At 43.2% G+C, this 1,089,021-nt stretch overlaps 1 protein-coding gene across 2 annotated transcripts; it reads right to left on the bottom strand.

Annotated features, from left to right (window-relative positions):
* Positions 1-358,303: 358,303 nt before the first annotated feature.
* On the bottom strand, positions 358,304-953,601 carry SPON1 (spondin 1). 2 transcript variants are annotated; one of them, XM_054971838.1, is made up of 16 exons: positions 953,109-953,601; positions 936,677-936,783; positions 842,095-842,228; positions 787,706-787,779; positions 778,381-778,503; positions 767,019-767,167; positions 489,493-489,557; positions 413,614-413,815; positions 385,692-385,832; positions 382,142-382,220; positions 374,810-374,992; positions 374,559-374,729; positions 374,284-374,451; positions 366,598-366,762; positions 365,309-365,572; positions 358,304-361,460 (listed from the first exon to the last, which is right to left on the bottom strand). In XM_054971838.1, exons 1-16 carry the CDS (start codon positions 953,341-953,343, stop codon positions 361,297-361,299), a joined length of 2,424 nt encoding a protein of 807 aa, XP_054827813.1. In that variant the 5' UTR covers positions 953,344-953,601; the 3' UTR covers positions 358,304-361,296. The 2 variants fall into 2 exon arrangements, with proteins under 2 accessions (XP_054827813.1, XP_054827814.1); XM_054971839.1 differs by having other exon boundaries at positions 365,324-365,572.
* Positions 953,602-1,089,021: the final 135,420 nt, after the last annotated feature.

The following is a 1,089,021-nucleotide window of genomic DNA, read 5'->3' as shown; positions in this document are numbered from 1 at the left end:
CTGGCGCACAAACATTCACCGCACGGCCGCTAAGCGCGCTCGCCAAATCTCCAGACGGCGCCCGAGAGGCTCTCCCTAGTGGCGGGAACTTCCACTGCAGCAGCCGGGCGCCGGAGGAAAAGGCCCTTTCGCTCAGCGCCGAAACCGTGTTCTGCTCGGCGCCTCCCAACGTTCCTACTACATTTTCATCCTCCGAGGGGCCTCCCCTCATGTGTTTACCTTTCTTGAACAAAACTTCTCTTTCAACGTGACCAATGCAAGTTGATGGTAATATTGATAAAGAGAAATGGATTGTAAAGACAATAAAGGCCAGAGAAAGAATTGCCAACCCCTAGATGGGGACTGGAATTTTCCTAGAATTACAACTCCGGACTACAAAGATAATTTCCTTGAAGGAAATGGCAGCTTCAGAGGGCAGTCTACTCTGTATGCCATCTTATGCCCACTCCTTAAACACTCCCTAAACTCTACCTTCCCCAGAAGCTGTGCCCAAATCTCTATGAATTTCCAAACCAGAGGCCACTTGGGGAACTTAAAGAGGGATGGGACTGCTCTTGGCTGGTGTCCTGCTATGGGCCTTCAGAGTGGATTTTTCTCCTTAACTATAAAAAAACCTGACTAGGATTTTGAGATTTTAAAGTTGAGTGAAACATAACTGGACAGTAGCCAGTTATACCAGCACAGATATTAGGATCAAAGGAATATTATTGCGTGTGCATGCAATCGAGTCACAGATGTCTTACATAGAGTCTACAGAAGCCTAAAAGTGATGTAAAGTGGAAGAAAAAGGAAAGAGGGAGTTTTATGAGATGGGAATTTGAATTTTGGCGAGTAAAAGTTACCTCACAGAAAGAAGAAGAGTTGGAGGAGCTTATCCTTTACCTGGACATGACATCACATGGTATGACATCATATTTCCACTGAGCTCTCTCAATTTCCCAAACTCTACCCTCCTCAGGCACCACCAAATCTCCTGGAATTTCCTCCGCTGAGGTTGGCAACCTGTAAATAGGTGCAAAAGTGGTTCCAAGCCTGCTCTTGACAAACAGAAAAACTAGATGAGATCATTGGAGAAACAGAATGAACTGGATCACTTCAAGACTGTTGGGGACCAATTACATTTTTCAAAGTTACCCTATATTCATTAATCCCTTATACATGGGAAACTAGTACTGCATGTGAAGTGCTAGGCTAGAACCTGTCTCTCAGATGTGCCAGATTACTATTTACAGGAAAAAATTTACATAAAAGAACATTAAAAATGGGACCTCCCCATCTGTAACCTGGAGTAATAAGAGCACATTTTGCCAACAGAATTGGATCACTACATGTGGATATGATGTCACATGACATGACATTGTACCCCTGCTGTATAAAGAGTGCATTTCACAACTTTAGTATTCTTTTTGGCATGTAAATGCCAATGAAACATAGGCAAATTCTTTAACCACCGAAGTTCCTGTTTCTGTGGCAAAAAAAATTGCCAAGTATTCGCCCCTCATCCTCACACAGCTTTGTTTTCAAGAACCAGAGGACCCCCTAAGAGGGATTTTGCACCCTCTTATGCTGCTATATGTTGCAAAATAACTTCAAGTAGCTCTACACTGTGACATAAGCACCCTTATATAAAACTATTTCTCAGAAGCAGGGGCGACCAGACTTACCTGGCGCCCGGTTGCCGCCGGCGGGCCGGGAGGGAGACGGGGAGCAGGCAACGGCTGGGCGCCGGCTCACCCGGGACGCCCGGGCGGGCCGGCGCCCAATCGGATTCAAACCCGGGGCCGGCCAATCACAGCGGCCCTGGCCGGCCCTGGGGGGGGCGGGGATTGGCCGCGGACCTTGGGTCCGCGGTTTTCTCTCTGGTCCGGCAGCAGGGTATTTACCCGGCTGCCATCCCCGCCCACCTCACTTCTCCTCGGTCTGCGGTCTAAGCAGCAGCAGCGGCAGCAAGAGACGGAGGCGGCGGCGGCGGCGAGCGACGGCGAACGAGGGTCAGCGGCGGAGACGAGGAGAAGAGAGCGGCGGCGGAGAAGAGCTGCAGGAAGGGCGCGCAGGGCGAGGTCTGGCTGAGCCTCGGCCCCCGTGCTTCGCCGCAGCTGGAGGCGAGCTCCGGACGCCGGGAAGCAGACGAGCGGCGACGAGCACGTGCGGGGAGGGTTAGCTGAACCTCAGCCCCCCCCCCCCGTGCCTCAGCCAGGCGGCGCGGCAGCGGAGGCGCGGCTCGGCAGCGGAGGCTTTGCTGGCTCCTCTCCCCTCATTCTCGATACAGGGGGCATCGCTCCTTCCCCCCCCCCTTTTTTCTTCTCTCCCTTCCCCCGTTTTGGGCAGGGAAAGCGGGCTTCTAGGGCTCATGGCCCCACCAGGGAAGCAGGCTGGGGGGAAGAAGGGCACCCGGGGGGGTCACAAGGCATCGAGGGGGGGGGCGCGCACCCCCGACCAGGCCCCCAGCGACTGCCCCCAAAGCCAGCAGGGGCGGCAAGCCAAGGCCCGCTCGGGGCAAGGCGGCCGGCAATGGCACTACTGCGCCCCGTGCCCCCAGACAATCGGGGGGTCAACCTGGGGCTCGCAACAGCCAAGACCCTGGTCTTGGGCGGGGGGATAGAGCAGCCATTAAGCCGGCCTCTTCTGCAGCCAGGCCCCTGCGGCAGGGCAAGGCTAGGGGTGCGAGAAGTGCTGTGGAGGGGGGCTCCGAGTGGGATGCCAACCCCTCTACCCTCCAAAACATCAGCCGGGCATTGGAGGCCCTGTCGGCCAGGGTTGAAAATCTGGGGAACTCCGGGCCCGTGGCAGCCGCCACAGCCGCGCAGCCCGTGGAGGTCCCCCAACGGAAAGGGAGCAACAAGGCGAAGAGAGGTGGGGCGCGAGCCAGGTATCATGACTCACGCTCCCCCTCGTCCAGCCCAGAGCGCTCCTCCAGCAGGCGTCGCAGGAGGTCAGCCAAGAGGAGGAGGACGGCCCGCGTGAAGGGAGGCCACCGTCGGCATCATGAGGATTCAGACAGCGACTGGACCACAGGTGAGTCCTCGTCCTCGGACGATGGGGATCAGGATGGGAGCTACTGGGAGGTGGCTTCTGGCGTTCCTGGTCTCCCCGACTGGGCCCAGCGCCGGCGGGCCAGGGGCGGGCACGGGGAGGGCGACCCCCGGGAGGTCTGGGGGGCCAATGACTCCCCCCCACCCACCTCGTCCTTCACGGATAACGAGGACCCCCCCGGCATTCACCTCCCCCGCAAGGTCCGGGAACGCATTTTGGACGGGTTTTATTTAGATGTCTTTACTCTGCTAAGGCCGGAGGCAGAGGATGGAAGGTCTGCCCCCTCGTCCAAGCGGGAGAAAAAAGGGGCAAAAAAGGAGGCCGCCGAGCGCACCTTGCTATATGTTGCAAAATAACTTCAAGTAGCTCTACACTGTGACATAAGCACCCTTATATAAAACTATTTCTCAGAAGCAACACAACAATGCAGCTTTTAAAATGTGCCAGGATGAGCCCAGATATTCTTGGGTGGCTCATCCAGGATCTCTCATACACATGACATTTTTCCAGTCTCCTGTGCAGAATTGTTCACTATTATGTGAGGCTATGCACAAGACAGTCCTACATAACTTACTGTTGAAAAGCCTCTTGTAGATATGCTTTTATATGAGCTACTTTGAGATACTCTGTAGGGAATAACTAAGAGCCAAGCTACAAGTGACGAATTACACTTGCCTGACAAGTGAACAGACTCGCGTGTATTCCTCCCTGTTCTCTTGATCAAGTGGAGAGCGAGTAAATGGCAAGTGAACAGGGAGGAATATGCGCGAGTCTGTTCACTTGCCAGGCAAGTGTAATTCGTCACTTGTAGCTTGGCTCTTAGAACCTAATGTTGCCTGGATGTATTCAGGGACAGTCCAAAAGTAGCAGAAACAGAAATCTCCTGGCTGGGGGAATCTGGGAGAGTAGTATATGTGAGAGAGTATCATACAAAAGTAGAGATGGGCATGAACCGGAAAAAAAATGAATCATGTGATTCGTGGTTTGTCGCATTTCATGAACCACGAACTTTCATGAACCTGCCCTGGTTCGTGAACCGGTTCATTTGGTTCATGAAAATGTCACATCCAGGTCAGCAAATCATCACTTCCGGGCCGGCGGAAGGCTACTTCTGGCTCAGCAGAAGGTCTGCAGGAAGTTCATCGCCTGTTGCATAGGAAACTGATTGATCAGCTCCAGGCTGTCTGTAGTGACGAACCAAAAAACAAACCAAACGAACCAGCCTAAAGTTCATGGCGGTTCGTCAGAAATGGGCTCTGATGAATTGCCAGTTTGTGAACCACGAACCGGCCTGGTTTGTCATGAACTTTGGTTCGTATTTCGGTTCGTGCCCATCTCTATACAAAAGACAAAATCTTGAGATGACAATAGAACAGGTAGTCAGCAACATACCATTAAAGGAACAATTTCTGTCATTTTCCTTGTTAATTCCTATAGAAAGACATTTTCTTTACAATTCTGCTTATAATATTTATAAACAGTTGCTACAATACCATATGCTTTCTGTGTCTCACTACCTACTCCATTCAAAAATCATTATAGTTGCTTAGCTAATGGTCTTGCAATTATTATCTATAAATAATACATGCACATAGACTGCACCCAACTGTCAGAGGGGAAAGCCTTGTATTTTACAATATTAAACGAAGTGCCTTTTTGCTTTAGTAATTGAAAGCATGAACAGCTTTTTATGCAAATTAAAAATGTGTCCATGTGTATAAGTCAAGAACAAACTTAATCATATGCCACATCTATCTGACCTATTTTAAGGTGCATCACATTTATTACAACCTACTTAACAAAGACTGGATACACAGCCAACAAGACTGTATAGCATACTTTATTAAAATCCCATGGTCACCAACAAATCAATTATTGTAATATAATTTGCGAACAATAAAAAAATAGTTTCAAAAAAATTTTATTGGACCACAGGCCATGAAAAGGTCCAGATACTTTATGCATGTTGTTTGAATAAAATTTGTCTATGTATGCATATATGATATAATTCAAAATACTGGTTATTCCATCTCAACTCAGCTCTTTCGGTAAGAGAAAGGTTTTTCCTATGGTTCTTAACCAGTTTCTTCCCTTTACTCTGAAGGGAGCTTCTTGTGATAACCTTTGGATTTTTTAAAAAAAAAATCTGTTTTTGAAGAAGCAAGCTAGAAATGGGCAATAACATTTTTCATTGTTACTTACATCCAAACATTTTGGAACAGTTAGTTCCTCTTTAATGAAGTGCTGACTTTCCTACAACAAAATTCAGGAAATAGTTCCTCAATAAAGACATCACCTGAGTGGAGATGTGAACTGGAACAGATATTTCTGGAATTTCCTGAAGCATAGCCCAAGAAGAAACAGATGGTTCTGCCTAAACATGTGAAGCCCAGAAAAATGGAGGGGGTTTTCCTTCTGGGGATTTATTTTTTTGAATTTTTCCAATAGGAAAATAGGGAAATTTGGGTAAATGCTGGAAAAAAAATCTTCTGATCAAATGTTCTTTCTTTTGGAATGTATGAAATACTTTTAAAGACCAGTTTTGATTTATTCAAAATGTGTAGCATGGGGTTTGTTTGTTTTTTGGTGAAGGACAATCTACAGCATATAAGATTCCTACGTATACTGTGTAGATATATAAAAATATTTCCAATGATATGTTTATTGTTTAAATATGAATAATTTGGGCATTAATTAATTAATATTATAATTAATATTCACTGTTATAATAATATAATATTATAATATTTACTGTTCACTGTGCAATCTTGAGTGGGAGGGAGGAAAGTGCTTAGCGAGCAGACAAAGAGGTGCATTGCCATAATTCAGACTTACACAGGTGTAATCCCCACCTCTGCTGGCGGTGGCCGGACAGAGGTGTAAGTGGGGATTAAATTCCTGCACCAGCACCGAAGGCGGCAGGCCTGGAATTACTCGGCTCCCTAAGCTGCTCCAGGCCCAGGCATGCCCCATGCAGCGGCAGAAAGTTACACTGCAAAAAAGGCGGTGTAACCTATAAGTACACATCGTATAAGTATAAGTACACATTGAATGGGAAAACTCAGATCATCCCCCAGCACACCGAGCCCCAGCCATGGGGACTTAGAGCTGCAGGGACTTTGAATGTGAGGAATGTCATACCAACAAACTCCACCCAAGTTTCCTTGCAGGTTATCTGACACCTGAATCCCAGCTTGTGAAGAGGTGAGGGCACTCTGACAAGTAAGAAGGAGCTGGGGCAGCAATACCCCGGCTTACTTATTAGCACCAGCTGCCCCCCTCCCCTCAGCTGCACCTTTTTGAACACCAGCCTCTGCAGGTGAGGCTCGCCAGTGGGGGGGGGCAGCAGCTGTCCCCACCTGTCACGAAGGCAGTTTCCCAGGGAACCACCCTCGACACAGCCATTCAGGGGGACTCCAGCTTCCCATTTGAGGGCTCTGTTCAGACCCCCTCAGCTGGATGCCCCCTCCCATCAAAGGAGGAAGTACAGCTGCAGGTCGAGGTGACTGGGTTTTCATAACTTGCTGTTGGTGGTGGGTGCTCAGCCCCTCAACTGTCTCCCTCACAGAATCAGACCATCAGATGAGGAGTGATTTCATTCCGGAGGGATATTCATCATCTGCCTTTGGGCTGCACTTGTGACAATGGAGCTGTGCCACTGCTCCTACTCATGGACTCCCTCCCAAAATGTGGCAGACTTGGCTGGGGCTTGCCCAGGGCCGGGTCCCTTGCCACACATATGTCTCTTTCCCTTTCAGGCAGGCCTCCCCCCACCGTGATCCTCCTTGATTGCCATTCAAGTCCAGTCCAGGGAGTGGTTCTCCAGGCAGTCTGCATCCCAACCTTGATATTGTGAGGGCAGAACGAAGAATGGATCCCACGGCTCTGACAGTTGTGCAGGCTGGCTTTGCTCCTGGCCTGGCTGGTCAGCATTGGGAAGATGAGTGTCCAGACACCATCTTCCCTTTTCTTAGTTCAATAAAATTTGTTTTGAACACCAACTGTCCTCTGGTCTGTTTGATTGCCTTTGGAGAACAGTAGGCCCCCTCCACTTCCCCAAAGGGCTGCCATCCCATACTTTGAAATGAATGGTCTCTGACTCTGGGCTGGAACAGGTGGGGTTGCTCCTATGAGGCTCTAGGTGGCTCTGTGCCTTTGCATGGCTCTGCAGACCAAAAGAGCAGGTGTCTAGTTGCACCTTGGAGACTCCAGCCCCAGCCAGCTTCCCTCCCCCTTCCCCCTTTAAGTTCACAGCATGCAGTAGGGTGGGACTTGAAGTGCAGCCTGTTGGTGTCTGGCAGGGGTGGTGATGGTGCAACAGAGGACTCCTGTTCTCCAACAGCTCTCCTGGCATCTAATAAGCCAGGCAGAGGATCTCTGCATGTGGGGAGCAAGGTTTCTTTGGAGGGGGGAGATGGAGCGATGTCCTGAGATCTCGGGGGCTCTTCCCCTGCAAGGCCATACACCTCTCCTGTTTGCCCTTTGCAGAGCCAGGGATGGACTCTGGGGATCTTGTGCTGGGGAGTGGGATGGCAGCCCCCAGAGCAGGTTCTCTAGTCCCATGGGCCATCATTCCATTCTGGGGGGTGTCATCCTGGGACTGGGGCATGGCTCGAGAGGTCCACCCCTCATTCTCCTTACATCTTTTTGATGTGGTGATGTGTAACGGAGCTGCTGCAAGTCAGGGGCATTGGTTGCTCCCATCCCATTGAATGATCCTTCCTGTCTCTCCAACAGTCTCCAATGGGCAGCAGTGTCAATTGTTGCAGCACCCACTCCCACTCGCCTCTACATAGCTGCCTCTCCTGAACCTTGAGGGGCTGATCCTGGGTGCTGGGTCCCTCATCACTCTTTGATGCCTTTCTGGTCCCACTTTTCAGAGAGGGGGAACCTGTTTCTCGTGGCGGGGGGGGGGGATTTGCAGGTGCACAGAGCTGTAGCCACTGGCTTAGCCCTCATCAGAAATAAGGGTTGGAAGGATGAGAGGGTGGATGTCCTATCCGCACCTTCAGTTTTACCTCTGCCTCCCAGACAGAGATGCCTGCCCCCTGATGGGGGTGAGGGTGTTGATGGGCAATGGGGATCACGGTCTCCCCATTGGCTGCACTGCTGCTCACCCCTCGCGTGCCTATCAGGGGAGCAGTGCGGGCATTGGCTGGCATGGGCAGGGTTGTCAGGGCAATGGCAGGTGGGTGCTCCTGGTGGCAGCCACATCTCACCTTGCAGAGCTCAGGCACAGACATGGCTCTCCTGCAAAAGTCCATAGGAGTGGCAGAGTGGTGACACTTTTACGTGGCAGACGCTGGGCCACGCCTTAGGATTGGGCTGCCTATGTACAAATATACTGAAAGACCTATTGAGATTATATGTGAGTTACTTTCCAAATCACTTTCTTTTGTTTATTGCAAAATACTTGTTTTCTTACCTGTCAGATGGCAAAAAACTAAGATACCTGTGTGAAGGTTGTTTTGGGTGCCAGTTTTCTATTCTTTCTTGTGTACTGGTTCTGTTTGCTGTTTTGCTGTAGAAAGCTGAGGCATTTATTTTTTTAAATCCATAAAAATGCCAAATAATGCAATTATATATGGTATCTAAGGTATAAATTGTGCATGTCATATTGTTAAAGAAGTAAAATAAGTTTAGGTTTGATAGGAAAGCAAGTACTGCATATATTTCTGTTTTTGCCAGAAATTCTGTTCTCCCCATCAGTCTGCAGAAAAACTCAGTTTTTCTCAATAGTTACTTTTATTGAGAGTTTTATATTATTAAAGAACAAATCTAAGAAAACTACAATTACCCACATACTAATAAAACAAACAAAAACAGCTAATCAAGGAACAAGAATATCAAAACATACATAACGCAGGGGGAAAACACAATAAAAGAAGAACAAACTATCTAAACTAAAAAGTTTTCGATTTTCTCCAAAACAAATATTCATATCATGACAAATTTACACAGTCTCTAGACAATAATTAGAAACTCTCTTTTTTCTAACATCAAAATCCATAAATCCACAAATTATCAAGTCATTATCTATTTCATGTAAATAATCTATGAAGGGTTTCCCCCATAGTTTTGAAATTTTGGTGGTCTTATCATCCTGCCTTTTATTGACTTGGAGTAGATAAAGTTTAGGATTTTTCCAGTTCTGGGATTCTTTGTTGCTACCCTTTTCTCAAAATCTGTTTATTTCCCAAACATGTTGCAAGTCTGCTAATTCTAAGAAAGTCTACTGGCTGGATGGGATTCTCTCTTGAAACAGTAAGTTCTTTGGGAGATGGCTAATATGTGCCTAATATTGCTAAGAACTCACTATCTCATGGCGGATGGGCACTATCAAAGTACTCATCTTCAGAGCCTTGGCTGCAGCAATTTTGTCATAAAACTGATCATCTATGACAAGTAGCTTGAGCTCTGGGGGATGAGAAGAAGATCAGTTTCCTTCTTTCCCCCACCAAATGGAGCAATGGTTAGGGGAAGGCTGTGGCTCAGTGTAAGAGCATCTGCTTGGCATGCAGAAAGTCTCAGGTTCAACCCTGGCCTCTAGTTGAAAGGAACATGTATTGGGTGATATGAAAGCCCTCCATCTGAGATCCTGAAGAGCCCCAGTCAGTACTGGCCTTGGTCTGTACATATTGACCTTGATGACCCAATTATCTGATTCAGTATAAGCCAGCTTCAGTTGTTCATGTGACTTATCTGCCAACATGAGAGCTCCTGCTGATGCCTCCCTGTCCTTGGGAAGGGAAAAATTGCATCTCCCAACATAAAACATCACCTCTGACTGAAAAACGGAAAGTGTTGTTGCCACATGGTGGTGACTCGCAGTATTTATATGTTGTTACCATAGAGTCCAGTAGCACCTTTAAGACTAACCAATTTTATTGTAGCATAAGCTTTCGAGAATAACGTTCTCGAAAGCTTATGCTACAATAAAATTGGTTAGTCTTAAAGGTGCTACTGAACTCTTTTTTATTTTGCTACTACAGACTAACACGGCTAACTCCTCTGGATCTGTTACCATAGAGATTTTTTGGATTCCTGGAGCATCACTGCAATGTGGCAATGTGACTTCTGGTTTTTCAGTTGGAAGAAACATTGCACATTGCACAATGCAATTTCCACCTCCCCTCCACTTGGAGCCTGGTAAGTCTCCTGCTGATTGATATGATAGCACTGATGTATGTGTATATGCCGTGCAAAGGGACATCTGGATTGAGCTGCACTTCTTTCTTCAAGACAGTTCTACTCTAGTATTGTTCTTTCAGGGAGAATGGGGAATCTGGACTGACTCAGGAAATGGCTTTTATATTGTCTGAGCAGGTAGTTAGTCTAGGCCTAAAACAAAAAAAAAAACACCTGACATGATAGTAAAAAGTGGAGAGGGGCAGCTGAATGACTAACTTTGGTATCAAAATAATCCTGATCTTCTCTTGACTTTTTGGCTTTGCCCTTTATTTTTAAAAACACATTTCTCAGTGGAACAAATTTCTGCCTTTTACGTTCCTTCTACAGTAAAGAGATATCTGAATTCACTTAAAATTATTTCTTCAACTTGCTCTAGTTTTTCTTTTGAGATGATTGCGTCATCATGAGCAACAGCAAATTCTTCTGGAATAAGGGTAGACTTGCTTTAGGGGAACAGATTTACATATTTTTTTTTTATTTAAGACATTTATTAGGCTCCTTTCTGCCTTACAGCACTTGAGGCAGCTTACAATGTAAATAAAACACCAACCATAAACATTCATAGAAGAGCAAGATTTGAGTAGCACCTACCAAGTTTCAAAAATCAAAGCCCCCTTCTTCAAATACATTTAGAAGTGAAACATAGAAATTGTAGTGGAATACCCCCACTAACCTGTGAACACTGCCTCTTGCTGAGGTTCACCAGTCCAAGTCTCCACCTGGCACATGCCACCCAGGTAGTGCCCCCCACCCTCAGAGGGGCTTTTTCTCTTCTCCCTTGCATCCATTGCCACTGACTGACCTTTGTGGAAACTGACCAAGACTCTCTGCTCCCCTGTGCAAGTTTGCCTCTCTGAGCCCTGCCTTGTGCCCAGTCTCCTGCTACCCAGCAGCTGGCTACTGTGGGGACTGTCTATTGCACTTGTGCACCACTGGAGGAATCAGCCAATTGCCAAAAGACCACTCCCTTTGTGTGGCACCTGTTTAGGTAGCATGGTTAAGCAGTGGGAGCCTATGTGGTACAGAGAACAGCTATCAGTATTTAAGATTTTTTTAAAAAAGTATTTATTAAAGAAAAGAAAAAAATATTTATGCTCACACTTTTAAGCAAAGCACCAAAGTAAACAGGATTTCCCAAAGAAATGGGTAAAAACACAATTCCTATATTCCTCTGTTTGTACATGCCTAACTTAGAGCGGAACTACAAGTGACAAAAGGCACAGGTTGGACACTTGTCAGCTTCCCTCAAGTTTTGATGGGAAATGTAGGCAGCTTGGCGGAATGTTGGACAAGTGACAGTTGAAAAGTCCATTGGACAGCAGTCAGAGAGCCAAGCTGCAAGACCAAGATGCCTACATTTCCCATCAAAACTTGAGGGAAGCTGACAAGTGTCCAACCTGTGCCTTTTGTCACTTGTAGTTCCGCGCTTAGATCTTCTGCTTAGGCAGGCTCTCTATCTTAGAAAGTTCCAGCTTATTGAGATGTGCTCATACCTTTCATGGTTCAGGCCTCCAGCCTCCACATGGGCAATGGCTGCCAGTGGTGCCAGCAAGGAGCCAACTCTCTAGTTCGAATCAGCCAAAGAGACCTCCTCCCATGTACCAGGAGGTTTTACTCTCTCCCTTTCCCCACTCCCAGGCAGGTCAAAGGGGCAGGGCAGAAAGGCTTTTCCTGAGAGCTCTAGAAAGAAACGTTTCTTGTATTTTATTCCTCCAAGTCTCTGTTTCTCCCTCAAACACACCTGAAAGAGTAAGGTTTTAGCAGAAAGTCTTCTGGCTACCTCTTTATGACTAAAGCCCAAGGCTTAGTGTGACTTAGAAAGCATCTGTTTTTCTCTCCCCTCTCTTACCTGTTCTAAGAGACATTTATTAAATGGGGGGGTGAAGGTTTTAATACAGTCCAACAAATGAAAGCATTTCTCCACAGAAGTGTACATATTTCCACTTCTAAATTTATCTGGAAAAGGGAGCTTTGACTCTCAAAATCTAGTTGGTCTCTAAGACGGTACTGAACTTGAATCTTGCTCTTCTACTGCAGACCAACACAACTACCCACCTGAAATTACCTTTATAAAAATACATAAAAGACCACAATTTAAAACAACAATTTAGGACTGCCAATAATAGAAAAACTAAATTAGTCAAATGCCATCTGTTGCAGACCCTTGGCCAGTACTGTCCTTCCCCTACTCTGGGGTCAAAATTTTCTTCCCAAAGCATATGAAGTTGTTTACTGGGCTGGGAAGCCGTCAATAGTGTGGTTATGTTGGTAGAGCTTTAGCTTTCTTTATTGTCCTACACTTAAGGAACGTATACATAGTAATGTTATCCAGCCAAGTTCCCAGATTTCTTGTCTCCGTAAAATTTAGTGCTAGCTGCCCCACTTAAGGACTAAAAGTGCTTCATAAACTTAATGTCTTTACCGTAAGGGTACATTTTCCCCTTTCTTCCTCACACAGAGGACTCTCTGCCTGACCCTCTCTGGTCAGATGCCAGGCTCCAACTCTTCAGTTTACTTCAACTGTCAACCCCTCCCTCTGTTAGCACCAACTGTCAGCTCATCATTCTATTTCCCTCTGCCATTCTCTTTCAGGCTAGCTACAAAAGGGAGAAGGGACCTGTCAATCATCCTCCTGTCTTGCTGCTGTTTAAAGCCTTTACCTGCCTCTTACTGGATGCAGCATTTGGCAATCCTGACATTTTCATGCCGTGTCCATCATACCATCCTAAGTAAAATTGTCTTCAACTGCTTCCTCAAGATTGAAAGTAAGGGGGGTAGGCTCATCTCCTGGAGTACGTTGTTCCATAATCATGGGGTTGCCACTGAAAAGACCCTCTCTTGTATTCCCACCAGATGAGCTTCTTTATTCAATAGAACAGTCAGAGGAACCTCTTCCTGCAATCTTAATTTCTGAGCAGGAACATATAGGAGAAAATGGTCCCTCAGATACCCTGGTCCAAAGTCATATAGGGCTTTAACCCAGGGGGTCTTAAGGAGCATCTAAAGCTATACACAGGGGATCTACAAGTAAAGTTTAACTCTGCTTTGACCAGTTTACTCAATACTGCACTATTTACATAGTCCTATAAATACTGAGTTAATTCACATATAGCTTTTATATGTGTCTCCTCCAAGAATGTTATTCAATGTTTTTGATCTGTTCAGGAACTTTAGATTTTTTTGCACTTTCATTCCAAAAACAGTTGTATAGTCTTTGTCTTGCATATTAATGAATATGACTGACTGACTGAATAATTGCTAAATGTAGTGCTTGAGGAATGTTAGAGATACATTGGCTTTTCAATTTGGTTTGTTTTCTACTTTCTAATTTTAAAACATTTCACTGCATACACACAGTATCACCCATTACCATTCTTTCATGCTTCCCAACATGATACAATGCATCAGTTTTCAGAACAATAAGTGATGCAGCTTTCATAAGTTTACTCCACAGGAATCCTGTAAGATGCTTAGGTGCCAGAACTAGTTAAACAGCATTTCTGGGCTTTGCTTGGTGAATGATAGCTAAGTAGTTCCATCGCAGCAGGTCTTGGTGGAAGCGTGGAATGTTTTATTCCATATCAAGGAAAGGAAACCACATCCCAATCTCTTAAATGCTCTCTATGTTCACTAAAAGCCCTGCTTCACTTAGAAGATACTCATCTGATAGCAAATAACTCGTTTATTTGGACTAAGATACATTTCTGGAAATTATCCAAAGGGAGAATCATAGGAAACCTAACAGCTTTAATGGAAGAAATTTAGAAAGGAAATCCAAAGAGAATTTTGCTCATGACAGATAAAACAAATTGTTATTCAGACAAGAATACAGCAGAAGAGGAACAGCCCTCTCTCACTCTCCTGATTCAAGCTGCACACATCACTCCAAACCAGTACCTATACTCTAGCTGCTGTCAGGAGTAGAGGTGGGCACAAATCAAATTGTGACCCAAAAAACCGCACAAACTGGGCTGGTTTGTGGTTCATTAACATGTGGTTGGCGGAGCGGCATGTTAACAAACCTCCATGACTTTTTCAGGCACTTTGACAGACCCTGCGCTGGCCTCAGCCCATGGGATGAACCCAGCACAGGGTCTGTCAAACTGACAGCTCTCGTTATCCTACCACCCTGTATGGGAGGAGAACAAGAGCTGTCAGTTTAACTCACCCCACACTGGGTTCAGCCCATGAGCTGAACCCAGCACCAGGTCTGTCAAACTGACAGCCCCCATTTTCCTGCTACCCTGGGCAGAAAAAGAATGAAGGCTGTCACTTTGACAGACCCTGAGCTGGTCTCAGCCCATGGGATGAACCCAGTGCAGGGTGAGTTAAACTGACAGCCCTGTTCTTCTACTGCCCAGTTGGGAGGAGAGAGCTGTCAGTTTGAGAGACCCGTTGCCAGGTTCAGCCCCTGGGCTGAAGCCAGCGTGGGGTCTGTGGAACTGACAGCCCCCGTTCTCTTTCCACCCAGGGCAGCATGAAAGCAGGGGCTATCAGTTTGACAGACCCTGCACTGGTTGAGCCCATGGGCTGAGGCTGGTGCAGGGTCTGTCAAACTGACAGCTCCCATTCTCCTGCCACTCGGCGGACAGGAGAACAGGGCTGTCAGTTTCACATGCTCCGAGCCGGCTTCACCCGATTGGATGAAGCCTGCGGGGGTGTTTTGAAACTGACAGACTTCTCCTGCTGCTTCGAGTGACAGGAGAAGGGGGCTGTCAGTTTCAAACACCCTGCACTGGCTTCAGAAGCTAGTGCCAGGCGTTTGAATTCCACAAACTACAAACCACGAACCAATTCGTGAACTGGTACAAGTTAGTGGAAGTTCATTGTTTCTAGTTTGTGGAACAGTGATGAATCACGAATCAGGTGGTTCGGGTTTTTTTCGGTTCGTGCCCATGGTGCCATGGTGATTTTAAAGTATACTGCTTGTTGCCATTTGTGATGTGATCCCATGGTACTTCTATGCCATCTAGAGAGCTACAGAACAATCCTGTAGTGCAATCCTTATGCAGAATTACTTCAGTCTAAGCCTACTGAGGTCAATGCCTGGAACTCTGCCTAGCACTCGACTATAAGTCCTCTACATGAGTCATGCAAACTAGGTACAGAGAAGGATTGTGAGCACCTATCATTTTCCATCACTCCCTTCACAGCCTGAAATGAGTCAGTTGGTGAAAGCTTTCTCCTTGATCATTTCCTAGGTCCTTTTGAAGAGAGTACAGCAAGCCACACATGCCCCTAAAGGCCTTTCATGAGAGTTTCTTCTCTCATAAAGGTTGAGAGTTATTCTGGCTGTCAACTGCAGTGCCACCTAGTTCCTGAGTCTCACCTGGCTCCCCAGGAATGCCTACTCCCTTCTGGCCAGAGCAGCTGCAAGTTGGGCATGAGGAAGCTCCTGTCCCCAGATACAGCATCACTGTGAGTGGATTGGTTCCTTACATGCGTGGCTAACATGGGGATGATAACAACATGGCTTATGGATGTTGGCAACTTTGCCAGGGACTCCAGTAGTGTTGCCACGCTCTCAGTTCCTTCAAGTGATTATTTTTCCTTTAATTTCTCTACTATGAGATTTTAGAATATCAACAAAGCTGTGCGGATGTTAAGCTGATGTTAGTAATCCACTGTCATAGGGGTACCATAATGTAGCTTTGCCTATCTTTAATATACCCAAGAGTAAGCATTTTATACTTGCGTTCACTACCAAACTGGAAATTATATGCCAGGATTTGGGACATAACCTCCTCATCTAACATAGATAAAACTAAAGGTTTTAAATAAAGAATTCCAAGGAAGATTTTAAATGGTACAGCATGAAAACTTGTCATCTTCATAGCCACACAATAGAGCATCCCAGGTACCAGGCTTTTTTTCATAAGCTATTTACTGTTGAGTCATTTTTCTACTTTTGATTCTTGTTTCCATCATTTTCTTACCAGAGGGGGGTTCAGTGTCTCAGAGTGTTATGGCTCACCCTCATAAGCAGTTTCTGACACCTTTAGGAAAAGACAATCAAAGCCAAGAAAATCTGGGTCAAAATCTCTCTCTCTCTCTCTCTCTCTCTCTCTCTCTCATATATGTTCAACTTTACTCTTGCTTTCTGATTTCTCTCCTTATCTGTTACTAATATCTCAAACTCTCTTAGACAAAAATATATACTTGACGAGTCCTTTGGGAGGGGGTGACAGTCAGGTATCATTTATTTCCCTGAGATTGTCAGTTCAGGCTGTTTTCATTGTTACTTTCCTTTAGAAATAGAAATAGCTAAGATGGCCAGATGTTTCTGTAGTGTAGAAATGCCAACATGTGTGAACATGAGGGACCCGTGGGGACCCATTTTATCCCAACCTTAATTTTTTAATTTATTTTTTTCTGCAAACGTGGGATTCCCCCAGAATTGAAGAAACATCTCTTCTTCCTGTATTTGGCTCCATTGTGTGGATTTTTAAAATCTACACTCTGGGGTAATGATTATAGTTAGATATGAAGATGCCAGCTGAGGTCCTTCAAACTTTGCTGGACCTATATCCAAAACTCATGCAATCTCATAAAGAAAAGGATTTGTGACAGGTTACACAGTGGAACAATATAATAGCAGAGGTATCTTGGTTGGTCACTTGTGAAAGCAATTCTCAGAATTACAGAGGCTGGAAAAGAGTTGTCACAATTGCAGAGATTGCTTTTTTCTGAACCTGGAATGATCAGGAGGCAGAATGTGGAGGAAGAAAAGGCTATCGTAGGCTGCTTTCAAACACCCACAAGGCTCTTTTTTTTTTTTTTTACAAATGCTTGATTGTTTTATTAATAAGAATAAAAGCTCAATAAAAGGGCAGAAAGAAAAAAAGAAAGTAGGGGGGGGAGAATAGAAAAAGAGAAAGAAGAAAACAATTTTTTAAAAAAACAAAGAAAAATAATGCTTAGTTCAGTTTCCATTTTTCTTTACAATACAATGTAGTTATAGTTCTGATACCTCCAGAATTTACCTTTTCATTATTGCTCCCCCTTCTATTTATTTTTCCCAAATTTATCTTCTTAGAAATCAAATCTGCAAATCATCAGTTCATTTTTCCCCCATCTCATGCAGAAAGTCAATAAGGAGTTTCCATTTAACCATAAAAATAGACATCTTTTATTTCTGATCAAATCTGTAAGTTTTGCCATCTCTGCTAACTTCACAATCCAGTCATCCATTGAAAGCAATACTGTAATCTTCCATTTTTGCGCATATAAAAGCCTAGCTGTCGTTGTCATGTATAGAAATAGGATATCATGTTTATTTTCCAATTGTTTATGCATTAGTCCCAACAAAAAGGCTTCTGATTTACAAGTCTACCAAAGATGATAAAATGTTCCTTCATGTTGCTCACATTTCCAACATTTATTTGACATAACTTTACTCATTTTTGCTAATTTATCAGGAGAAATATACCACCGATGCATCATTTTGTAAAATTTTTCTCTAAGTGTGGAACTCAAAGTGAAATTGAGCCCTTTTACCACATATTTTCCCACTAGTCCATTTGTATATTATGCCCAAAAATTTTAGCCCATTTTGCCATACAATCTTTCACACATTCTTCTTTCATTTCAAATTTCAACAAAAGTTTGTACATTTTGGAAATAACATGTTCATCATTTGTACAAAGCTCTTTTTCAAACTCTTATCATAGTCAAAGCCCCATAATTTTTTATCTGATTTAAACCTTTCTAGTAATTGTGCATTGATATTTATAACCTTTAGCTATTAGATCTTCCCTTGTCTTCAATTTACAGTCTCTTTGTGAGAACTATAATAATTCTCCGTAAGTTAACCATCTCTGTTTAGTTGTCATTTCACCTCTATAAAAAGCTTCCTGTGTTGAAATCCAAAGCGGTGTCTTCTGTGATAGTCTCAGTTTATATTTGTTCCATATTCTCAAGATGGCTCTCCTTATATAGTGATTTTTAAAGTCTACGTTGATTTTTACTTTATCATACCACAAATAAGCATGCGTTCCAAAGTCAAGAGCCTATCATTTCGCAGAAGCATCCATTCCTTCATTCCACTGGACATGAGGAAGCAAAATTCAACTTCAACAGCACTCTTGTTAAAGCTACAAATGCCGAGGTATTCATACTATTGGAGCTTCCACATGGTGGGTTTCCACACACTTTTTCTGCCCCAGTCTCTCACAGCTACCATTTCCCTGCCTCCATGACACCTGAAGCCTTTTTGTTGTTTATCAGTTTATCATGTTGCTATACTGTAACATTCTAGTGATACTTCAACACTTAAGACTCCCCCCCCCAAGCCCTGGCAGAAACAGGGGACTAGGGTGGGGAAAACAGTACCAGATAGCATCCACCCTAGCTTTACTGCATTTTTTAAAAAGAAAAATCATAGTAAAAGGAGAAAGATCACAGTAAAGTTGAGGACAAGCTTGAAGATGCATGAATGTATCACAATGCTATATGAAACTGGGAATGGAGGAGGGGAAACCACAGTTCACATTTACAGCCAAGTCAGACCAAAACACTGGTGCAGAAGTGATCTCATTTGAGCAAGCCAGATTTCTAAAGCCCAACTTGGCCACTTAGTGCACTGAGTTGGTTGTACCAATGACCTACTTATATGAACAATATAATGTAAGAGGTAAAAACACAAATTCACAGTAGCCAATTCCATAAAAAAGGGGACAAGGTTCAATACTGCATAAATCTCTTCAGTCTACATTATGCTCAGGTGAACCTGAATTAGGGTTGCCAGGCCCCCTCGATCTCCCAGCGGGAGATTGAGACCTGGCTCTTACCTGGAGGGGGCCCACAACAGGCCCGATCCATGCCCAAACGGGCCTGATCCGCACCCATTTTGGCATGGATCAGGTCCGTTTCAGCGCGGATTAGGCCCATTTTAGGCCCCTGTGGAGCGCGGGAGCATTCCTGCGCTCTGCAGGGGCCCATAACGGGCCCAATCCGTGCCAAAACGGGCCCAATCTGCACCAATTTTGGTGTGGATCAGGCCCGTTTGGGCGTGGTTTGGGCCCGTTGTAGGCCCCTGTGGAGTGCAGGAACACTCCCGCGCTCCACAGGGTCCCCGATCCAGGCCAAAACAGGCCTGATCCTGGTGGTTGCTGTGCACGGGGGCTTGCAGCACCGCAGGGGGGCGCACATGGAAGGTGCATGCCCCCCCGCTGGCCAGGTAGGGAGGGGCGGGGGTGGCAGGGTGGGGGCAGGGGATCCCCCACCCCCACCGGGGGTCTGGCAGCCCTAACTTGAATGTCACACTCAAGGCAACGTGTAGAAATAGTAAATGGAAGTAGGTGGCAATCTACATAGCAGCAGAACACTATGGCCCCTGTGTCTTTGCTTCTGAGTCTTACACTGGTTGCTAGGCATGGCCTGAGAACCCTAGAACCCAAAGAAGCAGTAATAGGACAGTACATAGCATTCTTGTCAGTCCCTGCAACCAAGTTGTATCCCTCTTCTTCTGTTTGGGATCAAAAGGGACATTTGCATGCTAGGCAAGGGTGAGCTTGCCTAAGTCTTTGCAACTGATTACAGAGAGAACTCTTCATCCTCACTTTCAGTCAGAGGGATTCTGCAAAACCCCTTGTCATAACAATGACCAACTTCTAACAATAGCATTCTTGTGTGAGCAGCATGGACTTGGGTCAGCAGCTTCAATATAAATTAATATAGTCACATGGTCAAGCTGTGCTGCAGCACAGAACACGTGTGTAAAATTTAACAGCCACAAGTAACATTTTTAAAAAATCAAAATCAATATCAAGATACTTACATCTTGAAAGTAACAAAAAACTGTATCATTGAAATTTAAACTTTTTTCTGGGCTGTTTCTCTTCACAGATATGTGTTAAGGATGATCTAAATCTACCATCCATACTCAATATGAAGCACCTTATAAATTCTTAGTGGCAGCTTCCAAGCTGTGAACTTACTCCCCTAAGTAAGCCTGAGAAAATTTTCATTATAGTTCTGAATCAGGGATTTCTGAATGAACTCCATTCCATTATTGGTTTGCTTTGGGTAGGCCATTGCCAGTTTGGATCTAATCCATTTGAATTTTTTTCATTATCATTTATTTTGGCCCAGTTGTGTGCACAAGGGTGGTTTGAAGAAATGAGGCTCTGGGGCAACTGTTTTTGCACTTAACAGCACTAAAATTGCACAGAACACAGTCCTTCCTTTAAACCATTGACCCACACACACAGTAATGGACCCCAAAGAAGGTGAGTGTTGATGGGTGCACCTAATGGCATGAAACTATTTGGCAAAGTGGTAGTGGTTGGGTGGCACCCAAGCAAGAGAGTGCTCCAAACCAGTGCCGCACAGCAACAGAATTAAATAAAAATCCTGCTTTCATGTATTCCTGTATTCCAAAGCCAATAGGAGGGAAGGGGTCATGCAGTTAGCAGAGAGACAATGCCATTGCCAAGGTAGCACCCAAAAACCCCAAGGCCCACTTTCCCTCCACAGCATTAAATTAAAGGAATGTTTCCAAAGCCAGAAGGCAGAAAGGCATGAGTGGGTATCTGTGTTCCCACTGAGTCCCAATTGTCAGGGAGACAATGCTGTTGCCAGGGTACCACCAAAAGATGCACCTCCCCCTCCCCCTCCAATGGAGATTAATTAATGGAACGTTTCCAGAGCTGATGGGTGGTGGGAAGGAGCCACTTTCCTCACCTTTTGATGATCTGATTGGCAGGGAGACAATGCCATTGCCTGGGAAGTACTGAACAAAAAATGCAGTCATGAGCACTGTGCAAGTTCCACTTTCTGCCAACAGAGTTAATTGGGCTCAGTTTCTCACCTTGGAATCCAGTAGACTTGCCATTAAGGAAAACAAGATGCTGCCACCAGTCCAGTGCCTGCGTGTGCTGCTGCTGCGCAGTAAGAACCGAACTGAACTGAACTGAACTGAAAGCTGCTTTAACAAAATAAAGCAGCAAATTCTGGGTGTATTTCCAGCTCATTTGTTTCATTTTGCACATCCCTACTTTGCAGACAATTTTTTAAAAAGATTCAATTTGCTTTTAACAGTCCCTGTTACATTGATTTTAGTTTTTAAAATTGGGATAATTTATAGTTTGGCATATGTATTATTAAATTAAAATTTTGGTCACACAATAAGCCTTTTGACTAAAAATTCAAACTAACTAAGGGTATAATCAATCACAAATCACTTTAAAATCTCTTAGATTTTAATGGCAGAATTAAGTAGAAGTAAGTTTTACTCAATGACACTAATTATGCTTAAATACAACTTCAGCTATTGTACCCAGATTACACTAAGGACCTTGAATATGGAAAAAAGGGCTTCTTTATTCAAGGTCTTTGATGGAATGCCATAGCAAACTACTCGGTAAATAGACTGCATAAATTTGAGCACAGACCAGCCAAAGTTAAGCATGTGCACATATTATAGGAGAATTGAACACATGTAGGAGAGGGAAGGTGCATTTTAGTACCAACTTCACCACAACTTAAGTGTGTTCATTTGAATATGCTAAAGGACCAGTCTGTGTGTTCATGTAATTCTCTCCCCAAGAAAGGGATTTTTCTTTTTGATGGTTTCTAATTGATAGATGCCTGTAAGAGTACACTTGTATGTGTGTACAAGCCTTCAAGTGAATGCATGTAAGTGGGGACAGGGGGAGTTTGCTGCTGTGATGACCCCCTCTCCACTTCCTGGAATGTTGTGTGAAAAAGATTAGAGTTTAATTGCAACATGTGTCTTTTTTTTCAAGCTGTGCAATTGCTTGATCCATGGACTATTGGGAGATGCCAGCCTTCAGATGGCAGGAGTTAGGGAATATAGGGACTGTAAGAAGTAAGAAAATGGTCACAGGAGTGGGGGTGGGAGACAGAAGTCACATATACAACCTCAGAACTCCAGAAGTGTCCAAGCATCATGCTGGCCCCAGCACGTAGAGATACTCAATATGTAAAGGCATATGTAAAGGCAGAAGAGGATAGCTTGGGACAGAAGATAAATGAGCCAAGGAAGAAATAGTGGCTCTTGTCTGTGAATAGAGTCTTGCTGCTGAATTAGATTTCATCAAGAAATTTGATACAATCTTTCTTCCTCCCACAGGGATAAACACAGTTTTTGGAGTCCTCAGTCATTCTATGTGCTAATGGACTTGGTAAAAACTGGGCCAGCTGTTGAGAATGGTCTATATACTTTTTATCTCCTTTTCCCACACAAAATTGTGATGAGAGGTGCTGAGCCCCTCCAACATCCACCCCCTACTCTGCGCTGTACAACAACTGGGTTCATTTGAAGGCTGTTCAGTGTCCAGGGAGCACCCTGGCCATACAGCTGGTAAGTGCCTGGCTTCGGGTATGTCCAGACAATACTAATCTGCACAGACATGCACTCATTTTAAAATGCTCTCTGCAGTCACATGGTAGCTCCAGGGTACTGCTTCTAAAAAGAGGAGAGCCCTAACAGGCTAGGAAGAGCTGGGGGAGGGGGGATAGGCTCCTCTCTCCCCCTCAATGCATGAAACTGCATGGGTGGGGGACTTATTTTGCTGATTTTGGTGCTTCACATTGAAAATTTGTGCACGTATGCTCCACATGGAGCAACAAAATTGGTGAAATAACTCGCCTGCATGGTTTTCATTCAAGAAAAGTACATAGGGGTGTGGGGGGGGGGGGGAGCCAGAAGCCTTTCCTCCCCCCACAGCAACCTTTCAAGCCTGTTTGGGATCTCCTTTTTAAAAAAGAAGTAGTTCTCAGAAGCTGTCACATGAGTGCAAACCCCACTGTGAAACAAAAGAATGCTTGGGCAGAAAAGTGTTGTCTAGCGTCATCCTCAGGCAAACTCCATTCATTAGTCAATACCTCAAGGTGGTCTCCAAGGTAATGTTTGTGTTTTTAGTTAAGGAACTGTTTGTTATTTCTTTAACTTCATCCCCAATTTTAAACACATTGGAAGTCTCTGTAGATAGTTGGTTTACATCTGTTATACTTCTTGAATTGTTGCCATCCCTTGCAGAAGAAGAATCCATAAACTCCGAGGTTCAACATACATTTAAATATTAAAAGACCTTTTATTGAACCTTGGTTCCAAAATTATCCCTGCCATTCCAAAGGGGTAGGAACTGAAATGCATGTAATTTGTTTTTTTTTAAGTCCTTTTATTCCCCAAGACCTGTAAAAAGATCAATCATGTATTCCCTGGGACCAGTTTTTCCTGGTGAACTGCAGAGAAGATAGATTAAGAAGCCCTCATTGCTGCTGTGCTTTGGTCTGAGTTCTAACAGACAGTGCTAAGGCATAGTGAGATTTGGCACTCCATGAATATGCAGAATTAGTATGAGCCGTGATTAAGCAAGCACCTGCTCAGACGATGAGCTTTCTGTCTGACAGATTTGGGCATCTCTTTTCTCAGCAGAGCCATGAACAAAGACCTCTTTCTTTGTTTCAATTGAAGCAAATTCCAAAACATTAGAAGAATAAATGAGCCTCACCACTGTGCTTAATTATATGAAAAGTTGACTTGCTTCTTTAGGTTTACCGCCCCCCCCCCAATCCCACCAATACAAACATGAATAGTATAGTATCCCATAGCTAAAGCCACATATTGATATTGAACTCTGTATTTCATATCAGAACTAATTTGTGATAAAGTACTCAATAAATAGACTACAGAACTTGTTTATTTGTACAGAATTCTTCTAAGTAATATTTTTAGTGAGACAAACAGTACTGGCATTAATAATAGAAAGCTCTAGCAGTATAGCTGCAGGTACAGCTGCTATCCCTAGCCACCACAGCCAAGCAGTGACTGAACAATGAGGTGTCAGGACAAAAGTGGAAACAGAAGACATGCATATATGAAGATCTGGATTGTGTCTACTCTGGAAGAAAAGTTCCTGAAATTTTTCACTGGGACTGCAGTCTTGGGAAAAGATATTGGAATTTGAAATGCAGCATGAAGAAGATTCTGCTCTGTTGAGCATACAGAAGACTAGACTTGGACAATCTAGAGCAGCACCACTGCCTATCAATAGCAGAGTCCAATGTTGCATTTCCCAACCTCTTCCTTAGCCGATGATGGCTTTGAGCACACATAACCTCATACTGTTCAATCACTAGGTCCCGGACTCGGGCGCTGAGATTCCTGATCCAAGCCTTGGAATTCTTAACATGCCTCCACCAACAAACATGTTGATGTCTCTAAACTGCAGTCAGAGAAAAGGGAAAGACTAGTTTGTTGGCTTGTGTCTTTGTAGAGGCCTCCAGTGGCCTGTGCCTGTTGGTAACATCTTCACTTTGTATCAGAGCAGGTTCCTAGAGGCCTATAGCAGTAGGGCAATATCTGTTAAGTCATACCTGCCCCTCCACTTTAATGGAGGTATACTGGCAGAAGTGGTGGTATAGAAATACAAAAATTGAAGACCAGTGGAGGATTTGGGACAGGGAGGACTGGGTGTCAAATTTGAACTCCTTTGCTTTGTACTTGAAGAAATCTTCTTTGCCCTCAACAGCACTTCATTCCTTGCCCTCCCCCTTACCTCTTTAAATTCTCAAGTTCAAAATAGATAGGGAAGCCTGATTACTTCACAAAAGCAGCTGCCAATAGCAGATCATAAAGCTATTGGATTACTGGTGACCAAAAATTAAAGTGGTAGCTTCGGAGATATTCCTTTGACCATTTTATTTCCTGTGCTGCCTTATCTTAAGCAAGCCTAATCTTTTTGATTCCCTTTCATCTGCAACAAGTTTCCCTGAGGCTCATTCTGCTATGTATGATATGATAAGAGCGCATTTTATACTTGGCCTTGGTCATCAACCCTGTTAAATTTCATATATCAGCAGAATTCTTATAACCTGAACCAAAGATACGCAGCAGCCTTAAATAAGTGCCTAGAGGAAAGTGGCAATTGCTGTGCTGCCTCCTTTCCAAAGCTGTCCTCTTATTTTTAAAAGCTCAGAAACCCCTAGACATGGAGTGTGTCACTTGTAGGACTAGCTGAAGAATTTGTAGTGCCCATTTTAAAAATCAACATTAAGAAAGATGGGACCATGACATGACATTTAACAGACACACTTCAACAAAGAATATTTTGTAAAGGTACAAGTTCATAGCTTGATGATGTGTTACTTTAAAGAGGGGTCCATGAAGAGAGCAATAATGGGAGAAGTATCCTTTACAGGTGTAAGACTCAACTTGTGTTACTCAGGTTTAATTAATTAATTGGGATCTTCTGCTTAGAGTATACTGGGATACCAGTCTGAAATAGCACTCTGAAAGAATGAGAGAAAATAGCTCTTAAATAAGGAGAAAATAGTGTACATATACACAGTGGGGGGTGAAACTAGAAAAAATAGCAAGGTCAAAGAGTTGCAGGCAATAAACCAATGAATCTTTTATGTAAAGGGATAGATGGGTTTAGAGTAGAACAATTGATCTTATTGGAGTGTTTGAAAATAACTGTTAAAGTTGTCCCTTGAGAGGACATTGGGCTAGTGATTGAGTTATAAAATGATGTTGAGATGAGCCATAGAAAGAAGTTGGGACATCAATGAGATGGACTCAGGCTGACAATGGTTGGGCACAGCTGGAAATTTGGCCTAGGAGCTTTATTGAATCAAGGGGGGAGTGGAGTGGAGCCTCCATTAATGTCCAGGATGACTGAGTCAATGATTTATATCCAGGGTGTGAGGGAGCTCTAAACGCTTGAGATAAAAGGACTTTTTAGCAATGTACTCCAAAGAGCCTTCTAGCAGGTACACTAATCCCTATTAAAAGTGTCCAGGGGAATTCCTGCCAGTTTTAAGGGCCCACAATTTTATATCAAGCTGGATATTTTGTCCATGCCTCTGGCAGTGCAGTCAGAGGATATTTAGAAGTTAACAACTATGGAGGATGCTGTGTATGTGATCTTACCTGTATTAAATGCTATTAGATCCAGGTAGAATCAAGTTTCCTCTAGGTTGCACCAGTGCCTATAACAAATGTTGGTCCTGAAAAAATATTTAAACTTGGCCTTGGTTATTATCCTCTAATCACACCAAGATTAGATTACTAAAATGCACAGAGATGATCTGGACCTGCTGAGCCTGGAACAGCTGGTGAAGCCTTGGAGTTATTGGCCCCGAAGACCATTAAATCACTGATATTAGAGCAGGGCTTGAGAAGTCAAGAGTTAATTTTTTATATTACTGTGCCCTAGGATTGAAGGACTGTAACTACTGTACCACCCTGTTTAGCTGTGGTTTAAAGTAACAAAAAAAAGGAGGGGGGGACTAAGATATCAACTTGAGTAAATCGAAACTTGCCTGCTGTAATTGGAGTTAATGTGGTGTTATATTAGATTGGGGAAGGGGAAGTATTGCTGAGGTTAATTAGACTAAAATTGAATGAATGGCTCTTGGAACCAATTAAATTGAGGGATGTATCATTGCACCATGTGATAGATTGTGGCCTTAACATAGTAATATATTCTCTGATCTAGGGATGAAAGTATTATTAGTTTGAGGGTTGAATTTAGTTTATACTACCCTGTTTAGTGTGGCCTAAAAAAGGAAATCTTTTCCTGAAATTATTAAAAATATAGAAAATAATTTTTTTAAGAAAGGAAAGTTTTCCTAGATTGCTGCAAACTGGAGTTTCAAAAGTTGATGAGAGGAGGGGAGTCAAACTAAATTGTTAGGGTTGTACTACTGAAGATTGTGTTCAAATACATTGACTCTAGAGTAAATTGTATTTGACAGGAATGTTTATAAGGTTGAGATATGTATATGGCCCAGGTATATGTTAGACTGTATGGGATTAATATCAGTGTTATATTAATATCAGTGTTATATGTCACTGCTGCTTGGACTGACATTAAGCTTGCCCACTGTTGCTGGGGAAAACGAGAAGTGAACTGGATGATGGTGGACATAGGAAGGGGGGCCAGTATAGAGTCAGGGATCCCAGTCCTCTGGGGACATGGGAGGAATGGCAGTGGGAGCTGGTCTAGGCTGAGAAGGGCAGAGAGATATGATTTGGCTCAGTGCTCTTCTTACCTGCATCCCATCCCGAAATACGCTGGGGATGGAGCTAGGAGAATGAACCTCCCTTTGACACTGATGTTGTGCAATGCCAAGTCCATAAATAATAAGACTGCAACATTGCAAGACTTCTTTGCAATGAGTAATATGGATTTGGTATGTGTGACCAATACCTGGGTGAGGGAAGGCAAAATGGTTGCCCTGGGAGAATTGACCCCCCTCAGGGTATTTGGTCCTTCATCAGTCCTGAATAGGAGGCGGGGGGGAGGGGTGGCAATCCTCACTCAAGAGTCTTTCTCCTTCAAACTGCTCCCCACCCCTGAGATCTCTAGCATTGAATGTGTAGGTCTGGTGTGGGGTGCCAAGGAGAGTTTGGCCATCTGCTTGGTATACCAACCACCTAGCGCACCAGCAGATACCCTGTCGTGCCTGCTAGAGGTGGTAGCGGGGTAGGCCTTGTAGTACTCCAGAGTGATGGTGTTGGGGGACTTCAATGTCCATGCCGAAGATACATACTCTGTGCAGGCTGTGGACTTGGTAGCTTCCATGGCAGTGCTGGGACTCTCCCAATTTGTATCGACCCCCCCCACACAAAGCAGACCACATGCTAGACTTGATCTTTGGGATGGGGCTCGAAGTGGATCTAGAGGCAATAGAACCAGTGCTATGGTCAGACCACTCAGCTTTGAGGGCTTGACTGGGAATACCCCCCCTCGCAAGGACGGTGTCACGGGCTGGACCAGCCCAAGCATGGTGGTTCAAGTCCAAACCTCAACACCAAGTCCAATGGGAAGTTCCAGGAGCAAGAGCCAAGTCAGAACAGTGGTCAGAGCACGAGATAACGCCAGGAGTGAGTCCAGAGTCCAGGAGCTAGGTCAGGTACAGTCCAAGGTCAGTTACCAATAGCATCAGGTCCAAAAGCAGGCACGAGCAAGGTGCACGGAAACACGGAGTGGTTGCAGGTAGTCAACACGTTGCTTCCATGCCTGGCAGTTCCTCCAGACTGGCTTTTATAGCCAGGCATGGTTTTCAGCCAGCTGCTGGGGCTCCATCCTGATGCTACTCATTGTCACTCTCCAGGAGCTGGCGTTGGCTCAGGAGGTGAGCGCTGCGCCATCTCTCCTGCAGTTCCAGTCTCTGGCACTGTCTGCGGTGTTCTTTGGATGTGGGTGAACCTGGGGGGGGGGGGTGGCCCTTGGCTATGCTGCACCTGTAGCCTGGGATGTCCCTGGCTGAGCTTCCCCTGTGGTATTGGGCCTATAGGGTGCTGGTGTCTCAGCTGCTGGCTGTAAGCTCTGGTCCACCAGCAGCTGTTGCTCCTGATTGCTGGCTTCTTCTGAGTCAGGGCTGGGGCTGGCTAAACAGGGCTCTTCTTGTCCCAAGGAGTCCTGGCTGGCTACACGAGGCTCCTCTCCCCTAGAGGAGACCTCACTCTCAGACTGGGCCATGACAGGCGGTGAGCTGAATTATGCTCATCTGCAGAGACTTATGGATCCAATTGGATTCCAGAATGCTCTGCGGGATCCTATGCTCCACGGCAGTTTGTTAGATGAGCTGGTGGAGGACTGGCAATGCTGGCTCTCTGAAGCCATCAACGAAATTGCTCCCCGTCACCCTCTTTGCCCCCATGAAAGATGGGCTCCCTGGTATACAGAGGAGCTTCAAGAGAAGAAGCAGGAGCTAAGACGGCTTGAGCGAGTGTGGCGGTGATCTTGTGACAAAGAGGCAAGATCATCTTATAGGACATTTATGAAAGCCTATGAGATGGTAGTGAAGGCTGCGAAGGAAGAGTTCTATAAAGCCTCCATCACATCAGCTAGCTCACGCCCAGTAAAATTGTTCAATGTGGTTCGGTCACTGGTCTCCCTCCCAGGGGGAGGCCATCAAATTCAGAATTTGGACATTAGCTGTGAGGCTTTGGGGAGTTTTTTTGCTGAAAATTTTTTGTCTCTCTGCTATGACTTGCCAGCCACAATTGATACTGTAAAGGAACTAGAGACCCCTTGGCCATCTTTAGGGTCAATATTTGATCAGTTCAGTCCACTCTCTGGGGAGGAGATTGACAGGACCCTGCGATCAGTTAGGCCCACCATGTGCCCCCTGGACCCATGCCCATCGTGGCTGGTAAAGGCCAGTGCCGATGGTCTATGGTCCTCATTGGAGGCCATTGTTAACACATCCTTGGGCACCGGGGTTTTTCCCGGGCCATTAAAGGAAGCAGTAGTGAGACCTCGCTTGAAGAAACCATCACTGGGCCCTACTGACCTGGTCAATTATCACCCAGTTTCGAACCTTCCGCTTCTGGGAAAGGTGATTGAGCAGGAGGTGGTGGAACTGATACAGGGTTTCCTGAAGGATGTCTCGGTCCTAGATCCCTTTCAGTCCGGGTTCCGGCGAGGACATGGTACGGACATGCTCCTGGTCGCCCTCACGGACAACCTTCGCAGACATCTGGATTGAGGCGGTTCGGCACTGCTATTATTGGATTTGTCAGCAGCATTCAACACAGTCGATTACGATCTTCTGATCCACTGCCTCACTGATGTGCGGATATGAGGGACTGCCTTACAGTGGTTTGTCTCTTTTCTCCATGGTCAGGGACAGAGGGTGGTGCTTGGGGAGAAATTGTCACTCCGTCACCCATTGGTGTATGGGGTCCCACAGGGGGCAATACTCTCCCCTTTATTGTTTAACATCTACATGCGCCCCCTTGCCCAGTTGGTGCAAAGTTTCAGACTTGGGTGTCATCAATATGCAGATGACACCCAGCTGTATCTGATGATAGATGGCCGGCCCGACTCAGCCCCAGATGTCCTGGAACATGCGTTTGCAGCCATGACTGATTGGTTGAAACAGAGTTGACTGAAACTGAACCCAACAAAGACAATGGTCTGTACTTGAGCCATGGGAGACTGGGTTTGGGACTCCAGCTCCCAGCCCTCGATGGGGCACAGCTTGTGCCAGTTCCGAAGGTCAGGAGTCTGGGAGTGATCCTGGATGCCTCCCTGAAAATGGAGGCACAGGTCACAGCGATTGTCAGGTCTTCTTTTTTCCATCTGCGACAGACCAGGCAACTTGTCCCCTACCTGTCTATCTGTGACTTCACTACAGTGATCCAGGCAATGGTCATCTCTAGGTTAGACTACTGTAACTTGCTCTATGCGGGCCTACCCTTGAGCCTGACCCAGAGATTGCAGCTGGTGCAAAATGCAGCATCGTACGTCATTATCAAAGCACCAAATTGGGCACATATTACACGAATACTGCTCGAGCTGCATTGGTTGCCAGTGGACTTCCGGATCAGGTCCAAGGTCCTAGTATTGACCTATAAGGCCTTGAGCAGACTGGGGCCAGCATACCTGAGGGACCTTCTCTCCCCATATATTCCCTGGAGGACCCTCCGATCAGGATAAAAACAACTGTTATCGGACCATGGCCTCAAAGAGGCCTGCCTCGCCTTGACTAGAGCTAGGGCTTTCTCAGTCCTGGCTCCTACCTAGTGGAATGCTCTATCTACTGAAGCCAGGGCCCAGCAGGATCTACTATCTTTCCATCAGGCCTGTAAGACAGAGTTGTTCCTCCAGACTCATGGCTGAGGTTGGGCCTCCATTGGCCGGAGGATGCAACATCTATCCCCCTCCCTGTGAAAGTTGCCCACCACTGTTTGTTTTTCAGCTGCTGTTGCTGTGCTGCTATATCCAGTTGTATTGCTGTATCGTTGGTTATTTGTTGTTTCGTATTGCTGTATCGTTGGTTATTAGGCAAAAGAGTGCTGCTATTTTTATATGATGTTTTAATGTTTTAACATGGAACGTTTTAAAATGATTTTAAGGTTGTTATCCGCCCTGAGCCTGCTTGTGGGGAGGGCGGAATATAAATATGATATAAATAAATAAATAAATAAATAAATAAATAAATAAATAAATAAATAAAATTCTTGTGAGGCTACCTCATGTTTTCAGATGAAAACAGGAACACTTTGTAACCTCCTCTTCTTGCACCCATCACAGCTTGTGCGTGCTCTTTCTCATTTTGTAAATTGTTAAAGGCTCTGCTGCCTTTCCTGCACTGATTGACAAAACAAGGGGATTTTGTTCTTTGCTTTTGTAAAGTAATGTAGAAAAACAGTTATCTTGCTATATGTTATCAAGAGTGAAGTCCTGAACTATATTTTACTGGTTTCAGTGTATGGAATTGTCTTAGTGTTCATGTGCATGGGAAACAAAACTCTCCTCTCACTCCCAGCATCCAGTTCTCAAACTATAGCTGCCATCTTCATATGCCTGCCTGCTCATGCCTCTGCTGGGCTGGCTCTTTCTCCCTCCCACAGCACCCATGTGAAATCATCTGCTCTGCTACAGAGAGCCACAGGCACCACTTCTGATTCAGCTCAGACTAGCCTTTTCCTTTTCCCCTCCCATCAAGACCCTGGTTTGTAAGACGAGTTTTGATTGTTTGTTTGTTTCTATTTTGTTTAGTTGTTTATGTCAGTATTTTAAAATTATTGTATTTTAAAAATGCCTTCTCCCATCTCTTCATTGATTTAATGTTTTTAATTTTCAAATTGAAAGATGTTACATTTAAAATGGATTGTCAACTTTTCCAGTTACTGGGATTCAGTCTGCTCAGAAAGCAGAATTGCTTCTATGGTGAATGGTGGGTCTGTTGAACATATGACCTATGAGGCCAAATGTGTCCTATGGACAGCAGCCTACTGGAAATTTAATCATCCTTCTTGTTTTGTTGCCTGCTGTACAAACAGGAGAAGTTGTCAAGCATCTGGTAAGGTCTTACTACGTGGCTGGTATGAACTGAATTGGCTTGGTGGGCCACAAATTGTGTAAGCCTGTCTATGTTGACAAAATCAATCATGCAGATTTATGTCCCTGAAAAGGTGGCATAGAAATGTTCCAAATAAATAATGATACTTCTCCTTATCCTTGTTGAAAGATGCAGACAATATTTAATGGCTCTTCATAATATATTTCATAATATATTTAAATCTCTATAGTCCTGACTTCTTTTTTAAAAGGAAAGGATCAAAGATTCTTTGATAGGCAAAAAAATGTATTAATAAACACATCAGAACTCCTGTCAAAAGAACATTAATGAAACAGGTCTATGGGGAAGAAGATAAAATCAAATGTTTGAGAGCAACATGCTCCTCCAAGGTTAACAACATTCATCTTGGGATCAGAACTGTCAAACTCTTGATCACGGGCTCTAAAATATGAGTGGAAACTGGGGACCCAACAAATTAATTGGAATTGAATTTATTGAGCATTTAATTTGTGTTTACAAGTACTTGGGTGAATGTGAAACTAAATACCTACAAGATATTATCGTGTTGGCCACTCGCACTCTTTAATTGGTTGATCCGCAGTTATTGGTCCTCTGGTTTTGGTGTTACATGTATTTATATGGTTTTATTGCATTATTGCATAGTATTTTATTTTAATATTGGTTTAATGGTTTGATGTTTGCCACCTTGGGGACCTTGTTTGGGTGGAAATGTGGCACAGAATTTTTTTAAATCAATAAATAATAAATTCAAGGTCACGACTATCACATTCAAAGTACTTCATGGCCTTAGCACCTCATATCTGTGCAGCCACCTCTTTCCCTATGTTCTGCCATGACAGTTTTGCTCATCTGAACAGGGCCTTCTGCAGATACTAACTACAGTTGAGCAAAATCCAGGGCTTTTTTTTCCAGCAGGAACACAGTGGAACAGAGTTCCGGAACCTCTTGAAAATGGTCTGATGGCTGGTGGCCCAGCCCCCTGATCTCCAGACAGAGGGGAGTTTAGATTGCCCTCCGCGCCAAGTTTCTTTCCTGTCTCTTTCCTGTGCCTCTCCTGTCTTTCCTTCCTCTTCCCTGTCCTGGCATCCCTCCTCCAAGAGCGCCAGCTGCTTCCCCTCTCCACTAATTGGCTGGGCCCTGCTGCTCCCCACCCTACCTGGGGGGTGGGGCCACTGGGGAGCTTGCACAGCACTGACTCTGGGCGGGGAAGGCTGAAGGCTCACAGTGTTCTCTCCTTTTCTGTCCTCCTTAATTCTAGTTTGGTGGCACAATGAGTCTTCATGTTGTGGTGGCCGCCACGGGTGGTCATGGGATGAAGTGCAAAGGCAGTTCTCCTGGTTTACTTGTGGAAAGCAGTACTGGGTGTGGCTCGGGGGCAGCAGAGAGTACTCCTGCTCCCCCAGATTCACCTGTGGGGGCTGTGGAGGAGGCCAAAGAGTTCCTTCTGCTGGGGGAGAGGATCTCTCTCAACATTTTGAGGAGGGGGGGTGATGGATCCCTGGAGGAATGGTTTGTGTTTTATGAAAGATCCCTCCCGTCCCCATCCCAAACTCTCGGTGGTGTCCCTGCCTACAGTCCACCCCTCACTCTGTCGTCCATGGCAGTGCAGCCTGTACAGCCTGTAGCCCTTCGTCCTCCTTCCCCTGGGACAGTTAGCTGTCCACGTTTCAATGCCTCCATATGGAGGCACTTTTGGGGCCTTCCTAATGACCTCCATATGGTGCAGTGCCGTGCCTGTGATCTTCTGGTGCATAGGGGCAAAAACCCGAAGCACTTGTCGTCGACGGCCCTGACTCAGCACCTGAAGATGCACCACTCAAATCTGTGGTCTCCGTCCTCACCCAGCAAAACATCCGTTGAGGGGAGATAGGGGGCGACCAGCTCTTCTGAGCAGGGATCAGTGGGAGGGTCATCGGAATCCACTCCAAGCAAGAATCCTTGCTCTGAGGGTGATGCTGGTGGGATTAGAGCGCTCAGGCAGGCCGTGCTCGCGGAGGTTATCCCCTTGGGGTCTGGAACAGTGCCGCTTAGAACCTCGAAGCTAATGGGCTCAGGAGGCGGGCCTTAGCATCTTGGCAGAGACAATTGCCCTACAAGGCTTGCCCCTATCCAGCGTGGACTATGTGGGCTTCTGTAGGCTACTAAAACATTTCACCCCTCGGTTCTCCATGCTGTCGCCACGCACCCTTGCCCGTCGAGTCCTGTGGGTATCTCGAATGAGGGCTGGCACGTTTGGATCAGGTTTAGCCAGGTCCAGTTCCACTGCTAACAGGCTTCTGAGACCCTGATAGGCCTTCCTGGCACAGCCAGATCATCATGACACCTCCTTTCTGCGAAGGCAGGAAAGTGGGTGATGCTGGCAGCAGCCTCCTTTGGACACTTGTGCAACAGCTCAGGAGCTGTTGCACATGTAGTTGAACTGCACGGTGGCTCTATCCATTGCAAACACTGTGCCCTCTGAGCAGGGTGGAATGGGTCCCTCGACTCATGTCCTTTCTGCAAAGGCAGGAAGGTGGCCGATGTCAGCTGCTGCTGCCTCATTTCTTTCTCTCCCTCTCTGGAACCACTCTGACCCATCCAAGCAACCTCTCTTGTCCCATCCATCCCCTCCTTTCTGCAAAGGCAGGAAGGCAGTTGGTGTCTGGCGGTGCCACCCAAACTGTTATGAGTAGTGGCCTTACTGCCTGCACAGGTGTGGTGTCTCGGAGCGGTGTGGAACTGCTCTGGTCCCCCTCATTTCTTGGGGCTTCTGGTCTTTCTACCTCTCACTCTGTGGAACCATTCTGAACCTTACAAATGAACTCTCCTGTTCTGCCTATCCCCTACTTTCCATGAGGGCAGGACAGTGGGTCATGTCAGCCGTCGCTTCACGAGGGACTATCCTGTTACTGCTCCGTACTTGTATCATATAGGGATACTGCACAGTTGCACAGCATGGGGGCTCCCCTGTCAACGGGACTGACTGTACCCCTTTGAGCCGGGTGGGAATGTGTCCCGCAACTCCCGTCCTTTCTGCAAAGGCAGGAAGGTGGGTGATGGCAGCTGCTGCTGCTGCCCTATTTCTTCCTCTTCCTCTCTGGGACCACTCTGACCCCTCCCAACTACCTCTCGCTTGGGAGCTTTCTAGTTCATGGTCCATACCTCTCCTTCTAAGGTATGCCACGAGTCCCTTCCCCACCACTTGCACCGCCCTCTCCCCTCCTTTCCATGATGGCAGGCACGTAGGCCTGGCGGGCAGGCACATGGGGGGTGGAGAGTGGAGGTAGCCCACCTTCAGGTCCACCACACGGGGCCAAAGTGAACTGGACTGGAGAGGGTGTCTCCATTTGTATTGAATGGGAGTTTCCTGGGGGCATTGAATTTGGGAAAGTATAACTCCGAGATCCATACTGCAATCTTGACCAAACTTGGGTGATGGCTGGAGAAGAGCCTGCCACACATTCCCTGTTAATATGGGCTCTCTAAGTGCTAAGGGGTCCATTCTGGCACTGACAAACACGGTCCCGTTCGTCTGTTCGTGTTCATTGTTGGGAACGAACACTGAACAACCTGTTAGGGTTTTTTTTTCCTGTTCGTGCCCATGTCTAGTCACGGCTCTCTGGAGCTGTCTCAGCCCCACCCACCTCACAGGGTGTTTTGTTGTGGGGATAATATGACATACTTTGTAAACCACTCTGAGTGGGAATTAAGTTGTCCTGAAGGGTGGTATATAAATCGAATGTTGTTGTTGTTGTTATTATTGCTATGTACAGCTTTTCCCTTCTCGAAGACTGTAAATTCCAAAATTACATCGTCACTGTTACTCAAGGTGCCCACTACTTTCACCTCGTCAACCAGTTCTTCCTTGTTGGTGAGTATCAAGTCCAAGATAGCAGAACCCCTTGTTTCCCTCTCTACTTTCTGAAAAATGAAGTTGTCAGCAAGAGAAATCAGGAATTTATTTGACCTTTCATTTTCAGCAGAGTTAGACTTCCAACAGATATCCAGGTAATTGAAATCTCCCATGACAACTGTGTCCCGTCTCTTTGTGAACTTTGTAATTTGTTGTAGGAGTTTCTCATCCAAGTCCTCTGCTTGGCTTGGTGGTCTACAGCAGACCCCCCCCCTCACCATAGTATCACTATTATTTCTTATTCCTTTTATTTTTACCCAGATACTCTCAACTGAATTTTCATGCTCAGATACATGTGTTTCCTCATAAGTATATACATCCTTTACATATAATGCTACTCCCCTCCCCTTCCTTACTTGTCTATCTCTTTTGAACAAGTTGTATCCCTCAATCTCAGTAGTCTAATTGTGAGTGTCATTCCACCCAGTTTCAGTAATGCCCATTTTGTCAGAGTCCCCTTCCTGTATTAGAATTCAAGTTCCTCCTGCTTGTTTCCCATACTCTGGGCATTAGCGTAGAGACATCGGAAGCCAAGAGTTATATGCCATCAGGTTTTTGTTTCTGTGCTTACCTGCGAGTTAATGTTTCCTAGCACATATTCCACTCCCTGCAGGTCTTCAGTGTTGCCTTCTCCAGTATAAGCTTTGCATTTTTGTCTCTCACTCCCACAGGATTTAGTTTAAAGTCCTCCTTATCAGGTTGCAAGGCTCTTACCAAACACATTTTTTCCTGCCCTCATGAAGTGCAAACCATCTCTCTCTCTCTCTTTTTAAAAAAACATAACATAACATAACATAACATAACATAACATAACATAACATAACATAACATAACATAACATAACATAACATAACATAACATAACATAACATAACATAACATAACATAACATATATCACTCATAACATTCAATTAACATCTCCATCCCATTTCAGTTCCCCCACCCATTCCCCCCTTTTTATAATAGACTTCCAACAGTTTTCCAACCTCCCCCTATTTAAATTGCAGTCTATCTGCTATCTCTTCTATTAAACTATATTTAACAATAAAAATCCCTTATCTATCATTATCTATTGTTTAAATATTTCAACTACCGGCAAAGAACTACCTTCCCCCTTTACAAGTTATCCAAAGACCAGATTTTCCCCTTCATGTCCCCCTTTCTTTCCATATAGTTCTTAAGTTTCTCCCAGTTCATAATAAATTCTTCTATATCTTGTTCTTTAAGTTTCCTTGTTAATTTGTCCATTTCTGCCATGTTCATTAACTTCTGGATCCAATCTTCCACCGATGGTATCTCTTGAGTCTTCCAAAGTTGTGCATATAACATCCTAGCTGCTGTCACCATATAAAACACCATTGTTCTGTCCATACTATCAAATTCTTCTAAGTTCATGCATAACAGTAACAGTTCTGGGTTTTTAAGAACATTTTTCTGCAAAATATCTGACATAACATCCACAATATTCTCCCAAAACTGCTTTGCCTTTTCACACGTCCACCACATATGATAGAAGGAACCTTCATGTTTTTTACATTTCCAACATTTATCTAACATTTGGCTATTACCATTAGCTAGCTTTTTTGGTGTAAGATACCATCTGTAAATCATTTTATAAACATTTTCTTTTATAGTGGTACATGTTGAAATTTTTACTGTATTTTTCCACAATCGTTCCCAAGCTTCCATCGTAATATCTTTATTACAATTTATTGCCCATTTAACCATTTGAACTTTAACCACCTCATCTTCTGTATACCATCTCAACAAAATCTTATATATTTTAGATATCAACTTTTTCCCTTCTTGAAGTAAACACTCCTCTAACTCTGAATTTTTAACCCTAAATCCTACTTTCCTACAATCTGCATCATATAAGTCTTTAATTTGTCTATACTGAAACCAACCATACTGAAATGATAAATCTTCATTAGTTTTCATAATATATGTATTTTGTTCCACTCTTAAAATTTCTTTATACGTCATCCACTCCTCTCCACCATGTTCCACATTCGGGTTTACGACTTCAGATGGTATAATCCACAATGGAGTCTCTTCCTGAAAATATCTTTTATATTTTTGCCACACTCTAAATAAACTCCGTCTCACAAAATGATGCAAAAACATAGCATCCATTTTAATCTTGCCATACCACAAATATGCATGCCATCCAAAAAAATTTTTATATCCTTCCAAAGCCAATAATTTGTGGTTTTTCAATAAAATCCATTCCTTCAGCCAAACTAAGCAAATGGCTTCATGATAAAGTTGTAAATTTGGTAATTGTAATCCACCCCTTTCCTTGGCGTCATATAACACTTTCATTTTCACTCTAGGCTTCTTCCCTGCCCAAACGAAGCTCAAAATCTTCCTTTGCCATTTATCAAACTGCTTATTATCTTTCACGATTGGTATTGTTCGCATCAAAAACATTATCCTTGGAAGTACATTCATCTTAATCGCAGCAATACGACCCAGCCATGATAAATTCAATTTATTCCATTTCAACATATCTTTATCTATCTGTTGCCATAGCTTGTCGTAATTGTTTTTAAATAAATCAATGTTCTTCACAGTTAATTCAATGCCTAGATATTTTGTTTTATGCACCACCTCACAGTTCGTTATCTCCATCAATTCTTGTTGTTTTTGTTTAGTCATATTTTTACATAGTAGCTTTGATTTATTCTTATTAATATAAAATCCTACAAGGTCACCAAATTCTTTTATTTTTCCCATTAATCTTGTCATATTTTGAACTGGATCTTCAACTATCAACATCACATCATCGGCAAAGGCTCTCACTTTATAGGAATGATCTTTTATTTTCAGTCCTCTTATCATATCGTCTTCACGTATCTGTCTAAGTAGAATTTCTAATACCATCACAAATAACAGTGGAGAGAGTGGACACCCTTGTCTCGTCCCCTTCCTTATTTCCAGTTTTTTTGTTAAGTCACTATTTACCACAATAGCTGCGCATTGGTCTTTATATATTGCCCTTACTGCTTGGATAAACATCTTACCCATCTGCATCTTTTCCATTGTGGCAAACATAAAGTCCCAGTTTAAATTGTCAAAAGCCTTTTCTGCGTCAACAAAAAAAAAGCCAACCTCCTTCCCCTGATGTTTATCATAATATTCAATGGCATTCAATACCACTCTTAAATCGTCTTTTATCTGTCTCTCAGGCAAAAAACCTGCCTGTTCTTCTGTAATAAACTCCGTCAACCAAGTTTTAAGTCTTTCTGCCAATACTTTAGCAAATATAGTCATTGTTTGTTAGAGATATCGGTCTATAATTTTTAACATTCGTTAAATCTTGGGTTTCTTTTGGTATCAATGTAATGTTTGCCTCATTCCATGTTTCCGGTACTCCCTCTCCTTCTAATATTCCATTCCTTACTCTCTGCAACAATTGTATCAATTCATCAGCCATTACTTTATAAAATTTAGCCGATATTCCATCTGGTCCAGGTGCCTTACTCGTTTTTGTTGCCTGTATCGCTTCCATTATTTCTGTTATTTTAATTTTGGCGTTCAATCTATCTTTCAGTTTATCAGGCAACGTTGGTAAGGTTATCTTTCGAAAGTACTCATCAATTAGTCTAATATCAATAGGTTTTTTCTGGTACAATTTCGCGTAATATTTATAGAATGTTCTCCCAATTGCATCTTGATCAAACAACTCCTTGCCGTCTTCCATAATTTTACTTATTAAATTCTTCTCTCTCTCTTTTTTCAATTGCCATGCTAAAGATTTCCCAGGTTTGTTGGCTCCTTCAAACGATTTTTGCTTCAATCTTTTCAATTCCCATTCCATTTCTTTATTTTCCATAGCTCTTATCTGCTCCTGTAAAATTCTAATCTCCAGTTGAAGTTTCTTCTTACCCGGTCTTTTCTTTAGTTGTTGCTCTTTTTGCTTTATTGTTTCTTGTATTTCTTTCAATTTCATTTCTTTGCTTTTCTTATCTCTGGCATTTAAATCCATCAAAACTCCTCGAATGACCACTTTATAGGCATTCCAAACTTTTTGAATTGACACCCCTTGGTCCACATTATGTTGAATAAAACACTTTCTTTCTTTCTTCAAGACATCCAAATTTACTTGATTGTATAAAAGATCTTCATTTATTCTCCATCTCAGCTTTTTACGTCTCATTCCAAATCTCCAAAAAATAGGATTGTGGTCTGAACTAACTCTTGGCATTATATCAATCTCCTTTGTCCAAACCACTAGTTCCTTAGATGCCCAAATCATATCTATTCTTGATAATGATTGATGACTAGCTGAGAAACACGTATATTGTCTGATCTTCGAATTATATTTCCTTCAGATATCCTCAAGGCTTTCCTGCTTTTGAAGCTCAAAAAATACCTTTGGCAGTTTCCCTGTTTTGTTTTTACTCACACTAGTTTTTTTGTCCAATTACAAATCCACCACTCCATTAAAATCTCCTGCCACAATCACTTGATCATATGTCATTTGACCCAGTTGGGCCATAACTTCATTGAAAAATTGTTCTTTTGCTCCATTCGGAGTGTAAATTCTCAAAATTAATGCCTTTTTGGTATTACATTTAAACTCCACAGCCAAATATCTGCCATTACTGTCACTCACAATCATCTTTGGTTGTAGCTCTTCTTTTATATAAATTGCAACTCCTCTCTTTTTCTGCTTTGCCGCCGCCACAAATTCTTGTCCCAATTTCTTATTTTTCAAATATTTAATGTCTTGATCTTTTATGTGGGTCTCTTGTAGACAAATTATATTACATTTTTGTTTGGCCACCCAATAAAATAATGCCTTATGCTTTGAAGATGAATTAAGTCCATTTACATTCGATGATATTAATTTGTACTCCATATTTAAAGCCTACTTGTGTCAGGTAAGTCTTTCTCATTCTCTAATCACTCTCCTTACCATTTGAAATTCGAAGCTCAGACCTTCAGGTATCTCCCATCTGTATCTTATATTCAAAGTTTTCAACTTCTGTGTCAAATCTCTGTATTTCTTTCTCTCTTGCAAAATTTTCCTCAGTAACTCTTTCATAATCCTGACCCGCTTCCCTTCAAGTACCAATGGGGTTTCAAAATGCTTTCCAATAATTTGTTCTTTCATTCTCTTTGTGCTTAATTGGACAATAATATCTCTTGGTAAGTCTTTTTGTTGTGCGTATCTTGAATTAACTCTGTATACTATATCCAGATTGGCTACCACCTCTTCTTTCTCTATATTTAAAAAATCTGCTATTATTTCAGTAATTTGCTTCAGGGTTGGTTGTGCCATTGTCTCCGGAATGACTCTAAATCGCAGTTGTTTTTCAGTAGCTTTACACTCCATAACAGCCATCCTGTCACTTAACACTGATGTCTCCACTTTTAAGTTAATGGCCAAATTCTCCGTTTTTGTCTCCACCTCTTGCACTTTCTGTTGGGTAGACTGAAGCTCTTTTTTAATCTCATCAATATTTTTCACCAACTCTGCAACTTCTGACTTTATTGCCTCTTTAATATCTTTTAATAAATTCTGCCGTGACTCCTGTAAATTTTTCTGACTCCTGCAACATTTCCTGTGTCTTTTGTATAGTCTCATTTAATTCTTTATTGCCCTCTGTCACTTTTTTATTCAAATTCTCAGTCGCCATCTGCCAATCTTTATCCTTCTTTGACATTGTCGGGCTTGCCTTAGCACCTGCCCACGAGTCCGCTCTCTTTCTCAACTCCGTTTTCACCTGTCACTTTTTGCACTCGTGTCCTGTTTAAAAGTTACTAAAATCCGTACCTTTTCCAGCAATCAAAATGTCGGGCATCTTTTCTCTATGGTGAACTCTATTGTGAAGTCTCCAGTCATTCCCTTATCCAAAATGGCAAATTTCCACTTCCTCTTCAGCTTTTCCTTGCCCCCTTGTTGTTTTTCTTCTGCTGCTATGCCGGCACACTTCCTGCCCTTCTATACACGGCTCGCTGCTCCAACAAACAAACTCCTTCTCACGATATTTCCGCCGCTTCCCCCACTCCTTCCCTCTGCGTTGCTTTCTCAAAACCACAGGTATGTAAACAAAAAGTTCCTTTTTGATCTTTTATGCTTTATATGTTAAAGAGTCTCACAGTTCTCACTCCCAAACTCTTTACTGGCTCTTCCGCTTTAATTAACTCTGTCTCTCATTTTGGTCTTTGTTTAAAAATCAAGCCCGTTAGGGGAGATAGCAATCTTTACCTCCTCTTCTTTCCTTGGGGTTGTAATCACTGTTTCTTTTGCTAAATTCTGATCAAATCCATAACTGAAGCTAGGGTACAACGATCCTATGCCAATTTGTTGACTCCAAAGCTGCTGCAGAGATATAGGCTTGCCCTTCTACGAGGGGACCTCAAGGCTGGGGGAGAATCCTTAATTCAGAACCCCCCCTCAGCCGAGATCACTCACTCTTGGGGCTGCAGAGCATTCCTGCCCGATTTCTCCATGAAATCGGGGGGCTGTGGGTGGTCGAGGCACCTCACCAGCCTAAGAAACAGCAACTCAGATGATCCAGCTCCCTGGATCATGTCAGACCACCATAACACCAAGCTGGAAGTCCCTAGGTGCAAACCATCTCTCGATAGAAGAGCTTCATCTTGAAAGTGTAAGCCGTGGTCCAAAAAACCAAACCGCTCCTGATGACACCATCTACGCAGTCAGTCATTTATTTGCAGCATTCTTCTTTCCCTTCCCAAATCACGGCCTATGACAGGAAGAACTGATGAAAATACAACCTGTGCTCCAAGGTCCTTAACCTTTTTACCTAGAGCCACATAGTCTCTTTTAATGTGTTTTGGACTGTGCCAGGCAATATCATTTGTTCCCACATGCATCAGGAGGAAGGGATAATAATCTGTGGATTTGATCAGTCTTCCCACCCTTTCTGTCACATCCTGGATGCATGCACCTGGTAGATAGCACACCTCTCGAGACTGAAGGATAACAAAAATTAAAAGATCTCCCCACAGTGTACTTTGGTTAATTCCATAGATTCTGATTATTATGGTTATGATAAAATCATTATTGGGTGACTTTTCTAAATGATACCTAAATCATGCTATCTCCACTATTTGCATAAACTATGTAAGCTTAGTATCTGTTAAATTTAAATATATATTATTGTAAATTAAATTACTCCTGGTGTAGAGATATTTGATTCTACAACAAACATCTTGGAAAAGGTAATAAAGGTGTAGGAATGTATGTGTGTGGTGTGTATGTGATGTATGGGGAAGGAAAGAGGGAGAGACCAAAAGAACAAGCCAAAAATGCACAAAGATTGCCAGTATTTCATAGCAGTTAGAGAGTTGGACTGGAGTTGTGGAAAATTTGGGTTCAAATCATCACTCTGCCATGAAACTTACTGACCTAGAGCCAGCCATCAGCCCAGTTACCTTACTTCACAGGGTTGTTACCTTGAGCACCTTGGTGGAAGTGTAGGATAATAGACAAATATGTTTTAAAAAATCCTTTTCAGTTGACTTTTGTTTACAGATGTTATTCTTTTTTATTTCTCATACAGCAAGCACCAAGACAAATGAACTGGCATGTGTATTTTTCTATCTCCTATTGTCCCTAAATCCTTAAGTGGATAGTAGAGATCTGTTTTCAAACAAAACCAGAGCAAGTGCAAAGTGAACTCCCCCCCCCATCTTATCATGCTAGATAGTGGTTCAACCACTGGAGTAAAAGGCAGCAGAGGTTGAGTTACCCGCCCAGTGCTGGCAACCCTTGAGAACTTTAGGGGGTCAGGGACATCCAAGAACAACACAATGAGATTACTTCTGGGTTCATGCCAGAAGTGACATCACAGTGTCGGAATGAGGCCTATTCCCACCCACACAACCCAAGTGGCAGTAGGCAACTGGCAGCCCTAAGCAGAAGACAAGGTTTAAGTCTCCTCAATTATACGTACAGCTTTATATAACAATAGAGGCCTCCACTTACTTTAAACATGAATGGAAGGTGGTCTGTCTTTCTGCCTTACTGGTGCTTATAGCAACTGAAGGGAGGCATTTTGTCCTGAGGAAAACGATATACAAAAACAGTTTCTACAGCCACAGGTGCACACAATACCTCCACATGCAGCAGCAGAAATGGGAAAACTCCCCTCCCCCCCACCTCAACTGTGGAAAAGAAGTGGGGCGATCCAACTCCCTGAGTCATCTTGCCAAAGTTCCCTTTCCATTAACTGCAGGAATTGCTTGTCTTCCATAGATGAGGTGAGCACGTTGTCATCTTTGGTTGTTTGGAACACTGTAGCTCCTAAGTCATAGTCCTGTTTGGTCAGTGTGAAGTGTTCTGGACATGGTTTCAAGTGCGAAGCTCTCCCGTTATCTAGGACAGTTGTGGTGAAGACACTAACCTGGCTTGGCATCTGCAGACGATTTATACAAATATTCCCTATGATGACCCACCCCAGATCGTACCTCTGGGTGTGAGGAGCCAGGGGGTCCCATGAGCAGCTCGTGGCAAGCCAAAAGATCAGAGACGTCTATTCCTAGCAGAAGCAAGATTTGTGCATCTGGATCTAGGGCAGGAATTTGATCTGCAATTGGTCATAGATGGGGATGGTAGATTGCCACCTCCAGTGTTGGTATCTGGTTGCGATCACCTGGTAGGGCATCACATTCCAACAATGTTGGTAGGGAGAACTAGTTGCCACCATTGAGTGATTCAATCTGGAACCCGATGGCTGTCCTCCCCACCGTGTGTTGGACGCCAGGGCTCATGCTGAGAATATATATAGTTTAGTCTCCCTGTATGTTGAAGAGCTCAAAGAACTCTGGGCTGGCTAAGGATCAGTTGCTTTGACCATCTAAGACTACGTACATCTTCTAGGCCAATTCCTGGTGACTGACGGGGTAGACCTTGGCGAGACATATGTGATGGCAGGAGCGGTCGCTTTTCCCATCACCACAAACTTGAGTACAATGGACAGCAATGATCTTGTCTTGGCCCGATATGTCCTCTTGGCTTGTGGCTGTAGATGTGGGCATGGCTTCCAGGTCAGGGTCTGGATGCATGGCAGTCGGGTACGCGTCACTACTGCACACATAACACTTGAAGCTGGCCTTGCAATCTGCAGCTGTGTGTTCCCGAGTCTTGCAACGCTTGGGGCATACCTTGTGCTGTTTTAACAGGGCCGTCTGTGCCACCAGAGGCATCTCCCTGAAAGACTTACATCTATTCGCCGGGTGTTTGTACTTGTGAAGTGGACAATAATACTGTTGTGCAGGTGGTTCCTGAGCATGTGGCTGCTGAGCTGGTTTCTTTCCAGAGTGGGATTTTGCTGGAGCGCTTGAGACTCCCGTCTTCAGCACAGAGACCACTGCCTTGGGCTTGGTGTCTCGCAGAGGTGCCTTCTTGATGCGGGATTCAGAAGTGTGTGTGGCATATCCGCATTGTGGATCATTATGTGACTGAGCCAGCCAGCAAACGAAGTCCCCCAGGAATGAGAAAGGAGGATACTGACCTTCATTTTCAACCTTGTAGGCATAAACTTCGTCGCCCCACCTGTCTTGTAGCAGAACTGGTAACTTTTCCGTGATCTCCCTCTGTGTCAAATACTGATCAAGAGTCGCAAGCCCTGGTAATGCTGGGTTACACATGGCAGTCTTTAGCTCCACAAGGAGATCAGCCACGTCCCATAACTTACTAGGATCAGAGGCAGGTATCTTGGGAAACTTCTTCAGTTTCAGCATGAATGAGGTTTCGATTTGCTAAGATGTCCCATAGCGCTCGTCAAGGTGTTCCCAAACTGAGTCAAGTGCCATCCAGTGGTCTTCAATGTGTGCGTTGTAAATGCGTCTCGCCTGTGCAGAAGATTCAGGTCCCAGCCATGCGATCAGGAGGGTGATTTCTTCATTGGCCTGAAGTATCATGTCCCTGATCGCTGCCTGGAATGATGCCCTCCTGATCACGTAGTCCTCTGGACGATCTGAGAACTTCTGAACACCATGCTCCATGAGGTCCCTTTTGGTTCTCTGAGGCACCTCACTAACTGTAGGTTCCTGATGTGGCACTGTATCTCAGTTCCTAGGGGCAGGAGTGAAGGACAGAGGCGATCTAGGCATGAGGCAATCTAGGCATAGACTGATGCACTGACATCAGTCTGCGCGGGGAGAAAACTGGAGCAGTGGGGTTGAGTGGCTGGTGTTTGCGTGGGTGCGTGTGGTCCTTTACGTAGGACAGGACTTGTTGAGATGCATCTTCCACCTCTAGTGCAGCGAGACTGGACTCTGCTTTCAATGAACCACCGTTCAGGAGTGCAGGTTGGACCCACATTTTCTTCAATTCAGCCTCCTTCTCGAGTGTTGCCAGCTGCATCTTAAGAGCCTGTTGATTCTTGGTGAATTCAAGCTCCATCTCCATGACAGCCATTTCAGCCTGCAGTCTGGCTGCTTCAGTTGACTTTTGTGATGAGCAGCTTTGACTGGAAGAAGAGGCTGTGGAAGATGGGGCCCTAGGTGATTTGCGGCCAAGGTCCTCCTTGGGCTTTGAAGATGTGGTGGGGCTTGGAAGACTGGTCTGAGGAGGCAGATTCCCATCCGGTGCAGCTGTATCTTGGGGATCCTCATCGGTTGCATCTAGGAGCTTCAAATGTTCTGCCTTGATGTGCGATTCCAGGCCATCAGTGCAGGAGTTCACAAGTTGCTCTCATTCATCAACCTTGGCCTCAAAGTGTAGCTGCTCTTCCCGTGCTTCTTCTGTGTCCAACCTCTTCAAGGTGCTAACAATGAATTCATTGTTTGAAACCCATTTGGCTATACAATACAGCAGCCATGCATGGGTAGAGGACAGATCCTGTGTCTCACAGACATTTGTTAGGCTATTCAGCTCTTTTTGAAGCTTGATCCATTCCTTCTCTGCCGTCTTACACCTTTCTGCCTTCATTGCACACAAGTGTTCATGCATTTTAGCTGTCATGGGCTCTGTTACGTGAACCAAGAGCAGGCTCTGCTTCTTGCTCATCTTGTGCCATTTGGTTGGGATCAGGGACATTATCTGGTAGATTCTCAGAAGAATTTCCCATTGCAAAGTCACCTTGGATCCACTGAGTGGAGCTGTGGCGGTACTGCAGCGGCCTGTCTAGCTTTGGCTTGTCTGCTATTCTGGGTGGAAATTCACTGTGGTTACATGGAATGACCACCAGATGTCGCTGTGCACTCTTTAACCCTTCAGTCTCCTGCTTTAAACCGTAGCCTCCTCTCCCTCTCTTCTTCAGTAACTAGTATTAGATTGGTTATCTTTTAGGTATCTGTAAAGCTGCACAATTTTCCTGTCTGGCTCAAGGCTTGGAAGGTATCTGTGTTGCTAGGTGATATCTCTAAAGACTTCAATCCTTGGTACTTTTTACGCTGCTGGGTGAAGGGGAGAGGGCTTGCGGGCACGCAGAGAGCTCTTGAGTTGTGCTGAGGGGTTAGTGAATGGAGCAATTTGCATCACAGACAAGGCTTGCAAGGCAATCCTACTTTCTGCCAGGAATGGATTCCTCCCTCCTTTTCACAGGCAGTGAAGCATAACGATGTGGATGAAGGTAGCATACAACGCAGACACGCATTTCCCCTCCCATGCTGTGCTGGTCCCTGGGGAATAATTCTAGATTCCGTCCCCTTTCACTTTTGGGGTTTTCTCATCATGATGCCTTCTGATGCCAGGGGTGGAGGAGTCTAAAATTCCATCCCTTTCCACTTTTCTCATAAAGGGAAGGGGGAAAGTTTTGATTGCTTTCACTATCCTGGAGTTCCAAGTTACCACTCCTCTTTAGCTACCTGCTGACCCAAGGGATTCCATTCCAAATGACCCAGAACCAACTTACAGTTCAGCCAAGTCATCTTTCCCTTTCGTCCTGGGAGATGCTCAGTACAGACAAAGGGAGGAAGAGAGGTTGTAAACAAAATACAGCAACAAGGTAATTAAGGATTCAAATATCCCTCGTCCCGTTGGTAGCACTGTAAACTACAATTCCCATCATTCAAAGCCTTAAAGAGGCAACACACATTTATGATAGAGCTAATACAAGCTTCTAAGCTGTGGCTAACAGCACAGGGACAAAAGCTTGGGAGAAAGGCAGGAGCTTTCCCTCCCCCGGAAGCAGCTTTCCAAGCCAATTTGGTCTCTCCTTTTTTTTATACAATTCATTCCCCAGAGCTGCTGTGTGTCTGCATAAGCCCAGGTTGGCTCCATGGCAAACTCTTGAAGGAAGTAACATTTAGAGTGACACTCAGTCATATTGTTTTTTTTTTAATTATCTGAAAAGAGCTATCGAATGCTCTTTATCCTTCTTATTAAAAACTGGTTTAAAAAGTAATTATCAGTGAGAATTTTATTGAAATATTATATCATTGAATATTTTACAATATATGCAGTTGTACCTGAATTCTGTCTCCTCTTATTGTTCATGTGTAAGCATTAGGATGCATTTTCAGGGAGCAGCCAAGTTTTTATAATATGTTTTTCCTATTATCAGCTTTATAAAAGCATGAGGGATCTAGCCATAACCATTAACCTGATTTAGTCAAATTAAAGCTAATTTGCTTTTGACTTGCTTCCTGTACAAATGAATTCATCAATCATATTAATGCATTTGCAGCATCCTGAGATTACAGGCAATTCTCTTTTACTGTGTGAATATTTGCTAACATAATTACTATCTGGGATTTTCCTTTGGGCAGGGGGAGGATTGTTGCATTCTTCCCTCTGTGCCTAAATTTCTTCCAGCCTTCTCATATGAAAATTATATATGAACCTGATTATAGAATATTCAAAGAAATGATGGTTACTGGTTTATATGGCTTTTAAAAAGGATTAGACAAATGTATAGAGGAGTGGTTTATCAGACACGATAGTTAAATGAAATCTCTGTACGTGGTTCTTTAGATACAAAGGGCTACCTATGAGGGGATGGGGGATAAACAACAGGGGAAGACGTAACTTTGAAGCCCTATCTATATGCTGAGGCATCTGGTTGATTGGTTGTTAGTAACAGAATGGTGAACTAGATGGATTTTGGGGGCAATTCAGAAAGTCTTTCTTTTTTCTTTTTGAAATGTTAGGATGCATTTTATGGTCCAATCACTTGCACATTCTCTATGAAGTACATAAATATGCAATCATTCCACGATATATCACCCATAACTTCAAGCTGAAAAGCTAGGCGTTCTCCTGTATTAAACCACCAGCCACTGCAAGTCAGGAAATTTTAGCACAAAGACAACACTCTATGTGTGTACTTTTCTACACAAGGAGATCTAGAACTGCATTTCCAAGGGTTCAAGAACTTCCATCCACTCCTTCCCCTACTTCTGCAGACCCAAAGGTCCACTGAAATGCTCCCAACTTGCAGGAAGAGTGCAGGTAAAGCATATTATAGGATGGGGAATATAGCTGAGGCATTACTTAGTGAGTGAAAAGGGACTATAACCAAAAAGCCAGGGTTATCTGGATCACAGAACTTGGAAAAGAACCAATTTTGGTGCAAGTCCAACTTCCCAGGTCATAGCTAGCTGGCTGGCTGTGGAGCTGGTGCCAGGTGAAAGCACCCCTTGGGCACCATATGCGGAGATGCTGGCCATTTCCACACGTCTTACCTTCCGCCCGAACATCACACAAAACACCCAGAAGACAGTGTCTTCTTGCATGAAATCACGCCAGGAAGACACAATTTTGCACAAAACTCCTGGATGACAGTGTCTTCCTGGCACGATTTCGCACGAGAAGATATTGTATTCTGGGTGTTTTGCAAGATGTTCCAGTAGCAGGTAAGACGTGTGAAAATGGCCAGAGCCAGGGACAGGATGAAGTTGCCCAGATGAGAGGCTACAGAGGATGGAATGTATTTTTATTCATCTCATCCCTCCACATTCTATAGTTAGTGTATCACGTTTAATAGTTTAGACTGCCCATTGTAGATCTTGTTATTGCCTAATAATGTTGAATTCTTTTGATTTCTCCAAATTCTATACATGGTCACTTCATTCCATCTTTGTATCTAAATCCTAAATACTTAATCTACAAAATTTTCTCTGCTAGATTTCTATTGCCTTTTCTTCCTCTTTGGTTTAATATGCATTGAATTGAATCATACAAGTTTCTCTGTTGTTATAGGAGTGAGGAGGGGTCTTTTTGAACCCCCAAATGCTATGCCAAGGATTTTGGCACTCCCTTAAGCAAAAAGCCATGTGGGCGAGGGAAGCAGCGAGGGCATGAATCTAATGATATAACCCTCCTCCCTCATGCATCAGCAGAAAAGCTGGTAGGATCCAATTCCTTGAGTGCACTTTCAAAATGCTTGTACTTTATGCTTTGTTCTTCCTTTTTCTCTTAGATGTTTTAGCAATGTACAGAACTTTTGGCTGCTCTCCTAGGGCTTGGTTTAAAACCAACAAAAGTCAGTGAAATGCTTCAAAGTACTTTCTATCATACCCTCATTATCTCCTTTCCCCACAGGAAGAAAGTTCCCCTATGAACTTCTCTGAGCTTACTGTGCTCATGGTTCTCACATCATTCTCCACCAGTCTTTACATCAAAGTATCCTATTGACTTTCTATTCTGCTCAAGTTCTTTTCCTTATTGTTCTGGTCTGAATCCAGAGTCCTGTAAAGGAATGTGATCAACAAGAGTCATATTACTTATCCTATCCATCAATTAAGTTTATTGCTAATGTAGTTCAGTAGATTTTAAAAATGGATATTGTTTCTCTTCCATATAAAGATATATGGCTGGATTGCCTTGAATATCTTCTCTTTGTGTTTTTCTGCATGGCACACTTTAAGCTGACTCATGTCAATCGTTGCTGAATTGGCATGGGCTCCCGGCATTCTGCACTGCACAACCTGCAGATTTGGTGTCTGCTTTCTTATTCCAGACGAGTTGAGATGTGTCTGTTTGAAGCTGCCTTTTGTGGGGGCTGGAGATAATGTCACTTTGGAAAAAAAAGTTTCAGTGCATGCGTCCTAACTCTGGAATGTTGGAGCTCATCTCTCCCCCCCCCCCCCCGCTGATTGGGAAGTTCCATGTCCAAATTCTGGAGAGGCAATCGGTGGTGGAGTTCTGGGGGAAACCTCCAAGTATTTTATGTGCTTGTTCCATTAACTTCTAGCAGATATTATGAGGTTTGAATTGTCTTCTTGATGTAAAATGGCACCTCTCTGTAAAAGCAAAATGTTCAAATGCTTCCCCCCCCCCAATGGCATTCTCACTGGTCTCCTCACATCACAATCTGGGATGGGGACGGCAGATTCTTGAGTCCTCCACCCATGTTTCCAAATCACTGTTAACATGAACCCTGGTTGTAAATAAATGATATAAAAAAGTAAACTCAAGAAGTGATCAGTGAGAAATATAGATTGCCATCAGGGAATGGGATGGACATTGTACTTAAAGGGGTAGAATGAACAAATGTCTCACAGCGTTGTGACTCTCCCCCAATTTGAAAAAGGGGTGGTGGAAATGGATGCTCAAAATATAAAGATGTCTGTGGAGAGCTGGGGAAAGAGGGAGCAGTTTCCATAGTCATTTGAGATACAACGTTGCACCTTATGACCTTTCCCTCACTTAAAAAATAAAAAATAAAGAGGGAGTGTGTAAAGAGCTATGAAAGGAGGGAGAGGCTTCCGCAGCTGTTTGAGAGATGACGATGCAGCCTTATGATTCTCCCCACTTAAAAAATAAAAAGTAAAGAGGGAGCGGTTTCCACAGCCCTTCAAGAAGCCAAAGCGGTCCAACCCTTTTTAAAATTAAAAAATGGCTGAAAAGGAGTTCAGAGAGCTGAGGAAGGTGGGAGTAGTTACCAGCAAAGAAAAGGAAAAGGGGGGGAGGGGAAGAGTGGCAGTTAGAGACTAAGAATTCCATATACACATAAGATGCTCCAGTCATGGTACGTCTGCAGGGGGAAAACACGGGGCGGGAGATGGAGAAAAATTGATTCTGTGACCCATGATTCCCTTGTGACCCATGACTGCCTTGCACATGTCCATCCCATTTCATCATTGAGACATGCCTTTTTCATTATATGTCTGGAAGGGAAGGGGCAGAGACTTACTTTTAAAAAAATGAAAGCTGGGAATTCAGATAATCTGCTGCATGTATTGTTACAACAGTAGGGCTATATAACAATATGAAAATGATGTTTTTTAAAAAAAGAATCGCAAATGCACTGGGGGCTTTTCTCATGCCAGAAAAAGCAGTGTGGTTTGGAAAACGCATAGCTGCTGCTGCTCTGAGCTCCATCTCGACAGAGGTCAATTTGCTGAGGCTGGTGCCAGGCTCCACCTCCTAGCTCTGGGTCAGAGGGGCCGAGGCTTTCCAGTTTGGTATGGGTGGGGGGAGGGGGCTTAGGTACAGGTGATGGAGCAGCTCCTATTTTATGTTTTCCCATGCAAAGACTTCCCTGTGCGTTCATTTTTATCCTTTTTTTAAAAAAATCAGCATTATATCAATATAACATTAAAAATATGTAAAAAAAAAAAAAGGAAAGGAAGGGGGTATTGTGGAGTCACCAATGATGCCACCAACGATGACAATGCCCTTACCTGAAAATTCTCATTAGTTAAGGCATGTGCAGAACAAAGTAATCCAACTCCACAACTGTAAATAGTAAAGGGATGGCAGACGTGAAGAACTATATCCAAACCAATTTCAGTGTTTAGTTACTGACTGCTAAGAAAATCAGGAATATGTTCAGTGCACAGAAAATTCCTACATGATAAGAAAATATATTCATTTATTTAGAAAAAAAGATACCACCTCTTCAGGAAACTTGCCCAAGGTGGCTTACAAAATAAAAAAATAAAAACAAAACTTTACAAGGTATTAATTAAAAGCTAGCATTAAAAACTGACCATAAAAGCATACCACTGAGCAGCTTAAAATAGCACCTGTCAGATTAAAAACACACAGAAATGGTGTTCAAACTCTTAATGAAAACCATGAGTTCTGTTAGATCATATGTAACTGATGAGGCTAAGGGCCTAATGTTACATATTCCTCAGGTCATATGCAGGTCTGCTGAAAGGATTTTCAATTAGACATGTGTTGCTAGCTCCCTGTTCTGAAATCAGTTCTCTGGCGTGTAGGAACCCAGTATGGACTGGGACAGTGTTGCATGGGAAGAGTGTACTTAACTCTCCTTAAGCCTTTCCCAATCTGAAATGGCCCAGAGGGCACTATTTACACTGCTGGAGGTTGCATTTCTATTGATGAGGTATACATCCCCAGTGAGGCAAACAGTGCTCTTCTCACATTCTACAGTCCCAGCCTGAACTTGGCTCCTGTGTACCTTGGAATGGAATACACAGTGCAGAACTCACAGCATACATCTCACTAAAAATCCTTGTAGCAGACCCGGGAACAATCCTGAGGACTGTGTAATAATGGGTAGTTAATGAGTGCAATCAGTTTGGGAGAAACTTTTTGGTCTGGAGTTATGTGCACTGAAATTATTTTATTAATTTTAGTTTCATGTGCTCTATATTGTCAGATCCCAAAAGCTAAGTAGGGTCAACCTTGATTAGTACTTGGATGGGAGACCACCAAGGAAGTCTAGGGTTGCTCTGCAGAGGCAGGCAATGACAAACCATCTTTTGCCTTGAAAACTCTATAGGATCACCATAGGCTGACTGCAACTTGATGGCAAAAATGTTAATTATGATTTTCTAATTATTTTGGATGTAGATATATGTTTTGTGAATTTATAAGTCTTTTCATGCTGTGAAGTGCAATTATGAGAGCACTCAGAGTTTGGTGCAAGATTATTTTGAAAATTCCAATGGCACTTCTCCAGGGAAACTGCCCATATCTCTTTTAGAAGAAATTCTTCCTGTATAGACATGGGTAGGGCCCCAGTTTTTAGATACAGGATGCTGCATCTGTTTCTCTGATACACAAATCATTCTTAAGTATACTTTCCTCATTTGTGACTTTTGGTAGCACTTTTGGGGGGTTATATTTGACATTCAGACCTATTAATATCTGCTATGTTTTTCATATGGATTTTAGGGCAAGAGGAGAAAAGACAGCAGGATGCAGGAGATCTGTGCTTTTATATTTACGTTTGTTTATATGTGTTTGTTTTTATATCTACAGTATAAAAGACAAAGCTTTTTTTAAGTCTTCCAAAATGTTCAGAGTGAATGTAAAGTACGAAACCATAGCAAAACTCCTAATTTTTCAGATATGGATGTTGGTTTTCTACAAGTGCATGGGCCAGGAAAAGCTGGTTAGAAGAAGCTTTGAAAGTAATTATTGCAATTCTCTATGCCTGCTTATTTAAAATTAAATCTTATTAAGATCAGTGAGACCTGCTCCATTGTATGTGAGCATGTGGGTTTGGCATGTATACTTAAAAGTTTGGTCAGCAAATTAAAGTTAAGTGCATTTTATTCAGAGGACCAAACATGATATATATGTATAAGCTGTATGTACAGAAAGGGTTCCTTCTGAGGTGTTACTATTTTAATTGATTAATTATAAATTTTCAGAAGTCTTTTTATGGAGACAAAAATATTTTGAAACTCGGTTCAATTTCTCTGCTTTTTGTTTGTACATAGAAGTGATACATATACTTTGATAACACAGAATTGTAGATACATTGAATTGTTATTGGTAATATTGATAAGGAAGATTTACATTTAAATGCATTTAACACGTTTTAACTATTTAAAGCTGTATGAATAAATTTGTCAATATAATCAACAACATTTGAACTTATTATTTGACACTGTATGAATTGTTCATTAACAAACTGGATTATAATTAGACATTGATCTAAGCATTGTTTACTTTGAGTTATTGGATTTGAAAGCTGGCAATTAAAAAAAACCTCTGACTAGTCTGTATGCTCGATATTTTTTTTAAATTATTTTTATTTTTATTGAAGCAAAAAAGGGTACAGAAAAAAGAGAAAGAAGGGTGGGGGAATCAAGACAAATATAAGACTATGTGCTACAAGGGTTGTTAAAATACAGAGTACAAAAATCATTATCTTTATCAATATTAGAGTAGAAATAAATTTAATTGTTGAGCCTACCTAGTACATATTTTCCCATCTGTGCTGCACAAACAGAATACAAACCTTTTTCTGCTTGTTATTTAATGATAAAAAACTCATTTCATTATAACTCCAACTTATCCTTTTCATTTTTAACAATAACAATTACTAACAATAACACTGCCTGTTTCTTAATATAACTGATTAGCATGACCTTTAATATAGATATAAAGTACAATAAAAGATTCTAACCTATTTCTATTTCTTATCTTGAAAAAGAAAAAAATTATAAATACATCAATATACATTTGTTTTCAGATTTACAAGACTGAGACCTCTTATAAATTTTATCGATTATATACAAAATATTTTTCCCATTTCTCTTCAGATTCTTTAATTGGCCCCCTATTTACATAATACTGAAAATTTACATAACAAATATTGGGGGGGAAAGGGATGTATAAATCTTAACCCTCCCTGTGAAGGTTGTCCACCATCCTGTTTTAAATGTGTTGTTTTTAATGAACATGAATTTTTAATTGTATTTTTAATATGTTATCTGCCCTGAGCCTGCTCGTGGGGGGGGGGGGGCAGAATACAAATTTGAAATAAATAAATAATAAACAATTCATCAACTTTGCCATCTCCACATATTCTGACATTTTGTCCTTCCAAATTTCCCTGTTTGGGCATTCTTCTTCTTTCCATTTGCTTGCCTTTACTACTACTGCCGTTGTCAACAAATACTGAAATAGTTCATGTAGTGTTCTGTCAATGTTGTCGGGTATTATTCTCAACAGCATAGTCTGAGGTTTCATAACAAAATCCTTAAAATCTTCTGAATCTCAGCATGTATGTCTTTCCAGATTTTTTTTTACTTTTTTTACATGTCCACCACATATGAAAGAAAGAACCATCTGCTTCTTTACACTTCCAGCATGACCCTACATATTTCTTATCCATTTTTCCAATATCTTTTGGTGTAATATACCATCTAAAAAACATCTTATACCAATTTTCTCTGTTTGGCATGCCATAAATTTTATGTCCTTAGTCCATAAATTTCCCCATTGTTGAAATGTTGTCTTCTCCAAAATTCTGCATCCATTTTAACATACAGATTTTAACTTGTTCTGTTTCTGTATCGTATTGAAGTAGAAGTTTGTAAATTTGACCCAAAATGTGATTCTTGTGTGCTTGATAATTTTAGTGTAAATTATATCATTGTTTCAGCTGCCAGCCAAAATCTATTTATTATCTAATAACATTTTACTGAAACATTGAACTTTAGTTGCTAGATGCTTCTCTCTGGCTATTTTAAGTACACATTATTGCTCAGCACCAGGAACGAATCACTTTCAAATTGTTCTTCAGTTTCCACCTTATTATAGGACATTTTTTATTTGTACTTAAAGTTTACTCATCAATTTTGCTGGCTGCTGCTGCTACTTTAATCCCCTACCATCAAAGTGCTCTTGTTTCCTCCCCCATCTTTGCAGATCTTTCAATTCCCTTTTTCTTAATGCTACAGTTCATGTGAAGTTTTGAAAAATATGGGTCTTGGAGTACATCAGTCGGTTCACAAGTTCTCAGATTTTCTTTTGCAGTGAGTGATAAAAAAGAAGTCTATCTCCTCCTGTGGAATCCCTTACACAGTCAGCACCATGATGAAGCAAGTATGATACTATTCAGTCAGAACAAGGCGTTGGGACCTAAGGCTGATTGGGTGTTCCTGCTGTGATTAACCTGCTTTTACATGTTCAAACTCATGCACATTCTGAAAACAAAATCATGAAATCAGATGTTATCCTGAAACACAATACTCAGTAGTAGATTATGCAGTGACTTCAAAGTGGTGTGGATTGTAATATGCCCTTTCTTACTCAAGACCCAGCTACATATGACATGGAGTTTTATGACTGGAGCCCTTGATGTGTAACTTGGCTTGAAACAGCAGCTATAAGTGGCTCTGTCATGGCCATGGTATGAGTATGGTAACAGGGTATTAACTCCTCCAGTGTTGTTTCCATGCTCAGAAAATCCTTCCCTAGCCTGCTTAAGGTTCTGGCAGGGAAACTAAGGCAGACACAATACAGGTGTGGCAGCTCACCTTGGCAAGTGATTCAGGGAACAAGGATCCTGGTTGAGAAGCACAATGCTGCAGTGTGCAGCAGGGATGGACTTCAGGGAGTGGCCACCGCAGAAAGGGCAGAAGGATGGGGAGGAGAAGCACCGGGATGCCTTGGAGGGGGTGGGTTCGAGGCAGAGAGGCGGAAGATTCAAAAGGGAGGCTGGGAGGCAGAAAGAGGCGGATGGTAGTGAGGAGAGAGGGAGAGAGAGAGGTGTATAGTGCAGGAGGAAAAGCAGACAAGCGAAGGAGGAAAGAGGCAAGAGGCTCCAGCAGGGTCCGGGAACTGGCACCCAGCCAGCAGAGGCTTGCCTTCCCCAGCGGAGAGCTGAAGGGCAGGGTGAGCTCAGAACCTCCAGCTTAGACAGGGAACCAGCAGCTTCGCCACCCAGTGGATTAAGAGGGCCCAGGGAATCTGCACCACCCCTCCCCTCACAGACAGCATACAAGAGAACTCTTTCCTCATGGAGCACAGCCAATTTGGTGAAGGGAACACACCCAGGTGAGGCTGGTGATGAGCAATCAGAGACATTGACAGCATAAGTCAGAGCGTCCTGCTTCTGAGGCCTGGGGAAAATCTTAACAATAGGTTTAGCAACTAAGGCTATCACCTGGCTTCAGCTTGGCACGATGTCCTCATCAGGCCCAGGCATGGCCTGTTGCAAGAAGAATTAGTAGTGAAGATAATGCAAAGTACAGAAATGGACAAATTAACCTCATTATTGAAAGGACAAATAGAAGAGAACTTTGCTGAACTATGGACTGTATTTTATAATTGGGTTAAAAATAAATAAAAGGACTTGAATGTATTAAGGATATGAGGGCTTTAATGTAACTTGTTTCCAATTATCACAGTCGACTGAACTGTAGTATGAAATTATATGTAATGTGTAGAATACTGCTACAAGCAGACAATATAGTGTGATTTTCGTTCTTTCCTCTCCTATCCCCCCTTCTTCAAATCTATTTCCTTTCCCTGCTTTCATTTTTGTGAAAAACTAATAAAAATTAATTTTTTAAAAAAGATATCACTTCCGGTTTAAACCAGAAGCTATGGTGTCTCAGCAGGGACAATTCTCTAAGACTATGCCCAAACTTTGTGAAAACCCTATGTTTTGGGCCTCCTGAGAAACTGTAGTGTCCAGTTTAAACAAAAAAAATGTCTTTGGGCCTGTGGAGCCTGCGTGCCACAAGCTCTGGCTTGCCTGTGCTCACCAGGGCAGGAGGTGAGCCTCCCCATCCCCTTGCACCCCCTACTTTTCAGGCACTGAAGCCTATGGAGTCCTTCTCCTCCCCAGGCTCTATCCCCCGACCTCCAGGAATTTCCCGACCTGGATTTGGCAATCCCAGATGCCAACTTGAGCCAGGACCTACAGGGCAAATAATTTCCAATTATGGGTAGCATTATTAAAGCTTTGATAGCTCTAAACAGAGGTATGAAGAATTGCTTCAATATTATTCTCCTTATTTCAAATACTTTAAAAGGTCAATAAATATTATCTTAAGGATGCAGTAGAGAGAAATACAGAAGTTTCTTCCAGCACTCAGCCTAAGCCCTATTTTCCAGGCTGTACACTTTTTTGCATTGATAAGCAAACACACCTTGTCACCTATGTGCTATGTCAGACTGTGTACCGGCTAATAAACACACCAGACACTAGCTTGGGTTAGAAATGGCCACAACTTTATTGATTACAGCTATATGGAGCATTGGCCTGGCATCTGGGCACGGATCCCTGTTGGCATCATAGGCCTGGCTGCTGACTGATGCTTCACCCGCCAGCCTCCCGCTGGCTCACGCTGTTCTGTCGCCGGCCTTGCCTGGCGCCTTTGCTTCCAGATCTGTTGGGGTGAGCAGACCCGAGGGCCCCACTCACCCTGTTGGGATCCGGCCCAATGCCTCAAGACTGCCAAACCATAAAGTTGTGTCAGAGTCCCCCACAGCCTCGGTTCTGCGGGGGGTGAGAGGGTGACCTGTTGCTTGCAGATGCTCCAGTGCAATGGCGCTGACCATGCGGTTGCCCAGCGCCTATTGCTAGCCCCGCCTCCACTCAGTCTTGCAATCGGTGCCAATCATTGCTTGCCGGTGATTTGTCACCATCCTTTGTCACCTATGTGCTATGTCAGACTGCGTACCGGCTAATAAACACACCAGACACTAGCTTGGGTTAGAAATGGCCACAACTTTATTGATTACAGCTATATGGAGCATTGGCCTGGCATCTGGGCACGGATCCCCATTGGCATCGTAGGCCTGGCTGCCGACTGATGCTTCACCCGCCAGCCTCCCGCTGGCCCACGCTGTTCCATCGCAGGCCTTGCCTGGCGCCTCTGCTTCCAGATCCGTCGGGGTGAGCAGACCCGAGGGCTCCACTCACCCTGTTGGGATCCGGCCCAATGCCTCAAAACCACCACAGGAGGAAGGCCGCAGGCCCGACTCCCACCAACTCTCCAGCTGCTGCAACAAAAACGATGGAGCCACCCCTCACCCCCCAGGGTCCCCGGCTTCGATGCCCAGAGGAAGGTGAAAAAAACCCAAGAGGCCTGGGCCAATCTGTCCCCTTGTAGGAAAAATTCCTTCCTGGCCCCCGAAGGTGACCGGCACAAACGGCCCTGGAAATCTCTGCCAGGACCACTGAGGGCCCTGCCACATCCCTCCCCCCTGCCTGCGCTGTTCGTGTTGCTGTTCCCCTCATGATGTTGTCAGCCGCACCGTCTCTCCTCGGGGGATGCCGTGCCTGCAACTAGATCACACAACGTTAGTCGGTTCACTCCTGATATAGCCCACATATGCTCTGGAGGCCCACCTGCCTATGGTTTTTATCTGGTCGGCAGACCAGCCTGCCTCTGCTGCTGTGGTTGCTGCCCCAATCCGGAAGGAGTGAGACCCGAAAGCCTCTGGTGGGAAACCTGCCGCCCTCAGACTGTTCTTAAGGACGGCCGTGAACTGGTACCTGGTTAGCGGTCTGCTGTCTGCGTGCACCAGGAGTTGGCCGTGCATGTCCGGGCGCCTGTCCAAGTATTCCCCGACTGCCCGCACTGGGCATGGGGCCCCTTGCCCTGCCGGTTGGAGCTGCACAACTGCTCCCCTCCCCCGCTGGTCGGTCTTGGACTGCTGGATCTTAATGAGCACTCCCCTCCCCTTGAGCAAACACACCTTAACATGGTGAGGGGTTTTGAATGTGTCAGTGAAGCTGAGAGCAACACTGTCAGGAGCACAGGCTTGGTCAAGAGTCTACACTCCTGGAAGAGTCACTCAAGGGAAAATGGTCAAATCTGAGACACCAGACTAAGATGAATCCACCTGCTTCAGGAATCAATGGTCACATCAACAGAATAGAACTGACTGTTCCAATGGTGATGAGAGCAGAGGAATTCTTGAAGTCTAGCTACTGGGCAACTGCAGTAGTTGAAGATGACACTGGTGGAAGATCTTTTACAGACAACGGCAGTGTCATTCTGTTAGAAATAGCCATGTCTGGTGTACAAGAAGGAAGAAGAAGACCCTTTCCATACAGGGGGTAGCAGGAATCAATTAGTTAGGATAGTGAAGGCAGCAACTCTCTTGTCTCCTAAAGGTCATTTCCTTGTCTCCTATTGGGCTAAATAGGGCAATGTCCTCCTCCGCCTTCTCTCTCCTAAACACACACTCTCTCTACTATGTAGTTAGATAGACAGCATCTGTCTCTATCTCTTCTCTTTACTATCAGATATGTAGTTCCTAAATAAACTCTTTTAACCTTTAATCAGTACTGCCTAACTACCGCAGTGTTATTTAGCACTCTTGCTAACGACTTCAACTACTCCTGGTTAGTACTGTACGGAAGAAGGTAATAGTAAATCACTTCTGATAATCTCTTACTTTGAAAACCCTAATGAAAAAAGACATACTGCTGGAAGACAGGACCTCCAAGTCAGATGGCACTCAAATGGCTGTTGGGGAAGAGCCAAGGAAAAGTATGAATAGCACTATTCTTTGTCGAAGGCTTTCATGGCCGGAGAACGATGGTTGTTGTGGATTTTCCGGGCTGTATAGCCGTGGTCTTGGCATTGTAGTTCCTGCCGTTTCGCCAGCAGCTGTGACTGGCATCTTTAGAGGTGTAGCACCAAAAGACAGAGATCTCTCAGTGACACTGAGAGATCTCTGTCTTTTGGTGCTACACCTCTGAAGATGCCAGTCAGGAACTACAATGCCAACATCAGGAACTACAATGCCAAGACCACGGCTATACAGCCCGGAAAATCCACAACAACCATAGCACTATTCTTAATTATGGGACTGTATTAAAGCTGAAAGGATGTCCAGTCACTGATGAAAATAGATGCAAAAGGAACATCCAAAGCTGTACAACACATATAATAGGAACATGGAATGTCAGAAGTATGAAAGCAGGTAAGCTTGAAATCCTAAAACAAGAAATGGGACATTTAAACATTGCAATCATGGGTGTGAGTGAACTAAAATGGGATTTGGACATTTTCAGTTTTACTGTAGAAATGACAAACACAAAAGAAACAGTGTTGCGCTAATAGGTAGCCGAAATATAGTACAAGCAGTCAAGAGCTATAACGCAAGAACTGGCCAATGAATATCAGTCTCTACAGAAGGCCTATTAACATAAGCATCATGCAAGTCTATGCCCCAACTACAGATGCTGAGGAGGAATCAAAAACTTTTATGCAAGTGTCCAAGAAGAGATTGATCGTATACCTAACCAAGATACCCTGATAATCAGGGCCGGTTCATCCATGGAGGCAAGTCTGGCAATCGCCTCTAGCGCAGAGGCGCTGGAGGGGGTGCCGGGGCGGGGGCGTGCACTGTGGAGCAACTGAGCGGGAGGGCTGGGAGGATGCACACATGCTGAGCATTCCCCCCCTATCTCCTGCCTGTCTCTTCACAAACTGGAAAGGAGCAGCGGAAAAGTGATGTTTCTTTTGGGGGACTCGGGGGGGAATGGAACAGAATAATGACAGAAGAAAGCAAAGGGAAAGGGAAAGGAGAAAGCAGGAAGGACCTAGAAAAACAGCAGCACCTCAGGGTTGCACTTTGAATGAGCTGCTGAAGACACAAATTCTTCTTCCAGACACAAGCCTGCTGGATGCGAGGGTACCCAAAGACCATTCCGGGGTGGGCTGTTGCTGCTCTCTCCCAGGACGACCTCACATCGGGGGTGGGGAGGGGGGCTTGTGCCTGAATTGTGATGCCAACAACTTGCTCATTGCCAACACATGCTTCAGGAAACCAAATAGATGACTGTATATGTGGAAATCACCGTGTGGCCAATACAGGAACCAAATAGATACATAATCAGAAGCAGAAGATAGAGATGTTCTATTCTGTCTACTAAAACAAGAAAAGGAGCTTTAGAATAAAGCTGAAGAGAAACTTTAAAAGAATCATAGTTCCAAAATATAATATAAATAACATTCCTGAAGAACTGAAACACCATGTAAAGAAAAGATTTTTATTACTCAGTATAATTGATTGTGAACCAGAATAACTGTGGGCTAAAACCAGACATATTATAAAGAAAGAATGTGCAAAGACTTTTCCTGTAGCCAGAAGAAAAGACTTTTCCTGTAGCCAGAAGAAAGGAAAAGACTAGACAGATGACTGATAAAACTCTTAAAATTGCTAAAGACAGACAAGATGCAAAACAGAAGGTGATATAAATAGTATCAGAACTCTAAATGCAGTTTTTAGCAACATGCATGTAAGGGATAAAGAAATCTATTATAATAACCAGTACAAAGAAATAGAAGAGAACAACACAAAAAGGAAGAACAAGAGATCTGTTCTACAAGATCCAGGAAATCAAAGGGTAATTAAAACTATGGCTAGGGATGCTGGAAGATCAGCATGGAAATACAGTATCCTATCAGGACAAAATAAAGGAAAGATGGAAACAATACACTGAAGAAGAGATGGAACGATGACTTATTCCCACAAAGAAGAATGTTTTGATGAAGAAACTGAGAAAGTGAAGTGAAAGTTCCACTCAAAGCAACTGGGAAAAACAAATCAAATGATTAGACAGAATACTGACAGAGCTATTTCAAGCTACAGAAACTACGTCCCTCAAAATCTGAACAAGAATATGCCAACAAAAATGGAAAACAAAACTGGCCCACAGACTGGAAATATTCAGTCTACATCCCAAGATGCCAAAGAGTGCAGCAGCCAGTGGATCATCATGTTAATTTCCAGTGCAAGCAAAGTGATGCTCAAAATTCTACAGCAAAGACTCTTATCATACCTGGAACAAGAAATGCCAGATGTTCAAGGTGGATTCAGAAAAGGAAGAGACACTAGAGATCGCATTGCAAATTTTTGCTAATGGAGCATACCAGGAAATCTCAGAAGAAAATCAGCCTGTGTTTTATAGATTACAGCAAAGCTTTTGGCTGTGTGTATCAGGAAAAGCTATGGATAGTGTTAAAAGAAATGGGTGTGCCACAACAACTGATTGTTTTGATGTGCAACCTGTACTCTGGACAATGACCACGGAAGAATTACACAATTTTAAAGCTGACAATGAAGAAACTGAAATTGTTAAAATTTTCTACTCCTTGACTCAATTGTAAACCGAAAGGGAGACTGCAACCAAGAAATCAGAAGAAAATTGAGACTTAGAAGAGCAATTGTGAGGGAACTAAAAAAGACCCTTAAAGATAAACATATGTCTTTGGAGACCAAAATCAAGATAATCCATACTATGGTATTATCTATTACTCTGTATGGATACGAAAGTTAGGCAATGAAGAAAGCTGACAGGAAGAAAATTGACTCATTTGAAATGTAGGGCTGGAGAAGAGTTTTATGGATACCATAGACAACGCAACCCCCTTATCCCACACCGGCTCAAAGTGCCAAGGGGGTGACAACGTATGACTTACCATTCGTGGCTATCGTACGGCTAAGTGTGTTGGGTTGGGGAAAGCAATGGTGAACTACCCTGTAAAAACTTCACTGCGAGACTCTGCGGATCTCTCTCGACGCGTTATAGGACAGAAAGGCCTGAGAGCGGGCGCAGCTGCTCCAGCTGCGCAGAGAGAATTGAGACCGAGACGCAAGGGGGGGGGGGAAGAAGTCCTGATCCTGAATATAATCTGTATTGTATAAAACCTACCAATCTGATAGCATATTAGAAAGTTAACTTTTAAGAAAAATTGCAGCATGAAGGGAATACAAGACATGTAGTGTAGTGTTTGTTGTTTGTATGTTGATTTTCTCTTTTCCCAGTTCTCCCTTCCCTTTTTTTCCCTTCCCCTTTATACTTTTGTAGTCTTCTGTAGTTTTTTTATGTTAGATATTAAAAAATAATTAAAAAACTTTCAGAAAAAAAAAAGGACAGAAAGGCCTGGAGGGGGACGATCTACAGAGTAGCCGAGGGTTGGACGCGACTGTGTGGCTTGGATCAGATCGGATAGCCAACACAAAAGATAAATAAGTTGGTTCTACAGCAAATCAAGCCTGAATTCTCCCTCGGAGCTAAAGTGACAAAACTTGGAGACAAAATTCTCTGGAAAAGTCAATAATGCTAGGAAAAGTAGAAGGCAGTAGGAAAAGAGGAAGATTCAAAATGAGATGGCTTGACTCAGTAAAGGTAGCCATGCCCTCCGGTTTGCATGATCTGAGGAAGTCTGTTAATGATAGAATGTTTTGGAGGTCTTTCATTCATAGCGTTGCCATAAATCAGAAGTGACTTGATGCATATAACACATACACATGGCCTGGAAATGTGACAAAATTTCAAAATGTCTCTTTGGCTCTAAAATTTTCAAACCTTCAGTGTACCCAGTGTTTCATAAATCAGGGTGAGTATTCCTCAGGCCTGCAACTTTTCAACCAGTGTCTATAGTCAAGCCTAACAGTGGTTTGATATGCAGCCACTGACAGTGATAACAATACATCTCCAGGCTGTGAAAGTTTCACCTTCTGATGTTTGCAGATCAAGCTACTATTGAAGACAAGAGAGAACCCCAGGCCAGGATGCCTTTGTTTTGTGGTACAACTTGTTTCTCCATGCTATCACATTTGCAGCATTCTTTTTAAAAGTTAGCATGAATAAATAGGTTTGCCATGAGCAAAAGAGTGTCAGACAAATCTTAGTGCATTGTGAAACATTTAATGAGGGGGAAAATATGTTCATAAATTTTGTTGGAACAGATTTGAATACTTACATACCTATTACACAAGCTCTCGCTGAAGCAATTTAACATCAGATCAAAAGCTTTGATATTCATAGCAAACCACCTGAATAATTAAACAGCATTTTCATCGTATCTTGTTTAGTGATTCATTTTAAGCCTAGCAAAGGGTGGGTAGCTTAGCCACTTTCTGAAACAGGTGGGATTAGAGGCTTTCCTATTTTTGTCTTAATTTCATTTCATAATTATAAAATAGCTAGGAGTGTGAAAACAACATACTATATGAGTATAACAGGAATATGTATTGTATGCAATTAAAGCAGAGCTGCTCAGATTCATTCATCTGTTCCAATATCATTCATCCAAAAAGTTTCGTAATGCAAACATGTACATTATTAATATTCAGGAGTAACAGTGCCACACACTTGTTATCAAACATCCTATTTTGCAAGAGTCCTTCTATATCTTCTGGTACAGGAAAACAGTAGAGAAATAAATTCATTTGTGTTGAAGTTAGCTGCCATTTAATTGTCTGAGGCCTTTAAACACAATACAAGGCAAAGAATAGATGAAGGCCTTGGTCCTTTGATTTGCATTTTAATACTGTTCATTTAAGCATGAACTTAGTTGTATTGATTAAGGAAGCAATGGTACCTTCTGTGCAAACATATTAGTGGTGCAGCACCCAGACATGATCAAGGCTAATGAGGTATTACAAGTGATTTACTTTTTCTTTGGATATTGAACAAATACATTCAGAAGAGCTTTTTGGGATTTTTTTAGAGCATGCAAATGTTATTCATTTGTAGGGGCTTTTCTGTCAAAGCAAGTCAAATATTGCCACTTCTGCCACTGAGGCATCTATCAACTGCCAAGAATATATATATATGTGTAAAATAGAATTCTTTCAACCATTAGATGCTTCCCCTCCCATGGTGCCTAGCATCCTCTTTGTCTTTTAGCCTTTCTTCATCTATTAATGATCATTTCAGCTGCCCTGATTCAGAAACTTGTGAAAATCTTGTTGCCTATCCCACTCTTGAAGAAAAGATGTTGCACAATGATTTGTGGTTTAGTTGGGAGACAAGAGAGTTGGTCCAGTTCCATTTTTTAAAAAGCTGAATGTGCCATGGGACAGGTTTCTCAAGCTTACGTCTCATAGAGAGGGTGGCAGAACTGACTTACACTCCTGATGACTTTTGATCTGTGGAAAACATGGACAAGAGGATTGGGGTCATAATGCATGCATTCTCTAATAGGACAAGATGATAACAATGATAACAATGATAGCAATGTGGGTTCCGGACTTTACAGGCACCACCATAATCACTTTTAAATAATTGGTTAATGTTATTGTTTACTGACTGAAATAAAGTTGTGGCAGAAATTAGGGTTGTCAACCTCCAGGTGAGGCTTGGAGTTCTCCCAGAATTACAACTGATCTCCAGACTATGGAGATCAGTTCCCCTGAAGAAAATGGTTGCTTTGGAGTGTGGACTGTATGGAATTACATCCCAGTCCCTCCCTTCCCCAAACCCCACCCTCCCTAGGCTCCATCTTCAAATGTCAAGGAGTTGACAACCATAGCCATAATTGAAAGGATAAAGACCATTCTGTCCTACAGTAGAATAGGGACTGTTATTTGTTTTTTTTTAATTTTTTATTGGAATTAGAAATATTTTGTCATTTATAACAATCAAATTACTTTAATATTCCAGTTCTAACCCCCTCCCTTCCCCCCCCCCGTTTGTTGACTTCCAACAGTTTTCCAACCCTTTGTCTATTCTTCCCCTACTCATTTCAACTTATTTTGTCAATTAAACATATACTTTCACACTCTTCTAAGCTAGTCTATTATAACACAGTGCTAAGTCAATTTCCCTTCACTTATCAACTAACTAATACATTCCTGGCATGTTATTCAATAGTAATAATACTGGTAATATTCTCAATATCCTGTACTCTAACTTATTCATTCTAATGTCATCAATATGGGACAAACAATTTATCCCTCCCTATACATAACTTGAGTACTCATAAGTGATGAATACATTTATAAGTCAACCAATTTAACTTATACTCTATATGTTACTCTTTACTTCCTCTTATATCTCTTATCTTTATAACATAAAGTCAATCAATTTGACTCGTGTTCTACACATTTCTAAATATACCTATAAACACAATATACATTCGACATAAGTCAATCAATTTAACCCATGTTCTGCACATTTCTAAATATCGCTATAACCAAAAATACCTTCAGCATAAGTCAATCAATTTAACCTATATTCTATGTGCTACTTCTCATTCCCCCCCTTCTTGTATTCATGAATTTTAATTCTGTTAATTCTCAATTACACCCCTATCTGCCAGCAACATAATTAATTAATTAATTTCTATTCTTATATATCACATAATAACTATTACTTAATACTGTATAGAGTAATCAAATAGAATAATTGCTTAGTAATTCTTCTTTAACTCTCCTCCCCCCGGTATAGTCACTTCTCTCTTCTTTTGTTTTTCTTCAATAATTTTCAAACTGCCACAGTTCTCCTCCCACCTCCCATTTTTTCACCAAATATTGTTTCAGCTTCTCCCAATCTGTGTTAAACTGTCCTGGATCAAGGTCTCTTAGTTTTCTTGTCAGTTTATCCATCTCCGCCATGTACAGCAATTTGTGAATCCAGTCCTCGATAGTTGGCACTTCTTGTACTTTCCACTTTTGCGCATACAAAAGTCTAGCCGCTGCTGTCATGTAAAAAAGCAATGTCCTATGTTGTGCTGGAATATCTTCCATTCCCAAGTTCAGTAGCAGGAGTTCTGGGTTCTTATTAACTTGAAACTGTAAAATCTCACTTATTACTCTTATTATTTCCTCCCAGTACTGCCTGACTACCTCACAAGTCCACCACATATGGTACAAAGATCCTTCATGCTTTTTACATTTCCAGCATTTATTAGACGTGTTCACATTCCCTAGCGCAATTTTCTTTGGTGAAGTGTTAGCTGGATACCTGGGGAAGGAAGAAGAAGAAATCGTGGCTATCCTAGATGTGGTGTATCATATAAACTCAAGACTTGCGACCCAGAGGAAGTTACCAAGAGACGTGATTGTGCAATTTACAACCAGAAATATGAAAGAAATGATTGTGAGCAAGCAATTCCAAGACCCATTGGAGGTTGATGGCAAGACGGTGATTATTATGAAGGAGTTACCTAGATCGGTGTTGCTTGATCGGAAAAAATATAAAGCCTTAGTCCAAATTTTGAAGGACATGAAAATAAGGTATAGATGGAAATTACCGGAAGGACTGGCATTTGAGTTTGGAGGAGTGAAAAAGCGCATCAGATCTGAATTTGAAATGGAAAAGTTTATGAGGGGCAATGAAAAGGACTTACCAGCAACAAGGCTATGAATATGGAATGTAAGGTTATATCTTGGAATGTAAATGGACTTAATTCACCCAATAAGAGAAAAAGTACTTTTCACTGGCTATTAAAACAGAAATGTGATATTGTTTGTTTACAAGAGACTCATATTAGAAAACAGGATGTAAAATATCTAAAACTAAGCAAATTGGGCACTCATTTTGCAGCGGCCACAAAAAAGAAAAAAGGGGAGTGGTCTTGTATATTAGAGAGGAGCTGCAGCCAAAGTTAGTGTTTAAGGATCCAGAAGCCAGATTTTTAGCGGTGGAATGTACATGGAATTTAAAGAAAGTGCTGGTGATTGGAATCTATGCACCTAATGGAGCAAAAGAAAGCTTCTTTGAGGATTTGAGGAAGCAATTAGATGAACTTTCTTACGACCAGATAATTCTTGCAGGAGACTTCAATGGAGTTACAAATTTGGAGCAGGACAAGAAATCAGCAACTGCACAAAAGAAAAGAGGACTACTACCAAAAACTTTTTTTGCATTAATGCAGCAGGAAACTTTGGAAGATGTATGGAGAATACAGAATCCCAAGGGCAGACAATACACATTTTTCTCCACAAGACACTCTACTTTATCACGAATCGACATGATCTGGGCCTCAAAGGACTTAGTGTTATGGACTAAAGAGGTGGAAATAATGCCTATGGTAGGCTCAGATCACAATCCAATTATGTGGAAGTTTGGGAAAAGAACTAAGAGGAAAGGATGGAGAATAAATGAGGACTTGTTGCAAGAGGGAGAAAACTTGGAGATGTTGAGAAGGGAAACTAAGTTCTTCATACAATACAACATGAATCGAGAAGTACCAACCAACAAGGTATGGGATACCTATAAGGCAGTAATTAGAGGCATACTAATGGACTTAAACGGAAGAGCCAGGAAAAAACAAGAGGAGAACAGACAGGAGATTACAGAGAAAATAAAAGCCAAAGAAATACTACTAAAGAAAAGACCAGGGAAGAAGAAAGTTTACCAAGACATTAAAATTTTACAAGAACAGTTGACAGCAATGAATAATAAAGAACTGGAATGGAATCTGAAGAGAATGAATCAAAAGTCGTTTGAAGGAGCAAATAAACCTGGGAAATATTTGGCATGGCAATTGAAGAAGAGAAAGGAGAAGAAGACAATAAATAAAATATGTGAGGATAATAAAGTATATCTGGAACAGACTGCTATTAGTAGAGCCTTCTACAAATTTTACGCTAAATTGTATAATAAAAAAGAGGTGAATAAAGATTCAATAGCGACATATCTGGGGAAAATGAGGCTCCCAGTGATCTCGGAAGATTGGAGAAATAAATTGAATAGTGAAGTGACAGAGGAAGAGATAAGGAAGGCAATACAGTCAACAAATCTGGGTAAGGCGCCAGGGCCTGATGGACTCACAGCTAAATTTTATAAGGTAATGGTCAATGAACTGGTGTCATTCCTAAAAGAAGTGATCAATGGTGTTATGAGAGACCAAAGAATTCCAGATACTTGGAGTGAAGCTAATATATCATTGATCCCTAAAGAAGGACAGGACTTGACTAACGTCAAAAATTACAGACCTATTTCCTTACTTAACAATGACTATAAGATCTTTGCGAAGATCTTAGCGGAAAGAGTAAAGGGATGGCTATCCGAAGTTATTGGGGAAGAACAAGCTGGTTTTTTACCAAATAGACAAATCAGAGACAATTTAAGGACAGTTATAAATGCTATTGAATATTATGATAGGCGTTGTGATAAGGAGGTTGGGTTCTTCTTTGTGGACGCTGAAAAAGCATTTGACAATTTGAACTGGGATTTTATGTTCGCCACTATGGAACAGCTACAGTTGGGAGAAAGATTTATCAGAGCAGTAAAAGAAATCTACAGAGACCAGAGTGCAGCAATTGTGGTGAATGACGAGGTGACTAAGAAATTGACTATAGGCAAAGGTACAAGACAAGGTTCCTTGTTGTCTCCACTGTTGTTTATAATGGTTTTGGAAATTTTGATGATACAGATCCGAGAAGATAATGCAATCCGTGGAATAAAGATAAAAGACTTTTCCTATAAGGTCAGAGCATTTGCAGACGATATAATGTTAATTGTGGAAGATCCAATTGAAAACATGCCAAGGGTAATAGAAAAAATCACAGAATTTGGAGATTTGGCAGGTTTTTTTGTAAACAAAAAGAAGTCAAAGATACTGTGTAAAAATATGACTAAACAAAAACAACAGCAACTTATGGAAATAACAGACTGTGAAGTAACAAATAAGGTGAAATATTTGGGAATTGAACTGACTGCAAAGAATATAGATCTATTCAAGAATAATTATGAGAAATTGTGGACTCAAATAGAGCGAGACTTGATTAAATGGAATAGATTGAATTTGTCATGGTTGGGAAGAATTGCAGCAGTCAAGATGAATGTGCTGCCAAGAGTGATGTTTTTGTTACAGACAATACCAGTTATTCGGGATTCCAAGCAGTTTGAGAAATGGCAGAGAAAGATATCGGACTTTGTTTGGGCAGGCAAAAAGCCTCGAGTGAAAATGAAAGTGTTACAGGACGCGAAAGAGAGAGGCGGAATGCAACTGCCCAACCTAAGACTTTACTATGAGGCAATCTGCTTGGTTTGGCTGAAGGACTGGATGATGCTTAAAAATCGCAAATTGCTGGCCTTAGAGGGATACAAAAAAATATTTGGATGGCATGCATACTTATGGTATGATAAAGTAAAAGCGGACTCTATGTTTTTACACCATTACATTCGGAGAAGCCTCTTCACAATATGGAAAAAGTACAGAGATTACCTACAAGAAGGAATTCCCTCCTGGGTGGTTCCTTATGAAGCGATAGATCCGAGAACTGTTGATAATGAACAACAGTGTTTAACGTATAAGGAGATAACACGAATAGAATTTTCTAAATTAAGAATAAAGACGCAAGAAGAGTTGTCTCCAAATTATGACTGGTTTCAATATAGACAGCTCAGAGACCTTTATAAATCGGATTGTGCCAAGGGAGGGATAAGAATGGAGAATTCGGACTTGGAGGAAGTAATTTTACAAGAAGACAAAAAGGAAATTTCAAAGGTCTATAAAGTGTTGTTAAAATGGTATACTGAAGAAGAGGTAGTTAAGGTGCAAATGGTGAAGTGGGCTATAAATTTTAATAAAGAAATAACAATGGAGGCGTGGGAATATTTGTGGAAAAATACTTTGAAGATTACAACATGCACTAACATTAAAGAGAATGTCTATAAAATGATCTATCGTAGGGACTGTTATTTGTTAATGTTCTACCATCGAATCTTGCTCTTGCCCATTTTAACATTCCTCCTTTTAATCTTGAAAGAAAGGTTACCCAGCTCAGTCATGAGGAATATGGCCATGACTGTTGGATCAGAGGCATAAATTTTAATCCTGTGAACCATGAGCCCAAAGTATTCATGGGAGTGTATCTTTCCCAACTTCCTCCTCCTCATGCAGCTCCCTGTAGCCTCCAAATGGCACTGCCAGGGGGTTGTGGAGAAAAGGCACCGTGGCATAAGAGATGGCAGTAAGGAGTGGGGATCAGGTGATCCCCTGTATCATCGGCGGGGGTGGGTGGGTGAGGATGGTTAAGGGATACTGCAGAAAGGGAATGACAAGGAAGATCCAGTCCCTTTATTGTTAACCAACTCTTAAAAGAGAAGTTGATGTATAAGATTACAAGGATCAAATTATTTTCTGTAATCTCACTAAAATCCACAGTATCAGGTATGTTCTGTTTGCCCTATGGTCCACTTTTCTTCCATCATGGAATAAGAGAAAGAACATAGGTTTTCCAGTTGGTCTTTCATGCACTAGGCATGAAACTTAGGTGCTGAACTTCAACAAGGCTGCTGTATTATATTCCTTCTATCTATCAACTGAATTTTTATCCTATCCTTTCTCCCAGGAGTGGAAGGCACTGTATATTCTTCTCTATATATATTTTATCCTGATAGCAGCACTATGTGCTATGTGAGGCTGAGAGAGTATGAGTGGCCCCACGATCTCCCAGTGATATTTCTTGGCAGAAGGGAGATTCATGGCAGAATGCAGATTTGAACCTCACTCTCAAAGATTCATGTCTAACTATCTAACCACTAAGGCACACCAGTTCTCCTTTGAGCCATACCCTGGGTAGACGTGGGCATGAACAGCATTACGAACGGAAAAAACTCACGAACAGCCCATTCATCTGTTTGCGGACAAGCTGTTCATGAGGCCCCATTCTAAACGAATGAGTGGTCATTGCAAGCTTCGATATATTGTCGGAGAACGATGGTTGTTGTGGGTTTTCAGGGCTGTATTGCCGTGGTCTTGGCATTGTAGTTCCTGACGTTTCGCCAGCAGCTGTGGCTGGCATCTTCAGAGGTGTAGCACCAAAAGACAGAGATCTCTCAGTGTCACAGTGTGGAAAAGATGTTGGCAGGTCATTTGTATCTACTCAGGAGGGGTGGGGTTGAGCTGAGTCATCCTGTAAGGGTTTCCCAGGGTGTGTGGAATGCTAATGGCGGGAGGCTTTACTGTATCCTGAGGAGGTTCTTTTGCATATGGATTGGTGCTTGATGTGCTAATCTTCTCTGCAGGGCTATTGTTGAGTATAGAGTGTTTTGTTAGACTGGTGTTTTTCAGAACTGGAAACCATGCTCTGTTCATTCTTAAGGTTTCTTCTTTCCTGTTGAAGTTTTGCTTATGCTTGTGAATTTCAATGGCTTCCCTGTGCAGTCTGACAAAGTAGTTGGAAGTGTTGTCCAGTATTTTGGTGTCCTGGAATAAGATACTGTGCCCTGTTTGAGTTAGGCTAAGTTCAGCCACTGCTGATTTTTCAGGTTGTCCAAGTCTGCAGTGTCTTTCATGTTCTTTTATTCTTTTTTTTGAAAATTTTTTTTATTGGGTTAGAATCCATTATTTTTACATTTACATTCGATTTTCCCCAATTTTTTCATCTCTAACCCCCTCCCTTTCCCCCCCTTTTGTTGACTTCCAACAGCTTTCCGACCCTTTGTCCCCTTTCCCTTACTTCTATTAGATTCCTCTATCTAAAACAAATATATATTCTCCATTATTCTAAGCAGTACATCCTTAACTATTTTTAACATTGTATGCCCAAACTGTAAGTCTTTATTTCCATCTTAGATAAACAATTTATCCCATTTTTCAATTTCAAATATTTCTATATATCATAAACCATATAAATCATACATTCATTTATATCAAACAATTTGACTTATTCTCTATATATTACTCATTCTATCTTTTTGTAATAATTCTATATATCTCTCATCACGTAGTCAATCAATTTGACTCATCTATATCTTCAGACATTCAGTTTGGTACAAAACTTACCAAAAAAAAAAGAAAATACTGTTAGTTAATCAATCCTTATATTTAATCCTTATAGTTAATTATTTTCTATCTATGTTCTGTTTGTTAACCTATATATATCTATATATATGTCAATCTATTAATCTGACTGCTTATTAATTCACATTTATCTCTTCTCCCCCCGGTACAGTCTCCCCCCTCTACTTCAGTACTTCAGTAGTTCTCAAACTGCCACAGTTTTCCTCCCACCTCCCATTTCTTCTCCAGGTGTTGTTTCAGCTTCTCCCAGTCTGTGTTGAACTGCCCTGAGTCCAGATCTCTCAGTTTTCTTGTCATCTTATCCATTTCAGCCATATACAGCAATTTGTAAATCCAATCTTCAATAGTTGGCACTTCTTGTACTTTCCATTTTTGCGCATACAAAAGTCTAGCTGCTGCTGTCATATAAAATATCAACGTCCTGTATTGGGCTGGAATTCCCTCCATTCCCAAGTTCAGTAGCAGGAGTTCTGGGTTCTTATTAATTTGAAATTGTAAAATTTCACTCATTTCTCTTATTATTTCCCCCCAGTACTGCCTGGCTACCTCACACGACCACCACATATGATAGAGGGAGCCCTCATGCTTCTTACATTTCCAGCATTTGTTAGAAGTATTCAAATTCCCTAGCGCAATCTTCTTTGGTGTCATGTACCAACGATAGATCATTTTGTAGATGTTCTCTTTGATATTAGTACATGTCGTTGTCTTCATTGTAGTTTTCCACAAGTATTCCCATGCCTCCATTGTTATTTCTTTGTTGAAGTTTATAGCCCATTTCACCATTTGTGTTTTAACTGTCTCATCCTCGGTATACCACTTCAACAGTACTTGGTATACCTTGGATATTCTTTTCTTATCTTCTTTAAGAAGGGTCTGCTCTAGTTCCGAATTCTCTATTCGTATACCTCCCTTTACAGAGTCCGAATTATATAAGTCTCTGATCTGTCTATACTGGAACCAGTCGTAGTTAGGTGATAGTTCCTCTTGCGTCTTTATTCTGAGTTTGGATGCTTCAGTTTTAGTTATTTCTTTGTACGTTAAACATTGTTGTTCATTATCAACAGCTCTCGGGTCTATCACCTCATACAGAACCACCCACAAGGGAGTTCCTTCTTGTAGATAAATTCTGTACTTCTTCCAGATTATATATAGACTTCTCCGTACAAAGTGATGCAGGAACATCGAGTTGACCTTTACTTTGTCATGCCATAAATATGCATGCCATCCAAATATTTTTTTATATCCCTCTAGGGCTAGTAGTTTCTTGTTCTTTAATGTCATCCATTCTTTCAACCAAACTAGGCAGATTGCATCATGATAAAGTCTCAGATTGGGCAGTTGCATTCCGCCTCTTTCCTTTGCATCTTGTAAAACTTTCACTTTCACTCGAGGCTTCTTGCCTGCCCAAACAAAATCTGATATTTTCCTCTGCCATTTTTCAAATTGTTTAGAGTCTCTGATGATTGGTATTGTCTGTAGCAAAAACATTACTCTTGGTAACACATTCATCTTAACTGCTGCAATCCTACACAACCATGACAGATTCAGTCTATTCCATTTAATCAAGTCTCTCTCTATCTGAGTCCATAGTTTTTCATGATTGTTTTTGAATAGATCTATGTTCTTTGCAGTTAATTCGACTCCCAAATATTTCACTTTACTTGTTACTTCACAGTCCGTTGTTTCCGTTAATAATTGTTGTTTCTGCTTAGTCATATTTTTACATAATATCTTTGACTTCTTTTTGTTAATATAAAAACCTGCCAAGTCTCCAAACTCCTTGATCTTATCTATCACTCTTGGCATGTTCTCCAGTGGGTCCTCTACAATTAACATTATGTCATCTGCAAATGCTCTGACCTTATATGAATAGTCCTTTATTTTTATTCCACGAATTTCCTCATCTTGATGTATTTGTATCATCAGAATCTCCAATACTAGAATGAACAACAATGGAGATAACGGGCAACCTTGTCTTGTTCCTTTACTTATCGTCAATTTCTTGGTCAATTCATCATTCACCACGATTGCTGCAGTCTGGTCTCTGTAAATTTCCTTAATTGCTCCGATGAATCTTTCTCCCAATTGTAGCTTTTCCATAGTGGCAAACATAAAGTCCCAGTTTAAATTGTCAAACGCTTTTTCAGCGTCTACAAAGAAGAAACCAACCTCTTTGTCACAACGCTTGTCATAATATTCAATAGCATTGATCACTATCCTTAAATTGTCTCTTATTTGTCTGTCTGGCAAAAAGCCTGCTTGTTCCTCCTCTATAACTTCCGAGAGCCACCCCTTCAATCTCTCCGCCAATATCTTCGCAAAAATTTTATAGTCATTATTGAGTAGCGATATAGGTCTATAATTTTTCACGTTAGTCAGGTCTTGGCCCTCTTTTGGGATCAATGATATGTTCGCTTCACTCCAAGTGTCTGGAATCCTTTGATCCCTTAAAACCCCATTCATCACCTCTTTTAGGAATGGTGCCAGTTCATCAACCATTGTCTTATAAAATTTAGCCGTAAGTCCATCTGGCCCTGGCGCCTTTCCTAGATTTGCAGATTGTATTGCCTTACTTATTTCCTCGTCAGTTACTTCACTGTTCAACTTATTTCTCCAAGCTTCCGAGATTTCTGGAAGTTTGGTTTTCTCCAAATATGACGCTATTGATTCTTTATTTACTTCTTTTTTATTATACAGCTTAGCGTAGAATTTATAAAAGGCTCTACTAATGGTAGTCTGCTCCAAATACGTTTTGTTGTCTTCACAAATTTTATTTATTATTTTCTTTTCCCTTTTCTTCTTCAATTGCCATGCCAGGTACTTCCCAGGTTTATTAGCGCCCTCAAACGCTTTTTGATTCAGTCTTTTAAGATTCCACTCCAATTCTTTATTACTCATTGCTGTTAGCTGTTCTTGAAGTATTTTAATTTCCTGGTATACTTTCTTTTTCCCTGGTCTCTTTTTTAGCTGTATTTCTTTGGCTTTTATTTTCTCCTCAATCTCTTGTCTTTTCTCCTCTTTCTTCTTTCTTGCTCTACCATTTAAGTCCATTAGTATGCCCCTTATAACCGCCTTGTAAGCATCCCAAACTTTATTGGTTGGTACTTCTTTATTCACGTTGTATTGTATAAAAAACTTTGTCTCTCTTCTCAATATTTCCATATTCTCTCTTTCCTGTAACAAGTCCTCATTTATTCTCCATGCTTTCCTTTTTCTCCTTTTCCCAAATTTCCACATAATTGGGTTGTGATCTGAGCCTACCATCGGCATTATTTCTACCTCCTTAGTCCATAACGCTAAGTCTTTTGAGGCCCAGATCATATCAATTCTTGATAATGTAGAATGCCTTGCAGAATAAAAAGTAAACTGTCTGCTTTTAGGATATTCTCTCCTCCATACATCTTCGAGAGTCTCTTGTTGAATCAACTAAAAAAAAAGCTTTGGTAATAGTCCTCTTTTCTTTTGTGCCGTTGTAGTCTTTTTATCTAGTTCCAAGTCTGTCACTCCATTGAAGTCTCCAGCAAGAATTATCTGGTCATATGCAAAATCGTCTAAATGCTTCCTCAAGTCCTCAAAGAAGCTTTCTTTTGCACCGTTAGGTGCATAAAGTCCGACTACCAACACTCTCTTTAAATTCCAAATACATTCCACTGCTACAAATCTAGCTTCCACATCTCTCATAACAAATTTCGGCTGTAGCTCCTCTTTTATGTACAGCACCACTCCTCTTTTTTTCTTATTAGAGGCCGCTACAAATTCTTTGCCCAGTTTTCCAGATTTTAAATATTTTACATCCTGTTTTCTAATATGGGTCTCTTGCAAACAAACAATGTCACATTTTTGTTTTAGTAGCCAGTGAAAAATGTTTTTCCTCTTATTCGGTGAGTTTAGTCCATTTACATTCCAAGATAATACTTTACTCTCCATACTCATAATCTTGTTGGTAAGTCTTTTTCATTGTCCTTAATAAATCGCTCCATCTCTCGCTCAGATCTAATGCGTTTTTTGGCCCCTCCAAACTCAAAGGACACTCCTTCTGGTAACTCCCATCTGTACCTGATTTTCATGTCCTTCAAAATCTGAATTAGCACTTTGTATTTTTTCCGATCTAATAACACTGATCTGGGCAGTTCCTTCATTATAATGATCGTCTTGCCATCAATCTCCAATGGATCTTGAAACTGTTTTGTCACAATCCTCTCTTTCATATTTCGTGTTGTAAACTGCACAATCACATCTCTTGGTAATTTCCTCTGGGTTGCAATTCTCGAATTCACACGGTATGCCACATCTAGGATAGCCACAACTTCCTCCTCCTCCTTCCCCAGGTATTCAGCCAACACCTCAGTCATCTGTTCTTGCGCTGACTTTCCTTCCACTTCTGGCAAGCCACGAAAACGTAGCTGCTTCTCCATATGTTTAGTTTCTGCAACTGACATTCTCCCCTTCACCAATCTCATCTCTGTTTGTTGCGTGTCTGCTAAATTCTCCATCGCGTCTTCTACTGTTTTAACTCTCTGCTGCGTTCCTTGTAATTCACTTCGTATTGTTTCCATACCTTTTTTCACTTCTGACAGCTCCGATTTTACTGTCTGTGTAACCTCTTTAACCTCTTTTATCAGCTCCAATTTCGTGTCCTTAAGTTCTTTAATCATATCTAAAAGTTTTTTGTCCAGGTTTTTATCCAGGTTTTCTATTGCCGATTGCCACTCTTTTTTTGACATCGTGGGGCTTGCTTTAGCTCGCTCCCACGAATCCGCTCTCTTCCTTAACTCCGTGGCGTAAAATTTAACGTTTTTCTGTTTTAAATGTCCCGGTCTTCTTGCAAAAATTAAATTTTAAAGAGTCCAAAATGTCGGGCATCTTTTCTCTATGGTTTCTCTATGATTTTGTAATCCAAGATGGCCTACTTCCTTTTCCGCTGAAGCCGCGACCCTTCCCCTTTCAAAAATGGCGATTCCCTACTTCCTGCCCTCCAGCAAGGGCCGCTTCTCTCCAGCCGCTCTATTGTTATTACGCACTTCCTGTCTCCCGTCTTCCCACAGCAGATCTCGCGATGGTGTCTTTTTCTCACAGCTCCAAAGCCACAGGTATTCAAAACAATAGACCGATTTCTTTAATAACTTCTTTAAACTTAGTCTCTTTTCAAATACAATTCCTGCCGAGTCTTCCCCTCCTTTTCACTAGTCTGTTGCAGTTTAAAAATCTACTTTTTTTCCTCTCTGTTTTTATCAATCTGTCCCGTATCAGAAGATAATGATCTTTACCTTCTCTTCACTTTTCTCGGGTTGTAATCGCTGTTTCGATTTTAAGTTCTCCTCTCAGCTTCTTCCCCCAATCGAAGCTTGGGTATGTAGGTCTTATGCCAGCCGAATTGGCCCCAAAACTGCCGCAGAGATTGTAGCCGACCCGTCGCAAGGTGGGACCTCAAGGATCGAGAGGGGACCCGTTGTGTAGAGCCCCCCCTCGTCCGAGATCTAGCACCCTAGGGTCTTGAGTGTTCTTTGCCTGCTCCCCGCCTGAGAGCAGTCGGCCGCGGGCTATTTTCACCCCACCGGCCGATTAAAACGGCAGTCCGGTCAGCTCCGCAAATGGAGCTGCGTTAGACCTCCATGAATCCCAAACCGGAAGTCCCCCCATGTTCTTTTATTCTTGTCTGGATGCTATGCTTTGTGGTCCTGATGTAAACTTGTCCACAGCTGCAGGGTATACGGTATACTCCTGCAGAGGTGAGGGGGTCTCTACTGTCTTTTGCTGATCGTAGCATCTGTTGTATTTTTCGGGTGGGTCTGAATACTGCTTGAAGGTTGTGCTTTTTCATAAGCTTTCCCATCTGATCAGTAATTCCTTTGATATATGGCAAAAACACTTTTCCTGTAGGAGACTGTTTTTCCTTGGTTGTTTGATTCATCCTGGGTTTGATTGCTCTTCGGATTTCATTTCTGGAGTAGCCATTTGCCTGAAGTGCGTGGTTTAGATGATTAATTTCCTCATTGAGAAAGTGCGGCTCACATATCCGTCTTGCACAATCCACTAATGTTTTCATTATGCCTCTTTTCTGTCGGGGGTGGTGATTGGAGTTTTTGTGTAAGTACTGATCAGTGTGAGTTGGTTTCCTGTAGACCTTGTGACCTAACTGAAAGTTTACTTTGCAGATGACCAAGGTATCCAGAAATGGGAGTTTTCCCTTGATTTCTTTCTCCATTGTGAATTGTATGTTCAGGTGGATGTTGTTGAGATGATTCAAAAACCCCATCAATTCTTCCTCCCCATGGCTCCAAATGATAAATGTATCATCCACAAACCGGAACCATACACTAGGTTTGTGGGGTGCTGATTCTAGAGCTGTTTTTTCAAAATGTTCCATGTAGAAGTTTGCTATAACTGGGCTGAGAGGGCTCCCCATGGCCACCCCATCCATCTGTTCATAGAATTTGTTATCCCATTGGAAGTAACTGGTTGTCAGACAATGATGGAATAAGGCTGTTACATTCTCTGGGAAAATCTGATTAATAAGTGCAATAGTGTCTTTTACTGGAACCTTGGTAAACAGGGATCTTGGTAAACATCAAAACTGACAAGTATGTCTTGTGGATTGAGTTTCAGAGAACTGATTTTGTTGATGAAATCTGCTGAATCTTTGATGTAAGACGAGGTTTTCCCGATGTGGTCCTGCAGGAGATCGGCCAGATGTCTAGCTAATTCATATGTCAGTGAACCAATGGCACTCACAATGGGTCGGAGTGGGACTGAATCCTTATGTATTTTCGGGAGTCCATATAGTCTAGGTGGCTGTGCTTCTGTCTTGCATAGTTTTCTGTGCGTGTCGGGATGTAGTGAGGAATTCTTGATCAGCACATTTGTTAGCCTGGTGATTTTGCAGGTGGGATCTCATTTTAGTTTTTTGTAGGTGGAGGGGTCCAGGAGTTCCTTAATCTTCTTTTTGTATTCCTCTGTTTTCATGATCACTGTAGCATTGCCTTTATCAGCTGGTAGAATGATGATGTCTGGATCTGCATTGAGGGTCTTGATGGCATTTCTCTCCTTGTGTGTTATATTGCTGGTGGGAAGCTTTGCCTTTCGTAGAATCCTGGCTGTCTCTCCTCTTATTTCCTCAGCTTCCTCTTCAGGTAGATGATGAATGGCAGCTTCTACATTTGCAATGATGTCTTCCACAGGAATTCTGGTGCGGGTGACTGCAAATGAATTCTATTTCTGGATATCTTGGTCATCCGCAAAGCAAACTTTCAGTTAGGTCACAAGGTCTACAGGAAACCAACTCACACTGATCGGTACTTACACAAAAACTCCAATCACCACCCCTGACAGAAAAGAGGCATAATGAAAACATTAGTGGATCGTGCAAGACGGATATGTGAGCCGCACTTTCTCAATGAGGAAATTAATCATCTAAACCACGCACTTCAGGCAAATGGCTACTCCAGAAATGAAATCCGAAGAGCAATCAAACCCAGGATGAATCAAACAACCAAGGAAAAACAGTCTCCTACAGGAAAAGTGTTTTTGCCATATATCAAAGGAATTACTAATCAGATGGGAAAGCTTATGAAAAAGCATAACCTTCAAGCAGTATTCAGACCCACCCGAAAAATACAACAGATGCTACGATCAGCAAAAGACCGTAGAGACCCCCTCACCTCTGCAGGAGTATACCATATACCCTGCAGCTGTGGACAAGTTTACATTGGGACCACAAAGCATAGCATCCAGACAAGAATAAAAGAACATGAAAGACACTGCAGACTTGGACAACCTGAAAAATCAGCAATGGCTGAACTTAGCCTAACTCAAACAGGGCACAGTATCTTATTCCAGGACACCAAAATACTGGACAACACTTCCAACTACTTTGTCAGACTGCACAGGGAAGCCACAATTGAAATTCACAAGCATAAGCAAAACTTCAACAGGAAAGAAGAAACCTTAAGAATGAACAGAGCATGGTTTCCAGTTCTGAAAAACACCAGGCTAACAAAACACTCTATACTCGACAATAGCCCTGCAGAGAAGATTAGCACATCAAGCACCAATCCATATGCAAAAGAACCTCCTCAGGATACAGTGAAGCCTCCCGCCATTAGCATTCCACACCCTGGGAAACCCTTACAGGATGACTCAGCTCAACCCCACCCCTCCTGAGTAGATACAAATGACCTGCCAACATCTTTTCCACACTGTGACACTGAGAGATCTCTGTATTTTGGTGCTACACTTCTGAAGATGCCAGCCACAGCTGCTGGCGAAACGTCAGGAACTACAATGCCAAGACCACGGCAATACAGCCCAGAAAACCCACAACAACCATTGCAAGCCTCGTTCGTTGCCTTCATCGGCTGATAGTCAAGCCAGACAGTCTGGCACCTGCAATCAATTCCCTTGGCAATCAGAGGCAGGGACTGAACTCTGTCTGAACTCCTTCTGGCTTTCCTTCTGGCTTTAACCCTTCAAAGTACTTCCAGCAGAGAGTCCTGTTCTTGCCACTCTGAAGAGAAAATGATAGCCAAGGGGGAGACCTGTGGATCATGCCTTTCCTGGGGTGCAATCTCTCTGAAACTTGGGGGGTCTTCAGAGGAAAGTGAGGATTATGTCCCCTGCAAATTTGCTGGGCATTGGACATTGGGAAGGTCAGTTGGTAACCCCTCAAAGTAGCTGCCAGCAGACACTGCTGTATTTTCCAGGACAGGGCCCCTTAAACTATTAGCTGGCAGGCATCAGCAGGGACTCCCCCCCTGCCACCTGCCAGCTAATAGTTTAAAGGGATCTTTAAAGGGTTAGGTAAGTGGGTTTGAGGGGAGGGGGGGCTAAATGGGAGTGGTTCTGGCCCCCACGAACAACAAACATGTTCGGGAACAGTTTATGTTCATCCATGTTCGTTGTTCGTGGATGGCAATGATCGACGAACAGGGTGTTTGGGGGTTTTTTCCATTCGTGCCCATGTCTAACCCTGGGCCTAAAGTGAAAAATGCATAAGTGAGAGTATCTTTAGATATAAGATTATAACACCGAGTGACCTAGATATGGTATTGGAAGTGAGATATATTTCTCCTGTCTTTACATTATGCACTGAACTGTTGTGAGAAAAGATATTGGGTCTCTCACAGAAGGACATGGTATGGGAAGAGGGGCAGAACAAATCAAATTTGAATTTTCAGCCATATTTTCCATGTAAATTCACTGCTTGGGGCTCAAAAGAGAAAAAGAGAGGGGAGGGGAAACAAAACCAGGAACAGAATTCTTCCTGTAGGCTTTCCACATATAACTAGTATCAAAGTACCTGTATATTGGTTGAGTGACCTCCCTCTAAAAAAGTGTTGTTACCTCCATGTAGTTTATATAGCTTTAAGCAATGTGATTTGACTTTGACATTCTTCTTAGGGGAACCATATGCAGGGCAATGGTATCCATGGAAACAAAAATGATAAAATGACTCTGGCTCTATCTGATGCCTGTATTCTGATATAAACAATTTTAAATTTCCCCTCAGGTTTCTATCCAGAGACCAACTAAGGCATTAACCATTTGTAATGATTTTCTGTCTCCTGCTGAAGTAAAGAGACCTACTCTTGGAGGACAATAATGTTCAGTCTAATTGAGCAACTCTGACATCCTATCTTGCTTCAGGCTTTTCCAGTATAATCAGAAATCAAAACTGTGCAAGAAGCTTTGCTTTATTCAAAAGCATAAAAAAGCAAAGATGCATGAGGGGCTGTTCTTCCTTTAGTAGTTGTCCCTGTAGCTAAAGGCTCTTCAGTTAGACCAAGTCTTGCAAATGTATCTGAGTCCAATTTCTGTATATATTTTGCCTGATATATGAAGCAATCTTTAGCATGTCTACTCAGAAATAAGTCCAGTCTTAAGTCCTTCTCCCAGGAAAGTGTTCTTAAGACTGTAGCTTTAGAAACCAAATTTAATAGGAGAACCACAGTTTCTATGATATGGCAGTACCCCAAGTCTCACTTCACAGTGCTCCAGCATCCCACAAGGTATGAACTGATTTGTTTCAAAATCATCATAAAATCCTTCATGGATTAGTTTGGTGGAGTTAAAGAGCAAGTTTTAGGGGGGTGACAGCTATGCCCAATAGGTGAGGCGTCACAGAATTCCTAACTAGAGAACCTGGCCCACCAATGGTTAGCAGAGCAACTATAAAAAGCCCGACAAGGGCTGCAAAAGTGAGCTCCGTCCTTACATGTGGTTCAAGGACTGGCAAATAGACCAGCACTCAAGAAAATCTAGGTGTGGAATTGTTGCCAAGTAGGCCCCCTCTCCTGCTTTAAAGCCTGCCATGAACTGTGTTCAAGTTTCCTGCGTTGCTGTTTCACTGCTACGCAAAGATTGACCTGCACGTATGTGTTCTGGTACACGTGTCAGTTTCCTGCCTGCGTGTTAATTACCTTGCTGCTGCAATAGACTGTGTATTTCCCTGACTCCATGTTTGGATAACTGCACAAAGGACTCTCTTTCTGGGCAACCCTGCCCTGACCTGTATCTGGACTTCCCAGTGTGTGTTTGGACTTTATTACAAGTGTGCCCCGTGCCTGCAGTACCATCTGCCATGGACCGTGCCTGTTCCCTGCCTTGGACTGTGTTTTAAAGTGCTGTTCCCCCTGCCTCCGTGGAAGCCTGCCTCATATGGGCCCAAGCCGCTGCTAGCAGCCGGGTGCCTGCCGGGGAAACCTCCAGCGAGCCTGGCTAGGTGCTCCCTGGTCAGTTCCTGCCTGGAGCCTCCCGCGGGTAGGTCCCCGAGCTCGCCCTCGCTACCAGGCAGCCTGCTATCCAGCCCCAGCTATGCCCAGCCGGCAACCATGTTCTCAGGCAGCCAGAAGACCCAGGGAAGAAGACTGCTTTGGGAAGCCATTTTGGCGAAGCGGGCACACCACGTCCGCAGCGAGAGTACCTCGCCCCGCTCTGCATATCTTAGGAGCCGCCCAGGAGAAGGAACTAAGTGCCGACCATCCCAAGCACTTAGAGAATGCATCTCAAAGAAACCTCCGCATTCCAGAGCTGATGACATCAGGACAAGCCCTGTCCGCTGGAACATCCATTCAGCCCACTCGGATTTTCCCCTCCCTCTTTTGTCCCCTCTTCCTGAGGTGTCACTTATCACAATCTGATTACCAAAGTGGCCCATCCAAGCCATTCAGTAGCCCATTAGAACCTTTGTTTTAATCTGTGAGAACCACCAAGTACAGCACCAGCCCCAGGGTACGTTTTGGGGTATTTAAGCCGGCCTCCCAGACCGCATGGTGCGCGTGCCATCCTATCCAGAATCCCTTGCTGTCCGTCTGTGGTCCCAGTGCTGGCATTGGGCCACCTTGCTGTTGTGTCTCTGCTTCGCTTCAGGATTGTGAGTATTCCCCACCATCGTTGGGAACCTGCTAATGCGAAAGTCTCTATATTTCATACTCTGTATCTCCTAGATCTTGTATGCTTTCTTGTGTGTATGTGCAAGTTCAGGCTTACGCCACACTATTAGTGAAATACACATGTTTGGAAACTATTTGTAGTCTGCCTCTTTTTCACTAGAGTGTCTGGAATCAGGACCTTCGTAAACATAGGTTAAGATCCGCGCTAATTTTAGTTACAGACTGCAGCTAATTTTCCCCATTAATAAGAGCAGTTCTGGTAACAGTATGGAGCATAAATAAAAGGTCTTGTTGAAAGAAATGGCTGGTAACATGGAGGACAAAATAGTGCCAGTTTTGGCAGGGTTCCCCTAACATTGTAATATATTACTTGGAGGTCCTATTCAGATTAACTTCAACCAGTAAGATCAAGAAACTAGCTCAGTTTCTCTGTAAAATGAAGTTCCAGTTCTAACAGCCAACACATTTAATGTGCTCTGCCTTGATCTAGTTTAGGTTAGGGGCCCACCATGATCAGAACACTCTCCAAAATCCCGAAACACAAATGATTGCTTGTTTTGTAATCTCCTCTGAATAATGCTTATTCAGTTACTACTTTGTACTTATTTATATAGATATTTATACCCTGCTTTTCTCCACATGGAGACTCCAAGTGGCTTACAACTTTGTTTTGTCCTCATAATAACAACTCTGTGAGGCTCAGCATGTGTGACTGGCCCAAGGTCATTGAGCAACCTTCCAGGGCAGAGAGGCGATCCAAACCTGGATTTCTCACACCTAGTCAGGTTCGCTACACTCTATACCACACAGGCTCTTATACCCTTATTAAGTTGTATTGAGTTGAGTGGCATTTATTTCAATAAAAATCTCACAGAATTGCAGCCTTAGTATACATAGGGTTCCCCCTCCCCCAAATGTGATATCTTTCTAATAGACAATAGAACAAACTAAGTATGCCAGGTTTTTTTTCCATTTGGAAAAGCTCCCAGTTACTGCTCTTTTTGCTGCAACTGTATTCTGTAGGATATTGGGCTTGATTTAAAACCACGATTTAGGTACTTTGTAACTCCAAGGAAACTGAGGCAGTTCTTCCTTAAGTGGTAAAAAATGTTGCAGGCAAATCAGCTTTACAGCTGTAATCTGTCATGCTGGTTTGTAAATGTAACAATAGTCTCTGAAAAAGGAAGATCCAATATATTATTGATCATTCCTTGCTCTGGCTGTGCATATGATTGGCAAATCCTGTTTCTTCCTTATTCCTCTCTATCATATTCTGGATTACCACATTCATTCTGCCCCACCCCCACCCCCATGGGTCAGTAATGATGCAGTACTTGCACAGGGGACTAACTTTACCTTTACTTTTAGGAGCCAGGACCAGTTCATTTTTAAAATGTGTACATATAAAGAGACATAGCCAAAGTGGGGGCAGTGGATGCACCAAGCCACCTAAAGCATTGACGTGCCCCATCTATGACATTTTAATTAAAAAATTATTTTTTAAAAAAACTACAGCTCCTATTTTGACGATGATCACCTGTTTTCCACATAGGAAAAACTGAGTCAGAGGCAGCTGTTGTCTCCAAAAGTGGCAGTGCTCCAGACCCCACCCAGCGGATATACACAATTCTGCTTACACAAGCAAGTGAATTTTTCAAAAAACCACTATTCTTACCATGCTTTAAACATCATGAAGAAAATTTTCTTTGGTGCAATGCCTGCAAGTATGGCAGGGTGTGTTAAGGAAATAAGAGATAATTTGATGAAAATATTTGTTCAAGGGAAGTGCTTATTATACATAGGTAATAAAGTCTGAATGTAGAATTGTTCGAATTCAATTTGTTCCTAATAATTCATAGATGCTTGGTAGCAATATTATGGATATTTCTGTTGTTTTATGAGAAAGTTGTTCAATTTCCATTTATTTCTTTGATTTCTGGGGTTGACATGTAGCAGTCTCAGACCTTACTAAACGTTACAGACTGTAGCTGTTAGTTTCTGGTGGCAACTCATGAGAAAATGCACGGCAGTGTCTAATTCAGATCAGGACCGCTGCATGGAAAAATGAGGAATTTGTGCCTTCCCTCCTGTAATGTTTTCTATGGCTGAAACACTCTTAGGGGTGTAGGGGAGCCTTATTTTCTCTGTGGGGAGCCAGGTGTAAGCATTCAGTGCACATGCTGGCTCCCTGTGGGTCAAATAATGCGCCCCCCTGCGGCTCCCAGATGTTTCATTCACCAAAAATAACCCATTGGAAAAGGCAGGAATTTATGCTTCGGTGCAGTGGTTCCAAAGCGAATCAGGACCGGCTGTGCATTTATATGTGAGCTGTTTCCAGGAACTCATCCCTATGGTTAACTCATGCACACCTAGCAAGAGAGAAGGGCAATGGCTCCTTCTGCTTTATATGCCTTATGGCATATACTTAAAGTGTAATCTTATGTAGAGATCACTGATTTCAGTGGACTTGAAGCAGCTGCACAGGATTGTACTGTAAGAAAATTAAAACTTATTTTGTATTAGAGTCAATAGTACAAGGAAGCATTCTGGTTGTTTCTTAAAAAATCTTTACCCACAGACAATTTGGAATTGTCTATATGATAAACATTTAGTCAGAAGTAAAGCCTACTGAATTCAAAGGATGTACTGCCAAGTCAGTATACATGGGGCTCAGCATTAGCGATTTAAAGCTACTTGAAAGTTTTCTTCTAGTGTATTTGTTTTTAAAATGTTCTATTACTTCATTAAAAGACCATATATCAAAATCTATTTTTGTAAAGCAACCACTCCCAAAGGCAACATCAAAAGGAGAAGAGAAATTGAATATAGGAGCATATCTTGAGGCCTTTTAATACGGGAAACCTGATTCATCTACAGAATAGTAAGGTTTTCTGATCAGGTATTCCATTAAAGATGTTGCCTCTAAAGGTTAAGAGAATGCCTATGATAATGACTGCATGAAATAGTCTTATATATCACACCACTGATCTATCAAGGTCAATATTGTCTCTTCTGACTCGTAGTTGAGTTTCCTGGTTGGCAGGTAGCAGCCTTTCATTTCAAACTAAATATGGCAAGGGTTAAATCTGGGATTTTCCACATGTAAAGCAGATATTTTTGTCACTGAGCCTTCGTCTTAAATAATCTATGATTGTTATTCCAACTAAAAAGGGGAGAAAAGATGGGGTGGAATAGAATTTAACAGCATGTTTGTCTAAAGAGAAGGCCAGGAAAATCTGAAAATCCATGGGAAAAAGCAGGACAGAAGTAAGGTAAAATATCCCGTGATATAAATTGATAAACAGAATTAAAAATAACATTCCACTAAAAAAATAGATGTTTACTTTTAGATTGCACTTCAAAGATCCAGCTCTGCTAAATTGCCAGTTTAGCTTCAGTGCAGAAAATGTGCTTTGAATACCCCGCTGGTGTGGAAATCTGAAAAGCAGGACAAAGTTTTATGAAATTATTCACTCCTACTTTAATATAGCAGTTGTAAACTCGTGTCTGATCTGGAAAGAAATCATGTTTGGGAGAAACACTGGGTTTGCATTTTCAGTTTGTTTAAATGGTAATGAGGGGTGAGGGGATTAAAATGCACATATTTAAAGTTAAAGTTAAAATGCCTATATGCAGTTCAGAAACTGGAATACAAATGTTTTGAGACTTGGGATAAATATGCATGCAATCCTAAACTGTTTCATCTTATATAAGGGTAGGATAAAACTGTGCTGTAAGACAAATATCAGTGCTAAACAAAGGGACTTTGAAAAATCCTGCTAGGAAGGATGACGCTTTGATAGTATTTGAACTTGAAAATATACAGGGCAAGTGAGGCTGTGTGGCTGTTCAAGAAAGAACATTAGCACTTCCCAGGAGGTTTTCTTCTGCTCTGAGGAAGTGAGGCCATCTTGACTTTGGTGATTCCCATCCATCTATCAAGGAGGCAGGACAAAAGTTCTTCCAGACTTCCTGTATCCTGGGAGGAGTTGCCCATTTTCTCAGTTCTGTAACTCCTGAAGCATTATCGATGCTATAACACTAGGTTAACCTTTTTAGAAAATGTACTGAGAAAGGAAACAAGAAGGCAACAACAGAAAAAAACAGTTTGCCATCTCTCTTTTAAATCATGGTGGGACAAGATGCCCTTCCTTCCTAAGAACAGAAGGAACCCTCATGGAAGTGCCAATGTTCCTTTCTAACTCTGAAGGAAGGGTATCTTGACATGGGATGTCCAAAAGCAGTTGAATCCAATGTCAGGTGGGAATAGCAGTCCACCAGTACCACTTGCTGTATTACCTTTCTTCCAAAAGCTATGTCAGCTGACGTAAGAGTATTCATTTGTAGTATCTGACAGAAGTCAGTAGATGTGACTAGACATGGGCACGAACCAAAAAAATGTAACAAACCAGCAGATCGTGGTTCGGTGCCGACCACGATCCCGAATTAAAGAACCACAATGAACATCTCCTGTTGCCGACCCAGATCGTGGTTCTTGGAGGCCAAAGCGGGGCGCCCCGGTGTTCCCAGCGATATAGGAATGGTGGGTGCTGGTGGCGGCTGCCGGGCCTGGTGAGCATGGAGAGATGGTGATGAGCTGCCTCCCCTCAGGGGGCGGGGGCTCTGGCCGCTCGCCGGCGGCACCCCCATGTGCCCACCCGCCAGGCCGAAAAGGAGCACGCTGGTATTCCAGGCGAGAAAGGAAAGGTGTGTACTGGGGGTGGCCGCTGGGTCTGGCAGGCATGAGGAGGTGGTGACAAGCCACCTCCCCTCAGGGGGCAGGGGGTCTGGCCGCTTGCTGGTGTCAGGATCTGTCATGCTAAGAGAACTTAACCTAAGTCACACCATGTTAATTTGGGTAGTTGTTTAGTCTTTCTCTCCCTCCAGGTCCAGATAAGCCATGACCTCACTTTCCATGGGAGAGGATGCTGCATCTTATCTGTTTTTCTTCAGAGTCGACCTTGACAGATCAGCTTTCCCACAGGAGAGCGCCCAGCAATGTGAACTATGGGGGGAGGCTGGGAACGGAGGGTTTGATCTGTAACAACTTAAATTTTGTAACTCATTCCTAACAAATCTTGTGCTCAGCCAGGATCTTCCTGGTCCTGGAATGTGGACATCCGGGCCTGTATGCTGTCTTTCAAATAAACCTTTTGAAATCCAGAGACCTTGGCTTCTTGCAGAAGAAGGGAGGAAGACAGACTCTGGCTAACTGGGATGCCATAGTCTGACAGCCGGCAGCACCCCCCATGTGCCCGCCTGCCAGGCCGAAAAGGAGCGCGCTGGTATTCCAGGCGAGAAAGGAAAGTTGTGTACTGGGGGCGGCCGCTGGGCCTGGCGGGCACAGGGAGGTGGCAATGAGCCGCCTCCCCTCAGGGGGTGGGGGGTCTGGCCTCTTGACGGCAGCACCCCCATGTGCCCACCCGCCAGGCCGAACTGGAGCATGCTGGTATTCCTGGAGTGGGTGGGAGAGGACCTGTCATCATGAGGAGGGGGAGGGGGAAGATACCCCAGCATCCATGGGTCCTCACCCGAGGGTCCCACCGAGAAACAGTGTGGCGGAGGCAGCCAACAGTACACACCTTCCTGCCTTGCCGGAAAGGATGGGAGGGAGAGGACCTGTCATCATGAGGAGGGGTGGGGGAAGATGCCCCAGCACCCGTGGGTCCTCACCCGAGGGTCCCACTGAGGAACAGTGTGGAGGTGGCAGCCAACAGTACACACCTTCCTGCCTTGCCGGAAAAGATGGGAGGCAGAGGAAGGATCTGTCATGTGGGGGGTAAGTGGGAAGATCCCACCCCCAACTTCCAGGCCAAAGAAGAGCGCGCTGGTATTCCCGGAGTGGGTGAGAGAGGACCTGTCATCATGAGGAGGGGTGGGGGAAGATCCCCCAGCATCCGCGGGTCCTCACCCGAGGGTCCCACTGAGGAACAGTGCGGTGGTGGCAGCCAACAGGACACACTTTCCTGCCTTGCCGGAAAGGACGGGAGTTGCGGGAGACATTCCCACCCAGCTGAAAGAGGTCCCGTCAGTCCGGTTGACGGGTGCCGCCACATTGTCAACCGAATGTATCCGTACACAATACAATCTGCTGTGCGAGCGCAACCGAGCTGTGTAACCAAGGAGGGAACAGTAACAGGATAGTCCCTCGTGAAGCAGGGGCTGACCTGATCCGCCATCCTGCCTTTGCGGAAAGTAGGGGATGGGCAGGACAGGAGGCATTGTTTGGACAGGTCAGAGTGGGTCCTGAGAGGGGGAGATGGAAACAGGACAGCAGCAGCAGCAGCAGCAGCTGACATCAGCCACCTTCCTGCCTTTGCGGGAAGGACATGTCGAGCGACCCATTCCCCCCCTGCTCCGAGGGCTCTGTGTTTGCGATGGTTCTGCGTGTGGCAGAACTATATGTGAAACAGTTCCTGAGCTGCTGCACAAGTGCCCAAAGGAGGCTGCCATCAGCAGCATCACCCATCTTCCTGCCTTGCCGGAAAGGATGGGAGGGACAGGACCTGTCATGTGGGGGGTAAGTCGGAAGATCCCCCCACAACTGCCAAAGAGGAGCGTGCTGGTATTCCCGGCATGGGAGGGAGAGGACGTGTCATTTGGAGCGGGGCCCTGATCCCCCAGCCACCGCGGGTCCTCACCCGAGGGTCCCACTGAGGAACAGTGTGGCGGCAGCCGCCTCCTGAGCTATCAGCCTCGAGGTTGTAAGCGGTGCTGTCCCAGACCCCGAGGAGACAACCTCCGCCAGCACGGCCTGCCAGAGTGCTCTGCTCTCACCAGCGTCACCCTCAGGGCAAAGTGATCCTCCCACTGACCCACGTTCATAAGAGCTAGTGGCCCCCTTTCTCCCCCAAATGGATGTTTCACTGGGTGAGGAGGGAGACAGGCTCGGGTGGTGCCTCTTCATGTGCCGAGTCAGGGCCGTCGAAGAGAGGTGCTTTGGGTTTTTGCCCCTGTGCACCAGGATATCACAGGCACGGAACCGCACCACGGTCATCAGGAAGGGCCTGAAAGTGCCTCCATACGGAGGCATTGTAACGCCAGCCACTAACTGTCCCAGGGGAAGGAGGATGAATGGTTACAGGCTGTGCTGCGGGGCTGGACACGGATGACAGGGTGAGGGGTGGACTGCAGGAGGGGACACCACCGAGAGTTTGGGATGGGGTTGGGAGGGATCTTTCATAACACACATACCATTCCTCCAGGGATCCATCGCCCACCCACCCCTCCTCAAAATGTTGAGACAAATTCTCTCCCTCCTGCGCAAAGACCTCTTGGGCCTCCATAGCCTACATAGGTGAATTGGGGGGAGCGGCAGGACTCTCTGCGGCCTCTGAGCCACACCCAAAACTGCTTTCCACAACTGAACCAGGAGGACTGCCATCGCACTTCATCCCACAACCACCCTTGGCAGCCAACATAAGAAGACTCATTGTGCCACCAAACTAGAATTAAGGAGGACAGGAAAGGAGATGACTCTGTGTGCCCTCAGATGAGGTACCCACCGAGCTTGGCCCCAGGGCCTGGCAGCAGCCCTGGCACCAGAGGGAGGAAGGGACTAGAGCCCTAGCCCACCACTCCCACAGACCTGAACAGATCAGGCACTGATTAATAATAATGTGAGCCCTCAGCCGAGGTGTCCATCGAGCTTGGCCCCAGGGCCTGGCAGCAGCCCTGGCACCAGAGGGACAGAGGGACTAGAGCCCTAGCCCACCACTCCCACAGACGTGACCCGATCAGGCTCTGATCAATAATCAATGTGAGCTTGGATCTGCTGGGAAGTCCTTTCACCCTTGTGAGGTGTTACGCTTGTGCTCAAAGCGGTGGATTTCTCCCACCCTTGACCACAATTGTCTGCCCCCAAGCGGCTGGAGCTTCCAGCCTATCCAGCCTCACTGGGAAATGCTTCCTTTCACACACAGGTGTGTATTTTCTTGTCATACATTCAAAACAGACAGAATAGACTGACAAATATAGCATACAACAAAACACAAGCACCCTTTTCCCATTCAAAAGAAAGAAAAACACGCACGCACACGGAGCATTCCTCTCTTGCTCCTCCTAAAAACTCAGCCGCGTCTATGCAACACCACACATCACCACACTGCCATGGTGCTCACATCTCTGCCAAACCCCTCTGTTGCCAGGTCTGGCGCTCCCACAGGCAGTTGGTGTGGGAAACCTCAATATCCTTTCACACACACAAGGTGCTCACTCTCCCTCGCTCCTGTAAAGCCAAGCCTACGTTTTAGGCTCTTCCCCACAGAGAAGCGGCAGCCCCTTCCCCGTGGTTTACACCAACATTTCCCTGGCTCATTCTCACTCGCAAGCCACTCGCTTCCGCCTTGTCGGAAGAGCACTTAAACTTTTGACCCATTCCCGCGAGTCTCTCTCCCTTGCGGTCTCCACTAAGCCCCGCACTCACCCTTTTGGGTTTATGCCAGCTACTAATCGCGCTCCTACGGAGCCGCCCGCAAACTATCTCTGCACAGCTCAGCTCCCCTGAGCACTCAGCCGTGCCCTTCTTGGCAATATCCGGCCACTAGACGCACCCCCTCATTTGCGCCAATTTATCACACACACACACCTAGGCTTTACCGTGTTTTCTTTTTCTTTTAAACATATATGTGGGATCCCACTTTCCCCTCCTCGCGTCAAATAATGCCCCTGCCCACCTACTGGGACTTATCAAGGTCTTACATAATGCTGCCCGAGGAGGGGGCGCCTTTTACCTTAGTCCTCATGCGCGCTCACACTTTCTCTTTTGCTTCCCTTCACGAGGACCCCGGCAGGTTCTTGCTGTGATTAGCCTCCTCTCCTCGAGTCGCCGCCCCTCTGCTAGGCACCAACTTCCACTCGTTTACCCAAAATCTGGGTTGCCGTGCACGGTCTTGTGGCCCGTTGAAGTTCCTACGAGGGACAACTCCTCTGGAGTAGATGGCACAGCTAAGGGACGAGCCCCAAACTGTTACGTACAAAATTTTGCACCTTTTTGGATCGTTTTCCCGTTTCTGACCAACCACAATAAAAGTTAAAATAAAATCCAGGAGTCCTTCTTGAAATGAAGCAAAACAGATGGTTTTTATTTACCCAGTGGATGAGCCCTTTTTCTTACACAGAAGTAGACGGTCTCCTTGTGTGTAAAGGCTCAACCCCTTACAATAGAGGCATCAAACAATTAATACTTTCAGATAATCATAACAATATTACAATATTCTAATATCTGTTATCTTATTGGCTCATAAAGTATCTAGGGTTAGTTCAGATTTGAAGATGCAATTCTGGGTTGGCGCTTCTACTTGGGAGAATTCCAAATCCTGCAATCCCCTTATTTTGTCCTCAGTTTAGAAGGACATCCTCTAACCTCTCACCTACTTTCTTCTGGGCATAATAGCGCCAATGCGTCTCAATCTGGCAACCTTGGTACCCTGTGATAACTGAAGTCTGTTGGTAAGAAGGGATGTTTTTTTTTTTTCTCTGTGCCCTTTCCTCCAGTTCCTTCTCGGCCTTAAGGAAAATAGGCCACAGGAAGCCAAAACCAGCTTGCTGCATCAAATCAGTTTTCTACAAAAGGCTCTCTGGAACTGGTTCCTTTTGGAATCTTATAGAATAATATAACATATGCATAATACTTCATAAGTGCAGCTCTACAAGCAGTATACTATTAGTTCTCAGTTCTTGCAGAGTTTCAGCATACTTCTCTTGATCTTCTTGTTTCATGTGTCATATTCTTACAGGTTGCATTACAAGTACTACATTTGCTCCTGAGCGTAGGAAAAAAGTGCAAGGCATATAAGTGATATATAAAAGTAATATATAAAATCCTTTTCTTCAAATCTATATCCATCAGCCCTCAGCCAAGGTGCCCACCGAGCTTGGCCCCAGGGCCTGGCAGCAGCCCTGGCACCAGAGGGAGGGAGGGACTAGAGCCCTAGCCCACCAATCCCACAGACCTAAACAGGTCAGGCACTGATTAATAATAATGTGAGCCCTCAGCCGAGGTACCCACCGAGCTTGGCCCCAGGGCCTGGCATCAGCCCTGCCACCAGAGGAAGGGAGGGACAAGAGACCTAGCCCACCACACCCACAGATCTCAACAGAACAGGAACGAATAACACTGTGAGAGCTCTCAGTTGAGGTGCCCACTGAGCTTGGCCACAGGGACTGGCAGCAACACTGGAACCAGAGGCTGGGGCTACAGCCATAGCCCAGCACACCAAGATGCCTGGGCAGAACGGGTACAGTGACTAAGAATAATAATAGTAATCATAATTAAAATGATTAGGATTGTGATAATAATACGAATCATTTGGTGAGTCCTCAGCCGAGGTACCCACCGAGCTTGGCCCCAGGGCCTGGCAGCAGCCCTGGCACCAGAGGGAAGGAGGGACTAGAGCTCTAGCCCACCGCTCCCACAGACTTGAACAGATCAGGCACTGATTAATAATAATGTGAGCCCTCAGCTGAGGTACCCACTGAGCTTGGCCCCAGAGCCAGGCAGCAGCCCTGGAACCAGAGGAGATTGATCCCTATCCCCCAAAGCCAAGCTCAATTGTACTCTCTCAGTGTCTCTCTCCAAAGGCTAGCAAGTGGCAAGCAAGAGCTCTGTCCCACTCCACTGCTTGCAGAAAGTGAAAACCAGCCTGGGAGACCACGGCTATTTATAAGCATGGGTCCCATTCAGCAAGACAGGAGGTCTGTGTTTGGCCATCAGAGCTGCCTATCAGGGTTTGCAGGGATGAGATTGGAGTGCCCATGGCTACAGAACACCCCCTTCCCCCTCCCTCCCCTGGGTGTCTTCTCCCAACTGGTGACTGCTTTGCTGCTCCGTGGTTGGAAGGAAGCCCTGCTGATCAAGGAAAGCTGGGCTTCCATTCGGGTTTCCAGGGCGACAGAAGGAGGGCAAACAGAGCTCAGGCATTCCCCTGGCTCCATTGCCAGGGGAATAGATTGCTGGCGCCTGAGTGTCTGGCTTCCTGAACCGCGCCCGAACGCCCCGAACCAGGCCTCTCCCGACCACTGGTTCGTTGGCCGTGGCCGATCACGATCCGCCAGGTCATGATCGCGCAATTGCCATTTTCGTGGGTTTTTGAGGTTCGTAATGTGGTTCGTAATGCGGTTCGTGCCCATCTCTAGATGTGACCCATTGCTATTATGATGGGGGGGGGCTTCTCATTCCTCCCCTAGTCATAGTCCCTTTGTTCCTTGCTGGCACCAAACATGTTTAGGTTTTATCCCTCACCAGCCATTTGAACACTGCTGAACCTCTGAATATGCACAAAGTATTAGCAAATGGCTGAGCGACAGGCCCATGGGTGAGGACAAAGATCTTCATTGTACTACAATAGAATATAAAATACAAAGAGCACAAAATATGTAGGAAGGTATATCACACTAGGCTAGCAGATAAATAAGAAAAGAAAAAAGTTACCAATATATAGCACTGGAGAGTTACAAAAGATACCTTATCATTCCTTCAAGATGGGTTCACATGTTGTTGGAAACACCAGGAGCAGGGACAAGCCTCCTCTACCTCCCCCCTTTCACTATCACAAATGAACACATTACATAGAAGATTGTAAAGCCTTTTACACACTTTCCTCAGACAGAAGGGATCCCTCCTCTCTCCTTGTGAGATAGGCAGGGGCGGCGCAAGGGTTTGCGGCGCTCACAGCCAGCCGGCCGGGTGCCCTGTCCGCACCAGCCTGTGACATCACGCATGATGTCATCACAGGAGCACGCTGCCGCCAGCCCAATTGCTGTGGCGGGCGGCCTCCGAGCTCTCCCACTTGGTTGCCTGCGCCACCACAGATGCCTGCCTGTGGCAGCTGCGCCTGGCCGGGGGCTTGTGCTGGCAGCGGTGGCGGTGGCACAGGGTGGGAGGGATAGGCGGCTGCTGCTTTGTGGTGCGCGCTCCCGCCCCCCGTGCCTCCTCCGGCGCTCCCTCTGGCACCCCCCCCCCTGAGGCCACTGCCTACCTGGCCTCAATGGGTGCGCCGGCCCTGGAGATAGGACCAGTCTTCCCTGACTCCATAACTAGGCTGACCCTAGGCACAACATTCACAGAGAGCTGGTTTTATGGAAGCACCATTTCTCCATCACAGGCTAACAGTCAGAGCAAACATCATAGGATGACAGAGCAAATGGCTATGCCCAGGCCTTTCTATAGCTTCTCCTTCCTGAAAAGAGATCAGCTTTCCCAGAGCTTGAATCATAGGTGAATTAAATGCTAGTTTGATATCTAAAGGCCTGTCTGATATCACCTTAGCATGACAGCTGCCTTACAGATCTTTCCAGCAGAAGCGACAGCATCCAATGCTGCCTTCGTCACGGCACTACAAATAAAGCAATCTTTAGATTGGATCAGGTTCAAGGTCTTGGTATTGACCTATAAGTGCCTGTGCAGACTGGGGCCAGCATACCTGAGGGACCATCTCTCCCTGTATCTTCCCCAGAGAACTCTCCGATCGGGAGAAAAGAAATTGTTATCATTCCCTGGCTCCAAGGAGGCCTGCCTGGCCTCGACTAGAGCCAGAGATTTCTCAGTCCTGGCTCCTACCTGGTGGAATGCTCTGTCTACCGAGACCAGGGCCTGGCAGGATCTATTATCTTTCCACTGGGCTGGTAAGACAGAGTTGTTCCACCAGGCTTAGGGCTGAGGCTGGGCCTCCACTGGCTGGAGGATACATCTACCCCCCCTCCCTATGAGAGCTGCCCACCACTGTTCTTAAACTGCTGCTATGTTCAACTGTACTGTTGCACTATTTGTTATTAACTGTATTGCCACCATCAAGAAAAAGAGTGCTGCTATTTTTATATTTTTGTATGATGCTTTTAAATGTTTTACATGGAATGTTTTAAATGGTTTTAATGCTGTTATCTACCCTGAGCCTGCTCACAGGGAGGATAGAATACAAATACGATAAAATAAATAAAATAAAGAAATAGATCCAAATGGTACCTGAGTATTACTAGCTAGAAAACTTGTGAAATGCCCAACCTCAGAGTCTTGCTTATTCCTGATCTAGACATTTCCTGTCCTTTGTTGGGAAGACTCACTGAAATGCAAAGAGAGGCCACTGTGCATGTGCTGAGAATCCTCAAGACTCTGCAAAAAACTAACATGTGCCACTCCTTTTTTTTTTTAGGTGGGATTGTTTTGAGAGGAATAAAGGCAATAATGCTTCCTAAGAGCAGTGGAAGGAAGTATTGGCCTTTAGATTGAATGTTGGATCCGTTCATAGGACAACTTTGTCCTTGTAAAAGACACATAGGCCTCTTTTGTGAGATAGAGCTCTTAATTCTGAGACCCTTCCAAAGTAAAAGATGTCAGTAACAGGACCTTCATTCTTAACGATTTTAGTTGAACTTCACTCAGAGGTTTGCATGGAGGTTGCGTAAGTGCTGATAGGACTATAGGATGAGGGGAACTGCATTTTTTTGTGTGGAATTGTAAGGAGTTTGGGGAACTGCATCCTCTGGTGCTCATAGGGAGCAGGGCCAGGGAAATCTGGGAGTGTATCTGGGTGGACAGAGGGTATTAAGACTGTTTGTAGACCTAACTGCTGCTTTAGGGAATTAGTTTCTTTCTGGCATGCCTGTCAGTGGTGTGCTGGGTTTTCGCTTGGGCAGTGCAGTACTGAGCTGCTTGCTGAGCCTGAGAGAGCTGTTGCTCTAATGCGGCAATACTCTGTTCAGAAGCCTGGGCGCGGGCTAGGCTTCCTCCAACTTCTGCCCAGATTCTTGGGCTGGTAACTAACAAGGAAATAACCAGAGGTATCTACCAAAGTAATCACAGTAGTTTTTTTACTGTATTTTAAATATAAAGTGTACAGTGCTCAAGTGCATACTATAATCAGTTAATATTCAATAAATATAATATACCATAAATAATACATCACATTATACAAAAATATTCCATCTATATACAAAGTCATATATTTGTTCAAAAGTCCAACCGGTGTAGAGCTTCCCAGGTAAGTATTAATTCACATTGAATATATCTCAGTTCTGTTATTTGAACCTTTCCATTTTGGTCTTTTCCAGGAACTCAGTAGAACGAAGTAAGGACCTCCAGAAACATGACCCGGTTCAAAATGCACATGTTGATCAACTGTGTTCAATAGCAGAGCCGAACAGGCTTAGCTAGTGTATTTTCTTCCCGTTTCACTCGAGGCTTTTTCAAAGGCTCATATTAAATATGACAAACAGAAATCCCATTGTTCAGTTTCAAGTCATCAGGTTGGGAAAAAATGACAGTCAATTGGATTCTTGGGCAGCAGAGGCACAGGTGTTCTTATCTACTGGCAAATCAAATCTCTCTGTTTTTAATTTGCTTAGTTCTTGAGCTTGAAGCTTGACTTTTGCTTCAGCTTCTTTTGCCATGCTTACGTAATCTGAGAGGTCAATCCAAAGTCCCCATGCTGCGCAAACATCATTTTTGAAACCTTTTAACTTTTTATTCACACACTGCTCCCAAAAGGCTTCTGCAGGGAACCTGGGCATGTGGGCATCTGAAGGAGCCCAACTCCCAGGGATTCTGGCCTGTCTCTATTTTATCCAAGCTGAGGCTTTGTTTGAACATTGTGGTGGATTTCCACAGAGAATGTAAGGCGGGAGATGATTTTTACTCCTGGCCAAGGAGTTCCTACTTCTTGCTATGCAGTCATTCAATTCCGGAGGGAGCCCGTAACAATCAGTACACCACTGTTGGTTTTCCCTCCCAACTGTGAACCTAAGCAAGAACCTGGGCCCAGAGATGGGGAAGATTTATCTTAATCCTATTTGAAAACCTTGTTCCTACTATCCAGTAGGATGACAAGGGGGAAGAATGAACTTGGCAGGACTCTAAGCTGGTGCTCGGCTGGGGTTTGCAAAGCAGTAGATGGAAGAAGGGCAGGAACAAAACTGAGCCAACTGGTCAAATATAAAAGTCTAATTTTTTGGAAGACAGGGGCACCTGGCTCCATGACCAGGAAAATTGCTAAACCCTATCAAGTGTTGCCATGGCAGACACACAGGACTGTTCTTCCAAGGGGTGCTAACCTTGGGAACTTCAAAGCACTGGAGTAGGAGGGTCCTTCCTGCTACCGGGCATAAAATGGCAGCTAGCAGCCAAAGGGGGGGGCAGGGGAAGCTTGCCCTAACTTCCAACCAATCCACAATAGACCCAAAACAAGGGGGAAATGTTCTCAACCCAGATGGTGGTTCTTATCAAGCACTCAAGATCCTTATTTACACACACACATTTCTGAGAGTTTCTTCAGGGAAGTTTTCCTTACATCTGCACCTTAAACTTCATGCATTGACTCACAATACTTAGGGGTGCCTGTGATACTCAACCATTAATCTGTTTCCCTATGAGGTCTCCTTGCAAATTGGAAGAGGACTCAGACATGCAGTTTGAGGGTGCATGAGTGGGTTCAAAGCACACACACAGATTGAGACAGTGGGCAGTCCAGTTATACTGTGGAACATATCCTGGGGCAGGATGGCACCTTCTGCTCCAAAACAAAGACTTAAAGGTTGTTTCTGAGGTGGGACAAGGATTTGGAAGCTGTCTCCGCAGCAAGACAATTAACTGGGAATTGATTTGATAAGACCTCCCTGGGCGAAACTAAAGTTATCGATAATGACTGATGATCCACAATGACTGGATGGGTGAGTCTATAATAGGAGGGTGTGTAAACAGATTCATTCAAGTGCTTCTGGAGACCTCCATTGTTCTATGGTTTTGCACATCTCCAGGGGTGGGGCTGAGAGTTAGTCTTACTTCACTTCTCACATTCCAGTACTTTTCCATTTCCTACCTAGCCAACAGCTTGTCTGTGTTTTAAACACATGAGGAAAGGGGCATTTGATATTACATAATCATAAGCCTTCTTAATATCACGAGGGCAAGTATGACCACAAATGATTCCGACTATAACTTTTAACAAATAACAACATTTTACTGACTAACAAATATTTTGATAGGTAACTTGCCCTATAACTAACCCCTCCAAACCTTTACATGTCACTTCTTCCAATACCCTTGTCTGTGTATGTGGATACTGATGGATCGCTAATAAAGTAACTTTAACTCATATACTGGAGTGTGTGCAGTGGAATACAATCGGGATCTAACTGCCAGAACCTGACAGGGGGGTTGTAGAATCAGCCAGTCCCTCTATAATCCAAACTCCAGGGACTGTCCATGCCCACAGTCCACCACTCACTCCCTCTTCCCGGTCCTGCTCCATGCCACGGAAGTTCTCTTTCTGACTCACCAAGTCCCGGTCCCTGTTTCACTCAATGACCCTGGCAGCACTTTCAAGCTCTCTTCCCAGTGACCCCACTCGGTGTGGTATCATCACTGTGATGCCCTAGTGCGTAGGGACACTGACCCTAGGCACCTGTCATCTACTGCCCTATGCAAGCATCTGGAGAGGAACCACCCGTGCATGTTGCTTCCTCCACTGTACGAATCACCTAGCAGCTGAGTGAGGGTTGCTAAAGATCAGAGAGAAGGGGGAGGGGAATAGGAGTCCATGGACAGCAGGAAGACTTGCCATGAGGGTGCTGCGGGTGGGAGTGGAACGCCCATGCAGGCTACCTTGCAGAAGGTGGTCCCCTTGGGGTCTGTGACAGTGGCTGGCATACGAGTCAGGAAGAGGTCTCAGGTGGCAAGCCCTAGAGCGGTGGTGGAGATGATTGCTCTGGACGGACTCTTGTTGTACATCGTGGAGGATGTGGGCTTCCAGAGGCTGCTGCATCACTTTGCTCCCTGGTTCTCAATGCTGTTGCGGCGGACCATTGGCCGGTGAGTCTTGCCTGCCCTCTACCAGGGTGTTCGCGCAAGGGTCATGAAGGAACTGTTGGGTGCCAAGGGATGACCTGTGGAGCAGCCATCATCACGGCTACCTCACTGTCCCAGCCCAGTGGTGGCAACCCTGAGGATCTCCGCTGCCCCAGGGAAAGATCAGGTCCCTGGGAGGAGGTGTTACCATTGGTGTCAGGCTACAGACTGCTTCTGCTGCAGGCATGGGGATGGATGGGGATTACATGGGGAAGAACATCGCTGCCTTGATCAGGACTGCATTGAGGGACTGGGTGCCCAGGGTGAGATTGTCCGAGGCTTCATGGTCACCAATGCGGGAAGAAACATGTTGGCAGCCCTGAAAGAGGCATCCCTTAATGGCCTGGCTTGTCTGGTGCATAAGCTGCACTTCGTCGTGATGGATGCACTCAGGCTAGGTAGCAACATCAAGGCCAGCTGGGACCAATCGATGTTGGCCATGCGCACGTTGCTCGACAGCTGCCGGCATCTGGCATCCCATTTCTCCTGCAGCATGAAGTCTTCGTGTGAGCTGCTCCAGAAGCAGGGGGAGGGGGCGAAACTGAGCACCACCTCTATCAGGATATGGCCACCCACTGGAACTCCACCTAAAACATGGTGAGTCATCTGGTGGAGCAAAAGGACCTTGTGCAGGACATTATGTCCTCAGTGCCAATTTTGCAGGGGAGAGAGGAGCTCATCCTGAGCTCAATGGATTGGCTAGCCGTCTCCCAGATGGTCCGTGTCCTGAGGCCATTTAAGGAGACCACCGAACTCCTATGCTCCTACGAGTCCTTTCTGGGCCAGGTCATCCCCCTATCCATGGCCTGGACCAGGTGCTGGCCGAAGAGATGGAGCAACAGGACCAGCTTGTCCCCAAGGTCAGGAACTTGGTGCGGAGGTTGCAGGCAGGCTTGGCTACCCGCTTACATCCTCTCTGCAAGGAGCTGCCACACAGACTGGCCTCCATATGTGACCCACGCATAAAAGGCAGCATAGCCATGTGGAATAGAGAGCTCCATCAGTGGACGAGGGACCTGCACAGAGCGGTGCACAAGTTCAGGTCCCAACAAGTGAGATGGAGGGAAGAGGGTGTGGGCGCAGGGATGTAGGAGGAGGAGGCGAAAGACGCTCCAGGTGTCCCCAGGCAGGAGAGCCCTCCCCACGATGAGGGCTCCACTTCTGGTGCTCGGTGGTGGACTGGGCAGTTGGCAGCAGTGAGGCCAGTACTTCCATCATGGTGGAGGACTCGTTGGAGGCAATGGTCAGAGAGTATCTTGCCAAGCCCCCCCCCGAGCCCCCCAACACCAACCCTCTAGAGTATTGAGAAAGAAAATCTGGCATCTGGCTGGACCTCTCGAATGTGGCCACCAGCATCCTCTCCTGCCCTCCCACCAGTGTCCAAAGCGAGCCGATCGATAAGTATATATTGATTGTGATACCAGTGTACAAGCCGAGCAATGTTAATACCACAGCCAACGGGTGTGTTTGGTTGCCAGCCACCGTTCCTTGGTGAAGTTTCATTGGTAGATCACAATTGTGTGCTGTGGCAGGTTATAGGGCCCCCTTTACAGTACAGGAATCAATCTGCTGTGTTACCCTGATTTCCCATTCTTGGTTAAATTATTCTCTTCTTTCCCCACCCTGGCAGGGGGCATCAACTGACGGCATCACCACATGCGGCCAGTGGGTTCTGTCGGTGGTGGCCTCTGCCCCCCAATGGGAGGGGTGGGCATTAATAAAGCTGAAATGCCAGCTGTTTCCTTTGGGGGGATTTATTTTAACCCTGTCCTGCCTGGGGAGGTATGAGAGGGAATCTCCTGGCTCCACCATGTCTGGAAAGTGTTTCCAGTCGCATCTGCTCCTCAATGCGAGGGGCAGGCACGTGCTGCAGTGTTGCTCTGCTTTCCCTTTTCGGGGGGAATGCGAGGGTGGGCATGTGTTGCCACCAGGGCCCTACCCTCCTCAGTGAGGGGGCATCGGTATGTCTCAATGGTGTGCTGTGGGAGGTGATGGCTACCCCTTGCAGTACTGGCATCAGTTTCCTAGTGTTCCCTGCTGACCCCTTTGGGGAGATTTATTTATTATTTATTTATTTATTTATTTATTTTATCGTATTTATATTCCGCCCTCCCCGCAAGCAGGCTCAGGGCAGATAACAACATTAAAACATTTAAAACATTTCATTAAACATTAAACATAAAACATTAAAAACATTGTATAAAGATATTAAAAATAGCAGCACTCTTTTCTTGGTGGCGGCAATATCTTTGATTACAGAAAGTGCAACAGTGCAATTGAACATGGCAGCAGCTTCAGAACAGTGGTGGGCAGCTCTCATAGGGAGGGGAGTAGATGTTATATCCTCCAGCCAGTGGAGGCCCAGCCTCAGCCATAAGCCTGCCGGAACAACTCTGTCTTACAGGCCCGGTGGAAAGATAGTAGATCCTGCCGGGCCCTGGTCTCAGTAGACAGAGTGTTCCACCAGGTAGGGGCCAGGACTGAGAAAGCTCTCGCTCTAGTTGAGGCCAGGTGGGTCTCCTTGGAGCCAGGGACTGATAGCAATTTCTTTTCTCCTGATTGGAGAGTCCTCGGGAATATACGGGGAGAGACGGTACGCTGGCCCCAGTCCGCACAGGGCCTTATAGGTCAATACCAAAACCTTGAACTTGATCCGATACTCCACTGGCAACCAATGCAGCTCGTGCAATACTGGTGTAATACGCGCCCTATTTGGTGCTTTCATAATGATGGGCCCGGTGCATTTTGCACCAGCTGTGATCGTTGGGTCAGGCACAAGGGTAGGCCCGCGTAGAGCGAGTTACAGTAATCCAACCTAGAGATGACCGTTGCCTGGATCACTGTAGTTAAGTCACAGGTAGACAGGTAAGGGACAAGTTGTCTGGTCTGCTGCAAGTGGAAAAAAAGAAGACCTGACAACCGCTGCGACCTGTGCCTCCATTTTCAGGGAGGCATCTAGGATCACCCCCAGGCTCTTAACCCTTGGAACAGGCACAAGCTGTGCCCCATCGAGGGTCAGGAGCCGGAGTCCCGAATCCAGTCCCCCATGGCTCAAGTATAGGACCTCCGTCTTTGTTAGGTTCAGTTTCAGTCGACTCTGTTTCAACCAATCAGTCATGGCTGAAAATGCATGTTCCAGGACATCTGGGGCTGAGCAGGGCTGGCTGTCCATCATCAGATACAGCTGAGTGTCATCTGCATATTGATGGCACCCAAGCCCCAAACTTCGCACCAGCTGGGCAAGGGGGCGCATATAGATGTTAAACAGTTAGTCTGTGCTGTTGCTGCCAGGTCCAATGAGTGGGTGTTTCTGGTGCCCTATAATCCTCAACCAAGGGACCGGCATCAATCCATTTCATTCCCCTGCTACCCCCATATGGGGAACTTCGTCTTACCCTCTGCAACCGCTGGGAGAGGGGGGCAACAGACAAAACACATCGGACAGACATGGGGCCTGCATCCATCCGTAGACCACCTCCCTGGCCAGTGGGGAGGGGGCAGCCACCAACCAAACACACGTCAGGCATGGTGTGTGCCCCTTGGGTGCAAATGGGTAGTGTGGGCCACACCCAGGGCCGCAGAACCCTGGGGGAACAAGGGGGTTTCCTGTCTGTAGACCACCTCCCCAGCCTATGAGGAGTCAGTGGCCACCAACCAAACACACATCTGGCATGGTGGACACCCCTTGGATGCAAGGGGTGGTGGTGAGGGATACCCCCTGGGCTGCAGAACCCTGGGGCAACAAGGGGGTGGTCCTGTCCATATACTGCCTCCCTGGCCTGCGCAGAGGGGGTGGCCACTGACAGAACCCATGGGTCAGGTGTGGTGGGCTCCCCTTGGGTGCAAGGGGGTGATGCAGGCAACAAGGGGGGGGCAGTCCTGTCTGTAGACCACCTCTCCAGCCCATGAGGAGGGGGTGGCCGCCAACCAAACACACGCATCCAGCATGGTGGCCACCCCTTTGATGCAAGGGGTGGTGGTGTGGGCCACCCTGGAGCCGTGGAACCCCAGGGGATCAAGGGGGTGGACCTGTCCATAGACTGCCTCACCTGGCCGTGAGTAGGGGTCAGCCACCAACCAATCACACACGTGCAGCATGGTAGGTGCCCCTTGGCTGCAAAGGGGGTGTTGCAGGCCACCTCCAGGGCCGCAGAACCCCGAGGGAAAGAAGGGGACGGTTCTGTCCATAGACCACCTCCCCGACCCTCAAGGAAGGGGCTGCCACTGACAGAACCCTTGGGTCAGGTGTGGTGGCCTGCCCCTTGGGTGCAAAGGGGGTGATGCAGGGAATGATGGGGGTGGTCCTGTCTGTAGACTGCCTCCCTGGCCCGCGAGGAGGGGCAGTTGCTAATGAAACACATCCGGCGTGGTGGCCTCCCTTTGGGCACAAGGGTGGTGGTGCGGGCATGGTGGGTGCCCCTTGGCTGCAAAGAGGGTGATGCAGGCCACCCCCAAGGCCATGGAACCCCAAGGGAAAGAGGGGGGTGGTCCTGTCCATAGACTACCTCCCCGACCCACGAAGAAGGGGCTGCACCGACAGAACCCTCGGGTCAGGCGTGATGGCCTGCCTCTTGGGTGCAAAGGGGGGATGCGGGGAATGAGGGGGGCTGTCCTGTCCATTGACTGCCTCCCTAGCCCGCAAGCAGGGGGCAGCCACCAGCAGAACCTATGCCTGGGGGTCCGTCAGTCCAGTAACTGTTGGGTGCGGCTGTGCAGTCAAAGGAGCCATCAGTGGGGGTGCCAGCTTTGTGGGGGGGTCTATAACTTGAAGATGCATATTGCGACCTTTGCAAAACATGGGTGATGGTTGGAGGTGATCCTTCTTAAAACTCCGTGCGAGTATAGCATTTCTAAGGGGCCAGAATCTAACAAACCATGAATTGAATGAACCGGTTCATGAAAATGGGAATTTTGTGGAAATTTCTGGTTCGTGGTTCATCAAATCAAACTAACTATGAATCTTGAAGGGTTTTTTTTGGCAGTTCGTGCCCATCTGTAATCAAAATACAGAAGGAAAGTCTATTATATATCTCATAATAAGAAAATAAAAATGTTTCTGTTCAAAATCTGCTTTAAAATTTATTCTCATTCTGCTGTACAATTCTGTACAATTTTTTAAAACTGTTTCTCATTCTAAATTTGTCTCGTGCTCACATAATACACATTCCATCTCTGCTCAAATCTCATGATGGAGTTGTTTTTCAAATAGGTTTTTAATTTTGCCATTACTACAGAATGGCAAAGGAAATGAGGGGGGCTGTCCTGTCCGTTGACTGCCTCCCCAGCCTGCAAGCAGGGGGCAGCCACCAGCAGAACCTATGCCTGGGGGTCCATCAGTCCAGTAACTGTTGGGTGTGTTTGTGCAGTCAAAGGAGCCATCAGTGGGGGTGCCAACTTTTTGGATGTTATTACTTATAAGGATAGTTGTCACACTGTGAAAGTGAAAACATATACTAAAGAAACGGACCATGTTTCGTACTTAGAGTACAGGTCGTTTCACCCCCGCCATCTGAAAGAGAATATCCCGTATGGTCAGTTACTGCGCATCAAGTGGAACTCCACTTCAGTGAGGGATTTCGAGAGGGATAGTATGACCATGTGCAACGAATTCGCTTGTAGGGGTTACCCTCAACGAGTTATTCTATCTGCCCTGTCAAAAGCCAGAGCTACAGACAGGGCATCGTTGTTTGAGATAAGAGGGCGACAATCAGACAACAGGATCAGATGGGCTATGGAATACACCCCCCTAGCCAACCAGGTTAGGAGAATAATTGACCATCATTGGCAATTGGTTGAGGATATTGAGGGGTGTGAACAATGACCACTCTGTGGGTTCGGCAGAACTAGGAGCCTTCGGGACAACTTAGTTCATACCAACACACAAATTCCAAATGTAAGACAGACGTTGCCGCAGGGGAATTTCAAATGTGGACACTGCAATGTTTGTAAGTTGATGTGGGAAGGCAGGGAAATTCAAGTAAAGAATAGGAGTTTAACCTTCCATCATTTTGCCACCTGCCAGACTTCGGGTTTGATATATTTGATCAAATGTCCGTGTCCCTTATTATACGTGGGTTGCACTAGCAGACCCCTCAGAACTCGTATCCTTGAGCATATATCTCAAATTAAAAATTGAGTCATGGAGGCACCTCTCACTCAGCATTTTCTGGAAAAACAACATGGCGATAATGCCTTTAGGGTGGCAATTCCTAGTGTAATGTTTAAAGATAACCAGAATCAGACTGTTCTACTGTGCAGGGAGGCACAATGGATTCATCTTTTACAGACCATGAGACCTGGGGGTCTGAATAGTGAATTGTTTTTAAGTTGCTTTCTTTAGGGTGGCAATTCCTAGTGTAATGTTTAAAGATAACCAGAATCAGACTGTTCTACTGTGCAGGGAGGCACAATGGATTCATCTTTTACAGACCATGAGACCTGGGGGTCTGAATAGTGAATTGTTTTTAAGTTGCTTTCTTTAAGTGAGCGTGTTCCCTTTAAGATCATTGCAGTATGCAACAGGAAGGGGGTTAAAAGCAATTTACAAAGTGGCGAACGCGACGCATAAGTGAATGCACAGCCGCCGCAGTCCGGGTATTGGAAAGTGTGTATGCTTCCATAAGAACTACAGGTCAGTAACGGAGACTAGATGAACAAGCTGTACGGTAGCATGTACTTTTCCAGTAATGGTTGTTATATTTGTATGACATGGTTTTATGTTACAGTGGAGAATTACATCCCTGAGGAAGTGAAGGGACGAAATCTGAACTTTTGCGTCGGCCCCAGATAGGGCATGGAACTGTTACTCCATTGGTACCGTTTTCTACTGTGTATAAAGTCAAGCAAAATAGAAAAGAAGACACAATACTGTGAAAGATTTTTCTCTGGACTTTATTGCCTTACCCGGTTGGGTTATTTCTGTATATGTATATGCACATGAATGATTGTATATTTATATATTTATTGGATGTTAATTTGGCGCATATTGTAGCATGTTGCACTTTTGAAATAAGTTTGATATTCTATAAGGTTTTGGTTACTTTCTCCCGTGAGTTTTCTCTCTGTTAGTGTTATTACTATATATTTGGCAAGTTTATTTTCTCACTCTTCTAAGTTTGGACAGACATCTAATTAGTTGTTGTAGATTTTCGACAAGACATCTAATTTCCATTTTGCTGCATAGATGATTGTAGCCACTGCGTTAAGTGGTCACCTAGGGGCAAAGCAGTGTCCCCAAATGGCAATGCCTTATGTGGGACTATTCCGTATGTGGGAGACCAGTATGGGAGGAGGCCCCATTGAAGGCCATAACTAGACGGGCCATAACTAGAAGGCCAACCTACTGCAGGCTGGTGAGGGGCCTGATAATCCCCACTGATCCAGCTGGCTTGGGCAGGGGCAACCTGTTCCTGTTGTTGACTCAATGACCCACCTGGGCTGCAGGGGGCCAACCATACAGTGAAGATGCAAATGTAGATGTGGAAGAAGTAGACCCAGAAGTAGCTGGCTGACTCCAGGGGCCCCATGACCAAGATTAAGGCTGCTGAGGCTGGGCTGACTTACCCTCTGATAACGCTGGCTCGACTGCTATGGCCACTTGCCCATTATGCGAAGACCATTCTGGATCCACCTCCACCACTCCCTCAATTGTAGTGGTTGGCTTGCTGCCTTCTCTGGACACCACACCAGATGAGCCCTCCAAAGCAGAAATATGCGATAATATATCATTGAGCTACGCTGTCTTGGGAACCTTGTTAGAGGGCCGATGCACCCTGGCAGCTGCCCTGATTGAGTGAAGCAACTGCAAGCTGGGGAAGCGGAGCCGCCTCCGAGGCTTTTGGCTCTGTTCCCAGCAAAGCTCCATATGCCTGGGAAGGGAGTGTGTCCCTCCCTCCAGGCAGGGATGCAAAAGCCAGCTCCTGGCTTAAGCAGCTATGCTGCTGCGGAGAGAACCTAATTACAAGGTATTAATATTCTACTGAGTTGTTGAAGCCTTGGTGAGCAGCTACTACCAAAAGTATGCTCTCCCTGACAATACAGGAAATGAAGAAAGAAAATGGGTGATTCCTCCCAGGAGACAGGAAGTCTGGAAGAACTTTAGTTCAGCCTCCTTGATTGATGGATGACAATCACCCATGTCAATATTAGAGGTGGGCATGAACAGCAATACGAAAAAAAGGCCATGAACACTCCAGTCAGCTGTTTGCGAGCAAGCTGTTTGTTAGGCCCCATTCCCAGTGAACATGTGTTCGTTCCAAGCCCTCTTCATGGCGTTCATCAGCCCTTCATAAAGCCAGACAGTCTGGTTCCTTTCAATCAATTTCCCTGGTAACATAGGCATGGACTGTCTGAACTCTGTCTGAACAGAGTTCTGGCTTTCCTTCTGGCTTGTAACCTCTCAAAGAAGCTTCCAGCAGACAGTCCAGTTTTTGCCACTGTGAAGAGAAAATGACAGGAAAGGGAAGTACCCATGGATCATGGCTTTCACAGGGTCCAATCTCTCTGATACTTGGGGGATCTTCAAAGGACAGTGAGGACTATGTCCCCTGCAAATTTGGTGGGTATTGGACATTGGGAAGGTCAGTTTGTGGGATGTTTAAAGGGCCCTGCTCCTTGCATGTGGCAGGAAAGGGCCCTTTAAACTATCAGCTTATAGTTTAAAGGGATCTTTAAAGGGCCAGGTAAGTGGGTTTGAGGGGAGGTGGGCTAAGTGGGGGGGGGGGTGGGGGTGGTTCTGGCCCCCATGAACAACAAACATGTCTGGTAACAGTCCATGATCATCCATGTTCGTCCATGTTTCTTGTTCGTTGTTCATGGATGGCACCAAATGACGAACAGGATGTTTGAAGGGTTTTTTTTCCATTTGTGCCCATGTCTAGTCTTAACCCAGGAAAAGTCTGGCCCATTCTGTGGTGCCAATCATTCGACTGAGCCAAGTTGTGTGGCGCCAGTAAGGCTGGACCCAATTGCAGTGTGGGTAACCTGTTAGGACTTGCAGGGGCCACATCCCATTCCCTGTATCTTCCTTAGGGTTGTGAGTAGAGGTGGGCATGAACAGGAAAAAACCCGAACATGATGTTCACAAACATGACCCTGTTCACAAACATGTTCGTGGTTGGCTGTTTGTGGGAGGGAGGGGGGAGACTTGGAAGGGAAGAAAGTTCCCTGTGCCGTTTGCAAATGGCGTGGGGAACCTCCTTCCCTTCAAAGTCTCCTTCCTGTCAGCTGGCTGGAGGGAGAGGGGGAGACTTTGTCAGGAAACCCCTGACAAGCGGCTGAGTTGTGGGTGAAGTGCCCCTCTCCCTGCTGCTGTGCAGCAGCAGGGAGAAGGGCATTTCACCACAGCAGGCTGCACTCAGCTGCTTGTCAGGGGTTTCTCTGACAAGCAGCTGAGTGGGGGATTTAAATGTCCCTCTTCCTGTGTTGCACAGCAGCAGGGAGAGGGAAATTTAAACCCTGGCAGGCTGTAATCAGCACTTGTCAGGGTTTTCCTTGACAAGCGGCTGAGTTGGGGGTGAAGGGCCCCTGGGCTTAGATTGGGGTTTCCAGGGCAACAGGAGTTCAGACAGAGTGCAGAAAGTCCATGCCTACTGTTGCCAAGGAAATTGATTGAGAGGCGCCAGACTGTCTGGCTTGATGAACGGCTGATGAACACCATGAACAGGGCTTGGAACGAACACATGTTCATCGGGAATGGGGCCTCATGAACAGCTTGCTCGCAAACAGGTGATCGGGCTGTTCATGGCTTTTTTTGGTTCATATTGCTGTTCGTGCCCACCTCTAGTTGCAAGGCCTCTTAGTAGTTTCAGGAGTAAAATAAAAATGTTGGCTACACAACTTCCAGGGAAAGTTGAAAATGACATAGGGTAGCTCTAGGAATTTCCAAAAACTATGGAGTTTCCAGTGATTCCTATTGCTACCGAAGTCACTTCTGGGTTTTCCCAGTAAGTATTGTTTCAGTGTAGCCAATGTTGTACTTCTCCATGTCCCTGCCCCCAACCTTCCTGGCAAACTAAATCCCCGTCTCCACACTATTTTCTCTTTGTCTCCTCTTGGCATCCCCAATATCCTCAGCTTTCCCTGTTTCATTTTTCACCCATCCCAACCTACCTTTTACTTGCCCCCATGTTCAACTATATTATATTTACTACTCTCTACAAGAGATGGGCATGAACTGGGAAAATGGCTGTTCATTGAGCTTCATGGTTCGTCGTGTTTCATGAACCATGAGCCAGCCTGAAATTGTCTGGTTCATGAACTGGTTCATTTGGTTTGTGAAAATTTCACTTTCGGGGCAGCAGAAGGTCTGCAGAAAGCCCACCCCTCCATTGCCTAGGAAACTGATTGATTAGCACCAGACTGTCTGCAGTGACGAACTGGAAAACAAATTTTTAAAAAGGGCTAAAATCATAGTGGTTCATTGTGAGTCATCAGAAATACCCTCCAATGAACCACCAGTTTGTAAACCAAAAAACGGCCCAGTTCATAACGAACTTTGGTTCATATTTTGGTTCATGACCATCTCTACTCTCTACCTATGTTCTGCCATGACAACTTTAGTCATCTGAACAGAGTCTTCTGCAATGCCACCCTGCAGTTAGACTAAATCAACAACTGCCTATGCATGTGCTTCCTCTATAGTAGCCCCCAGTTTATGGAATGACCTGCCTGAGGAAGTCAGGAAAGCTCCCACTTTCTTGACTTTCTGCAAACTACACAAGACTGAATTATTCAGGAGGGCTTTCTACTCAGATTATACGGCAGTGTCATAAGAAATAGCTTGAAGAGATACCTTGGGAAGGGACAGGGACTATGGACAAGGCTATTGGGTACTGTCTGCTGATGTAGATATGCTCCTACTGGGTAGTTGGGCATTGCTAAAGATTACTTACTTTAATTCAGAAAGGTTCATCTATGTGTTTGGGTTTATGCTAGTTTTCAAATTTGCTGCTACTATACCCTATTGTATTTCTTTTCATTGAATGCCCTAGTTGCTCATCATATTGCATTTTTTGCTCTGTTAATGTCCTAGCTATTGATTATATTATATTTATTTGTAATATGTAATCTGTCTTGGATCTCAGTGAGAAAGGCAGACTATAAATAAACCATAATAATAAAAAGATGCCATCTCTTGGTTTCACTCCACTGTGGTGAATTTATCCTACTCTTGTGTAACATTGAAAGATTTTTTAAAAAAAGAATACTCAAAAGGTCACATACTTGTACTGAATACGCTATCATAAATGGCATAAATTCTTAAAATTAAAAAAATCCTTTGAAAACATTGTATCATCTCTCTCCAAGAAGCGAGTTTAAAAGACTAAGATTCTTAAATAGTTACAGCAAATGTAGCAGAGAGACACATAAATACTTGAGATTGTGAAAACTACTGAGAAAGAGATTAAACGTTTTGGTTGCTAGGAAACTTAGCTTTTTAAAAATATTCAGCTCTATTTAATAATGATGTTTATCCTGAATTTATATATTTTTGTTTGTTCTTCTTCAGGAATGTGCACTGCTCAATAATTTGTTCATGTAAATCATATAGGTTGGTGAATACATTTCACAGCTATTTAGTCCTATCCGGACTCTTAGGGTGCTGAAGAAGAAAAGTGGCCTCTCTTTTATGTTATTTGCAAGTGTCAGTTCTAGGGATGGTAGTCCATGGCAGATAGATCCCCAAACCCCTCATAGCAAACACTCCAGTGCATTGGATGAAAAGGTTTTATTTTAGAGATCCAGTAAGTTCACAGGTACATCCAAAGACGGGTAAGTTGGCAGGAATGAAGATACAAGCATATGCACTTTGATATAAGTTGCATGATTCCCTTGGGCAGTTAGCAACTAGGCGCAAAAATCCCAAAGTCTCATGAGAACACAATAGCTTTGTCTGGGCAGAGAAAGGTAACGATTACAAGGAATCCAATTCCCTCTGTCTCTTGCAAAAAGTTACAGCACAGCTGCAAGGTCAAGCATACCTTTAGAGATAACAGGCTCAGCATTAGTACTTTCATTTTCAGGCAGGCCAAGGATGGCTTGAATATAATGGATACAGTATATATGAGCATGACATGAAAATAGACATGGTATCAATACATTGATCAGATCAATACAGAGAGTAGAGAATATATGAATGGCATGGATGAATGGTAGGCAGACATGACAGCAAGACTGGACCAATCTGCTTTGTTCTGATGTGTTGAATACAACGGCTAGCAAGGCTGTTCACAAAAATCACAGATAACAGGCTCATGATAGAAATGTTTACAGTTTATGATTTTAAAATTATGATTCAGTTACCCTTACCCTGAAATTCTCATCAAAATTAATAATAAGACCCATTAAGCCTTTGATAACATAAGACCCATTAAACTGATTTCCACTTTTGTACCAGTAAAATGGGCGTTCAAGAGTCCAGGTAGCTGAACCCAGTAGCAACTGCTAGTGCACGCCCAGAACTTATTTTTTTCTAATTCCTTATTAATCCTCAATGAGATTTTTTAAAAGTGGTCCTGATCCCTCTCCAGTCCAGCAATAAAACCATCATTGTGGGAGGCATGTTATGGCCAGAACATGTCATATATAAATGTGATATTTACAAAAGTATATTAATGGGGGTTGAAAGAACAGAAGCTTTTTGTACAGAAAGACTCTCTCTTCCTTAGCAATAAGGCAATGGTGTATACTATCCAGGCCCATTCCTTTTTATCTTGTCACTTAGCCTTAGAACTTCTCATTACTGCTTTCCTAATCTTTGGTGTATATATACTGAGAGCCAGTTTGGTGTAGTGGCTAAGAGCGCAGGACTCTAATCTGGAGAACCGGGTTTGAGTCCCCACTCCTCCACTTGAAGCCAGCTGGGTGACCTTAAGTCAGTCACAGCTTCTAGGAGCTCTCTCAGCCCTACCCACCTCACAGGGTGTTTGTTGTTGTGGGGATAATAATAACGTACTTTGTAAACCTCTCTGAGTTGGTGTTAAGTCATCCTGAAGAGTGGTATATAAATCGAATGTTGTTGTTATTATATGTTCACTTTCTCATTAGTTAAACTAAGTGTAACCTGTTTTGTTCAAGGGCAATATCAAATAAATACATTTATCTAATTTGAGAACTGGGAGAGTTCATGTCTATGACAGTGTGATCCCACCTTGTGACACTTGCATTTATAAAAGATTACAATGAACAAACTTGAGAAAAAACATCTTATTTGGAACAATACAATAATAAAGTATATATAACAACAATCATGTAACAAAACAGGCCTGTTTTACTCAAGCAGACCCAGGTCTCAGTCTTTCTGACTTCTGTATGGTGGTCAGTCCCTTGGATTGCAGCAACTTGTAGCTGTGCTCTACTTTGAGATGCCTTCTGTTCTTCACAGGAGTCCTATGTGGAAAGAATTTTTAGAAGTTTGGCTTGTTTTGAACCCAAACCCCATAATCAAATCCAACCTTAAGGTATAAAGCAACTTCCAAAAGTCCTTACTTTAGGTTCATGTGCACTAAAAACCTATGGGAGAGCTGGCAGAAGTCTGCAGCAGTTTGCCCTAAGCATAAATTAAGTATAACTAATTAAAGAGCATTAAAATTAAGAAAGAAATCTGGTTTTGACATATAAGACTAATTTAGAGAAAAATATGCACTAGGTGAAAGTTCACTCTTTCCCCCTCCCTTCTAGCTACGCAGGGAAAGATAGTTATTTTCATTATAGGTAAATTGCTGATAACTGCATTCCAATAATTCTGGGAAAAGTTCCAAAAAGCGACTCCTAGCCCTCAAGGACGAGCACACCTGAGGAATTTCAGAAGTGATTTCATTGGCTGGCCTGAATCACCTGGTCAGAAATGTTACGGACCAATAGGGATTCAGGAAAGTTGGAGTGACACCTGCATTAGGGGAGCAATAAGCAATTAACCTGTGAACCAGGTGACAGCCAATCAGCTACCAACCAATCAGAACATCAATGATTTTCCTATAAAAAGACTAGCACAGCAGCTAGTCCCTTGCCACTTCTTGGGAAGACACACACGTTGTGTCTGTCAACAGGTGGTCTCTGGAAAGCCCGCAAGAGACCCAAGTTGGTCCAGAGGGGCATTCCAGAAGGGGAACTTAGGTGCCTGATGGGGGATTTTTAAAGCTAGCTTTTGGAGTAAAGTGTTAGAATTTTTCTGTGTTAAGGACTTAGTTTAAAGTGTAAGTTATAGTTAAGAATTAAGTTCTTAGGTTTCTTTTAGCTGTTAAGTTTTATATAGGGGTTTGTTTTTAGGACTGTAATGTTCTGCTAAGATAGACTTCTCTTCTTTTGTTATAAGGGTTATAGGTTAAGACTCTATCGCTGTACTTTCTGCAACCATCCCCTATCCTGCCCAGCACCTGAAATCTGTAAGGGCAGTTTGACTAAATACCATCAGAATTCAGAACTACATGTAACATTCCACTGTGCCACTTTGTTATTCAAAATAAACCTTGAGGATATTTAAGAACTTCACTGTGGAATATTGTTTGCTCATGTCACGGTGTTAGAGCGGCATACGGAGAGAGAGCAGGGGAGGTACGTTACTTTTGATTCACACTCCCCAGGGACCTTAGTGAGTAGTCTCAGAAGCCTCAGGAAAGAACTGAGGGGCTGCCAGGGGGGAGCCGGGACACCCCCCAATCACCAAAAATTCTCGGTCTCAGTCTTTCTGACTTCTGTATGGTGGTCAGTCCCTTGAATTGCAGCAACTTGGAACTGTGCTCTACTTTGAGATGCTTCCTGTTCTTCACAGGAGTCCTATAACATTAATACAGAGTTCATAGAAAAGAGTGTTTCTGAGGAGAGAGTGCTTCTCCCTGCAGCTTCAGGCCCTCCAGTCTCTCAGGGAAAATTGTGCCTTTTTTCCTTATAAGGAATACCCCAACTGTCTATCTCCCTCTAGTGGGCAAGGGTTACATAAGCAGGAAGAGATGCCTGATTTATCAATTGATGGGCAGTGATGTCAGTAATAGCATTTAGCAGATTAGTCCTAGAGTGAAATGAGCTGTTGTAATCTTTCTTTCTTTTTAGACCTTTTTAGAGGTTACCCCATACCTTAGTATCTAATAGCACAGGGCTGGCCCCCACATCAATTGGCAAATCTGTACAACAAGAGGCCTGTTCACATGCTACAGTGAATGTGCATATAACCTGCATGCGTATTTGTACCTCTGTTTGTAACAAAGAGCCAATGCATATTCATTTTATGAATTAAACTGGGGATCAGTACCTGGATAAATGTGTTTCAATCATGTGTTTAGCAGTACATGCATTGAATGTAACATGAGAATTACTCAACACACATATAAAGCATGGGTGGGGTGAGGCAGGGCTTTTGCAAAACATAGCTTCTGATTGGCCATTGGAGTATTTATTGGGTGTTCAGATTTTTGAAAACATTGCTTTGACAGAAACTGCTTCCACAGCACAAGGATCTTCACTGTGTGACTGAAGGTAAGCTGTAGCAGCCATTTTGTGGCAGCCATTTTGTTGCTGAGCCCAAGACACTGTGTCAGAATTCCAAATGTGCCCACAGGTCATAAAGATTGGGGACCCCTGCTGTACACAGATTGTACATACATTTACTGTGAGGTGTGAACAGGACTATAGCTAGCCAGAGCTATGATTTAGGGTTCTGCAGTCTAAAGGAACCATCAAAGGTTTGTGGCTTTATCCTCTAATTTGGGGATTAACCCCCCCCCCAAGATTTATAGCAAAGTCTTCTCATCTACAAGTATGGGGGGTGGGAGAAGGGTTAGAGATTATCGGCGTATTACCAAACATTTTGATTTGTATTATGGGACCATGTTTAGCATTAAATATTAGATTGTTTAAATTTCCTATATGAAAAAAATACCTCCACTGACTAATATAATCTCAAAGGGATAAGTGGAACTGCTCCTCTGTGTAAGTGAATGAAGAATCCTGATTGTGCAGCCAAAATGCACCCCTGCGTGTGCCTGCAAAGAATTGCTGAATTGGAAAACAGTGTTTTGTTTTTTATTTAGATTTTTAAAAACTTAAAAAGCTGTTGAAAAGTCCTGATGCTCTGAATAACCATGAAAATCCAGGCCTTTAATATAGCTAATCATTTCTCAAGATGGTCTACTTTTTTACAGAAAGATATCTCTGTATAGTCAGATTGTTTTAAACCGAAGGGCATTTTCAATCGGTGCCAAACATCTATTGAAATAAAGAACTGTTTTATGGATTATCATGTATCAGGAGACTTAGAGTAAATAAATACACTTCTGGTTTTAGCAGTTAATGTTTTATTGTCAGAGGATAGGGCTATTTGCATGAGGTTTATTTGTACTTTGTGAAACATGTTTATTATTTGAATTCCTGGCACATTGTTAACAAAAAATGTTACTTTAACTTTTCTCAAAGGACTGATTTCTTTCAAGTCATTATAACTTCAGAGGAAAAAGTCTAATACAAAAGAATTTGGCTTTTAAAAAGTGTACATTATTTCCATCACATCTCAGTAGCTGACAAATTTTGTTTTATATCTTTGAACAATTGGGTACAAGATGTATTCTCACTAAAATTGCTCAACCACATTGCTGTCTTGATAGATAATTGTGACATCTTTGGCAAATATATATGGGAGAAAATTTGACTCAGAATGGTAGAGACAATCCTTATTTAAAGTATGTTGGTATGTGAGATAGAGGAAAGCTTTGGGTTGTGGTTCGAATGAGTGACATTACCGACGTTTTTAATTTCCTAGTTAAGAATATGAACCTTGGCAATTCCTAATGCTCATCTTAAATATTAGATATTATTATACTCTTCCCCCCCTCCAGTTTAGATTAAAACTCCTTCCTATCTACTTACCAAGAATGCTGCAAGAGGGAAATCTCTGCCATCCTCTTTCTTTCATTCCCTTCCCACCAAGTACACAAAAGGCTGTTAAGCCAATAACCCAGATAATATGTGATGGATGTGATGTCAAGTTGTACCCAACTAATGGAAACTTGCAGGGTGGTTTGTCATTGCCTGCCTTTGTGCAGTAACTTGGGTCTTCTTTGGAGACCTCCCATCCAATTACAAACCAAGGCCAACACTACTTAACTTTCAAGATCTGATGAGATCAGGTTTACCTGGCTATCCAGGTCAGAGCAACCCAGATAACAGGAACCAGGAAAACTACTCCTCAAGGAAAATTACTAGCTGCCACTGGGAGACAGCAGAGGCAGTGGGGAACTTTGGGTGGATTGGGGGAAAGGTTAGACCACAGTATGTTCTTAAAGGTGCCACTGGAGATGCAGCTGAGTCTGATATGGTTCTGAAAAATTGGCTCAGAATAAGCAAAGAAAGTTTTAAAATTTTTTGGCGCTGATTACAATTACACGTGGCAATGAGGGGCTGAGGGAAAGTCTAATAGAACTAACACAAGATCAACAACAGGATTTGGGTAAGAATGAGGCTGAATTGAGTGCCACAAGTATTAATTACATTTTAAAATTTCATTTTTTTTCTTTTTTCTCTCCATTTTTTAAGAAAAGGAATTTGTAAATGTTTACATTTTGACTTCAGTATGGATTGTAAAAGTTTTTCTCAAAAGCAAAAAAAATCATCATTTGAAAAACCTATAACAGGATATTATCTGTTTACGAGGAACTCGTATTAGAAAAAAATATATAAAATATTTGGTGTATAAAGCATTAGGTGAGGAATTTAGTTGAGCAGATATCAAAAAGAAGAATCAAGTTGTTTTGTGTATTAAATCTCATTTAAAACCTAATGGTACTGAGTGATGACCATGAAAGATATGTCAGAGTAGAGTTTAATTTACACGGTAGCAAGAATATGGTAGTGGGAATTTATGCCCCAAATGAAGATAAAACTGGGTTTCATAAAAAACTTAAGGAGTCTTTAATAGATTTACCATATGAAAGTTGATGTTTGTTGGGGGGGAATGGAGTGGTTGGAATGGAGTGATTGCCCCACAAATGGATAGGAGCTCTGAGAAAAATATTAAAAAGCTTCAGGGTAAACTACCAAAGAACTTTTTTGATCTGATGGATTGTCTGGGATTGGTTGATTTGTGGAAACAGAAAAATGGTAATGCAAGATAATGCAATAATGCATATTTCTCAGAGAGACATAGATCTTTTTCAAGAATAGATAGGATTTTGGCATTGACAGAGTTAGCCACCCAGATCTCTAAAGTAGAGATTCTACCTAAGACTTTTTCAAACCACAGTCTTGTAATTAGAATTATAAGACGAAAGTTGATACTTTTAGATGGAGACTAAATGAAATATTATTATAAAATGAAATAACTGTTAAAGACTGTAAAAATAAACTAAAATAATTTTTTGAAAATAATAGAAATAAGGACACTGATATGAGAGTGGTCTGGAATGCAAGCAAAGCCTTTATTTTTTTTATTTTTTTTTTATAAACTTTTTATTAAACGAAAACAATTACAACATACAAACTTGAACATGTACAACAAACAAACAATCAATTCAATGCATGGAATTTTGTTACAGAAGGAGAGTCAGCACATGTCAACAAAGTTATATACATTGTGGAACTTTATAGTGTAAAACCCTTTGACATAGTTATTGTTTGAAGGATTTTTGATTTCGGCTGAATGTTATGTTTTTCAACATATTCAAAAAACGGGAACCATTTCTCCACAAAATTAGAGCTCACCGGAAACTTCTCTGCTACATAGAGATCGTTGTGTGTTTTTTCCACAATGAAATAATTCCACACTTTTTCCAACCATGCTTCAATTAAGGGAGCTGAGTTTTTCTTCCAAACCAAAGCTATCTCATTCTTTGCTACTACAAGAAAAGTTGCAATCAGATCTCTTCTAATTTTAGGTATAGGTAAATCACCCCACTGATTCAAGAAGATAATCTTGGGGTCTAACGGGATTATATACTCTGTTATTACTCTGATTTCAAGCAAAGCCTTTATTAAAGGTTATTTAATTCAATGTAATGCTCAACTTGAGAGAAAGAATCAAGAGAAAAAGCAAAATATTTTGGATGAGATCAGAGGAATTAAAGAAATCAGGAAATATAAATATTTCTCAACAAATTATGATTTTACAGTAACAATTATTGATGTTAACATTAAGAGAAATGGAAACAAATTTGAATTGTGCAAAACAAAATGTCAGGCTACGGATGACAGGCTATGGCAGATAGATCCCTGTACCATTGCAGCAAGAATCCAGGCTCTTGGTTAAATGGTTTTATTCAGAAATCAAATCATTTCCACAGATATATCCATATGGTTACTCAGAAGCAAGGAAAACTACTAAGCAGTAAGGATCATTTTGACAGGAATGGCAACATGTGGGAAAACCCTTCCTCTTAACTCACACATTTACACCTTCCCCTTCCCATCAGCCAAACAGGACTTTTGGCGCAAACGCATCCTGAGAACATCTCACATATTTGTGCTATCAAGTCTAGACACTGAGAAAGCAGGAGATCAAAGTTGTAACAGAGCATGCATGGGAGTGAGTGGGATACAAGGTCATAAGCACTGAGAGTTTCTACAGTCCATTAGATAAGACACCTGTAGCTTCTATAAGCTTGTGAATGCAAAACAGTTATGGCATTGGTAATATGACATCAGGTTACAACATGAAACATTGGTTCAGAACAACATCACTGGTTCAGCATGAAAATAATGGCACGGATGGAGCACAGACATGACATTTATGCCCCCTCAAAGATGGCCCCTCTCCTTCTAGGGCCCAGGTTTATCAGGATAACGTTTATGGAAGTTTGAAATAAGTCTAGGGGCATTCATATGGGATTGTTCCACCCATTCTCTATAAGATTCATCAAAGCCTTTCCACCTGACAAGATAAAAGAGTTTATTGTATTTTATTTTAGAGTCTAAGATCTCTTTCACTTCATAGTGAATGTGCCCATCTACCAGCATTGGATGAGGGGCTCCCTTTTCTGGATGACATTGGTCAGGTGGGGGAGCTTTTTTCCGAAGGCTGAAGTGGAAAATAGGGTGGATTTGTCTTAAGTTTTTGGGGAGCTCTATTTAAACAGTTACTTCATTGATACATTTTTTAATAGGAAATGGACCTATCTCCACCCTAACTTTTTGCTTGGTTGCTCCCCTTTTATATTTTTGGTGGAGATGTATACCTCCTGGTTGCAGTGTCCATTGCTCAGAATGTTTTCTGTCAGCAAACTTTTTACAGTCCTCTTTTGCTTTGTTCAAAGTCTTTTGTATGATTCCCCATTGGGAGGTTAAGTTAGTCCACCATTCTCCTAAATCTCCTGCTTGTTGGGAGTCAGGTGTTGTAGCAATAGGTAAGGCATTTCCTTCATATCCATGTACTATTTTAAATGGAGTAGCTCCTGTAGAGCTGTGTAACGAGTTGTTGTATGCATATTTGGCAAAATCAAGAAAATCAATCCAATCATCCTGTTGATAACTGATGTAGCATTGTAAAAATTGTTCTAGCATTTGGTTTGTGTGTTCGTTTGTCCATCGATTTGAGGATGATGAGCAGAGCTAAGACCTTGTTCAATACCAGCAACTTCTAGAAGCTCCCGCTAGAAGTTGGCAACGAACTGTACCCCTAGATCTGAAATTATTTTGGTAGGAAACGAAGGCAGTTTGACTATGTGCTTCATAAAAAGGCTGGTCAGTTTCTTGGCAGTAGGAATAGTAGTGCAGGGAATAAAATGAGCCTGCTTTGAGAATAAATCCACTACTACCAAAATTACTGTATACCCCTTTGAGGGGGGAAGATCTGTGATAAAGTCCATTGAGATCACAGGAGAGGTTTCTAAAGGTTGCAATAGTCCAGTGGGTTTCTTTCTCCTAGATTTTCCCATTATGCGCACTGGGCATGAATTTATGTATTGAGAAACATCTTTTCTCATAGCTGGCCACCAAAACTGTCTTTGAACAAAGTGTACTGTTTTGAGATACCCAAAATGTCCAGCAGTTTTGGCATCATGGCACTGTTGTAAAATTTCTTTTCTCAGGCTGGTTGGGATGTATAATTTGCCCATTCTGTACCAGTGGCCATCTTCCTCCTGTTTCAAATTGGCTTTGGGCACATTTCCCCCCTCCTTTTCCATTTTGGCTTTTATTCTCTCTTTCCATTCTGAGGGCTCAGGATTTGTGCTGCTCTATGTTTTCGCAGCCTGGCTGTGTGTCGTCACCGCTCCTCCTAGTTAAGCAGGTGAGAAGACTGTATCAATTATTTCCTCCTTCTGGCTGTCATGTTGGGGCATGTGTGAAAGTGCATCCGCTAGGAAATTTGATCAGCCAGGGAGGTACTTCAACGTGAAGTTGAACTTGGAAAAGAATTCCGCCCACCTTAACTGTTTGGCATTCAGCTTGCGGGGTGTGCATAATGCTTCTAATTTTTATGATCAGTCCATACTTCAAAAGGCAATTTGGCCCTTTCTAACCAGTGCCGCCAGGTAGTAAGTGCAAATTTTACCGCAAAAGCCTCTTTCTTCCATGCGCTCCAATTGTGTTCAGACTCAGAGAATTTTTTAGAAATGTATGTGCAGGGATACAGTTTCCCCTCTTTATTGATTGTAGGAGCACTCCCCCTACGATGGTATTGCTTGCATCGACCTGGACCACAAATTTCCGGTTCTCGTCAGGGTACTGTAGAACTGGTTCAGAAATAAACAGCTTTTAAAGCTTTTCGAAAGCTTCCTGCCATTCCCCAATCCAATTCAATCTAGTACTAGGTTTTTCCCCTTGCGTTCCCCCTCCCCTTGGTTTTTAGCAAGTCTGTTAGGGGGAGAGCGATTTGAGCAAAGTTCTTTATGAAAGGTCGGTAAAAGTTAGCAAACCCTAGAAACTACTGCAATTGTCTTCTCGATTTGGGGGGGTTCCCACCCCACTACCACTTGGATTTTTGCCAGGTCTGTTTTTAGTCTTTGATGAGAGACTCAGTACCCCAAAAAATCAAGTTCCTCTTTATGGAACTCACATTTAGACAATTTTACTGGCATCTTGAGCTTCTTTAAGGCAGTCAGCACCTTTCTGACCAATTCCACATGGGATTCTTTATCAGCAGAATAAATCAACACATCGTCTAGATAAACAACCACACCTTTGTACAGGTATTCATGTAGCACTTCATTAATCAAATTCATAAACATGCCTGGGGGCCCCTGCAGGTCGAAAGGCATTACAAGGTATTTGAACTGCCCCAGAGATGTATTAAAGGCAGTTTTCCATTCACCCCCCTTCCTAATTCTTACTTGGAAGTAAGCATCTTTTAAGTCCAGCTTCAAGATTTTCCCTTGCGCAGGTCTCTGATCAAAGGGAGGGGGTACACATTGGACATAGATACAGCATTTATTCCATGATAATCAGTACAAGGTCTCAGGGCCCCATTTTTTGTGTGTGTGGAATAGCACAGGTGCAGCATGAGGGGAGCTGGCAGGGCAGATGAATCCTCACGCCAGGTTTTTTATCAATGAACTCCCTTAATTCCTTCCTTTCTGCTGGGCTCATAGAGTACAATTTTCTTTTAGATAACTTCTCCCCTGGGATTAATTCAGTAGCACAGTCTGTGTCTCTATGAGGGGGAAGCTCATCAGCTTCTTTTTCATCAAACACTTGTTTTAAATCCCGGTATTTGAGGGAAATGGATTTTTCCTCCTCGGTGGTTAATAATACAGTTTCTAAGGGGGAGGGTGCTTCTCGCCCCCACACTTTAGTCCATACATGCTTTGCACAACCATCTCCTTTTTGACGTATGAGTCATGATCCCAAAGCCAGCGGCTTCCCAGTACTAGGGGATATTTGGCCTCATCACTGACTACATACATTCTATTCTCCCAGTGATTTTCCATGCCTGTTGGGGTGGGTTCAGTTCTGAAAGGGGCTGGAGTCATATTGGACCCGTCCATTTGTTCAAATACTATAGGGTTTTTGAGTTCCACCACCTCTACCCCCAACCCTGTGACCAGGGCTGGTGACATCAAGTCCTGAGTGCATCCTGAATCTATTAATGCTTACACTCGCAAATGTGTTCCCTTTTTTGGGTTAAGTAAAGTTATGGCATAAAAAAAGTCTCACCTCTGGCGGCTTGGACCTACCGTCGGGACCTTTTCACAGCAGTTCTGCCTTGTTTCCCGACAAGGGTGAGAGGCTCTTCTCTGCCTCATTCTCTGTGAGTTCCTGGTTTTCTCCGGGATTCTACTTGGCGTCCAATCTCGCCTCAGGCCTCCCACGTTTCAGAGGCAATGTTTGGCCAGGTGGTTTAGGAGGGGCCACGGTTTTTGGTGTGCCTTGGCCCCTTCCCCCTGGTGCTGCCCGTACAGGGCATTGGGCTGCAAAATGTCCAACACCTCCACATTTCAAACATAGTCCTTGTCTCCATAGTAATTCTCTTCCCACTCCTGAGATGGGGTGCCTTGGTCCTAGTTGTATATGTCCCCTTCCTTCAGTGGTTGGTCTCCTTGGCTGTGCGTGCGTTAGAATTTACAGCTGCCAGCACTGGAAGGTTTCACCCTTGAATTGTCTTGATATTTGCTGTGTGAGTATACTGCCATAGGAATATAACTTTTGTGGGGAGTTGAGTGTGATAGGTTTTTGAATGTATGTATGTATTTTTAGAGAGGCTGCTCTTGAAAAAGTCAACACAAAATCTGTGGAGTTGAGCCGGCCCCAGATCTGGCGTTGGGCGTTGAGAGGAGTTTCCACCAACCTCACCCTCATGGCTTGCCACTCAGTGGAAGAATTATAACATGGAAGAAGATATAACGACGGGATCGTTTCTGGGACTATAGGTCCTTTAGACTTGGGTGTCTCTTTAAAATTTAAAATTCATTGTGTGGGAGAATTGTTTGCTGCTGTTATTGCTGTTGGGAACATGCCTTCATTGTATTTTTACGAGATATTGATGAATGTATAGATGTTGATGTATTTATTATCTGTATTTGATATTTAGTCACTCAATTAATTCATTGCACTTGCACTTTATAAAAAAGTTGTTATAAAAACTGTTCAGTTGATTTAGGTGACATTTACTTCCCGTGGGTTTTCCCACTTTTTGTGTCTATCTAGCAGGTTGGCATTTGATCCATTTTGGAAGAGTCCAATTTTAACTCCTTAATGATAGTCATGAATTTTTGTGACTAATTGCCTAAATTCAGCAGCATACTCTCGTATGTATTTAGACCCCTGCCTTATGGTTCTCAGTTTTGTTCGAGCCTTTTCCTCTTCTAGCGGGTCCTCAAATTGAGCTTTCAAAGCATACACAAAAGCATTTAAGTTGTATAACATGGGTGCTCCCATTTCATATAGGGTCACATACCATGCAGCTGCTGGGCCCCCTAATCGAGTTCCTAAATGGCTCACTCAACTGTGTTCCATTGGGAGCAAATGCCCCCAATCCTGAAAAAAATCCATAGCTTGTATTATGAAAAACCTCAAGTCCTCAGGTTTTCCATCAAATCTGGCTTCCAATTTAAACCATCCCTGTGGCAGTCCTGCACCAAGGGCTCCGGCTCCCTGATGCCTTGCAGGCTGGTAGCCATTCTCGAAAGGTTACAGGTACAGAGGAATTAAGGAAGGATTCCTGTCAAAATGTCTGGCTATGGATTACAGGCTATGGCAGATAGATCCCTGTACCATTGCAGCAATAATCCAGGCTCTTGGTTAAATGGTTTTATTCAGAAACCAATTCATTTCCACAGATATGTCCATATGGTTACTCAGAAGCAAGGTAAACTACTAAGCAGTAAGGATCAATTTGACAGGAATGGCAACATGTGGGAAAACCCTTCCTCTTAACTCACACATTTACTCTTTCCCCCTCCCATCAGCCAAACAGGACTTTTGGTGCGAACACGTCCTGAGAACATCTCACGTATTTGTGCTATCAAGTCTAGACACTGAGAAAGCAGGAGATCAAAGTTGTAACAGAGCAGTGCATGGGAGTGAGCAGGATACAAGGTCATAAGCACTGAGAGTTTCTACAGTCCATTAGATAAGACACCTGTAGCTTCTATAAGCCTGTGAATGCAAAACAGTTATGGTATTGGTAATATGACATCAGGTTACAGCATGAAACATTGGTTCAGAACAACATCACTGGTTCAGCATGAAAATAATGGCATGGATGGAGCACAGACATGACACAAAACTTTTGAATCTGCAAATAAACCAAGGAAATGGTTGGCTTATAAATTGGGAAAGATGCAGAAGAGTTAGCCGTGTTAGTCTGTAGTGGCAAAATCAAAAAGAGTCCAGTAGCACCTTTAAGACTAACCAACTTTATTGTAGCATAAGCTTTCGAGAATCACAGTTCTCTTTGTCAGATGCATCTGATGAAGAGAACTGTGATTCTCGAAAGCTTATGCTACAATAAGTTGGTTAGTCTTAAAGGTACTACTGGACTCTTTTTGAAATTGGGAAAGGAGAGAGAAAAGAAAATGATACTGAAAATACAAGAGGGAGATATGGCATTAACAGAGAAGGTGGCTATATTCAAAGCATTCAGTATTCTTTCAGCTTATATAAGAGTTGCGATATACCAGTGGAAAAAATAGATGAATACATTAGAAAGCAAAGTTTACCCAGATACACAGAACAACAAAGACAAATTATGAATGGTCCTATAACAAATAAGAGAAGTAGTGGATACCATAAAAAGGATTAAACCAGGAAAGGCCCCTGGGCCAGATGGCCTCCCAGTGTTTTGAGGATGAATTTTTATAACCCTAACAAAAAACTCTATCTTGGAGGAAGGAAAGATGCCAGAGATATGGAAATGGGGCTAATATAACATTAATATATTATATTAATGCATAAGACCTGAAACTGACAAGAAATTATAGGTCAATATCACTATTAAAAACAACTATAATTTGTTTAAAACAATATTAGCTGGAAGGCTCAGGATTTTATTCATGAAGACCAAAGCGGATTTCTATCTAAAATGCAGTTGAGGGATAATGTCAGAACTGTAATGGATATTTTAGAATATTTGGAAAAACATAATGAAAAACAAGCCAAACTGATCTTTTTAGATACAGAGAAGGCTTCTGAAAATTTAAATTGGTAATTCTTCTTTAAAGTCTTGGAGAATATGGATTTTGGAGAAACTTTTATAAAATGGGTAAAATTGATTTACACATCTCAGATAGCACTAATAATTGTTAATGGAGAACTGACTGAACCATGTGAAATACAAAGAGGTACAAAGCAAGGTTGTCCACTGTCACCTCTTTTGTTTATTCTTGTTCTTGAAGTATTGAATAGATGTAAGACAAGATGAAAAGAATTTGGTATAATAGTGGGTTTTGTCAATAAACAGAAGATTAAGATGTTAACAAAAATATGAAAATACAAGACCAAATGAAACTGGAAAACAAAACAGATTATAAAATTGAGAAAAAAGTAAAATATTTGGATATTACTTTGACAAATGTGAATTGTATGTTATTTAAAAATAATTCTCTTAAGACTTGGAATGATATTTAAAAAGATCTGTTAAGATGAGACAAAACTCAGTTATCACTTTTGGGAAGAATAGCTGTGATTAAAACAAATGTTTTATTTAGAATGTTATTCTAATTTCAGACAATCCTAGTTTTGACAACAGAGGCACCATTTAAACAATGACAGAAAGATATATTTAGATTTATATGACAAGGAAGAAAACCAAGGGTTAAATATATTGCAGCTTGCATGCCAGTTGTTTCATGTGAATGAAGGAATGGATCTTGTTAAGAAACAGAAGATTTGGAGTTTGGTGTAGTGGTTAAGAGCACAGGACTCTAATCTGCAGAACTGGGTTTAATTCCCCACTCCTCCACTTGAAGCCAGCTGGGTCAGTCACAGCTTCTAGGAGCTCTCTCAGCCCCACCCACTTCACAGCGTGATTGTTGTTGTGGGGATAATGATAACATACTTTGTAAACCACTCTGAGTTGGTGTTAAGTCATCCTGAAGGGTGGTATATAAATTGAATGTTGTTGTTGTTAACAGAAGATTATTGGATTTAGAAGGGCTCGACTTAAGATTTGGATAGCATGTGGTATGATAAAGCTAAGCTAAGGTTAAAGCACAATTTAATAATCACTATGTTAGATGTGCCATTCTGAGAATATGGAATCTGCCCCCCAATACCCTTGTGGCTATTGCCACAAGAAACTCATTTTAGAAGGGAAAAGTCAAGTTCATTTAAATGGTTAACTTATCAAGATATGTTAGAATTTTCAGCAGGTGAATATAAAATAAAATTGAGAAGATTTGTTAACAGAGGGACACACTTGCCAAGGGTTTTCTTATCTACAAATTTTGGAAAGGTTTAAAGTAGATAAGAGGTACTATGATTTTCAGCAAACCAAGAATGAATTTGAGACAGAACTATGTACAAATGACAGGTATGTTAATACAAAAATGTATTTTGGTATAGTGAACGAATGTATGATTAAATGTGCTAAAATTTTTGGATATGATATATTAATGGAACAATGTGGTCAAAAGGGTTAAAATTTACATTAGGTGCTAGACTTAAAGAGAACGTTTATAATATGATATGACTCCTGAGAAATGGCTAGAATGTACAAGGGTTGTTTGAACTTATGCTGGAAATGTTCTCAACATGAAGGAACATTTTACCATATAAGAAAGCAAAACATGTTTGGATACAAATACAATTATTAATTCTGAAGATTTTGAAGTTTAAAATATAATTAAAATCAGTGTCTTTTTTGTTGGGAATGATGGATACTCAGTTGGAAAGAGCCATGGAATTTTGTTTTTATGTATGATTATGGTAGCGAAACTATTATATGCACAAAATTTGAAGAATCCAACATGGTTGATAAAGGTGTTGGAATTTGCAATAATGGCAAAACTTACTGCATTGATTAGAGAGAAGACAATATGTTCATTTTTTGTGTAACTGTCTTTTTGTCATTTTATCCTTTTCATTATATAAAACTCTTAATTAAGAAAGGAACTGGGGGGCAGGGAAGGGGCACTCATCAGAAATTGAACCTGTGCTTGGACTTGTCATGCTATTTAACAGAAGATTTGCAAGATACTCAATTTGTTATCCTGAAAATTAAAATTACCTGATTTCAGGTCTTCTAGGCTTGCCTAGAGACTTCTAGGCCAAGTTGTATATCAGTAATAGTGATATCCACAACAAATGCTTTACCTTTCTTGGTGCACGTTAATGCTCTTCCCTACTCCTCAGTGACAGTAAGGGACATAATGGGAGAGGTACAGCTGACTCAGAATAACCTAGGTGTTTTCTAGGCTTACCATTCCCCTGGTAAAGGCAGGGGACCCTTCAGCCCCAGCTCCTGTTGTCTACTGCTGCTCTGAGTGATTTTATTTTTTATTGTATTCAATTTATATTCTGCTCTCCCTGCAAACGGGCTCAGAGTGGATCACAGGTGGTAATAAATACAATTTTAAAATTACATAAATTAGATTAAAACATCAGTCACATCATCCAAACATTAAAACACATCTGTGGGGCAGGGTGGCCAGCTACCAGATGACAACCATCAGGGGGACAACATTCCCACCTCCTGGTAGGAGGTCTTTTTTTGGCCCACCCACCTCAACCCCCATATGCCTGGTGGAACATCTCTGTCTTGCAGGCCCAGTGGAAAGATAGTAAATCCAGCTGGGCCCGAGCTTCCACAGACGGAGTTCCACCAGGTTGGGACCAGGACTGAGAAAGCCCAGGCCCTAGATAAGACAAGGCCAACCTCCCTAGGGCCAGGGACCACCATTAGATGTTTATCTGCCAAACGGAGCAGTCTCTGGGGAATATATAGTGAGAGATATACTGGTCCCAGTCCACTAAGGGCTTTAAAGGTTAAAACTAAAACCTTGAACCTGATCAGAAAGTCCACTGGGAGCCAGTGCAGTTGATGCAAAACTAGTGTTGTATGTGAGTGGAACAGAGTCCCAGTCAGAATATGTGCTGCTGCATTTTGGACCAATTATAACTTCTGAATCAGACCCAAGGGCAGCTCAGTGTAGAGAGCATTGCAGTAGTCCAACCTGGAGGTGACCATTGCATGGAACACCGTAGCTAGGTCATGGGCTGAGAGGTAAGGAGCAAGTTGCCTAATCTGACAAAGATGGAAGAACAAAGATTTAGCAATTGCCATGACCTGGGCCTCCATTGACAAGGAGACATCCAGGACCATGCCCAAACTCCTTGCTGCGGGCATAAGCATCCCATCAAGGGGTAGGAGCTGGATCTCAGAACCTGTCAGCCCACGGCCCAGGTAAAAGACCTCTATCTTCATGGAATTCAGGTTCAGTCTGCTCTTTTTCAACCAGCCAGTCACAGCCTCCATGTCGTGGGCTGGGTCAGCACAGGCAGGATAGTCCGGTCCGAGGTCAGTGCACGAGTTCAAAGCCAGGAGAGAGTTTCAAGTCCGAAGTCCAGAATTCAAAAGGCAAGTCATGAGGTCTGTAGGTCAGTTACCAGTCAGAGCAAGGGTATCCAGAAGCAGAGTCAAGGTACGGTCCAGGGGTCACATGGCAAGGCAAGGACAGGGCAAGGTTCAGCAGAGTGGCCACAGCAGAAACAGGATTCCAACATGTTGCTTCCACACTTCCTGGTTGTCTGTGGCAGGCTTTTATAGAGAGGCTGGGCTTGCAGCCAGCTGTTTGGGAGCTACCCTGTGCTCACTCCTCACCACTCTCAACAAGCAGCTGGCATCTGGCCAGGAGGCATGCACTTTGCCTCCTTGCCTGCAGTTCAGTTCTCAGCTTCTGTCTACAGCACTCAAAGGGTGGATGTGAACCTGGAGGGCTGGGGTCGGCTAACTGGATTTTACCTGCTGGATCAGAGCTAGAGGGTGTTGGTCCTGCCTCAGCTGTTGGTGGTGCTGGCTGATCAGCAGGTATTCCCTGCTGGTCAGCTTCTGTTAGCTCCCCTTCCTCTGAGGAGTCCCTAGCTTCTGGCTATTCAAGGCTGGCTTCATGGAGCTCCTCTTCCCCTGAGGAGTCCTCACTATCACTCAGCCCTGGCTGACTCACGACACTCCAAAGCCCTGGCCAGATTTTCCAGAGCAGAGTTCTGCTGGCTGACCATCAACAGATAGAGTTGGGTGTCATCAGCATCAGCTCAATCCAAAGCTCTGCACCAACATCCCAATGCAGGTTGGAGGGGAAAAAAACCTGGCTGCCTTGTGTGTGCTGTTTTGTCACTTCCATGTTATGTCAATTCTAGGAATTGCTGGAAACTATATGGTAAAACCATACTTCAAATAAAATTCCATGTCAGGATCTTTGAAGCTGTTGTGGACCATCCACTGAAGACTGGGCATTCTTCTTCCACTGAGCCAGATGAAGATGGCAACAATGGCAGGAAAGGCAGACTCATCAGCATGACCATGATCTAGGCAGGGCTGGCACATGGAGTTCAAACTAAGATGGATTCTCTTTGGGAAGCTAGTTAAACCTGCTTTTCTGATGAACTCAGAATAAGATTACATGATCATATCCCCAAAATTCAAAGGATCGTTTATCTTCAGAATCTGATGGCATCCCTACCTTGAAAGCTACGAATAACTTGAGGAACGCAGTGCACACAGTGGAGGTTTCAGAATGTCTCTATATTGAGATTTCTTTGCTTATGGGAATATTATATAATTGTTAGGAAGAAGATTTCTCCCTGGCATAGCTTTATATTTGCCATAAAATTTGATAAGGGGTGAGTTTTGGGGCAAGAACTCCCTCAAGAGACATACCTCTCTGGGGATATGTAGAATGCTTTCTGTAACAAATCAATGTACTCCCAGATACCATATGCTACCACCATTGAGTTGCCAACTCTGTACTGGGAAATTCTTGAAGATCTGGGGATGGAGGTTGGGTAGGGACCTTGGTGGAGTATAAAACCAGAGAGTCCACCATCTGAAGGGGAACTGATCTCCATAGTCAGAAGATCAGCTGTAATTCCAGGAGATCTCCAGGCCCCACCTGGAGATTGGCAATTACATGCTACCACCAAAAGTTTCAGTTAACTAGCAGGTGTAATCTTCAGTGGCATCCTCCCTTAGAAGGGTGTAACTCTTCTTAGGATTGCACTTTAGAACATCTTTCTCTGGCTAGAACATGTTTTATACTGTCTCTTTGTAAGGAGCAAATGAAGCCCAATATTAGTGCAACCAAAACATGGGTACAGGTAGGTAGTGGTTGAATACACAGATTTATATTTTTTAAAAGTGACATATGTTTAGATTAAAAAGAGAAATCAGAAACATATGACATTTGAAAACATAGAAAGCAGAGATATACAAATGGCGAAAAGTATACAAATAGAAAAATATAAATATTTCTGTGCTGTCTGATGTTAAATGAATTTGCAGGAAGGACTCAAAACTTACTTATGGGTTATTCTTAAATAATAACTAAGAGCCAAGCTACAAGTGACACCTGATGCAGGTTGGACACTTGTCAGCTTCCCTCAAGTTTTGGTGGGAAATGTAGGCATCCTGGTCTTGCAGCTTGGCTCTCCGACTGTTGTCCAATGGACTTTTCAACTGTCAGTTGTCCAACATTCCACCAAGCTGCCTACATTTCCCATCAAAACTTGAGGGAAGCTGACAAGTGTCCAACCTGTGTCAGGCATCACTTGTAGCTTGGCTCTGAGATGGCCCAAATCATCTAGCTTCTCCTCCCTAGTGAGCAACATGTGTATACAAACCTCAGTAATAACTAACCAGCTCCAACCTTTCCACAACCAACTTCTCCTTACTACTAAGAAAGCCAAATATATGTGTTTCAGGCATTTTGGTTTGCCTGGTAAGCATAATTTTTACAGTCAATGATAAAAAGGTAAAACAACCAATCAAAGTTAATATTGTACAGGATAGTAGTTCAAACTAAGCACCAATGAATCACTGAAGCTTCAGTTCCATGGGGACAGGTGATTTCCTATTCTCATTTTAGGTTCATCTAACAAGAAAAGAAGTTTCTTCCGGCAGTTCTAGCACTTAATCAGAAAGAGCTGCTGAGAGGGTAGAGGCAGAAAATTTCATATAGCACATTATCAATAAACCACTTTCTGACTAACAAGGGGAAATAGGCTTTTGGAGCTAGCTCCAAAATAGGACTTTGTAACACCATGACCAAACTTAGAATGGCAATTTAAGAACGCAATACAAAATTAAAGTTTTCCTTTTATAGTTAAAGGTCATGCTTCATGACACCTGTGTGCATGTGTGTATAGGATGAATTGTGCAGATGAAGGAGGCCCTTTTAGTACTTACCTGCAGGCCAGGTGGATGGATGCTTTAGTCTGTGCTGGATTATTTCTGGACTATTGGATTATATGCTGGGCATCTGAAGAAGACAGCCCAGTGTAAGCCATGCAGTTGACAGGGCTAGCTTTCTTGCATAATCCTGGGACTGTTTGGGGATGGGGTAAGCTGCCTATTTTCTCCTGGGACAACTGTGTGCTCTAAGGAGCATGAGAAGCTGTTGTTTATCTCTACTCTAAAATGTTGGACGTCATTATGCAATGAAAAAGGAAGGCACCGGGGCTGGTGTGATAGATCTCTGCATCTGGTTCTGAATCATACTTTTATTCATATCTGGGTCATTCAATCCAGTGGTCCTTCAGATGGGTCATATAGTCAGATTCTGAATTTCAAACAATTTTCTAAAAGTAATTAGCACATAATTGGCATGCCAGATTTATGAGGTGAGGAAAAAAGGGGGGAGGGGAGGACAAAAGCTGCTCTCGATAAAAACTAGAACCTGTGACTTTAGAGGCAACTTTTATTCATCCCCTGTGACTTCCAGAGAGAGAAGCACTGACATACCAGTAAAATATGTTTCTTGAAAGCAAAACCTTGTAAGACCAACTGAAGCAAGAATATGAACATCTGCAATTCTTCAGTGAGAGTTGCCTCAAGGTAAAACTACTTAGAACTGTGCCTCTGGCACTATCCCTCTTTATTGCTATGGGAGTTGCTTTGCTGCAGTACATGCAATGCTAGCCTGAATGTACAGGAAAATTAGACCGTTGTGAAGACTGAAATTATAGGGGAACATTCCAGCCACAATTAAACTCTTTTAAATTCCATAGATTTCAGTTACAGATGAGTAGCAGTGATAGTCTGCTGCAGGCAAAACAACAAACCCAGCAACTTAAAAACCAATACAATTATTTTGGCATGCCTTAAAGACTAAAGGCCAAGCTACAAGTGACAAATGACACTTGCCTGGCAAGTGAACAGACTCACGTGTATTCCTCCTTGTTCACTTGCCATTCACTTGCGCTCCACTTGATCAAGTGGAGCACAAGTGAATGGCAAGTGAACAGGGAGGAATACACATGAGTCTGTTCACTTGCCAGGCAAGTGTCATTCATCGCTTGTAGCTTGGCCCTAAGGTATCGCAGGAGTCTTTTTCGTATAGATTTTAATGGGAGAGTTAACCACATGCCTAAATCTTAGTATTTGGATTCACTGAGATCACTGAGATATTTGATTAGTATGATCAGGAGTAGACATGGGCACAATCCAAAAAATAATCCCGATTTAGCTGATCGTGATTCTGCGGCGCCGCCGAACCCTGGTTCCCAAACCTCACCAATCAAGTTCTGTTTCTGATGCAGAATCAGGAATCGGGAATTGGGAAGGCCGATGCGGGAGGGCGCCCTGCGGTTTCCAGTGCTAAAGGAATGGTGGGTGACAGCGGCCGCTGGGGCCCGGCAGGCCCAGGGAGGCGGTGGCGAGCCGCCTCCCCTGTGGGGGCGGGGGGTCTGGCTGCTCGCCGGTGGCACCCCCCATGTGCCCGGTCGCCGGGCCAAAGTGGAGCGGGGCTTATTCCCCACCAAGGAAGGGAGGTGGGTGAGGAGATTCGAGGAGATTCGAGTGCCCATGGCTACAGAAGAACACCCCCTTCCCCCGCCCTCCCCTCTCTTCTCCCAAATGGACGAGACGGGCACATGCTTTTCTGGCTGCTCCGTGGTTGGAAGGAAGCCCTGCTGATCAAGGCAAGCTGGGCTTCCATTCGCGTTTCCAGGGTGACTGAAGGAGGGCAAACAGCTCCGGCATTCCCCAGGCTCCGTTTCCACAGGGCTCCATTCCCTCGGGAACAGATGGCTGGTGCCAGACTGTCTGCAGACTGCAATCCCGAACGTAAACCGATTGATCCAATCGAGACCCGATAGAGCGCCCCACCCGAGCGCTGAACCAGGAGCCGTGGACGGAACCGATCAGCCCGGTCCCGATGGCACAAACGCCAAAATCGGGGCAATTTTCAGACCATAATTCCGATCATGCCCATGTCTAATCAGGAGAACAGTTGACTATAGAATTATCCCAACCCATGTTAGAAGGCTGGATTCTAATTACTGCTAGCAGAAAGAATGCAGCTCTTGTTTGCAAAGTTCTATTCTCCCAAGCAGTTTCTTCTGATCTCCAGAAACGATATTGGAGGCTGGAATCCAGTGAGCCAGCTAGTTCTTAGAGGGCCTCATTTCTTCCTGTGGCACCACTGTCTTTTTTCCTGGAGTTCTTTTTGAGCTCTTTGTCAGCATAGAGGATGCACATCTGATGAAGGTTAATCTGTAGGAGAGGTCTGTAGGAGAGGCTTAATATATTATGTAGCTCCCTGAACCCAACCCACTTTCACTTCAGTCAGTCCAAAGTTATGCAAATAACTTCCCACTGAGGCTATTTTGGCTCAGGAGAGTCTAGAGCACCTTTCTCTCCCCACACCACTTCCCTGAGTCCAATTGGCTTCTACAGACTTTAGACTACAGACTTTGCATAATAAAGTTTCCATATACTATATATTTGTAGAAAGCTTTCTAAGAACATAATCAACTGTCAGTTATGCTAAGAACATAATGAATTGCTAAACATATAACCAACCAACCAACCAACCAACCAACCAACCAACCAACCAACCAATCAATCAATCAATCCTACATACTTTCATAAGCTGTTTACCTTATTCATAGTAGCATAGTGAATAAATAATACTACATGGATAAAAACTGTATTGTTAGTAAAAACTATGCTGTTGTAGATGGCTGTAAGCATGTGTTCCAATCAATGGTGTAGGTATCTGATCTATGAATTAGAGCTTGAATGAAAAAAGCTTATGTGAATGAAAAATAGGTTAAAAACTTCTTTGAAATGATTTATTTATGGCTGTATATCCTTATATTTGAAGACTTGTTACTATGGAAACTCTGTTCTAGAAGCTCAGAGATAATTTGTTTTTATTTAAATTGGGGTATGATATCCAATTTCTTTATTACTGCTTTTTTTCTTTCTGTTCCTTAGTGTATTCTACTTAAATTGCAGAAATCAGATTTTCACTCTAGCATCTTGATTTATATGGAAACTCCTCATATGATTCAGTACAGCATTCTGGAAAAGGTACACAGCAGACATCACTAAAAGTGCTACTAATTTAAAGTATTTCCATTTCTTTCTAGTGGGTAGCCATGTTGCTCTAGAATAGAACAGCAAGTTTTGAGTCCAGTAGCACCTTAAAGACAAAACAAGACTTTCATGTTTTCAAGACTCAAAGCTCTGACATAGCTGATGAAGGGAGTTTTGACTTTCAAAAGCTTATACCTTGAAAATCTTACTGATTTTTGGTCTTGAAGGTTCTACTGAATTTAAATCTTGCCAAATCTTGCCAATAAAGAAAATGACTTTTGAACAATTAATCACCAGAGATTTAAGATACCTATTGGGAAAAATTTATAAAATGTTATTACAATATGACACTGAAACAGAGCAAGTAAAAATTGTATGACAAAATGGATGCAAAATATTGGAGAAAATATACACATGAGTCAATAGGAAAATTTTTGGACTAAAGAAATTAAATTTACTGAATGTTAAATATTAAGGAAGAATTGGTATAAAATGTTTTATAGATGGTCTATTACCCCTAAAGACATATCAATAGATACAAAGATAGATATGGAAGATAGAATAAAGGCATTTAAATAGAAGTAAAATATTAAAAAGTAAATTTCAGTAAATTCTATAATGTATGATTGATTATAACAGATTATAGATTATGGAGTTTGTATGTTTGTAAAATGAAATAAAATAGTTTTTTTTAAACAATCTTGCCATTTCTTTCTATAATTTTGAAGTCATGTACTAATCCCTTATTATCAGGTTTTGAATGTGCAGAGCATAGCAACATCTGATCAAGGGAGAATGTTAGAATGCTGTTTAGAGGCGAAAATTGAGAGTTAATGAAAGTCTCTAATTGTTGTTCTGGGGAGAAAATGTCTGATTTCTAAGGGGACCAGTGGGCTAGAAGTTTGGCTCAGGTAAAACATACTGGTTATTTGATTAAGGTTACTGAGGAAAAGTGGTTTTAATTCAGAGTCTATCTTGTGAAGAAAGTAGATAACTCCTGCTGTGACAATGGGAGCTTGCTAATTTGAAGAACTCCTAAAGTTGAAGCTGTTTATCAGGGCTGAAAGTGCATTTAAGAAGGGAATTGGGTTAACTGACCCTAGTGGCTATTACTTCAAGCAGTCCCATGGCCCCAGGAATCAACACACCCACAGTGTCAGGAGGGAAAATTGAGGAAGATTTGCAACTATCAGCACCTTACATTGGCAGTTCTCAGAATCCAACCCAAGAACTTGAACCTATGGATTCTTATTTGGGAGGAAGTCCATTGAATTCAATGGGATTTACTTCTGACTAAATGCATACAGGATTATGCTGCGGTAGTGGAGAGTGCCATCAAGTCATAGCTGACTTACGGCGACCCCCTGGTGGCAAGAGACAAACAGAGGTGGTTTGCCATTGCCTGCTTCTGCAACCCTGGTCTTCCTTGGAGGTCTCCCATCCAATTACTAACCACGTCTGACCCTGCGTATTTCCCAAGATCTGATGTGCCTGGGCTATCCAGGTCAGAGCACAATTATGTTGTTAATCTCTGTTTCTGAATGCTTGGGGCTGTACTATAATGCAATCTTTATTTCCACAGCTGTAACAGGATTCCTTGTGTAAGTAACACGAATAATAATGCTGTGAAGCTACCCAATCCTTGTTAGTACTTATGTTTGAATAGTGCTTTGGTGGCCCAATTTTTTATTAAAGGAGAAGAGCCATTTAGAACTCCTTATATTTAATAGTGAATGCTGACTGTGACAGAACTCTGGGTTAGACCTCAATTCCTTGGGAATTGAGGGCACCACTTCTGAAAAACATTTTCCTCACTCCAACTCTGCTGCCTGAACAAAGAACACAATTAATGGATTACATAACATTTCTGAAACAATTTCTTCTTCCTGTTGTAGAATGATATGGAAGATGTGAATCTCCTCAGACACAATTTGGAGCATCAACCAAGATATTATTTTCCACCTCAGTATTCACTATATAACAAGGCACTCATCACAGTAGTATAAATGTAGCATACAATACTACTTCCCTCTGCTTTTGGAAGCTATGCTGGCAGCCACAATGCTGATACCTTCTATATACTCTACTCTAAAAAGGTCCTCTTAAACAGTTTTAAGGGCATACAATCTGTATGCATGATCCTGTTCAATATACACAGTTTGCACAGTTCACACAAGGCAGTTAACACTACAGTTCAGTCCCAAGCAATTACACTCTTGAAGTCAGTGGGTTTAGAAGGTGTGGGTTTAGAACAACTCTATCATTGTGCTAATCTATAATCTTGGACAAGAACTATAGTTACTCATCCTTTATACTTCCTGGCACATTAAACACCATGGTAGATATGGAATTATTTTCTTTCATTGTCTCTGTCAAGGAGTTCCAGACCCCTGGGGCCCAACCCAGCTAAGGGGAAGGGACACAGGCTGCCTGGAAGGTCCTGTTGCAAATAGCAAACCAGATAAGCTGCCACCAGCTCCCCAGTCTATCCCTAGGCTAAGGAGTTAGGGAGCAGAGCTCCAGAGCCTATTAGGGAATTTAGCCAAAGCAAAGTCTACCTTGCAAGGGTAAGCTTGCAGGCAGAGTTCACAGCCAAAGATTAGTTGTTTGGTAGGTGTATCTCAAGCACACACAGGGTGAGTTCAACAAAGGTTTTATAACAGTGAGGCTTCAGAGTCTTAATAACCCACACAAGGTAAAAATATAAAGGTTTATTAAATCAAAGTGCAAGGTTATCATACATAAGACCAGGGCCAGATCGAGGGGGGGCAGGGGGGGTAGTCTGACCCCGGCGCCCCCAGGGAGGGGGCGCCGGGAGCAGCTGCCAGCTGCCAGAGGGCGCAGGCAACAGCACAGGCAGCCTCACAGCCCCCCATGCTGCCTTTCGCCTGCCCCGCAGGACAGGGGGTGGCCGGCTTGCTGTGCACCCCCTGTCCTGCAGGGCAGGCAAAAGGCAGCGCGGGGGGCTGCGGGAACGCCTGCGCCATTTGCCTGCCCCACAGGACAAGGGGCGGCCAGCCGCCCCCTGTCCTGCGGGGCAGGCGAATGGCGTGGGTGGCCGCACTGCCTTTTGCCTGTCCTGCAGGGCAGGGGGTGCGCAGCAAGCCGCCGGCCCCTGTCCTGCGGGGCAGGCGAAAGCAGCACGGGGGGCTGCAAGGCCGCCCGCGCCATCTGCCTGCAGGGAGGCAAATAGTGCAGGCAGCTTCCCAGCCCCGCACGCTGCCTCCGTTCCGCCCTGCATGATGATGTCACTGAAGTGGCCGGCAAGGGTTGCCCCGGGCGTGGGCAACCCTAGATCCGGCACTGCATAAGACACAAAGTGAGCACAAACAAACAAAAACCTGCAGCAGTAAGCTCTACATACCACATTAAATTCTTAGGAGGGAAAGCAAGTTGGTTTCTCAGTTGTAGCAAGCAAAAGTTCCACAAAACAGCAAGGCAAAAGATGGAGCTTCAGTCCTTCTCATCAAATAGAGCCAGAAGCAAAACAAAAGAGCATGGGCAGAGGTCTGAGGTAGACACCCACCACAAGCTTCTCCATGTTGGTTAACAGCCGGTTTATATTGGTTCAAGCTGGAACCAAAGTGAGGCAGGCCTGACCACACCCACTCCCAGCCTGACCACATCACCTGACAAGTACGAAAAGGGACGTGTGACAAGTCTGCAGCTCTTGGCACACGACCCCAAACTACAGGTGTGAAGTTAATTACCAATTAGCCAGCAAGAACAGCTTATCTTGACTCAAGGACAGAGCGAACATAACTTACTGCTAGCAAAAGTGAAAAGCCTCTCCAAAAAGGGGGGAGGGAATTTCTCCAGCCAAGGAAGCCTCCAAACCAGCTCTCAAAAGGGCTTCCCATACTCTTAAACATAATGTTTTTTCTTTACAGTCTCCCTATCCCTTTTCATTTAACGCATTTCAGCTTTCTCTTTCACTTTTGATCGCTTGCTTTTTCTCCAACTCTGTGTCCAGCAACACCAAGACACTGAGTGCATTGCTTTTTCATTGTTGATTATTCCCTTATTATTGAAATGTTCACTTGTAGATACTCTTCCAAGCTTTTTTTTCCTGTTAGAGTGCTCAAGAAATCCTATAACTCAACATGGCTTTTTGCTTTCTAAACATGTGAAATGAAAGGGCTCTCCAGTGAGCTGTGCTTTGTCTTTTCATGTTTATTGAGGATGTCTGAAGCAAAGCTCTTGCATTTCTGCCACAGCTCAGCCTTGGAACTTCTCAGCAAGAGTGGGAAGAGGAAGTTCTACTCACCTACTCCCATGGCCTATTTAGAATTTCTGAAGCTGCCTGCTAGCTTCTCTGGCTTGACTCCTATTTCTCAGATTTATAGTGCTTTTAAGTTTTCTTATTTTGTCCTACTTTGACTAAAGCAGGGATACCAAACTTCATGACTCCACTGTTTTGACTCAAAAATCTCTGGGCATGCATTGTCATACCAATTCTACCAATATAACCTGAAAGTATGAATTAATTTTCATTTCATTAATTCTCATTTTCATTTTCTTTTGATTTCATATGATGCTGTAAATTTTGATCTGCCTCATTTTCACCAGTGCTATTTATTCCATACCATTTTAATGTTTGTTTCATACCTTTATATGCTATTTGTTTCATACCTTTATATGCTATTGTATACACTATTTATACATATGGGAAAGTTGCTGTAGCAAAGTGGTTAAATGGTTGGGTTGCAAACCAGCACTTTGCTGTTTCAAATCCCACTACTGCCATAAGCACAGCAGGTGGCCTTAGATAAACCACTCCTCTCAGCCCTAGCTCCCCCCAGATGTATTGTGAGGATAATAGTAACATTGTCTTTGTTCACTGATTTGAGTGGGGCAATTATCTGTCTAGAAGAGCAGAATATAAGCACACTGTTGTTGCTGCTGCTGCTGTTGTTATTATTATTACTATATATACCATTTTACACAATTTATATGCATAAGAACATGAAGTATGCTGCTGGATCAGACCAGAAGGTCTTTCCCATCTTTTTTAGTTGATGCTTCCACTGGAGGTGCAAGGGATTGATCCTGGGCTTTCTCTCTTGTTACTCTCTTGGGCTTCTTGGATTTCCTCAGGGAGTCTTCAGGCAACACTATTATGACAGTCCATGACCAAAACCACCTGGAAAACTTGAGGTGCAAAAGTGGTTTTGCACATTCCTAGCACCAGATAAATGCAATGGTATATTAATTACTCATGATTTCACTCTGTGCTTCTGGGTAACAAGTGGCAGCAGAGATGGATTTGAAGTAGAGAAGTTCTACATGCATTTAGAAAAAAATAGTTTGGAACTTATGGAATGTTACTTTCTTGATCCTTCCTTGTACCATAGCTCAAAATTCCCCCAGAATTTCTGCTTGGGTCCCCTGTCTGCCAGGAGCTACATTTCAGGGGACATTTTGGACTGCAAAATGAAAAGGAGGTGAGAGATTATGCTGTGTAGATGGAAATCCTTCCATCTATGGAAATTCTCTAATAGATCCAACCCCATGTATTTTGTGATGTACATGCATCAAGTTCTTCATCACACGTTGACCCAATTAATAAAATAGCTTGGGTAAGTTGCTCATGCATCTCCTTTTTGCAGACCAAAGTATAGGTGCTAAGGTCTTCCTGCGCTGCTTTGACACTTCCCCTGCTTGGGACCTCTCCTTCCCTGATTCCATTATAGCAACAATTCTTTCTAAGAAAAAAAATACATTCTTTTTCCTCATTAAGATTTGTTCATTGTTATTGTAAATATAACAAACTCACTGTAATCATATCATACCACCCACACTCCCTTGGCCCTCTCTCCCAATATAGCCCATCAATAAAAAAAGAACAAGAGCTGCATATACTCAAGCAGCTAAGAATAGAGATTAAGGAGGGAAAAAGGGGGCAAATGAGAATGGGGGGGGGAGATAAGAGGCAGTAATATAGATCCAGCTGAGCAAGAATTGGAGATGTTAAGACATCACTGCACAAGTTGGGTAATGTTTTCTACTGTCTATAGCAGTAGAAAAGAGCAAGAGGTGCTACTAGACTCTTGCTCTTTTCTACTGCCAAACTAATATAGGAAATCTTGCCAGATGAAAGTGAAGATCTTAGGAGTTTCTCGTCTATCAAATGCAATTCTCTACCTTGTACAGAGATCTAATTTATCATTTGCCCAATCATCCACAAAGGGAGGCATATGAGATTTCCAGGACTGCAAGACAATTCACTTGGCAACCAATGCTGTCCTTTGAATCCATAGCATTTGATATTCGGAAAGTGTCATAGAGATGGTATACAGCCTAGTAGAGGTGGGCATGGACGGGGAAAACCCCATGGACCACTAGCCCATGATCCATCAATTTTCATGTACCACGGACCATGAACTTTTCACAGACCAGCCGAATTCATGGACTGGTTCATCAGTCCATGGTCCGTCATTTTTGGAAGCCTTGGCTCCACCCCCTTCACACCTAGAGAGTGCAGAGAATCTTTAGCAGCCTCTCCTCCAGCCACCCTCCAGGTTTGGTCAAGATTGCATTTTGGACGTCCGAGTTACAGACCCCCAAAGCAGCCGCCCTTAGGAAACTTCCAGTAGATACTGGAGTTGCAAATGCCAATTGACTTGCATTGGCTAGCAGCACCAAAAAGTTGCAATGAGGCAAAATCAAACAGAAAAGGGTGGGGGAAGAGCCCCCTCTCTCACCACACAGACACCTTCCCAGCCGTTGCCTAGGAAATTCATTCTTGCTCCTTGCTCGCATAGAGAAGAATGAGAGCTCTCTGGTTGGCTGGCAGAAGTACCTATTAAGGTTTTGAGGGCTAAGATTGGCTGCAGAACGTCCACCCCTCCTTTGCAGAATGGGAGCTCTCTGGTTGGCAGGCAGAGCTTCCTATCAAGGTTTCATGGGCTAAGATTGGTGTTTCTATGGCTGCAGAATGTCCACCCCTCCATTGCCTAGGGAATTAATTCTTCCTCCTTGCTCCATAGAGCAGAATGGGAGCTCTCTGGTTGGCAGGCAGAGCTGCCTATCAAGGTTTTAAGGGCTAAGATTGGCTGCAGAACATCCACCCCTCCATTGTCTAGGGAATTAATTCTTCCTCCTTGCTCGCATAGAGCAGAGTGGAAGCTCTCTGCTTGGCAGGCAGAGCTGCCTGTTGAGTTTTTAAGGGCTACAAAAAGTCTGCGGATGTCCTCTCTATTGCCTAGGGAATTGATAGATCAGCACCACAATGTCTGAACTCATGGACCACGGACCAATGGACCGGCCCAAACAGACCAAAATTTGTGGGAAAGGTGTGTTCGCGAACCATGAAATGGGCTGGACCATGAAAAATTTTGGTCCATTTTCTGGACCATGCCTGTTAGCCAAACTGCCTCAGAGATGGGGAATTAATAGGCAGTTGGCATATTTCAAGGGATCATGACCTGTGTATACCAGTGTCAGAGTTTCCGGAGCATGCACAACAAAAGCAGAGACTAATATGTCGTGCCGCGGGGCGCCCCCTGGCGGTAGAGGCGACGGGTCCGAGGGGGGCGGTCCCGACGGGTCCGTTCTGGGGTGCCTCGGAGGGGCCAAGGGGGTGCTCTGGACACCGGAGGCTCCTTCCCAGGCGGCCTCAGATGCGCGGGCGGCCCTTATCTGAACCGGGGGGTACCGGTCAGCACTTGGCTCCACCCAGGCCAGCTGTGCCTTTGCTGTGGCCTCCTGCTGCCGCCGAGGCATGCCTCGTGCGCCTGCGCCGGCGTCTGACGGCCCGGTGCGGCCTTGCCCGGTCTGGTGCGGCCCTCCTCCCCACCAGGGCCTCCTCGCCACCGCCGTGCAGGCGCCCCGCTCCCCGGCGTCCCTGACCACGGCGCGGCGCTGCCGCAGCCTTCGGAGCGCCGTGGCTCTCTGCTGCTGCTGCGGCCCTTGGGGCGCCACGGCTTGTTGCGGCCACCGCGGCCTTTGGAGCTCCGCGGCTCTCTGCTGCTGCCGCGGCCCTCGGGGCGCCGTGGCTCTTCGCTGCCGCTGCGGCTTTCGGATCGCCGCCACTCCCGGCCGCCGCCGCCGCCTTCGGGCTCCCCCCGGCCCCCGCGTCCAGGTGAGTGGGGCCGGGGTCTCCGACGGGGTGGGGGTGGGGGTGGTTGGAGTCCGAGGGCGCCCCGCCCGTCCTCGGACATAATACTTAAATTAATCAAGGCTTTTATTTAATAACGTTTGAGCATTCAGAGTCCAAGAATCATACATACATCCAGTACAAGACTAGGAAACAAAGATGGAAAAAATATAGAGATGGCTACATTAACAGGAGTATTGTTGTTGGGCAATATGCGCCTGTCCTGACAAGAAGCAGAGATTCAGCAGTGAGCAGAATGCCTCGTGGGGTGCCTGCACTACACTAGGTGGGATGGGGTAAGAGGAGCACATGATAGAGGGGAGCTGGGTAGGGGCAGGATCTCAAGGGGTCCGAGCATCTCCCTTAAATAGGCAACTTCTATTCTGAGGCAGGACGCAGAGTGGGTTTCATGCCTTGTCAAATGGTTCTCAGGAAATTTAACAAAAGCCATTAATGTGCCACTTTGTCAGGACACAAGGGATCTGGGATGGATAATCTGGAATCTAATGTTTTTTCTTTGTGGCACCTCGAGAATAACAAAAGGGCAGAGAGCAAGAGTGGATGGGAAGTGATTGGGTTTTATGATGGTCCATGGTGACACTTCAGGAGGGATGAAAGGACAGAGAGGAAGAGAGAATGGGGAGTGATTGATTTTTTTATGATAGCCCTGGGCTTGATGGATGAAAGTGATTGTCTTGATGTGGGATTAACAGAGTATGGAGGCACCTTGCTTCACAGTATTTGTTCCTTCCATCTGCATATCAAAAGGCACATCTGGGATGCAGTTCATGACAAGAGTGCTTTCATGTCATGGCCTCCACAGGAAAATAGTTGTCCTTTTAAACTGCTTCTGGAACATGGCTGCTCTCTGTTTCTCTACTGGTCCCAGTTGCTGTAGGGATCTCAGCAGTGGCTGGCATCTTGGCAGCAGGCACGTTGATATGGGTGTGCCGTGGCTACTCCAAAGTGTTTGCAGGGAGGATTGCTTGTGGGTACTGGCTAGGGGTTGCCTTGCCAGTCCCATGGGGTTCCCTCTTCTTACATCGTATTGGCCTCAGTACCAAGTTGTGCACAGTTCATATATAAAGTCCATGTCCAGGTTATGGGAGAGTGCTCTAGGCAACATGCCCACCTCTACAGCCTATAGATGTGAGGCATAATTTTGTGGCTAGTGTGAGATTAAATATAACATCTTGCCAGGAATATGCAGTTTTGGACCATCCCCAGAGCATGTGGATCATATTAGCTGTAGAAGCTGGGCAGTGCCAGCAAGCATCATAACAAGACCTAGATGGCTAAATCTAGCAGGATACCAATATTCTTGTAGAAGAGGGTTTTTTTTGGGGGGGGGGCGGGTGATGAATGAGCCTTACCCAGAAATTTAGAATGGCATATTTAATGGATTTAACAGCATTTTGCTATTGGGACAAGGGGATTTGAGTACAAGTTCCATTGGGAACAGGTGCAATCTAGATGGTGTTTTGTTTGGCTTCTTAAAAAAATGTATATTATGACAGTATATCTAGGGAACATTTCTGAGGACTAGAGTAGAGAAAACAGTTATGGGGATTTCTGAAGCTGACAAAGGATCATGACAAAAGTCAAAGTTCATACAATGTTTTAACTTAATGTGATTCAGTTTCGTTTTCCCAGCCATGCCGGACACCCCTCTCCGCAGGTCCGGGAGGAAACGTCCGAGCAGCCTGACCGGGCGGTTGACCCGCGAGGGTTAACCCCCAGGACTCCCAGTGAGGGAGACGGGGTCCGGAGCACGGCGGGAAGAACCCCCTGAAAGCAAAGCAGGGGGTAAATTGCCCGTTTGCTCCAACGGAGGCTGGCAGACTTGCGCAGCACCTCGCGTGCTGCCGGGCCATGGAGAACGGCAATAAGCAGATTTAAGGTGAAAACCTGTAAGTAAGCGAATCCCTTCTGACTTCTAAGTGTATGCAAAGGATTGGTGGGAGTTGAAGCTAAGAAGGAGCGGATTTCTTCCCCTTCACGGAGTTTCGGAACTTAGTTGGTGCCCCCCCCTAAGATGGCAATGAGAAAGCAGAGCCCAGCAATAAGTAAATCGGCGATGGCGACGTTACAGGGGAAGGGGGAAACCTTGGAAGAGATGGTGAGGAGAGCAGTCTTTGATGCTGTGCAGCCCTTTGTAGCGAAACTAAATGAAATGGGGCAAAAGGTTGATTCAGTGGAAAGCGAAGTGAAAACCATTAAAGAAACAGCGACCGGAGCAGAGCAGTCTGCGCACGAGAACGCAGTACTCATGAAAGCAGCAAGTAAGGAAGTGAAGCTTTTGGAGAATCAAATAATAGGATTGCAAGTGGACCGTGCCCAAACGGTACTGCGTCTTCAGAATGTAAAAGAGGAGCAAAATGAAAATTTGAAAGATCTGGTGTCTGGACTTTTGGCGCCATTCGCAAAGGCAACTAAAGAAGAGTTAAAAAGCGATATTTTGGAAGTCTGGCGGACATCTTCAAAGTATGTAATGAAGCGTCAGCTGCCTCGCGAGATTATTATTGATTTTTCGTCTAAGAAGACTCGGGACACCATTTTATATAATTCGTATAATGTGGACTTGGATTATTTGGGCAACAAGGTTAAAATATTGAAGGATGTTCCATTTTTGACTCGTAAAAGAAGATTCAAGTATAAAGGACTTGCGGCTTTCTTGAGGAAATGTGATGTAAAATATAAATGGTTGTTTCCAGAAGGCGTCTGGTTTAGATATAAGGATCAAACTTACAAGATTACATCAGAAGCGCAGCTGACAGACTTTTTGCTCAACCATCAGGAGTCTCAGCAGGAAGAAAGTTCAAAATCTGAAGGGGAAAGTGGGGGGGAGGAGAGAGCGGGCGCAGCTGCTCCAGCCGCGCAGAGAGAACTGAGACCGAGACGCGGGGGGGGGGGGGGGAGAAAGCTTGATCCTGAACATAGTTTGTATTGTATAAAATCTACCAATCTGATAGCATATTAGAAAGTTAACTTTTAAGAAAAATTACAGCATGAAGGGAATTCAAGACATGTAGTGTAGCATTTGTTGTTTATGTGTTGCCCTCCCCCTTTTCCCAGTCCCCCCTTCCCTTTTTTCCCCCTCTTCCCTTTTATATTTTTGTAGTCTTTTGTAGTTTTTTATGTTAGATATATATATATATTATATATATATATAAATGTTTTAACTGAATGTATTGCCAACTAGCTGTAGCTAGGAGATTACATTCTGTGGTGAGAGGGTTGTAGGGTTTGAAATTACCATTTGGTCCAATTAACTTGAGATAGGAACATTAGATCATTAGGCCCCTAGTGTTTCCACAAAATACTCCTTCCCCTATCATAATCTCATGATGATTCCAAATAGTTAGATCTTTTGTATATGAATTGGTTAAAGGACAACCAAGTCCCTACCAATTGCTGGCAAGCCTAGTAGCCTTAATTACAGGAGAATACATCTGGGTATGATTTAAGCGGGTACATCCCAAGGCTGCCCACTAACATAGGGGATAGAACTGGGCCATTTCTAGGTGAGCCCATTCAGGTGTTTCCTGCTCAGGAACTAAAGTACAGTATTTCATGTTGGAAAGCAGGAAGGCTAAGTGATATTGGCATAGATTAAAGAGGTGTTTTTTCTTCTTCTGGTAGTTGAAACTTTCTGTATGCAGTCCAAGACCTGTCTGAGGGACCCAAATAAATTTACAAAACAGGTAATCAATCTTTGCAAAAAATCTTTGAGGGAAATGTATTGGAAGCCCTCTCAGGACATAAATGATACATGGAATAACATTCTTTTTAAGTGCATTAATTCTACCCCAGATACTCATAATTAAAGAGGTCCACCTATTGAGATGTTTGGAAAGCTGTTCCAGAATCCACTTCATATTGACTTGAATCAAGGAATGGAACAAAAAGACGAAGGATTTTTTTTTGTTTTAATGCCTGTTGCCTGAGCAAGAGTGCTTCATTCTTTCGGAGACACTCTTTAATTAATAAACTTATTTTTTACTAAGCTGAGTCTGCAATTCATGTCTTGTACATGAGTACACCCCAGAAAAGGGCCTGTGTTCCAGAGCAACAATAATATCAGCCAGATATTTGGAATAATTAGCACTTTGTCTCCTTGGGAAATACCTACCTGATTTGGATGGGGCAACATAGGTAACACACACTTAAGGTGTATGACAAGTGTTATTGCAGGGATTTTTTAGATTAGAGAAGCAGATCTTTCCCTGGCTAGGACAGAATTGTAATGGATGCAATTGACTTTGGCAAGACACCAGAATCTTGTGCACCTCCTGCAATCTGAACTAATAGGGGCACCAATTCACTGATGAAGGCTTTATACCATTGTACAGGATACCCATCAGGCTCCTGAGCCTTACCATTTTTCATAGTTTGAACTGTTGTTCCAAACTCAGAATATTAGTGGAGCTGCCAGAAATTCCTGATGTTGCTTGTTCAAAGCTGGTAGGTATAACTTGCTCAGAAATTTTGAAACAGCCTTTGCAGAAGGTACATGTTCTGTAGAATACAAGAGCTAAATAAAATTTTCTGAACTGATGATTAATTGATTTTGGACTGACATGAACCTGTCCTTGTTGATCTTTAATTGCTGCAATAGTTTTTTTTCCTCCACCACCACCTGCAATATTATACGAACTAGTTTGCATTGTTGTTGCAAGAATTATTCATGTAAAGTGCTTTGACCATTCCAAAATTCTGTTTACTTAATGGGTTGTTGGTGGTGCAAGTTAACTATTCATATATTGAACAAATTACTTTCCACAATTCAGAGCTCTGCTGTTGCCTATCCATGGTCATAATATATTTCAAAAATTAATCAATGTTTATGTTTAAAAGCTAAGTCCTTTTAAAACTCAATTTCTGTAAGCACTTTCAAAACACATACAAAACTTCTACTTATGTCTAATTAATCAGGGCTGCAAACAGCCACCACAGTCCTTTAGACAAAGGTTCTGTCTGCTCCCCATGCCCTCTCCCAGACTATCCAAACATCATATGATAACAGTTCTCATGATTTGTCCAGCTCAGTTGTCCCTCAGGATGATCAAGTACCATAGAATTTTGTCTCCTCAAACATTGGTTGTGGCCCTTTAAGAGAAATTCTTAAGAATATCAAAGGCATTAGAGAGTTGCAGGAAGGTCTCATATCTGCCAGTTCTGAAAATTAGTAAAGGGAAATCTCTTCAAAAGCAGACAGCTGAAAAACTTATAAATGTAGAAAGAAGAATCTCCAGCCTAGAAGATGCCTTTATACCCACAACAGCCTCCATTCAGTAGCTCCAACTTGAGGAAAAAACTTTAAAATCTAAAATTCTAAATTTGGAAAACAGATTGTCAATTTATGGTTGGTGGGGAGAGGGTCAGAGAAAAACTGGTAGGAAAGGATATGATGGCTTTTGTTCAATTTTTTTTTTGAAGAACGCATCGTCTCTAACTGAAGACTATGCTCTTACTATTGAAAGGCCACATGGATCCCTTGGTCAAATCCAGAATATAGCAGCCCACCCCAGGGCGATATTCTCCTATTTTAATGAACTTTGATGTGGTAGCTGAAAAGGCAAATGTGATTTTGGGCTGCATCAACAGAATTACAGTGTCCAGATCAAACAAAGTAATGATATCACTTTGCTCTGATTAGACCTCACTCGGAATACTGTATTCAATTTTAAGAGGGATGTTGACAAGCTAGAACATGTCCAAAGGGGGCCAACACAGGTAGTGAGGGGTCTGGAGATCAAGGTATAAGAAGAAAGGTTGAAGAGGCTGGGCATATTTAGCTGGGAGAAGAAATGACTGAGAGGTCATGTGATAGCCCTCTTCAAGTATTTCAAGTGCTTACTGGATCGTGGGAACTCTGTCGACATGATTTACCTGGATTTCAGTAAAACCTTTGATAAGATTCCCCATGACATTCTAATGGGTAAACTGGAGAACTGTGGACTGGACTATAGGACAGTGGATAGGGAACTGGTTAGAGGACTGCACCCAAAGAGTGGTGGCCAATAGCGTTTCATCAGATTGGAGGGAGGTGTCCAGAGGGATGCCACAAGGCTCGGTTTTGGGCCCAGTACTTTTCAATATTTTTATCAATGATCTGGATGAAGGGGTAAACAGGCTACTCCTTAAATTTGCTGATGATACCAAATTGGGAGGAGTGGCAAACACCCAAGAAGATAGAGTTAAAATTCAACAAGACCTGAATACTCTGGAGAAGTGGGCGGTTGTGAATAGACATGGGCACGAATAGAAAAAGAAAACCTGAACAGGCTGTTTGGTGTTCATTCCCGACGACAAACATGAACAGCTGACCAGAACCGAACATGTCCCGTTAACGAACGTGTTCAGTGTTAGGTGTTCATCAGTGCCAGAGCAGCCCCCTTAGAACTTAGAGAGCCCATATTCACAAGGAATGTGCGGCAGGCTCTTCTCCAACCATCAACCAAGTTTGGTCAAGATTGCAGTATGCATCTTGGAGTTATACATTCCCATATTCTATACCCTCAGGAAACTCCCATTCAATACAAATGGAACCACACTCTCCAGTCCAGTTCACTTTGGCCCCATGCGGTGGACCTGAAGGGGGGCTGCTTCTCCTCTTGGGGGCAGAGGGTCTGGCCGCTGGCTGGTGGCACCCCTCATGTGCCTGCCTGCCAGGCCTACGGGCGGGCGGACACTAATCCGCTTATGCAGCAAGGTGGGTGAGGCATGTGGCTGCCGGGCTTGGTGGGTGTGGGGAGGCAGTGGAGTGCTGCCTTCCCTCAGGGGGCAGGGGGGTTGCCCACTCGCTGGCAGCACCCACCATCTGCCCGCCTGCCAAGCCTCCGGGTCGGGGGCAGACAGATTATCTGCTTAGGCAGCAAGATGGGTGAGGACTGCGGCTGCCGGGCCTGGTGGGTGCGGGGAGGCGGTGGTGTGCCACTTCCCCTCAGGGGGCGGGGGTCTGGCCACTCACCGGTGGCACCCACCATGTGCCCACCTGCCAGGCCTCCGGGTCGGAGGCAGACAGATTATCCACTTACGCAGTAAGATGGGTGAGGATTGTGGCTGCTGGGCCTGGCAGGCATTGGGAGGCAGTAGTGGGCCCTCTCCCCTGAGGGGGCAGGGGGTCTGGCCACTCATTGGCAGCACCCCACATGTGCCTGCCCACCAGGCCTCCAGGTCTGAGGCGGACAGATTATCTGTTTACGCAGCAAAGTGGGTGAGGACTGTGGCCACCGGGCCTGGTGGGCATGGGGAGGTGGTGGTGAGCCGCCTCCCCTCAGTGAGGGGTCTGGCCACTCGCTGGCAGCACCCCCCATGTGGCTGCTTGCCAGGCCTCCGGGTCTGAGGCAGACAGATTATCCACTTATGCAGCAAGGTGGTTGATGTCTGTGGCCACCGGGTGGTTAGGTAGATGGAGACCACGGGCTTCTGGCCATGGCGGTGAGCTGCACCTGGAAGATCCTGTGACGGGGGCGGGAAGACCCTGAATCAGCGGCTGCTGGCATCAACGACCTCCCTGCCATCATGGAAAGGAGGGGATGGGGCGGTGCAAGTGGTGGGGAAGGGACTCGTGGCAGTACCTGAGAGGGAGAGGAGGAAAGAGGGAACATGAAGTGGTCATGGTGGGAGAGGGGGACCAGGGGGTTCTGGGTGCGGCAATGAGCCACACCTGGATGATCCTGCGAGGGGGACGGGAAGACCCTGAATCAGCAGCTGCTGGCATCACCCAACTCCTGGCCATCACAGAAAGGAGGGGACATGGCGGTGTAAGTGGTGGGGAAGGGACTCATGTCATGGCAGTACCTGAGAGGAAGAGGAGGAAAGAGGGAACATGAAGTGGTCAGGGTGGGAGAGGGGGACCAAAGGCTTCCGGCCATGGTGACAAGCCGTACCTGGAAGATCCTGCGACAGGGCTTGGAAGACCCGATCCATCAGGGGCTGCTGGCATCAACCCCCTCCCTGCCATCACAGAAAGGAGGGGATGGGGCGGTGCAAGTGGTGGAGGAGGGACTCATGGCAGTACCGGAGAGGGAGAGGTATGGACCGTGAACTGGAAAGCTCCCAAGCGTGAAGTAGTTGGGAGGGGTCAGAGTGGTCCCAGAGAGGGAGAAGAAAAAATAGGGCAGCGGCAGCAGCTGCCATTGCCCACCTTTCTGCCTTCGCGGAAAGGACGGGAGTGGCGGGACACATTCCCACCCAGCTCAAAGGGGTCCAGTCAGTCCCTTTGACAGGGGAGCCCCCATGCTGTGCAACTGTGCAGTATGCCTATACGATACAATCAGCTGCGTGATCGCGGCCGAGCTGTCCTTCGTGACCAAGGAGGGAGCAGTAACAGGATAGTCCCTCATGAAGTGGCGGTTGACATGACTCACTGTCCTGCCTTCACGGAAAGAAGGGGATGGGCAGGACAGGAGAGGTTGTTCATAAGGGACAGAGTGGTTCCACAGAGGGTGAGGTAGAAAGAGGGACCAGCAGCCCCAAGAAATGAGGGGCCCAGAGCAGTTCCACACTGCTCCGAGACACCTCACCTGTGCAGGCAGTACAGGCAATACTTATAACAGTTTGGGCAGCACCAACAGACACCAACTGCCTTCCTACCTTCATGGAAAGGAGGGGATGGATGGGACAGGAGAAGTTGCTTGGAAGGATCAGAGTGGTTACAGAGAGGGAGAGAAAGAAATGGGGTGGCAGCAGCAACTGACATCAGTCACCTTACTGCTTTTGTGGAGAGGACATTTGTCGAGGGACCCATTCCCCCCTGCTCAGAGGGCACAGTGTTTGCAAGGGATAGGGCCACCGTGCAGCTCAACTACATGTGCAACAGCGCCTGAGCTGTTGCTTAAGTGCCCAAAGGAGGCTGCCGCCAGCATGGCCCACTTTCCTGCCTTCAAAGAAAGGAGGTGTCATGATGATCTGGCTGTGCCAGGAATGCCTAGCAAGGCCTCAGAAGCCTATTAGCAGTGGGAGTGGGCCTGGCTAAACCTGACCCAAACATACCAGCCCTCATTTGAGATACCTGCAGGACTCGACGGGGAAGGGTGCGTGGCGATGGCATGGAGATCCAGGGGGCAAGATGTTTTAGTGGCCTGCAGAAGCCCATGCACTCCATGATGGATATGGGAAGCCATGTAGGGCAATCGTCTCTGCCAAGATGCGAAGGCCTGCCTCCTGAGCCCTCAACTTTGACGTTCTAAGTGGCACTGTCCCAGACCCCGAGGGGACAACATCTGCGAGCACAGCCTGCCTGAGTGCTCTGCTCCCACCAGCGTCACCCTCAGGGCAAGGATTCTTGCTTGGAGTGGATTCTGGTGACCCTCCCACTGATCCCCACTCAGAAGAGCTGGTTGCCCCCTTTCTCCCCACAATGGATGTTTCGCTGCACGAGGATGGAGACCACAGCCTTGGGTGGTGTGTTTTCAGGTGCCTACTCAAGGCCGTTGATGACAGGTGCTTCGGGGTTTTGCCCCTGTGCACCAGGACATCACAGGCATGGCACCGCACCACACGGGGGTCATTAGGAAGGGCCCAAAATGCTTCCATATGGATGCGTTGAAACATGGACCACTAACTGTCCCAGAGGAAGGAGGACGAATGGATACAGGCTGCGCTGTGGAGCTGGCCACGGATGGAGTGAGGAGTGGACTGCAGGCGGGAACACCACTGAGAGTTTGGGATGGGGACGGAAGGGATGTTTTATAAAACACAAACTATTCCTCCAGGGATCCGTCACCCACCCCCTCCTCAAAATGTTGAGAGAGATACTCCCCACCCCAGTGGAAAGAACTCTTTGGCCTCCTTCACAGCCCCCACAGGTGAATCTGGGGGAGCGGGAGTACTCTCTGCTGCCCCCGAGCCACACCCAGTACTGCTTTCCACAAGTAAACCAGGAAGACTGCCTTTGCACTTCACCTCACAACCATCCGTGGTGGCTCCCACAACAGTAAGACTCATTGTGCCACCAAACTAGAATTAAGGAGGACAGAAAAGGAGAGAACACTGTGAGCCCTCAGCCAAGGTGCCCACAGAGCTTGGCTTCAGAGCCTGGCAGCAGCCCTGGAACCAGAGGCTGGGGCTACAGCCCTAGCCCAGCACACCCAGAAGCCTGACCAGATCAGGCACTGATATTGATACTAATAATAATCAGTGTGAACCCTCAGCTGAGGTGCTCACAGAGCTTGGCCTCAGAGCCTGGCAGCAGCCCTGGGACTAGAGGCTGGGGCTAGAGCCCTAGTCCAGCACACCCAGAAGCCTGACCAGATCAGGCACTGATAATAATGTGAGCCCTCAGCCGAGGTGCCCACTGAGCTTGGCCCCAGGGCCTGGCAGTAGCCCTGGAACGAGAAGGGATAGCTCCCTATCCCACCCACCACACACAGAAAAAAGCCCAGCACCAATGCACTCTCCCTGTCTCTCTCCCAAAATGCTATTAACAGCTCTCTCCCACTCCAGTGCTTGCTGAAAGTGAAAGCCAGAACTGGGAGCGCAGTGCCCTTTTATAAGCAGAGGTCTAATTGAGAAATGCAGGAGGCCTGTGGTTGGCAGTCAGAACTACCTAACAGGGTTTGCAGGGATGTGATTGGAGTTCTCATGGCCATGGAACACCCCACTCCTCCCTCCCTCCCCCTGATGTCTATTCCCACATTATCAATTGTAACCAATTTTCAGCTCCACGCTTCGAAGGAAGACCTGCCCATCAAACTAAGTTGGGCTTTGATTGGGATGTCCGGGGCGACAGAGGGGGTGCAGACAGAGTTCAGGCACTCCCTCACTCTGTTGCCGAGGCAATTGATTGAAGGCACCTGAGTGTCTGGCTTCCCGAATGGCAGCCAAGCGCAACAAACGAGGCTTGTGCTGACCACCTGTTCGGCTGGAATGGCACATCACGAAGAGCCTGTTCGCGAGCAGCCGAGTGGCCTGTTGGTTGGTTTTTTCCATTCGTAATGCTGTTCGTGCCCATGTCTAGTTGTGAATAGGATGAATTTCAACATAGATAAGTGCACAGTATTACATCTGGGCCACAAAAATGTGAAGCCCAAATGCAGGATGGGGGATACGCTTCTGTGTAGTAGTGTATGCGACAGAGATCTTGGAGTAAAAGTGGACTGTAAACTAAATATGAGCAGTCAGTGTGAGGCGGTGGCAAAAAAGGCAAACTCAGTCTTGGGTTGTATCAAAAGGGCCATTGCATCACAATCGCAGGAGGTCATAGTCCCTCTCAATACTGCCTTGGTCAGGCCGCACCTGGAATACTGTGTGCAGTTCTGGAGGCCTCACTCAAAAAAGGATCTGGACAAAATCAAGAGGGTGCAGAAGAGAGCGATGAGAATGATCAGGGGTCTGGATACTGAGCCCTACGAAGAAAGGCTGAGGGCCTTGGGAACATTTAGTTTGGAAAAAGGAGATTGAGGGGAGACATGATTGCTCTCTTTAAATATTTGAAAGGCTGTCATTTGGAGGAGGGCAAGGAGCTGTTCCAGTTGGCATCAGAGGATAGGACTCAAAGCAACGGGCTTAAATTACATGCAGAAAGGTACTGGCTGGATATTAGGAAAAACTTTTTCACGGTCAGAATAGTTCAAAGGTGGAATCAGCTGCCTAGGGAGGTGGTGAGCTCCCCTTCACTGGAAATTTTTGGTAAGAGTCTGAATGAATATTTGTAAGGGATGCTTTAGGCTCATCCTGTATTGGGCAGGGGGTTGGACTAGAAGATGGTCCCTTCCAACTCTGTGATTCTTTGATTCTGTGAGATGGAGCAGAATTTTCTGTTGCCCCAGAGGGTTTGACCACAAACAACTGCTTAAAATTGAATCAAAACAGTTTTCAACTAAACATTAGGAAGAACTTCCTGACAGAGTTGTTCCTCAGGCTTCCTTAGGAGATGGTGGGCTCTCCTTAGCGATTTTTAAGAGGAGGCTAGATGGCCATTTGACAGCAATGCTGATTCTATGACTCAGTATGACTTTAGACAGATCATAAGAGGGGGGACATGAAAGGATGAGTCAGTGTTAGGCTCTCATGGTCCTTTGTTATATGCCTAGGGTAATTCCAGTCACCACTTTAGGGCCAGGAAAGAAATTTCCTCCAGGCCAGACTGGCCAGAGATTCTTGCCTTCCTCTGAGCATAAAGCAGTGGTCACTGGAGGGCTGGGGGAGATAACTATGAATTTCCTGCATTGTTCAGGGGGTTGGATTAGATTATTCTTGGGGGTCCCTTCCAGATTTATTTTTCTGTTTCTGTGTTTTTGTATAGGGATAGCTAGTGGGCTCATGGCAGAGATGAGACTTGAACTAGGGACAGAAAGATGGCAATTGTCTAGGAGCACACATCTTCTTGTGCTCTCATGCCAGCTCTTTTTTCTGGGCTTAATTGCCAGGCAGGGTTGGGGAAATCAACCTGAGCCCGTCTCTTTACTGATATGGGACACCCCTGCTTTCATGTCCAAAGGAAGATCAGAAGATTTTGGGGTTCTTTTTAATTAGAGGGCTTGAGTATCTTCTTTGTGTCCTATTGATGTGAATAACATCAAATCAAAAGGCTTAATGACTCTGCCTGTGGATTATTTGTATGTGGGGTTTTTTTTGGGGGGGGGGGGAATGGGGAGAGCTACCAAAACTTATAGTTCTCCGTAAAATGCAACTATCTACTTTTCACTTGGATATTAATTAGACATTTGACTCCAGGATTATCTGCATTTGGTCTAATTTTGCTTCTACAATAGTCTTTGGGCTTTAATTGGACATAGACCCCCAATACGGATATGATTTACCAAGTTATTTTGGAATTTTAATTAGCCATTAAAGGAACAAGATTATTTTTAAATATAACTAAAGTCTAAAGTCTAAACATACCTTTGAATCTCTGCCAAAATTGGATGCTATCTTTTTTTGTTTAGATTCTATGTTCTTGTATCTTTCTAAGAAAAAAATAGGATATCTATTTTTAATTTTACTTGGTTATCTATACTCCACGTTTCTTCCCAGTGGGAACCCAAAATCACTTACATCACTTTCCCTTTTTCCACTTTATCCACACAACAACCCTGTGAGATAAGTTAGGATGAGTGTGTATGACTGGCTTCATGTCAGCCAGTGACTGGAGATGACTCTGGTTTTCCAGATCATACTCCAATACTCACCACTACACAAGACCATCACAAATAATAGGTCCTCCTTTTTGTGTCTTTCTTCTTTTAACAACAACAACAACAACAACATTCTGTTTATATACCGCCCTTCAGGACAACTTAATTCCCACTCAGAGCAGTTTACAAAATATGTCATTATTAACATCACAACAATACACCCTGTGAGGTGGGTGGGGCAGAGAGAGCGCCAGAGAGCCATGCCTAGCCCAAGGTCACCCAGCTGGCTTCAAGTGGAGGAGTGGGGAATCAAACCCAGCTCTCCAGATTAGAGTCTTAACCACTATACCAAACTGGCACCAAACCGAATCTCTTTTGTTTCTATTGCCTGCTATCACTGGAGTCTATCTACACATGTGGGCTTCACTGTACATGTCAAATACTGAAGCTATAATAGGCAGAAATCTGATCCAGGAAATATATTTACACAAAAGCATAGTATCCAGGACCAGAAGCACAAGCCTATCTACTTGTGTGTTTCTTTCCTTATGTGCATCACAAATTGCCTTCAGAAGGCTCATTCTAGCACAACTACCTTCTTAAATTTCTGCCTAAATATCTGACAGGAAGAGTCACATAACAGTGTTTCAAATGGTTGAAAGATGGAGAATACTCCTAGGCAGAACTGCAGAGAAAAATGCGACCACTTGACATCCCTATCTTTTTAAACATTGCATATAATCTTGAGCTGAGACAAAAACACAAGAACCTGTGTGTGAACAGCATTTATTTAAAAAGAAATTCTTTCTTTGTCTGAGCTAGTGTAAACTGTAAACAGTATTGGCTGTAAGATGTTAGTGACATAATGGTTTGCCTCTCCTAAACCAAAATATGCATTATTCATGTGGAACATAAATCTTTAATTTATTTCTTCAGTGCATAAAAAAGTAGATCCAGAAGATCTCAGGCTGATTATAATACATAGCCTATTGTTGTAGGTGCTGTCTCCTCAGTTCACTGAGGGTTCACTGAAGGTGTTCCCCATAAACCTTGGTTGTAGTAATTTCCCACTTGTGGGTAAAAAGGTCTTGATTCTTCTGCTCATTAGCCATTGTGCTGGACTTGAGTTTGGGCCTTGAGTTGGAATCTTTCTATGGTCTAGGAATGTTAGGTATGGGTCTAACGCTGCGGAATTTGCTTTTCTTACAAGTTTCTTCATCATGTTTACAGATGGCTCGGCTTTACCATTATTTCGGGATATCAAAGTCCCACTCCTTGCTGAGTTTCTGGGATTCCTTCCCTACAAACTGGGCTGCATTGTCAGAGCAGATAGTATCTGTAAAGAAAAAATGCTATGTTTAAGATTACATGAGAAGCCCTTTTGAGAGTTAGCTTAGAGGCTTCCTTGTCTGGAGGGAATTCCCTCCCCCCTTGGAGAGGCTTTTCGCTTTTTGCTAGCAATAAGTTACTTTTGCTTCTGTCCTTGAGTCAAGATAAGCTGTTCTCACTGGCTAATTGGTAATTAAGTTTGCACCTGTAGATTTGGGTTGTGTGCAAAGAGCTGCAGACTTGTCACCCCTCCCTTTTTGTACTTGTCAGGTGATGATGTAGTCAAGCTGTGAACGGGTTGGTGGTTCAGGCCTGCCCCCATCCTGGTTCCAGCTTCCAACCAACATAAACTGGCTGTTAAACAACATGGAGTTGAAGCTTGTGGTGAGCGTCTACATCAGGCCTCTGCCCATGCTCTTTTGTTTTGCTTCTGGCTTCATTTGGTGAGAAGGACTGAAGGTTCCATCTTTGCTTTTGCTATTTTGTGGACGCTTTACCAGGGACTTTTGCTTGCTACATTTGAGAAACCAACTTGCTTTGCCTCCTAAGAATTCAGTGTGGTTTGTAGAGCTAACTGCTATAGATTTCTTTTGTTTGTGCTCACCTTGTGTCTTGTGTGTGATATAACCTTGCACTCTGAATTAATAAACCTTTATATTTTTACCTTGTGTGGGTTATTGAGACTCTGAGGTCTCAAGGCTATAAAACCCTTGTTGAACTCACCCTGTGTCTGCTTGAGAACCACCTACCAAACAAATATTCTTTTGCTGTGAACTCTGCCTGCAATTACCCTTGCAAGGTAGACTTTGCTTTGGCTAATTCCCTAATAGGCTCTGGAGCTTTGCTCCCTGACTCCTTAGCCTAGGGATAGATTGGGGAGCTGGTGGCAGCTTACTTGGTGTGCTAGTTGCAAAAGGACCTTCCAGGCAGCCTGTGTCCCTTTCCCTCAGCTGGGCTGGGCCCCAGGGGTCTGGGAACTCCTCGACAGTATCTAGTATCCATTCGTGTGCAAAGCGTGCTTTTATCTTGCATATAACTGAGATATATGTATAACTCTGGCTGAGATAACTAGTAAATAGAATACTTCCCAAAAGTTGGAAAAGTAATCTACATTAATCAGGAATTCTTTGTCCAGTGGAAGAAATCCACTCTTACTTTTGCCCAAGGTCTCTCTGGAATGCCACGCTGTGCTAATGTTTGCTTAGGTTGACAGTGTTCCCAGGACCTACACACATTACATTTATCCATGGAAGTCTAATAATTCATTCCTGGCCAATAAATGGTTTCCCTAGCCTGTCCCAGATATCTTTCAGTCAGTCAGTCAGTCAATCAGTCAGTCAGTCAGTCAGTCAGTCAGTCAGTCCTTTATTGGCATAAAAATACGTAAGAGTGAAGCATGATATACAGACTGCATTAGGGTAGATATCTTTCAATTCCCAGACGGGACTGGTTTACTTTATGCATGATTTCTGTCCTAAGTACTCCTTGCCCTTGCTGCTCTGAAGATGATGCCATTCTGTACACAAGCCTCATCTCAGATCTGAAAGAACTTGTCTCGGATCTGGAAGAATAGTGTTACCGCTTTTGAAACATGGTATTTTGTTTCTGGCCAGCTGTGCAGTATCATAAGTTTTAGTTTGTGTATTATGTTATCATCTTCCATTTGCTGTTGAATTTCCCTCAACCATTCCTCCCAAATGGGCAGGTATTCTATTGTAGTAATGGTTTCTACTTCCGCTTCTACAGAGCCCTTTGTGTCTGTTTCTGGTAAAAAATCTCTGTAAATAATCTCGGCCTACACTTGGGGCAGTAGTAATAGGGGCAGTAGTAATAATAATCTCCTTTACCTTTTAGAAAGCCTCTTTGTGTTGATCGGACCACTCCCATAATGCATTGTGATGAGTTAGCTGTCTCAAATATTCACATTTCTCTGAGTTGGTCATCCCCAGACACATTGGGCTCCCTTGACATCTTGCGGTCTGTGCATGTCTTGAGCAGCTCTCACTTTTCCTGAGGCCCTTTGTGGTCAATAAATGTCTAATGCATGGGGCTTCTGTTACCGTTAGTTTGACTTTGTCCCAATTCAATTTTATATTGTTTTCTCTGCACCTCTTATGCTAGTTTGCAATTGTGATCCTGCCTCACCTGTTGTAGGTTGTTACCTTCCCCCACTATCAGCACGCCATCAGCAATTATTCTAATTCCTGTCAACCCCTCCAAGGCATGCCTCAGTCTGTTTCAAATACTTTAGGAGTCGGACTGATGCCCTCAGCCAGCAGTATCTTCCAAAAGATGTGGCAAACGTCAAAATAATTGAATTTTTTACATTTCAAACTGAAAAGGTGTGTCTTTGACAAATGTAGGAGATCATCAATAGAGGGTAGAGGGAAGTGGCTTCCTTTTAAGTGCTTTGTTCAAGGGCTTTGGATCTATGCATATCTTTAATTTACTGGATGGCTTCTTCATCACGACTATACTGCTTATCCATTCCATGTTTTTTTTTCTCTTCTGGTTGTATGATTCTCCTCCTTTGTAAACGAAGCAGTTCCCCCTTCAGGGCCTGTACCAGAGTTACTGGCACTTGCCTTTTTGGTAACTTAACAAGCTTCAAGGTACTATCAATTTCTATTTTATAAACACACTCAAGTTGTCCAATTCCCTTGAACACATCACTGAATGCCTTTCATATCCTTCCTTTCTAAACCCCAAGTTCCTTGTTCTCTTGAATCTTCCATCACCCCACTGTCCATTTTCAATACATTGTGGTGTTGTGTTTCTATCAGATAAATAGCATGTGCTTCTGTAGTGGAATTTTGTATGATCATGTAGAACCAAAAACTTCAGCCTGTATTTCTGGCCTGTTCTTGTGTTAGTAATTTTAAGTTTATATTTTCCCATTTGCTTCAATGTAGTGTGACTATACATTGTTAACATCTGGTTAGTTTCTTCTCGGGAATGCTATAGTCCACTAGGTGCTTTGGGATAATGTTTTAACTGGCACCACAATCTAATCGAAATGGTATTGTTTTATCCCTTAGTACCACGGCTGCATACAAGAGGTGCTGGTGCCTTGTAGGGTTTTCCTGTCCTGTATTTATCACTTGAGCAGCCACCTGAAACAGGTCTTCACATTTTCTATCACTCTTTATATTCACCCTATGCACTCTACAGTGGATTTGGACTTATTCTTTTTGGAGAGACACTTGGATACAAAGTGGTTCAATTTCTCACATTTATGGAATTTTCCTCATATATTGGGCATCTTTCTTTTTGTCTTGGCTGTTTACCTCCACTGTATTCACATAGGGTTGCTAGGACCCCCTGTCCTCCCAGCAGGAGGTGGGGGCCCCAGTACCTACCTGGTCTGAAGTCAATTGTGTGTGCATGCTCCTGGGCCTATGTGATGATGTCACTTCCAGGATGTAACATCATTGTGTGGGCCATGGCCACCCCCAGGAGTGCTCCCACATTTCATGGGGGTGTGATTTGGGCCCAATTTGGGCTGAATTGGGCCTGAATCAGGCCAGATTTGGGCTGCTACAGGGCACAAGAGCACTCCTGCACTCCACAGAGACCTGATCCAGGCCCAAATCGGCCTGGAATGGGCCGCTGCAGAGCACAGGAGCTCTCCCATGCTCCGCAGAGGTCCTTTCCTGGCTGATTCGGGCCCAGATTGGGCCACTGTAGAGCTCAGGAGTGCTCCCGCGCTCTGCAGCAGCCCATTCCAGGCCAATTTGGGTCCAGTTTGGGCCTGGATCAGTCCCGTGGGAGCATGCCCTCAGGAGGCCTTTGCCTCCCCCACTGGCCAAGTAAGCGGGGGTGGGGGGTGAGGAGTGGAGGGTGGGAGCGGGAGATCCCCCACCCCTAGCCGGGGAGCAGCAACCCTATATTTACAGTTTTCAGCAGCATCCACCAGTGTTCTTGTGTTTGGTTTCTCCCTTGCAATGAGCATCAAAGCAGGCCAATATTGTAGTCAGATTACATTGGGCTTGGGGAATATTTGCATACAAATGTCTCATTTTCCTCTCATTTTCTCTAATTAGGTATGAAAACAGTTTCACTTTCACATCTTCCTCTTTATCTGCCATTACAATGTCCACATACAAATTAAACTCCTCTTTCGATGTCTTCCACACCTGAGCTAAATTGAAGGCTTGGAGGTTCAGTGTCCCTGGTGGTTTTAGAGCAGAACCACAAGTGACAAAAGGCACAGATTGGACACTTGTCTGCTTCCCTCAAGTTTTGATGGGAAGTGTAGGCAGCTTGGCGGAATGTTGGACAAGTGACAGTTGAAAAGTCCATTGGACAGCAGTCGGAGAGCCAAGCTGCGAGACCAGGATGCCTACATTTCCCATCAAAACTTGAGGGAAGCAGACAAGTGTCCAATCTGTGCCTTTTGTCACTTGTGGTTCTGCTCATAGACTCTCCTTTTTCTCTCTCTTTCTTTTCTTCATTTTTACAGGCCTGCTCACAGATTATTGCCAGTCTTCCACCTAGGATTCCGTCTCCAATGCCACCATGTTTCAAAGTTTATCTTTGAACAATCTGTAAACTTTATAGTAATAACTTACTTACAGAGCTCTCTCAGCCTTCTTTCCTTCTATTCATGCTCTAACTGAGGAGATACAAAAAAAAATGGATGTTACACTTGCCTGCTTCCTGGATCCTCCCACAAACTATAACTTAATCCGTTTTTTTAAATATTGCTATAACTTCCACAGACTCATCTGACTCAGCTGTTAAAGAGAAGTAGACATGTTTGGTTGCCACCTCTGGGTTGGGAAATTCCAGGAGATTTAGGGGGTGGAGCCTGGAGATGGCAAGGTTTGAGGAGGACTGGGACTTCAGCAGATTATAATGCTAGAGAGTCTACCTTCCAAAGAAGCCATTTTCTCCAGGGGAACTGATCTCTATGGGATGGAGATCAGTTGTAATTCTGGGAGATCTCCAGCCACCACCTAGCAGCTGGCAACCCTAGCTGGATGTCATCCTTATATTGATGGCATCTTACTCCAGTCCCCTTTATGATTTCTCCCAGCAGTTTCATGTAGATGTTAAACATCATGGGGCAGAAGATGGAACCCTGCAAGACCCCATAGCATAAATGCTATGGGGATGAGCAATAGTCCCCTAGAACCACCTTCTGGAATCATTCAAGTAAGATAAGACAACCAAAGCTACCCCCCTTTCCTAACTCAAATAGCATCTCATGAAGGATACTATAGTCCAGAAGAATCAACAGGGACACGTTCCTCTTGTCACTCTCCCAATGAAGATCATCTGTTGGGGTAACAGAGGCTGTTTCCATCCCAAACCTGTACCAAAATCTGTGGTATACAATAGATTCTAAGTGAAATCCCTGCTCAGATTCCCCTCTCCACATTGACCCCAAATCTCCAGGAATTTCCAAGACCAGAGTTGGCAATCCTATGTTCACATTATGAATTTGATGATGTTACAATACAATTGAGTGAGCTTTTCTACCCTCAAATTATAATGACATCACAGGTCAGCACTTTAAAAATCCAAGTGCTTTAAACTGCTTGGTTTATTCTTTGTGCCCATGTGTGATAGTTCTTTCCCATCCCACTCAGAGGGGGGATGATGTATTGCCCTGGTAGAGTGTGACATTCTTCCCCCCTCTCTTAATGTCCTGTGTTCTTAGTGCTGTGATTAATAGTGCTCTTTGAAGCCAATTGGATACCTGTGACCTAGTTCTCTAGACGAAGCTACATGTTACATGAGAGATCTTTGATCAAAAAGTTGTTTGTTCACAGCTGTGCTATTTTCTTGACATTTTTCAGTATGGTGAGGGGAAAACACCCAGTCTTTCAAGAAGTGTCAGCATTAAATGTAAATGCATTTAACATTGAGGCTTCTGAGAAATGTTTTTCCTCTAGAAGACTTTACTATGGGGGTTAGGGACATGGGGGAGCATTTACTAGTCATTAAGGGGGTGGGTTAGGAACATGGGACTACCAGTGATGATTTCTCCCTGAAGTTGCATCTGTTCTGTCTAGGAATCACTAAAAACTCTATGGTTTTACCATATAATTTCAGATGATTCCTAGAGAGACATTGTCATGGGCTGGGCCAGCCCAAGCAGGGTAGTTCAAGTCCAAGCACCAGCACAAAGCCCAAGGGGAGTTCTAGGGTTGAAAGACAAGTCCAAACTGTGGTCAGAACACAAACTAAATGCCAGGAGTGAGTCCAGAGTCCAGGAACCAGGTCAGGTACAGTCCAAGGTCAGTTGCCAATAGTGTCAGGTCCAAAGGCAGGCATGAGCAAGGTACACAGCACATGGAGTGGTTGCAGATAGTTTGACACTTTGCTCCCATGCCTGGCAGTTCCCTCAGCTCAGTTTTTATAGCCAGGATGGATTACAGCCAGCTGCTGGGGCTCCATCCTACTGCTACTCATCGTTGCTCTCCAGCAGCTGGCGTTGGTTCAGGAGATGAGCACTGCTCCGTCTGTCCTGCACCTCCAGCCTCAGCCTTTGTCTGTGGCATTCTTTACATGTGGGCAAACCTGGGGGGTGGAAGCCCCTAGCTGGGCTTCCCCTGTGGTGCTGGCAGCCCCTGACTGAGCTTCCCCTGTGGAAGACCCTGGCTGAGCTTCCTCTGTGGTGCTGGGGCTGGAGAGTACTGATGGCTCTGCTTCTGCTGCTGGCTATAAGCTCTGATTAGCCAGCAGCTGTGGCTCCTTCCTGATTACCAGCCTCTGCTAAGTCAGGGCCAGCTACATGGAGCTCCTCTTCTCCTGAGGAGTCCTGGCTGGCTACATAAAGCCCCTTTCCTCCTGAGGAGGAGTCCTCGCTTTCACTGAGCCCAGACTGGACCATGACAGACATGATATTACTTCCAAGTTTGCCCAGAAGTGATTTCATGCCATCATTGACAGTGATTGTCTTTTTAAAAAATTTGTCCTGCAGGTCACTGGAGTGATGGAGGGCAAGGCCTGCTGGGGGTGGGAGATTTCCACCCCCAGCAGAAACATGGCAACCTTAAGCATAGTATAGTCTGTAATTTCTAAATTTGCTATACATTTGACTTCTGAGCTCCAGAAGGAATCTGACAGATGGCTACACATGTCAGGGGAATAAGTTGGTATTAAATGTGTCTAAAAATAACTTCATTGAGATTCTTCCCCCAGTTAAGAACTGAACTGTAATTTTGAATTATGAAGAACCTTCTTGGGGCAGGATTTAGATGGGTCAGGTTAAGTTTCAGAATTTAATAATGGCCATGCTGCCCTAGAAACCTTAGAATTGTTTTGTGTTTCTCTGAATACTAATTAGACCAGTGTTAGGTCACTATCTGGAAGAAGCCAAATTGTTGTGGCAGTGAGCTGTTTTTTCCTTAACATTCTTAGTCTGATTACAGGGCTAATTTGACGTTTAAAATGACATTTAAAATGAAGCAAGCTATTGATTTAAATGTAATTGTTGTAAAGATACACTTTGTGCTATGCTTGACTTCTTTCCATTCTCAGAGGCACACACTGTTTGTTAAGAGGATTTCTCCATTATTCTTCTATCAAACATAACACTCAATACAGATCATAAAAGAAGTTAAAAACAGAAAAATCCAGAATGCCACATTAAAATCAACATGTAAACAAGACCATCTTTATAATGGCAAATCTTTAGGTAATTATTACATGCAACATATTTTGGGCAATGACAATCTCACATTCTATCTACTGCCGACCAACCAGCGGTCTGCCTGAACACCTGTCACTCCCATTCAGGAGTGGAAAGAGATAATCCTCTTTATTTTCTCACTTCTCCAGACCTCTTTAAAAGCAGCTTGGCAAGCACTTCATACCAGTCCCCAAACTGTGGTAACCAAAATGGCAACCAAACTCTCAGAAGAGAAATTAATCTCATGAGAATTTGGGATGCCCCATAGGGCATGTGTGTCTATTTTTAAAACAAAGGCAGCAAAGAGGTAAGAGGGTTATTTCTTTTGGCTTCTGTGCTGGAATGCAGTCAGGGACTGATTGGCTATTACAGCCACTGGGACTTCTCTCAATGGGCTGATGCCCTGTCACCACCTTGGCCAGGCCAGGACTGTGATGAGAACTGCAGCATATAGTTGAGCCCCTCGGGACCCAAAAAGGTGGAGTCTACCCAGGCTGAGCCTCATACAGCATGGGGAGGGCAGAACCCAGCCCAGCAAAGTCCCACACGGAGAAAGCAATGTTCAAGCCTGGCCAAGCTGCATGTGACACAGGGAAGAACAACCAGTCCTGGCCACATGCAGTTTGGTACTGGCTGGGCAGGCAGCCTAGCTCTTTCTCCCTCCCTCTCTCCCTTCCCTTTGCTCCCCTTTGGAATTGTCATGTCTGCACCTCTCAATGCCATTAAATTCTGCTGATGTATTGCTATGAACCATTGTTCTGTGCTGAACCATTGTTCTGGACTGTGCCTTGATATGTTGCTGATGCCATAACTTGCCTTGTATTCACAGGCCTGCTGGATCCAGAGTGTCTTATCTCTTGTGCTTTGAAGCTCAGTGTCTCTGACCTTGCAAACCTGCTAGGGGGAAGAAGAATACCATGTTTCATTTTTAATCTATTGGGTCTCTCCTGTCTAGACAAAGCATGTAAACTATTTAGGGAGTTTTCAGGACTGCTTCGCGCCAAAAGTTATGTTTTCCTGTTGGGGGATGAGTACATGAGACCTATATGAGCCATAGTTTTACAGATCTTGTTATTCCTGTGGACCTGTCTATGACCATGATTTGATTCCTTGAATAAAGCCTTTTCAGCCAAGACCCTGGAGTGCTTGCGGTGAGGGTACAGGGATCTATCTGCCATAGCCTGGCATACATGGACCTGACAGGAGTGATAGTGGTGGTAGGAACCTTTTCTAGGGCTGTTTCCCCACTAGCTGCCCTGTCAGTGTAACTTCTCTTTGTATGGGTTCTATGGGGCTTAGGAAGCAAACTTTCACACAATTTTAAGTTAAGAAAATTTTTAAAAGGCCTTTTAACAATTAATACAATACAACTTTTTAAAAACTAAACTCGTAAGTGCAACCATACAGAAACTTTAAAAGACTAGAGGAGGAAAATACCCCCCTAAGTCCCCAGCCCACCAATTTATACTTTTTTCATGACTACTCACTGGTATTTACAGCCTCTTTTAGTTGTTGCTCAGGTGCCTTTACAGGGACTGTGAGCCCAGTCAATTGGAGATCACATTGTAAGCCTGATGATTCCATGATGCCACATAACTAATCAGATTAGGCTGTGTGATGATGGTGACATAACAAAATCACCACCAAGTGAAGGTAATGATTTCTGACCTCATTCATAATTAACTCTGTGACAATATCATGCAAATTGTTACCCAAATAGGTGGTCTTCTTGTGAGCTGGGGGAATTAGTGTACAAACAGAAGCAGTGAGAGGGGTTAACTAAGCAAGATTTCCCCACCTGTGTATACATAGTTCATTTCTCTAGAGAACTCTTAATAAATTCAGATGTTCAACAAAAATGGGTTTTATTGAAGGGACAGCAAAAGCAAACACACTGGAAATAGCGCACATACATACAAAGCAAAGCTAACTAGAAAAACAGAGAAGAAAATGGAGATAAGTACAAGGTTGGTAATATTTACCAGTTTGGAAAGAAGAGGGTATCAATGAGATAGTAGCTTTGAGTGACCGACACTTTGCAGTGGGAAGAGAGAGGCTCAGACATGCATCCAAGGGAAGGTATTGTTGTAGCCAAGAAAATGCACACGTAGCAATGGTGGAGGGTAGCCCAATCATATTGTGGAATATATCCTGGAGCAGGTTGGCATCTTCTGCCCCAAAACAATAACTTAATGGCTGTCTCTGGAGGTGAGACAATTAAATAGGAAAGATTTGATTAAAACTTCCTGAGTGTTACTAAAGGTAAAAAAGTGCTTGATGACTCGTGATGGTTGGACAGGTGAGGGTCATCAGATCTCTGAACAGCCCAAATTGGGAGAACGGAGAAGGCAAGATTGACAGGGTGTGGAGTTGATTAATTCAGGAACTCCTGGAAGACCCTATTGTCTTAAGATCTTTGCACATCTCTGGGGTGTGGGTCTTGCCTATGACTTACATGCCAGTAATTTTCCATTCCCCAGCCAGAGGTGGGCAACTGTTTCCTGCCTCACCAGGCAGCACTTCTGTATTTTTAACACACATGAGGAGAGGGGCTTATGATATAAAATCACCCAATTTGGCTATGTGGTAATGTCATGAAACAGTTCAGACTTATAGGAGGAAGCACTCCCTTTTTCTCACTGACTTGGAATATTTATATCCTGCATCATTTAACATAATGGTTTCTTGGGCAGCTCTTGGTGTTCATCAGGGAAAGAGCCATGAACCTAAGAAACTTTAGTGGTAAGGTGTAATGTTTTGTGAAAGGCTATTTCTCAACCTATTCTCAACCTATTTCAACAGAGTACTAATTCTAGTTCTTAAGTATCTTTATCTGTTTGAACTCTGTGGACTGTCTATTATAATATTTTAGGTACAATAGACAAGGATGTCCACTTTCTCCATTGTTATTTGTGATGGTGTTGGAAATTTTACTTAGACAAATACGGGAAGATGATATGATAAAAGGGCTGAAAATTAAGGGTCTTTCCTACAAAGTTAAAGCTTTTGAAGATGATGTGATGGTTATAATTGAAGATCCTATTCAAAATATGCCAAGATTGATGGAGAAAATAAAAGAATTTGGAGATTTGACAGGGTTTTATATTAATAAAGACAAATCTAAAATACTATGTAAAAATATGTCTAAACAACGACAACAAGAACTAATGGAGATAACGAACTGTGAGGTAGTCCACAAAACAAAATATCTAGGTATTGAGTTGACTGTAAAAAATATTGATTTATTTAAGAATAATTATGAAAAGCTATGGCAACAAATTGATAAGGACATGTTGAATTGGAATAAGATGAATTTGTCATGGCTGGGACGTATTGCCGTTATCAAGATGAATGTGCTGCCGAGGATTATGTTTTTAATGCAAACAATACCCATTGTGAAAGACAATAAGCAATTTGAAAAATGGTAAAGGAAGATATTGAGTTTTGTGTGGGCAGGGAAAAAGCCTAGAGTGAAGATGAAGGTATTATATGATGCCAAGGAAAGAGGTGGATTACAGTTACCAAATTTAAAATTATATCATGAGGCTATATGTTTGGTATGGTTGAAAGAATGGATATTATTGAAAAATCATAAACTATTGACTTTGGAAGGATATAATAAACTTTTTGGATGGCATGCATACTTGTGGTATGGAAAGAATAAAGCTGATGCTATGTTTCTACACCACTTTGTGAGACGGAGTTTATTTGCAGTTTGGACAAAATACAAGAGATACCTAGAAGAGAAGACTCCTATGTGGATTATTCCAGCGGAAGTTGTGAACCCAAAGACGGAATATGAAGGGGAGGAGTGGTTGACATATAAAGAAATTATTAGAGTGGATCAGAATGTATATACTATTAAAACTAATGAAGAGCTGTTATTTCAATATGGTTGGTTTCAATATAGACAAATAAAAGATTTGTATGATACAGACGGAAGAAAAGTAGGATTTAGGACGGAAAACTCGGAGTTAGAAGAGTGTTTACTTCAAGAGGGGAAAAAATGATATCTAAAGTATATAAGATTTTGTTGAAATGGTTTACTGAAGATGAGGTAGTTAAAGTACAAATGGTAAAATGGGCAATAAATTGTAATAAAGATATATCGATGGAAGCTTGGGAGAGGTTGTGGAAAAATACTATGAAAATATCAACATGTACCACTATAAGAGAAAATGTTTATAAAATGATGTATAGATGGTATTTAACACCAAAAAAGTTAGCTAATGGTAATAATCAAATGTCAGATAAATGTTGGAAGTGTAAGAAGCATGAAGGTTCATTCTATCATATGTGATGGACTTGTGAAAAAGCTAAACAGTTTTGGGGGGAAATTGTGGAAGTTATGTCAGAGATTTTACAGAAAAATGTTGATAAAAACCCAGAATTGCTATTATTATGTATGAAACTGGAAGAATTTGATAGAATGGACAGAGTCATGGTTTTTTATATGATTACTGTGGCTAGAATGTCATATGCACAGTTGTGGAAGACACAAGAAATACCATTGGTAGAAGACTGGATTCTAAAGCTATTAAATATGGCAGAAATGGACAAGCTTACAAGGAAGCTTAAAGAACAAGATACAGAGGAATACATTATGAGTTGGGAGAAACTTAAGAACTTTGTGGGGAAAAAAGTGGGACATGAAAGGGAAGATGTGGTCTTTGGATAATTGTTGAGGGGAAGATAGGTCTTTATTTTACTTAATTTAGAGGTTAAAATAAGGTATTATATTACATATTATGTTAGAATTTAATAATAATAGAAAGCGGGCTTAAATGTTGTAGATAGTGGTATGTTATAGTATATGCTATATTATATATAATATATAATATATATTATAAAGGATAATTTGCTAAATTAGGAGATAGCTATGGAATGTAGATGAAGATGGATATGTTATGCTATATATTATACAGTATAATGTAGAAACTATGAGGATATGGGGGATAATAGATTAGATTATGATAATAGATAATAGATTATGTATGAAATGACTTACGTATTAACTCACCCAATAAAAATTTATTAAAAAAAAAGAGAGAGAGAAGTAATTTACCATTTATTTAGTTTTTTGTCTATAGATAGACATCTACTTTTAGCTGGATCAGAGCAATGCTGTAGGTAATTCATTCATTTTTTTCTACTGAGACAATGCTCAGTGCTTTACATTAAAATGCTTAATGTAATTTGCCATTACATTAAGACTGCATTTTGATTTTGGTAAGAGCTGCAATGAACCTTGGTAAAGCAGACAAATGCTGAAAGAGAGCAAAAATGTGATAGATTTTCATGCCATGTTGAATCTTGTAGAGAGTATAGTTACTTTGCATTACTCTAAGGGAGGATGCTGGCTTACATCAACAGTGCAATCCTATGCAGAGTTACTCCAGTCTAAGCCCATTGAAGTCAATGGCCTTAGATTGGAGTAACTCTCCACAGGATTGCACTGCAAATGTGCATTTTTTTCCCAAATGCTTTTTACTTATGTCAAAGATAATATAGATGTCATATAACGATGGAAAGAAATGCTAAGGGCTGAAATGCAATGAAAGTAAGTAATGTGAGAAGGGGGGAAACTTTATTACCCTTGGTTAACTTGTTACCCCAAATAAGACTCTTTTCTTCCTAACTGTAATACACAAAAAGCAAAAATTGCTTTTGCAGTTTACTTAGCAAAAACCACACTTTAAAATTGGCTTCTGAGGGCCAAACTACAAGTGACGAATGACACTTTAATGGCAAGTGTATTCCTCCCTGTTCACTTGCCCTCCACTTATGCTCCACTTGAACCACTTGCCGTTCAAGTGTCATTCATCACTTGTAGCTTGGCCCTAAGAAGCAATGAAGGGATACATATGAAAAGGCTATTTGCAGCAGACAAGTGATTAAGATTTGGGGTAGTCATGTCATAGTGGCCTTTACTGTAGTTTTGCATCATATTTTAGCGACTGGTATAGAGACCATTTCTCGAGGCTCATTTACATAATCAAGCTTTAAAGTTTGTTATTGCAAATCTGTTAAATTAAGGTATCAGAACCTTTATGTTGAACAAAGAATACCATGTTTCAACTACTGATTCTTATTTGTTTGTCATAGTAAATGCACAATGTACTGCTATGAAATTGTAAAATCTGTCCACCAGAGAGAGATAATCTCTCTCACCCCTCCCCCTCTGTCCATGTGTAGCAATGAATGTACACATTTCAAATCTGTGAAAAGTATACTGGCAGGGCAATCCTAAACATGGCTAGATCCTTCTAAATCCACTGCAGCCAATGGGTTTAGGACAGTGTAACTCTGATTAGGATTGCCTAGTGAGTGGGGAAACACTTATCAAATTAAACAGTCCTGCCACAGTTATTTGGAGTGGAATAAGAAGCAAGTCATAGACCCCTAGGTTTGTTTGGGGTTGATATTTTTCTCCCTTCAGTTATCTAGCAGCTGGCCAGCACACTGTCCATCAGCTTCCAGCAGCCTGGCACAGCCAGCAACAGCAAGACATCTGCAACACCATAGTGAAGTTAGGGGGTTAAAGGAGGAGGAGTAAGGAAGGATGGGAATCTTTATCCCTTCCTCTGACCTCTTTGAACTCACTACCAGGCTCCAAGGAAATCTACACAAGGCACCTGTTCATTTGCTGTTTTTTCCCCATTTTTTATTTTCCAGATGAATTTAGTAAGTGGGAATTTTTTTAGTTAATTTTCCATTCATTTGGAAATGAACACACACATCTACTGCTGTGTTGTTAACTGGGGCCAGCTTCATGGAGCATATTACTGCAATATTGAAATAAAAGCACTGGCTTTCACTTGGTTTCTGGACCCAGTTTAAAGTGCTGATGTTGACCTCGATTGCCTTAAACACACTGGGACCAATTTCTCACATATTAATCTACCCAATCACTAATGTCATTTTTGGAGGCATTGCTCCATCATCAGGTGCCATGGGTGGTCATATGAGGTAAGTCTTTTTTGTGGCAACACCAAATATTCGGAAACACTCTACTTAGGAAAGTTTATCATATTTCCTCACTTTCCAGCATATCAAAAGCAAGTGAGAAGTAGGCTAAATAATATTCCAGTGACCAAAGCCCACCATTAAAGTTTTCTTTTCATACCAATTAAGGTAGAGGGAGTAAGCAGAAATATGCTTCCTGTTAAACCTTAGGAAATACATCAAGAAAGGATTTAATAAAAAAATATTAACCCCAAAATGTGGTACTTACCTTAGTACAATTCACAAATGAATTCTGCACCAATCCTGCCTGAAAGTTAAATGGGGAACCGGGCTTCTTTAGCAGATTTCAGGTTGTTACTGAATTATGAGAAATGTTGCACAGGGAAGACAATTTACAATAGTTTTATTTTCAGCTTGCTATTGTTTTGATTGATGTTACCTTTAGGAGTGCAATGAAAACATTTATAAAACATCTGCTTGTTTCCAAAACCTCCCTAACAAGCTACTCAAGCATATAGTGTACAATATAGCCATATCCATAAAATCACTAGAACACATAGGCAACTTAAGATCTATGAGTGTGTGTATGATTGTGCATTCAGGTGTCCAAGAGCACAAAATCAAAGCTAGTTTTAGAAAATCTTAGAAGCACTTTAATATGGCCATTCCAAGAGGCTTGTATGATGTTTTCTAATAGCAATAAACTGGATTATAGCAGTTGCGTATAACATTGGCCTGGATCCTATTTAGTATGAGTGCCATTGTGAGCTTTGTGACCTCTGCCTTTCCAGTGTTGCCTGATATTCCCCCCAGAAGTCATGTCCCTGAGTCACAGGACCCCAAGGAACAGGGCAGGGAAGGTGAATGGGGAGGTATTCAGATGGGCAAGGGAATCAGTGAATCAGTGTCCCCTTTTTTACTGATGGAAATGCCAGCAGTTAGGTCCAGGCCGTTGTTCATCTTTTTAAAAACACCCATTGTCTTTAAGTGCTTTCTAAAAGCATTCTACATGAGCACAGATGTTCCAACAAAATATTCTAAAAAGTTGACATTAGTCAGGCTCAAAAATAGTCAATGATACTGTCCCAACCTATGTTCTGTTGCAATCATTGACTGGAAATGTATAACTCCATTAGTAGAACACAAAATACTACATATCTGTGTAACTGAAAGACACTTGCACCAGTGAAATGAGTGGTCTAGATAATCAGAGAAAGATTTGTTCTCACTTAATCTGTGTGAACATTTTCACCCTCTTTCACTTAACCCCTAATTTCTGCATGGTGCTGTATAACTGGAGCTGGTTCACACATTTATCCACTTCACTCAGTCCACTTTGGGAGATTATTTGTTTAAGGGTAGCTGGATATGTGAACTGATGCCACTGGAAAACAATGAGTTGGATCCCACAACATTTCTGCATGCAAAAGGGAAACATTTACAGACACCCCCATTGCAGACCTCTGACTCCCTCTTCATGCTGTACATGAGGGAGTCCCCCTGTTCCCCTGCAGCAGCATTGGGGGGGGGGATTTGTTCTGAACTAATGGCATCAAAAACTATTGCACTTGAGGAGATATTAAAGTCTTATCTGAGGTTTTGTGATTACACATTCAGACAGAGCTGCTGTAGCATAGCGGTTAAGTGGCTGGGCTGCAAAACAGCATTCTACTAGTTTGACTTCCACAACTACCATGAACTCTGCAGGTGACCTTGGGTAAGCCACTCCTCTCAGCCCCAGCTCCCCAGATCTATTGTGGGGACAATAATAACACTGACTTTGTTCATCGCTCTGAATATGGTACTAATCTGTCCAGAAGAATGGTATACAAGCATACTGTTGTTATAGTATTATTATGGCAGAGATCTCCTCAGCACTCTCATTCATATAAGATGTAGCACAATAGTTTGAAGTTTACAGTACTTGGTCTTGGCACCTTACATGACCTGTACAATTTTGAAATGCTGCAGTTTACATTTTTGAGTTACAACCTTGCATGTTAAATTAGTCACATGAGCTTAAAGGCCTGGCAGTAAGGTTGTCAACTGTGGCTTGTGAAAATTTCTGGAGATTTGAGGGCAGTGCCTAGGAAGGTCAGAGTATGGGAATGGGAAGGAGTTCAGTGTGGAAGAGAGGCAATAGAGTCTGCCTTCTGAAACTGCCATATTCTCCTGGGCAACTGACCTCAGTAATCAGGAGATCAGGTATAATGCTGGGAGAGCTCCAGGCCACACTTGTACATTGGTAAACCTACCAGGTGGTCACTTGACAGTCTCAAAAGCTGCTCTGTATGTTGCCTCAAATAGCCCTCTGTCTTAGCTCAGAAAACAAAGCAGAAGTGTCTTAGAAACAGGGCATGTTCCAATGGGAAGTGTAACTGGGGAAGTGCAGTTAAATGTTAGAATGCTACAATGGGCCTTCTTAGGGCTGCCATGTGAACTCTGGGAGCAGAAGATATCCCACCCACAGCAGAAATAAATTATTTTTTAAAAGATCTCCATCAGTGATGGCATGACAGCACTTCTCGGAAAACCTGGATGTGACATCACAGCTCTCAAGGAATCACCAGAAATTCAATGGTAAAACCAGAGAGTTTTCAGCAACTGCTAGAGGGGACTCATGTCACTTCCAGGGAAAATCCAGAAGTGGTATATGTCTTCTCTAGAAATCTCAAAACTCCACAGTTTTAATAGAGAGTTTCTGGTAATTCCTACAGAAGTGTGACATCACTTCTGGTTTTCCAGGAAGTGACATCGATTGGTGCCAGCCACTTTCCCATGTCCCTGCCCCTGTGTCCCATTGCCCCTGTCTCCCATTGGTTGCCTGACAACCCGAAACTTGCTATATACTTCCCATACAAATTGTACATTTCTCTCCTGAAATGGTACTCACCAATCATTTATTTACCATTTATACTTTTTTAATCCTATTCGCAAATGGTTACATGCAATGAACACTTCATCTGAGCTGCTCCTCAAGATGCACTATGAGCACAGGAGGCTGTGAACATAGCAATGGAAAAATGGATAATTGCCTGTTGTTCATATACTTTAAAAAGCAAATGCATCATTATAATTTTCTTTCAAGCTCTTTAACTTTTTTTTAACCTGGCCATTAATTATCCATCAGACAAATGTTTGCTTCTGACCCTTTCTTTCTATTGAAATTCATAACAAACATTTATTTTTATTAGACTATTAGAAATGGTACTCTACTTGATTTTAGGCATAGTTTTGTTCCCCCATCAACACTCAAATCTGCTGTAGTTCCTTGCTTTGAAACTACACTCTAAGGGTGTCTTTCAGCAATGCTCACTGTGTAAGATGTGGCTGCCATGGATACCAGGAAGTGGAACTGAGAAGAAAACTGAACAACAGAAATAATAGGTGCATGTCCTACTTAGTAGGAGCACAGAGCTGAATGGGTGATATTCTGCATAGCCCAAATGGAAAGTTAATTCTCATTTTAAGTCATTGATTTATAAGTATCTCTGAATAAATTGACCCACGTTTCTAAGAAGCAGTCATGTAAGAAATTCTCTTTGACACTAAATGGTTTTTAAAAACAGAAGTCTAGAAATTGGAAACTTTCTCACATACATCTTTTATGGCTATGTCTTTGCATAGGGATTCTCCTTTTATATATCTTTGATGTCTCCACCCAATCTGTGCTTTATTTGGAGGCATTCAAATTGTGTCACATCTGGAAAGACGGTAGTATAAAATGAAGGTGAGAGATTAACAGTGTTTTCAAATGGAGAATTTTTCCATTTTCCATGCCTGACAGCCACAAACCACATAGAGGGGGCTCACCGACTCACCAGTGGGCAACGTTGCAGCCAGGAGCCAAGGCTGGGGGTGAAGGCAAAGAGATGCAGCTGGAACAAGGGGAAGGAGCTCAAGTGTGGCCTGGCTCCTCTCCAGCAGTCAGCATGGTCACTGCCATTCCTTTGGATGGCAGAAGAGGCAGTTTGAGCAAGTAGCTAGCGGGGGAAGCCAACAGCCCTTCCATGGAGGTGGAGGGTGCAGGAGAGCATTCAATTAGTCAGTCTGCCTTCTCTCCCATCCCATGGGCTCTCTTCCCCCTGGTTCTAGACCTAGGCAGCCACGGCCCATCTCACCAAAACCTCTTGGGCACTCCATTCCTTCTGCTTGTTGCTCGCCCTTCTCCCTGCTGCTGCCACCCAGCCCCTCCGAGTGGCTGTGGCCTTTTCCTCACCACCTGTCTTCTGCTGGGCTGGCCACAGATGGGGTAGGACAGGGGCCAGCAGGTGTCAGTGACTTCCTGGGTTTTGTTTCCACAGCTGCCCACCCTCTCGTGGAGTTGTGCGATGAGAGGGGCATATGCTCTCGACTGCTTCCCAGGCACACAGCTCTGGGTACAACTCGGCAGTGGGTGCTCCTCTTCCTTGTATCCTGGGGCCTTGATATGCTGCTGGGCTTCCCCAGGAGCAAGCCACATGTAGGCCTGGGGGGGGCTTGGCTTCCCTCTCCAGCTTGCTTGGCTGGGGGGGTCTGGGAACCCACTTCAGTCTGCCAAGCCCCATGGCTTCCCCATCCTCCCTTTTTCTGTTGCTGCCACCATGCTTTGGGCAGGCTTGGTCATCCCCCCATCTGGCCTCAGCCCTAATTCTTCCCCACCCCATGCCTCGGCCCTGTTCCACCTGACTGTTGATATCCAAGTGTCAAAAGCCAGTGTGCAGAGGCTTTAGATCAGAACGATCAGTATGACAGGTAGACACATCAGGTGACATAGAGTCAGATGGTTAACTCAAGAGTCAGGAGACTATGAAGTGAATGACTCAGCTAAACTCATGCATGTATTTGATTGGGTGTCTACATGTATAAATAGCTACCATGTACAGTACGGTTGGGGCTTCTTGCAAGTCCAGGTGTAGGCGAAGCACTTTGTCTCTCTGGACTGTAAACTTGTATATATTGCTCTTAATCCACCTATAAATAAATTGTATTATACACCTTTACTAAACAAACAAGGTGTGGACTCTTTGTGGATCCTCCTTAAGCTGGTGCAGTCACGCTCAATACACACTATTCAACAGGGCTATGGGCCCAGATAGACTGCGCCAAGCTGAGGAGGCTCTACTGAAGCAGAGACGCAGCAGAGTCGGTGGTGGATGTTGGCACCTGACGGCCGCAGTCCCTCGGAGGAGGAATTATTGGCGGTGGAAAGTGTCAGTGACCAGGAGGAGGAGGAGGCAAACGAACTCCCTCAGACCGGTGCAGAAGCAAGTATGGCACAGAGTACGGTCGTGTTGGTGGAGAAGCTGACCTCCGTGAACTACTCCATTTGGTCGTTGCGTATGGAGCATTTTCTAAAGAGAGAGGGGCTGTGGAAAAGTGTCAGCAATCCCCCAGCAGCCCCCAATGATGCAGAAAAGATTGCAGATGAGCGTGCTTTAGCTCATATCGTGCTCGCTGTGGGAGATGACCAATTGCTTCACATCAGGGATTCAGCTACCAGTTCAAAGGCCTGGGAAGATTTGAAGCTGATCCATGCCAGAACATCTGCAGGGTCATTAATTATGCTGACACGTCGCCTCTACAGACTTGCTCTCAAACCGGGGGAGAGCATGCAGAAGCATATAAACAGTTTGACGGAATGTTTCCAGCAACTGGCTGCTCGTGGAAAGCTCACAGAAGACTCTGATAAAGCATACATTCTGTTATCAAGTGTGCCTGATGTATATTTTCCTCTTATTGCAAGCCTTGAGAGCCTGGAGGCAGATAAACTCACTTATTCCTATGTTACGTCTTGTCTTCTTGAGGAAGAGGCTCGTGTTTCAACATACGGAGGCTGGCATTCAAGGACGGAGCAACGAGCAGACGGAGGGGCCCATCGAGGGGTTTCAGCCACTGACGGCGGAGGAGTTGCTAGCAAGCAGCGGGAGGTCACCCAGTTGTCAGCAGCAGCCGTGAGAAGATGTTACAGTTGCGGCTCCACTTCTCACCTTTGTCGCTTTTGCCCGGACAGGAGAAGAAAACAACAGAAGCAGAAGCAAGGACGTGTACAGGAGCCTCGAATTCCAGATGAACATGCGAGGCTGGTCACCGCTTCGGCTGCAGACACACAGTCCAAATGGCTCCTTGACAGTGGCGCTACTGAGTCATTCTCCCGATCGGGGGAGGTGCTGTATAATTTACAACAAAGCAACCTGCAGTCTGTGTTGTTGGCAGATGGGAGAGAATCTTCAGTGAGTGCTATGGGAACTTTGCGGTTTACAGCTCTGGAGGAGGACTTTGCGCCTGTGTATTGTATTCCCTCTTTGGACCATAATCTATTATCAGTAAGTAGGTTGACCCAAAAGGGGTTTGAGGTCCGGTTTATAGGGGACAAATGCCAAATAAGCAAAGCTGGCAAGGTTCTAGTAAATGGGGAGCTGAAAAACAATGTTTATATTGTAGAAAATAGGCAGGCAAAGGCTGACACGGTACTAACAAATGTAGTCATGACAATTGTGTGCATTTATTGCACAGGCGTTTAGGGCACGCTAGCTTTGGGGTTATAAACAAAACTCTAACACTCTTGAAGGGAGAAAAGGTATCAAGCTGCTCAGAGTTCCTAGACTGCACTGTTTGCAAAGCAGTCAAAACAAAGGCATTCCCTGTAGCTAAGAAAAGTGGCCGGGTGTCTACAAAGCCACTTGAATTAATTCACATGGATCTGATTGGTCCATTCCCCAAAAGCCATTCTCAAAATTGTTATGCCCTGGTCCTAATGGATGATTTTAGCCGGTACTCATGGCTGTATGTTATGAAACACAAGTCTCAAACTTTTGATTTGTTTAAGGTTTGGGCAAAAAGGGTACAAAAACAGTTGGGGCTGGACATAAAGGCCATCCAGTCTGACCAAGGGGGGGAATTCATGTCTGTAAAATTCTCTCACTGGTGTGATAAAAATGGTGTATTGCACAGGGTAGCAAATACAAGTGTGCCACAAGAAAATGGTCTGGCAGAAAGGCATGGTGCCATTATACAAGAAAAAATGGCTGTTATGTTAGCTGATGATGGTTTGCCAAAAACTTACTGGGCTGAGGCAATTATCTGTGCCTGTTATGTGGTAAATCGTCTGTGGTCCCGTGCTGTGAATGAAATACCTTTTAGGTTACTTTTCAACAGGGACCCTAATCTAATGTTACTAAGGGTGTTTGGCATGACTTCTTGGGTGCATATCCCTTTAAAACAGCGGAGAAAAGAGGGCCCAAAAGCCTCTAAGATGATATTCATTGGATACCAGAGTGGCATGAAGGCCTACAGGTTTACAAATGAAAACAAAAAGGTATCTTACATCCGCTCCGCCAGTGTATGTGAACATGGGAGTTGGAAAAGGCTTCACGGGTATGAGAGTGAAAGCCAGATTGCGTTGCCAGTTACCGATGAAATGCCTGAAACAAGTCCAGAGGGGGACGTGAGTGTGAAAGAGATTAGTTCTCCAGCCAGGCAGGTAACACAGGACACACAGAGGTCTAGTCCTCCTATACGTGTGTCCAGTCGTCCTAATAAAGGTGTCCCACCTCAAAGGTATGGTTTTGAAGCTGCAGCAAACTGTGTACTGGTAAAAGAGCCAGCTACTTATTCAGAGCTTCTCACTTATGAAGGGGAAGAGAAAAAAGCTTGGCTCGAGGCCATGAAGGCTGAATATCAGTCTCTAACTGACCATGAAGTGTTTACAGTTGTACCTAAGCCAAAAGACACAAATATCATTGACTGTAGATGGCTGTATAAGGTGAAACGACTTCCCTCAGGTAATGTGCAGAGGAAAGCTCGCTTGGTAGCCCGTGGTTTCTCTCAGGTACAATTCCAAGACTATGACCAGGTATTTTCTCCTACTGTTAGGCCTGAAACAGTAAAATTAGCCTTATGTAAGGCAGAGGCTCAACACAAAAACATAGATCATTTTGATGTCTGTACAGCCTACCTCCATGCTCCTATACAGGAATTTTTATACATGGAGCAAATACCAGGGTATGAGGTGTCAAATAAACATGGTGCTCAAACTAAACCGAGCTTTGTATGGGTTGCGTCAATCAGCACGAGCTTGGTTTCAATACCTGTCACAATCACTAAAAGCAGCAGGCTTTGAGCAGGGCAAAGGTGATGCCTGTATTTTTACAAAAATAGTAGGAGGTTCAGAAGTCCAACTCCTTATTTTTGTAGATGATATATTGTGTATATATGAAACAGAAGAACAATTATTGTGGTTTAAACAAATAGCTAAAGATATTTGCAAAGTGAAACATTTGGGTCCTATCTCCAACTATTTGGGAGTGCAAGTGTCAAAAACCCAGGATGGTTTTTTCCAACTGAATCAGAGAGACAAAATTACAAAGTTGCTCTCAGAGTATGGATTAACTGAAGCACATGGTGTGTCCACTCCTATGACTACAGGGTATATCAGGGAGCCAGATGATTTTCCCTGGGAAGATGTACAGAGATATCAGTCATTGGTGGGCAGTCTTTTGTATCTCTCATGTTGGGGCCGTCCAGATATAACACAAGCAGTAAACATGCTATGCCAAAGGTGTGCTAAGCCTTTCCATAGGGATTGGATAGCAGCAAAACGCGTCTTAAAATATCTAAAGGCTACTCTCAATTTCTCTTTGGTTCTAAAAGCCACTGAACCTATGCAGATCACTATGTTTTGTGATGCTAGTTGGGCAGATCGCCCTGACGGTAAATCCACTACAGGACTAGCCATATTTGTAGGAGGTGCTCTCATTGCACATAAGACATTAAAACAGTCTTTGTTAGCACATTCATCATGTGAAGCCGAGTTCGCTGCCATGAGCCAAGGTATATTAGAGCTGGAAGTGATACAACAGCTCATGTCTGACATGAAAATGCATTGTGCAGTACCTATTGCTGTTTATGGGGATAATACAGCAGCACAACAGTTAGCCCAAGATGGTGGAATCAAAACACGCAGTAAACACATCTTAATCAGGTATTTGAACGTAAGATGTGCTGTAGAGCAAGGATTCATAAGATTGTTTAGATGCACATCTGGTGACAATATAGCAGACATGTTCACTAAAAGTCTGTATGCTGTACCATTTGAATGATTACGTGATGCCTTAAACTGCTCTCATACTGGCTTGGAGGAGTGTTGATATCTAAGTGTCAAAAGCCAGTGTGCAGAGGCTTTATATCAGAACGATCAGTATGACAGGTAGACACATCAGGTGACATAGAGTCAGATGGTTAACTCAAGAGTCAGGAGACTATGAAGTGAATGACTCAGCTAAACTCATGCATGTATCTGATTGGGTGTCTACATGTATAAATAGCTACCATGTACAGTATGGTTGGGGCTTCTTGCAAGTCCAGGTGTAGGCGAAGCACTTTGTCTCTCTGGACTGTAAACTTGTATATATTGCTCTTAATCCACCTATAAATAAATTGTATTATACACCTTTACTAAACAAACAAGGTGTGGACTCTTTGTGGATCCTCCTTAAGCTGGTGCAGTCACGCTCAATACACACTATTCAACACTGACTGGATAAGGGTGTACCTCCTATTGCTTGGCCTTGCCTTGTTTGGGCATGCCCCAGATGTGTGTCCAGGTCTGTTGGTTAAAGGGGACCACTTGTGGAGCTGGCAGCTGGACCAGTTGTGATGTGTTTGTGGGAGGCACCTTCCTGCCTCTTGGGTGAAGGGGGATATCTACCTGTGGTAGCTTTGAGTGGGCCATGATGTGGCCCATTCTGGCCATGGTGCTTTGGAAGGATGGTGACTAATGGTGGTGCCTCAGCAGGGCTTTGGATCTGCAGTGGTTTGTTTTTCCTTGCAGTCATGTCTACTAAGAAGAAGTCCAGAAGGGTGGTGCAGATGGCTCAAGTTGAGCCAGTCATCAGGGGGTTGGCTGGTGGACCATACAGGTTCTGGGAGGAGCTCACCCCTGCTTTGAGGTAGGCCATTGCCCCTCATCCTGCAGCACCGGGAGTGGGCTTGCATGGCTGTCAGTTCCCAGGAAGACAAAGTGCTGGCCACGGTTTTTTGTGGACAAGCTTGTCTCATGCCATGTCTCACCAGTGGTGTGAGTGCCCCACTGGTGATCACTGCTGGAGTTGGTCCCAGCTGCTAGGTGCCACCAACAGGGCCCAAAGGTGGGCAGGGTGCTGTGACTGGCCAGCTCAGTAGTGCTCCTGGTAGCTTGGGTGGTGTGGCAAACAGAGACCAGCTCTGACCTGGAGTGTCAGATAGTGAGACCATTCGTGGCTTGCCAGGTGTCAGTCTGGGTGGCACTGTCAGTGGGGCAGAGCCAAGCACACCCCAGTCCACATCCAGTGGCTCAGCCAGCAGTGTTGAGCTGGGTTGGTCGTGAGCCAAGAAGACCAAGCTTGGAAAAAGGGTCCACAGAGTGAGACAACAGATGTGCAGCCACAACTCATCAGCATCACAAGATTAATCAAATTGATGGGGCTTGCAGGGCACCAAATTCCTTGGATGGGGATGGGGCTTGCAGGGCACTGAACTACTAGAATGTGGCAGCCCATGTGCCTGTCCTTGGTGGCTGGGCCCACCCACAAAAGTACAGTGATGAGGAGGATGCTGTAGGGATCAAGGCAGGTTGAGGGGAATGGTAGTGCCAGTTACCACAGAAGAACACACCCCTCCTTGCGGCCAGTGAGGTGCCACCATGGATGCTTTTGACCCAGAAAGTTAGGAAGTGCATCCTGGATAGGTACTATGTTGATATTTTCACACTACCAAGTTCTGAGTGGGTCTACATGGGACTGCAGATGCACAGTAAAAGGGAGGAAAGGTGGCAAGAAAGAGGCCATTGAGCATACTTTTGACAACTGTATGGCAGGGTAGCCTGTCTATAGGGGGTGGTTGCTTCTGCCTATCTGGCAGGGGAGGGGAGAGGATCTTCTCAGAAACAGCATGGGATGGATTGGGAAGGGGAAATCTGCAGAAATTGTTGCTTAACTATTCCTCTTCTATCTTGTAAAAGGTAGCCAAGTCCAAGGCTATTGCCAAAAACTTTTAATGGCTTTTTATGGCTAAAGATACCCCTTTAGTTTTAAAGAAGCCCACTCCCCATTTTTGCATTTTCTCTTGAAAGGAATTTGATCTGAGTACCAGTGATATTGTTTCTGCAGGGGAACAAAGCTCCTACAGGAACAAAGTATTGATTCACAGTGGACAAACTACTACTTGCCACAAACAGAATGTTCACTGTTTTTTGTGAAGAAAATTTTGACGGTTTACTGGTGTAACAGTTTCTTTTATTTGTCAGGTTGCAGTTTTCCCTTGTCAAAACTGATTTTTACTCTATCAAGAGACCAATGAAAATTTTAGGCAACTCTCTCGATGCTTTTCTTAGTGACGAACGGGGTGGGAGGATTATGCATGCCCCATTAAAATTAACTGAAGTTATGTGCACCCAACTCATCAGAGCTAGATTGTAACTATAGTATCTGGTCTTCTTTCCAAAGAAATTCTCTGCATTTGAAGGATCCTCTGTAGAGAATTGTTTCTATTAAATCCCTAGAGGTTCAGGCTGTACTTGAAAGGACATGATCTCTACCATAAAAATAGGGAGTATTTCTGATAGAACCGGAATTATCCTAATGGTTGTGCATGAGAACAAAAACACACTTCCGTCTTTATGTAATGTAAATTACTTCAATGTATCCTAAAGCATCCTCAAAATGCCCGAAGCAACATCTTGTACTCATTTGGCTTTGGTTCAGCAGAAATCAAATAGATGTTGATCTAATAAAAATACAATTACAACTGCTTTTTTGCATTCACTTCCCAACTGCTTGTAATCCTGTGTCATGAACTGCATTTTCTCAGAAAGATGAAAAAACTAAAGAAGAATTTTTTAAAGGATAATGGGGATTGTAAGATTTCAAACAGAGAGGGTATAGTTTCAGAGACTCCTACTGGCTGTTCAGTATGTTTCTCAGGCATTTCCATTTTTGTTTGTTTATCCATGGCTATTCAGAGAAACAATGGTTGCACTGGGCAGGGGGTTGGACTAGATGGTCTGTATGGCCCCTTCCAACTCTATGATTCTATGATTTATATAAGCTGAGTGTATTGATAAGTATAGTCCTGTAATGTAGCTTGTAAGGTAGAAGGAAGAACAGATCTTCTAAGTCAGTTGTGTCAGATCCTCAGCCAGAATCAACTTGAGCAATATTGCCAATTAGAGAGAAATGATGCCAGTGGAAGTTCAGAACTGTTATGTAAAATGCTTTGATATTCATGTGAAATCAACTCATAAGTATGGGCTCATCTTTCTCCAGATGTTTACACTCCTCAAACAGTATAATATTTTCTTGGCTTGCGAATTTATCAGTATTGGAGGAGACAATGTAATGGTTCTCATTTAGACTCTGTGGGATTTCCTTTGAGAGCATAACTCCTCTGCTACCCATGGAGACCTGGAGTATTGTGTGCGGTTCTGGAGGCCTCAATACAAAAAGGATGTGGACAAAATCAAGAGGGTGCAGAGGAGAGCGATGAGGATGATCAGGGGTCTGGAGACTAAGCCCTACGATGAAAGGCTAAGGGCCTTGGGAATGTTTAGTTTGGAGAAGAGGAGATTGAGGGGGGGGACATGATTGCTCTCTTTAAATATTTGAAAGGCTGTCATTTGGAGGAGGGCAAGGAGCTGTTCCAGTTGGCAGCAGAAGGTAGGACCCGAAGCAATGGGCTTAAATTACATGCACAAAGGTACCGGCTGGATATTAGGAAAAACTTTTTCATTTCACGGTCAGAGTAGTTCAAAAGTGGAATCAGCTGCCTAGGGAGGTGGTGAGCTCCCCCTCACTGGCAGTTTTCAAGAAGAGGCTGGATGAATATTTGTCAGAGATGCTTTAGGCTGATCCTGCATTGGGCAGGGGGTTGGACTAGATGATCTGTATGGCCCCTTCCAGCTCTATGATTCTATGAGACAACTATGTAAGCATCACAATTCTATGAACCCGTGAAGGGTTGTGATGGGATGCTAACTGACATGCATGTAACAGTAGAAAAGAGCAAGAGTTTAGTAGCTCCTATATGACTATCAAAATTTGTGGTAGGGTATGAGCTTTCATGAGTCGCAGCTTACTTCTTCAGATACAGCTAGAATGTGAGTCCATCTGTCCTTGTATCTTGGAGAGTGGAGTGATTTCAGATGCCAATTGACAATAGCCAATGAATGACAATAGCAGGCATGATTGGATAGGGTGGAGTATGCAGAGGGGTTGTGGGTGTGGAGAAATCAGCATTGGTAATGAGACAGGAAGCCTGGGTATTGATTCAATCCAGGTGGATGCATTGTCTTGAGCTTTGTTGTTAGTTGCAGTTCAGCAGTCTCTCTTTCTAATCTTCCTTTGAAATTCCTCTTCAGGATAACTGCTGCTTTTGGTCAGTAACTGAATGTCTTGGAAGGTTGAACTGTTCCCCCACTGTTTTTTGAATGTTGTGGTTTCTGATGTCAGACTTATGTCCATTAATTCTTTGTTGAAGGGACTGCCAGTTTGTCCAATGTAGAGAGTGGAGGGGCATTGCAACACATGATGGCATAAATCACATTAGAGGATGAGCAGCAGTATGAACCTGAGATAGTACGGCTGATGTTGTTGGGTCCGCTGATGGTGTTGCTAGGATCTATATGAGAGCAAAGTTGGCATCTTGGTTTGTTGCAGGGCTTGGTACCAGAGTCCGTGTTACAGTTAAGTAGTTTATCATTGCGAATGAATAGTTGTTTTAGATTAGCAGGCTGTCTGTAAGCAAGAAAAGGTTGCCTCCCCCCAGTGCCTGTGTGACGGAAATATCACAATCCAGCATAGGTTTTAGGTCATTAATAATGCATTGAACCAGCTTGAGTTGTGGGCTGTAGGTGACCACCAGTGGCGTTCGGTTGTTATTTTCTTTGGGCTTGCCTTGTAGCAAGCTGTCCCTGGGTGTCATTCTGGCTTTACCAATCATCCTTCTCACAATGTCAGGGGGATGTTTAGCTGCAAAAATGCCTGTTGCAGATGCTTCAAGTGTCTGAGAGGTTGGAGCAGATGCGACTATAGTGTAAGGAATGCATGTAAGAGAGACCCACTTGCTTGAGGGAGGCATCATATTTCTGTCAATCACAACTGCAGCCAACTACCCATACAGTGTCATTGGGCTGAGCTTAATTCTCTTCAGACAGGGTCTGTAATTTCACTTCCACCACCCTACTGGTCTTCCCGCCCTTTCCCCCTTAGGATACCCCTGATATCATACATGGGATCAGTCTATATGTTTATTTAACATGCAGAAAATGCTAGAATCAGCTTATTCCACTGCTGCTTCATTGGTATACCGCAGAGCTGAATGGCCTAAAGAGGGATAGAAGATGTCTGGAAAGACACTGGTGGAAAACTTGCAGAGAATCAGAGAAAGAACATGATAGAGCCCATTGGAAGATCTATGAGACAGAGGTAATAGCATCAAACTATTGCTATTTGCAAGCCAGCGCCAAAAGAGAGAGGAGAGCTGGGAGGCAAGATGACAAAATATACCAAATAACGATGATGGCGTTAAAAGAGGCCACTATTGCTTTACAGCTCACAGAGCATTGGTGCTGCATAGGACACTGATCTGAACATTTGCTGACCTGCCTGCCAGCTGATGACTTCTATGCTCCCTCAGACCCCTGCTGAGGGATGGAAATCATGGGATGACAGCAGGATACCACATGGGCGTGCATCCCTGTGTGGATTCCCTGCCACCTTGGAGTGAGGCGGACCTGACAGCCCCTGAGCTGGGCATGCACCTGCCATGCTGCACTCCCCAGACCCCTTAAGGGGTTCCCCTTAATAGGAAAACTGAGCTCACAGGCTCAGTCCCCCCCCATGGATCAGTTCCCAATGCCCAAACTGCCAAGTCCCCCCAAAGTTGTGAAAAAAAGGAGGGCTGGGTGGGATGCTGGCCACAAGCCAAGTGTCAGGGCCTGCCTCCCTTTACAATGAGCAGTGGTGGACCTGAGAGAAGAGTGCACCTTCCAGGTCCTCAGCCCTCTCCGTGCCCCTTGCCACCCTGGCCAGCCCACTCTGAGCCAAGCTACAAGTGACTTTTTTCACGTGGACAACACTTGATCATTTTCACAAGTTTTCCTGGGAACTGAAGTCCCAGTGTCCTTCCCCTCTCTGTTAGAATCACTGCCTGAAGAGCCAGAGCAAGCTGGCTGCAGCAGCAGCTTTTGCAAATCATTCCTCTAGTCACAAGCCTGCTCTCAATGATCGTTTGGGGGTGGGCAGCTGCTACTTTCTCCCTGGGCATCCTGCTCCTGGGGAGCTGCTCTGGAGAAAGCCACCATGTCGGTGAAGCTCCAGCCACAGCCACAGCGGAAGAATCTGCTGCTGCTCTAACATGCCCTTCCCTTGCTCCTGAGCTCCTGGAGAAAAACTGGAATGAGGGCATGTTAGAGCAGCAGCAGATTCTTCTGCTGTTGCTGCGGCTGGGGCTTCACCGACATGGCGGCTTTCTCCAGAGCAGCTCCCTGGGAGCAAGTAGCAGCTGCTTGCCCCCAAACGATCGTTGAGAGCAGGCTTGTGACCAGAGGAACGATTTGCAAAAGCTGCTGCTGCAGCCAACTTGCTCTGGCTCTTCAGGCAGCAATTCTAACAGAGAGGGGAAGGACACTGGGACTTCAGTTCCCAGGAAAACTTGCGAAAGCGATCAAATGTCCATGTGAAAAAAGTGACTTGTAGCTTGGCTCTCTTGTTGGCTGGCCTTGGCATTTGAATCTGGGCTGCCCTGCTGAGGAAGTCCCCTCTCCCTACAATATTATTTTTTTATTTATTATTTTCTTCATTTTTTTAGCCTGCTGTCCCCATGAATGGGTTCAGGGCAGGTTATATCAAAAATAAATACAATTTAAAATCACAATAAAATCAAACAATTATAATACCCATAAAATATACAGTCTGCAATCCCTGAAATGGAAGGTCCTCAACCTTTACATCCACTTCTGTTTATAGTAAACAGGGGAGAAGGAAGAGAAGGGAAGGAGGGGGCAACAGGGTGGCCACTTTTCATTCCACTCCCCTCCTTGCAAGGCCCTCAACTGAGTCCCCCAGTTAAGTCTGGAGGCCAGCATTTCTCAAAGAAGGAGCTATCCACACACTACTTAACAAAGAATTCATAGATAAAAATGATGTGGCCAGTTATCGCCTGATCTCTAATCTGCCCTTGCTAGGCAAAGTCATTGAGAGAGCAGTAACGGACCAACTCTAGGTCTTATTGGATAACTCATATACTCTGGACCTCTTTCATTCTTGTTTCAGGCTAAACTATGCGATGGAGATGGCTCTAGTGGCTTTAGTGGATGACCTCCGTCTGAATGTAAACAAAGGTCCTGCTTCTCTGTTGCTACTCCTGGATCTATTCGCAGCCTTTTATACTGTAGATAATGCCATCCTGTTGAGGTGTTTGGAGGCAGAAGTAGGTATCAGGGGATGAGACTTGCTATCTTCAGGGTGGGAGTTATCTTACAAGCTTTCACAGGGTACAATGTTATTCCCCAGGTTATTTATCTCCATGTAAAGCCTTTAAAAGAAATCATTCGTATCAGTCAATATGCTGATGACATCCAGCTCTATAGCTTGCTAGCCAAATCACCAGGTGATGCAGCATAGGTCTTGAATTGCTTCCTGTCAGCTATGGTCAATTGGATGAAAGCAAACAAACTGAAACTGAACCCATACAAGATGGAAGTGATGCTGGTTGGGAAGCCAGAAACATTGAAGGAGATCATGCTCCGCATTTTTGATGGGGTTCAATGGACTCTTGCAGACTTGGTTATACTGGATTCAGCGCTACTGATAGAAAAGCAAGTTAATGTAGCTGCAAAAAAAAATGCCTTGTATAAACCCATTCTAGCTTGAAAGTGGTGCCTTGACACAATTGGCCTGGCCACCTGGATCCAGCATATGGTAACACAGCGACACAATTTATTTTGTCATAATTTATAATCTACATTTCTCACTGAGACTCAAGGCAGATTACAGGATATAAACAGTACAATTTAACAAAACGAGACAACCAATGAGCAAAGCAATAGGACTAGGACTACAGAATTAGAGAACAATGTGAACAAGAAACTATCTAAGGCAAGGTATACTTATGTGGTATTAATCAGTGCTTAAGGTGGGGCAAGGCACCCACTGGCTTCATCCTGACTATGGCTGCTCAGTGATATATTCTCATGACAGTAAACTTCTTGTCATGAGTGACTGAGCAACCTATTACTAACTGGGGAAAAGCAGCAGTACCAGAGAGTCATGGTAGATCTGACAGGAATAAAAGGTCAGCTGAAAAGTTCCTGAGATGAGTGATGTTACATTTCCTTTATGAACCCTGCAGGTGAGCTATATCAAAATACTTCCACTAATATTTGAAGAATGGCCAGGAAACAGTGACTGTGGGAGCAATTCTAAGCAAGTCTACTCAGAAATCTGTCCCATGTTTTTAAATGGGACGTTACTTCCAGGAAAGTATCCTTAGGATGGCAGCTTATGCCATGAGACATCCCAGGAGAGTTCTTGTATATATAAAGTGAGAAGGTAACATCTATATATGTGAAAGAGTCTGTAGAAAAGGAGAACTGTATGTCAGGGGCTTTTAAAAAAGCAGATATAGATTAATGAATGTTAAAGGGCTCATAATAGTTCGTAGCATTTTAGAATATATCCATCTATTGTTTCTTCCTCTTGTTGCTACATTTCACAGGCAAACTTCTGCAAACTTCTTTTGATTTTACTGTTAGGTGAGAAAACCTTACAGTGTGTATAGCCATTTTACTGAGCTTGCACTCTTGGGTCATAAATGTAATGAAGGAGCAGAGAGCTTCATCTGTTCCTGCTGCCCGTTGTCCCAGATCAGGGTCCCCCACCTCCAATAATCTCTTTTTTGTGGGGCAACCTTGTACATCTGTTCCAGCAGTTATCTTGTGGCTGTAAGTGGGGATTATATTTTTAAGTATGCAAGGCACAGCAGGAATAGGAACCTCTTAATAACGATATTCTACCCCAGCTTTAAACAGCTTTACAAACAGTATGTTAGCGGTTTGGAACCAAGAGTAGGAGGCACCCTGTGTTTCAAAGGTTGTGATTTATTGCTGTCATTGAATCCCTGTGACACATAAGAGATGACTTATTTTGAAACATTTGAGCTCTATAAAATTGATAATACAGATAATATATTCCAGAAGAGTTTTGGAATTTTGATCTGGCAACTCTAGTCTTTAGCAACAATAACCACACTGAGTGGAAGGGAAGGAAGCAGTGTATCATATATCTAATTCCAAACTGGGACACAGAGTGTAGATTAATAGATTAGCAAAATGGATAGTTTTAGGTGGGTAGCCATTTTGGTCTGCAGTAGAACAGTCTCCATTCAGCCCAGGATTGAGGTGTGTTTGTTTGTGTTCCGTTTTTCTGAATTTGTGAATGAAATCCATTTCAGTGTAATCTCCCCTTGAAGTTGCTCTGTTCAAGGACAGCCACTTTCAGGTCAGCAATGGAATGTCCTGGAAGATTAAAATATTCTCCCGCTGATACCCTCAGCCTTGAGACTTTCACTCTCCACACCAGCAGAGGAACTATCAGCACAGAAATGGGATGGTTCTAAGGTTCTCTAAGGGATTGAATAGGGGAGGAACATCAGCAGGGCACAAGCCCATACAGTCTACGCTTGAAAGCAACCATTTCCTACCAGGGGAACTGTATTCTCGACATTAGTTGTAATTCCAGGAGATCTCCAGGCCCCACCTGGTGGTTTGCAAACCTGTTCTCCTTCCTCTGTATGTGTATATGTACATGTTTTAAATCTCTAAGTGTTACATTTCATTGTTGTTTGCAATTGTTTTTATACTATGTATTTCAAAAGCTTGTTTTAATGTTTTGGGTTGGTTGCCAACTTAGGGACTCTAAGTTAGGTGGAAAGGAGGCACAGAAATGTTTTAAACAAACAAACAAAAATCTTTAGGATCAGATTTTAAATTCAGAATAAATGATGACACTATACAAAAATGTTTATTTTTCATAAAATATCCCCTTTTGATTTCATCAGAAGGTCACCCCCACCCCTAGGATCATTGTAAGAGTAGGAAACAAAATGGGTAAGAAGGCAGAACAATTTGCTCCCTGACTGCTCGAGTCTTTTGTAGGCACATTTTCAAATATATCATTACTAGTAACAAAGCTCGTTCTGGAAAAAATACGATGGGCTCTAGAAAGGGGAGGGCAGGCAGACAGGCATTGCCTCCTCCAACGTGAGTGATCCCGATGAAGGCGGTGAGGGGGGGGGGAGATACTGCCCCTGCTCTGCTCCTAATTCCGGCCAGGTGAAGGGGGCAGGCATTTCCACCTGCTCCGCTACTTATCATAGACAGATGAAGGGTGGCGGGTATTGCCTCCTGCTTTGCTCCTGATCCTGGCCAGGTGAAGGAGGGCATTGGCACCTGCTCTGCTACTTATCCCAGCTGGGTGAAGGAGGGGTGGGCATTTTCTCTTGCTCCATGCCTGATTCTAGCTGGGTGAAGGGAGTAGGCATTGCAACCTGCTCCATACTGATTCCGGAAGGCACTGCCACCTCTCCACACCTGATCCCACCTGAGTGAAGGCAGGGGGTGGGCATTGCCACCCTCTCTGCTCCTGATCCCCATTGGGAGAAGGAGTGGGCATTGCCACCTGCTCTGCTCCTGACCCCAGCTTGGTGAAGGCAGGGGGCAGGCATTGCCCCCGGCTCTGTGCCTGATCCTGGCCTGGGCTTCCCACTGTGGCACACTCTTGGAGGGACAGGCTGCCTCTTCTGGGCTTCCCTCCATGGCAGTGCCTTCTGGAGGTGCACCAGAGTAGGAAGTGAGTTGTCTAGAACACAGATTTTTATATAGTAGGATAAGGGCAAAAAGTGTGTCCCCTCCTATCTCTACTTTAAAGTAGTTATTCTTAATATTTTGTAGCAGGCACAAGAATACAAGAGGGATTCTGGATTGCTACAATTTCACAAGATACAGACATCTATATTTTAAAGTAAGCACACTAAGGTGTTAGAGGGCCAGTGAGGATTACTTAGAATACTTGAGGGAGATATGGCAGTGGGACCCAGGGAAGGGTGAGAAGGACATGGAGATACAGTGAGGCTCAGTGTCCTTCTAACCTGTGTCTCATCCCGAGGTATGTTGGGTGTGGAGCTAGGAAACATACCCCCCCCCCAACACTGATGTGTAATGCCAGGTCCATAAATAATAAGACCAGAACATTACATGATTATTTTGTGGCAAATGATGTGGACCTGGTATGCTTGACCGAGACCTGGGTGAGGAAGGGCGAGACAGTTGCTCTGAATGAACTGGCCCCGCCTGGGTTCTCGGTCCTTCATCAGTTCCAAACGTGAGGCTGGGGGGGAGGGGTGGCAATTCTTGTCCGAAAGTCTTTCTCCTTCAGGCTGCTCCCCATCCCGGAGATCCCCAGCGTTGATTGTGTAGGCCTGGTGTGGGGTGCTGAGGAGAGTTTAGCCATCTGTGTGGTATACCAGCTGCCTAGCGTACCAGCAGATGCCTTGCCATGTCTGCTACAGGTGGTGGCTGGATGGGCCTTGGAGCACTCAAAACTATTGGTGTTGGGTGACTTCAATGTCTATGCTGACGATGCTGCCTCTAGTCAGGCTGTGGACCTGGTATCCTCCATGGCCACACTTGGACTCTCCCAGATTGTTTCAGCCCCTACACATCAAGCAGGCCACACGCTGGATTTAATCTTTGGAATGGGGATGAGTGTGGTACTGGAAACAACTGAATTGGTGCCATGGTCGGACCACGTGGTCCTGAAGGCTCGGCTGGATATCCCCCCCCCCATGCAAGGGTGGTGAGCTTCTTTATGCTCGCCCGTGGAGACTTATAGATCCAATTGGCTTCCAGAATGCTCTGTGGGATCCAATGCTCCCTGGTGGTTCATTGGATGAGCTGGTAGAAGATTGGCAAGTCCGTCTTTCCAAAGCCATCAATAAAATCACCCCCCATCGCCCTCTCCGCCCCCGTACCAAACTAGCTCCCTGGTATACAGAGGAGCTACGATGGAAGAAGCAGGAGATGAGACAGCTAGAGCAAGTATGGCGGCGAACTCGCAACAAAGAGGCAAGAACATCCTATAGGACATTCATGAAAGCCTATGAGAAGTGAAGGCTGCAAGGAAAGAGTTTTATGCAGCCTCCATTGCATCAGCTAGCTCATGCCCAGCAAAACTGTTTAATGTGGTTTGGAGGGGACAATCAAAATTTAAATTCGGATATTGGCTGTGAGGCTTTTGGGAGCTTTTTTTGCTGATCAAATCTTGTCTCTCCACCATGATCTCCTAGCCACAGTTGATACAGTGTGCGATTGGAGGCACCTTGGCCGCCTTCTGGGATAATATTAGATCATTTCAGCCCACTCTCTGGGGATGAGATTGACAGGATCCTGTGAGCAGTTAGGCCTACCACATGCTCTTTGGACCTGTGACCTTTGTGGCTGGTGAAGGCCAGCGTAGATGGGCTACAGGATGCCTTGGAGGCCATTGTCAACATGTCTCTGAGCTCCGGGATTTTTCCTGAAGCATTGAAGGAATCTGTGATTAGGCCTCTCTTGAAAAAACCATCTTTGGACCCTGCTGACCCGGCCAGTTACCACCCAGTTTCGAACCTCCCGTTCCTGGGTAAAGTGATCGAGTGAGCAGTGGCAGAGCAGCTGCAGGTCTTCCTGAATGATTCCTCATCCCTAGATCCCTTCCAGTCTGGCTTCCATCCGGGACATGGGACGGAGACTTTACTGGTCACCCTGATGGACGATCTCCGTAGACAGCTGGATCAAGGCGGATTGGTGCTGCTGATACTGTTAGATCTATCAGCAGCATTCGATATGGTCGATCATGACCTGTTGACCCACCGCCTTGCCAATGTGGGCATACGAGGGATGGCCTTGCGGTGGTATGTCTCTTTTCTCCATCGTCGGGGATAGAGGGTGACACTGGGGGAAAAGTTGTCATCCCGCCATCTGCTGGTGTGTGGTGTCCCTCAAGGGGCAATACTCTCCCCCTTGCTATTTAACGTATATATGCGCCCCCTCGCCCAGCTGGTATGGAGTTTCAGACTTGGGTGCCATCAATATGCATATGACACCCAACTGTATCTGATGATGGACGGCCAGCCTGACTCTGCCCCAAATGTCCTGGAATGTGCCTTTGAAGCTGTGACTGGATGGTTGAGGCACAGCTGGCTGAGATTGAATCCCATGAAGATGGAGGTCCTGCCTGTGAGTCTGGGGTCCACGGGTGTGGGACTCTGGTTCCCTGCTCTCAATGGAGCGCCGCTTACGCCAGTGTCAAGAGTTAGGAGCCTGGGGGTGGTCCTGATGCTTCCCTGTCTATGGAGGCACATGTTGCAGCGGTTGTTCAATCCTCATTTTTCTACCTAAGACAGGCTCGGCAACTTGTCCCTTACTTGTCGACCCATGACCTTACGACAGTGATCCAGGCAATGGTCACCTCCAGATTAGACTACTGTAACTCGCTCTATGCAGGGCTTCCCTTGGGCTTGATCTGGAAACTGCAGCTGGTTCAGAATGCAGCTGCACAAGTGGTTGCCAGAGCTCCAGTCATGGCACATATAACACTCATCCTCTGTCAACTGCACTGGTTACCAGTTGAGTACCGGGTCCGGTTCAAGGTTTTGGTGTTGACCTATAAAGGGACCCAGTCCCTATGCGGACTGGGTCCAGCATACCTTCAGGACCACCTCTCCCCATATGTTCCCCGAAGGTTGCTTCAATCAGCTAATAAGCAGTTGCTGATGGTCCCTGGCCCAAGGGATGTTCATCTGGCCTCTACCAGAGCCAGGGCCTTTTCAGTCCTGGCGGAACTCTCTGTCTGAGGAGACTAGGGCCTGGCGGGATTTGTTATCTTTCTGCCGGGCCTGCAAGATGGAGATGTTCCACCAGGCATTCGGTGGGGGCTAGGCTGTCCTCTTGCCAGCGATACCACTGAAGACCATCCACCACCAATGCAGGAGCTCATAAAGTGTGACACATACTTATGTCCGCCATATGAGAAATTTTATTGCACATGGATAATGTTTTTAAATGTTTATTTATAATGTTTTATTGTTTTAAACTGTATGTTATAAATTGTATGTTGTTACACCACCCTGAGTCCATTCGATGGGGAGGGCGGTCTAGAAATGTAATAAATAATTTATTACAGTTGACACTGGCACTACGTGTTAAATAGGAAAGATCTATTCACAGATTCTGGTATGCTATTTCTCTCCTTCAAAGCTGTGTTGTGAAGGAACTATTGGCACAAATAAGACAGGTGTTGTACCTCTGTACCGTACTGCATACCTTTTATATATTTATAAATACTTCTAATATGTTTTCAAACATTGTTTCTAATTGTGTCTAATTTTCTTTGATATAAGCACTTGAAAGTACCCAGTCAGAGGATGCATTATTCTTCCCTCAACCATCACTCCCCCTCGCCCATGATGAAGTTCTAGAATCTAGGACAGTTTTTATTAGAAACAGCATGCACTGAAAAATGGGGACAGAATTATGGGGGGGGGGAGACCAGCAGGGACCCCCCTTTCCTCCAGTTTATCTGCTGAAATTAGCATTGCAAACTCTGGCCTGGGAAATTCCTGGAGTTTAGGGGTAGTGGCTATAGAAGGGGGAGTTTGGAGAGGGTTTTCACCTATAATCTATTATTGTGAATCTATGAGTTTGACCTCCCAAGTTGCCATTTTATCTAGGGAAACTGATCTTCATAGTCTGGAGATCAGTTGTCATTTGGGTAAATAGGGATGCCACTTACTTGCGGAGGGCAGGAGCTCTCCAACAACCATCTCTTGTTGTCTGCCACTGCTCCTGTGGCCAGCCAAAAAAAACCAATTTAAAACTCTCTGTCAACATGATGGTGTTATATCCAGGGCTTTCCCTGGAAATAATGTCATTTCTCTCTAGGAATCACCAGTTTTATTATAGAATTTCTTGCAAGTTCTAGAGTGGAATGATGCCATTTCTGGGTTTTTCCTGGAAGCAATATAATGCCATTCATTGATGCCACTCTCACATCTCCCCAACCCCCTGGCTTCCACTTGGAGATGACCAGCCCCCTATATGGAGATTGGCAAGCCTAGTGGTAAAGGCTTCTCCTTTTCTCCTGATGCTACTTTGCCATGAGTTTCATAATGAGTAGTTCCAGCCTGGAAAACTTTTAGAAATTTAGCTCAGTGCAGAAATTATAGATGCATTCTTCTCTTGAGTGGGGGAAAGGAGGACCCACCCTTCCTATTCTCTGATGTACTGATATCAGGCTAGATTCATAGCTTGAGAACTCTGTTCATGTTTTGAAACTCTTTTGTGATTAATAAATTTGCATCACTTGGCATTATTTGGTGATTAAAGGAAATAGAATTCCCCAGAAAAGCCACTGAAGCCAGGGACAGCACTTACAATTATGGGGTATATGAAAACAAGAAGCCATTAGACTGAGGCAGCTGGAGCCCTGCTGGTACACAAGACAACACAGGTCTCCTGGGTGCAGGAATGAGGCCAGATTTCTCAGTCTTGCTAGTTTGATTTTAGCTGCATTTTAATACCGTTTCTCCTTCTGAGAAATGAATTCATGGATCTTTATTTCATCACTATTTTCTGTTTCCTCTTTCTGCATTTTTCTTATAAAAACATGCATTTGTGTGTCAGTTGTGTATAAATGTATACCACAAATTTAATACTGGCATTAAAAATAGCAATGAAAATAAGGTGGACCCAAGTTGATGACAATAACAAGTTACTGAATAATAATTCAAAATGCCTGCATTAGCTCATTCCTGCTTGGCTAGCTGCCAGTTCCCACATTTTTCATTTGGGCAGCAGGAGAGAGAAGAGATAGCCATATATCTTAGAGATTCAAGCACTTTCTAATAGTGCACCTCAGGGCAAAGCCTCTAGAACGTTGAACTCAAGCTATGGTCTGGAAATGGGCTGTTTTGTTTCCTCCTACTAGGAAAAGAGTAAAAATAGCCTAATGTAGTCTTCAAGCAAGGGCAGTTCTTATTTACCATATAAATGGTTATTTTCAGGCCTGCCCGAAGTATTGTTATGCCTCATCTGAAGGAACAATTGTTTAGAGATGTCAGGATGTCTGTAATCTGCCATAACCTGAATGAGGTCATAAATACTTTGGAGGTTGGTTGTCAGTCACCCAACTATAGATTTCTCTAACTCTTCAGATGTTTGATGTATTGTCGAAGGCTTTCACTGCCGGAGAACGATGGTTGTTGGGGGTTTTCCGGGCTGTATTGCCGTGATCTTGGCATTGTAGTTCCTGACGTTTCGCCAGCAGCTGTGGCTGGCATCTTCAGAGGTCTTTTGGTGCTACACCTCTGAAGATGCCAGCCACAGCTGCTGGCGAAACGTCAAGAACTACAATGCCAAGATCACGGCAATACAGCCCGGAAAACCCCCAACAACCATCTTCAGATGTTTCTGTCTCTATCCGGGGTGGCTAGATCCTGTTGTCAAGTGGGAACAAGCTGAAATTGAATCTAGGCAAGGGGAAGGCTATGCTGTTGGAAAGGCTGGAAGACTGAACAGATCACTATTGTGAGCTCTGGCTGGGATATTTTACATAGTAAAAATGCCTTATTTTGGGCCTATTTTTAAAGAATTGTCCCTGGTGCAACCTATTGCTTTCAGGTTGCATCAAAAATGACATAATCACTGGTAGATGTAGGCATGTGCCCTTTGCACTTGCACAGGTAGGTGCCTGTTAGCCCCCTGCCTCTCAGTCTTTAATAGGGGGACCTGCCATCCCTGGTCAGAACTGGCATAACTCTTTTTGCATCCAAAAGTTTCAGGAAATCTCATTTAGTTAATTACCTGTGTATGTTTCTTGCATTATTCATTACAATAATTACAAAAATAGGGTGTTTTGTCATTATCTTAATTAATATGAAATTGAAACAAATTCCCCATCTAAACAACATAAAATTAAAAAAACAAACAAAGGATTTTCTTTTGTTTTGCTCTCTTTTATTATTGCAGTCTTGCCTCTCTTTGACCCTATTGATTTCACTTTTGCAAGGTAGCCAGAGTTTTCCTAATAAGGGAAAATAGGTGGTAGCAAGGGGGGAGGCTATGGATATTCTTGATTAACTGCAAGTTATAACCACTAGTGAGTGAGGAAGCTGCATATCAATGCCACTAGTGGCATAGTGATACCACTAGGATTGCAGACATGTATGGGATATTACAACTTGCAGGACTTTGCCTTCTGCTCTCCTCTTAATGTCTGCCCATCTGTGCCAAATTTCCCCTTGCAGTCTGTGCTCCCCTGCTTGCTTGTTGCTGTCCAAATCTTATGTTTTATCTAAGAAAAGTTCCCTTGAGGTCCTCCTGCTGCTCCCTGCCTGCCCAGATACCTTGCTGTCCTTCAGCCACAAAATGCCTTTGCCTAATCAGTCTGCCTCTTGCTCATGTTACATCCTTCAAACTAAGTGACTGCAGTGTCAAATTCCGTCATTGCATGCTGCTGTCTATGTTACTGTGGGTTCAGAATCTTTAGTATCTCCCCCCCCCCTATACTTTAATGTTAAACATGGGAGCAATTTTGGGGATCAAAAATGGGGACCTTTATTCTGTTTGAAATTTGGAGTGCTAGGTGAGCACTAGGTGAGTGCTACAATCCCTCTAAAATTTGTCCAATTTGGATAAATAACCATGAAGGTAAAGACCAAAGAATGGGGGTGTCTCCCACTTAAACCAGTGTGAAATAATAACAAAATGGAATTATGAAAATGAAAAACAATAATGAAACAAAACCATACAAAATAAACCAATAAATAAACAGTTCCTTTCAGAATGAATAACTACAAAAAAGAGACAAAAGCAACTCCCGTGTACAAGTCTAGTTAGTTGTCTGAATGTTCAGCTTGTAGTTCAGTTAGTTAACTTCTAAGTGCACATTCTTAGGCAGAGAATAAGGGATTCATTGTGAGGCACAACATTGTGATGCTCTGTGACTGCTTATTCTCTAGCAGCCTGTGCAATGTGATGGATGCAAATACCTGTACTGTGTCTCTCCCCCACCCCCCGCCCCCCGCCACTTGGTAGCAATTCTGTATTGGCACTTGAAAAGTCTTTATTTTCACTCCACTACTGCTCCATGAGGCATGGCTGAATGTCTTAGGGAAACCATTTCAATAATTATAAACAAACGTGAAATGAGCTAAAACATTTTAATGACAAAATTTTGAACAAACACTGAATCAACGTTCTACATATGAGTCACTGTTGTAACATTAATGAACATAACATTGCCAGAACACTTTATTTTTATCGTTTTGAAATAACATTGTGATATTCCAATTGGTGCTGTTTTCTGTACAAACTTTGAATTCCTTTAGTAGTTTGTTTCACTGAGTGGAATAAAACAGAAAAACTGTGAGGGGTGAAATCACCTAATAAATTTTGAACAAGCAAACTATAGGAAGGGGCTGTAGCTCAGGGACAGAGCATCTGCTTTGTATGCAGGACATTTCAGGTATCTCCAGTTAAAGGGATGAGATACCAGATGATATGAAAGCCTCAGACCCTAGAAAGCTGCTACCAGCCAGAGTAGACAATACTGATTTTAATAGTCTACTCAGTAGGCTCAGTATAAGGTAATTTCATGAGTGCATAACTATGTGAAAAGTTCCGAGGATAACTGTGACAGGAATTTTCTTCCAACTGGGGGAACCAACATAGCCTCCTATAATTTTGGGAACTAGGTTTGTTTTGAAATGCCAACCTTCCCCTTAATTGCTAGAGATTCTTATGGTAACAGCTTTGGGTTTTCAGCTGTGAGGTAAGTTTTGTGGTAAGAACTCAGAGATCACTGAAGTAGGCAGTTGAACAAAATGACATAGAATATTTATGTATGTACTGGTGGTTTTGAAAGAACAGAACAGCACCCTAGGTCTCCAGATAGTCACTAGAGAAGCCTGGCTGAGGCATTTAAGCTAGTTATGACTTCAGGTTGTGATTAAATTTCCTTTAATGCTTGAGGTTACAAACAGGCTTTCACTGCCTAACCACCAGATTGGATCCTTTCACACACAGGATTCCACCCACACCACCTTGCCCTTTTCTAAGAGTCAGACTAAAGGGTATGAGGACTATTCATTACCAGACACAGTCTTCATAATCCTGTCCTCTCCCAGAGGTAGATTTAAACCCCAGGCACAGCTAAGAAGCAATGGCTCCCAGACTCACTTGGGGGACCAGTTTGCGGGCGATGCGGGGGAGGTGGGTGGGGAGACGGCATGGCGGTCCCCCAGTGGTGGGGGGTGGGGGAATAACCGGAGGTGCATGCCCAGAATATCAAGCATGGGCACCTGGTCTGGAGGCCTGTTCCCGCTCCTCAGCACTTCCCCTCAGAAAGGTGATAGAATGCTGAAGCAGCACTGCCATAGGCTCAGAGATGAAGTAACTGAGTGACTGTTTTACCTTTCAGCCCTGTCTGTCACAGTAACATCAAAGGCTGGTCCATTCAAGTATGTTTATCACTTTATGATGGCAGTGTCATGCAATAACTGTCATGAGTAAATTGGCCACCGTACATTGAAGAACTAACTCGAGCTTTCTTATCACTTATATCACTTCAAACAAAATGTTTTTAATGAAGTTCATTCATAAATTCAGTTGTAAGTAGGAGTGTACAAAAAAAAAAAAGAGAGCCAGAAATACATCCGGAAATCACTGTTTAATTTTGTTAAAGCAGCTTCCAGAACAGTGAACTGAATTCAGGAAACCAAGTTATAACAGCACACTCCCTCCAAAAAGTTTGTGTGTTTTGTTTTCATTTGTAGCTCATAGCAGCAGTAGGTGGGCGGGCACTGGGCTCACACAGCAAAATCTTGTTTTCCTTAACAGTGTTCATTAATGGGATCCCAAGGGGAAAGAGCCCTTACTTTATTAACTCTATTGGCAGGATGGGGAAATGTTTGCAATGCTCCCAAATGCATCTTTTCCTGCCTACCTGTATTTTCTCCCTAGCAATTGAGTCATCTCCTCCCCACCTATCAGCTTTGGAAATGTTTGAAAGGGGGAATGCGAAGACTTCAGTCATAGGCTGCAATTCTAAAAACACTTCCCTGGGAGTAAGCACAAGGAACATGGCACCAAAGGTATTTATAGCACTGTAGAAAAAGGAAAAAAAGTGGACAGAAAGTATGATTGTTTTTAATTCCACTGATGCTGTTTTCCTACTATCTCTTTGCTAGCCAGTTTTTCACCATAGTGTGCACCCACTGATACTTGCCTTTTTCAGGGTGTATTGCTGTTTGTGCATGTAATGTAACTGCAGAAAACCTTGGTGGATTGATGATTTAGAGGGAGGACTGCAGTCTGTGTGATTTGGGTCTTGTTAAGTGCAAAAACAGTGGCCCCAAAGAGCCAGTTCTATGGGCCCCTGAACAAGGTATCCCCAGCTGCTTTCCAGGAAAAGAGAAACCTTAAGCAATTGCAACCCATGGCTAAAAACCAGTCTCAATGCAAGCTGAACCAATAAAATTCAACAGAAGCAAACTACCGCAAGGGAACCATTGTTGAACCAGAAAATTATAATGTCAAACCAGAGAACTAAAGCAAGGGAAGGGACAAGCCATAGTGAAGGCTGCTAGTGAAGGTGGCTTGAAGGGCTCTTCTAGAGCTAGCAGGTAGAGGTAGAGAAAAGCAGCCAGCAGTGAGAGGGCAGTGGGTCACAGTGGAAAGTGACTCAACACTGTTAAGGCAAGCTCTGTGGTAGGAGAATCGCATGAGGTAGATGCTGGCAGGGGGCAGGAGGCAGCAGCAGGCAGAGAGGCTAGAGAGGCTGGGAGAAGGGCCAGCCAGAAGTATGGGGAGCTATGAGAGCATGAGCCAAGGGTGGCAGTCTTGCCTCCCCCCGCCAAACCTGGGGGGGGGGAAAGCTTGGAGAAGCTAGCCTGCTGCATTTGCTGGATTGAACCGAATTAAATCAGTTTAATCTGGCCCATCAGGATCTGGCTCCCCAGATCCACTCTGGGATTCTCTAATTTGATCTGGCATCGTTGGATTATGCCAGACCGACTTTAATCCAACTACATAGCCAGATCAGGAAAGCCAGAACTCATACTCATACTTGCATGTGTGAAACTGCCTTAACTGTATTTTAGTACATTGTGAATCTGAGTAATGAACATTAAGACTCGGAACAATTTGAAGGCATAAAGAAAAGTTTAAAGGAATGGATATGTGCTTGGCAGAGAAATGTTTATGGGGTGATATAAACACAGAAAGTACTTCAATGTCATTGGGTAAGTGCCATCTATGTACAGAGCCTTGCATGTTGTGTTTTGTTTCTGACAAGGAGGAACAAGGAGCATAGCAGTGCAGATATATGGGAAGCAATCAGATCTAGGTGTGCTTCAACTGACACACTATGGGAGAATTGTTTTTCCAGTATTTAAAAGAGTGCACTGAAGAAAGGCTAATCAGTATTTAATTAACAGTGAGAGTAATACAAGAGGTGATTTATTGAGGGTACAGGAAGGTACAATACAATAACCTGAAAAAGGAAAAATACACCTACAGTGATCTTTGAAGGGCACTTGAATGAAATTCTGTGATCACAATTGGAAAGAATCTGACTAGCAATGAATATGAAGACATCTCCTCCATATGTCATTCCTTCAAGTATGATAATCCAACAGAAGGGAAATGAATAGAAGCAGGGTATAGAATGAATGAAGAGTGGGTGAGTGCCAAATGAAGCTGATTGGACCTGAGTTCTTTTTTTTTCTTTTTGGTTTCTTGTCAAAAGGTGATAAAGACAAAGGGATCTAAAACCAGTATTTTCACAACAAAAGCAGTTCTAGCCTAGTAATTCTACTTGTATCTATTGACAAGCAGAGAAATTTGATTTAAGAGATTTAGGGTGTAATCCTGGGAGTAAGCACTATGAAATAAGGTGGGACTAACATCCAAGTAAATATACACCGGACTGTGCTGCTAACCAGTTAGTAAAATGCTCTGTTGCAACAGATAGTTGACCCAGTTGGGATGCTAAAAAAGAGGACCAAGTATCCATGGAAATATATTACCTATGTTATCTTCTCTGCCTCATTTATAGTATAGTATGGATAACCCAGCGATGGATTTTGGACTGATATGGCAAAGGCCTTTTTGAAAATGCATGGACTTAGACTGGAGCATATAGGCCAAGAGTGTGAACTAAAGACCTGAATTCATACCGTGTTTCTTTCATAACATACTAGCTGGCCTTAGACAGCCTGCCATCCCTCAGGTTCAGCCTTCTCCCCAGTTATTTGAAATAGGGGAGTAACTGCAATTATTAGGTCCTAAGCCAAAGCATGTGAAGAACTTTAAATGCTCCAAAGCTTTAGATGTTATGTATTTCTTTTAAGGTTTGTTCTGGCTGTACCATTATGGTTCTTGTGGCTCAAATAGCAATATTTTAATTTATGTTGTATTATTGTACTCTATTTTTGTTTATATTTGGTTTCTTCAATATTCATCCATTGAGATGTTTTTTGTACTGCCTCAGGCTAGTGAAATAACATTATCTAGGTTTTGAGTGAAAGCAACATGCGCTTATAACACTTAAAGTTTGAAATCCAGAACTCACAGAAAGCAAGGCTAACCTACTGGCTGAAGCAGATGCTTGACTTATTGAACTTCATGATACTGCAATGGACTGTGGAGAGCCAAGAGCTATTTCCACCCCCAGGGGAACATCCAAATTTGACCCTGGGTAAACTATTTTACCTCTTTGCATCCTCATTTTGAGATCTAAATTGGAGATAATGGTATATTTTCATTATTTGGTAAAGTGCTTCAAGTGAATACAAATCAATATTTGATAACTATTTATCCTTCCTTTAAGGCTTTCAGTCTTTTCTCGAATGAATGTTAAGTCTCTGAAAGACACTGGTAGTTTTATGTGCTTGAGAAACTGTAATGGCAGCCATTCTGTATCAAGAAATGGTTACAAACTAATGCTGCTAATTCTAAAAGTGTTAGGTGTTGCAACTCTTGCTTTATCTAAGAACACTGGAAGAGCAAGACAAATAAAACTATGCTTGCTGGTGGTTGTTCAAAGTATTTATTTATTTAAAATATTTCTATCTCACTCTCTCCTTATTAAAAGTGTCTAAGGCAGATCACAATAAGACCATAACCAGGCACGGCCCCAGACAATCTGGCCAGAGCTCTGGAGGCTGTGATGGCATGGTTGAAACAGAGCAGGCTGAAACTGAACCCAGTGAAGACGGAGGTCCTGCAGCTGGGACAGGGGCTGCCAGATGTTGGGATCCCTGCCCTGGATGGGACACCACTGGCAACTTTGCTCCTGGATGCCTCCCTATCGATGGAGGCCCAGGTCATGGCAGTTGCCAAGTCTGCATTTTTCCATCTTTGTCAGATCAGGCAACTTGCCCCCTACCTGATGCCCCAGGACCTGGCTACAGTGACCCATGCAATGGTCACCTCCAGGCTAGATTACTGTAACTCACTCTACGCTGGGCTACCCCTGGACCTGATCCGTAAACTACAACTGGTCCAGAATGTGGCGGCGTGGGTCCTGACTGGTATATCCTACCAGTCACATATCACACCTGTCCTGCACCAGCTGCACTGGCTTCCGGTTGAATTCCAAATCAGGAATTCCAAATCAGGTTCAAGGGATTGGTTCTTAACTTTAAAGCCCTGAGCGGGTTGGGACTGGCATATCTTCAGGACCTCCTCTCCCTGTATGTTCCCCGGAGACTGCTTCAATCAGTGGATAAATGTTTACTGGTGGTCCCCAGCCTTAAGGAAGCCCTCCTCGCTTCAACCAGGGCCACGGCCTTTTCATTCCTGGCCCCAGCGTGGTGGAACGCTCTGTCAATGGAGACCCGGGCCCAGCGGGACATATTATTGTTCTGCTGGGCCTGTAAGACAGAGCTGTTCCGCCAGGCATTTGGTGGTTGAAGGGGGCGGTGCCATGTCGGCCTCCCACCTTTGGAGTGGGGTGGTTCTCCCCACCATTGCACCTGGTTAATTTATTTCATTATTGTTTATTGTATGTTGATTTTAGAATTGTTGTTTTCTTGTTTTTATTGATTTTAACTTGTTCACCGCCCAGAGCCTCTGAGGATGGGCGGTTTATAAATTGAAATATAAAAATAAAAATAACACACATCAATAAAATTTAAAGACATTTAGTACATACATAGACAAAATGCTTTAAACTGTGGTATACAATAAAATTATGATAACATCTATATTACAACATGGAACTAAAATCAGACCCTGGTGCTATATTATAATAAAAACTGATACAAGGAAAAAAGAGGCACAAATCAGCAATTGTCAGGGAAATGCAGAATGTTTTTATCTAGTGCCTAAAACAAAGTCCCTGTCTCTACTAGACATGGGCATGAACGGGAAAAAAATTCTGAACACCCTGTTCATTGTACATTGCCGTCCACGAACAATGAACAACGAACAGAACAGAACATGTCCCCTTAACTAACATGTTCGGTGTTTGTGTTTGTGGCCCTTTAAAGGTCCCTTTAAACTATCAGCTGGCAGGTGGTAGGGGGATTCCCCCTTGCCGCCTGCCAGCTGATAGTTTAAAGGGCCCTTTCCTGCCACGTGCAAGGGCAGGGCCCTTTAAACACCCCACAACCCCAGCTCCCACCCCGCTGCCCCACCCCAGCACCGCCAGGCTGCTGCTGCCGGGTGAGAGAGGGATGGAGAGATTCTTTCCATCTCTCTGACAGCAGGTAGAGCCAGTGCCACCACGGGGCCATTTCTGCCTGCTATCAGAAGGATGAGGAGAGACTCCCCTGGTCCCTCTGACAGCGGGCAGAGCCGCCACCATGGGGCCGCTTCTGCCTGCTGTCAGAGAGACGAAGAGAGACTCCTCATTCCTTTGACAATGGGCAGAGCTGCCACTGCTGCAGGTCTGCTTCTGCCTGTTGTCAGAGGGACGAGGAGAGACTCCCCTGGTCCCTCTGACAGCAGGCAGAGTTGCTGCTGCCGCAGGGCCACTTCTGCTCGTTGTCAGAGGGACAAGGAGAGACTCCCCTGGTCCCTCTGACAGCTCGCAGAGCTGCTGCCACCAAAGGGCTGTTTCTGCCCACTGTCAGAGGGATGATGAGAGAGTCCCCTGGTCCCTCTGACAGTGGGCAGAGCTGGCGCCACCGCGGGGCCGCTTCTGCCTGCTGTCAGAGGGACAAGGAGAGACTCCTCTGGTCCCTCTGACAGCGGGCAGAGCCGCCGCCGCCACGGGGCCGCTTCTGCCTGCTGTCAGAGGGACAAAGAGAGACTCCCCTGGTCCCTCTGACAGCAGGCAGAGCTGGGGCCACGGGGCTGCTCCTTCCCGGTGCCAGCGGGATGGAGAGATTCTTTCCATTCCTCTCACACTGGGAGAGCCGGCGCTGCACCCTTTGCTGTCATTTTCTCTTCACAGTGGCAAAAACTGTACTGCCCATTGGAAACTACTTTGAGGGTTCACAAAACTGACCTTCCCAATGTCCAATACCCACCAAATTTGCAGGGGACGTAGTTCTCACTGTCTTCTGAAGCCCCTCCCCCCACAAGTTTCAGAGAGATTGAAGCCCAGGAAATGTATGATCCATGGGCCGCCCCCTTTGCTGTCTATTTCTCTTCTGAGTGGCAAAAACTGGACTGTCTGCTGGAAGCTGAAGGGTTAAAGCCAGAAGGAAAGCCAGAAGGAGTTCAGACAGAGTTCAGTCCTTGCTGTTGCCAGGGGAATTGATTGAAGGCGTCTGAGTGTCTGGCTTCCCAAACAGTGGCTGAATGCAACGGACGAGGCTTGCGATGACCACCTGTTCGTTTGGAATGGGGACTCACGAACAGCTCATTCACGAACAGACGAACGGGCTGTTCGTGGATTTTTTCGTTTGTATTGCTATTCATGCCCATATCTAGTCTCTACTCGTCTAGCCCTGTCTCTACTAGTCTGAAGGTGGAGAGACAAAGAATAAGGTATCTGTAGAACATCTGAAGTAGTGCTCCAGTTCTGAGGGGAGCAGCTGGTCTTTCAACTACTCTGGCCCCAGATCATTTAGGATCTTAATGGTCAAAACTAACACTGTGAATTGTGCCCAGGAATGGATTAGTGGCCAGTGTTGTTCTTTCAAAGCTAGCGAGGTATGTTCTTTTCAGCTTATACCATCCAGCAATCTTTCTCCTTGCACTCTAAATTAAATAGAGCTTTCAAACAGTCTATAGTCAATGTAGCAGGGGTGCACCCCAGTGGTTACCATCAGATATTGTGGCAGAGAATTCCATACATGAATCATGCAAAAAAGCATGGGAACTTGCCATCAAATCGTCTTTGATGTACAGACATGACACTTTTTGCAAGAAGAATTGGAAAATGTTTTAGAATGATAATTTATATCACAGAGAGAGTTTCCATCAAGGTTCTAGCTACTGGTTGGTTTAAGCACTGGTAAGAATCATTTTGTATTTGTTTTATGCATTTGTCAGATAAAAAAGGGGCACATTATTTTCTATCTGTGTGAAGCCATACATTAGGAGTGAATTGCTCATGCAGAAGAATGGTAGGATGCCTTCCAGGCAATTAGTTTCTATCATACAGAAGACTTGAATCTTAATTTATGCTGAAGTTATTTTTTAATATGTATGGGAATATGTTAATAGATGTACAGCAGCCAGTCTACTTAGCCTTTGATCCTCTCTTTCATCAAGACTCCTGCTGCTAAACAGTTACTGTGCAACACATTAGGCTAACGATTTTCAGAAAGCAATAATAATCTGTCTTATATTTATACCTACATGGTGCCTAAAGAACTTTGCTTGACGAACCTTGCTGAAATCAGTGTCAGGCTCACTATCCATGAACTCTAACTCAGAACATTGTAGTTTCTCAAATACAAGAAAATGAATTTAGCTCCTGTGAAGAGAGATTTATTCAGATTCTGAACTGGATGCATTCATCCTGAAATCTGCCAGCATCAAAAAGGTTTGCATGCTACAAGGTGATGTAGGGACACAGTCCCGTCCCTGTTTCTCACTTGTGTTATTTTCCTTCCACGAAGAGACATGCCATATCATAAACATGAAAACAGTTTTGTGAGGTGGATATTTTTCTTTTTGGTATTTGCAATAGCAATTAATAATATATTCCATGTGTACTTGCAATGCAAAGTTTAATTAGGATAGTAAAGTATTCATTTAGCTTCAGAGAAGGAAATTTTAAAATGTATGGCATTGTTCAGAATTAGTGTGTACTGCTCCAGAATACTATTCATCCTGAAAGAATGAAACTCATTTCACTTGTGTGTGTTTTAGGACTTCTCAGAAAAGGTGGATCAACTAATTTTGACCTGTAATTTTGGTCTCCTCTCTCATTTTTGACCAAATCTGGAAAAGTAGAAACACTTGCAGTGAGCCAAAATACAGGGAAAGAAAGAGAAAATCCTGAGAATTTTTTTCCTTTAAGGGCCTACCTACACATTATGTTTTCTGTGCAATCAGACAAGTGTGTTGAATTTCATGCTGAAAACTTCATTCCCAAAAATGCAGTGGCCCATTTCAGATCAGGAATATTTGCATCCAGTACTCGATCGGGCCTTCTGCCTGCTTCCATTCCTAAATATCACAAATATCCCACAAAGGTAAAGTGATGAGATATTACCCTTCTGATGTCTCACTTTGTACGCAGTACAGGGGGTATATGTTGTTGGAATATAGCAATTTCTACAAAGAAGAGAAGATCCTACAGGGGGCTGCTAGCTCTATAGACAGGACTGTAGAAAGAGCATTTTATTTCTTAAGGACATTTTCCCCTTGCCTGTCTGCAGAACACTAACTTAGGCTGCCCTTCTGGAACTCTCTCTCAGCTAGGCTTATTTTTTCACTTTTGTATCCAGTTTGTCTGTTCTAATAATAAAGCTTTTGTTAATTTTAAATCAGTTCAGTGTCCTGACAGCTGCAATGGAACTCTATCAACATAAGTACACACAGGGATCTTTGTTATTGTCTTGTCAAAAACTCTGCTGTGTTTCTTTATATATATATATATATATATATATATATACAATTTTTATTTTTTAGATAGAAGATAGGGAATAGAAAGCAAAAGGAGGGGGGATAGAAAGAGAAGAAAGAACAAAAAAAAGAAATTACATATCTATTACATTGCACCATTCACTCTAATACATGTCTTAGTATTCTGCTTATCAGCTCTCTATTTGCAAATTTTTCGATTTATCTTCTATAATGTCAAAAAACCCCACCTCTGCTGTGTTTTTAATCTATCTTCCTGCTCTTTACTTTCCTATGTTGTGGTATATTTATTGTATATATATATATATATAATGGAACAATCTGCTCCTCCCCTGATAGCTGTGTGATATAGTTTGGTCCTACTAGGTAAACTTCTTGTTTCAGTGTTCCAGTTTTGTATGTTAACTAAAGACGTTGGTTGTTGGAGATATCTTCTTGCAAATAAATGGCTGATGTTTTGAGCCAGCTTGTCTCTGCTGAATGGATCTCAGGATGAGTGCCTGAATAAATTCTCTAACCTGGGGACTCACAGCAAAAGGGGGGGGGGATTACATGGTGTCAGAAGTTAGCCTGTATCTCCTTTGGGTCTCCAGCATTGAATAGGAAGGTTCCAGATTGCATCCCTTGTAAAGCAGTAGAACATTTCAAGCTTCCATCAGACCTATCCTTTGTGGGAAATTTAAAGGAGAACTGGAGGAGATGGGAACAACAGCTGAAACTGAACCTTGACACTACCAAGCTGATAAAGAGTCTGAGGATTACAAAATTGCAATCTTGCTTCACTGCATAGGAGATAAAGCCCTTGAAGTTTACAATAATTTGCAAGTTGTGTTTGCAGATCCTGCCAACAAGATCCTGGCAGAGGTTTTAACAGCTTTCCAAACCTACTGGGAACCCAGGAAGTACCCTGAGTTTGAGAGATACCAGTTCTGGCAATTGCAATATAATGAGGCTGCTGGAATAGATGATTTTATCTCTGGGCTTAGACAAAAAGCACAGCATTGTGAGTTTGGTACTTCTCAGGATCTCATGTTAAGGGACAAGATTTTATTTAGTATAACTGATAGCAAACTCCTGGAAAACTTCTTGAAAAGCCTGATCTCGCTCTTCAGCAGGCAATTCATATGTGCAGAACAAAGGCTCTTACAAGTGCCCACACCAGGGCTATATCTGCAGAAATAACATTGCATGCTGTGGAGCAAAAGTGAAACTGTCCCAGCCTCTTGCAACAAGCATCAAGCCTCCAGCAGATATATCACTACAAATGCTTGCCCCAGATAAACTACAGAAGATTTGCAACAAATGTGGTAACACACATAAGCCTAGACAGTGCCCAGCCTTTGGAGTTTCTTGTTACAAATGCTCAAGGAAAAATCATTTTGCTAAAGTGTGCAGAATGAAAGAAGACCATGAAGAGGTATAAAAGGATGTGAAAATGCTATTCATGGGATCACTGTCTAGTCTTGATAGCTCTGGGGCATGGTACAGTACAGTAACAATAGCAGGTCTCCCAGTCTCTTTTAAACTGGACAGTGGAGCTAAAATGAACGCCATCTCTGCTACAGTGGCTAAAGCTTTGGTGGGAAAAGTGCACATTATGCAAACCCTGATCATGCTAGTTGCTTTTGGAGGTGCCTGCATATCGTCACTAGGGGTGATTGTGGCTCATTGCAGAACAGATCCCAGTAAAACCCAGCCGATCTTTTATGTGATTGAAAATGACAATCTTCCATTGCTTGGAAGACATGCCTGCATCAGTCTGGAATCTCCTCAGGCAAGTCCATTTGCTACCTTATATAGTACCTGAACCAAGAAACGACCTCCTTAGACACTACTCAGATGTTTTTGAAGGCTGGGGTCAATTTTCTGGCATTCACCACATCTTCCTGGACTCTACAATCTCTCCTATTATCCATGGATGTAGAAAAATCCCCTACTCCATTTTGAACAAACTGAAAGTCACAATTCACCAATTGGAAGCACAAGGTGTCATCAAAAAAATCACAAAGCCCACTCCTTGGGTCAGTAGCCTAGTGATAAAAAAAAGAAAAACAGTATACTACAAATTTTTCTTGATCCACATAATCTTAATAAGGCAGTGTTGAGGCAACATTTCTCTATTCCCACTGTTGAAGTTGTCTGGAAAAAAATGACTGTAAAGAAGCTGTTTACTATCCTAGATGAAAAGGATGGCTATTGTCAGGTAAAACTGGACAAAGAATCAGCAGAAGTGTGTACCTTTAACACTCCATGGGGAAGACAGCACTTAAACAGACTCTTTTTTGATATATGGGCGGCAAGTGAAGTATTTCAGCAGAAAAATTATGAATGCTTTGGCATCCATATCATTGCAGATAACATGATAATTGCAGCAGCAGACAAAGAGGAACATGATACCATTTTGAAGCATGTTCTTCAGAGAACACTACAAAAGAGTGTAAAGTTCAACAAGAATAAGATACAGTTCCTGGTAGAAGACGTCAAGTATATGGGCCCTGTGTTTTTCAAAGATAGCATCTAACCAGATGATTACAAAGTGAAAGCTATCAATAAATTGCCCCCACCTGTGGACAAGAAAGGTCTTCAGAGACTCTTAGGTACTATACAAATCCTGGCCCAATATATACTAAACAAATCAAGTCTGACTGCACCTTTGTGAGCCCTGTTGAGAAACAATGCCCTGTGGCACTAGGGTCTTGAACAGCAGGAAGCCTTAAACAATCTGAAACAAGCCCTCATGACTGCCCAGTACAACGATACTTTGATTCAGGAGAACAATTGGAGGTACAAGCAGATGTGTCTAAAGATGGTTTGGGAGCATGCCTATTTCAACAGAAGCAACCCATTGCTTACGCTTCAAGAGCACTGACACAGGCTGAGTGAAACTAAGCCCAAATTGAAAAGGAATTTCTAGTCATTCTTTTTGCCATGACTAAATTCCACCAGTACATGTTTAGCATCCAAGTGATAGTCCAGTCAGACCACAAACCTCTGGAAGCAATTTTTGCCAAGCCTATTGGAAAAGCTCCTGCATGACTACAAAGGATGCTATTACAGCTCCAAAAATATGACATTCAGATTGTTTACACCAAGGGCAAAGACATGTTGGCGGCAGACATGTTGGCGGCAGACATCCTTTCCTGAGCTACTATGTTCACTCCACCCTCTGCACCTGATCCCATTTATGAGGACAAAGTAATTTATAGTTTGGCAGATACTGAACAACTGAGTGATTCCTTGCTAAAGCACCTGCAAGACCACACAAGGACGGACTTTGAATTACAGCCTCTCAGAGCCCTGCATCTTCATGGATGGACACATTAGCAAAAGCAAGTTAGACCAGATCTTAGATCTTATTGGCCTCTTAGGGATCAGTTCAGGATTGAAAATGACTTACTCATGATTGGCTCTAAAATATTGATTCCCCAAGGGGCATAGTCTCACATGCTGGCCCTGCTTCACTTTCCCCATTAAGGTATGCAAAGGTTGAAAGCATGGGCTCATCAAGTTATGTATTGGGCTAACATGAATACTCACATAGAACAATGAATCAAACATTGTGCACCATGTCAAGAATTTCAGCCTCAGAAATGCAGGGAGCCAATGATCTCCCATGAGATCCCAGAATTGCCTTGGTTCAAGTTGGCCACTGACAATGTCCAGTTCTACCTTATAGTAGTTGACTATTATTCTAAATTTCCCAAGGTTCTGCTGCTACCTGACAAGACAGCTGACATAGTTGTGGCCAAGAAGAAAGCATTGCTTGCTCACCATGGTATTCCTAAAGATCTCATTTGTGACCATGTCCTATTTGCAAGCTCAGTGGTGAAACAATTTGCATCTTAATGAGGTGTCTCTATTAGGCACTCTAGTCCTGGCTATCCCCAATCCAATGGTCAGGCTAAATGCATGGTTCAAACTGTCAAACATGTTCCAAAAAGCTTCATTAGATGGGTCCAATCTTCATTTGGCCTTACTCAATTTAAGAAATACACTTGTTTCAGGTCTAAAGTATGCACAGCTCCTTATGAGAATGCTTTTACACAGTGTTCTACTGGCTACATCAGCAGCTTTAATGCCTAGAGTGCTATCAGCAGTTCTGCAGAAGTTGAAGGTCCTTCAGTGTCAACAAAAGATATGCTATGACAAACCCTTCCACTCCTGCAAGAAGGTGAGAGTGTGCAAATGCAGGCATGTACAGGATGGGTAGCAGCATCAGTTACAGGAAAGAGGAATGAACCACGTTCTTATACTGTTGAAACACTGAATGGAAATGTGTATAGGAGGAACAGGAGACATTTGAAATATGATTGTTCTTCTGCTCCTCTGCTATTGTGTCTGATCATATCAACACAGAAGAAATCTTGGCTGATGCTCTAGTCCTGCCTAGAGAGGAGGATCATAGCACTCCAGATGTGCTCCCAGTGCCTGGACTCCCCCTGCCTGGCAGAAGGTATATAAACAAAGAGTGGGTGGGTGGTCAGGTCACCTGCCAGATTTAAGGGTTATGTGATGGGTTAGCAGTAAAGGTGAAACAGGATGGGTAATTATTACCAATCGTTATACTCATCCAAAAATCTGAGTTCTAAACTCACAGAGGAATATCTGCATTGAAAATAAACATATTAGAAGACTAGAAGATGTTCACTGACAAGCTCTAGAAAACCCCATTGAATCTCAAGAGGTCTTGGAAATTATTAAAAAAATAAAAAACAACATCAGCAGGTCCAGTAGCAGAAGTATGTAACATGACTCTAGAGGCAGGGACCCTCCCACCTTCATGGAGCTCCACATCTATAGTGGTCATTCCCAAACCAGGTAAAGTTCTTACAATCCCAGCATCCTTTTGTCCGATATCACTTCTGAACCAGGATTATAAAATTTTTACAGCTATCGACTTCCGGAATGAAACAGTGAAGACACAGCAGTCAAGTTCTATGAGCTCCCTGCTGTGTCCTTCTTGGTTCCCTGGGACCTGAGAATTCAGGCCCCCAAGTCCCTACCCCCACCCCTGGATAGAGGAGGCAGGCTGGAACAAGGTGAAGAGCTCTAGGGGTCTAGCAAACCCCAAGATGCCACAGCACCGGTTTCGAAGCAAGGACCAACTGAAGGGCCTATGGCCATAAAGCTGTGGAAACCGAAAGTCCAGTGAGATTTAAAGCATTTTTACAGCAAATACAAGCAGATTCCGAACAGGACAGATAAACATCAAGACAGCACAAAGGATTTATGACCCCTGCTACCAGTAAGCAGACTGTTTTTATGGCTTTATGAGGGCTTTCCAGCCGATGTGAAGCGGCTGTTGGATTGAAGCTGGGAGGAAGAGGGGGAGACGGAGAGAGTGTCCTCCCAGCAGACGGCTGGAAAGGCAATACATTTTTGAACATAATTAACAAAACAAAGCTTTTTACCACTGTGATGAGAGACTAACCATAACTGAAATGGCTTCTTGGGAAGAAGATCTATTTACCAAATTACAACAAGCCTCCAAGATAATGACTGAAATATTAAATAAAGCAGATGGGATATTTGGAGTGGAAGTGGACAAAAGTAAGATAAAAAATGACAACACAGAGCAAATCTCTAAGGAGACAGATCCATTTGAAAGAAAAACAGAACGAGGGGAGACAAATCTACAAAATCTACTGTGTCTACAAAATGGAGGCAGTACAAAGAAACCACGAAACAGACCTGCATAGAGAGAATCCAGCATCTTATTACTGAATGGAGGGGCTCCCAAACAGAGAATTAAACAGAGAAGAAATAATATTTTTGCTGCCCCCACCCCGAACTGGATGGAAGATAAAAAAACCCACTTTCGGTGGCCCAGATGGAATAAAGACTAGATGTATCATTTTACAGGAAGAAGGAGGAAAAAATAGAGAAGGGACAACATTCTTGCTGATCCTCCCCTGAACTGGATGGAAGATAAGAAAACTTACCTCTGGCGGCCCAGATGAATAAAGATTTTTGTGTGTGTGTGTATGTTTGTATAACACCATCTATTTTGTATGTGCTTCGAAGGATTAAGGGGGGAGGGCTGAGAGAGCTAAAGAGTTTTCTTTTTTGCTGCTATTATTGCTCTCTTTTTTGGAGAAATATGGATTATGATTTAGATTCTTTCTATATGTTAAATGATATGCAATATAGATCTAATGAAAGCTCTAGAGGCTCTGTATTATGATAGATTTTGAATGTTTACTGCCAAAGGGGTGATTTTTGATCTTAGTCTTTCTTTTTAGAATATAAATGAGCACTTAAGCTAAGTAACTGACTGCTCTTTATAATTTTAAGACTATGAAAATTCAAGTAAGAGGGCAGATGGTCAAGATAAAGTAGATGAAGGAGCCAGTTTTCCTTTCTCTTTGTTTTTTCTCTTTTTTTAAAAAATGGGAAATCTACTTACAGTCTTGTAGTTTATATAGACATTCCAGCCTTATCAATATGGAAACACAAGCAAATAGCTCTGGTTGGACTTTTCTTTTCTTGAATTAAATACTGTCTGGCCTTTACTATTATGAAAATCTAAGTATTTTTGTCCAGAACAGAGGTAAGAAAGAGGAAAACTAACATAAAAAGGCTCCCTTCTTATATAGATGTTATACCATTCTTTGATTGTTATTTTATGTTCTATTATTCTCACTCTTTGCTCTTAGACTGACTCATCTATAACATATACAACTTATCTCCCCTTTCCTTTCTTTTCTTTTTTAAAATGGAAATTGTGTTTTCGCTTTGTAGCTTAGGTAGATACTCCACTTTTATTAATATGAAAATCCAATTAAATAGCTCTGGTTGGACTGCTCCTCTTTTGAATCAAATACTGACCTGGCCCCCCTACCTCTACTATAATGAAAACTTAAGTACATAAGTTTGGAGAGTGTGGCCAGAACAGAGATAAGAAAGAGGAAAATTATATAGATATAGACCATTGTTTGATTGATTGATTGATATATACTGTTCTGTTATTCTTATTTTCTGCTCTTAGAATGACTCATCTATAATATATATAAAGGAAAAGAATGTTAGAAATGATATAAGGAATAGGATAAGTGGATTAAAAAGCATAATAAATAATGTCTATAGATAACAAATGTCTATAGAAACAAAGGGAAACTTGAAGGTATATGGGGCGTTAACTATATATTTAGTGGCTTTTTATATTTGGACTGATGTAGATCTGTCTTGTGGTGAACCTGCTAAAGATTGATTTCTTGCTATAACCCCTTCCCTTTACTATAAAAATTCAATAAAAATTGATAGATATATAAAAAAATTTTTTACAGCTATCATTGCCAAATGTCTAAATGTTTGGCAGAACGTGGCAGAATAAGTACATTTGTGGTAGAATAAGTACATCAAGATCAAGCAGGATTCATGCCAGGAAGGACTAATAGACAACATCTATAAAACTTTGAATGTCCTTTCCTCATATAAGCACATGGGCACTGAGACAATCTTCCTCTCGCTAGATATCAAGAAAGCTTTTGATTCACTAGAAACATCATACTTACAGACTGTACTTCAACATTTGGGCTTTGGAGAAAATTTCCTTCATTTAGTGAAAACCATCTGCTCTTTCCCAACAGGACAAATAAAGGTAAAAGGTGTAACTTCAGAACCTATCACACTACATGGAGGGACAAGACAAGGATGCCCTCTATCACCTATACTTTTTGCTATTGCCTTGGAACCTCTAGCTGTGGAAATATAAGAGAACTCCCAAATATATGGAGTGAACATAGCCTCTCAAGTCTTCAAACTTAGCATGCTTGCAGATGATATGCGTCTTTACATCACAAAACTGGAACAATCTGTTCCCCATCTGCAAAAAAATCATCACAGCTTTTAGTCAAATCTCAAGTTTGAAAATCAATCAATCCAAATTCTGCCTTTTACCTATCAATTTATCTTCTATTTCTGAAGCACATTTACATCAGCTATATGACTTTGAATGGATGAACATATCTCTCTCCTATCGGGATAAATATTCCTCCGAATCTCAACCACCTGCTAGAGACAGGTTCTAGAGGCAGGGATCCTCAATCATTTTGGGAAATTCCAAGAGATAAAATTGAATTTTCAAAAATGGGACAGACAATTGCTTTCTAGGTCAGACAGGCTCCATCTGATCAAATCTTTTGTTCTTCCTAAAATATTGTTACTATTCTAAGCTATTCCCATTGCCATACCCTCCAAAAGACTGAAATAGTGGCAATAAATTAATAAATTCCTCTGACATCATAAAAGACCAAGAATTGGCTTCAATACACTACGTCTACACAAAGCACAGGGGGGGGGTTAAATTATCCTGATATCTCCACCTACTATAAAACAATGTCTTTCAAACATAGTACAAATGTTGTGAATAGGAGACCTTACTGACTGGATAAAGACTCTACATCCACTCATTGCTCCCATGATGACAATTCAAGAAATTATATGGAAAAGTCAGCACTCTTGTCCAATCTTGATTGAACAGAACATTTTTCTTAAAGCCATGCTTAGGGTGTGGGACTCACTTAGGTCCAAACTGGCTGAAATTATCATCATTTTCCTCATTCTTATTCCAAGAATGGTTTCCTGCAAGTAAAGAATCTGCTATACCCACCATATGGCGACAAGCTAAGATCACACACTTGATTAATATTTCCTCAAAGGAGGGTATTTTAGCAAAAGCTGAATTGGAACAGAAAATTCAACAGAAAGTTCCGTGGTACTTCTGGTACTTCTACTTCTACTCTGTTCTACTTCCGGAACTCTGTTCCAACTTGGCCATATGATAAACTATCTATGAATCTCAAAACTTCTGAGTTCTCCTGAATCAGACTTCGAACGATTGCTGAGCAACTCAGAATCTAAGTGCAAAGGTTTAATCACAAAGCTATATGATGTATAACTCCATATAGAAAAACCAAAACCTTTAAGTTATCAACTGAAGTGGCAACATGATTGTAACATTACCCTAACAGAAGACCAGCGGACAACTATATAGTCATCCATATTGTCCAGTTCATCTGTCATAAGCACCAAACTACAAGCTTATAAAATACTGACAAGATGGTAACTTACCCCCAAGAAACTAACAATAATTACTTCTTCATGGTCACCTCTTTGTGGGAAGAATTATGGGGAGGTAGGTTCTTACGCACACTATTGGTGGAGCTGTACATATATCAAAGCATTCTGAAACGAGGTTCTTTCACAAATACCTCAAATATACCTCAACTATATAGTCATCCATATTGTCCAATTCATCTGTCATAAGCACCAAACTACAAGCTTATAAAATACTGACAAGGTGGTAACTTACCCCCAAGAAACTAGCAATAATTACTTCTTCACGGTCACCTCTTTGTGGGAAGAATTGTGGGGAGGTAGGTTCCTACGCACACTATTGGTGAAGCTGTACATATATCAAAGCATTCTGAAACGAGGTTCTTCCACAAATACCTCAAATAACAGCACATATAATTCCATTGTATTCCCAAGCTTATTTTTAAATACCAAAAATTAGATGTGAATTAATCATCAGCCTCTTAGTGGCAGCAAAACAGCAATTGCTCTAAAATGGAAGTCACAATCTGCTCCGACTATATCCACATGGTATTTGAAAATATGGGATCATTTCATAATGGAAAAGATCTTAGATAGTCTTCTCCAATCTGAAATTTACCCTAAAACAATTGAGTTCATTGAGAAATGGATCCCATTTCTTGAGCACATTACGAAAGATATCCTACCCCCAAATCCAGTCTATCTGAAACTCTTATATCCATAAAATTTAACCATTTTAACAGTATCAGATATCTAAGGTTACTCTCTGTTGTGTGCAATATTCAGCCATGGCGTACATACTGATATCGTTAGTAGAACGTTACTGCTCACATCTCTCTCATTTACAGCTTGTTGCGTTAGCTTAAACTTAATATGTTTAATTGGCTCCAACAGTATGACCTGATATCTGTAATTCATTCTCAGTTATATTGTAAGTCATATTAAATGTCAATATGATGTGTTGTAAATCTTAAAATCAAATTTAAAATTTGAGGGGAGGGAATGGTCCTTTGCCCCCCCCTCCAAAAGAAAAGCTGTAACTCTGTTTGTTTGGCCGAAAGAGAGACTCCTTTGTACTCACTTCCTGGGCCAAACACAAGTTCCCAGATCTCTTCTGTAGACATGGGCATGGAACACGAACCACGAATTAGCCAAACTTGAGCCAGTTCCAAACCGGTTCGAGGGAGCCCAGAACGAGCACCTTCTCACTCACAGCCAAACTAAACAAGACTTTCCCAATGTCTAATACCCACTCAATTTGCAGGTGACCTAGTCCTCACTGTTCTCTAAAGACATCCCCCCCAAGTTTCAGAGAGATTGAACCCCGGGAAAGGCATGATCCATGGGTCCCTCCCTTTCCTGTCATTTTCTCTTCACAGTGGCAAAAACTGGAGTGTCTGCTGGAAGCAACTTTGAGGGGCTACAAACTGACCTTCCCAATGTTCAATACCCACCAAATTTGCAGAAGACATAGTCCTCACTGTCTTCTAAAGATCCCCCAAGTTTCAGAGAGATTGCACCCTGGGAATGGCATGATCTATGGGTCCCCCCTTTCCTGTCATTTTCTCTTCGCAGTGGCAAAAACTGGAGTGTCTTCTGGCAGCTACTTTGAGGGGCTGGCCCTTTTCCTGGCCAGATGGGCCAAAGTGGGAGCTCTCTAGTTCACAGGGACAGCTGCCAACCAAGCACGGAGACCTCAGATTGGGGGCAACCAAAAGACTGCTACTGTTGCCTGGATGATGGATTGAATGGCACAAATTGTCTGGCTTCCCGAACCAGCAGTGGAACGGAACAGTAGGAAAAGCCGTTTGTTCTGTAAAAACGTGGACCCATGGAACGCATTTCTTTGAAAACGAACCAGCCGCTCCGTTCGTAATTTTGTTCTGTGGTTCATTTCATGCCCATCTCTACTCTTGAGTATCAGTAAAATTTAGGGCTGGCTGTCCCATGTAGTATGGGGACAAAAAGTACTTTTTTTTCACAGTTGGGGTACATCTTTCCCTTTTTTCCCTCAAACAGAGGACTTTCAGACTAACTATCTATGGTCAGATGCCACCCTCCAAATCTGTAACTCCTCCATTTTTTTAACTGTCCCCCCGCTTCTGTTAGCACCAACCATCAGCTCATCATTCTATTGCCAACTGCCATTCTCCCTCTGGTTAGGCACAGAAAAGGAAAGGGATATGTCAATCATCCTCCCTTCCCGCTGCTGTTTCAAGCCTTTACCAGCCTCTTGCTGGATGCAGCACTTGGCAATTCTGACATTTTATGCTGATTCCATCACACCCATGTTTCTGCCCTCATCAAGTCAACAGTTTCTAATGTGCAATACTAAGAAGAAGTGAAAAGTCTATGGTGCACAGATTTATTATCTATATATTAGTGGGAATTTAAGTATAGCATTAAAGACTTAAACAACTAGTATTTGTAGGAAGCAACAGCATTTAATTTCCTATGATTTTCACCCTATATGTATAGGTTTTAGTTTTAGATTGTCCTAATATATATCTGGTTTCAATTTGTTTGGTGGCCACAAGGGCTAGGGCCGTGGAACAGAGCTTCATATGTCCTCCATTGCCTGTGTGCAACCTTGATTCTGCTCCCCTCCAATTCATTCCAGGCAATAGCCCTGTTCACATATTACAGTGAACATATGTACACTTGCTTGTAAGAAAAAGCCAAAGTGAGTTCACTTTACAAATGAAACTAGGGATCAGTACCTAGATAAATATATTTTACACTCATATGTTCAGCTGTATATGTGTTGAATATAACATGAAAATTTCTCTTAGGATCGGGAATTCCCCCCCCCCCTCCAAACCAGATTGGCTGGGGATCCTGGAGGTTTTTGCCTTCTTCTGGGCATAGAGCAGGGGTCACTGGGAGTGAGGGGGAGAGGTAGCTGTGAATTTCCTGCTTCATTCAGTGGGATGGACTAGATGTCCCTTGGGTCCTTTCTGTTTCTACTCAACACACATATAAAGAAAAATCAAGTGTACACTGCACACAGATTGTACATGTTTTCATCATAAATTGTTAATAAGATGTCTGGAAATGTGTGCTCTCTTTAGAAAGTAATGGAGAATAGTTGAATACGGGGGAGAATTGTATGCTCTTTGAAGCTCCCAAAGATGAAAGATAGTTCATGACTGGAATACAGGTGTACTAACTCAGATTAAACCTTCACTTTATATGTATAGTTTATGAATTGTCTGTTCTGTACTGTAGTTTACATTATATCAAGTGATACCAGCCATTGCCTTTCTTATTTAGAAGATTTGAGAATTTAAACTCACAAGTTGACTTGGATCTCTTTGTCTTATTTCATTCTATGTGCCAGTGTACTACTTCACTAACAGCAGCTGTTCCTAGAATAATCTTGCCCTACCACATTCAAGGGTGGTCCTCCATTCTTAAAAAAATCAAGTTGACTGCTCTTAATCAAGCTATGTATCAAATCCATTCATTTTCTAATTATCTCATCAAGTAAATTGTTTCTAGCATACCTTGATTAAAATAATGAAATCCACCATAAAACTACAGCTTCAACATCAGCCATGATTTTAAGAAGGCCTACAATTCATCCGTTAGTGATAAAATGGGAAATGAGACTTACCAAATAAAAGAAATATGGTTATGTATTTTAAAATAATGCCTATATTATCTTAAGGTATTTTATTAAGATAATTATTAATTAATAAAAGAAGTCACTATCTGAGGCTGACAGCCAGTGCAATAGATCAAAGAGCCAGTTAGGGATTAGCTTGTGTGGACATTTTCATTTCTATTGGATCCTGTACTGAGTTATTGTTTTTCATTAGCCTTGCTTTGGTTGCCATCACTGATGTTATACTTGTGCCATTTTTGCCCTTATTGTTGGGGCATTTATACATACCATTTTAATACCAATTACATGCAATCTATACACAACTGATATATAAATCTCACTGAAAATGTATACATTTTCACAGGGAAAATTACATGGAAAAGTTACACAGAAACAGCAAATGATATGAAATTAAAAACTCACCAGTTTGCATGTCCGAAGTGGGAAGTGAAATCTAAATGAAGATGTTCAAACTGAATTGGTAGTCTTACTAAATGTGATCTTATTCTTAGAGACAATTCAAATTTCTACTCAGACATGGAGCTCACTGGAAGCCTCAGGCAAATCATTCTCTTTCAGGCTATCCTACTTTAGATGGTAGTGAGGATACAAGAAGATAGTGGAGTTACAATACTACCCAGTAATTGCCACTTTGCACAATGCTTTTAGCAAAGAACATCTACCATTTCCTGTCAGCTTAAGGGACAGTCAAAAACAGTATATTTTTATCCTATTACAACTGAGCTAGCTTTTGGCATTGAATGGCAAATTCATGAGCACTGGTGTGTCCTGCCAAATGTCAACTGATTCAGAATTTCTGTATGCAGTTAGGACCAAACCAAATGGAGCATTTGAAAATCCATACTCAATGTGTCCATTTTTTAAAGGGGAATCAAAGATGCAATTACCAACTGGGACCAAGGCTATGGTGAAGAGAATGGGTTTAAGCCTTCCCACACCACACATTTTCTTTCACTGAAACTGATCCCCTCTAACCTGTTAGCAGCCCTGGAAGATTAGGCAGACAACCTTTGCATGTTTCCCCCCTCTTCTAGGGCTAACAACAGTCCTGGAATGTCAACTTTGAGCTGAATGGAACAGGATGTGAATATATAAAGCACTTCTCCCTCTTCCATGCCACAGCTGTAGAGCCCTACTCATGGTGGCAATTCACATTTTAAACACTTTGGGAAGCTCTGATAGGATCTTGTCTGGCTAGGCCCTCAGTCACTGTGCCTCATGAACATAGTTTCAGGAGGACAGTCATATTGGTCTGCAGCAGAACAGCAAGACTGAAGTCCAGTAGCACCTTACGAACCAATAAGATTTTCTGGGTATAAGCTTTCAAGAGAAAAACTTTCTGACAAAGGGAACTTTGACTCTCAAAAGTTTATATCCTGAAAATCTTGTTCGTCTAAGGTGCTACTGGTCTCAAATTTTGCCTCATGAATTTGCCTCATGAATTTTCTGAAAGAGAGGTTTGTGTGAATTAGACCCGAGGTCACAGTAGAACGTTTGAGTCTCCTAGAGAGAATGTGACCCTGCTAGTCCTGCTGGATTTCTCAGTGGTCTGTGATGCTATCAACAATATTATCCTGCTGAGCTGCCTCTCAGCGCTGGAACTAAGGGGAACCATGTTATGGGGGTTCAAATCCTGTCTAGGAGGTTGGTCTCTGATGGCAGTGCTGGGAGATTCCTGCTCTGTCCTTGGCCATTGGGCTGTGGGGTTCTGCAATAGACATGGGCACGAATCGAAATACGAAGCAATTTTCATCACGAAATTGGCCGTTTCGTGTAGCATGAAGCAGCGTTTCATTGTGCCTCGGTTTTCATGGTTTTCATGAAATTCATGACTTTTTTTGCCTGTTTTGTTAGCTTTGTGACTGTTTCATAATTGCAGACAGGCTTGGTGCCAATCCATTGATTCCCTAGGTAACAATGGGCCCAGACCTTTTCTTGCCATTGGAAACCCCAATCATCCCAAACTCTTGGGACTGTCTCTGCCCATACTTGAGTCCACCCCTCACTCCATCTTCCTGGCCCAGCTCCACACCATGGCCGGTAATCCAAAGATGCTGTTGATGATTTGGGCCAGTGCTTGAAATCAGTAATGGACTGGATGAGGGTGAACAAGCTGAATCTGAATTCTGGAAAGGTAAAGGTTTTCTTCTTTGGGTTAGTAGCGAGGCAGACCAACAACCTGAAATCTCACCAGTCTTGGATAGGTTATACTTCCTTTGAAAAGCCAGGTTCACAGCTTTGCTTTTTTTTTTTAAAATATATATTGGGTAGAGTGAAATAGGTATTACAAATTTCATAAAAAACATTCATTTAGTTTCCCCCTCTTACAGATTAATTATCTTACATTTCTCCAATCATCATTTCCCACCCTCTTCCCCCTTACCCTTGACCCCCCACAGCACTAAAACCTGTTTAAGTCTTAATATATTGCTCTATTCCGGTATCTCTAATTTTTATAATTCTTCAAGGTAAAGTTCTTTTTTTCACCCACTCTAATCTCTTTCCTAAAGACATCAATAGTTATCCATCAACCATAATTGTCCTTTTACATCCCATTCATTTTCCAAATATTCTTTAAATTTTTCCCAATCCTTTAAAAAATCATTTGCATTTTGTTCTTTCAGCTTTCTAGTTAGTTTGTCCATCTCCACCATGTGTAGCAGTTTTTGTATCCAGTCTTCAATCTCTGGTATTTCCTCTTGCTTCCAATATTGTGCATAAAGTAATCTTGCTGCCACCGTCATATACCAAATTAGTATCCTGTCTGTTAGTCTCATTTTCTCTATTTTAAGTCCAAGTAGAAATAATTCAGGGCTTTTTGGTAAATTGCCTTTTATAATTTTCAACGTTTCTGCATGTATTTTAGACCAATATTGTTTAGCTTTATCACAAGTCCACCACATATGGTAAAAAGAGCCTTCGTGTTGTTTACATTTCCAACATTTATTTGACATAGCATTACTCATATTTGCTAATTTTTTCGGTGTTAAGTACCATCTGTACATCATCTTATATCCATTCTCTTTTAAATTAACACATGTAGATATTTTCATAGTATTTTCCCACAAAAATTCCCATTCATCCATTGTGATCTCTTTGTTGAAATTCAAAGTCCACTTCACCATTTGTGTCTTAACCACTTCATCTTCTGTATACCATTTCAACAACAATTTATAAAGCTTAGCAATTATCTTTGTTCCTTCCCCAAGTAAAAGTTCTTCTATCTCTGAATGTCTACTTCTAAAGCCTACTTTCCTTTTATCTACTTCAAATAAGTCTTTAATTTGTCGATATTGTAGCCATCCATATTTAAAAGGTAGGTCTTCCTCTGTCTTCATTTTTAACATTATCCCTCTCAATCAACAATAAGTCCTTATATGTTATCCAATCATCCCCTTGATAGTCTCTATGTGGTTTTATCACTTCTGCTGGTACAATCCACAGTGGTCTTTTCTCCTCAATGTATTTTTTGTATTTTTGCCAAACTAGAAAAATATTTCTCCTTACATAATGGTGTTGAAACATTCCATCCATTTTATATTTCTCATAAAATAAATATGCATGCCAACCAAACAAATTATTATGGCCCTCCAACGTTAACAGCTTGCAATTAGATAAATTAACCCAATCTCTTAACCATGTTAAACATATCGCTTCATGATATAATCTCAGATTTGGTAATTGCAGCCCACCTCTTTCTTTTGCATCACATAGTACTTTCATCTTGACTCTTGGCTTTTTCCCCGCCCACACAAATTCTGATAATTTCCTTTGCCATTTATCAAAATACTTTTTGTCTTTTACAATTGGGATCGTTTGTAACAAAAACATTACTCTTGGTAATACATTCATTTTTACAACTGCTATGCGCCCCAACAATGATAAGTTCAATTTGTTCCACTTTATCAAATCTTTATCTAATTGCAACCACAATTTTTCATAATTATTTTTAAATAGATCTATATTTTTCATTGTTAATTCAATTCCCAAATATTTTGTTTTTGAGACCACTTCACACTCTATAATGTTCATTAACTCAACCTGCTTCCTTTTCGTCATATTTTTACAGAGCACTTTAGATTTTGCTTTGTTATTGTAGAAACCAGCCAGATCTCCAAATTCCTTAATCTTATTTAACAATAACGGTAACATCTGGACCGGATCTTCCGTGATGAACATCATGTCGTCTGCAAATGCTCTGAATTTGTAAGAGAAACCTTTAAGTCTTATGCCTTTAATAGTATGATCTTCTCTTATCTGCCTCAACAGTACTTCCAGAACCATAACAAACAGTAAAGGTGAAAGTGGACATCCTTGTCTTGTGCCTTTTGTTACCTCAAACTTTTCTGTTAGATCATTATTTATACTCAATGTTGCTTGTTGGTCCTTATAAATAGCTTTAATGGCTTCTATAAAGTCTTGCCCTAATCCCATCTTTTCCATTGTTATAAAATCCCAATTTAAGTTGTCAAAAGCTTTCTTCGCATCCACAAACAGAAAGCCCATTTCCTTTTCCGGGTGTTTGTCGTAATATTCTATCGCATCCAAAACGACTCTCAGATTATCCCTTATCTGCCTATTAGGTAGAAACCCTGCTTGTTCTTCGCCAACAAAGTCCATTAAAAATATCTTCAATCTTTCTGCTATGACTCTCACAAGGATCTTATAATCGTTGTTTAAAAGAGATATGGGCCTATAATTTTTAACATCTGTTAAATCCTGAGTCTCTTTCGGAATCAATGAAATATTTGCTTCTCTCCATGTATTTGGAAGTCCCTTTTTCTTCATTATCTCATTCATCAAATTTTGTAATATTGGCACCAGGTCTATTTTTAAAATTTTATAAAATTTTGCTGAAATTCCATCTGGATCTGGTGCTTTTCCCACTTTCATTGAGTCTATAGCTTTTGAAATTTCTTCCACAGTGATTGGGGCATTTAAAGTTGTCTTCATCACATCTGAAATCTCAGGTAGTTTTGCCTTGTCCAGATATTGATCAAATTCTTCTATTTTAATTTCCTTTTTTTGAAATAATTTGGCATAATATTTATGAAATATTCTCTTTATTCCTTGATGATCCACTACTTCCTTTCCATCTTCCACTATTTTACCAATCATTTTTTTTTCTTCAATTGCCAGGCTAGGTACTTCCCTGGCTTATTTGCTCCTTCAAAGTTTCTTTGAAGCCTTCAGCTGTTCCTGCAAAATCCTAATTCCTTGAATTATTTTCTTCTTCCCTGGTCTTTTCTTCAACTCCTGTTCCTTTTTGGTTATTTTCTCCTGTATCTCCTGGAATTTCTTTTCTCTTTTCTTCTTCTTTCTCTACTGTTCAGAGTAATCAGGTTTCCCCTGATCACCGCCTTATATGCATCCCAGACCGTGTGTGTTGGCACCTCTTTCTCCATGTTAAGTTTTTAAAAAATAAATTGTTTCCTTTTGAATGTAGTCCACATTTTCTTGACTTTGAAATAAATCTTCATTCAGTTTCCATCTAAACTTTCTATTACTCGTCAGGGCCTTCCACATCATCGGATTATGATCAGAACTCACCTTTGGCATTACTCTATTTTTTTGGTCAATAAACTAATATCCTTAGTAGACCAGACCATATCTATTCTTGAAAATGTTTGATGTCTTGCAGAATAATAAGTAAAGTCTTTTACTTTGGGATTCCATTTTCTCCAAATATCTTCCAAATTTTCCTGTTTAACTAACTCAAAAAATGCTTTGGGTAGTTTCCCTACCTTTCTCTGTGTTTTATTTAGTTGCTTATCCAATTGCAAGTTAACAACTCCATTAAAGTCTCCCATCATCATTATCTGATCATACATATATTGGTCTAAATTCTGAGTTATTTCTTTATAAAATCCATCTTTAGCCCCATTAGGTGCATAAATTCCTAAGACCAAAGGTTTCTTTGAGTTAAGTATTAGTTCAACCCCCAAATATCTTCCATCCTTATCTCTGAAGACCATTTTTATGATCTAGTTCTTGCTTTATATACATCGCAATCCCTCTTTTCTTTTGTTTTGCAGAAGCCAAAAACTCTTTTCCCAATTGGCCATTTTTTAACAATTTACTGTCCTGATCTTTAATATGTGTTTCTTGCAAGCATATTATATTACATTTTTGTTTCTTTAACCAATGAAATATTATTTTGTGTTTCTGGGGTGAATTTAGTCCATTAACATTCCAAGAAATTAATTTGTACTCCATAGTATTACTTTTTAGCTGATGCGGCAAAGTCTTTTCAGTTATCTATCAGGAACATTGTCATTTCTTGCTTTGTCTTAATAATCACTCTTGTGGATTGAAAGTAGAAGCTCAAGCCTTCTGGTATTTCCCACCTATATCTGATGTTCTTCTCTCTTAACCTTTCCGTCAGCTCCCTGTATTTCTTTTGCTCTTGCAAAATTTTTCTTGGTAATTCTTTCATAACTCTGATTCTGTTTCCTTCCATTTCCAGAGGTTCAGTGTAGTGCTTCCTTAAAATTTCTTCTCTTACTCTTTTAGTTGTCAGTTGTACAATTACATCTCTCGGTAGGTTCTTCTGCTGTGCATATACGGAATTCACTCGATATACCAAATCCAAATTTGCCTCCATTTCTTCTGGTTGCTTATTTAAATATTCTGCCAGTGCGCCCACCATTTGTTCTTGAAAGTTTTGCGACATAGTCTCGGGCACCCCCCTAAATCTCAACTGATTCTCCATTGCTTTGCATTCCATCACTGCCACACATTCTTGAAGCTTTTGATTTTCTTCTTTTAAATTACTGGTCTTTTGTTCCACTTCTTGTGCTGTTTGTGTTGTTGCTTGCAGTTCCTTTTTCATGTCCTCTATATTCTTGGTTAACTCTGTCACCTCTGACTTTATCAACTCTTTCACATTTTTAGTCAATTTTTCAATCAGTTCCTCTCCCATCTTTTGGCATATTTCTTTTGTGCCTTCCAGCATTTTCTTCTCCAATACTTCCATAGCAGTCTGCCACTCCTTTTCCGATTTTTTTGCCATCTTTGGACTCGGTTTGGCACCGTTCCAAGTCCTGGCTCTATTTCTGAGCTCCGTTGTTAAAATTAATCAATTCCTCGCCCTAATTTCTTCTGCTACTTAATCTAATTTTGTCCTCTTAGTCCAGTCACTTACTTATAAACTTATTTTCTTTTTTCCTTTTTATTTTAGTAAGTTTTCAGATTTGACCTTACCAAAATGTCGGGCACAATTTCTCTATGGTAAGTTTGTTTCTTCTTACTTCCCTTCTACAGATGGTGGCTGTTCACTTCCTGTCTTCCTCTCCCCTCCACAGTCTCACAATGTTTTTCAACTTTCGCTCCCGGGGATTCACTTCCTTAATAACATCCGGCAAAGTCTCCTCTCTAGGCAGAAATTCACAGACCTCTATTCCTTCCCAGTCTCGCGATATTTCCTCTGCTTTTTCTTCACACTCCCTCCCTTTTCTCACCGTCATTATCAGCACAAAAACCGCAGGTCCGCAGGTAAATAGTCCTTATTTTCCCTTTTTCTGTGCTTCAAACTTGGCCAAATTCTCTCAAATTCCCTCAATTTCCTTCTTCCTCTTGTTTGGAACTTCCTCTATAAATTACTTTGATTTTAGATGTCCTTTTCTTTTTATTTTTTAGTCCCAAAAATAGATAATAATCTTTACCTTGCTTTGCTCTTTTTGGGTTGTTCATGCTGTTTCTTACGTCCAAAGTTGATCAAATTCTGGTACTGAAGCCTGGAATTTGGCAGCCTTATGCCAAAGATTGACTCAAAAGAGTACTGCAGAGATCAAAGCTCGCCCATCTCAGAGGGGACCTCAAGGTGCTGGGAGAAATCCTTTATTCAGAACTCCCCCTGGCACCGAGATCGCACACTCTCTGGGTCTTGTAGCATCCTAGCTCTTCTTCTCCCTGAAGAAGAGTGGCAGCAGGTATCAGTGCACCTGTCCTGCCCAAACAGTAACTCTTGATCGCTCAGCACAGCTGAGCCATGTCAGGTCGCCATTATTCCAGACCAGAAGTTCCCAGGTTCACAGCTTTGGAATGCTGATCAACACAGCAGTTACTTTAGAAAATCAGGTGGCTGCAGTGATTCAGAATATATTAACTCAACTTTAGTTGGTGTACCAACTGTACCTGTTTTTGGCTCAGTCAGGTCTAGCCACAGTGATCCATGTCTTAACTACATCTAGACCGAACTATTGCAGTGCATTCTACTTGGTTCTACCTTTGAAGAGTTTTTGGAAGCTTCAGCTAGTGCAGAATGCTACTGCTAGACTGCTGGCTGGGGCCAGCTATTGGGAGCATGTGACCCTAATATTAGAGTAATTACACTGGCTACCAATCTGTTCCCAAACACAATTCAAGGTTTTGATTTTGGACTTTAAAACCTTACATGGCTTGGGATCAGGGCATCTGAAGGACTGTGTTCTCCAGTACATTCCTGCCCAGCAATTAAGATCTCAAAGGTCCTTTTTGCTCTGAGACTTTAAAGTGTTTCAGTACCTGTTCTGCTTCCCATGTTTGCCTGACTTTCACATTTCCCAGGTAGTCATGGGACACAGTACTGATGTTTGTCTGAAGTATCCCTGATTTTTTCTCCTGCTGACATACTGCGATTTTATTTTAAATCTTCTGCCAAGTCGTGGCTGGTGTGATCAATGTCAGTGAAAACACTTTCCTCCCCTTCTGCTTCTCTTCTCTCCCCTCTGCTTTTCCCCTGGGAGCTGATTGCCATTTTTATCAGTAAAGTGAGGTAAGGATTATAAGGCTGCTTTTCTTTGGCTCCCTTCCTCCTGGATATGCAAGCACTCTCTTACTCCCCCCCCACCGCAAGCTAGGAATGATTCCTAACCTTGTTGCTTATTCCTTGCTGGCTTTAAAAGCCAGGAAAGAGTTAAATGGCTGCTTTTCCCTTCCTCCCTCTGTGGTATGAGCACACTCTTCTTTTTTTTTGAAACCTAGGAAAGTGTAATGGCTGCTTTCCCCTCTCTCCTAGTGTCAAAAAAAGTGTTTTGCACAGCCGTTTGCAAATCAAAGCAGTAGCGAGGGAAAGAAGCAGCAGTATTTTACCCTTTCCTGGCTTAGCTTTTTTTAAAAAATAAATGAGATTGGTACTTCCCCCCCAGAACTCTGCCACCAATTGCCTCTCCAGTGGGCAAGGGACAGCCCACTCAGCAAATAGGGAATAGGTTCCAGCATTGTAAGGTTACCAGGGATGCTCAAAGTTAATTGAAGAAGTGTCATGTGAATTGCAAAGCCCTGAAAGCTCGAAACTGTGTTGAGGCTTCAAAGCCAATCTAAAATGAAAAACAAGACCCCAAATTGAAACTGCCTTGGACAGTGTGGAATGTGGGAGTGCCATGCTGAAGCCACTGCAATCGAGGCGAATACTCATAAATGGCACTTTAAACCTTAAGTGCAAAAAGGACCAGAGAGAGTTCTCCTTACTGGCCCCTCAGCTAAAGAAACTCACCTGCTGGATAAACCAGACAGGGCCTTTTTTGGTGGTAGTCCCACAATTATGGAACAGCATCCCCAGGGAGGTATGCCCAGTCCCATCACTATTGATCTTTAGGAGGCAGCTGAATACATTTTTATTTAGGAGTGCTTTTATTTAACTTTGTTTCTATACTTTTGGCAATCTTAAACTACTATTAAGTTTTATTGTTATTCATTTTATGATTATTTTATTTATATTGTTAGCTGCCATGAGCTCCTACAAGATAGAATGGTGACTAAAAAATGCTTTAAATGAATAAATAAAATAAAATGTGGACCTAATGCTTTTTATTCTTGGAGATATTTGTTTCTTAGTTTTAAACTTTTAGGAGAAAGCTCCTGTGTCTCATTAAATTACATCCTTCTAAGATAATGCAATGAAATGATGTGCTGAATTTAAATAATGATCAGTTGGCCAGCTCACTGAACAATTTCATTATTACCAGTTGACAATGCTCCTTCAACACTGCTATGACCACTCTTCTGGCTGAAATTATTTGGAGGATGCTGCAGCAATGGCATATCCCTAAAACTCACTTTATGAATCATATATGACCTGCAATAGTAGATGACTCATGTTGGAAATCATTGCCTATCTTGCTCTTTCATTACAAAAAAATTAATTGTATGTTCGGTTAGTTGAGTTTTTTAAAAAGATATATTTTTTTAAAAAAATTTTTTTTTATTGGGTTAGAACATTAATATTTTAACATTACATTACATTCAATTTTCCCCTAATTTTTCGTTTCTAACCCCCTCCCTTTCCCCCCCTTTTGTTGACTTCCAACAGCTTTCCCACCCTCTGTCCCTTTTCCCTTACTTCTATTAACTTCCTCTGTCTAAAACAAATATATATTCTCCATTATATTAAGCAGTACATCTTTAACTCTTTTACTTATTATACATCCAAACTATACTTCTTTAGATAAACAATTTGTCCCATTTTCCAGTTTTGAATATTTCTATATATCATAAACCATAAAAATTTCCCACATTTAAATCAAACAATTTGATTTGTTCTCTATATATTAATCATTTCTTCTTTTTATAGTATTTCTATATAACTCATCACATAGTCAGTCATTTTAACTCTTCTATACCTTCAGTTTGGTGCATATAAGTCTTATCAAGTCAAAAAAATATTGTTAATTACTCAATCCTCATGTTTAAACCGTTAATTATTCTCTATCAATATTCTATCAATTAACCTTTACATATCTATATATATCTCAATCAATTAATTAATCTAACTGCTTATAAATTCACATTTCTCTTCCTCCCCCGGTAAAGTCACCCCTCTCTTTTATACTTTTATTGTACTTCAGTAGTTCTCAAACTGCCACAGTTTTCCTCCCACCTCCCACTTCTTCTCCAGATATTGTTTCAGCTTCTCCCAGTCTGTGTTAAACTGCCCTGAGTCCAGATCTCTCAGTTTTCTTGTCATCTTATCCATTTCAGCCATATACAGCAATTTGTAGATCCAATCTTCAATAGTTGGCACTTCTTGTACTTTCCATTTCTGCGCATACAAAAGTCTAGCTGCTGCAGTCATATAAAATATCAACGTCCTATGATGGGCTGGAATTCCCTCCATTCCCAAGTTTAGCAGCAGGAGTTCTGGGTTCTTATTTATTTGAAACTGTAAAATTTCACTCATTTCTCTTATTATTTCCCCCCAGAACTGCCTAGCTACCTCACACGACCACCACATATGATAGAGGGAGCCCTCATGCTTCCTACATTTCCAGCATTTATTAGAGGTGTTCAAGTTCCCTAGCGCAATCTTCTTTGGTGTCATGTACCAACGATAAATCATTTTGAAAATGTTCTCTTTGATATTAATACATGTCGTTGTCTTCATTGTAGTTTTCCACAGGTATTCCCATGCCTCCATTGTTATTTCTTTATTAAAGTTTATAGCCCATTTCACCATTTGTGTTTTAACTATCTCATCCTCGGTATACCATTTCAACAGTACTTGGTATACCTTGGATATTCTTTTCTTGTCTTCTTTAAGAAGGGTCTGCTCTAGTTCCGAGTTCTCTGTTCGTATGCCCCCTTTTGCAGAGTCCGAATTGTATAAGTCTCTAATCTGTCTGTACTGGAACCAATCATAGTTAGGTGATAGTTCCTCTTGCGTCTTTATTCTAAGTTTAGATACTTCAGTTTTAGTTATTTCTTTGTACGTTAAACATTGTTGTTCATTATCAACAGCTCTCGGATCTATCACCTCGTATTAGCACCCTCAAAAGCTTTTTGATTCAGTCTTTTAAGGTTCCACTCCAATTCTTTATTACTCATTGCTGTTAACTGTTCTTGAAGAATTTTAATTTCCTGATATATTTTCTTTTTCCCTGGTCTCTTTTTTAACTGTGCTTCTTTGGCCTTTATTTTCTCCTCAATCTCTTGTCTTTTCTCCTCTTTCTTTTTCCTTGCTCTGCCATTTAAATCCATTAGTATGCCCCTTACAACCGCCTTGTACGCATCCCAAACTTTACTGGTTGGTACTTCTTTATTCACGTTGTATTGTATAAAAAACTTTGTCTCTTTTCTCAATATTTCCATATTCTCACTTTCCTGTAACAAGTCCTCATTTATTCTCCAGGCTTTCCTTTTTCTCCTTTTCCCAAATTTCCACATAATTGGATTGTGATCTGAGCCTACCATCGGCATTATTTCTACCTCCTTAGTCCATAACGCTAAGTCCTTTGAGGCCCAGATCATATCAATTCTTGATAATGTAAGATGCCTTGCAGAATAAAAAGTAAACTGTTTGGTTTTAGGATATTCTCTCCTCCATACGTCTTCGAGAATCTCTTGTTGAATCAACTCAAAAAAAAGCTTTGGCAATAGTCCTCTTTTCTTTTGTGCTGTTGTAGTCTTTTTGTCTAGTTCCAAATCTGTCACTCCATTGAAATCTCCAGCAAGAATTATCTGGTCATATACAAGATCGTCTAAATGCTTCCTTAAATCCTCAAAGAAGCTTTCCTTTGCACCGTTAGGTGCATAAAGTCCGACTACCAACACTCTCTTTAAATTCCAATTACATTCCACTGCTACAAATCTAGCTTCAACATCTCTCATAACAAATTTTGGCTGCAGCTCCTCTTTTATGTACAACACCACTCCTCTTTTTTTCTTGTTAGAGGCCGCTACAAATTCTTTGCCCAATTTTCCAGATTTTAAATATTTTACATCCTGTTTTCTAATATGGGTCTCCTGCAAACAAACAATATCACATTTTTCTTTTAGTAGCCAATGAAAAATATTTTTCCTCTTATTCGGTGAGTTTAGTCCATTTACATTCCAAGATAATACTTTACACTCCATATTCATGGTTTTGTTGGTAAGTCTTTTTCATTGTCCTTGATAAATCTCTCCATCTCCCGCTCAGATCTGATGCGTTTTTTTGCCCCTCCAAACTCAAAGGACACTCCTTCCGGTAACTCCCATCTGTATCTGATATTCATGTCCTTCAAAGTCTGAATTAGCACTCTATATTTTTTCCTGTCCAGTAACACTGATCTGGGCAGTTCCTTCATTATGATAATCGTCTTGCCATCAATCTCCAATGGATCTTGAAATTGTTTTGTCACAATCCTCTCTTTCATGTTTCTAGTTGTAAACTGCACAATCACATCCCTTGGTAGTTTCCTCTGGGTTGCAATTCTCGAGTTCACACGGTACGCCACATCTAGGATAGCCACAATTTCCTCCTCCTCCTTCCCCAGGTAATCAGCCAACACCTCAGTCATCTGTTCTTGCGCTGACTTCCCTTCCACTTCTGGCAGACCACGAAAACGAAGCTGCTTCTCCATGTGTTTAGTTTCTGCAACTGACATCCTCCCCTTCACCAGTCTCATCTCTGTTTGTTGCGTGTCTATTAAATTCTCCATCGCGTCTTCTACTGTTTTAACTCTCTGCTGCGTTCCTTGTAATTCACTACTAATCGTTTCCACGCCTTTTTTCACTTCTGACAGCTCCGACTTTACTGTCTGTGTAACTTCTTTGACCTCTTTAATAAGCTCCAATTTCGTGTCCTTAAGTTCTTTCATCATGTCTATAAGTTTTTTGTCCAAATTTTCTATTGCCGATTGCCACTCTTTTTTCGACATCGTGGGGCTTGCTTTAGCTCGCTCCCACGAATCTGCTCTCTTCCTTAGCTCCGTGGCGTATATTTAAACGTTTTCCTTTTTTTCAAATGTCCCAATCTTTGCCAAAATTAATTTTTTTGTATCCAAAATGTCGGGCGTCTTTTCTCTATGGTTTCTCTATGCTATTGTAATCCAAGATGGCCTACTTCCTCTTCTGCTGAAGCCGCGACCCTTCCCCTTTCAAAAATGGCGATTCCCTACTTCCTGTCCGTCGGCAAGGGCCGCTTCCCTCCAGCCACTCTATTGTTGTTACGCACTTCCTGTCTCCCGTCTTCCCACAGCAGGTCTCGCGATGGTGTCTTTTTCCCACAGCTCCAAAACCACAGGTATTCAAAACAATAGTCCGATTTTTGCAATAACTTCTTTAAATTTAGTCTCTTTTAAAATACAACTCCTGCCGAGTCTTCACCTCCTTTTCACTAGTCTGTTGCAGTTTAAAAATCTACTTTCTTTCCTCTCTGTTTTTATCAATCTGTCCCGTTTCAAGAGATAGCGATCTTTACCTTCTCTTCAACTTTCTCGGGTTGTAATCACTGTTTCGATCTTAAATTCTCCTCTCGACTTCCCTCCCCGATCGAAGCTTGGGTATGTAGGTCTTATGCCAGCCGAATTGGCCCCAAAACTGCCGCAGAGATTATAGCCGACCCGTCGCAAGGTGGGACCTCAAGGATCGGGGGGGAGACTCCTTGAGTAGAGCCCCCCCTCGTCCGAGATCTAGCTCACCCTAGGGTCTTGAGCGTTCTTTGCCTGCTCCCCGCCTGAGAGCAGTCGGCCGCGGGTTATTTTCACCCCTCCGGCCGGTTAAAACGGCAGTGCGGTCAGCTCCGCGAATGGAGCTGCGTTAGACCTCCATGAATCCCAAACCGGAAGTCGAGTTTTTTAAAAAGATATATTAATGGTTGCCGCTTTGTGCACAGTTTGCATGTCTGTGTTGTAAAAGATGTGTTCCCCCTAGAGGGATTATTTGTAATTCTGGTAATGTGTACTTCCATTTGAAATACTGTCAACACTGGCTAGACCATGTCAATTTGACATTTGCTATCTTAAGAAAAGAAGAGAGAAATAAGAGAGAAATTTCAGTAGGAGCAAGTTGAATGGGCATGCAGAGAAACTAATATACTTACTTTCCAAGATTATTAGAAGCAAAGTACAATATAAACCCCCAACAGTTTTTAAAACTGAAAAGCAACATTGGAAGGCTGCAGTTTTAAACACAAACTGGGAAGTGCTTCTTTCTTAACCCTTTATATGTCTGATGTTTTCCTGTTCAACCCCAGATTACTCCCATTAGGTCTTCAGATACTTGCTGACAAGGGGCGTCTCCTGGCCAGCTGTACAATATTTTGCAAGCCTTATGACATGACCTTCCCACACCTCCTCTTCTCTACCAACTAGGAACTAGGGGGCAACCAGCTGGTTTCTCAGGCCCATGCTCCATTTCCTACTGGGCTTCTAAGAATTCCTTCTCCTACTTCTATTTGTTCTTCAGTCTGTTATAAAAGGGATGTATGCATAAGCATTAGCTGCTGAAGCTGCTAGTTTTGAGAAAGGGAAATGAATGGAGTTGCCAGTTCCTGAGATTTATTGGTGCTTTTTATAGTGATTTGCAGCTCTGGCAACCTTGAAGAGTCACACCTGTTTTTAGTGAGATAGCTCTTGGTTCTCTTATTCCAGCATTCTATACAGAAAAAGTCTTTGCTTGTTTTAGGGCCTTCATGTGGATAGTGATTTGGGTAACAAAAGCTTTGACTCTTGAAAGCTCATACTTTGGAAATCTAGTTGATCTTTAAGGTGGTATTGGACCTGGATCCTGCTCTTTTACTGCAGACCAATGTGACTACCTACCTGAAATTATTTGTCATACTGCTCCTATTGTTATTTAACAAATAAGAAATACATTAAGAAGCACAGACAACCTGGATTGCAATCGGGTATGTTCTGGGAAATTAATTGATTAATTGCTTAAAAGGAAAAGACTTACTTCACTGAAGATTGTTTAAAAGATTGTCGGCATTAGCTTTTATAATGAAATCTGAAATTCTCACTATTTCAGCATTTTACAGGTCCCTTGTTCAATGAAGCAAAGTGCCTAAGACATTAAATATTTAAGAATCATGGTCTTGTTCCCAAGTCAGATCTGTATCTAAATGAATAAAGTCAACTCTACACCACAGAGCAGAAGGAAAAGGAAACGAGAACCATGTGAGCCTGAGGAAAACAAGGTTGATCTTCTCAGTTTAGAGGACATGGGAAGCAGATTTTTGTGGCCTGGTGGGGACAGTCCTGCATATATTTTTTTAAGAATTTGTTTTGCTGTATACATTTTTAGACTGTACAGTTATCCTCAGCCACAAAATCTATATACATAGACCACTAGCATATCAAGGAGGAAGAGGGATGTGTCATGAACTCTGTGTCCAACAGCATTTTTTGCACACTGTGCCAGAAGATCATCTATTATCTGCACTAGAAAAGGTGAAATGGTTGCTCACGTCTAAGCTAAGCTTTCTTCTCTGGTTTCCCTCATCTAAACTTTCAGAGGAGAGGTGTGGGGGAAGGAGTGGTAGAAATTGTATGTAGCCTGAGTCTGTACCAGCTTGGCCCATCCTCTGCTTCTGATCCACCTAATAACCTCTTGGTGGTTTCATTGAAAATACTGATGAGCTGATCAGGGCAGGATGTGGGTCTTGAGTGCCAAGAGAAGATAGCTACTAGAGTCTTACAAGGATTTTGGCAAGTAGGACTCAAGCGCATTAAAAAAAGCATTATAACAACTGGCTGTTCTGACAGAACAAGCAGGTGTATAGACAGGTATTTAAAACAATATTTGGGATCTTAAACCAGTGTATATGGATGTCTAGATTCAGCGCAGCAGCTGAAAGAATGAGAGGAAATAGATGTCCAAGACAATAAGCAGTGGACCAATTCCAGCCAGTCCCCGGCCCTCACCATACCTTAATAATTGAATAAGAAGGTTTCTGCACTTCCCTATGAGCCAAGCCAGAAGTGACGCCTGACACAGGTTGGACACTTGTCAGCTTCCCTCAAGTTTTGATGGGAAATGTAGGTGTCTTTGTCTTGCAGCTTGGCTCTCTGACTGCTGTCCAATGGACTTTTCAACTGTCACTTGTCCAACATTCCGCCAAGCTGCCTACACCTAGCTGCCTACATCTGTCAATCACCTAGCTGTTGTTCTATTTTTCCTAACCTCCTCAAGTGAACATTTTGATACTTTTATGCAAACCAGGAAAACTCCCCTTTACAATATTAACAAAACTTCCTTTCCAAATTTGCCCATCTTTGGAAAGATTGGATTTTTATCACTCTCCCATTCAGATGCCAAGACCTCTCCCCCTCCCCATTTCTGGCAAGAAGGTATAAAAAGTTATCCACCCCAATTTTTGTAGTTGGTTTAAAACTCCTCCAGTTACCTCAACTTTACTATTGGCCTCTCTTAGACCTGCTTTGCTGTATTTTCTTCCCCTGCCTGGTCAATTTCCCAGCTCCGATGCTGCATCACTGCCACTGAGGAATCCCTCCACCTCTCTCATCAAGATCAGGCTTGTACGTCTTTCTTTCTTGTTACCAGAACTGCTATTTTAATGGGGGAATTAGCTTGCAGTCTGGATTTTAATTAGTGCGGATCTTAACCAGCTATACCAGAGTCCTTCTTTCAGATCACTCGTGCAATAAAGAGGCGAGACTAATAAAGATAAAACGTGTTTTACTAATAGTGTTGCGTATGCCTAAAATAACACACACAAACAAGGTACATACAAGGAACTAGGAAATAAAGAGTTGGAAAAATAGAGCTGGTTGCATTAGCAGGAGAGCCCACTTGAGATCGACGGAACTGGGTATACTCACCTGGTCACGGCATGGAAGAAAGATGTAGCAGCGAAGCGTGGTGGTATCTAATGCCTGCACTAGACCCAGAGAGAGAGAGGCAGCAGAGGTTCAGGATAGGAATGGCATGAGCACCTCATGGCCTAGGAGGTTGGCTTAAATACCCCAAAACGTACCCTGGGGCAGGTGCCTTTCCCTGTGGTTCTTAAAAGGGGAACAAAGGCTTAATGGCTCTACAACTACCCTTGATGGGCCACTTTAGTGTCTGATTGTAAGATTGTGACACCTCAGGAAGAGGGGACAAAGGAGGGGAGGGGAGTGCCGGGCAGGTTGATTGGATCAGCCAGGAAGCTGGCATCTTGACGGCATCAGCTGTGGAATGCGGTGGCTGCATTGAGATGTGTCCATTAGCTGTTCTGGACAGTCGGCACTCAGCTTGCATTCTGGGGCAGCTTCCAAGATATGCAGAGTGGGGCGAGGCTGGCCACTGTGGACGTGACTGGCTCGCTTTCATGAAATGGCAGCCTCAAAGTAAACTGTCCAGGCTGGCTCTTTACTGCTTGGGAACATGGCTTCTTCATTGGCACGGCTTGGGCTTGCTAGCAGACTACCCAGTGGTGAGGGCAGACTCAGTGACTGTCCTGTAAGGGGCACTCCGTGGGAACTGACCAGGGGGTGCCTGGCCAGGCTTGTGGAGACTCCCTCCGGCTGGCACTGTGCTGCTGGCAGCGTGGCTCTGGGCCCAGGTGAGATAGGTGCCCAAGGAGGCAGGAGACAGACAGATTGTACAGTCCATTGCAGCAGTGAGAACAGGAAATAGGCATGGGCAATGCTGCCCTGAAACAGAGTCTTTAGTAGATCTTTAAAACAGCAATGCAGGAAACTGACAGTTCATGGCAGGCCTCATAAGTTACAGGAGGAGGAGGAGGGGGTCCCTGGCAACATTCTCCTCCCCCTCCCCATAAACAGGTAGCTGTTATGGAAAGGTTTGGGGATTCTATTTTTTTCTAAAATACCCCCTCCCCCTTCTTTTTCATAACAGCTATTTAATTTAGTTGCTGCTTGTTTAAGAATTCTTTTGCCCCAACTCATTTCCAGTATTGGATCTGGTCTGAAACAAAAAGTAATACAGGCAACAGAGTGCAGCAAAATGAGGTAGAAGAGAGGGCAAAGTTTAAATCCCTTGAGTGCGCTGGATGCTTTATTATTCTTAAAATAACTAACACAATGTTCCCACTGTAGATAGCAATATATGAATTCTTCATCATGTTACATTTGGCCACTGGAGTAGGAAGACAGGAGATATTGGCCCCCAGGCTCACCTGGGTGGCTGAGTTGTGGCCTGCAGGGTGCCAAGAGGGTGCAGAGGCAGGACAGCCACCATTGCTGTTCTCCTGGCAGCCAGAGCCCAGTCCCTGTGCCCAGGAAATTCAAAATTCAAGGCAAGCCAGTCACTGCCAGCCGAGGAGGTGGGACCAGGAGCCCGACCTGGGAGGTGCAGACTTCCCTCAGGTCCAGTGGCACAGTTTAAATCGAGCCACCGGCTTCACCCCTCCTCACTGCTTGGCTGTCCATCAAACCCACCTGACCCTCCCTGTATTTGGTGGCTGGTTTCGGTTTTTGCACGTGGGGACTGCATGTGTGTTACATTATGAATTTGTCTTATCATGTCACAATTTTATCTTCGTGGTCTGGTATTGGAATTGGATCTTTTGGGAGGAGATGGAGGCCTGTGTGCCAAGTCTCCACAGAAAGGTTATCTCTATAAGGTATCTTGGGAGTGAGTATGATGGTGCATGCCTAGTGGGGACTGCCTGGGCATACTCACTGCTAAATGGCAGGGAATCCACACAGGGGTATACACCCACATGGCATCCCATTGGCTGCTGCTCCTCAGGTTTCTTCTCTCAGCAATGGGCAGAGAGTAGAGATGGGCACGGACTGCATTACGAACGTCAAAAACCCACAAAAACGGCAGTCACGCGATTGTGACCCAGTGGATCATGATCAGCCACGGCCAACGATCCAGCGGTCGGGAGAGGCCTGGTTCGGGGCATTCGGGCTCAGTTCAGGAAGCCAGACACTCAGGTGCCAGCAATCTATTCCCCTGGCAACAGAGCCAGAGGAATGCCTGAGCTCTGTCTGCCCTCCCTCTGTCGCTCTGGAAACCCGAATGGAAGCCCAGCTTTCCTTGATCAGCAGGGCTTCCTTCCAACCAACTGCAAAGCAGTTACAAGTTAGGAGAAGACACCCAGAGGAGGGAGGGGAAAGGGGGTGTTCTGTAGCCATGGGCACTCCAATCTCATCCCTGATAGGCAGCTGTGTTGCTTATAAATAGCCATGGGCTCCCAGGCTGGGTTTCACTTTCTAATAGCAGTGGAGTGGGACAGAGCTCTTGCTTGCCACTTGCTAGCCTTTGGAGAGAGAGAGACTGAGAGAGTACAATTGAGCTTGGCTTTGGGGGATAGGGATCTATCTCCTCTGGTTCCAGGGCTGATGCCTGACTCTGGGGCCAAGCTCAATGGCCACCTCAGCTGAGGGCTCACATTGATTATTATTAATCAGTGCCTGATCTGTTCAGGTCTGTGGGAGTGGTGGGCTAGGGCTGTAGTCCCTCCGTTCGTCCTCCTTTCCCTGGGACAGTTAGCGGCTGGCGTTACAATGCCTCTGTATGGAGGCACTTTCAGGCCCTTCTTGATGACCCCCGTGTGGTGCGGTGCCGTGCCTGTGATGTCCTGGTGCGCAGGGGAAAAAACCCAAAGCACCTCTCTTCGATGGCCCTGCTTTGGCACCTGAAGAGGCACCACCCGAGCCTGTCTCCCTCCTCACCCAGTGAAACAACCATTGGGAGGAGAAAGGGGGCCACCTGCTCTTCTGAGCGTGGGTCAGTGGGAGGATCACTTTGCCCTGAGGGTGGTGCTGGTGAGAGCAGAGCACTCCGGCAGGCCGCACTGGCGGAGGTTGTCCCCTCGGGGTCTGGGACAGCGGCGCTTACAACCTTGAGGCAGATGGCTCAGGAGGTGGCCGCCGCCGCACTGTTCCTCAGTGGGACCCTTGGGTGAGGACCCGTGGTGCCTGGGGGATCAGGCCCCCAGTCCAAATGACACGTCCTCTCCCTCCCACGCCGGGAATACCAGCATGCTTCTCTTTGGCCTGGTGGTTACGGGGTGATCTTCCCACTTACCACCCACATGACCGGTCCTCTCCCTCCCGTCCTTTCTGGCAAGGCAAGAAGGTGGGTGATGCTGCTGATGGAAGCCTCCTTTGGGCACTTGCGGAGCAGCTCAGGAACTGTTGCACATATAGTTCAGCTGTACAGTGCCCCCATTCATCGCAAACACAGAGCCCTCTGAGCAGGGAGGAATGGGTCACTCGAATGATGTCCTTCCTGCAAAGGCAGGAAGGTGGCCGATGTCAGCTGCTGCTGCTGCTGTCCCGTTTCCGTCTCCCCCTCTCCAGAACCACTCTGATCCTTCCAAACAATGCCTCCAGTCCTGCCCATCCCCTACTTTCAGCAAAGGCAGGACGGCGGATCAGGTCGCTTAACGAGGGACTATCCTGTTACTGCTCCCTCCTTGGTTACACAGCTCGGTTGCGCTCGCGCAGCTGATTGTATTGTGTACAGATACAGTCGGTTGACAATGTGGCGGCACCCCTGTCAATGGGACTGACTGGACCTCTTTCAGCTGGGTGGGAATGTGTCCCGAAACTCCCATCCTTTCCGGCAAGGCAGGAAGATGTGTACTGTTGGCTGCCTCTGCCACACTGTTCCTCGGTGGGACCCTTGGGTTAGGACCTGCAGATGCTGAGGGATATTCCCCCCCCCTCATAATGACATGTCCACTCCCTCCCATCCTTTACGGTAAGGCAGGAAGGTGTGTACTATTGGCTGCCTCCGCCACACTGTTCCACGGTGGGATCCTCGGGTGAGGACCCGTGGATGCTGAGGGATATTCCCCCACCCCTCCTCATGATGACAGGTCCTCTCCCACCCACTCCGGGAATAACAGCGCACTCCTCTTTGGCCTGGAGGTTGGGGTGGGATCTTCCCACTTACCCGCCACATGACAGGTCCTCTCCCTCCCATCTTTTCCGGCAAGGCAGGAAGGTGTGTACTGTTGGCTGCCGTTGCTGCAGTGTTCCTCAGTAGGACCCTCGGGTGAGGACCCGCAGTTGCTTGGGGATCAGGCCCACGTCCGAATGTCATGTCCATTCCCATCCACGCCAGGAATGCCAGCATGCTCTTCTTAGGCCTGGTGAGTGGGCACACGGGGGTGCCACCTGTGAGCAGCCAGACCCCCTGCCCCTGAGGGGAGGCGGCTCGTCACCGTTTCCCCATGCCTGCCAGGCCTGGCGGCCACCCCCAGTACACACCTTTCCTTTCTCGCCTAGAATACCAGCGCGCTCCTTTTCGGCCTGGTGGGCGGGCACATGGGGGGTGCCGCTGGCAAACAGCCAGACCCCCCACCCCCTGAGGGAAGGCAGCTCGTCGTCGTCTCCCCGTGCCCTCCAGGCCTGGCAGCCGCCGCCATCACCCACCTTTCCTTTATCGCTGGGAATACCAGTGTGCTCCTTTTCAGCCTGGCGGGCGGGCACATGGAGGGTGCCACTGGTGAGCAGCCAGACCCCCTGCCCCCTGAGGGGAGGCGGCTCATTGCCACTGCCCTGTGCCCTCCAGGCCTGGCAGCCGCCGCCATCACCCACCTTTCCTTTATCGCTGGGAATACCAGTGCGCTCCTTTTCGGCCTGGCGGGCGGGCACATGGAGGGTGCCACTGGTGAGCAGCCAGACCCCCTGCCCCCTGAGGGGAGGCGGCTCATTGCCACTGCCCTGTGCCCGCCAGGCCCGGTGGCCACCGTCATCATCTACTTTCCTACATAGCTGGGAATACCAGTGTGCCCCGCTTTGGCCTCCACGATCCACGATCCTGTTCAACAATGGGAGATGCTCGTTGCAGTTCGGGAATTCGGGATCGTGTTTGGCCACTGAACCACGATCCGCTGGTTCGTTAAATTTTTTTGGGTTCGTGCCCATGTCTAGCTGAGAGGGCGCGGCATTTCATCGACTGGTAGGCAGGTCAGCCAATGCTCAGGATTCAACCACTATGCATCACCAATGCTCCCTTAATTGTGTTTTCAATAAAGTTTTGGCCTCATTTAACTCCAAGCAACACTGTTTGTAGTTTTTGTTGCCTTCCCTTCAGCTCCTCACCGCTAGGCTTCAACTGGATTTCTTTTGTGGAGGTGGAAGGAAGGGAGGAATAAAATATTTTAATAACCAAAAGTTAATAATATTCAATTTCAGATTCAATCACAAAGTGATCTTGGGTCAGTAACTGACTTTTCCCTAGCCCATAAGATTGTTGTGAGTTGTCATGTATGCCTACCATTCATCCATATCATTCATATGTTCTCTGCTCTCTGTAGTGATCTGATCAATGTATTGATACCCTGTGTGCTTTCATGACATGCTCATATACTGTAAACATTATAATCATGCCATCCGTGGCCTGTCTAAAAATGAAAGTACTAATGCTGAGCCTGTTATCTCTAGAATCTGCTTGTTGACCTTGCAGCTGTTCTGTAACTTTTCACAAGAGACAGAGGGAGTTGGATTCCTTGTAATCTTTTACCTTTCTCTGCTCAGACTGTTCTCATGAGACTTTGGGATTTTCGCACCTAGTTGCTAACTGCCCAAGGGGAGGGGAGAATCATGCTCTTTATATCAAAGTGCATCTGCTTGTAACCCCATTCCCGACAACTTATCTATCTATGGATGTACCCATGAACTTACTGGATCTCTAAAATAAAGCCTTTTCATCCAAGACACTGAAGTGCTTGCTGTGAGGGGGTTTGGGGGTCTATCTGCCATGGACTGCTGTCCCTAGAACTGACATTAATTTAGAATGGGCTTGTTAATGGAAATGAGGGGTAAAAATATAATAATAATAAAACACATATGCCAAACTCTCCTTCAAAAATTAACCAGGACCCTGATTCCTTCCTTTTCCTTCAAGACATAATTAGTTTAATCTAATAAATGCTCCAGTTATGCAGTATCTTTCATTGATGTTCAAGGAATAGAAAATCTGATTTTTCATAAGCAATTCATAGTGCTAAAGAATTAATACAAAGGCATGCTGTGTCTTAATACAGTGTTAGTTAGTGACTTGTTCTGTCTGCCTTTCTTCCAAATAGGGTGAGAAGCAGAGGTGACAAAACTGTCAATGGCACTGACACCTATATTCAAGATTCTAAAAATAGTGGATGATCTGAACATTGGAATTTTAAAAAATCTAGCAAAAGCAGCTTTGTACAATATTGCACTAATGACAATTTTTAAGCAGAAAAAATATATGAAATTGTTTCTTTTGGGTTAATTGAATCTTACATTTTATAGAGGCTGCCACATTTTTTGGCATGACAAATCTTGTCATTGTATCAAAACTAAGAACGTGTTTAGTGCTACTATTTTTGAATGAGGGCCATCCATACAAGTATGTGAAACATGTAAGTAATGGACCTAGAATGTTTTATGTATGATACTGTCAGCGTCAGATGCCTCTCTGTTGGATCCAGGAAGTGGTAAGCTGTAACATAACAGTATGTCTGGTTTGTTGTGTGGTCCTGTAGGGCAAAGCCTTTCGGCTGAGAACTAGCACACACATAATCCAATAGGCTACACCCCGCCCCATTCTCAACTACAGGTCAGAGTAATCTTCACAGCAGCAGAGAATTAACTTCAGATAATATATACTTAAAGATGTGAATTTTTTAGGCCAATTATCTCTTCCTCCTACATTACTCTTTGCATCTTAAAGGGTCTTTTCAGGGGTGGGTGGGGAAATTGTTCTTAGATATTGAGAATAGATTAGGTACAAAGTAGGAAGAAAACCTCTTTGCCATCTCCTCCTCCTCCACTTGCTTGTCTTCTTCTTATAGAATCATAGAATCATAGATTCGGAAGGGACCATACAGGCCATCTAGTCCAACCCCCTGCCCAGTGCAGGATCAGCCTAAAGCATCTCTGACAAATATTCATCCAGCCTCTTCTTCTCCTGCAATGTGTCCAGAGATTGACTTCTCTATGTGGAACCTATGGGTAAATGTTGTACTCTGCTTGGTCATGTTTAGGAAATAGAATTTGTGTTCTCATCATATGGTTTGGATCCAACTGAGAGTTTCCACAGATGGAATAATTTCTGCCAACAGACTGCGACTTTCTAACCCCCCCCTCCTACTGCAACCATGATTGCCCCCTGAAATGTTTCAACCCCAGGAGCAGCATTGGGGGAGCACATTTTGGGCTGTATCTGAATAAGTGAGGCAATAACATTGTGCTTGGCAGGCATCATGCTGCCTATATAGATTCTCAATTGGATCCAAGGCTTTAACCTGTAAGAAGCCCTGCTGTTATGCAATTTGAAGTCTCATATGAGGGGAAATTTGGTTCTGAAAATATCCTGTCCCAGTAGTAAAATCTGTTAATGGCAAGAAATCATATTTCTCATACTTCTCAACATCAATTGTCACTTATAGGAGCATCCAGACTAGTAAGATCTCTTACCTACTTTTCCCACTATGCCTCCATACTGTATCTCCATTTGCCAGAGTGCATTTTGGAAAGGGATATGCCTGTAGGGAGGGTTTTCAGCAAAAAAATAAATCAGATGAGTTGTGTAAAAAATGACATGGTCAGATCTGACTCAGACTTGGGCTTAAATGAATTAATTTTGGCCTGATTTAAACTGAGTCCAAAGTAGATTTGGAGACAGTACATGTCAGTTGGCCCTTGCTAGGGCTTGTAGAGTGAGTTCTGTTGTAGAGTGCATTCTATGCCTCCTTCTACCCTACCATCTTATTTTAATAATCTGACTGTCCCTAAGTATTGAAAGGATTTTCTTCTGGTGAGGTTAAATGCTTTCCCTCCACCATTTTGCTGGACTCCACTGTTTTGCTGGACAAGGGAAACACTGATTCATATCTTCTCCGAGTGCATGTTGGTGGCCCCTTTGAGAGATCTCTGGGTTCAGCCAATGATTGCTTCAGGTCCTTCTTCTACTTCTCCAGCTTTTTTGCTAGCTGATACTGAGCCGGCATGTGGGGAACAGCAGGGTACAAATGCAATAAATAAATTAATTAAATAAATAAATAACACTAGCTGTGATAAAATTTCTGGCTGCTGTGGCTTCAAGGCGAGGGTGGAATGATTGCTGTGATTTATGTTGTTCAAGATGGATGGGTCAGTGGATTATTTGAAATAAAGCAAGGATTTGGACCTGGTTTAAACCCCACCATCCTCTATGAAATTAATATAGGATGGTGGTGAACTAAAACTGATTACCTCATTGTGTCTTTGATTTCTAGAGTGTTGAACAGTGCTTCCAATTGTTGCCTATTTTCTACAGCCATCACAAACATGTTCAAGTTGTTGGATAATATTCCTGATGCTATCATTTTCCTTTTTTCTCCAGTTTACCTGTTCAATTTGTCCACAGTGCCTTTTCACCTTATTAGCTGTGGCTATTCTTAAAATTTGGTCAATGATGTCACAATTCTATGCCTGATGTGAGGGTTGAATGAGGCTGAGGGCAGGGGATGAGGTGGTAGCAAAGAATAAGAAGAAAAACAGTGCCAGGAAGCAGCAGCAACCAAGGGAATCAAATGGGAACTTATCACAGCAAAACAAAATGAATGTTTAGTGAAGTAAGCTTTTTCAGTAATTAGTTCAGCTATATTGTATCCTCTAGTCTTTTGGAGAAAATATAAATGTTAGAGAACATTTGGTGTAGCCATATTATATAAGCACTTTTCAGCCAGAAAAAAGGGATTTGTTATTAAACAGTAGCCTCTTACATATTTAAATATCTTTGTGTTCAAAATGAAAGGATTTTTAAACATGGAAGATACTCTTGGAGACTGCTCATTAACCCAGCCAACAAAATGATTTGCTGGTTTTGAAAATGTAATTTACTAGCATTGCCTCCTGTAAATTATTAAAGAAACTTCCAATCAGTAACATAATTATTAGATGCACCTCCCCCTGCCCCAAAGCAATCTGCATATTGACTCCAGAAAGCGCTTTCTGTGGTTTTGGAAAACATGTAATTTAGTTGTAGACTCAGAGGTAAATATTAGTATTTGAATGGTGCTCAGAAGACATAATTAAGCCCAACATTCTAATGCCTCTGTGTTTCGTTTACAAGAGTTCTAAAACTGCAATTTAATCTTCATGGTGCAAAGGAACACAGTTCTTTCCCCCTTGATGGTACTTACAGTTTGAACATGCTTCAAATGCCAGGGCCATATTTCAGTATTTCAGATACGGTCAGATTTCACAACTTTTAATTTATAGCCAAAATCAATTTAAAATATTTTCATCCCCGTTAAAGTTGATGGCATTCACTTTTGTCTCACAAAATGATTGCCAAGAACTTATCTTGCTTAAAAGACATTGAGTCCTTATGCTGAGTCATTTATAGGAGTTTGTGTGATTTAATGGGTAGAATGCTAGACTGAGCACTGTAATTTGTGATCTTACCACATACTAATTAATCAGATGAAAAATGGGAACTAGAGTGGCAGGGGCATTGTCAAGATTAATAATGAGAAAATCATTCTGCATATGAAATCTTCATCCTTTTAAAGCAATCTGTAGTAGTATTCTGTGACCCGCACTCCTTCCCACCATTATGGGTGTACACAACAAAATTTCCAAGCTGAAAATATACATAGGTATATTTCAGGTCATAACCTTGATTTTTTGGAATGATAACACAAATCCAAGATTCTTGGGAATTACAAAACCCTCTTTCCCAACAAATGGTGTTTTTCTTCGATTCTACTGAGTTCCTGGGAAATGCCATTTCCCCCTTCTAATTAGATTGTCTCAAAGGAACTTAAAACTTGAAGGGTTCTTTACCAGACAGGAAGGCCTCAGTTCATTGCAATTTTAGTGTCAGTTGGTTGGAAAACAACCACTCCAGCTATGGTTCCCAGGTCCCCCGAGGCCCAAACCGGTGGGAAGCATGTGGGGGAAACTTACCAGAGCCTTTGTTGTTGCACCAGGAATGATGTTATTCCCAGCATGACAAGGCCCCCGGCCAATTTTAAGCAAAAATACCTCTATGAGGGGGCCTTTCCTTCCTTGATGCCAGGAATGATGTCATTTCCAGCATGCCAATGAAGGCTCTGGAGCTCTAGTTCCCATTTCTCACACCTTCCCCCCACCACTGGCCAGGTAAGAGGTGGTGGGAGTGGGGGCTGTGAGTGGGGGATCCCTCACCCTGACCGAGAGAGCTGGAAACCCTAACTCTATCCCTCCCCGAAAAGTCCCCCATAGAAAATAATAGACCAAAAAGGGGGTCAGCAAACAATAAAGCACAAACAATAGACCACAAAGGGGGGGGGGATGGCAAATGCAGTTCTCAGGGAAAAGATATTTTTTATTATCAGCTAGTCACTTTAAAAGTAGGAACATGAAATGAATGTTACAGGATTTTTTTTAATCCAGTGGCCAGGTGGAGTTGTCCTGCTAGGCTGCTGCTTGACAGCCATTTTAAGACTCAGTAGAGAGAAGTGTGCTTGAGCAGAGAAGCACCTGCTTCAGGGTTCTGTAAAATTAAACCTCTTTTCCAATCTGCTTAGAAGGAGGATTGTGTTCTCTGCAAATTCAGTGCCATTATCTTTATAAACAGTGTCCCCAGACCTTTGTACACATTCCTTATTATAAATAATGGTCCCAAAACTCCAGAACCCAGAAAACCATATGGATTTGACTCCCAAAATGGGAATGTACTATCCAGAAATAAGCAAATGACACTGTATGGAAATGTCTTGGATATTGATTGTACTAATCTCACACTATGTAATCTGCCTTGAGTCTCAGTAAGAAAGGCGGACTACAAACAAACAAACAAACAAACAAACAAACAAACAAACAAACAAACAAACAAACAAACAAACAAACAAACAAACAAACAAAATTTTAAAAATCCACCCCTCAAAGTTTGGATCTGGTGCACATCCCTACCCCCTATATCTATGATCTTTATAAGAGACTTTCAGATTCCCTCTCTCTGTTGCTCTTTGTCTCCTCACTCTTCTAATGCTTAGGTAAATATAGTGCATGACATGACATTACCATGCTATGCAAGACTTCATCAGTAACTTGATTTGATGGGGGCATGGCTCAGTGCACAGTGTGATGATATCATGTCGTGTTATATTCAAATAAATGTTAGATGAAAGGGAGAAAGATCTGTGAAGAGGTGGCAGTTCTATATGTCTCCTAATGCCTAATTAGGAGTAGAGATGGGCACGAACAGCAATATGAACCAAAATAAGCCACGAACAGCCCAATCTGCTATTCGTGAACAAGCTGTTTGTGAGGCTCCATTCTAAATGAACAGGTGGTCATCGCAAGCCTCGTTTGTTGCTGTTCATTGCTGTTCATCAAGCCATACAGTCTGGCACCTGCAAACAATTCCCTTGCCAACTTAGGGCAAAGCTACAAGTGACAAATGACACTTAAAAAAAAATATTGGTGAGTATACTTTTCAAATTCAATACATTCATTCCCTCAATATCTAATTAACCCTATCCCCCACCCTTTTCCTCCCCCCGCTCTATCAACTTCCAAAAGCTTTCCAACCCTTAACCCCTCTTATTACTTAATAAATCCCTTACTCTAAGCACATTCTAATCCCCCCCCAGGTATACTATCATGTATATCAAATATCCTATCAATATAATATACTTCTATCAATTATGCTAACAAATATTCTATCAGTATAATATACATCTATCAGTTATACTATCAATATAGTATAAATCTTATACCCCCCAATATAGCAGACCAGTATGATATAGTATAATATATAACAAAAGTCTTAATTTAAACATATTCTATTTCTTTTAAACCTATATTCTATCAAATATACTGTCGTCATTATAATATGTATTAAAACCCCTACTGTGTGCCCTGCCACCAATGTGGCACAGCATACAACACCGTACTACACATTCATTATATAATATACAATCTGATCCACTAGCATTATAGTATATATAGTATAACCCATCAGTATATTTATTTAACTATTTCCTTATTCATATGCTCTAAAAAAGATATTACTTATCCTAACCTCCCTATCTTATTCTTTACAAAATCAGTTCTAAATTTCACCCCTTTTCTATTATATTATAGTCCAAGCTTAGATTAAAATAGATATAAATTGGTATAATGGTAAAGTCACTTCTCTCTTCTGTTTAAAATGTCTTGTTTTAAAAATTCTCAAACTGCCACAGTTCTCCTTTCACATCCCATTTTTTTCCCAAAAATTGTTTCAATTTCGCCCAGTCCGCCAAATACTGTCCCGGATCCAGGTCTTTGAGTTTTCTTGTCATTTTATCCATCTCTGCCATGTACAACAATTTATAAACCCAGTCCTCTACAGTAGGTACTTCTTGCATTTTCCATTTCTGCGCATACAGTAATCTTGCTGCAGCTGTCATATAAAATACCAATGTTCTATTTTGCACTGGAACATTCTCCATTCCCAAGTTTAGTAGCAGCAGTTCTGGGTTCTTATTTATTTGGGTTTGTAACACCTCATTAATTACTTCTATTATATCTCCCCAGTACTTCTTCGCTACTTCACAAGTCCACCACATGTGGTATAATGATCCTTCGTGCTTTTTACATTTCCACCACTTATCTGACATATTAGAGTTCCCCAGCGCAATTTTCTTCGGTGTTAGGTACCATCTGTATATCATCTTGTATACATTTTCTCTAATATTCGTACACGTTGTAATCTTAATTGTATTCTTCCACAAGTGCTCCCATGCCTCCATTGCTATTTCTTTATGAAAATTTATTGCCCACTTCACCATCTGTACTTTCACTACTTCATCTTCAGTATACCATTTTAGAAGTATCTTGTAGATCTTTGAAATTTGTTTTTTATCTTCTTGTAGCATTACTTCTTCCAATTCTGAGTTTTCCATTCTTATTCCTCCTCTTGAACAGTCCGATTTGTAAAGATCTCTAATCTGTCTGTATTGAAACCAGTTATAACAAGGAGACAATCTTCTTCTGATTTTATTTTTGGCATTAAATATTGTATTTGTATTATCTCCTTGTAGGTTAAGCATTGCTGTTCGTTCTCGACAGTTCTCAGGTCTATTACTTCATACGGGACCACCCAAGAGGGGATTTGATCTTCCAGATACATCTTATATTTCTTCCAGATTGTGAAGAGGCTTCTTCTAATATGATGCAGAAACAGAGAGTCCGCTTTTATTTTATCGTACCATAGGTATGCATGCCATCCGAATATTTTCTTATAACCTTCCAATGCCAGAAGTTTGCGATTTTTCAACGTTATCCAATCCTTTATCCATGTCAAACAAATTGCTTCATAGTACAGTCTTAAATTGGGCAGTTGCAAGCCACCTCTTTCTTTCGCATCCTGTAACACTTTCATTTTAACACGTGGTTTCTTGCCTGCCCACACAAAATTCGAAATTTTTCTTTGCCATTTTTCAAATTGTTTAGAGTCTTGGATAATCGGGATCGTTTGTAACAGAAACATCACACGAGGTAGAACATTCATTTTTATTGTCGCGATTCTGCCCAGCCATGATAAATTCAGCTTGTTCCACTTTATCAAATCTCTCTCTATTTGTATCCACAACTTCTCATAGTTGTTCTTAAATAAGTCCATATTTTTTGCAGTTAGTTCAATTCCCAAATATTTTACTTTTTTTGTTATCTCGCAGTCCGTTAATGCCATCAGTTCTTGTTGTTTCTGTTTGGTCATATTTTTACATAGTATCTTCGACCTCTTTTTATTTACAAAAAAACCAGCCAGATCTCCAAATTCCTTTATCTTCTTTATTACCTTTGGCATATTGTCAATTGGATCCTCTACAATCAACATTATATCATCCGCAAATGCTCTGACCTTGTAGGTAAACTCTCTTATCTTTATACCTCGGATTGTGTCGTCCTCTCGTATCTGAATCACCAATATCTCCAAAATCAATATGAACAGCAATGGAGACAATGGGCAGCCTTGCCTTGTGCCTTTGCTTATTTTCAGGTTTTTTGTCAAATCGTCATTCACTACAATTGCTGCACTTTGGTCTTTATAAATTCCTTTAACTGCTTGTATGAACTTTTCTCCCATTTGCAGCTTTTCCATGGTGGCAAACATAAAGTCCCAGTTCAGATTGTCAAATGCTTTTTCTGCGTCTACGAAAAAGAAACCAACCTCCTTATCACAATGCTTATCATAGTATTCAATAGCATTTATTACTGTTCTCAAATTGTCTTTAATCTGTCTATTAGGTAAAAATCCCGCTTGTTCATCTGCAATGAATTCCGACATCCATCCTTTAATTCTTTCCGCCAACACCTTTGCAAATATTTTAGTCATTGTTCAACAATGAAATTGGTCTATAATTTTTAACATTAGTCAAATCTTGTCCTTCTTTTGGAATCAATGATATATTAGCCTCCTTCCAAGAATCAGGAATCCCTTGATCCTGCATAGCACCATTCATCACCTCTTTCAGGAGAGGTGCCAATTCTTGGCCCATTATTTTATAAAATTTTGCCGTTAATCCATCCGGGCCTGGCGCCTTCCCCAATTTCGTTGATTGAATAGCTTCTTTTATTTCTTCTTCTGTCACTTCCTTATTCAATTTCTCTTTCCATTCTTCAGAAAGTGTCGGAAGTTTCATCTTATCTAAATATTCCGCTATTGAATCTTTGTTCACCTCTTTTTTTTGGTATAATTTTGCATAAAATTTAAAAAAGACTCTACTAATGGCGACTTGATCACTTAATAGCTTATCATCGTCTCGTATCATACTGATAATTTTCTTCTCCTTCCTCTTTTTTAGTTGCCATGCCAAATATTTCCCAGGTTTATTTGCACCTTCAAACGACCTCTGATTCATCCTCTTTAAATTCCACTCCAATTCTTTGTTGTTCATTGCCGATAACTGTTCTTGCAATATTTTTATATCCTGATATATTTTCTTTTTGCCTGGTCTCTTTTTGAGCTGAATCTCTTTGGCTTTAATTTTTTCCATAATTTCTTGTCTTTTCTCCTCCTTTTTCCTCCTGTCTCTCGCATTCAAGTTCATTAGTATCCCTCAGATCACGGCCTTATATGTGTCCCAAACCTTATTTGTCGATACTTCTTTATTCAAATTGTATTGCAAAAAGAACTTGGTCTCTCTTCGCAGCAACACAATATTCTCTTCTGTTTGTAACAGGTCTTCATTTATTCTCCATCTTCTTCTTTTACTATTCTTACCAAATTTCCACACAATTGGATTATGATCTGAGCCTACCTTTGGCATTATTTCCACCTCTTTAGTCCAGAGCGACAGTTCTTTGGAGGCCCAGATCATATCAATTCTTGATAGTGTAGAGTGTCTTGCAGAGTAATATGTATATTGTCTATTCTTGGGATACTGTCTCCTCCATACATCCTCTAAACTTTCCTGTTTCATGATTGCAAAAAATGACTTTGGTAATAGTCCTCTTTTTTTTTGTGTAGTCTTAGATTTCTTGTCTTCCTCCAAGTTTGTAACTCCATTAAAATCGCCTGCCAATATTATTTGGTCATAAGACAGTCCATCTAACTGTTTTTGTAAGTCCGTAAAAATTTTTTCTTTTGCACCATTAGGCGCATAAATTCCAATCACCAATGTCTTTTTTGAATTCCAAATTATTTCCACCGCCAAATATCGAGCTTCAACATCACTAAACACCACTTTAGGCTGTAGTTCCTCCTTTATATACAACACAACACCCCTCTTTTTCTGTTTGGAGGCAGCTACAAATTCTTTTCCAAGTTTTGCCATTTTTAGATATTTTACATCTTGCTTTCTAATATGTGTCTCTTGTAGGCATACAATTTTACATTTCTGTTTTACAAGCCAGTGGAAAATAACCTTACGTTTACAAGGTGAGTTTAGTCCATTTACATTCCAAGATATGATTTTACACTCCATGATCAAGGTTTTGTGGGTTTTGGTAAGTCCTTTTCATTTTTACTAATAAAATCCTCCATTTCCTGGCCAGATCTGATGCTCTTTCTTACTCCACCAAACTCAAACGTCAGTCCCTCTGGTATTTCCCATTGGTATTTTATTTTCATTTCTTTTAACATCTGGACTAGCTCTCTGTATTTCTTTCTTTCCAACAACACCGATCTGGGCAGTTCCTTCATAATTCTTACTGCCTTTCCATCAACTTCTAGTGGATCCTGAAACTGTTTGGTCACAATTAGTTCTCTTGTGTTTCTTGTCGTAAATTGCACAATCATATCCCTTGGTAACTTCCTCTGAGACGCAAATTTTGAATTAATTCTGTACACCACATCTAGGAGAGCTGCAATTTCCTCTTCCTCCTTCCCCAGGTACTCTGCCAAAATTTCTGTAATCTGCTCTCGGGCAGTCTTTTCCTCTGTTTCCGGGATCGAACGAAATCTTAGTTGTTTTTCCATGTGTTTACTTTCCACGATGGTCACTCTCGCTTTCAATCCTCTCATCTCTGCCTTCTGCAGATCCATCGTGTTTTCTACTACCTTAACTCTCTGCTGCGTATCTGATACGTCTTTTACCAGTTCTGCCATTTCCGATTTAAGTGTCTCTTTAAAGTCTATAAAGTCTTTTGCCATCTCCTGTATCATACCTTTGAGCTCTTTATTGCCTTCTGTAACTTCAGAAACTTTTTTATCCAGATTCTCCATCGCAGCTTGCCACTCCTTCTTCGACATCGTGGGGCTAGATTTACCACGCTTCCACGAGTCTGCCCTTTTCCTTAAATCCGTGGCGCTGATTTATTGCTTCCAATTGCTTTAAAAAGTCCTAATTTACTCAGTTTTTGTTAAAAGTTGTTTTGCTCAGTCCAAAATGTCGGGCGTTTTTTCTCTATGGTTTTAACTTAAAGCAAACGCCCTTACCTTCTTCCAAGATTTCCTACTTCCTGTTTCCTTGAAGCCAAAACTTTGCCCTTCTCCGAAATGGCGAACTTCCACTTCCTTTATTAACACAGACCGCCTCTTGCCAGTCTCTTTATGGTCCTGACGTACTTCCTGTTTCTTTAATGTTTGCAGCAGTTCTCGTGATATTCAAGCTTTCCCACAGTCCAGTATCTCTTCCCACCGCTGGTATGTAAACAATATCCAATTTTCCGCCTTAACTACTGTTTAAAATGTCACTTTTTAAATTTTCCCTTGCCAGAATCTTCCCCTTCACTTAATCAGTCTGTCACAGTTTTTAAATCCAGTTTTAAACTTTATTGCTTGCTTAAATCTGTCCCGGTTTGAGAGATAGCAATCTTTACCTTCTTAAACGTCTTTTCTTGGGTTGTAATCGCTGCTTCTTTTAATCAAACGAATCCGTTTCACTTGCTGCTTAACGAAGCTCGGGCATGCAGGTCTTATGCCAATACAATTGACTCCTGAGCCGCTGCAGAGATCTTAGCAATCCTGTCTTCGGGTGGGACCTCAAGGGCGGGAGAGAGCTCATTGCTTAGAGCCCCCCACCACCCAAGATCAACGCGCCCTCAGATACAGTGCGTACTTGCCTGTTCTCCGCCTGAGAACAGGGGGCCGCGGGCAATCTGTGCCCCTCCAGCCTCCACAAACAGCGGCACGGACAGCTCAGCTCTTAGAGCTGCTTTAGACCTCCATGGATCCCGAACTGGAAGTCAAGTGACAAATGACACTTGAATGGCAAGTGGATTGAGTGGAGGGCAAGTGAACAGGGAGAAATACACTTGCTGTTCAAGTGTCATTCGTCACTTGTAGCTTGGCCCTTAGGCAGGGATTGTCTGAACTGTCTGAACGCCTGCTGTTGCCCTGGAAACCCCTATCTAAGCTCAATTTAGCTTGATAGGCAGGTCTTCCTTTCAAGTGTGAAGCTCCAAATTTGTTACAACAAGGGAGCAAAGAGCGGGGGGGGGGGGGGTCCCACCTCTGGCTTAGTGTGCAGACAGTGGAGAGGGAGAGACAGTTGCTGTTGGCATTTTGATACAAAGAGTGCATTGGAGCTTGAATTTTCTTTGTGTGTGGTGGGATAGGAATCTACCCCTTCAAGTTCCAGGGCTGCTGCCAGGCTCTGGGGCCAAGTTATTATTTATTATTGGTACCTTTCCTGGTGCCTGCTCAGGTCAGGTTTCTGGGAGTGGTGCAGTAGGGATCTTGACTTGGATGATGGCTGGAGGAGAGCCTGCTGGCCTCCACGAACAGCCAACCATGAATATGTTCATGAACAGGGTCATATTCATGGTTGTTCGTGAGTCCCTGTTCATGGATGACAATGAACAACAAACATCATGTTTGTTTTTTGTTTTTTGTTTGTGCCCATCTTTAATTAGGAGACATCATTGACTACAATTCTGCCACTGCGCAGAACTGCCTCAAAATAACCCTGTTTACATGTTACAGTGAATGCACGTACTCCTGCCTGTACATGCGTACATCTGTTTGTAAGAGCCAATGCATATTCTACTTTATAAATGAAGCTGGGGACCAGTACCTGGATAAATGCGTGGTTTAAATCACATGGTTAGCTATACATGCACTGAATGTAATATGATAATTATTCAACAAATACAAAGCAAAATCAAATGTACATTGTACACAGATTGTACATGCATTCACTGTTACAAGTGAACAGGGTTGCAAGTGAACAGGGTGTGATGTCATAGCTGCCATTATATTTGTTCTCTTATGATCCTGCACATGAACAATATTCGGAGCTGATAACCCCAGGGGATAGCATAGTCCATCAGAATGTACAAGGGAAAGGGGAGAGATAGAGCATGTGAAACAGCAGGGGAACTGCTTCAACTCCTAGCTGGTTTGCAAGCACAACAGGAAGAAGATCCTACAATGATGCAACCATGTACTTGGTCAAAACCACCACCACCCCTATCATCCAAACACAACTTAGATATTCATCTTTGAATTTCCCCCCCAAATTTTGTTTATTGTTTTCAAAATCTCAATGATACAAATAACTTTTACAAGGATAGGTATCTATAAACAATTGTTACATTCAGTATACACTTTCTAAGTTATACATTAATACATTCATAAATAACATATATTTAAAATTCACATTTGATCATATAACAATGATTATATCTTACTGTATTGAATATCCATCCTATTATGTGTTGTTGTACATGAGCATGTGGAAGTGGATGTGTATAACTAGTAATGGAGATATGTTTTGAGGTGATATAGAGGAATTATATATGTCAAATTTACCACAGATCTACATCTTTAAGTCTTTTGGGGATTTCTTGTTGTTTCATTAGGTTTTTTAAGATTGGGTACCAGCTAGGTATAAAGTCTCTTGATGTCACTTGAGGGTCTATATGTGAGAGACTGTCTGTAACAGCAGCCATAGTATAATTGTCCCATAATTTTTTATGCCATAGAGAGAGATCTGGACCATTTACATTTTTCCAGCGGGTGGCAATGGCTGCTTTGGCAGCTGTTAACAGGATCAATGTAGTTCATGTCTTAATCTGTGTACCTGCTGTTAATACCTGTATGTTTAGGAGCAAGATCTCTGGCAAAAAGGGAATATGCATGCCTGTGGTTGCTTTAATTTTTTTTAGAATGCTTTCCCAGAATGTTGCTACTTTGGGACAGTATAGCCAGCAGCAAAGGTAATCTCCTATCTCACCACATTGTTTCCAGCAAGCTAGGCTGGCAGCTAATATGACATGGGTTAATTTTTGAGGTGTCATGTACGGGTACAAGATGATTTTGAATGCTTTTAAACTTTCAATTATTATAGGAGATTTAAATGGGGGTAGTTTCCAAATAGATATCCAGTCAGCTTCCGTCAATTGTGTGTCACAGATTTTTTTGCCATCGTGCTTGATATGTAAGCGTACATGTTTTATTCAAGTCAGATAATACATTATAAATGTCTGAAATAAGGGTTTCTTTTCGACTCCTGTCCTGTGCTTTTTTTATTACTACCTCAAGGTATGTTAGAGGTTGCCTAAGAATGTTTTCCAAATCTATTTGAGAGCATATATGCGTTACCTGAAGATATTGAAACCATGGAATTGATGTACCTAATTTGTCCTCTAATAGTGTTTTATTAATTAATTTATGATTAATTGCGAGATCCTGAAGTAGCAGGATCTTGGCCATTCTCCGTTCTCAGAAGGAGTTATTGCCCAACCCTGGTGGAAATCAGTGCTGATTTAGAAAGGTTTGTGATCTGGATTTGTTTGGTAGTTATTTTGTTCTAAGTTTGTCCCAGACCTCCAGTATTTGGGTTAGAAATGGATTAGATTGTATTTTATTGGGTCTATCAGCTATTCTTTGCCATACAGCTTCATGTACTTCATATGGTGCAGTATATTCAAGTTGTAGTGCAATCCATTCTGGCTGATGGTTTAGTTCCAGCAATTTAACTGCATTTGAAAGGTGAATGGCTTTATAATATTTAATCACATCAGGAAATCCTAGCCCTCCCCATTTAGAGCGCCATTGTACAAGAAACATTACAATATGTTTCTTGTATGACCATAAGAAATCTAAAAACAGTTTTTGCCAATTCTTCAATGTTTTAAGAGATATCTTTACGGATATAGTTCAAAATAGGAAAAGAAGTTTTGGAAGCATGAATATTTTAATCATGTGCAACCTATCTAACCAAGTCAGATTTGTCTTATGCCATCTGTTTAATAGGTGTTGTATGTCTTTCATAAATTCATCATGATTAAGCTTTTGAATATCACTAAGTTTTTTTTTGGTATTTCTATGCCCAGATAGTATATAGAAGTCATGGCCCTTCTATAGACTGTTGTACTCTTTATTTCCAAAATCTGGTCTCCCTCTAAATTAATTGGCATCAGTGATGATTTTTCTAGGATCACTTGTGGGCCTGATATTTCTCCTATTTCCTTCAGGGCCTGTTGTATGTGTTCAATTGTAGAAGATGGGTGTGATACAAACAATGTCGTCTGCAAACATTGATAATTTATATTCCTCTTGGATTTGTATTCTGCTAATCTCCTTAGTTGCCCTTATTCTTTTAGCAAGGGGTTCCAGCGCTATCACAACTAGAAGGGGGGGACAAAGGACACCTTTGTCTTGTCCCCCTCTTAATCTTGAACTTTTCTGATGTTGTATTGTTTATTCTTAAATTCGCTGTTGGACCGGCATATATGATATTAATTGCCCCTAAGAATTTTTACCCAAGCCCCATTTTCCTAAGCATAGCTGTCAGATATGAAATTTCAACTGAATCAAAGGCTTTCTGGATATCCACAGACATAAGAGCTCCCTTCTGTTTAGTCTGAGTGTATTGGTTTAGTTTATTAACAACCTTATATGTATTGTCTGTAATGTCCCGTCCAGGCATAAAACCGGCATGATCTTGATCTATGTATTGTGTAATAAATGAAGCTAATCTCTTAGCTAGAATGGATGTGAAAATTTTAAAATCTGTATTGAGGAGTGAGATTGGTCTGTATGATGCTGCTTCTGTAGTATCTTTACCTGGTTTTGGCAGTACTGTTACTGCAGCCAGAGCCCACAAAGGTGACATGACTCCTGCATTTAGTATGTAGTTGCAAGCCTCTGCTAGCAGTTGGGCTAATAGTGTGGAGTAATTTTTGTAGTATTCAGATGGAAAACCATCTGGTCCTGGGGCTTTGTTAGATTTCAGGTTTTTGATGGCCTCTCTAACCTCCTGTGTCAAGATGGGGTTTTTCATTATGGCTTTATGTTCCTCTGATAGTATCTTTGTTATGGGATGTTTCAGAAAGTGATTTTCAGTGTTAGTAGTTGGAATTTCTTTGGATCTATACAAGTTTTTGTAGAAGTTTAGAAATATCTGTGAATTTTTTTCTGTACTATAATGCATATTCCCTGTTGGGTCTTTTATGGCTGTAATCAATTTAGCCTCCTTCTCATGCTGCACCCTTTTCGCTAACATTTTCATCTGCTTTGGGGACTTCTGCCAGAATATTTGCTTAAGGTATAGTATGTTTTTATGAATTTGGGCTATATCTAGCAATTCTAATTTCCTATGCTCCATTAATAATTGTTTGTATAACTTTCTGCTTCCATTTTGTTTATGTCGTTTTTCAAGAATAGAAATATTTTGTGTTAATTCTAATCTTGTTTTTTGCTTTTGTTTCATAAAATGTGAGGATTTAGCTATAAGCCACCCTCTCATCACTGGCTTCAGTGCATACCATATCATTGCCAGAGATATTGCTCCCATTTGATTGTTTTGTAAATATTCTTTGATTTGTGTCTCATGTTCTGCAGATATGTTTTCTTTCGTTAATAAAGTTTTGTTTAATGACCATGTGTGTGCTTTTTTAACTTGTTCTACAAGGAAGAGTTTGTATTCTACCCAGTTATGATCTGACCACATCTGGTATGCAATCTGAGTCTTTGAAATCCTAAGTGACATTGATAATAGTATGTAGTCTATTTGGGTATATGTGCCATGTCTAGCTGAGTAATACATGTAATCCCTTTCTCGAGGATGTGTATGCCTCTATACATCAATGAGTTGGTAATGTGTCAGTATATCTTTTAATTTGGATTGTTGTTCTTGTTTTCTCAAGTTAGCCTTTTTGTGTAGCGAAGACCTATCTATTTTATGATCTATGATGCATAATATTATCTCTTCAGTCTTAAATGTTTCTAGTTTTTGAAATATTTCCTTGTTGAAGAGAATCTGGTCCTTGTTAGGCACATATATTGTTGACAATGTGATTGGGGTTGTCTCGATTAGTTCATTTACAAATAGGTATTGTCCCATTGAGTCTGCTAACACCTTGGAAGGCTTGAACCTCAGTTTTTTAGCTACCAGAATAGCCGTTCCCCTTGATTTGGAATTTCTTGCCACTTGAAATTGGTGTTGAAATTTATTAGTTTTAAATAGAGGTACTCCAGACATTATATGTGAATTTCTTGAAGAAAAAGTTGTCAGGCTATGGAAGACAGGATACAGCAGACAGATCTCTGGGCCATTGCATCAAGACACAGGTTCCTGGTTAAATGACATTTTATTCAGAAATCAGATCATTTCCATATACAGGTCCACAGCTTACTTAGAAACAAGAATGCTTCTAAGCAGTACAGCTTCCTTGAGAGGAATAGAGGCTTGAGGAAAGTACAGGTCAGTGTTACTATATAAGATGTTAAGGGACTCCATGGGTGCATCGACTTCTTGTGTCCAGCAAGTAGCATGCATCATAAATCAAAGTCTCTGAATTGTCCAGCAATTAAACAGAAATATCTCCAATCTCAATCCAAATTAAGTGAAGATACCCAACAAGAATGTAGACACATATGAAGTGTCCATATCAATTAGTCTCATTTACATGGCATACTAACTGTAAAAGTATAAATGTAACACTTAGACAAAGGCTTCATGGTACTTTTTTCACTCCATTCCGTTCCATTCCTTTCAGCATCCTATGGACGCAACCTGTTCCTTTCGTCCAAGGTTTGTGTACACTGTTTGCAGGCACCCTTTTTCAGTCCTTTTTCAGCTTGTTTCTTTCCTGACTTTATATTTCTACCCATGCTTGCAACTTACCTTCTATTGCATATGGGTGTATGTGATTTTAGCAGCTTTTAATGGTTCTGTATGCATTCATCTATATGTATATGTATGTGTGCATGCATATGCATGCATGTGCCACACAACATGTTCCAGATATCCAGTGTTATCCTTCCCTATCCCAGCACCAATAGTTCTTAACTTTCCTTCTTAATGTTCACTACCAAATTTGGGAACTTATCAGTGGATGGAGACCTTCAAATTGTCATCTCTTCAGGGTAAGCCATATGGTCTTATTATGCACCCTCTCTTAAACATTAAGGAGAGAACACAAACAACATCTTATTGTCCAGGGTCTGAGGCACAGCCCCCGGCCTTGCTGGGAGGAAGCAATGGGAGGCAACTGGGAGACAGCTGCCCTGCCACCCCGGCCAGCCATCAGAGCCAGAACCTGCCTATGCCAAGGGCAAGGGGTGAAGGCCCAAGGCCCCAGGGGGCTAGAAGGGGCAGGGCGAGGCCAGCTAGCCCCACCCTTCAGGGGGCTGAGCAAAGTAGAGGGAGGAGGCAAGGACAGGGGAAATGGGGACCCAGCAGCAGCCCAAGCAGAGCCCTTACCTGATGAGGAGAAGCATCTCCAACAGCCCAGAGCCACGCCCCAGCCTGTACTCCAGCTAGAAGGCAATAGCCAGGCTCAGGGAGTGCCAGAAGCCAAGCAACCTCAGGTGGAGCTACCACAGGAATTCTGGGGGAGGAGCTGGGCAGCCAACCAAGAGGCCTTCGGCAACCAGCAGAGTCAGGGAACCTTGGCAGCCAGGCAACAAGACACAGCTGGTGCTGGTCAGTGGAGCCAGATCAGCTACCCCAGCTGCAACTACTTTGGGCAGCCCAGAACCAGGCTGGAAGGAGGGCAGGGCGGGGAAAGGAAGCCCTATAAAGGATGGCTGGGAAGAGCTCTGGGGTGGTGGGTTTGAGCGGGAGCGGGAGCGGGAGCGGGAGCGGGAGCGGGAGCGGGAGCGGGAGCGGGAGCGGGAGCGGGAGCGGGAGCGGGAGCGGGAGCGGGAGCGGGAGCAGAGGCTTGGAGGAGAGTTCTTGGAGGGAGGCAGGACGGAGATTGCAGAGGGTGAGCAGCCCAGGTTGAGCAGGCCAGCGAGTGGACTGATGTAAGCTGCTTTGGATCTCTATTATGGTGTCTCCATTGTGCAGTGTATAAATGAAGTAAATTAAGAAATATAGGTGAGGCAGATAAAAGGAAAATTGTTTAGTGAGTTTGAAGGAGAGATCAACTATAGGTATAACCTATTTTGCTAGTTAGGTAAGAGCTTCCTACTTACCTCCCTGGCTTTAAGCCTGACAAAAGGCTTTGGCAATTTCCTTTTTACCTTGTTGTGCTTTTTGTTGCTGTTGCAGTAGAAACACTTGTTGACAAGCAACTCTAAGTGAAATTCTATGTAGAGTTACATCAGTCTAAACCCGTTGACTTAGACTCTAAATTAGATTGCAAAGTTTATGTGCTTACTAAATCTATCTTAGCTCGGGTGGCACTCTACCAACAGTTTTCCTTCCTGGTTTTGTGACATTTCTGATAGTGAACAAAAAGACGCAGGTCTCCTCTACACAAATTTCACTGTACTAATAAGTACACTTGATCACAAGTGTTTCCTCCACACCAACACATGAGAATGTATGGATCATTTCTAAGGGACAGCTTTGGACATTAAAGGAACACTGCAAATGGATACCAAAGTCACTTGTATGTCTCTTTTCAGACTTGCTGTGCAAGCTGCAAAGTGAGAACTTTGGCTGCTACCTTATAAAAGAGCTGCTGTCCCATGTACATCATTCTATTGGAACTCATACTAGTCATTGCAGGTGAGGTACATGAATTCCCACAGAGTGATATGCAGAAACCAGCAGGTGAAGTCATGGCATGCAGATAAATACTGTTTTATGAAAAAAAACAGTTTCTGGTCTGTAGGGGAGTGCAGTTAAATATTGTTGACCCTAAAATTTGTTTGACTTACGAGGGATCAGATCAGGTTGGCTCTATCTGAGGCAGTCAATGGTTTCCTGAAACAACTCTCAGATCCCTTAAGATCATGTATTAATTGTCAGGAATTTAACAGAGCCTGCCTGCACATTTTTGTGCCATGTTTGTGCTTCTCCTTGTGTCTTGGGAGAGAGACCTTGCTGGGATTACACTGCACCCTGGCCAGCCAGATCCTGCCTGGATGGCACTTCTTGACAGATAGGTCTAATTAATTTATAACTACTACTAGCTAGCCTTTTCTTCATTCTTTCCCTCAGAAGAAGTTTGTAATGGGGGAGGCTACATTTGGTAATGGGAAGTTGAAGTTCAGGAGGAGAGGTTTTATTTTTTGTTGTTTTGAGGATCTGTGCAGTTTAATATTTGGTTTATCTTGATCTTCTGTATAGGGGCATACTCCGAGAAAATTTCCTTTTCAAATTCAGTTCTGGAATTCCAGAATAATTCCATTCCATTATTGGTTTGTTCTGGGTGGGCCAGTGCAGGCTTGGATCAGATCTTTTAATTTTCTGAGTTTTGGCCTGTTGTGCACATGTGAAACAGGAGCTGACTGCACACACACAGACACAAACAGTTCTTTTCAAGTGAGGGTGGAGAAATGACTCTTTGAGGCAGCTATTTTTGAATGCAAAGGCACCAAAATTGCACAGAACAGTTCTCCCTCTAAACCATTGCCCACCAAGTGTGAGAGCACACAACAATAGGATTCTGTGTTTATATGAACCCCAAAGAAAGCTTGGAGAAAGCACATATCAAGGTGTATGTTGGATGGCTGCTTGCATACACATACACGCGCACATGCTTTTCTTTTCTAGGGGGAATTGGAGAAACAAGGCTCTATTTGTTCTTAATCAAAAATCACATTATTCAAAAACCCATCAATCCAATGAGTTTTTCCTCAAGCACATGAAAACTCACATGGTTGAACGATGACAGACTTGCCATCATCTAATTCACTTTAAATCTCTCCAGGGGAGAGGCTAGACTAGGTTCCCTGATATTTTGATATTTGGTGAAAAAAGTTAGCTCAAGAACATCTACTATTTCAGTTCATGGATAACAATGGTCAGCCATTCAATTTTCTCTTAATAAAAACAGAAATGGAATGAGTCTTTATGATATGTCAACAACTTTCCCAAGCATTTTCAAAACCAATACCCTTTCCCTTTGTTATAGGAAAAAGGAAACCCCATTGTCCAATTATGTTTGTACTTTGTAGGTGCTTTCTACCTTGAAACACCTCCTGTCTGAGGGACTGGGTAAACTGCATGCCAACCTGAGCTGTCAGCTTCATGCCAGGAATGAAAGTAAAGGTCTTATCACCTCCAGCATCTTCCTACCCTTCTCCTCAGCCTCTGCACTGACATTCCAGCACCAGGACTGCTGCTGGAAAGACAGCAAGCTGGCCACAGAGAAAGACAGCAAAACCACTACTAAAGCAGCCATCCAGGAAAATAGCAAGTTGGCTACAGTGGGGTGGTGTTGGACTTACTCCATATTCTCCATAGCTACTTCTCTCTCCTCCAGATGCCTTGGCAATCTCACTCTTTCACCTAAACTGTTGTGCTACCTGCTGAGGAAAGATTGAGAAGGCAGAGAGGGAAGTAGAAGGCACCCTGGCATCCCACTGTATGGGCACATTCTGCTTGTGAGGGGAGGTTTCAGAAAGCTACTGGCTGGCTCAGAGCAGGTTTCTCCCGTCACCACCTTTCTACTCTCTTCCCAGCTACTGGAAAGATATGGGCTAGTGGACTCTGTACAGATAAGACAGGCATTCTTCCTGCTTTCCTCTGGGAGAGCCTGCCTGACACTTAGCTTTCCAGTAATGCTGTGAGTTTCAGACATCTTCTAAACTCACAGACATTTCCAAGGTGTATTACATAGTTTTCCATCCTACTCACTCTTACCTAAAAGTAAGTCACATTGAACAAAGTGGGCTTTACTTTTTAAGTAAACATACATTGGATGACACTGAGAGTGTCTTCATGGTCCCTGGGATGGATGGCTGTGCATTTGTAGCTTCTCAAATCATCCATTCCTATCCTGGGTAATGAAGAAGGAAAGGAAAGGTAGGAAGAGCTTCATAGAAACTAGGATAATCCCATCATTAATATGAGTCTAAGGGCCAAGCTACACATGACGAATGACACTTGAACGGCAAGTGGATTGAGTGGAGGGCAAGTGAACAGGGAGAAATACACTTGCCATTCAAGTGTCATTCGTCATGTGTAGCTTGGCCCTAAGATAAACCTAACAGTTTTGTCTTTAACGATACATAACAATCTGTCCCCATTATCACTATATAGCTTCTGGAGATGCAGGGATTATCTGTATGTGGTTGAATCAATACATGCAGCTGAATGAGGTAGTGGAATGGGGTCTATCAATGCTGAAAGCTAACCCATAAAAACAGAGCCCCTGGCAAGAAGAAAACAGCACAGACAGAGTATCCAACCACTCCACCTCCTCCAATGCCAGCATTTAACTTAAATAGAAGTTTTAACGCATAGAAGCTTTTTTTTAAAAAAAAGAACATACAGCCTAATGAAGAGTTCTGGGGAACCTGAAAGCTTGCACACAGTTTTGTGTCATCATGAATCTGACCTGTAACCTCTTTCCCTCACTCTCGATAACAAGAGACTTCAGCAGTTCAGGGGAGGTTGAGGTTCAGCAGTGGTGGGGAGAAAGAACCCTTCATGCTAAGAGCAACTCTGATAATTAAAAAGATTTTTAAAGTTATATATTCAATGTTAATAGTTATTTTAATAATCATTGTATGTGTGTGTTTGGGGTGGTGGCGCTCAGGGCATGTAGCATCCATGTAGCTTTTGGGTTGCTGGTAACTGTAAAAGTGGCTCTCTGTGAGCCATGGAGTAAGTTTTACTGTTCTATACACATTTATTGTACAAATTTTGGAACATTTGCACTGTCCTAGCGTAATTCTTACATTCAATAGTCTGCCTAAGGAGGAAAAAGGGATTTGGGGCCTGATTAGCTTCTGCGCTTTGCTTGGCAGCACAGCAAGACCTTAAGGCCTGGAGGCAAAAAGCCCATTTAGCTTGGAGATAATGACATACTGTCTCAGACTGTAGGTCTAGTACTTTGATCAAGAACTCCAGTGTTTTTGTTTTCTGTACTATTAAATGATTTCCTTCATCTAAGCAATCATTGGTAGGGTTCTTATTTCATTTTTGTTCTCTCATCTAAAAATGTTACTTATATCAAAAAGAAATTATACTAGTGCAGCTTACTATAGACATGAGAAGGGATTCGATTTTCATAAATATAATGAAGGGGGAGATTTTCCTTTTAGCCCCAAGTACTATCCATTTCAAAAAACATTTGTAACAGAGGAGTGTTTTCAGGAATGGGAAGATAATACATGAGTCTATTGATCTGGGTTCCAAGATTACTAGACTTGGGAGTTCAGTAAAGACTAAGGTAAGTCTAGCCCATTTGTTGCACTGGGGAAGTATTCAAATATGCACCCAACCATACCTCTAGGTTGAAGTGATATAATCAGGTCTTGCTGTTTAATGAGACAACGTGAGGTGGAGGACTCAGGTGATGGACTGGGTGGGATGGCTGCCTTGGCTTGCCTGCCTTACTGCTGGCCATTTTTGCATTCCCAGTAAGGCTTCACAGACCCTCAATAACCTATCAGAGACTTCATACAACAGCACCAAACTGGATTGGAGCAAATTGTTCTTTTCAACTGGCCACCGAACTATTTGAATCTTGCTATGCTTCAAAATACTTTTAAAATAAAATTTGATTACTATTCTGGAATTTAATTCCCTCTATTTGTTATGTTTAATTTATTTGAGCTCTGATTTTTATCAATGATTTTGTTTTATATATAGTTATATTGTTATATATTATATATAGAGAGATTTTTTTTAGGTGGGGAGTGTCTTGGTTTTACTTTATTTTAAATTTTGTATTTAAAATACAAAATTTTGTATTTTCATATAACATTTTGTCCTGTCTAAAGGCCTGTGAGATATATAGACACACCTGTTAATAAATGGAATAGAAATTTGCCCTGCACAGTTCCTCATCCCCCCTTTCCAGACTTCAATGTAGATTGCCACTTGTTTTCCACTCTTTATAAAAGATGACCACCTTTAAAAAATACATTGTAATATATGTTTCACTTATTAATTGTGATTGAGCTGCAACCTATCTGAAATTTGACATGAAAAAGAGCTTAAAATTAGAGGTCTATACTAGAGATGGGCGCGATCAGCATTATGATAGAAAAATACCCGCGATAATGACGTTTGCGCAATCAGGACCCGGTGGATCGGTGCCGCCCACGGCGACTGATCCAGCATTCGGGGGGGAGGCCTTCATCGGGGCTTGATCAGGGCAATCGGTATCTGATCAGAGATCCATTCACTGGCGCCAGTAATCTATTCCCCTGGCAACGGATCCAGGGGAATGCCCGAGCTGAGTTTGCCCTCCTTCTGTCACCCTGGAAACCCGAATGAAAGCCCAGCTTGCCTTGATCAGCAGGGCTTCCTTCCAACCACGGAGCAGCAACGCACTCACCAGTTGGGAGAAGAGACCCAGGGGAGGGAGGGGGAAGGGGGTGTTCTGTAGCCATGGGCACTCCAAACGTTTTTTGCTTTTTTAAAAAACGGAGCTTTGTAGGAGGAATGGCTGTTTTTCTGTCTGTCACTCTCTGTTTTTAACCTGCTTTTAAAACACTGTATTTTGTGGGAAAACCTCATTCACAGCTCTGTGTGTGTGTTTAAAATATGCTTTTGGAAGACTGGCTGCTTGCTTTTAAAATCGGGAGGGGAGGAATGGAGGATTCTGTCCCTGCTTTTTTAAAAAAACTGGCTGAAACAGGGGAGAGGCAGGGACGGGTTAAAAACTCCCTCCCCCTCTGCTCTAAGTGTGTGTGTGTGTGTGTGTGTGTGTGTGTGTGTGTGTGTGTGTGTGAACGTCCCCTCCCTGAGGGGAGGCAGCTCGTCGCCAGGTTAAAAACTCTCCCCTGCTCTAAGTGTGTGTGTGTGTGTGTGTGTTAACGTCCCCTCCCTGAGGGGAGGCGGCTTGTCACCGGGTTAAACCCCCCCTCTGCTCTAAGTGTTTGTGAATGTTCCCTCCCTGAGGGGAGGCAGCTCATCGCTGGGTTAAAAACTCCCCCCCCTCTGCTCTAAGTGTGTGTGTGTGTGTGTGTGTGTGTGTGTGTGTATGTCCCCTCCCTGAGGGGAGGCGGCTCATTGCCACCTCCCCGTGCCCACCAGGCCCGGCGGTTGCCACCACCACCCACCTTCCCACATAGTTGGGAACAGTGGGGCGCCCCTCCGCTTTGGCCTCCCCGATCCGATCCACGGATCGGAAACGGGAGATGATCAGTGTGGATCGGTGATTTGGGGTCGTTGCCAGCGCCTATCCCTGATCAGCTTGATCAGTAATTTTTTTGGATCGTGCCCACCTCTTGTCTATACTATATGGGGGGAAAGTCTTCTCATACAGGCAAGAATCAGAATGAACTTCTTTTGCACAAAGGTTTAATGTCAAGTGCAAGTTGGCTTATACTAAGTGTTATTACCTAAGTAGATGAGTGTCTGTTACAATGTCAGAGAGAAGTGAAATCTTTTATGTTTTCTGAGATACCAGGAGATAGTGAGGGGCGGGGACAGGATCTTAGCTGCTGGTAGAATTCCACCATTTGGCTTATAAAAAAGTTCAAGACTGTTCTTGATCTCCCACCAAAGTGATTGCTAGCCGAAGTGACCAATGGGCAGACATTGGATTACCAATCACAAGCTGAAGCTACTTAACTGTATCTACCTTTGCTAAAGGCTTGTAGAAAGGTGTCATAGTATTGAGTCGAAAAGACTGCTTGTCTCAGTTTCTGTCCTGGAACTTCTGAAAATGCAAAAGCCTTCAGAGTAGGAGAGTAAATAGAGGACAAAGGAGGTGACGGGCTGGCAGAAGTTACAACACTTGTCTGGTCTAGGAGATAAGATCAACCGTCAAGGTTCTTCTAACTAATGCAAGAGGGCATTCATTGGGAGAGAGGTAGCAAAGTCTTTTGGGGTATATAACCCACCATCTTGAAAGATGGTGTGACATTGTGCCTAGATCTCTAGTAAGTGGGACATAGCTTTCTGGTATGCATTTATAAGTCCACAGCTTTTCTTGCTGTATGTTTTGCAAAGATTTGCCTCGTTGTAGATACATTGTTTACTTTCATAGCCAAGCTAGAACATATGACTAGTTCTAATGAAATCAATATTTTTAATTGGGGGGATTTCAGCTAGCCTGCATTTTCGTCCAATAATCTCTCAGCTTTTTGGGGGGAGGGTGTTGCAACTGATACGAATGACTTCAACCAATACTACATTTTTTTTAAGCGCCCAGGCAAAGAGAGCATATTTAATTCCATTGCTTTCCTGTATTAAAGGCTTTTATGATTTGGTACATGAACATGTTTTAAGAGAAAATGTTTTCAGCAACAGATGATTACTCCAGCTAACTGTATCACTTAGATCTTATGGGAAAACATTATTTATGACCCTGGCCATAATGGCTGATGCACTCTGAAATCCGCAACTATTAGTACATGAAGTGTATTCATTTATATAAAAAATAAATCTCCTTTGGAGACAGATGAAATAAATGAAAAAAGAACTTAACTGTTGCATGCATGCATTTCTGGAAACTAATCTACTTATCAGATTGCTATTCTAGGGCATTGCAGGGTTATTACCATGACATTTCTCAGCTGGCAGAGAAGATACAGCATCTTTCTGAAAACTGTATGAAACATCATTCCATATTTATTACTGCTTTACACTACCAGGAATTGGGGCATGGATGCCAAGCAGGTGGTTTCTTTAAAACACAGGCACTAAATCGACCCTTTAGGATCTTACAACCACATATCTCAGAACTGGACGTGAGTCTGCCATTGTGGAGCAAACTGAGCCACTTTGTTTCTTTCTCACTGAACTTATCCTTACTCTGAAGTTTGTAGCTTTTTTCTAATCATGAAGTTACTGCTGTAGATGAAGACTCCCTTTTTGGTTTATCTAACAATGGCTTTGTGCTGCAGAGGTATTGTGGTTAGTTTTGGGCTGTGCAATAAGGATCACAAAGAATGAAACTGACAAATGTTATATGCCTCCATTTCCAACTTATAATTAATTTTATATCAGAAAACTGGCCACAGTGCAAATATATCAAGGAGTTGATTAAAATGTTATGATAAAGCAATTTCCTCTGGCAAGTAGCCACTTCCTGATTGGATGTAACTCCAAGCAGAAGATTTCTCCAACTTAAGGTGGGACTGTAGTTGATGTCTTTTTATGTTTTGGATATTAATAAAAGGGCTACAAACATGACTTTGCACTTGTAGCACTTTAGAAATTGTATAAAAATGCACTTATAAAATGAATTTTGATATAAAGAATTGTTATATAAAGTGTTTCATTGTTTTGGATAAGTGATGTACTTGTAGTTAGTTTTTCATGGCCGATTTTTTTTTCTTTTGAATTCTGGGTTAGCAGCAACTTAGCCCTGGGTAGTATTAATCTTGGAGAAGGTTGGTACAACCATACTGATGAACCATGTTGCTAAAGGAGGCAATTATTGACTGTGTGTATTATACTGCTCTGACTGCATTGCTTTCAGTTGTGTAATCTACCTTGTTTTTGCAAATATTCAATGTGTTTTTTGTGATTCTCTGGTGTGAAGATAGTTGTGGTGCTACTGTCTAGGAGACTGCTGTGATGTGACAATAGTGTCATGTGCCTTTATTGCTGTAACTGAAAGCTAGAAAATATTTTTTTAAACTTGATTCAATGTCTCTCTGTGTGTTATTCTCTAGTGTGAAGGTAAGTTCCCATCATAGGGAACAATGGGGAGTGGCTGGCCAGCCTGCTCTGGGGGTGGTGGGGAACTTAGGGGTGCATGTCTGTGGTTTAGGTGTGCTTTCCCAGGGGTGACCTTACACTCAGGAGTGTACCCTTCACTGTGGCACCCCTGGCCTGTACATAATTGCACTGGGAAAGACAGTTTAGAAGTTCTCGTCATAGAGAACAATGGGGAGTGGCAGGACAGCCTGCTCTGGGGATAGTGGGGAACTTGGAGGTGCATGTCTTTGGGTCTGTGAGGCTGCTGGGGGTGTAATGTAGCCATACTGTGGCTGTGGCCATTGGCAGCCACAATCCATGTGTTTCTGCTGTGTGAGAGTCTTCCCCACAGTAGAAATAAAATGGTGCGGTGGAGAAACCACTTTTTTGGGGGCCATAACATGGCCCCTCAAAGTGCTATCTCCCTGAAACTTGGGGGAGGGTGTGAGGAGAGGGAAGAGCAGTTCTGTTAAAAATTGGGTGCATTTTGCTTGCAAAATGCCACCCCAAGCCACCTAGAAACCCCCTTTGTTTTTCCCCATAGGGAATAATGGAGAGTGGAGGAGGATGGGGCACCTTCTTTGGGGGGCCATAACATGGCCCCCCGGAATCCAATCATTCTGAAACTGGGGGGATTGTTAGAGAAGAGTTAGTAGAAGGTCCCCACCAAGTGTGGTTTGATTCATAAAGAAAATGGGCTCCCCAGGCTGCCAGAAAGCCGGGAGCATGTTCCCCCTTGAAAATAATGTCCGAAGCTTTACAAAGCAAACACGAATCTTTCCAAATTGGGTATTCTGAAGTGGCTTGCCACTTTGGAATTCCCTTTATTCCATTTTTCCCCCTGATTCTGTTGGGAAACCAGAATCACCGTGGCCCTGCACACCGCTACTAGCAACCATTGCTCCTTATCTATGTGCAGAAGCCAGTGTGTATGAGTTTAATTCTACTGGTGTTTACAATGACTGGATTGCAAGCCCAGAGACTAGCAGTCATGCTTTCTACAGCACACAAAGGGTTTTTTGAACATGGAGTTTAATTTTTCATTGCTAATAGCTTTCTTTGGTGCATCTACACATTCAAAGCATTATGTGCCTTGTTTCAGCTTCGTTGCAGATTTTTACTGATTTTTAATTCTACATCCTAATCCTATTACAGTTTTTATTGGATGTCCCATCCTGTGTAATCCACCCTTGACTGTGTAATCCTCCTAGAGTCTCAGTGAGAAAGGCAGACAATCAACCAACCAACCAACCAACCAACCAATAGGGGCACTGTTGATGCCAACAGCAACACCACCACATTTAAGTCAGTGTGGGGCTTTTTTGAAAAGCTGCTGTGTGGTATTTCCTATTCCATTATTAGCCTCATGTTTTACCTAACTGTTGTGAGGTTGCAACTGATTATCATTCTTTAGCACTGATGTTGGTGTGAGCATGTCTTTTGCAAGTTCCTTTCAAATTTAGTATCAAAGATAGTTTGGCCGTGAAAAAACAAGTTCCCTCAACCTGCTTTGAAGAGGAAAAAAAAGATACTGTCTGCCTCAATGTGTGAAGAGCTGCCTTTTTGTTGGGATGTGCTGTTGTGACATTCATCTTCATTTTCATAGGAAGGGAAAACATTTGGCATAACATCACATTCAAGCTGTATCTGCATAAGATAGCCATCCAGATTCTTTCATACAAATTCATTTGTATGCCCTCTCCATCTTTCCATCACTAGAATCTGTTCTGAATATACTTTCATAAAATTTGGTGATCCTCAGCGGCTTCAGATGGCTTTTTAAAAAGCAACTTCTTGGCAGGTAAGTTTTTCCATTAATATGAGTCATCTTGACACATACATGGAACCAGGGGTCATTTCCTAGAAAAAGAACTGCAGGAACTCATTAGCATATCTCATTAGCATATGCCACACACCCTGACATCACTGGAAGTGTGTCAGAAGGCACCATTCACCCCTCAGGCCCCTTTCCCAAAAAATCTCCAGGTATTTCCTTGAAGCAGAATGAACTCAAAGCAGCTTACCCTCCTCTGGAGAGCCAGCCCTGCTTGCTTGCTTACACGCACGCATGCACTCTCTCTTACAAGTCACAAATGAAAATAAAGCAGCAGAATGAATTCAAAGCAGCTTACCCTCCTTTGGAGTCCAGCCCCACCCGGCTTGCACTCACTCATTTTCTCTCTCCCTTGAGTCACAAATGAAAATAAAGCAAGCAGCAGGGGGCGTGGCGTCACAGCGGAGAGGAATGGACTCATGTTGAGAGCGCTCCAGCCCTCCCAACCCCAAACCTCAACTATACTCACTACAACGGAAAATAACTTGGAGAAAAATAATGCTCACAAACTCTACTAAGAAAAAGAAAAACGACCCAAAGGCGGTAAAAAACTTGCAAGCATTTTTCACGGCTTTGGGAGGGCCGGCAGGGATGGAACACAGCAGAGCGGAGAAAGACAAAATGGTGGAAATCGCTGCAAACGACGGTGTGAGAAAGGTAAACCCTTCAGAAAATTATATAGATCCCCAACTTGCAAAACTAAGACAAGACATTGTAGACCAAATGACTAAACTCATTAATCCTATCACTACACAACTCACAGACATAAAACGAGACTTACAAACGGCTAATCATAAAGCCGACAAAGCTCTGGACATGAGTGTGAAGGCTCAACAAGACGTCACCGACATGCAAAGAATAATTACAGAACAACAAGATAGACTAACAAAACTTGAAATAAATGCCAGGCAAAATCATGTTAAGATACGGGGGATAGACGAACTGTATACGCACAACATAGATCTTACAAGCTTCATTGCTAACTGGCTAGCTAAACAACTAAAGCTTGAGGAAGGAGTCTTCCCCTACATTACAAAAGTCTACCGGGTGGGACCTTTTCAACAAAATAAAAATAAAGAACGCCTGAGAGATATAATTATAGAGGTGCCTGACCAAAGGACAAGAAAGAAGATAATGGAGGAAGCCAGAGCAAGGGGATCATTTAAATGTGAAGACAAACACATATATGTTTTTTCTGATCTCCCAAAGGAAGTGCTTTCTAAAAGAAGGGAACTTAAGCCAATCTCTGAGACTCTGCAAAAAGCGAACATGAGATATAAATGGCAAGATCAAAGCAAACTTATGGTCCTCCACCAAGGCAAAAGATATATTGCAACTGATATTGATACGGGACTAGAGCTATTGAATGCAGTCGGGTTAGAAACACCAATGGAGACGAACAAACAAAATCAAAAAAGGAAATCTTCAGATCTATTATCTCCTCAGAAAGGGAGCAAGACCCCCATTAGGGACACTTAAATCTTCTTATTTCTGTCTCTCAGCAAGTTAGTAAAAATGGATAACAATACTTTGGTCTGACTGAATATAAAGTTGTAGTGCTTGTAATTGAGTTATAAATATAGAGGTTTTGGGGAAGGGGGAGAAGGGCTCTCAACATAGCTCACGTGGTTTTTTAGCTCTCATAAGTAGACGCGGAGTGAGGTAGACTTCCACAACTGGTGAGTGAAGGCAACTCACCAGTTTGAGAGAGCTAAACCTGAACAATTCTTTACAGTAATATAGAACACTAATTATATAGTCAACTAAGTGGAATTTACAGTCCATTAAAGTATAAAGGTGGTTTTAGGGAGGGAGGAAGGGAGGGTGGAAAGGGGAAGGTGCAGGGATAGCTAGTTAGTTGTATAAATTAAGTAAATAGACTCATAAAAAATTAGTGAAAAATCAATAAAAGAAAAAAAAGAAAGAAAAAGAAAATAAGAATAAACATCAATAATTTAAAAAATTAAATATATATATTATTGTTATAGCCTATAAGCATAGAAGAGGGGAGAGGGGGGTAAGGAAAAGGGAAGAGGGTTAGGGAGGTCTTAGGGAGGTGGAGGGGAAAAGGAAAATTGTAGGAGTAGTTTAGAGATTGCAACAAAGACTAAAAGAAAAGGAAAGAAAAAACAGCAGGAAAAGAAAGAAAGGGGGAAAGAACAATAATACAGGGTGCAAACACAGGGAAAAGTTGAACCAACACAAGGAGTTGGAGGGGTATAACTTGTAAACATTTGACTGGATTGAATTCTAAGAAATCTGGAAAGGTTTATTGTGCAAGAAATAAGAGAAAGCTTAAAACTTCAGTATTTGTACATTGACTTGAATAGTGTGGTTTAAATATAGAATTTATGAAAAATCATTATAAGAAATATTATTGAGATGTTAGAATTACTGTATTAATAGTTATATTGTAGTACCTAGTTAAGGAGCTACAAGTTGAGTTGCAAAATTAGAATATTGATTGCTTGTTAAGACTGATATTGTAAGCTTACAAACCACTCAAAAAAGAAAAGAGATCCAGACGCTATTTTTTTTGCTGTTTTTTAATTAAAAAAACAGTATTGAGAAGAACTGCATATAGCTGAAAGGATTCAATTTGTATTAGGAATTTATAGTTAACATTATATAAGACATATAGGGAATTCGGAACCTACAGAGGTGGAAAGAAAGGCACAAGCAATTGTTACAACCAAAACAGAAAATGTGTTCTATAATTAAAGTTTTAACTTTTAACGTTAGAGGTTTAGGCAATCCAATAAAACGAAGGAGAGTGATTTCGAACTCAGCAAAAACTAGATCACAAATTATATTTCTGCAGGAGACCCATCTACGGTATAACAATACAGATTCACTAAAAGCTAGGTGGTTACAAGCCCAATACAACGCAGCTGGAAACTCCAAATCAAGGGGAGTAGCCATCCGAATTGCAAATTATTTACAATTTCAAAGAACAAAAACACTTAAGGATAAAAAAGGCAGATATATCTTTGTTAAAGGAAAAGTAGGGGAACAAACGCTCATGATAGCCTCATTATATGTTCCCAACATAAACCAATTAGACTTTATAGAGGAAGCAATACAAAAATTAATTTCATTTTAGGAAGGATATTTGATATTTGGAGGAGACCTAAATTACATAATAAAACATCAGTTAGACAAATTGAACTTTAACAAAGTACACACAATAAAAAAACAAACAACAAAATTAGCAGCTATACTACAGAAATATCACTTAATAGACACATGGAGGCATTACCACGAAGGAGAAAAGGATTACACATACTTCTCACAAAGACACAATACATACACGAGAATTGATTATCTTCTAAGCTCTAATAACATAATAGATAAGGTAGAGGAAACAGAAATAGGAAGCAACACAATCTCAGACCATTCATGGGTATCTATGACACTTAACCTAGGCATTAAAACACAGAACAGTACTCAATGGTGTCTACCGAAACACTTATTATTTAATCAATATGCAACTAAAGAAATTGGAAAAATAATAGAAACAGCTATTACAGATAACTTATCAAAAGAAATTGAGGCGCACATACTTTGGGACACAATAAAAACAGTGACCGGAGGTCATATAATAGTCCTTACTGCTAAAATAAATAAAGAAAAATTAAAACAAAAACGTGAGTTAACAAGTAATATAAAGGCATTAGAAAATAAACAAACTAACAGGCAGTAAAAAAATATATAGAGATCTCTTAACACAAAGAAAAATCCTAGAAAGGCATACGGTATACAAAAATCTGATAGCTATCAAATAGACACACTGGTCCAACACACCCAAAACTTTACGCATTCTAGCAAATAAAGTAAAACAAAAGAGAACACAAAATAATGTCAAAAGAAAACATAACAGTAAGAATGTAATGTAGTACAAATCAGAGTCAATCCTTAAGGTCTTTAAAGACTTTTACACTCAATTATACTCCTCAAAAAATCCTGACCAAACTAAAATATCCCAATTTCTAAACTCACTAAAACATTTCAAGAAATTAGAGGAAGAACATCGAACACTCCTAGAAAAACCCATCACTATTCAGGAAACAACGGATGCAATAAAAGCAGCCAAAAATAATAAAACTACAGGGCCGGACGGATATCTGGCAGAATTCTATAAAAAGTACACGAGTTTATTGGCAACACATCTAACTGAATTAGCCAACTCGATTCTGGATAAGGGTATAATGCCACCCACATGGGAGAGACCTGACATCATAGTAATCCACAAACAGGGAAAAGATCCTCTAAAAGCAGCATCCTATCGTCCCATTTCATTGCTTAACCATGATTATAAAATCTTTACTTCTATTATAGTAAATCGTTTAAATACATTCATATCCAATTATTCACACAGACCAATCAGGATTTATACCAAAAAGAGACATTACAGATAACATTTACAAATCATTAAATCTAATAGACCACTGCACCCAAAACAGTACAGAAGCCATCTTCTTATCTCTAGATGTCGAAAAAGCTTTCGACTCGGTAGAAACACCATACTTATTAAAAACATTGATACATATGGAATTTGGAGAAAATTCTTAAATACAATTGGAGCTATATACCATCAACCCATAGCAAACATCAAAGTAAACGCTATGTACTCAGAAAACATCTACATAAAAAGAGGCACAAGGCAAGGTTGTCCCCTATCCCCTCTCTTATTTGCAATGGCCCTGGAACCCTTTGCGACTGCCCTTAGAGAACACAACCAGATAAAGGGAATAAATGTTGACTCCACAGAATTTAAAATTAGCTTGTTCGCCGATGACATGATGATATATTTGACCAAACCATTAAGTTCACTGTCCTATCTCTCATCTTTACTTACAAAATTTGGTGCAATATCAGGATTAATAATCAACCAAACAAAATCTTACTACCTCACCATTAACACCCATAGCAAAATGATCCATCAAATTAGTAAAATATATAGTTTTCAATGGTCTCCAACACATCTAACATATTTAGGCGTTAAAATCACTCCTAACTTGAAGGACCTTATAAAATTGAACCACCTCAAATTGACAAATCAAATTAAATTAGACATAACCAATTGGAATAAAATAAAACTCACGTGATATGACAGATTTCATTTAATAAAAGCAATTGTACTACCAAAATTTCTCTTTATGTTCAGAGCGATCCCTCTTACTATAAATAGAACACAAATAGCTCAATGGCAAATAATGATTAATAGATTTCTATGGCAGAACAAACATCCAAGAATCGCATTCACCACTATGAGGAGGAAATTAGCAAATGGCGGATTCAATTATCCAGATTTATACCTATATCAATCAGCAGCAAGACTGGTTAACCTCTTGCAAATGACTTCAAATTTCCCTCAGCCAGAATGGGTTACGATCATACAACCTCCTTCAAAACATTGTGACATTAATGACATAGTTTGGAATAAACCAAGTAATAGGCCACAAAGTATCAAAAACAGTTTCTTGATATCATCTATCTTAAAGACGTGGGACCAAATCAAGATCAAAATCGTCCCCAAAATATCCAGATTTTATACGTTTATTAATCAAGAAGGGTTTATGCCGGGTTGAGATATATCACTTATCCTAACTTTACAACAGGCAAAAGTAACTAGATTAGTTGACATAGCCACAAATTCAGGTCTCCTAGAGAAAGTAGATATAGAGAATAAACTGAAACAGAAATTACATTGGTTTAGTTACTTGCAACTCTCACACATGGCAGAAAAAATAAAGCTAAGGAACATCATGAAAGAACCCTTGACAGAATTTGAACAAATTCTAAATTCACCTTTACAACAAAAGAAAGGGATGATAGCTAAACTATATAACTTACCTCTAAATACCATTGAGAACAAGCAATTAAGCTGTCAAACTAGCTGGGGCAAGGACTGTGCAATTGAGCAGTCCTCAGAGATTTGGAAGGAAATATGGTCATCCAGAATATTCACCTCGAAAGTCATTGTAACTAAATTGCAAATGTTTAAAGTGATACACAGATGGTACCTAACACCCAAAAAGCTAGCGCTAATATCAGCTAGATCATCCTCAAAATGCTGGAAAAATTGTGGTGAGGAGGGAACCTTTGCCCACTGTTGGTGGAAATGCAAAGGAATTAGACAATTTTGGGAGGAGATATTAATGAAAATTAAAGACATCACTAATTACGAACTTCCTTTCGACCCGAATATGATCTTTTTAGACCTGTGGGAAAATTTACACATCCCCAAACCCAGAAAGGAACTTGTTGCCTCACTCTTTATAGCAGCTAAGAGTACAATAGCGACAATATGGAAATCAAAAAGACTACCAACAATTGAGACTTGGTTTTCTAAAGTTCGAAACCATTTTATTTTAGAAAGAATAAGCGATGATATACAAAATGCAGAACACTTCACAGAAAATACCTTTTTATTGAAAAGTGGCTCCCATTTCTGGAATACATAGAAGAGAATAATCTGCAGCCTAACTCAAAAATTTTACAAGTTATAACAAACAATGGATACTTCTCTTTCTATTAAGCTAGCAGTATAATTGTGTAACCACATGGATATATTTATGGCAATTAATAAGAATATAAGATTAACTACGTATTGTACACTGGTTTTCTAACCAGATTTGTAATGATGTTTATTGCTTGTAAGATACTTGTTGCAACAAAAGTTTAATAAAAAATGTATTAAAAAAAAGCAAGCAGCAGAGCAGAATGAATTCTAAGCAGCTTATGTTCCTTTGGAGCCCAGCCCCACTTGGCTTGCATTCATTCATTCATTCATTCATTCATTCACACACACACTCTCTCTCTCTCCCTCCCTCCCTCCCTCAAGTCACAAATGAAAATAAAGTAGCAGAGCCAGCTGCTAAAGACGAGGACAGCCAGGAGGAAAAGGAATCATGTGGATGGGGCTAAAATCCATGTGACCTCTTTTCAGAGCTACCGGAACACCATTTCGGCATGTTCCACCTCCAAATGAGTCCTGCATGGAACCTCCATATCCACCTTAAGAGGAAGCATGCCCTGAATAACATGAGGGAGACAAACTTCACCTTCATGTCTTATGTGCAAACAGTCCAGAGATATCAGACTGGCCTCTAGAAGTAGGCATGGAGCAGAAAAGCCCCATGGATGACCGGCCCATGGTCCATTGATTTTCATGGACCATAGACTTCCCATGGACCGGCCGTGTTCATGGATCGGTTCATCAGTCCATGGTCTGTCAATTCAGACAGCTCTGGCTCCACCCCTTCACACCCAGTGAGCCCAAACTCACAGAGAATCTTCAGCCGCCTCTCCTCCAGCCACCCTCCAAGTTTGGTCAAGATTGCATTTCGGACATCTGAGTTACAGACCCCCAAATTGGCCGCCCCGAGGAAACTTCCAGTAGATACTGGGGTTGCAAATGCCAATTGACTTGCATTGGCTAGCAGCACCAAAAAGTTGCAGTGAGGCAAAATCAAACAGAAAAGGGTGGGGAAAGAGCCCTCCTCACTCACCACACAGACACCTTCCCAGCCGTTGCCTAGGAAATTCATTTTTGCTCCTTGCTTGCATAGAGAAGAATGGGGGCTCTCTTGTTGTCAGGCAGAGCTGCCTATCTATGTTTTGAGGGCTAAGATTGGTGTTGCCATGGCTGCAGAATGTCCACCCCTCCGTTGTCTAGGGAATTCATTCTTGTTCCTTGCTCCATAGAGCAGAATGGGAGCTCTCTGGTTGGCAGGCAGAGCTGCCTATCAAGGTTTTGAGGGCTATGATTGGCTGCAGAATGTCCACCCCTCCATCGCCTAGGGAATTCATTCTTGCTCCTTGCTCCATAGAGCAGAATGAGAGCTCTCTGCTCAACAGGCAGAGCTTCCTATTAAGTTTTTAAGGGCTGCAAAAGGTCTGCGGATGTCCTCTCCATTGCCTAAGGGAATTGATAGAGGGGCCTTGTGAACCCTTTTCCTATCACCAGAAGCCAAGCTGGTGAATGACAGCAGTGCAGGGGAGGGCCTCCTCTGCTCAGATGGGGAGATAGCTGCAGCACTCTCCCTCTCCCTCCCCTCCACCCCTCTAGGCTTACTTCTGGCCTTTCCCCCTGGGCCCCTCTCAACTTTCTTATCACTCATTCTTTCCCTTCCTTAAACCTATGCTAACTACCTGTTTTTAAATTTCTATAAAAGGACCCCAAATTTACAATTTAGTTTCAAAACCTATCTACCTATTTCTAAATCTATGTTTCTTGTGCTCTGTTACTACTGGAGATGGTCAGTCAAATATCTTTTTAAACGGCCCTATTTAGTTTTGGAAACCTAAACCTATACACAAAACAACTAAATTCCTCTTCAGGAATCAAGCTGCCCCTAAACCCCAATGTAAAGGAAAGCCTATTACAAAAAATGTGCCCAGCCTGGCTACAAGGGAGCCAGAGGTGGGCAGGGAAACCCTACTTAAGGGAGTACTATTGGGCAGCCTATTTATATTTGATTGGAACCCAACCTAACCCTTACTGATTCTTCTCCTACAGAAGCCTATTTAATGGGGAAAACTAGCCTTTGTTCCCTAACAATTTATTTTAGAGGGCAATATTATTCAATGACAGCAGCCTACCACTAGTCTACCTAACTCACAAGTCCACTATTTAAATCAAAACTAATTTCTCTGAGGAAACCAAAATAAACTTACAAAACACTGCTCTAACTGCTAACACAACCACCCAACAAATAGAACAACAGTTGCAATTAGCAAACAACAAACCTTAACTGTAAAACACCAACTGTAAGGAACACCAACTCAAACAACAACTGTAAAATCTGCAATACAACAACTAACAATAGTAAAAACCACCTAAACCCCAAGCCAGCCCCCTCTGAACCCCTGCTCCCCTACACACACGCGCACACACACACACACACACAGCAAAGAAGCAAACCCCAAATTAAATTGAAATTATAAACTCAGGCCGTTCCACTTAAGCACTGCAATTAAAATCAGAACCTATAAGCAAGCCCCCTGATCCCACCTACAACTCCACAACACTCTCTCTCACACACACAGAGCAAAGAAGTAAACCCCAAATTAAATTGAAATTAAAACTCAGGCCCTCCCACTTAAGCACTGCAATTAAAATCAGAACCCATAAGCAAGCCCCCACCTGAACCCTACCTACAACTCCCAAAGACACACACAAAAACTATTCCTGTTTCCCCCTCCCACCAACAGCTGGAACAGAACTCAAACCCCCAACAGTGAACTTTAAAACCAAATCAAAGCAGGAACAGTTCCCTCCACCCCACAACAGCTGAAACACAACTCAAACACCCAACTGTGAACTTTAAAACTCTCAAACCAAGAACAGTTTCCCCTCCCACCAACAGCTGGAACAAAACTCAACCCCCCCCCCAACAGTGAACTTTAAAATCAACTCAAACAAGGAACAGTTTTCCTACCACCATCAAAAACAGTAAAAAAAACCCTCAGACTCCCCCATCAGCAAACTTTTAAAACACTAAACAGGAACAATTTCCCCCCACCAAAAGCAGAAATAAAACCTCAAACTCCCAACAGCAAACTTTTAAAACACAGTCATCAACAGGAACAGTCCCCACCCCAAGTCAAGCCTCTAACCCTTTAAACTTTTAGCCCCCCCCCCCAACAGCAACTGGAAGATAAAAGCCCCAACTAAACTATAAACCTTTAAAACAAGACCAGTCCCCCCCACTAACAAATGCCCCAGCCAGCAGCCACTCAAAGCAAAGAAGGCCCAAACACACACACACACACACACACACACACACAAGAATCCCCTCCAATAAAAAATTAGAGTAATTAAAAGTAAAGCTTCAAAATAAATTCCCTTCCCTCCCCCAGACAAGCAAAAACCCACCTCCCCTCCAAAAGAGAAAACCCAATGAGTCACTCACTGACTCTCCTACCAGTTTCCTGAAGTCCAGTCATGAGTCAGTCAGTCACAGCACAGGGAATCCAGAAGGCCAGGCCACACCACAGAGGCAGAGAGAATCCACAGGCACTCTCTCAAAGTCTCTCTCTAGGCCAGGAACAGCATGGAAGCTGGCCCAATGGCAAGCCTCTAATTTAAATCCCCTGATGTATCTCCTTCTAGAGAATCCATTGGCTGGAAGGAGGAAGCAGCAGTGGGATTGGACATTCCTAACTCCCCCCTCCCTTCCCTGATCCATCCTCCTCCCTCCTCCCCCTTGTACTCCTAGTCTAGTCACTCACTCCTCCTCACCCCCCATCCTGTAAATTAGGTGGGAATCCCTGCAAACTTTGCCTGCTTGTTTTGCAATGCATTGCAAACAGCCAGCAAAGTTCTGAAGCTAATTCAAGCTTTCTGCCTCTTTTTACAAGATGGGAGGGGGAAGGAGGAGGTTGTAATGAGTCACTCGCTCCTTCTCCCCCCTCCTCCCTCCTAAGAAAGCGCGGGAAACTTGATTTAGCTTTAGAACTTTGCTGGCTGTTTGCAAATGCAAACATCCAGCAAAGTACTGCTCCTGGCTGCCCCGAAGCTTTCTGAAGCGACCTGAATCACTTCAGAAAGCTTTGCTTCGGTATTTCCGAATCTTTCTGAATCGGATACCCAAAGCGCACATCCCTAGTCGCTAGTCTCCCACTCACACTGCAGCATCCCACTTAGCCCCTTGAGCTGTTCTTTTGGATATGATTTCCCACCTAACAATAGCAGGCTGCAGCATGAACAGGAAGGACAGGATAGTCTGCTCCTTAAAGCACTGCTTTACTCTTGTAAGATAGGATCTAAATCTTTAACCCTTCATAACTTAAGTCTTATTACAAGCTATACAACTCTTGCATCTGCTTTATCCTTTGTAACTGTGTGACTGCTCCTGGGGCTGCATCTGGCTTCATATGTATGCTTCATATGTATAAGGACAGAATAATTAATGATCAAACACGACCAGCTTATTGAATGTTAGCCAGTTGTTTGTGCCATCATTTTAACTAAAAGTAGTAAGCCAGTTTGGACCTTGCTCTTTTTGGGGGCTCTATTGTTTCTCACAAGATGACCCTCTATTGTTCATTTCTTTTCCCCAAAACAACAATCAAACCAGCATCCAACCAATGACAGTGTCTTCAGATCTGAACTTTGACAATTTGTCCTCCCCTCTTCATTTTTAAATGTTTGAAACATCTGTCTGATGAAGGGTCATGAAGAACTCAAAAGTCTGCACAACGTTTTTGTCATTTGAATTGGCCTCAATAAAAGGTATTAAATGAATTTCATTTTCATCATTTTAACAACCTTCTAATTACCAGAGATTTATATGGTAATTAGAGAAATTATAGGGACTTATTGCTATGGAGTTTAATCACTGTTTGTCTACCAGACATCTTACTTTTGGGATTCAAAGTATCACCTTTCTTTAAAAGAATGGCATTTTAAAACTTGTAACATATCTGTATATGATAATATATCTAATGCTCAACATGGCCAAATATGTGGATACTTAAATCCAGAGACTGGAGCTGTGAACAGACAAGAAAGATTTTTCTACAAACCTGGAAAAGCCCCAGGAAATATGAAATCTTAAAAAAATACTTTGCAGGATTTAACGCACCCCCCCCCAAGAGAAGCAATGCCTGTAGCTTTAAGAAACAAATGCCTTGATTGGCCATTTCTGCAGCTACAACAGTATTACCAGCCTTCAAGCTTTGGTTTCTATCAGTAAAATGCAAGGGAGGAGAAAGCACTCTTCCCAGGGCTGTTTTGGCCTTTGAAGGAGAACTCATCAGAGCCATGCAGCAGCTACCAGGTGACAGGAGACCACAGAACTTTTATAATTCATCCAGGCTCCTCTGCTTGTTACTGTTGAACAGCAGCTACTCCATGAAACACAGAGTAGTATAATGGTTAGACTTTCATATTATGATTTGGGAGACCCAAGTTCAAATCACAGCCATGATGGGCCAGTCATACACTCTCAGCCTGATGTACTGTTGTGAGGATAAAACAGAGGAGAGAAGAAGGAAGAAGGATGTAAGCTGCCCTAGGTCCCCATTATGGAGAAAGACAGTAGATAAATGAAGCAAATAATAAATATAGCTTGGAGCGAGTTGCCAACTCTGGCTTGAGGAAATTCCTGGAGATTTGGGGTCAGATCCTGAGAAAGGAAACATTTGAGAAGGGAATTTAATGTGAATATAATTTTATAGATTGCACTCTCCCAAAGTGCCATTTTCTCAAGGGGAACTGATCTCTGTTGCCTGGAGATCATTTGTAATTCAGGATATCTCTAGCTACTACTTGGAGGTTGGCAAACCTGGTGGGCAGATAAAAGGTAGATTAATTGTTGAGTGGGAATGAGAAAAAGAAGCAGGAAAAGGTGAGGATACGGGAGCTGTTGCCAAGAGGGTCTCCCCAAAAATATAAACTGTATACAAAATCCAATAGTGTCTGCTTACTGCTAAGTCACTCTTCTAACATCATATATTAATCACAGCCACTAGCAAAAACTATTTATCTATCTCAATGAATACTTTAACCAATACACAGTCTACTTAAACCAATACACAGTCAATGAATATAGAACTACATGTGGAACTGCATATGTACAAATCAATACAGAACAATGTCTCTCTGTCTACGTCCACAAGTTGTCCGTAATATGTTCTCAACTCCAAAGAATGTTCCACCCTGATAGTAAACATTCAAGATGTGGGGGAAGGTCCTCCTTCAGGTGAGGAAGAAGTAATGAAAGTGCTGTTGTGCTGTGCAAATCCACGTTCTTTCAACCACAGGCTTGAGTGTGCAAAGGAATTCCCTTGCCTCCACAGCAGTCGACGCGTTCCAAGTTGCGATCTTTCCCCTGGAGTAACAAGAAGGACACTGTTCCCAGCCGGACAAAACGCTAGCAATTTTTTTTCCGCATGATCCAGCTTTCTCAGGGGCTGAGGGGGGCAGTCTAGGTGGGGGACATTGAGGAGGCAGAAGGGTGGGGATGGGTGTTGAATCTCATCCTGGGGACAGGGACCTGAGGAGTGGGGTGGAACATCCCTTAGAGCTAAGAATCCCCAGACATGGAGGAGGAAAGGAGGACTGGCCCTGATTGCTAAAGGCAGCCTCTGAGGCAGAAAGGTGGTTTCAAGGATGATACAACCACAGCTCCTCTTACATTTCTGAGGCCATGAGGGAAAGCCCTAAACTGAAGAAGTTCCAAAGGTAGTGGCCAGCAGGTGGCTGACAACAGGGGGAGTCCTGGAGGACCAGATGCTATGGTTGCACCATGGCAGAGGACCGACGCCAGATTCCGTCCCCAAAAAGTGTCACAGTTTACAACTCTGTTTGCTACTGGCATCAGTCTAAAAATGGATAGGAAGATGGAAGTTAGCAGATGAGCACTTTCTTGCTTAGAGACTCTGGGCAAAGTCACACTACCAATTCAAGAGACCAATTGAAAAGTAATAATACTTAATGTCTTTCATCCCCTTTCATCATGAATACAGATCACAATCAACTCATTTTAAGAAGGCTTGGTCAAATTACTGTCTGTACTTATTATGAACATTAGCCATAGGCACAGGAGTCTCATATATTGATCCTTTTGATCCCTTATTTTGTGGGTTTAGCAAAAAAGCTGTCTATCTTCGTGCTTTATAAAAACACGACTTTAATTTCTTATCACATGCACATTTGTTCACCTCTCCTTTCTCATCATTTTGCTGAGTGGGGAAGTGAGGCTTAGCTAGAGTTGCCACGTCTTCCAGTAGTCAGCACGTATCTTTGTGAAAAGGAAGCTAATTGACCAATATAGTGCACTAGGGAGGGAACATTGATAACAAACTAGTCACTGTTCTATATGAACAAACACATACAAAACTGCCTTATACTGAATCAGATTATTGAGGTTAGTATTGTCTATTCTAACTAGCAGCAGCACCCCAGAGTTTCTCCAGAGATTGTTCTCATCACCTCCTACTTGATCCTTTTAACTGGAGATGTCAGGGATTGAACTTGGTAACTTCTGCACATAAGACAAATGCCATACTTCCAAGCCACAGTTGGCACAAGGTTGGTTTCAAAAAACATGCAGGGCTCTTGTCTTGAAGCATTTCTTAAACACATGCTCTTATTATGCAGGTATTATTATGCAAGTATTATCTAGCCAGAATTTTAAGGCTAGATGTATCTTTAGTCTTCTTTAAGTGGCATGGGGGGTGTAGGTGGAAGAGATGTTAATTAAAGTCTAGATAAGTATTAGGGCATGATGAAGACGAAAGAGTGGGGTTGTTGCTGCGTTACTGTGAATTGTGGGGAAGGAAATATCTCTTGAACCATTCCTATGAGATTCTTACATCCATCTTCTCTACTATTGTATAACATAATCAGAAACACCAATATGTTTCTACTATCAGTTTTCAGAGCATAAGCTCTCTAACCCTTGATGACAAATGTGCATGTTTTACAATGACTGTACAGTCATGCATTATTGACTTCAAGTTACTATTAGAGTGGAAATTCCATTCCAGTAACAAGAGCAATGCAATGTGAATACAACAGGCCAAGAATATATTGGATACAATCTTGTTTTGTTACAAAGTGAAATCTTTCAGGTGGTGAATTAGATCCAGATCCCAGGAAATGCTGTAATTAAGAAGGATGCTAGTTTTATTAAGGATGCTAGTTTGTAAATCTGAAATAACACAATAGGAAAATAATTCACAATAAACTGATTTTGTGGCATCTCTCCCTGCATAAATATGGATTTGCCCCCCCTATTCGGAATGAAGAGATGTACACAAGGCTTGGGTGAAACAGGGCCTATTATCGACCAATTCATAATATAACTTAATAACTTAATAACGGCAAGGGTATAACTAGTGGTACTGGTCGAGCAAGGGGTCACCTGGACCTGCTCCTTGACTTGCATGGGCGAGCACCCCTGCCCCAGGCACAAGCCATCCATTGCATGGCTGTAACCCAGCCGGCCAGGTGAATGGCTCCCCCCTTTAAAGCGCCATACACCCCAGCCGTAAAGCCCGAGGGAAGGCCTTTTCCAGGGGGTCCCAGGGCAGCCTGCCCTCTCAGCTGGCATCTGTAAAGCCTGCCAGCCGATCCGAGACAGACCCCCATTCCCCACCAATGGGGATGTGCCACCAGGTGCTCGCTGGCCCGCTCTGCCTACCCAAACTAACCTGCCAACACTCAAACAACCAGAAAACAACCTCAACCTGAACCAGCAGTACAAGGTAGGTGAAAATCACCCCTCACCAACAGCCAATCAGGTGAGAGGTGAAAAAATTCCTACCTGGCCCTGAAAACCAGCGACCGGCTGATCCTGTACTGCATAAACGTAGGGTGCAGAGGGTGGGACAAGCTTGCGAGGAGAACTGCAAGGAGGGGAGGCAGGGCCAGCCTATAAATGACCAGGCCACACACCCCCAGGCACCTGGATGCCTGGGAAACCTCCAGCTCTTCATCCGGGCAGGAGGGCAAATGGCGGCACCCGGACAAGCGCACAGGTGTGCCCCGGGAGTGCCATTTTGTCCCCCTATTCGGAATGAAGAGACATACGCAAGGCTTGGGTGAAACAGGGCCTTTTATTGACCGATTCATAATATAACTTAATAACGGCAAGGGTATAACTAGCAGTACTGGTCGAGCAAGGGGTCACCTGGACCTGCTCCTTGACCTGCATGGATGAGCACCCCCTGCCCCAAGTGCAAGCCATCCATTGCATGGGTGTAACCCGGCCGGCCAGGCGAATGGTTCCCCCCTTTAAAGTGCCATACACCCCAGCCATAAAGCCCGAGGGAAGGCCTTTTCCAGGGGGTCCCAGGGCAGCCTGCCCTCTCAGATGGCATCTGTAAAGCCTGCCAGCTGATACAAGACAGACCCCTATTCCCCACCAATGGGGATGTGCCACCGGGTGCTCACCAGCCCACTCTACCTACCCGAACTAACCTGCCAATGCCAGGGCCAAGCCTCTACTTAGGCCGTGATGCCCCACATCTGCTGCAGGGAAAGCCACAACCCTTGCCGCAAATCGGTCAAAAATATCTCGTTGCCCTTGAAGGACAGGCCATCTCCTCGGTAGAGGTCAGCATATGTGTTCCTAATCTGAGGATGGGGCAAATAATTCCCCAGCCCAGCACCAAAGCCTTAAACATAGCCTTATTGGCTTATGCCTGGCCCGCTCAACCCTGTCATGATCCAAAGTCTCCCTCCACACATGACATGGGAGGATGGCGGACCAGATTATCAGAACTCTGGGCCACTGCTCAGCAATGAACTTTAAGTCAGCCTGAGCCTGTAGAGTAAGGGCCTTGCCTTTAACCCAACCCAAATAATTTCCACCCAAGTGGATAACTAAGAAATGAGGAGGAGAGGCACACCTTCCCTCAAACAGGAGTGGCAACAGGCCCGGACACCGCAGGCCCTGATGGCCCTGCCACTCAACTTGGGCCCACTGACTGAGGCCAAGCTGGGACCCCAACAGCATCCTCTTGGCCTGATGGGCGGCCCAAAAGATCATGCTGTGCCCACAAATGAGGATCCAACACCTCCCACGGCGAACAACAGCACCTGGAGAAGAAAGGAACAATTAACCAAAGCTTATAAAGGGGCCGGCAGAGGACGGATATACCCCCAGTAAGCCATCGATCACCACCACCCAACACTGTGAATGGCCATTTCAGGATATCCCATCACAGCTGCTGTGGAGGCCGCCCCAATTCTAAATGAATGGGTACAAAACTTGAACCCCTTCAGGCCAAGCTTAGCCAATGCTCTCTCGGTAATAGACCAGAACTGGTACCGAGTAAGGGGGGGACCCATCACAGTGGCAGAAAAGAACCCCCTCGTCAGAGCCCCTCCTATCAATATATGCACACAAAGCACGAACAGGGCACAGTTCCGACTCGGCACACGAGCCCAGCTGAACCACCACCCCTTTCTGGCGTTGGTTGGTCTTGGACCGCCAGATGTGGATGGAAACACCATCCCCAACAAACTGCACATCCTGAACCATAAGGGCCCGTTCCGAGTGATCAGCGCACGACTGCGCAACCAGCTCCCCAATTCCGAGGGCTCCAAAAAACGTGGTAAATGATGCCACATGAAAAAGCACCGCCTAGGTGGAGGAACACACAGGGCCCAAGACCGCACCTAAGCCCCTCAGGATGGATGGAGAAACTGGTTGCCTGGCATCCGGCCAGGAACCAGCCTCCCTGGACCATCCTTCCAGCATTTTACGGACCCTAAAGTCCCCCGTGACCTCCAGAAAACCCCGGGCCTTGCTAGCAAAAGCCAGGGCAGCCAAAAGTCCCCTAATAGACTTTACAAACAGGCCGCCCGCCCTCCTCTCAATGCAGAACTGCATAAGGTGCTCTGTGGGAATGGGCCAACTTTGCTCTAAGCCTGCATCCAACCAGAAGCTAGCAAATTGCCGCACAGCATGATCATACAACCTTCTGGTGCTAGGGACGATGGCTAGGCGGATGGCCCTGTGTGCTTCGGCCCTCCAAGATTCCACAGCTCTGGGGGTATCGGGGCAGGCAGAGTATCGGCCTCGGGGGCAAGTTGGCAGAACCGTTCCATCTACTGGCGAGACAAAGCATCTGCCACCCCATTGTCAAGTAGTACAATAGAAGAAAAAGAAGTGAGAGAGGCACAGTTATGGGAATACTCGTAGTTTACATATATTTTTTCAATTACAAAATCCACAATCGCTATAATATTAGCGTTCAAATTCCCAGTCAGAATCAGTCTTGCACCACAATGGGTAAGTACATAGTTCACAACGATTCAAGCTGTAGTATGATCCGTTGTAGGCACTCGGAGCAAATGGCTATGCCAAAGCAACAGCAATACCGTACAAAGTTCCAGTTGAAATCAATCCTAGACCACAATGAGTAGTTATACAATTCAATATGTAACGCGTTGCCAAGGGACAACGATCAGAACAGGTGAGTGGTAAAGTAGATAGATGGCAACGAGTACGAGCCGGCAGTCTTTCTTCGCTCGTTTCAGACCAAAATGTCTTTCTTCAGGCCACCATGTCTGAAATTAACAATACACAATAATGCTACAAATATCGCATCAATGGCACAAAAATGTTGCATAATCACACGCCATACATTTACTTACATCAAGAAGAAAAATAATTAGTTCAATTCGATCGCCATACCGCATTAGTAGCTCCATGAATTTTCGAGTGAAGTTCTAAACCCTCCCATTCCATTTAAAAGTACTTCTTAATTAATTAATTGAAGCACACCCAAATAAATTAATTAGGGTCCCATTGCACTTATTCCCATTAGAGGTTTATCAATTATAGATAATACATACATTTTTAATAAATATTTTTATAACAATTTATATAAATAATTCTCCTGAAATTGCAAGGTCTCTGCACAAGGAGGGGGGGGAGGAATGAGAAGGAGGTGTTCAGAGAGATATTTAATTGTTTAAAGGAGCCTGTGTAAATTCACATATTCATAAGAAGGAAGAAAAATCAATATCATGGTTGAGACCATGAGGAATCATAGTATTTAACCGGAAAATCCATCTAATTTTGGCTTGAAGTAGAGACTTGAGATGATAGCCTGGTTTTGGTATGGTCTCTAAGACCGAAAATTTAAAGGTTCTATCATTTAGATGTACTGACTGAAAGTGTTGGTACAGGGGTGTGTCCAGATTGTGGTTTTTAATTCTTGAAATATGCTCTTGAATACGAAGGCAGACTGGATGAGTGGTACATCCCACATATAGGAGACCGCAGTTACACTGAAGGAGATAAATAACATTAGGGGTGTTACATGTGGAGAATAACCTGGAATAAAGCGGTTTGCCCATAAGGGAATGGGAGATCTGTTTCAAATTAATACAGAAACTACATACGCTGCAGTGACCACAGGGGAAATGCCCCGTTGGAAGATCATTCTTTTCCATCCCTTTCCTAAAGTCAGAATGCACCAATAAATCCCACAAACTCTTGGTTCTCCGATATCCAATTTGAGGTGGATCATCACATCCAGGTAAATTATTAAGTATATTCCAGTTCTTTCTAATGATCTTAGTGATGGCTCCTGATATGGGAGTCAATGGCCCAGGTGATCCTGTTAAGACTCTGTTCCCTGGGTCTATAAGCAAGTAAACGGGATCGGGGCATTAATTCAGCTTTTCTAATAGCTCGATTCACAACCCAGCCAGGATAATTGTGTGCCCTGAAGGCTGCCCCCATTTGCGCTGCTTCTTTCCGAAAGTCTTGTTGGACTGTCGCGTTCCTTTTAATGCGAAGGAACTGTCCCACAGGTATGTTTTTCTTCAAAGCTGATCTATGGTGGGATGTGTATTCCAAGTATGCAGCTCTATCCGTAGGTTTTCTGTAGGGCTTAACCCCGAATGATCGGGCTGACTGTTTAAACACAACCACATCTAAGAAGGGAAGATGTTCCAAACTGCTTTGATGTGTGAATCTAATGTTAGGGTCGATCCCATTGATCCATCTCATGAAACCCTCTACCTGATCACTATGTCGGAGAATGCAAAAAATGTCATCAATATATCTCCTGAAGCAAATAACTTCCTCATAAAAGGGGTTAGATGTTTTGTTATAAATAAACTGTTCCTCTAAGTTCGCCATGTATAGTACCGCAATACTAGGAGCCACTGGACATCCCATAGCGACTCCCTTAATCTGATAAAAAAATTGGGAGTCAAACCTAAAGTAGTTCCCTTCCATGATAAGATCTACCAGATCTAAAAGGAAACTAGTGGGGGGAAACTTTTCAAGACGTAGATTGAATTCCCCCCGAAGGATTTTATCTCTAGTGGCAGGCATCAGGTGGTCCCCCAAAGGCAAAGCCGTGTCACCAAAAGGCATGGCCCTGTACGGCATAACCCCCAAAGCATGGTAATAAGGGCTCATGGGGAATGGGGGCCACATAAGCTGCGGCTGCCCAAATAAATGTTTGCTAATGGTGGTACCAGACCCGCCTGCCTGCTCTACCGTAGGTGCCGAAGGAACAACCCTGGGCTGAAGCGGCAGAGCCTGGGGGCCCCAAAACTGCCACTGACCAGTGCTGCCTTGCGCCACTTGATAGGGATGGCCAGGCCATGACTGCAAACCAACTTGCAACGTAACCTGAGAACCTGTGTGCTGTGGCTGAGGCACCCATCCAACGGAAGTACCAGACCCACCGACCGGCCCCCACGGCCAAGAGTGTGCATTGTGTGGAGTGGACAACTTACCATCCGGCTCAGGGTGGTCCACAGCCACGGTGATGGGAGGCACCTCCGCCACCTCTTGCCCCTCTTGCTCTTCCAGATTAGCCGTCCCTCCAGGCTCAAGGTCCCCAGGGTGCGCTGCCGCACCCTCGCCAGCTGCACCTGCAGAACCTTCAAGAACAGACAGATGTGTTAAAACTTCCCTTTGAAAAGTGGCCTCAGAGACTTTCTTGGAGGCCCTCTGCACCCTGCTCCCAGCAGGCTGCCCAGGGACAACACCCTTGGTCATTTCAAGAGTGGCCAGCTTAGCCAGAATCTCCCGCTGAGCAGACTCACCATCCTCATCATCAGAGGAAGAGACAGGCAATGCCCGCTTAGTTGGGGGTCGTTTTGCAGGCTGCTTGCCCTTACTTACCCCATCACCCTTCTTGGGAGGCGTGTCTGGCTAACAGAGCCGGTGGCAAGCCTTGCACAGAATATGGTCACCCCCACTAGGGCCACTGGCCAATACAATGGGGAGTTCACCACTCAACCCCCCCAAAAACACCCAATGGTGCGGGAGGGGCAAGGATACCCCCCCAGAGGGCCCCCAGTAGCCACAAGGCTACGCAGCTGGCTTCAAGTGTTGGAGCAGGAAATCAAACCCCAAATTAGCCAAAGGGCTACACCGCTGGCTACAAGTGGAGAAGTGGGAGATCAAACCCAACTCTCCAAATTAGAGCCGTGCCCTAACCACTATGACCACTGGCTCTTACTAAAAAAAAGGGAGGGTGGGAGAGAGGGTTCCCCTGCACCACACCCAAGGAGAGTTGTAACCGGAAGCCACCAATACAGGGGGAGGACCACCCAGCCAAGACCAGGAGGCCAATATACAGCCCTTTGCCCCCCCTTCTAAACCCTGAGGCAATAAGGGGTTAGGCCCAAGCAGCCTCAAGAGCCACTGATGCCCACGCACCCACCAGGCCCAGGGGGTGCCAATCCATCCCCCAAGTGCGCTAGCGCAAGGTCACCCTCCCAGCCGAAAGGGGCCCACGCCTGCCCGGCCCTAAAAGGGCCGCCGCACCACAGGCCCAGCCGCCAAAAGCTGCGGCACCCACACCAGGGCGAGCAGGCGTGGCGCCTGAACAAACATCGCGCCGTCGCAGCCCCCCAAACGCCATTCGTCCCGGGGCCACTGCCAAAGAAACACTACAGCAGAGTCAGGTGCCTCGACCAGGACCCCTCCAGGAGCCGCTACCAGAAGTCGAGCACCCGAAGCAGAAGCAGCTGAGGAAAAAGGCAGGTGCCCGCAGCGAGTCCTCGCAAGGTGTGCAAAAGCCTCGCCCTCGCAAGCCCAGGCCGGAGCAAAAGAGCTCCGTCACCCACAAGCTTGCGAGGAGAACTGCAAGGAGGGGAGGCAGGGCCGGCCTATAAACGGCCAGCCCCCCCCCAGGCACCTGGATGCCCAGGAAACCTCCAGCTTTTCATCCGGGCAGGGGGGCAAATGGCGACACCTGGGCAAGCATGCAGGCGCACCCCGGGAGTGCCGTTTTGCATTATAAGGAACAAACTATAAATTAACAATCCAGACACACCTGGATTCCAGGTGAAGAAAAGCAATTGTAAGTGTGTGTGTGTGTGATATGAACCCCAAAGCTCATGACCATATGAAGGTGTTGTAGACCATTGGTCTATCTAGCTTGTCATTGTCTCTTCTGATTGGAAGGCCCTCTCTAGAAACTGAGGCAGGGAATAGAATTTCCCAACAGTTTCTGCTTGAGATCCTTTAACTGTGGATGCTAGAGTATGAACCTAGGACTATTAATATGCACAGCATGTGCTCTACATCTGAACTGTAAGTAGGAGGAGAAAGGATGCCCCCACTCACCACATCCCTCCTCTGCTTATATTTCTGGAATTTTCTTTTCATTTAAACAAAAATGAGATTTGCTATATATGCCTTTGTATGTAACATAATTTGCACCCGAGAAAACCAGAGAGTTCAGACACTTAAACCATTAACCATCTATGCTTGGAGAAATTGACAAGAACCTTTCATATATTTTAATAACATCCTGGCAGACGGGGAAGTATAACAGGTAGGTCTTTTCTAATTGAATCCTGAAATGAAGAGGGTGTTACATTGTAAAACTCCACTAAGAGACAATGGGAAACCTTGAAATGCTAGAAATCCTGAAAAGATGGATCTTAAAATGCATGCTGCAATAACCTTGCACAGTAACCCAGTTTGAAGTTTTCTTGTCTCTGTGACAAAATGCAAGTATTTACCTTGAACCACAATTGGGAAATGCCTTTGTTCCCTTTGCTTCTTTTCATGTTTTGCAAGGCCAGGCAATATTGGTGGATTTGCTCTTGTTGTCATGCTTTGTCAGTCATAACAAGAACAGGATTTGTGTAGCTGTCAAGATGGAAAAATATTCTACGTATTCTAGTAGTGGTGTGTTCTTAAAAATGAAACAGATAGTCATGTTTGTACACAAACTAGCAACTATTGCACTGAAAAAGTAATACTTATTTTTTTTTTAAAAAAATGATTTTTTTAAAACTTTTTTAAAAAAATACATCTTAGCACCATAAGAGGGAAAGAAAAGTGGGCTTGAAATTATTTAATATCGAAACCTTACAGGAAGAAGCTTATCAAAGATTCTATAATGTGATAATATTTTGAACAACACATTAGAGAACTGTATCATTGGGACTGAGATATTTTTAAATGAGTGTGTGAAACCACAAATATCCATTGGACTGCTCATGAGTCAAGACTTGTGTGTGTGTGTGTGCGCGCGCACACACGCATGTGTAGAAAAAGGTGGTGAAATGGACAGAATAGATGGAATGCCTTGTATACTTCAAGAAATAGCACTTTCAGCTGCCATCATTAAACATTGTAAAGCATTTTTTTAAAAAGAAAATGTTCACATGCAAACTCTCAACAGCAACAAATTGCAAGATGCAAAGTTCTTCCTTCACCAATGCCCCCATCTGGCTGTCTGCCAGCTAGCTGTTGAAGGCAGGTGACGTCAGGACTCAGACAGGCAGGGAAGGGTGTTGTATCACCTCGTTTCTTCTCTTTCCCTGGGACCAAAAGCATGCTCCAGCTACCTCTTCCCTTGCTTTTCTCCTAAGCCCTCACAGGAGCCTGTTTTTTAAGCATTCCCCTTTCCCACCTCCCTGGGTTTCCTCCCAGTCTTCACCCAGCCTTCCTGAGTGGTCCTTCTCCCAGTCTATCTAATAGGAGGGCTGGGTAGACGCTGCAGTTCCCTGGCCCCTCCCAGACCATTTCAGTCCAGAGGAGGCTTTTGCTCAGCCCTCTGCCTGACTCACTCCTGCTGCTGCTGAAGCTTCCCCAGCTGCTCCCTTGGTGGCCTGGGGTCTGTGCTGGCCCCACTCTGGCTGCCATAGCACTCCTGTGGGCCTGGCTGAGGTTGGGCTGGAAGCAGGTGAATCAGGAGCTTGGCTGGGGTGGTGGTGTCCAGGATGGGCATGGGCATGGGCAATTGTCATTGTGACAGGGAAGGTGGCCTAGTGCTCTGTGAAAGCACCTGCAGCATCTAGGGAAGGTTGCCTGCTATTGCAGTGCTGGTAGGGGTGGTGAAAAGAAAGTCAGTGTTGTCAGACACAGTGGGTTTTTTTTCATTCTGTGCATGCCCTAGGTGATCTTATTCAAAGGCTGGCTCTTTAACTTAATAGGCAGTGCTTTAAAAACATTTTCTTAGAGTTTTGTTCAGGTCTGCAGCCCTCCACATGGCAATGGCTGCTGTCAGCAGGAAACCTGGTATGAGAGCTCCTTCTTCCTAGATGGAATCAGCCAAGGAGTTTTATTTTCTCTGTTTTCCCACCACCTGAGCTAGTCAAAGAAGTATTTTATGAAGTCTCCAGGAAGAGACCTTCTGGAATTTTAAACTTCCAGATCTCTCTTTCCTGCTATATGTCACTGTTTCCAGCCAGAGGTGTGAGCCAGCCATCTCGTTTTTGCTCCAGAAGGCTATTAACATCTTGAAAGCCTGGAGCATCTTTGGCTTCCTCCTCCACCAGTTTTCTGTTAAGAGAGAGGGAAACTCTTTAAAACTACAGGTGACTCATCATAAGATCAAGATAATCCAAACTATGGTATTCCTCATTGCTATGTATGGATGTGAAAGCTGGACAGTGAAGAAAGCTGTCAGGAAGAAAATTGATTCATTTGAAATGTGGTGCTGGAGGAGAGTTTTGCAGATACCATGGACAACTATAAAGACAAATAACTAGGTATTAGATCAAATTAAGCCTGAATTCTCCCTAGAAGCTAAAATGACAAGATTAAGGTTATCATACTTTGATCACATCATGAGAAGACAAGATTCTCTGGCTTAAAATGAGATGGCTTGACTCAATAAAGAAGCCACGTCCTCCAGTTTACAGGATCTGAGCAAGTCTGTTAATGATAGGATGTTTTGGAGGTCTTTCATTCATAGGGTCACCAAAGGTCAGAGGCAACTTGATGGCACATAACACACACAAACAAACCCTCAAAGGAAAATTTCACCTTACAGGTGAAAACCTGTAAGTAAGCGAATCCCTTCTGACTTCTAAGCATATGCAAAGGATTGGTGGGAGTTGAAGCTAAGAAGGAGCGGATTTCTTCCCCTTCACGGAGTTTCGGAACTTAGTTGGCGCCCCCCCCCCAAGATGGCGATGAGAAAGCAGAGCCCAGTGATAAGTAAATCGGTGATGGCGACGTTACAGGGGAAGGGGGAAACCTTGGAAGAGATGGTGAGGAGAGCAGTCTTTGATGCTGTGCAGCCCTTTGTAGCGAAACTAAATGAAATGGGGCAAAAGGTTGATTCAGTGGAAAGCGAAGTGAAAACCATTAAAGAAACAGCGACCGGAGCAGAGCAGTCTGCGCACGAGAACGCAGTACTCATGAAAGCAGCAAGTAAGGAAGTGAAGCTTTTGGAGAATCAAATAATAGGATTGCAAGTGGACCGTGCCCAAACGGTACTGCGTCTTCAGAATGTAAAAGAGGAGCAAAGTGAAAATGTGAAAGATCTGGTGTCTGGACTTTTGGCGCCATTCGCAAAGGCAACTAAAGAAGAGTTAAAAAGCGATATTTTGGAAGTCCGGCGGACATCTTCAAAGTATGTAATGAAGCATCAGCTGCCTCGCGAGATTATTATTGACTTTTCATCTAAGAAGACTCAGGACACCATTTTATATAATTCGTATAATGTGGACTTGGATTATTTGGGCAACAAGGTTAAAATATTGAAGGATGTTCCATTTTTGGCTCGTAAAAGAAGATTTAAGTATAAAGGACTTGCGGCTTTCTTGAGGAAATGTGATGTAAAATATAAATGGTTGTTTCCAGAAGGCGTTTGGTTTAGATATAAGGATCAAACTTACAAGATTACATCAGAAGCGCAGCTGACAGACTTTTTGCTCAACCATCAGGAGTTTCAGCAGGAAGAACGTTCAAAATCTGAAGGGGAAAGTGGGGGGGAGGAGAGAGCGGGCGCAGCTGCTCCAGCCGCTCAGAGAGAACTGAGACCGAGACGCGGGGGGGGGGGGGGAGAAAGCCTGATCCTGAATATAGTTTGTATTGTATAAAATCTACCAATCTGATAGCATATTAGAAAGTTAACTTTTAAGAAAAATTACAGCATGAAGGGAATACAAGACATGTAGTGTAGCGTTTGTTGTTTATGTGTTGCCCTTTCCCTTTTCCCAGTCCCCCCTTCCCTTTTTTTCCCCCTCTCTTCCCCTTTATATTTTTGTAGTTTTTTGTAGTTTTTTATGTTAGATATTAAAAATAAAAAAATTTTAAAAAATTTTAAAAAAGGAAAATTTCTCCTCATATGTTTTCATTGATCAGAACCCAGTTCATGAGATTCACAATTTCCCCCTCTTACATGGTAGATTCTGTTATCCCCACCCTCTATCTGTTTTTCCTATCTGTGCATGTGAGAGAGAGAGAAGAGAGGGTAATGCTTCTACTAAGGACAATACTTCATGCAACCAATAAAGTGGATTCTAACCCAAATAAGTTTATGCTGTAAGAAATCTAGTCATTGACACAGAATACTCTCTGTTGTTTTTGCTGCATATCTGTGCATGTCTCCATTTGGAATTTGTCTATAGAAAATATTATCTGATCAGACTTTCCTATTAGATGGGGTTGCCTCATTTCCTGGTGAGACTTCAAAGAAATGCATTAAAATGAGCTATTTATTTAGCTCTAACAGATTTTTTTATCTCTCTTATTAAGCCTGAATGACTATAGGTGATTTAGTACAGTTCAGGGGCAATGTCTTCATTAACTCCTGGCTTAGTCCCCTCATCCCCCCCACCCCAGCCATATCCCTGGTGCAGTAACTGAGGTGCTGTATGAAGCCACGGCCACACTGCTACCCAGAACAATGGCTCCAATGTCCCCAATTTTTCTGCTGACATTGAGGAACCAGCCAACATCAGTGGGCAGCCGGCGAACAGCCAAGCGAATGAGCCCCTCAGGACTGTGCTGCATGACTGCGGCTTCTGTGGGGGGCCCAGAAGCCACAGGTAGCGGGGGCAGGTCAAGGAGAGTGCTTCAGGCTAGGGAGGAGGATGGAGGTGCAGATGGAGACTCAGAGAGAGTGCACGCACGAGACAGTCCTCTGAGGAAGCAACAGAAGCCTCAGGTGACACGATGCAGCCCTGTGTATCTCTATCTGAGGCCTGTGGGAGCCCTCAGGGGAGGGTTGGCAGGATAGCAGATAGACAGGAAGCAGGCCATAAGTTCTCCAAGGGATCACAAGTGCCTATTAATGGTTAGCATTCAAAATGTAAGATGAAAAAGAGTAGTTATTTTTAAGTTCAGAAGCTTTTACCCATGCATGATGAACATTTTCGTAAATGAATAACTGCTTCCTTAAGTTACCCTTCTATTCCCCCTTAAAGCACTCTACCATGTTCCATAAAAGATAACTGAAGGAAGATTTTAAGGCTCATTTAAGCACAATGAGGTTGGAGATGATTGAGAAAGGAATCTTGGTGGGTAGTGCTTGGTAGGTCAAGTGAATGTATCTTAGAATGGTGGTTGCGGGGGGGGGGGGGAATAATTAGTTACTGTATTAACCAGAATTTTCCCAGTGTAAAAGTAGCTATCATTCTTTAAGCAGAACTGGAAATATCACAGATTAAACAATCTGTTTTTTGAAGCCTTAGGTGGACCAAATGTGGCCGGGGGTAATAATTTACTTCCTGACCCCCAAACTGGTTACAAACATGTACTTAGATAGAAATGTTGTGTCTGAGAATACTGTAGTGCCATTGAGAGCTGATACAGCTTTGCTATCATAGCTAATTTAACAAATGTTAAGTGCATAGCACCTTTCTGTTGTAGGAAGTTTTTCAGATCCATATTCATGAAAGCAATTAACAGCTATCATTCTTCAGCAAGATACGTGAATTAGCTCTGCATAATCATAGCAGTTGAAGTTCTAAAAAAAAAGTCCCCTTCCAAATCTCTTTTTTTCCAGAGTACCTAATCTAAATGCTATATGCAGCTGTTGCTTAATGGAAATAAACTTTACATGTTCTTATATATTAAACCAGGCAAAGGCATTTTTAGATTGCTATTAGAGGCCTCCTATACTTAGTTGAACATCATAGGTATTATTTGGTCAGGCACGCATCTTGATCAGTGCCAGTAATAACTGAGAACATAATGTTCCCTGTCCCCATCTTTCTTTCTTTCTTTCTTTCTTTCTTTCTTTCTTTCTTTCTTTCTTTCTTTCTTTCTTTCTTTCTTTCTTTCTTTCTTTCTTTCTTTCTTTCTTTCTTTCTTTCTTTCTGGGAATTCAACCTAAATTTTGGGAAGCCCGTGCGTTCTATTGCTGTGCTATGGTCAATGCAGATATGCAGTGTCTTCTTCTATTTCCCCCTAATTTCTTAATGTGAGTTCCGTGAATCTTCTGGACAGACATGTAGAATCAGCAATGGGACAAACAGCCACCCCCCCTTTCCAGCAAGCAAAGTATGCAGGGTGCATGGGAGGGAATGATGAAGCCCCCCCCCCCGCCAGGGTTATACACAAGCTCTTGTTTAACATGCTGTTTAATCATACCCCTATTTTCTGTTAAGGATGTTGTGAACTTCATGGCAAACATATTTGATAGGTAAAAATTGCATTCAACAGCTGTGATCACCTGAGAGACAAAGTACCAATCTGTTTACTTATTCACTGTCTGCCTCAAATGATGGTTAAACTTCTTTGTAGTTGTGCTGCTGGAGGTTCTTTCTTTCTTTCCTGAAGCAGTCCCAATGATAATAGGGGATGTTTCCTTGATCACTGCCCTCTTCACATCTCCTGGGTGCATTTGTTCAAAGTTTTGCTATGTCTGCTCATTTCAGGATCTTACCAATGATCCATTGTGAATTTCTGTGAGCTTCATTTGTGAGGATACATATAGAATGGCCATTTTTGGTTCATATTTAACACATACCCAATATGTGCTGCAGTTTATACCTCCATTGTACTCCCATAATGATCATACACAACCAAATGCTTACCCTTAAACAAAGCCTACCCCCCCCCCCCCCCGGAATCTGGTGCATGGGCAACTCATGTCAGTATGGCGTACTCCAGAGTCTATTCCGACCAAAGAAGAGATCTTTGTGGCGAGTCCTTTACCAAAATGCAAGGTGATTGATTTACTTTGAAAGGGACTTTTAACACTATGGATATCACAGGATATCGCACTAGTTTTATAAATCCTCACAGGGCATATAAGACCCATGATGATGCAGCTCCCTGATGTTCTGACACCAGCTTCACAATTAGAACTGAGCAAAAATCCTGTATTTTCGTTTCTTGTTATTTTCTAGTTTCTGGTCTCAGGCAGGAATATTTCTGTAGGTTACTGACCATGGAATGCAAAAGCAGATGGTTAAACACAGCATGTCAGGAGACAAAGGGTGAACCATGCAACCATTAATCATAAAGCAGGGGGCAGAGAGCATGATCTGCCAATCAGTTTCTTTCAGATTGCTTCACAGAGCTAATAGAAGTGATCAGGCAGTCTTGATATTTGAATTGACTTGACCTGATTTTTATTCTGAAGGTTAATTGGTAATTTAACAATACTGTACAGGTTGGATGATTTGCAACATATATCATTAACAGTGGGATCAACACACTTCTATCCAGTATTAAGAGAGTTCATCTTAGGTTTAGGAAATGCACTTTGATAGCTATTGCTCCAGCCTTGTATTTTAAAAGAAATTATTACACAAGTATAATTAAAAAAATTCTTTACTGTTTTTGTAATTTTAAAACAGATTTACACAATTTGTAATCTGGTTTGGTCATAATATAGTGTCAGCAGGAGTTGCCAGGTCCACAATGGAGATGGGGAATTCCCACCCCCAGCCGCTGTCTCCCTGCCACCTGGCCAGCGGGGGGGGGAATGGGAGCAAGTTATCTGCTGCCACGGGACCTTGCTGGCAATGTTATTGTATCATTTCCTTTGCACCCAGAGGTGACATTATCATGACTGTGCTGAAGCCATGGTTGTTGGAGGGGGGGGGACAGAGTGGTGTGATGTAGTGTTCAGCAGCTGTGGCAGCTTCTGTTCAACGGTTGCAGTAGTGGCAACTCTGGAACCCCCTGTGGTGGCAGCATGGCTCCTATGGGTGAGATCAAGGCCAGGCCAGGGCAGCAGCAGGCAAGGGTAGGTGCCTCCCGGCTGGGCAGGCAAGTAAAAGAGAGCAGCGGTTTGGTGCCAGTGTGCTGTTTTTGCAGGCCTCTCTCTTTTTCTTTTCTTTTTAGTCTCTTGGTTGTTCATGCCACCCAACAGAGCTAGCAGAGTCAGCTTCCAGTGTGGAGCTAGGGATCAAGGCAAGTCACTGACAATGCCTGCAGCCTCTTTGCAAGTGGAGGTGGGGGAGATGAACTACTATGGCCAGCAAGCCTATGGCAAGAGGAAGCGCTAAGGATCAGGATAGGCCTTTCCCAGGAACAGCATGCCTGCCAGGAGTTGGGGGGGGAGAGACCTGCTGTGCCTGCCCACAGGCCCGCGATGGCAGGTGCAGGGGGTGGCAGTCCACAGCCCCTCCCCCGGCCTGCACATGGATCCCTCATGGGCCAGGGGAAAGCCTACACAAAGCCCCTAAAATCTTTCTGAAAAGGTGAAACCTCTGGGTGCCTCAGGACTGGGGATGGGAGCAGATGCCACCACTCCTGAAAACCAAGCTGAAGTGAAAACGGACCGTGAAAGGACGCAAATTCGTTTCCAAAGTTCTTTTATTGGTTCATCTCATTTGCGTCCTTTCACGGTCCGTTTTCACTTCAGCTTGGTTTTCAATTGTGACCGTTCCCACCCTTGGTTTGTTGGCCACCACTCCTGAGCCTGTTGAGCCCCCCCCCCCTCCTGGGCAGCAGCTAAGGCTGTTGGGAGGGGGTGCATCAATCACAAGGCCACTTGCCTTCTAGCAGTAGCTCAATTTGTTCCGAGGGGAAGATGCGCTTGGCCAAGAAGAGAAGCCGGAAGTGCCGCAAGTCAAGGAGGGTGTTACACTGGGAGAACGACTCAGATAGCATAGGATCATCAAGTGAGACCTCTTCTGATGGGGAGGATGGGGACTTGGCTGCTGAGTATTAGAAGGAGACTGCTCATGTGCCTGGACTTCCAGCCTGGGCATGCAGCACAGGAAGGGGGAGAGCAGGATGCCCTCTGAGCCTGGAGCAGCTTGGGCTGGGGAAGGGGGGATGCCTCCATGTCCCCCTCTCCCTATGGGGATGACGAGGATCCCCCAGGAATTCAATTGTCCCACAAGGTCTGCAAGAGTATCTTTTTCCCCCTCTGAGAGTATTTATTTATTTTAGAAAGTTTATATCCTGCCTTTCTGCCCTCACAAGGGCCATCAAGGCAGCTAACAAAATATAATATACATAATAAAATCACATTTTAAAACCAACAACCCTCTCCATTCAAATTATTGAAACCAGAGCTAAAATACATTAAAAACATAAAAAGAATGATTACAACATTGGGTAGAAAGGAGGAATCACTAAAAGAACACTAAATGAAACAAAGTCTTCCCCCTGTGGTGGAAGATGGCAACAGAAGGAGGCAGATGAATCTTCCTGGCAAGAGAATCCCAGAGTTTTGGTACCATGAGTGAGAAGACCTGGTCCCAGATTGATACTCACCTGGAGCAGGGCCTCCAAAGATGACTGTTGGGGTCAGGTAGGTTCACAAGGGAGTAGGTGGTCCTTAGGTATGTTGGTCCCAAACCATATAGGGCTTTAAAAGGCAACACCAATACCTTGAATTGTGCCCAGAAAAAAACTGGAAGCAAATGTAGATGAATCAAGCCTGGAGTGATATGTCCCTATGACCAATTCAGGTCAATATCCTAGCTGTAGCATTCTGCACCAATGGAAGTTTCTGAACATTTCGCAAAGGCAGCCTCACAGAGCATGCATTGCAATAACCTAATCTAGATGTAACCAGAGTATACACTACCGTGGTTAGATTTTTTTCTGCAGACCAGCACAGCTACCCACCTGAAACAGTCTTTGCACTGTAGTCTTCTGTTGTACCTTAGACCTACTAATGGTTTAGAAAAGATAGACAGCATATTCTGCAGTGAGGAGGTGGTTCATCTGATAATCTGTAGACAAGTCTTATTTTCCGCAGGCGGCTGAGTAGCCACAGTTTCCAGTGCTGTAAGGAAATAAGGCAAATCCCAGTATAGACAGCTGTAGAGAAAGTGGAGACCCACCCAGGAAGCAAAAAAATATATCTATATATTAAGGCATGATATTCAACAGTATTATCATATCATATCATCCTCAATACATGTGCAAATATACAACAAGTGCATTCCTAGTATTCATAATACATCCAAAAGTTTAAAGTCTCTCAGTGCATTCATGATATTCATAATACTTCCAAAAGTCCAAACTTAGTCTCTTAGTCCAATTCAAACAAGGGACTCAGTGCCCTATTCCAATGCTTTTTTAGGAACAAGGTGGACACTCCAGGTGTAAACAAAATGGTAAGTTTGTAACCAATACTGTTTTTTTTTATTTTCAGGTGTCTCTCAGGATGTAACATCAAGGATCCAACAGAGAACAGCCCAAACTGCAACCGGCTAAATGGCAGATTTCATCATCAAGACTTCCTCAGGGGATGTGGGATCACCTGAATGAGTACAAATGTTTCATAAGACCCAGAGAATGACGTGGATGCTAGCAGTATTGGTTACAAACTTACCATTTTGTTTACACCTGGAGTGTCCACCTTGTTCCTTGTCATGTAGCAGATATTGATAACAGCATCACTGATGCCTTGTCTTACTTCCAGATGGAGCAGTTCTTTGCCCTGGCGGCCAACTGGGATCCAGACCCCTTTCCAGAAGACCTGTGGGACCTAGGTAGCACCTGTTTATGCAAGGAGTATTTGCCTCAGTCATGCCTTCCACCCTTCAGGCTTACCAGGGAGCCTTGACTGGTTTCCTGGACTTCTCCACCAAGACAGGGGGTGGGGCATCCAGCCCTGCCACTGAGACCATAGTTCCATAGGCTTTCCTCTGGGAGCAGAGACTCGCACACAGGACCACGTGTGGCCACCTTGCTGCCACCACTCTTTTTAGCAAGGCCTGGGGTTTTCCTGACCCCTGCAGTTCATTCTTGACTCACAAGGCCATCCAGGGCTGGCAATGTTGCTACCCTCCCCTGTGGACGGCTGCAGGACCATCACTGGATTGTCTTCAAGCGCATTGTGGCCCAGCTCCCAGCGACCTGCCATTCCCCCTATGTGGCTATCCTTTTAAAAACTGCCTTCATTCTAGTCTTTTTCAGGGCCTTTCACACGGGGAGCTTGTAATCTCTTCCCAGTGAGATGTGTCAGGACATGCCCTGGAGCAATGGGATGTGGGCCTTCTGCCCAGTCCAGACTGTCAGATTACCTCCAGGCCCACCCTACTGGGGACAGTGGGGAGCGGGTCCTGCTGGTCCATGCCAATGGCACCCCCTCACTTGCTTCCAGTTATATCCACCTTCAGGGCTGCCTTGGCAGTAGCAGGCCTCCCAGCCAGTGAGTATAGTACCCACTCCTTTAGAATTGGGGCAGCCATGGTCACTGTGGACCTAGGCCTCCCCCCTCATCACATTCAGACCATGGGGAGGTGGAAGTTAGGTGTTTACAAGGCCTATATATGCTCAGGCCTCACTCTTACCCGCCTCTTGTCTTTAGTTCTTCCAGGGCAGAGGTGAACTGTGAGGATCTGTGGGAACAGCATAGTCCACTGGGCAGGTTGTTATGTATCAGAATCAGGATGAGTCTGGCATCTGGGACTTCAAGAGGCCACCAGGGTGCACTGATTCAGCATATGAAGGATGCATTGGAATGCCTTTCTTCCCACCGTTTTTCACCACACCCTGGATGCAGGTCCTCCAGACATCTTGGTGGTCCAGCTAGGGAAGAATTAGCTGGGTTCACAGCTGGGCCTTGATCTCTCACAATCCATCATCAGGGACTTGGGATTTTTGCTACAACAATTCCCTAGGACTCACTTGCTCTGGTTAGATTTGCTGGAATGCCTCTTCCCCCAGGAAGATGGACTTGGCAGGCGGCATGTGACCAAGGCCATGAGCAACTTTGTGGAAGCAGCAGGGAGCAGTGTCATCTATTACCCCAATATTTCCTTCTGACTGGGAGGCATTGTAACATCCCAACGGCGTGCTCATGTCCAGGACATATGGTTGCAGGACATCCAGGGTGGTCTGGAGTGTTGCTTACAGCTTTAGGAACATTGGCGGGAGCCATTTTGGGGTTCTTGTGGTGTCTTGACATTGGGCAAGGATCTGTTTAGGGTTAACATGGCCTACATGCTCTGTTTACCCATAGTGGGGATCCCCTTATGGGATCTGAGGAGCGGAGCAGTGAATGACAAGCCCTGCTTGGGGGCTGTCTGGGCATGCTCGCTCGCTGGAAAATATTTCTCTTCCCCCTTCTTAAACTGAGGCTAACTCATCTCGTTCCTTCCTGTGGAGCTCCATGGGGTCTCATTGGTTGACAATCACATGTATTTGCATGAGGCCAAATTCATAAGGATTGGTTCGGAACCCTGGAGAATAGGCAGGAATTTGGGGACCATTATCATAGCTTGCCAGGCCTTCAGCTACGGCAAGAAGAATCCTGCTGGCAAGCCCCATTGCTCTCTACTACTCCAAGCAGTGATAAAAAGAACATTTTTCAAAAGCCATTGGATTTCTGTTTTCTTCATCTGCAAAACATAGCAGAGGTCCAGTGGAAACTTGAAGGCTGTTTCTACATGTTGGTCCCCATCCCCTTCTGCAGGCTACTATGTGATGCTACATGGGAAATGGGCTGCTGGCAGGTCCTAGGGAATGTGTGGCTGCTCTGGCATGGAGAGGTCTCTGGGTCCCACACATATCTGTTTCCTACCTGTTTGCTGAGGGGCAGTGGCTGGCTTAGCAGGCAGTGATTGGCTGCACCTATGTGTGCCACTCACAGAGCTGTTATTGGCTGCTGATGTCTGATTGGTGGATGCTGCTGGGGTGGCTATGGACTCTGGCATGCTTGCTTTGTCATCTGTGCCTCATGGAAGGATGCAAATTATTCTTCACCCCTGCAGAATCTCCATAGGGAATGGACCAGTGGCTCTGCTTTTGTGGTAGTAGCTGACAGCCAGTCACCTCAGTGACTGGGCTGCCAGTCTCTAAGAAGTGAAATAGACCTTAGAATACCTTCCAGGATGAAACATGCCAGTTTTGTATGCTGTAAGCATGAGATAGAAAGCAGAAGCAGTAGAAGACACTTTAAAAATTTATTAGACTTCATTTACAAATCAGGAATATAGAGAATACGCAAAAAACAATTAAAGCATCATCTATGGAAATGGCCTTAGTTAAGCCTCTTTAGCAAAAAACCCATTAATTGTAAAGCTGATGTGTTAGTCATAAAATAAAAAATCATGCAATACCTTTTATTGGGACTTACCAAAAATCACAGCACATGCTGCAAGTTTACAAGTTCATGCCACACTGCTTTTATTTTTGGAATTTTTCTATGGACAAAGCTTTCTATGGACAAAGCTTTCCATGCTGCTAGTCAGAAAATAGCTATCTGCTTCCTCCTACAGGCCCTTAAAGAGAATGACATAATAAACTTTTGCTTTCAGAATCCTGGGCTCCACAACAGATTATCTTTCGGGACTTAATACTCGTTCCCAAGACCCCTCTTGCTTCTTTTGTTGCCTCATTATACAAATAGTCAAACTCATTCTAGGGGTGAAGCTCTTTTGAAAAAAATGTTACTGCATTGTTGCTTCTGCTGTAATTTCTGCTTGTTGGCCACATGTGTGATGGTGAGGCTGTAGAAATATTGTGAACATAATTCACAAAAACATTACACACGGTTATCTGCCTGTAGGTAATGGAAGTTCACCGAAAATCAGTTGTGCATACTAGGTCATTCCTTCACAGGCTTTTTTTTAAAAAAGAAAAACATTGGGAATCTGTATTATGGCTGAATTTATGCAGAGAGATGGGGGAAAGCTGTGTAATGTACACCTTTGATAGTCATATGTAGAAGAGCATATACACTCTCAAATTAAAAATAGCATTAAAAGCTTTCCTCTGGGAAAGTTTTTCCTGACAGAGGCGCTGGCTACTAGGAATTTGAGGCAGAGTGAAATTTGACAGGTCCATGGAATCCACAGCTGTACTTGATGAAATTGTGGCCATGATTTATTTTTTAGATTCCTTTTGCCCTTTCCTTCCCCAAGGAGCTCAGGATGGCATATCCTTGTGCCCTTGCAACAATGGTATAAAGTAGTTGGGCTAATAGTTTGTAATCTCCTACTAAGCTTCATGGTGGAGCGAGGATGTGAACTGGTCTCTCTCTTGAGCTATATCACATGGGTGAGGGTTGATGCTGTTAAATCACTGAACCTTTGCCAAGAAAAAGGTAGCAACCCTTAGGTGACAGAAGAATTAATTTTTCCTTTGTGATGGACAACCATCATCTTCCTAGCTAGAATGGGTCTGCAAAATGACAGAAAATAATCAAGGAATCTTAATTTGAGTTCAGTGGCACTGTAGAGACCAAGAAGATTTAAGCTTTTGAGAGTCAAAAGGTTACACACTGAAAATCTTGTTGGTCTCTAAGGTGCCACTAGTAGACAAGGGCACGAACCGCATTATGAACTTCAAAAACCCACGAAATTGGTGATCGCACAATCGCGATCCGGCAGATCGTGATTGTCCACGGCCAACGAACCAGCGTTCGGAAGAAGCATGGTTCGGTGTGTTTGGCCGTGGTTCGGGAAGCCAGACAGTCAGGCGCCATCAATCAATTCCTCTGGAAACAAAGCCAGGGGAATGCCTGAATTCTGTCTGCACTCCTTCTGTCGTCCTGGAAACCCAAACTGAAGCCCAGCTTACCTTGATTGGCAGGTCTTCCTTCCAACCATGGAGCTGCAAAGCGGTTACAAGTTGGGAGAAGACACTCGGGGGAGGGAGGGTGGAGGGGGTGTTCTGTAGCCACGGGTACTCCAATCTCATCCCCGCAAACCCTGATAGGCAGCTCCGGCAGCCAAACACAGACCTCCTGCATTGTTCTATGGGACCTCAGCTTATAAAAAGCACTGCGATCCCAGTTCTGGTTTCACTTTCAGCAAGCAGTGGAGTGGGACGGAGCTCTTGCTTGCTACTTGCTAGCCTTTGAGGAGAGATAGAGAGAGTATAATTGAGCTGGGATTTTTGGGATAGGCATCTATCTCCTCTGGTGCCAGGGCTGCTGCCAGACCCTGGGGCCAAGCTCAGTGGGCACCTCGGCTGAGGGCTCACCAAATGATTATTCTTATTATTATCACAATCATTATCATTTTCATTATTATTCTTATTATTACTATTATTATTAGTCTCTGTGCCTGTTCTGTCCAGGCATCTTGGTGTGCTGGACTAAGGCAGTAGCCCCAGCCTCTGGTTCCAGTGCTGCTGCCAGGCCCTGGGGCCAAGCTCAGTGGGCACCTCAGCTCAGGACTCACACAGTATTATTAGTGCCTGATCTGGTCAGGTCTGTGGGCGTGGTGGGCTAGGGTTCTAGTCCCTCCCTCTCTCTGGTGCCAGGGCTGCTGCCTGGCTCTGGGACCAAGCTCAGTGGGCACCTCAGCTGAGGGCTCACAGTATTATTTCCAGTGCCTGATCTGGTGGTCAGGCTTCTTGGTGTGCTGGACTAGGGCTCTGGTTCCAGGGCTGCTGCCAGGCCCTGGGGCCAAGCTCAGTGGGCACCATGGCAGAGGGCACACAGAGTCATCTCCTTTCCTGTCCTCCTTAATTCTAGTTTGGTGGCACAATGAGTCTTCCTGTTGTGTTGGCTGCTGAGGGTGGTCGTGGGGTGAAGTGTGATGGCAGTCCTCCTGGTTCAGTTGTGGAAAGCAGTATTGAGTGTGGCTTGGGGGAAGCAGAGAGTCCTCCTGTTCCCCCCAATTCACCTGTGGCGGCTGTGGAGGAGGCCAAAGAGGTCTTTCTGCAGGGGGGAGAGAATCTCTCTCAACATTTTGAGGAGGGGTGGGTGGGCAATGGATCCCTGGAGGAATGGTTTGGGTATTATGAAATATCCCTCCCATCCCCATCCCAAACACTTGGTGGTGCCGCCACCTGCAGTTCACCCCTCACCCTGTCATCTGTGGCCAGCTCTGCAGCACAGCCTGTAATCATTTGTCCTCCTTCCCCTGGGACAGTTAGTGGTCCACGTTTCAACACCTCCATATGGAGGCACTTTCGGGCTCTTCCTAATGACCCCTGTGTGGTGCGGTTCCGTGCCTGTGATGTCCTGGTGTACAGGGGCAAAACCCTGAAGCACCTGTCTTCGACGGCCCTGACTCGGCACCTGAAGAAGCACTACCCGGACCTGTCTCCCTCCTCACCCAGTGAAACATCCATTGGGGGGAGAAAAGGGGTGACCAGCTCTTCTGAGTGGGGGTCAGTGGAAGGGTCACTTTGCCCTGAGAGTGATGCTGGTGGGAGCAGAGCGCTCCGGCAGGCTGTGCTCACGGAGGTTGTCCCCTTGGGGTCTGGGACAGTGCTGATTAGAACCTCAAGGCTGATGGCTCAGGAGGCAGGCCTTTGCATCTTCGCAGAGATGATTGCCCTACATGGCTTGCCCCTATCCAGCATGGAGTGCATGGGCTTCCGCAGGCTACTAAAACATTTCACCTTTTGGTTCTCCATGCCGTCGCCAGACACCCTTGCCCGTTGAGTCCTGTGGGTATCTCAAATGAGGGCTGGCACATTTGGGTCAGGTTTAGCCAGGTCCAGTCCCACTGCTAACAGGCTTGAGAGACCTTGATAGGCCTTCCTGGCACAGCCTGATCATCATGACACCTCCTTTCTGCGAAGGCAGGAAAGTGGGTGATGCTGGAGGCAGCCTCCTTTGGGCACTTGTGCAGCAGCTCAAGAGCTGTTGCACATATAGTTGAGCTGCACAGTGCCCCTATCCATTGCAAATACTGTGCCCTTTGAGCAGGGGGGAATGGGTCCCTCAACTCATGTCCTTCCCACAAAGGCAGGAAAGTGGCTGATGTCAGCTGCTGCTGCTGCTGTCTCGTTTCTGTCTCCCCCTCTCAGGAACCACTCTGACCCGTCCAAGCAATGTCTCCTGTCCTGCCCATCCCCTACTTTTCGCGAAGGCAGGACGGCGGGTCATGTCAGCTGCTGCTTCATGAGGTACTATCCTGTTACCGCTCCCTCCTTGGTTACACAGCTTGGTTGTGATCGCACAGCTGATTGTACCATATGGAGATACAGTTGGTTGCACAGTGTGTGTCATGGCCCAGTCTGAGAGTGAGGTCTCCTCAGGAGAAGAGGAGCCCTGTGTAGCCAGCCCTAGCCCTGATTCAGCAGAAGCCAGCAATCAGGAGCAACAGCTGCTGGCTGATCAGAGCTTACAGCCAGCAGCTGAGACACCAGCACCCTCTAGCTCCAATACTACAGAGGAAGCTCAGCCAGGGACTTCTACAGGTGCAGCGCAGCCAAGAGCCTCCACCCCCCCAGGTTCACCTACGCCCAAGGAACGCCGCAGGCAGCGCCAGAGACTGGAACTGCAGGAGAGACGGCGCAGTGCTCGCCTCTTGAGCCAACGCCAGCTGCTGGAGAGTGACAATGAGTAGTGGCAGGATAGAGCCCCAGCAGCTGGCTGAAAACCAAGCCTGGCTATAAGAGCCAGTCTGGAGGAACTGCTGGGCGTGGAAGCAATGTGTCTACTGCCTGCAACCACTCTGTGTGCATTGTGAACCTTGCCCGTGCCTGCTTTTGGACTGGACACTATCGGTGACTGACCTTGGACTGTGCCTGACCTTGCTCTTGGACTCTGGACTCTTTCCTGGCTTTATCTTGTGCTCTGACCACCGGTTTGACTTGGCTTTTGCTCTTGGAGCTCCCCTTTGACTTTGGCCTTAAGGTTTGGACTTGAACCACCCTGCTTGGGCTGGCCCAGCCCGTGACAGCGTGGTGGCTCCCCTTTCAACAGGACTGATGGGACCCCTTTCAGCTGGGTGGGAATGTGTCCTGCAACTCCCAGCAGGAAGATGGGTGCTGTTGGCTGCCACCGCATTACTCCTCAGTGGGACCCTCAGGTGAGGACCTGCGGCTGCTGGGGGATCTTCCCCATCCCCCTCCTCATGTCAGACAGAACAAGACAGAGAGACAGATATAAAGATGTATTGAAAAACAAAAACAAAACCATTGGAAAAAGATGGACACACGAGCATACATATAGATGAAGATAGAGAAAGGAATGTAGAAAACAATATAGTTATAGAAAGAGGGGAAAAGACAGCTAGAGATGGAAAGAAATAATAAAGGGCAGATATACATAGAAAGAGATAGATTCAGATAAATAGTGGTGGAATCACATAGGAAGAAACAGAGAGAGATAGAAAGTTGCAAATAGACAGTGAGAGGGAGATACTGAGAAACAGATAGAAAGGGTCACCCAGATGTTAACTGTTCTAGAACTAAAAACTTTCCCCTCCCCCTCTTCATGATGACATGTCTTCTCCCTCCCATCCTTTCTGGCAAGGCAGGAAGGTGTGTACTGTTGGCTGCCGCAGCCACACTGTTCCTCAGTGGGACCCTTGGGTGAGGACCCGTGGCTGCTGGGGGATCTTCGCCCTCCCCTCCTCATGATGACAGGTCCTCTCCCTCCGATCCTTTCCGGTAAGGCAGGAAGGTGGGTACTGTCAGCTGCTGCCGCACTGTTCCTTAGTGGGACCCTCGGGTGAGGACTCACAGTTGCTGGGGGGGGGGTCAGGCACCTGTCCAAATGACATGTCCTCTCCCTCCCATGCCAGGAATACCAGAGCACTCCTCTTTGGCTTGGCAGGCGGGCATATGGGGGTGCTGCCGGCGAGTGACAAGACCCCCCACCCCATGAGGGGAGGTGGCACGTCTCTGCCTCCCCATGCCCGCCAGGCCTGGTGGCCTCCGGCAGTAACTATCATCCAACCTGCGCTGGGAATACCAGCGTGCTCCTCTTTGGCCTGGTGGGTGGGCACATGGGGGGTGCCAGCAGCCCCCGGCAGCACCCACCTTCTGTACACTGGGCTAATGTCAACCAGTGGCTCTAACTGTATCGAGTAGGAGTTTCCTGGAGGCCTTGGATTGGAGAGGGTATAACTCCAAGATCCCTTTTGCAATCTTGTCCAAACTTAGGTGATGGCTGTAGGAGAGCCTGCAAAACACTCCCTGGGAATATGGGCTCTCTAAGTGCAACAGGGGCCGTTCTGAGCCCCATGAACCGTGAACCGTGAACCGGTTCCGCAACGGAAAATGTTCGTTGCAGTTTGCGAACCACAAACCGTGGATTCGTTAAATTTTTTTGGTTCATGCCCATGTCTAGCCACTAGACTCAAATCTTTCTGTTCTACTGCAGACCAAATACGGCTACCCACCTAAACTATCACTAAGGAATCTTGACGAAGATATATTTTCATCAAGAGATTGTTTATATGTGACTATTATTTAAATTGTGCCTCCCAAAACTTCACAAAATAACGAGACTGAAACAAAATAATTAATTAAAAACAGCAAACTCGATAGTAAACAGTCAAAAAATAATTGGTATAGAAAAATAAATCAATAGATCACACATCATTACATTCAGAGGATAAAATCAGAGTGTGATTGTCCAAGACTGAGGATAATAACACAATATTAATAAAAATAATAATTAATACCAAAATGATGCTAGCCAAAGCCCTTAGAGAAGGGGTGGGCAAATTGCGGCCCACGGGCCGCATGCGGCCCGCTACAGAGTTTTTTGTGGCCCGTCAAGACAGTCAGAAAGTTCTTCTTGCATGAAGATCAACAAGAGTAAATATAGATGCTCTTTGACAGACATTAACTTGCAGGCTGTGATGAGAATCTCAACAAGCAATCTCACTCCTGATTTCAAAAAAATTGTAGAAAAGTGTGATAGGGTACATTTGTCTCATTAAACCGATTCTAAAATTAAATGTGCTTGCAGCTATAGATGATATGAAATTAGCACAATAAATAAATTGAATAAAACTACCACTATTTTATTTAATTTATATTTATTTATTTTTATGATACAATTTATACCTTTTCTGAAATGCAAAGTTAACTAATGAATGCAATCATTTTAAAAGGTGCAGCCCTCCGCTAACCTCCGCTCCCACAAAGTGGCCCCCGAGCCAAAACAATTGCCCACCCCTGCCTTAGAGGAAGCTATTCCACAATCATGAAACGGTTATTGAAAACTGAAAAGGCTGTTTCTCCAGTCATTATGTAACTGCTAGCAACCAAGTCCGTTGTGTGAGGGGAGGGGAGGGAGGGCATGTGGGCATTCCTTCCTCCTCCATCACTGATAACAGCCGGATAAAGGCAGGAGGGATGGGCATAGCCACATCCTCTTTGCCTGATCCCAGCTGAGTGAAGGGGCAGGCATTGATGCCTGCCTTGTGCCTGATCCCAGCTGAATGAAGGGAGAGTGGGCATGGCCACCTGCTCCATGCCTGATCCCGGCCAGGTGAAGAGGAGGTCATTGCAGTCTGTTCCGTGCCTGATTGAGGCTGGGTGAATCAGGGGCGGACATTGCCTCCTGCTTTGTAACTGATTCCAACCGGGTGAAGTGGAGAGGGGCATTGCCGCCTGCTTTGCCCCTGATTCCAGCAGGTTGAACAGGCAGCAGGCATTGCCTCCTGCTCTGCACTTGATCCAGGCAGGGTGAAGGAGGGCAGGCATTGCCTCATGCTCCATTCCTGATTCTAGCCGGGTGAAGGTGGGAGGCGGTCACTGCCACCTGCTCCACTCTTGATCCCAGCTGGGTGAAGGGGGGTGGACATTTCCACCTGCTCTTCTCCTGATCCCAGCTGGTTGAAGAGGAGGCAGGCATTGCTACTTGCTCTGCTCCTGATACCAGCAGGGTGAAGAGGGGATGGGCATTGCCATGTGCTCTGCTCTTGATCCCAGCTGAGTGAAGAGGGGCAGGCATCGCCACCTAGTCCACTCCTTATCCCAGCTGGACGGTCCTTCTGCTGTCTCCCATCTGGGAGTTGCAACATTACATCTACAAGTAGAGAAGCAAAATGTGAAAGGAATATTGGAATTGAGAAACTTTTGTGGACTCTCCAGCCTTATTTTCTTTTGAGTAGTAGAAGTATACTCCTTTTATACATGATCTGTCTTCAGGTTTAATTGTATTGCATAATTATTGTCAGATGTGAATTGTACATTGAATTACCACCTGATATATTTCATGCACCTTGCACTTTAGTAGTATAAATATATGTTATTCAGTTTCTTGTATTAATTGCCTTCACATGGTGCACTTTAAGTGTTATCTATTGTTTACAGGTCTGAGGAAGATCTTTGATCTTTTTTCCTGCCTGCTTCCCCTTCTGGTGTTGTTTTGGATTCTTGCTCCTTATTCCAGCTGGGTGAAGGTGGATGGCAGGTATTGCCCCCTGATCCCAGCTGGGTAAAGGATGGTTGGACATTGCCACCTACTCTGCACCTGATCCCAGCTAAGTGAAGGCAGTGGGCGGGCATGACAACCTGCTCTGCTCCTGTTCCCAGCTGGGTGAAGGGGGGCTGGGCATTGCCACCTGCTCCCCTCCTGATCCCAGCTGGGTGAAGGGCAGGTGAGCATTGCCATCTGCTCTGCTCCTCATCCCAGCTGGGTGAAGGCGGGGGAGGCAGGTATTGCCACCTGCTCTGCACCTGATCCTAGCCACCCTGGTGCACTCTCTGGAGGTCTTGCTGCCTCGCCTCGTCTTCCTTCCATGGCTGCGCCCTCTGGAGGTGCACCAGGGTAGCAAGTGAATTGTCTTGAATACGCTTAGCCTTTTATATAGTAGGATGATATTGAATGAGCAGTTTGAACAGGGCCCTTTAATTCATTCTTGAGTTGTTTAGACTTTTATAGGCCCTCCTAACGATCCCACAACCCAAGAGTCCAAAATCTCACATGCCTTGTGGCAGTTGCTATATTACTTTTTTTTAAAAAGAAATTTTTATTAGGTGAGTGCAAATTTACAAGCATTATTTCAATTATTAAACCTAAATATCAATTTTCCCCCACCCTTTCCCTCCCCCCTTTTCTGGTGACTTCCAACAGTTTTCCAGCCCATATCCTATTCTATAACTTACTTTTCTATTCTGTCTCTATATAATTAACTCTTATTACATTAATATTAATAATATTAATTATCCATAAACTAAATAATTTCCACATTAAAAACACATTAATAAACTAAATAATTTCCATTAAACTCAAATCTATTCGAAATTTAAACTTTACAATAATTAAAACTTCTCTTTAAATGGTAAAGATTACTATCCCCACTAAATTCCCCTAATAACTTTCAAATTGCCACAGTTTCCCCTTCACGTCCCACTTTTTTTCCAAATACTCCTTCTATCTGCCCCAGTCTTTAAAAAATTCTTCAGCATTCTGGTCTCTCAGCCTTCTTGTCATTTTGTCCATTTCCGCCATGTACAGCAACTTTTGTATCCAATCTCCAATAGATGGTATTTCTTGCACTTTCCATTTCTGTGAATATAATATTCTTGCCGCTGTTGTCATATAAAATAACAATGTTCTATGTTGTATAGGAACATCTTCCATATTTCAGTTAAGTAGCAGGAGTTCTGGGTTCTTTATTATTGAAATCTGCAAAATCTCATTTATCATTTCTAAAATATCTCCCCAGTACTGCCTAGCTACCTCACAAGTCCACCACATATGATACAGTGATTCTTCATGACTTTTACATTTCCAACATTTATCAGACATTTTAGCATTTCCATAAGCTATTTTTTTTTGGTGTCAAATACCATCTATATATCATCTTAAAAACGTTTTCCTTAATACTGGTACAAGTTGAGATCTTCAATGTATTTTTCCACAAATACTCCCATGACTCCATTGCTATGTCTCTTTGACAGTTTGTAGCCCACTTCACCATCTGGACTTTAACAATTTCATTCTCTGTGTGCCACTTCAAAAGAATTTTATAAATTTTTGAAATTTTCTTCTTACTTTCTTGCAATATAGCTTCTTCCAGTTCCATATCTTTCCATTTAATTCCACCTTTTAAACGATGCGAGTTATATAAGTCCTTTATCTGCCTATATTGAAACCATCCATAACATGAAGCTAGCTCTTCTTCTGTTTTAATTCTTATCATATTTTGTTCCTGAATGAGAATCTTTTTATAGGACAGACATTGTTCTCTGTTGGGAATAACTCTCTGGTCGATAGATTCATATGGTACCACCCACAAGGGGATACCTTCGCCCAGATAACTTTTATATTTTGTCCAGATTGTGAAGAGACTCCTTCTCACATAATGGTGCAGAAACATAGAATCAGCTTTCAATTTATCGTGCCACAAGTAGACATGCCATCCAAACAATTTTTATAGCCTTCCAAAGTTAGTAGCTTACAGTTCTCCAATAACATCCAATCTTTAATCCAAACCAAACAAACTGCTTCGTAATATAATCTGATATTCAGTAATTGCAGTCCATCTCTTTCCTTGGCATCACATAAAACTTTCATTTTTACTCGCAGTTTCTTGCCTGCCCATACAAAATCGGAAATCTTCTTCTGCCACTTTTCAAATTGCTTACTTTCTCTGATAATTGGAATTGTTTGTAGCAAGAACATAATCCGTGGTAACACATTCATCTTGACTGCCGCTATTCTTCCCAGCCATGACAGATTTAATTTATTCCATTTAATCAAGTCTCTGTCAATTTGCTGCCATAGCTTTTCATAATTATTCTTGAACAAGTCAATATTCTTCGCTGTAAGCTCAATTCCTAAATATCTTACTTTGTGTGTTACTTCACAATTTGTAATTTCCATCAATTCTTGTTGCTTTTGTTTGGTCATATTCTTACATAATATTTTAGACTTTCTCTTGTTGACATAAAATCCAGCCAACTCTCCAAATTCCTTTATTTTATCTAACAGCTTTGGCATATTTTGTATTGTATCCTCCACAATAACCATCACATCATCCGCAAAAGCTCTAACTTTGTAGGTAAAATCTTTAATCTTTATACCTCTTATAGCATCATCCTCTCGAATCTGAATCAACAACATTTCCAAAATCAAAATAAACAACAATGGAGATAGTGGGCAGCCCTGCCTTGTACCTTTTCTAATTTCCAGTTTTTTAGTTAAATCATTGTTGACTACAATTGCTGCACATTGGTCTTTGTAAATCGCTCTTACCGCTTGAATAAAATCTTTTCCCATTTGCAGTTTTTCCATTGTGGCGAACATAAAACTCCAGTTTAAATTATCAAAAGCTTTCTCTGCATCCACAAAAAAGAAACCAACTTCCTTTTCACAGTGTTTGTCATAATATTCTATTGCATTTAAAACAGTTCTCAAATTGTCTTTGATTTGTCTGTTTGGAAGGAAACCTGCTTGTTCTTCTGCAATAAATTCCACAAGCCCTTCCTTTAATCTTTCCGCCAATATTTTTGCAAAAATTTTATAGTCATTATTCAGCAACGAAATAGGTCGATAGTTTTTAACATTACATAGGTCCTGGTCTTCCTTTGGTATCAATGATATAGTGGCCTCATTCCAAGACTCTGGAACCTTTTGTCCTCTTAGAATTTCATTCATTACCGCCTTCAAAAGAGGTACCAATTCATCTACCAATGATTTATAAAATTTAGCCGTGATTCCGTCTGGACCTGGTGCCTTGCCTAATTTAGTCGACTGAATAGCTTCTCTTATCTCTGTCTCCGTCATTTCTGCATTCAACTTTTCCTTCCAATTTTCTGATATCGATGGTAATTTAACTTTATCTAAATATTGCTCAATAGTATCCAAATTTGCTTCTTTCCTTTGATACAGTTTTGCATAAAATTTAAAGAATGCTCTACTAATCGCTGTTTGATCGGTCAATGTCGTTCCATTTTCTTGAATCTTAGTTATCACCTTTTTTTCTTTTTTCTTTTTCAACTGCCACGCTAAATATTTCCCAGGTTTATTTGCTCCTTCAAACGACTTTTGATTCAATTTCTTCAGTTCCCATTCCAACTCTTTATTCTCCATTGGTTTCAATTGTTCTTGCAAAATTTTAATTTCTTGATGTAATTTCCCCCCCCCCTGGTTTTTTCTTCAGTTGCATCTCCTTACTTCTTATATTCTCCACTATTTCTTTCTTTTTCTCCTCTTTTCTCTTTTTATCCCTTGCATTTAAATCCATCAGTACTCCTCTAATAACTGCCTTATAAGTGTCCCAGACTTTGTGAGTTGGAATGGTATTGTTCAAATTATGCTGTATAAAAAATTTGGTCTTCCTTTGTAGCAATTCTAAATTGTCCTTTTGCTGCAGCAAATCCTCATTTATTCTCCATCTTCATCTTTTGGTGCCTTTTCCAAACTTCCACATGATTGGATTATGATCTGAGCCTACTTTTGGCATTATCTCCACATCTTTTGTCCTTACAACCAAATCCTTAGAGGCCCAGATCATATCAATTCTTGATAGTGTCAAATGTCTTGGCGAAAAGTACGTGTACTGCTTTACTTTAGGATTATTCCTTCTCCAAGTATCTTCCAAATTCTCCTGATCCTTCATTTCAAAGAAGGATTTTGGCAATAATCCTCTTTTCTTTTGTGACCCTTTGTTTTCTTGTCAACATCTAAAGCCGTAACTCCGTTGAAATCACCTGCCAAAATTATTTGTGAGTAAGTTAGCCCATCCAGTTGTTTCTGTAAGTCCTTAAAAAAATTATCCTTAGCTCCATTTGGTGCATAAATTCCAATCATCAAAATCTCTTCCGTATTCCAAATAATTTCCACGGCTATATATCTTCCTTCCACATCATTAAATATCATTTTGGGTTGCAGTTCATCTTTAATGTACAAAACTACTCCTCTTTTTTTTTTGCTTCGATGAAGCTGCAAATTCCCTTCCCAATTTGACATTTTTTTAAATATTTCACATCTTGTTTCTTAATATGGGTCTCTTGTAAACAAATTATATTACAGTGCTGTTTGGATAGCCAATGGAAAATGGTTTTACGTTTAAAAGGTGAATTAAGTCCATTTACATTCCAAGATATGATTTTGCACTCCATGGTCAAATTCTAGATCTTTTAGGTAAGTCTTTTTCATTGTCCATAAAAAACCTCTCCATCTCGTGACTAGACCTAATTGTTTTTTTTGACTGTTTGAAATTCAAAACTCAAACCCTCTGGTATTTCCCATCTGTATCTGATATTCAAATCCTTCAGCATTTGAACCAGCTCTCTATATTTCTTCCTCTCAAGCAAAACTCCCCTAGGTAGCTCTTTCATTATTCATACTCTTTTTCCAGCAATTTCCAGAGGGTTTTGAAACTGTTTACTCACAATATCTTCTCTTGTTCTTTTCATTGTAAATTGCACTATCATATCTCTTGGTAAATTTTTTTGAGCTGCATATTTTGAATTGATTCTGTACGCCACATCCAGTAAAACCACAATTTCTTCCACTTCTTTATCCAAAAATTCTGCAAGTATTTCTGATATCTGCTCTTGGGCTGACTTTCCCTCTGCTTCTGGGACTCCGCGAAATCTAAGTTGTCTTTCCATGTATTTACATTCCATCACGGCCATTCTTCCTTGCAAACCCTTAGTTTCTATCTTAAAAGAAGCAGACAATTTGTCAACTTCATCCTCCATTACCTTCACTTTCAACTGCATCATTTGGAACTCCTTCTTGACCTCATCAATACTCTTGGTTACTTCTGCCACCGCCGATTTAAGTGTCTCTTTAAAATCTTTTGCCATATCCCTTATCATGTCTTTACTCTCCTTATTTCCATCCGCCACTTTCTTGTCCAGACTCTCCAACGCCGACTGCCACTCCTTCTTCGACATTGTGGGGCTGGCTTTACCTCGCTCCCACGAGTCCGCTCTCTTCCGCAACTCCTTGGCGAAAGTAATTTATTATTTTTAAAGTTAAGTCCTTTATTTAAAACAAATTCTTCTCCGATTAAACAATTCTGGTATCCAAAATGGCGGGTGTCTTTTCTCTATGGTTTTGACTCAAAGCTTCTTCCCTTATCCTTCTCCAAGATGTCCCACTTCCACTTAAGTTGAGGTCTTGCCCTTTCCCTTTTCCAAAATGGCGCTCTTCCTTTTCCTGGTTTCCTTTAACCGCCGCTTCCAGCCTGGTACTCTATTGCTTTGACACACTTCCTGCTCTGTTACAGCCACACAGCGGTTCTCGCGTTTTTTCAAGTTTCCCACAGTTCACTATCTCTCTTAGACCGCAGGTATGTAAACAATAATTACTTTTTTCGCTCTAATTCTTCTAAATAAATTCTTTTTAACTCAGTCACTTTACCGGAGCTTAGCCAATATGTCCTTAAAATGTAGCAATCTTTATCTTCCAAATTAATTCAGTTCTTCTTACCAAATTTCTTCTCGGAAAGAGAGATAGCAATCTTTACCTTGATAGTTCTATTTGTGGGTTGTAATCGCTGTTTCGGTACTCAAATTATTCCAAATTAGTCCAAATTAGTTACTGAAGCTTGGGTACGGTGATCCTATGTCAATTCAATGACTCCAAAGCCGCTGCAGAGATCTTTGCCATCCTTCTTTGGGTGGGACCTCAAGGCTGGGTGGGGGATCATTGCGCAGATCTCCCCCCACAGCCGAAATCAACGCACCCTCTGGATCCTGAGCGTTCACTCCTGTCTCCGCTTGAGAACAGGGGGCCCCGGGCGATCTAGCACCTCGCTAGTCCTCACAAACAGTGGCTTGGACAGCTCCGCTCTTAGAGCTGTGTCAGACCACCATGATCCCAAACCGGAACAGCAGTTGCTATATTACTGATGTGGCTGCCATGGAAGCAGGCTGGCATCAGTAACAGTGACCAGCCAGTAAGTGGTTTTGTGAACTGTTCTGTTGGCTGTCTCTCAATTCACCTTCCTTCTCTTCAAAGTACTAATGTGTGCCTGGCACAATGTAGATCCAAGTATGCCTGATACCAAATACCATTGAGGCCATGTTTCCTTGGGTGCATCTTGGTACCTTGGAGGCTTGAACACTGATGAATCAGCATTCAAGATCCTAGGAAAAGTAGGGAGAAGAAACTTACAGCCTTATTGAGTACTCAGATCTGTAATGCTGTAACACTTACCTTCATACTTATGGTGAGCATTACAACCCACCAAAGCTCATATTCTGAGCCGATGAGACAGGATTTTTCAGCAATGCCTTCATTCTTCCTTTTTTCTAAATCTATGGGGACATCAAAAGGGGGATTCAGTCCTAATCTCAACCCTTCCCTCTCCTGTGACTACTTTTTAATGTTGAAATAATATCAGGACTATGAAATTCTCACACAACATGTAATTAGATTCTTTTTTCTGAAAGAATACCTGTGGATGTGAACATATTCTGTGGATATGAAATTTTATCTACCTACTTACCTAGTTACCTATCTTATTAATCTACTACTTTTCTCCAAGGAAGGATATATGATCATAAATATGAAAAGAACAATGAAAATGCTATACTCAAAAAAGAATAATCCATCCATCAATGCCAGTGTACCAATTTTGTACCAGATAGAAATAATCCACCCAATAACATCAGTCTAGAAGAAATGCTAACAAGAGGTGTTCCTCAAGAAAATTTCAGTTTCTGTTTCAGTTCTGGAGGTTCTGAATAATTCTGTTCCATTACAAGTTTGTTCCAGGTGGACTGGTGCTGGCTTGGATCTGATCGATGTGTATGTTTGTTGTTTTAGCCCATTGTGTGTGCATTGTCAGCATTTGTCAATCACATGCTGTTCTTTTCAAGGGGTGAGGGGTGGGGAAACAAGGCTCTGGGGCAATGTTTTCATGCTTAATCAAAACCCACATCAACCATTAGTCCCCCTCCTCATCTCAACACTTGATCTGCTGAGTTTTTCTTCAAGCACAATAACATACACACATAACAATGGACCTGTAGAAGGGGAGTGTTGGCAAGCTGGTCAGTGGCAGCAGGGTGCTCCCAAATAGGAGAGAGATCCAACCAGTGCAATGCAGCAACATTAAAAACAATCCTGCTTCATGTTCATGATTTCTACAGTGTCAATAACTTACTACCTTTGCATTCTGCTGTTATCTGTTGCTGCTGTTTCCTTGTTCTTTGTAGTTTTGTTCCCACAATGAGGGTTGAATCCAAATCCTGTCTTTTGATGCTCAGCATTCTACTGCAAAACAGGATGTTCTCACTGCCAATCTTCTCCATCACCCAAGTGCAAGCAGGCAGGCAGAATGATTGTCTGAATTCCTCCCCATACCCTGCCCAAACAGACTTATATTTTCCCCATAAGTTCTTTTTGCTGTAGGGGCAGGCAGGATTGTGGAGTAAGTACACATTTGTCATTTGACTAAAAAAAAAAAGAGAGCTCTGAAAGACTATGGAAGCAATCCTAAACAGGTCTACTCTAATATAAGTCCTATGTTATACAATAGTACTTACTCCCAAGGAAATGTCTTTTGAATTGCAGCCTGTGATTGCAGTCTTCCTTCCAAACATTTCCAAAGCTGTTGGGAGGGGTGGGGGGGTCTCACCTTGCCAGGACTTGATTGGGTCCAGTAACCTATCCTGCCTTTTGGAGACATGATAGGTTACTGGAAGCACCATAAAGGGACCAGCCATCCTACCTTCCTTAACCACTTTAGCCTAATTAACTTAAACTACCTGTTCCACACCTGTATCTGATTTAAGATTCTTAACCATATAATACACCCCAGCTCCCTTAAATGGAAATCTAAAACCTTTGGGAAAACCTTAACCCAAATACAATGCATCAACTCAATTGGAGTAAACCTGCCATAACTGTAACAGTACAGCCAATTTAATTGGTATTGAAGCCCTTCCTAGGCCCTGAATTGCTGAGGCCTCCCTTTTTGGACCTGCTTTTAGCCCCAATTTTCCTGGTAAATATTGTTCTATCTTCATTAAGTTAGGCTTTATTAAGGTGACTTCTGCCCTGTATCTCTCCAGCAACTTCTTTGGTGTTTATGTCTATAGACTTCAGGTATTCCATGTTGAAATCCTCCTGCACTTTCCAGGCTTGTAAGATTCTAGCTCATCTCTCTGTTTGGGATTTTTCTGGAACAGGGTCTTGGGGGAGTTCTGTGACTGCTTCTGTCTTTCTAACTAGTTTGACAATCTTGGCTTGCTGTTTTTCTTTGTCCAACTTTTGACAACAGGCTTTCATGTGCTCCTCTTCCTGACAATTAGTTCAGGAACAGTCCTCCTCTCAGAGTTGGTTTTAAATGGCTCGTTTTTTTCTGAGGTGCCCCAAATTTTATTTTTCTTGATGAGAAGTGGAAAAAGAGATCCTCCTAAGTCGCTTTCTAGCTCATGCAATAAAGTGGTGTCCTCAACAGTTTTTAACTTTTTATCCCTCAATCAGAAATCATCTAAGTTGTAGGAACTTGTCTGTAAAAGTGTTCTAGGCCTATTAATTGCTTCAGTTCCTCAAATGACTGTACTTTACTTCCCTCAACCCATCTGTTTAAGACTCTATCCAAATGATAGCCTAGCTGTGTGTATGTTTCACCCTGCTTTCTTTTAATTTCCCTGAAAGCTTTTCTAGTTTGTTCAGTAGTCAGCCCTGTGCTGTTAGCCACAGCTTAGAAGCTTGTATTTGCTCTATCAGAAATCTATGCTGCCTTTTTAAGACCGTGAATTATGGGAATTGTAGTCCACACTCCCACCAACGGAGAAAGGGATATTTAAACCTTTTATTGCTCATTTTCCTGCTCAAGCATAACTTTCACAACCTCTTTTACCCCCTTTGTCTGTACCAAGCATCTCCCATGAGGAGGAGAAAAGATAACTGCTTTTTACAGCACTTCCAAATAAGCTTCTGCTATAGATACATGGGAAGCATCCATCTCTTGGCTCAACTGTGAGTTGTTTTGGGTCAATGGGAATGGAATTCCCTACTGGCACCATTCCTAAAAGAGGTGATAAATGGAATTTTAAGGGATCAAAGGATTCCAGCTACTTGGAGTGAAGCGAACATATCATTGATCCCAAAAGAGGGCCAAGACCTGACTAATGTGAAAAATTACAGACCCATATCGCTACTTAACAATGATTATAAAATCTTTGCGAAGATACTGGCGGAGAGATTGAAGGGGTGGCTCTCGGAAGTTATAGAGGAGGAACAAGCAGGCTTTTTGCCAGACAGACAAATAAGAGACAACTTAAGGACAGTGATCAATGCTATTGAATATTATGACAAGCGTTGTGACAAAGAGGTTGGTTTCTTCTTTGTAGACGCTGAAAAAGCGTTCGACAATTTAAACTGGGACTTTATGTTTGCCACTATGGAAAAGCTACAATTGGGAGAAAGATTCATCAGAGCAATTAAGGAAATTTACAGAGACCAGACTGCAGCAATTGTGGTGAATGATGAATTGACTAAGAAATTGACAATAAGTAAAGGAACAAGACAAGGTTGCCCGTTGTCTCCATTATTGTTTATTTTAGTGTTGGAGATTCTGATGATACAAATACGTCAAGATGAGGAAATTCGTGGAATTAAAATAAAGGACTATTCATATAAGGTCAGAGCATTTGCGGATGATATAATGTTAATTGTAGAGGACCCACTGGAGAACATGCCAAGAGTGATTGATAAGATTAAGGAGTTTGGAGATTTGGCAGGTTTTTATATCAACAAAAAGAAGTCAAAGATACTATGTAAAAACATGATTAAGCAGAAACAACAACTATTAATGGAAACAACGGACTGTGAAGTAACAAGCAAAGTGAAATATCTGGGAGTCGAATTAACTGCAAAGAATATAGATTTGTTCAAAAACAACTATGAAAAACTATGGACTCAGATAGAGAGAGACTTGATTAAATGGAACAGATTGAATTTGTCATGGTTGGGTAGGATTGCAGCAGTTAAGATGAATGTGTTACCAAGAGTAATGTTTTTGCTACAGACAATACCAATCATCAGAGACTCTAAACAATTTGAAAAATGGCAGAGGAAAATATCAGATTTTGTTTGGGCAGGCAAGAAGCCTCGAGTGAAAGTGAAAGTTCTACAAGATGCAAAGGAAAGAGGCGGAATGCAACTGCCCAATCTGAGACTTTATCATGATGCAATCTGTCTAGTTTGGTTGAAAGAATGGATGACATTAAAGAACAAGAAACTACTAGCCCTAGAGGGATATAAAAAAATATTTGGATGGCATGCATACTTATGGCATGACAAAGCAAAGGTCAACTCGATGTTCCTGCATCATTTTGTACGGAGAAGTTTATATACAATCTGGAAGAAGTACAGAATTTATTTACAAGAAGGAACTCCCTTGTGGGTGGTTCCGTATGAGGTGATAGACCCGAGAGCTGTTGATAATGAACAACAATGTTTAACATATAAAGAAATAACTAAAACTGAAGCAGCTAAACTTAGAATAAAGACGCAAGAGGAACTATCACCTAATTACGACTGGTTCCAGTATAGACAGATTAGAGACTTATATAACTCGGACTCTGTAAAGGGAGGCATACGAATAGAGAATTCGGAACTAGAGCAGACCCTTTTTAAAGAAGATAAGAAAAGAATATCCAAGGTATACCAAGTACTGTTGAAATGGTATACCGAGGATGAGACAGTTAAAACACAAATGGTGAAATGGGCTATAAACTTTAATAAAGAAATAACAATGGAGGCATGGGAATACTTGTGGAAAACTACAATGAAGACAACGACATGTACTAATATTAAAGAGAACATTTACAAAATGATTTATCGTTGGTACATGACACCAAAGAAGATTGCACTAGGGAATTTGAATACTTCTAATAAATGTTGGAAATGTAAGAAGCATGAGGGCTCCCTTTATCATATGTGGTGGTCGTGTGAGGTAGCTAGGCAGTTCTGGGGGGAAGTAATAAGAGAAATGAGTGAAATTTTACAATTTCAAATTAATAAGAACCCAGAACTCCTGCTACTAAACTTGGGAATGGAGGGAATTCCAGCCCATCATAGGACGTTGATATTTTATATGACAGCAGCAGCTAGACTTTTGTATGCGCAAAAATGGAAAGTACAAGAAGTGCCAACTATTGAAGATTGGATCTACAAATTGCTGTACATGGCAGAAATGGATAAGATGACAAGAAAACTGAGAAATCTGGACTCAGGGCAGTTTAACACAGACTGGGAGAAGCTGAAACAATATCTGGAGAAGAAATGGGAGGTGGGAGGAAAACTGTGGCAGTTTGAGAACTACTGAAGTATAATAAAAGTATAATAGAGGGGGGGGGACTTTACCGAGGGACAAAGAGATAAATGTGAATTAATAAGCAGTTAACAGATTGATATATAATTAGATATATAGAGGTTAATAGATAGAATATTGACAGAAAATAATTAATGATAAGGTTTAAATATAAGGAGTGAATAACTAACAATATTTTCTTTCTTTGATAAGATTTATATGCACCAAACTGAATGTACAGAAGAGTCAAATTGATTGACTATGTGATGTGCTATATAGAATTACCATAAAAAGATAGAATGAGGAATATATAGAAAATAAGTCAAATTGTTTGATTGAAATATAAGATTTTTATGGTTTATGATATATAGAAATATTAGAAATTGGAAAAGGGGATAAATTGTTTACTTAAGAGGGAAACAAAGACTTACAGTTTGGGTATATAATGAGAAAAGTAGTTAAGGATGTACTGCTTAATATAATAGAAAATGTATATATGTTTAAGATAGAGGAATTTAATAGAAGTAAGGGAAAAGGGACAAAGGGTGGGAAAGCTGTTGGAAGTCAACAAAAGGGGGGGAAAGGGAGGGGGTTAGGAATGAAAAATTTGGGGAAAATTGAATGTAATGTAAAAATAATGGATTCTAACCCAATAAAAATTTTTTCAAAAAAAAAAGGGAATGGAATTCCCTGGGTCAGCAGGCAGCTAGAGAAGGGTGGTAGCCTGGAGATCAGGATAGACTCCTTAAAAAGCAAATAATTTGAGGTTTCCTTATCCCTCATCTCTGAGTATACTTCACTCAGTCCTCCCCAAATCTGCGAGGGCAAATAAATAATTCCATCCTCATTTGGGATTCCAAAATCTCGACAAATTCATTCAAAACTGAAGAGAAATGCCTCCACAACTTCCCCTTAATGCGGGAATTTCTTTTGTTCCAATGAGGTATTTCCCCCACCTCTCTGTGGAAGTGGCTAGTCTGTCCTTAACTGAATTTCCCTCAACATCATATTATATGTTTCTTTTTCATGATCCCTCTCAGCTTCCCACAATTTTAGCTAATTCTTTATTTGCCTGAATTTTGGCTAACTGTATTTGTTGCTTTCTCCACCTCAATTCTATCTTTTTCTTTATCTGTTTCAATTTTTGCCAATTCAATTTTAATCCTCATAAGTTCTACCTCCTGACTATGATTCTCCTCAGTGGATGTTTCATCTCCCTCACCTCCATGTGCCTCTCTGGGTCTATGTGGTGGTACCATTTTTGACAAGAAATCTGTGGTAATTCCTCACAAACTTATGAAATATTTTCTCATTTCAGTTTGTATCTGTGGTGAGACAAACTAGTTGTGGGTTTTACTTTTCTCTTCACAGAGAATAAAAGGCTTATGGTTTGAGGCTTTTGTTTCCTTGTTTCTCTCCAAACACTCTAATATACTTCTTTTAGTATTCTTTCTCCTTTGGAGATAGGAATGCTGGTACCCACTTTCTTTTACCCTAATCCCCTTCACAAATTAGTGCTTTCTTTCATTCATCAACTGAATCTACACAGATCTGCACAGGCAGTTTCCAACCACCTCCGACCACTGATATCTTCACTTTCCAGAGCTACCTCCCTGTTTGCTTGGGTATGGAAAATCTCTCACAACCTGAGTTCAATCCTGGTGGAAGCTGGGTTCATGTAACCAGATCAAGGTTGAGTCAGCCTTCCATCCTTCTGAGGTCAGTAAAATGAGTACCCAGGTTCCTGGAGGTAAAGAGTAGATGACTGGGGAAGGAAATGGCAAACCACCCCGTAAAAAGTCTGCCAAGAAAACATCGTGATGTGGCATCCCCTCATGGGTCAGTAATGACTCAGTGCTTGCACAGGGGACTACCTTTACCCTTTACTCCTTTCTTTGGCCCATTTGGGAGTCTGTACCTACTTCCCAAACCTGCTTGCCAACTTCCCCCAATTCTTCTTCTGGTATTAAAACTACTCTCTGTTAGAACTCCGTCTCCCAATTGTTCACACTCTCTCTCTCTCTACTAGGACTGAAAACAGACCTTCCTCTTTCCAGCTCAAGTTACCCAATCAGATCCCGTGGAGTAGTCTCACTCAAATCTCTCTGATTTTGTAAGAGATTAAGCCTTAAGAGACCTGCAGCTGCATGTGTACAGCTCTTCCAGGCTTTTTTAAAACATGCAATCCATCACAGAGTGTTTCAACAAAGGCATAACATCCAAATCACAGGATGTCACAAAGGCATAACATCCAAATCACAGTCAGTGCCCCACTATATACCACCTTGATCAGGCCCCATCTGGAGTATTGTGTGTAGTTCTGGAGGCTTCATTTCAAAAAGAATGTGGGCAAATTGGAACGGGTGCAGAGGAGAGCAACCAGGATCATCGGGAGCTTGGAGAACAAGCCCTACAAGGCAAGAGGGACCTGGGAATATTCAGTTTGGAGAAGGGAAGATTGAGGGGAGATGTGAATGTTTTCTTTAACTATTTAAAAGTTTGTCACTTAGAGGAGGGAAGGGAGCTGTTCCTGTTAGCAACAGAGGATATAACTCAAAACAATGGGTTTCAACTACAGGAAGAAGGTACCTTCTGGATGATAAGAAAAACTTCTTCACATTAAGAGTAATTCAGTAATGGAATCGGTTGCCTAGAGATATGGTGCGTTGATATGGTGGGTTCCCCCTCACTGGCAGTCTTCAAGGAGCACCTGGACAAATACTTGTCGGGGATGTTTGAGGCTGTTCCTGCATTGTTCCTGCATGTTTTTAATTTGTATTTGTTTTAATTTTTATATTTACCTTGTTTGTTAACATTGTTTGGTGTAGTGCCAGTTTGGTGCACAGGTTGAATGGACTCTAATCTGGAGAACCAGGTTTGATTCCCCACTCCTCCACTTGAAGCCAGCTGTGTGACTTTGGGTCAGTCACAGCTCTCTCGGAGTTCTCTCAGCCCCACCCACCTCACAGGGTGATTGTCATGAGGAAGGGTGGTATATACATTGAATGTTGTTGTTAAGTAACTTATGTGTTACTACATTGTTACTTTGAATATCTGGAGATAATAGAGGATATAAATGCTTTAAACTAAATAAATATTGATGACACCTAACCTCAAAACTCCAAATGGTCTAAGTCAGCAGCCTTACTCAAATCTTGAATAGCACTGGAGACAATACTGATGCCTGCAACATCCCATAAAGCAGGTCCTAAAAACTTAGAGCAACCAGACAAAAACAACAGATATTAATGAGTTCTCTCCCATTCCATAATATGTACTTCCTATACAAATCTACACAAATATTTCAATAATTTTTAGAGGCTCTGCTTTGGATTCCACCACAGTCTAAGGATAAATGAGTGGTAATATGACAAAGGTTCTTCTTGATCATGGCACCAAAGTTATGGAATTCCTTGTCTTGGAAATTTATCTATCTCTCTTGATCATTGTCTTCCTCCTGAGGTTGAAGATTTTTCTCTTTCTTCTATCATACTCTTAGTGATCCTTCTTCTTGTTTGTTTTTAATTGTCAATTTTATTAATTTTTTAAAAGTTGATTTTAGTCTCTTTTTTGTTCACTGCTTTATGACACAAATTGGGTAAAAAAGAAATACAAATGTTTGGATGGAAGGAAGGAAGGAAGGAAGGAAGGAAGGAAGGAAGGAAGGACATGTGATGGCTTTCTTAACACCAAGAATCCTGTCATCATTCATAGATAAGATCAGTCTGAAATTATCCTCACAACTTTAACAAGCAGGTGCTATGATGACCCATTTTCAACCTGGAATATAAAATGGGATGAATCAGAGAGATCCGATCAGCAAAACACTTCACAAAAACATCAGAACCAAAGACCAAATTTGTATCCATAAAGGGTCAGGCCAAGGTATTATTAGCAGTCCCTTAAATGTCTGAGCTGGGTAAGACTAGTCTCTCTGATTCATCCCTGTTCCTGTCCTTGCAGCAGCCATTTCCTCCCTTTTTGAAAAAAAACCCCCAGCACTGGAGTATTGTTAAGTTTCTGTATTATTGTAACAATATGTGTAACTGTTTCTCCGGATTCTCATTTTCATTTTGTGGAGATATAAGGGAAAAGGCACATTTTTACAACAGAAAGGGTTTACTTAAAAAAAGGATTGAGGAATTCACAGAATCTGTTACATGCATTGTTACAATGGTAGATCTATATAATGATTTTCTAGTGCCTAAAACAGTATTTTAATTAGATATTTTATGGCAATAATCAACTTCTCTGTTTCTGAAATGGTGAGCATTTTCTTCTCCAATAATTTAACTATCTTTACTAACATTAAAATGTAAGCCTTTAAAATCACAAAGTATTTGTACTTTTGAGTAATAGTTGTATTTCTAGCACCATCTAGTGGATATTTCTTTTTCTTTTCAGGCATGGTGTTACTATCAGTACTCCAGATAAGAATTTTTCCCAAACTAATAGTACTGGCAGACTTTTCAATATTTCTCAATCTTTGGAGTACATTTACCCATTCCTTCAATATAGATCCCTGTAAATTAAGAACAACGAGTTTAATAAATATGATACAATAAGGTATAGGTGATTATTTAAAGATACAAAGCGACGACAATTCTGCCAGCCGTGCCTAGGGCATAGCCCATTCAGGCGAGTGGCAGTTTTGCCCCACTGGAAGGAGGGAGACAGCGTGTCTGACCTCAATTCGGGGCTTAGCCATGGGGGCGGAGTTTACAGCGTTTGCTGGCTCCTCCGCCCCCTCTGGCTCCAGTCTGGACTCGTGCTCGGTGGAGGCAAGACGTGCTCTTGCTCCCCGGTACGAGCCCTGCGTGGATCGGGGCCCAGAGAGGGATCCGAATGAGTCGGCGTCGTGGGAGTCGCAGCGAGCGGCGGGTGGATCGCTACTGCGGCAACGTTTGGGCGCGGGTCTGGGCTGGGGGTCGGGGGGTCGTTTTACTCTCTGCCCCCAGTTTGGTGTGTGGCCGCTTGTCCTCCTGCCGGCTTTCCCCGTGGGGCGAGCCGGGTGGGGAGTTTCGTGGGAGGCCGTTGTTCCCCCCATCCAGACAGGTGCCTTTGGGGGAGGGCCTGTGGCTGTAGCGGCTGCTAGAGGCGGCGTGCGCGTGTGGCTGCCCACCGAGGCTTTGCGGCACGCTAACGCGTGCTTGTGCAGGCTCCCGGGTGAGGCTGCCTTTCCCGCCTCGCTTTCCCCTACGGGCGAGCCGGGCGGGGGAGATTTTACAGGCGGCCATTGCGTCTGCCCGTCTCGCGTTTGTCCGGTGGCGTTGGCACATGCTTCCCCAGCCAGGCTTGCTGTGTGGGTGCACGCTCAAGGAGGCTCACGGGCGAGGCTGTGTTTTTTCTCGCGCCTGCCTTAGTTAGCTTGGTGGGCATAGCCTTCCCCAGCCTGCTGGCTGTATTAGGTCAGTTCACTTCACAGCCACTTTTGTAGGGCCCTTGCAATTGCGGTGGCCATTTTGGAAACTGTTGGTGGCCATTTTGAGCACCTCCTGGGCTGGTGTGGCACTAGTGTAGCCTGCAGGCTTCTTCTCTCTCCCAGTCCCAGCATTATATTTCCTCCCTGGGGTCTGTGCATAGTGGTCCGGTTGGCATTGCAGGCGGCTCTTTGCTGGTTTGAATCCCACTTTTGCCCTGTACCCAGCAAGTGGCTCTGGGTCTAGCCCATTCTTCTGGGAGGGTTAGTCTGAGGGGACTTCCATGGGAGTTTTCATTTTTCTGCTGCACACTGTGGGCAGGATGGGGCCAAAGAAAGGTGGGGGTAAATCCAAGGGTAAGCAGCTTGCTAGGCACCCCCCAAGCGTCCTGCTATCGCTTTATCCTCTGATGAGGAGGAAGAGGGCCCCCTAAGGCAGGATATTCTGGCCAGAATTGCTGCCTTAGAACAGGCTAGGTCATCTGCTGCACCTCCTGCGAGTAAGAGACCGGTGCGGGGGGCTTCCAAGGCTGCATCTATTAATGACATCCTCTCTCGTTTGGCTGCTTTGGAGGGGACGTCTTCCGGAGGTGGCTCGGCTCAGTCAACAACGGTGAGCAGTTAAGTGATGGAAGGAGAGACTGCGGAACCTGCAGCTGTTGAAATGGAAGGGGCTTGGTCCCAGGAAGCGGGGCAGGTGGCTGTGGTGGTGCAACCTCCGGATAATGAAGGTAAGAGTGCTTGGCTCCAGCAATTGGGTGCCTGGCCCTGGGGCCAGATGGCTCAGGCCTCTCACCACACTTCATTTACACACGCGGGCGCCCCTGCAAGTGCTTCAGGAGTGGGGGCGGTTCCTGATTGTGGCCCTTGGAGCCAGTCGCCCATGCCAGGTCAGCTGCCTGGGGCATCTGGTTGGTCTGCCCCCCCGGCTCAGGCTCTGGGGATGGGCTTTGTTCCACCTTGGGGCTCTTATTTCGGAGTACCCTGGTCTAATTATGGGACGGTGCCTTATAGAGCCCTTCCAGTTGGTGACACGGCCGTGCTATTGGGCGATCACCTTACCCCGGCTACTAGAGAAAAGATTTTGCATGGGGAATATATGGATGTCTTTACCCTTCTCTTCAGGGAACTGGAGAAGAAGGATAAAGAGGACCTCGAAGACCGGGATAAGGAACGCCTTAAGCGCCGTAAGATAGACAGGACCTGGGCTAATTGGCTTCCGGGCTTCCTGATATATGCAGGAGTCATAGCACGTGCACAGCCCTGGAGAGCCACCCCGCTCTTTCAGTATTTAGATATTATTTACAGGGCCCATTCTGAATTCGCTGGTGCAGCTTGGCTGCAATATGATGGCCTGATCCTTGCCCTGGGATCAGGTTCATCAGCATTTATGGTTACAGCTGATGACTCCAGCAAAATCTGTGGTCGGTGACCGATCCGATAGTGGCCACATCGTCCAGCGTTCATCACCAGCTTCTTGGGGAACTCCTCAGGGTACTTACGGCTCCCGCACCTTTGCGGGGCAGTCGGTTCAGCCCCGACTGCTTTGTTTTGAATTCACTTCAAAAGGGGTATGCAGCCGTAAGAACTGCCGCTTCGGCCACGAATGCCCAACTTGTAGAGGGCCACATCCCCTCAGTGCCTGTAAGAAGCAGCAGCCATTTGGAAAGAGGGGGGAGCTCCCCCTGGGCAACAAGGGCCTGGCAAAGGGCCCCAGCCCAATAAAAGTGAGGGTCCTTGAGGCCTTGTTAGTGGATTACCCCAATAGGGTTGACGCTCAGTTCTTGTTACAGGGTCTTTTGTTTGGTTATGATACCTTTTCAAGGTCCCAGAACTGCCTTCATGTCATCCAACTTGCGGTCTGTGGTTGGCATGGAGGACGTTGTGCGGGCTAAAATAGCAAAGGAATGTGCTGAGGGCAGGGTTTTAGGCCCTTTTCCCTCCCCTCCTGTTCCTTGTCTGTGGGTCTCTCCCCTTGGGGTAGTGCCCAAAAAGGCGGCTGGTGAATTTTGACTAATTCATCATCTCTCATACCCTAGGGGAGGCTCCGTCAATGATGCAATTCCCGAGCATTTGTGCTCGGTCCGTTATACAAGCTTTGACCAGGTGGTCAAAGTGGTTAGGCGTTGTGGGCGGGGGGCCGAGATGGCGAAATGCGATATTAAGTCTGACTTTCGCCTTCTGCCGGTTCACCCAGAGGACTTTGAACTCCTAGGGTTTTCATTCGAGGGCTAATTTTTCATGGACAGAGCCCTCCCAATGGGGTGCTCTATTTCATGTGCAGTATTTGAGCATTTTAGTACATTCTTGGAATGGGCCCTACGTCGTAGGCAGCGCTGCCGCGACACCGCCCACTATTTAGATGACTTTATTCTGGTTGGGCCCCCGCGTTCAGGGCAATGTGCCCGGCTTTTGAGGGATTTTATATGCCTGGCAGATGAGTTGGGTGTTCCGCTGGCACATGAAAAGATGGAGGGTCCATCAACCGTCCTGACTTTCCTCGGTATTGAGTTGGACACGGAACAGCAAACTTCCAGGTTGCCTGCTGATAAGCTTCAGGAGCTGAGGGTTCGTTTACGTTCCCTCCTGGGGAAGCGGAAGGTTTCCTTATTGGAATTGCAGCAGGTGGTGCGCCACCTTAACTTTGCTTGCAAGGTGGTGGCACCTGGTAGGGCCTTTTTGCGTCGCCTCTGCGGTGCTATGGGGACCCTTAGGCTCCCGCATCATAAGATGCAGCTTTCCCCCAGCATGAGGGAAGACTTAGAGGTTTGGTGTCAGTTTTTGAGTGGTTTTAATGGGGTCTCCTTCTGGAGACAGGAAATGCTATTGGAGAGGGAATTGCAAGTTTCCTCCAACGTGTCTGGCTCGAGAGGGTTTGGAATTTATTTCAGGGGACACTGGTGTGCAGTGGAATGGCCTGCTGACTGGGTTTCAGCAGGCCTGTGCCAGGACCTGACGTTCCTGGAATTTTTTCCTATCTTAGTGGCGGTTTACCTGTGGGGTGAGGATCTGGCGCACCACTCAGTGCACTTTTGGTGCGATAATTTGGCTGTGGTGCAGGTGGTTAACTCTCTCTCATCTAAATCGCCCAGGGTTATGAGATTGGTCCGAGCTTTTACGTCAAGGTGCCTGCATCTTAATGTGCTGTTTTCAGCCAGGCATATTCCTGGGGTAAACAATGAGGTGACAGACGCCTTGTCTCGTCTGCAGATGGACCGGTTTTGGCAGCTTGCCCCAGAGGCGGATTTACTGCCTGCACGGGTTCTTCAAGAACTGTGGAGGATTGGGAATCCGAGGCCTTCAGGGCCATCCAGTTAGCACTAGCTCCTAGTACCAGAAGAGCCTACGACAGGGCGGTAAGGTACTTCACGGTTTTCAGGCAGGAGGTATGTCTCCCTCAGCTGTGGCCTATCCCAGTGGGGCACGTAGCACATTTTTATGTCACCCAAAAAGGTAAAGGGCATCGGGTGAAGTATATTCGCAGCCAGCTGGTGGCCTTGGCCTTTGCTTCCAAGGCCCGTGGCCTTATTGACCCCACCGGGGATTTTCGTATCAAGAAAATGCTGGAGGGTTGGTCCAGGGAGGCTGCAGCTCCGAGAGACGCAAGGCAGCCCATTACCCCCAGTATATTGCAGGGTTTGAAAGCCACTTGGCCCATAGTTTGCAGTTCTCCCTTTGAGGAGGCGTTGTTCCACGCCGCTTAGTTGATAGTGTTTTTTGGAGCCCTTAGCATTAGCGAATTGGTCCCTCAATCCCTTAAGGATGATTCTGGTCGGGCCATTTCAGCAGCAGATGTAAAGTTTCAGGGGGATCGTTTGGTCATTCGGATCAGACGCTCTAAGACGGATCAGTGTCAAAAAGGGATGGATCTGGTGATTGGCCCCTGTGCCGTAGTGGAGTTGTGCCCGTTAGTTGCCTTGAGAAAATATTTGAAGGTTCGTGGGGCGGTGCCTGGGGCATTGTTCTGCCATGCCGATGGTTCCCCACTGACGAAGTACCAATTTTGGACGGTCACGGGCAGAGCGCTCACTAAGTTGGGACTGGGTGGGGCAAAATTCGGAACCCACTCTTTCCGGATAGGTGCGGCTTCCACGGCTGCTGCAATGGGGTATTCCAGCGTTGAAATTCAGAGGGTTGGTTGATGGCGTTCGGCTGCTTACAAGTCATATGTTCGGCCTTTGACATGAGGCCATCCGTGCTGACATTGTCTCTTTTTTCAGGTGCTGTGGCGCGGCGGGAGAGGGTACGAATCCTCATTTGTGGCCATAGTATGGTCTTTTGGGCGGCTCACCAAGCGAAGAGGATGCAGATGGGGTCCCAGCTTGGCCTCAGCCAATGGGCCACCGTGGAGTGGCAAGGCAGAAGGGGCCTGCATTGGTCTGGTTTGCTGCCGCTATTGTTTGAAGGGAGGAGTGCCCCTCCACCGCATATCTTGGTTGTCCACTTAGGTGGCAACGATTTAGGTCTGATGAAGGGCATGGCCCTTTCCTGGCAGGCACGGGATGACTTCTTGGAGATTCAAAGGAGATGGCCCGGTGTCCTGATCGTTTGGTTGGCAATGCTTCCGCGCCGAGTGTGGAGGGAAGCTTTGGACCACAATGTTATTGAAAGGGCATGGCGAATGGCCAATAGAGCCCTCTTTAAAGCGATGGCAAGGGGGTTGGGCGTATATTTGCCCCATCCGCAGATCTGAGCCGCGTCTGCAGACCTCTACAGAGGGGATGGGGTGCACCTCTCCTTCAGAGGCAACCATATATTCCTGAACAACCTGCGGCAAGGGCTTCGTTTGGCCTTAAGCCATGTGTGGGGCGCTGAGGCCTAAGCAGAGGCTTGGCCTCTGCGATGGTGGGATGTTAGTCAGGGATGAATTTGTAGCGGGCCGGTGAGCACCCTTGGCACCTCCCCATTGGTGGGGAATTGGGTCTGCCAGAAGTGACTGGCTGCCGTATGGCCCAGTTACGTGGTTAGACGCCCTGGGTGGGGATCCCCTGGACAAGCCAGTCTCCCCCTGCTACCGTACGGCCGGGTGGGGGAGCTTTACAGGGGTGAACCACTTCGCCTGGCCAGGCCGGGTCCCAGCCATTGGATGGATGGCTCGCACCTGGGGCAGCGGGTGCTCGCCCAGACAGGTCAGGGCGGGGTCCGGAGTGACCCCAGGGCCTGACCTGTACCGCTAGTTAGGCCCTTGCCGTAGTTGATGTTTGTTGTTGTTAATTATTAATAAAGTGGCCCATTTTTATATCCCAAAATATGGTGTCTGTCTTTCATTCTGACTAGGGGGGGCAAATTGCAGATCAGTTCCAATACAAATACAGATCAATTCCAATACAGATCCTCTATACTTTGAAGGTTCTGGAGTTCTGATACACTCATGGACCACCACTCCCAGCAGCAAGTGCTTTCTCATTCATTGTTTTTGAAAGGGCAGAGTAGTTGAATGGCTCATGGAATGGGGGTGGGGGTGGGGAGGCAATCCTAAATAGGTGTAAATGTCCCATGTTAGTCAATAATGCTTACTCCCAGCAAAGTGTCTTCAGAATTGCAGCATATGATTGAAGCCTGCACATCCCCTCTTTCAAACATTTTCAAAGCTGATAGGTGGGGAGGGATCTCCCCTTGCAAGAACCCGATTGGCAGGGAGTCAGTGACATTTCCTGGGTAGCGATGGGGGGGGGGATGCACTCAAGAGCATTACACACATTCCCCCTTCCTGCAAACAGAGTTAATTAATAATGTAAGGGCTCTCTCGGGATCCAATTGGTGAATGCTGTTAAGGAAAACAAGATGCTGCTGTTGCAAGGTAAAAACCAAAACCAAACATCATTTTTTTTGTGGGAGCATGTTATTATAATTTGATGGTTGTTGGGGGTTTTCCGGGCTGTATTGCCGTGGTCTTGGCATTGTAGTTCCTGACGTTTCGCCAGCAGCTGTGGCTGGCATCTTCAGAGGTGTAGCACCAAAAGACAGAGATCTCTCAGTGTCACAATGCCAAGACCACGGCAATACAGCCCGGAAAACCCCCAACAACCATCGTTCTCCGGCCGTGAAAGCCTTCGACAATTATTATAATTTGGTTTCCCAGATTCAGTTCACAATTCCAGAAACTGCTTTAATAAAATGAAAGAGCAATTTTAGGTGTATTTGAAGCTCATTTGTTTAATTTTTGCCCACCCCAATGGAAACTCAAAACTAGAGATGGGCACGATCCAAAAAAAATTAATGATCAAGCTGATCGTGGATCGGCGCCGGCAACGATCCCGATTTAACGACCTGCACTGAGCATCTCCCGTTCCCGAATCGTGGATCGTGGGGGCAAAAGCGGAGGGGCACCCCGCTGTTCCCAGCGATACAGGAACAGTGGGTGATGCCAGCGGCATCTGTGTTTGTGTTTGGCCGTCTGTGTTTGGCCATCAGAGCTGCCTATCAGGGTTTGCACGGATGAGATTGGAGTGCCCATGGCTACAGAACACCCCCTTCCCCCTCCCTCCCCTGGGTGTCTTCTCCCAACTGGTGACTGCTTTGCTGCTCTGTGGTTGGAAGGAAGCCCTGCTGATCAAGGCAAGCTGGGCTTCCATTCGGGTTTCCAGGGCGACAGAAGGAGGGCAAACAGAGCTCAGGCATTCTCCTGGCTCCATTGCCAGGGGAATAGATTGCTGGCGCCCGAGTGTCTGGATCCCCGATCCGAGCCCGATCGCCCCGATCCAGGCCCCTCCCGATTGCTGGATCGTTGGCCGTGGACGATAACAATCCGCCGGGTCACGATTGCGCGATCGCCATTATCGTGGGTTTTTTCAATCATAATGCGGATCGTGCCCATCTCTACTCAAGACCCTTGCCTAATTGTACTTTGAGTAGAATTTTAAGGAGCCAAATAACATATCAACAATTGGAAGAGTTATGCATTTTATGGTTAAAAAAATTATTATAGTTCATCTCTAGGAGATGTACCGTTTAAGTGATTAGTAATTTTAATTTATGAAACAAAATGGTAGTGATGAGGTAAAATGTCCATTTTCTTTCTTTTTGATTTATCAGTTTTTGTCTAATTTTCATTGTTGTTAATTATGAATCTTTTGTTTCTCTTACCCATTTCCATGGCACTGTTTTACCATTTTATGCTGTTTATTTGTCATGTACCTTTGGAGAAAAAGTAGTATAAGGAAAGAAAAAATGTTTCAAAAATAAGTACACCTGCACATGTTTCTCATGAGGGAGGAACAATATCAAAATAAGGCTATGACCTGAACCGGATAGGTTTCAAAACAGAGTTTTATTCTAACAGTTTGTCACTTATAAACCTAAAATTATGTCTGAAATAAAAAAAATTAGGCGGATAAGAAATCAGGGAGATCTGAGCCTATATTTTAAAAAAAATCATTCATCAGAAAACAATCCTGTACTATTATTGTGATAATTTATAACGTACAAATAAATTCACATCTTTGCAAACTAAGAGCAGATTTTAAATCTAAAGATTTCTTAAATTGCTGTGCTTTCATCATCAATGCACTGCAAGAGTCATGGGTTGGTTAGAGGAGAGATATACCTTTAGTCCAACACTAGCCTGTTCTCTGCCCAAATGTGAGTGGGAGTTGTAAGTAAGAGACCATTAGGACCTCTGGGGGCAAGGTTGGGCCTGATGTCAAGTGCTGCCCAGCTGTTTAAACCAATTCTTTCTCAGAGCTTCAAATTTTTTGCCAAGGTTACTGCCTTATCCACTCACCCTGTGATAGATATTGTGGGATGTGCTGGTCATATCTAGGGATCCCAGGTGCCCACCAGTGATGGGCAATCTCCTGGTGGTTTACCTTCTTACCTGCCAATCGCTGCTGACCAGCAGGAGGTTTTGGACCACCCACAGAGATCACCCTCCACTGGCAGGCACCTCAAGAACACACATGGTGCGTGCACTCCTTGGGGGCACAATGACATTATTTCCTGAAGTGATGCTGTTGTGTTGGTCACGGGCATGCTCCTCCACTTCATTGGGGCCAATTTTGTATGTAATGTATATAATTACAAGGTATTGATTATTTAAGACTTCTTATGTAATTGTATTTATGGAAATGGGGGGCCCAGACTTACCTGGGCCAGCCGTTGCCGCCGGGGGAGGAGGAGTGGGGGATCGCGGCGACTGTCTTGCTCGCTGGCCCGCCCGGCATGCCCCGGGCGGGCCAGCGACCAACCAGTTCAAACTGCGGGCCAGCCAATCACGGCGGCCCGGAGTCGAACCGGTGGGGGGGGCGGGGCTGGCCGCGGGTCCCACGCGGCAGTTTCCTCCAAGGTCCGGCGGCCAGGTACTTAACTGGCTGCCGGACCCGCCCCCGCTCACTTCGTCCTCGGTGAGCGAGCAGACCGGACGGCTTTCCAGCGACGACGCGAATCGCGAGGACGAAGAGGCGGAAGAGCGGCGGAGGCGTCGGAAGCCCGGGCGCGGAGCAGCTGGTCAGGTTGCCGAGGGGTTTAGCTGAGCCCCTCGCGGTCCCTGATCCCAGCTAGCCCGGCGGAAGAGGGGCGGCCGGGAGGAGGCTCCGGCAAGCGAGACGAGCGGCCGGCACCCGGGGGAGGCAAGGGGCGGCCCAGCGGGAGTCCCAACGGGGGCGAGCTTCAGCAGCGGCAGGACTCGTCCTTCCTCGCCCGGCGGGAAGCCCAACGGCGGGGACATCAGCAGCGGCAGCACTCACTCCCCAGCCTTCCTTCCTCGCCCACCCCCACAATCCCTCCGCGGCAGCGCAGGGCGAGCGGGGGAGGATCCATGGCGCCACGGAAGAGGCACGCCCCAGCGGGGGTCCGGAGCCGGGCACGCAGCCCATCAAAGGGGCCTGGGAGGGAGCCCAAGGGAGCCACCAGTAACCCCCCCCGGGTGAAGGGGCGCAGTACAAGGGAAAGGCCCGGGGCTCGGGGGAGGCAGGGGTCCGGCAGCAGGCCAGCGGCTGCCACCTCGCCCGCGCCTGGGAGGAGGGCGGCAACCGGCGTCCGTGGGGGGGAGACCAAGGCTCAGGGCAAACAGGTCACCAATCGGAAGGCAGCCAAAGCCGGAGGGCCCAGGGCACAGGCTGCTGGGCGGGCCAAGCCCCAGCAGACTGTGGGGGAGGCCAGCCCCAGTGCCCTGCTGGATATTTCCCGGGCATTGGAGCGCCTCACAGAGCGCGTGGAGCACCTGGGGAACTCCGGGGCTGGGGCAGCGCAACCTGCCTCAGACCCTGTTGAGGTCCCCCAACACAAGTCTCTAGAAAAGGCAAAGAGGGGTCGTGGAGTTGCCCGGCAGAGACAGGCTCGGTCCCCCTCCGGCTCAGGGAGCAGCAGCAGTGGGGACCGCCAGAGGCCACCCAAGCGGAGGAGGACATCGCGCAAGAAAAGGGGACGGCGCCACCGGCAGGAGGAGACAGACAGCGATTGGAGCTCAGGTGAGTCCTCTTCCTCGGACGATGGGGCATCAGGGGAGGACTATTGGGTGGTGGCAGCAGGGACCCCTGGCCTACCGGGGTGGGCCCAACGTAGGAGGGACAGGGCACGGCTGGGGGAGGGTGACCCCAGGGAGGTCTGGGGCTCTGCGGAACCCCCGCCACGGGTCCCACTGTTCACGGACAGCGAGGACCCCCCAGGGATCCATTTGGCACGCAGGGTCAGGGAACGCATACTGGACGGCTACTACGTAGACGTCCTAGCCCTTCTCCGTCCAGAGGCGGAGGACGGGAGATGCGCGCCACCAGCCAAGCGGGACAAAAGGGGGGGCAAGAAGGAGGTGGCTGAGCGGACATTTGCTAACTGGCTGGAGGGTTTCACGGTCTACATGGGGGTCATCCAGGCTGCTTACCCTGAGCGGGGTTGGCACCTGACAAATCATTTGGGGAATGTCCTACGGGCGCGGGCCTTAGCGGGGGAATCTGCTGCCATGGATTATGACGAGGCCTTTCGGAAAAGGGCCTCTCACAACCCCAGGGCCCGCTGGGACCTCATTAGCCAGAAGCTCTGGCTCTGGCTGGTAGGCCCACACATGAAGGGGAAGGGTGACTCCCTTCGGGGGGGCCGATGGCAGCCTCGCAGGGAAAAATCGCGGGGCGTGTGCTGGGAGTACAACCAGGGGAGATGCCAGCGCTCAAAGTGCCGCTTCGAGCACAATTGCGATTCCTGCGGAGGGCCCCATCCCCGCCCATCCTGCCCCAAGGGAGGGACATCCTCACACCCCTTTCGAGGGGGCCGGTCCTCCAATAGTGCCCGTAAGGACGGGGGATCGGCCGCATCCACCAACCAGCCCGCCAACAGTAACTAGTGCCCCCTCCGAGGGGCTGGGTCTTGCCCAGACCCCCGTTCGCCTCCAGGCACTGCTCCCCTTGCTGGCACGCTACCCCAACAGGGAGGCTGCCAAGTATTTGCGGGAGGGGTTCGCATCGGGCTTCAGCATCCCTTACACAGGGCCGCGGGTGGCATCCTCCTCGGGGAACCTCAAATCTGCTAGGGAGCTCCCCGGGGTGGTGGCGGCAAAAATTGCCAAGGAAGTGGCAGCCGGACGGGTGGCAGGCCCCTTCTCCAGCCCCCCTTTACCCAACCTGAGGGTGTCCCCCCTGGGGGTCGTCCCGAAGAAAACCCCAGGGGAGTTCCGGCTTATTTACCATCTGTCTTACCCCAGGGGGTCTTCGGTTAACGAAGCCATCCCTCCTGACCTATGCGCGGTTAAGTATGCGTCATTCGACCACGCAGTGCGCCTGGTCAGGGCTTGTGGGCGGGGGGCCCTCATGGCCAAGTGCGATGTTCAGTCGGCCTTCCGGCTGCTACCAGTTCACCCACGGGACCATTGCCTGCTGGGCTTTAAGTTCCATGAACACTGGTATGTGGACAAGGCCATGCCCATGGGATGCTCTGTGGCCTGCGCGGCGTTCGAGACCTTTAGCACCTTTTTAGAATGGGCAGCCAAGGGCCGCATGGGGTCTCCATTTATTACTCATTATTTGGATGACTTCCTCATCATGGCCCCGCCCAACAGCTCCTGTTGCGCTGCAAGGCTCGGCGCCTTCCAGGCCTTAGCCTCGGAATTAGGGGTCCCCCTGGCTCAGGAAAAGACCGAGGGCCCTGCCTCTCGACTCACCTACTTAGGGATCAAGCTGGACTCGGTGGCCGGACTGTCACGGCTCCCCAAGGACAAGCTCACTCGCCTGCGGGATCTCATCACCACCATCCTGTCCCGCTCGAAGTGCACCCTCAGGGAGCTCCAGTCTGTCATCGGCCACCTTAATTTTGCCTGCAGGGTGGTTTCCCCGGGGCGGGCCTTTTGTGCCCGGCTCGCCCAGGCCTGCCGGGGCGTGACCGCCCCTCACCACCGGATAAGGATCACCGCGGTCCTCAGGGCAGACTTGCGGGTGTGGCTGGAGTTCTTGGACAGGTTCAACGGGGTTTCCCTGTGGCAAGACCCGCTGGACCTAGGGTCAGACCTACAGGTCCACTCCGATGCAGCCGGCAGTCTAGGGTTTGGGGTCTACTTCCGGGGACGCTGGTGCGCCCAGCGGTGGCCGGACTCGTGGGCGGGGTCGGGAATCCTCCGCGATCTCACGTTCCTGGAACTTTTCCCCATCCTGGTGGCCGTGTGCATATGGGAGGAGCTCCTGCGGAACAAGCGGGTGACATTCTGGTGCGACAACATGGCGACGGTAAAAGTAATCTGCCGCCAATCGTCTCGCTCTGAGCGGGTAATGCGTTTGGTCCGCCGTTTTGTGCTATGCTGTCTTGAATCTAACATCACCTTTCTTGCCCGACACATAGCAGGGGTAGATAACGACCTAGCGGACGCGTTATCTCGCTTCCAGATGGAGAGATTCTTCTCGCTGGCACCAGAGGCTCGTCGCGTGCCCGACCCATTCCCGGAGGAGCTGTGGCAGATTGGAGGGAGTCTGTAACGCAGGGAGTACTTTGCTCGGTGGCACCTTCCACCCTCCGAGCCTACACCACAGCAGCATCCAGATTTCAATCCTTTTCCGAGGGCAGTGGGGTGGGGGTGGCCTGGCCGGCAACCCAAGACATGGTCCTGCGGTATCTGGCTCACCTCCGCGAGCTGGGCTTGTCCACCAGAACCATGAGGAGAGACCTGGCAGCAATTGCGTTCTTTTCCAAGGCAGCCGGCTCCCCGGACCCCTGCAGCAGCTTCCTGGTCCGCAAAGCAGTGGAGGGTTGGGCACGGCTGGCCCCCCCTCTTCCAGACCACAGGCGGCCCATCACCTTGGCCATGCTGGGGGATATCATCCGCGTGGTTCCCGACGTTTGTTGGTCCCCATTCGAGGCCCAGCTGTTCCGCACGGCCTTTTCCTTAGCCTTCTTTGGGGCGTTTCGGGTGGGCGAGCTGGTGGCCGGCTCTCGGTCGGACGGGGGGGCCCGGGCTCTGCAGGAGGGCGACATCAAATGGTCCCCTCGCCGGGTCTCCATCACCGTGCGCCGCTCTAAAACTGATCAGCGGGGGAAGGGGCACACCATCACGCTGCGGCCCTCCAGCAGCCGGGCCTTGTGCCCGGTCCGGGCGGCGGGAGCTTACCTGGGGCTTCGGCCGGACATCAAGGGGCCATTCTTCCTGCACAGGGACCACTCGCCCCTCACCCGCTACCAGTTCGCAGCTGTTTTGCGCTCCTGCCTGGCGGCCCTGGGGTTCCCCCCCCGGGATTTCGGTACACACTCCTTCCGCATCGGCGCAGCAACAGAGGCGCATGGGTGCGGGTTGCCTGCAGTGGCCATAAAGGCCATCGGGCGGTGGCGGTCCCGGGCATTCTGGACTTACATTCGCCCGGCAGGCGGGGCCTCTCATTAATTTTTGGTTACTTGCTTCTCTTTGGCAGGGCGGAGGAGGTCGGTCTGGATCTGTGGGCACAGCATCGTGCACTGGGCTGGCAAGTATGCAGAGTCGTCCGGCTGGGGCAGGCACGTGGGTCTGCAAGAGCACCTTCACATTCGCTGGCTCGGAGTGCGGGGCATGCTCTGGGAGGCCCTGGTCCCTATGCTGCAGCGGCAGGCGCGTCGGTCAGGCCCGCCGGATGCATTGGTCATACAGCTGGGCGAGAACGACCTGGGCAAGCGTGAAGGCCCGGAGCTGAAGCGAGCCATGTGCGCAGACCTGGATTACCTGCAGGGACTCTTCCCACAGACCTCCATCCTTTGGTCGGATTTACTCCAGAGATGTGTGTGGCGGGGGGCTCGCTGCCATGGCAAGGTGGAAACCGTCCGGCAGAAGCTGGCACACGCCATGGGCCAGCGCATCGCCGCCATCGGGGGAGCCCTGATCACCCATTGGGACATTTCGCATCGGGTGGCCCCGCTTTTTCGGCAGGATGGGGTTCATCTCTCCAGCTGGGGCAACGACATCTGGCTGCAGGATCTGAGGGACGGTTTGCTGGAGTGGTTACAGCATTAGGAGTGTTGGCGGGAGCCACTTGTGGCTCTTGTGGCGGTTGGGCATTGGATCGGATCCCATTTGTTGGGGAGCCGGGACCTCGTTCACAGGCTCCCCATGGAGGGGATTCCCATAAGGAATCTTGGGAGGGAGTTATGAAGGCACGCCCAGCTCGGGGGCTGCCGGGGCATTCTCCCTCCCAGGTGGCAGGGGGATCACCAAGGGTGTACACCAGGTGACTTTCCCCCCTTTCCAATGCCACTCCTTGGTTCCCCCCCTGCCGCCGGTGGCTGGGGGGGCGGGGGGTCATCGGCTGACAGGCGGGTCAGCCGATGCGGTTCTGCGGATCCGATCCACATGCGGGCCAATACTCCTGTTGCTGTTTTATGTTAATAAAGTTGTGGCCATTTTTTTCACCCAGCCAGTGTGTGTGTGTGCTTGTGTCGCTGCGCATCTCCTCCCGCTCCTCTTCCTCTCGAGCATAGGCGGTAATGATATTTATTGAGAGTACTTATACTAGCATTTTGCACTTTTCAATTGTTAGCAACTAGAATTTGCATTGTTAAATATATTGTTAACTACTATATTGCATAAATTGATGTTATTGCTTAGTATTTAAGGAAGACCCCAGTTACTGTTTGTTGTCACACCCTGCCAAATCAGAAACAAGATGCCAATGTCTATAGATAATAGATTTGATGGAATATGCTAGATGTGAATATTAGAAAGCAGAGGAAATATCCTTACTCTTGGTTCCAACAACCTGCAATAGTTTAAACCAATCTATTTTGCTAGCCCTCCTCTTAGCTCCTTCAATAATTTTACATGGATAGCCTCTCTGAATAAATTGTTCCATGAGTCTATTGCTGTCTCTGACATAATCTTGAACTGTGGTTGATTTGCATTTGATGCCCAAGAATCATCCAAAAGGGATGTTATTCCTTAAAGAGTTGGGGTGAAAAGATTGATAATGGAGATACGAATTTTTATCTGTGGGTTTCACAAATATTCTGATGGAAAGTCTATTACATTCATTCACCCAAACTGTTGTGTCTAGAAAATTGACAAAGTGTCTGTGATGATGGCCTGTAAATTTAATAGTCAGGTGTTGTAAGTAAAAAAAGAAAAGAAAAGGTTAAGGTAAACCCCTGCGCAAGCACCAAGTCACTACTGACCCATGAAGGAATGTCACATCACGACGTTTTCTTGGCGGACTTTTGTTACGGAGTGGTTTGCCATTGCGTTCCCCAGTCATCTATGCTTTACCTCCAAGAACCTGGGTACTCATTTTACCGACCTCAGAAGGATGGAAGGCTGAGTCAACCTTGAGCTGGCTATGTGAACCCAGCTTCCACCAGGATCAAAATCAGGTCATCATGAGCAGAACTAGGGCTGCAGTACTGCAGCTTACCACTCTGTGCAACAGGGCTCTTCCTGTTGTAAGTTAAGCCAGTCAAAAAATAGTTGAATTTTGGAACTGTTAGTGAAAATCAAAAATATATCATCCAAAAATCTTTCGTAAAAATATATGTGATCCAAATAAATATTATGTGTTGAAAATAAATCTGTCCTCCTAATCTGACATGAATAAATTGCCCAGACTAGGTGCCATAGGGCTTCCCATTGCTACACTTTGTGTTTGCAAATAAAAATTGTCCTGATATCTAAAATATTTTTTCTTTAAAACTAAATCCACCAGTTCTAAAAGGAAGCAACGGCCTCAGACTTACCTGGCGGCCGGTTTGCTGTCCGCGCGGGCGGCGGGGGCCGGGGGAAGGACGGGCGGCCGCCATCTTCTCCCTCGGCTGCTTCGCCGGCCAGCCAATCAGTTTAAACCGCCCCCGCCAATCAGCACGGCCGGGGGCGGGGGGCTGGGCACGGGTCGGACCTGGAGAGGCCAGGTTTCCCTCCGGTCCGTCCGCTGCCCATTTAAGGAAGCAGCCGAGGGGGCCCCGGCATTCGCGCCTTCGCTACCGATCTCCCACCCACCACTCCCTGTATGATGTGCATTCCTGTTGATGTATCATTCTGGTTGAGTTCTCTTGTCACAACTTTGGGCGGGTTGGCATTGGGATCCGATCCCCCGGGGGGGAGATGGGCCTAGCGGCCACATCTAACCCCCATTTATGGGGACCCCCATAAGGGGTTCAGGGGTGAGGTCAGGGGGCAGGCTCAGCTCGGGGGCCTGCCAGAAAGCCTCACTCCCAGGTGGCGGGGGGTCAATAAGGGGTGTACACCCGATTGACCCCGCCAACTGCCATCCCTTGGTTTTCCCCTCCGCAGGGCGGCCTGCGGGGGCTGGAGGGCATTGCCTGGCAGGCGGGCCAGGCGATGAGGGATCCGATCCCTATGCGGCCAATGCTCCTATCCTTGTAACGGTTTAATAAAGTTGTGGCCTTGTTAACCCCATTTTGCTGGTTTGTGTCTTCCTTGCCGCCGCTCTCCCCCGCCTCCCGCTGCCCACTCAGCGCTGGGCAGCAAGTGAGTCAGAGGGTCCCTACATCTACAATGGCTAAAGGTGTTCTGGATAACTAAACGTCCCTCTTCATGTGGTATGTTTGTGTAGAGGGTGAGACATCAAGTAATACACCATGCTGTATTAGCCACACTTGATGTCTCAGCCCTCTACCATGGACCATGCAGACAGCATACAATGTAAACTGACTTGTACACTTGAACATAAAATCTCATCAAGGCCTGATCTGTGTGCTTTTCAAAAAATATCATGTGATGTGGATCTTTGTTTATCAGCTACATGTATGGAAGGTGTGGCACATTCTGAAACTGTGTGGTAGACAGGAAGAGCTTGTTTTTGTCTTTCACCATGCTGCTATAATGCTAGAACTGGCCGAATGTCAGAATTGTGACTGCTATATTTATTTTGCTAAATTTCCTTCTCCTTCCCTTGAACCTTGGTATTTGGGTGCTGGCAGCGGAGAAGACAGTATTAAATTGGGCCTTTTGGAAAAGTTGTTGAAGACTGTAAAGTCAACAGTGCAAGATTTTTATTGTCAGCTTGAGAGTGTAAAGAACATTCTTGCCTAGTTCCTACTGTGTAGTTAATGGCATGCATCAGTTAAGATACAAACTGTTCTGTCCCCAGGAAACTGAAGGGAGGATGCTAAATATCATTCAGGTGAACTGTAATTGCTTTGTTTCACACAACACTGAAAAACACTGCAGGAAGTATTGAAAGCCTAGCGATAAAGGCCTTAAATGAGTTTTCATGCAGGGTGAAGAATGACAGGTGGTGAAAATGTCATCTTGTAAGGATCTTAAGAGTATTCCAGTTTGCTGCTAAAGTCTCTTCGTCCCATAGTAAAGCCACTGCTTTCTAAGGGGGAAACTGATGAAAATGTACAGTTTCTCTCAGTAGTGATTAAAGTGGATATGTGATGGCATTTTCTGAGTACCTATCAAGAGGCAAGGAAATTAAATCAGTATAAACTGTTTCTGAACTCTCTGGTATTGCATAATGTAGCATTGACAGTTACGTTTCCTGCCTCAGTTCTAACCACTTATTATTCTCTCTGGGAATCAGAGCTTACTTTCTAGAAAAAATAAATGAGTTTCTGTGCCACTCTATGTTTTGACTGGGTTCCCATCATGGATCATAACAATTGTAAAATGCAACTTGATTTTGTTTAAAACAACCAATGAGAAGAGATGTGGGTTGGAAAAGAGAAGAATAGATTTTTAAAACAGAATTTTTAAAACATTGAACTCAAAAACAAAACAACACATATTCCTCCTCCAAAGGAAATATAAGCAACCAACACAAAAAAATCTCCCATATACAGAGAACTTAAAAGAGAGAAAACATAGAAAGAGCAGTGCTTCAGGGGTTGAAGACTGGTGGAGTATTTAGGGATGTGTAATGAGAAAAGTTTTGTTATTATTTTGGATCCAGGCTTTAGGACTGATAGTGGAATTTGTATCATTGCTTATTTCTGGAGAATATTACTGGTTTGGGAATCAATCAATCAATTTATTTACTCAGCCTTTGACCAGTACAAATGCAAGCTATATAATAATGATAAGTTTTGAGAGTCAAATCCATGTGGTTTTCTTGGTTCTGGAGTTTTAAGACAGTGATTAAGTGGTTCCGTTGTGAATCAGCACTCTACTGGTTCAAATCCCAGTACTGCCATGAGCTCAGTAGGTGTCCTTGGGTAAGCCACTCCTCTCAACCCCAGCTCCCCAGCTGTATTGTGGGAATAATGATAACACTAACTTGTTCACCGCTCTGAGTGATGCACTAATCTGTTTAGAAGAGTGTGCAATTACTACTACTACTACTACTACTACTACTACTTTCAATTGGGTATGTATTCAAGAGTCTGCAACCACTGTTTCTAAAGATAATAACATTAAATAAACACAGAACGGAGTCCTACCTATAATATTTTTAAAGCCTTAAGTTTTAAGCAAATTTAACAAAAGGGATTGATTTTTCAACCCCCCCCCCCAAGTAGCTGCCTTTCTGCTTAGCCGCACTTCTTTCTTTTCATTCCTAAAATGGTGGTCAAGTGATAGCCTAGCAAGAGAGGTCAGGTTGGCCACCAGCATTAAAAAAAAAACTTCTATGCATTTGTTTCATTTTCTTACTCTTACAGTGAGTGACTTTTTTTTAACCTTTCCACTAAAACTGCATTCACCAGCCTTTTTGTTGTGTATTGTTGTTTGTTTCTTTTCAGAAAGTGAGGAAGGGTTCTGTTGCAGAACACCTCTTCCCATTGGTCCGCCATTATTTCCTATGTGGGATGTGTGTGTGTGTGGCTAGAGTGTCTGTTTTGCAACCAAATGACACTAAAATTGGCATGGTGCTTTTTCTGTCTGTCCACTAAAGCACTGTCAAGTTCAGGCAAAATGAACAAAGGGGGGCAAATTCTACTGGTCCATAAATAAAGTTCTCTGTGCTCCTCTCTTGCAAGAACCTGATTGGAAGGGAGAAATGCCATTTCCCAGGATATTAGGAGTTCATGCTGCATGGCTGGTAAGCACTAGGGAGGTGCAGCAAAAAAAAAATGTCTTAATTCAGATCTGGTATTTGGGAATACCATAAATATTTGGTACTCCTGATATCCGTGACAGATTCTTGATACAAGTTCTGTTTCAACTGAGAATAGCAAATATATTTGGCCATTATTCCCAAGTTTCAGGAAGACCCAGGGGTTCAATTCTATGGGCCCCTGAACAAAGTGGCCCCAGCCATTCTCCATTGTTACCAATTGGGAAAACATATCTAAAGCTTTCTAGGCAAAGAAACCTAAAGTGAAGGGGTAACCCCTGGTCAAAAACCACGTCCTAATGCAAGTCTCAATGTAAGCTGAAACAACAAAGCCCACCAGAACCAAATTTCCATTTGGAGGGAACCAAGAGCACATCAGTGGAACCAACATCAAAAAAGAGAATCTGAGCAGAACCATTGTCAACTAAGAGAATCATAGCATGACCAACCTGAAGCAATCAAGGACACTGTTGCAAGCCCAACAGAATCAGTGTCACTCAAAGAACCCAGTTCAGACAGAACCCAGGGCCGATGGAGACACAGCAGAACCAACCCCAAACTATGTAATCCCAACAGAACCCATGTCAAAAAACCAAACCGAAACAAACTGGAGCATGGAAAGGCAGTGTTGCAAGTCCAGCAGAATCAACAACCAACAACAATTCATTACCAGACAAGTCTGGGAAGCCTGCAAATGGGAAACCTTACTCATTTACTTACTTCCCCTCCTTCCTGCCTCACTCCCCTCTCCCTAGGGAGGGGGAAAAGCCCATTAACATCTTGGAAGGTTGAGCAGAGAAAAGAGCTTGCAAGAGCAGCCAGCCAGCTTTAAAAAGACTATAGCTGCGTTTGCCGAATAAACCTGAATATATTCATGTTTATCAGGCATTTTTTAAAATTGGTATCCTGATTTTATTTGGGATTCTCTAATATTTTTGGTATTCCCAGATAATACTGAATCAACAGTGATTTGGTATACTAAATACCAAATCACACACCCTTGGTAAGCACCTGAACAAACAAAAAACCCTGTGTTCTTGTGGGGAGGGGGTTTCATAAACCCAAAACATTGTGGATTTGTGTTACTGCTCTGGGAAATCACAGTAATTATCAGAAACAGTATTTTCCATCAGGATTTGAGTCCAGTGGCATCTTAGAGCCCAACAAGATTTCCAGAGTGTAAGCTTTCAAGGCTCCCTTATTCAGACACAAACCATTGCCACATATATCTTCAGCTTGGGAATTTCGTTATATACGCCCCTACTGTAAGTGAGCTGTTTCCTTCCATCTGCCAGATCTCTGCAATATTTGTTCAAAGACCATGCCACTTCATATTTCCCCCATAGTTTCTAAGGTTGAGCTCTGCCATTGAAATGAGACAATGGAACCAAGTCCTGGCACAATTCAAGCCCTCTCTGGGACTCTCTGTAAATTATGTAATGGATCAAGGCAAGAGACGAAATAATAGCAAAATTGTGACAAAGGTGGGGCTGAGATTGGGTAAAAGGTGCACAATATAAAAAAAGGTTGAATGGTGTACTTTGGGGGAGGGATAGAGGTGCTGATAGAGCACCAATTTGGTATGCAGTGGAGCTCAAGTTCAACTCCTAATCTTAGGTAGTAGGTGTTGAGTTCCTGTAGAAGTGTTGCCTGTTCAAGTAGACTGTACTGGGCTAGATGGATAAATGCTCTTCATGGTATAAGACAGCTTCTTCATATGGATAGTTTCACACACAACTTGCTGGTGATACAGAAAATGCAGAAGGGGGAAACATCCATCATAGCCATGTCAAACTACATAAAACAGATCTTGCCCAATAGCTTTCCTTACAATTTTGGGAAGTATTGTGGTTGAAAAGTAGTACAAAATTATAAGAAAGCAATAAATGCCTAATTTGGCAATACCCCATTCAGGCAGAGTAAAAGGCATAAACCATAGTTTAAATCTCCAAGAAGGACCAAAATCAATCCATTCTTTCTTTCATGGATGGTATTAATATATAAACATTGTAAGATGAATGAAAAATAAGTAAAGAGAAAACTCTGCTAACTTTGGTGTACAGGGATCTGGTACTTGTACCATTAAACAGAAACACAATCAATGCCTGTTGTTTTCATAATAAAGATGTCTTTATTCCAAAATAATAATGTGTTAGCCAGACAACTACATACAAAACATCTACACAAGACTTTGGTAAGAAATATATCCATGACAGCTTTTTCAGAAATCCCATCGTGAACCAAAAAAGAACATAAAAAAAATTTCTAAAAACAAAGATAATTTTTTGTTTGTTTTAAAAAATCAAGTGGCTTTTATTAAAACCTGTTGTACATGTAAGTCCCCAAATATTTCTGTTTCATTGCTTGTAAATATTCTACAGATTATGTAACAATAGAAAATAAGAGAATGCTAGTAAGTGGAAAGTGAGGTGTATAAAATTCCTAGAGCTATGATTTCAGTTGCAGATGGAATGTAACCAACATAGATTATATAAGGAAACCAGCTTGGTTTGTTCTTGACCAATGGATAGCAAATAATATAATACTAGGTTTACAGCAACACTGCAAGAATTCTATGCATTCCATATAGCTTTGGGGTTTGCTTCCTTTATCAGAAAAATATTGTCTTTAAGTTAAAGGCCCCACTTCAGCTATAGTTATTTTTACTGTAATTTTAATCAGTAGAAGGTTGTCATGAGTAAAGTTCTATTGAAAGTGATTGGCACAGTACTATTTTTCTTTTTTTTTAATGAAAAATAACAAGCTAGAATATTTTCCTTGCATCATTAGAAGAAATGCAGCAGCATGAACTGGGACCATTGTGCTCTCAGTAACAGACTCAAGGCCAAGCTACAAGTGACAAATGACACAGGTTGGACACTTGTCAGCTTCCCTCAAGTTTTGATGGGAAATGTACGCATCATGGTCTCGCAGCTTGGCTCTCAGACTGCTGTCCAATGGACTTTTCAACTGTCACTTATCCAACATTCCGCCAAGCTGCCTACATTTCCCATCAAAACTTGAGGGAAGCTGACAAGTGTCCAACCTGTGTCATTCGTCACTTGTAGTCTGGCCCCAAGTGATTTTTTTTTTCAAAGGCCAATGATATTTCATGCTGTCTAATCACTGGAAAAGTCAGCCAATCAACCAATCAACCAATCATAACACCATTAGATATTAGAAAAATTAATGGCATCTACATTGAGCAATTACCTATGGCAGTCAAATATGGAAAGCAGTGAAAAGTGAATAATTAACTCTATCGAAATCACAGAACTCTTTCTTAGTGCAATGTCACCAGCACTCTTTCCATTTTCCTTATTACCATTTAATACTAGAATAGCATAAAGAAACTTTTTTGCAATTTAATGCAACTCAGCATATGCCACTGAATGCATATTCCATGCATATTTTGACTGAATAATTATATAAATGTTGGGGAATTAATGTATAATTTTTAAATCTTAAATAGCTGAGAAACAGAGATGCAAAAAAAGAAAAAAGAATATCAACCTATTTTCACATATTGTCTTATAGGTGTACTCTTTCCTTCATGATGTTTCTGCTCAGTACTTTCCAGCACCAAACAGTACTCCAGATCCACTATATTTGGCCCTTGGCCCTCCATTGTTTTTTGGCTAATCTATGCTGGAAATGACTCCAGAATTGTTTTCCTCAAAGTAGTGGTACATCTGAAAATAAATTTCCACAGGTACACCCTAACTCTAACAAGGATATGCCATCAACAAGCCAGTCTGAGTTTTGAGAATGGAAAAGCCTATCAGAAGAGAAGATGCCAAGAATCTGGGAGGCTAGTTGCAAGGGGTAAATAAGGCAGTGTGTACAATCCATTGAAAGAGTTTTCTTCTCATTGAGGATCCTTTTGAGTTCAATATGACAAACCCAGAGAGAACTGAACATCATTTAAACAAAAGTTCATAGGATCTGTATAATGCCATTTTGGTTGTGTTCAGTGGAGAAAATGATCAAAGATTCTCCTTGTCTTGGGCACAATTTAGTCTAGGACCATTCCTAGTTGTGCTGATGTTTGCATATGCTGACTGAGAAACATGGCAGAGAAATTAGAAGAAACAAAAGACAATAGCAATGAAGTCTGCAGTAGAAATCTATGGTCATTGTACTGTGTCTGAATGAAGCAAAAGCAGCCTCTGTAAGGAACAGGAGAAAACTAATCTTTCTATTCCTCTTTGGTGTTGCTCTGCAGTATGAGGTCTGAAATATTCCAAAGCTCTAGAATGGACAGATTCTCCCATGTAGTGGATATTTAAACATTGGATTTTATATGTATGTTGATTCAGCTTTTTGAAGCCCATGGTTTCCTATGAAGCTCCTGAGATCTGTTTAACCAAACTGCATGGAGAGAGTTAACCTGCCTGTTCTTGACCACCCAGCACAGGTCCTTGTGCAAATATGTGGTGGCTAATTTACATGTGGCATGCAAACAACAAAAGTTCCCTACCACAGGGCTAATCATTTGTGAACTGTTTAAACTGGGATTTCCCTTTTCAATCTGGGAAGAACAAAAACGTTATTTATTCTATTGGAGAACCTAGTATTTTCAGGAAGGAATAAAAAAGACAGAGAATTTCTATTAATGCAGTTTTTACACCATGATAGTAAAGATGAATATGCACCTGTAGTATTATTGAACCAGGATTATCCAAATACTTCCTTGGCACAGTTTTGTAATCACAGAGGCACTGCTTTGGATATTCTGAAACTGGATCCAAATAGATAGTTAAGTTTGCAATGTCATGTATGCATGCATCCCATGTATTTACAGGGAATATTTCTATGACCATGGTATGTCCACAGAGATGTCTATCATTTCAAAGTTATAGGATTTCACAATGACATCACTAATTTTATGCATTAAGGGCTAGCTGGAGCATCCAAGCAACTCTCAGCATTCTTCTGTGAGGAAATATTTATAAAATATATCTCTTGCACCAGCAAGACTAATAAGCAAACCACACTGCAAAAATGAAGACTAATATACACAATTTATATCTTTTTTTAAAAAAATCAAATCAAGGTTGATTTTACATTTCTCTCAGAGTGCATTATTCAAAAGCCTCTGGTTTTGTTAACAAGGGTGAACATTGCAGGCTCTTAATTCCTTCTTATCCTTGCAACTAGTGATCTGAGTGCTTTTGAATCTCTTCTTTACTGTCATGAACCGCTCCTGGATTCCACCCCCACATAGTTTCGTACATTCTGACCAAGCAGTCCATGGTTTCATCTTACAACCTAAAAATAAAAGAGAGACAGAGAGAGATTTATTTTGAGAGTCAATTCACATTAATCTGGATAGGTCTCTGGATGTGGGGAGAGAGAAAAACACACAGAGAGAATAACTGATATGATGTGGTTACTGAGATATCGCTTTTAATTGTTTATACTTATTATTTATGGTTCTATTTCAATTCCTAACCCCCCAATTTTAAAGTCTTGTGCTTAGATATACAAAACAAATATTGAGACTTGTAGCTTTGAGGCTGCATGTTTTTTTGGGCTGTAGATTACTCCTATGGGAATTCCTTAGCATAAATAATTTCATACATCATCTGGGTTTCATGGGTCTCAGCTACAGTATCTAGGGGTGTAAACAAAAATCTGGATCCTGGATTTAGGGATCCTCAAAAATCTGAGATTCCCAAAATCTAGGTAATATTCTTTAATCCAGTTTGTTAGTGGTCAGACCCCTCCTCTGCCAGATAAGCCCCAGCATATCTGCCATGTTTCATGCTTTCTGTTTCATATGTGTTTGGCTTCAGTACCTCTGAGGGAGTGCAGAGGGTACCAGAGTTGTGTGAACCTGTTGCTAACTGCTTCTCTTTCAGGCAAAGTGTTTTGATTCCTAGTCCCTGCTGAGCCTGGGAATGTGTCCTTGAAGTTACTGCACAGACTGAGTAGTGCTCCTCTCCTTCCCCCCTCCCTTCTTCCCAGGCGAAGCGCACCTAAACTCCTAACTGACTTTCTCCCTCATGGGGGAGGGGACACTGACCTATAATTGAACTGACTTTCCTGTCTTTAGGCATTCCGGTCAATAATCATGTTGCAGTATCTTGAAACTGATATCTTTCCTTAATAAAATAATCTTTAACTCATACACTGGAGTGATGCAGTGAAGTGATTGGGAAAGTACCTGGCAAGACCTGACATCCTCCCACTGAGGAACAGTTTATAGATATGAAATTATAAATACCCTTCTTTATATAGCATACATGCAAGACCCTGCTTGGCCTGAAATGAAACAAAATGGATGCCAACCAGGTAGGAGCCAGGAAAATATTTTTTTAATTTTTTTTTTAATTTTTAATTTCTAACATAAAAACTACAAAAACCTACAGAAATATAAAGGGAAAAAAGGGGACTGGTGAAAAGGGAAGAGCAACATATAAACAGAAAACACACACTACGTCTACATGTCTTGTATTCCCTTCATGCTGCAATTTTTCTTTAAAGTTAACTTTCTAACATGCTATCAGATTGGTAGATCTTATAAAATACAGACTACGTTCAGGATCAGGTCTTCTCCCCCCCCCCCCTGCGTCTCAGTATCAGTTCTCTCTGCGCAGCTACAATAGCTGCGCTCGTTCCCTCCCCCCCCCCACTCTCCCCTTCAGACTTTGGACTTTCTTCTTGCTGAAACTCCTGATGGTTAAACAAAAAGTCTCTCAGCTGTACTTCCGATATTATCTTGTAGGTTTGATCCTAGTATCTGAACCAGATGCCTTCTGGAAACAACCATTTGTATTTTACATCACATTTCCTCAGGAAAGCCGCAAGTCTTTTATACTTAAATCTTCTTTTACAAGCCAAAAATGGAACATCCTTCAATATCTTAACCTTATTGCCCAGATAGTCCAAGTCCACATTATATGAATTATATAAGATGGTGTCCCGAGTCTTCTTAGATGAAAAGTCAATAATAATCTCGCGAGGCAGCTGACACTCCATTGCATATTTTGAAGATGTCCGACGGACTTCCAAAATATCGCTTTTTAAATCTTCTTTAGTTGCCTTTGCGAATGACGCCAAAAGTTCCGACACCAAATCTTTTAGATTTTCACTTTGCTCCTCTTTTACATTCTGGAGACACAGTACCGTTTGGGCACGGTCCACTTGTAATCCTATTATTTGATTCTCCAAGAGCTTCACTTCTTTACTTGTTGCTTTCATGAGTACTGCGTTTTCGCGTGCAGACTGCTCTGCTCCAGACGCTGTTTCTTTAATGGTTTTCACTTCGCTTTCCACTGAATCAACCTTTTGCCCCATTTCATTTAGCTTCGCTACAAAGGGCTGCATAGCTTCAAAGACCGCTCGTCTGACCATCTCTTCCAGGGTTTCCCCCTTCCCCTGTAACATCGCCATCACCGATTTACTCATCGCAGGGCTCTGCTTTTTTGTCGCCATCTTAGGGGAGGGGGGGCGCCAACTAAGTTCCGAAACTCCGTGAAGGGGAAAAAATCCACGCCTTCTTAGCTTCAACTACCACCAATCCTTCGCATACGCTTAGAAATCAGAAGGGATTCGCTTACTTACAGGTTTTCACCTTAAATCTGCTTATTGCCGTTCTCCATGGCCTGGCAGTACGCGAAGTGCTGCGCAAGTCTGCCGGCCTCCGTTGGAGCAAACAGGCAATTTACCCCCTGCATTGCTTTCAGGGGGTTCTTCCCGCAGCGCTCCGGACCCTGCCTCCCTCACTGGGAGTCCTGGGGGTTAACCCTCACAGGTCAACTGCCCGGTCAGGCTGCTCAGACGTTTCCTCCCGGACCTGCGGAGAGGAGCGTCCGACATGGCCAGGAAAACGAAACTGAATCAGGAGCCAGGAAAATATGTTAGCAGAAGAATCAGAGCAGCTGGCTGACTAAAGATCCCCTTCACATCCCAGAGAGACACACAACTTAGTACAAGGAGGTCTCTCAAGAAACTCCTGACTAATCTCATCTATTCCTTGCATCACTTCCTCATCAACCATTTACCCTGATCAAGTACCACTTGATGCTATTCACCAAACTTGGTAGCTTTTCCCATCCGGTGCTCAAAGGGTCATCAAGAACTATTTACACCTATAGTTCTCTTAAGGGAATAAACTTCATAAATATAGGTGGAGAATCTCAGTTACCCCTCTCACTTCTCTTTTAGGCTAATTCCCCAACTAATTAAGAGACTGCCTATTTGAGTAACAGGTTCAGACAGATTAGAGAAAAATGGATTAATTTGGCCATTATTTCCCAACAACTTTATTAAACAGGCAGGGATAGAATAAGTGTGAATAAGGGAATGAAAGGAGTGAGGTAGAATTTGGTGATAGTACAGATTACATGAGTAATATTCCTTGAAGCTTAGTTTCTGATGTTTTTGGGTCTTAACAGTTGAAGGACCGGAGTGTTTTACTTAATTCTTTATTTACAGCAACAATGTTTCTTCACAGAGTTCTCAGGTTTCCTGGAGTTTAAAATTGTTTTCCTGTCACAACAGACCTGGGGTCCTCTTCAGAGCCAAACCCCCTTTAGAAACTGGGCAGGAATTAATTTTCTTCTCCTAAGACTCTTCTGCTTCTGCCTTGACAAGGAGTCTCAACTCACTACGCTATCACTCTTGCCAACACACTCTCTCGTGGCTGTGTAAATGTGCTGACTCTTATCTTTGGAATTCTTAACTAGAATTATTCCTTGGGGCAATAATATTACAGTTAAGGCAAAAGATTCCTTTTACTTCACTCCAGAGGAGAGCCTGGCTGACATTCCGTCAGACTTACTCACACACACTCTTTCTGAAAACAAAATCCTGTCAGCAACCAACTGTCAACCTGAAGGCTGGTTCTTACTAGCCAATCAGAGAGGAGGAGGCAATTGTTAACTCTTCCCCTTCCAGCTCTCTGATTGCTGCACTTAGGAAAGCCCCTTTAAGGTGAATTCCATCACAACAAGCCATATTTTTTAACACACTTAGCATTCCAGTAATCTTCAAGTGGCTGTTCAGGATTGATTAGCTGGGAAAATTTAGTATTATAGTGATGGGAAGCAATCTGTTTCATGTTTGACCAGAACAGTTATACAATGGTTTGATACAATGTGCACTGCACATACCTGGAAATTGCTCACCATCAACATCGTCTTTTGCTTGCTCACTTCTCCTTTTCTCTCGAGGCTCTTTCCAGCGCCTTTTCTCAATGTTGGGATTTCTCAAACATTTTCTTATTCGGCATTTTTTGCGTTGTACTGTTTCTGGGCATGGTGCTCCTCCAAACTGGGGCTCCATGTCAATAATTCTTGTCCTGATCATATGACCTTTCCCACAAGACTTATTACATTCTGACCATTGGGACCATTCGGTTAATTCACAGTTAATAGCTGCATAGAAAGAAGGAGAAATATTATTAGAACAAACTTAGCTAACGAATTTTAGTTAAAGGCAAATGATGATTTGCTTCTTTTTAGTGTAACTGTTAACATATGTATGTTTCTTCTTGATCTCAAAGCAACTTTCACAATGTCACTTACTCAAAATCTGTATCAAACACTCATGGAATACTAGTAGATCTGGGCACAATCTACCTAGGAGCTTTTCTTGTTAAAAACTAGAACACTTTTATTTTGCTTTGAGAGTATATTCACATTACTCTGAAGTTAACTCTGAATGGGGAAAAGTTGAAATGCTCATTGGGGCACTCTAGAAGAGACCCAATACTGATTTTTTAACATTGCAGACACTGGGCACAAGTGCATCTGACAAAGAGAACTGTGGTTCTCAAAAGTTTATGCTACAATAAGGCTGGTTAGTCTTAAAGGTGCTACTGGACTCTTTACTATACTGAGCACAATCTATCCCATTTCATAGGCATAGAACTGCATAAGGGCTTTATTATGGGGCTATTACCCTTCTTTTCTTTGCTTTCTACTGAATGATGCTGGACAATTTTCTTGAGTGGGGATGATAATGGTAATACAAGAATTATATGTGAAGGGCTTTGAACACTTGAAATGTGCTGCATAAATGCTAAATAATATTACCATGACATCATTTTGATCACTTCCCGGTAGCAGAGAAGACCTCTCAAAGTCTCACATGATTGTTCACTTGTGATCTCTCTAAAGAGGAATAGGTTATTCTGTCCTACTACGGAAAGATGTTTTGTCAGTTGCACAGTCTGGAATCTTCTACATTGATCCAAAATGAACGGTGCAATCCTAAGTAAAGTTGCATCGTCTTAACCCATTGACTTCAGTGGGATTAGGAAGATATAACTCTTGTTTAGGACTGGATGGTCAGATTAACCATCTGTTTGGGAAAGTGGACCTTGTGTTGCCTAGGTAGTAGGAAGAAAGGGATGGGGCACAGTTAAATTAACTTCTAAGCATCAGACATCTAAACTTACGGCACTCTGGTAGCATGCATTTCTCCACTTGTTCCAGCTCCTCATTGCAGTCTCCAAGTTCAGCAGCAGATTTCAGCATCCTTTGTCGTGTTCTCATCCCCTTCCCACATGTTACACTGCAGTCACTCCACTCAGACCACGGAGACAGCATACAAGGTATGGTATCTAATTTAAAGGAAAGAAATGTAGCAACTATTTAAAAATTCTCTCTAGGCATCAGGAAATGGGAAAATGCTTGATGAACTGGTACTGTGGGAGGAAAGGTATGGTATCTAATTTAAAGGAAAGAAATGTAGCAACTATTTAAAAATTCTATCTAGGCATCAGGAAATGGGAAAATGCTTGATGAACTGGTACTGTGGGAGGAATTTCCACTCAAGAAGAAATCTTGTTGCCTTGAGTCTACTCATATTGGTGTTGAGAGAGTCATCCTAGTGATCTCACAGCAAAATCAATTCATGTGTGGCTATCAGATACTCCCAGGGACAAAGTACAGTTATTCAGTCTGGGAACATAATGCATGAAAGTATTCTGAAGAAAATAACTTCGGATTTTTCAAAATTTATGAACTTCTGTAGTGGAAGAATATCTATGGAGTCAATTTCTATGCTCTATTAGGCCTTTTCTTGTCTTCATAGCATTATTCTCTGATTCAATTTTTTCTTAAGCTATTGAAAGCAAAACAAGAAGGCTGTACCAAGTCACCAAGATGAAAGAAGGCAAAGACAAATGCTGAAAGAGAAAATTTAAATTTATACTAAAAAGCTACTATATGTTTCACCATAGCTTCATTAGAGGATGTGTTTATCTACAGCAGTTTTCAGCTGTGGGAAATGCGCTGTAGACGAACACGTTTAGAGATCTTCTGACAAAGCTACAGGGGAATGCATATAGGATTTTAGTATTTCATTAATACATTTGTACTTTCCCACTGCACTATTGATATTTATCTTTGCCTTCTTTTATGTTTAAACTATTTGACCTCAACTTCCCTAAGCTCTACTTTCTGCCCTATTTTGCTAGGACTAGAGGTGGTGTTTACTCATGCAGCAAAATGAGGTGGTAGAATCCAGAGGTAGTAGAGTGGACCATACTGATTCACTTCTAGATATGGCATTCACAACCTCAGCCTATGATATGTGAGTCTCATGCATCTGGAAGAGAAAATGTGTTAGCAGACGCATGTACTGAACTAAAGCTTTCAAAGGAAAACACTGGGGTGCTTGGGTTTCTTTGGAACTGTCTATATTGGAATTGTCTATAAGAATTCTTTCAAACTCTCTGACAATTGTCTAAACTGATGAAAGAACAACAATAGCAGCTAGCTGAAACAACTTTGAAAAGAGACAAATTGCAGGAGTAATTGCAAACCTATGAGGTGTAGTAGTGTGAAATGCCTCAGTCTAAGCAGCCTTCAGTGTTTGTCCTGAATGGATGCAAAATGCTCAGGGCACAAGAAAATACAGGGGTTAGAATGTGAGAAACAGAATGTAAGCGATTATTCATTCATCAGTACAAATCTTGCTCTTCTGAATTATCTGTGTATCTCTTATGAAATAAGGGGTGCGGGAGGAACAATTTTTACATATTAAGGATCTATAAAGATCCGAATTAGGGTGCATCATTGCCCTCTCCTAAAACTGATGCATGTTTATTATTCCAAAGAAATTTTACAAACTTATTTTATCTATATTACAGGAAAACAGATTATTAGGCCATTAAATAGTGTCTTTACATATGGACTTTTGTGTCATCAGTATGTTGAAGATACTCAAATATATTGTCGAAGGCTTTCACGGCCGGAGAACGATGGTTGTTGGGGGTTTTCCGGGCTGTATTGCCGTGGTCTTGGCATTGTAGTTCCTGACGTTTCGCCAGCAGCTGTGGCTGGCATCTTCAGAGGTGTAGCACCAAAAGACAGAGATCTCTCAGTGTCACAGTGTGGAAAAGATGTAGGTCATTTGTATCTACTCAGGAGGGGTGGGGTTGAGCTGAGTCATTCTGTAAGAGTTTCCCAGGGTGTGGAATGCTAATGGCGGGAGGCTTCACTGTATCCTGAGGCGGTTCTTTTGCATATGGATTGGTGCTTGATGTGCTAATCTTCTCTGCAGGGCTATTGTCGGGTGTGGAGTGTTTTGTTGGCCTGGTGTTTTTCAGAACTGGAGCCCATGCTCTGTTCATTCTTAAGGTTTCTTCTTTCCTGTTGAAGTTTTGCTTATGCTTGTGAATTTCAATGGCTTCCCTGTGCAGTCTGACAAAGTAGTTGGAGGTGTTGTCCAGTATTTTGGTGTCCTGGAATAAGATACTGTGCCCTGTTTGAGTTAGGCTATGTTCAGCCACTGCTGATTTTTCAGGCTGTCCAAGTCTGCAGTGTCTTTCATGTTCTTTTATTCTTGTCTGGATGCTACGCTTTGTGGTCCCGATGTAAACTTGTCCACAGCTGCAGGGTATACGGTATACTCCTGCAGAGGTGAGGGGATCTCTGCTGTCTTTTGCTGATCGTAGCATCTGTTGTATTTTTCGGGTGGGTCTGAATACTGCTTGAAGGTTATGCTTTTTCATAAGCTTTCCCATCTGATCAGTAATTCCTTTGATATATGGCAAAAACACTTTTCCTGTGGGAGACTGTTTTTCTTTGGTTGTTTGATTCATCCTGGGTTTGATTGCTCTTCGGATTTCATTTCTGGAGTAGCCATTTGCCTGAAGTGCGTGGTTTAGATGATTAATTTCCTCATTGAGAAAGCGCGGCTCACATATCCGTCTTGCACGATCCACTAATGTTTTCATTATGCCTCTTTTCTGTCGGGGGTGGTGACTGGAGTTTTTGTGTAAGTACCGATCAGTGTGAGTTGGTTTCCTGTAGACCTTGTGACCTAACTGAAAGTTTGCTTTGCGGATGACCAAGGTATCCAGGAATGAGAGTTTTCCCTCACTTTCTTTCTCCATTGTGAATTGTATGTTCAGGTGGATGTTGTTGAGATGATTCAAAAACTCCATCAATTCTTCCTCCCCATGGCTCCAAATGATGAATGTATCATCCACAAACCGGAACCATACACTGGGTTTGTGGGGTGCTGATTCTAGAGCTGTTTTTTCAAAATGTTCCATGTAGAAGTTTGCTATAACTGGGCTGAGTGGGCTCCCCATGGCCACCCCATCCATCTGTTCATAGAATTCGTTGTCCCATTGGAAGTAACTGGTTGTCAGACAATGATGGAATAAGGCTGTTACATCCTCTGGGAAAACCCGATTAATCAGTGCAATAGTGTCTTTTACTGGAACCTTGGTAAACAGGGATACAACATCAAAACTGACAAGTATGTCTTGTGGATTGAGTTTCAGAGAACTGATTTTGTTGATGAAATCTGCTGAATCTTTGATGTAAGACGAGGTTTTCCCGATGTGGTCCTGCAGGAGATCTGCCAGATGTCTAGCTAATTCATATGTCGGTGAACCAATGGCACTCACAATGGGTCGGAGTGGGACTGAATCTTTATGTATTTTGGGGAGTCCATATAGTCTAGGTGGCTGTGCTTCTGTCTTGCATAGTTTGCTGTGCGTGTCGGGATGTAGTGAGGAATTCTTGATCAGCGCATTTGTTAGCCTGGTGATTTTGCAAGTGGGATCTCGTTTTAGTTTTTTGTAGGTGGAGGGGTCCAGGAGTTCCTTAATCTTCTTTTTGTATTCCTCCGTTTTCATGATCACTGTAGCATTGCCTTTATCAGCTGGTAGAATGATGATGTCTGGATCTGCATTGAGGGTCTTGATGGCATTTCTCTCCTTGCGTGTTATATTGCTGGTGGGAAGCTTTGCCTTTCGTAGAATCTTGGCTGTCTCTCCTCTTATTTCCTCAGCTTCCTCTTCAGGTAGATGACGGATGGCAGCTTCTACATTTGCAATGATGTCTTCCACAGGAATTCTGGTGGGGGTGACTGCAAAGTTTCCTCCCTTTGCCAAGATGGAGGTTTCTTCTGGTGAGAGTTGACGGTCTGTCAGATTGATGACAATGCGTGCATTGTCGAGCATTGGGCTTGTCTGTCTTTTTTCCTGTAGTTTGTTAAACTTCTGCTTCTGTCTGGATGTGTGGTTGGTAAACACTTGTTCCATCTTCCTGTAGGTGAGATTATCAACCTTGTCCCAATCCTGACTTCTCATTTTATGGCTGGTGTTGATATGCAAGCAAAATAGCTCCTTGTCTGTGGCAGCAAGTTCTCTGCGGGTAGTGTGGATTCTCTCACGTAAGAGGGCCTGTTCTAGACGGTCATAAATGCGGTTCGCCTGTGTGGTTTTGAAGATTCTTTTAGTTGTGAGAAAGGATGGAATGGTTCTTGTGTCCCTGCAGCGTAGAAGAAAGGTCAAAGAACAGAGTAGATGTGCTTTCTTGTTCCGAAGTGTTTCCAATCTTCGGGTCTGTTGGAATGTTTCCTCCCCGTAGAGGTGTTCGATGTATTGTCGAAGGCTTTCACGGCCGGAGAACGATGGTTGTTGGGGGTTTTCCGGACTGTATTGCCGTGGTCTTGGCATTGTAGTTCCTGACGTTTCGCCAGCAGCTGTGGCTGGCATCTTCAGAGGTGTAGCACCAAAAGACAGAGATCTCTCAGTGTCACAGTGTGGAAAAGATGTAGGTCATGCAAATGTAGAAGCTGCCATCCGTCATCTACCTGAAGAGGAAGCTGAGGAAATAAGAGGAGAGACAGCCAAGATTCTACGAAAGGCAAAGCTTCCCACCAGCAATATAACACGCAAGGAGAGAAATGCCATCAAGACCCTCAATGCAGATCCAGACATCATCATTCTACCAGCTGATAAAGGCAATGCTACAGTGATCATGAAAACGGAGGAATACAAAAAGAAGATTAAGGAACTCCTGGACCCCTCCACCTACAAAAAACTAAAACGAGATCCCACTTGCAAAATCACCAGGCTAACAAATGCGCTGATCAAGAATTCCTCACTACATCCCGACACGCACAGCAAACTATGCAAGACAGAAGCACAGCCACCTAGACTATATGGACTCCCCAAAATACATAAAGATTCAGTCCCACTCCGACCCATTGTGAGTGCCATTGGTTCACCGACATATGAATTAGCTAGACATCTGGCAGATCTCCTGCAGGACCACATCGGGAAAACCTCGTCTTACATCAAAGATTCAGCAGATTTCATCAACAAAATCAGTTCTCTGAAACTCAATCCACAAGACATACTTGTCAGTTTTGATGTTGTATCCCTGTTTACCAAGGTTCCAGTAAAAGACACTATTGCACTGATTAATCGGGTTTTCCCAGAGGATGTAACAGCCTTATTCCATCATTGTCTGACAACCAGTTACTTCCAATGGGACAACGAATTCTATGAACAGATGGATGGGGTGGCCATGGGGAGCCCACTCAGCCCAGTTATAGCAAACTTCTACATGGAACATTTTGAAAAAACAGCTCTAGAATCAGCACCCCACAAACCCAGTGTATGGTTCCGGTTTGTGGATGATACATTCATCATTTGGAGCCATGGGGAGGAAGAATTGATGGAGTTTTTGAATCATCTCAACAACATCCACCTGAACATACAATTCACAATGGAGAAAGAAAGTGAGGGAAAACTCTCATTCCTGGATACCTTGGTCATCCGCAAAGCAAACTTTCAGTTAGGTCACAAGGTCTACAGGAAACCAACTCACACTGATCGGTACTTACACAAAAACTCCAATCACCACCCCCGACAGAAAAGAGGCATAATGAAAACATTAGTGGATCGAGCAAGACGGATATGTGAGCCGCGCTTTCTCAATGAGGAAATTAATCATCTAAACCACGCACTTCAGGCAAATGGCTACTCCAGAAATGAAATCCGAAGAGCAATCAAACCCAGGATGAATCAAACAACCAAAGAAAAACAGTCTCCCACAGGAAAAGTGTTTTTGCCATATATCAAAGGAATTACTGATCAGATGGGAAAGCTTATGAAAAAGCATAACCTTCAAGCAGTATTCAGACCCACCCGAAAAATACAACAGATGCTACGATCAGCAAAAGACAGCAGAGATCCCCTCACCTCTGCAGGAGTATACCGTATACCCTGCAGCTGTGGACAAGTTTACATCGGGACCACAAAGCGTAGCATCCAGACAAGAATAAAAGAACATGAAAGACACTGCAGACTTGGACAGCCTGAAAAATCAGCAGTGGCTGAACATAGCCTAACTCAAACAGGGCACAGTATCTTATTCCAGGACACCAAAATACTGGACAACACCTCCAACTACTTTGTCAGACTGCACAGGGAAGCCATTGAAATTCACAAGCATAAGCAAAACTTCAACAGGAAAGAAGAAACCTTAAGAATGAACAGAGCATGGGCTCCAGTTCTGAAAAACACCAGGCCAACAAAACACTCCACACCCGACAATAGCCCTGCAGAGAAGATTAGCACATCAAGCACCAATCCATATGCAAAAGAACCGCCTCAGGATACAGTGAAGCCTCCCGCCATTAGCATTCCACACCCTGGGAAACTCTTACAGAATGACTCAGCTCAACCCCACCCCTCCTGAGTAGATACAAATGACCTACATCTTTTCCACACTGTGACACTGAGAGATCTCTGTCTTTTGGTGCTACACCTCTGAAGATGCCAGCCACAGCTGCTGGCGAAACGTCAGGAACTACAATGCCAAGACCACGGCAATACAGCCCGGAAAACCCCCAACAACCATCGTACTCAAATATACATTGCTTTCAGTAAAGCTTTGGATCTCTGCCTTGAACCCAGAATCTTCAATTAGTGCAAAATGTGTCTGATTGCTTTGTGGCAAGAGTTGATGCTGTATGTGTATGAATTCAGTTCTGATGCTGCACTGGCTGCTTATTCCAGGTTCAAATAATTTAAAGCCTTTCAACTGGACCCACATAGCTGATGGACAGCTTTCCTCTGAATGAATTCATGCACCAGTGAACTATCTGAAACTTCTGCAGTGAGGTTGCATTCTTTATCTTTTATGGCTTCAGTTTAATAGACATGGCTTCCAGATGTGGTCAGAAGAGCTCTTTCAGTAGTAATCGTTCTCAAATCATGAGAGGCAGGCCTCTTTTCCAGAGTATTTCCAAACTAATACGTGTGCTAGAGGCATGGTTTAGGGCAAATGGAAATTTCTGTGGCTGTGCAGATTTGTATTTTAATTGATGTTACTGATTAGAAATTGTTTTAATTTGTCATGTGAAGAACAATTTTATTTCAACAGGTATTTCTAAATCTGCTTTGAACAAAGCAATAAGACAGAATATAACTAAGCAAACTAGTATATGTAAAACTTCCCTACCTGATTGCTACCTAAAGGCAATCGAAATAGTAATTGTTTACAAATGGTCGTTCTTTCACCAAAGTGAATTTGGGGTAGTGTTGGACTAAGAGGGGGAGAGGCAATTCTTGTTCCCTGTGAAAAGTAACTTTGCACCCATTTACAAAAAGGCACAATACTGTATGTAAAGAGGTAGTTGTTGAAGGAAGAGTGAACTCATGACCATTGCCAAGGCAACAGGGCTGTGTTCATTACCCAGCAAATCAGGGAAACCATGGTTTTCTACCAGCATGATAAAACATACAAAAGAGTGTCATGCCAATGTTTTCCATCTGGCAGGCTGTGACAGATGGCTATAGCACCTAATAGTGGTCAAAGATACTTACGGCACTCAGGCATCATGCATTTTTCTGCTTCTGTGATTTCTTCCTTGCACATGGATCCATCAGCTGGAGTCATCTTTATCATTCGGTGCCGTTTCTTCATTCCCATGCCACAGCTGGCGCTGCATTCATCCCACTCCCCCCATTCTGTCACCAGGCAACTGCTAGGAGCTAGTCAGCATATAAAAGCAGAAGATCAGTCTAATGGCACTATTTTTAAAAAGGGGTTATTTAATGCTTCACAACAAATAGATTTTTTAGTTAAACCAAATACTTACAACATTCCTCATTTACAATACATTTCTCTGTTTCTTCAGTAGGGACTTTGCACATAGAGCCATCTTCAGGAAACTGCTTCACATATCTTTCTCTTGATCGCATTCCCATGCCACAGGACACACTGCAGGGGGACCAGGTTATCCACTCAGACATCATGCATGTGGAACCATCTGAAATACCAAAATCAATTTCTAATTGATCCCTAAATACAATTAACCTAAGGAATTATTCCCCGTGTCTTCTCTTTTACCTTCATCACTACAGCCTGGGCCCATACATGGTTGAAAGTCCTGAGTTTCTGGACATGGCACACTGAGGTCCAGCTGAGCTTTAAGCATTCGCTGTCTCATTCGTTTGCCTTTTTCACAAGTGGAAGAACTACAGGCTGACCATGGAGACCAGTTTGAATAGATGCAGGTTTCTGGAGTGTCATCTAAAAAAAAGAGGACATAATTAACCTATGGAATTTATTGCTAGAGGGTATTACAATGGCTAACATGGAAAATGGCTTTCTAAATAACAAATAGAAACTCTTAAGAATTATAGAGGAGTTCCTCTTGATACATTTTCTGCTTTGATTGTCCAATCTGCCTTCTTCATGCTAGCATACCTTTTTCTTTATTAACTGTCCTTCAGCATATTCTATTATACGTTCTCATTTATGCCCCAAAGTGGTCTCACAGTATCCTGCCACTTGCACTCTGCACACTCATCAACATCATCATCACAACATCATTCGATTTATATACCGCCCTTCAGGATGACTTAATGCCCACTCAGAGCAGTTTACAAAGTATGTTATTATTATCCCCACAACAATCACCCTGTGAGGTGGGTGGGGCTGAGAGAGCTGGAATCTTTCAATTTACTCTTTTGTAGTTACATACACTCATTGTGTATAGTCTCTCACACTTGAAATTTTATATCCTGGAAAATCTTTAAGATGCTACTGGTCTCAAATCTTGTCCACATAAAATTACACATTCTATTAGGGTGGGTAGCCATGTTGATCTGCAGTAGAGATGCAAGGTTCAAGTCCAGTACCACCTTAAAAACAAAAGAAGTTTCCAGGGTATAAGCTTTCAAGAGCAGCTAACAAAGGATGCTTGACTTTCCAGAAACACTTCTTTGTTTTTCAGGTGCTACTGGATTTGAATCTTGCTCACATTTCATTACCTAGCCAAAATGCCCCCCATTAAAATCTGCTGTGCGGTGCACCTCAAAAAGGATCATTTAGCTGACATAAAAGCATGGCGGAGCATCTTATACATGATCTTTGACAGAAGCACGGGGCACAATGCCCCAATAACATTTCACTTCAGGGTGTCAGAGGGAGTGGAGACACATATTTTCTGTTTCCATCAAAGCAAAGACTTTACCAAGGGCATTCTCTACATTGGAATCATTTCTGTCTGTTATATACATGACTCTTATTTTCACAGCTCAGCTACTCAGAAATGCATTGATCAAAGATTTTTAATTGCTTTTTATTTTAAACACTTTTTGATCCTTCAGAGGCTTTGTCATACCTTCTTGAACCTAGAGCATGGACATCAATTTTGCAAGATAAATAAAGATATTTTAATTCCTTTGCAAATATATTTCCTGTAACACTAACCCAGGAAGAGCCATTTGGTCTTTTCTCTGATATCATCATTATATCCGTGCTCCCAATGGGGACCCAGCATGGCTTACGTAACTCTCTCCTTCATTTTATCTCCACAACAACTCTGTGAGGTAGGTTAGGCTAAGAGTGTGTAACTGGCAGCGAGTTTCCATGGCAATCTTAACACCTACCCTAAGGGCATTTTCATGCATATGCTAGTACCCCTCTTCTTGTAGGATAAGCACCTTATCCTTTCCTAGCCCAAACTTTTCAGTACACACCAGTCATACCCAGGAGTGTATCAATCAGGATCCAGCCACAAATCCACTAATGTCTGTTAGTATCTGAAGTCCTAGTCCAATACCAGGAAAAATCTTGATATTGGGCCCCAAACAGTTCTTCCTCATTGGCACCAAGATGAATTTAGTGATAAGAAAGGATTTCCAAGCCCTCTGTTCTTAGAAAATGGTTTCCATCCCAAACCATCTTCCAATTACCATGAATACAGCAGCATTGGAGTGTTCCTCTTCAAAGCAGGGGAAGGGGGATGATTTTTCTTCCCCTGTTCTGTTTTCCTTCCCAAGTTTGACCATTTACTTCCTATTTTTTTGCTTCCCTTCTCTTAGCTCTCCTATTTCTCATTGCAGATTGGTTCATCCTACTACAGCTCGTTCCTTCCTATTGTATCCTGCTCAGGGCTCCCATTCCATTATCCTAAGCTCCATTCCATTTACCCAAGTGCACCTTCTAGTCTCCCTTTGAGTAACCTATCAACTATCTCTTCTGTCCGGGTTGGTTTGCCTAGCCAAATGGGAAGAACATAATTTGTATCCATGGAGAACGTTATTTGGAAATTTAGCTTAAAGCAACACAACTACAAACTAGGATTGAGTGAGTTGTTTGCTTTTATTTTGTATTGGTAATACAACTGCCCACTATCTTAGTTTTCTTTGCTGATTCACTGTTTCTAGTGTGTATCTTGTTAAGGCAATAAAATGCATGCTGGTTAAGTGATTTATTTTCTTCCCATCTTTTTGGGGTAAGTGCTATGGGAATTGCTATGTCAAACACAGGAGCTGTGTATACAATGGATGTAAACAATTCCACCTTAGAACAGGCTCTCCCCTAATGCTGGTTTGTCTGTTTTCCTACAGATTTCTTTTAGTATGTGTAACAAGAACTAATAGTGTAAAAATATTTAACTTCCAGATACCAGCATGAAATGTTAGGTCATAGTTGGATACCACTTTTGCTGTGAAAATCAGTCAGGAGACATTCTCAGAAATGATTAGGTCAGCTCTGATGACATCATCAAAATGCCCACCATATTACATTCTTCATCTTTATCTCATGAAATAATTTATCTATTTTAATGAACAAGGTCTCATTTGAAAGGTTACTGAATACTAAAAAAAAGGTTAATAGCAACTATACTGTAAATATAATACTTCTTTATTTTATTTGCATCTTAACATAGATTAAATGTATGGGGGTCCTAAAAAAAGAAACATGAAATTGACAAATTGAAGTGTTCAACAATTCTGCTTCCACTACTAAAAAAGGACATTAATTCCATGGTTCACCATACCATGCATATTGTTATTACTATTCTAAAAAAACATTAATTTAGCTTCCATTTATTTGTGAATGTATCCCTTAAATCAGAACCTGAAGAAGTCACTTGAATCAGAAAGATCTGATAAAAGATTCCATTGTGTTCTGTCAACTGTATGTAGCCAGTCAGACTACAGATGGACATTTGGAAGATTTTTTTCTCATGGAAATAGTCCATATCCACAGCAAAAGTGTTATCCAACTATTCCAATATCATGCTGGTATCTGGAAGTGACAATTTTTTATACTTGTTTCACACACCATTTTTGGACACTGCAGAGATATGGCAACAAAATGTGTATGAGCTGCAGGTATTATTTTTACAGGATAGAAGAGCAAGTGCTCTAGCTGGCCTAGAGACAATGTGTGTGTACTTCACACTAACATTTGGGAAGGGAGGGGGAGTTATGATTTACACTGCATCCCCAATTCCAGGACCATGTGTCTGGAATGTGCCATCTTTTATGTCTTACTGCTTTAGCAAATATATCAGAAACAGTTTTAAGTGAAAACTTGATGAGGAAACTTTTCAGCTATTTCCCCCCCCCCTTCCTGCTATTTCTCTTCTCTTCTCCATCCCTCTCTGACTCCACCCCCTTTCTCCTTCTTCTGAAGCTGCTCTATGAAAAACTTATATTCACTTGAACTAGCGTGATGCCATATGCTAACATATGAATGTCTCTTGTTCTGAGTCAGAAAGGAGGGAAAAGCTAGTCCCAGTTGGTCAAACAGTGAACACCAAATTCAAAAATTCAACAGTCTCTAACTTTATGTTTGATGCTACTCTGATGCTCTGCAATTCAAATTCCTAACAACTACTTTGTTTACCTTACCTTTAAAAGATTACATGAACATATTTTTAATGCATATATCACATGGGGGAAAACTGCAGTTTGGAGTTACATCAAACGTAAAGCTACGGATGCTCTTGGTGTATTGAACTGTTGAATTCTGAGCACTTGTTTTTGATGCTTGTTTTCACATACTTACTTACTGAGGTGGCTTAAGTATATATGATTAAATAATAATATCCACCCCCACAAATCAGGCTAATACATTATTTTTCTATACATCTGCTGCTTGAGATAATTTAACTGGAGATTGAACCTGGAATTTTCTGCATACTAAGTTTTCTCTCTGCATTCTGTCCCTTTCCTATATTATTATTAGACATGGGCACAAACAGAAAAAAAACCCGAACATGGTGTTCATTGTTCGTTGCCATCCACGAACAACGAACAACAAACATTGATGAACATGACCTGTTCACGAACATGTTCATTGTTTGTTGTTCGTGGGGGCCAGCAGGCCCTCCTCCAGCCAACAAGATCCCTACTACACCACTCCCAGAAACCCTACCTGAGCAGACAGCGGGAAATGTACCAATAATAAATAATAGCTTGGCCCCAGAGCCTGGCAGCAGCCCTGGAACCTGAAGGGGTAGATCCCTGCCGCACCACTGCCAGAAACCTTACCTGAACAGGCAGCAGGAAAGGTACCAGTAATAAATAATAGCTTGGCCCAGAGCCTGGCAGCAGCCCTGGAACTGAAAGAGGTAGATCCCTATCCCACCACACACAAAGAAAATTCAAGCTCCAATGTACTCTCCCTGTCTCTCTCTCAAAATGCCAACAGCAGCTGTCTCTCCCTCACTGTCTGCAAAACCAGAGCTGGCAGCCTCCCTCCCCCTGCTCTTTGCTACCTTTTAACAAATTTGGAGCTCCACACTTAAAGGAAGACCTGCCTATCAAGCTAAATTGGGCTTAGATTGGGGTTTCCAGGGCAACAGCAGGAGTTCAGACAGCGTTCAGGCAATCCAGTTGCCAAGGGAATTGATTGCAAGTGCCAGACTGTCTGGCTTGATGAACAGCAATGAACGAGGCTTGAAACAACCACCTGTTCATTTAGAATGGGGCCTCATGAACAGCTTGTTTATGAACAGCTGATTGGGCTGTCCGTGGCTTTTTTTAGTTTGTATTGCTGTTCGTGCCCATCTCTAATTATTATACCCCTCTTCTCTACCCATGTAGAACCAAAACCCTACATTGCCAGCTATCTAGTACAACATGTATACATGTATTTAAAGGTTACCACAACTAAATGAAGAAAAATAGATAGTATGTTAATGTCACTGCAGATATTTGTTTCAATATACTTTTAAAACACTTCCATATAATGTAAAATTGTTTCTCTTAACGTTTTCTTTTAGTTTTAATTCTGTTCCAATATGTTATAAAAGATTGGCAATTTCTAATGATTTTTTTCATTAATGAAAATTTTCCCTTCCCACATGCTTCAGATTTTACTTATCCAAGTTTCTGAATGAGATAACCTATCATGATTCCAGAACTGTGCCAACAGTAATCTTGCTACAGGAAGTAAATTTTTAATAAAGTATTCATATTTTACTTGCAGCTTCAAAGGGCATCTTTGGGATCACATGTTATTCTGGTATGTGTTATTCTTTTATTCTCTTAAATATTGTTTGACAGTACTATTGGACATTGATATTAACTGTACAAAAAGAATCCCAGTCCCTCTATTACTTCAATGTATCTTGTAGACCAATGGTATAATATTGTCTAGTCTATCTGGGGTAAGGTACTATTTATACATAACCTTAGGTATGTTTGCCTGCATACTCGCTGATGATTTCACAATAGCTACATAAAGATTCACCCATACATCTTCTGATATATCTGTCAGAAAATATTTTTTTCTCCATCTATCCCGGCAGGCCAAGCTTCTTAGCTCTAAATTAGTCAACTTTTACTGCCTACCTGTTTTCTCTGTGATATATTCAAATTTGTTTAATGGTTGAAAAATATATGAGATTGTTTAGTTTGTAGAAAACTTCTCTGAAAATATTGGTATACTGATATACCTGTTCCACCAGTTTTTTTGTTTAATTTGTATAAGTGACAAAACAGTATGTAGCAACATGTGCACATGTATAAAATAGCAGTATGTACACATGTATTAAAAAAGGTTTTATTTTTAAATATTGATCAGAGTATTGTGTTGTCTACTCTTTCTGATGCCTGTCTTTGACAGCACATAGTGGACTGCATGAAGGGGTACTTCATGTCTAATGAATTCCCTTGTCCTCAGATAGTTTGTCAATATCCAAACATCTTCCAGCGTGAAATAATGTTACAGCTTTCTGTTCAATATGGCTGATGGTGACTATTTTCTATATTTCTGCCCCATATTTCAAAGATTTGAGGATATACTAAGAGTATATACATGGAAGTCTGGTACTAAGAAAAAAAGAAGGACAAGTTCAAACTAGGCTTGCCAGCCTGAGCCTGAGCCTGGCAATTAGTGAGAGGGTTGGGGGAGGGGACATAGGGGTTGGTGTGACATTTGTGATGTCACTGACATTGCTGCATCACTTCTGGGACAAAGGAATTGCCAGAAACTCTATGGCAAAACCAGAGAAGCACAGAAACATTATTGACATCAGCAATGTTGCTTCCCCCCCCCCCGCTCCCACCACCACTCTGAGTGGGCAATGGAGCTTCCCAGTGAGAGGCCTCCTGCTATAGTGTGAAGACCGACAAGCCTAGTTCATATTCTTTTTTCAGCCTCCAGATCCCTGATCCATAACATGAATAAGGTCTTTAAGCTGGGTATTGAAAAGAGGCCTTTAAAAGCCAGTAAAGATATCTCTGCAATTACCAAGATAACTTCGAGCAGTCAGCAAAGAGGAAAAAATTACAGATAAATGTACCATAATGCTCTGAATGAATGATACCATTCATTCAGAGACCATTACTAGCAACATAGAAATGGCTTCCATACCAGGCAAAAGCAGACTGAAGTGGTGAACTCCCGCTTGTACTTTAATTCGGGGGAAGAGGCAGAGGAAGAGACAAGAACATTCCCTTTAACTTAAAAGATGCACCCCTGCATCTCTACAAAGATAAGATACTAGATATGCAGCAGCAGCTGACTCTATTCCTTCTTACATCTGAATTCTATGCATAAACATACAAGGGCAGCAGACTGTCCTTGTCAACGCATAATCATTAATTAAAAAAAGAGCAGCTAGATGGGGCAAAATATTAGAGCTTGATGAAGACAAACCAGCACAGGAAAATAAAGTTAGTATGGTTAAGCTTCTTCTAAATCCATATAGTACTTTCCCAAATTCTTCCTGCTGATACCATCTCTGTGGTACCCACAGGGTGTTTATTAAGTAATGATGCTGGTTCTACCAGCAAACAGCTGAGCAAACTGTTTCCTCCCCCCCCCTTTTTAATATTAACAATATTAGAGAAAGCATAAAATATAGAGTAGCAGCACTGGAGGATAAAACAAAACACAAACTCAAACAAAAACATCACAATTAAAAAGTACCTTCATCTTCTGGAGCTTCTGCTGCAAGATCAGCGACAATATCATCAACGTTATCTGGAACAATATTGCACTGTTCCCCCTGCAAAGAAAAAAATTAAATTGGCAGAGAAGATAATATACTTGTTGGTAATGGAACAGAAAATCAAATGCCAGAAGGCTTTTGAGGGGGTTTGAATGAAGGCAACTTTTAAGGGAGGGGAGGGAGGGATTTGGGGATTGTTATTTTACTTTGGTTTTAATTGTAAATATTTTTAATTGACTACTGTAAGCCCATTTGAACTATTTGAAAAGGTGGAGCGAAAATGTTTTAACAAACAAACAAAACAAAATTTGACTCTCAGAGTTCTAAAAGGCTTGCTAGATGCAAGGTCCATCTAATCTTATGTCCCATAAACTGTCGTAACAAGCAAAGGCCTCAGAGTTTAGGTTGCTCTTCTGAATATTTAGTTCTCTCCAGGACAACCCCCCCCCCAAACCCATATGAGCTAGAAATGGATATGAAAGGGATTTGAGACAGCAATTATGATTGAAACAAAATATTATTTAGGGTGGGGAATTGTTGAATATGATGATGTTATATCATACATTTCTTTTAATAGAAGCAAAATAGTATAGAGTCCAGTAGCACCTGTAAGGCTAACCAACTTTATTGTAGCATAAGCTTTTGAGAACCACAGGTCTCTTCATCAGATGCATGTGGTGATGCATGTGAAGAGAGTTGTGGTTCTTGAAAGCTTATGCCACAATAAAGTTGGTCAGTCTTAACGGTGCTAGAGGTCTCTTTACTGTTTTACAACTACAGACTTACATGGCTAACTCCTTTTAATAGATGTGATCAGAGAGACATGTAGGAAGATGTGAATCAGCAGAAGCCACATGTACATCTCTTAAGTCCTTGAATCATATACATAGATAATAAAACAGCTCTTGCTTTTTACACCTGCCTTGCTAATCTCTGGTATATCATCTTACCATGCAAACAATGTGCCAGATTTCTCCAAATTACCAAGCCTCTGCTGTCTAGAACCAGGTTCCTCTCTTATCTAGAGGTCAGTGGCAGCTTATCCTTTAGGAAATAAGAATTCTGGAGCTATGGTGGGGCTATGGTGCAGGAATTCCCACAGCCCACTCCCAATCTCTCTCTCTTAAATAAGAAACTGAAAGAACAAAATCCAAGTGATCCAAGACCTATAAAGCCCTATGTGGACTGGGCCCAGCATACCTTCGGGACTGCCTCTCCCCATATGTTCCCCAGAGGTCACTTCGATCAGCCACTAAGAACTTGCTGATGGTCCCTGCCCCCAGGGAGGTCCGCCTGGCCTCTACCAGAGCCAGGGCCTTCTCAGTTCTGGCTCCGACCTGGTGGAACTCTCTGTCTGAGGAAACTAGGGCCCAGCAGGATTTATTATCTTTTCGCCGGGCCTGCAAGACGGAGATGTTCCACCAGGCATTTGGTGGGGGCTAGGCTGTCCTCTCGCCGGCCATACCACTGAAGACCTTCCACCACCCATGCAGGACAATGTTGTATTTTAATATTTTATACCCGCCAATTTTAATTGTTTTGATATGATGTTTTAATGTATTTATAATGTTTTTACTGTTTTAAGCTGTTGTTAAACCGCCCTGAGCCTGTCTGACGGGGAGGGCAGTCTAGAAATGTGATTAAATAAATAAAATAAATAAATGACTGGGGGAAACTTAAGGAGTATCTTAAAAGTAAGTGGGATGTGAAAGGACAGTTGTGGTCTCTGGACAATTATTAAGATGTATAGAGAATAAGTAAAAGCTTTACCTTTTATAATAGGGACAAGTATTTGAATAGAGAAAATAATAAGAAATAAAGGGGTTATAGTGCTGTTGGGAGTCAAAAAGGGGAAAGGGGGAGGGGGAAGGGATGGGGGCATATATACTGATTTAAAGGGTAAAGCTAGTTGTATTATGTATTATGGGAATGTATGTTAACACATTCAATAAAAATTGATTTTTAAAAAAATTAAATAAGAGACTGCAGCATTACATCTGCTCTAGTACAAAATACATAGGCGGGTTAATTCAAAACTTCTATCTGATGCTTCACATATTTATTTTGAAAACTCCACTAATAGTTAACTGAGGGCCAAGCTACACATGACAAATGACACTTGAACAGCAAGTGTATTTCTCCCTGTTCACTTGCCCTCCACTCAATCCACTTGCCGTTCAAGTGTCATTCGTCATGTGTAGCTTGGCCCTGAGGTACATATAATTACTTGATTAGTTCTTGTGCTAGTATATGAGATAGTTATGAGAATCAGTGTGACATAGTACAGTGTCAGACTAGGATCTGGGAAATCTAGGTTTGAATGCCCACTCTGTCATGCAAGCTCGCTGGGCTAAGTCATACTCTCTCAGCCTAACATAGCTCACAGAGTTGTTGTGAGGATGAAATGGAGGAGAGGAGAATGATGTGGGCTGCTTTGGGTTACTGGCTGGAGTAGGGTTACTAGTCCCCCGGTGGGAGTGGAGCATCCCTCACTCCCAGCCTCTGCCCCCACCACTCACCTGGCTGCTGTAAGGGGAAAGCACAGGGAATGGGTCAGGAGCCCCGAAGCTCTTCCTTGTCATGCTGGGAATGACATCATTCCTAGTGCAACAAGGAAGAGCTCCAGAGCATGTGCACACAAGGTAAGTTTTCCCCATGCCCCCCCTGCATGTCCCCATCTCCCAGGTTGGGATCTAAGGGACCTACCAACCCTAGTCTAGAGGCATTGCCTGTCCTCAGCTCTAGATTCCCCCCATCAACCACAAGTCACAAGCCAGAGGTCGCCAGAGTCAATTGCAATGCCCAACTTTGCCCAGCTCCTGATCAGCCTAGGGGAGTGGAATTTCAAAGCAGTATAGCTGAGAATGGCATCTCACAGCTGCTGCATCTTCACCTCCATGGGAGACTATCACCCATCATCATGGGGAGTTACTGGAACTCACTTCACTGTCAGAGCCAACCACAGCATCTGCAGGGACATGGGCAATGAAAAAAAGTGGTTCTGATCAGCTATTGGGTGGAGCCTTGCCCAGGCTGTTGGATCTGCCCTCCCCCAGGTGCATCAGACAGCCCCTGTCTTATATAGGTAGAAGGTAGGGCAGGACCACAAGGATGGGGTACACTCCTGGAGCCAGAGGCTAATGGGAGAAAGAGGATGGTCTCAAGAGGAACTGGCTTGGAGTATAAGGCACTCCAGCTCTGGGTCAAGGAGGAGACTGTTATGACTGCTCCTCTCCCAGGTGATCTGGCACAGAGAGAGAAGAGGGAGACAAAGGAGCAGCCTGATAGAGAACAAAGGGTGGGAGTGATGTGAACCCCCTTCTCTCTTATCTGAGGCCTAGTGGGGGGTTCATTGCCTTGCACTCCTGGCTGTCTCCCCATGTTTTTCTTCATTCCCAGTGAGGCCTCACCCTTCAGACCTCCTCACATCTACAAATGAAGTAAATAAATAAATTATGGCTAACATATATTTGGACTATATATTTGGCTTGATAGTCCATATTCCTATTTGGCATTTTATACTGGTACCTTACGTGCAATCCTTTCTATGACAACTCTGGCTACTGACTTAATGGAACCTCCTTCTGGGTCATAGAAGGGACTCTGGGGATGATCAAGGCTTGTGAGAGGTCTTATCTTCTCTTGAGGTAGTGTTGGTTTGTTGGGTGACTGCAGTCAAAATGATAAACATATAAAGATATAATAGAGCAAATAATTAGACATGTTATACTGAATAGTACACATATTTTAGCAATTACTTTAAGAATTACTATGAAAATTACTAATTGCTACCAATGTGTTTTTTGCTATCAGAGTAGCCGCAGGTACTAAACAGATACATTTATTGGTAACATTTTACAGGTACTGTTTCCAAGGCAAAGCTAAATCCTGAACTCAGAAAACAAATGGCTGCCCTTAAGATAGTGACATAATCCCACCCAGAGAAGCTACAGTGTAGTTGCTTCCTCATGTGGCACAACAGTGTCACAGAAAGGCCATTGTATTAAGCTGCCAGAAATGGAATGGTGTATGTGGAAGCAGTCCTGTTAAAATACACTTAGTGAGATATGATGCTGTTAACTACTGCAGCTAAGATAACTCCTAAGAAGAGGTCTGAACAACAAACAGGCCAGAGTCAAATCTGTCTTCAAAGCTCCATAGCAACAGGAAAATAAACATCCATGATGGAGACTTATGATTTTATATAGTAATAGACAAAGGGCACCAATGTAGTAACTAAAAATTTTTTGATACAAATTTCATTTATCTTCTCTGACACTTAGAAAATAGATGTGTTTGAAACTTCTTACACCCCTCACAGCTTTTCTGGATTGATTATGTGTGACAATTCCCATTTAAAGTGGTGGGTTTTAAGGTATCATACTTTACATTACGCTCTCCTGCAGAGAGAGAACAGTTGAAAGAAGCTGGAACAAAATATGACATAGATCATGATCTGCCTGCTAATTCAGATAGTTATTAGATAGATGAGACTTGATGATGCTTTCCATTATTGTTAGAATTATTTGTTTGTTATGGTAATAAATGTCTATTTAATAAACTAGCCATACAATGGTTGTGATTGATATAGAAATGTCTATCTGCTGGTTTTTCTTTGCAGTTGATATGTATGTTCTGTTACTGGATAATTTTAAATATAAGAAATATATTAGACTAAATGAATAAAAGAGATTGGGCTAATTCTGATCCCCCTTTCACTCTTTATTTGCATGCCTTATATGTTCATTAGAGATTAACTTTTCTCCTGTTAATGACCTCCCATGCAAATTTTAATTATTTTTAATTTACATGATTTATAGTCCACCTTTCTCGCTGATGCTCAAGGTGGATCACACTGTCTAATTCAATACAATCAACAGCAGGGACATTCAATAAACAGTAAGTTGGCTACAGCGGTATATGTTTCAAAGGCAATGGCAACATGTTAGAGCCATGTTCTATAAAGAATTCAGTGAAAAACTTGGCTGAATTCTATGTTGTAAACAAATGTATTGGCCCATGCAAAATCCAGAGAAATGAACAAAATCATGTAGTATCATTTATTGAAGCCACACAGATTATACAAAACACTGTGCAAACTTTCAAGTTCTACAGAACCCTTCATCAGGCATATTTTACCGAATTAAAAAATGATAAGAGGAAAAAAAGCGAAATTTTCAGGTCCAGATCTTAAGAACCTGTTATGTTAAATTTTGGATTCAAGCAGGCTCACAATTTGATTGTTAGTTTCAGGCAGGGATGCCAGTCCCCCGCCAGGCCTGAACTGGGCCAAATTGCACCTAATTTGGTCCCCTGGGGAGCACGGGAGTGCTTCCAGGGCGGCCCATGACATGCACAATGATGTCACTTCCCAGAAGTGACGTCATCGCGCAAGCAAAAGGAAAAAGCCCAGGTAGGAGCTGGACCCCAGATTGCCTGCTGGGGACGGGGGGGTCGGGGGATCTGGCAACCCTAATTTCAGGTGTGTAACTGTGTTGGTCTGTAGTAGAAGAGCAAGATTCGGGTCTAGTGTCATTTGGGTTGGCTTCAATAAAAAATACTACATGATTTTGTTTCTTTTTTCTGAATTCTAAGAAGCTATTCTATACTATATTATGACACTTGTAAGCTTTGAGTATAAATACATTTTGGATCAACATGCTAAAGATCTGTTGTTTACATTCTAAGTAGGGATGAAACTGAATTTTTCATAAGCTTGCTGGATGGAGTAGAATAGCCCCATTTCAATTTTGTTTTCCTCTTGTTCCAGAAGTGTTCCAGGAGTGTCTGTTTGCACTATTTTCTGTTTTGTTATGCTAAACTTTGCCTATCAAAACTGACTCATTTGGAAACATATTTGGATGCTTAATATAAGTGTAAAAATGCAGGAGCATATAAATGGTGTATAAGTGTTAGAAATATATCATGTTGATGATTTCGCTGTTAGTGCTGTAAAAATGACATAAGTGGCATTAAAATGGTGGTGGAGAGCAGAATCAGTGGCAGTAATGAAACATGGTAGCAGTGACTACTTACGGAATCAAAATGGGCCTATTGATTTATCCTTCTTCCTAACAAATGTTTCTGTATTTCACTGGGTTGAACATCTGTGATCTCAGCACCTTGCTTAAAAATCAGTATAGCCAAAAAACAAACTTTTCGTATATTCAAATCCTCACATCTTGTACACTTTCACATTTCTCATTAATTTGTCTCATACATACTGAAGCAAGTAAATATTTAATATAAACATTGACTATCAAAGACTTTTTTGTTGACTCTGAGCTAGTTTCCCTGAACTATATCTGCCAGTATTCATAAATCATTTCCAGTTTACACAATGACTTCAGGTTGACTGATCTAAAGACTACAGCAAGTTCTCATACTGTGCTTATTTTATATACTTACTTCTTCTACCTTCTACTTTGATATATAAAAGACAATGTTTAAATGAAATTGTGAGAGCCTTCTTTTGCCACTCCTAATTCAAACCCCTCTAGCTCCAAGTAGGGTTGCCAGACAGCAACTGGTGGGAGGCAGGTGGGGACATAAGGAGTACTGTCATCATGATGGCATTACATCAGTCCACTTTATTAATTGCTGGGAAATGGTTTTGCCATGGAGTTTCTGGAAATTTCTAAAGCAGACTTACATAACTTCTAGGTTTTCCCTGGAAGTGATGTAACACTGTGACAAAAATGGCAATTAAAGAAAAATATCCCACCAGCCACTAGGGCAGTGGTGGGAAATGAGAGCTGGGGGTGGGGGATCCACTGGAAACCCACCACCTCGGCTTTTGCCTTTCCTTTATGGCTATTGAATCAGTAATAAAAACTTAACATGTATGCATTAAATGTTACAATACACCACCACAAACAAATATAACTTCCACTGAAATACAAATGCAGAATGAATGGCTGGCTTCCACATAAATATTAGCTAGTAATCTAATTGTTACATTTTATTTTCAAGCACAATCTACTGAGCAGATCACCACATAAGCTCCTGTGAAGTAACAGATATTTTCTTGCAATGACCAACTAGATTAAAGATTTTCTTTTAAGGAACAACTCTAAACAAGCAAGTCCTATATTATTTAGTGGGGCTTATTTACCAGAAAGAGTTCTTAGAATTGCAGCTATAGCCTACCCAGCATGAAAAATGGGAACCTTTGTCCATAAAACATTCTTGTGTTTCAGGGGCCTGTTGTTGCAAACTTAGCTTCCATTTATTTATATGAATGTATTAAGTCTTATTCATAGGAAGAATGAGCAGATTTCTCTCATCTCATTCCTTTATTGTTCTAGAAGCACTTTCTGTACTGTCATCCATTCCACATTCCAAATTTAACTTGTAGTACCATCCTCAGCAGAGTTACACCCTAACTTCAATGAAGGCTATAACCCTGCTTAGGATGGCACTGTAATTATTGAACTGGGAAATGGGCAGTTTATCACAGTTTTTGGTTCAGTTGCATCTTTCTTCACCCCTACATTATACTCTAGGTATATTTGTATTGGTAAAACAATGCAAAAAAGTAACTTTGATGGGATAATATGTGAAGATTCCTTTGAGACTCTTTTTTGATGATGACATTAATAAAATGACCCAGAAAAATGATTTTAATGCTGTTATCATAAGTATATCAAGTTTTTTGGGGGGGGGCAGGGGGGTGTCTCATCAATGCACATGTGCATAACAATAATCAAGATGAGAAGACACAGATGAGCTGACAAATGGGAAAATGCACTGAAGTGCATGTATACAGTGTGCTATACAATATTCAGAAATCAGACAGAACAGTGGAAGATTCATAGAACGGTGCACAAAGTAAGGTAATTTCAAACTACAAAATCCAGGGAGAATTTTAGATGAAAAGAATTTTGGAAACATATCTAAATGCTATTCATTCATTCATTCATTCATTCATTCATTCATTCATTCATTCATTCATTCATTCATTCATTCATTCATTTAGTTAGTTAGTTAGTTAGTTAGTTAGTTAGTTAGATAGATAGATAGATAGATAGATAGATAGATAGATAGATAGATAGATAGATAGATAGATAGATAGATAGATAGATAGATAGATAGATAGATAGATAGATAGATAGATAGAAATGTTTTATTTTACCTCCCCAGGAGGTGGTTTACAAAATAAAAGCGGAAAACACAAAACATTAAAATATACTAATTAAAGCCCAGCGTTACAAACCAGGCTCAGCATAAAAACATAGATCAGTATAGTAATGTAGTTAATATATTGTGGCTTATTAGATGCTTAGTAGTTCCCTTGATGTTTTCAGAGATACAGACAGGAAGAAAAAAAATCTGGTGGGCTGTCTTAAACTTAATGTCTTAGAAAATTTGCATGTCTGCAGTAAAGAACCATTGCTTGGATCCTATTTCCCCTTTTCACTGAAGCTCTCATTTCAACTCTCGTGATATTGTTGGGAGGTCCACTGACCCAGAGAGGGGGGAGGGTCAAAGGATGGCAGGGGGGAATCCATCATTTATTTGATGCAGCTCCACACATAACAACAACAAACAACTGTTATTATATACCGCTCTTCTAAACAGATTAGTGTCCCACTCAGAGCAGTGAACAAAGTCAGTGTTATCTTTATCCTCACAATACAGCTGGGGAGCTGGAGCTGAGAGTAGTGGCTTGCCCAAGTGGCCACCTACTGAGCTTACAACAGTAGTGGGATTCAAACCAGCAGAGTGCAGGTTTGCAGCTCACCCTTTTAACCACTATGCTACAGCAGCTTATGCAAACAAAAAAGAGAGTGTCGCGGATCTAGTGATAAAGGGGGAAAAAACACTGTGACCAACTTATTACCACAATTCTTAAAGACACAGTACCAGATTCTATTAACAACCAATTTCTTTATACACAATCAATGAATACCAGAAGGCAAAAACTTCTATATCAGCTACTTTATAGCATTATTCACTTCATATTTTATAAAGTGCAATTGTGCCTTATATATCGAAAAGAAGCATGGTAGATTCATAAGTTGAAGTCTGTTATGCCTAATGGACTTAATGTTAACTGTGATTTGTCAGCGTTCTTGTGAGAATATCTTGTATGGTAGTACTGGCTCTTTAAGAATAGTAGTTCCGTTACCATATATATTGAGGGCTGTACTATGTTGGATACACACCCATGAGTGAATGGCCATTGTGCATAGAGAGTAAACATGTGAAGGTTTCTAGCTTATTTGTGTAAGTATAATTCCAGGGTATAGATAAATTCTTGAGTACCTTTTGATATTCTGATATATTTTATTATTTGTTTCAGATGGGTAACTACCGTGAAGAAGGGATACCAGAAATGGGATATTATTTGCTAGCAAACCCACTGCAGTTACTGCTGATATGTATATGAGCTATTGATTGTATATTTATGAATTTCTACCTTTCTGGCCTTTCCCTTTATGCTTTGCCATGACAGCTTTTTTCATCTGAGCAGGGTTTTCTACAGGTGCCAATCTGAAAATGGGCAAGATCATCAACTGCCCCTATACTTGCTGCCATGGTTATGACTAGACATGGGCACAAACAGGGAAAAAAACCTGAACACCCTGTTTGTCGTTCATTGCCATCCACGAACAACGAACAATGAACATGGACAAACATGAACTGTTCCCGGACATGTTCATTGTTTATTGTTCGTGGGGGCCAGAAACAACCCCCACCCCAAACTCCCCCCACTTAGCCCCCCTCCCCTCAAACCCACTTACCTGGCCCTTTAGAGATCCCTTTAAACTATCAGCTGGCAGGTGGCAGGGAGGATTTCCCCCTGCCGCCTGCCAGCTGATAGTTTAAAGGGCCCTGTTCTGGCAAAAACAGCAGTGTCTGCGGGCAGCTAGTTTGATGGGTTACAAAAGTGACCTTCTCAATGTCCAATACCCACCAAATTTGCAGGGGGCATAGTCCTCACTGTCCTCTGAAGACCCCCCAAGTTTCAGAGAGATTGCACCCCAGGAAAGGCATGATCCACGGGTCTCCCCATTGGCTGTCATTTTCTCTTTACAGTGGCAAAAACGGGACTCTCTGCTACTTTAACCCTACTTTGAAGGGTTAAAGCCAGGAGGAAAGCCAGAAGGAGTTCAGACAGAGTTCAGTCCCTCCCTACCTCCAGTTGCCAAGGGGATTGATTGCAGGTGCCAGACTGTCTGGCTTGACGAACGGCTGCTGAAGGCAATGAATGAGGCTTGCAACGACCACCTGTTCATTTAGGATGGGGCCTCATGAACACCCTGTTTGAGAAGAGATTAGGCTGTTCGTGCGTTTTTTCTGTTTGTAATGCTGTTTGTGCCCATGTCTAGTTATGACTAGAACTATAGGGGAACAATTGCTGGATATGGCAAAGAAAGTTGTTCAAGACACCTATGCACAAAGAAACAGGGCTAGCCTGGCCCCATAAGTAGATAGGCCATGAAGAGTCTAGAGGCTTAGAATAAAACGACCTTGGAGAAGGGCATAAAACAATAGAGTTACAGAGCTATATTGCCATGTGTAGATTACAAAAGCCCTGCAACTCATACTAATGCATACAATGTGCCAAGATCCAGGTCAAGGAGTATCTGAGAATGGCAGGAATATCTAATTTCATAGAGGCTGGCAACATTATTAGAGGATAGTTACATTGGTGGAGGGCCAAATGTATGAGAAACATACAGATGTATGAGAAACTTGTAATCACTAATTCTGCGCAGACTTTGTTAATACAAAAAGTAGCAAGAATGAACTAGCTATTGTTATAAGTTTCAAGAAGAAGTTTCAAATATGGATAATCTTGTTTGGTGCATGAAATCATAAGATAATAGTTAGCCAAGAATTTGAGTCTCTGAAGCAGCTGTTGTTAAGAAAATGTTCTGAAATCCCACAAATAGGATAAGCTAAACTTCCTCTTTGGAGGGACTCCTTGCCTATAACTTTTGTATCTTTGGGTAAGATACTTTTTTGGACTTGTATAATTCTTCTCCTTTAATGATCTATGTAGTTGTAATGGATAGTATGACTGAGTTGATATCAAGAACACTGAATAATTATTTTGTAATAATAAAGATTTAAAATGGAAGCAGAGACTTCATAATTGTATTCCGATCCGATCCAAGCCACACAGTCGCGTCCGACCCTCAGCTACTTCGTAGATCGTCCCCCTCCAGGCCTTTCTGTCCTATAGCGCGTCAAGAGAGATCCGCAGAGTCTCGCAGTGAAGTTTTTACAGGGTAGTTCACCATTGCTTTCCCCAACCCAACACACTTAGCCGTACGTGAGCCATGAATGGTAAGTCATACGTTGCCACCCCCTTGGCACTTTGAGCCGGTGTGGGATAAGGGGGCATAATTGTATTACTTGTGTGAAATATCCAGTAACAAACCTAAAACATTATCTGTGCCGTGCCTCTTGCCTGGAGTTAAATGATTTGATACAGGAAAGTTAATGAGACAGGGCTTCTTTAGTGCATGCTTATATCTAAATCAGGTCTGACCAGTGTCATCCAGAATAATGCTTTTTCTGTTGTGGTCTGCCTGATGAAGTTAGGAAGGCTCCCACTCTCCTGGCTTTTCACAAACTATGTAAAACTGAATTGGGCTTTTCAATTCAGGGCTGTAATGGTAGTGAAAAGTGCCTGTCTGGAGCGGGCCCCACCCGCCCCGGACTGGGCCCGGGCCAGCCTTGCCCCCCCCAGTGGAGCCGACCACCCCGCCCCCCTGCTCCACTTACCGGTGGGTCCGCCATCCGTCTGGGCCCCGAACAACGACTTGGAACAACGGGGGAACAGCGGGCCGGCGGAGGAGCCCAGGACAGCGTGGAGCAATGTGCCGCCACCGCCATCGGGTCACTCTGTGGAGGGGAAACACCCGGCGGTGCAACGCAGCGCCGGAAGGGAGCAGAGAGCCAGGCAGCTCCCGGGCCCAGGCCCGGAGGAAGGGTGGGCCGGGAAGCCGGCAGCGGAAGCCTGGCAAGGGAGCAGCCCACTCAGGCCCACGATTGGCCAGAAGACGCCTGGGAGGGGTCCCCAGTCTGAGAAGGGGCAGGATGCCCAGCCACCCTGGGGAGGGATTGGCCCACTCAGGATGGAGAGCGCAGGGGAGATGGGTGGACCGGGGGTTGGCCAGTCAGGACGGACAGGCGGGAGCACCAAAGGGAAAGGGGAAGGCGAAGGGGAAAACAGCTGGGAAGAGGGAAACCACGGGGGAGTGGTGGAGGAAGGCGGGGGTGGGGTCAGGACGCACTACAAAGGGGAGGAGGCCCAATGATGCCGAGGAGGAAGTAGTGGACTGGAGCTGGCTGGTGAGAGAGAGTGAGGGAAACGAGGGCTCCCAGATCCACGGACAGGCGGCAGACTAAAGTGGCGCAACCCCTGCCCCTGCCCGGTCTGAGGCGGAGGGTACCCAACTCCTCCCCCCATGCGCACCGAGTAGGATGGCGGAGGGTGGGAGCGGCGCGGCCGGCAGGGCGGGTCTCACAGTGCCATCAAATCATACCATACTTACAGTGACCAATGCTAGGATTTTCAAGGCAAGTGACTAGTAAAACTGGTTTGCCATTGTTTTTCTCTGCATACTGCCCTGGCCTTCTTCGGAGGTATCCCATCCAATTACTAACCAAGGCCAACCTTCCTTAGGTTCCAAGATCTGAGGAGATCAGGCTTGCCTGGGCTATCCAGGCCAGGGAAACAAAATGGTTTAGAAAGATACTTGGGTGGGTTAGGGATTGTAGTCTGTGTTACTAAGTATAGTCTGTACTGTCTGTTGCTGTAATTAGGATCCTACCTTCTTTGTATCATTTAACATGCCATGTTAATATTTATGTTTTTCTTCTATTCTGCTTTCAAATTTATAGTTGGTTCCAGATTTCTAAAACATTAATCCTATTGCACTATTTATTGGATGTTGCATCCTGTTGATTGCATTGATATACTCTCTGTAATCTGCAGGAGTATTCCCAGTTAGAAAGGTGGACTATTAATAGCATTAATTAATTAATTCAATATTGTTCCAGTGTTTCCAGTCTCTACCAAAACATCCCAAACCAAACATCTGTTCAAAATGTGCAAGGGAGAAAACACTATTTGATCTTCATTTATGCTCTAGAAAACAGGATCTCATAACTTCAGGGTAAGTAATCAACTGTAAAGGTACAGCAATGTTTAAGGTTTAAAAGGAGAAAAATAATCTCTGTTTTCTTCACAATAGAAGTTAGATTTTATCATCTTCTATTCAAGATATATATCAATGACTACAGAAAGCAGGTAGATGGCAGAAGAAGCACACTAAGAAATGCATACTTTATTTTGTCAAAGAAACTATGAGAAGTATCTTCCTGAATTTTTGTGTACCTGATCAGATCAGAATCACCAACTAGAAACCCACATTTGAATGGCAGAAATTGTTTTTCATTTCTGAGAAAGATGAGTTTTATTTTTACTGCATTATCAGTCCACCAGTACAGAGAATATTGTGAAGGAAAATCCTACACATTACACTGATAAACACTGACACACAAATACCTTAATTATGTAGCACATGTGTAGTATGCAGCAAACATTATCTATATGAATCTCTATGAACTATGAATCTCTATTAATCTGTATGAAATATTTCATATTTCAAAAGAGAGATGGAAAGATAAGCAAGTGGAATCATATACTTGGATGAGTTAATAAAAAAGTATTGTATTTCAGCACTGAATAAGCGGCATTAGTGGTTTGTACTTGTCTACAATATATTTTGTTCCCACTCTAAGTTTTCCATATCATCCACATATTTCTAAGTCATTGACTGTTGTTGCCTCACAAAATGGATTTTGAGGATGGATTTGAAAGAATAGAGAGAAGTAATGTTATACAAGTATTCTCAAATACATTCTAGGCATAAAGAGCAGAAAGGGGAAAGAGAAGAAGAGACATTCGGCTAGCTGAGGGTGATGGCAATGGAGGAGCTTTAGCATCAAGTAATGACTTGTATATAGACATCACTAGTTAATCTCGTATTGATTTCCTTCTGAGATACACAGCAAGTGTATGGAAGTTCCCTATCATTTTTAATTAATATTTTCATCATAATGCCCATGTTGGTTCAGCGCTTATAATGTCATCCTAAACAGAGTTAAACTCTTATAAGTTTGTTGAGGGGTCAATGGGTTTAGAAGGGTGTAACTCTCCATAGGAAAGCACTGTCAGTGATATAATGTGCTATAATGATTGTCTATTTCATTTTGGAGCATGCTTCTTTCCTTAAGGAATACTCATCTTTAAAAAGCTCCAAAAGAAGAAGAAGAAAAGAAACCCTTTAGCGTATCTACAGACATCACTGTATGGATCCTGATCCCATACCTTGTGCCTACACTTCTTTTTTTTATATCAGGTTTTATTGGGTTTTTAGTCAACAGGGAGGGGTTACAAGAAGACACAAACATTTAGCAGATTCATATACAGGACACATATCAATCAATCCAAATACAAAAAGCCACTAAATAAGTAATTAACACCCCATATACCTTCAAGTTTCCCTTTTATTTTCTGTAGTCATTATTTAATTTCTATGCTTTTAATCCACTTACTCTATTCCTTATGTCATTCCTAATAATCTTTTCTTTTGTGTATATTATAGATAGATCACATTTTCCATCTTTTGCATTTTAGCCAGAGATATTAATCCCTTAGTCATTCCAGGAGTAGGAGATGGAAATAGTAGGACAAAAGATATCAGCAAAACAATGGTATACATCAATATATAAAGGGAGCATTTTTGTGCTAATTTCCCCTCTTTCTTACATCTGTTCTGGCCAAGCCTTCCAAACTTGTGTACTTGGGTTTTCATAGTAATAAGGGTGGGGAGGCCAAATCAATATTTGGTTTAATGACAATTTTATCTTCTATAGGAAATATCTCTTTCCTCTATTTTGTTCCAGCCAAACTTATTTGCTTGTGTTTTCATATTAATAAGGCTGGAATGGCCACATAACTATATGCGTAAAGCACAGTTTTAGATTTTAGAAAGAATAGCTCCTTCATCTGATGTATTGTCGAAGGCTTTCACGGCCGGAGAACGATGGTTGTTGTGGGTTTTCCGGGCTGTATTGCCGTGGTCTTGGCATTGTAGTTCCTGACGTTTCGCCAGCAGCTGTGGCTGGCATCTTCAGAGGTGTAGCACCAAAAGACAGAGATCTCTCAGTGTCACAGTGTGGAAAAGATGTTGGCAGGTCATTTGTATCTACTCAGGAGGGGTGGGGTTGAGCTGAGTCATCCTGTGAGAGTTTCCCAGGGTGTGGAATGCTAATGGCGGGAGGCTTCACTGTATCCTGAGGAGGTTCTTTTGCATATGGATTGGTACTTGATGTGCTAATCTTCTCTGCAGGGCTATTGTCGGGGATAGAATGTTTTGTTAGCCTGGTGTTTTTCAGAACTGGAAACCATGCTCTGTTCATTCTAAAGGTTTCTTCTTTCCTGTTGAAGTTTTGCTTATGCTTGTGAATTTCAATGGCTTCCCTGTGCAGTCTGACAAAGTAGTTGGAAGTGTTGTCCAGTATTTTGGTGTCCTGGAATAAGATTGGAATAAGATACAATGCCAAGACCACGGCAATACAGCCCGGAAAACCCACAACCATAGCTCCTTCATCTGTTTTGTCTTAACCATCTGCACTTGTTTACTTGGGTTCTCATAATCGTGAAGTTAAGAAGAGCAGATAGTCGTTTAGCTTAACCACTCATTTATATTCTGGAGAGAAGGGCTATAATTTAAGAATAGTTAAAAAGTTCCAAGGGCACAGTTATCACATTACCACTATTCCTTTGACAGTGGATATTCAAAATCTATTATAATATAGAGCCTCTAAGACTTTCATTAGATCTGTATTGCATATCATTAAACATATATAGGAAATCTAGGTCATAATCTGTTTCTCCTTTCTTTTTTTCAAAATAAGAAGGAAAAAAGAGGACAGTCATGAAAACAAAAAACTCTGTAACTCCATCAGTCCCCCCGCCCTCTTGTCTGTTCAGAACATATACAGAATATATGGTGTTATAAAAGAAAAAAAAAGAAGGAGCCATAGAGATAAAGGGTTAGGTCTGCATTATTAAATCCTAATCTGAGTCTTATCCTTGTTTTTTCTTCTTTCTTCCTGTAAAATGGTACATCCAGTCCTTATTCCATCTGTGCCGCTGAAGGTGGATTTCCTTATCTTCCAGCCAATTCTGACCAGAGTCGATAAAAATGTTGCTACTTCTCTGTTTATTTTTCTGCTTTAAAATCTGCTGCACTCTTTTTTCCCCTTTCAGTAGTAGAATGCTAGGTTGTCTCTTTGTAGATCTGCTTCATGGCTCTGTCCCTTTCTTGCTACTGCCTTGTATCTTCAAGAAGATGTACTGGTACAATCGTCCATTTTGTAGATTATATTTTTCCTCATTTCACTCTATTTTTCTTTCAGTTAGATCTGTCTCTTTAAAGATTTCTTCTGTATTGTCATTTTTTGTCTTACTTTTATCCATTTCTACTCCAAATGTCTCGACTGCTTTAATTAATAGTTCAATCATTAATTTAGAAATTTCTTGCAATTTAGAAAATACTTCTTCTTCCCAGGAAGCCATTTCAAATTACTTATAGGTGTTATGTCCAAACTCATCAAAGTGGTAAAAAGCTTTGTTTTGTTAATTATGTTCAAAGATTTATTGCTTTCCAACTGTCTGCTGAGAGAGTCTCTTTACAATCTCTCTCTGTCTCCCTCCTCCCAGCTTTACCCCGGCAGCTGCCTCGCAATCAGGCTGGTTAGCCCTCATAAAACCATAAAACAATCTCCTTACTTGATAGAAAGCATTGCGGAATCTCTTGAGTTGTCTTCGAGTTGTTTTTATCTGTCTTGTTAGGAATCTGCTTTATTCTCTGTAGTTCATTTTGGCTTGTCGAACTTTCGGTTTTGGCAGCTTCGTAGCCATATTGGCTCCTTCGTTGGTCCTTGCTTTCAGAACCAGTGTCAGGGCTTCCCGGGGGTTACCAGACCCCTTGAGTTCTTTGACCTTGTTCCAGCCTGCCTCCCCTCTCTGGGGGGGACTTGGGGGCCCAAATTCTCAAGTCCCAAGGAACCAGGAAGGTCATGGCAGAGAGCTCATAAGACTCAGCTGCCGTAAATTCACTGCTTCATCCCAGAAGTCCCTTGTGCCTACACTTCTTATACAATTTGAGCAGTAAACCTTTATCACAGAATTCTCTCCTCCTTCATTTGAGTGGAAATGCTAGCTGATGGTACTAATATTTTGAGAGATGGACTATTAATAATATGGTTCCAATGCATAAACAGATTAAGTCTGCCAACTTTGCCATTGACATCACCAATAGATGCCTATTTTGATGCTGCTACAAGCAATAAAATAGATCATGTAAACTTTCTGCAGATCAGAAAGGAACTGAGAGAGGTTAGCTGTAAGTCCCATCAAGCCAGAGCTGTGAGGCTTGACAAAGAGAAAAGCAGAGACAGCCAAGCTGTCAGTTTCCTTTGAGGTCAAAAGGCCAGTAGTGGTGAAGATCAGGTGAAAAAGGCTGATGCTATGGAGGTACTGTTATGTCTGTGCAATTCTAGGCTCATGCTTTTTCAAAGTCTTCTGGTTATACAGATTAGATGATAGGCCCAAAAACGTGGATGAAAAATGGCAAAAATGGTAAAAAAAGAAAACCTTTTCTAAATGAAAGAAACTGAACTATGAGATTCCATTCTTAAAACTGTTCAAAAAGCTGGTTGCTTACCCTGATCACTATTCTGGTAACTGAAAAAGTAGAAGACTCTGAGAAAAACTGGATTTCTTTTTACAGGAGGAGGGTCAGGCCATCAGAATTGGGAACAATGGCTTGGTTTGCCTAAGTGAGAACTCTGAGTCTGTATGGGTACAGAACTCTTACAAGAGAACTTGGTTTTCCTTCCCATAGAGGCAAAGGTGATGTATATCCAAAGACAGTTCGCTTCCCACTGTTTCTGGTTCTGAGGAACTGGTTCTACCTCCATCAGGGCTCCTCTATGAGGTCCTGGGGTAAAAGTTAAAGAAAGAGTCAAACAAAACTGGGAAGCCTTCGACAATACATAAAACTGGGAAGCTGCAAAGGTGGGCAGCCAAAGCTGACTCAGGCTTGAACTACTATGCCAGGTCACTCAGGGTTTTAACCTGGTGATGTGGCATCTCACCCAGCAGGTGAGGATCAGCAGAAATAAAACTAAAAGAACCTGAAAAGCAATAATTAGAACTATCAGGTGTAGCATGGTGTTAAGAATTCTGGTGGCATGTTCTGAGTTCTGACCACTCAAATAGAGATTCCCACCATGAGGAAGCCATGTCAGTGGAGAGGCAGGCAATCCAGGCTCAATTCTGTGAGATTATAAGAATGGTTTGATCCCATCAAGCCAGAGTTTTGGAGTTCCCTTTGAGGGGCAGGATGCATGAGGAGATCATGGGTGAGTTCCAGATCGATACCTAAAAATACAGGAGATACTGAAAAATAGAGGATGGGGGATAAATCTATTTCATGTCAGGTCCAGATTGGGACTGTGAAGTGGAAGTCACAGCCACTGACAGCAGTCAGTGTACAAAAGCATCTGTTTATCATGGGAACCATGGGCTGCATTCTGTTTGAATTGAGGAGGACTATGCTGCAAGAAATTCTAATGCAGGTTCAGCTGTACCCTATGTAAACAATGCCTGACTTTTCCTCCTGAATGAAATAATATGAACATTGACCTTGTTGGTTCTTCCTGGGGGATTGGGCAGGGATAGTGTTCTTCTAAGGCATCATTGTCACAGATGAAGCCTAAGTTCTCTTTGCTCTGGCAGCCTTCTACATTAATTACCTGCTAGTTGGATAAAGAAGCTCTAGCCGAATGGTTACAGTTTCTGGAAGAGAAAATGTCCCCAGTGTTTAAGCTGAGGGGAATGATGAGGTAAATGGGAAAGGATTCCTGAGCTGTGACAGTAATGATGAAGAGACTCAGTTGGTGATGACGGGGATTGTATGAAGTATTAACCAATCTTTTAATTCCAATTCACCTTTTGTAAGATTGGATTTCATGAGCTGTTTGATTTCCATGCGAATGTGTCCGTCAGTAAAGTGACGGATGAGTTCTATGACTGTGGCCAGATTGAGAGTGTGGGCTTGCGTGCATGCCAATGCCACTGAGACATTATACTGCAAGGATTGGATTCCTCATGTAAGCACAGATAAATCTTTCTCTATAAGTTATTCCCAAGTGATTAAAATTGAACTGATTGAGTGCTGCACAGCTGAGATGCGATTGTGTAATGAGAACGCCCAATTTAGACATACCAGCGGTGGCATCAGATAACATATCAGCAAGGATCTCTATGTAGCAGTGTCTGTAAGAGACGCTCCTGCTCAGACTGGGGCTATCCAGTCTTTTAAGTCACACTTCACTTTTGCAGAGTGGCCAGTGCCTTGCCATAATTTAACCCATTCTTCCCAACCTTGCATGTTGAGGTACAGATCGGGGGTGCATTAAGGAAACATGAGGGAGGTGTTGAGTCATATCAGACTGACCCAAACCTCCTTCACGTGTGGATGCATAAGCATTTTTTCTTGCATATTGGATGTAAGGACATGAGATCTGACAACATGGCAGGCGGCTCTATGGAGGGTGTCTGCGTTAATAATGAAGACTAATGTGGCTGGGTTCTTTAAGCCTATAGAGAGTGTAATTCCCTTCTTGGTGGGCATTATTAGGAATTGATACCCAACTGCCTGAACAGGATATCACAAGGAGACCTGGTCAGACCAACTATCCCGTCCAGAGGATCTTGTCTCAAAAAGTCTCATTTGGTTAACATCTAAGAAATTTTCTGCCAATTGATAATACTCATACTGTGGTTTGTAAGGGTGGTAGCAAGTTGATCTTCTTCATCTCAGAGTTTATAAGTGTCAACTGCTATAACAATTTGCAGGCAGTCTCCTACATTCTAGACAGCTGTTGAAACTAAAACTTAGTTCCTGTGCCAGTAAGTCCCTGATAGGGATGTCTGGTGCCTCTCTAGGCAACAGCTTACAGTAAAATGGAATGGTTGGGGTGGAGGTATCTCCTGGGCTATAACAGAAAGGTTTTTTCCCTCTGGAAGCCTTATTGATGCATTTGGCTTCATAGGTGCCAACCTATGAATTGAGGGGAATCGTGGTAGGGCAAGGTCTTGGAAGGGAAGAGTGTGGAGATATGGTAAGGCTCGGTGCTCTTTCAACCTACGCCCCATCCCGAGGCATGTTGACTGTGGGGTTAGGATATTGAACTCTTCTTCAGCACTGATGTTGTGTAATGCCAGGTCCATTAACAACAAGACCAGAGTACTGCAGGATTATTTTGCAGCCAATAGCATGGACCTAGTATGTGTGACTGAAACCTGGGTTAGGGAGGGCGAGACGGTCGCCTTAAAAGAACTTGCCCCACCAGGTTACTCGGTCCTAGATAAGTCCTAGACGAGTGGTTGGGGTGGTGGTGGCTATACTCATCTGAGAGTCTTTCTTCTTCCGGCAACTCCCTGCCCCAACAATTGGCTGCATTGAGTATGTGGGCCTGATGTGGGAAGCTGAAGAGAGTTTGGTCATCTGTCTGGTGCACTGACTGCCTAGCGCACCAGCAGCTGCCCTGTCGAGCCTGTTGGAGATAGTGTCTGGCTGGGCCTTGGAGTACCCTAAACTGTTAGTTTTGGGTGACATCAATGTCCATGCCGAGGATGCCACCTCTGTGCAGGTGACGGACCTGGTGTTTTCCATGGCAGCACTGGGACTTTCTCAATTTGTCTCAGCTCCCACACATCAAGCGGACCACAGACTGGTTCTGATCTTTGGGATGGGGATTCATGTGGATCTGGACATGCTAGAGGCAATGCCGTGGTCACTGATTTATGCTTGCTTGAGGAGACTGATGGATCCAATTGGCTTCCAGAATGCTCTGTAGGATCTGATACCCCCTGGTGGCTCGTTAGATATGCTGGTGGCTTACTAGCATGCCCATCTCTTTGAAGCTATCGATGAGATCGCCCCCCCCCCCCCCGCCCCCATCGGCCTCTTCGCCTCCGTGCTTGCCTGGCTCCTTGGTATTCTGGGGAGCTGAGGGAGATGAAGTGGGAGCTTAGACGGCTTGAGCAAGTGTGGAGGAGAGATCATGGCAAAGAGACAAGAACATCCTATAGGACACTTATGAAAGTCTATGAGATGGAGGTGAAGTCACCAGAGTATTATGCCAACTCCATCGCATTTGCAAGCTCATGCCTGGCAAAATTTTTTAAAGTAGTTCTGTCTTTGCTCTCCATTATGCAGGGAGAGCAGCAAATTGTTAATTCGAATATTAGCTGTGACACTTTGGGGAGCTATTTTGTGGGTAAAATCCTGTCTCTCCATTGCAACCTGCTGACCATGAGTGATACAGTAAGGGAACTGGAGACCCCTTGGCCATCTTCTGGATCTGTGTTAGATCAATTCAGTCTGCTCTCTCAGGATGAGGTTTACAGGATCTTGCAAGTGGTGAGGCCCACCACCTGCCCCCTGGACCCCTGCCCGTCCAGGCTGGTCAAAGCCAGCCTGGACGGGCTTTGAGCTCCATTGGAGGCCATTGTCAATCTCTCCCTTAGTTCTGGGTTTTTTCCTGGAGCATTGAAGCAGGTGGTGGTGCAGTGCCTACTGAAGAAACCATGCTTGGACCCCACTGATCTGGCCAATTACTGCCCGGTTTCGAATCTCCCATTCCTGGGTAAGGTGATTGAGTGGGCAGTGGTGGAACAGAACCAGGTTTTCCTGAAAGATTCCTCGGTCCTGGATCCATTTTAGTCTGGCTTTCTCCCTGGCCATGGGATGGAGACAGCACTGGTCGCCCTCACAGATGATCTCCACAGGCAGCTGGATTGAGACAGGTCAGTGCTGCTGGTGTTATTGGATCTTACCACAGTGTTCAATATGGTCGACTATGAGCTTTTGGCCCACCGCCTCACCGATGTGAGGATTCATGGGGTGGCCTTAGAGTGGCTAGTCTCTTTTCTTCATGGTCAGGGACAGAGGATGGTGCTAGGGGAGCTCTGCTTGATGGGACACTGCTCACACCCACTTCAACGGTGAAGAACCTTAGTGTGGTCTTGGACGCCTCCTTGTCTATGGAGGCCCAGATTGTGGCAGTTGCCAGATTGGTGTTTTACTATCTTCACCAGATCAGGCGGCTTCCCCCTACCTTTTACCTCGTGACCTTGTGACAGTGATCCAAGCAATGGTCACCTCCAGACTGGACTACTGTAACTTGCTCTATGCTGGGCTGCCCTTGGGCCTGCTCCGGAGATTACAGCTGGTCCAGAATGCAGTGGTGCGGCTCTTGACTGGGAAACCATTTCAGTGCCATATGACACCTTGTGCCAGCTGCACTGGCTCCCAGTGGAGTTCCAGATCAGATTCAAGGTGCTGGTCTTGACCTTTAAGGACCTTAGTGGACTGGGACCAACATACCTTCAGGACTGCCTCTTACTCTATATATCCCAGAGGGCACTTCGATCAGAAGGGAAACATCTTCTGGAGATCCCCAGCCCCAAGGAGATCCAACTTGCCTCAACCAGGGCCCAGGTCTTCTCAGCCCTGGCCCCAACCTGGTCGAACTCTCTGTCTGAGACAACTCAGGCCCAGCAGGATCTTTTAGCATTCTGCCGGGCCTGTAAGATGGAGATGTTCTGCCAGGCTTTTGGTGGTTGAGGAGGGTGGGCCTCCTCTTGGCCAATCCTCTATCTGCTTCTCCTGGATATTTACATTGTTTTGGAGAGGGTGATCCTTTCCCTCAATGAGGATGCAAGCATCCCTCACTGTAGCACGTTCTGTCTTGTCTTTTACCCAAACCGCGGGAAATCCTTTGATCCATGGATTGCTAGCAAGTGGGGCTAAGGGCATGGGAGTTTTAAGAGCTGCATACTGATGGATGGTGGATACCGCTTCAGGGCCACCATCAATATTCCAGAGGGGACAGTTCACAAGGTCTATGGTGAGCCAGTTCTCACAAAAGAAAAGCATTCCTAAAATTCCCAAGACTTCATCTTGGTGTGTCCCACCTCCAAACTTAGCAAGGGCTGTAGTTTGCATGGTTAGGTTTCCACAAGCAGCTAAATCATGGTGCAGGATGTTGAGAGAAACCCCAGTATATACAAGAAGGGTGGCAGAAGATTCACTCCCAGAGGTCCTGATGCAGGCCTTCACCATCTGTCTCCCCCAGTTGTTGGGCACTAGCTTACTATGACTCCTTGTAGAAGGGGCATGGACCTCAGGCACCTCTAGTGCAAATCTCCTATATCTGGGGGCTGACTAGAAAGTGTGGGCGCTTCTATCAGGGCAACTACAGGCTGGCTATTCCTATTCAGTTTGTCCCTCATGGACTCAAAGAGGGCTATAGCAAACACAGACATGGACTGCCTATCATACTGGGAGATATATGCACCAGTATTTCTAAGCTGGGCCCAGATCACTGAGCAATACTTGTCCCATGCAGGTGGCTGGGTCGAGTGAAGATGGGGCTGCTTTGGGGCAATTTGTGCCTGCCTATGAGCTGAAGGCCAGTTCTGACTGGGTTGTGTTTTGGGGCAGGCTTGTGATCTTCCTGGTGAGCACATGCATTGGTCCTTCCAATTTCAGCTACCCTTACCCTTGCCATTGCCATTCCACTCTCAGTTCTACCCCCCAGCCTGCAGAAGGCTGAGCAAATTGGTTATTCTTGTACTGGGAATGGGGATCATTGTTGGCATACATAACCATCCGAATGGGCTTGAGATGTCAGGAGTCTAAGTTTCTAAGGGAGCCCTTTTCTGATGCCATAAGGCTTCCGGACTCCTGGAAAAGGTCAACTACTGTTCTGATCCTATCTGAAAGTTCCCTAAATGTGAGGTTTACTGGCTAGTCTGTGAATTGAGGCCAGCATAAAGCATCTGCTTCAATAATCATAATCAGAGGTTCCTTGGTTGTAAGTGACTTTTTCAGCAATGGGGGCGAGGAGCTTTTTACGAGCTACATATGCTTCTGGATTTTCACCTGGAGTTTGGTGTTCCATGATGTGCAGCATGTCCCCAGTTTGGCTAGGCCAAACAAGCTTCAAAGTTTCCTAATCCATTGTGACATACAAAGGATGGTGAGATCCCTAGTTGCTATGCATGATTCAATGGCTGGGGCATCCTCACAAGATGCACAAAGCCTTGCTTGCTGAGTTAGATCTGTTCCATTTGTGGAAGGGTGGAAATGAGAGACTGCTGTGAGCCTTGCAATTCCAGTGTCCCTGTTAAAGGGGTCCAGCTGGTCAGCTATGGCTTTTGCTTCGGTGGCAGTCCAGGGGAACTTTTCCTGGATCTCCTGGCATTCTATGCATCTGTTAGTGGCACACTTCTCCCCAGTTGGGTTTCCCCAGTTGGGATTGTAAGGATCTTGGGAAATGTATCCCCAGGCAGAGACTCATATGGAACTGGCCCTGGGAGGTCTGGGAGAGTCTCTGGATGGACTGAAGCTATTAGGGCTCTCTGAAAACCTAACTGCTGTTTCAAGGACTCAGTCTCTTTATGGCTGACTTTGGTGCACTGAGTTTTAGCTTGGGCAGCTACATATTGAGCTCCATGTTGGGCTTGGGTCAGTTGCTATTCTAACACTGCAACTCTTTGCTTGGAGGCCTGAGCATGGACTAAAGCCTCCTCTGATTTCTTCATGGCATCCCAGGTGGTGGACACAATAGTACCTTTGTCCACAAACAGATCAAATTTCTCATTCAGAGCTTGTCTAACTCCTGCGCCTGTAGCTCAAATTTTGCATTGGCCTCCCTGGCAAGGCTTATGCAGTCATTCAGGGCAATCCTAAGGTCTCAAGCTGTGCAGGCCTCTTTCCTAGCACCTAGCAACTTTTTACTCTCACACTGTGCCTGGAAGGTGTTGTGCAGTGTCTGCAGGGGGTTGGGGCTTCTGAAGGAGCCCAACTCCCATGGGTTTTGGCCTTGCTTGACCATCCTCTAATTTGTCCAAGCTAGGGCTTTGCTTAAACATTCTTGCAGCTTTTCACAAGAGGGTTTTAAGTAGCATAGAAAATTTGCTCTTGGCCAAGGAGTTCCTACACACTGCACGGTTGTTCAACTCTGAAGAGTCTTTCATGAGACCAGAACCACAGTTAGTTAATCCCTAAATACAGACATAAAACAGGGATATTATCTCAAGGATGAGGAGGATTTTGCTTTAATCCTTAAAGCAACCTTTGCTCCACTATCTGGTGGAGTGACAAGGGGGAAAATGAACTCTCTGGAACTTACAGCTGTCGCTCTGGTGAGATTTGCCAAGTGGCAGGGGAGAGAGGGTCAGGAAACAAACTGAGCTACCTGGTCCAAATTCAAATGCCAAATTTTTCAGAAGGGAGGGGTACTGCACAGTCAAGGAAAATTGCTAAACTTGATAAATTGCTAAAATTGCTAATTGCAAGTCTGTCACCATGGTGAATGCATAGATCCAAGGGATACAAACCTGGGGGACTAAAGCTACAGCACTGGAACCCCATCCTGCTACCAAGCATGAACTGGTGGGTTGTGGCTGATTCTGAAGGACTCCTGCCCTAGCTTCCAACCCAAGATGGGGAAAAGTTTGGGAAGAACTGCATGTCACTCCCTTGCATTCTAAAGAACATCATAGCTGTTTGCACAGACTTGTGGGTCAATAGGTGCGGCTGAATGACATGGGCCCAAGAGATGAAAAACAGAAAAGATTCCAACCCTGACAGTTGCTCTTATAGTGTCACACACACCAATCTACCACATACACTCACACTTACTCTTTCAAAAGTTTCTCTGGGGAAGTCTCCCTCCATTTGCACTCTAAGGCTCATGCATCAACCCATGATACTCAGATATGCAGGGTGATGCATGCATGATCCACCATTAATTTTTTTGCCCAAATAGACAGTCTCCTAATTGGTTTGGGGGAAATTAGCTTAAAGGAGACAAAGCGAGAGGGGGTAACTGGGATGCTCCACCAATGTTTATGGTATTTTCCCTAAAGAAAACTCTCAAAATAAAGCAGCCAGATGTTCAACCAGAAGGTTTTTATTAAAAGAGAAATAAAAGGGAAAACATACAATCACACACAGAACAAATATGAGACTAACTAAGAAGAAATCAGGGAGGAGAGTGGAGAAAACAATTTTTAGGAAGGCTATAATTACCAGTCTTGAAGATAGAGGTCTGCGGAGGCCGCAGTGAAGTGAACAGCATTTCACAAAGAGACGTGAAAGCACAAATGGATTGGAGGTGTATGTATGGGTCCCAGAATATACACAAATATACATACACTGGTGGCTAGGGACTTTAGATATAGCAAAAAATGCTCCCTGGGACAAGCTGATATTTTCACCCTCAAAACAACAACTTAATGGGTTTTTGGAGGTGGATAATAAGTGTAATGGTGCTTGATGACCCTATGGGTACCAGATGAGAAAAGCTACCAGGTGTGGTGAACCTGTTGCTTAATGAGGGTAAATGAGTGAGGGGGAGTGAGGCTGGGAGTGGATGAGATTAGCCAGGAGCTTCCTGGGGGGCTCCTTGTCCAAAGTTATGCATCCCTCCAGGGTATGGAGGGGGGCATTAGTCAGTCAGCCACTCTGACTTCCCTTCTAAAATATTTTCCAGGCTTTTACCTGGCTAGCATTCATTTTGTTTTATTTCAGGCCAGGCAGTGTATGATATTTGAGGGAGGATATTGATGGTTTTATATATATAAACTGCACCTCAGCAGGAGGAATTATCTTGACTGCTAACACAAGGCTCCCTTGAAATTCTAAAGAAAGGAAGTTGAGGCACACAAGGTCGGTGTGCCTGAGCATTACATCTTAATGTAGCTTATTTGGACCAGCTGGTTCTCAAGAGGAGCATGGACAGTGGTGGAAGGGCCTGATTCATCTGCTTATCTTTATGTCATTGCCATGGTACCTTGCCCCTATTGTTGGGCTTTTGGGAATAAAGGTTGGTTCAGTTCAGCCATGTCTTTGTCTTGAGTTTGGGGTCTGGATATGACTCTAGCTCTTGGATACTTGGATTTACTATCATGCTTTGATTTCTAGAAACTCTGATGATGAACTCTGTGTTATTCTGACCAAAGATTCTATCAGGTATGTTAAAATACTAGGCTATTTAGCTCTGTTATTTTACCTATCCTTTATGCACACTTTCAAGTTTAGTATCTCAATTGCTTATTATATTTTACAGCTGTGTGGTGTTTCATTGGTTTAATTGCTTCAATCTGAGATAGTGTCTTGACAATCTGGCCCAATCTACCTTTGTAAACTTTTTGGTTGATTCAGCTTGCTGTCACTGAAATAGAGTCCAGTTGGGCTTGAGATGTGATTCTTGCCCTTGTGCCAGGATTTAGTGGGGAACTCTTGATCTTTGGGGCAGGTGGACTCTGGATATGTTCCTCCTAACCTGTGGGATTCTTGATGAAGGCAGCACTAACTACCACAGAAAAGTTAAGATGTATCATAAATAGTAGATCTGAAGATCTCAAAGTGCCCTATTATAAGTGAAGCTGATCCACAGGACTCCACTGCCAAAAATTCTGTCAAGACATTGTCTAATATTGTCTTCCTTTCAGTGTCAAATGTCAACAGAAGCAATCTACTTAGCTAGTAGTGGCAGGCTCCCAATGACAATTTAATTATTTGTTTATGATATGACATGGTATGCTATAATGGGAACAGTACATCTGTTTATTTATTTTGAGGTGATTTTCAAGACTTGTTCATCTTCATTATTTTGGTTCAAGAGCTTGTTTCAAAGGATAACAATAAACCGCTACACTAGTTAACAAGTTGTTTTGGTTTTGGTTTCTGCTAACATCTTTATTAATGAACTGGGAGAGAAAGTAAACAACTCATTTATAAAATCCAGGGAATAATAACTTGAGAACTATTGACCTACAGTGAAGATAGTGTAAGAAATAGACTGGGAGAGGAGGTTGAATAGTAAAATAAAAAATAAGGAAAAGACATGTCAGCCGGGGGGAGGGGCACTCAAACAAACAACTTCTGTGGGAAAGCAATATAGTGCTTGGAAAAAATAATTCCACTAAACAGCATAAAATGATAGGTGGCAGGAAGTTTGATAAGAGCACACTGAGCAAAACAATGACTGAACTATAAGATATTGGGCATCCTACTGTGAATCATGGAACATGTCTCTACACTGTGCCACAAAAACCTTGGGTAGAATACGACACACAGCTCTGGTTATCTCAGCATAGATGTTCATAAATGTTGACAAATAATTTTCAGTGCACGTTCATCAGACTGTCTTCAAAATGGCCTGCTTTTCTCAACAGAGCATCAGAATCATACTGGGGGTAGCACACATTTTACATGTTAGTATAGAAAATTTTGGATTGTTTAGAAAACTGAAAACAAAGTCATATTTTTATCACAGATAATAGACAATACAAATATTGTAAGCTTAGCTTCTTCTGTTTTTTAAAACCTTAATAGCAATCAGTAAATATTATTACCCTGAACTAGTTGTGTGTGTTTGTAATCTCCAGTATGAAATGCATACAGAAGTGTATGAAAACATTCAGGTTCCATGCTTTCCAGTGTTGGAGGGTGCTCCATTGTTCAACTAGGATATGCACAAACGTCAGTCTTTATAATTGGAAGGAAAGGGGTAAGCTGCTTATATGAAGTTCTCTGTGGCACTTGAGCCTCAGAAAGGATGGAATCCTGAAAAGTTCAATTAATTTTAGAGCATCATAATTTTTACATGAGGTCCTCATTTCCATCTACAACCATGGATGATACACAGCCTGATTGGCCCATATATTTGATTAGACCCACAAATCTGCAGGACCATCTCTCTTGTTATGCTCCTCTGTGACAGCTTCACTCATCTGATCAAAGTCCTCTGAAGACGTCGCCGTGCAAATGGGTAAGACTGATAGCTGCCTGTACAGCTGCATTCTTAGTTGTGGCTCGCACCTTGTGGAATGGCCTGCCTGAAGAGGTCAGGAAGGCCCCATATCATTCCAAAGATTTTTTTGAACAGAATTGTTCAAGAGGGTATTTTAATGAAGGGAATAGGGCTGTAGTATAAGGGAATGGTTTGGAAGAATGCTTTCTATAAAAGGAACAGGACTGTAATCTATTCCAGTTTTTATTGTGTGTATTATCCTGTTATTACTGCATTGTCTTCTACTCCTGTAATTCTATTTTCTGCATACCTAATATCTTTTTATTTTTGAACTGTTTTTCTAACTTGATAATCCTAGTTCTATTGAACTGTTTATTGACTGATGACACTGGCTGATGACACTGTTTTATATTATCTGATTCAGGGCTTTTTTCTGGGAAAAGAGGTGGTGGAACTCAGGACCACACAATGACATCACTTTGGGTCAGCTGGAACAAGGGAGGAGTTTTTAAAAGTTTAAATTGCCCTTGTTGAAAATGGTCACATGGCTGGTGGCCCTGCCCCCTGATCTCCAGACAGGGGAGTTTAGATTGTCCTCCGCTCTGTGGCACGGAGGGCAATCTAAACTCCCCTCTGTCTGGAGATCAGGGGGCGGGGCCACTGGCCATGTGACCATTTTCAAGAGGTGCTGGAACTCCGTTCCACAATGTTCCCACTGAAAAAAAGCCCTTGATTAGGCTTGCCATGCACAGCCTGACAACTGGTGAGAGTCCCATGGTAAAACCATAGACTTCCTTGTGATTCCTAGAGTGGACTGCATCAATGCTGGGTTTTCCTCAGAAGCAACATCACACTGCCACCAACAGCATTTAAATAAAATTATTTTCTGCCCACTGGTTGAAATCCTTCATCCTGGCAGGAAATTGGCAGCCCTATGTGTGATCCACCTTGAGTCTCAAAGAGAAAGATAAGCTATGAATAAAGTCAATAAATAAATACATTCATTTGAAGATCACCACATGTTCATATGTAGAACTTAGTTTAATTTATATGCTAATGTCTTATAACTTCCTTCCCGGGTATGACAGACATTACTGCCTCTGTTTTGCGTATACCCTTTTGTTTTCAAAGAATTCACAAAAATAGGCCACATGTCCAGTTCTTTTACCTTGGGCATGAAGATAATGAGAGGGATTGCTAGTTGGTGAAGCTAAGGGGGAAAATATCTCTTGTGTTCTAATAGTTCATTTTGTTATCTGGGTGGTGCTCATCCATTATACATTTCCTTTTAATATAAAACCCAGCATACACAGGATCTCAGAGCCAAACTTCTTTCCCTTTAAAAACCAGGCATTCTAGGACTTAATTCTGATTGAGTCCACATTCTGAGAAGAGGGATGGTCTAAATTTTCACTCGTGTCACTTTCCTGACCTAAAATGGCCCCAAGAAATTGCTATTTGTCCCACTGGTCCAAACTGTGTCCTGGATCAGTTCTCTGTGCGTAAATGGAGTCAGGCAACTTTTCATATTATGGGATTTAGAAGAGGCAAAAAAACTGTATCACATATTGATTCCCACAGAGATATTTTGATCCTTATAATACTATGCCTTTTTTAAACCAGGAAAGGGCTCCAAAGAAACAAATAAAGAACTATTTGTTCCCACTTTAAGTTCATGTAATGAGTAATGCCTCTATGCAATATAGGACATTAAACTTCTGACACAAAATTACAGAAAACAGTTTTTATATGAAATCAGCTTTCTTTCTCTTTCCCTGAGGGACAGTCCAATATTTAATTACAATTTATTGATCCTTTGGCTATACAGAAGTTATTATATCCATGCTGCTTGGGGGATACTGACTTTCTATAATGTTAACACACTGCTTATATTACAGGACTGCATTTCCCAAATATAACAGCTGAATCTATGAGCTATAATGGAGCTCACAGAATCTGGCATGAGACCAGTCTCACACAAATGATGGAGGTTTGCTTTCTACCCTTACTGTTGCACAGTGGGTATGTGCCAGGGGTAATGATGGAGACTTGGAATAGCATGAAGTTTAAGAAAGCAAGGAGTCCCTTGGTCCCTTTTGTCTGCATTGCGTAGGCCTCTGCGGCACAAACACCCCCGAAAGCAGATGCAAACAATTAAGAGGACATGGGTTCTGTTTAAAAAACTGTGGTAGCTAATGTTAATCCATACGACGCAGCTTGTAGGAATCTAATGCAATGATCAATTATGCTGGTGTTCATCCCATCATTTCCTACAAAACAGCAGAATAATCCTTAATTTATACAATCTGCTATTCATGCTTTGGTAAAACCAATGGAATATAAGTGTCATAACTAGTCTTATCCATACATGAGTCACATACTTAACACTTTGCCCCTCCGTCTCCAAAAAGTAAAAGAACTGGTTAATGAGAAAGAATTGGAGCAACTCAGATTGAGTTAATTAAATCAAATAATAGAGCAGTCATTCTAAGTCAAGATAAATATTATCTCATACCTCATAGGTAACCCCACTGTCAGTGCCAGCATCCCATGGTATCAGATCTTGAATGACCTTCTGGACCCATCCACACTCTTTGGTACACAAGTCCTCAGCTGATAGCCCTACGTTCCAGTCTGGACTGGGCCCTAGCATTGTAAGGAAAGACATCAGATGGCGAGTTCTGTCCACAGAAAATTCAGCAGAGGGCGCTGCTCTCCTGCAAATGGAAAACAGAGCAAGAAAGAGAGAGAGAGACTACTAAAGTTAAGTTTGAGGCTAGAGAAGCCATCCTCTTGAACACTGCCTGGGAGGGAGGGAATATAGCGGGCAAGAGAGAATGTGATGAGATAATCTATAAAGCATTTTTGTGAGCAGCCGAACCAAAGTTGACACAGTATTTCCAGCAAAGTGATTTTAGGATCACAGTGGCAGGCAGCAGAATTTCTGCATGTACTAGTTACATCAAAGATTGATATGATAAAGTGTTTGATATTGTTGCACTACACTATATCCTTTTCAGCACTCAGACAAGCATTATTTAATAAACTGGCTCTTACTTTATTCCCTTTTAAGATTTTATTAGGAATTCAAGTCACTCAGAAAGGAAACACATGAATTGTCTCACATTCACGAAGAATATTTGTTTAAAACTGTAGGTAATGAAGCAGAGGTATTCTGAAGAGGGAGTCCTTGCTTGGTTCTCTGGTGATTTTTAAAACACTTGTGCTGGGTTCTAATTAAAAAGTTCATATTGGCAACATTTTTAAAACTATCGTTTGTTTGCTTTTCATGCTCAAGCATGATTTACAATTTACTGCATCAACCAGAAGATATTGTAGCCAAGTTTGGGTAAGTTTTTGCCAATGTACTTCAATGACAATAAGCAGCACATTCTGATCCCTGTGCAATGGAATCCCTTCTGCAGAGGCTGCATTATATTGCATATGGAATCAATCATATTGTGCACTGGCTGACCAAAGGTCCTCAGTGCTTGACAATCCCTCTAACTCATCTCCATAGTAACTTGTGCATAATTAGTGACTTGATCAGTGTGGTTAGGCTTGTGCTCCAGTGACATCCTATCCTAGGGGAATGAATGGCACTGATCTCTGGCATCTCCCCTCCTTCATAGGAAAAAAATGTGCTGTTATATGAAACCAGCACAGGGTAGCAGCAGAGCCAAATGACTCAAAAGAGCCAAAGAGCCCCAAGAATTAAGCACAACTGGCAGCTAAACCACGTGAGATGAATTACATGAGAATGTTCAAGTGAAGGGAGACGTAAACGTTAGCTGGGAAGCATAGGCTGAATTTCACCTCTCTCTACAGAGCTGGCTAGATTGCTCCTCAGAGGGTTTGTTAATTTCCTCTTTGCTCTTTGAAGACTCTGTCAATTCTTAACAAACCCTCTGATGAACATCTTTGCTGGCTCTGTTGAGATGTGAAATTAACAAACCCTAGGAGGAGCGATCTAGCCAGCTCTGTAAAGAGAGGTGCAATTCAAACTACGTTTCCCGGCTAATGTTGTGTCTCCTTTCACTTAAGCAGCCTTGTGTAATTTGTTTCGTGTAGTTTATCACTGAGACATCAGAGGTTCTAGTCTTTTTTGTCCTACTGTCAATATACTGCAAAGACTGTCACAAAACACAGCCCTCAGATATGGGAAGGGCACAAACCAGCAGAAACGTTACAGTTCTTGCAAAATCTCATTGTGTAACATTGTGCTGGATTCAGGAGGCCGAATCACAGGGTTGAAAGGTACCTCTAGGGTCATCTAGTCTAACCCCCTGCAAAATGCAGGAAATACCCAAATACACCCCCCCACACACACACAGTAACCCTTACTCCATGCCCAGAAGATGTAAGAAGAGACTTGTAAGAAGAGGCCACAAGAACTAAGCACTGATGTAACCCTTCCTGCCCTCCCTCTCATGAAGTGCCTAGGTTTACAGAGTAAGCATTGCTGACAGATGGCCATGTAGTCTCAGCTTAAAAACCTCCAAAGTAGGTGAGCCCATCTTCTCACGAGGAAGCCTGTTCCACTGAGGGACTACTCTAACTTTCAGGAAGTTCTTCCTAATGTTTAGCTGAAAACTTTTTTGATTTAATTTCAACCTGTTGGTTCTGGTCTGACCATTTGAAGCAGTGGCAAACAACTCTGTGCCATCCTCTATGTGACCTCCTTTCAAGTACTTGAAGATGGTTATCATATCACCTCTCAGTTTCTCCTCTCCAAGCTAAACATGCCAAGCTCCTTCAACCTTTCCTCATAGGACATGGTCTCCAGACCCTTCATCATCTTTGTTGCCCTCCTCTGGACACATTCCAGCTTGTCTATATCCTTCTGGAAATTTGGTGCCCAAAAATGAACACAATACTCTATGTGAGGTCTAACCAGAGCAGAGCAGAGCGATAACATCACTTCGCATGATCTGGACACTATACCTCTGTTGATGCAGCCCAAAATCACATTTGCTTTTTTAGCTACCACATCACGCTACTAACTCATGTTCTGTGAATGGTCTATTAAGACCCCTAGATCCTTTTCACACATACTACTGCCAAGACAAGTCTCTCCCATCCTATTATTATGCATTTGATTTTTCCTACTTAAATGCAGAACTTTGTATTTATCTCTGTTGAAATTCATTTTGTTTGTTTTAGTCCAGTTTCTCAGGCTGTCAAGATCATTCTGTGTCCTGATTCTGTCTTTGACTGTACTTGCTACCCCTCCCAATTTAGTATCATCTGCAAATTTAATAAGTATTCCCTCTAATCCTTCATCCAAATCTATATATATAAAGACAAGTGTCCTGACTGACTCATCAATGCCCAGCCCAAACCCCTGGACCTAGAAATGTGAAATTTGGGGGAACATTGTGATGTAGAGGCTCACTAAGAAGGGATTTTAGGAAATTCACCCCCTAAAGGGGTAAAAAGTGGTAAAATGTGTTTCCCCACAGGGATACAGCTTCCCTGTGTGGCTGGCAGGGTGCTCCCCTCCCCAACTGTCAACTCAGCCTCCCTGAGGTCATTTGCATATGTGGCCTTGATTGGTCATCATCCCAACATTCTAAACAGTATGCAGGATACATGCAGTACCTCAGGACACATTCAATGACTCCCAGTCATTGAATGTGTCCTGAGGTAAAAAGACGTCTCCCAGTCTGCCCCTCTAGGCTTGCCAATTTCCCTGTGGGGCCTGGCTTTCCTGTGTGGTTGGTAGGCTGATGGGTCAGCTGTGGAACTCTGTGTTCTGAGGTAAAAATCAGGCAAAGGAAACTGCAGACAGTTGACGAAAGACTGTACAGGACTCCTGAATAGGGATTTTATATAAAAGTCAGTATGGCAGCTGAGTTTTTAAATGTTCATGGTGAGATGGTACACAAACTTTCTAGGGGCCATTTCAATATGAACGTCTCACATAAACCTGTCTAAGTGCCCACCATGCCACCCCTCCATCAGTCCAACTCCACCTCACACCTCTTGCAGCAATCACCTCTTACTGCCGCCAAGAAGGCTTCTGGCAGATGTCTTGCAAGATATACCAACACTAAATAGATTATAGAGATGTGGCAAGGAAATATGCACATCCTGCTCCTGCAGTGCATCAAGCAGCAATGGCCAAGTACCAGCAAGATCACCCCAATGTACACAGAGTGGCAGAGTCCCTCTATGAGCAAAATAATCCTAGAAGACAAGTAGAGAGGCGCTCACTTCCATGGAAGGTCAAGGCTCACTCAGGCATGGCATATAATCCTTCACTACCTTCAAGCTGCCTCTTAACCTCAGCCATGCAGAAACACCCCTGTTCTGCATCTCAAAACAAAGCAACATGGCCCAAGTGCTGTGGAACTATAAGCTCATTGTTTGGAATGAGAGCACTCGTGGTGTTTAAGGGGTGTTTTGAGGCACTGAGCATAACTCTCAAAGATGTCAGGGGCAACGAGAGAACAATGCTGGCTGGAGCCACAGTGCTGCTGGCTGGAGACTTCTGGCAGACTCTACCAGTAATCCCAAGGGGAACTCAAGCTGATGAGGTTACCATGCATGTCAAGGTGTCGTATCTGTGGCCCCTCATCAGGAAACTCTTAAGAAAGAACATGAAGGTCCACTTGAGAGGTGAGGTGTCCGCTGGGGAATTCTCTGAACTCCTACTAAAAATAGGGGAAGGAGCATATCCCGAGTCCAAAGGAAAGATGACCATCCCTGCTGGCCTGGGGACAGTAGTGACGACCCCAGCAGACCTAACAGCCATGATATATTCTAATATCGTCACTATCACGGAGAAATCCATGGAGTGGCTGTGCAAGTGTGCCATTCTGACCCTCCAGATCAACAAGACTGCCATCATTAATGAAACACAACTTAACTCACTCAAAATGGAGTACAGATCTGTGGACTCAGTGGTGCAAATGGATGATGCAGTCCACTATCCTGTGGAGTTCCTCAGTATGCTCAACCCTCCTGGCTTCCCAGTCCACAAGCTTCTCCTCAAAGTCCACAAGCTACTCCTCCAATGATGCTGCTACTATGCTATTATACTACAAAACCAACTAAAAAAAACCTCCAACAAACCAAAAATGTTACATACCCATAAGTATTATAACTGGATTTAAAGTAGTTAAATACCATAGCAAAGCACGGGCATCAAGCTTGTCTATATATATAAAGACAAGTGTCCTGACTGACTCATCAATGCCCAGCCCAAACCTCTGGACCTAGAAATGTGAAATTTGGGGAGAACGTTCCTTTTGTGATATAGAGGCTCACTGAGAAGGAATGTTAAGGAATTCACCCCCTAAGGGGGTAAAAAGAGGTGAAATGTGTTTTCCCATAGGGATACAGCTTCCCTGTGTGGCTGGTAGTCTGCAGCCTGCTTCCCCCCCCATTCCCAACTGCCAGCTCGGCCACTCTTCCCTGATTGGGCCGGCCTTTCAAAGTCATTTGCATATGCGGCCTGATTTGAGCTCAGCCCAACATTCTAAACAGTTGCTAAGGGAGTCACTGAATGTGCCCTGAGGTAAAATGCACCTCACAGTCTTCCCCTAAAAGTTCACTAGGGTTGCCAATCTCCCTGTGGTGTAGGGTTGCCAGCCACCAGGGGGTTAAAGAACTGGGGTGCCTCCGATATATACACTGTAACAACCCTAAGAAAAATCGGAGGTGCTAGTCTTTATACGAAAATTTAATAAAGTGCTAAGTGCAAAAATTACTTGTGTGAAACAGTGTCATGAATAAATATTTCATAAATTTTTCATAAATAATCCATAAATTAGAAACCAAAGGCGCAGTCCATAAAGTTCATTCAATGACTATCAGCACAATAATCCAACCAGTGAAGAGTTCAATATACCCAATTATGAATATGATTTTCGGTGGAAAACAACTTAGAGCTGTGTCTCTTCTTCCGAGGACAGCTAGAAATTGGTCAGGTGGAAATGACCTGGAGCTGAAACTCTTGTTCTAAGAGCAGCCTATGGGTCTAAGCCAGCAATTTTCCAATCCCCGTTTCGTTCACGAACTTCCTCATGGGCAATATATTTATGAACTATAATAAAATAATTACAATTATTTTAAGAATTCATTACTTAACATAAAAAAGCATCAATAATCATGGAAAAATCACATAATTGGTTACTCACTCATTTACAACCACACCTAGTCACATCACTCAGTTGGTGAGAGATGACCGAACAGTACTGTAAAGTTACACCCGGTAATTGGATTTAAATACATTATCAGTTAACGGTATAGTATAGGCTGCTCTTAGAACAAACACTTTTGTGAAGCTTGGGTACTATGCTATTATACTACAAAACAAATCCAACCCCCCCCCCCCAACCAAAAAATGTTACATACCCATAAATATTATAACTGGATTTAAAGTAGTTAAATGCCATAGTGAAGCACGGGTATCAAGCTAGTCATTTATAAAAAAATATTGAACAAAGTATGTCCCAGAACCGAACCCTGAAGCACTCCATTTGTCCCTATTCTACAAGAAGATGAGAAACGATTAGCAAGTACTCTTTGGGTGCAATCTGTCAACGAATTACAGATAAACCTAACAGTAATAGGATCCAAACCACATTTTACCAACTTGTCAACAAGGATATTATGTGGAACCTTATCAAAAGCCTTACTGAAATCGAGATAAACTATATCTACAGCATTCCCCTAAGCAAGGTAGTAACTTTCTCAAAAAAAGAGATAAGGTTAGTATGGCATGACTTGTTCTTGAGAAATCCATGTTGGCTCTTAGTTTTTGTTTATTTATTTACTTACTTACTTACTTAAATTTATAGTCCGCCCTCCCCAACCAGGAGGGCTCAGAGTGGATCACAACAATTTAAACACACTACACAATTCATCAGCAGTAGCCATTAAAAATATAAATAATGCATATCATTCATTTAAAACATATATTACCACCATATAAATACAGCTATAACAATAAAAACATAGCAGCATGTTATACATTCACCTATCACCATCTATAGAGCAGATTACAGCAATCATATGAAGATGTGAGGTGTCTTTGGGCGGGAGGGCACAAAATCTCACCCCCCCCACTAGAGGGGAGGGGCACCGCCCAGCATCACCCATATGCCTGGTGGACATCTCTGTCTTGCAGGCCCGGCAAAATGATAACAAGTCCTGCTGGTCCCTGGTCTCGCAAGACAAAGTGTTCCACCAGGTTGGGGCCAGGGCCGAAAACGCCCTAGCCCTGGTCGATGCTAGGCGGGCCTCCCTAGGGCCAGGGATCTTTAACAGATGTTTGTCGCTTGAGCAAAGGGTCCTCTGGGGCTCATATGGGGAGAGGCGGTCCTGCAGGTACGACGGTCCCAGTCCACTTAGGGCTTTATAGATAAGTACCAAAACCTTGACCCTGATTCGGTACTCTACCGGTAACCAATGCAGCTGGCGCAGTACTGGTGTTATATGTTCCCATATTGGTGTTCTGGTAATAACTCGCGCCACTGCATTCTGCACCATTTTAACTGCCAGATCAGGCTCAAAGGAAACCCAGCGTAGAGTGCGTTACAGTAGTCCAGTCTAGAGGTGACTATTGCTTGGACCACTGTAGTCAAGTCGCGGGATGATAGATAGGGGGCAAGCTGCCTGGCCTGGCCAAGATAGTAAAAAGAGGACCCGACAACCACTGAGACCTGATCCTCCATTGTTAAAGAGGAATCAAGGATCACCCCCAAGGCTCCTAACTCTCAGAACCAGTGTAAGCACTGACCCATCGAGTACAGGAAGCCGGGGTCCTGAATCCACATTTCCACAACTCAAGTACATGATCTCCGTCTTCATAGGGTTCAGTTTCAGCCGACTTTGTCTCAACCATCCAGTCACAGCTTCAAAAACACGTTCCAGAACATCCGGGGCTGATCTAGGTCAGCCATCCATCAACAGATAAAGCTGGGTGTCATCCGCATATTGGTGACACCCAAGCCCAAACTCCGCACCAACTGGGCGAGGGGGTGCATATAGATTTAGAATAATAATGTGGAGAGTATCGCTCCTTGTGGCACACCACATTCTAGTGGCCTACGAGATGATAACCTCTCCCCTGGCGCCACCCTCTGTCCCCGATCATGGAGAAAGGAGACTAGCCACTGCAGTGCTGTCCCCCGTATCCCCACATCGGTGAGGCGGTGGGTCAGAAGGTCATGGTCGACCATATCGAACGCTGCTGACAGATTCAATAAAATCAGTAGCGCCAATCCACCCCTATCCAGCTGCCTGCGGAGATCGTCTGTGAGGGCGACCAACAACATCTCCACCCCATGTCCTGGCTGGAAACCAGACTGGAAGGGGTCTAGGGCCGAGGTCTCCTTCAGGAAATTCTGCAGTTGTCTCTCTGCCACCCGCTCAACCACCTTACCCAGAAACGGCAAATTTGAGACTGGGCGGTAGCTGAGCAAATCGGCAGGATCCAATGATGATTTCTTCAGGAGACGCCATATCACAGCTTCCTTTAACGCCCTAGGGAAAACTCCAGAGCTTAAGGACAAGTTAACAATCGCCTCCAAGGAATCCTGTAGTCCGCCGACATTGGCTTTTACCAGCCACGACGGACACGGGTCCAAGGGGCATGTGGTAGGTCGCACCACCTGCAGAACCCTGTCTACCTCCTCTGCGAAAAGTGGGCTGAAACAATCAAATGTCTGCCCCGAAGACAGCCAAGGGGCCTCTAGTTCACATACTGTAACAACTGTGGCTGGTAAGTTGCGGTGGAGAGACAAGGTCTTATCAGCAAAAAAACTTGCAAAGTCCTCACAGCTTAACTCCAAATCCAAATTTTGATGGTCTTGGCCTGATAGGGCAACCAATGAATGGACCACAGTAAACAATTCAGTCAGGTGTGAGCTAGCTGATGCAATGGAAGCTGAGTAGTATTCCTTCTTCACAGCCTTCACTGCCATCTCATAGGATCTCATAAACAACCTATAAGATGTTCTTGCTTCCTCGTCACGAGATCGCCGCCACATGCGCTCAAGTTGTTTTCGTTCCCGTTTTTGTCGCTGTAGCTTCTCTGTGTACCAGGGAGCTTGGCGATTTCGATGATGGGGAGCGATTTCATTGATGGCCTTGGAAAGCCGGACCTGCCAGTCCTCCACCAGCTCATCCAATGAACCGCCGTGGAGCATCAGTTCCCATAGAGCATTCTGGAAACCAACTGGATCCATGAGTCTCCGCGGGCAAGCATAAATTTGCTCACCGCCCTTGCAGGGTGGGGGGTGGCACCCCCAGCCGAGCCTCCAAAACCGCGTGGTCTGCCCATGGCAATAACTATATTTTATCCAGAACCACATCCAGTCCCATCCCAAAAATCAAGTCCAGCGTGTGGCCCGCTTTATGTGGGCCACACATAATCACAGCCATCCTTTCTAAATGCTCAAGGACTGCTTGTTTGATGATTTGTTCTCAAACTTTTCCAGATATAGACATCAAGCTGACGGGTCAGTAATTACCTGGATCCTCCTTTTTCCCCTTCTTGAAGATGAGGACAATATTTTCTTGCCTTCTATCTCCTAGCACCTCACCTGTTCTCCAAGAATTCTCAAAAATAATGGACAGAAGCTCAGAAATTACATCTGCAAATCCTTTTAGTACCCTTGGATACAATTCATCTGACCCTAAGGACTTAGTTTCATTTAAAGACACTAGGTGTTTATGTGCTACCCCTATGTCAGTCATAGGCTGTAACTTCCTTCCCCCATCATGCGTTCTGCTTTTGCCATGTTGAGCACCATTTCCCTCGCAGGAGAAGACTGAAGAAAAGTAGGAATTTAGCAGATCTGCCCTCTCTTCATCGCCTGTTACAATTTCACTTTCCTGTCCTTGCAATGGGCCTACCCTGTCCTTGCTCTTTTTCTTACTTTGAACATAAGCAAAGAACCCCCCTTTTTTGTTTTTAGCATCTCTTGCTAGCCTAAGTGCATACTGAGCTTTAGCTTTTCTAACACTCTCCCTACAAGCATTTGTTATTTGTTTATATTCATCCTTAGTTATAATGTAAAACTTTTGTACATTATAATGTACAACTGACTACGTACAACTTTTCCTTCCATTTCCTAAATGAGTCTTTTTTATTTCTCAATTCATTAGAAAGCTGTTTATGGAGCCACTTTGGCTTCTTTAGGCTCCTCCCATTTTTCCTTCTCATAGGAATCGTTTGTGATTGTGCCTTCAATATTTTGCCTTTAAGAAGCTCCCACCCTTCTTGTACTCCCTTCTCCCTAAGTATTTATGACCATAGTCTTCTACCCAGCATAACTTTCAGTGTGTTGAAATTTGCGTTCCTGAAGTCCTACCTATATGTCTGACTATGTACAAATTTTCCCTTCCCCAAGACTGTAAATTCCAAAATTACATGGTCACTGCTACCCAAGGTGCCTACTACTTTCACCTCATCAACCAGTTCTTCCCTGTTGGTGAGAATCAGGTGCAAGACAACAGAACCCCTTGTTTTCCTCTCCACTTTCTGAAAAATGAAGTTGTCAGCAAGACAAGTCAGGAATTTATTTGACCTTTCATTTTTAGCAAGTTAGACTTCCAACAGATATCCGGGTAAATGAAAACTCCCATGACTACTGTGTCCTATCTCTTTGTGAACCCTTTTATTTTTATCCAGAGACTCTCAACTGAACTTCCATGCTCAGTTACATGTATTTCCTCACAAGCATATATCGCCTTCCTCCTCCTTTCCTTATTTCTCTATCCCTTTTGAACAAGTTGTATCCCTGAATCCTAATATTCCAATTGTGAGTGTCATTCCTCCTAGTTTCAGTGATGCTTATTATGTCATAGTCCCCTTCCTGTATTAGGACTTCAAGTTCGTCCTGCTTTTTTCTCATACTCTGCATATTTGTGTAGAGACATCTCAATACATGAGTTATATGCCCTGAGGTTTTTGTTTCTGTGCTCAGGTTTCTATGTTAATGCTCAGTCCTTGATATTTGCAGGGCCATGTAATTAGGCGGAAATAATACAACATACTTCAGGAAAGGAAAAGAACAAAATAGAGTTACTAAAACATTATAGTGTAAGTAATTCACCCATGGAATTATTTCCTTCAATCTTTCTAGTACATGCAGGCAATAATACTAACAATGTAGTGGGCCGAATCTTACCAGTTTCCCTGCTCTTGACCATCAAAAAAGCTTAGCAGGGACTATGGGACTCACAGGAACAAACACTACATGGGATGGGGATTGCAGTGAGGAGAGGAAGGAATTAATTTCAATAAAAGTAGAGGATTTATGAAATTTATGAATGAAATTTATGAAACCATTTGGAATATTGAATATAGACAAAGATTGAATTCAGATATTAGTGTATTGACTAGAATAGTAAGAATCATTTTCATTTCAGGAAGGAAATGTGAATAATTGTTACAGTCAGGGCTCATTTTGAGGGGGAACGTGCAGGAACGCAGTTCCAGTAGTTCCCCAAAGAGGTCACATGTCAGGTGGCCCCGCCCACCTAACTCTTGGCCATTTTGGGCCCGTTTCAGCCTGGATTAGGGCCGAAACAGCCTGGATCGAGCCTCTGACGGGTGGTGGATCACTCTCCCACTCAGCAGTGGCCTGATCCTGACCATTTTGGGCCCCTTTTGGGCCATTTTCAGTCCCTTTTTGCCATTTGGGACCCAATTTCAGCCCTAAATGGCCAGGATTGGGCCCAAAACAGCCAGGATAGGTGATGTCAGGGAGTGTGGCATATGCAAATCAGCCATGTTAATGACACATTTCTGGTGATGCCAAGAGGTGTGGCATATGCTAATGAGTTATGCTAATGAGTTATACTAATGAGTTCCTCCAACTCTTTTTCTACAAAATGACCCCTGGTTACAGTCACGTCGCTATATGAAGGTGTACTGAAAATTCTAATTTAAAACAAAGATAAAAAATGAATAAGGAACATAATAGATTTTCTGACCAATTACCTCTTATTTTAATTTGTATCAGAAAATGCATAACCCTCCTTACCTATCAATAAAGTAACGCTCAAGATGGCTTTAATATGAATAATTGCTTATTGTATGAACTACTAATGCCTTTTGAATAAAAATTCCTAGAAGTTAAGTTATACCTTCAGAAACATACCTAGACTATCTAAGATCAAATTCTGTCTTTGTTTTCTTTGGAATCCTCCAGGGAGCAAACTTAGCCAATTCTATGTGCCAACACTTGCAAGATGGATAGAGCACTATGACTAGTACAGATGAGAAGACCTTTGCTGTCATCTCATCCATCACCTGGCAGCTATGATAAGATTGCTCTTTGCTTTGTAGTGTTTCAGCCAGTCTAGTTCTTATGTCTCAAGTCATTAGTGCTCAGTTGTTGCTTCCCTTGAACAAACATGCCTCTCCACTAAGAATACCTTTGATGGACTGATGAACACCAAGTGAACTAAACAGCAAGGTTTTCAACTGATTTAGCTAGGTCAGGATCGCACCTTTACAGAACAATTTTAGAATCACTGTGATGGGGCAAATCCCTGCTGAAATTAACAGTGTTTGCACTGGAATCATCACAGCACTGCAATTTTCACATCACTTCTTCTAAATTGGTTTACTGAAATGAATGGACACCTTTAAGATACATTGTTTAGGGGCTACAACAAGAGGGAAGGTTGCTTTCTTCCCGGTCATTTCTGTTCTTCTTCTTCCACCTCTAACATCATTTTCCCAATCTCCCCCACCCCAAATGTATGTGCACGTCTGCCTAGTCTTCATTATTTATGTAAATATAGAACATCCTATGTTATTTGCTGGGTTCCTTTCACGGTAATTTATTCATGTTGCAGTGCAGTTTAATGCTATGGTGTTTGTTTAGATCTGAAGTTTTAATATTTGAATTTAAATATAGGGTTGAACAGATCCATGATAGCAGTGAGTGGTGATTTTTGCCAATTTCCCCCTATCCCAGCAGCCCTTCACCTTCTTTCTCATACTATTTGAGGGGAGGGGGGTAGCCTGATCCTCACAAGCAACATCTGGGAGTCATCTTGGACTACAGCAGAAGAGGGCAAGTGAGAAAGTTATGTATCACAGACTAGAAATCCTGCCACTTGTGGTAAATTTTGAAAGGATCCAACTGGGATTCCAATCTGTCCAAAACGACATCTGATCCTCCCATAAGACTCCTACTGAATCATTTATTTTTGTATTATTTTTTTCATTTATACCCAGTTTTTCTCCCTAAAAGGGACCAAAGCAGCTTACATAATTGCTCTCTCTTCTATTTTAGTCTCACAACAGCCCTGTAAATTAGATTAGGCGGAGAGTATATGACTGGCCCAAAGTCACTCAGCCAGCTTTCATGACAGAGTGAAGATTAAAACATGTTTCCCAGATCCAGGTCTGACAGTCTAACCATTACACAACACTGGCTCTCCCCTAATCTAGTACTCTGTTTCACACAGTGAGCAACTTGGTGTTTTTTGTTAAAAATAAAAGTGCCAATGCTCAAATATATGGTTGTAAAAATTTCCACCAATTCCTCCTTCTTCTGCAGATCACCACTGAGCTGTTCCTGAGGGTCTACTTTGTCTGGCTGCATGGAGTAGGCCAGTGCCCAAGGACCAGAATCAGTGAGCTCTCTCTCTCTCTCTCTCTCTCTCTCTCTCTCTCTCTCTCTCTCTCACACACACACACACACACACCTTAGAACAATGATACCTCCATGAACCTCACAAGCAGGCCATGAAGACTCCTCTACTTTTGTTCCTGAGCAAATAGTATTCAGAGGCACACTGCTTCTAAACATGGAGGTGCCATTTAATCATTAGGACTAATAATTTTGGATAAACTTATTCTCATAAATATGTCTAGATCTGTTTTAAATTCACTTACAATGATTGCCATCACAACATTCCATAAATTAATTATACACTTCCTTTTATCTCTCCCACAATTATTGCCCGTCTTTCTCACTGGATAACTATTATCCTTTAGGATCCCCAAATATGGCAGTTTATAGAGCTCTTTCAGCATATATACTCACAAAGAAATAAAATACAGAAACAAAACTTGCATGTGTAGATGTAAGACTACAAGAATTCTTCACAAGTCTAGCATGTAAATGAAAACTTCAAAAAACCCTGGTCCCAGATTTACCCGAGGCCCCCGTTTGTGGGGCAGGGGATTCAAGGCTGGGCACATGACACCCACTATTTCTTCATGGCCTGGCAGCTCCCAGAAGCCTATTTAGAGCTGTGTGGGTAGCTAGTAAAATTCATATTGCCATGCCAGCCAATTAGTGGCAAGTTGGCCAGGTTTGGGAGGGCATGCCTGGCCAGTGAACTTGGAGTTCGCAGTCTCCACTCAAGTCTGCTGGTTAGGAATAAATTCCTGGGCTAGTTGGGCCTCACCAGCACTTGGTTTTGTCCAGCTTCTCACCCATCCCTCCTTTGGCTTAGGGTTTGTTTTCTGGCTCTTGGTGGTTGGTGTGTTTCGTTCATGGAGTGGTATCTGGGTTCTTTGCACACTTCTAGGGGAGCTCTTTGAACTTGTATTTATTAACATTGTCATAACTTCAAGTATGGTGGTTTTGGCATTGGGCATGGATCCTTTTCTGGGACAACGTATCCTGTGAGCTCTGTTTTCCCATAACTCAAGGTCCCCTTAAGAGATCATGGGTGTGATGCATGGCAGGGACAAACTCAGTTCAGGGACTATTAGGGCATACCCACTCCCAGGTGGCAGGGAATCCATGCAGAGGATTACACTCTTGTGGGATGCCTCTTACTGTCTTCCCACAGTCCCCACCCCCCAAGAAGGCAGGCTGAGAGGGTCTTCATGTCTTCTCTTGCCCTGCTCCCACCCCCACCCCTAGAACTGGTCTCACAACCCCTCTAATTTCTAGACTGATTGCAAGTTTGTAACATTTGCTTGTTATGAGAAGACTTCTGTGAAATATATTTGTTTTACAGTACATGCCTGATGCTGTGGTGTAACCCAGCTGGGGTTCCTGCTTCAAGGTCCACCTGCCCAAACAAACTGTAGCCTGCCACTAGGTTTCCTTTTAGGTCCCGGCACTGAGGCAGCAACTAGACCCCAAGTATAGACTGGACTATACTTGGGAGATAGCCAGCTGAATCCCAACTAAAGGTTACAAAAGTTAGCACAGGTAAAACTGGTCTTGACACCGGATTCAGATTGACGTTGTAGAGCCAAAGACCACACAGAAATAAGGTATAAATGATTCATTTAGGGCCGATTCCAGACGGCCCTCCCCATCGCGAAACGTCGTGCGTCGTCGCGCATCGTCGCACATCGTCGTGCAGAAAACACGAAATATCGCGTTTTCTCATGCGAGTTTTGCGCGACGTCATGCAAAACTCGTGCGAGAAAACACGATATTTGGCGTTTTCTGCGCGACGACGCGTGACGATGCGCAAAGTTATGCGATGGGGAGGGCCGTCTGGAATTGGCCAAGGTGTTATTAAAACATTAGAATGTGCATGAGAGGAAAAATAGAACAAGAATATTAACATAGGTGTTCAGCAATGCAAAGTCCAACGCCAATGTTTTCTGCATCACAGCATGGTTGTAGCTGTGAGCTACAAGCCGGAAATCATGTCCAGACTTCAGGCCTCAAGCTCAAAGTGCCCAAGGGTGGTCACTCTATCTGAAGGCCAGTTAGGTATAGCAAAGGTATAGCAAGCTGAACCATCCTTTATTCCCAAAATAACAGGGCAAGATGGGTGGCCAATCAGAACACAGGGCAATTATGTGAAAACTTGAGTCTCTGCAGCTGGCCCAAGTCCTCACACCAGTGTGCTTTCTCCAGTGGGAGTCGAGGTGGTTCAAGATAAACCATGGTGCTGGCTTCCACTCCAAGGGCAGGGGAGGTCAACGAGGTTCAATCTTTTCAATAGCTTCCAAGGAACTTCACATTCCAACCCCCCACTGCAGGCTCAACAGAAAACGTATTAGGAATTCTTCTCCTCCCCACGCATTTTGGAACAGAAGAATCCATGAGTCTGTGCACAGACGATTTTAATCAGTCTCAGCTTTCTGCATGGTGTTGGGGCCATATTTACTTTTGCCTTCAATACATAATAGTCAGACCATAGTTCAGGCCAAATCTCTAATCCCAAAAGAAGATCTCCCTCAAAGGCTCAGTGCAAAAGATCAAGTCCAAGATATAGCCTCTTTCATGTGTGAGGCCTGTGTCAGAGAGGCCCACGGCAAGTCAAAGATGCTATAAAATCCTTGGACAGCTCCAAGGAGGACCATTCAGCATGAATACTGAAGTCACCAAGAACACTCAGTCTAGAGGTCTCCAGCACAACATCAGAGAGCATGTCTGCTTGTTCAGGAAGGGAGCTTACTGGGAAAGTGGGTAGCCGGTAAACAAGCAGAGTACCCAATTTAACCTTAGTTCCCAGTGTAAGGAGCATAGAGTCAATGTCAACTATAGTCTTACTGTGAGTCTGTGGAAGTTAAAGGATTCACAGAGAACAGCAGCCCCTCCTCACAGCTATCTGTGTGGGGTTGGTGGAAGATTGCATAACCAGGTGGTATTAACTTTTCTGTGTTTTATTTTACCTGTAAACAGTAGTTTGTAATGGTTCCTCACCCAGCCCCCAGTAAAATCAAAAAGAGTCCAGTAGCATCTTTAAGACTAACCAATTTTATTGTAGCATAAACTTTCGAGAAGCAAGTTCTCTTCGTCAGATGCATGATCCAAACTGGTCAAATACAGAAGAGGAGGGGAGATAGGGGAGAGAAGGAGACATATATCAGAAGGGGACAGGATGAAATTAGCGGGGAGGCAATCAAAACATTCCTTTGCTAGTAAATGTAAACATCTCCTTTTGGTGTGGAGTCAGTTTGCCGTGTTAGTTTGCAGCAGTAAAAGCGTCCAATTCCTATGGCAAACTGACTCCACACCAAAAGGAGATGTTTACATTTACTAGCAAAGGAATGTTTTGGTTGCCTCCCCGCTAATTGCATCCTGTCCCCTTCTGATATATGTCTCCTTCTCTCCCCTATCTCCCCTCCTCTTCTGTATTTGACCAGTTTGGATCATGCATCTGACGAAGAGAACTTGATTCTCGAAAGCTTATGCTACAATAAAATTGGTTAGTCTTAAAGGTGCTACTGGACTCTTTTTGATTTTGCTACTACAGACTAACACGGCTAACTCCTCTGGATCTATGACCATGACCAGCCCCCAGTGTGATCCTCTCACTAGCACACAGCCCCAGCTGGAAGACTGGGATAAAAAGCCATTATTTTTACCCTCCAACTCTCCCATTATGTGAGATTCCAGAGTTCTCCTCCAGATCAGCTGCCTCCACTCCTAGATTTTATAATTGCCCCACTGCTGGGGGCAATTTTCAGTAATGCTGGTGAGTGGCCAGAGATGTGAGAAAGGAATCCAGGCAATAAGACTTTAATTAGATCAACTTTAATACTATAAGGCACAAATCTAGCGTAAAATGCAATATAGTTCTAGCATGCAGACTAAGAAAAATAAAAGAATATGAAGAGAGACTTCTAGTTACTAAGAGATATTTCCAGTTCTGGAGCTGGAGCAGAAAAAGGCTACAGGCATGGAATGGCTACAAGTTTTTCTGTATATGCACCTATGGTCATTAAAGGTGTGGACTGAAAAAAAAATCCATTTCAGTTTTGCATCTGGGGGTTGTGAACCAACTATGTGCTGTTATTAGTTTTTTTCCAGATGGCATATGTCTGGCTTAGATCTAATCCAGTTTTTTTTCTTATCATGAGTTTCAGCCTACTCTCTTTGTAATAAGGGTATCCAGGCTCTTTGGGGCAGTTGTTTTTGCACTTAATGACACCAAAATCATACAGAACATAGTCCTCCCTCTAGACCATCTATACACCCAGTTTTTCCTCGGTTACACTACATGCACACAAACATACAACAACAAACCCTGAAGAAAGTGAGTGTCAGTGGCCAGGCATGCACAATTGCAAGAAAATGGCTGGCAAAGGGCAATGGCCATGGGGTGGCAGCAACATTAAAAACAATCCTGCTTTATGTTCACTTTTTTCTTTTTCTATAGTGCCAATAAATAACTACCTTAGCATCCTGCTGTTGCCTGTTGATTTTATGTTTCCTTGTTATTATTCCCAGAGAAATGTCTTTAAAATTGCAACCTGTCATTGAAGTCTCCAGGATTTTTTGCAAGTTTGATTGATTAAACATGACAATTGCACTCCCCTCCCAGCAGTTTAACTCACATCCAACTGCCCTGGTAGGGATGGGGAAGACAGACTAGTGCCAGTCCAAAACCCAGCAGGAGAATCAAAGCACCTATTTCCTTTTCAATTAATTCTTACAATTTATTCTCTGAATCACAAGCTTGGATTTAAGATTTTTCCATATTATGTTGTTGCCTGTAATAAAAACTTAACAATACAAGGAACAATGTGTAGTCCCTCTAAATGATAAAATTCATTTAATTTATTAATATAACTGGATGTGCATCTCCATTGCCAGAACTATAAAGAATCCAGCAGTAACTCACTTCACATCAGCTAACCCCACGTCATTGAATTTCAGAGGAATGGCTCTGTTATTTTTAGATGGAAGATAAAATCACCGAGACAAGGTCTTATCACATCCTGTAATATAATTTAAATGTACTGTTTCACAGTAAGAATAATCAAACTGCCATGGTTTTAACACTAAAAAAATCTCTATTAATTATTTATTCTGAAAGTGGCAGATGGAAGCAAAATGAGAACAGAATTACACTTTTCAGGTTGATGCATGTCTTGCTCAATAAAAAGAAAATATCACCCAAATTTGAAATAACTGCAAGACAAGAAAGTTTCACCTCATAAAACATGGATCCCCCAAGTAGTTTTAATAAGTAGGAATATGACATTTACAATATTTATCATGCCTATTATTTACACAGGATTTGAATTTGATGTTATGCTTGTTCAGTAGGTCTTGCGCAAGCACAAGCAGACACTTGTGTGCAACAATTTGATGTGGCAGTTTTTGATCCCTTAGGATTTATGCGGCACTCCTGGCCTGTGGAAACGGCGACTTGGCTGGGGGCTGGAATTTGCCTCCCTGGAGGAGGCGAGGCAAACACCATTTTTCCCGGCTATTCTGGAACACTTGGAGGGGCAGAGCCAGGGGCCTTATGGGGCTGCTCTGACCCTCAGCATCCCAGTGTACCTTGTGCTCATTCGAGAGAGGACACTCCTGTCATCTCTTCTCAGCACAAGGAGTGAAGACCCAAGAAAGATCCAGTGAAGTGAAGTGGCTCCGGAGGAAGTCACCTGCACTCACCTGATCCAGCTCTGTGCGGTGAGGTACAGCGGCCTTGGGGAGCATCGCCTGCCACTCAGCCAGCTTGCAGCTGGCATGCTGCTTTGGAGCAGTGTTCAGCTGCTCAGGCAGCTAGGTGCCCCCCTCCAATCCTTCAGGGGTCTCAGGCCCATGCAGGCAGTTTTTCTGTGCTGTGGTAGGTACATGAGGCGGCAGCCACTTGGGCCTGGCCAGCGCTTCCTTCTCCTTCCCCCTCTCTTGCAGCAGGTGGCATTAAGTGGCCTCTTCCCATTTTCTGGGCCTCTTAGCCATGCAGGTGGTTTCACTGCACTGCTCCAGGGCAAATAAGAGCCTGCTCCTTCCCCCAGTCAGGTGGCAAGACAGAAGCCATCTCCTCCAGGGTTACCCATGGCTCTGGTGTGGCATGTTTCTCCCCTTGAACCCCCCCCCCTCAGTCATTCAGTCTGTTGGCCTTTGGGGGGGGGAGGTGCATTAGGAAGCCATTTTGAGGTGGCAGTGCAGGCGCCATCTTGATTTGGCTGAACGACCATTTTGTAAGCAGCATCCTTGCAGGCCTTATAGGTTGGGTGGCTTTTGGGGAAAGCAAGTGGCTCCTTCTTTTGGCCATAACCCAGCTGGGCAGCCAGCAGGGTGTAGTGGTCAAGAGTGCCAGGACTTCTTTATCAGGGGCCAAGAAAGGCTCTAGGCCCTCAAAAGGGAAGCCGCCAGCAAAACGCCCTGCACCCAGGCAGCCCACAGGAGCCCTCTTCAGATGAGGAGGAGACTAGGCCTAGCTGGCAAGAGATTTTACCATGAATTGCTGCATTAGAACAAGCTAGAGATGTGCCCAACCCAGCAGCTAAGAGAAAGAAGCCTGTAAAGGGTGGTTTTTGGTGCTGCCCTTATGAATGACATAATGTCCCATCTCTCTGCTCTTGAGGGTTCATCCGACCTGGGAGGCACATCAAGCGCACCCGAGGTAGAAGTTCTCACCAATCCTGTATCTGAAGGACCTGTGGATGACACAAGGGGGGCGCCTGGGGATAGAAGCTGAACAGCAGAACAGGGGCAAGTGGCTGTGGCTGTACAGTTCCTGGAGTTTGAGGGTAAGTCTCTTTGGCCCCAGCTTGGGTATACATGGCCTTGGGAGCCCTGGGGTCAGGCCTCTGCCCCCATGCCCCTAGGCACACAGCAGTCTACATATACCCAAGCAGGCATTTAACAAGCCATTAATGTGGGGTGTGGGTGGCCGCAATGGGGTCAGCTACCTTCCATGGGGCAGCTGGCAGGACTGGTTGGCTGCCTGCTTTGCAAAACGAAGCAGGAATGGGGACGGTGGCACCATGGAGTTCTTTCTATAGAGCACCATGGTCCAACTATAGAACAGTGCCTTTTAAGGCTTTGCCATTTGGAGCCATGGCTACGCCACTCACTGATTACCTGACACCACCAACAAGGGAAAACTTGTCAAGCGAGAATACGTGGATGTCTTTACCCTTTTCTTCAGGGAAGTGAAGAAGGAGGATAAAGAGGACCTTGATGAGCGAGACAAGGAACGGCTTATGCACCGTAGAGCAGACATGACCTGGGTCAATTGGGTCCCAGGCTTCTTGATATATGCAGGAATAATTGCACTTGCACAGCTGTGAAGGGTGGCTCCCCTATTCCGGTATATGGATATCATATACAGGGGGTATTCGGACTTTTCTGGTGCAGGTTGGCTGTAATACAACAAGGAATTCCAAATGTGTGCTGCCCTGAATCGTTCACTGCCCTGGGATCAAGTTCATCAGCAGCTTTGGCTGCAGGTGATGTCCCCTGCATGGCCAAATGTGGGTGACCGCTCTAATAGTGGCCACCTTGTACACTGGACCTCCATGTCAACTGGCTCCCCACCCCTGCAGGGCAGTCATTTCAGCCCCAGCTGCTTTGCTTTGAGTTTTCCTCCCAAGGGGTCTGCAGCCGGAAAGCCTACAGGTTCGGGCATGAATGCCCAATATGCTGAGACCCTCACCCAACCACTGCTTGCAAATGGCAGAACTCACTCACCAACTGTGTGTGTGTGTGGGGGGGTGCCACTGGACAGCAGGCAGATGGAAAAGGGCCCCAGCCCAATAAAAGTGAGGGTACTTGAGGCCATGTTAGGAAATCACCTGAAATGTTCCGATGTCACATGTCTGTTGAAGGGTTTTACTGGTGAATTTCAGAAACCCTTCCATGGCCCCAGATCCCCCTTCATGGCATCCAACTTATGTTCAATTGTTGGCATGGAGGGAGTGGTGTGAGCAAAAATGAGAAAGGCGTGTGCTGAGGGCAGAGTCCTCAGGACATTCCCTTCCCTGCCTGTTCAGTATTTGAGGGTCTCCCCTTTTGGTGTGTTTCCCCAAAAGACGGTCAGTGAGTTCTGGCTTGTTCATCATCTTTCCTACCCAAGAGGGAGTGCAGTAAATGATGCCATTTCCAAGCACTTGAGCTCAGTGTGGTACACTTCCTTTGATCAAGTGGTCAGAGTGGTAACGAGGTGTGGGATGGGTGCAGAGAGGGCAAAATGCAACATTAAGTCAGCATTCCCAAGGATTTTTGAATGATTGGGTTTTTCATTTGATGGCCAACTTTGCATGGTCAGGGCGCTTCCCATGGGATGCTCCATTTCATGTGCAGCCTTTGAATACTTTTGTCCTTTCCTTGAGTGGGCACTGCATCAGCAGCAGAATTGCCAGGACACGGCCCACTATCTGGATGATTTCCTTTTTCTGGCACCATTTGGTTTGGGACAGTGTGCCCACCTCCTGGAGGATTTTGTGAATCTTACCTAGGAGCTGGAGTCCCGTTAGCTCATGAAAAGACTGAGGGCCCATCACAAATTTTGACATTCCTGGGGATTAAGTTGGACACAGTTTGTCAGACCTCACAGTTGCTGGCTGAGAAACTACAAGACTTTGGGTTCTGCCTAGATAGCTTCAAGGGCTTCCTTACTGGAGTTAAAGCAGATAGCTAGCCATCTTAATTTCAAGGAGCAGTTCATAAGCACCAGAGCGGCCCCCTTAGCACTTAGAGAGCCCATATTCACAGGAAATATGCAGCAGTCGCTTCTCCAGCCACCACCCAAGTTTGGTAAAGATTGCAGTATGGATCTTGGAGTTATACATTCCCAAATTCGACACCCCCAGGAAACTCCCAATCAACATAACTGGAGCCACCCTCCCCAGTTCACTTGTGCCCCATGTGGTGGTCCTGAAGGTGTGCTGCCTCCCCTCTTGGGGACAGGGCATGTGGCCACTCGCCGGCAGCATCCTCCATCTGCGGGTGGGAGGAAAATTCATCAGCACACCTTGCCATTTTGTGTCAAAAATGATCTCCCACCCAAATTAGGACTCTGACATCTGTACAGATGGCAAATGGAATAAAACCTCAATCCTCTCACACTTTCTTTTCTACATCTGCAAGTTTGCAGGAAGGATTCCTTGAGTGAGGGCTCCAGTCCCTAATAGTTTCATTTGAATGGTATGGATGGAAAAAAGTTAGACCCAGAAGTGTGTTGTAGTTTTATTGCATCTAGAATGGGAAGGCTTTCTCCTGTGGCTGAAATCTGAACTAGAGGTTCCCTTGGGTGAAAGGAAAAGTACCTTAGAACTTCATTCCAATTGAAAGTGGAAAGTTATAAATGTATTTTCAGTTGAAGACAATGGAAACAACTAATAGAACCCTAACATAATGTGATTTAAGAATGCAATTGGTTTTCATTAAAAAATCCAAACAAAAATTCTGTGCTCAGGCAAATTAGATAATTATTTGTTACTAAATGTTTTCACGTATTGAACCAGAGCTTTTCAGTTCAGCGATGCTCATAGCACCACTGGTAAGAACAGTAGAGGCAGCAAGCTGAACACCAACCAGATATTTGGAAAGAAATCTTACATTGTGCAAAAGTAAGCCTGAGAACAAAACATAGGTATCTTTGATAATGAAAGAAGAACTGGTGGTTTGGGATGTTGTCTATTGAATGTAATGAAAGAAACAGTTTGTAGTCTAGGCTCAAGCTAATATATCTGAATACCAGTATTATTTGCAGAGGTCCTCCACCTCAACTTCAGGGACTTTTCAGTCTAAAATGATATAGTGCCTTTCAGTGAAGGCTGTCTATTTTATCAAGGTACAGACAGGTCAGGCAATTTCCGCTGAGGTAATCTTAGGGATATGTGAAAAGTCTATTAGCATGGACTTTCTCCTGACCTACTATACTTCTTTAACAATAGAACTGTAAGGCCTGGAAGCCTCAGCAATAAATAATTTTTTCTCTCCCATCTTTCTTTTCTTCCTATAAAATAAAGGTCAAGGAAAGAGTTAAAGTGGCAGAATTCTTCTGGCAACACAAACAGAACTTCTCATTCTCCACATAATTTATGATGCTCAAAGGAAAACACAGTGCCAGACAACATTCAGGGTGCCATTTCCCATTCCCATCAAGGAGTGAGAGGGATGCAATTTAAAGCAAAGTCTGAAGGCCTACCCTAGGACACAGTAATGGTTCAAAGAAATAGTATTTTAAGAGCATTTGCTCTGATTATTTTTTATACCTTATGAGCAGGAATGGCCAATTTCTGTATTCTTAGAACCACTCTTTAGTCCTGACCCTAAACCAGTGCACAAGCTGACCTCCTCAGTATCACGAGATAGTACTACTTAGTTATTCAGGCATCTCCAGAAGGTTGCATACATCATATGTATCATCCTCCAAGGAATTCAAGATGGATATACATAGTTCTGCTATTCTCCATTTTATCTTCATAACAACCCTATGAGGTAGGTTAGTCTGGGGAAGATTGATTACTTCAAGGTCTTCTTCAGAAGTCCTGCTTTACATGTCCTCACCAACTGAGACTGGACAGGTGGCAACCTGATAAAGGGTTATGCCAAAACTTTGGTTGCCAAGATCAATTTTTTTTTGTTAACCCAGGCTTTTAATTAAGGAGTGCCGTCCTTTTAGCTGTTCTGTTATCTGCTCCTTGCCTGACTGTTCTCTTTTTTTTTTTAAATTTTTATTGGAATTAGAAATATTTTGTCATTTATAACAATCAAATTACTTTAATATTCCAGTTCTAACCCCCTCCCTTTCCCCCCACCGTTTGTTGACTTCCAACAGTTTTCCAACCCTTTGTCTATTCTTCCCCTACTCATTTCAACTTATTTTGTCAATTAAGCATATACTTTCGCACTCTTCTAAGCTAGTCTATTATAACACAGTGCTAAGTCAATTTCCCTTCACTTATCAACTAACTAATACATTCCTGGCATGTTATTCAATAGTAATAATACTGGTAATATTCTCAATATCCTGTACTCTAACTTATTCATTCTAATGTCATCAATATGGGACAAACAATTTATCCCTCCCTATACATAACTTGAGTACTCATAAGTGATGAATACATTTATAAGTCAACCAATTTAACTCTATATGTTACTCTTTACTTCCTCTTATATCTCTTATCTTTATAACATAAAGTCAATCAATTTGGCTCGTATTCTACACATTTCTAAATATACCTATAAACACAATATACATTCGGCATAAGTCAATCAATTTGACCCATGTTCTGCACATTTCTAAATATCGCTATAACCAAAAATACCTTCAGCATAAGTCAATCAATTTAACCTATATTCTATATGCTACTTCTCATTCCCCCCTTCTTGTATTCATGAATTTTAATTCTGTTAATTCTCAATTACACCCCTATCTGCCAGCAACATAATTAATTAATTAATTTCTATTCTTATATATCACATAATAACTATTACTTAATACTGTATAGAATAATCAAATAGAATAATTGCTTAGTAATTCTTCTTTAACTCTCCTCCCCCCGGTATAGTCACTTCTCTCTTCTTTTGTTTTTCTTCAATAATTTTCAAACTGCCACAGTTCTCCTCCCACCTCCCATTTTTTCACCAAATATTGTTTCAGCTTCTCCCAATCTGTGTTAAACTGTCCTGGATCAAGGTCTCTTAGTTTTCTTGTCAGTTTATCCATCTCCGCCATGTACAGCAATTTGTGAATCCAGTCCTCGCTAGTTGGCACTTCTTGTACTTTCCACTTTTGCGCATACAAAAGTCTAGCCGCTGCTGTCATGTAAAAAAGCAATGTCCTATGTTGTGCTGGAATATCTTCCATTCCCAAGTTCAGTAGCAGGAGTTCTGTGTTCTTATTAACTTGAATCTGTAAAATCTCACTTATTACTCTTATTATTTCCCCCCAGTACTGCCTGACTACCTCACAAGTCCACCACATATGGTACAAAGATCCTTCATGCTTTTTACATTTCCAGCATTTATTAGACGTGTTCACATTCCCTAGCGCAATTTTCTTTGGTGTCAGGTACCAACGATAGATCATTTTATAGACATTCTCTTTAATGTTGGTGCATGTCGTAATCTTCAAAGTATTTTTCCACAAATATTCCCACGCCTCCATTGTTATTTCTTTATTAAAATTTATAGCCCACTTCACCATTTACACCTTAACTACCTCTTCTTCAGTATACCATTTTAACAACACTTTATAGACCTTTGAAATTTCCTTTTTGTCTTCTTGTAAAATTACTTCCTCCAAGTCCGAGTTCTCCATTCTTATCCCTCCCTTGGCACAATCCGATTTATAAAGGTCTCTGAGCTGTCTATATTGAAACCAGTCATAATTTGGAGACAACTCTTCTTGCGTCTTTATTCTTAATTTAGAAAATTCTATTCATGTTATCTCCTTATACGTTAAACACTGTTGTTCATTATCAACAGTTCTCGGATCTATCGCTTCATAAGGAACCACCCAGGAGGGAATTCCTTCTTGTAGGTAATCTCTGTACTTTTTCCATATTGTGAAGAGGCTTCTCCGAATGTAATGGTGTAAAAACATAGAGTCCGCTTTTACTTTATCATACCATAAGTATGCATGCCATCCAAATATTTTTTTGTATCCCTCTAAGGCCAGCAATTTGCGATTTTTAAGCATCATCCAGTCCTTCAGCCAAACCAAGCAGATTGCCTCATAGTAAAGTCTTAGGTTGGGCAGTTGCATTCCGCCTCTCTCTTTCGCGTCCTGTAACACTTTCATTTTCACTCGAGGCTTTTTGCCTGCCCAAACAAAGTCCGATATCTTTCTCTGCCATTTCTCAAACTGCTTGGAATCCCGAATAACTGGTATTGTCTGTAACAAAAACATCACTCTTGGCAGCACATTCATCTTGACTGCTGCAATTCTTCCCAACCATGACAAATTCAATCTATTCCATTTAATCAAGTCTCGCTCTATTTGAGTCCACAATTTCTCATAATTGTTCTTGAATAGATCTATATTCTTTGCAGTCAGTTCAATTCCCAAATATTTCACCTTATTTGTTACTTCACAGTCTGTTATTTCCATAAGTTGCTGTTGTTTTTGTTTAGTCATATTTTTACACAGTATCTTTGACTTCTTTTTGTTTACAAAAAAACCTGCCAAATCTCCAAATTCTGTGATTTTTTCTATTACCCTTGGCATGTTTTCAATTGGATCTTCCACAAATAACATTATATCGTCTGCAAATGCTCTGACCTTATAGGAAAAGTCTTTTATCTTTATTCCACGGATTGCATTATCTTCTCGGATCTGTATCATCAAAATTTCCAAAACCATTATAAACAACAGTGGAGACAACGGGCAACCTTGTCTTGTACCTTTGCCTATAGTCAGTTTCTTAGTCACCTCGTCATTCACCACAATTGCTGCACTCTGGTCTCTGTAAATTTCTTTTACTGCTCTGATAAATCTTTCTCCCAACTGTAGCTGTTCCATAGTGGCAAACATAAAATCCCAGTTCAAATTGTCAAATGCTTTTTCAGCGTCCAAAAAGAAGAACCCAACCTCCTTATCACAACGCCTATCATAATATTCAAAAGCATTTATAACTGTCCTTAAATTGTCTCTGATTTGTCTATTCGGTAAAAAACCAGCTTGTTCTTCCCCAATAACTTCGGATAGCCGTCCCTTTACTCTTTCCGCTAAGATCTTCGCAAAGATCTTATAGTCATTGTTAAGTAAGGAAATAGGTCTGTAATTTTTGACGTTAGTCAAGTCCTGTCCTTCTTTAGGGATCAATGATATATTAGCTTCACTCCAAGTATCTGGAATTCTTTGGTCTCTCATAACACCATTGATCACTTCTTTTAGGAATGACACCAGTTCATTGACCATTACCTTATAAAATTTAGCTGTGAGTCCATCAGGCCCTGGCGCCTTACCCAGATTTGTTGACTGTATTGCCTTCCTTATCTCTTCCTCTGTCACTTCACTATTCAATTTATTTCTCCAGTCTTCCGAGATCACTGGGAGCCTCATTTTCCCCAGATATGTCGCTATTGAATCTTTATTCACCTCTTTTTTATTATACAATTTAGCGTAAAATTTGTAGAAGGCTCTACTAATAGCAGTCTGTTCCAGATATACTTTATTATCCTCACATATTTTATTTATTGTCTTCTTCTCCTTTCTCTTCTTCAATTGCCATGCCAAATATTTCCCAGGTTTATTTGCTCCTTCAAATGACTTTTGATTCATTCTCTTCAGATTCCATTCCAGTTCTTTATTATTCATTGCTGTCAACTGTTCTTGTAAAATTTTAATGTCTTGGTAAACTTTCTTCTTCCCTGGTCTTTTCTTTAGTAATATTTCTTTGGCTTTTATTTTCTCTGTAATCTCCTGTCTCTTCTCCTCTTGTTTTTTCCTGGCTCTTCCGTTTAAGTCCATTAGTATGCCTCTAATTACTGCCTTATAGGTATCCCATACCTTGTTGGTTGGTACTTCTCGATTCATGTTGTATTGTATGAAGAACTTAGTTTCCCTTCTCAACATCTCCAAGTTTTCTCCCTCTTGCAACAAGTCCTCATTTATTCTCCATCCTTTCCTCTTAGTTCTTTTCCCAAACTTCCACATAATTGGATTGTGATCTGAGCCTACCATAGGCATTATTTCCACCTCTTTAGTCCATAACACTAAGTCCTTTGAGGCCCAGATCATGTCAATTCGTGATAGAGTGTCTTGCGGAGAAATATGTGAATTGTCTGCCCTTGGGATTCTGTATTCTCCATACATCTTCCAAAGTTTCCTGCTGCATTAATGCAAAAAAAGTTTTTGGTAGTAGTCCTCTTTTCTTTTGTGCAGTTGCTGATTTCTTGTCCTGCTCCAAATTTGTAACTCCATTAAAGTCTCCTGCAAGAATTATCTGGTCGTAAGAAAGTTCATCTAATTGCTTCCTCAAATCCTCAAAGAAGCTTTCTTTTGCTCCATTAGGTGCATAGATTCCAATCACCAGCACTTTCTTTAAATTCCATGTACATTCCACCGCTAAAAATCTGGCTTCTGGGTCCTTAAACATTGCCTGAGTGTTCTCAAGGTAGGAACAGACAACCAAACAGCCAACCCAATCACTCTGTTGTTTTGTGTGCATTTATAACTTTGCTTGCTAATTTTTATTGGTACACTTTTATTAAGTTGCTGTAAGCTACCTAGAGCTCCTTTTTGGTGGAAAAGAGGCTAATATTTTAATAAATATTTTATATACATAAATAAATGTTGATTTTGTTTGCTTTTATTGTTATGATTTGTTTTTACTGGTTTTTATTGGACACTTAATTTGTTCTTTTTCTGTTGTGAGCTGCCCTGAGCAGGTCTGGAGAGGTGGCATACCAGTTTTCTAAATAAATAAATAAGAAGTGATGGAGGTGTTACTTTTATTTATTTATTTAAAACTTTTATTAGCTGCCTTTCTACCTTGCAGGAACTCAAGTGGGCTTACAATATAAATAAAATAACATTCCTAAAATGACTCAAACAATGTTTACAATGAACCTAGTCATACAACAAATAAAAAGTTTTAAAACATTAAAATGAATAAAACATTTAAAAACAGAGTTTGGAGCTGCCAATAAACATAAAAACAAAGTCAATTAATAAGCAGTCCTAAACAAAACCATCTTCAGCTGCCTCCTGAAGATCAGCAGCGAGGGGTCCAGGTGAACTTTCCTGGAGAGGCTGTTCCACAGTCATGGGATTGTCACCAAAAGGCCCTTTCTCATGTACCCACTAATCAACCTTCTTTGATTGATGGGACACTCAGGAGGGCCTCTACCTGTGACATGCATCTGATCAGCATATTTCTATAATTACCATGCTGTGACAAAGTTTGTGACCGGTAGCTGGTGAAATTGCTTGGAGAAAAGTTGGTACCTTTTCCTCAGGACACTTCCACAACCACTGATAGAAACTCACACATCAGTATGGATTCAGCAACATGATGACTAATGGATGTGAACCAGCTCACACATATGGATTTTATAGATAAGAAGCACTCAGGTGTGCCTGGTCAGGATATGACCTAATTTTATTTTTCTGAGTGCTTACTGCTTGCTATAGTATCTGAACAGAGAGAGATAGTAGAAGTCAGCCCTGAAGCTTTCCTTGGAGCTTACAGCATTCTTCCACTAAAAGGACAATCAATTTTATAAGCAGCACCAAGCCTGCAATAGTATTTTCACTCCTTGCTTAATCTCTAAAGATGTCAGACCTTTTGTTAAGATGTAAATACCTCACCTTATTCAGTATCTAACATACTAAAAAAAGTCTATTACATCTCCTGACATGCATCGGATTTTATGCAGCTGAGAAATAGATGAAGGAATAGACCTTCCTGTAAATGTTGCTAGTTCCATTATATTTTGCACTGCTTGTTTTAAAATTATTTACATAAATAGCAAGAGGATCACAAATAGATTTTAAAAATATACAGAAAGGGCAGGGATTAGCATTCACAAGACTAAAAATGTTTTGGCCAAAGGTGGGCAACAGATGGTCTGGAAACAAATTCTATACTGTATCCATAAATGGGAGAAAGCGTGAAAGAAAATATAGACTGATACAATTAATTTTTTTTTTGTAAATGGTTGGCCATTGATTACAATAGGCAACTGAATCAAGTTCATATGGTAGAGGTTCTCGGCAAGAATTGGCTGTTTGGCTACACATTAAAGCCAAAAATGCAAGACTGTCTTTAGTGTTTGTGATAAATTTCCCCTTCACATGTTTGCATGGACATTTAATCACATGAAGCAGGTTGCCATGTGTGTTTGTTGTAAAAAATTGGAAGGGGTTTATTTATTTATTTATTTGTTTATTTATTTATTTTTAACCCACCCTCCCCGCAAGCGGGCTCAGGGCAAGGTACAACATTGTTTAAAATACAGCTTAAAATCAATTATAAAAACAGATAAAATACTGTGCCCCTTTCAGAGCAACCAGCGAGAGTGGACTCTCCATACCCCTTGTAGAGGGAGACCAGTGGAAGGCTCAGCAATGATGGGCTAAAATTAGCCTCCACCATATGCCTGGCAGTACATCTCTGTCTTACAGGCCCACCTAAATGATACAAGATCCTGGCGGGGCCAAGTGTCCTCAGACAGAGAGTTCCACCAGGTTGGGGCAAGGACCAAAAAGGCCCTGGCCCTAGTAAAGGCCAGCCGAGCCTCCCTAGGGCCAGGGACCACCAGTAGATGTTTTCCGGTTGAACAAAGTGCTCTCTGGGGCACATACAGGTAGAGACAGTCTCTTAGGTATGCTGGTCCCAGTCTGTTTAGGGATTTATAGGTCAAAACCAACACCTTGAACCGGATCCAGAATTCTACTGGGAGCCAGTGAAGCTGCTGCAAGATAGGCATAATGTGTGCCCTACACGAAGCTCCAGTTAGGACACGCCCAGCAGCATTCTGGATCCATTGAAGTTTCTGGATCAAGCCCAAGTGCAGCCCTGCGTAGAGCAAGTTACAGTAGTCTAACCTGGAGGTTATAAAGTTTATTCTTTGAGAGACAGTCTCCTTTTTATTTCGTTTACTCCCGACTGATGGAGAAATCTGAACAATCTAAATAAATAAACAAAAATAGGTTTGTATAGCTCTCCACTGAATTCCATGATCATAATGCATGGCTTTTAAAAATTATGGCTGAATTCATAGTGCCTCCCCCCCAAAACACACGTGCACGCATGTGTGCACGAGCACACACACAGATATGTATGGCAGAATGAAATAAACATGGATGAAGGAATTGCACTCAGGAGAAACTGATGCAGCTCTGATCATTTTTCTTGGCTTTGTATGTTGTCATTGTCATCAGTTCACTTCATTTTCATTGCTGTTGACAAGTCTTTGTTTCTTTTGTTTCCTTTATGCTGTTTACATTTATTTATTTAAAGAACTTATACATTAGGGATCTCCAGTAATCTACTCAAGATGGCTCACAAAATAAAAACAATAAGATCATAAAAAATGAAGAATTATCAGTATTGAAACAAGCTATTAAAAACTAGTCAATAAACAAGTGCTAAAAATGGCATGTAATTTAAGGTATGCGTCATTTTCATACGATTTTAATGCAACTGATGAAAAACTAATGCTGCAAAAAATGTTAATTTTTATAAGAAAATATGGTATGAAAAAAGTGAAACCAGTGTGAAAATAAAGACACGGGTTCATTATGCACTAGGGAAATGAAATCAGAATGAGAATAAAGAGAATGTGTACAAAGAGAATAAAGAGAATGTGTACAAAATGATCTACAGATGGTATCTAACACCAAAGAAAATTGCGCTAGGAAATACCAATATGTCGGACAAATGTTGGAAATGCAGAAAGCACGAAGGATCACTATATCATATGTGGTGGACTTGTGAAGTAGCCAAGCAGTACTGGGGAGAAATAATTGAAGCAATTAATGAGATTTTGCAAATCCAAATTAATAAGAACCCAGAACTGTTGCTACGGAACCTTGGAATGGAGACTGTTCCAGTGCAGTATAGAACATTGTTATTTTACATGACTGCTGCGGCAAGACTTTTGTATGCGCAGAAATGGAAGACACAAGAAATACCAACTGTAGAAGGCTGGATTTATAAATTGCTGTACATGGCAGAGATGGACAAAATGACAAGGAAACTCAAAGATCTTGACCTAGGGCAATATGTTACTGAGTGGGGGAAACTGAAACAATTTTTGGAAAAAAAATGGGATGTAAAAGGAGAACTGTGGCAGTTTGATAACTTTTAAAGAAAAATAAGGATGAGAGAGAGAGGGGGGGATCTTACCATATAGGGGAAATGTAAATACAATCTAAGCTAGTAAAAGGGTTAAGGGAATTTTCTTTCAGAGTATATGAATAAGAGTATAGTTAAATGAATATATTAATGGGGTATACTATATATATTACAAATGATATATAATGTTAGTGGATCAGGTTGTATAATATATAATGACTACGTAAAATGGTGTTGTGTGTTGTGCCACATTGGTGGCATGGCACTCAGTAAGGGTTTTATAATACATATTATAGTGATAGTAGTATATTTGATAGAATATAAGTTTAAAAGAAATAGAATGTTTAAATTAAGATGTTTGTTATATGTTATGCTACATTATACTGGTCTGCTATATTAAGGGTTATAAGATGTATACTATATTGATAGTATAATTGATAGATGTGTACTATATTGATAGTATATTTGATATAAACGATAGAATATCTGGGAAATTTTTTTAGAATGTGCTTAGAGTAAGGGATTTTATTAAGCAGTAAGAGGGGTTATGGGTTGGAAAGCTGTTGGAAGTCGATAGGGAGGGGGGAGGAAAAGGGTGGGGGATAGGGTTAATTAGTTATTAAGTGATTGTATGTATCAAATTTGAATGTTATACTCACCAATATATATTCAAGAATGAGAATAGACAACTTTAAAAAGAGAGATTTTAAAATTTGGTCTCATCCCTAAGCTGTGCTGCCATTTTGAACAGATTTGACTGCCACAGCAGAAGAATGGAGTTAAAATAGTTTCACCTACGGGAAGGCGAAATAATTCTTCATTTCACAGTGTCCCTGTTGCCACCATCAAGGTAGTAAGCAGAAGGGTGGGCTGATACAGTCTGTCAGAAAGACAAGCATTTTACAGGTAAAATATGAATATGAGCAGTAAGCAATGATAAAAGGGAAATGGGCAGGATCCAAAGGAGCAGCAATGGCCTGAATTTGAAGGGAGTGACGTGGCAGTCTTACAGTGAACATTAGTAGAGTGCACCAAAACAATTTCCATTAGGTTCTGGAATAATTCCGTTTCATTACTAGTTTGTTCCAGGTAGGCCGGTGCTAGCTTGGATCTGATCCATGTGTTTTGTTTGTTTGTTTTAGCTGTTGCATGTACGTGACTGCATATGCACAAACCAACACTGTTCTTTCCAAGGGGCAGTGGGGAAATGAGGCTCTGGGGCAGCAGACTCATAGAAGGCGATTGTTGACAAGTGGAGCAATGGGGTGTTCCCAAGCAGGAGAGCACTCCAACCAGTGCAGTGCAGCAACATGAAAAACAAGGCTGCTTCATGTACACTTTTTCTATAGGGCCAATTATTACCGTTGCATTCTTCTGTTGCTTGTTGGTCTCATATTTCCTTGTGCTTTGTTCCCACAATAAGGGGAGAATCCAAATCCTTCCTTTTGATGCTCAGCATTCTTCTGCAAAACAGGGCATTCTTGCAGCCAATCTTCTCCATCACCCAAGTGCAGGCACGCAAGCAGGCAGAATGAGAGGCTGAATCCCCCTGCTCCCACCCAAACAGGCCCATAAGTTTTCCTTTTGCTGTGGAGGCAAACAGGATTGCCTTTGAAAGGTGTTTGCCATTTGACTCAGAAAAAGAAAGAGCCCTGAAAGATATGAAAGCAATCCTAAACAGGTCTACTCAGATTTAAGTCCCATTTTATTCAATAGTGCTTACTCCCAGGGAAATGTCTTTTGAATTGCAGCCTATGATTGAAGTCTTCCTTCTTTCCAAAGTTGACGCGGCTTTAGCTGGGGGCCAAAACTTGCCTCCACGGTAGGAGAAGGAGGCAGATGACCAACCTTGGCATCTGGGCTTTAGGACACCGTTAGAAGGCGTCTCCACCCCCGCTCCTTCAGTTGCTCCATAAGATTGGATGGAGCAGGAGGCACTTTTTAAGTTCCTGCTGTGTTCAATCCATGGAGGAGCAGCCCAGCAAGCTGAGGCTTTAGCTGCTGTTCAACTTTGCAGGGCTTTCAGCGAGGGGAAGTCCAGCACGCATCCTGAAGGAGGGGAGAGCTGCAGCAGTGGAGGCGATAGAGCAAAACACCAGGAAGCAGGGAGTTTTGGGTAGAGATGGGCACAATCCACATTACGATAAAAAAAAAACTCATGATAATGGCGATCGCGCGATCGGGACCCTGTGGATCGTGCTCAGGCATGGCCCACAATCCAGCAGTCAGGAGGGGGCTGGATTGGGGCTTGATCGGGGCGATCGTGCTCGGATCGGGAAGCCAGACACTCAGGCGCCAGCAATCTATTCCCCTGGCAACGGAGCCAGGTGAATGCCTGAGCTGTGTTTGCCCTCCTTCTGTCACCCTGGAAACCCGAATGGAAGCTCAGCTTGCCTTCTCCTCAGCTCAAATGCACCCTGCCACCCCCGCTTCTTATCCCCATTGCAGTTGGGCCTTGTGAGCAGCTAGGTCTGTATCAGGGCACGCGAACGAAATTGCCTGGGGGACCAGTCTCAAGGTGACCTAGTGGCCTTTGGGCTCAGTTAGTCCACTCTCTTTAGTCAGGGCCACTTTAGGGCCCTAGGAAGGAGAAGGCTTGGGGTTAGAACCAGGGGCCTCTGTGGTGTGTTAGTTTAGGCAGGCCTGTTTCTTCAGTTTTGTGGCCGCCATTTTGTGCCTGTTGACCATTTTATGGTGGCAACTTCTGGATTACTGGGCTTGCAGGAGTGGTGAGTTTTCAGGCCTTCTGGTGCACCATTATCCCTCAAGAGGTCACAATAGCACAGGGGCTAGTAATTTTATGCATTGTGCTTGGCTCAGCAAGTGCTGGCATTAGATAAACAAGTCCTACAATTTCTCAATAATTATTATTGAAAGTGGTTGTAGCTTTGCAGTGCTAGCATGAGCAATAATAATAATAATAATAATAATAATAATAATCCTTATGGTAGTCGTAGGGTCAATGGAGGTTGCCTGAGGGTCAGATGGCTTCCAAAAAAGGCAAGGGCCACTCCAAGGGCAAACAACCCGCCAAGAAGCAGCCTCCCAAGAGGGCTCCTCCTGCACTCTCCTCATCTGAGGATGAAGGGGAAGCTAGTTTTGGCTCAGAAATTTTAAAGTGCTTGGAGGCTTTGGAGAGGGCCAAGGGGCCCCCAGCTCCAGCTGGGAGTGTGGGCAAGTGTGTTCGGCTGCTTAGGGCTGCATCCAAATCAGTTTTTCATTTGGAGATCCTGAAACATCTTTCTGCGCTTGAGTCCTTGTCAGGTCCAGTGGAAGTGGGGCCAGTACTAGTCATGCAGCATATGACGCCAAGGAGGATGTCATGGTGGAAGTTGAACCAGAGGGACAAGCAGCAGGTGGTCAGGTAGTCATGGCGGTGGAACCCAGTGTACCAGAGGGTAAGTCCGTCCTGTCTCTGCAGACGTGTGGCTGGCCATGGGGACCCTGGGGTCAGGCCGCCGCCTTGGGTTCCCTGGGGACCATGGATCATGCTGACACTGTTAACATGAACAGTTCATCCTGGCAGACACCACGGACCATGGGGTGGCTGGCTCCAGCAGTGGTTGCACTGAGCACCCATTTGTTGTTGAGGAATAACCTTGGAATGCCTTCTATGGGATGGCAGTGTGGGGGCATATCAATCCTGGGGTTTTCTACCTTATGGAGCATACAGGCAAGTACTATATGGGGTGTTTCCTTTTGGAGATACAGCCCTGCCCATTGGGGACCATCTTACCCAGGCTACCAGGGATAAGATAGTTAAAGGGGAGTACGTAGATGTCTTCACCCTTCTTTTCCGGGAGCGGAAGAAGAAGGATAAGGATGATCCAGATGGATGAGACAAGGAAAAAATTAGGAAAAGGAAGGTAGACCGTAATTGGCATAATTGGCTCCCAGGATTCTTGATTTATGCTAGGGTGTTGGGCAGAGCCCAGCCTTTGCGGGCGGTGTCTCTCTTTCAATACCTGAACATTATATATGGGGGATATACTGATTTTGTTGGTGTTGCTTGGCTGCAGTATGATGAAGAGTTTAGGATGAGGGCCACCCTAAACCCACAGCTTCCCTGGGACCAAATTCACCAGCAGCTGTGGCTGCAAGTGATGTCCCCTGCAAAGCCAAACTCAGGAGATAGGTCAGATAGTGGCCACTTGATTCACCCCCCTATAACAAGTTCAGCTACCCGTGTAGCAGTTGCAACTCCCCCTTCTCTGCTGGGACTTTACTGCAATGGGGGCCTGTAACAGGAAAACTTGTAAGTACAGGTATGAGTGCCCATCTTGTTCTGGCCCTCACCGTTATACAGTCTGCCCTGGATCCAAGCAGCTGGGAGGAGGCAGATGGTCAGGGGGTGGGGGAAGCCAGCAGACAGCTGGAAAAGGGACCCAGTCCAGTGAGGGGATGGATACTTGAGTGCCTGTTTACAAATGTAACTGCAATGCCAGGCTTCCAGTTCCTGTTTTAGTGTTAACTTTGGCTTGTTTCTGTGAAAGGTCACATTTTCCTGTTCCGGTTGGGTGTCAGGCTTAGTTTCAAATTTAATAACTATAATAATAAAAATAGATAAATAAAGATGGGGAAAGAGAAGTACAGTACCCTGCGTCCCTTTGAACATCATACTATTCAAGTTTTTCTTAGGTTTGACACCTTGCCAGGGCGGGTTTCCAAGGTGGTGATGAATCCACAGGGGATGCAGCAGGGCATTCTGATCAGCCTGCCTTGCCAGCATGATGGCGTGTCCCAGCTTGTGCTGGGTGACTGGCCCATGGTTGTGGCTGCTTCTGTTAGGGGGAAAGAATGATCCTCCTCTGCCTGTTTTGGGGGATAGGAGGGTCCTCCCCCCCACATATGTTTTTGGGTAGGAAGGGTCCTAACTGGTGGACTGGTTTGGGGAAAGGAATGGTCCTCTCCTGTGTACATTAATGGGGGAGGAATGGTTTTCCCCTGCACATGGTTAGGGGAAGGAACGGTCCTTCCCCTAACCATGCAACCCATAAAGGTTGCATTTCCTCAAGTGTGCAGTGGCTGGGGGCTTGGGATCCTGACTCTGCAATGGCCTGAGGGCATGGCTTAGTCCAGCCGTAGGGCTAACAGGGCCATTCAAAAGCATTGGGGTGAGGGACTAGGAATTGACCTTTCTCCCCTTAGGATCAGGGCATCATTTGCCACCCTTTACGAGGATGATGGAGTTCACCTGTCAATGGCTTGCAACAACATCTTCTTAGTTGATCTGTGGCAAGGGCTCAGGTGGGCAGTAGGCCACCTGTGGGGCTCAGAGCCTAAGCAGAGGCTTGGCCTTTCATGTTGGCAGGAGAAAGTTGGGGAATAGGGTGCAGGATGGTGAGCACTCCTTTGGCAATTCCCCATTGGTGGGAAATGGGGTCTGTCAGGAGGGATGGTATGCTTCATGGCTGCCACCACCTGTGCAGACCACCTCCGGGGAACCCCAGTTACAAATCCTTCCCTCATGCTGTACGGTTGAGGCTTTAGGAGCTTGATGAGGGAAACCCTTTGCCTGGCCAGCTGGATCCAGACCATTCCAAGAATGGCTCATGCCCAAGGCAGTGGGGCTCACCCAGACAGGTCAAGCTGGAGGTCCTGGAGTTACCCCGTGGCTTGACCTGTACTGCAAGTTTGCCTTGCTGCAGTTTTGTGTTGATGTTGCATTTAATAAAGCGGCCCTTAGTTCCAATACTTTGTGTGTCTCTCATCCTTCCAACTGGGGGGGGGGGGCAATGCCATTTCCTGGATAGCTATGGGGTGGGGAGATGCACTCACACTGCACGCATTGGTCTCATTTCCCCTTTTTGCAAACAGAGTTCATTAAGTGTGTATGGTCTTTCTCCCCTTGGGATCTGATTGGTGCTATTCAAGAAAACAAGCTGCTGCCTTGCCCGGTGACCCCAGTGCCTCCCTGCTGCTGGAAGGTATGAACTGAAATGAAACATGCAAACTTTTTGGTGGGAGGAACTTGTTCCAATTTACAGTACAATCCTAAACAGAGTTACTCTCGTCTAAGCCCACTGAAATTAATGGGCTTAGACTGAAGTAACTCTGTTTAGGATTTTACTATTAGTTTTCTGGATTTGGTTCAGTGTTCCAGAAGCTTCTCTAATGAGCCAAATCAGCAAGTTCTTTATGTAGTTTCAGCTTGTTTTTTTCCATTATGCACACCCTTAGTGAATATGTTCAACTCCATAAATGTAATTCTGCATTGGTTAGCAACTAACATGAACAAAGAAGCAGCCCAAACTTTGGTCCTCAGTTTAACTCTGCATTCCTCCACTAGTTTAGCCTTATCCCTCATCAGTAAAGTACGTAGGGATGAAGAATTTTCCCCACAGTTCTTTCACAGGTCCTTTGGATCTGCATCCCATTCTGCCTGTGGTTTTACACAAAGAATTTCAAAGTTAATGTCAGAAATAATTCCAGTTTTTTACATTCTTGGTTAATTTTTCTGCCTTTAGGTAAGCCATGCATACTGGCAATTGTGGGTACATACAAATATGATGCAATCTCATCATGAGACCTGAAGTAGTTTGCCTATTAGTGTGTTAGTATACATTGTTGGGCTTTTCTTTAAAGGTAAGCTAACGTTTTTTACACCATGCTATATATGTGCTAATGCCTTACAAAATTGTTGCAATATAAAAACACTGTTGCAGAAGAGAAAGAAGTTGTATAATTGTGGTCCACTTATAGCCTGGATACCTTTCTAATGTGCATTTACTTTCCTGAAGCTCCCTTCAAGTTGCCTAGTGTTCCTCTGCATCCCCTTTTTAAAGTTCATTATAAAGTGGTATAGAGGAAAGCCGATCAATGACTACAAGGCTTAGTAATGTTAGCTAAATTGAACCTTCACTATGAAAGCTAATACATCTCTGAATACTAGATGGCACAAGGAGGGGGTGTTTTAGTTAAAGAGAACTTGATCTGTACTACAACTGCCAAGCCCCTGCCCCAGCTCCCGTTTCCCAGTGGTAAGAGAGAGAAAAAATTAAAAATTGGCCATCAAGCTGATGGTGTGACTTCACTTCTAGTTTCTACCATAGAGTTTCTGATGATCCTTAGAGAATTATGTCATCCCTTCTGAGTTTTCCCCAGCAGTGACATTATGCTGTTGTTGACACTTCCCATGTCCCTAACCCCTCCCCCCCCTCCACAAACACTGGTGTCCCACTGGTTGCCAAGTAAGAACATAAGAACGTAAGAACATAAGCAAAGCCATGTTGGATCAGGCCAGTGGCCCATCCAGTCCAACATTCTGTCACACACAGTGGCTAGAAATCCAGTGCCATCTAAAGGACTGTCAGTGAGGCCAGGACACCAGAAGCCCTCCCACTGCCTTCCTTCCAGCACCAAGACAACAGAGCACCACCTCCCCACAAAGAGAATACCATCTATCTCCTGTGGCTAATAGCCACTGATGGACCTCTGCTCCATATATTTGTCCAGTCCCCTCTTGAAGCTGGCAATGCTTGTAGCTGCCACCACCTCCTGTGGTGTGCCTGGCAAGTAATGCCTGGCAACCCTAAATCAAATTCTAGTCATTCATATAAAATGTCTTTCCAGTTGTCAATGACTGGTTTTTATATTTGGGGATGGTCCTCTGCATCTTGTTACTGTATAGGATGCACATGGGAATGTGACCCTCCCTTTTAGGCCATGCTTTTTATCATCATGAAATTAAAGCCATATGCTCCATAGTGTACTAATTATCTTAACTATTTTATTTCCATAAACACAATCACTGGATTGTTCCTAGATTACAATAATAAAAAAATTGAACAAGGAGAAGACAATAGTTTGATCTAGTAGGGCACTTCTTACATTCTTAGGTTACTGTACATATCTTTCCTTCTCCTTCCTTTCATGCTTCAGAGGTGCCTTTCATTATGTGTCACTGTTTCACCCTTTTCTATTTTTGACAACAGTAGAGTAAAAAAAAATGTTACCATACTGGTTTTCTCTGAAATGATTTTAAGAAGGAAAAAATGATTTTAAGAAGGGGAGGGGGAAACCAGCTGAGCTAGGCACACCGTACTGTTGCCATAGAGACAAGTGACTGTCTCATCTTCTTTCTTTTATATAATTCTCGAACTGCAGGAACATTTCTTTACCACTCTACCATTCCATTTTATGAAAGGCTTAGTGTATTCAAATCTGGTTTTTACTAATTAGCACTCTTAAGAAATACAAGGGTACATTACTCAGTATAAATCTGGGGGGGCGGGATTCAAGTGAAAGTTTTATTTTTGAACTCTGCCAAATTTCCTTGCCCCTAAATGGCTCTAAAAGTAATGTGCATTAGTTACAAATCCATAATACTATCAATAACAAATGTTAAAGATCCAGAACTTACACTTATATCTTTCCACTTCTGTTAGCTAAAGGACAGCATGTAGCTCCAGCAGACAGAACCTTTTCCCATGGTACTACTGGTGAAACAGTCTCTTTCCTAACAGAACCCCACCAAAAAGCCCCAACCATTCCTCAGACCACTAATACCCATTGCCAAGTCTGCCAAACAAGCCATGTGTTAACATAATGTTAGAAGACCTGTGGCAACATTGCCAAAATGTGTGTTGGCAGAGCATTCCATAGGTTTCCACCATGGAGAAGATGCTGCTATAAATACAGAACAATTGTTATTTGATAAAGAACTATTTTGCACTTGTTGCTTGATTCCTTGGATATTTGGAGCTGCTATTATAACCATTCATTGGTTATTGATATTCAAGGTTTATTTCTACCATGAGGCAGGCTGGGAAGTGGTAAGCATCCATGGATCAGGGTTCAAATCCTTGGACTTTTTTTGCATGAGCAATTTTTGCCACTTTTGGCCCTCCTTGGGTTTTCTTCTGAATTCCAGACAATTAATTTCCCCTTCAGATTTCCATGTGGCATTTCAGGCAGAAAATTTGGAAGAGAACTCTTGAAATGCCGCATTGAAATCTGAAGGGGGAATTAATCATCCAAAATTCGAAAGAAACCCCAAAGAGGTATGGAGCCAAAAGTGGCAAAAATTGCTTGTGCAAAAAAGGCCCTTGCTTAACCAGAGTTGATCACTCAGTGGCCTTGCATCAGTCATGCTCTCTTACCTTTGAAATCCTGTGTATACTCATAAGTAAATCACATTGTAGAGAAAGGGTGAGATGTAGTTGTGATGAATATAAAATGTGTTTGCTAGAATTTAAACAAATATTTGAAAAACTCTTAAGTGATTTTAATGTAATTGTTTAAGTGCTTTGAGGACTAGAACTTAATAACATTCATATTTAAAGCGGTAAGCCTTGCATAGACTCTAGGTTTCTATTTATCCATTTAAATGTATGGTCTAGTCTTTCATATAGTTCCAAGGAAGGATTCTGTTCTTTCCAAGGATAAATATAATCCAAAATCACATCTGAATTTAGGACACTTTTTATATAGTACCATTAACAATTTGGTCCTGTTTGAATGGATGCCAAATTTCTACACTCCAAGAACTACATGAAATTATTGCATATCTGCATTTTTATTGTTCAACTTGATGCATGATACAACAAAGAAATTTAGTTTGGACTGAGACAATATTACTTGTCTGCCACCCTTTAATTGTATTTTTCCATTTTGTTTCTATGTGAAAAAAAGGATGTTAGCTAATAGTTTCACACAGCTTGGTGCAGATTTATATTTTTAGAATAAATTCCCTTAAAGAGCCAGCTAGTTTGTATCACGTTTACCATGAAGCTGTCTCATTAGCAGAAGACAGAGCTCAATTGCTTATTTTCCCATCACTAGCATCCTTTGGTTTCTGCAAAGATATGAACCTTAAGTAGAAGAAATATGAAGTGTTATTTCTAAGGCTGCATAAAATCTACCATTTTGTTTAGGGGACTGAAATTTGTCTTCCAGGAAAGAGCAAACATTAGCTTCCCACCCCACCCCCAAGCTTGTTCACTGATTTTTTTCTCTTTTCTCTTCCATTGCTTTAAAGCCAATTTCATCCCCTCTTTTCCATTTCTAGCCAATCCATAGATCATGTACTGAATGTTTTATGTGTTACATAGATTGGGCTATGTGATAATGTCAACAAGGGCAAATGAAATCAGTTGTGAAGGAGAACATAATATGATTCAGTTTCCAAAATTACCGCATGGGTCTTCCTAGATAATGAGATCACCAATTCCCTTAGCTCTGCAAGGGCCTCCTTCATTACATTCCCAGAAGGTTCTCTGCTGCTTTCCCCTCCCTCCAAATTGTCACCATTCTTCTTCCACAACACTCCAGTATGCATTACTGTCCTTCCCCCTCTTATCCCAATTTCTTTCTTTTTTCCCAAACACTCTCATCACCACTGTTGCTTTTGCCTTCCTACCCCCTAAACCTCTTGCCACTGCAACCTTCAGCAGCGTTTATTGTGGTTGCTACACAACCCTCCAATGACCATGAAGAAATCATGATATCATAGCTTGCTATCCCCCCTCCCCCTACTTTCAGATACTGTGACAATGCAAGTGCAGACATAACTTCAACAATTTGTTAGTTTTTTTAACCCCCCTCCCAGCTTTTTCCATTTTGGACTTTTCTGCAAATCTTGTTCTCCTCAAGTTTTTGGAAAAACTCACACTATCCCTGGTGGCCTCTCCTTGTAACTTTCTTTTCTTTTTTTTAAAGTTTTTATTTAATTATGCACATTAATAGTTACAATATTGAGAGAAAGTCATTAAACATTGATAACTAAGAAATCTTGTTACATAATAATAATTTACATGCCCTTGTAACCATGAATTTTCTTACAAATGAGTATTTCAACTTGAATTTCTATTAAAGGTTGATATACTAAATGATAACTTAAATCTTAACCTTATTATAGAGGATTTATATCATAAACATAGGCGACTGAACTACTTTGATAATAATTAGATTATTAATAAAAATACTATTTAAGGAAGATATTTTCAATATATATAATAATGATTAAATAAGTATTATTATGAAGTCAAACCTTTTACCCATCGATTACAGATATTAATAGAAGAATCAACAATGATAATATATACTCATTATTGTAACCCTTATAAACCTTGTTAAATTAACCCCCTCTCCCCTCCCCTCTCCGTCTGTTCCCTCTTTACTAAATAGTGCTATTTAAAATGGATTAATTAAGTTGCTTAATAACAGTTCTCTATAGCCCAAGAGTAACCCCCTATAGACTATTTGGCCTACTATTACCAACTTGGAGAACTGTAAATAACTGGAAGCCCTGTCTGTGAGCTCCATTCCCTCCCCACCATGCCTCTAATCTGATATTACATATATGCATTTTACAGTCATAACATTTTACAGGATATTTTAGTTTGCTATCAACTTGGATTTTAACATTTCAGTCTGTTTTTTCTTTCTTGTTAACCGTGTCTTGCCTGGGTCTTGTTTTCCTTAAAGGGTGATATTTTCTGTGATATTCTACCTCTGATTGAAAAAGTCTCAATGCCAAGATCTTGCAGTAATGTCTTTCCAGCTTCCTGATCTAAAATTCGGTAGATTGTATCTTGTATTTTGACTTGAAGATGTGTATAATTAGTCCATTTATATTTTATTTGGGCTTTTCTCAATGCTTCTGTTGTAGATCTGAGTTCTTTTCTTTAATATTGTGGATGGCAAGTCTGTAAGTATTTGAATATTTGGCCCTTCATAGGGGATTGATCCTTTATTTCTTGCTATTTCTAGTATTTTGCTCCTTGTCTTCCAGTCTGGGATTGTGGCTAATATATCTCTTGGTTTATCATACTTTGGATTATTTTGTGACCCCAGGCGAAAAGCCTTGGTGATTATAGGAGTTGCTCCCTTTTCAAGTTGTAAACACTGTGACAGCCATGATTCTAAAAAGGAGGGTAGATCTGCATTATCAGATATCTTCTCATCAAAATTTCTGAATTTAAGGTTAGATTGTTTTGTCTGGATTTCCAATTGCAAAATTCTTTCTTGTAGCTGTTTATTTTCTTGTTGTAAAATGGCTATTTCAGATTGCAGTGAATTGCTTAATATAAGGGCACGATTAGCCTTTTGTACTACTTTGTCTATAGCCGATTTTATTTCAGCAAGTTGTTCCTCAAAGCATTGAAGAATAGTTGAGACTTTATTCATAATTTTTTGCTCCAATTGAGCAAGCATTCTGGCTAGTATTGGGTCTGCTGAGCTAGATAAGTTGGGTAGTTTATTCTTACCCTTGCTGTTTTCAGCAGCCATTTTGGATGTTTCACTTTTCTTCTCTGTTGCTTGCTGCGAGGCTGGGAAGAATTCCTGAAGCTTTTTTGAAGTGTTTGCTCTCATTTTTTCCTTCTCAAGGTTTTGTTTGCTCATATTTCTTTCTTTATTCACTTTTAAGTTATGTTATGACATTTTATTTTGAGGCTTTAGGGTGGGGAGGGATGGAGCTAACTTTCCAAGCTTCCTTCTCCCTTGGAGCTGAAGCCACGCCCCCCTCCTTGTAACTTTCTTGATCCAAGTGGGGAGAGGGAATTTTCAGCATTAGATATATGACAAGTGGTGGACCTGCAAGGACTTGCAAGCGACAACTAATTTTCCTCTCCTTCACTACTTTCTATTCCTCCTTCTTTGAAAGTCCCCATAGCCTCTCCTCCTTTCCTGCTTCCTTTTCTCTTTTCTACCCACCAGCTAAATTACCTTTATCTGTCCCTCCATGTCCCATCTTCAGTTTTATCTTCTTCCTTTCCCCTGGCAAACTCTCCCTAGGAAAATTCTGTGCAGTTATGGCAGCTAGGCTGGGACAGGCTCAATTGTGTGGTGGGGAACTTGCAAGGACTTGTGGGGGAGCACCTCAATTTCCTCACTCCATTTCTTCTTTCTCTCTTCCTAGAAGCCCTCATATCCTCACTTTTTTGTAATTATGTCCTCCATTTTGTACTGTGAGGTAGGTTAGAGTGAACAGCCCAAGGTCACTCAACCAGCTTCCAATGCCGAATGGGGATTTGAACCTTGGTCTGAAACAGCATATCGTACGGCTTTCATGAAATGGTTGCTGGTGAACAATAGCAAGCCACCAGGCCTGGTTGAATAATAATAACTGTGCTTATATACAACACTTCTAGATAGATCACTCAGAGCAGTGAATAAGGTGATTTTATTATTATCCCTATAATACAGCTGGACAGCTGAGGCTGAGAAGTGTAGCTTGCCCAAGGCTACCTACTGACCTAATTTCAGTCTTCACTGGGTTCAATTTCAGTGTGTTGTTTTTCAACTATTTCACCACGGCTGTCAGGCTGCAATCTAAGATTTCTACTGCATCCTGTGGAGACCTAGATAGTGAGATGTAGAACTGAGTGTCATCTGCATATTGGTGACAACTGTCAGGTTCTGATTGTGTTTAAGCCAAAGAGACTCCATTTTAATCTTGTCAGTGTATTAAGTGTTTCTTTTGCAGGTGGCAAGCCTTTCGATGAAAGCTTACAGAGAGAAGAGGAATGTTATGTCTACATATATCTGCCTTTCCGACACCCTTGAGAAACTTTCACTTTCTCACCCTCGGGCCGGTTGTTTTGAGAACTGGGGGGGAGGATGGGGCCTGCAGGGAACTTCTTATTCTGTACCTTAGCTTTTGCTTGGCATTCGTAACAATTTCCAAGTTCAGCTAAGATCCGTGTATCTTGGAATGTGTACTCTAATGGTTGTTTATCTCCAGTAAAGCCTTTTGAAATCAATGGACTTTTGTCTTATTGCAAGAGGCAGGCTGAGTTGTAACTTTTAGCAAGCCACAGTCTGACATTTTGTTACGAATCACCTCTGTTCCAATGCCTTGGCCAGAGGAGATAGATACCAAGGCCGTGCCCGATTTGTTTGATCCATATGTCTCCAGCACGGAAGGAGTGGAACCTACTACCACAACTCAACCCGTTCCGGGGGGAACGGAGTCTGGTCCTGCTACAGTGTATCCCCTCGTACCCGACAGAGCTGGCACCCAGGACGTCTGGAGGGACTTGGGAGCTCGACCACAGGCAGTGGCGGAACCCCTGATATCTCTGCCTACACCGAGGCAGTGGGGATCCAGGCCTAGAGAAATGAGGGAGAGGAGAGCAAGCACAATGTTCTCCAGGTCGCTCATTGACGTGAGATGGATGGTCAGTTTGTCAATGGAGGAAGGACCTAGCACCATTTGGGAGCTACCCAAACAATCCCGAACGCCGATCGAGGTGCGGGCTAGCAACCAGCCATGGTTTATGTGGAACAAAGAATCTGATCAACTGGAGGAATGGGACCCCAGGGGTACCGAGAATACCCAGGACTGGGAGACCACCCATCACGATTTAATGAGCTGGGATTATGCCGAAGTGGCTATGTGGACGGGGCAGTGCGAATCAACTAATCAAAGTTGGCAGCAACTACAGGGCCGAACTCAAGCTGTTGATGCAGGAATTTCAGCAGTAACGGGACTAGCGAAAGGAATCCTTGCCGGAATACCGGAGGAAGGTGAGACTACCGGGGCCACCAGAATGGGAGAAATTCGACCTTGGTCCCGTGCTACCACTTCCTCTGAGGACTATGTGGATACAGTACAATTCCCGACTGAAATGCCCCAGGAAATTCCGTATGAGGATGTCGATACCTCGGTGCCAATTCATGTACAGAGACTGGAGGATAGAATTGGTACCATGGAGGAGAGCTTGGCCCACGCAGTGCATCTGCTATCGGTGCTAGTCATGGAAGGAAGAGGCGAGGGGCCGCAACAAGGGGCTGGGGAGCGTCCTAGAGCTTCAATGAACCGAGGTGTGGCAGCCCTACAGCAGTTAATGCAGCAACAGTCGGTGCCTGTCCAGAGGGATCCGCCAGTCATAACGCCAGCACAGGGTCAGGCCCCCCCTTTGAACCGGGAGCCACCGATAGTACCGGAGGATGATCAACAAAGACCAGTGATGGCGCCGCCTGACCCTCCACAAGGACCACCGGACGTATTACCAGATGATCTCCCTCAGGGGCCTCCTCAAGATGATAATCGTCACCCGCCAGGACCCCCGAGAGACGGGAACCAGGAGAGGCCTCAGGAGCAGCCCCCTCTTCAACCACAAGAGCAACCTCTTCAACCACGAGAGCCACCACTTCAACCACAAGAGCAACCTCCGAGACTCCCGCCACCGCGAGGACAACCACCTCGTCATCCTCCTCCAAGAGGTCCAGCACCGCAACCATTTCATCCGCGGCAAGTACCTCAAGGTCCAATACGTCCTCCGCAGCCGAGACCTCAACAACCGCCAGTACAACCCATTCTGCGGCAACAAGACGCACAGCCCAGACCAAGGCCATTGCCTTTACAGTATTACCCGTTACCAGCACCAGCCCCAGTCGCTAGACCTCAGGAGTTACCGATGGGGTGGGTAAAGTTGGAAGCTACGTTTGACGGAGATCCTTCAAAATTAGGATTCTTCTTAGTACAAGCACTTCAGTTTTTCAGTCGTTGGGGACACTTGTTTGAAGATGAAGCTAGTCAAATCAAACACCTAGGATCCTGGCTGCAAAGGAAAGCAGCAGAATGGTATGTAACTTTGTATGAATTGGGGGCCCCAGAGTTAGATACCTTGCAAGGCTTGGTAGCAGCTCTCCGAGCACAATATGAGGACCCATTAGAAGAAGATAGAGCCTGAACGGAATTGCAAACCATTAGGCAAGGAAATCTGTCGGCCAGGGACTATGTTACTAAATTCCGACAGCTAGCGGCCAAATGCCCGAGATGTGAGGAGTCCACAAAAATAATTTTGTTTAAACAAGGCATGAATCCTAAATTGCTGGATCGGGCTCTTATGCAAGACAATCCCCCAACCTTATTGGGTTGGATTCAATTGGCATGTGAAGTGGAAAACTGTATGCAGGAAGTACGTCTTGTAGAACAACAGCAGGCAACAGGGCACCGAAGAACTTCGATAATTGTTCGAGGGGGAAGAGGAACAGGACATGTGGCTAGAGGAGCGAGAGAAGCTAGATGGCGACAAGGACTGTGCTTACATTGTGGCCAAAGCGGCCATTACACAGCGCAATGTCCACTCAGGCCTGTGCAACGTGCTCCACTCCAGCCAGTGCGTACAACCTCTACCACCCTTCCCCCACCATACCGCCCAACGCCTACTCCCTGAACTGCTAGAGGACGCGGTGCAACCCACAGAAATCTTCCTGAGAAAGGATTAGAATTGGAAGAGGTCATGGACTTAGATTCAACCGCTTTAATTGGAGAAGAAGGACCCGAGAGCCCGAGTTCAGGAAACGAGATGGATCTGTTGTAAGCGGACCCAAACGGCAGATCAAAAAATAGTCCGTTCCCATAGTTGAAAGACCACGAGGGTCCATTCTATTCATGCCAGTTACTTTAGTCAACCCAGAGCGGAAAATTCATATTCGTGTACAAGCACTTATTGATCCCGGATGTTCCAGAGATATCATTGCACCAGCTCTGGTCAATGGACTAGCACTTCCAATGAAGGAACTAGAAACACCGATCATCTTTGAACAAATTGATGGCTCCAACATGAACCCAGTAACCACCGAAACCAAACCTGTGATCACGGGAATGGGACAGCATTGGGAGACGAGGTCATTTGTGATTAGCCCTACCGCCAAATACCCTCTAATCTTAGGTAGCCGATGGTTGTGGGATCATAACCCAGACGTTGACTGGCCGGTTGGGAGCATTACATTTCGGCAAGATGGTTGTAGAAATCACAGATGGAACCAAAATTGGGGTACCAATCCTACCCGGATGGAGGAAGCTCTACTAACCCAGGAAGAAATCAACCAAATACCGAAAGAATACCGAGCCTATCTACAAGCCTTCACTGAAGAAGAAGCAAACGCCTTACCTCCTCATAGGAGGACAGATTGTGCAGTAGAAATCCTCCCAGGATCCACCCTGCCCAAGGGCAGACTATATCCAATGAGTCCTATAGAAAGAGAGGAACTACGCAAATTTATTGATACCAACTTGGAAAGAGGATTTATCCGACCTGCTAATAGTCCTCATGCAGCCCCAGTACTGTTTGTAAAGAAAAAGGATGGGGGGCTAAGACTGTGTACTGATTTCAGAGGACTCAATGCTGTCTCCTCCACGAACGCGTATCCAATTCCCCTCATCAGAGATTTGCTCAACGTCGTGGCCCAAGGTAAGATCTTTACAAAATTGGACTTAAAAGATGCTTACTTCCACGTTCGTATAAGAGAGGGGGATGAATGGAAAACCGCGTTCAATATGCCCTTAGGGCAGTATGAATATTTGGTCATGCCTTTTGGCCTGTCTGGAGCACCTTCGGTTTTCCTGTCCATGATCAATGAAGTTTTACATGAATTCCTATATAAAGGGGTGGTCGTTTATCTAGATGATGTGTTAATTTATTCAGAAATGGAAGAGGAACATGTGAAATTAGTTCAACAAGTATTAACCACCCTCATGCACAACAAGCTACCCATCAAATTGTCCAAATGTGAATTTCACAAATCCGAACTCAGTTATTTAGGATACTGCATCTCCAAGGATGGGCTAAAAATGGATCCAGGCAAAATTAAAGCAGTACAAGAATGGCAACCCCCCACTACCCGTAGAGAACTGCAATCTTTTCTGGGGTTTGCCAATTTCTATCGAGAATTTATAGAGAATTTTGCCCAAATAACTCTCCCCCTCACAGAATTACTAAAAACAAAGAACAAAGGGGAGCAAGCCAGGAAACCCACATCCAAATTAATTTGGACTCCAGAATGCCAGTTGGCTTTTAATCTTTTAAAACAGCAATTTGTATCAGAACCAGTTTTGCAGCACCCCGATGAAAATCGCCCATTTATTGTGCAGGTAGATGCCAGCGATATGGTGATAAGGGGAGTCCTCTTGCAAAAAGGGGAAGACAATAACCTGAAAACTTGTGCTTATCTTTCACTCAAGTTCTCAGAATCGGAGAGAAATTGGAATGTCTGGGAAAAGGAAGCGTTTGCAGTCAAGGCAGCGCTCTCCTCTTGGAGACATTGGTTAGAAGGGGCCCGTCATCCTTTTGAAGTGTGGACAGATCACAAAAATTTAGAAGCATTACGTAGCCCCAGGAGATTGAATGCCAAACAATTAAGATGGGCTGAAAATTTTTCCAAATTCAATTTCACCCTAAAGTTTTTGCCTGGCAAAACTAATTTTTTAGCTGATTCTCTAAAGCGCATGCCCCAACTAAAAAGCAAGAGGGAGGAAACAGTAGACACAGTATTCTCCCCAACGCAACTCGGAGGCGTGGTCACAACGCGCAGTCGCGCAGCACAGCAAACTCGAGCAGATCAAGGGTGGAGACAAAAACTGAAAAGCGAAGTGGAGAAGGAGGGGGAGGATATACCCAAAGACAAACTATCTCAATCTGCACAGGGGGAATGGCTTTGGAACGATCATTTTTATGTACCAGCTAGCTTAAGAAAAGAAGTGTTGCAGCGTTGTCATGATGCCCCAACTGCTGGCCACTATGGGTATTTGAAAACACTTCATTTATTACAAAGACAATTTTGGTGGCCAGGTTTAAGCAAAGATGTCTCCCAGTATGTTGCATCCTGCCCAATTTGTCTCAGCGCCAAAACTAGAAAAGGAAAGCCTCCAGGACTGTTACAACCCCTTGAAACCCCAAGCAGACCTTGGGAAATCATTTCTATGGACTTTATCACTGATCTCCCTCCCTCCAAGAACCACACCTGTATACTAGTCGGGGTGGATTTATTCTCAAAACAAGCCCACTTCATTCCTTGTACCACCATACCGTCGGCAAAGAAATTAGCGGACATTTTTATGAAGCATATTGTAAAATTACATTCTTTTCCATCAAAGGTGATATCTGACCGTGGCGGACAGTTCATTGCCAACTTCTGGCAGGAGCTTCTTCAACTTATGGGCGTGGAAAAAGGACTTGGCTCTGTCCATCATCCACAAACCGACGGACAATCGGAAAAAACTAATCAAATATTAGAACAATTCCTCCGCTGTTATATTAATTTTCAACAAGATAACTGGGCTGATCTGTTACCTTTGGCAGAATTTTCCTATAACAACAGTGTTCATGCCTCTACAGGGGAAACACCCTTCAAAGTAGTTTATGGCTATGACTTTAAACCTTTTCCTTTTGAAGCTCTCCCCCCTCCAACAGCGCCCAAAGATGTAGCCGAGTGGTGGGGAGATACTGCGCAGCAATGGACTCTAATTCAAGCAAATCTTGAAAAAGCCAAACAGGATTATAAAAAATACGCCGATTGCCATCGTGTGGCCGAATGGGAATTGCACCCAGGAGATCTTGTTTATCTTTCAACAAAGAACTTAAGAGTTGCTCAAACAAGCCGTAAATTGGCTCTCAAATTTTTGGGACTTTTTCCTGTTCGCAAAGTAATCAACAAAGTCACTGTAGCACTTGACTTACCAAAAAAATTACGTCAAGTCCATCCTACATTCCACGTTAGCTTGTCCAAATCAATGGCACACCACCACTCCACCAATACCTACTTTGATTGATGACCAGATCCACTATGAAGTGCAAGAAGTTCTGGATTCTAAAATTCGACACAATAAGTTGTTTTACCTTATTAGGTGGAAGGACTTTGACTCTGGACATGATGAGTGGGTGGAATCTATTCATATTCGTGCCCCTAAATTGTTGAAAGCTTTTCATACTCAATATCCTCTTAAACCTGGGGGAGGAGCATTTTAGACGGGGCAGAATGTCAGGTTCTGATTGTGTTTAAGCCAAAGAGACTCCATTTTAATCTTGTCAGTGTATTAAGTGTTTCTTTTGCAGGTGGCAAGCCTTTCAATGAAAGCTTACAGAGAGAAGAGGAATGTTGTGTCTACATATATCTGCCTTTCCGACACCCTTGAGAAACTTTCACTTTCTCACCCTCAGGCCGGTTGTTTTGAGAACTGAGGGGGAGGATGGGGCTGCAGGGAACTGCTTATTCTGTACCTCAGCTTTTGCTTGGCATTCGATCCATGTATCTTGGAATGTGTACTCTAATGGTTGTTTATCTCCAGTAAAGCCTTTTGAAATCAATGGACTTTTGTCTTATTGCAAGAGGCAGGCTGAGTTGCAACTTTTAGCAAGCCACAGTCTGACAACAACCAACTCCATAGCTGCGAATGAGTTCTCTTAAAAGCTTTATGTAGAGGTTGAATAACATGGGAGATAAGATTGAGCCCTGCGGAACCCTGCAAGATAGTTCCTATTCTGGAGATAGCTGATCTCCAATGGCCACCCTTTGAGTCCATTACATGTGAAATGATTTAAACCAGTCCAGGGCACATCCTCTGATGTCCACATCTGTTTCTAAATGCTTCAACAGGATGGCATGGTCTACTGTGTCAAAGGCTACAGATAGATCCAGGAGGAACAATAAGGAGGCATGGCCTTTGTCTATATTCAGACAGAGTTCATCCACTAACAATACTAGTGCTGTCTCTGTCCCATGCCCTGGTCTGAATCCTGACTGGAAAGTGTCCAGAGCACTGGGTTATCCAAGAAGGTCTGGAATTGGTCAGCTACTGCTCTCCTAATCAATTTGCCCGGAAAGGACAGATTAGAGACTGGGTGATAATTGGCCACATCATTTTTGTCAAGGGACGGTTTTTAAGTAGCATATGGATAACAGCCTGTTTGAGCTGCCGGGGAAAGCTGCCCTGAGTTACCAATTGATTTACAATAGACTTCAGTGGTTCACTTATGTGGTTTGTAGAAAGAAATGCCTTGTCTATCCATGCCTCCACTCACAGGATTTAAGTATCCTCAGATTGGTCCAGGAGCCCTGTGTTGCAGAGTGATAAGCTGCAGTACTGCAGCCCAAGCTCTACTCATGACCTGAGTTTGATCCTGGTGGAAGCAGGGTTCAGGTATCTGGCTCAAGGTTGACTCAGTCTTCCATCCTTCTGAGGTCAGTAAAATGAGTACCCAGTTTCCTGGGGGTAAAGTATAGATGACTGGGGAAGGCAATGGCAAACCACCCCATAACAAAAAGTCTGCCAAGAAAACGTCATGATGTGACAATCCCTCCCATGGGTCAGTAATGACTAGAGATGGGCACGATCGGCATTACGATAGAAAAATTCCCACAATAATGGCGTTCGTGTGATCGGGACCCGGTGGATCGGTGCCGTCCACGATGACCGATCCAGCGTTGGGGGGGGGGCTTCATTGGGGCTTGATCGGGGCCATCGGGATCTGATCAGGGATCCAGACAATCAGGCGCCAGTAATCTATTCCCCTGGCAACGGAGCCAGGGGAATGCCTGAGCTGTGTTTGCCCTCCTTCTGTCGCCCTGGAAACCTGAATGGAAGCCCAGCTTTCCTTGATTAGCAGGGCTTCCTTCCAACCACAGAGCAGCGACGCACTCACCAGTTGGGAGAAGAGACCCAGGGGAGGGAGGGGGAAGGGGGTGTTCTGTAGCCATGGGCACTCCAAACGTTTTTTGCTTTTTAAAAAATCGGGGCTTTGTAGGAGGAATGGCTGTTTTTCTGTCTGTCACTCTCTGTTTTTAACCTGCTTTTAAAACACTGTATTTTGTGGGAAAACCTCATTCACATCTCTGTGTGTGTGTTTGAAATATGCTTTTGGAAGACTGGCTGCTTGCTTTTAAAATCAGGTGGGGAGGAATGGAAGATTCTGTCCCTGCTTTTTTTAAAATGCTGGCTAAAACATGTTGACGGGGTGTCTCTCTCTGTTTGGAGAGGCAGGGATGGGTTAAAAACTTCCCCCCTCCGCTCTAAGTGTGTGTGTGTGTGTGTGTGTGTGTGTGTGTGTGTGTGTGAATGTCCCGTCCCTGAGGGGAGGCGGCTCATCGCTGGGTTAAAAACTTTCCCCCCTCTGCTCTAAGTGTGTGTGTGAATGTCCCCTCCCCGTGCCTGCCGGGCCTGGCGGTCGCTGCCACCACCCACCTTCCTACATAGCTGGGAACAGCGGGGCGCCCCTCCACTTTGGCCTCCCCAATCCCCGATCCATGGATCAGAAACGGGAGATGATTGGTGTGGATCGGTGATTTGGGGTCGTCTCCAGCGCCAATCCCTGATCAGCTTGATCGGTAATTTTTTTTGGATCGTGCCCACCTCTAGTAATGACCCGGTGCTTGCACAGGGGGACTACCTTTACCTTTTACCAGATTGGTCCACGTTGAGAAATATGTTGCTGCAAATATGGATTAGCTGTTCCAATGTTTGTACAAAACAACTACAAACACACACACACACATATTGTACAATGAACCAGACATGAACCTAAATATATAATGTATAATGAAACAGACCCAAATGAAAAGCTTTACTTAGCCAAATATGTCGCCAAGAGTAGTGCCACATAGACATGAAAACTTCATTTAGGTAAACGTGGACAAGCTCTGCATAAGCAATTATGTGTTGTGAATGCTCAGATAGCAAAATATAAACATGTACATTTACTACATGTACCACACTCTTTCCTACATAAAAGTGATATTTTATATTGGGCAGCACTGAGGATTCTTTGCCATGATACCCAGGAGCAGCAAGCTTTTTGGGTCTTCGGCAGTGGTGTTTGTATTATTTCTGCAAATAGTGCCCTACAGCCTGCTGCAGCCTATGCAGGGGTGAGAAGTCATAAGGCTTTTCAAATTCTCCCTTCATGCTGCAGAGTTAGATGACCATGGCAAGCATAGCTAATAGCAGCCATCTTTGGGCAGGATTTGCCTGAGGGGTCACTAGACCTTGATCACAGATATTCAGTAGTTAGCTTGAAATAATTAAACCACATTTCTGTGTAACACTCAAATGACACCCATTGACTGTAGGTGAAATTATGCATGCATGATTTCACTTTCAAATTATGAGGTTTTTTAAAGAAATGTATATAAACAAATGCTAATATTATGCAGTGGATGGTCATTAAAGAACTATGATACAAGCTTTCTTTCCTAGTTTAAAAGGAAATAACAAATCAAAATTAAAATGTGATCATTATAGAGAGTTAATTAGAGTTCAGAACAAGTTTGCATTTTACAATTCAAAATTCCAATTATTACTCCCATTCAGAGCAAACTCTTTGAAGTTTTCGTCTTTGTGTGTTCAAATACAGCTTTCTGTTAATTGTACTTCTCAGCTGAATAGATGAAGGACATCATTAGTTGAGCAAAACAACAATTCCGGTGCCAATTTGTTCAGTTGTGATTTACACTTTCAGCAACTGGTATTATAGAATGAAAAACTACAAAAACTGAACATCACCACTACTAATGCATACTACGTTGTGTTGTAGTACAGAAGGTTAGATGCAGAGTCCAATTCATTCTAAACAGATCTACCTCCTTTTACTTTCTTGTGGCATTATACTTTAGGAAAACCAAATATGACTACTTAAATTTTAATACGAAGATACAGATAAATATTGTCCTAATCCTGATAACTGTAATACGAATGAACAAATTCTGCAGTACTGGCAGGAAAAAAAAAGAGATTACTTCTATAAAATTGAACAGATATTTAGATGCTCTTGTGTGAATTTAACTTTGTGTGCAATGGGAAGCTTGATATGCTACTAGATTGCCAATCAAGATTGATAAGCATTGCTAATACAGATATTCTTGGAAGAGCAATGGACAAAAGTGACTTTTCTGCTGCATCTCTAGCATCCATATTTTAGGGATTTCATTAATATTTATCTAAATTCTTTCATTTATAAAAACTGGGAAACTCATTGATATGAATCTTCCTCTGTCAGCGCTGATTAATGCAGGTTCATCATAGATTTACAGCACAATCCTAAGTGGGGGGGGGGTGCATAGGAAGAGGACTAAGGCTTATGTGGGAGCAACTTGCACTTACATGGGTGTAACCCTCCCTTCCGCCAGTGGGCAGGAAGGCGCACTACTGTGGGTGGGCCACCACTCATGGCCATGCTGGGTGGCTGTACAAATATGTAAGTGAAGCACAAGTCCCTGTGCTGGTGCTGGAGGGGACAGGGCAGGGGGCGGGCTGCAAGTTAGTTGGCTTCCTAAGCTTCCCCAGGCCTGGAAACACCCCCTGCAGTGGTGGAAAGTTATGCCACAAAAAACACAGGCATCGCCCATAGGCACACATTGAAAGGGAAGACTCGGGCCCCTTTCCCTGTGCCCAGCCCCGCCTTCATGGCCCAAACAGGACATAGGATGGTGACTACCTGGCGGAACAATCTGTGTGCACTTCCAGGGTGGGCAAGCCCCCCTCCCTGTGCCCAATCACCTGCCCATGCTCCCTGCAAAACCTCCAGCTGCGCCACTCACAAACTCAGGTAAGTGGGCGGCGGCTGGAGGCTGTGGCCAACAGCCTCTTTCTGCGAGGACTTTGTGTGCGAGGTGGGAGAGTGGGTACTCACAATGGTGGACCATGAGTGCACTGGGGGGATGTAGTGGGAAAATTGGGAGAACTTTCCACTTGCTCAAGGAAGAAGGGCAAAGTCCAGAATGTCCGACTAATTAAATAACCATCCACGTCCCTTTGCAGGTTATCTGATTCTGGATTTCCAGCTTGGTAAGGAGCAAGGGAGCACTGACAGGTAAGAAGGAGCTGGGGTGGTGGCTAATCTGGCTCACTGATTTATGCCAGCTCCCCCCCTCACCTGAAATCACCTGACTGCCAGCCTCTTCAGGTAAGGCTCAGTGGGGCAGGGGGCAGTAGCGGCAGCCCCTGCCTGCCACAAAGGCAGTTGCCCAGAAAACTACTCTTGACACAGCCAATTGGGAGGGGGGTGGCTACCCATATCGGTGCTCTGTTCAGATTCCCTCAGCTGGGGCCTGTCTCGGCAGAGGAGGAAGTGCGGCCAGTGGTTGAGCTGACTGGGTGTTTGTAACACCCTATTGCTGGACGGTGCTGAGCCACTTGACTATCTCCCTCATGGGATAATATCATCCCAAGGCAGAGTGCTGTCTTGTAAGAGGTTCATGAATCATGTGGTTGCAAGCTGCACCTGTGGAGCTGCTGCCACAGCTCTCAACCAATGGACACCTTCCCAGTCATTGCAGATTGGGCTTGGCCTCAGCCATGCACTGGCCTGGGTCACTTGCAACACATGTGTCTGTTTCTCTTGCAGGCAGATCACCACTCGTCCGGGAGACGAAGGAGTATGGCTGTCCCTTAAGCCTCCACAAGTGCCATTCAGGTCCTGCCCAGGAAGCAGTTTACCAAGACAGCCTGTGGCTCGGCCACATTGGCAGGAAATAGTTTCAGAGAACCTCTCCACCTTTTCCAGTTCAATAAAATATGTGTCAAAAACCAAGAAACTGCTGTCTGTTTGCTCCCCTGACATTGACAGTAGCTGCCACTGCCCCCAACTCCCTGTCAGGATGTCTTCTCACACATCCCCACAAATTTTTCCTGGCTCGAGGCTGAGATCGATGGGGTGGCCTCTGCTACCAGGAGGCGCCAGTGTTAAGTGGTGCCCTGTCCAGCTTCCCTGCCCCCTTCCCTCCCCTCAATGTAACTTCAGGCAGTGGGGTGGGAATTGAAGTGTGGCCCATGAATGTTTGGCAGGGCAAGGGGGTGGGAGGCTCCACTGAGGACGTTCAGTCTCTGACAGACTCAGCTTCTGGTGTCTGATAAGCCAGGCAGAGGGAAAGGCGGAAGTTACTGCCAGGAGGTGGAGGATGAGGAGCGACATCTTAGGATCTCCAGGGCTCCCCCTCTGTGAAGATGGACCACCCTCCATTTCGCTGTTTGCAGAAGTGGGGATGGACTTGGGAAATCTGGCATAGAGAGGGGGTGAATGGCGCCCCCTGGAGCAGTTTCCCTGCTCCTGCAGGCTGTCAGTCCACTGGGGGGCATCACCCCTGGACTGGGGCATGGTTCTCAAGGTCCAACCCACGTTGTCACATAGTTGTGATGCAGTGATGTGTTCAAATGGTGCCACTGCATATCTGTTGGCGTTTTGCACTCCCTTCTGGCCTCTTCAATGAGTGATGGGCATTCCTGTCACTCATTGAATAATCTGCCTCCCCTACCTGCCTCTCTGGATCCCGGGGGCTGCTCCCAAGTGCTGCAGGCTTTCAGGTCCCACTTTTCAGGGATGAGGAACCTGTTTCTCACAGTAGTGGAGGTGGCAGCAGGGGAGGGGGGATTTGCCGGTGCACCGATCTGCGGCCAGCAGTCTGGCCCTCATCAGAAATGGGAGCTGGGTGGGTGTTCGATCCGGACCTTCACTGTCACATTTGTCCTTTGTCCCTCCTCCCCAGCAGTATGCCTGCTCCCCTGCCTGCCAGGGGAGCAGTGTGGCCATTGGCTGGTGTGAGCGAGGTTGTCAGGGAAATGGCAGGCAGGTGCTCCTGGCAGCAGCTACGCCTCACTTTGCTGCACTCAGGTGCTGGCGGGACTCTCCTGCCCAAGTGCATAGAGAACAGTGGAGTGGTGCCGCATTTACATCAACACACAAGCGGAGGATATGACTTGGGGCTTAGGACTGAGCTACCAGTAAAGAATCTCTTTCAGCAGACAGTATAATCAGAGATTGCCAGTATATTATCTAGTCACTTATGTGTTCCAAAGCTTTTCATCTACTGCTCTGTCCCTGGTGGGATGTTTGAGCAACCTGAAACCTCAACTGCTTGGTAGGATGGTATCCTAATTAAATGTCTGCTCCACCTCACTTGTTCCATTCTGCAGACATAAGTGAGGTAGATAAACACTATGAGGTTTCCGTTTTTCCAAGAACTTGAAGCTTGAAGAAAAGTCCCACATGACTTAAATAAAAGCTTGCCGTTTGCATTTTGAACTTGGTCATCTCAAAAGATATTGCCTCACCTGCTTTATGTTTTTGTTTTTGTTTTGTACAAGACCAGCATCACAACTAATTTTATTTTTTATTTTATTTATTTTACTTTATTTATACCCCACCTTTCTCCCCAATGGGGATCCAAAGTGGCTTACATCATTCTCCTTTCCTCCATTTTTCCTTTACAACAACTCTGTGAGATAGGTTAGGCTGAGAGTATATGACTGGCCCAAGGTCACCCAGTGAGCTTCCATGGCAGAGTGGGGAATCAAACCTGCATTTTCCAGATCCTAGTCACTCTAAACACTACTACACACTGGCTATCTAAGACTTCCCTGTACATGACATCATAATTCATGCTTGTAAAGGTGGAAATGTTAATGTTACATTACCCATTTACCCAGCAAAAAGTCACCCAGTCAGTCTCCAACCTACTGGAGCCTTGTGTTCCACTCCATCTCCTGAAAGGGCTTGGGGTTATAAAGAAGGCCAGATGCTCCAAAACGCAGAACATAGACACTGGTGGACATGGAATGATTTAATTATTATATTCAGTACTGCTAATGAAAATCATTGGAATATCATGGCTTAAATACCTTTCTTTTCTTCACAATAAGATAACTTTGTTGTTAATATGATTTTAAATAACAATAACAACATTCAATTTATATACTGCCCTTTAGGACAACTTAATGCCCACTCAGAGTGGTTTACAAATCTGCTATTATTATCCCCACAACAAACACCCTGTGAGGTGGGTGGGGCTGAGAGAGCTCCAGAGAGCTGTGACTAGCCCAAGGTCACCCAGCTGGCTTCAAGTGGAGGAGTGGGGAATCAAACCCGGCTCTCCAGATTAGAGTCCCGCTCTCTTAACCACTACACCAAACTGGCTACACCAAAAGAAATAGTTGGTTCTTATGATACGTCTTCATAGAACTTGAGTAAAATTCTACAGTAGATGGGGTTACTTTTCCAATTTTCTATAGTAGTGCAAGTAAGAAACATACCTTTTAAAATATTTAATGAAATCAGCAGACTTTACAAATTATTCTAAGATTCAGCAGCTGGGAGTTAAAATCACAACACTGACTATTATTTCTCAGTGTATGTGAAAATTACAACAGTGGTAGCAATGTTATTCCTAGAGCAATAGCATTTAGAGTCATCAACAGCAGTGCACAAGGGAAGCATTCAGAGTCAGTCCCTTTACTCCAAAATGGTTCATTTACTTTCCAGTTAATTCTATTTTCCCCACAGGTCTTGCTAGACAAAAACGGCTTTCTTCATATAATTTACAGTAGAGTTTTCTGAAATCAAAAACAAGAGAAAAAGCTGGAGATGTGGCCTACAGTTTGTGTGTTTTATGACAGATGTTAGTCCACTTCAAACCTAATTTGCATGTATACCTCCTTTTCATTATAGAAAGCCTGGGCCACAGAGATCTTATATGTTCAGATTCACTGAACAAGAGCATGCTTGGCATGACTTGGCACATTAGGGACAGGAAAAGGATGACACTCTTGACTTTCATTTTTTTGGTTCACTGGGAACTAGGAATACTAAAACCATGTTGACTATGGGTCACTCTAAACATTACTTCCTTCACGAGCTTGCCATAGAGCCAATCCAGGCTCCATGCAGAAGCACAGCAGCTTGGGGAATGGCTTGGGGAAAAAAGAGAGCTCAAATGGGCTTGAAAAGCTGCTGTCAAGAGAGGGAAAGCTGCCTGCCTTTCTCCCAAACTCCCCTCCCCATGCAAAAACATTGCAGAGGGGAGACATTCCCCATTTCTGCTGTTGCACATGGAGGCATTGTGTGCATGTGTGATGGCATAAACAAGAAAAGCGCCCTCCCCATATGGAGAAAAATGCTTGAGAGAAGAGCTTTCCCTTCCCCTGCAGCAGCTTTCCAAGTCCATTTGGGCCCTCCTATACAAGCCATTCCCCAGGTTGGCTCCATGGCAGACTCATGAAGAAAGTAATGTTTGGCTCTGTGATGCATGCTTCATCATTGCAGATAGTTCCACTCTCCCCTTTGCTTGTTTGAACTGTAAGAAGCAGCAGTGTGGGTTCCACAAGGAAGAATGAGAACTGTTTAAAGAAAGCTGCTAATTCTCCAACCATACTAAAGTGATATCTGCAGGAGAGATGATAAAAAGCAGCTGGCAGCTTCATTCTGAAGACTCCTTGCTGATCTATTTGCATGCCACCTCACATTTTCTCTGTAGCCTCTGGAGTTGCCAGCTATGGAAGAGAAGTGAATGGGAAGCCAGCCAAGAGCACCATGGTTTGCCAACACTTGTGTTTTAAATAGTAAATGATGCTGAAGCATCCACATGCAAGTGAGAATATAGGTATCTGTTAGGAGGCAGGAGATGGAAGTAGTAAAAAGGCCACCAGCATCCCTACATCTTATCATGATTACTACCATCATTTTAGAGCAGCCAGTTGGTGATGGTCTATTAGCAACACAGGATATGGAAGGGAAGGTCTGTAAAACAAGTAACAAAGCAGAGGACGCGACGTCCAAGCAGACCAAATCCTCTTGAAAAGCAGGCACGGAAGTTCAAAACAATGTACACTCAGAGAATCCACATGTTCCTTTTTATTTCAACTTTGTTCTTCTCATTTCCAAAGTTATAAATTTAATCCATATTCTGTCATGCAGTATAATCGTCCCACCGTGCTGCCCCAACTGGAGCTCCTGGTGGGAGATTGGCAACGGGTTTGCAAGCCTCGGTTTTTCCTGTTTCGCCACCACCGCTTCTTCACGGCCTTTCAAACTGTCTGAAAGATGTAGTCACATACAAAGTAAATATATGGATTCCATGCCCACTGGACTAAACTAATTTTAACATAAACACTTAATAAACAGGTAATTTACACGGATTATGCATTTATACACAATTACAATTTACACACACTATTTACAAAGTATTTACAGCATTTCACAAGAGTTGCAAGATTCAGACATAAGGACTACTTACTCGTTGTCCTTATGTCTGAATATATGGAATCCATATATTTACTTTGTATATGACTACATCTTTCAGGCAGTTTGAAAAGCCGTGAAGAAGCGGTGGTGGCGAAACGGGAAAAACCAAGGCTTGCAAACCCGTTGCCAATCTCCCACCAGGAGCTCCAGTTGGGGCAGCACGGCGGGACGATTATACTGCATGACAGAATATGGATTAAATTTATAACTTTGGAAATGAGAAGAACAAAGTTGAAATAAAAAGGAACATGTGGATTCTCTGAGTGTACATTGTTTTGAACTTCCGTACCTGCTTTTCAAGAGGATTTGGTCTGCTTGATGGTCTATTAGCAGCAAGTTTACACTATGAGGACATGGCTTCTTCTTAGTGGCCACCCTATCTAGAGACCCATTTAACTTCAAGTTCAAGTATATTCCAGAAGCAATGCAAGAACTTTTTGATAAGGCACAGATTTAGCATATTTCATGCTCATATTTCATCCCTTGATCATCTTGTCTGCATCTGTCATCCTCCTCCCTTTCTTTTCTCACAGTGTCAAATTTTAAAGCACCATGCACATTGGTATTGCTATTTATTTATGTATCCATCACAGTGACAGTACATCTAAGAGGAGTTTTATTACTTATTATTCATTAATAAATTGTTACTTTTTTGAGAATTTGGGACAGAACAAAGATTCCAGGAAAACGACAAATACCATGAATACAGATAGAAAAAGGTCTCAGCTTTATTTATTTATTTATTTATTTATTTATTTATTTAATTAATTAGATTTATATTCTGCTTGCCCCACAAGCAGACTCAGAGCAGATTACAACTATAATCTAAATAAAAACATGGTAGAATAACAACATTAACCATAAATATACAATTCATTAACAACAGCAGCGTACATATTGCACAACCCTCCAAAAAGAATTATATATTTTTTAATAGTGGAAAGTGTTTCCATAAGTAGTTGCATACACCTGGAGTGGTTTCACAAACAAGTTCATTAGACTAGTAATAGTTACTCAAGGATTATTCCTGATTGGACAGATGAACATGTAATTGCAAACTGCCCCTAATCCCGTCTAGTTGCCTCAGAAACTACATCAGAGTCCATTTATACATTCTACACACTTGAGATTCAGTGTCCCTCTCTGTGTGATCTTAGGAAGCCTTCCTCTAAGCAGGCTCGGATCTCTATCAAATCCACCATATGTGACGGAATAATAACATGGATAATTAGTTTAAAATAATTTAATGAAAGTTTTCTTTTGGACATCACAAAAACATTCAGTGCAATTGAAACAGAAGAAACAGTGCTAGAAATAGAAGAAAATTAACCCTCCCCCTGGGGCTAGGTATTAATCACATTAATAATCTGCCCCATGTGGTATCAGATTTACAGATATGACAGGTGCGGTACGAAAGCAGAGCACATGGAAATCGTTTCCGCAGCACAATTATTGGACTAAGTCCTTCTTCACCAAGTGGTTTAATTATCACAAGTAGCTCTAGACTGATTCACAGCTTCATTGTAAACCACAGGATTCTAAATGGTTACAATCTCAACAAAAATTACACTTGGCAAATAAAACTTCATGCTGAGAATGAGTGTGAGATGTAACAGGAACAACATGGAGGGTACTGTTAACTGCCTCAGCTGGACATGTGTTGATTAATTAAGGACACTTTTGAAAGTGCTCTTCATTTTTGTGCTATGGCTGTCAAGCTGTTTAGTTATTAAGCCTGGCTGCTTCCCTGTTGGTGTCCCTAAGGATTGGCTATAGGTGGATTGCATAGGCTGGAATATGAAAACAGCTGCTTTGGTTTGGGGTCATCACTGTTATTAACAACAGTGAACAGGGCAGGGAATTGAGGTGTCAGATTATTTTACTCAGATTTTTTGTAAGTGTTCCTGAGTGGCAAGTGAAGGACAGAGCCAAAGTTGAATAATGTTCCCTGTCACAGTGGCTCAGATGTTCCCAGCATGTTACTCTAGAAACAGTCAAGAAAAGTTTACAGCCCCTGTTCTATTTGACCATTAAAGCTTTCCACATATTTTCATAATTGTTTTTCTAAAATAGTAGATTAAAAATCATTGCTTTGAGACATGTAATCATTCCAAACACTACTATGCTGGGAGTTGGAAAGCAGCATTGTCCCCTCAACCAGACCTTTGCATTCTTGGCACAGGAAAACAACCAAGTAGTCTGAAAGTAATACAGATTTAAAAAAATAAATAAATGCATGCCAATCTCTGCATTCTAACTCTGCACACAAACCTTCTATGTACTTCATGTATACCAACTAATTCCAATGGAAACCAATCTGCTCAGCAACCAAAACGTGTATGTGGATTGGCTCCCACCAATAAAATTGATTGGAAAGCTGGGGTGGGTATTTGACTTCTATACATACTGAAATAATTGCTGGATTGATTGACTGGAAATAACAGTTTTGGAAGATTATTCTGACATGGAACTACAGACCCTGATCATGTAAGTAATACTTAAATCATATAAGTTCTTATCTATTTCTGTTATTTATTGAAAGCAATATTTATGTGCCCACTATTGAGGTGGCTAGCTATAAAGATATATGACAATATCCTCTACTTTGTTTTAATCTGTCCAGTCATGAGAATTTGTCTAGTTCTAGCAAGAGATTTGCAGGAATTGAGGGAAATGAGAACAACTTGGAATAGGGTTGCCAGTCTCCAGGTGGTGTCTGAAGATCTCCCAGAATTACAACTGATCTCCAGGCCGTAGAGATGAAGGCCCCTGAAGGAAATGGTTGCTTGGGAAGGTGGACTCTATGGCATTAAACCCTGCTGAGGTCTCTCTCTTCCCCAAACCCTGCCCTCTTCAGGCTCCAACCTAAAAATCTCAAAGAATTTTATAACCTGGACCTGGCAACCCTAACTTTGAATGCTGTCCTGCCAAACAAAAAGTAAACTTGTTACTTATTTGTTGGATGTTTTGCAGATAAAGTTGCTCACATCCACCACAACTTAGACTCTAATAATATGTCATTTATATCTCATGATGTTTATCAGAGAAACATCTAATTGCAGTTGCTTGGATGACTTTCAATTAATTCAACTGGAAAATGAATACAAACTACATGGAGGAGTTTGGTGGACAGCCTCCATGCTCATCTCTTACCCTTCATGGATGATTAAAACTAGCTGGGGAGGATTAACTGTTTGGGCCCAGGTGTTAATAAAGATTTCTCCAAATGAGAGGATAGAGCCAATTGCCTTTAAAGAATTGGCTGTGAAAACTCTCTTGAAACTTTTAATTAATACATTGGCTATTGATGAACTGTGAAATACAGGGTTTCCCTTTGAACCTGGAACAAGTAAATAAACAAACCTCTATGTTTTCCTTAGAGATTGAGGGCTGTGGCCTGCAAAGACTAAATGGTGTAAGGGAGCATTCAGTTATCAAGCAGCACTGTGATTTAGTGGTTAATGTATTGCTTTAATTCAGTCAAAGTGGTTTTAATAGCTTCCAGAATGCAGAATTATATCCAGGAAACTAAATTGTAATGAGTTCCTCATTTTGTTTCATACCTTCCAGCAGCAGGCACGCACTGGACTCACCTTGCAGGGCAGCATTTTGTTTTCCTGAACAGTATTCATCAATGTTGAAGGCCTGGTGAAATTTCTCCAGTGCTCCTTAACCACCAGCAACTTCCACCCCACCATCAACCTGACCATGAATCAATCCACATAAGAAGCACATTTTCTAGACCCCACTGTACAAATACACGTTGGATGCTTAAGAATCATCTTATACCAGAAACCTAGCAGTCACCAAAGACACCCAAAAAATCCATCATCTACAGCCAAGCTCTACATTACAACCACATCTGTTCAAATCCCTCTGACAGCGATTCTTACCTACAGGATCTACAATAGACATTTCTGGAACTACAATACCCACCTGACATAGTAAAGAAACAGATCAACAAAGCCAGAATGATACCTACTACAAGACAGACCCCCAACGAAACAAAAATAGGACACTACTGGTGGTCACATACAGCTCTTAGCTCAAACCAGCTCAGTGTATCATTGATGACTTGCAACCTATGCTGGACAATTATACACTTCTCTCACAAGCATTGGGAGGCAAATCTTTCTTTGGCCTTAAACATCTCCTTAATCTTAAACATCTTCTCACTCACAGTAATGTACTTCCCAACACTGACACAGAGTCTGGGAGCAGAGCCTATAAGATGCCTACTCTGTCTCCGTATTTACTTCGACAGCATGATCTCTGGATCTCTGGACCTAACAATACTAGTTATACCATCTCAGGTTCATTCACTTGTTCATCTTCCCATATTGTTTGTGCTATAAAGTGACTGCAATACCTTTATACTCTCTGCACTGGACAACAAAAGAATAAATGGACTACACCTGAAATTACAAAGCACAACACTCAGAAACCAGTAGGAGAACATTTTAATTTTCCAGGATGTTCCATTGCTGATTTAAAAGTAGCTGTCCTCAAACAGAGAAACTTCAAGGGAAAATTACAAAGAGTTCTTTTACAAATTCAGAACAATAGAAGGGCTGAACAGAGACTTAGGATTCTTATCTCAATACAGATGGTAATTTCTGCTCTAATTAAGTTTCATTATACTAGTACGTCCTGACAACTTTCTTTGCTACACACATCCCATCTAATCAAGCTGCATTGTTTCTTTACATTGTGATGCCCTCCCTTGTAACCCCCCCCCTTACACACACATACTTTTGGCTGGGATATAAAACTCAGGGATTGCCATTACTACTTATGTCTGAAGAACAGAAGTCTGACTCTCAAAAGTGTACACTCTGAAAATCTTGTTGGTTTCTAAAGTGCCACTGGACACAAATCAAACAGTAGATTACAGTTGGAGTTAATTATCAGATACTGATGTTTTTGTCTTTCATCTCAGATAAACTAGTTCCTAAGACTTTTATTGGTGGTAGAAAGTACAGTCATGTTGTAGCCGACCTATGACAGCCCCTTCTGGGGTTTTCAAGGCAATGGTTTGCCATTCCCTGCCACTGCATAGTAACTTTGGTCTTCCTTGGTAGTCTCTCATCCCATCACTAATCAAGGCCTATCCTACTTAGTTTCCAGGTCAGAGCAGCACTTTTTTACTCATTAGTATTTGTTCCCCTTCACAAAATTTGTTATCTAAAGAATCACACTCCTTTTTGCAATCTTTTTAAATGTCAAGATTGACAAGAGTACTAACCCTTTAAAAATGTCGTTTATTTAGCAGCAGCAAATATTTACTACTAAATTTATTTATTACAATATTTTTAATCCACCTTTCTTCCAGGACTCAAAGTGGATTACAGGAACAATTTAAAACCAATAAATAAATTACAATCAGATAATAAACCTTCATACATTAAAAGTGACAACCAATGGCACTACATCTTTATAAAAATGCACTCCTCAATATTTTTAAGCACATATAAAAACCCAAAAAGGAATACACAGCCTCCCAGACACTGGTGATGTATTTTAACTTCAGGCATTTCAGTGATAACTCCTGCATAAGAAAATGTTTCCTTATTCCAAAGAATGATATCTTTAAAATGGAAATATTGGGGTTGTAATTTATTTTGACAAACAGTCTAATTTTATGATAATTGAGAGTGGAAATATTGAATGTGTCATAATCTCAGCATTATTACCATGCAGTATTATTACCACATCTTGCTGAACATAAAGTGAACCAGTCTGACATAGTTATATATTGTGTAATATCAAGCTTTGGCATATCAGTTTTCTGGTGTATCTTTGGTGATTGCTTATAGATTCTCATTAGTCAGTAGAAAATAAGCAACACATACTTGCCATAGCTACTTTGTTACATTATGCATAACAGTGGACTAATTTTATTTTATTCCTTGGCAATATTGTAATCGTTGCTAAATTATAGTTTAGTCAATTAAACACAATGGAAAACTTGAGCATTGTTATTGCTGGTAAGGTATGCCTTTCTTAGGCAGCTGAAATAAACTTAGTTTAGTGAAATCTTTCAAGGGAATCTGCAAGTTTGTACAGAAGCTTGCTGCATTGAGAGGAAGAGGAAAGAAAAGTGTATCTACAATGCCTTCTGTTCATTAAGTTAGCACTAGTAGTGTGCACAGAGAAAATCTTTGTTCTAATTTCTGATCTGGAATTAGGGAGGGAAATGTCTACCATGATTGCTGTCATGTCTGCATGCCATTTTTCCATGCCATTCATGTATCTGATCTGTTCACTATAATAATGCCATCTTTGGCCTGCCTGAAAACGACAGTACTAATGCTGATTTCACAGAGAAAGTAACTAGCCTATTATCTCTGAAAGTATGCTTGTTGACCTTGCAGCTGTACTGTAACTCTTCACAGGAGAAAGATGGAGTTTTGTAATCTTCTGCCTTTCTCTGTCCAAACAAAGCTATTATGTTCTCATGGAATTTTTTAGGATTTTTGCGCCTAAAGGCTAATTGCTCAGAGGGAAGGGGGAATTGTGCTCCATATATCAATAGTGCATATGTTTGTATAACCATTCCTGCCAACTTACTCATCTATGGATGTACTCATGAACTTAATGGATTTCTAAATAAAAACCTTTTCAACCAATGCACTGGAGTGTTTGCTGTGAGGGGTTTGGGGGGTCTATCTGCCATGGACTGCCATCTCTAGAACTGACAATTGCTTATTTCCAGGTAGGATATTACTGGCTCAGGCAACAAATCCAAATAGTCTTTCTTTGGGACCATTATTTGCAATAGGGAATTTATTCAAGGGTCTGGGAATGTTGTTTATAAAGATAATGACACTAAATTTACACAGAATACAGTTGTCCCTCTAATCTAAAGACCCTCTAAGTTTCAAGAAGATTGTACAAAGAGGAACAATTTTACAGACTCCCAAAGCAGGTCCTCTCTGCTGAGCCACACTCCTCTCTCTACTGATTTGTAAAATGGTGGCAGCCTAACAGGAGAGCTCCAGATGGGCATCGACATTTAAAAAAAAACCTGTCCTCATTCATTTAATTTCCTACTCTTACAATGATTGACTGATTGTTTTTTTTTTAAAAATTATCCTTCCACTAAAAACTTCATTTGCTCTGCTTCCTTGTTGTGGTCTATTTAACCAAGTAAGAAAGGAGATTGGCAGTTTTCACATTGTCCCATTATATGGGGGACTTTTTTGGTGAGGGGCGGGGTAATTGTTTTTCAACCAAATACCAGCAAAATTTCAAGAGAGCTTCTTCTGCCCATCCAACAAAGGACCCCCAAGTTTCAAGCACAAAGGGTTTTAATTCTACAGACCCTCGAACAAGTCCAGGCATTTTACTTTCAGAGGGGAAACAATTCACCACTCTACAAAGGAGGGAGAAAGGAGAATGCAGGATAGGATTGGCTGGGAATGCTTTGTGCTCCTCTCTTAGAATGAACTGATTGGAAGGGAGAAATGTCATTGTCCAGGAAATCAGTAGAATCATAGAAAAATATCTGTTGCATGGCTGGTAGGCATCAGAACTTGAAAAAAACACACACACACCCGCCCCCAAGACTCAGGTTATTTCGAAGTATCTTGGATTTGTGTTACCATTCTGGAAAATCAAAGTATTGATCTTCAGCTTGGGAGTTTCCCTTTGTATATTCCTAGTTAGTATACTAAGTGTTGCTTCTTCATTGCTGCATGTATACAACTTTCAGAGCCCACCAAATGGAGCTTGTTCCCAAGAAAGCATCCTTAAGGCTGTACTGCCAATGAAATTACTGGAGAAATGGTGGCTGCACATGGAAAGAACAGCAAAAATTGCATCTTGTACCAAGCAAGGATGACATGCTTAGGAGGACTGAAACAGAAGCACATGTGCACATACACATTCCTTCTATCATTTTACATAGCCCTTGATGTTCTTTTTCTTTCATCTTTCTTTTTCTGTTTATTCCTCAGCTAGGGACAGACTTGACATGGCTACCTCCTGCTTGGGAAATTCCTGGAGATTTGGGGGGTGACAGTGTCTGGCTAGGAGAGGGAGCTCAGCAAGGTAGGATTCCATCATCTCCACCCTCTGAAACTGCCATTTCCTCTGGGGGAACTGATCTCTGTAGTCTGGAGAGCAATTGGAATTCCAGGAGAACGCCAGGCCCCACCCTGATGATGGCAACTTATCCAGGATATTAAAATTCTAAGGGGGAGAATTCTTAAACAGAAACAAGGGCAGGAACTGCAACTATCAGGATTTTCAAATCCTCTGTTTGTACAGAGTCCATTTGGCACAAGAAGACTGGTAGGTAAGTTTTCCAAAACAAAGGGAGTCAGTTCTGTTCAAAGGAGACTTAGTCCAGTCCAGATCTACAGTTTTCTAAAGCCCCCAGCATGTGAGAGCTGCAGGCATGAGTGAGCAAATCTAATTTCCAGAATTAGTAATATGCAAATGTTACAATAGTTATTGTTATTGAATACTGGCATAAAATTTTAAACTACTGATATTTGGATCACTTCTAGTGGACAAGGTTTGTAATGGGAAGAAATTTCATTACATAGCAACTGATACAGTTAATTCTATAAACATCAAAGATACCTTTAAAGCAGTGGAATAGGCTAATATGATTAAGGAATATTTAAATAGGTGTTTGAGAAAAGATTGGATATGCATTGTATTTAAGCACCCTTGCAAATAAGACCAAAGGAGTTCTGATTCAATTGTTGTTTTTTAAAATCTTGATTTAGAAAGATGCTGGAGTGATAGCCTTGGAAAAGGCAACCTTCTGTTGATCTATAGCATGAACAAAACAATTTAGTAGAAAAATATGCTACAGAGGTTAGACAAAAAGGTTGAGACCATGAAATACCAACGTACAAATGTCACAGGGCTGGCCAGATGAAGTGAAAGCCTCAAAACACTGAGGGTTTGATGACAAACCAGCATAAATCCCAATTCATATGTTCAAAAGAATATGAAAAAAAATCTACAGGAGGATGGCAATACAATAAAGTATCATACCTTAGGAAGAATGAAGCAGACACCATCTGCTAGAATATAGTGCAGGAGATTCATACAAGTTCAGCCCAATGTGGGCACTCTCTCTGGCATGCAGTGAGAGAGAGAGAAAGAGAGAATGAGAGCTGAGTCTGAGACTAAGAGAAATAAACTGTAGAAAGTAAAGACAGATGGTATCTGTGTTACAGTGGTTAGGGGGCATTGATCTAGGACAAGGACTTGGGTTCTGATAACCTCTGAACTATGCCGTTTGCTTGGTAACTTTGGACCAGTTATGCTCTCTCAGCCTCACAACATATGTCACAGTGTTTTTATGATAATAAAATGGAGGAGAGAACTACATGCTCTATGAGAACTATGAACTCCTGGAAGGAAGGAAGGAAGATTCAATTGTATTAGAAGCCTCATTCATGTCACATTAAGTCCACAGATATTGGTTCTATTGAGAGAATATAGGAATAGCCCTTCTGGATCAGACAACTGGTCCATCTAGCGCAGCATCCTGTGTTACAAAGTTACCAATGAGTTTCCCTGAAGGGTCCCAGCACTGGTACTGAGGGGTTTACTGCCTCTGGGAATGGATGTTCCCTTTAGTGTTCATCAATAGCAGCCGCTGATGTACCTCCATGGATCTATCTAATTCTCATTTAAAGCCATTGATGTCTGTGACCATTACTTCTTTAATTTTACAAATGTTATACCCCATCTTTCCTCCCTCATAAGGATCACCAAGGTAACTAACAAATTAAAAACAAACACAATAAAAACTCATTAGTAAAACCATTAAAACCAACAACCCCCACATCATTAAAGCAATTAATACCGGAGCTAAAATACACTCAAGTTATTTTTTAAAAACATAGGCCAACAAGGAGGGATCGCAAAGGGGACAGAATGAAACAAAAAATTCTTCACCCCCTGGTGGAAGATAACAACAGAAAAGGACAGGTAAATCTCTTTGGGAGAGACTTCCAGAATTTTCATGTCTCGTCCAAGAAGACCTTCTCTTGGGTTGCCATCCATTTAATCTCAGAAGGCAGGGGAACGCCAAGAAGGGCCTCCAAAGATGTCTGAAGTGCTTAGGTAGGTTCAAAGAAAGTAGTAGGTCCTTCAAGTATATTGGTCTCAAACCACAGAAAACTTTAAATATCAATACCACCACATTGAATTGTTCCTGGAAACAGATTGGGAGCCAGTGTAGATGGGCCTATCACCGACTCCGGTCAACATCATGCTGCAATATTCTGCACCAATTGAAGTATCCAAACACTTTTCAAGGGCAGCCCCACATACAGTACCTTGCAGTAATCTAATCTTGATATAACCAGGATGTGCACCATAGTTTTCAGATCTTTTCTGCCCAGGAAAGGCCACAGCTGGCTAACCAGTCAAAACTGGTAAAAGGCACTCCTGGCCACAGCTGTCATCTGTTTATCCAGCAGTAAGCCTGGATCCAAGAGTGCTCCCAAACTACAGATCTGTTTCTTCAAGGGGAGTGCAACACCATCCACAATGGGCAACACCTTAGATCCCAGGTCACAGCTTCCACTTTTCAGTAGAACTTCCATCTTGTCAGGATTAAGATTCAGTTTATTATCCCACATCAATTCCAAAGATTGAGATTCAGTTTATTATCCAACATCAATTCTAAAACTGCTTCCATCCAATTCAGGAATCCTGCTTCTTCCTTGGAGTCAGTTGAAATAATGCAATAGAGTTATCATTTGCATATTGGTGAAACTCAGTCCAAAATCTCTGGATGACCTCATATAGTAGTTTCATGTAATTTTTTTTTTTAATAAAATTTTTATTGGATTAGATATCATATTATTCCACATTACATTCATTTCCCCTATTTCCTATTTCTAACCCCCTCCCTTTCCCCCCTTTTTGTTGACTTCCAACAGTTTTCCAACCCTTTGCCCCTTTTCCCTTACTCATTTTAAATTCATTCTGTCTAACGTATACATTCAATTCCTTCTAAGCTTATCTCTATATTCTTTCTATTCTCATATTTACTTACATTAACTACTACATAATAACAGGAATAATAACTAAATAATATCTTTCTTCTGATTGTAATTCTTTAACTATTTTAGTACTCTATACTCTATCTTTTGGTCCCTTATTAGACAAACAATTTGTCCCATTTTGCATAATTTCAAATATTTCTATAAACAATTCATATAAGTCAACCAATTTAATACTCTATATATTACTTTCCCTACATATCTTAGCTTCATTCTACTTTGGTTATATTATTTTGCTTTGATTATGCAATTATACGGCTATCATCAAGAATCGTCAATCAATTTGACCTAGATAACTTCAGACCAAGTCATTCAGTTTAGTATATTATACAATTACCAAAAATAGTATTAATCAGTCTATCCTTATACTTAATTGCTTTCTGTCATTATTCTATATGTATATATATTTATAATAATCTAATAAAATAACTGCTTAGAAATTCCCATTTGCCTCTCCTCCCACCGGTAAAGTCACTCCCCTCTGCATTTTATTATATTTCAATAGTTCTCAAACTGCCACAGTTCTCCTCCAACCTCCCACTTCTTCGCTAGATATTGCTTCAGCTTCTCCCAGTCTGTGTTAAACTGTCCTGGGTCAAGGTTTCTCAGTTTCCTTGTCATTTTGTCCATTTCCGCCATATACAGCAATTTGTATATCCAGTCCTCGATTGTTGGTACTTCTTGTACTTTCCATTTTTGCGCATACAGAAGTCTGGCCGCTGCTGTCATGTAAAATAACAATGTCCTGTGTTGAACTGGAATACCCTCCATTCCCAAATTCAGTAGTAGGAGTTCTGGGTTCTTATTAATTTGAAATTGTAAAATCTCACTTATTACTCTTATTATTTCACCCCAGTACTGCCTTGCTACCTCACACGTCCACCACATGTGGTACAGGGATCCCTCATGTTTTTTACACTTCCAGCATTTATTAGACGTATTCAAATTCCCTAGAGCTATCTTCTTTGGTGTCATGTACCAACGATAAATCATTTTATAAATGTTCTCTTTAATATTAATACATGTTGTAATCTTCATTGTATTCTTCCACAGGTATTCCCACGGCTCCATTGTTATTTCTTTATTAAAATTTATGGCCCACTTCACCATTTGCACTTTAACGATTTCTTCTTCAGTATGCCATTTCAACAATACTTTGTATACCTTAGAAATTTCCTTCTTGTCTTCTTGTAGAAGTATCTGCTCTAGTTCTGAATTCTCCATTCTTATCCCTCCCTTTACACAGTGAAGGGAGTTTCATGTAAATGTTAAAAGTCATAGGTGAGAAGATGGAACCTTGCAGCACATCACAGGCCAAAGGCTAAGGGGCTGAGCAGCAGTCCCTCCAGAAGCACATTCTGAAAACCACATCCAGGGAGGTCCAGAACTACTTCAACACGGTGATTCCATTCCAGTTCAAGCCCAGAAAGGTGGTCCAGAAGGATTTCAATGGACTTAGACTGGAGTAACTATGCTTAGGATAGCGCCATTCATCATCTTTTTTTTTCTAAACTGCCCCCAATACTTTATTCTTTCCTCATAGAAAAGGAGTATCAACCTCTTAATCACCTTGGTTGTTGTCTTCTGTAGTTTTTCAGGCTCTACGTATCTTTTTTGAGATATGGTCACCTGAATTATACATAGTATTCCAAATGGGTTCCAAAAGGAGCACAATGGCAATTTTAGTTTCAAATCCTTTTCTAATTTTCCCCAGCATGCAGTTTGCCTTTTTCACTGCTGCTGCGCACACTGTTAACATTTTCATCAAGCTATCCACTTAGGGTTGCCAGCCTCCAGGTAGTGGCTGGAGATTTCCTGGAATTACAACTGGTCTCCAGGCCACAGAGATCCATTCACCTGGAGAAAATGGCTGCTTTGGGGGGTGGACTGTATGGAATTATGCCACGTCAAGGTCCTTTCCCTCCCCAAACCCCACTTTCTCCAGGTTTCTCCAGGTTTTACCCCCCATATCTCCAGGAATTTCCCAACTTGGAGCTGGCAGCCCTATACCCACTACAAACCCAAAACCTCAGTCTTCACCAGTTCAGACCCCCTCAGCATATATTTGAATTCCAGTGTACACAGGATATTACCTGCCATACCCTGTTCTAATCCCTATGTATGCTTGCACAAACAGAGCCTAGGCATATGCAAAGACATCATACTGCACAGGCATAGGTTTTCCATTATTTTAGATATGCAAGTAGAATTTTTACAACTCAACAAAATTCTTCCAAGATTTCTGGAAGTATCACAAAGAAGTTTAGAATTCTGTTAGAGAACCCAAGGTTTCCCTGTAACAATGCTACCGTTCTCAGTGTTGCTGCTGCCATAAAGACCAAACTGCTTGGGATTACTGTTGCTCACCTACAATTCTTTGGAAATCTAGGCAATAGTCAATAAAGAATTGCTATTGTAGTTGTTTTCAAATAAGAAATCTTCTGCAATTCACTTCTGAAAGAAATTAATCCTACAAAGACCATGCTGATTTTTTTTCATCTGTATTTCTAACATTACTAAGAGAATTACAGTTTCCAGTTTCAAGTTACAATGCTCAACTTCAAAAGGACCAACTTTGAGAAAACGTCCATAAGATTATAGTATTAGTATGCACAGCAGGTATTTCCTCATTGCTTGTGCGGGGAGGCAGGAGAGGGCAGAAAACAGAATCACCTGGTCCACAAGTGGCTTTTGGAGTAAATAACAGACTTCCCCTAGGGACTGCTGAAGGGGTAAGAGCATCCTTACTGGAGGTTGTCATGAGGTGGTGATAGAGTTGCTGGGACCATCATGTAAGTATTCATCTATGTGGCTAGCAGAACCAGTACCAGCAAGTCACCTCAAGTGCCTTCATGCTGGCAAGATGCTGGAGCTGTGATCCTGGCAGCTCTGACACCTCCTCCCAATGACCTCTAGTAAGAGTGTTACATTCCATTCCAGCAGTGCACAGTGATGGAGGCCTATGATCCACACTGTAAGCTGCTGGTGTAATGGAATGCAATAGAAAGCTACATTCCCCCCTCCCTCCAACAAATATTGTTAGAGAGATTAAATGAAAGATGACATCTGGAATGCAAAAAAAAAAAAACAAGAAATTCATTAATCAACAGGACTTGGAAAGAAATAAACATTTTGGTGGGAGGTGAGATATTTGAGCATTCTGACAGAGGACAGTGAGTAGAAAGTCCTTCGGGAGGTTTAATTTCCTGCCTACTTACACGTTTAGTGGTTGCCAGGCAGGCCATTGTGCTTTTGCTTTGATGACAGTCAAAACCTCATCGCTCTGCAAAAGAGAAGCAATAAACATCAATAAATAAAATGATGTTTGGACAGCATTATGGTGAATAACACTCTGCAGTGATTTGTAACCAACGGAAAAGGCACTTGAATTTAAATTGCTTCTCATAATTCCTGGGAAGGCAGATATATTTCATTCTACTTCCTATTCAGGGAGTGTATTTCCTCCTTTGTATGAGACAAAGGGATTGTGTTGTCATAATCTTTGGTACTTGCAGGGTGACTTTTTGAAAGCATTATAATGACTAGGACATACACATGGAAAATTATATGAAACTGGTTTTACACACAACTTTTCTAAGGATGATCTTACCATAAGCAGAAACTTTTATGCAAGTTTCTCTACTTAATGGTTCAACCCATCAATTTTGACCCCACTGTCATAATTTTTCCTCATGTCCATAGGATCTCTGTAAAAGGGTGGTCTTTGATTTCCAAATACCATAACAGAAAAAGAACATAATAAAATCTACAGCCCCAGAGATAGAAAAAATCTGTAAATGTTGAGAAAAATTGAAATATATGCAATTCTTACTTCCTATCAAACATAAAATATTTTCCTGATTAAACATTATATACATATGGTTAGAATATACAATTGTCCTTTTTGCTATATGCAATACTTGAGAAAAAGTTTCAAACTGCTGAACCCTATGCTACCATAGCACACATATCTTTAATTTTTGCCATCTGAGAGGTAGAAAAAAATTAAAATTGAAGGTAGAAAACAAATGCTGTAGAAAACAAAAGAGTATTATTTGGACAGAATCAAAAAGAGTCCAGTAGCACCTTTAAGACTAACCAACTTTATTGTAGCATAAGCTTTCGAGAATCACAGTTCTCTTCGTCAGATGCATGACGCATTTGGACAGAAACTCTTACGAGTCACAATTGGTAGGTAGCCTTTAATAATGTATTATCAGTGAACACTTGATAGCATATTAATTATAGCCAAAATTACTTGCATAAAAACAAACAATTATTTAAAAATGTTGTACATCTATAATATACGAGACCCTCCCCCCCCCCCCCCCGTACCACCAATTTTTCCACTGGAAAAACTGCAAAAAAATCCTGACATTTTCATGCTATACATTTTGAGAGGGGTTTTTTTTGTCTTCAGAAGCATTTTACCCATTATAAAAGAGAAAATAATTCATGTTCCAATATTCATTTTCCAATAGTTTGATTGTAAGAATTGGGGAGAGGGGAGTACTTGGAGAAAAAACATTTTCCCCCAAGCAGCTGGAAGTTGCAGTGCAGGGGTTTTCCATATTTATCTCACTGCTGACCTGTGGAAAATGGTGCCCTTAAAATGGATAATGGTGTGCAAACTAGAAAACATAAATCATTTGCAGATAAACCAACCCATTGGTTTCTTCTTCTTAAGAACTTGTCCAGCTGTATGCATGAAAATCAATTAATTGAACACTGGTCCAAGCAATTTATACAAATCCCTGCTGTTTCCAAGTATGGCTCTGCCTGCTTCCTTGAAGAAAACTTTTGAAAACAAGTTCTTGGAAATGTTCCATGTCTGTAGTAAAGGCTGCCCTGCTCATCCAGGAGCATCTTCAACTTTGTCTTTAGTGTTACAACATACAACCAGAAATGTCAGAAGTTACATTTTGGGCTCTGTAACACAATCTTAATTATTTTCAACACAGACTAAAAGTGAATCAGGAAAAATGCCATGTGGCTTGTAGAACAGGATACTATGATTACCCACATTTGAGAATTTCATATACATTTTTTTTCTGTGAGTAGGTCTTTAGAAACCAAATGTAGCATTGAATCTGTTTGAGTAAAAGGTTGGATCCAGTGATTCGTGGATGCAAAGATGGTGGATCTTTCCTGCATTCCCCTCCTCCCACAGCGCTTTGCAACCCTAAGATAGTACCCACAGGACCCACATAGGTCAGGAAGCTTAAATGGGGAAAGAGAAAGAGGTAAAACCACCCTCTCCTTCTTCCACCCCCTTCATCTTCTGGACCATTGTATTTATTAGTCTACATGGCTTTTGTGATGCCAGAAGCAAATTTTCCCAAGGTTGGAAACAACTGCTGAAGGGAAGAGAACACAGTTCAGTTGTTACGGCAGGTGAATTTCTTTTTCTAAAATGTTCTTTTTTTAGATGTAGTAATTGGTTCCTCTTATTCTCTTTTCCACTTTCAAAAAGGAATTCTCTTTGATTCCTCCTTAATCTATATTTGAGGTTTTTTAAAGGTGTGATAGTATAGATTTCCTCACCTGTGGATTTCTGCCTGTTGTTATGCCACTATAATATGATATAAAGGATAAAAGCAGTGTGACGCAGCAAGGATATGTTCAGAAAAGTCAGACAATATGTTTAATTGTTTGTGTAATGACTCTTAATTTTTCAATTATGTTTGTAGTATATAAATAAATAAATATATTATTCCTTAGAGATCTAAGGAGGAACTGATTTGAAACTAATTCTGAGTCCTAAAAAGCAGAAGAGAAATGGATTGCTGGATTGCAGGGAGAAATTTAGAAAAGAGGAATTAAGAGAATTCCACTCAACAACCCTAGAACACAGTGCCTTCTTAACATGAATTGCTAGATCCAACCCAAGGGGTCAATATTTGGAGAGGTTCTCACTCCACCTTCCTTGGCACCCACCTTAGAGATTCTGACAGTATGTGTGTCTTCAGGGAGGCCTTCCTCTGCTTTACTTTGCTAAATGCAGAGGAATGTGTAGGAGGGCCCTCTTGTAAAATAAAAAAGTTCTGGCCATAATATACAATGCATGAGGTGATGTGGTGGTTGGACTTGAAGGAGTAGGATGGGGGAGAGAAAGGATTTAAGCAGAACAAGGCCTGCTCCTTGTGCAATGAGAGATCAAGACTTCACCAAATGGCATCAGACAATAAAGCTGATTTAGCATACCTTAAGTGTGTGTGTGTGTGTGTGTGTGTGTGTGTGTGTGTGTGTGTGTGTGTGTGTGTGTGTGTGAGAGAGAGAGAGAGAGAGAGAGAGAGAGAGAGAGAGAGAGAGATCTTAATTCCAGGGATTTGCAGTAGCAATCAGACATGTGCCAATATTATTACTTTATGCTGGAAACAGCATGATAGATACTTTCTATTTGCAAGGGACTATTGTTATGAAAACATAATCAATAGTAGACACATTTCATCTTCTCTTAAATATAACAATAGAGAGTGATTTTATCCCCATTCCTCACCACCCACCTCAACCTCATAAAAGAAATGAGAAGAATATATCACACCTGTGCAAGGCTAAGGAGTGAATAAAGGTGGTTCCCCCCCACCCTGTAGCTTATAAGAATTCCTGTATCAGCAATTTTGAAATTATATGTAGGGTAATAAACCTCAAACAAAACCAGGAAACTGCTTTAACAAGGCTCCGGTGTACAGAAAACATCTATCAAATGTTCCTTAGCGCTCCCCCTCCCCTATCCCCATTTCCCTCAGGATCCTTTCCTGGTAAATTGTTTAAGAGAATATGAAGTTCACAACTCACTCCCATGATTTTTGCAGTCTTAAAAAAACCTGTTCTCCAATTATACTCAAAACCCACACCATACATTACATGTAATTGGCAGCTCCAACTGAGCTGTCTTTTCAGGTTAGTGATAATCTTGCCATCCCCTGCTTGACGGAAATGACTCTGATACCTCAGGCAAGCTCTAATCCACACATGTCCCAGTTTAGGGAAATCAATTTTCACAGGCCATTTTTGCTATTGTCATTACTTTCCTCTCCCTGTTTGCACTAAGAGGAGGGCAAAATATCTGCAGTACTGATAGCCTGTGAAATGTTTTCAGCTCCTTCTTGTGTTCAGAACAGACTCTAGCTTCAGTTGGAGACAGCAGCTTGAAATAATTAATTTTTAATGAAGAGCTAATATGCTATTTTCATTAAGACAGGCGAGGGGCCAAACAAGCTCCCAGTTGGGGCACATTAGAATTGAAGTGTCAGTGTATCAGATCAAAAATGATATCACATTTTATCTTTGTCTAGTGAGAATCTGCTTCTATATGTTTAAAATATCATATTCGTTATATTCATTTCTACAACTGTTGTAATATGCAATTTGCTTCAAAGAATCTTTTATCAGATCAAACAAAAAATCCACACAAAGACACAAAGCAAAATACTAGTCTCCCAAACAGCAGGAGTGGATAACTTTTTGTTTGTTTTTCTAGTCCCATATATTGACCCCATATAAAAAAATAGCTTTGTCTTGTTAGTACAACATGAACTAATATATACAGTAGATTATTTGTGGGAATAATGGATGTGAAAATCACTTTTTATTTCTGCTAACACATTATAAATAGAAAATGTGAATCACTGATATATGAACTTCATCTATGGTCAGAAAACTATCTGGACATTGGCAGTGCAATGGAGGTGTTGCTGAAAATGCACAGGAAACCAAATAGGTGCTATTCCAGTGACATATGCCAATAGAAGGCCTGGGCGGCACGGCACCCCAGCTGGGTGCTGGCATGGGAATGCCACAGAGTAATGCCTGTGCAAGGGCAGACCCATGGGTGTGGCAAGAGTTAGTGGGTTCCTTAAGCTGCCCCAGCCCGGGAACACCCTCACAAACCAGCAAAAGTTATGCTATAAAAAACTATAGCATAGCCCATAGGTGTCCATGCAATGGAAAAGGCCAAGTGCCCCCTCCATTGGCATGGCCCTACCCAAAAGCCCTGCTGGAGCACAGGGTATCAACTTCAGTCACAACTAGAGATGGGCATGAACTGCAATATGAACTAAAAAAAGCCACGAACGGCCCAATCAGCTGTTCGCGAACAAGCTGTTCGTGAGGCCCCATTCTAAATGAACAGGTGGTCATTGCAAACCTCATTCATTGCTGTTCGTCAAGCCAGACAATCTGGCACGTGCAATCAATTCCCTTGGCAACCGGATGCAGGGACTGCCTGAACTCTGTCTGAACTCCTGCAGTTGCCTTGGAAACCCCAATCTAAGTCCAATTTAGCTTTATAGGCAGGTCTTCCTTTCAAGCGTGTAGCTTCAAATTTGTTAGAAGGAAGCAAAGAGCAGGGGGGAGGGGGGCTCCCAGCTCTGGTTTTGCAGACAGTGAGGGAGAGACAGTTGCTGTTGGCATTTTGAAAGGTAGACAGAGAGAGTACATTGGAGCTTGAATTTTCTTTGTGTGTGGTGGAATAGGGATCTACCTCTTCAAGTTCCAGGGCTGCTGCCAGGCTCTGGGCCAAGCTATTATTTATTACTGGTACCTTTCCTGGTATGTTTGGCAAGAGATAAACAGGACTTGTATTAGGGTCCTAATAAAGAATGGATCATGTTTTACCCAGATTATACTAAAGCAGTATATTATGTCATCAATTCACAAAAGCAAAAACTCTTGTAAGAGAGTTGAAGCTGCAATATTACATCAAGTATCCTGCCATCTTTTGTGTCCAGAACCAAGATAAAATTAAGAAGTTTTACAATCCTAAACTGGCAGAAGTTTACCGCATGGGTCTGAAAAAATAAAGTGCTTGTACTGACCATCTGAAGAAATATACATACATATGTACTTGAATACATACAAATGACTCTGGAAACAAGCAGCCTTCCCTCCTTTTTGTTAAAAAAGGGGTGTTTCTTTTCCTTTTCTTTATATTTTGACTATGGAATCTGGGCATAACGTTAACCTAGAGATAATGACTTGGCTGTTTGCTGTGTGTGTGTGTGTGTGTGTGTGTGTGTGTCTTTTTTTTTCTTTCCCTAAGTATCTCTAAGATTTAGATGGATATATTATCCATAAATAATTATATCTATCTATGTAACTATAAAGAGGGGAGTGGCCAGTATTGTGGAGATCTATGGCATCTTATCTGGAAGCAAAGATATTTTGGGTGAGTTTTTTTTTCTTTTTTCCCTTTTTTTCTTTCACTTTTGGTATGGGGTAGGAACTTTTGTGGTGGGCAGTTGCTGGCTGATGTATAGAACTGTGGACATACTTACTTTGTTTAAATTAGTAAATTTTTTGCCATGTGCACTTTTCTGCTAATTTTTGCTAAGTATTTTGTATATGGTCCAAATGTGGATTATCCAAATATGTTTCATCAATGTTTTAGAACTTGGTAGATTTTAGATATGATTATTCGTTAGTGGGGGGAGATTTTAATGAAATACCAAATACAGCTTTAGATAGAAGTACACCCCCACATAAGGAATGTTCACTGTTGAGATCTACACTTAAAGCCTATATGGTTGAACTAGATTTCATTGATCTTTGGCATATGTTACACCCAAAGTACAGAGACTATACATTTATTTCTTCTTTACATCATAATTGTTTTCAAGTAGATTATCTCAACTGCTTTGATGCCTCCGATTAAAGCATCTGATATAGATGTAATTGTCATTTCTGGTCATGCCCCTATTTCATTAGTTCTCCATTTTTCTGATTGGGTTAGACCACCAAACTAACGGTGTCTTAATATCAGTGCTCAATGACAAAAATTTTAAAACACAGAAAATAGCTGAGGTTGCAGAGTATTTTAATATTTACTAAGGAACTGCAAATAATAATGGTATTGAATGGGAAACCTGTAAGGCTTTTTATCAGAGGAAGGATTATTGCATAAGAACATAAGAACATAAGCAAAGCCATGTTGGATCAGGCCAGTGGCCCATCCAGTCCAACATTCTGTCACACACAGTGGCTAGAAATCCAGTGCCATCTAAAGGACTGTCAGTGAGGCCAGGACACCAGAAGCCCTCCCACTGACTTCCTTCCAGCACCAAGACAACAGAGCACCACCTCCCCACAAAGAGAATACCATCTATCTCCTGTGGCTAATAGCCACTGATGGACCTCTGCTCCATATATTTGTCCATTATTGCATATCCATCTCACAAGAAGAAGCTTAAAGAAAGGGAAGACATGAACATGAAAAATAAATTGAACTATTGGTTAGCTCAGTTTGCTAAATCTCCCAATCCAGATCCTTATTGAGAGTTACAAAAGGTTAAATATGAGTTGAACAATATATTGTTATTGAAAGTACATGCTTTGATGTAATTGCACCATTCATTGAGAATGAGGAGAGCGAGCTGGCAGACTACTGGCTGATCATTTAAGGCAGCAAAAGAACAAGAAATATATTCCTATGATTGAGGATGAGGAGAATATAATTCATACTACCTCAATTGAAATAGAATATTATATCAGTTGTACAATGGAATGTTTGAATCTAGTGTATTGCCAGCATCACTGCAGGATGCTTATATTACTGTCATTCCTAAGCCAGGCAAAGATCACACTCAATGTGCAAAATTTCGATCTATTTTTCTGATAACTGTAGACAGTTAAGATATTAACTGCCATTATTGCCATCAGAGTTCAAAAGGTTATTAGAACCTTGGTGCACCAGGTAGGATTTATACAAAGTAGGCAAGGACCTGATAATCTTAGATTGGTAGCTGATGTGATTGCATTAAATAGAAAGAGATCCGATCAAGTTGCTATTCTTTCACTTGATGCTGAAAAAGCATTTGACAAAATATATTGGAAATTTGTTTTCTCTATATTGATTAAATTTGACTTCACTCATGAATTTTTGCAATGGTTTAGAATTCTATATTCATCCCCTAGATCTAGGGTATTGATCAATGATATTTTTTCTGTACCATTTCCTCTTGAAAGCAGCAAGGTTGTCCTCTTTCTCATCTCATTTTTTATTTATGTTTGAAACCTCTGGCGTGTGCTATTAGACAAAGTAAAAATGTGTGTGTGTTATGTGCTGTCAAGTCGCCTCTGACCAGTGTTCCCGTTAATGTGAGCACGTGAGCAATCGCTCACAGATTCTGACTCCTCCGCTCACAGCTTCTCAGATGTAGCTCACAGATACTAACCCTCAGGCGGCCCCACCCTCCCGGTCAGCCAGCATCTGCAGGTGGGCCCTATAGGGATGGAGCACGGATGGAGCCTCATCCCACTTCTCTCCTCCCTTCCTGGCTGTGGCTGGTTTGGTCCCCAGGGTGGTGCCAGAGAGTACCTCCAGCCACTACTGGCTCTCTAGCTGGGGAACAGAGCAGAGCTGAGTGATCGGGTCTGGCCTGACCCATGCAGCCAGAAATCGCTAGGATCCCCTCAGCCCCAGAGAGCTGAGGAGAGGAGGTAGCATCTCAGCCGCCACCATGGTGAAGGCATCATTTAACTTGGCCTTGGTGCAGAAGGAGGCTGAAGAAGTAAGCATTGACTCACAAAAGCTCATCTTGAAATAAATATGCTAGTCTTTAAGGTGCCATTGCGTGACTGCTTTATTTTGTAGCAACAGACTAATACAACTACCCCTTTGTAATCAGCATGGGCATATCCATTTTTATACAGAAGTATACTCTGATTTTTGTGGCCCTTTCACCTAATGGCTTTTATTGTTAAATATTTTGGTTGTAATCAAAACAATTTGGTTGTAATTTTTTTTTAAAGGAGGTGCACTCAAAACTTTAATGAAAGTTGTTGTTTCGGCTCACAAAGTAGATTTTTAGCTCACAACATTGCAAAGCTTAGAGGGAACATTGCCTCTGACCTATGGCAATCTGCCACAAACCCATGTCCAACTCAGGCTTAGGCCGACCTTCCCCTACCCTGAGGTAAAACTTCTCCTCTTTAAGTCTATGAAGCTGTATACTGGGCTGGGAAGCCTCTGGTAGCATGGTTGATGTTAAGCTTCAACTTTCCTTCTTGTCCCACCCTTAAGGATTATTAAAAACGGTTACCCAGCCAAGTCTTAGTAGAGAACAGATGAGGGGGTTGCACTTCCCTTTAGCAGAAAATGGCACACAAGGCTTGGGGAGGTTTATTTACAGTAGGTTGAAGTCAAAAGGCAGGTAGGCAGGTGTTTGAACTGAAGAAACAGAAAGGTTTTTGTATAGGCAGGGCCGGCATGCCCATTGAGGCCAGGTAGCCGGTGACCTCAGGCGCGGGGTGCCGGAGGGAGCGCCGGAGGAGGTGCGGGGGGTGAGAGCATGCACCACAAAGCAGCAGCCTCCTATCCCTCCCTCCTGCCCCGCACCACCACCGCCGCTGCCAGCACAAGCCCCTGGCTGGGCGCAGCCGCTGCTGGCAGGCATCTGCAGCAGTGCAGGCTACCGAGTGGGGAGAGCTTGGCGGCTGCCGCTGTAGCAATTGGGCCGGTGGCAGCACGCGCACTCCTGTGATGACATCACGTGTCCTGCAGGCTTCCTGCTCCCGGGGATCTGCTCTAGAGAAAGTGGCTGCGTGTGGTGACAGTGGAAGGATCTGCTGCAGATTCTTCTGCTGTCACTGCGGCTGAAGCTTCACCACATGCAGCCACTTTCTCCAGAGCAGATCCCCAGGAGCAGGCAGCCTGCAGGATGCCCTGGGAGAAAGTAGCAGCTGCCTGCCCCCAAACGAAGCCCTCTTGTGGCTCTTCAGGCAGCGATTCTAACAGAGGGGAAGAACCACTTGGACTTCATTTCCCAGGAAACCTTGCTAAAAAAATCTAGTGTTCTCCACGTGGAGAAAGTCATTTGTAGTCACACTCTAAGTAGGAGTTAGTGCTAGTTTTTACCCACTTTAGTCCTAGGACTAAAAGTCTTTCACAAACATTATTTTCTCTCACAGAGGATTCTCTGGCTGACCCTCTCTGGTCTAAACTCCAACTCCCTTTCACTTTCTTGTTTTTTCTCCAACTCCCACTGACAGCTTCCCCAACATTCCATCCCCAACTTCCATATCAGGCTAGCCACATGGGGCGGCCGGGGGGGGGGGGAGAGACATGTCAACCATACTTTCATTTTTGGAAATCTCAGCATCTGAAGCTGAGTCTGTCACACAACCTTATGAATGGCAGCCCTCCAAAATGTCCTATCATTAATAGACTTGCTCAGAACTTACAGACTGGAGGACATTGCTTCTTATATTGAGTCAAGCCATTTCATTTTAGGTCTTCCTCTTTTTCTACTGCCTTCCACTTTTCCTAGCATTATTCACTTTTCCAGAGAATTTTGTCTTCTCATGATGTGACCAAAGTACGATAGTCTTAGTCTTGTCATTTTAGCTTCTAGGGAGAATTCAGACTTGATTTGATCTAGTGCCCACTTATTTGTCTTTTTTATAATAATATTATATTATTATAAAAGAAAAAAAACTGCTCGTAGATCAATGAAAGCAACATTTAGGGTACCATTTGAGATTGTATATTTTCCCACCAGATGGTAGAGAATTGTATACTGATCCAGCATACAGCAGTGATGCATAAACTCTCCCTGCTCGGAATCAATAGCATGTTCTGAGTGAATCCAGTGTTCAAGTTTCTGGTGTAAGTATAAAGCTTATAATTTCCCCAGGACCAACAAAAGGCCAATCGGTCAGTAATTAGCTGGACTGAGTTTGTCCCTTTTTATGAATTGGTACAATTATAGCTTGATGCTAGGATCTAGGCATGATTCTATCACAACCAAAAGAATCAAAGCAGAATTTCCACTGAAATACATTTGATGTTCATACCAAATTTCAGGTCACAAAGATGCAGCCAGTGACCTGTCCAATCTTTTATATTCTGGTTTCTTCATTCTGCTGGTTTTTTAAAAAAATTGCATGATTTGAAAATTATGGCTTTTATGAAGCAGAAGTATTTTTCTACTTGTCATTATAACAGGTAATATATGTATAACAATGGATAAGGAAATGTTATTACATTTATGCTGGATTTTGAATACCTTCTCATTAAAATTATTGTTAGATTCCTTTCACCTGGACTAATGGCAAAGTACATAGCAATCAGTCCATCTGATTAAATCATTTACAAGAGGAAGAATTATGTGTTCAGTGATTTCTGTGCTTTCATATCACAGAAATGGTATTATTATACCTGCATAATGAAAAGGTACTTTTTTCATATTATCCTATGAATCCATTGTCTTAGAAGTCCTAAGGAGGATGCAAACAGCAATATTCTTACAGTACTGATAGATATCAGAAATACATCAGAAATATTTCTGTAGTCAATCAATATTCACACCAAAATTTGTTCTCAATGGTTCCCACAAAAGTCCTCATTTGAAAACTGGGAAAAAACTCATATTGCACCTGGCGCAATAGCTATCTATGAGAGTCCTCTTCTTAAGCTCCTCCCACTCCGTCTTCTGGGTAGCAAACAAATGATGGAAACTGTGAGTCTCTCTACACAAGATATCTAGCCATGGTCTTCAAGTGTTGGGTGACATAATGTTTCCTGGGAACTGTAGTTTTAAAAGAGTTGCTTGGGGTTGCTGCGGAGAGGAAGGTTGAAAATACAAGCCAAATTAGGTTAGAAGCATTTTTCTAATGTGGTTTATGGGAGCAAGCCTTTAGTCTCCCCACCCCCCACTCTGGGTGGAATCTGCCATGTCTTAAAATAAAAGTTTTCAAAGAGAGTTTTCAAAATTTTCAAATGTTAAAAACGTTTATTTTAAGACCTGGCAGATTCCACCCAGAAGGGAAGGAGGAGTAAAGACTTGTGCCCATAAACTACAAGAGAAAAATGCCTCTAACCTAATTTGGCTTGTATTTTCAACTTCCCTCTCCACAGTGACTCTTTTAAAACTACATTTCCCAGCAAACATTGCTTTATCCAACACTTGAAGAACACATGCCAGATGTATTAGGTAGAGAGACTCTGTATTTCTCTTGTAGGTGATGATTTCCTGAGCTGAAAACTCCCAGACAACTTCATTTTGAACTCTTAATGAGTAAAGGACAGGTTTGGAATAACTATACTAGCAAACACAAGCTTCTTTAAATTCTCTTCTGTTGTACTCATGTCACTTTCCTCAGTGAGCAACATTCCTCAGCTGAGTACACCAAATTATCTGCAAACAGAATGACTTGCTCCTTTCAACAGAAACTGAACATGACAACCTATCAAGAAATTAAGTATTATAGTTTCCATTAACTAGAGACATGTGGACCAAGAACATTTCCATATCTCATCTTTCAGCCTATTTTCCCCTATATTTTACTGATTTATAAATAAAAATTAAATGGTTTAAAAATATTTTATGACTTAAAAGAATAGAATAAATGATATAGTGTTTTGGCTCTTAATGCATGAATGTTCCATGTCTTGATCATTAAATACGTCTGTTTTCTAACTATATGATGATAAGGTTCCTTCCAGTCCTAGACTTTATTGATGCCACCATGTATTGTATCTTTTATTGGGCTCTACTCTTTCAGATTGTAGGCAGAAGATCAAATGTTTGAATGCTTCTTCATATAAAATACTCCATACGTGTATGAGCTAGTATCAGGAAGAAATTTTATGTAAGCATTTTTCTTGAGATGTTTGAGTTTTGCATATATAATGTAAGGAGTGTTTTATGTGGGATAGCATTCAATTATTTTATTCTCCAACTGAAAATGAACCTGAAATCTGTTAGGCCTTCTGTTCTTCTATTTTACATCTGTTTTTCCTTTTTGTATATGATATAGGTTCAGTTCTGAGATCTTCTAAGGTAAACAGCTTCACATCCATTTCTGAGAGTTTACATATGCTGGGTTTTGCTAATTTTACTTTTCAAACAACTTCATTTATGCGACAATGATTTTCTCAGGCAGAATGAAGATGCTTTTATAACCTGACATTTGGAAAATGGTGGCACTTGAGAAAATCACCCTTCATTATAAATGAAGATTATAGATAAGGTTGTGCTGAAATCAATATTTGTACAGCAATGTATAGAGACTGAATTACTCCCTCTGCAACTCAATCAATCTAAACGTACACGTTTTTGCATTTCTTTTACCTACAAATCAAGAATCAATTTTTTATCTGTCAGACACTATATAAACTATTTTTCATCTTATCAAAGACACCAAAGCTCCTCATCCATTTCTCACTTTTATCAAAGTTATGAGGACTTTGGAAACAAAGTGCTAATGCCTGCTTGACAAGTACAAGTACTTGGTCTCAGAAATATCCCAAGGAGGGAAACAAAAATAGTAAAAACTCAAGGCAGGCCAGGATTTTTTAGGGGAATCAGATGGTTTTTCTAGCAGCAATGGCTGCCCTAAATAAGAGGCCTTAATAGAAGAGGCACTAACAGGCACAGAATTTTGGTGCTACTGGCACTGTTTAGACAAAGTAATTGCTTTGTCATGTGCATGGAAGCTGTTGATCCATCTCCACTAACAATGGTTCAGGGATCTCCAAAATGGCTACTGAGACACTGTGCTAGCCAGTCTCCAGACTGCAACAAACAGCTGTTTGAAAATATCTATGCAGCTGGATTCTACGTACATTTCCTGGGAAAACAAATTCCACCTATTTACTCATGTAAGATTACAACCTTGACATCAGAGGTGGGCACAGACCAAGAAAGAACCATGGACCATCGGTCCATTGCGTTTCACAGACTATGAACCCTCGTGTTTGCCCAAGATTGCAGTTCAGATGTCTAAGTTAAAGACCCCCATAGCAGCCACCTCCATGAAACTTCCAGTCCATAGAATAGAAACCACAAATGCCAATTGCATTGGCTTGCATTGGCTTTCAGCATCAAAAAGTTGGAATGAAAACATGGAATGGAGTTGGAGAATCTTCCTCTGAAAATGGAATGATGCCCCCCCCCCCAGTGGAATGACAGTTCCTGGGAGCAGAAAACCTGCTCTGTGGCTAGAATGGGGAAGGAGAGAAGCACTCTTTGAGGGGACAGTCAAGGAGATGTTTTTGGGGAGACAGAAGGAATATTCTTTTAAAGGACACAAGGACAGAGATAATCTATGAGAAGAGGTTAAGTTAGAGGTAAGGGAGTGGATGTTCTTTGGGGGGGCAGGAATATACCTGTACTGGAAAGGACAGAGGTGATCCTGGGTGGAAAGAGAATCTCCTTGGAGTCTGGCTGAGGGGAGGCTGGTAGCACTGACTCTGGGAGGGAGAACAATCATCACGAGGAGGCAAACCTGAGCATGGGGAGACTAAAAGACAGGATGACATCTTGAGGGGACAGATGTGGAAAGGAGGATGAAAGTGAGGATTTTGTGGGGGGCAGACCAAAATTGGGAAGAGGCAGATGTGGACAGCCAGGCATTGGCAGGTCTCCATTCCATGTCAGGATTGCATTCCATAATGAGGAGCTCAACCAGTGGAGGAAGCCAGACCTCTGCGAGGAAGTACAGAGGCTGCACTGGTGGGGGGGGGGGGGGTGGCAGCTGTTGCTAGGAGCAAGAGGCCCTTAGAAGACTTTCAAGAGGCCTTTTCTTATGGGATATGTTAGACTGCCTGGAATATTAACAACCTGAATTGTTACTATACTTGTAGACTCTGGGAGGAATTCTATTTCTTCTGGTTCTTCTTTTTTAAATTCCTTTTGCTGGATTAGAGGAGGATTGGAGCATTGGAAGTTTTTTTTTAATGTAATTTTTTAATTTATTTAATTATGCACATTAATAGTTACAATATTATATATGTATATATATTTAATACATTGCTTTCAAAACATCCTTATTCCTGTACATATATACCCATTGCCCTCCAACCCCCTCCGTAAACCGATATATTGTCTTGTTCCTGCACATCCAAATAAAAAAGATTAGTCTCTAAGTCCTTTCTCTCTTTTCATCGTCTCTAGTTCTCCTTCCTCTTCCTCCTCACTTGAATCGTCACCGAGGATATTTATATACTGTAGCCGGGGAGGTGGAGGATTTTATATATTTGGATGGCTATTCCTCATACAAGTTATCCATCTATGTTCCCATACCCTTATCTCTCCCTCCCTCCCTTAACTTCTCATCCTTCCTAGCCAGGGGCAGAGGCTTAGAAGCTTCCACCGAACGTCCCGTTGTTGACCTTCCATAACCCATTTTAGATATAAATGCCACTTTTCCTTAATCGTTCCTACCCTTGATTCCCATGGCTCATCCTGATTAATTATAGCTATAATGTCTGATTGAATATATTCAAATAAATAATTCTGCCAATTTAATTCCGTCCACATGGTTTTATCTTTCCAACCAAATGTTATTACTGCTTTACCGGCTAGCACCATTGCTTTAAATAAGTCCTGTTCTTCTTTCCTAATACCTTGATGGCCTAAAGTACTACCTAACATCAGTTCAAAGTCTATCTTCGGTCTTATTAGAAAAAACTTATAAAGTTGCTCTGTTACCCTCTCCCAAAAGGCTTTAGTTTCTGTACACTCCCACCACATATGGGAGTTCCATCCTTTCCCAATTCTACAATGCCAACATTTTGAACTCAGTCTTGGGAACATATTAGCCAATATAACCGGAGTTCTATACCACTTCATATAAAATTTCAACTCCAACTCTCTAAATTTATGCACTTTTATCTTCTGTATACCTTTTATGAGTCTGTCAAGAATTCTTCCCTCTAAACTAATTTCTACACTCAACTTCCCTTGAAGGAGGATTCTTGTCCGATCATCATCAGACGTCATCCTCCTATATATCTTACCTACTAATCCCCTTTTTGTGTTTATCATCACCTTCAATAACTCCTCCATTGGTTCCCCCATCATCAAAGTCTTATTTTCAATTATCTTTTTAAGTCTATTATGTAAACCTATTAGCTTCAACCAATATTGCCTACCTATTTCGTCATGTAATGTTTGTAATGGTTTAAGCGACTGCCCACATAGTATATCTTGTAGTCTAATGTACCCTTTCTGTTTAAGTAATCTCCACCATTTCTCATCTTCCTCCTCCTCATCCAACGCCTCTAGTGGTACTTGTCTAGATACTCCCTTTAACCATTTCAGTTGCCATTTCCTCCACATCATTAATGCTGTTTTCCTCGGTCCCGGATCTAACATACTATATTTAAACTTTCCTCCTGTAAATGCCCCAAATCTTCCGACCCCTTTATTTGCCTCATTCTCAATTTTGACCCATTTTTGTTCACTTCTCTCCCCTATTTCCATTAATGCTTTTATTTGAAATGCTTCATGATAATTCCCCAATTCTGGGACACCCCAACCCATATCTGAACTATGAGCATATATAAAATATCTAGAGACTCTACTTTTTTAGTACCAAAACCCCATTCCTTTATTGTTGCATTCCAACTGTTGATTTTTTGTCTATTAATTTCTAATGGTATCGTTTGGAACAAATATAATAGCTTTGGAGTCCAAAACATTTTCACTATGTTAATCCTAACTGTTATGCTTAATGTCCTTTTACCCCACCTCCTCATTTCTTTCAATATTGTATTCCACGTCCGATTATAATTCCTCTCTACCATCTTATTAATGTTTTTAACTATATCTATCCCTAGATATCTGAATTTCTTAACCCCTAAGCCTATTCCTGTCCATTTATGTATCTCTTCCCTTTCCTCCATTCTTACGTTGATGTACATTATCTCTGATTTTGCCATATTAACTTTTAATCCTGAGTTTAACTCAAAGTCTTCTAATATAATTTTTGTCTCTTTAACTCCTTCTTTTGGATTAGATATAACTATGATCAAATCATCTGCGAATAGATTTAATTTAATTTCTTCCTTGCCTATTTGGCATCCCTCTATCCTCCCCATATTCCTAATACGCTGAGCTAGTTGTTCTATAGCCATTATGAAGAGGAACGGGGAGAGCGGGCATCCCTGCCTAACTCCCCTCTGAATTGAAAATTGTGAAGTATGTTCCCCATTAAGTCTGACTACCGCTATGCCTTCTCTATATATCTCCTGGAGTACTTGTATAAATGATTGACTAATTCCATATTTGGCCATAACTGACCACAAAAATTGATGTGATAGTGTGTCAAAAGCTTTGTAAACATCTAATTTTAATAATGCCAATTTCCTACATTTATTATGACTCAGGACGTTGATTAAGTTTCTTACCGGGTGTGCAATGTTTCTACCCTCCATAAACCCATATTGATCTTTTTTATCACTTTCCTGATAATATCCTTGAGTCTATTTGCCATTATTTTGGCAAAGAGTTTATAATCCTGGTTCAGCAGGCTAATCGGTCTATACGAACCCACTTCTCGGGGGTCTCTCTTAGGTTTCAAAATCACTATTATTTCTACTTTTCTCCAGGTATCAGGAGCCTTTCCTCCTTTTAGTATATTATTAAATACCTCTTGTAATTCTGTGATCAATACCTCTTTCATTTCCCTGTAAAATTCAGCCAAAAAGCCGTCCAACCCTGGGGATCTACCTGCCTTTAAACTGCCTATCGCCTGCTCTATCTCTTGCCGCGTTATATCCTCCTCAAACCTCCTTCGTTCGGTTTCCGTTAACACTAACCCTATCTCTTCCTCAAATTCCCTCACCTCTTTTTCCTCGTATAGACTTTTATAAAATTTCTCAAACACTCCTTTTATCTCTTCTGAATTCTGTGTCACCTTTTTATTTATCTTAATGCTCCTCACCCTTTGTCTCTCTTTTCCCCTTTTCAAATAGTTTGCTAATCTTTTAGCTGAATTGAGTGTATTCCTCTGATAGTCATTTTTTACCATAACCTGCCTTTTCCATAACGCCATGGAGTCAAGGACATCCAGTTTTTTCCGCTGTTCCCTAATTAATTTATGTCTATTGGGACAAAACTTCTGTCTTTGATCATCTTGCAGTTTACTTAATTCCTGTAATTTCCCTTCGCTTTCAGCATGCCATTTTCTCTTTATCTCCTTTTCCTTCATGATACATTGCCCTCTAATTACCGCCTTAGCTGCGTCCCATAGTGTTTTTGTCTCCACCGTTCCCTTATTCTCTACAAAGTATAACTTTATTTGGTCTGTAATATATCGCTTGTCCTCCTCCCTAGCCATAACCATATTATTATATCTCCATGGTCTCCTAATTTGTTTGTGCATTAGTATTATTTCTACGCTTACCGGAGCGTGGTCTGAAATCCATGTTGGGTGGGTGGTTACTCTTTTAACCTCCCAGGTACTTGTCTTATTTATAAATACATAATCCAAACATGAGGTGGTTTTATGTCTACTTGAAAAATATGTAGGTTTAGGCTCTAGATTAAGAACTTTATGTACTTTGATCAAATCCCATTGTTTCCAATTAATTATGTTATCTTTATTAAAGTCCTTATTTAAATCTCCCGCAAATATCACCTCTCTTTTTTTTAATAAAATTTTATTGGTGAGTGGAAAAAAGAAAAGAATTTTCAAATTTAACACATATAATCTCATTTCCGCCCCCTCTATCCCCCACCCTTTCCCTCCCCCCTCCCTATTGACTTCCAACAGCTTTCCAACCCTTAACCCTTCTTATTGCTTAAATCTATTTCATTTACATTTTCCTACCCTCTATAAATCATAATATCTCTTACTCTAAGCACATTCTGATTCTTTTACATAGACTCTATCAAGCATACTATCCATATAATATATATCGTGTCAATAAAGCATAACCATATAACCTAGTATATAGCAAGGATCACAGTGTCTCTTACTTTAAACATGTTCTATTTCTTTTAAACATATACTCCGTCAAATATACTATCAATATAGTATATATTATAAAACATATATTGTATGCTATGCCACCAATGTAACACAGCACACAACATAGTATAACACAACAACCTGATATTGTATTAAATCTGATCCTCTAACCCATCGTTTTATATTGTATATAACATACTTATGATATATAGTAGTAATAATATACATATATAGTAATAATGTATCTATTTAACCATTCTCATTATCCCATATATTCTATGTAAAGTTCCCCTAAATATTATGCTAGCTTAGATTATAATTACATTCCCCCTAAATGGTAAGATCCCTTCTCTCTCCCCTTTCCAACATTATTCTTTAAAAATTCTCAAACTGCCACAGTTCTCCTTTTACATCCCATTTTTCCCCCCAAAATTGTTTGTTTCCCCCAATCAACAATATATTGCCCTAGGTCAAGATCTTTCAGTTTCCTTGTCATTTTGTCCATTTCCGCCATGTACAGCAATTTATAAATCCAGTCTTCTACAGTTGGTATTTCTTGAGTCTTCCATTTCTGCGCATACAAAAGTCTTGCCGCTGCAGTCATGTAAAATAACAATGGTCTATGCTGCATTGGAACAGTCTCCATTCCCAAGTTCAGTAGCAACAATTCTGGGTTCTTATTTATTTGTATTTGTAAAATCTCATTAATTACTTTGATTATTTCTCCCCAGTACTGCTTAGCTACTTCACATGTCCACCACATATGATATAGTGATCCTTCATGTTTTTTGCATTTCCAGCATTTGTCTGACATATTAGTATTTCCTAGCGCAATTTTCTTTGATGTTAAATACCATCTGTAAATCATTTTGTACACATTCTCTTTAATGTTCGTACAAGTTGAAATCTTCACTGTGTTTTTCCATAGGTACTCCCATGCCTCCATTGTTATTTCCTTATGAAAGTTTATTGCCCACTTCACCATCTGGACTTTTACTGTTTCATCCACCGTAAACCATTTTAGAAGTAGTTTATAGATCTTAGATATTTCCTTCTTGCCTTCTTGTAGTATCACTTCCTCTAGTTCCGAATTTTCCAGTCTTATACCTCCTCTCAGGCAGTCCGCATTATAAAGATCTCTGGTCTGTCTGTACTGAAACCATCCATAACAAGGAGACAATTCTTCTTCTGTCTTTATTCTCAGCTTTGAATATTGTATTTGTGTGATCTCCTTGTATGTTAAGCATTGCTGTTCATTATCCACAGTTCTCGGATCTATTACTTCGTACGGAACCACCCATGAAGGAATTCCATCTTCCATATACACCTTGTATTTCTTCCAGACCGTGAAGAGGCTTCTCCGAATATAGTGATGCAAAAACATAGAATCCGCTTTTACTTTATCATACCACATGTATGCATGCCATCCAAATATTTTTTTGTGTCCCTCCAGGGCCAGCAACTTGCGGTTTTTTAACGTTATCCAATCTTTCAGCCATACAAGACATACTGCCTCATAATACAGTCTTATGTTGGGCAGTTGCAAGCCGCCTCTTTCCTTTGCATCTTGCAAGACCTTCATTTTCACTCGTGGTTTCTTGCCTGCCCACACAAACCGCCAATATCACCTCTCCTTCAGAAAAGCTACGTACTTCTTTAAATACCTTTAATAAAAAAGTTTTCTGTCCAGTATTTGGAGCATATATATTTATCAAGGTTGTTAATCTATTTTCAACCAGACACTTAACCATTACAAATCTCCCTTCAACATCTCTTATCACTTCTATTACTCTTATATCATTCCTTTTATGGGCCAAAATTGCCACACCCCTTGCTTTTGCTGATCCACGTGCCTCTGCCAGAATTCCCCAATTAGGGTCTCTCAATAAAGGTCTTTTGTCTTTCTTTGCTTTGTGTGTTTCCTGGAGCCATGCTATATCTATATTCTGTTGTTTAAAAAATCTAGAAATTTTATACCTTTTTAAATCCGAACCTAGGCCATTGACGTTCAGTGTCAGCATCTGTAATGTTTTATCCATATTCAAACTCAAATTTCCCTTCCCTCCGTTCCCCTGGCCAGATATTTAATTTAATATTCCCTTTAATATACCCAACTCCCTCCCTCTTCCCCATCCCTCCCCCTCCCCTTCCCTTGTGTAGAGCCCCAGACTGGGGATGAACGCTCATCCCTTCTCTACACCTCTAGGCAAGCGCACTCTCCACTCCCCAAATTATTAATAACCATTTTGATACTATTATAATTCCATTGTATATTCCCCTTAATATATCTTAATCTCGAGACAGTCTTGGCCTCTTGACATAGTGATTAGGTGATCCTTCTTCAAAGTCCGGTTACTGTAGCTGAGGTTAATGCATTTCCTCCATCGAAGTTGACTCGGTATTCCTCACATTTACTCCCAAAGCTTCTAATAAGTCCCGTGGCTCTTCAGGATTCCTCGCACAAAGCCTTCTCCCTTCTTGGTAAATAACCAAGGATGCTGGATACGCCCAGCTGAATTTAATCTCACTTTGATTGAGCTTCTGAGCAAAAGATTTCATTTGAGTCCTTTGATACACCGTTTCTTTACAAAAGTCCTCTTTCATGTAAATCCTTCTGCCTTTAAATGTCAGCTGTTTGTTTGTTTTTTAGTGTTTTGAATATCCTCTGCTGCAGCTTCTCCCTCACAAGCTTCATTATCACCGGGCGTGGCTCCCCCCCTTCTTCTTGTTTGGAGTCTGTGAGTGCGTTCAATCTCTTCTTCTATTTTCAGCTCCTGTTGTAACATCCATTCCACCAAAGCCTGCTCCAAGGCGCATGCTTTGACTTCTTCCGAAATACCAAAAAAAATAATATTCCTCCTCCTATTGTGGTCCGATAAGTCTATATACTGTTTTTTCAATGAGTCAATTTCCACTTTATTCTGTTGTGCAAGAGCCTTAGCTTCCGATGCAGTACCTGCCACTGATTTGACCTCTGAGCCCAAATTCCTCATTTCTGCTGTTAGCTCAGTCAAAGAAGTTTGTATCTTAGACTGGGAGTCGAGCATCGAAGCTTGAAACTGCGCAAATTGTTCCGATAACCTTTTCACAGTAACCGCCATGTTATCTCTATCTCAGCTCATCCTCCTTCCCTTTAAAACTAAACAAATTCTGTTATCTTCTCACTTCTCACCTATTCATCCACCAAGCTGCTTCTTGTTGTGCCAGACGTCTCGTAAATCAGTTTCAGCAACTACAATTAACCGTTTACATTCTTTTAAGTCTGTTAATTCTTATGTCCTTGGGAGAGTGGAGACAAGGCGTCCAACCGCTAGCGCGTGTGCATTGCCCCCCGATTGGAGCATTGGAAGTGTGTGAAGATAAAGAGGATAATGACTGAGATAAGACCATGAGAAATTCTGGGACTAAATGTTGCTATCTGACAGAAATGACCTTTTACTGAGAGGAAAACAACGTGAAGACTACAGTTTGTGGTCCTATACTGCCATCTGCTGGACAATTTATAAATTGGTAGTAGTACTATCTCTAAACTGTTTTATGAATAAAATTGTGATGAATGGGGATAATACATGTTTACAAGGGGAAAGAAATGTTGGTTTAATTAAGAGTTTAAAGTAAAGAAAGATATACAGGTAGAAAATAATTGTTTGAAGATATAAGGTGTTGTTCGTTAGGGAAATAAAGAGTAAGCAAGGAAAAAAATTAGGTTCCACTCTCCCAGGTCCCCCTTCACCAGCACAATCTAAATCTACCACCCTTATGTTGCAAGAGACAGAGACAGAGTCTCAAAAGACTCTACAAACTATGATGCAGACAGGGATGGACAAAATTAATTCTACATTAAATCAGATAGTAGAACAAATGAAGAACTTAAATATAGAAGTGGCAGAACTCAAAGGGAAAATGAATGACTTCCAGGCACAACTGATTGAAAACAGGCATATAACCCAAGATATGGCAGACCAAATTCAAATAATAGATACAAAATGTGAGGAAGCCTGGCAGAAAATAGAAGAAGTGGCCTCTAAATAAGATATTACTTGGAATTCCTTAATGGGACTCGAAATGGAAAGAGCTGTACTTATTATAAGACGTCAAAACGTAACAGAATATAAGGACGAAGATTTTAGGATGGAATTCAGCTCTTGCTGAATTTTTTGAAGAGGAACCAGTGGAGATGGCCAAAGAAATTGATTTAATATACAGAGTTATTGTCGAAGGCTTTCACGGCCAGAGAACGATGGTTGTTGTGGGTTTTCCAGGCTGTATTGCCGTGGTCTTGGCATTGTAGTTCCTGACGTTTCGCCAGCAGCTGTGGCTGGCATCTTCAGAGGTGTAGCACCAAAAGACAGAGATCTCTCAGTGTCTCATCTCTTCAATGGCTTCCCTGTGCAGTCTGACAAAGTAGTTGGATGTGTTGTCCAGTATTTTGGTGTCCTGGAATAAGATACTGTGCCCTGTTTGAGTTAGGCTATGTTCAGCCACTGCTAATTTTTCAGGTTGTCCAAGTCTGCAGTGTCTTTCATGTTCTTTTATTCTTGTCTGGATGCTATGCTTTGTGGTCCCGATGTACACTTGTCCACAGCTGCAGGGTATACGGTATACTCCTGCAGAGGTGAGGGGGTCTCTACTGTCTTTTGCTGATCGTAGCATCTGTTGTATTTTTCGGGTGGGTCTGAATACTGTTTGAAGGTTATGCTTTTTCATAAGCTTTCCCATCTGATCAGTAATTCCTTTGATATATGGCAAAAACACTTTTCCTGTAGGAGACTGTTTTTCCTTGGTTGTTTGATTCATCCTGGGTTTGATTGCTCTTCGGAAGCCATTGAAATTCACAAGCATAAGCAAAACTTCAACAGGAAAGAAGAAACCTTAAGAATGAACAGAGCATGGTTTCCAGTTCTGAAAAACACCAGGCTAACAAAACACTCTACACTCAACAATAGCCCTGCAGAGAAGATTAGCACATCAAGCACCAATCCATATGCAAAAGAACCTCCTCAGGATACAGTGAAGCCTCCTGCCATTAGCATTCCACACCCTGGGAAACTCTTACAGGATGACTCAGCTCAACCCCACCCCTCCTGAGTAGATATAAATGACCTGCCAACACCTTTTCCACACTGTGACACTGAGAGATCTCTGTCTTTTGGTGCTACACCTCTAAAGATGCCAGCCACAGCTGCTGGCGAAACATCAGGAACTACAATGCCAAGACCACGGCAATACAGCCCGGAAAACCCACAACAACCATACAGAGTTAACTCACTGTATGCAAAGAATAAGGTGCCAAGAGAAGTTCACATTAAATTTACAAGACACATAACTAGAGATCGTATTCTGAGAATGCTTTGCAACAAACCACTCAAGATTTGAGATAAAGAGATAAGAGTTCTAAAAGAAACTCCATAGAAAATAAGACAGAAGAGAAAGGAGTATACAACTTTAATAACTCAATTAAAGGAAGATTCAATTGCCTTCTGATGGTTAACCTCTGAAGGAGTTATTTTCCAGTTTGAAGGACAGAGATTTAAGATTGATTCAATACACAAGATGGAGAATTTTGTGGAAAGATATGGAAGGAAACAGAAGCAAACAGACAGTAAGAAAAAGAGATCAAAAAAGGAAGAAGGTGCAGAGAAAGATGAAGGAACCTCGACACAGGACTACTCAACAGCATCAGAAGAGGTAGGACCTTCAAAGATCAAAACCCCAAGTCACAAATGGAAACCAATGAGAGTGACAAGAAGAAATAAGGAAGATAGTAACAAAGAAAGAATATAAGAGAGGGGAAAACTATAAATTTTTTTAACCAACATTAATGGACTAAACTCACCAGAAAAAAGAAAGAAAATTCTTAAACAATTAAAAATTTTGAATGCAGATGTTACCTGCCTGCAAGAAACCCATATTAGAAAGAAAGACCAGCATTACTTACAAAGTAAAAAACTTGGAGATACCTTTTTTAATTCAAATTTGACCAAGAAAAGAGGTATAGTAGCATATATTTAAAAAGAACTGAAACCAACTTTGATATATTTGGCGGAAGATGGCAGATTACTACTGGTTGAAATCTTTATTGGAGAGAAGATGATTTTACTGGCAATGATATATGCGCCAAATGACCACCACCAGGAAAATTTTTATTATAACTTGAATGAAATCTTGGTAAGGTTTGATTATATGGATATATGCTTAATTGGTACTTGACCAAGACTTAGATAGGACGACAACAACAAAATCTAAGAACTCCAAAGGGCTCCTCCCAAGATCCTTTCTTAGACTGGCGGAAGAATATAAATTGATTGATATGTGGAGAGTAAGGAATCCAACAGGAAGAGATTACATGTTTTACTCAGACTGTCATAAGTCCTGCTCCAGAATCAACATGTGTTGGATCTCCACATGTCTAATACAAGAAATTAGAGGTGTGGATATAGTTCTCAGAACGTATGTGGACCATAATCCCTTACTACTGAAAATAGCAGAAACAACAAAGAAATTTAGATGGAAACTGAATACACAACTACTGAAGAATAATTTAAAAAAAAATGATGTTAAAGAGAAAATGAAATATTTCCAGCAAAATATAAAGCGTGAAATACACATGAATATCGTCTGGGACGCAAGTAAAGCATATTTCAGAAGATTAGCCATAAGATATGCAGCAAAACAAAGAAGGGAGAAGCAACAATGATATAAGGAGATAATGGGAAACCTGGGAAAAAAGGAAAAAAGAAAGGATCCCTTGAATATAAATCTAAAAAGCAATATTAAGGCTTTACAGAATCAAATTAATTTACTATTGACGGAAGAGATTGCACAAAATACTAAATTTGCCAAGCAAAATTATTTTGAACATGCAAATAAATCAGGGAGATGGTTAGCCTATAAGCTTAGAAAGGAAAAAAGAAAAGAGATATATTCATTGTTTGTATGATGAGACAAAGAGAGAAAAGACATGGAAAGACGAAATGAAAAAGGTGGTGGAGAATTTTGACAAACAACTATATAGAAAAGAGGAGAATTCAGTAGAAATTCAAAACCAGTGTCTACAAAATCAAGAACTACCTAAATTATCATAAGAGAAAAGAAAATACTTGAGTGACCCATTTACAGTGATGGAAATAGTAGAGGCAATAGAGAAACAAAACAATGGGAAAACCCCTGGTCCAGATGGACTTCCAGCAGAATACCATAAAGCTTTAGAAGATGTCATTATTGTACCATATATAAAGATGATTACCACAGTACTAGAAGAAACATCATTACCTGAATCATGGACAGAGGTAACGATTTCTTTAATACATAAAGAAAGGAACAGAAGCGAATGAGATCAAGAATTATAGACCCATCTCCCTGCTTAACTGTGACTACAAAATATTTGCTACAATATTAGCTACAAGATTTTAAAAAATACAACCTGATATAATACATCCAGATCAGACAGGTTTCCTTCCCAAAAGACAATAGAGAAATAATATTAGAATTGCTTTAAATCTATTGGAGTATTATGAGGCCCATCCAGAAAAACAGATGGCGATGGTATTCCTAGATGCTGAAAAAACCTTTGATAATGTTAATGGGCAATTTTTTATTGAACAGATGAAAGAAATGGACTTTGGAACAGAATTTATAAAAGCTATTGAAGCCATATCTAAGAAACAGAAAGCAAAAATAATTTTTAATGATGATCTGACAGAGCTGATATCGATAGAAAAAGGGACAAGATAAGGCTGCCCACTCTAACCACTAATATTTATTTTGATACATGAAATATTTGCAAGAACTATAAGAAAAGATCCCATAATAAAAGGAGCATCTGTTAGAGGACATAGATACAAATTACAAGCATTTGCAGATGACTTGCTATTTATACTAGAGGAACCACTGAAATCAATCGAACAATTAATGAAACATATAAAGGAATATGGGTGGATGGCAGGAATGAAGATTAATTACCAAAAAACGAAAGTGATAACTAAAAATATGACTACACAGCAAAAGCTGGAGCTAGACTGACAGGATTCCAATTAGAAAAGAAAGTAAAATATCTTGGAATACAGTTGACCTCTAAATGTAGCTCGCTAATGAAAGACAACTATATGAAACTCTTACAAGAAATAAAAGGAGAGTTGGAGAGATGGAAAGGATTATAACTCTCACTGATAGGAAGGATTGCCGCTATTAAAATGAATATATTGCCATGTATATTATTTTTTTACCAAGCCATTTCTATAAGTATTAACAAGTCATTTTTGAGGAACTAAATAAAACTATATCCAAATATATTTGGCAAGGAAAGAAACCAAGAATTAAATTGAAAGCACTTCAACGTTTGAAAGAGAATGCGGGCCTTGCCTTACCCAATTTCTAGTCTTGCAGCTTGGCTCTCTGACTGCTGTCCAATGGACTTTTCAACTGTCACTTGTCCAACATTCCGCCAAGCTGCCTACATTTCCCATCAAAACTTGAGGGAAGCTGACAAGTGTCCAATCTGTGCCTTTTGTCACTTGTAGTTCCTCTCTCAGATGAAAAATTGATTAAGAAAATGTACTTATTTTTAATGCAAAGGAAGATGAATGAGGAGGTGGAAAAATGTAAAATTTAATGGGCACAGAACTTAGGATATAATATTGACTCGGTACAATGCAACAAGATATGGAAAGTGAATGTTAAAATAACTAAGTCTGTCACATTTGAAGAAAATTTATATAAGATGTTTTACAGATGGTATCTAACACCAGATAGACTGGCTAAAATGTATAAAAACACGTCAAATAAGTGTTGGAAATGTGGGAAACATACAGGGACATTTTTTTCATATGTGGTGGTCCTGTAAGGAGATGCATAGATTTTGGATAATGGTGTACACATTATTACAAACTATTTTACAGATTTCAATTCCCCTCAAACCAGAGACATTCTTGCTAAACTGTATGCCAGATATGAACAAAGAACAGAAGCACTTCACAATTCATGTAGTAACAGCGGCCAGAATTTTATTAGCGTCTTACTGGAAATGTCAAATAATACCTCAGCAAGAGGTATTAATAGTGAAAGTAATGGACACTGCAGAAATGGACAAGTTAACTTCATTAATGAAAGGACAAATGGAAGAAGACTTTTTTGTTCCATGTACTCCCTTCTACAAATGGATTAAAGATAAATATAGAGACTAAAACGTAGTAAGGCAATACTGCATGAAATATCAGAAATCACAGTCATTTTTGTGTTAGGATAAAGTATGAGATCTGGAGAAGTAGAATGTTGATATAAGCAAGTCTAATGAAATTTTAGTATTCTTTCTTCTTGCTTTCCTCTCTTATGCTCTTTTTTCCCTTCCTTCTTACTTTCTATCTATATGGAAAACCAATAATATATATATATATATATATATATATATATATATATATATATATAAAGAAGACTTTCAAGAGGGGGAGCAAGCTGTGCATTACAACCAGATAAACAACAGTGCAGTTCGTTCCCATCTCAACCCTGCAAGATGCCTACTCGTTCTCAGTCACGACCTTGACGGTCAGCTGTATGGAGGTGACAGGCTGCTGGGGCAGGGGTGGCCCGCAACACCTCCCCCAGTGCTTGGGAGGTTGCCACCTGTAGCAGATGGGTTCTTTGGATGGTGGTCGCCACTTTCTCATGTGGCTGGGAGGTGGTCAAGTGCTGCCTACCTCCCTTACTTCCCTTGTGGGCCATGGGCTTCAGTCATGGGGGTGGCCACCAGGGTGAGGTGGGTTTCATCAGTGGTCACTCCTCCTCAAGGGCCCATGAGGTGGTCAGGGACCCACCACCCTTTCATCCCCTGGGGGTGATGGGCTCCTTTAGTGTGTGTTGGGGTGGCCCCAACACTCCCCTTTGTGTTGTGGGCTCTGATTCCTCGGAGGATGAAGACTTTGTGGAGGATGACAGGGGAGAGTGTATTCCAAGCTCCTCCGGAGTCAGGCACATGGAGGACCAGAGGGAGTGGAACAGCAGGAACCCTTGCCAGAGCAGGCTGAGGAATCCAGGGCAGAATCAGAGACAGAAGCTGTTCCCTTACCTGCACCAGCAGTTGAGACCAGGGCAACATCCCCACCCAGCAAACCTTAACCTGATAAGCAGCGCAGCGTGCGGCAGCGTCTTGTTGCACAGGAAAGGAGATGGAGTACAAGGCTTCAGGTACTCAAACAGTGGTGTAGTGACCTTGAGTCCTAGCAGGATGCAGCACTGCCTTGGAGGTGATTGGTCTTAAGCCAGGATGCACTTTCCCTCATTGCAGAAGCACCTGCACAAAGATCTGCCCGGCTCTACTGAGACCCAGCTCTGCTCTATCTGCTCTCTTGGCTCTGATCTTTTGGACTCGGCTGTCTGGACTACACTCCCTGCTTTGTTCCCCGGTCGGCTTCGTTAAACTTCGGACTTTAGTGAGGCTTGTGTCAGACTCCCTGCCTGCATTCCAGCACACTTTGTGACTGGGGGCAGCCACCGCTTTGGCGAGGTGGGATTCATCAGTAGTCACCCTCTTCTCGCGGGCCCAGGTGGTGTTCAGAGGCCCACCACCCTTCCTTCCCCCGGGGGCGATGGGCTCCTGTAGTGGGGGGTGGGAATGTTCTGCAATATCCCCCTTTGTGAATGGGGGGAGGCCACTGTGTTGGTGAGGTGTCTTTTGTTGGTGGCCACCCCTCCCCTAGGGCCTGGAATGTGTTCAGAGGCCTGCTGCCCTGCTTTCCCCCAGGGGTGACGGGCTCTTGTAGTGGGGGGTGAGGTAGACCCTAACACCCCCCTTGTGACAGGGGACATTGTTGAGGTGGGTTTTGTTGGTGGCCAGCCCCTCCTCACAGGCCTGGGAAACTTCAGGAGCCTGCCGTCCTTCCTTTCCTGAGGGCAACGGGCTCCTGTAGTGGGGGGTGGGGTGGCCCCACAGCCTCCACATTGGTGAGGTGAGTTTCATCGGTGGCCACCCCCTCCTCATAGCCTCAGAAGTGTGCATTCCCCATGCCTGGGAAAAGGAGACTTATGCTCTCTTATTTGGAATGACTTTTTCCCATACTTGGAGAAAGGAGACTTGAGCTCCACTATTCGGAGGGAGCCTTCACCACACCTGAAGGAGACTTATCTGTCACCAACAGTCACCAACAAGACACATCTTGCTGACTTGGTGGTCATGAGCGAACAGAACGTTTGCCTTCGGAGGGTGCCTTCCTCACATCTGGAGGAAGGAAAGTTGGGCTCCTGTATTCGAGAGGACCCTTCCTCAAGCCTGGGGAAAGAGACTTCGGCTCCTCTATTTGGAAGGACCGTTCCCACGCCTCGGGGAAAGAGACTTGGGTTCCCCTATTCAGAAGGACGCTTCCCCACACCTGGGGGAAGGAGATTTGGGCTTCTGTATTTGAGTGGACCCTTTCCCACACTTGGGGGAAGGAGACTTGTGCTTCTCTATTTGGAAGGAGCCTTCCTCATGCCTGGAGGAAGGAGACATGGGCTCCTGTGCTCGAGAGGACCCTTTCGCATGCCTGCGGAAAGGATACTTGGGCTCCCCTATTTGAGAAGACCCTTCCCTACACTTGTAGGAAGGAGACTTGGGCTCTTGTATTAGAGAAGACCCTTCCTCATACCTGGGGGAAGGAGACTTGAGCTCCTGTATTAGAGAAGACCCTTCCTCATACCTGGGGGAAGGAGACTTGGGCTCCTGTATTCAAGAGGACTCTTTCCCACACTTGGGGGAAGGAGACTTGGGCTCCTCTATTTGGAAGGACCCTTCCTCACACCTGGAGGAAGGAAACTTGGGCTCCCCTATTTGAGAGGACCCTTCCCCATACCTGCAGGAAGGAGACTTGGGCGCCTGTATTAGAGAGGACCGTTCCCCACACCTGGGGAATGGAGACCTGGGCTCCCCTATTCAGAAGGACCCTTCCCCAGGCCTCAGGAAAGTAGACTTGGGCTACCCTGTTCAAGGCCCATGACTGAGCAAAGGAGACTTGTGCTCCTCTATTAGAGAGGACTCTTCCCCATGCCTGCAGAAAGGAGAGTTCGGTGGTCACTGACGAAACCAACTTCACCAATGTGGTGGCGGATGCCTTCCCCACCGTTTGGGAAGGTGGTTAAAAGTCCCCTCGGGGGAGTTGTTACTTCAACAAAAGGCCACCGCTCACCAACCCACAGCACTGCCCTCCCCCAAGGGTAACAGACTCCTGTAGTGGGGGTTGGTGGCCCCCAACACACACACCCATTGTGACTGGGGGCAGCCACAGCATTGGTGAAGTGTGTTTTGATGGTGCCTGGTTCCTCCTTGTGGGCCCGGGAGGGTACCTTCCCCACAGCTGGGGAAAGGAGACTTGGGCTCCTCCATATGGATAGCACTTTCCCCATGCCTAGGGGAAGGCTATTCGGAGTCTCTCACAGGACACCTGCAATGGCTTCAGTGCACGCAATATAAATGGACGGATGCCTTCCCCAACCAGCTGGCACAAGTGCTCAAAATAAGAACTTTTCCAGCCTCCCATTCTACCGAAACCCACCTCCCCAACATGGTGTCAGTAAAGGAAGAGGTTGGTGGTGTCCTGAATCCCACTTCTTCAGGACATGTACCATTTGGTAAAAGGGTTAATGTGGAGCTAATGCGGAGCCAATGTGTCTGGCAGCGTGGTTTCCTGGATGTATCTGTCAGTCACCAGACCCATCTCACCAATGTGGTGGCTGTTATAGTTTTCTTCCCAACCTGGAGGAAAGGTGGTCCTGGTTAAGACTCCACTTTGGAGGGCCATCTCCACCCCCACCCCCACCAGAAAGGAGTGAGAATGGAAAAGGAGCCCACAAATTTTATGTGAGTCCTTGGTAGGACCATCCCTTATAGGCAGGACGGGCGACTGCCAGAGTCTATTCCCCATAAGGGATGGGCAAGATGGAGGAGTTCCCCAACCCTGGGGAAGCAGAATGAAACTCCCCTTGTGGTAAGGTGTGTTCACAATCTGTGAGAAAGTCTGTGGCAGGCACAACCCACCTCTTGGACAGGATGGGTGTGAGTAAAGCCCTCCCCACCTAGCATGAAAGAGACTTCAATTCCCCTAGCTTGGGGGGTGGGAGGGCACATGTTCCTTGCAACTGAGTCTGCCAGTTGCACAGAGATTGGGAAGGGCCCTTTGCCTGGCCATAAAGCATGGAGTACATTCACAGAGCAGTGGTTGGACGGAGTGCTAGAACATAACTCCCATAAGGTGATGCTGTAAGGGATGCCTTCCCCACCCATGGTGGAAGAAGTGAGTAGTCCAGAGTGCTTAGACTCGCCCATACTAATTCCTGTCTATAAACAGTTCCCCACGTAATAATGATCCCCTCTAGGCTGCTGGAACCCACCGCACTGACAGGTTGGCCCACAAGAAATCCTTCCCCCAGCAGACCCATGAGGAAGTAGGTTGCACTTTCCCTGGGAGGTGGGGAGGAATTGGCACGTAACAAGTATGGGATTCCTTAAGAATAGAGTAGGGTTGTACCTGAGGCTAGTTCAGCAACAAGAACCCACTTCTCCAATGGGGTGGCCAACTTGGAAGCCTTCCCCCAGCAGACCCAAAGGAAAAGCTGAAATTCCTGTTACCCTGCAAGTGCTGCTGTAGCAGACTGCCAGAACCCATCTCCACAATGGGGTGGATGCGACTGCCTGCGACAGACTAGAACGGACCCCTTCCCTTCCTTGGGGGGAAGGCAATTCCTCCAGGGGGGCATGGGCTCCAGTTGTAGGTGTGGCCTCCTAGGTGAGAGGCATGTTGATGGTGGTGGCCCCCCTCCTCTCAGGCCCATTGACCACCTCCCTTCTTTCCCCCAGGGTCCATGGTCTCTATGGGTGGTGAGTTGACTGCCCAAACAGACAGGAAACACCAAGATAGTTTTCTCCTCTGTCTGGCAGTGGCAGAGAGACTGTTGTGGGGTCAGAGCAAGGTTCTGGACAAGTGAGTCTCTGAAACTTGTCTACTTAGCTGACAGCAGGATGCAATCATGGACGATGGGCACTGTGGGAGCAGAGGATGGGAGGATCCAGGGAGAAGGGACTTGGAATTGCCACAACATTCCAAAGAACTCACCTCACCGACACATTTGCTTTAATGGAAAAGAAGGGAACAGATGCCTTCCCAACCTTCAAGGAGGGTGAATTGTAGTGCATTTTGGGGTTGTGGGGGTCCTCCACCCCTGGGCAATGTGACATCAACCAACCCCCCCCCCACACCAGATTTCCCCCAAAATCAGTAATCTATTTTTCTAGTAGGGTGGCTGCGAGGGAGGCATTCCTTAAGGCATGTAAATTTCTTGGGGGGGGGTTAAGTTCCTGAGTAAATAGTAGGCAGGACAAACTCGACCGGCAGCAGCCAGAAAATGCCGCAGCAATGTGGTGGATGCAAGGGGATCCTTTCCCACCCCTATGGAAGCAGAATGAAATGTTTGCTCCACATGACGTTTGTGAAATCTATAAAAAAAATTCAAATATTATAGAGAAAACCAAGTAAGCTGCATGAAACACTGAAGAAAGCCATAGATTGATAGATGTGTATAACATAACGATCCTCATGCTGCTGTATTTTGAAGTAACTATCTGAATTCCATAGTCCATAGGCCAATGGCCTGATCCTACATGTGTTTACTCAGAAGTAAGTTATGCTGCGCTCAAGAGGATTTATTTCCTAGCAAGTGTGCTCAGGCTTGCAAGAAGTATCTTATTAATTGAAAAACAAACTCTTTGGTTGAAGTCTGAAGCTCTTCAAAGCTGCAATCCTGAATTGACTTCATAGGACACTGAACTCAGGGAACAGTATTTTTTGTCCCCATTTTCTTTTGCTAATTAGAGACATGGTAACAGTGATAGGGGAGCAGTAACAGCCCTGACTCTAAGCATAAAAACCCAGTAAGCTTGGGCCCAGAGCCAGGTGGGAGTCCTGAGAGGGGGGAAGAACTGTACAAAACAGGAATTTTTTAAAAAATCAAAAAGAAGAGTGTGAGAAATAAGTCAGGAACCACAGATAGTGGTTAAACTTCCCTCGTGGGGGTGGAGCGGGCACCACCCCCAGGGAACATGACGGAGATGAGGAGTCATCCCTCATGCTGAGGGGCAGTGAACTCCGGCAGATCCCACCTTGACAACATGGTGGCAGATGCTGCCACAATTGCCGTAGGGGAGGTGCTTTCATATCTGCAAGGGATTTAGTACATCATCCAGAATATAGCTCCCCAACGGTCTCCGGCAGCACCAGAACTAGTGAATCTGCCCCCATGGAAAGGGATGCGGATTAAAGGAGGCCAGCACTATATATATGATTCAAGTTCTATAACAGGAACCAACCTTACCAATGGTGTGGCCACATGGTGGCCTTGACAGCTATCCAGGCCAGGAACTCACAACCAGGTAAAGCTGTTAGAATTCCCCTTTGGTGGGGCACCCTGGGAATGTGATGGAGATCAACAGACAACCCATCTATTGAGAAAAGGTGTACTCCAGCAAGAACCACCTCACCGATGGGGTGCCCATGATAGAACAGAATGTATGCCTTCCACACAGAGATCTCCCCAACAGTGTCTGAGTACTGCATGCCCAATGAGACATTGCCAAGGGGTCTGCTCATATGCATGAGGGAAGCCTTCCAACAGCAAGGAATTCAGTGTCCTCCCAAACCCACCTCAACAAATGCTTGGCCATGAGGGAGGCCTTCCCCACCCCTGGGGAAGAAGAATCACCCCTCCCCTTTGTGCATGCATTCTCACAGAGAAAGGGGAGGGGACGTTGCTGCCAAAGTGTTGGACTGAAATGGTGACTGGGAGTTGGTGGGTCAGGAGGAGAAAGGAGCATTAACCACTGAGGTGTGGGGCTGGACTGGGAGGATGGAGTGCAGGCAGGGGCTCCCCCAAGAGGTTGGGATGTGGAGGAGCTGGATGTTTTTCCAAGACCCAGGGACGGATCTGGTTGCCTGCCTCTGGCACCAACGAAGAAGAGGCATGGCTGCCAGCCAGAGGTGCGCACCACAGAGCTGGTAGCAGCAGTGCTGGCGGCTGAGTGGGAGGGCTGGGAGGCCACCCACATGCTGCCTTGGCTACCTGCTGTGCAAATGTCTGCACCTGGCCCGCACCTGCTGCACCCAGCTGGAATCGCACACTGGTGGCAGCAGCATGGGGCAACTGAGCGGGCAGCATCCCAGCCCTCCCGCTCAGTTGCCCCATGGTTCTGCTGCCAGCGTGTGCTCCCGGCTGGGTGCAGTAGTTCAGGGCCAGGCACAGACGTGGGCACAGCAGGTGGCCAGGGCGGTGCGCAGGGCAACTGAGCGGGAGGGCTGGGAGGCTACTCACATGCTGTCCCTGCTACCTGCCACGCTGATAGGGTGGCCAGCTTGCAGCTGCTGGCCAGGGAGCGCATGGAATTGTGGGTGCGCTCCCAAGGGTGGTTTGCCCTGAGTGATGATGTCATGCGCAGTGACATCATTGTGTAGTCTGGGTGCATCTCAGGGGCAGCAACAGTCCTGGAGGTGCCCCTGGGTGTTGGCGAGCCTCACTACAGCCCTGCCAAGACCCCAAAATGCACCCTGAGATCCCTCCTCAAAAAGTTTTAGCAGCTGCTGTTTCTCTGGCAATGCTAAGAGCTCTCCTATCTCCTTCTCAATCTCCAAAAGCGGATCTGTATAAAGAGGCGCTGCCTCTGAGACCTCCCCATCCCAGTGGGCAATGAGGACAACCTTGGAAATTATTCCGCCCACAAGCACCCTTTCTCCTCATTCCAACCCTTATAGTGCTATAAGAAGAGCCCTCAGCCAAGGAAAACCAATAAACCTGACTGCTGCTCTGGGACTGGATTTAGGCAGAGCCCTATCCCAACACCACAAATAAGAATAGAAAGGAGAGGGGAATGAGACATATGACTGAGCCCTCCACTGAGGAAACTATAAGCTTGGTCCTAGAGCCTGATTGCAGCTGTGGGACTGAGTTGGGGCAGAGCCCTTGGCTAGTTCACCACCCTGCAATCAAATAAGAATTGAAATAAGAACTGAAAAGGAAGAAAACATGAGACAGAAGAGTGAGCTCTCAGCTGAGGAAACCCAATAAGCTTGCACCCAGAGCCTGACTGCAGATGTGAGACTGGGTCGGGGCAGAGCTTTCAGCTAGCCCACCACCCCAAAATCAAATGAGAATTGATGGGGGGGGGGCGTTAGAGACAGAAGCGTGAGCCCTCAAGGAGCCCAATAAGCTTGGTCCCAGAGCCTGAATGCAGCTCTGTAACTGGGTTGGGGAAGAGCCCTAGGCTAGCCCACCACCACCCCACAAGCAAATAAATATTGAAAGAAAAAAATATTAAACAGAAGAGTGAGCCCTCAACCGAGGAAACCCAATAAACTTGCTCCCACCCAGAATCTTTCTGCAACACAAGCCTCAAGCCTCACTCTGGTGCAATCCAAAAAAACTCTCCTGCAACAAGCACTTCCTCTGAGCCAATAACCAGCTGGAAAGTGAAACCGCAGCTCAGTGCTGCATGTTATATATACTGTTCGCTCTCAGAGAGAATAATGGGAGCTCTCTGATTGGCAGCCAGAGCTGCCTATCAAGATTTTCAGGGCCAAGATTGGTGTGTTCCAAAGGCAACACAAGGTCTGCAGGCATCTCCCCTACATTGCCTTGGGAATTGATTACTTGGCGCCAGTATGTCTGGTTTCATGGACCAATGGACCGATGGGCAGGCCAAAGGTCATCATGTCCATGAAAAAATGCACGTCCCACAACTCGCTGGTTTGCGAATGACAAACCGGGCCAGACCATGTCAAGTTTTGGTCCGTTTTTCGGTCCAAGCCCACCTCTACTTGACATATTAAAGTCTCTTTCATTACATCATTTTAACACAAAGTCAATACAAGTTAATACAGTGATTCCTCCCCACCCCAATTCATTGGTATTGTGTGACTTATCACTGTGTCCAGATCAATGGGTAGGGTGGTCAGAGGAAAACAGATCCTGAACCTTTAATCCTTATGCAGCCAAACTAGCTTCAGGAGATTTCCTCAACACATTCAGCAAGAAAAAAGGGAAACTTGATAACCAAAATGATGTCCCTCAATGTAACTGATAAAAAACAAATACAATTATTGTGTTTATAATGGACTATGTTAGCAGTGCACAAGACAACAGTAAATATGAACATGAAATACACAAAATGTAAGACGTGTTATATATATTTTTTTTACAGTTCCAAAGGGAGCTGAAATCAATTCCCACCATGTTTGTCCTGGTAAACAGTTTCATATGATCCATATCACTGCTGACAATGATGGCTGTTTCTACTGAAAGTTCCAACAAACACAGAGATGCACTGGGATGTATTAGTGTGGTTTAAATTGCTTGATGCAGTGAGGCATTTGTCCTGACCTCCTGTTTCAGCTCTATTCTTAATCATAACTCTATATTGCTTAGCGGTAGCTCTTGGTCAATAAACATATGCTGTGACAGTTGAGAAACAATAGAGATATGTTATCTGTCCTCCACTTAGATCATAATTCTCTCACATCTTGCAAGTGCTTACACTAGCATCAGTGGAGGTAGAAGGAAGCCTGACTCCCCATGGTTGCTGTTGTATGGTTTTGTATTTTGTTTGCAAAGCTCTCTAAAACCTGTGACATTTGCAAAACAAAAAGCAGATTTCCTTAGAAAAGAGAAAGGCAGGGCAAGAACTGCTCCACTATCTCCTTCTATTAACTTTTCCACCATAGCAAAACCATTACTAGCTTTCTATCATATGTTGTATTTTGTATTGCAAATAAATTCTTACACTGGTAAAGAGGTATTGTCTGTTGTAGCTTCCACATATCACCCATGTGATACTATTATGAATTAATGAGGGGAAATGTGCTTTATGAGAAAGGGATGTTTATTTTTGAGACATCTGTTTGTCAAGCATCACTGATTCTGTTAGATTAAGTCTCCCTCCATGGGAGGAACATCTATTTCTTTGAAAGAAGATTCCTCACTTACTGTTGGACTAGGATTTGGGAGACCCAGTTTCCCCACTTTGTCATGGAAACTTACTGGGTAACCTTGGGACAATAACACACCCTCAGCCTAACCTACCTCACAGTGTTGTGAGGATAAAATGAAGGACAGGAGAACAGTATAACCTGCTCTGAGTTCCTACTGGGGAGAAAAGGTAGAAATTAAGTAAGATAGCTTTCATACATGTTCGATAATGCACTTTCGATCCACTTTAGCAATCATTTGCAAGTAGATTATCTGTTTGACACAGGAAAATCCAGTTGCAAATGACTGAAAGCAGTTTTAGGTAAGGAAGCAAGCAAGCGAGCAAGCAAATGAATGAATAAATAAATAAATATGGTATACTTATTTTATTTATTTATTTACAGTCTGACTTTCTCACTGAGACTTAAAGCAGATCACAAAGTATAAGTCAAATATAATTAACAGAATTAGGCATCCAATAAACAGTGCAATAGGAAGTAGAAATCTGGAGCCAACCCAAAGTCTGAAATAAAGCTGAAACAAACCTGATAATAGAGCATAAGAATTTTAAACAATGCAGAAATTATATAGGACCATACTTACAAAGCAGACAGATCACACTAGTATAGTCACCAGTTCTTATTTACCAATGTACTTTTCTGAACCATTTCATTACTATTTCCTGTGCAAAAAAAGCCCTCCTGAACCACTCAGCTTTAACTAGTTTTTGCGAATCCAGGAGAGTGGGAGCCTTCCTAAACTCATCAGGCAGACCACTCCATGAGGCTACAATAAAGAATGCATGTGTATTTACAGTTGCTGAGTTTGCCCATTTGCAGGATGACACCTGAAGAAGGCCTTGCAAAGATGAGTGAAGCTATCGTGGTGCATAGGGAGAGAGGTGGACCCATAGATATGAAGGACCAAGTCCATAAAGGGCTTTGTCTGTGAAAGTTAATGGAATAGTTGTAGAATGGGAGTAATGTGCATAATCCACCTTGCTCCTCATAATAACCAATATTCACACACAGATTGTCACTAACAGAATAAGCACTCTTCTCACCCACACAGACAGATTCACTCAGGCTTTCCATATAGCTTGCCTGACCAATTATTCTCTCTCTCTCCCAGATATACAAAGACTGACCCAGGCGTGCACACAGTTTGTCTGATGTAGACAGAATGTCTCAGAACTATACATAGATTCACTGAACTTGATAGAAAGAGACCCCTTTCAGGCTTCCACACAGTTTGTCTTATTTAGCTAGAATAACCTCTCTCTGAGATATACAAAGTCTGACAGAAAGCCCCGGCCCTGAACTTACCTTGGGCCGGCGTTTGCGGGCCCGCGCAGCCGGAGGGAAAAAGCAGGAGCGGCTTCATCGCCGGCCCCGAGAACAAACGCACCCGCAGCTCAGGCAGGGAGCGTTCAGCAATTGAATCCCAGCCGGCCAATCACAGCAGCCGGCTGGGAGCAATCAGGACGGGAGCCGTTGCCCGACCGGAGTGAAGTAGACTTCACTCAGGTCCTCTCGCCCTTTACTTAGTGAGGGGCCGGCCTCCCTAGTACGCAGTTGCTCCTGAACAGCGATCGGGACGGGCGTCTGTTCGCTGCTCAGGAGGGGACGCGTGCCTCGGCCTGCAATTTTAGCGCGGCTGCAGAGTCGCGCTTTGGGCTTTCGCATTGGGAAAGACTCATTTGGGGGCTAATTTTCTCCCTTTCTAGCCGAGGCTAGGGCAAGCGCTGCGGTAGCGGCGGTGTGCGCCCCCCCTTTCTTTTTCTTCCCCCCCCCCGACGGAGTGGGGAAGCTGCTAGCTTCGGGCGGGATGCCCATGAACGTGAGTAAGGGCCACGGAGCCCTCAAAAGTAACAAGCACCGCCAGCAGCGGAGGAGGGAGAGGGGACGGCCAGATAAGGGGAACAATCCCAAGGGAGGACGTTCTGGTGACCTACCGAGTGGGCAGAGTGAAACTTGCCACTCAGCACCTGCCAGGGCGGGAGAGGGGTCCCAGGCCGACAGAGCCAGGGGGAGGCCTACTACCAGGTTGGCGACCGGGGCCATAAGGCGCACTCATGTTGCTGGGGCTGTTGGAGTTTCCAGGGCCCAGGCTGCGAGGCCCAGTGCGGCAGGCGGGGCCTCTACTGCTCGGCTCCACCCGAGGCGGGAGAACAGCCCCGCCAGCTCCACGAGTGGGAGAAGGCGAAGGGATACAGGGCAAAGAGCAGGGCAAGGGGCACGCAGTAAGGCTCCTGCAGTTCGGCGTCACTCAGGACTGGGGGGTGATACAACCAGTCCTTCTGTCAGTCAGCTGCTGGCCACACAAGGCCCTTCCATACAAGGCTTGTCGAGGGCACTTCAAAACCTGACAGAGCGGGTGGATCTTTTGGGGGCCCCTGCATCTGGAATAGAGGCGGGCTGCTCGCCTCTCGAGGATGATGAGTCCCCTGGTGAGGGTCCTAGCTCCAGGGGGGTTCCAGTACGTACTTCCCGGAGACGGAGAACACCCAGGTCGCCATCTAGCAGTGAGTCCTCCAGCCCAGGAGTCAGGGAGCGCACGGTTACTAAGAGCAAGAAAAAGAAGAAGCGTACTAGGAAGGTGTCAAAGCGGAGGGGCGATTCTGATTCCTCAGATACATCAAGTGAGTCCTCCTCGAGCGATGGCGGAAGGGGCTCGGACGGAGATTATTGGGGGGCGGCTGCTATGGTGCCTCCTATTCCGGCTTGGGCCGCGCGGTGGCGGTCAAAAAGGCAGGCTGGGATGGGAGGGGTTGAGTCGGTCTGGGCGGGGGGAGCATCAGAGTTGGTGGGTTCCCCCCCAGTAAGCATGGGTGATGACGATGACTCTCCTGGAGCACACCTGTCCCGGAAAATGCGTAGACGCATAATGGATGGTTATTATATAGATATATTTTCTCTGGTCCGCCCAGAAGCAGAGGATGGTCTTGCACGCCCACCTTATAGGCGGAAGAAGGGGAAGGAGAAGAAGGTTGAGGTGGAAAGGTCATTTGCCAATTGGCTGGAAGGCTTTACTGTATTTATGGGGGTCGTGCAGATGGCCTGCCCAGAGAGGGGATGGCACCTCTCCTGTCATTTAGCCACCGTTCTCAGGGCCCGGGCTTTGGCTGGGGAAACAGCTGCCCTTGATTATGACGAGGCCTTTCGCAAGAGGGCTTCTCACAGTGCTAGGAGGAGGTGGGACTTGATAAGTCAGAAATTATGGCTCTGGCTGGTTGGTCCACACATGAGGGGCAGGAGTGACTCATCTCGCTCAGGAAGATGGGGTTCCAGGCGGGACAGGAAGACAGTTTGCTGGGAATACAATCTAGGCAAATGTCAACGGGTTCGTTGTAAATTTGATCACTTGTGTGAATCCTGCCTTGGTCCACACACTCGAGCCTCGTGTCCACGCCAAGGGGGCAGTCAATTGCCCTTTCGAGGGGGCCGGCCCGCCATTGCGGGTGCTAAGAAAGAGGGAGGCTTCGCAGGTGCCAGTGGCGTCACCCAGCCTCATACAGGGAATAAGCAGTAGGACGGCCTTGACCTTGGATCTTGCCCCCTCTCCCATCCGGAGAGATGCCCTCCGCCAGCTATTGGACCGTTATCCGGACAGGGCGGGGGCAGAGTTCTTGTGGGAGGGTTTTACTTTGGGTTTTCGCATCCCATTCATGGGCCCCAGGGTGGCCACCATTTCAGGCAATCTTCGGTCTGCCAGGGACATGCCTGAGGTCGTCGCTGCTAAGCTGGCGAAGGAAGTGGCGGCTGGCAGGGTTGCAGGCCCCTTTGATCATCCCCCATTGCCTAACCTACGGGTCTCTCCATTGGGAGTTGTTCCCAAAAAGACAGAGGGTGAATACCGCCTTATTCACCATCTGTCCTACCCCAGAGGCTCGTCAGTTAATGATCTTATCCCTCAGGAGTTGTGCTCTGTACGTTACGCTTCGCTTGACCATGCGGTCCGCCTGGTCCGTTCATGCGGTAAAGGGGCTTTGATGGCGAAGTGTGACGTACAGTCAGCGTTTCGTTTGTTGCCGGTCCATCCGGACGATTTTTGCTTACTTGGATTCATGTTTAGGGGGGCTTGGTACGTTGACAAGGCCATGCCCATGGGATGCTCGGTAGCCTGTGCGGCCTTCGAGGCTTTTAGCACATTCATAGAATGGGCGGCAAAAGATCGTCTAGAATGCCCCCAGGTCACGCACTACCTAGATGATTTTTTCCTGGCTGGACCGCCCACCAGTTCCGCTTGCCATGAGAGGCTGGCCGGTTTCAAGGCCCTGGCCTCGGAGTTGGGGGTACCTCTTGCCGAGGAAAAGACCGAGGGTCCCACTTCCCAAATTACTTACCTGGGGATTGAATTGGATTCCATGGAATGCTGCTCCAGGCTCCCCCTGGCCAAGCTGCAGGCCTTACAACTACTCATTCGGTCAATGGTCAGCCAACGGAAGGTTACGTTAAGGGAGCTTCAGTCCCTGCTGGGTCACCTCAACTTTGCCTGCAGGGTGGTTTCCCCAGGTCGCCCCTTTTGTGCGCGGGTTGCGAGAGCCACTGCTGGGGTCTATTCTCCCCGCCATCATGTCAGGATCACAAAAGGCATTAGGGAGGATCTCCGGATTTGGTTGACCTTCTTGTCAACTTACAATGGGGTTTCCTTCTGGCAAGAATCTAGCAGTATTGCTGCGGACCTGCAGGTTCATTCTGATGCCGCTGGTAGTGGCGGCTTTGGCGTTTTCCTGGGGGGTCACTGGTGCGCCCAACCCTGGCCGGGCAGTTGGAGCAGGGCGGGTCTGCTCAGGGATCTCACCTTCCTTGAGCTTTTTCCTATTTTGGTGGCAGTCACCATATGGGTGGAGCAATTTAAAAACAAGAAAGTAGTGTTTTGGTGTGACAACATGGCGGTGGTCAAGGTTTTGAACAAGCAGTCATCGCGCTCTGAGCGGGTCATGCGCCTGGTTCGCAGGTTTGTCCTGGTGTGTCTCACTAATAACATCTCCTTTTCTGTGAAGCACATAGCAGGTACTGATAACAGCATCGCCGACGCCTTGTCTCGCTTCCAGACAGAGCGGTTCTTTGCCTTGGCGCCAGAAGCCCAACGAGAGCCGGATCCATTCCCGGAGGACCTGTGGAACCTTGGGAGCGCTCCATAGTGCAGGGAGTATTGTCGTCTCTTGCTCCTTCCTCTGTGCGGTCGTACAGTAGGGCCCTATCTACTTTTTTGTCGGTATCCCGGCGTTGGGGGGGTTCTGGCAGCCTTCCTACGTCAGGGGGCTTGGTCCTTCGGTACTTAGCCCATATGAGGGAGAGGGGGCTTGCCCCAAGGACAATGAAGGGGCATTTGGCTGCCATTTCATTTTTTAGCAAAGCCAGGGGTTTCCCAGATCCTTGTAATCTGTTTGCAGCTCGTAAGGCCATAGAGGGTTGGAGGCGGTTAGCACCGCCGCCGCTGGATTCCAGACGACCCATTACTTACCGCATCCTGGGGTGTTTATTGAGCCACCTGTCAACCATATGTTACTCAGATTATGAGGCACGGCTCTTCGAGGCTGTTTTTACACTGGCCTTTTTCGGTGCTTTCCGGGTTGGGGAGCTAGTGGCAGGTTCTCGTCGGGAGGCCCCGGGTTGTGCGTTAGCTCTTGGGGATGTTTCTCTAGGGACTTCGGGGGTGTCTATCCACTTACGGCGATCTAAGACAGATCAGCGGGGCCGTGGGGTTCATTTTACGTTGGGGGGCTCCACGTCCGGGCCATGTCCTCTCAGGGCATTGACCGCTTACCTGGCACTGCGCCCAGCAGGGGAAGGTTTCCTGTTCATCCATCAGAATAGCGCCCCCCTGTCACGCTTCCAATTTGTTAGCGTGTTACGGACTGCCTTGGCTTCCGCGGGCTTTCCTGAGCAGGAATTTGGTGGTCATTCATTTAGAATTGGAGCCGCCACAGTGGCTTCTCAGATTGGCCTTTCTGCAGATCGGGTACGGGCCATTGGCAGATGGACATCTAGCTGTTACAAGGCATATGTGAGGCCAGGCTTGGTTATTAATCCCTCTTCTTTTAGTCCCTGCAGGCCATAAAAAACGGGTGTGGATCATGGGCCACAGCATTGTCCACTGGGCAGCTCGCTATGTGAAGACGTCCGGCTGGGGATGTGATCTGGGCCTCGACCATTTGATTGTTATAGTCTGGTATGGATCAAGAGGAATGATGTGGAAATCCTTGCTACCTTGGTTCCTACGGCTGGTTAAGAAGGAGGGACCGCCTGATGCAGTCGTATTACAACTGGGGGAGAATGACTTACCGGGGACAAAGAAGCTGGACGTGCTGCAGGACATGTTAATGGATTTGGGAGTTTTGAGAGAGAGTTATTTGCACCTGACTGTTTTATGGTCCGACTTGTTGGAACGTCGGATTTGGCGGGGGGCCAGGGATAACGACAAGGTGGATTTAGCTCGGAGGCGGCTGTCTAAAACGGTGGGAAAATTCATCTTGTCACAGGGGGGCTTGGTCATTGCCCACCCGGACATCTCTTTTCGGTTGGAGGCCCTTTATAGATCTGATGGTGTGCATCTTTCCAGTTGGGGGCAAGACATATGGCTGCATGATATTCGTGAGGGGTTACTTTGTTGGTTACAGCGAGAGAGCTTTGGCGGGGAGCCTGTTAGTGGCTCCAGTGGCGGTTTGGGCGTTGGGCACCGATCCCTTGGGCGGGAAAAAGGGCCTGTGGGCACTGTTTTCCCATAGAAGGGATCCCCATAAGGGGTCTTGGACCAGGCTTGGTAGCGGTAAGCCCAGCTCGGGGGCTGACAGAACAAGCCTGCGTTCAGGTGACGGGGGACCACGCAGAGGCTACCGCCCAGTGTGGCTTCCTCATAAGTCATCCTGTGGTGTCCCCTTCTCAGCAGGCGGGCTGACAGGGTAGAGAGGCATCGGTGGGCAGGCGGGTCTGCCGATGTGGGATCCGTGCCCTACGCCGCCAAGGCTCTTTGTTACGCTGTAATCAATAAAGTTGTGGCCTAATTTTTTCCAAAATTAAGCTTCTGTGTGTTATTCTGCTTTATAAACCCGGACCGTATCAAGCTGGGCACGCAAACCTTTGCCTCAGCTCTAAATAAAAACTGCAGTTCACTCCTCTCCCTAGGGTATAGCTACTGCCCAATCACAGTCAACTCCGTTCACCCATTCAGCCCCCCTCCTTTCCTCAGAGGCCTGCTTTTAAACCCACAGAAACAAGTATTAAAAACCCCACATTAGCAAGCTGAAATAAAATCCAAATTAAATTCATCACATGCAAAACATTACAGCCTCCAACTGCTTCAAAAGAATAAATAAATTAACAGAGGGACGCTTCTGCAGCTAAATTTGTGGAAGTATAACCACAAGGAGATTTATCTGTCCCCTTGTATCATAATCTTTTGCCAGTGGGGTTCTTTTAGTTTGTTTCATTTTGCATTCCCTTATTGACACCCTCTTCCCGTTTCTAATTGTTTTTTCATATATATTTGAAGTTGGTTTTTTAATTGCTTATTAACTGTTCACCACATTGATGGCTCAAATGGCTGGAAAGGCAGGAACAAATATTTTCAATAAAATAAATAATAATAAATGAACCCAATATATTTCAGTTTTGCATCTTTATAAATTCACTAACCATTCATCCTGCTCCCAACATTTTAGCTGGGGGCATGTCAATATTTTCTTTTTTATAACTATTTAATGCACAGGAATCCTGTTGCCCTTTGCAGCTCCTCACTCTAAAATAGGGTTGCCAGGTTCCCATAGGCTACTGGTGGGAAAACGGCGGTGGGGGGCATGGTACTCACCAGAGCCATGCTTTGTGTGTGTGTGCGTGTGTGTGTGTGCATGATCCTGACACTGGTGTGACAATGTCATTTCTGGAAGTGACATCATCATGTCATCCTCAGAAGTACTTCTGCGCTTTACACGGGGCCGATTCTTTAAGAATCCAACTCTTTGGGGCTAAAATTGGCCCCAAGCAAAGGGCAGGACCAAGGCCAGCGCGATAATGTCCCTTTCACTGGCTCCTCTCCAGGAGCCTGTGTGCTGCATATTTGCCTGGGATGCCTGCTAGTAGTGGGCAATCACCCCGTGGCTTGCCACCTCCCACTGCACCAAGGCAAACTATTGGGAGTTTGCCTGCCAACAGCAGACACCTGGGAACCCGACTATAAAAACACAATGATGTGCAGTACAGTCCTAAATAGAGTTATACTCTGCTAAATCCATTGAAGTAAATGGATTTAGAAGGGTGTAATTCTGATTAGGATTGCCCTGAATATCCTGTGTATACACTAAACAGAGAGTAAATTGCATGTTTCATGGAATGGCATTCTATGCATGCTTTCACTGAAGTAAATCCCGTGAAGTCAATGGGACTTACTTCCAAATAAGTGCACCTTAGAGTGTGTGTGTGAACAATTCTCGTTTTGCATAAACATCACTGAGAAGCACAATCAAAGATGGCTGGATATAACAAATACCAACAACTTCAATTAAGACCACTTTACAGCTTTGTATTTTGTGAGCAGGTGGCCATTCTCCAAGCTTTCAGATCTTTTGTAACAAATCAGCTTAACAGTATTATTTTCAAGCTACCATTATAGCATAAATATTCTAAATGGTATTAGCTGCTCTGAACAGGTAATTGACAATATTTTAATTCCTTGAACCATTAAAAATTCTTAAAATTTTAAACTAGAGAACGTTGTAAGGAAAACCATGCACAATATTTAAAAAGAAAAATAAGAACAATCTGAGGTATAAAATGTTTTTCAGAAAGGGAGAATGAGGAGCCTTCCTACTCAGATAATATAATGCAATTCACTGTGAGCTTGTTGATTTTCTATGCCCTGCAAAAGCAAATTTTCTTTCCCAAAGGCAAAGTTTCCCACTGAAAAATATTCTTCCACTTTGCAAGTGCAGTTTCTAAATCTTGGTAGCATAAATTCATTCATAAGTTTTTTATGTAAAAATTTCTTGGGGAGCCTGGTGAGATGATACATGCATGCATGGATGTATGCACGTGCGTGTGCACACACGCACACCCTTGAGAACCTTCTTTTATTCCAGCACTTTTCAACAGTGGTCTTATCCATAGATTATAAGGGATGCTTTTCATTTAATCATGATGAGAGACCTAATTACATGGTATACTTTTCTGCGGGTCCTCCTAGGTTTCATGAGATCAAACACATATTGCAAGTTCTGTGCTGGGAATTTAATCTCAGGCGTGCCTGGGTCCAATTTAGCAGAGGATCATGGTTTATGAGAAGAGAAGATGTAAGAGAAGAGAAGAAGACCATGGTGTACTTTTCCTGACCTGAAATGGGCCCAGTGGGCTGCTATTTGTTGAGCACCTGCCTGGTTAATTCAGATATTTCTCTAATGGAAGAATCCTGGTATATATTGGTGGAGATATCCTGGTTACCCTCTCTCACTGCATCATCTTGAATGTTAATTCCCACAACTCACAGAGACCCCTCCCCTTTTAGGTAACACTGGGGAAACGTTGCATATAGTATATATCATTTCATGGACATTTTCATGCACATTTCTTTTGTTTAGGACTAGAGATGGGCACGATCCGCATTACGATTGAAAAAAACCCGCGATAATGGCGATCGTGCGATCAGGACCCGACGGATCATGCTTGGGCACAGCCAACGATCCAGCGATCGGGAGGGGGGGCTGGATTGGGGCTTGATCGGGGCGATCGTGCTTGGATCGGGAAGCCAGACACTCAGGCGCCAGCAATCTATTCCCCTGGCAACAGAGCCAGGGGAATGCCTGAGCTGTGTTTGCCCTCCTTCTGTCGCCCTGGAAACCCAAATGGAAGCCCAGCTTTCCTTGATCAGCAGGGTTTCCTTCCAACCACGGAGCAGCAAAGCAGTCACCAGCTGGGAGAAGACACCCAAGGGAGGGAGGGGGAAGGGGGTGTTCTGTAGCCATGGACACTCCAATCTCATCCCTGCAAACCCTGATAGGCAGCTCTGACGGCCAAACACAGGCAGCCAAACACAAACACAGATGCTGCTGGCATCAGCCACCGTTCCTGTATCGCTGGGAACAGCGGGGCGCCCCTCCGCTTTGGCTTCCACGATCCACGATCCATGGATTGGAAAAGGGAGATGACTGGTGTGGATCGTTTATTCAGGATCGTCGCTGGCGCTGATCCACAATCAGTTTGATCAGTATTTTTTTTTGGATCGTGCCCACCTCTATTTAGGACTATTGTGAGTTTCTCCAGGAAGCAAGAAAATTAATGAATTGCTTTTTCAATCAATGAAAAACAGCTCAGTGACCATTTCAGTGCAATCCAAAGCAACATTGCATCCTGCTAAACCACTGAGGTCAATGAACCTTTGCTTAAGGCGGCACTCCCAGTGTATTCCACTAGCAGAGTATAGGGCAATGATCTGGCTTGTGTTCAAGTCCAGTCTCTGTCATGGACTCACTGTGGGTCCTTGCACAATTCCCTCTTGGCCTTGGTTGCCCTTATAAAATGGGGATGATGGTAAATTAAAAAACGTTCAGTGAAGAATTTCAAACTTTTAAATGCTATGTAAACGAGGAACAGTTCAACAAATGGAATAGGCAGGTTCATTTATTAATTTACTGTTTAACATATTTTAAGTACATAGTCACAACTCAAAAACATCTGAAGTGCCTCTCTTAAAACAATAAAAATGATAGCCAAACATTTGCAAAACAGAAGCATTAAAACTAAGCAACTAAAATAAGAGCAAGTGGTCATTGACAGACAAAAATCCTTTCTCCTCACAGATTACTGCAATGTGCTCAATGCGGGGATGCCCTTGAAAAGGATTTGGAAAACTCGGTGCAGAATGCTACAGCCTGGATGCTGACTGGAGTGGTTAAAGGAACTATATCACCCCAATCTTGACTCATTTACACTGGCTCCCAATCTGCCCCCAGAACAATTCAAGGTGCTGGTGTTGACCTTTAAAGACTGATAAGGTTTGGAATTGACATACCTGAAGGACTGCTTACTCCCTTATGAACAGACACATCTCTGTCTGCACAGGAAAAATCCACAAGAACATTTGAAATAAAAAAGGTACTAAACTCAACGCCACGGAGTTAAGGAAGAGAGTGGACTCGTGGGAGCGAGCTAAAGCAAGCCCCACGATGTCGAAAAAAGAGTGGCAATCGGCAATAGAAAACCTGGATAAAAAACTTTTAGAGGTGATAAAAGAATTTAAAGACATGAAATTGGAGCTGATCAAGGAGGTTAAACAGACAGTAAAATCGGAGCTGTCAGAAGTAAAATCGGAGCTGTCAGAAGTGAAGAAAGGTATGGAAACAATACAAAATGAATTGCAAGGAACGCAGCAGAGAGTTAAAACAGTAGAAGGAGCGATGGAGAACTTAGCAGACACGCAACAAACAGAGATGAGACTGATGAGGGGAAGGATGGCGGTTGCGGAAAGTAAACACATGGAAAAGCAGCTCAGATTTCGCGGTTTGCCGGAGATAGAAGGAAAGACAGCGCAAGAACAGATGACTGAGGTGTTAGCTGAATACCTGGGGAAGGAGGAGGAGGAAGTTGTGGCTATCCTCGATGTGGCATATCGCGTGAATTCGAGAATTGCAACCCAGAGGAAAGTACCAAGAGATGTGATCGTGCAATTTACAACACGAAATATGAAAGAGAAGATTGTGACTAAACAGTTTCAAGATCCATTGGAGATCGATGGCAAGACAATTATCATAATGAAGGAATTACCCAGATCAGTGTTACTAGATCGGAAAAAATATAAAGCGCTAATCCAGATGTTGAAGGACATGAAAATCAGGTACAGATGGGAGCTTCCAGAAGGTTTGTCCTTTTAATTTGGAGGTGCCAAAAAGCGCATTAGATCTGAGCGGGAGATGGAGCGATTTATAAGGGACAATGAAAAAGACTTACCAACAAGATTATGAGTATGGAGTGTAAAGTATTATCTTGGAATGTAAATGGACTAAACTCACCGAATAAGAGGAAAAATATCTTCCACTGGCTATTAAAACAAAAATGTGACATTGTTTGTTTGCAAGAGACTCATATTCGAAAGCAGGATGTAAAATATTTAAAATTGGGAAAATTGGGCAAGGAATTTTTAGTGGCCTCAAGTAAAAAAAAAAAAAAGAGGAGTGGTGTTGTATGTAAAAGAGGAGCTACAGCCAAAATTTGTAATGAAAGATGCGGAAGCCAGATTTGTAGCAGTGGAATGTATTTGGAATTTAAAGAGAGTGTTGGTAGTCGGAGTTTATGCGCCTAACGGTGCAAAAGAAAGCTTCTTTGAGGATTTGAGGAAGCACTTAGACGATCTTTCATATGATCAGATAATTCTTGCTGGAGACTTCAATGGAGTGACAGACTTGGAATTAGATAAAAAGACAATAACGGCACAAAAGAAAAGAGGATTATTACCAAAGCTTTTTTTTGAGTTGATTCAACAAGAGACTCTCGAAGATGTATGGAGGAGAGAATATCCCAAAAGCAGACAGTTTACTTTTTATTCTGCAAGGCACTCTACATTATCAAGAATTGACATGATCTGGGCCTCAAAAGACTTAGCGTTATGGACTAAGGAGGTAGAAATAATGCCGATGATAGGCTCAGATCACAACCCAATTATGTGGAAATTAGGGAAAAGGAGAAAAAGGAAAGCATGGAGAATAAATGAGGACTTGCTACAAGAAGGCGAGAACATGGAGATATTGAGAAGAGAGACAAAGTTCTTCATACAGTATAATGTGAACAAAGAAGTACCAACTGACAAAGTTTGGGATGCTTATAAGGCGGTTATAAGGGGCATACTAATGGACTTAAATGGTAGAGCAAGAAAGAAAAAAGAGGAAAAAAGACAAGAGATTGAGGAGAAAATAAAAGCCAAAGAAATACAGCTAAAAAAGAGACCAGGGAAAAAGAAATTATATCAGGAAATTAAAATACTTCAAGAACAGTTAATAGCAATGAGTAATAAAGAATTGGAGTGGAACCTTAAAAGACTGAATCAGAAAGCATTTGAAGGTGCAAATAAACCTGGGAAGTACCTGGCATGGCAATTGAAGAAGAGAAGGGAAAAGAAAATAATAAATAAAATTTGTGAAGACAACAAAACGTATTTGGAACAGACTACCATTAGTAGAGCCTTTTATAAATTCTACGCTAAGCTGTACAATAAGAAAGAAGTAAATAAAGAATCAATAGCGTCATATTTGGAGAAAACGAAACTTCCAGAAATCTCGGAAGCTTGGAGAAATAAATTGAACAGTGAAGTAATGGACGAGGAAATAAGCAAGGCAATACAATCTGCAAATCTAGGAAAGGCGCCAGGGCCAGATGGACTGACGGCTAAATTTTATAAGACAATGGCCAATGAACTGGCACCATTCCTAAAAGAGGTGATCAATGGAGTTTTAAGGGATCAAAGGATTCCAGACACCTGGAGTGAAGCGACCATATCATTGATCCCAAAAGAGGGCCAAGACTTGACTAATGTGAAAAATTACAGACCGATATCGTTACTTAACAATGACTATAAAATCTTTGCAAAGATACTGGCGGAGAGACTGAAGGGGTGGCTCTCGGAAATCATAGAGGAGGAACAAGCAGGTTTTTTGCCAGACAGACAAATCAGAGATAATTTAAGGACAGTGATTAATGCTATTGAATATTATGATAAGCGTTGTGACAAAGAGGTTGGTTTCTTCTTTGTTGATGCTGAAAAGGCGTTTGATAATTTAAACTGGGATTTTATGTTTGCCACTATGGAAAAGCTACAACTGGGAGAAAGATTCATCAGAGCAATTAAGGAAATTTACAGAGACCAGACTGCAGCAATTGTGGTGAATGATGAATTGACTAAGAAATTGACTATTAGTAAAGGAACAAGACAAGGTTGCCCGTTGTCTCCACTGTTGTTCATTTTAGTATTGGAGATCCTGATGATACAAATACGACAAGATGAGGAAATTCGAGGAATAAAAATTAAGGACTATTCATACAAGGTCAGAGCATTTGCGGATGATATAATGTTAATTGTAGAGGACCCACTGGAGAACATGCCAAAAGTGATTGATAAGATTAAGGAGTTCGGAGACTTGGCAGGTTTCTATATTAACAAAAAGAAATCAAAGATACTATGTAAAAACATGATTAAGCAGAAACAACAATTGTTAATGGAAATAACGGACTGTGAAGTAACAAGCAAGGTGAAATATTTGGGAATTGAACTGACTGCAAAGAACATAGACTTATTTAAAAACAATTATGAAAAACTATGGATTCAGATAGAGAGAGACTTGATTAAATGGAATAGGCTGAATCTGTCATGGTTGGGTAGGATTGCAGCAGTTAAGATGAATGTGTTACCAAGAGTAATGTTTCTGCTACAGACAATACCAATCATCAGAGACTCTAAACAATTTGAAAAATGGCAGAGGAAATTATCAGATTTTGTATGGGCAGGCAAGAAGCCTCGAGTGAAAATGAAAGTTTTACAAGATGCAAAGGAAAGAGGCGGAATGCAACTGCCCAATCTGAGACTCTATCACGATGCAATCTGCCTAGTGTGGCTGAAAGAGTGGATGACATTAAAGAACAAGAAATTATTAGCCCTAGAGGGATACAAAAAAATATTTGGATGGCACGCATACCTATGGCACGATAAAGTAAAGGTCAACTCGATGTTCCTGCATCATTTTATACGGAGAAGTCTATATACAATCTGGAAGAAGTACAGAATTTATTTACAAGAAGGAACTCCTTTGTGGGTAGTTCCATATGAGGTGATAGACCCGAGAGCTGTTGATAATGAACAACAATGTTTAACTTATAAAGAAATAACTAGAATTGAACTATCTAAACTTAGAATAAAGACGCAAGAGGAACTATCACCTCATTACGATTGGTTCCAGTATAGACAGATCAGAGACTTATATAATTCGGACTCTGTAAAGGGAGGTATACGAATAGAGAATTCGGAACTAGAGCAGACCCTTCTTAAAGAAGATAAGAAAAGAATATCTAAGGTATACCAAGTACTGTTGAAATGGTATACTGAGGATGAGACAGTTAAAACACAAATGGTGAAATGGGCTATAAATTTTAACAAAGAAATAACAATGGAGGCATGGGAATACTTGTGGAAGACTACAATGAAGACAACGACATGTACTAGCATTAAAGAGAACATTTACAAAATGATTTATTGTTGGTACATGACACCAAAGAAGATTGCGCTAGGGAACTTGAACACTTCTAATAAATGCTGGAAATGCAGGAAGCATGAGGGCTCCCTCTATCATATGTGGTGGTCGTGTGAGGTAGCTAGGCAGTACTGGGGGGAAATAATAAGAGATATGAGTGAAATTTTACAATTTCAAGTAAATAAGAACCCAGAACTCCTGCTACTAAACTTGGGAATGGAGGGAATTCCAGCCCATCATAGGACATTGATATTTTATATGACGGCAGCGGCTAGACTTTTGTATGCGCAAAAATGGAAAGTACAAGAAGTGCCAACTATTGAAGATTGGATTTACAAATTGCTGTATATGGCTGAAATGGACAAGATGACAAGAAAACTGAGAAATCTGGACTCAGGGCAGTTTAACACAGATTGGGAGAAGCTGAAACAATATTTGGAGAAGAAATGGGAGGTGGGAGGAAAACTGTGGCAGTTTGAGAACTACTGATGTATAACAAAGTGCAGAGGAGGGTGACTTTACCGGGGGGGGGGGGGAGAAGAGAAAAAAGCGGATCTATAAGCAGTTAGATTAATAGATGGATATATATATAGATATATGAAGGCTAACAAATAGAACATTGATAGAAAATAATTAACTACAAGGATTAAATATAAGGATTGAGTAACCAATAATATTTTCTTTCTTTGGTAAGATCTGTATAATGCACCAAACTGAATGTCTAAGGATAAAGATGAGTCAAATTGATTGATTATATGACGAGAGCTATATTGAATTATATTGAATTATTATAAGAAGACAGCAATATATGGAGTATAAGTTAAAATGTTTGACTTAAATGAATGTATGATTTACATGGTTTATGGGTTATAGAAATATTTGAATTATAGAAATTGGGATAAATTGTTTATCCAAGATGGAAATAAGGACTTACAGTTTGGGTATAGAATATTAAAAATAGTTAAGGATGTACTGCTTAGAATAAAGGAGAATATATATTTGTTTTAGATAGAGGAATCAAATAGAAGTAAGGGAAAAGGGACAAGGGGTTGGAAAGCTGTTGGAAGTCAATAAAAGGGGGGGAAAGGGAGGGGGTTAGAAATGAAAAATTGGGGATAATTGAATGTAATGTAAAAATAATGGATTCTAACCCAATAAAAAAATTTTTCAAAAAAAAAAAACAAAAAAAAGGAAAAATCCACAAGAATGTTTCATTGTTCCAAAACAATGAGGTTATCCTATGATAGCTAAAAGTGACAATCTGAACTGTTTATTAGTGCATCAGAGAATCAGAGCCTGTTACAGTGCCATTTTAAGCAAAGTTAAACCCTTCTAAATCCATTGAGTTCAATGAGATTAGAAGGGTGTAGCTCTCTCTAGTGTGGTAGCGTTGATGCCTTTTGACCAGTGCAACATGATATTAAGGCAAACTTCCATTGTAATCAAACCTTTCTTGCTTTTTTAGTGTCTTTTGAATATCTCCCTACTGGTGGGGAAACTGCTGAGCCTGCCATCAATATCATTATTTTACAAGGGCTCTAAATTAAGGAGATGCATACAATGGTTTATATTTTAAAATGAAGCATTTATCCTATCAGCCTGACATAATCTCACCACCATTATTCATTCTAAGAACAGGAAATACTGTAAAAGTTTTGCAGTAAGTTTTGGACAAGATCTGACATGTACTTTATATTTAAAATGTGAAATGATATAGTACTGACTACTTACAAGTGAAAAGTGATTTTCTGGCTAATATATAAGAACAAGTTCACTGTGACTATGCATATATTTTATTGTTTCTGAGCAGTAAATTTTATAAGAATGTGCATAACCTTTTAGTCTGCATTCACGTCCCTATGAGCCAATCAATACTGTTAATGACAGTATATTGCAACAAAATAGAATTGTCAAGCTAACAAATTGTGAAGGTTACTGCATCTCATGGAATATACCATAGCAAAAGGCAGAGGAACAGAAGGGCTAAACAAGACTTCAAATGATGCCAAGTTTTCAAAAACTGTTCTGGCTGGCCTGCACATCATATCCTACCAACCATGTATCATAGCCATCCAAGTTCTTGAAAACCCATCCCATTTTTGCAAAGATCCTTTGTGTGAGGCCATGCATTGTCTGCCAGACAGGATCTGTTCATTTTGGTGCTTTACAAGGTGTGTATTTTCTGGAAAGGCTCTCATTTGAACCTGAGTTTTGTAACAGACTTTTGGGTAACACAGTAGTGTATGTGCACAATACCACTAGATTTTGAAGCACCTGCAGTCATACTGTCACAGGCATCAGAAACTCCATCATTAGCTAAGGGGATGGTGGAGTGAAGTGATTGGAGTCAGTTTTGGTTCACAAACAGCTGAATTGAAACACCCTGGTGGAGTAGAGGCACAATCCACTTTACTTCATCATGCAGATAATGGCTGTTTTCACATGCCTGTCACCTCCAGAAAATCACACAAAACTCACGGCACAATGGTGCCTTTGTAGCGCAATTTCCCATCATGATCCCATTTAATGGCGTGATTTCTGACATCATTGTGCCATTAAATGGGGTCATGATGGGAAATTGCGCTATGAAGATGCCGTCATGCTGTGAGTTTTGTGTGATTTTCCAGAGGGTTTACAGGCATGTGAAAATGGCCAATCTCTCATATTAGCTGGCTTTCATGTGATTTCTGCTCTCTTTTTTGAGGAGATAAATTATATAGAATCTCTGAGTGATCAGCCTGAGTGATCAGGTTAAAAATTTGTTTTTACCTAAATGTATTCATTTAAAATTTTAAAAAATCATATATAAAAAGATTTTGGTTTTGATCTTTGGATCCTTGGTTTATGTAACTTTATAACTAGACTAAAGTGATGGAATGTTTGAAGGCAGATAATAAAGTGATATGTTCCTAAACAAAAAAACCCCCTAAAATTGGAATACATAAAAAATCCAAGGAAGTATTGTACTCTTTTATGTATATCCATAAGTGAGGAAAACTGATCGAAAGGCATATTTGTTTCATCCCAGTGAAAATACTGTTTGCTCACATGGAAATGTGAAGAGACTATTAATGCACAAATGCTTTATTATAAACAAGACTTCTACTGAATAGTGGTGTTTGATTGTCCAAATTACTTATTTTATATCCTTTTGATCTGATGTGATTGTAGCATGCTACATTTAGGAACTAGGACCCAGAAGCCAAAACCATCTCTGTCTGAATTAACTCTAGGAGCAAACACTATATTTGGGATTAATAAAGATGTTTTGCTGTGGTTAGAGTATCAGACTAGGATATTTAAGACCGAGATTCAAACTTTATACTGCTATGAAGGCTTGCTGGGTGATGTTGGGCCAATCATACACTCTCAGCCTAACTTACCTCACAGGGTTGTTATGAGGATAAAATGCAAGAGGCAAAAATATTGTGAGCCATTTGGTTCCCCATTGGGGAAAAAGGCAGAGTATAAATGAAGTAAATAAAAAGTAACATAACTTTCTTTGAATTCCCAGATTCGGTTTCGTTTTCCCGGCCATGTTGGAAGTTCCTCTCCGCAGGTCCGGGGGGAACTGTCTGAGCAGCCTGACTGGGCAGTTGACCCGCGAGGGTTAACCTCCAGGACTCCCAGGGAGGGAGCCTGGATCCGGGGCGCCGTGGGAAGAACCCTCTGGAAGTAATGCAGGGGGTAAATTGCCCGCTTGCTCCGACGGAGGCCGGCAGACTTGTGCAGCACCGCGTGTGCTGCCGGGCCATGGAGAACGGCAATAAGCAGATTTAAGGTGAAGACCTGTAAGTAAGCGAATCCCTTCTGATTTTTAAGCGTATGCGAAGGATCGGTGGGAATTGAAGCTAAAAAGGCGCAGACTTCTTCCCCTGCACCGAGTTTCGGAACTTAGTTGGCGCCCCCCCCCCAAGATGGCGAAGAGAAAGCAGAGCCCAGCAATGAGTAAATCGGTGATGGCGACGTTACAGGGGAAGGGGGAAACTTTGGAAGAGTTGGTGAGACGAGCAGTTTTTGATGCTGTGCAGCCCTTTGTAGTGAAACTGAATGAAATGGGGCAAAAGGTTGATTCAGTGGAGAGCGAGGTGAAAGCCATTAAAGAAACAGCGACCGGAGCAGAGCAGTCTGCGCACGAGAACGCAGTACTCATGAAAGCAACAAGTAAGGAAGTGAAGCTTTTGGAGAATCAAATAATAGGATTACAAGTGGACCGTGCCCAAACGGTATTGCGTCTTCAAAATGTAAAAGAAGAGCAAAGTGAAAATTTAAAAGATTTGTTGTCTGGACTTTTGGCGCCATTCGCAAAGGCAACTAAAGAAGAGATAAAAAACGATATTTTGGAAGTCCGGCGGACATCTTCAAAGTATGCAATGAAGCGGCAGCTGCCTCGCGAGATTATTATTGACTTTTCATCTAAGAAGACTCGGGACACCATCTTAGACAATTCGTATAATGTGGACTTGGATTATTTGGGCAATAAGGTTAAAATATTGAAGGATGTTCCATTTTTGGCTCGTAAAAGAAGATTCAAGTATAAGGGACTTGCGGCTTTCTTGAGGAAATGTGATATAAAATATGTGGCTGTTTCCAGAAGGCGTCTGGTTCAGATATAAAGATCAAACTTACAAGATTACATCGGACGCGCAGCTGACAGACTTTTTGTTCAACCATCAGGAGTTTCAGCAGGAAGAAAGTTCGAAGTCTGAAGGGGAAAGTGGGGGGGAGGAAAGAGCGGGCGCAGCTGCTCCAGCTGCGCAGAGAGAATTAAGACCGAGACGCAAGGGGGGGGGGAAGAAGTCCTGATCCTGAATATAATCTGTATTGTATAAAACCTACCAATCTGATAGCGTATTAGAAAGTTAACTTTTAAGAAAAATTGCAGTATGAAGGGAATACAAGACATGTAGTGTAGTGTTTGTTGTTTGTATGTTGATTTCCCTTTTCCCAGTTATCCCTTCCCCTTTTTTTTTTCTTCCCCTCCACTTTATACTTTTGTAGTCTTCTGTAGTTTTTTTATGTTAGATATTAAAAAATAAAAAACCTTTCTTTGAATTCCCAAAAACTTTACACAGCACTGATTCCAAGAGAAATGTAAGCACAGGGACACCCGGTCTAGATCAACTCTTTTGTGTCCTCTCTAACTGGCATAATTCCTGTAGCTCAATATACCTCTATCCCTACTCAAACTTAACTAGCATTTCTAAGAGAAAAAAATGCTTTCAGTCACTGGTTCTCATGGCTCAGCGGGTGCTTTAGGAGCCTTCAATACCTTTTGCAATGTTTTACTCCCCATCAGGTTCTCCATGACTGCCCCCTCGTTTTGCTGATTTGCTCAGCACATTTTTGCCTTCCTCCTATAAATCATCCAACTTTATTGGTCCCATGTGGCTGCATGCATTTCATTTTGTGAAATGAAACTCAACAGTCTTATTGACTGCAGCTGATTTTAAATACACTTCAATGTCAGCAGTGATTTAGATTTAATTATTTTATTTTATTTTAGATGAGTGGTCCTATTGTTTTGCTAATGAGCAATTTAACAGTAATTTTCAAATGAATGAAATCTCAGCATTTGAGCAGAGAAACTCTTCATTTTCATTTAACTGAGAATCCCTAAAAGTCTCTTAAAATCCGTCTTTATGACTACTGATTCCTACATTGCAGAAATTTTACCCTCTAAAATGATGATTCAGACAATGTTTTAGCTAATGTAAATTGCACCTGCATGTTACCTTCAGAAACTGAATAAATATCTGCCTTAAAGGGAGATTTGAAGCTGAAATGGTAAACGGAAAGCCTGTTTTTCCTTGCAAAGAGCAATTTTTATTGTTGTTGGACAGGGCAGCATTCAACGTGTTCTCAAATGTTCCATTGCTGAATTCCACCTGTCAACAACATGCTTTTGTGTACATTAGTTGTATGTAGATGCCTTTGACTTCTGGCTTGAAGATAAGGTAAGCTACGTACTAACCCACTAACATGGTGAACAGAAAGAAGAGCCCAATTAGATTAAAATAGCTTGACGAGGAATAGACAGTGTGTGAAACCTCCACTACAAAGTATTGCATCCTGCCCAGATAAGTTGCAGAGAAGGGACATTCTGGGATTAATGCCATAGATTCAGTTTGCCCTGGCCCTACATCAAAGCAAATGGGACATGAGACATTACTAATGGGGGCTAGAGGGTGTCAGCCAATTAGGGGAAGGCAACAGGAAGCTATTTGCTTATCTTTGCCTTCTCCCTGGCAAGCATGTTGCCATGGCAACTGAGAGAGAAATGTCTGGGTTCGATAGCACCTTAAAGATGAACTAGATTTCCACGATACGAACTTTTGAGAGTCAAAGCTCCAGGTGTGGTTGTGAGGGCTAGATTTGTGTGACCTGGGTGGTGGGGATGCATATTTACTTTTCTTACTGTAGCCTACCCTTTACCTTCCTCCTGGCTAACCTGATGTTGATCTTGGTTGGAAGCAAAGAGAGACAGCTGGAAAAGGGGAGGAGGGGAAAGTGAAGGGTAGCAAGAGGGATAAGTTTGTTGCATTTACTTTACCAGGGGTGGCATGGAGGGAGGGAAGCAAAAACATCTAGACACCTTGACTACATAGGAATCAGCGGAGGCATCTCTGGGTGCACCCCTCCCCCCTCCTCAACCCTCACCCATCATCACTCTTGTTTCTCCCTTTCTTCCCTGCTGGCCATCATGGATCAGTTTTGCTTAAATGAACAAAAAAAGGAGGGGGTAGAAAGGAAGAAAGAAGGTTGAGAGGGACAGAAAAGTGGCTGGAGAGGTCTCGGCAGCTCAAAGTGCCTTCCATTTGGGGGCCACTTTCTCCTGTATGCAAAGCAGCAGGGACAACAAAGAAGCTCACCTCTGGCTGAGCTCTGAGTACATGGGGGAAGGACAACAGGGATGCCTGGTTGGCATACACAAATATACACAAACAAAACAAAGAAGATGAAACAAACAAACAAGAAATACTTTTTTTATCTAGGTCTGTATATTATTGGTACACTTACAAATGAACAGACAGAATGAAATAACATACATTAAACTAAGTTGGAGCTGCAGCCCAGTGGTAGATCATCTATGGAGCAACTTGCTGGCACTGTTTTCTGTCCCACCCCCTCCCAATACATCTTGAATCTGGTGTTTTAAAGGCAGGAAGGCATAATTTTGCATAAATAATTATTTAATAAGTAGTGGGGAAGTGGGGAATATGAAAATTATTCTTGAAAGTGGGGAGATTAACTTGGTTTGTAGCAATCATGAAATTGATGGGTCTGGGTGATACGATTACCAACCTCTTGGTGAGGCCTGGAGGTCTACTGGTCTCCAAGCTATCGGAATCAGTTCCCCTGCTTTCGATGGCAGCCTTGATGGCATTATGCCCTGCTGAGGTTGCCTCCCCAAACCCTTCCCTCCCCACGATCTACCATCTGGCCGGGAATTTCCTAGCCAAGAATTGGCAATGCTACTGAGTATGTTTAAAAAACTCCAGTTTATTATTGATCCTTCTCACAGCTGCTTATAACAGTTACATTTTCATTATAGAATTGGTTGCAGAAATTGATTTTCAACTCCCTTCCAAAGGCATAGCTAAAGAACGTGCAACTCAAAAAGGGAGCTGATGGGAATCCTAGTTGGAGTAGGAGATAAAGGTGGTGGTGGGGTATAAGAAAAGAAAATCTCAGGATAGTACAATATTTAGAGGGGGCTTGGGAGCTAATTGCAGCCATGCAAACTGAATCCCAGGTAGAATGCTTCCCCCAGGTTAGAAGAAGATAGTTACTCAAGTTTATGGGCACTGATTTAGATGGGAGTTAGAATGGATCTGCTTAGTATGGATTCATAAGTTGGCTAAACAACAATAAACAAAGATGTGGAATAAATAGTCAGTCCCAACACTGGGGAAGTAAGTGGTATGGTCCCACTAGGATTGGTACTGAAGTCAATGCTATTTATTTGTTCATAAATGATTAGGCACTAGGGGTGAGCAACATTGTGGCCAAGTTTGCAGATGATACAAACTATTCAGGATAGGGAACATCAAAACCAGCTGTCAAGATTACCAGGAGGATCTCCCCAAATTGGGTGAGTGGTAACACTGTGGCAAGTGAAGTTCAATGCGGGCAACTGTTAAGTGATGCACTTTGGAACAAAAACTAGAGGTGGGCACGATCCAAAAAAAAAATACCAATCAAGCCGTTCATGGATCCGGGCCGCCGCCGAACCCAGGTAACCAATTCTAAACGATCAAGTCCCATTTCCAATCCGGAATCGGGAAGGCCAAAGTGGGAGGGCGCCCCGCTGTTTCCAGCGATATAGGAATGGCGGTTGGTGGCAGCGGCCACCAGGCCTGGTGGGCAGGAGGCGGCGGCGATGAGCCGCCTCCCCTCAGGGAGGGAGGGGACATTCACACACACACACACACACTTAGAGTAGAGGGGGGAGTATTTAATTCGGCAATGAGCCGCCTCCCCTCAGGGAGTGGACATTCCCAGGGCTGGATCTATGGTTGCCAGCACCCAGGGCAACCATAGTCAGGCTCTTGCACGCGCACACGCGCTCCTGGGTCGCCCCCCCCGGCCACGCAGCAAGCCGGCTGCTCCAGTGTGCTGTGGAGCTGGTGGCAGTGCAAGTGGCTCAGAGGCTGCCCACGCCGTTCACCTGCCCCACAAGACAAGGGGCGGCCAGCTTGCCCGCGTGCCCCTTGTCCTGGGGAAAGGCGAACGGTGCGGGCGGCCTCCCAGCCACCTGTACTGCCTTTTGCCTTTCCCCAGGACAAGGGGCGGCTTGCCCGTGCGCCCCTTGTCCTGGGGAAAGACGAACGGCGTGTGCAGCCTCCCAGCCACCTGCGCTGCCTTTTGCTTTTCCCACAAGCCAGCCGCCCCTTGTCCTGCGGGAAAGGCAAAAGGCAGTGCGGGTGGCTGGGAGGCTGCCCACGCCGATCGTCTTTCCCCAGAACAAGGGGTGTGTGGGCTTTTTTTTTTTTTAAAGCAGGGACAGAATCCTCCAATCCATTCCTCCCCACCCAATTATAAAAGCAAGCAGCCAGTCTTCAAAAAGCATATTTTAAACACACACACAGAACCGTGAATGAGGTTTTCCCACAAAATACAGTGTTTTAAAAGCAGGTTAAAAACAGAGAGTGACGGACAGAAATACACCAATTCCTCCTACAAAGCCCCGTTTTTTTAAAAAGCAAAAAACCTTTGTGCCCATAGCTTCAGAACACCCCCTTCCCCCTCCCTCCCCTGGGTTGCTGCTCCGTGGTTGGAAGGAAGCCTGCTAATCAAGGAAAACTGGGCTTCTATTCGTGCTTCGAGGGTGACAGAAGGAGGGCGAACACAGCTCAGACATTTCCCTGGCTCCGTTGCCCCGGGAATAAATTACTGGCGCCAGAGTGTCTGCAATTCCGAACAGAAACCGATCCATCCTATCAAGTCCTGAACAAGCAAATCCCCGACCACTGGATCAGTTGCCGTGGACGGAACCGATTAGCTGAGTCACGATTGCGCAAATGCCATTATCGGGGTTTTTTTCACATCGTGATTCCGATCGTGCCCATCTGTAACAAAAACCTTCCAAGTGTGTGCCAATGGAGTTTGGACTTGCTGACAGTGACAGATAAAGTGACCTTAAGGTCACAATGGATGGCTTAGGTAAAGTGTCAACCCAGTGTGCTGCAGTACTGAACCAAGAAAACTCTGCTGGGGATTCTTGGGAGGGGGATTGGAAATAAAGTGGTCAATTCTATAATGCCCCTATATCAATCCATGGTTTGATATCATTGGGAATACAGTGTGCAGTTCTGGGCACTAATTTTGAGACAGGACATTGCAGAACTGGACAAAGTACAGAAGAGGGCAACCAAGGTGGTTAGTGGAATCGTTCGTGGGTGAAGCATGTGACCTGTGAGGAAAGGCTGAAGGCTGAGAACCTTCCTGTTTGGAAAGGAGATGGCAACATGGGGGATGGGGGATGTTAGAGGTTTTATGGCATTCTGGGTAGACTAAAAGAGGGTGAAGATAATTCCACCCCACCCCAAAAAAATATATTAGAATGTGTGAGCATCCCATGAGGCTGAGGGCCAAGCTACAAGTGATGAATGACACTTGAACGGCAAGTGTATTTCTCCCTGTTCACTTGCCCTCCACTCAATCCATTTGCCATTCAAGTGTCATTTGTCACTTGTAGCTTGGCCCTGAGAGGCAGTAGATTCAGGGCAGGCAAAATGAAATACTCCTTTACACAATGAGAGATTCAGAGGCAGAACTCACTGCCAGAAGATGTAGTGATGGCCACAACTGTAGCCAGCTTTAAAACGGGATTGGAGAGATTCAGGTACAATAGGCTCATCATTGGGTACTAGCCATGGTGACTAAAGGAAGCCTCCAAGAGCTGGCAATGGGGATGGAAGTTTGGAAGAGGGCCACTCAGCAGCCATGAGCCTTCATGGAGACAATCGGCTGGTTATGCATAGGGGAGTCCCACCTCAGGAGTCCTGGGGGAGTCTATCATGCCAAAAAATACAAGGGAAAAGCAGCTGCTGTCTCCTGAAGCAGCAGAAGCCATCTGCTTGGCCTGCCAGGCTCAGGGAGGCAGAAAGTGGGGGCCTGCCAGGCCCAGAAAGATGTAAAGTGATAGAGAGAGATGTAAACTTGGGGGGTCTTCATGGCCTGGAGATATGCAAAGTTGCTGAAAGGGGGGCAAGTTGCCTGGCTGAGAGATGCAAAGTCAGGGCTTCCCTGGCCTGGCGAGATGCAAAGTGGCTGAGAGAGAAGCAAGATGTGGGATCTGCCTTACTGAAAGGGGAAAAATTGAGTTCTACATGGCTGAGAGTGGCAACAGACCAGCAGGAGGTGACCCAAGGCATGTTGGTACCTGTGGGGCTGCACAATATGGCAGATAGGCTGGGTAGTGATCTGTGGTTAGTTGGGAGCCTTGTCAGGCCAAATAACATGCACAAACAAGGAAGTCTGAGAAGCCACAAACACAATGATACGACTTTATTGGTTCTATACCTTCAGAACCCATGTTAAAGGCACCATGTACAAACAAAAAGCCAGTGAGTCAATGCAATTAAAGCTCCTGGCTGGAGTTGGCAACGGGCTGGCCGGCTGAGGCTTTAATCCCGTTTCGCACTATTTGCTTCCTCAAAAGCCACGTTATGTCTGAAAACAACATAAGAGTGTCAAGTAAATTCCTGTGATGTATCCAACCAGAATGTGCTCAAATATAACATACAAAAATAAAAAAAATGTATTTACATGAACAGAGTAAATATCTCTTATTTCTCTTCACAATGTTACAATTCATGCACACATTCCCTTGAGAAGCCCAATTTTTATGCTCTAGCCCCAACCAAAGGAGAAATACTTCACCTGTCCCAGAATTTGGATCTGTAGGATCTCTCTGCTACTCTCTAATGTCTTCCAGATAATTTATTTCTAGGTGGAGCAATGCATAACCTCTTCACAATTTAAACTCAAATGACATGGCAGATTGGCTAGGTGGCTATGCAAGGCAGTTTGGGGACTGTCACACAAAGTAGCAGGATAGATCAGCCAGACAGCAAACTCGGGCAATTTGGGACCTGTCCAGCCAAGTAATATGGTAAATCAGCAGCAGCAGTCCAAGGCATTCAGAGACTGTATTATAGGCCTGCCTGGCCAGAGGTTCAAAACAAAAGAGCCAGTTGAACACGTTATACATTTTTTTTTTCATGTGCAGGAATATCACAAAGCCCAGTCAGATTAGAGATTTGGACTGGAGAATCTCCAGTTATTAGAATGTCAGTGGCATAGGCAATGGCAGCAGTTCTTTTACACTGAACAGGAAAGTCTGGCACCATCTAAACATAATAATGAACTAGTGTAGGGTGTCGCTGAACATCTTCTTATTGTTGTTTACTATCCTGTGACCAAGACACTAAACTTGTATATCGCCCAACTGGGGACAGTTGATTTCATAACATCATTCTTTTCTATCCCAGTCTAATTTACAGTGCAATACTCTGTTTAGGATTGCACTGTTAAAGTATCGTCTTTGTAACCAAACCTGCAGAATGAGGAAATAATTTAAATAAAATAAGGCAAGAAATATGAAGCAGTTCTTCTTATCACTGACCATCTCACACAATTGCCTTTGCCTTGCAACAGAGGCCTTCTAAACCAATGCAATATTTGACATCTTGGTTATGAATCATCTGCCTTCATACTGTGCACCACAAGGCTGCCTACCAAGCCAACCACTGCATTTCTAGTTAAGACTATTTTATAATTCAGCACAAAATTCAGGGGAAATGCTGAGTCCATCTCTTGGATACAACCATATACAGTTAAATCAGTCAAAATCATATAAAACTGTTATAAATAAAAGTTATTTTTTTAAAAATAATTCATACCATTCATACCATTGTTTGTGCAGTGGATGGCTGCTGATTTATTTGGATTGGTAGTGTTTAGGTATATGCTCAGATCTGAAAAAAGAAAAACCCAGCACAAACCAGCAAATTTGAATAACTCTGTGTGAACCAAACAGACCAGATGATTGGCTTATGCCTGATTATTGCATGTGAACATGGTAGGTTTGACTGTCAAAACACATTTGACACAAAATTGGTGGCATCCCTAGTTTCCTGGCATGAGAACTTTTAAAATTTAAATTTTAGACGCCATCCCAGGGTTATCATTTTCCTGCCTTTGCAGTTGTTCTGGGCATAATAGAGGGAATAATGTGCTGGGAGAGAATTTTGGCTTTAAAATAAACCCTCAGCAAAGCCAATGGCAAATTACTGAAATGTGAGTTAAACTGACAGAGGTAAGAAAGTTGTTCTATTTACAAGTGAATAAGAACAAAGTTTATTTGATATAACCCAAACTAAGAGAAGTCTTAACAGCTAACAAGGTACATGCCACGAAAAATGTCTTCTTGGCAGGCTTTAATGCTTACACTCTGGATCAAACTATGAAGCACCCTGCTGTGATTCTGTAACAAATGTACACAGAACTCTGCTGTGATTCTGTAATACTTTCACTCAGTTCTAGGAAAGGTAAAGGGGTTCCCTCACAAAATCACTTGGGATGGAGATACCAGGCCTTAAGGGTTAGTTAAAAGTCAGTTAATTAAAACTATTGTCCTCCTGACCAAAATCAGGAGGCAGACCTCAAGATGTAGGCAGAACTAAGCATAGTGACTAAAAGTCTCTCTACACAAGACATCTTACACAGGGATGCTCAAGTGAAAGATTTTACACTTGTTCTCCCATTGTGGATATATAAGTACTGCTAGAGAGGCAGAGTACACTTGAATATAAGACCATACAGAAAGTATGTCACTTGAGTGTCCCCATGTAAGATGCCTTGTGTAGAGAGACTTTAAAGGGGAGAATGTCGTAATACTAGATGACTTCAAGTACCCTCACATTGACTGGACAAATACGTGCTCAAAGCATGCTATAGAAATATGCTTTCTACACATCATAAATGGCTGTGCACTGGAGCAGTTGGTCACAGAGACAACTAGAAGTGTGGCAACTTTGGATTTGGTTCCAAGTAGGGCTTGAGACCTGTGTGTGATGTAAATGTTGACCAACTAGCAACAGTGACCACAATACTATTAAGTTCAGCATTCATGTCAACAGAAATTTACCACAAGTCCTGAACAGTAACTTGATTTGAAAAGAGTGACTTTGCTAGTTAAAAGAAAATTAAAACTAGGAATTAAGAGAGTCAAATCCCTCTAGGAGCCCTAGAATCTATAAAAAGTTATACTGATCAAGGATCAGATAGAATGCATACCTCAAATCAGAAAAGGTACCAATAAATCTAAAATGATGCCTGCATGGTTAATTTAATTTAATCTAATTTAATTTAATTTTTATATTTATATTACGCCGCCCCGCCCCCTCACTTTTGCAGGCTCAGGGTGGATAACAAATACAAACACCATTAAAAACATTTAAAAACATTAAATAATACATTTAAAAACATTTAAAAACATTAAATATTACAGTTCATGCTGCATAGTGGTTCATACATGCCTCTGTGTTCGCATAGGGGTGATGGTTTAACCCCCCCTTCACGGGGGGGCACTGCCCAGCATCAGCCATATGCCTGGCGGAATAGCTCTGTCTTACAGGCCTGGCGAAATGCAAGCAAATCTTGCCGGGCCCTTGTCTCGCAAGACAGAGCATTCCACCAGGTCAGGGCCAGGACCGAAAAGGCCCTGGCCCTGGTCGACGCCAGGCAGGCCTCCCTAGGGCCAGGGACACTTAAAAGATGTTTTCCACCAGAGCGGAGAGTCCTCCGGGGCTCATATGGTGAGAGACGGTCCCTCAGGTACGTTGGTCCCAGTCCGCGTAGGGCTTTGTAGGTTAACACCAAAACCTTGAACCTGATTCAGTACTCCACTGGCAGCCAATGCAGCTGGCGTAGCACCGGTGTAATATGCTCCCACACCGGTGCTCCAGCAATGACCCGCGCTGCTGCATTCTGTACCAGCTGTAACCACCGGATCAGGCCCATGGGAAGCCCAGCATACAGTGCGTTACAGTAATCCAGCCTAGAGGTGACTATTGCTTGGACCACTGTAGTCAAGTCACGGGGAGACAAATAAGGGGCAAGCTGCCTGGCCTGCCGAAGATAATAAAAGGAAGACCTGGCAACTGCAGTGATCTGGTCCTTCATCTTCAGGGAGGAATCCAGAATCACCCCCAGGCTCCTAACTCTCGGGGCCAGTGTAAGTGCTGCCCCATCAAGTTTAGGAAGCCGGGGTCCCAAAGCCATCTCCCCATGACCCACATACAGGACCTCCGTCTTCGTGGGATTCAATTTCAGCCGACTTTGTCTCAACCAACCAGCCACAGCCTCAAAAGCATGCTCCAGGGCATCAGGGGCCGATCCAGGCCGCCCGTCCAACAACAGATAAAGCTGGGTGTCATCTGCGTATTGGTGACACCCAAGCCCGAAACTCCACACCAGCCGGGCGAGGGGGCGCATATAGATATTAAATAATAATGGAGAGAGTATCACTCCCTGTGGCACACCACATACCAGTGGCCTACGAGATGACACTCTCTCCCCAAGCGCCACCCTCTGTCCCTGATCATGGAGAAAGGCGACCAGCCACTGCAGTGCTGTCCCCTGAATCCCCACATCGGCAAGGCGGTGCGTCAAAAGCTCATGATCAACCGTATCAAATGCTGCTGACAGATCCAGCAAAATCAGCAGTGCTGATCCGCCCTGATCCAGATGTCTGCGGAGATCGTCTGTGAGGGCGACCAGCAATGTCCCGACCCCATGTCCCGGGCAGAAACCAGACTGGAAGGGGTCTAGGGCCAAGGTCTCCTTCAGGAAATTCTGCAGTTGCTTCTCTGCCACCCACTCAATCACCTTCCCCAAAAACAGAAGGTTGGAAACCGGTCGGTAATTGAGCAGGTCAGCAGGATCTAATGATGATTTCTTCAGAAGAGGCCATACCACAGCTTCCTTCAGCGCCTTGGGAAAAACCCCAGAGCTCAAGGACAGGTTTATAATCGCCTGCAAGGAATCCCGAAGCCCATCAACACTGGCTTTCACCAGCCATGACGGGCACGGGTCCAAGGGGCACGTGGTAGGCCATACCACCTGCAGAATCCTGTCCACCTCTTCCCCGAAAAGAGGGCTGAAATGATCTAATATGGGTCCCGAAGACGGCCAAGGGGCCTCTAGTTCATTTACTGTATCAATTGTGGCTGGTAAGTTGCGGCAGAGAAGCAAGATCTTATCAGTAAAAAAGCTCGCAAAAGCCTCACAGCTTATCTCTAAATTCAACTTTTGATAGTCTCCACCTGATTGGGAGACCAATGAACGGACCACATTAAATAATTTAGCTGGGCATGAGCTAGCTGATGCGATGGAAGCTGCATAATACTCTTTCTTCACAGCTTTCACCACCATCTCATAGGACTTCATAAACAGCCTATAAGATGTTCTTGCTTCCTCGTCATGAGATCGCCGCCACACACGTTCAAGTCATCTTAGCTCCCGTTTCTGTTGCCACAGCTCCTCCGTATACCAAGGAGCCCGGTGATTCAGGCAGCAAAGAGGATGACAGGGGGCAATTTCATCGATGGCCTCAGAGAGCCGGACTTGCCAGCCCTCCACTAGCTCATCTAATGAACCACCATGGAGCATTGGTTCCCGCAGAGCATTCTGGAACCCAATTGGGTCCATAAGTCTCCGCGGGCGAACTGGGAGAGTCCCAGTGTTGCCATGGCTGACACCAAGTCCGTAGCCTGTATCGAGGTGGCATCATCTACATGGGCATTGAAATCCCCCAGCACCATCAACCTGGGGTACTCCAAGGCCCACCCAGCAACCACCTCTAGCAGGCGCGGTAAGGTGTCTGCTGGTGCGCTGGGCAGTCGGTACACCAAACAGACGGCCAAACTCTCCTTGGCATTCCACACCAGGCCCACACAATCAATGCCAGAGATCTTCGGGGCGGGAAGCGGCTTGAAGGAGAAACCCTCCCAGACAAGGATTGCCACCCCTCCCCCCCCGACCCTCAGTTCGTGACTGATGAAGGACCGCATAACCCGGGGGGGGGGGGTCAGCTCACCAAGAGCAACAGTTTCTCCTTCCCTCACCCAAGTCTCGGTCATGCATACCAGGTCCATATTAGCTGCCATAAAAGTATCATGCAGCATACTGGTCTTATTATTTATGGACCTGGCATTGCACAACATCAGTGTCGAGGGTTTTTTTTTCCTAGCTCCAACACCGGTGTGCCTTGGGATGGGGCGTAGGTTAGAAGGGCACCAAGCCTTTCCACATCTCCGTGACCTTCTCCCTTTAAACCAGGCCCCACCGCCATACCTTCCCCCTCCCCAGAGGACTGGTTAACAACTCAAGACAAAGAGGCCATAAAAGGCAAAAAGGCTTCTTTTAAAAAATAGAAGATATCCCCAATTGAGTACAATAGACAGGAGCACAAATTCTGGCAAAATAAATTTAAGATGACATTGACAAGCAAAACTAAAATTTGAGGAGCAGATGAAACTTCCAGGAGTGATGTCACTTCTGGGAGTGGCATCATTGTCCAGGCCATGGGAGTGCTCCTGTGCTTAGCACTGGAGTGATTTGGGCCTCAAAAAGGCAAGTTCTTTAACAATCAGCCTGGCATGAAGCTTGGAAGCATTCCCACAATGCACAATGATGTCACTCCTGGAAGTGACATCTTCACGCCATGCTAGGAGTATGTGTGTGCTTTGCACATGTCTGAAGATTTTCAAGAGGTGAAGGCCATATTCCTCACCCCTTCTATCAGTAGGGTAAGGGGACCCGGCAACTCTATGAGAAATGGAGTTCTAGAACTACTGGCCAAATCAGTAAGTGTGCAGGTGCAGATGGCATATACCCCAAGGGTTCAAAACTCAAATATGACATTATTGTTTAACTAACAAATAGGTGTAACTTGTCACTAAAATTGGCCTCTGTGCATGATGACTGAAAAATAGCAATGCCATCCAAATGGAAAGGAGGAAGTGGGTGGAAGGGACACCCAATTAAATTGTTTGGAAAGTTCAGAACTGACAAAACAAAATGCTTCTTTACTCTATGAGAAATTTAACTGCAGAATTCACTGCCAGAGGTGGAAGTGATGGCACAGAGGCATCAACCCTCTGAATTTTAGCACTTGGAAGCAGTAGCATAAGTGGGCTTTCCAGGGTAACCGATTGATGACTGTGTGAAACAGTATGCTGTACTAGATCTACAATTGGTCTGATATAGCAGGCTCTTCCTATTGGTAGTTTTCATAGTGGAAGGAAATAAATAGCAGATTCAAAGCATTTGTAGTAGAAGAAATATTAGCACCCCCCCCCACCCCATAAATGCTTTGGGGTCAGGTGAAATAACAAGATAGTGACATTTTCAGAGGGGAAAAATTATTAAGGGGGGTCATTGATGATGTGCTAATGTCTTGGATGTCTTGAAAAGTACCTATTTACATGTTTAATGGAAATGGCCTGAAGTCAAGCCATTTTTGGAAAGAAGTATTAAACTTGTTACATGTTATTTTGTTCAGGAAGATTTATTTTAAGGTTTTTCTTAGACTTGATTCAAGAAATAGTTATATCAGAAAACCATAATGTTGTTTAAAATCCTCTACTAGGAACAAGATTACAGTGAGACCAGCAAGACTTCAGAAAGATAACAAAAGTCCCAGAAGCAAAAAGCTGTCTTCAGAAAATACGAGGAATTGTTATAATGGAGAAAATGTTTTCTGGGATAATATGAGGGCAGGCAGAATCAGGTTTGACACATTTAGAAACAGATGGGAGTTCTTTATTAACATTTGGATGAAGCCTGACATAATGGCATTAGCAACAGAGGAACTGAAACTGATGGACTTTCTATGTTGCACTGAGTATGTGATATAATGATAGAGTTATATGGGATCTGCTAATTTTATAAATTGGGCATTAATTTGATGTTTGTTAAATAATAAATTCAGCAATAAAATGGGATTTTAGAAGATGAAAGAATGTAGAAGAGTAAAGGGAACAAGATAAAAACAAGACCATAGTGAGTAGCAAATTGGTTAAGTACTTAAATGGCTACAATTTTATACTTAGGAAGCTATTTTTTGTTACCTAGGTCATTAAAAAACTTTTTGTTTTCACATTTGAAATTGTAGCACATTTACAACAGCCAAGAGTCCGCTTGCAAATGGCAGGGCCCTTTAAAAGGCCCACCCCCAGCCACCAGCCCCCAGACCTAACCCAACCCACCCAGCCCCAGCCCCAGCCCCAGCCTCACACCCAACCCCCCACTTCCCTCTGATGCTGGGGTGGTGGAGGCCTCCTTTGTGGCCTGCGGCCTCTTTCGCAGCCTGCGGCTGCCATTTGAGGAGGCCTCCACCATCCCAGCATCAGATGGAAGTGGGGGGCTGGGGCTGGAGGGGCGGAGGCTGGGGGTTGGGCCGTTTAAAGAGCCCTGCCGCTTGCAAGTGGCAGGTCCTTTTAAACTATCAGCTGGCAGTCAGCGAGGGGGGGAATCCCCCCTGCCACCTGCCAGCTGATAGTTTAAAGGAACCTGCGCTTGCAAGTGGCAGGAAAATTTTAAATGGCCACTTTCCCCAAGGAAATGGCCATTTAAACTGGCCCTTTAATACGAACCAAACAAGCCAGTAGTCCAGTTCGTGGAAATTCGTAGAAACGAGCTTCCACGAACCCTGGTTTGCGAACCCTGAACCGGGCTGGTTCTTGGGGGTTTTTGGTTCGTATTTAGGTTTGTGCCCATCTCTAATCCTGAGCCCTTTTTGTCCCTCTCCTTTTCAGTTGTTTCTAAACATTTAACTAATGTCATTCCCACTGTCTCCATCTAAATTTATTTTTCTCTCAACTAAAATAACATCAATTTGATTCACTCAGGTTAAGAGCAGCAGGACTCTAATCTGGAGAACCAGGTTTGATTCCCCACTCCGCCACTTGAAGCCAACTGGGTGATCTTGGGTCAATCACAGCTTCTTGGAGCTCCCACTTCACAGAGTGATTGTTGTCAGGATAACAATAACACACTTTGTATTGTCAAAGGCTTTCATGGCCGGAGAATGATGGTTGTTGTGGGTTTTCCGGGCTGTATTGCCGTGGTCTTGGCACTGTAGTTCCTGACGTTTCGCCAGCAGCTGTGGCTGGAATCTTCAGAGGTGTAGCACCAAAAGACAGAGATCTCTCAGTGTCACAGTGTGGAAAAGTTGTTGGCAGGTCATTTATATCTACTCAGGAGGGGTTGGGTTGAGCGGTATACCCTGCAGCTGTGGACAAGTTTACATCGGTACCACAAAGCGTAGCATCCAGACAAGAATAAAAGAACATGAAAGACACTGCAGACTTGGACAACCTGAAAAATTAGCAGTGGCTGAACATAGCCTAACTCAAACAGGGCACAGTATCTTATTCCAGGACACCAAAATACTGGACAACACATCCAACTACTTTGTCAGACTGCACAGGGAAGCCATTGAAATTCACAAGCATAAGCAAAACTTCAACAGGAAAGAAGAAACCTTAAGAATGAATAGAGCATGGTTTCCAGTTCTGAAAAACACCAGGCTAACAAAACACTCTACACTCAACAATAGCCCTGCAGAGAAGATTAGCACATCAAGCCCCAATCCATATGCAAAAGAACCTCCTCAGGATACAGTGAAGCCTCCCGCCATTAGCATTCCACACCCTGGGAAACTCTTACAGGATGACTCAGCTCAACCCCACCCCTCCTGAGTAGATATAAATGACCTGCCAACATCTTTTCCACACTGTGACACTGAGAGATCTCTGTCTTTTGGTGCTACACCTCTGAAGATGCCAGCCACAGCTGCTGGCGAAACATCAGGAACTACAATGCCAAGACCACGGCAATACAGCCCGGAAAACTCACAACAACCATAACACACTTTGTCAACTACTCTGAGTAGGCATTAAGCTATCCTGAAGGGCAGTGTATAAATCAAATGTTGATGTTGTTATTGTTGTTAAATTTGACTTTAAGACCACTTGCAGTTAGGCTTATCAACTCTGTGCTAGGAAATTCCTGAAGATTTGTGGTGAAGTCTGCGGAAGGTGGAGTTTAGATAGGGGAGGGACCTCAGTAGGGTATGCCATTCAGCCTATCTTCCAAAGCAGCAATGTTCTTCAGGGTAACTGATTGGGTGGTCTGGAAATCAGTTATAATTCTGGGAGATCTCCAGGCTCCACCTGGAAGTTAACAAGCTTATTTGCAATGTCTCCATTGGTCTTTATGCACATCATTTCTGATTGCCAATGTCCTTCTTTAACTCTTGCACCAAGCACTGATGTCAGCATTTCAAAGGAGGCCTTACTAGTACAGCGATGCACATTTCAAATGGTTGCTGACTAATGTTTCTGATGTGTGACTGGCTATGTGAAATTATTTATTTATAGAACACCATTCATCTCTCAGCTCTTACTTTTGTGTAAAGGTAACTAGGTTGTCCGAATTGAATAACATCTCAAAGTTCCCTAATGAATATCCGAAGTGAAATGTGTTGATTAGACAGCTATAGCAGAGTAGACTGCTCTTGTGTGGGAGGAAACAGGGTCTATGCTGATGAAGCATATATACCTGTTTACAAGCAGAGAAAAGATGGAGAAATCAGAAATTCTCGGTTCCTAGTTCATGAGATGAAAATAGAAGATTTGGATGGGGTTTAGAGTAGTATGGCAGCTAAGAAACTCTTCAAATCTTGCTGAAGCTCTGAAAAACGTAAAAGATAGTTCAAAATTCTGAGAAAAAATAATCAAGGAAGCAGGAAGTAAAAAATGACCCAATCATGTCACTATCTGCAACAACCCTGAATGAACTTCAGACACTGATCCTTTCTTTTGATATACAGATCATTCTTCCAATGGCACTTACCTTGTATTTAGCAAAATGCAACACAGTTTTTTGCTGTAATTTTTTCAGCATACAAAAGCTCCCAGTGTAACCATAATCTGCCTGCTACATTATTTAAACACCATTTTAATATTTTAGTTCTTCTCAAATCTTATTAACAAGATTTAATATTATCAGTATAAGCTGACTACAAAAATGCTGAATAAGAGTTGGGCTAATAATTAGTCCCTTCAAGACACTGCAAGGAACAGCTGCTTTTATTGATGTCTCAGCACATGAGTAATTGCACTTGGAGGTGTTTAATTAAGTAATCTGATAGTTCAACTCATACATGAGTCTCAGTAATTCTGTTTTATTTAAGATTTTTGATATGATGCAATATGGCATTAAGTTCAATTTCATAGTAAAATCAAAGGCAGTTGCTTCAATCTAATTGTCAAACTAATAAAGATAGTCTATGTGAAAAGACTACTTTTATAAAAAGAAAAAGTGTAGGTGGCAGACCTAAGTTCATCTATTTGACAGTAACAATAAAGTTATCCAATATATTTAACTCCAAATCTCAGCAATGTGCACTGTCTTTCTCCCTTAGTTAATCTTCCTTTGGAAGATAACCAGTGGTTCTGGGTGTCTTGATGATTCCTGTTACTGCTAAAACTCAGAAAGAGTCTTCCTTATAACCATCTGGAGTGCTAGCAACAAACAAGAGGCATAGATGATGACAGAGAACTAGAAACACAGGGAAGATCTTAAGCCTTAGGAAAGTGGTGCCCTCTCAGCTATAGCTCAGGTGTTGGAGACCCGCGCCAGCTGGGCTCTCTACCTGAAGATGATTCCTCCTCCTCCACCTCCGAGGGGCTGGAAGAGCCAGCATGTCATGAGTCAGCCCCAGCCTCGACTGGCCACCTTACCTATTGCCTCAGAGTCCTCCTCAGAAGATGAGCAGGAAGGGCCAGCAGGATCTTCTCTAGAGCTAGAAGCCCCTGCAGAAGCTATTGGAGAGGAAGAGCAGTCAGAAACCACTGCTGCTGCTCCAGAGGGAATTCAGCAAGAACAGCCAGAAACCTCCACAGAGGCTTTAAGAGACAAAGACTCCCCCAGGGCAAAAGCGAAACCCAAGCACCTGGGGCCAGCTGAAAGGAGGAAACTTAGAGACAAGACAGCTCTGCTGGAGAGATGAAGGAGTGGTCGTTTACAGGCACAGCACCGAGCGGAGCTGTTAGAGAGAGAGGCAACAGCTGTTCCTCATTAGGACAGCATAAAAGGGAGACGGCGAGGAAACCAAGCGTGGAAGCAACTCAGCTCGCTACTCCCTGCTACCAGAGCCCTACGCCTGGATGCTCTTGCCTTGCCCCTTGCTCTACTGCTTGATTGGACTTTGACCCCAGTCTGCTTTTTGACTACCCTTCTGCCTGCTTCTCCCTCTGACTGGCATATTGGTCCTGACACTTAGCCTGACTTCTTGACCCTGGTTTGCTGCCTTCTGGACTACTGACCTCCTGCCTGTTGTGTTCAGCCCTGCAGTACCAGTGAGCCTCCTGCCTGTAGTGCCCAGCCCTGTGCGTGACACATTGCTTCCACCCTCACTCAGCAGCTACTGGCAGCATGGACGCAGCCACAGCTGCTGCACTTGTAGCTCAGAACCAGAAACTGCAGCAGACGGTAACCCAACTGAGCAACGCTGTGGCCCAGCTCCAGCAACAGCTCCAGCAGCAAGCCCTGGCAACGCTGCCACCGGCCCTGCCCAAGTGCCCGGTGAGCCCACCCAAGAAGTTCGCTGGCAATGTGGAGGAGTTTCCTGTCTTCCTAGCCCAGTGCCAGCTGTACATCAGCCTGTGCCCACGAGACTTTCCGGATGATAAGACCAAGGTGGGCTTCATCCTGAGTCTTTTGAAAGGCCAGGTGGCCAAATGGTCTACCCCTCTGCTCCTGGAACCGTCGCTGCTGCTGCAAGACTACACCGGGTTTGTGGAGCAGCTCCAGCAAGCCTTCGCTATCCCCGTCAAGGCTGAGAGCGCCAACCAGTGCATCCAACTGCTCTGCCAGGGACGGGGGTCCGTGGCCACATATGCGACAGAATTCCAGCTATTGGCTCAGGACCTTGCGTGGAACGAGGCGGCACTGCAGGACCAGTTCGTGGAGGGCTTGTCCGATGAGGTTGCAGATGAACTGGCCCAAACAGAACGCCCCAGTTCCCTTCAAAACCTTGTGCTGCTGTGCCAGCACATTGACCACGCCTGGAAGCCTGGAGACAGGCGCGCAGCAAAGGGCCCCGGCGGGGAGGGGTGCCCCAGCCAGTGCCTGCAGTCCCCTACTCTGCTCCAGCCACTCCAAAGGGGGCAGAAGGAGAGGACTCCATGCAGCTGGGCAGCGCCCGACCCCGCCTGACGGCCTCAGAGAAAGTGAGGCGATGCACCCAGGGCCTCTGCTTGTACTGTGGTGGGGGCGGGGCAATCAAGTGAAGGAGACGAGGCGGGGCAATCAAGTGAAGGAGAAACACCTGGCCCTCTTATGCCACCCTGACCCAGCGTGGGAGAGCCCAGCGTGGGAGCAACTTTGTTCACCACTCCTTGCGCCCGGCAGCTCGCCTTGTATCCTGCCTTTTCTCGGATAGATTTCCTGTGTCCTGACCTCGGCTCTGTCCCCAACCACCTCTTGCCTGTCTCCATTTGAAACTGACAGCTTTCAGACCGCCGTTCGTCTTTCTGACTCTCCTCTGCTTGCCCCCCTGACGGACAGACTCTCCGGCTCTTGACCTCTCTGTGTTTCGGACTCTTGCTCTCTGCCTTCCGCTCAACCCAGCACCCGCCCAAGTGGGAATCTCTAGTTCTGACCGTGACATCAGGCTCAGGTTATTCTTCTGTTTTTGGAGATGGGCAGTCCAGTCCTTGGAGGGGGGTGGAAAGTGCACAGGGAGAAGACTAAGGCATACACTGGCATAACTCACACTTATGTGGACGGAATCCCCTCTTTGCCGGCAGCCACCCAAGACACACAACTGATGCCAGGCTGCTGCCAGCAGCAACATTGGGTAGCTGAACAGAGGTGTAAGTGTGGTGCAAATCCCAGCACCAGCACCGGAAGTGGTGGGCCAGGAGGCAGAGTGTGAGTTAGTTGGCTTCTAAAGTCACCCCAAGCCCAGGTATGCTTCATGAGGTGGCAGTTGGGCTCAGGGCCTGGGAACCCGACAACTTGGACAATGGTTGTGTCTCTACTGGTCCTGGGATTGCCCCTGGAGCCATTAAATGGTGGTGACCCCAGAACAGGTCCCTCTCTTCATTCTTCCCACAGGGGACATAGATGAGTGGTGTAGCATGGCCCTGGACCAATTCCACAAAGCCTTTGTGAGCAGGTGAGAGACCCAGTGGTGTGAGTACAGTTCCCTGAACTGGAATATTTAAAACAGGGCACCCATCAGGGGACCCACCCTGAAAGGACATGCTCCAATTTGGCTGTGGGCTCAGGGCCACTACACAGCAGCCACCAGGGGTCACCAGCCTCCAGGTGGTGGCTGGAGATTCCTCGGAAATCCCTCATAAGGGCACCTTTGGACATCAGGAGACGCACGTGTTTGATCACCAGACCGAACAAGTTGTTCCAGCACTTCATGGTGGAGTGTGAGGTATGGGGGCATTGCCCAGGGTAGAGACCCTTTCTGCTGCCATGCATCAGAATGCACATTGACAGCTAATGGATGAGGCACCCCTGGTAGTGCTCAGGGCAACCTCTGCATTCTCCACCACCGGCCCATTCAGCAACACGTTCTTTGCATTGGTCCAGTTGGCCTGGTGTTGGCTCCCGCATCTGCGGTGCTTTCTGTGGACATGGGGGCTGCTGCGCCTGGAGGAATGTTAGTGGGGTGAGGGGCTGGGTGGGGGATCCCTTATGAGCGAGCGGACATTGAGGGCCTGCCAGGGCCTGAGGTGGTCATGCGGTCGGTGGAACTTCGGGTCATGGTAGGCAGCCTTGGCATTGAGGTTCTGACAGGTAAGTTCCCAACTGTTGGGGGGGGGGCTGTGGCTGCATAGAGTCTAGCAGTGCCCTCACAAGTTGCTCCTCTCTCCCAGGTGCTCCACTGGAAAGAGGCACTGCCACAGAGACCGAGGCTGGGCCCTCTGGCCTGGCAGCTGAGGCCTGGCCAAGCCAAGCCTGGAGCAGCCATAGTCACCACCTCAAGTGGGCCCATTAGACCTCCCATTGGAAGATGACAATTCTATGGCTGGGCCTTCCTCAGCCAGAAACATGGACCAAGGTAGTTCTTTGGTGGTAACCTGGACCCACCAGGAACCTCTCACTATGGCAGCACGAGGTAACCAGTGGTCCATGGTGGGTGTATTATGCCACTTGACTAACAACATATTCTGTGGACCATCTGATTGGTACTGTGACACTTCTTGCCATTCTGAGAGATGGCCAACCACTGCCAGGGGATTGGTGTCCCACCTGGTCTTGGCCACAGACCCCCACAGCTGGCCCTCTTTTCTGATGCTCGCTGACCCCCAGCCTTCTCTCCCATAGGTTGTCGATACAGCTTAATATTTGGCACAGCCAGCCCACCTTGACTTTTTTCATTTTATAATATTTTAAATCTTATTCTTGGTTTTCTTCCATTCCATACAAAGTTTTCTGACACTTTTAAACAATTTTTTCATCTATATGGATTGGGAGCATTTGAAACAGAAAATTCAGATTGGGTAATATATTCATTTTAACAGTTGGCTGCCCTCCTTTGCAGTTTTTCCATTTCTGCAATTCCCTTTTTTGAGATACAGTGAGCAGAACTGCACATAGTATTCCAAATGAGAAAGCACCATAGTTTTGTACAAGGGCCTTACAGTATTGGTTGCTTTATTTTTAATCCCTTTCCTAATATTTCTTAGTTTGGAGTTTGTCTTTTTTACTGCCACACACAGGGGTTAACATTTTCATTGAGCTTTCCCCTACAACCCAAGACCACCTTCAATCTCAGTTTCAGCCAGTTCATCTCACATGAGCACATATTTTAAATTAGGATTTGTTTCAATATGCATCACCTTATATTTAGTCACACTGAACTTCATTTGGCATGTGATTGCCCACACACCCAATAGAGATCCTACTGTATCTCTTCACAGTCTGCTTTGGTTTTCACTGTCATGAATAATTTGTTTCAGATCTAGCCTTTGGTAATCCAAGTCTCCTCCCAAACCACTGAAACACAGTTCATCCTTGCATTCACTTGGGTCTTTCAATCCTTTACTACCAGAGGTCACCCGCGCACCGTCAGAGCCACCCGCCGCAGTGATTGGGCCAGCGGTGGTGTTCCCGCTCCCATGATGACATCATGAATGACGTCATCACACAGGCCAGCGCACCCACACTTGCACGCGCGTGGGGGGGGGTGCCCGGCCAGCCGCGAGCACCGAAAACCCTTGCGCCACCCCTAATAATGACATTGATTTTGTAAATCACTCCGAGGATGGTGTTAAACTGTCCTGAAGAGCAGTATATAAGCACAAGGTTCTCATTATGATTGTGATTATGATTATTACAAACAGACTTTTCAGCACAAAGGTAAAAAAATTAGTCAGTCATGTTTAAGAGTAGGAATATAAAATGAATGCTGACATTTTTTTTAAAATGTCAGTGGTTGGTTGGAGCTCTCCTGCGAGACATTAGTTTAGGAATCAGTAGAGAGAAGTGCAGCTGTGCAAACAGGCACCCACTTCAGGGGTCTCTAAAATTGAATTCCTTTGTCCAATCTGCTTGAAATTCAAGGGGTCTTTAAAATAGAGGGAGGATTGTGTTCTGTCATTTTTATAAATAGCTTCCCTAGACTCACATATATATTTCATATTAAAAATAATGGCCAAAAACTCTGGAACTGGTAATGTCCAACCTGGAAATAATCTGTCATTGTACTCTCCCCCCACACCAGCCAGGATCCGAAATTGTAACAAATTTTTTCTTGGTGCACACCCCAATACAAATATTCACCAGATAAGGCTTGGGTGACCTTAATAGTATACGAAATAGATGTTCATAAATCAACAGACTTACTCTGTGAGGTGCTGTTATATTATACCAGATTTCAGAAACATTAATATAATGAGATTTACTCAGTTGTTTTTCTCTAGTTGGGCTTTTCCACACACTCAACTTGTTCCTGGTTTTCTTAGTAGGCAATCTCTGAGTATTGAACTCAGTTTGGGTATGGTTCCTCCTCATGTCTGCTCTCCCTTTACATTTTTACAGTTGTGAAGTTAGTTTATTTTGTTCTGCACATGTTTTAAATAATCACGATTTTAATATGAGGCTGCGGTTGTCATTAGTGGCATCACTGGTGATGTCACAGCACATATACACACTTTTAATTTTTTTATGCATGCTTATATTATATTGATAGAAAATGAACACATAGGGAAGTATTTGCATGGGAAAGTTTAAAAGGGGAGCAGCTTTGCCATATCTAAGTCCCCCTCCACAGTGCAAACCAGAGAGCACTGACCCAGAGCTAGGAGGTGGAGGCCAGCACCAGTATAGCAAACTAACTTCTATTGGGACAGAGCCCCAAGCAGCAGTGACTCTGTACTTTTCAAACTGCTCTGCTTTATCTGGCATCAGTGGCCATGCCTGCTCCCCAGGACCCTCAGGGCTTTTGCAATTCTTTTTTCAAAAATGTCATTTGCAATGGAAGGGGCTAGATTTGTATTGTTCATGCATGCACACTTTTTGACTACCTTTTTGCTCAATATAAGTATGGAGAAGGAATTCCAAGTCCTATGTAGGATGCATAAGTGATTTGACTGTACTGCAGTGTTGATCACTATTATGTGGGGCAGTAACCACTAGAAGTTTCAATTGATATAATAATGGTCCTTTTCACACTGGGAGTTTAAAATGTTTTGGCACCTTTTCTGCTTCCCATGTCTACGGAACTTTCATACTTGCAAGGTAATCATGGGATACAGAACTGACGTTTGTCCGTGGCATCCCTGATTTTTTCCCTCTGCAGAAGCTGCTGCTGAGTAGCATCTGACCCGATTAATGTCAGTGTGAACTCTATGCTCCCCTTCTGTTTCTCTTCTTCCCCCTCTCCTTTTTCCTGGGAGCAGATTGGTTTGTGCAGAATTAACCACTCTCACCCTCCTCAGCTCTCTGAACTCCTTGTCTGCCTGTTTTTTTTTAGTAAAGCAAGGTAAGGGTCATAAGGCTGCTTTTCTGTTGGGTTCCTTCCTTCTGGGTATACACGCACTCTCTTATTTTTTTCCAAAGCCAGAAACAATTCCAAAGCTTGCTGCTAATTCCCTTCTGGCTTTAAAAGCCAGGAAAGGGTTAAATGGCTGCTTTCCCCCTTCCTCAGGGTATGCACACACATTCTCTTTTTTTTCCAAAGGCAAGAATGGGTTGTAACATTGTAACATTATAACATTGCTGTACTTTCCTCCTGGCTTTAAAAGCCAGGATATGATTAAATGGCTGCTTTCCCCTCCCTCCCAGGCATGTTTCAAGCTTTTCCAAAGAGAAAAAAATACCTAAGCATTTTACAAAACCCTTTGGAAACAAAGTTGCAGCTTGTTGAGAGGGGATGATGCCATGGTGATGCCCCAAACTGCACTGAGTCTTCAAAACTGGTCTGAAATGAAGCACAGGCATCAAATCGAAACTGCAGTGGACAGTGTGAAATGAACAGATGCAATGCTGAAGCCACGGTGATCAAGGCGAATGCTCATAAATGGTGGTTTAAACTGTAAGTGCGAAAAGAGCCAATGTCTCTTTTAAATTCTTGTCTAGCAGTGAAGGTATCTTGAACTCATATGTCTGAAGGGAAATTTTCTATCTAGATACCAATGGTTGAAATCCCTTCATTTTCTCCTGCCACTTCCTAATCACCTCTGAATTTGAACAGAAGGGGTTGATTGACTCCACCCTAAGTCCCTCTCCTCATGGCTCACACTGAAGGTTTTACCAACAGCCATGACAAAGCCTATTTTGGCTCCTGATATTTGGTTCCTCCTGCCTCTTACTTTCCCCTCTTGTGAGACATCCACATTCAGGTGGAATATACTCACCATGACAAGACAACCATTCCACCCCATTTCTTTTCTGGCCTCACTGACCCACTCCAGTCATCAAGTAGCCTTGGAAACCAGTATGGCTTCAGCTGGTGGGCATAATGTGCTGCAATCTCACCAGCTTTGGAAACTTGTGATTTAGAGTGTTCATTTTCTTCAGCCATCCATCCAGCTCAGCTCCTTTGGTGCCACTCTGGATCTTGGCATCACTGCAGTTAGCCTCTAAGCAGGTTTCAAACAGTTGTCAGTGTCTGGACACGTTCTATTGTAGAATTATACAATATCTAATAAATACCCATTTTACCCATTTTGGGATACTTCTGTTTACTTTCGTTGGTAGCAAAAATTTTTATGACAATGACTAATAAAAAGCCCATCATTATGATGGGTGGGATGGGTGTGGGGAGAAATGCAAGGACTCCTGGGAAATGTGTGATTAGCACCTGACACACATTCATTGTGGGATTCCTGTCAGTGAGTGCCAGACAGTGTCAGTATTATTCTAAGGAGATAACGCCTAAAGAAAAAGGAGATGAAGTCATAAGTTGAAAAGCCTGCTCAAATATGAAAAGCTCAAGCTTGGAACTGGAAAGCAAGCACCAGTGGTGCCGATCAGAAAGACAGGGGAAGGATATTCAAACAAAGAGGCACCATGACTAAAAAAGATCTGTCTCTCATCCCTACCCACCTCACCTCTGTGAATCAGCCTTTAGTAGTATGCACTTTTTGCACACAAGTAATCCCTCCCTGCTCTTCTGTAGCCCCTCCTGGCCCAAGAAAGTGACAGAAAGCCACAACTATCTCCTTAATTTGAAAAAGAAATACTGTTTGGTTCCAGTTTTCAAAGAAAGGAGAGGGTTTATTCCCTGCATGGTAAAAGAGAAAGGCTGCCCCGATGAGAATGTATTGCTGAGCTGCACCTGCCTTGGAAGAGCTTAGCACTTTGCTAGGTAGTCAGTAGGTAGGGATCAAACTAGAGCTCCCTTTCCCAGTTCTATTTTATCCCCATGAAACAAGTGGGTGCCAGAAAACACTTTGGTGGGCACTACCAACCGGATTCCACCTAAATCCCATGCATGGCTTTACTACCTCCCTCTGCCACTGCAGCTCAAAATGCTGCTTTTGGGAATGGGAGACTCCCGAGAGCAGGATGAGGAAAGGGTTGAAAGGCTGCCACATGAGAAGAGAAGTCAGCAAAAATGATATTCTTCCTTACACATGCAGACCTTGAACACAGTACCAGCAGATGCCACATATGGGTTGCTGAGCTCAAAGACTTCGCAAAACATCCATAAGGCATAGACTTCCTTCCTTTTAGATAGCATCTGATAGTATAATTGTGTTTTAAAAGTTGTGTGCTCCCTGAACTACCATGCAGTTTGGGGGAAATTATACTTTCACATACTATTTTCTGTATTCCTTTATATTCCAGCTGTGTTATTTTCATTTTAATTCCCCAAGGGATATTTTAAGTACTTACAGAAAGTGAGAAGTATCAGCAGTTTTTGCCATGAAATTGTTCAATATTATGCATTTAGGTCTGTAAATGAATCTTAGAGGGAAAAACCCATTCAAATAGATGGCACAATTCTGTTTACACAGCTGCTAACAAAACTGCCAATAGGGAATTTTAGTTAAAACAAGGTCAGCATGATATTGAAAAAACAGAATGTTGCCAACTACTCAGCTAACTTGATTGGGACCCCCAATTCACTATTAAACTATTGTACCTTTCGGAAAATTCTGTGGGATTCCCCGTCTTTTATTAAATCATAACATTGCTTTGAATATAAACCTTACTTGAGAGAAGACTGATATATTCCTATACAATATTGGCATGGCTGACATCAAAGATGACACTATCCAATATCCTACCTGCTCCCATGCCTCTCCAACATGATCAAACCTTGTCTTATCTAGCACTCTAGAATTTATGCCACTAATACTACGACAAAATAAGTGGATTCTTGGGGCTCACTGATTTTTCCCCTAGCACCGATGTCGGTAGGAGATAAAAAAAGGCTGAACATATCCTAGTATACAACCCTAGCTACAAAACCACAAACAGAAGCAGCTCTCTACACAAAGATAGTAAATACCTGGGAATGTACATCACTGGGAGATAGTAGATTCTAGGCTAAGGATATCTGTACTCCATTGCACAAATTTTGCTGAGGATGCTACAAAACAATTTCAGACTGAGATGTGTGTGGGTGTGCCTTTACTTTGCTACAAATTGCCCTGCTGTGCAAGTGTTAAAGTGGAACTTTACTGGATGTTCTGTGCAGAAATAAAAAGGTACACATGAATTAAAATAGCTTAAATCCTATATATTCATTTCCATGTTCCAAGGATCATCAGAAAAGTGAACAGGAGTATCAGTATGTTTTTTATTATCAGTATATTTTTCAGTTATTTCCTATTTTTATTTTTAGCAATAATATCCTATTAGAGAATATTTGTGAGTCAGTCTCTGTCTTATCAGCAGTCTATAAATGACATAAATAAAGCCTTTAGTTCACTTTTGTGTTCATCCCTAATATTACTTCTCCAATGACTGTGATCTTTCCAACCCCAGGGGAAAAAAATGGAAGAGATCAGGAACTGAGCACCCCTGTCAGATTGCTCATCAGAACACATATAAATAAGGGGAAATCAAGATTCACTCACAAAATCCATCCTGCCTGATTTCTCCAATCATGCCTAGTTTGGTCTTTGTGCTAACAGAACAATCTCTAGCATCAAACAGTACAAATAAAATGGTGGTACAGTCAAGCACAAGAGTTTTGACAGCTGTATGCTGGATAATTCAAGCCAAATATATCTTGGCACTGATTGGCTAACTCTGTGTATCTTGTGCATTTTTATCCTGTCCTTCCTCCAAGGAGCTGAGCGCAACATACATTCATATTCCTTCACAATTTTATCCACATGTGGCTCACAACAATGTAGGTCAGGGGAGACAAAGAGAGATCATCCAGAATTTCCTTGGCAAAATGGGGATGTGACTATGAACGGGGATATATGCTCCAGAGCCTGGTCTAACCCTTCTGCCACATTGACTTCTATCACTTCATTATACAAAAAGAATCAAAAAAGAGACTTGATTTTCAGAATAACTCTTGTGATCTCAAACATTTAATAAAGCCAAGGAGAAAAGCCTTAAGAAACAAATGAAGAGGAAATGAAAGTCTTTTTTCTCTTCTACAGGGGAGTTCCCTCTTGTTACCAGAAGAATCTGCTTGGATGATGTAAAATGCTTCCTGCACCTGGGCCTAAAGGGAGAATGAGGACAAGGAGTGAGGAACAGTGAAGCTACAGAGACACTGGAGAATTGCATGGGGATGGGGAGTGCTGCAGTTTACAGAACAAGAGAGAAAGAAAAAGCCTGCTATAGTCTCTAGACAGCCGATGGGGCAAAAGGGATACAGGCTTTATGCCAACTAGGTTGGCAGAAAGTCAAAATATGTCAAAGCAATAACTACAGTAAAACTGAAACTGTCAAGCACAGTTAAGTCACTCTGCATGCACTAGCAGCAGTGGAAGACCTGCAAACAAATCCCAAGGATCATTATGTCCATGTATCAGTTCTGAATACTCCAGCAAAGCAAAATTCCAGCAAAGCCAAATGTGTAACTATTTGAACCACCTGACATAAAAATGTTGATCAATGGCAGAAGAAAAACCTCTCTATTATTTTAGGTCATAATATTTAGGGTGATGGGGTGCCCTTTTTCAGTTTCAGTTCATGTGCATTTTAAAAAATGTATTCCTTTTTTGTCCTTACTTTTATTACATCTTTATTATATTTGTGATTCATTTTCTAGTTATTAAAATATTTCTCTCTCCCCGCCTGGAGTGATTTTCTCAGTGATTGCGTCACTTGCCCAAAGGATTCCCCCTGCCAATGTACAGGCAAATAGGAAAGGACTTTATAGGCAATTAAATTTTTCTCTTGCATTATGTATAGAGGCAGATGTTCAGCAACACCAGGAAGCAGGTAGTACACAGAAATAATATGTAATAATAAGGTGATCCTTCTGTATAAATTCATCCATTAAAGTAAAGCAGTGTATGCAAGTATGCAAGTAGGGGTGTGCCCCATAAAAAAACTGTTATAACTTTGTATCTGGGATTCAGGATGGATTACCTGATTGCTGATTTTCATGCAGGACAGGGGGTGGGGGGGTTGCTTTCCCTCACTTCAGTATGCTCTGAATCTTTACGGAGCATACCGAAGTGAGCTAAATACCAGAATCCTGAAGCACTTGCCACTTTGGGATTCTGGTAATTCTGGATTTTTTGGCGGTGCACACCCCTACTTCTGGTAATTCTGGATTTTTTGGTGGTGTACACCCCTACTGATGACCTCTCCCCAGCTGCGCACCCCAGGGTAAGAGACACAGGCCAAGAGGCTTGCTTTCAGCTCGCACTAAGAGGCTTGCGCTTCCTTGCATTGTGCCCCAGTGAAATAGCCAGACTATCAAGCAGCATTACCTGTGAAGAGACAGAGGGGGGTGGAGGTGGGGCCTTGGCCTTGGGATCCAAATAGTCAGCAGCTACAGATCAAAGGGAAGTGCTGCAAGCATCCATTTGGCCATCAGAAAGGTCTCTTCACCAACAAGCATCCATCTAGCCCTTCAGCAAGTTCTCTGTGATTGAGGCTGGCTGGTGGGTGAGGGGGGTTGCCCCTGCCAGTGAGCCAGCATGCACAAGCTTACCAAAGGTACAGTTCCTTAGGGAGCCACACTTACCATAGCTCTTTTGGATAGGAGAGGTTTCTAGCCACCCAAGCTGGGCTCTGTTCTGACTCCCTCAGCAGGGCTCCCCCTTTGGGAAAAGGAGAGAGCACGACTGTGAATCAGTGTGACTTGGTGTTCGCTCTCTTAACCCTGAGATTGCAGGCGTGCAACCCCTCAACTGTCTCCTTCCCAAGACCAGAGCTCCAAGCAGCCACAGCAGCAGCAGAACATCCAGATGAGCTGAGAAGTACTTTCTCACAAGAGGGTCATTCATCATTTGGCTTCTGGCAGCAATGGCAGAGCTGCTGCCACTGCCGCTAGCTATGTACACTCCCTTGTTGGTGTGGCAGGTGTGGCTTTGGTTTCAGCGAGGCCAAGACAATTGTCCTCCCTGCACATGTCTCTTCTTCCCCTTCAGGCAGATTGCAGCCCATCTTGAATGCTCAGGAGCATGGCTGTCTCATTCCCCTGCAAGCCCTCATCCTGCCTGTCCCCTTTGACAGTTTCCGAGTCAGCCTGCAATTCAGTAAGTAGGACTGCAGTATGAGGACTGCCTCTCCTGGGTCTGACTGATGCATGCACAGGCACAGTAGCCATCCCCCAAAAGTCACCCAGACATCCTCCGCTCTTTCAGCAGTTTAATGAAATCTATGTCGACCATCAACTCTCTCCCTGTCTGTTTGCTTGCCTGTGGTTGAACGATGCCCCCATACGACTGTCCCGTTTTACAACCCAGAGGATGATCTCTGGCTCCAGTCTAGAATGGACAGGGGGGCTCCAGGGATGCACATGGTGCCTCTGCACCTTCATGGGGCTCTACTACCCAAAAGAGGAGGGGCCCGGAGACACCTTGAAGACCATGTCTCCACTTAGTTTGCCCCCTCCCTGCCTCCCCTCTAACTCACATCTGGGCCCATGAGCTCAGGGTGGGGGCTAGGGCTGCCTCTCCACTGGAGTCTGGGAAACCAGGCACATGCCAGGAAATTGCAGGGGCTGAGGATGATGTCTGGGGGGGTAGGATGTCACATATGGCTTGGAAGCCTGGAGGAAACAGCAGGAGAGGCTATGGGCCCTGCCAGTTACAGTGGAAAGCAAGGTTGCGCATTGACATGCCCTGGTTGCCTTGAGGCACAACACACCACCAAGAAGTGGCTGGAAGGTTGTGGGTTGGACATGAAGAACCTCACTTTGGGCCCAGACCAGCAGCCACCCCTGGGGCAGCTTGTCTGTGCCCAAGGAATATCAGTCCTTGAGGGGGGCCTTCCAAGCGAGTAGTACGTCAACTGCCAGCTTGTCCCTTGCTGAATGTATTGGGTGGAGTGCACCCTGCCTGCCTCTTGACTGAGCAACTTTCCCCAATCATGGATGGGGCCCCTCTTGGACCACAAGCCTCTGTGGTGGTGCGGAGAGCATGATTGCAGGGGTCTTTGTGCCAAAAAGAGACCAGTCTCTGCAAAGAGGGGAACAACATCAACAAGCAGCACCAGGGGACTGTCTGTGAGGAGGCGGAGCCTCAACAGCCTGCCTGGCCCTGATGGGGAATGAGGGGGCCCACCCCTCTGGCACATAGGTTCCCCCTCCACAGAGGGTTTCCCGCAAGCTGGATTCCTTGGTACCAGCACCACAATCATGGGGGCCTGTGGTCCCTGGCCACCTGCTCTCTGGACAGGTAGAGAACAAAGACTGTGCATTTACTACGCCTTTGCTTGCCACTCACAGGCCTGTTAAGAGGGGCAGGATGGCCATAGGGGGATGCTGGTGAGGTTGTGAGGGAAACAGGAGAGTGTGCACTCGCTGCTGCAGCCTTGTCTCACCTTGTCAGGCTTGGTCACTGGAATACTCTCCCACAAAAGTCCTTAGGGAGGGGATGAGTGGTGCCATAGATACTCGTGTGTTTGTGTACCAGCGAGGAGGCAAGCCTTAGGACTGCACTGTCAGTTGTGCACCGTATTTGGGTTCTATATAATCACACATTCCTGGATGCATGATGTTTTCATTTACTCATTCATTCAGTCATTACTCATTACTCAGACAGGAGGATTAATTATGTCTAAACTGAGTTTTTCTATTTTCCTTTAAAAAAAAAGATGGAATGGAGCCAAACTATGGAGGACAACTGATCTTGTTATTCTTGAGAAATGCATGAAACATGAGGTGGTATAGTATTGCTAAAAATCTTTGATTTTTTTTCTTTTTGTACATCTTCTGGGATACTATGCAATCCATCTTGCAGAAGATTAAAAGCTACTGTGGCATAATATTTTGCTGATCACATATAGAACTCATAAAGCAATATCATGTTCATGTGCACATCCTTCATGGAAACGTTACAGAAAAGGATAAAATGTTCTAATAATCCCAAGGGACAATCCTGGGCTGCTGCATCCCAGTTAGGGTTGCCAGTCTCCCGCTTGGGGTGGGGAATCCCCTGCTCCCACCCTCCACTCCCATCTCCCACTTACCTGGCTGGTGGGGGGAAAGGTGGGGGAACATGCCTCCCGGGGTGTACTCCTTGGTGGAGCGGTGCATTCCCACATGCCACAGTAAGCTGATTTTGGCCCAAAGCCAGCCTGATTTGGTCTGAATCCAGCCCAATTCAGGAGCACAGGACCACTCCAGGGCTCATTGTGCTGCCCTGGCAGTGCTCCCATGCTCCACAGCAGCCCAATTTGGGCTGAATTGAGCCCAATTCAGGTCACTGTGGAGGGTGGGAGTGCTCCCAGGGGTTGTATGTGACCTGAGTGATTACATCAATTCCCAATAAGTGCCATGTCTCCCACCTCCCACCTGGAGGGTATAAGGGGAACCAGCAACCCTATCCCTCAACCCCACCTTACAAGCAAAGCATAGCATGTCTGAATGAATGGTGTATATGACCCCTCAATTAATTGTGGTGTATTTTGACCACAAAAGTCATAGAAAAAATCAGTTTATCCATTTAAAACTTTCTACAGACACCAAACTCCAGTTATACTTTCTCCCTCATGAACTGCAGTGTCCTGACTCCAGAAGTCCCTCTCTTCCCTACCCACTTCCTTTCTTTTTAAGTTGGAGTTTCATCAAAAGGATAAGGTGGATCATTCTCACCCCCAATAGACTTGGCTTGAAACTGAAAGTACTATGCATAATATGGGGTTTCTAGTGACCCCAACAAATATTGAAAAATGATTTTAGCACTGTTTCCAGGTATAAATAGATGGATCAACACCTATTATCTCAATTTTATAGGAAGATGGATCAAATAGTGAAATATCCGTAATTTATAAATGTAGCTATTTGTTGTGCAAAGATATCACACTTTTGGATTTGGGTGGTGGTGGTTTACACCACTTTTGGAATTGGGGATTGAAATTACCCCCATGGAAAACCTGTGAATTGTTGTGTATATAGTAGAAGCAGGTGAAAACTCTCTGTTTGTGTTCTATCAAAGCTTCCCTTACGTTCCATAGCCTCATGGAAAAGCTCAAATTGAGCTGTATAGAAATTTTGGAAAATGCAGTCATTTGATCCCCCTGCAAGACAAACCTGGATATGTTTACAGGTATCCTCTGAACCTCTTCACATTTTCCAGACCTGAAGGAGCCATTCAGCCTGGAACTTTAGATGACCCTTAACCATCTGCCCACTCAGCTGATTGTTTCCCTTTGTTGTTCAGGAAGAGCTGTTAATTGTAAGGATCCAACAGGTGCAGCCTGAGGGCAGGTTACAAGAAGTCTAGCAGAAAGAATGCAGATATTTTCTCTTCTTGTTGTTAACTCTTTAACTGGCAGGAACTCTTTAACTGGCAGGAACGGGATTTTTCTTTCCATTGCAAGGGTCTGTTATGTGCCTAGTTTGTTCTTATATATGTCACAGGCTTTAAAAATGGTGGGGTCATTTTGACCCTATTTAAATTTCTCTGGGAGTTTGATATTTTCAATAAGGGATATTTTTGACCCCAATTCCAAATTTTACTCTTCTTTGCTATGATTGAGAGAATTATCAGGTTTCCATTATTTTTCACTCTGACCCCTATTCCAAAGTAATGTAGTTCAGTTTGCAATTTTATATACACCATCTGTTCAGACATGAAGAAAGTGCAAGTTGAGATGGGGAACAATGAAGGAGGAGGCTTTAGTGGGGAGTTCAAAGCTGGAGCTAATGGGCAGGATCTATGATGCAGGCAAGCTAAAGAGACAAGTGGAAGAACACAGAGGAACTGGGGAGGAGTTATATGTCCAGAAGTTAATGAGGAGCAGAAAATATCTATATGGGAAGAGGGAAAAAAATAAGGAGGAGCTATACTTATACTAAATGACAACTTTATAAGATATGAATTGAGCCTTTGGACAGGGAGGTAGGACTGTTTTGAATGTGAATGTTAAATGAAGATGGGGAATGGAGAGTAATAAAAAGAGAATAATAAAATTAAATAGTTGGGGGAGCAGACTTAGGGAAAGAGATGGGTAAAATAATTCTAATAACCAATCATGTCAAGTCAAGCATATTTTAAAAGTACTTCAAATGCTGGAAAAAATTGGAAAAATCACTTGGAAAAAAAAGCAAGCCATTCACCAGCAGACTACGCAACAGGTTCTAATTCCCCTTGGTATCATGGACAGGACTAAGATTTTATAAGGAAGGAGTGGCAAACACCAACACCAAATGTCCAAGATTAGGTCATCACCAAAGATTACCCCAACCCATGCCAGCACTGGCTTTAATTGAAGGCCAAACTCAGCATCTTTATGCACAATCCTATGCATATCTACTTGGAATGAAGTCCAATTATGTTTAATGAGTCTTACTCCCAGGTGAGTGGGAAGAGGATTGTGTGACCTTGATAAGCTGTACAGCATCATGTCTATGTTTGCTCCCACATAACTAGATTCATGGTATCTGGGGCTGTACTATAGTGGACAAAAGACAGATCATCTCATAAAAAGGACTGCCCTGTATTAAACAGGACGAACTTCAGGGAACTAGCTGTTTTTAATTATTTTATTAATTATACATTGTGCAAACTCCATGGCCTTTTGGTCCAAAATACTGCCAGTATCGTTGAGAATTTTTCTGGCCCAGTATGGTGCAGTACTTACAGTGCTGAACTAGTATCTAGGAGAACCAAGTTCAAAACCCCACTCTGCGTGGAAGTTTACTGGGTGACTTTGGGCCAGTCACACATTCTCAGACTAACCAAACTCACAGGTTATTGGTGTGAGAAAGGAGAATGATGGAAGCTGCTTATGGTTAAATAAAGTAAATAATAAATAAATGTTGGAGTCTGTGATGAAATAGGGAAAAAATCCAGTGTTCAGATCTAAAACCAGTTCAAAGCTGCCTTATCAGTAAACAGAATAAGCTAGCTTTGCCTCATGGCAGTCTGTGGCATCAAAGCTGAAACTTGGAGTTTTGTTCACTACTACAGGACTTTCTCAACAGAGTAGTTCCTTGACAACACAACAGGTCATGTAAATAATCTGAAATATCACGTTTAAGCTCACTGTGGTGGATTTGGAGTCTTATGGTATTTTTTTTGTACAAACCATACTCTCACATTCAAATATCAGACTTAGTAATTCTGCTGCCTTGCATATTTTAAAAAGGAGCATATATTTCAAATTGAACATCTGCCATGAACTCTCTATGGCCAGTTTTGATTGATAATTTACCATACTGAATGTCTTGTACAATATAGTTTTTGTACAAGAACAGCTTGCCAAATGCTGGTAATCTTTTTTGTGGGGCCTGTGCTGTACCTTGTTTTTTTCCCCCAGAGAAGCATATAAATTGAGAACATACCCTTTCCCATGAAACAAGTGTCTCCTCAGACAATTTTTCAGGACAATAGATGCCTGAATTCTGGATGACTGGGAAGATGCAGTTTAATAAAAGCCACTGGCAACATTTGTATATTCTGTGGTTCTTGGCCAAATGTAGAGTGTAACTTAATTACCCTGTCACCATGCTAATTAGGTGATATTAGTATGTAAATACCTTAATTAATTCTTCTGAGTAGACTCACAAAGAATGGCTTTCCCATCTACAGAAGATGTGCACTGAATGGATTTTGCCTTTGTTTGTTTTCCACAATCTGTGTTAATTACAGTATTTTAAATATAACATGGGCACTAAAAGTGAATTGCAGTATCCTAAAACAACAAAAGAAATCCATTAATTTCCAGTTAGAAAAACAGCAGGACACCAGTCGAGTAACTTGTTTAATCATGTTAAGCATCTGTTTCACACACTCATTTCCATGCTGGATTCTGCATGGGGGTCAGATATCAAGACCTGCCTTCTTTCCAGTAGATGTCTTACATGTGTAAGTGAACCTAGATTATGTCAACACATCACTAGATGTACAACTGATGCACTATAGCAATCATTCACATCTGGATTATCCTGTGTGAACAAGAAAACTTAGTTGCAAATCATTGCTATAGCACACTATCTAAGGAGGTGTGGCTGCAACCCTAATATTATTAGGTCTGTTTCACTGCTGTTTGTTTTTATATTTTAAATTTTTTATGTTCTCACCAGCGTTGTGAGTCATGTTTTAGACATGGAGCGGCTTATAAATGAAATGGATATGGGCACTAATGGGTTTCATCTAGCGCTTCTTTTTTCCTCCAAGAATTTTTTTATTTTATTAATAGAATTAAAAGCCCAGTAAAAGGGGTAAGAAAATAAAAGAAAGAAGTAAAGAGAGTACAAAAAAAGAAAAGAGAGACAGAAATTAGAAATAACAAAAAACAATAATACGTTTCATTTTCCATTTTTCTCTATGACACCTATCATATTTTATCAAACATTACACTTTTAGTTTTAATACCTCCAAGTTTTCCTTTTCCAATACTGTTCCCTTCTATTTATTTTTTCCCAATTTATCTTCTTAAAAATCAAAACCACAAATCATCAGTTCATTTTTCCTTGTCTCATGCAGAAAGTCAATAAGGGGCTTCCAGTTAACCATAGCACTTCTGATTAGAGACGGGCACGATCCAAAAAAAATTGCCGATCCAGCTGATTGTGGATCGGCGCCGGTGATGATCCCAACTAAACGATCCACACCAATCATCTCCCGTTCCCGATCCGTGGATCGTGGAGGCCAAAGCGGGGTGCGCTGCTATTCCCAGCTATGTGGGAAGGTGGGTGTTGGTGGCGGCCACCGGGCCCGGCAGGCATGGGGAGACAGTGACGAGCCACCTCCCCTCAGGGGGCACGGGGTCTGGCTGCTCACCGGCGGCACCCCCCATGTGCCCGCCCGCCAGGCCAAAAAGGAGTGCACTGGCAAGAAAAGAATGGTAGGTGATGCCGGCGGCATCTGTGTTTGTGTTTGGCCATCTGTGTTTGGCCGTCAGAGCTACCTATCAGGGTTTGCAGGGATGAGATTGGACTGCCCATGGCTACAGAACACCCCCTTCCCCCTCCCTCCCCTGGGTGTCTTCTCCCAACTGGTGACTGCTTTGCTGCTTCGTGGTTGGAAGGAAGCCCTGCTGATCAAGGAAAGCTGGGCTTCCATTCGGGTTTCCAGGGCGACAGAAGGAGGGCAAACACAGCTCAGGCATTCCCCTGGCTCCATTGCCCCGGGAATAGATTACTGGCGCCTGAGTGTCTGGATTCCTGATCCGAGCACGATCCAGCCCCCTCCCGATCGCTGGATTGTTGGCCGTGGCCGATCATGATCAGCTGAGTCACGATCGCGCGATCACCATTATCGTGGGGTTTTTTGGATCGTAATGCGCATCGTGCCCATCTCTACTTCTTATCAATGCAATGAAATTCTCAGCATCCCTGCAAGTCGTTTCCTTGTGTATGTGACTAATCATGCACAATCATTTGTTGTGCCCAATTACCTCTAGAATTAATAAATGCCTTATTTCAGAGGGTTTTTTTTTTAAAGAAGTCCTCATCTACCCTGCGGATTGGCCTGCCTGAGGAAGTCAGGAGAGCCCCCACTCTCCTGGCTTTTCACAAACGATGAAAAACCAAATAATTCAAGAAGGCTTTTTACTCAGATAGGATGGCTGTATTGTAGGGATAGGGTCTCAGATGATCCGCTAGTGAATTAGGAATAATTCACCACTATGTTGTATTGGGAATAAACCTCAGCACTATGTTGTATTGGATTCCTGCTAATGTCTTTGTGAACTTGTATCTATTTACCCTATGGCATTGTTCATGGAAATGTTCCTGATATTGACTGTATTAATCTCATAATGTGTAATCCTTCTTGAGTCACAGTGAGAAAGGTTGACTATAAACTACATAAAATTAGTAAATGAATAAATCTATGCAATCTAAATCAAATCAAAACAAAGGCTTTAATGCATGTATAAGTTTCTACTGTTCACGAGACAGAATATGTCACTGTGAAAAAGGGATTTTCTATGTAAATATATGTAATTGTAGTAACTTTATTTGTTTTCATCATTTATACCCTGTCATTCTCCCTCATGGGGACCCAAAACAACGTACATGGTTTTCCTCTCTTCCATTTTATCCTCATAACAACCCTGTGAAGTAGATTTGACTGACTGTCTTTGAGTGGCCCAAGCTTACCGAGGCAACCTTCTACGGCAAAGTGGGGATTCCCAGATCCCAGACTGGCATTCTAACAGTTATATTACACTAGGTTCCACATTACACTACACACATTACACTACACACATGTAATTGCAGGCTACTGTAAGACATCCTCATCTGGCTGCTCTGCCAAAGCTTGGGTTATAGGTCCTGTAGCACATGCATTGCACTCTGCGGTGCCTGATTTTTTCCCCATTAGATCACAAATATGCATAGGTTAGTGAACTTGGCCCCTAATTTTTACATGAAAATGTATCTCATGTATATGTATATATGCTACCATCCCCCAGAACATTAATTCCCCATTTAAGCAGCTCATGTAGCTAACAGGTAACGAAGTCCTACTTGAATACTATCAGCTCTCTTGAGTTTTTCTCATTGAGTTTACCCTGTAGCTTAAAAGGGATGAACTGGCTCTATCAGTATCAAGTTTCAATACTTTCTATCACCATAATTTATGAAATAAGAACTGGCAAGTTTCAGATTTTTGCAATTAAAAGTAAAATGTCTGGAGCCACTATTCATTAGAGATTTCAACTAAGAACTTTATAAATGGCTAAAAGCTGATAACAAAAATGTAATGAAGGTTCATAAAATGGATATTTAGACCCTGCCTTTTCTCCATACCTGCAAAAAGTAGAGATGTATTTCTACATTCATAAATCCTCAGACCTGGCCATGGGGGGTTATCATTTCTTTGATTAAAAAAATGTTTGCAAAAATAGGAATTTAATTTGTATTTTATTAAGGCCTCAAGGAGACTGGTACACCAGCCAAATGAAAGCTACAGAGTAGATACCCCTGTGCACCTTGTCTGACTTATAAAACTCACAGAAGAAGATTAAGAACAGGCACAGCAGGAGATTTGGGGATACACACTTCAGAATACATCTCTGGAGTGCGCAGCTAGCTCATAGGCCAATGAAGATTCTCCATGTTTATTTACAGTCCCAAGGGAATTTCAAATACCACTTTTGTGGTTCTCAAAGCCCTTGAAAACTAGAAGTGAGTTTAGGAGAGCAACTGTTGGTCTATATCTGTTGCTCTCTCCGTCTTGGATATGAAAGTACAATGTGTGTTGGCAGCACCTAGCCTCTTGCAGAAAGTAGTTATGTCACATAACAAACCTGTATTTGAGACTTCTACATTGTTAGGAATTGTTAGGATAGTGAAAGTCTTGTATGTTGTCAAGGGGTTCCACATTGGTGCCCAGGGCACACCCTTCGGCCATGATGCTGGTTGCCAATCACAAGCTCATGCCTCGGTTCACACCTTCTGAGCTGCCTAGTCAGCTCACTTTACAGTCTTCCGCTGTCGGTGGAGTGCTCCCCCTTAAGCCTCAGAATGGGGGTAGCAGGGTCTGGCAGGGTGTGTCTTTGTAACCTTGCTCCCCCTGAAAGGCTGCCCCTTAGCTCCAGGAACAGTTGTCTCCTCCCCAAGTAGAGTTTGTAGCATACCTTTTATCCCCTTCCTCCCATCACCAACCCCACCCCCGTTTCCCAACTGCCTACACTCAAGGTGAAGCCCAGCACCTGGGCCAGCTGTGACCAGAACCCTCTTCCCCCACCCCACCTCCCTTGTAGGCTGCAGGTTTCCTCCCCCAGCTGAGCCCATTCTTGGTTCCTGTTGCCTCCTGGTGGCTGAGCCATAGGTGGTTGGAGTAATGCTGGCTGACCCAGGTCTCCTGGCCTCTTTGGAGGGTGAGGCTCCTGTGTAAAAGCTTACCCTTCCATGTTTGGGGGGTGGGATTCAGAAACTTGGAGGACTAAAATGCCAGAAAGGTTTCTTCCTGGAACCTCCAGGAAAAGCCTTTCTGACCTGCACCTTTGACCTGCCCAGGGGTGGGCAAAGAGATAGAACAAAACCTCTTGGCGCAGGGAGGATGGTGTCTTTGGCTAATTTGAACTGGAAGCTGAAGGAGCTGAGAGCTGGCATTTTGCAGGTGGTGGTCATTGGCCATACGGAGGCTGGAGGCCTGAACTGTGAAAGGTAAAAGGACTAGGGCTGCCTGGTCACCCTGGTGGGGGCGGAGGATCCCCCGCTCCCAGTGTCTGCCCCCACTGCCAATCACCTGGCCAGTGGAGGGAAAAAGCCTGGGGAACTTCTCAATAATCTGGAACTTTCTAAGATAGAGAGCCTGCCTAAACAGAAGATCTTAGGCATGAACAGAGGGAGGGACAGAGGCACTTCTTTTTCACTCTTTTCTTTTGAGATTCCTTTCTTGTTTTGGTGTTGTGCTTAAAGGTTTGAGAGTGAACAATTCTTCCACCCCTTTTTAAATAAATACTTCTTTAAAATTCTTATTTTCTGGTAGCTGTTTTCTGTGTCACAGACTTCCACTGCTCAGCCATGCTACTTAGAAGAGCTGCCATGGGAATGAGGTGGTCTGTTACCAATTGGCTAATCCCCCAGTGGTACACAAGTGCAGTAAGAAGTCCCTGTGGCAACCAGGTACTGGATAGCTGGAGACTAGGTACAAGGCCATATGGAGTGGCAAGCCTGCAAAAGGAAGTGGGGAGCCTTGGCCCTCCCTGTGGGTAGTTCCCACAAAGTCCAAGTGGTGACACGAATGCCAGAAAAAAGGAGCGAAAGCCCTTCTGAGGGTTGGGTGGGGGGACCAGCTGGGTGGCATGTGCCAGGTGGACTGCCACTGGTTAACCTCAGACACTCCAGAGGGCAAGATGGGGCAGGTCAGTGAAGCTGTTCCACCACTCCTTGCATATAGAAAAATTGAATCCAGATAGAAAGTTTGCTGCCTGTCTTTCTCTCTGAGGTGACAGTGTTAGTATTGAAGGAAGGTACAATCTTGAGTTGTCTGAAGTGGTACAGCCAAGAAACAGGCTTAATACTAATTCACCTGCAGTTTGTGAGATATAATGTTTAATCACAGAAATCATATTAACAGATGTTTTGGTTTACAGTTTGTACACATCTGTAAGACATATGTTTTGTATGATGGGCTTCTCAAACTGGAGTCAGAGACACACATGTAGGCAAGCATATAGAAACCTCCTCTACCATCTCTTGCTTCCTGTCTTGGCAGGACTTGTCATCAGATTTTAACACCCAACTAGGGTGTTAAAATAAGGTGCGCCCTTATTAGACTTATACTACCACACTACTTCAGGATCCTTCTAACAAAATGATGAGGTTACAGTGCAAGTCTAGAATGGAGACTGAAATTTATCATTATAAGCAGAGGAAATGTGTTGAAAGAAACCAAGGTACAATCACACAGTCTAAGAAATATTTAAGCGTTAGTCAATGCAAAGCAATAATAAAGAGTTTGTGAAGAATTATACCCAGTTCCAGCATCCACATAATATTTATCTATACTGTGCAATGCATATTTCAGAAAGAAAAGAGAAGGGACAGCTGGGAACTTGGAGGGAATGTTACCTATCCCTTTCTGTGTTGGGAAGTTATCTGGGGTGGCTAATAGGGGAGTGCACTAAAAAAATTTCATTTCAGTTTCAGATCTGGAGTTTCTGGAGGAACTATGTACCATTTTTCCCCCCTTTCAGATGGAGCATTGCTGGCTCAGATCTAATCCATTTGCGGGTTTTTTTTTTGTGATCATGAGTTGCAGCCCCGTTCTTTGCAATGAGAGCTTCCAGGCACATTAGGGGACCTAATTTTGCACTTAATGGCATCAAAATCACACAGAACACAGACCTCCCTCTAATCCATCAACACACTGAGTTTTTCCTCAGTTACACTACACATGCACAATAAGAGACTCTGAAGAATTCAAGTGTCAGCAGGTGCCCACTATGACAGGAAACTGGATGGCAAAGGGGTAATGGGGGAACAGCAACATTAAAAACAATCCAGCTTTATGTTCATTTTTTCCTTTTCCTATAGTGTCAATAAACTATTACTTTTGCATCCTATTGCTTTTGTTGGTGCCATATTTCCTTGTTCTTTGCAGTTTTGTTCACATGACAAGGGAATTATCTTGCATTAATCACCACAAATCCCTATCACCCAAGTGCAGGCAAGTAGCCTGCAAACCCCCCCCCCCCACACACACACACCACCACCACCAAAAAAATACAAACCTTTGTTTTTTCTGTAACTTTTTCTTTTGCTGTGGATGGGCAGGGTTGTTTTTGTTTTTGAAACAGGGTTGTTTTTGAAAAGGCAGAGTAATCATATGGCTCATGGAATGGAGAGAAGCAATCCTAAATATATCTACTCAGATGTAAGTCCCATGTAAGTCCTATCTAAAGGAAGTTTCTTTAGAACTGCAGCTTATGTCTGAAGTCTACATATCCCCTCTTCCAAACATTTCCAAAGCCAATAGGTGGGGAGGGGGGGGTCTCCCTTTGCAAGGACCTGATGGGCAGAGAAATAATGCCATTGTCTGGGTAGCAATGGGGAAAAAAGATATGCTCCTTATCCTCTAAGAGAGTTATTTAATAGTGTAAGGGATCTTTCCCCTTGGGGTCCGAGTGGTAAATGTCATTAAGGAAAACAAGATGATGCCATGTGGGTCCAGTGCCTGCCTGCTGCTGCCACCCCTGTGAGGTAAGAACCAAAATAAAATGAAACACACTTTTTGGTGGAAGGATGTAGTTATAATTTGGTTTCCCGGATTTGGTTCACCGTTTAATAACAACAACATTCAGTTTATACACTGTCTCCAGAACAATTTAATGACACACTCAGAGCAGTTTACAAAGTGTGTTATTACTATCTTCACAACAATTTCCCTGTGAAATGGGTGGGGCTGAGAGGGCTCTGAGAGAGCTGTAACTGACCCAAAGTCACCCAGCTGGCTTCAAGCCGAGAAGTAGGGAATCAAACCTGGTTCTCCAGCTTAGAGTCCTGCTGCACTAATGGAATGAAACAGCAATTTCCAGGTGTATTTCTGGCTCATATGTTTCATTTTATACAGTCTTAGGGGCTATTCATATTCTTCAGTCTAAAGATCCAGGGGACATCAGACCTACACTAACCCAAAGGTTAGGAGTTCCATGAGAAGTCACTTGGCCCAAGGTGAAAAATCTTTTTTTTATTATAAAGTTTTTTTATTTTTTTCAATATCTAACATAAAAAACTACAGAAGACTACAAAAGTATAAAAGGGAAGGGAAAGAAAAAAAGGGGAAGGGAAAACTGGGAAAAGGGAAAATCAACATACAAACACCAAACACTACACTACATGTCTTGTATTCCCTTCATACTGCAATTTTTCTTAAGAGTTAACTTTCTAATATGCTATCAGATTGGTAGGTTTTATACAATACAGATTATATTCAGGATCAGAACTCCCCCCCCTTGCGTCTCGGTCTCAATTTTCTCTGCGCAGCTGGAGCAGCTGCGCCCGCTCTTTCCTCCCCCCCACTTTCCCCTTCAGACTTTGAACTTTCTTCCTGCTGAAACTCCTGATGGTTGAACAAAAAATCTGTCAGCTGCACGTCCGATGTAATCTTGTAAGTTTGATCTTTATATCTGAACCAGACGCCTTCTGGAAACAGCCACATATTTTATATCACATTTCCTCAAGAAAGCCGCAAGTCCCTTATACTTGAATCTTCTTTTACGAGCCAAAAATGGAACATCCTTCAATATTTTAACCTTATTGCCCAAATAATCCAAGTCCACATTATATGAATTGTCTAAGATGGTGTCCCGAGTCTTCTTAGATGAAAAGTCAATAATAATCTCGCGAGGCAGCTGCCGCTTCATTGCATACTTTGAAGATGTCCGCCGGACTTCCAAAATATCGTTTTTTATCTCTTCTTTAGTTGCCTTTGCGAATGGCGCCAAAAGTCCAGACACCAAATCTTTTAAATTTTCACTTTGCTCTTCTTTTACATTTTGAAGACGCAATACCGTTTGGGCACGGTCCACTTGTAATCCTATTATTTGATTCTCCAAAAGCTTCACTTCCTTACTTGTTGCTTTCACGAGTACTGCATTCTCGTGCGCAAACTGCTCTGCTCCGGTCGCTGTTTCTTTAATGGCTTTCACCTCGCTCTCCACTAAATCAACCTTCTGCCCCATTTCATTCAGTTTCGCTACAAAGGGCTGCACAGCATCGAAAACTGCTCGTCTCACCAGCTCTTCCAGCGTTTCCCCCTTCCCCTGTAACGTCGCCATCACCGATTTACGCATTGCTGGGCTCTGCTTTCTCGTCGCCATCTTAGGGGGGGGGCGCCAACTAAGTTCCAAAACTCGGTGCAGGGGAAGAAGTCTGCGCCTTTTAAGCTTCAATTCCCACCGATCCTTCACATATGCTTAAAAATCAGAAGGGATTCGCTTACTTACAGGTCTTCACCTTAAATCTGCTTATTGCCGTTCTCCATGGCCCGGCAGCACACACGGTGCTGCGCAAGTCTGCCGGCCTCCGTTGGGGCAAGCGGGCAATTTACCCCCTGCATTACTTCCAGAGGGTTCTTCCCGCGGCGCCCCGGATCCAGGCTCCCTCCCTGGGAGTCCTGGAGGTTAACCCTCACGGGTCAACCGCCCAGTCAGCCTGCTCAGACAGTTCCCCCTGGACCTGCAGAGAGGAATGTCCGACATGGCTGAGAAAACGAAACCGACCCCAAGGTGAAAAATCTGAATAGTGTTTCAAACAATATTTCCAAGAAACAGCAGGAAAGTAGACTACATGGAGCAAACTGGAACTGACAAGCAAGACCCGGGGAACACAGACGTAATTCCAAAGCTGAGCCTAAGCTGAAATGATGAGAGTAGCTCTGGTTATAGGGAAAAAGAACAATAGAAGCAGAAGCTGTATTTTGTGGGGTTAGAAATAGGCAGAAGCATCCGAAGCAAGCCTAGAGACTAGGTGAGTGGGGAAAATGGTAGAAAACCTAAGGAAGAGATTTGGTCTGCTCATGAGGAATTCCAAAGTGGAAGCCTTTCCAAATACAGAGAGAGAGAGAGAGAGAGAGAGAGAGAGAGAGAGAGAGAGAGAGAGAATCAGATTGTGTTACAATAACATTTCCATAGCATCCTTCCTTTATGGGTTTTGGGAGCTTAAGGTTGGACAATCAGGGCTTAGTGCTCTGATTAGGCATAGTCAGCTTTGTATAAGTTATTCTTGTATGTTTTGATTCATCTCATGTCCTTTTTTCTGGCCAAGCTAGTTCACTATTATATCTCATAAGTAAAATTAAATCATGTATACAAAGATGGTCAGTTCCTGCCTTTCTTCTCTCCAATCTAACTCTTTTGTTTCATGTGCTCACAGTCTCTCATTGAGGCCCATCGAACCTTTGTGGTAAGTAACTCTTTGGACAATGGTGGTTAAGATTTCTCTAAAATGGCAGGACACATGGGATGGTCACAAAACTGAAAAATGGTAGTGTATGGGACCACAAAATGGAGGCAGAATAATCATGGTAAAATTATTCTACCCAGGTTGGTTCAATTTCACCACTGAGAAAGATGTCAAAAATTACTTTCCCCTGCAATCTCCAGGGGAAGGGGAACAGGGCTCAGCAGGAGCCTTACATTGATGGTGGTGGTGGTGGTAATAAGTCAAACTGTGTCTAAATCTTTCATGACAAACTAGTAGAAGTCTACTTCAGTACCAATAAGATGTCAGGAAAATTCACTGGAGGACATAAAATTGACATCTGATAGTTCCTTCTTGTACATCCTGTTTTTGCCACAGGAAAGAGTTTCTTGCTTGATACTCAAAAGATCTTGGGATATTTTCCATGGAACCATAGACCCCCCTATGTTCCCTAGTCAGAGAACATAACTGGTTGACTCAACTCCGTGCTGTAGTTGCACAAATGGACCACTGCACTACAGCCACAGATGTCAGATATGATCAGCATTGAGCTGTCCACATTGTGTGTGTTTCCTCTCAAGTTATCTTCTACACTATTGTGTCTGATTGGTTATGCAAATTGATCCTCCAAAGTTCCACTAGTACTTTTGAGATTGAATTTTGATGATGTGCAATACACAGAACTAATTGTATGCAATATTAAGTTACAAAAACACAACGATGGAACAAATCTCTACTAGAAGTGGGCAATTTTGGCTGCCTGTTCTTCAATTTGCTTGCAGCATTATGCTAAATAAACTGATCAAATGCATACAAGCATTACTATCTCTCACTGCTCTACAATAAGTGTATTTGGAAACCCAGAAGTTTTGTCTGGCATGAAAATTCACCTGTTAAAATTCCACATGGAGATGCCTACTTTGTGAAACATTTTAGAACATAATTTCTTTTCTCTTTCTACCAATCAAAAAAGGAAAACATTAAAAGTACAGTTTGTTTTTTAACTCTTTCAGTTGGTTAAGAAGTTTCATAGTATGTATGATTCTACTGTTCTTTTTGGAGCCTAATATTTTTCATGATGAATGATGCTCAGTTTTAAGGGTGAATCGGGTTTTTACCATTACTGAGGCCAGGGCTTTTTTTCTGGGAAAAGAGGTGGTGGAACTCAGTGGGTTGCCCTCGGAGAAAATCATCACATGGCTGGTGGCCCCGCCCCCTGATCTCCAGACAGAGGGGAGTTTAGATAGCTCTCTGCACTGCTCAGCAGCGCAGAGGGTCATCTAAGCTCCCCTCTGTCTGGAGATCAGGAGGCGGGGCCACCAGCCATGTGACCATTTTCAAGAGGTTCTGGAACTCCATTCCACCTTGTTCCTGCTGAAAGAAAGCCCTGACTGAGGCTATCATACTTTGGTCGCATCATGTGAAGACAAAGCTCACTGGAAAAGACAATAATGCTAGGAAAAGTGAAAGGCAGTAGGAAAAGAGGAAGATCTAAAATGAGATGGCAAAATATGAACAAGACTGTTAATGATAGGACATTTTGAAGGTCTTTCATTCATAGGGTTGCCAGAGGTCGGCATATAACTCTCTCTCTCACACACACACACAATTACAGTCAAACAAGACACAATACTGGAAGAAATAATGAACAGAATTTACACTTGAATCATGAATTACCCAGTATCATACCTAAGTAATCCCCAATTTTCTCAGCTTACCTGGGAAGTTAAGGACAGCATCTACTATTTCTATGATACACACAATGATCTTCTCAAAGAATATAACAGCTAGGGAATACAGGATCAAGTAGTTTTAGGGGTCATTTAATTTCAAAATTCAATCCAAACATAACTGATAAGCTGAAGGAATGATTCACAGGATCCTGCTATATATCCTAGTCCTGAAGAAGGGGACAATTTGCTCTTTGTTAGGATGGACCGGACAGATTAAAGCTTCTTATCTTGATACTGCTGCACTGATATTTGTTTCCCAACTTTCAACAGTACTGTCTTGCCATATGTATGGTTTCTTATCTTATATTCATTAAAATGTTTACTTTGTCTCTCCAAATATCACAGATATTTTAGATAGTGGCATAAATAACAGAAAATAAAACGATACTGTTTAACACAATAAAAACCAAAGCAACAGCAAGGAATCAGAATAAAACATGGCAAATAAAATGATTAAAGCCACATCAGATTAAAAGTAAGATATCATAAACCCCTCTTCAAATCAGAAAGCAGTATAAAAACAGTAAAACTGCCTAAAAACAGCTGTAACATAAAAGCAAGCTGGCTAGTAACTCCACCAGAGGAGGGAGAATGTTTATTTATAAGCAATGGGGTGTGTGTGTCACATTTCCCTAGCATCTGCAAGATTTCAGATTCAGCATTAAGGGACACTGTGGGAAAGGATATCCACAAACTCAGTGTCACTATAGAAAACCTTATTATAGAAAACGACCTTATTCTGTTAGTGGGAACACACAGAGCAGAGCACTGGCTAAATGGCCAATATGCTCCTAATTTAATCAGATTCTGCCCCAAACTGCCTAAATTTCACCTCCCAAGAGAACAGTTTTATCTGGCAGATCAGGCAAAACCGATTAAGGATGCTATGTACAACAGAGAAGATCTCCACCTCCATTTGTATGCATGGAGCTAGCAGCACCCCCAAGCTGTGACATGCTCCTTAAGGGGGAGTGTAATTTTGTTCAGAATAGGCTAACTCTGCAAACCTTAATACAGCAATAGCATCACATTCCGATCTGGATTGAGTCTCAGAAAATTAGCTCTCATCCAACCCATCACCTTCTCTAGACACCTTTTCAGAATGTCTAATCCATTACCTGACTCATTCTAAATGAGAAATGGGTCTCACTATATGTTGATGGCACCTCTGTTTAAATCTTCCTAAATTTCTCTGAGTGGTTTCATGTAGATGATAAATAACACATGGGACAAAATAGAAAACCAACAGATATCATGTATCTAGTGAGGCCGAAGAATTGTTCCTTAGCACCATCTTCTGCAACTGGCCCAGTAGCTAGGGTCAGAAGAACACAAGAGTGTGGTGCCCCAATAAATGATCCAGAAGGATGCCATAGGAGTATCAAAGACCACCAAGAGGTCCAGGAGAATGAACAGGATCACACTTTCCAACTCTCTTTCAATGAAGGTCAACAGCCAGGAATGCTAATATGGTTTCAGTTTCAAAACTAGACCTGAAACAGGTTTAAAATGGATCCATCCAGATAATCCTTTTCATTCAATAAAGCCTGAAATTCTATGACCAACATTTGCTTGAAACTTTACCCCCAAAGGGGATATTTTTACTGGGCTTTGTTTATTTTGTTTAAATCTTGAGGACCCAAGCAAGCTTCTTGAAGAGAGTCTTATTTTTTCCAGGGCTGCTGGAGATCAAATCTTTCCTCAATGAAACATTTATCATTCTGGTGCTTCAGCCAGGAAATCCCCTTTGCTAAATACACTAAAGCAAGAAAGGCAAGGGTTGAGCATAGACGTGGTAGGCTTCGCTCCTTCTAACTCCTTTTCTACATCCTCAGACTGCAATAATTGAAATTCATCCAAGCAAATCTAATAAGACTGCACTCTAATGACATTCTGGGGCTCATCTCCTATAACTAAAGAGGCCAAGTCATTGAAGATGGAAGTAATTTTATTTGCTAAGTGCTTAGCAAAAAGGTTGCAGCAGGCTGTTGCACAGTCTGGACCAATCCAGAACGGTTTGTAGTAGATATAATGTAGGCACCTGAAAGACTGATGGAAACAGCTCTGTTTTTTTCAAAAATGTCATTGTGTGGAGCTGGGGTTTTTTTTTCTGTGAGAGCCAGCATGACATAGTCCTTAGAGTGCTGGACTAGGAACAGCTGAGTTCAAATCCTTGCTCTGTCATGAAAGCTTGCTGGGTGATCTTGGAAACATCACAATCTCTCAGCCTAATCTACCCCATATGGTCATTATTGTGGAGATAAAGTGGAAGAGAGGAGAACAATATGATATCATTATCATAATCATCATAATGCTATCATTCTTATTTGCTTTAATTAAAACTTTTTTATTGAAACCTACAGACTAGGCTTATCATTCTCCTTCCTGAAGAAAGCAGGTTCCCACCTCCACCATCATTCATTCATGTTGTTCAATCAAGTTAGCAGTAGGAGAAAAAGTGTGTATGGGGGGGGAGGACAATGTTGCAGATATTGTGATAACCCCCTTCCCCATTGTCCTACCGCCAAATACTCCTGGGCTTTGCAACCAGAAGGCCAGCAACCCTACCACGAATACAACTCTGAATTTGCTTACAAACTTTTAAGTTCCATGAGCAGCAGAGGCACACCGGCAATCCACTTTCTCAGAAAGAAATGCTTCTACTGCAACAACAGATGAAAGACATGTCCCTTCCCACTGCTATCTTGGATAATACTTTTCTGAACTTCAAGCACAGCAAAAGGTGAAGGAAAGGATAAGCTCTTTGTCTCTCAGTTTATGGTAACAAAGAGTCTCTCTGTATGAAATGAATTAGCCAGGAAGAGTAGTTTCACCTCGTTAGAGCAGGCAAAGATCGCTCCTCAGAGGGTTTATTTCTTCTTTGCCTCCCAAAGGGGAGGTGAAATTCACCGAGCCTTCACGGCTGTTCTGAAGGAGGAAAGAGAAGGGACAAATCAGGAAGCCTGCTATGATATGGATGCGGGGAAGAGTGAAAATGGGAAGGGAAGTAGAGATGGGCATGGAATGAAAAAAACCCGAACCACTCGGTTTGTGGTTCGTTAATTTCCACGGAACACAAACTTAATGAACTCACCCAATTTCTGAACGGGTTCAAGGTTCGGGGTTCGGGGGAAAGACTAGGATGGGGGGAAGAGAGAGGAAAAAAGCACCCTTTCCCCAAACACCTTCCCAGTCCCCCAGTCAGTAAGAAAAACAAGAAAGCAAGAGAAAAGAGGCTTTTCAGCCCCTTTTCTAGCAGCCAGAAGTACAGGCCAAAGATCCAAGTTTCAATCCCAATCCCAACACCACAGCCAGCCACCAAGCTCTCCTCCTTCTCTCACTCTAGAGAAACTGAAACCAGGAATCACACAGCTCCCCCTATTTATGGAAAAAGCCAAGAGACTGAACAACACAGGATCACTCTGGTTGGCAGAAAAACCTGCCTAACAAGGTTTTGGAAGGAAGAGATTGGTGTTACTATGGCTGCTGAAGGCCCATCTCCTCAGTTGCCTTGGAGACTCTAACCCTCCCCCCCCTTTTCCTGGCTGGATAGGCCAGAGTGGGAGCTCTCTAGTTGGCAGGGACAGCTGCCAATCAAGCCTAGAGGCCTCAGATTGGGGGCAAGTGAAAGACGGCAACCGTTGCCTGGGTGAGGGAGTATTTGGTGCCAAAACTGTCTGAACCAGCAACAGAATGGTAAGAAATGTTCATTTGGTTCAGAAAAACGCAGTCCCATGGAACGCGTGGTTCTTTGACTACGAACCGGCCGTTCCGTACAGAATTTTGTTCTGTTGTTTGTTTTGTGCCCATCTCTAAAGGGAAGGTATACAGCAGTGCCAGTCAGGGTTAATGGATGAGATCTTTTGGACAAGTCTAGGATCTAAAGGAAACAAATGGGTTTTAAAATTTCACCTTGGTCACAAATCCGCCCAAAGCTGACCCTGCCAACATTTGCACTACTGGAGGAGAAATTGGTAGAATCTCTTACAAATAGGTTTAAATATCTCTAGCCAAACACCGTACTATTCCTCTTAATGGGATTATCTATGAAATATTTAACTAATTGGGTAATAAGCAAAAGGCCTGTCTTTCTTCTACACACATTTCCTATAAAGATCTTTTTCTGGCTTTGGCCTGCATTTATAGCTTTTCCTTTTTTTTCCACAGTGCCACGAGATTAAGTTCCTCCATGTGCAGCAGCATCAAACTTAATGGTGTGTCTCTACCATTCCCTTTCACTGTGATTATTCTCAAATGGGTAGAGACAGAGAGCCAAACCGGGAATCCGAATCTACTGACTAACCATTAGTATAATATATGTCCCTGATATCATGCACTTATCCAAAATTTTCCATTGTTCCAAGAACTACTTTTGCATTAAACCATTGTGTTACAGGCAAATTAGAGTTTCCAGCAAAAATGGATATTATAAGTCACTTTTGCTACAATGTGAAGTATAATAAAATAGTTGGCTCAAAAAAGAGTACTGCAGAAGCCCCATTTTTCAAATTTTAATTATGTGGAACCCCTAGTGATGTAGCATATAGTGAAGCAGGTGGATAAAACTCCCGCATAGGTGTTGCCAAGTAGGCCCCCTCCCCTGCTTTAAAGCCTGCTATGAACTGTGCTAAAGTTTCCTGCGTTGCTGTTTTACTGCTACACCAAAGACTGCTTTGCACGTGTGTGCTCTGATACACGTGTCAGTTTCCTGCCTGCGTGTCAATTACCCTGCTGCAATAGACTGTGTAGTTTACTGACTCCATGTTTGGTTAACTGCACAAAGGACTCTCTTCCTGGGCAAGCCCTGCCCTGGCCTGTATCTGGAATTCCCAGTGTGTGTTTGGACTGTGTTCCCCGTGCCTGCTTTGCCATCTGCCACGGACCGTGCCTGTTCCCTGCTTTGGACTGTGTTTTAAAGTGTTGTTCCCGCTGCCTCCATGGAAGCCTGCCTCATATGGGCCCAAGCCGCTGCTAGCAGCTGGGCGCCTGCCGGGGAAACCTCCAGCGAGCCTGGCTAGGCGCTCCCTGGTCAGTTCCCGCCTGGAGCCTCCCGCGAGCCGGTCGCCGAGCTTGCCCTCGCTACCGGGCAGCCTGCTATCCAGCCCCAGCTATGCCCAGCCGGCATCCATGTTCTCAGGCAGCCAGAAGACCCTGGGAAGAAGACTGCTTTGAGAAGCCATTTCGGCGAAGCGGGCACACCACGTCCGCAGCGAGAGCCCCTCGCCCCGCTCTGCATATCTTAGGAGCCGCCCCGGAGAAGGAACTAAGTGCCGACCATCCCAAGCACTTAGAGAATGCATCTCAAAGAAACCTCCGCATTCCAGAGCTGATGACATCAGGACAAGCCCTGTCCGCTGGAACATCCTTTCAGCCCACTTGGATTTCCCCCTCCCTCTTTTGTCCCCTCTTCCTGAGGTGTCACTTATCACAATCTGATTACCAAAGTGGCCCATCTAAGCCATTCAGTAGCCCATTAGAACCTTTGTTTTAGACTGTGAGAACCACCAAGTACAGCACCAGCCCCAGGGTACGTTTTGGGGTATTTAAGCTGGTCTCCCAGACCACTCGGTGCCTCAGGCCATTCCTATCCAGACTTCCTTGCTGTCCGTCTGTGGTCCCAGTGCTGGCATTGGGCCACCTCGCTGTTGTGTCTCTGCTTCGCTTCAGGATAAGTGAGTATTCCCCCTATCATCGTTGGGAACCAGCTAATGCGAACGTCTCTGTATTTCCTACTCTGTATTTCTTAGACCTTGTATGTTCTTTGTATGATTGTGCAAGCTAGGCTTACGCTACACTCAATACACGTGTTTGGACCTTACTCCTTGTCTGCCTCTTTTTTCACTAGAGTGTCTGGGATCGGGACCTCCGTAAACATAGGTTATGATCCTCGCTTAATATTAATAGTTACAGACTGCTGCAGCTAATTCCCCATTATAATAAAAGAGCAGTTCTGGTAACATAGGGCACATATTGTAAGATCTTAATAATAACTTGTGGATTTGAGACACACATCTGGCAAAATAATAATGGTTTGGTGACACCTAAAGGATAAACAAATTTACACTGACATAAGCAAGCGCCCATTTTGTCAGAGACTTATAAAGACATTGGCAAAAGCTCCTGAAGTTAGCAGATTGGTTTCATGTCTCAGATTCACATCTGGTCATTTGGATTTTACATAGACTCATGTACATGGCCATTTTCTGGATGCCTCTGAGCATTTTCTTGAAAAATGACATTGGGATTTAGAACTATGCACCAACCTCTGTATGTGTAATTCTGACTAAATGGCAACTTTCCAAGTTCTGATTCATCCAGACTTTCCAGAGACTGAAGGAGCATCATGAATGACAGTAACATGTAACGGATATAATAGTACCATCCTAAGCAGAATCACACCCTTCTAAGCTCATTAACTTCAACTGAGTTAGCAGATCATAACACTGCTTAGGATGGAGGAGCCTAATACCCATTGAAATTCAATTGTGAACAGAATATAAAGTCAAATAGCAAATAGAATTACATAGATAAGAAGCGAGCAGCAAAATATCTGACTGATTAGATAATATCAGTAGATGAAACCGCCTACTTCCACTACAACCTTCTGCATAAGTTCTTTCTTTTCCAAGAGTCCTAGAGTCAAAAGGGGCTTATTGGACATTTGACTTTTCAGTCCCAGGTCTGTCTGACTTGCAACCATTTCCTTACCTCCCAAGATCCTCTGCTTGCCCAGACTTTCCCTACAAAGAACTCACAGCCCCACTGGTTCCTAGGATCTGTGTGAGAACCTGTCCTTATCCTTCACTCTTCTTCTACTCACTTGTCTTTCCTACTCCTCTTTCCAGACTTCTGCATTTCCCATCTATTCTACCCTCAGTTCATATCTTACACCCATCTTCTGACAAGTTGGGCATGGAACAAATGTTGAATGATAATTTTGCCTCATTTTGTTCTTATAAGGAAATATTTCTGAGCTCTATTATGCCAAAAAGAATTCTTAAGAACAAAAAGAAAAAGGAAATTAATTTTAAGTAACTTAAAATTTCAATGAATAATAAGGTTATGAGTTGGGTGACTTGGTTAGCATGAATGCTACAAAGTCTATGGTTTTGCCTCACATATTTATCAATGTAAAAAAGGGCTTCAGTCATATTCAATAACAGCAGTTGGAAGGCAGCATGGAATAACCCAGTCTCGTCAGATCTCAGAAGTTAAACAGACTCTGTACTTGGACGGGCGACCACCAAGGAAGATTCTGCAGAGGAAGACAGCAACAAACCACCTCTGCTTCAACCTTGCCTTGACAGTCTCTTGCTGGGGTCTCCATAAGTTGATTGTGTCTTGACAGCGCATACACACAGTGATACCTATAAGAATTTGTGGGAGGGACAGAGAAACTGTTCATCAGAACTACTTGTCAACATTTTTCAGGGGCAAACATCAGAATGGTTCCTCAGTAAAATGTTGCATTGGGTTCCTCAGTGTTTCACAATTAGAGTCTACCTCATTAACATATTTGAGAATAGCATAAATCCCCCCACCTCCATTAGTTTGGCTTCCAAATGGGGGGGGAGGGGAGAGTTGCGCTTTGTTTTGTTTTTCCCATTCATCATAGCATGAAGTGTAGCTCAGTTATTTCAGCCATCAGTAGCTATGTTCTTTGCAATCATCTTTAATACAGTATATCATGTTTTTTTGCTACATGGTTCTCTGGGTTACATAGATTAACTGTTAATCTTTTAATTATATTACTTAGGACTAGAGATGGGCAAGAACCACATTACGAACTTCAAAAACCCATGAAATTGGTGATCGTGCAATCACACGATCGCGATCTGGCGGTTCATGATTGTCCACAGCCAACAAACCAGCGTTCGGGAGAGGCCTGGTTCAGTGAGTTCAGCCGCGGTTCAGGAAGGCAGACAGTCAGGTGCCAGCAATTAATTCCCCTGGCAACGGAGCCAGGGGAATGCCTGAACTCTGTCTGCGCTCCTTCTGTCACCCTGGAAACCCGAATGGAAGCCCAGCTTACCTTGATCGGCAGGTCTTCCTTCCAACCACGGAGCTGCAAAGCGGTTACAAGTTGGGAGAAGACACCCAGGGGAGGGAGGGGGAAGGGGGTGTTCTGTAGCCATGGGCACTCCAATCTCATCCCTGCAAACCCTGATAGGCAGCTCTGACAGCCAAACACAGACCTCCTGCGTTGCTCAATGGGACCTGTGCTTATAAATAGCCATGGGCTCCCAGGTTGGGTTTCACTTTCAGCGAGCAGTGGAGTGGGACAGAGCTCTTGCTTGCCACTTGCTAGCCTTTGGGGAGAGAGACTGAGAGTATAATTGAGCTGGGATTTTTGTGGGAGTTTCCTAGGGGCCTTGGATTGGAGAGGGTATAACTCCAAGATCCCTTTTGCAATCTTGTCCAAACTTGGGTGATGGCTGTAGGAGAGCTTGCAAAACACTCCCCAGGAATATGGGCTAAGTGCCACGGGGGCCATTCTGTGCCCCACGAACCGCGAACTGGTTCAGCAACAAAGAATGTTCATTGCGGTTCGCGACCTCGGGATCGTTGTCGGCACCGAACCACGAACTGCTGGTTCATTAAATTTTTTTTGGTTCATGCCCATGTCTTCTTAGGACATAATTAGTTTTCTGCAGACTAGCTCTATGAACCTATTGTTCTTATGCTAGTAGTCATAGCCCTGGGTATGACCCAGAGAAATGTGTGCTTCATCTGCTAGAAGTGAAAGACAAAGAACCACAATTTGAAGTGATTTTATAACAGATTATGAGAAAATCATGATAGCCACTGAATTGCAGCTATAATTTGTTTATGTAGGTACAATTCTCCTGTTTTAATCCTATACTTAGCATTTCATTCAGATGCACTACTGTTTAAATCATGACTGGACACTCAGCCCACTCACTGTTTTGGGAACAGCACATCAGAATCCCTAAAATAGAATCATACAGACATTTCCTATATTGCTAGCCATGTAAAACAGATGAATAATCTTACTTATCCATTTTAACCTTGTACTCTCCCTGTGACAAAATAAATGTTGCTGCTATTTACCAATAGCCAACATACAATAGCCAGCTGAAAGCTGAAGAAAAGCAATTACAGATGTTTGCGAGATCTGTGTTTAATTTGAATTCTGAGGCTTGTGCAAATACTTTCCAAAAGGTAAATAATTTTCTGGTATGCTCTTCTTTTCTATGGGAGTTACTATCATAGAAAGTGGGGTTTTTCTTGTTTTCCCTGCTTATTTCTAAAACCACTGAAAATATCCCGAAAATTGTGATCTAGTGTGGTTTGCATACAATTTTTTTTTAAATTGCAGATTAAGTGCCATGATTCCATGGAACAATTTCTCCATATCGTTTCAGCAATAAGAATGCTCCATCTGACTATGAAGAACTGTGGGACTGAATTGTGGCTACTGGATTATGAGTAACAGGGTTTCCCTTTCTGACCTTTGCTTAAAGACTAGACTACCCTAGGCTTAAAAATCTTCTTATCTGAGCACATTTAGATAAATTCAAAGTGCACCGCTGAATACCAGTGCTGGGAGGCAGTATTCAGGAACATTCTTGGTCTCTGTTTACTGTTTGCTGACTTTCTGTTAATCCTGTGCGCAACAGGACACTGGGCTAGATGAACCACTGGTCCAATCCAGCAGGGTTCTTCTTATGCCTTACGCATTGCTCACCTTTTTTCCCTTTTAGGAAACATCATTGTCCTGCATTGTATTAAGACCAACACAAAGATAAACAGTTGTGGATATCTATCACTGCCGCTGCCACCCCTATGCCATGAATAGCCACATTATAGGAACAGTTTACAAGTGACCATGTGTGCACTTGATAATGTATGTGATAATGTATGTGATAACGTATGTAAAACACATGAACACATTTGGAACTTATATGGACAGTTAGGTACTTCAGATTTGTTCTCTGACTTCTTCATTCTTGCAATCTTCTCTTTGAATATTGAGCTTCTTTTCTGCTCCTGCTCTCTTGTTCCTCTTAATGATCAGCCTTTTCTGCAACAGGGAAAATTGGCAGACAGAACTGACACAACTCTTTTGGTTGCCAGTGGCTTAGAGCCAAGCTACAAGTGACGCCTGACACAGGTTGGACACTTGTCAGCTTCCCTCAAGTTTTGATGGGAAATGTAGGCATCCTAGTCTTGCAGCTGTAATGGAGAGCCAAGCTGTAAAACCAGGACGCCTACATTTCCCATCAAAACTTGAGGGAAGCTGACAAGTGTCCAACCTGTGTAAGGCGTCACTTGTAGCTTGGCTCTTAGTTATTTAATGTCAGAGACAGCTTTGGTACAGGCAGCTGAATGGGAGGACCAGGAATACCTTTTAATTAGAAAGGCTATCAGCAACTTTGTTAAATTAAGCAATATAAGCATTACCACAGACTTTCAAGTGACTGATGGTCACACCAGTTGTGTGGTGTGTAATCCATTCATGATAGCCAAGTGAAACAGCACTTCCTGCTTGTAGAACATGCTATAGTACCAAAACTAAAGAAGGGTATATACAAGCCTAAGTCTACGTTTTGGAGGCACCCTTTTCATACATAGTACTCAAACAAAAGCAGCTTTTGAATATATCCCAAATGTTCAGTGTTGCTTCTGTTGTGGTACAGGGAGGATATTCTAGAAAGCAGGGTGGGGATCACCAGTCATGTTACATGTGTAGAATTCATTGCAAAGTTGTTTGTATTGGAGCCAGTATCAATTTATTGAAGCAACAGTCAATCACTGGAATGATTTGATACGGTTCAATGGTACGTTGCAGCACTGCAGCCTGACCTGCTCGCGACCTGAGTTCGACCCTGGCGGAATCTGGGTTCAAGTAACCGGGTTGACTCAGCCTTCCATCCTTTCAAGGTTGGTGGAATGGGTGCCCAGTTTCTTGGGGGTGAGGTGTGCATGACTGGTGAAGGCAATGGCAAACTACCCTGTAGCGAAAGACATGCCAAGAGAATGTCGTGGCAACATCCCCCGGGGGTCAGTGATGGCTTGGTGTATAGGGGACTACCTTTACCAAATGGTGTTCACGTAGCTCACCTTGTGTAGTCAACTAACAATTTTTCTTCAGCCCAGTATGCTGCAGGACGTGGAATCTGCACTATGGAAGCCTAGGGGACTGGTTCCATCCAGGTTAGATCTGGAATGGAATTATGGGCCGGACCTGTTGCCAGCGAACTGCGGAAATTGGTAACCACTCATGGGTTCAAGGGAGCCCTGGGACTGTGTGCTTCCTCCACCCAGCAGCCCTCTCAGATGGTGCTCCAGTGGTTGGCCTGAGTCACCCAATGTCCATAGCCTTGACTGTACATATGCTGATCTTCCTCTAGGGCATGGGGCCTTGCCCCCAACATCTAGATGGGTATACAGGGTCTAGCTCCGTGGTCCTTTCTCATGTGCCCAGGGTAATGCCAATCGCCAATTCGGGGTCAGGAAGGAATTTTCCTCCAGGCCTGATTGGCTCTGGGCCCTTGGAGGTTTTTCGCCTTCCTCTGGGCATAGAGCAGGGGTCACTGTGCCATCCAGGTGCCCCCCCCCTGGAATGCGTGTCCTTGCCATTGGAGTGGTCTGCCGTCTCCCCCCTCCCATTTCTTGGGGAAGGTGGTCCCCAGCAGGATGGTCCAGGGATTCCCTGCTGTGGATGGGGGTGTTTCATGCAGCCGAGGTGCTGGGCTACATTGTTAGATCCTAAGCTCCCTGCTGATTCTCTCTTTTTAGCTGCAGATTCTGACCTGGTTCTGGTATGGACTTGCCAGAGGGACGGCGACGGCCACATCCTGGAGGGGGTGTTCCAGCACAGTGGATCATAGCAGTGGCCATGTGGGCATCCCGTAGTTCTTCAGGACCACCAGGGGGCTTTGGCTCAGGATGAGCCTCCTTGAACAATGGGCTAGAAAGTTTCACGGTGCCCTGCCCTGATTGAACAGGCAGCAGAGGCTGAGGGGCGACCGGTGGAGTCCCATGGAGTGATTGTTCCCTGGTCGGCTATCATGGTATGGTGATGGTTTTCGCCTAGTGATGCCTCTTCCAACTGGGGTCTGGACGTGTGGCTGTTGGACACTGAGGGACCCACTTGTTTTGGTTTTGCAGCTCTTGGAGCGTTGGCGGTGAGCCATTTTGTGGCTCTTGTGGCGGATTGGGGCATTGGGCACCGATCCGTTTGGGGGGAAACAGGGCCCTCAGGCTCAGTTTCCCTATTATGGGGATCCCCATAAGGGGTCTGGGGAGTGAGGAATGGCCGGTGCATGCCCAGACGGGGGCTGTCAGTCCGCCTCACTCCCAGGTGACGGGGGATGATCCACACAGGGGTGTACACCCACCTGGCATCCCACTGACTGTCATCCCATGGTTCCCCCCCTCAGCAGGGGTCTGAGGGGGTGGGTGGTTCATCGGCTTGGCAGGCGGGTCAGCCGATGCCCGGATCTGTGCCCTATGCGCGCCTTTGCTCCCTGAGCTGTAATCTCAATAAAGTTGTGGCCTCTTTACCTCCAGCACTGTGTCTGAGTGTTTCTTGTTGCCGTGCCCCCTCCCCGCTCTCCCCCCCCCCCCCATTTAGCACTCGCCTGCAACAGGTAAGCTGTGTGCAGCCTGAGAGTCTCTTTGTGTTTCAGAGAGTAAACTGTTCTGCCAAGTTCAATAAAACTCTGCATTTCTGTGAGAGTCTGTATCAATGCATATCTGTGAAAGAAATTATTCTGTCTAAGATAGGCAAACTATGTGTCTGCCTGGAACAGTCTGTGTATATCTGAGAGAGTGATTATTCTGTCTAAATCAGGAAAACTGTGTGGAAAGTCTTGAGTGAATCTAAGTGTGTGTGGAGTTTATTCTATTAAGGAAGACTGGTGTGGAAGATTGCTTTGTGTGACTGAGTCTGTGAAAAAAAGTTTAAGAACAGATAGCTGTCTTTTAAACAGCTGAGTTTAAGAAGTAGTCTGAAACCAATGTGTGTGTATGTGTTGTGTTATGTGCCGTCAAGACACCTCTGACTTAGAGCGACTCTATGAATGAAAGATCTCCAAAACAGACCTGTTCAGATCTTGCAAGAGATTGGTGATTGATTTTAAGTACAGCATAGGGATCAGATTATTCATTTAGTTATCATATACTGCCCTGGAACACAGAATTACTAAATTACAGCTCAATACTGTGTAGTTGCAATGGTTTAACCAGTGCAGTATGGTTGCTTTTGATACCAGGTGTCATGAACCTGACCATTCTAGGGACTGAGGATCCAAAGCCAGGGAATTAAGAGGACCGAAAAGGGATCAGAGAGGGACTGATGCTGCAGCAGCACTTGCCAACCATGCTCCAGCAACTCCAGAGACTGCCAGGGAGACTTTGCCACCAGCCTAGGTATTCACCAGGCAGGATAATAACCACTAGTTATCCACCAGCAGGATGGGAACCTGGGCTGTAGACACCCCGAATCTGCTACTACACAAGAGCAGCATGAGCTGAAGGCCAAGGCTGAGACAGAGCAAAGGAGGCAAAGAGCCGGGTTGGCAGCATGCAATCCCAGCCTGGATCCAGAACAGAGCTCTGAGCATAATGCTGCTTTGCAGGATCCTGGCCAAAGCACTGCACATTCACAGGAGCTTCAACAGTTGTCAGCAAATGCAGCGGAGCCAGACTACATCTCAACTTATTTAGGCTAAGGCTTGAGAAGGCTACATTGCTGCCTGGTATTCCAGCTCTGAGCTCCAATCTACTTTCCCTAGCCAGCCAGGCCTGAGGTCTTATTCCATAAGAGCCTAGAACCAGGCTGCCTGCATAGTTCAGGACACTATTGATCATGGTATCCTCCTGGACTGCCTTTGGGGATTGGGACTGGGAGGCACTGTAGTGGTTCTGTTCCTACCACAAGTGTAGGTTTCAGGGTGTGGTGCTGCTCTACTCTACTCTACTCTGGTCTATGGGGTGCCTCAAGGTCCTGTCATGTTCTCCATGCTTTTTAACATCCAGAAGTCATCCAAAGATATATGGATGATGCTCAGCTCTATAACGTGCAACCAGCAGATCACAGGAAAGCTGTGGAAACTGTGACCAGGTGCCTGGAAGTAGTTTTGGGCTATATGAGAGCTAACAAGCTGAAACTTAATCCTGGCAAGCTAAGAGTGCTTCTGGTGGAGGGGAGGTCTGACCCAGGAAATGGGTTATCTCTTGTTCTAGACGAACTTGCATTCCCCCTAAAGGAGTAGGTTGGTCCTGGACTTGGACCTCTTGTTGGATAAACCAGTGGTGGTGGTCACCGAGTTGCCAGCTTTGGGTGATGAGTCAGCTGCAGACCTTCCTGGGCAGAAAATTTTTTGCCACTGTAGTATATATCCTGGTAACATCTAGATTAGACTACTGTGATGCATTCTATGTGAGGCTGCCCTTGAAGATTGTCTGTATGCTTCAGTTGGTACAGAATGCTGTGGCCAGAATGTTGACTGTAGTGGATTACAGGGACCATATCACTCCAGTTTTGTTCCTGCTTGGAACCAGCATATCTTAAGGTCCACCTTCTCTCATATGAACCTACTTATCCACTTTGGTCATCTTTGGTGGCCCTGCTTTGGGTACTCCCACCATCTGAGGCTACATGGGTGGCAACTCCAGCAAGAGCTTTCTCATTTGTGGCACCAAAAACTTTGGAATTCCCTCTCCAGGGAGAATACTGTCATCCCAGCCAGAGGCTTAAGCCCCCTTTAGGCGGGTGGCAATCATTTGCCCCCCCCCTTGGCAGGATGAGTCAGTAAGTCCTGCCCTGCATATAGGGCTTAGCTTTAGGGGGGCGGAGCTACTGGGCTGTAAGCTGCCGCTCTGCCCTCCTAGGGTCAGTCTTGCCTCGTGCTCGGGTGAAGCAAGATGTGAGCCTTGCTTTCCCAGCTTGAGGCCTTAACATGCAGCAGAAGGCAGCATGGCAGCGACCTGCGGAGGCGGCCGATCAATGCCGGTTCTTGCCTTCTAGGCTGTCCTTTCCCCGCGGCATTACACACACGTGGGGCTACGGTTTACCTCCACCTTCTCTGACGGTTTGGTAGTGGGAGGGAGTGTGCGGGTGGTGGGAACAGAGGCCCGCCGTTTTGGCGGGCGCACGGCCGCTTTCGGGAGGTGCCCCGCCTTGGGGTGCACCTCTCCCGCCATGTGATTTCTCACCGCAGTTGCCCGCTCCTTTTGCTAAGGCGCTTTGCTATTTCTAGCGGCGCCGCGCCTCAGCCTTGGTGCTTTCCCGCAGCTTTTTGGGAGGCATTTTGACTCCAGGCATCTTCTAAGCGGCTTATTCGCCCCGCCTGCTTGGGCGGCTGTGGGCCTCAGGGACTGTTGTTCCCCCATCCCGCTTCTTTTTGCTTGCCGCAGTGTCGGCTGTGGGCCCCTGGGAGCCATTTCCCCGTGCCCCCACCGGTTCCTCAGCCGCTTTTGCGGCTCTGTTACTGCACGTGCGCCAGCCTGCCCTTGGGCCATTTTTGCAGGTGCAGGAACCAGGCAGCTGGTTTTGCACGGCCCGCTTCTCGGCGGCTCCGGGCTACAGGAGGGCCTTTCTCCTGCTCTCGGGGGGGGGGGTCATTTCACTAGGCTTGCTTTGGTCCTTGCCGCTTTGCGGCAGTCTGCAATAACCTTGGCCCTGGTTGGCGCCCCAGCACCCCCGGGAATTTAATTACCCTCCCCCACAAGGCCTTGGGGGATTAGGTTTAGCTGCTTCCTCCAGGGGGCAGTGGTGCTCATTTAGGAGGCTCTAGGTTGCAACCTTTTAGCTGCTTCCTCCAGGGGGCACCGGTGCTCATTTGGGCAGACACTAGGAGGCAACCATTTCGTTTTAAAAACCTAATAGGCGTTGGGTGTTGTGGCGGCCATTTTAGGGGGCACTAGGTGTGGGTAATATTGCAATCCAGCCACTTTGGTATCCTTGTCAATAAAGAGGTGGGTCTGCCCAGGGGGAGTTGTAATTTACAATTCAACCCAGTTAGGAGTAGCCTGGGGCTAATTGATTGCGACATAGAGCATTTTCCAGGTTGGTGCAGTTCAGGATGGCCCCAAAGAAAGGAGCCGGTAACTCCAAGGGCAAGCAGCTCGCTCCACGCCCACCTAAAGGGCCTGCCGTGGCCATGTCATCTGATGAGGACGATGACGGTTCACTATGGCGGGACATTCTGTCCCGAATTGCTGCCTTAGAGCAGATTAGATCATCTTCCACGGGGGCTACCGGGTTAGCGAGCAAAAGGCCCGCACAGGCTGCTTTGCGTATGGCATCAGTGGCTGATATTCTCTCTCGCTTGTCTGCATTGGAGGGAACTTCGGGTGGAAGTCCAATGGCACCACTGACGTCAGCTGGTGGTACGGTTCTCGGTAAAGATGTGGTCGAGTCGGCAGCAGCAGATATCGAGGGGAGCTGGCCAGCGGAGGCAGGGCAATTGGTTTTAGTGGTGCAGCCCCATGATGCGGAGGGTAAGTTGGAATGGCCCCAACAGGTCGGATCGTGGCCTTGGGCCCAGGGTTCCCAGCCACCACAACGTAATGTTCACACCTCTGGCCTGTCCACAATGGGTCAGATAGCAGGGGCCCCGGGTTGGCTCACTCCCCATCCCCAGTCTGCGGGGGGTATGGGGCCTGTTCCCCCTTGGGGTAGTTATTTAGGGACGCCGTGGGCCAATTACAGGCAGGTGCCCTATAGGTCCTTACCTGTGGGGGACACGGCTATGCCGCTGGGGGATCACTTTACCCCAGCTACACGGGAAAAGATACTGCGTGGGGAGTAAGTGGACGTCTTTACCCTTCTCTTCAGGGATCTGGAGAAGAAGAATAAAGAGGACCTCGAGGACAGGGATAAGGAGCGCCTTAAGTGCCGTAAGATCAACAGGACCTGGGCCAATTGGCTCCCAGGTTTCCTAATCTATGCGGGTGTGATCGCAAGGGTTCAGCTGTGGAGGCCTGCCCCGCTCTTTCAGTATATGGATATCATACACAGAGAGCATACTGACTTCGGCGGTGCAGAGTGGCTGCAATACGACAAAGAATTTAGAATGCGGGTGGCTCTTAACCCTTCCTTGCCATGGGACCAGGTGCACCAGCATCTATGGCTACAGCTTATGACCCCGACTAAATTTGGTTCGGGTGACAGGTCTAATAGTGGCCATATTGTGCAGCGATCCGGTTCCGGACCTGCTGGCCCGGTTGCTGCTAGTTCTGGCCCCTGCACGTTCGCAGGGCAGTCGGTTCAGCCCCGGCTGCTCTGTTTTGAGTTTACCTCGCGGGGGGGCCTGCAGCAGGAAGAATTGCCATTACGGCCATGAATGCCCCATCTGCCGGGGGCTGCACACAATTAGTTCGTGCGAAAAGCAGAAGCCCTTTGGAAAAAAGGGTGGCAGCCCCTGGGGGCCACATGGTACTGGAAAAGGGCCCCAGCCCAATAAAGGTGAGGGTACTTAAGGCCATGTTGGTCAATTACCCTAGGTGGGCTGACGCTCAGTTTTTGTTAAATGGTTTTTCCGTGGGTTTTCGAATTCCTTTTCAAGGACCACGTTCTTCCTTCATGTCCGCCAACTTGCGTTCTGTGGTTGGCATGGAGGACATCATTAGGTCCAAAATAGCTAAAGAATGTGCCGAGGGGTGGGTTTGGGGCCCTTTTCCCTCCCCTCCTGTGCCCAATTTGAGGGTTCCCCCCCTGGGTGTGGTTCCTAAAAAGGCTCCTGATGAATTCTGGCTAATTCATCACTTGTCTTACCCCAGGGGTGGGTCTGTAAATGACGCTATCCCTGAGCACTTGTGCTCAGTGCATTATACATCGTTTGACCAGGCCGTTAAGGTGGTCAGGCGTTGTGGCCGGGGAGCTGAGATGGCGAAATGCGACATTAAGTTGGCATTCTGTCTTCTCCCTGTGCATCCGGAGGACTTTGAGCTCCTCGAGTTTGCCTTTGAGGGTCATTACTATATGGACAGGGCCCTCCCCATGGGGTGCTCAATCTCCTGCGCAGTATTTGAGCACTTTAGTACCTTTCTCGGGTGGGCATTGCGTCATAGGCAGCATTGCCGTGACACCGCCCACTATTTGGATGACTTTATCCTGGTTGGGCCCCCGGGGACTGGTCAGTGTGCGTGCCTTTTGGCTGACTTCGTCAGCCTAGTGGAGGAGCTAGGTGTTTTTCTGGTGCATGAGAAAACAGAGGGCCCATCAACTGTCCTGACCTTCCTGGGCATTGAGTTAGATACGGTGCAGCAGACTTCTAGGCTTTCAGTTGAGAAGCTCTTAAATCTGAAGGCACGATTGCGCACCCTGCTGGGTAAATGCAAAGTTTCATTATTAGAGCTCCAACAGGTAGTGGGACACCTTAACTTTGCCTGCAAGGCGGTGGCCCCCGGTAGAGCCTTCTTGCGGCATCTCTGTGATGCCATGGGGACCCTCCAGCTCCCTCACCACAAGATACGCCTGTCTGAGGGCATGCAGGAGGACCTGGGGGTCTGGCTTCAATTTTTGAAGGGTTTTAATGGGGTGTCTTTTTGGAGACAGGAGCTCCTCCTGGAAGGTGAGCTCCAAGTGTCTTCTGACGCTTCTGGATCCATAGGTTTTGGGTTTTATTTTAGGGGGCACTGGTGTGCTGTTCGTGGCCCGGAGATTGGGTGGGCGATAGTTGGCACAGGGATTTAACGTTCTTGGAGTTCTTCCCAATCTTGGCAGCGGTTTATCTTGGGGGGGGGGGCTTGCTAACCACTCCGTGCACTTTTGGTGCAATAACATGGCTGTGGTTCAAGTTGTGAACTCCCTTTCATCCAAATCTCCCGGTGTTATGAAATTGGTCCGCGCCTTTACCCTAAGGTGCTTGCACCTTAATATATTGTTTTCTGCCAGACATATACCTGGCGTAAACAATGAGGTGTCAGACACCTTGTCTCATCTGCAGATGGACCGGTTTCAACGGCTTGCCCCCGAGGCTGATTTGATGCCAGCCCTGGTACCGCAGGAGCTGTGGAGGATTGGGAAGCCGAAGCCTCCAGGGCCATCCAATTAGCCATCACCCCTAGTACCGGGAGGGCATACGACAGGGTGGTAAGGCAATTCGCTGCATTCAGGCAGGAGGTAGGCCTCCGCCGGTTGTGGCCCATTCCAGTGAAGCATGTGGCGCAATTTTGCGTTGCCCAGAGAGGTAAGGGGCATGGGATCAAATATATCCGTAGCCAGCTTGCAGCACTGGCCTTTGCTGCCAAGGCTCGGGGGTATACCAATTCCACAGGGGATTTCCGCATTTGGAAAATGTTAGAAGGGTGGTCTCGGGAGACAGTCACCCCCAGGGATGCCAGGCAACCTATCTCTCCAGGCATCCTCCAGGGTTTGCAGGCTGCATGGTCAGGTGTCTGCAGATTTCCTTTTGAGGAGCTGCTGTTTCACGCCGCATCTTTGGTTGTGTTTTGGGGGGCTCTTAGGGTAAGCGAGTTGGTCCCACAATCCTTCAGCGACAACTCAGGCCGCGCTCTTAATGCCGCGGACATGAAGTTTGAAGGGGAACACCTGACCATTAGGATACGAAGGTCCAAGACGAACCAACGCCAAAAAGAGGTGGACCTTGTCCTTGGCTGCTGCTCCATCCCCGAGTTGTGCCCTGTGGCAGCTTTGAGGCACTATGTAGCAGCCCATGGGGATCAATCTGGGGTTCTGTTTCATCACAGTGATGGTGCCCCATTGACTAAATTTCAATTTTGGGCAATCACGGGTAGAGCCCTTCATACGTTGGGGCTGGATGGGGTCAAATTTGGGAGTCATTCATTTCGTATTGGGGCGGTATCCACTGCCGTGGCCATGGGTTACTCGGGCCCCGACATTCAGAGGGTAGGACGATGGCGTTCAGGGGCTTATGCATCATACATTAGGCCACTAGGACGTGTTCAATCCTGTTGAATTGTTTTTTGCAGGCGCTGTGGTTTGTCAGGAGAGGGTACAGATCCTCATCTGTGGCCACAGCATGGTCTTCTGGGCTGCACACCAAGCGAGAAGGTCCTGGATCGTGTCCCAGCTTGGACTCAGCCGGTGGGCTACCATCGAGTGGCAGGGTAGAAGAGGCCTACGTTGGGTGGGGCTGCTGCCACTCTTGTTTGAGGGGAGGTCTGTCCCTCCTCCTCATATTTTAGTAATACACCTAGGAGGCAATGACCTCGGGTTGATGAAGGGGGTAGCCCTATCCTGGCAAGCGCGGGATGACTTCCTGGAGATCAGGAAGAGATGGCCTGGCGTGCTGATCTTTTGGTCGGCAATGCTTCTGCGCCGTGTGGTGGGAGGCATTGGACCACAGAGCCATTGAACAGGCTAGGCGGATGGCCAACAGAGCCCTGTTTAAAATAATGACAGGAGGGTTGGGGATTTATTTGCCCCATCCACGGATTCGGGCCGAGTCTGTTGCCCTCTACCGAGGGGATGGTGTGCACTTCTCTTACAGAGGTAACAGCATTTTCCTGGATGATTTGCGGCAAGGGCTTAGGTTGGCTTTAAGCCATTTGTGGGGCGTTGAGGCCTAAGCAGAGGCTTGGCCTCTGCGGTGGCAGGAGTTAGTTAGGGATATATCTGTGGTGGGCCAGTGAGCACCCTTGGCACCTCCCCATTGGTGGGGAACTGGGGTCTTTTAGGAGCAGCAGGCTGCCATACGGCCCAGCTGCAAGGTCAGACACCCTGGGTGGGGAACCCCTGGACAAGCCGGTTGCCCCCCCCCGCTGCTGTTCAGCCGGGTGGGGGAGCTTTACAGGGGTGAACCACTCCACCTGGCCAGGCCGGGTCCCAGCCATTTATGGGATGGCTCGCACCCGGGGCAGCAGGTGCTCGCCCAAACAGGTCAGGGCGGGGTCCAAGGAATGACCCCAGGGCCTGACCTGTACCGCTAGTTAGGCCCCTTGCCGTAATTGTGTTTGCTGTTTCATTTTAATAAAACAGCCCGTTTTACCCAAGCCTTTGTGTCTGACTCTCATTCCAACTAGGGGGGCAATACTGTCATCCCAGCCAGAGGCTTAAGCCCCCTTTAGGCGGGTAGCAGTCATTTGCCCCACCCCTGGCAGGATGAGTCAGTAAGTCCTGCCCTGCATATGGGGCTTAGCTTTGGGGGGGCGGAGCTACTGGGCTGTAAGATGCCGCTCCGCCCTCCTAGGCTCAGTCTTGCCTTGTGCTCGGCCCACCCTCCTCACCCTTCTTCAGTGCGGGACTAGCCGGTCGCCCTTGAAGGGGCCAGATAGGAATTTTTTGTCTCCCTACCCAGATTGGCCTTGGGTTGAGAGTTTTTTTGCCTACCTCGCACTGGGAAGAGGTGTAGGTTTTAATTCACTTGGTGGAGCAGAGTTGCTGCCATGGGTGCAGGAGTTAGTTAGGGATATATCTGTGGCAGGCCAGTGAGCACCCTTGGCACCTCCCCATTGGTGGGGAACTGGGGTCTTTCAGGAGTGGCAGGCCGCTGTATGGCCCAGGTGTGAGGTCAGATGCCCTCTGTCTGCTGAAATCAGGGCCCGGCAGGACCTACTATCTTTTCACCAGGCCTGCAAGACAGAGTTGTTGTGCCAGGTACATGGCTGAGGCTGGGCCTCCGCCGGCCTGGAAAAAAGGGGTGTATAAAATCCTCCCTGTGAAGGCTGTCTGCCATCCTGTTTTAAATGTGTTGTTTTTAATGAACATGAATTTTTAATTGTATTTTAATTGTATTTTTAATATGTTGTTATCTGCCCTGAGCCCGCTCATGGGGAGGGCGGAATACAAATTTGAAATAAATAAAATAAATGTTTACTGTTAGTATTTCCCTCAGTTTGTGTTATTTCAAATAAATTTTATTCGTGTCTTCTCTTTTTAAAGACAAACTATTTTGTCCTTGTCAAGTTACTTCATACTTCAGACCAAAATTCTGTCTCCGAACAGAGATGAGGAGGTGTTAAAGTCACAGTAGTGTCTCATAAAGTGAAGTTTTAAAAGAGACTCATCACAGGATTCACCACTTTCTCCAATTACTGAAAAAATGCAAAAAGAAAGCACCCTCTTCCATTTCTTCCTGTAATGTACCAAAAATGTATGTTTTTTTTATCATCCCATTATCAGCTAGCACACCCTGTGATTAATTTTATTTATTATATCTGAAGTGATTTCTAATCTTGTTATAGGTTCTCCATCTCTTGATTTATCATATCTTTCCTGTCATTCTTTTCATAGCTCATTGTCTTCACTAACATATTCCTCCTTCCATCATTATTTCCCCTTGTTTTCAAGGTTCTTGCAAGCTTTCATTCTTCCTTCTCTCCTACATACAGTGCTCATCTATTTATAGTTGACCTCAGTTCTCTCTCTTATGTAAGGTCTCATTTTTCTATGTCACTACTCTTTAGTCTTGTCTTAGGCACCAAAGCCACTTCTTTTCTCTCACAGTCAATTTAATCATCTTCCTTTTCAGTGCAAATTAAGGACTTTCTTCTCTTCATTACCTGTTGACTAAGGACAGATATGCAGTTCTGTGACTCTTTCCAAATATTTAACAGTACGCAGCCATAATAATAATAGTGTGCTGTCAAGTTGCTACTGATCATGGTGACCCCCAGGATCATGGAGTTTTCAAGACAAGAGATAAGCAGAGGTAGCTTGCCATTGCATTCCTCTAAATAGCAATGCCAGTGTTCATTGCTGGTCTCCCATCCAAGTACTGACCATGTCCCACCCTGCTTGTCTTCCAAGCTCTGATGAGAGTGAGCTAGTCAGGGCTATTCAGGCTGCTAGCATGCAGCCACGGGAGCTGTGATTTTAAGGGGGCATCTTGTGCAAAGGGATGGGGGGTATTATCTAGCATTCATTTCCCCCTCGTTCCATTAACTCCAAAAGATTGTGCCTCAAGCAGCTTGTATTCCTATGGGAAAGTTTATAAGTACTTATTCAATTGCAGTAAAACCAGAAGTGGAAGATATTTTAAGCAGGAAAATGGGATGTAGAAGAAAGATTAAATACCTCTACTCTCCCGGCTCTCTCCTTAAAATTGCAGTCCTAGCATTCTATTTTTTATAAAGCAATTGGGAAAAGGATCACAGAGCTGCACATAATATGTAGATCCTTTTTATAAAGCTGTCACTCAGGACTGAGTCTCATATGCAAGTAAATTATTCATTATTTCATTATGCAGTGAAGTATATTTGAATGTGTGAACTATCTCATTTGGATAAGCTTTGTATTTTTGTGTTCCAATGATATTAATGCTCTGTCAATGTTGGTATGCAATGACTGTTTTAAGTGATGCCTTGAGGGATGAATATACAGGTATAAACTTTCTTTGGACCTTAGAAATAAGACTTTCACTACACTCCTAAACAGAGTTACTCAAGTCTAAGCTAATTAATTTCAATGGGCTTAGACTGGAGTAACTCTGCTTAGGATGGTGCTGTGTGAGTCACAGCCTGGTTGGGGTAGTGGTAAAAAGTCCCTTCAAGTCACAGCTGACTTATGGTGACCCTTGCTGGAATTTTCAAGGCATGAGACTAACAGAGCTGGTTTGCCATTATCTGCCTCTGCAGCTCTGGTCAACTTTGGAGGTCTAACATCCAATTACTAACAAAGGCAAACCCTGCTTAGCTTCTGAGATCTGATGAGCTTGGGCTTGGCAGGGCCTTATTGAGGAACAAGCTGACGAAGTTCTCAGTATATACTCCCATTAAGTATGGTGAAACCTTCTTTGCAGGGCTCCCCTCCAAAGAAATTCTAAAGTTGGCACATGCTCAGTTCTCAGTTTTTGTCTTTTATGTGCAACCGTCCATTACAGAGATTACTGGTCTCTTCTCTGATTCACTCAGGCATGCAGTATTTGATAACACCATAATTGTCAGTAATCAGTCACCTTTGACACAAAATCATATCATTACAGAGCTTGAGATCTAACAATTATTATTGCTAGTAATATATTTGTCTGTTACTTTCCCAGATTAATTTTATTCAAAAGGTTGCTTATCCGTTCTAAGCTGCTGCATTGTTTGACAAGTCAGAAATTATTTAGAAAATACTCAGATGTGTGCACTATTTTGCAGTGCTTATTTGTTTATATGCCCTGACCTGGATAGCCCAGGTGAGCCTGATCTTGTCAGATCTCAGAAACTAAGCAAGGTTGGCCTTGGTTAGTAATTGGATGGGAGACCTTCAACAAAGACCAGAATTGCAAAAGCAGGCAATGGCAAACCACCTCTGTTAGACTCTTGCCATGAAAACCCCACCAGGGGTCACTGTAAGTCAGCTATGACTTGAGGGCACTCTCCTCCTTTTGTTTATATACAGTAATGCTGTTCTCTTTTCCTCTTAATACAGTAGATTTGGCACCTGAAATATCAGGGCTACCAACAGGTAATGACAGGGTACAAAGTTTAGATGACTTGAATTACTGTGGGATTCTGAGAAACTGAACAGAATGCTTCTTCTCGAAAAGTAGGGAAGCAGATGTGAGCACCAGACAGAAACTGAGCCCAGCTGAGGCTTATTTCCTCACAAGGGAACAAATATTTCCAGACTCCTAACCTGCATTTGAAGAAGGTAGTGGGATATCAAGTCAATCGAATCCAGAGCCTTGTTGTAGCTGGATGCAGCAATTGTAAGTATAGTCTCTGGTCCTCCAGGGCTGGGAGAATTCAAAGTATGATAATCAGTTTGCTTAGTGAACTTTTATTCTGTCCATTCTCCAAGGAGCGTGCATAGTTCTCTCTTCGACTATTTTGTCCTCTTAACAACCCTGTGATGTAAGTTAGGCTGGGAGAAGGTGGCAGGTTGAAGGTTGTCTAGTTAAGTTACGTTGCAAGTGAGGATTTGAATCCGGGTCTCCACAAACCTAGTCCAATACACCAATCAGACAAGAAGGATGCTCAAAAGAGTTGGAGGTTTGCTTGAGTAGTTGCTTCTGGAGTTAAGAAGCTCAGAGCAGTAACAGAAATAATGTTTCAAAATGCAGCATATATTTTATGTCTTTAAAGCACGTTTATTTTAAAATATGTATCTTACTGTTACTTGTTTTTTTTAAAAAAAAACTGCTTTATTACATGTTTGCATAATAGAAAAGGAAAAGAGGAAGAAATTTTATAGGACTGAAAAAGAACATCTATATGCTATGTTTTTAACATTAACTATTTAGACAAAATGAAGGGGGATTTTAAAAAATGATTTATTGTGATGGAACCCCAGCGGGAAAGTCCTGTCACAGTGTAGCAGCTTAAAAGGTCACATCATAGCAAGAAAGCTTTTGAGTTCCCAGAAGGAGTCATCGGGCTGGATTAGAAAAATAAATAGAGGTAAGAAGGATGTTTCAGGGCATGGAGGAGAGGCCTCAAAGTCTGCAGTTTTTAATAGTCTTAAAATGGAGTATGCAGGGTGTTGCAGAGGGAATGTGGCATGGCATCATATAGCTGGATCTTGTCAGATCTCAGAAGATAAGCAGGGTCAGTAGTTGGATGGGGGATCAACAAGGAAGACTCTCCAGAGGGAGGCAATGGCAAACCACCTCTGCTTCCCACTTGCCTTACTGTAGTTACCATTAAGTCATTTGCAGCTTAACGGTATATATTTACCTACATAAGGTTTTGCACACTTAGTAAGGGTTCACTATGCTGGGTACAAAAAATAATTTGTGAAAAGAACTGGTGGTGCAATAGTGAGAGGCTGCCTGAATCTTACATTGCATTTTTCAAGTGTAGGACACAGAAAGTTACTCTATATATGTTACAATGTACAGTTCTAGGGATCCCAGGTCCCCTGGTGGGGGTGGGGGATATCCTCCACCCACCCTCCACCCCCTGCCGCCACTCACCTGGCTGGGGGGTGGGGGTGGGAAACAGGCCTCCCAGGCACGCTCCCATGGCAGCATGATGACTGCGCCCCATTTGGGGCCGAGATTGGCCCACTGAGAAGTGTTCGTGTGCTCCCACACTTCCGTGATAACATCACTTCCAGTGCAAGAAGCGCTCTCAGGGCAACATGAATGTGAGTGCCGTGTTCCCCCCCAATCCCGCCAGGAGGGTAAGAGGACCTGGCAACCCTATACAGTTCCTAATATTAAGTCTATATACACACAAGTTAACTTTATCACTCCTATGTGAACGCTAAACACACTTCATGGCTAGATAATTGCAATGCATTCTTCATGGGTCTGCCCTTGAAAACAACCCTGAATGCCACAGCTTGATTACTATTTGGAGCTAGGCAGAGTATACATATTATACATGTTCTGCTGTCACTCCATTGATTACCAATTAATGTCCGGGTTCATTCAAGATATTGATGATTACCTCAGAAGCCCTTTATGGCCTCAGACCCACATATCTAAAGGGCTGCCTCCCAATATGCTCCATGGTGACAGCTACTCTCCTCTGAGCAGAACTTGCTGGTGTTGCCCTGCAAACAAATAAGATCAGCAGCTACCTATGCCTGAGCATCCTGTTATGGCTCCCCCTTTAAGGGAGATCATAGAAGCTCCTCCCACACTTAGATCATCCCTCAAAATGTGTAAAATGAAATTATTCAGTGGAGCATTTTTATAAAGTAAATAGGGCTATAAGCTCTGAACTGGGTGGCCCAGGCTAACCTGATCTTGTTGGATCTCAGCTGTTAAGTAGGATCAGACCTGGTTAGTACTTGGATGGGAGACCATCACAGAAGTCCAGTGATGCTACAGAGACAGGCAATGGCAAACCACCTCTGAATGTCTCTTGCCTTGAAAACCCCTTGCTTGGGTGGACATAAGTTAGCTATGACTTGGCGGCACCTTCCACCAGCACCAAAATGGAGTTGTTCAGAGGGACACTTTTACAAAGTAACAAAAGCTGTAATTCATGGCACTGTTTATTGTATGCATTGTCTTGTTCTTGCTGCATTGCTTTCTAATTTCTGTAAATTAGTTTTTGCATTTCTTATACATTATCTCTGATAGTGTTTTGATTGTATTGTTTTAAATTTGGTCCTGCCTTAAGACAACAAATAAGCTTCTGCACCAACAATATACTTGGAGGCTGCACTTATGCACTTCCAAATTCTGAAGTTCAGCCCTGGTTATTAACTATAAGGTGTTATTAAAATATTAAATAGCCCATTAAAACTAGGGCTATTTAATACAGCAAGTCATGGGAGTGGGAGAGATAAATAAATACACAAAATCTTGGCCTGGAAGGGAAGAGGTAAGAGGTGTAGTAGGTGAGGAAGGAACAGGCATTCTAATAGCTACAATTAGGGGTGTGCAAAGGCACACTGTTTCGGGATTCTCATTTCGGGTATACCCGAAATGAGAATCTGTTTCGGCAACAGCTAAATCCGAAACGGCAAGCCGTTTCGGGTTTAGCGGTTCGGGTATTGTTTCGGGTTGTTTCGGATTGTTTCGGGTTTCTTTTGATGGGAAAATGCCTCCGTCTTCCCGGACACCTGGGGGAGGCATTTTTCCACATAATCAAGCCAAAATTGGTGAGAGCCTTCCTCTAACTCCTCTCTAACGACCCCCCAAATTTCAGACCGATTGGACTTTGGGGGGCCATGTTATGGCCACCCAAACCAAGTCCCCCTATCCTCGCCTAAGAAAGGGAAAAGTGAGCGTCTTTTTAGCTTGCTGCTGCTAATCTTCTTCATTATTTCCTATGGGGAAAAAATGAAGAGGCAGGCTTGTCTTGCCAGGGGTGGCATTTTGCATGCAAAATGCCCCCCAACCCTCAGGGGCCCTTCTCCCACCTTTCCTTCCACCCCCCACCAAGGCACAGCCTGCTCCCACTTGGGGGGGCCATTTCATGGCTTCCCCAAGTAGGTGCTCTTTTCTCTACTACTTACAGCTGGGGGAGGCTTGTCTTGCCAGGGTGGCATTTTGCATGCAAAATGCCCCCCAAACCTCAGGGGCCCTTCTCCCACCTCTACTTCCACTCCCCACCAAGGCTCAGCCTGCTGCCACTTGGGGGGGCATTTCTTGGCCTCCCCAAGTAGGTGCTCTCAGCCCCCAAAGTCCACCCCCCACAGCCCCACACAAACCCAATTCCCCCCAGCTGCCACACACAGACCGAAATCCCCACATTAGCCCCTCACAGACCCAAATCCACCCCCAGCAGCCTCACACCCATAACCCCAGGAACAGGCTGGCAAAGGCCAGCCCTCTCCCTTTGTTCCCTCTGCTGGGAACTTCTAAACTCTCTTTCCCTGGGCAATTCTGCACAGCCCATGGGTGCCACAATGGTGGGCAAACTTCTGAGTGCCAACTTGTCCCTGGGAAAGAGCACCTGACCTGACACACAAACAACCACCCCCTGACACCCCCACCACCTACAGAGAAGCCTGGCCAGCCTGCCATACTGTTTCCTATGATGGGAACCAACTGCACATCAAAGAATAAAACACGAACAACACAAAATAATTTTTTAAAAAAATTATTTTCTCACTTTCAAAGTACAAGTAGGCAAAGCATTATGTCACATTACACCAGCAGTCCCCCACACAGAAAAATAACATGACTCACTTAAGATCAGAGAATCACAAAAACACAATTCCTGTCAAAAACACTTTATTTCTTGAACAGCTTTAGGTTACATAGCAGGGGGGCACACCAAAAGGTATGCCAGAAGTATCTTACACAAAAATAACACAACTCACTTCACATTAAAGAATGACCCAAAAACACAATTGCTTTCAAAAACACTTTATTTCTTTAACTGTTTTAGGTTACACAGTAGGAGGGCACAACAGGGCATGAAAGCAGTATACTACACAAAATAATACAGCCCACTTCACCTTTTTTGACAAAAATTGTGTTTGAGTGATTCTCTGATGTGCAGTGAGTTGTGTTATTTTTGTGTAGTAGACTGCTCTTACGCCCTGTTGTGCCTTCCTACTGTGTAACCTAAAGCACTTAAAGAAATAAAGTGCTTTTGTCAGCAATTTTTTGGGGTGATTCTTTAATCTGAAGTGAATTGTGTTATTTTTGTGTAAGATACTGCTGCCATGCCCTTTGGTGTGCCCCCCTGCTGTGTAACCTAAAGCTGTTCAAGAAATAAAGTTTTTTTGACAGGAATTCTGTTTTTGTGATTCTCTGATGTTAAGTGAGTTGTGTTATTTTTGCGTAGTAGACTGTTCTTACGCCCTGTTGTGCCTTCCTACTGTGTAACCTAAAGCACTTAAAGAAATAAAGTGCTTTTGTCAGCAATTTTTTGGGGTGATTCTTTAATGTGAAGTGAATTGTGTTATTTTTGTGTAAGATACTGCTGCCATGCCTTTTGGTGTGCCCCCCCCCCCCCCGCTGTGTAACCTAAAGCTGTTCAAGAAATAAAGTGTTTTTGACAGGAATTCTGTTTTTGTGATTCTCTGATGTTAAGTGAGTTGTGTTATTTTTGTGAGGTGGAATGCTGGAATGCCCTTTGGTGTGCCCCCCTGCTGTGTAACATAAAGCTGTTCAAGAAATAAAGTGTTTTTGACAGGAATTGTGTTTTTGTGATTCTCTGATCTTAAGTGAGTCATGTTATTTTTCTGTGTGGGGGACTGCTGGTGTAATGTGTCATAATGCTTTGCCTACCTGTACTTTGAAGGTGAGAAATGTTTTTTAAAAAACTTTGTGTTGTTCGTGTTTTATTCTTTGTTGTCCAGTTGGTTCCCATCATAGAGGACAATGGGGCTGGCTGGCCAGCCATCTCTGTAGGTGGTGGGGGAATTTGAGGGAGGGTGTCTGTGGTTCAGGTGCTCTTTCACAGGGACAAGCTGGCACTTAGAAGTGTGTCCACCATTGTAGCATCCCTGGGCTGTGCACATTTGCTCTGGAAAACAAAGTGTTATAGTTCACAGCATAGGAAACAAAGGGAGAAGGCTGGCCAACCTGTTCCTGGGATTGTGGGGGGCTGCTGGGGCTGGATTTGGGCCTGTGAGGAGCTACTGTGGGGATTTGGATCTGTGTGTGGCAGCTGGGGGAGAATTGGGTATGTGTGGGGCTGTAGCGGGTGGACTTTGGGGGCTGAGAGCACCTACTTGGGGAGGCCATGAAATACCCCCCCCCAAGTGGCAGCAGGCTGAGCCTTGGTGGGGAGTGGGAGTAGAGGTGGGAGAAGGGCCCCTGAGAAGGGCCCCTAGCAAGACAAGCCTCTATTATTTCCCAGCTGGAAATAGTGCAGAAAGGGGGGAAAGAGCACCTACTTTGGGAGGCCATGAAATCCCCCCCCCAAGTGGGAGCAGGCTGAGCTTTGGTGGGGGGTGGGAGGAAAGGTAGGAGAAGCGCTCCTGAGGGTTGGGGGCATTTTGCATGCAAAATGCCCCCCCTAGAAAGACAAGCCTGCCTCTTCATTCCCCACCCCATAGGAAACATGGAGAACAGCAGCAGCATCCACAACTTAAGAGATCATCAGCAGCAAGCAAAAACCTTTCCCTTTTAGGCAAGGATAGGGGGACCTGTTTTAGGGGGCCATAACTTGGCCCCCCAAAGTCCAATCTTTCTGAAACTTGTGAGGTTGTTAGAAGGGAGTTAGGGGAAGGTTCCCACCAAGTTTGGCTTGATTTGGTGGGAAAATGCCTCCCTCAGGCTTCCAGGAAGCCTGGGGGAGGCTTTTCCCCATTGAAATGCCTTACTAAAACAAGCTGAAATACCGAAACGTTTCAGAAATTGCTGTTTCGGATTACCCGAAACGTTTCAGGTTTTCTGAAACGTTTCAGGAAAACCCGAAACAACCCGAAACAGGTTGTTTCGGGGTTTTTTCGGGTTTCATATACCCGAATTGCACACCCCTAGCTACAATTTTTAGAAGTGATGGTTGTTCCACAGTTCAAGGGACACAGAGCAAGACTATTCCTTCTATTTGTGTAACTGCACAAGCATCTTTCCCACTTTTCTCCTGGTAATATAACTTGCTAAACTGCTTCTAAGACTGTACCTGCAGAAGACATACTTCTAAAAATCTATACATAGCTGTAAAAAGACACAGTCCACATGCCTGGATGATATTCAGAATAGACAGTTTACATATTAGCTAGTGAAGAGGTAAAAAAACACCATGTATGTGCTGGGTCTAGGTAAGGTGATCAGGGGCTTACAGTGAGTCATTATTCAGAGATGGTATGGGAGCTCTTCCTCTCTCTCAGCTCAGACTTCAAGACTTACATTCCTCATGTAGCTCATTCTTTTATTTGTTAGACAAATAATGTTTATTGTCTTTGAACCCTACAACTTCTATATTACATTTAGACTTGCTAGATTGCTCATTGTGGCAATCTCCTTCCCCTGCTACCCCAGCCCCTGCCCACACTCAATGGAGCTACAGGCACAAAGGTATATATGTGGAGGGGTGATGTCATTGCCCCCACTCTCCACCCCAAATGTTTCTGTCCCCCCCCCCATACCTTCCTGGTTATCATCCCAAACTACACATGTCTCTGCAAAGTAGAGCTTCAGAATCTAGTTCCATAACATGTCAATCTGTGGTATTGACCCAGAATGAAAAAATTATTTCTGTGATCTCCTAGATCCATGTTTTGAAGTTTGTACAATTATTGTACATGACCAAATTGCTAGGCACAAATTGACATTATGAACAGCTGGATTACTATTTATTTCTACAATAGATAAAGTTCTTGAAGTAATACTAATAACAAAACTCTTTTCAATGATATCATGCAAGCTATGTTAACTATGGCAGGGAGAGTCCAGCTGATAATTCTCCTATCTGCACAAGCCCATTATCTTACAAATGCTATAATGTGTAATAATTACAGTAAATACATATTCTAACTCCCTGGACTTGCTCTAGATATGATGACTGACTACAACTCAATAGCAATATGCAATTCCATCCTCATGAAAAGACTCAAATCAGTTCAATGAGCTGCAGATGAGCAGTAAAATACAGACACAAGTGTACAAGTTACGTGCATAAACTGTCTTCTGCATACATATGTAAGGCCTGTGCCAGTCTAGGAGAAGGTTTTTCAGTAGCGTAGAACAACCACCAGTAAAATTCCAAAGAAATAAAAACTCCTAAGGGTTTTTTGTGTGTGTAATAAATGCAATTGATATGCTTTATCATGTGAGCCACCACCCACACTGGATCACCACAATGTTTTTGTTCCAAGTTTGAATTGATTGTCATGTCCAGCAGCTTTGTGCCTGTGCAACTGACACTTCTTTTCATGCATATATTGTTTTTTATGCTACAGAATTAAGAGTAAATGAAGGCAGCCAATCACAGTAGCTGTTTTTCATGTGACAGGCTGACAGTCATGCTATTACAGAAGGATGATAAATCTTTCCACTAAGTAATTACAACTCCCATGAAGCAGTGCACAAAATATTCCCATTTTGATTTAAAAAAAACACCAGGTCAGACAAACACACAACAAGCCAAATATATGAACCATAAAGCCCTGAGACACCTCTTTCTGCAGAACAAAATTTTAACAACAAATGTTTAGTGGGTGCATGGGACTAAACTATGACACTCAGAGGCAACAAAAGAATACATAACTGCATCATTCATCCACATGCAGACAGTTTGCCTGCCTTTGGAATTAAGAAATGCCAAGTGAGGCAGCCATGTGGGACATAGAGACTCCTTACATCTGTAAGTCACTGTGAAAAAACATTGGAAATTTGTTTTTATTTTAAGAATGTGCCAAATTGCAGGCTTGCTTGTGGGGCGGCTGAGGGGGGAAACCTGCAGAAAATTACTAGGAGACTATGTAAGCACAATTGGCTTTTGGGTGCGATCGAACATGTTCAGACTGTTTAAATGCTGAAGAACATTTGACTATGCTGATGATTGCCAAGATGAGCAGACTACAAGCCAAACTAACTGATGATCAAGTATCTCTGGTTATGTCTGATTAAAATACATTGTTCTACTTTTGACAGCATAGTAACAAAGTGAAATATACGTTTACCAGTAGTGAATATTTCTTTGTTCAAAACATCTGTACTATATTACAGTGGCAATAGCTATAATATGGCTTTGCAATATTAAGTGTTAAAAATATCCTTTTCACTTTTTCTTCCTCTTAGTGCACAAAGAACACAAAGAGGATCTAATTAACATGCCTAGTGTCTCTCCAAAATTGAATTCAGACGCAAAGTATGCAATCAAAAGCTTGAACATAAGACAGGGAAGTAATTTGGAATGACTGAACTATCTTGCACAAATACCTTAATTTTACTTTAATGGGGCTATAAGAAAAATGACACGAAATGCAGGTAAAAGCAGTTTAACTTTAATTGCTTCTAAGTGCGAATGATAAAGTTATTAAGAATTTTCTTTACCCTTAAAGATTTTTCACAATGGCTAAGGATATGACTCCATAATCTGATAGATGCCCAGGATCTTACTGTTACCTTGAGATTAGATTTATCTTTGGCAATTTTTTTCTCTCTTTGACATTGTTAGTGCTTTTATGAATTCTCCAAAAAGGCATATAATCTTTTAGCACTCCCAAGAACCTCATTAAAAAAAAAAAAGATCCTGTCATTTGTCAGGGTGGAGGGGAGATAAAATTCTTCAGAAAGGAATTCAAGATACCTTGGCATCATTTCCTCTCTACACTTTTCTTCCTTATTTAACCATAAAAGACAATGGCAATTTTCTGTACTTAGAAATCATTAGATTACCAAAAAGGATTCATCATTATTCCTCATATGCTTAAAGTGGTATGTCATTTCAGTAAATACTGCATTGCAAAGCACTAAGTCACAAAGGAAAAGAAATGAGCAACAACTGCTATTTTTTTCAGAATCCTCCTTGTATGATCAGGAAACAGAAAAAGCAACAGACAATCAGTGCTGTAAATGAAAAGCTGGTTATCGCCCATCAGGTTTCCAGGCATTGTAAAGATTCGCTGTTCTGAGCACATTAAAGCAATACTGATAAGAGGGAAATGGTTTATTTATTTCTTTTCTGCCTAGATTTCAAAGAATCATTCAATAAAAAAGGAACACAAGTATAAGGAACAGTGCCTTATCACAGAGCTTTTCTATTAGCATTTCTTCAAAGGTGCCTGGTATTTGGTCTTAGCTACAAAGACAAGGATCTGCATTTAGATGCAGGTATTGAAAATTAAGTTTTGAAATCAGCAAAGCCTAAACCTTTCCAACTTTTCCCACATGGAAAATAGGTATGCTTTTTATACTTGTAAGATTGCTCCTCTCACATAAAAGTTGGCTTCCAGATGGCCCTTTCCCCATATTAATTACATATTGCTGGAAGTTCTGCCTGCTGTATTTGTATGCATGTACTTCATAATGTCTTCTGAATCTCACCATGTTCAGAGTTGTTCTTACAGGGTTGTGAGTTGTGATTGATGAGCAATAGCAACTCAGACACATCCAGCAACATTCATTACTTGGAGTGAAGGCACTTGGAAGTGTTTTTGAGGGCAGTAGAGTTTGTGATCATGTGCTCTTTTACATGCCTATGCAATGAGAAGTGTCTCTCCCCAGAAAAAGTGTGTATCTGCTCTTCCCCTACACCAGAGAGACACAACCTGAAAGCAAATTACCATGATCAGCCCAGCAACATGGACCCTCAGGGTGACCAAGGTTCCCAAGATTTTGCCCTTCTACTTCCCTCTGTTATTATCCTCCCTTGGCAGCCTAGTTCATCAGTTTATAATACAATCCACTAATTTTTATGAGGAGTACATATCTACATCTCTGCATGAACAGAGTGGTTTGTTACAGTCATAATGTCAGCTCCCCTCCCCACTTCTCTGTTGTGCATTTTCATTTAATTACTTACTTTCTCTTTAAAACAAACAGTAGAGTTGGATCTATGAGGACTCTGTCATGGCAAATGAGGAGTCTTGCTCTGAAGGAAGGAATATCTTTCTCCAGAAAAAGACACTTTCTTGGCTTTCTCTGGAGCAAGACTCCTCATTCAGCAGAATGTTGGCTCCAACATTATTTTCTGTTGGACCCAAACCGGCGAATAATCAGTACAATCCTATGCAATGTTACTCCGATCTAACCCTATTGATTTCATTGGGCTCATTCTGGAGTTACTCTGCATAGAATTGCACTGTAGGGCTTTAAACGATAGGCAATTACTTCCCAGGAGCAGCTCTTGCCAATTCACTGGTTTCATGCATGAGTGTATTAGCCAAGAAGGCATAAATCTTTTTAATGCACTGGTGACATTGCTACTGTTATTATGATGTATAAAAATAACCTCAACATGCTTAACATTAATTATTTTTTTAAAAAAAACTGGCTACCTGTCTTGGACTATATGACCAGCTATGACATTAAATCCTGCAAACTATATCCAACCGATCCTTTTAGTATTTGAAAACCTCTAGTAATATAGAGAATAACCATCAAATATCTTCAGCCTGTCAGTGGACATCTCCTTAATGCATTTACCATATGTACCTCTGCTTTTGTATATAGTTGATAATTTGTTATTCATGTTGAAATGTTATGTTTGTAATATTGATCACTGCTGTTATAAAAACAAAAAATCCTCAAAAATAAAAAGTAAAAAAATATTTAATATAACTCTCCCCCAAACCCTTTGAATCTTTCTGTAATTGCTGCCCCAAACTACTCATAACTTCCTCTGCATAACTACTACTTGAAATCTGACATCAAATGAGATTGGATGGAGGTCACGGGAAATTTTAGTCATGTGAGATCCTGAGTTAGAAAAGAACCATATATGGAGGGGCGAGGGAAAGCAATCATTCTACTCTTGCATATTTGCTAATGAAAGCTGCCTCCCATATTATTATTAAAGGTACCGGTGTGGGGTGGGGAGAAAAAGAAAATATTTTAGCCAACATTTTTTCTTTAAAGATCTATAACTGGGCTCTTGCATGGCTGTTATTGTATTTTCAAAGAAGTTTGGAACATCCAGGCCCAGATCCCCTGGTATCAGTTTTTACCTTGAGAAAGCACCCCTCAAAATATTGAGACCATGCCTTCAACAGTCTTAAATATTTCAGTTACATGCATCAGATTTTTATAAAAAGCAAAAATTTAAAACATCATAATGCTTTTCACCAAAGCTACATTGATTAATACATAAATGTATTTCCCTACTGCGGTAAATAAGATCTTCATATATATTTTAAAGATATAAAACACATTGCATAGTGTTGATCTAAACCTTGAAAGAAGACTAGTCTATAGCTATAATTTCATTTGCTGACATTTGACTTAATGCATCATATCTAATACAGAGAGAAAGCAGAAATCTGAAGTATTTCAAATTGACAAGGGAAAACATGCGTATAAAAGAGAAGCCTGGCTTGTCTTTATGGATGACATGTTCAAATAATAAGACTGGAAATAAAAATAATTTTTCCTGGTACAATTTTGTACTCAGCAAGACACAATACAGTTTCCTTTCTTCTGGTAAAAATCAACTGTTTTTAGACTTCATCTTTAGTCATCTTGACATTCTAAGCTATCACTGCATTGCACATTTAGCATTTGTTTGAAATGTCAAGAAGAATGGCTGATCTGCATGGCTGAAGTCAGGAAGTCGTCTGCCCTCTTATTTCAGATATATCGTGATCCTGAATGCTTGTTGTATTTCTTGGTAAGGGATAGTTTGGCTTGCTTGTTAAAGGCATCTGAATCCATTTGTTCTGCAAAAATCATGCTGCAGGCTGCTTGCTTTGTGTTTGTATTACTCAAAGTGTTGAATATGTAGGGAGTGGCCTGGTTTGGATAGCGTTGCTTGGAATGGAAGGGTTAGATGATATTCTTTTCCATCTCTATGAGTTTCTGCTTTATCGTAAGCATGGATTCCCAAATATCCTTTCAAAAAAACGCCTTAATCGCAAGGATTGCAAAATAATTTGAACTCAGCCTCTGAATATTTAATGACAACAACAACAACATTCCATTAATATACCGCCCTTCAAGACAGCTTAACACCCACTCAGAGCTGTTTACAAAGGATGCTATTATTATCCCCACAACAATCACCCTGTGAGCTGGGTGGGGCTGAGAGAGTTCTGGATGAGCTGTGACTTGACCCAAGATTACCCAGTTGGTTTCAAGTGGAGGAGTGGGGAATCAAACCCTATTCTCCAGATTAGAGTACTGCCACTCTTAACCACTACACCAAATTAAGGGGATTCCTCACATTTGAGTGAATTTCTTCTGTCATGACTTATAATGTATTTGTCCTAAATGAGCTAATTAGGATTTGCTTCAAAAGAGCTTGGCCCCATTCCCAGCTAGGTTTGCTAGGCCTCTGCTGTTAATCCCCTGGATCTTTGGGGCGTGGTACATGGGGAGGGGGAATGATGATCAGGTTTGCCAGGGACTTCATAGAACATCATAATGAAGCCATGGCTGAAACTAGAAAGTGATGTCAAAATGCCAATAGGCCTCACCACCACCACCTCCTCATTTTCCTCCTGCCACTTATTCAAACAGTGTCAAGTGCTGGGAGGCAGCAGCAGGAGGTCTCCTACTATTTTTGGTAAGATGGAAAACCTAATTTCAAGCTGATGCTATGTCATGCTCCTGATAATGTTATCCAGAAGGCACTCTCAACCACACACCTCCAGCAAATCCAGCAGGGAATCCTCCTAGCAACGGAGCCCTCAGTGTTAAAGATTAGACACCGTTCTGTTGCTACTAGGCACTGCCACTAATTCCAAATGCTTCTCAGTTCAGTTTAGGGTTGCCAGGTCCCCTTATTCTCCTGCCAAAAGAGGAAGCACCCAGTGCATACATTCTTGGTTGTTGAGGGATGATCCATGCTGGCAAGATGCCGTCACTTCATGGAAATCATCACACAAGGCAGGGGAGCATGCACACGCTTTGCAATGGGCCAATTTGGGCCCCAAACAGGCCCGATTCGTCCCCAATGATGTCCAGATCAACCCACTGTGAAACGTGGGAATGCTTTCAGGATGGCACGATGACATCAGTGATGTCATCATGCTGGCCCTGGAAGTGTGCTCGGTAGGCCCATTCCCCTCCTTTCCCTCCAAATGCTCATTAGCAAAGTCCATGGCTACCAAACCACTTGGGACATTTCCAGATCTATTCTTCTCAACACACGTGCACAGAAGCTCATTTAGCATTCTAAGCCAGAAAAGAACTTCAGAGGAAAGGAAGTGATGCTTACCTTGTGTATCAACCAAGTATCACCAGCTAGCAAAATCCATTTACAAACAGCATAATTATAAATTTTCCTTGTGTGAGTGAGAAAACCAAAAAGTGTGATTTTCCAGTTTGTGAAAACTCAGAAATGAGCTTTCTTGCTCCAAGATTCCACTGCCCACATGAGAAGACCTGATCCTATTCACAGATGCACAATTGGACAATCAGTAAAGGCAGCATGAAAACCTGCGACTGCAGCAGCATTTTCTTTTCTCCTGGCACCACTGAGGGAATTGCTGCTGACCAGAATTTTGGATGGTAGTCTCACACACATTATATTTAGTCATGTAAATAGTTTTTTGTTTATGAGTACACAAGATTTTGACTTTGTTTTTGAGTACAGAAAGAGTAATTTACAGTGCAATCCTAAGGAGATTTCAAGGGGCTTAGACTGGAGAAAGTCTCCTTAGGATTGCACTGTAAATTGTGGGATTCACTTCCAGTAAAAATGGTGATGACTATGAGCATAGACGGCTTTAAAACGAGGTTAGACAGATTTATGAAGGTGTCTAGCCATTTAAAGGCAACCTCTATATTCAGGTGCAGTAATACTATGAAACAGTGATAGTAGGCAACATGTTTGTTGGCCCTCCAGGGCAACTGGTTGGCCACTACGTGAAAGGATACTAGACTAGATGGACCACTGGCCTGATCCAGCAGGGCTTTCCTTATGTTCTTAAAAATATTGTGTCAAACTATTCTTTGAATTTATGGCGAATTATCGTACAATTTCCCCTTTTCCTTTAATTTCCCATTGTAAGCCAGTAACAAATTTGGCTAGCAACCTGTTATATAACTTGTTGTTCCAAGTTACTTTTATACACATACTTACTGTTGAGAATGTTTGAGTCTAGGAAGCAAAGAGATGTGCAGATAGTTTTCATGTTCATAAAATTAGACAAAGGAGGTAAAAAAAAACCTTCGAAGATTTTTAAGAAGTGATGTGAATTATTACAGCCCTGGGTAACATTAACTAGTCACTAAGCAGCATGAATTTTATGTACAATTTATTCTGTTGTTCAAAGAAAACATATTTGCAACAGTAATTTTCTCATCAAATTATAAGACATGTCATCTCTAAGACAAAATAACATCATACTAAAGAATTATGTACACATCTATGCAAGTCAGTACCTCTTTTAAATATATAGTTTTTTAGGATCAGTGAGACAGAAAATATGTATCACAATTTTTTCCTCAGCTCATACAAACAATTTGTTTAGACATTTTATAGTTCTTTTGAGTTTTATAAAAATTCTTTATAAAATAGAAACAAGCTACTCTAAGCACAAAGTACAGAAGCATCAGGTTCTGTCAATACAGTCTGATGAGGAAGAGGAGATTCAGGCAGGAGAGAAAGAGCACCACACTATGTGGAGGACAGACTGTATGTTATTTGAATAAAGAAAGTGTTTGACTGGATTTGCCCTTTCCAATTTTTTTAATAAAAGTAAACAAAATAAACATGTATAAAATATATAGCACATATTACAGAATACCATACAACATAAAATATTTAGGAAAACACATTAATTATGACACAGGCAGTAGGGTCACAAGGAGGGAACCATGGGGAGCAAAGGGCATGTGGGGGACAGGAGGGACCATGGGTGGCAGGGGAAGGAATTGCCTGCTGCTATGTGTACTCCTTGGCAACATAATGATGTTACTGCTGGAAGTGACATCATCACATTGCTAGCCCTCCCAGAACAGCTGTTGTCTGGGTGCAAAAACTAGGGGCGTTTACCCCCAAACCATGGCTTTACCAGCAATGTGATAATGTCACCTCCAGGTGCAAGGGAAGTGACCTCAGCATCTCTGTCAGTGATATAATTTCATCAGCAGCGATTGTGGGTACAGAGAGGCTGAGTTGCTTGTTTTCCTCTTGAGTTCTCCCCCACAGGCCAGGTGAGTGCTGGCAGGGAGGATGGGGATGGTAACCTTAACAGAGAAATCTCTCCTTTTCCCTTCTATTAGTAAGCAGCATGTTCACAAACTGATATGGGTTCTTGTCATTTGTTTTCTTTATTGAAATCTACTCTTAGTGTAGATTTCGCTTTAATGTTTCTTGACTAACCTGTTGTATTGCCACATGGGCCTATAAGGCAAAGGTTCCTATGCCAAGATCATGGGAAACCTAAAAACTGGAATAATAAATTATATTCATCCTGGTAAATATTCATTTCATTTCCTCATTTTGAATGTCAGCTTGCTGGTACAAATTAGAACCTTTTCCTGAGAAAGTCATTGTTTGCAGCAAATGATGACTGTTGCTCGTGCCATATGAAAATAGGCTTAGGAAGATAAACATTTTCAAACTACCAATGTCTTACCAGACAAAATTTCCTCTAGAAAGGAAAAACAAACCTCTAAGATTGAATGCATCTCTATCTTTAAAATACTAATAAAGAAATGGTGCTTCATTGTGGATGCCTCAGAGCTATCAATCCCTGAAGACTCACCAAAGTTTGAGCCTGAACATTTCCTGTAATACTTTTTGATTTGTTCTGCTTGCAATCTGTTGCCTAGTGAATTAGATCCAGAACATCAAAGTTTTAAATTCAAGGATGTGACCATTTACACAAGCAGCAGTTAGCTGACATTAAAAAGATTAGGAAATGCAAGCAATGGTTATTAGGCTAGAATTAATAAATATGACTCACTGACTTTATCATTCCAACTCTGTTGTCTCCTGTGACCTTTATCACAGCTGCCTGGGCCATGGCTGCCCTGCCTTTCAGATACATCTGAAAACAGTTCACTTTTGGCAGCACACTGACCATCTCATCTTTTGCACCATTTTTGGTAAGAATTACATCACTTTATATAATTGGAAACTCGCTACACACACACACACACACACGACATGAACTTGACATATTTCTGAAATCTACCAAATCCCCAATCTCTCACTCTCTCAGGCATGTTGGTGGTAAGAAAATATTTGTTGCTTCTCTAGAAGCATATGCATAAATAGAAATGTAAAGAGGAAAATTGTAAATCCACACAATACATATAAGATTACTACTCATCATACATCGCTAATGATAATCACAGGTAATCATTATAGACTTTTTGGGCTTTACACAGGTAGTAAAACATCTGTAGTTACTAGTAGTGTTTATAGAAAAATTCTCTTTTTTCTTTTGGCAAGTCTGTTGCTTACATGCTTACATCATGAATACGTGCTTTCATGTACAAAAGTAAGCATAACTACTCAGGACTTTTTTTCTGAGAAAAGAGGTGGTGGATCTCTCTATTATCACATGCATGCACACAAAGCATGTGCATGCTGCCAGAAACACACAATGACATCACTTCTGGGAAGTGACATCACTTCCGGAAGTGATCATGCTTCCCAGAAGTGACCTCACTTCCCAGAAGAGAGGTCTTTGCGCAGAAGCGCTTCCTCAATTCGGGCCCACTCACCTCCCCGCCCCTTACTTGGCAGCAATGTTCCCTCTACGTAGTGCAGTGTTGTGAGCCAGAAATCTACTTTGTGAGCAGCAAATTGCAAGTTTGGTCACACCTTTTCCAAAACTAGAATCCATTTGATTAAAAGACTTTTGAATTAGATTGTCTGAGGCATTGGTACTGGGTGCCATCAATATTTTGATGACACCCACTTATGTATGTGGTTCTCAAAAGCTTATGCCTCAATACAGTTGGTTTATCTTAAAGGTTCTACTGGACTCTTTACTATTTTGCAACTACAGACTAACACAGCTAACTCCTCTGGATATTAAAGAATGCAGATTAAAGAGGAAGGGAAAGGCCAGGGAAGAGGCTGGGGAAGCAGGCAGCTTGGGAGAAGCTCCACCCAGGGAGATGGCCCATGGGTCTTTGGGCGCTGGGGGCAGGGCCACCAGTCACATGATCTTTTTTCAGAGGTGCTGGATCTCAGATCCTGGGAGATCCCGCTGAAAAAAAGCCCTGTAACTACTGCTAAAAATTACCATGGTGCTTGATTCTGCATATTCATATTTTCCTGATCTTTGAAATCTTTGGGAGGTCTTACTACAGCTCCCTTCTTTTAAAGGTGCCAGAAATAGTATTGCCTGGAATAGGGGTTCTTCTGTAGTAGCACTGCCGGACACAAGCCATTGGACATAGACTGCATAAAAACTATTCCTAAAACAGAAGCAGGCTATGAAAAAGATGACGAGATAACCACTCCCCTTCCAATCAAAGGCTCAGTAAAAAAAGATGTCTTTTAGCCTGGCACCTGAAAGAAAGTAAAGTAGCTGCGAAGTGAGCCTCAAGGAGGACTATATTCCAAAGGAGGGGTGCCACCACAAAAAACGCCCTGTCTCCAGACACCAGCCATCACAGCTCTGAAGTTGGGGCATAGAGAGCAGGGCATGAGAAAGATCTTAACTGGCAAGCTGGATAGTATGGGAGGAGGTATCCTGGCCCCCAGCTGTTTAAGGCCTTAAAAGTGAGAAAGAGTACTTTTAATTGTGCCTAGAAACAAATGGGTAACCAGTGCAGATCTTTCAGCCCAGGAGTGATACATTCCTACTCTTGACAATAGCCTGGCTGCCATAGCTATGGATGAGGTAACTAAATAAATAATTTTATTCTACATCCTCTTCAGGCAGAAGAGTGATAAATAAGCCTGAGTTTGCCACTGATTGTAAAATAACATGCTTCCAACATGTCTTTTAGCCCTAAAAGGCAGCAGTGAAGGTAATCAACATGAATAAGGTCTACAGCACTGGGGAAGGGAAAATTTATCCCCCAATACCATTTCACTGATTGAAAACAGCCCTCTTTTAGATCTCATTGAGGAGAAAAAAGGCAGGAATCTATATTGTGTTCTGCCGTTCCCACATGAGTTAAAATCAGTCCAGGACCCCAATTTTTATTGGAGAAATTGTATGGAGGAGATAATTAAACCTCCCTTCCCCAGAGGTAAGGAAGAAAGGCATGCAAAATCTGGATATAGGTTAGGTTTGCCTGGCAACGGGCTGGAAACATGGTGAGTAGGTGGTGGGGATACCATCAATAAAGTCGTTACACAGTGAAGTCTGCAGGGAATAAATTCTGGGAGGTAGGGAGGGGTATTGTTAATCTCAGGACTCAAGATATTAACACTATAGAGATTCCACTATTCCTGAAGAGGACTGATGTACTTCTGAGTTTCCCCTAGAAGAGGCATGACACCGTTGCCTAATAGTTATTTTTTAAAGATTATTTTTCTTCCCGTACCTGCAGGAGTGGGGGTGGGGATGAATGGGAGCCAGTGGCAGGAAATCCTCTGCCCCTATCCTAGTACAGATTCATATCAAGAAATTTTTTTGCCACTGTGGTACATGCCCTGGTAACATCTTGATTAGATTACTGAAATGCACTCTATGTGGGACTGCCCTTGGAGACTGTCAAGAAGCTACAGTTGGTACAGAATGCTGCAGCCAGAATGTTCACTGGAGTGGGTTGGAGAAACCATATCACTCTAGTCTTTTTCCATCTACAAGGTCTCCCAATTTGCTTCCAGGCTCAATTCAAGCCATATATGGCTTGGGGTCAGCATACCTTAAGGATCACTTTTTCCTATATTAACCTATCTGCCCACAGCAGTTATCTTCAGAGGCCGTGTTTCGGGTGCCCCTGCCATCTGATGCTAGACAGGTGGCAACCTGAGATAGGGCTTTCTCAGTCATGGTGATGAAACTTTTCCCTTCCTAGGGAGATTTGTCTATCTCCCTTTATTATTGTCTTGAGCCAGTGGGTGAAGACTTCTCTCTTTTTTTGTTCTTTGGCATACCCCCAATAACTGTTATTTGTTCTCCATAGTTTTAGTGTTGTATATTTTTGTGTTTGCATGTTTTGATTGAATTATTTTATATATTATTTTAAATGTTCTTTTAATATTTGATGTTTGCTGTTTTGAGGACCCTATTTGAGTGGAAAGGTGGCATAGATATGTTTTAAATAAGTATCAGGCCTGCCCGCAACTTGGTGTTGTTGTTTTTTTGGCTGCAGGGAAAACCAAAACCTATCTTTATATCTATCCGGAATTCTAGTCATAAAACTGCAATGTCATATGCAATTATATCAGTGTACCATGATCACTCTGGCTTTCTGACAACCATACTATAGTGGCACATGTGGAAGACTATTGAGGTGCACCACAGTTCCTCCATTTCGTGTCTAGAGTGCTTTTCAGGCTAGGCCTGAACATTCTGCTTTGGCAATGTAAGCTGTTTTTCTCTCTAAAAAACATGTTTTCAACTTAATATCTATCTTATCTGATCGCAAAGACTTGTCATTGCATTGGGGAGTGGGTTGTTTACAAGTTAAACCATGCACCTGGTATCTTTTAAAATTGATGGTTGTTGTGGATTTTCCGGGCTGTATTGCCGTGGTCTTGGCATTGTAGTTCCTGACGTTTCGCCAGCAGCTGTGGCTGGCATCTTCAGAGGTATAGCACCAAAAGACAGAGATCTCTCAGTGTCACAGTGATAGGGCTTTCTCAGTCATGGTGATGAAACTTTTCCCTTCCTGTGACACTGAGAGATCTCTGTCTTTTGGTGCTACACCTCTGAAGATGCCAGCCACAGCTGCTGGCGAAACGTCAGGAACTACGATGCCAAGACCACAGCAATACAGCCCGGAAAACCCACAACAACCATCGTTCTCCGGCCGTGAAAGCCTTCGACAATACATCTTTTAAAATTATTGCCACAAGCTGCTAGTCAGTTGGCCTTGAACATGTACTCCTCTCCAAGGCCAGCTAGGGGAAAACAAGCACACAGGTGTAGCCATATAGCTTCTATATATGTCTCAGAGAAACTGTCCACTGGAAAACCTCAGAGCAGGCTGAACCTCAGAAACAGCACTGTGCAACTGACCAGAACCAGTGGTGCACCTGCTGTTGTTTCCTGGGGCTCAGTCCTGACAGCAGTACAGAGTATTGTTGCCAAGTAGGCCCCCTCTCCTGCTTTAAGGCCTGCCATGGACTGTGTTAAAGTTTCCTGCGTTGCTGTTTCACTGTTACACAAAGATTGCCCTGCACATGTGTGTTCTGGTGCACGTGTCAGTTTCCTACCTGCTTGTTTGATTACCTTGCTGCTGCAATAGACTATGTAGTTTCCTGACTCCATGGTTGGATAACTACACAAAGGACTCTCTTTCTGGGCAACCCTGCCCAGACCTATATCTGGACTTCCCAGTGTGTGTGTTTGGACTTTATTACAAGTGTGCCCCGTGCCTGCATTGCCATCTGCCACGGACCGTGCCTGTTCCCTGCCTTGGACTGTGTTTTACGTGCTGTTCCCCTTGCCTCCATGGAAGCCTGCCTCATATGGGCCCAAGCCGATGCTAGCAGCCGGGCGCCTGCCGGGGAAACCTCCAGCGAGCCTGACTAGGCGCTCCCTGGTCAGTTCCCGCCTGGAGCCTCCCGCGGGCCGGTCGCCAAGCTTGCCCTCGCTACAGGGCAGCCTGCTATCCAGCCCCAGCTATGCCCAGCTGGCATCCATGTTCTCAGGCAGCCAGAAGACCTAGGGAAGAAGACTGCTTTGAGAAGCCATTTCAGCGAAGCGGGCACACCACGTCCGCAGCGAGAGTACCTCGCCCCGCTCTGCATATCTTAGGAGCTGCCCCGGAGAAGGAACTAAGTGCCGACCATCCCAAGCACTTAGAGAATGCATCTCAAAGAAACCTCCGCATTCCAGAAGCTGATGACATCAGGACAAGCCCTGTCCGCTGGAACATCCATTCAGCCCACTCGGATTTCCCACTCCCTCTTTTGTCCCCTCTTCCTGAGGTGTCACTTATCACAATCAGATTACTAAAGTGGCCCATCCAAGCCATTCAGTAACCCATTAGAACCTTTGTTTTAATCTGTGAGAACCACCAAGTAAAGCACCAGCCCCAGGGTACGTTTTGGGGTATTTAAGCTGGTCTCTCAGACCACACGTTGCTTAGGCCATTCCTATCCAGACTTCCTTGCTATCCCCCTGTGGCTCCATTGCTGGCATTGGGCCACCTCGCTGTTGTGTCTCTGCTTCGCTCCAGGATTGTGAGTATTCCCCACCATCGTTGGGAACCCGCTAATGCGAAAGTCTCTGCATTTCCTACTCTGTATTTCTTAGATCTTGTGTGTTCTCTTGTATGCTTGTGCAAGTTTAGGCTTACGCCACATTGTTAGCAAATACACGTGATTGAACCTATTTGTAGTCTACCTCTTTTTCACTAGAGTGTCTGGGATCGGGACCTCCGTAAACATAGGTTAAGATCCGCACTAATTTTGAGTTACAGACTGCTAAAGCTAATTTCCCCCATTAATAAGAGCAGTTCTGGTAACAGTTTAAGTATATTCTCTATCCTATCTGTACTAGTTTATTTCTGTAATTGTCAGAGGGATTTAATAAGTCCATTTTCCTTCAACACTTGTGTGTTTATTGTCATCAAATCTAAAAGAACCATTGCCCCTTGACAATGCATATACCAGCATGAAACTTGTATATTCAAGCCCCTGTTCACTGATTACCTGTTTATTAAAATTTCTTCTTATATTTTTAAGTGTGAAGTGCACTAAAATAATATTACAAGTATGTTAAAATCCTAATTGTGAAGAGGCACTACACATTTCCCTGAGTATAGTAAATACTGCATTCATGCATGCTTTGAAATCAGCCTAAGAAATCTCCAGCTACAGGCCTAACATCTTCATTGGGGGGGAAAAATCAGGTCAACAGTTATATTTCCTTCCATTTCCACAGTGGAAAAAAAATGGGGAGGGGTGCATTATGTACAGTAGACAATACTCTTCCTCACCTCCAAGACTCTATTATCTACAGACTTCACCAGACAATGTAACACAAATAGCATCTATAATTTCTGCTGTCATTAATACCAATGATAGAAAACAGTTCACCACAGATCAAAATTATAGCTTTGGGATTCAAAGCAATCTGCCCAGTGCAAACACCAAATGTACATCACTGAGAATTTTCGTAGCACGAAATGTCAACTATTGGCCAGGCTTTTATTGAAATCTTGGGGAGGATTTCAAAATGCATTGAAAGTTTACTTCCTCAATAACTCAGATAAAGTTATAAATGCAAGGGCTGCCAGAGATAAGTGAGTTAGAACAGATCCACATTCAGAGGCTTCAGCCTCAGGCATGAGATTTAGGAACTGAAAGAAACTGAGAGCCCTTGGGAAAATCATGGATCCTGTTACCTGAGGGTGAAGATAAAACATCATAAGATTGACTGTCAATTTCTTTCCTTTCTTCAACAGGGGACTGAGTTGATTAGTGAGAAACATTTTTGATGATGGAGGACAAGCCTAAACTGAAATTATTTTTTTGCTATTATTCTGTTTAACAGTTTCTTTCTGAGAAAAGTGCTGACATAAGAAATTTTTACCAAAAAAAAAGAATGAAAATATAATTATATTTGCTATCTGAGGAAAATGTGTGATTTTACCTACCTTCTATATAAAAGAAACTATAGAATTAAACAGCAGAATACAGTGCAACAAAATTAACTGGAAAAAAGCTCTGTATTCCCATAACAATTAACACTTTTGGGAGCCAATCTGCAAATCAGAAATTACTCTAATTAATAATTGAAAAGATGGCAGTTGTTATCTATAGTAAGTGGAAGAACTCTATCCTTAATTTCCATATTCAAAAAATGCAGAGAAATGAAGGATGTACCTGCCTATTTGATTGGCCATAACATTTTTTATTTTATTTTATTTTAAAGGCTTTAAAAACATTTTGAGTCTGCAAATGCACTCAGGGTGCTGTTTGAAGATGATCATCCTAGTTGTGTAGTGTAGCTACAATTCTGATTCAAATCCAGCAGAACTTTCTTAAACTTCTAACAAGATACATATAAACCCTGCTCAGTTTATCCGCTTTGAAAATGAACTATTCAGACCCATAAGGCTACACAAAATCTCACCCCTGTTCCCAGTCTTCAAGATTGCAGAGGGAACAGCTCAGGCATTGTTGTTTTGATGGCCTGTATGTATCTGTGTGTGTGTGTGTGTGTGTGTGTGTGTGAGAGAGAGAGAGAGAGAGAGAGAGAGAGAGAGAGAGAGAGAGAGAGAGAGAGAGAGAGGTATGTGCACAAACACAGAGACAGTGCTGAAACCACTAAAGTTTTATACATTTTTTCATGTAAACAGTCATGTAACACAGTTTCTCTACAACAGGCATTATAAAATAATAGAGAAAATACTATAGATCACATTTGTTGATATAGTTTTGGGAAATGTTTCTTCTCAGCATTAAATGTTCTGAGTTAATACTGGTTAGGAAACTAGCACAACTCTAATTTGCAATGTTATATAAAAAAGGAGATGGAAGGATACTGAGAGAAAACATAGTGTAATCTTTCCCCACTCCAAATTAAAAGAAATGAGTTTGTTGAAGAAGAAAATTCATGAATTTTCAGCCTCCATTACCCTCTGTTAAAAAGGATTATTAGGCCATCCCCCTGTGGTATAGTGAAGCAGGACTGGGGAAACATGGCTTCAAACTCCTGCTTAGCCCTAAAGGTTTAGTTTGAGAATTTCAGGCAGTCCTTCTCTCTCTAAACCTATTTATTGGGCTAATAAAAAGAAAAGAATACCAATCTGTACCTGGTAGGGTTGCCAGTCCCCCACCAGGGGTGGGTGACTCCCTGTTCCCACCCTCCACCACCTGCCTCCACTTACCTGGCCAGCAAGGGAAAAGGTGGGGGAACGTGCCTGCTCAGGTGTGCTCCCAGGAAGCGTGGTGCACTCCCATGCTCCACAGTGGGCTGATTTGGACCCTTAATGGGCCAAATTAGGCCCATTTGGTGCCAAAATTGGCCCATGGTGAAGCACAGGAGATCTCCAGCACTTCTGTGCACTGCAGTGGGCCAAATCTGGCCTCTTTAGGGCCAAAATCAGCCCATTGCAGAGTGTAGGAGCACTCCAGGACCTGTTGGCGCTACTCTGGCAGCTTTCCTGTGTTCCAAAATGGGCCCATTTCGAGATTGGCCTGCTGCTGAGCATGTGCACGTACACATCTAAAAAGATGAGTGCCAGGTCTCCCACCTCCCTGGGACCTGGCAATCCTAGTACCTAGGCCAGATGGAACTCATAGGAATAGATGCCCATATTGGAAGATACCTTGCCACAGCTTGGACTGTGGGGTGCCTGCCATATTTGTGTTGCCATTTTCATACATCTGAGGGTGAGTCTGGAATTCTCTTTTTCCAAATGCTGAATTCCCTGTATGTGGAAAACGTTTGGCTATAAAGAGGGCTAAGAGTGAGCAAATAACTTGACTTAAGAAGGAAGAGTAAGTGCTCACCTTCCAATTCCAAATCCAACAAAGCTCTATTCAGGGGAGAATTTATTCTTTATCATCATTATTATTTTCACTGTTTATCTACAGCTGAGAGTCTGTCTGCTAAATGACCAAGACAATAAATCTCTCTGCCTTCAGTCCTATACTCCCTGGAGGTCTTATTTACTGAAAACAACTCCCCAGTCAACAGAGTGTCAAACTTTCCTAATAGAAAAGTTTGCAAACAGCTAGAAGAAAATCTGTAGCAGGAAACCAAGGGGATATTGTGCAGCAGACTAATTCATTTTTACACAGCTTGAACAAATGCTGTTTCTCAATACTCATTTTTAGAAAGCACTGGATGAGCTTTAGCCCCTGTCCACTCCCAAAGTAAAGTTTGTGTACTCTTTAACACATCTTGCATTTTTCATAGGTTAGTCTTCTTATAGTAAGCTTATTCACACAGGTATATAATTAGGGGAAATATATAATTTAACCATTATCCTGTTTTCCTTATGGACTTTGTAACATTCAGTTCAGCTAAGCATTAAAGTAGTTACAAAACTCAAGGGAACATTTGGATTTGCTTGCCCAGAAAGGATAAACTTGGAGGCTTCCAGTGTTTGACCAGCCCAAACTGAGCACATAAGTATTTGCTTATAAGCTGTGTCAGCCTACTATCAGCCTTATCAGCTATTCAGCCTAAACATGAGTCCTGCTTAGTGACTGCACATATATCCTGCATGTAACTTTGTACATCTCTTTGTAAGAAAGATGAGAACCAATGCAAATTCACTTGACAAATGAAACCGGGGTCAGTACCTGCATAAATGTGGGGTTTCAATCACACATTCAGCTGTGCATGCATTGAATGTAACAAAAGAACTGCTCAACATGTGTATAAAGAAAAAACACATGTAAAATGTATATGGATTGCACATGCAATCATTGTAATCTGTGAACATGGTGTCCAGAGCCAGTCCCCCACACTCCCCACATTCCTCACATACTGGGAACCAACAATGACAGTGGTGGAAGAAGCTTCATACCCAGGCAGTGGCAGGCAGGAGCACGAGGAAGCATCGAGCCAGAGGAGTAGCTTGGGGACGGCCAGGAACAGCCCGCATTGACAAGAAAAGTGCAACCTGCAGGCTTGGTGCAGAAGCGTCCCCAGGAGACATTTGGGGAGCCACCAGGAAGAGTGGCTCCACATGGCAACCCCCAGGAGGCGCTGGAAATAGCAGGGACAAGCCAGCCAGCTCAAGTAGCATGGCTACAGCTACAGGAAGGGACAGGGCTGTGGCCAGGAAGGAGCTAGCTGGGCATGATTTAGCTCCTGGCAAGCCCGCTAAAAACAGGAAATGAGAAGACAGGTTCCAAGGGGGGTGGGGAAAAGGAGCAAGAAGTAGCCATGATGGCAGTCCCATGCCTGCAGAGGCCAGAATGAAAATCATTTTTTATTGTCGCTATATTGATGACCTTTTTTTGATTGTGTCTGAATATGGCGTAGTAGAGGCGTTATGCCAATGGATGAATACCCTGCATAGTAACATCAGCTTCTCTTGGACGGCTAGTGAAAGTAATGTCAACTATTTGGACGTATCTGTAATTCGTTCCAGAGACAATGTTGTACAGATACAACCCTATAGAAAGCCCACCGATAGGAATGCACTTTTGCACTTTCATTCCTTCCACCCTCCCCATCTCCGCAACAATTTGCCTTATAGTCAATTTCTGAGGCTGCGGCGAAATGCAACAACAATGCAAGATTTCCACGTGCATGCGGTACGGCTAGAGAAGCAACTTACAGAGAGGAGGTATCCAGCCAAGGTTATTGGTCTGGGTAAAAATAGAGCTGTACGGAGAGATAGACAGGAGGTGCTTAAGGGCATTGGAAGGGTACAGAAAGATAGATTCTGTTTTGCTTTGGATTATACACCATTGACGAAACAGATTAGGAGTATAATTTGGAAATACTGGCCCCTGGTGGATAACTTGCCAGGTTGTAAGGACAAACCCCTCATTGCCCTCCGTAGGACACAGAGTATTAGGGATAAACTAGTACACACGGATATGACAGGGAGAACTGTGAGTAGAGGATTCCCGAAGGGACATTACAAATGTGGCAGGTGCAATATGTGTGACTTTGTGATGTCACCACAGCAAATGAAAGATCTGGGATTATACTGGAGGGAGTTCTCAAATTGTAACAGCCAAAACGTGGTATACTTAATTATGTGCCCTTGTAAGAAAATGTATGTGGGATGTAAAGGACGTGCTATAAAGGTAAGGATCCAGGAACATCGATCTAGATTACGGAGGAACGTGGAGGATGCACCGTTGGTTATGCATTTCAAGGACATGGGACATAGTGAAAATGATTTTGTTTACACCGTACTGCATGTGAGTCATCACAAGGATCTGGCCATGTCGCAACGGGACGTACTTCAGCAGGAGGCATGGTGGACGTTTAAACTGGGTACGATGGAACCAAAGGGTCTGAATAATTCATTTGATCTAGCAGCATTCTTATGAGACATTTTAGGAGCACTTGATTGATGTAATACTTAACAGCTGTATGTTGTGAGATTGAATTGCTTATGCCACTAAGCGGACTTTTGCTTTGCACTTTGCACGTAAGAAGCTTTTTGACTTGGTATATTGTAAGTATGAGAATTGTTATTAAAATATATGAATTTTTATAAATAAATGTTTTTTAATAAGAGTGGGGATGATAGCATAGGAATATAATATGTTTCTGCCTTACAGTAATTTTTGAGAATTATCATCTATCAAATTGGTATTTGTGAGTATAAATATCCTATTGAATGTTTTATGACTGTTGTAGGAATGGACATGCAAAATGACTTTGTATATTTCATGTTTGTATTTTATAGGAGTAACTGCTTTGAGAAAGGGGAATCCGGAACGGGCACCTCTTGCTGGCGATCCCGTCAGCAGTTACACTTCTTGAGCTTAGTATATTGAAATTTCTTAGTGGCTTGTGCAATAGGAAATAATGCTTGGATATAGGAATTATTGTTGACTACATATAAATGACACAGTTGAATATTTGAATGAAATCAACATATGTATGTATAGAAGAGTGTGATATTTCCATTTGTACTTTTGAACGGTATTTAAAAGCTTTTTGAAAATTGATTTTGAAGACTTTAAATAATTACTGCAATATTGTATATAGTTAGTCGGGCACGGTGGTATACAGTTGGTTGAGGCCAGAAGGTGGGCTTTACAAAAAGGGAAAGGAGAAAGGGGAGAGGCCAGGTGAATGAAGGGGGAAGTCCCATTGGCCCAGGACTCTGTCTGTTCCCAGGGACAGGGTTAGGAAGGGAGCTCAGGATTGCCCCACACCCAGGGAAACCTTTAAATAGCAGAACCAGGAAGGGCCAGGGAGGACAAACCTGACCTCCTCTCCAGAGCTGAAAGTGGTGGGGCACAGGAGGAGTTGGGAGGTAGGTAGGATGAGATGGGATGAAGAATATCATCTGAACCTCCCTTCTCTCCTTGTTCTGAGGCCAGACTGCAAAGGTGATGCTAGAGGGCACTGCAACTCTAGATTTCAACCCTGCACAGGGGGAGCCTAACAAAGGGATTCTGTATCTGGATTTCTCAAGGTAAGGGAAGTTGCAGAAATGCTTTCCCATGCTTCATTTAAACATTTTTTTTTGCCTTTTGTATACTTCTTGTTTCTGTTCTGCATGAGGAGAGTGCTTCCATTCTCTCCTTTTAAGGTTGTACAGACTTCCTAAAATTGGATAGGGCAAGAAAGCAGAGAAAGTGAAACTAGGAAAGGTTAAAACTTAAGAGAACTATTGAAAGACAAAGTAGAAACAGCATTATAATTGGCAGAAGAACAGTAGTGAACAGATGTAACATCCAAAAGGAAAGAAGAAAGAGCAACACTGTCTTTTTAAAAAACTGTGGCACAGAGAGCCACAAGGTATTTATGTAAGTGGGCCATTAACTATGGTGAAAAATAAACACATAGATTGACTCACTGGTTCTTTGAAGTACTAATTAGCCTTATATTAGAATCCTAAAAGCATATTGAGTCAGGCTGTTGGTCTATCACAGTCAGTACTGTCTGAGCCGAATGAAATTTCTGAGCCGAAGATATACACATAAATCATTATTTTGAATCATTACCTTGATTTTTCAGAATGGTAATACAAATCCAAGATGCTTGGGAATCACGAAATCCCCTCTCCAGAAAAAAATCTTTATTAAGTTCCAATACTTACCTGCCATGCAGCATGAGCATGTGTTTTTCTTTGATTCTACTGATTTCTTGGACAATAGCATTTTCCCGTTCCATTCAGATCCTTGCAAGGGAAGAGCACAGAGCACTCTCAGCCAATTGTACTGATTGTATAAACCAGCCCATAATTTTAGTATGATAGTGTTGAAAGTCCTGCTCATTCCATATTCCACCCCCATGTAATAAATGTGGAAGGAGATAAACTTGCTGTAAGGGAGAATTCCTGAATAATGTTTTTAAACCCTAAACTTCAGAAACCAACTTCCTTGCCACTGTTCTCATGGTGATGAACTTGTCTGGTCAGTGAGGTACATTACGACATTGGATATATACTCTGTGAGAACAATGACTTTACATGCTTGTTGCAAGACAATAATTCAAGTCCAACAGTAGACAAAAAAGAGGTAAATTTGCTTACTGGTGTTTGTCATTTTACAATAAAGGTTGGATGAGTACTCCTGCAATTAATGTGTGTAGCAAAAGAATGCACAACTTAGAGAGCATACAAATTAAAATCACAAAATGATATAGATATGCTGGAAAATTATGTTGCTTATAGCTCATGCAGCAAACCTGCTGAAGCTAAGCAAGTCTGATTTTTGTTGGGATACTGTCTGGGGACTTTATATACAGGGCTGCTAAGACCCACCATGAACCCCCAGACCAGGATTACTTCTGGGTCCTTATTCATATCACCCTACCCTAATCCCAACATCATGATAATAAATCACTAACTAGCTTCCACAAGTTGCCATGGTAACAAGGATATTCTGAAGTACACCCCTCTAGTTGCCCCTTCTTAGCTACTTTGTCTATGTTCACCATCTTGAGGGCCCTGTTGGAAAGGCAGAATACAATGAATTAACAATTAAATCCACTATGACCTGAATCTGTGCATCTTTGCCGCTATGATTACTACTTAAGTTTCATAACAAAGAGATTCTAGGCTAGTGAGAAACAGTATATATGTCCTTCTCTTCTTCAGCACTTTCATTTTCTGTGGATTAGCAGAAACTGCATTAGTTTGGGTTTATGTCGCCTGATCAAGTGTGTTAACATCTATGGTAACATGAATCCAAGATGTGGCTGGGACAGCCACTTGATGGGTCAAATCCACTTTCACCCATTACCCGCATGTTTATCGGATATCTTCCATTTGCCTCCAATCTGCGATTTTTTCCTCTTCGTTCACATTCCTGCTTCCAATCTGTCTTTCTCACGCGTCCCTCCGGTCACATGGCTGCTCGAAAACCGCTTTTTTGGGCAGGACCTTTTTTTCCTGCCCATTTTTTTTTATTTTTTTGAGCACAGTTTTCCGTTATTTCGATCTTGCCTTATAAAGAAACATCATTGAAGATAATGATGCCTCTCTTTCCCCCACTGACAGCACTGATGGCTCTCTCCCATTTCTTTTTTGGAAATTTGGAAGCATGTGGGAAGCTTTCGTGGGCATTTCCTAAGCAGGACAGTTCAGTGCCTGAATTTTACTGAAGTTTCACTTCCTTGGAGTGTCATTATTTCGTAATTTCTATATTACAGTAATATAAAATAAAAAAATAAAAACAGTTAAAAAGGAAGTTTCGCGAGTCCTTTCTGAGGATGGATTCACCCCAAAATGATTTTTCAAACTACCAGATTTGATTCAGAAACAGCATAATCAATAAATCCAATGCTATGAAATCAAAAACAATCTTTTGCAGACTACGGAGCACTTGCAAGTTGAATCAGCAAATAGGAACTCTCGGAACGGCTGGAGAGACAGGAAGGGGGGTGGTTTTTAAAAAAAACCGTGTAAATTGCGCATTGGCCCATTCACGGCCACCGTGAAACTCCCGTTGAAAACCTGTGACCACATATTCGGGAGAAATGCGAATGAAATGCGTCTGTTTAATGAGGTAATGTGACCGGCACTCGGGATTGCGTGGGGATTGCGGGGAACATGTGACTTAGAATGAGTAATGTGGATTTGCCCATGGACTAATGATCTGATTCAGTATAAGACAGTTTCATGTGTTCATGTTGCACTGAGCACAAAATAGACCAGTCAGATTGCATTCACCAATTTTAATTTGCAAAATGGTAATCTAACACAATTTTAAATTGCCACTTTAAGGAACATTACAGCCACTCTAATTTATTATTCTAGAAGTTTCTTCCCACTGGACATTTACGTCCCCTTACTGTTATAACAGTCCTCATTACTCTGTCACCCTCCTTCCCCCATAGGAATCCTGGCACAGATTGCTTGAGTGTAACCATTCATTTTAACAACATTGTTTTGCCCATTGAGGAGCATTTGATAAAAGCAGCAGGATTCAAAATATAGTTAAGGAAGAATGTTTGGCTGACCAATCTGTTCCTTTCTCTCTACCTCTGCTATGTATAAATGATTCATGCTGATTTCATCAACTCTGATATTGTGCCATTCTACAAAGAGTTAAAACTCAGAGTTTTGTTTTTTAATGGAAAACCTTTCATCTGCTCTGATAGCACTTAAGAACTTTGGGCATGTCCTTGCCTCCCAAGGTATCATTGTGTAAGCACAAGTTTCTTCAGTGTTCAGGCTATTCTACAGCTGCCTGCCACAGTAGGCTCACGTTTCAAATATTTATAATGGATGCATGCTCTCTTTCTTGATAATGGCATGAGAAAATAGGACAGATCGTGCTGAGCTGCTACAAAAAAGCTGCATTCATCTTTGCCGTGAGAAAAGGCCCTGCTGGTGCAGTTACAGGTAAAATCCACTGCGTGGTACACGAAGCTGGAGATGAGTACAAAAGTGTGTACCCCTTTCAAAGAGTAAGAGCTCCAGTCAAGCAGGGGTTTAAACTCTGTAATTATACCTAATGTATCAGAAGTCATTGTGCACAGTCAATTGGGGGACTTAGTTCCACCTCATCAAGCATTGCTACTGAGTTTACTTTTATTGTTTTGCAATGCTATTGATTCTTATAACTTAAGAAAGAGCAGAGCATTTCAACACATTTCAATAAGTTTTTTCACATTTCTGTTTGTTTGTATTATCCTACTGGAGCTCTTACAAGCTTGACAGCAATGCTTAAATTACATGGAACGCAGGAACAATGCAGGAGTCCATGGAACATAGCTCTCTATACTTCCACTTTCATTTTCCTTAATACCTCAAAGAAAAGAAATCTCTCCCCTGCCACACCCCATGACTCTCCTTTACATTTCATAATGCAGAGTGCTAGTGATTACCCTGTGATAGGAACCTGTCTGACACTTTTGACTTGTTTTGTGAGCCTACTGCCCATACTTCAGAAACAAAGTGGGTGAGAATCAGAGGCTGTTCTGTGAAACACAAAGACTTTGGAATTCCCTTTCCATGGAAAGTCCCCTACCTCTAAAACAACAGCCCTTAATGCATGAGGCTGCATTTTTCTTTTCCCTAACCTTTTGTTGTGTTTTCTCTTTTATTGCCACTTTTCTCAGCATCTCCCTACACAAGACATCTTACAGGGTCTTACATTCAAGTGTATTCTGTCTCCCTAGCAGTGTATGTGTATCCACAATGGAAGAACAAGTGTAAGATCTTTCACGTCAGTGTCCCTGTGTAAGATGTCTTGTGTAGAGAGACACTCAGATGTCTTGTGTGATGGAATCAGCATAAAAATGTCAGGATTGCCAACTGTTGCATCCAGCAAGACCGGTAAAGGCTTTAAACAGCAGCAGGGAGGATGATTGACATGTCCCTTCCCCCCAGTAGTAGCACTTCCATCTTGTTGGGATTAAGTTACATGTGTGGATGCTTAACAACCATCATAATGGCCACTGAGATCTCAGAGGGCATTCATTCAAGTACAGAACCTGTTTCTATTATTTCTATTATTTGGGGCAGTGGTGAACCCCATTGCATTTTTTATTTCACATTTGATTGGGGGCTTTTATCAACTTTGTAGAAACATCTGTTCATGACTCTAATCTAATCTGTTCATGACTCTAAGGACATGTTGAGAATTAAGTATATCGATTTGCTGAGGTTTGTACAGGATGGTGGTGGTAGTGAAAAGCAACTCTGAATTTTGGTCAAGGTAAAGTAGGTAGAGGTACAAGCACCGAGTCATTACTGACCCAAAGGGGGATGTCACATCACAACTTTTTATGGGGTGGTTCGCCATTGCTGTCCCCAGTCACCTGCACTTTACCCCCAGGAAACTAAGTACTCATTTTACCAACCTCGGAAGGATGGAAGGCTGAGTCAACCTTGAGCCGGCTACCTGAGCCGGTTTCCACCAGGATCAAACTCAGGTCATGAGCAGAGCTTCAACTGCAGTACTGCAACTTACCACTCTGCGCCATGGGGCTCCTGTCTGAATTTTGATACAAAGGACCAATGGAGGACATTGTTTAACTCTGTCTATTCATTCCATTTGCTTATGGGAGAAAAACTACATGGTCCTCTATATATTATTGTTGGCAGTTGCCTGCTTTCATTTAATAGTAAGCCAAGCCCTTTGTCACTCTTTACCACCAAGACAAAGTGACTTTTTACTCTGAAAAGAAAAATATACATAGACTTAATTTTTTTCATCCACAAGTGGTACTGAATTTTGAAAAAAATAAAATAAATTAAAATCCAATTTTTGAACTTCAAAAAACAAAGGTGTCATATAATTTAGATGATGCCGTAACTTCAAATGTTAGAGCAGATGCAGAAATTCACCATTTTTTTTCTTGTTTTGCTCTGATCAGGGATCAAACAGCTGTTGGTGGTCCCTGGCCCCAAGAAGGCCCGCCTAGCCTTGATTAGAGCCAGGGCCTTTTCGGTCCTGGCTCCCACCTGGTGGAACACTCTGTCTGCTGAAATCAGGGCCCGGCAAGACCTATTATCTTTCCGCCGGGCCTACGAGACAGAGTTGTTCCGCTAGGCACATGGCTGAGGCTGGGCCTCCACCAGCCTGAAAAAAAGGGGTGTATAAAATCTTAACCCTCCCTCTGAAGGCTGTCTACCAGCCTGTTTTAAATGTGTGTGGATTTTTATTGTATTGTAATATGTTGTTTTTCTTGTATTTTGTATTTTAATATGTTGTTATCCATCCTGAGCCCGCTCGCGGGGAGGGCGGAATGGAAATTTGAAATAAATAAATAAATAGCCACAAGAAGGTGAAGTGTATGAGAACACTAGACCTTTATTATTGAAATGGTTTACAGAGGAGGAAGTTGTTCAAGTGCAGATGGTCAAATGGGCAATAAATTGTAATAGGGAAATTTCAATGGAAGCTTGGGAAAAGGTTTGGAAAAATGTAGTTAAGATTTCAGCATGTACCACTGTGCGTGAAAATGTATATAAAATGTTGTATAGATGGTATTTAACACTGAAGAAGTTGGCCAATGGTAATAGCCAGATGTCTGATAAGTGTTGGGAATGTAAACAGCATGAAGGTTCATTCTATCATATGTGGTGGACTTGTGATAAGGCTAAGCAGTTCTGGGGGGATATAGTTAAAGTTATGTCAGATATTTTACAAAGGAATATAAATAAAACCCCGGAATTGCTGTTATTATGTATGAACCTAGAAAATTTTGATAAAACGGACAGAGTTATGGTGTTTTATATGATTACTGCGGCCAGAATGTGTTATGCACAGATGTGGAAGACTCAGGAGATACCATCTATGGAAAATTGGATTTTGAAAGTTTTGAACATGCCAGAAATGGACAAATTAACAAGGAAATTGAAAGAACAAGAAGAATTGGACTATACATCAAGCTGGGAAAAATTCAAGAAATATGTGGGAAAAAAGTGGGACATGAAGGGGAAATCGTGGTCTTTGGAGAAGTAGGGGAGATAGAAACTTACTTAAGCTTAAAAAGGGGTATATTTTACTATATGTTATGGAATTAGTATAGTATATTTACAGGGGATATGTATGTAATTTTGTTTTACTTAGTTAGCATATGTACTTATTATTACTTATGTAATCTTTATATTTTTAACTAAGATAAGTAATATAGTTAGAGTAGATAGTAGGTATAATATAGATATATATTACATTAGTATTATAGATTTTATAAATTTAAATGATATACTTTTTAGATTAAGTTGGGTATGGAAAACTGCAGGGAGTCACCAGAAAAGGGGGGGGGGAAGGATGGGGAAAATGCAATGGGGTGAATAATGATAATGATTTTTATGTTTATGTTTGTAAACCCATCCAATAAAAATTCTTTAAAAAAAAGAGAGAGAACACTAGACCTTGATATGCATATCTTCTTTGCATTAACCGTATATTAAACTTCCATTATCTTTTTTCATTAAATCTTCATTATATGTAAAGATACTCAATTGAGTATTGAAATAAATGAAACAGGCTCCTTACTCCTTTCAGCTGGAGCCTTAAAATATATTAATTAATGTCACTGGTTTTAACATAGTGACACATAAACTCCATAATCTATTACAGCTATGCTTCTGAGCAGTTTTTCCACCAAAATTTCAGTTGCTCATTATAATAAAGGCAAGATCTATGTGCAAAATTATATTAATATTATTTTGTTTGTAATATATGAAAATCAATGACTACATTCTCCAGCACATCTTATGACACATTCAATAAACTAGCATTGAGTTTTTGCTTCCTCATAAGCAATGATATTAAAGGCAGGGCATACCACAGCCAGGTATAAATTTAATGTAATATATATGGCAATTCCCTTTTAATTCCAGAGCAGCTCCCGGTTTAATATAATATCACTAACAGATTGTGTTGTCTATAATTCTTTACACATTGTTTTATACCAAGAACAAAAAAATTGCAGAGGTATGTCCAAAATTGTGGTTGTTGTGGGTTTTCCGGGCTGTATTGCCATGGTCTTGGCATTGTAGTTCCTGATGTTTCGCCAGCAGCTGTGGCTGGCATCTTCAGAGGTGTAGCACCAAAAGACAGAGATCTCTCAGTGTCACAGTGTGGAAAAGATGTTGGCAGGTCATTTATATCTACTCAGGAGGGGTGGGGTTGAGCTGAGTCATCCTGTAAGAGTTTCCCAGGGTGTGGAATGCTAATGGCGGGAGGCTTCACTGTATCCTGAGGAGGTTCTTTTGCATATGGATTGGTGCTTGATGTGCTAATCTTCTCTGCAGGGCTATTGTCGGGTATAGAGTGTTTTGTTAGCCTGGTATTTTTCAGAACTGGAAACCATGCTCTGTTCATTCTTAAGGTTTCTTCTTTCCTGTTGAAGTTTTGCTTATGCTTGTGAATTTCAATGGCTTCCCTGTGCAGTCTGACAAAGTAGTTGGAAGTGTTGTCCAGTATTTCGGTGTCCTGGAATAAGATACTGTGCCCTGTTTGAGTTAGGCTATGTTCAGCCACTGCAGATTTTTCAGGTTGTCCAAGTCTGCAGTGTCTTTCATGTTCTTTTATTCTTGTCTGGATGCTACGCTTTGTGGTCCCGATGTAAACTTGTCCACAGCTGCAGGGTATACGGTATACTCCTGCAGAGGTGAGGGGGTCTCTACTGTCTACTGATTGTAGCATCTGTTGTATTTTTCAGGTGGGTCTGAATACTGCTTGAAGGTTATGCTTTTTCATAAGCTTTCCCATCTGATCAGTAATTCCTTTGATATATGGCAAAAACACTTTTCCTGTAGGAGACTGTTTTTCCTTGGTTGTTTGATTCATCCTGGGTTTGATTGATCTTCGGATTTCATTTCTGGAGTAGCCATTTGCCTGAAGTGCATGGTTTAGATGATTAATTTCCTCGTTGAGAAAGTGTGGCTCACATATCCGTCTTGCACGATCCACTAATGTTTTCATTATGCCTCTTTTCTGTCGGGGGTGGTGATTGGAGTTTTTGTGTAAGTACCGATCAGTGTGAGTTGGTTTCCTAACTGACCTAACTGAAAGTTTGCTTTGCGGATGACCAAGGTATCCAGAAATGGGAGTTTTCCCTCGATTTCTTTCTCCATTGTGAATTGTATGTTCCGGTGGATGTTGTTGAGATGATTCAAAAACCCCATCAATTCTTCCTCCCCATGGCTCCAAATGATAAATGTATCATCCACAAACCGGAACCATACACTAGGTTTGTGGGGTGTTGATTCTAGAGTTGTTTTTTCGTAGCATCCAGACAAGAGACTGCTGGCCTCCACAAACAGCCATCCACAAACATGTTCATGAACAGGGCCATGTTCATGGTTGTTTGTGAGTCCCTGTTCATGGATGGCAATGAATAACGAACATCATATTTTTTTTCTGTTCGTGCCCATCTCTAGTCCTGCCCCCAATTCCCTCATACTAGATAATGGCAAACTTGTGAGATGGGACAGGATAGGGTGGGGGAGGTTGCAATGGAACCCTTCCTCATCTTGTGAAATGAAATAAACAACAGACCACAACAAGGAAGGATAGTAAATACAGAGTTTTTAGTAGAAAAGTGAAAAATTTTCATTGTTAGTCACTGTAAAAGTTAGAAAATGAAATGAATGCAGACTTTTTAAAAAGGCTGGTAGCTATCTGGAGCTCCCCTGCTAGGCTGCTGCTTAACTGATTTTAGGAATCAGTAGAGAGAAGTGCAGCTGCTCAGAGTCACCTCTGTTGGGGACTAGTAAAATTGAGCACCTTTGTATATGTGCTAAGTTTAGGAGACTTTTAGATTAAAGGGAGAACTGTGTTTTGTGCAAATTTGGTGCCATTATCTTTATAAACTGCTGCCCCAGACCCTCATATACATTCTGCATTGAAAATAACGGTCACAATTTCTGGAACCTGAAAGCCCACAAGGAAAGGGCCCTTTAAACTATCAGCTGGCAGGCGGCAGGGGGGAATCCGGAGGTGCATGCCCAGCTCGGGGGCTGCCAGGGCGTACTCACTCCCAGGTGGCAGGGGAATCATGGAGGGGTGTACACCCATATGATCTCCCCCTTAATGCCACTCCTTGGTTCCCCCCCTCAGCAAGGGTCTGAGGGGGGAGGGGCCATCGGCTGGCAGGCGGGTCAGCAGATGTTTGGGGATCCGATCTACATGACTGCCAATGCTCCTTACTTGCTGTTATTTCAATAAAATTGTGGCCAATTTTTCACTCCAGTCACATATGTCGTCTAAGTTTGTCACCATGCCTTCCTCCTCACCATCAGCACTAGGCTGCAATAACCCTTTAAAGAAAAAGATGGGCAAAAGAACTGTACCTATCTTTTTTACCTTCAAAGGGCTCATATCAGGTTTAAGAGAAACATACAGTGGTGGAATGGTTAAACCTCCCTTCCCTCCCTGCATAGCTCTGGTCTGAATTTGGGCGCTATGTGATTATTTCTGTTATGAACATGATTTCTATTATAAATAGTCTGAGTAGCTCTTAGTCATATCAGTGACTTCCCTCCTGCTGATCTGCTGCCTTCAACTCAAGCAGGGGGACCTTTAGACAGAAAGAACTAATATGGAATGAATAAGAGCATCACTTAAGCAAAAATGTCAATAAATGCTTTTATTAAAATTATCTGCCTTTATTTATTTGCTGAGTATTCCAGTTTCACATAACCAGCAGGAAACAGGGTGCGCGTGTACACACACACACAGAGGGGGGGGGAGGGCAAGGGGTGTCTGCTCCTATCAAATGACACCATGATGCCTCTTGCACCTTGACTTTTCAGAATGTTAGCAATATTCACTGTAGTTGAATACTAGGTCATCAGTTAACAGTATATTTAATTGGTCAAATCTCTTTCCATATATTCTTAGGCAGTCATGTGATTTTTCAGAATTCTACATGTATTGACTTGGTACACATAACGTTAAAATGCAGAGAACTGAATATATCTTCATTGTCATTGTCATCATCATTTTATTTATTAATGTACAGTTATACACACTACCAGTGGGCATGTGCATCACCTAAAATGGTAGAAGCCATATGATTTCACCTCTAGGAGGTATGATTTAGCTCTAGGTCAAACAGGACAGGTCAAATAAACTTTACCTAGCTAAAAACTAAGTTATGTAATAAATTTTGTAGTACCAGTCAAGAAAAAAATATATACAGGAAAACAGAAGGAGACCCAGTTTTGTGTAGTGGTTAAGAGTGCGAGACTCTAATCTGGAGACCCAGGTTTGATTCCCCACTCCTCCACTTGAAGCCAGCTGGGTGACCTTGGGCTAGTCACAGCTCTCTGGAGCTCTCTCAGCCCCACCCACCTCACAGGGTGTTTGTTGTGGGGATAATAATAGCATACTTTGTAAACTGCTCTGAGTGGGCATTAAGTTGTCCTGAAAGGCAGTATATAAATCAGTTGTTGTTGTTGTTGTTATTTGGGTGAAAAAATCTGAAAATACATGGCTGGTGAAAAATCATTGAAGAAAAAAAGAATAGAAGAAAAGTATTTCACAGTCTGGTGAAAGAGAATATTACAAGCTTCCTAGGAATTACTAACATATGAAATGAGTGCCAGAAATTGCAATCACCTGTAAAATGGTGGCAATAGTTGTTACAGACTATTTTACAATCTATTCAAAGACAGCACCCATTAAAGCAAGAAAACAAGGCAACAGCAATAGAGCTCTAATGCAAGAATGTTTTACTATTTTTATTCATCTGTTAATTGATCGAAGAAGAAAGAATATTATAAAGAAGTAACTATCAGAAAACTGGTTAACACAAACTAAGGCATAGAAAGAAATGTTAATTGTACAACAAATTATATATGAAAAATAAATTTTTAAGGATTCAGGTTGAAATGCGAATAAAGTCAAGAGCAAAACCCTCATTGATTGTATTGATTCAGAAAACACACCATTTGAGTCCAATCTAGCCATGAGTTATGCAAACTAAATCCCATGGACTTCAATGGGATTTATGCATGAGTAACGAAACTCAGGATAACAACCTTAAACATTAAGTCTGAGATCTCTAGTGACACAAACATTAATAAATATACTGAAGTCAATAAAGCAGTTCCTCTAAAGTTAGTACTATTAATTCTTGCCTGCTAAATTAAAAGACATAAAAACCTGCCAGTTGATTGTAGAAGAGCTGTTTAAGAAACACCTTTAAAAAGCATTGATTTTGGTAAGAAAATTCAGTTTGGTGATAAAAATGATAAGCAAGAGCTTGGTTTAAGCAAAGCTTCTGGGCTATGCAAATGTTCTCTAGTTGCCTTTTTGTCGTTTAAAAATTATGATGTGGGACAGAGCACACTATGAAACTTGGTTTGACAACACTAAACTCTTGTGGTACCTGAAAGACTTAACAGATTTATTGTGGTGAAAACTTCCGTCATCTAGAACCTGCTTTATAAGATACAACCCTACAATTTATAAGATATAACCCTATAATTAGGGTTCCCAGGTGCCCACCAGTGGCAAGCAAACTCCTGCCCCAGTGCCTGCCAATTTCTGGTGACTGGCTGGAGGTAGCAAGCCATCCAGTGATTGCCCACCACCAGCAAGCACCGAGATGAAAACTATCTGAAACAAAGCATAACTAATTTCATGGCATGTTTAACAGTGTGGAAACTCCCCAGTAGGCACATAACTATGTTAACAGACAGTACCCAATAGCAAAGCTATTTCTTATGGCATAGTTCTTTAATGGGGTTAGAAAGTACTCCTGAATAATTTAGTTTTGCATAGTTTGAGGCTTTCCTGACCACCTCAGGCAGTCCAATCCAAAAGGTGGAGGCTGTCACAGAGAAAGCATGTGTGTGGGCAGCTGTTCATCTTGCCCAACTGTAGGGTAGTATCTGCAGAAGACCCTGTTCAGATGAGCAAAGCTGCCATGGCAGGAAATAAGGGGAGAGGCAGTTGCACCGATATGAGGGCCAAGGCCATCAAGAGCTTTGAATGTGATCGTGACCTTGAATTGTGCTCAGTAACTGATGGGAAGCCAATGGAGTGACTGCAGAATGGGAGAGATATGTATGTTCCGTCTGTCTCCTGAGAATAAATGGGTTCTTCTGTGTCAACTGAAGTCTTCGAGTTAACTTTGAGAGGAGACCAATGTAAGAGTGCATTACAGCAGCTTAGTGTTGATGTTACTGTGTCATGGATCTTGGTGGCCAGATCGGCTGTGTCAAAGTAAGGAGCCATCTTCTAGGCTGGTCTGACCTGTGAGAAGGCCTTGTTTGCAGCTGCATTTACTTGCTTCTTTAGCAGCAGTGCTGGGTCTAGTATAACCCCTAGACTCTTAATTGAGTCAGCCAGGGTTAACTGCACCCGATCAAAGGTCAGAAGCACAATGTCCTTCAAGATCTCTGCTTCCCCAACCAGCATCACTTCTGTCTTGTCTGGGTTCAATTTCAGTTTGTTTGCTTTCAGCCAATTGACAAGTGCTGTCAAGCAGCAACTCAGCACTTATACTGCATCACCAGAGGATTTGGATAATGAGCTATAGAACTGAGAATCATCTGCATATTGATGACATCCAGTTCAAAAGCTACAAATGATTTCTCCTAAAGCCTTTACGTAGAGGTTGAATGACATGGGGGATAAGATTGCGCCTTGTGGAACCCCACAAGATAATTCCCACTCTGAGGACAGCTGGTTTCCTATAAAAAATTATTTTAGAATTCAACACGGATCAGAAGGATGACTGATGAAACATTTGGCAACGTGTCTTGTTTGTTTGTTTTGAATAATGACAGATTAAACCTCCCAAATGATAGTCTCATACAGCAGACATAACTGAATAAAACAGCTGTAAGAAATTGTAATCAAGTTACTTACTCTTTAATGTGAGTTATTTTAGACAAGCTGGTTAGCAGGGAGTTTGTGATTGGGATAAATGACTGTGATTTGCTAGCTGAGAGGACTAAGTGATTAAAACAACTTATGAAGAAAATCTGGGCATTGTAGAGATATGTCTACAGAAAGAGAAAAAAGTGATGGTCGCTAGTGACTTTTATGATTTTCAAAATGAGACCTTTGTGGTTGATATACCTTAAAAGCTGAGTTTAAACTTAGTGAAGGAGTGTTTAGCACTGAATAATGATGGATACGGAAATGGCATAAGAAAAAGAGAATGAGCCAATAGAGGATCTTGCAAGTTAATAGGAATGGAGATGGAGGAACTGATTTAAGGTAAAAGTACAACTTTTTTCCTTTTAGTTTCATTTTTGTTTCAATTTTTTCATTTGTTGTCATTTCATTTTTCATTGTTTTCAATGACAAAGATATCTCTGCATTTCATTCAATCCAAATTTTCAGACTTGTACCCTTTGCCCAAAGGATCACCTCTGGCACATTTCAGAGAGATGGGGATATGTAATAGCCAAATAAATCAAAATATATACCCCAGGGGAAAGATTTGGTCTGATGATGGATTGAATCCTTCAGTTTCAGATGAGAAAAGGCAGCACGGAAGGTGAGGATATGGGGGTTGGGAGGAGAAAGGAAAGAGGGAATAGTATGGTGAAGGGGATATGGGGGGAAATGAGATGCCCCCTACAAAATCCTTCAGGTTCCCCACTGCATTGGGCCTGGCGCAGCAGCTGGCACTGCACATCAGGGTCAGTTTTCCAAGGGAGACACTGCCATAGGGAGGAAAGGAGGAAAAGTTGAAGACAGGAGGACAGATAAGGGCAGGTTGGTGAGAAGGAGAGTCAGAAGCAAAAAAAGGGAAGAGGATATGGGAGCTTTCAGGGAAGGGAAAGAAGAAATAGTGGAAAAGGGGAAAATGAGATGCACCCTGCATGTCCTTGCACCAATGTACATAATTTCTCATCATGGCACAATCTGTGGATACAAAAATCTGGAGACTCGAGTCAAGAACAGATGACTGATTTCCTACAAACCTGAGAAAAGCCCCAGGTTTGCAGAAAAATCTGAATCTAAAAAAAGGGCAGGAGTTAAATGCCTCCCAAATACTCAAAGCAGTAACTGTACTTTTAAGAAAGGAGATGTCAGTGACCATTATGAAGGTTGCTAAGAAATCAACAACTAATTTAAGGTAAAAGTGCAACTTTCCCCCTTTAGTTTGAGAAAGGAAATGTCAGTAACCATTATGAAGGTTACTAAGCAATCAACAATATTGGCAGTGTCAACCTTTGGGTTTTGTCAATAAAAGGCAGGATGAAGGGTTCTTCCCAGGGCTATTCTGGCCTCCCAGTCAACCTCTGCTCCCCTCCATTCTGTCCTAAAGAGAAGACTAAGTGGGGCCAGGCCAAGCAGAAACCACTGCATAACTTGCTACAAAGTAATTTGTGTGACTCACCTAGATAAGTCAGTAGCTACCAAATGACTTGATGATGCAGAACTTACTTGGACTCAGAGCCAAGCTACAAGTGACACCTTACACAGGTTGGACACTTGTCAGTTTACCTCAAGTTTTGATGGGAAATGTAGGCGTCCTGGTTTTACAGCTTGGCTCTCCATTATAGCTGCAAGACTAGGATGCCTACATTTCCCATCAAAACTTGAGGGAAGCTGACAAGTGTCCAACCTGTGTCAGGCGTCACTTGTAGCTTGGCTCTCAGCGGTGGTCCTCATATAAGTTGTACAACTTGCTGGGTCCGGCATGGGCCACTACACAACTCACCTGGGCAACTTGCTACTACATGACTTTTGCTATTTTGGGACAGACTCTTCCATGGGAGATGCTGCCAGGGGAGTGGAGGGAGGAAAAGTTGAGAGCCAATGTAGTATAGTGGATAGAGTGTCAGATTAGAATCTGGGAGGTGATGTTTCTGCCATTGAAGCTTGCTGGGTGACTTGTGCCAGTCATTGTTTCTCAGTCTAATATATTACTCAGTTGTTGTGAGGACAAAATGGAGGAGAGGAAAATGATGTATCCTACTTTAGGTCCCTACTGTGGAGAGAGGAGGGTATAGGCCTCTTCCGCATGGTCACCTTTACATTGGGCTTTCTGCAGGAGGATTAAATTTGATTTATTCATTGGTTCTGGCCCCATACTGCTTCAATTCTTAAATTCTACACTTTGAGAGTGTTGAACCAAAGTGGTGCCTTGTTTTTTATTTCTATACTAGAAAAATGTCCAATTTCTGCTGCGAGCTTTAAGGACATATCAGTTTTGTTAGCTGATTGGCCGAGATCACATCAGTTTCCTCAGTTGATTGCTGAGGAAACTTACAAGGTCTTTCTTTCTTTTTTTGTCTGTTTTTCGTGGTACCAACATTGAAACAGTGCTGTTTATTTAAAAAACAAACAAAAAGAATGAAATAAAAAGTACAGGAAGTACAGGTGAAAACTTTGATATGTCAAGTGGGATTCAGGGTTCTCTGCAAAGTTTTTCTGTTAGCCATTCCTCCTCCTCCTCCTCCTCCACCACCACCCCATTGTTGCAAGATTTTTTTTTAAGGCATCGACATCACAAAGTTATTTATTTAAAAAAAAATTAGGGAAAAAACTTGTTGCTGTTCATCCAATCAGGATGCAGGGAATAAAGACGTGGGTGAAAGCCAGGGCAATGGCCAGGCCTTACACCAAAGAAAGTGCTCTGCAGTTCAAAATAACCCCAGATTGACTTTGCTTGGGAAAAAACTTTGGGGTATGTGTATAGGGAGAAAAGCTGCAAAAAAAGCCGGGGAATGATCAGCTCTGCAGCAGATGCAGCCTTTCTCTATGTGGAACACAAAACATTCTGGAAAGCTGTTTGAAGACTGAATCAGGGTAATTTGACTGAGCGTGCAGAACTCTGGAGAGAAATCAATGCAGTATGGGGCCAGGACCAATGAAAAAGCTTCATGCAGAAAAGACCATAAATGAAGTAAATAAATAATAAAACTGATGACTAGGGTCAGAGTGGTGACTGGTGAGCAGGAAGAAAGGAAGGATGTAGGAAAAGGGGAGAGGATATGGGAGCTGCCAGGAGGAGAGGAAGAGGAAATCATGTGAGGAAAGGGATACAAAGGGAAATGATCCAGAGGAGTTAGCCGTGTTAGTCTGTAGTCGCAAAATAGTAAAGAGTCCAGTAGCACCTTTAAGACTAACCAACTTTATTGTAGCATAACTTTTTGAGAACCACAGTTCTCTTTGTCAGATGCATGGAGGGTATGAAGAAACTGGCCAGAGATATATAGGTGGTGAGGGGAGGGTGAAGTAGATGCAAATCAGTTGCAAAATTCATGAAAGAGGTGGAGTGCACAATACAGGCTAGGTGTGACCCCTCCCCTCCATAGCTGAATCTGACTGGAATGCCTGAAAGGCAGTTATCTCTGGATGGTTATCTCATTATCAGAAGTAACTGCTTTTCAGGAAAGGCATTCAAGAAAGATGCTGCAGCCTCGGCAGGGTAAGTGCCAGGCTCCCAGGCTCCCATTGGGGGACTCAAGCAACCTGGCAACCCTAATTCCCTCTAAGTGGAGCTTCTCTCCAACATTATTGCTACCCAGAGAGAGGGGAGCAGGCTGAGTAAAGTGTAGGCAGCAGTTCCTGTCAGTTAGCTTATGCAAGCCGATAGGTGAGTGGGAAAATGGCAGTAAGCATTAGAGTTGCCAGCTCCAGGTTGGGAAATGCCTGGAGATTTGGGGGATAGAGCCTGGAGAGGGAGGGGTTTGGGAGGGGAAGGACCTCAACGGGGTATAATGCCACAAAGTCCACATTCCAAGGCAGCCATTTTCTCCAGCAGAACTGATTTCTGTGGCCTGAAGATCCATTGTAATTCTGGGAGATTTCCAGCTATCACCTGGAGGTTGACAGCCCTAGTAAGCATCCCCTGCTGCCACCTTACTTTGCAATGGCAGAGGGAGAAAGAATCAGAGCTATACTCTGCCACCACAGACAGTAGCACCATGCTCATTCAAGAAGAGCCCAACAGAGAAAGAGATTCAATAGGGTAGAGAGGGCCTGCCCTGAGAGAGAGTGAACAGCAACTGCCTTGAGGGAAAGTGAACAGATGGTGATGCAGTGTGGTGGTAGGTCAGAGTTTTACAGAGGCCTATCCTCATACTCCAATAGCTGATCCATCCAGCTGGCCCTGAAATTACGCCTAGACAGAAGCCAGAGTAGGGTCTAAAGACTGGGTTGCCAATCTGCAGGTGGAGCCTGGAGGTCTCCAGAATTACAACTGCTCTCCAGACAGAAATCAACTCCCCTGGGGTAAATGATATGACATGATAACCTGCTGAATGCCAGCCCCTCTCCAAACACCACCCTCTCCAAGCTCCATCCCCCAAATCTCTAAGTATTTCCCAACCCAGAACTAGCAACCCTATCTATGACTAGTCTTTAATGTCCATCCACATGAATGATAGCTGTGGGTCACTACTGCTACCTTCCAATTAAACCCAACCAGCCTCTAAGCACTAGTATTACCATATCTATTATCTATTCATAATGAGTTCAATAAGTAGCAACCATTCTGAAGTGTGAGTTTTTATCACCTATTTTAATGTTCTTTCAATGCTTTTTATTACATTTCCTTGGCTTTATATCTTTTTCCTCTCAATTAAGTTTTTAAGCACACAGATACTTTAGTGGTGATACAATAGAATGTTAACATTTCCTCTGAAATTGTATGTGAATATATATTACTACTTCTTAAAATGTAAATTATGTGAAGAGAGATTTTTTAAAGGTTGATTCTAAGTGGGAAAACAACAACTGTTTTAAAGCTTCGCATTCAAAAGGTATTAAAAAGCAAGAAAAACATCTTGCTATTTAATGAACAGTAATAATGAGAGAAACAGTTGTTAGGCTGACAGTCCTAACCCCATTTGGGGTTTCTTCTCCCACCAATTCTAATACCATTTTTGTTCATTATTTTAGTGGGTAGAAATAAAGAAACTTGACAGCCATTAGACCCCATGTTTCAGAGTTGTATAGTTTAAAAGCAAACTCAATATTTTTCAGTGCAAAAATCATATGCTCCTGGAGTGAAACGCTATACACAAAGTTTTGACTCATAGTAAATGTTAATGACCATTTTTATAACCTCTTAAAAAGAGAGGTTAATGATGGAGAAAGCTGCCTAGAAACTTAATTCTAGCCACACCAGGAAGGCCAGCAGTAATGATGCAAGCTGTTAGAAAAGTGCTTCTGAAAGAAGGCAAAACAGTTTCTTTAAACATCTGCTGGGCTTAAATGTTTAGTCCATAAGTATTTCTTAGAACCATGTTCAGATAACGATTTCACTTGAGCTATCAGGCAAGCAGCTTAAATAGCATTAACAGCAGGCACAGGAGACAGATTTGTTTGCTGAGTACCATAGTTTGGTCTTTCTCTTGTGAACTGATTCAAAATTATTCTGCAAAAAATCCTGGTAAGTCTTTTCTCATGGTTCCACCACCCCCCCCCCCTTCGGATATTCAGTGCAATGTTTCCATATTAGAGATGGGCACGAATGAACTAAAAACAGCCATGAACAGCCCAATCAGCTGTTCGCGAACAAGCTGTTCATGAGGCCCCATTCCGAATGAACAGGTGGTCGTTGCAAGCCTTGTTCATTGCTGTTCCTTGCTGTTTGTCAAGCCAGACAATCTGGCACCTGCAATCAATTCCCTTGGCAACTGGAGGCAGGGACTGCCTGAACTCTGCCTGAACTCCTGCTGTTGCCCTGGAAACCCCAATCTAAGCCCAATTTAGCTTGATAGGCAGGTCTTCCTTTCAAGTGTGGAGCTCCAAATTTGTTACAAGGAAGCAAAGAGCAGGGGGGAAGGGGGCTCCCTTCTCTGGTTTGGCAGACAGTGAGGGAGAGACAGTTGCTGTTGGCATTTTGAGAGAGAGACAGGGCAAGTGCATTGGAGCTTGAATTTTCTTTGTGTGTGATGGGATAGGGCCCTACCTCTTCAAGTTCCAGGGCTGCTGCCAGGCTCTGGGCCAAGCTATTATTTATTACTGGTACCTTTCCTGCTGCCTGATCAGGTAAGGTTTCTGGGAGTGGTGTGGTAGGGATCTACCCCTTCAGGTTCCAGGGCTGCTGCCAGGCTCTGGGGCCAAGCTATTATTTATTATTGGAACATTTCCTGCTGCCTGCTCAGGTAGGGTTTCTGGGAGTGGTGTGGTAGGGAACTTGATGGCTGGAGGAGGGCCTGCTGACCCCCACAAACAACTAACAACGGACATGTTCGTGAACAGGTCATGTTCATCAATGTTCGTTGTTCATTGTTCTTGGATGGCAACGAACAACGAACACCATGACCGGTTTTTTTTTCTGTTTGTGCCCATGTCTAGTCCATATTTCAGATTTGTCTTGACTTTTTAATGTAGGTCTTCAATCCCATGATTGCCAACTTTTGGTGTGCGGATGAATGTCCTCAAGCACATTTTCAAGCAATAAATTAATTAAATACAACCAAATAAACAAGGAAAATAGATGTTGTGATGTTAAAATGCAACAAAAATGTAATGATTCAATTTCATTCCAATTTTTTAAAGATCTATTTTGTAAACAAATATAATAGTTATACTGTTATGCCGGTACTGTGTATTCTCAGGCAGTCAAAAAGTGTTCTCAAATAAACCTAAATGATGGTTCTTTGGCAGAAAGTGTTTAGCTCATGATATAAGATATCCAAAATCTGTTTTTTGTAGCTTCCCTCAAAAGCAAGAACACATGAAACTAGAATTTCTCACAATTTCACACAGGCAGCTCATATTCCACACAGATTGTCTGACTGAACCAGAATAAACACTTTTTCTCTCAATATACTAACAAAAAACCAGTTCACTGCACCTCCTAATGTACAGCTCCCATCTGATCAGATTATATTCCAGTCACCCATCCAATCCCATTCCTCCTTCTTTCCTCAGAGGCCTGCATTTTAACTAACAATAATAACATAAAAAAGGCCACATTAGCAAGCAGAAATAAAATATGTAGACTTAATTATATGCAAAACATTGCAACTTTGAATTAAGTTGGGAAATAAATTGGAAGCCAGTGTAGATGAGCCAAGACTGGAGTGATATGATCTCTATGACCCACTCCAGTCAACATTCTGGCTGTAGCATTCTGTACCAGTTGAAGTTTCTGAACACTTTTCAAGTGCATCTCCACAAATAATGTATTTCATTTACTACTCTAGATGTTATTGGGGTATGTATCACAGCAGCTAGATCTTTTCTGCCCAGGAAAGACCACAACTGGCTAATCAGTCAAAGATGATAAAAGGTACACCTGGTCACAGCTGCCCTTTGCTTAACCAGCAGTAGATTCAGGTCCAACAGCACCATGTTCATCCAAGGGCAGGGCCGGCACCACCATTGAGGCGGTGAGGCGGGCGCCGCAGGGCCAGAGGGGGTGCTGGAGGGGGTGCCGGAGGAGAGGCGTGTGCCATGGAGCTGGCGTGGCTGGCCCACAGCTGCTGCAGCCAGCCAGCCCCACACCCCTGCCACCACATGCCCCCAGCCAGGTACAGCAGCCACGGGCCAGGCATGGCAGGTGGCCAAGGCGGCATGCAGAACATGGGCAGCCTCCACACGCTGCCCCAGCCATATGCCGGCCAATGGGCCCAGCTTTGCTGCATGATGATGTTATCACATGGTGATATCATCACGCAGTCCGGGGGCACATGCGCACTGTGAGTGGCCACAGGCGCCAGAAACCCTGGCGCCGGTGGTGTCCAAGGGGAGTGTAACCCTGCCCAGAACAGGAAACATCTCAAATCCCAGGTCAGTCCTTTTGCCCACTAGTAGCATTTCCTACTTATTAATTTATTAGCCACCATCTACTCCAACACTGTCTCCAGGTACCAGTTCAGGGTTTCTCCTGCCTGAAAGGTGATCCAGAGGAGTGTCATGGTCAATGGTATCAAAAGCCTCTGAGATGTCCAGGAAGTTCAACAAGGTTGCACTGTCCCTACCCATCTATATAAGCAGTAGGTTCTATCTGCTTGCTATTCTGTACTCTATCTGCTTGATGCATCCCCCATTTTCCTCCTTGCACAACTGTCAAAACCAGACAGGAATTCACTAGAAGACTGGCCAGATCTGAATGTTTTAGAATATTACCTGCTCTGGAGCTGTGCCTGCCTTCTAGGGGTAAATGTTTTGTGTATACTTTTTCAGCAGGTACCTGGGGAAAAATAGTCTATATAGCCTCCCTCACAATAGACAGCATGACTACAGGGAGTGAAACATTTTATTTGTACTCTGGAAAGCAGGCAAATAGCTACATAGATTAATGGGAAAAGAAGAGAGACAAATGCTTCTTATCCGGCACTATGAAACGCTGGGCCAGAACATAGTAGTTATGTGAGATATCTCTTAAGTTAGGGATCAGTGAATTTAGAAGTCTTAATATCTTTAATTTTATGTACAATTAAAATAACTGTTCCACTTATCTGATACAAATCAAAAAGCAACACTTGCAGCTACTCGTAGCCCTAGTAGGAAGAAAGAAGACACATTTCTGTTTCCATATCAGGAAAGCAAGGGATGGATGGCCTGATACTGGACAAAATTTGAGCACATGAGCAAAGGAAGACAAACTGTGCCCTATGCTTCACTATGCATGGATGATTGATTCTCTTATTGTAGTTCTAATAATGAAAGTCAAGAAATGTAAGCAAAAATATTCAAACCAACTATGAAAATGAGACATATCAAGGGAACTAAGAATTAACTTTCCTTGATGGCATACTCTGCCCCACATACTGAGTTGGATCCACATTAAATTTTCCAATGGCAGAATTGAACTTTTCTGCCTCCACCCTCCCACTGCAGGCCACTGGTCTCCACAAAATGCTGCTCTTGAGGATGGGGGACCTTGAAGAAAGACATCAAGGGGGATCTGCATGGGGAAGAATCTGTCCAGTTAATCTGGATCCCACCTGCTCTGTTGGTTTCAAATTAGACCTCCTACCCTCCTAGGATTCCCAGTTGCTTGCCATCTCCTGGTGGCTTGCCTTGTTGCCCACAAATCTCTGACAATCAGTGGGAGGTGGCAAAGCACCCAGTGATTGTCCACCACTGGCAGGCAACCTGGGCAAGTGTGCAGCATGTGTGTTGGGGGGGGGGGAGTCACTTCCGGAAGTGATGTCATTGTGCTGGTGGTAGGCATGCTCCTGTGCTTTCCAGGGGCCAATTTTGGACCCTAACGGGCTGAATTGGCCCCATGCAAACCATGGGAGCATGCCTGCCACAGGACAATATCCAAAAGAGAGTGCACTCACAGGAGCATACAAGTTATAAATTTATAAGTCAATTAATCAAGTGCTTTTGCTACATGTTACTCATAGAGAGAGACCTCATCCATTTTAGTCCATTAGAATCAAGATGAAAAAGTTCAAAAAGTTCATAAAGTGTTGTTCCCTTGTGGTTTCTTCTGTATCAAATGTATCAAATTAAAGCAACAGTGTCCCAAACGAAATTCTTCCCCTTCCTCTTCTCCGGAAAGCTTCCCAGTATATTACGCCGCGGTAGTGTTCCAAATGATGGTTATGCCCAATCTGACTGCCGGATGTATAAGCTCAGATTTCGTTCATTTGCTTCCTCAGGAGCATTATATACCGCTGTAATACATACATATATTCATACATAACCTTTGTATTATCAATACAGCAAATTAAAAATAATAAATAATAAATACTCCTCATCATTTTACCCATACAGACCTGTTGCTTTCTTGTATTTTCTAAATTCCCTTGGAAAGGGAGGACACCAGTGGCTGCCAGTGTCCTCCCTTTCCAAGGGAATTTAGAAAATAATTTGATACATTTGATACAGAAGAAACCACAAGGGAACAACACTTTATGAACTTTTTGAACTTTTTCATCTTGATTCTAATGGACTAAAATGGATGAGGTCTCTCTCTATGAGTAACATGTAGCAAAAGCACTTGATTAATTGACTTATAAATTTATAACTTGTATGCTCCTGTGAGTGCACTCTCTTTTGGATTTTGTCTATTTGGTACAGGAACAGCCATTTTTGTTTAATGCCACAGGACAATGACATCAATTCCAGAAGTAACATTGTTGTGTCGGCACTGTGAGCACATGCACATGGGGATCATCCTGCTGGTAAGTATTGGGTCCTCCTTCCCACGCAGGGAGGCTATAGTGGCCTGGAAACCCTAAACCCTCCTATTTCAGGATCCCAAGAAATAAATAAAAATTTCCTCAAGCACCAATTCAAACATGCCTGCTATGCAAATGATGCCTTGCCCGCTGACCTTCCACTTATTGATCTGAAGGTTTCCACACAGTATATGTGCATAAACTCTGGATAGACTTTTTGATCAATGCTGGCAGTCAAGGGACAGGACTAACAAGCTCAAACACATATCCATTGAACATAGAAATTATATAGCTTCCTGGTCTTCCAGAATTCTTTGGGACAATAAGTGTTGAGATGTCTACTTTGGTAATATGAGCCAATATTCATTGTTTTATCTATAATAATTGAATATATCTAACCTTTTTTTGTCAAAAAGATTAGAAAAAATATTTCAATACAGGGGAAAATACTAGAATAATAGGAAATGAACAGTTTCAAATAAAATACTTAATTTTAAAAAATAATCTTTTATGTTTGTGTGTTTCTAGCTAATTCATGAAAACAATGGCAAACCCCTAATAATGCAAAAATGTCTTTGTCAGAGCTTCACAGTTTTTTAAACTGCACATCAGTGCTGTTAATGTGGTAGAAACAAAGGAAGCAGGGAAAGCATAGGAATAAACTGATGTTGGTAAAAATTATACATTCTTGGCTCAATACTACTAAATTTGTACCATGTTGATATGCATTCATCACAAACACCTTAATGCCTAAGCAGATTTCAACAAACTAATTTAACTCCAAGGAGCTATTAAGCCTATTAAATGTTTCCACTCTATTGACATGATATTGGATTTGAAATCAACATCTTTTCATAGTACCAGATCCTAAGAAATTAAACCATTTAAAGTACATTAAAATACCATCAAAGGTCTAATTTCATACAAACGAAACAGAAATTGAGGGAGAAATATGGCCTTGGAATTAGCAAATGTAACTCCACAGCTTCCCCTTGCTTTAACAAGTTGACATGCCTGGAACTACTCTGATACAATGATAGTGAAACAAAGGGGTACAAAGAGCAGATTTCGTTCCAGGGGAATTTCTGAGGCATCAACCACTACACATGCTCCTCTTTATCCTCACTATGTTCAACAAAAGATTCATTCCTGCACCTCTATTACCTTCACCACCATTATGCTCACATCTCCCCACTCTTTAGTTCCCATTCTTCATGCCTTAACACAGCCTTCCTATCCAGACAAATACAAGCCCCACTCCTACGTGTATGCATCTTCACCAAGGGCTGCTTCATGAATCTGTAGTTGTTACATAGCTGGTATGTACTCACTTTAATCCTGCTATGCATCTCTGTGTGTTATGTGCCATCAAGTTGCTTCCAATTTATGGTAACCCTATGAAGTAATGACCTCCAAAATGTCTTATCATTAACAGCCTTGCTTAGGTCTTACGGAAGGATGTGGCTTCCTTTATTGAGTCAGTCCATCTCATGTAGAGGTTTCCTTCTTTCCTATAGCCTTCAGCTGGAATGGACCAAGGACAGAGGAATCCTTAAGGAATACCTGCAGTTGTCCTGCCACTGCCCACTCAATCACCTTCTCCCATTTCCCCTGATGTTCCCCAAAGGTCTCCTCAATCTGAACAGAATGTTTTCCTCTTCCTAGAAGCATGAATGAGATACTTAAGCATCCCATGTAAGAGAGACTACTTTACTAAAATTGTGTGCCTTGAAGCCACTCAAAATTTCTTGAAGAAAAATTTAAAATAAATATAAATAAAAGGCTGAGAATATGTGACTGGCCCAAGGAAACCCAGCAAGCTTCCAAGGAAGAACAGGGAATTTAACCTGGGCTTCCCGATCCTAATCTATCAGTCTAGCCACTCACCATGCCATTTTAGGATTCTTGGATACCATATTCATTTCAGCTTCTGATGTTATTGTTTTGTTTTCTTTTTTACTATAGACATGATCCAGTCAAAGGTAAGTACTTTCAAGTCCCCTTGATTTCCAAAGGAGAACATTACATACATGCTCAATTCTTCCATTAAAGTGAATAAACCTTTAATGCAATTAATTTAGGCTGGCTCATGCCCTATATTTTTATTGCTTTGATATGTTTATTACAGTGGTGTCTGAATAAACTTCAGGGTAAATGGTGATATAAACATACACATATTAAATAAATGTAAGTGGTGCAGTGCAGTTTGAATTTTTTTTCATGATCCAGTTATATTACACATAAATCTGAGCTTTTGTGGTGGCTTTGAGCCATTTCAGACTCTGGAAACCATTCTCCTTCCAGTTTTCTATTATATTTGGTCCCTTGAGATAGATTTTATAGTCACTACCTGCTTTGTTGTCATCTTTTCTGAGTTCTAAGAACAGTTTAAGATTTCCTGTCTGGAAGTTAAGAGAAGTCATGACATTTGATGAAAGATGAACAGAAGATCTTGCATGGCACCAAAGCCAGTGCAGCAATGTTATATCAATTTGGGAAATCAGAAATCTTTTATTTGTGCAAGCCTAGCAGGCTCAAAAGTGGCTTGAACAACTCAGCTGAAAAATCTCTGTCATTTGAGGCTCAAACAAAAGGAGATATTGATGGTTTCTGCTACCTTAATTTAAAGTACAGAATGACAGCAGGCAAGTTATTCAGCTAGATCTCAACCACAGAGATTCATTTCGAGCAACTAGTTTTCAGCTTTTTAAAGAATTTCATCTTGCACCATTTTCTCTTGGGCTTGAGACTGGTGATTTGGAATGGACAGACACCACAAGAAAAAAATGAAAGGAGTCCAGCTCACGGAGAAAGAAAAATGGTCTTCTATTAGTTTTGATTGGAGAAAGCTAATACTTTGTAAGTGCCTGATCCACTGTAATTCAAAAGACTTGCTTGGGGAACTACCACCTATCATAGCTATAAATGAGTTCTCTCTGAAGAGTAGAGCTAAGTTGTTGGGCACGCCAACTTGCTTCTTCACAGTAAATTCTTAGTGTGTACAGCTATAAGGCTAGAGTTTAGGATCTACGGGAAGAATGCAGTATATTCCTGTCAGGTTCAGAATGCTTTTCTATATGTTGTAACCAAAGAAACTCCATTTTAATCCTTTTAGTGTTCTAAGTGCTTTCCTCACAGGTGCCAAGATGTTCCCTAGCAGCTATCTCTCAGAAGAGGAATGTTTTGGCTACAGCTTTTCCAGTCCTGGGAAACTTTCACTTTCTCAGCTTCAAAGGGATTGTTTTGAGAACCGTGGGGGGAGGCTGGGCCTACTGAGTCTTGATACTTTGTACTGTATTCTTTACCTCTCATTCGTAACAATACACATGTACCAACCCAGATATTGCATCTGGGCCCGTGGACTATAATGGTTGCATTTTTCAGTAAATCTTTTGAAAGCAACGGACTCTTGTCTGATTGCAGAAGGTAGTCTGGATACAACTGTTATTTAGCCACAGATCTGACATTTTGTTACGAATCACATCTGTTCCAATGCCTAAACCGGAGCAGCCGGATACCAAAGCCGTTCCTGACAGGGACCCTTTGTTTGATCCCTATGCCTTCCCCGGTTCGGAAGGACTAGGACCTCAAGTTCCCGTTCAAAGAGGGACTGGGTCCTCTGTTACTACAGTATATACCCTCGCTCCTAGCAGAACGGATACTCGACCCATAGCAGCCGCTGACCCATTGATATCCTTACCAACGCCGACACAGTGGGGATCGAGACCGAGAGACACGAGGGAAAGGAGAGCAAGTACTGTGTACACGCAACCCCCGATGGAAGGCCAACGGAATTTGGCAGAGATCGCAGAGCATCCCAGTAGTCAACCTTGGTACTATTGGAACCGTGAGGCCGACCAGTTGGAGTGGGAGTGAAGAGCTTCGGAGACTACCCAAACATGGGAAACGTCCCGCCGAGATGTCATGAGTTGGGACTATGCAGAAGTGGCTCCGTGGATGGGGCAGCAAGATTCGAGTGAGCACACATGGATACAATTACAAAGCCGAACCATAGCAGTGGATGCCGGAATTTCGGCGGTTACAGGATTAGCGAAAGGAATCCTGGCGGGGAGATCGCAGGAAGAGCAAGGTAACGGGGCCCAGGGCATGGGAGAAATAAGACCGTGGCTGGGGCCATCCTGTGCAGAGTATTTAGAGCCTTCGCAAGTCCCTGATGAACCTCCCCAGCAGTATGCTGAAACCGAGACCATGGCGGTGGACTCGAACAGGGTACAAATCCTAGAGGAGAAATTGTCAAGTATGGAAGAGAGTCTGGCCCATGCCGTTCATTTGCTATCCGTGTTGGTGGTTGGGGGATCGGACGGAAGCCAGGAGACGGCCTCCGGAGTACAGAGCATCAGTCAAAGTTTGTCAACATTACAAAGGATTATTCCGCGGACAGAAACGGGGGTACCCAATCGACCACTCCCATTACCTGATGATTCGCAACCTGTACACCCATTGAACCCCACACCAGGGACAGTCGATGAACAGTCGACTCACACCGAAGAAGAAGAAGAGGAGGAAGAGGAAATAATTGGAGGAGGGGAACCACCCCAAGAAGATCCGAGGGGCACCCCGCCGCCTCCTGGGGGTACCCCGCAACACCTGCCGGGGGAAGCTCCGATCCTTACGCCTGCACCAATTCCACTGCAAGGACCACCAGCTACCCCCCCGATGACAACTGTACAGCAAGGGCAGCTGTTCCTGCCGAGACTCGTAGCACCGATTGCACGGGGCACCACTCCTCGGCAACCTCCGATACAACCTCCCCCAGTGCAGCCTCATCCACAGTACCCAGATGGGGGACCCCAACCAGTACCCATAGACTATTACCCACAGCCTGCTCCGGTCAGCAGACACCCGGAATTGCCAATGGGGTGAGTTAAACTGGAAGCAACATTCGACGGAGACCCATCCAAACTAGGATTTTTCCTAGTACAAGCTTTACAGTTCTTTAATCGTTGGGGACATTTGTTCGGAGATGAAGCCAGCCAGATTGAACACCTGGGATCTCGTCTACAAGGAAAAGCAGCAGAATGGTATGTAGCCCTTTACGACTTAGGGGCCCCTGAATTAAACACACTACAAGGTCTTGTAGATGCGCTTCGCGCCCAATACGAAGACCCTTTGGAAGAAAGTAGAGCCCGAACAGAATTACAGTCTATTAGACAAGGCAGCATGTCGGCTAGAGACTATGTTACAAAATTCCGACAGCTGGCCGCCAAATGTCCAAGGTGTGAGGAGTCCACCAAAATAATTCTATTCAAACAGGGCATGAATCCCAGACTACTGGATAGAGCCCTGATGCAAGATAATCCCCCCACACTCTTGGGGTGGATTCAGTTAGCTTGTGACATGGAAAATCGCATGCAAGAAGCACGCTTGGTTGAACAGCAACAAGCTGCTGGGCACCGGTGCTCATCTGTACTTGTGAGAGGGAGCAAGAGCGCTGGATATGCTACGAGAGGAGCGAGAGATGCTAGATGGCAACAAGGATTGTGTCTACAGTGTGGCCAAAGCGGTTACTTTGCGGCACAATGTCCATTCCGGCCTGTGCAAAGAACTCCGTTCCTACTAAGACGTCCAGCCCCCACCTCTCAACCCACTCCAGCCCGCCCGACACCCGCTCCCCGAGCGTCGAGAGGCAGAGGGACTTTCCGCAGAAATCCTCCCAAAAAAGTTTTAGAGCTTGACGAGATTATGGACTATGATTCAACAGCTCTAATAGGAGAGGAAAACCCCGAAAGTCCCGTCTCGGGAAACGAGATGGATCTGTCGTAAAAGGACCCAAGCGGCAGATCAAAAACAAGTCAATTCCAACTCCGGAAAGACCTCATGGGTCCATATTATTCATACCAGTAACATTAGTTAACCCAGAAAGAAAAACACATATTCATGTACAAGCCCTAATGGGCTGCTCTAGAGACATTATTGCACCAGCCTTAGTAAATGGATTAGTACTCCCTGTGAAAGAACTGGAAACTCCAGTCATTTTTGAACAAATGGATGGCACGAATATGAACCCTGTCACAACCGAAACCATACCAGTCATTACAGGTATGGGACAACATTGGGAGACAAGATCATTTGTAATTAGTACTACAGCAAAGTACTCTTTAATATTGGGAAGCAAATGGTTGTGGGTTCACAACCCCTATATAGACTGGAAAGCAGGAAGCATCACATTTTCCCATGAAAAATGTGCAAACCATCATTGGAACCAAAATTGGGGCAAAGACCCTACTCTCATTGAACAAGCCCTGTTAACTCAAGAAGAAATTAATCAAATACCCAAACAATACAGAGCGTATGTCCAAGCCTTCACCGAAGAAGAGGCCAACTCCTTGCCTCCCCACCGGAGGACAGACTGCACCGTGGAAATTTTACCGGGAGCATCTTTACCTAAGGGCAGACTGTATCCTATGAGCCCTAATGAGCGGGAAGAGCTCCGCAAGTTCATTGACACTAATCTTCAAAGAGGATTCATCTGACCCGCAAATAGCCCGCATGCTGCTCCAGTGCTATTTGTCAAAAAAAAAGATGGAGGATTGAGACTCTGCACAGACTTCAGAGGACTTAATGCAGTTTCCTCCAGCAACGCCTACCCCATCCCACTCATCCGGGATCTACTCAACGTCGTGGCACAAGGTAAGATCTTTACGAAATTGGATTTAAAAGATGCTTACTTCCACGTTCGTATAAGAGAAGGTGATGAATGGAAAACCGTGTTCAATACCCCCCTCGGCCAATACGAATACTTAGTTATGCCTTTTGGCCTAGCCGGGGCACCTTCGGTTTTCATGTCCATGATCAATGAAGTATTGCATGACTTTTTGTACAAAGGAGTAGTAGTGTACCTAGATGACGTTTTAATTTACTTGGAATCTGAGGAAGATCATGTAGAACTAGTGAAAAAAGTCTTAACTACTCTAATGTGTAACAAATTGCCCATTAAATTATCCAAATGTGAGTTTCACAAAACAGAACTCACCTATCTAGGATATTGTATCTCCAAAGATGGGCTAAAAATGGACCCAAGCAAAGTGCAATTTGTCCAAGAATGGCAAACCCCCACTACGTGAAAAGAACTACAATCCTTTCTAGGGTTTGCTAATTTTTATAGGGAATTTATAGCAAACTTTGCTCAAATAACTCTTCCCCTGACTGAACTGTTAAAAACCAAAGACAAAGGGGAACAAGCTAAAAAACCAAGCGCTAAATTGTCATGGACGCCCCAATGCCAAGCAGCATTCAATCAGCTCAAAACCCAATTTATCTCCGAACCAGTTCTGCAGCACCCTGATGAAAATCGCCCATTTGTAGTGCAAGTAGACGCCAGCGATACGGCGATTGGAGGCGTCCTCTTGCAGCGAGGGGAGGACGATGTGCTTAAACCCTGTGCCTTCCTATCCCGCAAATTTTCTGAACGTGAAAGAAATTAGAATGTTTGGGAAAAGGAAGCTTTTGCTGTAAAAGCGGCACTCTCCACCTGGAGACATTGGCTAGAGGGAGCCCGTCATCCATTTGAGGTCTGGACGGATCACAAGAATTTAGAAGCCCTACGCAGTCCACGAAGGCTAAATGCCAAACAATTGCGATGGGCAGAGTACTTTTCTAAATTCAACTTCACTTTGAACTTTTTGCCCTATCGTGCATGCCCCAACATAAAAGCAAGAGGGAGGAGACCATAGACACTGTCTTCTCACCTACGCAATTAGGGGGAGTGGTTACAACGCGCAGTCGCACCACCCACCCTCCTCAGCCAGACCAAGGGTGAGACAAAAACTGAAGGCGGAAGTGGAAAAGGAGGGGGGAAATGTACCCAAAGAAAAATTACAACAATCCGAACAAGGAGAGTGGCTTTGGGGGGACCGCTTTTATGTACCCAACAGTTTAAGAAAAGAAGTGTTGCAACGCTGTCACGACGCCCCTACAGCTGGCCACTATGGGTACTTAAAAACACTGCATCTAGTGCAACAGCAATTCTGGTGGCCAGGCATGCGCAAAGACATTTCCCAATATGTAGCGTCATGCCCCATCTGTCTCAGTGCCAAATCACGCAAAGGCAAACCACCCGGACTTTTGCAACCTTTAGAAACGCCGAACAGACCATGGGAAACCATATCCATGGATTTTATCACAGATCTTCCCCCCTCCAAGGGCCACACTTGCATTTTGGTTGTAGTGGATTTGTTCTCCAAGCAAGCCCATTTCATACCTTGCACCACCATACCCTCAGCCCGAAAGCTAGCGGATATCTTCCTAAAACACATTGTTAAATTACATTCTTTTCCGTCAAAGGTGATTTCGGACCGCGGCGGACAGTTCATTGCCAACTTCTGGCGGGAGCTTCTACAAATTATGGGAATTGAGCAAGGTTTAAGTTCCAGCCATCATCCTCAAACCGACGGACAGTCCGAAAAAACTAATCAAATATTAGAACAGTTCCTCCGCCGTTATATCAATTTTCAACAAGACAATTGGATCGATTTACTTCCCTTAGCCGAATTCTCATACAATAACAGCATACATGCCTCGACTGGAGAAACACCCTTCAAAGTAGTATATGGCTTTCACTTCAAACCCTTCCCATTTGAAGTGCTCCCCCCTCCAACTTCAGCATCCAGAGATGTTTCCGAATGGTGGGGGAAGCTGCTCAACAATGGACTCTGATTAAACAGCATCTCGACAAAGCCAAACAGGATTACAAAAAGTATGCCGATCGCCATCGTGTGGCTGAATGGGAATTACAACCTGGAGATCTTGTTTATTTATCTACAAAAAATTTGAAAGTTGCCCAAACCAGCCGAAAACTAGCATTGAAATTTCTGGGGCCTTTTCCTGTTCGTAAAGTAATCAATAAAGTGACTGTAGCCCTGGATTTACCAAAGAACCTATGCCATGTACATGATACCTTCCATGTCAGCCTCTTAAAAAAGGTTCCCCCAGCAAATCAATTGCACACCCGTGCCCCTCCTATCCCTACTGTAATTGATGATCAAACCCATTATGAAGTGCAACAAATTCTGGACTCTAAACTTAAAAGAAATCAGCTATTTTATCTTATCAGATGGAAAGACTTTGACTCTGGGTTTGATGAATGGGTGAACTCTGTACATGTTCATGCTCCTAGACTAGTAAAAGCATTTCATGCTCGCTATCCTCATAAACCAGGGGGAGGGGCATTTTAGGGAGGGCAGAAATGTCAGGTTCAGAATGCTTCTCTATATGTTGTAACCAAAGAAACTCCATTTTAATCCTTTTAGTGTTCTAAGTGCTTTCTTCACAGGTGCCAAGATGTTCCCTAGCAGCTATCTCTCAAAAGAGGAATGTTTTGGCTACAGCTTTTCCAGTCCTGGGAAACTTTCACTTTCTCAGCTTCAAAGGGATTGTTTTGAGAACCGTGGGGGGAGGCTGGGCCTACTGAGTCTTGATACTTTGTACTGTATTCTTTACCTCTCATTCGTAACAATACACGTGTACCAACCCAGATATTGCATCTGGGCCCGTGGACTATAATGGTTGCATTTTTCAGTAAACCTTTTGAAAACAACGGACTCTTGTCTGATTGCAGAAGGTAGTCTGGATACAACTGTTATTTAGCCACAGATCTGATATATTCCCACATGCAGCAACCATTGAAGAGGATTACAAATAAAATCTATATTCTTTGATACTGCTTCGTAAGGGTTAGAATTTAGAGCAATTTTTTAAAAATCACTTATTCAGACAGTACCACTGATTTTATACAGTATTAGAACAGTATTTCAATTGTCTGTTATACTAAGGAATAACAGCGTTTGACAACCTCCTTGACTACACTGTCATTATTTAATCAGATTTCCTTGTACAAACAGCCCATTTATTACAATGAGTGCAGGATCCAGCTCCTCAAAAATAATAGTTTATTGCTGTACTACAATTGATGGACCCCTGAAAAGAATTAATAAAGACTTCATTGTGTCAGATCTGAAGTTTCTCACCAATACGGTGGACTTCAATTTGACATTATTCCCTAGGCGTATGACAGGAAGTTAATTAAATCAATAAATTTTTCCTCAAAGCTAGCTGTTACTTTTTTGTCACCTCAGTACTTCCTTCTTGACCATTATTACACTCTGTATTTCATCTCAAATAAATGTCAAATTTTATAGGAGACCCTTTTAATTAATGAGGTTATTATGCCGAAGAGAAAAGTTTTAAAATGTCTTTTATCTTTTAAACAGTGACTTTAAAAAAATAGACATTCCTTGGATACAAATCATCATCAAAGTTTGCCTTCTTGAAGGTGCTAAGAGAAAAACCACGACTTACATCTATACTCAGCCCTCTTTGTGAAATGCATAGGAGGATGGAAGGAAAAGTACTAACACTTTAATAGCCTGAAATAATAGATTTCTTTGTGTAAGCAGTTATACTGAAATCTTATCAACTATTTGAAAACTGTAATAGCTTAGGAATTCCAATTTCTATCTTATCTTTCCTGCCGTAGCTTTTCTGCACTGAGAGGTTTTGCCACCCACCAATCCATCTAGATTATTTTACCTAAGTATGGATCCATCTATTGTGGGAGGTGTCTTATTGCACTTATCATTTTCTAGCCCTGACTTTAAAAATATTTCCACTTCTAACTATGCTGCATCCTTCACTTTGGTTTCTTTGTTCTTTTGTTCTCTGCTATTCCCACTTCATTTTATATCTCCATACCTTCCTCCATATTATGCCTAGAATAGCTTCCATGTTTATTCTTAATTTTTTCCTCATCTTTAAGATCCTTCTTTATTTCTTTGGCAAAGCCTTTCTACAGCCACCTTAACACCACCGGATCTGCATTTCACTGCCTAAATTACTCCTCCTACCCCAACCCTAATCATTTGTCAGTTCTGAGCTTCTGCTTCCTTTTCCTACAGAGCATAAGCCTTCTGGAGCATCACCACTTTTAGGTTCTGTACAGTCTAGCATGCAGTTACTGCTAAATTTACAGTGAAATCCTAAGCAGAATCATGCTCCTATAAGTCCACTGAAGTTAACTAACTTAGAAGGGTGCAACTCTGTTTAGGATTGCATTGTTAACATCATGTAATAATAGCAGCAATAAAGCAGGTGTTATACATACCATGGGAAAAAGAACCAAACATTTGTTTAAAATATGCCAACTACCTCATCATGTTAACAGAATTAAGTAAATACCTAAGCTAAATTAGGCTTTTCCCTTTAAGCAGGGACATTCTGCTTACCTCCAGAGTGCACTCAGATAAATTACTGCTATTAAAGCACTGATCTCATCAACACATGGCAGCCTTATCTTCCTATGTACTGTGAGGAAAATAGAATTATCCCATTTCTTAGAACCCATCTTATTTTCTCACGCCTCACAAACTCAGAGAAATAAAAGACGTTATCGCTATCATCAGCTGTTTTTGAGCTTTCACAAATATCAGGCCAAAATTGCGCCTATCAGAGTCCTTGAAGGAGAAACTTACATTGTAACCCCAGCCGGAAGGAAGAGACAGACACAGGCTTGGAATAAAGGGCCGTTTATTAAATGACCATAACGTAATGCACGGCAAGAGCTAACTAAGCGGTACAGGTCAAGCCCTGTGGTCATACCACTGACCACCGCCTTGCCTGTCTGGGCGAGCCCCCCTGCCCCGGGTATAGGCCATCTCATGAATGGCTGGAACCCGGCAGCCAGGCCTTGGATCCCCCCTCAAGCACCCTTTACGCCCCAGCCGTCAAGCATGAGGTTAGGCCTTGCTCCTGGGGATCCCCTCAGGCGCCTGCCCTCCTAGCAAGGAGCCGTCAAAAGCATCCCGCCGTCCTGGCAGACCCTGCACCCCACGCATGGGGAAAATGCCAGAGGGGCTCACCGGCCCGCACCCTATTCCCAAAATCTCCTGCCACCGCAAGGGTCAAGCCTCTGCTTAGACCCTCGTGCCCCACAGGTGGCCTATAGCCACCCAAAGCCCTTGCCGCAGGTCATCTAGGAAAATATCATTGCCCTCAGGTGCCAGGTGGACACCATCTCCTCTGTAGAGGTGGGCAAACTCAGCCCTAATCTTGGGGTGTGGCAAATAAATACCCAAGCCTTGCCCCAAAGACCTCTTAATGGCGTGGTTAGCCTTGCGTCGGGCCCTATCTATTGCCCTCGTGTCAAAGGCCTCCCGCCAAACCCTCTGCTGTAGCATCTCTGACCATACTATAAGCACACCCAGCCATCGGCTGCTTATGTATTCAAGGTCCTCAGCTACCTGCATCGACAGGGCCCTGCCCTGTACCAGCCCCAGGTCATTACCACCCAGGTGAATGACCACAATGTGTGGGGGAGGACCTTTCCATCCCCTAAACAGGAGAGGCAGCAGGCCAGGCCATCTGAGACCACGCCTGCTCTGCCAATCCACCGTGGCCACAGCACTCAGGCCCAGCTGGGATCCAAACTGTGTTCTCTTGGCTTGATTGGCCGCCCAGAACACCATGCTGTGGCCACAAATCAGGATTCTCTTCCTCTCCTGGCCCGACACGGCACCTGAGGAAAGAACAAGTAGTTTGCCATTTAAAACTGCTGCAGGGGCTGGACATAGGACTGAAACGCCCTTGACCACCACCTGCCCACTCTCTGAATCGCCTGCTGAGGGTATCCCATAGCAGCTGCTGTGGAGGCCGCACCAATCCGGAAGGAGTGGGTTCCGAATTTGACCCCCGACAAGCCAATAGTCTTAAGTGCCCTCTCTATCACCGCCCAAAACTGATATTTAGTCAGTGGGGCCTGATCTTCATGGTGGAATAAGACCCCTTGGTCATCCCCACGAAGCGTGACATATTCCTTGAGGGCCTTAACAGGGCACAGCTCCTGCTCAGAGCAGGGGCCCAAAAGCAAGGGGCTCCCCTGCTGTCGCTGGTCAGTCTTGGACCGTCTGATCCCAATGGAGACTTTATCCCCAACAAATTTAATGTCCCGGGCATTCAGTGCCTAGCCATACGCGTCTGTACACGATGAGGCCATCAGCTCACTAACTCGCAGAGCTCCAAAAATTGCCATTAAGGCAGAAGCGTGGAAAAGCTTCCGTTCAAACGCTGACCAACAGACTTCCACCCATGCGGTCCCCAGTCCCTTAAGAACTGATGGGGAGATGGGCTGCCTCGGGTCACGTGGCATTTTTAACTCCCTGGCCCAGCCTTCCAGCATCTTTCTAATCCTGAAGACACCCGTAAATTCAGGTAAGCCACGTGCTTTGCTGGCGAAGGCTAAAGCGGCCAACTGACCCCTGATGGACCTCACTGCAAGGCCCCGGACCCGCTGCACTACACAAAGTGCATCAAGTGCTTAGGTGGGATGAGCCACTACTGCTGGAGCCCCGCCAACACCCTGAACTGGTAAAGCTGCCTGACCGCCCGGTCATAGGCCTGGCGTGTACTGGGGGCAATGGACAGCTGGATTGCTCTATTTACTTCCGCCGTCCAAGCTCGCAGAGCTCCTGGGGCATCCTCGCTGGTTGCCTGTCGGCCCAAGGAGCAAGCTGCCAGAATCGTTCCATCTGTTGGCAAGACAAAGCATCTGCCACACCGTTATTAACACCTGGAACATGCCTGGCCCTGAACAAAATGTTCATCTGCACACATTTCAATGTAAGGGCCCTTACCAGCCTCATCACCCTGGGGGATCTAGATGCCATGGTTTTGACCACGTGCATGACAGCCAAGTTGTCAGACCAAAAGTGTGTGATCCCCAAAGCCACACAGCCACTAAGAAGGGAAAGGACTCCAAAAACGTAAATTCTGTGGACAATCCCTGGGCTACACAATTAGCGGGCCATTGGTCAGCACACCAATGCCCCCTAAAAAAGACTCCAAAGCCTGTAGACCAGGAGGCATCAGAGGTGACTTGAAGTTCGGCTTCTAGCAAAAGCTCCTCCCTCCAAAAAGTCACCTCATTAAAGGTGTAAAGGAATTCCTTCCACACCAAAAGGTCATCCCGCATGCCCTTATTAATTCTTAAATGCTGATGGGGCAACCGTAAGGCCCTCATAGCATCACACAGCCACCTGAGGAAAGCCCTCCCAGGCGCAACTGCCTTACAGGCAAAGTTTAAATGGCCAACTAATTGCCGCAACTCAAGGAGAGATATCTAGGCTCCACTCAAGCAGCCCTCCAATCGAGCCCAAGATCTAACACCATCTCTAAGGGCAACCTTAAGGTCTGTTGTACTGTGTCCAGTTCTATTCCCAAGAATGCTATGACAACAAATGGTCTCTTGGTTTTCTCATAAGCTAAAGGAACCTCCAGTTCCTCTGAACACTCCATGACCCCTGCCAAAAGCCTGGCACACTGCCCCATGCCAGCTGGCCCAGACATCAAAAAGTCATTTAAACAATGGACGAATAGTCAGCACCCTGCGCCTTGGGTAGACCTGAAGAAACCGTTCAAGTACCCTCAGCTTTACTGGGCTGGGCCCCTTTGCCTGGCCCTTGTTGGCCACCACTGCCCCCAAAGCATTTCCCACCCTGTCTTCCTTTGGGGCAGGCAGATTATGGGTGGGTTCCCATGCATGCAGGGCAGTCATGCATATAGTTGCCCACTTTTTTTGTTGCAAAGTTCCTCGGACGTGAAGTCCCAACAAAGCAGCCGTATTTAAACCTGCTGCCCCACAGAAGTGCGGGAACCTGAACCCTGAGAGGGCAGAATAATCATATGACCACTCTCGCTCCTATTTTTGAGGTTGGACTTGGTAAGGGCCATGACCTGCACCCACAGCTGTATCAACCAAGCCACTCCCTCAAAGTCCATGTACCCCCTGTATATAATATTCATGTATTGGAAAAGGGGGAGAGCCCTACCTGGCTGTGCCCTAGCCAATACCCCTGCATAAACCAGGAACCCAGACAACCAATGAGTCCAGTTCCTGACAATCTGCCTACAGCGGATCTTCTCCTTATCCCTATCATACAGATCATCTATATCCTTCTTCTCCAGTTCCCTGAAGAGAAGGGTAAAGTCATCCATGTCCTAACCCTTTGTATATTCTCCCCGCCCCCGCAGGCAATGCCATGTCTCCCGGGGGAAGTGTCCTATAAGGAACCATGCCATATCCCTGGGGTCCATAAGGGGCCAGGCCCATCTGCTTGCCATAACCAAAAGGCCACCCAGTCACAGACAGAGGGAAGGCCTATCCATCCCAACTGGTAGCACAGCCTGATACAGACAGTACTTGCACCTGCTGGAGGTGCAAGGAGCGTCTGGCATAACTAGGCCAAATAGTTGGGCCTGCAGAAGGCCAACCAAGCATGGGATATGTCTCCAAAACAGAAGATGCAGGAGCGCCGGTAGCAGCTACCTGCCCCAAAGAGCCCCAGGGCCAAGTGGCACTCTGCTTGGGCAAAGGATCCGTACCATCAGGCATGGGTCGTTCCACTGCTATGGCAACTTGCCCACTGTCAGCTGGCCATTCCTGGTCAATGTCAGCCACACTCTCAGTTGATGTTGGATGGTCCTGGCTGCTGCCTCCATCACTTGCCACCACTCCTGATACTCCATCCAGGGCAGAAAGACAAGAGGCAAAATCCTTATTAAAAGCAGCAATTGTAATTCTTTTAGCACCCTTGCGTGGCTGAACAGGTGCAATAGCTGATGCTGTACCACTCCTAGCTCTCTCAAGAGCAACAATGCGCTCCATAAGTTCCTGCCTGCCTGGGCCATCATCCTCGTCTGAGGGAGACAGAGCCCAAGTAGGGTTCTGCGGCACTGGCCGTTTACAGGCCACTTCCCCATTGATGGGCCACCCCTTTTCTGGGCAGCATAAACATTCCCAAATGATGACATGGCAGCCGTTAATAATGTGTTGGACTGGCTCACAGCTTTACCCCTTAACCAACTGTTGACGCTAGCCCTGACAGGTAGCACTAAGCCCCAGCAAAAGTAGCAATTGCCAGGAGCAGTACCAAGCTGCCACACAAGATGGTGCCGAGCACAGTCCTGAGCAAATCTGCCTGCCAACAGAATGGCTGTCAGGCAGAAACAGGCCACCAGCACTTCTCCACCAAAAGATGGTGCTGAGCACAGCCCTGAGCAAATCTGCCTGCTAACAGAATGGCTATCAGGCAGAGACGGGCCCTCTTTTATGGCCCACAAGAATGTAGGCTTAGGTGCTGCTTTACCAGTAAGCCAAAGTGAAGAACACCGGCTCTGTTTTTTAAATTACCTTATTTTACTTCTTGTCGGGGGGCGGGGGGAGGCTAAATGGAAACAAACAGGCTTATGGCAGGAAGAGGGATTTATGTGTGAGTGGGGGGGGAGAGGGCTCTCACCACCCACTCTCTCCAAGACAACTATTAAGGGGAACGACCACACCCAAGTTGGGCCAAAGTCCCTCCAATACAGCCCTGCTGCCTGCCACCCCAGTGCCCCACCAGCCTGCTCAATTAAACTGCTCAATTACTCTAGCCCCAACAGGCCCTGAAGCCCTGGCCTGTATTGTGCGCTGCAGCCGCCAGCCGCCTCCAACAGCCTCCAAGAGCTGACTGCTATCGCTGCTCCAAGGCCCTCCTGACGAGCAGCTGCTGCTGCAGAGGGCCTACCCTTCGATGCTCGGGGAAGCCTGGAGCAAAAAGCCTCCTGCCTCTCCGAGCAATCGAAGAGACTGAGGCTGGATAAGGGCGGAGCAGCTAGTAACGGCTCAAGGCTCCGCCCCCCCCAGCAAAGCCCCGGATGCCCGGGAAGGGAGACTGTCTCCTTTCCACCGGGCGGGGCTCCAAAGGACGGCTCCCAGCTTAAGCGGCGTTCTGCCGCGCTGGGAGAGCCACAAAAAACCCAACTCTGCTTAACTCCTTGGCATTTGTCTTGCTTCTGCTTAAGAATATGGATAACATTAAGTTCCTCTCCCTTCTTATTGAAATCATTCAATTAAGACCACCTTTCCTGCAAATTACACTAACTGGCATTACAGTTTGTTAGCCAGGAGTTGCTCATACAACTTCAAACCAACTATTTTGCTCAGTTCAGAAACGACTTGGTAGATAGAAATGAATAAAGGTTTCTGCTGTTACACTTAGCACGGTGGAAGTGACAATAGCATAGTTCCTTCCAGTGCTGCTTTCTTCACTGACGGTAGGAACATAGGGTTGCCAGGTCCCCTCACCCTCTGGGTGGAAGGCAGGATATTTGGTACTAACCTTTGTTGCAGTCTTCAAATGCATGCTCCTGGGCTGCATGAAGTCATCAGGCAAGCCATCATGCCATCCCTGGAAGCGTTCCCATTTGGGGCCCAAATTGGCCTGCTGCAGAGCACGGGAGCATTGCTGGAGAAGCACAACAGGCCCTAGAGTGGTCCCATGCTTTTCAGCTGGCCAATTTGGGCCCCAAATGGGCCCAATTCGGCCCACTGTGGAGTATGAGAGCACTGCCAGGCAGGCTCTGGAGAGCTCCTGCACTCCACAGCAGGCCAATTTATGCCCCAAAGGGGCCCGATTCAGCCCCAAATGGGCCTGAGTCAGCCTAATGCAGAGTATGGTAACATGCTGCACCATTCAAGAGTACACCCGGAAGGTGCATTCCCCCATCTCTCCCCTCACCAGCCAGGTAGTGTGGGGTGAAGTGTGGAAGCAGGGGATTCCCCACCCCCAACAGGGGACTGGCAACTCTATAGGGACACACACAAACCTGTAAAGTTTTGGTTCTTTTAGATGACACCTATATTGAATACGTCAAAATGTTACTACCTAAATAGTTAAATAATTAACTTGTTATGCTGAATTGTAATCAACTACATTATGTTGTGCTTAGCACTATTCAGATTTTATTATGTCCCCGATATGTAAAAAGCATCAGCAAATTCTGCAGATGATATAAATATAAAATTATTATTAGAAGATCATTAGACATCATATTTTAAAAGACAGAAGACAAAGTCTCAGATTAGGATCTGGAAGACTCAGGTTCAAATACCTAGGTTAAACTTCTTGCATGCTAAGTTTCCCACGTGCATACCCCCTGGTGCCCCCCAACCCTGGTCTGGGCTCCAGGGAAACTGGCAAACCTAGAACAAGGGAATGGTAAGCCTACTCATTTTGTGTAGGTTAAACTTTCTTCTTTTGCATATCAAATAACTCACAGCAGTATGGTTCCTTTACAAATCTAGAATGTTTTAGGGAGTGGGGCTCTACCACAGTGTTTTTTGTTTTGTTATACAAAGTGGAAAGTGGCTATACTGTGGGGACATAAGACAAAAAGTCCTAGAACAACTTTTGTTTGAATTCTACCAAATATTATTTACAACTAGGGTATCTAATTCATCCTATGGTTTAGAGATCGTGGAAGAAAGCTCAGGTGAAACAGAAACATAGCAAAACTTGCAGAAGACAATAAATTAAAGAACAGAAAATCCTAAATGACTACAACATGCTTTCCTTTAAACCAACATATTCCCAAACTAACTGTTCCTGAAGCCTTGAATATTTTCTAAAATGACTAAAGTGATCAAGTGATCTAGGAATTTTCTCTCTCCTAACTATTGACATTCCTTAAGCAAAGACCACTGTGAGTCATCAACATAGCATAATAATGGTCTGCCAGCAGCTGCAGGTTGAAAAAAGCTATCTAATTCCAAAGCTTTGGACAACAGTTATCAACACTGTTTTTCTGGCCAAGTCTATTTGTATGTTGAACATGTTTCACAGTTACAATTTCATACCTCAGTTTAAAATAGTCTGCTCAAACCATCACATTTCACATTGAATTACTAAATTTGCAAAATTCTTTTACATCCCAAGTTGGAGATTCGATATGAAATGGGACAACTCTACTGTATGCTTTCTACACCCATCAGTATCATCCTTCACAGGAATTTCATGACCAAATATGACCAACTCACAGTATTCAATCCCTTGCTGAAATCAAACCAATGAATCTTTTATTTTTGTGTCATTTTCTTATGTAATTCTAACATGTTTTCTGCATCAATTAAGAATGAATGGTGTTTAAATGGCATGTAATTACAAAAAACCCTGGAAAAATTAAAAGGCTCACAACAACAACAGAAAAAAATGAATAGGGGAAGGTATACTTGTACATCCCTACATGAGAAGAAGCTTTGACATAGGCTACTCCCCACATTACTTCACACTTCCCAGGTGATTCAAGTTGGTGTTACTTTGCATCAGCTTTCATATTGAAGGTGCTCTAACATTTTATATTTATACTGTTTTATGGCATCTCTCTCTGATACTTCATAGCCCCTCTTCTTGCCTTTGGGAATTTTAATGTTTTTAGTGTGAGTTGCTAGATTTGTCCTTCTCAAAAGTTCAACCTCCTCCCCTGAGTCTCTAAAAATTCAATACTGGAGTGAGGACGAAGAGTGGATGCATCTCTAGTGAACCTTTCCCTAAGTACACACATGTGAGTATTTAGGAACCATCTAGGATTGCCTCCTCCAGCTTGGGAAATTCCTGGGGATTGGAGGGGAGATGGGCCTGGAAAGGGCAGAGTTTCAGGAGGAAAGGGGCCTCAGCAGGTATAATGACATAGGGCCCACCCTTCAAAGCAGCCATTTTGTCCAGGGGAACTGATACCTGTGTCCTGGAGATCAGTTGTAATTCTGGGAGATCTCCAGTCACCACTTGGAGGTTGGCATTTCTACCACCATCCCATTCATAGCATCTTAATTACCCATCTGAAACTGCTGACGTATATTTATTTATTTAGAATATTTCTAGGCCACTTCTTCAGAGTCTGGCTTGTGGTGGCTTACAATTTAAAACCACAGTATTAAAACACTAGCCATATTTTGTGTGTTTTATTAAACACTAGCCATATTAAACACTAGTGTTTTATTAAACACTAGCCATATTAAAACACTAGCTATAACTTCTACTTTAGGGCAATGTTGTTTTCTTGTATATTTTTTACTTAAGAGAAAGACAGAGGGGAATAATTGTTAGAATGTTTAGACTAGATTTGGTAAGACCTGGGTTCAAATTCCTGCTCACTGTGAAGTGAGCATCCCAAAGCGGCTGTGAGGATAAAATGGAGAAAAGAAGAATTATGTGCAACACTACCTTCAGCTCCTTGGAGGAAGGGTGGGATATAAATTTTATTTATGTCATTTGTAGTCCGTCTTTCTCACTGAAACTCAAGGTGGATTACACAGTATGAGATTAGTATAATCAGTATCAAGTACATTTCACTACAGTATCAAGGACATTTCATAAAAAATACCATAGGGTAAATAGATACAAGTTTAAAAGACATAGAATTAGCAAGAATCCAATACAGAGTAGAAAAAATACTGAAGCAGAACATAATCAATTCTAGGACTAAGGGCCAAGCTACACATGACGAATGACACTTGAATGGCAAGTGTATTTCTCCCTGTTCACTTGCCCTCCACTCAATCCACTTGCCGTTCAAGTGTCATTCGTCATGTGTAGCTTGGCCCCTACATTAGACAACATGGAGCACTGGTGATACATAGGAATACATATTTAAAGCAGCAGATAATATGCGAGGCAATATAGTGATGAAGTCTATGGTCCCTAACTCATTAGTGAAGCATCTTCCCTACAATATAGCCCTCCCATTTGAGTAAAAAGCCTTTTTGAAAAATTCAGTTTTCATCGTTTACGAAAAGCCAGGAGAGTTGGGGCTCTTCTGACTTCCGCAGGCAGGTAATTCCACAGGATAGGGGCCACCACAGAGAAAGCCTGAGTACGGGCTGCTGTTGATTTCACCCATGTGTAGCCTGGCACCTGCAGGGGACCCTGTTCAGATGAGCGAAGCTGCCCTGGAGGAACATAGGGAGGGAGGTGGTCCCATAGGTATGCTGGACCAAAGCCATGAAGAGCTTTGTATGTAATAACCAACACCTTGAACTGAGCACAGTAACTGATAGGTAGCCAATAGAGTGACTGTAGGATGGGAGTGATGCTCCTGCTCCTGCTCCATCCTGATAACAGTCGAGCCGCAGCATTTTGCACTAATTGAAGCCTCCTAGTTAACTTAGATGGGAGAACTATGTATAGAGCATTACAATAGTCAAGCCTTGATGTTACCATAACATGGATCCGAGTGGCCATGTCAGCCATGTCAAGATAAGAAGCCATCTTCCAGGCTAGAGTGAGGTTGTAGTAAGCATTTTTTTGCTGCTGCCTTATCTTGTTTTTCTAGTAATAATGCTGGATCCAGTATAACCCCTCGGCTCTTAACTGAGTCTGCAAGGGTCAGACGAACTCCATTGAAAGTTGGAAGTACAATATTCTTCAAGATCTCTGCTTTCCCAACAAGCGTCACTTCGGTCTTGTCTGGGTTCAGTTTCAATTTATTGTTTTTCAACCACTTCACCACAACTGTCAGGTAGCGATCTAAGATTTCTACTGCATCCTGCAGGGACCTGGATAATAAGATATAGAGTTGGGTGTCATCTGCATATTGATGACATCCAACTGCATAGCTGCAAATGATTTCTTCTAAATGTTTTACGTAGAGGTTGAATAACATGGGAGATAAGATTGTGCCCTGCGGAACCATGCAAGATAGTTCCCATTCTAGAGATAGTTGATCTCCAATGGTCACCCTTTGAGTCCGTTCCATGAGAAATGATTTAAACCAGTCCAGGGCACATCCTTTGATGCTCACTTCTGTTTCTAAATGCCTCAACAGGATGGCATGGTGTACTGTATCAAGGGCTGCAGATAGATCCAATAGAAGCAATACAGAGGCATGGCCTTTGTCTATATTCAGACAGAGATCATCCACTAATGCTACTAGTGCTGTCTCTGTCCCATGCTCTGGTCTGAAACCTGACTGGAAAGGGTCCAGAGCACTAGAGTTTTCCAAGAATATCTGGAGTTGGTCAGCTACTGCTCTGTCAATCACCTTTCCCAGAAAGGGCAGATTAGAGACTGGATGATAATTGGCCACATCAGTTTTGTCTAGGGATGGTTTTTTATTTAGGGGATGGATAACTGCTTGTTTGAGTGGCCGGAGGAAGGAGCCCTGAGTTGGCGATTAATTTACAATAGATTTCAGGGGTTCACTTATGTGGTCTTTACTTGACTTTAACCACCAAGTTGGGCAAGGATTGAGCACACAAGTAGTGGCTCTCATAGATGCCAGGATCCTGTTAAAATCTGTCATTGTAATTGGTTCAAAGCAGTCCAAATGTAGGCCAGATGGTGTATTAAGCATTTCTCCTATCTTGTTTGCATTGCAGCTAGCATCTAAATCAGAGTGTACTCGTGTTATTTTATCAGTGAAAAACTTAGCAAAGGCCTCACAACTAATTGTCTGTTCTTGGGACTGTAAAGGTTCAGATTTAGGGGTTAGGAATATAAATACAATAAATTAAATTAAATTAAAGGAGGTGTCTGGATATCTTAAACAATTGGGATGGTTGTGAAATAGCCAACAGAAGTTTCCAAAAAATAACGTTTCTTTGCTGCTTTCATTTCTGCTTCATAGGTCTTCCAGCATGTTCTATCTGCTTCTGTGAGGGTTTTTCACCAGCACCTTTCTAGACATCTTCCAACCCTCTTTAAGTCAGCCAGCTCCATGGTAAACCATGGGGCTGGCATCCGACCCAAGGGCCAGAGCAGTCAAGAAGGAGCAATGAAGTCAATAGCTTCAAGGAGCTTTGTGTTCCACACTCCTACAGCAGCTACCATGGCATTTTGGAATCTAGATGGGCCCATGAGCCTTTGTGGGCAAATCATTTTAACTGGACCCCCAATTTTGTGGGGAATTGGGGTTATATTCACTCTTGCCTTTAGCAGATGGTCTGACCATGGTTCAGGCCGAACCTCCAATGTTGAAACAAGGTTTTCTCTTAAAGGCTCAGTGCAAAATATTAAGTCTAAGGTATGGCCTCTTTCATGTGTAGGGCCTGTCACAATTTGTGAGAGGCCCAGGGTTACCAGGGAAGCTATAAATTCCTGCAGAATAAATTAATGTTGCATAAAGCAGATGGAGTAGACCTTTAATGATGTGAGTTCCTTGTTTTGACAATTGGCTCCACTGACCTACAAAACTACAATTTTCATTAGCTTAGAAGGATGCAATAGGAGGATGGAAGTGGGCAAGTTGTCTTCTTCAAACACATCCCTGCTCATGCTGCTTAGGATCCAAGCCCTGGATGTTTTTTTAGAGGCAGATTTTCTTTATGAACAATGAATAGAGAAGATCACTTCTGAGGAACAGCTTCAAAGTGTTCAGGAAACTAAGATGTGAGACCTAAGATATAACTAATTTATACATCAAAATGTTACTATTATGCTTTCTTTTTCCTTGTCAACAACAAAGAAGAAAATGTTTTATCCATAAAGTGTTAAAGAAGGTGATCACTGCTCTTCTGAACCCACCTTGTGGTGGAAAACTCTTTCTTTTTGATAAAAGGCTGTCTCTGTCTTGCTTTAGAAAGAAAAGCAATCCAGCACTAGGCCTATGAGATACCATCTCTTCTTTTCTGAAATGACACTTGGCCCATGGGGTGTTTTGTTTTTTTTTTTACTAAAAACCAGCATTGTGAAATTTAACAGAAAGTGGAGGCCCTGTAGACATGTTTAAAAAAGGGGGAAACTTTGTTAAATTGACTGGTATTTACACACCTCACTCAAGATCTTTAAAACTTTGGGACAGAAGGAAGGAGATGTAATTTAATTATTGTCATCACAAGAAAAAATAAGATATATGTATATAACTTAGCTTGTTTAGTAATACTGTAAAGTGCCATTTTTATTCCAAAAGATTTTGTAATTGCCAAACAGCACAACTTTGGAACTGATACAAAAACATTCTTTGCTCAGAGAATATAAAGAATATAAAGATGGAAATAAAAAACAGGCAAATGAATTTAATCTCTTTTAAATTAGGGTCATCCAAAAAATCTTAGTATTGGCACAATACATCTCCATTATTGGCACAGGGATCAGTTTAGAATTTTATCAGAACCCTTATCTCAGCAACACACTTAGAAGGAGAATACCCATAGCTGTGTGGCATAAAAGGAAATGTTTGTTTTATAAAATTGTTTTAACATTGCTGTTAACTGCTTTGGGTCCTGAGATGCTTAGGAGAAAAGGGGAGAGAGGTGGGGAGAGAGAAAGATGTGGACATTTATATACAAAATATATAAATATTTTAAATAAATAGATAAATGTATGCGTACCTTACCATGCCAACATATTGCCTTGCATAGATAGCACAACACATTGATAAGCCAGTCTGCATCTCTCTCTCTAACTAGAAATCTATATCACCAGACATAAATTACTTAAATTCCAAGTTTGCATCAGGGAAGATGGAAGGGTAGATGAATATACAGAGACATAGGATATGTACCTATTCTTGGCATGACCTTAAAATGGGATGGCATGCCTACCTCTGGTACCAAAAAAAAGATACATATAAATATTTTAAGGAACACATAATAAGAAAATCCCTGATGAATGTCTGGGAGAAAATAAAATCTCAAATATATACCAAAACACCAAGATGGATATCACCAGTGAAAGCATTCACCTAATCAAATTTTCGAAGGTAGGAGAATATGTGCTCCTATGAACAGCTATTGGGGGAGAACGGTAAGCTAAAGTCAACAGAAGAACTAAAAGAACAGAACATAGAGACAGGATGGTGGCTAAGAGTGCAAAAAGAATCCGGATTTGCTAAAGACAAAACACAGGGATTCTACATGGAACGACGCCCTTTTGATAAGCCTCTGTTAGAAACAGACGGAAAACTGATGGGAAAATTATATGCCTTCATGAAACAACTGAAGACAGAAGAGGAGGCTTTAAAAGTTCATATGGCAAAGTGGGGAAAAAATCTGAGGCATGGCATAGATCTGGAGCAATGGCTACAGACATGGAGAGTAAACATCAAAATAACAAAATCAACCACCTTTAAAGAAAACCAATATAAAATGTTCTATAGGTGGTATGTGACATCAGAAAAATTAGCAAAGATGTACACTGAAGTACCCAATAAATGCTCAAAGTGCAAAGAGAAAGTGGGCACCTTTTTCCATATATGGTGGCTATGTAAAAAAGCAAAGAGATACTGGAAAAGGATATATGAGTTGTTGCAAGAGGTGCTAGAAACAAATATACCCTTTAAACCGGAAATGCTCCTACTTAATATAATACCGGAGGGAAAATAGATATTTGATAATACATATAATAACAGCAGCAAGAATAGTATATGCCAGATACTGGAAAAACACAGATATACCAATAAAAGAAGAATTGATAGAGAAAATCTTAGAGACGGCAGAAATGGACATACTAACAGAATTAATAAAAGAAAAAAACCGGACATGGTGGAAAACAAAAATGGACCCCGTTTTACAGATGGATTAAACGGAAGTATAAAATAGAGACATAACTAGATGTTAGCAGAATGCAATCAAATGAATGAGTAGAGTAAAGAAGTACTAGAAGTAAATAATGCAGACTTATAGTGATAACAGCGTAGTGAAAATAGTATAATTATGATGGAATTGTAGAGATGAAATGAAATGTATGATTTATAACATGTATTCCAAAATTGTGAGACTTTCGATTAATTTTGTTATCAGAATAAGATGGAACTAAAACAAATAAAAATATATTTTTTAAAAAAGGATATGTACCTGTTCTCAACCATCCTCAGTTCTGGCTCAGATGCTGTGGTACATATGTGCACCAAGAAGACGGCAACCCCCAGCCACGGCATAGCCGTTAAGGCTGGGTGCCTCTTTTGCTGCCCTGGAAGGAGAGAGAGCAGAGCTCCCCTTCCAGGACCTTAGGGGTGGGCGGAGCTCGCCGGTTTAGGCGCGCTCCGCCCGTTTTTCCCCTCAGTCGTCGCCTCGAGCTCGGAGAGGAAGGAGCCTCTCGGCAGCCCTCCGAGCTTCGAGGCCTGGGGCCGTCGCCGTTTTAGCTGCAGCAGCAGCGGCGGGCGCAGCGAGCGAGCAGGACAGCTTGGAGGGCTTCCAAGCAGCGTTTGGCTTGCCGCTTGTGCGGTCCGGTTTGGGGCGGCGTCCTTTGCAGCAGAGTCGCTGCTCGTGGGGGCCTTTGGGGGCATTCCCGCCAGCGTGGGCGTTGGCGAGTCGGCTTTGGGCGCCCTGGGGGAACGTTTTTTACCCGGGGAAATTCTTCTCGCGCGGCAATTTTTCCGCGCTTCACCGCCCTACTTGCCCACAGGGGGTTTGGGGGAGGTAAACCTCTCTGCACCCCTGGGAATTTCTCCTTTCTTGTGCCTGGCGGGCGCGTTTGTATTCCTTCCCTTTCAAGGGTCCAGGGGGGCCTTTGTAGTCCGGGGGCCATTTTGTTTTTGGGCAGCCGTTACTGGCAGGGGCCATTTGGTACATGGTGGCCTGCTAGCTTAACTGTGCCTCAAGGTTTCCTCCTGGGGTAACCTGCATTGGAATTACGGGCTAGGAGAGGCCAATAGCATATTGCTTGGATAGGTGGAGTTACTTCTTGCCAAGTAAGGGGGTTTAGTAAGTAATTCATAGAAATGCCGCCTAAGAAGGGAGGGGGCACGTCCAAAGGGAAACAGCCTGCGAAGCGGCTTCCTGCTAAGCGTGCTCCCCCACCGGTATTGTCCTCATCTGATGATGAGGGTGAGGATGGGGTTCAGCAGGAGATTATGGCACGCATAGCAGCGCTGGAGGGCAGTAGAGGTGTTTCTGCTCCTACTGGTGGGAGTGCAAAAAGAGTGAGATCCACTAGGGCATCTTCTCGTTTGTCCTTTCAAGCAGAGGTTCTTAAACGCTTGTCTGCCCTTGAAGGTGCTGCCCCTCCGGCTGGGGACGATGCCGGTAGAGCTGTGGAGTCTGGTGAGACGGATCTTCCTGGAGAGCAGGGAGCTGATGACCAAGCTGGTTCTCAGGTTGCTCCGCCAGTGGCGGTTGCGGTGGATAACATCCCGGGAGATGGTAAGTCGAACTTTGCACAACACACAGCTGCCTGGCCTTGGGGCCAAGGGGTGCAGGCCTTAGCTGCTGGCACTGGTGCCCCAGGGCCTTCCCCTTCTTGCAGCTACTGGCCTGCAATACCTGGAGGACCGCAAGCATCTTTGGAGCCATATGGCAGGATGGGGTCGGGTACTGCTGCCTCCCCCTTCCCTGCAGGGTCCTGGCCGCATTGGGGTTCATCTGGCTGGCAAACTGGTGGCACTGCCATGCCTGCTGCTTCTCCAGCAGTGCCTACTGCTCAGCAACTTATGCTGCCTTCTTCACAGGGCCCGGCCGGGCAGCCTAGCTGGTTCTCAGGTCCTGGTTTTTTCTGGCATGGCCAGCCTTATGTTCAGTCCCCTTATGGGTCTGTGCCATTCAGAGCTTTACCCTTTGGCGATACTGCCTTACCGTTGGGGGACCATTTGACACCAGCCACTCGTGACAAGATATTAAAAGGAGAATACGTCGACGTCTTCACCCTTCTCTTCAGGGAACTGGAGAAGAAGGACAAGGAAGACTTAGATGACAGGGAGAAAGAAAGGTTAAAGCGTAGACGGGTAGATAGGACATGGTTTAACTGGCTGCCGGGGTTCCTTATATATGCAGGTGTCCTGGCTAGGGCACAGCCCTGGAGAGCAGCCTCGCTTATCCAATATATGGATATAATTTACAAAGGCTATTCGGACTTTAGTGGTGCTGCATGGTTGCAGTACGACGAAGAGTTCAGAATGCGGGCTGCCATGAACCCCAATATCCCTTGGGACCAGATACACCAACAATTATGGTTGCAGGTGATGTCACCAGCAAAGCCTAACTTGGGGGATAGATCTGATAGTGGACACCTGGTCCACAGGGCATCGGCTTCTTCTGGCACCCGCGCCTCCGCGGGGCAGTCGGTTCAGACACGGCTGCTTTGCTGGGAGTTTGCCTCACAGGGTGTCTGTGCCAGGAAGTCTTGCCCTTATAAGCATGAATGCCCCATGTGCGCTGGGCCCCATGCCTTCACAGCGTGTCCCAGAACCAAGAAGAAGGGCGGGAGTAGGCGCCCCTGGGGGAGTAACCAGCCTCCGTCTGGAAAAGGGTCCCAGTCCCATAAATCTGAGAATCCTCAGTGAATTGTTGACGGATTACCCTCGGCGCGATGATGCGGTTTATTTGTTGAATGGGTTCCAGTTTGGGTTTCGCATTCCTTGTCAAGGACCAAGGTCCGCCTTTATGTCAACGAACCTTAAGTCTGTCGTTGGCATGGAGGCGGTGGTTAGGAGTAAGATAGCTAAGGAATGTGCGGCGGGCCGCATTCTTGGCCCGTTTGCGTCCCCTCCTGTGTCATGCCTCCGTGTCTCCCCTCTGGGGGTGGTGCCCAAGAAGGCTGTGGGCGAGTATCGCCTGATACACCACCTCTCTTATCCGAAAGGGGCATCAGTGAATGATGCCATTCCTGATCATCTGTGCACGGTCCGCTACACGTCTTTTGACCAGGCTATGCGGGTGGTCAGGCGTTGTGGCGTTGGGGCGGAGATGGCCAAATGCGACATTAAGTCGGCATTTCGTCTTCTACCTGTGCACCCTGATGATTTCGAGCTGCTGGGTTTTGCCTTTGAGGGTCGTTATTACATGGATAGGGCCCTGCCTATGGGTTGCTCGATTTCATGTGCGGCCTTTGAACGCTTTAGCTCATTCCTTGAATGGGCATTGCGTCAGCAGGCGGGTTGTAGTGATACCAGCCATTATCTCGATGATTTTATCTTCGTTGGGAGGGCTGGCACGGGTCAGTGTGCGCACTTGCTGAGGGCTTTTACTGACCTTGCTCAGCGTCTGGGTGTCCCTCTTGCAGAGGAGAAAACTGAGGGTCCCACGACAGTGCTGACCTATTTAGGAATTGAACTTGATACAGTTCAGCAAACCTTTCGGCTGCCACAGGCAAAGGTGCAAGACCTTCTGGGACGTTTAGCTTCCTTTAAGGGAAAGCATAAGGTGTCTCTTCTCGAACTGCAGCAGGTGGTGGGGCACCTTAACTTTGCCTGCAAGGCTGTTGCCCCGGGGAGGGCCTTCCTTAGGCGTCTATGTGACGCCATGGCTTCCTTGAGGCTACCACATCACAGGCTGCGCATATCTCGGGGCATCAGGGAGGATTTGGAGGTTTGGGAATCCTTTCTCAACTCGTTTAATGGGGTTACCCTTTGGAGGGAGGACCTCTTACTTGAGGCTGAACTCCAGATCACTTCTGATGCCTCTGGGGCAACCGGCTTCGGGGTCTATTTTCGGGGGCACTGGTGTGCTGAAGAATGGCCAGCAGACTGGCATGATGGGGTTTTGGATAGGGATCTCACTTTTTTGGAATTTTTTCCAATTCTGGTAGCTATCTGGCTGTGGGGGAAGGAGTTGGCCAACCACACGGTGCACTTTTGGTGCGATAATTTAGCGGTGGTGCAGGTAATTAACTCCCTCACTTCCAGATCGCCCAGGGTTATGAGACTGGTTAGGCTGTTCACACTTCGGTGCCTCCGATTGAACATTTTGTTCCTGGCAAAACACGTTCCAGGGGTGAACAATGGGTTGGCAGACGCTTTGTCTCGCCAACAGATGGAACGGTTTCGCCAGCTTGCTCCCGAAGCCGATCAGCAGCCCTCCAAGATGCCAGTGGAGCTGTGGCACCTTGGGAAGTCGAGGTTCAGCGGGCTATTTTGTTAGCCATTGCCCCCAGCACCCGGAGGTCCTATGACCGCGCCGTTCAGCAGTTTGCCACTTTTCGGCGTGGGGCGGGTCTGCCCCAATTGTGGCCGATCCCAGTTGAGCACTTACTGCAATTCTGTGTCGACCGTAGAGGTAAGGGCTGTGCTCCCAAGACAATTAGAGGACAGCTGGCGGCCTTGGCGTTTGTAAGCAAGGCTCGCGGCTGGCAGGATTTTACAGGGGACTTCAGAGTCCGCAAAATGTTGGAAGGATGGGTGCGGGAGCTGGGAGCTCCTGTGGATGATAGGGAGCCTATGTCCCCTGCCATTCTCAAGGGATTGGGGGCTACGTGGGCCAGTGTATGTCGCTCTGACTTTGAGGCCAAGCTCTTCCAGGCAGCAGCTCTTTTGGCCTTCTTTGGGGCGCTGCGGGTAAGTGAGCTGGTGGTCCAGTCAGCTAGTGATAAGTCTAATCGGGCCTTGTTCGCCCGAGATGTTAAATTGTCAGGGGATATGGTGACTATCACCATTAGGCGATCCAAGACGGATCAGATGCGGAGGGGTTCGGTGGTGCAGCTGAGTTCCTGTTCTGATAAGGAGCTCTGTCCTGTGCATGCGCTGAGAGCATATTTGGAGGCTCGTGGAGATGTACCCGGGGTGTTGTTCCTCCACAGTGATGGGGCTCCCCTTACTCGATTTCAGTTCTGGGCCGTTACGGCACGGGCTCTCGCCAAGCTTGGGTTGGCCGGTTTTAAGTTTGGCACGCACTCTTTCAGAATTGGAGCGGCCTCGACAGCCGCTGCGATGGGTTATTCTGGTCAAGCTATCCAGAGGGTAGGCCGATGGAGGTCTTCGGCTTACAAGTCGTATGTTCGCCCCCTGCAGGGGCCGTTATAGTCTTCTAACTGTTGTCTTTTGTAGGTGCTGTGGCGCGTCGTGGACGGTGCTCTATCCTTATCGCCGGGCACAGCTTTGTCTTCTGGGCGGCCCACCAGGCTAAGAGGACGGCGTTCGGGTCCCAGCTTGGCTTGAGCCGGTGGGCTACGGTGGAGTGGCAGGGCCGTCGTGGCTTACGTTGGCCTGGCCTGCTTCCGCTGTTGTTTGAGGGGAGGTGTGCTCCTCCGCCTCATATTCTCGTCATTCACCTGGGAGGTAATGACTTGGGCTTGGTGAAGGGCAAGGCCCTGTCACTGCAGGCACAGGCAGACTTGCAGTTGATAGGCAAGCGCTGGCCTGGTGTCTTAATTATGTGGTCCGATATACTTCCCAGAAGGGTTTGGCGGGAGGCCTTGGACTGTAAGGCAATAGAGGGAGCACGTTATAAGGCCAATAAGGCTCTGCACAAGGCTTTGGAGACAGGGTTGGGGGTTTATTTACCCCACCCTGGTATAAGGGCTAATTTGCCAGACCTCTACCGAGGTGATGGGGTTCATCTTTCTTTTAAAGGCAACAACATCTTTCTTGATGACTTGCGGCGGGGGTTGCTGGAGGCTTTACGCCATGTGTGGGGCGTCGAGGCCTAAGCAGAGGCTTGACCTCGTCGGTGGCAGGTTAGAGTTGGGATTTGAGAGCGGGCCGGTGAGTACCCTTGGCACATCCTCATTGGTGGGGAATTGGGGTCTGTCAGGAGCGGCTGCGGCTCTACGGCTCAGCTGCGAGGGCAGACTGCCTGGTGGGACCTCCCAGACAAGTCCTTATCTCAGGCTGTACGGCTTGGGGTGTTTGGAGCTTTATGGGGGGAACCATTTGCCTGGCCGGCCGGGCCCAAGCCATCTCAGTTGGATGGCTCGCACCCGGGGCAGTGGGTCTCGCCCAGGCAGGTTCAAGGAGGAGGTCCCATGGGACCACTGGCTTGACCTGTACCGCTAGTTAGCTCCCCTTGTTGCCGCTGTTAATGTTATGTTGTTGCTTTAATAAAGTAGCCCTTAGTACCCAAAACCTGTGTCTGCCTCTTTCTTCCGACTAGGGTAGCAAGACGGCAACCCCCAGCCACGGCATAGCCGTTAAGGCTGGGTGCCTCTTTTGCTGCCCTGGAAGGAGAGAGAGCAGAGCTCCCCTTCCAGGACCTTAGGGGTGGGCGGAGCTCGCCGGTTTAGGCGCGCTCCGCCCGTTTTTCCCCTCAGTCGTCGCCTCGAGCTCGGCCCACCCTCCGCACCCTGTAACAGGACAGGATTAGCCGGTCGCCTCATTGGGGGCCAGGTAGGAATTTTTCCCCTTGTTGCAAATTGGCATGGGCAATGGGGGTTTTTTCGCCTACCTTGTTCTGTTGTAGTGGTTGTGGGAATTTGTAGGTGGTGCAGGAGCCTGTTAGGTTAGTGGCAGGTTAGAGTTGGGATTTGAGAGCGGGCCGGTGAGTACCCTTGGCACATCCTCATTGGTGGGGAATTGGGGTCTGTCAGGAGCGGCTGCGGCTCTACGGCTCAGCTGCGAGGGCAGACTGCCTGGTGGGACCTCCCAGACAAGTCCTTATCTCAGGCTGTACGGCTTGGGGTGTTTGGAGCTTTATGGGGGGAACCATTTGCCTGGCCGGCCGGGCCCAAGCCATCTCAGTTGGATGGCTCGCACCCGGGGCAGTGGGTCTCGCCCAGGCAGGTTCAAGGAGGAGGTCCCATGGGACCACTGGCTTGACCTGTACCGCTAGTTAGCTCCCCTTGTTGCCGCTGTTAATGTTATGTTGTTGCTTTAATAAAGTAGCCCTTAGTACCCAAAACCTGTGTCTGCCTCTTTCTTCCGACTAGGGTAGCAAAGCGAAGAAGAAACAAGGTTCAACGAGTTCTGTGACAATCCTTCTGTGTATATAATGCAAGTGGATCTTACCCTATGCATTTACTTATTTATAAAATCTTCCTTTAAAAATGTTCAAGATGGGTTGTGTATGTTATGTGCCATCAAGTTGCCTCTGACCTATGGTGACCCTATAAATGAAAGACCTCCAAAACATTCTATCATTAACAGACTTGCTCACATCTTGCAAACTGGAGGATGTGGCTTCTTTTATTGAGTCAAGCCATCTTATTTTAGGTCTTCTTTTCCTACTGCCTTCCACCTTTCCTAGCATTATTGAATTTTCCAGAGAATCTTGTCTTCTCATGATACGACCAAAGTATACACTGCTAAAAGGCCCTTTTTGTCATGACACCAAAACTTTGAAACTACCTCCCTGCAGAGATTTCTCTGTCTCCCTCTGTTGTTGTCCTACTCCAGCAGGTGAAGTTTTCTTTATTTTATTCAGCGTACTCACCAATAACTGGTATTGGCCCTTCTCCCTAGTTTTGGTGTTGTGGGTTTATATGTTTATATTTTGAGGTGGGTAGCCGTGTTGGTCTGCAGTAAAACACCATGTTTTAAGTCCAGTGGCACCTTAGAGACCAACAAGATTTTCAGGATGTAAGCTGAAGATCTCGAAAGCTCCCGGCCCCGTTCTTACTGGGACCAGCGTTTGCGGGGCTCGCTGGCAATGGATGGGAAGAGCAGAGGTGGCTCCTTCCGGCCCCGGCTCTGTTGTGCGCAGCTCCAAGCGAGCCACGTGGAGGCATTTCCCAGCCAGCCAGGCTATTGGCTGGCTGGGTATTTGAACGCAGACCGTTGCTGGACCCGAGGGAAGAAGTTTTCCCTCAGGTCCTCCTCCTGCTCATAAGGCCGGGGCCGGAGCGAGAGCCCTGCAGTCAGCTCTGGAGCTGCGAACCCCTCCCACCCTCCGCTTTTGTTACAGTTTTTCTAGTGTTAGCAGCTTTCTGTTCTGCTTAAGTCAGGATTGCTTTCTGTATTAGAATAGGGTTAGATGTAATTGTTACTGTCAAGCATAGTTAACACTTTTGTTAAGAATGAGACTTCTTGGAAAAGTCTCTCTGTTAAAATATTAAATAGTTACAACTTTGAGTGGGCAGTTTGGAGCGTTGGGCAACGATCCCTTGGGGGGAAACAGGGCCTGCAGGCACTGTTTCCCCATAGATGGGGATCCCCATAAGGGATCTTGGCCCAGGCATGGCAATGGCAGGCCCAGCTCGGGGGCTGCTGGGGCATGCCTGGTTCCAGGTGATGGGGGACCCACACAGAGGCTCCCACCCAGTGTGGACCCCTCAAATGTCATCCCACGGGGTCCCCCTTCGGCAGGCGGGCTGAAGGGGTTTGAGGGTAATCGGCGGGCAGACAGGTCTCCCAATGCTGGGATCCGTGCCCTACGCAGCCAATGCTCCTTTTCATCTTGTGTAACCAATAAAGTTGTGGCCTGTTTTCATCCAACAAAGTTGTATGCATATTTCTTCTGCTCTGGACCCCTTGCCTTTAAGCTTGCCCCGCAAGCTTAAACCCTAAAAATCTTGTTGGTCTCTGTCACTGGATTCATATCTATGTTTTTATTGTGTCATTTTTTATTGAACCATTGAATCATTTTATATATTATTTTAAATGTTTTAATGTTCAAATGTTTTAATGTTTTTATGTTTGCTGCCTATTTTGGTGGAAAGGTGGCATATAAATCTTTTAAATAAGTAAATAAAATAAGTTACATGTCTAAAACATTGTCAATTACACCCTGCCCTTATAATTTCTTGTGTTCAGGTGAAACACAACTGGAACACAAGTGGAATACAAGTTGACACAGCCAACCTGGCCACCTGAATCCATGCTATGGTAACATCAAAACTTGACTATTGTAATGTATTATATATTGGTATCCCATCTAAGTTAACTAGGAGGCTCCAACTGGTGCAAAATGCTGAAGCTTGACTATTATCAGGAGCAAGCAGAAGCTTGAACATCACTCCCTTCCTACCGTCACTCCACTGGCTACCTATCAATTACCATGCTCAATTCAAAGTATTGGTTATTACATACAAAGCTCTTCACAGCCTTGGTCCAGCATACCTACGAGACCGCCTCCCTCCCTTTGTCCCTCCATGGCAGCTTCACTCATCCGAACAGAGTCTCTTGCAGGTGCCTGCTTGTACATGGGCAAAATCAACAGCAGTCCGTACACGGGCTTTCTCTGTGGTGGCCCCTACCCTATGGAACAGCCTGTGTGAGAAGGTCAGGAGAACCCCCACGCTCCTGGCTTTCCACAAACAATGCAAAACCAAATTATTCAAAAAGGCTTTTTTTCTCAGATAGGAGGGTGGTATTGTAGGGAAGGGGTCCCAGATGTTTTGCTAATGAGTTAAGAACCATAGACTTTACCATTATGTTGCCTTACATATTATCTGTTGCTTTAAATATGTACTCCTATATACTACATGTGCTTCATGTTGTTTAATGTAATGTAATGTTTAATGTAAGTCCTGGAATTGACCCCATATTGGATCCTTGCTAATGCTATGTCTTTGTAAACTTGTATTCATTTACCCTATGACATTGTTTATGGAAATGTTCTTGGCACTGTATGGAAATGCCTGCCCTTGTCCTTGCTACTGATTGTACTAATCTCACACTATGTAATCTGCCTTGAGTCTCAGTGAGAAAGGCAGAATATAAATGAATGAATGAATGAATGAATGAATGAATGAATGAATGAATGAATGAATGAATGAATGAATGAAGCAAGCTTACCTGGGAGTAACTCTGTGACTAAGTCTTAATGAACACAATGAATACTTCTGAATAAATATGCATAGATTTGGACTGTAACTGGTCAGTTCATGAAATGTTTGCAAAAAGAAATTCTATTAAATTCTCTGAAGATCAAAAAGATGTTACACAGATGGACTGTCAACATCTGCATTCTTTAGCTGAGGCGAGTGCTGTGCTAGCAGCCTACAATCAATTTGTAGGCTAGCAGCCTTGAAATTGGACAAACGAAAGAAGTGAAATAAAAATATCACTGTTCTAGTGATAATACATTATAACTGTAAGAAGAGCAAAACTGAAGTCTGTCCCTTACTCAGGCTTTGGGGGGGGGGGGGACAAACCAAACAGAAATATGTAAGTGGCCTATTTACTCTTTATTACCCTAGCACTACCCTTTGATGTGTAGAATGCTATTCTCAGGGACTTCCTCTATATGACACCACCTCTTCTTCTCTTTGTCATATTCTCTGCTCTCTTCTCCACCTGACACCATGGGAGATAGAACTTTCCTTCCTGTCATTCACTGGCATCCTTAGACTATATAGCTAAATATAAATCTATATCTAATCTTTCCTATCCTGTATGAAGTTCCCGTAATAAAGAAAACAGAGTTGGACTTACCTGTAACTGTTGTTCATTGAAGTCTTCTGTGCAGGCATATATGGGACTGTGCATGTGCAGGCCTGTTCATTGGAGAGTTTTTTTGTAGCTCTTAATCTTCTAGGGGGGTCTGCTTCCACCCAGAGTGTAAGTGCGGCTGTTTTCCCACCTAAACAGCCCTCTTCTGTGAGGAGCGACTGTCATGCATGCCTCATTGCATACCTGCCGTTAGTGTGTGTTGCCTTTTCTGTGCTGAACTATATTGTACACCATACTGGGTTTCTGAGAGGGTGTAAAATGTTGAACTGCAATGTACTCAGCAAAAAGGGGGGGATTGTCTCCTATCTGATAAACGTATTTACTTTCGCTTTTACACCAAGTGTCCTTGACAGCGAGCTACAGCCAGGTTGGAATGTATCTTTTCCCAGAGAATGAAATGATTTCATCCCGTACTATGTCTAGTCTAAACTAATCAGTTCCCATGTAACTCTTTGGGGGTTTTGCACCAGAATGCCAATGGACACTATCCTGAGGGCAGGAAGATTCCCTATAATTAACAATATCCTTTTTTGAATAGTCACTTCTGCCAATGCATTCGTATAGATCACTTGGACTGTACAGATCTCTAATAAGTTACTTCAACCAATGCACCTGAGTGCTTGCTGTAAGGGACGTGCTTGCCAAGGACTGACAGACACCCCTGTCTCTCCGTTTTTCTTTCACCACTGCACTCTCCCGGTAAGTAGTAAAGAGCATTCAGTAGGGAAGGAAGAAGAGTTTGTGTGCCTGCACAGAAGGTCTCAATGAACAACAGTAACAGGTAAGTGCAACCCTGTTTTCATGGTCGGTCTTCTGTGCAGTCCCACATGGGAGTTTACCAAGCCATTTACCCAAGGAGGAGGGTCAGGATCTTCACTGGAATAGCAACTGTAGTGCCACTTGGCCCACTGCCACTTCTCTCCTGTTGAGTACATTCAGTACATAGTGTCTGACAAATGTGTCTACTGAGGACCATGGCTAAAGTCACTGATATATGTCATGAAATGCAATAAGGACGACTTTGCTCCCTCAGTCGGAATGAAAGGCAGACACAGTATTTGGGTTCTAAAATGAGCCGCTTTATTAAAATTACAACAATTAAATATAAACTACGGCAAGGGCCTAACTAGCAGTACAGGTCAGGCCCTGGGGTCACTGCTGGACCCCGCCCTGACATGTCTAGGCGAGCACCCGCTGCCACGGGTGCGAGCCATCCACCAAATGTCTGGGACCTGGCCTGGCCAGGCGGAGTGGTTCACCCCTGTAAAGCTCCCCCACCCGGCCATACGGCAGCGGGGGGAGACTGGCTTGTCCAGGGGTTCCCCACCCAGGGCGTCTGACCTCGCAGCTGGGCCGTACGGTAGCCAGCCACTCCTGAAAGACCCCAATTCCCCACCGATGGGGAGGTGCCAAGGGTTCTCACTGGCCCGCTACAGATTTTCCCTAACTAAAATCCTACCACCAGGGAATTACCTCAGTCCCACCAAGCCAATTACCGTCCTCTTCTCACTGTTCTCATTGTTCCCTTGCCTGTCTTAGAAATGGAAATGATCTTTCCAGACCCAGAAAGACAGAAGGCACACCCTGGCATCCAGGGTTTAGCATTGGGGCGGAGCCTGTAGCCTTAGCTGGCTTCTCCGCCCCATTGCCTTCAGTTGTGCCTCATGCTCGGCCCACCCACCTCACCCTATTGCAGTGCAGGATTAGCCGGTCGCCTTTTGGGCCAGGTAGGAATTTTTCTCTCCTTGTCCCTGATTGGCCCTTGGGAATGGAGTTTTTTTCGCCTACCTTGCACTGTGAGAACAGCCACCAGCCTGAGTGGCCATTGCCACTGGCCGGGATGGCCGAATTTCCTTTAGTGATTTGACCCATGCTTCTGCCTGTTATTTTCAACCATTGAGGAACACAAGAATTCCTTTAACTTGTTTTAAAAACTTGGTGGTCCTACCATATTCTCCACCTGAACTGGCATCTCCATTACAAATTTTTCACATAGTCATATCATCTGTTTCTCCTAGTCATCCATATCTTTACTCTCTCTACATTATTGGTGCACATGTGTATATATAAACCACCATAAAAAAGCAATCATGTGACTGTATGCACAATCCAGATGTGTCCATGTTTTATCAATGCACAATAGTACACATAAAAATCTGACAAGAAATCTAACAAGAAAAACTATGGAACAGTTCTATACCTGACCTGCATATTTCTCTATCCTGTTATTGGATTTCTGTGACAGCTTGATTAGAAACCCTGCTATATTAACCAATTAAAGTTTTCCCAGGGCTATTAAAGAAACATTCTGTCTATCATTATTTCTGACATCTATTCTACTTTATTTCTTTTTCTAAGCAAACATATGAAATCATTTATCTCTACTAGAAAGACTTTTAACCATCATAGCGGTACAATATCTGGTTGCATAAGAACTACCACAGCATTTCTGGATTTGCTAATTTATAGTTTCTGTTCATATAAATGTATTTGCAGTGTAAAGCCCCAAACCACTTGTACCTTACATATATTTTAAATGCCTCATTGCCAATGTTCTATCCTTATCTTTTCTGGCTTGTCATAGGTCCCCACTGGGGAAAAGCTGGGTATAAATATATCTTAATAAATGTATATGAAGTAGGAGATCATCTTTAGTTTCATTTTTAAAAAAACACCATGTGTGTGTGGTGGAAGAACTCAGATTATAGTCAAAATGCTGGTGCAGGGGGATTTAATCCGTTATTTCTTCACCACACATAAATGAGAACATTAATTTGCCTTACGATAGCTTCTCTGCACACGACCATCCCCACCCCCCCCACCCCCCAGTGCATTGAATTAACACATGGAGAGTAGGAGCAGACATGAGCTCATTGGTCATACAGGTTGGGAAATTCCTGTAGATTTTGAGGGTGGAGCCTGGAAAAGGGCCTCAACAGGTTATAATGCCATGGAGTTCACCCTCCAAAGCAGCCATTTTCTCCAGAGGAACTGATCTCTGTCAGCTGGAGTTCAGTTGTAATTCCGAGAGATCTCTAGCCACCACATGGAGGCTGGCAACCCTACTCCAGTTCCATCTGATCAGGTTTGACCCCTTCTGCTTCAATATTGTTCTTATTTAAAAAAGAGGCCTTCTGCTCTATCTTCCTCTTCCACTTCCCTACATAACTTCATATCCTGTCTTCAGTCCACTACTGGCCACCTCTATTCATACTCCACAATATGTTCTAGTCCTGAATAGACATGGGCACGAACAGCATTATGAACAGAAAAAAACCCATGAACAGTGCAATCTGCTGTTCGCGAGCAAGCTGTTCGTGAGGCCCCATCCTAAACCAACAGGTGGTCATTAAAAGCCTTGTTCGTTGCCTTCGGCAGCCGTTCAGCAAGCCAGACAGTCTGGTGCCTGCTGCAATCAACCCCTTGGCAATCGGAGAGGGAGGAACTACTCAAGAATAGAGAGCCAAAGCTCAAGGAGAGGGAGGGACTGAACTCTGACTGAACTCCTTCTGGCTTTCCTTCTGGCTTTAACTCTTCAAAGTACTTCCAGCAGAGGGTCCCATTTTTGCCACTGGGAAGAGAAAATGACAACAAATGGCATGCATCACGCCTTTCCTGGGGTGCAATCTCTCTGAAACTTGGGGGGGGGGGGGTCTTCAGAAGACAGTGAGGAGTATGTCTCCTGCAAATTTGGTGGGTATTGGACATTGGGAAGGTCAGTTTCTAACCCCTCAAAGTAGCTTCCACCAGAGAGTCCCATTTTTGCCACTGTGAACAGAAAATGACAGCAAAGGGGGGAGGACACATGGATCATGCCTTTCCTGGGGTGTAATCTCTCTGAAAGTGGGGGGGGGAGTCTTCAGAGGACAGTGGGGACTAAAGGGGGAGAGCCATGGATCATGCCTTTCCCGGGGTGCAATCTCTCTGAAACTGGGGGGGGGGTCTTCAGAGGACATTGAGGACTAAGGGGGGAGAGCCATGGATCATGCTTTTCCGGGGTGCAATCTCTCTGAAACTGGGGGGGGGGTCCTCAGAGGACAGTAATGACTATCCCCTGCAAATTTGGTGGGTATTGGACATTGCGAAGATTCTCCCGGGTGTGAGAGGGATGGGGGGAATCTCCCCACCTCTCTCGCACTGGGCAGGCAGCCTCGCTGTGCGACTGCTCTCCTGACCCTTTAAACTATCAGCTGGCAGTTGGCAGGGGGAATTCCCCCCTGGCCCCCACGAACAACGAACAATGAACATGTCTGGGAACAGTTCATGTTCATCCATGTTTGTTGTTCGTTGTTCGTGGATGGCTCCATGCATCAAACAGGGTGTTCGGGTGTGTGTGGGGGTCCGTTTGTGCCCATGTCTAGTTCTGAATGTGCCCAATTTCTTTTGCTACTGTTATAAGGATAATAGTTGAAAACTCCAAGAGTGTAGTAAAGTCATTTCCTTCCCAAAGGAATGAATTTTACTGCTGAATGTAGCCTTCCATCTGCCCTGGCTGTAGTACGTTGCCAGCTGACTAGTTCTCACCCAGGCTGGCTTCTTATACTGAGAGACAGCCAGATTCTCTTTAAACTGAAGTTACAGCTGTTAACAGTAGTCACAATAAAGTTAAAATTAGCTAGTATTTTCCCATCAGTAAAGGTGATAACTTTAACTAATTTTAAAAAGTCTTCAGCCAAGAGTGAGGGGATCAGGCACACTTCCCTGGGGAGATAGTTCCACATACATGGGGCTGCCACTGAAAAGGCCTTCTCCCACGTATCCACCAACCAAACTTCTTTGGTTGATGGGACAGTCTGGAGGGTCTCTTCCTGTGGTTATAACCCCCAAGCAGGAATTTATGAGAGAATATAGTCCTTCAGATACTTTGATCCCAAGCCATGTAGAGCTTTGTAGGCCAGAACCAGCATCTTGAATTGGGCTAAGAAGCAGATCGGTAGTCAGTTTATTGCTGGCCCCAACCAGCACTCAAGCTGCAGCATTCAGCACTTGCTGCAACTTTGTAGAGATATCATTTTAATCACATAAACTCTAGTTTCATACATGTATTTTAGTGAACTTTGTATGACAATTAATATGGTTCATTGAGCATACAGTCCTGCAGCTGGGATAAATCAACAGCTGCTCGTACATGCACATTCTCTGTGGCAGTCCCCACCTTAAGGAATGGCCTACTAGAGGAGGTCAGGAAACCTTCCACTCTTCTGGCTTTCTGCTAACTAAGCAAGACTGAATTATTCAGGTGAGTTTTCTACTCAGCTTATAGGGTTTTGTTGTAAGAAATAGCTCAGAGAAATACCGGGGTAAGGGACAGGAACTATATGATATGCTATTGGGTACTGTCTGCTGATGTAGATACGATCCTACTGGGTAGTTTCCACATTGCTAAAGATGTCATGTTAATTAGTTATGCTTTGTATCAGAAACGCTTCATCTCTGTGTTCAGCTTTATGCTTGTTTTCGAATTTCCTGCAATTGTACCCCATTGGGAATGTTGTAGAACAGAGTTTTCTGTTGATCATATTGTATTTTGTTCTGTGAATGTCCTAACTAGAAATGGGCACAAAAAGCAATATGAACAAAAAAAAGCCACAAACAGCCCATCTATTGTTCGCAAGCAAACTGTTCGTGAGGCCCCATTCTAAACAAACAGGTGGCCGTTGCAAGCCTCATTCATTGCTGTTTATCAAGCCAGATAGTCTGGCACCTGCAATCAATTCCCTTGGCAACTTAGGCAGGGATTGTCTGAACTCTGTCTGAACTCCTGCTGTTGCCCTGGAAAACCCAATTTAAGTCCAATTTAGCTAGATAGTCAGGTCTTCCTTTCAAGTGTGGAGCTCCAAATTTGTTAAAACAAGGGAGCAGAGACTAGGAAGGAGGGGGGCTCCCAGCTCTGACTTTGCAGACAGTGGAGAGACAGTTGCTGTTGGCATTTTAATAGAGAGAGTGCATTGGAGCTTGAATTTTCTTTGTGTGTGGTGGAATAGGGATCTACCCCTTCAAGTTCCAGGGCTGCTGCCAGGCTCTGGGGCCAAGCTATTATCTATTATTGGTACCTTTCCTGCTGCTTGCTCAGGTCAGGTTTCTGGGAGTGGTGCAGTAGGGATCTTGACTTGGATGATGGCTGGAGGAGAGCCTGCTGGCCCCCATGGACAGCCAACTATGAACATGTTCGTGAACAGGGCCATGTTCATGGTTGTTCATGAGTCCCTGTTCATGGATGGCAATGAACAACGAATATCATGTTCTTTTTTCCCCCTGTTCATTCTCATCTCTAGTCCTAACTGTTGATTGCATTGTATTCACTTGCACTGTGTAATCCACCTTGGTTCTCAGTGAAAAAGGTGGCTGATCGCTTGATAGATTGATCGATTGATAGATAGATAGAAAGACAAACCTAAAAAAACCCACATTGCAATAGTCCAGTTGAGATATTACTAAGTCATGGATCACTGTGGCAAAGTTTGATTGAACCAGGGATTCATGCTGCTGACATACCAGATGCAGCTGGGTAAACACACTCTGAGCCACTGAAGCCAGCTGACTTTTAAAAGTGACTGCTGCATTAAGCAGTACTCCTAAGCTCCTAAATTCAGTTCCCTAAATCATATCAGCAGAAGTCATTTTTGATCTTTATAAGAAGTTATTTTTACTCTTTGCAAATGAACAAATAATTTGTTAGTTCGTTTTCATAAAGTTACAAAATAGTTTTATTAGTTCAGATATCTGTAGCCATGTTATTTTCTTGTTTACAAACAGTATGGGAGATTGTATCTTAACCAGCAGCTTGAAGAAAGTCATAAATAGAGAGCAACATAAAAAAATCTTTGATTGCAAAGACATGAATTGAATAATAACAAAAACCCCTTAAGTTTCCTATCAGATGATGATATCATCTCCCCAAATGAACAAAATTCTTTCTCTGTTAATCCATATTTCATTGGTTCCACATTGTGTTTAAATGTCTATTTAAAAGCTACCTGAAGGAAAAGTTAATTTGTATACTTGACAGATTATAACTACATTTTTACATTAAGCAGATAAGTGAATTTTTTATTTCTTTATGATCTAATGATGAATCTGTAGTCTTAATGGAGAAAAGATGAATATGTTTTACAAGAAAATACACTGTGGGAAAATGGTAATACATCAATTACAGAGAGTAAGAAAAGTATGAGAGCCAGTTTGGTATAGTGGTTAAGAGCGCAGGACTAATCTGGAGAACTGGGTTTGATTCCTCATTATACATGGGCACGAACCAGAAAAAAAACGAGCCATGGGGTTCGTGGTTCATGGAGTTTCCACGAACCACAAACTGGCACAGAACTGGCCCAGTTATGAACCAGTTCATGGTTTGTGGTTCGTGGGGGTTTAAATGCCCCTTTCCAGTAGGGAAAGGGACACTTAATCATTTAAAGGGCCCTTTCCTGCAGCTTGCAAGGGGCAGGACCCTTTAAACTATCCGCTGGCAGGTGGGGATCCTCCCCTCGCTGACTGCCAGCTGATAGTTTAAAGGGACCTGCCACTTGCAAGTTGCAAGGCTCTTTAAACAGCCCAACCCCCAGCCCCCCCAGCCCCAACCCTCAGCCCCACAGCCCCAGCCTCCCACTTACCTTCCCTCTGATGCTGGGCTGGTGGAGGCCTCTTTCACTGCCTGCACAGCAGAGGACTAGGACAAAAATGCCCTTTCAGCACCTCAAATGGCAGCTGTGGAAAGGTCATTTTCGGCTTCCTCTGCTGCTCTGTGCGCTCATGGGGCAGCGGAGGAGAAGGAAAAGGGCCCTCTCACCCCACAAATGGCAGCTGGGGCGCCATTTGAGGGGCAGGAGGGCCCTTTTCCACCTCCTCCGCTGACACGTGGGCCTGCAGGGCAGCGGAGGAGGGCCTCCACCACCCCAGCATTGGATGGAAGATAAGGGGGGGCTGGAGCTTGGGAGGGTGTGAGGGGCTGGGGCTGGGGGCTGGGGCTGGGGGTTGGGCCGTTTAAAGGGTCCTGCCACTTGCAAGCAGCAGGTCTCTTTAAACTATGAGCTGGCAGTTGGCGAGGGGGAATCCCCCCTGCCGCCTGCCAGCTGATAGTTTAAAAAGACCTGCTGCTTGCAAGTGGCAGGAAAAGTTTAAATGGCCATTTCTCCCAGGGGAATTTAATTTAATTTATTATATTTATATTCCGCCCTCCCCGCTTTCGCAGGCTCAGGGCGGATAACAAATACAAACACCATTAAAAACATTTAAAAACATTAAATAATACATTTAAAAACATTTAAAAACATTAAATATTACAATTCATACTGCATAGTGGTTCATACATGCCTCTGTGTTCGCATAGGGGCGATGGTTTAACTCCCCCTTCATGGGGGGGGGCACTGCCCGGCGTCAGCCATATGCCTGGCGGAATAGCTCTGTCTTACAGGTCCGGCGAAATGCAAGCATTTAAACTGGCCCTTTAATACAAACCAAACGGACCAGTAGTCCAGTTCATGGAAGTTCTTGGAAACAAGCTTCCACAAACCCTGGTTCATGAACCCCGAACCGGGCTGGTTTGTGGGTTTTTTTGGTTCGTATTTAGGTTCATGCCCATCTCTATTCCTCACTCCTCCACTTGGGTGACCTTGGGTCAGTCACAGCTTCTAGGAGCTCTCTCAGCCCCATCCACCTCACAGGCTGTTTTGTTGTGGGGATTATAATAACATACTTTGTAAACCGCTCTGAGTGGGTGGTAAGTCATCCTGAAGGGCAGGATATAAATAGATTATTATTATTATTATTATTATTATTATTATTATTATTATTTAAAAAATCAATAATCTACTCTAAGTGACAGCCACAGTAAGCATCATATAGTCAAAGGGAAATTTTAAATGGAAGGTTTTTTAAAAAGAAATCAAAGGTCACTGTATTTAGAATATCCTCATTATATACACTCTCACTTCATCTTTAAAGGAATGTGGCAATCACATCATTAACTTTGCAGAAGGGATGCACAGCTAAGGATCATTCAAGTTTTCTTATTCAATGAAAATTTTTCTCAGTTACCTATATTTATAGCTAATTGCATCAATACTGAGACTACCAATTATATTCTTGGAAAATACTAACATAGAAATGCTATTGTTGGTTCCAGATCTGAAAAAGATGACAACAAAAACAATGTTGGTCAGCAAACTGGAGCTGGACACCTCCATCCTCTTTGCCTGGTATGTACTACTTTAAAATATGTGATGTACTATAGTTTATTTTAAAAGATTTTTTAAAAAAAAATTTAAAAAAATATTTCTAGTTTCAACTGAGAACATTTTTTATTCTTTTATTCTTTTCAGTTATGTTATTTCTCTCCATACAGATCCTGATTGATGGCTGTGCCCTTCAGTGCTAAATTATGTTTGACAATATTTCACTCAGAATAATTGCAGAATAAAACAAGGTATGACAATGACCTGAGTTTTAAAGTATATAGAAAGAGTGATTTTCAGAAATACAAAGATGCATAGAACCAGAACACTTCTGTGGTAAGAGGATTTATTTGTCTAATAAAATATTTATGCCCAACCTTCCTACCCCACAATTTTAAGGTTGACAATGTAGAAATTGAAATTACTAGATATTTTCTATTCCTTGGCTCAATCATCAACCCAATGGGAGAATGCAACCAAGAAATCAGAAGAAGACTGGACATGGAAGGGTAGCCATGAAGGAACTAGAAATGATCCCTAAATGTAAGGAAGTGTTGCTGGAGACCAAGATCAAGATAATTCATGCAATGGTATTCCCCATTACTATGGATGGATGTGAAAGCTGGACAATGAAGAAAGCTGACAGGAAGAAGTTGATTTATTTGAGGAGAGTTGAATGAGAGTTTTATGGATACATGGATGGCCAATAAGACAACTATGAGCAGAACCACAAGTGACAAAAGGCACAGATTGGACACTTGTCTGCTTCCCTCAAGTTTTGATGGGAAATGTAGGCAGGTTGGCAGAATGTTGGACAAGTGACAGTTGAAAAGTCCATTGGACAGCAGTCAGAGAGCGAAGCTGCGAGACCAGGATGCCTACATTTCCCATCAAAACTTGAGGGAAGCAGACAAGTGTCCAATCTGTGCCTTTTGTCACTTGTGGTTCTGCTCTAAGTGGGTTCTAGATCACATCAAGCCTGAATTCTCCCTAGATGCTAAAAGAATGAAACTGAGGCTATTGTATTTTGGTTGCAGCATGAGGAGACAAGACTCAATGGAAAAGTTAATAATGCTAGGAAAAGTTGAAGGCAGTAGGAAAATAACAACAACAATAACAACAACATTCGATTTATATACTACCCTTCAGAGCAACTTAACACTCACTCAGAGTGGTTTACAAAGTATGTTGTTATTATTATCCCCACAGCAAACACCCTGTGAGGTGGGTGGGGCTGAGAGAGCTCTGGAAGAGCTGTGACTGACCCAAGGTCACCCAGCTGGCTTCAAGCAGAGGAGTGGGGAATCAAACTCCAGATTAGAGTCCTCCTCTCTTAACCACTACCCCAAATTTGGTTGGAAAGACCCAACATGGATTGACTCAGTAAACCAAGCCATTGCCTTCAGTTTGCAAAATATGAGCAGGGCTGTTAATGACAGGACATTTTGGAGGTCAATAATTCATAGGGTCACCATGTCAGAAGTGACTTGATAGCACATAACACACACTCCTTACTCCCTCATATAAGGGGTCCAAAGCAACTTACAAAATAGCATGACTCAAGCCTCGACTACTTTTCTTTGGATCTAGGGACCAGTCCAAAATTTTGGGCACATTTTTGTGAGCTTCCTCAAAGCCCCTTAACTTACACAAATGTCTTCTGGAAACAAAACCTTTATATATTATTTCCTGACATCATTTTACTCTCCATAGGATAAATTCTTCCAAAGATACAGGCAACTGTCTGCTTCCTAATGCAATGGTCTAAAGGTTACTGGAAAGCTGGAATTTCTTTTCAAGAGTTTGTAAAATAAAAGATAAAACATTAAGAGACTTTGATTAAATTTGCATTTACCCTTGGAATTTTGTACAATTATTTGTATCTTTGGAATTGTGTATTCTCCCTTTAAGGAATTGTGTACCCTTGTAAGAATATAATTGTATTGAACACCTGGGTAAGGTAGAAATTACTAAAAATATTTGGATTTTACTTAAGCACAGTGATAGCTTGCATAAATTCATCTTTTGCCCTAGCTCTATCAAAAATTCTATCTGTAGCTAGGTATCATTACCTTTTTTATGACCATTTCATACATCTGATGAAGTAGGTCCATGAAAATTTATGTCACCATATATTTAGCAAGATGCCTTGAGACAAGGTGCAAGCATCAAGTCATTGCTGACCCATGGGGGGGACGTCGCGTCACAACATTTTCTTGGCAGACTTTTTCTTACAGAGTGGTTTGCTATTGCTTTCCCCAGTCATCTTCACTTTACCCCCAGGAAACTGGGTACTCATTTTACTGACCTCGGAAGGATAGAAGGTTGAGTCAACCTTGAGTCGGCTATTTGAACCAGGCTTCTGCCAGGATCGAACTCAAGTCATGAGCAGAGCCTGGGCTACAGTACTGCAGCTTACCACTCTGCGCCATGATCAGCAAGTGTGCTGGAATGCAGGCAGGGAGTCTGCCATGAGCCTCTCTGAATGTCCGGAGTTCAACCAAGCCGACGGGGGAGCAGGCAGGAAGCGTAGTCCAAGGAGCCGAATGCAAGGGTCAGAGCCAAAGAGCAGTCAGAGCAGAACTGAGTTGCAGTAGAACCGGGCGGGTCTATGCACAGGTGCTTCTGCAACGAGGGAAAGGGCATCCTGGCTTAAGAGCTCTCACCTGCAGGGCAGTGCTGCACCCTGTTACAACTCAAGGTCGTTACGTCATTGTTTGAGTGCCTGAAGCCTTGCACTTCGCCTCCTTTCCTGTGCAGCAAGACACTGTCTCCCTCTGCACTGCCTATCAGGTTCAGGGGAGCTGGGTGGAGATTCTGCCCTGGACTCAGGAGCTGGTGCAGGTAAGGGAACAGCCTCTGTCCCTGAGTCTGCCCTGGATTCCTCAACCAGCTCTGGCAAGGGTTCCTGCTGCTCCATTCCCTGCTGGTCTTCCAAGCAGCTGCCTCTGGAGAGGCTTGGAATAGTCCCACTCCTGTCATCCTCCCTGAGGTCTTCATCCTCTGAGGACTCAGAGGCCACAACACTATCCCCCCCCCAGGGCCCCCCTCTGGAAGCACTGGCGCTGGCTTGCGGGGGTATGCCTCATGGAAAGCTCGAACCAATGCCGGGGCATGGACCTGGTCTGCAGGTTCCCAAGAGTTGTCCTCAGGCCCATATCCTTTCCATTCGATCAAATATTGAAGCTGGCCTCGGCGACGGCGGGAGTCAAGGATTCGGACAACCTCATATTCCTTGTGGTCATCCACCCATATGGGCAGAGGTGTCAGCGTGGCAGGGCGTAGCGGGTCCGGGTCCAGGGCCGGTAGGAGTAAGGAGCGATGAAACACAGGGTGTACCCGAAGTGTACATGGCAGGTCCAACCGGAAGGCTACAGGATTGATCTGGTCCACCACCGTGAAGGGTCCAATGTAGAGGCCGTCCAGTTTCTGAGAGGGTCTGGTACTGCGGAGGTGGCGAGTGGATAGCCATACCCTGTCCCCAATATGGATATCCTTTCCTGGTTGCCGGGCTTGGTCGGCTCTGGCCTTGTAGGCCGCCTTGGCCTAATCGAGGTGTTCCCTTAGCAAGCCATGTTGAGCTTGCAATTCCTGGGTCAGGGCATCTGCTGCAGGGACAGGGGAGTGAGGCAGAACCTCCGGAAAATGGCGTGGGTGGTACCCATAGTTAGCCTGGAAAGGTGTCTGTCGTGTCGAGGAGTGGACGGCGTTGTTGTATGCAAATTCTGCCAGGGCCAGCAAGGATGCCCAATTGTCCTGTTGATGGTTGCAATAACAACGAAGGTACTGCTCGAGGACTGCATTAACACGTTCGGTCTGCCCATCGGTCTGCGGGTGGTGAGCTGAGGAAAAGTGCAATCGGGTGTCTAGGAGGGAGTGTAGGGCCCGCCAGAACCATGAGGTGAACTGAGTGCCGCGATCTGTGATGATATGTTTGGGGAGTCCATGGAGCCGGAAAATGTGTTGCAGGTACAATAACGCGGTCTCCCGGGCCGTCGGTGTTCCTGAACAAGGGATGAAGTGAGCCATTTTCGTGAAGGAATCCACCACTACCAAAATGGAGGAATGGGGTCCCGACTTGGGCAGCTCAACAATGAAGTCCATGGTCACTGTGTGGCAGGGCCCCGGTGGAGTGGGCAGGGGTTGCAGCAGGCCAGCCGGCTTGCCTGGCTGATTCTTGGCCCTGTGGCAGACATCACAGGTGTTGACGTAGCGGGCCACGTCAGCGTGGATCCAGGGCCACCAGAATTCCCGTGTGGCAAGGTGCAACGTCCTGTACCTCCCGAAGTGGCCTGCGGAGCCCACATCATGGGACACGTGGAGGACCTCCCTACGCAAGGGACCAGCCGGCACATAGAGGCACCCCTGATGCAGTACCAAGCCGGCTTGGACAGTGATCTCTGAGCCTACAGGGATTTCCTGGTCGCTCATTGCTTGCACCTGCTTCTGGGCCCAGGGATCATGGAGTTGTTGCTGTTGGATGCGTTCCCGGAGGGACAGGGGGTAGGTGGCAGCAGCAAAGGCAGTTGGTGGCAAGATCGTGGTTGGGGGAGTCGTGGGTACCTGATCCTGGTAGTGCTCAGGTTTCCGAGACAAAGCATCTGCTTTCCGATTCTGGGTACTAGGGATGTAAGTAATGGTGAGATTGAAACGAGAGAAGAATAGCGACCACCGGATTTGCCGCTGATTCAGCTGTCGGGCAGTCTGCAGGTATTCTAGGTTCCGGTGATCGGTCCAGATCTGCACAGGATGGCGTGCTCCTTCGAGGTGGTGATGCCAAACCTCCACCGCAACCTTGATGGCCCGTAGTTCTTGCTCCCAAATGGTGTAGTTGCGTTCTGCGGGAGTTAGCTGGTGGGAATAGAACACACAGGGCTGAAGCGAATCCGCTGGTCTTCGCTGCTGGGACAGGATGGCTCCCACTGCAACATTGGAGGCGTCCATTTCTACCACGAAGGGCAAGGCAGGGTTGGGATGTCGCAACACTGGGTCGGAGGCCATGCGCTCCTTCAAGACTTGGAATGCCCCCTGGGCTTCTTGGTCCCATTGGAAAGGCTCCTTTGGTCGTAGCAGCCGGGTCAGGGGAGCTGCTAATGATGCGTACCCTTCCACGAACTGGCGATATTAATTAGTGAACCCAAGGAACCGCTGCAGATCCTTGCAGTTCCTGGGGGGGGGGCGCCATGTCAGGATAGCTGCCACCTTTTCTGGGTCCATCCGGATGCCTTGAGGGGAAATGCAGTGGCCCAAGAAGTCAATGGTGGTCTGATGGAATGCACACTTCTCAAGCTTGGCATATAGCCGGTGTTCCCGGAGGCGTTGCAGTACTGTCCGGACATGGGCCATGTGGCGGGCAGGATCACGGGAGTAGATCAGGATATCGTCCAGGTACACCACCACGAAGCGGTCTATCAGGTCCCGGAGTACCTCATGGATGTACCTCTGGAACACAGCTGGGGCATTACAAAGGCCAAAAGGCATGACCAGGTACTCGTACTGTCCATAGCGAGTGCCGAACGCAGTCTTCCACTCATCCCCAGCTCGGATCCGGATAAGGTTATACGCCCCTCTGAGGTCCAACTTGGTGAACAGTTGTGCTCCATTTACTCGCTCCAACAGTTCTGGGATCAATGGCAGGGGGTACCGATCCTTCACTGTAACCTTATTGAGGGCGCAGTAATCATTACAGAGATGAAGCTCCCCACACTTCTTCTTCACAAACAACACAGGTGCCGAGGTGGGGGAGTATAACCGGAAAGCGAGTATAACCGACCAACAGGCAGGGGCGCTCCTGGTTGCAAGTCAATCCCGCAATCAAAGGGGCGGTGTGGGGGAGGTTGGTCTGCCCCCTTCTCTTCAAATACATCTCGAAAATCTGCATACGGTGCAGGGAGAGACCCGGTCTCCACAGGCGCAGTCACTCCTAAGAGAGTGTGGTCGTCCAGATGGGGACAGGGGTTCCGGAAACTCAGCTCTCGGGCTGTCCAATCTATCCGTGGATCATGCAACATCAGCCAGTCCATCCCCAGTACTAGCAGGAACCAGGGCATATGGGCGATGTCCAACCTCAGAGTCTTCTGATGCCGATGGATGCACAAGGTCAAGGGCTGGGTCTCTTTGGTAACTGGCCCAGAGTGCAAGGGCCGGCCATCAATAGCTTCCACCTAGACTGCTGTAGCCTTGTCCTGTAGTGGCACATGGTGTTGGGTGGCAAAGGTGAGGTCCATATAGGAGTGGGAGGCCCCAGAATCCACGAGGGCATGGGACATGATCCATGGTCCCCCTGGTGCTTACAGCCAGACCGGAACTAGGACGTGCTGTGGTCCTCCACTGCCAGGTCCATCGAGCCCCCTTGCTTGCCCCAGGTAGCCAGGGCCCAAGGCCCCTGGGGCTTGGTGTTTCCCGGTGTCCGCTGCTTCTCAGGGCAGGTACTGGCAAAGTGTCCCGGTGCCCCACAATAGAGGCACAGGTTAGCTCGGCGCCTCCGGTCTTTCTCCGTTGGGGTAAGGCGTGGTCTGGCAGCCCCAAGTTGCATGGGCTCCACCCCATCTTCCGGGGAATGGGTCACTGGGATTGCAGGGCCCCCTGGGGGAAGGGGGAGTCTGGTAGTCACACGGCCCCGACCGCTACTCCTAGCCTGGCGTCTGTCTTCCAGGCGCCCATCTATTTGCAGGCTGAGTGCAATCAAGGCCTCAAGGGTGGCTGGCTGCTCCACCCAGGCTAACTCGTCCAGCACTTCTTCTGATAGGCCCTCCAAATATTGGTCACGTAAGGCACCATCATTCCAGTCCAAATCCAAAACCAGAGTCTTGAACTCTGCAGCATAGGCTGCCACAGACATCTTCCCTTGCTGTAACCGTCTCAGCTGCCGATTAGCCCTTCCCTGTTTTTGAGGGTCAGAAAAAGCAGCCTGGAACTGCGTCAGGAAGGCTGCATAGTTGTTCAGCACAGGGGAGTCAGCTACCAGCAGGGGTGTGGCCCACTTAGCTGCATGGTCCTTTAACAAACTCAGCACAAAGGAGACGTTTGTTTGGTCATCAGGGAAATCTTGCTGTCGTACCTTCATGTAAAGCTTGCACTGGGCAAGGAACAGAGGAAAGTCAGCTATCTGCCCCCCAAACTTGTCAGGCAACACCACTGGGCATTTACATGGGGGGGGGCTTGTCACAGCCCTGGAAGTCATTGCTGTGAGCTGCTGCTGCATGGCTGACAACGCAGCAGAAACTTGCTGAAACTGTTCTTTCAGCGTTTGGTTCTCGGATATCAAAGCAGAAACCTGATTTTGTAGCTGTTGATTGTCAGCCGCGAGCTTCACAAATGCTGCAGCTGCATCTCCTGTCTCCATGGTGACAGGGAGGAACTTCAGCCACTTGTGATTTATAGCAGAAGCACTCTGTGCTGGAATGCAGGCAGGGAGTCTGCCACGAGCCTCTCTGAACGTCCGGAGTTCAACCAAGCTGACGGGGGAGCAGGCAGGAAGCGTAGTCCAAGGAGCCGAATGCAAGGGTCAGAGCCAAAGAGCAGTCAGAGCAGAACTGAGTTGCAGTAGAACCGGGTGTGTGTGTGCACAGGTGTTTCTGCAATGAGAAAAAGGGCGTCCTGGCTTAAGAGCTCTCACCTGCAGGGCAGTGCTGCACCCTGTTACAACTCAAGGTTGTTACATCGTTGTTTGAGTGCCTGAAGCCTTGCACTTCGCCTCCTTTCCTGTGCAGCAAGACGCTGTCTCCCTCTGCACTGCCTATCAGGTTCAGGGGAGCTGGGTGGAGATTCTGCCCTGGACTCAGGAGCTGGTGCAGGTAAGGGAACAGCCTCTCTCCCTGAGTCTGCCCTGGATTCCTCAACCAGCTCTGGCAAGCGTTCCTGCTGCTCCATTCCCTGCTCGTCTTCCAAGCAGCTGCCTCTGGAGGGGCTTGGAATAGTCCCACTCCTGTCATCCTCCCCGAGGTCTTCATCCTCTGAGGACTCAGAGGCCACAACAGCAAGCCTGAAAATGTTCATTTCCCAGAATGAACATTGTAAAAACAATGCATTCCAATTTTTATTTCAAGATCATATGCCTTCCATGATTATATCGTTTTGTATTATCCTAAATCATGCTCAGCCTTCATCATCTTAATTATGAGCCTAAGAATTTGTTCAAGAGTATTAATGTTGATGGCAGTGTATTACAATTGTGACTGGCATGCCTAAAGACCCAGTTAGCAAAAATGACTTATATGTTATAAAGTTGATATATGATATTAGAAGGCAATTGCTAATATGATTTGGATGTAATATCTGAGGTTAAATTTTTGGTCTGAATGATCTTATGTATGTATGTATGTATGTATGTATGTATGTATGTATGTATGTATGTATGTATGTATGTATGTATGTATGTATGTATGTATGTATGTATGTCATTTATAGTCCGCCTTTCTCACTGGGACTCAAGGCAAATTACATTGTGTGAGATTAGTACAATCCGTATCAAGGACATTTCCATACAGTGTCAAGGACATTTCCATAAACAATGTCATAGGGTAAATAAATACAAGTTTATAAAGATATAGCATTAGCAGGGATCCAATACAGAGCTGAAGAAATGCTGAAACAGAATATAATCAGTTCTAGGACTGACATTAGACAACATGAAGCACAGGTAGTATGTAGGAGTACATATTTAAAGCAACAGATAATACCTAAGAGAACATTGTGGTGACCTCTATGGTGCCTAATTCATTAGCAAAGTATCTGAGACCCTCTCCCTATAATGCAACCTTCCTGTCAGAGTAAAAAACCTTTTTGAATAATTTGATTTTGCATCGTTTGCAGAAAGCCAGGAGAGTGGGTCTCTCCTGACTAGAGATGGGCACGATCCGCATTATGATCGAAAAAAACCCACGATAATGGTGATCGCGCAATCATGACCCGGCGGATCGTTATCGTCCATGGCCAACGATCCAGCGATCAGGAGGAGCGTGGATCGGGGTGATTGGGCTCAGATCGGGGATCCAGACACTCAGGCACCAGCAATCTATTCCCCTGGCAATGGAGCCAAAGGAATGCCTGAGCTCTGTTTGCCCTCCTTCTGTCACCCTGGAAACCCAAATGGAAGCCCAGCTTTCCTTAATCAGCAGGGCTTCCTTCCAACCACGGAGCAGCAAAGCAGTCACCAGTTGGGAGAAGACACCCAGGGGAGGGAGGGGGAAGGGGGTGTTCTGTAGCCATGGGCACTCCAATCTCATCCCTGCAAACCCTGATAGGCAGCTCTGATGGCCAAACATAGATGGCCAAACACAAACACAGATGCCACCGGCATCACCCACCATTCCTGTATCACTGGGAACAGCGGGGCGCCCCTCCGCTTTTGCCTCCACGATCCACGATCCATGGATCAGGAACGGGAGATGCTCGGTGCGGGTCATTAAATTGGGATCGTCGCCAGCGCCAATCCACGATCAGCTTTATCATTAATTTTTTTGGGATCGTGCCCATCTCTACTCCTGACCTCCTTAGGCAGGCCAATCCACAGGATAGGGGCCACCTTGGAGAAAGCCCATCTACGGGCTGCTGTTGATTTCACCCATGTGCAGGCTGGCAGCTGCAGGAGACCCTGTTCAGATGAGCGAAGCTACCATGGAGGAACATAGGGAGGAAGGCAGTCCCATAGATATGCCAGGTCAAGGCCATGAAGAGCTTTGTATGTAATAACGCATACTTTGAATTGAGCATGGTAACTGATAGGTAGCCAGTGGAGTGACTGTAGGATGGGAGTGATGTTCATGCTCCTGCTTGCTCCTGCTAACAGTCAAACCCAACATTTTGCATCAATTGGAGCAAATTGATACATTAATGACACATTGCTGGAGATTATTCATACAATTTATTACATCCTCAATAAAAGTTTCATGTAAGACCTTTGCTGTAGCGTGAATAAACTATTCTTGTTTTAAGCATTCTATGATTCTTTTGTGCAAGAAGCAACCAAACTAGCAGTTGGCATATAACTTGCCAGCAATTTTTGTCTTATGAATAGATGGCTGCAGGGTCTATTTTTTCCTTTCTTGACAAAACGGAGACAAATAATTATTGACCAGTTTGCAATGCAAAAGCTTTGCAGTGCCTATAATGCCAAGTTGGCTGCAGGGGTGTACAGGGCCAGGTCGATTTGGATTTCCTGCTTCAAGTTTACCCGAAGTGGGGGAAAAAATCAGGAATACCATAAGAAGCAAGCCACTTCGGAATTATGGTATTTTACTCGCTTCGGTATGCTCCGCAAATATTCCGAGCATACTGAAGTGACTCCCCCACCCCCACCTCCCACCCCCCACTGGGGCAACTGCTCCACCCCCACCCACCTGGGGCAACCCCTCCACCCACCACCCACTTACCTTGTGCTGGAGGGAGAGGGGGAGGGGGATCAGCTGAGCGGTGGCGGGCCGCTGCAGTGGTGGTGGCTGCGGCATCGCTCGCCCACGGCAGCGGCATTGCTCAGCAGCAGCGGCATTGTTCACTGGCAGCAGCCGTGGTGGCCGCAGCATTTTTCAGCCTTGGTGGCGGCATCACTCAGCGGTAGTGGTGGCATTGCTTGGTGGTGGCAGTGGCAGAGTCACTGAGTGGTGGTGGGCCGCCCTGGCATTGGCAGCCACGTTGGCGTCGCCATTGCTTGGCTGTGGCAGCGGCATCACTCAGCGGCGGCGACGGTGGTGTTGCTCGGCAGTGGCAGCCTGGAGCCAGCCAGCTCCTCTGCTGCCACACCACCTCCTGTCACACCACTTCCTCTGCCACTGCATGGCCCTGTGGGCAGTGGGGATGGCTGGAGCCACCACCGACCATGGGGCCAAAGTAAGTGGGGGCGGGGTGGGGGTCTGTTTGGATTATGTTTAAAGGGCCCCGCTGCTGCTTGCAAGCAGCGGTGGAGCCCTTCAAAATAAGCCCCAAAGCTTTCTGAGGCATTCCGAATGCTTTGGAAAGCTTTGATTTGGAAATCCCGAATCTTTACAGATTGGGTTCGATTCGGGAATTTTTCCTGAATCAGATTTCCGAACCGCACACTCCTAGTTGGCTGTTGCTTAACTTTATTTTATTTTTATTTAATTTATTTATTATCAAGATTTAAGGTGGATTACACAGTGAAAGTCAGTACAGTCAATTTCAAAGACATTTCAATATCCAGTGTAATTGGGTATACAAATGAAAATTTGCAATGCTTTAAAGCTAGCAGGAATCTAATACAGAGTTGACAAAGTGCTAAACAGAGCATAAGCATAAGTATTACACATATGTATATAGTACATAGAAGTATACAGTACGTAGAAGTAAAGTCTATAGTCCCTTCCCTTATGTATCTCTTTGGAACCACTTCCTTACAGTATTGTTGTCCTATCTGAGTAAAAAGCCCTCTAGTTTTGCTTCATTTGCAGAAAGCCAGGAGAGTGGGACCTCTTCGGATAGGCCATTCCATAGGGTGAGGGCCATCAGAGAATGGATGTGTATGGGCAGCTGTTGATTTTGCCTATATGCAAGGTGGCACCTGCAGAAGGTCCTATTCTGATGAACAATGCTGCCATGGAGGAACAAAGGGAAAGAGGTGATTCTATAGATGAGCTGGAGCAAGGCCATGAAGAGCTTTGTATGGGATACCTAATAACTTGAATTGAGCCTGAAAGTTGATAGGCAGCCAATGGAGTGACTGCAAAATGGAAGTAATGTTCATGGTTCTCCTACCTCCCAATAGTAAATGAACCTCAGCATTCTGCACCAACTAGAATTTCCAAGTTAACTTAGAAGGGAAGCATATGTACAGTGCATTACAGTAGTCAAGTCTCAATGCCACCTAACTGAATTGCTCATGAATGGGATGTTGGAAATATGATGTGTGTTTGCTGTTCCATACTCATTCTTGTTCTTTGCTATGAAAAAGAGAAAACACCAAGTGGAATCCTTCTGCATATATGAAATGCTTCCCTTTGCAGCAAACGAGCACATCTCTTCATAGAAAATAATTTGAAAAGCTTGCATATGTGTAGCTTGTTGTGATGGACTGCACTTGAAAGCAGGTTTCCTAAATGCAGCAATCAGAGAGCTGGGAAGGAAAAAGTTAACTCTCGCTTGGAATAGAGACGATGAGTGACAGGCTGCTCCCTCCTCTCTAATTGGTCAGTTAGAGCCAGCCTTCAGGCTGACGGTTTCTGAGAGGATTGGGAGAGTTTGTGAGTTAGTCTGACAGGGAGTTCAGACAGGCTCCTCTTTGGAGTGAGAAAAGAGGAAATTTGTGCCTTAACTGTAACATCAGTGTTCTGAAGAATTCTATTTAAGAATTCTTAATATAAGTGTCAGCATAAGCTGAAGCCCACTTGACAGAGACACCCTAGAACTGGAGTGTGTTTTGGCAAAAGTGATTGGGTAGTAGGTTGAAACTCCTCTTAAGCCAAAAGAGGAAGGGTTATATCTTCTTAGGAGAAGAAGATTAGTTCCTGCCCAGTTTCTAAAGGGGGGTTGGCTCTGAGGAGGACCTCAGGTCTGCTGTGAAGTGAAAACAGTTTTTAAACTAACTTCAGTAAACCTGAGCTGTCATAGGAAATTCAGTGAAGAAACATTGTTGCTTTAACTAAAGTATTAAGTAAAACACCTCTCACTGTTAAGAACCAAGAATATACTGTCTTTATTAGGCAATGTCAAAAATGAATATTTATTTAACATCAGAAGGATATAGATTAAGAGTTCCTGGAGAACTTCAGTTAAAATTAGTGATGGGTGACCACTTGCAGACACAAACAATGATAAATTGCTTTTTCTGAGTATCCCAGTCATATACTCAAAAAAGCCTGAGAGGAGTTTGTGAGAATGTAACAAAATATTTTTTGCTAGGGGACTAGCATAAGTACCAATGATGGAAGACTTGTTCAACACAGGGTTAGATGGTGGGGGAAAGGTTTGATCCAGAAACTGGGGTATCTCCTGCTCTGGATGGGGTTGCACTCCCCCTAAAGGAGTAGGTTCATACCTCAGGGTACTGCTGGACTGGATCTAGGCCTCCTGATGGATCAACAGGTAGCAGCAATGACCAGGGGTATCTTTTACCAGCTTCAACTGGTGAATCAGCTGGAGCCCTTCCTGGGTCACATAGATCTTGCCTCGTGGCACATGCCCCAATAACTCCTGCATAGAATACTGCAATGCACTGTACATGGGATTGCCCTTGAAGACTGCCTGAAAGCTACAGTTGGTACAGAATTCTACAGTCCAAATTTTGACTAGAGTGAGTCATAGGGACCATAATCACTCCAGTCTTGTTCCATATTTGCTTCCAAGATTAATTCACGGTACTGATACTGACTTTCAAACCCCTACATGGCTTAGGCCAACATACCTGAAGGACCACCTGCTTCCATATGAACCCACCTGTCCATTCTGGTCATCTTTGGAGGCCCTCTTTTAAATGCTCCTGCCATCTAAGGCTAGATGGGTGGCAAGTCAAGAAAGGATCTTCTCAATTGTGGCATCTAAACTTTGGAACTTCCTTACTGGGAGTATTATTTGTCTCCCTCTATTATTGTCTGTCAGTGGGCGAAGACTTTCTTCTTTTGTTTACCATTCTTCCACTAACTGTTATTGGCCCATGACACTCATTCTGTTATGTGTGTTTGTATGTTTTTTTAATTGTTTAAATATTTTATATATATTTAAAATGCTGTTTTAATGGCTTGATTTTTTAATCTCTTGATGTTTTCTGCCTATTTGACTGGAGATGGGGCATAGTAATGTGATCGATTGATAGATAGATAGATCTTGACTCTGCTTACGCTTCCTACAGTTTGAACTCCCAAATGCCAGGGCCATCATTTACTCCTCAAAGATTTTGGAAACAGTAGATTTCTTAGCCTTGTGAACTGAACCAGGACACTGAGCACACTGCAGTTCCCTTCACCCCTGGTGAGGAACTATGGCCAAAGAAAAAGGAAATTTTAAGAGTAAGAAAGTTTAATAAGCCATTGGGGGGTGTAATAAAAACCATGAGCCTTAAAAATCACAAAAATAACTGTTTACAGGTCTTATAGTTCTTTGAAGGATAGGAGAAGACACTCCGCTGCAATTTTAGAGATACTTTGTTGAATAATGACCACTCCTCAAATCCGCCCATATGGAATAATGAAAGTACAAATATGGTTGAGGGTGGATGCTACCACATTTTGGTGCTGTTAAGTGCAAAAAGAGTTGCCCCAGAGCCTCCAGAGCCCTCACTGAAAAGAATGGCCACAAAAAATCATGAGAATGGGAAAAAACCTGATGAATTTCGACTCCAACCCAGCAATGCCCCAATAGAAAACTACCAAATCACATTAAATATTTCTCTCAACAGCCCTGGATATGAAATCACAATGAGAATTTTCTAGATGCATGCCCTTATGAGCCATCCTCTGCTGGTGGCTATTCCTTTCCTTTTGGAAAGGTAAAAGTTTGATGTTTAGGAATGGAGGAATCTTGTAGGAAGGGCAGTCTAGCAGTGGAAGACAGATGTGACTTCTATTTGAACCTATGCTTATCAGATTAATATGGATCCAGGCCTAATTCTACAATGGGTAAGGTTGGTTGAGTAAGGGAAGTTGTATTACAAGCACTAATAGTAAAATTTATCAGCATCACACAATTCTATTGCTTGTACTCTGTTCAGTGACAGAAGATGTTTTATGATACTAAATGACAAACTGGTTGATGGCACTTTGTCCTCCTAATTCTTCCTCCTCCTCCTCCTCCTCCTCCTCCTCCTGTTTCTCCTTGTGTTGAATGATGGTTGAAAACTCAGAAGCATAGAGGAATGATAAATATAATAATAAGCATATTTGAGATAAATAGGTGTACTTATCATTTATCTATGCCAGGGAGTGCTTGGAAAATTATAATGTCTCCTTCTTGCTTTCCATGTGGAATGTAGGGAATAGGGGCATGCATCTAAACAAAAATTAGCTTTGGTTTCATATGATGGGCTGCTGAGCAAAATGTTCAATGCCATTGGGTAGTTTTCCATTGGAGCATTGCCAGGTCAAGGTTGAAATTTGTCAGTTTTTTTTCCATTCTCATAAGTTATGAGGCTGTTCTTTTCAAGGGGACAAAATGGAGGCTCTAGGGCAGCTGCTTTTTGCACTTTATAGCACCAGAACACAATCCTCTCTCTAATCTAAAGAATCTCTACATTTCAAGCAGATTGAACAATGAGGGACAATTTTTAAGAACCCCAAAATAGGTCTTTCTCTGAGCAGCTGCAATAAGTTCTCTCTACTAATTCCTAAAATGGCAATCAAGCAGCAGCTAGCCAGAATAGCTTCACCCAGCCACTAGCATTGAAAAAAAATAAATACCTGTCAAGCAAATTGGGGAAAGTGTTTAAATTCTGTAGGCTCCTGAACAAGACAAGATTTTTCTAGTTTCACAAGGAAAAATGTTTCTGTCCAGACCATAAGGAAGGGGGAAGGGTAAAGAAGATAGGACAGCTATCTTCATATTGGGGTGGCTGGGAGTACTCTTTGCTCCTCCCTTGCAAATATCTGATTGGAAGGGAGAAATGGTCTAGGAAACCAGTATAGATTCAAAGTGGAATGCGAGCTAATGTTGCATTGCTGGTGAACACTGGAAAACACACACACACACATGCACACACACACACACACACACGAATTTTTTTCAGGGAGTTGTTTTATGACCACCAAGCAGCCAGGACTAGCATGCCCTTTCTGGAATCATTGAATCATAGGGCTGGAAGGGACTTCTAGGGTCATCTAGTCCAACCTCCTGCACAATGCAGGAAATTCACAACTACCCTCCCCACCGACTGCCCCAGCGACCCCTGCTCCATGCCCAGAAGATCAGAAAACAAGAGAGTACCATGGTAAAATGCAGGAAAACTAACAAACACACCGTGATAAACTAACTAGCACCAAAGGAGTCAAATCAAATTTACCTGATATGTTCAAAAACAGATGCCAATAAATTCAATATGTGCATACAACAAATTTCCTGTTTTTAAAGTGCCAGTGCCTGTAATTGACAGTGTTGTCTAAAGAGTAACCAAAAGTTCAAAAGTCATATTCTGACGGTTATAAGTAAACATGGTCTTCAAACATCTCCAAGAAAAAGCTCTGGACAATAGAAGGATTGGGCAACAACTGCAACAAGAAGCCAGCAATTCACTCGTTTCGCATCTTCATCTAGGCAGTTATTGTATACAGATTTCCAACATATAGAGATATCAATATAATTCCTAGTTCTTTCAAATAACTTCAGCAATTTTTCATTGATATTTTTCTCTGATATTTAGTACTATTGTTAGGCACAAGCACTTTACATCTTTACCTACATAGGAATTTTGTTGACCTTGTTACTGAAATACGCCCTGCCTTTTGCACATGTAACCTACTTCTATGCATATACTATTTGTATGCTGATACAAATGCTGCTACTGTAATACAGTTTGCTTTATATTCATGTAAGCTATCTTTATGCACATATTGAATTTATTGGCATCTAACTGTTTTTGAACATATCAAGTAAATTTGATATGACTCCTTTGGTGCTAGTTAGTTTATCACGGCGTGTTTATTAGTTTTCCATGCCCAGAAGATGGCAAAACACCTCCAGGATCCCTCGCCAAGCTGGCCTGTGGAAAATTGCTATCTGACCACAAGGTGGTGATTGGCATTACCTTGGGCATGTAAGAAGGCCATTGATGTAACCCATTCTGCCTTCCCCAAGTAAGACCCCAAAACTGTTATTTCATTTTTTTTACAGCTCGTGATTTTGATTACATACACTTCTAGCCAGAATTCAGCATAGGCCACGAGTCATGAAGGGAGGAAAAACTGGGGGGAAATCTTCTTCTTCTTCTTCTTCTTCTTCTTCTTCTTCTTCTTCTTCTTCTTCTTCGGAAACCTTAATTTTAAAATTGAAATTAACCTGATTGCATGCGATCATGTCTGCTGAGGTTATTTACAGCTCTGTTTTCTAATTGCAGACTGAACCTTTCCATGCACATAACATGAAGAGAAATTTACCCTACACATCAACAGTCAAAGGTGGAAAACCTTGAGAATTATCATGTACTAAAAGCAATGCATGTACTAATGAACATCATATTTTTTAAAGTCACTACTTTCAAAACACCACTGTGTGAACAAGCTCTTTGCATAATGCTACCTTTAAATTAGGGTTGCCAGTCTCAAGGAGATCTCCTGGAATTACAACTGATCTCCAGATAACAAAGATCAGTTTGCTGGGAAAAAATGGCTGCTTTTAGGATAAATTCTTTTTATATATATATATATATATAATTTTTTTATTTTTAATTACTAACCACAAAAACTACAAAGAAGGGAAAAAGGGAACAGGGGAAAGAGAAGAAACAACATATAAAAAACACAGACTACATCTACAAGTATTGCATTCCCTTCATAATACAATTATTTAAAGTTAAACTTTCTAATATGCTATTAGATTGGTAGATCTTATAAAGTACGAACTACAGTCAGGATCAGGTCTTCTCCCCCCCCCCCCCTGCATCTCGGTCGCAGCTCTCTCTGAACAGCTACAGTAGCTGCGCTCACTCCCTCCTCCCCATTTCCCCCTTCAGATCCTAAATCTTCTCCTTGCTGAAACTCTTGATGATTAAACACAAAGTCCCTCAGCCAACCCTTTGATCGATTTCATTTAGCTTATCAACAAAGGACTTCATAGCTTCAACGGCCGACCGTTTAACCATGTCTTCAAGAGACTCTCCTTTCCCCTGAAAAGCAGCCGAAACAGATTTGCCCACAGCAAGGCTCTGCTTTTTCGTCACCATCTTGGGGGGGGGGGGAGTCTACCAACTAAGTTCCAAAACTCAATGAAGGGGAAGATATGCTTTTAGGATAAATTCTATGGCATTATACCCGACTGAGGTTCCTCACTTCCTCAAATCCCACCCTCTCCAGACTGACCCTCCCCCCACCCCCGATCTCCAGGAATTTCCCAGTCTCGTGCTGGCAACTCTATTTTAAACTTAAAAGTACTTAAAAGGATCACAGACAATGGGAGGACCTCACAGTGTCAATAGAGACAGGCCAAAGCAAGTCAGAAGAATTATGGCGGATGTAGTATGATGCCATTGGTGCTTCCAGTGAAGCTGCACGTAGGAGGGAGTCTTGCAAGGCTGTGAAGTTGAAATGTATTTATTTAGAAGATTTCAGTCCTGCTAAACCTATGCCCTCTGTATGACCTTAACTCATTACATACTTGAGGAAGAGATTATTGGGGAGTCAGAGAAAATAGCTGAGAAAGCTACTTTGTAAGTTCAAAGGAGCAAAAACTGATATTGGGCTTGCATGCTATATTAAAATAATGTTTGTGCTATGCTTCACAGTTTCTGCCTTTAAATTTTTTTTTGAAATAATTATATCACTGTTTTGTATGTGAGGTGCTCCATTGTAAAAAGGGTTACAAAGAATATCTCTCATGCTCAAGTAATGGGTTACAAAGGGTTACAAAGAATCTCTCTCATGCTCAAGTAACATTTACTTTGCCTAGTAAATGTTTTCTTCTTGCTCACCCATCCAATATCACATACCAGAAAAAACACCAGCTCTGAGGCTTACCTGGGGGCCACCATGTTTGGAGGGCAGCAGGGCTCCCTTCAGCCTCTGTGGGGCAGCCTACACTGCCATGGATCGAAGCTGACATCGGCCATTCAGAGTAGGCTGGCCTGTGTGGCAGGGGTGAAGGGATGCAGGCCTGGGAGAGACAGGTGTCTCTCAGGTCCACTGTCAGCCCTTGATAGGAGAAGCTCGTCCCACCCCTCGACACTTGCCTCATGGCCGGTATCCCATCTAACCCACCCTTTTTTCACTACCTAGGAGTGGAGTAGGTGGTTTGGTCATGGGGCACTAATCTGTTCTGGGGAAAACAGGGCCCAGGAGCTCAGTTTCCCTATTATGGGAATTCCCTTAAAGGATCTGGAGAGTGAGGCATGGCAGCCATATGCCCAGCTCAGGGGCTGTCAGGAGTGTACACCCATATGGTATCTGACTATCATCCCATTGTTCCTCCCCTCAGCAGGGATCTGAGAGAGTGTGTGGGTCATTGGCTGGCAGGAGGGTTAGCTGATGTTCAGATCCATGCCCTGTGCAGTGCTAATGCTCCACAAGCTGTAAATCAATAAAGTTGTGACCTCGTTCAACTCCATCAAAGTTGTCTGGTGTGTTTTGTTGCCTTGCCCCCTAGCTCTGCCCTTCCCTTTAGCGCCAGCCTACAACTGCTGTTCAGCTCCTTTTAAAGAACTTTAATCAGCATTTCTCAACTCTATTCACATAAAAAGGGTATTTTCACACATGAGGCTCAAATTGGTTCTTGCTCCATTAGGTTTGTAACATATCATAATGAATATATGTATTGCAAAAGCCCTTCTGCATTGGCAATTATCAAATGCTTACATAAATAGCATGGGAAGAGACTCAACAACAAATTTATGCTCCACATATGAAAACTATTTTAGGTAGCCTAAACTCTACTCCTGAACAATAAAAATGCCCCAACCCTTAAAGTTAAATTTATTTATTTATTTAAAACATTTATAAATTGCCTTTCTACCTTTCAGGAACTCTAGGCGGCTTACAATATAAATAAAATAGCAGAAGCTCGATGGAGCATTCATATCACTCCCATTCTGCAGTCATTCCATTGGCTTCCCATCAATTACCAAGTTCAATTCCAGGTCATGAATATCATATTCAAAGCCTTTCATGGCCTCAGCCCCTCATATCTGTGCGACCACCTTTCCTCCTATGTTTGCTACAACAGCCTCGCTCATCTGGACAGGGCTTTCTGCAGATACTGTCCTGCAGTTGAGCAGCCTGCACATGTGCTTTCTCTATGGTGGCCCCCACCGTATGGAATAGCCTGCCAGAGGAGGACAGGAAAGTTCCCACTCTCCTGACTTTCCACAAACTATGCAAAACTGAAGTATTCAGGAGAGCTTTCTACCCAGATCATAGGGCTGTGTTGTAAGAAGTAGTTCAGAGAGATTCATTGGTAAGGACCAAGACTATACACCTACTGTTGGGTACTGTCGGCTGATGTAAACATGCACCAACTAGAGAGTTTCCCACATTGCCAAACATGACATCTAAATTAGTTATACTTTGTTTCAGAGAGATTTTATTCTCTGTGCTTGGCTTTATTGTTTTTCAAATTTTCTGCTACCATACCATGTTAGGAATTTCACTGAAAGTCCTAACCGTTCATTATTGTACTTTGTTCAGTGATGTCCTAGCTGTTGATTATATTGTATTTTCACTTGCTCTGTGTAATCCACCTTGAATCTCAGTGAGATAGACAGACTAGCAACAATAGCAGGAGCAGCAACAGCAGCAGCAACATATCAATAAAAACAAAGTTTAAAATAGTTTAGGACTGTCAATGAGCATAAACACATGCTTAATTTTAAAAAGGTCAGCAGTTAATTAAAAATCAGCAGTGAGAATGCCAGGAGTATCTCCCTGGGGATGTTGTTCCATAATAGTTGGACTGTCACCAAAATGTCCTCTCTTGTGGACCTACCAGATGAGATTCTTTAGCTGATGGGGCAGTCTGGAGAGAGCCTTTCCCTGTGATCTAACTAGTAAATTAATAGAGAGCTGCTGAAGTTTTTAGGGCCTTTTTTTGTTGCAAGTTCTCTATTTCTTTTAGCATTCCATGTTCCAAAAGCTATCAATTTCCCTTCTGCTACGGTATATTGAATTCTGATAGCATAAACCCACTAATAGAAATCTACACTCTTAGTGCAATCCAGAAACTGGTTAATCCCATATATTTGCAGGTAAATCAGTGGTCCTAGAGGCAGAAACTAGAATGGCTGAAATAAAACCAATCAGGTGTGAAGAAGACACCCTTACAGATAAAAGTGCCTTTAATACATTTCAAAGAGAATCAATGAGATTATATTCAGAAGTTAATGAAAATGCTTCATCCATTTACATTGCAATATCCTGCATTCATTCCTATACCTGTTTTAATCCCCCAGGCAAATAACTTCTCCCAAATTCATTCACACCTTATTTTATTTCAGTGGCTGAGTGGTAGATTTTTTAAAGCTATGAAACTTCCAAGCATCTTTTTCAGAAATAATCTTTATTCAACAAAAGTTTTTTTAAAAAAAATACAGTTCTAATGAAATAATCCTGATTGTATTCCACAAAAGCCACATTACAGGCTTTCTGCTTAAAGGCTGGAAAAGTACTTCTGGAAAATTAAATTAGGAATGAAATTAAACAATGCTGACTACATTCCCCAAATAAGATTAGAATATGTGCCAATGGTTTAATTACACACAATATACAAAGCCTAGATTGAAGGGGATTTAGGAGATCCTCTCTAAGAATGTTGGAAGACTCAGACAGAATGCTAGACATTTGATAGACGCCTCTCATTCCTGTAAAAGTAACAGTTATGTAACAGTTATTTCTCTTTAGATGCCTAAAGAAGAGTTCCTGTACATTGCAATCAGATATAATGCTATGTAAAGTGAACATGGACTAAGTGTTATGGTGGGATAATGAGTCTATCAGGTGTAAATCTAATACAACTCTCTCCTCACTGCTCAAATCCATCATCATGCCAGGGAACTTAAAGACAGCATGGGAAGTAGAAACTGAAAGATGAAGCAAACACATTAAAACTATCAAATCTGACCTGCTCAGCTCATATCTGAATACTTATTGAACTTCATTTGGTTTAGTTACCCATCTCAAGTTAATGAACAGGACATGCTCAACTCAGATTTTAATTTTCAAATGCATATTCTTATTTTTTAAAAATCTACTTTTCAGCTTAATAGCATGTTCTAATTCAAGGATGCTATCACTCCCAAGCACTCAATACTTTATCGTAGATTAAGAGATTTGCCTAAACTCATGGATTAAGAATTTACTGAGATCCTTTCATTTTAGTTACTGGCTTCTTTATATCATACTGTGGTGTACTATGGATATGTGTACATGCACTCACACGCCATTAAACAATGCCTGCTTTATCTGCCCTGCATAAAACAGAAACAGTAACACACTATCACATAAAGCAATATGACTTGCCTATTGTTCATTTTCCTTCAGAACATAATATATCTGACGTTCCATCCAAATCACTCACAAAAATTTGATACAGAGTACTGCAAATTACAGAAGTGGTGTTGGAATCTATAAATTCACTTTAAACCCATTTAAGAGCTACAATCAGTCATTAAATTTATGCTTTAATCATACCTGCATAGAAGGTCACTCAAACACATTTTAGAAATTCACAGATGAAGCAGCATGGATGAAGTCCAGCAAAAACACTCTAACTAGGACTTTTCCCTTGGGGGGATCTATTCCGAATTGGCATAGTTTTGAAATTAATCCTAACTGGGGGGAAAATACGAGTTTTTTTTTTAAGTCTTTCCATTCATAAGTAGTATCTAGTATTCTGATCATGTTGCCTTGATCAAAATTTATTACTATGTTCATGGATCAAGTACCATTGTGGCATACTGCTGTCCAGATGAGCTTGTTTAGAAAATAAAGATAAATGACTATGAAGTAATTAACATATCTCTAATGTATTTACCACACTGTTATTCTGTATGGGGACTACAAAAATTAAAGCTGATTTATTCTGTAGAACTTTTCTAGATGTAGGAAAAGATTCTCTGAAAGAATCTTCAGTACACAGGCTTGTTAGTTGTACCATCCTGTAATCTGGAGTGTATATTGAATTGTGAAAGACTGGTGATTGGATGGTCCCTCTTTCTACCTCGCCATAGGGCTTTGGACTAATATCCTTTTAGGTTCCACCCCAACTCCATGATTCCATTCTGGAATGGCACAGAATTATTTATCTAGAAGACTGGAAGTTAAATAGAGAACAAAGTTCACACACACTCATTTTTTCAGCTATGTTCATAAGAAGTTTATTTGTACAACTACCAAACATGTTTCCTGTCAGGAGAATATCTGAAAATCATGTGTTCCTCAGATCTAGTTTTGCAACCAGCTAGCTCCATGCACTCCCTTCCACGTGTAGGATTTCAGTTGAAAAAGTCATTTTTCAAGCATTTACTGAAGTGTGTTGAAACTGAGTCTTGCACATGATAATGATGCATGCAAGCTGGAAGTTGATATATGTAGGACTTCTTTCCATGTTTGTCATAAGCTGGTCATGTGAGTAGTTCATAGTAAAATAAAAACCCTGATGTGATTGATAACTAAAAAGATTCAGCTGTTTCAGTGAATGAAACATAACCATTCTCCAAGTGGCAGTTAAATATGACCACTGAGATCTTTTTTAAAAAAAATTCACCAATGTGGTGAACTGCAATTACATAACATGTACTTGAAAATTTGTATGTTTCAACGATGAAAATTCTACTAGACATGTATCTGATGGTAGTAATTATATGACGTCAACAGGATTCCTCCATGCAAGGCACATGATACAGTAAATTTGCAGGAGTTAAGCAGATCTGGATCTCAGCAATGACTGGGCAGGAGACTTCTTGCAAATCTATATATGCTGTTGGGTTTTATTATGGAAGGAAGGCAAGAAGTAAATCAGTAAATAAATATCAGCTTTTCACTTACAGGATAAAACAAGCAGGAGAATTCACATTGATGCATGGAGTGAAATCCAATTTCCCCCTTTAGTTTCCCCCCTGCTCCTGGTCATTGCTGCCATTCTCTTACCCCACTGGCATTGCCTCTAGCCACCACACACAGTCTGTGACCTTTCCCTATGGTGAAGGTATGACAGACCCCCCCCCCCTCGCTCCCTGAATCTGAGGCAGATTTTCCCACCAAAATCCAAATTTGCGTGCTTTAGCTGGGCAGCCCCAAGTAGCATGTCTCTGTTTGTGGTATTCAAGTTCTTCTGTGTCCCACCGTGGTAAGCAGTTATATTTTTTGGTTTTTTAGCCCAATCTAGAAACTTGATGGGGGAAAGCAGGAGCCCTCTTTTTCTTTGATGGAAATGGTGCTGGAGACTATATAATATTCAAAATGAACAACAACTTTATTGAACAGGCAGAGATGGAATAAGGGAATGAAAGAAGAGCTGAGGTAAAATTTGTTGGTAGAACAGAATCCTCTTTAAGTAAGAGGCAAAATAGTTTCCTTTAAGCTTAGTTTCTATACTCTTAATCCTTAACAGGATATAGGAACAATGTTTCCTCACAGAATTCCTTTTTTCAATTCAGGTTTCCTGATGTTAGTTCAAAACTGTTTTCCTTTACAACAGACCCAGGGTCCTCATCAGAGCCAAACCCTGTTTAGTCACTGGGCAGGAATTAATCTTCTTCTCCTCTGAAGGTATAACCCTTGTTCACTTGGCTTGAATGGGAGTCTCCACCTACTACCTACTCACTCTTGCCAAACCCTATCCCCCAGTTCAATTGTGGCTGTATAAACAGGTTTCAGCTTGTGCTGGCTTTTATACTTGGACTCCTTCACTAGAATTCTTCCTCAAAACAAGGATATTACAATTAGGGCAAAAGATTTCCTTTCCCTCACTCCAGAAGGGAACTTGTCAGACCTTCTCTGCCAGACTCTCTCACATACTCTCTTCCAAATTTTGTCAGCAACCATCATACTGAAGGCTGATTCTGACTGGCCAATCAGAGTGGAGGGAGCAGCCTGTCTCTCAAGCTCTCATTCCAGGCAATTGTTAACTCCTTTCCTTCCAGCTTTCTGAGAGCTGCACTTAGGAAACCTTTTTTAAAGTGTATTCCGTTTCAGTATCTACAGTATCTGCCATCTCTTGGCTATTAGATATAGTGATACTCTACTAATTCAGATTGCAGATGGTAGTCTCCCCTCCCTATAAAAAAACTAGCATATTGGGAGATTTATTTAAAGCCCTTCTCCCTGAGAGAAGAGCTTTTCAGTGTGCAAAATACTTATGTGGAAAAGAACTAAGCATTTGAACCACTGTCTGTAATTTGGTGAATCCAGCATCATATATGTGATAAATGGCTGATGATATGTTCTAATTTATAGCTGACATGTGCCAAAGCTTCAGCTATTTGAGTTAGTAAATAGCAGCTAACCATTGTGGACAGGGTAAGTCCTTTCAGAACTTCTGGGAAATGCTGTGAGTCTTCCAAAATATTCTTACTAATACAGAATTTTTCCCCCCTCTCCAAACATTTGGTGTAACCTATAAAATCTGACCATAACTACAAAAGAATTCTTAGGAGACAATTGACTAATTGATACATTGCCTAAGTGCAAACATTCATAATATATCTATCACAAATATTCCTACCAGGCTCAGCAACATGTTACATGCCCACTCACTTCAGGACTGAGTTGCCTCAATTCATTACCTCATTGAAATCTATGTATGATAGAAATAGATTTCAGATTCATTGTTGATGCTGTTTGCGTACATGGGCCAAGTACTTATTAAAGTTTACAGACACTGTGACAAGATCAAGCAGCACTTCCTAGAAGCCTACACCTCTTTATGTTTTCTGGAACGAATGGATCTCAGTGGCATTAGGCTAATATGACCCAGATCAAAATAACACAAGGGAAACAAGAAGTTTTGCTTTGATGTCTGAATAGTACCATATAAATATGTATTTTCCAGAGGTGGGATGCATTCAGTGCATTCAAGCAAAGCACTCCATGTCTTCATTGAACATGCACTGGTTACCTGGTTCACTGATACAGGCTCTTCTGTCTGCATAATCTAAGTTGCAAAATAAGCTCATAGTTAGTCTTGTTACATTGTACCAACATTTTCAGGGAACATCTCCTTTGGAGCTTGAGTGCTAGACTGGAAGTGGAAAACATTGTCTCCTTGTACAGCTTTACTATGTAATGGTCTGTACCATATATAGCAATTCCATTCAGGTTTCAAGGTAGGTACATACAGAATGTCATAACCACTATTAAATTTGATATGATGTTCTGATTTTCAGCCCTTTGGAAGTAGAAACATTTATTATATTCTTGCGGGATTTTCACATATCGTGAATGTACATTTTTTAGCAGAACCATTTCCTTTATCAACCTTATCTGTAAGTTAAAATGGAAACAGAGCATTTGCTGGGTTTTTTAAAAAGTTCTATCCTTTATCAGCTATCTTTTGAAATAATGGGGCAAACAAAAAAAATAAACCCACTCTTTCACAATTGAGTATTATAAATGAGTAATAGTTTTCCTAGACCATGGATTCTCCACCAATTCACATATAAGGGAAACTTACTCAGATTTTCCTAATTTTTAGTTTATTGATTGGAAGATGTAGTTGCTCTGTTGTGTGTATAAGCCTGCCAGCAGGACACAAAGGTTAAACTCTTCTGTTTTTGCTATTCTTATGAGGAACAGATTTCTTCCAGGAAGATAACTTGATTCTATTTACTGGCATCAGATGAATAAATAAAGAAGAAAGTAGAGAGACTGATCATTTGGAAAAAGATCTATCACAGAAAACACTTCACAACTGGAAGTGCCTGCTATTATTTTGATAAAGGAAGTGTTGCTTTTTAGAAAGAGAGCTCCTTTCAAAATGTTGTCGTGGTTTGAACTTGCTCAGCGCAGTACTTCCTCATATCTAAGAACACTGGAAGTATGCCTGGTGCTTTGAACAATGGTATCTTTTGCAAGTTTAATCTTTGTATTAGTATTTTTCAATGCACTGGCCACCCTTCCTCTCTCAGCAGCACCCTCAAGTTATGATTAGGGCAATGAACATACATAAAATTGGAAAGAGAGCACTTTAGAAGCGGTAGGGAGTGTGGATATGGACAGTGGGGGAATAGAAAAATATTGGATAACATTGAAAATGCCCATAAATGCACCTGATTAAAGTATTTCCCAAGTTTGTTATCACATAAAGCACCTAAAAAGGCTTCTAAGCAACTCCCACAATATTTGGAACTCATATAAGTTTTGTTTAGAGGACTCATATTAAACCAAAGCAAACATAAATGAATTTAATCCTCCTATGTGAAAAAAACTGGTCTGGTGTTGGGATCCATGATAATGAGAATTCTTCAGCAATTTAGGATTGATACATAAGAAATTGCCAGGGAAATCAGATCAAGGTGCTTCTACATTTGTCACACAAGGTGCTTCCACATTTGTCACACACTGCCCTTGGTGGATTGCTGGGCACAAGGCATTGTTTCTCAGCTAGTAAAAAGATTGATATGCCCATATCCATGCAACGGTCACCTCCAGGCTAGATTACTGTAACTCACTCTACGCTGGGCTACCCCTGGGCCTGATCCGGAAACTACAACTGGTCCAGAATCTGGCGGCATGGGTCCTGACTGGTATACCTTACCAGTCACACATCACACCTGTCCCGTGCCAGCTGCACTGGCTTCCGGTTGAATTCCGAATCAGGTTCAAAGTGTTGGTTCTTACCTTTAAAGCCCTGAGTGGGTTGGGACCGGCATATCTTCGGGACCGCCTCTCCCTGTACGTTCCCCGGAGATCGCTCCGATCAGCGAATAAATATTTACTTGTGGTCCCTGGCCCTAAGGAAGCCCGCCTCACTTCAAACAGGGCCAGGGCCTTTTCAGTCCTGGCCCCAGCCTGGTGGAACGCTCTGTCAATGGAAACCCGGGCCCAGCGGGACATATTATCGTTCCGCCGGGCCTGTAAGACAGAGCTGTTCCGCCAGGCATTTGGTGATTGAAGGGGGCGGTGCCATGTCAGCATCCCACCTTTGGGGTGGGGAAGGTTCTCCCCACCACTGCACCTTGTTAATTTGTTTTATTATTTGTATATTGATTTTAGTTTTTGTTTTTATCGATTTTAACTGTTCACCGCCCAGAGCCCCTGGGGATGGGCGGTATATAAATTGAATAAATAAATAAATAAATAAATAAATAAATAAATAAATAAATAAAATACACAATGTAAAGTGGGGGAGGAAATAATTACAGGATTATTCTGAGGATAAATGAAATAAAAACTGTATAGCACAACACAAGAGCAGCCCTTTCCTATGGTCTAGCAAAAATAACCATCACCACAGCTCTGCTTACATTGCTGAAAGCTAGTGAAAACCTTGTGCCCAGTTAATATGACCGACAAGAACAGAAATAACATTTAAATAATCTCAGATTCAGGAACTACAATACTACCACTACAGAACCCACATAGACATCAGTATAACATTGTATCTGGACAACCTCCCTCCCACTTGCATTGGGAAAGCACATAACTCATTGCCACTCATTTCCTCCTCTCTAGACTATAGTCATGAAGAGTTACTGAAATATTGAACCGTAGCCTTCTTTTTACTCTAATATCAGTCTTGACTTTGTGACTCAGTGTTCCAGACTGTTGCAATATGAAGCTGGAAACGTGAGTTCAAATCCAGCCCCTAGAATTTCATATTACTGTACATCTATTTCATTTTCCCACAGATAATCTGTTCTATTCAAATTTTTCAGCTTATTGATATTTTAATTGATTGTTCTAACTGGAAAAAACCTGCCATCAGTAAAATAAACCAATCAATTTAATAGGACATCATGGGATCCCGTTTAATAGACAGACACTTTAGCTGGTGACCTGGACCAAAAGATAACCAGCAGAGTCATATTATTAGCTTCCTGCCCCCAACCTGCTAACCTTCCACGCTACTATGCCATGTTACCAAGTAGAGTGCCGCCTTTTCACTCAATACAGGGCTTTCAATGCAGCAAACATTAAAACACTAAAACATTTCAAACATGAAAACATTTCAAACATTTAAAAATATTTAAATGAGTCACAAACCTTCTGATCTGACAGTTAACCCATCATCTCGCTGGTGCTTTTCACACAGTCACTTTAAAGCATTTCAGTATCTGTTCTGTTTCCCATGTTTGCAGGAGTTTCACACTTGCAAGCAGGGGTGGCGCCAGGGTTTCTGGTGTCTGCAGCTGCCCCTACGTGAGTGCACACGTAGTGCATGTGTGTGCCCCTGGACTGTGTGATGATGTCACTGCATGATGATGTCATCACGCAGCAAAGCCAGCCCTTTTGGCCAGTGGGTGGCTGGGATGGCACACAGAGGCTTCCCGCACTCTGCATGCCGCCCCAGATGCCTGCCGTGCCTGGCCTGCGGTGTGTTGGTAGCGGCGGCAGTGGTGGCAGTGGCGCAGGGCTGGCCAGCTGTAGCAGCTGCGGGCCAGGCATGCTAGCTCCGTGGTGTGTGCCTCCGCTCCCAGTACACCCTCCAGTGCCCCCTTCGGCGCCTCAGCACCCGCAGCACCCGCCTCACTGCCTCAACGGTGGCGCTGGCCCAGATTTCGGTTTCGTTTTCTCAGCCATGTCGGACGCTCCTCTCCGCAGGTCCGGGAGGAAGTGCCCGAGCAGCCTGACCGGGCAGCTGACCTGCGAAGGTTAGCCCCCAAGACTCCCAGGGAGGGTGTCTGGGTCCAGAGCGCAACGGGAAGAACCCCCCGAAGTCGATGCAGGGGGTAAATTGCCCGTTTGCTCCTATGGAGGCCGGCAGACTTGCGCAGCCCATCGCGTGCTGCTGGGCCATGGAGAACGGCAAAAAGCAGATCTAAGGTGAAAACCTGTAAGTAGCGAATCCCTTCTGTTACTACAAGCATATGCGAAGGATTGGTGGGATTTGAAGCTAAGAAGGCTCGGATTTCTTCCCCCTCACTGAGTTTTGAAACTTGGCTGGCAGATTCCCCCCCCCCCCCAAGATGGCGACGAAAAAGCAGAGCCCTGCTATGGGCAAATCCATCTCGGCTGCTTTGCAAGGGAAAGGAGAGTCTCTTGAGGAGCTAGTAAAGCGGTTGGTCGTCGAAGCCATAAAGCCCTTTGTTGACAAGTTAAACGAAACAGATCAAAGGGTTGGCTTAATTGAGAGTGAAGTGAAAACCATTAAGGAAGCAGCGGTGGGGGCGGAAAAGTCTGCTCGGGAAAACGCAGCACTCATGAGGGCAACAAACAAAGAACTAAAGCTGTTGGAGAACCAACTGATCGGGTTGCAAGTGGATCGTGCTCAGACAATATTGCGTCTCCAGAACGTGAAGGAGAAGGAAAATGAGAATTTAAAGGATCTGGCGTCGGAACTTTTGGCGATACCCGCGAAGGCAACTAAAGAAGAGTTAAAAAACGCCATTTTGGAAGTCTGTCGGGCTTCTTCAAAATATGCAACGAAGCGTCAGCTGCCTCGCGAGATTATTATTGACTTTTCATCTAAGAAGATTCGGGACACCATCCTATATAATTCATACAATGCGGATTTGGACTTTCTGGGCAATAAGGTTAAGATATTGAAGGACGTTCCATTTTTAGCTCGGAAAAGAAGATTTAAATATAAAAGGTTTGCAGCTCTTCCGAGGAAATGTGAAATAAAATACAAATGGTTATTTCCGGAAGGTATCTGGTTTAGCTATAAAGATCAAGCTTACAAGATAGAATCAGAAGACCAGCTAAGGGACTTTGTGTGTAAACATCAAGAGTTTCAGCAAGAAGAAGAGGATTTCAAGCCTGAAGGGGGAGGGGAGGAGGGAATGAGCACAGTGACTGTAGCTGTTCAGAGAGAATTGCGACCGAGACACAGAGGGGGGAAGAAGACCTAATCCTGATTGTAGTCTGTATTTTATAAGATCTACCATTCTAACAGCATTTTACAAGGTTCTAATGTTAAATAATTGCAGCATGAAGGGAATGCATTACTTGTAGATGTAGTGTTTGTGTTATGTGTTGTTTCTTCCCCTTCTCCCTGTTCCCACTTTTTTCTTTCTGTAGTACTAGTAATTAAAAAAAATAAAAAAAACTTTCAAAAATAAATGGTGGCGCTGGCCCTGCTTGCAAGGTAGTTATGGGACACCGATTTTTGTCCAAGGTATCCCCAATTTTTCCCCCTGCAGACATACTGCGATTTTATTTTGAAGCTACTGGCAAGTCATGTCTGGCCTGATTAATGTCAGTATGAACTCTATATTCCTCTTCTGCTTCTCTTCTCCCCCCTCTCCTTTTCCCTGGGAGCTGATTGGTCTGTGTGGAATTAACCACTCCCATTCTCCTCAGCTCTCTGAACTCCTTTTCTGCCATTTCAGGGCAGCAAACATTAAAACACTAAAACATATCAAACAGTTTGGTGTAGTGGTTAAGAGCGCAGGACTCTAATCTGGAGAACCAGGTTTGATTCCTCACTCCTCCACTTGAAGCTAACTAGGTGACCTTGGGTCAGTCACAGCTTCTAGCTCTCTCAGCCCCACCCACCTCACAGGGTGTTTTGTTGTGGGAATAATAATGACATACTTTGTAAACTGCTCTGAGTGGGTGTTAAGTCATCCTGAAAGGCGATATATAAATTGAATGTTGTTGTTGTTGTTGTTAGTAGTAGTAGTAGTAGTAGTAGTAGTAGTAGTAGTAGTAGTAGTAGTAGTAGTAGTAAAGTGTGATAAGGGTCATAAGGCTGCTTCTCCATTTGCTCCCTTCCTCACAGATATGAAAGCACTCTCTTATTTTTTTTTCAAAGCCAGGAATGATTCCTAACTTTGCTGCTTATTCCCTGCTAGCTTTAAAAGCCAGGGAAGGGTTAAATGGCTGTTTTTCCCTTCCTCCTTGTTTTCTGCTAATGCCAAAGAGTAAAAACAAACAAACATGTTGCACAGCAAAACAAAGCAGCAGGGAAGTTGCCTGAGAGGGGATGAAGCAGCAGCATTTTAACCATTTCCTGGCTTGGCCTAAAAAAAAAAGAGAGTGGAACAAGCATGAAAAGTACATGTTTCCCCCCAAAACTCCACCACCAATTGCTTCTCCATTGAGCAAGGGAGAGTTCCATCAGCAAATACAGGGATGGGGGGGATGGGTTCCAACAAAGTTACCACACTTGCTCAAAGTTTTAAAAAGTGTGACATGAATTGCAAAGCCCTGAAAGGCCGTAATAGCACCAAGGCTTCAAAGCCCATCTAAGATGAAAAACAAGATGCTAAATTGAAACTGCCTTGGACAATGTGTAACATGGGAACAATGTCATGCCAAAGCCATTGTGATCACGGCGAATGCTGATAAATGGTAGTTTAAACCATAAGTGCAAAAGGGACCCAAGTCTACTTTCAGTTTCTTGGTCAGCAGGTGGCTTGGGAGGCAGGGTACAGTGTGAGGGACATGGTAATGTATTCATGGCAAGGACATCAAACAGAACAATTTTCCAATGTTCTAATCAAATGAGATCATCCCAATTAGCATTTCTGTGCATGATTTTTCCAGTTTCCACTAGTCATTGCACTGTCTCAGGCTTTGGAAATATTTTCTGAGTTATTTCATTCTGTAGTGTTGAGCCTGCTTCTCAGGGGCAAATTTCAGACAGAGATAAAGGCAGAGGTTCAGTTTTCCCCTTAATAACTTACCTACTTTGTAGACTGCAGGGACAAAGAGGGACAGGGTAACCAGGCTACATCCACTTTCCCATGATAGATAGATAGCAAGGGGAAAAGACAAACGTTCTGCTTTCTTGCAGTAGAAAGCAAGCTTGGGGCCGGGAAGGCACACAGGGGCAAACCTCATTATATTCCTCCTCATGCTAGGTAGGCACAAGGAGTTTCTTGCTGACTTTCTGACAGACTAGGCATTTGGGGGGTGGGCACTTAGGGAAGTACATGCCCCAGTGAAAGTCAGTGCCAAGTGAGGTGGAAGAGATCCATGATGAAGAATCCAATTTTCTGTCTACAGGAGAAATCAGTAATAAGGACCAAATTTCTGAGATCCCAATATCAAGTCCCCATACAAATACTGATGTCATTATAATCAGGGGGAAAATAAAAGCAACCTCATCTAAGTAAAGAAAGTAGCCACAGCCTATTTTTAAGCAAAATCACAACATGCAGGAAAGGGGAAGCTAAACCCTGCCCCTCCCATACCTGATTTTGGTGCTTCCAAGCTAGGTTCCAGTCCTAGAAGACAGTGAGGATGGGAGAACCTCCCCACAAGTATTGAAGTGAAGCAAGGTGAGGAAGAGTTTCAGTTTAATGTCCTTGTTCTGTATGTTCTATTTTTCTCCAATCAGCAGGGAAAACCCTTGTGTAACCTCTGAAAATTTTACCTCACTAACAAAGCAAACAGGGTGGGGCAGGGGAGCAGTCAGGGAAAGTCAAGACTAGTTTTACACCAAATGTATCTTGCACTTACATCAACATAAACCTGAATTACTCTGGGGCAGTGCTCCAGTGGTGCTCTACTAGACTCAACCACCAGCATGAGAGAAGGCAGGATGGGGGCAGGCTGGACATTAGTCAGATTCCTAAGCTGCTCCAGGCTGCGTAACACCCCCAAACAGCGACAAACAGTTACAGAATGAAAAAAATGGCACAGACCACAGGCACCCATGCAAAGAGAAAAGTCAGCCACCTCCAGGCACGATGGCCCATATCATCTAATAAGGTGGGTTCCCAGGAAAGCATACTTAGAACAGCCAACTTGAATGGAGGGGGGATGCTTGCAGCTGAACGGGTCTGTTATCAGACTCCTTTGACTGCCCCTCCCTTTGGGTAGAAGACAAGGTACAAATGTTGGATGAGGCAGCTGGGAACTGCACTTCTGTACCCTCTCAATAAGGTGGTCAAGCACCTCATTCTCTTACAGGATCACAGCCCTATGCTGCTGCAGCAGCAAACCCATCTTTGCCACCTGCAGAGCACTTCCATGCTGGATGGGTGTCATTTGGATGGCAGGAGCACTTGCTTCTCTGGAAGCTCCTGGCACATCACACACAGAGCTATTAAAGGCAGCTTGGTGGGTGCTGATGGCTTTTCTATGGAGACTGTAGGCAATTGATGTATCTTCCTGTGGAAAGTCCTTAGGGAGAATATTAGGGCAGCAGAAGTAATGCAGACATTTGGCTGCATCACTTATGGCACCCCTCAGCAGTGCATTGTTGTGGGGTGGGGTGGGGTTTGAAATGGAACCAATTGATTAACTAACATGATTAGTCTTAATTCCAATATTAAATATACTGATTCATTTTTTGAAAAGGCAGAAGAACCAACTCTAAATCCAAATTTTGTACCCCCTAGAAGAAATAAGTTTTTGCTTCTGGCCTACAGTTATCTGACCACTCTTTTCTAGTCATACATATACTATTTCACCTGTCAGCCATTCACAGAAGCAGCCAAGCATTCACTATCTCAATCAGAAATGCAAACCCCCATGCCTATCTTTCCAATTGCTCACACAACCATGAATCTCTCATCTCACCTTAGCCACACAGTTATATTGTTTTGAAGCTAATTATAGACTGCAATTTCAACAAGCTCCAGTGAAAATGTACAGGAACCACTTATGTAGATCTTCCAAAATGTACCAATTTTGTTTTACAAGTATTGCAAGAACCATAGTTTGCAGAAAGATATATTCAAAGTGGCCTGAATATCTCAATGTAAGAGATGTGATTTTGTGTTCTCCGTTTTCATTTATATCACAGGTGATTTTCCACCCACTCACCAACCCAAAACTTGTAAAAGATCCTGATATTATTGCATAAAAATTGCTAATACAAATTCTTTCACATTTTAAAAAGTGGTCCTTTATGGTAACTACAGTTCACAGTAACTATTGTAAACCAACAATAATAGTACCTACCAGCTAGTGAAGAAATTGCTAAGAACAGACTTTGGCAAATAGAAATATATACATACAAAGAGTTTCTAATTTTAAAACATTTGGCCATATTTCAGATACAGCTAAATTTAAATTCTTACAATTACTTTGCAACAAAGCACTGCTCAGTTTTGTAAATATAGCTCATGCTGCAATCAACCAAGTTCCAGAAGGCAAACCATTGAGAGTTCTATAAATGTTAATGTTGCACCTGTTACGCTGAGAAGAATGTCCAAAAATAGAGTAAGCGCTTTTAGAGAATACAGATTTTCACTATGCAAGAAAATGTTGAATTTCTTCCTTTCTTCTCACAGTTTTGGTATTTGGGCATTTTTTAGAATTATGTCTAATTTTAGCTACCAAAAACATGGCAATAAGAAGACATCAAGTACTGCTTCAAATTTCCTCCATTTAATATATTTCCATGTGGGAAAATGCATGCAAACCATGTACAGAACACATGGATTGTGAATCCATCCATTTCTCCCTGTTATGTCCCCAAACACTAGTTACATTCCTCTAATTACCCCCCACCCCACCTTGCTTAAGGTTGCCTCTTGGCAATTGCTAGAACCCAGAAGTGTTGTTGTAGCCCCTTGTCCAACAAGTGGGATGGAATTGAGGTCAAGAGCAAAACACTCAAAGCTGGGGGGGGGGGCTGAATCCTCACCTCCCTGGGTAACAGGAGCCACCACCAGTTTCTCAGAATTAACCCTCAGCTGTGAGACTGAGGGGCAAGTCTCCTGCCCTACCGGGTATTAATCAAGAGGTCAGCCCTGTAACGTAGGGCTCCTATTGGTTGAGTTCCACAAAATAATTACTTGGTAGCTAAAGCCAAGATATTGGTTTTAGATTGAAGCCTGATAAGCCAAATAACACCATGGAAGTATACTTAATAAAATGTATTAAAGATACATACAAAATATTACAGTTAAAGAAATGTACAAGACAGGAAAGAAAATAATAAAGCTAAATGATCATCCTAAAATACTTTGCAGGCTTTGGTCCCCTAACACAGATGTTATTTTGTCAAGCTAGAAGCACAGAGTCCAAGTAGAACTTCAAAGTAGGGTTGCCAGCTCTGGGTTGAGAAATTTCTTGAGATTTAGAGAGTAGAGTCTGGAGAGGGCAGGGTTTGGGTAGAGGAGGAGCCTCAGCAGGATCTAATGCCATAGAGCCAACCCTTCAAAGCAGCCATTCTCTCCAGAGGAACTGATCTCTGTCATCTGAAGGTCAACTGTAATTCCGGGAGTTCTCCAGCTACCACCTGGAGGCTGGCAACCATACTTCAAAGTCCAAAATCCTGTCACAAGAATCCTGATAGTTAAGTCCTGAGTGCGAGAAAGGTGTGCAGAGGCAGGTATCTACCAGCAACCACAACCAGAAGACCCTTGCTTTATTGCCATGCTGATGAACGAACACTGACTAACATGATCCTATCACAAACATGTTCATTGTCCGTGGGGGCCAGCAGGCCCCTCCTCCAGCCATCAAGATCCCTACTGCACCACTCCCAGAAACCCTACCTGAGCAGGCAACAGGAAAGGTACCAATAAAAAATAATAGCTTGGCCCCAGAGCCTGGCAGCAGCCCTGGAACCTGGAAGGGTAGATCCCTATCCCACCACACACAAAGAAAATTCAAGCTCCAATGCACTCACTCTGTCTCTCTAACAGCAGCTGTCTCTCCCTGAAAGCCAGAGCTGGGAGCCCTCCTCCCCCCTGGTCTTTTCCTCTTGTAATGAATTTGGAGCTCTAGTCCACACTTAGAAGGAAGACCTGCCTATCAAACTAAATTGGTGTCAGTCTATGGAAAACAGGATACGTTGGAGCTGACTCCCCCCTTGCAGCAAGAAATCCAAGCTCTCTTGAGTCAAGGTTTTTAATGAGAAATCATAACTACAGCGTATATATGTCCATAGGTTACACAGAAGCAATTAAAAGCATCTGGCTGTACACAGGGCTCTTGTTGAGAATGACGTATGGATGCTTGCTACAAAGTTTCAGTCCCTCTCTGTAAGCCCCCCACCCTCGGTGCCCGACCAGCTGGGCATAGTCAGTGGGAGAGTAGGAAGGAGCTGTCCCAAGGCTGCTGTGGCGAGCCATCTGAGATAAGAGTGCAGTCTTCCTAGGAGCTGGACAGCTTATGTGAAAAACTACACACACACACACACAGAAGATGATAGCAAAGTTCACAAAGATGGAGGGACTGTGGGCAACAGACCTGACAATTGGGCTTAGATTGGGGTTTCCAGGGCAACAACAGGAGTTCAGACAGAATTCAGACAATCCCTGCCTGAGTTGTCATGGGAATTGATTGCAGGTGCCAGACTGTCTGGCTTGACAAACAGCAACGAATAAGGCTTGCAACAACCACCTGTTCGTTTATAATGGGGCTTCATGAACAGTTTGTTTGTGAACAGCAGATTGGGCTGTTTGTGGGTTTTTTTAGTTTGTATTGCTGTTCGTGCCCATCTCTAGTTATGATAATGTTCCTCTGCAGCTGAAATACATTCACAATCAGAACAACTTACTTAGGGTTCCTTGCACTAATGATACAAAATGTGAGTGCAAAACTCCCTCTTGGCTCTCATTCTCGAAGCTCTTTTGATCCCACAATTTCACCCACACTTGTGCCTCAGTTCCATCTCATCCTTATTTGTCTAAGAACTGCAAAGTCATAGTGACAGTAATTTTCCAGAGATGAGCCTTCTGCAAGCTAACTAGGCCCCAAAAGCCTGAACCAAACAATTTAAAAAGCCAAGACTACGCAAGGCCAGTTTCTTGACACCTATGTCTACTTTCTTATATTGTTGTGGCATGCAACTTGCTGGACTATCAAATGGTCTCAAACTAATGCACCTCATGTATTTAATGTGTGGATAAATGGGAAGGGAGAACTATGTACTCTGCTTCATGGAAGAAGGGTGAGATAAAAATGTACTAGATATGGGACAAGATATTATTTATTATATTTATTATATTATTATATAGATATGGGACAAGAAATTATTTTCAGACGTTATTGTAATTTTACTAGAAATATGCATTCTTCATCAGTATGTGGATTATGGGGAAGGAATCAAACCTCCCATAGTCTCTAACCGGTACATTACTGCTGCTTATAATGAAGTGTTTTAAAACACATCATGATTTTACTGTCTAATGTCTTTAAGAAAGAGTTCATTTTACAGGATAAAATTACTACACTTACTCACAATCTAAGTATTGTCCAGAATACTAATCCCTAGAAACTGACTTAATTAATTCACTTATTGAACCTCTGGTGTACAAAGTTAATGTTACAATCAGCAGCTGATTCAATCAAAAGGTGAAGCAACCTTTTAATTAATCTTACATGAAATTCACCTTCAACCAACGGCAAGCAGTCACACTAGTCTGATAAAAAAAAATTTCACCCTCTCCCTCAAATAAAATGGTAGTAAGACCAAATGCAAATAATATTACTTCAATGTAAAAGCAAGGTCCAAAGCACATCTACAATATTATATTGCGGTCAATTTCACATTTATGATCTTGTCTAACACAGAAGCAACATCTAGTGACTAAATACTTGTCATACATATCACAGAGTATTATATCATGTAATGACATGAATACATAACATGTCTGACATGCCATAGTATTTCAGAATATTATTTTTTTCTTTGTTACTTGAATTAACATGGCCACAGAAACATGATGGGTTTGTCCGTGGAGTCTATTGCTCAGCCATGCAGCTCACTGAGGGCTTTTGGATGCGTGTAGTTTCTCATCCAGTCTTACCACAGGCCCAATGTTAATGTAAACATATTTTTAAAATATCCTTACTTTGTAGAGGTTATTGGGACCTACTCCTGCAGTTCTGTGAGGGGGGAAAGTTACACAAATGTTTATTAACCAAAACCAAATTCCAATGTATCTCTGGGTAGTGAAATGTCACATACACACCACTCAGTGACATATATCCAACCCCAAGTTTCCTGCATATTCCAATTTTATCCACTATACTGTTCTTGAGAGTAAATTCATCTCACTGGAATGAAGTTTTGGTGGGGCTCAATGGAACTGAAATGGGAGCAGGAATCAGAAAATTCCCTCACATCCCAGTGTGATAACACTCAGAGCTTATTTTATATACCCAAAGCCAAAATATACACTTGCACATGAAGTGAGATGTTTATTTTGTTGGATTATCACTCCTCTGCATATTTAATGACCACACCAGTTTTGTGGAATGTTACCAGTTCAACTTTCTGTTAAAAGAGGAAGGTTATGTATCTCTCCAGAGCATTTAACAAAGTTTCCCTGGATCAGTGATTTCTTGGTGGGGGAGGACATTTTTTATTTGAATAGCCACTGGGACAAAAATAAAACAAATAATAAATTTGCAAGGTTTTTGTGGGGTTGTTTATGCCCTAGGGTTTTTGTTGTCGTTCACATAAAAAAGTAAACAGTAAATGGCTGTACTTTGGGGACACTGTTTACTAAAGATCTGGTAACAATGGTGTCAAAGGGCAAAGATTTCGACGAATTCTGCAAAAAAAAAGTGCAACTGGGGAGCAATTTTATTCCAAGAAATTGTAAATTGGTTGATGTTGCTGCCTGTGGATTTTGATGGATCAAAATGTGGTACATTAGTATTTCAACACATTAAAATAAGTGCCATTCTTCAGGCCACCTGTGTTACTTGCAACAGCCATGGCTTGTTCACAATCCAAGAATAAGGGGATAAAATTGTTCCCTTGCACATATATTGCAACTCTCACATTCATGCCTGTGCTAGACATAGGATTGCCAACTCTGGCTTGAGAAATTTCAGGGGATTTGGGGCAGGTGCCTGGTGAAGGTGAGTTTGGGGAAGAGAGGAAGCTCAGTGGGTATATGATAAGTCCGTCCTCAAAAACTGCTATTTTCTCCAGGGGAACTGATCTTTGAAGTCCTGAGATTAGCTGTAATTTCAGAACTCCAGCCCTGACCTGGAGGTTGGCAACTTTAACCCATCATGAAACTGATAACCCTAGCTAAACATGGACTAAAAGACTTCTTTTTATTGTGATATGTTGTCATAGCTTCTGTCATTTTATTGTTGGCATTTGATCGTTTTTATGCATCAAACAACATTCGATTTATATACTGCCCTACAGGACAACTTAGTGCCCACTCAGAGCAGTTTATAAAGTATGTTATTATTATCCCCACAACAAAACACCCTGTGAGATGGGTGGGGCTGAGAAAGCTACAAGAAGCTGTGATTGACCCAAGGTCACCCAGCTAGCTTCAAGCGGAGGACTGGGGAATCAAACCTGGTTCTCCAGATTAGAGTCCCAGCTCTCTTAACCACAATGCCAAACTGGCTCTAAAATACCAAATTCCGCATGATTCGCTGAAATTCGGGATTACCAAACTGAAAAGGGAATACTGAATCAGGTTTGGTATTTCCAAAACTGAAGTTTACCAAATTAATTCAGTTTAAATTGGGTAAACTTCAGAAACCATGACTGGACAGTGGAGTGCATATGATTCATAGGTGTGATGTTGGTTGTCATAGGGAAAAATGGAGAATAGTTGGGCAACTTGCTCAGGGGGTGCTGGAGTTTCAGGTGGCCATTAGTTTGGTTCTGTTGGTTCTGTTGCACTTTGGCTGTGGCATCCTTGCCCTGTGTGTATGTGTCCCAAGAATCAGCATGTAAACCTTTCTCATCATTGGGAACAAAGGAGAGTAACCGGTCAGCCTACACAGGGTCACATGGGTTGAAGGGCATCACTTTTTTGGGGGGGAGGGGCTCCCCAGGGAAAGAATTTGGAAAATTTCCCATCATTGGGAACAATGGACAGTGGCTGGTCAGCCTGCTCAGGGGGGAGTGTCAATTTGGTTCTGTTATGCTTCCCAAGGGATAAGCTTGCATTTGGGAATGTGACTCAGCTGCTGCATCCGTGCCCGCGTATATGTGCCCTGAGAACCAGCTTGGAAAATTTCCATTAATTGGGTAGAATGGAGGGTGCTTGTAAGGCAGCTTGTCCAGGGGCACTTGGATAGTGGGTGGGGGATTCAATTTGGTTCTGTTGGAATGTCTTGGGTGGAGGCTGCATTTGGGAGTATGCTTTTGGCCATGGCAGCCTTGCTTCAAGTGTTTCTGCAGTGGAAGTCACCTTGGACTTTCCCCCCACAATAGGAACAAACGGAGTGGCTGAGGGCACTTTGTTCAGGGGCCCACAGAACTGAACCTTGGTGTCCAATCTTCCTGAATCTTGGGGGTTATTTAGAAGACAGCAAGAAGTAGACCCTCTGGAAATTGGGTGAATTTTTCTTGCAATATGCCACCCTCATCCTCCTAGATAGCCTCCAGATAGTTTTCCACATAGGCAATACGGGAGTTGCTGAGGGCACCTTCTTTGGGGGTCCATAAATTTCGCCTCTAGCATCCAATCCTTATGAAAATTGGGGGGTCTTTTGAGGACAGCTAGTGGCCTGGGGAGGTCAAAAAGTGACCTCCCCAGTTCACCAGATAGCCTAAAATTGAGTTACCCATAGGCAGGGCTTATTTTCTGGGAAAAGAGGTGGTGGAACTCAGTGGGTTGCCTGCGGAGAAAATGGTCACATGGCTGGTGGCCCCGCCCCCTGATCTCCAGACAGAGAGGAGTTTAGATTGCCCTCTGCGCCGCTCAGTGCAATCTAAACTTCCCTCTGTCAGGAGGTTCCGGAGCTCCGTTCCACCGCATTCCTGCTGGAAAAAAGCCCTGCCCATAGGAAACAATGGCCAAATTTCACCCAATTTGTTCTATATTACTAAACCAAACCACAGAATCAATTTGGTATTTTGGGATTACAAAATTTTATTCTAATTTGGTATTACAGAACTGAATTTCCAGATTTTTTTTGCACACCCCTATATGGCCCTTCTAGGTATAATATAAATATAAGGTATTATACTTATTTACTAATGTGTGAATTTTACTGAAAACAATTGCTGTGTGGAAACAAAAAAAAAGAGTCACTGGTATGAGTTGCACAAGAGAGAAGCAAGCACAAAATTGAGCTATTCAACTGAACTTGCTAAAGCTGATAATATCCCTATGCTGGCGAACAGACTGGATTTTAACTAAGCACTTTACATAGCAGACTGCTGAATGGAGTCTTCTTTGCAAAGGTTAGAATGCTAGCTTGAAATACAGTTTGCAGACAATGCATGGAAACAATAATAAATACAATTTATAGACTATTGATTGTGTCATTTTCTACTGCTTGGCTTCAAAAGTCATATCCCCCTCCCATTGCTCATTCTTTTAAATAAGCAGTGTTTAACCAAATGTCCATGGCATATGGTTGCCAACCCCCAGGTGGGGCCAGGAGATCTCCTGGAATTACAACTCGTAGCCAAAACAGATGAGACATCTGATGTGTGGAGGACACAAGTTTTCCTACAATGTTCCATGGAATTATCTCCCTCTTCTCCCAGGCAGAGGTTCTTTCTCTAGGCATCTCATCTAATCTGCTCGGCTCCCTCTCTTCACCACCAGATCCCCTTGCTCCCCTAAAAGCACTGCGCAGCCAGAGGGAGCCGAACGCGCTGGCGGCGGCTAGAAGAACAAAAAGATAATTGCCTTTGCCAGCTCCTTCTGACCACCACCTGTGCACTTGGCTCCCTTTTGCCAGTGCCAGCATGCTCCCCTTGCTCCCCTTAAACCACTCCACAGCCAGAGGGAGCCGATCATGCTGGCAGCAGTGAGAGGGACAATGAACCGCCACTGCCAGCTCCCTCTGACCACCACTGGTGCAATTGGCTTCCTCTCGCTGCTTCCAGCACACACAGCTCCCTCTGGCTGCAGAGTCCTTTTAGGGGAGCAGGGGGAGCTGCTGGTGGTGAGAGGGAGCTGAGTGGACTAGACGAGATGCCTAGAGAAAGAACATCTGCCAAGGAGAAGAGGAATTCTCTTCCTCTTCTCCCTGGCAGAGTTTCTTTCTCACTACACTTCTCATGGAACCTTGCGGGAAACTAATGTGTGTCTTCCACGAATCAGGCATCTCGTCTGTTTTGGCTCTCATTTGCAGACCACAATTTCTATGGAGAAACTGGAACATAAACAAATTATAGCATCTTCAAAAAATCTGAGTAAAAATTTTCAAAAAAATTCAGTGTTTATTTACCTGGTTAGAATTTTGTAATGCGTTAAGACTGTTTTTAGAGATGAAGCAGTAAACCATTTTGATTTCTGCTATCATTCTGACATCATGTTTCTCATTAAAAACACAGTATTTTTCTACTGAATGTCATGCTAGCATTTTAATTGCTCTTCTTTAACCTCTTCATCTCCAACTTCTCCCTCCTAGAACTGTAAACTGAGCCTCACCATCCTATCAGCATTTCCTAGGGTTGCTCCCTGCCTGACTTTGGAAAAGAGACGTTATTCATGTGTTCTTTTTTCCAAGTGTTTCCTTTTGCATACCTTGTACTGTTCATTTTGTTCAGCCATCCTGACTTTTCTGCAGTCCTCTGCTTGCCTGTACCAAATATCATGCGGTTAAGACACTTCTTTGAATACTTTCAAAACGTAGTTCTTTCAATCTCAGTATACTTTATTCTTTAGCTTCCAATTTTCAAAAAGTATATGCCTCAAAGAAGTTTGGAAAATGACTATTATATGACATCAGCACACTCTCAGCAATCCAGCACACTCTCCTTAAATGCCATTAATATGGCTCAGTTGTAACTGTCCGAGGTGACTCCAGTGCACAACGAACTATCCCCTTTCCAACTTGCAGAGGCTTTTCTTTTAATTTCAATGGGCAGAGCACTGCCTGCACATATTCCCTTGCTCTCAAAGGACTTGGCCTGCATTGCATTTGTAGAGAATGAAGCACAACAGTGATTATTTTGAATCCCTTGTCCCTACACCTTTGACCTGAAAATTCTCATTAAAATGTTACTTCTCATTTGCAAGTCAATCCTCTGATTATTATTTTTCATGCCATCTTTTTTTCCCCCTTGGACCATATATGCATGCTCAACATTATCTGTTCATCAGTAAAGCAGCAATATGTTTGCTTTAGCTATATCTCCAATTTCTTCACATAAATCTCTCAGACAATGTCTCAGGCACTTTGAACCCCAAACATTTAGGGTTCCATGTTGGGAAACAAGGTAATTGACAAAACATTGGCATTATAAGTTTATTGTGTCAATTTCCAACCAGTACAATAGCCACTAAATTTGCACCAGCTGAAGTTTGAGAACTGTCTTCACATATAGACTTTGTAACAGTGGTCTAACCTGGGTCCCACTTAGAATTTCCATGGGTTCAAGGGGAAGCAATTTTCACTTACTTCCTCCTGAGGTAGCCACAAACTCCCCCTGAAATGCTGATCTTCTGGGAAATCAGAGGTCTCACACGGGAGACAGGAGGTGGCAAAAAAAATTCCCCCTGGTGCCCAAAGAAATTCTATGCAACATTGTATGTCTATCATATGCATAAATGTACAGTATAAATACTATACAAATCATTTAAAAACTGTAGGTATAAATACTGTACAAATCATCTGAAAAACTTTAACATGCATATACATAATAAATGAAATTATAAAACTGGCAACAAAACTCATTAATAACTATTGAAAAGAAAAAGAAATGAAAGAGGGAACATTTTTTCATCCTTAGAGAACTTTTGTGTGCATGCACATGTGAGTGCACACACAGACACACATCATACCACAATCAGCTGGAATATATGCAAAGCTGTTTGCATGGTCTGGATTAAGGGTTACCTGGGATCAAATATTGTTATTAATTTAAAAACTATTGCATTTTTTAACATTTTTAGAGTATTAAATACATAAGTGAGTTTCAAAATAAATACCGGTTCTAACTTTTTAAGTTCACAGACTTTTCCTTAGACATAGTTGTTCAAAGTAAAAAATGTAAAGCATGCAGACAGGAGATAAAGCTTCATGTCTGGGACTGGTCCTGACGCAGTGAAGCTGACTGTTATCTAAAGCAGAGGAACAAGTTGATTTGTATAAAAACCAAGTGAATTTTAAATATCTGCCCTTCAGCAAGTTAGCAGTTTTGTTTATTTCAAAATGTGAGCAAAAAGGCCAGTTTAAAAATATAACAAAATTGCCTTAGTGCATCCCTTTAATTGCTGCTTGTCTTATTGTTCTTTTGATTTTATGGCTTAATTAGTATTATTTTTATTTTTATTCATTTATTTAACTTATGAACTGCCTTGGTTTACTCTTGCCCATTGTCTGTAACAAATAAACCATATGAAGTCAAACCAATACAATTTTTAAATAATCTTTTTCCAAACAAGGAAGGGAGGTGTTCAGGTGAGAGGGGATATGCTGAGGAGAGACTTGGTCTGATCAGTCAATCTTCAGTGGGTAATTCAAAGTCTAAAATTATTCAATTTAAGGGCAAGTTTAAGATAGAAAAACCTTTTGGTGGGAAAGTCTAATGTGTGGCAAGATAGTTTCTCAGAAGTTACCATGGCAGGCCCCTTTTTAATGTAAATGCATACTGATTAATCTTTGGGAGTCCTTGAATAATAATCTGATGGCCAGATTTTGGACAAGTAAGGCTTCCCCATGAGACAGACCGTTCTACTCTGTTATCCTGATTAGACTGGGCACAGTCCATCTCCTCTGTTGACAATGTGGCAAGGACCAGAAACTCTGTTTAGTGGCCTGTTATAACATGCAAAAAGGAGCTGGTCCTTCCATCAAGATAGGTGGCTGGGAGAGAGAAAACCCTAAATGAAGGCTTGTTGGCAACTGAGTTGCTTTAAAAACTAAATAAAGTTGGAAAATCTGATGTATAAGGGTTGAGAATTTATATTTTTTACTCTTTTACTGTGTGTATGTTTATCTCCCAGAATGTTGGGAGTGTTTTTGAGAGGCCAGAACTAGATATTGCAGAGGATAAATGACTGCTGCTAGAAAAAAATCTGTTAACATAAGACTTCTTGGGACCTCCTTGTAAATAACATTGAAATCAATGAGGGAAGAAAAAATAGTAGTACAAAATGTGCGACATAATATTAGGGGTTTAGAACAAATCAAACAGTCCTTGAACATGTAGGAAATATAGTTGTGATTACTGAGGGCCAAGCTACACATGACGAATGACACTTGAATGGCAAGTGGATTGAGTGGAGGGCAAGTGAACAGGGAAAAATACACTTGCCATTCAAGTGTCATTCGTCATGTGTAGCTTGGCCCTATAAGAGGCAGCACGGGTTCCTCAAGAACAAGTCATGTCAGACTAAACTTACCTCCTTTTTTGAGAAAGTTTCTGTTTGGTTGGATTAGGGGAATGCTGTAAACATAATTTATCTTGATTTCAGGAAGGTTGTTGATAAGGTTACGCATTATATTCTTGTTGACAACTTAGTAAAATGTAATTTGGATCCTACTGCTAGTAGGTGGATTTGTAACTGGTTGACAGATCACATCCAAAGAGCACTTGTAAATGGTTTCTCATCTTCTTGGAGAGGAGTGAGATGTGGACTTCCTCAGGGATCTGTTCTGGACCCTGTGTTGTTCAACATCTTTACAAATGACTTGGATGAAAAAATAAGGGGAAAGCTAATTAAATTTGCAGATGATACTGAATTGGGAGGGGTGGCAAATATAGTAGAAGACAGAATCAAGATTCAAGGTGATCCTGAGAGGCTGAAAAAATGGGCTAAAACTAACAAAATGAATTTCAACAGAGATGTATGTAAAGTTCTTCATTTAGACAGGAAAAATCAAAGGCATAATTTATGGGATGAAGGAGACTTGTTTTGGCAGTAGTACATGTGGAAAAGATCTAGGGGTCCTAATAGACCATACACTGAACATGAGTCAGCAGTGTGATGTGGTAGCTAAAAAGGCAAATGGGATTTTGGCCAGTATCAACAAAAATATAGTGCCCAGATCACACAAAATGATGGTATCACTTTGTTCTGGCTAGACCTCACTTGGAATACTGTCTTCAGTTTGGGGCAATACAGTTTAAGAAGGATATTGACAAGCTGGAGCATGTCTGAAGGATGGAACAAAGTAGTGAGAGGTCTGTAGACTAAGTCCTATGAGGAAAGGTTGAAGAAGCTGAGTATGTTTAGCTTGGAGAAGAGAGATGACTTTGCTATAGTGTGCACATAGGAATGATACTAAATGGAAGTTGGAAGACACACACACACACACACACACACACACACACGGACAAAACTGTTGCAAAATGTGTAGGGGTTATATAAACATTAAAGACTCTTCCCTTGCACTATTTCCATTTTTTTTCTACAAAGAGATATGATAGCTATCTTCAAGTATTTGAAGGGCTTGTCACACAGAATTATTTTATGTTGCCCCAAGGGGTCAGACCAGAAACAACAGGTTATAATTAAGTGAAAAGAGGTTTTGGTTAAACTTTCTGACAGAGTGGTTTCTCAGGTTTCCTTTGGAGGTGGTAGACTGTCCTTATTTGAGATGGTGCAGAGTGGTAAGCTGCAGCACTGCAGCCCAAGCTCTGCTCATGACTTGAGTTCGATCCTGGCAGAAGCCGGGTTCAAATAGCCGGCTCAAGGTTGACTCAGCCTTCCATCCTTCCGAGGTCAGTAAAATGAGTACCCAGTTTCCTGGGGATAAAGTGTAGATGACTGGGGAAGGCAATGGCAAACCACCCCATAACAAAATGTCTGGCAAGAAAACGTCGTGATGCAACGTCCCCCCATGGGTCAGTAATGACTCAGTGCTCGCCTTTACCTTTACCTTACCTTCTATGACTAAATATGAATTTAGGCATTTCAGAAGAAGGAGGGCAGGAATGGTTGAGCCAGTGCTAGGCTCTTGTGGCCCCTTCTTATATGCCCAGGATCACCACTTTGTGATCAAGAAGGAAATTTCTTCCAGGCTAGATTGGCCAGGGATCCTGGAGGTTTTTTGCTGTCCTCTGGGCAAAGAGGACAGTGGGGAGGGGGAAGTAGCTGTGAATTTCCTGCATTGTGCAGCGGTTGGACTAGATGCCCCTTGGTACCCTTCCATTTCTTTGTTTCTGTAGTATGTATTTGGATATACCTTAGCTGAAACGAAACTCAAAATCAGTTGTTTTGGGTCAACTTTGGGATATCTGCAATGACCTCAAACAGTCCCAAATGACAAAAATTTATCTCCCAAAATTTGAGGATTGTTTTTGGGAGGCACAGGAGTAATGAGGGAGATAGAGGAAGCTGCCCCACCAAACAGCTATTAGGTAGGATCTCTGACCCTTTAAAATTTAAAGAGACTAGAAGCCTTACAGCTGATACTAATAGCTGACAGTTGAGTACATTGGAGGTCAGCTAGGTAGATGGGGGGGCATATTATTTCCTATGGGTATTAGAGGGCCAATTCTGCACATAAGATAGAATGGACCTTTTATTTCCTATGGTAGACCTGACCTTTACAACCAATAGGTCACAATTGTCTTGTTATTGCCCATGGCCAGTAGACCAGGCCTCTGTCTGCACCATTATCAGCTGTTGGGACCAACTTCCTCTTTCTCCCTTCCTGCTTCTGCTGCCCCGGGGCCAGGAGGGGGCAGATGAGTGGGAAGGGACTGGAAAAATGACCTGGAATTTTCAAGGCCACAAAAATCCTGAAATGGTAAGGAGGGTCTGGAAACATGGAGACAACAAAATACATGTCTTCCCAGAAATCCAGATCTGAACATTTTTGATGTGCACACTCCTACATCATAAGAACAATCCTATGTAGGTCATCCTATGTGAGCTGCTGTAGCATAGTGGTTAAGTGGCTGGGATATGAAACAGCACTCTGCTAGTTTGACTCCCACTACTGTCATGAACTCTGCAGGGGGCCTTGGGTAAGCCACTCCTCTCAGCCCCACCTTGCCAGCTGTACTTTGGGGATAATAATAACACTGACTTTGTTCAGCACTATGAGTGTGGCACTAATTTGTCCAGATATATACCGATATAAGCACATTGTTGTTGTTGTTAATTCCTCAGAATCCTACTCAGGTTAGTTCAGTGGGCTTACTCCCAGGAAAGTGTTCTTAGGATTGCACTAAATATCATTGCTCTCTAAGTTTCACAAGCTCTGCAAGTGACAATAATAACGTGAATGAGAGGCAGGAAAACTCTGAACATAGTGTCATCATGTGACACATTTGCGTTTTTTAGACTATACTAGAGGAGAATGAAAGGGACAATGCAGGGGTGCTGTTTTTGATTTGACATGTCTAGTTCTGACATAGCACCCATAATACATCTATGGAAATTAAAGGAGTGGCATATGACATACTGATCTCTCTGTAATGGCCAACTTTACCTTATGGACACATGAAATTTTTCAGCTTAGCTAAACAGACTAGGGTAAAACAAAGGGAATTCAATTATTCATTTATTTCACATTTGATAGATGAAAAAAAAATTAAAACATTTAAAAACCATTTAAATTCATGCCTTAGAGTGTTAGCTCAGGAATTTAGCACAGAACTTTAGTATAGCCTAAGGGAATAACTCCCAGGTACAAAATTCTGCCACTTGAATCACAGACAGAAGTCTGCCTGAAGATAACAAGAGCTATGTATGCATATCAAGTACTAGAATTTAGCCCTGGAGGGTCAAGCACTGCCTTCAATTGCCATATAAATCTCATCATTTTGCCATGTCTCTGAGCTGATTTTTCATCTTTTTAAATTTTTGCATGGTTTACTGAATGATTTCTTAATGTCTTCTACAGGTAGTTTTCTTTAAAGATGGGAGAAATTATATTCCTGTTGGGCTATAAAGAGGACATTACAATTTATGTACTGATGTTTTGCCTTTTTAGAGCCATGTGCTGCCTGTAGCTTAAACCCAATCTGTACCACATGAACCAGGTTTCCAAGCCTTGGACAAAAAGAGAAAGCTAATGGGTACAGCTATAGTCCTTCTTATGTTACACATGTGATGGAGAATACAGGCACATCCCTACTGTTCCACCACACAAAGAAGAGTGTTAGCCTAATCATAAATGATCTGAGCCTCTGTTCAGCTCCAACATTCACACAAGGCAAAACATTTCTAAGGTTTTCAAGAGAAAAGAAGGTGTTTACATATTCTGGGAAGAACTTGGAAATCACAAGGCTCTCTCAATTCATTTAGTCATTCAAGAACGATATCATCATCATCATCCCTGTGAGGGCCACAAGAAAATTCCTACGAACAGTCATTTCTCAGCACCACTTCCAGAAATTTCTCAAGATAGAAGCATTGCCACTGCAACATAGTGCCTCTTATTTCTGGGCAGGTTACCCCAGAAGGATACTATGGTGGTTGATATCAAAACATGATAAGATATCCAAGAGAATAGAAAGAGTCACACTTTCCCAACAAAGGTCACATTGACTAAGATAGCTGAAACTGAATTGAAAAGGATGTAAATAATGTATTTCATCCATGTGTCTAGAACTACCCACTACTGCCTTAGCCAGAAAAAGCAAGTTTGATATAGGCATATAAGAGACCCTGGAATTTCTATCACCTAGTACCTTTAAATGCCCTACCAAAGGGTTTAAAATAATCATTAAAAAATCAAAAATTATAATAATCACTCCCCAGTTGGGCTTTCCATTAGATCTCTGTACATTTGAGAATTCCTCAGTTCCTCACATTAAAACAAGGTATCTGTTCATCACCGCAGCATACCACAGCATAGCATTATATTGTGTTATAGATATAAACAGCATTATTAATTAGATCATCATAATAATGGCATTCAAATTATAAAAGGAAAAATGCTATTGTTAAATTATTCCCCATCTCTTGAAAGAAATCTGCATAGAAGCTGCTGGGGCTGCTTGGTCCCTTCTTGGCTTCTGGCCTACAGAGTTCCATAAGCTTCCATCTCGTCCTCCATTATTTTTAAAATATACATGAACCCAGTGGGAGAGCAGGTGACTGACAACCTGAGAAAGCCATCAAAGTTGTGATGCTGAAACTTTGGAACTCCCTCCCCAGGGAGATTCATCTGTCTCCCTCTATTGTTGTGTTCTGCCTGCTGGAAAAGACTTTTTGTTTTGTGCTCTTGCACTAACTCTTATTAGTCCTTCTCCCTCTTTGTGGGTTTTCATGTGTTTATATTTTTATTTGTTTCCACCCTGAATTGGTGGAAATTTACTACACTGTAACAGACACCAAAAGGGAAGCTGCAAACTGGATAGGAATCAGAAATCTTTATCCCCTTAATACCGAATTCCAAAGGTGCTTGCAGGCTTAAAAAGGTTATGGGCCTCTGATGTAATGCTTTACTAAGAGAATTACAAAATAAAAGTTTAGGGATGTCAGTTGTCTTGGGCTGACTTTATCTGAGGAAACAAAAAAACAGGGGAGGTCTGTGCAGTATTTTCAAAGAAGGGACGGTGTCCAAACAGACCCAAAGTTCACACGTGTTCCTATGAAGCCAAATTAATGTACACTTAGAGAATCCACTTCTGCAATTTTGAATCCAATTTTAATTCTTCTCATTATAGGTCGGAATGGGGAAAACCGAGGCTGGCAAACCCATTGCCAATCTCCCGCTGGGAACTCCCTTCAGGGGGACATGGCAAAAATTGTGGTTTGATTTTCCGACCTATAATGAGAAGAATTAAAACTGACTTTATTTGAGACCTGCTCCTGGAACACAGCCACTGCACCTTTTGTTGGAATTAAAGAACTTGCCTCTTCTTTAATCTCTGAAGTTTTAAATTGTGATAACTCACAGACCACAGTGATTGCTAGGTGTATATTTTGCAGATGTTGCAGACAGTTTACATATTATATTAATATTGATTTGAGAAAAATACTTGTCATGTATGCAGTGAGAACAGTCCTAAGTCAAAGCTACATAAAGTCTGTAGTTCGATGCCTCATTAAGAAAGACAAGAGTTGAAACATGGCCTTTACTGAACATCCAATGATAAAATCATTTTCAAGTAAATCTCTAATTTTGTTAAGGTACTAGAACAAACATGGAGACTTCTGTTACCTGTTGCCGAATTTCTTCTTCCATTTTTACTGGAGATCCCAGCTCAGCAACCTGCTTGACTCCTTCACTTGCATAACCACCATATTCCCAGAGTACATAGTTCTTTGAATGAGATCCACCAATGATTGCAGACCAGTGGTTGGCTCGCCCTTTAAAAAAGACAGTCTATTGTTTATTTATTGTATTTAAAACAGTTTTATGCCACCTTTCCACACACCTAAGCTCCTAATGCAATGAAAAAACAAGACAATAAAACAAGCTTTAAAAATACATACATTCATATATATATATATACAAGTGGGGATCCATATGGAATTTGTTGGCCCAGCAGTGGCAGTGGTGGCAGTAGGGAGCAGAGAACTCTGTTAGACCTTGGGGGTGGGGGAAGTGATGATGGGAGGGCAGGGAGCTACACTGGGCCTGTGGTTGGCAGAGGTGGCAGGGAGCCACGCTGGTTGCAGGGGGCAGCAACAGCAACAGGGGGACAGGGAGCCACCCTGGGCCCAAAGGGCAGAAGTAGAAATGCTGGGAGCTGTGCCAGACCTTGAGATGGTAGCAGACAGTGTGTGTGAGGGGGGGGAGCCATGCTGGGTGCAGGGGGTGGTACTGATGCAGCAAGCATCAGCAACAAGTGGGAGGGCAGAGAGCCACAGGAGGTAGTGGTGGCACTTGCAGGTTCTCTTCCCACCCTTGCCAGCCTGCCCAGTTGCCAAGTTTGGAGGAAAATATCCTTTTTGTCAATGTGTCCCAATCCACAGAATTAAATATGTGCAGATGTGGTCACACTTGAATATTAGAAAATACAAATGGGGGACCTGCAAGAACTTCCCCCACCATGCCCTCTTACCTCCCCCACTATGTCCTCTTTCCCTTCCCTGGTCACACCCATAGCCTCTCCCTCTTTTCATGCATCCTACCCACTTTTGTCTGCCCTTCTGTCTTCAAGCCCCCCGCCCGCACAGCCTCCCCTATGGCTCAATTACATGGTGGCAGCTGAATCTCAGACCTTCTAATGCATTCCCCAGCCCATTGAAAATAATGGTCCCAAAACTCGAGCACAAAAAGACACACCAACATGATTCCAAAATCAGTGATTTTCCTTCTTGAACATCACAACCATGGTAATAATTCCTCCTTAAATCTCACTTCCAAAGTTATCATTAATTTCTCTTGAGGACATTCCTAATGTATTGTCGAAGGCTTTCACGGCCGGAGAACGATGGTTGTTGTGGGTTTTCCGGGCTGTATTGCCGTGGTCTTGGCATTGTAGTTCCTGACGATTCGCCAGCAGCTGTGGCTGGCATCTTCAGAGGTGTAGCACCAAAAGACAGAGATCTCTCAGTGTCTGTCTTTTGGTGCTACACCTCTGAAGATGCCAGCCACAGCTGCTGGCGAAACGTCAGGAACTACAATGCCAAGACCACGGCAATACAGCCCGGAAAACCCACAACAACCATCGACATTCCTAATGTTGTGCTTAAGCCAATCCCATTGAGTTCAATGCAATATACTTCTTGTATACTTAAGATCTGAGCATGATGTTTCACAGTTTTGCTTGTGATAAATCCCACTGATTTCAGTAAAAGTTACTCCAAAGCTGGCATATGAAGTACTAAAGCTTTAAGCAAGCAAAATGTTTTGCAACTCAATGCCTGTGCAACCAAGACAAAATACACTACTGGGAAGATTTTTCAAGAGCAGTAAGTGAAGATGCACTCCAAACTACCGTCTATGTCATCTAATAAATGATTCTGCTGCATTCAAGGCTGCATTTTATTATTTAAAGTCTCGTGCGTGTCTTATTTTAGAACTATATTCTGGATACTGACAAGAGAAGAACTTAAAAATTAGATTTGCATTAAAGTGCACTTTAGCTGACGAACTAGTAAATAAAACTTTGTAAGTAACTTAGAAGGAGACATCAACACCTAGTTTAAGTGCTTGCATTTTATTTATAAGCTAGTAATATTAATGCTCTCAGGCCAAGGGAAAGGTGAGCTGTTTTTAAAGTTTTTTTTAAAAAAATTCCATTAAAAAAATTCAACAAAAACTGCAGGGTTTTTTTTTTCTTCAAAATTATACCCTCTACAGGCAGAAAAATGGTTTCTGGCTGACAACAAAGCAAAGAGAATAATTCGTGGTGCTATTGCATTAAGCTGCAAAAATGTACATATTTATTAGATGAAGTTGCACAGGAATGCAGGAATATCAAGAAAAATGGTTACACTTTCCAGTGTGTTTTATATTACACTCATAAAGTTTAATAACACATCATCCTTCTCTTACTACCTGACAGCTGGACAAAAATTATCTTGATCTCTGTATTATTATTTATCACTTGGATAGCTTTTAACTTTACAAAGTGCTTTAAAATTACGTCATTTATCCTGTGACAAATGTATGTTTGTTTGTAACCATTCTATTTCCAGATGGAGGTGTTCCAGATAATGATTTTTCCCACATAAACTACTATCTGAGAAGTGTTTAAAAACATTTCCAAATCCTATTTTTGCTGCACACAGTTTCCATAAGGAAAGCCCAGCCTTTAATCACCCAGCTCATACTACAGTTGCCAGCTCCAGGTTGCAAAATTTCTGGAGATTTGGGATGTGGAACCTGGACAGGACAGGTCTTGAAAAGAGGAGAGACCTGAGTAGGGTATAATGTCATAGAATACACCCCCAAAGCAGCTATTTTCTTCAGGGAAACTGATCTCTGTGACCCAGAGATCAGTTGTGCCTCCAAGAGATCTCTAGCCACTACCTGGAAGCAATCATTTATTTGATAGTAAATTACTTATTAATTATGATGATGATGCATTTCCTTAGAATATTTCATTGTATTAAATATACAATAATCTTATCTCCTTCATTCTGATGACATCTCTGTGATACGTCATCAAGTGTGTTGTATCCAATAAGACAGTAATATCCAGCCTAGCAGGGAACCAGGGTGGCTGAGTTGAATTCTGTAAATCACATGTTGAGACACTGATACGTTAAAGACTGCATATTCTCAAGTCTACCCATGTGGCTACTCTATTACTTTCAACAGGATACTCTTGCCATCAGTTCCCTAGATAAGGTGTGTTCTGTTGCCACCTGAACATGGGAATTTTCAGTTTTTGCCCCTTTACTTTGGAACAGCTTCCAGAAGTGATAAGAAAAGATCCTACTAGGTTGGCTTTCCAGAGGGGTTGTCAAACAAAGTTTTTGAGAAGGGCTTTTGGGGAAAACTGAGCAGGGTTTTTTAATGGGCTCTTCTGTGGATAGTAGTATGTTAGGCCATTTTACTGAATGGGTTTTTTTTATATATTGCCACACTGGATTCCAGCTGTGCTAGAAGTCTGGCCTTAGAAATATTTAAAATAAATAAACAAACTTGTCCTGGTGATAATCAGCTGTGCTAAACACACTGACTAGTAAGACAAGTGTGTTAAAAATCTACAGGACCATGCTAGCAGACAACTATTGAACTGAAATGGCGTGCCCCTTGAGGCTTCATTCAGTAAACTTAGTATGAATCTTGAGTACCTGTGTGCTACTTCTGCTTCAAACGAAGAAAAGGTAAAAAGTGGAACTGCATGCATCTCATTTATTTGAACAGGCTTTCCAGAGCGTATGACAGGGTTTTCTAAATGTGATATTTATATTCAAGGCCATCTCTGGAGGCTGTGGTTCTCAGCATGGAACCACCCTTCTGGGCTCAGGCCCCCACAATAGGTTTAAATGTTTCTCCCTGGCTGTATTCCCCTAGTTTCCCAACTAAAACTCCATGTCTTTTAATGGATAAAACAGGTAATTGATTATATTATGTTCAAACAAATATGGCACAATCCGGATTGGTATTATTTTCTTCTAACACTTCTGATTTTTCCCAGAGCACTTAAGGAGGCTATGGTGAGGCCTCTTTTAAAGAAACCATCGTTGGATCCAGCCGACCTGCTCAGTTACTGCCTGGTCTCGAACAGAGGTGGGCACAAACAGCATTACAAATGAAAAAAAGCCACAAACAGCGCTATCGGCTGTACACGAGCAAGCTGTTTGTGAGGCGCAATTTTAAATGAACAAGTGGTTGTTGCAAGCCTCATTCATGCATTCATCCACTCTTTGTGAAGCCAGACAGTCAGGCGCCTTCAATCAATTCCCTTGGCAACAGAGACAGTGACTGCCTGAACTCTGTTTGCACTCCTTCTGTTGCCCTGGAAATCCCAATCTAAGACCAACTTAGCTTGATGGGTAGGGTCTTCCTTCCAAGTATGGAGCTCCAAATTGGTTACATGGGAGCAAAGACCGGGGGGAGGGAGGGGGAGGGGGTGTTCTGTAGCCATGAGAACTCCAATCTCATCCCGGCAAACCCTGTTAGGCAGTTCTGACTGCCAACCACAGACCTCCGGTGTTGCTCTATGGGACCTCTGGTTATAAAAGGAAGCATGCTCCAAGCTCTCACTTTCAGTTTCAGCAGGCAGTGGAGTGGGAGAGAGCAGTTGCTAACATTTTGAGAAAGAGACAGAGAGAGTGCATTGGAGCCTGAACTTTTTTTGTGTGTGGAGGGATAGGGAATAGGGATCTATCTCCTCTGGTTCCAGGGCTGCTGCCAGGCCCTGGGGCCAAGCTCAGTGGGCACCTCTGCTGAGGGCTCACACTGATTAATATTAGTGCCTGATCTGGTGAGGTATCTGGGAGTGATGGGCTAGGGCTCTAGCCCCTCCCTCTGGTTCCAGGGCTGCTGTCCGGCCCTGGGGCCAAGCTCTGTGGGAATCTCAGCTGAGGGCTCACTGATTATTATTAGTGCCTGATCTGGTCAGGTATCTGGGAGGGCTAGGGCTCTATCCCCTCCCTCTGGTTCCAGGGCTGCTGCCAGGCCCTGGGCCCAAGTTCTGTGGGAGCCTTGGCTGAGGGGTCACAGTGTTCTCTCCTTTTTCCCCCTCCTTAATTCTTGTTTGCTGGCACAATGATGCTTCGGCCAGGGGTCAAGGTTGGTTGTGGGGGGAAGTGCAAAGATTGTCCTGCTTGCCTCTCAGGAAGCAGTACTGGGCGGGACTTGGGGGCAGCAGAAACTCCTGCTCCCAAAGATACTCCTGTGGGGGCTGTGCAGGAGGCCAAAGTGGTCTTGCCGCTGGGGCAAGAGGATCTCTTTAAACTTTTTGAAGAGGAGGAGGAGGAGGAGGGCAAGGGATCTGTAGAGGAATGGTTAGGTTTCGATGAAACATCCATTCTGTCCCCATCTCAAACTCCTGTTGCTGTCCCTGCCTGCAGTCCACCCCTCACTCCGTCTTCCGGTGCAAGCTCTGCAGCGTGACCTGTAACTCTTCGTCCTCCTTCCCCTAGAACAGTTAGTGGGCCATGTTTCAACCTCACCATATGGAAGCACTTTTGAGCCCTTCCGTATAACACCTGTGTCATGCAGTGCCGTGCCTGTGATGCCCTGGTGCACAGGGGAAATGACCCGAAGCACCTGTCATCGATGGTGCTGAGTAGGCACCTGAAGACGCACCACCTGAACCTGTGGTCTCCGTCCTTGCCCAGCAAAACTTTCGGGGGGGGGGAGAGGGCTACCAGCTCTTCCAACCAGGGATCAGTGGGAGGGCCACCAGAATCCACCCTAAGCAAGAAGCCTTGCCCTGAGGGTGATGCTGGTGGGAGCGGAACATTCAGGCAGGCTGCTCTTGTGGAGGTTGTTCCCTCAGGGTCGGGGACAGTGCACCTGAAAAAGGTGAGATTGAGGGCTCAGGAGGAAGGGCATTCGCGTCATGGCAGAGACGATTGCCCTACAAAGATTCCCCCTGTCCGTCGTGGAGGGCATGGGCTTCCGCAGGCTGCTTCAGCATTTCGCCCCATGGTTCCCCATGCCATCATGGTGCACCATTGGCTGTTGAGTCCTGCCTGCCCTCTACCAGTGTGCACGAGACATGGTGATCAGGGAGCTGTAGGCTGCCAAAGGCCGTACCATACACTTTATGGCAGACCTTTAGAGTGGCTGCCATCATGGCTACCTTGGCATCATTGCCCACTAGTGGCAGCCAGAAGACCTCCGCTGCCCCAGGCCAAGAACTGGCACCCCAGAAAAGGTGCCAACCTTGATACCGGGCTACAGGGTAGTTCTGTTCCAGGTCAGGGGGATGGAATATGAGCCCTGTGAATATGGGCTCTCTAAGTCTGAAGGGGGGCATTCTGGCCCCCGTGAACAACAAACAACAAACATGTTCGTTAACAAGACATGTTCGTTACTGTTCATTTTTTCATGTTCATCAACGGTAACGAACAACAATCAGCGTTTGTTTTTTCCTGTTCATGCCCATGTCTAGTCTCAAACCTTCCATTTCTGAGTAAGGTGATTGAGTGGGCGGCAGAGAACCAACTGCAGAATTTCCTGAAGAAGACCTCGGCCCTGGATCCCTTCCAGTCTGGGGGGTGGAGACATTGCTGGTCGCCCTCACACATGATCTTCACAGACACCTGGATTGAGGTGGATCAGCACTGCTGATTTTATTAGATCTTTCAGTGGCATTTGATACAGTCGATTGTGATCTTTTGACCCACCGCCTCACCAATGTGGGAATTTAGGGGACAGTACTACAGTGGCTTCTCTCCTTTCTTCACGGTTGGGGACAGAGGGTGATGCGAGGGGATAAATTATTGTCCCATTGGCCACTAGTATGTGGTGTGCCGCAGGGGGCGATACTGTCCCCACTACTATTTAACATCTATATGCGCCCCCTCATCCAATTGTTGCGGAGTTTTGGGCTTGACACCCAGCTATATCTGTTGATGGACGGCTGGCCTGGATCTGCCCCAGATGTCCTGGAGCATGCTTTTGAAGCAGTGGCTGGATGATTGAGACAAAATCAGCTGAAGTTAAACCCTGCAAAGACGGAGATCCTGTACCTGAGTCGCAGAAATGTGGATTCGCGACCCTGGCTTCCTGCACTCAATGGGGCGGTGCTTACACCAGCCCTGAGAGTCAGGAGCCTGGGGGTGATCTTGGATGCCTCCTTGACAATGGAGGACCAGATCATGACAGTTGCCAGTAGACATGGGCACGATCCAAAAAATAATCCCGATTTAGCTGATCATGATTCCGCGGCAGCGCCGAACCCAGGTACCCGAACCTCGCTGATCAAGACCCATTTCTGATACAGAATCGGGAATCGGGAAGACCGACGCAGGAGGGCACCCCACCACCAACACTCCCCCAGACCAGAGTGACCAGGCACTAGAGTGTGTAATACTGTGTTGAGCCCTCAGCCAAGGAGTTGCCAACTGAGCTTGGCCCCAGAGCTAGACAGCAGCCCTGGAAGCAGAGAGAGAGAATAGGAATAGAGCCCAATCTCAGCTGCAACACTCCCCCCCAGACCTGAGCCCTCAGCCGAGGTGCCCACTGAGCTTGGCCCCAGAGCTAGGCGGCAGCCCTGGAACCAGAGGAGATAGCTCCCTATTCCCTAATTCCCTATCCGCTGAAGCCCAAAGCTAAAGCTCCCTCTCTCTCTCTCTTGCACTTTCTCTCTCCAAAAGCGGCAAGCGAGAGCTCGCCTCTGTCCCACTCCACCCGCGAGCGGAAAGTGAAACTTTGTTGCGCAGCACATAGCTATTTATAAAGCCTGGGTCTGCTACGCAGGAGGGCTGTGTTTGGCCGTAAGAGCTGCCTCTCAGGCTCTGCAGGGATGAGATTCGAGTGCCCATGGCTACAGAAGAACACCCTCTTCCCCCGCCCTCCCTTCTCTTCTCCCAATTGGACAAGACGGGCGCACGCTTTTCTGGCTGCTCCATGGTTGGAAGGAAGCCCTGCTGATCAAGGAAAGCTGGACTTCCATTCGCGTTTCCAGGGTGACAGAAGGAGGGCAAACAGCTCCGGCATTCCCCAGGCTCCATTTCCACGGGGCTCCGTTCCCTCGGGAACAGATGGCTGGCACCGGACTGTCTGCAGACTGCAATCCCAAACATAAACCGATCGATCCGATCAAGACCCGCTAGAGCGCCCCACCCGACCGCTGAACCAGGAGCCGTGGACGGAACTGATCAGCCCGGTCCCGATGGTGCAAACTCCAAAATTGGGGCAATTTTCAGACCGTAATTCTGATTGTGCCCATGTCTAGTTGCCGGGTCCTCATTTTTCTATCTTCAACAGGCCAGGCAGCTCGTCCCCTATCTCTCATCCCGTGACTTGACTACAGTGGTCAAGGCAACGGTCACCTCTAGGTTAGACTACTGTAACGCGCTCTGTGCAGGGCTTCCCCTGAACCTGATCCGGCAGTTACAGCTGGTGCAGAATGCGGCGGTGTGTGTCATCACAGGTTTACCAGTGCATGAGCATATAATGCCGGCACTGCATCAGCTGCACTGGCTACCGGTGGAGTACCAAATCGGGTTCAAGGTTTTGGTATTAACCTATAAAGTCCAATGCGGACTGGGACTGGCATATCTGTGGGACCACCTCTTCCCATATGAACCCCAGAGGACTCTCCTGCTCCAGTGAGAAAGCTGCTAAAGGTCCTGTGGTCCCAGGGAGGCCCACCTGACATCGACCATGGCCAGGGCCTTCTCGGTTCCGGCCCCAGCCTGGTGGAACATTCTGTCTAATGAGACCAAGGCCCGGCAAGATGTTATCTTTTTGCCAGGCCTGCAAGACAGAGCTGTTCCACCAGGCATATGGGCGGTGCTAGGTGGAGCCCCCCTGGCCAGATGATGGTGGATTAGGCCCTCCCCACCACCAATACCTCCGCTTAAAAATCTTTTTTACTGTGAAGATGCTCTGGAGATGATTTAGGTTTGGTCAGTTCAAATATAAATAAATAAATAAATAAATAAATAAATAAATAAATAAATAAATAAATAAATAAATAAATAAATAAATAAATAAATAAATAAATATTGGATAATTCTAGTGGAACTTGACACACATACCAAGCTGACATTTCTTCACATAAACTAGCATGGGAATGTACCCAGATATACTCATTTGTGTCAGCACAATTATTATTGCCCTCACACTCCTAAAATAAATATTTAAAGTATTAGTCCAACAAAAACCTTGTAAAGAAAGGAATCAACATAATTAAGAAAAGTGCCAGAGCAGTAACAATGCAACATCATCAATCTGTATGATTTTTTAACATAAGCAACAGTCCGAGACCATAAACCAGACAAATACCCTATATCAAATGTCCTCCTACCTCAACTATATCAAATACCCTCACTGTAATTCTGAGAATACCAAGCCAAGTTAATGTGCTTTGCAATCACAAATTCAAACCACACATTTTAATATGCCAATATAAGCCCTTTTATTATAGGAGTTCTTTTATATAAATCTCTTATTTGTGCACATCTCTATATCTGAAATAAGCAATGTTCAATTTAATAAAATTTCAGACAAAAATCTCTGTAGACAGTATCGAATAACAACTGATACAAAGTTCTGTTTGCTCATCAAATGCAACTCCAGTAATATTAGAAAATAAAATGATACACAAAACCTTTAATAAAGATCACACAATGGACGGCATATTACCAAAGTGTAAAGAGAATGTTTGCTTGGCTTCTTTGTGACTGCCGTGAAGCTAATATTTAAAGATCAAACGTGAGATTCAAAAAGCAAGTTCAAACAAAATGAGCAAACTACAATAGAGTGGAAAGAACTCTGGTTTCTATGCACATTTATTCAGAAATTCTCTGTAATTCACCTCAATCCAGCAACCCTGGCGAGTGTATCTGAGTGCTCCTCACCCAAACAGGAGACTAGCCAACAAGAGGAATTAAATGGACAAGTTGGAGACTGTAGACAATCATGAGAGGGTATAGGATAAACAATTTGGAAACATGTACCCCCAAATCATTCCAGGATTTTCTAAAATTTCAAATCTCCCCATTTTCCCTTAGCTGCTCTCAGCTCTCCATGCTCCTAAATCACTCTTTTCTTCCACTTTCATTTACTTTGCAAAGGCATCTTTTCCGTATATCTGTGGACTAGAGTTGCTACCTTGTCTATGGGTAGTTCCAATGTGCTGCTTTTGTCATCCATACAAGGACTATCCAGTTTACTGTTTGCTATGGTGATATTAGAGTTATGTGTTTGATACTCAAGGTGAGCATGGACTGGGAAGACCCCACAGACTACTGGCCCATGGTCCATCAATTTTCATGAACCACAGCCCACGAACTTTTCACAGACCATCCTGGTTAACAGACCAGATCATTGGTCCATGACTTGTCACTTCTGGCAGCCCTGGCTCTGCCCCATCACACCCAGAGAGCCCAAACTCACAGAATCAAAAAGAGTCCAGTAGCACCTTTAAGACTAACCAACTTTATTGTAGCATAAGCTTTCGAGAATCACAGTTCTCTTCGTCAGATGCACAGAGAATCTTCAGCAGCCTCTCCTCCAGCCACTCTCCAAGTTTGGTCAAGATTGCATTTTGGATGTCCGAGTTACAGACCCACAAAGTGGCCACTCCCAGGAAACTTCCAGTAGATACTATGAGTCACAAATGCCAATTGACTTGCATTGGCTAGCAGCACCAAAAAGTTGCAATGAGGCAAAATCAAACAGAAAGGGGTGGAGGAAGAGCCCCCTCACTCACCTCAGAGACACATTCCCAGCTGTTACCTAGGGAATTAATTTTTGCTCCTTGTTCACATAGAGAATGGGACCTCTCTGCTTGGCAGGCAGAGCTCTGATCAAGGTTTTGAGGGCTAAGATTGGCTGCAGAACATCCACCCCTCCTTTGCAGAATAGGAGCTTTCTGCATGGCAGGCAGAGCAGCCTATCAAGTTTTTAAGGGCTGCAAAAGGCCTGCAGACATCCCCTCCATTGCCTAAGGAATTGATAGATCAGTGCCAGTATGTCTGGACTCATGGACCATGGACCAGCCCAAATGGATCAAAATTCATGAAAATGTGAGTCCCACGAACTCTGTGTTCATGAACCATGAACCAGCCCAGACTTTGTCAAAATTAGGCCTGTTTTCCAGACCATGCCCACCTCTACTCAAGAATATTAACAATAACAACAATAATAACCATTTTTGCTCTTGCTGAACTCCAGGTGGATTTGAAACATTACATCCATAAAGATCATGATTCTTAGATCCCATATAGAATTATTTTTAAAATTGTGCAACACATTTTTAAATTACAATAAAAGCATTGCATTATGAAATCCTTTTTCCTATGTGAGCAGAAAGAACATAAAGGATAGCTGATATATCAAGATGCTGCTGAAATAATTAATTTTTCTGTTATTTTTGACTGAATATCATCTAGATTGAACCATACTTTTGAACATGTTCAAAATTCTAACACAAAGGAATTGTAAACTGTCTGAGAGACAGCATGAGAGGAGAATATAATTAAAAAATACTCACGTGGATAATCTTTTGGGTGTGTCTTCTCTGACCAGTTTCCATAAAAGGTAAGCCTATATTTAGCAGTTCCACAGGCACAGCAGTCTAAGATTGGCTTATCAGTCACACCTTCCAAAGCTGAGTCTACAAAGAAAGAATAGAAGCCATTGTTTTGTTGTATTTGAATCAAAACACTATGTAAGCAAGAAGTTAGAACAAAATTTTGGCATTTAAAGTACTGTAGTTTGAGTTTCTCTTCAGTTTATCTGAAAAACCTCTAGTATGATTTTATAATTATTTGTTGGGCTAATCAGATTTCTCCCATTTTTCCTGTTACTGTGCTCTCTGCCTTGATTTTACTCAACTTCTAATTTAAATTAGATACTTTTTAAAACTGATTTTGACATTGGTGAATGTACTGTTTGTCATTTTTCAGTTTAGACATTTCTTCCATTATAATCAATGCACTCATGTTTATCAGCACTTATTTGATCTCAGCATGCATATGCATTTATTAAATCACAATACAAAAAAGAATCATGCAATCACATTTTGTGCTGTGATTTAATCAATGTACATATCTACAGAGGAGCATCAGTAACCTGCAAAAATGGTGCAAACTGAAAACTACAGCAAGCTTCATGTGTAAAGTTATTTAAACAAATCCAGAAATAAAAAAGGAAGAAATACAGATTAATAGCACATCATTGTTGATCTAGAATAATTTATGTATGAAATTCAGGTTGGAAGAACTTGGTAAGCATTTCTAACAATTTCCCAAGATCCAATGATATTTTGAGATATTCAATAGGGGTATAAGTTATAACACCCAGAAAGTTTCCATTTCTTTTTTGGTTCTGGGGGTTCCAGAATCATTCTGTTCCATTATTTGTTTGTTCTGGCTGTGCCACTGCAGCTCGGAACTGATCTTTAATTTTTTTTTTCCATTTTGGTCTAGTTCATGCATTTTGGCCACACATGCGCAAACACATACTGTTCTTTTCAAAAGGTAGTGGCAAGAAAATGAGGCTCTGGAGCAGCTGTTTTTCTGCCTAACCAAAAACAGCACCAACTATTAGTCACCTCCTAGTCTAAACTATTGATCTACAGAGTTTTTTTCTCAAGCACAATAACACATACACAAAACAACGGACCTGTAGAAGTCAAGTCTTGGTGGGTGGAGTAGCAGGGCATTCCCAAGTAGGAGAGCATTCCACCAAGTGCAGTCCAGCAACATTAAAAACTTTCCTGTTTCCTGTTTACTTTTTTCTTTTTTTCTAGTGCGTTAACATTACTTTTGCATTCTGCTGTTGCATGTTGGTTTCATGTTTCCTTGGGCTTTGTTCCCACAATGAGGGGTGAATACAAATCACTTCTTTTGATGTTCAGCATTCTGCTGCAAAATGGGGCATTCTCACTGCCAATCTTCTCCATCGCCCAAGTGCAGGCAAGCAGGCAAGCAGAATGATTGCTGGAATTTCCTCCCCTGCCTGCCACCCAAACAAATCTAAGTTTTCCTTTCGCTCTGGGGGCAGACAGGATTATTTTTGAAAGGGAGGAGTGGTGCATATTTGCCAATTGACTCAGAAAAGAGAGAGCCTTGAAAGACTATAGAAGCAATCCTAAAGAAGTCTACTCAGAGGTAAGCCCCATGTTATTCAATATTCAATCCAAAGATGATAGGAGGGGAGGGGAGAGGTCTCCCCTTGTGAGGACTGGTTTGGCAAGGAGGGAGACCCATTTCTCGGGTAGCTATGGGGTAGAAGGGTGAAAAGATGTACTCATGCAGTGCACATTGGTCTCATTCCTCCTTCCCACCAACAGAGTTAATTGACATAATAAGGTCTCTCTCCTTTGGAAATCTGATTGGCTCTGTTCAGGAAAACAAGTGAGCCCAGTGCCTCTTTGCTGCTGGAAGGTACAAACCAAAATGAAATACAAACTTTTTGGGAGGAGGGATTCATTTCTATTATTTTCCTGGATTTGATTCAGTGTTCCAAAAGATGCTTTAACAAGCTGATTACTCATTAAATTTGCAGATGACACCAAACTGGGAGGAGGAGCAAACTCCCTTGGAGACAGGGTCGGAATTAAACGAGATATGAACATACTGGGAAAGTTGATAGATTTGAATAAGGTGTGATTTAACATGGATAAGGGCTTGGTTCTCCACCTGGGTAACAAAATGCAAAACATGCATATTGGATGAAGGATACATTTCTGGGTAGCAGTGTGTGTACACATGATCTTGAGATCTAGGTGGATAGGAAGCTAAATATGAGCAGTCAGTGTGATACAGTGGTGAAAAGGGTGAACACAATCTTGAGGTATATTAACAAAGGCATAACATCCAAATCACAGGATGTTGTTATTTCACTATATACTGTGTTTGTCAGGCCCTAACTGGAGTATTGAGTGCAGTTCGGGAAGCCTCACTTCAAAAAAGATATTGACAAATTGGAACGGGTATAGAGGAGAGCAATCAGGATGATCAGGGGTTTGGAGACCAAGTCCTGTGGGGGAAAGACTGAGGGACCTGGGAATGTTCAGTTTGGAGAAAAGAAGGTTGAGGGAAGCCGTGGTCCCTGATTGCTCTCTTTAAGTATTTAAAAGGCTGTCACTTAGAGGAGGGAAGGGAGCTGTTTCTGTTGGCAACAGAGGATGACTTACAATAATGTGTTTAAACTACAGAATGGAAGGTACCGGCTGAACATTAAGAAAATCTTCTTCACATTAACAATAATCCAACTGTGGCATTGGCTTTCTAGGGATGTGGTGGGTTCCCTTTCATTGGCAGTCTTCAAGGAGCAGCTGGATGAATACTTGTTGGGGATGCATTAGGCTGTTCCTGCATTAGTCAGGGGGTTGGAATAGATTGTCTGTAAGACCCCTTCCAACTCCATGATTCTATGACTTGTAGCAATGGTAGTAACAAAAGTGAGCAGGATCCAAATGCCTGGTCTAGATGCATGCAAGGTTTATTGTAAGAACACTTGCTTACATTATTTTTTTATATTATCCACATAACACAGATTGTAGGAATTACCTATACATTACACACAAACATGTTTCAATGCCTCAGTTCCTTTTTTAAAATAGTAAACTTTCCGAAGGAATAGAAAGTTCATAATGAAGAAATAACAGTTGGAAGGGGATGCTTAACCTACCCCTATCTGCCATTTCTCTACTTCAAATCATCATTACCACCATCATGTTGTGGTGCTCCCCCCCCCCCCAAGTTGGAATGAAGAGGCAGACACAAGGTTTGGAACTAAAGGACCACTTTTTAAATATAAGATCAACCATTAAATATGGCAAGGGCCAACTAGTGGTACAGGTCAAGCCAGGGGGTTACCCCTGGACCACTGCCTTGACCTGTCTGGGTGAGTTCCGCAGCCCCAGGTTGGAGCCATCAATGTAATGGTTTTACCCTGGCCAGCCAGGCAAAAAGGCCCTTCAGGCTTCTAAAGCCTCAGCTGTACAGTATGAGGGAAGGACTTGCACATGGTTTTCATTGCAGGCAGTCTCCAGGTGGTGGTAGCCATCACAAGCATACCATCCGCTCCGGGTAGACCTCATTTCCCCACCAATGGGGAATTGCCAAGGGGTGCTCACCAGCCTGCTCCCTATCTCCAAACTCTCTCTTGCCAGTGACTTACAACGATGCCCCACCATTGCCAATTATCTCAAACCTCTGCCTACAATGCAATGTAGGCAAAAAGACACCTCTCTCTCCTTGCCAATATGGAGAGAGGAGAGAAAAAATCCTACCTGGCTCTGGGAACAGCAGCCGGCTAATCCTGCACTACTTACAGGGTGAGGTGGGTGGGCCGAGCATGCAGAGCAACTGCTAGCTGGGAGGGCAAAGTCACCTTCTGAAGGCTCTGTCTCTGCCACTCCAGCCAAATCCCCATATGCCCGGGAGATGCCTCTACCTCCTCCTTCTGAGGGGGCAAAATACGGTCCCCAGCTCAAGCCACTGCATGGCAGCCAGGAGTACCACATTACACATAACCCTTCTCAAGGTTAAAAACAGAGGGGGAGACAAGGAAAGGATTACGTTTTCTCCTTCCATCACAGCCGCTATTTCAAGTTCCTATCTTCTGAAGTGGCTTTGTGGTTTAATAAAAGGAACCAGGATATTCTAACATTATTATCTGACTAGTTCTTTTCCTATCTCACTGACAGTCCTCAAAGATTCGCTGTTACTGGTAGGCTATCATATCTGAGTAGTATGACAGATATGAAAGCTTCATTGGTGTCCCTCAGGGCTAGATCCTTTTAACAATGTTCTTTAACATCTATGTACATCATTTGGTGGAGATTGTTTTGAGCCTTAGGGCTGGCTGTCACCAATACACAGATGACACCCAACTATGTGTCTTTTTAACAAAGCCACCAGAAGTGGCAGTCTTGGTGCTAAACCAATGCCTGGAAGGGGTGGTTAGGGAGGAACAAATTGAAACCGAATCCAGGGAAGATGGAGATGATGCTAGTAGGGAAGGATTATTGCATGGGTTGCCTCCAATACAAATAAATAGTGTGATGGCTTGTGTCTCTGATTTGGTAAAAAGCCTAGGAGATACATTGGACCCATTGTTTCCGGTAGGTAGCTGTGTTGGTCTGCAGTAGAAAGGCAGGATTTAAGTTCAGTAGCACCCTAAATTTTCAGCGTATAAGCTTTCAACAATCAAAGCTCCCTTCTTCAGGCATCTGAAGAAGATCTTGTTGGTCTCTAAGGTATCACTGGACTCAAATTCTGCTGGACCCATTCCTGCTCCTATAAAAACAAGCTGGGAAGTGGCTAAGAGCTATTTTTGTTATCTATACAGAGTACACCATCTGGCCCCCTGTCTTGATGGTGCTGACCTTGCCATACTGATTCATGCCTCTGTTACCTCAAAGATAGAGTATTATGATGTACTCTATGTGGGGCTGCCTTTGAAAACTGTTCAGAAAGTTCAGCTACTACAGAATACTGTTCATATATTATTGACCAGTTTATGCCAGTATCATCATATTATGTTTTGGTTACCTATTTGTTTCCATACATTTATCAGGGCTCAGAATTTAGCTCCTGTCATATACAATCACTATTTTTGTTACAAAAACAAAATACGTCTCAGTTTTAAAAGTAAATGGATGGACACATGTTTGGTTTGGGCATGAGATGGAAAATTCGGGTTAATGATTAGGTAGTAGGTATTGTGAAAGACCTCCACCTGAGACCCTGGAGAGCCACTGCCAGTCTGAGTAGAGACAATATTGACAGTGATGGACCAGTGGTCTAATTCACTATAAGGCATTTCATGTGTGCTCATATGGTAGTGAGGGTAATAGTCATTTGAGGCACTTTCAAGCAAGCAATTCTCAAAGTGCAAACAGGAAAGTTTTGATCCCATGAGAACTACGGTTGTCAGCTCCCTGGTGGGAAATTTCTGGAGATCTGGTGGGTGGAGCCTAGAGTGGGCAGAGTTCGGAAGAGAAGGGACCTCAGCAGGATATAATGCCATAAAAGCAGCCATTTTCTCCAGGCCAACCAAACTCTTGTCTGGAGATCATTAGTAATTCTGAGATATCTCCAGCCCCCACCTGCAGGTTTACAAATCTAGGAACATGGCAATATTTCAGACACTGAACATTTGAACAATTGACTCACCAACCTCCATTTGTATTATGAACGGGATCCAAAATATAATTTAAAACAATGCCTGGTGTATATACTAATATTTATTGCTTTAAACAGGAGTTGCTTCAGCATTTTTAAAGAGGCATGTTTTCCTTTTCTGGAAACAACCATAATGTACTTTACATGCTTGATGGCAAGCATTCCCCACCCCACTTCATGCTTCTTTCAGTTTGTCTGCATCCACGAACATGAAACAGATGTCTCTACTCTATTTTTGTAACTTGCTCTGTTAGCTACATGGAGCATATTCTCCTTTCATAGCATAAAGAGAGTGCACTTTGCATTTCTAAATGTTCCAAGAAAGTGAAAAGTCAATCCAGAGTCCCGTAAGTCATATTTATTAAATTAATTTAAGGATCTTACAGTACACACTTAAGCAGGGTTGTTTTTCTGGGAAAAGAGGTGACAGAACTCTCAAGAGGGAAAAGAGGAAGAAGCACACGGGTTTCTTTGAAATAATATTTTCAAGCACTATTGCTGAGTATTTTCAAGAGGTGCCAGAACTCCATTCCACCGCGTTCCCCCTGAAAAAAAGCCCTGCATTTAAGTATATATATATATTAAGTATATATATAAAACCTATCCAAATCAAGGCCAGATTATACTAATCCAGGATTCTTGGGTTTAAAAGGAAAGATGAAGCCCAAGCTTTATATAATTGTTCTTCCAAACTGTCAGAATGAAGGAGGATGGGTAAGATCATCCTACAACAATTATATCTACACTGCTACCTAAGGAAATTATCATTTCTTTCCAAGGAGCTCAGGAAAATATTCTCTATAAGATTTATGCGTAAGATTGTGCCATTTGGATATACATTCAAAAGAAATTACAGATCAGGAGGATGTCATTTGTGCTGCTAAACAAAGTATCCTCTCAGCTTCCTCATTAAAGAGGAAGAAATAATTCCCTTAAATTAAACTACTTGTAACTGATGGCATATACAAGCACGCAGAGAAAACTTCCTGCAAATATTTTCTCTTGCACTGTTTTTCAAAATCTGTATGTTGACTATATCTATTATTAAAAAGAATGTTTCTGAACAGTGAAACAAAAAGTGCTTCTTGATTTTCTATAACAAATTTAAGGATACAAAGTGAATTGCACAGCTGTGCCAGTACATTAAAGGACAAGGAGCCATTGGTCTTGCACGCACTATCATGCTCAACAATCCCTAAGTACAAACTGTACTAAAAGCAATGTATTGTATAAATAACAATCCATGGATATGCTGCCATTGTAATTTCTAAGACTGCAACATCTCCCAAAGGTCCTTCTGTGGTCACAGAAATAGCCGTGGGATTAGATCTGTGGGGCACCAGTTCACTTTTCCAGGCATTCCCCCTCTCTGGGAATAGTTGGGAAGGACTGCACTGAGGTTGTCTGCCAAAGCAAACTGGAGCTCTTCCTGTGATTCCAATTTCAATCCACATTAAATCAATGAGACTTACTTCTAAATAAATGTGATAAAGCTCAAAGTAGAATAAGATTGGCACCCTGATCATATAAAACTGCTTTAGTAGAATAGCGACTGGGGCCATAACACCTAAAACATGATCCAATGCCTGGCATACAGCATCTGTTTGTTTATTTATGTTATTTATACTCTGCCTTACTCACTGAGAATACCTGCTTACAGGTAATCAAGAAATTGCCTGCTGTTAAAATAGTTATCCTGCTAAACAGATGGAGTTTTAACACAGACTCTGAGCTACCAGGCAGCAGGTCTTCCCTGTCCATAGTCTCTCTGGAACCACCATGTGATGACTGTTGCTCTCTCTCTCTCTCTCTCTCTCTCTCTCTCTCTCTCTCTCTCTCTCTCTCTCTCTCTCTCTCTCTCTCTGAGTGTGTGTGTGGATGGGTGTGTAGTATCATTTTTGGTGCACAATGCCATAACATATGTATGATGTCCCCATGTCCTTAAACCACAGAAATAACACCAGAGGCAGTTTTTAAACTCAAAAATAACTAAGGAGTTTATTAACATTAATGAGAAAAGGTTAGGTGAAATCAGAATGAAACTTTTTGATGTACAATTCAACATATATACATCTAGATCACTGAGATAACATTCAGAACGTGCACAGACTTCATTTTTTAGGCTCTTCACTGTTACTTAAGGCTTCTGTTAGGCTTTGTTTCCCTTGTTTCTTCCCCCAAGCACCTTTTTAATATTCCCTTTTTCTTTTTAGTATTCTCTGTCACTTCTGGGGTTAGGAAGGCCGGTACCCTCTTATTAGCACCCCAAGCCCCCTCTCTGCACACACCAGTGCTTTCTTTCAGCCCTCAACTGAACCTGGAGGTCTCCTCAGGCAGTTTATCCATCACCAGGGATTTCTCCTCTCTCAGAGCTGTCTTCCCATTTCAATTGGGAAGGGATAATCTCCACTGCTTTAGAAGATCTATCCCTTTCTTTTTGGCCCCTTTGGGAGTCTGCACATACTACCCAAATCTACTGCCAACTTTTCCAGTTCTCCTCTTGGTGATGAAACTGCTTTCCCTGAGGACTCGGTCTCTCAACTTTTTCACCCCCCCCCTCTTTTCCAGGACTAACCCTCCTCTCTCAGCTCAGCTACCCAATTCAATGCCTAGGAGTAGCCTGCCACTCAAATCTCTCTGACACTGAGAGGGATAAACTCTTAATAGTCCTACAAAGGCTAGTGGTGTAGCAATATCATATGTTTGTTAAGCCTAACTATGTATACTTGAGCAAAATTCAAGTCCAGTAGATACTTAAAGGCTAACAAATGGTATAAACTTTTTTAGGGTAAAAGATACCTGATAAAAGGAGCTTGACTCGAAGTTTTATACTGTGGGAACTCTTTGCTGGTCTTTAAGATGTAACTGGACTTGAACTTTGCTCATCTACTGCTGACCAGCATGGCTATCCCCCTGAAATTATATTTACTTGTAAATTAGTGCCATTGATTGCTTCAACATAAATACTAGGGTGCCCGCCTCCAGATTTGGGTATGGAGATCACACAGAATTATAACTGATCTCCAGACTGCAGAGATCAGTTCCCTGGAGCAAATGGTTGCTTTAGAGGATGGACTATCTGGCATTATAAGCTGCTCAAGTCTCACCCCTTCCCAAATTCTACCCTCTCCAGGCTCTACTCCCAAATCTGCAGGAATTTCCCAAGCCAGTGTTGGCAACTTTAATAAGTACAGATGGATTTGTATTGTTCTTGGCAAATAAGACCCGCTGAATGAAAGGATCTTCCAAATGATTTCAGAATAAATATCTAGGAAGCCAGAGTCTACATAGATGAGCACTAGGGGTTATTTTTTGACTAAATGTGAAAATGAAGGGGGTAAAGTTAGGCCTGGAACAGAAATCAACAGAATTTAGTTTCATGATAATAGCAAAGAAAGATTGTGGGGGTAGTATTTTTCAAAAGTTCAGGCTGTAATGTAACATGTTTAAAAAGAAAGCCAAAGTTGAGTAGTTTTGATTTCAACAGGAGTTCTTTCTCCAATTTTACTAAATCAATAGGATTTAAAACTACTTAGCTTCAGCAGCCTTGTAATCCAAACTACCAGACAGAAATGCCAAGACATGTCTGAGCTGTGTTTTGATTACCTGTTTTAGTGGATCAAATTAAGAAAGGGAGAATACAATCAGAGAGAGGGAAATGAATTATGTTTATCGTACCTTGTTCACATAGCCTCTTGGTGAGAGATCCTTCATCTTGAAAATAAATAATTCTCTTTTGCACAATACTTGCCCTGTTGAAGACATGAAACACAGTGTTTGTGAAGTTCATTCTGCAGTTGAGGAAATTAATAATAAATTGTACATGGAAAGTGAAGAACATTCTTTAAATTATACTTATGATATATTTAATTTATAGACTTTGCAAACTGAATACAATTAAGGTGCTAAAGGTTTAGTGGATCCTGAGCAAGGGCTTCTAATTAATGATCTACTATGCAGGAAGCCAATATGTGTGGAAGTTCTTCATCTCCTTGACATCTCCCTTTAGACAATTCCTTGAGTGTTGCCAGGTTGTCCACTCAAAGCCTCTAGTCCAAAATCAGAGGAAGAAAAAACACTGAAAAAAACCTTATCCATATAAAGTTCATCAGGTATATAATAAAATGTCTACTGAAGAATATTCCAGTTGCTGAATCAGCATGATAACTGCACACCTGTCATAAATTTTTACTAAATCTGTAAGAACATATTCCAGAAGAGTCACTTTTACTGATAACCAAAGTTCAAAGTTTGGGGGAGTATTAAAGTGCATTTATTTATTCCAAACAGTTTTAACCCATCCTTTCCTAAAATCAGACTTGAGGTAAATTATAATAACATTAAAAAAATGTTAAAAACCTATCACAAATAACAACAAATATGAATCTGCCAAGGCGGACATCCACAAAATTATACCATATAACAGTAAATAATACGTTAGACAAGCTGTTCCAAAAACCCTCCCATAAAGTTCCACTTTATACAACTTGTGGAATCTCAGCATAGTGAGTATGTTTATACAAGCCAAAAGGAGTGATGTTACTACATTGAATGGAAATACACTGAGAGAGGTGCAAATATGCAGTCTATAAGCTATTATGGGCTTTAAAAGATCTAACCAGTACTTTGAATTGAACATGTAAACACACCAAAAGTCCTTGTAGTGTTTTCAGTGTGTGTTTGTGTATGTGTTATGTGCCATTAAGTCACCACTGCCTATGGTGGCCCTATGAATAAAAGACCTCCAAAATGTTCTATCATTAAGAGACTTGCTCAGATCTTGCAAACTGGAGGACAAGGCTTTTTTATTGAGTCATGCCATCTCACTTTGAGTCTTTCTCTTTTGCAGGCTAGAGCTGAACGAGGGGAGAGCTAGGAGGCAAGGTGACAAAACACACCAGACAACTGTGATGGAGTTAAAAGAGGCCACAACTTTATTGATTTATAGCTCCCAAAGCATTGGCACTGCATAGGGCATTGATCTGTGCACTGGCTGACCTGTCTGCTAGTCAATGACTGCCACACCCCCTCAGACCCCAACTGAGTGGGGGAATCATGGGGTGACAGTTAGTAGGATACCACATGGGTGTACACCCCTGTGTGGATCCCCTTCCACCTGAGACTGAGGTGGACCTGACAGCCCCAGAGCTGGGCATACACCTGTTATGCTTCACTCTCCAGACCCCTTATGGGGATTCCCATAATAGGGAAACTAAGCTTGCCCCCCAACGGATCAGTTCCCAATGCCCAAATTGCCTACTCCACTTCAAAGTTGTAGCAAAAGGGAGGGCTAGGTGGGATGCCAACCATGAGGCAAGTGCCGAGGGGCAGGGTGAGCTTCCCCTAACAAGAGGTTGGCGGTGGACCTGAAAGAAAACCATTTATCCCAGGTCTACAGTCCTTTCCCTGCTCCCACCACCAAGGCCAGCCAGCTTTGATTGGTCAGCCTCAGCATAGATCCAAGGTGGCACCGGATGCCCCCTGCAGATGCTGCAGGGAGCCCCACTGCCCTTCAAACATGGCGGCTGCCATGCACCTCCACTTTTCCTCCTGCTCAGCCTGCAACCCAGCCCCTCAGGTAAGTCTGGGGCCTGTGTTTGCAGGCTAGCACTGAAGAGGGGGAGAGCCAGGAGGTAAGGCAATAAAACACACCAGACAACTGTGACGGAGTTCAAAGAGGCTACAACTTTATTGATTTACAGCTTGTGGAGCATTGGCACTGCTTCGGACACTGATCTGAGTATCAGCTGATCCACATGCCAGTTGATGACCCCCACACACACCCCATCACACCGCAGCTAGGGAGACCATGGAATGACAGTTAGTGGAATACCACATGGAATCCACCCTGTGTGGATTCCCTGCCACCTGAGAGGCAGACCTGACTGCCATACCTCACTCTCCAGACCCCTTATGGAGATCCTCATAATAGGGAAAGTGAGCATGCAGGCCCTGTTTCCCTCAAAATGGATTGGTGCCCAATGCTCAAACTGCCACAAGAGCCACAAAATGGCTCCCGCCAAAGCTAGAGCTGCAATCAACACAGAAGCTGCTCCAGATGTCCTGTGACCAAACACCCAGTCCCCAGCTGGACAGTCGCACCCTAACAGGCCAGAACAAGGCCTCCACACTGAAGAGATGTCTGGGCAAGGAATAACCAAACCTCTCCAAGACTGTACCAACTCTTCCACAGCCATTCACATTCCCAGCCAAGTCAAACCCCCCCATCATAGCTTGCTGCACGATACTGCGAACGGTGCCCCAGTAAGTTCAATGGCAGTATGCAAATCAAGCCAAGCTGCTGGGCCCATCCACCTGAGGACGCAGTACGTGATGCTGAGCCCCAGATTCAGACTGCCCTTCGCTGAACTGAAAGGATGCCAACAAACAGGAAAGTGGGAGAAAGCAGTTTAGGGAAGGTGATAATTACCAGTCTTGAAGGTAGAGGTCCATAAAGACAGTAACAAAATTACCAGAGTTTCATGAAGAAGAAAAGCCCAGACAAATTTGGGGGTGTATGGTGGGTCCCAACACACAGAGCACATAGATAGGAAGCCCAGTTATAGGGTGAAATGCTCCCTGGGGCAAGCTGCTGTCTTGCTTCCAAAAACAATAACTTAAGAGTTTGTCCAGAGTTGGGAGAGGCTTGAAGTGATTATCTGAGATAGGCTATAAGTGAAAATATTGCTTGATGACTTGGTAAGCACAGGATGGGAAAGCTACTAAGGTTTGCTGAATAGCTTTGATTAAATAGTTGGGTGAGGAGAAATGTAGCAGGGTATTGATGGAATTAGACAATGGTTTTCACTAGAAACCTGATTATCATGGCAGCTCTCTAGGGTGTGGAGGGGCCATCAATCAGTCAACCACCTCTGACTCATGTTCTGGTAGTTGGCATTCACTCTGCCTTGGGCCAGGCAGTACCCTGGATGTATGGCATAACAGGAAGGGGTTTATGATATTCCATACATAAACTGCCCTCTCAGCATAGAGAGGGGCTTGATTGCTAACAGGAGCATGTATATCACTCCCATTTTCTGTCACTCTATTGGCTTCCCATCAATTACCGGGCTCAATTCAAGGTCATGACTATCACATTCAAAGCCCTTCATGGTCACAGCCCTTCATATCTGTGTGACTGCCTCTCCCCTTATGTTTTGCCATTGCAGCTTTGTTCATCTGGACAGGGCCTTCTGCGGATTCTGCCCTGTAGTTGGGCAGAATAAATAGCTGCCCACACACGTGCTTTTTCTGTGATGGCCCACACCTTATGGAACGACCTGCCTGAAGAGATCAGGAAAGCTCCCACTGCCCTGGCTTTCAGTAAACTATGAAAAACTGAATTATTCAGGAGGGCTTTCTATCCAGATAATAGGGCTATGTCATAAGTAATAGGTCAGAGAGATGCTTTGTTAGGGACAGGGATTATATGCTATGCTATTGGATACTGTATGCTGATGTGGATAGGTGCCACTAGGGACTTTCCAAGTTGCTTAACATACCATGTAAATTAGTTATGTTTCAGAAAGATCTTATCTCTATGCTCAACTTCAAGCTCATTTTCAAATTTTCTGCTACTGTATCTTATTGAATTATTTCACTGAATGTTCTATTGTTCATCATTGTACTTGCTTGGTGAATGTCCTACTTGTTTATTGTATTATGCTTTATTTGCACTGTGTAATCTGCCTTGGATCTCAGTGAGAAAGTATGATAATACATAAATATAAAATAAATAATATACCTAGGATTTACCAGAAAATCTATCATAAAACTGTACAGTTTACAGTAATTCCTAAAGTGTTGTGCTGATAGGATGATGTCACTTTTAGGTTTGCCTTAGAAGTGATGTCAGAGTGATGGTACCTACCATTTTCCAAACTCCCAGTCTCCCGGTGAGTGCCAGTTATTGGCTGGAAACCCTACCTAGAAAATAAAAAAAGCAGCAGGAAGGGAGAAAATAGAAGTAATAGTGGAACATTGGGAAGAGAAGAAGGCAGTGAGAAAGTGGGGGTAAAGAAGGAGAAATCAGCCATGGCAGGATACAAGAAGGAAGAGGTGAGCAGGGGAAAGGAAGGAGGAATTTATGGAAGGGTTGCCTGAGGAAGAAGAGTAAGATGGAGAAAGCAGGGGTCCAGCAGAGGAAGAGGCTTCCCCTCCTTCCCCTGAATTCCTTATGGTTGCTTAAAAAATAATTCATTCTCCTTGCTGCAGCAGTATAATCCTTGATCCATCTGGAGGTAAAATGTGCTCTGGATGCACTTTTTTTTAGCAGAATGCACACAGACATGTCACTACAACTTTGACTTTGACTTTAGTCTTCAGTTGGTCAGGGAAAAGGTAGACATACACCTTTTTAAATAATAAAATTAATCTAAATGAAATAAAAACCATTTATGAAGAATAGAAGACTCTACACACACACACACTCAAACATACATACACACACATAGAAATACAAAGTTCTCTGCAAAGGACTAATCTCTCACAGTTTCCTCCAAATCTTGTAGGCAGTTACATTCCTGTAATCTTTGGATCTTATCACCTTTACTACATATCTGAGGTCTGCTTTATACATTACATTTTTTTCATTTACTAAGATCATCTCCATTGCCACTTGTCTGAAAATCTACTATCTTCTTACTGGATAAATAACATCTGCCTTAAAATTGCCTAGAGTTTGTTGACCATGTAAAACACAGCTGTGTGGGTGATATTAAACTGTGATGGACTGTTAAAAGAAGCTTCTTTACCAAAAAGAGATAGCTGAGAGAAAGCTCAAAGGAATGACATATTATGAAGTACATTTCCCTCTTGAAAAGCATCAATTCCAAGCTTTACACTTTAAATATTTAATGAGTAGAAAAGGTCAGGAGTTGGTAATTACAGAAGTAACCTGCTGAAATTAATCAGATTCTGATGGCAGAAGAGGTTGAAAGTGATGTCAGCAGAATTTTATCTGCAGGCAGTACTAGGAGTCAGGACTGCACATCCTGTTTGGTGAGAAATTCTTTGGCTAACAAAAGTTCACTGGATCCAATGAAGATCCAAATAAGTTCTTGTATTTCCATTTGTGTGACGTCCCCTTAAGGGCATGTGGAAACAGCCCTAGTCAGCTTACAAAATCATTTTAAAATTTCCAAATTTCCAAATTAAAAACCAAGATAAAAATATTTTAAGACCACTTCTGTTTTTAACTCCATAGTGTCAAACTAGCTCAAAACAATACAGTCTCTAGTGTATCTGTAATGTGCACTGATATATACTTTACCTATGACACTGCCAATATGAAAAACAGTATGATTCCATCAATAACCACAAAGTGAGGAATATGGATTTAAAGAAAGGGATTTTATATACCAATTCTGTGCCTTTCAGTATTACATGACTTGTACTTTTTCTATGCTCAGGATCCAATGTAGTATTTGTAATGCAACCTGTAAGAATATGACACTTGAAACAAGAAGACCAAAGAAGAATGTATGTTAAAACTCTGTAAAAACTGATTAATGTAGCAAACAAGGACAGCCGATTTTAGTATCATCTCACTCTCAAGGCTAAGAAAGAGAGAAACAGGCAGAAGGACAGATAAGTGGGGGAACATTCCTTTCCACCCACAGAAGGTGTCCTTCCGAGAGGAACAGGCACAAGGACAAGATAAGGAACTGCAAATCTTGGAAATTCCCCAATTAAGTAGCTGACCTAGACTTGCGTCTTCCAATAAAACTAAACCTAGACACCTGTGTCAAGACTACGAGCCAATAAGATAACAAATATTAGAATATTGTAATATTATTATAATTAACCTGAGGGTATAAATTGCTTTGCACTTCTATTGTAGCTTTGATGAGCTTTGGACACAAGGAGACCACCTGCTCCTGTGTAAATTGCTCCTCCATTGTTTAAATTAAACAATCTATTCTGCTTCAATTCAACAGGACTCTGTGGTGTGTGTCTCTTATTGTGATTGGCGAGAGGGACACCTAGGGCACAAGTTTGTGCATAACATCAGTCCACTTTTATAACAGTAGATGCCCGAATTTTTTTCGATTTCCTTATATCATTTATATATTTCTCTGAGAATATATTGTCTTCAGTTCTTCCTGACAAGAGATAGAATGTTTTCCCCCTCTAGATTGATGCCCACTTTGACGATCATCAAAGTGGGCATCATTATGAAATATGAGTATGTAACATTTTTTTCTCAGATGATAACATATTTACAAACAAACTGTAAACACTTTTCCTAGGAATCATTTTCTCAGCCCTAACACATGGCCTGTTCTACCTCTAGACACATACCTCACTCCTCTTTGACCAGTAATACTCAGCCTTATTCCAGCTCTGGCATACTCCATCTTTACTCTCAGCCATACTTCTTGATTTTTCTGAGCTATCTATTTCTGGGCTGCTCAGCCCAGGCCATTGTAGCTGTGCCTTTAACAGCAGACGTATCTTTTTAAATATATTGATATGTCTGCAGATGTGAAAATTTCATGTAGTTATCTCTGTAGATGAAGGCACGATTGAAAAACCTCCCAAAACTAAGACCTTTAGTGATCTTATATACAAGTGATGTTTGCTACTTGGTGAAAGGAAAGATGGTAGAACATGCACACTATCATATTTTCATTGACAAAACATGAGATTAGTGCATATGAGTTCATTTTGTTTATTTCATTATTTAAATTAAATACAAGTAGGACTACTTCACTATTGTGTTGTTTTGTTTCAGTATTGTTCCTTTCATTATTGTTTTATTTTTGTAAGTCTATTTCATCCTTATTTCCCATTGGTTTCAATGGAAAACCATACCGCTTTTTCTCAGGTCTTCCTATACTTTCATGGTTTTCCATCCAAATCTGATAAAGGGCTGTAATACTCCCTGGTATAATCACACAGCAAAATATCAGACAGATAGATAAAGGTCCCTTTTTTCAGGTAATGGAATGCATTCATATTTAACATTAAAATCTATGGGGAAATTGATAGGAAAGATGCCAGGTTGTACTCAAAAGTGACATGCCAGCATGCAGGATACTATTAATTTTTAATTTTATTTTTCTCCTGCCAGAACTCTGGCAATGAGCAAGGGAGTTAAACAACAGAAGGAATCTCATCACAATGGGAGGCTGGGAAAACCTACGGGCTCGGCATCTGGCCAGGCAAGTAGCAGCAGGAGAACCTTAAGGTGACTTGCTTGGATAGGGGATAAGGTTTGAAAAACAGCAGGCAATCATGGAATGCACACTGCAAGGGAAAATTTAGCACAGCAGGGCATGCATTAGGGAGGAGAGAGGAAAGTAAAAGTCCACCTCATATCCTTCAAGACTGCAGTAACAAAAGAAACCACAACAAAAAGAAAATAAAATCATAGGATTACTTTTGTTATAGGCTGTTTGGATGAGGAATTTGTTTTGTTTTTCTATTAATTATGATAATTACATAACACTACGTTTTCATAATTATTGTAATTAATAATGAAATAAATGTAGAAGCCTACAAAGTGTTCCATGTATGCCTCAGATCAGACCTGTATAGCACATCTGCATTTCTACATGTTCTGTAATGGTGGAGAGTCAAGTCATAACTGACTTATGGTGGTTTTCAAGGCAGGAGACTAACAGAGGTGATTTGCCATTGCCTGCCTCTACAACCCAAGTCTTCTTTGTTCATGGTTAATGCCAATCAGGAAAGTTTGAGCTTGGTTAATGCCAATCAGGAAAGTTTGTGCTTTCCTTACGTGCTATGGTGTCAGCAGTCAAGGCATGTGGAAACCTGTGGGTCTGCACATGACAAACCAATTAGTTCAACTAATCTTGGCATCCTTTCTGTCCGAGACCCGGCTCACCGGCCTCGGACTACCCCCCCCACTCCTCTGATGATCCCTGGCCCGCTTACCTGGGGGTGGGGGCCGGGGGCAGGCCTCCGCCAGCAGCCACGGGCCCCAGTGGTGGTGCCTCCATAGCTCCGCCGCCCGCCGCGCCGCGGACGGAGGCCCCGAGCGGGCACAGCATCAGCCGCGCCGGGAAATGGCAGCGGGCATGGCCAGTGGCCCGGCCGCGGCAACGAGGCTCGGGCGGGGGAGAAGGCCGCGTCCGGAGAGGTGAGGCTGCGCCGGGCCGTCAGACGCTGGCGCAGGTGCACCCGGCCGGCTAGGATGGCAGCCGGAGGTGGCGGGGCGAGGGGAGGGACAGGCCCGCCCAGGATTGGAGGGCGGCCCGGGGAAGGGCCGGACCACCCGGCCAGGGGCTGGGCCCACTGCCCGTCATGGGGGAGGAGGGTGGAGGGCAGAGGGGATTGGGGGAGAGCAGGGCAACCCTGCAAGCAGCCCACGAATGGGCTAGAGGGAGGTGGGCCCGGTGGGCGGGGCCACACCTGGCCCAGGTGTTGGGCCTGATGCTGGGCAGGGGCACCTGGGGGAAAGGGTGGAGCTGAGGCAGGGAGGGGATTTAAGGAGGCTCTGGAGGCAGGCCAAGGAGGAAGTGTAAGAGAAGGCGTCGGTGTCGCCACCTGGCCCATAGGTGCGCACACCGCTGATGCTGGCCAGACTGCCCTGAAGGCTAAGGTGCAGCTGGCCCGGGGTGGAGCCACGTGCTGACCGGTCTGCCGGTTCAGACAAGGGCCGCCCAAGTCTGAGGCCGCCCAGGAAGGAGCCTCCGCCGCTGTGGGGGACCCGCCTGACCACCACAGGCCACCAGCATGGACCCGCCGGGGCCGCCCCGCCTAGACCCGCCACCACCGCCAGGGGGTGCCTCCCCGCGTGACACTTTCCATTCCAGGGAGACAAACTCCATGTTCACAGCTTATAAGAGAGAGGATAGAAGGCAGAATTCCTTATATTCTTTTTAAAGCCAGCATTCTCTGTCATACTTCAGATGTGACCAAAGACACTCCAACTAGGTAGGCAAGATCAATCTAAAAACAACCAATTTAAGCTCTTTAACACCAATAATGGGAGCAAGCCACAGCAAAAGAGAGCATGATGCCAGATCTCCACAAGAGGGAGGAAGGTTAATTCACTTCTTCCCACAGTGGAACTGGTCCAACTGGTCCAACAGATCAGGGACTTAATAAAAATGGGATACTCAACAGAGTATCTACTCTTTTAAAAAAACAACATTTTATTGGATAGGTTGAAAAACATACTCATTTCGATATCTCTTTCTCCTACAAAATACATATTTCATCCCAACCCACCCTTCCCCTCCCCTCCCTTCTGACCCCCAACAGCACTTATACCATTTAATTCACATAATGTATTGTCGAAGGCTTTCACGGCCGGAGAACGATGGTTGTTGGGGGTTTTCCGGGCTGTATTGCCGTGGTCTTGGCATTGTAGTTCCTGACATTTCGCCAGCAGCTGTGGCTGGCATCTTCAGAGGTGTAGCACCAAAAGACAGAGATCTCTCAGTGTCACAGTGTGGAAAAGATGTAGGTCATTTGTATCTACTCAGGAGGGGAAATTAATCTACTCAATGAGGAAATTAATCATCTAAACCACGCACTTCAGGCAAATGGCTACTCCAGAAATGAAATCCGAAGAGCAATCAAACCCAGGATGAATCAAACAACCAAGGAATAACAGTCACCTACAGGAAAAGTGTTTTTGCCATATATCAAAGGAATTACTGATCAGATGGGAAAGCTTATGGAAAAGCATAACCTTCAAGCAGTATTCAGACCCACCCGAAAAATACAACAGATGCTACGATCAGCAAAAGACAGCAGAGACCCCCTCACCTCTGCAGGAGTATACCGTATACCCTGCAGCTGTGGACAAGTTTACATCGGGACCACAAAGCGTAGCATCCAGACAAGAATAAAAGAACATGAAAGACACTGCAGACTTGGACAGCCTGAAAAATCAGCAGTGGCTGAACATAGCCTAACTCAAACAGGGCACAGTATCTTATTCCAGGACACCAAAATACTGGACAACACTTCCAACTACTTTGTCAGACTGCACAGGGAAGCCATTGAAATTCACAAGCATAAGCAAAACTTCAACAGGAAAGAAGAAACCTTAAGAATGAACAGAGCATGGGCTCCAGTTCTGAAAAACACCAGGCCAACGAAACACTCCACACCCGACAATAGCCCTGCGGAGAAGATTAGCACATCAAGCACCAATCCATATGCAAAAGAACCTCCTCAGGATTCAGTGAAGCCTCCCGCCATTAGCATTCCACACCCTGGGAAACTCTTACAGAATGACTCAGCTCAACCCCACCCCTCCTGAGTAGATACAAATGACCTACATCTTTTCCACACTGTGACACTGAGAGATCTCTGTCTTTTGGTGCTACACCTCTGAAGATGCCAGCCACAGCTGCTGGCGAAACGTCAGGAACTACAATGCCAAGACCACGGCAATACAGCCCGGAAAACCCCCAACAACCATAATTCACATAATATTCCCTCAAATTAGATTATTTCTCATAATCTTCTAAGGTAAAGTTATAGTCAATATAAAATTCAATAGATTACATAATATTCATCAAAAGTTATCCATGGACCACAGTTGGTCCTTTACATCCCAATTCTTTTCCAAATAATCTTTAAATTTTTTCCAATCCATCAAAAAATCATTTAAACTTTGTTCTTTTAACTTTCTAGTTAATTTGTCCATTTCCACCATGTGCAGAAGTTTTTGTATCCATTCATCAACTTCTGGTATCTTGTCCTGCTTCCAATATTGTGCATACAACAGTCTTGCAGTTATAATCATATACCATAATAGTGTTCTATCTTTCATATTTACAGTTTCCATGTTAAGACCTAACAAGAACATTTCAGGATTTTTCTGCAAATTACACTTCAAAATTTTTAATATTTCAGCATGAATAGAAGACCAAAATTGTTTTGCCTTGTCACAAGTCCACCACATATGGTAAAAAGAGCCTTCATGTTCCTGACATTTCCAACACTTATTTGACATAACATTATTCATATTTGCCAATTTTTTTGGCGTTAAATACCATCTATACATCATTTTATAACAGTTCTCCTTCAAATTAATACACGTAGATATTTTCAAGGCATTTTTCCATAAATACTCCCATGATTCCATTGTAATCTCTTTATTAAAATTCAATGCCCATTTCACCATTTGAACCTTAACCACTTCATCTTCTGTATACCATTTCAATAATAGTTTATAAAATTTCGAAATCATTTTTCTATCATCTCCTAATAAAAGTTCTTCCATTTCTTAATTTTCCCTTCTAAAACCAAATTTCTTTTTATCTGACTCATGTAAGTCTTTAATTTGCCGGTATTGTAGCCATCCATATTTAAAAGTTAAGTCCTCTTCTTTCTTCATTTTGACTATATCTCCATGCATTAACAACAAGCCTTTGTAAGTTAGCCATTCCTTCCCTTGATATTCTGAATGCGGTTTTATAACTTCTGCAGGAACAATCCATAAAGGTCTTCTTTCTTCCAAACATTTTTTGTACTTCAGCCATACAGAGAAAATACTTTTTCTTATATAATGATGTAAGAACATACCATCCATTTTATATTTGTCATACCATAAATAAGCATGCCAGCCAAAAATATTGTTGTGTCTAGAGATGGGCACGATCTGCATTATGATAAAAAACCCTCACCATAATGGCAATCACCTGATCGTGACCTGGTGGATCGTTGTCTTCCACAGCAAATGATCCAGCAGTCGGGAGGGGGCTGGACCTGGGCTGGACTGGGGCGATTGTGATAGGATCAGGAAACTAGACATTCAGGCGCCAACAATCTATTCCCCTGGTAACGGAGGCAGGGGAATGCCTGAGTTCTGTTTGCCCTCCTTCTTTCACGGAGGTTTCATGCTGCACACGGAGCAAAAGAAATTTAAGGCAAGAAACTTGATAATATTTCCCCTAGCGAGGAAAAGCAAACAGTTGTGAGTGAAAAGGTGGCTTCCTGAGAAAAATATAAGCAAAGTGATTGGGAGAGGAAGAGGTTAAGAGAGAGAGAAAACAAAAACCCCTGGCTTTGAGAGCGGCTATCAGTAGAAGCTGTTTTGCGCTCCTCTCCTCCTGAGTTCATTCAGTGCGTTGAAAGAGTTAACACTGGCTTCTCAGCCCAGTGCCTGCATCCTTTTTGCAAGAAGTTAAGAAGGAGAAGACGGGAAGTTAATATGCAAAAGAAAATACAGCCACCTTTAAACTCTCAGCTGGTGGAACTCTAATTAGACAGGGGGTACAAATGATTTGGCTTTTTCATGACTAGAAGGGTAATACTTGGTAAATAGAGGGCTCAGAAGAGCTGAGCAGGAGTGTATACTGTCCCAGATCATGTCCAATGCCACAAACAGGACCAAAAGATCTAAAATATGACAGCCTTTTTGTTTTGTTTCAATGTAAAAATCATATGAGTTCATGAGGATCCGTGTCTCAGATGTATGTTTTTTCACCGTGGCAGCACCAAATATTTTGGATCTGTGTTTTTTATATTTCAGTCTGTGGACCTGGCTGTGATATGTGATTTGATGTTTCATTTGTGTTTTTCCTATTTAAAAAACCATAGGATCCGCGAGGATCCGTGTGGATCCTGGTTTTACTTTCTTCCTGTTTAAAATATGCTTTTGGAAGACTGGCTGCTTGCTTTTAAAATCAGGTGGGGAGGAATGGAGGATTCTATCCCTGCTTTTTTTAAAAAGCTGGCTGAAACTTGTTGACGGGGTGTCTCTCTCTCTCTCTATTTGGAGAGGCAGGGACGGGTTAAAAACTTCCCCCCCTCTGCTCTAAGTGTGTGTGTGTGTGTGTGTGTGTGTGCGTGCACGCACGCGCACGCGCACGCAAGTAAGAAAACATCCCCTCCCTGAGAGGAGGTGGCTCATCGCCGGATTAAAAACTCCCCCCCCCCTCTGCTCTAAGTGTGTGGGGGGGCGCCCCTCTGCTTTGGCCTCCCCGATCCCAGATCCCAGATCGGAAATGGGACTTGATCAGAGTGAATCGGTGATCTGGGGTCATAGCCAGCGCAGATCCACGATCAGCTTGATCGGTATTTTTTTTTTGGATCATGCCCATGTCTAGTTGTGTCCTTCCAAAGTTAACAACTTATGATTAGTTAGGTTTACCCAATCTGTTAGCCATGTCAAACGGATCGCTTCATGATATAATCTCAAATTTGGCATTTGCAAACCACCTCTTTCTTTTGCATCACACAGTACCTTCATCTTAACCCTTGGTTTTTTGCCCGCCCAAACAAAATTTAACTATTTCCTTTGCCACTTATCAAATTGTTTCACCTCTTTAACAATTGGGATTGTTTGCAATAAAAACATTACCCTTGGTAATACATTCATTTTCACCACAGATATACGACCCATCAATGACAAGTTCAATTTATTCCATTTTATCATATCTTTTTCCAATTGTACCCACAGTTTTTCATAGTTGTTCTTATATAAATCTATATTTTTCATTGTTAACTCAATTCCCAGATATTTTGTTTTTTTGACCACTTCACACTCAGTAAGTCTCATTAACTCCCCCTGCTTTGCTTTAGTCATATTTTTACATAGCAGTTTGGACTTTGATTTGTTAATATAAAATCCTGCCAAATCTCCAAACTCCTTGATCATGTTCAATAGCAACAGAAGTGTCTGAACTGGATCTTCCAAGATAAACATCACATCATCTGCAAATGCCCTAAACTTATAGGAAAAATCTTTCGATCTTATACCCTTAATACTTTGATCTTCTCTTATTTGCCTTAACAAAATTTCTAAAACCAGGATAAACAACAAGGGGGAGAGTGGACATCCTTGCCTTGTACCTTTTCTAACTTTAAGTTTGTCTGTCAAATCATTATTCAAACACATTATCGCTTGCTGGTCTCGGTATACTGCCTTTATGGCTTTTATAAATCCTTCCCCAAAATTCATTTTTTCTATTATTAAAAACATAAAATCCCAATTCAAATTGTTAAAGGCTTTCTCTGCATCCGCAAAGAAAAAACCCACCTCTTTCTCAGGGTGTTTATCATACTCTATTGCATCGATTACAACTCTCAAATTGTCTTTTATTTGTCTGCTAGGCAAAAAACCTGCTTGTTCTTCCATTAAGAATACCGTCAATCTTTCAGCCAGAACTCTTGCAAAAATCTTGTAGTCATTATTTAAGAGAGAGAGAGGTCTATAGTTTTTAACATCAGTTAGGTCTTGTACCTCCTTGGGAATCAACGAAATATTGGCTTCATTCCATGAATTTGGTATTTCCGTTTTCTTCATAATATCATTCATCAAAACTTGTAGGACCAGTACCAAGTCCTTTTTCAGAACTTTGTAAAATTTAGCTGAGATCCCATCTGGACCTGGTGCCTTACCCAGTTTCATTGAGTCAATAGAATTTGAAATTCCCTCCTCTGTAATTAGAGTATTCAAGACTTTCTTCATATAATCTGAAATCTTAGGTAACTTAACCTTGTCCAAATACAGATCAATAACTTCTTTGTCAATCAGCTTTTTCTGAAATAGTTTAGCATAATACTTATAGAAAGCTCTTTTTATTCCTTGATGATCTATAATTTCTTTCCCTTTCTCCAAAATTCTGCCAATTACTTTTTTTCCCTCTTCTTTTCTTCAGTTGCCAGGCTAAAAATTTCCCTGGCTTATTAGCCCCCTCAAAAGATTTTTGCTGCAATTTTTTAAAATCCCATTCTAATTCCTTGTTTGCAAAACCACTCAACTGTTCCTGCAAAATTTTAATTTCCCGTATAATTTTCTTTTTTCCTGGTCTCTTCCTTAATTCTTGTTTTCTTAGCTATTTTCTCCTGGATTTCTTGAAATTTCTTTTCTCTGTTTTTCTTTTCTTTACTATTTAGTGTAATCAGGTTACCCCTGATCACTGCTTTGTAGGCATCCCATACTGTTTGTATTGGTACCTCTTTGCCAATATTAAGTTGAAAGAAAAAAATAGTTTCCTTCTGAATATAGTCCACATTAATTTGTCTCTGAAATAAATCTTCATTTAATCTCCATCTAGGTTTCTTATAACCTATTGTACTCTTCCACATTAATGGATTATGGTCAGAGCTCACTCTGGGCATAACTTCAATTTTTTTTGGTTAATAAACTGATGTCTTTTGTTGTCCAGATCATGTCTATCCTTGAAAAGGATTGATGTCTTACTGAATAAAAAGTAAAATATTTTGTTTTAGGGTTCCATTTCCTCCAAACATCTTCTAAATTTTCTTGTTTTACTAAATCAAAAAAGATCTTGGTAATTTCCCCTCTTTACTTTGAATCCTTTTTTACTCTTTATCTAATTGCAAATTTACAGTCCCATTAAAGTCTCCCATCAACATTATCTGGTCATAAGTCACTTTGTCTAAATTCTGATTTAATTCCTTAAAATAAGCATCTTTGGCACCATTAGGTGCATAGATGCCAAAAACTAAAGTCTTCTTAAAATTCAGCATAATTTCAACTGCTAAAAATCTTCCTTCCTTGTCTCTAAAAGCCATTTTGGGTTCCAATTCTTTCTTTATATAAATCACAATTCCTCTCTTCTTTTGTTTTGCTGATGAAAAAAATTATTCTCCTAAAAATCCATTTTTTAAAAACCTACAGTCCTGTTCTTTAATATGAGTTTCTTGCAAACAAATTATATTACATTTTTGTTTCCTTAGCCAATGAAAAACTGATTTACACTTCTGGGGTGCATTAAGTCCGTTCACATTCCAAGAAATTAATTTGTATTCCATACTGGTTTACTCTTTACCAAATCCCCCAAAGTATTTTTGGTTGTCAAACAAAAACCTTATCATCTGCTCCTTTATCTTGATGTTAACTTTTGTAGCCTGAAAGTTGAAACTCAAACCTTCTGGAAGTTCCCATCTGTACCTAATGCTCTTTGATCTCAATTTCTCTGTCAATTCTCTGTATTTCTTTCTATCTTGGAATACTTTCCTGGGAAGTTCTTTCATAATCCAAATTTCTTTCCTTCAGTATCCAGTGGGTCTTTATAGTGTTCCCTCAGGATCTCTTCTCTGGGTTTCTTGGTTGACAATTGGATAATTATGTCTCTTGGCAAGATTTTTTGTTGAGCATAAGCAGAATTCATTCTGTAAATAAGGTCAGAGTTGTCTTCTATATCTTCTGGCTGTTTTCCTAAAAGCTTTGCCAAAGCTCTCACAATTTGTTCTTGTACATTTTCACTTAGAGACTCTGCCACTCCTTTCAGTCTCAGGTGGGTTTCTGTTGCTTTGCATTCCATCAATATCACGAGCTCTTGAAACTTCTGGTTCTCACCACTCAAATTCATAAGTCTTTTGTTCCACTTCTTGTATTTTCTGCGTTCTTACCTGTAGTTCCTTTTTCATCTCACCCAGCTCCTTTCTTACTTCTGTCATCTCTGCTTGCATCAGTTCTTTCATGCTTTTAATTATTTTTTCAGTTTGAGTTTCCTCCATTTTTGCATGCCTTCTAACATTCTTTTTTCCAAAACTTCCATTGCTGCTTGCCACTCTTGTTTATCTTTATCTAATTTCTTTGCCATCCTTGGACTAGCCTTGGATCCACTCCAAGTTGCAGCCCTGCTTCTGAGCTCCGTTGTTAAAATAGGTTTTCAATCAACAACACCAATCCTCTTATTTTCATATAGATTCAGTCAGTTATTAACTTACCAGTTAAATTGCTCTATGGTAGCTCTGTATGGTTCTTATTTCCATTCCCCAAATGGCTACTCTTCACTTCCTGTTTACTTCCACCCTCCAAATCCTCTCTAGGCACCAATTCACGTTTCTCTATGATTTTCTCAGTCTCACGATGTCTTATAGTTGCTCTCTCCACGGTGCCCCTCCCAGCCAACACAGTTCTTATCGGCACTCAGAAACCACAGGCATGCATAAACAATCTTGTTTTTCTCTTCAAACCCTCCAATTTCCATGCAAAATCTCCGCTCTTTCTCCATACAATTCTTCAGGCAAGCAGTTTACAGCAATATCAGTACGTTACTTCCACTTTTTAACATTCTTTCTTTTTTTTTTTATTAAATTTTTATTGGAATTAGAAATATTTTGTCATTTATAACAATCAAATTACTTTAATATTCCAGTTCTAACCCCCTCCCTTTCCCCCCACCATTTGTTGACTTCCAACAGTTTTCCAACCCTTTGTCTATTCTTCCCCTACTCATTTCAACTTATTTTGTCAATTAAGCATATACTTTCGCACTCTTCTAAGCTAGTCTATTATAACACAGTGCTAAGTCAATTTCCCTTCACTTATCAACTAACTAATACATTCCTGGCATGTTATTCAATAGTAATAATACTGGTAATATTCTCAATATCCTGTACTCTAACTTATTCATTCTAATGTCATCAGTATGGGACAAACAATTTATCCCTCCCTATACATAACTTGAGTGATGAATACATTTATAAGTCAACCAATTTAACTTATACTCTATATGTTACTCTTTACTTCCTCTTATATCTCTTATATCTCTTATCTTTATAACATAAAGTCAATCAATTTGACTCATATTCTACACATTTCTAAATATACCTATAAACACAATATACGTTCGACATAAGTCAATCAATTTAACCCATGTTCTGCACATTTCTAAATATCTCTATAACCAAAAATACCTTCAGCATAAGTCAATCAATTTAACCTATATTCTATATGCTACTTCTCATTCCCCCCCTTCTTGTATTCATGAATTTTAATTCTGTTAATTCTCAATTACACCCCTATCTGCCAGCAACATAATTAATTAATTAATTTCTATTCTTATATATCACATAATAACTATTACTTAATACTGTATAGAATAATCAAATAGAATAATTGCTTAGTAATTCTTCTTTAACTCTCCTCCCCCCGGTATAGTCACTTCTCTCTTCTTTTGTTTTTCTTCAATAATTTTCAAACTGCCACAGTTCTCCTCCCACCTCCCATTTTTTCACCAAATATTGTTTCAGCTTCTCCCAATCTGTGTTAAACTGTCCTGGATCAAGGTCTCTTAGTTTTCTTGTCAGTTTATCCATCTCCGCCATGTACAGCAATTTGTGAATCCAGTCCTCGCTAGTTGGCACTTCTTGTACTTTCCACTTTTGCGCATACAAAAGTCTAGCCGCTGCTGTCATGTAAAAAAGCAATGTCCTATGTTGTGCTGGAATATCTTCCATTCCCAAGTTCAGTAGCAGGAGTTCTGGGTTCTTATTAACTTGAAACTGTAAAATCTCACTTATTACTCTTATTATTTCCCCCCAGTACTGCCTGACTACCTCACAAGTCCACCACATATGGTACAAAGATCCTTCATGCTTTTTACATTTCCAGCATTTATTAGACGTGTTCACATTCCCTAGCGCAATTTTCTTTGGTGTCAGGTACCAACAATAGATCATTTTATAGACATTCTCTTTAATGTTGGTGCATGTCGTAATCTTCAAAGTATTTTTCCACAAATATTCCCATGCCTCCATTGTTATTTCTTTATTAAAATTTATAGCCCACTTCACCATTTGCACCTTAACTACCTCTTCTTCAGTATACCATTTTAACAACACTTTATAGACCTTTGAAATTTCCTTTTTGTCTTCTTGTAAAATTACTTCCTCCAAGTCCGAGTTCTCCATTCTTATCCCTCCCTTGGCACAATCCAATTTATAAAGGTCTCTGAGCTGTCTATATTGAAACCAGTCATAATTTGGAGACAACTCTTCTTGCGTCTTTATTCTTAATTTAGAAAATTCTATTCGTGTTATCTCCTTATACGTTAAACACTGTTGTTCATTATCAACAGTTCTCGGATCTATCGCTTCATAAGGAACCACCCAGGAGGGAATTCCTTCTTGTAGGTAATCTCTGTACTTTTTCCATATTGTGAAGAGGCTTTTCCAAATGTAATGGTGTAAAAACATAGAGTCCGCTTTTACTTTATCATACCATAAGTATGCATGCCATCCAAATATTTTTTTGTATCCCTCTAAGGCCAGCAATTTGCGATTTTTAAGCATCATCCAGTCCTTCAGCCAAACCATGCAGATTGCCTCATAGTAAAGTCTTAGGTTGGGCAGTTGCATTCCACCTCTCTCTTTCGCGTCCTGTAACACTTTCATTTTCACTTGAGGCTTTTTGCCTGCCCAAAAAAGTCCGATATCTTTCTCTGCCATTTCTCAAACTGCTTGGAATCCCAAATAACTGGTATTGTCTGTAACAAAAACATCACTCTTGGCAGCACATTCATCTTGACTGCTGCAATTCTTCCCAACCATGACAAATTCAATCTATTCCATTTAATCAAGTCTCGCTCTATTTGAGTCCACAATTTCTCATAATTGTTCTTGAATAGATCTATATTCTTTGCAGTCAGTTCAATTCCCAAATATTTCACATTTGTTACTTCACAGTCTGTTATTTCCATAAGTTGCTGTTGTTTTTGTTTAGTCATATTTTTACACAGTATCTTTGACTTCTTTTTGTTTACAAAAAAAACCTGCCAAATCTCCAAATTCTGTGATTTTTTCTATTACCCTTGGCATGTTTTCAATTGGATCTTCCACAATTAACATTATATCGTCTGCAAATGCTCTGACCTTATAGGAAAAGTCTTTTATCTTTATTCCACGGATTGCATTATCTTCTCGGATCTGTATCATCAAAATTTCCAAAACCATTATAAACAACAGTGGAGACAACGGGCAACCTTGTCTTGTACCTTTGCCTATAGTCAATTTCTTAGTCACCTCGTCATTCACCACAATTGCTGCACTCTGGTCTCTGTAGATTTCTTTTACTGCTCTGATAAATCTTTCTCCCAACTGTAGCTGTTCCATAGTGGTGAACATAAAATCCCAGTTCAAATTGTCAAATGCTTTTTCAGCGTCCACAAAGAAGAACCCAACCTCCTTATCACAACGCCTATCATAATATTCAATAGCATTTATAACTGTCCTTAAATTGTCTCTGATTTGTCTATTCGGTAAAAAACCTGCTTGTTCTTCCCCAATAACTTCGGATAGCCATCCCTTTACTCTTTCCGCTAAGATCTTCGCAAAGATCTTATAGTCATTGTTAAGTAAGGAAATAGGTCTGTAATTTTTGACGTTAGTCAAATCCTGTCCTTCTTTAGGGATCAATGATATATTAGCTTCACTCCAAGTATCTGGAATTCTTTGGTCTCTCATAACACCATTGATCACTTCTTTTAGGAATGACACCAGTTCATTGACCATTACCTTATAAAATTTAGCTGTGAGTCCATCAGGCCCTGGCGCCTTACCCAGATTTGTTGACTGTATTGCCTTCCTTATCTCTTCCTCTGTCACTTCACTATTCAATTTATTTCTCCAGTCTTCCGAGATCACTGGGAGCCTCATTTTCCCCAGATATGTCGCTATTGAATCTTTATTCACCTCTTTTTTATTATACAATTTAGCGTAAAATTTGTAGAAGGCTCTACTAATGGCAGTCTGTTCCAAATATACTTTATTATCCTCACATATTTTATTTATTGTCTTCTTCTCCTTTCTCTTCTTCAATTGCCATGCCAAATATTTCCCAGGTTTATTTGCTCCTTCAAACGACTTTTGATTCATTCTCTTCAGATTCCATTCCAGTTCTTTATTATTCATTGCTGTCAACTGTTCTTGTAAAATTTTAATGTCTTGGTAAACTTTCTTCTTCCCTGGTCTTTTCTTTAGTAGTATTTCTTTGGCTTTTATTTTCTCTGTAATCTCCTGTCTCTTCTCCTCTTGTTTTTTCCTGGCTCTTCCGTTTAAGTCCATTAGTATGCCTCTAATTACTGCCTTATAGGTATCCCATACCTTGTTGGTTGGTACTTCTCGATTCATGTTGTATTGTATGAAGAACTTAGTTTCCCTTCTCAACATCTCCAAGTTTTCTCCCTCTTGCAACAAGTCCTCATTTATTCTCCATCCTTTCCTCTTAGTTCTTTTCCCAAACTTCCACATAATTGGATTGTGATCTGAGCCTACCATAGGCATTATTTCCACCTCTTTAGTCCATAACACTAAGTCCTTTGAGGCCCAGATCATGTCGATTCGTGATAAAGTAGAGTGTCTTGCGGAGAAAAAAGTGAATTGTCTGCCCTTGGGATTCTGTGTTCTCCATACATCTTCCAAAGTTTCCTGCTGCATTAATGCAAAAAAAGTTTTTGGTAGTAGTCCTCTTTTCTTTTGTGCAGTTGCTGATTTCTTGTCCTGCTCCAAATTTGTAACTCCATTGAAGTCTCCTGCAAGAATTATCTGGTCGTAAGAAAGTTCATCTAATTGCTTCCTCAAATCTTCAAAGAAGCTTTCTTTTGCTCCATTAGGTGCATAGATTCCAATCACCAGCACTTTCTTTAAATTCCATGTATATTCCACCGCTAAAAATCTGGCTTCTGGGTCCTTAAACACTAACTTTGGCTGCAGCTCCTCTCTAATATACAAGACCACTCCCCTTTTTTTCTTTTTTGTGGCCGCTGCAAAATGAGTGCCCAATTTGCTCAGTTTTAGATATTTTACATCCTGTTTTCTAATATGAGTCTCTTGTAAACAAACAATGTCACATTTCTGTTTTAATAGCCAGTGAAAAGTACTTTTTCTCTTATTGGGTGAAAAGTCCATTTACATTCCAAGATATAACCTTACATTCCATATTCATAGCCTTGTTGCTGGTAAGTCCTTTTCATTGTCCCTCATAAATTTTTCCATTTCAGATTCAGATCTGATGCGCTTTTTCACTCCTCCAAACTCAAATGCCAGTCCTTCCGGTAATTCCCATCTATACCTTATTTTCATGTCCTTCAAAATTTGGACTAAGGCTTTATATTTTTTCCGATCAAGCAACACCGATCTGGGTAACTCCTTCATAATAATCACCGTCTTGCCATCAACCTCCAATGGGTCTTGGAATTGCTTGCTCACAATCATTTCTTTCATATTTCTGGTTGTAAATTGCACAATCACGTCTCTTGGTAACTTCCTCTGGGTCGCAAGTCTTGAGTTTATACGATACACCACATCTAGGATAGCCACGATTTCTTCTTCTTCCTTCCCCAGGTATCCAGCTAACACTTCAGCAACTTGCTCTTGAGCTGTCTTTCCCTCCATCTCTGGCAAACCGCGAAACCTTAGCTGCTTTTCCATATACTTGCTCTCCGCAATAGCCATTCTGCCCCTCATCGTCCTCATATCTGTCTGTTGCGTGTCTGAGAGATTCTCCATCGCCTTCTCCACCACGTGAACTTTTTGCTGTGTTGCTTCCATTCCCTTTTTCATTCCTGCCAATTCACTTTTAACTGTCTCTTTAACTTCTTTGATCTCTTTCACCAGCTCCTGCTGGACCTTTAACATTTCCGAAAATCTTTTGTCTAAATTTTCCATAGCCGTCTGCCACTCTTTTTTCGACATCGTGGGGCTTGACTTGCCTCGCTCCCACGAATCTGCTCGTTTCCTTAACTCCGTGGCGCTTGGCTAAGTGTCCCTTTAATTTAATTTAATTCAAATGTCCCGGTTTCAAAAGGAAAAAAAAAAGCACTTACAAAATCCAAAATGCCGGGCGTCTTTTCTCTATGGTTTTTCTATATTTTTGTAATCCAATATGGCATACTTCCTCTTCTGCTGAAGCCCGTGCCCTTCCCTCTTCAAAGATGGCGATTGCCCTCTTCCTGTCTGCCTTAGGGCCGTCTCTCTCCAGCAGCTCTATCACAATTACGTACTTCCTGTTTCCTGTCTCCTCACAGCAGCTCTCGCGATGGTAGAAGCTTTCTCACAGTCTATTATCTCCTCACAACCACAGGTATGAACAACAATCCTCCAATTTCTCTAATTACTTCTTTTAGCTTAGTCCTTTAACTAATCTGTTTCTTGCCGAGTCTTCCTCTACTTTTAATCAAACTGTTGCAGTTTAAAAGTCCCCTTTAATGCTTCTTTACTTTAAGTAATTCATCCCGTTTCAAGAGATAGTGATCTTTACCTTTTCAAACGTCTTTCTGGGTTGTAATCACTGCTTCAAACTCAGGTTCTCTTTCACCTTCTTTCCTCCTGTTGATGCTTGGGCATGTAGATCTTATGCCAGCCGTCACTGGCCCCAGAACTGCTGCAGAGATATAGACCGACCTGTCTTAGGGTGGGACCTCAAGGGACGGGGGAGAATCCGTTGCGCAGAACCCCCCCTCGCCCGAGATCAACGCGCCCTGAGGTACTTGAGCGTTCAAAGCCTGTTCTCCGCCTGAGAACAGGGGACCACGGGCTTGTTTGCCCCCGCTGGTCATTAAAAACGGCAGCCCGGTCAGCTCTGCTCCCAGAGCTGTGTTAGACCTCCATGGATCCCAAACAGGAAGTCCCACTTTTTAACATTCTTTCTTGTTAATTTAGTCCTGAAAGGTCAGATAACCATCTTTACCTTGCTTTGCTCCTTGTGGGTTTCCGTGCTGCTTCTTACGGTCAATGTAGTTCAAATTCTTTTAAAGAAGCCTGGGTTATGAAGATCTTCTGCCAGATCCTGGCTCAAAAAGGGCTCTGCAGTGGTTGAAGCTCCCCCATCTCAGAGCGGATCTCAAGATGTGGAGAAAGTCCTTTATTCAGGACTCCCCCCCCCGTCAAAATCACACACTCTCCAGGGCTTGTAGCATCCCAGCTCTTCTTCTACCTGCAGAAGAGTGGCGGCAGGTATCTGTATGTACCTGGCCCGCCTAACAGAGCCCTGATTGCCCAGCTTGACTGAACAACATCAGATCTCCATTTTCTCCAGACCGGAAGTCCCTCAACAGAGTATCTACTCAATAGAGTTCCCGTGTTTTCCATCAGTTCCCAAAATCCAAACAGAAGGATCAAAAACTAAGGACCATGGAAGCTATTACTCACCTAGCAGACATCGAGGCTGTAGAGCAGTTTTCCAACACAATGTGTCATCTGAGTAAACCTCTGAAACATCTGAGTAAATCTTCTTCTCTGCCTCCAAGAGAAATGGATTCTAGAGAGCAATATGAGATCTGAAATAGCTAAATAAATTTGTGGTTTACAAACACTTCAGGATGAAGACTGTCATGGGCTGGGACAGCCCAAGCAGAGTAGTCCAAGTCTGGTCTGTGGTCAGAGCATAAGTCCAAAGCCAGGAGTGAGTCCAAAGTCCAGAATTGGAAAGTCAAGTCAGGAGGTCCATAGGTCAACTGATATGGTATGCTACCAGTCAGAGTAAGGGCAATCCAGAAACAAGGTCAAGGCACAGTCCAGGGGTCACATGGCAAGGCCAGAGCAAGGCAAGATTCAGCAGAGCAGCCGCAGTCAGAGCAGGCTTTTGACATGTTCCTTCCACACCTCCTGGTCTTCTGTGGCTGGGTTTTATAGACAGGCTGGGCTTGCAGCCAGCTGCTTGAGAGCTATCCTGTGCAAACTCCTCATCACTCTCAACAAGCAGCTGGCATCTGGCCAGGAGGCATGCACCTTGCTGCCTCTTCTGCAGCTCCACATGCTGCTTTTGTCTGTAGCACTCTCTGGGTGAGGCTGGAGGTTTGGGTATCCTTGGCTGTGCTTCACCAGTTGGAGCTGGGGGGCATTGGTGCCTCTGACTCAGCTGCTGATTGAGGACTTTAGGGCAACTGGTGGCTGGGCTTCACTGGTGGTGTTGGAGCTGGAGAGTGTCGGTGGTATTAGAGCTGGCTCAGCTGCTGGCTGTGGATTAGCCAGCAGCTGTTCTTCCTGATCGCCAGCTTCTGCTGAGTCAGGGCTGGCTACATGGAGCTCCTCTTCTCCTGAAGAGTCAGGGCTGGCTACAAGAGGCTCCTCTCCTTCTGAGGAGTCCTCACTTTCAGTGAGCCCAGACTGGCTCATGACAAAGACCCTCAGATCCATCACAGAAGCCCATGAGACTTCATCACTTCCATAGACCTTACCAAGGCGTATCTCCATGTTAACATTCTCCCACCTCATTGCAGGTTTCTGAGATTTGCCTTCAATAAATTACACTTTCAATTCAAAGCTCTACTCTTTCAACTAGCCATGGAACCAAGTGTATTTTCCAAGTTGATGGTAGCCTTGGTAGCACTTCTCCATCATCAAGGAATCCATGTTCATCCATACTTTGATGATTTTCAGTCTGTGATCAACTTCACATCAGGATAACCTGAGTGTAAGGAAGCAAACCCAAGGCACTGCAGTTACCCCTAGCTCTGGTGTTACAGTATCAATGGCTAGTGTCCTTGGAAGGAGAAGTAGCTGATCATTTCAGATACTGCAACAGTATCTCATATTGTCAAGCCTTCCAGTTAAGATACTTTTCTCAAGACCTGATCTTGAGCAAATAGAGAGATGGCTTTTTCAGTGGTGGCACCTAGCCATTGGAATGCCCTACTCTCTTGAGGCTCACATGGGGCCTACCTTATTGTCCTTTGAGCACCAGGCCAAGAAATTTCTCTTTACCAGGGCTTTTAGTTAAGGGGTATTGATCTTTTTAAGCTATTCTGAACCTCAAGACTGTTTTTTTATTATTATTGAAAATTTCCAATTATTTACACGAAGGAGTGGTGCAATAATACTGCAAAGTAATATTCTTGTATAACTTGAGTATACATCCAATTTAATAACTAATGTAAGTTTCATGATATGGTATACTTGGTTGTCAGGTTCAGCCTGTCATATACATCTTTCCATCTGTCTATAAAGGTTTTGTTATTTTCTAAATTCATAATTGAGGTAAGTCTGTCCATTTCTATACAATATAACAGCTTCTCTATTAATTTTTTCTCATCAGGTACACTTTTTTGTTTCCAGACCTGTGCATATATCAATCTTGCAGCGGTAATATGTTGCAATAAGTATTTTTGTTCCTTTGGAAAGTTACTATCAAACATAGACAGTAAAAATATCGTGGGATCTAGGGTAATATGCAAATCTAGCGTTTTCTTTATGAACAGTGAGGCCATATTCCAGAAATCCTTAGCTTTTTTACATGTCCACCAAGACATGTAACCTCAAGACTGTTTTATTGATATTATTTTATACTACTTTGTTTGTTTTATGGTTCCCTTTATGCACTCATATACTGGCCTGTGTTTACAGACTTGTCTTATTTATTGACTTGTTTTGTATACTTGCTGGTTTCGTTTCGGTTGTGACTTACTTCAAGCAGGTTCTGCAGAAATGGCATACAAATGAACATACTACCAAAATTGAATTTCTTGTTTCAAATAGTTCCAATTCATATAGATCAAAAGATTTTAAATAAATGGCAGAAAGTAATAAACGACTTCATATGGAAAGGGAAGAAACTAAGGAAAAGATTTGAACTATTATAGGATGACAAAAAATGAGGAGGACTGGCTGCACCAAACATCAAACTGTATCACCAAGCGGTGGCATTAGTTTGGATAACAGATTGGATTATAAAACCAAGTAGAAGACACATTAAACTGGGGACAGTGGACACTAAAGAAGGCATCCATAATTATTTATGGTTTAAGAAATCACTGAAATCCATTCAAAAGCAGGTCTGAATCGATATATTAAGAGATGGACTACTTAAAATATGGTTTCAATGCAGAAATAGACTGAGCCCACCAATCTCCCCACTGATGCCACCAATAAATGCCCATTATGACACTGCTACCAGAAACAGAATTGATTTTTTTTTTGTAAAATCTTTATTGTTATATTCCAAGAAAAAAAAACCCGTCACCACAACACCCATGTAGGGACAGCCAGGCAGTAGCTACATAAATATTATTCCATACCATATTGTATCATATTCACAATTACTCCCAATACAACTCTATTGCCCTATACATCATTCCACATAACCTTACAATCAAATATACTTCTCAATTTCCTATTAACCGACTAATCACCCCAAATGGTTGAAACGATTCTAAATACCTCACTATCCTTCTAAACCAATTCTCCTCTTGTTCACTAACCTTTAACCCATTCATTCTATGTATCTTCATCGTAAGGTACTCTAAAACTATTGTATTATTCATTTTATCCCTCCAGTGATTAATTATCAATTCCTCAGCTTCTTTCTAATTCCTTGCTATCACCTGTCTTGCTGCTACTAACATCAAATTTATCCACTTAGATTCCTCTCTTGACCTTAACCCTATTCCATCCAAATTAATAAGTGCCATTGCTTTAGATATTCTTACCCTTCCTCCCACTATCCTTGACATTTCCAACCCAATCTGATCCCAGAATTTCTTTACTAAGGGACAATCCCACCACATGTGACTGAACGTTCCCAATTCTCCACACTTCCTCCAACAATTTTTACTCCCCGATTTTGAAATATAATATAACTTGACCGGTGTATAGTACCATTTCTGTATCATCTTCAAACCTTGCTCCTGCATTAACCTAGAAGTAGTAACAAAAGGAGGTAGCCTAAAGATCTTTTCCCACTCTTCATCCCTAATATTACTTTGAATATCTATTTCCCAATACTCCTTCAAAAACTCTCTTGGTGATTCCCCTATACCTAATAAGACCTTATACAGTTTTGAAACTATTTTTGCCTTATCTTCTCCATACTCTTTCACCAATTTTTCAAAGGGAGTGGCTAATCTTTTACCAATATTGTTAATGTCTTCCTCCTTCTACAATGAGGAAATTTGGTTTTTTTGCAGCCAATTAATCCTGTTCAAAATATTCTTCTCCTCGTCCACCCTCCCTTCTGCTCCCCACACCTTTTTCAGCTCTATAATCGTCATCTTCTTTAATTTATCTCCTACCTTCTTTGACATTGATCCCCTCAACGGGGCAAATTTATCATAATACCATATTTTGGTAATAGGTGATATCCCCGGGGCAAGCTCTTTTTTCCACTTCTCCCATACCCAACAAGGTCCATGAAAGGTTGATAATTTATCACCTAACTTCTTCCTCCTTTTCCTCCTATCAAACAGACTTTCCTTTCCCCCTACTACCTCAAAATTTTCCCGTTCTATCCAACCAAGATCTTCTCCTGACTCTCCCTCCAACCAAATTATTAAATGCCTTAATTGATATGTATCGTAATAAAGACTAATATTGGGAATCCCCCATCCCCCATCTTTTATTCCATGATATCTATACCTACCAGCCGTCCTTGGTTTCTTGGATGCAAACACAAATCTATCTATAGCTCCTTGCCACTTCTTCAATATATATCCTGGTATATGCCAAGGTAGTACATAGAAGAGGTAGGTCAACCTAGGAACTAAAAACGTTTTAACCATCACATTCCTTATACTAATTGATTCTTTCCTCCTTCCCCAAGTTCTCATTTTATCTTGAATTCCACTCCAAATTCTTTTAAAATTATACTCAAATACTTTTTTATCATTCCTAGGAATATTAACCCCTAAATACTTCACCATTTTATTTGCTATGGGAATCCCCAAAGTTTTAGAAGCTGCTAATTGTATTTTCGGTTTAACGTTAAAACACATCATTGAAGATTTTGAAAAATTCACTTTCAACCGTGACACCTCTTCAAATTCTTGTAATACCTTTTTTAACGGGGCCATTGCAGACTCCAAATCCTTAATTGTCACCATCATATCATCTGCATACAATGTTAACAAATTCCCATCTACTTTCCCTTTTCCTGGGACTTCAAAACCAACTATTCCTTTATTCCTTTTTAATTTAAGCACCAACGGCTCCAGTGCTAAAATAAATAACATAGGAGATAGAGGGCATCCCTGTTTCGTACCACCCCTCTACTGTTCCACTAATTCCTACCATCGCCTTAGACTTGGTATATATAGCCTTAATCATATTTTGAAATTTCTCCCCAAATTTATACTTTTGAAATATATTTTTCATATACGTCCAATCCACCAAATCAAACGCTTTATAAATATCCAACGCCAAAAGTGTAAGAGGCAATTCCTTATTTTTAGCTAAATAGACCATACCCATCACCTTCCTAACCGCTTCTACCAAATACTTCCGAGGCATGAACCCAAATTGATCTTTCCCTACCAATTGTGTTATACACTTTTTCAGTCTCATTGCTATAACCTTTGCAAATATTCGATAATCCATATTGGTGATAGAGATTGGCCTATATGAATCCCTTAGAGTCTGATCCTTCCCCGATTTAGGGATTAACACCAACCTCGACTCTAACCATGAAGATGGGGTAGCAGATCCGTCCAAAATTCCCTGAAACAATTCAGTCACATGTGACACTAATATGTCCTTAAAAATGCTTATAGAACACTGCATTAAACCCATCTAATCCAGGTGCAGATTGCACATTCATAGAGTCTATAGCCAACTTAACTTCTTCTTCCATTATATTCTTATCTAGCTCCCCTCTACTTTCCTCACTCAATTCTGGGAATTCCACTCCCTCGCAGAATTGTTCTATATCACAACTTTTAATTCCTTTGTTTGCATACAATTTATCATAAAAATCTAAAAAAATCTCCAAAATCTTTTTAGGTTCAGTTTCCAACACCCCATTATCATCTCTAATCGCCCTTATGTTTTTTCTTACCTGGAGATTTCCTAACTTTATTTGCTAATATTTTCCCTCCTTTCCCTTCAAACTCATAATACTTCTGTTTACTATACCATAGTTTTAAGGTAGTTCTATTAACATCTAATACATTCAACTCTTCTCTTTTCCTATTTACTTGTTCCCTATCCTCCTTCTTCTTAGATTTCCTAAATTTCTCCTCCAATACTCTGACTTCTTCTTCTACTTCTTTAATCTTCCTATCTTTACCTTTCTTCAATCTCACCAAATTCTGCATACATACTCCTCTAATAGTAGCTTTCATTGCTTCCCATCTTATTGTCAGGGACGTATCTGATTTTTTATTCTCCACAAAATAGCATTCTATTGCTTTTTTAATATTACTCTTGCTTACTTCATCTGCCACTAACCATGGGTTAAACTTCCAAAGATAGGGCCTATTAAAATGACCTACTTGCAAAAACGTTGAGACCGGGGCATGCTCTGTAATCTTAATCATTCCAATATCCATATCTTTTACCCAATTTCTTACATCCTGAGAAATTAGAATACCATCCAATCTGGAATAAGTTCCATGTGCCCCAGAATAGAATGAGTATGAATCATCATTAGGATACATTTCCATCCAGAGTTCCAATAATCCAAGTTTCCCACACATTCTTTTGAATTTCGCTACCTTTCCTTTTTTAAAACTACTTTTCCCTTGCAAATTAATATTAAAGTCACCCCCTACTATCTTAATATGAGGCGAGAAATTGTCAAGTTTCTGCTAGTACTTATACAATACATTCAGCTGGTGCACATTAGGGAGGTAAATAGAGGCTAAGACCACTGGCTCTCCTTCCAGGTAACCTTGAACAAAAATAAACCTTCCATTCTTATCTCTCAATACTTTATCCTCAACAAAATCAACCTCGGAATTTATTACTATTCTCACCCCTCTACTTTTTGAGGAACCTGGAGCAATAAATTTCTTTCCATTCCCAAAACCAGGAAAGTTCACCTCTCTCTCCCCGCCTTTATGTAACTCTTGCAGAAACACCACATCAGATTTTAAGTCCAAGATATATCTTCCAATTCTTGCACGTTTCACCGAATTCCCCAGCCCTCTCACATTAAGGGTTGTACATATAATATTTACATCCTTTATCATCTTACTACTGGCCATTGCACTTCCCCATTCCTCTTCTGTTCTCTGCCAGCCTGGAATAAATGCCCCCAACAACCCAATACCAACCCCCCCGACAGTGCCTGTCTACCCCGCACCTAAACACCCAATCCCACTCTACCCAACCAAGAGAAAGTGTATATGCCAAATTCCTTGGCATATCTCTTGTATATGTAATTCTTCCCAATATGCATTCATACCCTTCCTTGCTCCAGTCATACACCACCCATCCACCCCATATACCCCAGACTACCAGCCATTCCACCAGCCATTCTTCTTGTGCTTCTGTGTGCTCTCCATCTCCTCTTCCAAATCACTTTCTTCTTCAGATTCCCCATCAGGAGTTTGCTTATAATCCTTAGGCAGCTGCAGACCCACCTGCTTGAATAGAGCCACCATTTGCTTCTGATCTTCTGCAACCCAAAGTTTCTCCTTTATATAGCAACCTTAAGGCAAAAGGTGCTATTCTCCAACTGTATTTCAATTCCTTCTCCAGCAGCACCCTGGTAAACATTCTTAAGTTCTTCTTCCTTATAATTGTTTCCTGTGATAAATCCTCAAACACCATCACTTTCTTGTCCTCATACAACAATTTATCAAGCCTATCCGAGGCTTTCATATCTTTAAGCACTTGCTCCTTTACTGCATATTGTCCAAAGCACATTACCACATCTCTAGGCCTCCTCCACTCAGCTGTCTGCTTCCCCACACGATGAATACGATCAAAAACGTCCTTTGAAATTCCTAACTCCGGGAGCATTTTAGCCATCCATTCAACCACCTTCTCCATGACCTCTGTTTCTGGAATATTTTTCAACTGTAAATTTGACCTCCTGGCCCAGTGTTCCAGGTCCATTAATTTGTCTTTAATATAAAAATGGTCTGGACCATTTTTGCAAAATACCAATTTTCTTCTCATTCTTCTGAACCAACTCCCATGCCGAGCTCACAGTTTCAGCCATTGCTTCCACGGCATCTGCTAACTTAGTTATTTTTTCATCCAGAATTTCTGTCACAGCCTTGATAATGCTATGTTTTGCCCCCTCCACCACCTTTTTAACTTCTAGCTGAAAGTCTTTAGGTTTCATTATCTTAGTTTGGCTTCCTGCTTCTGAGTCCGAGGACGCCATAACAATTTCTCTCAGCTCTCTAATTAATTATCTACTCGTTCTTCAGCTCTGCCAAATTCCAGATGCTTTTTTCCCCCTCTCACTTCCCAGCAGACAGGATTACAAGTCCTCAGGGCTTGCTTTTTACATTTTTATCTCCCTAAGAAGGAATTTCTTTACCCTTTCTTAGCCTTTCACCGGGAGCTCAGCCGTGACACGTCTTTCCCCTCAGCCAAACATGCCACACCCCCTCCAGAAACAGAATTGATCAGCTCAGTTATGGATTTATGATTGATAAGCAAGGAAATGTGAAAACTTGGCAAAAAATTTAAGCTCAAGGTAAAAATATTCCATGGCTCATGTATGACCAAACAGTATCAAGATTCAAAGAACAAACTCTTAAAGAAGGCTGCAGGCTAAGAGAAAAAACAGAATTTGAATTATCAGTATGTGGAGATTTGAAGCATCTATTAGGGAAAATTTACAAAATTTTATTGTAACAGCAGACAGAAATGGAACAAGTTAAAACCTATATGATAAAACGGATGAAAAATTTTGGAGAAATCATCCCGATGAACCAATGGGAAGATCTATGGACTAAGGATATTAAATTTACAGATTGTCAGTTACTAAGAGAGAATTAGTATTTTTAGATGGAATACTACTCCCAAAGATATCACAAAAATTAGTAAGAACTATAGTGGACAGTGCTGGAAATGTCAATGCAGAGATGCAACATTTTATCATACGTGGTAGACATGTAAGAAAACATGAAAATATTGAATAGATACTTGAAGAGATATAGAAGATTTTCAAGTTCATGTTTGAGCTGATTCCAGAAAAAACATGCTATTAAATATTCTACCAAATAATGTTACAAAAGAACAGGGAGACCTTTTCCACTACATGGTAACAGCAAGAGTGCTATATGCAGCAAAATGGAAAACAGATATGTGCTGTGATTTGTCAGAGTGGATAGATAAGACCTACAAATATGCATCAATGGCCAAATTAACTACTTATGTAGATAATAGGTGAATAGTTGAATTTTGGGGGGGACATGGAAAGACTTCTTTGATTATTTGGGCTGAAATTAATATAAATTAAGGTAACTCGATACAAAGATAAAAAGATAAAACATAGGAGAAATGATTAATAAAAATAGTTGATATTAAAGTTTGGCGATAAGTAACTAAGGAGAAGTAATGAGAGCTATTATACAATTAAGTTGTGCTGTTATATATTCTGAATGTATCTTTCTATTTGGAGGGCGAAAAATGTTTCCCCTCTTAAAGCAAGGTTCTGGAGGCTACAAAGACACACATGTAGGCTAACATCTCTGCTGCATTCAAGAGGCTATGAGTGGGATGGGTAAGCAAGGACGTCACCATGGGCTACATGGTAAATGATGGGGATGCAAACATCCAGGCAGAAGCAGTTTGTGTGGGTCTCAGGTGCATTTACTGTGTAGTTCAACTCCTTCACCTCACAGTTTGAGTCCTGCAGAGAATCTCCAACTGGATGCTGCAACTTGTGAATTCCAGTGTCTCAGCCTGAAATGCTGACCAGTCACTTCTTACATGGCGTGAAAGCTACTCATTAGAACAAGGTCCTGTCAGACATGCCAGTGTGCCACCTGATTGACAATGTGAATATTTACTGGAACTCCACTGACACCATGCTTGGTGGAGCAGAAGAACAACCTCACAATATGGCGCTGGAAAGTATCGTTGCGAAAAGGGAAATTCAATTAAGCCAAGAAGACTGGCTGACCATCTCCCAGATGGTGGAAGTCCTTAAATCCTTTAAGGAATTTATTGTAACACTCTTGTCTAACACAGCAAGTCCAGATCTAATCATTACCTTGATCGAAATGCTTCAGGGGAAGATTGCCACAAGTACACTTATGCCTTCATCCTCTCAGTCTGTGTTGGGGAATGTTCTGGCCTCAGGCTTCAAGGTTTGCAGCTGTCCTTTCAAGCTAGGATTTACCCTGCAGATGTTCACTGAGTAGAGTCTGGAGCTGGATCTAGCACTTGATGTTGTAGCCTTGTGAACTGATTCATCCAGCAAAGGCTGTCTTTCCAGCTCTTGGTTTAAGTAGGCTGGGCAGTAATTGGCCCCAGCTGTACTGCTAGTGGGTGCTGGAGTTTCTGAGGCTGCTCTGCCTACCAGCCAGAATCCTACAAAGAACCAGCCTCAGTACAATGCTCTAGCTCTACCATGGGGTAGCAGCAGGCAGTCTGGCACTTCATCTCCTAGGCCTTGGCATTCTGCCACTGGCATTCTTGTAGACTTGGAGAGGGCCCAACACCTGGGGGCTACAGGTCCAGGTTTGTGACCTGCCTGGCAGAGGCCTGGTGGCTATCTCATGAGCTATTGGTGAGATTTCCCTTGCAGGTTCTGACATTGTGGCCTCTGGCAATGATGAAACATCTGCAGTTGCCCCTACAATGGTAGGCCCTTCCTATCCTATGGTCCATCATAGACTGACCTTGGCTCCTCAGACTCCTCCCCTGGGGATTATGAGTTAATTACTGAGTGGGTTGGGGAGGGTCATGACAGGGAGATGGGGAAAGATGCTCTTCCAAAAACTTAGGTAGAAAACGTAGGTAGAAAACTTAGGCTATATCTTGATTGCCATTGCCAGCCCTGGCTAGCTGTGATGCTACTTGTTCAAGTAAGGTTGGTTCTGCTGGTACTCTCTGGTTTGACGTTGGTTCTGTTGTGTTAAAACATTTGCCCTGGATTTTGCCTGGCTTCTATCAGTGATGCTGGTTCTGTTGGGTTTGCAGTACTCTCTCTTCTTTCAATTGATTCTGCTGGGATTCTCTGTTTTGGCATTGGTTCTATCTGGTTTGGTATTGGTTATGTTGGGATTCTCTGGGAGGCTTTTGGTCACTGGTTGCTTTTGTGTGTTTGTCTGGTTAAGAGGCTTCTGTGTTCTGCAGAAAGCCTTGGAATAGGAAACAATGGAGAGTAGCTGAAGACACCTTGGACCTCATGAGCATTTTAAATGAGGGGTGTATGCTAGCAGAGTGTCTGCTGCAATTTTTGTGTAGTCTGCTTAGAAAACAGCTCCTCCAGCCCCCTAGAAAGATTTCTCCATAGGAAATAATGGAGCTGAATATATTCAGATTCCCAAAAACAAAAACAAATCCAAATATTAAACAGGGGCAAATCCACATGCCCTCGGAGCATCCCGGCATTGTGCTAAGTGTTCGCTAAACACCCAGAACTATAGCGTCATTCTAGTGCGATTTCTGAAATCGTGCTAGAAGGACGCTATACTTCTGGGTGTTTAGTGAACATTTAGTGCAACACCAGGATGTGGATTTGCCCCAGGTGTTTTTGGATCCAAATATCAGAAATACCAATACTTAGCTGATTCTCAATAACTGAATCCAAAAAATACTATATTATTTTTAGTGCACACACCTCTTAGTAATCATCATAAAAATAATTTACTACCAACCGAAGTAAACAGAAATAATCCAAAATGGGAAGAAATTGGATATAAGAATGGCAAGGCATTTTGCACACTGAAAAGTATAACAATAATAAACTATTCACAACAGAAATATCCCATCTCAAGTAGTTTTGGAAAAGCATTCTATGTATATAAAGTTGTCAATGTTGAATATAAATATGTATGCTCCTTATATACTTCCATGCTTCAGGGGATCTAAACTTTGGTAAAATGAATTTACATTTTTAAACAACAATAACTTGTTCTTGCACATTGCCCTTCAAGGAGAGGTCCACTGAACTAGAAAACATTTTATAAACATCAATTTTGTGTTAACGGACGAGGTTGGTTTCAATCAGTAACTCTGGTTTGAAAACTATTGGGTTCAATCATTCTGCAGCCATAACAATTTTCAGACTTTTCTGATGTCATCATTAATTACTCAGATTTATGCTCTGGAAAGGCTCCAACCTATGAGCATCCCATTAATTGCACTTTCTCTTTCCTATCATAATTTCCTCTCAAATAAAAGGGGGAGAAAAAACCTTGACAATTGCACTGAAGTCAAATTAAACATCTGTTTGTAGAACAAACCAGAGTGCCACTGACAGCTGTGGTGGAATGGCAAATGCTCCACAGCTGTTAGGCTCCTAAATTATCCATGATTTTCTTTTGCAAACAGCCAATAAGTAGGAAATAATGGAGCCTTCTCCCCTCTGCCTTTCCACTCCTTGCCAGGCAGATGAGTGAGGGTTTATTCACGAGTGGATTAGAAAGGACAGATCTTGAAAGGACAGAGCCTGTACCCATTACAATCAGCATAAAATTCCCTTCAGTGGAATTCAGCTCATAAACCAGATCTTAACAGTCAACATTTCAGGAAATTTATCTTACTCTTTCGCACTGACTCCCTGTGCTATTTTCTTTTTGGACAGTTCAAGACTGAGAAAAGCATAATAACCCATCCCTAGGGATATTAGTGTTTCTTTAAAAATAAAAATATTTCGGTTTGTAAAAGACAAAATGAAGCACCACCCTGAAATTTAAACCAACCAACCAATTTTTTTCCACTTTCTCTATGGTTACATGACTGTTGCCAACTCCCTAAGTCTTTCCAAATTTACAGAACCATTCTAAGTAGAGTTACCTTTCTAAGCCCACCCTTCTAAGCCCAATGAAATCGATTTATTCATTGCAAGAACAAATCTGAATTCTTAGACTTGTAAGCTGACTTCTTTCTCTTCAGCTTCTTGCATTCCACACCAAGACTGAGACTTCCTGGTCTAGGAAGTCTGGTATGATACAGTGGGCACTTGTTAGGTTTGCCTACATTCAAATCTCTGCACAGTATTATCTCTATAACATTAATGTCAGTGCTAGAAAACAAAAGATATTAGCATAGGACTCCATCCCAAAATCATTAACATTTATCAGACAATACATAAAAATTGTCTTTGGTCTGTTGACAATTTATATATAATATATAGCCAGATTTATTAGAGTGAAGCTTTACCTTCTGCAATTAATCATAAAGAATGGTTACAGTAGTTGTCTAGATAAATTATATGTGCACCATTGAATAAATTCCCTAAACATTTGCTAATAAATATAGTCAGTATGTAATCATAAGAAGTGGTTTATGAAGAATGTACTCTACCTGATTGACTTCAAAATGAAAAATACAGTAAATCAGGTGAGTGGATTCTACTTTTTGTTGCTTTGAATGTATGCTTGGCAACTAAGTCCATATTAAAAAATCATTTGAAATGTAGAAAAGTTAGGACTAAATTAAAAAGGGGAATGGTAGTTGTTGCAAAATGAGTATTCTTACAAAATACACCTCTGCCCTTTCGACATTTGTTCAAAGTGGGATTTTTGGAACCCAGAAAAATGGCCATTCATGCAGGGTACCAGCCAGAAGATTTACCTTCTCTCTGATTCCATGTCATGCATTTTGTAGCCATATCTGATAGGCTATGCTACATCATCAGGAAGACTGTTCTGAATCAAAGCAAAGTTTCCAGTTTTCTTTCTTTTTGTTATCAGGGAGCTAAATCTACATCATCATACTGCCTATGTAATCACTGATGGACTGCGATCACTTCAAAGAAGCCATTTAAAAGAACTGGAACCAACAGCTTGGGGAAAGAAGCAGATGTGAATAGTTGGTAAACAGTGTATGAAGAAGATAAAAATACTCTCTTCTTTCATATTTTAATATATGTAAATTTGGCACAGAGCTGTACAACATTATACATGGTTAATGATGAAATACTTGTGTGATATATTTCCTAGAGATGTAGATGAATTCTGCCACAACAGAATCTGGGCTGGAACCACAGCTTTGGGTGGGAATGAAAGTATTTCTGGAAAGGATCCAGGGAGTGGGACTGTTGCTTTCCATGCCAATCAGCAACAGAGAAAGACTTCTACAGCAAGATAGAGAAGATGTTTTTGCCTATCACTCCCTTGCCTTGGAATGTGTAGGTATTTTCTTTTACCTTCCCCTCATGAGACTACTTCTCCACAGATACAATTCCATCAAGGGAAAATTAAATAACGCCTACTGGCACCCACAAGCCATCCGGACTGTCACAAATCTATTCTATTACAGCAAAGACAATCCAATGTAGACAAGAAGGTAGTTTCTAGTTGGGGTGGGGTAGTTTTTATGCAGTGGAGAGCCTCTTGGATGCTGTGCTCAGATGAGGGAAATTTTAAAAAGAAAGTAAGGTTCTCTGCCAACATGTGAGACTGTAATATAGAAAGGAAACGATGGGTGAAATTGATAAGGATTTCCTCAGTAGTCATTTCTTCCCCACAATGCACACAGATCTGACAGTCACAAATGCAATTGGGGTATATTTTTAAAAGAATTTCTTATGAGTGCAGCTCCCCTACAAAAATAGAGATGCACTCCAGCAAGGGAAAAATTATTTTAAAAAATTCATACACCTTCAGAAGCTGAGAAAATCAGAGGCTCAAGATGTTTATAACAGCCCCATGAACACTATGTCCACTGCAAGGCTACTTGGGGGGCTTAGGGGACCTGGGACAGATATGATGTTAGGGCCCCTGCCATTACTTCTAAAAGGAGTCAAAATAATTCATTTAACTTGGTGCAGACTGTATGCACATGAATATGTTATTCAATGACTTAAATATCAAATTAACCGCTGTCCTATTTCATAATGATGTATATTTACTTCATGGTTGGTTCCCATTACATAACAGTTGCATGTTGAGATTTAGTAATCTGGCTCTCTAATACACCATTTCCTCCTTTTAGGAACACTTCAAACAAACAAACAAACAAGAATTTGGGGGTGGGGGGAGGAAGTGAAGTGGCAAGGATGGGACTTGAGAGAGCATGTTGCATAGAAGCTCAAGCAGAGAACTCCTTGTTGGGTGTGTGTGTGTGGATTATTTGTCTCAGTCGCTTCCCCACTGGCCAGTTCTGTTCTTGAAACTAAGGGCCAAACTACAAGTGACGAATGACACTTGAACGGCAAGTGTATTCTTCCCTGTTCACTTGCTCTCCACTCAATCCACTTGCCGTTCAAGTGTCATTCATCACTTGTAGCTTGGCCCTAAGTTACAGAATGTAAGGTAAAGCACCGAGTCATTACTGACCCATGGGGGGGACGTTGCATCACGATGTTTTCTTGGCAGACTTTTTACGGGGTGATTTGCCATTGCCTTCCCCAGTCATCTACACTTTATTCCCAGAAAACTGGGTACTCATTTTACCGACCTCAGCAGGATGGAAGGCTGAGTCAACCGTGAGCTGGCTACTTGAACCCAGCTTCCACCAGGATCTAACTCAGGTCATGAGCAGAGCTTGGGCTGCAGTACTGCAGCTTACCACTCTGCACCATGAGGCTCTGAGGATGTATGTATGTGCAGAATTAATTGCAGATGTTATTCCAGATTCTGTAGGCAAGAATCTCCAGAATTTTGGCAGGGTGGATGGATTTATTTAATTCTCCTCACCCCACCCTGCAAGTATACCCTGGATACTGCTACAAGCACACACAGTTTCAAGGAATAGTGGGTCCTATAGTTAACATGGTTTCTACTTTTCCAAATATGCTCCCCAAGCACTTACCATTGCCAGATAAAGGAGCAGCAAGGGCTGGGGGGGGGCAGTAAAGGAAGCTCATTTTGACTTAAACCAGGCCCTAACCCCCAAAAGATTAGAGAGTAAAAACTATAATTTTTATTTTGACTCATCCCCCAACCCTGCCATTACAAGTTGGTTCATCAGTAACGCAGAAATATCATAAAATGGAATAAATGAATTTGGAGGGCAGGAAATGATAAAGGTAAAATATTTGCTGCTTCCTTTCAGCATGGATCTGTGGTCCTTATAGAGGAATTTCATCTTGCATTTCAAATATGTTAAGCTTGCCTAAATTCAAACAACTTGTAAAGTTAAGTAATAATTAGCAAAAAGCTTAGTCTTTAAGAAAATGGAATGCTCTATTTATAAAGGAATATTTCAGAGGAAATAATTGCAATGTGTTTTTAAAAGTACAATTTAAAAATTTTGGGGGCTGCACAAATCTGTTTCAAATGCTTACAAAGTCCAAATGGCTTGCTAGTATAAAACATTCAAAGCCAATTTAACACAGGCTCATTACAGAGATTGCTCTATCCACAATATTCTGTCCACTCTGTGATGAATTTTCTACCACCACTGCAATCAAGTGGGATTCCTGGGGGGCGTGGCGTCGGAGCCTTCGGGTATGGACGCACATTGAAAGATCTCTGTCTCCTTCCTCCCTGTAAACCCCGGAAAACAGCTGATATTGCTTACCCTGCATTATATATTTGAGAAAGCAGACGCAGAGGGAAAAGAAGATCTATCCAAAATCGGCAAGAAATTTGCAGCAGCTCTTTTACAGCACAACTCAAACTATGCCTCAGGAACGCAGCAAGGCCGAGCTATCCAAAATGGCCGACAGGAAACTTGTAGAAACAAATGCAGCAGCAAAAACTAATAACCACTCCCTCGAGGCACAGTTTGCAAAATTTGAAGAAAACCTGCTCAAACAAATGACGCTGCTCATCCAACCGCTATCTACACAATTAACAGAAATCAAATTAGAACTTCAAAAGACAAATCAAACAGCTGAAAGTGCTATGGAACTTAGTATCATGTCTCAAAGAGACGTAAGAGAAATATATAATAAACTAGAACAGCAGGAGGAAAGAATTCTTCACCTGGAAGTGTCAGCTCGTTACAGAAATCTCAAGCTCCGTGGGATTGAAAAGTCCCTTATAGAAAATGAAAATATAATCAGAACATTAACACCTTGGCTATCTAAGCTGCTGGGCATTAAGGAAGGCACAAACCAACTCATAACAAAAGCTTATCGCATCGGATCGTTAAGCCAGCAGAAAAAAAGAAATATGCCGAGAGATATCATTATTGAAGTACCAGATACTAACATCAGGAAGAAAATAATCAATGAAGCAAGATCCAAAGGCTTTCTATTATTCAATAACACCCAGATACAAGTATACAGTGACCTGCCTAATGAAGTTCTCTTAAAGAGAAAAGAACTTAAACCCACAACCGAGACTTTGAGGAGAGCAAAAGTACAATACAAATGGTGGAATTACACGAAACTACTGGTCTATCACAAAGGACATCGTCTTATTGCTTCGGACTACGACTCTGCAGCATCAATGTTAAATGAACTGAACCTAGAAGAACCGATGGAAACAAGCAAACCAAGTCAAAAGAGAAAATTTTCTCAGTCAACATCTTCATCCCCTCAGAAGGGAAGTAAAATTTCAATAAGAGACAATTGATTTAGACACTTAGCCACAATGCTAAAATTTAAGGGAAGCGTTATCATAATACTCTTTATTGAAGATTCAAAACGGGGTAAGAAAGGGAGGGGGGAGTTCGGTCCTTTCAATGTAACTCCTTTTTTAGTTAAGCCCGGTAAGTTTTGGTATATACCAAACTAGTGTGTGAATAGAACACACTAGCTAAAAGGGCTTTGGGGAACAAATCTATTATTTTTGTGCAGTTTGTAACAACTGGCCAGGGGATTTGTGGGAGGGAAACGATTTGAAATAGATCTCCCATTATTGTGATCTTAGAGCTAATCAACCAAGAGTTCCGTGGGAGGGAAAGATAAGATAACTAGGGAAAGGGGAAAGGGAAACATCAAGGGAGGGGGAGAAATTTATAAAGCTCATTTGTATTGCTAATTCAGACTTAAAGGGCAAAGTTGGGTGGATTAGGGAGGAGGAGGGAATAGAAAGGAAAAGAGAGGGGGGAAAGGAGGGGGGAAAGGGGGGAAATTAAACGAAATAAGTTGATTTATCTAAACAAAGGATATAAGAAAATAGAACAGAGTAAGGAGTTAGAGAAAAGGAGTGGACAGCTAGGGAAAATCAAATAAATCCTTCTATATTACATTCAAACTACTTAGTGTGAAACTACAACACTGCAAAAAAAAGGGAAAGAAAAGGGTAAGAGGTCAGTGGAAAGGAAATCAAACAATTTATTTTCAATAACTATTTGAAGTGTGAATAAAACACTTCACCAATAGAATCATTTCTCTTATTTTATTTTGGCCTATATTTGTCTTAAAATAAACAAAAGAGAAAGAGGCAAAGCTTAGAAACGTTCAAGGGTAATTGCTAAGTTATATAAAGCTGAATTCATTGTTCAAGTTAATAAAAATCTCCATAAGTTATAAACACTGAAAATCATTTAACTTTTACTTGTTTAAATTTACTTGATACCTGTACCAAAGAACACTCTAAAGATTATTTATAGATCCTATTGATATAGTCACTACTGCAGCAATCTGTGATCTCTTCAGACAAGGTTAGAAGGGAAAGTATATACACCAAGCTTAACAAGTCAAAATAAAACTTTTCAAGTGAACAGGAATTTACTAATCTATTAAAACCTTTAATACTAAGTATCCACAATTCATCTTAGCTACTAAAGATCCTTCATATAAAGCTAGCAAGTTCTTCTATAAATTGAATCCTACCAAACAGTACAAAACTACCACCTATAAATTAATTGCCATAATTGGAAGAAAATTGATTGGGGGGAGAAATACCACATCATTAATTAATTAAACCCTTATTCTCGATTTTATCAATCTACCTTGAGATAGAGCTATTACCAAATAATTAATTAAAATACATTTTAAAAAGAGGGGGGGAATTCATCTGAACAATTCATTAGATTCAATATGTCATCAAATATTAAAATCACCTCTTTTAATGTTCATGGTCTAGGTAACCCCATTAAAAGAAAACGCATTTTGGCAAACTTAGCTAAAACAAGGTCAGACATCATCTTTCTTCAAGAAACACATCTCCACCCCATAAATAGTCAAAATCTAAAAGCAAGCTGGATACACCTTCAATACCATGCAAAAGGCACTTCTAAGGCGAGGGGAGTAGCTATCCTAATCTCTATAACCATTTCTTTTCAACATCAAAGCACATTAAGTGATCCCAAAGGGAGATTCATTTTTGTAAAGGGCAAAATAGGATCACAAACGTACACCCTAGCTTCAATTTACGCCCCAAATTCAAATCAAATTGTGTTCTTGGAAGACAGTTTAAACAAACTGACTTCTTTTCAGGAAGGTGAACTGATCTTGGGAGGAGACCTGAACTACATAGTAAACCCAAAATTAGACAGATCCAAACCTAAAAAGAAAAAATGTAAAAAAGAATCTTCAAATACTAAGCTAGCAAAGCTTCTAGACAATAACTTTCTAACAGACGTATGGAGACATTTACATGGTATAGAAAAGGATTTCACATACTATTCATCTAAATATAATATCTATACTAGAATAGATTACATTCTAATTTCCAATACAGCAATAAATAGGCTACTTTCCTCTGAAATAGGTAATATCACCATATCAGACCATGCCTGGACTAGTTGTACACTGATGGCCACCCAAGACACATTGAAACAAAAGCATTGGTCATTCAATAAATTACTCATTAACAACCAAAATGCTATCAAAGAAATTAGCAATAACATTGAGCTGGCTATAAAAGAAAACACAACAGATGATGTTAATTCATGCATCGTGTGGGATACAATTAAAGCAGTTACTAGGGGCCATATCATTTCTTTATCATCACAACTAAATAAGAAGAGAAATGTCATGAAACAGGAATTAATAGAAAACATCAAAGCACTAGAACTCAAGCACAAAAAAACTGGTAGCAAACAGACATATAAAAAGTTATTGATTCAGCGTAAATTATTAGAAACCTTAGAAACGAACAAAATTTTGAAAAATCTCCAATATGTTAAGCAAAACTACTGGTATAACAATCCGAAATCATTGAGGTTACTATCATATAAAATAAAAGAAAAAAAATCATCCAATATCATTAAACAGATATATGATAAAAATGGGAAACTACAATTCAAAACAAAAGAAATTCTTGATACTTTTGTCAATTATTATAAACAACTTTATTCATCTAAAATACCAAATGAAGAGAAAATTACACATTTCTTAAAATCACTCAAGAATTTAAAACAATTGGATGACGAACACCGTTTACTCTTAAACAGCCCCATCACACATCAAGAAATACTTGATGTTATTAAATCACTCAAAAATAACAAAACTCCAGGACCTGATGGCTACCCATCAGAATTTTATAAAAAGTTTGCCACACTAATTGCTACTCCACTAATGCATGCTTGCAACACAGTTTTAAATACCAGACAAATACCCCCATCATGGCTCACTGCAACGATCATAGTAATCCCTGAACCAGGTAAAGACTCAACTAAAACAACTTCTTACAGACCTATTTCATTACTAAATCAAGATTATAAAATTTTTACAGCTATACTAACTAAAAGGTTGAATTCATTTATTACACATTACATACACCAAGATCAATCAGGTTTCATTCCAAACAGAGATTTAACTAATAACATCTATAAGACACTCAACTTAATTTCACACAGTCAAAAAAAACAATTAGAATCAATATTTCTATCTTTGGACATAGAGAAAGCGTTTGATTCTTTAGAAATATCGTACTTAAAACAAGTTTTACACTGCATGGGATTTGGAGAGACATTCCTCAAAATAATAAATGCTATATACTCACAAGCAACTGCCCAAATAACAATTAACAATCATCTATCCCACAAAATATTAATCCAAAGAGGCACGAGACAAGGGTGTCCTCTCTCACCAATCTTATTTGCGTTGGCTATCGAACCGTTGGCTATAGCTATTAGGGAAGACCCCAAAATACAAGGAATTAACATAGAGAACAATCAATATAAATTAAGCCTTTTTGCCGATGACATGGTTGTATATATTACAAATCCCATAGATTCTCTATACCCACTCCAAAATAAACTACTGGAATTCGGCTCAATTTCGGGCCTTACAGTCAATCAATCCAAGTCACAGCTCTTTCCAATATTTCTCCACGCAAACACTGTTACACATATCAAACAATCTAGTCAGTACCACTGGAATCATAAGCAAATGTCATATTTAGGCATAACCATCCCTAATAACCTTAACCAATTGATGGAACTAAACCACATCAAAACAATCAACCAAATTAAAGCAGATCTACATAAATGGGGAAGGATTACACCCTCATGGTTAGAACGATACCACCTAATTAAGTCATTTGTACTTCCAAAATTACTCTTTTTTTTTAGGGCAATACCGTTAACAATTCCACAAAAGAAAATTAAATCATGGCAACAATTATTAAACCAATTCTTATGGGGGAAGAAACATCCAAGAATAGCCTTTAAAACTCTTAAGCTAAGAAAACAGCAAGGAGGCTTTAAATACCCTGATCTAGAACTCTATCAGACAGCCACCAGACTATTCAATACATTACAAATTTTAATTACAGCAAATAAGACTGACTGGATCGCAATCTTGGAGTCAGAACTTAAACATTGCAATATACAAAATATGTTTTGGAACACAAAAAAAGATCGACCCCACAAAATAAATAACCCTTTTCTAGAATCAATAATCAATACCTGGGATCGTACAAGATTCAAACTTATACCACAATTCTCAAGATTCTCTTCTTTTATAGAACAGCATTGGTTCCCTCCAGGGCAAACTAAAGCCTTTAAAAATATATGGCTCCAAGCAAATATGATCCGCATAATTGATATAACAACAACAAAGGGAATCATAAACAAAATAGAATTAGAACAAAAAATAAAACACAAGATTCACTGGTTTACCTATTTTCAACTCTCAAACATGCTACAACAAATAAAAATACAAGAATTACTTAAAAAGAACGCAACCGATTTTGAACTCCTACTTGATACCAAATCACTCAAACAAAAGGGATTAATTTCTAAACTATACAACATCCTTTTATCTCTCAACCAAATTAAAACTCTAAAATGCCAAACAAATTAGCACTTAGATTGCAACATAGAGCTAACACCTGAACAATGGAGAGAAATATGGACTGCAAACATTCTAAAACCTAAGACAGTTACCTCCCAAATCCAAAATTACAAAATCATTCACAGATGGCACATAACACCAAGAAAACTTTCACTAATAACTAAAACAAATCCTCCGCTCTGCTGGAAAGAGTGTGGAAATATAGGAACGTTTAAACATTGCTGGTGGGAATGCCCCCGAATAGAACCTTTTTGGAATGATATATTATGTTATATAAAAGAAATAACGGGCTACAAAATCCCCCTTGATCCAAAGATCATATTCTTGAATGTATGGGATACTTTCGAGATTCCACAAATAAGAAAAGATCTAATTAGCAACCTTTTGGTTGTAGCTAAGAACTTGCTAGCTTTACATTGGAAATCAAAGACAGTTCCCACAGCAGAAAAATGGTTAGAAAAAATATGGGACCACTATATACAAGAAAAAATACATGACGAATTATACCAGAGTGAACACTATTTGAAAGAAACTGATTTTATTGCAAAATGGTTACCATTCATTGAATTCATTTCCAATACAAATCACTCTCCACCTAAGCATTTACTTTTTGTTACTCAGATTTGAAGCAACGACCATCAAATAATTGAAAAAAAAATGCTAGTTGTCTTTGTTTTAACTATATTGGCATGACGTTTATTATCTAATTTCCTTATTCCTGTATAAAAACTAAAGCATTTCACAAATTTCACATCTATGCATATAATTGTATATAGTTCACTAAGACTTTGTTGTTGTTCTATTTTACTTCTGTACATTGTTTTTGTTAGTTTGTTTGGTTGGTTTTTTAAAAAAAATAAAAAAAATTGTAAAAAAAAAAAAAGTGGGATTCCTAAACTTAGAATATACCTAGATTGGAATACAAATGAGTCCATCCTGTAAAATTCAGATATATTACAAACTGAGCATCATTTCTCTGAAAAGTTTTTACTGCATTATAAAATGAACATTCATTGGAATTTTCTCTGACAAAGGTAGTATCAAGATAATTTTGAATTGAGCTGAGAAAGTTCACTCACCACTTTCACTTGCACCCACCCAGTTTAGAAGAATGTACCATTAGAGGTTTGCATAACAGAATTCCATAGCTAAAAATATACATACAAATTTCTGTTTCAAGTCATTACCTTGATTTTCAGGATGGTAACAAAAATCCAAGATGCTTGAGAATAATGAAATACCCTCTCCTCACCAGTTGAGTGTAGTGGTTAAGAACACGGGACTCCAGTAGTAAATGTTGCTAATTAAAGCAATATAATGTTTTATATAATTTAGATAATATAAATAACCAGATCATATTATGTATGTTGAAATACTGAGAACAGATGGTAGAAAATTAACATCCTCGTTTCCTAAAATAACAGCCTCGATTTCTGTCAGTAAAAGGCAGGTGGAGGGGGCAGGGCCCTTTCCAGGGATATTTTGGCCTTTGAAAGAGACCTTATTGGAGTCAGGCTCAGCAGCAAACACCTACAACTTGATACGAAACAACTTTCATGACTCACCCAGGACTAGCTGTTCAACAGCAACTGCCCCACAAACACCAGTATGGTGTTGAGATTGGAGCTTCCAACTAGGATCTGGGAGATCAAGTTCAAATCCCCACCCTGCCATGGAAACTCACTGGGTGACCTTGGACCAGATGCGCAATCTTAGCCTAACCTACCTCACACAGTTGTTGTGAAGCTAAAATGGAGGTGAAGAGAATGATGTAAGCTACTTTGGGTCACTATTGTGGAGAAATGTGGGATATACATGTGAAGTAAATAAAAATATAGCTTAAGATGGGGGTAGATAAATGGTAGGTTGGTGGATGGGGGGTGGAAAGAAAGAGGCAGGAAAGGGGGAGATGATATGGGGGTTGCCAGGAGGAGGGAAAGAGAAAGTGAGGTGCTTCCAAAACACTCTCCCAGTTCTATTGTGTCTTTGTCAAGCAGACTTCAGCTTCTGCTGACATTTATACTAAGGATTCTAAAATAGAATTCTTCTTCAGGACAGTGATGTTACAGTTAAGGCAAAAGTTTCCTCATCCCTCTCTCCAGTGGGGAACCTGTTTGACCTTCCCTGTCAGTCTCACTCACAAATCCTCTGCACATTCTTGTCAGAAAACCAACTGTCAGCCTTTCAGCTGAGTTCCAACTGACCAGTCAGAGAGTAGGGAGCAGCCTGTCACTCAAGCTCTCCATTCTGAGCAAGAGTTAACTCTTTCCCTCCCAGCTCTCTGATTGCTGCACTTAGGAAACCTGCTTTTAAGTGCAGTCCATCATAGGGAGCTTCCAGAAAAGAGGAAATAGGAGGAGAAGGGAAAAGGGAGAAAAGAGATGCCCCCCAAAAGTCCTTGTGATTCCCTAGCTTGTACTCAATTTAACGTTTTGGAAGGTTAAATGAAGAGTTGATTCAAGATTTGGCAGCTTTAATTAAAAGAGGTGATGGCAGCAGTTGTTAATGTATAGTTCCTGTTATTAGATTAAAGCCTTGAAGATTAAAAAGGCAGTAGAACTTCTACCACACAGACTACAGTTGTACCTTTTGACAAGGTTCTTCACTATGGATTTTACAGTTGTTCAATGTTTAAAATAGCATGAGGCTTGAAACAGTCAAACTCTTCTCCACACAGTGTGTCCTATGTGCCCCTAGGTCATATGTAATGGACAACATGACAGATATGCCAGGCCCTCTGAAGATATAGCCTCAGCTTTGAGGCAGCAATTTCTGCCATCATGTCTGCATACTTTCTAGTTTCCACCACTATACTTAGCACTTAGCATGTGTGAATTTGCCTGTAAAGTGCTTCTGTTACGCATTATACTTTCTGCATAGTATATGAAATGATGTTTCAAGTAGCCCATAGTTTCTATTGTGGAAAAAACTGTTAACTAAAAGTATTTTCGAAAAAGTGATATCTGAGAGTGATCATAAAGATAAAAGTTAGTGCTAATCAAAATAAAGATAAATCTCAGAGATTCAGAGATCTCCATCTGTATAATATTTAGAAGCCAGATATCAAATTCACTGGGTAGACATCCAAAGGATGTTCAAGATAAATCTCCTAAAATCTGCATTATGTTTTGCTTCAATTTAAAGCTAGAGTTCCAGCTACACAATTTCCCAAATGAATGAGATTTTTAAAAAATAAACATGTAAATGGGGTTCAGAAATCTGCCAAAACTTGAATTTGGCAGGCTGTGCGTTTTTCTCAAGTTGCCCAGCCTTTTGGTGGCTACTTCCATCCAAAAAGAGGAACATGAATAAACCATAAGAGGAATTATTTATGCTGAAAAATAACAAATTCCACACTTTTTCTTAAAAAAGAATGAAACATGTCCCTTGCCAATTCTACATGCACACAATTTCTATCACAAACAGACCTCAAAGATAATTTGTGCTAGCCAATACAATCTTGTTCATTTATTTGGTGGACACATGGGATTGGTAGTTAAAAACATACATAAAAATTTAATTGATTACATCTCAGAAAAATCACAAAAAGTTGCTTGAATACCAGTTTATTTATTTATATAACTTTTTTCTCTTCTGCTTCTTCTAAGCTTAACATAGCTTACAACATTAACAAAAATCCATATAAACATAATATCAAATAACACATTCAAAACAGCAGCAAGATTATAGAATTCCATACCCTCAAAAAAATTTCTTTCAACAAGAAGAAACCACATGACAGAGACTCAAATAAATCTCTTGTGGATTTAGTGGATGCTTGATCCTACATAAGGATCTCATGAATGCACATGCATAGATATTTATAAACATTAAGTGTTACTTCTGTATCTGAAGAAGTGATCTCTGACTATTGAAAGCTCATACCCTGAAAATCTTGTTGATCTCTAAGGTAGGGTTGCCAGGTCCCCTTACCCTCTGGGCAGGAGACTTGGTACACACCTTTGGCTCATCCGTGTGTGCGCTCTTGGGCTAAGCGATGACGTCACTTGTGGTGATGTCATTGCGCAGGCCATGGGATGCCCCGGGGAGCACTCCTGTGCTCTGCAGCGGGCCGAATTGGGCTCAATTTGATCTAAATTGGGCTGCTGCAGTGCACATGAGTGCTGCCAGGGTGGCGCAACAGGCCCTGAAGTGCTCCTGTGCTCTGCAGTGGCCATATTTGGCCTGAATCAGGCCCAAATTGGGCCACTGAAGAGCCTGGGAGTGCTGTTGGGGTGGTGCAATGGGCCCTGGAGCATTCCAGTGCTCCACAACATGCTGAATCGGTCCTGTTTTGAGCTGAAATTGGCCTACTGCCGCACACAGGAGTGCGCCACACCACCCGGAAGCACACCTTGGGAGGCCCGTTCCTCTGCCTTTTCCCCAGATAAGTAGGGGTGGGGGTGGAGGGTGGGAGCGGAGGATTCCCTGCCCTTAGCAGGGTATGGGCAACCCTACTCTAATGTGCCTCTGGACAGAAATCCCGCTAAAAAGTATTAATTATGCATCCAGTGCTTTGGTTCAGATATTTATTTATTTACTTACTTCATTTATACCCTCCCTTTCTTCTGAATGGGGACCCAGGGTCGGCCTGGTATACCTACTGATATAACGTTGATCTAGCAGATGAATTTCAGCAGGGTTATTATGGGTATCCTCTGGAGCAAAATCCTGACTCTGTTTTTCCTCGGTTTAGTATTCCAAAATATAGGAAATTGACACTTAATTAGCAGAGTTTAAGGCAGAGATTGTGCATTGGAATAAAGGAGAACAGACACACACTCCAGTATAGCTCTGTAAGAATACTCTACTGCATAAAGGATAAAAACAGGGTTACATTGGATGAAAATAAGAAATTGCTAGACTGACTACATCTTGCTAGTAAAAGGTAGTCCTAAGACTTAGAGCACAAGACTGAGACTAACTGAGAGATCTGACTGAGACAAAGAGCAATAAAATTTCAGTATATAGCATCACTTAATTGCCCCCCTCCCCAATAAACAGGTTGCCCACTAGAAAATCCTAATTGTACTTCATTAAGACTAGTGATTCCCCTTTCCTTGATGGGAATCCTTACTCAAGGCCTAAGTGGTTACATAAAAAAAAAGTTTACTAAGTAACACAAACAGTTTAACTCTTTCGTGACTGAAATGAAAACACTTGCTAAATCCCAACACAAAACAGCGGTACTGTTTTCTTAGGGTCCCCTTATGGATCTTTTCTGGCCCATCCCTACACAGGCTGTTTCTAACCCTCCCTTCCTGTGTCAGACTGTTTCTCAAAAGTGAATGGGACTAGGCGCCTTATGAACAGCAGTTATTTACATCTCTTCTTCAAGAATATGTGACCTCAGAAATAAAGATAAACATTAACACCCTGTCTCTACCAGAATTTATGATACAAAATTTTGCCTTAGATATTTCAGACATAGCTATTTTGCATAGCAGATTTTCTTTTTAAAAGTGCTTTGTTTTTCATGCTATCATTATAGCTTTCATAGATGCCACAATCACTGAGAAAGATGATGTCCAGCATTTGTATGCATTTATGTGGGAGTGAAGAGGTGACAGGAGAAAAGGGCTTATGGTAAAGCCTATAATTTGGATGTGCTCAGAGCTTTATATTCCTAGTGGTAAAATGTACATGGTGTTAACTTTATGCCAAAAGCACAATAATAATTGCTATGTACTATTCTAACCCCACACAGCAACTTAGTGCTACATTATTCTGTTAATCACTGTCTCCCACAAGTTACAATGGATGTAGCTGTTTGAGTTTGATATGTTTCATTATTTTGTCTTCCAACCAGTAAAACACATCAGGTTCTTCTCAAGAAATTACTTGGGGAAAGGAGCTTGAATTTTATAAATAGCTTAATTTCCCCTTATTCATATACAGGATATATGAAGGATCACAATGTTGCTAACCCAGTTCACTTTAAGCAAAACTCTCCTGTGTTGTGCACTTTTCCAATAATACCCTCCCCTTAGATCCTCATCTAGTACCAGACTGACTGTTGCCTGATAAAAACCTATTTTCCAAGATCTTCAGATGATATTTTTATTTCCCACCTTCTATTTCTGATAGTAATCCCTTCACTTTTTATGTGCTTATCTCTGGCTTAATTACTTGCTATTTTATCTGTTACTAATTTATTTATCTCTCATTGAGAGGCGGGATATAAATGTTTGAAATGAAATGGCTACAAATAAATAATGGCTTGGACCCAGATGAAATTGTCATCTAACAAAGTGGTGGGGTAATTGCAGCCAAATCTCTCTTCCTGCTGCAGACTCCTGATTTTCCTCTCATGCTGTTCCTGAGCATTATCTGCCCCCCCCCCCCGCCACCACCACCACCAAAAGGGAGATCAGTTGGCTGCAGTGGAATGTTCAGTTTCCAGTGTGGTCATCAGCACAAGAATCCTTGGCCCTCTTTATGTGCAATTTGGTCCAATATAATTTCCACAGGGGAAATATATGGCTGGATGTGTGAACTGTAATGCATAGCAGTCAGAGTAAACAGAGGTACAGCAGTTTGCCTAAGACTGGGGAACCATGCACAAAGGATGCAAAGAGCAGCAGCAACACTGACAAGCTTTCACCTCTGAACTCAAGCTGCAGCAAATAATGAGTAAAAACCAATCTTTTGCTCACCTTGGAAAATTTTCTTTTAAAAAGATTTTTAAAAGCCTGCTGGGCATTCAAAAATCCCAAATAGATGCTTGAAAAACTCAGCCTTCCATACCTTCGAAAACAAATGTTCACATATCCCTCCCTTACCAGTCTCTTCCTCTAGAGCAACAAATCTGAGAAGAGGAAGATATTAAACAGGGAGAGCTATTTAAACATAGGACATAGGTATCTGGAACATACATTTCTTGTATTTGTATAGCAAGTTTTGTAGTTTTCTCTGTCTTCCAAAATAAATCTGCTCAAAACACCTAGGCCACCTAATTCCATCATATATAATTTGACAATACTTGTTATTCCCGCCCCTGTTTTTTCATGATGTCTAAATCAAATTCTTCCCAACCATCTAGCATCATGGAGGTACCCACAATAGGCATTCTGAGCATGCTAAAACAGACGTATTAGACAGTTACTTCTTCACAGCAGTCCCATTTAAATAGTTCTGTATTTTTGCTTGAGATGCGACCTCGCTGGTTAATAAAGTTCTGTTCAGATGTCACTATGGTGTACTGGAGATCTGACAGCCTTCTGGATTAAAGCCTTAGCAGTACTAACCAGCTGCTAAACAAGAGTAGAGTAGAGGGAAGAATCCTCTTCTGCAAGGTGACAGACACTGAGAAACACTTTTAATTGTAGCCTCTCAAAGTGCTGATTTGCAAGCTGAGCTAGTTATTACACTTGCTATTCCCATTCCATTCCTTCTGTAATTAAGAGCCCCCATGAAGTCTCTCTCTCTCTCTCTCTCTACTGGCAGCAACTGATGGCACATGGGGAACAGAGAAACTCATTCTGTTAATGGCTTCAAATCACATAGCAAGTTCCTCTATCCAGCATTGGTGATAGAGGGTAACTTTCCATTAGGACATTAAGTTCTGTAACAAGTAGAGATTGCAAAAGGCATCCCTATGCTTCAGGTTTATGCATGTCCAAACCACGTGTAAAAAGTTAAGGAGAATTACACCGCTTCCCTTTGAACCATGTATGGACTGTCTATGGGGTTGCATGTGATCAGAGTCTAAAAGACTGATCACAACACATTTTACAGGGAAGATATATGTATGTGCAAGTGAGTGCATGCATGTGTACAAGCCCAAGACTCATCTCTGCACTTGACCACATGTAGAATATGTACCACCCTGTAATGTCCAGAAATTAGTTCAAAACCTTTAAGCTACCTGTAGTATTTAAGATTGATCCAGTCCTTGATCCTAGCCAGGATTCCAGAAGAACCTGATTGCAGACAAATCCATGTATGGTTGTTGTGGGTTTTCCAAGCTGTATTGCCGTGGTCTTGGCATTGTAGTTCCTGACGTTTCACCAGCAGCTGTGGCTGGCATCTTCAGAGGTGTAGCACCAAAGGACAGAGATCTCTCAGTGTCACGTCAGGAACTACAATGCCAAGACCACGGCAATACAGCCCGGAAAACCCACAACAACCATCGTTCTCCGGCCGTGAAAGCCTTCGACAATAAATCCATGTATGTTCATCTACTGACTAGCAGGTTAGAGGGCACTCTGGGAAGAAGAACCAGGGAGTACTTTAGCTCCATGCCTGCATGAATCTGGAGAAAATAAAGCTATCAAGTGTTTTCTGATTATTTAAATCTTCAGCCTTCACCATGTATTATTTTTATGGGATGCAGGAACACAACACCATCATACTATTAACAGCATTAGGTATATCAGGCATCCCCCATGCTTTTCCAAATGGTCAACTGAGTAAAATTTCATCTGCATATTTGAATAATAAAATCACTTACTTCAGAATTACACAGCCCGTGCCCAAAGGAGGCGCTGTCCAAAAAACCTGAATACGTGTCCTCCTCCTTGGTGTGCTTTCAGTAACAGCCACAGGACAATTGCTCATGAACTGAGTTTCTTCTTCATCAATAATCTAAAGAAATATCAAGAAGCTATATTTCATTATAATTATCTCATTTATATATGCAAGATGTAAAAGCAGTGGGCACAGTAAAAATATCAGTACTAAAGAAACAAAGAAACTAGACAATATTATAATAAACTTTTGGGGATGCAAGAGAACTTGCTGGGGGGGGGGCACTTCATTTTCCTCTTTCTCTTATCTGAAAGCCCCCATTGCCTCTCCCCTTTCCCCCTTTTCTTGCTTGTCATGGCTATGGGGCTGTGATGCCTCAACCCAGCTGAGGGGAAGAGCTGGCGGTGCCCGATAGACTGGTTCACACAAATTAAAAAACTAGCAAGCGAGGAAAAGTCCCCTAGTTGCCCCACACAGCTGCCACCAGTCCCTTGATGTTTTCCCAAAGCATAAGAGTGAAGGGACACACTCTAACCCTGTAAGAGAATTAAACCAAACAAAGTCCACTCTGCAAGAACGATTTTGCAAGGTAGGTTCACAGCAAAAATAGTTTTATGGTAGGTGGTTCACGAGGGTTTACAAAAGTGAGTTCAGCAGAAGGATTTAAAGCTCTGAGACTTCAAAGTCAACAAACCCACAAAAAAGTATAATGTAATTATTTTATTTAAGGTGCAAGGTCATAATAAATGCACGAGACACAATGTGAGGATAAAACCAAACCAGAGTTTTGTAAGCTCTAACTATACATATCAGTATTTCAGCAGAAAATAAATCAAAGGGTTGTCGGAGGTGCGGGAGGCACAGTCTCTAGTCAAGAGGCAAAAGGTTAGGCTTATCAGCAGAATGAACAGGTGGTAGCTTGACCTAGGTTTGAATCCCCGCTCTGCTATGGGAGCTTTCAGAGTGAATTTTGGATAGTCATACATTTTCAGCTAAAACCCAGCTCAGAGGGTTGTTTCATGATAAAATGAAGGAAAGGAGAACAATGTAAACTGCTTTGGGACCCCATTGGAAAGAAAGATGGGATATAAAGTAAATCAATTCATTTATTACTTATTTACTTAATTTATACACCACCTTTTTCCACAATGGGGACTGAAAGCAGATTACATCATTTTCCTCTCCTTCATTTTATTGTCACAACAACCCTGTAAGGTAGCTTGGGCTGGGATATGTGACTGGCGTAAGGGCTCTCAGTGAGCTTCCACAGCAGACTGGGATCTGAACCTAGGTCTCCCAAATCCTAATCTAATTCTAACCACTACACAATGCTAGCTTTCACAGAGTGGCTGCTGTTGTCAGTAGGAAGCAACTGAATCTGAGCAAGTCATGTATGTTGTGTGGTAGCATGTTGCCTGGTGGTACAGATGTGGCCTCCCTCAAAGGCCAGAACAGCCCTGGCTAAGGCCTTGCCCCCTTCTCCTACCCTGGCCTTTTGTTGACAGAAACCAAGGCTTGAATGCTCGCAATACTCTTGTGGTTGCTTAGCAAACTCCACAATGGCCACTGAAAGGGCATTCATTTCTTAAAGCTACAGATACTGCTTCTATCATTTCAGGGGGTTAAGCTCACAATGTCCTTTGTTTTAGATTTCAGATTTTTCTGAAAATGGGTTTCCTTTGAAACATGTAAGGAACCAGATGATTATTTCAAAGTCAATATTCTTTGCAAAACATAATTTTAAAAATATGGCAGAATGGGGGAATGGTGGGCAGAATGGGTAAATGATGGGCAAGAGAAGAAATTGCACCAGATACAACACTAGATATGGGCAGAAAGGTGTGGATATCTACACCTTCTCTTTCTCCCTTTCCCCAAACCTACTATGTTTAAGAAAGTTCATACCAAAGGAGGTTTGAGGAAAATGACAGTGGAGCAAGGAAAAAACCCAAACAACTAAGTGGCAATGTCATGCAGAAACCTCCAGGAGAAGCTCTGGAGTTGGGAAGACAGGGTGGAGCAAGAGCTCTGTATGAAAGCAATCAAGGAAAACATCCAGTTTTGGACTGTGGAAAGAGGTGTAGTGCCTAACCAACTGAGAGTGAATCAAATTTCCAGTATATACTCTATGTAAGCCTCTTCATCAGACCAAGTGACTGTAAGAAACTGAAATCTGCTGTCAAATTCTGGATCAGGTGAAATTTAGTGACCTAGTCAACAATATTAGCAATATACATTAAATACTTAGCAATACAACAGGTTTTATTTTGCTTATATGTTGTTTTAGGTAGTTTTTAAAAACTTCAAGAACAAGAAGCAGACACTACAAAATTGGGGGAGGGGGAACCGTATATTGTATGTAAAGAAAGCTCATTTTTAATGACGAGTGGTTTAATGCTTAATTTCACCTTAATAATTACAGAAAAAATATACATCATTTCTACCATTTATACTGTAGCACTTGTTGCAAGAACATATTGTACAGGGTAATATTTCATCAAACAGTACTATAAACTCCTACTGAAGTCAAGGTCCTACAATATCACCAATAAGATATAAATTATATTTTCATCAGTCCATGGCACCACTGCCTTCCATATCTTGGTGTCTGGGTTAAGGTGTATAAATCCTCCTTTAGTTCAAAGGGCTGATCACCAGTAAATAAAAGAACAGAAGTGGAGGCAGAATGCTAGCTTGCCTCTTTGTGCTAGGGAATGGGGCCATTTTTTGTTTAACATCCAATAAGACTGAGAGCATGTTTTTGATTATGTGAAAATCTCGGAATGCTATTAATCTCCATTAGCATTTTCTGCACTTTTCTTTAGTGTCTTCTCTACCTCAGTCATACTTGAAATATATAGGATGATGAAAAGGTGTACTGAGTTGGCATTTCTAAACATGTTTCAGGATTTGGGAACAAGTGTCTTTATTCATATGTTAAGGATGATAACCCTGCCTTTTCATGTAGTTGGGAAGGGATAACATAAGTGTCGTTCACATCACACATACTGAGTGCATAGAATGATGCTTGATCTGTAAGTAATTCTAGTCCAATGCCATAAAAACACCTACAGTAAACATGGTTGAGGCATAAAAACTCATGTTTATAATTCACCACATATCCATGTGTCTTTCTTGGCACCAGCATACTGAATGAGTGAAAATCCCCTCACACATTACATTTTACAATGTATACACCTAAAATGTAAATATGCTGTTTTCCCCTTTTGTGCCCATGTAAAGCTCTCTGTTAACTGGGGACAAAGCTTATGCATCTGATGAAGTAGAATCTAGTCCATTAAAGATTATGTGAAAATACCTCAGTCATTAAAGTTTCATTTAGGTAGTTGCCAGAAAGCAAGAACAGATTGCAACTTGCAAACAAGTACATATTCAGGGATAAACTGAGATGTAAAAATTAATGTTTGGATCTGTCATCTCTTCAAATTTCTTTTATAAGCAGCCATGAGGGAACTCCAAGTGGACCAGGACCTTGATACTGGAGGAGGGAGCCCATTAATTCCATGCCATTTTCCCAATTTCTCCCATCCCCATGTTGACCCCAGAGGTAAAACATACAGCTAAGAAGTTTAAAGACAGCCTCGAGTGGCAAGTACAGGTTTTTCCTGAATAATAACAAATGGACCTGAGTTGTTAATTATAGTGACACAATATTTCTTTGATTTTTCACAAAGGTATACTTTATACATAGCTAAGGGCACAAAAATGTCCATGATACTTGCCGTATGCTACAGTAAGCAATTTTTCTCTCTCTAATATTTGCCACCATTGTCCTTTCTTATTTTTCTTCCTTTATCAAATTGACTTTATTCATCAACTGATTTCACTACCCATTACACTTTCATTTTCTTCATTCCCAAGAGCCATTAGCTTGTGTACTAAAATCCAGGAAGCATGGGTGAGCGGAGAAAACAAAGGAAGCCAGAAGAGTCAGATTAGTTTTACCTAAGGGTTGTGTCAAGAGTTATAGCTCTGCAATGGTGAGGTAATACAGTGCCTGTTTGACTAAATAGGACTTCTCTTCTACAATATGTCACTTGAATTCTCTGGTGATTTATAAACCCAACAAAAGAATTATGTTACTCAAGGAATGAATATCAATCACTTATATTTAAAGCAACAGCACTCATTCAGATTTACTTTCTTGCATTCACATAGGAGTGTGAATTATTGTGATTTTCTCTTAGAGAGTTCAGCCATCCTGGCCAGTGGCAACAGCCACTCAGGCTGGTAGCTGCTCTTTGCCTCCTTGGAAGGAGGAAAGCAGAAGGCACACCCTGGCATCCAGGGCTTAGCATTGGGGGCGGAGTCTGTAGCCTTAGCTGGCTTCTCCGCCTCATTGGGAACAGTGACCATAATGTTATTGAGTACAACATATGTATAAATAGGAAATTGCCAAATAAGACCAACACAGCCATGTTTAACTTCAAAAGGGGTAACTTTTCTGAGATGAGGGGGTACGTGAAGAAGAAACTGAAAGGGAAAGTAAAAAAGGTCAAAACACTTGGGGAATCGTGGAGACTATTTAAAACTACAATCCTGGAAGCTCAAATTAAATACATACCGCTGGTTAGGAAAGGCACAAATAGGTTTAGGAAAAGGCCAGCATGGTTAACAAGCAATGTAATAGAAGCTGTAAAAGGTAAAAAGGATTCTTTTAGGCAGTGGAAAACTAGTCGGAGTGAGGTTGATAAAAAGGAGCATAAGCTGTGGCAAAAAAAGTGCAAGTCTGTGATCAGACAGGCAAAAAGGGAATATGAGGAGCATATTGCAAAGAACATAAAGAGAAACAATAAACAATTCTTTAAATATATTAGAAGTAGGAAACCAGCTAGGGAGGCAGTGGGGCCCTTGGATGACCAAGGCGTAAAAGGATTACTAAAGGGTGATAGGGAAATGGCCGAGAAGCTGAATGCGTTCTTTGCTTCTGTCTTCACTGTGGAAGATAAGAAGTGCATGCCCACTCCGGAAGCACTGACTTTGGGAGGGGTTTTGAAAGACCTGAGTCACATTGAGGTGACGAGAGAGGAGGTTATGCGACTGCTAGATAATTTAAAAACTGATAAATCACCGGGCCCAGATGGCATACATCCAAGAGTTCTGAAAGAACTCAAGTGTGAACTTGTAGATCTCCTCACAAAAATATGTAATCTGTCATTAAACTCTGCATCTGTTCCTGAGGACTGGAAGGTAGCTAATGTTGTCCCCATCTTTAAAAAAGGTTCCAGGGGAGATCCAGGAAATTACAGGCCAGTCAGCCTGACGTCAATACCGGGTAAGTTGGTGGAAACTATTATCAAAAATAAAATTAGTGGGCACATTGATGACCAAAAGCTGATGAGGAAAACTCAGCATGGGTTCTGTAAGGGAAGATCTTGTCTCACCAATCTGTTAGAGTTCTTTGAGGGAGTGAACAAACAAGTGGACAAGGCAGACCCGATAGATATTGTTTATCTTGACTTCCAGAAAGCTTTTGACAAAGTTCCTCATCAAAGGCTCCTAAGTAAGCTCAGTAGCTATGGGATAAAGGGCCAAGTCCTCTTGTGGATCGAAAACTGGCTAATTAATAGGAAACAGAGAGTGAGTATAAACGGGCACTTCTCACAGTGGAGGGTGGTGAGCAGTGGGGTGCCACAGGGGTCGGTATTGGGTCCAATGCTTTTTAACTTGTTTATTAATGATTTGGAATTGGGATTAAGCAGTGAAGTGGCTAAATTTGCAGATGACACGAAATTGTTCAGGGTGGTGAAAGCCAGAGAGGATTGTGAGGCACTCCAAAGGGATCTGTCGAGGCTAGAAGAGTGGGCATCCATGTGGCAAATGAGGTTCAATGTAGCCAAGTGCAAAGTAATGCACATTGGAACCAAAAATCCAAAATATAAATACAAGTTGATGGGGTCTGAACTGGCGGAGACTGACCAAGAGAGAGATCTTGGAGTCATGATAGATAACTCACTAAAAACGTCAGCACAGTGTGCGACTGCCATAAAAAAAGCTAATGCTATGCTAGGGGTTATTAGGAAAGGGATTGAAAACAAATCAGCCGGTATCATAATGCCTCTGTATAAATCGATGGTGAGGCCTCATTTGGAGTACTGTGTACAGTTCTGGTCGCCACACCTTAAAAAAGATATCATAGCACTGGAAAAAGTACAGAGAAGGGCAACTAAAATGATTAAAGGGTTGGAACACTTTCCCTATGAGGAAAGATTGAGGCGCTTGGGGCTCTTTAGCCTGGAGAAAAGACGACTGAGGGGAGACATGATAGAGGTTTACAAGATAATGCACGGGTTAGAGAAGGTAGAGAAAGATGTGTTTTTCTCCCTTTCTCACAATACAAGAACTCATGGGCACTCTATGAAATTATTGAGCAGTCGGGTTAGAACAGATAGAAGAAAATACTACTTTACACAAAGGGTGATAAACACATGGAATTCGTTGCCACAGGAGGTGGTGGCAGCTACAAGCATTGCCAGCTTCAAGAGGGGACTGGACAAATATATGGAGCAGAGGTCCATCAGTGGCTATTAGCCACAGGAGATAGATGGTATTCTCTTTGTGGGGAGGTGGTGCTCTGTTGTCTTGGTGCTGGAAGGAAGGCAGTGGGAGGGCTTCTGGTGTCCTGGCCTCACTGACAGTCCTTTAGATGGCACTGGATTTCTAGCCACTGTGTGTGACAGAATGTTGGACTGGATGGGCCACTGGCCTGATCCAACATGGCTTTGCTTATGTTCTTATGTTCTTATTGCCTTCAGTTGTGCCTCGTGCTCGGCCCACCCACCTCACCCTATTGCAGTGCAGGATTAGCCGGTCGCCTTTTGGGGCCAGGTAGGAATTTTTCTCTCCTTGTTCCTGATTGGCACTTGGGAATGGAGTTTTTTTGCCTACCTTGCACTGTGAGAAGAGGAAGGTAATTGGCATGGTGGGACTGAGGTAATTCCCTGGTGGTAGGATTTAAGTTAGGGGGAAATTTGAGCGGGCCGGTGAGCACCCTTGGCACCTCCCCATTGGTGGGGAATTGGGGTCTGTCAGGAGTGGCTGGCTGCCGTACGGCCCAGTTGCGAGGACAGATGCCCTGGGTGGGGAACCCCTGGACAAGCCAGTCTCTCCCCGCTGCCGTACGGCTGGGTGGGGTAGCTTTACAGGGGTGAACCACTTCACCTGGCCAGGCCGGGTCCCAGCCATACTATGGATGGCTCGCACCCGGGGCAGCGGGTGTCTCGCCCAGGCAGGTCAGGGTGGGGTCCAGGAGTGACCCCAGGGCCTGACCTGTACTGCTAGTTAGGCCCTTGCCATAGTTTATGTTTAATTATTGTAATTTTAATAAAGCGGCCCCTTTTTTGAACCCAAATACTGTGTCTGCCTTTCATTCCGACTGAGGGGGCAATATCATGTTTGCTTTTTCCTTTGTGTCTATACAATTGTTAAATATTAAAAACAATTAAAGTTGATACTAGAAGAAATGTCATTTTCAAATTATGATATATGCAGGCTAAGATAAAATGAAAGGGAAGTTCCTTTGCAATTTAAATGTGCAAGTTACTCAGAAGGAATAACATTTGCCCAGCAGAAATGCAATGATGGCCCTCTAACAGATGCGCGAGTGAAAGCATAGATAAACAAATATTGCAAGTTTTCAAGTTCATTTCATTAAAATATTCTTGGCGCTGGACAGAAACAAAATGAAGAGTCCCTGCCTGTAGGCTTACCATCTAAAACACAGGGGGAAATGGAGAAAGGACTTAGACAAAAATAAAACTTTTCAAAATGTGTTCAAATCATACTTGTACCATAGTTAATCTACTAGTAGGAAGGAACATTCATGGCACTAATGCTGTGGATTTTCAAATTATGCTGTGGATTTTCAAATTATGACATATGCAGGCTAAGATAAAACGAAAGGGATGTTCCTTTGCAATTTAAATGTGCAAGTTACTCAGAAGGAATAACATTTGGCCAGCAGAAATGCAATGATGGCCCTCTAACAGATGCGCGAGTGAAAGCATAGATGTCCGAGGGCCGGGCCCGTCAACCCTTGGCCTGGCCAGCCCATGGCCCCTTCCCCCTGCCGGGACCCCCCACCAGAGGACCTACCGGATCCACCAGTCGTCATCGGGGCCCAAGGGGACACCGGGGGAGGGACGGGAGACGCGGTGCAGTGGCCCCAGTTGCGGCCTGCGCCGACCGCGGCTGCTTCGCCAGCCGCAGGCCTGGGGCCCGGGGCCCGGGGGCTGGGGGCGGGAGGCATGGCGACGCAGCGGCTGCCAAGGCCAACTGCGGCCGCTTCCCTGGCCTTCGAGCCGGCGCCCGGGGCTGGGAGGGGTGGTGGTGTGGCGGCGCGGCAGTGGCCACTGCCAGCTGCACCCGCTTCCCAGGCCTTTTGGGCGGTGCCCGGGGCTGGGAGAGGCAGTGCGGTGATGGCACGGCGGCGGTGGCGCAGGAAGGGGTAGGGCGCGCAGAGCGAGCCCGTGACCCCCCCAGGGAGCAAAGAGGCGAGGCAGGCAGGGCTGGGCAGGCTGCGGCCCGAACAGATGCCAGCGCAGGCGCGGCAGGGCTGGCCCCTCCCAACTGGGCAGCTGGCACGGAGGCGGAGCGGAATAGAGAGGCGGGATAGGTGGGGGAGGAAGGATGGGGCTGAGTGCCATCAGGAGAGGCAGGCCAGCCTGCCTGTTAGGGAAAAGGCGGGATTAGGGCGACACAGGGGGCGGGAACGAAGCCAGGAGAGCCAGTCACAGGGAATTGGCTGGGCAAAGAGGGTGTGGCCACACCTGGCCCAGGTAGCAAGCATAGCCATGGGGGCTGGGTCAGGGGAGAGGGGGTGGAGCTGGCCCTAGAAGGGAAGGTATTTAGGTGGGCTCCACACCTTGGCCAGGGAGGAAGCACGCTGAGGCTGTCCCTGCTGTGAAGGAGGCAGCCGGCGAGGGGAAGCCATGGACATAAGGCAACAGGAAGCTATTTGCTTACTTTTACCTTCTTCTCAGCAGGTATTTTGCCAGGGCGACTGAGAGATTTATTTATTTATTTATTTATTTATTTATTTATTTATTACACTTCTAGACCGCCTTCCCTGTCAGACAGGCTCAGGGCGGTATAACAACACACGATGTTTACATAAAGATTAAAAACAATAAAAACATTATAAAAACATTAAAACATTATTCCATATACAGTTAAAATTGGTGGATATAAATATTAAAATACAGCATTTTAGATGCAAGGCTTGGCTCTTGCATCATGCTCTATGTCACACTTTAGGAGCTCCTGCATTGGTGGTGGTCTTCAGTGGTATGGCTGGCGAGAGGACAACCTAGCCCCCACCAAATGCCTGTTACAAAATAGGTGGCTGTAGAGAAAGTCTGCACCGGTTTTGCCCAAGTAATTCTCCGCTGGGTTTCCTTTTCAGTAACCGGAGTATTCCACCAGTTATACACCCGGTTATTTGCATAATCAAGGGAATCCCTCTTATATTTTTTCACCTTAATCTCCTTGGTGCGGTTTTCAAAATCTCTGACTTCCCGTTCTATTTCTTTAAGACGTTGTTCATAATCTGTCCCTGATGTAGATGCTTGGATAGTCTCTGCTGTCTTTTCAATGTCTTTCATCAACTCCCCACTCTCTTTTTTACATCTCCTAATGATAAGAAGCATTAGGTCCAGGCTACATTTGTTTAATATAGCTGCCCAATCTGATTTAAATTCTTCATCATGGCCAAACATTCCTGGGGGTTTCTGAATTCTTAGCCCCCTAGGTATACGTAATGCCTTATGGTAGTCATAGAGGGTGGCTGCATGAAGGTCAAACTTTATTTTCTTACACTTCAAAAAATTCAAAGACTCCCAATCATCCTTGGAAGAACTGCTAGATGTGTTCATGATTGAGGAGACACCCTCTAATATTTGATCTGTCTCTTCACTAGAAAATGCCAAAACCTCCTTGAAGGAAGCCATAGTCAGTTACAAAATAGGTGGCTGTACCTGTAATAAACTGGAAGGAAAAAAGGGGGGCAGAACCCTACAGGATACAAAAATTGATTCTTTATATAATATTTTCAAAATTTCAAAAGTGCAATGTGCTCATAACGCTTCATACAGTGTCTTCAAAGTTTCAAAAATGCAACGTGCTCAGAACACTCCATACAAGATTCAGTACATATTACATAAGCAATCTTACAAGGTAGGATGAATAAGAGATGATACCATTTGAAAAACCAATTCATGAAATATTTTCCGGGAGATAATAGCCCGCATAGGCTTAAGTCTTTGTTTGAAGTCAGTTTATCCTTCTATGTTATTATGACTTAAGGTGGAAATATCTTAGTTGTTATTTCATTCCAGCACGGTGCAGAGGTAATTGCCAGTGAGGAAACAAACGCTGGGGAGTGCTTCCTCCTGGGATAACACACCATAGAACGCTCTCCCCTGGAATGCTCTCAATCACTCAATCTGAGGCCGGCTGCGAACAGATTTCACGCCTGCTTCTTCAGGAGCTTCTGTTTCTAAACCAAACATAGGGCTTATCAGCTATGCAGCGAGCAACATTCTTCAAGTTTGTTAAACAGAGGAAGTTATACTCACTTAACCACCAAGTAAAAGTAAGCATCAGCCATACATTCATTCATCCCGGTGTGGGCGGCAGTGTCCTTTACACGCACGTCCTTTCCTTCAAACCATCCTCTTAAAAAACCAGCAGTCCCCTCCTTTTCTTTGTGTCTTAAAGTTACAGCACAGTCCAAAAATCCATTACATATATCTCATAGATAACAATTCATCAACAATTCATTGTTAAGGCCATAAGGTTTGATGGAATTGAGCCTGAATATCCAAAACGCTTCTCTTTGTAACAGCCGAGTTTGTGTTAAATCCTGGTTACGTTCCCTACAGACTTCCAAGATAGAGACCTTAATGTCATTTTCTGAATGTCCCATTTCATTGAAATGGGAAGTAAGAGGAGCCTCCACTACATTGTTCCGAACACGTGAGACGTGTTCCAGAATGCGTACCTTAGTAGGTCTCAATGTACACCCTATGTACAATAATCCACAGGGGCATTCTATGGCATAGATTGTCCCTTTAGTGTTACAATTAGCAAAATGTCGAATGGTATGTTTTATGTCTTTGTAGGTGAAGACCTTCTCTTCTTGAAAAAACTTACAGATTTGGCAATGACCACACTTAAAATTACCCATCGGTAGTTGTGTCATTTTTTCCTGGTGGATATCTGCCCTGATCAGGCTGTTTCCTAAGTTGTTTGTCCTCCGGAAAGCAATTCTAGGTCTCATCTCACAACCCTTAATATTTTCTACAAGTCCCCAGTGACGGTAAATGATCTTTTTAATCTGATTTGCTTTCGGAGTATAATCCAGAGCTAAGGTGATCCTATTTTCCTGTGTAGTTGTATATTTCGCAAATAATGATTTCCGATCTATTTTAGTTGCTCTATTCCATGCCCTTTCAATTACTCCTACTGGATAATTCCTTTGTCTAAATTGTTCACAAAGCTTTTTACCGTCCCTCACAAAATCTTCAAGTAGTGTGGAATTCCTTCTAACCCTTAACAGCTGGCTGAAAGGTATATTAGACTTCAAGGGCTGGGGGTGGAAAGACCGATAGTTCAAGTATGAGTTACGGTCAGTTTCCTTATGGTAGGTCTTAATCCCGACCTTACTCTCAACATTTTTATAGGTGATAACATCTAAAAAATTGATTTCCTGTTTGTTGATTTTCCATGTAAATTTCACGTTCGCGTCCCTACTGTTAGCCCATGTACAGAAATTTTCCACTCCTTCCATATCTTTATATAGGAAGTATAAGTCGTCAATAAATCTATAGTATCGTACAATATGCATCCTAAAGGGGTTGGACCGATCCAGAATGAACTGGTTCTCCCATCTGCTCATAAACAAGTTGGCGATGCAAGGGGCAGCAGAGCTGCCCATTGCTACGCCCCTAAGTTGAAAAAAGTATTCAGTCCCCATTCGGAAATAATTTTTTTCCAGTATGAGATCTAAAAACTGGAGTAAAAGATTTCTTGGTAGGGTACCTGTATAAAACTCCAGAGCCTCCTCCACTACCGCTCTTGCCGTTTCATGTGGAATAATCGTATACAGGGAAGAAACGTCCATAGTGAGGAAGCCTGTGCCTTCCCCCATCTCAATGCCTTCAATTTTATTAATAAAGTCTCTTGTATCCTGTAATAACGGTCCAATCTGTGCTACTGCTGGTTGAAGAGTCGAATCAATAAGGATGGCGAGTGGCTCTAATAGGGAGCCACATCCTGAAACTATTGGGCGACCTGGTGGTGGAAAAACTTGTTTATGGATTTTGGGCAGTATATAAAAGATGGGGACCCGTGGGGATTTCACCAACAATGCATCATATAGCTTGTCATCTATCTCCCCCAGTTCCCTGGCCTCGTCTAATACAATCTTAATGATGTTTTTAATATGATTGGTTGGGTCCAAGGGAACTTTTGCATAACTGCTACTGTCTGTCAATTGTTTGTTGACTTCTTCCATATATACGTCCCTATCTAGAATGACCGTTCCTCCACCTTTATCTGCCTGTTTAATCACAATATTATCATCTCTCTTAAGAGTTTGTATGGCTAGTTTTTCTTCCCTTGAAAGATTATGCCAGCAATGTGTGGGTTTGTTTTCAAGCTTCTCTATATCTTTAATAAGCATGTATTCAAAGGTTTCCACCCGATGATCTGAGACTGGGGGGACAAAAGTAGACTTGGGTCTAAGACGCTTGGGCAGTCTGTTGTCAGGGTCCTGAGTATGGGACTCTGAATTATTGAAAAAAATTTTTAGTTTAATGAGGCGAATAAGTTTGAATAGGTCTATTCTAGTCTGGAACGACTGATATATTGGGGTGGGTACAAACCCCAGTCCTTTATTAAGGACCGATAGTTCCGCTGGACTTAGGGGCCGTTTAGAGAGGTTAACAACTAAATTCTCTGTTTCTGCTTGAAATAGTTCTTCCGTCGGCCCCGTCCTAAAAAAGGTTGTCTAGTGTTGGAAGAATATATGGTTCTGTTTCGGAGTTGTCGGTCACTAGGACCTTCATCTCCGGACCCCCCAGAGGGCTCTGAGGTTTCCAAATCAGAGAAAGTCTCCACCAGTTTTGCCCAAGTAATTCTCCGCTGGGTTTCCTTTTCAGTAACCGGAGTATTCCACCAGTTATACACCCGGTTATTTGCATAATCAAGGGAATCCCTCTTATATTTTTTCACCTTAATCTCCTTGGTGCGGTTTTCAAAATCTCTGACTTCCCGTTCTGTTTCTTTAAGACGTTGTTCATAATCTGTCCCTGATGTAGATGCTTGGATAGTCTCTGCTGTCTTTTCAATGTCTTTCATCAACTCCCCACTCTCTTTTTTACATCTCCTAATGATAAGAAGCATTAGGTCCAGGCTACATTTGTTTAATATAGCTGCCCAATCTGATTTAAACTAGAAAATGCCAAAACCTCCTTGAAGGAAGCCATAGTCAGTTACAAAATAGGTGGCTGTACCTGTAATAAACTGGAAGGAAAAAGAACCGGAGTGCTTGAAGACGCGTCAGGAACAGATTGCAATGAGAAATAGTCCACAATCCGAGAATGGAACCACATAACCAAATTGCATATTGCCGACGGGCTTGTGCGTGCAATTCTCAATTCCCGTTTCGTTCTATAACTTCTTCCTGGGCAATACTACATTAGATCATTAATCCTTGACGCTCCGATTCCCATAGCACCCGACTGGACATTCCAATTAACCACCTGATCATGGGGTATAATGCCATAAAGTCCACTGTGACGGACAGGCCCTGTTTGAGTGACAGGTCCTGAATAGAATGTTGAGAGAGAGTGGCAGTGAAGAGCAGGTAAGACCGTTGAGAATAGTTAGTTGGGAGTTTTGGCAGTTAAGGAAAAGACTCTGGAAAAGAAAGTGGAGGGCTAGCAACCAGAGAAGGGAGATGTGTTTAGAGAGTTCTCTGAGGAGGACTAGTTAATGAGGTATCTGGAACGTTTAACCATTTAAGGCTGTGCAGGAGGAAGATAAAATGTGCTTCAGTAAAGTTAATTTGTTCTGTTAACCATCTGAGTCCGGTTTGATAATTCCTGCCTATCTTATACACCCTGAAGGGAACCAGCCATCAGCCTGTCAGACTAAGTGGCAGAGTCTGAGGAGGTGCTGGTGCATCGAAGTGACATTCTAGTTCCAGTTTGTGTCTGTGAGAGCTGAGGAGGATTCCATTCTGTCCAGAGAGTGAACCCACTTCCAGCCTGAGTTCTAGCCTCATGAGAAGAGGTCTACAACACACCTACTGAGCCGGAGTGTAAGTGGTCCCTATTTCTATTCCCTGTCAGAAGGGTCCCTCAACCAGTGAATACTTCACAAGTGGTGACAGGAGCTGTGAGACCCCAAATCAGAACCGTCCTAAGCTAGCAGAATCATTCACAAGGGATGGCATCGAAGGGTGTCAGCCAGATAAGGCTGGGGGATCTGTCACATCCACCCTCCGAATTAGCCAATTTTTCCAGGGGAACTAATCTCTGTCACCTGGAGATCAGTTGTAATTCCAGGAGATCTCCAGCCATCATGTGGAGGCTGGTAACCCTACATGGAGGGAGAGAGGCAAAAGCATACAGATGCCTTGACTACACAGGAATTGGCAGAGGTGACTCTGAGTGCCCCCCACCCATCCTCGGCACCCACCCATTACCCTTGTTTCTCCCTTTGTTTCCTGCTGGCCATCATGGATTGGTTTTGCTTCAAATAAACAAACAAGAAAAAGGGGGAAGGAAGAAAGAAAGATGGTGGAGAGGGACCAAAAAGTGACCACAGAGGTCTCAGCAGCTCAAAGTGGTTGCACCTGCCATTTGCGGGCATCCTTCTCCTTTACACAAAGCACCAGGGACAACAAAGACGCTCACCCCTGGCTGAGCTCTGAACACACAAGGGAAGGACAACAGCGGCACCTTATTGGCACATAGGCTTGCATACACACACCCAAAACAAAGAAGATGAAACAAACAAACATTAAATCAGTTTATATCTGTGACTGTATACCATTGTCATACTTGCAAATGAGTAAATAGAATGAAATACCACAGTCTGAAATGAATTGGGGCTACAGCCCAGTGATAGATGGAGCAACTCGGAGCAACTTGCTGGTACCGTTTTTGTTCCACCCAATACATCTTGAATCTGGTGTTTTGAAGGAATGACATGTGAGACAGACATACAGTGGGGTATAATGCCATAAAGTCCACCCTCCGATTTAGCCAGTTTTTCCAGGGGAACTAATCTCTGTCACCTGGAGATCAGTTGTAATTCCAGGAGATCTCCAGCCACCATGTGGAGGCTGGTAACCCTTATTATAGGCATTATAGGTTGTTAGGATAATTTCTGCATAACTAATTATTTAAAAGGTAGTGGGGAAGAGGGGAGTAGAAACATTAACCTTGAAAGTGGGGAGATTAACTTGGTTTGTAACAATCATGAAGTGACGGGACTGGATGATATGGTTACCAGACTCCTGGTGAGGCCTGGAGGCTTATTGGTCTCCAGGCTATGGGAATCAATTCTCCTGCTTTGAATGGCATTATGCCCTGCTGAGGTTGCCTCTCCAAACCCTTCCTTCCCAGTGATCTACCACTTGGCCTCCAGGAATTTCCCAGCCAAGAGTTGGCAATGCTACTGGGTATGTTAAAAACTCCAGTTTATAGCTGATTTTTCTCACAGCTACATATATTTTCATACAGAGTTCATTGAGGACGCATCTTGTGATTTGGGAAGTTCATCTCCCTCCCGCCCCCGCCCCCCACAAAGTATAGCTAAAGGATGTGCAAAACAAAAAGGGAGATGATGGGATTCCTAATGTTTACCTAACTGGAATAGGAAATAAAGGGGGTGGAGAGTAGGAGGTGAACTAGATGAGATGAATCACATGAGGCTATGCAAGTGTCTAGAATCATGTCTGTTCCTGCCTGCCTGTGTCCATTATACCCTGGATGAACTCGTCTCCTGTATCCCTAATCTGTGCAGGTGTCAGGTAACTGGTGTAGTCACAGTTGCAAGTGTCCGTGGTCATAATCAGCAAATCACCATTGTAGAGCGTTGGTTTTGGGTGGCTTCCGCTTCCCTCTCCCCTCTTTTTGCCCTTAGAGCCAGCTCTACAGTCACCTACAGGAAAAGTGTTTTTGCCATATATCAAAGGAATTACTGATCAGATGGGAAAGCTTATGGAAAAGCATAACCTTCAAGCAGTATTCAGACCCACCCGAAAAATACAACAGATGCTACGATCAGCAAAAGACAGCAGAGACCCCCTCACCTCTGCAGGAGTATACCGTATACCCTGCAGCTGTGGACAAGTTTACATCGGGACCACAAAGCGTAGCATCCAGACAAGAATAAAAGAACATGAAAGACACTGCAGACTTGGACAGCCTGAAAAATCAGCTGTGGCTGAACATAGCCTAACTCAAACAGGGCACAGTATCTTATTCCAGGACACCAAAATACTGGACAACACTTCCAACTACTTTGTCAGACTGCACAGGGAAGCCATTGAAATTCACAAGCATAAGCAAAACTTCAACAGGAAAGAAGAAACCTTAAGAATGAACAGAGCATGGGCTCCAGTTCTGAAAAACACCAGGCCAACAAAACACTCCACACCCGACAATAGCCCTGCAGAGAAGATTAGCACATCAAGCACCAATCCATATGCAAAAGAACCTCCTCAGGTTACAGTGAAGCCTCCCGCCATTAGCATTCCACACCCTGGGAAACTCTTACAGAATGACTCAGCTCAACCCCACCCCTCCTGAGTAGATACAAATGACCTACATCTTTTCCACACTGTGACACTGAGAGATCTCTGTCTTTTGGTGCTACACCTCTGAAGATGCCAGCCACAGCTGCTGGCGAAACGTCAGGAACTACAATGCCAAGACCACGGCAATACAGCCCGGAAAACCCCCAACAACCATCGTTCTCCGGCCGTGAAAGCCTTCGACAATACATCGAACACCTCTACGGGGAGGAAACATTCCAACAGACCCGAAGATTGGAAACACTTCGGAACAAGAAAGCACATCTACTCTGTTCTTTGACCTTTCTTCTACGCTGCAGGGACACAAGAACCATTCCATCTTTTCTCACAACTAAAAGAATCTTCAAAACCACACAGGCGAACCGCATTTATGACCGTCTAGAACAGGCCCTCTTACGTGAGAGAATCCACACTACCCGCAGAGAACTTGCTGCCACAGACAAGGAGCTATTTTGCTTGCATATCAACACCAGCCATAAAATGAGAAGTCAGGATTGGGACAAGGTCGATAATCTCACCTACAGGAAGATGGAACAAGTGTTTACCAACCACACATCCAGACAGAAGCAGAAGTTTAACAAACTACAGGAAAAAAGACAGACAAGCCCAATGCTCGACAATGCACGCATTGTCATCAATCTGACAGACCGTCAACTCTCACCAGAAGAAACCTCCATCTTGGCAAAGGGAGGAAACTTTGCAGTCACCCCCACCAGAATTCCTGTGGAAGACATCATTGCAAATGTAGAAGCTGCCATCCGTCATCTACCTGAAGAGGAAGCTGAGGAAATAAGAGGAGAGACAGCCAGGATTCTACGAAAGGCAAAGCTTCCCACCAGCAATATAACACGCAAGGAGAGAAATGCCATCAAGACCCTCAATGCAGATCCAGACATCATCATTCTACCAGCTGATAAAGGCAATGCTACAGTGATCATGAAAACGGAGGAATACAAAAAGAAGATTAAGGAACTCCTGGACCCCTCCACCTACAAAAAACTAAAACGAGATCCCACTTGCAAAATCACCAGGCTAACAAATGCGCTGATCAAGAATTCCTCACTACATCCCGACACGCACAGAAAACTATGCAAGACTGAAGCACAGCCACCTAGACTATATGGACTCCCCAAAATACATAAAGATTCAGTCCCACTCCGACCCATTGTGAGTGCCATTGGTTCACCGACATATGAATTAGCTAGACATCTGGCAGATCTCCTGCAGGACCACATCGGGAAAACCTCGTCTTACATCAAAGATTCAGCAGATTTCATCAACAAAATCAGTTCTCTGAAACTCAATCCACAAGACATACTTGTCAGTTTTGATGTTGTATCCCTGTTTACCAAGGTTCCAGTAAAAGACACTATTGCACTGATTAATCAGATTTTCCCAGAGGATGTAACAGCCTTATTCCATCATTGTCTGACAACCAGTTACTTCCAATGGGACAACGAATTCTATGAACAGATGGATGGGGTGGCCATGGGGAGCCCACTCAGCCCAGTTATAGCAAACTTCTACATGGAACATTTTGAAAAAACAGCTCTAGAATCAGCACCCCACAAACCCAGTGTATGGTTCCGGTTTGTGGATGATACATTCATCATTTGGAGCCATGGGGAGGAAGAATTGAGGGAGTTTTTGAATCATCTCAACAACATCCACCTGAACATACAATTCACAATGGAGAAAGAAAGTGAGGGAAAACTCTCATTCCTGGATACCTTGGTCATCCGCAAAGCAAACTTTCAGTTAGGTCACAAGGTCTACAGGAAACCAACTCACACTGATCGGTACTTACACAAAAACTCCAATCACCACCCCCGACAGAAAAGAGGCATAATGAAAACATTAGTGGATCGTGCAAGACGGATATGTGAGCCGCGCTTTCTCAATGAGGAAATTAATCATCTAAACCACGCACTTCAGGCAAATGGCTACTCCAGAAATGAAATCCGAAGAGCAATCAAACCCAGGATGAATCAAACAACCAAGGAAAAACAGTCACCTACAGGAAAAGTGTTTTTGCCATATATCAAAGGAATTACTGATCAGATGGGAAAGCTTATGGAAAAGCATAACCTTCAAGCAGTATTCAGACCCACCCGAAAAATACAACAGATGCTACGATCAGCAAAAGACAGCAGAGACCCCCTCACCTCTGCAGGAGTATACCGTATACCCTGCAGCTGTGGACAAGTTTACATCGGGACCACAAAGCGTAGCATCCAGACAAGAATAAAAGAACATGAAAGACACTGCAGACTTGGACAGCCTGAAAAATCAGCTGTGGCTGAACATAGCCTAACTCAAACAGGGCACAGTATCTTATTCCAGGACACCAAAATACTGGACAACACTTCCAACTACTTTGTCAGACTGCACAGGGAAGCCATTGAAATTCACAAGCATAAGCAAAACTTCAACAGGAAAGAAGAAACCTTAAGAATGAACAGAGCATGGGCTCCAGTTCTGAAAAACACCAGGCCAACAAAACACTCCACACCCGACAATAGCCCTGCAGAGAAGATTAGCACATCAAGCACCAATCCATATGCAAAAGAACCTCCTCAGGTTACAGTGAAGCCTCCCGCCATTAGCATTCCACACCCTGGGAAACTCTTACAGAATGACTCAGCTCAACCCCACCCCTCCTGAGTAGATACAAATGACCTACATCTTTTCCACACTGTGACACTGAGAGATCTCTGTCTTTTGGTGCTACACCTCTGAAGATGCCAGCCACAGCTGCTGGCGAAACGTCAGGAACTACAATGCCAAGACCACGGCAATACAGCCCGGAAAACCCCCAACAACCATCAATAATGACATACTTTGTAAACTGCTCTGAGTGGGCATTAAGTTGTCCTGAAGGGTGGTATATAAATCAAACGTTGTTGTTGTCATTGTTGTTGCCGTTGCTGTTGTTATTAAATTCCTCCTCCTCTTCTCCATGCAGCATTTTCAATCAGGATAAGGAGGAAGTGGGAAGAAAGATCGTGGCAACACAATTAAGAACTGAGCAAAAATACAGAAACATGGCTGATACATGAGCCTGAAAGGGATGGATGGGGTGTACTCATTCTCTGGTTCAGCAACACAGAGCAAATTTTGTAAAATTTGGCCATTGTTTCCAATGTAATTTTGGGCTTTCTGGGGGGCATTTTAGGAACGAATTCTACCAAATTTGCTGGCGAACTACTCCTAAAGCCAAAAAAAGGAAAGGCGCTGCCTCTGGGACCAAGATGCACAAAGAGAAAGGGAAGTATCATAAGCATAAACAATGCTCAATAATTTTTATATATCAATTTATAGTATTTAGAAAGTGCAATGTGCTGAATGTGCTAGAACAATACTAAATACAATAAATAGAATAATATATACAATGATAAATACAATAACTACAATGCTAATATGATCTGCATCCAAAATCCTTCCTATTACACTGAACAATGAGATGAATGATTTGAATCCAATATTGCAACCTACTCCTAGCTGTTCAAGAATATTGGACTTCAGGAAGGGTATTTTATGAACCCCCAAAGAAGGTGCCCCCAGCCATCACCAATTTCCATTATTCCCTATGGGGGAAACTAGGGGAGCGAGCTAGAGGGGTGAGATGGCATTTTGCAAGCAAAATGCAAAGAATTTGCGTGGAACATACTTCTAACTGTCCTCTAACCCCCCGCTCCACAAGTTTCAGGGAGATTGGACCCCAGGGAAGGCATGATCTATGGGTTTCTGCAGTTGCTGTCAGTTTCTCTCCAAAATAGGAAAAAATGGGGTGGCAGGGGGCACCATCTTTGGGGGTCCATAAAATGGGTTCCCCAAGGTCCAAAATCTACCACATTGTCAGGGGACCTACTCTTAACAGTCCGCTAAATATCCCCCCCCCACAAGTTTCAGGGAGCTTGGACCCCAGGGAAGGCATGATCTATGGGTTTCTGCAGTTGCTGTCAGTTTCTCTCCAAAATAGGAAAAAATGGGGTGGCAGGGGGCACCATCTTTGGGGGTCCATAAAATGGGTTCCCCAAGGTCAAAAATCTACCACATTGTCAGGGGACCTACTCTTAACAGTCCGCTAAATATCACCTCCCCCCCCAAGTTTGAGGGAGATTGGACCCCAGGGAAGGCATGATCTATGGGTTTCTGCAGTTGCTGTCAGTTTCTCTCCAAAATAGGAAAAAATGGGGTGGCTTGGGGGCACCTTATTTGGGGGGGAGCATTAAATGGCTCTCCAACTTCCAATCTCCCTGAAATTTGGAGGATCCTTAGAGGACAGCTAGTAGTAGGTTCCCTGAAAAAAATGTAGATTTATTTTGCAAAATGCCACTCCCCCATTCCCTTGGATAGCCCCAATAGTTATCCCCATAGGGAATAATGGAGATGGGAGGTGACTGGGAACAAACAAGCAGGAAAGAGTTGATTCTGGCTGTCAGCAAGAAATGCTGCTGTGGCTCCTGAAGTGGGGATTGCCCACCTCCCTTTGCATAGATGCCCCCCTTCCTGGTGGGTCAGCTGCAAGATCTCAGCAGAGGTGTGGAATCTTTGTTTTAGCACACACACACCCCAGGAAACCCGGCAGGGTCCCCCCCCCCCGATACATCAAATTGAGTAAACAAGTCTCCCTCTCAGAAAAGCTGCAGAGGAATGTTTGAGCATGTGCAAAGAGAAGGTGCATCATGGGATACCATCTCTCTTCTAGGAGGAATGGGGAAGAAACACGTGGTAGTCCAAGCACAGGCTCGAGTGCCAATCGAGTGCAGTGTGGCCGCGGTGTGCAAATGAGTAGGAAAGCAATAGGGAAACACGTGTAAGTGATTTCACGTGTCGTACACATGTAATTTGTCTCATGTAGTTTGGTTCTAAGAAAAGGAAATCTCAAGACAGTACAATTTTTAGAGGGGGGTTGGGAGCTAGTTGCGGCCATGTCTCGAAGCCCAGGTAGAATGCACCCCCCAGGTTAGAAGAAGATAGTTACTTAAATTTATGGGCACTGATTTACATGGAAGTTAGAATGGATCTGAGTAAGATTGTACTGTAAATATCTTCATAGTCCTCAAGCTACAAGCAGACTGAACTTCTCACTTAACAGGCTGCTAAAGGGACAATTTTAGCCTGACACCTGAAGGAGGCTACATGGCTAATATGCTGATGTTAGAAACCAGTGCCATGCTACATTAAGAGACCAATCTGGATCTGAAATTTGGAAAACAATTCTAAAGAAGGCAAAAGAAGGCTAAACAAACATTAAATAACTCCCCAAAGAATGAAAAATTTACAGGCTTGTGCGTTACTACTGAAGGGTTTTACTAACAGTGCCTGTATCTCTTTGTAAAACCGCTGGGTTGCCAATGAAGAGATTTAGCAGCACTGATCCCCCTGACTCTTTATTAACTATGAATTAAGGTCAAATCTCATGGACTTTGCTGCTAAACAACAGAAAGCAAAGATGTGGAATAAACAGATAGTCCCTATACTGGGGGAAGTAAGCAGTGTAGGAGACCTGCCACCTCACCTCCCAGTTCCAGGTACTGATCACAGCCTCTCCAGCAACTAGGCCAGCTGGACATGTTCCCTTTTTCATGAGACCAAAAGCTCTTCCTTTCCCAAAGGCCAGGTTTTCCAGTCTCAGGGTTCATTTCTAGGGTGTACCCACACACAAGACATTAATTCCAGACTCATTGAAAGATAAGTTTATTAATTAAGGAGTTATTCCAAGAACATGAAGCAGTCTTACTTATTCAACAAACATTAAAACAAGAAATCCTTATAGTTGCTACATATTAAAACTGCCTATCTAAAACTTGAGAACTAGCTACATAAGCATCTCTAAGTTCCTATTGTTGTATATCTCATCCATCCATTAGATAGCTCTCTCTCTCATGCCTAGCATAAGAACATGGCTGGGGTGATAACATAGCATTAAGCTTTCAGCTTCTCTCTGGCATACTTGCATCATGATGAAACTTAGTTGAACTGGGTGAGCTGAGAAGCCACCTTTTCACGTCTCAGAGAACCACCAGGCAACGCAAGAACCAATCAGAGCTAAGCTGTTAATTGTGAAAAACTAGAGAGTCAACACACAGCTCTCTGAGAAAAGTTTCTCCAAGGTTGACTCTCTGGGGAACTTAGAGACTGTTCCACAGGTGTTTCTAATCAGCTCTGCAAACATATTTCTGATCTAGGCCACAAACCTTACAATACTTATAGTCCTGAGTCTAAGTTCAGACACTTTCTTTTAAAGACCTAGTCTCTGGTTAGCAACTTCCACACAAGCAGTAGGATCCTGCAAGGATTGGTATCGGGATGAATGCTATTTATTTGTTTGTAAGTTATCAGGAACTGGGGGTGAGCAGCATAGAGGCCAAGTTTGCAGATGACATGAGCTATTCAGGATAGTGACATCAAAACCAGCTGTGAAGAGCTCCAGGAGGATCTCTCCAAATTGGGTAAGTGGCAACACTGTGGCAAGTGAAATTCAATGAGGGCAACTGTAAAGAGATGCACGTTGGAACCAAAACCTTCCAGCTCTAAGTGCATGCTAATGGGGTCTGGACTTGCAGACAGTGAGAAATAAAGTTGAAAACCTTCCCAACTGGAAAGGAGATGGCAACATGGGGGGCAGGGAACATGTTAGAGGTTTTATGACATTCTGGATGGGGTAAAAGAGGACGGAGAATTCCCCCTCACAAAAAATATTAGAATGCAGGGGAATCCTGTGAGGCTGAGGGACAGTAGATTCAAAGCAGGCAAAAGTAAATACTCCTTTACACGATGAGTGATTGAGAAGCAGAACTCGCTGCCAGAAGATGTAGTGATGGCCACAATTGTAACCAGCTTTAAAAGGGGATTGGAGAGATTCAAGTATGATAGGCCAGTCAGTGGGTACTAGCCACAGCAATTAAAGGAAGCCTCCAAATACAGGTACAAAGAGGCTATTTCAAGGGAGGGCCTCAGCCTCTACGCCAGAGTAACCATTTGCACTGCCGTTGCCAGGGTTTGTGGCACCCGCAGCCACCCCCATGTGCACGCGCACACAGTGTGCATGCGCACCTCCAGACTGCATGATGACATCACCACGTGATGACATCATCACACAGCAAAGCTGGGCCCATTGGCCAGTGGGTGGCTGGGGTGGCACACGTAGGCTGCCCATGCTCCGCACGCCGCCCCAGCTGCCTGCTGTGCCTGGCCCATGGCTGCTGTGCCTGGCTGGGGGCATGTGGCGGCAGGGGTGGAACAGGGCTGGCCAGCTGCAGCAGCCGTGGGCCAGGCACACCAGCTTCGTGGCGCGCACCTCCACCCCAGCACACCCTCCAGTGCCCCCTCTGGTGCCCCAGCACCTGTGGCACCTGCCTCACTGCCTCAATGGTGGCGCCAGCCCTGACCAGTTAGTTACTGGTCAGAAGGTTTACCTGTAAATTGGTTGGATAGGTAGACTGAGATCAAGGGATCCAGGTTTATCCTGGTTCATCCTGCCTCCCCCTGCCATGAAGGGCTGCTTATCAGGATGGGGTCCCAAAAAGGCACTCCACGGGGCGGGGAGAGCTTGTGAAAAAACAGGAGGATGCTCTTAGCATGGTCAAGCTGGCAATGGGGATGGAAGTTTGGAAGAGGGCTGCCCAGCAGCCATGAGTATCCATGGAGACAATCAGCTGGTTATGCATGGGGAAGGCCCGCCACACCAAAAGATACAGAGGAAGGGCAGGTGCTGCCTTGTGCAGCAGCAGAAGCTACTCAGTTGGCCTGCCAGGCCCAGAGGGACAGAAAGTGGGAGTCTGCTGAGCCCAGGGATATACAAAGTAGCTGAGAGAGATGCAAAGTTGTTCAGAGGGGTGCCAGATGCCTGGCTGAGAGATACAAAGTGAGGGTCTCCCTGGCCTGGTGAAATGCAAAGTGCCTGAGGAAGATGCATGGTGGGAGGCTAGCCCAGCTGAGAGAAACACAAAGTGCACCCCCCCCCCCCCCGGCCTGCAAGTGGCTGAGAGAGATGCAAAATGCTGGGCCTGCCTTGCTGAGAGCTGCGAAAAGTGGGGTATACATGGCCAAGAGAGGCAACAGATCAGCAGGAGGCAAACCAAGGCATATTGTTGTCTGTGGGACTACACAATATGGCAGACCGGCCGCTTGATGATCTGTGGAAAGTTGGGGCCTTGTTAGGCCAAGTGGCACAGAGGATTGGCTAGGTGACTATCCTTGGCAGTTCAAGGACTGTCACAGAAAGTGGCAGGGTGGATCGGTCAGGTGGCAATCCAGAGCAGTTTGGGCCCTGTCCAGCCAAATGATACGGTGAATTAGCAGCAGCAGTCCAAAGCTTTCAGAAGCAATATTAGAGGCTTGCCTGGCCAGGGGTTCATCAAAAAACAGTAATTTGAGTAACACATTATAAATTGTTTTTTCTTTCAAGTGCAGGCATATCGTGCAGCCTAGTCAGAGTCCTTATCTTGGGCAACCCCATGTTCTAGCCAAAAAATAAGGGCAGAAGTCAGCACCAGAGGAACTAACTGAACCTTTCCCTCTTCCAAGCATCTAGTGGTGTGGCAATTGTGAGATATCATGTGGCCAGCACCTGCCTTCTTTCCTCCAGGTCTTAAGATAGGGCAGTCATCCTGAGACAGTGGAGATTCCTTTGGGAGAGAGCAATTTGTTGCAGAACAGAGACATTGCACTTATAACTATGGTGCTGGAGAATGCCCCTGGGCAGAGAGAGTGTAGTGATGGGATTCCGTCAAAGGAGAATCTGGAGGAGAACATTCAGATTTTTCAGAATTGAGGAGGCCAGGAAGTATGGCTGAAACCTTTAAGCATGAGGAGCTTATGTCACTCTTCCCGTGATTCAAAGTGATATGCCGCACCTGAATGAGAATGATTGAGTCCAACTGTCAGGGGAGGAGACTAATGTTTACCTGACTGATCTCCATCAAGGCCTGAGCAACATTAAAGCCAGCAGGTAGTGCAAATTGTGTTAAGCTAGGTTATCTCCTTTGTGGGGCAGAAATAGGGTGATCTGCTCAGTATAGGTAAGGTTAATTGGCAAACACCCTGAGGGCGTGATGGTGGGGGTGTTCAGAACAGGCCATCACATGCCATGCAGCTGGGTGTTGCTGTGAAGAAGCACCCTGGGTGCTGACTGAGTAGCATCTCTCAAACCTGGTAGTGCCTTGCAGCCATCAGGGAAGGCAGATAAAGCTGAGCATCTCTCAGTGTAGAATGGCGATACAGGCTGGGATAAACAAGGCTGGCAACAGCAGCAGCAGCAGCAACAACAACAACAAGAACAACAACATTAGATTTATATACCACCATTCAGGACAATTTAACATGCACTCAGAGTGATTTACAAAGTATGTTATTATTATATAACAGCTGGCCATGTTTGGAGCCAGGGTGGACCCGCCTAGTGGTTACCCCAAATGGTTACCCCTAGGTTACCCCTAGTGCAGCCTGCCCTCAAAATGATTAGCTTATTTAAATAAGCAGTGACATAGATCAGCCATATAAATGAATTTAAATAAATAAGCAAAACTAGTTGAACCCACACCCAGATGTCTTTGTTTTTATTGTCTCATGTAATATTTGGGGGTGCAAGGGCAAAATAATCAGGGAAGTCAAAAACTGTACCAATGAGAAAATGTATGGGAAAAGCTTCATTTTTTTTTTTAAGTGTGACAAATAAAAATCAGCTAAATAGCTAAAGGGAGAGCATTTCATGCATGATGAACTGCAACCCAGTGAAGAAATAGCTCAAGGGAGCAGAGATTCAATAATAAAATGATTATTTGATGAACAGACAGATTGGAGATGAGAATAAAGAGGAATGGATGAAGATAGATAAGAAGGGGCAAGACCACGAAGACAGTTTAATAGAGAAGAAGTGAAACTTAATAAAGAACAATTGAGGAAGCGACTGAAAAGAAGCATATATATGTGTATCATGATTAAAAGAAGAAGAAAGAAACAGAAGTTAAGGGAAGAGATAAAACAATAAATTTAAACCAATGAAAAAGTAAAATTATAAAAACTAAGGCTTCAATAATCAACATGGGATAGCAGAAACATATGGGTGGATTGTTTAGTAAATAATGATGAAATGTAAAAATATTGTACAAATTACAAACCTTAACTAGATTAATAATGTGATTTTATAAAAAAAATGTGATTTTATAAAGGAAAATGAAGAATCAGAGATAACGCCCATGTTCTTAAAGCATATACTGAAAAGTGAGCTTTCCAAGCCAACACAGAGAGACGAAAAAGGCCACAATGAAATATCTTCTAAATATCACCTTGGTTATCCAGCCAGAAAAATCTATAAGGTGATTGCAAGTGCTACATCGGTACTCAATCCATGGCAGTGGTACTCAGTCTATGAATTCTACAAAGACATTATCACTTTTCCCTAAGGTTCCCACCATCTTTACCCCATCAAGCAAAGAGTCATCACTACAAAATTGATGAAAACATTAAATATTTTCTTTTAAATAATGAATGCCAGGTATTGTAGCTTACTTAGTAGTTTTAAATGTGAAATTCCTGAATCACAGTGCAATCCTAAGAATGTTATTCTAGAAGTAAGCCTCACTGAATAAACTTTAGGATTCTAAGTAGACCTGCTTAGGACTGAACTGTTAGTGCCCAGTTTGAGAAGAAGGAAACCTTGCTCAATTACATTTCTTATGAAATTCTCTCTAAACATTCCACTATCATTAAAAGCTGGATCACATGATAAATTTTCACAAGAAGCATTACATTAATATGAGATCTGACCTTAATGAACAAGAGACTCTTAAGAGTGTTTAAAAATAAACTTTGCAATGAAACTTAAAACTATGTTGTTGGGAATTTTGTCAGATAACACTGAAAGAACATTTGAACTGTTTAGATACATGCTGGTGGCAGCCAGATTAGTAATGGCAACCAAATGGAAAGCAGAGGAATGCTCAACCAGTGAAAATTGGAAAGATAAAATGACAGAATATCTGAAATGGCCAAAATAACCAAATACATAAACAAAAGACTGATTAAAGCATTTGAAAGGAAAGAGGAAACATATTGCACCTATCCTAAGATATAAAAAGTAAAACATATTGCTGATGACTCACTTTTGTTCCCTGTGCAGGTGCACTTGTGGGGATAAAAAGTGTGTCGTCAGCAACAGATTTATGTGGCTGCAAGAGCCCAGATAAAGAGTCCTTGCCCATGGACTCAGCTGGGCCACAGGGGGAAGACATCCAAGCAAGGGCCATCACCAGAGCAGCCAATAGAGGCCTGCCAACCCCTCCTGGGCTTCAACCATGGCCCAGGAGCAGGGAGGAGATGTGCCAGCCAAGTGGCCACCGGAGCAGCCAGCAGCGCAGGGAGAAGACGTGCTGGCCCAAGCAGCCACCAAAGCAGACAGAGCCATGCCAGTTCCTCCTGAGCCTCAACTGCCAGTCTGGGCTCAGGGAGAAGATGCACCAGCAGCCAATAGAGCTACTCCAGTCCCTCCAGGGCCTCAGCTTCTGGCCTACGCAGCACCAGGGGTGGTGCAGACCAAACTGATGATGGCAACAGCCAAGGGAACAGCCGGCCACACCATGGCATCACCCTCTGAACTGCAGAGCAGACACTGTCCCCAGTGGCTGCTGGGACAGCAGGAGCCTCAGCATAGAGGGCCAATCGGGCAACTAGGGTTTGGTTGCTAGTTATAGATAAAGATGGGAGATAACTGATACAGACTACTTCTATCAGTTTTGATCTGATTGAAACAATTGAAATGCTGATTCTCTTTAGGTTTTGATATAGTTAAGTTAGAGTTATGTATATTAGCTAATTAATAGAACTAATTAGTATGACAAATATTTTATAGATAATTAGGTTTAGATTATTATTATACTTTTTATATATCTTAAAAATGCATTGCTCACCTCTTTTGATTGTAGCAATTATAGTTTATAGATATGTTAATGTTTTAAAATTATTCAAGACAGTTAATGTTAAAATAATTTTTTATTTCAAATTGACTTGCTTATATAGTTCATTAAAAGTAATTTGATTTAATGGCAAGTTTCATTAGGCTTGAGACAGAAAATATTCCTGAGTATTACAAATATGTTGAATACCTGAAATTTGCATATTAATTGTTATATGTTTAACATATTTCAGATGGTCCTTGTAATGTGCATTTTAAATTCTTTTTCAAAAAAATTGTCCCCTTCCTTTTTTTCTTTTTGTATCACTATTTTGTTCATATATATACAATAGACTGTGGGCAGTGCAATCCTAATGGGGGGCAGGGAAAGTGAATAGGAACCTAACTAAGGCTTGCGACAGCAGAACTGGCTCCTACGTGCTTGTAAATGCCCTTCCGTAGGCAGTGGCACGAGGCACAGCACCGCTGGCGGGCTGGCGCTGCCACAAGCGAGAAGCGGCCAGGCGGAGGCAGAGGAGTGGCGTAGACCCCCACGTCAGCACAGGAGGGGGCGGGGAGGAGGGCAGGACCAGAGTTAGTTTGCTCCCTAAGCCCTTCCAGAAGCGGGAATGCCAACAGCGGTGCAAAAGAGCTATGCCATGAAAGAACAAGGCATAGCCCATAGGCGACCATGGAACGGCAAAAACTCAGCCCCCTCTCCGAGCGCCCAGTCCCGCCCCCGTGGCCCAAAGGAGCATAGGATGGGAACTATCATGGGGACCAATCAGCGTGTGCTCCCGGCATGTATGAGCCCTCCTCCCCACACCCAATCACCCACAAATACACCCTATAAAACATCCGGCCAGTGCTGCCCACACCCCAGGTAAGTGAGCACAAGGCAGGAAGCTGTGTGGCCATTGGCTGCTGTGAGCAGGGTTGTCGGGGGAATGGTGGGCGGGACCTCCCAGGGACCGCTGCATTTCCCCTTGCCATGCTCAGGAGCTGGTGGAACTATCCTGCAAAAGTCAATAGGGTGCCATCCAGTGCCGCCCAGCGCTGCCTGGGGGGGGGGGTAGGATTGCACTGTTCGAGTGTCTTTTGGCTAAAACTTTGATCAGATTCTTCATACTATGAATTGACTCCTAATGAATGGAATTACTGTATAAAGTAGGGTTGCTAAGTCCCCTTACCCACCCAGCAGGAGTGGGGGGCTCCCGGTGCAGCATGATAACAGGCCAATTCATCAAAAATCATCCTGGAGCAAAGCCTGGGAGCAGTCCCAATGTCTGCACAATGTTATTTTTATTTATTTATTTGTTTATTTATTTATTTAATTCAATTTATACACCACCTTTCCTACAAGTAGGCTCAGGGTGGCTTCAAACAAAATATACTGTTAAATTACAATAAAAACATTATTAACACATTAATCCCAATAGCATAAAATCCAGGCACCACCAGACAAATCAGGCTACTGCAAGATCACCATAAACCACGGGCAACACTATGATGTAACTCCAGGGTGGCTGTAAAAGGAGGGTATGGCAGTCAGAAAAGGGGACAAAAGCTGGCCCCTAGTCAAAAGCCCAGTGGAACATCTCTGTCTTGAAGGTCCTGCAGAACTGTAAAACTGGATTTGAACACAACTAGGACAACAAAGTTGCTGGTCTTTAAAAAAAAATTGCAATACTTTCCCTAAGTTCCTTGTTATCGTCTTCTCCTTGAACATTAAATATATACTTCCTTGTGATTTTCAACTGTGAAAAAAATTGTACTAAAGACTGGGTTGTGAAATAAGAATGAATCCCTATATATGATTAGCCACATTATTCATAATGTTTGAATAACTAGATGCACAAAGCTGTATGAAAAATATGCAGAGATTGGGGTAATCAAAACCTAACCTAATATAATAGGTCTCTATTATATTAAAAAATATGAGTATCTGAGGAATATACATAGTGTGTGCTACCACAGAACATCAAAATGTTTTACATTACTTAAATGATAATTTGGAAAAAAAATTATAGTAGTCTTGCTTGACTGTGTTTTAGTATCATACATTCATTCATTTATTATTTTACTTCATTTATACCCTGCTTTTTGCCCCAATGGGGAGGCCAAAATGGTTTACATCACTACATCCTAAGAAGAATAACTGTGCTATGAAAACTAGTTCTCTAACAGGCATCAGTGGATTGTCATGTGGATTTACTAGGAAACATGACTATGATGGAATACAAGTCTATGTTATTTCTAAACAAAATGAAAATCTTACTTCAATTCATAGCAAGGAGAGTTCTAAAAGCTAGTATATATTGCATATGTCTTTAGAATCTTAGGAAACAACTCTGTAAATAGATTCAGTCATTCACAAATCATGATTCAACTGGAAGGGGAGGAAAGCAGAAGTCGCTTCTCATAACAATTTGTTTGGACACCTCAGCCATCTCCAAAATAAGCTACAAAATAAACAACAAAGACTGTTGATATATTCAAAATAGAGAAAAATATGTCTAAAATAATGTCCCCAAAACAACACACATGTAATCCAGAATTGCTTGTTAAAATTACTGGAGAAAATGTAAAAAACAAAACAAAATCCACTGGGGAGCCGTGGAAGAGCAGAAAGCCAGGAACTCATCATTCTTGCCCTTTTTATGTAGTGCAGAATCCACAAAGGGCAAAGACAATGGGATTAAGCTTTCAGCAATGTATTTCTCTTAATTCAAGTTAAGAGACATTCAATTGGTATAAGTGGGAGCTTTTTCTGTTCCAGGGAATGCCTCATTTTTTTCACAAACATTTAAATGTAAATCAGGAAGTTTTTTCCCCAAAGACATTTCCTTTACAAGGGCAGGACATTTGCTTCTATTTCAGCCAGGGTTTTTTATTCTGGGAAAAGAGGTGGCGGACCTCACTGGGTACCATAGACGTGTGCAGTGCTCCTGGGACCAGTCGATGACATCACTAAGAGGAAGTGACATCATCATGCAGGGCGTGGCCACCATGGGAGCACTCATGCTCAACAAGGGGCCCAATTAGGGCCTGAATCAGCCTGGAACAGGCTGCTGCCATGTGGGAGAGCCCTCCCCCGTCTGGCAGTGGCCCGATCTTGGCCATTTTGGGCCCAAATTGGGCTGAATTGGGCCCCAAATGGCCCATATCATGCTTGAAACAGCCTAGAACAGGCCGCTGCCATGTGGGAGAGCACGCCCTTGCAGCAGCCCGATCCTGGCTGTTTTGGGCCCAAATTGGGCCGAATCAGGCTCAAAATGGCCTGGATCAGGCCCGACCCAGCCTGGAATGGGCTGCTGCCACATGGGAGAGCACTTCCCACCCAGCAGCAGCCCAATCCTGGCTGTTTTGGGTCCAAATTGGGCTGAATCAGGCCCAAAATGGCCTGGAATGGGCTGCTGCCATGCGGAAGAGCACTCCCCCACCTGGCAACGGCCCAATCCTGGCTGTCCCAGATCAGCCTGGAATGGCCGCTACTGTGTGGAAGAGCACCTCCCGCCTGACAGTGGCCCAATCCTGGCCATTTTGGGCCTGTGGGGCTGCCCTGATGGATCCAGCTTGAGGTGAAGCCTTCCCTGCCACCCCGAAGGAGTGGAGGGGGTGGCACCCTGAATGGGCCAGCACACCATTCCCCCACCCTCCTGCCACATGTTCTCCCCCCCCCCCTCGCAGGCTTACCAACATCCAAAAGCGTCCTGCAATCCCCCAGCTATTTCCTCCAGGGAAATTGATCTCAGTCTGGAGATCAGGGAGGCAGGGCCACCAGTCACGTGGGTATTTTTAAGAGGTGCTGGAATGCCATTCCATGGCATTCCAATTCAAAAAAAGCCCTGATTTCAGCCCAAAAAAATAATTGTTGGTTGATCTTTTAAGATGCCTTTCAGTCAAAAAGAAATCCCATTATTTTATCAAAAATGTAAGAAGTATAATTTTAATTTATTGTATTCATATTCTAATAGATTATATACTCATAGCTATTAGATACAGAAAGTGCCGTGATAACTTTTGACATAACACTTTTGACTACTCCATCACTTCATCTGCATTAGTTCAGTAATCTTTTAATTACTTTTTAAAGTTGGATAATATTATCGGCCAAGGGAAACTAAGGCTGAGGGATAATGCTTTGTCTAAGACCATATAGTAAGTTCCTGGAAGAAGTGACACTTCTGAAGATTTCCTGGTTCATTGCTAAGTCTCACTCACAGATTTTTTCCCCCCTAGCATCTACTCTGGATCAGTGGTTTTTTCTCCACGGATTCTGACATTAAGTATCTTGTTTCTAGACCAATTGTACAGTGACCACAGAATCCAGAAACCACAAAAGACTAGAATATATAGATGTATTTACATGTGTCCTTTAATTATTGATTTATTTGATTTCAAGGAATTGACTGCAACTCTGAGATAAAACCATAGAGTTTCCAAAAATTTCTGATGTCTCTTCCAGGTGATGTCATGCCATTGGCCAAAACTTCTCACTTCCCCTCCTGGCAACAACAGACAACATTGTTTATTTGAGACAGGAATCATGCCCTCTTTTTGGTGACACACAAAGTCCCTATTCCTAAAAAGCGTGACCCAACAGACCTTAGTAATTATTAGCCCATACGTTTGCTATCAGTGGTGGGTAAACTATATGTCTCCATGTTATATGAGAAGTAACTGTTTTGGATTTTGATATTGAATATGACATTTCACATATCTGTCTGAATTAACAATACAGTCATTCACAGTCTCTCAAGGTTGTACATGATATAACTGCATGACCACCAGCGCCGGATCCAGGCGCGCGGACACCAGGGGCAAACCTTGCCCGGGCACTCCGCACACACACAGCGCACACTCCCAGCACTGCGTGATGATGCCACTTTTGTGACGTCATCACACAGGGCAGGAGCCATGCGTGGCAAGCCGGCCGCTCCAGCGCCCGGTGATCCATGGAACTCGCAGCGTCGCAGGCGTGCGCTGGGGCAGCTGGCTGGCTTGCTGCACGCGCAGGACCTCCCAGCCCTGTGCTCAGCCACCCCGCATGGCAAGCCAACTGCCCCCACACACGCTCTCGCTGCCAACAGCTCCGCAGCTCACCAGCTGCTGGGGTGGCCGGCTTGCCATGCGGCCAGCTGAGCGCAGGGCTAGGAGGCCCTCTGCGCAGTTAGCGTGCCCCGCTGCCCTGTGCCGCCCGCGCGGCAAGCCAGCTGCCCCAGCGCACAGTGAGCTGCGGAGCTGGCAGCGGCAAGGGCATGCGCTGGGGCAGCTGGCTTGCCGTGCTGGTGGCTGAGCGCAGGGCTGGGAGGTCCTGCACGGCAAGCCAGCCAGCCGCCCCATCGGCAGGGCTGGCGAGGGTCTCCCAACCCTGCGCTCAGCCTCCCGGGCAGCTGGCAGCCGCACTCGGTGCCCCCTCTTTGGCGGCGCCGGGGGCAGGCTATCCCCCTGCCCCCCCTTGATCTGGCCCTGATGACCACCCCAAAATCCTTGGGTCTCTTGCTGGGGGATAGTAAAATACTAAAAATCCAGCCCATGGCTGTGTGAACAAGAGAATCTATCTATCTATCTATCTATCTATCTATCTATCTATCTATCTATCTATCTATCTATCTATCTATCTATCTATCTATCTATCTATCTATCTATCTATCTATCTATCTATCTATCTATCTATCTATCTATTGTCGAAGGCTTTCACGGCCGGAGAACGATGGTTGTTGGGGGTTTTTCGGGCTGTATTGCCGTGGTCTTGGCATTGTAGTTCCTGACGTTTCGCCAGCAGCTGTGGCTGGCATCTTCAGAGGTGTAGCACCAAAAGACAGAGATCTCTCAGTGTCACAGTGTGGAAAAGATGTAGGTCATTTGTATCTACTCAGGAGGGGTGGGGTTGAGCTGAGTCATTCTGTAAGAGTTTCCCAGGGTGTGGAATGCTAATGGCGGGAGGCTTCACTGTAACCTGAGGAGGTTCTTTTGCATATGGATTGGTGCTTGATGTGCTAATCTTCTCTGCAGGGCTATTGTCGGGTGTGGAGTGTTTTGTTGGCCTGGTGTTTTTCAGAACTGGAGCCCATGCTCTGTTCATTCTTAAGGTTTCTTCTTTCCTGTTGAAGTTTTGCTTATGCTTGTGAATTTCAATGGCTTCCCTGTGCAGTCTGACAAAGTAGTTGGAAGTGTTGTCCAGTATTTTGGTGTCCTGGAATAAGATACTGTGCCCTGTTTGAGTTAGGCTATGTTCAGCCACTGCTGATTTTTCAGGCTGTCCAAGTCTGCAGTGTCTTTCATGTTCTTTTATTCTCGTCTGGATGCTACGCTTTGTGGTCCCGATGTAAACTTGTCCACAGCTGCAGGGTATACGGTATACTCCTGCAGAGGTGAGGGGATCTCTGCTGTCTTTTGCTGATCGTAGCATCTGTTGTATTTTTCGGGTGGGTCTGAATACTGCTTGAAGGTTATGCTTTTCCATAAGCTTTCCCATCTGATCAGTAATTCCTTTGATATATGGCAAAAACTCCAGAAATGAAATCTGAAGAGCAATCAAACCCAGGATGAATCAAACAACCAAGGAAAAACAGTCACCTACAGGAAAAGTGTTTTTGCCATATATCAAAGGAATTACTGATCAGATGGGAAAGCTTATGGAAAAGCATAACCTTCAAGCAGTATTCAGACCCACCCGAAAAATACAACAGATGCTACGATCAGCAAAAGACAGCAGAGATCCCCTCACCTCTGCAGGAGTATACCGTATACCCTGCAGCTGTGGACAAGTTTACATCGGGACCACAAAGCGTAGCATCCAGACGAGAATAAAAGAACATGAAAGACACTGCAGACTTGGACAGCCTGAAAAATCAGCAGTGGCTGAACATAGCCTAACTCAAACAGGGCACAGTATCTTATTCCAGGACACCAAAATACTGGACAACACTTCCAACTACTTTGTCAGACTGCACAGGGAAGCCATTGAAATTCACAAGCATAAGCAAAACTTCAACAGGAAAGAAGAAACCTTAAGAATGAACAGAGCATGGGCTCCAGTTCTGAAAAACACCAGGCCAACAAAACACTCCACACCCGACAATAGCCCTGCAGAGAAGATTAGCACATCAAGCACCAATCCATATGCAAAAGAACCTCCTCAGGTTACAGTGAAGCCTCCCGCCATTAGCATTCCACACCCTGGGAAACTCTTACAGGATGACTCAGCTCAACCCCACCCCTCCTGAGTAGATACAAATGACCTACATCTTTTCCACACTGTGACACTGAGAGATCTCTGTCTTTTGGTGCTACACCTCTGAAGATGCCAGCCACAGCTGCTGGCGAAACGTCAGGAACTACAATGCCAAGACCACGGCAATACAGCCCGAAAAACCCCCAACTATCTATCTATCTATCTATCTATCTATCTATCTATCTATCTATCTATCTATCTATCTATCTGTCTGTCTGTCTGTCTGTCTGTCTGTCTGTCTGTCTGTCTGTCTGTCTGTCTGTCTGTCTGTCTGTCTGTCTGTCTGTCTGTCTGTCTGTCTGTTATTTTAATACTGAGTCTCCTGGACAACCTGCAAGAGGCAGCTTACAAGATAACATAATAAAACATAATATTAAAACCCAGCATTAAAATACTCCAGCCAAAGAATAAAAACCAAATCATTGAATAGTATAGAAAGGGGAAAGGAAAGCATGAAGAATTTTATGTTGGTGTATATAGATGAAAGACATCAATATGGGTTGTAATAAGTAAAGACAGGCATGAGGGAATTGAAGAAGATCTGCAGAAGGCTACCAGCAGGCTACCAGCAGCTGAGGTCTGCTTCCAGATTGACTTTTCCCCTCCTATTTCTGCAGAAATTTAACCTAGGCAAGGCCAGAGGTATGAGCCCGGGCTCTTGGCCTGTGGCTGTGGGACCTGTATAAATCAGCATGCCTGCCCAGATTGTTTTTTTATTTATTTGCAATCTGGAGACTTCTTCTTTTGTAAGCCACTTTGGGTCCAGTTAAGGAGAAAATCAGTCTAAAAAAGTGTTAATAAATAAAAATGGCTAATGTCCTGGCATCATATCTGGCAAGAAATTCAAAACCTGAAACATTAATAAATATATATTTTAAGTGATGCAATGAAGTGAGTGACAAACTGCATAGTTGTGTTACTTCCTAGGTGTAGAGTTGCTAGGTCCCCTTAACTTCCCAGTGGGAGGGAGGGTGACCCAGCACTTACCTTTTGTTGTTCCTCCGGGGTAGTGCAATGATGCCACTTCTGGGAAGTGATGTCATTGTGCAGGCCTAGGAGCTTGCGTGCGCTTCACAGCGGGCAAATTTGGGCCCCAAACAGGCCCAATTCAACCTGTTTGGGGTCCAAATTGGCCAGCTGCAAAACGCAGGAGTGCTCTCAGGGCAACATGATGACATCACTCCCAGAAGTGATGTCATCACGCCACCCCAGGAGCTTGTCCAAGAGATCTGTTCTTCCGTCTTTCACCCCCGCTGGCCAGGCCAGTGGTGGCGGGGATCGAAGGGTGGGAGCAGGGTATCCCCTATCCCCTCCTGGGATTCCTACCTAGGTTCTGTGCTGATCAGATCAAATCAGTGGAGAGATTCAGTGGTCTTGCATTTCATAATCATCCCTAACTACATTACCTTAAAACTTAAGACACACATGTTTTTTAAACCCAGACTTTAATGCAAACCTTGCAGTCCAGCCTGCTGTATTGGACTCATACAAATAATTGGTAATTATTTCCTCTATCTATATAGTCAATTGATGCAAAAAATTACTTTGGAAAATGAGTTAATTATGATGGAGGTATGAGAAAGAGAAACCGGTGCAAAAGTAAAGGCTCCTGCGTTTCTCACAATGGAAAAAAAATAAAAACAAAGGTATTTGAATCAAACCTAACAGTTTTCAAATTAGATCCCTCTCTTCAGCCTGTCAGTCTGAACGCAGATTCATACATTTTGAGATGGGCTGGTACAATGTAAGTATTCTAGAGATGGCTGCACCAGAGATTTATATAATCACATTTTCTGATATTTTTAATCCCTGCCTAACAATCCTTATAACTGAATTTGCTTTTGACACTGCTACAGCATAGTGAGTTCATGTTTTAATTAGAGTAACAACAGATTAAAATCCCATGCACATTTCATATCTAAATGTCTTTATTGAATGATCTTGACCCTGAAATGTACTGCTAACACCATGCTATGGCCAGGAAAATGCTTAATTGTTGGATTAAAGTGTGTCAGAACATGCTACGGGTGGCAGCAGCCACAATTTAATTGCAGTTTGGTAGTTCTGGCAGTGTTAGTATTATGCTGCTGAAGAAAGCTTAATCCTATAATCTAAAATGGCTTCTTCAATTAATTTCTCTCTACAGCAAATCGTTCATTCTGCACTGAACCCACATTTGTATATAATCGATTTGATACCTTTTGAGCAGCCCATAAAAGACTAGAATGGTAGTGAATGAACCCCTGTAGATTCTCACAAAATACAACAGCCTTTAATCGCTGTTTGCATTGTGTGTCTCTTTCCTGGTTTGTTTTCTTTATTTTTGATAAGTTTATTTAATTATTTCTAATATTCTTAACATATCCAGTGTCCAGATGAGTACTATATCTCAGTTAAAATTATTCTGGGTGGCCTATTCGGAAGAGGTGAGGGAGCCTTAAGAACTCCCACCCCCAAAAGGCTGCATTTGTGTACCCAGTTATGCATAAGAAAATTCCATTCATTTTATTAGGGCATAACCCTCTTGTAAACCTTTGCAGTTCCTTACAGTTCCTCTGGAGAAATCTTCCCAAGCTCACTCAAAACTAGAGATGGGCATGAACAGGGGAAAAAATGAACATGATGTTCATTGTTTGTTGCCATCCACGAACAGGGACTCACAAACAACCACGAACATGGCCCTGTTCACGAATATGTTCATGGTTGGCTGTTCGTGGGGGCCAGCAGGGTTTCCTTTAGCCATCATCCATGTCAAGATCCCTGCTGCACCACTACCAGAAACCTGACCTGAGCAGGTACCAGGAAAGGTACCAATAATAAATAACAGCTTGGCCCCAGAGCCTGGCAGCAGCCCTGGAACTTGAAGAGGTAGATCCCTACCGCACCACTCTCAGAAACCTTACCTGAGCAGACAACAGGAAATGTAGCAATAATAAATAATAGTTTGGCCCAGAGCCTGGCAGCAGCCCTGGAACTTGAAGGGGTAGATCCCTATCCCACCACACACAAAGAAAATTCAAGCTCCAATGCACTCTCTCTATCAAAATGCCAACAGCAACTGTCTCATCACTGTCTGTAAATTCAGAGCTGGGAGACCCCCCTCCCCCCTGGTCTTTGCTCCCTTGTTGTAACAAATTTGGAGCTCCACACTTGAAAGGAAGACCTGCCTATGAAGCTAAATTGGGCTTAGATTGGGGTTTCCGGGGCAACAGCAGGAGTTCAGACAGAGTTCAGACAATCCCTGCCTCCAGTTGCCAAGGGAATTGATTGCAAGTGCCAGACTGTCTGGCTTGACGAACAGCAATGTACGAGACTTGCAATGACCACCTGTTCATTTAGAATGGGGCCTCAGGAACATCTTGTTCACGAACAGCAGATTGGGCTGTTCATGGCTTTTTTTTGTTCGTATTGCTGTTCGTGCCTATCTCTACCTAAAACATTGGCAGAAACAAGAAGAAAGGGCTAAAGAAATAGGCCCTCAAATTAGTGCAAGACTGCATGTAGCAGCCACAATCCAACAATGATTTAAATGCAATAAACACTCTTGAAGTAAATGAAATTAAGCATGTTGGACAGTGACCAAAATTCATTGGAAATATATAAAATCTTTCATATGCAACTTTCCTTACAGTACTCTGCTAATTCTTGCTTACCAAATCCATCACCATTGAGAATGGTAGTTTTGCGAGAGCTGAGCTGGCTATTTCAAAGCCAAGTATTTAACAAGGCAGCTCCTCTGTAAACAAATTAAAACTAGGACTGCACTCCATATGTTTTGCGCAAGTATATTCATGTGCACAGGGGCTTCACCCTTAATCTGTTTGATCAGTCAGTTAACTCAATAAAATATATTGTCGAAGGCTTTCACAGCCGGAGAACGATGGTTGTTGTGGATTTTCCGGGTTGTATAGCCATGGTCTTGGCATTGTAGTTCCTGATGTTTCGCCAGCAGCTGTGACTGGCATCTTCAGAGGTGTAGCACCAAAGATCTCTGTCTTTTGGTGCTACACCTCTGAAGATGCCAGCCACAGCTGCTGGCGAAACGTCATGAACTACAATGCCAAGACCACGAAAATCCACAACAACCATAACTCAATAAAATTTTGTTGTTTAAATAATTTGTTAAAAGGCAGAAGATAAATCAGTAAAAACAACTTTTATTGGCTGACAGTCACACTTTACAGACAGTAAGCAAAGATGATAGTGCTCTGGAAGATTTCACCTCCTTTGCAGCTGATGGTAAATTGTCAAAAAGTGTACCAGTAACTGTTCAATGTTAAAATATGTTAAAACATAGTCTCATGCAGTTAGCATAACATTTTTCCTTTTAGCATAAATTTAAGAGTGCAGACTGAATAGAGACTACCACTGTGGAATGGAGAACTCAATAAGAACAATCAAGGTTGCCCTAAGAAGGAGTGTACCAAATGGTTATAATACAGCAATGCAAAGCCACAATAGCTCAATGGAGTCCATGCTCAGGGCTGGTGTAGATCTTAGAACCAGATTACTAGGGTAAAGAAAACAGCTATTCTCCTTGTTGGTTAAATAATTTCTCTTCATCTCTTATTTTATGTCTTCATCTTTTATTTTATTTCCTTACTAAAATGATGAAAATTATAAAGCTATATACTCCAGACTGTGGATATTTAAAGTCTGCACTTTAATTTTATCAGAATCTTGCTTAGTGGTAAAGCTTTGGAACTAACTGAGCAAACTGAAGATTCATGTAGCATTTATTTTCCTCATCAAAGTCTTAAGTTCAAAGAACTTGCCACCCACTGGTGCAAGCAGATCCCCTTGACTTCTGTTGACTGTTTACAAAAACAGATACAATTAATCCACAGCTAAAATCACCCCTGGGAAAGAAATACCATTGAACATGAATTACACTTTATTTTCTTGAACTGAAAAATTCATTCTCTCCTGAGACGATCTCACAGATCTTCAGAATTACAGCTTACATCAGCATCCGCTGCCAAGTAAACACAGTATAGTAGTGAAAGCAGAGCCCCAGCAGTTTTACTAATAAATGCAACCTGGAAGGAGATTCTCGGAAGTTTATAGTTCCATAGGAAACTATTGAATATGGATTGCCATTGTTTCACTGTTTCTGATGGTAGTGATATTGGGATGGTGCAGAAGAGGAAGATTATTTTTGGAAAAACAAATGCTTTGACTAAATGATAACTGTCATACCATGAATTTTGCTGTTTGTTCCGTTTGAGTAAGTCAAGTTTTATTTCTTTGATTTTCCGTGTGTGGTTATATTTTATGATTCAAATTAAGGGAGATATTAAATCCAATGTATAGAAGGTCTGCCCATTGATAATTATATTTTGAGCAGATTTTCTCTTTGGTTTGCTGTTTAATGATAATAGGGAGTACCGTTGATTTAGAGGTATTGATTGTTAGGCCAGAGACTTGACCATATAGATCAAGGGTTTCCTGTAGATGTGGTAAGGTATCTTCCAGTTTTGTGATATATAGTAGCATGTCATCAGCAAACATACTTAGTTTGTGGATTTTTGATGCTATTTTTATACCATTGATTTAATTGTGATTGTGAATCTTAGCAGCTAAGGGAAGAGCGATAGCAAAGAGCAAAGATGAGAGGGGACATCATTTATTACTTCTGATATTGTTCCATTTATTTTTATTTGAGCTGTTGCTTGTGTGTATATTGTATTAGTTGCTCGAACAAATTTATTCCCAAATCCCATAAATCTTAGGAGTTCTTGTAGGTAGATTGTTTCCAAAGAATCAAAGTCTTTTTCAATGTCAAGAGAGAGAAAGATGGCTTCTGTCTGTTGTTGTTTACATGTAGCTAGGATATTCAATGCTTTATAGATATTTTCTGTAATGGCTCTTCCTAGGATGAATCCAGATTGATCTTGTTGGATGTAAAGACCTATGAATGAATTTATTCATTGTGTTATGATTGAGGTAAAGATTTTGTAGTCTTGATTTAGTAAAGATATAGGACGATATGAGGCTGGATTTTGAGGATTTTTTCCTTGTTTGTATGTTACTATTATTATAGCATTACTCCATGTGGGGGGGGGACCTGTTTCAAAGATACTGTTGCATGCATTTCTTAATAATTGCGCAATATTTGCATTGAATGGCTTATAAAATTCTGATGGGAAGCCATCTGGACCCGCTGCTTTATTATTCTTTAATTTTTGGATTGCTTTTTGTGTTTCACTTAGTATGAGCGGGCTTTCCAATAGTTGTCAGTGTGATTCCCCAAGATGTTTGATTTTTGTTTGTTTGTGTGTGTGTGTGTGTGTGTGTGTGTGTGTGTGTGTGTGTGTTTGGGGGGATATATATAGCATTGTAACAAGCCTTGAAGATTTGAGTTATTTCTTTTGATTTGTTGTGTGTGACCCTTGGCATCTTGTATTGTTGATATGAATATAGAGGCCCTTTTTTCTTTTGTTCTCCAAGTCAAGATTTTAAGGTGTTTTGGGGAATAAAACCAATGTTTTTGCTTCAAGTATAGCAGATTTCTTTGTACTGGATTTGTTTCTGAGGTTTCTAATAGATTGTGTTTATTTAATAGTCTACAGTAGCTTTTTTTGCTTCCTTTTTCTTTGTGTTGTTGCTCTAGCTGTTTAATTCTTTTCAATATCGCTTGTTTCTGTTCATTTTTTCTTTTTATTTCTATATGCTGATTGTGAGATAAGGTGCCCTCTTAATACTTAAAGGGTGTCCCATTTCATGTGTGGTAAGACTTCAGATGATTCATTATCTTTTAGATAGTGTATGATGGATTGTTCTGTTGATCTGACTATGCTTTCATAGACTATGCTGACATAGATTCTCCTCCACCCAGTGACATAAAAATCATCTCTTGGAATGTCACTGGTTGCAGGAATAAGGCTAGGGATGAGGATTTTTTGTACTATAGCAGAGGCTTTGATGTTGTACTCCTCTAGGAAACATGGTCCCAGTCTCAAATTCAGCTTGAAGGCTATAAATCTTTTCCCCTCCCAGCTTTCAGAACAAACTCAGGGGATCATCTACAAGCTGATCTATCCCTCTTTGTCTCCTCACATTTGAAGTCAGAGGTCATTGTATTACAGAGAGATAGCTTGATGGAGCAAGCTGTCAAGATTGATTTTGACAATTTTTCTTCGATTTTAGTGAACTTTTATGTTCCCTCCTCTTTGGTCAGGGCAACTCTTTCCCAACATTGGGCATGTCTAACTTCCTTTATGGAAGATCTAGAAAAGAGATTCCCTCTGGCTGAAATGATTTTGGCAAGTGATTTTAATGCAAGAGTAGGTAATGATTGAAACTTTTTTTTCAAGGCCCTAGAAGTCAACCAGGATGATATGCTGTCTCCTTTCCTTTCCTTTCCAAGGCAGTCAAAAGACAGGCATATGAACTTTGCAGGCGTTTACCTGGCTAAATTTTATATCCAATTCAATAGAATCTGGATGAATGGGCTTACCAGTTTCCCTAATTTAACTGAATTTATATTTACATCAGTAAAAGGCTGCATTGTAATCGACTATGTGATATGTATTAAATTTTATTGTGGTTGATTTTATTATTAGCAACCACTTTCCACTTATTTTAACTCTTAGAGTAAGATCTTCTGTCAGCACTCTTTGTTACTCCTCTCCCCAGCTCTCTGAGCCTGAATTATTGCCCAGAATTTAATGGAATGATTATTCTATTCCAAAAACTCAACAACTATTCAAGTCAAGTCTCTCTCTTGAGCTCAGATCTCCTATGACTGGTGCCCTGCATAAATGCTGGAAGTGTGCAATGCTTTAATGTCTCATATGTCCAAGTCACTGTGTGCAAAACCTGATAGCATAAGCAGAGGGAACAGCTACCCTATAGATTTTTGGTTCAATAAGGAATGCAGAGCTCTGAAAACTCAGCTACGTAAGGTATATAGCAAAGAGTCCAGTAGCACCTGTAAGACTAACCAACTTTATTGTAGTATAAGCTTTCAAGAGCCACAGCTCTCTTCATCAGATGAGCTGTGGCTCTTGAAAGCTTATGCTAAAATAAAGTTAGTTTGTCTTAAAAGTGCTACCGGACTCTTTACTATTTTGCTACTGCAGACTAACATGACTAATTCCTCTGTAAGGTATATAGTTTACATCATGATTCCAAAGACTTACCTCTTCCTTTAGAATATTTCCAGCTTAAGTCCCAGGTGCAACATTGTATTGAAAGAGATGGAATGATTATGTTACCAAACAATGGGAACTGTCAGGTCTGACTATGTTTCTCATGTGATCTAACCAAAGAGACTCCATTTTAATCCTGTCAGTGTTCTAAGTGCTTCTTTTGCAGGTGGCAAGCAGTCCAGTAGCAGTTATCTTACAGAAGAGGAATGTTATGACTACAACCTTTCCAGCCTTGGGAAACTTTCACTTTCTCAGCTTCAAGTCGTTTGTTTTGAGAACTATGGGGGGAGGATGGGGCCTGCTGGGTTATGCTATTCTGTACCTTAACCTTTGCCTGTCATTCGTAACAATACTCATGTACCAGCCAAGATATTGCATCTTGGATAGTGGACTATAAGGGTTGTTTATATTCAGTAAAGTCTTTTGAAACCAATGGACTCATGTCTAATTGCAAGAGATAGTCTGGATTGCAACTTTTAGTAAGCCACTGTCTGACAGGAACAACTATATCGAGCCATGATTCTGAAGACTCAAAAAGATTTTGGGCCATAGTTTCAGGTACATTTTGCACCAAGGAACCTTCTACGTCTGTTATTTCTTCTCATCTGTGGTTTCAATATTTTCTGTCCCTGTTCCATTAGGATCAGGTTTTCCCTACTTACCCCCTCAACTTTTCCTTTGAAGACATACCAGAATGGCCCCCCGTGATGTCTGAGGAAATAAAAGAATTGATAGGTCAACTGAAATCAGGAAAGGTATCTGGTCCTGATGCAGTTCTCCCTGAAGTTTTAAAATTAGATCTGGATTGGTGGGTGGCCCTGCTAGCATCTCTGTTCACGATGATACATAGGTTTTGTCTTATTTCTGAGGTTTGGCAGAATGCAATTGTGGTCCCAATTTACAAAAAAGGCGATCAAATAATGCCCTCTAACGATAGGCCTATTTCACTGAGGCACCATGCAGGGAGGTTGCTTGCTTGGTAGGAGAACTTGCTGAAGGGCTAGATGAATGCTTGCTTGAAAGAAGACCTTTCTGTAGTACTTCCATTTGATCTGTAGCTGCTGACCAATTGGATCTCAGGCCCAAGGCCCCACCTCCACCCCCTCTGTCTCTTCACAGGTAATGCTACTTGCTAGCCTATTTCTTTGGGCACTGTGCAGGGAGGTGCAAGCAATTGGGAGCTGATAAATATGGGAGTGGGACTTATCAAAGGCACCCAGCATCAAGCAGTAATCCTTATCCAACCTCTCTAGTATTCCACCTGCTGATAATGGAGCGACTTGCACACCCCACCCCCACTGCCGGCGCCAGGGTTTCTGGTGCCTGTGGCCACCCTCCTGTGCATGTGTCTGCAGCATGCAGGGCACGCCCCAGGACTGTGTGATAACATCACCACATGATGACATCACGCAGCAAAGCCAGGCCCATTGGCCGGCAGGTGGCTGGGGCAGTGTGAGGAGGCTGCCCACACTCTGCATGCTGCCCCGCCTGCCTGCTGTGCCTGGCCCGCAGCTGCTGCACCCGGCCGGGGGCATGTGGCAGTGGCAGTGCGGGACTGGCCGGCTGCAGCAGCAGCTGCAGGCCAGGCACGCCAGCTCCATGGTGCACGCCTCTGCCCCCAGCACCCCCTCCGGCACCCCCTCTGGCTCGGTGGTGCCTGCCTCACTGCCTCAATGGTGGCGCCAGCCCTGCCCACTACACTAATACTATGCAATACCAGATCTGTTATGAACAAGGTTGCATGCTCATTGGCTGGCAGGTGGCTGGGGCAGTGTGAGGAGGCTGCCCACACTCTGCATGCTGCCCCGCCTGCCTGCTGTGCCTGGCCCACAGCTGCTGCACCCGGCCAGGGGCATGTGGCAGTGACAGTGCAGGGCTGGCTGGCTACAGCAGCAGCTGCAGGCCAGGCACGCCAGCTCCATGGTGCATGCCTCTGCCCCCAGCACCCCCTCTGGCACCCCCTCTGGCTCAGTGGTGCCTGCCTTACTGCCTCAATGGTGGCGCCAGCCCTGCCCACTACACTAATACTATGCAATACCAGATCTGTTAGGAACAAGGTTGCATGCATTGCTGGGATGATGCAGGAAGAGAAAATTGATGTGGCTTGCCTAACAGAGACATGGCTGCAGGAAAATGACAAGGTCTGTCTATCCCAAATAACTCCCCCTGGCTACACCAATCTTGCTATGGTAGCTGGGGTGGAAGGGTTGCTATTATTCTTTGTGAGTCTTTCAACTTCTGCAGTTCTCCAATAAAAGCTATAGCTGGTATTGACTACATGTTCCTGTCTCTGGGAATTAAATATAAATTGGGTATCCTGCTTGTTTACAGATCACCCAGCTCCCCCATAAGCACCCTTTCTGAGTTGGCAGAGCTGCTAGCAGACATGGTATTGGAGACACCTAGACTTATTGTTCTGGGAGACTTCAATGTCCATGCTGAGTAGAAGCTTGAAACACAAAACTCCTTGATGCTATTGACACCATTGCTCTTTGTCAATTCCTCCAGCCCTTGGGACAGAAGCTGGCACCATAATTTACCACAGAGCTGGCTGACCTGAAGAGGGCCAGAAGACATCTAGAAGGATGCTGGCAAAAAACTCGCATGGAAGTTGATAGAGTTTGCTACAGAACACACTGGAGGATCTATGAAGTGGAAATGAAAGCAGCAAAGAAATGCAGCAAAGAAATGTTATTTCTTGGCAACCATTGTGTTGGCTAGTTCACGACCGTCAGGATATCCAGAGACCTTCTAACCATTAAATCTGAACCTTTGCAGTCCCAAGAACAGACAATTAGCTGTGAGGCCTTTGCTAAGTTTTTCACTGATAAAATAGCATGAATACACTCTGACCTACATGCTAGCTGCAATGCAAATGAGATAGGAAAAATGCTTAATACACCATCTGGCCTACATTTGGACTGCTTTGAACCAATTAAATGACAGATCTTAACGAGATCCTGGCATCTATGAAAGCCACTACTTGTTTGCTTGATCCTTGCCCAAATTGGTTGTTAAAATCAAGTAAAGATCACATAATTAAACCACTGAGATCTATTGTAAATCAATCGCTAACTCAGGGCACCTTCCCTCAGCCACTCAAACAGGCAGTTATCCATCCACTAATTAAAAAAACTATCCCTAGACAAAACTGATGTGGCCAATTATCGCCCAGTCTCTAATCTGCCCTTTCTGGGCAAAGTGATTGAGAGCAGTAGCTGACCAAATCCAGATCTTTGTGGAAAACTCTAGCACTCTAGGCCCTTTGCAGTCTGGATTCAGACCAGGGCATGGGACAAAGACAGCATTAGTAGCATTAGTGGATGATCTTCATCTGAATATAAACAAAGGCCATGCCTCCTTATTGCTCCTCCTGGATCTATCTGTAGCCTTTGACAGTAGACCATGCCATTCTGTTGAGGCATTTAGAAACAGAAGTGGGCATCAAAGGATATGCCCTGGACTGGTTTAAATCATTTCTCATGGAACAGATTCAAAGGGTTGCCATCAGAAATCAGCTATCTCCAGAATGGGAACTATCTTGTGGGATTCCACAGGGCACAATCCTATCTCACATGTTATTCAGCCTCTACATAAAGCCTTTACGAAAACTCATTCGCAGCTATGGAGTTGGATGTCATCAATATGCAGATGATACCCAACTCTATATCTCACTATCTAGGTCCCTGCAGGATGCAGTAGAAATCTTAGATTGCTGCCTGACAGTCATGGTGAAATGGCTGAAAAATAACAAATTAAACCCAGACAAGACTGAAGTTATGCTTGTTGGGAAGGCAGAGATCTTGAAAGACATTGTACTCCCCACTTGCGATGGAGTTTGTCTGACTCTTGCAGACTTGGTTAAGAGCCTAGGGGATTATACTGGATCCAGCACTACTACTAGAAAAATAATTTAAGGCAGCCACAAAAAATGCTTACTACAATCTCACTCTATCTTGGAAGACGGCTTCTTACCTCAACATGTATACAGCTTATTAAAAAGCTATATACAGCCACTACTTGCCAAATCAAATGTTCATTGGAAAGAAAGTTAATGCCTAAAATTCAGTCTAATAAAGGCATCAAGCAGGGCTGCATATTAGCACCTTTTATGTTTAACTTGTTTCTCAGTGATCTCATCCCCTATTTAGCAGAAGTCGATTGCCACTATTCTAAATTGGGTGTAATACATGTGCCTTTGCTACTTTATGCCAATGACACTGTATTGCTTTCCTGTTCCAGAGTAGGGTTAAAATGATTGTTGAATAGATGTCTTACATTTTTTTCAACTAACAAATTTACTCTGAATTATGAGAAGTCAAAAATAATCATTTTCTCTAAATCTAGGAAATTATTCAAATGGGTAATTGGAGGGAAAGAAATTGAACAGGTTAACCACTTTAGGTATCTGGGGTCGAATTTTCAATGTAAGGCATCATGGTTTAATCATCATAAATCAGCAGTAAAAATACCAGCACCTCAGCTGTGTTGAAAGTTCTTCTACAATAGAGGTAACCAATTTGTACCAGCTGCGTTGAAAGTCTTTAAGGCCAAAGTTATTTCCCAACTATTATATGACATCCTGGCATGGATAACCCCTTTTGTCTGTGCCACCGAATGAGCACAGGCCTGATTTCTGCAGAAAATCATGGATATGACACGCTGTATTCCATATTCAGCCCTCTGTCTAGAAACTGGCCTAAACCTTGTAGGGAAAAGTACGTGGCTTAGGACAGTAAAATATTGGCTATACTTGCACTATAATGCAGAGATAGGGAGCCTTATACAACAAATGCTTCTAGAGTCCAACATGTCTAATTGGCTAGCCTACATCAGAAAAAATAATAATTAGCATAGGTTTATCTATGGACTCGCTCTACCCACTCTCAGTTTTGGAGGCTTATTGGGTAATTAAATGTGGATTCCTGGATATTGAATATCAGAAGCTATCTAGCCAAGCAAATAAATCTTGTTCCCCTCTAAGCTTTGAGATTCCCCTTAAGACAGGTGGCTTGGCTTCATATTTATCTGCCCTACAGACACCACATCTCCGCAGAGCTTTTTCTCTTGCAAGATTCAATGTGATGCCATCTGCAATCTTATATGGTAGCTATAATAAGATTGCATTTGCAGATAGATTTTGTTACTGCGATCAAAGCAGTATTGAGACAACTTCTGCTTTATTGCCAACTATATGCAGACTTATGTCTTGAACATTTAAACTCAGAATTAGCTAATAAGAGGGTCTTCCAGACTCCTTAAAGACCCATCACCTTCTGAATGACTCCCTGCCTAAAACCACTGATAGGATAACAATGTTTCTCTATTTGGCTGTAAAATTATGTCAGGAAAGGTTCCAAAAATGTTCTATGCCTTTTTGTACTTTGTTCTGTGTATATTGTGCCAGTTGATCTCAATAAAGACTGACTGACTGACCTATTTGTACATCATACTGTCTATTCAAATGCACAAATATCTTGCTAGGTAATATAAAGCACTGTTGTGTATCATATATTATTCAAGACAATTGACTTAATTGCATGTCAGCAATTTCTTAAGTTCAGATTAGTTAATTCTCTTTCTCTCTCTCACTTTCACACACACACACACACACACACACACAATTCCTGCAAACTTCAGGTTGCTTTTAATCTCTCTCATATTCTTTTCCAACTCTGTACATGAAACCCATTCTATCCAGTGCTCTGAGAATAATGATGAATTTTTTTGCTTTCATCATGGTTTCATCCTCAAAAAATGTATGGGGATCCTAAATTTAATACAGGCCCCAGTACCAAAAGATAATGAATGTAAGTCTAGTTGGGGCAAAAATTAAATATACCTGATTCTGTATGGAATGTTAACCAATAGCTGGTAGACATCAGTTTTCCTTGCTTCTGCAATCTGTTCATGCCCTGCCCCCCACCCCCCGAATTGTGATACTATTGGGCACATAGAGACAAAAAACTGTGAATTAGGGACTGCAGTAAGAAAAGAGAATTTGACAAAAATGCCCTCCTTTCTCTTCTCCAAGTGCATCTCCAGGAGTGAAAGGGTAAGGAGATGGACCATTTTATTTATACATACTCTGGTTTCTTAACCAGATTTTTTTTGTTTAAAAGTTGATATTTAATATCATACAATGTAACTAAAAATTTCAAACTAATCAAGATAAATGTAAGATATGTTCTTGAGGCAAAGGGTGATCTTGTCCATATATTGTGGGAAATTACATACAAGTTTTTGGATTCTGTATTATATAAAAGCTGATTGGTCATAAACATATAATAAATCCTTTCAATGGGTCTATTATAACTGGGTCCATTAACCACATATGTGCATTCTCATCATTACAAATGTTTAAACTACTCTCAAAGTTTTAATTCCCAAATATTGGCACCAGTCTGTTCTTCCAGCTCTATCAGAATGGTTTATGGAAACATGCAAAATTACTGAGATGGCTAATATACTTCATATACTTCAATGGAAAGTTTCTCACAAAGAAACTATTCAGCAACTGTGCCATCCTTTTAAGAAATGTATAATGGAGTGCTATGGATTTGGGGCTATACAGATTTTTTGTTCATCTGTATTTTTTTTAATGAGACAGTCATTATGTTTGTTTTCATTGTCCTAAATTTTACACTTTCTAAATTTTGTGACAACATAAAAGGGATTCTTAATATACTCCTTAAATATGAGTAAAATGCTCATATTAAACATTTTTGGAAGGTGGGATTCTACATATATCTAACATCAGCTGAAGTTAAGGACTTCTAAGAGCATTCCACTGTAAAGATACTTTAAACAGTCTGGGAAATAAAACTCTAAATATCTTTACATCTGAATCCATTATTATTACAATCTGATGCTTGTTGGGCTTGCAGAAGCCCTGTGGGTTTTGACAGGTGCAATATGAGGAATGAATTTCTTATTCTTTAAGATAAGGCCTGAACAACATAAGACCTGTGATGGACTACAGCTGCCTCCCAGATTTGTGGTCCCTGAGGGAAATTCCAAACAACAGTAGTTTGCTGCCCATTCCTACATTTGGTACGAATATCTATGGTCTACCTAGGTCTGTCAGCAATGGTGGTCAGCAAATGACTTCATAATTGTTATGTTCTGTGTTGTTTCTCCTTTTCCTGGATTCAGAAGCTAGAGTTGGTGCCAGCTTTTGCAGCCTGTTGAGATTAGTCAGACAAGCTGTACAACACTGCTGCACTGGAAACATGTTCAAGATAAATTTACAAATTCATTTTTATCTTTTTATATGAATTTTAAAAATCAAATTTGGAAATAAAAAGCATCATAATAGATCGTGACATTTTAGCCAGAACTGACTATTGTTCTTTGGAATCCATTCACAATCAAACTGGATGTGACTCTAGAGTTCTATGATCCTTCACACCATATTTGGATCAAAAATGTTCCTATAGCTGCTTTTAACTGGAAAAGGGTGGGTTCAATTAAGTCTTTGTTGGGGGATTGGTATGAGAGGGAAAATTAGACTCCCTTTCCAATAGATTCTTATCTAAATTCTTCCCAGATTTTGGAGTTTCAAATGACCTGGGTTTTTTTTTAATGTAGAACCAACTAGGGGTGTCCACCCCAAAAAGATTCAAGTTTCAGGTATTTAAACCACTTCAGGATTATTAGGGAAGATTCAGTCATTGTTTCCAATGGGAAATGCTGCTGCCAGCTATGTGAGGGTCTGGGGGGCATTTCCCCTCCCCAATAGCCCCAAATTTGCAGGGGACCCCTCCTAACTCTCCTCTCATGACCACCAAAGTTTCAGGGAGATTGGACTTTGGAAGCCATGTTATGGCCCATCAAAGAAGGTGCCCCTACCCACTGCCAATCCCCATTGTTCCCTATGGGCAAAAGGCGGGGTTCCTAGGTGACCAGTCAAGTCCAGGTCGATCTTGCTTGCAAAATGCCACCCCCAGCCACCTATATGCCCCCTAGTTTTCCCTGAAGGGAACAACAGAGACTGGTTTGGGAGTGATTTTTTTGGAGGGGGAGGGGAAATTTTTCTTAGTGTGATTCTCTGGTGTGAATTTGTTCCCCTTGCATCAGTTTGCTTATAGTGTGTGTGTGTTGGGGGGGGGGAGAGTTCAGTTTACTTCTAATTGCAAGAGTGTCCCTTGCTTCATATGGTTTTGTGTATTTTAAATTAATTTTTTCTTAGTGTGATTCTCTGATGTGAAGGTTGGTCCTCATAGGGAACAATGAAGATTGGTGGTGGATAAGGGCATGGCCCCCGAAGTCCAATCTTTCTGAAACTTGGGTGGTCATGGTTAGGAGAGGGTCTTCTGTGGGTTGTTTCAAAATGCCACCTCCAGCCACCTAGGAACTCCCCCCACCATTTTCCCCATAGGGAACAATGGAGATCAGCAGTGTATAGGGACACCTTTGGGGGGGGGGTATAACATGGTCCCTGAAGTTCAATCTCCCTGAAACTTGGGGGGGGTCTTGAGAGGAGGGTTAGGAGAGATTCTCCTGCAGGTTTGATGCCATTTGCTTGCAAAATGCCACCCCCAGCCATGTATGAACCCCCTCCCCCATTTTCCCCATAGGGAACAATGGAGATTGGCAGTGGATAGTGGCACCTTCTTTAGGGTGCCATAACATGGCTCCCCAAAGTCCAATCTTCCTGAAACTTGGAGGGGTCTTAAGAGGTAGGAGTAGGTCCCTTGAAAATGTGGTGCATTTTTCTTGCAAAATGCCACTTCCAGCTACCTAGAAAGCCCCATTAGCAGTGGAAACACTGTTTCCTCTTGGCATTCCTCAGGAACAGCAAGAGAAAGACTACTTCTGTGCTACCTGAATGAAATGTTCTGAACCGCTTCAGTAAGCTTTGCTTCAACATTCCCAAATCACTTCAGCAATGCTGAGTCTGATTCAGAAAAGCCAAAACATCTTGAATTGGGCCCAATCCGGGTTAAAAATCTGGATCTGTTACCCGAAGTATATATCCCTAGAACTAACATCCTGGGGATCTTCTCCAGTTCATTTTTATCTCCAGATTTTGTACAGAATATTCTGAATGCACAGTTTTCTGCAATTTTCCAGTTCTTTCAACTAATTCGTGTCTTTTTTCTTCCTTTCCATTATGAGGTACACAACAACTTTGATAAAACAGAAGGAAAGCTGTCTTGTTATAATCATACATAAGATCTCATGAAGATTTTTTTCTGTGGTATCATTTTTCATTGAATGTCCCATCCTGTTATTTGCATTGACATAGAGTAATCCTCCTTAAGTCCCAGTGAGAAAGGCAGATGATAATAAATACATAAATAAAAACAAGTACTTGGTATATTTATGGGCACTGATAAAACATTTCAAAAAAGCAGTCTGTGAGATTCTGCATAGAATTGCATCCAGATAGCTTTTTCAGTATGTAATTGATGTAAACATGTACTTAATGTAAACAGAAAAAAATGTGAATAAATAGATGGAAATTAAAGCAGTGGCAAATTGTAAATACTCTAATAACAGAATCAATTTTAGAATTTCTCCTGGTCAAACTGGAATTTAAGAGTATTGGAACACAAAATAAAGTGAACTCCAGAAAAATAAAGGACCAGAACTTGGGGAATCTGCTCATTCTTAGCTTTCAAAGGCAATTAGCAATTCTAAGTTCTAAGTTACTATAACATAATAACCTTTGAAAGCGATACAAAGTGTTTTAATCCTTTCATGATCTGTGCTTTTTTAGTCTTCAAAGCTACATCTTATATAGATGCATATGGTTTAATAGTTGCAAACAGATCCGCAGCAAAATGATCTTTGAAGTGCAGCTTGTCTCATAAAGCACATCAATTATTATAGAAGGCTTTTGAATACTGGGAGATGTTAAAGTACCATATAAACTGCTAACAGCCCTTAAGATGTTCCATTATATGTTTTAGACAATGCAAAGGCTGTTAGTATATAGTTACCATTTGTGTCAAGTGAGCTGTTTATCCTGCAGTGACATAAATGCTACTGTCAAGCACACATTCAGGAATAGTGTGCTAAAACTCTGCTCTGCTACCAAGAGGCTTGCAGTGCAGTCCTTAGCTGATTTATGCCCTGCTAAACCTATTGGTGTCAATGGACTTAGAAGGGTGTAACTGTGCTGAGGACTGCATTGTTATTGCTAGCATCACCTACAAGTGTTGTCAATCAGACACTTCAAGGAGATAATGATTTGGATAATTTCAAGCAAAAGGAGACAAATACAGAGAATAATTCCTGCAGATGAAAGTTTAATGATTGCAAACAGAAATTAAGCATAGATAAGTGGAAACATACTGCGGATCAGAGTGCTTGGGGGAACATCTGGCCCTTCTTATATCCTGCTGCATTATGGAAATAAGGTGAAATTGTACTAAAGGGTTCCATTCACACAGCCATTCTGGACAGTACTAAAGCTTAAAATTAGCATTAGGACTTGCAGCTACTCTTTTTACTAACAAGCATGTTAAGTTATACCTCAATAATAATTGTCAGTGCATATGGCTGTCAATTTAGTTGCAACCACCAGTTAAATTTTTCTCTTTAACACAGCTCTGAAGACAGCTGCAAAGGTTCAATACGTTCATTAAAACACCAAATTGAAGCAAATTATTGAATGCAAAAAAATGGTCATTTTCATAATTAGATTAATTTTCTGAAGTGAGAAAATCCTAGACCCAGTGAGATTACCATCAAATTAGACAAAATTTACAGACCTGGGACAGTTGCATCTGTGGTTACCTTTTTAATGAAGATTTACAGAGATGTAAGGAAATCTGGATTAGATCTAGAAGATGATGGAGTGAAAATTGGTGAAATATTAACTATTTGAAATCTGCACACATAACTGGCAGAAAATAGTGAAGACATGAAATGATTACTGATAAAGGTTAAAGGAGAAAGCGCCAATGCAGGCTTACAGCTGAACATCAAAAAGAAAAACTCCTCTACTGAGGAATTACACAATTGTAAAGTTGACAATGAGGAAACTGAGATTGTTCAAGATTTTCTATTCCTTGGCTCAGTCATCAACCAAAAGGGAGACTGCGACGAGGAAATCAAAAGGAGATTGAGACTTGCAAGAGCAGCTGTGAGGGAAGTAGAAAAGATCCTTAAAGATAAAGATGTCTCTCGGGGAACCAAGATCAAGATAATTCAAACTATGATATTCCCCATTACTATGCATGGATGTGAAAGTTGGACAGTGAAGAAGGCTGCCAGGAAGAAAATTGATTCATTTGAAATGTGCTGCTGGAAGAGAGTTTTGTGGATACGATGGCCAAAAACACAATAAGTGGGTTCTAGGTCAAATCAAGCCTGAATTCTCCCTAGAAGCTAAAATGACTAAACTGAGGCTATTGTAATTTGGCCACATCATGAGAAGACAAGACTCTCTGGAAAAGTCAATAATGCTAGGAAAAGTGGAAGGCAGTAGAGAAAGAAGAAGACCTAAAATAAAATGGCTTGGCTCAATAAAAAAGCCATGCCCTTCAGTTTGCAAGATCTGAGCACGTTTGTTAATGATCTGACATTTCCTTCATAGGGTTGCGATACTTTGGAGGTAACTTGACAGCACATAACAGAGAGAGAGAGACATGGTCCAAAGATCTGCAAAGTTATAAAGCACACACAATTCTGTCCAGCAGAAGCTCTCCCAATCTCATCTAAGTAGAGGAATGCTAAAAATATACTATGGGAAATCCTCATTATCTATACAGGTTATCTCCCGATTCTTGATGCACAGTAGAATCCACCATATGGGCACCAAACTATCTGGTTGCTTCGGACTAATCCAATATCACTGCAATTTTTTATGCTACTGTGGAGATCTGAAAATGAGCACAGACAAACTGGATGAAAACAGTGCAAGCTCTGAAACTCAAAGCACAATGTGTATGTTATAACAGAAGCATCAGGCTGAGATGAAGGTGCTCCCATATGATCTTACCTGACTGACCACTGCGATCATACTCAGGGGCCCTTCTTAGGGTGCCCTTACTGTCTGAAGCCAAATGTGTGGCCTCCTGAGAAAGGGCACCAAAAGTATAGAATTTCCTCCCTAGGAAGATCCATCTCTCTTCCTGTATCATTTTCTTCCACTAGGAGGTGAAATCTTAGCTGTTTTTACTGACATTCCTTTCCTGAACTCCCTTCCTCTGTGTTTTAACTGTGTACATTTAGTTTAATTGTTGTTTTTAATTCTTTTCTGCTATGTATTTCAAATGCTTGAGTTAATGTTTTTGGTCATATGCTGGGTGGAAAAACAGCATAGAAATGTTTTAAATAAATAAATGTCTACAGCAACAGGGTGAGTACCATTTTTCCATGGCTCTTTCCTATTTCAAGGTTTTCTCACATGGGGTGAGGCCAGGGTGGTCAGGTCTCCCACTCTCACCCACTCTACCTGCTGCCATGCAACTGAGCAGCTGGAGAAAACCACAGAGAGAAATGGGTGACAATCGGTGTTGCTGGCAACATGGTGACATCACTTCTGGTACAATCTGGAAGTGATGCAATTGTGTTGAGTGGCTCTCTAGCATGCTAGAGTGAATGTTAGAGCATTGCCAGCAATGCCATGAATGTCACTTCCAGGTTACTGCATTGTTGGGGACATCATGTCACCATCGCTGGGGATATCATATCACCAGTGAGCCGTTCCCCCCAAGATAGGCTCCTGTGAGTTGCCAGCCATGGGCTGGCATCTTTTGGTGGGGCCAATTACAAAACACCTTCCTACACAATCATTACCCAGTTGGGACTGTGGGCAAAGATTAGGTGGGAAGGTCAAATGTAGTTAGCTATGCCCAAGTGGTGCATTTAAAAGTATAAAAGCACCAATGGGATGTAAGCATGGAAAAACTGCTCCCATACACAGTAGCACAATGGATGAATGGAATATTGGGTTGCCCTGACACAAGAAATCTCACATTGCAAGAAGGACGTGCATAGTGGCAAACAGGAACATAATCTAAAGACCCTTCACATAAGAACATAAGAAGAGCTCTGCTGGATCAGACCAGTGGTCCATCTGGTCCAGCATTCTGTCTCATAAAGTGGCCAAAGCCTTCCCTTTATGTTGCCTCCTGGTATCAGTATTCAGAGGTTTACTGTCTTCTGAATGTGGAGTTTCCCTTTAGTCACTATAGCTAGCAGCCTTGAATAACCCTATCCCCCTGAATCCCCCTAATCCCCTTTTAAAGCCATCTATTCCTGTGGCCATAACTACATCCTCTTGCAGCAAATTCCACATTTAAATCACTGGATGAGTAAAGAAGTTTCCATTTAGTCCATCCTAAATCTACTGCCAATGGACTTCATTGGAGAGGAAAAAAGGTTCTGCTTGACTACTCTCTCTACTCTGTGCAAAATTTTATGAATCTCTGTTATGTCCCCCCATTCCTTAGTCATCTGTTTTCTAAACTGAAAAGTCACAGCCTCTCCTCACAGGACAGGTGCTCCAATCTCTTAATTATCTTGGTTGCCCTGTTCTATACTTTTCCCAGCGCTGTAATGTCCTTTTTGTGAGACAGGGACCATAATTGCACAGTATTTCAAACAAGGCCACACTATAGATCTATACTGGGCATTATATATATTGCCTGTATTATTCTCAGTCCTTTTCCTAATAATCCTTAGCATAGTGTTTGCCTTTTTCACTACTGTGGCACACTGGGTTGGTGCTTTCATTGTTGTTATAAATAATGACTTACATTATGACCACAAGGTCTCTTTCCTGCTCAGTCACATCAAAATAAGATCCTTTTATCATATACTTAAACTTGGGATTTTTGATTCCAGTATCTAATGCCCTACACTTACCGACACTGAACTTCATTTGCCACATAACTGCTTGCTCACCCAGTTTGTGGATATCCTCCTGGAATTCTTTACAATCAACCTTGGTTTTTGCCATCTTGAATAATTTTGTGTCATCTGCAAACTGGGCCACTGCACTGCTCACCCCCAGGTTCAGATCATTTGTGAACAAATTAAATAGCACTGGCCCCAGTACTGATTCTTGTGGGACCCCACTGCTTACTTCCCCTCATTCCAAGAACTGTCCATTTATTCCTATGCTTTGCTTCCTGTCATTTAACCAAATTTTAATCCGCAAGAGGACTTGTCCTCTTATCTTATGACTGCTAAGCTTACTTGGGAATCTTTGGGGATGTACCTTGTCAAAAGCCTTTTGAAAATTCAAGTATATAATGGTTACCAGGACACAGTTATCTACATGTTTGTTCACTTTCTAAAATAAAGCCAACTCGGTGAAATAGGATTTCCCTTTGCTAAAGGCTTGCTGATTTTCTCTCAGCATGTTTTGTTCCTCTATGTGTCTAATAATTCTATCTTTGATTAGTTTCTACTAGTTTGTCTGGAACAGACATTTAAGCTAACTGGTCTATAATTTTCTGGTTCCCCTTGTCAGAGTCTGTGGTTCTAGAGAAATGCAACCTGAGTCACGCCATACTTATTTCTGTAGTTGTTTAGTCTTCCCCTCTCTCTCTAGGCCTGTGGGATGCCAGGAGCCGTTTCCATGGGAGAGGATACTGCATCTTATCTGTTCTCTACTCAGCCGACCTTGTCTGGCCAGTGTTCCCACCGAGAAGTTTCCTGCTATGTGAACTCTGGGGGGAGGCTGGGCTCTGAGAGTTTGATGTGTAACAACTTTCGTTCTGTATCTCATTCCTAACAAAGCTTTGCTCAGCCAGGATCTGCTTGGTCCTGGAATGTGGACACCTGGGCCTGAATGCTGTCTTTCTAATAAAGCCTTTTGAAATCAAAAGACCTTGTCTTCTTGCAGAAGGGAGGAAGGCAGACTCTAGCCAACTGGAATGCCATTGGCTGACACCCCTCTGGAACCATTTTCAAAAATTGGTGTAATATTTGCTATTGTTCAGTCTTTGGGTACTGTGGAAGATTTTAGTGACAAATTACATACAGGGATGTGCACTGAGGGGTGTGCGCTGAGAACATTTTCATTGAAATTTTGTACCATGATTGCTTATTTCTGAGTAGGACATTACTGGTTCAGGAGTTAAATCTGTGCCCCACCACTTTGGGACCATTATTTTCAATGGGAAATCTATCCAAGGGTCTGATGCAATGTTCCCTCTAAGCTGTGCAGTTTTGTGAGCCAAAAATCTATTTTATGAGCAGAAACAGTGACTTGCATTAAATTTTTGATCGCACCTCCTTTAAAAAAAATGATTTCAGTCGACAAACATACAAACATAAAATATAAACTACTTTAATTTGTATTGCAAATCATATATTTATATGGAATGTACTTCTAATTGGTTATAATATTTCATTTTACTATCAGGTAAATTAGTTTTTAGAAGCTTATAGCCACAACCTTGTAAAAATCTGAGAATGAATTTTTTAAACTGTATTTTAGGAATGCTTTACCTGGAAAGAGAAAAAAGTCAAATTTTATTATAGAGCCTGTTTTAACTTCTGTCTCTGTTTCCCAGAACTTGAAAACACTGTCAATATTAATATTATTGCCATTAGACATGTGCTGTTTAATTCTCATTAAGTTCTCCAGCATAAAGCCTCTCTCTGCTCCCGTACCTCAGATTAAAATGTTTCTCTCCCATTTTATATAAAATATTAGCTAGCTTCTGTGGTAGCTGATCTGGATTTCAAAGCCATATGAATGGGTTCCTTTATCTGGCAACACATACTTTTCATGTGTGTGTATGTGTGTGTGTGTGTGTGTGTGTGTGTTTATGTTTCCCCCTCTCTCTCTTCCCACCTTTCTCTAAAACCAAGAGACTCTTGGTGATTGAGGAGGCCTTCTCTTGCATGACCCTCAAGGGAGTGCACTGCTGGGCTCCCAGGCTCATTCCAGTGCCTTTTCCTACATCCATCCAGGTGACAGGTAGTGGGGGGCAGCAGCTAGAGTGGGAAATCACCCCCCCCCCCCACTACAGGAATAAGATCCCTTTGGTAGAGTTGCCAGGTATCTATATCCTCCCGGCGGGAGGGAGGGCGACCTGGCATTTACCTTGTGCCAGCAACATGCTCCTCTTTTTCTACCATTTTATTTCTATTAAAGGGCTAGAATTTAGAGCCTAGGGAGCAAAAGGTCACATAGCATGAGCTGTTAGTAAAGTTGCTTCTATATTACCAGCTGCAAGAGTCCCACTCCCTCAGTCAGTCCAGTCTGCAGCAGATGAAAGAAGGCCTGGAACATGATTGAGGGAAGGAACTGCTCACTTCTTTACAGGTATGTGATGGGCCCAACAAGGGAGAAATTAAATTTAAAATTTCCCTTTTAGGAGACATGGTAAAGAAGAGGTTTGTCAAACTATTAAATATTGTTTAAAACCTTTTCCCTTGTGTCAGTCTGGCATGAAGCAGACAAGAGAAGGTCTAGAATATGTATGAATGAACTGGTGATTTCTCTGCAGACCCAAGCCAGAGGAAGAAACCCTCAAGAGCACCAGTAGCAGGAGTGGCTGAAGAACACACAGGAAAATAAGCAGCCCTGTACTTCTTTTAGTGAACATTTTCTACTTGCTGTTCTCCGTGTGTCACTGGATACCATTTGTTAGCGCTTGCCTTTGCTCAGAGTGTAGTGTTGTCAGATCCCCTGACTCCCCCAGCTGGAGATCAAGAGCATGGCACTTACCTAGCTGTGTTCTTGTGCCACTGTTCATGCGCGCATGTGCACATTCCAAGCCTTACATGATGATATCAGTTGTGGGAAGTGACATCATCACGCAGGTCAAAGGACTCACCCCTCACCAGAGGGATGAATCTGCCCACTGTGGGGCATGATTCAACTCAAATTGGGCCTGCTGTGGGGTGTGATTTGGCCTGAATCGGGCCCACTGGGGGTGTGAATCAGGCCAGAGCATGCCAGGCTGCCCAGGGGTGTGCTGCACTGCCAGGAGGCACCCCAAGAAGTGTGCCCCCCCCACTGGCCAGGTAAGTGGGGGCCGACAGGAAAGGTGGGATCAGGGGATCCTCCATCCTGGGTGGAGGAATGGCATGCCTATCAGAGGGCCCTTTCTGAAAGGCATTCTCTGCAAATGTTGCTATGTTCATAGTAATTATGATTCAGTTATACCTGTAGCTATAAAGTTGTTGGGTTTATGATAAATGTTTGTTACCTTGAAAATAATATATTTTGAGTATATGTGAAACAATTTCACAATTACTTTGATTTGACTCTTTCCCTCAACTCTCCATTTGGAAAAGATAATTTAGGAGAGGAATCTATGTAGCCAGGGTTCTGCTGGGTTACACAAGCATAGTCTAGGAATCTGAAGTTCTTGTGTTTCCCTTTCAGCTTCCTTTTAATTATTCTCCTTATTTTTGTAATCCTCATTTGAAGCCCAGCATTACTGTATTGGACTTTTGGATTTTAGAGTGACTTTCCATTGACATAAATGCTGAACTTAATAGCATTGTGCTTGCTGTTCCCAATTTCATTAGTTGATTAGCTGAGGAAACTTGCAAGGTTTTTTTAAAGGCACCAACAGTGCAACATTGTTGTTTTAAATTTTAAAAAGGTGGGGGGGTTTGTATTAAAAAGTACAGGAAGCACAGAGGGAAACTTCAAGTACCAAGTGGGTTTCAGGGTTCTATACAGTTTTTGTGTTAGCCACATCGTAGTGTTTTTCCCCGCATCAGTTGCAAGGTTTTTTTTTTTTTTAATGCACCAACATCGTTCAACCAATTAGAATGCAGAGGGATAATGGGGAGGATAAATGGCAGGGCTAAGGGCAGGTCTCACATAAAAAAAGCATCCTGCACTTCAAAAAAGCCAGTTTGACTTCCTTGGGGTATATGTACAGGAAGAAAAGCTGTGGAAAGATAAAAGGAAGTGGCTGACTTACTGGCAAGCTGAGTTGCCACCTGGGGCCGGACGGAGTGGAGGCGGGACGAGGAGTGAAGGCGGAGCATCCATCCCACGAAGGTCCAGCCGCGTGGTCAGCGCCATATCGTCCAAGCATCGGCAGAAGCAAGTTGCAGGTAAGGAGCCAGATGCTCAGGTGGAGGGGGGGTGTACAGCCACTGCCCAAGGGGGTGGGGGTGCTCTGGGGGGGTTTCCTGCCCCTAGCCCACAGGGGGGCCCTCTTTCAATGATGGGGGGCGCCACAGTGGGCCCACAGTGAGGCCTCCGGCCGTGGGGGGACTTCGTGTGCAGCGCTGCCGTGTAGCCTGCCCGGGCGCCGCCTGCGTGGGCCGCCTCGTATAGGGCCAGCCCGCGGCGCGGCCCCACTCCAGGGGACTTCATTTTGGCAGCACCGGGGCTGCCTGGGCGCTGCCTGAGCGGGCTGCTGCAGCCGCGGCCGCCCGTGGCGCGGCCCTCGGCTCCAGGGGCCTTCGTCATGGCAGTGCCGGGCGGGCTGCCTGGGCGCCGCCTATGCGGGCCGCGGCGGCCACGGCCGGCCCGCAGTGCAGCCCTCGGCTCCGGGGACCTTCATCATAGCGGCGCCGGATGGGCTGCCCGGGTGCCGCCTGTGTGGGCAACCGCGGCTGTGGCCAGCCTGCGATGCAGCCCTCGGTGCGGGGCCTTGCTGGGTGTCAGCACCGGGCGGGCTGCCTGGCCGCTGCCTGGGTGGGGGGGGCGTGGCTGCGGCCAGCCCGCGGCACAGCCATTGGCTCCAGGGGGCTTCATCACGGTGATGCCTGGCGGGCTGCCCAAGTGCCACCTTTGTGGGCTGCCACAGCTGCAGATGGCTCGCGATGTGGCCCTTGGCACGGGGCCTTGCTGGGCGTCGGCGCCGGGTGGGCGGCTGCTGCCCGCGGCATGGCCTTCGACCCGGGTGGGCCTTTCCCGCGGCCAGGCTCCTTCGGCCCGGTGGGCCTTGTTTGGGGCAACAGCGGGCAGGCCTTTTCCACGGCCCAGCTCCTCCGGCCCTGTGGGGCTTTTGCTTTGTTGGCAGCGGCACGGGGCGGGCTGCCCGCCGGCCCATGATGCGGCCCTTGGCTCGAGGGGCCTTAGCGAGGCCTTTGGCCCGACCGGGCCTTTCCCGCGGCTCGGCCTCTTGGCCCGGGGGCCTCCCGGCAGCGGCGCCAGGTGGGCTGCATAGGCACAGCCTGTGCGGGCCGCTGCGGCTGTGGCCAGCACGCGGCGCGGCCCTCGGCCTGGGGCCTCACCAGGCAGTCATGCCGGGCGGGCTGCATGGGCACCGCCAGCATGGGTGGCGAGGCCACGGCCGGCCTACTACGCGGCCCTCAGCCCGAGTGGGCCCTCACTGTGGCTCAGCTTCTTCGTGCGGCCCGCTGCAGCCATGGCTGGCCTACAACATGGCCCTCGGCTTGGGGGGCCTCACTGGGCTTCCAGCCCACACGGCCTTTCCCACGGCTCTGCGCCAGCGCGCGGGGACCACCCAGGGGGGTGGCGCCATCAGCGTAGGCCGCTGCTGTCACAGCTGGCCCTCGTGGCCATGGCCCGGGGTGCCTTGCCGCAGCACCGGGCTTGGGCTGCTCACCATCAGGGGGAACTGGCCCAACGGGCTGTCGTGGCCCCGGGGGGGTGTCCCCCCAGGGGAGCGCGGAAAAATGCGAGTTGGTGGGGGCTGGGTCGATGCCACCGGCAGGCTGTTGGGGCTGCCCAGTGCTGGATTGTTGCGGATCCCCCCTCCCCAGCTCCTTGAGCTGATGGGGGGCTGCCTCACCAGGTGGGTGTTATTGCTTTCCCAGGAAAGATGGCTCCAGGTGCGAGCACCAGCAGCAAGACAGCAGCCAAAGTCACACGACGGGGCCCAGTCATGAGGGGTGCGGCGGGGGCCCCTCGCAAAGTGTGGGGGGAACCCCGCCGGGCCCCCTCAGGGGGGCTCCAGCCAAGGTGACCATCGGAAGGCCGTCTGCGCCCCCAGGGGGCCGGGGCGCACCCTCCCCCGCACAAGGGTTCAACATCCAGGCAGCTTGGCTGAGCATGCAGCAGAACATGGCCGTGCTCTCTGCCATGTTCGGGGGGTGGGGCACCCACCACAAGCCCCCAGGCCACCTCGGAGGGGGTGGCCACCTCCACCCCCCCTCCCGTCCGGGCCCGCCACAGTCCCACTCAGGGGGTGGTGGGCAAGTGGGGGAGGGGTCATTCACCACCCCCCGGGGTGTGGGGCGGAAGGAGGCCAGGTGCCGCACGGCTCGGAGCCCGTCGATGGAAGTCAAAGACACGACTGAGATGGAGGAGGAAGCAGAGCAGGCAAGTCCAGATGGCGAGTGGGAGAGTGGGTCCGAACAGGGACGGAATACAGGACGACCCAAGGCGCCGGGCTGGCAGTCGCACAGGTCCCACCGAAGGAGCAGGAGCCGCAGCTCAGCATCGTCCAGGGAATCGAGAGGTGAGTCATCTGGGGACGAAGACTGGGAACGGAAAGCAAGGGACTACTGGGAGGTGGCTGCCTACACCCCTGGACTGGCCAAGTGGGCCCGACGACGCAGGCATAGGAGCAGGGCCACTACAGGGGCCCGGTCAGCATGGTAGCACTCCCACTCAACCCGGTGGGGGAAGTCCCCGCCACCAGTGGGGCTGGGAGAGGCACCCATTGGGTACCACTTGTCAGCCCGCGTGAGGGAGCGGATCTTGAACGGGTACTACGTGGACGTTTTTACCCTGCTCCAAGCGGAGGAGCCAGTGGGGGACAGTGGGTCCCCACGAAAGCGCAGGTGGCAAGACAGGGAGAAACCCGCCGAGTGCACATTCACTAATTGGGTTTTGGGGTACTGCGAGTACGCAGGAGTGGTGCAGGTCACATACCCGGAGTGGGCCTGGCACCTCACCATGTACATGTGGGAGGTGGTACACATCAAAGCCACTTCTGGCGAACGAGCAGCCCTGAAGTATGACGATAACTTTCGAAAGAAAGCTTCCAGCAATGAGCTCACGCGTTGGGATCAGCCAGACAGCATGGGATGGCTGAGGGCAGTCAACAACAGAGGCATGGGGGACTGGGCTAGGGCTGAGGCTTCAGGGTAAAGATGCCACACTGCAAAACGCCACTGCTGGGAGTTCAATGCGGGCAGTTGCCGCAAGACGAGATGCCGCTTCGACCACATGTGCGAGGAATGCCAGGGTCACCACCCACGGTGGGACTGCCTCAGAGGCACCGGATCTCAGCGCCCCTTTCGGGGAGGTGCTGGGGGGGTGGAGCCAAAGGGGATGACGGTGACAGAACCCCGGCAGCAGGGGGGCAGGGTGCCTCCGTGGGCCCCAGTAAGAAGTGAGAGGGTCGGCCCGGGAGACTGGCAATCCCTCGCCCTGACGCCAGTCTCTCCGGCAGCGCTATGGCGTTGGCTGCAGCGCTACAACAACAGGGCGGCTGCCACGTTGCTCTGGGGGGGTTTCACCGAGGGATTCAGGATGCCATACAAGGGTCCCCGGGTTGCCACCGATGCACCCAACCTCAAGTCCGCACGGGACATGCCAGGCGTGGTGGCGGCCAAGATCGAAAAGGAGTTGCAGGTGGGGCGCGTGGCAGGCCCATTTGACCTACCCCCCGTGAACAATCTGAGAGTGTCCCCGCTTGGGGTGGTCCCGAAGAAGACACCGGGCGAATTCTGGCTGATTCACCACCTGTCGTACCCAAAAGGAGCATCAGTGAACGAGGCGATACCACCAGAGCTCTGTACAGTGCGCTACACATCGTTTGACCACGCCGTGAACTTGGTGCGGGCTTGCAGCCGGGGTGCGCTGATGGCCAAGTGCGATATACAATCTGCCTTCAGGCTGCTGCCGGTCCACCTGGAAGAGTGGTCCCTCCTGGGATTCAAATTCCAAGGAAAATGGTACATGGACAAGGCCATGCCTATGGGCTGCGCGGTGGCCTATGCGGCTTTTGAGACCTTCAGTACATTCCTCGAGTGGGCACTGAAAGACCTGGCACGCTCCCCATTTGTCTCTCATTACCTGGATGACTTTATTATGTCAGGGCCGGGGGGCGGGGACGAGTGCCGCAGACTCCTGGTACTGTTTCAAGGGCTGGCCAGGGAGTTGGGCGTTCCGGTAGCCCAAGAGAAGACCAAAGGCCCTACTACTTGCCTGTCATATCTAGGGGTAGAAATAGACTCGGTGTTTGGAGCCTGCAGGCTGCCCCCCGAGAAGCTGAAAAGCCTGCAAGATAAGATCAAGTCCGCGCTCAAAGCCAGGAAGAAAACGCTACGGGGGGTGCAGTCTCTCCTTTGTAGCCTGAACTTCGCCTGCTGGGTTGTCGCTCCGGGGAGACTTTTCTGCGCCCGGCTGGCCAGAGTAACGGCCGGGGCAGCAGCACCGCAGCACCACATTAGGATGACAAAGCACCTAAAGGAAGACCTGCGGGTATGGGACACCTTCCTGCGGGATTACAACAGTGTGTCCTGGTGGCGGGAGCCGCTAGAGGCGGGGGCGTCCCTGCAGGTGCACTCTGACGTGGCAGGAGGCGCTGGATTTGGAGTGTACTGGGGAGGCCAGTGGTGCGCGCAGAAGTGGCCCGCGGCCTGGCAGGGAGGCGGCATCCTTCGGGATCTCATGTTCCTGGAGCTCTTTCCCATCCTGGTGGCAATAGAGCTCTGGAAGGAGCAGTTCAGTAACAAGAAGGTGCTCTTTTGGTGCGACAACCAAGCAGTGGTGCGGGTCGTGAATAGACAGTCGTCACGATCAGAGCGCATCATGTGGCTGGTGCGCAGGTTGGTCCTTCGGTGTTTGCAGAACAACATCGTGTTTGGAGCTTGGCATATACCGGGAGTGGACAACAACATAGCAGACGCCCTTTCTCGCTTTCAGGAGGACAGGTTTCGAGAGTTGGCACCAGAAGCAAAGCGACACCCAGACCCCTTCCTGGAGGAGCTGTGGGAGCTTGGGAACACCGGATAGTGCAGGAAGTGCTGAATTCGCTGGCGCCTACGACCAGGCGGGCCTACAGGACTGCGATCACAGCCTTCACGACATTAGTGTCGGAAAGGCCTAGCCGGGCAAGAGAGGATGTGCCGGAAGTGGCCCTGTTGGAATACCTGGCGCAGATGGATCAGGCCGGTTATGCACCTAAGACCATCAAGCTGCATGTGGCGGCAATCTCGTTCTATTGCAAAGCAACAGGGAGGGCAGACCCGATCGGCAGCTTCCTGGCCTGCAGGGCTGTGGTGGGCTGGGCCCGCCGAGAGCCACCTCGCAGGGACACCCGGTGGCCCGTCACAGTGGAGGTCTTGCAGGTTATGTTACAGCAGCTGGACGGGACATGTCATTCCCCTTTCGAAGGCTCACTGTTTGGGGCAGCCTTCAGCCTCGCATTCTACGGGGCCTTCCACGTGAGCAAACTGGCGGCAGCCTCTTCTGGGGATTGGTCCAACAGGGCATTAACACTGGCAGACGTCTCGTGCAAAGGGGCCGAGCTACAAATCAGGGTCCGGCGGTCCAAGCATGACCAGCTGGGGCACGGAGCGTTGGTACGACTCAGTGCTGTGGGGCGGGGGGCCCCTTGCCCAGTTCGGGCGGTCAGGGCCTACCTAGACAGGCGCCCAGCCATCTCAGGGCTGCTCCTGGTGCACGCCAATGGCAGGCCGCTCACAAGGTATCAGTTCACAGCAGTTATGCGAGCCAGCCTGCGAGCAGAAGGTTTTCCGCCAGAGGCATACGGGTCCCACTCGTTCCGCATAGGGGCCGCGACCGCAGCAGCGGAGGTGGGTCTGTCCAAAGACATGATAAAGCGTGTGGGCAGGTGGAAGTCCAGAGCCTATTTGGGTTATGTCAGGAATAGCAGTACTAACATTATGTGATTAAGTTTCAGGCACAGCGACCCTTCTGCAGAAAGGCTGCACACCGACAGAGGAATGGAGAGACAACAAGAGCAGCGCAGGCAGGGGTCGAGAGTGGGCCCCCTGGAGGGCCCTGGCAGAGATCACCAGGGCTGTTGTGCCGGTCGCCTTCGGGGGCCAGGGAGGAATTTTTTCCACAAGGGGCCAGATTGGCCGAGGTCACTTGGGGTTTTTCGCCTCCCTCTGGCCATCTAATTCAGGGCCCCCCAGGGGTTGAGGGTGGCTCCACCTTTGTGGTTGCAATAGTTGGAGCGTTGGTGGGGAGGCGGGGAGGTGGGCCTCTGGCCCGCCTCCGGTGGTGGTTTTTTAAGGCATTGGGCTGGATCCCAACAGGGTGAGCGGGCCGGCGAGCTGCTCACCCCGACGGAGCTGGAGGCAAGGGTCGCCAGACGGAGCCGGCAACGGAACAGCATGGGCCGAGGTGCCAGCAGGAGGCTGGTGGGTGATGCATTGGTTCGGCAGTGAGGCCTACGATGCCAATGGGGATCCAGCCCAGATGCTAGGCCAATGCTCCATATAGCTGTAATCAATAAAGTTGTGGCCAATTTCTAACCCACACAAGTGTCTGGTGTGCTTATTTAGCTGTAACGCAGTCCGACATAGCCCCTAGGTGACAAAAGGAAGCGGCTGACTTACCGGCAAGCTGAGTTGCCACCTGGGGCCGGACGGAGTGGAGGCGGGACGAGGAGCGAAGGCGGAGCATCCATCCCACGAAGGTCCAGCCGCGTGGTCAGCGCCATATTGTCCGAGCATCAGCAGAAGCAAGTTGCACCCTCCCACCCTCCGCATTTCCAGAGCTATCGAGGGGACTCTGTCACAACTTTATGGATTGGCGGTTTTTTAAGGCATTGGGCTGGATCCCAACAGGGTGAGTGGGCCGGCGAACTGCTCACCCCGACGGAGCTGGAGGCAAGGGTCGCCAGACAGAGCCGGCGATGGAACAGCATGGGCTGAGGTGCCAGCGGGAGGCTGGCGGGTGATGCATCGGTTCGGCAGTGAGGCCTACGATGCCAACGGGGATCCAGCCCAGATGCCAGGCCAATGCTCCATATAGCTGTAATCAATAAAGTTGTGGCCAGTTTCTAACCCACACAAGTGTCTGGTGTGCTTATTTAGCTGTAACGCAGTCTGACATAGCCCCTAGGTGACAAATACTGCAGAAGAGGCAGCCTTTCTCCACAAAGAATGCAAAAAGCTCTGGAAATCATTCTGGAGACTGATTCGGGGTATTTTAACTGTGCATGCTGAACTCTGGAGATAAATCAGTGCTGTACAGGGCCAGTATTGATGAAAAAGCTCTGTGCTGAAAAGACCTTAGGTTCCACACAGTTCACTTGACTCAGCTAGAATGAACACTTTCTTTTAGCATACAGACTAAACAGTTCACTCGGGTACAACTACCATCCAATCAGAGCAAACTTCATTCAACCTTCTAGCCTCTCCTTCTTTTCTCAGAGTCAGAGGTCTGCATTTAAACTCACAGTAACAATTAAAAAAAAAAACTCACATTAGCAAGCAGGAATAAAATCCAAACTATTTAGATGCAAAACATTACTGCACCATGCTCTTGTGCCTGGATTGACACTTCTGATGTAGGTAACAGAATGCTTTTTGGTAATTTTCATACTTCTATAGTTTAAACTTGGAGGATTATACTGATGCAGAGAGTACACATAGTCTAAATTCAGCTAAAGGAAAAGAGGAAGAGACTAAGGGCCCTTGCAAGGAAAAGAACTCTGTTATTTTGAACAGAGACTATTGAAACATCACATTTTGGCCAATGAAACAGTCAACTTGTCCCTGCTTGTTGGGTAAATGTTGAGTAGGTGTGTTATTAAGTCACAAGTATGTATTTAAACATTCTGAGCCTTATTTCAGAAAATATTTAGCAGTCACAATGAGTCCCCATGAAGAAAAAGGAGAAATAAAAGTTATTCAAATAAATAAATTATACATGTTTTATTTTCTCCTTCAAGCCAGTAGATTATGTGAATCTGGCTCAAATTATAGCTCAAAATTTGAACTACACAATTATAGGCTGCCAACAAAAATATCTTAAGAGAAACTCAAAATACAACATCTATCTTCTGACATAAAAGCCAGGTCTCCTAATCTTTTTAAACATAAAAAACACAGGTCACACCTCCATCCAAATGATAAAAATTGTTTCCCAAGCTTTAAAACTTGACCTACACGAGACATTTCTTTCACATGGCATGTTCATTTACACTGATCTTATAATTAGACAACTCCAACTTGTGAAATTAATCACATTTGAAAATGTTATGGATTTTCAATTTGTGTGCAGTAGAGATAAGAATTTCCTGTTCATCACTGTATATACTCAGTTCTCTAAATTCCTTAAAACCTTGTCACATTGTCTTCAAAAGAAGCCACTGTTTAGAAAGTGATTTTGCTCATTTCAAGAATGATTTGTTCAAAATCAGTTCCTTCAAAAAGCTCATGTTACTTAATTGGTTTTGCACATTTGCAAAGAATTCTTTGTTGAAATCCAGTTGCCCGCCTTCTCCTTTTCCACACTTTAAATATAGTGGGAGTTGTAAGAATAGAGTTAAGTAGTGTGGAGGAGTTACATGTTTGCCTATCCTATTTGGAAAAAAACATGCAGCAGACAGAACAATTACATACATCACTCTCCAATAAGACAAGAAAAAGACTTACCAATTTAGTAATTTCAAAATTGTGTTCATGTAAGTTGTGGTATATTAAGGAAGGACTGAAAAAGCAGCAATTTTGATTTATTTAAAAGTCTAAGGACTCTAGTACCACAGAGGAAGCTAAATCTGTAAATTCTGTCAATTAAGACTGATTATGAATCTAATGTATGCTAAACTGGAGATTAGTTTTAGGTGATGTATTAGGTGCAGAGTCATACTGGATCATTGCCTGTCTAGTGGAACTGCTACTATCTGTTGATAGACTTTCATTTTTGGAGCACTACGTGCCCTCTGATCACTTGTAAGAGGCGGATCCAAATTGCTGCTGAAATGTATATTTGCAATGATAGGACACAACTGTAGACTTCCACTGTCCCAGTAGACCTAGATGCATTCTAAAATTTGTTTTGCACAATTTATTGTAGTTCATCTTAATGAAATATACAACTTTTGTTTTTGGATTTTTTTTCTAATAGAGCAGGAAATTTACCTGAAATTATAGGATTCATAGTCAATAATGCTAGGAAAAGTAGAAGGCAGTAGGAAAAGTAGAAGACCCAAAATGAGATGGCTTGACACAATAAAAGAAGCCACATCCTCCAGTTTGCAGGATATGGGCAAGTCTGTTAACCCTCCCAAGGAAACGGGTTATTTTGACCCTGGAAGTCATTGGGGGAAAAATGGTTTACTATTTAAAATTTTCTACAGACACCCAATTCTTGTTATGCCTTCTCCCCAATGAACTGTTGTGCCCTGAAGTCCCTCTCCTCCCTCCCCACTGCCTTTCTTTTTTGAGGTTCATCTAACTTGTGAAAAGGGTCATTCTGGCCCCCAATAGACTTGGCTTGAAAGTGAAAAGACTTTGTATAATTGCATTTAGGGCTTCAAGTGACTCCAACAAATATTGAAAAATGCTTTTAGCACTGTTTCCATGTATAAATAGATGGACTAACATGTATTATCTCCATTTTATAGACTGGCGGAGCAAATAGTGAAAAAAATAAACTAGAGAGATAAATTTTAAACAATAGATATTTGTTGTGCAAAAATATCACACTTTTGGATCCAGTGTCTTACACAAATTTTGGAATTGGGGGTTGAAATGGCCCCCAAGGAAACCATTGTTTGCAACCTGAATTGTTGTGTATATAGTAAAAGCAGGTAAAAAGGGTTTGTGCTCTCTCAAAACTTCCCTTATGTCCATTGCCACATGGGAAAACTCAAATTGAATTGTTTTGCAGTTTGGGGAAATGGGGTCATTCTGACCCCCTACAAGACAAGCTGGGCATGTTTGCATGCATTCTCTGAACTTCTTCACATTTACGAGACCTGAAGGAGCCTGGAACTTTAGATGACCCCCTAGCCATCTGTCCACTGAGCTGATTGTTTACCTCTGTTGTGCTCTATCAAAGCTTCCCTTCTGCCCCATAGCTACATTAAAAAGCTCAAATTGAACTGTATCATAATTTTTGAAAATGGGGCCATTCTAGCCCCACACAAGACAAGGCTGCGCACTGAGCTGATTGTTCCCCTTTATTATTCAGTTAGAGCTCTTAATTGTAAGGCTACAGCAGGCGCAGCCTGAGGGCAGGCTAAAAGAAAGCTAGCAGAAAGAATGCAGATATTTTCTCTTCTTTTTGTTAACTGTTTAACTGGCAGGAATTGAATGCCCCTTTCCATTGGAAGGGTCTGTTATATGCCTATATTTTTTCCAAGTCTGAGGGCAAGTCACATCTGGTGGCAGCAGCGGGCAAGTCACACATGGTAGAAACTCCAGGCAAGTCACACACGGTGGCAACTGCAGGCAAGTCGGACTTTTTTTGACAGACTGTTCATCAGCTGGTTCAAGGTTTTTTGTCAGGTTGCTTCACCGTATTTCTTCCTCATAGTGCAGTGCAGTGTAATCTTCTTTTTGTGCATGTGTGTTCTCATACAGCCTGGAGTTCTACTCCTTCCCTCCCTTTCTATGCCACAGCTCTGTTCAGCAAGCAATTGTTTAAAAAAGGCCTGTGGAACGCATTCAAATCTTTTGGTGCTCAGCTGTTCAGATCTGGTGACTTGCTCATGTCTGATTCTTACAAACACAGCAAGTACAACTGTTGAACCTGTTTGCCACAAAGTTTAGGAAGCCCCAAATTTTACCTAATAAGAAGGCTTTGGCATGAATTAGAAATTCCTCATCATGAAATCCTCCCAATGCAAAACTTGAGGCTACCTATACCCATTCAGCTTCAGAATCCTTGGGTATCTGAACAGATGACACAAACAGAATTTCTGATCTCTCTGGATCCCTGCACAAATTACATATAATCATATCTGGATGATGGCAGTATTAGATAGATACACAAAGAAAAATATTCATAATGTACAATGTAATCTCCATCTTCATGACTTCACATGGCCACGATAAGGGTGCATCCAGTTACCACTTGAGAATTCACATGTCTCAGCACAGATATGATGGTTGGGTATGTGTGACCCCTGATGAAGCGTTCTTCTTGGAAACAAGCATTGCCAATGACCAGTTCCTTGTCAGGTCTACGGTCCTTGGAAGTTTGCCATCTGTGTTCATCAGTATCAGAGCAGAGACATTCTTCTTGAAATTTAAAGAAAATACCATTTGGATATTATCGTTTTTCTGACTGCACCTATGAAGTAGCAATTTTGCTGAAAGAAGAGAATAATTGTGCCTTTGCGCAGCTTTTGGCCGGTTGCCTATATATTTGTGAATGAAATCTTATGTACCTCCTGAGAATCTATTTTTGTATGAAATTTTGAAATTGCACTATGTCACTTTGAATGATTTATAAATAGATAAGGTTACTTTGTACATTGTATCCGTCTCTTTTTAGCCCTTAGTTGTGGATTGTCCACTATTTTTCTGCTTTGTTTCTCTCATCTGGCAGAACATTTTTAGATTTTATCAACTTGATATTCAGCAGCAGTGAATTTGATATAAAGAATTTAGGAGATATTGAACCTACACTCTTATTCTGGTAGCAATATCAGAAGGAAGGCTTATCCTTAATTCTCTTGACTCCTTTTATTCCACCTCCCACTACCACAATATGACCTCATCTTTTCTAACTAAGTACATTGTCCCAGGAGGAACTTTCTGCCTCCTGCATCCATTAAGACTGGAAATCCACACCAGAGTACCAATACTCTAAACAATGTAGTAAACAATGTAGTAAGGTCTATAAATGCAAATTTCCAAAGATTTAAAACCAGCAGAAATCTAATGCAGAGCTGAAGAAATGCTGAAACAGAACATAAGCAATACTAAGAGCTAAACTACAAGAGATGAATTACACGAGAATGCACACTTAAAGGGAGTCGCAACGTTAACTGGGAAGCTGAGTTTTGAAAGACAGTTTGAAAGGCTTTGTCAGTTTCCCTTCTCTACAGAGCCAGCAAAGATAGCTCCTCAGAGAGTTTGTTAATTTCCTCTTCACCTCTAGAAGGTTCTGTCAGTTTCACTTTCCCTTCTAGGAGGCAAAGGGGAGATAAACCCTCTGAGGACCCATCTTTGGAGCTCTGTAAAGAGGGGAAATTGACAGAGCCTTCCAATCTGTCTTTTAAAACTCAGCTTCCTGGCTAACATTGCGACTCCCTTCACATGAGCATCCTCGTGTAATTTGTCTCTTGTAGTTTAGCTCTAAGACTGATACATTAAACAGCATGGGACTAGCCAGTATACCCAAAGCAACAGATAGCATACAGTAGCACTAACAGTAAAGTAGTAGTAAGGTCTATGGTCCCTGTCCCTCTACTGAGGCATCCCTCTGAGATCACTTCCTTGAAGTACAGCCCTCCTAACTGAGTAAAAAAGCCCTCTTGAATAATTAATTTTTCCTTTACTTTTGGAAGGCCAGAAGAGTGGGAGTTCTCCTGACCTCCTCAGGTAGGCCATTCCGTAAGGTAGGGGTCATCACAGAGAATGCATGTGTATAGGCAGCTGTTGATTTTGCTCAAATGCAAAGTGGCACCTGCAGAACACCCTGTACAGACAAGTGAAGCTGCCGTGGTGGAATATAGGGAGAGAGGTGGTCCCGTAGATGTGCTGGACCAAGGCCATGAAGAATTTTGTATAATACCCAATACAATGAACTGAGCTCAGTAACACTTAGGTATCCAATGGAGTGACTGCAGAATGGGAGTAATAGTCATGGTTCTCCTAGCTCCCGATAATAGCCAAGCTGCAGCATTGTGTACCAACTGGAGTCTCTGAATTAGTTTAAATGGGAGACCAATGTACAGTGCGTTTCACTGCACCTGGCATCCAGGGTTTCTGCTCGGGGGGCGGAGACTGTAGCCTCAGCAGGCTTCTCCACCCCCTGCTGCTTCAGTTGCATCTCATGCTCAGCCCATCCACCTCACCCTATTGCAGTGCAGGATTAGCAGGTTGCTTTTTTGGGCCAGGTAGGAATTTTTCTCTCCTTTTCCCTGATTGGCTCATGGGAGTGGAGTTTTTTCGCCTACCTTGCACTGTGAGAAGAGGGAGGTAATTGGCATGGTGGATCTGAGATAATTCCCGGTGGCAGAATTTAAGTTAGGGGAAAATTTGAGCGGGCCAGTGAGCACCCTTGGCACCTCCCCATTGGTGGGGAATTGGGGTCTGTCAGGAGCGGCTGGCTGCTGTACGGCCCAGTCTCAAGGACAGACGCCCTGGGTGGGGAACCTCTGGACAAGCCAGTCTCCTCCCACTGCTGTACGGCTGGGTGGGGGAGCTTTACAGGGTGTGAACCACTTCGCCTGGCCAGGCCAGGTCCCAGCCATTCGATGGATGGCTTGCACCTGGGGCAGCAGGTGACTCACCCAGACAGGTCAGGGTGGGGTCCAGGTAGTGAACCCAGGGCCCGACCTGTACCACTAGTTAGGCCCTTGCCGTAGTTGATGTTTAACTGTTGAAATGTTAATAAAGCAGCCCATTTTCTAACCCAAATAATGTGTCTGCCTTTCATTCCGACTGAGGTGGCAATATCGTGTACTTCCAGAAAAATAACACCTGAAACAAACCATTTTTAAAAAATCTATAAAAGTTCATACTGTTTTTCTATAAATTGCCCTTTGAAAAATAGAAGAACAGCAGCAAAAAGTTTATTCACTGTAAACTGATTAAAATAATTGCATAATGATTCAGCATGATGTTAGTTATATGAAGTGACCATTGTCTATACAGACTTACTGACGGACTTACAACAGTATAATAAAACCTGCAAAATCCGAAAAGAGAAGGATTGACGGGGGTGGCATCTATTAAAATCCAAAACTGTGATACTTCGTATGTTATTATAATGATTTACGTAATCCAGTAAATTTATTTCTGTCTTGTTGGAATGTATAACTAGGTCACTACGATTATGAACTGCATTACTGGACTGCAGGAATGCAAAACTAATACTTTTCCAAAGGGTATTGATATCCTGTGATTTGCCATCATACCTCTTCAGGCTGTATTGTTAGAACTTTTCAGTTAGCGTTTCTACTTTGGAATCAATTGATTAACTCAAGTCTGGCTTACAGAGTCTGCTTGAAGCTCTGAGGGCTACCTTCTTGCTGATTTGCTTTTATATGTTCCGTAATTCAGCAGATCTGGTCAGCCGTCATTAATCATAAATCAAGGAGGTCTTGATCTTTTAAATAGCCCAGCTGTTCAAGCATCTGTTTAGATGTGCAGGAGCTGAAAAGCAACTACTTCTTCATTAGCTTTAGCTACTGCCAGGATTGTTGCAGGATCAAAGACTCCTTGCTTAAGTTATGATAATTCAAAATCTCCTTTAGAGGGGATGACACAAACATTTTGTCTCCTTAAAATATTTGTAGAAAGAAATAGTATTATTATTATTATTATTGAAAATTGATCTTAGTAAATCAATACAGAAAGGATCTGATGTTTTACTCTGATGACCCAGTACTGCTGTAAAATAAGCAGGTTCAGAGCTAGAGACCCCAAACAATCAACAGCTCAAGAGGCATTACTGTTCAGTTCAGGAAGCATTTTAAGGGTTTTTTATTACCAAATTTTAAAAAGTAAAAAACATGTATTGCATCTTCTTTTCCTTATAATTAATCTTCAGGCAGATGTGCCAGAATACAGCAACCTGTTCTATTCAGTCATTCAATTAAGCCACTAACTCAACATACTTTGGCTTGGTTTGGTTACTGGACCAGAATCTTGCTCAAAAAACACCTGGTGAAAATGATGAAGCTCAAACTGAGGCAGCTTGCAATGTGAACCTTCCTCTAATTTCAGAAAGCCTTCAGATCTAGGCCTGTGGGGCTACCCTACATCACCCTGCCCTCCTTGCCAGGTCCTCCTGATTTCAGAGTAACAAAACCTTTGGGGGGGGGTACCTAACTGCAGAGGGGACATTAAACACAAGATATCCTTCTTTGAGTTGCACCATTCCCATCTTCCTCATCTCCCATTGCTCCTGGGAATGATAGGAATTGAACTGGGGAGTCAAGAAAACGATTATTCCTATCTTACCTGATGGGCCGAAGAGATAGCAATTGTGTAGTTGCAAGAATGATAGGGGGCAAAGAGATACCCAGCCAGTTACTTTCCCCCTTTGAAGGGGGACTTTAAGCTTTTATTACTTGGGAAGGGGGAATGGGCAAGAAAGGTTGGATTTTTTTAAGCAGCAGGAAAATTGCAAAAGCTGAAGCCCATGGAGAGGAGAAGGATTGCCCGTCACTGTTATTAATTGTGTTATTTATGATCTAGATGGATTTTTTGCTCTGCTTTTCACCACAGCTCTAAGCATTACAGATGGCTCAGTACTGGGAAAACATTCTCTTCAGGAGGCTAAATGGGGAAGTTTTTGCTAGTATGGTCAGAGGCCCCAGTGATCTGTCAGGACAAATTGAACACTTGGTTACTTATTAAAAGTGCTGTTCAGTTATATATTGCTGGCTCATAGTCACTTTGTGATCAACTAAGAACTACCTCTCTTCCCCTCTTTTGTTATCCCAAGCCAGTAGTGTGCCTTGTTTGTCCCTAATTGTGTATAATTTTACTTAGTTGAACTGCATTGTATCTCATTTCCTTTTATCTTAGACCATGATAGTATTTAGTTTGTCCTGTAAAATATCCTAATTTTCCAGTTGACAGGGAACAAGTCAATTTGTTTTTTTTTAAACATATATATTTTTATTTCAATTATTAACAAAACTGTTTACAATATGAAATACAACATGGGTAAATTGTTAAAAACTACATAACAGAGAAGGGTAAAACATGGAAAGACAAATTCAAGTTGAATGATCTGATATATTTTGGATTATAGATTCAGGATTGTTTGGTATATTTTATTGGGAGGATATAGATTTTCTTTAGAAATGTATTCAAAAAAAGGGAACCATTTTTCCATAAAATTTGTTGTTTGGGGGAAATTTTCAGCTTGATAGATTCCATCATTGATTTTTTCAAATAAAAAATGGTCCCATATTTTAGAATACCAACTGGTAATTGTTGGTACAGTATGTGATTTCCATTTTAAAGCAATTAAATTTTTTGCTGCCATTAAGAAGACATTGATAAGGTCTCGTCGAATTGGTGGGATCTCTATATCATCCCATTGATTCAGAAATATTAGCTCAGGTTTCTTTGGTATTTTGTAGCCAGTTAACAAAAAGATTTGGTACAAGATTGTATTCCAGAATTTTTCTATGTAATGACATTTCCACCAGGAATGTATATATGATCCTGTATCCCCACATCTTTTCCAACAAAGATGAACTGTAAGAGTAAATAGCTCCTAATTATTTGGGTGTAAGATACCATCTTGTTAATATCTTATAGGACTGTAGTTTAATATTAATTGTTGATGAATTAAATATTTTAGAGGACCATAATATTTCCCATTGTTCTTTTGATAATATTTTGTCACAGTCTTGGTGCCATTTTGACTGATATGTTAAGGTTTTAAGTTTAAGGTTTTGTAGCAAAATATTAAAATTTTGGAGATTACTTCTTTATTTGAAAGGCCTTTCCTATCTATAATTTGTTCAAATGCAGTCTTTGGTTGTTTCATAATGTCCTTTAAGTTTATAGAAGAGGCTAGATTCTTTAATTGAAAATAAATAAACCATGATATATTACTATTAATTTTTTGCTCCAATTCTGGTTTATCTAGTAAGCCTTCTTGGGAGGCAATATCAGTTAGCCTTGTTATGTTGTTTTGGTTCCATTTTTTAGTGAATGCGGGTGAGAGACCCGGTGGAAACCAATCCTGAAAAAGAAAAGAAGAGAACCTGGAATATTTGGGGGTGATTTTATTTCTATAAGCATCCCATACTTTTAGGATAGCTGTAAAAAAGATGTTTTGTTTAGAGTTTGTTGGGCGGACGTGTTGTTTATTCCATAGAAGATCCTGAATGGATTCATTTTGTTGTGTGTTTTGTAAAAGGTTGATCCAATCCTTCTGTATTATAGAAATTACATCTTTTAATCGTGCAGCTTTTTGATAGAGATCAATATCTGGGAAATTAAAGCCTCCTTGTGTGTTTTTTAATCTTAGTGTTGTAAATGCAATTCTTGGATGTTTATCTTACCACAAAAATTTATTGAAGAAGGTTTGCCATTGTTTTAAAAGTTTTGGTGGGATTAATATTGGAATTGTTCGAAAGAGAAAAATCAACTTGAGAAGTGCAAATGATTTAATTAGATGGTATCTATCATACCATGATAATTGTTTTTTATTCCAGTCACTTAATTCTGCTCTTATTTTAGCCATTTTATCTATGTGATTTAACTTTAGTAACTGGTTGAGGTCAGATGGTAGGATTATACCCAGATATGGTAGTTTTTTTGGTTCCCACTGGAATTTATATATGTGTTTAATATTCAATTGAGTTGTAGTTGTTGTGTTTAAAGGAAGTATGTTCGACTTGGTGTAGTTTACTTCTAATCCTGAAATTTGACCAAATAAACTTAAAAGATTTGATAAGTGTTGAAGCGATAGGATTGGGTTTGTGAGGTATAGCAGCATATCATCTGCAAAAGCGCTGAGTTTATATGTTTTAGAGTTAACTGCGATTCCTTGAATTTGGGTGTTCTCCCTGATTGCTATTGTCAGTGGTTCTAAGGCAATTGCAAATAAAGCAGGTGACAAAGGGCAGCCTTGTCTTGTTCCTCTATGTAGATAGATTTTGTCTGAAGTGTTTCCATATATTTTGACATGCGCTGTGGGTTGTGAATAGATTGCCTTTATTATTCGTCGGAAATTTTCTCCAAAGCCCATATGGTATAGTGTTTCATCTAAATAACATATTTCTAAGGAATCGAAGGCTTTTTCGATATCTAATGATAAGAATAGAGCTTCAGTATGTTGATTTTTGCATATAGACATAAAATTTAAAGTTTTATAAATATTGTGTGTTAAATCCCTGCCGGGCATGAAGCCGGTTTGGTCCTTGTGTATATAGTGAGTGATAAATGAATTAAGACGTTCGGCTATAACTGAAGTAAATATCTTGTAATCTTGATTTAAGAGAGAAATTGGGCGAAATGAGGCTGGGGTTTTATGATCTTTGCCTTGCTTCGGAATTACTATAATAGAAGCAGTCGACCATGAAGGAGGCTGTATTCCTGATGTTAGTAACATGTTACAAGTTTCAGTAAGGGGTTGTAACAGAAGTGGGGCAAATATTTTATAAAATTCTGCAGGAAATCCGTCTGGTCCTGATGTTTTGTTGTTTTTTGATTTTTGTATGACTGCTGCAATTTCTTGTGTGGTGATTGGATTCTCCAGTTTTGATTGATGTGCTTTTTCTAATTTTTTAAGATTTTTAAGTGATTGCAAAAAATGGGATATGTTTTCTATTTTTGGTTTTTTTGATGTATATAGTTGATTATAGTAATCTCTGAAGATATTAATTATGTCTTTTGATTTAGTGTATATTTGTCCTTTTTTGTCTTGGATTACCCTGATTAATTTTGCTACCTTCTTTTCTTTTATTCTCCAAGAGAGAATACGTAAAGTCTTTGGTGTATTGAACCAATGTTTCTGTTTTAAATATATGAGATTTTTTTGAATATTATCTGATTCTATGGTTTCTAAAAGTTTGCGTTCATTTATTAGTTTCTGGTATACTTTTTTACTACCATTCTGTTTATGTAGGAATTCCAAGTGTTTAATTTTCTCTGTAATTTCTTGTTTTTGAGCTTTCTTATCCTTGTGAATTCGTGATGTTAATGCTATTAGATGTCCTCTAGTGACAGCTTTTAAAGCGTCCCAAAAAATATGTGGTTTTGTTTCTGGTATTGTATTTTCTTTCATGTATTGTATGATGATAGTCTCAATTTCCTTAACATGATTTGAATGGTACAGTAGTGATTTACTAAATGTCCAGTGTTTTTCAGTTTTTGTTTCTGACTTAAATGAAATGGTGCAAGTAGTCCAAGCATGATCTGAATGGATTATGTGGAACAAGTCAATTTGTGAACAACAGCCCATGTCCATACTAGTGGGCCACATGACTGAGACATACATACTTGTAGATGTGTGTATACTTGCATGTGCACAGGCTTTAATTTACAACTGAATGGACATGCCTGCCAGTAGAATGTGTATTTATTCTTCAATTAATCCCATTTTAGTGTAATCAGAAGTTTTCATCAGCTCCCATTTCATGCACCCATGCCTCCAATATTGATTACTATGCTGCAGTAAACAAGACACAATGAGAGATTGGTCCTATAGCCTGTTTATAGATGCAGGGGAACTGTTTTTAGCAGTCAACATATGAAAGATCTAGGCTTCTTTTCTGTATTCCACATTCTTACAGGTCCTTACAAAGTCAGGTGTTGATACATCACTTTTAACTAGAGGAGTCTATAAAACCACTGTGTTTTTTAGTATTTTATTTTGGAAACAAGGCATGAAAATATGGCAGCTTCAACTAGTGAGGAAGGTTTGCTGGGGCTATCTCCCTTTACTAGTTAGACCATCATACTCCTAAGCACTGTTACATGTAATAGGTGAGTTCTTACAGTTGTCATGCAAACAGATAGATCTATCTGATTTGCAATGTTTAGCAACATGATGCAAATTGCTTTTCACAAAAGCTAAGTAATTTGAAGGCAATTTACACCTGAACACAACAATCAGGCGCTGATTGACAGTAATTAACATTAGAACAGTGTCTTTGCAGGCCAGGAGAGCCTGCTGCTAGCAGCAAAGCTGATGCTGTTTAAGCTATCAATATAGGCGGCTGGTAATTCATGTGCCTGTGTTTGAAATAGCAGTCCAATTAAGCAACATTCACATGATGAAACACAGGGCTATCTAGCCATCCAGGCACTGTTTCACATGTTAACTTTGGAAGTCAATTCCAATTGCAGTCTCCAATTGTAGTCAACTCCAGTTCTGAGGATAGTGGGTTCTAGAAGTCCACCCCACAGCCCATTTTAGAGAGGATAACAGTTCAAATAAAAACTTTCAATAGTACTAGCACATACGGTATGAGTCTGTGACTCTGTGGTAGAACATCTGCTTATATGCAGATGGTCCCAGGTTCTATACCCAATGTCTCCAGTTAAAATAATCAGGTTGTGAGAAAGAATTTGACCCGAGAGCACAGAAAGGCACTGCTAGACAGAGTAGATTGTCCTTGAAAGGTCAATGGTTTGGCTCAGTACAAAGCAGCTTCATTGTGAATCTAAATGTTTAGGGATGGACTGCAGCTTAGTAGTAGAACATCTGCTTTGCATGTTCTTTTAAAATAGTTTTTACAATCTGCTTCTAGCCTGAGAATTGTAATAAGGACCATTTAGAGTACCAAATGTTTTATGGCTTCCTGACTAGACATGGGCACAATCTGAATTACGATTTTAAAAAAACCCCAATTTTGGCGTTTGCGCCATTGTGACTCAGCTAATCGGTTCTGTCCACGGCAACCAATCCAGCAGTCGGGGGTTTGCTTGTTTGGGACTTGATTGGATATATCGGTTTCTGTTTGGAATTACAGACACTCTGGCACCAGTAATTCATTCCTGGGGCAACGGAGCCAGGGGAATGAGCTGTGTTTGCCCTCCTTCTGTCACCCTAGAAACACGAATGGAAGCCCAGCTTTCCCTGATTAGCAGGCTTCCTTCCAACCACGGAGCAGCAAGCCAGGGGAGGGATGGTGAAGGGGGTGTTCTGAAGCTATGGGCACAAAGGAAAGGCAAAAGGCAGCGCGGGAGGCTGGGAGGCCGCCCGCGCCGTTAGTCTTTCCCCAGGACAAGGGCGCATGGGCAAGCCGGTCGCCCCTTGTCCCGGGGAAAGGCAAAAGGCAGTGCAGGAGGCTGGGAGGCGACCCGCGCCGTTCGTCTTTCCCAGGACAAGGGGCGCGCTGGCAAGCCAGCCGCCCCTTGTCTTGCGGGGCAGGTGAACGGCACGGGCAGCCGCCAAGCCACTCGCGCTGCCACCAGCTCTGCAGCGCACCGGGACAGCTGGCTTGCTGCGTGGGCGCAACCCAGGAGCCTGACTACAGTTGCCCTGGGTGCTGGCAACCGTAGATCCGGCCCTGGGAATGTCCCCTCCCTGAGGGGAGGTGACTCGTTGCCAGGTTAAAAACTTTCCACCCCTCTACTCTAAGTGTGTGTGTGTATGAATGTCCCCTCCCTCCCTGAAGGGAGGCAGCTCATCGCCGCCTCCCCCTGCCCGCCGGGCCTGGCGGCCGCAGCCACCAACCACCATTCCTATATTGCTGGAAACAGCGGAGCGCCCTCCCACTTTGGCCTTCCCGATTCCAGATTGGAAATGGGACTTGATTGGTTAGAATTGGTGGCCTGGGTTTGGCAGCAGCCCTGATCCACAAACGGCTTAATCGGTATTTTTTTTTTGGATCATACCCATCTCTATTCCTGACTATACTTTATTATGTTATTTGCTGGTTTTTAATGTTAATGATTAATGTTAATGTTAATCTTTTTAATTTTAATGATTTTATTTTTTATGTGAGTCACTTTAAGGAGGTCTCTGAAATGAAGACATAAATACTAAATAAATACATTTTTTCATTTTTAAATGACAAGTTTTACCAAAGAAATGTAACCTTTTATTTCAATTGATATATCCATATATCCATAATCCCACACACTAACATCAAGCATTTGTGATGCTAATCCATAAGAACAGACAGTGCACTGTGTACCACACTCGAACTCATACCCATATCTGAGAAGTATAATGCAGATGTCATTTATTGTCCAAACTACAAGTGCAACAGCACTAATTGTAAAAATCAGCATGACGTCATGGTTAGAAAAGGAAAAGGAGACATAGGTTTGAATCCCCATACTATCTTGGAAACTTGCTGGATAACCTTGAGCCAATCACTGTCTGTCACTCTATCCTACTTCACAGGGTGGTTATGAGAATAAAAAGGAGAAGAAGAGAATGATATGAGCCATGTTGTAGCAGTGTAAGCCCCCACTAGGCAGAAAAGATGGATATAAATATCTAAAGAAAGGAAGAATTGTTCAAAGGATATCACATTCAATTGATCCCCTCCCCTCCCAAATCTTCTCCAGTGGTGATAATCTCAAATATCATATTTTACTGGCATCAGAATTTCACAGATATATGCATTATTCCTAATGTTTTCTTACCATTTCCTAAACTTGAATTTAGGAGTTTGTATTAAGGATCAGAAAGGAATTGGTTTTCTTAGGGGGAATTAGAACTGAGATCATATGTGAATGGACATATTACTGGCTGGGAGGATTATAGCATTTTAATACCAACAAAGGCATAATAAGGCAGCATCTCAGTGTCCCGGATGGGCAATGGCCATTGTAGCCATTTCTATTCGCCTGCATCTCAGCATAAAGGCTGCATGATAATGTCGACGGGCAGTGTGTAAAACTCTTTTGGAGGAATTTTTTTAGATTCTTTTGGAGAAATTGTTTTAGATGCATTATAATAGAGAATGGAAGGTGTTCCCATTTTTAACTGGGATTTAGAGAGTCTAGCAGGTTTGGCAAGATAATGAATGCTTTAAGATTTTCAAAGCCAGTGTCCATATGGTCACCACCTCCATCACTTTTATGAGCATTTATCACAAGGAAAAGAAAGCATACAATTTTAAAGATGATCTTCAAAGAGAGGCAGATGTTCAGTGAATTTAAAGAGAGTTACAGTATATCCGGATCAGAGAGAAAGCAGATTTTCATTTAGTGAACACCCAATCAGTAGTTTCTACCACCAGCAAGAGATAAATCAATCTAAACTGATTGTCTATAGCTATTAAAACTAGGATCCAGCTATCCTAATTAGTGAAGTGTGTTTGAGATAAAAGGGTTGAAATGTCATGTATGTTGTGGGATTCTTGACAGCAGGAAAATTTGAACGAACCATCTGCTACCTCACCGAATTTAATCTCAGAGGTATATTGGCCTTTTATAGCACTCAGTAGCTTATGCAAGGAGAAAATGTTTAGTGAAGGAAAGCAAGCAACAGCCAAATACTATGCATATTTACTCAGAAGCAAGACTCAATCGGGCTTGCTTTTTTTCTGGTAAGTATTCTTATGATTGTAGCCAAAAACATTGAAAAACTGAATAGTTTTGCCATGTGGTTTAGCTCAGGGCTGATTCCCACATAACACTGAATACAAGCAAATCTACAGGCATGTACATTAATGTAGGAAGTAGAGTTGCCACCTGAAGAGCTCTGAAATAAATAACACATTGTAAGACCACAATAAAATGGTGTATTTATGTTACAACAATAACAGTACTTATTAGAATATACTGTCCTTGCAATAGGGTAAATTAAAACTGCTTTTAGGAAATAAAAGCTGCTTTTAGGAAATAAATAAGGAACGGTTCCCTAGTATAAAGAACAGGTGGCAAGCCTAGTGAGAATGCCTGTACTTACGGATCCACTTCCAGATTACGAAAGTTTGCACAAACTGATGTGTGGAACTATACAGTAAAATGTTATGTAGGAATCAGATCACGATCTCTTTACATTTGTTACCTGAGGCATGCTGCCATTAAATAAAGAGGTACATTTTTCTAGATTAGTGTTTCAGTGTAACTTTCTGAGGCAACTTTCTGAGGCATTTTTTCACAAGTTTCAATAACAGCTCCTCCCCCCAGAGATGTTTTTAGTGAACTGATTTTATTTTATGCAAAATTTATACACAGTTGCTCTAGTAGGTGTGAATTATTAGTAATGTGGCATGACATCAACATATGAAGTTGCCTTATACTAAGTCAGACCATTGGTCTATCCAGATCAGTATTGTCTACTCTGCTTAATAGCAGCTCTCTGGGATTTAGGTAGAGGTCTTTCACATCAGTGTTTCCCAACCTGTGGGTCAGGACCCAGAAGTGGATTGTGAAACCTGTGAAAGAGGGTCGCAGGCCAGAAAAGTGAGATGAGGAGAGAAAGGTGCATGTGAGTGCAGGTTGTGCCTTGGAACTGCTCCTTTAGCAGCCCAACCTCTTGTCAAGCCCCACACACACACTGGGAGGGTAAGGGGATCTGGCAATCCTATTGCCAGCTGACTTCCCCCTCGCAACTGGACAAGGGCCCTGGAATTAGTTGTTTATGTCTTCACATGAGGACTCCTGGCCCCAGTGTGGTGACATCGCTTCTGGGAGTCACATCATCACTGGCATGCAGGAGGCCAGGCAGGTGAGCTGGCAGGTGAGCCAGCCAGCATGCAGGTGTCTGGTATTTCAACTCCCTTTCCCCTGAGCAGTCCAACAAAAAAAAAAAAAGGACTGTCGAGGGTAACCTAGATGCAACCCTATTTGTACTATGCTCTGCTTTTCTTTGGCTGATTATTTGATGAAGATCTAAACTGAGTTATCAGTAGTTCTAAGCACAGTGACATAATGGTAAGTACCCTCAAAATCAAGAGAACATACATCCAAGTAAACTTATTTAGGAGTAGAGCACAGTGCTATCTGGTTTGTATTCAGCATTTGGTAGCAGGCTGCATACACTGGGAGTCAGAGAGAAATTCAGGCCCAATTCATCCATTAAATCAGTAAGTAAACACACTATTAGCAGTGTGTGTGTGTGTGTGTGTGTGTGTTGTACCCCAGATACAATTAGCTACTGCTATATGCACTCTGAGACTCTAGCATCACTATGTTCCAAACAGAAAGTGTTTTTTATATATAAATAGGCAGGACACGTTTGCAGGAAAGATGGGATTTTAAGAATTATCATCTTGAAATTAACTATCCCTCCAACATAACACCTCACAAACTTTTATGCGCTTGACTTCAGAAAATACTAAAACAAGAACAGATGTACCATCATTCAGGCATTCCTGATGGAGAACCAAGCGGAGTAATTTGCTTCATGTAAATCAGAAGCCATTTTCTAGCAGAGCAAGAAACAGAACATGGAGCTTAACACTACCATCTAAATGTCAAAAGCCTCTTCACACATGATAGAATAGAACCTCATGCTCTTTCCATCTGGAAGAGAGGACTTTTTTTATCTCCCCCTACCCTTCCCCCCTCCCCAGAAGTTGCGTATAGCCCATGAGATATGCACAATTCACATATCCCTCTTTACCCAGGGGACTGGATCAAAAGTGCTGCAAGAAGAACAAAGCTCACAGAGAACGACTTTCACGTTTCCTTGCACCTACTGCAGCCCATTTTGCCCCTTAAAATTCTACTCCTTGGGGTAAGGGAACTTTCAGCTTGTCCACAGTGGAAGGAAGAATCAGTAAAAGTCTCCCTCTCCTTCATCTCTGTTAGACCAGCAGAACAGCATGTTTGTATCCAGGATGTGTGCACTTTGCTTTCCCCTTCTATTTCATGTGCAAAGCCATCCTGAATAACCACAATTTTCTTCTTGTGTATTCCAAAGATAAAGGCAAAATAACTACTTTACTGATTAAAGCAGAAAGAAAATTTTAACTAATTCAACAGTCTACTTAGAAAATACAAATAACATTTAAAAAAATACAAAATTTTGAATGTCAGTTTTTTCAACTGGGATTACAAGAATCAGGCAGTTAAGTACCATACTCTCAACTAATTCAAGACAAGTGCAAAGACTCTGGCCTTAGCCAGCTTGTCTATCAGTATCAGTGCCAATAAAATATTAACATGAGCACATGAAAATGCTTTATACCAGGTCAGAGCATTGATCTATCAAGGGCAGTGATAGATAGCAGTCTTTCACATCACCATCTACCTGATCCTTTTGTTTTAAATGTAGATGGCAGGAATCGAACCTGGGACCTTCTGTCACTAAGCCACAGACCCTCCTTGTCAAGAGGGAGGGGATGACATTTAAGGTGATATTTAACAGGATGATTTGGGACCCTTTCATTCCCCTGCCTACATCTTGTTCAAACCTCGTAATGAAAGAAAGGTTGTATTGTGCGCATGTACACTGCAGAAAGGGCAAAATAGCTAACATTATGCAGGTGCCTCAGGCTGGTGTTGTGTGTCTGAATTAGCAAGAAGACTTACATTGCTTTTGTACCTGGGACGACATTTCTATGGCTGTCATGTCAGGTGCTGCTTCAGATCTGAATGGCTCTTCCCTACTTGTTATGAAAGGATACAATGTGCTTTTAGAATACCATACACACATATATCTGTGGAGACAGGCAATAAAATCCTAAAGTGGGATTTCCCCTAGGAAAGGCAGAATTGTCTTTATGGTGATAATTCTCATCTTTTGGCTGAAGCTGTCAAAAAAGCCATGATGGATTAGTTTTAATTTCCTTGCGTGGCACCTTAACTTCGGTTATCAAACTGTTAAAGTGATTGATCAAGAGCACACTCGAAAACTTCCCCTCACTCAATGCTGACTGGGTTGGAAAAGACTCCCCAGGACTACAAGACTCTTAGCCACCTTGGGATTCTGGATCAAGGCTCTAATTATGGACTAATCCTATCAGGCTGTGCCAGAGATGCTAGTTCTTGACCTTATTACGTGGACACAAATGTTTAGGATGTTTATGAGGTAGCTAGCTATGCACTCTTTGATTCTTTTTTTTAGGTTCCTGCCTGTAAATCTCTATATACTGATCGTTCGCAATTATGTATGCTTTTCAGGATATATGGTTAGTTATTAAAGATTCATTTTTATTTACTATGAGCATGAACTGACTACATATAAACTCACACATGTTTTAGCCACTGCTTTCTTCTACAATGACCAAGGTCTGCCATTTCGGAATAGGGGTGTCAATGGAGAGGGGGGAGAGGGATTGAAAAGGGAGGAGGGAACTATAAGGCAAGACTTCTTGGGAGTGAAGTTAGGATTTCAGTCTTTAATGAATGAAAACATTACAGCCAGGTGTTAACTCTACAAATAGAATTAAATAGAGAGTTTCCAGGTGGAAGGATGAGTGCCACTTTATGCCAAAAAATATTAATCTAGCTATTTAAAACTTTTAAAATATTCATCTGCCAGTTAAAATGCTGATTTCAGCTTTTAAATATAATAAAACTAATTAAATAGATTAATAATTATCCCTCCACTGAGATCCATGAGGCATTTGGAGATATTTAGAAAGTTCCATTTTCTGCCAATTCCCAAGTTCAAAATTCTTGTCTACTTCTGCAAAGTGAAGGGAGTTTTTGACTTGATACTGAGAACATAGCTAGAGCTGGTGTCCAGACCCTTGTAAAAAAACTCCTTTTCTTGCCAGTGCTGAAAAGTTAATTGGATATTAGCTGCAATAGGACATTAATGGTGAGAATGCGTCCAACTGTGGAAAGAAGAAAATAACCCTTTTTTATTGTAAAGGAGAAATTATAATTAAGTTACAGGAAATGAGGCACACTAATTTGTACTCACTAACATCTGTGTGATGACTTACTTCAAAACTTCTATTATCCTTTAACAGCAAAATATTCTTAACAATCTGCTAGACAGAAATTCATGGTCTTTGTTTCAATATTACAGCATTTCCCTGTTGAATTTTACCTGTTGTTAAAAGAGTCCAAATCCCTCAAGATATGCTGTGTTGTTTATCTTATTTATTGTACATTAAAAAAATTATATCCCACCTTTCTGCCCTCACAAGGGCAGAGAGTCAGTTTGGTGTAGTGGTTAAGAGCGCAGACTCTAATCTGGAGAACCTGGTTTGATTCCCCATTCTTCCACTTGAAGCCAGCTGGGTGACCTTGGGTCAGTCAGAGCTCTCTCAGCCCCACCCACCTCACAGGGTGATTGTTATGGGGATAATAATAGCATACTTTGTAAACTGCTCTGAGTGGGCATTAAGTGTCCTGAAAGGCAGTATATAAATTGAATTTTACTACTACTACTACTACTACTACTACTTCGGTCACCAAGGCAGCTAACAAATTAAAGCATACAAAATAAAGTCATTTTAAAACCATTAAAACCAACCAACCCCCCACCTCATTAAAATAATTAAAACCAGAGATAAAATGCATACAAAGACATACAAATAACATTTTAAATATTGGGCAGGAAGAAGGATCACGGAGGGAATGCCAAATGAAACTAAAAAGTCTCTAACTGATGAGTTTTGGTGCCATTACCAATAAGGCTCTCTCCTAGGTTGCCACTCACCTAACCTCAGAAGAGATGGACACCTGAAGCAGATCCTCCAAAGATTACCTTAGTGGCTAGAGAGAATAGGTGGTCCTTCAGGTATGTTGGTCCCAAGCCATATAGGGCTTTAAAGGTCAACACCAGCACATTGAATTCTGCCCGTGAGCACACTGGGAGCCAGTATAGATAGGGTCTCTACAACCCACTCCTGTCAATGTCCTAGCAGCAGCATTCTGCATCCTGAACCCTTTATGAACCTTTCTCAAGGTCAACCCTATGTACGGCACACTACAGTAATTTAATCTAGAGGTAACCAGGCATGCACCCCAGTGGCCAGATCTTTTCTGCCCAGGAGAGACCACAGCTAGTTCACCAGACGCATCTGGTAAAAGGCACTCCTGGCCACAGTTGCCACCTGCTTATTCAAGTGACAATAACGTTTGTGGTTGTGAGGATAACATGAAATAGGGATGTTGTGAGCCATTTTTGGCTCCCACTGCAGAGAAAACAAAGATTAAAAAAATCAAATTGAACCGAAGTGCCTTCTGCTTACACATATAGATCCAGAGGAGTTAGCTGTGTTAGTCTGTAGTAGCAAAAATAGAAAAGAGTCGAGTAGCACCTTTAAGACTAACCAACTTTACTGTAGCATAGTGATGCATCTGAAGAAGAGAACTGTGATTCTCGAAAGCTTATGCTACAGTAAAATTAGTTAGTCTTAAAGGTGCTACTCGACTCTTTTCTATTTCTACTTATACAAGCAGGGATGTGGATCCAGCCTACAGTCTCAGTCCTATCTTGCTACAACATTGTGGACAAAAAGGAGTAAGTGTTAAGACAAAATTATATTGGAGACTATGGTAATTGTTGAAAAAACAGCCAGGGCAAGGTGAAAAATGTACACCAGAGGTCTGTAATATGTTAGCAGATTATTTTAAAATTATTTTATATTCTCTTTTCAAGATGGAATAAGTAGGAGTATTCTTACAAGTACTGATGAAAACCAGATATCAGATTATGTTGCATTTTGCAGTGTCTGATGGCCTGTAGCCCAACATCACTTTCAGCCACTGAATATGGCTAGTGAGGAAGAAGAAATCCTGAAATGCTGCTGATTGAAGAGATGTGGGACTTTTCAGCATGACAGTTCTCTGAAGGAGCTCTGTCTGAGCAGTAGTTTCAGAACTCATACTGAGCAGAACTTCTGAATACTGCTGTAATTTCAGCAGCAGTATTGGTAAAGCCTTCAGCCTTTACATTACCTTCTCTCAGATTTTGCCAATCATTCCACATCCTGTGGTAAGGTCGATAAATAACTCCTGTTGTATACTTTTAATATCATCTGCCTCCCAAAAGCTTGTTTTTATAATGTGTGCTTCTATTCCAGGGGAGCACAAAACTAAAAGTTTGCTTTGGTCATTGAAATGGCAAATTGTGACATCAGTTGCAAAACTGGAATCCTTACAATAGAATAGGTGCCTGTGACTGGTACAAAATGGCAATTTAATGGAACAAAGCACTGAAGAAGTTTCCCTGGAAGTGGCCAGGCCTCTCAGCATATGAGAATTCATTAACTGCACCAGTGCACTCACTAAGTCCTATGTAACAAATTGAGGTAACTTCTCCAATTACACGAGAGGCAAAGTCATTTCTGGCCCCAAATATGGTGTTTGTTTTTTAGTTTCTGACCCATTCGAAAAAAATGGCAATCACATATTTGGTCTTTTCTTGAAAAATACAAGACTAGGTATCTGACTTTTGCTTGGCAGTAAGACTAGGCCTTCACAATTTACTTACGTACCCATATTCAGCAGGTCACACTCTCAGAATGAGAATCAATAGTCTAAAGTAAAGTTAAGCAAGTCTAAGATTAGATCATCTTCCTGGCTGTTGATGTGATGTCTGACCGGAGTTCTTGTTGATGTTGTAAACATTAATTGTATTGTATGCTGTAAAGAATTTTATTTAAACATAGTTTCCCCAGAGCTCTGGGGAAATAGTTTCCCCAGTTATCCCACAAGCTATTGCAAGCTTTGTAAAGGAAGTTGCAGAAGTTAGTACTTTAAAAGGAGAACCATAGACATGTACAACTAGATATCTCCTGTTCTTTCAGGTATTTGGAATCAAAGCTCTGAGAGGTTTCTTCCCAGGGAGAATAATGCAAACATTCTAATGATTGGTTGTTGGGGGTTTTCCGGGCTGTATTGCCGTGGTCTTGGCAATACAGCCCGGAAAACCCCCAACAACCATCGTTCTCCGGCCGTGAAAGCCTTCGACAATACATTCTAATGATTATTAGCTTAAAAGATTGGGGCAGGGGAGGGTCCCTTATGGAATTGTTCAGGGGAATTCCTGAGGTGGCTAATGCATGTGAAAAGTCTTCTAAATGAACTATGTCACATAAAAGATCCTGGAATACTTGCTTCATGTAGACTATGCCTAACAGTGCAGTCCTATCCAAAGTGAATACAGTGTGATTTAATGCCAAATAAATATATAAAAGATCAAGCTGTAGGGTTGCAGTCCTATGCATACATACCTGGGAATTAACCTGGATTGAGGTAGATCAGATCAAGGTGGATTGGCGCTGCTGATTTTATTAGATCTTTCAGCAGCATTCAATATGGTCAATTACAATCTTTTGACCCACCACCTCATCAATCTGGGAATTCAAGGGATGGTACTACAGTGGCTAGTCTCTTCTTCACAGATGGGGATAGAGGGCGGTGCTGGGGGAGAAGTTATTGTTCCGTCGGCCACTAATATATGGTGTGCCGCGGGGGACGATACTCTCCCCTTTGCTGTTTAACATCTATATGCGCCCCCTCGCCCAGTTGCTGCAAAGTTTTGGGCTTCAGTGTCACCAATATGCGGATGACACCCAGCTATATCTGTTGATGGACGCCCGGCCTGGATCGGCCCCAGATGTCCTGGAGTGTGCTTTTGAAGCCGTGGCTGGATGGTTGAGGCAAAGTTGGCTGAAATTAAACCCTGTGAAGATGGAAATCCTGTACTTGAGTCGCGGAAACCACGGCTCCCTACACTCGATGGGGCAGTGCTTACAATGGCTCCAAGAGTTAGGAGCCTGGGGGTGATCCTGGATGCCTTCCTGACAATGGAGGCACAGGTCGCTGTGGTTGCCAGGTCTTACTTTTTCCACCTTCAGCAGACCAGGCAGCTTGTCCCTTATCTTTTGTCCCACAACTTAACTACAGTGGTTCAGGCAATGGTCACCTCTCAGTTAGACTACTGTAATGCACTCTACGCTGGGCTCCCCCTGAACCTGATCTCGTGGTTACAGCTGGTGCAGAATGTAGAGGCGCGTGTCATCACTGGAATGCTGATGTGTGCATATATAATGCTAGTACTGCGTCAGCTGCACTGGTTACCAGTGGAGTATTGAATCAGGTTCAAGGTTTTGGTATTAACCTATAAAACCCTATGCGGGCTGGGACCCTATGTGGACTGGGTATCTGCGGGACCGCCTCTCCCTATATAAAGCCCAGATGACTCTTTGTTCTAGTCATAAACATCTGTTAAAGGTCCCTGGCCCCAGGGAGGCCTGCCTGGCATTGACCAGGGCCAGCGCCTTCTCGGTCCTGGACCCAGCCTGGTGGAATGCTTTGTCCAATGAGACTAAGGCCCAGTGGGACTTATTATCTTTCCGCTGGGCCTGCAAGATGGAGCTGTTCCACCAGGCATATGGGTGATGCTAGGCAGAGGCCCCTGGCCGGTTGAGTATAGAACATGCCCTCCCTACTAGGGTTGTTGTTTGGATTATTGTGCCGCTATATATATGTATATGTGTTTTAACGATGTAAATTGATTGTTTATGTTTTTAAACTGTACTAATTATTTAATGTATTTTTAAATGGTATGTTGGTTGTGATCCGCCCTGAGCCTGCTGGGGTGGGGAGGGTGGAGTATAAATCGAATATAAACAAACAAACAAACAAATAACACAGTGGGACTTATTCCCAAGTAACCATGTCTAGATTTAAACTACATTTGTTTCTTGTCTATTTAAGACTGAAATGAATATGAAAAAAACTACTGGAAAAAAGTTGCAAAATATTAAAGAGATGGTATTTGCTATTAATAGTTTCCATAGAGCCTGATCTCTTGTAGTTCCAACCATAGTCTAATGCACACTTACGTGAGTAAGAAATTGACTTCAGGAAGACTTAGTTTTGAGTAAAGTTGTGAAGTTTAGTTAAACTTTCTAGCCTGATCATCTGCAATTTTACTCATAACTATTATACATCAGAGGTCTGTAATATATGGGCACATGCTGAAGCATTTTCCCTTTATGTAACATAAAGAGCTGGCATTACTTTACAGCATGCATATACTATAGAAAAACAAATATCTACACTAACAAGTGATGCAATTTTATATAATGCACGCTTTGGGCTTAGAAATTACCACCAAAAAAGGGTCAATGACGCCCCATCATTCAAGAATCAGTTTCTCACCTGAAAGGTTCCTGCATGGTCTTCTTCTTTGTCTCCCTCTTTTCCCTCTTTCAAAGCAATAAGTGTGAATCCACGAAAGTAGGCTGGAGTTGCAGCAGAAAGAGTTACTGGGGAGGGAAAGGCAGAAAATAAGAACTCCTATTCAAACTTCTGACTTAGGTTTTTGCTTACTCTCTTAGTAAATACCGGGTTAATAATAAAGTACCATCAAGTTGCAACCAACTCATAGCAACTACTCATGGGAGTTTCAAGGCATGAGATAAGCAGAGGTGGGTTGCCATTTCCTTTCTCTTCTTTACAATCCAGATCTTCCTTGGTGGTCTCCCAATCAGGTACAAACTATGGCTAGCCCTGCTTATCTTTTGAGCTCTGACAAGTTCAGGCTAGTCTGGGCTATTTCAGACTGCTAATACAGGCAAAACCTTTTGTTAATGTCAACAGTACATTTGGTGGAGATAAAAGTTCATTTCAGGTGTTCTATGCAAGTAGAATGAAGTAGGAGAAGAGAAGTGTGATTGTGGTGCCAAACTCTGCTCCAAACCTGCATATGTTAATTGAAATACACAGAGAGAGCCTAGGTGCAAACAACTATATTTGTGAAAGACTGGGAACCCTGATACATCAAGGTTCTTGATTGTATGGAGACAACTTTACATGCATATGTACATACAAGACTATGTACAGATCAGAAGCAGAACTTCCCAGTGTAATCCTGTGAGCGCGCTCCCTCCCTCCCTCCCTCCCTCTCAGACACACACTCTTCCACCTACTGAAAATGTTTGAAAAAAGCTAAATAAAAATCCAACAGAGATATACCATAAGTTTAATTATACATAAGCCTAGTACCATTCATATTCAGTTTAGTGGCATCTAAACAAAATAACTCCTGAAGAAATTCACACAAATCTTTCTTGGGTATATTTTTATACTTGGCTTACTTTCTGCCCTCTCAGTCCTGTGCATTTCCCTACAGTGGATAGCCACACCAACAACATTCTCACAATTGTGTGTGACCTTTAATTCTCAAAACAATATTTGCATGTTCCAATTTTTCATGTTATATCATGTGACCATGTTCAGCTATATAAAACCCATAAGAGCAAACTAGTTGTCAGTGTTGTAATGTACCTATTACAGACCCTTATTAATTTATTTAAAATATTTATATGCTCAGCTTTCTCAGAGATACAGAGAGGAAATCTTTCTGAATTAAAAAGTAAGTAACTATTATGTCATCTTTAGCAACACCAAACAACTCAGTAGGAGAGCATCTACATCAGCAGAAAGTACCCAATAGTCTAGTCTATAGTTCCTGTCTCTTAACAAGGTATCTCTTTGAGCTCTTTCTTTTAACACAGACCTATATCCAAATGAATAACTATCAAAATAATAAAGGCCACATAAAATGAAAACCACTCAGCATTACAAATATAATCTCTTTTTTTTAAGTTTTTTTATTTTTTAATATCTAACATAAAAAAACTACAGAAGACTACAAAAGTATAAAGGGGAGGGGAGAAAAAAAAAGGGGAAGGGAGAACTGGGAAAAGGGAAAATCAACATACAAACAACAAACACTACACTACATGTCTTGTATTCCCTTCATACTGCAATTTTTCTTAAAAGTTAACTTTCTAATACGCTATCAGATTGGTAGGTCTTATACAATACAGATTATATTCAGGATCAGGACTTCTTCCCCCCCCCTTGCGTCTCGGTCTCAATTCTCTCTGCGCAGCTGGAGCAGCTGCGCCCGCTCTTTCCTCCCCCCCACTTTCCCCTTCAGACTTTGAACTTTCTTCCTGCTGAAACTCCTGATGGTTGAACAAAAAGTCTGTCAGCTGCACGTCCGATGTAATCTTGTAAATTTGATCTTTATATCTGAACCAGACGCCTTCTGGAAACAGCCACTTATATTTTATATCACATTTCCTCAAGAAAGCCACAAGTCCTTTATACTTGAATCTTCTTTTACGAGCCAAAAATGGAACATCCTTCAATATTTTAATCTTATTGCCCAAATAATCCAAGTCCAATGTATTGTCGAAGGCTTTCATGGCCTGAGAACGATGGTTGTTGTGGGTTTTCCGGGCTGTATTGCCGTGGTCTTGGCATTGTAGTTCCTGACGTTTCGCCAGCAGCTGTGGCTGGCAACTTCAGAGGTGTCACTGAGAGATCTCTATCTTTTGGTGCTACACCTCTGAAGATGCCAGCCACAGCTGCTGGCGAAACGTCAGGAACTACAATGCCAAGACCACGGCAATACAGCCCGGAAAACCCACAACAACCAATCCAAGTCCACATTATACGAATTGTCTAAGATGGTGTCCCGAGTCTTCTTAGATGAAAAGTCAATAATAATCTTGCGAGGCAGCTGCCGCTTCATTGCATACTTTGAAGATGTCTGCCGGACTTCCAAAATATCGTTTTTTATTGCGAATGGCGCCAAAAGTCCAGACACCAAATCTTTTAAATTTTCACTTTGCTCTTCTTTTACATTTTGAAGACACAATACCGTTTGGGCACGGTCCACTTGTAATCCTATTATTTGATTCTCCAAAAGCTTCACTTCCTTACTTGTTGCTTTCATGAGTACTGCATTCTCGTGCGCAGACTGCTCTGCTCCGGTCGCTGTTTCTTTAATGGCTTTCACCTCACTCTCCACTGAATCAACCTTTTGCCCCATTTCATTCAGTTTCGCTACAAAGGGCTGCACAGCATCGAAAACTGCTCGTCTCACCAACTCTTCCAAAGTTTCCCCCTTCCCCTGTAACGTCGCCATCACCGATTTACTCATTGCTGGGCTCTGCTTTCTCATCACCATCTTAGGGGGGTGGGGCGCCAACTAAGTTCCGAAACTCGGTGCAGGGGAAGAAGTCTGCGCCTTTTTAGCTTCAATTCCCACCGATCCTTCGCATACGCTTAAAAATCAGAAGGGATTCGCTTACTTACAGGTCTTCACCTTAAATCTGCTTATTGCCGTTCTCCATGGCCCGGCAGCACACGCGGTGCTGCGCAAGTCTGCCGGCCTCCGTTGGAGCAAGCGGGCAATTTACCCCCTGCATTACTTCCAGAGGGTTCTTCCCGCGGCGCCCCGGATCCAGGCTCCCTCACTGGGAGTCCTGGAGGTTAACCCTCGTGGGTCAACCACCCAATCAGGCTGCTCAGACAGTTCCCCCCGGACCTGCGGAGAGGAACATCCGACATGGCCGGGAAAACGAAACCGAATCCAGCATTACAAATATAATCTCAATAGGAGTTACAAATATAATCTCAATAAGACAAATGGTTGCCACCAGTCTGTTGTATGGTTCATTAGGTCACTTCTTCTCCACCCTTTCTTGAAGAAATCTCTTCTTGTTTAGTTGAATACAATTTTTTTCTTCCTCAGATATATGTGACAGGATCATAAGTGCACAGATAAATGCTTAATTCCTTCCTTCAGGCAATAAAGTCACAATAGCATCAGCTAATACTGAATAAGGCAAAATGTCAGGAAGTTCATTGCAGAAGGGAATGGACCTCTCTTCCCAGATTTTTGTTCTGCTTACTGAACTATATACTCCAGTTTTCATACTGTTTTCAGCAAAGAGGTCAATAGAAACCAAAATGTCACATCAAATTGTCAAAAGGGGGGGATGGTGAGGATGACAAGAAAGAAAAAAGTAAATCTCCATAACATAAGAATACATTTTCTGTAGAAAAAATTACTTGGAAACTGCAAACAAACTGATTGCATGATGCTGGTGGCAGATAACAGTTTAACTACAGGAATTTGCAAAGCAAAAAACATTAGTAAAATGTCCAATAGTTTATGAGAAAGTGTCTAGTTAAGTTTTTAATCAATAAAACAGACTCTTCAGGATGATCCATTTCTTATGCTTATAAGAATTATGGGAACACATTTTTTTCTTTTAGTATTTCTTTTCATGAGTGAGTTTAGATGAGCAGCTAGTGTTTGTAATTTATGTGGCCAGTCTCCTAATTTTATCATCTTGCTTAAAGCACAAGCTTCTGGAATCACTGATTACGTGAGTCTCCTAGTTATTATTAGCAAAAAAAAAATGTCCACGTTATAGAGAAGACTCTGAATATATGAATACTAAAGGTTCCAAACAAATAGGCATGGCAGTTCTATTCTGAAAAGTTGGATACATTTTAAAATACTCTGTTCTTCTCAAAAGTCTGATTCATCTTGACTTGAAATTGACAATTATTCTTGCTATTGATGCCTCTTTGTGTAAGATCATATTAGTTTGTAATCAAGATGAAACTGCATTGCAACTGAAAAAAAACCCAGACTGGCAAAAATTTGCCAATTAATATTTCTAAGACTTTGTTTTACAGACCCATCCTAAGCCCCCAATACAGGCACATTGCTGATGCACCAACTAGTTGTTATTCTATGCTCACAAGGGTGCATACGGGGGAAAAAATCTGTTTCAGTTTTGGATCCAGGGTTTCCAAAGGACCTATGTATCATTATTTCTGGATGGGCCGTTACCAGCTCGGATCTAACCCATTTGGGTTCTTTTTCCATTTTCATGAGCTTCAGCCCCATTCTTTGTAATGAGAGCTTCCAGGCTCTTTGGAGTAGCTGTTTTTGCACTCAACAGTACCAAAATTTCACAGAACACAGTCCTTCCTCTAAATGATTGAACCACCGAGTTTTCCTCAGTTACACTATATGCACACAACAACAACAGACCCTGAAGAAGGTGAGTGTTGGCAGGTGGATGCTATGATGGGAGACTGGATGGCAAAAGGATAGCAGGGTGGTGGCAGCATTAAAAACAATCCTGCTTTATGTTTATTTATTTTTATTTTTCTATAGTACTAATAATCACTTTTGCATCCTGCTGTTGCCAGTTGATGCCATGTTTCCTTGTGCTTTGCAGTTTTGTTCCCATGATGAGGGGTTGTTAATTGCCACCAATCTCCATTGCCCATGTGCAACTAGGTAGGCAACATGATTGAATACTCCCTGCTGCCTAAACAGACCTGTGTCTTTCCCTGTAAGTTTTCCTTTTGCTATGGGCAGGCAGGGTTGTTTTTGAAAAGGAAGAGTAGAACAGCTCACAGGATGGGGTGGGGGGAAGCATTTCTAAACAGGTCTACTCATATGTAAGTCCCATGTTGTTCAATATGCTTACTCCCAGGGAAGTGTCTTTAGTATTGTAGCCTATGATTGAAGTCTGCACTTTACTTCTTCCAAATGTTTCTGAAGCTGATAGACAGGGAGAGGTCTTCCCTTGTGAGGGTCTAATTGGCAGGGAGACAATTTCATTGCCTGTGTAGTGACAGGGGGAAAAGATGCACTCATGCGCATTGCACACATTCCCCCTTCCTGCCAACAGAGTTAATTAATAACATAAAGGCTCTCTCCCTTTGGAATCCAACTGCTGAATGTGTGCCTTGGAAAACAAGATGCTACCATGTGGGCCTAGTACCTGCCTGCCACTGCCGCCACTGTAAAGTAAGAACCGAACCGAAACACACAAACTTTTTGGTGGGAGAGTGTTGTTATAATTTGGTTTCCTGGATTTGGTTCACTATTCCAAAAGCTGCTTTAATGAAACAAAACAGCAATTTCTGGGTGTATTTATGACTCAGTAGTTTCATTTTGCACACCCTAATGCTCACTCAGCAGAGGGCAGATATGTAAAACAAAGACTCCTCACCTAGGTGCAGAAAGCATAGCAAAAGACTATAGCAAGCCCAACAAGCCCAACATCCACCAATCACAGAGCGGCATGCCAATCACATCCCCATGACAGCAGAAAGTGTAGAAGCCGCTAATATATGCTAACACAGCCATGTCCCACTTGTTGCTGACCATATGCAGAACAAAACAAGAGATGAAACAAAAGGAACCAAGCACACTTCCACTGTAAGAAGGACTGTTGCACTAGGAATCACCACTTCTGTTTTTACTCTGGAAGTGATGTCCTTGCACTCCACGTCTCCTCTTGGTTGCCAGACAGTGCCTCGTAATCCTATTTCACAGCAATTTATATCACTGAAAATAAGAAGACATTCAATAAAGCCCAAACCACAGAATTCACAGATTCAAAAATCAGGCATACAAACTATCCTCTTGTGAATGAGGGGTACAGGCATTCTACTTCAGGAAAGACAGCAAGGAAAGAACTGAGCAACTGAGCAAGGAACTAAGCAACATTTTCAAACACAAACACAATTAGTATTATAGGAATAGTGATACCAAGTAAGTTGTAGAAATTTGTAGAAAGGCCCACTCCAGATAAATAACCTTAGCATACATTAGAAGCATACCCTGGACCCAGGAGATCTCAATACTTATCTACCAGTCTCAAACATTCCATTCTTGAGCAAAGTGATTGAAAGGGTGGTGGCTGAACAACTTCATGCTTTCCTAGAAAAGGCAAATTGTTTATATCCCTTCCATTCTGGTTTTAGGTCTAATTATGGGAATGAAACAGCGTTGGTTGCCCAGGTGAATGACCTGTGCCAGGAGATGCACAGAGAAAATATTACTCAGTTAATTCTCCTGGGCTTTCGATATCATCATCCATGGTATCCTTCTGGAATGTCTTTCCAGGCAGAGATTGGGAGGTACCATCTTGCAATATTTCTGGTCCTACCTGGAGGATAGGTTTCAGAAGTTGGTACTGAGGGACTACTGCTCAGCCCCTTGGCCTTTGGCCTGTGGGTCCCTCAAGGTTGAGCATACACTATAGTTTCTCTCTATGCCCCAAATTCTAATCAACTACACTTCATTGAGGAAACTTTGGAAGAACTCATACAATTTCAAGAAGGAGAAGTGATTATCGGGAGTGACCTGAACTATATAATAAATTACAAACTAGATAAATCTAATCTTAATAAAAGAAATAAGTTTAGACGAAAGAAAAGGAAAAACAATGTGACAAGATTACCCTGTATTACCGAAAAAAAACATTTACTAGACATATGGAGACACTCACTCAGAAATGAAAAAGAGCATACTTATTACTCTCCACACTTTAAAGTGTACACTAGAATAGATTATATTTTAATATCAGATTCAGTTGTGGAAAAAGTTACCAACTCAAATTTTGAGGCCCTTCTGATTTCAGATCATACACCTATTAATATTACGTTTAGTCCTGAGATTGCAAAACAAGAAGTGAAACAGTGGTGTCTATCAAAAGCCCTTCTTGCCTCGCAAAACTCATCTAAAAAAATAAAAAAAAAATCGAAAATGCAGTAACTGACAACCTAAATAACAATGTCAAACCTCATATCCTATGGGACACATTAAAAATTGTAGTATGAGGACATGTTATCTCTCTCTTGGCTAAGATTCATAAGCAAAAAAAATGCTCAAAAAACAGACTTACTTAAAAATATCAAATCTCTAGAAGAAGAACACAAGAAAACAGGAAGCAAAAAATTCTATCACAAATGAACAATGGAACGAAAAATGTTAGAATCCCTTGAAATTAACAAAATCCAAAAAGACATGTTATTCACCAAACAAAGATTTTGGTTTAACTCACCCAAAACTTTAAAACTATTAGCATTCAGAGTTAAAAAGAAAAAGTCAGCAAATTATATCAATCTTACGTATGACCAGAATAAAAATCTATACTCAAAATCAGAGATTATTAAAATATTTTATGAATTTTACAAGAAATTATATACCTCACAAAATCTCGATCCTCAGAAGATCTCTAGTTTTTGGAATATGTTAACTAATGTCAAACAACTAGAAAATGAACACAGCACATTATTAGACAGTAAAATAACACATCAGGAATTAAACAAATGAAAAGTAACAAAGCTCCCGGTCCAGATGAATTTCCCTCCGAATTCTACAAAAAATATGCTACAATGCTACTAAACCCTCTCAGAGATATCTGCAACGCAATATTGGAGACAGGTCAAATCCCTCCATCATGGACTAGGGCCACAATTATAGTTATTCCCAAACCAGGTAAAGATACAACGAATCCTACTTCGTACAGGCCTATTTCATTGTTAAATCACAACTACAAAATTTTTACCACAATATTAACAGCAAGAATAAACACCTTCATCTGTAGCACAACCCCACACAGCTGGAGATTGCATGTGAATAATGCAGTCAATATGAAATTTCTTTTCTGTGCAGTCAACACCCTTCAAGTGGAATGTGATTGTGTAAGACAACATTCCACCCGTATGCTTGTATCATTCACAGCCCTAGCCACATGGGATCATACCACAAAAAAGTGTCTCCCGTTTGTCTACATGTGAAAGGGGCCACGCGCAAACTCAAGTCTGTCTGCTTTGCCTCATAAAATCTTATACCCTGGAAAAAAATTTTGGACCTTAAGGTGTTACTGGACTCAGATTTTGTTCAACTCCAAATCTCTAGGCAATGGGAGAATAGGATATTTTTTTATCCTCTTCTAGAACTCTACCATCATAATTTCAGAGCTCCTCTGTGGACTAAACTTATTACATCTCTCTTTCTCTGTACATCAAGAGGGCAGTGTTATAACTTCTAACTTCAAATTTGTTGGGTCAAACTACAGATATGATTTAATACTTTTCTCTACAATCATAAAAGAAAACAATCTTTTAAAACAATTGCTAAAAGCCTCCAAGTTTTAGCAGTTGAAGAGTTAAGAAAACACCTACCCGCAGGATGCTGGCAAAGACAATCACAAGAGCTGACAGCTACATTCTCATCCTCTCATTTGGAAGAGCAGCGATGGAGCTAATTTGGTTTTAGGAGGTAAGAAGTTAATGAGGACCCAGAGAGAACATGAGTTTGGGGATTTATTTTCAGAGGAAAGTCCTTGAAGGTAAAGCCTCCCATTGTCTACCTGACATTTCGACTTAAAACAACTCCTTGCACTTTCAGTGCAATCCTATTGAGTTTACTGTACTCAAGATTGCAGCCTTTACCTCTCTTTTCTGCTCTGGAACTCTGCTATTTGTTAAAAGTGATGAACATATACTTATTTTTCTAGCTTGAGGTAGTCAGTTGTATTGAGCCCATGTGCTATAGTGGTTACACTGGAGTTTGAAGATTGGGGAGAATCTATAAAGTTCAGATCTATGTACAGGGTGGCTTTGGCTAAAATAGATGGGAGGACCTTGTATGCCACTCTGAACTCCTGGAAGGAAAATAGATCCAGAGGAGTTATCCGTGTTAGTCTGTAGTAGCAAAATCAAAAAGAATCCAGTAGCACCTTTAAGACTAACCAATTTTATTGTAGCATAAGCTTTCGAGAATCACAGTTTTCTTTGTCAGATGCAACTGTGATTCTCGAAAGCTTATGCTACAATAAAATTGGTTAGTCTTAAAGGTGCTACTGGACTCTTTTCGATTTTGGAAGGAAAATGTATATCTTCTCCTCCTTCCTCCCCACCCCCACCCACGTGTGTTCATAATTAAATATAGATATATTGCAAAAATATATACTTATTTTGCAAATCATTCATAATAAGACAAGGTGCCCAAAGCCAGTAGCCACTGTTGATACTTACTCAAAAACTGATTGCTTCAACCACTTACATAGAATCCATTAAACTGTTCTTGACTGTAGCAGTTGGCAAAACATTTTAAAATGGACTTTCAAGCCATTAATTTGACTTGAAATTTCCAAAAGTAAAAAATGCATACATCCCAATACAGGACATAGTGTTAGAACTTTTTTTTTTTTGAAAAATATCACAGTTGGCTGTTGGTGGATGGACACCTCCAAGTCCAACTGGGAAAAAACCTTTATTCAAGAACAAAACAACCACTAAAAAGGACTGCATTGATAGGTTGTTTAAATATGCCCCTTCGCTGACAATAGGCAGCACTACTACTGGGATAAACAAACCGAGGCAAATAACTTGCTCATACATACTGAAAACAGGCAACCAGACATTCCCTTTCCTGGACCCAGCTTTCTTTTCAACATGAATTGCTTTTTCCTTCCCAGGGAAGAATCAAGTTCATATTGAAGGTGTAGCTGCTAGCCAAATAGACTCCAACATTATTCTCAGTCACAGTGTGAATACTTCTAGTGAAACTACCAGCAGAAAATATTCCAAAGCAAAATTCATGGTAGTATAATCATTTTGATCTCAGATATTCTTCCCATGAGGATAATGATAATGTACTTTAGAATTTCAGGTTTCCATCCAACTTCAAGTTGTGACGGTTTATGTCTACCACTTGATCTAATTCTTCTTGAAGCCATGTTCCATCCTGACCCCTCCTGATTTCCACAATATTTCATAACAGACCTGGAGGCCTGGAGTCATATACTGCACTTCCCCACCCCCACCCCAGTGTATACTTTTCTAAGTCTCTGTGTGTCCCCCATGATCACTAATACAAGAGAAAAATGAAGAGACACATATAGTGTAGCATCAAACCAGTCAAAACATGAGGGATCTGTGATGAGGATAGATCTGAGATCTTTTGAGGTCTGTAATGTTCCTTAAAAGCAGCCATGGTGACATGTGAACCATCAGTTCAGCAGCTGTTAGTCCCCGAAGAGGGAAAAAAACAAGCCATCTTTTTCATTAGTTAAACTAGCAAATTAGATATGAGGAGAATACTCCCACATATTCACACACATTTGCCCATTCCAAGGAACTGAGGTGTATTTTTAAACAAAAATGGAACACGTGAAAAAGAGGAAGTAAACCCTGCTCCTGTTCATGCCTTATATCTCTGTGTTTGGTTTCTGTTGGCATTTCCCCCAGTCTGGCTCCCTTCCAACAACAGTTGGAGTGGGAGAAAATTGGTTCAAGCAAATTGATAATTCGGACATCAGCTGTGAGGCTTTGGGGAGCTTTTTCGCTGATAAAATCTTGTCTCTCCGCTGCGACCTGCCTGCCAGGGTTGATACAGTATGGGAACTGGAGACCCCTTGGCTGTCCTCTGGGCCAATCTTAGATCACTTGAGTCTGGTCTCCCAGGAGGATGTTGACAGGATCCTGCAATGGGTGAGGCCCACTACGTGCTCCTTGGACCCCTGCCTTTCGTGGCTGGTGAAAGCCAGTGTGGATGGGCTGAGGACTTCGCTGTAGGCCATTATCAATTTATCATAGAGCTCTGGGGTTTTTCCCAAGGAGTTAAAGAAAGCCGTGGTGAAGCCTCTCCTGAAAAAACCAACTTTGGGCCCCACCAACCCATCCAGTTACCGCTCAGTCTTGAACCTCCCATTTCTGGGTAAGGTGATTGAACGGGCGGTAGTGGAGCAGCTGCAGGCTTCCCTGGAAGATGCATCAGTCCTGGACCCATCCCAGTCTGGCTTCTGCCTGGGCCATGGGACTGAGACAGTGTTGGTCACCCTCACAGATGATCTCCGTAGACAACTGGATCGAGGCGGGTCGGCACTGCTGGTGTTATTGGATCTTTCAGCAGCGTTTGACACAACTATGAATTGTTGACCCACTGGCTTGCTGATGTGGGGATATGAGGGACTGCCTTAAAGTGGCTTGTCTCTTTTCTCCATGGTCAGGGACAGAGGGTGGTGCTAGGGGAAAGGGTGTCTGCACGCCAACCATTGGTATGCAGCGTCCCCCAGGGGGTGATTCTCTCCCCATTGTTGTTCAATCTGTATATGCACCCCTTCGCCCAGCTGGTACGGAGTTTCAGACTGGGTTGTCGCCAGTACGCTGATGACACCCAGTTGTATCTGTTGTTGGACGGACCGCCTGGCTCAGTTCCAGAAGCCCTGATTAGAGCTTTGGATGCCGTGTCTGGTTGGGTGAAGCAGAGCAAACTGAAGTTGAATCCCATGAAGATGGAGGTCCTGTACTCGGGCCATGGGGCACTGGTGGGGGGGGGATCCAGCTTCCGGCCTTCAATGGGGCACCACTTGTTCCCGTTTTGCCGGTCAGAAGTCTTGGCGTGATGCTGGACTCTTTATCAATGGAGGCCCAGGTTGCAGCAGTTGCCTGGTCTGCTTTTTTCCATCTTCAGCAGGCCTCTATCTGTCAATCCATGACCTGGAAACAGTGGTCCATGCAATGGTAATCTCCAGATTGGATTACTGTAACTCGCTCTATGCAGGACTTCCCTTGAGTCTGACCTGGAAATTACAGCAGGTCCAGAATGCTGCTGCCCGTGTCCTGATGGGTGCACCTTTCAGGACACATGTAACTCCAGTTCTGCAGCAGCGACACTGGCTCCCCATGGAGTTCCAGATCAGGTTCAAGGTTTTGGTATTAACCTATAAAGCCCTAAACGGACTGGGACCAATATACCTGAGGGACCGTCTCTTCCCATATACTCCCCAGAGGGTGCTGCGATCAGCTGGTAAGCATCTACTGGTGGTCCCTGGCCCCAGGGAGGCTTAATTGGCCTCAACCAGGGCAAAGACCTTTTTGGTCCTGGCCTCAACCTGGTGGAACTCTGTCTGAGAACACCCGGGCCCGCCAAGATCTTGTCTCCTTCAGGCGGGCCTGTAAGACAGAGATGTAAGACAGGCGGGCCTGTAAGACAGGCGGGCCTGTAAGACAGAGATGCCAGGCATGTGGTTGAGACCATCAGGGATTTCATCAAATGAGCCTCTCTCTCGGTCTCCCCTATGTCTGTAGGGGGGGTATTGACCATCTACCCCCCATATATGAGTGACCATGCATGGTTAAGCTGCACCTCCACTTCCGTCAGATGCGACATGGTTTTTATAAGGTGAGCAGTTGTTTTACTAGACAGCTGTTTTAAATGATTGTGATTTTATCTCAGTATATTTTATCTACTGTTGTGACCCGCCCTGAGCCCGCTTGCAGGGAGGGTGGGATATAAACATAATAAATAATAATAATAATTAAAAGGCATGGGAGAAGGCAGGTTTAACTTCCTTCATACCTGTCCCATTTATGTTTTAAATGCTTTGCACATGAATGGCATATTCCTGTAAATTCAAGGAGGAGTCCTGTATGTATTATTGTATACACCACCAGCTTTATTGACTTGCCATGCGCCTTCCTGTGCCTGCTCTGGAAGGGAAAAATTCTAACTACCTCTGTGTCCCAAAACTGTCAGGGTAGATTCCTTAGGTGAAGAGTACAAGAATCTCTCAAAAATTTCTTTCCAGTTAGATAAGTAAAAAAATATATTGCTGGAAATGTATTTCCCTTCAAAGTCAATGGAAACAAAAACGAATGTAATAAAGCAAACAAACATGTATGATTATGGCAAAAGACAGAAGAATTTTACACTAAAACAAACATTTTTGTGCACACTCATACCCCACTCTGACCTCTATGCATCTGTCTAAAAGTCTGGATATATTTTATGCACCATATACACATAAGGCTCTGTACATGTGATCTAAGGGCTCCTCATAGTGCAGAGACCACCTATGCACATATAAGACATACACAAAGATTCTGATAAGGTTGGAGCACATTGCATGATATCTCCCGTACAGTCAGTGGACATTCAAATAATGCTATAGTCTCAGGACATGCATATACTACAGTGTTAGATTTCTATCAGTTTAACTGTCATAGCTTTCCCCCAGAATTCTGGGAAACAGTTTGATGATACTTCTGAGAAATCTTTGTTAAAGACCCCTATCTTCCAGTTTACATTTGTAGGATAGAAACATTTGCTGAGTATTCTGGGAGGAAAGAGTTAATTTGCCCCCCCCCATGGAATCTTGCATAATCCTTATAAAATTCATTCCACTCCAAAGATACTAGGATCACTACAGAACTTTCACTAAGTTTCATAATTAGTTTTTTTCCATGATGTGATAATATTTATAGCTACCATATGACAAAATTTGCATGGAGCCAAATAATGCAAATTGAGAAGCATGAGTTATGGACACTTACTGAATTTTAACCCAGATTCTTACCACACAAAAAAAAATGCTTGGTGACTGTGGGCCAGGCATTCAGCCTTGCCTACCTCACAGGACTGAGGTGATGGTAAAACTTTGGAGAACTATGTATGACACTTTCTCAAAGAAGATAAAGATAAAAATATAATAAACGTTAGCTGAAGAGACAAATGCATTGTAGAACCTCTTCATCATTGTTTCTGTTCTACAACATAGTGTCTGCAAAAGCAAAAATGAGTAAGCTGCTAGGCGGCAAAAGAAACACTCCTATATGAAGATTATTATTTTTTTGCACACAAGGAAATGTGAATTTTCCATTCCTTTTTTAAATGAACCACATGCCCTGCTTATCTAAAACACAAAAAGGTGCCGAATCAACCCAAAAGACTGGAAGTTACAAACAGGTATCCTCTTTATTCCTGGTGTTTGAAGAACAGCTTTAGGCTCCACACTGGTGGCCTCTTCTATCAAGAATGACAAAAATATATCAGTGACAGACACCGGTGCCTCCAAGTAGTAGAATCATGACTTTCTTTTTCTATTGCCCTCAGCCCCTGTTAACACTGTTTGCCAAATCCCTGGCAAATTCAATTATCTTTCTCAGCATCTTATGCAAAACAATTGTTGTTTCCTGGCAATTTATAGGTGGCAAAGCCTTGATTGGTCCTTAATTAATCAGAGATTCTCTGCAGGTAAGAATTATTTACTAGCTAGATCACATTTTAAGAAATGAACTGGGGCAGGATCTGTTTCTAGGCTTACCATGATGTCATTTTGTGTTGCTTTAGAGAGACTTGTTAAACTCTTGTGACAGTTAATAAAAATAAAACAAAGTGACAACATTGAAACTGCTGTGCTGTAGGAAACATTAAGTTACTCTTGCAACATTTTCTCTTGTTGTAGTTCAACATAGGTGGTTCTGGAAAAAATTAGCTTTGAAAGTCACAAGTAATATGTATTCAGTGTCTGATGTCAGAGTCTAACTAGTGAGCAATCAAAATCTAAAAACTTCTACCTCTAGGAAATATGTGAAAATGATGATTAAATTGCACTTTGCTGGCAAAAATCTTCATATGTTCTCCAAGTTTGTCTTGGAAGTTAATTTTCTTCTGCAATGCCAAAAATAGAAACCTTTTTGGCAGCTAAAAGTGATACCCGGTGAAACTTTTCATGGGAATAATTTTCAAACCTTTATGAGGATATTTACAGACCAGAAACAGCAACTAAACCCAAGAGGTGGCTACAAAACTGAGTTGGCACAGAAGGCACACACAAACTTAAGATTTAGCTGGTTACCTGTCTGAGGAGAATTATTAGACTGTTTGCTATAGGTCTTAACATTTTTTACTTCCAGTCTTGAGAGAACCAAATCAACACAAGTGGTAAATCACTGTTGAAGAATCCCTTTCCTATTCATTATGCTCTCCTCTACCAAATCAGGGTATGTCCCACAGGAGCACAAAGCTCTTTCATTCACTCCACTAAAGGTCAAAAGTCATGGTAGAAATGCCTGTCCCTACAGCTGCTTCCAGTGTTAGCAAGTCAACTGGTTTGTAATAGAAGGCCAGATACCTTGATTTAAATGCATATTCTTGGTAGATGCATTTCCCCAAAGTATTTTAAATATAAAAATCTAGAAGGTCAAGTACAGAGATCTACAAAGTTTATTTCATTTTCAGCTTAAAGCTATTATTATAAGAAACCTTCAGGTTTAGAGGTGGAGTATAAATCTTGTACATATATAAGCAGCATCTCCAAATCAATCTGATGTTTAAGACGTTCACCTGTTAAGGAGATCAGAATTTTGGCAATCCCAGAGTAATAATTTGTAGATATTTATTAATTTTTCAGTGGTTTTGCTTCTCTTGGCTCCACTTGTATTATTCCTGCTTAAAGCATCTATTCAATTCTCCTGTGGGGGGCGGGGAGAGTTAGGGAAAGAAGGATTTCATTTGAAAGGACACTCACTAGAACATAACCCCTGAATGTGTTGCCAGTGTTAGGCCCCATCCCAGAACTTGCAAAGACAATAAAAGGACATGTTCTTGAGCATGAACAAAGTCTTTCCCATGAGGTTATATAATTACAGCCCAGCATGACTTCCAAACAGGATTGAGGTTAGGCACTGGTAAAGGGAAGAGACAATGGACTGGATCTTAACCAGAAAATGAGAGATGCTGGCCTCTTCCAGCAACTTTCTTGGCCCATGTGCTAACTGCTAATATGCACTGCTAACCATATTCCTGTTTCTCAGTAAGACAATAACCACCCATTGAGCATCCTTGGCCAAGTGAAATAATTTCCCATTGCTGTAGTAAGTTGAGAAGAAAAATGAAGAGGGGCAATTAAGGTAAATATGTTGCTGCAACACAAGACAGGCTATCTTTTACCCCATGACCATACAGAAAAAAAGAGGAGGGGATAACATCCCATGCTTCCAAAGGGATTTTGAAAAATCTGAACAAGAGTTGCTTGCAGGGGAGGGTTCTCCAAAGCAAGCAACGTGTGGGAGTAAGTTACAGAGACTACATTATCCTTATAAGAAAGAAGAACCCCCTTTAGTTCTACAGAGCTTGCTGGGCTCACGGTTGCTCTTGTCCATTGGAAGTGCGGAGACTTACCCCTGTAACTGTTTCCGGGCTTGTAGAATTCCGGATCGCCTTCCACGCGGAGACTAAATTCATTATATCCTTCTCGCCTAGTGCCTTGGGCTCGCAGAATCCGGCTGCAATATCCTTCGGATTTGGCGGCTCTCTCTAAGGTTTCGTCCGTGAAGGAAGCAAATGTCATTAAGGGAAAAGTCCAAGCGAACAACTGCAAGGCTCGCAAATAGCTATAATTACAATAAAGTCCCATCCTCTGGGTTTCCCAACAACTTTGGGAAAAAAATAGAAATGTGTTGCGTCTAGCAGTTTCTGCAAAACCACAACATGGGCAGGTTGAAGTCGATGGCTGGGGAAAGCCCCCCGTCCCACCCCCTTCTCGTCTCTGGAGAAAGGAAAGCAAAACAAGGAAGAAACTGGCTAACAAACGCAGCCTTTAATCAGTTGCAGCCAGAGAAGCCCCCCTCCTCGCCCCAAGCCTGGGGAGGATTGAGAAAGAGAGAGAGCGAGAGAAGGGGGAAGATAGCGAGATCGGAAGGACCAGCTCCGCCGCTGCTCAGGAAAGTCGGAAGAGGACTGATCTTGCCCAGATCCGAAGTGAAGTGCTGTTTTGTTTCAGACCTTGTGATTAGCAGCTCGGTGGTGTTTACTTAGCCAAGCTCAATTCACCGGGGTCGGCGCAATAGCAGATCGGGGAGGGTTGGCGGTTGAGGGGACGGGGAGACGGGACGACGGCGCTGTCGTCTCCAAGACATCTGGGTGGGGATCCCCCACTGGATGGCTCGGAGGGGAGAGGCTTGGAATTAATCACCTAAATTCCTGCCGAAGCCGGCAGTTACTCTGGGGATAAAAGGGCGAACAAGAATGGTTCGACTAGCCGCTAGACACCCCAACCCCCCAACCACCCCCTACCCCTGCGCTCATTCCTTGGGGCTGATGGCACCGATATAATCACACACTCACTCGCAACCCGCCTGCTTCCTCCAGGGGCTGCCTTGAAGTTTTTAAAAGGCAGGCTCTGGCTCCCTCAGGAAGACATAGGAGGAAAGGGAAGAGATGAGGGAGATGCCGGAAGCAAAAGGTGTGCAGGGAAGAAAGTAAAACCAGGATCCACACGGATCCTTGCGGATCCTATGGTTTTTTAAATAGGAAAAACACAAATGAAACATCAAATCACATATCACAGCCAGGTCCACAGATTGAAATATAAAAAACACAGATCCAAAAATATTTGTCTCTGCCCCGGTGAAAAAACGTGATTCTGAGACACGGATCCTCATGAATTCATATGATTTTTACATTGAAACAAATCAAAAAGGCTGTCATACTTTAGATCATGTCCCAGGCTACAGAGAGCAACAAAACAATCATGCATTCACGAATTCGTGGTGCTGTCACGGAACAAAAACAAGCTTAAAAAGCACGGATCCTCATGGATCCTCTTGATTTTGAAATGGGGCCATGCAAAATCCACCATACAATACTAGATCAGGTCCATTGGCACAAATGGGACCAAAAAAACCAGCCATCCACTGCTTCGTGGCACCACCAGGGGGCAAAACCATGGTTCAAAAGCACGGATCCTCTTGGATCCTCTTGATTTTTACGTGGGGTCATCCAAAACCCACCATAGAATACTCAATCATGTCCATTGCCACAAACGGGACCCAAAGATTAAGCTGTCCACCCCTTCATGGCACCGCCACAGGGCAAAAGCATGGTTCCTCACGGATCCTCTAGATTTTTAAATGGGGCCATGCAAAATCCACCATACAATACTAGATCAGTTCCATTGCCACAAATGAGACCCAAAAATTCAGCCATTCACCTCTTCGTGGCACCGCCATGAAGAAAAAACATGGTAAAAAGCCACGGATCCTCATGGATCCTCTTGATTTTTACATGGGCTCATCCAAAATCCACCATAGAATACTTGATCATGTCTATTGCCACAAATGGGACCCAAAAATTCAGCTGTGCACCCCTTCATGGCACTGCCGTGGGGCAAAAACATGTCTCAAAAGCACGGATCCTCAAGGATTCACTTAATTTTTACTTGAGGCCAACCAAAATACACCATACAATATAAGATCATGTCCACTGCCACAAATGGGACCCAAAAAAACAGCTGTCCACCTCTGTGTGGCACCGCCACGGGGCAAAAACATGGTTCAAAAGCACGGATCCTCACGGATCCTCTTGATTTTTAAATGGGGCCAAGCAAAATCCACCATACCATACTAGATGAGGTCCATTGCCACAAATGAGACCCCAAAATTCAACCATCCACCTCTTCGTGGCACCGCCATGAAGAAAAAACATGCTAAAAAGCCACGGATCCTCATGGATCCTCTTGATTTTTACATGGGGTCACCCAAAATCCATCATAAAATACTTAATCATGTCCATTGCCACAAAAAGGACCCAAAAAAACAGCCGTCCACCGCTGCATGGCACCGCCAGGGGGCAAAAACATGGTTCAAAAGCACAGATCCTCTCGGATCGTCTTGATTTTTACGTGGGGTCATCCAAAATCCACCATAGAATACCTGATCATGTCCGTTGCCAAAAATGGGACCCAAACATTAAGTTGTTCACCCCTTCGTGGCACCGCCAGGGGGCAAAAACATGGTTCAAAAGCAGGGATCCTCACGGATCCTCTTGATTTTTAAATGGGGCCGTGCAAAATCCACCATACAATACTAGATCAGGTCCATTGGCACAAATGAGACCCAAAAATTCAGCCATCCACCTCTTCGTGGCACCGCCATGAAGAAAAAACATGCTAAAAAGCCACGGATCCTCATGGATCGTCTTGATTTTTACATGGGGTCACCCAAAATTCACCATACAATACTCAACCATGTCCATTGCTACAAAAGGGACTCAAAAAAACAGCCGTCCACCGCTGCGTGGCACCGCCACGGGGCAAAAACATGGTTCAAAAGCACGGATCCTCAAGGATCCTCTTGATTTTTAAATTGGGCCATGCAAAATCCACCATACCATACTAGATCAGGTCCATTGCCACAAATGACACCCAAAAATTCAGCCATCCACCTCTTCATGGCACCACCACGGGGCAAAAACATGGCTCAAAAGCACAGATCCTCAAGGATCCTCTTGATTGTTACATGAGGCCACCCTAAATACACCATACAATACTAGATCATGTCCAATGACACAAATGGGACCAGAAAATCCAACCGTCCACCACTTCGTGGCACCGCCACGGGGCAAAAACATGGTTCAAAAGCACAAATCCTCTCGGATCGTCTTGATTTTTACGTGGGGTCATCCAAAGTCCAGCATACAGACCAAAACCATAATCATTGCCACAAATGGAACCAAAAAATTCAGCCATCCACAAATTTACGGCACTGTCACGGCAGAAAAAACTTGGTTCAAAAGCACAGATACTCATGGTTCCTCTTGATTTTTATATGGGGTGACCTAAAATCTACCATGCAGTCCCACTCGAGCCCAAGAATTGTTTTGAGGTGCTTGAGATGGTGATGGGGATGAGAGTAGAATTAGAACCACAAAAACCTGGAGGAGGGAGGGAAGAAGGCATGGGGCCACACGGAAATGGAAGAAAATGGAAGGTGGTGGTCATCAGGGACTCTCTGCTCAGGGGTATAGAACGTCATGTGTCCAGGCCAAATCCCCTATGCTGAGAGATGTATTGCTTGCCGGGAGCCAGAATTCAGGATATTACAGACCGACTGCCAAAACTGATCAGACTGACTGATCAGTACCCATTTGTGCTGATTCACGTGGGAACTAATAACACAGCCACAAATACCATTGCAAGAATTAAAGAGGACTATGAAGCTCTTAGAAGGCAGTTGAGGACAGTGGGGGCACAGGTAGTATTCTCTTCTTCCTGTCAAAGGAAGAGGAATGCAAAGGGAGCAGACCATACTCGAGGTGAATCCAACTCTCCAATTTTAGTAAAAAGCCTTTTTGAATAATTAGATTTTGCATTGTTTGTGGAAATCCAGGAGGGTGGTGGATCTTCTGACCTCCTCATGGGGGGCCATTCCACAGGGTTGGGGCCACCTCAGAGAAAGCCCTTGTAAAGCTAGATGATGATTTCACCCATGTACAGGCTGGCACCTGCACGAGACCCTGTTCGTATGAGCAAAGCTGCATGGGGAGTGAACTTGTCCCATAGATATGTTGGGACAAGGCTGTGAAGAGCTTTGTATGTGATAAACAATACCTTGAACTGAGCATGGTAGCTGATAGGTAGCCAATGGAGTGACTGAAGAATGGGGGTGATGTTCATACTCCTGCTCACTCAATCCTGATAGCCATCACACCGCAGCGTTTTGCACCAATCAGTCTCCTAGATAATTTGGATGGGAGACCTATATATAGTGTATCACAATAGTCAACTCTTAATGTTACCATAGCATGGATCCGGGTGGCCGGGTCGGCCATGTCAAGGATCCTCTGGATCCATGTCAGAGTACGAAACCATCTTCCAGGCTACATTGAAGTTGAAAAGGAAGGGTTTTTGCACTGTCTTGACTTCTTGTTTTAGTAGTAGCACTGGATCCTAGGATCTTAACCATGTCTTCAAGGGTCAGATGAACAGCATCAAAGGTGGGTATTACAACATGCTTCAAGATCTCTGCCTTCCCTACAAGCATCACTTCTGTCTTGTCAAAGTTCAATGTCAATTTGTTCGTTTTTAGCCATTTTACTAAAACTGTCAGGCAGTGATTCCAGATTTCAAATGAACCATGCGGGGACCTGGATAGCAAGATATAGAGTCAGGTGTCATCTGCATATTGGTGACATCCAACCCCATAGCTGTGAATGAGTTCTCCTAAAGGCTTTAAACAGAGGTTGAATAATATGGGGGAGATGGTTGCTTCCATCTGAACCCTGGAAGATAGCTCCCATTCTGAAAATAGCTGGTCTTCCACAGCAACCCTTTGGGTCTGTCCCATGATAATCGATTTAAACCACTCCAAGGGACATATCACTTCTGTCTCCAGATACCTCAACAAGATGGCATAGCCTACTGTGACCAAAGATGCAAATATATCCAGAAGGAGCAATCAGGAGGCATGGCCATTGTCTATATGTAGCCAGAGAGATAATCCACCAACATTACTAAGTGATGTCTCTGTCCCATGCCCTAATATGAATCCATATTGGAAAGTGTCTAGAGTGCTCAAGATTTCCAAGAACATCTGGAGTTGGTCAGCTACTGCTCTCTCAATCACTTTTTCCAGAAAGGGCAGATCAGAGACTGGTTAACAATTGGCCACATCATTTTTGGTCTAGGGATGGTTTTTTAATTGGTGGACAGATAACTGCCTGTTCGAGTGGTTGGGGAAAGATGCCCTGAGTTAATGACTGATTTGCAATAGACTCCAGTGATTCATTGATGTGGTCATTACTTGATTTTAACAGCCAAGATGGTCAAGGATTGATAACACAAGTAGTAGCTTTCAAAGATGTCGTGATCCTGTTGATATCTGTCATTGTAATTGGTTCAAGGCAGTCCAAATGCAAGCAAGATGGTGCATTAAACATTTCTTCCATTGCATCTGCATTGCGGCCAGCATCTAGATAAGAATGTGTTCATGCTATTTTATCTGCAAAAAGATTTGCAAAGGCTTTGCAGCTGATTGTGTGATCTTGGGTCTGTTAATTTACAGATTGAGTTAGGAGGTGTCTGGATATCTTAAATAACAGGGACAGCCATGAACCAACTGAACAGCTGACCAATTGCCCTAGAGGTCAGTCCAAGCAGAGCTTAGAGGCTAATATCTGAAACCAATCATTGCCTCGCAGCACTGATATGTGGATATCTGCTGCCAATGAATGTGGAGGCTCCATTCAGTCACCACAGCTAGTAGCTTCTCCTCCTTGAATCAGTCTAAGTCCCTTTGAGGCAATCTGTGCTCATGGCCATCACAACCTCCATTGAGAAGGATTCCTAGCATGTAATCATTATTAAACATACTGGGCCTCCGTAAATCAGTAGGAGGGAAGCAGAGTTTCCTTGTTTTACAGAAAAGAATGTGATGGTTGCACCAGCATTACTAGTTGATGTGCGTGCGAGGGAAAAAAGATTTGGTGTTGGTTTGGACGTTAGGCTTTGGTTTAGAAAGGAATTAGAGTTCTTAATTATAAGACCTTCATACTTGGATAAGAAGGAGGAGAAATAGATTGCTGTCAATCTGTACAGTTTACGGATATCGCTGGATTGCAGGACAAATGCTGCATCCATGGGGCAAGATGTAAAGGATCATGAAACCATTACAAAAAGCAGATGAAGAAGGATGTCACGAGGAGGAAGTGCTTAGATTAGCAATGGATACATCAAAGATACTTCAGGCCAATCTAGAATTGTGGAGTGAGGGGGAAAAGTGGCTGATTAGGCTCATTAAAGTCAAACAGGGGAAAAGATTTGGCATTCCTTGAATGCAGAACTCATTCCCTGCTTTGGCTTGGCAACAAAATACATATTTTGAAAAATTCAACCATCGTTTCCCAAGAGAAATACTATTTAGGGCTTTCTGGGGGACCAGTGTGGTCATTTTAAGGCTTAATTTCAACAAATTTGTGGGTTTACTACTCCTATCTTTCCTCTAACTACACACCAAGATTCAGTGAGATTTCACTTTGGAGGGGCCATCTTCTGTCCCCCCAAAGAAGCTACCCTCAGCCACCTCCTATCCCCATTGTTTCCAATGGAAAAAACTAGGTGGGCTTTCAAGAGGGCTGGAGGTGGTATTTTGCTTGCAAAAGGTACCAAATTTGCAGTGGGCCCACCTCTACTTCTCCTCTAACCATGTCCCTACTTTCATGAAGACTGGATTTTCATGGTGCCATTTTAATTCCCCCCCCCCCCAAGAAGGTGCCTCTAGTCACTCCTTTTCTATTGTGGGTGGGTGGAAGTCCAAGGTGAATACAGTCCCACTGCAGAAGAACATGGACCAAGGCTGACATGGCCATAGGCACACCTCCATAAAGAACCTCTGCATCAGACACAACAGAACCAAAGCTAAGCCCCCTCAAAAAGCAAAGCACCCCTTGAGCAGGTTCACAAGCCGCTCTCCATTGATTCCAATGATGGGAAGTTTTCCAAGTGCTTCCTGAGGGCCACATGTACACAGAGCAAGGATGCCGTAGTTCAGGCACACTCCCAAAGGCCAGATCATCCCTGGGGAAGCCCAAAAGAACCTAACAGAGTCAGTTTGGTGTATTGGTTGAGAGTGCGGGACTCTAATCTTGAGAACTGGGTTTGATTCCCCACTCCTCCACTTGAAGCCAGCTGGGTGACCTTGGCCTAGTCACAGCTCTCTGGAGCTCTCTCAGCCCCATCCGCCTCACAGGGAGATTATTGCTGTGGGGATAATAATGACACTTTGCAAACCGCTCTGAGTGGGTGTTAACTTGTCTTGAAGGGTGGTATATAAATCTAATGTAGTTGTTGTTGTCATTATAAACTGATGACCACCACCCAACCCCAGCATCCCTTGACAAGGCTGAGCAGCCACTCTCGACTTTTCCCTATCAGGAACAACATCACTTGAAAGAATCAACTAACCCCAAGCAAGGCACAGTCCTGTAACTTGAAGCAAACTTAACCTAGGGAATGGACTCGCCCACAATCTTCCTTGGAGCAAGGGAAACAACTTCACACCAGAGAATCACTCAAAGTAGAGTCAAGGCGGGGCAATCTCGCAACCAGAGGCATACCCAGGAAAGGTTATTGAACCCACCCAATGACAGAACCAAACTAGGGAAATGGATCCATCTAGAAGTTAACCAGAGCAAGGGGTGTGACTTCACAACAGAGAATCGCCCAAACAAAACTGATGCGGGGGGGAGGATCTTGCAACAAGAGGCACACCCAAGCAAGGGAACGGAACCCACTCCACAACACATATGAACCAGGAGAATGGACCCACCCATAAACCAACCACAGCAAGTGCAACAATCTCACATCCGAGAATCACCAGAAAAAAAATGATACCAGTGGATCAACTTTCATCCCTTCCCCACAAACTTAACTGAAGCAAGGGACAGAGAATCCCACTATGTAATTGCAAGCGAATACACTATGGTGGTGTCAATATGTGGTGGGTGCAGGATTTTTTGGAATGAAATCTGTGGCAATGGACACAATATAGGAATGTATGCTGTATTTTGGGTGGCCACATATAAAAATCCAAAGGATGCATGAGGATCCATGCTATTCAAGTGAGTTTTTGGGGAATAGCGGTGCTTAGAAGCAGTAGGAACATGATTTTTTGATTGAAATCTGTGGCAATGGACATGGTATGGGTCTGTAGGGCAAGTATTTTGTGATCCCATATAAAAATTTACAGGAACCAAGAACATCTGTGATTTTTCAGATTTTTTTTCCAATGGTGGTGTCAGGAAGCCAGGGACATGTTTTTGGTGCAATCTGAGGCAATGGACACAGTATGCCACTGTACGGTGAGTTTTGAGTGATCCCAAAAAAATAATCAGAGGATCCACGAGAATCTGTGACTTTGAACCATGTTTTTGCACCATGGCAGTGCCACAAAGCAGTGGATGGTGGAATTTTTTGGTCCTATTTGTGGCAATGTACATGATCTGGGAAAGTATTGGATTTTGGGTGGCCCCTTGTAAAAAACAAGAGGATCCACGAGGATCTGAGCTTCTGAACCAAGTTTTTGTTCCCAGGCAGTGCCACGAAGCGGTGAATGGCTTAATTTTTTGGTCCTATTTGTTGCAGTGGACATGATCTGATATTGTATGGTGGGTTTTGGGATGCCCCACGTAAACATCAAGAAGATCCATGAGGATTCGGGATTTTGAACCATGTTTTTGCACCGTGGGGGTGCCACAAAGCGGTGGGTGGCTTTTTCTTTGTCCCATTTGTGGAAATGGACATGATCTGTGAATGCATGGTGGATTTTGGGCAGTCCCATTAAAAAATCTAGAGGATTCATGAGATGTGTGCTTTTGAACCTACTTTTTGTGCCATGGTGGTGCCATGAAGCGGTGGATGGCTTGGTTTCATGGTGTCATTTGTGGCAACGGAGATGGTCTGGGAGTGTAAGGTGGATTTTGGGTGGCCCCATGTAAAAATCAAGAGGATCCATGAGGATCTGTGCTTTTGAACAATGTATTTGCGCCATGGTGATGCCACGAAGACATGGATGGCTGAATTTTTCGTTTCCATTTGTGGCAATGGTCATGAGTTGGTATTTTATGGTGGATTTTGGGCAGTCCCACGTAAAGATAAAGAGGATCCATGAGGATCCGTGCTTTTGAACCACATTTTCGCGCCATGGCTGTGCCACGAAGCAGTGAGTTGCTGAATTTTTTGGTCCTATTTGTGGATATGGACATGATCAGGTATTGTGTGGTTGATTTTGGGTGGCCCTACATAAAAATCAAGAGGATCTATGAGGATCCATGCTTTTGGACCATGTTTTTGCACCGTGGGAGTGCCACGAAGGGGTGGATAGCTGTTTTTTGCCCCTTTAGTGGCAATGGACATGATCCAGGATGGTATGGTGGATTTTTGGTGGTCCCATGTAAGAATCTAGAGGATCCATGCGGATCTGTGCTTTTGAACCGTGCTTTTGCTTTGTGGCGGAGCCATGAAGCAGTGAATGGCTGAATTTTTTGGTCCCATTTGTGGCAATGGACATGATCTTGTTTTTTATGGTGGATTTTGAGTGGCCCCACATAAAAATAAAGATGATCCATGAGGATCGGTGCTTTTGAACCATTTTTTTGCACTCTGGCAGTGCCACGAAGAGGTGGATGACAGAATTTTTGGTCCCATTTGTGGCAATGGAGATGATTTGATATTATATGGTGGATTTGGGGTGGCACCACGTAAAAATCAGGAGGATTCATGAGGATCCATGATTTTAAACCATGTTTTAGCGCTGTTGTGGTGCCTCGACCAGGTGGATGGCTGAATTGTCGCTGACATTCATTGTCAATTGACATGATCTGTTTTTTTTATGGTGCATTTTGGGTGGCCCACATAAAAATAAAGGGGAACCATGAGGATCTGTGCTTTTGAACCATTTTTTTGCACCGTTGGGATGCCACGAAGCGGTGGATAGCTGATTTTTTTTGTCCCTTTTGTGGCAATGGACATGATCTGGGATTGTAGGATGGATTTTGGGTGGCCCCATGTAAAAATCAAGAGGATCCATGAGGATCAATACTTTTGAACCATGTTTTTGCGCCGTTACGGTGCCACGAAGCGGTGGATGGATGAACTTGTTGGTGCCATTTGGGGCAATGATCTTGGATTGTATTGTGGACTTTTGGTGACCCCATATAAAATTCAGGATGATCTATGAGGATCCGTGCATTTGAACCACGTTTTTGCACTGTGGGGGTGCCATGAAGTGGTGGATGACTGATTTATTTCTCCCTTTTGTGGCAATGGTCATGATCTCAGATTGTGGGGTGGGGTTTGGGCGGCCCCATGTAAAAATCAAGAGGATCCATGAGGATCTGTACTTTTGAACCATGCTTTTGCCCCATGCCGGTGCCACGAAGTGATGGACAGCTGATTTTTTGGGTCCCATTTGTGGCAATGGATATGATCAAGTATTGTATGGTGGATTTTGGGTGACCCCATGTAAAAATCAAGAGGATCCGTTAGGATCTGTGCTCTTGAGCCATGTTTTTGTGCTGTGGTGGTGCCACAAAGTGGTGGCTGGCTAAATTTGTCTTGCAATTTGTGGCAAAGATATGATCTGGGATTGTATTGTGAACTTTGGATGACCCAATGTAAAAATCAAGAGGATCTATGAGGATCAGTGCTTTTGAACCATGTTTTTTCACCGTGCGAAGCGATGGATAGCTTAAATTTTTCTTCCCATTTGTGGCAATAGACCTGATTTGGTATTGTAAGGTGGATTTTGGGTGGCCCCACATAATAATAAAGAGGATCCTTGAGGATCTGTGCCTCTAGCCATGTTTTTGCCCCATGTAGTTTTTTGTCCCTTTTGTGACAATGGACATGATCTGGGATTGTAGGGTGGATTTTGGGAGGCACCGTGTAAAAATCAAGAGGTTCCATGAGGATCCATGCCTTTCTAGCATGTTTTAGCTTTGTGGCGGTGCCACGAAGCGGTGGATGGCTAATTTTGGGGTCCCATTTGTGGCAATGGACATGATCTTGTATTGTATGGAGGATTTTGGGTGGTCCCATGGAAAAATCAAGTGAATCCTCGAGGATCCGTGCTTTTTAGCATGCTCTTGCCCCATGGCAGTGCCACAAAGCGATGGACAGCTGATTTCTTGGGTGTCATTTGTGGCAATGGTCATGATTGAGTATTGTGTGGTGGTTTTTGGGTGACCTCATGTAAACATCAAGAGGATCCATGAGGATCCGTGGCTTTTTAGCATGTTTTTGCTTCATGGTGGTGACACGAAGAAGTGGATGGCTGAATTTTTGGGTCCCATTTGTGGTAATGGATCTGATCTAGTATTGTATGGTGGATTTTGCATAGCCCCATTTAAAAATCAAGAGGATCTGTGAGGATCCGTGCTTTTGAGCCATGTTTTTGCCCCGTGGTGGTGCCACGAAGAGGTGGATGGCTGAATTTTTCAGTCCCATTTGTGCCAATGGACCTGATCTAGTACGGTATGGTGGATTTTGCATGGCCCCATTTAAAAATCAAAAGGATCCGTGAGGATCTGTGCTTTTGTGCCATGTTTTTGCCCCGTGGCAGCGCCACGAAGAGGTGGACAGCTTAATCTTTGGGTCCCATTTGTGGCAATGGACATGATCGAGTATTCTATGGTGGATTTTGGATGAGCCAATGTAAAAATAAAGAGGATCCGTGAGGATCTGTCCTTTTGAACCATGTTTTTGCCCCGTGGCAGTGCCATGAAGAGGTGGATGGCTGAATTTTTGGTCCCATTTGTGGAAATGGACATGATCTAGTATTGTATGGTGGATTTTGGGTGACCCTACATAAAAATCTAGATGATCCTTGAGGATTCGTGTTTTCGAGCCATGTTTTTGCCCCGTGGTGGTGCCACGAAGAGGTGGATGGCTGAATTTTTGGGTCCCATTTGTGGCAGTGGACATGATCTTATATTGTATGGTGTACTTTGGTTGGCCCCAAGTAAAAATTAAGTGAATCCTTGAGGATCCGTGCTTTTGAGACATGTTTTTGCCCCATGGCAGTGCCATGAAGCAGTGGACAGCTGAATTTTTGGGTCCCATTTGTGGCAATGGACATGATCAAGTATTCTATGGTGGATTTTGGATGACCCCGTGTAAAAATCAAGAGGATCCATGAGGATCCGTGGCTTTTTCCCATGTTTTTTCTTCATGGCGGTGCCACAAAGAGGTGGATGGCTGAATTTTTGGGTGTCATTTGTGGCAATGGAACTGATTGTATGGTGGATTTTGCATGGCCCCATTTAAAAATCAAGAGGATCCATGAGGATCCGTGCTTTTGAACCATGTTTTTGCCCTGTGGTGGCACCACGAAGGGGTGGACAGCTTTATCTTTAGGTCCCATTTGTGGCAATGGACATGATTGAGTATTCTATGGTGGATTTTGGGGGGACCCATTTAAAAATCAAGAGGATCCGTGAGGATCCGTACTTTTGAACCATGTTTTTGCCCCGTGGTGGTGCCACGAAGAGGTGGATGGCTGAATTTTTCAGTCCCATTTGTGCCAATGGACCTGATCTAGTACAGTATGGTGAATTTTGCATGGCCCCATTTAAAAATCAAAAGGATCCGTGAGGATCTGTGCTTTTGTGCCATGTTTTTGCCCCGTGGCAGCGCCACGAAGAGGTGGACAGCTTAATCTTTGGGTCCCATTTGTGGCAATGGACATGATCGAGTATTCTATGGTGGATTTTGGATGAGCCAATGTAAAAATAAAGAGGATCCGTGAGGATCTGTCCTTTTGAACCATGTTTTTGCCCCGTGGCAGTGCCACGAAGAGGTGGATGGCTGAATTTTTGGTCCCATTTGTGGAAATGGACATGATCTAGTATTGTATGGTGGATTTTGGGTGACCCTACATAAAAATCTAGATGATCCTTGAGGATTCGTGTTTTTGAGCCATGTTTTTGCCCCGTGGTGGTGCCACGAAGAGGTGGATGGCTGAATTTTTGGGTCCCATTTGTGGCAGTGGACATGATCTTATATTGTATGGTGTACTTTGGTTGGCCCCAAGTAAAAATTAAGTGAATCCTTGAGGATCCGTGCTTTTGAGACATGTTTTTGCCCCATGGCAGTGCCATGAAGCAGTGGACAGCTGAATTTTTGGGTCCCATTTGTGGCAATGGACATGATTGAGTATTGTATGGTGGATCCGTGACCCCATGTAAAAATCAAGAGGATCCATGAGGATCGGTGGCTTTTTAACATGTTTTTGCTTCATGGCGGTGCCACGAAGAGGTGGACGGCTGAATTTTTGGGTCCCATTTGTTGCAATGGTCTTGATCTTTTATTGTACGGTGGATTTTGGATAATCCCACATAAAAATCAAGAGTATCTGTGAGGATCTGTGCTGTTGCATCATGTTTTTGCCCCGTGGTGGTGCCATGAAGTAGTGGATGGCTGTTTTTTTTGGTCCTATTTGTGTTAATGGACATGATCTAGTATTGTATGGTACATTTTTGCTGACCCCATGTAAAAATCAAGATGGTCCGTGAGGATCCGAGCTTTTTAGCATGTTTTTGCCTCGTGGCAGTGCCACAAAGCGGTGGACGGCTGAATTTTTGGGTCCCATTTGTGGCAATGGACATGATTGAGTATTGTATGGTGGATTTGGGGTGACCCCATGTAAAAATCAAGAGGATCCATGAGGATCCGTGGCTTTTTAGCATGTTTTTGTGCCGTGGTAGCACCACGAATTAGTGAATGCATGATTGTTTTGTTGCTGTTTGTAGACTAGGACGTGATCTAAAATATGACAACCTTTTTGTTTTATTTCAACATAAAAATCATATCAATTCATGAGGATCCGTTTAAAATAATCTGGATCCTGCTTTTACCCACTCCCGGTGTGCAGCTCCGGTCTTCTGCACGTTTACTCGGGAGTAAGGTACACCGAGATGAATGTGCGTAGGATTGTTGCAGTGTTACAGCGGGAACTATATTAAATAGCTGGTACCGAATCTGTGGGTAAAGGTGTGAGATCACCGCTCCCCCCCCCCCGCCAATCCCGGGATCCTGTTGTGTGTGCTCTCTAGGGTTGCCAATTTGTAATTTTAAAAAACATTCAGCCAGTTGGGGCGAGCCGAGGAGGGGAGGGTTGGATGATGGGAGGGGCGGGGTGGGGATTGGCGAGTCAGGGGACAGGTGGCGATTTCTAGTGGGACAGGACAGGTGCTAGAGGATCAGGGGTCAATAGAATGGGGGGGGGACTCCCCAGTGTATTCAACAAAATATCGGATAAATACAGGAGGGAAATAAGCCAAGCTGTTAGCTTAGCCGCCCCCATCCTGATGATGCAGATGTGGGAGGGTGATGTTGTGCAAGGGTTTGGATTGTTGGTTTTAGCTGGGTTGAGCTGGCTCTGTTAGACCAGGTGTAGAGTTGGGTGTCTGCTCTGAATCCAGCATTGCTCACTATACATGCCAAGGACAGATTTCCCCTGTACATTCAGCTGGAGAATTGTCCTCCCTTGTAGACTTGGCTAATGCAACCTCACTGGTCCATGCTTTAGTAATTTCCATGTTGGATAACAGAGAATCCAACCATTAAGAAACCTCAGAGGGTATTGAGTGCAGCTGCTCATTTTTGACTAGTGTTGAGCAGGGTACCACATTAAGCCTGTCTTGAAACAGCCTCATTGGCTACCAGTTTGTTTCCAGGCTCAATTCAAGGTAGTGATTTCCACCTTTTAAAAACCTCCCAACGTGGGACCCACATACCTGAAAAATTGCCCCTTCTTCCTATATGTGCCTATTGACCAGTTTGGAGATGTGTGGCAGTCTCACACATCTGTAGTGGTTGGCTTGGGATCTGGGAGACCTAGGTTCAAATTCCCACTCTGCCATGGAAGCTCACTGGGTGTCCTTGGGCCAATCACACTGTCTCAACCTAACCTACTTCACAGGGCTGTTGTGAGGGATAAAATGGAGTCAAGGACAATGAAGTTAGCCACTTTGGGTCATCAAAAGTGACAAAGGCAGGGTATAAATAAAGTAAATAAATAAACAAAGTTCTCTAGCTACAGATATCCACTGCAAGAACACATGCTTGTATAGTGGTAACACCTGTGGAATAGGCTTCAAGGCATTCTGGTGTGATTGATTTAAACTTTCTGATCTGCTGTAGTTAATTTGTTACTGGTTTTGCTCTGGGCATCTGAACTTTGGTTTATCCTGTTTGTTATGTTTTAAAAACATTTTATTACTAGTGGATTGTAAACTGCTTTAAAGTTTTGGCTAAGGTGGGATATGACTGTTAAAATAAATAACAAATGGCCCCACAGCAAAAACACTGAATAAGAAGGAAGGTAAAATACTTGATGGATGGTGGTAACCCCAGCACTCAAATAAGATGAAAAATAATGAGTGTCTCAGAAGCACAAGCAACATTTTCAGGGATCCTAGCATCTTTATAATTGGGGATACTTGGCATGACACTTTTAACAAGGAGAGCTACCTTCCAAAACTTTCTTTAATTCATTAATATCATATTCCATCAGAAGGAGCTATAGTGAGACCCTTGAAACAAAAGCAGGGGGGAGCTATAATAGCAACTGTGATTTCCAGTCCCAGACTGTCTGAAATCCTCTTGTCAGTACTCATCTGGTTGGTTTTTTTTATGTTGCATTCAGACAGCTGCTGGTGGCCTGCTTACTTCACAAGGTACAAGCCACCTTGGGACCTCATGGGAAGCTAGCAACACACATCAGATAGCAGGAGGCAGGTATGGATATTGCCAACTCACAGCCACCTCCTCCAAGGACACAAATGGGCTAACTGGGACTTATTTGTATATGTAACAAAATGGGGGAGAGGTAAGAAAGTACAATGTTTAGGCGTAGTGTTGTGGTAAGGGACTATACATGGTACGAGCAAATAAACCTTTGCTTTATAACAAAGTCTACATCAAATTCAATTAGAGATTTCTTTCTTGTAAGCAACGTATTATAATTTTATATATGTTTACACAGGGGTCATTTTGTAGAAAAAGAGCTGGAGGAACTCATTAGCATATGCCACACCCCCTGACCTCACCTATCCTGGCTATTTTGGACCCAATCCTGGCAATTCAGGGCTGAAATTGGGCCCAAAATGGCAAAAAGGGGCTGAAAATGGCCAAAAACAGGGCCCAAAATGGTCAGGATTGGGCCGCTGCTGAGTGGGAGAGTGATTCACCATCCATTAGAGGCCCGATCCGGACCATTTCGGCCCCAATCCAGGCTGAAACGGGTCCAAAATGGCCAAGAGTCAGGTGGGCGGGGCCACCTGACATGTGACCTCTATGGGGAACTGCTGGAACTGCGTTCCAGTGCATTCCCCCTCGAAGTGAGCCCTGTGTTTACAGAGAACTATGATTATATGCCACTTTGCTAGACAAAAAAAATGCTCCACTCAGAGCAGTGAACAAAGTCAGTGTTGCTACTATTCCCACAGTACAGTTGGGGAGCTGGGGCTGAGATGAGTGTCTTACCCAAGGCCACCTACTGAGCTCAGGGCAGCAATGAGATTTAAACCAGCAGAGTGCTGATTTCCAGCCCAGCTGCTTAAGCACTATGCTAAAGAAGCAAGAGAACAACAAGATTTGAATCCAGTGGCACTTTAGAGATTCACAAGATTTTCAGGGAGTCAAAGCTTCCTTTTGGTGTCAAAGCGTCCTTTTTCAGATACAGCAGAAAAGTGGCAAGTGTACAGAATATATATATATTTATTTATTTACATTATTTATAGTCCACTTTTCTCACTGAAACACTAGGTGGATTACACAGAGTAAGTCAGTACAGTCAATATCAAAAACATTTCAATAAATTTATAATAAGTTTGCACATGCAAATTTGCAAAGGTTTCAAAACCCAGCAGAAATCTAATACAGAGCTAAAGAAATGTAGAAACAGAGTATAAGAAATTCTATGACCGACATATTAAATAACACAGGAACTACTCATTTGGATCATACTTGTAGCAATAGTAGTGAAGTCTATGGTCCCTCCTCATCCCTTTACAAGTGGGTTCCTTATCCCTTTACTGATGGATCACTTGAGACCATTTCTTTACAGTAAAGTCCTCTTATCTGAATAAAAAGTCCTCTTGAATAATTCAGTTTTGCATTGTTTGCAGAAGGCCAGAAGAGTGGCAGTTTTCCTAATCAGATCACATAGACTATTCCATAAAGCTGGGGCTGCCACAAAGAATGCACATGTATGGGCAGCTGTTGATTTTGCCCATGTTCAAGATGGTACTTGCAGAAGGCCCTGTTCAGATGAACCAAGCTGCCATGGTGGAATACATATAGAGAGAGGTGGTCCTGTAGATATGATAAACCTAGGCTGTAAAGAGCTTTGTAGTCAATACCTTGAATTAAGCTTGGTAACTGATAGGAAGCCAATGGAGTGACTATAGAATGGGAGTAATATTCACGGTTCTCCTAGCTCCCTATAATACTCAAGCTGCAGTGTTCCACATTAACTGGAGTCTCCAAGTTAACTTAGAGGGGAGACTTATGTACAGTGCATTACAGTAGTCAATTCTCGATGTTACCATGGCATGGATCAAGGTGGCCAGATCAGCCATGTCAAGGTGGGAGACATCTTCCAGGCTAGGCTGAGTTTGTGGAAAGCATTTTTTGCAGCCACCTTAATTTGTTTTTCTAGCAGTAGCACTGGATCCAGTATAACTCCTAGGCTCTTGACTGATGAGTCTGCAAGGGTCAGACAAACTCCATCAAAAGTGGGAAGCACGAATGTCCTTTAAGTTCTCTGCCTTCCCAACTAGCACCACTTCTGTCTTGTCTAGGTTCAGTTTCAGTTTGTTTGCTTTCAGCCATTTGACTGCAGCCGTCAAGGCAGTGATCCAAGATCTCCATTGCACCCTGCTGTGATTTGGCTAGCAAACTATAGAGCTGGGTATCATCTGCATATTGATGGCATCCAAATCCATAGCTACACATGAGTTCTCCTAAAGGCTTTACATAGAGGTTGAATAACATGGGGGATAAGATTGGTTCCTCTGGAACCTTGCAAGATAATTCCCACTCTGGAGATAGCTGGCTATCCTTTGAGCGTTCCATGAAAACATCCCACAATCTTTGCTTTAGATTGCCCTCCAGGCAATCGGATTCTATTCACTGTTTGTCTTGATACATACTATAAATTGTTTACTTTTTGCTGCACTTGCTAAAGGTTTTGCTTACTTGCTAAAGGTTAAAGATGCTCTTGAAAATGGAAGCACTAGTTAACAACCATTTTTCACATAAATATGTGCTGATCTGAAATGACTGAAAAAATGGCAGCTAGCAATGTGGTGAATCATCTACAAAGAATTTACCAGAGGAGTTAGCCGTGTTAGTCTGTAGTGGCAAAATCAAAAAGAGTCCAGTAGCACCTTTAAGACTAACCAATTTTATTGTAGCATAAGCTTTTGAGAATCACAGTTCTCTTCGTCAGATGCATGGAGGGCCAAAAGAAACTAGTCAGATATAGAGGAGGAGAGGGGAGGGCGGGTTAGATGCAAACAGCTCCTTCTGATATGTAGATGCAAACAGCTCCTTCTGATATGGAGATCAGTTTGCTTCTGTAAAGGTTCAGAGGAGTTAGCTGTGTTAGTCTGTAGTACCAAAATCAAAAAGAGTCCAGTAGTACCTCCAAGACCAACCAATTCCACTGCAGCACAAGCCTTCGAGAATCACAGCTCTCCCCACCAGATGCATCTGACAAAGAGAACTGCGATCCTCAAAAACCCACACCAGGTGCCACTGGCCTCCCCCTGACCCCGCTTCTGTAAAGGAAATCAGTTACCTGTGATAATGAGATAACCATTCATAGTCCCTATTCAGTCCCAGCTTGACAGAGTCAAATTTACATATGAATTCCAATTCAGCAGCTTCCCGTTGGATTTTGTTTTTGAAAGGTTTCTGTTGAACTACAGTGACCTTTAAGTCTTTGATGGAATGTCCTGGTAGATTGAAGTGTTCTCCCACTGGTTTCTGGACGTTGCCATTTCTAATGTCAGATTTGTGTCCAATTATTCTTTTGTGTAGAGGTTGGCTGGTTTGTCCAATGTACAGAGCAGAAGGACATTGTTGGCACATGAGGGCATATATCAGATTGGAGGATGAGCAGCTGTAAGAGCCAGAGACAGTGTAGTTGATGCCATTGGGTCCTGTAATTGTATTCCCTGGGCAGATATAAGGGCAGAGCTGGCATCTGGGTCTGTTGCGGGGCCTGGTACCTGTGCTGGTGACTCTGCTAGCCGATTCATGATTGTAAGTGAGAAGTTGTTTAAGGTTGGGGGGCTGTCTGTAGGCAAGGAAAGGTCTTCCACCCAGGGCTTCTGAGAGAGACGTATCATTTTCCAGGATGGGTTGTAGCTCACTGATGATACGTTGGATGGGTTTGAGCTGGGAACTATAGGTTGCAACCAGTGGTGTTCTGTTGTTAGTTCCTTTAGGTTTGTCCTGGAGCAGGCTGTTTCTGGGTACTAGTCTGGCCCTGTTGATTTGTTTCCTCACTTCATTTGGTGGGTACTGTAGCCACAAAAATGCTTGTTGTAAATCTCTTAAGTGGGAGTCACGATCAAGAGCATTGGAGCAGATACGGTTGTAACGTAAGGCTTGGCTGTAGACAATAGACTGAGTGGTATGTTTAGGATGGTAGCTGGAGGCATGTAGATATGAGTATCGGTCTGTTGGTTTCCGGTATAAGGTGGTATTTATCCGTCCATTATGTAGTTGTACAGTGGTGTCCAGGAAGTGTACCTGTTGTGTAGAGTGGTCCAGGCTCAGGTTGATAGTAGGGTGAAAGTTGTTGAAGTCCTGATGAAATCTCTCAAGGGCTTTACCTTGAGTTTTAGGCTGAAAAATGCTCCAAAAGCAAGATGTTTCCATTGGCTTTTCAAGGTCTGGAACCCTTGAATGGGTTCCTTTATCAGATTGTAGCTTTTCCATCACAAGGTTATGTTACTGTAGCAAACTGGACTAGATGGAACTTTTCTGTCTTTGCCACTCTTAATGGTATAGGTCCAGGGTCTGCAACCTTTTTGACTTTGCAGACACCTTTAAAATTCTGACACGGGGTGGTGGATGCAACCACAAAATGGCTGCCACACAATGTCAGAGAGTAAAGTCATATAGAACTTTAATAGTAACTCATCAACATAGCAGGCAGAAGCTTTGTTTAACAGGACATCTTTTAAAACAGCATAGTGTTTAAAAATATTTTCTTGCATACACACAGTGAAGATTCTTGCATTGTGGTAGCAGCTGCTGCTGCAGCAATATTTTAACAATATTCACAGCCAATCAAATCTCCAATGGCCAATCAGAAACTTGGCTGGACAAAAGTCCCACCTGACTCCAACACTTTCAAAAAGCACTAGGCATGGAGCAGGAAAGGTGTCAGCAGCACTCACCAGAGCACCCATGGGCACCATGCTGGGGACTTCTTAATGTTCAAGTAGTTCACACTTTACTCACTATAGCAATTGTCTAATGATTCAGACCAAAGAATTCAGTCTCCTATACTGACCCACATAAGACATGGGGGACAAACTGTTTTTTTCACATATACACAGATACAGCAAAGTCATAAAAACATTACTTTTTGGATGAGTAGTGTGATTTCAAAACAGTCTGCACTAATGCATCATCACCTTGGATTATGCACAAATATCTGTCTTGTTTAAAGTCTTGTGATAGCACATTTTATTCACAAATAATTTAAATATGATAAGATGTGAGTTGAAAATTCCTGGGTTGAATTTGGGCAGTAACTATAATCATTTCAAAAAGTGCTTCTGAGGGTCAATTATCAATGATACATAGAGTGCTTTTGTACTTCAACAAATCAAAATTTGGTAATGAAGCCACAACCTGAGTAAACTCCCTTGAGGATCTCTGTTAGAACTGGTGCTATTTACCTTTAGTTAAATTATATGGGAGATCAGAGAGGTAGCTAGTTTGCAGATAACACTATTATTCTATAGTTTAATTCCAAGCAAACTGAAGATCTCCAAAAGGATCTTTCAAAACGGTGTAAATGGGCAACATCATGGCAAAGAAGATTAAATATAAACAAGTATAATTATTGGAGCAAAAAATCCCAAGCCATGGCTTTCTGGGGAGAAGATATTGGCATGGTGCTGTAAACATCAAATCAGTTAAGAAAAAGACAAATTACATGTTAGAAATTTTTAGAAAAAGATTTTAAAATGAAGCTAACAGTATTGTAATGCTTTGGGGCAAACTGATTATGCACTGCATTTAGAATATAGTTACCCATCCCAAAAATGGCATCATAGGCCTTGGTGGTTACCACTGATCCTAATTCTTTCCTGAGACATCTTGAACTGCAGAGGTTTGAGGGAACTGGAAGGATCAATCTCTCACCATGCCAGTATTTGGAGACACTTCGAAGCAGTATGAGACTCTAGATTTTTCTTCATGTGCCTCTAAATCACAGTGTGGTGAGAGATTGCATATCCCAGAGAACTTGGAATAGCAGCAGAGGATTTACAGAGAACCCAGGAAAGGGGAGGAGCATTTCGTGCTAAGCACCCAGAAGCAGGGGTAAAGGTATCAAAAAATTCTGGACACCTTTGGCTACCTGTTGACCACTTTTATGAATCATTAAGCTGGAAAAATGTCAAGGGCATTTAAATTAATGAAGTAGTTGGAGCAGTTTCCCTATGAGGAATGCTTGGTTCTTTTTAAAGAAGAAAACAAAATAGAGGATGGAAAGACATGATGGAGAGTTATAAAATTATATATAGAGTGCTAAGAAGGGGAAGGGAGAGTAGTTCATAAGCCTAGAACCCAGGGTTACCCAATGAAATTAATTGGCATAAATTCAAATCCAGCTAACGGAAACATTACACAAAATGCCCCATTAACTTATGGAACTCAATGCTCCAGTTGGCTTGATGGTCACAAGGATAGATGGCTTTTTAAAGGGGTGGAAAAAATTATTCCATGATACCTAAATGAAGTTTCCATGAACAAATGCAGTATACCAACAAATCTGATGCTAGGAAAACACAATAGGGGATAGCTATTAGCGTCATACCTGATCATCTAGAAGCATCTGACTGGCCCCTTTTTGAAATAAAAGGGGTTTTTCTTCTAACCCAGCAATCTATTATGTTCTTATGACTCAGCCCAATTGTAATTTGAACGAGCTTCACTAGCATCCAAAATAAACTAATAATACACAAGTGATTATGGTGAAGAAAAGCAACCTAGCAACACTGGCTTTAGAGACTTTTAGCCTTTTTCCCTGTTTGATTCAATGTTGGAGTCACACCAAACAGCAATTTTGACCCATTACTTCACAGTTGTGTTGTCCATAGGTAGAACTTTGTGTTCTACTTGATGAATATGTGAAACTTTAACATTTTGTTCGCCTTGATAATAATTTACTTTTAACAAAAGAACCAAACTAAAATGAATTAAACATGAATTAAATCACCAGCATCTTGTATCTCATCAGGCATACATTAGTAGGTAGAATACAAAGTGCAATCTCATTTAGTTGCATAGCTTGAGGGGTCTCTAAACAATACTGATAATCAAAATTTGAGATGAATGGGATTGTTGCTCATACAAGAATACACTGGCTAGTAGCCATCCAGGAAACAAACAGTGAATGGATAACTCAAAACATAGTGAACACGTTTCAGAGGATGGCATGTATACCATATAGTCTTAAGTATGTTTAGTAAATCCAACTGAATTAATTGTGAGTGAATCTGAAGTTCCTCAAAGAGTGCTGCTATTTTTTATATTTTTGTACAATGCTTTTAAATATTTTATATGAAATGTTTTAAATGTTTTAATGCTGTTATCCGCTCTGATTTACGTGAAGATTTATATGCACCAGCCTGTAATTTCATTTACTGTTATGACTCAATGACTCATTTACTGTTATGACTCTGTGTGAATAACACCTTTTATAAGTTTGGAAGTGTATTGTAATTGTTATCGCCACCCACTCTTGTGGTTTCCACTGTTTGTTACATGTTATCTGCCCTGAGCCTGCTTGCGGGGAGGGTGGAAAACAAACAAACAAACAAACAAACAAACAAACAAACAAACAAACAAACAAACAAACAAACAAACAAACAAACAAACAAACAAACAAACAAACAAACAAACAAACAAACAAACAAACATTTGTATTAGGGTGGCCAGGTGCCCTGGAGCCCAAGCCCTGCATGGGGGGGGGGTCTTCATTTCCTGGTTGCACTGGGAATGATGTCATTCTCAGTGGAACAAGGAAGCATTCCCCCCCACACACACACCAGTCAGATGACAGGTGGGGGTGAAGGCTGGGAGCAAGGGATCCCTTGCTCCCACCAGGGGACTGGTAACCTTAATCTGTATATATGATTGTAGCTTTACTGTTCAGTTTGCTTCTTTGTGATGGCCTTCCCTGTTCTTTTCTCTGCTTCCATCTTGCTCACCCTTACTTAAAAACCATGCTGTTGGAAACACTCCTAAATCAGCACAGTACAGTTTATCTTGTTAGAGGCACATGCTTTAACTTAGCAATTGAGATGAATAAATTAACTTGCATTGCCTGCAGCCATGAAATGAGTAATTTCTTTAGTTGAGACATTCTAGAAAACCAGCAGTATCATTAAGAATGGACATCCTTAGGGTTTTCTATTTCTTCTACCAATTAGAGTCTGTTTGCCTAAAGTGGCTGGTGTGGTGCATCAGTCTAAGACACATACAAACTGATATTTTTACCATGAGTGGTTTGATTTAAGAAAGTGAACTTGACATCTTCCATGCCGCAGTATTTCATTTTTGCAGTCCATGTGTTGATAGGGCTCAAAGTACCACTCACATCTATTAGGCATAGCTGTGTTCTGTAAGAAAATCTGTGAGACTACTTTGTATATCTGGCTTTGGGTTGCCAATCTTTTTGCTGGCTTTGATCCAGTCAAACGTGCAATAACATTCCAGATGGAGCTTTTCTTACCATCAAGATAATTGATGCAGAAAACACTCAATGAACTAATCTATTATAATATATTAATATTAAAAATAATGCCTATTTTGCCTCAGTTTTCTTCCTGAAAGAACAGCCCACCTAGAGATGGTAGTCAGCAAGGCATGACTTTGATGCTGCTGCTGCTTGACATGGGCAGAGAAGTTGTGGAGAAGTATCTAGCTGCACTGGATGTGTACAAATCCCCTGGGTCAGATGGGGTACACCCAAGAGTACTTTAAAAACTTCAAAGAACTTGCAGGCACTTTATTGATTATCTTCCAGGCCTCTTGGAGTACAAGTAATGTGCCAGAAGACTGATGGAGGGAAAATGTCATCTCAGTCTTCAAGAAAGGGGAAAAGGATGATCCTGGAACCCCAGGCTAGTCAGCCTGACCTCTGTCCCAAGGAAGATACTGGAACAGATATTAAAGGCATCAGTCTGCAAGCATCTGATGTACAACATGGTGATACAGGGAAGTCAGCATGGATTTTGACCCCAACAGGGCCTGTCAGACCAAACTCATCTGCTTTTTTTTAATTTTTAAAATTTTATTTGAGAGAAAAAATAGAAATAACCAGGGCTTTTTTTCTGGGAAAAGAGGTGGTGGAACTCAGTGGGTTGCCCTCAGAGAAAATGATCACATGGCTGGTGGCCCCGCCCCCTGATCTCCAGACAGAGGAGAGTTTAGATTGCCCTCCGCGCCGCTCAGCGGCGTGGAGGTCAATCTAAACTCCCCTCTGTCTGGAGATCAGGGGGCGGGGCCACCAGCCATGTGACCATTTTCAAGAGGTTACGGAACTCCATTCCCCCATGTTCCCCTGAAAAAGAACCCTGGAAATAACAAAAGAAAATGTGTAGAACCTTAAGCTATAACAAAAAGAATATATAAAATATATGATAATAGATTTAAGCTGCATAGGAAATAGGTAACCCTGTGCAAGCACCAAGTAATTACTGACCCATGGGGGACGCCGCATCATGACGTTTTCTTGGCAGATTCTCCCTGGTGTGGTTTGCCATTACCTTCCCCAGTCATCTACACTTTATCCCCAGGAGAATGGGTACCCATTTTACCAACCTCAGAAGGCTGGAAGGCTGAGTCAACCTTGAGCTGGCTGCCTAAACCTGGCTTCCACCAGGATCGAACTCAGGTCATGAGCAGAGCAAGATATAACTGAACTTCATACTGTTACTCCTCTTCCTCATTTAATCTGTTATAAAAAATAAAAAATAAACTGTAATGCTAAATAGAATATCTAGTAACATTTTTTTTTAGTTTTTTGGGAGGGGAGGTTCAGCACAAGGTGAGGCTTTAAACATTTTTTATTCAACATTATATTTGGCCTCACGATATTTGATATATTAACTTATTAGTTTAACTATTTAGCTTAGCTGTTAGTCTATTTTAATATTGATTGTACATTCTAAATTTAATAAATTGACCTATTGTGTATATAGCAAATTCATCCAATCATAAAAAAGAACATAATAAGAATAATATTGAAGAGAGAAAAATTGAAATTTCTATGACTTAGAGCAAACTCATCTGCTTCTATGACTGAGTGGCTTACTGGATCATGGGAATGCTGTCGATGTAGTTTATCTGGATTTTAGCAAAGCTTTTGTCAAGGTTCCTCATGATGTTCTGATGGGTAACCTGGGGGACTGTGGACTGGACTCTATGATGGTTAGATGGATAGGGAACTGGCTAGATACCAACACTCAAAGAGTAGTTGTCAATGGCATCATGTCTGATTGGAGGGTGGTATCCAGTGGAGTGCCACAGGGCTTGGTTCTGGGCCCAGCGCTTTCCAATATTTTTATAAATGATTCGGATGAGCGTGTGAAGGAGTTACTCATTAAATCTGCAGATTACACCAAACTGGGAGAGGTAGCGAACACCCTTGAAGATAGGGATAGAATTCAACAAGATCTGAAGACACTGGAAACATGGGCAGATTTGAATATGATGTAATTTAACATGGATAAGTGCCAGGTTCTCCACCTGGGTAACAAAAATTCAAAGCATGCATGCTGGATGAGGGATACACTTCTGGGTAGCAGTGTGTGTGAACAAGATCTTGGATAAAGGTGAATGGGAAGCTAAATATGAGTAGAGATGGGCAAGAACAGCAATACGAACAAAAAAAGCCACGAACAGCCCAATCTGCTGTTCACGAACAAGCTGATCGTGAGGCCCCATTCTAAACAAACTCTAAATGAACAGGTGGTCTTTGCAAGCCTCGTTCATTACTGTTCATCAAGCCAGACAGTCTGGCACCTGCAATCAATTCCCTTGGCAACTGGAGGCAGGAACTTCCTGAACTCTGTCTGAACTCCTGCTGTTGCCCTGGAAACCCCAGTCTAAGCCCAATTTAGCTTGATAGGCAGGTCTTCCTTTCAAGTGTGGAGCTCCAAATTTGTTACAACAAGGGAGCAAAGAGCAGGGAGGAGAGGGGCTCCCAGCTCTGACTTTGCAGACAGTGGAGAGGGAGAGAGACAGTTGCTGTTGGCATTTTGATAGAGAGAGTGCATTGGAGCTTGAATTTTCTTTGTGTGTGGTGGGATAGGGATCTACCCCTTCAAGTTCCAGGGCTGCTGCCAGGCTCTGGGGCCAAGCTATTATCTGTTATTGGTACCTTTCCTGCTGCCTGCTCAGGTCAGGTTTCTGGGAGAGGTGCAGTAGGGATCTTGACTTGGATGATGGCTGGAGGAGAGCCTGCTGGCCCCCATGAACAAGCAACCACAAACATGTCCGTGAACAGGGCCATGTTCATGGTTGTTCGTGAGTCCCTGTTCATAGATGGCAACGAACAATGAACATCATGTTCAGGTTTTTTTTTTCTGTTCATGCCCATCTCTAAATATGAGCAGTCAGTATGACGCAACAGCAACAAAAGTGAACACAGTCTTGGGGTGTATTAACAAAGGCATAATATCCAAATCACAGGATGTCACTGTCCCACTATTTACTGCATTGGTCAAGCCCCACCAGGAGTATTATGTGCAGTTCTCAAGGCCTTATTTCAAAAAAAAATGTGGACAAATTGGAACAAGTGCAGAGGAGAACAACCAGGATGATCAGGAGCCTGGAGACCAAGCCCTGTGAGGAAAGACTGAGGGATCTGGGAATGTTTAGTTTGGAGAACAGGATATTGAGGGGAGCTATAATTGATCTCTTTGGCCGTTTCCACACACATTGAATAATGCACTTTCAATGCACTTTAGTTATCCTTTAGAAGTGGATTTTTTGTTCCACACATGGAAAATCAGTTACAAATGTGCACTAAAGTGTATTGAAAGTGGATTATTTAACGTGTGTGGAAACGGCCTTTAAGTATTTAAAAGGCTGTCACTTAGGGAAGGGAGCTGTTCCTGTTAGCAACAGAGGATAGTGCTCGAAACAATTAGTTTAAACTACAACACAGAAGATACCAGCTGGACATTAAGAAAAACTTTGTCATGTTAACAGTAATCCAACAGTGGAATTGGCTTCCTAGGGATGTGGAGGGTTCCCCTTCATTGGCAATCTTCAAGGAGTAGCTGGACAAATACTGGTTGGAAATGTTTTAGGCTGTACCTACATTGGGAAAGGAGTTGGACTAGATAGTCTGTAAGATCCCTTCCAACTCTATGATCTGCCTAAATATCCTACATCTGTCACTGCAGCAGGGTTAGACAGAAAGAAAAAAAAGTGGTAATTCTGCTATGGAGCTGATATTGCTAGGGAAAGAAAGCTCTTATGATAATGGCCATTTTGGTTCTCATAGCTAGGAAAGTGAACAAAATGAATTGTGATTTAGGGTCATGTTCACATTGTCATCTATCAGCTTGGTCATAAGATAGCAGTTTATTTATTTATTGCATTTATGCCCCATCTTTCTCCCCAATGGGCACCCAAAGTGGCTTACATCATTCTCTTCTCCTCCATTGTATGCCCATAAAAACCTTGTGAGGTAGGTTAGGCTGAGAGGTATGACTAGCCCGAGGTCACTCTGTAAGATTTTATGGCAGAATGGGGATTCAAACCTGGGTCTCCCCAATCCTAGTCTGAAACACTAACCACTATACCATGCCAGCTCATTGTTGTGTTAAAAATAATAGTTCTTTGCAGTTCTCAGAATGTCCAGAGGGTTTTTAAATTTTCCAGTGTTTGTAATTTTGTTGAATGTCCTATACACTTCGTGAATGTCTTAATATCATTTAGAAAGAAAATTCTTGACTTCTTAGCTTTTGGTTTCAGTTAGAATGCAAACAGCTCTGCAAAGTGTTGATGAAAGAAAGGCTGGCTACTTTTTAATTGGTTTTGCTCCTATACCTTTTACAGAAGCTTCTGGTCATATAAATACATGCAAATAAACATAGCTTATTTCAGGATTTTATCTACTTGCCAAGAACAGCTTTGCCTCCTTCAGTTCTACATGTCAGATTACTGCTGAAAAGACAGGCTGCCTGAACCCATAAAGTGCTGGCAACCTCATTTGTAAATTAGAATCAAGTTCAGTTTGGACCTTGTCACTTGCCCTGACACTGAAGACTCCTGCTGCACAACTTCATGAGTATTTGAGCAGTCCTCAAATAATTTGTTTCAGAAATTCCATATTTGAGGTTTTTGGCTTTATGCAGCAATAGAGATAACTTGGATAACTGGTCTTCATACTAAGGGATATTTGGCCACAGATTAGAAAAAAGTGGTCATAAATTAAAATCCCTGACCCTGAATACTGTTCTTGTTTAGCATTGGCCAATCCACTAGCATATTCAAATGGCATAATGTTAGGATTGCTACCCTTAAAACTTCAAAATAAGATAAACAGTTTGGGATTGTAAGAAAGTGACATATTACATACATCAGGGCCGAATCCACATTACCTCCGCGCGTCCCGGTGTTGCGCTAAATGTCCATGAAACACCCGGAAGTATAGCGTCTTTCAAGCGCGATTCAGAAATCGCGCTTGAAAGACGCTATACTTCCGGGTGTTTCGCGGACATTTAGCGCAACACCGGGATGCGCGGAGGTAATGTGGATTCGGCCCAGAACACAAAAAAAAATTAGAACATACAGTCCTTGTAATGTTTTAAAGTTGTTTTTTTAATGAACTAGCTGCTTTTCAAAGTAATGATGCACCTCTTTTGTCTATGAGTATACTAAACGAGGAACAGTTCCTTTGACAGCCAGGTAGCAAAATCATAGATTACATATGAAGTAAAGTGAATTTTATCGTGGAATGTATGTTATACTGGATTTTTGTCATACTAAGAACTGCCTAATGCACCTGAAGAGCAAGGAGAAGGAAGACAACTGGTTTTACCCTCTGTATATGATAATTGAATCTGGCACTTTGTGGCACTCACTGGCACTCTGGGATATCAGAAAAGTAAGTGGACTAGCGAATTTTTTTCCCAAGGCCTGGGTGGCACACCAGCACAACAATATTAAGGTCCAGCTATTTCTGAAGGTTGCTCTAGAGATTTGGTTGCATCAGAAACTTGCCTTTTAGAATCTTTCAGTTCAGAAGATGACTCTTGCAGCAGGTAGTTAAGCAGTTTTGCATTCTTGGTCTTCAAAAATATATTGAAAGGCTTTGGTCCTCATTGGGATAGGCTTAGTGATTTCAGGTCCCTGGGCAACATTCAAGGATGGGATCTCAGATCACTCTGGCAGGGGGGAGGGCAATCAGCTAGAAGGCAGTTGGGTCTCCTCACCACGCTGCAGCAGGGAGGATCAGCAGTGGTGATGGGGCTTCAAAGCAGGGCTGTAAGAAAGTGAGTGCTCTCTGAGTGGGCCCAGGACAGTTGCCCAGGATGTCACTTGGCTCAGACCACCCTTGGTCCCCATTTCAGTTATACACTCGCCCACATTTCACTGATGAAAACAAGAAGTCTCTGTAACTCTGCTGCTACTTGCACTAAGAATCCCTGCCGGAGCACTATTTGTCATCCCTGTCCTTGCTATACATTGCAGAAGGATTTTTGGTTTCAGAAACAGAGAAGTTAGTAAACTAGCCATGATAGCTTCTATTTGCAAAGCCCTTATTTTAATAGAATATTTCATTGTGCATAATAGAACTGCTTGCATTTATCATAGATCAGCAACAATTCAAAAACAAGCATTGGAATGCCTGGGAAAGCTGTTTTTAAAGATAATGGCACCAAATTTGTACAGAACTAACTTCTCTCTTTAATCTAAAGACCCACTAAGTTTAAAGCAAAAGGGACAAAAGGGCTTGACTTTGCAGACCCCTGAAACAGGTATTTTTCAATACAGGCGCGCTTTTTTTCATCGACTCCTTTCATCTTTTATTCAAACCAGACAGAAGTTGTACCAGCCACCAGCATTTTAAAAAACATAATCTTACAGAGACTGAATGACAATTTTTTTAAAGAAAATTACCTTTCTTCTGAAAACTCTGCATTTGCCATCCTTTCTTGTTGAAGTCAGTTGTTTCTTTTCGCCGAGTAAGGAAGGTGTCCTTTGAAGACTGCCCCCTGTCTGTCCAGTCTTTGAAAAGACTTTATTTTTTTAAAAAAAATACATTGAATGTATTTGTGTTATTGCATGGGATAAATCAATTATCCAGTTGCTATGACAAATCTTAATGCTGGGAATCAACTGTAGGGATACCTTAATTAGTAATTAATACCACAACTATTTAAGGAGTTCCTGGAGGAGGAGGTGGCAGCAGCAGCTGAAGGATGGGGGAAACCAAGGACTAAGCTAAACAAACTATGCTTGTTTATGAGTTGACTCCAGGTTTACAGCTTTGATCAGAGTCACACATCAGCTTTAAGAATACTGTTTGAAAGACAAAGAAGCTGGTTTTGCTGATGAGAAGCAACATGGTTGGAGGATAGGGCTCTTGACCCCCCTCAGAGTCTTTTTCATGATTCTAACACACACACACACACACACACACACACCAAATTGGGAAGTTGTTTGCATAAATATCAAGATGAACATGGAGTCAGCCAAGCACTCACAATTCAATTCAGAGTCCTCCATGAAAATTCCTTCTCTGGGGCTTGTCTCCAGAGATGATTGTCTGGGAACAGTCATATCTTGATCCCTTGCAAGGATCTGAATAGAAGGGAGGAATACCATGTGCTGTCTCTGGCTGGGCAGCCCCCCCCCCCCACCATCTATCTGCTTTACTGACCTCCTCCACTTGAGATTCCCCACATACCTCAGAAACAAGAGCACTTGGAGGTTCCATCAGCTTGGCCCTGGTTGCTCCCTAGAGAGCTGCCCCTTCTCTCTCTCTCTCTCTCTCTCTCTCCCACAATGGCAGCAGTCCCTCCTTCATCCTCCCTGGCTTGAGCATGGAATCCTCACTTTTATTTCCTGCCCTATGCTCTGTTGAGGTATCCTGTCTCCTGCATGGCTGCGTGTGTGTGCATGTGCGTGTGTGTGCACGTGCGTGTGTCATGGGCTCCAGGGAGTCAAAGTGCCAACCCCAGCCATATCACTGCCTGGAACATTTGAAGAATCAGAGTAAAACGAGATGCCTTGGCTGCTGCTGATAGCAAGCACCCAAACTTGAAAAACAACAGATTTTTCAGAGTGTGTGCATGTTTATAAAGTGTAAGAATCTCAGATTTATGTTACTGTTTCAGATAACAACCCCAAACAGTGATTTTTGTGTATATTATTTGCTGAGGAATTTCATAATGGCATACTTCTAGTCATTTCTGAACAATTCTAGGAGGGTGGGAGGTTGGATGAAGCCCTGGGAACTTGTGGAAGCTCCCTAACACAAGAGTCCAAAAAGCAGCCATAGGCCATGCACAGACTGTTGTGCTGCCCTCATAAAGTGCTGGGAGGCTGGTTGATGAGAAGGACACTTGGTCCCTCTCCACAAGTTGTGAAAAGGAGAGCACTATCAAAAGGAGGAATAATGTTGAAAAAACCTTCCTTCTTGGATCTGTGGCTACTGTGTGTTCCCCAGGATGCCCTTGGGGAAATCAAACCCACAGAAAGGTCAGCCACTTCCCCTCATATGCATTTTACTTCTCACTTCTTTCTATACTGTGTAATCCACATTGAGTCTCCATGAGAAAGGCAGACTATAAATAAATAAATACTGTGTCATCACATAAGTTTTTGTAATTCAGGGCCCCTGGGCAAAAGTCCCGGATGGGATTCCAGAATCAGTGCCCCTACCACTGATCCCCTCCCCAGGCTCAAGCAAGGGATTGCCCTGCCCCCGTGCAAGTTGGTTGGTTGGGCATAGCTGCTGAGCTGACTACTACCCAAATCCTAGAGGGGACCAATATATGTGGTGGCTGCTGGCATCAAGCCAGCTACCCAAGTGCTGGAAGGAGTGGGCACAAGCAATGGAAGGAGACAACCTGCTCTTTCTCTTCTATCCCTCTCCATTGGTTGATTGATGCATTGAGCTATTGATGCAGAATGGTGATTGAACCGAACCAGTTTACTTCTCGATGTAAGTAACTGAACGGCTTGTGGTTGTGTAATAATTTTGTGCTTTTGGCGTGATATCAGCAGTACCACTGTGAATTGTCAATTTCAGACATTGTGGCCTGAAGAAAGACATTTTGGTCTGAAACGAGCGAAGAGAAACTGCCAGCTCGTACTCGTTGCCACCTACCTGCTTTGCCACCTACCTGCTTTTGGCGCTGTCGTCCCCGACAACGCGTTACGCCACATCTTGAATTTCTAAGAACTGCATATTTACCCATTGTGTTAGTGAAAGATCAAATTCAGCTGGATCTTGAATGCCATCATTATATTGACTTTGTACTTTGTACTTATGTCTTATGAATATATGTAATTTATAAGTACTCCTACAGCTGTGCCTTTTTCACTTCTTTTTTTTCTGTTGCATGCCTCAGCAGCACAGCATGCCCCATTTCAAGCCACAGCAGGCCCATTTTGGGCTGAATCGTACCTCACAGCAGGGCAATTCAGCTGCTTGGGGCAATTACAGCACAGGTCAAAGGATGCCCGGGCCACCCTTTGACCCATGTGATGATGTCACTCCCAGAAGTGACATCATGCCAGCTAGAAGCACCTGCACACTGTGCATGCACACAAGGAGGAACCACCATGGAAGAGCTATGTCAGAACCAGCATCCCAGTCTCCCGCCGGGGAAAAGAAGGGGCCTAGCAACCCTAATCAGCAGCTGTGGTTCTCATATCACAGTCCTGGGTCAGGTGATATAATCCATAGGCAAATCCAAAAGGCATTCTAAAGACACCCAAAGATCAGATAACACAATTCAAACACAAGTGCAAAACACAGTGCAAGGCTCAAGCAAAAAAAAGTTCCAAGAAGCACCAAAACCTGTTCAGACAACTGCAGCTTAAACCAACAAGACTACAGACAAGTTCATCCTACAATGGCACTAGCTTCCTGCAGCCTTATATAGGGAGTTTCTCCTACAGCTGAGGCTAATTTCCTCCTTAGACTCCTTTCTCCAAGCTGAGTCATCTTCACTACTCATGAGGAATAGTGGGACCCAGATCCTGTACTGACTCAGGTATCTTCAGCAAGGGGAAGGCCTCAGGCTACCAGGCACACCTTCCTGAGCCTAGTCCAGCCCTCTGCCCTAGCCCTTCACATTCTCAACGCCTGGAGTTTTTCAGGAGACCATGATGGGACTGGAGGGAGGCAGGTCTATGTCGGGGTCTCCTGGCTAGAAGGCTCTGATGGCTCAGGGCTTGGCTCTGATCCCAGTTCAGGATCCTTTGGGTAGGGTCATGAGTAACCTGCCTCACAGGATGGTCTGCCAAGGCAGGACTTGGGGAGAGTTATCCTCCTCCTCTGATGAGGACTCATCTTCTGACTCCATAGCAGAACAGCCCATGACACTGGCTAGCTGCCCTTAATGCCCTATGTCTAAAACCAATCCTGTGTATCACATGGACTCAGGTTATAAAATAATTCTGTTTACCAACATCCAGCACTGCTAACCTCCAGGTGCTGCCTGGAGTTCTCCTGGGATTATAACTGATCTCCAGGCTACAGAGAACAGTTTCCCTGGAGAACATTGCATCTTTGGAGGGTAGACTGTATTGCACCATACCCTCCTCAAACCCCACCTCCCTGGGTCTACCCCCAAATATCCAGGAAATTCCCAACCCAGAATTGGCAATCTACAACATATGAATGTAGAGGCATGGGATAACTGAATTTAGCATCCCCCCTGCCCCTCCCCCCCGGGATTCCAAACTGTCTAGTGGTAAAGAATCCCAGATAACACTGGTTAACCTATGCACCTATATTCAAAAGTTAGCTTCTATGACTCCCTATTCAAAAAGGGAGGGTGAAAGCAGGAGGTAGTAGTGCTAGCCCCAAAACAAGATAGGCTTACACACATTATTGAACTGCAGTGAAGTACAGTATCCCAGTGTAACCTATATATTGATAGTTTTCATACCAAATTTCCTGAATATTTAAGTAAAAAGCTACCTTGCATTCCCAACTTTCTAGAAGCACTGTAAGCTAAAGCAAGGTTTTTTTTCCTCTTAGACATCACTGCGAGTAATGATGCTTCCACTATGGGGCCTGTGAAATCCCACTGTCTTTCATTTATATTCTGAGCAACCCCATTGTTTTCTGTAATAAATCACAGGTACAGCTGATAGAAGTTTAACAAACAATTCTGTTGCTGATGCACAAAGTGCAATGTAATCTCCAGCTTGCTTGCTCCTAGCTGCAGTGTATGTATAAAAACATTTTGGTTTATAAAAAGTGAAAAGAATATGTCTTTTGGACCACAAAAGGAATTTATCTCAAAAGGAAAAATGTATCATATCTTACAAAACTGACTTACCCTCTTGGACTTTTGGGTTTGAAAACCTTTGATTGCACGAAAGTTCACTTTTCATAAACTGTTACATTGTTTTCTAGGGCCCTGTCTAGAAAATGATGCTTCAAACCAAAGGTAAATGAATGGGATTGTTACTTACTCTAGTAAATTTACCAATGTATTGGGATCTCAACCATATTTTTTAATAAATAATGGAGGGAAAGTGAGCACTAAGGAAAATGTGTAATAAGCGGTATGTTGATATATCCCACAGCATTACTTGCAATCTTCAGAAGTTTGATAACAAAACTATTACCCTGGTCAAGTGAATGAGCTAGGAATCATGCAATCTAATCTAACCTCAGCTACAAATGCATTTGGGACTTGGGCCTCCATTTTTCCAGTTATTCTCACTGTCCCACCATAGTTATACCAATAATGGTCTGTGATTTGTGTACGTTTTGCTGATGAACCATTTTACAATTGTAGAGTGATGTGCCAGAAATAATTATTGCTATTTATATTATTTATTTATTTATAACCCAACATTTCTGACAGACTCAAGGCAGATTTCATGAACAATGTAATCAAATAGCATGAGAGATCTAATAAGCAATGCAAAAGGTCTAGTTGTTGTGGATTTTCCGGTGTGTATAGCTGTGGTCCTGGCATTGTAGTTCCTGACGTTTCACCAGCAGCTGTGACTGGCATCTTCAGAGGTGTAGCACCAAAAGTCAGAGATCTCTCAGTGTCACAGTATGGAGAAGATGTTGGCAGGTCATTTATATCTACTCAGGAAGGTGGGTTTGGCCTGAGTCATCCTGTAAGAGTTTCCCAGGGTGTGGAATGCTAATGGAGGGAGACTTCACTGTATCCTGAGGAGGTTCTTTTGCATATGGATTGGTGCTTGATATGCTAATCTTCTCTGCAGGGCTATTGTAGGGTGTAGAGTATTTTGTTAGCCTGGTGTTTTTCAGGACTGGAAACCATGCTCTATTCATTCTTACAGTCTCTTCTTTCCTGTTGAAATTGTGCTTATGCTTATGAATTTCAATGGCTTCCCTGTGCAATCTGACGAAGTAGTTGGAAGTGTTGTCCAGTATTTTAGTGTCCTGGAATAGGATACTGTGTCCTGTTTGAGTTAGGCTCTGTTCAGCCACTGCTGATTTTTCCGGATGGCCAAGTCTGCAGTGTCTTTCATGTTCTTTTATTCTTGTCTGGATGCTACGCTTTGTGGTCCCGATGTAAACTTGTCCACAGCTACAGGGTATGCGGTATACTCCTGCAGAGGTGAGGGGGTCTCTACTGTCTTTTGCTGATCGTAGCATCTCTTGTATTCTTCTGGTGGGTCTGAATACTGTTTGTAAGTTGTGCTTTTTCATAAGCTTTCCCATCTGATCAGTGATTCCTTTGATATATGGCAAAAACACTTTTCCTGTGGGAGACTGTTTTTCCTTAGTTGTTTGATTTATCCTTGGTTTAATCGCTCTTCAGATTTCATTTCTGGAGTAGCCATTTGCTTGAAGTGCGTGTTTTAGATGATTAGTTTCCTCGTTGAGAAAGTGTGGTTCACATATCCGTCTTGCACGGTCTACTAATATTTTTATTATGCCTCTTTTCTGTCGGGGGTGGTGATTGGAGTTTTTGTGTAAGTACCGATCCGGGTGAGTTGGTTTGCTGTAGACCTTGTGACCTAACTGAAAGTTTGCTTTGTGGATGACCAAGGTATCTAGAAATGGAAGTTTATCCTCGATTTCTTTCTCCATGGTGAACTGTATGTTCAGGTGGATATTGTTGAGGTGGTTTAAAAACTCCATCAATTCTTCCTCACCATGGCTCCAAATGATAAAGGTATCATCCACGAACCGGAACCAGACTGTAGGTTTGTGAGGTGCTGATTCTAGAGCTGTCTTTTCAAAATGTTCAGTGTAGAAGTTTGCTATAACTGGGCTAAGCGGGCTTCCCATGGCCACCCCATCCATCTGTTCATAGAATTCGTTATCCCATTGGAAGTAACTGGTTGTCAGACAATGGTGGAATAAGGCTGTTACATCCTCTGGGAAAATCTGATTAATAAGTGTGATTGTGTCTTTTACCGGAACCTTAGTAAAAAGGGATACAACATCAAAACTGACGAATATGTCCTGTGAATTGAGCTTCAGAGAACTGATTTTGTTGATGAAATGTGCTGAATCTTTGATGTAAGATGTGGTTTTTCCGATGTGGTCCTGTAGAAGATTGGCCAGATGTTTAGCTAATTCATATGTCAGTGAACCAATGGCACTCATGATGGGTCGGAGTGGAACTGAATCCTTAAGAATTTTAGGGAGTCCATATAGTCGTGGTGGCTGTGCTTCTGTCTTGCATAGTTTTCTGTGCATGTTGGGATGAAGTGAGGAATTTTTGATCAGTACATTTGTTAGCCTGGTGATTTTGTGGGTTGGATCTCATTTTAGTTTTTTGTAGGTGGAAGGGTCCAGGAGTTCCTTAATCTTCATTTTGTATTCTTCTGTTTTCATGATCACTGTGGCATTGCCTTTGTCAGCTGGTAGAATAATGATGTCTGGATCCACATTGAGGGTCTTGATAGCGTTCCTCTCCTTGCATGTTATATTGCTGATGGGAAGCTTTGCCTTACGTAGAATCCTGGCCATCTCTCCTCTTATTTTGTCAGATTCCTCTTCAGGTAAATGATGAATGGCAGCTTCTATATTTGCAATAATGTCTTCCACAGGAATTTCGGTGGGGAACACTGCAAAGATTTCTCCTTTAGCCAAGATGGAGGTTTCTTCCGGTGAGAGTTGACAGTCTGTCAGATGGATGACAATGCGTGTGTTTTCGAGCATTGGGTTTGTCTGTCTTTTTTCCTGTAATTTGTTAAACTCCTGCTTCTGTCTGAAAGTATGGCTGGTAAACACATGTTCCATCTTTCTGTAGGTGAGATTATCAATCTTGTCCCAATCATGACTTCTCATTTTATGGCTGGTGTTGATATGCAAGGAGAATAGCTCCTTGTTTGTGGCAGCAAGTTCTCAAACAGGACACAGTATCCTATTCCAGGACACTAAAATACTGGACAACACTTCCAACTACTTCATCAGATTGCACAGGGAAGCCATTGAAATTCATAAACATAAGCACAATTTCATCAGGAAAGGACTGTAAGAATGAATAGAGCATGGTTTCCAGTCCTGAAAAACACCAGGCTAACAAAATACTCTACACCCTACAATAGCCCTGCAGAGAAGATTAGCATATCAAGCACCAATCCATATGCAAAAGAACCTCCTCAGGATACAGTGAAGCCTCCCTCCATTAGCATTCCACACCCTGGGAAACTCTTACAGGATGACTCAGGCCAAACCCACCTTCCTGAGTAGATATAAATTACCTGCCAACATCTTCTCCACACTGTGACACTTCTGTGTTTTGGTGCTACACCTCTGAAGATGCCAGTCACAGTTGCTGGCGAAACATCAGGAAGTACAATGGCAAGACCATGGCGATACAGCCTGGAAAATCTACAACAACCATCGTTCTCTGGCTGTGAAAGCCTTCAACAATATATCAATAGGTCTAGGATTACAAAAATTAGAAACCGTGCAGAAAAGTATCAGACATGATTAGTTCAACAATGCATACACTGAAATTGTAAAAGTAGAAAGCAATTCAGTAAGATCAGGATAATACATACAATAAATACCTTTCTGAACCATTCTGTTTGCAGAATGACAGAAATGTGAGAGCCACAACAGAGACTGCATATGTATTGATATATTGCTAGCTATCAGTCTTGCATATTGTGGTTTTGCAGATATGGGAAATACTAATATCATGAAATTGCAGTATCTCAGGCCAAATAATTAAGAGCTTGGAGTGAAATAGTAAACCAGAAGAGTTTTAATGTTCTGTGCCTTTAACAGCTGCTTAACAGACAGGACTCAATCGGTAAAGCTTTTCTCAGCACTATATCCCCTGTTTATTTTTGCCTTTTATTTAGCCATTGAAAGCAAGATGCCTCTTTCCACAAAAATGAGGCAATCTTAAGGTTGTCCACTACAACTTTTCAAAAATTCATTCAAGTTCTACATAATTTATGTAACATATAGATAAAGATAAAAATGGAAGGCAGGAAGATTCCTGCTTACCTCTAAACAATTTTAAGAGAATTCCCCAAGATTTTCCCTTGTATCCATGTTGGTGTGGAGTAGAAGTCTGACCCATATTGGCCTCATGATCAGACTGAGTCATTTACATCTACCACACTAACTTTTAAAAATATTGGTTCTGTTTCTGTGTGTAATTTATCAGCAATTTAGTGTGTAAAGAATTTGGATTCCTCCATTGCAGTATAAACCTCCACCAGTTAAATTTCTGTTTGTCAAACTGCTGTTACTTCATATAATTGTACAATATCTAGCTGAGGGTTGGAGTATACTAGTTTTTTAAAAATTGGTGGAAATACACAGATCCCCACCTTTTCCTCCCTCCAGCATCCCCTTTTGACCCCCCCCCCAAGACTGGGGACCTATGTGGCCAAAAGGGCAAAAGGTCATGTAGGGTGGAGTCTACAGCATGGAGGAAAATCAGAGGAGATCATATCTCTTCCCTCTTGTTTTGGTAGATGGAAATCTGAGTTAAGATGCTTTCAGGGAAACTAATAATCGTATGTCTACTATTTGTTGCAGATGTAGAACAAGAAAATGTGACTATTTTTCATGCATAAAGAAGTAGCAAATATGGTGAAATAATAAAATGACTATTGTTTTATTAGGACCAAATGTTCCAAGCATGTTTTTGTAATAAACAGGTATATCTGCCCAAGTATGTCACTCTTTTCTTAAAAACAAAATATTTTGGACTTTAATATTTGAAATAATGAAGGATCAGTATGCCAAGAGGAACATTACATAAGGGAACATATCGGTCCAGAAGAAAACATCTTTAAAAAAAATAATGAGCAGCATCCCACAGCCTTCTCTTAATCAAGACTCCCACTAAAGTAAAAGGGCAACACAGGATTACATCTTAGTCATTAAAATTAAATATTCAAGAATTGAAGAAAGGAGAAGAAATTATAGATGTAGCCATCTGTGTGGCTTTCAGTACTAACTGAATTAAAAGAGACAGAGAGAAATGAATTTAAACTAGAAAAGAAAAGTGATACAAGAGGTATCACTAGGGGTGTGCTAGGGTTGTGCACTGAAAAAAAAATGTTTCAGTTTTGGATCCAGGGGTTCTGAACCAGCCACATACTGTTACTGGTTTTTCCCAGTTGGGATATTGCCCACCTGGATCTAATCCATTTGTTTTTTTTTCATTATCATGAATTTTGGCTCCATTCTTTGTAATGAGGCTTCCAGGCTCTTTGGGGCAGCTGGTTTTGCACTTAATAGCAACAAAACAGAACAGAACACAGCCCCTCTAAACCATCAACCCACCAAGTTTTTCCTCAGTTACACTACACACATACACAGTAAAGAACCCTGAAGAAGGCAAGTTTTGGTGAGTGCACACTATGACAAGAAACAGGCTGGCAAAGGGATAGCAAGACAGCAGTGGTATTAAAAACAGTCCTGCTTTATGTTCACTTTTTTTTCTTTTTCTGTAGTGCCAAAAAAAATAATATCTTTGGTGCCATCTTACTCCTAGAGAAGTGTCCTTAGAATTGCAGCCTATGATTGAAATCTTCCACAGCTTTTATCAAGTTTGATTGATTGAACAGACCTCTTGTATTCTGCCCCTACCCCCATCCCCCGTGGCACTTTTCCTCACAGCAGCTGTCCAAGTGCCCTGAGGTAGATGGGGGAGAGAGACCAGTGTTTGGGTCGTGCTGCAAATTAAAACCAAGATGCATCCCCCAAACCAGGTCTACTCAGATGTAAGTCCCATATTATTCAATAGTGCTTACTCCCAGGGAAGTGTCTTCAGAATTACAGCCTATGATTGAAGTCTCCCCCTTCCAAATGTTTCCGAAGCTGGCAGGTGGGGAAGGGTCTCTCCGTGTGAAGAAGACCAAATTGGTAAGGAATCAGTGCCATTGCCCAGGTAGTGATGGGGAAAAGATACATGCATGTGCATTCCCCTTCCCATCAACAGAGTTAATTAATAATGTAAGGGATATCTCTCTTTGAGATCTGATTGGTGAATACTGTTAAGGAGAACTAGTTGCTGTGGTGAGAGCCTACTGCTTGTCTGCTGCTGCTGCGAGGTACAGACTGAAATGAAACACACAAACTTTTTTGTGGGAGTGTGCCATTATAACTTGGTTTCCTGGATTTGGTTCACCATTCCGGAAGCTGCTTTAACAAAATGAAAGAACAATTTCCTGATGTACTTCAGGCTTGTTTATGTCATTTTGCACACCCCTAGTGAATACATTTATGGGTCATTTGAACAAGGATGTATCTTCAGCTACTAATGCTTGTAGGGAAATTTCAGTCACTGCTTCTTTGTTCTTTAAAAATTGTACTTCTGCTTGATAGGAATTATCTTAGCTTTGTACTTTGCGTAGTACTTTGCCTAAATTAGGTCTCATGGTTCCATATATCATGAGATGCATGATTCCTTGAACAAACCACTACCAGTGACATATTGCAATGGTATCCAGTAGGAATAATGCTATAGTGTAGGGACTGATGACAAGTCCATTATAACCATTCTAAGAAAGCGGAGGAGGGTTATAACTCAGCCTTTAGAAATTGCATTGTATTGTTCTAAAATGGGACTTTGCCACTGGAGCTGGGACACTATTGTGTTTGCCTACCTTCAAGATCGCTATTATGAAATAATGAAAATATTGAAAAATAAATGAAAATATTGAGTCAGTAAAACACCATTTTTATGTTCAAAGAGAGTATATACAGACTAGAAATTCATATAATTCAATATAATGGACATCAATTATGTAATTATTGCAATAGAAATGCAACCAACTACCCACGTTAACAATCCAACACAAATTCAGCCAGCTATTCAGATTAACATTATAAAAGGGTCCAGTTCAATAGCCTTTGTAAGAAATCCAATAATCATGTTAGTGAATGCAAGTAGTCTTTCTGAGCTTGTCCAATATGGCAAATGATATTACCCATCCATCACTCTGGCCTAAACAAATCATAAATCCTCCTCCCTCCCAACTGTTGGAAATTGCAAGGATCATTTAGTTAGAACAGTGAGAGGAGTATCTCTCTTGCTTTCTGGGAGTCATTTCCTTGTCTTGTCTCCTATTGAGCTAAACAGGGCAATATCCTGCTTCTTCTCTCTCCTGCCTCACTCCTTTCCAAGATGTAGTCAGATAGTCAGGACCTCTATCTCTCCTCTTTACTCTCAAGTATGTAATTCCTAAATAAACTTTTAGCCTCTTTAATCAGCACCGCATGACTTCTCTGTTTTTATTTGCACTCTGCTAACAGGGTTTCGGGCCCAGAACACGCTTGTTGCTGAGATTAAAGAGGCAAATTAACTGCCGGACAGCTCAGATAGCCACAGGCAAAGTGAAGTATGGCAGAGAACAAAGGAAAGATGGCTGACTCCTGTGGAGCACAACAGGGGTTCTGCATCGAAAGACTGAATGATGAAAATTATCAAATCTGGTCTGAATGGATCAAGGCACTGCTTGTGGAGCTAGAAGTGTGGGGTGCAGTAGAACACCCCAAACTGATGGATGATGCACAGAAAGAAGCTGACTGGATTAAAGCAAACAATAAGGCAAGGAGTATTCATATTAATGCTTTAAGTGACAAACAGCTGTTAAGAGTCATTATCATGCAAACAGCTGGGGAGATGTGGCAAGAACTCACTAAAGTGAGGATCGCTCAAAACAAAGGTGCTCTTAATGAAGCACCTCTAAAATATACATATGCAATCTGGTCAGGATTTGAGAGAGCATATTCATAATTTGATGGAATTAACACAGAAATTGAGAGCTTTAGGAAAACAATTGGAAGATGAAGACATAGCAATATTGTTGCTAACTAGCCTGCCAGAAAGCTATTCAAATGTTGTACATGCTATAGAAATGCAGGAGAACCTAAGCCTTACTCATGTGCTTGCAAAATTAGAGGAGGAATGAATTAATAAACAGTTTAATAAAGATGAATCTAATGAACATGCCCTGAATGTTAGCTCAAGAAATGATTTCTCCTGTAGCTTCTGTAAGAGAAATTGCAGGCTGTTTGAATCACAAAGGGCTAGCAGTTTACAGCCAGGAGGCAGAGAGACAAAGGATTTCAGGAATGCAGACCGAGCAAAGAGCTCACCTAATGCTAATAGCTGAGCTAATGACGGCAGATCAAACAAGAAGTGTTTAATTATTTCCTCAAGAGATGAAAGTGTATTTCAATGGGCCATTGATTCAGGCACGAGTAATCATCTTTGCAAATATAAAGAATTGTTTGATGAATTGAGTTCACATCATGAAACACTATTTGTTGCTGATGGACAGATTATGGTAGCTAAAGCAATAGGCAATGTGACTGCATACTGTGCACTATCCAGTGGCCAAGTTAGAGAAGTGCAGGTTGTTGACTGCTGCCACAAATCCACGTCAAACTCAAGCTTGGGCTTAGCTTCCCCCCTACTCCGAGGTAACACCTTCTCCAATGTAAGCCTATGAAGCTGTATACTGGGCTGGGCAGCCTTTGGTAGTGTGTTTGATTTTAAGCTTCAGACGTTCTTCTTTGTCCCACCCTTATGAATATTACAATTGGTTACCCAGCCAAGTCTTTATAGGGGACAGATCAGGGATTTGCGCTTCCCTTTATCAGAAACTGGCACACGAGGCTTGGGGAGATTCAAAAATGTAATTGAAGGTTTATTAACAGAAATTGAACTTAAAAGGCAGGTAGGCAGGTGTTTAAACGTAATGACAGAAAGGTTTGGGTACAACAACTTTACTGGTGTGAGACACAACACATTCGGTTACTGGCTGCTTTTAGAGGCACACACTGCTTCACAGATGTTTCACTTTATATCCTTCAACACAAACACAGCACGACTTTCCCTCCTCTCCAGACTCCACAGAGACAGACCCTTCCCAGATCCTGGGCAGGTGTTATAGTGGTGAACTATAATCCTGTTCCTGGTACTGAAGGGGAGACACCTTCCTTCCTCCTTCCTCGGCCCTCTATACTTCCCAGATCTATTGAGTCTAAGTAGGGGTTTGTGCTGGTTTCCCCCACTTTAGTCCTAGGACTAAAAGTGCTTCACAAATCACAGAGGATTTTCTGGCTGACCCTCACTGGTCAAAAGCCAAGTTTCAACTCTCTTTCACTCTCTAACTCCCAATTGACAGCTTCCCCCCAACATTCCATCCCCAATTGCCATTCTAGGCCAGCCACAAAGAGGGAGAGGAAACCTGTCAATCATAACCCTCCTACTGGAAAACTCAGCGTGTAAAGCTGAGTTCGTCACAACTGCCTTTATGTTACTCACTTGAAAACCAATCTTCTATCTATCCCAGCAATGGCTCAGAAGGGGATAAAGACTGTGTTCAGAGGAGAGAAATGCTTAATTAGTGAAGAAAGTGAACTGATTGCACAAGATACATTAAAAGATGGACTGTATGTACTCTGAAAGAGAAGTGAATCTAGTTAAAGGATGCAACCATAAGAACTGTTCTAGACTTCTACATAGATGCTTTGGGCATGCAAACATGGATTATATATGCCAATTTGAAAAGCAAAACCTGACAAATTTGCAAATGAGTAAATGTCCTGATACAGGGAGATGTGTTTGCTGTATTCAAGCCAAAAGCACCAGACCTTCTTTTACCAAGCGGAGTGAAAAGCAAACCACCAGACCATTAGAGATGATCCACAGTGATGTCTGTTGACCAATGGGAACAGCGACACCTGGTGGAAGAAAGTACATATTGACCTTTCCTGATGACTTTTCAAGATTTACTGTAACTTATTGGCTCAGAGAGAAAGGTCAAGTACTGGAGAAATTCAAGCTGTACCTAGCAGTGGTACAGAACAGATTCCAGAGAAAGCCAATGGCTATCCACATGGACAATGGAGGCAAATACGCGAGAAAAGAGATGTCAAGCTTCCTAGCAGCTGAAGAAATAGAGCATCATCTCACAGTACCCTATACACCCGAGCTCAATGGAATAGCAGAGAGAAAGAATCACTCTCTCACAGAAATGTGCAGATGTATGCTCCAAGAAGCAGAGCTATCTGAAAAATATTGGTGAGAAGCTATAAACACCACTACCTATCTGCAGAACATACTGACTACAAAGGGTGCAAGCAGCACACCATTTGAACTGTGATACAACTGCAAGCCCAATGTAAAGCATTTAAGAGTATTTGGATCCAAGGCTTACACTTATATCCCAAAGGACAAGAAGTCCAAAATGGATCTCAGAACAGAAGAAGGCATATTTGTTGGATATGCACTGGGATACAAAGGATACCGAATCCTCAACCCAGAGACAGACATGGTGAAGATTCACAATGTGGTGTACATTGATGAAAGAGAGAAAGAAAGCAAGCCAAAGACTGCGGGATTTACACCAAGAGAAGCTGATGAAGCACAGCAGCCAGAGATGGTGCAACTGTGTGACCTGACTGAGACACAAGAGACACCTGCAGAACCCACAGAAAGAAAAGGGCAAGCAGAGCCAAGTGTCAGACACTCAGCCAGAACAAACAAAGGAATTCCACCAAGGAAATTTTCCTACCTGGCAAAAACAGAATCTGTACCAGAACCTTCTAGCTGGGAAGACATAGAAGGAATGCCAGCAAGAGAAGCAGAGAAATGGAGAAAAGCTGCAAAAGAAGAAACTGAGTCCCTGATCCAGAACAAGACATGGATACTCACAGAACTACCACCTGGAAAGAGGATGGAAGGATGCAAATGGATCTTCAAAACCAAACTTGATACACATGGAGAAGTACAGAAGTACCAAGCAAGAGTTGCAAAGGGATACTCTCAGAAGTATGGTGAAGACTATGATGAGACCTTTGCACCAGTAGTGAAACACACTCCAGTAAGAACATTACTGAGCATAGCAGCTGCAAGGAAGATGCATGTGGAGCATTTGCCTTTCTACAGAAGGAACTGAAAGAAGATGTGTACATGACACAGCCTCCTGGATTTGAACAGTCCAAAGACAGAGGACGTGTACGCAAATTGCAGAAGAGCATTTATGGACTGAAACAGGCTGCAAGGGCCTGGAACCAGAAACTGAACCAAATCTCATCAAGCAAGGATTCAAACAAGGTGGTGCAGAACGCTGCCTGTACTCAAGAAAGAAAGACAACAAATGGATTTATATTCTGATTTATGTTGATGATCTTCTTCTTTGTTATGAAAATCAACAAGATTGTGATGAAATAATTCAGCATCTGAACCAAGAAGTTGAGGTAAATGTCTTGGAAATGTCAGCTTTTACCTCGGCATCCAAATAGAGTGAGAGGAAGATGGAAGCTATCTTCTCAATCAAAAGCAAAAGATTATGGACTTCCTAGACTACATGGACATGAAAGATGAAAGACCAACATACACTCCAATGGAAACAGATTTCCTGAAACAAGATGGAAGCAATGAACTTCTGAGAAACATCAAAATGTACAGAGAAGAAATTGGAAAACTGCTGTATATAAATACAGTGACCAGACCTGTCTGGTCATGAAGACCATGCCAAGAACTCAAGTGGATTCTACAACTGTTAAAAGACTTTGGGATAGATGAACACAAACCCATACAACTCTTTGAAGATAATCAATCATGCATAAAATTTGCAAAAACAGGAAGAATTGGATCAAGAACCAAGCATATTGGTATAAAGAGTCACATCATAAGGAACATGCAAGAAGAAGGGCTTGTTGAGCCACAGTACTGTCCTACAGAAGAAATGACTGCAGGCGTTCTCACCAAAGAGAAGTTTCAAAGTCTAAGTGAAAGGCTGAACTTTGTGGTCTTTGTACACTAGTCATTGAGAAGGGGTGTTGGAAATTGCAATGTCTGGTGTGCAGCAGCAACTTGCAAGGAAGGAAGAAGGAAAAAGAGCTTTCTACACAGGGGGCAGCAAGGATCATTTAGTTAGAACAGTGAGAGGAGCATTTCTCTTGCTTTCTGGGGGTAATTTCCTTGTCTAGTCTCCTATTGGGCTAAACAGGGCAATATCCTGCTTCTGCTCTCTCCTGCCTCACTCCTTTCCAAGATGTAGTCAGATAGTCAGGACCTTTATCTCTATCTCTCTTCTTTACACCCAAGTATGTAGTTCCTAAATAAACTTTTGGCCTCTTTAATCAGCACAGCCTGACTTCTCTGTGCTTTATTTGCACTTCACTAACATCCAACAACTAGAGCCTAATTTAGATTATCAAATAACAATAACAAATGAAACAGTGAACAAGGTCTCCCACCCTCTTCAGGAAAACAGAGCCACCCTCAAGTTTGTATTCAAGAAATAGCAGTTTGACAATAACACAGGTTGAATCTCTAGCCATCTTGCCAGACTAACTTGGAACAGATATATTGGGGGGAGGACATTATTAGTGGCTGTAGAGTTTTGAGTCTGACCCAACAAGGCAGCCTCCACATAGAAATGAAATTGTGTCCATGATACCAGGTCAGAGTCCTCCTCCTCAAGCTTAGATGTCAGGACCTTGCCAGGAAAATTCACAAAAGACTCCACTGGTTGGTTATATGAAGATTTATTGTAAAAATTCCAGTTCATGGTATAACGAAGACTTTGTTAGGAATGACATAATATTTCTAGGCATAGATACATAAAGTATTAGCCCCCTCCCTTGGCGGGTTGGACTGTCTGTGAGAACTGCAATCTCCATGGTCAACCCTCAGCAGCTCCCTGCACAAACATCCTTGGAGAGGAAGAAACATGACGCTGTTCTACAATCCATCACTGAGTGGGAAGGGATGAGGATGCCAAACTCCAGGCAGGAGCAACCCTTGACATTAGAAGGGATAGGTATTAAAAAACTAGGTGGACGGTAAACCAAGTGATACTCCACTTGGGTTCAAGGCAAAATATTGATACATATTCCTCATATGTCTCCTCATTCCTGCCACAATATTCTCATTTATGCAATGGGAAGAACATAGAATGTGACTATTAAGTGCTATTTCACATAATATAATGCAAAGTAAAATGGCTAAGCTAATCAAATAATAATGTAAATGTTTTGATAAATATTACCACAATATTTTGAAGTCATAAATTCAAAGTTTTGCAATGATTGAAAATCCATGTTGTCTGGACAAAATTTAAATAACTTCTCGAATGCTAAAGGTTTCATAGTGACTCTGAACTAAGGGTTTGCATCAACACCCCCCACCCACCCCAGGGAATCCAGATCTAGGATTTGAGGGAGCCCCCCAAAATCTAGGATTCCTCAAATCTTGGAACGATTCTCTGATCTGGCTTGAACAGATCAAAGAAATCTGTGTTTATTCAGACATTATTTCCTATGGGGGAAACTATTCTGGGGTTATCCAGCAGGGCGGGTTTGGGAGGCCATTTTTCAAGAAAATGTTACCAAATTTGATAGGATCTTACCCCTGACTGTCCTCTAAAGACCACCCAAGGCTCAGGAAGATTGGACCCCCAATGTCAAATTCTATGGATCCCTGAAGAAGGTGCCCTGAGCCACTCTCTATTATTTCCTATGGGGAAAGCTATCTAGAGGGCTGTGGGGGGTATTTTTTCAAGCAAACTCCACCAAATTTGCAATGAACCTACTCTTGACAACCCTCTTAAGGTACCCCAAGTTTCAGTAAGATTGTACATCAGTGCTTAATTCTCGTGACCCCTTTTTACATGCCCAGGTCAGGTAGCAATTTTCCCCAGGCCAGTTTGGCTACAGATCCTGATGGTGTTTTGCCATCTTCTGGGCATGGAGTAAGGGTCACTGTGTGTGTGTGTGGGGGGGGGGAGATATTTGTGAATTTCCTGCATTGTGCAGGGGGTTGAACTAGATAACCCTAGTGGTCCCTTTCCTACCCTATGATTCTATGATTCTATGATTCTACCTTGGGGTTCAATTCTACAGGTGCCTAAACAAGATGTCCCCAGCCACTCCATTGTTTTGTATGAGAAAAAAAGAAGCTGACTTTCACGGCAGAAACACATTGGGTCAAGGCTTCCATATCCAAGGCACATTCCCAAATACAAGCTCCAATTAAAGAAAGTTTAACAGAACCAAACTACCCAAGTGCCCCTGAACAAGCTGAGCAGAGCCCCTCTTCATTGTTCCCTATGACAAGAAAGTTTCCAAACTGGTTGTCAGGACTAGACATGGGCACAAACAGAAAAAAAAAACCCAACATGGTGTTTGTTGTTCGTTGCCATCCACAAACAACAAACAACTAACAATGAACAATTATGAACATGACCTGTTCACGAACATGTTCGTTGTTTGTTGTTCATTGGCTGGAGCCAGCAGGCTCTCCTCCAGCCATCAAGATCCCTACCACACCACTCCCAGAAACCCTACTTGAGCAGGCAGCTGGAAATGTACCAATAATAAATAATAGCTTGGCCCCAGAGCCTGGCAGCAGCCCTGGAACTTGAAGAAGTAGATCCCTATCCCACCACACACAAAGAAAATTCAAGCTCCAATGCACTCTCCCTCTCTCTCTCTCAAAATGCCAACAACAAATTTCTCTCCCTCTCCACTGTCTGCAAAACCAGAGCTGGGAGCCCCCTCCCCCCTGCTTTTTGCTTCCTTGTAACAAATTTGGAGTGCCACACATGAAAGGAAGACCTGCCTATCAAGCTAAACTGGGCTTAGATTGAGGTTTCCAGGGCAACAGCAGGAGTTCAGACAGAGTTCAGGCAGTCCCTGCCTAAGTTTCCAAGGGAATTGATTGCAGGTGCCAGACTGTCTGGCTGGATGAACAGCAACGAACAAGGCTTGCAATGTCCACCTGTTCGTTTAGAGTTAGTTTAGAATGGGGCCTCACAAACAGCTTGTTCGTGAACAGCAGATTGGGCTGTTCATGGCTTTTTTTTAGTTCGTATTGCTGTTCGTGCCCATCTCTACTCAGGACACAAACACAAAAGGACAAGAATGACAGTGGCCAGACACCGCCCCCCCCCAATGCAAGCTCAACCCAGGTAAATCCCTACAGAACCAAACTAAAGCCCTCCCCCAAACTCTAGTGCCACTGAACAAACTGCCCAGCCGCTCTCCATTGTTCCCTATGACAGGAAAGTTTCCAAGCTGGTTCTCAAGGACACCAACATTCTGGGGTAAGGCTGCATGGCCAAGGCACACTTCCAAATGTGAGCTCATCCCATAGAAAGCCCAATGGAACCAAACTGAAGCAAGGGAATGGAATCCTGCCAAAACCAGTGAAGCAAGGGGACCAATGTCAAACCAGAGAATCACATCCATTCAATCGAAACCAAACTTAAGCAGGGGACACTCTTTCAACTTAGCCCAACAGAACCAGAATCATTCACAGCAGCCAGGAAGAACCCAGAGCCAGTGGGGGAACACTACAGAACAGAATCAAGCAGATATCCAGTCACAAGCTCAAGGCAATGGCAAGTAAGCGTAGTTGTAAAAGACAGATCCCACCTGCCCTCAGGTTGAAAGTGAGGAAACCCAAGTTCTCTCTCTCTCTCTGCAGTCACTTTCACTTGCTCTGAGGCAAGCCTGCTTTTTTAAACTCCTTGCAGGACAATTTGAAAAAGGCTCTCTCCTTCTCAGAGAATCCCATCAGCCAGAGAAGGAGAGCTCGTGCAAGGATTGGCTACTCACTGCCCCCCTCCTTATCTCATTTCCCCTACCTCCTGCCTCTGCCTCCCTCCTCCCTCCCTCCTCACCCTCCCCTCTCTCCAAAAGGGGGGGGTGCTGTTTATTTGCAGGAAAACATCAAGGGAAACAACCAAGCAACATTTCCCAATTTAATCTGGATTTACCTAGATTTATTTGGGGGTTTAAATTTGGGTACCTGAATCAGATCCAGGATTCTTTAATGTGATCCAGGAAAGCCAGATTTTGCTGAATTGGCAAAAATCTGGCTTTCCCCCTGAATTCTGGAGCCAGATTGTACACCCATATTCTGAACTGTATTTTTTTTAAAAAATGTTTTATTATCTTTGAACAAGGTGGGAACCTGTGAGAAATTGCAGCGATATAGAATTATGGTAAACAAGCTGGAGACCCACAAGAATTCGAGGGGACATCTCATTTTCCCTTCCTTCACTATTTCCTCTTTCCCTTTCCTAAAAGTCCCCATAGTCTCTCCTGTTTCTTTCTATAACAACAACAACAACAACATTCGATTTATATACCACCCTTCAGGACAACTTAATGCCCACGGAGCGGTTTACAAAGTATGCCATTATTAACCCCACAACAAAACATCCTATGAGGTGATTGGGACTGAGAGAGCTCCAGAGAGCCATGACTAGCCCAAGATCACCCAGCTGGCTTCAAGTGGAGGAGTGGGGAATCAAACCCGGCTCTCCAGATTAGAGTCCCGTGCTCTTAACCACTACACAAAACTGGCTCTCATTCTCATTCTCTCATTCCTACCCACCAGCCAACCTACCTTCATCTTCCCTCTATCTTCAACTTTCCCTCCTTGGTAGCCTGTACTTGGAAAAACTATGGCTCAGGGCGAAGCTACAAGTGACGAATGACACTTGAACAGCAAGTGTATTTCTTCCTGTTCACTTGCACTGCACTCAATCCACTTGCTGTTCAAGTGTCATTCGTCACTTGTAGCTTGGCCCTCAGTTGCATGTTACTAGCTGCTGGGCTGGGCACAGGTTCATGGTGAGAAACCTTCAGGGGGAGCACCTCATTTCCCCCTGTATCCCCTTCGTTACACTATTCCTTCCTGTCTTTTTTCTGGAAACCCTCATATCCTAGCCTTTCCATGCTTACTTCTTCCCATCAACCAACCAGTGTACTCTTTTCTGCCTCCTCATATTTGCTGTATTTATTATTCATTTATGCTTTGTTTTTATTCACAGTGGGAACCGAACCAGGTCACATAATTCTCCTCTCCTCCATTTTATTCTCAAAACATCCCTGTGAGGTAAGTTAGGCTATGGATATGTAACTGGCCCAAGGTTACCTTGAAACCTTCCATGGCAGAGTGGGGATCTGAACCTGGGTCTCCCAGATTTTAATCTGAAATTCTAACCACTACATCACACTGGCTTTCATGGGTGACTGCTGTTGAACAGTAGCAAGCATCTGGTCCTCCTTTATTGAGTCCTGCCTCTATGTCCCAAACACCTCTAGAAAGGGCCTTGGCCCTTCTACCTGCTTTTTACTGACAGAAACCAAGGTTTGAAAGCTGGCAATAGACTGTAGTTGCCTGTCAATGGCCACTGAGAGCATTCATTTCTTAAAACTTCATGAGCAGCTTCTGCTGTTTTGGGGAGAGGGTTAATCCCTCATTGGTTTGTTTTGTTTTTTTAAGATTTCGGATTTTTCTGCAAACCTGGGGCATTTTTCAGATTTGCAGAAAGATGTGTCTTATCTGTTCATGGCTCCAATCTTTTGATTTAAGTATGCACAAATTTATTCTTGTTGCAGATTAGATATAGAGATGATTAGAAAATTTGTCCTTCTCCACAATGCAATAGTGCAACATCTGGGACTAGATAAGTAGCTTAGCTCCAAACCTCAACAGTCTAACCTTATTTATTGAAAAACATCCAGCCAATGGTGCCTTACCAAATAAAAATTTTGAAACAAGATAATAAAAAATGCTAAAATAGGGACATTTCAACCTGAAAGATTAAAATTCATAACAATATTGCCTGATTGCTGAGGTTATTGCCATGAAACACAAAAGGGGATAATTTTATCTCTCCCCATGCTATATGGGTGAATTAGAGGGAGGTAACTGGAGTGGAGAAATATGTGCCTCTTGGTACATATTCCCAGATCATAATTTCACCCTCTGCCATTTCAAAATACCGTACTCTGTTGGGGACTCTGCTCCTTTCATAGCCTAAAAAGTCCTTGGGGAAAGGATGCAATTAATTACAGTTAGATAAAAAATGCTTTTCTTCCGATCCTAATTAACCCCTTTGACAAGACTCTGTTAGCTTCAAAATCTTCAGAGCCCTTAAAAGCTTATAATATTCTCTAATGTATCAAGATGACCAAATGCTGTAAGGTGCCGGGCTTTGGGCCAGCCCTGTTTTTTCTAGAGTTAAAGGAGGTATGGGCTCAAAACTCACTTGTGGATTTTAGGGGTGGGCTGTGGTTCAGTGGTACAATACATGAAGATGCCGACTCAATCCCTGACTATACTGCAAATCAGAGTAGACAACACAGTGACCTAGATGGACCAATGCTGAATTAGGCAGACATTTAAAAATACGTATATGTAGAGGGATTTTTGGCCTTTGTGTCCTCCTATTCCAGTGTCTATGCATTCAGCTCTACATTATCAGTGAGTCTAACAGTACACAACTGTATCCTTCTCTGTGTGTACAGTACACAATTTTAAAAGTCTATACAGGGCTAGTACAAAGCAGTTTCATATGTTCAGCCTATTTTTATGGGAGGGTACAATCTCATTGCTCCCTCTCAGATACTATAAACTGATATAGACTTTAGCAGGCCAATTTACCTTCTTATTGCCTACTTCTTTTTATTTATTTAACAAAGTTTATATCCCAACATTCTGCCCTCACAAGGACCACCAAGACTGCTAAAAAATTAAAACATACATAATAAAAATCACATTTTAAAACCATCAAAACCAACCAAAACACTACCATCACCACTAACAACTACACATCATTACAATTAAAATCAGAGCTAAAACATATTACAATTAAAACATTTAAAACAAAACACTGGGCAGGAAGGAGTAATCATTGAAGGAACACCAAACCAAACAAAAAGTCTTTATCCAGTGATGGAAGATGGCAACAGATTAATCTCTCTGGGAAGAGAGTTCCAGAGCTTTGGTGCCATGGCTGAGAAGGCCCTCTCCCATGTTGCTATTGCTTAGAGCAAAGCTACAAGTGACTTTCTTCATGTGGAGCACACTAGATTTTTCTCGCAAGGTTACCAGGGAAGTGAAGTCTGAGTGGTCCTTCCCCTCTCTGTTAGAATCGCTGCCTGAAGAGCCACAAGAGGGCTTCGTTTGGGGGTGGGAAGCTGCTACTTTCTCCCAGGGTGTCCTGTGGGCTGCGGGCTCTTGGGGAGCTGCTCTGGAAGTGGAAGCATCGTTGAAGCTTCAGCTGAAGTGACAGCAGAAGAATCTGCAGCAGATCCTTCCACTGTTGCTGTGGCTGGAGCATCACCAACGTGGTGGCTTTCTCCAGAGCAGCTGCCTGGGAACAGGCAGCCTGCAGGATGCCCTAGGAGAAAGTAGCAGCTGCCCGCCCCTAGACAAAGCCCTCTTGTGGCTCTTCAGGCAGTGATTCTAACAGAGAGGGGAAGGACCACTTCCCAGGTAACCTTGTGAGAAAAATCTAGTGTTCTCCACGTGAAGAAAATCACTTGTAGTCACACTCTTAGTCTCAGAAGGTGGGAACATGAAGCAGGGCCTCCAAAGATGGCCACATTGGTCAGGTGGGTTCATAAGGGAGTAGGTGGACCTTCAGGTATGCTGGTTCCAAACCATAAAGGTTGCTGCTATGTTCAATTGTACTGTTGCATTATTTGTTATTAACTGTATTGCCACCATCAGGAAAAAGAGTGCTGCTATTTTTTATATTTTTGTATGATGCTTTTAAATGTTTTATATGGAATGTTTTAAATGTTCTTAATGCTGTTATCCGCCCTGAGCCTGCTTGCGGGGAGGGCCGAATACAAATACGCTAAAATAAAATAAATAAATGAATCACCTCCAATTGTGCCTGAAAACAAACTGGGAGCCAGTGTAGATGAGCCATGAATGGAGAAATATGGTTCTTTATGACTCATTCCAGTCAACACCCTGACTGCATCATTCGGCACCAACTGAAGTTTCCGAATACTTCTCTAATTGATACCATGTTTCTACATTTTGTAGATTTTTGGTATGTCTTCAGGAATCTATTGGTTTATTTGGGATACAGATCATCAATCATGAATTTACTGTTTTAACTCCAAATACATTGCATCTCTACAATGTAAATTACAAAACTCTACTTGCAGTACAGTTGCAGAAAACTCAGTATACCATTGGAATCTTTTTTTAGTTTCTGTTCTTAAGCTTCATCTTTTTTTTTATGGTATATCCCTTTATATACTCGATTAGGTTTGTCCAGTAAATAGCTGGACAGTTCAAATGCTCACAGTCGCAATGTACATGTCTATAAGGGATTTAATTCCATGTGCCCTTAAGGAGGCAATCAAATACAAACCATGTCCACATATGGTCATTTGGAAAGCATATGGTCATTTGGAAAAGTTTAAAGCTAAAAATTACACTCAGCTGAACTTTAATATTTGAAAAAGTACTTTGTTCATGTTGCTTTTTAAAATGAACAAATATGTATCTGATACTCAAAGTATAAGGGCCACTTCATATTAGATTTTTGAAAATATTTGGGTACAATACCAATGTTTAAAATACATTTTTATATCAGATGAGAAATAAGCTTATACCTTTCTCAGATCCAACTTTTAAAAGACATACAAGTATGGTACCATTCCTTTCCTGATCCTCCTGTCCAAGGTACAGGTACTGTACAGGTATTAAAGTGGAAGTTGAAAAAACTTGTGTATATGTGTGTATTCTTGTGGTACCTCTGTTTTATATACAACTTTGTCTATTTATTTATGTATTGACTTATGTACGTACGTACGTACGTACGTACATACCTACTTACTAGCTTGATACCCATGCTTCGCTTTGGTATTTAACTACTTTAAATCCAGTTATAATATTTATGGGTTTGTACCATTTTTTAGTTTGTGGGGGGTTTTTTAAGTTGGTTTTGTAGTATAATGGTATAGTACCCAAGCTTCACAAAGGTGTTTGAATAAAGCAAACTGTGTTGATGCTGAAAACTGATGAAGTGAATTTCAAAATGTATCAGTGACCCCACTGATATTGACTAAACACGGGAGACAGAAGCTTGGAGATTACTTTATTGGAAAAGATTACTAACTGGCCAGAAGAAGATTTATCCTCGAAACGAGTGAAAAAAAAGAGGCCGGCGTAGCTTGTAGCCTGCGCTTCAGGGGCGCCACCAAGGGCGCCTGTGCCTTGGGTGTGCTGACGAGAGCCACCTGGAATATAAGATAAGGACACAGGCATTACACGACAACATAACCTACTTTATGAACAGGACTTTGATACACAATTGTTATTGATTCAGTGTTGTGGTATTTATATATGAGAATTATTTGTCTTGAAGTGTACATTAAATGGTGGATTATTTGTAAACTGGAAGGGGTGTTCGTTTCACCCCTTTTCTGTACCTCCCTGGGCTTTGTCCCCTTCTAATTTGGTACTACTGTGCCCAGACCTGTAGGGATAGTCACTTTTCCCTTGGACTTGGGATACTCTCTGTCCCCTATTTTTAGTAGGAGATTAGAGAATTCCCCAGAGGACACCTCACCTCTCAAATAGACCTTCATGTTCTTTCTTAGTGAGAGTTTCGTTGCTAATTTGTTAGTGGGGCGTAACTTCACCTCTGATATTGACAAACTATTTTTTTTTGTTATCTGAGACTGATTCATTTGTCACTAGCAGAGTATTCTTGTTTGCCTTAGCTGCAAAAAAGATTAGGGCCAAGATTGTTTCTTCAGAAAAGTAATTTTCTTTGTAACGATTTGGTCTCATTTCAGATGCTTATAATCATACTGTATTTTAATACTGGTCTGAATAATTGGATTTATTAAGGTTCTATTTTAATTGTATTTTATTTTGTAATTTTAATAACTGTATTTTATGATAAATTCCTAATTTTATTGTTCTTAACTCTGTATTGCGATGGCCTATGGCCATATACAATTAAACCCTGACTAACTGACTGATTGACTGACTGACTGACTGACTGACTGACTGACTGACTAGTGAGAGTTTCCTGATGAGGGGCCACAGATACGATGCCTTGACACACCCACTAACCTCATCAGCTCGAGTTCCCCTTGGGACCACTGATAGAGTCTGCCGGAAGGCTCCAGCCAGAGCACAGTGACTCCCCCTATCACTCTCTTGTTGCTCCTAACATATTTGAGTTTTTAACTACTTAATACTTATGGGTATGTAACATTTTTTGGTTTGTGGGCGATTTTTTCTGTTGGTTTTGTACTATAATAGCATAGTACCCGAGCTTCACAAAGCTGTTTGACTAAAGCAAAGCATGTTGATGCCGAAAACTGATGAAGTGAATTTCAAAATGTAACATTTATTGAAGAGATTTTTAAAAGGAAAAGATTGTAGTGAAATCAATAAAGTGAAAAATACGTACAACCTTATTTTTCTACTGAAGGACCTCTTTGTAGACCTCATTGGTGGTTTTCCCCCACTTTGGAGCCCCCACTGGGAGGAGAAGCTTGTGGGCTTGGAAGCCAGGAGGGTTGAGCATGTTGAGGAACTCCACAGGGTAGTGGACCGCATCATCCATTTGCACCACTGAGTCCACAGATCTGCACTCCATTTCTGCCCCTTCGAGGGTGTTAAGTTGTGTTTCATTAAGGATGGCAGCCTTGTCTTTCTTGGGGATCAGAGTGGCACACTTGCACAGCCTGTCCATGGACTTCTTCATGATAGTGATGATATCAGGGTATATCGTGGCTGTTAGGTCTGCTAGGGTCATCACTACTGTGCCCAGGCCTGCAGGGATGGTCACCTTTCCCTTGGACTCAGGACTTGCTGGTACTTGCCCACTGCTGCTCAGTGCACTGCAGGAGTACGATGTGCATATTTCTTTGCCGCATCTCTAAGTTTCTTCCTCCTTTTAGCATTGGTATATCTTGCACAACATCTGTCAGGAGGCTTCTTGGGGGCCTTAACAGGTGATGGCTGCAAGAGGTGTGAGGTGGAGTTGTATTGAGGGAAGCATGGTGTGGTGGGCACTTTGGCAGGTTCATGTGAGAGGCTCACATTGAAATGACCACTAGAAAAGTTGTGAACCATCTCTCCATGAACTTTTAAAAATCAGCTGCCATACTGACTTTTATATAAAATCCCTTTTCAAGAGTCTTGTACTGTCTTTCTTCAACTGTCTGCAGTTTCCTTGACCTAATTTTTACTGCAGAACACAGTTCCACAGCTGACCCATCAGCCTGCCAGCCATTCAGGAAAGCCAGGCCCCACAGGGAGACTGGCAACCCTAGAGAGGAGAGGTGTATTTTTACCTCTGGACACGTTCAATGACTGGGAGTCATTGAATGTATCCTGAGTACTGTTTAGAATGTTGGGATGATGGCCAATCAAGGCCACATATGCAAATGACCTCAGGGCAGAGTGCCTGATTTGGCAGTTTGGGGATGGGGGTGGGATGAGCAGCCTCCCAGCCACTCAGGGAAGCTGTATCCCTACGGGAAAACACATTTTACCCTTTTTTACCCTCTTAGGGGGTGAATTTCTTAAAATCCCTTCTTAGTTAGCCTCTATATCACAAAAAGAATGTTCTCCCCAAATTTCAGGTTTCCAGGTCCAGGGGTTTGGGCTGGGCATTGATGAGTCAGTCAGGAGGACACTTGTCTTTGTATATATAGATTCATAGTCTTCCTTTCTCACTGAGACTCAAGTCAGATCACACAGTGTGCATTTGTACAATAATATTTTTTAAGTTTTTTTATTTCTATTGTAGAAAAATTAAAAGAACAAGAGAAAGAATGTGAAACATAACAAGAAGACAATTACAAAGGGCCAAGAATGGCCTACAAATCAATCTACAAAGTAAAAACAGTAAGAAACATAATAGGCATATTATTAATCTATTACATTTTTTGGATTACAACATTTCCTTCTTTATTATCAACCAGTTTGAGGTCTCATTAATATCTTTTTTCTGTCTCTCTTCTTCTTGATATATCAGAACCTTATTCTTATAAACGAACGCCACAAATCCTTAATTCATTTTTCTTTGTCTCTCGCAGATAGTCCATAAAGGGTTTCCAAAAGTGTTTTATCTCTAATTAGCACTGTAAGTTTAGCCACCTCAGCTAAATCCATCATCTTTCCAGTCCAATCTTCCAATACAGGTAGCTCCTTGCACTTCCATTTTTGAGCATATAAGTGCCGCTGTTACCATATATAAAATTAAAATACCATGCTCTTTTTTCCAATTTATTGTCCACAATTCCCAACAAATAAAACTACGGTTTAAACTGTAAATTAACCTTTAAGTTTCTCTGCATTAACATATGTAATTGTAACCAATTTTTTTCCCTTTGTTGCAAGTCCACCAAAGATGATAAAATGTTCCTTCCTGTTATTCACATTTCCAACATTTATTTGAGACTCCTTTGGCCATTTTTGCAATTTTGTCTGGAGACGTATACCACTGGTAGATCATTTTGTAAAAATTCTTCTTGAGAGTGGAATACAAAGTAAATTTGAGGCCCTTAACCCACATATTTTCCCATTGATCCATTTATATATTATACCCAAAATTCTTTGCCCACTTTGTCATACATTCTTTGACAGATTCTTCCTCCACATCAACAACAGTTTATACATTTTCTTAATTATATGATCATCATTTGTACATATTTCTTTTTCAAAATCTGTCATCCCTTGCTGAAATCTCCATTCTTTTTTGTCCAATTTAAACATTTGCCCCCTCCGTTGGAATGAAAGGCTGACACAGTATTTGGGCTCTAAAATGGGCTGCTTTATTAAAATTACAACAATTAAACAAACTATGGCAAGGCCCTAACTAGCAGTACAGGTCAGGCCCTGGGGTCACTGCTGGACCCCACCCTGACCTGTCAGGGCAAGACACCTGCTGCCCTGGGTACGAGCCATCCATGGTATGGCTGGGATCCAGCCTGGCCAGGTGAAGTGGTTCACCCCTTTAAAGCTCCCCCACCCAGATGTACAGCAGTGGGGGGAGACTAGCTTGTCCAGGGGTTCCCCACCAGGGCATCTGTCCTTGCAACTGGGCTGTACAGCAGCCAGCTGTTCCTGACCAATCCCAATTCCCCACCAATGGGAAGGTGCCAAGGGTGCTCACTGGCCCACTCAAATTTTCCCCTAACTTAAATCCTGCCACCAGTGAATTACCTCAGTACCACCATGCCAATTACCTTCTCTTCTCACAGTGCAAGGTAGGTGGGAAAAACTCCATTCCCAAGTGCCAATCAGGGACAAGGAGAGAAAAATTCCTACCTGGCCCCAAAAGGCAACTGGCTAATCCTGCACTGCAATAGGGTGAGGTGGGTGAGCCGAGCACGAAGCGCAACTGAAGACAACAGGGACGTAGAAGCCAGCTAAGGCTACAGACTCTGCCCCCAATGCTAAGCTCTGTATGCCAGGGTGTGCCTTCTGCATTCCTCCTTCCAAGGAGGCAAAGAGCAGCCACCGGCCTGAGTGGCTGTTGCCACTGGCTTGGATGGCCAAATTTCCCCCTCAGTCAGAATGAAAGGCAGACACAGTATTTGGGTTCTAAAATGGACCGCTTTATTAAAATTACAACAATTAAACCTAAACTACAGCAAGGACCTAACTATCTGTACAGGTCAGGCCCTGGGGACACTGCTGGACCCTGCCCTGACCTGTCTGGATGAGATACCTGCTGCCTCGGGTGCAAGCCATCCATGGTATGGCTGGGACCTGGCCTGGCCAGGCAAAGTGGTTCACCCCTTTAAAGCTCCCCCATCCAGCTGTACAGCAGCAGGGGGAGACTGGCTTGTCCAGGGGTTCCCACCATTGTGTCTGTCCCCACAACTGGGCTGTACAGCAGCCAGCTGCTCCTGACAGACTCCAATTCCCCACCAATGGGGAGGTGCCAAGGGTGCTCACTGACCCGCTCAAATTTTCCCCTAACTTAAATCCTGCCACTGCAGAGGCAAGCCTCTGCTTAGGCCTCAGCACCCCACCAATGGCTTAAAGCCAACCTAAGACATTGCCACAGGTCATTCAAAATATATGATTGCTTCTCATAGAAAGGTGCACACCATCCCCTTGGTAGAGGTCTGAAAACTTGGCCCAAATTTACAGATGGGGCAAATAAATCCCCAACCCCCTGTCATAGCCTTGAATAGGGTTCTGTTGGCCTTTCGCCTAGCCCATTCTAAAGCGTTGTGGTCCAATGTATCCCGCCATACCTGGTGCCATGGCATTGCAGACCAAAAAATCAGGATGCTGGGCCAAGGCTTGCTATTCTCCAGCAAGTCATCCCGCATCTGCCAAGACAGGGCCATGCCCTTCATCAAACCCAGGTCATTACCTCCCTAATGAATGACCAGGATAAATGACCACATGGTAAATGACCAATGTGAAGCGGAGGTCCACACCTCCCATCAAACCCTCAGGCCACTACTTGCCTGAGTGGTGCAAGCCTGTGTGAACCTGTAAGGAAAGGGCCATGCCCTGTAAGTGAAGGTTATTACCACATGGTGAATGACCAAAGTGAGGTGGAGATCCGCACCTCCTATCAAACCATCAGGCCACTACGTGCCTGGGTGCTGCAAGCCTGTGTGAACCTGTAAGGAAAGGGCCATGCCCTGCAAGACAAGGTCAACACCACACGGCGAATGACCAGGACTTGAGGTGGAGGACCGCACCTCCCCTCAAACTATCAGGCCACTACTTTCCTGGGTGCTGCAAGCTTGTGTGAGCCTGTAAGGAAAGAGCTATGCCCTGTGAGCCAAGGTCATTACCACGCAGTGAAAGACCAATGTGAGGTGGAGGACCGCACCTAAATGACCAGGAGGTGAGTCAGAGAACTACATCTCCTCTCCAGCCACCAGGCCACTCGGGCACTGAGATGAGGGTGTGCCATGCACATCATAACAACGATCACATCCTATTGCTGGACCTCCATGTACTGGCCAAGGGGACCCCTGGGCATAGCTCTCGACCACCCTGGGGCCTAATAGCCTCCTAAGACCCACTGCCTTTGGCTCATTTGCAAACGTGTCACCTGTAAGATTTGTGTCATGAGCCATAAAGGCTCCTCATGACCCATCCTTAAGGGATTAGGTCACAACAAGTCAGAACAGCTGAAAGAAATGGTGTCGCATCAAAGCTGGGAAGCACGCTAAACCAAAGTTGCCATGCCTCCCTTCCACCTAAACAGGTGTATAGCAGTATTGAAAGCCCATTGAGTGCTGGGTAAAATGGCAAACTAGATTGCCCTGTACACCTCTGCTTTTCCGGGGAGGGGGGGATCCTGAGGAATCCAGGCAAGGGATCCGCTGGCCTCAAGGGCAAGCTAACTATGGCCACCATCAAAAGACCTTCAAGGAGGCATCAGAGAAGGCCTAAAGCACACCAACTAGCAACAGGCCTCCCTCCATAAAGTAACTCCATTAAAGGAGTTGAGAAACCCCCATACCTGGAGGTCCTCCTGCATGCCTGCTGTAATCCTAAGACTGAGATATAGAAACTGTGGGATAATCATGGCCTTGTTAATGCCATGGGTGAGTGTTACATGCCCCCTCAAGAAAAGAGCTGAAGCAGCCAAAAGCCACACCTGAGACAGAGCACCCAGTTGGCAGAGCCCTGACCGTGTAGGGATGGCACTTGAATGACAACCCAAAAGCAAAGAGTCCGCAGGCAGGATCCGGAGGAGGCAAAATGCCAACTCAGTGTCAGCTTTCTGTGCCAACTGCACACCACCAATAACCTGATGGACCAGTTGAAGCATGTGTCCACACAGGCATCATTTACTGGGCTTCTCTGGGTGGGGTAATGAACTACAGCAGGCTGTCTGGTACCTGACCAAAAAGTGGGGGAGACCAGCCAGAAAGGAGGGAGTTTCCCATCCATAAGAACATTCTTCCCCAATACAAGGCATTGGCACGTTTGGGAGATGCTCCATGCTGCTGAGGTACCTTCAGTTGTATAGGGCTGGGTCCCCATACCAGACTCCTGCTGGGCTTCCCCCAGACAGACCAGCACCTGGCACCCACACTTAGCCACCTAGGGCAGGATATGGTGGAGTGAAGCCATCCCTGAGAGACCTGTATAGGCATGACATAGCCAGTCAGTGTTTCAATGAAGGGTATGTGCTGATAGGAACTTGAGTGGACAGCACCTAAGCTACCCCACCATATAGGCCCATTCACATTACCAGTGGGCACTAACCCTGGGATGTGCTAGCCAGGCCATGTTGGGCAGAAAGAGCCATGGGGTGAGGAGGCAGGGACTGACCCACAATTCCCCCAATGGCCAAGCATACCCCAGCCAGGGCCAAATGGACCTACCATCACTGACCATTGGATACCTGCCATAGATACCGCCTCACAGCCATGCAGTCTATAATCTGGAATCTGCTTCCCTCACTACCAGCATGGCAGATGCTCCCATTACCTCCTTATCAGGTGGCTGCACTGCCACTGCTACTGGCCCAGACTCCAGCAACCAGCCTCTTTCAGCCATATTCATGTTGTTTTCCACCATTTGCCAGACTCGTCGCTGCCAGGGGTACTGAATAATCCTCCCAGGCCAGATGGACCCAACTTTGTCAATTGGTTCCACTGCCATGCAACAGGACTGGATTCAGGCAGACTAGCTCAGATCAGCTACCGTCTGTCAGTTGCACTAAACTGTCAGAAAGGACAGATAACATCTTAGACTTCTGTGCCCTGCGCAACAACTTTGCAGTTTTCTGCACTCCCCCCACCCCTCAAAGATTCCCCACCTAGCTTCCTCTCCTGGGCCCAAGCCTTTCCTGGCATCTAGATGTGCTACTAGGTCCCTGATGACACTTGTACTCAGAAGATGAAGAAACTTGCCTTAAGGGTCTCGTGGTTGTGGGGCACATACATGCTTCTCCTTTCTTTGGAGAAGCTTTGGATAGTTTTCTTTGATGGCAGTCCACCATGCTCTTACAGCAACTTACAAAGCCTGACACCTAGTAACTATGATTATTGTCCTCCAACATCAATTTGTTCTGTTTCTTATAAATGAAATATTATTCATCAAATCCCACACACTCCCAATCAAATGGTTAACTTCTTGTCACCCTTCAATGACTCTTTTTCTTTGCACAAAAACCCAGTACTTGCTAAAATAGATGCAGTAACACAGTATGCCATTGGTGGCATGAATGAGAAAGCAATAATGTGTGCTACCATCCCAGGTGTGAAGCAATCTGCCCCTCAGATGGCTGCAATCCACCCCTATTGCTGTAAGTATTCTCTCCAAATAAAGTAAAATAATGGGGTGGGGGAGGCCTAGATAGGCTGGAGGCCTGCAGGGGCTGGGCCTAACCCTGCCTGAGCCCTCCTGACTGATAGACATTGATAGCCTAGTATTTCCTTCATCTCTTTGGTCTCTTCATCATCTTCAAAGGATGAGTCTGTAGGTAGCTGCATAAGCCCCACCAAAATGACTGGTACTGCTAGTAAGCAGGAGGCAAATCAGGCCACACAAATGCCACACTCAAAATGGCCACTCTTGGAGCTGTGCATATTGTAGATGCCTTCATAACATGGCTACACTGCCAGGACGCTAAGAAGGTCACTGGGTGCCACTCTCAAAATGGCTGCACCCAACTGAATAAACTGCCAAGCCCTCCTGCAAAATAGCCCCTGCTGCCTGAAGGCCTTAGGCTGAGTTACTGCTGCTGGAAATACTCCCTCCCAAGTAAGCGTAAATGGCAGGGGAGGGAAAAGCATGAGAGGGGAGGAGCTACCAGCATCCACCCTGCTAGGCCAGTAGCAATAATGTATGAATTAATGCTGCTACTGGAAGTATGAGGTGCAACTGAAGGCAACAGGGGCAGAGAAGCCAGCTAAGGCTACAGACTCTGTCCCCAATGCTAAGCCCTGGATGCCAGGGTGCACCTTCTGCTTTCCTCCTTCCGAGGAGGCAAAGTGCGGCCACTGGCCTGAGTGGCTGTTGCCACTGGCCGGGATGGCCGAATTCTAACAATTGTGCGTAAAAGAAGTATTGTCAATTTACATTCCTCTTCCAGAAACACTACTAAGTCTCCATAAGTCCTGTTTAATTATCATTCCCTTTCTATAGAAGGCTTCTTGTAATGAAATCCACAATGGCATCTTTGGGGATAATCTTGGTTTATTCTTATTCCATATTCTCAGAATTATTCATCTTATATAGTGATTTTTGAAATCCACATTAACCTTTACTTTGTCATACCATAAGTAGGCATGCCAACCAAATTGCGAGTCATGTCCTTCTAGTTTCAAGAGTCTATCATTTTTCAGTCATCCATTCCTTCATCCACATCAGACATGAGGCTGCAAAGTACAGCTCTAAATCTGGTAGTCCTAAAATACCCCTTTCCTTTGCATCTTGTAATATTTTGTATTTGACTCTTGGTTTTTTCCTTTACCAAATAAATTTAGAAATGTCTCTTTGCCACTGTTTAAATGGTACATCTGATGTTAGGATCGGTATTGTCTGAAACAAGAACAACATTCTAGAAAGAACATTCATCTTAATAACCGATATCCCAGCAACAGAGACAGTTGTAATCTATCCCATTTCAGCATATCCTTTTTAATTTCTTTCCAGACTTTCTCATAGTTATTTTGAAATAGCATAGAAGTCTTCCCCAGTGTAGTACCTAAATATTTTACTCTTTTTTCCACTTTAAACCCTGTTTTCTTTGATAGCTTTTCCTGTTCTCCTATATCTGTAATTTTGTTAACATCCTTGTTTTTTGTTCATTAACTTTGAAACCTGCCAGATTACCAAATTCTTTCAGTTTCTGCATCAGTGTCTCAATTCCTCTGGATCTAATTCCTTTTAAGGGGCCCTCCAGAGTTATAACTAAGTTGTCTGCAAAGGGTCTCAGTGTGTATGTCTCTTTCTTAATTTTTACCCCTGAAATCTTTCATCCTGTCTGATGTCTCTGTTCAAAATCTCCAACACCAAAATGAATAAAAGTGGCAATAATGGACACCCTTGACACATTCCTTTTTAAATATTACAATTAAAACATTTAAAACAAAACATTGGGCCAGAAGGAGTCATTTCAGTACACATACAATATGGTATCTACCTGCAAATTTACAAAGATTTAAAGCTAGCAGAAATCCAATACAGAGTTGATGAAAAGCTGAAACAGAGCATGAGTAATACAAAGATTGACATAATAAACAATATAGGATCTACCTATTAGGATCATACTTACAGCAATAGTAGTTAAATCTGTAGTCACTCCCCATCCCTTTACTGGTGCATCTTTTTGAGACAGCATCTTTATATTATAGCCCTCCTATCTGAGTAAAAAAGTCCCCTTGAATAATTCAGTTTTGCATCATTTGCAGAAACCCAGAAAACTGAGAGCTTTCCTGACCTCCTCAGGTAGGCTGGTCTGTAAGGTAGGGCCCATCACAGAGAATGCATGTGTACAGGCAGCTGTTGATTTTGTCCATAGGCAAGGTGGCACCTGCAGAAGGCCCTGTTCAGATAAGTGAAGATGCTGTTGGGTAACGTAGAGAGAGAGGCAGTCCAGATCAAGGCCATGAAGAGCTTTGTGTGTGATAGCCAATATCTTGAACTGAACATGGTAACTGATAGGTAGCCAGGGGAGCAACTGCAGAATGTAATATTCATGGTCCTCCTGACTGATAATAGCCAAGTTGCAGTGTTCTGCACCAACTAGTGTTTCAAAATTGACTTAGAAGGGAGACCTATGTAGGAAGTATTACATTAGTCAAGACTCGATGTTACCATGGCATGGGTCCAAGTGGCCAGATCAGCTGTATCAAAGTAGGGGGCCATCTTCCAGGCTAGGCTGAGTTTGTGGAAAGCATCTTTTGCAGCTGCCGTAACTTGCTTTTCTATCAGTAGCACTGGATTCAGTATAACCCCATGGCTCTTAACGGAGTCTGCAAGGGTAAGATGAACTCTATTGAAAGTGAAGAGTACAATATCCTTCAAGGCCTCTGCCTTCCCAATCAGCATCACTTCCATCTTGTCTGGGTTCAGTTTCAATTTGTTTGCTTTCAGAGTTATTTAACCACAGCTGTCAGGCAGAGACCCATGATCTCTACTGCACCCTGCACTGATTTGGATAGCAAGATACAGAGTTGGGTATCATCTGCATATTGATAGCATCCAGTTCCACAGCTACGAATGAGTTCTCTTAAAGGCTTTACACAGAGGTTGAATAACATGGGGGATAAGATTGTGCCCTGTAGGAACCTGCAAGATAATTCCCACTCTGGAGATAGCTAGTCTCCAACAGCAACTCTTTGATGATGATGATGATGATGATGATGATGATGATGATGATGATGACGATGACGATGACGATGACGATGACGACGACGACGACGACGACGACAACGACGACAACAACAACAACATTCAATTTATATACCAGGACAACTTAATGCCCACTCATACCAATGCACAAACACAAAACACAATGAACATGAAAGAGCTCTACCTGACTTCTGCATGAATGTATGGGAGGAAAGAGGGGAAAGGGGATGTAAAATGATAGCACTGCACTGAATGTTAGGTAATTGCTGGTGAAATTTAACAGACATGGTAATATACTGAGTGGAAAGCAGATAAGGGAGATGCCTCCGTCCCTTCAAATTCTGTGCATTGTTCCTAAACATTTCCACCCCTCAATTTTTTTTAAAATTTATTAGATTTGATAAAAACTTTTTTAAAAAAACAGATAAAAATTCAACCATAATAAAATCATCAACACAAAACCATTAAAATATCACCTTTAATCATTAATTAAAAGACGAGTTCAAATATTCAGATTAAGAGTTGCAGTGTAAAAATCAGAGCATAAAAAATAGTCAACATATTCAGATTAAAAGAGATGAGACTTTAAAAAGCCCTGAAAAACAGGAGGTTTTCACTCTTCTGTGGAATGCCTCTAGACCAAATGAATCTCTGGGGGCAAAACATTCCTGAGTTCTGGATCAACTACAGAGAAATCCCTACTACATGTGGCCTGGCTTCCCTGTGACATGGCAGCAGCCATCTGGATGTGAGGGATACAAGGAGAACTCGGACCCAATGTATGACAAACCATCTTGTGTAGTTCAGGCCTCTAGTTTACAGTTTTCCAGTTGTGGACTGCTGGCCTTTTCTGATACTCAGGAAGGATTCCTCTTTTAACGCTTGTCCTCACATCACTCTTAAGCTTTTCATTGTGGTAACTGCAACAGAAAATTATTCTCTAGTGGCAGCTTGCATGGAAATTTTGGCTGATGCTCCCTTGCTTCTTGAAATATTTTTCCATGACTGGAACGTTCTGTAATGGCAGGCTGCCTGGTCTATCATTGAATACCTTCAAAGCCTTCCCTTCTTATGACATATATATATATATTGCAGCAAGCTATGACTGAGAGAGCAAAAACATTAACCTGTTCCAGATTATATGCATATCAATACGTTCAAAAATCACAATTCAAATTAATATCTATTCTGTTTCACACACAATAATACTTTATCATGTTTGCAAATGGGTCCTATTATGTTACAATTAAATGTTGATAGTCTATATCACATTACACTCTTATATGTAATTTCCTAATTTTAAATGACGTTTAAACAAAATACCAAGAATTATCATGAGCACTGTGACAGGGATGAAACAGGCGTCAGTGGGTAGTCACAGGAATTGAGGCAAAGTCCCTTTACTCGGCGCGGCTCAGGGCAAATTGCCCCCAATTGCTTTTTGCTTGGCTCTGCCTCCTCTATCAATACGCTTTGTAGCAGTTAAGGCTTTGACTGATATACCTCAGCATCAACAAAGTTTACTGAAACCTCTCAGCCACACAGCCAGTGACAGGAAAACCTCCCATCATCTTTAGATGCCTTGGAGTGCATGCTAGTTATTCTTACCTATTAGGGGAATTGCATATTTTGCTATGAACACATTCTACAGTTCATAGTAGTCAATCAGACATGAGCTGATAAGCCAGCATGCTTGGCTCATGGCAAAACAGCCAAGACTACTTGCCAAACAGGTTTAAACACATGAAGCTGCATTATCTTGAATCATAAGCTTCATCATCGTTGTCTGCTCAGACTGGCAGTGGCTCTCCAGGGTCTCAGACAGAGGGCTTTCATATTGCAGTTTGGGCAGTTTAAAGGGACCTGCCACATGCAAGGCAGGAAAGGGCCCTTTAAACTGTCAAATACCCTTTTCCCTGCTTCTGCTAAGCAGACGGAAAGGGGCATTTAAACCCCACGAGCCACTGGTTCGTAAACTTGCCCCAGTTCGTGGTTCCTGGTTTGTGAAAACCCACGAACCATGAACCTCATGGTGGTTTGTGCCCATCTCTAATAAGAACTACTTAGGTGAATATTGAAGTGCAGGATTTTATGAAAACACAGCATTTATTCATGACTATATGATCTGTAACTCATTTGATCATCTAAACAAAAGCAGTTTGTTTGAGCAAAAGCAATTATGCAGCAAGGACTGGGTAGTGATGGTGGTAGTGATAACAGAACTCCATTGGGTTATGTGAGAATCTGTATGTATGAAAAGCCTATCATGCTGCACTGCATAGTTAGGAAAGAATACAGTGAAGCAACCTGCTGAACTACCAACAAAGGGTTGATTGACAGTCAAATCAAATCATTGAAAAAATCCACTTTGTGATGGGCAAACAGGACATGAGCTGATGTGCAAGTGTTCAAGCATCCCTACTACCTACGTACTGCAAAACGGGCAATGAAGGGACTCTCTTCTAGGCCAATTTGAAAGAGACATCTCAAATTCCTGCTTGGTCCCAAAAGATAACCGGCTAATCACACACTGTATAATTAGGATGGGTAGGTGGGAAACAGCTGCATGGTACTGGAAGCAAAGCCAACTTAAATACACACTCCCTCACCTTCATGAATGGGTGGGGCTTCACAAGGAAACAAAAGTAGGCTTGAATGGGAGTGTGAACAACAACTCCACCAGCTTAATCATAAGGGAGTGGCATTCTGTATACAATCCAGTATCCATTAATTACAAAAAATAAAAACAAAAATGGGGGGCTAATTTTTAAAAAGTCACAAGTTAGTTATTTTTAATTATAGAAGGTAATAAAAACTGTTGATACAGCACCTGTGTCAAATATAGCTATGGCCCACAACCTATTGCCTTATTTTGGAACATTAGAACTTGATAACAAGATTGTTTCTTGGGATACTTCATATGCAAGTTCCACTTTTTAGTCAGGAATATTTCCATGTCCAGCAGAAAATTCCCTACAAGGACAAGATGATATCATAAGCTGTAACTCACTTTGGGTTCCTTGAGGAGAAATATGGGTTAAAATTGTGTCTGTTTAAATAAAAACAAAAAATAGTATGTCATCTTTCCAGCCTTTCCTGTGACTCATAACATGATAAATTGTATTGTTTCTAACTTTTGGTGGATAATAATTTGCAAATGCAATTCAAATTTAGCAGAAGAAATAGAAATTAAAAACAGATGTGGCTATTTTGGGCAAGTTTTTCTGCTCCTGTTGGCCTGTGAAGAACAAGAAAAATGATTGTTCCTTAGGCTGAACTTGGCCACAAATGCTTATTTTTCCCTCAGAACTGTCCTGAAATTAAAATGCTGCAACCTGAGAAAAGAGTCAGTTACAGAAGCCTTAGGTAATTTGCACTCAAGATTTAATTGACTTTTAGACAGCACAAGGGAGTTTCTTGTAACCTAATGAGTTGAATCGACCACATGTTTAGTGTCCCTATGCAGCCACGTAAACACGAAACAGGAAAATGGCTATACCAGACACACTCATTTTTACAGCCACAAGGAGACTTGTATACCATTTAAAATCTGTTTCTTGTTCTCTTTAGGAACAAAATAATGAGAATTTTAGAGATGCAAATTGTCCATCTCAACACAGCCCTATCAAAGGTAGTAGGTTCGCCAACTAGAGATGCCACTGACATCTGACATCATGTGAGGCTGCTATTACTTCAAGAGTTTTATAAATGAGAAGAATCCCATCCAATTTTTTTATCATGTACTATAGCAATATGGTACATTCACTGTTTCTGAGTCTGTACAGGTTGCAGCTCACCAAGTCCATTTCCATATGGGTGATTTGCCCCAGGATTGATGCTGTTAGGAAGTGAGTTTTTATCCTGCTTTCCCCAAGAATCTTGGTGCTTTTCTTTGACTTTTCTGCAATCTTTTCTAAACCTACTTGGTTGCAATGTTTTGGGAAATATGGCAGCAAAGCCAGGATGGCTGCCATATGGGCAGGAAAGTCTGGATTTTTAATGGTCCTACTCACACAACAGCCATTTTCCTTGCCTCAGTCCCCATGACAACTATCCCCCCTCTCCCCTCTCAATGCCATCTGGGCTTTTGGAGAGGTTTGCATATTTGCATATCAGTTACATATCAGTTGCATATCAGTACAATGTCCATTACTGGTTTTTTTTAAGTCAGAAAAAGCATGGGGGAGAAGAATAGGGCACAGCAAATGCAGGGAAAGCTGCCATCTGGAAGCCCCATTGCCACTGCATTGCATTAGCATCTGCAGTGACACAGGGGCTCCCATGGGAAAGTGTTGCCATGTGGCAAAGGCCCAAATCAAGGGATTCAGATTTTTCCATAAAATTTCTTTCTTCTCCATGCCCCCACTTTTATTTGTTTACTCGAACTGAATTTGTGCCTCGGCACAGACCCAGAATATATGAAGCAATAATCAAAGAAGAGGTTTCCTCTTGGATAAGTGGTTGTAGGTTCTTTCACTCTACTATGCTTTTAAAAAAAATTATTTAAAGCATATCTATACCACTTTCTCACCCAGTTCAGGGTCTCCAAGGTGGTGATGAACATTAAAGCACTAAAACAAAATATTTGAACAGTTTAGACAGTAAAAAACATTTAAAATACAAATGTACATAAAATATTTATAACAAATAAAACACAATAAAAACACATAAGCACATAAAAATACACAAGCAGGGGGGAGGGATAATAATATTTAATCTCAAATAAAACAAAAAGTCTTCACCCACTGGCAGAAGATAACGATAAAGGCAGACAGACAACTCCAGGGAGCAAGCTTCAAAGTTTTGGTGCCATGACTGTGAAGGCCCTTTCTTGGGTTACTAGCCTCAAATGGCGAGTGCATCTGAAGTAGGCCCTCTGAAGATGACTGGAGCAGTCAGGTAGGTTCATATGGGAATAAGCTGAGTGCTCAAATTTCTTTTCATCTTTAAATCCTCTTTGTAATTATCACAGTGAGCCAAACATAGTAGCCATAACACCTTTCCCTTGGTTATTGTTTTCAGTCATTACATTTGCTATCATGCAGCAACAATAAAATATACCATGGCCTCTACAAAATGAATACTTTTTAATTTTCAGCTTGAAACCAGCAGTGGATATTACTCTTCTACTAATACAATAGGCTAGTGTTGTAGCAACCTCTGGAACCCTAGAAAAAATTAATGAAAAATCACTACTACATGTGAATAATCAATATTCCCCACTATAATAACCTTCAGAGTTAATGTAAAATTTACATATTTAAATTACTGTGAAAGGTGTCTTTGTACTTGATTAAAGCTCTTCAGACTGACATGGTCAAACAAAATACACAATATATTTCAATGGCATTAATTTCCACTGTTGCTGGATCACTAATAGCTTTGCCCTGATGAATACTCAAGTCTTAAAATCACTTAAGCCACGATCTTAAAACTCCCTATGTTTGCTATCCATGATCTATTGGTAATTATGTTATAAATAATAATGTGAAAGCAATCAATACTGTATCACAACATAAGAAAACAGCAAGTGCACTACCACTATCTGTGTCATTCGAAGATTGTTTCCTTGATTTTTTAAAAACAGACTGTGAGAGCTGTTAAAGAGAAATTACAACTTCATGGTTTTACACTCCCAGCCCTATAGCATCATGAGTTCTTGGGAACTAAAGGAATAATTAAACAATGAATATGGGATATAGCCCTTCAAATTGATAGAGCTTGGACCCAATTTGCTATGGCAGTCAGGAACTGTGGCAAAAACATACCCCATACTCTCAACATATCTGTCCCTGTCAGTTGGGCATGGTTGATTAAACAGAGTTTAGCCATGAAGACTGAAATATTTATAGGTGGAAATTAGCATAGGCATAGAAGGGACTAGTTAACTATTTGGAGAGGACCTATGGCATAATAGGAGAGCATCTTTTATAAATGCAGAAGAGCTCAGATTCAAACTATGGATTTACAAACCTCTAAATTTTAGGATTCATGCATACTGAAGGAGTCCAAAGTATTCCCACCCAAATCATTAAAAAAATAAATTCAGATGTTCTACTAAACATTAGTTGACTGTTTTATACCAGTCATTTTTCAGTGTTAGTGGTTTTTCAATTGATTGTAAACTTTCATGTTTAAATTATACCAAATTCCTTCTGCTTTAGAAGAGAGGGTATTATTATCACCCAGTAATTTACATCCATTAAAAAAAACCCAGCCAATATTCTGAGTCATCAACAAAGGGTTGTTCAGCCAAAAATCTAGGGGAAAAATTTTTGGGAAAAACTTCCAAACAATAAGTGTCAGTATCCAAATGTTTGCTGACCTAAAAATGCTAAAATTCCTCTTATCAAAGAAGAAGAAAATATAAAGAAAAGAAATAAAACCTAAGAAAACAGTAACTGTAAGATAAAAGACTGAGAACAGAACTCCTAAAGACTGAAAACTGGTTAAAATCGGGAAGCAAAATGAATGACAGTTCTCAGCCTAAAACCTAGGACAATTGCTATCAATATGAATAACAAGGTTTCATCAATATGACAAACTTCCTGTTGAGGAAGATTTGCAGGTACTTATACATTTTTTCGAGTTGGGGTAAAACAGAGTGGAGGGTTTTTTTAATGGGAAAGATTAATGCGGGCAAAATGTTATTAGCCCTTCTCTCATTGCACCAGTCTTTCCCTTCAAATCAAAGACCTTGCAGCTGTATTCCGTTTTTAAAAATCAGGAAATAATTGCAGAACTGCACATAACATGTAGTTCCAGCTGTAGGAGTAGTAATCACTAAATATTATGTTGTCATTAAAAAGTTCCAACAAACAATCCATTATATCCCTTTTTCCTGCACATCCTACTTCTAAGCACCTGGTTTAACACAATAAAAGTCTATAATGTCCTTGTGATTATAATAAAACCATGCAATATTGGTATTTTATTATAACTAGTACTTTAAAAAGTTATGAATAATGCTGTGAAGAATAAGCATTATTGTTATAGAAATAATACCAGTAGAAACCAGTATACATTATTATCTAGTTCTCAGATAATACTGAACTAGACTCCCACATTAACCACAAGAACACCTACCTCATGTTGTCTCTTTCCAGCTCCCATCACATTTTTATGCACCTCAATAAATTTGTCACAAGGTGAGGCACTCACAAAAGTATCTTTAACTGCCTTGTTCCCCTCTGACTTCATAAGAAGTATTTCTTTGCACTGTTTTTGATATGGACTGTGATAGTATTACTCCAGTCTTGTTCCATGTACACAGGCTCCCAATCAGCTGGAATTGACCTTTAAAGCCCTATATGGCTTGGGACCAACATACCTGAATTACCACCTACTACCTATGGCAGACATCTTCAGTGGCCCATTTTAGGTGCACTTGCCATCTGAGGCTAAATGTTGGCAATTGGCAAACTGAGAAGGGGCCTTCTTGTTTATGGCAGCAACAAGGAAGAGCTCTGGAGTACACTCCCATGTGCTCCAGAACTCTATCCTGAGCCCATTTCCCTTGCTTTCCCCACAGCCAGCTGAGTGAGTAGTGGCCAGGAGCAGAGGCTGGGAGCAGAGTAAACCTGCTCCCACTGGGCGACTGGTAACCCTACTGGGCAATTAAGCAGCAAGCTGCCAAAGGCCAGGCACAAAGCTGGCAAGCCACCAGAGGCCTAGGCATGGAAGCAGCAAGCCACTCTGAGGCCCTGAGAAATAAACCTGGTTTCAGGGGCAGCAAGCAGTAGGAGGTCCAGCCAACAAGGCAGCTGCCAGAAGCCTAGGTGAGAAGGTAGTAAGCTGCTCTGAGCCTGGATGTGGTGGTGCTGAGCTGTCTCAGGTCTGAGTGTGAAGCCACAAGGTCTCTGAAGGGGGAAGGAGAACGGGGAACTATCTAGAGAGGGAAATGAAAGAAGGGAACATGGGAGGATTCTTTAGGGCAAAGGGGAAGGGTGTTTGGGAGGGGGCAAAGGCGAAGGGTGTTTTGAGAGAGTATACAGGAAAAGATATTTGAGAATAGCAGCAAAGGGGAGGGATCTTTGGGAGAGAGGGAAGAAGAGGGGGGACATAGAAGGATCCTTAGGAAAGGGTGAAGAAAAATGGAAGGATCTTGGAAAGTGTTGGAATAGGAGACTCAGCTTTAGACATGGGCACGAACAGCATTTCGAATGGAAAAAACCCAAGAACAGCCCAATCGTTCACGAACAAGCCGTTCATAAGGCTCCATTCTAAACAAACAAGTGGTCGTTGCAAGCCTCATTCGTTGCCTTCTTCAGCCGTTCGTCAAGCCAGACAGTCTGGGGCCTTTCAATCAATTCCCCTGGCAACGGCAGGGACTGAACTCTGTCTGAACTCCTTCTGGCTTTCCTTCTGGCTTTAACCCTTCAAGGTACTTCCAGCAGAGAGTCCCGTTTTTGCCACTGTGAAGAGAAAATGACAACAAAGGGAAGGACCTATGGCTCATGCCATTCCTGGGGTGCAATCTCTCTGAAACTCAGGGAGTCTTCGGAGGACAGTGAAGACTATGTCCCTTGCAAATTTGGTGGGTATTGGACATTGGGAAGGTCAGTTTCAAACCCCTCAAATTTGCTGCCTTCCAACAGGCAGTTCTGTTTTTGCCACTGCGAACAGAAAATGTGAACAGAATTCCCCCTGCCACCTGCCAGCTGATAGTTTAAAGGGATCTTTAAGGGCCCATGAATAATGAACATGTTTGTGAACAGGGTCATTTTTGTTACTGTTCGTTGTTCGTTGTTCCTGGATGGCAATGAACAATGAACAGCTTGTTCATTTTTTTCCCCATTCGTGCCCATGTCTAGTCAGCATGCCTTGGACACTGGGAGGCGCTGCACGTCTCTGTATGTATGTGTAACTCTGACAAGCTACTACTCTCTTGTCTAAGGTAGAAATGCCTCCTGACTCCTCCTCCTTGTCTCTGTGCCCCTTGGGAAATCTCTCTCTTGCCTCATGGTCTTGAAGGAAAAGGATGTAACCCTCCATGCTCCGCCATAAAGGCCTTGTCCACAGACTCACATCTCAGTCTCGTCGCCTATCTCAGGTCATGGTTTAGATTTAGGGAATGTAACTTTAGATTAGAATCTTTCCTTCTTCTCCAAGATATTGCTATGGAAAGAATTTACTTCAATAAAACTGTATGTTGTATCTTTCTATGATTTTGTTTGAAGACTAATTAATGCACATTTGGGGTTTGAAATGTTTCTGCCTAAATAACTCTACTGTGTTACCATAAAGGTATCACATAATTCGTACATAGTTACCATAAAGGTAACTATGTACGAATTAACCAAAAATCCTAATATGAAGGAGGGGAGGACAAAGGATCCTTCGAGGGGAAAACAGAGAGAAGGATCTATTGTGTATTGAGATTAACAGCTCTTTATTATAATAAATATCTTTATTGGAAGCTGGAAGCAGACAGACAACAATCAGGTTCAACAATAACTAATTTATACTCGTAGAAACCACACCCACTTTTAACAACAACCGATACAAGGTAAGCAGCTAGAATTCTTCATTTGCATGAACTATATACAAAGTAATTACTTACAGCACAGTGATTAGACTATAAGGCAACAGTTGATTGCCCATTACTGGCACAAAAAGACCAATAGTCTTGTAGGTCTCGGGAGCCTTTGTTCCTTCTCAAGCAATATATAACACCCCTCCCCCCTAAGTTTGGGCTACCCAATTGCAAACAAAGTCACTAAGATATGCTGGGGAATGGCAAGCCTGCTGAGATCTACGCAGTTCTTCTGATGTAGATGTTCCTCTGACACGTGGTTCGGCATTGACTATGGCCTCTACCCCACTAGGAGAAGTGGAGGAATTTCCTGGACTCAATTGAGTTTCTGGACAGCTTGGTGCTGCTGGACAATCTCCACTCTGCTTGGTCTCTGCCGCCGATTCAGCCCTTGTGTCAGCGGTGCAAGGTGAATAGTCTCTGTCCTGTCTCTGTGTCCGCTCCAGCTAGCGCTGCCATAGCTGATCAGTGTGTCTCCAGAGTATTCTGCCGGTGGCATTGGCTACCTCATAGGATACTGGCCCAGTTGCCCTGAGCGCTGAAGCCGGAACCCAGATCAGCCTGTCCCCATAGTTTCTGGAGTAAACTAAGTTGCCCTGCTGGAACCTCCTGGGCATTCTCGAAACCTCTGGCTCCCTCTGGGCATTCAGATCTAAGTCTGGGTGGAGCCGATTGATCAGGGTTGTTAGCCACCGTCCCACCAAAAGCCCTGCTGGGCTCCATCCCACGGTGGAGTGCGGTATGATGTGCTGCCGCAATAAGTAGTCAGCCAACCGCTCGCTCAAATCCCCCTGGCTTAATCTGCGGAGTGCAATCTCTAGGTAATTGAAATTGCATTGTCATGCCGCTTGCTGGAGAGCTGTAATGAAAACGGTCACCGACTTGCCCTGGGCTTGGTCCCACTCGTAGAAAGCATGCTGGCTGGTGATCTTTGATGGCTGTGGTGAGAAGTGGTCTCAGAGCTGGTCTTTGATGATGTTGAATGCCACAGCTTGGAGCTGTGCCAGCACCATGAGTGCCCGGGCTATGTCAAAAGTGGATCACCCACAGACGCTGTAGAATGTCGCTCTCTGGAGGTCCGCATCAGTGGCCTTGTTTGCCTCAAGGTAGAACTCAAACTTCATAATGTATGACTCCCAGTCCTTGGAGGTTGAGTCAAAAGGCTCTAAGTGGCCCTCGGTGGCCATAATTCACTGTCAGTGAATTGTGACAGGGCAGCTGTGTATTAGCTCTGGGTCAGCCGAGGTGACAGTTCCCAGCAACAGGAGTGATTTAGTTCTCGGCATCACGGAGCTGTCTACCCGTCTGGAGTGATTTACCTCTCAGCATTGCAGGGCTTCCTACCCACTTTCAATTCCATCCTTGTTGCCAGTATTATACTTTGAGATTAACACTCTTTATTATAGTAAACATCTTTATTGGAAGCTGGAAGCAGACAGACAACAATCAGGTTCAACAGTAACTAATTTATACCTGCAGAAACCACACCCACTTTTAACAACAACCAATACAAGGAAGCAGCTAGAATCCTTCATTTGCATGAACTATATACAAAGTAACTACTTACAGCACAGTGATTGGACTATAAAGCAACAGTTACGATTGGCCGTTACAGGCACAAAAAGACCAATAGTCTTGTTGGCCTCAGGAGCCTTTGTTCCTACTCAAGCAATACATAACAGGATCCTTGGGAAAGCGAGAAAGAATGAAGCAGAGAAGGATCTTTGGGGGGGGAGAAATGGAAGGATCTTTTGCAGGGGAAAAGCAGAGTAAGGGGAAAGGGATTCTCCCTCTCTGTAATTGCCTTGCCCCACCCCAATGTCACCACCACCACATACACACACCTCAGACCACTGTCAGACCCTGTGCAGCTCCATCTCCCCACAATGTCACCCCACCCAATCTGTAACATTTTTTACTGTCCTCCAATTGTAAGGCTGCCATATTTATAAGTGGGGCTTTCAGGAAATAAATGGAAAAAAATCTGGGCTTCTTCATAATCAAGAGAAACTTCTTTAACCTAAGCCATTTTCAATGACTGTGAGGCAATACATATCTTTTTTAAATTTCAGAATACATAAAGGAATACCTGCAATGATCTTTGTTTCCAGTTGTGTGTACTAAAGCTTGAAAATAACATGTTGTCCTAGTCACACAAATGGCAAATATTTGTATTGATAGGATCATAATGACTGAAAATGCCCCAGTAACCAAGGAGATGTGTCTATGCGCACTTTAATATCTATGCAATGTTAGAGGAATAAGACAAATATTTTTATGTTCCAAATGTTTGCCTAATTATTACAACTTCCTTAAATAGATAACAACTTCCTTAAGATATTACTTTTTTCTTTCTTTAAGCACTGTGCCATGCTCACGTTTTTAGTAGTTAAGTAGTTAAGGGGTTAATTTAAGCGTGATCCTGCCTGATTAGCAGAATTGAGCGAGTCAGGTATGTTGGAGAAAATGGGTTAAAATAGTTTAAAATCAGAGGTGCAATGGATCTTGAATCAAGAGAGAGTCAACCGTTTGTTTGCCTTTTAAAAACATTTTACTTCTAAAGGAAAAGGTACATGGGGTTCCTACAAAACAAGAAACTCTATAGGCTACATCTTGCTGTTACATGCTACATACTTAGACCACGAGAGAAAGGAGAAGAATAACAATGGGGATTCTTCCTCTGTCTTCTTGACCCTGAGAGAAAATCACCTGATCTATTGACCAATAACAGTTTACAAACATATCTTAGTTTCCTGAGCTTCCAGGCTATTGGCTCTGTGCCAGGTTCTCTTACAGGTCAATACAAACAATAACACAGTGAGTGAATACATTTAACTCCATAATGACTGAATGTCAGACCTTGCAACATATATTCCAACAAGGTAGGTAGTGTTTCTCAGAAGATAATATGAGTAGCATATTGCTAAAAAAAAAAAGGGCAAACAATAAATATGTATTTAAATACATCAGAAGCAGGAAATCTACAAGGAGTTTATAGGGCCCTTGACTTACAAAGTGGTGAAAGTTTTGATAAAGGAAGCTGGGGACATTGCAGAGAAATTGGAAAAAAATGTGTAGGTTTTCACTGCTTAACTTACAGGCCATGTATATGTGTAAACTTGTGTACACACACAAACATACAAGTAGGGAACCAGGAATTATTTCCAAGGGTCATTTCATCCCCCCCCCACACACACACACCGTATTCCCTTCCCCACACTATTTCCTCATTTTCTCCTTCTCCTTTCCCTGCTTCCTCCTTCTTCCCACTCACCAACCAACATTTCATTTTTCTGTTCCCTCAGGCCTCAGCTTTATTAATGATTATTTAGTTTATTTATAGCCCACCTTTCTCCTCAATGGGTGCCCAACATAGCTTAGATCATTCTCCTCTCCTCCATTTTATTCTCACAACAACACTTTGAGTTGGATTAGGTTCAGAAACAGTAACTGGCCTAAAGTCACCCTGCAAGCTTATTTGAACCTGAGACTCCCACTCTAATTGTGTTTTTGTGATTCTCTGATGTTAAGTGAGTTGTGTTATTTTTGTGTAAGATAGTGCTGCCATGCCCTTTGGTGTTCCCCCCTGCTGTGTAACCTAAAGCTGTTCAAGAAATAAAGTGTTTTTGACAGGAATTGTGCTTTGTGATTCTCTGATGTTAAGTGAGTTGTGTTATTTTTGTGTAAGATACTGCTGCCATGCCCTTTGGTGTTCCCCCCTGCTGTGTAACCTAAAGCTGTTCAAGAAATAAAGTGTTTTTGACAGGAATCGTGCTTTGTGATTCTCTGATGTTAAGTGAGTTGTGTTATTTTTCTGTGTGGGGGACTGCTGGTGTAATGTGTCATAATGCTTTGCCTACTTGTACTTTGGAAGGGAGAAAAAAAATTTAAAACTTTATTTTGTGTTGTTCTTGTTTTATTCTTTGTTGTGCAGTTGGTTCCCATCATAGGGAACAATGGGGCTGGCTGGCCAGCCATCTCTGTAGGTGGTGGGGGAATTTGAGGGAGGGTGTCTGTGGTTCAGGTGCTCTTTCACAGAGACCAGCTGGCACTCAGAAGTGTGCCCACCATTGTGGCACCCCTGGGCTGTGCAGAATTGCCCAGGGAAAGAGAGTTTAGAAGTTCCCAGCATAGGGAACAAAGGGAGAGGGCTGGCCTTTGCCAGCCTGTTCCTGGGGTTATGGGTGTGGGGCAGGTGGGGGTGGATTTGGGTCTGTGAGGGGCTAATGTGGGGATTTGGGTCTGTGTGTGGCAGCTGGGGGGAATTGGGTTTGTGTGGGGCTGTAAGGGGTGGACTTTAGGGGCTGAGAGGACCTACTTGGGGAGGCCATGAAATGGCCCCCCCAAGTGGGAGCAGTCTGAGCCTTGGTGGGGGGTGGGAGGAAGGGTGGGAGAAGGGCCCCAGAGGGCTGGGGGGCATTTTGCATGCAAAATGCCACCCCTGGCAAGACAAGCCTCCCCCAGCTGTCAGTGGTAGTGATGAGAGCAGAGCACCTACTTGGGGAGGCCATGAAATGCCCCCCCCAAGTGGGAGCAGGCTGAGCCTGGGTGGGGGGTGGGAGGAGGGGTGGGAGAAGGGCCCCAGAGGGTTGGGGGGCATTTTGCATGCAAAATGCCACCCCTGGCAACACAAGCCTCCCCCAGCTGTCAGTGGTAGAGATTAGAGCACCTACTTGGGGAGGCCATGAAATGGCCCCCCCAAGTGGGAGCAGGCTGAGCCTTGGTGGGGGGTGGGAGGAGGGGTGGGAGGAGGGCCCCTGAGGGTAAGGGGGCATTTTGCATGCAAAATGCCACCCCTGGCAAAGGAAGCCTGCCTCTTCATTTTTTCCCCATAGGAAATAATGAAGAAAGATGAGCAGCAGCATGCTAACAATATGCTGCTCCTTCGCTTTCTTATGGGAGGATGGGGGACCTGCTTTGGGGGGCCATAACATGTCCCCCAAAGTCCAATCTGTCTGAAACTTGGGTGGTTGTTAGAGAAGGGTTAGAGGAAGGTCCCCACCAATTTTGGGCTTATTCGGTGGGAAAATGCCTCCTCCAGGCGTCCTGGAAGACGGAGGCATTTTCCCTTAGAAAAAAGCCGAAAGAATGCCGAAATAATGCCGAAAGAATCCCGAAAGCCGAAAGCCGAAAGAGATTCTTGTTTCGGCTTTCGGCTTTAACGATAGAGAATCTTCTTTCGGCTTTCTACTTTCGGCTATAGCCGAAAATTTTTGGCTTGCACACCCCTACCTCTAAGCTGTTGAGTGACTACGTTCACTGGTATAAATGCTGTAGAGGTTCAGGCCACTGTCCTGTAGTTAGAATGCACAGACCTTTGCCCACCCCAACAATTATTTTCACACACCTCCTTATTTCACCTGTAGTTCCAATTCCAAATCACAACTTCGTAATGTTGACATTCAAAGATACCAGTGAGCAACACTTACGTGTATTTGTGAGTGAGTGAGTGAGAGAGAGAGAGACGTCTGAACAATTGGGATGGTCATGAACTAGCTGATGCAATGGTTGCTGAGAAGTAACGTTTCTTTGCCACTTTCATTTCTGCTTCATAGATCCTCCAGTGTGTTCTGTAGCAAGTTCTATCAGCTTCCATGTGAGTTTTACACCAGCGTCTTTCTAGACATCTTTCAGCTCTCTTCATGTTTGCCAGCTCCGTGGTAAACCTTGGTGCCAGCTTCTGTTGCAAAGGCCGGAGGTGTCAACAAGGAGCAATAGTGTCAATAGCGTCAAGGAGCTTTGTGTTCCACACTCCTACAGCAGCTTCTGTGGAGCATGCATCTGGAATTCTAAACCCCCCCAAGGCATTTTGGAATCTGGAAGGGTCTATGAGCCTATGTGGGAGAATCATTTTAACTGGACCCCCTATTTTGTGGGGTGTTGCGGCCATATTCACTTTTGCCTTCAGCAGATGATGATCTGACCATGTTTCAGGCCGAGTCTCTAATGTTAAAAATAGACTTTCCCTTAGAGGCTCAGCGCAAAATATTAAGTCTAGTGTGTGGTCTCTTTCATGAGTAGGGCCTGAAACTATTTGAGGGAGGCCCAGGGTTGCCAGGGAAGTTATAAATCCCTGAGCCGGGCCTGAATTTGAACACTCAGCATGGATGTTGAAGTCTCCCAGAACAATAAGTCTAGGTGTCTTCAATACCATGTCTGTTAGCAGCTCTGCCAACTCAGAAAGGGTGCTTATGGGGGAGCTGGGTGATCTGTAAACAAGCAGGATACCCAATTTATATTTAATTCCCAGAGACAGGAACATGTAGTCAATACCAGCTATAGCTTGTACTGGAGATCTATGGAAGTTGAAGGACTCGCAAAGAATAATAGCAACTCCTCCGTCCCAGCTACCATAGTGAGGTTGATGTAGGACTGCATAGCCAGGGGGAGTTAGTTGGGAAAGACACACCTTATCATTTTCCTGCAGCCAAGTCTCTGTTAGGCAAGCAACATCAATTTTCTCATCCTGCAACATCCCAGTAATGCATGAAACCTTGTTCCTAAGAGATCTGGCATTGCATAGTATTAGTGTAGCAGGAGGTGGTGGAAGTGGCCCCATTGTCAGTAGGGAGAATACTAGAGAGGTTGGATAAGCAGTGAGCATTACTGCTTGATGTTGAGTTCCTTTGGTAAGTCCTATTCTCATATTTACTAGCTCCCAAATGTACTTGAATAGTAAATTTGCCAGACATTTTTACCAAGCAAGTAAGTAGTAAGAAGTTGGACCCCACAACCACGTACTGGAGTATTAAACATACCAGTGGTCTCAATTCAGGCAGCACACTAGGGCCACAATCATGGTATATTTAAGCAAACAGGGTCAAATTGGTGTTGTAACCATCCCAGGAACAGTTCATAACATAGTGATGTTCTTCCTATCATCTCGTGTCCTCCAATTTAAAGTTTAAATTTGTACAATTTAAAGTTATACAAAGCAATCTTCTTCTCATTCAAAGCTTTTCCACATTCACCATCTTACTGCTTATTTAATTCCATTATGGAGGCCATTTATGAAGATTTGTTACTCAGTTCAGCTGGAGAAGAGCATGTCTGTGTTTATTTGCTAGAACCATCTTCTGAAAAACCCAGTGGGGTGGTCATGTAACTTATTCGGCCCCCAGCCAGCTGGCTGCCAAGGGCTTGAGGCCGGGGGCCACATTTGCCACCACGGAGGATAAACAGCAGTGTTTCCCCAGTCTCTCAGGGTCACATGGGAAGGGGGTGGGGCTAAGTGCCTTAACAGGACAGCCCTGCCTCTGCACCAGCACTTGTTGCCTCGTGCTTGGTCCACTCGCCCGCCCAGTAGCAGTGCAGGTTTTTGACCGGTTGCCTTTTGGGGGGCCAGGTAGGAATTTTTCCTTTCTTTCCCTGATTGGCCTTGGGGAAGGAAGTTTTTTGCCTACCTTGTACTGCTTGCTGGAGCTGTGGCTATTGGACTACAGTGGTGATGTATAGGCCAGTTGGGGGGATGTTAGCGGGACGGTGAGTACCCTTGGCACATCCCCATTGGTGGGGATATTAGGGGCCTGTCAGGATTGGCTGGCATGCTTGGTAGCGGCCAGTTGAGAGGGCAGGCTGCCTGGTGGGATCTCCTGGACAAGTCCTTCCCTCATGCTCTGCAATGGAGGTGCTTGGAGCTTTAAGGGGGAAACCATCCGCCAGGCAGGCTGGATCCCTGCCATGCATGTGGATGGCTCGCATCCGGGACAGCGGGTCTCGCCCAGACAGGTCAAGGTGGGGTCCAGGGGAGTGACCCCAGGGCTTGACCTGTATCACTGGTTAGGCCCTTGCCAGGGTTTTTTAGTTGTTGCAGTTCATGTTGTTGCCTAAATAAAAGTGGCCCTTTATTACCCAAGCCTTGTGCCTGCCTCTTATTCTGACGGGGGGGGGGGGCAAAAACATTTTAATCAGATTTACACAAACACAAAGGCATGTTCACAAGTATTTGTTCTGATATTCAGAAGTCTCTTATTCTGTGTGAGTATATATGGCTTTTCACTCTCCTGCTTTACTATTGCCTGCTCCTTTGTAAATGGAAAAATGGTAAATCTTCAGACAGTTCTTTTTTCTTGAAAGAATGCAGACAGGCTTTTTTAAAAGAGACTATATGTGGACTGTCAACAGTGATAAAATTTGAACATTTTTCAGTCTAAAAGTAGTTATACAAAAAATGCAAGGAGCTGACATTTGGTTCATGTACGTGTGATTCTCTTCCTAATCCATGTAGAAATCACATGTTTAGACTTACAGCAGCATTATTTGTATGTGTGGAATAGTCCCATTCATTCTACCTTCTGCCATTCTGCTCATCTCTCTTGTTCTGCTCTGCACTCGTAAACTGCTTTTACATGTTGTCATCACCACAAGTGAACTCTTCTATTTATCCAACTAGTCAACATGTCATCAGATAATTTGTTTCATAATTTTTTTCTGTAAAGTATTTTTATAATAGCCAGTAACTACTGTCTGTCTGAGGCTAATTCTGAAATGATTCAACCTGTTTGCACCAATGAAATGTTATTTCAAAACCTGTAGATGCAATGAATGTTTGAACTTTTGCACCTGTAACTTTGGGGTGGGGGTGGGGGGAGAAGAAGGACTCTAAAAAAACCGAGACCCTTTTCTTGAAAAGTCAAATCCCACACTGACCTCCTTGGCCTCTTCTTTTCTCTTTTTTATACCCCAGCTGCCCACAATCAGGAAAAAGGGGGACACAAGCTTAGATTAAAGAGTTGCTAGTATGTAAGCTATGTGCCTTTTAAAGGTCTGTTATTTGGGATTCTACTAGAATAATGTTGTAATCATCTGTGAGGTAAGTATAAATTCCCTTTTCATAAATATTTGACAGGCTGGATGGAGATAAACATGTTTTTATTTTACAGAAAATAAGGTATTTAACAGGGCAAATGTCTTGTATGCAATGTTTCAGTATATAAAATGAAACTGGTTCTCAACTCCACCCCTAAGGAGGGTGTTCACTTCAGCTGCGGATGTGCAAACGCACACTGTTATTTTAAGGGTGGGTGGAGAAACAAGGCTCTAGGGCAGTTGCTTTGCATGCAATGGTACCAAAATCACACAGAACACACCCTCCATCTGAACCATCAATTCACCGAGTTTGAGAGCACACAGCAGGGTTCCATGTTTATGGACCCTGAGGAATGCTTGGGGAAGACATACATGAAAGCTGCTGCTGCTTCCCTGCCACTTTGTTTCCAAAGGGCTGTGCGAAATGCTTGGGATTTTTTCTCTTTTTGCAAAGCCTGAAACTTGCCTTGGAGGGAGGGAAAAGCAGCTACTTAATCCTTTCCTGGCTTTTAAAGCCAGGAGGAAAGTGCAGTAATGTTACAACATTGCAATGCTACAATGTTGCAACATTGCTACACTTTCTTGCCTTTGAAAAAAAAAGAGAGAGACGGTGTGCATACCCCAAAGGAGGAAGGGAAAACCAGCCCTTTAGCCTGACTTTTAAAGCCAGCAGGGAATACGCAAACTTCTGCAAACATGGGAAGCAGAACAGATACTGAAACGCTTTAAAGTTCTAGCTGGCATTTGAAAGCAGCAACACTTTACTTGCACCCAAGAGAACTGTTGCTCCTTTCAAACATGGGAGCTTTTTTCAGCTCATGGGGGATTCCCCCTCCCATCAGCTAAAAAGTGACTGGGTGCACACTTCTACTGCAGAAAGCTCACCTTCGGTTGCCTAGGAAACTGATTGATCAGCACCAGGCTGTCTGCAGCAATTAACCAAAAATGAACCAAACAAACCAGCCTAAAGTTCATCCTGGTTCGTCAGAAATGGGCTCTGATGAACAGCTGGTTCATGAACCACGAACCAGCCAGGTACGTGATGAATTTTGGTTCATATTTCAGTTCATGCCCATCTCTAAAGGTGACACTGGCAGAGGATATAAAACAGACAATGGCAATGTCACTTCAAATAACATTGGTTAGTACTGCAAAGCAGAAGTTAATAGTAAACCACTTCTGCTAATCTCTTACTACCTACATGTCATTTAAAGTTTTAATCAGAAAAGTGCCCCCCCCCCCAAATCAGAAGGCTTTCTGGGCAAGATGAAATTCCTCCTCCTGCTCCTTGACCCACTATCTTTGGAGGACTTCTTAAGTCACAGTGAGTGGCCCTGGCACAATGGCACCTAAGTGAAAGACAGCAGTAGTAGAAGGCCACTGAATCAACCAGCTCCACCTGCCTAAGACGGACCTCCTTAGTGTGGACCTCCTTTAATCATTGGTTTTCTTTCCAATAGCCACCCTAATCTGCATAGCATGAGCCTTCACAGGAGCCAGGGACTCAGAAACTGAAGGAGACCCCTCCCTCCCCAAACCTACATGTGCATGCCTGCATGGATGTTGCCAGCATTTCTTTGCATTGTGCTTAGAAATGCATAGAAAGGGATGGCAATCATGATGCTGATGCCAATGGCACCTTACCATCTGCCACTCCCCTCTCTGGTGCGAAGCAAACTATTTGTGATTTGATCCCTACAAGCCATTCAATGCCAATGTCATTGCCCAGGAAGCACTGAAGAAAAAGTGGACTTGTGCTCTGTGCACATCCCCTTCCCTCCAACAGAGTTAATTCTACAGGCTCTGTCTCTCCCTTTTGAATCCAATTGGTTACATGATGAATGTAGACTTTCCATTAAGGAAAACATGATGCTGCCAGATGACCCACCCCACTGCCTGGCCTGCCTGCATGACCTCTGCATGGTAAGAACAAAAACCAAAATATATACTGTTTTTGGAACGGAGGGGGGTTGTTACAGCCTCATTTTCTGGATTTTGTTCAGAATTTGGAAAGTTGTTTTAATGAGCTGAACCAGTTATTTCTGTATGTATTTTGGCTCATTATTTTTCATTATGCACACCTCTAGTAAATAATAGAATCATAGGGTTGGAAGGGACCTCTAGGATCGTCTAGTCCAACCCTCTGCTCAAGACTAGATAGCCCTAGTAACTGACATTCAGTAAACACTGAGGGGGGCTGGGCTCTTTTTCTCCAGACAAATTTACCACAGCACACAAGGTTTAAATGAAATCTTTAACAACAACCAACTGGATTACTGTTCAAGTTCAAATTGCCCCCTTTAAAACACAAAGCTCCTGCCCACTGAACCTATACTCATAGGATTGGCAGGCTAGGCTCTTAACACAATGCTTATTTGTCTCACTAAGCTTTATTTCCTAAACCAACCCCAAATCTTACCTAAATGCCAAATAAAAATCCTACCTAAATTGAGGCACAATATCCCTTGTCTGAAGGGGAAAGTTTCTCCTCCCCATTCTTAAACTGAGGCTGGCTCATCTGCTCCAATTCAATGTTCCATAGGCTCTGACTGGCTGACAATGACTTGGATTTGCATGAGGCCAAAATTGGTTCAGAGAAGAAGCAAGACTTTGGAGAATGACTGCCACGCCTATTTTGCTTTTTTCACAGAAATGAATGGCAGGCATTTACTTCTGCAGCAACACATATGTAGTGCAGTCCATGGCACAATTGAGGAAAGGATCAAGATTGTTCTCCCTGTCTCTGACACTAGAGGGAATGGTGTCTGAGGCACGGGGGAAATTTTGACCTTTCCCCATTTCTGCTGCTCCATGTGGAAGCATTGTGTGTGCATGCGGCAGCAGAAAGGAGAAAACGCTCCTTCCTCGTACTGATTTTGCACATGGAAAAAAGGTTGGGAGAAAGGCAGGAGCTTTCCCTCCCCTTCTGAGCCCATTTGTACACTTTTTTTTTTTAATACAACCCAAACCCCGAGGTGATGTGTGTCTGCACAGAGCATGGGTTGGCTCCGTGGAGAACTCATAAAAGAAGTAATGTATAGAGTGACTGGGAATTGTATCGTTTAATACAGGTACCCTCCTGTTTCCTACAAAAAAAAGTGACTGCAAGTGCATTGACTTCTATGGGAGAAAGAAATTAGGCTGCCCTCTTCTCTCTCTCTCTCTCTCTGTTTGTGTGTGTGTGTGGTGCTTTTTGCCATTTGTACTATCATCTCCAGTTCTGTGAGACAGAGGACAGATTTTGTTCTGTCCTCACTTGTACCCACCAGCCCCGTCATGGATGTAAAGGGCTGTAGCAGAAAATAAATTCAGTCCATCATATTGGGTTGCTATTTTTGAAAATGTAGAATGTATTTTTTAAACAAACCAACCCAAACATGTTTAAAAGATGATGTACCCTAACAGTGCAAATAGAATGGGCCTCTGTACAAATGGATAAACTGTATAAAAACTTCTTTTTTACAAGCTCAGGATGAAAGTCATGGGACATGACATGCCAGGGTAAACAGATGGAAATATATTGTGGTCACCTGTATATGGCTATTGTAAATAATTTTCAAAATACTAAAATGCCTGAAGTCATCATGAGGCACTTGATAAAGTCATAACTCTTGCATAGCCGGGCACAATTGCTGACACAAGTGTTGCTTAGTTTAAGAAAATCAGTATAAATTATAGCTTAGTCATGTAGTAAAACTTCTTAAAGTGTTCCTTTGCTAGCACTGGTTATGAGAAGTCGTCATGATCAAGTAGTCTCCTTGCAATCTAGTTATTATTATGCAAGGTGTTGGAGGATGTTCTAAAGACAGAGAATGGAAACTCCTAAAATATAAAAGGCAAGCTGTATTGGCGACAACTCTCATTTTAGCCTCGCATAGGCACATTGCCGACAATTCTGGCCTTGAGGCTGCTGCAAAGTGCCTGCTTGCTACCGGAAGGAGGATCCCTGAATTGACAGCCTAAGCACTCCTCCCCGCGCCTCACCTGAGGGTCACTGAGGAGAAGGCAGACCTGGCAGCACTGGACACCTGTCCACGCTTGCCTGGGAGGGGTCCCTGCTGGATCCTGTGGAGCTTATTCTCCCCTCCCTAAAGAAGCCAGGCTGCAATCCTGAAGGCAGTTTCCTCGGAGTACGCTCTGTTGAATAACACCAGCCTTATATCTGAATAGACCTTCTTAGGGATCCCTCCACTCCACTGCTTTCTTTTCTTCTTTCTAGAGCATGTTGTATTTTTTCACACAACAGGCTTTGTTGCTACTGGGTAATATTTTTTCATTCTCTCACAAAAATGCCATATGAGTCTTGGTTCAGGGTCATGTTTCTCAGTTTACATTTTTGTTTTGGATTTTTCTCTTTTCTTCCCACAGACCACATACAGTTTCATTTGAAGCCTAGTCTTGTGTGCAGATAGCTTTTTCAAGAAGTTAAGAAGCTGGTAAATTACATTTTGTAAAAATATTGTAACTGTGTTGCTTAGCCAATGGCTAATTCTCACTGCTGACAATTATGGAAGTTTCCAAGATGGAAGCCTGCATATAACAACCAAAGGAGGATTTTGGTTGTTGTAGAAATGTACATGTTTGTGTGAAAAAGAAATGTAATATGTGATCTGGTATTATATTCACCTAAATTAACAGATCACATAGCACATTCCTTCCTCATCCAAGCAATTCTTGACTTGGCCTTTCCCAAGTATACACCTATATAGATCAGGGGAGGGGCTGTGGCTCAGTGGTAGAGCTTCCGCTTGGAACACAGGAGGTCCCAGGTTCGATCCCCAGCATCTCTAGTTAAGGATCAGAAAGTAGATGGTGTAAAAGACCTCTGTCTGAGACCCTGGAGAGCTGCCGGCAGTCTAAGTAGATATACTGATATTGATGGTCAAAAGGTCTGATTCAGTATAAGGCAGCTTCATGTGTTCAATGTAACATCTGACCAAACTTAAACTATATGGTTCCCTAAGCATGGAGGAACCCTCACTCAACAACTAGAGTTATAGGTCTTGTAGGACTATTAAGTAAAGTGAAGGTGAGGTTGGTATCTGATCCTATATTTGGGAACATAAGACAAGACCTGCCAGATCAGACCATCCAGTCCAGCAACCTCCCACAACACCCAACCAGTTGCCCAGGAAAGGGAGGTTTACTCAATACTAGTTTGGTACCTGAAGTAGCTTTAAGTTTCTGCTATAAATTTAGATAGAAAACCAGACCATTTGAAAAAAAAATGAATGAACCTTCCTTTCCCATATTTTGTTTTAGACATATTCTTATAATTAATCACTCTTATCAGCTATCAATTGTCTGATGGCAGGATTTTAACCTCTCATGTCTTGAGGCCTTTATGAAGAAAGTGGGCATGGATATTTCACTTTTAGTGTACCATCATTTCTTAATGCTAAGTCTAATTGTCTCCACCCTCAGAGGAGTCTTGCCTTTAATGTGTATGCTTACTGATGAGGCCATCGATGCTCTATGAGTGCAAATTGCTTTTCCGTGTGAAACTTAACAGCAGGGTGCTGGCAGATGGAAATGGAAGCAAAAGATAAGCTAAAATGTTCCTTTTATGACTCCAGTTATTAATGTCAAAGGATATAATTTGAGTAAAGAAAGGAAACAGCCCAGTGGGATGTTTCAGCCTCTCACTGGTGATGTTTCTCCATAGCCATAGAGAGGATTTTTAATGTTTTGCAGCACTTTTAAGGCACCACAAGTATTTGTTTTCAGTGTACTGGCAAGCACATAGGCTAAAGAAGACTCATGAAGTTTGTGGGCTAATTCAACCCTGTGCTCTCTTTGGCTGAGTCAAAGTCACATATTTAAAACAAAGTACTTAGCTGTCCAGGATCTGTCAACAAGAAAGTAACATTTTGCTCATATCTTTTTCTCTGGTTAATATGAGCAAGAGAAAATGATAAGAGTACAAAAGATTATTGATTTGCCTGATTATATAAGGGTAACAGTACAACACAAATGGCTAGTTGCTTCATGCTAAATATGAAAGTCCTGTTGAAAGCAATAGGACTTCCAAGTGAGCATCCTTAGGACAGAAATGTTAGGTGACAAATAACAATTTGTACAGTCCAGTGATGTAAGCTGGCTATATCAGTACATGCCTTTGGGACTTGGCAGTGCAATATTAAACATAGTTACATTGTTCTAAGCATATTGATTTCAGTGGATTTAGAATATAACTCTGCTTAGGAATGCATTGTTGGCGCTGTAAAGCAATGTAAAGCAAGAGCAATAACTTATAACTTAAATAATATAGTGGCACAACGAACTAAGTATGGAGCTGCAGGTTTTTGACTTTTGAGATAAGGAAGTTCTGAGCATAGGTTCTATGGAAAAATACAGACATTCCTAATTATCCTTAAAATTTTGAAGTAAGAAATTGCTAATGACAGGATTAGCAGAATATATTCTATATTAGCAGATATATTATAATTACATTAGAATATATTAAAATATATTCAATATATTCTAATTAGCAGAATATATTCTATAAGGTATTTATGGGAATCAACAATTAGATTTGAGAAGTCATACAGATACTATTTAATGAGATGTGCATTTTGCTTTGTCTGTGCTGAAATGCTTTCAGTAAAAGTTCTGCAAGAATATCACTTCCATCTTAGGTTCTTTAACATATGGTCTATTTTCCAGGCAACCACAGGAGTTAGATTCAAAAGACTCCCCACCCTGCATCCAAACTGTAAATGTATCCTCCAGGATCCATTTTGGAGGGTAAATTCCTGAGCTTAGGTAAAAGAGTTGAATAACATACTTGCTCCTCCTGCGGACTTCTAGAAGGAAAATAGACACATGGAGAATAAAAGAAAGGGAGCAGGAGAAGATTCAGAGATGAATTGTAACTCTTGTTCAGAAAACTGAAGGGGTTTGAAAGAAAAAACATCCTCTGGGTATGGGTGGGTGACTGTGTCCCCATTACCACTTCTTTCCACATTCTTCAGCCTTGGAATCATATGTAAAATGAACCTTGTTCAGACCTTGTTTAGATCTTCAAATCCAAATTTTCATATTTTTAAAATGTTATTACAGTGGATTAGGGGTGCCATTCCCCGCCTGGAGCGGGGGATCCCCTGCTCCTACCCTTCTCCCCTATGCCCACTTATTTGGCTGGTGGGGGGCACGCTCCTTGGGGTGCCCCCTGGTGACACAAGGTGCCCCTGGGCTATGCAGCATGCTTCTGCATTCACAGGAGCCTGATTCAGGCTGAAACACACCCTGCAGCAGGCCCGTTTTGGGCCAAATTGTGCCCACAGCAGGCCGATCCAGCCCCCCTTTGACCCATGCAATGACATCACTTCCTGGAAGTGACATCATCACACAAGCTGGGAGAGCATGTGCACGCTGAGTGCGCATGTGAAACTAGGACCCAGGGGCAGCAGCAAGGTAGGTGCCGGGCTCCCGGGCTCCCGCCGGGGGAGTCAAGAGATCTGGCAACCTTAGTTAGCATTGTGCCTTGCTCTCAACTTCCATGTGTTTTAAACAGAACCTAATGTGCATAGTGCATAGTGCACAGTTAAGGATACTGTTTTCTGCAGAGTTACTGATCACATGAAATACTTTGCATGTATGCACTCGTATACACATAGGACTGTTGGCAGGTCATTTGTATCTACTCAGGAGGGGTGGGGTTGAGCTGAGTCATCCTGTAAGAGTTTCCCAGGGTGTGGAATGCTAATGGCGGGAGGCATTACTGTATCCTGAGGAGGTTCTTTTGCATATGGATTGGGGCTTGATGTGCTAATCTTCTCTGCAGGGCTATTGCTGAGTATAGAGTGTTTTGTTAGCCTGGTGTTTTTCAGAACTGGAAACCATGCTCTGTTCATTCTTAAGGTTTCTTCTTTCCTGTTGAAGTTTTGCTTATGCTTGTGAATTTCAATGGCTTCCCTGTGCAGTCTGACAAAGTAGTTGGAAGTGTTGTCCAGTATTTTGGTGTCCTGGAATAAGATACTGTGCCCTGTTTGAGTTAGGCTATGTTCAGCCACTGCTGATTTTTCAGGTTGTCCAAGTCTGCAGTGTCTTTCATGTTCTTTTATTCTTGTCTAGATGCTACGCTTTGTGGTCCCGATGTAAACTTGTCCACAGCTGCAGGGTATACGGTATACTCCTGCAGAGGTGAGGGGGTCTCTACTGTCTTTTGCTGATCGTAGCATCTGTTGTATTTTTCGGGTGGGTCTGAATACTGCTTGAAGGTTATGCTTTTTCATAAGCTTTCCCATCTGATCAGTAATTCCTTTGATATATGGCAAAAACACTTTTCCTGTAGGAGACTGTTTTTCCTTGGTTGTTTGATTCATCCTGGGTTTGATTGCTCTTCGGATTTCTGGAGTAGCCATTTGCCTGAAGTGCGTGATTTAGATGATTAATTTCCTCATTGAGAAAGTGCGGCTCACATATCCGTCTTGCACGATCCACTAATGTTTTCATTATGCCTCTTTTCTGTCGGGGGTGGTGATTGGAGTTTTTGTGTAAGTACCGATCAGTGTGAGTTGGTTTCCTGTAGACCTTGTGACCTAACTGAAAGTTTGCTTTGCGGATGACCAAGGTATCCAGGAATGGGAGTTTTCCCTCGATTTCTTTCTCCATTGTGAATTGTATGTTCAGGTGGATGTTGTTGAGATGATTCAAAAACCCCATCAATTCTTCCTCCCCATGGCTCCAAATGATAAATGTATCATCCACAAACTGGAACCATACACTAGGTTTGTGGGGTGCTGATTCTAGAGCTGTTTTTTCAAAATGTTCCATGTAGAAGTTTGCTATAACTGGGCTGAGAGGGCTCCCCATGGCCACCCCATCCATCTGTTCATGGACACAATCCCATTTTTCACTATACATATTTACATGCAAAATAGAAAAGAGTCCAGTAGCACCTTTAAGACTAACCAACTTTACTGTAGCATAAGCTTTCGAGAATCACAGTTCTCTTTGTCAGATGCATCAAGATGCATCCTTTGGATCTATGACATATTTACATGGGTAGCCATTAGACTGCAGTAGAACAGCAGGATTTGGGTCCAGTGGCACCTTAGAGACCAACAAGATTTTCAGCATGTAAGCTTTCAGGAATCAGAGTTCTCTTCTCAAAAGCTTACACTCTTGAAAATCTTGTTGGTCTCTAAGGTGCTACTGAACTAAAATCATAATGTTCTCTATGTATGTTCATCCCACATACAAAGGAAGATCTGATCAGAGCAATGTAAAATATGCCAGTGGAATTAGGTGATCAAATTCTGGATTTCAGATTGCAGGTGTGAGACCATAGTTTTATTGTTATCATGTAAAAAGCTCCCTACGTGTACTGACCTAGCACATTATGTCATCATCTCTCTTTCTTATAGTTTACTACATAACATGGGTTTTTTTAACCTGAGAGGAGAAGTGAAAAAATATGATTGCTCCTTCTCATGCAATCTAAAGTGGCACAGTCTAGAATTCTATCACTTCTTTTTTCTCTAATATGTAGAATGACTCTTGATCCTAGAAAATGCTTGCAAGAGACAATTTAGCACCTTCATTTGTGAAAAGATGACTATGTTATTCATGCTCTTGGATTTTGCATGCAAAGGAAAGTTTTGGGCCCAAACTGCTCACATTTCAGGACATTAATTTTTCTTCATCTTTTCTTTATCCTCATTATCTTAGCTTTACTAAAAGAACTGAATCATTGTCATCCTCAAGTATCTGTGCATGCTTTCACACCTCCGATATGCTTTGACGCACACAAAGCAAAGGCATTTGGGGTTTTGCCAGTTAATAAACACCTAACATTAGTTTATGGCAATTTATTGGAAACAAGTTTGGGATGCATGGTTTGATGAGTATGAGAAACTATGCTTGCCAAGCAGATATAGGAAACAGTTAGAAGAGAATCCAGACAAATAAAAGTACAATAGATATATTTGATTTAAAATAGGACTCAGACCAATAAAGTAATATGAGCTGTACTATTATATACTACTGAGAAGTATCGATTTCCAATTTTTCATCCACACTGTATGATTTTTTGGAGACAGATGCTTTATACTTAGTTACACTGAGTAAAAAAAAACCCCACATACTCTTGATCATGAAGATTTTAAATATTCACCAAGCATCACAGAAAAAAGAGACTCTTAATGGAGAGAATCAATAGCTGCTGTGGTATTTCAGTGTACTTTTAAAGAGATGTTGGAGCCTCATGATATTTACTGACCCGTGCTGGTGAAATCATTGTCTAGTGCTCTGCTTGTGAATATCAATGACAGGTAGGACTTGGCCAGCCCCCATATATGTTAAGAAAATCAGTTGTTTTCGCTTCATAAGAATGTTCATCAGCACAAATAAGGACAAGGCTTTCTGGGAATGTACCTTCCAATCCCAGTGACAATACTAAGCATGGTTTAATTCTGACCAGTTCTTCATTTGATTCTAAGAGCAGACTCATACCGTCAAAAAGCTTGGGTGAATGAAAAGGTTTCACTTAGGGACAATGGTGACTAGCCATGTGCGCTGAAAAAAATACCATTTTATTTTCATATCTGGGGGTTCTGAACAACTCTGCAGTGTTACTGTTTTTTCCAGGTTCTTTGGAGCACCAGATTTTGCATTGTATGACACCAAAATCATGCAGAATACAGTCCTCTTTCTAAACTACTGACCCAGTGAATTTTCCCCTCAGTTACACTACACACACAACAACAACAGACCCTGAAGAAGGCAAGTGTCAGCAGGTGCACATGACAAGAAACCGACTAGCAATGGTAAAAGGAGGGGCAGAGGCAGCGGTGACATGAAAACAATCCTATTTTCTGTTCACTTTTTTCTTTTTCTATAGTCCCAATAAATTATTACCTTTGGCACCACGTTTCCTTTGGCTTACTCCCAGGGAAGTGTCTTTAGAATTGCAGGCTATAATGGAAGTCTTCCAGGGCTTTTAGCAAGTTTGATTGATTGCACCACTCCCCACCCCTCACCCCACACTTTTGCTCACAAGAACTGTCCAAGTGCCCTGATGTGGGTGGGGAAGATGGACAAGAAGCCTGAGTAGTGCTGCAAAATAAACCAAGATGTAACCAGCAGGTCTACTCAGATATAAATCACATATTAGTCAGTAGTGCTTACTCACTTGGGAAGTGTCTTTCAATTGTTAGACTATGGTTGAAATGTCCCTTCCAAACATTTCCAAAGCTGATAGACAGGGAGGGAAGGCGGTCTCCCCTTTCAAGGACCAGATTGGCAGGGTGAGAACGCCATTTCCCAGGTAGTCAAACAACTCAGTGGTAAAACCACACTGGTGGGAACCACAATAAATATTCATTTATTAATGTATAAATATATTTAAAGTTATATGAAGGTGAAAAGTGACTTGTGCTCAACAAATATATTACTAAATATTTCCATACTGAAGGTCAATAAATATTACAAAAATATGCATTTACATTGGTGTTGGCCGAATAAAAAAACCATTCACTCATTTATAAACATTTTAAAAAGGCCTTTTTTGTTCTATATACAGATGGTATAGCTGAAGAAAGCTGTTCAAAGGAAGACCAGAATTCAACAGTGAGTATTCCAATGCTTCAATAAGTTAGTAATCCTTATTCTTTTTCTATTTTTCAGGTGGAGCTGTGAGGATGGAGGAAGGACCTGATGGATCCCCCTGCCCAACAACAGGCCGGCTAACAGATTAGACTTGTTTCATGTACACTGATTTTGAAAAATTTACTGGATCCGTTGGAGCCCTCCAGAGTGGTTTTACCACCCAGTTGTTTGACTTTGATGCTGGGGGTGCTTCTTGTTTTGGTCTATTTCCTACGTAGCGACAAAGTTGTGGTGGGGAAGCACTCATGCTTATTCCTCCTTCCTGCCAACAGAGTTAATTAATAACACAAGGCCTCTCTCCCCTTGGGATCTTATTGGTGACTTCTGTTTAGGAAAATAAGATGCTGCTCTGCAAGGCAAGTCCAGTGCCTGCCTGCTGCTGCAAGGTATGAAACAAAACAAAGCATACAGTCTAGTGGGAAAGACTCACTTTAATTTAGTTTCCTGGATTTGATTCAGCGTTCTTGAAGCTGCTGTAACAAAACAAAAACAGTGATTTCTGGGTATATTTTGGCTTATTGTTTCCATTATGAACACCCATAATGGTGTTACCTGTTGAAGATATCAAGTGAGTATATTTTGTGGTGTTCATGTAACCCACTGGAGAGCAGTGTAATGTATTTGTTCTATTTTGCACCACCATGATTCCCAGTGAGAATTGTTGACTCTGCCAATTTATGCACTCCATGAAATGCAGGTGTGAGCAAAACAGCATTAGGTTGAGTTTCATGATTATTGTTTGCTGTATTAAAAAGCTCAGGTGGCATTGACAGAAAGGGGCAGTTTAATTCCCTCCCCTGCATTTTCCCTGCCCAAAATACCCACTCTTGCTGAGATACAGCAGATTTGTCATGGATGTGGTGTGTGATGACCATTCCCCCTCCCTCAACTTTTTGTCTTGGACTATAGAGATTGCTCTTGCTCCCAGCAACCCAGGCTCTCAGTTTGTGGTATTGGTGGGAAGAGACAGATAACTTCTCTCCTCCCCACCGCAAACTTTTGCTTGAGGAGCATAGATAAAGAGAAATATGATCTCTTTCTACTCTTCCCTCTGAAAGGATCTCTTTGTCTCCTTTTTGGAATAGGGAGCTCAGAAGCTGATTTCCCATCAGCTGTGAATCAGCTTCTGATTCCTCCCCAAGCTTTCCTGTGTCCCAGAACAATGAGTCTAGGGATACAGGGAAGGGAAATGCTGGGATATCTGCTCCTGACCAATGGGTAGCTCCAAGTTTGCTTGTGTTAACCAAATTGCCATACATGTGAAGGCCCTGTCACAAGCAAAGGCTTCCCCTTGCTGGCCTAGAACAAACATGTATATTGAAGGGTATTTAAAACAAGATTTTGGGATTTTTAACCTGTGTATACCAATGTCTAAACACAGTTCAGAACTCAAAATAACAAGGAGGATTAAGCACTCTTAAATGAAAATATTTTTTATTGAGATAAGCTAAGCTAAATTAAACAACTGTTACAAGGAATATGAGAGAGAGAGAGATTGCAAAGCAGCAAACCAAAAACCTTTCCCTAACAGCTATCAGTCTGTAAGGGAAAACAAAAAGGGGAGAAACATCGACCTGTCCTATAGAGTGTGGAAATCCTGTAGAGTCCAGAAGAGTGGAGTATAGAGACAGAGACCAGCTTGTGTCTCCAAAGAACCTGTGCCACACAGGGGCAGTAGCTGGAAAAACTGATGCCAAGTATTGGGAATTTGTGGGCTAAATTTATCAACCAGATCTTCATGATCTGGAATGTGCTGGTCAGGTGGGACAATGATAAATGAACAAAAGACCAGGAAGGACCGGTGGCTGTTCCTGAGAGGAGGATGGGTCTATGATAAAACTGAGTACATACTAAATCCTGTCCTGCATTAAGGCTATCAGAACACCAAATTCTGGAGAATCACCCAAATTTAAAGTGGAGAGGAAGCTGGTATTGAAAAAGGAAGTCTTTCTGGTTTGCATAAAAGTTAAAAAATGCCTCCTAGAGGAGATTTGGGGAAATACTCAAGACTGGGCAAATAACAAGATTAAGAAAAGAGCAGAAATTTTCCTGTACAGTCACTAAAATAAGGGGAGGAAATAGATGGGGTAGTCCATCAGAGACCTAGGTGGTTCATTAAGGTCAGATTATTCAAGGAGGAGGCTCCAAACTCCTAGGGGGGAGAACGACCTTCTGATTTAATCAGCCTAAGGTGGGATCTAAGGAGGAACAGGTCTGCATTCTATTGCTGCAACTTACCCTCTTGTCCTTGGCATGGCTGCTGCTTAATCAGCCACTGCTGTTAGTTTAATTTTAGCAGGACACAGACTCCATTTTCTATCTCTAAGGCCATGTTAGAACCAAAGTGCAGACCCAAAAATGCTCTCTCCCTTTAAGGCAAGGGTCTGGACCTACACTTGGAAGCTGTTCAAATTGCTCAGTCAAAGCTGAACATATCCTTTCTTTGCTCACAGTCTGATTGTGAGTGTTGAACAGGGTATATTTGATTGCCAAACAAATTCTTTGAAGAATTGTCTTCCCTGTTCTTGATGTCATTTTTCTTCTTTGCTTTCACTGTCCCATCTCCATTTGTCACTTAAGCTATTGGTGCTTTGTACACGGACATAAGTGATATCATCTCAAGAGATGTAGTACCATGACATAGCCATCACATCATGTGAGGCACAAATGCAAACTAAACAGCACAGAGGATGAATGAAGCTGAAGACAGTAAGGGATGGAAAAGAAAAATAGTGTTGAAAAAGAAGCAATGTCCAGGACAAAAACAGGGCACTTAAAAGTATCAAAACAACAAAATTTGTGTGCATTGATTGTAAAATGATCGTTGAAAATGTGAGATTTTTCTCAGCACTTCCAAACATGAACACAATGAGGTAAGTGATTGTGACTAAGTGCTAAGCCACACTGTTCAATTATACAGAGAGCTGTGTTTGATTAAATGCTGTAAGTTATGAAGATTCTTCTAATTGTCAATCACATATTTTGGCCCCTAAAATGGTGGCATATGAGATAACATACTGGTATGATTTGAACCATTGTCAGATCTTTAACTATGGTACAATTGAGTAAATGGATACAGGAGAAAAGAGAGGATTACTTCCATTTATATACAAATGCTTTTGCACTAAGTACAGACTCAATTTTATTTGCAGCCAGCTTTCTCACATGACTATGGACTACATGCTGTATTGTTCTGAGAGAGACATAAAGCAAAACAAAACAAAGAGATATGGTGGGGTTTAGGAAAATTTGTTTATTTATCCCTGCCTCAGCTCTGTTGTAATAAGGCACACATTCATTTTGGCTGAGGTCTGCTTCAGAATTTACCGATGGCTGATCTATTTAGCTTCACATGAAAACTGAACCATTGTCACCCAGCAAGGGGCTGCCTCTCTTTGAGGTTGCAAGAAGTTCTAATATCTTTGGCTCACAATTGGCTCTAGTAGGGGCCTATTTAGAGTGAGAAGCCATGGAGCCGCAAATCATCTTCGTATTGACATTATGTCTTATGCTAAATGCTGTAACATGAGTACTGTCATTTCTTGTTGCTATCAGCTGCCTTGCAGATATCGTTTCCAGCTGTCAGAAATATGTACTCAACAGTCTGCTAATTTGGGTATCATGCCAGGCAGAAAAGAACAGAAGCCAGCGCTTTTAACCAGCATGGTTTGGTTCTCTTTTCTCCCTCAGGTAAGATATGCTTTTCTCATATATAAAATCAGTCTAACAAGTCAAACTTTAAAAAGAAAGTCCATCTCTTCTTATCTAAACTACTTTCCCAATGCACTCACGCAAATGGCTGTCTTTGAAATGACTGTTGCAAGTTCAAGCTTTCCTGCTCCTTTTGTCTGTCATAACAAGGCTGTAATGTGGGTTGAGTTACAATGTGTGGTCAATCAATCAAACTTGATAAAAGCCCCAGAAGGCTGAATGTCTTCAATCATAGGCAGCAATTCTAAAGATACTTCCCTGTGATGAAGCACTACACATGGAACTTATGGTCTGTTTAGACAGTGGGTGGGTGGGATTCAGACAATCATGCTTCCTGTTTACCTGCATTTGGATGATGGAGATTGGCAGTGATTAATGCCAGGACAGCCCACTTTGCAGCAGAATGCTTATTGTCAAAAGGAAGGGCTTGCCCCTCCTCATGGGAACAAAACTGCAAAGCACAAGGAAACATGGCAGCAACAAGAGAATGCAAAGGTAATAATTTATTGGCACTATCATCTCTTAGAAAAAGAAGGAAGTGAACATACAGCAGGATTGTTTTTATTGCCACCATTTAGCTACTGCTTTGCCCACCAGTTTCCTGCCATAGTTTGTACCCACTGATGCTTGCCTTCTTCAGGGTCTGTTGCTGTGTGTGACTGTTGTATAATGGAAGAAAAACTCAGTGGATCAAGGGTTTAGAGTGCGCAGGTTTTGGCTAAGAGCAAAAATAACTGCTGCAGAGCCTTGTTTCCCCACCCCTGTGAAAGGAACAGTGTGTGTGTGCTCACACTGCCAACACTCGACTTGCTCAAGTATTCTTCAGGGTCCATAAATACCAAAGTCCATAGTTGTGATGTGCTCTCAAATTCAATGGGTTGATGGTTTAGAGGGAAGAATATAATCTGTGCAATTTTGGAGCCATTAACTGCAAAAAACACCTGCCCCCAAGAGTCTGGAAGCCCTCATTGCAAAGAATGGGGCCAAAACTAAAGATAATGAAAAGAATTTAATGCATTACTAGGTTTGCATTATGATAGTCTCTGTGGCAATGAATGATTGCCATACTTTTCCAGCTGTCCTGATGAGGAAAGCAAGACCTTTTGCAAAGTACAATACTACTAAATAGGAAGCAAGATAATTAAATTCAAGTGAGGCACACCACAAGTAAGCAAGACACGTTGCATGCCTTTATAATAGGTCATAACCCACGTTCTTGATTTAGCACATCAATATTTTTGGGAGCTGTCGCAGAATACTAACATTATGAATAACTATTGTAAATGAGTACTGTTTCTAAATGGTTTATCGAAAAAAATGACCCCCTCCCCTCACATCAGACAATTCTAGTCATTAAGGCTTCTTCAGGGATAATTAAAATTTCTCTCCAGCCAGTAATGAAATTCAGAAATTCTTCACTGGACATTCAGGGCCAGGATAAATTTAATACCTCACTAAGGCTGCTTTAGCAGGATTGTCAGTGGGAATTCAGTAACTGGGTTAGAAAATATTAATGAAGCATGAAAACAGCAGATTTTTAAGCAATTGGCACCACCATTCAAATGGATTTCCCAACTGCAGGTTAAATAAAGAGACAATTTGGAAGCATGGAAATTGGCCTATTTAGAAATTTTATTAATTTTCTTGTTCAGCTAATACAGCAGATGTTATTAATGTGTCTGCTACCATGTTTCATCCATGCAAACTCATCATATTTTCTTCTCTAAACAATTGCAGTTCACCCCAATAGCAATTTACTAACCACTTAAGGCAGTTGAGACTCAGTTAAATAAATCGCTTCATTTGTTAATTGGCCTGTTCATTTTTAACCCTTTTATCGGTACTGTTTCCAGTAAATACCTATTGAAGAAAATAGCACACATTTGCCAAGATGAATGGATTCGTGCCCATAATAGAGACCTATACTAATGTATGTAAAATCACCCAAAGTAAGTTTAATTCAAAGCAATTTTTAAAAAGAGGCTAGATCTTACATTCCTGAAACAAAATAGGTTTTTGTTAGTCTCAGAGAGAGAGGGAGAAAGAGAGAGAGAATGATGCTTATATCCCACTTTTTTCCTTAATCAGGGACCCAAAGTGGCTTCTCATCGTTGTCCCCACAACAACAACCTTGTGAGGGTAGGTTAGACTGAGATTGTGACAGGTCCAACGTCACCTGTTTAGCTTCCATGGTCAAGCGAGGGATTTGAATCCAGTTGTCCCAGGTCCTAGTCTGACAACTTAACCACACTATGCCATGCCAGCCCTCATAATAATATTATACTGTGTGTATATACTCTCTGTGTGATCAGGACTCAGGAGCCATGGTATCTGCAAATTGATACTCTATTTTTCATATGTTTACGGGAGAAAACACAGATAAACAATCCTTTCCCCTTTTACTTTTAAGATTGAGAGTAGAGACTGTTCCTACTATCCCACACCTGCCATGTGTGTTCATAACAGACATGAATGTCTGAAAACAACAAGTCCTATATGAGACTGTAATGATGATATTTCCAGATCTGGTCAGGGCTTTGTGGACCCCAAGCATAATTCCCTCTCTAAATGATACAGACCTACAACGTGAACTAGAGATGGGTACGAAACGAACCACGGAACAAAATTCCAAATGGAACGGCTGGTTCATTTTCAAAGAAATGTGTTCCGTGGGTCCACGTTTTTATGGAACAAACAACTTTTCCTACCATTCCGTTCTGTTGCTGGTTCAGGAAGCCAGACACTTTGCACCATTCAATCCATCGCCCAGGCAACAGTGGCAGTCTTTTGGTTGCCCCCAATCTGAGGCCTCCACGCTTGATTGGCAGCTGTCCCTGCAAACTAGAGAATACCCACTCTGGCCCATCCAGCCAGGAAAAGGGCCAGCCCCTCAAAGTAGCTGCCAGCAGACACTCCAGTTTTTGCCACTGTGAAGAGAAAAGGACAGGAAAGGGGGGAACCATGGATCGTGCCTTTCCCGGGGTTCAATCTTTCTGAAACTTGGGGGGTCTTTAGAGGACAGTGTCCCCTGCAAATTTGGTGGGGATTGGACATTGGGAAGGTCAGTTTGTAGCCCCTCAAAGTAGCTTCCAGCAGACACTCCAGTTTTTACTACAGTGAGGAGAAAAATGACAGGAAGGGGGGGACCCATGGATCATGACTTTCCTGGGGTTCAATCCCTCTGAAACTTGGGGGGTCTTTAGAGGACAGTGAGGACTAGGTCCCCTGCAAATTTGGTGGGGATTGGACATTGCTAAGGTCAGTTTGTAGCCCCTCAAAATAGCTTCCAGCAGACACTCTAGTTTTTGCCACTGTGAAGAGAAAATATTAGGAAAGGGAGGTACCCATGAAGCATGCCTTTCCTGGGGTTCAATCTCTCTGAAACTTGGGGGGTCTTTAGAGGACAGTGAGGACTAGCACCTGCAAATTTGGTGGATATTGGACATTGGGGAAGTCTTGTTTAGTTTGGATGTGAGCGTGAAGCTGCCCGTTCTTGGCTCCGTCAAACCTCGAACTGGTTCGGAACCAGCTCAAGTTTGCCTAATTCGTGGTTTGTGTTCTGTGAAAATGAACAAACCACGAACCATGTGGTTTGTTTTTTTCCCATTCTGTGCCCATGTCTAATGTGAACTATTTCTTTAATACATAGTGATGGGCTTTCAGATTGTAAAGTATCTTTCCCATCACTAACATTGCCAGGCAGTGCCTGACAACTGGCAGAACAAGTGGGGGGCAACTTCGTGGGATTTTTTTTTTTAATGCAGCCTTGTCAGAAGTGACAAATGGTGTAATGATTTTCTTAGTTTAGTTTTTAACCTTTGACTTTAGACATTTAATTCAGCTCTATACATTATCTTATACCTCAGGAGGGCCCTAGTCTCAACCAACACTCTTTTTATTTCCACTCCAGGTTTTCTCTACTTTACCCAGTTTTTTACCTCAAGAACACCTTCCCTTTTTTGTTTGTGTGACCTTTATATTCTTGCCTCCCTGACTTCCTCAAAAAGTTTTGCTGCCACTAAAGGCTTTTGCCTTAAACTTTCATGGTTTAACTGGTAATATAGGAAGGCTTGTTATAGACGGTAGTTTGACAGAATGGTCAGCCTGGGAGGGTACTTGTGAGGTAAGAAATGGATCCTTTTTCCTTAACCTTCAGTAGGATTTATTTATAAGAACATAAGCTTCATGGTTACAGAGTTCAGATAAGTGTATTAGATTCAGAATAGTTCTTCAGCTTGCTAGTTTCAAAAATAATTATCTCTTTTTAAAGGTATTTTCACAGACTCAGTCACATAGTAATTTTCCATACAGATCTTCACTAACAGAATAAACTCTCTTCTCATCCATGCAGACATAGAGTGATTCCGCACACATTGGATAATGCACTTCCAATCCTCTTTATAGATCATTAAAAAAAATCATGCTGCAGCTCTGAGCCATGGTGGGCAATGGAACCTGGGAATGGGGCATAGCCTTGCCCCACTGTGGGCTGGGCAGCCCTACCTTCCACCCATACTTGGGCTTTGGATAAGATTTTCAATAACGTAGAGAAATTAGGCTTTATGGGATATTAACTAGATGATGTAATTTACCTCTGTGCCATGACAAGCTTCAACTGCTGCCTATTTCCATGCATTCTATTAAAGGAGCAGGACATTTTTTTCCTCCAGGTTGTTGACAACCCTAGTGTTGGACATCTCAGTCTTCAGGCAATTTTACTTGCTAACATTTATATAACTAAAGATATGAACAGTTCTCATTTTAAAATATAAAAATGCCAAGCTGGCTAGAGAGAAGAGATTCCTCTACCAATTATAGAAATATTGTAGAAGAGCTAGATTTTATTTATTTGTTACATTTTAATGTATATATTCTGATCCAATTCATACAAGAAAACAAAAATGAAGTTATATAAATAAGCCAAAAACACTGCTTTCTTGATTCTCCCTCCAACTGGGGAAAGCCAAATATATTCCAGACTGATTTATATAATTTCATAGAAACAAAAACCTTTACCCATCCCTAATTATACTTAACAAAATCCTAATTTAATCTCTTGCCCTCTATTAGCACAGCTGCCAATATGGGAGGCTGGAAACAGTTCTGTTCCCTTTTCTCTTTCAGATCTCATGTGATTATGCCTCAGGAACATTTATATCTCTTTCTGTTATGAAGTACAAAAATTCTACCCTGTCCTTCAGAACCAAAGTGTTAAAGGCAATATGTTTATAGGTTGCTTAAATAAATCCAAAAACTCTTTATGTTTTGGTTTCTTACCAAATTGTCTCTGGGCAACATGTGTTTCATGTGCCTTCTTTATACTGTGTTCTGGTGCTTCATTTTTTGAGCTCTTCTGTATTTATGGAAGTTCATTTTTCATACATTTTGCCAGCCATTCTAATTTTTTTCTACAAAGAAGCTCAAGAAAAATCGAGACCTTTAGGAAAAGACAGTTTGATAAGGGATTATGAATTTGAACAGCATGTGCAAAATCAGGACACATGAAAGAGGTGTCAGGGCTTGCCGCCGCTGCCGCTGGGCGTGGCACTGGGCGGTCTGCTCCTGACGTCACAGGGGGGCCAGGGATTCTGCAGGACCCTGCTCTGTGGAAGGAGGGGCGGTATACCTCACCCAGACTCCCTCTCAGTCCACTCGCTGGCCTGCTCAACCCGGCCTGCTTACCCTCTGCGTCCTCCTTCATCTCCTCCTTCCAGAACTCTCCTCCAAACCTCCACCCTTGCATCTTACTGCTCTCACTCCACATCATCACTCCTCACTCACACCCACCACCACAGGGCTCTTCCCAGCCAGCTTTTATAGGGCTTCCTTCTACTGCCCCACCCCTCTTCCAGCCTGGCCTTGGGCTGCACCAAGCAGTTGCAGCTGGGGTAGCTGATCTGGCCCCACTGACCAGCACCAGCTGTGCCTTGTTCTCTGGCTGCCCAGCCTCCCTGCCTTGGCTGATTGCTGAAGGCATGTCCAGCTGCAGTCCCCTGGCTAGCAGCCCAGCCTCCCTGGCAGAGCTGATGGCTGAAGGTGGGTCCAGCTGCGGCTCCTTGGCTGGTTGCCCAGGGCTTCCTGCAGAGTGCCTCCAATAGCCCCACCTGGAGTGGCTTGGCTTTTGGCAACTCCTGGGCCAGGCTACTATTTTCTAGCTGGGGCATGGCTTTGGGTTGTTGGGGCTGCTGCTGCTTCTCCTCCTCAGGTAAGGTCTTTGGGTGGGTGACTGCTGGGCTCCCAATCCCTCTGCCCTTGCCCCCTTCCGCCTTGCCTAGCCTCCTTTCCCTCCCTAGGGGAGTGGGACTCGCTGGCCTCTCTCCGTCTCCCCCTGACTCCTGAGGCCCTGGGCTTTTGCCCCTTGCCCCTGGCACCGGCAGGTTCTGGCTCCATTTGCCTGTGGGAGGGGTTGACCTGCTGTCCCCCAGCTGCCCCCTCTGCCTGCCAGTCAGACCGGTTGACCTGCTGTCAGCTGGCTGACCAGTTGACCTGCTGTCTGCTGGCTGCCCCCTCTGTTTGCCCGTCAGCCCGGCTGACCCGCTGTTCCCTCCTACCAAGTCTGGGGGCTGGGACCCAGACCCCGGACACACCCCCCCGCTTAGCTTTGAGTTGTGGGGGTCAGGGTCAGACTCAAACATGCGGGACATGAAGTCCGCATCCACATTTTGCGCCCCCTTGCGGTACTTGATGGTGAACCGGAAGGGGAGGAGGGAGAGGTACCACCGCAGCACACGGGGGTTGTGTGCCTTCATGTGGTGGAGCCACTGCAGGGGCGCATGGTCCGTTAGTAGGACAAAGGGATTATTGGCCAGGTAGTATTGCAGGGCCCCCACTGCCCACTTGACCGCTAGGGCCTCCCGCTCCACTGTTGCATAGCGCCTCTCTGCGGGCTGCAGCTTCCGACTCAGGAAGAGGATGGGGACGTCGGTTCCATCACGTTCCTGAGTCAGGACTGCCCCAAGGCCGGTGTCAGAAGCGTCTGTGGCCAGCGTAAAGGGTCGGTCAAAGTCCGGGTTCCACAGGGCTGTGGTATTAGAGAGGGCTGACCGCAGGTCCTTGAAAGCTGCTTCTAGTGCTGGGGTCCACCGGACTTGGTTGGGCAGCCCCTTCTTTAAGCAGTCTGTCAGGGGGGCGGCTCGGGAGGCAAAGTGGGGGATGAACCGCCCGTAATACCCTAGTAGTCCCAGGAAACGTTGGACCTGCTTCTTGGTCCGGGGCTGGGGGGCATCAGCTATTGAGGCCACCTTGTCTGGTGGTGGGCGAACTCGGCCTCCCCCGACCACAAAGCCCAGGTACTGGAGTTCCTGGAACCCCAGGTGGCTCTTCTTTGGGTTAGCCCGTAGTCCGGCTCGCTGGAGGGCCCTCATGACAGCTTCCAAGTGTTGGAGGTGGGTGGGCCAGTCCGGGCTGAAGATGATGATGTCATCTATGTACGCCATTGCATACGCCCGGCACTCTCCCAGCACTTGGTCCACCAGCCGCTGAAACGTGGCAGCTGCCCCGTGTAGACCAAACGGCATCTTCTTGAACTGGAAGAGGCCTCGTGGGGTGGCAAAGGCTGTCTTCTCCCGGTCTGCTGGCCGCACGGGCACTTGCCAGTAGCCCTTCGTCAAGTCTAGGGCCGACAGGTAGCGGGCGGACCCTAGGTGGTCTACCAACACATCTGCTCGGGGCATGGGGTATGCATCGAACTGGGCCACCTTATTCAGTTCGCGATAGTCGATGCAGAATCGGGTGGTCCCATCCGGCTTGGGCACCAAGACTATCGGGCTCCTCCAAGCGCTTCGCGAGGGCTCGATTACCCCAAGCCTGAGCATCTCGTCGGTCTCCTTCTCCACTGCCTCCCACCGCTTCCTGGGGATGGGGCGCCAGGTAGCCCGGGCTGTCTGCCCCGGGTCCGTTGGAATGGCATGTTGGATCAGGCTCGTGCTGCCCGGCCTGCGGGAGAAGACCCCGGGAATCTGAGCCCAGAGGTCTTGTAGCTGGGCCCTCTGAGCTGGGTCGAGCTGAGGGTCCACCTTGGGCTCCTCAAACTCCGGGGCATCAGTGGTCCAAGGCAGCACACTGTCAGGGAGCTCTAGCGGGTCCTCAGCCACGCCGCACTCCTCTTTTGGGCGCTCGTGCCACTGCTTTAGGAGGTTCACATGCAGGGTCTTCCGCCGACGCTGGCTGACCCCACACTGGACTTCGTAGGTGGTGGGGCCCAGCACCCTTCGAATCTGGTAGGGACCCCTCCATGGGTCCCCTTCCTCTCTTGGGAACACCGAGTGGTGCACGAGGACCTTCTCTCCGGCCTGGAAAGTCCTCATCCGCGCACCCCGGTCATAGGCGGCCTTTTGCTTTGACTGGGTGCGAGTCAGTCTGCGATTTGCCTCCGCTTGGGACTGTTGCACCCGGTCATGGAGCCGGCTCACGTACTCCTGTATGGGGGGCGCGGGGCTGCTGGCCCGGGGCCCCCAGCGTTCCGTCAGCCGGGAGAGCATCCCCCTTGGCTTGCGCCCATATAGCAGCTCGAATGGGCTGAAGCCAGTGGAGGCCTGCGTGGTCTCCCGGTGGGCGAACATGAGCGGGTCGATGTACAAGTCCCACTGGTGAGGCTTGTCCCGCGTCATCTTCTTCAGGGCCTCCTTGACGGTCTGGTTCAGCCGCTCTGCCAACCCGTCTGTTTGAGGGTGGTACGCCGAGGTGAACACCTGCCGGATCCCCAAATTCCGGCAGAGCTGACGCATGGCTGTGGCACGGAACGGGCCCCCCCGATCCGTCAAAATTTCATCTGGCAGCCCCACCATCACGAAAAACTTGGACAGGGCCCGTACCAACCCCGGGGTCTGCATGGTCTTCAGCGGGATGACCTCGGGGAACCGCGTGGCATAGTCCACAATCACCAGGGCAAAGCGATGGCCCCGGGGTGTGCGTGGCAGCGGTCCGATGAAGTCCATTGCGATGCGTTGGAAGGGCGTCTCCATGACGGGCAGCGAGGAGAGGGGGGCCTTTGGCGGGCGGCGGGCTGCCACCCGCTGGCAGGTGGGACACGAGCGGCAGTGGGCCTTCACGTCTGCATTCACGGAGGGCCAGAAGAATTGCTCAAGAACCTTCCTCAGGGTCTTGTGGTGCCCGAGGTGCCCGGCCCAAGCATGCTCATGGGCCGTGCGGAGGACTTCTGCCCGATAGGCTGCTGGCACAAGTAGTTGGCGGACCTCCCCCTGGCCATTTGGGGCACGAGCTATGCGAACCCAGACCCCTCCTTGCTTCTCGATGCGAGGGAGCCGTTGGGACCTCCGTTCATCCCGCACTTGCTCCTCCTCACGAGCGGCTGTCTCTCGCAAGCGCTGCAAGGACTCATCTGCCCCTTGGGCATCACGGAATGGGCGGTCTGCCAGGGTTCCAGCTGGGCCTCCAGGCCGTGGTTCTGCCCCTGGCCTGGTGGAGGGACCCTCTCCCGGGTCGTTGGCCTCCTCCACTTGCAGAGCGGTGGCAACTTGTGGGTCTGTCACTTCCCCTGCCGCCTTCAGCCGAGACCCGGCGGTCCCTGGGGTGTCTCTTCCCAATTTCTTCGCTGCCTGCTGGAGGAGCCTGAAGAACCCTGGGGCATCTCTTCCCAGCAGTATTGGTACGGGTAGGTGAGCTAACTGGGCAACTTCCATTTGGTGGCGGACCCCTAGGTACTCTATCGTGATTAGGGCCGTAGGGTACGGCTGGGTGCGGCCCATCACATCCGTCACTGGGATCCAGCGGTACACTGGGGTGGCAGCTGGGAGGAGCTGGGGCCGAATTGCTGAGACTGCACTCCCAGAGTCCAACAGGGCTTGTAGGATCAGCCGGCCTATCTTCACGGTGGCGCATAGACTCTGCACCTGCTTGCCAGGCGGTGGGTTATTTTCCCAAACGAGGGCGCAAACCCTTGGCAAGGCCTCAGTGAGCACGCCGGCTTGCCTCTGCAGCTCCGCTGTCTGTGCTAGTTCTACTGGAGCTGCTGGGTAGGCTGCCTCCAGCTTTCCCCACATCCTATCCTGGCATTCCTCCAGCCACGGTCCAAGCTCCGCTGGGGCGGCGGCCTTGGGAGGCCGCCCCTTGACTGGTGCCTGCGTTGGAACGTCTCTCCCCGTACGGGCCACCAACTTGTCAGGGCTTGCCGCCGCTGCCGCTGGGCGTGACACTGGGCGGTCTGCTCCTGACGTCACAGGGGGGCCAGGGATTCTGCAGGACCCTGCTCTGTGGAAGGAGGGGCGGTATACCTCACCCAGACTCCCTCTCAGTCCACTCGCTGGCCTGCTCAACCTGGCCTGCTTACCCTCTGCGTCCTCCTTCATCTCCTCCTTCCAGAACTCTCCTCCAAACCTCCACCCTTGCATCTTACTGCTCTCACTCCACATCATCACTCCTCACTCACACCCACCACCACAGGGCTCTTCCCAGCCAGCTTTTATAGGGCTTCCTTCTACTGCCCCACCCCTCTTCCAGCCTGGCCTTGGGCTACACCAAGCAGTTGCAGCTGGGGTAGCTGATCTGGCCCCACTGACCAGCACCAGCTGTGCCTTGTTCTCTGGCTGCCCAGCCTCCCTGCCTTGGCTGATTGCTGAAGGCATGTCCAGCTGCAGTCCCCTGGCTAGCAGCCCAGCCTCCCTGGCAGAGCTGATGGCTGAAGGTGGGTCCAGCTGCGGCTCCTTGGCTGGTTGCCCAGGGCTTCCTGCAGAGTGCCTCCAATAGCCCCACCTGGAGTGGCTTGGCTTTTGGCAACTCCTGGGCCAGGCTACTATTTTCTAGCTGGGGCATGGCTTTGGGTTGTTGGGGCTGCTGCTGCTTCTCCTCCTCAGGTAAGGTCTTTGGGTGGGTGACTGCTGGGCTCCCAATCCCTCTGCCCTTGCCCCCTTCTGCCTTGCCTAGCCTCCTTTCCCTCCCTAGGGGAGTGGGACTCGCTGGCCTCTCTCCGTCTCCCCCTGACTCCTGAGGCCCTGGGCTTTTGCCCCTTGCCCCTGGCACCGGCAGGTTCTGGCTCCATTTGCCTGTGGGAGGGGTTGACCTGCTGTCCCCCAGCTGCCCCCTCTGCCTGCCAGTCAGACCGGTTGACCTGCTGTCAGCTGGCTGACCAGTTGACCTGCTGTCTGCTGGCTGCCCCCTCTGTTTGCCCGTCAGCCCGGCTGACCCGCTGTTCCCTCCTACCAAGTCTGGGGGCTGGGACCCAGACCCCGGACAAGAGGTCTGGCTTGTTTAGATAAATAAGCACACAAAATGCAATAATTAAAAAAAATAAAAGCCTATGGGCCAAGCTACAAGTGATGCCTGACACTAGTTGGACACTTGTCAGCTTCCCTCAAGTTTTGATCGGAAATGTAGGCATCCTGGTCTTGCAGCTTGGCTCTCCGACTGCTGTCCAATGGACTTTTCAACTGTCACTTGTCCGACATTTTGCCAAGCTGCCTACATTTCCCAACAAAACTTGAAGGAAGCTGACAAGTGTCCAACCTGTGTCATTCGTCACTTGTAGTCTGGCCCTATGTTAATATTGACATACAATATTCCTTCTTGCAGGTTCATGTAAGCCCTATATATAATCACACTGCAAAGTCACTGTGAAAAATAAAGTGGTCTAGAGAGTTAAAAAAAATCTTCCACTTGTTACAAGAAAATAGTATAAAAAGACTTGATGGCAATTTAAGGTCAACAACTGTACTGAAATTATTTAGACATGGCAAATTCTTGAACCTTTATTCATTACAGGAGATCATGTGGAATGGGTTCACTACTTCAGTACATTTTCCATACCAAGAATCTTTTTGATATAATCATATTTGCACAATTCTCCAATAAAACTTATTGCCCATATCTAAGCAGACTTAGGCATATTTAAACTCAGTGGTTTTTACTATACTTACATGTTACAAACAAATATATATAACTAAGTCCAATGATCTTTTCCCCATAGGGCAGAGAAACTAGGTTTGTGAGGGGAGAGACAGCTCAGCAGTCTCCTGTGCCTGTAAGGGGAAAAAAAAGCTGAAATCAGCAGGTAAAGCTTTTCAAGGCACAGAGCTCAACATGATCACCTGCTAAGTGCAGCAGATCAAACAGCTGTTAGAGGAAACCACATGGGAACTAGTGCAATAGATGATATCCTAGAAGAAGTGGCAAAGAGGTACATAACCCTGTCTTCATTCTAAATTACCCCCTTCTGAAGCTTTCCCCCCTGTAGTGATTCAAATGCATGTTTGCAATCATGAACTTATTTTTGATGCCCCATGAGGAGGGAGAGAGGAGACTGAGAAAATGGCAGTTGGAGAAAAGGAGTAGGTATTTTCACACTGTCCTGGCAAGAGGTACATCACAAATAACTTTCTCTTCCCCCCCCCCCCACAGTTGGAAGAAAGAGACAGGCACAGTAGTTGGAACTATGGGTTGCTTTATTAAATACAACATCAACACTAAACTGCAGCAAAGGCAGACTGGTGGTACAGGTCAAGCCACGGGGTCACTCCAGGACCTCCACCTTGACCTGCCTGGATGAGCCCCACTGCCCCGGGCTTGAGCCATTCATAGACTGGCCTGGACCCAGCCAGCCAGGCAAAGGGTTACCCTCAACAAGCTCCTAAAGCCTCAGCCGTACAGCATGAAGGAAGGACGTGTACCTGGGGTTCCCTGGAGGCAGTCTGGACAGGTGGTGGCAGCCATGAAGCATACCCTCCTTCCCGATAGACCCCTTTTCCCCACCTATGGGGAAATGCCAAATGGGTGTTCACTGGCCCACTTCCTATTCCCAACTTTCTCCTGCCAGTGAAACCTACAAGGCACCACCAAACAAATGCCCCCAACCCCTGCTTCAGCACACGGTAGGCAAAAAACCCCACCCCACCTGGCCAATCCAGGGAATGGGAAAAAATTCCTACCTGGCTCTGGAACAGCAGCCGGCTAATCCTGCACTGAAACAGGGCGAGGTGGGTGGGCCAATCATTGTGAAGGGACTAAGGCTGCTGGACAGAGACGCCACCTGGGGCACTTGTGTCCACCCCCAGCCTAGAGCCCAGATGGCCAGGAAACCTGTCTGCCTCCTACTCCATCCAGAGGGGGCAAAGTTCGGCCCCCAGCTTGAGCCAGAGAGTGGCCACTGGGAAAGGGCCGCATTGCCCCCCAGTTGGAAGAAAGAGACAGACACAGTAGTTGGAACTATGGGCCACTTTATTAAATACATCATCAACACTAAACTGCAGCAAAGGCAAACTGGCAGTACAGGTCAAACCACGGGGTCACTCCAGGATCTCTGCCTTGACCTGCCTGGACGAGCCCCACTGCCCCGGGCTTGAGCCATTCATAGAATGGCCTGGATCCGGCCAACCAGGCAAAGGGCTCCTCCCCATCAATCTCCTAAAGCCTCAGCTGCACAGCATGAGAGAAGGACGTGCACCTGGGGTTCCCTGGAGGCGGTCTGGACAGGTGGTGGCAGCCATGAAGCATACCCTCCTTCCTGACAGACTCCTTTTTCCCACCTATGGGGAAATGCCAAATGGGTGTTCACTGGCATGGTCCCTATTCCCAACTTCCTCCTGCCAACGCAAAAGGCCAAGCCTCAGCTTAGGCCTCCGCACCCCACAGAAGGCCTAGTGCCAACCTAAGCCCTTGCTGCAGGTCATCTATGAAGATGTCATTGCGAGTAACAGACAGGTGAACCCTGTTGTCCCTGTAAAGGGTGGCAAATGTGGCCTTAATCCTAGGGTGAGGCAAATATATTCCTAACACACCCACCCGCTAATGCTTTCTGAATGGACCTATTGGCCCAACGTCTAGCATGAGCCATACCCCTAGGATCCAGTGACTCCCTCCAGACATGGCGAGGGAGCATTTCAGATCAAAATATGTCCTTCAAGAGCCCCTGAGGATGGGCGGTTTATAAATCGAAATAATAAATAAATATATAAACATTGGGCCAATGGGCCCAACTCTCAAATCAGCAATCACCTGCAGATAGGATCTTGCCTTTCAATAACCCAAGGTCATTACCACCCAAGTGGATGACCACAATATGCGGAGGAGGACCCATCCTACCTCCAAACAGAAGAGGCAGTAACTCAGACCACCAAAGGCCCCGCTGGCCATGCCCGTCAACTGTGGCACTGCCACCGAGTCCAAGCTGAGATCCAACTGGTGACTTCCTGGTGTGGGTGGCCACCCAGAACACCATACTGTGTCCCACAAAGAGGGACACCATACTGTGTCCCTCTCCAGGCAACCTGCCGCACCTAGGAAAAGAAATCAATCATAATATTCCGGGGAAGGCAATGGTCAAATATATGACTGATTGGCAGACAACCTCCACCTGCCTACCCTCTGAATGGCTGTGCTCGAATATCCCATAGCCGCAGCCGTGGAGGCTGCCCCAATCTAGAACAAATGGGTACCGAATTTAACACCCAACAACCCCAACCGGTGCAAAGCCTTGGTTGTCACCGTCCAAAATTGGTAACGTGTCAGAACGGATAAATCCTCATAATGAAAAAACACCCCTTGGCCATCACCCCTCACTGCAACATAACGTCGGAGGGTTTTATTTGGGCACAGACCCTTCTCCTCGCTGGGGCCCAAAATAAGCTCAGTCCCCACCTGCCTCTGATCGGTCTTGGATCATCTGATCCTGATCGACACCGATCCATTGCTGAACTTGATATCCTGGGCCCACAAGGCATGGCCCAATACATCCCCACATGACTGAACTACTAGCTCACTGACATGCAGGGCCCCAAAAAACACCATCAGCGCAGCCGCATGGAAGCATTTTATCTCAAAACTCGAACTATACTTTAATCTCCAGACTGGTCCCAAACCATAAAGAATGGCAGGGGAAATAGGCTGTCTCTCATCCCTAGGAACAACTGACTCCCGGGCCCAGCTCTCAAGCATCTTACGTACCTGGAAATCACCAGTAAGCCCCGAGCCTTGCTGACAAATGCCAATGCTGCAAGCTGCCCCCTAATAGACTTAACTGCCAAACCACATGCTCGCTGAGCCACACAAAAGTGTAGGAAATGCTCAACTGGGATAAGCCACAGCTGCTGCAAACTAGCATCCACCCGAAAACCTCGGAACTGTCCTACCGCTCGCACATAAGCCCTTTGGGTGCTGGATGCAATAGCCAGCTGGATTGCTCTATTCATTTTGGATTCCCAAGATGCCACAGCTCTGGGGGCTTTCTGGCAGGAAGACTGTCGGCCCCGGGGGCTAGGCTCCAAAAACACTCCATCTGTTGGTGAGACAAAGCATCCACCAATCTGTTGTCAACACTTGGAACATGCCTAGCCCTAAACAAAATATTTAACTGAAGGCATTTCAATGTGAATGCCCGTACCAGCCACATTACCCTGGCAGACTTGGAAGTGAGGGAATTAACTACCTGAATAACTGCCATGTTGTCGTACCAAATGTGCACCACATGGTTGGCCAATTCTGTCCCCCAGATGCAAACAGCTACAACGATGGGGAAAAAATCCAAGAATGTAAGATCCCTCACTAACCCACTAACTGACCACTCAGTAGGCCACTGGTCAGCATGCCAGTGTCCCCTGAAGTAAACACCAAAACCCGTGGATCCTGAGGTGTCAGAAGACACCTGCAACTCAGCACGCAACCTTCTCCGCTGGAAGGCAAAAAGTCTGGTGCACAGTTTCAAGCTCAATGCCCCAAAATGTCAAAACTTAAGCAGGAACTTCAGTTTTCTCGTGTGCCAAGGGGACACCAAGTTCCCCCACGAGGGTCATGAAACTAGCCTGGTGCATTGAGCCATGCCCGCTTGCCCCACGAACAAAAATTCATCAAGGTAATGCACCATGTTGCGGCATTTAAGCCACCGACACAATTCCCACTCAAGAAACGAACTAAAGCGCTCAAATGCAGCGCAAGATATCGAGCATCCCATGGGAAGGGCCCGGTCCATATATAACTGCCCTCAAATGCAAAACCCAAAAGTTCAAAATCCTCCGGGTGAACAGGAAGAAGGCAAAATGCAGACTTAATGTCACATTTGGCCATCTACGGCCCAATCCCACATCTGCATCCAACTCTGACCGCCTGGTCAAAGGACGTATAGCACACAGAACAGAGGTAGTCAGGTACAGAATCATTCACAGATGCCCCTTTCAGGAAGGACAGGTGGTGAATCAGACGGTATTCACCAGCTGCTTTCTTAGGGACTACCCCAAGAGGAGATACTCTCAGGTGCAGGATGCGGGGGGTTCAGTAAATGGGCCCAGTACCCTGCCGGCTGTGCATTCTTTCTGAATCTTATCCCTAACTACCCCCTACAGGCTGACAACAGAACGTAAGTTGTCGGACATAAAGGGGATTTGAACACCTTGAAATGGTATCCTGAAACCAAACTTAAAACTGTTCAACAAATACAACACATCCTCATGCCTGGGATAAACACTTAACAAGTCCTCAAGAACTCTCAGCCTTACTAGGCTGGGTCCCTTTACCAGGAAACTGCTGGGGCCCTCCCCCACCGGACTTTTTGACCCCCTCCCAAATTTAGATCTGGGGCAGGCTGAATAGGGATGGGACCCTGAGCACAAGGGGCACTCATGCTTGTACTTACATGACCGATGGTTACAAACTCCCTTGGATGTAAAGTCCCAGCAGAGCAGCCAAGGTTGAAGCTGCTGCCCCACCGGAAAGTGGGACGATGATGCAGCCTGGGGGCGATGTATCAGGTGGCCACTATTGGACCTATCACCGGGGTTTGGTTTTGCTGGGAACATCACCTGCAGCCAACGCTGTTGGTGAATCTAGTCCCAAGGCAACTGAGAGTTAAGCACGACACGCATCCTGAATTCTTTGTTGTACTGCAGCCAGGCAGCACCAGCGAAGTCAGTGTACCCTCTATAAATTATACTAAGGTACTGAAAAAGAGAAACTGCCCACAATGGCTGGGCCTGACCCAGCACTCCTGCATAGATCAAAAACCCTGGGAACCAGTTGTGCCAATTCTGGTTCATCTTCCTCCTCTTAATCTTTTCCATATCATGGTCATCCAAATCATCTTTATCCTTCTTATCCAGTTCTCTGAAGAGAAGGCTAAAGACATCTACATACTCCCCTTTAATTATCTTATCCCTAGTGGCCTGAGTAAGAATATCCCCTAGGGGAAGTGCCATGTTGCCAAATGGGAGAGCATGGTAAGGTACCATTCCATATGCAGACATATCATAAGGTGAAAACCCCCAAGGAGAACAAGCTCCAAATTGCCAACCTGCTGAAGATGCCACAAGATGATGGCTATCGCCTGCCCCCCAAGTTGGTTGAACCATCCCCATTGCTGACTGGGTACTTGCCGTGCTTGCTGCCTGACCAGGCCACCCTAAGTGCCCTGCCATCTGAAAAGGTGGTGTGCTAAGTGTATAGGAGGATGTAGTGAGGCCCAGGGACCCAGAGGCAGCGGCCTGACCCCAGGGTCCCCATGGCCAGGTGCATGCCTGTCCAGGCATGGCAGACTTACCCTCCGCAGTGACCAGTTGCACTGCCACCGCAACTTGACCCTTGTTGCCCTGACCATCTGGATCCGTCTCAGGAGCCTGCTGGGTGGAATTGGCCCTGGCCGTACTTGTTGCAGACTCAAGTGCAGAGATACACTTCAAAATCTCTTTCTGAAAAGCAGCCTTAGACACCACGCTGGTCAGCCTAGCACTCTTCTCCGCACCCACCCCCCACTGCACTGACCCCTTTTGCCTTTTCCAAGGCCTCAAGCCTATGTAAAATTTCCAAATTGAAGCTATCACCCCCCCTTTCCCTGAAGCCATCCTAATAACAGATGGACAGCAAAAGAAACCAGGAGGTATATTCCCCAACAAGGAGCACTATAAAAATGGAGGGGGAGCAAAGTGGCAAGGGCCTGCTCCAGTATCACTACCCAGCCAGGATACTGACTCACAGTGAAAAAAATGGCACCCCACACAAAATGGCGCCTGGGTCACCAAATGGAGGCCTGCACAAGATGGTGCTTAGGCCTATACAGCTCACAGCCTTAGCTGTGCCACAACAAAGCCAAGAAGCCCCCCCCCCGTAAAGACAGTGCCCCCCCAAGTATAGCCAAGGGCCGCTGAAGCCAAAGAAGCCATGGGCAGGGGGGGGGAGCTGCGCATCTCAGTGCGCTCACCAGGGAAGGGAGTTGCTTCTAAAACAACCCCCCAGCTATCTACCACCTCCCGCACCCCGCTACAGCCCCAAAGTCCCATGCTACGTTACAGGCCTGCAACGCGCCACACTGAGCGGCAGAGAAACCACTCGAAAAGCGGCTGCCTCCACTGCCCCGAGTGGCAGACAAACCACTCCGCAAGTCGGCCACCTCTGAGCCATGCTGACACTGGCCCTACGAAGACAGGGCTGAAGACGTCTTCTCTCTCTGCTGCCGCTGAAAGAGTGGTGCACATGCCAGGCAAGCACAAAGCTCCGCTTGGCTCCCGCTTGCCTGAGCGCTTCTCCACGACTCATGGAGCAGGGGCTGAAAGCACCTCCGCTCCCACTGATCATCGCGAAGGGACTGAGGCTGCTGGGCGGAGATGCCACCTAGGGCACTTGTATCTGCCCCAGCCTAGAGCCCAGATGGCCGGGAAACCTGTCTGCTTCCTCCTCCATCCAGAAGGGGAAGTTTGGCCCAAAGCTTGAGCCGCGGAGCAGCCGCTGGGAAAGGGCCGCATTCTCTTTACAATAGCTGTCTATCTCAAATTCTTGGCTAACTTATTATCTTATGACTTTATACATCAACCAAGTGATATGTTTTTGAAATGTCTTCTTGAAACATATAGTAATAGTTAGTTCATTTTTGCTATGTGTCTTAACAAAGTCAATATAGAATTAGCGATTACAGGTTTCTCATACATTTGAATATCATTTGGCCCTCCACCAATGTAAATATTCTCAAATAATGTTGGCAGCCTCAATGAAGTTAGACATACTCCCTGTTTTTGGCCCTTGTACATTATATATACAAGTTAGACGGCTCTTCTAAGCCATCGATACAACTTTATTGGTTTATGCCCCTCTCTAAGGTTGTTGGTTCCACACCTCTAGAGTCCCTTTGTGGTTTGTCCAGTTATGGGGACAAGCTAGTCCTGTTTTTGTGTACAAAGGCAGGGCTCTTTTTGCAGGGGAACGCTCCGGAACACCATTCTGGCAGCTCTAGAATCTGCCCACGTATTTCTTTCCTCCTTCAGCCCTGTGGGCTCTGCAGAGGAGGTTAAGCTGCTCTGAGTTCATTCTGCTTTCTTGAATGAGTGAGTGAGTGAGAGAGAGAGAGAGAGAGAGAGAGAGAGAGAGAGAGATTGCAAGCAGATGCTGCTCAGGCCTGGCGCTGGCTCTCCAGAGCAGGTTTAGCTGCTTTGAGTTCATTCTGCTTTTTTTTCATGAGTGAGTGAGCGAGCAAGCAAGCGTGAGAGAGAGAGAGGGGGGGAGAGAGAGAGAGAGAGAGTGTGTGGAAGCAGAGCTGCTGGGGCCAGCTCTGCAGAGGAGGTTTAGCTGCTTTGAGTTCATTCTGCTTTTTCCCATTCCTCTGTGTGCGTGTGTGTGTGTGTGTGTGTGTGAGAGAGAGAGATGGGGCCCAGCATGGGTTCTGCAGAGGACGCTTTGCTGCTTTGAGTTCCTGCTTTTTTCCCATTCTGCTTTTTTCCCATTCCTCTGTGAGTGAGAGAGGGAGAGAGATGGGGCTTGGCAGGGGCTCTGCAGAGGAGGGTTAGCTGCTTTGTGTTCATTCTGCTTTATTTTCATTTGTGAGTGTGTGTGTGAGAGAGAGTGCAAGCAGAGCTGCTGGGGCCAGCTCTCCAGAAGAGGTTAACCTGCTTTGAGTTCATTCTGCTTTAATTTCATTTAGGAGTTTCTGTGTTTGTGTGTGCTGCTTTGAGTTCATTCTGTTTTATTTTCATTAGGGGAGTGGGTGGGTGGGGCTGTGTGTGCATGTGTGCTGCTTTGAGTTCATTCTGCTTTCTTTTCAGGGGGCTGTGGGGGCTGTGTATGCATGTGCTGCTTTGAGTTCATTCTGCTTTCTTTTCATGGGGTGCATGGGGCTGTGTGTGTGTGTTGCTTTCATTCTTTTGTTGATTGAAGTTGACATTGTTATGGTTCCCACAGCTTTTGAATGCAGATTGGTTCTGTGTTAGTTAAATATATCAGTTGTGGTTATTTGTATTAGTTAAAATATCAGTTATGGTTATTCTAGTTTTCTGCTAGGAATGGTTATCTGTGTCCATGTTACAGAAGGCTTTCATCAATATGTTCATCAGCATATAGGTGTTCTTATGTCTTAATAGCTGTAACTCAAATAGTTCTCCCCACCCTCAGCTGATTAACATTACTGAAATTGCAGTGGACATATGGATGTTAAGGAAGTTTTTATGTACATTGTTGTCTGGGACATTGGAATATTTATGAACATTTCACAATGTCACAGCAGCTTACCCATTGGTAAGGTAGAGTTGACAGGCAACAAATAAAGCCATTTTAAACCAAATATCTATCTAATGCAGCTAAAGTTGAGTATCTAATTTTGAATTGCTCCAGTAAAGCAAAACCCTCCCTGAAAAACTGAAAATTCAATATTCATTAAATTAGGAATTTCAGCCTGAAATTTTGAGAAAGAATTTTGGATTTTTTTTTCTATGCTGGCAGAGGGAATCTGTTAGAATTTAGATTTGTGAGATGGGTTTTGGGTTTTTAGATGCCCCCTCCTTCTTGCATATTTTGAAATATGATTCCAAAGAAATGAAATGTTTGGGAAAGAGAATGGAAGATTTCACTTTTTTTAGAGGATACAGAAAAGAAAAAAAACCCTTTCTCATAATAGTGTAATTTTCCAAGCTTACTAACATTTATCTCATTGTAATGCATTGTGCTGAGTTCCGGGAAGTGCACATGCACTTCGCGCATGCACATGTGATAATAGAGAGTTCCACCACCTCTTTTCCCAGAAAAAAAGCTCTGTGCAAAGGTATCTTGAATGACTTTCTTGGCCATATCCAGCAACTGTTCCTCTGTAGTTCTAGCTATATCTATGACAACTGGCTCTCAAGAAAACATGTTTATCCTCAAAACTACCTTGAAGTAGCTAGCTTTGATGAGTGTCTCAACATGAAATACTCACTGGGTTAAAAAAGTAATAATTCAGTGGTATTGAAGATACTGAAAGAAGATGTGCAGTCCTATGGGAAAAAAATTACAGTGGCTAATTTCGCATTTTAATTAAAGAGCACACTAGTCATTCCAATAGAAGATTCCCTGGAACCTCGGCTATAAATTCCAATAGAGTATAGTCAGTTCCTTACTTGTCTAAGGGAAGCAAGTAAAGTACCTGGCAGTTCTCTATAACTTTTAGATAAGACCTTAAAATCTGTCTGATGCTGGTGGTTTTTAAGGATGTTTCAAATTTTCTGCACCTAGAGATAATTTCCAAGGCCTTTACCAAAACACCTTCCAAAATTGCATTTGTCAGCTGGATACCAACTTCTCCTTGTACCAGATTTCATTCACTGGACTTAAGTGAGGCCTAGTCCTTACTTGTGTACAAACATTTATTAATATAATTTGGATTAAATATCATGGGCTGTATCCTGACAGATCCCTCCTTTGATGCAATGGGTCCTTGTAGAGAATGTACTTGTATGAGCTGAGCAGAGTGGTAGGATAGGACATAATGCTGCATGATTCTGCTGTATTGAAATCATGCTTGTGAACTACAACTTTATAATTTAAAACAGGACTTCCAAATAGTTGTTACCATGTTGGTGCAAACTATAACAAACACTGTGTTGACAGGACAATGGTCCTACACTTTTAAAATGCATGTTGAAGCTTTCAAAAAGTGAGCATCCTTGCATACTTTGTTTGTTTGTTTTATGCCATTTATAGCCCACCTTTCTCACTGAGACTCAAGGCGGATTACACAGTATGAGATTAGTACAATCAATATAAGTCCATTTCAATTCAGTATCAATTCATCAACAATACCATAGGGTAAATAGATACAAGTTTAAAAGACATAGTATTAGCAAGAATCCAATACAGAGTAGAAAAAACACTGAAGCAGATCATAATCAATTCTAGGACTAACATTAGACACCATGGAGCACTGGTGGTACATAGGAGTACATATTTAAAGCAGCAGATAATATGTGAGGCAATATAGTGATGAAGTCTGTGGTCCCTAACTCATTAGCAAAGCATCTTCCCTACAATACAGCCCTCCCATTTGAGTAAAAAGCCTTTTTGAATAGTTCGGTTTTGCATCGTTTACAAAAAGCCAGGAGAGTGGGGGCTCTTCTGACTTCCTCAGGCAGGCCATTCCACAGGGTAGCTTAAGTTTAAATATTGCTTGTACAAAAGTCACTGTTTTTCATCCCTGTGCAGACTCAAAAGGACTTATAAAATACAATTTAGAAACATAGAATCTCATCCTTGTTCAAGAACACAACACACAAGTTATGTAATCAGAGACAGTCTGCTCAAAATCTGGGATTTTGTGAAAATGAGGATTAGCCCCCCAATATCACCAGTAATGTCACCAATAGATGCCTTCTGTGATAAACATATGAGGAAAACTAATGATCTTATAAATTATAAAGATATAAATTAAAAAGATATGATAGATTCTCAAGGAAAAATAAAAACATAGCAATCAGTTAATGAAGAAGGTAAGAAGATACAATGGCTGGTATATCTTCAGGCAATTTCCAGATTACAGGAAGATGTGAAAGAGGCCGATTGAGAGATCTAATGGATTTTGAAAAGATAATCATTCAGCGAAAAGACCATATGTTAGGGCAAATGTATAAACTTCTACTTCAATAAGACAGAAACAGAACAAGTCAAAATGTGTATGACAAAATGAATTTAGAATTTTGGAGAAGAAATAACATTCCAAAAGTGGGAAATTTTAAGGAAAAAAAGGTATGAAATTTACTGCATATCAAGCACTAAGAGAAAACTGCTATAAGATATTCTTAATATATATATATTTATTTCAATTATTAACAAAACTGTTTACAATATGAAATACAACATGGGTAAATTGTTAAAAACTACATAACAGAGAAGGGTAAAACATGGAAAGACAAATTCAAGTTGAATGATCTGATATATTTTGGATTATAGATTCAGGATTGTTTGGTATATTTTATTGGGAGGATATAGATTTTCTTTAGAAATGTATTAAAAAAAAGGGAACCATTTTTCCATAAAATTTGTTGTTTGGGGGAAATTTTCAGCTTGATAGATTCCATCATTGATTTTTTCAAATAAAAAATGGTCCCATATTTTAGAATACCAACTGGTAATTGTTGGTATAGTATGTGATTTCCATTTTAAAGCAATTAATTTTTTTCCTGCCATTAAGAAGACATTGATAAGGTCTCGTCGAATTGGTGGGATCTCTATATCATCCCATTGATTCAGAAATATCAGCTCAGGTTTCTTTGGTATTTTGTAGCCAGTTAACAAAAAGATTTGGTGCAAGATTGTATTCCAGAATTTTTCTATGTAATGACATTTCCACCAGCAATGTATATATGATCCTGTATCCCCACATCTTTTCCAACATTGCTATAAGATATTCTATTGGTGGTATATAACTCCAAAAGATATTGCAAAAATGGATAAGAAATATATAGGGATATGTTGGAAGTGTAAAGAAGTAGAAGGCACCTTTTACCACATGTAGTAGATGTGCAAAAAAAAAGGGAAAGAAATACATGTGGCGATTCAAAAATGTAAGCCCTTTGAGACATTCTAAATGGGTAGAATGGTTTCACTTAATGGGATGGGGGAGAAGAATCACAGCAGCAAGCAAACGAGCTGTGCACCCAGAAATTTACAAACCAGGCTCTGAACCAAGTAATGTCAATTCATAAATATTGTAAATGCCCCAAATCCAAACATAAGTATTTCTGTCATTTGGGAACAGTCAGAAACATCCTGACCTTAATCGTTATTCTTGTACTTTGCTATCTGATTTTATTTCCTAAGAGAGTGAGAGGTGGGAGGGGCAGGGAAGGCAGGGTAACTCAGCAGACACGTGACTGATAGGGACGTCATCTCAAACAGTTAGGCCATCTTCCTGCTAAACAGCACAATCCTGACTGGCATTTCTATAAACAGTATTTCCATTTTCTACAACTCATTCCACTTCCTTTGGGAAGGCTTTCTGATTTTATATAAGAATGGCTTCTGACTGTGTGGATTATTTTGTTCTCTGACATGGCACCCACCTACTAGGCAAGGACAGAGGAAGTCACAACTGAGAAGGGAGGCAAGGAGAAGGTTCATCCTCAGGTGACAACCCAGAGAGGAAATTTGCATGCAACCAGAACAACAACAGCCAAAGGATTTTCTCACACACGGGTCAAAGGAATAAAAGTGGGAAATGGGAGAAGAATAAAGGAAGAGGTTTTGTCAGCTCCTGATGATATGCAGTTCACATTCTTTGCAGACTGGTAACTGAAACAGAGGATTCAAGTTATTTACCCCCATAATGGTAAAGAGCAAACAGACAGACCCTGTTCATGAATGAACTCCGTTGTAAGATGAACCTGCATGTATGTGCATAAATCTGTTTGTTAGGAAGAGCCAACATGTGTACATTTTACAAATGATACCAGTACCTGGATAAATGTGTGCTTTCAAACACACACTCAGTGATATGTCCATTGCATATATCAAGAAAATTACTCAATGCATATATACGCAAAAATTAAGCCAACACTTTTCATGGATTATACATGCATTCACTGTACCTTGTGAACAGCCCCTCTCCTATAGACTGAGCGGACATAACAGTGATCTGTGATGATGAAGAATCAGATCCTCTCTAAGAATTTTCTTTCTTTGTTTCAACTTGAATGCATTTTTATACAGTCTATGAGTGAGACTCCATATTCAACCATATATGAAGTGGCTTACAATTAAATCCAGTACTAAAACATTAAGGCAAGGCAAATCACCATTACAATGAAATAGAAACAGTCTAATCACTGAGCTCATTAGCCCTCCTCAAAACTGCCCTTAGCAGGGATTGCCTAATACAAGGAGCTTTAATTCTGATATTAAAGAATCCAATTTCAATTATAAAAGTGGCTAATGACCCAAAACTGACTTCCACTCTTTTATTGTTTGTGTACCTCTAGTAACAGACAGACTAGTTAACCTTAGTTGAGTATCTTGCAATGAACAGATATTGTGTGAGAAATGTCTGATGTTTGGGTAGACAGACTGAGCTTTTCAGCAGTGGAGGTTTGTAATGGCCCATGAAAGATCGGATTTTACTATTCAAAGCTTCCAAGCCTAAAAAAACTTTTCTCCTAGGACAAAAGGGCCCAGGAGTCATCTATGTTTAATATTGTATCTGTATGTACTAGCTGTTAACACTTCTGGTGTGTGAGGTGTGGTCCTTTTAGGTTTTGGGACTTTAGTCCCCAGTTCTACTGACTCTCCTGGGCCACTGGGTTTTATTTTCTTTATACCTGAGTGAAAGTGTGTGGAGGTAATAAGGGATATACCAGTCAGGCTGCAGACTGTTGACTTTGGGAACAGTTTATTTTAATCCAGCTAAGCAATAAAAAGGGAAAGCTTGGAATAGCTTGAGTACTGACTAATCTTTTACAATTTGGATACACCATAGTACAGCCCTGGGGGGACGCAGCCCCTGGCCCTGGGGACATCGCAGAAATGCAAAACTCAGGCCGAAACTTTGAGAATACTAGTCAGTCCAACAAGGAAGCTTCTAAGAGCCAAGCTACAAGTGACGCCTGACACAGGTTGGACTCTTGTCAGCTTCCCTCAAGTTTTGATGGGAAATGTAGGCGTCCTGGTTTTACACCTTGGCTCTCCATTATAGCTGCAAGACCAGGATGCCTACATTTCCCATCAAAACTTGAGGGAAGCTGACAAGTGTCCAACCTGTGTCAGGCGTCACTTGTAGCTTGGCTCTAAGTCAAACTTGTCCATCCGAGAAACGTGGAGGAGACTTCTGCCATTTCATATAGTTAGTGCTACTTGAGGCCAGCCACCTCTGTTGCCACCTCTGTGTGGGAGTAAGTCAGAAGTCAGAAGTCAGAAGTAATTTCATAGTACATAACACAGAGAGACACACATCGTATTAAAAATGGCTTTTTTAAAAGCCCTAGATACAAGAAAATTAGTTCAGTAGAGAAAGGCTAGATTTTTTCCCTCTAGGATGCTTTCTTTTTAGTTGACAGGTCCTGTATTATCCTGGGATACTACATCTTCATCCTAAATGTATAAATCAAGCCTAAAGCATCCACAAGATATGCTATTTCTTATTTATTTGTTTGTTTACTTCATTTATATCCTTTTTGTCCCTATGGTGATCCAAAGCAGTTCTTGTCTTCTTCATTTTATGCTTACAACAACAACCCTGTGAGGTAGGTTAGGCTGACTGGCCCAAGCTTCCATGACAGAGTAAGGATTTGACCTGAGTGTCTCAGATTGTAGTCTGATACTCTAAGCACTACCCTAGAAACTTAAAAGCATAGTGTGGTACATTTTTATTTTATTTATTTATTTTAGTCCACCTTCCTCAAGACAAATTTCATACTGTAAATCAATGTAATCAATAGGATAGGACATTTAATAAACTATAAAATAGGACTAGGATTATGGCCGTCTTTAAGCAAAGCATAAAGTATTAAGCAGGATATGTTACAAAATGTAGAAATCACATAAATAAAAACAATGCTTGTTACCCAATGGGAAGGTCGCCTTTCAAGTTGAGGGAATTAGTGTGCAAGGAGAGGCAGCAAGAGAGACTATCTTAGGGATCTCTACCAGTGTATATAAGGATTGTCCCAGCTAGAGAATTCTTCAAATGACTAGACAGAGGTTTCAATCAAAATGGGGATTTTTATTGAAAACAAAGATCAACAGCACACAAAACAAACATAGTATGCACTCAGAGCTAACTAGAAAGCAGTGGTGAAAATTGGATAGGTGATATTTACCATCCAGAAGATGGTTGTCAGTCCCTGGCAGGTAGATCCCTCAAGCCCATCTGTAGTGAACACACATTGGTTCCATAAGAAGTAGCTTTATTAGAATCCATACAGTTCAGGTCTGCACTCCATCATGGAGTTTGACAGAAGTGGCAATTCAAATCAGGCAATCTCTGTTATACTTCATTTTCCCGCACTTCAAACAACAGTTAGAGTTTTGGTGCGCAAGCTTACACAAGATCTGTGAGAATCAACTTAGTTATGACTATGAATCAGATAGACAACAACTTATTCCCAGCATCTGGGGAGAGTAACTGAAACTGGCATTTAGATACTTCAAGGTTACAGCTAGCCGAGAATCACATATTTCTCTAAAATAAGAGAGAGGCTCTTGCTTAGGTCCTCAGTAACATCTGCAATAAAGTTATGTAGGAACAGAGAGAGTGAGTGCAAGGTTATCAATAATGATTGACAATCTATGAAGTCGGGGCAGGTGAGACTATCAGCTCCCTGAATCACCTAAGAATAGGAAAGTGGTTAAGGGGAGATTTAAAGGTGTGTTGCAATGATTAAGTCAAGAACTCTGGGGAGGTCCTATTGTATCAGTACATCTCCAAGGTGTGGAAGGGGGTGAGCTGGCTTCATCTGTCATTCCCCATGCTTGAACATTCCATCTCCTGTCTTTCTTGGGCAGTAGTTTTAGTGCTTGCAACACCATCAGAGAAGGAGCTTATGGCATAACTATACGCATAAGCCTTTTAATATTGTGGGGGCAAGTCTGACAGCGAATAAAAAATTGAGAACAAGGTAATACATACAGCAAACAGATAATACATACTGTACAAATTGGTATAAACTACAGTCTGAACAGGGATCTTCATTGCAGCTCTAACCCTCTAAAGCTTATACTCTGAAAATCTTGTTGATCTCTAAGGTGCCACTGGACTCAAATCCTATAGTTTGTGGAATGAAAAAGGCATTGGAGCCTTGAGTGGAATCCACAAGGACTTGCAGAGGGCACCTCACTTTCTCCTGTATCCCCTCCAGACACTATTTCTTCTCATGGCAGCTCCAATAGCCTTACCCTTCTCTGCTTCTTTCTCTCCTTCTTGCATACACATCAGCATAAATTTGAGGTAGGTTTTAGGTGAGGCCAGTGTTGTATAGGACAAGGATCTGGGAGATTCAGGTTTGAATCATTGTTCTGCCATTGAAGTTCACTTGAACCAGTCATACACTGTCAGCCTAACCTACCTTACAGAGTTGTTGTGAGGATAAAATGGAGGTGAGGAGGCTGGTTTGGGTCCCCATTGGGGAGAAAGTTGGGGTGTAAAGGACATAAATAAATATCTGTCCCTGCCCTTTTCAGCTGTATTTATTACTAATTTATTTCATTTATATCCCACTTTTCTCCACCTTTCTCTTTCTTTGGGAACCCAAAGAAGCTTACATCCTTCTCTCTTCCAAGAGGGAAGATAATTGATTTGGCAACAGTAAGCTTGGGGCAGGGGGGCAGATTTGACACAGGGGCTATTAGCTGCTAGCACAGATCTTGTGGCACTGATGTAATATGCAATTCTCCTTCCCTCCATTTATCAACACCACGGATCCTCCCAATATGCTTTTCATATAGCAGGTGAGACACAAAGCACAAGGAGCTTTGTAGCAGTCTATAATATAAGTTATTTTGCCTCATAACCTTTTTTAAAAATTAACATGTGTTTCTTTTGGTAATCATAATCCTTAAGGCACACCTCAGTCACCTGGCCTCTGAGAAGGAGCAGGAAAGAGAGCTGCTGGAGCAATGAGTGTTTTATGTTGCCTTCCTTAACTGCCAGGGAGAACTAGCCGAGGTTACTGTGTGGAAGGACAGTGTTTGGGGGTGGATGAGTGTGCTAGAGAGTGGTGCCTGTTGGAGTAAGTGTTGTTTCTGCGTGCTTATTTTGCCCAGGTTGTAGCTAATTGCACAAGGTGATTGTTGCTAATTGGAGAAGATCTGTTTTGCCTGGGGCTGACTGCTGGCCCTGCCCTCTGCTGGGTGAACCTTGAATTGAATTAGGCTCCTCCTCACCAGAGGATGTTACCCTATGGCTCTTAACCTGGGGGACTATGACATAATAGGCATTATTGAAATGTGGAGGGATGACATTAACAATTGGAATATTAGGATTGAGGGATAAAAGGGATAGACAAATAAGGAAGGGGGAGGAGTAGCATTATATGTAAAGGAGGTATATACTTGTGAGGAAATAGATGTATTTGACCATGGAAGCTCAGTTGAGTGTCTCTGGGTAAAAAGTAAAAGAGAGTGAGAAATAATAGTGATGTTCTGGTGGGGGTCTGCTATAGACCACCAAGCCAAGCAGATGACTTGGATGAGATGATCCTAGAACAAATTATGAAGTGGTCATGGGAGATTTCAGTTACCCGGATATCTATTGGAAGTCTAACTCTGTTAAAAATGAAAGGTCAAATACATTCCTAACTTGTCTTGCTGACAACTTCATTTTTCAGAAAGTGGAGAGGGAAACAAGGGATTCTGCTATCTTGGACTTGATACTCACCAACAGGGTGATGAGGTGAAAGTAGTGGGCACCCTGGGTAGCAGTGACCATGTAATTTTGGAATTTACAGTCTTGGGGAAGGGAAAAGCTGTAACAGGTGATGAAGAGGGTTCTTTGCTTATGTTCAAAGGAAGAAAAAGAGCAAGGACATGGTAGGCCCATTGCAGGAACATGGAAGTGAAATTGTAACAGGTGATGAAGAGAGGGCAGAACTGCTCAATTCCTACTTTTCCTCAGTCTTCTCCTGTGAAGGAAATGGTGCTCAACATTGCAATAGCAGAACACATGATGGGAGGAAGGGAGTTACAGCCTAAGACTGGCATAGGGGTAGAACATAAACAACTAGATTCTTTAAATGACATTAAATCCTCAGAGCCAGATGAATTGCACCCAAGGGTACTAAAAGAACTCGCAGATGTAATTTCTGAGACTTGTCCATCATTTTTGAGAATTCTTGGAGAACAGGTGAGGTGCCAGAAGATTGGAGGCAGGCAAATATCCCTATCTTCAAGAAGGAGAAAAAGGAGGATCTGGGTAACTACCAACCCATTAGTTTGATGTCTATACCTGGAAAAGTTTTAGAACAAATCATCAAACAGTTAGTTCTTGAGTATTTAGAAAGGATGGCTGTGATTATTAAGAGCCAGCATGGGTTTCTCAAGAACAAGTCAGACTAACCTTATTTCTTTTTTTGAGAAATTTACTACTTTGCTGGATCAGGGGAATGCTGTAGACGTAGTTTATCTCGATGCCACTAAGGCTTTTGATAAGGTTCCACATAATATCCTTGTTGACAAATTGGTAAAATGTGGTTGGGATCCTATTACTGTTAAATGGATCTGTAATTGGTTGACAGATCACATCCCAAGAGTACCTGTTAATGGTTCCCTGTCCTCTTGGATAAGAGTGACACATGGAGTGCCTCCAGGATCAATCCTGGGACCTGTTCTATTCAATATTTTTATAAATCATTTGGATGAAGGAATATAAAGAGTGCTGTGATGGATTCAGCTTCAAATGCTGAGATTCGCAGACAGTAAAGAGGATGATTGACATGTTTCTCCCCCCTCCCCTTTGTGGCTAGCCTGAAATGGCAGTTGGGGATGGAGCGTTGAGGGGTTGACAGTAAGGGACAATCTGCTTAAAATATGGTTTCAATGCAGAAATAGATTGATCCCACCAATTTCCCCATTGATGTCACCAATTAATGCCTACTATGACACAGCAGTTAGGAACAAAATTCATCAACCTAGCTACAAATCAATGATAGATAAAGAAGGAAACATAAAAACCTGGCAAGAAATTCAGGCTCATGGCAAAAAAACATTCCTTGGTTGACGTATCACCAAATACTATCAAGATTAAAGGATCAAATTCTCAAAGAAGGTGGCAGGCTGAGAGAAAAAACACAATATGAAGTATTAATATCTGGAGACTTGTCGCATCTATTGGGGAAGATTTACAAAATATTACTACAACATCATACAGAAATGAAACAAGTCAAAACTTGTATGATAAAATGGATGCAAAATTTTGGGGGGAACCATTCCGATGGACTTATGGGAAAATCTATGAACTAAAGACAAAAAATTTACAGGCTGCCAATTACTGAGAGAAAATTGGTATAAAATGTTTTTTGATGGTACATTACTCCCAAAGATATTGCAAGGATTAGTAAAGGTTACAGTGGACATTGCTGGAAGTGTCAGAATATGGACGCAACATTTTACCATATGTGGTGGACTTGTAAGAAATCATGAAAATATTGGATAAAAATACATGAAGAGATGTAAAAGATTCTCATACTCAGATGTGAATTAAATCCAAAAAGCACACTCTTTAATATTTTATCAGCAAATCTGAGAAAAGAACAAAGAGATCTCTTCCGTTATATGGTGAGAGCAGCAAGAGTATTATTTGCAGGAAAATGGAAAACTGATGCTTGTCCTGGTCTCCCAGAGTGGAGAGATAAAGTTTATGAATATGCTTCAATGGCCAAACTAACTACTTACCTAAAAATAGGCCAATAGTCGACTTCTGGGAAAAATGGAAGGATTTCTTTGATTATTTAGGCTAAACTAATTGATACAGTAGCTTAGAGGGAAAGAAGCGAAGAAGAGTGAAGGAGAAATGTCATGTATCTAGGCTCAGGGAAGCCAAATATGTAATAATTACTTTATTAGCTTAAAGAAGTTTAAAGGTACTGCTTGTTTTATTCCCAAGACTTTTATAAATGTATCATTTATATACTTATCGGTTGTATAAGATGTATAACTCTCAAATTATTGTTTAATTTAGAATATGTAAAACTTTTATACTATGCACTTACTTTATTCTATTTTCTTTTCTTTAAATAAAATTCTATTTTAAAAAAGAGTGAGTGGGGTTGGAGTTTGGCTTCTAACCAGAGAGGGTCAGCCAGAGGGTCCTCTGTGTGAGGAAGGAAGGGAAGGAGTTCCCTTAAAAGTGAAATCAGTACGTTCCTGAAGCACTTTTAGTCCTTGGACTAAAATGGGAAAGACAGCACTAAATCCTGTGTAGAAGAGATCTGGGAATTATAATGGGCCAAGGTAGTAAGTAGAAAATGTTTTGTTCCTCACACCAGTGAAGTTTTTGTACAAAAACCTTTCCATTACTTCAGTTCAAACACCTGCTTACCTGCCTTCTTACGGTACCTACTTGTAAATAAACCTTCTGTTACACTTTGAATCTCTCCAAGCCTTGTGTGCCAGTTTCTGTTTATGGGGAGTACAAACCCCTGATCTTTCCCCTACTTGGACTTGGCTGGGTAACCATGCTACTTATATGTTCCTAAGGGTGGGACAAGAAAGTAAGTTGAAGCTAAATATCCACCACGTTTCCCAGCCCAGTAGTCAGCTTCATAGGCTTGGAGAGGAGACGTTTCATCTCAGGGCAGAGGAAGGTCAGCTCAAGAGTGAGACAAGGGTTTGTGACAAATGCTTATTAAATTTGCAGATGATATTAATTGGGAGGGGTAGCAAATATGGTAGAAAGAGTCAGGATACATGATGATCTTAACAGGCTAGAAAACTTGGCTAAAACAAATAAAATGAATTTCAACAGAGATAAATGCAAAGTTCTGCATTTAGGTAGGAAAAATCAAATGCATAATTATAGGATGGGGGAGACTTATCTTGACAGTAGTATGTGCAAAAAGGATCTAGGGGTCTTAGTAGACCATACACTGAACATGAGACAGCAGTGTGATGTGGTAGCTAAAAAGGCAAATGTGATTTTAGGCTGTATCAACATAAATATAGTGTCCAGATCACATGAATTGATGATATCACTCTACTCTGCTCTGGTTAGACTTCACCTAGAGTATTGTGCTCAGTTTTGGGCACCACAACTTAAGAAGGACAAGCTGGAGCGAATCTAGAAGAGAACAACGAAGATGGTGAGAGGTCTGGAGACCAAGTCCTATGAGGAAAGGTTGAAGAAGTGCGGTATGTTTAGCCTGGAGAGGAGACGACTGAGAGGTGATATAATAACCATCTTCAAGTATTTGAAGGATGGTCATATAGAGGATAGCACAGAGTTGTTTTCCATTGTCCCAGAAAGTCGAACCAGAACCAACATGTTGAAATTAAATCAAAAGAGCTTTTGGCTAAACATTAGGAAGAACTTCCTGACAGTTAGCAGTCCCTCTGTGGAACAGGCTTTCTTGGGAGGTGGTGGGCTTTCCTTCTTTGAAATTTTTAAAGCAGAGGCTTGTCTAGAACAGTGGATAAGTAGCTAATTAAGTGCACCTGGTGGTTGTCCTTGATTAGGCGGCTCCTCCCCCAGACTTAAGAAAAGACTGGGTGGATCAAAAAGAAGGGGAGAAGAGGCAATCACAGGAGCATGGAGGTTGGATACCTATTTGTCTAGTGGGCTTTGTTTTAGCTAAGATTAGGTCAAGCTCTTTTTTTAATTTGCCATTGCTTTGCCTCAAGAGTGAGTATTGTTAATTTGACTGTTCTCTTGAGCTAATAAATAATTATCCTTCCTGTGTCTTGAGTGTCTGCCTGCTGTACACAAGGGCTTCCAGCTAAGAACCCTGAAACCGGTGAGTCTGGTATAAACAGGCGGGGCATACTACTCTGGGAGAGCTTCTGGGGTACTGTGTGGCTGTTATCAGCACCAGAACCAGGCCCAGAGGATTTGCCCACTCTTTACATGGTGGCAGCGAAAAAGGGAAGCTGGACAAGGTGTGGCACAGCAGCAGTACTCTTTTCAAGACTATAGTTGCTGCATAGCAATTGGCAGGTTTGATATTTTTGTTAGATAAGATGAGTCAGGACAGAGACCTTGACCGGGCCATGGAGTCCTCATTGGAAGCGGAAACTGGAGACCAGCCCTCGTCTGGAGAGAAAATTCTTAGAACTGACTTGCTTCCTGAGAATATTGTCGTAGCAGAAGGAGGTGCTCCTGTGGATTACAGTTTACTGGCTTCAGTAAGTGTTTATAATGGAGAAGTTTTACGTTTGGGAAGAGATCCCTTGTGGCAGGATCAAACAACAAGAACTGGAGGGATGCTGGAATGCTCCCCGCTTAGACACTTTTCAACGGCTCAGGAGGGCAGCCGGACATCTGGAAGTACTCAGCCGTTCTCCAGCCTGCATGGAACAGCCCAAGGCAGAGCGTCAGCAGGTGAGACCCTGAGGGGACAAGATCAGGTTAGAGCTCCAGGGAATGGGCAGGACTCAGCGCAACAGCAGCTTTGTGCCCTGATGACTCAGGTGTTGGCACACAATGCCCAACAAATGGCACTGCTTCAGACTCAAGTCACTGCAGGACAGCAGAACTGTTGGGCACGTATGAGATTCCCAGGATATCAGAAAGGGGAAGATATTAGTGCTTTTTTTCATCACTTTGAGGCAGTAGCTCAAGATGTGGGCTTGTCTGAGGACCAATACATGGGAGTCCTTAGACGTTCCTTGCATGGAGAAATATTGGAATTGATGGCGGGCTTAACAGTCCAACAGTCTAGAGACTATTGTTACTTTAGGACCTTGGCCTTACAGCATTTCGGTAGGTCCAGTGAACAGCTGCGGAAAGACTTCAGGAATGTTACTCCCCAGCATGGAGAGACGTATGGCCTGTTTGCAAGTCGATTGCAGAGGATGGCTGTTAAGTGGGTGGAGTCTGCTAATGTCCACACTTTTGATGGGTTGTTTAACCTGATGCTGAAGGAGCAGATGTATAAAGTTGTTCCAGCAGAATATGCTATGCTTGCTAGAGCTCAGAGACCGAGGACTGTGACAGAGTTGGCTCAGCTACTGGACGAAATTGCAGCTGCCAGTCAGGTTTCTGTGGAGTGCTGGCATTCAATTTCCAAGCAAGCGGCCCCTACTCCTCCAACACTGAAGCCCCGACCTTTGTCTGTGTCTGAAGTAGGAAGGAGGGAGCCAAAGTGTGGGGAAGGGCAGAAGCCAAGACAGAAAGAAACTGTGTGTTTTGGTTGTGGTTGGTCAGGACATGTGCGCTCCCAATGTCCTGATTTGCAGCTTAAGTCGGGACTGTGGCAG

The sequence above is a fragment of the Eublepharis macularius genome, chromosome 2, assembly GCF_028583425.1.
Source record: "Eublepharis macularius isolate TG4126 chromosome 2, MPM_Emac_v1.0, whole genome shotgun sequence".
Classification (NCBI taxonomy): Eukaryota; Metazoa; Chordata; class Lepidosauria; order Squamata; family Eublepharidae; genus Eublepharis; species Eublepharis macularius.
Note: the sequence above shows the minus strand (reverse complement) of the source record. Positions and strands in the feature narration are given on the sequence as shown.

What these genes read in the sequence shown, in the direction of transcription:
- SPON1 (XM_054971838.1), bottom strand. Translation starts at nt 953,343, where the DNA reads ATGGGACTTTATTGTAATTATAGCTATTTGCGAGCCTTGCAGTTGTTC. An exon ending in ACACCCAAAAGATTATCCAC is followed by an intron (nt 767,168 to 778,380) that starts GTGAGTATTTTT and finishes TCTTTTTTAAAG; the next exon opens with GGCGAGCCAACCACTGGTCT. An exon ending in TAGAAAGGATTGCACGTAAG is followed by an intron (nt 382,221 to 385,691) that starts GTACCAGTATAA and finishes TTTTCTTTGCAG; the next exon opens with GGGGAACAGTGCAATATTGT.